Source organism: Bufo gargarizans, chromosome 6 (assembly GCF_014858855.1).
Source record: "Bufo gargarizans isolate SCDJY-AF-19 chromosome 6, ASM1485885v1, whole genome shotgun sequence".
In the NCBI taxonomy this organism is placed as follows: domain Eukaryota; kingdom Metazoa; phylum Chordata; class Amphibia; order Anura; family Bufonidae; genus Bufo; species Bufo gargarizans.
Window position 1 is genome coordinate 354,750,494 of NC_058085.1, and position 1,153,433 is coordinate 355,903,926.

General features: G+C 44.3%; 1 protein-coding gene across 2 annotated transcripts; it reads left to right on the forward strand.

The window, feature by feature from the left end:
- The first annotated feature begins 5,604 nt into the window (after positions 1 to 5,604).
- ADGRA1 (adhesion G protein-coupled receptor A1) lies at positions 5,605 to 967,153 on the forward strand. 2 transcript variants are annotated; one of them, XM_044298088.1, is made up of 19 exons: positions 5,605 to 6,060; positions 44,413 to 44,484; positions 166,160 to 166,231; positions 197,865 to 197,936; positions 204,230 to 204,301; positions 208,109 to 208,272; positions 242,300 to 242,513; positions 288,674 to 288,838; positions 340,183 to 340,381; positions 341,229 to 341,378; positions 367,967 to 368,128; positions 382,289 to 382,504; positions 721,403 to 721,610; positions 722,295 to 722,503; positions 836,663 to 836,790; positions 877,956 to 878,079; positions 907,265 to 907,410; positions 952,328 to 952,423; positions 963,734 to 967,153. In XM_044298088.1, the coding sequence occupies exons 1-19, from the start codon at positions 5,828 to 5,830 to the stop codon at positions 964,950 to 964,952; spliced, it is 3,921 nt and encodes a 1,306-aa protein (XP_044154023.1). In that variant the 5' UTR covers positions 5,605 to 5,827; the 3' UTR covers positions 964,953 to 967,153. The 2 variants fall into 2 exon arrangements, with proteins under 2 accessions (XP_044154023.1, XP_044154024.1); XM_044298089.1 differs by lacking the exons at positions 5,605 to 6,060; positions 44,413 to 44,484; positions 166,160 to 166,231; ... (1 more) ...; positions 204,230 to 204,301; positions 208,109 to 208,272 and adding an exon at positions 211,409 to 211,516.
- Positions 967,154 to 1,153,433: the final 186,280 nt, after the last annotated feature.

The following is a 1,153,433-nucleotide window of genomic DNA, read 5'->3' on the forward strand; positions in this document are numbered from 1 at the left end:
GCGACGAGAATGGAGGCCCTGTACCCTGGAGGACATCCTAAATGAACAAAGCGGCATGCCAAGCATGTACTTGGCTATCTCCGGCAGTCCCACAGAGATGAATGGAACGGTAGTGCACATGCTAAACCTGCCGCTCTGTTTGTCTTGGGGGGGCCCCCGTTCTTGCAATAGGCAGAGGTCCTAGTGGTAGAACCGCCACTGATCTAATAGTTATCCCTTTCCTGTGGGTGGGGAATAACTTTATATTACCAGAATCCTGGGTGTGAGCATGCCGCCTCCTCACCCTCTATAGAAAAGTCCTATTATGGCCTGCAAATTGGACAAGAATAGGACATATTCTATCTTTTTTTCGGTTGTGTGCATGAGCCCTTAGCCTGTATGCACTCACCGATCACAGCCCAAAGGGGCACAGCGCTTCATTTCAGCAATCAGTGGTGTTCCCAGCTCCCTGAACCCCACTGATTAAAACCTATGGCATGCCGCTATGACCTGTCAGTAGTTTTGTGCACTGATGGCTGCACTTGAAAGCATGCTTGCCAACAGGAAGGGTCTTCCATTAAATTTTTTGCCAGGCATTGATATTCTGACTTTCATAGACCGTGCCTCTTTTTAAGTAGACCATGCCCCTTTATGTGACACAGCACTACCACCCCCTAAATTTACATTTAGGTGCCCAGGTTGACGACGCATCACACACAGTAAGGGCTGCTTTCTAGGAGGTGCTGGGAGGCTTCTGGATGTCTGATAGAGTTGTCGCTTGCTTTAAAGAGGACCTATCATTAGAGTTGATTGAGCACCAAAGTGCTTGGGTGCTCGAGTAGAACACTTTGTGATGTTCGGGTGCTCGACCAAGCACCCAAGTATAATTGAAGTCAATGGGAGAATCAGAGCATTAAACCAGGCACCCCCTGCTCTGAAGAGGGGAGGGTGACTGGTTCACATGAAAAGGTCAGACATTTATGGAAACACCACTGGAATGGTTTGGGAACAGCATGGGGAGGATGTCTGGATGCATCTTGGAATCCCAGGTCGCTGCTGGGAGCGATGTTTTCCGAGTAGTATTACGCCATTTTTACAGACTGAATAATACACACAAAACCAAAGATCAAATCGATTTTAGAGGAAAAATTGTTAGGGTCCATTCACACGTCCGCAAATGGGTCCGCATCCGTTCCGCAATTTTGCGTAACGGGTGCGGACCTATTCATTTTCTACTGGGACGGAATGGATGCGGACAGCACACAGTGTGCTGTCCGCATCCGCATTTGCGGAGGGCGGCCCCAATCTTCGGGTCCGCAGCTCCACAGAAGATAGAACATGTACTATTCTAGTCCGCCAGGCGGGTGTGTTGTGGATCCGCAATTTGCGGGTCTGCTACACACCACGGACGTGTGAATGGAGCCTTAGGAAACATTCTTTCCTGTATATTTACTTGTATATAAAGTGCAAGTGCTGCCAAAAATTACAAGGAATGAGGCACTCCGATACAGCCTGAATATCACATAATGGAGGGCTTCATTCACATTGTGGTACAATTGTTCAGGTAGTGGGACTCATACACTCATAAAGCCTATGCACTAAGTGAAAGGGCTGCCAAAAATTACAAGTAACCGACACTACAATAAACCCTTTATTACACATAAAGGAGGGCATCATACACACCCTTAAAAAATTCTGATTGATGGCCTGCTGGTGACCCTCAAAAACATTAGGGGTGAGGGTCTGCTGCTGAGCTGACCATCTAAAGCATTATGGGCGAGGGCAGCATTTTCAGTTGACAGGTAGATGCGCTTATCAGTTATTATGCCTCCAGCAGCACTAAATACCCGCTCTGACAAAATGCTGGCAGCAGGGCAGGTCAGCACCTCCAAGGCGTAGAGAGTGCCAGTTCATGCCAAGTGTGGACACCCAATAGTTGTAAGGCACAGAGGGATCACTGAGGACGCTGACACGGTCTGCTACGTATTCATTTACCATCTTCCAAAACTTTTCCCTCCTTGTGACGCTAGGCTGCGCATCAGGGTGAGGGTGCTGGCGGGGTGTCATTAAACTGGCCCAGGCCTTGGGTGTTGCCCTGCCTCTGTTGGAACTGCTGTGTGTTCCCCTCGTCCCCCCTCCTCGGTTGCCCAAGGAACTACGTACTCTGCCAGCCAGCGTTGTCAGCTGGAAATTTTTGGAGCAATTTTTCCACAAGGACATTCTGGTATTGCACCATTTTGCTAGTCCTCTCCACCACAGGAATGAGAGATGAGAAGTTCTCTTTGTAGCGGGGGTCTAGAAGGGTGAACAACCAGTAATCGGTGTTAGCCAAAATGCATATAACGTGAGGGTCACTGGAAAGGGAGCATAACATAAAGTCAGCCATGTGTGACAGAGTCCCAACAGACAAGACTTCGCTGTCCTCATCAGGAGGATGACTTTTAATCTCCTCATCCTCTTCCTCCTCTTCGGCCCATCCACGCTGAACAGATGGAATAAACCTGCTGTGGGTACTATCCTCTGTAGTGGAGGCAACCATCTCCTCATCATTGTCAGTATGGGGTCTGTGTCAGGGTGGCAGATCGCTGTCTGCACATCGCAGCACCATGGGTCCCAGTACTGGCTTACCTTGTAGGAGAAGCAGGCGCCCGCCAGCATACCGCCGCATCTGTCCTCACTGTCAGGTGTCATCTGATGCGCTAGGGAAACGCGCGGGCGCACCTCTCCCTTTCTTATAGAAGTAGGCAGCTGGTTCCTGATTACCGTCCCCACTCGGAGGCGGGACTATTTGTATTTAAGGTAGCTTCACTCATCATGAAGTGCCCAAGCGACAAGCGTGGTTGTTGTACCTCTTGACTCCCGTTGAAGCGTCCCACTGTGTCTGTTTAATGGATTTCCTAGATTCTGACCTCTGCTTAGTCCCCCTAAGTAGATGGTGATAGTGGTACCCAGGTGTAGTAATGCCAGAGTGGTGTAAGGGTAGCCTATAATCTCCCTTTAGATGTGGCTGTGCACGTGTCACAGTGCGCCTAGCTGGATATCCTGGAATCCCAGGCGTGGTCGTGCGAAGCAAAGCAAACAGGGGTAGTTGATGAAGAAGACAATGAAAAGAAATGAGTCTAGACTTGTATTAAAGTTGATAACAGCTTTACTTGAATAAACTTGCTTCCGGGAACAATCTTGCAACTTTAGCTTGGTTACCAGCAGGCTTTGGCATAAATTCTAGCAGGCAAACACAGTCGGCTCTGCTACACCTCTACTATCTAGCTCTGCTGTGCTATCAGGATTAAATGGAAACTTTTTCTTTCCGCTGAACTTAGCTTTCTGTAGTCTGACTTAGTCTTTCTCTTCATCTGTATCTTTATCCAGGTAACTCTTCCTCCTGGCTTCTGAGGCTTTCAGCTTTTCTCTCTTGTTCCGGCAGAGCAGACAGGGCTCTGAAGGCTGGCACACAGCCTTCCCCTTAGATGGGATACTTCCCGCTTCTGCAGGGTTCGTCCAGTAGGGACGAGGGCCTGCTGCCTTCCCCATACAGGGGCTACTCTGAACTGACTTTCTCTAACTAAAAGTCCCCCCACTCTAGAGAGGGCTAGAATGGAAAAGAAGGATTCCACTCTGGGGAAACTAGCTCTGCTAAGCTTGCTGCCACCTGCTGGTGAACCAGGCATATTTCATTAACACACAACAGTTGCAAACATAGGAATGCAAAGCATTTGAACCTGGAATAAATACGCATGATGACATTGAATCAACCATAGAAGATAGTGGGGAGGTGTAAAAGGTGTTGATGCACCTCTGGGGCGTTACATGTCCTACATAGTCTAACATTTTCAGCATTGAGTGGGATTTGTCAGAACACCTCTATAAATTATTAATACCCAGTTGACAATGTATTCAAATATTTCTAAGAGGAATAATACAGGAACAATATAATGCTAAATTGCCCCCAACTTGCAGTTTCCTAGGGAATAGAAGTACTGTGTATACTAAAACAGATGTTTCATGAGAGGTGAAATTTATTTGAAAGCGCCATTTATTCCCTGGCACTGTACATCAAGAGATGGTTTACACATACATAATATAAAGAAATGCAAACATGATAAAGATGAAAGTATTAACAGATTGGTACAGAGGGGGAAAGGACCCTGCCCGCGAGAGCTTACAATCTACAGGGGTATGCCCTGATCATTATGAGCAAAAGAATGTGTGCCCACGTAATCATTATGGGAAACTGTCTGTGACTGATAAGAAGCTGGCCGTAAATATTACAAAAAAGAAATAATAAAATAAAAAATAAAACATTTACTATTTGACCGTAACAACTTCTCCTATAAAAAATGACAGGAATTGCATTTTATGCTTTTCATCATTTAAAAAATAATAATATAAATGAAACCCTAATTTATATGTGCTGTAAAAAATGATGCCGACCTCTTGTCGTTATGGGAACAAAAAGTACAATTTGTGGCAAAAAGAGGAAAAACGAAAAATTTCTTAATTGGCCAATTAATATACTATATATATATATATATATATATATATATATATATATATTAACGATAATAATATATAAATAATTATATATATATAAATAATTATTATTGTTGAGTGAATTTCCGAGTTTCAGGGACTATTCGATTCACCGCAAAGCCAAGTTTCCTCGTGCTTCATAGTAGTGAATCAATTTTCCCTGAAATAGTGTAAAAAAATATATATCAAAGAAAATCATACTTCGGCTCCATTCACACGTCCGTATAATGGTCCGCATCCGTTCCGCAAATTGGGATGCGGACCCATTCATTCTCTATTGGGATGGAATGGATGCGGCGAGCATACTATGTGCTCTCCGCATTGGCATTTCCGGAGCGCGCCGCCGATCTTCCGGCCCGCGGCTCCCGAAAAAAATTAGAGCATGCTCTATTCTTGTCCGCAATACACTACGGATGTGTAAATGGACCCTTAACTCATCCATTTGCTGGCGATGGGCCGGCTGCCGACATCTTGATTGAAGATCTCGCACGATGATGCCATGCGCAGTGACCTATGACGTCATCATGGGCCGCGCAAGATTTTTCGCTAGCTCTCCAATCAAGATGGCGACGGCCTGCCTGTCACCAGAAATGGATGAGGTAAGTGTGATTTCATTTATTTATTTTTTAAATTTTACACTGTGATATTACTGTCATATGCCGTGATGAACGCAGCATCTGAGGGGTACAATGACGGGGGGGACGGCACAATCGCCGCTCCATGTCATTCCACCCACTACTTACAAAGAAATGCGCTTAGTGACAGTGAAGTAATAAACATAAAACATACTATAATAAATGTATAAAACTGCACAAAAGTTCAGTAAGTCCCAAGAGTATAAATGTGCAGCTACTATAATGTCAGACAGATGGTTACTATGTCCTAGGATATACGGAGCTGTGATGGATGATGTGATACAATCCCATTGTGCTGCGGTCGGAGCCCGTGTGATAGCTGTGAATACACTGGAGGGGCCAATGATAGAGAAGTGAGTGGGCTGGACACAGGGATGGAGAGGGGGAGGAGGTGGCTGAGGGTTGGAGTGGGCTTCTGACAGCCATAGCCTATCACACTTTTTCCTTTACAACTTTCGCCCAGCACTATTGCAAGTTCTGATAAACTTTAGCTTGCAGGCGCCTTGTCTCCCTGACAGCTGATTGGAGTGACATTACTATTACATTATGTCCCTCTCATATTCACAGACAGCTCCGGGCGCTGCAGATATGACTTATGACAACTTTTTAAATGGCAGATAATAATAATAATAATAAAAAATAAAAAAAATTCTGGAAACTTTGAGCACTGAAGATGTCCTAAGATGGATTGTACGCATCTGCTTTGGGTCTGCCGCTTCCTGGTTTTAGCCGTTCCAGGCCACTTGCTTGCCAGCAGGATCTGTCCGGACCTCGTGGCTGACAGCTGCCTGTGCACCGTGGAGCGCTCCAAGGGACTGGGGCGACAGAAACTCATCCACATCAAGGTGGTGTGCAATGGAGGGGAGCTAGCGGAGACGTTACAACCTACGTTACTGCCCAACAAAACCGTGGCCCTGTGAGTACCCATAGGCTGGCGACTAAAGTGTCTGCTTTCTTGTGTTCTGCATGCGGCAATGGTGCTAATGAAATTGCTTGAAGGGCTAGAAGTGGGAGAATTCTGTTGGACAGATTCGAGATTCGCAGCAGATCATTCTGAATTCATTCGTAACTACAAGTTCCACTATGCATGAGCACTACAAGTCCCAGCAGGCATCACCACTACAAGTTATGCTGACGGCTCCAGGGGCATTGCAGGACTTTTAGTTCCACACAGTTACTGTTTGTCGTCATAAAAAAAAAAGGCTTAGATAATTTCTTAGAAGTAAATGACATTAATGCTTATGAAAATGTGTAGAAATTTGAGTCTCACTCCCCTTTTTCTAAAAATTCACATCCCCCACCATCCCTTGGTTGAACTTATAGGACTTGCCTTTTTTCAACATGTAACTTTGTAACTATGTGTCAAATCACTATAAAAAGTTATCGACACGTCTGCCATAAACTTTAAACATCACATTCTGATGCCAGAACTTGATGATTATGCAGAGATAAGCGGCGCTACATGCACTCTGCTTATCTCTTCCTGCAGGAGCAGACTGTCACAGATTGCTTTTGTGAGAAGTTTCTTCTCCTGTACCTGCCACTGACTGATTCACATTTAGGGTTCCTTCTCTAGATAAAAAAAAAGAGGTTCGTCAGCAGCTGGAGGATGTATTATACAGTCCAGTACTCCAGCTGCAGACCTTGGAAAGGATGAGGAAGTTTCATGAGTCAATCAATGGTGGAAAGGATGTTTCTCTCTATTTTTTTCTTTTAATGGAGGTTCTGCAGAGTTTGTGATGTGTATCATAAGGAATAATATCCTCCTCCCCTACTATAAATGCCGTCTGCCACCAGAAGTCCCAACATGCAGCATTTAGCGATTCCCTTCTGCGGGCTCTTCACGGTCAGATCTTTATACTGTAGAACAAACAGCTGCAAACTTATCAGATATGGATAGTATGAGTTGTAGTAATAACAAGAAAATTCATAATAATGGTAACATGTTCTCTATTAATATTATCCTATTAGAAATCATTTAAAAAAATATATTTAAATAACATAAGGGATAATGGAAAACGATTGCTTCATCAATCTAAATCCTATCCTCTTAAATAGGACATGTCACCATGAAATGCAGTGCAATCTATAGAAAACATAGAGCAGGAGAAGCTGAACAGACTGATAGCATTGACTTTATACAGAGATAGCTGTCAGTCATTGATATATGTACATCGGAGAGGTGTTATCAGTGATTGATAGCATTCTCTGTGTAAGTGTGTATATAGAGATAGCCATCAGTCACTGATAGTTGTACACAGGGGAGGTGTTATCAGTGATTGATATCATTCTCTGTGTAAGTGTGTGTACAGAGATAGCTGTCAGTCACTGATAGTTGTACACAGAGGAAGTGTTATCAGTGAGCGATAGCATTCTCTGTGTAAGTGTGTATACAGAGATAGCTGTCAGTCACTGATAGTTGTATATGAGGAGGTGTTATCAGTGATTGATTCCATTCTCTGTGTAAGTGTGTATACAGAGATAGTTGTCAGTCACTGATAGTTGTATATGAGGAGGTGTTATCAGTGATTGATAGAATTGTATGTGTAAGTGTGTATACAGAAATAGCTGTCAGTGACTGATAGCTGTACACAGGGGTGTGCTATCAGTGATTAATAGCATTCTCTGCGTAAGTGTGTATACAGATAGCTGTCAGTTATTTATAGCTTTACACAGGGGAGGTGTTATCAGTGATTGATAGCATTCTCTTTGTAAGTGTGTATACAGAGATAGCTGTCAGTCACTGATAGTTGTACATAGGGGAGGTGTTATTAGTGATTGATAGCATTCCCTGTGTAAGTGTGTACACAGAGATAGCTGCCAGTAAGTTGTACACAGGGGAGGTGTTATCAGTGATTAATACAATTTCCTGTGTAATGCCTTATTCACACGTCAGTGTTTTGGTCAGTGATTTCGATCAGTGGTTTTGAGTCAAAAACAGCTGCGCATCTAAACACAGGACAGGAGCAGATCTGTCCCTTATACCTTATATCTGTGGAGGCTCCAATCCTCGTTTTGGCTCACAATCACTGATAAAAATCACTGACCAAAACACTGATGTTTGAATGAGGAATAGCTGTATATACACAAATAGCTGTCAGTTATTGTTGTACACAGGGGAGGTTTTACCAGTTACAGTATGTATACAGAGGAATGTGTCAGTCACTGATAGCTGTACACCCTCCACCTCTGTATACAGCTATCAATGACTGACAGCTACCTCTGAATGAATATTGACACAAAGAATGCTATACATCACTGATAAAACCTCCCCCATGTGCAACTATCAGTGACTGACTGCTATCTCTGTATACACACTTACACAGGGAATGCTATCAATCACTGATAACACCTCCCCTGTGTATAACTATCAGTTACTGACAGATATCTCTGTATACAGAAACACAGGGAATGCTATCAATCACTGATAACCCCTCCCTATGTATATCTTCCAGTGACTGACAGCTATCTATGTATATACAGTTACACAGAAAATGCTATTAATCACTGATAACACCTCCTCATATACAACTATCAGTGACTGACAGCTATGTATGTATACACAATTAAACAGAGAATGCTATCAATCACGGATAACACCACCCCAATATACTGTATGTCTATCAGTGACTGACAGCTATCTCTGTATACACACACAGGGAATGCTATCAATCACTGATAACACCTCCTTATAGACAACTATCACTGACTGACAACTATCTATGTATATACAGTTACACAGAGAATGCTATTAATCACTGATAATACCTTCTCATATACAACTATCAGTGACTGACAGCTATGTATGTATACACAATTACACAGAAAATGCTATTAATCACTGATAGCCCCTCCCCTGTGTAGGGCATGTACAGTGATAGCTGTACATGGTGGAGGCATTATCAGTGATTGATAGCACTCTCTGTGTAAGTGTGTATACAGAGATAGCTGTCAGTCACTCATAGTTGTACACAGGGGAGGTGTTATCAGTGATTGATAGTATTCTCTCTGCAAGTGTGTATACATAGATAGTTGTAAGTCACTTGAGTTGTACACAGGGGAGATGATATCAGTGACTGATACCATTCTCTGTGTGTGTATACAGAGATAGCTGCCAGTCACGGATAGTTATACATGGGGGAGGTGTTATGAGTGATTGATAGCATTCTCTGTGTAAGTGTGTATACAGAGATAGCTGTCAGTCACTCATAGTTGTACACAGGGGAGGTGTTATCAGTGATTGATAGTATTCTCTCTGCAAGTGTGTATACATAGATAGTTGTAAGTCACTTGAGTTGTACACAGGGGAGATGATATCAGTGACTGATACCATTCTCTGTGTGTGTATACAGAGATAGCTGCCAGTCATGGATAGTTATACATGGGGGAGGTGTTATGAGTGATTGATAGCATTCTCTGTGTAAGTGTGTATACAGAGATAGCTGCCAGTCACTGATAGTTATACACGGGGAAGGTGTTATTAGTATTTAGCTCTAGCAGTGATAGCATTGATTTATGATCTCCTTCTCTTTTGTTTTCAAAGCTCCTATGCAGACCTACTGTATGTAACTCTGTGGTTACATAGCACAAGCAAACCCTGTGATGTCTGATCCTGTAACCATATTATCTTCTATCAGTTCTTATGAATGAACATATATTTTGTAGATTAGCATACAGTAGAGGATAGATGGAAGGAAGTACGTATGACTGCAGGATCAGGCTGCATAATCTTATAGGCTATGGACACCTTTGGGGACAAATTTTGTATTAATATTATTTTCTACGCATTTGGGATAAAAATATATTTTTTTAAGTGGTCTTTATTAAAATATTCAACATTTGTTCCTCTGTAGCTTTCACTTTCAGTGTATCTGCAGACTATTGCTTCCCCAGTTGCTCTGATGGACACAGAAATGGCATATCTATGTAAAACTCTGTGGGATTACCGGGTGTCGGACCCCCAGCAATCAGATACTGTTGACCTATCCTGAGTATGGATCAATCATATTGAACACTCAGAAAACCCCTTTCAATATAAAGGGGTTATTTCAAGGATAGGTGATAAGTGTCCGATCAGTGAGCATCCCATTGCTGTGACCCAACCGATTATGTTTGAATAGAGCAGTGGTCTAGTCGAGGGCTATAGAGATTAAATGGAATGGCAGCGCTCATACTCGACACCTACAAATGGTCAACATAGGACTCCTGGTCTTGTGATTGGTGGGGTACTGTACATATTGAATGAAATGTGAGTCATTTGTAAATTAATCTCATTAATTATTTTGTACTGATCCTGAGTTACAGTCTGCATTTTATTTCAGGCAATTCTTCAGCATTCGGAGATTAAAGGGTTTTTTAGGGATTTTGGAACTATCCTCCATCAGCCATTCTCTCAGCTCACCAAGCACAGTGCTGTCCATTGTATAGCGGCTGGTATCGCAGCTCAGCACCTTTAACTTCAATGGGCTGAGCTGCGCCTAGGCCACGTGACCAAAGAACGCAACATCACTGGCCTGGGCAAAGCTGTGAGAAGCTACTGTGAGAGCTGATCGGCAGGGGTCCCAGGTGTGGGACCTCCACCATCCTCTACCTGGAGGATAGATCATCAGTTTTAAAATCTTGGAAAACCCACCATTCACACCGGTTTAAAATCTGCACAGAACTTTAATCTGCACAGACCTGAAATCTGGCTATTTTGCAACATTTAACATGAGCGCTTAAAGTATACAGCGGACCCATAGTTATAAGCCCACTGTATTCATGAAGAGAGCACTCCCCCCATAGTTATAAGCCCACTGAAGAGAGCACTCCCCCCGCGGACCCATAGTTATAAGCCCACTGTATTCATGAAGAGAGCACTCCCCCCATAGTTATAAGCCCACTGTATTCATGAAGAGAGCACTCCCCATAGTTATAAGCCCACTGAAGAGAGCACTCCCCCCGCGGACACATAGTTATAAGCCCACTGTATCCATGAAGAGAGCACTCCCCATAGTTATAAGCCCACTGAAGAGAGCACTCCCCCCGCGGACACATAGTTATAAGCCCACTGTATTCATGAAGAGAGCACTCCCCCCATAGTTATAAGCCCACTGAAGAGAGCACTCCCCATAGTTATAAGCCCACTGAAGAGAGCACTCCCCCCGCGGACACATAGTTATAAGCCCACTGTATCCATGAAGAGAGCACTCCCCATAGTTATAAGCCCACTGAAGAGAGCACTCCCCCCGTGGACACATAGTTATAAGCCCACTGTATTCATGAAGAGAGCACTCCCCCCATAGTTATAAGCCCACTGAAGAGAGCACTCCCCCCGCCTTCCCCCGCAGACTCTTGTGTATACTTGTCAGTCACTTCAGAAAGGGGTGGGGGGCTCTGCTTTGCAAATACATTAGTCTCATTTATGGATCTACCATATTTTTCATTGCTCCTTTTGGCCAAACTTCAAATTTTTCATGCAAATTTGTTTAATAGGGGAATGCACCAAATTTAGCTGACAGGTTTAATTTATTACATCTAATGTGCCTTTTCACATTCTTGTTTGTACATTGTCTTTGCCACCCTAATAAATTGAGTCGCTCATTTATTTTACTAGCTGAAAAAATGAAAACTGATGTGCAAATCACCAAAAAGCCCCTCATACGGAGTCTTACAATACAGCTTACTGATCTGCTTCATAGAAGATGTACAGTAGTCTCACACTTGATACACTTCTGTGATGTCTATATCCCTTTTCTGGGCAAGCGTATAGGGGTCGTCTTTATGAGACCACTAATCTGTAGGAACGGCAAGGCAGGGTCATTTATTCTGAGATCTTTTATGGCTCATGAACACGAAACGACCGTATGTATTTTGCAGTGCGCAGAAAATACAGATGACGTCCTTGTGCATTCTGTTTTTTGTGAAACGGAACAGTCCCATCCTTGTCCATCATGCGGACAATAATAGGACATGTTCTATTGTTTTGTGGAACGGACATACGGAAACGGAATGCACACGGAGTAGCTTCCGTTTTTTTTTTGCTGACCCATTGAAATGAACGCAAAAAAAAAAACAGGACAGAGACAGAAAGAAAATACGTTTGTGTGCATGAGCCCTTAAGGGCATCTGTCAGCAGGTTTGTACCTAGGACACTGGCTGATCTGCTACATGTGCACTTGGCAGCTGAAGCCGTCTGTGTTGGTCACAGGTTCATATGTGTCCGCATTGCTGAGAAAAATGAAGTTTTAATATATGTAAATGAGCCTCTAGGAGCAACGAGGGTGTTGCCATTGCAGAGAGAGCTGAGCCTTCACTGCTTGTTCCTGTCAATCAAAGTGCAGAGGATGTGGCAGTTGCAGAGAGAGCAGAGCCTCTGGAAAGATGCTCCAGACTATCCGTCTGGAGCATCTTTTTTTAGAACTTTACCATTTCTCTTTTCCTCCTCCAAGAAAGTTATGAATATATTAACAGTTGGGATGCGTCCCTGCATACATACAGAGCCAGACTGTGTAGGGACATGCCTCTTTGACAAGAGGAATAGTAACACCCAGTTGTCAATGTATTCATACATTTCTAGGAGGACTAACAGAGGAAGGCAGGAGGGTGACAAGTTCTCTTTAAGTACTTTTTTTCTCTTTAACAAAGTCTGCAATAGTGATTGTATCCTTCAAGGAGTCATTATGGGCCTTGTCTAGCTGTAAGGAAAATGAAGAAGTGATCCAATCACTTGTAGTATGAAGAAATATTATGCTTCATTTCTTCTTTTAGCTCATTATAAAGAAGAAGAAAAAAAACATTCCTGCAATCAGCAAATCATCTCAGATGGGCCCCGGGGCCATTCCCTGTCTACAAGTTTGTTTAGTAAAACAATTATAGTGAGCAGTGAATGAGCATGAAACGTTGCTTGATCCCTGTTAGGCTGAAGGGGATATCATTCGATAAAGTTATAGTATTCAAATGCAAGATTTAAACTGTAGGATCTCCATAAAACCCCCGAGAGACTTAAAAAACACTTGCTGTAAATCTTAGGAGATGAAGGAAGATAATTGTATAAGATGCTGCGCTCAGTAAAGTGGTTGTAGGACTGGAATTCGAAAACCACAATTGGTTTAATGGACGTATGAAACAAATGGAAGCAAACGATGCGGGGATGAGAATGTCTCCTCAGTCAGTAGTGGTCGAAAATGTGAGCAAATTTACTAAAACAATGAATCCAGTTACAATGAAGCGCAAAGACATAAAGGGAAACAAACATACATTGACTTACTTTTCAATTAAATTAAGCATCTGGTAAAATTTAGATTTAGGGCTCATTCAGACGGCCGTCTGTTGTCCGCAAAAATGCAGATCCGTTTTTTTGCAGGACAGTTCAGCATGTCCGCAAAAAAATGGATTGCATTCAGTTTTTTTGCTGACCCACAGACTTCAATGGGGCCATGTCCTGATTTTCACTGACAAGTATAGGACATGTTTCATTTGTTTTGATGAGCTGTGCAATGGAAGAAAAGGCCCCATAGAAGTGAATGGGACACAATCTAATCCGCAAAAAAATGGATACGCATTTTTGCTGACAGCATACGGCCGTCTGAATGAGCCCTTAGAGACATAGCTTAGGGGAGAGTTAACCCTGAACCTTAACCTTTTCTTTCCACTGATTTTAGGGCAATATTCACAATTTTATGATATCTACCATATACCATATTTAATAAAAGTCGACCCCCCTAGCACATAGGGAATTTGCACTGCAATTTTACAACAAAGCTTAAAGGGCTTCCTCGGGCTTTTAATATTGATGATCTATGCTCAGGATAGGTCATCAATATCAGTTCGGCGGGGGTCTGATACCCAACACCCCCACCAATTAGCTGTATAAAGAGACGGCTAGTGCAGTGTGCACGTGCGCCTCCCTTCTCTCTTCCTGTTCACCGCTGCTGTGTATGGCAAAGCAGCAGCGAGCAGGAAGAGAAAAGGGAGATGGCATGTGCTCAGTACGCTCGTCGTCTCTTCATACAGCTGATGGGCGGGGGTGCCGGGTTTTGGACCTCCGTCGATCTGATTTTGATGACCTATCCTGAGAATAGGTTAGCAGTATTAAAGGCCCGGAGAACCCCTTTAAAAAGCAGCACTGAGCTTTTAACCAACTTTGCATTAATCAATAGTACATTGTGTGCGTGCATATGGAATAACACTATTTCTGGCCATTATATAAATTGTATCTGGCATTTTTTAGCATTTTTTCTCCTTGCTTGCTGAATATCTGGTTTGCAGTTCTCTCATACATGGTGGGTGGAGACGAGCTGCCATCCACTGTATACACAGAAAGTAGAAGACTTCTTCTTCCTAACCTTCTTCCTAACCTTCTCTTATGCACTCAGCCCCAGGATAATAGAAGTACTAACCTGTATTTTTGTGAAGCACTTGTGCTGAGCTATAACCTTCCTATGTAGCTGTGCAGTCTCTCTTTGTCTGTGCCTGTCTCCTCAGCTCCTGTTCACTCCTTCCCCCTTCCCTCTCCATAGACTTGCATTGACATGTGTAATTTGATCCTCTTGCAGAGATGGTCTATCCTGGATAGGAAAAAGGCATCCTACTCCCTCCTCCCTCTCCTTACACATGCTCACAACATTAGTAGAAGTCAATTTATGTCTAGGTGTTTCATACTTCTTCCATCAGTGGCCCACAAATGGCTTTTCCTGGGCATTCTTTTAGCCAAAGAAAGGCATTCTGATAGTAATGTTATATTTGAAAATTTATATTCATGTACTACCCTAACATATTACATATAACTGACCCAATGCAGAGTTTCACTCTCACATGTTGCACTCATTTTTTTTCCTTTTATTCCCCTGCATTCTCAAGTTTATTACCATTGGTTTCAGGTTTTCATTATAAGCTGCTTCTGCATTTATTTGCTACAAATTGCATCTGCTTAGTTAACCACAAAACATCATAAAAATATTATAGTTTATTAACTTAACTAAGCGTTATACAAAATGTATCCACCAGCAGGTGGTAAAAAAAAAACAATGCTAATTTGTAATTCAAATGTAGTTCACTCGGCCCTGGAAACGCCGTTATGAGGGCCTTTTTTCGTGGTGAGAGAACATGTCTTTGCCAGAGCCGGCTCCTAAATCTGTTCCACTCACTATTTTATTCATTTGCTGCTCGAAAAAAAAAAAAAAAAAAAAGACATGTCGCAAGAATTTCCTCTCCGACGATCGGTCTGTTTTCACTCCAGTTTATTATTCCATGGAGAAAGGAGCTTTTTACCATATGGAATATAATTGTTCAAGCATTTATAGATCAGGAAACGGTCAATGGCGAACATAAAGAGGGACATTGTTATATGGAGAGGGGAGCACTGGATACCGAGTGGTCGCAGGATTAAGCAGCAAGTTTGATTATAAAGAGTCTTTATTATACGTCTGGGGTTGACATCTGCTTTTCTTTTTTTATTGAGTATGTTACATGGCGAAGATATAGAATGGCCTATTCCTTGTGCCATGAAAAATGATGCAGATTTCCAATAGTTTTAAAGTTTTCAGTTTCACAGTCAACATTTTTTTTAAATCATTTTAACCCCTTGAGGAACGGGCTCATTTTCACCTTAAGGACCAGGCCATTTTTTGCATTTTTTGCAATGTGGTGATAACTTTAAAACGAACAGGGTAGAACAGGGTTCAGTAGGGTAGGTTACAGACTTGGTAATAGGAACAATCCTATTACACTTGCTGCACTGACTGGGAATCTAAATTGCCATTATACAGCTCTGTAATTCCAGCAAACCGTTCTTGTTATTGGGGTGCAAGTGCTGTTTGATACAGCCATTAACAGGGTTTATTAGAAGGAAATATTTCTACGTCTTATTTGCCCGTATGCGGTGCAGTTAAATGTTCTAAAGCATTTTTTGGCTAGTATTAGTGGGAAAAAATGGCTTATTAGCCATTGTGTGGTGAAGTGAGAAAATTACAGCCCTTTTTGTTGTGTATTAGTCGCAAAAGAAAAATATATTTGCCGTTCAGAGGTGCAGTTATATGTTCTAAAGCCCTTTTTGTCGTGTATTAGTGGCAAAAGTAAAATATATTTGCCATTCAGCGGTGCAGTTATAAGTTCTAAAGCCCTTTTTGGCGTGTATTAGTGCCAAAAAAATATATATATTTGCCGTTCTGCGGATATGTTAACAAGCCCTTTTTGGCATATACCGTATTAGTGGGGAAAAATAAAAAGGGCTTATAAACCATTGTGTGTTGAAGTGAGAAAATTACAGCCCTTTTTGGTGTGTATTAGTGGGAAAAAAAATTATTGCCTTTCAGCGGTGAAGTTCCATTGTACTATAGCCATTTACAGGGTGCATTAATAGGATAGATACGTAGGTCCTATTAGTCGTTCTGTGGTGAATTGTGATTGCTATATACATTTTTTTAGGGTGTATTAATAGGAAAAAGAATACCGGAAAATTTATGGGCGATTGTAGACTTTCTTCTGTATGAACCGAATTACATCAATTAGCCATTCATTGGTGAAATTTGTTTGCGATACAGCCTTTTTTGGGAAAATTGGTCCGTAGCTATAACTATGGTCAAGGACAATATGTGTCCTTTACGGTCCATTGGGTAAATGTGGTTCCTGCCCAGCCACACCAGCAATTTGGCCATGTGACGCCACTTCTGCCTCCACGTTCTCACGCCATTGGTCCTGCGACAATGTCTACCTCTACCTCCTCATCCTCCACAGTGTCCTCAACCTCCACTGCAGGGACAATTCATAGTACTTCTCCAGCATACCACATGTGCAGGGCACGGCGGTGTCACGCTGTTCTACACCTCGTTTGCCTGGGTGAACGAAGTCACACAGGGGAGGAAGTGCTCCGTGTCCTTAATCAAGAAACCAAATCCTGGATTTCTCCACGACAACTCAAAATCAGAACCATGGTGACCGAAAACGAGAAGAACATGGTGTCGGCGCTGCATCAAGGAGGGCTGAGACATGCGCCCTGCATCGCACACATGTTCAATCTGGTTGTCAAACAGTTCCTGAAGTCTCCCACCCATCTGCAAGACATCCTAAAAATGGCCAGGAAACTTTGCATGCACTTCAGCCACTCGTACACCGCAAAGCACACCCTCCTTGAGCTGCAGCGGCAGAACGGCATCCCCCAACATAGGCTGATATGCGACGTTTCCACCCGTTGGAATTCCACCCTCCATATGTTGGACCGACTATACGAACAGAGAAAGGCCATAAATGATTTCTTGATGATCCAAGCGGACAGGAGTAGTCCCCTGTGTAACTTCGATGTCAGCCAGTGGCAGCTCATGTGTGACAACTGCCGTTTGCTCAGGTCCTTTGAGGAGGCCACGTTATTTGTCAGTCGCCAGGACTACGGGATGAACAACGTCATTCTACTGTTTCATGTCCTGGAACAGATGCTGGTAAATCTGGCTGGTCAGAGGACTAGAGACGTGACGCCTAGAAAGATGACGGCAGAGTTTGATACATTTGTCTTTCAAGATCTCTGTTTACAGTCAGTGAACAAGGAACATCATCTATCGCAAGGATATGCAAACAGCTACCGATGGGGTGTTAACCCCCAGAGGTAGGTCATCGGCATGAAGGCGCAGTCATTTTCACAGCTCGAGGTATCCTCTCGGAAGCTTGACCTCTGCACGTTGACGGTCTGCATCGAGAAGCTTGTCTAAAAGAAAAATCCCGCAGTGCACCCCCTTGGAGGAAACTTTTGATCCGGCACAGTCTGCTTTGCTCCTTCAAAAACAATGGAATCTGTACAGCGTGACACCGATGTATAATTTCTCATACACCAGACTGAAAAAGTATTCCAAGCACCTGTTTGCCCACATTGCTGCCGAGAAGAAGAAGGGTCTTGCCATTGAAGTGGGCTCAGAGCTGAACCTAATAGGCAAAGTTTCCTGTTTACCTGAACTCAAAGGAAAGGACAGAGATCCACTGGCTGTGCTCATACAGATTTCATCCAAGCCTCCACTCACCAAGGCAAGCACAGAGGACCGGATTGTGTGGACAGGTTAGTTCTGCGGGACGTACACAGAGGACGATCTCGGCTATCGTAGGGATGTTATTTATGAAGATTTTCGGGTGTTGCCTGTACTGACCAGTTACTTTCCAGCTATGATTGTGTAGCCTGCACTGTAGGAATGAGCTGGTCGGCTTGTGATTTGGTAGCCAAAAGCAGGAGTGGGTACAAAACACAGAAGACATGCAAATATTCCATTCATGTGTCATCTCTGTTTTGTATGTTTTTTTGGCATTAGCAATACTTATGGATTACTGACCAAATGCTGACCGAGTGAGGGCGGATGCTCCACAGACAGGATCCTTTTTTTGTGAGTTATTGTTCTGACAGATCAGAGGAAGGGCAAAATAATCAGTGACGTCAACACAAAGTTACTGCTGACACCCTCTCCACTCTGTCGGGGGGCTCTACTTGTATAAGCGTTTAATAGAACATGTTCTGTAGAACATGTTCTGTGGAATCAGCTGACGACGGTTAAAAGGAGTGCGCTTCTTCTTGGCGCTAACATGAGTTCATACTTGAGTTATTTGGTCAGTTTTGGCCCTGTGACTGCCCAAATAAGTGAAGTGTGCAGTGATTCTAAGAGTGACGCCTGTCATCTGCATGTCATACTGACTTATTATTTCACTACCACAGCAGACTCCCTATGCATGTTACTGCAAGGCACAGTGTTCTACACCACTCTCTACAGCCAGGAAATAGCTGTTTTTTAACGCGATTTGCCGCAAAAAAAATCAGATCAAAGCTAATTTTTAACAACAAAAAAATTGCCAAACTGGCCGAATTGAATTTTTGAAAATCTCGCTCATCTCTAGTGGTCACACATGCTCAGTAGCTCGGTTCTTTCACTTGAATCCTCTTGGCAGTGATTTGTGCTACTGTGTAGACTGGTCAATAAGAATGAGTGCACCAGTAGCGCCACTAGACACACTGGGCCGGTCTTGATATTCCCCGCGCTGCTGAAGGATGTGCATAATTTATAATGAAGCTCACATCTCGACGTAAATTAAGATCATCCTTCAGTAGTCTGTACACAAGAATTAAATCTATGCCAGCTCACAGTTGATGGGGTAAGTGATGAAAAATCTGCAGAGGCAAATGGCCTTGCTCATATTGCACACTAAGCTTCCTTTTTGGAAACGGACACAAATGGTGTTTACACCAGTTTTACAGCACATGTGGGTTGATATATCTCCCCCCATTATGTGGGCATTCTGAGAAGGAATCAAAATAACACTAGGGGGTGCCATAACAAGAAACTGCAATATCAACAAATGCATGTGTTGATAAACCAGGGCCAATGAGTAGATGCTGAGGTATATACATAACAGTGAGTTCTCTTCTTCCAAGCACAATACCTCATAATCTGCACATTCTTAATCCATTGTGGTATGTCCTTCCTCTCAACTCAAAGTATTACACTCCATCTGTCACACAGGGTTGCCTACAGGTGACAGGCTGGCTGGTATTGGTCACAGGTCTGACTGTTATACAGACCTTGGCTTCTTCCAGGATGCTTGGACTGGGTGGCTTATTTATGCCCATCATCTCATGCCTCATCTCCTCTATCATGATTATCTTCTTTGTGGCCCTATCTATGCTCTGAGGTGTTGGACTATGTCTACTACAATCACCTCAAGTTGCTAGATAGCTTAACTCAGGAATATTACTGGCTTTGTTCCCACCAGCAGCAAGACAGCTCCCCCTCAGTCTTTGGCACTTTTGTGTCTACTTCTGATACTTGCTTTTGCTTTGATTTATCCTATAACAGCCATTTTGCTGTCACTACAGCTTAAGGAATAATACGACTAGCCTCTAGGTGCTGTGTACAACAAACACATTTGGAGAGTGTGCATTTATATCACAGTACGGTATATTTCTCACTGTCCCCAGTGCGACTCACAGACAATGTCTATGGCATCCTGCCATGAGTAGGTCTAACTGCTACCCCTGCATGACCTATAGCTACACCAATAGGGTTCCTGTTAGAGATTTTGCATAGGGGCCCATAAGCTTTAAATGATGAACCTGCAAATATCGACCAAAATGTAAAAGCACCATAAAAGGTTAATTCTCGTTAAAATCTAATCTAAACACTCTCAAACAAATGCATATCCTTACAAGAAGTAACTGAGATAAGAATATTTTATTGATGGTGACAGCACTGACATAAAGTTCTGTATAGCAGATTATTGAAAGTGATTTTAATTAAGTTGGTGTACAGCCAAATCAGACTGCAGAAGCGCAATTCTAATGAAGAAGGTACTTTATTTCCTTGTGATAAGAAACAAACAAATAACACTTCCATCACTATAATGGCCCTTGGCCATTACACCGCTGGCTCCATACTTGAAGCTTCAATTATTTATTAGCCTTTACATGGAGATGATTATGGATTTATTATCTATGAGGAGCCCTTGTATGTCTGGGTTATATTCAAAGGGTACCTGAGCCTTTGAAAAACAAATAAAAAAAAAGGATCAGAAGCACTGCTGTGAGAGCTCTCCTCGGTTTTCTGAGCATGGGGAGTGCTCTGTACGGAACGGTCTGTGTTTTCTATATATGGGTGATACTTGTCATTGTAATCCCACCATTGTATACCCTTAAAACAGGTTGTAATGTGCAAATCTATTTTTCAAGGGGTTAATAAATTATGAATGAAAGTGTAACTGTCAATCTTTTTTGTAATACTGACCATTTTTGTAATATATTTTAATTACTGAAATCGTACATTTCTATCAGAAAAATAGCTGTAAAGTGGCCCCTTTTGAGCCTTAGCCATGTTCCTCTGTCGTCTGTTTACATAGCAGTCAGTGTTGAGCAAGTCTCCACAGTTATGTAAACAGAAGACAGAGAAGCGTTGCTAAGGCTCAAAATAGGCCACTTTAGAGCTATTTTTCTAAAAGAAATGTGCAATTTCAGGAATTAAAGTACATTAAAAATGGTCAAAGAAAAAAGAGTCTTATCGCTAATTGTTTAGTTATTTAATCTATTCCCATGGTCTGCACTCCTTCATTTGTGACCAGTTATCTGCTTGTGTGAAGGGCCACGTACATGGCACCCAATTCAATTTATGAAGAACCACATCATTTATGGTTCTGTTGAGTTCTTCATCACTGGAGCCAATTTTTCTGCGGGGAACCCTTCCCTGTATGAGGTCTATACAGTATGCCTTAATAGGCCTCATGGTCAGGTGTCTCCTCTGGACCTGCCCTTCAACCATGGACTGGGAGCTCCAGGACCAGCCCAGCAGTAGGGGGGACCTTTTTCATTGTGAAAACACTATTGGGACAGATTTATCATTACACTTACATCTTACTCCACTTTTACATATGTCCAAAGTCACTTTTGGTGAAGTCAGATTTATTAATGGTCCTTTAATACTGTGATAAATCTGGTTTGACGGTAGCAGTTTATCCTTCAGTAAGCGGCTTTACAAAAGTCGCACGTGTTTACGAAAAAGTCGCATGTTCTATTAAAAAGTCACATAAGATAAGCATGGTCCTCACTGGAGTGAAATTGCGCAATTTTTTGCGACTTTTTAAATTGTCCCAATAGTAAAAGTCGCAAATCTTTGCGCAGTTTTAGCGATTGCGCAAAAATGTGCGACTTTTTCACTCCATTTTTTGGACTTGAGCTAATGATAAATCTGGCCCTGCGTGTTCACTTTGTGCCATCTCTCTGTCCTGAGCCATCACTGATAATTACCGCTGTTCAAGTATCATGCAATCTGTAAGTCCTCTGAATTCTCCGTCTCTTTGTCTCTTACTCGTCTGCAAATTTAAGACCCTTATGAATTTTCGTCATCTCAGCTCATTTTGTAAAGCAGAAAATCAGATTAGACAGGCTCAAGATATTTTCAATTACTTCATATGAATTATCACCTCGGCAGTAGCATTGTCAGCCTACAGTTTGTAGAAGACTTTAATCAGGATATTTTGCACTTGTATTACAATTTTCAGGCCTAAAACTTCAATTGATTAGAATGAGTTCCCCCCTCCAGTCTTTATTGGAATATTTTCTTTGCAGAATTCATCCTTCCAATCTCTCTGGACCACAAAATCCTGCTTTTCTCTAATGTGGTCTGGTCGGCTGTGCCAGGGGGATGGCGATGTATCAGACGTTGAAATCTCATAATGTTATCTCTCGCAGCTATCAGAAAATGGGAAAGCCGTTACAAAGAAAGCATTTCTAAAAGTGATGAAAGCTTTCCTAAATGAGTTTATTTGCCAAATGTTGTGTCATAGTTTTTCATGTCACTGGGTTGCCAACCAGAAGTTTTCTTTTTTTTCTGGACAACTTATCCCAAAATCATGGACAGCAAGTATTTTTATGGACAAATTAGAAAACCATAATGAAAGATAAAGATTTTTAGTAATACGGGTCTACAGCTCAATATACGGATAAGAACTCATTACCAGTATTTACTGTGAGATGTAAAATAATGATAATTACCACCAAAATAATCTAGCCAAGTACCAGCAGCCTCCAAAAAAATATCACAGATACACAAGAAAAAAGTTGCTTATTTTTAAAGACTGTCCAGAAATTTCTGGATGGATGACAATCGTGGTCACCACTAATCTGATTGTCCATCCACATGTGCAGTCTCAACTATATGATTGTACTGTGGATCCATGGGCCTAGGATTGTCTTAGGGATGTGCAATATCAGCGACTGTTCTGAAGAATTACAGTTCAAATAGCCAGAGGCTAATAAGTTCCCGTTTAAGGTCTATTTTAAAACATAACATTTACTTCTACTTCTGTTCTGAAGAAGGCACCACCACTGGCCTGGCACCACAAATATTAATGTTATCTGGGCTCCAGATATTGATGACCTATCCTCAGATTGGTGGGGTCCGGCATCCCCACAGTCAGCTGTTTCAGACTGCAGGGAGCAGAAGGCTCCGTACACTGTGCAGTTTCCAATGCTGGTATACTAGAGCTCTGCTCCGGTACCTGAGATGTACAAGTGTCACATGGTTAGCACTCCTTTTTTCAGAGATTTCTGAGTTTGGTTATCTAATCTAAGCAAACACCTTTAATTGCTTTTCAATGGCTTTTGTCTCAAGAAAATGAAATGAGTTAAGAAATTTTAGTTAACAGCGGGAGTGCTAACCATGGTATATCTGTAGTACCCCAGCACAACCACTTCGGAGCTATCTGCCCCCACCTCTGTACAATGTACAGCCTCTGGCGCCATGACTGCCCAAAACAGGTGATATTTGGGGGCACAAGGTGTCAAACTCCCACTGATCTGAGGATAGGTCATCAATATCTGCAGCCCAGAGAACCCCTTAAATAGTATAGCAGCTTTATTTAGACATTTTACTGTATACCACTCTTACTAGATTGTGTATGGCACTGTTAGTTGGTCACAGTCTTAAAGTATTGCATATTATATGACGGTATTTACTTAGGCATTGAATGGCACGACTATTTAAACAGTATACTCTTTTTGCAGCATAGTAGTCAGTACTTTATAGTATTGCTATTTAGTGAACTGTATAGCAAGTGTACAGTCAACGTATGACTCATTTATCTGAATGCTATACTGTATGGTACTTATAAACAATGCAAGATATGGATGTGGGAGGCACTCGGTATCCGGGTTAAATATGTGCAGTTTGCAGAAGTGGTGACTGTACCGTACTGATGAATTTGGGTAGGTGCACTGCCTGACGACTGTTTCGTTGTAGGGGTTGGTAGTATGATTATATTATAGGTGTGGGTTGTACTCTTTGATCACATTATACTTATTGCTATTCAAAATTAATTTATTGATATTTATAAAAACGTTGTTGATATAAGTATAAATAAATAAAGAATGAAAAAATAAAAAAATGTAAAAAAAGAAAAAAAAAACTTATACTGGACACTGTAGGGTATATTACTTGTACTCCCCGTTACAGTTTGACATATTAATATATGATAATAATAATAATTATTTATTCAGAATACCATCTATATAATACATTTTTTCTGTAAAGTTGGGTGGTCAAGAACCAGAGATCCTGGTTTTTATTTTCACTACGGAGGTGGCAATCCCTCCCAAGCAAAATTAAAAGGGTTTTCTGGTAATACTGATTTTGAGCAAGTGCCCACAACCTGCCCCCAGAAATAGAAGATACACCACTCCAGCCAATGACTGGCTTCAGCAGTGATGTGCTGCTTGTGGCCACATCATCTCTGAAGCCAGTCTTTGGCTGGAGTGGTGCACGTGACCATGTCCATGCACTGCCGGATCTAAACAGTGCGGGTACTGGAAGATGGAAATAACGGATGCAGCAAAGAGGATCGAAGAGTCTCAGAACAGGTAAGTATGAATCTTTTATTTCTGGGGGCATGCTCCCCAATATTACTGGAAAACCCCTTTAATTGTACTTGTAGTCTGTCATGGAACCATGAACCAGACGTACAACAAGAGATAAGTGGAAAATAAGAAGGCTTTATTGAAAAGCAAGCCGTAAGCAAAAGTCCAAACGGATGGCTAAACCGAAGCAGGGTCTTGCGTAGACAGAGGTCAGGAACCAGAAGGGTAGTCAGACGAAGCCTGGATCAGGAACCAGCAGGGTAGTCAGACGAAGCCAGGATCAGGAACCAACGGGGTAGTCAGACGAAGCCAGGACCAGGAACCAACGGGGTAGTCAGACGAGGCCAGGATCAGGAACCAGAAGCAGCAGCAGTCTTAGAAGCATGTGAACACAGGAGGACCAAGCAAGGAACTGAAGCCACAGACCTCCTATATATATGAGCTAGGCATCCAGCTCCTCCCAGTGGGAAGGAGAAGCCGCAGGGTGGGAGGCTACAAGAAACCCAGAAACCAAGATGGCCGCCAGCACATGTCAAACGAAGGAGAACAGTAAGAAGGTAAGACCATGACAGTACCTCCCCCTCAAGGGCCCCTCCTCCGCGGAGTAAGGAACGGTTTCTGAGGGAAGCGTGCGTGGAAGGCTCGGAGCAAAGCAGGAGCATGGACATCTGCGGAGGGAACCCAGGAACGCTCCTCTGGACCATAACCACGCCAATGGACCAAAACTGCAACCGACCGCGGACCAGGCGTGAGTCCAGGATATTGCTCACCTCATATTCCTCACGATTGCCCACTTGGACCGGACGGGGCCGAGGAACCGAGGAAGTGAAACGATTACACACCAATGGCTTCAACAGGGAGACATGAAACACGTTGGAGATCCGCATGCCAGGAGGAAGCGCAAGGGCATAGGCTACCGGGTTTACCCTGCGAAGCACTCGGAAGGGACCAACAAAGCGAGGCGCCAGCTTGGGAGTGGGCACTCGAAGGTTGAGGTTGCGGGTGGACAACCATACACGGTCTCCGACCTGGTAGGAAGGAGCGGGCGCTCGTCTGCGATCAGCCTGGAGTCTCTGGCGCTGCGCAGAGACCTCAAGGGACCTCTGGATCTGTACCCAAGAAGCACGTAGGACGGAAAGGTGATCCTCCACAGCCGGAATATCCTGGGGAGAGAATACCTCCGGTAACACGGCAGGTTGGAACCCATAATTGGCCATGAAGGGAGACGTCCCAGAGGAAGAGTTCACTGCCGTGTTCCTGGCAAACTCAGCCCAAGGCAGGAGGTCAACCCAATTGTCTTGGTGATCGGAGACATAGCAACGAAGGAATTGCTCCAAGGCCTGATTGGATCGTTCTGCGGCCCCATTGGACAGAGGGTGGTAGGCCGAGGAGAAAGAGAGATGAATCCCCAACTGGGACCAAAAGGCGCGCCAGAACCTGGACACAAACTGACTCCCCCGATCCAACACAATCTCCTTGGGCAAACCGTGCAACCGGAAGACCTCCCTGGCGAAAATCTAACTTCTTGAGAGGAACACAGTGGCACATTTTGGAAAACCGATCCACAATCATGAGAATGACCGTATGGCCTCGGGATGCAGGGAGGTCCACAATGAAATCCATCCCCAGGTGTGACCATGGGCGCTCCCCGGTGGCTATGGGTTGCAAAAGGCCCAACGGAAGGTGCCGAGGGGACTTACTCTGGGCACAAACGGAGCATGCCGCTACATATGCGGCGATGTCGGAACGTAGAGAAGGCCACCAGAACAGACGTGAAACAGCCCAGGACAGCTGATTCTTTCCAGGATGCCCCGCGGCCTTGGAGTTATGGTAGGTTCGCAACAACCGAATGCGCAACTCCTCAGGCACAAAACACCTGCCGTTGGGTCTCCCAGAGGGAGCACCAGATTGAGCCGCCAAAATCTGCTCACCCAGGGGAGAGGTCAGGCTGGTGCGAATGGCGGCCAGGATCTGATTCGGAGGTATGACCGAAGTCGGAATCGACTCCTCCCCAGACAGCTCGGAGTACTGCCGTGATAAGGCATCCGCTCTGATGTTCTTGGAACCGGGTAGGTAGGAGACCACGTAATTAAAACGTGACAAGAACAGAGCCCATCTGGCCTGACGTGGTGTCAATCTCTTGGCCTCAGAAAGGTAGGTCAGATTCTTGTGGTCCGTCAGGATGAGAACCGGAACCACCGAACCCTCGAGCAAGTGCCTCCATTCTTTAAGGGCCTGCACGATGGCCAATAACTCCCTGTCACCAATCTGATAGTTGCACTCCGCGGAAGACAGTTTCCGGGAGTAAAACCCACAAGGAAGCAGAGGACCCTCTGGTGTTCTACGCTGAGACAGGAGGGCGCCTACTCCCGTCTCAGACGCGTCCACCTCGAGGACAAAGGGCAACCCAGGGTTGGGATGCGACAGAATCGGAGCCGACACAAAGGCGGACTTTAGAGCCTCAAACGCTCGGATGGCCTCGGGCGGCCAGACCTGGAAATTACTGCCCTTCCTGGTCAGATCCGTGAGCGGCTTGGCTAGCATAGAAAAGTCCCTGATGAACTTCCGATAATAATTGGCGAAGCCCAAAAAGCGCTGCAGGGCACGGAGACCACTGGGCTGGGGCCACTGTAAGACAGCCGAAACCTTCTCAGGATCCATGGAGAACCCCTCAGCGGAAATGATGTAACCTAAGAAGGTTACCTGGGATCGGTGAAATTCGCATTTCTCAAGCTTACCGAACAGCCTGTTCTCTCGTAACCGTTGCAACACTCGTCTGACATCCATAATGTGGGCCTCCATGGATTCAGAATATACCAAGATGTCATCCAAATAGACCACCACACACTGCTGCAACAGGTCACGGAAAACATCGTTGATGAATTCCTGGAAGACTGCGGGCGCATTGCACAACCCAAAGGGCATAACCAAGGATTCATAATGACCGGTCCTGGTGTTAAACGCGGTCTTCCACTCATCGCCCGCCTTGATCCTTACCAGGTTATATGCCGCCCTCAGGTCGAGTTTGGTAAAGACCGTGGCCCCTTTGAGGCGATCGAACAGCTCGGAAATCAAGGGTATCGGGTAAGCGTTCTTGATCGTGATGCGATTGAGACCCCTGTAATCGATGCAAGGCCTCAACTCACCGCCCTTCTTTTTCACAAAGAAAAATCCAGCCCCTGCTGGGGACGAGGATTTGCGAATGTGTCCGCGTGAAAGCGCCTCCCTCACGTACTCCTCCATGGCCTCATTCTCCGCTACCGACAGTGGATAGACTTTGCCACGAGGAGGAACGGCACCAGATTGTAACTCTATGGCACAATCGTATGGGCGGTGCGGAGGTAGGGCAACCGCGCGCACCTTATCGAATACATCCCGGTACTCTTCGTATTCAGGAGGCAACAGAGAGTCCGAGGAAGTACACAGCAACTTGACAGGCCCATGGATGCAACTAGCCCCACACTGCGGTGACCACGAGAGGATCTCGGCCGATCTCCAATCGAAAGTCGGATTATGCTTCTGGAGCCAGGGGTACCCCAAGACCACCGAGTAGTGTGGAGACGAAATCACCTGGAAACAGACCGACTCTCTGTGAACGGCACCAATGGCTATCCCCACTGGAAGGGTCTCATGAGTCACGTGTGGCGGCAGAAGGGGTCTGCCGTCTATCGCCTCAAGAGCCAGTGGGGAACCTCGAGGCTGCAGAGGAATGGAATTGGCGGCAGCGAACACACTATCAATGAACAAACCACCAGCACCAGAGTCCACCAACGCCTGGGTCGTCACCGAGCCCCCGACCCAGGAGAGGACAACAGTGATCAGTGGTTTGTCAACACGGGAAACCGGGGACGAGGAGACTCCACCCAAGATCTGCCCCCGACAGGATCTCAGGTGCGAGCGTTTCCCGGACGGTTCGGACATGCCAACCGAAAATGCCCACCGAGACCACAGTACATGCATCGGCCCTCGCGTCTCCGGAGTACCCTCTCCCCCTCGGACAGGCGAGCAAACCCCAGCTGCATGGGTTCACCCCCAGACAAGTCATCCCCAGGAGGCGTGGGAGGAGAGGGAGGCATGGGTGGGACAGCAAACGTAGGCGCCAATCTGTTAGAAGACCTCCGCAGGCTCTCCTTAAAGGAAGGTCTCTCCCTGAGTCTGGTGTCAATCAAAATCAGGAAAGAAATAAGAGACTCGAGCTCCACTGGTAGGTCCTTAGCTGCAACCTCATCCTTCAAGGCATCCGAGAGACCATGAGAGAAAGCAGCGACCAGAGCCTCATTATTCCAGCCCACCTCTGCTGCCAGGGTACGAAACTCAATGGCGTATTCAGCTACGGATCGTGAACCCTGTCTGATGGACATAAGGAGCTTCGCAGCAGAGGCAGCACGAGCCGGCACATCGAATACCTTCCGAAGAGAAGCAACAAAACCGGAAAACTCGGCAACCACCGGATTGTTGTTCTCCCATAAAGGGCTGGCCCAGGCCAAGGCCTTGTCCGAGAGCAGCGAGATCAAGAAGCCCACCTTTGATCTCTCAGTAGGAAAGGCATGTGGCAGCAACTCGAAATAAATGCCCACCTGGTTAAGGAAACCTCGGCACTGAGTTGGCTCTCCCCCAAAGCGCTGTGGAAGGGGGGCAGAACCGGTCATACCCCGAGACACCGCAGGCGCAGCAACAGGTGTCGGGGTAGACTCTGGCGCAACAACCGGAGCGGCAGTAGGAACGGGCCCAGGAGCGACAACCGACCCATCGGCAACGGAAGCGAAATGAGCCGTGCGTTCAAGCAGGGTTTGCAACGCCACAGCGAACCGACCCAACAGGTGATCCTGCTGATGAAGTCTGGCAACCAGCGTAGGTAGCGAGGATGGCCCTGTACCGTCAGAATTCATGGCTTGGTCCTAATGTCATGGAACCATGAACCAGACGTACAACAAGAGATAAGTGGAAAATAAGAAGGCTTTATTGAAAAGCAAGCCGTAAGCAAAAGTCCAAACGGATGGCTAAACCGAAGCAGGGTCTTGCGTAGACAGAGGTCAGGAACCAGAAGGGTAGTCAGACGAAGCCTGGATCAGGAACCAGCAGGGTAGTCAGACGAAGCCAGGATCAGGAACCAACGGGGTAGTCAGACGAAGCCAGGATCAGGAACCAACGGGGTAGTCAGACGAGGCCAGGATCAGGAACCAGAAGCAGCAGCAGTCTTAGAAGCATGTGAACACAGGAGGACCAAGCAAGGAACTGAAGCCACAGACCTCCTATATATATGAGCTAGGCATCCAGCTCCTCCCAGTGGGAAGGAGAAGCCGCAGGGTGGGAGGCTACAAGAAACCCAGAAACCAAGATGGCCGCCAGCACATGTCAAACGAAGGAGAACAGTAAGAAGGTAAGACCATGACATAGTCTCAAAGACAGGGCACTCCAACAGATTTCTGTAACATTATTGACTGAAAGGGAATCTGTTTTGACCATGCAAAACTGCTGACAGTACTTGGTAGGGTGTGGGGAGGTTTCATTATTAGTGATGAGCGGCAGGGGAAGTATTCGAATTTGCAATATTTTGCGAATATTTGGTAGAATATTCGTCGTATATTTGCAAATTCGAGATTATTTTCTTGATCGCGAAAAATTGTCAATGTAATATTCGCGTAATGCGAGCGAAATACAGGCTTGGGTCACTATAGCTACATTTTTCAAGCTGCTAGAAGTTTCCTGAGACTGGAGAAAATGGTTGGCACGGCAGAATATTACAATAGCTTTATATGCAGATAGAGTGCTCCAATATATTCACGATTGCGAAATTGGCACTAATGATGCGAATATTTTGGCGCAATACGTGCAACTTTACATTAGTGATTGGTGCACTAAGTATTGTTGTGAACTTGTGACATCAAAGCCCTATGTCTGTAGCATGTACTGTATGGACAGCAGAACCTATCACCTACACTATATCCCTATCTAACCTACACTGACTATCTCCCACTAACTATCTGTATTATATATATATAAGCTAACTAACTAACTAACTAACTATCTCATGTAATGACACAGGAAAGCAGAGAGCACAGCAATGACACTGCTCTCTCTCAGATCTGCAAAATACTGCAGACATGGCTGCTGGGGAGGTTCTTATATAGTAAGGGGTAGGCAACTTTCCTATTGGTTGCTAGGGATGTTGCTAAGCTCAGACAAAGACATTGCAGCCTTCTCATTGGCCCATAAGCAAGAAGAGAGGTTACTGATGAAAAAGAAATCTAGAATATTCGAAATTACTAATATATATCACTATATTCTAAATATTCGCGAATTCTCGAAGTGCCGATATTCGCGATTAATAATTGCTATTCGAATATTCGCGCCCAACACTATTCATTATCAGGAATAGGCTGAATATAAATCTTTATTCTGTCAGGTTCTACTCCTGCTAGTGCCCATCAGGCAGAGGTTTGCTATGTGTACTAATCTCTACATTTAGTTGTTACACAGCCCCTCCCACCTGGTATGAGTGACAGCTGTAGCATCCAACCAGGAGACCCCCTACAGATGTCACTCAGTGCAGACAGCAGGACTGTGAAGAAATTCAATGCAGATAGCACTTCTCAGTGAAGTCCCACCAAGGGCTCTCTGCTTTCCAATCACTACTTCGTTTGTAGGTCAAGGGATATTAATGCATATCTTTCTAAAGATCGAGTGTGGTCTGTATCATTGTATTCAATGTGTCTGCAATGTCGATTCAACACCAGCCACTCTATCACCTGGACCACACTCTATCACCTGATTACCCTTCAGGAAGTGAACTTTTCCAATAGTATCTAATAGCTTACTTGGAGTCTCTCAGTAGCTGTACTATTTGCACTTTGATTCCTATCTACACTGCCCCTGTCATATAATTATGTATGCTCGGCGTCTGCAGTTCGCCGTGCTCCTATTAGGTTATTTGCCCTGCCATCATTTTTAAAAGCGTGTTAAATAATGCAGCTCCCCTGACATGTTTCACCACTATATGCGGCGTCTTCAGGGGAAAAGGAGCTACTATCAACACAAGCGTTTTCTATGGGAGGTCCTTTCTACCCTTAGGGCAGATCTCTCCTATTGATAACCTGTAACAATTCCACCTCGTGTTGATTGATATCTTTTTGGGCCAATCCTATCCATCTTTTAAGTCACAATGTCAGATTTCTAGGCAAATCGGATGGTTAGTTTCGCGCCTACGTTCGAAACTTAGATGTTTTCCTCTTAAGGAGATAGGCGCGCATGCGCTAGGACTTAGAAACAATTAGAAGAAAATCGTGCCTGCGCCGCAAGTCGAAACGCGCATGCGCTAGGACTTAGAAAAAATTGGTAGCTGTGTCCGAAAACTAAAGTGTCTTCAAAATCAGAAATTAGACATGCATGCGCTAAGACTTAGAGAAATTCCATACCTGCGTCCGGAACTTAAAGAGGACCTTTCACTTGTATAAACTATGTGAACTGAGTATGCTGCCATATAGAGCGGCGCCCGGGGATCTCACTGCACTTACTATTATCCCCGGGCGCCGCTCCGTTCTCCCGTTATGCCCTCCGGTATCTCCGCTCTGTAAGTTATAGTAGGTGGTGTCTGCCCTTGTCCTGTGGGCGTCTCCTTCTCCTAGGCTGCAGCGCTGGCCAATCGCAGCGCACAGCTCACAGCCTGGGAGTTTTTTTTCTCCCAGGCTGTGAGCTGTGTGCTGCGATTGGCCAGCGCTGCAGCCTAGGAGAAGGAGACGCCCACAGGACAAGGGAAGACCCGCCTACTATAACTTAAGGAGCAAAGGTACCGGAGCCTATAACGGGAGAACGGAGCGGCGCCCGGGGATAATAGTAAGTGCAGTGAGATCCCCGGGCGCCGCTCTATATGGCAGCATACTCAGTTCACATAGTTTGTACAAGTGAAAGGTCCTCTTTAAGTGTTTTTTTTTCCAGATTCAGTGCGCATGTGCGAAAACCTTTCACTTCTGCATCCGAAACTTGAGTGTTTTCAGCTACAATGATTAAACGCGCATACATAAATTCAACCACTTCACACTTGCTTCGTCAATTTTGGCAATTTTATGTATGGAATTTTATGCAAGTTGATAAAAATTTTATCTTGTAATTTGGTAGTAATTCACTGTTTTGGTGTTCTCCTGGTTCCCCTTGTAAGGTGGTCTGCTATATCAGATGTGGGATTGCCTTGAGTGCCCCATGGGTGGGATCATCATATAGGACAGTTGGCAAGACCTGGGGCTAGTCAGTATATAGATATCGTGCTTTGAGCCGAGTGCTAAAGGTACCTAAAATTTGTGGGTCTCATATCTTCCTTTAATTAGCCATGAATGTATAGGCTATAGAATTTCTGTTAGTTTATACATCACTTGCTCGGTAAGGAGAGTTGTAAAATGGAAGCCAAAGAAGAACAAAACTCAACCAAGAGCTTATGCCCTATGATTCTACAAATCAGTAGTGGTTTCAGCAAATGAACCACCACTGAGTAAGTTATCTGAGGTGACTTACAATCATCACAAGATTTGGGGTCCCCTCCCGGCTTCTAGAACCCCACCTTATTGTCAGTGAAGAGAGCTGCACGTCCACCTAAGCTTGCCGAATGGAAATCTGAAAACCCCTGTGCTCCCAACAGAGGACCTCCACCTATAAGATATTGCTAACATATCCTTAGCTAATAAAATAAAACTAAACGGTATGTTTAAAAGAAACATTGGAATAATGATCCGGAGCTGTGCCTTTGGGCATGTGCATTTTTTTCTGTATTGCTTTTCTTTCTTGACATATGAAAATGCGTGTCGCTAAGATGAGTGCGTTTACTTAGAATCTGGACATTTATTTGAACTGTGCTTTCACAAATAATACAGAACAGCGGCCCATAGTAAGTGGAGAAAGAACATGAACACTCATTCCTCGGCGAATTGTTCAATAAATTATCAAGAAACAAGCATAGCAAAATTCCTGCTGCATAAATCTACAATTCACAACTTGGCAATGTTTACTTTTTAGATTGACAGAGTACCGCTTCCTGACAAGACCAACAAATATTCAGTGTGATACATATGCTTATATCACTCATCTGGATGAAACCTTCAGCCTGGGAAATGGGAATTTTTTGTAGCCCTCATAGCCATAGTTCAATGTGACCAGGCTGACGCTTTTTATTTTTAACGGGGCTGTACAGATGAAATACAAAATCTATAAATTTCATGGACCCCCCACTCCGCAGCCTTACCTTTTTCTAGCCAATCGGCAGCTTGATATAAATCAAGTAGAGCAATTGGAGCAATGAATGGTGGAGATTTCTGGATCCATGTGAGGTACAGGGCTGGTTCTAGTTTTGTTAGAAAGAGATTGTCATGTACTAAATAATGATTTTAATTTTTACATTAATCATGGAATAACCCCTTTAAGGGCTAAATGTAAAATTAATGTGGTGTGATGGTTTTATTTCGTGGGAATCATTGTGGGTATAATTAGGTTCTAGTCTGCAATGAGCGCTGTCCTCACCTAGAATATGTATTTTCTCTCCATTCATTACAAAGTGTCTGCTTATAAATCATGCATACTATCTTGTAATAACCGTTCCTGTAATTTATGACGAATCATTAAATATTTTAGTCGAATTTAGAAAAATGAGAAAGCTTTGCGGATAATTGCAGCCTATTTCTGAAAGGCCTAAACGGTCTCTTATAGTTTCCAGACTTCCCCTCTAATTAAGAACAACATTTTTTATTCATTTGGAAATAATTGACCCAATTAAGTAGAAAAGGAGAAAAGAAGAAAATTCTGAGTGCATGACAAAAACAGTGCTCTTCACTCATATCTATAAGAAGACAAGAAGACCCCAGGAGATGTGACCTCGGTTGGACATTACTTCTGCTATTGAATATAAAAGTTCTAGTGCCGGAGAACAAAGAAACAAAAATAAAGAATCAATAAGAAATGAAAATAACTCTTATTCCCGGTTCCAATGTGTATTTTTGGATAGAGGATACATTAAATTAAAGAGGCATACACATTGTAGAGATGCCTTTCGTATCTGCAGGTTGTGAGCATCTCTTGGTCTCTCACCTATCAGGGGGAACTTGTAACCCCAGTCAAACTAAAGCAACTTAAAACTTCTCCAATGATATCAAGAGCTTGCTTGCTGGAGAAGCCATTTTAGGGGTCACCTATTTGTTAGCAAGAATGGTTCATTCATCTAATGGGAGTCCCAAAGGCAGACCATGCACATATTTGCGAGACAGACTAGTGTGGCTAGCACAGGCAAGGTGTGGCTAAAGGCATACAGTACTTTCCAACTCTCCCAGAATTTTGGGATGTTCCTAGAAGAAGTGGACACCTCCTGGACTCCTGAAAGAGTTGGCAAATCTCCTGGGTGCAAAGGAATTCGCCATCACCTCCCAGAACAAAGCCTTCAGTTATCTGTAGTGCTGGAGATACATCATCAGACACAGCCCCAGCACCACACATAACTGAGGGTCAGACATAAAGGGAGTGTTGCTTGTGGAAAGGGTACATTTCTAGGTCTGGAAAGTTTGCAGCAGCATGCTATGTGCACTAAACATTGTGATCTTCGAAGAGCATCAGCAATAATTGGTAAGTTTGGTTGAAGGACAGTCTAATGAACATATGACCAAAACATTCAGCCTTAGGCTTCGTTCACATCACCGTTCAGCCTTTCCGTTCTCCTGCTCCGTTTAGGAGCAGGAGAATGGAAAGGACTGAAAAGGCACATAACTGACGCCAAACTGAGTCAAACGGAGCCCTTAGGACCCCATAGACTATAATGAAGTCTGTTATGTTTCCGCTCAGAAGATGATTTTTCATCGAGACAAAAGTTGTGCATGCAGGACTTTTGTCTCCGCTTAAAAATCATCTTCTGAGCGGAAACATAATGGACCCCATTATAGTCTGTGGGGTCCTAAGGGCTCAGTTTGACTCAGTTTGGCGTCAGTTATGTGCCTTTTCCGTCCTTTCTGTTCTCCTGCTCCTAAACGGAGCAGGAGAACGGAAAGGCTGAACGGTGATGTGAATAAGTTGGATTGTCTTGAGCATCAATAAATAAAAAGTACTTTACCTGTGATTGGAGAGCGCAGAGTGATTTTTACTATTTGTGGATCTGGATTGGGAGCCTGCTTTAGCTCCTCAGACTTACTGTAGACAAGAGCTATGTTCTTCTGCCCATTGGGACTAACAAAGGACCCCAGGGTTGTCCTGTGTGATCTTTCTGGGGGATAGCTGAAAGTATGCTCTAACAGCTGCAAGTGCTTTTTTACAGCAATAACGTTTATTAAAAACATAAACATCGTTTGAATATAAGTTTACAAAACATATAAGATGGTAAAAGCCTGAAGCATGCGACCGTACCCAAATTGCGGATCTGGAAAATAGATATCGCATCCATATATCTGTTCCGTAAAAAGATAGACTATAGAAAAAGTAGATAGGCTGAGCACTCACCTGATGCAAATATGACAATTAAAATCACTAAAGCAATAATTGCTAAAATAGTAATATCTAGCAAATAAGAACAGTAGATGGTAATATGGCTAAGAACAATTCAGAATGTAAATTTGGCCAGCATCATAAATAACAAAACATGCAATGAAATTACATAAAATGAAGGGTACTGTGAGGGACTCAGGATTTGGCGTGTGGAGCCCTAGAGGATAAATCTGACCGATTTGGATTCGAATATATAAAAAATCGATATGCTGAGAAACGATAATTGTTTGTCGACAAATTGCTCAGTGATTAATCGAGAGGATGTCCGGACAAAATTCATAAAATTCCATTTGATTATTTGCACAAATTCGACATATATCCCCTATATGGCATACAGTGATTATACTTTCGATTTGCCGTCTGACTAAAGCTCACAGTGGCGTCCCACGTGGCTAATGGAGTCAGATCCGGCGGTACCTGATTGCGGAGATTCAACTGGAGTAATTCAGGCAAATAAGCAGCCCCTGATGTAGATATTCTCCCGTGATCTTCCCTTCTTTATCAGGTGTAGTAAACGTAGAGATAGAATTTATCGTTTATCGTGACCCTGTGTGATTCAGGTCAGAATGTTCGCTGTATGCCGTAAAAAATCGGGGATTCAGCAGGTTGAAGATCCAAGTCCAGAATATAGGGGTCAAGACGTGTTCATCAGCTGATGTGCGGGTCTTAGAAACCAGACGCGTTTCGGGGTCTTTTCCTAGCCTCCTTCCACTGACTCCATTAGCCACGTGGGACGCCACTGTGAGCTTTAGTCAGACGGCAAATCGAAAGTATAATCACTGTATGCCAAAAAGGGGGATATGTGTTGAATTTGTGCAAATAATCGAATGGAATTTGATGAATTTTGTCCGGACATCCTCTCGATTAATCACTGAGCAATTTGTCGACAAACACTTATAGTTTCTCAGCATATCGATTTTTTATATATTCGAATCCAAATCGATCAGATTTATCCTCTAGGGCTCCACACGCCAAATCCTGAGTCCCTCACAGTACCCTTCATTTTATGTAATTTCATTGCATGTTTTGTTATTTATGATGCTGGCCAAATTTACATTCTGAATTGTTCTTAGCCATATTACCATCTACTGTTCTTATTTGCTAGATATTACTATTTTAGCAATTATTGTTTTAGTGATTTTAATTGTCATATTTGCATCAGGTTTAATAAATATTGTCACCATCATATATTTCATTTTGTCTGTATCTCTGTATGGTCCAGGTGTGAGTGCTCAGCCTATCTACTTTTTCTATATCCTTCCCTTTTTGACTGGGTGAGTCATTTGGCTTAGTAGCACCTATCCACAACTATAAATGGAGTGAGCCACCATACCTACATTTTAAAAGATAGACTATGTCTGTAAAATGAGGACCATGTACCTATTGAAGTCAATGGGTACACAAAAAATGTGCTTTGCAGACCGCTAAATGGACACGGGCGGTCCATAAGGCCTAACTTACTAAAATACATGTCAGTAATCCTAAGGCATGGTAGACCACTGAAGCAAGCAAAGAAAAGGGTACAGAAAATATTTTAGGTTAACGGAAACAGTGGAAGGCTTATCCTCTATATTAGAAAGAAAAATAGGCCAAAATAGTAAGAAAATAGAGCAATAAAAGAGGAGGACGAATGGCAGGGAGGCTGTAGTGGACCAGAACACAAAAATACAAAAAAATAAAATTTTATAAAATAATTTGGAAAAGTAAATAAGTGTGTAAGCAGCAAATAACAGAACAGACATGATTATGTATTTGTCTTTATTATATTATAATTATATAAATATATTATTACTATATTATTACTATTATTATTATGCGTTTATTAAATAAAAGTCATTAAACAATAAAAATACATTTTAATTATATCCTAAAAGCCATTATAACCTGAATGATAAATTTAACATTTAATGTTTGGAGAATAATGGAAAACACACACACAGAAAAAAAAAATTGGAAATATAATTATTTACACATTTTTTATGTACAAAAAAATTGCACATAAAAAAATATGGTCAAAAATGGTCAAAATGAGACGCTTACATGGGGTTTCTGAAACAAGTAGGTAATGTGATATATTAATAATCTAAACTATATTCACCAGTTCAATTAAAACAGCACCAAGCTGGTGGTCACCGCAGATCCTGCAGTGATGACATCACACGCATCAATCATGTGACCACTGCAACCTCAGCGGTCATGTACTTGGCTGCAGTGATTATGTGAATGATGGACACGATGTCATCAATGCAGGATCGGAGGGGACCACTGTAGAAGCAGTGGCTGACTGGGTGAGTATTAGCTATGTTTTTCCTGTATTATTTTATGTCTACTCTTATCTATATTTTTGAAAATCCCAAGAAACCCCTTTAACTCCTGATAAACTTGAATGTTGTTGAGCTCTCCATTTAGAAAGCAGAAAACGTATTCTTTCTAAAAACCTCACATTCCCAACCTGTGAATACAAAGTTCCATTTAGAGTCCTTTTGGGTATGTTATGTAAAACAGCAAGCGCACATTCTGCAAACCTAAATGACACACGGACCGTAGCTGCATAAATAATTAATCTGGAAACGCTCGGAATGAATATTTCGCTGCATGCTTGACACAAACAGTGACTCCTGCCACCTGTGCCATGCAAGACCCCGAGATGCCTGTGACTGGCATCGCCATAGACATGGATGGTAATACAGACAACCAAATGCTTTATGGACAAGCAATGTATATCATATATAGCAGTATGTGCAGATTTCATACGTCCTGGCCATTTTCAGCTTGCGGATATCACATGCAGGCAATACAGAGGCACATGGGTCGTTTCATTATTGTGTAATTAGAAAATGCATGTTTGTGCTTGGCCAGGGAGAAGGCAACATGAGAAATTGATGATTTTACATGATTTTTTAGAAAAGAGAAAGAAACCACCCAATGTGCTTTTCTAATTAGTTTTTTTCTCTCTAAGGTTCTATATAAGACTACGTATAGTTTAAAGTATATGCAAAATTGAACACATACCATTCGTACTGTAGTACTGAATTTCTTTATTGCCAAATTCTATGGGCATAGATTAATGAATTTTAAGATTTTTTTTATTTGCTGTATTTATTTTTTTAATTTTTCCAAGCTCAGAGCTTCTGGTGTCCCTGTGTATGTTGGTGCTCAGCATGCACACAGCCACACTGGGGTATCAGAATGTCGGAGCACAGTTGTTTCAGCCTCACATGGAGGTGAGCACGCTCCAAATTTGTAGCTTTCCCGCTCCATATGCAGCAGGTGCCGGCATTGTAATACAGCAGATGTCCAGCTACAATAACGGGGAATGGCAATCAGGCTGAACCCCGTCATTTAACTCCTCAGATGCCACAATCAACACCGATCGCGGCATCTGTGAGGTTAGGCAGAGGGATGCTGCACCCTCTGCCTTCCGATTGGAGCCCTAGTGAAATCACAGGGCTCCGATCGGTTACCATGATAGTCTGGGGCCTGCTGAGACTTCCCAGGGCTGTTATAGTGATCTGTTTGCTGAGCTATGCACGTGACACAGCTCAGCAGGGAGGGTGTTAGAATCCCATTCACCCTCATAGAGCTTTATTATGGTAAATAGGATAAGATCCCATGTACTACATTAGCTCCCTAAAAAACACCAAAATATTAAAAGTTTAAATTACCCCCCTTTCCCAATTTCACATATAAATATAAACTATTAAAATATATTTTAAAAATTCATGAGCGGTGAGCGTCATAACAGAAAAAAAAAGTAAAACACTCAATTTGCCTTTTTTTTTATCACCTTGTCCCCCCCAAAAAATTGAATGACAGTGATCAAAAAGTCGTACTTATCACAAAAATGGTACCAATAAAAACTATAATATTTTCCACAAAAAACAAGCCCTCGAAATATAAAAAGGTTATAGTTGTCAGAAAACGGCAATGCAAAGAACATTTAAAAAATTTTTCCAAGGTTTTTTTTTTTTTTTTAAACAAGCAAGTTAGGTATTGCCGTAATTGAATTTAGCTGCAGAATAAGGATGCCATGTCAATTTTAGCGGAAAGGGAACGCTGTGATGTCAAAATCCCAAAAACCTGGGTTGTTTTTTTTCCCAATTTTTACCCCGCAAAGACTTTTTTTTCCAATTTTCTATTACAAAACATGGTAAATTAATTAATTAAAAATACATCTTGTGCCGCTAAAAATAAGCCATAAGCCATAATGTGAATGGAAAAATAAAAAAGTTATGGCTATTGGAACGTGAGAAGGATAAATCAAAAATGTAAAAATCATATGGGGTTCATCAAGCATTAATTCTTCCAATAAGGTGGTTCAAATGACAACTTTCACTATGAAGTCATTCCTATCCGTTTTCTTAACCATTTCACATCAGGGCCATTTCCCCTTTCCTGACAGAGTCTAATTTTGCAAATCTGACATGTGTCACGTTATGTGGTAATAACTTTGGAATGCTTTTACTTATCCAAGCCATTCTGAGATTGTTTTCTCGTGACACATTGTACTTTATGACAGTGGTAAATTTGAGTCGATGAATTTTACCTTTATTTATAAAATAATCCCAAATTTACCCAAAATGTTGAAAAATTTGCAATTTTCTAAATTTCTTTTTTTTTGCTTTTTAAACAGAAAGTGATACCTTATAAAATATTTATTACTTAACATTCCCCATATGTCTTCTTTATGTTGACATAATTTTGGAAATATTCATTTTTTTTTTTAGGACATTAGAAGGCTTAGAATTGTAGAAGCAATTCTTAAAATTTTTCAGAAATTTCCAAAACCCACTTTTTAAGGACTAGTTCAAATCACTTTGTGGGGCTTACATAGTGGAAACCCCCCATAAATGACCCCATTGTAGAAACTACACCCCTCAAGTTACTCAAAACTGATTTTACAAAAGTTTTTAACCATTTCGGTGTTCCACAAAAATTTAATGAAAATGGAGATGACATTTCTAACTTTCACTTTTTTGGCAGATTTTCAATTTGAATTCATTTTTTTCTTTAACACATTGAGGGTTAACAGCCAAACAAAACTCAATATTTATTACTCTGATTCTGTGGTTTACAGAAACACCCCACATGTGGTCATAAACTGATGTAAGGGCACAGGGCAGGGTGCAGAAGAAAAGGAGCGCAGTATGGTTTTTGGAAGGCAGATTTGCCTGAACTGGTTTTTAGATTTTTTTGATCATTCATTATTTTACTTTATGGGGCAAGGTGACCAAAAAATTGGTTGTTTTAGCAGTTTTTATTTATTTATTTTTACAGTGTTCACCTGGGGGGTTTAGATAATTTGACATTTTTATAGAGCAGATCCTTACGGATGTGGCATTACCTAATATGTATACTTTTTCTTATATATTTAAGTTTTACACAATGATAGCATTTTTGAAACCAAAAAATGATGTTTAATGTCTCCATAGTCTGAGTGCCCAAGCTTTTTAATTTTTTTACCGATTGTCTTAGTTAGGATCTCATTTTTTGCAGGATGAGGTGACGGTTTGATTGCTACTATTTTGGAGGGCATACACCTTTTTGAATTGCTTAGTGTTGCAGTTTGTGATGTTAGGTGACAAAAGATTTGTCAAAAGATTTTTTTGGCACTGTTTTTTTTTTTTATGGATGCGGAGATACCTAATATGTCAACCTTTATTTATTTATTTCACTTTAACACAATAATAGCATTTTTGAAACAAAAAAATTATGTTTTAATGTCTCCATGTTCTGAGACCTATATTTTTTTTATTTTTTTTGCGATTTTCTAATGATGGGGCTCATTTTTTGGGGGATGAGGTGACGTTTTTTTGTTACCATTTTGTGGGACATACGTCTTTTTGATCACTTGGAGTTGCACTTTTTGTGATGTAAAGTGACAAAAATGGCTTTTATTGACACAGTTTTTATTTTTTTATGGTGTTTATCGGACGGGGTGGATCATGTGATATATTTATAGAGCCGATTGTTATGGACGCGGCAATACCAAATATTTCTATTTTATTTATTTTTTCCATTTTTAACATTTTTTTTATAACTTAATTGGGGAATCATTTTTTTACATGTGAAAACTTTTTTCCTTTTTTTTAAACACTTTATTTATTTATTTATTTATTTACACTTTGCGTCCCCCATAAGGTCATACAAGACCTCTGGGGGACATTTACCTTCACTTATTTTTTCTCCACCATTGATTTCTCCTGTGACATAGTAGCCCCAGTTACAAGGAAAATACATCCCCCACAGAGGCTGTACAGCAGAATACTGCGCTGTACAGCCTCAGTGCAGCGCTGATTGAGGTCTGTTGAAGACCCGACAGCTCCTGCACTCTCCTGGCCCCGGCGGTCACATGACCACCGGGCCAGAACAGGAACTGTCCATGCCTTCTCTCTGGGGTGGCTTGCTGTCACTGACAGTGGGTCCTCGCTCAGCAGCTACAAGAATAGCGTGCAGCTGCCATATCTGAATGGACGTTCCAGAACATCCATTCAGAGATATACATCCACCCATAGGACGTTTATATCCTATGGGCGAATGTGAGTTGGTTAAAATATGTCCTTGTACAGAACCTCAAATCTCTTTCAAGATCAACTTCTTTGATCTCCACCTCACTAATTTCCCAAGATAACAAAACATTCCAATCATTCTAGTTCAACTTCCCAGGAATTTTTGCCAGACCTTCTTGACTGTACCCCCATAAAAGAATGCATTTGTTGATATGTCACCACCAATCTATCATTTCCTTCGGCCAATCACCATATTTAACCTTTGCTCATCCCAAAACACTCTAATCAGGTTAGTAAAACTGGGGTGAATTTAGCTCACATCACTGTTCCACTCATTCTAGAGGAAGAAATCACCCTCTCATTGTTAATAGTTATGTATCTAGGCGAAAAGAATCCAATCCAGAATGAGGTCTCCCTGGGATCTTTACATTAGAGTCCTTGTTGAGAAAGAATGATTGTATAGAAGAAGGCAGATAGTTCCTCTGTTTTCTATGTTATACGTACACCCCCGAAGAGTCCTTTAATGCTGTAGTATTTGCTTTGCTTACATTTGGAAGAAAGAATTCATGTATTCTCCTAAATTATCAGTCAGAGAACGTATTCCAGACACAATGGGGGAAATAGATTAAGAGGAGAATATTTTAAGTCAATTTTGGTTTACTTTGCTAAAAATTTACTAAATGCTGCATGTTATTTGATAAATATTGTTCATCTTTATATCTATGGGTCCATTCACATAGTTTTTTGGTGCTGGTTATGGTGCATTTTCCTTTTATTCTTGCTTTTTATTACACCCAAAAAAAAAAAAAAAATTCATGCCAAAACTCTGCTAAATAAATCCTTCACCTTAAAGAGCAGCTTTTAAAATCAGTGTGGATTCCAACTGATTTTAAAAGCTTGTTTTCAAAATCTGTCATGTGATAAAATCCTATCATTTTTGTCTCTAAATGCTACTCCAGTTTTTTACGCCACTTGCTGTCACGGAAGGTGAGGGAAGGGAAGCAAATCAAACACAACTAAATTAAACAAAACAGCAGACTAGGCCCCACAGCTAAGGAACAGGGAAAGGTCACCTCCTGACAATCCCCAAGCCTTTCCCTGACTGCTACCAACATGAACAAAGGTAGAAGTGATGGTAGAAGTGTTCATGCACTCGAACCTAAGCCCTGCTGCAACTGACACAAACCCTCAGCTAGGGAGCAGCCGAAAAGACAACCGGTTCCTTGCACAAGATGAAGGAACCAACGTCTACCTAAGGCCTAGCCAGTACAAACAACAGAAGGGGAGGAAGGAGGACTTAACTGAAGATGAACTGGGAGCAGGAGATCCACCAAACACCAACAGAGAACTTCAGGAGAAACTATAAACCTCAAGGGCTATAGTGAGAGGCAGGAATAAATAGCATCACTAACAAACTAATAAGCAGAACCTGTGAGGGGATGGGATCCTGCCCAAAGCCACAACAAAGCAATCTGTCAGATTCACACGCAGCAAGTCTGACAGATCTTCTCAGATCACTTACAGGGCAGGGCGTGACACCTGCCTACAGGAGTGACAATGCAACTTTTTTAGGAAAAAAGATAAATCTGGAGTGAAACTAGCTAACATAGCTAACGATGTCCACTTTACCACTCACTTTTCAAACCCCAAAATATTGCAATCTTTCACACAGCTGTGAAGCCAGAATTCTGGAAAACAATTGGTCTTGGTTTTACATAAATGCAGCTGTGCCAAACCTTATATACTGGGACATTCCTCTGTTATTACATACAGTATATATATATATATATATATATACTGTAGTACTGCTTTTCAGCTGACGCTTAATAAGCATATGACTCAACAATCTATGCAGAAAGGATAAGAAATGCATTTACTCGGCTAACCGCTTTCTTTTGTACTTTTACAGAATTCTCAGCAATAACAAGATATCGCTTGTACAGAATAGATCTTTTCTTGGATTAAACTCCCTTGAGAAATTGTGAGTACGAATTTTATTCTGAACATTTGTAAGAGTTGAAAAGTTTCTACAATTGAAGTGGGTGCTTGGGTCAGAGCTTTGGATGCATTTCACTTGTCAGTGTTTCTGACTTACAGATCAAAAAAAGCACCATGAACCAGAAAGTCCATGAAAAGAAAATACATGTCCATAAGTAAATAACGTAGAAGAAGGCAATTTTTTTTTTTTAAAGGCCGACTCCACATAGTGAAAGGAATAGAAGAATCTGACATACAATCCGTCACTGTAATTCTCTGTGGCTCTTTAATGTCCTTATCTTTTCTCAGTTTGAGCATTTATTCAGGAAGTACTTATTGGTTGAAGCAAAGCAGATAAATTGCTAGATGCACCCATGTTTTCTAAAGGAGTTTAGTTCTGTTAATGTTAAACTATCACATGTTTTTCTATTTATGGATGTCTTTACAAGCCATTGCTGATTGTCATAACCCAAATGGAATGGCAGATAAAGGCAGATAAATGAATCAAACAAGAAATCAGGTCTAAAATATTGTGCGGGATGCTGAAGAATACTTTTTGGAATAGTTGGAAGGGGATCTTTGTGTTCATATGCAGCCTAATGAGAATGATGAATAAGAAGAGGACACAGGGACAAGTGCAACCTCAGTCTTCAGGCCTGTAACTGCAAACCCTCACTTCAGCTGTCGGATAGCTACCATATGGTACAATGGTGCAGTGCTTTTCAGGACCATTTTATGCCATTGTGTCTTAAATGGGTTATCCCTCTAAAGATGATTTCACACTTGCATTGTTAATTCCGGTATTGAGATCCGGCAGAGGATCTCAATACTGGAATTAAACAGATCCGTGTTGATTTTGCACATCAGGATGCATCAGTTCCGTTAAGATGCGGTTGTGTGAAATCAAAATGGAAAAAAAACTGATCAATCCCTAAATACATTGAAAGTCAATGGATAACAGATCAGTTTTTTTTAGGCTCCTAAAAAAACGGATCTGTCACCATCGACTTACACTGTTTTCAGTGCCGGATCCGTATTTGTCTGTTTTTATGACCGGACACAAAACCGCAGCTTGCACAAAACGGAATGCTTCCGGAACGGAAGACATCCTGATGCATCCTGAACGGATCTCTTTCCATTTAGAATGCATGAGGATTAAACGGAAACTTTTTTCTTCCGGTATTGAGATCCTCTGGCGGATCTCAATAGCGGGAAAACAACAACGCAAGTGTGAAAGTAGCCTAACATCATTAAACTCCTTTCCAAAGGATAAAGGATAAGTATCTGATTGCTGGGGCTTGAACCAGTGGGACCCACATGAAAACAGTGGTTGGAATCCCCTATGAGAAGGACATGGTGGTGCACATGTGTGACCACTGCTCTGTTCACTTCTATGAGACTGCCAAGTACAGTACTCGGCACTATCTCCAGCAGTCCCACAGAAGTTCATACATGCACACCACCACTACCTTCTCATAATGGATGCCAGGACCTTTATTTTTGTGATTGCTGGGGCTCCCAGTAGTTGGACATCTAGCAATCAGTTAGAATAGCTCTTTAATAAACTGGGGTAATATCTTACAACTCTTCATCTGTAGCAAAACTGCAACTCCGATAATGCTGGACGTTGTAGTTTTGCAACAGCTGGGGAGACAAAGGCTGAAGACCAGGGCTTTAGTTTGGGCTTATTATGATCATTACACTTTTCTGATGTGCACTGAAAGCCATGACTTTGCTAGTTAATAACATGCATTGTGAGGTCCTGCAGACACATTTTCTGACCTTCGAGCAGTAGACAAGTCTAAATTACTCCTCCTCAGTCTCTGTGCAATGTGCTGTTATACTGTAACTGCTCAGTTGCTCCTTTGTTTTGTTTTTTTTCAAATATATATTTATTGAAAGATCTGTAAAGATTTTAACAATATGTTTATACATAGTTTCTGAATATTAACTTTACAAAATTAAATCCACACAGTGTACAAACAATTTGTTTCCGATTTTTCATATTAACAAACATAAATCCGTTCCTTCCCACACTATCCCAACCAAACTGAGACTGTTGATCTGATATGCCTACTTTATTCCAATTTAGAAGAACCATAGGCTCACTTCATGCTTCTTAGTTTTCTCCATATCTCCCTGATATCCTAGATTTCCAGTTTATCCAATTTCCCTCCTATTTGGGCCTCCAGATACCAGTTTGTTTGTGTGAAGGGAGACATCAGCTCCTGAATTTCTGTGTCTGTTCGTGATGTTTCAATAAACTTTCTCCATTTATTGACAAATTTGCCTATGGACTTTTCTTTGTACCTCTCCATCTCCAATCTTTCCATGAGAAGGATATGTTTCAGGATACCCAGCGCCTCCTCCCATAAGGGAGTCTCACTTTGAAGCCAATGTCTTAAAATCTCTTTCTTGACTGACATGAGTAGTGTATGAACCCCATTTACCCTCTGCTCCCGCCTGATCTACACGGATAAATTGGAAAATACATTGTTGCGGGTTGAGAGCTACATCTACCCCCCAAACTGCTTTGATGTAGTCCCTAGCTTGGGACCATAATGAGGTTAAGTTAGAGCAGTTCCACAGACCATGTAGTAGGTTGAGCATTTAGGACACTGTCTCAAATAATGGGTCAGAGCTTTCCTATAAGATAGGTCAAAAGCATTAGTAGCTTTGTGTAGTATTCTCAGTTGGGTCTCCCGCCATTGCTCATTGTATATTGCCTTTCTTATTAGTTCAAAACCATCCCTAATCTGTTTAGACAGGTTCGGGACACCTAGCTCTTTTTCCCATGCAGAGTAGGCCCTTTTAACTAGACCTATGGTTTGTGTACTATGTAGTCTGCGGTACATTTCTGACAAGGGAAGCATGGAGTCATTCTTGCCTATTAGTGCGTCAAATCAAGTCAGTCTGTCCGACTCTCCCAACTTCTCGGACTAGGCTTTACAGTAAGAACGTATCTGTTGGAACCAAAAAAAATGAGGGGTGGGTAGATTGCATTTGGCCCTGCATTCCTCCCAGATGAGCAATTTCTGGTTTGTTTTGTCTAAGATGTCTGTAATGTTGTTACGCCTTTTTGTTTCCAATCTCTATACATTTTATTTTCTCTCCCTTGGGGAAAAGCTGGTAGTGTCCATAATCAGTAGTCTGTAGATCTTACATACTGCTTTCCATGCCATGATGGTGTCCCTTAGTAGTTCTGATTGTTTGATTCGGGGTGGGATATCCTTGAGCCTTGTGTGTAGTATTGTTGATGGATCCAATGGGCTAGCCAGTTCCTGTTGTACGCCACCGGCTGTGAAATATGTGGTTCTTAGCATGTCTGATTAGGGCTGCCAAATTGTAATGTCTTACTTACATCCCTCAATAATGGGATGGTTTGTAGGGGATATCGAAGCCTGGAGAAGCTTGTCATTTTTAACGGATGCGCTCTCCCGTGCAGGGATAAAGGTAGTTCTCTCCATTTGTCTAGTTCCCCTGTGATTTTCGGGATCAGAGGTGGGTAATTTAGCGAGTAGAGGGAAGTTGGAGATTGTCCTATCTTAATTCCCAGATAGGTGATGTAATCTTGTCTTATTTCCATTCTGTGTTTCTGCTTTATTCCTGTTTTTGTATGGTGAAAGAATAAGATTTGACTTTTGGAAATATTTATTTTATATCCAGTAACCTCCATAATAAAGGAGGGAATCGAAGATATGTGTCAAGTGTTTTTCTGGGGATTGGGAAAAAATTTAAAGGTCATCTGCAAAGCAGGCAAATTTTATTTCCTGACTACCCACTTTGATCCCATCAAATAGAGTAGTTTGTAACAGAAATTGGGCCAAAGGTTCTAGGGCTATGTAAAATAAGAGAGGGGATAATGGACACCCTTGTCTTGTACCCTTCTTTAACGCTATCCTGGTTGATAGGAAGCCCGGAATATAAACCTTTGCAAAGGGATCATCATATATCGCCCTTTGTGACTGCTGAGCGGCCTTTCATAAAACCCACCTGATGATTCCCTATCAGGTCAGGCATTTTTGCAGGCAGTCTATTGGCTAGGATTTTTGACAGTATTTTTATGTCTTGGTTAATAAGCAAAATTATAAAAGATAAATCTGGACCCGGAGCTTTCCCGTCTGAGACTTTTCATGGTGGCCTTTACTTCCTTTTCTCCTATCTCCCTAGTTAGAGATTGTAACGATTCAGTTGAAAGAGATGGTAGTTTGACTTTACTCAAAAGGTCTTTAGCCCTCTCTCTGTCATAGGGATCTTGGGTATATAAGGATCTATCTATCTATCTAAAGTAATCTCCCAAAATTTCTATAATTTCCTTGGGTTGAGTGTGAAGGGTGCCCTTATCGTCTTTTAGGGGTTGAAATTGAGGTTGTTTATAGTATGGTCTGGCTAAATTTGCTAGCAGCTTGTCCGCCTTGTTACCGTGTCTAAATAAATCTGCCCTTTTGGGTTCCCCATACCACTTTGCTTTACTTTCTAGATAGTAGTCAAAATATTTTGGGATTATGGTTGTAAGATTAATTCTCGTATGCAAACTCCCACCACCACCCTCGCATTCTGTCTAGAAAATCCTCATCTTTAAGCAGATGATGTGGCATCCTCAATATGTAATCTGTTCCTTTTGGGCCCACCTCCCTCTTCTTTATTATGACCAGGGCATGGTCTGATATAACCAAATCAGATATTAGTATATTTTGGACTTTTGGTAAAAGGTCAGTGAATGCTAAGAAATAATCCAATCTCGACCACGAGGATTGGGCATGAGAGAAATGCGAGTATTCTCTCCCTGCTGGATTGTGGTGCCTCCATACGTCCGGCAGGCTTGTTGAGTTTAAGAATGGTGTGAGAGTATGGGATCCTTTTTGGGTTAAGACGTTGTTTGGGGTTTTGTTGGCGTCTGTCCTCCCTGTCGTCGTGTACCCGGTTACAATCCCCTGCCATCAGTAGAGGACTTCCCCCTTCCTGAAGTATGGTCATCTCTAGATTGCAGTAAAAGCCAAATTGAGCTGTGTTAGGCGAGTAGATGTTATAAATAGTGATGGGCCCAGACGATGTATCCAGCACTAATTTCATCAGTCTTTCCTCCTTATCTGATGTAGTGGATTTCACATCGCAATGTAAATGTTAATGTAGGAGAATAATTACCCCAGCTTTTTTCCCTTGCGAGGGAGACCCAAAGACCTGCCCACCCAAAGTTTACGGAGCCTCCAAAAATCTTGCTCTTCTGGAGGAGAGCCACATCGATTTTGTGCTTCTGTAGATGTCTGAAAATATTCAGGTGTTTATGTTGGGAACGCAAGCCCTTCACATTCCATGTAGCAATTCTCATCATGGTTTTATCATATGGCTCTCTCCAGGAGACACTCCCCAAACACTAAGGCATATCCTTTCTGAATCACTTAAACAAAGCGTCATTTCCAGATGGAATAAAGACAGCATTTTGTCCCCTCCCCCTTCCCAAATTCCCTTTAATTAAACCAAAATTCCAACATATTAAACATAACTGAAGTTTACAGTCTCTATGCTTTACTTTTTTTGCACATCGATGAGTAGAATTATCCGCACTCACCATCATACTAGCGCTCTCGAAAAAAGAACAGAAACTAAACCTTTTGCTCCGTTACCTCCTTCGCCCTATAATTATGAACAATTAATGTAGGCAAAATTTCCACATTTCAGACCCCTTCTGACTCTCTGCTCCCCTCAGTTTTTTTTTTCTTTCTTCCCCCTCCAGCTACAGTATGTTAGGTTCCCCAGCAGCCAGTATCAGAAATAGGACTTAACAAGGTTAATAGATATTTAGCCTCTAAACATCTCATGTGGACCTTCTACAGGGAGTGCAGAATTATTAGGCAAGTTGTATTTTTGAGGATTAATTTTATTATTGAACAACAACCATGTTCTCAATGAACCCAAAAAACTCATTAATATCAAAGCTGAATATTTTTGGAAGTAGTTTTTAGTTTGTTTTTAGTTTTAGCTATTTTAGGGGGATATCTGTGTGTGCAGGTGACTATTACTGTACATAATTATTAGGCAACTTAACAAAAAACAAATATATACCCATTTCAATTATTTATTTTTACCAGTGAAACCAATATAACATCTCAACATTCACAAATATACATTTCTGACATTCAAAAACAAAACTAAAACAAATCAGTGACCAATATAGCCACCTTTCTTTGCAAGGACACTCAAAAGCCTGCCATCCATGGATTCTGTCAGTGTTTTGATCTGTTCACCATCAACATTGCGTGCAGCAGCAACCACAGCCTCCCAGACACTGTTCAGAGAGGTGTACTGTTTTCCCCCCTTGTAAATCTCACATTTGATGATGGACCACAGGTTCTCAATGGGGTTCAGATCAGGTGAACAAGGAGGCCATGTCATTAGATTTTCCTTTTTTTATACCCTTTTCTGCCAGCCACGTTGTGGAGTACTTGGACGCGTGTGATGGAGCATTGTCCTGCATGAAAATCATGTTTTTCTTACCTTGCAGACTTCTTCCTGTACCACTGCTTGAAGAAGGTGTCTTCCAGAAACTGGCAGTAGGACTGGGAGTTGAGCTTGACTCCATCCTCAACCCAAAAAGGCCCCACAAGCTCATCTTTGATGATACCAGCCCAAACCAGTACTCCACCTCCACCTTGCTGGCGTCTGAGTCGGACTGGAGCTCTCTGCCCTTTACCAATCCAGCCATCTGGCCCATCAAGACTCACTCTCATTTCATCAGTCCATAAAACCTTAGAAAAATCAGTCTTGAGATATTTCTTGGCCCAGTCTTGACGTTTCAGCTTGTGTGTCTTGTTCAGTGGTGGTCGTCTTTCAGCCTTTCTTACCTTGGCCATGTCTCTGAGTATTGCACACCTTGTGCTTTTGGGCACTCCAGTGATGTTGCAGCTCTGAAATATGGCCAAACTGGTGGCAAGTGGCATCTTGGCAGCTGCACGCTTGACTTTTCTCAGTTCATGGGCAGTTATTTTGCGCCTTGGTTTTTCCACACGCTTCTTGCGACCCTGTTGACTATTTTGAATGAAACGCTTGATTGTTCGATGATCACGCTTCAGAAGCTTTGCAATTTTAAGAGTGCTGCATCCCTCTGCAAGATATCTCACTATTTTTGACTTTTCTGAGCCTGTCAAGTCCTTCTTCTGACCCATTTTGCCAAAGGAAAGGAAGTTGCCTAATAATTATGCACACCTGATATAGGGTGTGTTGATGTCATTAGACCACACCCCTTCTCATTACAGAGATGCACATCACCTAATATGCTTAATTGGTAGTAGGCTTTCGAGCCTATACAGCTTGGAGTAAGACAACATGCATAAAGAGGATGATGTGGTCAAAATACTCATTTGCCTAATAATTCTGCACGTAGTGTAGACTCGAATGTTCATTCAGTCCTACTCCGATCCGTGTTCCGAGGGTTGTGGAATCATCGCTCTGTCTAGGTTGGTGTGGGGTTTAGGAGATCCACAACTTCCCGCCGTCTTGCCACGTCTGCTTCTCCCAGAAGAGAAGTCCCTTCTTGTCGGAGAAACTTGCGAAGATCGTTGTCTAAGTCCAGTGCCTCCAATGCTTCTTTGGGGGTGAGGAAAGTCTCGAGAGACCCATCCAGATGGAAGACTTGAAGCGTGGCAGGGTATATCAGGGCAAACCATGTCTTTTTCTGAACAAGGAGTAGCAAATGGTCAAGAATGCTCTCCTACGCCGTGTGACTTCAGCTAAATAATCGCTAAATGGAAGCAGCTTTTTATTTCTCACCATCAGTGGTTGTGTATTCTTTCTGTACTTGTTCATAATAGCTTCTTTTGCTGCGTAATTCAAGTACTTCACTATGACTGATCGTGGTCTGGAGGAGCCCGTATTTTCATTCTGTTGGGCTAGCGGCCCCAGCCTGTGTGCTTTCTCAACTGTGAATTTACCTTGCAACCCTAGTGCCTGCGGTATATCTTGGGCACATAGTTGGGCCAGTTGGTTAGGCAAAATTGATTCTGGCAGGCCCACATTCTTAAATTGCTCCGTCTGAAGCGATTCTCTAGGTCGTCGACCTTATCTCTCAGAGATTGATTAGTGTGCAGTACCTCTTTAATTTGTAAGTGAGCCTTCCCCAATTCTTCCTCTACAATGTCAAGTCTCTGCTCCAGTTCAGTTATCTGTGTAGCATGCTGGTGCACTTCAGATTGGAGTTGCTGCAAAGCAGAGGAGACCGTTGCTTCCAGTGTAGCTTTTATATCCGGTGCCAGCAGCTTTGCCACCTCTGTTGCCATGTTTTTGCAGGAGATCGGTAGCATCTGGTCAGGGGACAAGAAGCCATCGTCCTCTTTCTGGTCGGCTGCATCCGACTCCGTTTGTCGCTGAGGGGGTTGTGAGGCAGACCTTGTAAGTCGTCCGGCTCTGTCAGGAGTGGTCGCCATCTTGCCTCGATGTCTCCTGTCTACTCGCTGTGAGGGCGCGGGGATCGCTGTGTTGGAGCCGCACCGCAAGAGGAACTTTTCCATGCGGAGCTCCCCAGGCAGTTGAGGTGAGTTACGGATGGGACAATTTGTCCCTAGATGTATGTGCTCCCTGTTTTGCGGGCTGTAGGTCCCGGAGCTACTCGCGCCCCTCTTTTCACATGTGCGGGCCGGAACCGGAAATTGTTGCTCCTTTGTTATCCTGTCTGACTTAGGAGCCTCTGTGCTCAGAACATATGCAATTATATATTAATGTCTTGATTGCAAATATAGGTATCAACCTAAATACTTTTCAGACAAAAAATTGTATATAATATATGCAAGTAGTACAATAAAAATGTCCTTGAATTTCCCTGTCCTATTCAGCAACTTCTTTTTTATAACTGTGTCTAGAAAAACTCCTCGACAATAAACATAGCCGCCTTTAAAGAGAGGGCCACACGATGCGGCCAACCACACGCGGCCAAGCTCTGCACACACCGGTAACCACATTGTGTAGTCTCACCCTCAAACTTTCATAGTGGTTCTCATCCATATTTTCTCAACTTTTACTTAACAAATCTGTTGATTCCTGTATCATTACAGATTATAGGAAGCCAAGGTGACAACTGACAACATGTATTTAATGGTATTGGCAACGGTACTGGTTGTTACCAAGATTTCACAAAAACTGGTGAACTTAAATTCAAAGCTTGGTAGAACTGGACAATGCCTTGATTAAAAACCACCTGCCATTGGGTGTCTACAGCTCCTATGTGCACCAATGTTTTCTCGCGGTTAGAGATGTCAACAAAACCCATAAAGTCTAATTATGCAAGTCATAAAGTGGCCTTACACAGCAGATGTATGTCAGTCACAGCCTGCTTATTTCAGCGGACCGGCCTTCCAATGTGTATGGTATCTTCCCGACTCTCCCTGGCTGATATTAAGGGAGGCAAGGTTTGAGCAAGTTGGATTTTATCTGCTTAATTATTTTGTGCTTTAGCCATTGCCAGAGGAGTCTGGCAGTGGTCCCCCTTCTTTCCAACTAGGACACAAGCTTGCTCAGGCAAGCTGAGCCAAGCAGACATGTGTATGAGGGGAAAGTGGCATTACTAGGGCTGGTGTCACCTGGTGCGGTAGAAAATGGTGTCACCCTCCCAAGCCCAACCCCAAGATCGCCAACAGGGGTGGGGGTGGGGTGCTAGCAGTCAGATCGCTTACCGGGCAGTGGCGGATCCAGAGCCTGAGAGCCTGGTCTTGGGATAGGCACTTCCGGATTATTTTATGTCCGCCGCCACAAAACAATGGTGCCTATAAAACAGACTACACAGTGTAGCGGTATACTGTATATTGTGTGGCACAGTGTAGGCTATATGTGTATAATAAACATATTTCACATGAAAACTTACAATTACTTGGCTTGGCGATCTCGGACACCACTTCCACACTTTGGCCGGGGGCTCGGTGGAGCTGATGTGTTTTATCCTAATGATAAAAATTTCATAATAAGGATTTGGAGAAGGGGCAGAGGGATAGCAGAGCAGGGAGAGGCTGGTGCTGCTACTAGGGGGTCATACCATGGGGTAGTAATAAAGCCCACCATAATGCCCCCCAGAAGTAATAATTATCCTTATAATGTGACAGTGCAAAAAATACCCCCTTGTTATGCCCCCAGTTGAGCTAATGTCCCCATAGTGCCCCCATAATGTGCCAGTATAAAATACACCTATATAGTGCCCCCATTAAATGCCCCATAGTGCTCCTCTCCACCCTTCCTCCTAGTTCCCCCATAATGTACCAGTATAAAATGCCCCATATATAGTGCTCCAGTAGATGCCCTCAGTGTCCCCCATAATTTGCAAGTATAAAATACCCCTTCTTAGTGCCCCCCATAGATGACTCCATAGTATTCCTCTTCCCCATGGTACTCACCATAATATGTCCCAGTATAAAATGCTACTGTACAGAGCCCCCCAAATAAAATACCCCTTATTTGTGGCCTCAGTAGATGCTCCTATAGTGCCCCCAAATAATGTGCCAGTAATAAGTGCCCCCAACAATGTGCCAGTAATAAGTGCCCCCATAGATGCCCCCCAATAATGTGCCAGTAAAATGTGCCCCCATAGATGCCCCCAAATCATGTGCCAGTAACAAGCACCCCCCTCATTTGCCAGTAACAAGAGCACCCCCCCATTATGTGGCAGTAATAATAGCACCCCCCCATCATGTGCCAGTAACAAGAGCCCCCCCAATCATGTGCCAGTAACAAGAGCCCCTCAAATCATCTGCCAGTAACAAGAGCCCCCCCAATCATTTGCCAGTAACAAGAGCCCCCCAAATCATCTGCCAGTAACAAAAGCCCCCCTAATCATGTGCCAGTAGCAAGAGCCCCCCCCAATCATGTGCCAGTAACAAGAGCCCCCCAAATCATGTTCCAGTAACAAGAGCCCCCCCCATCATGTGCGAGTAACAAGAGCCCCCCAATCATGTTCCAGTAAAACTTTAAAGTATTGTACATCTAAAAAAAAAAAAATTGACAGGCCTCTTCCGGCCTGTGTCCCGCGCTGTACGGCTCAGGTGGCGCGATGACGTCATCGTGCCGGCCTAGTGCCGGCAGCCTATCAGAGGAACAGGGAAGGAACACGCCTCTCCCTCCCCTGCCCCGCTGCAGCACAGCATCCTGAGGACGGCGATACAAATGACTATGGAGATGAGCGCTTCCACACATGAAGCGCTCACCTCCCCGTGCCCTGCCGCAGCCGCCATCAAAGTCACTGGTGTCACCCCATCACTGGTGTCACCCAGTGCATCCCGCACCCGCCGCACCCCCCTCGCAACGCCACTGTGGGGGATCAGGAGAGACAGCTGTCGGCCAAACACGTATTCATCGTACAGCTTTCTATGGCCAGACACACTCCGAGTCAACCGAAAGGAATATGACTGCAGGATCACACAGGTATTGTTTGTAGAGCTGGGCCATGGAGACACATGTGTTTACATGGGAGTTGTAGACACAATATACATATAATTTTTAACTCCTTAAAGGGAGTCTGTCACCACATTTGAGCATATTAGACTGATCAAATAGCGTTATATGTGCCACCGACAACTTTAAAACTGTACCTTTTTTGTATCTAATGGAGTTTTCTTTCAGCCAAAAATGAACTTTTAAGACTCTGTAAATGCGCTCTCTCAAGTGCCCAGGGCGGCGTCTCAATCGTCCGAGCCCCAGGCAGCACCTCCTCAACGGCTCATAACCCCGCCCTCCGTGTGCCTCTGCCCGCCCATTTACTCTCCTCCTCTCTCCTTTTTCACTGCGGCTGCGCAGTCAAATTCGTAGCGGACGCAGTGGAAAAGGATAGAGGAGGAGAGTAAATGGGCGGGCAGAGGCACACGGAGGGCGGGGTTATGAGCCGTTGAGGAGGTGCTGCCTGGGGCTCGGACGATTGAGACGCCGCCCTGGGCACTTGAGAGGGCGCATTTACAGAGTCTTAAAAGTTCATTTTTGGCTGAAAGAAAAATCCATTAAATACAACAAAGGTACCGTTTTTAAGTTCTCGGTGGCACATATAACGCTAATATGCTCAAATGTGGTGACAGACTCCCTTTAATTACTGCTGATAGGCCTTTTTTACAGCTGTCTTTAAAGGGGTATTCCGGTTCCCTACATTGGTTCTGCTTCTAAAGCATTATGCAGGTTTTACAAATGTCTAATATACTGTAATAAACATTGTTGCACTGTTCTGTAATAATATTTAGTTACTTCTTAGTCTCCCTCTGCCTTGCTTATACTCCTGCATCCCGTAGTTACGACCTGTATCTCTCTCTGCTGCTGGTCGAGCATGCTCAGTTTCTTGGTTCTGTAAAGTACATTCTCCGTAATAGGGTCTCAATAGGGACAAAACGTAACTGAACACAACGGAATGCTCCAAAATGCATTCCGTTCCGTTTGGTTGCGTTCTCATACATGCTGCGGGGATGCGGAACAAGACGGATCCGGCATGACCCACAATGCAAGTCAATGGGGACCGATCCGTTTTCTCTGTCACAATCTTGCCCAATAAAAAAAACTGATCTGTCCCCTATTGACTTTCAATGGTGTTCATGACGGATCCGTGTTGGCTATGTTAAAGATAATACAACCGTATCCGTTCACAATGGATGCAGACGGTTGTATTATCAGTAATGGAAGTGTTTTTGCTGAACCCTGCCGGATCCAGTAAAAGCGCTGGTGTGAAAGTCGCCTTAGGGAGCTGTGCTCCTCATCACCTGAAGCTGGCTTGCTGAATAATCCTGACATGTAGTAGTAAACTGAGGTTTTGTTGTAGCTTTAACTGTTTTGTTTTTCAGCTTGCCTGTAGATCTTGCTCAGTGCCACTTGGTCTTCCCCAAGGCTCGTCGTCTGTTACTTGCTGTTTCAAACTACTTTCTGTGTCTGTGTCTTGATGCTGGCATGTTTCTGCCTTTTACATGGCTTTCTGTCTGTATTTGTCTATTTCTGTATTAGGCCTCATGCACACGACCGTATTTTGTTTCTGTGTCCGTTCCGGGGTTTTTTGCGGATAGGATGCGGACCCATTCATTTCAATGGGTCCGCAAAAAACACGGACAGCACACTGTGTGCTGTCCGCATCAGTATGTCCGTTCCGTTGCTCCGCAAAGAAAATAGTGCATGTCCTATTTTTTTCTAGTTTGCGGACAAGGATAGGCATTATTACAATGGATCCGCAAAAAAAAGGATGCCATACGGAATGTCATCTATTTTTTTTTTGCGGATCCGCAATTTGCGGACCGCAAAACACATACGGTCGTGTGCATGTAGCCTTATTGTGTGTCTTGTTAATCTATCTGTGCCTGTTACATTGTGTCTGTATGTTTTTCACTACGTATCTCTATTTTCCCTATCTCTCTCTCTATGTATTGCTCTATCTTTCTCGCAAACATCACATGAAAGAGGATGCGCTCTCCACTGTGTGTTACAAGAGAGAGAAGCAGACCTGGAAGAAGTGGGCTGCATAGTTCAGTGTGTCCCCGTTTTTGTGCAATTATAACTTTTATAATATGCTAATTAGCCTCTAGGAGCGGTGGCTCTGTTCGCCCACCTCTTTCCACTCCCTTCTTTTCTTGATTGCCAGGGCCAGGCCAGCTTTGGTCTCCTCCTGCCGGCCCTGTCTGCCAGGGAAATCTTGCGCCTGTGCCGTCCTGTTCAGTATTTGGCGCAGGCGCAGTGAGGGAAGGATGCTTGCCAGCTGCCAGCTTCCTCACTGCGCCTGCGCCAAATACTGAACGGGACGGCGCTGGCGTGAGATTTCCCCGGCAGGCAGGGCCGGCAGGAGGAGACCAACGCTGGCCTGGCCCTGGCAATCAAGAGTAGAAGGGAATGGAAAGAGGTGGGCGAACAGAGCCTCTAGGAGCAAGTGCAATGCCCCCCCCTCCCCCTGCTCCTAGAGGCTAATTAGCATATTATAAAAGTTATAATTGCACAAAAATGAGGGGACATTGAAAAAAATGAATAGCAAAGTTAAATTGTGGTGACATTTGCACATGTATAATGTCAGCCTGTTTAATAGTGAAAAGTGTGGTGACAGAAACCCTTTAAGTGCACCACATGCACACCAACGCTACATAACCGGAATACCCATTGAAAGGGCCTTATTGTAGGATGCTGACTTTTTACAACAGCCTAGTCTGAACACTGCATGGGTTTCCCGTGTAGTAAATTGCAGAAGCTTTGTTGTCTTATGACAGCCGGGCTTCTGTTCTAATGGCCTAGATCGCCAATTCTAACCATTTAACAGCTTAGACATTTTGATGCTGTGATCACTATTGACCGTGGAATCCAAGCGGTTTCAGAATGGAGGTGACTCCCTCTGTCACCTAAATAAGATGGAGGGGTGCTGATGTCTTGATCGAGCAGCCAGGGGTCCAATGAAGGCCCCCAGGCCTACCCTCTGTATATGACTATTAGGCTGCGCCAGAGGTGCAGCCTACTAGACTGTCTGTCAGTTTCTACTGACAGCATAATACACTGTATTATATATATGTAGTACAGTGTACTATGTGAGAAATCAATGGATCACATGTCAAAGTCCACTTGTGGGACTTATAATTTTACAATCAAGAATTAAATAAAGTTCTACAGAAAAAAATAAATTTGATAGAAAAGAAATGCTTTTCAATGGAAAAAAAATAAAACCCCCTCCACATAATTGGTATTGCTGCATCTGTAATGACCTGAACTGTACAATTATCATGTAAATTATTATCAGTCCTGTAAAGATTACTTACTTATGGTGCCAGCTTAACTGCTCCTTCTCCTCCAGGCCTGCAAGGCTCCTCTGATCTCCCTTGATGTAAACATCTGGTTGGACACCACCGCAGCCAATCACTGGCTGCAGCACAGACCAGACCAGATCCCGTTGAGTCATGTGACCGCTTGTCATGACGTAAAGGGATCCGGTCACCTCCGTGGCCAGTGATTGGCTGCAGGTGTCAAGCCAGATGTTTTCAGTAAGGGAGCTGGCCTTGAGAGAAGGAGCGAGGAGACAGCGTCGGGAAGTAGGTAAGTAATCTTCTCTTTTCAGAAGGGTTGGCAAAACCTCACCCAGTCTTGCACAACCCCTTTAAGGCAATTGTGGAGCTTTTCTGAGTTTTGTAATTATTTCTGATAACCCCTTTGCATGGGGGTAACTGTGTTTAATACTCCCAGGTGTCACATAAATGTTTCATCCCCATAATACATTCACATTACATTTTCAAGATCTGTCTGAAAGTAGCTTGGCCCAAGCACAAGATATCTTTCTGTCGAGTGGAAGACCTGCAGCAGGTAATGATATAAAACCATCGTCACGCCTGCTCCTGGCCACATCCAGGGACCCTGTACCGTACATTGTGACGTGACCCTCACAACGCAGTTCACACATCTACGCAGGGAGCAGATATTTGCCGAACTATTTAAAGTCCACACAACTGTCCTTCACGTCAGTCCCGCAAAAAAACTTGGCAGTCCATTTAATGAAATGGTTTTTATTAGGCATTGTGTAATTGAAACTGTACCGTCTCTGTGTAATTGTGCTGTATAATTAGATTGTGTAATTGGAGTCACATAACGCTACGGATAATTGAAAACAGGACCCAAAAACTAACAGCTGGGGGAGAGAGAGACACCCTGCGGAACAGGAGACAAGTCCTTCTGAATGTGTGATATCGGGAGAGTTATGTTCTGGTGCGTGGTAGCTTATGGACAAGACGTGCAAAAGTGTAGCATAGCTGGGTTTGTCTTTTGGCTCAGTTCACTGTGTGTTATCTGTGGTTTTACATAGGGCGGGAGTCTCTGTACTATCATGGCCATTATAAAGTCAGATAAAAGGAGAACATGGTAGATTGTTTATTTGCCCAGGGTGAAAACCAAAGAATAACACTGACTTTGCATTACTATCAGTGTACCTACGGACATAATATGGGGGAAATACATTTGTGTGAAACTGGACTAATACGTGTGAATTTTGGTCTGTAATAGGGTGTGCAACATGGAAGATTACCAGCCCCATCTAGTATTACAGTTGAGAGTCTTAATGGCGCATGAATGTGGTCTATGGCATGTTCCACACTGCAGGGCTGTGTCCATGGAGGTTGGGTCTCCATACTACTCTACATTTGACGCTGTATCATGCTCTTTACAGCACCGTGTTGAGTACCTTTACTCCTCTATGACATCAGATAGAGCAGTAGGACCCTGTACAAGTGCATCTCAATACATTAGAATATCATCAAAATGTTAATTTATTTCAGTAACTCAATTCAAAAAGTGAAACTCATGCATGAAGTCCTGTACAATTTCCTGTTAGACGGCTGCACTAACTTTGGACTTGACATAACACAGTGGACCAACACCAGCAGATGACATGGCTCCTCAAACCATCACTGACTGGGGAAACTTCTCACTGGACCTCAAGTAACTTGGATTGTTTGCCTCTCCACTCTTCCCTCAGACTATGGGACCTTGATTTCAAAATGAAATACACTTTTTTTTTTTTATCTGAAAACAGGACTTTGAACCACCGAGCAACAGTCCTGTCCTTTTTCTCCTTACCCCAGGTAAGACCCTTCTGATGTTGTCTCTGGGTCATGAGTGGCTTGACACAGAGAATGAGACAGCTGTAGCCTATGTTTTGGATATGTCTGTGTGTGGTGGCTCTTGAAGCACTGACTCCAGCCCCAGTCCACTCCCTGTGAATCTCCCCCAAATTCTTGAATGGCCATGTCACAGTGTGGTCACTGTGACACGGGTTGCCTTGTTGCTCACGTTTGTGCTCTGGCGTAATGGCCATAGTGGATTCCGTGTATGCTGGTTGCACGGGCGACGTGTAGTAATGGCAACCTGTGTGTTTTACTGTCTTTTCCTTGCCTTCCCCTCCCTGTCTCCTGGTTCATGTGGGGTTAATGTCTTGGTCTGGGTGTGGTCACTAGGTGCTTTATATTCCTGTTTTGTGTGGGCCTAGGGGTGTTCAGTCTCTGTCTAGCTTTGCTGACTGCAGGAGCTATCCACCTGCCCTTGGGTTATTCCACCTGCCCTGTCTGTGTGACCACCTAGTAAGACATCAACCTTGTCTGGTTCCATGTCATGTCTGTGACCGCCAAGTATCATTATGCATGTGGTCCAGACATCTGCTTGTCTGGTTCCATGCCTTATCTGTAACCCCCATGTGTCGTTCCGTATGGGGTCCAGAATTCTGCCTGTCTGTCCCCTGTGTGCAGCTATGTCTGTTCGCCCATAGACAAAATTTGATGGGGAACAGGCATCTGCTTGTTTGTGTCTACACCTTCGGTGAGAGGGTTTCTGGTCTCTCTGGAGGGAGGACATCTAGTCTGTGTGCAGCTCTGCCTGTGACCACCATGTGTCATTCCGCATGGGGTCCAGACATCTGCTTGTCTGCCTGTTTGGGCAGCCCTGCCTGTGACCGCCATGCATCTGTTCTGCATGGGATCCAGGTAGCTGCTTTTGTGCTGGTTCCCGTTCGTCTTGTCTGTACTTTGTCCTGTGGGGTTATGTTCTGGTTTCAGTATGTGTGCTTGGGTTCCATTCCTTGTTTTGCGTGGACTGTTGGTGCTTGCACTGTCAGTATCTGCAGGTAAGTGGCCAAGTTCACCAAAACCATCCTGTGCGACCAGTGAGCCCACGGCTAAGTTCATCCCCACCATCAGGGGCTGTGTGAAGAATTGGGATGACTGAGTCTCTGCCCTCTGGGTTACGCCTATGTCAATCTGGTGTACTTGGTCCAGTGGTATTACCTACCACTGATCCTTTACCTGCTGATCTAGTTTTCGGCCATGTCTGTTCTCTGTAATTATTGAATTCATGTTGGTCCTTGCCCTGTCCGATTGCTTGCCTCCTGTTTGCTTGCCTCCTGTTCTAGCAGTCGGTAGAACATGACACACCTTTTCTGGACAATCCTTTCAAGGCTGCAGTTATCCCTCTTGCTTGTGCAGCTTTTTCTCCCACACTTTTTCCTTCCACTCAACTTTCCATTAATATGCATGGATACAGCACTCTGAACAGCCAGCTTCTTTAGCAATGACCTTTTGGAGGGTGTCTATGACTGTCTGCTGGACAACTATCAGGTCATTAGTCTTCCTTATGAACCAGACTGAGGGACCATTTAACGATTTAGGAAACCTTTACCGGTGTTTTGAGTTGATTAACTGATTAGAGTGTGACACCATAAGTCTACAATATTTAACTTTTTCACAATATTCAAATTTTCTGAGATCCTGACTTTTGGGTTTTCGTTAACAGTAAGCCATAGTCATCAACATTAAAAGAAATGAACACTTGAAATAGATCACCCTATGAGTTTAACTCCTTGAATCACTAAAATAAATTAACTTTTCGATATTCTAATTTATTAAGGTGCACCTGTAAACGTCTATAGGTGCTGTACGTGTTCAGCTATAGGGAGTGCAAGGTTGGGCCTCTTTCAAATGGGAATCGCGGATGTCTGCTGTCCGTAGTCTCCATAGACATCTCACGTATGCATTGACTTTAATGCCTGTATTCAAACACCTGTGGTTTTTACGCAGACCATGTGTCTGTGGTGACACCCCAGAAACATGCCTTATTTTTATCTGTGATTACTGATCCCTCAAGCACATTAGTCCATGAGTCTGTAAAAACCACAGACACAGTAGGGATGCCATCCATGTTTGGTATCTGACTTTTTGCAGACTATTGCTAGGATATGCTAACAGCCTAAGGCCTCTTTCACACGACCGTTTTTTTTTTCTGTTTTGCGGGCCGTTTTTTGCGGTCCGTATACAGAATCATTCATTTCAATGGTTCCGCAAAAAAAACGGAATGTACTCTGTGTGCATTCCGTTTCCGTATTTCCGTTTTTCCGTTCCGTTTAAAGATAGAACATGTCCTATTATTGCCCGCAAATCACGTTCCGTGGCTCTATTCAAGTCAATGGATCCGCAAAAAAACTGAACACATACGGAAATGCAGCCGTATGTCTTCCGTATCCGTTCCGTTTTTTGCAGACCCATCTATTGAAAATGTTATGCCCAGCCCAATTTTTTCTATGAAATGTATACTGTATACTGTATATGCCATACGGAAAAACGGAAACACAACGGAAACAAAAACGGAACAACGGATCTGTTTAAAACGGACCGCAAAACACTGAAAAAGCCATACGGTCGTGTGAAAGAGGCCTAACAGTGTATGTAGAATATAATAGACACAAGGAGGGCAAAAAACAGAGACATGGACCAAGAACAGATCCTTCACGGATGAACCACTGACCATCTTGTCGTGGATGCCATCATGGACGTTTAAGGGTACTTTCACACTTGCGGCAGGACGGATCCGACAGGCTGTTCACCCTGTCGGATCCGTCCTTCCGCTATTTTGCTGTGCCGCCGGACTGCCGCTCCATCCCCATTGACTAAAATGGGAACGGGGGCGGTGCTCTGGCGCAGTACAGCAGTGCACGGCGAAAGGCCGCCGGACTAAAAGTCCTGCATGTCCGACTTTTTAGTCCGGCGGCCTCTGACCGCGAACTGCCATACTGCGCCGGAGCGCCACCCCCGTCCCCATTATAGTCAATGGGGACAGAACGGCGGTCCGGCGGCACAGCGAAATAGTGGAAGGACGGATCCGACAGGGTGAACAGCCTGTCGGATCCGTCCTGCTGCAAGTGTGAAAGTACCCTAAAAGAGGCCACAACAGTTCTTCCTTGGTCCAGGTGTCTGAAGGGCCTAAACACCCCTCTACGACATAAGAAGACACCACTTTTATAAATGGCACATGGTAGGTCAGGGTTAGAGTGGCAGAATTTGCTTTGGGGCATATAGAGCTATGTTATGCCCATGTGCATGAGGCTTTACGGTATCTTCTCACATTGACTATTTCCACCTGCATTTTCATTAAGAGAACAGTCATTGGTAATTGCAGGGAATATAATTTTTCCCTAAATTTGTTTTCACCAGTTGTATGGCTGGTGATTTGTAAACACCCTTTATTATTTTTACGAGCCTCTGTGCTGCCGTTATAAAATATCTGCGTTTATGCCGCACTAAAGGTTTCTGTTTTACAGAGATCTCTCCCTTTTATTGAAGTTGTGCACAGACATTACTTTATACTGCTTGTCAAGGTGTATCCTTATAAACAATGATGGCATGGGAGATTGAAAGCAAAGGATGTTTATTCAATGTATAATGAAACCTATGTTTCCAGTATTTTGGATGTTTAAGTTCTTTGCTATTTTAAATACCTCTACTTGCTGTTGGTGAGTGGTATGATTAGGTTATATTTATACAAAGTGGTAATGGTGTAGCAAGTAACCACGGGGGACCCTTAGCAAAACTTGGATTGGGGCACCTCTTCACCATTCCCCCTAAGGCCCCTTTCACATGAGCGAGTATTCCGCGCGGGTGCGATGCGTGAGTTGAACGCATTGCACCCGCACTGAATCCTGACCCATTCATTTCTATGGGGCTGTTCACATGAGCGGTGATTTTCACACATCACTTATGCGTTGCGTGAAAATCGCAGCATGCTCCTCTTTGTGCGTTGCGGTGCGATAATCCACGCAACGCAGGCCCCATAGAAGTGAATGGGGTTGCGTGAAAATCGCAAGCAAGTGCGGATGCGGTGCGATTTTCATGCATGGGTTCTAGGTGACAGTCTATTCACTATTATTTTCCCTTATAACATGGTTATAAGGGAAAATAATAGCATTCTGACTACAGAATACATAGTATAATAGTGCTGGAAGGGTTAAAAAAATAAAAAAAGTTAACTCACCTTATCCTTTTGTTCGCGTAGTTCGTTCCCGGTCTGTTCTTTGCTAGCTGTGGGCTTGGGCTGAAGGACCTTTGATGACGTCAGATCACATGCTCCATCACCATGGTGATGGACCATGTGATTGGAGCATGTGATCTGACGTCACCACAGGTCATTCAGCCCAAGCCCACAGCTAGCAAAGAACAGACCGGGAACGAACTACGCGAACAAGAGGATAAGGTGAGTTAACTTTTTTATTTTTTTAACCCTTCCAGCCCTATTATACTATGCATTCTGTAGTCAGAATGCTATTATTTTCCCTTATAACCATGTTATAAGGGAAAATAATACAATCTTTAGAACATCAAGCCCGAACTTCTGTGAAAAAGTTCGGGTTTGGGTACCAAACATGCGCGATTTTTCTCCCGCAACGCACCCGCCTCTTATCCGGGCAAAAAACATGACGCCCGTGTGAAAGAGGCCTAAGGTCCCTTTCACACGAGCGTGATTTCCACGCGGGTGCCATGCGTGACGTGAACGCATAGCACCTGCACTGAATCCGGCACCATTCATTTCACTCTGGAGCGCCCCGGGAGCCGCACGGACGGTAAGTATGCCGCTCCCCACTACACTTTACCATGGCAAACAGGACTTTAGCGTCCTGGCAGCCATGGTAGCCATTCAGAAAAAGCTAAACGTCGGATCCGGTAATGCGCCGAAACGACGTTTAGCTTAAGGCCGGATCCGGATTAATGCCTTTCAATGGGCATTAATTTCGGATCCGGCCTTGCGGCAAGTCTTCAGGATTTTTGGCCGGAGCAAAAAGCGCAGCATGCTGCGGTATTTTCTCCGGCCAAAAAACGTTCCGGTCCTGAACTGAAGACATCCTGATGCATCCTGAACGGATTTCTCTCCATTCAGAATGCATGGGGATAATCCTGATCAAGATTCTTTAGGCATAGAGCCCCGACGACGGAACTCTATGCCGGAAAAGAACAACGCAAGTGTGAAAGAGCCCTTAATCTGGTGAGTGTCTCATTCTACTGCAGACCTTTGTGTCTTTAGGGGGTTATACTATGGAGCTCCATGTATTCTTTTATCATCTAGACATTGCATTGATAAAGCACAAAGTGAGATAACAGTTAGTGATGAGCAAATCCGAATTTACTCATGCTTTGTGGTAACAAATTAATTTTCCCTGAAATGGCGGTAAAAAAAACATACTGACCTCATCCATTTGGGCGCAAAGAGGCTGCCTCGGCCATCTTGATTAAAGATCCTGTGTGAAATCTTGTGAGCAGTAACATATGACGTCACCGCGCCGGCCAGTGTGATGATGTTATCATGCACCGCACGAGATTCCTCGTTGGATCATCGATCAAGATCACCAATTAACCCCTGAAAGCCTTAATTTACTATCTCAGATGCCGTGATCAGCAATGAATGCGGCATCTGAGGGGTTTAATGTGGGGAGGGGCGGCGCAATTGCCGTTCCCCGTCATTCTGTCTCCTACTCGCAAAGAAATGGGCTTTCTGATGACGTAATTAGTCACAAAGTGAATTTCTTTGTAAAATTCAGCACAGCAGCCGAATCAAAGTTTTCTAAACTTCACTCATTTCTAATCACAGTACAGAGATAATAAACACAGTGATGTCACAGTACAGAGATAATAAACACAGTGATGTCACAGCGCAGGGATAATAAACACAGTGATGTCACAGTACAGGGATAATAAACACAGAGATGTCACAGTACAGGGATAATAAACACAGTGATGTCACAGTACAGGGATAATAAACACAGAGATGTCACAGCGCAGGGATAATAAACACAGTGATGTCACAGTACAGGGATAATAAACACAGAGATGTCACAGTACAGGGATAATAAACACAGTGATGTCATAGTACAGGGATAATAAACACAGAGATGTCACAGTACAGGGATAATAAACACAGTGATGTCACAGTGCAGGGATAATAAACAGTGATGTCACAGTACAGGGATAATAAACACAGTGATGTCACAGCACAGGGATAATAAACACAGTGATGTCACAGTACAGGGATAATAAACACAGTGATGTCATAGTACAGGGATAATAAACACAGTGATGTCACAGTACAGGGATAATAAACACAGTGATGTCACAGCACAGGGATAATAAACACAGTGATGTCACAGTCCAGAGATATAAACACAGTGATGTCATAGTACAGGATAATAAACACAGTGTTGTCACAGCACAGAGATAATAAACACAGTGATGTCACAGTACAGAGATAATAAACACTATGATGTCACAGTACAGAGATATAAACACAGTGATGTCATAGTACAGGATAATAAACAGTGTTGTCACAGCACAGGGATAATAAACACAGTGATGTCACAGTACAGAGATAATAAACACAGTGATGTCACAGTACAGGATAATACACACAGTGATGTCACAGTACAGAGATAATAAACACAGTGATGTCACAGTACAGAGATAATAAACACAGTGATGTCACAGTACAGGATAATACACACAGTGATGTCACAGTACAGGATAATACACACAGTGATGTCACAGCACAGGGATATTAAACACAGTGATGTCACAGTACAGAGATAATACACACAGTGATGTCACACTACAGGATACAATGGGGTCACAATACATGGATAATGCAGTCATAGTGAGGTCATACTATGGGAATAATGGACACAGTGAGGGCACAGTACAGGGATAATGCTCACACTAAGGTCAAACTATGGGAAGTGCGCTTGCTTTCCATCATGGAGAAAGCAGCAACCACTGGGACCCGCACCTATCTGACATTAACGGCTTATGTCTGAGATGAAAATATCTGTTTATTTCAAGCAGATTTCCCAATGATGTTTGCTAACCTAATCACGTAGAAGTTTCTACAGAATGTTATAAAACTGTTTCTGTCAATGAACACTAAACTTCTGCAGATCACGACTGAAAATGGAAGATGACGAGGCTTAGCTGCCTTATAGATTTATAGAAAGTCACTGGAATAGAAAGTTTGACATCATTCCTGGCATTTGATGGGTTGTGAGATGAATGAGGTGCTTCTAGATCCTGCCTGGCATATACTATGTAAGGGTCTATTATAGCTACATTTGATCAGTACAATCACACCTGTTAGGAATACAATTTCTGGCACTTCTTACAAAGACATTCCTTTTTGATTGATCTTCTGCATCATACGATGAAACCAGTTTGCAAAGCAGTCTTAAGTATGAAGCCTGAAGAAGATGACATGAGTTATTTCAGAGGCTCCAGACACAGAAATTCTTATAACATCTCAGTCACTTTGTTATCCTCCCCCTCACGATCAAGAGCACAGGCTGATGTGTTTCTGAAGGATCCGGTTGTCAACATGATGCAGATGTTTCTCCAACTTTACAAGTATTTGTTCCACTAAAAAATATTCTGATAATCTCGGTATGTTTTCTTCTAGTCTACAAGATTGTGAACCTGTCAAGTAATTATTGTGCCCTGTCTGTGAGCAGGATATGATAGATGAAGGGAAGCTGAGTTCGGGGGTATATAGGTTTATAGGATTTGGAGCAGGATTTCAGAGTAAAAAGCTGACAGGACTCCTGGGAGAGACAGCAAGAGTCCTGATTACTCCGCCCACATAGGATGATTGACAGCTTTCCCCGTATCAGTGTTTGTACGCAGAAGGCTGTCAATCATCCTGTGTGATCACTGTAAACCGAAAGACTGGGAGGCGGCACCACATAGTGTAGTACTGTATACACAATCGGTAATACCTCACAAACAACCAGTGCAATTGCATCCACCTTATGAGGTTGTGAAGGACCTGAGCAGCCTGTATTGCAACAGCTGGATAATGAGATGTGCTTCCAGAAGTCCTCCCACAGTCCCTGTCTCAGTAGTCCGGTATAACAATATTGCGTAGGTATCTCTATCTATACAATGTAATCATCCTGTGTGGGAGGAGTAATCAGGACTCCCAACGGGGCATAGCTATAGGGGGTGCAGAGGTAGCAGTCGTTACCAGGCCCAGGAGCCTGAAGGGGCCCAAAGACCCTTGTGCCACATAGGAAGACACCGGTATTATAGAAAGTGCATGCTGGTCAAGTTACACCTCTGGCACGAGGGAAGGGGTTAGGGCACAAATTTGGCATGGGGAGAGGGGGCAGATTGGCCATAGACCTTACAGGGAAACTTCACGAAGGGGTCAAACCCCAGGGAGCCTTCCTCACAGCCATCCAGTGGAAGTTTTGGGGGATGTATTTTGTCCTGGAGGCAGTATTTTGTGATGGCCTGTGGTATTTGGCTCTGTTGGGGTGTTATAATGTTCCCCAATATGGTATTTTTGGCCCTGCCTTCCATAATCTGGACCCAACTACAAAAAGGGGGCACTTTAAGTTCCTAGTCCGCCCCTGGGAGTGCGTTTTAATTTTTGCAGCACGAAGTGTATGTGCTTCCCTGTCCCTGACCACAAAGCACTGAGGTAAGGGGGCCCAAGCTGAACTCTGCACCAGGGCCCATGAGCCTTTAGCTACACCCCTGATCTCTCACGTCTCACCTAGGAGTCCGGTCAGGATGTACTCTGCTTCTTTTTCAGAAATCCTTCTCCAAATCCTATAAAGCTACATATCACAGAGCCCAGCTTCTCCTCCTCTATCATATACTGCCCTCAGATAGGAGAGCAGAAATCCCCGGACAGGTTCACTTTAAATTCAATCAATCTAATCATATGAGCATGAGGTACAGTAAGAATACAACAAGCTCTCCAGTCTCTGTACCCAAAACTTAAAGGGGTTTTCTAATCAAGCCCATTAGGGCATAAAGATTTCCTAGAGTCACTTGCTCTTATCGATCCAGCCCATCAAAGCGTAGTGGTCCAGTAACTTCAATGGTCAGCATGTAATGCTGCATGTCCCCTGCGAGGTCACTGTAAGGGAGATGTATGGCCGGTCACAGCTTACCCTCCTGATCATAGCTGGATCCAAAGTCATCAGCTGACCTAGGGAACATTTCAAAGAAAAATTGTGTATTTAAGAGGTCATACACAAGTACATCAGAAGATGGAGCACATGACAACGTGACAGATGTCCTCTCTTCCAAATGTGACAACCAATCTGGCTATTTTTGAAGAGATGTCCACCAAGACTGGTTAGAAAAATAGCAATTTCTGTAAGAAAACCAAACATGATTAATACAAATGTATGCACATTTGTAATATACTTTGCGTTCCAGTGCTTCACCAGTTTCTGCTTGCTTTCAATGAACGAAATTATTCTTGTTTAGACCTAGAGTCTGAAAAGAGGTTCAATACTAGACGTAGAATTCACTAACAGCTCTAAAAGGATTTTCCGAGATCTTCTTCCTGATGACCTATCCTCTGGATAGGTCATTAATACAGTATCTGATCGGTGGGGGTCTATCACCCGGGACCACTGCTGATCAGCTGTTTGAGAAGGCACCGGCACTCATAGTAGCAGTGCAGCCTTCTTGCAGCATTCCCTAGGTCAGTGATGGTGAACCTTTTAGAGACCGAGTGCCCAAACTGCAACCCAATACCCACTTATTTATCGCGAAGTGCCGACACGGCAAATTAACCTGAATAATAATATAGTATATCTTCCATGTACTTTATCATTTAGCTATAATAGCCTACCTACATTCAATGCGCTGCCTGTGCCATTCATAGTGCGCCCGGCAGGAAAGGTCTAAGGCATATTGGTACACCATAGACTTTTTCCAGGGTGCGGGTGCCCACAGAGAGGGCTCTGAGTGCCGCCTCTGGCACCTGTGCCATAGGTTCGCCACCACTGCCCTAGGTCATGTAATGCCACGTTCATCAGTCACATGGCCATGGCGCAGTGCTTGATCAGCAGACAGAAGGCTGCGATGCCACTGCCAGCGCCGGTGCCTTCTCAAACAGCTGATTGGCTGGGGTTCCGGTTGTCGGATCCCCACCGATCAGATACTGATGACCTATCCAGAGGATAGGTCATCAGTAAAAAGGTTTAGGGAAACCCTTTTAAAATGTACCAAGAAACAGAATCCAAGCAACATTTTCCCCACTGCTTGGCTTGTAAATTTATAGTCCATTCTACATACAACATAAATACAGAAGCTTAAAGGGGTCATCCCATCTTAGACAATGGGGGCATATCGCTAGGATATGCCCCCATTGTCTCATAGGTGCGGGTCCCACCTTTGGGACCCGCACCTATAAGGAGAACGGAGCTTGGCTATTTCCGTCGGCCCCATAGAAATGAATAGGAGCAGTGGCCACGCATGCGCGGTGCACTCCCATTCACTTCAATGGGAGAGGCGGGGAGCTGCGCGTGGTGGTGGACGGACCCCGGGAAACCCGAGGTCCTCTAGCCACAACTCTTCCTGCTCCGTTCTCCTTGTAGGTGCGGGTCCCAGAGGTGGGACCTGCACCTATCAGACAATGGGGGCCTATCCTAGCGATAGGCCCCCATTGTCTAAGATAGGATAACCCCTTTAAGATCTTGTTGATCCTGATCAGAACCATTTGAGCACCCACACAGGCACCTCCAATAACACTTCAGTTCTTGAATTTTTCATACAACCATGGGGGCCCCCGAGATTTGTCTTATAAATTCCTTCCCTCCATGATACTTCGGGACCATTCACAGGTCCGTAGGTGTTTTGCGGTCCGCAAATTGCGGATCCGCAAAACACGGACACCGGCAATGTGTGTTCCGCAATTTGAGGACCGCACATCTCCGGCACTATAATAGAAAATGCCTTTTCTTGTCCGCAATTGCGGACAAGAATAGGACATGTTCTATTTTTTGGAGGAACGGAATTCCGGATCCTTAAGTTCAGAACCGGAAATGCGGATGCGGACAGCACATAGCATCCGTTCCGGCCCCATTAAAAATGAATGGGTCCGCAAAATCCGGAACAGATCCAGAAAAAAATTGCGGACGTGTGAGTAGACTCTTACATTGACCTTTCTCAGTAACTTAACTCCACAGACCTCAGCATAACCCCTGAAAACGTACTAGCCGCACTCACGCACATGAACTGGAGAGCAGACAAGAACAACATCTAGATTCGCCAGGAAGGGAATGATTATTTCTCTTACCTGTCTCTCTGCCGCAGCCCTCAGAAGACGTTTATTGCATTGCACATCTGCAATGTCATAAACTGACTTTTTAGTGTCTGTAAAATTTACGGGTGCAGAGCAATATCCTAAATACCCTTAAATGATGTGTACTGAACACTACAGCAATGCCTTATATGCTGTCTATGGCCTCTAGGGTTCACATTACACTGATACAACTGTGAAATTTGAACTTTGTAGAGCAGGGGTGAGCAACCTCTGGCATTCCAGCTGTGAAGCTACAACTCTCAGCATGCTCCATTCACTTCTATTGGAGTTCTGAGAAGAGCAGAGCAAGTAAGCATGCTAAAAGTTGTAGCTTCACAACGGCTGGAGTGCCGACCACTGTTGTTGAAGAAGCTGGTTGGCTACCAGAGATTCCCATAAGGCTGAGCAAAAATTCCCAATTAGTATTGGACTAAAAGATCCAAAGGACAATAAGACAATAGTTTACATAACAGAAAATAAGTACAAAAAATATTTCATACTCATTTAGACTTCCCTAGTTGTCTGTGGTAGTAGAAATGTCAAGGGCACTAGCCCTGATGATTTTGGCACTTGAAGGAAAATACCATTGCAGCGACCGGGCCGCAGGGGCAATATGTGAGTTACGGTGGGCCCATGGGGGTAGTAGTAGTTCTGAAGAGCTCCCTGGGACGGCGTGCAGTGAATGGAAGGACAGCACCAGTTCCTTCGGGGCACACTCTGTTGTTCACGGACTCCGGCCAGATGGTGGTAGAGGTGCCCTTGGTGGTGTGGTTTTTAAGGTGCCGTGGAGGCAGGGTCCCTGGTGTTCGTGACGTCCAGCACCGTAAAGTGCAAATAGGTGATAAGTTCGCACAATAAGGAGACAAGTTCTCTTAACAAATACCCAGTACTTTACTGAAGCTGATCCAAAAGTCATCAATGTGCGCAAAAGTAATTTACAGCAAGGCTGCTTCTACAATGGCTCAGGTTAGTTCCCAAAAGATGCATAACGGGTTGTTTTCCTCTATAACAACCAATCGCTTGTTTCTCCAGGCTTGTATCTCTGCTGTACTGTATAGTCATATATTTCTGTATCCTCTCTAGCAATACTATCTCCTGACAGGTGGCCTTTCTGTCTTTGGTTATGGTGGGCAGTCAGTTGCTTAGAATCTCTCCACCAGATACAGTGGAGACTAGAGCATGATAAACAGCAATTACCTTCCTTTGCCAATATTCTCACTCCCTATGTGGGTTGCCTGGATCTCCTGTAATCTTTTCCATCTATGGGCTGGTACATGTAACTAACTCTGGAGTTTAGCTATCTCTCCAAAATGACTGCTGAGGTGGAGTTTTTTTTAAGACATCACACTTTTCTCCTTCTTCTTCTCTTCTCTGAGCGCAGGGCAGTCAGCCCTGGGAGGTTTGTTAGAACCTGTGCAGTTGTGAATCGCTACTCTATGCCTGGCCTGTATAAGCAGATATAATCACTGCGGACAATCCTCATCAGATAGCCGAACTCATTAATACCCTGTTCATCCACAAGTTGCTTTATTCTGTACATCAGATAACAGGATACAGCAGGATTAATGGATCTCAGTATTAGGCTACATGCACACGAACATTGTTTGTTTCCGTGTCCGTTCCGTTTTTTTTGCGGAAAGGATGCGGACCCATTCATTTCAATGGGTCTGCAAAAATGCGGACAGCACACCGTGTGCTGTCCGTATCACAATGTCCGTTCCATTGCCCCGCAAAAAAAATTGTGCATGTCCTATTTTTTCTAGTTTGCGGACAAGGATAGGCATTATTACAATGGATCAGCAAAAAAAAACGGATGCCATATGGAACGTCATCAGTTTTTTTGCGGACCGCAAAACACATAATGTCGTGTGCATGTAGCCTTATGCGGTCAAAAGATGATACTTTCTTTAGCGTACCATGAAGAATACATGTGTCCCTGTTACATGTGGCCTGTTAGCTGCATCCATGACACAGGAAGTGCTGTACTGCAGAAGAAGGGTGGAGCATTGCAAAAAAGGAAATGAGTCATAGATCTCAGGGAGGGAACATGGAAAAAACAAGTGCATTACCATAGAAACATAGAAACATAGAATGTGTCGGCAGATTAGAACCATTTGGCCCATCTAGTCTGCCCAATATACTAAATACTATGAATAGCCCCTGGCCCTATCTTATATGAAGGATGGCCTTATGCCTATTCCATGCATGCTTAAACTCCTTCACTGTATTTGCAGCTACCACTTCTGCAGGAAGGCTATTCCATGCATCCACTACTCTCTCAGTATAGTAATACTTACTGATATTACTTTAAAACCTTTGCCCCTCTAATTTACAACTATGTCCTCTTGTAGCAGTTTTTCTTCCTTTAAGAATTCTCTCCTCTTTTACCTTGTTGATTCCCTTTATGTATTTAAAAGTTTCTATCATATCCCCTCTGTCTCGTCTTTCTTCCAAGCTATACATGTTAAGGTCCTTTAATCTTTCCTGGTAAGTTTTATCCTGCAATCCATGTACCAATTTAGTAGTTCTTCTCTGAACTCTCTCCAAAGTATCAATATCCTTCTGGAGATATGGTCTCCAGTACTGAGCACAATACTCCAAATGAGGTCTCACTAGTGCTCTGTAGAGCGGCATGAGCACCTCCCGCTTTCTACTTGTAATGCCTCTCCCTATACACCCAAGCATTCTGCTAGCATTTCCTTCTGCTCTATGACATTGTCTGCCTACCTTTAAGTCTTCTGAAATAATGACCCCTAAATCCCTTTCCTCAGATACTGAGGTTAGGACTGTATCACTGATTTTATATTCTGCTCTTGGGTTTTTACGCCCCAGGTGCATTATCTTGCACTTATCAACATTAAATTTTAGTTGCCAGATTTTTGACCATTTCTCTTGTTTTCCTAAATCCTTTTCTATTTGGTGTATCCCTCCAGGAACATAAACCCTGTTACAAATCTTTGTGTCATCAGCAAAAAACACCTTACCATTGAGGCCTTCTGCAATTTCGCTGATAAAGATATTAAACAATATGGGTCCCAGAACAGATCCCTGAGGTACCCCACTGGTAACAAGACCATGGTCTGAATATACTCTATTGACTACAACCCTCTGTTGTCTGTCCCTCAGCCACTGCCTAATCCATTCAACAATATGGGAGTCCACGCACAAAGACTGCAATTTATTGATAAGCCTTCTATGTGAGACAGTATCAAAAGCCTTACTAAAGTCCAGATAAGCGATGTCTACTGCACCTCCGCCATCTATTATTTTAGTCACCCAATCAAAAAAATCAATAAGATTAGTTTGACATGATGTTGTTTTGCTTTCGCTTTGACATCTCTCCTCCCTCTCCCAGCTGTCATCTATTAGCAGTGATTGCCTCCCTATATATCTCCTCCCATACTGCCTCACTTTGCAGTTTATACTACTTCCTGGATTGTGTTCTCAGCTTGGAGTTGCTACAGCTTCTTCTTCAGATAAGTCTATGTCTGTATTTGTTGTTTTCCTGTTGGCTTGATTCTAGGTGACCCTGACTCCCTCCGTATTAAGTGCAGGGAGCCGGTAGTCGTGTCCCCTCACTATTATAGGGTTTGCAGGTGTCACTCAGTCTAGGCACGTGGACATGCAACCTTCTATCACAGAGATCTTTGCATAGGCTGAGAAGACAGGGAGAGCTTCAGGGCTTGAATAGGGCTTACCCTTTTGTTCCTTAGTTTTGGATCAAGCCAGTCGGATCCTTATTTGTAACTTCTTGTTTTCTGCTACACCATCCGTGACACATGATCTCCCTGAAGTAAACCCATGCTGTTTTTCATCTTTCAATCCATGGGATTTTAGATGTTCCACAATCCTCTCCTTGGTTTCCATTAATTTCCCCACTATTGATGTCGGGCTTACTGGCCTATAGTTGCCCGATTCCTCCCTACTACCTTTCTTGTGACTGGGCATAACATTTGCTAATTTCCAATCTTCTGGGACGACTCCTGTTACCAGTTATTGGTTAAATAAATCTGTTAATGGTTTTGCTAGTTCACCGCTAAGCTCTTTTAATAGCTTTGGGTGTTCCCATCAGGCCCCTGGGACTTATTTCTATTAATTTTAGACAGCTGACTTAAAACCTCTTCCTCTGTAAAGACACATGCATCAAAATATTTATTAGTCTTCCTCCCTAACTGAGGTCCCTTTCCTTCATCTTCCCTTGAAAAACTGAACAGAAGTATGCATTGAGGCAGTCAGCTAGTTCTTTATCTTCTTCCATATACCTTCCTTCTTTTGTTTTTAATTTGGTAATTCCTTGTTTTAGTTTCCTTTTTTCATTTATGTATCTTATCACCTTTTTTCACTGACTGAGCTAATTTCTATTCTGTCTGTGCTTTAGAAGCTCTTATAACTTGCTTGGCCTCTCTCTGCCTAATCTTATAAATTTTCCTGTCATCCTCGTTTAGTTTTTTTTTATAATTTCTACATGCTATCTTTTTGTTTTTAATGATTTTGGCCACTTCTGCTGAGTACCACAGTGGTCTCTTCCTTTTTTTGCTTTTACTGACAAGCCTAATGCAATTATCTGTTGCCTTCAATAGTGCCACTTTTAAGTAGTCCCATTTCGCCTGGACTCCATTGAAACTGTTCTGATCTGATAGGGACTTGTATACCACTAATCTAATTTTCAAAAAGTCAGTTTTTCTAAAATCTAAAACTTTTGTTTTTCTGTGGTGTGACTCAGTCACTGTACTTATAGTAAACCACACTGACTGGTGATCACTAGATCCCAAGTTTTCCCCTACAGTAATATCAGATACCAAATTCCTATTTGTGATTACTAAATCGAAAATGGCCTCCTTCCAGGTTGGCTCCTCAACTACTTGCTGTAGAGATAATCCCAGTATGGAATTTAGAATATCTGTACTCCTGGCAGAACTAGCTATTTTTGTTTTCCAGTTTACATCAGGAAGATTAAAGTCTCCCATATTGATAACTAGATTTTAGCTATTTCCTCAACTAGAAGATCATCTAATTATTTGACTTGGCTAGGTGGTCTATATATCACACCTACACGAGATACCATATGATTATCAAGCTGCAATGTAACCCAAACTGACTCTAAATTGGTCTTGCTAACTTGTATTAAATTAGATTTTATGCTATCTTTCACATACAGGGCCACCCCTCATTGCAAAATTCCTAGCCTGAATTTGTTCAACAGTTAATTTACAAATCTCAGACTTCAAAAATGCAATTTCCTGCTGCATTACGGAGAGCTGTCTACAGATCAGACAGCATCCAAACCTCCGAAGAGTGGAACCTGAAATAAAAGCACAACAATTCCTGCATAGAACTAGGTCTGCCATTTTAAAGAGGGGAAAGATTTTAAACAAACAAATCTTACTTTTTTAGATTGTATCCACCTCCAGATTACCTCATGAGTATCTCAAATGCACTTAGAAATGCTGCACTTTGAGAATGATGCAAGCTATAATTAGGCAAGCTAATACTATGTTGCTATATATACACACACTCCCACAAAAGCTCCTCACCCAACAACAAAAAGGCATATAACTAACCATAGAAATAATATTAACTATGTAGGAACACCACAATCCATCGGCGCTATCTTGTTACAACTCTGTAGCAGTGCTCCAAAACAGCTCCATACCTTCGCTGTAGTTACTAAACAGGAAACAACTTCTAAATAAGTGTAGGGGCACCGCGCACCTCCACTTGACTGCTGCACACTATGATGGGAGGCCACTACTTGATGCCAGATATAAGGGAAGAATTTACCTTATTCTCTTAATAGGTCCTCCTCGCGGCTGCTAGTAAGTCCACTTGTGGAGTAGTTTCAATATTATTCTTCAGAGGGCTTCAGGGATCTCCGCCGATAGTAGGCAAAGTTCTTTTCAGAATTTTTCAAAGCTCGCCCCGGCCGGTGGCGCAGCTTCTGCTTTTGTATTTCGCTCACGCTCACAGAATGGAGCGGGTGACATCACCAGAGCTATGATTCCTCACAGATACCAAAAAGGATCAACCAACGCGTTTCTAGCACTACAGTGCTCTTTGTCAGGAATTCACTTAGGTGCTTTCTTTGTCTATGTTTTATCATAGATTTATTTCCATACTTTTGTCCTTCTGCTCCCTTTTAGTTATTATTACTCTCCCCCAATAGCTGTTGTCTTTCTATCACCCTAACTTCCCCCTTCTGCGCTACCAGTATATTTGTCTCATAACCTTTGTCTTCAAATTTATACTGTAATTTTTCAGCTTCCCTATCATATTCTATGACATCTGTACAGTTTCTCCTTAATCGCATAAACTGACTTCTGGGAATATTATCCAACCACCGGGGGAGGTGGCAGCATGTTCTTAACCATAGAAATATCCATAGGAAATGGTACAAAAGAATAAACTATATAAATTTCCATCTACATTAATATAAATATTAACTGTGTAACAGCATATTATGCTTAAAGGGACTGACCCATCTGGCACATTGATGACATATCATAAGGATATGCCTTTAATGTCACATAGCCACCACCTCTGGAACCTAGAGAACGTTCGGATCTTCCAAAATGAAGGAGAACCCCCTCTATTCATTGCTAGGGGAGTGTGCTTGGCTATATTAGGAAGTCCCATAGTGGTGAATGAAGAGTGCACCATGCAAGCACAGCCACCTCACCATCTACCTCTACAGAACTGCTGGAAATAGCCAAATGCACTCTATTTTTGGAACTCCTATAGCGATGGATGGAGAGAGGTCTCATTCACTTTGGGGGCACAGAGGTGAAACCTGTCTGACCTTGGAAATTCCATAGTAGTGAACAGATGGTCACTGCACATGCGCAGTTGCTCTCTGTTGACTTCAAAGGTCCTATCTGGAGATAGTAGTGGGTCCCAGAGGTGGGACCCACACTTATCTGACATTCATGATATATTATAGCAGTATGTCCCATATGGGAATAATCGTTTACCCAGAAAAATATTGGTCAGGGGGTCTGGAGCCACTAGAGGGGTATAGCTTGGGTGGTGGTAGGCTTATAGGTCATGTTTCACAGGTGCTGGGTGCCAAAAGAGTCATCAACAAGCCACTCTGCTTTGGATAGTGTATTTAAGTAATAGCCTAGGGAAGAAAGCTGATTTTTTTCTCTGGGTGAAAGAAAATCCCACTTTCTCACCTGGACCCCTGAGCTCAGAATATACTGTAAAACATACACATTTTTAGCAAAATGTTTTATATACCAAAATGAGTTGCTAACACACATATAAATGGTATACATATTCAGAAGTGATGTGTACTTTGGAATTCTTCTTTAGGAATGAATATGTTTGGTAAGGATCTTATAGCTGTAAGAAAATAGAGGTCCACTAGCAGGGGAGTGCACAGATCTCATAGGGTCCCAGAGCAAAACAGTATGGGTCCTCTTGCCCTTCCCAATTTCCCAGTATGGCAGCGGACAATCACTCCCAGGCAATGCAAAGCACAATTCCCCAGATTTTTGATTATACAGAAGTAATAAAAAAATTTTGCCCTTCACATTATCCAACTTCTATGTTGGAAAAACTGGAATAGGTGCTTCATAAAAATTCTGAGTACCATATTTCTTAATGTATTGTCACCAAACAACTGGCATAAATACATGGATAAAGATGCTTCCCTTCCATTATAAAGCTGGCTGCCTGCATCCACCACTAGGGGGAGCTCAGTGCATAGGAATTTATACAGTTACCATTTACTGGAATGGAAGATGAAATAATCTCTTTGCATTAAGCTCGCCCTAGTGGCGGCTGCATGAAAATGCAGTGTTTTCTTGTCAGGAGGTGTTTAGCGCTGGGCCCCCCTTCCCCCTGGGCCTCATAGCAGCCGCATGGTCTGCCTCCACTGAAGTTACGGTACGCCACTGCTCTAGTGGTATCATCCTCAGTGGGCAGGTGATCTGAAATATATGCTTGAAGGAGGTCCCTTCTTCTGCTGGACCCTATATCAGCGTGTGTACTGCCTCTGTTGTACTTTTGGTATGGCATTCCACTATTATATGTGAATGCAGAGCTCTGCATATCAAAAATGAACCATTAAATTTGACAGAACAGCTTTCAGTAAGAAGCAGAGAAATGTTTCATGTTTGGATCTGAGCAGAGGGATTGACTGCCTGTTGAACATTTTATGGTTTTGCAGGACTACACATAGCATCTAATGAAATGGTCATTGTGTTAATTTCTTCCCAAAATCCTTTTTTGAATTCTGATGATAGCAGCAGAGAGGAAAATTAGATTTTGCTGCGAATGTGTCAAAAACATTTTATGCACCTTTATCAGTATTTCACTGCAGCCAAAGCCTTAATGCCTTAGGAAACCGCTTTTTTGTAAACTTACCATCATGCGAAACCTGAACCCGTAATTCCTTAATCTACTCCTGTGTGACACTGAGCATCAGGATGCTTAAATATGGGGAGTTGTTAGGTGGGATTCTGGGGTCCTCACATTGTAGACCTGCTTTAGCTGTCTCTTTGCTTGTGACTGGGCAGATACAATGTATACGTCAAACTATTTTACATTATAGTAGAAGAAATGATATTTTTGCTTCATTAATTTGCTCGTTTTATTCCAGCTGATTTGTGATATCCTCAAATTTTGGTTTTGACTTTCGTTGTCTTATGGATAGGATTTCAAGTTACATTTCTTGGCTTCACTGACTAGGAAAAGGTCCACTTCCTCAAGGACACAACTGAAAACTTGGCTTGGTTCTACACACTACATTGGCTCTAAATCAGGTTCTAGTTGCTTCGACTTCAGTTTCCACATCCTAACTTTGTTCTCACCTACAATGGTCCTGATAATGACTCCAGCTACATACATTCCTGACTTTTCGTGGCAGCAGCCAATTCCCATCTAAAAGTCGAAATCTGACAAGAAAATGTTTTGTCTCACCAACAAGAACATTTATTTATGCATAATTTTAGAGGCCAAAAAAAAAAACCATGTTACTACTGGATACTGTTGTCTTCTGTATCTCATCTCCTTCCAGGACCTTAAAGAGATACATCTCTAGTATACCATTGTTTTCTTATCTTTTTCCTTTCTAAATTTCTGTCGATTTTCTGTGTTTGACCCAACTTTTATGGGGGACCTGTTATGGGGGACCTGTGGATGACACACCATTATAGGGGATCTGTGGATGACACACTGTTATGGGGGATCTGTAGATGAAACACCGTTATGGGGGATCTGTGGATGACACACTGTTATGGATGATCTGTGGATGACACACCGTTATGGGGGATCTGTGGATGACACACCGTTATGGGGGATCTGTGGATGACACACCGTTATGGGGGATCTGTAGATGACACACTGTTATGGATGATCTGTGGATGACACACTGTTATGGGGGATCTGTGGATGACACACCGTTATGGGGGATCTGTGGATGACACACCGTTATGGGGGATCTGTGGATGACACACCGTTATGGGGGATCTGTGGATGACACACCATAACAGTGTCATACACTGTTATGGAGGATCTGTGGATGACACACTGTTATGGAGGACCTGTGGATGACACACTGTTATGGGGGACCTGTGGATGACACACCATTATGTGAGATCTGTGGATGACACTGTTATGGGGGACCTGTGGATGACACACTGTTATGGGGGACCTGTGGATGACACACCGTTATGGGCGATCTGTGGATGACACACTGTTATAGAGGATCTGTGGATGACACACTGTTATGGAGGATCTGTAGATGACACACAGTTATGGGGGATCTGTGGATGACACACTGTTATGGAGGATCTGTGGATGACACACTGGTGTGGGGGATCTGTGGATGACACACTGTTATGGAGGATCTGTGGATGACACACTGTTATGGAGGATCTGTAGATGACACACAGTTATGGGGGATCTGTGGATGACACACTGTTATGGAGGATCTGTGGATGACACACTGTTATGGGGGACCTGTGGATGACACACCATTATGTGAGATCTGTGGATGACACTGTTATGGGGGACCTGTGGATGACACACTGTTATGGGGGACCTGTGGATGACACACCGTTATGGGCGATCTGTGGATGACACACTGTTATGGAGGATCTGTAGATGACACACAGTTATGGGGGATCTGTGGATGACACACTGTTATGGAGGATCTGTGGATGACACACTGGTGTGGGGGACCTGTGGATGACACACTGGTATGAGGGATCTGGCTGTGATACGGCCACAATGTGTGACATAGCTTTACATAGCCCCCCCCCCCCCAAGTACTGTGAAAAAAAAAAAAAAGACACTGCTAATTTGGACCTCAGATTCTTAATGTATACTCCAATGCCTCCCCCCAATTAACAATGTAGACCACCTAAACAATGCTGTCTTCAATAGTTTAGCCAGAGCCTTCTATGGCCCAGACAGCCATGCGGTAATTGAAGGCAGCACGAGCCTGTGGATGACACACTGTTATGGGGGACCTGTGTATGACACACTGTTATGGGGGACCTGTGGATGACACACTGTTATGGGGGACCTGTGGATGACACACTGTTATGGGGAACCTGTGGATGACACACTGTTATGGGGGACCTGTGGATGACACACTGTTATGGGGGACCTGTGGATGACACACTGTTATGGGGGATCTGTGGATGACACTGTTATGGAGGATCTGTAGATGACACACAGTTATGGGGGATCTGTGGATGACACACTGTTATGGAGGATCTGTGGATGACACACTGGTGTGGGGGACCTGTGGATGACACACTGGTATGGGGGATCTGTGGATGACACACTGTTATGGAGGATCTGTAGATGACACACAGTTATGGGGGATCTGTGGATGACACACTGTTATGGAGGATCTGTGGATGACACACTGGTGTGGGGGACCTGTGGATGACACACTGTTATGGAGGATCTGTAGATGACACACTGTTATGGGGGATCTGTGGATGACACACTGTTATGGAGGATCTGTGGATGACACACTGGTGTGGGGGACCTGTGGATGACACACTGGTATGAGGGATCTGGCTGTGATACGGCCACAATGTGTGACATAGCTTTACATAGCCCCCCCCCCCGAGTACTGTGAAAAAAAAAAAAAAGACACTGCTAATTTGGACCTCAGATTCTTAATGTATACTCCAATGCCTCCCCCCAATTAACAATGTAGACCACCTAAACAATGCTGTCTTCAATAGTTTAGCCAGAGCCTTCTATGGCCCAGACAGCCATGCGGTAATTGAAGGCAGCACGAGCCTGTGGATGACACACTGTTATGGGGGACCTGTGTATGACACACTGTTATGGGGGACCTGTGGATGACACACTGTTATGGGGGACCTGTGGATGACACACTGTTATGGGGGACCTGTGGATGACACACTGTTATGGGGGACCTGTGGATGACACTGTTATGGGGGACCTGTGGATGACACACTGTTATGGGGGACCTGTGGATGACACACTGTTATGGGGGGATCTGTGGATGACACACTGTTATGGAGGATCTGTGGATGACACACTGTTATGGGGGATGTTAGAGGGGAATATTAATCACCAATATTTATGCAAATATTGATAATTAATATTCATAAATAGGCGTGAGTCGTCTTATGATATCTCCGCCTATTTATGGCTTACTTAGTAACAAATCGCTACTGATTGCCCTACACTAATCACTAAACTAGCTGCACGCGCCTTACTGACTACCACTAGTAATCACACGTTACACAATAGGTATAAATGACACGGTATTTATTTATTTATTAATAATACATTAGTAATACAATGCCAACAATATACTAACTCTATTGCAGCGATACTTTACAACCATAAAGGTATTAGGTTTATAACTATATATATCTATAACAAGGGGATAGATATATATCGTTATAACCGCGCACTACAATATAAATACACACACTAATACAATATACTGACACGGTTCTAACTACACTACACAGTCCCAAATCCCACCTACAATCTAACTATCATACAGGTATAACAGCCCTCCCGCCTGGCTCTATAATATCCCTATGGGGTAATAGGGGTGAGGTATCTGGGGGGTAGGCACGACAGGGCTACCACAAAATAAGGGTTGAACACAGCAAGGGTAACAGGGCAGAGACTTACAATATAAGGGTTAGGAATCAGGGGTAACAGGGTATGGGGTCAGGGTACAGCAATATGGGGTCAGGGATAGCAGCAAAATGGGGTCAGGGATAGCAGCAGTATGGGGTCAGGGATAGCAGCAGTATGGGGTCAGGGATAGCAGCAGTATGGGGTCAGGGATAGCAGCAGTATGGGGTCAGGGATAGCAGCAGTATGGGGTCAGGGATAGCAGCAGTATGGGGTCAGGGATATCAGCAGTATGGGGTCAGGGATATCAGCAGTATGGGGTATATCAGCAGTATGGGGTCAGGGATAGCGTTGGTGGAATAGTGGTAGGGAGTATAAGGGGGAGATACTGTGTTATGCGGTGTTATGCTCGTTGTCCAGGGGGGCTCGTTGGTCTAGGGGATGCCTCTTCCGCCGGGTCACTTACCTGACTCTTGAGCGGGGCGCCGCCGGTCTATATAAACTTGGCGGCGCCCGCTCGCAGTCTTCCTATTCACGCCGTGCGCATGCGCACCGCCGGCCTCAATACGTGGGCCGGCACGGTGATATGACGTCACCGCGCCGGCCCGAGGATCTCGGAGCGCGCTTCCAGGGGGGGGGGATCCTTTGATCCTCCCGCCTGTGAAGTGGACGCTTACCTCCGGCGCTGTAATTACAGCGCCGGAGGTCAGCCACTCGCAGGGGCATGGGAACTCTTTGTTCCCATGTCTCTGTTAGGAGCATCATCTCCGGCGCGGCCGGAGATGGTGACAAAGGGCAGAGGATCTTATTGATCCTCTGTCCTTTGTAGAGGCCGACGCTGGACATGATTGTCCAACTGTCGGTCTCCTCCCCCCTCCAGCAAGCGGCATGATTCCGGCCATATATGCCTATAGATGCTTGGGGCACATCCATAGGCATATAGGAACGGACATTACATATGGGGGCATATTATATATTCAGGGGGCATTAACAAGGGGGCCCATATATATCAAGGGGCATATATATATTAAAGGGGCATAAAGGGGGCACATATCAAGGGGGCAATAACAAGGGGGCACACACATATATATATATATATTAAAGGGGCATAAAGGGGGCACATCACATATCAAGGGGGCACATATATAACTTCCATCAATACGTATACACAGAGATGCATGTCGCCAAGGGGGCCTACATAGATCTCTGTGCATATCCACAGATCCCACCTGGAGGAGCCCATATACAAGGGCTAATATATATGTATATATGTCACGGCATATATACATATATATTTAAATATGACACTTCCCTCAACAGGGGACCTGTGGATGACACACTGTTATGGGGGATCTGTGGATGACACACTGGTATGGGGGATCTGTGGATGACACACTGGTATGGGGGATCTGTGGATGACACACTGGTATGAGGGATCTGTGGATGACACACTGGTATGAGGGATCTGGCTGTGATACGGCCACAATGTGTGACATAGCTTTACAGATGCTATTATTAGCAGCCCTGGTCTCCCCCCCAAGTACTGTGAAAAAAAAAAAAGACACTGCTAATTTGGACCTCAGATTCTCAATATATACTCCAATGCCTCCCCCAAAATAATAATGTAGACCACCTAAACAATGCTGTCTTCAATAGTTTAGCTAGAGCCTTCTATGGCCCAGACAGTCATGCAGTATATGAACGCAGCACGGCCAGGTCACAAGCACGCCGTTACTAGTTCATACTGGAGTCATAGGGAGCACACACAGGGGCACAAGGAGCTCACACACAGCTCACAGAGGGGACACACACCATGAACAGATGGGACACAGGGAGCACATATGGGGGACAGAGGAGGCACAGGAAGCACACACAACTCACACAGGGAGCTCCCACTAAGAGCACATATGGGGGACACAGGGGACACAGGAGTCACAGGGAGCACACACACAGCTCACAGAGGGGACACACACCAGGAGCAGAGGGGACACACACCAGGAGCAGAGGGGACACACACCAGGAGCAGAGGGGACACACACCAGGAGCAGAGGGGACACACACCAGGAGCAGAGGGGACACAGGGAGCACATATGGGGGACACAGGAGCAGAGGGAGCACACACACAGCTCACAGAGGGGACACACACCAGGAGCAGAGGGGACACAGGGAGCACATATGGGGGACACAGGAGGCACAGGGAGCACACACAACTCACACAGGGAGCTCCCACTAGGAGCACAGGGGGCACAGGGAGTGCACACAGAGGGGCTCACAGATCAGTGACCATCAATTCTTGAGGGCAGTGCAGGGCTGCTACAATGAGGGTGACCCCAGCAGCCCTGCACCCTCCTCCACAGACACTAATTTGTAGAACCTCTTCAGATATCACCCGATTTCCAGGGCTTCTATCAGTGGGACACCCTGTGATCACCATCCCGCTTGACCCTGGGGAGCTCACAAGGGTTTCCACAAGTGTAAGATGAAAAATAGAAAAACCTACTACTTTTTATAAGCCCTTTAAGGTACGAGTGACATTTTACAACATAAATTATGTGGCAAAAAAGATGACAATTATTTCCTTTAGGGAAATGAGATGTAAGATATGACTGCGTCAGTCTGCTGAGAGGGTGATTTATAAATCAGTGACGGCCGTGACAGCAAATAGGAAGAATGTACTGAACGATGACAGACAGGAAATGTTGATGCTTGCCAGAAGACGTTCGTCTTTGAATCCGCTGCTTCTGTAGCCTCCTATTGATTCACAACAGTAATGGCCCTTATGGTAATGTACGTCTTAAATTATTTTAAAGCCTAAATATTTATCTGCAATAAAAGCCTGCCTTCTGTCACCAGTCAGCAGCGCGCCGTGTTTTCCAGTAACGTGGTTTCCTAAATCCACTAATACATCTTATGGCTGTCAGCAAGTTAAACAGTGGGGTAGCGGCGTATGTAACTGTAGGGAGATGTTACAGACATGTGGCGTTCATACATTTGTGTTCGCTCGCAAGTAAACTTTTCCTGTTGTAAAGAACCATTGTATGAAAGGCCTCCATGTGCCAAAGGAGACAATAATTAAGTCAATTAAAGATTAGTAGTGATGAGCGGCAGGGGCAATATTCGAATTTGCGATATTTCGCAAATATTTTGTAGAATATTCGTCATATATTCAAGAATTCGAGATTATTCTCTTGATTGCGAAAATAGGCAATGTAATATTCGTGTAATGTGCGCAAAATACCGGCGTGGGTCACTTATGCTACATTTTCCAAGTTGGTATAAGTTTCCCGAGACTGGAGAAACTGGTTGGCAACACGGCAGAACATTAGAATAGCTTTATATGCAGATAGAGTGCTCCAATATATTTGCGCTTGCAAATTTTTGGCAATTAATGATGCGCATATTTTTTCGCAATACGTGCAACTTGTGACATCACAGCATTATGTCTGTAGCATGTACTTTATGTATGGACAGCAGAACCTATCAGCTACACTATAGACCAATCTAACCTGCACTGACTATCTCCCCCTAACTATCTGAATGATATACACTATTAAAGGGCATCTGTCAGCAGTTTTGTGCCTATGACACTGGCTGACCTGTTACATGTGCACTTGGCAGCTGAAGGCATCTGTGTTGGTCCCATGTTCATATGTGTCTGCATTGGTGAATAAAAGGATGTTTTAATAAATGCAAATGATCCTCTAGGAGCAACGGGGGCGTTGCCATTACACCTAGAGGCTCTGCTCTCTCTGCAACCGCCGCACCCTCTCCACTTTGATTTACAGGGACATGAGCCCTTCAAATGTCACACTATGAAATGTTATATTAGGGCAGGGTTGGGACAAGCTGTCCTCCTGTGTTCATGCTTATCTCAGCTCAAATTTAGTTAAAGGGGTTGTCCAATCCTTTACTCAGTACAGGCCATCGCTATCTAAGCTGTTCTGCAGTAGCTCTGGCGCGGGAAATTAGCGATGGACATACACTGCTCAGTCCGTTATGAGGTGGACCTGGCTGGTTACTGCAGTGCTGCTTCCATTCACTTCAAGTGACCAGAGCTATGTAGTTCTGGCACCGAGTTTCAGTGGGGGTGCAGGGTGTCAGATGGTGGCCAGTCCTGAGGCCTAACCAACTTGGACGACCCCTTTAAGGACTCCAATTTCTTATTCAACAAATGATCACAACATGCTAGCAAAACCCTTGATAGGCTGCAATTCACAACACAAACTATAGGTGGCTAAATGCAGACACATATAGGATAGACATCTCATGATACAATATCACAAAATCATGTTTTTTGTGTGTTTTTCAACAAAAAGCTTGTATAGGCACCTTCAATACTGCACGGCCACTAAGAATTCAGACCGCGATATTCAGTTAAATATCAGGCAGCTGTGGCCTAATTGGCTGTGCTGTTCATGACCGCAGCTGGCCGTGACCCGAAGCTTATACGTAACATGCCCATCATACATTTGGCTATTCATGTTGATGGCCGTGTTAGATGTGTATGTTTTTTACCGCTCACATGGGTGTACCTAATACAAATCTGTTGACTGCAGTGAAGGGATGCTTGCAGGCAGTGAATACAGACTCCCACAACCCACCTGCTACTTAATTCCATTCCAGTTCCATTTAGTTGGCTTTTGACCAATTAAAAGAAAATGCCAAACAAGATGGTGGAGATTTATTGCACCTGACTGATTTGTTGAGTGTATGATCACTTTTACAACAGTTGAAGACATGACAGAGTCCTTGGAGGGACAATCATTTATGCCGACATATGGAGAGGTTTTATATTCTCCCTGCAGCCCTGTATCTTCTCTTATGCACAGAACCATTCGGTTAAACGTGTGCTGCATTACAATGTGCTGTCCCGTGGGTCTGTCAGGAGCCGAAATAAAATGTATTTATTTTTACTTTGGTGGAGTTTTCTTTTGTTTTTGTGGCTTTAAAAGAGCCTTAAAAAACTGCAGTTTATCACAAGGGCATCCATAAATTTTTCACTTTGTACTGTTAAAAAACGTCATTGAAACCACTTTTTTTTTTTTTTTTGCATAATACATTTTTTATGGCCTTTTTCAGTGGTGTTTTTGTATTAACAAATGTGTAAATAGCGTTTTTCCAGGCATCTTTCTAGTGTTCAGGGAAGAATAAAATGCGTTTTTATGCGCGTTTTTTGTAATAGTAAACGCGCGTTTGACGCGCGTTTGTGTCATTGACTGCAGTGTCCTATGGCCACAAACGCGCGTCAAAACGCCCCAAAGAAGCTCAAGTACTTGATTATGCGTCGGGCGTTTTACAGCGCGATCGTACGCGCTGTAAAACGCCCAGGTGTGAACTTAGGGTTAAAGTCCTCTTATAGAGGTCCTGTCTAATTCTCTCTATGTTGCATTGTTCCTATGTTATTCCTCCTAGAAATGTATGAATACATTAAGAACTGGATGTTACCATTCCCTGTATCAAAGAGATGTATCTCTGCACGGTCTGACTCTGTTAGCCCTGATTGTGCAATGTGAGCATTCGCTCACACACTGAGTTAGCTCCATACATGGTGGGTGCTGGCTGTGTAATACAGCAGTGCCCGGGATCCACGATGATGTCCCTCAAAAAATAAGGCCTCATATGGCTATGTAAATGAAAAATGTAAAAAGTTATAGATTTTGGAAGGTAGAAAAGAAAAAAAGATCACGGAAAAAAAGATACAAAACATTCCGCACGATATGATAGCAAATATGCGGATGTGCATGGCTACATTTATAAAGTCACAGAAAATAATGCACTAAAGCAATAGATGCGAACATAACATATGGACTAAGCCCTCACTCTCATGATAAAATCTAAGACTCTTAGCCAATATATTTTGATCAAAACACATCTGTGCCCACCTACCCGAGCCACGATGGTCTCAGTCAGGCAGGTCCTACTCTATACCTACCTATGCAGTTGCGCATCCATGTTCAGGAGAGCAGACCCTGCACATATAGTGTGCTGCTCCTACTTACCTCTGTGTGCACACACAGCTATATGTACCACCTAAGGTGGGTCTGCTCTCCTGAACATAGATGCACAACGGCAGAGGTAGGTATAGAGTAGGACCTGCCTGAACCTGAGACCACCTTAGCGCTGGTAGGTGGGCACAGATGTGTTTTGCTAAAAGTATATTAGCTAAGGCTCTTTCACACGAGAGGATGCCGTGCGTGTAATCTGCTGCGTGAAAGAAAGCCAAGCCCCGAATCCGGACAGCAGAGACACGGAGCAGTAACATGATTGATAATGCTCTGTGCCTCTCTGTGACGTTTTTAATACAAAATCACAGTGAGAGAAAATTGTCCCCGTGAATTTGTAGTAAAAAGGTCACAGAGAAGCAAAGAGCATTATCGATCACGTTAACGCTCCGTGTCTCTGCTGTCCTGAACAGGACTTGGCTCTCTTTCACACAGTGGATTCAGATTTTATCATGAGAGTGAGGGCTTGGTCCATATATTATGTTTGAAAAAAACTAAAAAACTAAAACTGGCCTGGTCCTTAAGGGGTTAATGTTCCTTTTTTGAGTATAACAAAGAAAATCAGTTCTGAAGCCGTGTTTTAGACACAGTACTTGATTTCTTGAGGGGTGGCATCCTTTCTCATGCACATGTGTCTGCAGCTTTAGTATCGCTATATTAAACCTTTTTAAGTCTTATCCAAATATTTGGCCTTGGAATTACTTTGAGCCCCAGAATGGGCGGATAATGCAAACAGATGAACTCTGGAACAGCCATGTGGATCTCAGACGTCCCAGACCAAAATAAATTATCTCCTAAGTATAAACAGATTAAGGACGCATCGGGGCTTCCAGTTTGAAGCAATTAAAATTCAGGGTTGTGGACGGCGAGTAACTCATCAGATGCGTGTCCAACGTTCAGCAGCGGATCCCTTCAATACTCAATTCATTAACCGGCAAAATGATACAACTTGTACCAGATCAATGACCTCCCAGGGTGAGCAGAATATGCTTCCTGCAGCTCTGGGGGAGAAAAGCGGCTTCCGTTAGAAATGTTTTCGCTTTGCTCTTGACCGAGGTACAGGAAATTTATTCTAACATGTTCAGGAATAAAAATAAAAAAAAAGTGACAAAATTAGAATCCAACCGAACAACTGATAATGGCAATGTCAAAAGCGTTCCGCTGGGATATACTCTAGGTAAAAAATAAAATATTATATGTAATATAATGCAAATAAGTGTTTGGTCAGTGTTTCATCAGTGATTACAGGCTATAGCTACTAGAGAGGAGTCTTCCTCTGGATCAACTTGCGGGATAACAGGCCGAACTGGATGGACAAATGTCTTTTTTCGGCCTTATGTACTATGTTACTATGTTACTATGTATTACTGTTAGGGCTCATGCACACGACCGTATGTATTTTGCGGTCTGCAAAACAAGGATCCGCAAAAAAAACGGATGACATCCGTGTGACATCTGTTTTTTTGGCGGATCCATTGTAACAATGCCTGTCCTTGTCCGCAAAACAGACAAGAATAGGACATGTTCTATTTTTTGGCGGAACGGACTTGCAGACATACGAATATGGAGTAATTTATGTTTTTTTGCAATTCCATTGAAATGAATGGTTCCGCATATGGGACGCAAAAGAAACGGATGCGGTCAAAAAGTACGTTCATGTGCATGAGCCCTTGGCAAAAACCAGGTGCATTACCTGCTCTCGTTTTTTTCATTATACCTGATCTCTGTTTAGCGTCCACTTCTTGTTTTGGCTCACAATCGCTGATGGAAATCTCTGATCAAAAACTGACCAAACACCGACTGTGTGAAAGTGACCTAAGGCCTTCTTCATAATTCCTATTTTCACTGAAATGTATTTTCTGCATTTTCCACGGACAGTGTACGTACACATTGATTTTAATGTTTCTGTTCACACATCAGTAGTTTTTCACTGATGTGGACCCAACACGCCCATTGAAGTCTATGGGTCCACGAAAAACCACTGACACAACATAGGATGCATCCGTGCTTGATCTGTTTTTCACAGACCATTTATAGTGGATGCTCTGGAAATTAATTTTCAGTTCAGCAGTGTCATGGAATATGGAAGGCATGCGGAGGGCAGAAAATGGACACATTGACCAAATATGCATCCTTCATGGACATCTTCACAAATGAAATATGGATGGATATTTCCATGGATGTAAAATGGACACGGAAATGTGAACGAGGCTTATGGCTTCATGCCCGCAGCTGTGTCCGTATGTCGGTCTGCAAACAGCTGATCCGCAAAATCTGGATCCCTTCTCCGTGCCCTCTGCATTTTTTTCACGCCCATCCATAGAAATGACTATTCTTGTTTGCGGACCAGAAAAGGACATGTTCTATAATTTCCGAAACAGCCACACTGATCTGAAAATATATGGATTCGTGAATAGTGTTGAGCGCGAATATTCGAATATCGAATTTTTTTCGCGAATATCGGCACTTCGCTAATTCGCGAATATTTTCGAATATAGTGATATAAAATTGATATTTCGAATATTCTTTTTTTTTTAATTGTTATATTTTTTTCTTTCCCACTTCCCTAAAGTTGTTCTTACCTGTCCTTTGGATTCCTGGCTTCCTGGCTGCTCCAGTCAGTGCCCGTTGCCGCTTCTGCCGACTTCCGTGCTCATGGAGCGTCCCCATCACCATGGGAACGTCTCCATATACTAGAATGTACTGTCGGATTTAAGAATTACGTTAAAATCGCAATTCGATTATTTCAAGTTATAATAATCGAATTTCGATTTTAACTTAAAGGCTACTCTCCTATTGAAATAGCAATGCGATTAATTCAAGTTATAATAATCGAATTTCGATTTTAACTTAGCACTGCTATTTTCCATATTCGTTAATTCTAGCCTAATATGGAATATAGCAGTGCTAAGTTAAAATCGAAATTCGATTATTATAACTTGAATTAATCGAATTGCGATTTCAACTTGGACCTGGTTTACTATGGTTGGCTTGGTAGAATTAGCGAATATGACGAATATATTCGTTATATTCCACAAAACGAAGATAACAAAGTATTCTGCATCTTCGTTTTAGCTACCTATTCGTCAACTTCGCTAATTCTAGCAATCATATAGGAAAGTTTACTATAGAGACAGCTAAGTTTAATTCGCTATGCGATTATATGACTGCTTTAAAAAAATAATTATAATACCTGATAATTATTATAATTATTCTATTTATATAAAAAAAGCTAAGTAATATAATCGCATAGCGAATTAAACTTAGCTGTCTCTATAGTAAACTTTCCTATATGATTGCTAGAATTAGCGAAGTTGATGAATAGGTAGCTAAAACGAAGATGCAGAATTCTTCGTTATCTTCGTTTTGTGGAATATGACGAATACATTCGTTATCTTCGTTTTGTGGAATATGACGAATACATTCGTCATATTCGCTAATTCTACCAAGCCAACCATAGTAAACCAGGTCCAAGTTGAAATCGCAATTCGATTAATTCAAGTTATAATAATCGAATTTCGATTTTAACTTAGCACTGCTATATTCCATATTAGGCTAGAATTAACGAATATGGAATATAGCAGTGCTAAGTTAAAATCGAAATTCGATTATTATAACTTGAATTAATCGCATTGCTATTTCAATAGGAGAGTAGCCTTTAAGTTAAAATCGAAATTCGATTATTATAACTTGAATTAATCGCATTGCTATTTCAATAGGAGAGTAGCCTAAGTTAAAAATCGCAATACGCGATTATTTAAATCGCATATTAATCGCAATAACAAGAATAATGACGAATATTCGATTTCGACGAATATAAAACGAATATTTTATCGAATATTCACGAATTTCGTCGAAATCGAATATGGCACCTGCCGCTCATCACTATTCGTGAATGGGTCAGTGTGCTATCTGCAAAAAAAGCAGACAAAATACAGCTGTGTGAACATGGCCTAATGCACATCATGCAAATAATAATACCATAAGCATATATGTAAAAAATTATCCATGCAGGAGATAACTCAATTGTTTCAGAGCCGAGGCAAACAAATGTGGAAAATTACCAACACAGCAACAAAGAAAGAGAACCTGTCACCATGAAAATGCAGAGCAATCTGGCAGCAGCAGGTTATAGAGCAGGAGAAGCGGAGCAGATTGATATATAGTTTTATGGAAAATGATTCAGTAAAACTTGTCTAAAATTAATCATCATCATAGACAATGGGGACATATGACTAGAATATGCTCCCATTGTCTTATAGGTGTGGGTCCCACTGCTCCCATTCACTTCTATGGCCTTGACGGAAATAGCCGAGCCAGAGCTCGGCTTTTTTTCGCCGGCCCTGTAGAAAATAAATGGAGGGAGGCTGCGCATGCGCAGTGCGCCCTACTTCACTTTCGGGGCTCCGTTGTCGATATAGGTGCGTATAAGACAATGGGGGCATATCCTAGCGATATGCCCCTATTGTCTGTCATGAGACAACCCCTTTAAATCTCTGCTTTTTCTATACTTAGGAGTCATGTGGGTGGTCCTACTTAGTGATTGACATCCTTCCCTGTATACTGAGTGATGTAGAGATAAGACCACCCACATGACTCCTAAGAATAAAAAGACAGATATTTTGATGAATTAGTTGCAAACTTTAATGAATCATTGCCCAAAAAAAGATATATCAATCAGCTCAGCTCCTCCTGCTCTATAACCTGCTGGCTGCAGAATGCACTGCATTTTCATGGTGACAGGTTCCCTTAAAAAAAAAAAAAAAGCAATGATATACCATCTAAATGCTAAATATGCAAATGATTAATCTGATATAGTTTAACCATAGTTCAATAAACACTATTTTATACCTACCTCTCACTAGAACACTGTGGGAGCCATTAGATGTTGTTCCATTGGATTTTTGCTACTTTGTCCCAAGATTGCTGGACTTTATGCGGAACAGCTGTGTGGCAAGGTTTCCCTTTAATTCCTTGTAATTAGAGATAAGTGAATCGAATCCAACGAAGTGGAATTCGATCCGAATTTCAGGATAAATTTGATTCGCTGTGAAGCCGAATTTCCTCGTGCTGCGTGGTAGCAAATTGATTTAACTGGAAATAGTGTAAAAAAATAAAAATAAATCATACTCACCTCCTCCATTTGCTTGCGACGGGCCGGCCGCTGCCATTTTGCTTGAAGATCTCGGCTGAAATCCCGTGCGTGGTGACGATGTCATCTTAGTCGGGCCAGATCTTCAAGCAAGATGGCTGCGGCCGGCCTGTCGCGAGAAAATGGAGGCAGTAAGTTTGATTTAATTTTTTTTCTGTTAATTTTACACTATATTATTACTCTCAAATGCCACGATCATGTATAAGAGTGGCATCTGAGGGGTACAATTATGGGGAGCGGCGCTATCGTAGCTCCCTGTCATTGCACCCACTACTTACAAAAAAATGTGCTTCGTGATGAAGAAATTAGTCACAAAGCTAATTTTTTTGTAAAATTCGGCGAAGCAGTGTAATTGAATTTTCAAAAACTTTGCTTATCTCTTCTTGTAATGTAGTTGGTTAGTGGTACCTGGTGCCAGGCCACGTTCCTAAGTTCTGTAGGAGGGCCTGGGGGGGTCAGAAAGATATAAAACATCTAAGCATGTAACAAAGCGCTCCAGCTCCATTGAGGACATCATGAGGGTAAGACATGTCTTGCAATTACCACCTCTCTTTGTATCATATGGGTTTAGCGGTCAGGGGAGGAAAAGACCACAGGGCAGGATTCAAATACAGTACAGCAGACAAGGAGGCTGAAGCAGATACCGGCTTTATTAAAGGGCAAAATATAACGACCGGAAAATTGGATTAAGGCTGCTTTCACACTTGTGGCAGTGTGATCCAATGACGGAACTGCCCGCCGGATCCATCGATTTGGATGTGACTGAAAGCATTTGTGAGAAGGATCTGGATGCGGATCGGACGGAAAATGGACGGATCCAGCATTCCGGTATTTTGAATGCAGATCCGGCACTAATACATTCGTATGGGGAAAAATGCTGGATCCGGCATTCAGGCAAGTCTTCAGTTTTTATGGCCGGAGATAAAACCGTAGCATGCTACGGTTTTATCTTTTGCCTAATCAGTCAAAACGACTGAACTGAAGACATCCTGATGCATACTGAACGGATTACTCTCCGTTCAGAATGCATGGGGATATGCCTGATAAGTATTTTCCGGTATAGAGCCCCTGTGACGGAACTCTATGCTGGAAAAGAAAAACGCTAGTGTGAAAGTACCCTTACAGTATTGTGCCGATGCACCAGAGGTGCAATCGACAAATGACAGAAACAGTGTAAACAGGTTTACATAAATTTACAAGAAGGATAACTGAACTTTGCATCTAAACAAAATGTGCTCTAAACAGCAAACACATAAAAAATGCGAGCTACTCTCCTCTAATATTCTCCTGTATGCCCCTGCTTACCAGGGCACGTTTCTAAAACGCACTGACTAAGTCTCCTGCTCTATGTCCTATCTCAGATTAGCACCGATGCACACTCACAGTTCTGCAGGTAGCTGCTTGTCTTAGTCTGGCACGTAAAGGCAGGTGCAGTCTGTCTCCTGATCCGGTCGCTTGCTTGTCCCAGCGCGGTCTTTTCCCCTCTCTCTCAGATTGCAGGTGCAGGTATCCACATAGTTCAGCTCTGACAGGAGTAACCCGTCCTGTCACAGATCTCTGAATTGAACACTTTGCTCCTCTGGAACACACTTTGCAGTCTCTGTTGATCTGTCCCACAGCAACCAGGAAAAATCACTTTATAGTCCCTGTAGCTCTGTCTCTCTCTGTACACCTCAGCAAGGACACAGCCTCAGCTCTCTAAGCCCGGGAACTTGAACTCCTCCTACATCCTCTGGAACAACAACTTTATTTATTTTTTTCTTAAAGACACAGTGGCCTCTTGTGGTCGGAAGAAGGCATAACAGTCCAATCACTGGAGATGCACTTGATAATTCTAGGGGCTGACCATTACAGGGGTGTCAGCCAGATGCCATGATGGGAACTGGTTAATGGGCAGATTGGTCATTTGTTCATGGCCTACTTACTCTACTCTGTATGTTTTCCTGTGTATATATCCTTTATGTTTTCAATCAGAGTTTAGTAAACTTTTATGCACTTAAGCCTTGTGAAGCCTATTTAATTCCCGGATCTCAGAAATCACAGTAAAGCATCGGCCAATAGTAGTAACCACAGTGAGAAGCCCAACTTGTTGTATATTACAATTATAAAGTAGCAGTGCGGTGTAAGAATAGCGCTGACTGGTGAGATGCAGAGCAGGAGAGCTGAATGCATCACATTACCCCAGTTCTACATACCATTAGCTAATCTGGGAATTATGTCAGACTTGGAATAAACGCATCTGGTTTTAATTTGTGGTAACAAATTGGATGTCTGCTAATAACATATGTTACAAATCTAACAATGTTCAGGGCAAAGTGGTTTTCTTATTTGCATAAATGGAAATATTTTTGTCTTGTGTTAGAATTTCTGAGACGCTGGGAAATATACTGTAAACCTATACAATTAAAGGGGAGTGGTCACATCCTTCAACATCTACAGCTGTCTGACTGCCACCTTGACAATACATGGCATAAATACTATAGTTTAATCAGGAATCATTTGCTTGCGATAGGGGGGTGGGGAGCTGGAAAAAAACTCTATAAAGAATCTTTGGAGTGGTTGCTTGCCAAAGTATATACCTTAAGTGTTGTCCCTCTATTATTCCTTCTGGAAATCTATGAATAAATTGACAACTTGTTGTTGCTATTATCTTTGTGAAAGAAAGTGTCCCCACACAGTTTCACACTCATTGACAAGGTGAATGCTAACACCCACGGATAATTTATTCATAGATTTCCTGGAGTGATACCAGAGAAGTGGCACAATGCAGTGCTCTAAGAAAATGGGCTGTAGAAATGTTACTTTATGGAGTGTTCACTGAGACAGACAGGTGAGCTACAGGTTCCCCTTTAAATAACAGATCTACAGTTCCCTTCATCTCCTTAGGAGCGTCGACGGTATCTCTAAACCGTTAGTTCTGTTACTGTTAAAGTAAGTCTGTCAGCAGTTTTGATCATGTTTAAAACTACTCACACCACTAGGTAGGTGCTGGGGAGAACAGTACTGTGGCGAAACCAACCTCGCCACGGTGTTTTGGAGAGGGCTGTTTAAAAGCCTCTTGCCTCAGGATTATGGCCCATAGTAACTTTAAAGGAGAAAACAGACCGGCCGCACAGCTTAAATCTGTCTGTAGAATTGTATTTTATGTTATTATGCGTTCGGTTAAATTGTATGTTATGTGAGGGCACCCAGATAGCTAATATTATTGTATTCGTGTGGTCTGAGTGCCAGTCACCTAATGATATGCACTCAGACTTGAGCTATCTGGGGATATGTTAAATGTCTGTGTTTGCTGTGGGAGTGTGCCATTGTGTGTTTGGGTGGTGATGCCTGTCCTGTTGTCTCCACATGTGTATTGGTGATCTCCCCTTTGTCCTGAGAGATAATTGGATTGTCTTCGGTCGTCTCCGGGACAGAGGGGAGGAAACCATGATGCATTGTGGGGATATGTTGTATCTGCAAAAAACTGTAATAAAAACCAGGCTGGGTGTGCCAGCACTTCAGATCACTGCTTGACCCTCAACACGGAGCCTTGTCTCGTTATTGGGGGATTCCCTGTATGCTGTTGGAGACTGATTGCCAGGAGTGTAAGCTGACGGATACGCTTTTCCTGTTCGTCTGACTGACAGCTACTTGCGAGGTTCCAGTTTGGAGTGCTATTTTGTATCCAGTTCGGGAGGTTGGTGTTCTGCAGTAGCTGTGCCTGTCTCTCGGAAAGGGGCATATCGCCTAAACGGATTTTAACCCCTTGTCCGCTGAAACGGTGCCGTTACATGTACAAACATACCTTTTATAGAGCTTTTATTATGATAAGTAGTGTGAATAGGAACTTTTATTCTGCCAGGTTCTGCTCCTGCAAGTGTGCAGGGTGGAGCTTCACTATGACTTGCACTGAACATCTTCATAGCCCCTTGTGAGGAATATGGATTATTATTTTATGTCAGCCATGTTCTCACACCAGCCATCACCTGTCAGATAGCAGAGGTAGTGAACTCCACAGGTGGCCCTGCTTCAAAGCCCAGCCAAATGGCAGATAACCTCTAGCAGACCACCGTTGTTTCCAATTTCTCACCTCCATTCAGCCAGCCAGAGACCCAGCTAATGGAACAGAAAATAACTCTCTGCAGGGGGTCTAGGCCATTCCCCAGTTCAATAAACATTATCAGACATCATGGGACCGGCGATTCATAAGGAATTATGAATTGCCCGTCCATTACAGACAAAAACAACATGGATATTTGTGTCCCTGTGGCCACGATGAACAGGCCCGTGGTCATAGTTTGGTGGCGTGATGCCAGGGAGGGGAGATATAAATATCTCCCCACAGAAACCAAATAACGGTACCATGCTTGGACTCTACTGGTAGCCGGAACCCAGGCGGATCCATTGGTCCCAGAACCACCTACCTGCGACATTCTGGTCTGGAGCCATGAGCCCTAATCAGTTTTGTGGCTCATGTGCTGCCAGCCCAGCAGAGGGGGAGTGGACCCCACCCAGAGGCTGGAAGGGCCAGCTACAGGCTAAAAGGCTTGTGCCAGCAGGCAGGCGTGTCTTTTCTCTGAAGGGACGTCACATCGTGCCATGTGTTTAGAGGGACCTGCAACCGGCTGACATCACTGCTTCCCATGTGACTACAGCTAAGAATTCATCACAACCCAAAGGACTCATATACCTGGTAAACTGACCTTTTTGTTCTGCTTAACCCTGTTTGTACAGAGCCATCTGTATTTGTAACCTCAGACCACTGTATATATTCTTTGTGTGTATAGTGTTAATTCTAGTGACCCCTTTAGGCGATTAAATATATAATTTAAGCTTGTGCTGTCTTGTATCTCGATCACGAATCCCGACGTCCATGTTTCGGCCTAGTAATGCGCTACCGCAGGTTGGTTTCTTACCCTATATAATCCCGTTAGCGGACCGGGCTTATATCAAACAAGAAACTGGTGGCAGTATACCCGGGCTGAGAACGCGCTGTTTCACTGGGGCAGTAAAAAGGCTCTCTCAGCTTGTTGCCTCTCTGTGCCCGTGTGGACAGGGGGAGTCTGTGAACACTATACCAAGCTGACCTTACCTGCTCCTCAGGGAAGGCGTAACATCAAGCCTTGGTAACCAGTGACCATACCGTATCTCGCTGGCTCTACGTAGTTGACGTCCGACGTCAGTCGGGATCCGGTATTCATCACACCCCTCCCCTCTGGTTTCTTGTTTGGATGCTAAAGCAGGGGGAAGGAAAATGAGGCAGCTCAATGCAGAGAGCACTTCATAGTGAAACTATACCTCCTGGGCACTTGCAGGAGCACTGCCTGGTGAAATGAATCTTCTTATTCACACTACACCTGATAATAAAAGCTTAACAAATGGTATGTTTGTCCAGCTGTCCCCATCCTCTGCCTAGTCCTTTAAAGGGTTTGCCTCACTTCAGCAAATGGCATTTATCATGTAAAGAAAATAAATACGTGACTGAAAGCACTTGTGAGAAGGATCTGGATGCGGATCCGTCTCACAAATGCATTGCAAGAACGGATCCGTCTCTCCGCTTTTCATTCGGACAGACGGATCCGTCTTGTATTTTTTTTTACATTCTTACCGGTCTGCGCATGCGCAGGACGGAAAGGACGGATCCAGCATTCCGGTATTTTGAATGCCGGATCTGGCACTATTATATTCCTTTGGGGGAAAATGCCGGATCCGACATTCAGACAAGTCTTCAGTTTTTTTCGCCGGAGATAAAACCATAGCATGCTACGGTTTTATCTTTTGCCTGATCAGTCAAAACGACTAAACTGAAGAGATACTGATGCATCCTGAACTGATTTCTCTCCATTCAGAATGCATGGGGATATGCCTGATCAGTTCTTTTCCGGTATAGAGCCCCTAGGACGGAACTCTATGCTGGAAAAGAAAAACGCTAGTGTGAAAGTACCCTATCACTGATAGATTGCAGGGTGGTCGTAGCCATGGAAACAAGCAGTGCATAATGTGAGGGAAAAATGAATCAAGCCAGCAACGGAAGCAATATGGACAATCACAGTACATTAGTAAGTGCCTATTAAAGGGGTTGTTTCACTTTAGTAAGTTGCATTTATCATGTAGAGAAAGTTAATACAAGTCACTTACTAATATATTGTTATTATCCATATTGCTTCCTTTGCTGGCTGGATTAATTTTTCTATCACATTATACACTATGTGCAGAATTATTAGGCAAATGAGTATTTTGACCACATCATCCTCTTTATGCATATTGTCTTACTCCAAGCTGTATAGGCTCGAAAGCCTACTACCAATTAAGCATATTAGGTGATGTGCATCTCTGTAATGAGAAGGGGTGTGGTCTAATGACATCAACACCCTATATCAGGTGTGCATAATTATTAGGCAACTTCCTTTCCTTTGGCAAAATGGGTCAAAAGAAGGACTTGACAGGCTCAGAAAAGTCAAAAATAGTGAGATATCTTGCAGAGGGATGCAGCACTCTTAAAATTGCAAAGCTTCTGAAGCGTGATCATCGAACAATCAAGCGTTTCATTCAAAATAGTCAACAGGGTCGCAAGAAGTGTGTGGAAAAACCAAGGCGCAAAATAACTGCCCATGAACTGAGAAAAGTCAAGCGTGCAGCTGCCAAGATGCCACTTGCCACCAGTTTGGCCATATTTCAGAGCTGCAACATCACTGGAGTGCCCAAAAGCACAAGGTGTGCAATACTCAGAGACATGGCCAAGGTAAGAAAGGCTGAAAGACGACCACCACTGAACAAGACACACAAGCTGAAACGTCAAGACTGGGCCAAGAAATATCTCAAGACTGATTTTTCTAAGGTTTTATGGACTGATGAAATGAGAGTGAGTCTTGATGGGCCAGATGGCTGGATTGGTAAAGGGCAGAGAGCTCCAGTCCGACTCAGACGCCAGCAAGGTGGAGGTGGAGTACTGGTTTGGGCTGGTATCATCAAAGATGAGCTTGTGGGGCCTTTTTGGGTTGAGGATGGAGTCAAGCTCAACTCCCAGCCCTACTGCCAGTTTCTGGAAGACACCTTCTTCAAGCAGTGGTACAGGAAGAAGTCTGCAAGGTAAGAAAAACATGATTTTCATGCAGGACAATGCTCCATCACACGCGTCCAAGTACTCCACAACGTGGCTGGCAAGAAAGGGTATAAAAGAAGAAAATCTAATGACATGGCCTCCTTGTTCACCTGATCTGAACCCCATTGAGAACCTGTGGTCCATCATCAAATGTGAGATTTACAAGGAGGGAAAACAGTACACCTCTCTGAACAGTGTCTGGGAGGCTGTGGTTGCTGCTGCACGCAATGTTGATGGTGAACAGATCAAAACACTGACAGAATCCATGGATGGCATGCTTTTGAGTGTCCTTGCAAAGAAAGGTGGCTATATTGGTCACTGATTTGTTTTTGTTTTGTTTTTGAATGTCAGAAATGTATATTTGTGAATGTTGAGATGTTATATTGGTTTCACTGGTAAAAATAAATAATTGAAATGGGTATATATTTGTTTTTTGTTAAGTTGCCTAATAATTATGTACAGTAATAGTCACCTGCACACACAGATATCCCCCTAAAATAGCTAAAACTAAAAACAAACTAAAAACTACTTCCAAAAATATTCAGCTTTGATATTAATGAGTTTTTTGGGTTCATTGAGAACATGGTTGTTGTTCAATAATAAAATTAATCCTCAAAAATACAACTTGCCTAATAATTCTGCACTCCCTGTACACTGATCGTTTCCATGGTTACAGACCACCCTGCAATCCATCAATGGTGGTCGTGTTTGCGCAATATAGGAAACAAAGGAGAAAATGCCCCAACAGCCCCTGCCCCATATTCCTGAAGATATTGAACTGGACACATATCACAGCCCCAATCCTGAACAACACCACTCTCCGACCCCGACCCACCACATCCGTTTTTGACCGACGGATCACAAACTCCACCCTGTCCGAAAACAAATTAACATTGTCCCTCAATAGCCCCCCCACCCTGCTCATCGACGGACAAACCAGTTCACCCAACCGCATTGCTCCAAAAAATGCTAAAGAGAAGGCCAAACAAAACAGCCGGACCTCCCAATCCGAACTACAAACCCCCCGCAATTGACTCCCCAATTGCAATAGTAACGCGAACGACACCGGCCTCCTACCATCCGCCCCCATCCGCATCCTCCGCCACCCTTTCAAAGCCTGAACCACCAAAAATGACTTTGTAATATCAGCCATACGCTGTAACCTAAAACCAAACGCCATCCCTGCCATAAAACCATTAATCTTACTCACCGACCAACCCTCCTCCTTATAGTGGCCCAAATACATTAACAATGAAAATTCCAATTCCTCATTCACCTCTCCTAAGCCGCCACACCAATCCTCCTAAGAACGCCACACCCTCAAATACATAGCCCACGTACCCGGCGCCAATGAAGCTTGAATGAGCCCCGTTATGGTTCCTCCAACAGGTCACACAGGCAAGCCGGACATTCCAGTACAACCCCGTCTGCCTCTAGAGCCAACCGCTGGAAACGATCCCACTATGAACGAGAAAGGGCGTCAGCAATACAATTGTCCACCCCTGGTACATGCACCGCCACAACCCAAGCATTAAGCGACAAGCACTCCAACACCAAGCACTGTAGAAGCCGCACCACTAACGGCGACGAGGCTGACAGACCATTGATTGCCTGAACCACCCCCATGTTATCACAGTGAAAACGTATCTTCCTATCCCGAAAACGATCCCCCCATAACAAAACCGCCAGCACTATGGGAAATAGCTCTAATAAAGCCAAATTCCTCACCCAGCCTTGCTCCACCCATGCAACCGGCCAGCCCCCCGCACACCATTGGCCCCCACAGAACGCCCCAAAACCCGAACCCCCTGACACGTCAGTAAACAGCTCAAAATCAAACTAATCAATAACCTCTCCCATGAATAGCGAGCGACCATTATACTGTGCCGAAAAAAGAACTCCACACCTGCAAGTTCGCTCGCAAATCCTTCCCCAACCTAATGTAATGATGCGGGGTGACCACCCCTGCGGTCGCCTGTGCCAACCGCCTGCAAAAAACCTGACCCATGGGCATAATCCAGCAAGCGAAATTGAGCTTCCCCAGCAGCGACTGAAGCTCCCGTAACTTCTTAAGGGTACTTTCACACTTGCGGCAGGACGGATCCGACAGGCTGTTCACCATGTCGGATCCGTCCTGCGGCTATTTCGCCGTGCCGCCGGACCGCCGCTCCATCCCCATTGACTATAATGGGGACGGGGGCGGAGCTCCGGCGCAGCATGGCGGTGCACGGAGAAAGGCCGCCGGACTAAAATTACTGCATGTCAGGCTTTTTAGTCCGGCGGCTTTCTCCGTGCACCGCCGTGCTGCGCCGGAGCTCCGCCCCCGTCCCCATTATAGTCAATGGGGACGGAGCGGCGGTCCGCGGGCACGGCGAAATAGCCGCAGGACGGATCCGACATGGTGAACAGCCTGTCGGATCCGTCCTGCCGCAAGTGTGAAACTAGCCTAACCCAGCGCGCCTTTGCCACCATCCCCTTCAAATCCTCCAACTTATACAACGGCAATCTACATTCCATTTTTACCAAATCAATAACAATCCCCCGGATGCTCAACTCCGTTACCGGACCCACCGTCTTCTCCTTGGCCTACAGAACGCCAAATGAATCAAAAAGCGAACTTGACGTTTCCAACAACAATGCACAAAAGTGCGTCCCCCGATACACAAAAAGTCGTCCAGATAATGAATCAGTGATTCACAACCTGACGAGTCCACGACGGCCCATTCCAAAAACGAACTGAACGACTCGAAATAGGCACACGACAGAGAACACCCCATGGGTAAACAATGATCCACAAAAAAAACACCATCCCAAAAACAACCCAACAAATATTGACACTCAGGATGCACCGGCAGCAACCTAAACGCTGCCTCGATGTCCGTTTTTGCCATCAGAGCAAAAAACCAAACACTTCAGCCAACCCACGGCCGCGTCAAATGACGTATAAACCACCGAACAAACAGCAGGGTCAATACCGTCATTGACTGAAGAGCCCTTTGGAAATGACAAATGATGGATAAGGCAAAACTTATTCGCCTCTTTTTTGGGGACGACTCCCAGCGGTGACACCCGCAAATTGGAAATAGGCGGTTCCGGAAACGGGCCTGCCATCTGCCCCAGCGACACCTCCTTGCTTAGCTTATCTCCTACCACCTCCAGATGCTCCCTAGCCGACCATAGATTCTTCCTTAGCAACACAGCTTCCCCCCTGGCACAAAAGGAATCCTAAAACCCTCCGAAAATCCTGCCCCAATCAACGCCGCTGCCTCTCTATCCGGGTACCTAGCGAGATAAGGCTGCATCCTTTCCAGCCTAACCAGCATCACCCCCTTTTCCAATAACACCCCCCCCCCTCTGCTTCCCACTTCTAAAGCATCTCGCCGCCCCGTGGTTTCCCCCACATCCTGAGCATTCGTGTTTAAATTTACATTTAACTCAAAACGACAATTTCCCTCGTTAAAGGCGAAACACAAGCCCTTAGCTGATGCAGCTGTCGTGTTGAGCACCCCCCCCCCCCCGCTGTTCCCTTCCCCCCGAAAGTACTGCCCTGATCAAACAGGCGCTGTCACTTTCAACCACAAGGCAATTTCCTTATGGTCCCACCTTATTTCCGGACTCACCGCTTTCTGCTGACGAAACTGTTCGTCATACCATAGCCAAGCAACTCCCCCGTATACCCGATAAGCCTCCCTATAGCGTCCAAATAGCAAAACAGCCCCGAACAATTCTCCGGCGCCTTCTCCCCAATAATGCTAGCCAATATCGCAAAAGCCTGCAACCAATTCGCAAACGTCCACGGAATCAACCTAAAACTGCGTTTTTCTTCCTCCTCTTTTTTACCCTCGTCCCTACGTGCTCTGTCCAAATTAAAACGCTCCAAGGGAAGCAGAGAAAATATCTCCACATACTCTCCCCTCCAGATCCAGTCCCTCACCTCAGGCTTCAGGTGAGCCTCCAACGGACCCTCGAAACAAACATAAACTTCCCCTTTCGCCTTATCATCCACCCGCACATTATCCTCCTCCACCTCGGCCCCCGCCTGCGTCTTCACTCACACCTCTACGCCTGTTAACTCCCGCCGATGTTCACGCACCGACCCAGCACCTCCCACCAGACCCTGCACACCCCATGCCTGCAAAGGTGCCCCTCTGCCCATCCCCCAACTGGCCACCAGCCCCACCAATCCTCCCAAGAGCTGCCCCAGACCCATGCCTAAATCCATATAGGGTCTACTGCCCCCCCCCCCCAGCCCCCATGCCCTGCACTACCTGCGCTAGCGGTCCCCAAGCGATCTCACCTGGCTGCCTGGGTGCTGTGTGCAGTGTCGGACTGGGGAACCTAGGGCCCACCAATAAAATTTATTTTGGGGGCCCACCATACGGATACATTCAAATATAATACATATGTTAACAAGTTTTTTATATGAACATAGGCTGGTTGAGGTGCTGTACATTGTATATATGTATGTAGTGCAGTAAGTCTACTGTTACTTATGTGCCACTTGTGCAGGGGGTGGGAGACTAGGGGCCCACCTTGCTCAGGGGCCCACCGGGGGATTCCCCTGTACCCCTGTGGGCCAGTCCGAGCCTGGCTGTGTGCCCATCAGCCGCGAATCCTGAATCCAGATGCCCTCTCCTCTGCGCCGCACTGTCAGATCCTGCGACAACGTCATCTTCCTGTTGTCCCCTGGACACGCTGGGACCAGGGACGTCGTAATCGGGTTGCTCAAGGGAAACGGAACTTCTTTCTTCACCCTGCCTCCTGGCAGAGCTGGAACCATAGCCACAGTATGTCCCCACCACCGGCACTAAATATTGGCTGCAGCTGCTTCTTTCTGCATCTTGTCCCCTGGCCCCGATCAGACCAGGGATGCTAGGGTTAACTTCAGCCTCACATGCGGCCAAGGAGGCGGAGCTTCCTTCTCTCTGATTCTGAGGCCTGCTGCCACCGGCTGCCTCACTTGCAGCAGCCCCGCGCTGCCGCAGATTCCTCCTTCGCCGAGGGGCCGCCACCCTGCCAGGAGTTAAGGAGGCGCCCGCTGCTCCTGGTCCCGCTCCCCTGACGTCTCCGCTCACAGAAGGAGGTGGCCGGGCCCGGCCACCCCTGGGGCTCCGCCTACAAGTCGGATTCCTTCCACGATGGGGCCTGGATGGAGCTGGCACTGGCAGCACCCAACGTGAAGGGTCCCGTGAGGAGCTCCATATCCGGCGCTGAGCCCGAGGGGGGGGGAAATGAAGGGGAGAAGTGCGCCGGCGGCCTAGCGCGCCGGCAGGCTAGCCCGCCGCGGCCGTATCACAGGTGGGTGAGGCAGAACAGGAGCCTCCCGCGCCCCCCTCAGCAGCAGCTGCACTTGTTTTCGGGCCCATGCCGAGCCTTTCACCTCCGCTGCCGCCCGCAAATTGCGAATCGCTGCCTCCAGCTGCTCCATTCCAGCACAGGTACTGCCAGCTTAAGTTGATACCTAAAATGGCTACCTTCTCCTTCTTCACCCCTGTACTTAAACCCCATAACTCCTCCCCCCTAACTTGAACTAGCCTATCCTAACCAACCTGCTCCCCCCTTTAACCCCCCTTTCTACCCTAATCTCCAATTCAACGACCCCCCGCGGCTCCCTAACCAAACCCCGCGTAATAGGGTCCTCCCCAAAAGGGCTTCGCCCCCCCCCCCCCCCCCCCAGTCCGGCCATTGCTTTATGCCCTGACAACTTGGCATCCACCAGTTGGAGACTAAAAATATAAAGAAACAGCAAAGGCCTGACATTTCCTATGACCTGGTACGCAGCTGACTGGTCCACCTACAAACTCGAACCCTTCCCTCCCTTTTAGAAACAATCCATCCATTTTTAACACACCCAAAACAGCAAATAGCAAACTAAATCACATTTAATGTCCTCTCTGCAAGAAACAAAGTTATTTCAATGTTAATTGTGCTTCATTTTACAGCTCACTATTGAAAAGGCTGTTTGAGTTTAATATATTGTACAAATTATTCATTTGGGCTATCTGTTTGCCAGTATGTGACTATATAATCATCCTGCATTTTGTGTTTTCAGCAATTTCTCTCCGCACAAAAAAGACCATGTTTAATTTAAAGAATGTTTTTACGCTCCTGGCATAATTACATGGTCGGCCAGTTCACAAACCAATGAAATCAGACATTGAAGGCAAACAGAGCTCAGCGCGTAACTGTATCCTGTATGAACAGTGCAATGATGGCCGCGTGGGTGAATTGGCAAAACACTGACTTTTTGCTTTTTCCCAAAAAGCTTCACGTCACTCATTGTCAGGGCTGGCAGATCTCAATAGCATTGAGATGCCACTAAGGACACAATGAAATGTGCAATCCAATCTGGATCTGTGGGTAGCTCAGAACTAGGCCCCTTACAAAACTAAGGTCCGATATCTGCTGTATAGTCAGCCTTTCTCCAGGCTAGCACCTAGAATAAACTGCAGAAGTACTGTGCGTAGTCCTCATTTATTTCCACAAATGCATTTCGGTTATTTTATTTATCATCACAAATCTTTCCAACCTACAAGACTTATTCTGTGCTGCACCAATCCTCTAGCGTGATCTTCCTCTGTTAACACTGGTCTTCTTCATCTTTAAAGAGGACCTTTCACTGCCCCTGACATGCCTGTTTTACGGTACTTTTACACTTGCGGCAGAGGATTCCGGCAATCTGGACTCTATAACGTGCCATTCCATTATTATTCCTACTAGAAGTTATGAATGACTTGCTAGTAAGGGTAAATGGCAGCACTGATTGGATAGAGTCAGTCTGTGCAGGTACACCCCCCCCCCCCCCCAACTGGTTACCGCCCCTCAGTACCCTTACTGCAGACAGCTAGCAATTCATTCATAACTTCTAGTAGAAATAATAAAGAAATGTCACAACATTCAGACATAAGAATAGATGCCCCAGAATTGTTATTACATGGGGAAAGCATGAAGCTATTAAAACAGGCAGGAGTGGTGAAAGGTCCTCTTTAAAGGGCATCTGTCAGCAGATTTGTACATATGAAACTGGCTGACCTGTTACATCTGCACTTGTAAACTGAAGGCATCTGTGTTGGTCCCATGTTTATATGTGCCTGCATTGCTGAGAGAAATAGTGCTTTAGTACAGATGTAGCAGAGTTAACAGTTACACTTGGTGAGGTGAGTTATCACATCTAGGTAACGCGTTATGACTCGGACTGTTAACTCTGCTACATCTGAATATGCAAATAAGCCTCAAGGAGTAACAGGGGCATTACTGTTACACCTAGAGGCTCTGCTCTCTCTGCAACTACTGCACCCTCTGCACTTAATTGACAGAGCCAGGTGTGATTACTTTTTCACTGCCTGGCCCTATCAACCAAAGTGCAGAAGGTGCAATAGTTGCAGAGAGTTAACTATTCCCTATCAGTATGTCTTTGGAGTAACCAGGGGAAACCCACACAAAACACCGGAAAAACATACAAACTCCATGCATATGTTCTTCTAGGTCAAATTTGAACCCAGGGCTGCAAGGGAGCAGATCAAGCTGCACCAATCCTCTAGCGTGATCTTCCTCTGTTAACACTGGTCTTCTTCATCTTTAAAAAAAGACCTTTCACTGCCCCTGACATGCCTTTTTTAGGGTACTGAATTGCTAGCAGTCGGCAGTAAGGGTAAATGGCAGCAGTGATTGGATAGAGTGAGTGTGCGCAGGGACCCCCTCCCCAACTGGTTACCGCCCCTCTGTACCCTTACTGTAGACTGCTGGAAATTCATTCATAACTTGTAGTAGAAATAATAAAGGAATGGCACAACATACAGACATATTAAATAGATTTTTGAGAATTGTTATTACACGGGGAATGCATAAAGCTATTAAAGGGATCCTGTCACCTTGTTTTCGGTTATAGAGCTGCGGACATGCACGGCTAGATCGCCGCTAGCATGTCCGCAATATACCTGTCCTATAGGGCTGTGTACTTTTATTTAGTTGAAAAAAATGATTTTAGAGATATGTAAATGACCCTGGTAAGGAGCCCAAGGGGCTGTACTAACCTTCTTGGTGCCCAGCCACGCCCCCCTGTGAAGGAGCCCAGCACCGTCTACATCCTCCGAATCGTCTCCTTTCTTCACAGTTAGATTGCCGTAATCTCGCGATGTGGTATAGTGTTCCTTCCCTGTGCTGGCATCAGCCTCAGGGAAGGAACTGCGCATGCGCAATCTCACGCATCGCGAGATTACGGCAATCTAACTGTGAAGAAAGGAGACGATTCGGAGGACCCAGACGGTGCTGGGCTCCTTCACAGGGGGGCGTGGCTGGGCACCAAGAAGGTTAGTACAGCCCCTTGGGCTCCTTACCAGGGTCATTTACATATCTCTAAAATCATTTTTTCAACTAAATAAAAGTACACAGCCCTATAGGACAGGTATATTGCGGACATGCTAGCGGCGATCTAGCCGTGTATGTCCGCATCTCTATAACCTAAAATGAGGTGACAGAATCCTTTAAAACAGGCAGGAGTAGTGAAAGGTACTCTTTAAAGGCCATCTGTCAGCAGATTTGTACATATGGCACTTTAATTGACAGAGCCAGGTGTGATGACTTTTTCAGTGCCTGGCCCTATCAACCAAAGTGCAGATAGTGGAATAGTTGCAGAGAGTTAACTATTCGCTATCAGTATGTCTTTGGAGTAACCAGGGGAAACCCACACAAAACACCGGAAAAACATACAAACTCCATGCATATGTTCTTCTAGGTCAAATTTGAACCCAGGGCTGCAAGGGAGCAGATCAAGCTGCACCAATCCTCTAGCGTGATCTTCCTCTGTTAACACTGGTCTTCTTCATCTTTAAAAAAATACCTTTCACTGCCCCTGACATGCCTCTTCTAGGTCAAATTTGAACCCAGGGCTGCAAGGGAACAGAGCTGACGCTGAGCTACCATGTTGCCTAAAGTTGGAAGCATTGGCTTAAATCAAAGTGCACCCCCTCTTACCAGAAAACACATATTATTTGCTGTAAATCTATTGCCATGGACTTCTGACCACTGCAGCTAGCTGAACTGTTGTGACTGTTGCTATACTTTTAGTGATAGTCTCAGAAATATATATATATCGACCCTGGGGGAGTCATATAATTTAGGCTGGATGTGATAGACTATGTAGGTGAACTACACTAAAAATAGTAAATGCCATGTGGATGCTCTGATATACTGTAACTATGTGCACTGTGTCATATGCTGTACTGTAAAGGTTATGCTGCCATCTATGGGCCAACTGTATTATTAATGTTGGATAATATGTGTGGGTGCACAGGACCTTTAGAACATGTGACTTAAAGTTTTTTTTTTTTTTTCTGTTTTATACTGATGACCTATTCTCACGGTTGGACATCAATATCTGTTTGGTGGATGTAAAACACCTAGGATTTTTGCCAATTGGTGAGCCCTGCAGCATCCTCACAGTTTACCAAGCACAGCACCGTACATTGTATAGCAGATCTGCATGGTATCTCAGCTCAGACCCATTCACTTGAGGCCACGTGACCGATGAATGTGACGTCACTGCCCTAGGGCTGCAAGAAGCCCACGTTGCTCACCGAAGCACTGCGGCCTCCTTTAACCGCTGGAGCACAGCACCGTACATTGTATAGCAGATCTGCATGGTATCTCAGCTCAGACCCATTCACTTGAGGCCACGTGACCGATGAATGTGACGTCACTGCCCTAGGGCTGCAAGAAGCCCACGTTGCTCACCGAAGCACTGCGGCCTCCTTTAACCGCTGATCGGTGGGGATCCCGGATGTCGGACCCCCACAAATCAGATACTTGACCTATTATGATGTAAAACTTGTTTACACTTTAGGGATAGGAAAAGCATGTGTAGGAGGATAACTTACAGTGTGGTACAGACCTCATGTTAGTAGCTGACAGGTGTGCTGGGAAGATACAGTAGATTGAAGCGTGAGGTGCTGCTAAAAAACAAAGCCAGCAATATTCATGTGTGCAGCTAGCTAGCAGTGGAGGTCATTGGTATTAGTCAGAAGGGTACAACATCTCAGGGCAGAGAGCAGCTGAACAGAATAGTTGAGGCCAGATATGAGGGGTAGAAAGAAGCAACCAAGGCATATAAAAATAGCCTGATTCCTTACACCATGGTAAAGTGGGGAGACACCAATAACAGTCAGGGCCAAAAAGATTCAACCCCCATAGAGGCTCCATAGATCCTGAGTGATGGCATATGGAATCAGTTTAGACCTGTATGCACTCTCTATGGCTCTGTATGCTATCAAGAGAGCATACAATTGTAATGAAACATGCAATGGAGTGTGCCACAATATTTCTTCCTACAGATACCTATAGAATCCATCAAAGAAAGCCTGTGTTTTTCCATGTAAAATGTGGCAAGCTGGCGGGGAAGATTGCAGCCAGCCAGAACCGCAGGGGTGGGCCGATGAGGGGCCAAATATTAACACACAGTTCATTGGTTTACTCACGATCAGCAGAAAGCCTCCCTGGGCCGGCAGCACAGTGTTGAGGAAGACAGCACGAAATCCTCCGGGGCACACTCTGTGGTAGGGAAGCATCAGCCTAGATGGGGGTCGAGGTGCCCTTGATGGCAATAGTGTTTAGGGTGCTTGTGGCGGCTGGGTCCCTTGGTGTTATTTGTCGTGATGCCAGTACCGTTAATGGTGGTACAACCAGTGGTAAGAATGAAGTAGACAGTGGTAGGATACAACTTACAACTTTTACTGATGCTGGTTCCAGTTGCGGCATATACATCCAGACAGAATACAGTCTTTTGCAATTTAGAGGAATTCTGTTGATCCACTGTTAATAGGTTTGGCTGGGTTTAGCTTAGCTTGAAGGTTCTGTATAAGTATTTCTGGTAGGTGACTTTGCTTCAGGTCCCTAGTAAACCAGAGTAATTTGGTGAGGTTGCCTGTAATGCTTATTTGGTATGCTTAGTCCTTTTGTTTCTGTAACTTCCAAGCCATTAAAACAGGTAGCTAGTCTGTATTCTTCAATTTATGGTGAGGCTGCCTGTAGCTAGATTGTCCTCCACCATGTGCAAAGGTGCCCATTAAGACTTTAGTAGTGGCTTAATCACCGATGTCTCTCTTTAGCTTGGTTATCTTCTTCCAGGGACGAAAACGCTATCCTCTGGTTATAGGATCTAGTATCTAAGAGGGTCACAGAAGGAAAACGCTCTCCTGCGCCTCATACCTTGGCTCTACCTCATTTCTGTATCTGGCTTCACCCACTATTCCGTGGTGTGTAGCCTCAGTTTTACAATTGGCTCTGCTATTCACTAACCTCCTAATGACTCTAGAACCATCCCACTAACCTGTCCCACTAGGCCTGACCTAAGTATATGCACACCTAAAGAATTATTAGGAACACCATACTAATACGGTGTTGGAACCCCTTTTGCCTTCAGATTTAATGCCTTAATTCTACGTGGCATTGATTCAACAAGGTGCTAATAGCATTCTTTAGAAATGTTGGCCCATATTGATAGGATAGCATCTTGCAGTTGATGGAGATTTGAGGGATGCACATCCAGGGCACGAAGCTCCCGTTCCACCACATCCCAAAGATGCTCTATTGGGTTGAGATCTGGTGACTGTGGGGGCCATTTTAGTACAGTGAACTCATTGTCATGTTCAAGAAACCATTTTTCCAGTCTTCACCAGTCCAATTTTGGTGAGCTCGTGCAAATTGTAGCCTCTTTTTCCTATTTGTAGTGGAGATGAGTGGTACCCGGTGGGGTCTTCTGCTGTTGTAGCCCATCCGCCTCAAGGTTGTGCGTGTTGTGGCTTCACAAATGCTTTGCTGCATACTTCGGTTGTAACGAGTGGTTATTTCAGTCAACGTTGCTCTTCTATCAGCTTGAATCAGTCGGCCCATTCTCCTCTGACCCCTAGCATCAACAAGGCATTTTCGCCCACAGGACTGCCGCATACTGGATGTTTTTCCCTTTTCACACCATTCTTTGTAAACCCTAGAAATGGTTGTGCGTGAAAATCCCAGTAACTGAGCAGATTGTGAAATACTCAGACCGGCCCGTCTGGCACCAACAACCATGCAACGCTCAAAATTGCTTAAATCACCTTTCTTTCCCATTCTGACATTCAGTTTGGAGTTCAGGAGATTGTCTTGACCAGGACCACAACCCTACATGCATTGAAGCAACTGCCATGTGATTGGTTGACTAGATAATCGCATTATTGAGAAATAGAACAGGTGTTCCTAATAATTCTTTAGGTGAGTGTATATGACCTAAGTACTATCCCCATACTATCCCCATCTAGTTGTGGGATGTATAAATTACACCAGACCAGCCTATGAACAGGGATACAACAGGTGTTGCAATACAAAATGACATGCAGTAGGATAATGCCGTTTCACAGTAATGTTGCAGTTCCCACGTGTCCTGAGTGGGACGATGCAAGATCAAACTGCAGCCTTTCAAGTTGTGCAGTCCTGTAAGTGCAAACTGTAAGCAGTTACTTTATATAGTGATGTAATATTGTATAAGGTGAGATAAGTTGAAATTAGCTTAAGTACTTAGAAAGAATTTCCGCATGATAAACCTGTTCCAGTACTTGAACGTGTGATAAAATATAATTTTCCAAGTATGAAATCTAGTACTGTATATGTGCTGAATAATACATTTAGGTGCACGCTAGGGAATAACCTACATTCTGCAATGAGCAACCTGATTGTCCTGCTCCTCTCATATGTGACACCATGATATAGCGCCTACAAGCTTTGGTATCAAATGGAGCGAGCCACTTATGGGTTCACACAAGGACAAAGTAGAGAGTAGCAGCGTCTATCCTGCACCTTCACTTTCTGCATCCTGATAGGAACATCGCTGCATATAAATTATTTCAAACTCTATTGTCCCAATATTAGACCCGTGAAACGTGCATGTCCTGTATTTTCATTTTTAGAGTGAATGAAGAATAGTGCTTAACTCTGCAGTTTTCACGCCATGATGAATAGGTGGAAATCTTTTAGGCAGAGAAGTAGGGCACCAATGTGATCTGTACTGTTCTCTACAGATAGGGTCAATATTTTCTCGTTCAGGTGGATATTAAATTTTAGTAAATAGTCAATATGTTATTTTATAATTATGGAATGTATTTATTTTTATTTTTTCCAGCGGAATTTCTGAATTAATTTTAGGTAGAAAATGCACCTTGTCTTGCTTTCTAAGCATATTGTTTTTTTTTTTCTTATTAAAGGCTTTGTTTGGTTTAACCACATTTTCAAATACCCTATTAAGAATTTTCAATTAAAGGAGTTGTATCACAAAACAAATTCTACATTTTTCAAGCCAGCACCTGGATCTAAATACTTTTGTAATTGCTAAAAAATTGGCTATTCAATAAAATGAATATGTATAGCGCCACCTGCTGTTTGTATTTTTTCTTAGTTTTCTGTCCGTCTCACTGAGCTGGTCAAGCGTGCTCAGTTTAAATCTTCATCTGTCACCAGCCATAGGTTCTCTTAGAAGCTGTGGTAGTTACATAGAGAGATTCAGGACAGGCTCCCTGAGCTGTCAGGCTGAAGATAATCTAGCAGAGCAAATGTAACAGTGAATGCGGAAACCTCTGGACTAGGGATGAGCGAACTCGAACTGTATAGTTCGGGTTCGTACCGAATTTTGGGGTGTCCGTGACACGGACCCGAACCCGGACATTTTCGTAAAAGTCCGGGTTCGGGTTCGGTGTTCGTCGCTTTCTTCGCGCTTTTGTGACGCTTTCTTGGCGCTTTTTGAAAGGCTGCAAAGCAGCCAATCAACAAGCGTCATACTACTTGCCCCAAGAGGCCATCACAGCCATGCCTACTATTGGCATGGCTGTGATTGGCCAGAGCACCATGTGACCCAGCCTCTATTTAAGCTGGAGTCACATAGCGCCGCCCGTCACTCTGCTCTGATTAGCGTAGGGAGAGGTTGCGGCTGCGACAGTAGGGCGAGATTAGGCAGATTAACTCCTCCAAAGGACTTGATTAACTGATCGATCTGCAGCTGTGGATCATTGAGCTGCTGATCCTCAATTGCTCACTGTTTTTAGGCTGCCCAGACCGTTTGTCAGTCACATTTTTCTGGGGTGATCGGCGGCCATTTTGTGTCTTGTGGTGCGCCAGCACAAGCTGCGACCAAGTGCATTTAACCCTCAATGGTGTGGTTGTTTTTTGGCTAAAGCCTACATCAGGGTGAAGCTGTCACACCAAGTGCATTTAACCAGCAATAGTCTGTTCATTTTTTGGCCATATACAAAATCAGGGGCAAGCTGCGCCTGTCACCAAGTGCATTTAACCCTCAATGGTGTGGTTGTTTTTTGGCTAAAGCCTACATCAGGGTGAAGCTGTCACACCAAGTGCATTTAACCAGCAATAGTCTGTTCATTTTTTGGCCATATACTAAATCAGGGGCAAGCTGCGCCTGTCACCAAGTGCATTTAACCCTCAATGGTGTGGTTGTTTTTTGGCTAAAGCCTACATCAGGGTGAAGCTGTCACACCAAGTGCATTTAACCAGCAATAGTCTGTTTATTTTTTGGCCATATCCCAGTCTAATTCTGTCACTAAATCCATACCGGTCACCCAGCGCCTAAATACTAGGCCTCAAATTTATATCCCGCTAAATCTGTCCTTAGTGCTGTAGCTGGGCGAGTTATTTAGTGTCCGTTCAAGCACATTTCTTGTTCTGGGTTGAAATACAATTCCCAATTTAGCAATTTCATAATTTAGTGGTTTCTGCTATATCAGAGCTATTTGAAATCTATCCCTAAAAGGGTATATAATATTCAAGGTGCACATTGGGTCATTCAGAATAACTTCACACACACCCGCTACTGTGTATTTCCAAGTCTAATTCTGGCACTAAACCCATACCTGTCACCCAGCGCCTAAATACTAGGCCTCAAATTTATATCCCGCTAAATCTGTCCTTAGTGCTGTAGCTGGGCGAGTTATTTAGTGTCCGTTCAAGCACATTTCTTGTTCTGGGTTGAAATACAATTCCCAATTTAGCAATTTCATAATTTAGTGGTTTCTGCTATATCAGAGCTATTTGAAATCTATCCCTAAAAGGGTATATAATATTCAAGGTGCACATTGGGTCATTCAGAATAACTTCACACACACCCGCTACTGTGTATTTCCAAGTCTAATTCTGGCACTAAACCCATACCTGTCACCCAGCGCCTAAATACTAGGCCTCAAATTTATATCCCGCTAAATCTGTCCTTAGTGCTGTAGCTGGGCGAGTTATTTAGTGTCCGTTCAAGCACATTTCTTGTTCTGGGTTGAAATACAATTCCCAATTTAGCAATTTCATAATTTAGTGGTTTCTGCTATATCAGAGCTATTTGAAATCTATCCCTAAAAGGGTATATAATATTCAAGGTGCACATTGGGTCATTCAGAATAACTTCACACACACCCGCTACTGTGTATTTCCAAGTCTAATTCTGGCACTAAACCCATACCTGTCACCCAGCGCCTAAATACTAGGCCTCAAATTTATATCCCGCTAAATCTGTCCTTAGTGCTGTAGCTGGGCGAGTTATTTAGTGTCCGTTCAAGCACATTTCTTGTTCTGGGTTGAAATACAATTCCCAATTTAGCAATTTCATAATTTAGTGGTTTCTGCGATATCAGAGCTATTTGAAATCTATCCCTAAAAGGGTATATAATATTCAAGGTGCACATTGGGTCATTCAGAATAACTTCACACACACCCGCTACTGTGTATTTCCAAGTCTAATTCTGGCACTAAACCCATACCTGTCACCCAGTGCCTAAATACTAGGCCTCAAATTTATATCCCGCTAAATCTGTCCTTAGTGCTGTAGCTGGGCGAGTTATTTAGTGTCCGTTCAAGCACATTTCTTGTTCTGGCTTGAAATACAATTCCCAATTTAGCAATTTCATAATTTAGTGGTTTCTGCTATATCAGAGCTATTTGAAATCTATCCCTAAAAGGGTATATAATATTCAAGGTGCACATTGGGTCATTCAGAATAACTTCACACACACCCGCTACTGTGTATTTCCAAGTCTAATTCTGGCACTAAACCCATACCTGTCACCCAGCGCCTAAATACTAGGCCTCAAATTTATATCCCGCTAAATCTGTCCTTAGTGCTGTAGCTGGGCGAGTTATTTAGTGTCCGTTCAAGCACATTTCTTGTTCTGGGTTGAAATACAATTCCCAATTTAGCAATTTCATAATTTAGTGGTTTCTGCTATATCAGAGCTATTTGAAATCTATCCCTAAAAGGGTATATAATATTCAAGGTGCACATAGGGTCATTCAGAATAACTTCACACACCCGCTACTGTGCATTTCCAAATCTAATTCTGTCACTAAACCCATACCTGTCACCCAGCGCCTAAATACTAGGCCTCAAATTTATATCCCGCTAAATCTCTCGTTACCGCTGTCCTGTTGTGGCTGGGAAAGTTATTTAGTGTCCGTCAAAGCACATTTTTTGTTCTGGGTTGAAATACAATTCCCAATTTAGCAATTTCATAATTTAGTCGTTTCTGCTATATCAGAGCTATTTGAAATCTATCCCTAAAAGGGTAGATCATATTGAAGGTGCACATAGGGTCATTCAGAATAACTTCACACACACGCTTCTGTGCATTTCCAAGTCTAATTCTGTCACTAAATCCATACCGGTCACCCAGCGCCTAAATACTAGGCCTCAAATTTATATCCCGCTGAATTTGAATACAATACATTGGGCCAAATAATATATTTGTTGTTGTGGTGAACCATAACAATGAGAAAAACATCTAGTAAGGGACGCGGACGTGGACATGGTCGTGGTGGTGTTAGTGGACCCTCTGGTGCTGGGAGAGGACGTGGCCGTTCTGCCACATCCACACGTCCTAGTGTACCAACTACCTCAGGTCCCAGTAGCCGCCAGAATTTACAGCGATATATGGTGGGGCCCAATGCCGTTCTAAGGATGGTAAGGCCTGAGCAGGTACAGGCATTAGTCAATTGGGTGGCCGACAGTGGATCCAGCACGTTCACATTATCTCCCACCCAGTCTTCTGCAGAAAGCGCACAGATGGCGCCTGAAAACCAACCCCATCAGTCTGTCACATCACCCCCATGCATACCAGGGAAACTGTCTCAGCCTCAAGTTATGCAGCAGTCTCTTATGCTGTTTGAAGACTCCGCTGGCAGGGTTTCCCAAGGGCATCCACCTAGCCCTTCCCCAGCGGTGAAAGACATAGAATGCACTGACGCACAACCACTTATGTTTCCTGATGATGAGGACATGGGAATACCACCTCAGCATGTCTCTGATGATGACGAAACACAGGTGCCAACTGCTGCGTCTTTCTGCAGTGTGCAGACTGAACAGGAGGTCAGGGATCAAGACTGGGTGGAAGACGATGCAGGGGACGATGAGGTCCTAGACCCCACATGGAATGAAGGTCGTGCCACTGACTTTCACAGTTCGGAGGAAGAGGCAGTGGTGAGACCGAGCCAACAGCGTAGCAAAAGAGGGAGCAGTGGGCAAAAGCAGAACACCCGCCGCCAAGAGACTCCGCCTGCTACTGACCGCCGCCATCTGGGACCGAGCACCCCAAAGGCAGCTTCAAGGAGTTCCCTGGCATGGCACTTCTTCAAACAATGTGCTGACGACAAGACCCGAGTGGTTTGCACGCTGTGCCATCAGAGCCTGAAGCGAGGCATTAACGTTCTGAACCTGAGCACAACCTGCATGACCAGGCACCTGCATGCAAAGCATGAACTGCAGTGGAGTAAACACCTTAAAACCAAGGAAGTCACTCAGGCTCCCCCTGCTACCTCTTCTGCTGCTGCCGCCTCGGCCTATTCTGCTGCTACCGCCTCGGCCTCTTCCTCCGCCTCTGGAGGAACGTTGGCACCTGCCGCCCAGCAAACAGGGGATGTACCACCAACACCACCACCACCACCTCCGTCACCAAGCGTCTCAACCATGTCACACGCCAGCGTTCAGCTCTCCATCTCACAAACATTTGATAGAAAGCGTAAATTCCCACCTAGCCACCCTCGATCCCTGGCCCTGAATGCCAGCATTTCTAAACTACTGGCCTATGAAATGCTGTCATTTAGGCTGGTGGACACAGACAGCTTCAAACAGCTCATGTCGCTTGCTGTCCCACAGTATGTTGTTCCCAGCCGGCACTACTTCTCCAAGAGAGCCGTGCCTTCCCTGCACAACCAAGTATCCGATAAAATCAAGTGTGCACTGCGCAACGCCATCTGTGGCAAGGTCCACCTAACCACAGATACGTGGACCAGTAAGCACGGCCAGGGACGCTATATCTCCCTAACTGCACACTGGGTAAATGTAGTGGCAGCTGGGCCCCAGGCGGAGAGCTGTTTGGCGCACGTCCTTCCGCCGCCAAGGATCGCAGGGCAACATTCTTTGCCTCCTGTTGCCACCTCCTCCTTCTCGGCTTCCTCCTCCTCTTCTTCCACCTGCTCATCCAGTCAGCCACACACCTTCACCACCAACTTCAGCACAGCCCGGGGTAAACGTCAGCAGGCCATTCTGAAACTCATATGTTTGGGGGACAGGCCCCACACCGCACAGGAGTTGTGGCGGGGTATAGAACAACAGACCGACGAGTGGTTGCTGCCGGTGAGCCTCAAGCCCGGCCTGGTGGTGTGTGATAATGGGCGAAATCTCGTTGCAGCTCTGGGACTAGCCAATTTGACGCACATCCCTTGCTTGGCGCATGTGCTGAATTTGGTGGTGCAGAAGTTCATTCACAACTACCCCGACATGTCAGAGCTGCTGCATAAAGTGCGGGCCGTCTGTTCGCGCTTCCGGCGTTCACATCCTGCTGCTGCTCGCCTGTCTGCGCTACAGCGTAACTTCGGCCTTCCCGCTCACCGCCTCATATGCGACGTGCCCACCAGGTGGAACTCCACCTTGCACATGCTGGACAGACTGTGCGAGCAGCAGCAGGCCATAGTGGAGTTTCAGCTGCAGCACGCACGGGTCAGTCGCACTACAGAACAGCACCACTTCACCACCAATGACTGGGCCTCCATGCGAGACCTGTGTGCCCTGTTGCGCTGTTTCGAGTACTCCACCAACATGGCCAGTGGCGATGACACCGTTATCAGCGTTACAATACCACTTCTATGTCTCCTTGAGAAAACACTTAGGGCGATGATGGAAGAGGAGGTGGCCCAGGAGGAGGAGGAGGAGGAGGAGGAAGAGGGGTCATTTTTAGCACTTTCAGGCCAGTCTCTTCGAAGTGACTCAGAGGGAGGTTTTTGGCAACAGCAGAGGCCAGGTACAAATGTGGCCAGCCAGGGCCCACTACTGGAGGACGAGGAGGACGAGGATGAGGAGGAGGTGGAGGAGGATGAGGATGAAGCATGGTCACAGCGGGGTGGCACCCAACGCAGCTCGGGTCCATCACTGGTGCGTGGCTGGGGGGAAAGGCAGGACGATGACGATACGCCTCCCACAGAGGACAGCTTGTCCTTACCCCTGGGCAGCCTGGCACACATGAGCGACTACATGCTGCAGTGCCTGCGCAACGACAGCAGAGTTGCCCACATTTTAACCTGTGCGGACTACTGGGTTGCCACCCTGCTGGATCCACGCTACAAAGACAATGTGCCCACCTTACTTCCTGCACTGGAGCGTGATAGGAAGATGCGCGAGTACAAGCGCACGTTGGTAGACGCGCTACTGAGAGCATTCCCAAATGTCACAGGGGAACAAGTGGAAGCCCAAGGCCAAGGCAGAGGAGGAGCAAGAGGTCGCCAAGGCAGCTGTGTCACGGCCAGCTCCTCTGAGGGCAGGGTTAGCATGGCAGAGATGTGGAAAACTTTTGTCAACACGCCACAGCTAACTGCACCACCACCTGATACGCAACGTGTTAGCAGGAGGCAACATTTCACTAACATGGTGGAACAGTACGTGTGCACACCCCTCCACGTACTGACTGATGGTTCGGCCCCATTCAACTTCTGGGTCTCTAAATTGTCCACGTGGCCAGAGCTAGCCTTTTATGCCTTGGAGGTGCTGGCCTGCCCGGCAGCCAGCGTTTTGTCTGAACGTGTATTCAGCACGGCAGGGGGCGTCATTACAGACAAACGCAGCCGCCTGTCTACAGCCAATGTGGACAAGCTGACGTTCATAAAAATGAACCAGGCATGGATCCCACAGGACCTGTCCGTCCCTTGTCCAGATTAGACATTAACTACCTCCCCATAACCATATATTATTGGACTCCAGGGCACTTCCTCATTCAATCCTATTTTTATTTTCATTTTACCATTATATTGCGAGGCTACCCAAAGTTGAATGAACCTCTCCTCTGCCTGTGTGCTAGGCCTAAATATATGCCAATGGACTGTTGCAGTGGTGGCTGACGTGAAGCCTCATTCTCTGCTATGACATGCAGACTGATTCTCTGCTGACATGAAGACAGATTCTCTGTTACGGGACCTCCCTCCTCTGCCTGGGTGCTGGGCCTAAATATATGCCAATGGACTGTTGCAGTGGTGGCTGACATGAAGCCTGATTCTCTGCTATGACATGCAGACTAATTCTCTGCTGACATGAAGCCAGATTGTCTGTTACGGGACCTCTCTCCTCTGCCTGGGTGCTGGGCCTAAATTTATGACAATGGACTGTTGCAGTGGTGGCTGACGTGAAGCCTGATTCTCTGCTATGACATGCAGACTGATTCTCTGCTGACATGAAGCCAGATTGTCTGTTACGGGACCTCTCTGCTCTGCCTGTGTGCTAGGCCTAAATATATGCCAATGGACTGTTGCAGTGGTGGCTGACGTGAAGCCTCATTCTCTGCTATGACATGCAGACTGATTCTCTGCTGACATGAAGCCAGATTGTCTATTACGGGACCTCTCTGCTCTGCCTGTGTGCTAGGCCTAAATATATGCCAATGGACTGTTGCAGTGGTGGCTGACGTGAAGCCTGATTCTCTGCTATGACATGCAGACTGATTCTCTGCTGACATGAAGCCAGATTGTCTGTTACGGGACCTCTCTGCTCTGCCTGTGTGCTAGGCCTAAATATATGCCAATGGACTGTTGCAGTGGTGGCTGACGTGAAGCCTCATTCTCTGCTATGACATGCAGACTGATTCTCTGCTGACATGAAGCCAGATTGTCTGTTACGGGACCTCTCTGCTCTGCCTGTGTGCTAGGCCTAAATATATGCCAATGGACTGTTGCAGTGGTGGCTGACGTGAAGCCTCATTCTCTGCTATGACATGCAGACTGATTCTCTGCTGACATGAAGCCAGATTGTCTGTTACGGGACCTCTCTGCTCTGCCTGTGTGCTAGGCCTAAATATATGCCAATGGACTGTTGCAGTGGTGGGTGACGTGAAGCCTCATTCTCTGCTATGACATGCAGACTGATTCTCTGCTGACATGAAGCCAGATTCTCTGTTACGGGACCTCTCTCCTCTGCCTGTGTGTGTGCTGGGCCTAAATATATGCCAATGGACTGTTGCAGTGGTGGCTGACGTGAAGCCTGATTCTCTGCTATGACATGCAGACTGATTCTCTGCTGACATGAAGCCAGATTGTCTGTTACGGGACCTCTCTCCTCTGCCTGTGTGTGTGCTGGGCCTAAATATATGCCAATGGACTGTTGCAGTGGTGGCTGACGTGAAGCCTCATTCTCTGCTATGACATGCAGACTAATTCTCTGCTGACATGAAGACAGATTCTCTGTTACGGGACCTCTCTCCTCTGCCTGGGTGCCGGGGCCTAAATATCTGAGAATGGACTGTTCCAGTGGTGGGTGACGGGAAGCCAGATTCTCTGCTATGGAACCTCTCTCCAATTGATTTTGGTTAATTTTTATTTATTTAATTTTTATTTTAATTCATTTCCCTATCCACATTTGTTTGCAGGGGATTTACCTACATGTTGCTGCCTTTTGCAGCCCTCTAGCTCTTTCCTGGGCTGTTTTACAGCCTTTGTAGTGCCGAAAAGTTCGGGTCCCCATTGACTTCAATGGGGTTCGGGTTCGGGACGAAGTTCGGATCGGGTTCGGATCCCGAACCCGAACATTTCCGGGATGTTCGGCCGAACTTCTCGAACCCGAACATCCAGGTGTTCGCTCAACTCTACTCTGGACCCATGTGAGGTACAGGACTGGTTCTAGCTTTGTTAGAAAGGTATTGTCATGTACTATATGCTGTCTGATTAAAAAAAATTGCAATCATGGCATAACCCCTTTAATTAAGGTGAGTCTTAATTCATAAGCCCCACCAATTAACCAGAATGAAGTAACAAAGACCATTCTTTTCTCTGGAGGACCCAGCATGTATCTGGGTTACATGGACAGAATAATGATTCCAAGGGCCTCCATTCAGTGCTTTGTTTAGTCTGTTGTGGCGCTGCAGGCTAATTGATTACTTGATGCCAAGTTCCTCCAAATTTTAAAGCTACACTTTTGGTGTCCCAAAAGGTGGACTTCATGTGGTCAACTTATCAAAAGGTTCTCATGCACTAGCCTTTATTGGCTGCACCTGCCATTTGTGGTGGCACTGGCCCTCAATCTAGTGTGTAAGGGGCAGTTTCCAACTCTCCCCAACATATTATGTTGAGAATAGACGGTATCGGGCATATCGAATTTCAATGCCCATTCCTCTTGTTCTCCTGGGACAGTGGTCGGCAACTCGCGGCTCGCGAGCCACATGCGGCTCTTTTGATCCTTAGATGTGGCTCTTTGGTTCGGGCTGGCGGGTGGGCGGCCTTTCTTGCAAAATGTCAAGCTTTCAAAATGTCCGTCATGTGCCTCCTGCCCCGTCTGTCTGCTCCTTTCACTTTATGAATGAAGCAGGCAGGCGGGGCAGGAGGCGCATGACGGAGGGTGAGATCTCACGCTGCGCACAGCAGCAGAAGGGCGGGCAGCGGCGGACTTTCAGCAGAACACCGGCCATGTGAGGAGTGGTGAAGAGGCCACCGCTCAGGTCCAGGAGGAGCGAAATGTCCTGCAGCAGAAAGGTAGGAGCTGCCCCCGGTGTGTGCACCGGCCCCACCGCAAGTGTCCCTGCCTCCTCCCTTCCCCCCCACTAGTACATTACTTTACTTACTGGAGGGCACTTATGGGGGAAATCTGTGGAGGGCACTTATGGGGGAAATCTGTGGAGGGCACTTATGGGGGATATCTGTGGAGGGCACTTATGGGGGATATCTGTGGAGGGCACTTATATAGCATCTTATGCTATATATGTGTCATCCACAGATATCCCCCATAGGTGCCCTCCACAGATATCCCCCATAAGTGCGTCATCCACAGATATCCCCCATAAGTGCGTCATCCACAGATATCCCCCATAAGTGCGTCATCCACAGATATCCCCCATAAGTGCGTCATCCACAGATATCCCCATAAGTGCGTCATCCACAGATATCCCCCATAAGTGCGTCATCCACAGATATCCCCCATAAGTGCGTCATCCACATTACATCCACATCTGCAGACAAGTTTAATAAAAGTAAAAAAATGATAAAGATAAAATGAAATAATAATCAAGATCCAAATAAAAGAAAGTACATATAAAAAGTATGTAAAAACACACTCTGGGCTCATGCCCACGAATGTAAGGGCGCTGTGCCCGTGCTTCGGACCGCAAATACCGGTCCGCAATGCACGGACACAGACCATGGGGCAGCTGCATGAGGATCGCGGACCCATTCACTTAAATGGGGTTCGCGATCCGCATCTGACTGCCCGCACCGCAAAAAAAGTAGCGCATGCCAGGACCCATTAACTTCAATGGGTCCAGGATCCGGGATATGAGTGCTACAGTGTGCTTCCGTGGTGCTTCTGGCTGTGCCTCCGCACCGCAAAAAAGTAGTGCATGCGCTACTTTTTTGCGGGGCGTAGGCACAGCCAGAAGCACCACGGAAGCACACTGTAGCACTCATATCCCGGATCCTGGACCCATTGAAGTGAATGGGTCCTTGATGCGGGCTGCACACGGCCAGTGCCCGTGTATTGCGGACCCGCCGTATGCGGCCTGCAATATGGCAACGGCGGGCACACGGTCGTGTGCATGAGCCCTAATAGTCCTCACTGGTACTGTTGACGCAATATTTTAGGTTTTAAAAATTTGGCTCTCTAAATAAATTTCAATCGTGGTTTTGGCGATATTTGGCTCAGTTGACAAAAAAGTTTGCCCACCACTGTCCTGGGAGATAAGCCACCTCCAGAGGTGTCTGGTAGTGGCTTTCTCCTCTCTATGTACTGAACACATGTGTATGGTGGCGCTGGGAAAGATAGCCATCAGCAAATGTTCGTTCAGCCAACAACCATTCACAGCGTATGGGTATTAGGGGGACCCTGCTACCAAATGGGATTATCCAAAGTGGACATCCCCCCTGAAACATTATCTAATAATTATGCAAATCAAATGTATCTTTGTGCTACAGACTTCTGGAGACAACTCAATAGGACTATGGCTATAAAATTGTATAATAATCTGTATTAGTCAAAATATATAATTTAAATACACTAATAAGGAGAAAGAGGTACGATGGAAAGTGATCCAGAAAAGATATACATGGGGTACACAGATCAGATACAGCACTTCTGTCACAGATGTAATAATGGGAGGCAAACTCCAAACTCTTATATCTAGCTACATAGTAAAGCTAAAAAGATACCATAGAGTCCTAATAGTTATACTCCACCAGTGGGGACAAAAAAATACACGCCCCCAAAAAAAGTTTTGTTGACCAAGCTAGATAATTCAGGCTCTCCACCAGGGCAACAACAAATAGAAGCCCAAAGTAGTAGATTAGACTAAAACTATAAGGCCCCTTGCAGACGAGAGTTTCCCCCGTCGCGAGTGCGCAACGCAGCTCTCGCCCTGACCTCCCAGCACTGACCTGGTCATATAGCATTATATTGATTTATGATGCTATGTAACCCTTAAAAGTTCTGGAATGTATTGGATAACACTGGCATAATGCTGCCATTGCTATCCAATACATTCCAGAACTATAAGGGTTACATAGCATCATAAATCAATATAATGCTATGTGAATCCCATCAGTGCTGGGAGGTCAGGCCGGGAGCTGCGCTGTGGACTCGCTACGGGAGGAACGCTCATCTGCAAGGGGCCTAAGGCTGAGTACATATCGGAACTTAATGATACCAAGGGCTAGGTGCATAGATATTGCACAAAGTAATAAATGCTCCACTTGGCTACTGCCTGAATATATAATGCTGAATACATACAAAATCCAGTTAGCCCTAAAGCTGAATACATATAAAGGCTTTATAATACCTGAAGCTGAGTACATAAATATTGCACAGAGCTGCAGATACTATACTATTCTAGACTTCTAGCTAGACATATATTTGCTGAATACATGAAAAGTACACAGGTGCTATGTTTGACTGGAGCAGTAGTACTGGTGCCTGCTGAGTACATATAAATAATGACATAGTAATCAAATCAATAGTTGCACACAGACACAGCACACATATGTACATACAAAAAAATAACAAACTACTCGGAGAACATCCCATATGGAGCTTTAGCAACCTACCCACAGACATCATGTGCAATATGCTGAAGTATCACCCCACGCACAAACACCTCGACACGTGTTTCGCCCCTCTGGCTTCATCAGGAGGTGAGTATACAATTAAAAATGGGTATATAAAGGGAAAGGAGGCGGGCACTAGATGAATAATTAGAGAAATCACCTGAACAACATCATGGTAGCGCGGCTCCGTCATGATGGATGAACATCATCTTTCAGCGCGTCCCCATTCTGCCACCGCGCATGCAATTCGTGATGAAAAAACATGTTTAGTATATGTAAAAACTCAGTAAGAGCATTTTTGCCCCATATACAAAAATAAAAAGTGACAATAAATATCATAAAAATGTATATATAATTTATATAATATGTGACGCCATGCAAAGCTAGTGCACATAAAAAAAAACGTGAACATGCGACAAGTGATAAATAAAGACTAGTTGTTAAAAAATATGTATCTATTGTATGTGCTATAAGCCTCCAAATCACGCACAGCTTGTTGTTCAATAGGGGATGGTAAGGGGAATGTCTCCAGTCCTCTATTAAAGTGTTTCTTAAAGGGCTTCTGTCACCCCCAAAACAAAAATTTTTTTTTGGGGGGGGGCTTGTTAAAATCCTTATTTAACGACTATTCCCTATATAGGGCACTTACCTTTGTCTGTGGCTTTGTTTCCTTAAAAATCGATCTTTTAAAATATGCAAATCACTTCACTACCAGCAAGTAGGGCGTCTACTTGCTGGTAGCCGCTGCAAAAACCCGCCCCCCTCCTCCTGTTGATTGACAGGGCCAGCAAACGCTCTCCTCCTCCGGCTGGCCCTGTCAGCATTTCAAATCCCGCGCCTGTCTTCATTCGGCGCAGGCGCTCTGAGAGAAGGAGGCTCGCCTCCTCAGCACTCCCTCAGTGCGCCTGCGCCGCTGACGTAGTCTCTTTCGGTGACGTCATCGGCGCAGGCGCACTGAGGGAGTGCTGAGGAGGCGAGCCTCCTTCTCTCAGAGCGCCTGCGCCGAATGAAGACAGGCGCGGGATTTGAAATGCTGACAGGGCCAGCCGGAGGAGGAGAGCGTTTGCTGGCCCTGTCAATCAACAGGAGGAGGGGGCGGTTTTTTGCAGCGGCTACCAGCAAGTAGACGCCCTACTTGCTGGTAGTGAAGTGATTTGCATATTTTAAAAGATCGATTTTTAAGGAAACAAAGCCACAGACAAAGGTAAGTGCCCTATATAGGGAATAGTCGTTAAATAAGGATTTTAACAAGCCCCCCCCCCCAAAAAAAAAAAATTGTTTTGGGGGTGACAGAAGCCCTTTAAGAAACACTTTAATAGAGGACTGGAGACATTCCCCTTACCATCCCCTATTGAACAACAAGCTGTGCGTGATTTGGAGGCTTTATTGGCTGAACAACGAGATTCTGATTGTGGTAAATATCCAGCACCTGCACCGGCGATCACAATGGTTCCCCCCTAAGTCATTATGTCCTGCAGTTGATATTTTTGTCAAGTTAGTGAAACAAGACCATAAAAAGATAGTTCCGAATAAAATAAGAGACAACTTGACTAGGTCACAGAAACAAGCTGTGACGGAATAAAAAAATCTAAAAGATGTTGTAATAAAACCTGCGGACAAGGGGGGTAACATTGTGGTCTGGCCGGTGCAGATGTACGAAAGGGAAGTCTTTAAACAGCTAAATAACACTGTTTGCTACAGAATGCTAGATAAGGACCCGACAGATTAGTTTAAATGTGAATTGGATCTGATATTACGTGAGAGATTTGATAACAATTCTATAAATCTGAAGATGATGGAGGGGCTGACTGTTGATTGTCCAGTCAGACCTACATTGTATCTTCTTCCTAAAATCCATAAAAACCCTACCAATCCTCCGGGACGTCTTATTGTCTCGGGGATTGGGGGTTTATGTACAAACATTGGGAGATTTATAGAATTTTTTTCTTCAAAGATGTGTGGAAACTCTTCCTTCATTTGTGAAAGACACAACACATATGTTATGGCGTCTGAATGATATCCATTTGGAAGAAGGATCATATTTGGTTACTTGTGATGTCGAGTCTTTATACACGTCTATAATACACGACCAGGGAGTACGGGAGTCGAGGTATTTTTTGTCAATGATGGATCTTGACAGCGAATTGATTGAGTTGATTCTAGCGTTGTTGGAGTTTATGTTAACACATAACTATTTTTTGTTTAAGGATCACTTTTTCCTTCAGCTCCAGGGAACCACAATGGGGGCATCTTGTGCGCCCTCATATGCAAATTAGTTTCTGGGGCTGTGGGAGAGAGAAATAGTCCACAATACTCCTGGATATTACTCTGTGACTCTCCTGACGATGGAGCATGAAGTATGTGGGGGTGCACTGCATCCGTCTGGTTTCTGGATGGGGGGACTCCCTCCTGCATTTTATTAATATATTGGAGTGCGTTACACCTGTCTGGTTTCCGAATGGGTAGACTTCACTCCCATATATTGTCACTTTTATAGTAGTTTTGCGTGTTTTTTTTGTTCACGATTTTTCTCACGTTTGTAGTTTCTACCATTTTTCTGTATTTATATTTTTCTTTTTTTATCCTTCCCTTTATTATGATGTCAGAGTACACATGTCACTTTATTTGTGTGTGCTCTAGATGGCAATGTGTATTGTATAGCACATACAATATATACATATTTTTGAACAACTAGTCTTTATTTATCACTAGTTACACGTTCACGTTCTTTTTATGTGCACTAGCTTTACATGGCGTCACATATTATATGAATTATATATACATTTTTATGATATTTATTGTCACTTTTTATTTTTGTATATGGGGCAAAATAGAGTTTTTACATATACTAAACATGTTTCTTCATCACGATTTGCTAAATAATGGAGTTCATATTGACTGTATTATGTTGATCGATGTCCTTTATATATACGATTATTTGGTATATCTGTATTAATTATAGGCCTTTATTTTGCATGGTGTGCCTAAGTTATATACCAGCTATTCGATTTATTCTATCTCATTTATATACAACAGTCATTTTAGATTATTGTGCATGGTGTGCCTAATTCACATTCTATCTTACTTATATATAACAGTTATTTCAGATTATTCTGGTGTGTGGGAATGCGCTCCGTTGCCGATCACATGATCCTGTGGTCACATGATCACATCAAGACGCGGCCCGATACATGCTCTGGATGACCTCATCTGGTTGCGCTCCGTCACACTCCACCATGCGCATGATGTCACAAGTTGCACGTATTGCGAAAAAATATGCATATCATTCATTGCCGAAAATTTGCAAGTGCAAATATATTGGAGCACTCGATCTGTATATAAAGCTATTCTAATGTTCTGCCGTGCCAACCATTTTCTCCAGTCTCAGGAAACTTATACCAGCTTGAAAAATGCAGCATAAGTGACCCACGCCGGTATTATGCGCGCATTACGTGAATAATACATTGCCAGTTTTCGCATTCAAGAATATAATCTTGAATTTTTGAATTCGCGAATATATAACGAATATTCTACAAAATATTTGCGAAATATCGCCCCTGCCGCTCATCACTAATCCAGACACAATACAAAACATTGACGTCTTTACACTTGATGAAAAATCAAGCCAAATGCAGTGAATACAGCGCTTATTCATTGCTGTTGTGCCTTCACGGTGTATGGATAGGGCACCGGTGTGCAGGGAACTGCACTACAGCCCCAGTCAGGTGAACTGGCTGCAGAGCTGCATCATCGGTGTACCCCTTCATTAACAGAATTTGTGGGGGTCCCAGAGGTTATAGACCCCCACCAATCCTAAAGTAATGGAATATCCTACTGGTATGCTATCACCAGGGGCATAGCTAAAGGCTCATGGGTCCTGGTGCAAGAGTTGAGCTTGGACTGACCTTCCTTTAGTGCTTTGTGGCCAGGGGCAGGCGAGCACATTGCCTTCCTGTTGCCTGAGGCAAAAATTGAAACAGCACCCCCTTACCCCCACACCATGCCAAATTCTTGACCTAACCCTTTCCCGTTAGCCAGAGGACTAACTTGAAAATTCTGGGCCCCAGTGCAAAATCTATGCCAGAGCCCTCCCAGCATGCACGTTCTAGAATACTGGTGTCTTCTTATGTGGTACGAGGGTCTTTGGGCCCCCTCATGCTCCTTGGCCCGGTAGGCACTGCTACCTCTGCACCTCCTATAGCTACACCACTGGCTATCACTGTACAAAATGGGAAGACCCCTTTAATATGTGTTCTATTTGCTGCATGACGCAAGACGAAGAGTTGGGGTTTTACAGCCTACACTACATAAACCATGATCATACACAGTAATAAACAGTCAAAAATGACAAAACCATATCACTTTATGAAAGATAAAGTTTAACGCTCCCCTTTAGGATTAAGTAGAGTTTAACATCAGTATTAGAAGCCCAACAGGGGATAGTAAAAAAATAATTAAGCACATCTAGAAGAAGTCCATTAAATTTAAGTGTGAACTAACAATACCTGCGATGTAAATAAGTCTGACAAGCAATGAGACGCAATTACAGTTCAAATGAATTAATTTTTACAAAGTGGGTTTGAGTGCCTTGTGCAGCCTTTTCCTCCCCCGCACCTTCTGCTTTATGATCATTGATTGATGCAGATATAATTTCTATGGGATAGAAAGAATATATAAAAGAAAAAGAAAAGACAATAACCCTAATAATAGTTTGATATCATGTAGACAAATATATCACGGAACATAGAAAAGTACCTTACGCTCTAGAAACCTTGACTGAATCAAACTCTCCACCTCCCACCGAGAAAACCTTTAGATGTTTTAATTTAAGAGGGAATGTTCCTACAGAGATAATTATAAGCATGAAATCTGTGCAAAAAAAGCTATGATTCGAAGGCAAGCTGATTCTGAGAATGTCTACAGAGCTACTGTATGGCAGAGGAAAATCTTTTCACTGATTATGACCCCCCCCCCCCCCCCCCCAGCTTATTTGGTTGCCGTCCTGTCCACATTGGATGTGAATAGATAAATTGTTGCAGCAGACTGGAAGAAGGCTTCAGTGGTTCAGAACAATTCACACACAACAACACTGGAGATACTGTTCTTCTGGTAAACAGAAATTATCTGCATGTAAGATTCCCATCCGTCTGTTGGGTTCAATGAACTCTAGAACTGCAGCGACCAGATTTGCTACAATGAGATTAGTGTGTGTTGACCAAGAGCCAGATATTGAAGGAGGCTGATTTTTGGGGCAGCCCTTTCCCACCATTTATCAGAGCAGGGACGGATGCAGTTGTGGATTTTCTTTTATTTCCAGAATGTTTACATTTATAATGAGTGCTGGATTAGAAGCTGCTGAGCATGTTTCATAGACCATAGGGGTGATGACGAGTTACATGGTTGCTACATTGTATCTCCACACAAGTTGTTAAAAGGGTTGTCCTGTTCCATGACATTGATGACCTATCCTCATGGCAGTTCATCAATATCAGATTGGTGGTCAAGCTCTTGGCACGCCCACTGATTAGCTATGGGCCGCAGTGCTTGTGCGATCACTGCTTCCTCTTCAGTGTCCAAAAATATACAAAATAGGCAAATTGGCTTCCTACGAAATTGACCCTAGTATGCATTGTGTGTTGGGGTCGATTGACTATATGGCAGCCACTGACTTCTCAGGGAGTCGCTCCAGCCACACAACTATCCCTTGTGAAAAAAGCAGATTACAAAAGAGTGTCATTTGTCAATGTTTACTTGCACACTGTCCACTTTTGGAAGAGGAAGCTGTAATTACACTGCACCAGAACTACAATCTAGAGGATGCAGCACTGGCACAAGGGCAAAGGCTTCTTCAGCTAATCGACGGTGGTGCCAGCAGTCAAACCCCCCACCCATCTAATATTGATTATCTATCCTGAGGATAGGTCATCAATGTTTTGAAACTGGACAATTCCTTTAAAATTGTTTTTCCACAGTCTAATTGACCTAAGAGCTTCTGAGAGCTGGGAAACAATATGGCCTCCATTAGTAAAGTCACATGGGTTGTCACCTAGGTTTTCCTAGAAACTTGCATGGTGATATCATGGTGTTTTGTAGTCACCCTTGGAGACATCCTATATTCTTAAAGGGATTGCCTCAGGATCACAACTAATCACCTATCCACAGGATGTGTAATAAGTAGGGTTAAAGTATCCAAAGTGGACTTCGATCAGAATTTCTGGGAAAATTAAATTTGCTGCAATGTCGAATTTCCTCATGTTTCGTGGAAATCAATTTTCCCTGAAATGGCGTTAAAAAAAAAAAACATACTCACCTCATTCATTTGAGTGTGAAGAGGCCGCCATGGCCATCTTGATAGAAGATCCCGCGCAAAATCTTGTGCGCAGTGATGTATGATTATCACGAACTGTGCAAGATTTCGCATGGGATCTTCAATCAAGATGGCTGCGGTGGCCTCTTCGAGCTAAAATGGATGAGGTGAGTATTTTTTTTAAAGCCCTCATTTTTAATCTCAGATGCCGCAATCAGCAATGAACGCGGCACCTGAGGGGTTCACTGAAGGGGGCAGTACAATCATCGTCCCCCGTCATTGTGCCCGCCACTTACAAATAATTTCTTTGTAAAATTCGGCAAAGCAGTCGAATTGAATTTTTGTAAACTTCGCTCAACACTGGTGATAAGTATCTAATCGTTAGGGGTCTCAGGACAGGGTCTCCCAATGATCATGAGAATGGGTTCCCCATTTTCTTTGTTTGAATGGAGCAGCAGTCAGTGCCACTCTATTCAAAGTCTAATGGCGCATTTATATATGCCGACTCAGCAGGCATTGATCGGGAAGGAACCGTTCCTTCCAGATAGTTGACTGCTCATTAGTGGAGGTAAAGAGCCACATTTACAATGACCTCCTCTATATAGGGACAAGGAATCCCTGCTGCAATCGCTCGTCCTCATACAGACTCATTGTTTCTGGGCAGCAGATTGGTGTTTACAGAAGACGACCTGCTGCCCAGAAAGAATGATTTTGATGTCCGCATAAACAATCATTTTACCCAATGAATGAGCATTTGCTCATCTGTCGGGTGATCAGAGGCACCTTTACATGGACCAATTATCAGGAAGGAGTGTGTGAACATTTGTTACTGATAATCGGCCCCATAATAGTCCCTTGTAAAGGGACCTTAAGTGAATAACAAACATAGTTGGGCGCCGTACTCTGCTATCTCCATAGCATAGAGGAATATGGGAAAAAATTCACTGGAGTATCGTGGAGAGCAGTAGGGATAATTTTGGTTGATTTATCACTGAATCATTCCTACTCTTAAAAAAAACTTTTATTCAATATACATTAAAAATATTACCCACATTCTATTCACATTGAATGTGGTTTATATTTTTAATGCATATCGAATAAAAGTTATTTTTTTAATGATTCAGTGATAAAATGGAGAATATGGGACCTACATTTCTCTTAATTTCTGGAATCCCAGTGGCGGGAAGCTCATTGATCCTGGGAAACCTATCTCAAGAATGAGGCCCTGCATTGAATTTGTGATGTCCTCCCTGCTATTGGATGTCTGAAAAAATATAAGCAAGCATTCTTAGCTATTTTTACAAGTTCAATAGTAGGGAATGAAGAGCAAACCCCACAAGCTTGATCACCTCTCCTTTCATTACTATGGAACTTTTAAAAAATAACCAGTCCAATGCTTGACTATTTACAGAAGTGCCATAGCGGTGAACAAAAGGTGGCCACGTATGTATGGCTGTTTCCCCTTCCTATAGATAGGAGAGGGTCCCAGAGGTGGCCCCTATCAGACATTTATTGCATATCTTATCGATGTTATAAAAGTCCCAGATGGGAATACCACTTTAACTTTGGTAGGACATTGTATGGACGTCTTGGCATTATACTATCATAGTTTATATATACCAAAGCACAGAGAGGTAGATGCCGAATGGAGGACCCCAGAGCAAAGATAAAAATAAGGCCCATCTCAAAGTAAGCCTGACACCACCATACTTCTAACCACTGACACTGGAGATCCTTGTGTCCCTCACCTAATTTTCATGATGCAGGCTCAGTTGCCACTTGTTGGATAAAGACCACATCCCTGTCGTCCAGGGGGTCTATAATAGCCCTGAGGGCTGCCTCTATGCTTTCCAAATCATATTAGGCAGGGTTATTACATGAACTGTAAATAGCTACTTCACATCAAGACATGTCAACAGATGCATATTGACAAAAAGGCAAATGAAATGTTAGGAAGAGGGAGAGCACAGAACAAAGCAGAAAGAATATCTTAAAGCCTCAAGAATTATACAAGGGAAAAATCTGACATTTCATCCTGACATACTGTAGATTTCCCTGAGAACCTAAATGTCACATTCCCCACATATAATTTAAGATGGACTTGTATGTTCTTTTTGCTTCCTTGTGTCTTTATGCGTTATCTAGATATTGCTGTTACTTACTTGTTCTGTTGCCGATTCCATCTTAGAACGTCCTCCCAATGTGTCCAGTATCGGTGAGAAGATGCAGAAATCACTCCATATATATGAGGATGTAGGACATGGGACCACCAGCTCTGGACACACTAAGTGGATGTTCTTAGAAGAAATCAAATTTAGAATAATCATAATAATCATTATTTATATAGCGTCAACATATTCAGCAGATCTTTACAATGAGGGGGTTTATTTACAAACAGAGTCATAAATAATATAGCAACAAACGAGTCAACAATTAAAACAAAAGGAATGAGAGCCCTGATCACAAGAGTTTACAATCTAGGAGGAAATAGGGGTAACACAGAGGGTAACTGCTTGATTTGTACGAAGGTCTAGCCGTCTTAACACAATATAGGAAATAGATATAAGGCTGCATGATCCAGTCACCAGCCAATATCTGTAATGCTTCTGAGTGAATAGAGTGTGGATATTTGACAATGGATCAGGTTCGGGTGAATAGAGAAGAGTTAGATTACGGGAGTCGCCTTAAAAAGATGAGTTTTAATGAACATCTACTGTGGATGTTATGAATTAACCTAATTACTGGTGGTAGGACATTCCAGAGAACTGGTGCAGCTCAGGAATAGTCTTGGAGGATTGAATTATAGTGAATGTTGGTTGTAAGTCATTGGCTGAATGGAGAGCACAGGTAGGGTGGTAGACAGAAATAAGGGAGGAGATCTAAAGGGGGGTGCAGCACTATGTTTGTCTCATAGGAGAATTAGATCTAGTTCCTAGGAGGAAGGCAGGAAGCAGGAACACTCCCACTCAACCCAAGAGGGGAGGAACTGTTCCTGTTAGCCCTGTTCCTTGCCAGCCACTTCCAACAATACCTTCCCTAGATTGAACAAATGTCCAGTACATGAAAATACACAACAATTTCATAACTATATGCAATTCCAGTTACTACTAGGTTTGGGGTACTGTATAGACTCCGCTTTTTCAGTGATTCGTCATCTTAGGTCCTTCAGATTCTGTGGCTGTAGGGCAGATACAATGAGTTCTTGATGTAGGCTCACATACAAAAAGTTGCAGGGTGCTAACATCTGATGATTGTGGAGACCAGCACTGACTCATTTATTCTGGTGTAGCCCATCCAATATTCCGGTAGAGTTTCATTTAAGTATCATTGAACATCCAGCTGGTCATGAGGAGGAGCACCATCTTCCTGATAGACTCCATTTGGCAGATCTTTCTATATTTGTGGCATAAGCCATTCTCTTACCATCTCCAGGTAGGAGTGCCCACTGACAGTATGCTCAGCAAAAAAGAAGGGACCATAGACTCCTGTTGACTCTAGGACTATGCACATACAAGGCTCGAACCCTGTCCACTATCTCTTCCAAAGTTGCTGGGTGGCCTGGACTTTTCCGCTGACATAAACAGCCAGTGGTATGGAATTGCACGAAACACGAAATGCAGTCTTTATGCGGAGCACATTTACCACATTTATTCAAAAACTTTTGCTGCACTGTCACAACAGACCATTTTCTTAAAAACTCTAATGAGCAAAAAGCTTTTTCTTGCTGCAATGTCGCCACCATAAACCTTTGGTGACTGTATCTAAGGGGCAGATTCATAAATACTGTTCAAAGGGAAACTGACTTTGTTGGCCATAGCAAACAATCACAGCACAGCTCTCATAGCAACCAATTACAGCACATCTTTCATAACAATTAATCACAGCACATCTTTCATAACAATTAATCACAGCACAGTTTTCATTTTTCAGCAGCTTTAACTACTGGCCTTTACTACAGGCACCATCCTTTTTGAATCACAGTGTAATATCCATCTTACCATCCTTCCTTCTAGTTTACATCCTTCTTACTAGAGATGAGGAGAAAAAAATGCGCTAGTTCGCCAAATTTTTTGGGAAAAATTTGGTTCGATCCGAATTTATTCAGGCCGAATTACGTTTAAAAAACAGCTATTTCCTGGCTGCTGAGAGCCTTTATAGTGGTGTAGAACACTGTGCCTTGCAGAAAAACGTATAGGGAGTCTGCTGTGGTAGTGAAATAATACTGTGAGTCAGTATGACATGCAGATGACAGGCGTCGCTCTTAGAATCACTGTACACTTCACTTATTTGGGCAGTCACGGGGCCAAAACTGACCAAATAACTCAAGTATGAACTCAGCCTTACAGGTCCATGTTAGCACCAAGAAGAAGCGCACTCCTTTTACACCGTCGTCAGCTGATTCCACATAGATGTCTACAGAACCTGTTCTATTAAACGCTTATACAAGTAGAGCTCCCCTGACAGAGTGGAGAGGTTGTCAGCAGTAAGTTTGTGTTGACGTCACTGATTATTTTGCCCTTCCTCTGATCCGTCAGAACAATAACCCCCAAAAAACTGATCCTGTCTGTGGAGCACCCGCCTTCACTCAGCCAGCATTTGCTCAGTAATCCATCAGTATAGCTACATTTTTCAAGCTGCTAGAAGTTTCCTGAGACTGGAGAAAATGGTTGGCACGGCAGAACATTACAATAGCTTTATATGCAGATAGAGTGCTCCAATATATTTGCGATTGCAAAATCTGCACTAATGATGCGAATATTTTGGCGCAATATGTGCAACTTCACATTTTAACAGGTCTGACTGCTTATTAGTGATTGGTGTGTATTGTTGTGAACTTGTGACATCACAGCATTATGTATGTATGTATGTATGGTGACATAGAGTGGAGGTAGGAGCAGTATCAGGAGACCACAGAGTGGCAAGGTAACATAGTGTGGAGGTGTGTGGCAATACCAGTACCCACTGAAGATGGTGGGTGAAGGAAGGAGCACTTGGCATCACATGTGTGACATCAGGTGGCAGCATCAGAATAGAAGCTGAGGCAGGTAGCCAGAAGAAATCAGTCTCTTTTGTCAAAGTGTTGGTGTGGCAGCATGGATGATCTAGTCTGATGCATCAGGAATTGGTGGGTGGAAATCCTGGCTGATCAATGCCTGATTCATCTTGACAAAGGTCAGTCTCTCCACATTTTTGGTGGACAGGCGAGTTCTTCTTCGGGTAACTATGGCCCCCACCGCACTAAACACACGCTCTGATGCCACACTACTGGCCGGACAGGGCAGCTTTTCCAGGGCAAACTTGGCCAGTTGTGGCCACAAATCCAGTTTGGCTGCCCAGTAGTCCAGCGGATCTTTAATGTCGGCTGGCAGGGTGAAGTCCAAGCATGCCACCACCTGCTGGTTCAGGTTCTGCTCTATGTGTAGCTGTTGGTGAGTAGTTTCATCACTATGCAGGTGAAGAAAGCTGCTCAGTGCTGATGTAGTGGGTACTGCTCCTGCCACCCCACCCCTCCCCATCAGCTATGGCAGTGGAATGTGCGCTCAGAGGGCCCCCCCGGTCAGACCTGAGAGAGGATGGACAATGGCGCAGATAGGCAGCGGCTAACTGACTACATAGGATGTCCCTATATTAGTTCAGTTTGTCCTCCCTCTTAGCGGGTGTAAAAAAAAGGCACCAATTTTGGACAGGTAGCGAGGGTGCAACAAGGTGGAGAGCCGGAAGTCATCCCTTTGCCGAATGGTGACAATTCAGCTGTCACTACCCAAGCAAGTAAACATGCAGCGTGTCATTTGCGCAAGTGACTCGTAGGGACTCCCTGCCTCCATCTACACTGCATACTGCCACGGTGTGTCTGGGTCTGCTGCCTCATCTTCCTCATCGCCCTGTAGCTCCTCTGGCTGCTCCTCCTCTCCTGTCAACTAAAAAATAGAAACATAGAATGTGTCGGCAGATAAGAACCATTTGGCCTATCTAGTCTGCCCAATATACTAAATACTATGCTATGGATAGCCCCTGGCCCTATCTTATATGAAGGATGGCCTTATGCCTATCCCATGCATGCTTAAACTCTTCCACTGTATTTGCAGCTACCACTTCTGCAGGAAGGCTATTCCATGCATCCATTACTCTCTCAGTAAAGTAATACTTCCTGATATTACTTTTAAACCTTTGCCCCTCTAATTTAAAACTATGTCCTCTTGTAGCAGTTTTTCTTCTTTTAAATATTCTTTCCTATTTTACCTTGTTGATTCCCTTTATGTATTTAAAAGTTTCTATCATATCCCCTCTGTCTCGTCTTTCTTCCAAGCTATACATGTTAAGGTCCTTTAATCTTTCCTGGTAAGTTTTATCCTGCAATCCATGTACCAGTTTAGTAGCTCTTCTCTGAACTCTCTCCAAAGTATCAATATCCTTCTGGAGATATGGTCTCCAGTACTGAGCACAATACTCCAAATGAGGTCTCACTAGTGCTCTGTAGAGCGGCATGAGCACCTCCCTCTTTCTACTGGTAATTCCTCTCCCTATACACCCAAGCATTCTGCTAGCATTTCCTGCTGCTCTATGACATTGTCTGCCTACCTTTAAGTCTTCTGAAATAATGACCCCTAAATCCCTTTCCTCAGATACTGAGGTTAGGACTGTATCACTGATTTTATATTCTGCTCTTCGGTTTTTACACCCCAGGTGCATTATGTTGCACTTATCAACATTAAATTTTAGTTGCCAGATTTTTGACCATTCCTCTAGTTTTCCTAAGTCCTTTTCCATTTGGTGTATCCCTCCAGGAACATCAACCCTGTTACAAATCTTTGTGTCATCAGCAAAAAGACACACCTTACCATTGAGGCCTTCTGCAATTTTGCTGATAAAGATATTAAACAATATGGGTCTCAGAACAGATCCCTGAGGTACCCCACTGGTAACAAGACCTTGGTCTGAATATACTCCATTGACTACAACCCTCTGTTGCCTGTCCCTCAGCCACTGCCTAATCCATTCAACAATATGGGAGTCCAAGCCCAAAGACGGCACTTTATTGATAAGCCTTCTATGTGGGACAGTATCAAAAGCCTTACTAAAGTCAAGATAAGCGATGTCTACTGCACCTCCTCCATCTATTATTTTAGTCACCCAATCAAAAAAATCAATAAGATTAGTTTGACATGATCTCCCTGAAGTAAACCCATGCTGTTTTTCATCTTTCTATCCATGGGATTTTAGATGTTCCACAATCCTCTCCTTAAGTATGGTTTCCATTAATTTCCCCACTATTGATGTCAGGCTTACTGGCCTATAGTTGCCCGATTCCTCCCTACTACCTTTCTTGTGAATGGGCACAACATTTGCTAATTTCTAATATTCTGGGAAGACTCCTGTTGCCAGTGATTGGTTAAATAAATCTGTTATTGGTTTTGCTAGTTCACCGCTGAGCCCTTTTAATTGCTTTGGGTGTATCCCATCAGGCCCCTGTGACTTATTTGTATTAATTTTAGACAGTTGACTTAGAACCTCTTCCTCTGTAAAGACACATGCATCAAAAGATTAATTTGTCTTCTTTCCTAACTGAGGTCCTTCTCCTTTATTTTCCTTTGTAAAAACTGAACAGAAGTATTCATTGAGGCAGTCAGCTAGTTCTTTATCTTCTTCCATATACCTTCCTTCTTTTGTTTTTAATTTGGTAATTCCTTGTTTTAGTTTCCTTTTTTAATTTATGTATCTGAAGAATGCCTTATCGCCTTTTTTCCCTGACTGAGCTAATTTCTCTTCTGTCCTTTAGAAGCTCTTATAACTTGTTTGGCCTCTCTCTGCCTAATCTTATAAATTTGCCTGTCATCCTTGTTTTGTTTTTATAATTCCTAAATGCTTTCTTTTTGTTTTTAATGATTTTGGCCACTTCTGCTAAGGACTCTTCCTTTTTTTTGCTTTTACTGACAAGCCTAATGCAATTTTCTGTTGCCTTCAATAGTGCCACTTTTAAGTAGTCCCATTTCTCTTGGACTCCAATGAAACTGTTCCAGTCTGATAGGGACTCGTATACCACTAATCTAATTTTAGAAAAGTCAGTTTTTCTAAAATCAAAAACTTTTGATTTGGTGTGGTGTGACTCAGTCACTGTATAGTAAACCACACTGACTGGTGATCACTAGATCCCAAGCTTTCCCCTACAGTAATATCATATACCAAATTCCCATTTGTGAATACTAAATCTAAAATGGCCTCCTTCCGGGTTGGCTCCTCCACTACTTGCTGTAGAGATAATCCCAGTAGGGAATTTAGAATATCTGTACTCCTGGCAGAACTAGCTATTTGTCACGGACGGTGTACAGGAAACAAGGCAAAGCAACATGCATAAATGACTCGCTGGATCCAAAAACTAAGGAACCAAGGGGAGACCCCTGCAGAAGACCTGGCACTTTCCCTGGCTGCTCAGCCTATGCAAAGATCTGAATGGTGGAAGTTTGCATATCCACGTACCTTGACTATATAACCCCTGAGCACCCTACAATAGTGAGGGGACACGACCACCGGCTCCCTACACAAGATACGGAGGGAGTCAGGGTCACCTGGGATCCAGCAAACAGAAAATAACAGATAAATGTTCAACACTTAGCTTTTGTAGCAGACAGGAGAACAAGATCAGCATGCACACACACTCCAGGAAGAAGTATAAGCCGCCCAGAAAAGCATTCTGGGGAGGAATTTAAAGGGAAGCAATTAGTCCAACACATGACAGCTGAGAGAGGCTAACGATAAGAGGAACTGAATACCACAACAAAGAAAGTCAAGGAGGAGGTTCTGAAAGGCCTCTGTCAGAGCTTCTCAGCTGTCTGGTTGTGACAGTACCCCTCCCTCTACGAGTGGACTCCGGACACTCAGAACCCACCTTCTCAGGATGGGACCTATGGAAAGCCCTGATTAGACGAGAGGCCTTAATGTCCGTCACTGGGACCCACATCCTCTCCTCAGGACCATACCCCTCCCAATGAACAAGGTACTGAAGAGAACCGCGGACAAGACGAGAATCCACAATCCTAGAGACCTGAAATTCAAGATTCCCATCAACCATAATCGGAGGAGGAGGCAAAGGCGAGGGTACAATGGGTTGAACATAAGGTTTCAATAAGGACTTATGAAAAACATTATGGATCTTCCAAGTCTGAGCAAGATCAAGACGGTAGGCAACAGGATTGATGACAGACAGGATTTTGTAAGGCCCAATAAACCTAGGACCCAACTTCCAGGAGGGAACCTTCAATTTGATATTCTTGGTAGACAACCACACCAGATCACCAACATTCAGGTCCGGACCAAGCACACGTCTCTTATCTGCCACACGCTTATATCTCTCACTCATGCTCTTTAGATTATCCTGAATCTTTTGCCAAATAGATGACAAAGACGAGGAGAATCTGTCCTCATCAGGTAAACCAGAAGACCCCTCTCCCGAGAAAGTCCCAAACTGCGGATGAAACCCATATGCACCAAAAAATGGTGACTTATCAGAGGACTCCTGACGACGGTTATTTAAAGCAAACTCAGCAAGGGACAAAAAAGAACACCAATCCTCTTGATTCTCCGCCACAAAACAGCGCAGATATGTCTCCAGATTCTGATTGACGCGCTCTGTCTGGCCATTCAACTGCGGGTGGAAAGCAGAAGAGAATGACAACCGAACCCCCAAGCAAGAACAGAAAGCCTTCCAGAATCTGGAAACAAACTGCGTGCCCCTATCAGAGACTATGTCTGAAGGAATACCGTGCAATTTGACAATGTGATCAATAAATGCCTGCGCCAGCGTCTTAGCATTGGGCAAACCAGGAAAAGGGATGAAATGCACCATTTTGCTAAAACGGTCCACCACCACCAGAATCACAGTCTTCCCCGAGGAACGAGGCAGGTCCGTTATGAAGTCCATGGACAGATGTGTCCAAGGACGGGAAGGAATGGGTAAGGGAAGGAGAGGACCTGATGGCCGTGAATGAGGGTCTTTGGCACGAGTGCAAGTCTCGCAGGCTGCCACAAAACCCTCAACCGACTTACGAAGCGCAGGCCACCAGAATCTCCGAGCGATGAGATCCAGTGTGGCTCTTACCCCCGGGTGCCCAGCAAGGACCGTATCGTGGTGTTCTTTAAAAATCTTGTGTCTTAAAGCGAGAGGCACAAACAACCTCCCAGGAGGACAAAGATCAGGAGCCTCTGACTGGGCTGCCTGCACCTCTGCCTCCAATTCAGGAAAAAGAGCCGAGACCACCACACCTTCAGCCAAAATGGGACCCGGGTCTTCAAAATTCCCGCCTCCCGGAAAACAACGTGACAGGGCATCTGCCTTCACATTCTTAACTCCAGGGCGGAACGTGACAACAAAATTAAACCTAGAAAAGAACAAAGACCATCTGGCCTGTCTCGGGTTCAGACGCTTGGCTGACTCCAAGTAGGCCAGATTTTTATGGTCAGTAAATACGGTAATAGGGTGTCTGGCTCCCTCTAGCCAATGGCGCCATTCCTCAAAAGCCAACTTGATGGCCAACAATTCCCTATCTCCCACATCGTAATTTCTCTCTGCGGAGGGGAGTTTTCTTGAGAAAAAGGCACACTGTCGCCAATTGGCAGGAGAGGAACCCTGAGAGAAGACCGCCCCCACACCCACCTCAGAAGCATCAACCTCAACTATGAAGGGTAAAGAAACATCAGGTTGCACCAAGATGGGAGCGGAAGCAAAACTCTCCTTGATATCAGAAAAAGCCTTACGCGCCTCTACTGACCAAGAAGAAAAATCTACCCCCTTTCTGGTCATATCAGTGAGTGGTTTAACAATAGAAGAATAATTCAAAATGAACTTCCTGTAATAATTGGCAAAGCCCAAAAAACGCATCAGCGCCTTCTGATTCTCAGGAAGCTCCCACTCAAGCACAGCGCGGACCTTCTCGGGGTCCATGCGAAAACCAGAAGCGGAGAGAAGAAACCCCAGAAATTGAATTTCTGGAACCGCAAACACACATTTTTCCAGTTTCGCATATCATTTATTCTCCCGCAGGATGAGCAAGACTTGACGTAAATGTTCCTTATGAGTTTTGAAATCGGGAGAAAAAATCAAAATGTCATCCAAATACACCAATACAAATTTTCCCATCAAATGATAAAAAATGCTGTTCACGAAATGCTGAAAAACGGCTGGGGCATTCATCAAACCAAAAGGCATAACCAAATTTTCAAAATGGCCCTCAGGGGTATTGAAGGCCGTCTTCCATTCGTCCCCTTCTCTGACCCTGACCAGGTTGTATGCCCCTCTTAGATCTAATTTGGAAAAGACTTTAGCCCCAACAACCTGGTTAAACAGGTCCGGGATCAGAGGAAGCGGATAAGGGTCACGAATTGTGATACTGTTCAGCTCCCTGAAATCCAGACAAGGTCTTAAAGAACCATCTTTTTTCTTAACAAAGAAAAAACCAGCGGCAACAGGTGACTTCGAGGGTCGTATGTGTCCTTTTCTCAGACTCTCAGAGATATAAGCACGCATAGCGATCCTCTCAGGTTGGGAAAGATTGTATAAACGAGATTTAGGCAGCTTGGCGTCTGGGATGAGATTAATAGGGCAATCGTACTCCCTGTGCGGGGGCAAATCCTGAACTTCACTCTCAGAGAAGACATCCGAAAATTCAGAGAGAAAAGATGGTACAGTCTTAGTGGCAACCTCAGAAACAGATGTCATGAGGCAATTCTCTCTGCAAAAGTCACTCCAACCATTTATTTGCCTTGCTTGCCAATCAATGGTGGGGTTATGCTTAGTGAGCGAGGGCAGGCCTAACACCAGAGGGGTAGGCAAACCGCTAAGGACGAAACATGACACATCCTCAACATGAGCATCACTTACAATTAAACGGATATCGTGAACTATTCCCTTTAATGATTTCTGAGAAAGTGGAGCGGAATCGATAGCAAAAACAGGAATATCCTTTCCCAAAGTGCGCACCTGGAAACCATGAGTTATCGCAAATTGATTATCAATGAGATTGACCGCTGCTCCACTATCCACAAAAATCTCACAAAAAATGTTCTTGCTCTCTAGCGCCACCCTAGCCGGCAGGACAAAACGGGAACTATAAGCAAATGGAAAACCTTCAATTTCCGCCTCAACCCTGCCAATAGTAACAGACGGAACATTTTTAAAAGATTTTTTCCTGTTTGTTTCTTTATTACTCCCAGAAAACTGCCTGAATCTTCTAGAGGGACAAATATTTGCCAAATGATTTATACCTCCACAACAAAAACAAACCCTCCCATGCGAGCTGAATCTTCTATTGTCAGAAGCAATCAACCCCAGCTGCATGGGCTCCTGCTCAGAAGGGGCTGACGGCGACGGAGATCCCTGCGCACAGAATTGGACCGCTGCACTGTCCTGGGACTGAGTATGACAGGAAGGGGACATCTCTCCTCTCTCTCTAAGATGCCTGTCAATACGAACGGCCTGAGACATAGCAGAGTCCAAAGAAATAGGCCTCTCATGAAAGGCAAATGCATCTTTCAATCCCTCTGAAAGACCATGGCAAAATTGACTTCGGAGTGCAGCATCATTCCAACCAGTATCAACTGCCCATCTCCGAAATTCTGAGCAGTATATTTCTGCGGATTGTTTACCCTGGCATAATAGACGTAGTCTAGACTCAGCCAGAGCAATACGATCCGGATCATCATATATCTGACCCAGGGCTAAAAAGAATTCATCCACTGAACGGAGGGGCCGTGCCCCCACCGGCAGCGAAAAGGCCCAGGACTGAGCGTTACCTCTGAGCAGCGATATAATGATCCCCACCCTCCGTTCCTCATCACCAGAGGAATGGGGAAGAAGGCGAAAATGGAGTTTGCAAGCCTCTCTAAAACGCACAAAATTCTCACTACCCCCGGAGAACGTATCCGGGAGCGAGATCTTAGGCTCAGAACAAACTCCATGAACGCAAGCTGAACCGGTCACTTGAAGCTGAGAAAAAGTCTTACGGAGATCAGCTACCTCCAATGAAAATCCATGCTTGAGACGGTTTTGGCGGCTTATAATGTCACGGACGGTGTACAGGAAACAAGGCAAAGCAACATGCATAAATGACTCGCTGGATCCAAAAACTAAGGAACCAAGGGGAGACCCCTGCAGAAGACCTGGCACTTTCCCTGGCTGCTCAGCCTATGCAAAGATCCGAATGGTGGAAGTTTGCATATCCACGTACCTTGACTATATAACCCCTGAGCACCCTACAATAGTGAGGGGACACGACCACCGGCTCCCTACACAATATACAGAGGGAGTCAGGGTCACCTGGGATCCAGCAAACAGAAAATAACAGATACATGTTCAACACTTAGCTTTTGTAGCAGACAGGAGAACAAGATCAGCATGCATACACACTCCAGGAAGAAGTATAAGCCGCCCAGAAAAGCATTCTGGGGAGGAATTTAAAGGGAAGCAATTAGTCCAACACATGACAGCTGAGAGAGGTTAACGAGATGAGGAACTGAATACCACAACAAAGAAAGTCAAGGAGGAGGTTCTGAAAGGCCTCTGTCAGAGCTTCTCAGCTGTCTGGTTGTGACACTATTTTGGTTTTCCAGTTTACATCTGGAAGATTGAAGTCTCCCATAATGATAACTTCCCCCTTCAATGTCATTTTAGCTATATCCTCAACTAGTAGATCATCTGTGTAAAAAAAGCACCCATTTCGCTACACATTGCTTGTTCTCAAATGTCCTCCACTTCCAGTTCATCCCCCACAGGGCTCATGTGGCATGAGATCTAGGTGCCACTTCTCCAGTCCCCTGACCATCCATATTTAGCAGCATCTGTTCCAGCACATGAAGCAGTGGAATGACATTGTTCATCCCGTAGTCCTGGCGACTGACAAATAACGTGGCCTCCTCAAAGGGCCTGAGAAAACGGCAGGTGTCATGCATGAGCTGCCACTGGCTGACATTGAAGTTATACAGGGGAGTACTCCTGTCCGCTTGGATCATCAGGGAATCGTTGATGGTCTTTCTTTGTTCGTACAGTCGGTCCAACATATGGAGGGTGGAATTCCAACTGGTGGAAACGTCGCATATCAGACTATGTTGGGGGATGCCGTTCTGCCGCTGCAGCTCAAGGAGGGTGTGCTTTGCAGTGTACGAGTGGCTGAAGTGCATGCAAAGTTTCCTGGCCATTTTTAGGATGTCTTGCGGATGGGTGGAAGACTTCAGTCCTCTTTACAACCAGATTGAACAAGTGTGCCATGCAGGGCATATGGCTCAGCCCTCCTTGATGCAGCACCAACACAATGTTCTTCCCATTGTTGGTCACCATGGTTCCGATTTTCAGTTGTCGCAGAGAAAGCCATGATTCAATTTTTTCCTGATTGACACGGAGCAGTTCCTCCCCTGTGTGACTCCCCTGTGTGGTGCAGAACAGCAGAACACCATGGTTTTCTGGAGGAGCACTGTGCATTGTCCCTGCAGTGGAGGCTGAGGACATGGTGGAAAATGAGGAGGCAGAGGAGGACATTGTCGCTGGACCAACAGCGTAGCAATGTGGAGGCGGAAGCGGCGTAACCTGGCCAAGTTGCTGGTGTGGCTGTGCAGGAACCACATTCACCCAGTGGTCCGTAAAGGACATGTATTGTCCCTGACCGTAGTTACCACTCCACATGTCGGCGCTGCCGTGTACTTTGGCAGACTCCGACAGGCTCAAGGACTGGCCAACCTTCTGTTCTAAATGTCTGTGCAGGGCTGGTACTGCCTTTTTGGCAAATAAATTATGGCTTAGGGCTTTCCACCTCGGCTCAGTACAAGCCATCAGTTCTCTGAAAGGTACAGAGTCCACCACTTGGAAAGGGATGGACTGCAGTAACAGCAACTTGGACAGGAGAACATTCAGCTTCTGCGCCGTTGGATGAGTGCACACATACTGTTGTCTCTTAGCAATCGTTTCAGTGATCCATTGCTGATGGATTGACTTAAGAGGAGTAGGAGGAGCCAGAGCATCAGGACCAGCAAATGATGGGAAGGACATACAGCTACCTTCTGCTGAGGTGGTGGAGCCTTGACTGCCAGAAACTGGGTGCGTGCCAGTGGGTGATGCAGCGGTTGCTGCGGCAGGCTGGACCACCACATCAGAGGCACGGTTCTCCCAGGCGACTTTATGGCGACGCTGCATATGTTGACGCAGGGCCGTAGTGGCAACATTGGCACCCTGGCCACGCTTTACTCTCTGCCCACAGATTCTACATATGGCCAGGTTCACCTCCTCCGGTGGCTAAAAAAAATAAATTACTACTACAACTACACAATGACTGACTGCTACCACCGCTGCCTCTTTGAGCCTTTGCACCACTACTTCCCAGGCAGGTAGGCTCCCGCGAAGTAGGTGGTCTACGCCAGGTGCATTTGCCTACCGACCTTCCACTGCTGCTACCCTGCTGACTGCTGCCTCACGGGCAAGCTGCCACCATCTTCTCCCGATGATGATGAAGCCCCTAATTCACCTGGCTCCCAAGTGTAATCAGCTACATCATCATCATCGAGTAGTCTCTGCACGTCACTGATGTCCTCCTCAACCGTCTCAGGGTCAGGACCGCTCTCTCAACACCAGCTCCCACGCCGCTCTCCTCATCACTAGTTGCTCGCCTAGGGGAGGAAGCGGCGGATGTCTCCTTCACATCTTGGCTGGTAGCTCTTCCTCGCTGAAAAGTGGAGCAGAGCCTACAGCATACACATGTAGCAGGGGTAACACTCTAAAACTTTACTCAAATATCATTATCTCATCGCGTTATCTTGAAACAAAAGCCATTGAATAGCAATTGCTTAACGCGTTAAGTTAACTTTAGTTTAGTTAACACATCTCATAAAGCATGAGTCTTAACCCTACTACATCCATATAATATTTCTCACGGTGGGGGAACAGAAAAGGACCAGGTTGAGGACAGGTGAGGGCACAGGGCCTGCTCCCGGACCATGCCAACTAAGGGTTGTGTCTGACAAACCCACTAACTCTTGGCTGGGGAGGTCTGGTGTAACTTGCGACGAAGTCGAAGATCGAGTCAACCATTCGCTGGGTTGCTGGTCACGACACGAACGCTAGCAGACTCTGGGAGCTCAGGCCTCTCAAAGTGACCCCCGCTGTCACAGCCCCTTACTCTGCTCCGACCTCTGCCTGCGCCAAAAATATTTAGGCCTTTGCCACTCCCCTGTGCAAGGCCTGGCACTTCTTTTACTGACATACTGTTAGATTAAATAACCTAACCAAATGTTAAATCAAATATTTTTGTTATTTTGCCACTAATACACGGCAAACAGGGCTTTAGAATATATCACTGCAGCGCTGAACGGCAATTAGGCCCTAATTTTTTTCTATTTTCACACAAAAGGCTTTTCAACAGATAAGTGCAACAATAAACGGCGAATATATTTGTATTTCGCCAGTAATACACGGCAAACTGGGCTGTAAAATATCTCACTGCACCGCTGAATGGCACTAATTTTTTTCTGTTTTTACACTGCACAAAATGCTTTTCAACAGATAAGTGCAACGCTGGACGGCGAATATATTTTTATTTCGCCACTAATACATGGCAAACTGGGCTTTAGGGTATAGCGCTGCACCGCACAAGGGCAATTAGACTCTAGTTTTTTACACTTTTACAGAACACAACAGGCTTTTCAACAAATATGTGCAAAGCAGGACGGCGAATATATTTTTATTTCACCAGTAATACACGGCAAACTGGGATGTAAAATACCTCACTGCACCGCTGAGCGTCAAAGATATTTTGCTTTTTTCCACTAAAACACGCAAAAAAGGGCTTTAAAACAGATAATTGCACCGCTAGGTGGCAAAGAGATTCTTCCTTTTTCCACTAATACACGCAAAAAGGGACTTTAAACCAGATAACTGCACAGCTGAGCGGCAAAGATTTTTTACGCGCAAAAAAGGGCTTTAAAAGAGATAACTGCACCGCTGAGAGGCAAATATTTTTTTTCTTTTTCCACTAATACACGGAAAAAAGGGCTTTAGAACAGATAACTGCAAAGCTGAGCGGCAAATATATTTAACTTTTGCCACTAATACATGACAAAAAGGGCTGTCATTTTTGCACTTCAACACACAACGGATAACAAGCCCTTTTCCCCCCACTATTACAAGCCAAATGCTTTACAACATATAACTGCACCACAAAGGGCAAATAAGACGTATAAATATTTCCTTGTAATAACCCCTGTTAATGCCTGTACCAAACTGCACTTGCACCCTAATAAGAACAGTTTGCTCGAATTACAGAGCTGTATAATGGCAATTTGGATCCGCGGTCAGTGCAGCAAGGTATAATAGGAATAAATAAAGTAAATGTTTTTTTTTTAGCACAATGAAGTTTTTACTAGCACTGTCCCTAGTGCCTGCAGATATATATCTCCCTGCACTAAGTACACTGGTAAATGGCAGAATCTAGGATGGCTGCACTATTTAAAGGGGTGTGACATCACAGGACTGGCTGGCTGCATGCATGCAGGGCTGGCTGGCTGCATGCATGGCATTATGGGTGATCTCGCCATCCTAGAGTTCCTTTCTCCATGTCCTCACACGTGCAGCAGCCATTTTAGGAAAAAATTTGATTAATTAGCACCAAGCGCGAGGAAATTCGCATGCAAATTGAATTTTTCCTGAAATTCAGAACGAATTCCACTTTGTCAGCTTCGATTCTCTCATCTCTACTTCTTACCACCTTTCCTTCTAGTTTACATCCTTCTTACCATCATCCTCCCTTCTAGTATACATCCTTCTAATGATGACAGCCCTTAAGAATGGCCCAATTTTCAAAACTTTCGAATACTTACCTATCAAATGCCAGAAGAGTCCAGAAGAGGCCTTATCAATCTATATTTTCTACCACACCCCAGATTTAAAAACAGGATTTGATGATGAACTGCTGGAATTGGCCACATCGGCCTTCCTAGATAGTCAGAAGAACATAATTGTGGGCGACATAAATTGCTGGGCCGATGATGTGTCCAACATCCAAGCCCAGCAATAATTAACATCCCTTGAGACCATTGGCTTCATGCAGGAGGTGACCTCCCTGACTCACAGGGGCGGCCACATCCTGGGCTGGATTCTGACATCCGGGGTGGAGATACAGGTCCAATCTATACATGAAAATATACTTTTTACTCAAACTATCCCCCCTTAAAAAAAGCTCCCCATTTTCCAGTGAGAGATAAGACTCTCACCCAACAAAGAAATTAGAAAATTCTTAATTTGAAGGGATTTGGCAATAGCTTCAAGGAGAATCTGAATATAAAGATTTATTCCACTCCATAGAATCCACGGAAGCAAAGCTAACAGCTTTTAATGATTGTATAGAGGCTACACTAAACACCTTAGCACCTATGAAACATAAACAGCAACCTCGTCCCCCTAATAAAAACCCGCCTTGGTTCACTGCTGAATTAAGAGAGGATAAAAAGACTACCAGGGCTCTTGAAAAGGCCTGGAGAAAAAATCCCATAGATCAGGTGTCAGCTATTCTGAAGCAGGCAGTGGTAACACCCCTGCCTAAGAAACTGGCGTTACCTGTGACTGAGCTGAGTAACCTTAGACCGATTTCGGGACTGCCGTTCGCTGCAAAGATAGGCGAGAGGGAGGTTGTTGCACAACTACAGGGATATCTGGAGGCCAATCACATTCTTGACGACTTCCAGTCGGGATTCTGACCTGGAAGGGGTACTGAGACCACTCTGGTCAATGTCCAGGACGATCTACTGATGGCATTAGACCAGAAGGACTCTATGGTCCTAGTCCTTCTGGACCTATCATCCGCTTTTGACACTATTGACCATCAAGTGTTACTGAACCGGCTGAAAGTGGTAGCCGGATTAGATGGAAAGACCTTGGCATGGATGGTCTCATTTCTCCAGGACAGGGTACAATGAGTGAAGCTGGGGGTATTTCACTCAGCCGATCTCCAACTGTCCTGTGGAGTACCACAAGGCTCGGCACTATCTCCAGTCTTGTTCAACATCTATCTGAGACCATTGGCTGACATCATCAGGAGCCACAATCTTCACTTTCATGTTTATGCGGATGATACACAACTGTACTTTAGGCTTGCCAAAGAAACTGTTGATCAAGTCGATCTGTCCGGATGTCTCTTGGAGATCGATCACTGGATGAGTGCCAATTATCTAAAGCTTAATGGCACCAAAACTGAATGTATTACATTCAGTGACCAGAAAATTACACCCTCAGCACCCCAATGGCCATTGTCTTTTGGACCGGTCCCTGAGACAGCCATCCAGGTCAGGGACTTGGGAGTGGTCTTGGACTCCATATTAACCCTGGCTCCTCAGATAAATCAGGTGGTTAGTACCTGCCACTACCAGCTGAAACTTCTGAGGAGGATCTTAAAAATACATCGAATCCCCTCTCAGGAAAGCCTTGGTCGGAGCAGCGATCAGCAGTCGGTTGGACAACTGTAATGCCTTGTACATGGGACTCCCTAAGAAAAACTTGCATAGACTTCAACTTGTGCAGAATTCCGCAGCAAGGCCACTAATGGGTGTTGCCCGCCGAGAGCATATCACTCCCTCTCTTAATGCCTTGCACTGGCTTCCCGTCCAACAACGGGTGATGTTCAAGATTGGATGCTTCATGCATAGGGTATTCCATGGTGTGGGGCCCTTGTACCTACGACGTAAATTCACCAGGTATGCCCCGTTGAGGACATTAAGGTCTAGTAACTCTGCGAATTTTAACATCCCACAAGTTAATAAGATCAGACGTGGAGGTAGATCCTTTTTCGGCTCAAGGGGCAAGATTTTGGAACCACCTACCTCTGGCCCTGAAAATGATTCCCAGTCTTCTCTCATTCAGACGTTCACTTAAAACCTTACTTTTCAAACAGGCGTTTGATCTTTCTATATAACACTTATTTTTGGTTCATATAATTTAGGGGGTTTTCCTAAATCTTAGTCTATAAATTCACGGTTGGTAATGTGCCTTCTATTTTAAAGATACCTTTTCCTCACGTTTACTAATTTAGTTATTTTCACATTTATTATATCTCGTCCAAACCCTTTGAACCTTGAGATTCCCCTACCTTCCCTCCCTTCCCTACCTTCCCTTTTTCTTGATTTTCCATTTGATAAGTGCTAGGATATTGGTCTTTGGAATAGGTGCCTTATTCTCTAGGCCTTTGTGGCCCATGGCAAAGTGTCATGCCTTCTTCTCAGCCAGCTAAGCGCATCGAGGCCCTAAGGGTAAGACTGCGTGTATAGATACTTCTAGTATAGATCCTTCTAATCGCCCTTCCTTATAGGGTACATCTTTCTTTCTGGTATAAATCTGTTTTACCATCCTTCCTGCTAGTATACTTTCTTCCTTCTAGTATACATCCTTAATAACTACCCTTCCCACTAGTATACATATTTCTTACCATCCTTCCTACTAGTATTCATCCTTCTTACCATCCCTCCTTCTACATCCTTCTTAACAACTTTCCTACTAGTGTACATCCTTCTTACCATTCTTTATTATAGAATACCTCCTTGCTTCTAGTGTATGCTCTTCTTACCATCCTACCTTCTAGTACATATCCTTCTTACTATCCTTCCTTCTAGTATACATCTTTCTTATCATCCTTCCTTCTAGTGTACATCCTACTTACCATCTTTACATCTAGTGTACATACTTCCTACCATCCTTCTTACCATCCTTCCTTCTAGTATACATCCTTCTTACCATCCTTCCTTCTAGTATACATCCTTCTTACCATACTTTCTTCTGGTATACATCCTTCTTACCACCTTTCCTTCTAGTGTACATCCTTCTTACCATCCTTCCTTCTAGTGTACATCCTTCTTACCATATTTCCTTCTAGCATACATCCTTTTTGGCATCCTTTCTTCTAGTATACATCCTTCTTACCATCTTTCCTTCTGGTATGCATCCTACTTGCCAATCCTTCCTTCAGCGATCAGTGATGAACGCCGCATCTGAGGGCTTCAACGAAGGGGGGTGGCACATTGTGCCCGCTACTTACAAAGAAATGCTCTTCGCAATGAAATAATAAATCGTGAAACTAATTTCTTTGTGAAATTCAGCGAAGCATCTGAATCGAATTTTTGTAAACTTCGCTCATCACTAGCTATGACCTCAGCAACTTCTTGGGTTTTTAATATTGAATATATTATGATCAGGAGCTGTTGTCAGCTTTGCCTCTATGATGTTTATGATGTTTATAAGCGTGAAACTCGTCCTTTAAATAACCAACATAGTCTCTTCCATTTGACATGATGGTCTTTGTACAGAATGTAGGTCACACAAAGGGCAGCACTAGCCTTCCCCATTCTGCCAACCTTACAGAAAACAAATTGCAACGTGTATATATAGAGACGGCTGAGCAAACATATCTACCAGCTAGAAAAAAGTCTAATAAATACTTTGCACCGATCACTTCTCTGCAAAACATCCATTTTATTTCTCTTGCACAGTGAGACAGTCCCCCGACCCTACCTGCTAATCCTCTAATGATACCTCATTGCTTTACTGCAGCAAGTACCCAAACAGATGACATTTTAGATCTCCGCTCAGAATTTTAACTAGTCCCTAAGCCACACAACCCATAGTTCAATGTTTAACAATACACTGTCTGCATCCCAAGCAAGAGAAGATTTAATGTGCATGCTCTAAATTGAGGTTTTACAATTGCCACTAAAGGTTTCTGTGCACCGAGCAGGAATTTAATAATGTGCTGTACTAATTCCAAATGGATTAGCCGACTGCAGTCTGTAATGCGCCCGTGCGTTAGATGGATGAAGTTTACTATGCAACTCTAGAAATTGATCTAGAAATAAATATATATGTCAAAAGTTATGAATACAGGATTGTATGTGTGCAGCTATGGCATCAGCACTAGAAATGAGTGAATCACTCCAAATTCATTGCAGGTTCGACTCCGTCGTATCAGTGGACTGATTCCATTTGAATAGATTTGCACATTTCTAATTAGCACCAAGCACCAGCTAAATCTGAGCAAATGCCAGTGTCCCCTGGGGCTCATGGAGATCTAGATAAACATGCAATATGCATGTCAAACAGATGTAGACAGGGGTCCAGTGTGACTCTTGTCCAAGAGACCTCATGTTAGACCCCACAAGGGTGACTCATTACTTCCACTAGGTATTCGACCAAGGGGCATTGACCTCAGGGCCGGCGTCAGCATCCGGTACACTCGGGCAAGTGTTGGGGCCCACTGCTCCTGGGGGGGCCCACTGTGCCCGATCACTCCTGCAGCTGTGTCCTAGTCTTCATTAAACTGCCTGTTCTGAATTCTGGGGCAGCTTACCCCAGCAATGCAGACAATTTTTGTTAGTGCACTGCTGGGGTGGGCAGCCCAGGACTCAGAACAGAATAGATGGAGTTTCCTACTGGGATAAATAACCTTCTTGATGTCATCCGCCCATGTGACCAGTGGGGGAGGGGCCGAAGGAGCAGAGAGATTGCAACGAGCCGGACCGCAAAGGAAACACGTGAGGCTACGGCGGGCCGATGGGTGTAGTAGTTTATTTACTCACGGTTAGCAGACCCTCCCTGGGCGCGCAGTGCAGTGGATGGGAAGACAGCACTAAATCCTCCAGGCACTCTCTATTGCAGGGAACACCAGCCAGATGGAAGTTGAGGTGCCCTTGATTGTATAGGTGCTTTGGTGGCTGGGCCCCTGTGTTCATATATTCAATATTCGAATTTGCAATATTTCGCGAATATTTTGTAGAATATTCATCATATATTCCTGAATTCACGAATTTGAGATTATATTCTTGATTGCGAATATCGTCAATGTAATAGTCGCATAATGCGAGCGAAATACCAGCGTGGGTCACTTATGCTACATTTTTCAAGCTGGTATAAGTTTCCTGAGACTGGAGAAAATGGTTGACAACACGGCAGAACATTAGAATAGCTTTATATACAGATAGAGTGCTCCAATATATTTGCGCTTGGGAATTTGTCGCAATTAATAATGCGCATATTTTTTCGCAATAAGTGCAACTTGTATATTAAGGCTAACTTTTCTATTGGTTGCTAGGGATGTTGCTAAGCTGTGACAAAGCCTTCTCATTGGCCCACAAGCTAGAAGAAGGAAGGGATGATCACCTGATGTGTACTGTGTAAAAAACAAAATAAAAAAATGAATATTCGTCATTATGAATATATATATAGCACTATATTCTAAATATTAGCAAATTCTCAAAGTGCGGATATTCGCAATAAAAATTTTATTTTAGAATATTCGCTCAACACTACGGATAAATAGGAAATACCATACATTGCAAATACAAACCGGATTCCAAAAAAGTTGGGACACTAAACAAATTGTGAATAAAAACTGAATGCAATGATGTGGAGATGGCAAATGTCAATATTTTATTTGTAATAGAACGTAGATGACAGATCAAACGTTTAATCCGAGTAAATGTATCATTTTAAAGGAAAAATACGTTGATTCAAATTTTCACGGTGTCAACAAATCCCCAAAAAGTTGGGACAAGTAGCAATAAGAGGCTGGAAAAAGTAAATTTGAGCATAACGAAGAGCTGGAAGACCAATTAACACTAATTAGGTCAATTGGCAACATGATTGGGTATAAAAAGAGCTTCTCAGAGTGGCAGTGTCTCTCAGAAGCCAAGATGGGTAGAGGATCACCAATTCCCACAATGTTGCGCAGAAAGATAGTGGAGCAATATCAGAAAGGTGTTACCCAGCGAAAAAGTGCAAAGACTTTGCATCTATCATCATCAACTGTGCATAACATCATCCGAAGATTCAGAGAATCTGGAACAATCTCTGTGCGTAAGGGTCAAGGCCGTAAAACCATACTGGATGCCCGTGATCTCTGGGCCCTTAAACGACACTGCACCACAAACAGGAATTCTACTGTAAAGGAAATCACAGAATGGGCTCAGGAATACTTCCAGAAACCATTGTCAGTGAACACAATCCACCGTGCCATCCGCCGTTGCCAGCTGAAACTCTACAGTGCAAAGAAGAAGCCATTTCTAAGCAAGATCCACAGGCTCAGGCATTTTCACTGGGCCAGGGATCATTTAAAATGGAGTGTGGCAAAATGGAAGACTGTTCTGTGGTCAGACGAGTCACGATTCGAAGTTCTTTTTGGAAATCTGGAACGCCATGTCATCTGGACCAAAGAGGACAAGGACAACCCAAGTTGTTATCAACGCTCAGTTCAGAAGCCTGCATCTCTGATGGTATGGGGTTGCATGAGTGCGTGTGGCATGGGCAGCTTGCATGTCTGGAAAGGCACCATCAATGCAGAAAAATATATTCAGGTTCTAGAACAACATATGCTCCCATCCAGACGTCATCTCTTTCAGGGAAGACCCTGCATTTTTCAACAAGATAATGCCAGACCACATTCTGCATCAATCACAACATCATGGCTGCTTAGGAGAAGGATCCGGGTACTGAAATGGCCAGTCTGCAGTCCAGATCTTTCACCTATAGAGAACATTTGGCGCATCATAAAGAGGAAGGTACAACAAAGAAGGCCCAAGACGATTGAACAGTTAAAGGCCTGTATTAGATAAGAATGGGAGAGCATTCCTATTTCTAAACTTGAGAAACTGGTCTCCTCGGTCCCCAGACGTCTGTTGAGTGTTGTAAGAAGAAGGGGAGATGCCACACAGTGGTGAAAATGGCCTTGTCCCAACTTTTTGGGGATTTGTTGACACCATGAAATTCTGATTCAAGATATTTTTCCCTTAAAATGGTACATTTTCTCAGTTTAAACTTTTGTTCCGTGATTTATGTTCTATTCTGAATAAAATATTAGAAGTTGGCACCTCCACATCATTGCATTCCGTTTTTATTCACGATTTTTATAGTGTCCCAACTTTTTTGGAATCCGGTTTGTACATTAGATAAATAGGCAGATGTTTAAAGTGTCCCTTTTACACACATATGTGGGACGCTGTAAGCTGTGTTCCTGTACAGAGAAGAGAAAGTTTGGAATGTGGTAAGGCCTAGCTGTGTGTGTCTGTCCCTGTGTGTGTGTCTAAGGCATTGCTTAGACTCCATAACACAGTCTAGCCAGTGCCTAATGGGTTACAGTTTAGACAACCTTCTGGTGCATGGTAATAATTCCTTTTTAAACCCCAGTCCATGTCCCCTCAGTACTGGGAATCAGTGGGAATCATATTGCCCTAATGCCATTTTGAAATATGCCAACTTGAATTAAATTTATGTAGAAGACCTCAAATCTGGATCCCATTGTGGTTCTTCAAAAAAATAAAAAAACAAATGCACAACCCTTTTAAATTATACCTTTATTAATCTTATTTCTAGAAAAAATGCCCTAAGCATGAGAACTTCATTATATAACACATATTTACCCAAGGGAAATGAAGCTCTGCTTATTGACCTTTCTAAAGAATATAGACAATCATCTGAGACAGTCCTCAAATGGATAAGGTGAGTATTATTTTTTTAACCGATTAAAGTGGTATTCCCATCACAGACAATGGGGGCATATCGCTAGGATATGCCCCCATTGTCCGATTGGTGTGGGTCCCTGCACCTACAATGAGAATGGAGCTGGGAAATGAACGGAGGGCGCCATGCGCATGCGCGCCCGCCCGCCATTAATTTCTATTGGGCCGAGGAAAATAGCCAAGCCCTGGCTCGGACCCAGGAAATACGGGGTCCTCCAGCCACAGCTCTCCCCGCTCCGTTCTCGTTGTAGGTGTGGGTACCAGAGGTAGGACCCACACCGATCAGACAATGGGGGCATATCCTAGCGATATGCCACCATTGTTTGTGATGGGAATATCCCTTTAACCCCTGAAAGTCCTCATTTTTCATCTCAGAAGCCACGATCAGCGATGATCATATCCTTACATTGATTGATTTGTAGTATATGCAGTTCCTTAGCACAATATATTCTTAGAAGGATTAGAAGGTATCCTGTCACTTTGGAAATGTGACGCAATTCATGGCCGACATGTTATTAGAGCAGGAGGAGCTGAGCAGATTGATATATAGTTTGATGGGAAAAAATTCAGTATAATTTGTATATTTACCAGTTAACTCTCTTTCTATGATCAGGAGTCCAGTGGGTGGTCCTACTCCATGATCGACAGCCATCTGCATCTATGTGCATACAAAAATTGATGTCAATCACTTTATAGGACCGCCCACTGGACTCAAACATAGAAGCTGAGATTTAATGGTAAAAAATTATACTGAATCTTTTCCCACGTAACTATATATCAATCTGCTCAGCTCCTCCTGCTGTATAACAAGCTGCCTGCAGCTCAGACATAATGGGCGGGGGGAGAGTAAATAACAGTTTTCTGACCCAAATAAAAATATCTACAACCTTCATGTCTGCAACTTTTTAAACACCATTGTGCCTAAATGGCATTTCTATGCTGCCCTCGCCACTTTTACAAAAAGTGGGCATGATGAAGGAAAGGCCAGTGGGCTTGGCATATCTAAACGCAAAAACATATTTATCTTCTTTTATGCTAGTTTTCTGGTGTAAAAGAAGCCTGAAATCTACGCCAGCTCTGAGCTGGTATAGATTTCACTTTAGGCACACAGACTGGCAGAGGATGCTCCTAATTTATTTAAGTCCTCTGCTTAAGAGTCCATTCACACATCCGTGTGTGTTTTGCGGATCTACGGATCCGCAAAACACAGACAGCGGACCGCACATTGCCGGCACTAAGAGAATATGCCTATTCTTGTCCGCTATTGCGGACAAGAATAGGACATGTTCTATTTTTTTTTAGGATCGGAATTGCGATAAATCAGCAATTAAATATGCAAGTGAATCGCGTCGCATAAGGGCTGTATGCTATTGGGTTTGCTTGGTCGAATAGATGAAGATAGAGAATATAGCGCTATATGCGCTATATTCGACATTCAACAATTCTACCAAGCCAACAGCTACTTACGGTTGGCTTGGTAGAATTGTCGAATATAGCGCTATATTCTCTATCTTCGTCTATTCGACCAAGCCAATCTAATAGCATACAGCCCTTATGCGACGCGATTCACTCGCATATTTAATTGCCGATTTATCGCATGACATAAACTATCTTACATGAAAAGGAAAATTATAAATCAGTAAATTTTTCTCTTCGTGAATCGCATAACATAAACTATCTTACATAAAGAGGAAAATTATAAATCAGGAACGATTCTCATTACTAGTGAGAATCGTTACTGATTTATAATTTTCCTCTTTATGTAAGATAGTTTATGTTATGCAATAAATCGGCAATTAAATATACGCGTTAATCGCGTCGCATAAGGGCTTTTAGCTACTATATGCTACTAGGTTGGCTTGATCGAATAGACTAAGATTGAGAATATAGCACTATATTCGACAATTCTACCAACCCAACCCATTAGGAATAGTAGTAATTTTTACTATCACAAAATTTGTGATAGTAAATTACTAGCACTAATTTAGTGATATTAAAGTAAATTACTAATATGACTAATGGGTTCAGATGGAAAAAAAACAAATATAAGTTATAATAACGACTTTATATTAATATATTAAAAATATTTCTCAAATTTACGAAGTTGTAATATTCGCTCATCCCTACTCTGGATCTATGTGAGGTACAGGGCCAGTTCTAGCTTTGTTAGAAAGGTACTCTATGATATCTACATTATTTTTTTTTTACCTCAATCATGGCATAACCCCTTTAAATTAGTTCCTCTGCTTGCATAGGAGATATAATAGAGCTAGGTAAAAGGCTAGTCTATGAAAAATCTCCTCTTATGCTAAACATGGGGTTCCTTTAACTGCAGATTTATGTGTGGTGGCCCCAATGCTACCCCTGGACACCGCTGAGGTGTCACCATGTGTTGTTGCTCTCCGGAAGGGATGGTGAGGAGGCATGGTGCACCCCAATGGGAATTAAGTCTAGAGAGTCAGGGTCTGCAGTAAACTAGTGTGCTTCTTTACCTGAGGAATTCAGGTGCAAAACAATACAGAGAAGGCATAGGGCTGGCTTCTACAGTCTCTTACCTGGAAGAAAAAGTTTTTGATGTTGAGGAAAGGCCAGAGCTAGCTGTTCTTCTCTATCTTAGAAGTCTAGTGCCCTGGTCAAAGGCTTGTGATCCAAGGTCTGGGGTCTTCTAAGCACTGATCCTTTTCTGCAGAACACTAAGGGCGCTGACTTTTCTCCTTATATACAGTTTCTAGCTGAACTAGAACCTTCTAGTGGGAGGGGTGGAGTGGAAAAACTCTGCACAAACAAATACAATGTTACACTTTACGTCTCTCATAGAATTGCATTGGAGCTTCAATGATACTCAATTGCAATAACACAGCAATTTTTAGAGACAAAAACAGAATTTCAGACATAATAACATAGCAGCCCCTGCCATTTAAAAGATCAATCTGTTTGGGTTTGGAACACTTTTACTTATCCAGGCCATTCTGAGATTATTTTTTTGGGTGACACATTGTACTTCACAACAGTGCTAAATTTGAGTCAATATATTTTTCCTTTATTTATAAAAAAACATCCCAAATTTATCAGAAATTTGAAAAAATTGACAATTTTCTAAATTGTAATTTCTCTACTTTTAAGACAGATAGTAATGCTTCATAAAAAAGTTATCAGTCATCATTCCCATTATGTCTGCTTTATGTGGGCATAATTTTATAAATGTCATAAAAAAATTTTAGGATGTTAGAAGGCTTAGAAGTTTAGAAGCCATTTTTCAAATTTTTAACAAGATTTCCAAAACCATTTTTTTATGCACCAATTCAGTTATAAAATAATTTTGAGGGGCTTACATAATGAAAAACACCCATAAATGACCCCAAAGTGAAAAAAGGCTGTTTTGGCGTTGTTTTAATTTTTTTTACCGTATTCACCTGAGGGGGCATATAATGTGATATTTTAATAGAACAGGTTGTTATGGATGCGTTGATACTCAATGTGTCTATTATTTTTATTTTTGTTAAGTTTTACACAGTAAATACATTTTTCAACAGAAATAAATCTTGTTTTTGTGTTGCCATTTTCTGAGAGCCATTTTTTTTTTTTTTTTTGGCTATTATCTTAGGTAGGGTCTAATTTTATGTGGGATGAGATGATGGATGGTTTCATTGGTACCATTTTGGGCTAAATATGGCTTTTTGATCGGTTGGTATTACACTCTTTGTGAGGGAAGGTGATCAAAAATAACTTTTTGGCAATGTTTTTTTTTTCTTTTTTTACTGCATTCACCTGACAGGGTGGATTATGTGATATTTTTATAGAGCCAGTTGATACGGACGCGGCAATACCTAATATGTATACTTTTATTTTTTTCCTATTTTTTATTACTTAATTATGGGAAAAGAACACTTTTTTTACTTTAAACTTTAATTTTTTTTATTATGCAAAACTTTATTTTAACTTTTTTTTATCTTTTTTTTTTTTTACAACTTTTGGGGGTCTGCTCCCCTGTACAATGCACTACAATACTTCTGTATTGTAATGCATTGGCTGTAAGTGTATTACACACTGTTATACACTTACAGCCTTCCTGCCTGAGATCCAGGGGGCTGGATCTCACAGGCTTACATGGAAGTTAGCCCTGATTCCTGTGGAAGGCATTAGGCTGCCTTCCCAGCCATCTGGTCCTTGTCACAGCAGCACGGGGACCTGATAAAGATAGGGAGCTCCCTCCACACACCCCGAACATGCCACGGTCATCGCTGACCGCAGCATAGTTAGGGTTAATGTGCTGGCATTGTTTTTTTCACAGATGCCGGTGCACACAGCAGGGGTCCAGCTAACAGGAACAGCCGGTCCCCTGTAGCTGATCGGGCAGGCGCAGCTCCTGCACCCGCCTGATCAGCGTACCGTAGTACTACGGCGCTGGTCGGGAAGTTACTTTCCGCAGCGCCGTACTAATATGGCACTGGGTGGGAAGGGTTTACTGTATGTACACCATCAGGGTCAATTTTTTTAATTATTGCATTGTACCTATTAAACTATGGAATCCTTTTTTTTTCTGTACATAGCTAAGATGCTATATCAGCAGCCTGTCGATTTTCTGTCTTTTCTGTCATCTGGGGAGCTTCTTATCTCTTCTCTCTGACATTATAAACACTCATTAAAGCTCATTTCTTATCTTACTGATAAGAATGTGGATTAAATAAGTGTTTATGACCTCTTAGTAGTTTAGAGATAAGGGTTATTAGATGACTGAAAATGAAAGTACCAGTCACACAGCTAGAATAGCTAACCCTTTGTGACAGAATGTCTCAATATATTTTTTTTATAAAGACCAATTGTAAATATGATTTTAGCCAAAAATTAGTAAAATGCAATCATAAATAAAAATTGCCTCCAAAGGTGTACATAGCCTGTAAACCTTATGGTTAAAATTACTAGCTTCTGATTATTCGCTAGAAAGTCCCAAAAGTCTCTCAGTGTTTATTAACCCTTTCCACAGTGCCGTGCAAACACAGTGCAAATTAACAGGATATATATATCACAACATACATATAAAATGCAGTTACACAGTATTAGACAATATACTGTAAGTCAGTGCAAGTTAACCCTTTAAAGTATAATAAAGTGAGGAGTTTATGACTTTTTTAATAGGGGAAACAGGGGAAATTGTTCACAAATGTCCAGACTTCAAAATACCCCCTACTTCATCGTTAAAAAACAACTTCCTTTTACCCATTAAAGTCCACCGATCCAATATTTAACACATTAGCAACTGTTCACATCTACAAAGTGGTTTTATTTGGAATGAAAACCACTGGATCTGTCATATGGTGAATACCAATAGCTGCTGATAGATCCCACTGACATGTAATGGGGTCTGTCGGGTAAGGCTACTTTCACACTTGCGTTTGCATTTTCCGGTATTAAGAAAAACTGAACAGAACGGAATGCTCCAATAAGCATTCCGTTCTGTTTGGTTGCGTTCCCATACCAGAGAGCAAACCGCAGCAAGCTGCGGTTTTCTTTCCGTCATGGTATGTGGAGCAAAATGGATCCAGCATGACCCATAATGCAAGTCAATGAGGACGGATCAGTTTTCTCAGACACAATAGAAAACAGATCCTTCCCCCATTGACTTTCAGTGGAGTTCATGACTGATCCATCTTGGCTAATACAACCATGCAGATGGTTGTATTATCAGTAACGGAAGCGTTTTTGCTGATCCATGCCGGATCAGGCAAAAACGTAAGTGTGAAAGTAGCCTAACACTGTGGTATCCGTTGTTTTGAAGCATTGCATCCTGCGCTATTCTTCCCGTCTAGTAGGACAGAATTTGAGACACAGCCTAACACAGCAATTTACATCATGCATTGCATGCTGGTTTAGAATGGCACACTGTACAGATACAATGGCTATCCCATTATATAAAGGTACAGACAACACTAGAAGTTGGAGAGGGACATTATCACAGAAGTCTTGACTCAGATTCATCATTGGTTTTATTGCTTTCATATTGAACAGTAAACTTGAAGCTAATGTGAATTGATGCCTGTCTCGTCGTCCCTTCTACAAAAGCCCACACACCGATAATTAATTGCTGTGTGTATATTCTATCTCCAGAGATCTGCGGAATAACCTGATTAGCACCATCGAGCCGGGGGCCTTTTATGGACTTTCTGAACTCAGGCGTCTGTAAGTATTAATTCTGTTTGAATTACTTTGTAAATTGTGTTCACATCGACTTTTTTTACCACAGGGAATGGCAATATGTCACCAAGCAATAACAGCAGATCAGCTCCTGGCACCGGGCACAAAGTCTTACAGTGATTTCAGGACATTTGTGGATGTACTACAAATTATTGCATCTCCATGAAAGATGTTCTGCCCTTTATGTAGATGATTACTACATCCCTAGTGGAGATTTCACTAGTCCTACAGTGTAATGCTATTGTACAAGTCATGGGAGAGACGTACAAAGAGCTTAAGGATTGCTAACCTACAGATATATAGTGAATTAGTGATGTATACTGATAATATCACTACAGCAACATTGGCACCTGGTATGATTGCTGGATAGGAAAAAACCTAGGCTTGAAGGTAGAGGGATTGTCTCATATTGACCCACATCATACTGTACATGCTACATAATGTAACTCTCATTTCAGTTTATTTTTAATATCATATAAGGACTAGGGTTGTTTTGGGTATGGAATTTTCGATACCCAATTGACACTTTGCCTGGTATCGACCTCGATACCAGGATTTGCGATTTTTCGATACTAGGCTTCGTTATTGCGCAGTCTAGTATCAGAGAACAAGGAGAGCTCCGTGTTCTCCTCAGCAGCACAGGTGAGAAGGAAGCAGTCTCTCCCTCCCCTGTGCCGCTGCTGCCACCAGTGAGGAGAGAGGGGCAGGCGCACTGTGCCACCAATGAAAGTAAATGTTTAATACAAATCCCGGAGGTGGGTGCTGGTGGGGAGCTGCGATTAGCGGCAGTTAACCCCTCAGGTGCCGCACCCGCCTCCTGTAGTAAATGCTTATTATATTATCATTGGTAGCACAAAGCGCCCTCCTCCCCAGTATTAAAATCATTGGTGGCGCAGTGCATCCCTTCCCAGTGCTTCAGATGGCAACCAAAATGGTCGCCAATGCGACTTAGAATTTACAAATCGACAAGACATTTGAGACTAGACAACGCAGCTCTACAGTTGAATACAGCGGCGGGGCACAGGAGATGATAGTTCTCTGCCCCGCCGCCGATGTTCTTCTCGACAGCGCAGTGGAGAAGGAGTCTCTCCCTTCCCCTGTGCTGCTGCCTCCGCCGCCGCCAATAAGGAGAGAGACGGGAGAAGGAGGGGAGGGGCTGTGGCCACTGTGCCACCAATGCTGATAACTGACCTGGTAATACAAATACAGGAGGCGGGTGCCGGCACCCGACCTTTATGACAGGAAGCTGCGATCCACTGCAGTTAACCCCTCAGGTGCCGCACCCAAGGGGATAACTGCAGCGGATCGCAGCTCCCTGTGATAGAGGTCGGGTGCCGGCTATTTGAATCAGGCACCCGCCTCCTGTATTTGCATTAACACATCAGCTATCTTCATTGGTGGCGCAGTGTGCCCCCCCAACACCCCAGTATAATAAACCTTGGTGGCACAGTGCGCCCCCCCAACCCCTCAGTATTAAAGTCATCAGTGGCAGTCCTGATCGGAGCCCCAGCTGTGTAATCGCGGGGCTCCGATCAGTTACCATGGCAGCCAGGACGCTCCTGAAGCCCTGGCGGCTATAGTAAGCTCCCTGATGCTGTGTGCACAAAGCCCAGGGCAGCAGGGAGTGTGAAGTCCTATTCACCCTAATAGAGATCTGTTAGGGTGAATAGGACAAGGGTTCCAGGGGTAAGTAAAAAAAAAAAAAAAACACTAAAATATTAAGTTTAAATCCCCCCTTTCCCAATTTTACATATAAAATATATAAACAATAAATAAATAAACATATTACATAGCGCTGCGTCCGAAAAGTCCAAACTATAAAATTATTAAAAAATATCTCCTATGCGGTGAATGCCGTAACAGAAATAAATAAATAAAAACCATGCTATTCGCCATTTTTTGTCACCTTGTCACCCAAAAAAATAGGATAGGACTGTTCTATTATGGGCCGAGCGTTAAAATGTGGAATGCTTGTGGCCTTTTTTGGTGTTTTTTTTTTCCGCGTGGTATTGAGTATCCCAAAACTTTTTTATGGTGTTGAAACCGAATCAAAATTTTGGTATCAAAACAATCCTACGCCGATCTGATCGGCGTAGCGTTGTCACGATACCAAAATTTTGATTCTGTTTTGATTTGGCTCCTAAATTTTTCAGTTCAGGAGCCAAAGGCTACTAGTTTTTTTTTGTTTTTTTTTGTCTGGAGCACTGCCCCCTCCCCTAGAGGTTGATCTTTACACCCAGTTTTACAAAGAAAGAGTTTATAGTGTACTTTATAAAAATGTATAACCTCCCTGCCACTACACTATATTTGAAGTCCACCAGGAAAATCGAGACAAGAGTCAACAACAGTCCTCAGATTGGCCCCATGAGATTCCATGACCTAGAACGTGAGGTTAGATCTACAATATCTACAAGTGCTATTCAAGCATCTAAAATAAGAAACAGCCCTTATCCAAACTAAAACCTTGATGGAGGGATTTTAATAGGATTTACTGAATCTTCTGGCTCCACATCTTTCATTTCATCAAGAGAGCAATCAGAGCTTTAACAAGCATGACGGTATATTTGTGAAGATTATTGTATATTTGAAGCTTACATGTGTTTGAGCTGTTTATGTGTTTTCGAGCTATTAAACAGTAGACTGAACAGTCCTTCATGTTTAATTGTTCGGAGAGCACAGTTTGTTCTTGCTTCTGAAATTCTGTAGGTGAAATTGCCGAGATCTATAGGTATTCCAGTGTGCTATACTGTAGTAAGCAGGCACGTGTGCCACTGCTACAAGTAGCAGGCAGCTGGGATGCAAATTATGCCATAATCTTGCATTCATGTTGATTTATATTTCACTAAAAAGTGGCCATTAAACCCTGGAATCCAGATTGCTGAAAATAAGGAAAGCTTAAAACACATTAAAATGTTACAACCTGCATTCGACATTGAAAACTTAAGGATATCATTAACAAAAGAAGAAGGTGCTGACACCAAAGTATTACTGTACTACCGTATAACCTTAGATGTCATGAGTCAGTGGTCAGTAGTGTTGTCAATCAAGTAGAAAAAGCTAATGGGATGGCACTACTACTTAAAACCTATTAATGTGGTTCAATCCAGGAGACTCCTTATATGCACGGGTATCTGTTGCAATAGGTGCTCTGCCCCTCATACATAGTCAGTAAACATATAAAAACAATAGATCCAGAAACAGAGGCAGCACTCACCAGCTTCTTTAGAAATTATTCTTCTCTTTAATATTATATAAGTTGATAAAATCATGTACATAAGGTTGGGGGCGGACAGATATCGAGATCATACAGGTATAAGCGGCGCCGGCCGTTTTGCGCTTCCTCAGGCCACTACGTTATCACGCAACGTGCGTCTCACTTTTTATGTTGTAATCCAGTGTCGTCATGGAAACCACCAACGCTACTGAAAACCTACTACATAAAAACAAATATACAACTCGAAGACACATCAAAATGTACTATTTCCCAGTTTCATATAAAAACACTTAGATCATTTTTATCATGTAAGCCTAACGGGCCCATTGCTCCTGAACGCATTATCCATCTGGCTTCCTTACATAGTAGGGTCCGGTGCCTATCTCTCCCCTGCGGTAAATGTGAGACAAGTTTAATTCCTGAGAAACTTAGGACATTGGGGTTACCTCCATGGGCTTCCCCAACATGTTTTATTAAATGTCGAGACACCCCTTCCCGGTGGTAATTGAATTAATGTGTTCTCTGAACCTTTCACATAAATTCCTAATTCTCTTTCCTATATAAAAACGGCCACAATGGCACATTATCAAATAAACCATGTATTTACTTTTACATGTTATAGGGGTATTAAGCCTATGGTAAAGGTCTCCAAAATGCAAATATTTCCATTGGGGATTATCTACAAAACGAACAATTGTGGCATCTCCGATTACCTATGGGCACTAAATAACTTAACCAATAACTAGGCTTCTCCTCAATGAAGCGACTTCTCGCTAGCTTGTCCCTCAAGGTATGGCTTCTTCTAAATGCTATAAGAGGCTTATCATCTGTTAGTTCATTAAGGCTACTGTCCTTCTTAAGAATATCCCAATTATTAAATATGGCTTTCCAGATCACATCTGCCATGGGGCTATACCTCAATGAAAAAGAAAATCTCATCATATCTCTTCTCGTTTTACCATCAAGTTTGTGAAGGAGATCTTCTTGGGATAGACCTGATGTTTTTTTCAAAGCCTCATCTAGAACTCTCTCTGGGTAGCCCCTCACAAGCAAATGACTCCTCATATCTAGGGCTTGAGACATATAGCCCTCCTCTGCATCATTAATTCTCCTGAGTCTTACGAATTGTCCACAAAGGATGGATTTTTGTATACTCTGTGTAAAAGCTGTTGTAATGTAGCAAAGAATTGGTCGCCGTGGGTTTTCTATATTCCCAAGTGACCAGTCTGTCGCCTTTCACCACAACAGCCACATCCAAAACTCCATGGTTAGTCCTCCATATTTACACGCAAATCTCATGTTCATGTCATTAACCTAATTAAGACAAACTCCTGACACTGGAATTCTGTACCCGACCAAACTATGAAAATGTCATTGAAGTACCTTAAAAAATTCTGGATAAATGGTAAAAAAGGATTATTGACTGAGTAAACATTCTTATCCTCAAACCTCGCTAAATAATTGTTTGCAAACTTACAAGACACAGATGTGCCCTCGGTTGTTTCATATTTCTGCCATTTATTCCTGAACCTAAACACATTATTAGATAAAATAAATTCCAAGGCTTCTCTGATGAATTCATCAAATTCCTTGCTTATATTAGTCCCCCCCCCCCCCCATCTAATATTTCCATCATTTCTCCAATCCCTGCTTTATGTGGGATCCAGGTGTACAAACTCTCTACATCCAGGGAGATCAAACTGAACAGATTTCAGCACTCGGGGGAAGTCATTTGTATCACTTAGATATGAGGGTACACTTTTCAACAATGGCCTCAGGAGTCAATGTACTCAGATAGGGGTTCTGTCCCTGAGCTGATTCTGCCACAATAGAGCGGCCTGGAGGTCGGCTCAGTGACTTGTGAACTTTAGGCAAGAAATACCAAGAAGGTTTTGAAGGAAAAAGTGGTAGCAGCTTCTAACATATTTGCGAAGCAGACTTCTCAAATGGGTTTGTTTACTCACTGGGTCTGCTAATAGGACCTCATATATAACAGGATTCTCTACTTGTCTCAAAGCCTCAGTGTCATGAGGAAGGGCTGGAATTGTCTCTGGTAGCCTGAAACGCGTAGACAAGACTGCTATTTTTGTAATTCATGGATGAGTTTTTACCGCAAGCAAAATAAATCTACATTCCTTTATTCAAGTGGAGCTGGATTTCTTTCAACCTCTTTTCACATTTGCTGCCCGTTACCTGACACGGGCCTTCCGTGCTCACAGCTGAAGGAGGGGCAGGTGAGAGCTGCTGAATTTCCTTTTTCTTCATAATAATTCTTTGTCATCAGGACCACGTTGCCCCCCTTATCCGCTGGCTTTAATACAATATCTGTATGTGACTGAAGCCATTTCAAGGCTTTATTCTCCCCTGTGCTAATGTTACTATGGGACATGGGGAACCTCAACGCTTTCACCTCTTTTAACACTTGATGGTAAAAAATATCAATACTACAGTACTCCCAGCGGGTATGGGGGGACAAAAAGTGGATCTAATGCCTCCTCTGAAATCCCCTTCCAAGAGATCATCATTCTCAACATCCACAATGTTTGTGTCAGCTAGAAACTCAAGACATGACATTTCCTTTTCATCATACTTAGTATATATACTAAAGCCTAACGGGCCTATTCGTGTAGGTATCTCCCCCTCCTTCTTTCCTTTACTGACTGGGATATATTCCTAAACAGCTTATGTAAATGGAGTCTGCGTACAGCCTTAAACAGATCAACTTCAAATGTTACTGGATTGAATTGTTCTATGGGGTTATAGCTAAGTCCTTTATCGAGGACAGAGATACAGTCCCGTGTCAATTCATAACCCGTTAAATTAATGACATTGCTGGTTACTAAAACAGGTTCATTGGATCCAGTCACTGTCTCCAAGCTATTTGTTTCCTTCTTCTTCTTATTGACTGATTTTTTTTCTCTGAACCCTTCTGGTGCAGCCAGGTGGATAATGCGTTCAGGAGCAATGGGTCCGCTTGGCCTGAATGATAAAAATCATCTGAGTGTTTTCATATGAAACTGGGAAAATCGGAATAAGACTTACCGGTAATTCGGTTTCTATGAAATCACCATGACGGCCACAATGAGATTGATCCCTGACCTCTGTAGGGGCAGGAACAGAGAAAGGTTAAACCCCCCCTCCACCGTACACCATATATACATAATTAGAAGGTATTGACTCATACCCACACACAACAAAAAATGAAAGAATAAATTTGGGAGGGAATAACAAACCGTCATGGTGATCTCATGGAAACCGAATTACCGGTAAGTCTAATTCCGATTTTCTATATCATCACCATGACGTCCACAAGGAGATATCCAAAATTATAATATCAAGGGTGGGCTACCGCCTGAAGGACTTTATGTCCAAAAGACAGATCGGCAGTATTTGAAAAATCTAAGCGGTAATGCTTTATAAAGGTAATTACACTGGACCAGGTTGCCGCCTTACAAATGTCTTCCAAGGAGGCACCTGCTCTTTCGGCCTGTGAAGAGGACATAGCCTTGTTGAATGCGCTTTTAAGTTAGCTGGACAAGAAAACCCCTAAGCGGTATAACAATGGGAAAGTGTGCACTTAATCCACCTAGCAATGGAAAATTTGGACAGCCTCTTTCCTTTGTTCTTTCCTGAGAACCGAACCAGAAGACTATCGAACTTACTGAAGTTTTTTGTGACCTCCAAGTATTTCAAACCATACATCTAATGTCTAAGGTGTGAAAGGAACTCACCCCACTATTTTTTGGATTATTAAAAAATGACGGGAGAATGATCTCTTGATCCCTGTGGAAGTCAGAAACCACTTTGGGAAGGAACCCTCGGTCTAGTCTGAGTACTATTCTATCTTCCAAAATTCTAAGATAGGGCTCCCTAATTGAGATCGCCTCTATCTCACCCAGCCTCCCTGCAGATGTGAATGCAATCAGAAATTCTGTCTTGAAGGATAGGAATTTGAGCGGACAGATTTCCAGAGGTTCAAACAGACTCATAGCTAGGCCATTTAAAACGGTATTGAGGTTCCAGGAAGAAACTAATGATTTTAATGTGGGTCTCAGTCTTGCTGCCGCTCTCATGAATCTTCTGATCCACCTATGGCTTGCTAAGTCTGCATCAAAGAAACAGCTCAGTGCCGATACTTGTACCTTAAGAGTAGATGGTCTAAGACCTAATTCTAGACCTTGTTGGAGAAAATCTCAGATTTGTTGAATATTAGGTCTAAACAGGTTAGGAGAAGATTCCCCTGACCAAGAGCACAACCTCTTCCAGATTTTTAGGTATATGGCCGATGTCACCTTTTTTCCACTGGCCCTGAGAGTAACTATTACCTTATCTAAAAGCCCTTGACGCTTCAGTATTTCGACCTCAGGATCCAGGCTGTTAGTTTTAAAAATTTTGGATGGGGATGTAGGATGGGGCCCTGATGTAGAAGATCCTTCCTGAGGTCTTTTGAGGGAGGAGAAACAACTTATCTTTGGCCAGAAGGGGGTACCAGGATGACGGTCGAATTCTCTTGAAGGATTTTCTGAATTACTCTCGGAATAATCAGAGGAAATGCATAACACGGGTTCCAATCCCATGTCATGGCAAATGCGTCTATCATCCAGGGATTGCCCCGGGATCCAGTGAACAGAATCTGTTCACTTTTTTGTTGTCTTTTGATGCAAACAATTCTATGTCTGGTGTCCCCATCTGTCTACTATCATCCTGAAGACTTCCAGATTTAGGGACCATTCGATTTGGTCCAATGCATGACAGCTGAGGTAGTCCGCTTCATGATTGAGAGTCCCTTTGAGATAAGTATCCGAGATAGACCTCAGGTTCCTATCTGCCCAGTAGAATATTTTGTTTGAAAGGCTTAGAAGCTGCTTTGATTTTGATCCTTGATGTGAGAGGTAAGCCACTGTCGTTGTATTGTCTGACAGGATCCTCAGGGGGTGATCCTGAAGAATCTCTTCCGCCATCTTTAAAGCTTCCCACACAGCATAGAGCTCCCTGAAGTTCGAGGATTGGCTGCTTACCGAGGGGCCCAGGAACCATGGTAATAGGAGTCCCCGATTTTTGCATCCCAGCCCGACTGGCTGAAGTCGGTCTTGGTCTAGACATACTGGACTTCCTCCAGACCACTGCCTGTGAAAGATTGCGGTTCACCTTACACTAGTTTAAGGAGGTCTTTACGTAGTCTGGAACTTGAACCTTGTGATCTAGCTAATTCTGCTGTTTGTCCCAGATGTCAAGAATCCAGGACTGCATGGGACGGGAATGCAGCTGACTCCACATTACTGATGGGATACAGGCTGTCAGTGTTCCCAGCAAACTCATGGCTTCTCTCACAGAGCAGATCTTCTTCCTCTGAAAGGTCTTGATTTTCTCCCTCAAAGACTGAATCTTGTCTGTGGGCAGGAAGGTAGTCTGTGACTGCGAGTCCAGGATGACTCCCAGGAACTGTACTCTGGTTGATGGTTGTAGACAGGATTTATGAGAATTGAGAATCCAGCCCAGCTTTTTTAGAGTGAATAAAAAGGTGTCTAGATCCGTTTGTAAATGGTCTACCCTATCTCCTAATATTATGAAATCGTCTAGTTAGGATCAATTTCAGCTGTTTCTGTCTCAAGAATGCAACCATCTCGACCACCAGTTTGGTGAATATTCTGGTAGCCGAGGAAATTCCAAACGGAAGAACCGTAAATTGAAAATGGCAAGTGTTACCTTGCTGGTCTTTTATGGCGAATCTTAGAAATTTTTGAGAGTTGTGGTAAATCGGGACGTGATAGTGCGCATCTTTTAAGTCCACAGTACACATGCATGCGTTCTTTTTTATTAGGGGAATTAGGGATCCCAGGGATTCCATCCTGAAATTCCTGTAGGCTATGTACTTGTTGAGGAATCTCAGATTTATAATCATACGGAATGACCCTTCCTTCTTTTTTACCAGAAAGAGACTGGAGTAACATCCCTGGCCCTGTTCTGAGACTGGGACCTGAATTACGACTCCTAGATCTATGAGGTCTTTGATACTTTTCCAAATGCTGCTCTGAGCTTTCCCTGATCCCAGATTTGATATAAAAAATCTCCTCGGGGGGACTGAAGTCAATTCTATCTTGTAGCCTGCTCTGACTACCTTCTGGGCCCAGGGATTTGATGCTATCTTTTCCCATGTACCTAGTAAATTCTTCAGTCTTCCGCCCACTCTGGCGCCATTGTTTATAGCTGGGTTTACTCTGGGGGTAACTCCAGTAGCCTGACTTAGGTTCTCTCTTGTCCCTGAAAGGAAATAAAGGGAATTTTCCTCCTATAAGGTCTATCTTCTGGAATTCTCTTCTTTTTATCTAAAGCCTTTTCCAGGATCTTGTCTAGGACAGGCCTAAAGACGTATTCACCTGAAAAAAGGATAGAACATATAGTAACCTTGTTTTCAAAGTTTTGTCCACAGACCAGGATTTTATCCAAAGGGCACGACATACTGCGTTAGAGAGAACTGCATCCTTGTGACCGTCATGGTGATGATATGGAAATAGTACATTTTGATGTGTCTTCGAGTTGTATTTTTGTTTTTATATGGTCGGTTTCCAGTAGCGTCGGTGGTTTCCATGACGACACTGGATTACGACATAAAAAGTGAGATGCAAGTTGCGCAATGACGTCAAGGCCAGAGGAGTCGCAAAAGTGTGAAATGGCCGTTGCCGCTTATACCTGTGTGATCTCGATGTCTGTCCACCCCCATCCTTCTGTACATGATTTTGTCAACGTATATAATATTAAAGAGAAGAATCATTTCTGAAGAAGCTGGTGAGTTCTGCCTCTCTTTCTGGATCTATTGTTGTCAGTGGTGTTGTGTTCATTCTAAGAGTTTCTTGAAGGCTATAGACAATAATAATTGCATTTTACTCATTTTGGGGTAAAAATTTTCAGCGTTTTATTGTAATACATGGAGTTATAAATGAGTCTATTTGCTGACTGTCCCTCCTGAGTTCTGTCAGCTGAGGCTCATTTGAAGCCTTTTCTCTGATCTCCTGACCTCATAAACACTCATTTAAGCCATATTCTTATCATTTTGATAAGAGTTTAGCTATAATGGGTATTTGTGAGGTCAGGAAATCAAAGATAAGGCTTCACATAAGCCGTCACCTGAGGGAACTAACTTTGAGTCCCATGCCCAGGTCCACCACTGCCACTGGGAGACCCACCATGTCAAAGAAACATTGCAAGAAAAAGAATGCACATTTCGTCACATTAACCAAAGCCAAAGTGCACAATATACACAGAAAGGGCAACATGGCGTTACGTACCAATGGGGCACAATATTGCATACACACCATGGAAAGTATGAGATTAGCCTATAGCATACAGTGAGGAACAGAAGTATTTAAACACCCTGCAATTTCTCCCACTTAGAAATCATGGAGGGGTCTGAAATTCACATTGTAGGTGCATTCCCACTCTGAGAGACAGAATTTAAAAACAAAATTCAGGAAATCACATTGTATGATTTTTAAAGAATTGACTTGTCTTGCACTGCTGAACATAAGTATTTGAACACCCGAGAAACAGCAAAAATTCTGGCTCTCAAAGACCTGTTACTTTGCCTTTAAAAAGTCCACCTTTACTCCACTCATTAATCTAACTTAGTAGCACCTGTCTGAGCTCTTTAAAGACCCCTGCCCACCCCACAGTCAGTCAGATGTCAACTACTACCATGGGCAAGACCAAAGAGCTGTCAAAAGACAAAATTGTGGACCTCCACAAGGCTGAAAAGGGCTACGGGGCAATAGCCAAGCAGCTTAGTGAAAATAGATCAACTGTTGGAGCAATTGTTAGAAAATGGAAGAGGCTAAAGACGACTGTCAGTCTCCCTCGGACTGGGGCTCAATGCAAGATCTCACCTCATGGGGTATCACTGATGATAAGAAAGGTGAGGAATCAGCCCAGAACTACAAGGGAGGAGCTGGTCAATGACATGAAGAGAGCTGGGGCCACAGTTTCAAAGGTCACTGTCTGTAGAACACGACACCGCCATGGTTTCAAAACATGCATTTTTCAAGTTATCACATGTCCAGGCCCGTCTGAAGTTTGCCAATGACCATCTGGATGATACAGAGGAGGCATGGGAGAAAGTCATGTGGACAGATGAGACCAAAGTAGAACTTTTTGGTCTAAACTTCACCCGTCATGTTTGGAGGAAAAAGAAGGATGAGTTGCATCACAAGAACACCATCCCTACTGAGAAGCATGGGGGTAGTAACATCATACTTTGGGGGTTCTGTGAAGGGGACAGGACGACTGCACTGTATTAAGGAGAGGATGAATGGGGCCATTTATTGTAAGATTTTGAGCAACAACCTCCTTCCCTCAGTCAGAGCATTGAAGATGGGTCGTGGCTGGGTCTTCCAACATGACAACGACCCGAAGCACACAGCCAGGATAACCAAGGAGTGGCACACAGCCAGGATAACCAAGAAGCATATCAAGGTTTTGGAGTGGCCTAGCCAGTCTCCAGACCTAAATCCAATAGAATATCTTTGGAGGGAGCTGAAACTCAGTGTTGCTCATCGACAGCCCCGAAACATGACAGATCTAGAGATCTGTGTGGAGGAATAGGCCAAAATCCATGTTGCAGAACAAAGGGTTCTGTACCAAATATTAACATTGATTTTCTCAGGTGTTCAAATACTTATGTTCAGCAGTGCAAGACAAATTCTTTAAAAATCATACAATCTGATTTCCTGAATTTTTAATTTTTTATTCTGTCTCTCAGAGTGGAAATGCACCTACAATGTTAATTTCAGACCCCTCCATGATTTCTAAGTGGGAGAACTTGCAAAATTGCAGGGTGTTCAAATTATTATGTTTCTCACTGTATGTCAGGCTGGCAGGGAAGCATGAGAGAATTTAACTTCTGCAATCTACCCTGAAATATTTCTGGATCCCTGACTTCATTAATGACAATATATTAGAATTTATATTGTGGTTTATGTTAAATGTACACAGCCCGCTATAACTAAAGTGCATATTGATTCAAATAAACAGCGAACCAATGGAGACGTTCATCATCTCTTCATCTATAAGCTTTTAAGAAGACGTTTTTATAAGACCATTAGTTTACGAGATCCGATGGAGCGTTTATTTACAGTATAGAGCAGTCAAGCCAATGCTTAATACATTATTAAAATCCAAACAGAATTCTAAGAATAAGTCTTGAATATTTTTCATTAGAGGGGTATTCCCATTATAGTTATTAGGGCTCAAGTGCTTCATGGATGATGATTCTACCTCTAGGGTGTGGCTTTAAACAGTCTTAGGCTACTTTCACAGTTGCAGCAGCAGGGTCCGGCGTGCCGGAGGTCCGGCCACAGCACGGCAAACAAGCTGAGAGATGGCCGTACAAAAACCTCAGCATGCTGCGGCCGGTTTACCCATTATAGTGAATCGGGCCGGAGCGGACTTCCGGCAGCATGGTTGGTGGGCTAGCGTTAGCACGGATCAGGCAGGCTGTTCCCCTCTGGAACAGCCTGCAGGACCCTGCTGCTGCAAGTGTGAAAGTAGCCTTACAATGGACACATCCCATTCACAAGGTGGATGGCAGCATGTAGATGTCAATTTATTCATACATTTCCAGGATGACTAGCAGAGGAACAGCACAATAAATTTCTAGGGCAATACAATAATTTACCAAGTGGCTGTTTGTCTTTAAAGGGAATGTGTCACCAGTTTTATACTTCTAGGTTCTAACAGTCCCAGCGCATGCCAATGAGTCCTCATTTTCATGAGCTCACAGCTGTCCCGCCCACCTGCCTCTGATTGACATTTTTTTTCCATATGAATCAGCAGCAGGTGGGCGGGGAAAGCCAGGAACTCATGAATATCATATGTGAGGACTTTTTCGGCATGCGCTGGTGCCGTTTAGCACAATATTTTAGCAAAATGGCTAAATGGAGTCAATGAAAATAAGTGACCCAGCATTCTGCTAAGGGGATCTGTCACTAGTTGATGTTGCTCTTAGGACACCATAAAACTGGTGACAGATTCCCATAAAGTGGTCAACTTATAATGTAATAATTGTAAATCTGCCCTCAAGTGAATGGATCTGATCGGCAATGCCACACACAGCCCATGGACAAGAGTGACACCTTTTTTAGAAGTATGTAACCTCTTTTATAATCTCATAAAACTTCTTCAAAGGGGTTTTTCCACAACTTAGATATTGATGACCTGCCCTTACGATAGGTCTTCAAATCAGATCAGTGGGGGTCCAGCACCCAGCAATCCCAGCGAGCAGCTAGCACTGGAAACTATACAGTGGATGGAACCAGAAGCAGAAGACTGCTCTCCGTGAATAGGATCTGAGCTTCAATAAATTTTCTGCTTCTGATTCTGACCACTTTTACACTGATCAAAAATATAAACGCAACACTTTTGGTTTTGCTTCCATTTTGCAGGAGCTGAACTTTTTCTTCATACACAAAAGACCCATTACTCTCAAATATTGTTCACAAATCTGTCTAAATCTGTGTTAGTGAGCACTTCTCCTTTGCCAAGATAATCCATCCCACCTCACAGGTGTGGCATATCAAGGTGCTGATTAGACAGCATGAATATTGCACAAGTGTGCCTCAGACTGCCCACAATAAAAGGCTGCTCTGAAATGTGCAGTTTATTCACACTGCACAATACCACAGATGTCGCAACATTTGAGGGAGCATGTAGTTGGCATGCTGACTGCAGGAATGTCTACCAGAGCTGTCGCCTGTGCAATGAATGTTCATTTCTCTATCATAAACCGTCTCCAAAGGCGTTTCTGAGAATTTGCCAGTACATCCAACCAGCCTCACAACTGCAGACCACATGTAACCACACCAGCCCAGGACCTCCACATCCATCATGTTCACCTCCATGATCGTCTAAGACCAGCCACCCGGACAGCTGCAGCAACAATTGGTTTGCATAACCAAAGAATTTCTGCACAAACTGTCAGAAATCGTCCCAGGGAAACTCATCTGCATGCTCGTCATCCTCATTGGGGTGTGGACCTGACTGAAGTTCGTCGCTGTAACCGACTTGAGTGGGAAAATTCTCACATTCGATGGCATCTGGCACATTGGAGAGCTGTTTTGTTCACGGGTGAGTCACGGTTTTCACTGTTCAGGGCAGATGGCAGACAGCGTGTGTGGGTGAGCGGTTTGCTGACGTCAATGTTGTGGATCGAGTGGCCCATAGTGGCGGTGGGATTATAGTATGGGCAGACATATGTTATGGACAATGAACACAGGTGCATTTTATTGATGGCATTTTGCATGCACAGAGATACCGTGACGAGATCCTGAGGCCCATTGTTGTGCCATTCATCCACAACCATCACCTCATGTTGCAGCATGATAATACACGGGACCATATTGCAAGGATCTGTACACAATTCCTGGAAGCTGAAAACATCCCAGTTCCTGCATGGCCAGGATACTCACCGGACATGTCACCCATTGAGCATGTTAGGGATACTCTGTGTTCCAGTTCCTGCCAATATTCTGCAACTTCACACAGCTATTGAAGAGGAGTGGACCAACATTCCACAGGCCACAATCAACAACATGATCAACTCCATGCAACTGAGATGTGTTGCACTGCGTGAGTCAAATAGTGGCCACACCAGATGCTGACTGGCAAAACTGTGCACATTCTAGAGTGGGCTTTTATTGTGGGGCAGTCTAAGGCACACCTGTGCAATATTCATTCTGTCTAATTAGCACCTTGATATGCCACACCTGTGAGGTGGGATGGATTATCTCGGCAAAGGAGAAGTGCTGTCACGAGGGTATCGAGAACCACGCCTGACTCCGTTATACCCGGGGTCAGGAAGTCGCAGCGGTTGGCTGCACGCTCTATTTAAGATAGGGCTGTTTTTCTTATAGTAGCTTTCTGGGTTTGCTTTGCAAACCCTTTTGGCTCACTCAGGGATCCGTAGCTCCTTCTCCTCAGCTGTTCCTTGTCCAGCACTCCCAAACCTCCTTATATTCCTCTCTCACACTTCTCTGGTTGCCAGAGATAGAGCTTCCTGCCTGGACATCTATCCTGACCCACTGGAGCTGTGTTGCTGCGTTCTCAGACTGTTGATTCAGAACGCTACCCTCCGGATCCCTGTTGGACCTTTGTGGACAGTTGTTGTCGTCCACCTGGGTGTTTGTGTTTGTCTGTGTTTGTCTGTCCTCTCCCTGGTGTTTCCCTCTTAGTGCAGTGGTGAGGACTAGCGATCCCACCGGCCCGTTCACTATCTAGGGCTCATTTCAGGGAAAGCCAGGGTTTAGGCACGTGATCGCCGCACGGGTGAGGAACCCGTCTAGGGACGTCAGGGCAGTCAGGTGCCAGCCGCAAGATGAGTTAGGGGTCACCACCTTTCCCTCTCCCTTAGGCAGGGCTTTCCCTGTTTTCCTCCCTGTGCGTGACACCGGTCATTACATTATCTCTGGCCCTTATTTTGTGTAGGTAAAAAAAAAAATATATATATATTTATATTATTTTATTTTTTTACCTACTTAGAATCCAGTATGGATCAAATTGCTGCTCTGTCCAAACAATTTCATGGCCTGTCTTTGGAGGTGGTAGGATTGAAGGCGTCGGTCCTCCAGCAACAGCAGCAATTACAACTGACCGCAAGCCCAGCGGTTGCTACTGGTAACCAGGTTGTTGCAGAACCCAAGGTCCCTCTCCCTGACAGATTTTCTGGGGGAAGGGACAAGTTTTTGGCATTCCGTGAGGCCTGTAAGTTATATTTTAAACTGTGCCCTCACTCCTCTGGTAATGAAGATCAGTGGGTGGGGGTTGTTATTTCCCTGCTGCAGGGGGACCCGCAGTCCTGGGCGTTCTCTTTACCTACTGATTCCCAGGCTCTTCGGTCAGTGGATGAGTTTTTCGGGGCCTTGGGTCTCATATATGACGACCCTGACCGAGTAGCACTGGCTGAATCAAGATTACGGAGACTCTTACAAGGAGAACGGCCGGTAGAGGAGTATTGCTCTGAATTTCGTAGGTGGGCTACGGATACCCAATGGAACGACCCGGCTCTCAGGAGTCAGTTCTGCTCTGGGTTATCCGAAAGGGTTAAGGATGCGCTTGCATTATATGAGACCCCCTTTACCCTTGATGCGGTTATGTCCCTTTCTATCCGTATAGAGAGACGCCTTAGGGACAGGTTGAAAGAACCGGAGAAATTGGTAACTCCTCTCAAGCAGCAGTTAGTCTGTACGGACTTAGACGAGCCTATGCAGCTAGGAGGAACTACTCGTCAGGTCCGTCCTCCTGAGGCTCGCCGTAGGCGTGGGGTTTGTTTTTTTTTGTGGGGAGAGGGGTCATTTCATTAATGTCTGTCCTTCTTTCCTCAGAAACAAAAGACCGTCGGAAAAACTACTAACCCCAGGCTGTGTGGAGGATGTCAGCCGGGGGGTATACGTCTCCTCCATACGTACATCGCAATTTGTGTTGCCAGCGGTTATTGTTTTTGGTGATAAGACGGAGACTATTTCTTTCTTTTTAGACAGTGGAGCAGGGGTAAATTTGATAGATGCCCATTTTGCCCGCACTTTGGGTTTGTCTCTCTGTACGTTACAGAGACCCATTCCCATATTTGCTATTGATTCTGCTCCTCTGTCTCAGAGAAACCTCACCCACATTGTTCATAATATACACCTTCGGGTAGGGGACCACCATAACGAGATGCTTTCAGGTTATGTTCTGGAGGGGCTTCCCACTCCGGTGGTGCTGGGTCTTCCCTGGTTGGTAGCGCACAATCCAGTAGTGGATTGGCAGGCCAGGGAGATATTGGAGTGGAGTGAGCAGTGCAGAGAAAATTGCTTAAATAGCAATTGCTTAGTTGCCTCCATAACTACCCTACCTACATTTATTTCGGATTTTGAGGATGTTTTTTCTGAAAAGGGTTGTCAGAAGTAACCACCTCATCGTCCTTATGATTGCCCGGTTAACCTTATTCCCGGCGCAAAATTACCCAAGACCAGGTTATATAATCTTTCGGGTCCAGAGAGACAAGCCATGAAAGATCATATCTCCGAGAGCTTGGCTAAGGGACACATCAGGCCCTCTTCTTCACCCGTGGCTGCAGGGTTTTTCTTCGTTAAAAAGAAAGATGGGGGCCTGCGTCCTTGCTTAGATTTTCGCAAATTAAATCGGATAACCATCCGAGACCCATACCCTCTTCCTCTCATTCCTGACCTGTTTAATCAGATTGCGGGTGCTAGGTGGTTCTCCAAACTTGATCTTAGGGGGGCCTACAATCTGATTCGTATTAAGGAGGGGGATGAGTGGAAGACAGCGTTTAACACCCCTGAGGGGCATTATGAAAATCTAGTTATGCCTTTCGGTCTGACCAATGCTCCTGCCGTCTTTCAACATTTCGTTAATGACATTTTTAGTCATCTAATCGGCAGGTTTGTGGTAATATACCTAGATGATATTTTAATTTATTCGTCTGATCTGAGAACACATGAGGAGCATGTCAGACAAGTACTGCAGGTCCTACGGACGAATGAATTATATGCTAAGATTGAAAAATGTGTCTTCGCCGTTCAGGAAATACAATTCCTGGGTTATTTTTTATCTGCTTCAGGTTTCCGTATGGATCCTAGGAAGGTCCAGGCAATTTTAGATTGGGATCTTCCTGAGAACCTCAAAGCACTACAACGGTTCTTGGGCTTCGCGAATTTCTATAGGAAATTCAATAAAAATTATTCACTTATTGTAAAACCGCTTACTGACATGACTAGGAAGGGGACTGATTTTTCTAAATGGTCTGACGCCGCTAAAGTTGCTTTTTCCTCTCTAAGGCTGGGTTCACACCTGAGCGTTTTACAGCGCGTTCCTACGCGCTGTAAAACGCACAACAGGCAAGAACCAATGATTCCCTATGGGAATGGTTCTCACCTGGGCGTTTTACAGCGCGTACGATCGCGCTGTAAAACGCCCGACGCTCAAACAAGTGCTTGAGCTTTTTTTTGGGCGTTTGTCGCGCGTTCCCGCACATAGAAATTCGGGAACGTGCGACAATGTGTGAACGCCAGTCTCTGTATGCGCGATTGTAAACGCCCGTACAATCGCGCATACAGAGCGCTCGTTTCAGAACGTTCAGGTCTGAACCCAGCGTAAAAGAGAGGTTTACCTCAGCACCTGTACTAGTCCAACCTGATGTCTCTCAGCCTTTTATTGTTGAAGTCGATGCATCAGAGGTGGGAGTGGGGGCGGTGCTGTCTCAGGGTCCGTCTCCTGGCAAATGGCGTCCTTGTGCTTTCTTTTCGAAAAAACTATCTGCAGCAGAAAAGAACTACGATATTGGCAATAGGGAACTATTAGCTATTAAACTTGCGTTTGAGGAGTGGCGCCACTTCTTAGAGGGGGCAGTCCACCCCGTCACTGTGATTACGGACCACAAAAATCTCCTGTACCTCGAATCAGCTAAGCGTCTCACCCCTAGACAGGCTAGGTGGTCGCTATTTTTTACCAGGTTTAACTTTGTTATTACCTATCGTCCTGGGGCAAAGAACACCAAGGCTGATGCACTATCTCGTTGTTTCCCTGGAGGGGGTAATGTGAGTGATCCGGTGCCCATTCTACAAAGAGGAGTGGTTGTCTCTGCGGTACACTCTGTTTTGGAGGGGAAGGTGTTAGAGGCCCAGGGGGACGCCCCGGTCTCTTGCCCCTCAGAGAAATTGTTTGTACCGTTGAACCTACGTTTCGAATTATTAAAGGAACATCATAATTCGGCACTTGCTGGGCACCCGGGTAGTAAAGCAACCTTGTAGCTATTGTCTCGTCGTTTTTGGTGGCCAAGGTTGCGTCAGGATGTATTGGATTTTGTGTCTTCTTGTTCTACCTGTGCGCGCGCAAAAGTTTCACATACACGTCCTGCAGGGTCTCTATTACCACTTGTCATTCCCAATAGACCGTGGACACATCTGTCAATGGATTTTATCACTGACTTACCTTTGTCTGCGGGTAAAACAGTTATTTTGGTAGTAGTGGAAAAGTTTAGCAAAATGGTACACTTCATTGCGTTACCCGCACTACCTAATGCTAAGACTCTTGCTCAGTAGAGTTGAGCGAACACCTGGATGTTCGGGTTCGAGAAGTTCGGCCGAACTTCCCGAAAATGTCCGGGTTCGGGATCCGAACCCGATCCGAACTTCGTCCCGAACCCGAACCCCATTGAAGTCAATGGGGACCCGAACTTTTCGGCACTAAAACGGCTGTAAAACAGCCCAGGAAAGGGCTAGAGGGCTGCAAAAGGCAGCAACATGTAGGTAAATCCCCTGCAAACAAATGTGGATAGGGAAATGAATTAAAATAAAAATTAAATAAATAAAAATTAACCAAAATCAATTGGAGAGAGGTCCCATAGCAGAGAATCTGGCTTCACGTCACCCACCACTGGAACAGTTCATTCTCAGATATTTAGGCCCCGGCACCCAGGCAGAGGAGAGAGGTCCCGTAACAGACAATCTGGCTTCATGTCAGCAGAGAATCAGTCTGCATGTCATAGCAGAGAATCAGGCTTCACGTCACCCACCACTGCAACAGTCCATTTTTATAAATTTAGGCCCAGCACCCAGGCAGAGGAGAGAGGTCCCATAACAGAGGATGTGGCTTCATGTCAGCAGAGAATCAGTCTTCATATCATAGCAGAGAATCAGGCTTCACATCACCCACCACTGCAACAGTCCATTTTCATAAATTTAGGCCCAGCACCCAGGCAGAGGAGAGAGGTCCCGTAACAGACAATCTGGCTTCATGTCAGCAGAGAATCAGTCTTCATGTCATGGCAGAGAATCAGGCTTCACGTCACCCACCACTGTAAGAGTCCATTTTCATAAATTTAGGCCCAGCACCCAGGCAGAGGAGAGAGGTCCCGTAACAGACAATATGGCTTCATGTCAGCAGAGAATTAGTCTGCATGTCATAGCAGAGAATCAGGCTTCACGTCAGCCACCAATGCAACAGTCCATTGTCAGATATTTAGGCCCAGCACCCAGGCAGAGGAGAGAGGTCCCGTAACAGAGGATCTGGCTTCATGTCAGCAGAGAATCAGTCTTCATATCATAGCAGAGAATCAGGCTTCACGTCACCCACCACTGCAACAGTCCATTTTCATAAATTTAGGCCCAGCACCCAGGCAGAGGAGAGAGGTCCCGTAACAGACAATCTGGCTTCATGTCAGCAGAGAATCAGTCTTCATGTCATAGCAGAGAATCAGTCTTCATGTCATAGCAGAGAATCAGGCTTCACGTCACCCACCACTGTAAGAGTCCATTTTCATAAATTTAGGCCCAGCACCCAGGCAGAGGAGAGAGGTCCAATAACAGACAATCTGGCTTCATGTCAGCAGAGAATCAGTCTTCATGTCATAGCAGAGAATCAGTCTTCATGTCATAGCAGAGAATCAGGCTTCACGTCAGCCACCAATGCAACAGTCCATTGTCAGATATTTAGGCCCAGCACCCAGGCAGAGGAGAGAGGTCCCATAACAGAGGATCTGGCTTCATGTCAGCAGAGAATCAGTCTTCATATCATAGCAGAGAATCAGGCTTCACGTCATCCACCACTGTAAGAGTCCATTTTCATAAATTTAGGCCCAGCACCCAGGCAGAGGTCCCGTAACAGACAATCTGGCTTCATGTCAGCAGAGAATCAGTCTTCATGTCATAGCAGAGAATCAGGCTTCACGTCACCCACCACTGTAAGAGTCCATTTTCATAAATTTAGGCCCAGAACCCAGGCAGAGGAGAGAGGTCCCGTAACAGACAATCTGGCTTCATGTCAGCAGAGAATCAGTCTTCATGTCATAGCAGAGAATCAGGCTTCACGTCACCCACCACTGCAACAGTCCATTGGCATATATTTAGGCCCAGCACACAGGCAGAGGAGAGAGGTCCCGTAACAGAGGATCTGGCTTCATGTCAGCAGAGAATCAGTCTGCATGTCATAGCAGAGAATCAGGCTTCACGTCAGCCACCACTGCAACAGTCCATTGTCATAAATTTAGGCCCAGCACCCAGGCAGAGGAGAGAGGTCCCGTAACAGACAATCTGGCTTCATGTCAGCAGAGAATCAGTCTTCATGTCATAGCAGAGAATCAGTCTTCATGTCATAGCAGAGAATCAGGCTTCACGTCACCCACCACTGTAAGAGTCCATTTTCATAAATTTAGGCCCAGCACCTAGGCAGAAGAGAGAGGTCCCGTAACAGACAATCTGGCTTCATGTCAGCAGAGAATCAGTCTTCATGTCATAGCAGAGAATCAGGCTTCACGTCACCCACCACTGTAAGAATCCATTTTCATAAATTTAGGCCCAGCACCCAGGCAGAGGAGAGAGGTCCCGTAACAGACAATCTGGCTTCATGTCAGCAGAGAATCAGTCTTCATGTCATAGCAGAGAATCAGGCTTCACGTCACCCACCACTGTAAGAGTCCATTTTCATAAATTTAGGCCCAGCACCCAGGCAGAGGAGAGAGGTCCCGTAACAGACAATCTGGCTTCATGTCAGCAGAGAATCAGTCTTCATGTCATAGCAGAGAATCAGGCTTCACGTCACCCACCACTGCAACAGTCCATTGGCATATATTTAGGCCCAGCACACAGGCAGAGGAGAGAGGTCCCGTAACAGAGGGTCTGGCTTCATGTCAGCAGAGAATCAGTCTGCATGTCATAGCAGAAAATCAGGCTTTACGTCAGCCACCACTGCAACAGTCCATTGTCAGATATTTAGGCCCAGCACCCAGGCAGAGGAGAGAGGTCCCGTAACAGAGAATCTGTCTTCATGTCAGCAGAGAATTAGTCTGCATGTCATAGCAGAGAATCAGGCTTCACGTCACCCAACATTGGAACAGTCCATTGGCATATATTTAGGCCCCGGCACCCAGACAGAGGAGAGGTTCATTCAACTTTGGGTAGCCTCGCAATATAATGGTAAAATGAAAATAAAAATAGGATTGAATGAGGAAGTGCCCTGGAGTCCAATAATATATGGTTAAAGGGAGGTAGGTAATGTCTAATCTGGACAAGGGACGGACAGGTCCTGTGGGATCCATGCCTGGTTCATTTTTATGAACGTCAGCTTGTCCACATTGGCTGTAGACAGGCGGCTGCGTTTGTCTGTAATGACGCCCCCTGCAGTGCTGAATACACGTTCAGACAAAACGCTGGCCGCCGGGCAGGCCAGCACCTCCAAGGCATAAAAGGCTAGCTCTGGCCACGTGGACAATTTAGAGACCCAGAAGTTGAATGGGGCCGAACCATCAGTCAGTACGTGGAGGGGTGTGCACACGTACTGTTCCACCATGTTAGTGAAATGTTGCCTCCTGCTAACACGTTGCGTATCAGGTGGTGGTGCAGTTAGCTGTGGCGTGTTGACAAAAGTTTTCCACATCTCTGCCATGCTAACCCTGCCCTCAGAGGAGCTGGCCGTGACACAGCTGCCTTGGCGACCTCTTGCTCCTCCTCTGCCTTGGCCTTGGGCTTCCACTTGTTCCCCTGTGACATTTGGGAATGCTCTCAGTAGCGCGTCTACCAACGTGCGCTTGTACTCGCGCATCTTCCTATCACGCTCCAGTGCAGGAAGTAAGGTGGGCACATTGTGTTTGTAGCGTGGATCCAGCAGAGTGGCAACCCAGTAGTCCACACAGGTTAAAATGTGGGCAACTCTGCTGTCGTTGCGCAGGCACCGCAGCATGTAGTCGCTCATGTGTGCCAGGCTGCCCAGGGGTAAGGACAAGCTGTCCTCTGTGGGAGGCGTATCGTCATTGTCCTGCCTTTCCCCCCAGCCACGCACCAGTGATGGACCCGAGCTGCGTTGGGTGCCACCCCGCTGTGACCATGCTTCATCCTCATCCTCCTCCACCTCCTCCTCATCCTCCTCGTCCTCCAGTAGTGGGCCCTGTCTGGCCACATTTGTACCTGGCCTCTGCTGTTGCCAAAAACCTCCCTCTGAGTCACTTTGAAGAGACTGGCCTGAAAGTGCTAAAAATGACCCCTCTTCCTCCTCCTCCTCCTCCTCCTCCTCCTGGGCCACCTCCTCTTCCATCATCGCCCTAAGTGTTTTCTCAAGAAAACATAGAAGTGGTATTGTAACGCTGATAACGGCGTCATCGCCACTGGCCATGTTGGTGGAGTACTCGAAACAGCGCAACAGGGCACACAGGTCTCGCATGGAGGCCCAGTCATTGGTGGTGAAGTGGTGCTGTTCTGTAGTGCGACTGACCCGTGCGTGCTGCAGCTGAAACTCCACTATGGCCTGCTGCTGCTCGCACAGTCTGTCCAGCATGTGCAAGGTGGAGTTCCACCTGGTGGGCACGTTGCATATGAGGCGGTGAGCGGGAAGGCCGAAGTTACACTGTAGCGCAGACAGGCGAGCAGCAGCAGGATGTGAACGCCGGAAGCGCGAACAGACGGCCCGCACTTTATGCAGCAGCTCTGACATGTCGGGGTAGTTGTGAATGAACTTCTGCACCACCAAATTCAGCACATGCGCCAAGCAAGGATGTGCGTCAAATTGGCTAGTCCCAGAGCTGCAACGAGATTTCGCCCATTATCACACACCACCAGGCCGGGCTTGAGGCTCACCGGCAGCAACCACTCGTCGGTCTGTTGTTCTATACCCCGCCACAACTCCTGTGCGGTGTGGGGCCTGTCCCCCAAACATATGAGTTTCAGAATGGCCTGCTGACGTTTACCCCGGGCTGTGCTGAAGTTGGTGGTGAAGGTGTGTGGCTGACTGGATGAGCAGGTGGAAGAAGAGGAGGAGGAAGCCGAGAAGGAGGAGGTGGCAACAGGAGGCAAAGAATGTTGCCCTGCGATCCTTGGCGGCGGAAGGACGTGCGCCAAACAGCTCTCCGCCTGGGGCCCAGCTGCCACTACATTTACCCAGTGTGCAGTTAGGGAGATATAGCGTCCCTGGCCGTGCTTACTGGTCCACGTATCTGTGGTTAGGTGGACCTTGCCACAGATGGCGTTGCGCAGTGCACACTTGATTTTATCGGATACTTGGTTGTGCAGGGAAGGCACGGCTCTCTTGGAGAAGTAGTGCCGGCTGGGAACAACATACTGTGGGACAGCAAGCGACATGAGCTGTTTGAAGCTGTCTGTGTCCACCAGCCTAAATGACAGCATTTCATAGGCCAGTAGTTTAGAAATGCTGGCATTCAGGGCCAGGGATCGAGGGTGGCTAGGTGGGAATTTACGCTTTCTATCAAATGTTTGTGAGATGGAGAGCTGAACGCTGGCGTGTGACATGGTTGAGACGCTTGGTGACGGAGGTGGTGGTGGTGGTGTTGGTGGTACATCCCCTGTTTGCTGGGCGGCAGGTGCCAACGTTCCTCCAGAGGCGGAGGAAGAGGCCGAGGCGGCAGCAGCAGAATAGGCCGAGGCGGCAGCAGCAGAAGAGGTAGCAGGGGGAGCCTGAGTGACTTCCTTGGTTTTAAGGTGTTTACTCCACTGCAGTTCATGCTTTGCATGCAGGTGCCTGGTCATGCAGGTTGTGCTCAGGTTCAGAACGTTAATGCCTCGCTTCAGGCTCTGATGGCACAGCGTGCAAACCACTCGGGTCTTGTCGTCAGCACATTGTTTGAAGAAGTGCCATGCCAGGGCACTCCTTGAAGCTGCCTTTGGGGTGCTCGGTCCCAGATGGCGGCGGTCAGTAGCAGGCGGAGTCTCTTGGCGGCGGGTGTTCTGCTTTTGCCCACTGCTCCCTCTTTTGCTACGCTGTTGGCTCGGTCTCACCACTGCCTCTTCCTCCGAACTGTGAAAGTCAGTGGCACGACCTTCATTCCATGTGGGGTCTAGGACCTCATCGTCCCCTGCATCGTCTTCCACCCAGTCTTGATCCCTGACCTCCTGTTCAGTCTGCACACTGCAGAAAGACGCAGCAGTTGGCACCTGTGTTTCGTCATCATCAGAGACATGCTGAGGTGGTATTCCCATGTCCTCATCATCAGGAAACATAAGTGGTTGTGCGTCAGTGCATTCTATGTCTTTCACCGCTGGGGAAGGGCTAGGTGGATGCCCTTGGGAAACCCTGCCAGCGGAGTCTTCAAACAGCATAAGAGACTGCTGCATAACTTGAGGCTGAGACAGTTTCCCTGGTATGCATGGGGGTGATGTGACAGACTGATGGGGTTGGTTTTCAGGCGCCATCTGTGCGCTTTCTGCAGAAGACTGGGAGGGAGATAATGTGAACGTGCTGGATCTACTGTCGGCCACCCAATTGACTAATGCCTGTACCTGCTCAGGCCTTACCATCCTTAGAACGGCATTGGGCCCCACCATATATCGCTGTAAATTCTGGCGGCTACTGGGACCTGAGGTAGTTGGTACACTAGGACGTGTGGATGTGGCAGAACGGCCACGTCCTCTCACAGCACCAGAGGGTCCACTAACACCACCATGACCATGTCCACGTCCGCATCCCTTACTAGATGTTTTCCTCATTGTTATGGTTCACCACAACAACAAAAATATTATTTGGCCCAATGTATTGTATTCAAATTCAGCGGGATATAAATTTGAGGCCTAGTATTTAGGCGCTGGGTGACCGGTATGGATTTAGTGACAGAATTAGACTTGGAAATGCACAGTAGCGTGTGTGTGAAGTTATTCTGAATGACCCTATGTGCACCTTGAATATTATATACCCTTTTAGGGATAGATTTCAAATAGCTCTGATATAGCAGAAACCACTAAATTATGAAATTGCTAAATTGGGAATTGTATTTCAACCCTGAACAAAAAATGTGCTTTGACGGACACTAAATAACTTGCCCATCCACAACAGGACAGCGGTAACGACAGATTTAGCGGGATATAAATTTGAGGCCTAGTATTTAGGCGCTGGGTGACCGGTATGGATTTACTGACAGAATTAGACTTGGAAATGCACAGTAGCGTGTGTTTGAAGTTATTCTGAATGACCCTATGTGCACCTTGAATATTATAGACCCTTTTAGGGATAGATTTCAAATAGCTCTGATATAGCAGAAACCACTAAATTATGAAATTGCTAAATTTGGAATTGTATTTCAACCCAGAACAAAAAATGTGCTTTGACGGACACTAAATAACTTGCCCATCCACAACAGGACAGCGGTAACGAGAGATTTAGCGGGATATAAATTTGAGGCCTAGTATTTAGGCGCTGGGTGACCGGTATGGATTTAGTGACAGAATTAGACTTGGAAATGCACAGTAGCGTGTGTGTGAAGTTATTCTGAATGACCCTATGTGCACCTTGAATATTATTTACCCTTTTAGGGATAGATTTCAAATAGCTCTGATATAGCAGAAACCACTAAATTATGAAATTGCTAAATTGGGAATTGTATTTCAACCCTGAACAAAAAATGTGCTTTAACGGACACTAAATAACTTGCCCAGCCACAACAGTACAGCGGTAACGACAGATGTAGCGGGATATAAATTTGAGGCCTAGTATTTAGGCGCTGGGTGACCGGTATGGATTTACTAACAAAATTAGACTTGGAAATGCACAGTAGCGTGTGTGTGAAGTTATTCTGAATGACCCTATGTGCACCTTGAATATTATATACCCTTTTAGGGATAGATTTCAAATAGCTCTGATATAGCAGAAACCACTAAATTATGAAATTGCTAAATTGAGAATTGTATTTCAACCCTGAACAAAAAATGTGCTTTAACGGACACTAAATAACTTGCCCAGCCACAACAGGACAGCGGTAACGACAGATGTAGCGGGATATAAATTTGAGGCCTAGTATTTAGGCGCTGGGTGACCGGTATGGATTTACTAACAGAATTAGACTTGGAAATGCACAGTAGCGTGTGTGTGAAGTTATTCTGAATGACCCAATGTGCACCTTGAATATTATATACCCTTTTAGGGATAGATTTCAAATAGCTCTGATATAGCAGAAACCACTAAATTATGAAATTGCTAAATTGGGAATTGTATTTCAACCCTGAACAAAAAATGTGCTTTAACGGACACTAAATAACTTGCCCAGCCACAACAGGACAGCGGTAACGACAGATTTAGCGGGATATAAATTTGAGGCCTAGTATTTAGGCGCTGGGTGACCGGTATGGATTTACTAACAGAATTAGACTTGGAAATGCACAGTAGCGTGTGTGTGAAGTTATTCTGAATGACCCAATGTGCACCTTGAATATTATATACCCTTTTAGGGATAGATTTCAAATAGCTCTGATATAGCAGAAATCACTAAATTATGAAATTGCTAAATTGGGAATTGTATTTCAACCCTGAACAAAAAATGTGCTTTGACGGACACTAAATAACTTGCCCAGCCACAACAGTACAGCGGTAACGACAGATTTAGCGGGATATAAATTTGAGGCCTAGTATTTAGGCGCTGGGTGACCGGTATGGATTTAGTGACAGAATTAGACTGGGATATGGCCAAAAAATAACCACACTATTGCTGGTTAAATGCACTTGGTGTGACAGCTTGACCAACCACACTACTGAGGGTTAAATGCACTTGGTGACGGGCGCAGATTGCCCCTGATGTAGTATATGGCCAAAAAATGAACAGACTATTGCTGGTTAAATGCACTTGGTGTGACAGCTTCACCCTGATGTAGGCTTTAGCCAAAAAAAAACCACACCATTGAGGGTTAAATGCACTTGGTGACAGGCGCAGCTTGCCCCTGATGTAGTATATGGCCAAAAAATGAACAGACTATTGCTGGTTAAATGCACTTGGTGTGACAGCTTGACCAACCACACTACTGAGGGTTAAATGCACTTGGTGACGGGCGCAGCTTGCCCCTGATGTAGTATATGGCCAAAAAATGAACAGACTATTGCTGGTTAAATGCACTTGGTGACGGGCGCAGCTTGCCCCTGATTTAGTATATGGCCAAAAAATTTACAGACTATTGCTGGTTAAATGCACTTGGTGTGACAGCTTCACCCTGATGTAGGCTTTAGCCAAAAAACAACCACACCATTGAGGGTTAAATGCACTTGGTGACGGGCTCAGCTTGCCCCTGATGTAGTATATGGCCAAAAAATACACAGACTATTGCTGGTTAAATGCACTTGGTGTGACAGCTTCACCCTGATGTAGGCTTTAGCCAAAAAACAACCACACCATTGAGGGTTAAATGCACTTGGTCGCAGCTTGGATGCACTTGGTTGCAGCACCGCACAAGACACAAAATGGCCGCCGATCACCCCAGAAAAAAGTGACTGACAAACGGTCTGGGCAGCCTAAAAACAGTGAGCAATTGAATTTCAGCAGCTCAATGATGCACAGCTGCAGATCGATCGATTAATCAAGTCCTTTGGAGGAGTTAATCTGCCTAATCTCGCCCTACTGTCGCAGCCGCATCCTCTCCCTACGCTAATCAGAGCAGAGTGACGGGCGGCGCTATGTTACTCCAGTTTAAATAGAGGCTGGGTCACATGGTGCTCTGGCCAATCACAGCCATGCCAATAGTAGGCATGGCTGTGACGGCCTCTTGGGGCAAGTAGTATGACGCTTGTTGATTGGCTGCTTTGCAGCCTTTCAAAAAGCGCCAAGAAAGCGTCACAAAAGCACCAAGAAAGCGACGAACACCGAACCCGGACTTTTACAAAAATGTCCGGGTTCGGGTCCGTGTCACGGACACCCCAAAATTCGGTACAAACCCGAACTATACAGTTCGAGTTCGCTCATCCCTATTGCTCAGGTATTCGTCAGTGAAATCGTGAAGCTTCACGGGGTCCCCTCCGATGTTGTTTCGGATCGGGGTACCCAGTTTATTTCTAAATTTTGGAAAGCTTTTTGTTCCCGTTTGGGGGTACACTTGTCCTTTTCCTCAGCTTTCCATCCTCAGTCGAATGGACAGACTGAGCGAACCAACCAAAACCTTGAGACATATCTAAGATGTTTTGTGTCTGAAAACCAAGAGTTGTGGTCATCATATTTACCGTTAGCTGAGTTTGCCATAAATAATCGTCGTCAGGAATCCACTGGCAAGGCACCATTTCTTGGTGCATATGGTTTTCATCCCCAATTCTGTACTTTCAAAGAGGGGGGGTCTTCTGGGGTTCCCGAAGAGGAACGTTTTTCGTCATCTCTTTCATCGGTATGGCAGAAGGTGCAAGCTAACTTGAAAAATATGGGAGGTAAATACAAATGCATGGCTGATAAGAGACGGTCGCCAGGTCCGGACCTAGGAGTGAATGACTATGTGTGGTTGTCTACTAGGAATATTAAATTGAAGGTTCCCTCTTGGAAACTGGGTCCTAGGTTTATTGGCCCTTACAAAATTGTAGCCATCATCAACCCCGTGGCTTTTCGCCTGGAGTTACCTCAGACTTTTAAAATTCATAATGTTTTTCATAAGTCGTTACTCAAAAAATATGTTCCACCTCTAGAACCATCACCGCTGCCACCCCCTCCTGTTGTCGTGGATGGTAATCTAGAATTTCAGATATCCAAAATTGTTAATTCTCGTCGGGTCCGCCGCTCTCTTCAATATCTGGTGCATTGGAGAGGTTACGGTCCCGAGGAAAGAATGTGGGTTCCTGCGTCTGAGGTAAACGCCGACAGGTTAGTTCGGGTTTTTCATGCCTCTCATCCTGAGAGACCTGGTCCTGAGTGTCCGGAGGCCCCTCGTAGAGAGGGGGGTACTGTCACGAGGGTATCGAGAACCACGCCTGACTCCGTTATACCCGGGGTCAGGAAGTCGCAGCGGTTGGCTGCACGCTCTATTTAAGATAGGGCTGTTTTCCTTATAGTAGCTTTCTGGGTTTGCTTTGCAAACCCTTTTGGCTCACTCAGGGATCCGTAGCTCCTTCTCCTCAGCTGTTCCTTGTCCAGCACTCCCAAACCTCCTTATATTCCTCTCTCACACTTCTCTGGTTGCCAGAGATAGAGCTTCCTGCCTGGACATTTATCCTGACCCACTGGAGCTGTGTTGCTGCGTTCTCTGACTGTTGATTCAGAACGCTACCCTCCGGATCCCTGTTGGACCTTTGTGGACAGTTGTTGTCGTCCACCTGGGTGTTTGTGTTTGTCTGTGTTTGTCTGTCCTCTCCCTGGTGTTTCCCTCTTAGTGCAGTGGTGAGGACTAGCGATCCCACCAGCCCGTTCACTATCTAGGGCTCATTTCAGGGAAAGCCAGGGTTTAGGCACGTGATCGCCGCACGGGTGAGGAACCCGTCTAGGGACGTCAGGGCAGTCAGGTGCCAGCCGCAAGGTGAGTTAGGGGTCACCACCTTTCCCTCTCCCTTAGGCAGGGCTTTCCCTGTTTTCCTCCCTGTGCGTGACACCGGTCATTACAAGTGCTCACCAACACAGATTTAGACAAATTTGTGAACAATATTTAAGAGTAATTGGTCTTTTGTGTATGAAGAAAATATTTCAGATCTTTAAAGGGCTTCTGTCACCCCATTAAACCGTTTTTTCTTTACTAATAATCCCTACACTGCGATCTCATCATACATAAGCTAATTAATGATTTTCGTTCAGTAGAATTTGTTAAAAATCGATTTTTGAAATATGTAAATTACCTTGCTACCAGCAAGTAGGGCGGCTACTTGCTGGTAGCAGCCGCATCCTCCGATGGTAATGACGCCCCCTCTGCTTGTTGATTGACAGGGCCAGCGGACGGGATCTTTCTCTGCTGGCCCTGCCTGTTTTGATTCAATATCTGGCGCCTGCGCCGCGGCCGTACCTCTCTTCAATCTGCGCAGGCGCACTGAGAGGCGGCCACTCGCTCGGCCGCTCGCTCCTCAATGCGCCTGCGCCGGGTGTAGATGTGACGTCATCGGCGTAGGCGCATTGAGGATGGAGCGGCCGAGCGAGTGGCCGCCTCTCACTGCGCCTGCGCAGATTGAAGAGAGGTACGGCTGCGGCACAGGCGCCAGATACTGAATCAAAACAGGCAGGGCCAGCAGAGAAAGATCCCGTCCGCTGGCCCTGTCAATCAACAAGCAGAGGGGGCGTCATTACCATCGGAGGACGCGGCTGCTACCAGCAAGTAGCCGCCCTACTTGCTGGTAGCAAGGTAATTTACATATTTCAAAAATCGATTTTTAACAAATTCTACTGAACGAAAATCATTAATTAAAGAAAAAAAACAAAAAACGGTTTAATGGGGGTGACAGAAGCCCTTTAAGTTCAGCTCATGCAAAATAGGAGCAAAACCAAAAGTGTTGCTTTCATATTTTTGGTCAGTGTAGTTTCCAGTGTTGGTTGCTGCCTGAAAAAGCCCCCACAGATCTGATTTAGAAACGCTACCTTGAGGACAGGTTCTCAATATCTTAGTCCCAGAAAACCCATTTCATGACTGGAAGCCTTTATCTACTTGATGATCTCAACACGTCAGATGATTATAGATTTATTCTAACAGCTCCTTTTCTTCCTTGCAGTGATCTGTCTAATAACCGGATTGGATGTCTGTCACCTGAAATGTTCAGTGGACTCCACAATCTCCACAAACTGTACGTGTACAATTTCCTGTAAAATTCTTCAAAATCATAATTTGTGCATCGCTAACCTTTATGATTCAAGGAGACTCTGAGATCAATTTTTACTGGAAAAGAACATTTGTCAAAAGAGGCAGCTGAAAATTTAATTTCAAAAATGTATTTTAAAGGGAACCTTTTACTTTGAACGTGTAGTCCAAACTGCAGGCAGCAGGTTATAGAGATGCAGGAGCTGAGCTGATTCACTGTGTGCCCCATGGTCGTGCTGCGGCCCGCAAAATCCAGGCCGCAATGCACAAGCACAGTCCGCGGGGCAGCGGCAGCAGATCGCGGACCCATTCACTTGAATGGGTCTGCGATCCGGCCGTTCCGCAAAAAGATAGGACATGTTCTATCTTTTTGCGGAACGGAAGTACGGGACGAAACCCCATGGAAGCACTCTGTAGTGCTTCCGTAGGGTTCCATTCCGTGCTTCCGTTCCGCACCATTCCGCATCTTCGGATTTGCGTACCCATTGAAGTGAATGGGTCCACATCCGTGATGTGGAATGCCCACGGAACGGCATCCATGGATCCGCAAATGGGGTCCACAATACGGCAACGGGGCGCACACACCCGTGTGAAAGAAGCCTAATATTGTTTTGTGGGGAAAGATTCAGTATAGTTTCTAATTTTCTTAATTTTAATTCCTGCTCATTCTAGGTTTAGGAGTCCTGTCAGCTTTTCTGTGTGTCACGAACCAGTGGTTGTGAACCTGCTGTGCCATGTGTCCTACCCCCTCTAAGGGCATTGTCTAAGTGAACCCCTCGATCTTCACAGTATCCCTGATGGTGGGGATAGCTTTCCCAAGGGGAAAAGTAGGTCGCTACTTCTTGAGGAGTATAGGCACACAAGGCAGCTGGCCCAGGCGGACCAGAAGTTACCTGAGAAAGGTACCAGAGGTACAGGCGTTGTCAGCAGGCTGAGCTGTTACCAGGGGCAACAGTGCAGGACCGAAGGATGAGGCAGAGGCGAAGTCAGACAATAGGTCAGGGCAGGCGGCACAGGTACAGGTCAGGCAATCCGGGTCAGCAACAGGAGAGTCAAGGCAAGCAGCATGGATCAAACAGGTAGAAGAGTTCAGGAACACAAGTACAAGTCAGGAACACAAGCGGATATCAGGAATCTTAGCAGAACAAAAGGACCTTGACGCTGAGGCATCTGGGAAGGGGCCTGAGCCACCCACATATGAGCAGGAGGGCTATGATTGGTTGCAGAGGTCACATGATTCAACCCATAAAACACAGGAAGTGACGCGTGACAGCCCTTAAGAAAATGCTGCAGGAACCAAGCAGCAAGCATACTGTGGCCAGGGCTGAAAGTAAACATTGGCAGCAGATCACCGCCGACCATAGCGGTACGCAGGGGAACAGCGGTGCACAGCAGCCGCTGTTACACTATGAGTCACAGCCTTTCCTGTATAAGTAAGTATACAGAGTTAGCTATCAATCACTGATAGGTCTGCCCACTGGACTCCAAAGTACAGAATGAGCAGGAATTCAAATGAAAAACTACAAGTTACATTAAATATTTTACTCAAACTATATATCATTAAGCTCAGTTCCTCCTGCTCTCCAACCTACTGCCCATTACTTGTTCATTGTGACACGTTCGCCTAACAGTGATAGCAGCTGGTTTGGTCTGGCCTTGCACAGTTATTCAATAATTGGGCATAACAGAGCTTGTGAGGCCCATCAGTAAAATATAGATTAGGCTGGGTTCACATCAGTTTTGTGTGTTTCTCAACAATTTATATGTTTTGTCTAATGGGTACTCTTTGTCATTATGTATTATGTAGAGCCTCTAGTATGCCGAGTATATGTGCGCAGTATTGTAGGCCAGGAAATGGTTTCTAGGAAGAGTATATGCAAATCACATATCTTAATTCTTCTAGCATTAGACAGAATAGCCCCTCTTTTCTTTTTTTGTCAAACAAATTTGTATACATTTGTCTTTCTGAGAAATATATTCAAATTAGCTTTTCTTCCAAAACAGAAAAGAATGCTAATCTTTTCTCATGACAGACAGATTTAGATATGTGATTTGCATATACTCTTCCTACAAACCAGTTGCCTGCCATACAATATGCATGCTTATTTTTTGGTCTCCATAATGATAAAGAGCACCCCTAAACAGTACCCCACAAAGTCAAGTCAACCAAGTAATACAAGTTTTTCTTGAGACATTCTGGTCCTCCTTCTAGAAAGAGAACTAGCTAACATGTTTCATTGAGAGGTGTAAGATGTTGTAATTCTTTTTTTCAGTTGAAGAGTACTTTGGAGGTGTCTCTTCATGTAAAGTTGATCTAAAATAGTAAAGTAAAGTTGCTGAAGGTTTGTCTGTCTTTGTTATGCTGGTGTATCCTCAGATAAATAGGAAAGAGCTGTTCCCTTGAAGTGAGGCAGCAAGAGCTATAATTACACCTACTTGCTGCTGTACAGTAAATAGGTAAACAATATGAGGTCTGTATTATTTTCACACAGTGGATTGACAGCAATGCCTTCCAAACATGCTTGTGTAGCAAAGCTAGAAAAATAGGTAAAGTAGCCTTATATCTGTAACTAGTTATTTCAGGCTAAAAGCCCTTTATCAAAGAAAAGCAGATATAAACAATTCTTCAAGTTGCAAGGCCTTAGGGGGAACCTCTGGGTGGGTACTATTTATATTATGGGGACCAGTTGATGTACGTCATGATTATTGTAAGCTAGACAACACTCCTCTGCACTCCTGTGTATAATATATATACATTTTCATGTCTAACATCTGCTGGCATTGGATAGGTTCAGGAAAGCTAATTTGTATATCTTTCTCAGAAACCCAGAGGGCCATCGCCTGGCCTACAATACTGCACACACATACTCGGCATACTAGGGGCTCTCCATAATGACAAAGAGTACCCCTTAGACAACACATATATATTTTTGAGAAACACACACTTGTGTGCTATGCGCTCTCTACAGAGGGCGCAGCCATTGCAGAGAGAGTAGAGCAGCTGTTGCACCTAGAAACTAATTTGCATATATTATAATGTAACTTTTCTCAGCAATGCGGGCACATATGAACATCGGACCAACACAGATGCCTTCAGCTAACAAGTGCACATGTAACAGTTCAGCTAGTTTCATAGATATAAGGGCTCGTTCACACAAACGTGTGCTGCCCGTTGCCGTATTGCGGACCGCATTTGCGGATTCACAATACACAGGCATAGTTCTGTGTGCATTCTGCATCAAGGATGCAGACCCATTCACTTCAATGGGTCTGCAAATCCGGAGACACGGAATGGAAGCATGGAACGGAACACTACGGAAGCACTACATAGTGCTTCCTGGGGTTCCGTTCCGTGCCTCCCCACCGCAAAAATATAAAATATGCGCTATGTTTTTGCAGAACAGAGGGATTGTAGACCCATTCAAGTGAATGGGTCCACAATCCCCATGCGGCTGCCCCACGGAGAGGGGCTCGTGCATTGCGGACCACAATTTGCGGTCCACAGCACAGGCACGGGCTTCACATATTCGTGTGAACGAGCCCTAAATCTGTTGACAGAGGCCCTTTGACCATTATGCTTGTGAGCCTCTTTGGAACAATGTGAGACAGACTCTGCCGGTCACCTGTTTATTACATCTGTCTTACCTGAACAGTAATAATAGGGGTTGTCTCATCATAGACAATGGGGGCATATCACTAGGATATACCCCCATTGTCTTATAGGTGCTGGTCCCACCGCTAGGACCCGCACCTATATTGAGAATGGAGCTCGCCATAGAAGTAAATGGGAACATACCGCGCATGCGCGACCCCCGCTCCCATTCTTTTCTATGGGGCAGCCCTCTATTTTTGCCAGCCCCATAGAAAATGAATAGAGGGCGGCTGCGCATGCGCAGTGCGCCCTCATTCACTTGCAGGGTTCTGTTCTCGATATAGGTGCGGGTCCCAGCGGAGGGATCTGCACCTATAAGACGATGGGGGCATATCCTAGCGATTTGTCCCCATTGTCCATGAAGCGACAACCCCTTTAAGGAAACAACATCCACAGTAATAGCCATGACCTGTAGAGGGCCCCCTACACACTATGTCACACTATACCAAGAAAAGGGTCTTGACACCCAGACTTTTATGGCTTCTCCAGTTGATGCCAAAAATGTCTGTCATGAGAAAATCCCTTTGACAAAATAATTTCAAGAAAGTAAAAAGGAATCATGAGAAATCTATGGGTGACCTATAGACAGAATGGAATTCTTCATCCATTAAATAGAAGATAAGCCGGCAGATCAGTTAGCTGCATTCCACAACATTCCTGGGGTAACAGAAGGAGACATTCTCCGCGCCTTACTGTTTGTTTATTCAGATTGTGGCATTTTGAGGCCAAGAAAAAGTCTGCAGTGCCATCTTTTCTGGTTAGTAACATGCACCCTCTGCGTCACTGCCCTGAAGCTTCACAATATGTCAGTGAGAATGAGAAAAAATCTCAGAAATCACAATAATTCTAATTTTACAGTTTTCTTAACGAACACTAAGATTAGTAAAGTTTGGCTCTCTGTTTTGAATTATGCGTGAGGTTGTTGTGGTATATTGAGTGACTACATTGTCTTGATTTTTAACACTAGGGGGAGACATTCACATAGGATGATTTAAAGTGAGTCTGACAGCAGTTTTGAACCCTTAAAACTGCTGACATCTCTCCACTGGAAAACTGCTGACATCTTCCACTGGTGAAGGGCAGAGCGGCATAGGCATACCCAGAGAGGGCTGGACTGACACTGAAATTCCGCCCTGGAATTTTAAATCTCACAGGCACACTTGTGTGGTCAATCTGAAATATGTTTGCGTCCCTTCCGCCGCCCCAGTACTAATGGTATATTTGGACAGGCATGACATTGTCCATTACCAAACATCCAGGCAGGGGTGCAGCTAGAACTGACTGGTCCCCACAACAAATTTTTGTACGAACCCCCTCTCAGCCACCAACACACACACTAGTTTTCAACCCCACCTTCCTGCTCAATCCCCACTCATGTGGCTATTTTTTTGCCTTTTTTTTATTTTTATGCATTAACTATAATTTGTAGCATGCATTTTGACGAGGGGCACTTGACAGCTGCAGCCAATGACTAGCTGCTGTGGTGACATGTCCCCTGTGTGGCACTTGATCCAGTGTCATACTGCATGGGTGACACATAACTGCTGCAGCCAGTCATTGGATGTGGTGGCGTAGGATGATCTGTGGTGCGGCCGGCACTAATGCCTTAATTCAGAAAGTCAAATTTTCTAAAGAGCACAAAGGGGTGGCACTGCCCAAAACTTTCTCCCAAGACATAAAAAACCTCCAATGGCGGGTTTTCCTCACTACAGATGGTGCTCTGCCTTCAAATCACAACAACTTATGTCACAAAGGAAAAAACTAATGTGAGCGGCAGTCGCCAAAAAAGTAGCTTCTTTATTCAGACATCGTTATTGCAGACATCAAACATTATTGTTGCAGACATGGGGCGGACTTGGCATAGCGCAGGCAACAAGGATTGTGGCGACGGCCGTTTCGCGCCTCATCTCATTGCATGGTAGGGTGTGGGAAGGCGGGATCCAGGGGGCCCAAGTAAATTCTTGCCCAGGGTCCTATCAATATCTTAAGATTAGTGGGGCTCTTTCCTAGCAGTCAGACCCTGACTGATAAAATACCTTTAGGGGATACATTCCTACGGTGGGACAACCCTTTACTGTACAAAAATAAATACATATTGCAATACATTATGCTACATACACTTTATAGTTTTCCCAGTAGTTGATATAAGCCTATTTATAGTTGTTTTCCCAGTAGTTGATATAAGCCTATTTATAGTGCACCCAGTAGTTAATATAGGCCCCTCTAAAATATGGGTTTAGAAGAATTAGAACTTTTTTAAAAATTCAGATTGTTTTTTTTTCTGAATTTTTAGAATTAATTCACTCATGTCTACAATTGAATGCTGTAAGGTCCCTCTCCGCTGCTTTAAATGACAGCGCAAGCGATCTTCTGCTATGTTGAGTCCCACCATTAGTCTGCCTGCAAACCAAATAGGGAAAAAGTGTCACCAAATAATATTTTGTGCCAAAAGTTGAATTGTACAAAAATATGCAATTTCTGGGACAAGTCCCAGTTAAGCAGAGTCACATTAGTGCAGGTCCGTGTGAGGTATAATTTCTCTCCAAGATGCAGTGCTCTGGAAAAGGATATGGTGCAATACATGGATCTGTGATAATTGGGTTGATGAGTTCTTCTCTTTATTTTAGAAATCTATCTGGAAATATTTTCTCTGTCCTTGAGTCTAATCTATTCAAAGAGGTCTCATCACTAAAGGTCATGTAAGTATATGGTTTATGTCTCTACTCAATCCACCATATTTTAAATGTTGTGTTTTTTTAAGTAAGGTTAAAAAAAATATTTATACAAGGGAATCACCAACAAGCTGCTGTTCACAGATCTGGTGACAAATTCTTATTAAGAATCTCGATTTAGTGTAGTCAGTATAATAAGGAATAAGCTGTGGGTCTGATTGTCCTGATTTGGTCTGATTGTCCATAAACATCTCCATTGCTGGAGGTAAGGATGAGATGCACGAGGAGGATATATTTGGCATGCACTACATTAATTCTTTTAAAGGGGTTATCACATGACTAATGTAAAAAATGAAACTCAGACATCATACAGTACATGACAACCTCTTTCTAACAAAGCTAGAACCAGCCCTGTACCTCACATGGATCCAGAGATCTCCACCATTCACTGCTCTGCTAGATTTATATAAAGCTGACAGCTCAAGGGGAGTGTCTATTCTGCTGCAGCTCAGGGGGCGTGTCCATTTTCTTCCTATCACAGCCCAGGAGGCCATTGAAGGATGAAACTGAGCATGTGCGTCCTTGTCAGTGAGCAGGACAAAGAAATAAGAACATAAAAAATAAACCGCTGGTGGCGCTAAACAGATACATTTTATTAAATAACTCTGTGGCTATGCTAATTTTTTAATTAGAAAAGTATTCAGAACCAGGTGCTGGTTTTAAAACTGTAGAATATTTTTTGTGGGACAACCCCTTTAAATCTATATGGGATATAGTGTATAAGGTATGAGATATGTTATGTGAGCGATGTGTGCTGTGTATGAGCTGTGATGTGTGTTATGTATGCTGTGTTATGTGTGTTGTGTATGAGAGGTGATCATACCCCCCAACTTTGTAAACGAACAAAGAGGGACACATTGTGCGCAGCAAATTTTTTCCGCACTTGCCCACGCCTCTAACTCTGCCAAAAACATAACTATGCACCTAATTCCAACCAGTCCTCTTAATGCCCCCACATAGTAATTATTCCCCTTCATGCCACCACTCAGTATTTATTCCCATATTGTACCCCCTCACAGAATTATGCCCAGCTGTGCCCCCCAGTAATATGCCTAATTATGTGCCCCCAGTAATATGCCCAGTTATATGCCCCCTCACGGAATTATTCCCAGCTGTGCCGCCCAGTAATATGCCCAGTTATGTGCCCCCCAGTAATATCCCAGCTGTGCCCCCCAGTAATATGCCCAGTTATATGCCCCCTCACGGAATTATTCCCAGCTGTGCCGCCCAGTAATATGCCCAGTTATATGCCCCCAGTAATATGCCCAGTTATGTGCCCCCCAGTAATATGCTGTGAGGCAGTGACAGGCCTCATGTATGAAGGACGGTATGTATCTCAGAGAATCGTTCAAGAAACCTATTAAGGAGATGCTGCAGTGCACCTGAGACATGCCACCAAGGCACCTGGCCTTGGTGGAGTAGAAGCCGTTAGCTTGTGAGTCCTCTAGAATAGATAGTGGACACTTTTGTTAACTAGCATAGCTGGTTTCAGCTAATCCATGCCTGGCTTTTACTGGGAGTAAGGAAAGAGCTGGGTGGGTGCTTACTTCCTACGATCCACTCCAGGGTTTATAAGTGGCCCATGTCCACGATTGTGTTTAAAATTCAGCAGCATGAGGCAGGGTGTGTCTGTTGTGTGAGAAGCTGCAGATCACACCCTGCAAGGCGCGTGTGAAGCAAACACTGGCCTGTGGACGCTTCTAAAGGAGCCCCGAGCCTGCCTGACTCTATTGTGGATGACATGAACTGATTACTTGTCCCGGCTGCCATCCGGCTGAACTGAACTGTAAGTTAGCTGGAACAAGCAATAAACTGTATTGAAGTGACTTTGTTGTGTCCCTGCCTGTCTTTAAAACTGGTCATAGGAGCCCACGGCATTACAATGCCCACATTGTGCCCCCAGTAATATGCCTACATTGTGACCCCCAGTAATATGCCCACTTTATGCCCTCCAGTAATATACCCATGTTGTGCCCCCATTAATGTCCACATTGTGCCCCTCAGTAATATGTCCACATTGTGCCCCCCAGTAATATGCCCATATTGTGCCCCCAGTAATATGCCCACATTGCACCCCCTAGTAATATGCCCACATTGCACCCCCTAGTAATATGCCCATATTGTGCCCCCAGTAATATGCTGACATTAAACCCCCCAGTAATATGCCAACATTTTGCCCCCAGTAATATGCCCACATTGTGCCCCCAGTAATATGCCCACATTGTGCCCCTTACAGAACGTAAAAAAAATAAACACCACATACTCACCTTGTTCCTAGCAGCAGCAGCAGCAGCAGGACATCGGCTGCTCTAGTCTGTAAAGAAGGCGGAGCCAAGGCTGACTGCCGGCTAACCCCACCATCTGCACAGACCAGAGGTGTGGAGAGCCGGCAGGAAAGATGAAGCAGGGAGCCAATGCCGGTGATGGCTCTCTGCTTCATTATGGCAACTGTCTCTGCTTCCTATGGACGCAGGGACAGCTGCCAGAAAGTGGGACATACCTCCCCCGTACCGGGACAGCCACTGAAAACGGATCTGGGACGGTTGGGTGGTATGGGTGATGTGTTGTGTATGAGATGTGTTGTGTATGAGATGTGTTGTGTATGAGATGTGTTGTGTATGAGATGTGTTGTGTATGAGATGTGTTGTGTATGAGATGTGATGTGTGATGTGCATGAGATGTGATGTGTATGAGATGTGATGTGTATGAGATGTGTTGTGTATGAGATGTGATGTGTATGAGATGTGTTGTGTATGAGATGTGTTGTGTATGAGATGTGTTGTGTATGAGATGTGTTGTGTATGAGATGTGTTGTGTATGAGATGTGTTGTGTATGAGATGTGTTGTGTGATGTGCATGAGATGTGATGTGTATGAGATGTGATGTGTATGAGATGTGTTGTGTATGAGATGTGTTGTGTATGAGATGTGTTGTGTATGAGATGTGTTGTGTATGAGATGTGTTGTGTATGAGATGTGTTGTGTATGAGATGTGTATGTGTATGAGATGTGATGTGTATGATGATGTGTATGATGTGTTGTGTATGAGATGTGTTGTGTATGAGATGTGTTGTGTATGAGATGTGATGTGTATGAGATGTGTTGTGTATGAGATGTGATGTGTATGAGATGTGATGTGTATGAGATGTGATGTGTATGAGATGTGATGTGTATGTGATGTGTGATGTGTATGAGATGTGATGTGTGATGTGTATGAGATGTGATGTGTATGAGATGTGATGTGTGATGTGTATGAGATGTGATGTGTATGAGATGTGATGTGTATGAGATGTGATGTGTATGAGATGTGTTGTGTATGAGATGTGATGTGTATGAGATGTGATGTGTATGAGATGTGTTGTGTGATGTGCATGAGATGTGATGTGTATGAGATGTGTTGTGTATGAGATGTGTTGTGTATGAGATGTGTTGTGTATGAGATGTGTTGTGTATGAGATGTGTTGTGTATGAGATGTGTTGTGTATGAGATGTGTTGTGTATGAGATGTGATGTGTATGAGATGTGATGTGTGTGAGATGTGATGTGTTTATTTTGATGTTTATTGCACCGTTCATGAAAGCAATACAGTGTCATCTGAACCAGTTATATCACAACTTGTGTAAAGTAGAACTGGCTTATTTGCCCCTAGCAACCAATCAGATTCCAAAGGAGCTCTGAAAAAAGAAAGGTAGAATCTGATTGGTTGTTAGGAGCAACTAAGCCAGTTCTACTTTACACAAGTTTTGACAAATCTCCCTCTATGTGTTTTGTGCAGATCTTTTAACACAGAATCGCTCGTCTGTGATTGCAACATGAAATGGATTTTAACATGGGCAGAAGACTCTGCTGTTCGTATCAGTGAAGACACAGTCTGCAAGCATTCGCGTCATGTCCAAGGCCGAGCATTTAATTCCATTGAAAAGACCCAGCTGACCTGTGGTGAGTGAACCCCCGGAGCCTGAATGTGCAGCACATTGTATCTGAATGCAGCAGGCACTATTTCTGTAGTCTTAGGCCCCTTGCTCACATCACAGTGTAGAGAAATGATCCTATTGTTTGGGTGCGCCAATAAGTGTCATTCTTTCCACACAAGTTATCGGCTCCTGCTGGTTCAGATTCTTTTCAGAGTGTATTTACACGATTTTAATACTGGGAATAGAAGCTTTTTGTACATTTGTACATTCAGTAAAGTGACGTAGATAAAAACAAACCTAAATCTCATGTATTTGAAAGAAAGCCGAGGCCTGGGCCCACAGGTACAGCGGGGACACAATGCCACGCAGATGCAGAAAATGGTTCTTTCCCAACAGTTCAGTTTACTGAACAATGTAGTGAACAAGAAGCTGAGAATATATAAAACAGATTGGTACATAGAAAATAAACCAACAGTAAATTTAACACTGTCTAACAATAAACCAGTAAAAGTGATGTTTTCCCCAAAGTCCATTAAGCAGCCTAGCTGCACTTGTATGTTCCTGGACAAGTTTCTCGTTGGGGTGCACCGTAAATATTGCACAATACTATTTGTAATCCAAAGGGAAATGTCTGTCTCTTGTAACTTTAATCCTTACTCCAGCTCCCAGGATATAACACCCTATGAGCAGCCAGTGAGATAGGAAGGTGTCAGCGAATGAGTCCCTGAGTGCTATGCATTTGCTTGTAGCCTGTGCACCGCAATGTAAGATGCACTTACAGTTCCTTGGGCAGGTTCTTGGTTCTTTATCTTATTTCCTGGTCCACTCCAGAACTGGATCCTACAGACACGACACTCCTGGGGTCATCGCTGCAAACCTCCCCTTCGTGCTGTCGCCAGTCTCCAACGTGAGCCGGTCCATTCCCTTCCAGATTCTGCAGAGAAGATCTCTTCTGGTTTCCAGCAGCACCAAGCACAGCCTCCTTCTGCTCACTTCCTGCTTCCACAGGCACCTCCCCCCCTTACACAGGGAGAGTGTGATGCAATAAGTCATTTGCTAAGTGCAGTGTCAAAACTGCATATTCAGTTTGCTATCACACTTGTAAAAGTCCAAAACAGCCCATAAATTAGCTATTTTCCAACTTTACAAACTAAATAGATTATAGTATTCCTCTGATAGGCAGCTGCAATGTAGACTTTTATCATCTTGTCCTTTTCTGCCATCTACTGACCAAAGTGAGACTTTGCAGTAATTATACAATTCACAACATAGCAGAGTAATACATCCTTACATATTTCCTGAAGCAAACTAGGCTGAGATGTTAGTGGTGTCCTTTGATGTACTATTGGCTGGTTTCAGTATCACCTGTCAGAATTATGAATGTAGCTCTGGGAAATGATACATTTAGTAGAAAACAAGAAAACTACTCCCAGCGTTCTTCTATGTAATATCTGGACTTTTTTTTTTTTTTTTTTGCGGCTCGCATACGGAACCATTCATTTAAATGGAGCTGCAAAGGAAAAAAAAAATTACTCAGTGGGCATTCCGTATCCGTTTGTCCACAAGTCCATCCCGCAAAAAAGTCTATTTTTGCTAATCCTTGTTTTGCGGACCACAAAATACATACGGTCATGTGCATGAGCCCTTTCTCTGCCCATGGGAGGTCCTGGCCGCGCCTATCATCTACTGTATGGAGCTCCCAGTGCATCGGTTCGGCCGTGGATAATTGGACATTCCTGAGGCCTGCACAGTCATTATGAGAACGCTCCGGCTTGTAAAGGGATCAGTTCCAATAATAACATTACAGTTGGGAATTGCCAATAACAGTGTTTCCTAATACATTTAAAGGAGAAGCCAACAATTTGCTGTAATACAACAATCAAGGGTTTCTTATATTTTTCATTTGTTTATGCTCTTGCAACACAATATTACACCAACCACGACTGGATTATATATATATATAATTAGGATACGTAGTAATTTCCTGTTATACAGTTATTATTAAAGTTATATCTTCTGCTGTCTTCAGATAATTACTAAAGTGGGCTTCATATTCTCTGTTCTTGTCCAGCGGATCCATAATAAACACTATATTAGTAATTTACGATTCATTTGATTTTCTAATTAAGGCTACTATCTGCATTTTCCTCTTCGGTATTGAGATCCATCATAGGATCTCAAAACTGGAGGAAAACGCTTCAGTTTTGTCCCTATTCATTGTCAATGGGGACAAAACTGAGCAGAACCGAGTGCACCAGAATGCAGATCCATTTTTTTCAGACACGAAAAAACGGATTCAGCGCCCATTGACTTACAGTGGATTTAGTGCCGGATCCATCTTGTTCATTTGGGAGATAATATAACCGGATCCATTCTGAATGGATGCAGACGGTTCTATTATATACCAGATGCGTTTTTGCTGATTTCCTGATGGATCCAGCAAAAAAGCAGATGTGAAAGTGACTTTATTCTTCGCATGCTGCTGCCGTTCTGCCATTGGGACGCCTCTGCCTTGCTGATTAGTGATGAGCGGCAGGTGCCATATTCGATTTTGACGAAATTCGCAAATATTCGATAGAAAATTTGTTTATATTCGTCGAAATCGAATATTCGTCATTATTCTTGTTTTCGCGATTAATATGCGATTTAAATAATCGAATTTCGATTTTAACTTAAAGGGGTATTCCCATCTTCATGATCAGGTTTCAAATGTTTACACTGATCCCATACTTCATTTTTCTAAATTGCTTCTATTATTTATAATGCACCCATTTAGCTAAATTGCCTTCCCACCGATCCATTGTTTACACTTGGCAACCCATAGATACGGCCACCGCTCCAGGGCCGCATCTATGTGCCGCGCTTGCGCAGACCGCACTTACTTTTCACCCAGGCAGCCGATCATTCCCACGAGAGCGCGCACGTCTGCTACAGAGCCACGCATGCGCTCCCCATCTTTCTTCAGGGCAGAGAATTGAGGAAAATTAGCGGAGGAGCAGGGGCTTTGTGATCTATTGGCAGCTCCCAGCGCAGCCCTGATGTCCTCTGTGAGTGGTGAAGAGATCGGGGGTGCGCTCCTGTTTATAACTATGAACTTTGTATCGGGTGAGGGCAGCTGGCAGCTGAGCCGGAGAGGCGGGGGAGGGTAGTGCAGAGAGGAGATCCCGGGGAGAGAATCGTGCTGCTGCCGCTGCTGCCTCAGTCCAGGATTTTGACCCTGAAACACAGGTGTCACTGGCAAACAATCATGATAATGGGCAGGAGAGGCTGTGAGTAATGGACTGTTTATATTTATAAGACCTCCGTACAGATAGCGAACTCAGTCAATGCAGCAAGAACCCCCCCCCCATAAGGATTATAAAAGTGCAGTTTAACCCCTTAAAGGGTTTCTACCACCTCATTTGGACCTGCTAGTGTCTGCTCTACCTAACCATGCTATTCTAAGACCTCTGTATTGCGCCCCGCTCGTCCGTCAAGCCCGCCCATCTCCTTTAGATTGCCAGCCTCCATCTCATTCATTCGCCGAATTCTTGCGCCTGCGTCTGTATTCAGCTCAGGCGCAGTGACTGTCTGAACGCTCCCTGCGCCGACATCTCCACTGCGCCGATTACGTCCGAGTGCTCCGAGGAACAGACGGCGCAGACGCAGTGGAGATGCCGGCGCAGGGAGCATTCAGACAGTCACTGCGCCTGCACTGAATACAGACGCACACGGCGCAGGCGCGAGAATTTGGCGAATGAATGAGATGGAGGCTGGCAATCTAAAGGAGATGGGCAGGCTTGACGGACGAGCGGGGCAGAATACAGGGTGAGTAGACGGAGCCTCTAGGTGCTGAAAAGACACCCCCATAGCACCCAGAGGCTCAATTGCATAGCAATAAAAATAGTTTTTTTTGTGTAACGGCTGCACACAAAGGTCTTAGAATAGCATGGTTAGGTAGAGCAGACATAGGTCCAAATGAGGTGGTAGAAACCCTTTAACCGCCGACACGCCAGGGAAGACTAGAACCAGTAATAATTAATCGGGCCAAACAGTGCGGCTATAGGCTGAACACTGTGTATAGGGGAGGCCGCAGGATCCTCGCCGTGGGATCCAACTACAGATTAGGGGATTGCATTCTTGGCAGAGCAGTCCTGCCGGCCATTTACAGAATACAGGCTGCCCTAAACAGCACTCGCTAGACAGTGAAGGGCGCAATGATGCCACCCGGTTCTGTGCTGGTATTATTCCTGCGTGTAAAGGGGCCACTCTGATAGTAATGTTCTATGAGGCAACTACTCAGAAACAGGTTTTTTAAATTTTTTATTTGGGTTGGGGGGGGAGGCATTTTTATAACTTTTGGTGCGTTTTTTTGAGTCCATGCCATTTTTTTCAAGCCTTTTCCCATAAACTTTCCTACTGGAATAAAATGACTAAAATAAAAGTATAAAAAAAAATGTGAACAAAAACTGCGGCAACAATAAGCGGCTGTTCAGCCACAGTACTAATGGTAAAGGAAATAGAGCTTGGACATAATATCGCTATCATAACTACTGCTCTGCACGCAGCCAAATCGGCAGAGTGAGACAAAAATTTGCATAGAAAGATAGCCTAATCCCTAATTAAATAAATAAAAATACATACAGTACAAATATATATTACGCATATGGTGTTACTTTACTTTATGAATAAAAATGAATAATTTATATACATGTATATGTGCGTGTATATAAATATATATTATAATTATTATTATTTATATATAATATAACTTGTAATATATTTTTATATTTGTAAAAAATGCATTGCTAGTTATCAATAATATCAGTATTTACATTTCTATGCAGTCATGCATTGCGATTGGTAGTGGAACTATGTATATACACAATATACTGCTGCACTGGATATAAATATACCATAAAAAACTTCTGGGGACTTAAGCTTATATTAGCAAATGTATATCAAATGAACTTTACTGAGGCTCTGAATAAGGTTGCACCCCATCCCCCCTCCCCCTACAGGCTGTCTGTGAATTAGATCGCACGCTATCTCTCTACACACTGATGCCCTGCCCTCCCATTCACTGAAAGCAGGTAGACAAAAGGGACTCCCTGTTTGGGGGAAGGGGGGTATTGTCTGCAGGCTGAAAGTGCAGGTTATTTTCTGGCTGGAGACCCTTTCACTGCGCTTCTGGTGGAGTACGTGTTTATTAACTAAAATCAGGACAATAGCTAAAATAATGACCAGCAATAAAAAATAGCAATACATATAAATAAGTGATAGATCCAGGAGCATACACAAACAAATAAATTAATATCCTATAAATACTGTAGGTCCTTCACTAACTGCCTGCTGTCTCTGTTATATGGCAAATTCCATTAAAAGATCGAAGCGCTGACATTGATAGTTACTTACCAACTACTGACACCTTGTCTATACTGCAACAAATTGCTGTGAACTTTGATACATATATATAGAGTTGAGCGAACACCTGGATGTTCGGGTTCGAGAAGTTCGGCCGAACATCCCGGAAATGTTCGGGTTCGGGATCCGAACCCGATCCGAACTTCGTCCCGAACCCGAACCCCATTGAAGTCAATGGGGACCCGAACTTTTCGGCACTAAAAAGGCTGTAAAACAGCCCAGGAAAGAGCTAGAGGGCTGCAAAAGGCAGCAACATGTAGGTAAATCCCCTGCAAACAAATGTGGATAGGGAAATGAATTAAAATAAAAATTAAATAAATAAAAATTAACCAAAATCAATTGGAGAGAGGTTCCATAGCAGAGAATCTGGCTTCCCGTCACCCACCACTGGAACAGTCCATTCTCAGATATTTAGGCCCCGGCACCCAGGCAGAGGAGAGAGGTCCCGTAACAGAGAATCTGTCTTCATGTCAGCAGAGAATTAGTCTGCATGTCATAGCAGAGAATGAGGCTTCACGTCAGCCACCACTGCAACAGTCCATTGGCATATATTTAGGCCCAGCACACACACAGGCAGAGGAGAGAGGTCCCGTAACAGAGAATCTGGCTTCATGTCAGCAGAGAATCAGTCTGCATGTCATAGCAGAGAATCAGGCTTCACGTCAGCCACCACTGCAACAGTCCATTGTCATAAATTTAGGCCCAGCACCCAGGCAGAGGAGAGAGGTCCCGTAACAGAGAATCTGGCTTCATGTCAGCAGAGAATCAGTCTTCATATCATAGCAGAGAATCAGGCTTCACGTCACCCACCACTGTAAGAGTCAATTTTCATAAATTTAGGCCCAGAACCCAGGTAGAGGAGAAAGGTCCCGTAACAGACAATCTGGCTTCATGACAGCAGAGAATCAGTCTGCATGTCATAGCAGAGAATCAGGCTTCACGTCAGCCACCACTGCAACAGTCCATTGTCATAAATTTAGGCCCAGCACCCAGGCAGAGGAGAGAGGTCCCGTAAAAGAGGATCTGGCTTCATGTCAGCAGAGAATCAGTCTGCATGTCATAGCAGAGAATCAGGCTTCACGTCAGCCACCACTGCAACAGTCCATTGTCATAAATTTAGGCCCAGCACCCAGGCAGAGGAGAGAGGTCCCGTAAAAGAGGATCTGGCTTCATGTCAGCAGAGAATCAGTCTGCATGTCATAGCAGAGAATCAGGCTTCACGTCAGCCACCACTGCAACAGTCCATTGTCATAAATTTAGGCCCAGCACCCAGGCAGAGGAGAGAGGTCCCGTAACAGAGGATCTGGCTTCATGTCAGCAGAGAATCAGTCTGCATGTCATAGCAGAGAATCAGGCTTCACGTCAGCCACCACTGCAACAGTCCATTGTCATAAATTTAGGCCCAGCACCCAGGCAGAGGAGAGAGGTCCCGTAACAGACAATCTGGCTTCATGTCAGCAGAGAATTAGTCTGCATGTCATAGCAGAGAATCAGGCTTCATGTCAGCCACCACTGCAACAGTCCATTGGCATATATTTAGGCCTAGCACACAGGCAGAGGAGAGGTTCATTCAACTTTGGGTAGCATCGCAATATAATGGTAAAATGAAAATAAAAATAGGATTGAATGAGGAAGTGCCCTGGAGTCCAATAATATATGGTTATGGGGAGGTAGTTAATGTCTAATCTGGACAAGGGACGGACAGGTCCTGTGGGATCCATGCCTGGTTCATTTTTATGAACGTCAGCTTGTCCACATTGGCTGTAGACAGGCGGCTGCGTTTGTCTGTAATGACGCCCCCTGCCGTGCTGAATACACGTTCAGACAAAACGCTGGCTGCCGGGCAGGCCAGCACCTCCAAGGCATAAAAGGCTAGCTCTGGCCACGTGGACAATTTAGAGACCCAGAAGTTGAATGGGGCCGAACCATCAGTCAGTACGTGGAGGGGTGTGCACACGTACTGTTCCACCATGTTAGTGAAATGTTGCCTCCTGCTAACACGTTGCGTATCAGGTGGTGGTGCAGTTAGCTGTGGCGTGTTGACAAAAGTTTTCCACATCTCTGCCATGCTAACCCTGCCCTCAGAGGAGCTGGCCGTGACACAGCTGCCTTGGCGACCTCTTGCTCCTCCTCTGCCTTGGCCTTGGGCTTCCACTTGTTCCCCTGTGACATTTGGGAATGCTCTCAGTAGCGCGTCTACCAACGTGCGCTTGTACTCGCGCATCTTCCTATCACGCTCCAGTGCAGGAAGTAAGGTGGGCACATTGTCTTTGTAGCGTGGATCCAGCAGGGTGGCAACCCAGTAGTCCGCACAGGTTAAAATGTGGGCAACTCTGCTGTCGTTGCGCAGGCACTGCAGCATGTAGTCGCTCATGTGTGCCAGGCTGCCCAGGGGTAAGGACAAGCTGTCCTCTGTGGGAGGCGTATCGTCATCGTCCTGCCTTTCCCCCCAGCCACGCACCAGTGATGGACCCGAGCTGCGTTGGGTGCCACCCCGCTGTGACCATGCTTCATCCTCATCCTCCTCCACCTCCTCCTCATCCTCGTCCTCCTCGTCCTCCAGTAGTGGGCCCTGGCTGGCCACATTTGTACCTGGCCTCTGCTGTTGCAAAAAACCTCCCTCTGAGTCACTTCGAAGAGACTGGCCTGAAAGTGCTAAAAATGACCCCTCTTCCTCATCCTCCTCCTCCTCCTCCTGGGCCACCTCCTGTTCCATCATCGCCCTAAGTGTTTTCTCAAGGAGACATAGAAGTGGTATTGTAACGCTGATAACTGTGTCATCGCCACTGGCCATGTTGGTGGAGTACTCGAAACAGCGCAACAGGGCACACAGGTCTCGCATGGAGGCCCAGTCATTGGTGGTGAAGTGGTGCTGTTCTGTAGTGCGACTGACCCGTGCGTGCTGCAGCTGAAACTCCACTATGGCCTGCTGCTGCTCGCACAGTCTGTCCAGCATGTGCAAGGTGGAGTTCCACCTGGTGGGCACGTCGCATATGAGGCGGTGAGCGGGAAGGCCGAAGTTACGCTGTAGCGCAGACAGGCGAGCAGCGGCAGGATGTGAACGCCGGAAGCGCGAACAGACGGCCCGCACTTTATGCAGCAGCTCTGACATGTCGGGGTAGTTGTGAATGAACTTCTGCACCACCAAATTCAGCACATGCGCCAAGCAAGGGATGTGCGTCAAATTGGCTAGTCCCAGAGCTGCAACGAGATTTCGCCCATTATCACACACCACCAGGCCGGGCTTGAGGCTCACCGGCAGCAACCACTCGTCGGTCTGTTGTTCAATACCCCGCCACAACTCCTGTGCGGTGTGGGGCCTGTCCCCCAAACATATGAGTTTCAGAATGGCCTGCTGACGTTTACCCCGGGCTGTGCTGAAGTTGGTGGTGAAGGTGTGTGGCTGACTGGATGAGCAGGTGGAAGAAGAGGAGGAGGAAGCCGAGAAGGAGGAGGTGGCAACAGGAGGCAAAGAATGTTGCCCTGCGATCCTTGGCGGCGGCAGGACGTGCGCCAAACAGCTCTCCGCCTGGGGCCCAGCTGCCACTACATTTACCCAGTGTGCAGTTAGGGAGATATAGCGTCCCTGGCCGTGCTTACTGGTCCACGTATCTGTGGTTAGGTGGACCTTGCTACAGATGGCGTTGCGCAGTGCACACTTGATTTTATCGGATACTTGGTTGTGCAGGGAAGGCACGGCTCTCTTGGAGAAGTAGTGCCGGCTGGGAACAACATACTGTGGGACAGCAAGCGACATGAGCTGTTTGAAGCTGTCTGTGTCCACCAGCCTAAATGACAGCATTTCATAGGCCAGTAGTTTAGAAATGCTGGCATTCAGGGCCAGGGATCGAGGGTGGCTAGGTGGGAATTTACGCTTTCTATCAAATGTTTGTGAGATGGAGAGCTGAACGCTGGCGTGTGACATGGTTGAGACGCTTGGTGACGGAGGTGGTGGTGGTGGTGTTGGTGGTACATCCCCTGTTTGCTGGGCGGCAGGTGCCAACGTTCCTCCAGAGGCGGAGGAAGAGGCCGAGGCGGCAGCAGCAGAATAGGCCGAGGCGGCAGCAGCAGAAGAGGTAGCAGGGGGAGCCTGAGTGACTTCCTTGGTTTTAAGGTGTTTACTCCACTGCAGTTCATGCTTTGCATGCAGGTGCCTGGTCATGCAGGTTGTGCTCAGGTTCAGAACGTTAATGCCTCGCTTCAGGCTCTGATGGCACAGCGTGCAAACCACTCGGGTCTTGTCGTCAGCACATTGTTTGAAGAAGTGCCATGCCAGGGAACTCCTTGAAGCTGCCTTTGGGGTGCTCGGTCCCAGATGGCGGCGGTCAGTAGCAGGCGGAGTCTCTTGGCGGCGGGTGTTCTGCTTTTGCCCACTGCTCCCTCTTTTGCTACGCTGTTGGCTCGGTCTCACCACTGCCTCTTCCTCCGAACTGTGAAAGTCAGTGGCACGACCTTCATTCCATGTGGGGTCTAGGACCTCATCGTCCCCTGCATCGTCTTCCACCCAGTCTTGATCCCTGACCTCCTGTTCAGTCTGCACACTGCAGAAAGACGCAGCAGTTGGCACCTGTGTTTCGTCATCATCAGAGACATACTGAGGTGGTATTCCCATGTCCTCATCATCAGGAAACATAAGTGGTTGTGCGTCAGTGCATTCTATGTCTTTCACCGCTGGGGAAGGGCTAGGTGGATGCCCTTGGGAAACCCTGCCAGCGGAGTCTTCAAACAGCATAAGAGACTGCTGCATAACTTGAGGCTGAGACAGTTTCCCTGGTATGCATGGGGGTGATGTGACAGACTGATGGGGTTGGTTTTCAGGCGCCATCTGTGCGCTTTCTGCAGAAGACTGGGTGGGAGATAATGTGAACGTGCTGGATCCACTGTCGGCCACCCAATTGACTAATGCCTGTACCTGCTCAGGCCTTACCATCCTTAGAACGGCATTGGGCCCCACCATATATCGCTGTAAATTCTGGCGGCTACTGGGACCTGAGGTAGTTGGTACACTAGGACGTGTGGATGTGGCAGAACGGCCACGTCCTCTCCCAGCACCAGAGGGTCCACTAACACCACCACGACCATGTCCACGTCCGCGTCCCTTACTAGATGTTTTTCTCATTGTTATGGTTCACCACAACAACAAATATATTATTTGGCCCAATGTATTGTATTCAAATTCAGCGGGATATAAATTTGAGGCCTAGTATTTAGGCGCTGGGTGACCGGTATGGATTTAGTGACAGAATTAGACTTGGAAATGCACAGAAGCGTGTGTGTGAAGTTATTCTGAATGACCCAATGTGCACCTTGAATATTATATACCCTTTTTGGGATAGATTTCAAATAGCTCTGATATAGCAGGAACCACTAAATTATGAAATTGCTAAATTGGGAATTGTACTTCAACCCAGAACAAAAAATGTGCTTTGACGGACACTAAATATCTTGCCCAGCAACAACAGTACAGCGGTGGGTAACGAGAGATTTAGAGGGATTTAAATTTGAGGCCTAGTATTTAGGCGCTGGGTCACCGGTATGGATTTAGTGACAGAATTAGACTTGGAAATGCACAGAAGCGTGTGTGTGAAGTTATTCTGAATGACCCTATGTGCACCTTCAATATTATATACCCTTTTAGGGATAGATTTCAAATAGCTCTGATATAGCAGAAACCACTAAATTATGAAATTGCTAAATTGGGAATTGTACTTCAACCCAGAACAAAAAATGTGCTTTGACGGACACTAAATATCTTGCCCAGCAACAACAGTACAGCGGTGGGTAACGAGAGATTTAGAGGGATTTAAATTTGAGGCCTAGTATTTAGGCGCTGGGTCACCGGTATGGATTTAGTGACAGAATTAGACTTGGAAATGCACAGAAGCGTGTGTGTGAAGTTATTCTGAATGACCCTATGTGCACCTTCAATATTATATACCCTTTTAGGGATAGATTTCAAATAGCTCTGATATAGCAGAAACCACTAAATTATGAAATTGCTAAATTGGGAATTGTACTTCAACCCAGAACAAAAAATGTGCTTTGACGGACACTAAATATCTTGCCCAGCAACAACAGTACAGCGGTGGGTAACGAGAGATTTAGAGGGATTTAAATTTGAGGCCTAGTATTTAGGCGCTGGGTCACCGGTATGGATTTAGTGACAGAATTAGACTTGGAAATGCACAGAAGCGTGTGTGTGAAGTTATTCTGAATGACCCAATGTGCACCTTCAATATTATATACCCTTTTAGGGATAGATTTCAAATAGCTCTGATATAGCAGAAACCACTAAATTATGAAATTGCTAAATTGGGAATTGTACTTCAACCCAGAACAAAAAATGTGCTTTGACGGACACTAAATATCTTGCCCAGCAACAACAGTACAGCGGTAACGAGAGATTTAGCGGGATATAAATTTGAGGCCTAGTATTTAGGCGCTGGGTCACCGGTATGGATTTAGTGACAGAATTAGACTTGGAAATGCACAGAAGCGTGTGTGTGAAGTTATTCTGAATGACCCTATGTGCACCTTCAATATTATATACCCTTTTAGGGATAGATTTCAAATAGCTCTGATATAGCAGAAACCACTAAATTATGAAATTGCTAAATTGGGAATTGTACTTCAACCCAGAACAAAAAATGTGCTTTGACGGACACTAAATATCTTGCCCAGCAACAACAGTACAGCGGTGGGTAACGAGAGATTTAGAGGGATTTAAATTTGAGGCCTAGTATTTAGGCGCTGGGTCACCGGTATGGATTTAGTGACAGAATTAGACTTGGAAATGCACAGAAGCGTGTGTGTGAAGTTATTCTGAATGACCCTATGTGCACCTTCAATATTATATACCCTTTTAGGGATAGATTTCAAATAGCTCTGATATAGCAGAAACCACTAAATTATGAAATTGCTAAATTGGGAATTGTACTTCAACCCAGAACAAAAAATGTGCTTTGACGGACACTAAATATCTTGCCCAGCAACAACAGTACAGCGGTGGGTAACGAGAGATTTAGAGGGATTTAAATTTGAGGCCTAGTATTTAGGCGCTGGGTCACCGGTATGGATTTAGTGACAGAATTAGACTTGGAAATGCACAGAAGCGTGTGTGTGAAGTTATTCTGAATGACCCTATGTGCACCTTCAATATTATATACCCTTTTAGGGATAGATTTCAAATAGCTCTGATATAGCAGAAACCACTAAATTATGAAATTGCTAAATTGGGAATTGTACTTCAACCCAGAACAAAAAATGTGCTTTGACGGACACTAAATATCTTGCCCAGCAACAACAGTACAGCGGTGGGTAACGAGAGATTTAGAGGGATTTAAATTTGAGGCCTAGTATTTAGGCGCTGGGTCACCGGTATGGATTTAGTGACAGAATTAGACTTGGAAATGCACAGAAGCGTGTGTGTGAAGTTATTCTGAATGACCCTATGTGCACCTTCAATATTATATACCCTTTTAGGGATAGATTTCAAATAGCTCTGATATAGCAGAAACCACTAAATTATGAAATTGCTAAATTGGGAATTGTACTTCAACCCAGAACAAAAAATGTGCTTTGACGGACACTAAATATCTTGCCCAGCAACAACAGTACAGCGGTGGGTAACGAGAGATTTAGAGGGATTTAAATTTGAGGCCTAGTATTTAGGCGCTGGGTCACCGGTATGGATTTAGTGACAGAATTAGACTTGGAAATGCACAGAAGCGTGTGTGTGAAGTTATTCTGAATGACCCTATGTGCACCTTCAATATTATATACCCTTTTAGGGATAGATTTCAAATAGCTCTGATATAGCAGAAACCACTAAATTATGAAATTGCTAAATTGGGAATTGTACTTCAACCCAGAACAAAAAATGTGCTTTGACGGACACTAAATATCTTGCCCAGCAACAACAGTACAGCGGTGGGTAACGAGAGATTTAGAGGGATTTAAATTTGAGGCCTAGTATTTAGGCGCTGGGTCACCGGTATGGATTTCGTGACAGAATTAGACTTGGAAATGCACAGAAGCGTGTGTGTGAAGTTATTCTGAATGACCCTATGTGCACCTTCAATATTATATACCCTTTTAGGGATAGATTTCAAATAGCTCTGATATAGCAGAAACCACTAAATTATGAAATTGCTAAATTGGGAATTGTACTTCAACCCAGAACAAAAAATGTGCTTTGACGGACACTAAATATCTTGCCCAGCAACAACAGTACAGCGGTAACGAGAGATTTAGAGGGATTTAAATTTGAGGCCTAGTATTTAGGCGCTGGGTGACAGGTATGGGTTTAGTGACAGAATTAGACTTGGAAATACACAGTAGCGGGTGTGTGTGAAGTTATTCTGAATGACCCTATGTGCACCTTCAATATTATATACCCTTTTAGGGATAGATTTCAAATAGCTCTGATATAGCAGAAACCACTAAATTATGAAATTGCTAAATTGGGAATTGTACTTCAACCCAGAACAAAAAATGTGCTTTGACGGACACTAAATATCTTGCCCAGCAACAACAGTACAGCGGTGGGTAACGAGAGATTTAGAGGGATTTAAATTTGAGGCCTAGTATTTAGGCGCTGGGTCACCGGTATGGATTTAGTGACAGAATTAGACTTGGAAATGCACAGAAGCGTGTGTGTGAAGTTATTCTGAATGACCCAATGTGTACCTTCAATATTATATACCCTTTTAGGGATAGATTTCAAATAGCTCTGATATAGCAGAAACCACTAAATTATGAAATTGCTAAATTGGGAATTGTACTTCAACCCAGAACAAAAAATGTGCTTTGACGGACACTAAATATCTTGCCCAGCAACAACAGTACAGCGGTAACGAGAGATTTAGAGGGATTTAAATTTGAGGCCTAGTATTTAGGCGCTGGGTGACAGGTATGGGTTTAGTGACAGAATTAGACTTGGAAATACACAGTAGCGGGTGTGTGTGAAGTTATTCTGAATGACCCAATGTGCACCTTCAATATTATATACCCTTTTTGGGATAGATTTCAAATAGCTCTGATATAGCAGGAACCACTAAATTATGAAATTGCTAAATTGGGAATTGTATTTCAACCCAGAACAAGAAATGTGCTTGAACGGACACTAAATAACTCGCCCAGCTACAGCACTAGGGACAGATTTAGCTGGATATAAATTTGAGGCCTAGTATTTAGGCGCTGGGTGACCGGTATGGATTTAGTGACAGAATTAGACTGGGATATGGCCAAAAAATAAACAGACTATTGCTGGTTAAATGCACTTGGTGTGACAGCTTCACCCTGATGTAGGCTTTAGCCAAAAAACAACCACACCATTGAGGGTTAAATGCACTTGGTGACAGGCGCAGCTTGCCCCTGATTTTGTATATGGCCAAAAAATGAACAGACTATTGCTGGTTAAATGCACTTGGTGTGACAGCTTCACCCTGATGTAGGCTTTAGCCAAAAAACAACCACACCATTGAGGGTTAAATGCACTTGGTGACAGGCGCAGCTTGCCCCTGATTTTGTATATGGCCAAAAAATGAACAGACTATTGCTGGTTAAATGCACTTGGTGTCACAGCTTCACCCTGATGTAGGCTTTAGCCAAAAAACAACCACACCATTGAGGGTTAAATGCACTTGGTGACAGGCGCAGCTTGCCCCTGATTTTGTATATGGCCAAAAAATGAACAGACTATTGCTGGTTAAATGCACTTGGTGTGACAGCTTCACCCTGATGTAGGCTTTAGCCAAAAAACAACCACACCATTGAGGGTTAAATGCACTTGGTCGCAGCTTGTGCTGGCGCACCACAAGACACAAAATGGCCGCCGATCACCCCAGAAAAATGAGACTGACAAACGGTCTGTGCAGCCTAAAAACAGTGAGCAATTGAGGATCAGCAGCTCAATGATCCACAGCTGCAGATCGATCAGTTAATCAAGTCCTTTGGAGGAGTTAATCTGCCTAATCTCGCCCTACTGTCGCAGCCGCAACCTCTCCCTACGCTAATCAGAGCAGAGTGACGGGCGGCGCTATGTGACTCCAGCTTAAATAGAGGCTGGGTCACATGGTGCTCTGGCCAATCACAGCCATGCCAATAGTAGGCATGGCTGTGATGGCCTCTTGGGGCAAGTAGTATGACGCTTGTTGATTGGCTGCTTTGCAGCCTTTCAAAAAGCGCCAAGAAAGCGTCACAAAAGCGCCAAGAAAGCGACGAACACCGAACCCGAACCCGGACTTTTACGAAAATGTCCGGGTTCGGGTCCGTGTCACGGACACCCCAAAATTCGGTACGAACCCGAACTATACAGTTCGAGTTCGCTCATCCCTACATATATACATATATATATATTCTCTATTCTCCTATTCTATGCTGCTACAATTATATTAGAATATGGAAGTGTCTTATTCCCCTCTGTGAATTGGAACACTATCTAACTCTGCTACATAAACTATGATATTTATGGGATATTAATTTATTTGTTTGTGTATGCTCCTGGATCTATCACTATTTTAAATGTATTGCTATTTTTTATTCATTGCTATGTTTTATTGCTGGTCATTATTTTAGCTGCTATATTGATTTATTATATGTAAATATATTTTATATATTTATATTATATATACATTTACATATAGTATAATTAGTGTAATATTGTATAATTATTTTTTTAATACAGAGGTTATCTATATATGTCCATTATACTGTACAATACATTATATCTAAATCACCATACCTCATATGGATCATGGAATAAATAATTATACAATATTACACTAATTATACTATATGTAAATTTATATATAATATAAATACTGTATTAACATTCAGCCACTATAGGAACATAGTTAATAAATACACTGTATCCACTACTTCAGAGAAAAACAAATAAATAAAAATAAATATGGAAAACTCCATCAAGATACAAAACAATATACACTTAAAGGATAAAAAAAACAGATGAATGCAATAATATAGATTGTGTATCTGACATACTTGAAGCAAACTATCTCATTACTTGAAATTGTGACATTCTCTAATAACTTTCCTACCCCCACTCTCAGTATGGCTACAATAGGATCTAAGGCCCCTTTCACACGGGCGAGGAGGGGCTGGATGGGTTAAAAATTAATAAAAAATAATTTAACTCACCTTAATCCACTTGTTCGCGCAGCCCGTCTTCTCTTCTGTCTTCTTTCTTCAGGACCTGGGTAAAAGACCTGTGGTGACGTCACTGCGCTTATCACCATGGTGATGGATCATGTGACGGACCATGTGATGAGCGTAGTGATGTCACCACTGGTCTTTTACCCAGCTCCTCAAGAAAGAAGACAGAAGAGAAGACGGGCTGCGCGAACAAGTGGATTAAGGTGAGTTAAATTATTTTTTATTAATTTTTAACCCATCCAGCCCCTCCTCGCCCGTGTGAAAGGGGCCTTAGATCCTATTGTAGCCATACTGAGAGTGGGGGTAGGAAACAGATGAATACAATAATATTGATTGTATATCGGACATACTTGAGTATTATACCCCTTATTAACCCCTCCAGCCCTATTTTTAACCCTCCAGCCCTATTTTTAATAGATAGTAAGATAATAAGATAGTTTGCTTCAAGTATGTCAGATGCACAATCAATATTATTATCAGGCCTTTCACCCAGGTCCTGAAGACAGAAGAGAAGACGGGCTGCGCGAACAAGTGGATTAAGGTGAGTTAAATTATTTTTTTTAATTAATTTTTAACCCCTCCATCCCCTCCTCCCCCGTGTGAAAGGGGCTTTAGATTCTATTGTAGCCATACTGAGAGTGGGGGGGGGGGGGGGAGGAAACAGATGAATACAATAATATTGATTGTGTATCAGACATACTTGAGTATTATACCCCTTATTAACCCCTCCAGCCCCTTCTCACCCATGTGAAAGGGGCCTTAGATCCTATTGTAGCCATACTGAGAGGGGGGGGGGGGGGGGTAGGAAACAGATGAATGCAATAATATTTATTGTGTATCTGACATACTTGAGTATTATACCCCTTATTAACCTCTCCAGCCCTATTTTTAATTCCTCCAGCCCTATTTTTAACCCCTCCAGCCCCTGCTCACCCATGTGAAAGGGGCCTTAGATCCTATTGTAGCCATACTGAGAGTGGGGGGTAGGAAAGTTATTAGAGAATGTCCCAATTTCAAGTAATGAGATAGTTTGCTTCAAGTATGTCAGATACACAATCAATATTATTGCAATCATCTGTTTTTTTATCCTTTAAGTGATTATTGGTTTGTATCTTGATGGAGTTTTCCATATTTATTTTTATTTATTTGTTTTTCTCTGAAGTAGTGGATACAGAGTGTATTTATTAGCTATGTTCCTATAGTGGCTGAATGTTAATACAGTATTTATATTATATATAAATTTACATATAGTATAATATGAGGTATGGTGATTTAGATATAGTGTATTGTACAGTATAATGGACATATAAAGATATAGATAGATAGTAAGATAGATAACCTCTGTATTAAAAAATAATTATACAATATTACACTAATTATACTATATGTAAATTTATATATAATATAAATATATAAAATATATTTATATATAATAAATCAATATAGCAGCAACGCTGTATATATTGGTCTATTTTTGCCTGTAAACTTTTGGTGTATTTTAAAACTTACCCAGCGCTGGAGCTGTATTAATTAATTTATTTTTGTTTTTCATGTAACAATATTATTTGTTTTAATGGTGTCAGTGTTAACATCATAATTCATATTAGGTTTCCATTGCGCAATTGTGGAGAAAGAGATCCAACATTAAGAATAGCAAGAATAGGTGTGGGAATTGTCCTGGCAGAAGGGGGGGGGGGGGGCTGCCGTCAAGGAGGAAATGTTCAAAAGGCTTTGCTAAATACAAATGTATCCATACTGTACATGTTGTTTTTCGATACTGTAATAACATTCAGCCACTATAGGAACATAGCTAATAAATACACTCTGTATCCACTACATCATATATCTGTATACTGTTCACTGCTCCATTACATATCTGTATACAACACTTCGTTATATATCTGTACACACCGCTCTATTATATATCTGTATGCAGTAGACCGCACAAAATCCGGTACAATGTATCACCAGGTGTTATCCAAATCTAATCCACTTGTATCACAGATCTAAAGACATAATGGAGCGGTGTATACAGATATATTATAGAGCTGCATATGCAAATATATAGTCTAATATTCTAGATGTACTGAATTATAATTGTGATTCAGTACATAAATATATGAATGTATAGTTAGTCCATTGTACAGTAGTTTATTATTTTTTATTTATTCTTAACCCCATGAGCCCTATTTTTAACCCTTCCAGCCCCTCCTCGCCCGTGTGAAAGGGGCCTTAGATCCTATTGTAGCCATACTGAGAGTGGGGGTAGGAAAGTTATTAGAGAATGTCACAATTTCAAGTAATAAGATAGTTTGCTTCCAGTCAGGCGCAGGCAGTGTAGTCAGCGATACTGAGGTATAATACTGCAATGTACACCATTAGTCGATCCTTTTGTATGTACTTGCAACCTTAATGAAGGGCGGCATTAGCATATGAATCGCGATTTGCATGTAAATACCTTCAGTATTTAGGGGATAAGAAAGTTATTGGAGAATGTCCCAATTTCAAGTAATAAGATAGTTTGCTTCAAGTATGTCAGATACACAATCAATATTATTGCATTCATCAGTTTTTTTTTTATCCTTCAAGTGTATATTGTTTTGTATCTTGATGGAGTTTTCCATATTTATTTTTATTTATTTGTTTTTCTCTGAAGTAGTGGATACAGTGTATTTATTAGCTATGTTCCTATAGTGGCTGAATGTTAATACAGTATTTATATTATATGTAAATTTACATATAGTATAATTAGTGTAATATTGTATAATAATTTATTCCATGATCCATATGAGGTATGGTGATTTAGATATAATGTATTGTACAGTATAATGGACATATATAGATAACCTCTGTATTAAAAAAATAATTATACAATATTACACTAATTATACTATATGTAAATGTATATATAATATAAATATATAAAATATATTTACATATAATAAATCAATATAGCAGCTAAAATAATGACCAGAAATAAAATATAGCAATGAATAAAAAATAGCAATAAATTTAAAATAGTGATAGATCCAGGAGCATACACAAACAAATAAATTAATATCCCATAAATATCATAGTTTATGTAGCAGAGTTAGATAGTGTTCCAATTCACAGAGGGGAATAAGACACTTCCATATTCTAATATAATTGTAGCAGCATAGAATAGGAGAATAGAGAATATATATATATGTATCAAAGTTCACAGCAATTTGTTGCAGTATAGACAAGGTGTCAGTAGTTGGTAAGTAACTATCAATGTCAGCGCTTCAACCTTTTAATGGAATTTGCCATATAACAGAGACAGCAGGCAGTTAGTGAAGGACCTACAGTATTTATGGGATATTAATTTATTTGTTTGTGTATGCTCCTGGATCTATCACTTATTTATATGTATTGCTATTTTTTTATTGCTGGTCATTATTTTAGCTATTGTCCTGATTTTAGTTAATAAACACGTACTCCACCAGAAGCGCAGTGAAAGGGTCTCCAGCCAGAAAATAACCTGCACTTTCAGCCTGCAGACAATACCCCCCTTCCCCCAAACAGGGAGTTCCTTTTGTCTACCGGCTTTCAGTGAATGGGAGGGCAGGGCATCAGCAGTGGCGTACACACAATCCATGGGGCCCCGGTGCGAAACTGATGTATGGGGCCCCCTCCCCGTTGCCCTCCAACCTGCTTCCAAGCCCCCCCCCCCACTACCTCCCCTACTAGTGTTGTAACTATAGTGTAATGGGCCACAGTGCAAACAGTTTTACAAAGTTTTACAAAGAACCGGTAGATTTTCTTACTAAGGGCTCTTTCCGTGCGGGTAATCGAGTGCCAAGCCCCATTCTGGACAGCAGAGACACGGAGCAGTGACATGATTGACTGTGATCTTTTTACTACAAAATCACGGTGACAACTTTATGTCTCTGTGATTTTGTAGTAAAGAGATCACAGAGAGGCACGGAGCGTTATCAGTCATGTTAATGCTCTGTGTCTCTGCTGTCCGGAACGGGGCTTGGCTCTCATTTATGCAGCGGATTCCTCGCACGGGATCCGCTTGTGTTAAAGAGCCCTAAGCCCAATGCATGGCTACACTCACCCAGTCCTAATAAAATCTGGTCCTACCTCATCCAGGGCGTCGCTGGCGTCGGCGTGATGTCCGCTGGATCCAGAACAAGGTCCCTGTGGTGAGAAAAAAAGAATAATCACATAAGGAAGGGATGGTGACTGCCCCTGTGAAATCACCAGCAGGGGGCGCTGTGCTGGCCTGTAAGACTGAGCCATGCCAATGTGTAGCAGGGTAATCTAGGACATTTCCCCTAAGTGCAACCACACGGTACTAATGCCCACCTTGTGGCCCCTCACAGTAGTTATGCCCACCTTTGTTCCCGTCACAGTAATTATGCCCAGATATGTGCCCCCTCATAGTAGTTATGCCAAATATGTGCCCCCTCACAGTATTAATGCCAGACTATGTGCCCCTCACCTAGTAACGCCAGATTATATGCCCCTTACAGTAGTAATGCCAGATTATGTGCCCCTCACAGTATTTATGCCCAGTTATGTGCCCCCTCAAAGTAAATATGCCCACATATGTGCCCCCTCAGAGTGGTTATGCCAGATTACGTGTCCTCTCACAGTAATAATGCCAGATTATGTGCCCCTTCACAGTATTTATGCCCGGTTATGTGCCCCCTCAAAGTAAATTTGCCCAGATATGTGTCCCCTCAGAGTGGTTATGCCAGATTATGTGCCCCTCACATTAGATATGCTCACATATGTGCCCCTCACATTGGTTATGCCAGATTAGGCTCCTTTCACACTAGCGTTCGTCGGTCCGCTCGTGAGCTCAGTTTGAAGGAGCTCACGAGCGGACCCGAACGCCTCCGTCCAGCCCTGATGCAGTCTGAATGGAGCGGATCCGCTCAGACTGCATCAGTCTGGCGGCGTTCAGCCTCCGCTCCGCTCGCCTCCGCACGGACAGGCGGACAGCTGAACCCCCCTGCCCCCTGCCCCTCTGCCCCTCTGCCTCTCTGCCCCCCTGCCCCCAGTCTGCAGCATTAGAAAAAAAAAATCTTACATACTTACCTTCTTCCCTGAGGAGAGTAGGCAGCTTGCCGGGTTTTTAGGTCTCCTCCCACAGGCAGCAGCGCGATCTGGGGCCAGCAGGGGGAGCTCCTGAGCTCTGAAGATCAGTGAAGCAGGGAGCAGAGAGGTTTCCCTGCTTCACTATAGAAACGGAACTGCCGTGTGTGTGTGTGTGAGTGCGTGCCCCCCCACCCCCCATATTATACATGTAATGGTGGCATGGAGCGCTCTGATGGGGCCCGAAATTGCCACTGTACTTCATGCCGGGCCCCACCAGAGCGCTCCATTACATCTGAGTACAGCGGGAGCCCTGCCAGCGGCCTGGGGGGGTCCACAGGCGGCCGGGCCCCCTGGAGTGCCGGGCCCGGTCGCAACTGCGACCCCTGCGACCCTGGTATGTACGCCACTGGGCATCAGTGTGTAGAGAGATAGCGTGCGATCTCATTCACAGACTGCCTGTAGGGGGAGGGGGGATGGGGTGCAACCTTATTCAGAGCCTCAGTAAAGTTCATTTGATATACATTTGCTAATATAAGCTTAAGTCCCCAGAAGTTTTTTATGTTATATTTATATCCAGTGCAGCAGTATATTGTGTATATACATAGTTCCACTACCAATCGCAATGCATGACTGCATAGAAATGTAAATACTGATATTATTGATAACTAGCAATGCATTTTTTACAAATATAAAAATATATTACAAGTTATATTATAATATAAATAATAATAATTATAATATATATTTATATACACGCACATATACATGTATATAAATTATTCATTTTTATTCATAAAGTAAAGTAACACCATATGCAGTAATATATATTTGTACTGTATGTATTTTTATTTATTTAATTAGGGATTAGGCTATCTTTCTATGCAAATTTTTGTCTCACTCTGCCGATTTGGCTGTGTGCAGAGCAGTAGTTATGATAGCGATATTATGTCCAAGCTCTCCCCCCCCCCCCCTCCACCCTGGTGTAACAATCTGAATATACAACTGGGACATAATATGCAATCATAACTACTGCTCTGCACACAACCGAATCGGCAGAGTGAGACGTGAAGCCGCTGCAGTATGTGCCGGTAGTATATAAGTCTTTGCTGTGGATAGTAGGGTTAGGAGGGGGAGGTGACTTGGATTGACAGCCTGGGGAAGCAGCCCTATGCTGGATGAAGGAGTGTGAGAGCGGAGGAATGTAATTACCTAGTTGAAATCGCCATGCGATTACTTCGAGTTATATTAATCGCATGGCGATTTCAACTTGGTCCTGGTTTACTATGGTTGGCTTCAATGGCTTGGTAGAATTAGCGAATATGACGAATATATTCGTTATATTCCACAAAACGAAGATAACGAATGTATTCGTCATATTCCACAAAACGAAGATAACGAAGTATTCGCATCTTCGTTTTAGCTACCTATTCATCAACTTCGCTAATTCTAGCAATGATATAGGAAAGTTTACTATAGAGACAGCTAAGTTTAATTCGCTATGCGATTATATTACTTTGCTTTTTTTTTATAAATAGAATAATTATAATATTTATCAGGTATTATAATTATTCCATTTGTTTTTTTTTTAAAAAGCAGTCATATAATCGCATAGCGAATTAAACTTAGCTGTCTCTATAGTAAACTTTCCTATATGATTGCTAGAATTAGCGAAGTTGATGAATAGGTAGCTAAAACGAAGATGGAGAATATTTCGTTATCTTCGTTTTGTGGAATATAACGAATACATTCGCCATATTCGCTTTGTGGAATATAACGAATATATTCGTCATATTCGCTAATTCTACCAAGCCAACCATAGTAAACCAGGTCCAAGTTGAAATCGCAATTCGATTAATTCAAGTTATAATAATCGAATTTCGATTTTAACTTAGCACTGCTATATTCCATATTAGGCTAGAATTAACGAATATGGAATATAGCAGTGCCAAGTTAAAATCGAAATTAGATTATTATAACTTGAAATAATCGCATTGCTATTTCAATAGGAGAGTAGCCTTTAAGTTAAAATCGAAATTCGATTATTATAACTTGAAATAATCGAATTGCGATTTCAACGTAATTCTCAAATCCGACAGTACATTCTAGTATATGGAGATGTTCCCATGGTGATGGGGACGCTCCATGAGCACGCAAGTCGGCAGAAGCGGCAACGGGCACTGACTGGAGCAGCCAGGAAGCCAGGAATCCAAAGGACAGGTAAGAACAACTTTAGGGAAGTGGGAAAGAAAAAAATATAAAAAAAAAAAAAAAAAAGAAAAAAAAAAATATTTGAAATATCGAATTTATATCACTATATTCGAAATATTCGCGAATTAGCGAAGTGCCGATATTCGCGAAAAAAATTCGATATTCGAATATTCGCGCTCAACACTATTGCTGATGAGTACCACACTGCCGTAAAAGCCACGGCAGAATAATATTAGAGGGGAAAAATATTCTACAGTTTTCAAACCAGCACCTGAATCTGAATACTTTTGCAATAGCATGTAATTAAAAATGTAATAAAATGTCTCTGTATAGCGCCACCTGCTGTTTTTTTTTCTTATTTCTTTGTTCTGCACATTGAGATGGCCGCACATGCTCAGTTTCATCTTTCCAACTGCTTTTTGAGCTGTGATAGGGAGGGCATGGACACGCCCCCTGAGCTACAGCAGAAAAGACACTCCCCTTGAGCTATCAGTCTAATATAAATCTAGCAATGAAAGGTGAGATCTCTGAACCCATGTGAGGTACAGGTCTGGTTCTAGCTTTCTCAGATAGAGATTGTCATGTACTATATGATGTCTGATTTTCATTTCTTACATTAATCGTGGGATAACCCCTTTAACTAATTAGAATCAAAGGGGTACATTTATTAGGTTAGGCATTTTCTATCGCTGGCGGTGGATTCGCCGAAGTTATGATAGGGCGCAGGCCTCTCCATAACTTTGGCGCATCCAGCTCCACTTCTAAATGTAAGACAGCTTCCTAGATGGTTTACATTTAGACCTTTTTTCTATGTCTAAAACAGGCGTAGAAAATGGTAAATGAGATGGGCCTGCCGGCCCTTCCCCGCTCACGCCACACCCACAATTTTAGACCTGGCGGAAGCGAGGAAAAGTCACAGATAGCGGTACAACTAACCGTTGAGCCATCATCTGCTCCTGAAATACTCCTAAATTAGACTACATAAAAAATGTTGTTCTGATTACACTGAACAAAAATATAAACGCAACACTTTCGGTTTTGCTCCCATTTTGCATGAGCTGAACTCAAAGATCTGAAACATTTTCTACATACACAAAAGACCCATTACTCTCAAATATTGTTCACAAATCTGTCTAAATCTGAGAAGTGAGCACTTCTCCTTTGCTGGGATAATCCATCCCACCTCACAGGTGTGGCATATCAAGGTGCTGATTAGACAGCATGAATATTGCACAGGTGTGCCTTAGACTGCCCACAATAAAAGACCACTTTGAAATGTGCAGTTTGATCACACAGCACAATGCCACAGATGTCGCAATGTTTGAGGGAGCGTGCAATTGGCATGCTGACTGCAGGAATGTCTACCAGAGCTCTTGCCCATGCAATGAATGTTCATTTCTCTACCATAAGCCTTCTCCAAAGGCGTTTCAGAGAATTTGGCAGTACATCCAACCGGCCTCACAACCGCAGACCAGGTGTAACCACACCAGCCCTGGACCTCCACATCCAGCATGTTCACCTCCATGATCGTCTGAGACCAGCCACCTGGACAGCTGCAGCAACAATCGGTTTGCACAACCAAAGAATTTCTGCACAAACTGTCAGAAACCGTTTCAGGGAAGCTCATCTGCATGCTCGTCGTCCTCATCGGGGTCTGGACCTGACTGCAGTTCGTAGTCGTAACCGACTTGAGTGGGCAAATGCTCACATTCAATGGCTTCTGGCATGTTGGAGAGGCATTCTGTTCAGGGATGAGTCCTGGTTTACACTGTTCAGGGCAGATGGCAGATAGCGTGTGTGGCGTTGTGTGGGTGAGCAGTTTGCTGACGTCAACGTTGTGGATCGAGTGGCCCATGGTGGTGGTGGAGTTATGGTATGGGCAGGCGTATGTTATGGACAACGAACACAGGTGCATTTTATTGATGGAATTTTGAATGCACAAAGATACCATGACAAGATCCTGAGGCCCATTGTTGTGCCATTTATCCACAACCATCACCTCATGTTGCAGCATGATAATGCATGGCCCCATATTGCAAGGATCTAGACACAATTCCTGGGAGCTGAAAACATCCCAGTTCTTGCATGGCCAACATACTCACCGGACACGTCACCCATTGAGCATGTTTGGGATGCTCTGGATCGGCGTATATGACAACATGTTCCAGTTCCTGCCAATATTCTGCAACTTCACACAGCTATTGAAGAGGAGTGGACCAACATTCCACAGGCCACAATCAACAACCTGATCAACTCTATGCGACGGAGATGTGCTGCACTGCGTGAGGCAAATAGTGGTCACACCAGATACTGACTGGTTTTATGACCCCCCCCCCCAGTAAGGCAAATCTGCACATTTCAGAGTGGCATTTTATTGTGGACAGTCTAAGGCACACTTGTGCAATATTCATGCTGTTTAATCAGCACCTTGATATGCCAGACCTGTGAGGTGGGATGGATTATCTCGGCAAAGGAGAAGTGCTCACTAACACAGATTTAGACAGATTTGTGAACAATATTTGAGAGTAATGGGTCTTTTGTGTATGTAGAAAATGTTTCAGATCTTTGAGTTCAGCTCATGCAAAATGGGAGCAAAACCAAAAGTGTTGCGTTTATATTTTTGTTCAGTGTAGCTAATAGGTATGAACCTGCTGTGGCTTGTAAGGCTGCATGGTACTCACTAGCAAGGTGGATGCATCCCAGGTGCAGCAACATGTGGCTGGACCATAAGGCTAGGGCTACACAGCAACACCTCTCGCGGCTAGGACCGCTGAGTAGCGGTGATCGCACAGAAATCAATGGAATCGCCTTAGCAGTCACAAAAAATCTAACACGGCTTGATTTCTTGTGACTGCTCAGCGATCCTGGCCGTGACAGGTGTCGCGCGACCAATGTCGCCGTGTAGCCCTAGCCTAAAGGTTGGAGCTTCTTTTTAATGATTTGTTCACACCTGTTGGTATTGGCTATGGTAAAGCTAACTCGAATTTAACCTAATATCTTTCTCTGTTTCCCTTGCTTTAAAAGATGCGAGTAATAACTTTGTATATTGAAAAGATCATTTTTCTGGGGAACATTTCTGTTACGTGCTCATATCGACTGCAGCGGCCACTATATGCGAAATGTAGTATTGCATCTAACCACTGAAATAATACATGGGTGGAAGGAGGACACACACCACTCATTAGCAGCTTTGTATTCTAACTGTGATGTCTGTATACCCTAATAGACCAAGTAGACCTAATAAGGCACATGAAAAGGGGAGATTGAAAGAGAGACCCTTTTATATATATTTAAAAAAAAACTAAACAAAGAAAAACAAATGCTTTCTTCATTAACAGTGAACTCAAGAAAAGTTGTATTGATAGCTGTTGTTTGTAACCGGTTGGAGACGGTAGTGATGATATGGAACACAAGATGCAATAAGTAAAGAAATGATTTGTAAAGCAGCGTGCTTTACTTTAATGTTACCACATAGTGTGTATACCGCCTAATAATTATGACAATAATGCGCCAGAAGGGAAACCTGGCATGAAGTTATAGGTTATAATTGTCACTAATGGCTTCCTGTATTTTTAAGAAGAATTATTTTATGCTTGAAATGTAACCTGAATAGGAGCCGCTGCTTCCTGTGCAATGAATCTTGCCTCGCTAAGTTATTACTAGATGTTCCCTCTGCAGAGGGATGCACGACACTGTCCAATTCTACCAGTGATGTAAGTCCTATTGACTAGTCCATGATGCTGGTATTGGTAATTGTTCGTGAAAAAAACCCTGCTTATTTCAACCCTCTACCCACTAAATAAGATATAGATTCAAGGTTGGATTTAAATCGGCCAGAGCAGCCATTTTATTAGCAAAAATACATGCATAGATACATACTAAACCCAACCAAAACAATTTCCTAAAATGAGAGTAAAAACAGGAGGGGAGGGTCCTCGAAGCCCTAAAGCTCTGGTCAACACCATTTTGAGAACACCATCTTACCTCCAGCCGATAAGCGCCATCTTGGAGATACCATTAAAGAATACTTTATTTTGTGCTCAACTTATGGTCTGCTATCCCAACCAAATGGGCTCAAGCCCATTTGAAGATCCACCAAGCCCGATACCAGGCCCAATCAATCCACCAACACGGAACCCAATCCCAACTAAAGGGCCCTCCCACCAACCGTGATCTGTAAGCCCACCAATTTCGAGGTCCCCCCACTGTCATGATGACCACTCACCAAGACACTGTGACCGATCCAACCAACACAAACTAAACCCAAAAAATGATGGACAGTAGACAGGAGATTTTGTTTGCTTCACATAAAAATGGCACCTGATCCTCCTCCACTGCCCCTCTTAATCGCAACACCCTGCCCCCTGCCACAGCCCAAACATATCCCATAGCACTTAAACCCACAATCTTTACACCCCTTTTACTCCCCAAACCAAACCCCTCTCATGCCAGTCTCCCCTTATGGCTTAATATCCCAGTGTTACGTCACTTATGTGTATGGCCCTATAGAGCTGAGCTACACACCCAAAAAAATATATCTGATTTATTTTTCCAATTTATCTGACTATTCTGACCAGAGTCACCTGTTGCAAGCATTCTTTATAATGACAGACACTTGGAGACTATATTTGACTATGCTGAACGTAGGTGTAATGGTCACTGGATGATAAGGCACCTTGTATCTAGACCTCACAATGCATAGTTATTGGGCCAGGGATGTGATATACAAGAGTCATTAGCATTCAGCCAAGGAACAAATGGTAAAATCTCTCACATATAACTATGCTGGTATTATTAATAATAAATACATTAATTTTAGAAATAAAGTTAGTTTAGCACCTTGAAGTCATTAAAAACAGAATTTTTTTCAAACTTGCCCCTTTGCATTTGCAGTACCCCAGAGCAGGAGGTATCTGCAAATGGTTTGTTATATAATGTTGTGTAATGTTATTTAATGCTTTGTAATATATGCCCATCAGAGCAAGGTATGGATGGCACGGCCAGGGTTAACCATCCTGGTTCAGACCTTGTAAGGGGGATATGTGCAGCTGGCTACACCTCTAGCTTGAAAGAGTGTAAACTGGAGTTGTTGGAGGAAGGAAGAAGAGACCTGTGTTCCTTCTTTGGCCTCAAACTACTCCTCTATCTCTGGAAAATCAACAGAAAGAGAGAGAAAGAGGAGAATTTAGAATCTTCATGGCCAATCATAGGAGTCAGCAAGGTAACCTGCTACTTCAGCTATACAGACTTTGCTGCAGTGAGGGACACGGACACCCTTCACATTTGGACATGTCTTGTCCAGATGTGCCTTCAAAACCTTGTCAAAGCCATTTAAAGACATTATTTGCAAGATACTGTTACCAGCCACAGATTCTACTGAGTGAGACTTTAGCAAGATAGTTTACAAAAGGTACCATAACTCCCAGCTTTGCCAGCCTCCATAAGCTATCTGGGGAAAGGATTTCCACTGTGTACAGACGGAATTGTGCTTCATTGTTGTTGGATGTACTACAACTCCCATTTTGTAATTAATTAAAAGAGACTACATCTGGCCTGGTTTTCTGACTCCTACACCATACACTAGCCATTGCATTCTACATGCCCTGCCGTGCACCCATACAAGCACCTAACATCATGGGCATCCCAGCTACCATCAGATGGGAGCCTCAGAATCAGGGTGTTCCCTGAAGGAAGAAAGGGTGCCCCCTCCTTTCACTGCAGAGCTCTAGGGAGTAATGGTGTGAGGAAAGCCATTGTGATTGACTGTAACAGCCAGAGCCACTACAACTCCCATCCCCTACTCCGGCTCTTCCTGGGCTGCTGCACATTCACTATTTTTGACGCCAATATGGCTATGTAAGGTCATTATTTTTTGTGGGACAAGCTTAAAGGGGTTGTTCAGGATTTTAATATTAATGGCCTATCCTCAGGACAGCCTACCAGTATCAGATCAGTGGGCACCCCCCATGATCAACTGTTTCAAGGTCAATCCAATGTTGCACTGGAACTTCACAGCCCCATCCATTGTGCAGTGTATGGAGCTACTAACTGGAGATCTTCTCCCATGGAAGAGAATGGGAGGAGTGCTGCAGTTATGAGTTCTATAACTTTACAATGGATGGAGTTGTGTAGTTCTGATGCTGACTTGTAGAGACGGAGGCACAACTAAACTGGTGCAGGGTGATGGACCCCCGTCAATCTGATAATGTTGGTCTATCCTGGGGATAGATCATCGAAAACAAAATCCTGGAAACCCCTTTGAAGTTCATTTATTTTTTTTTATATGTAAAGAAAATTGAGAACTATGCTCTTTATTTTGAGTGCACAAATCAATATGGCAGGTTCCTTAGCCTGTGCATGCAACAAATACACAAGTGGCTGTTAAGCTACATGTTTAGCTTTGCTGAGCATGCATATATTCTAAATGGGGAGAGGAGAGCAATCCACAAGGATCGGACATGTTGAAATTCAGAGAGAGTCAGGACATTACCATATATATTTGATGGTCAACCAGTCCTGCCAAAAATGGTGGGTTCTGCTGCCATTCATCTAGTCTGAGACAATGGGGAAAATAAAATTACAGAAGTTCATCTCATGGTTGTCTGCTGTGTGTAGTGAAAAAAAAAAATTAGTCTCTCACTGAAATTCTTTGTACGGAGAAGATAAATATGATTCAGCTTTCTATACATAATGCAAAAGAAGGAAAAAGAAAGGAAAGGCAACAAACACATGAAGAACTAGAATAAAGACTGGAAGAGTGTAACAATGGAGGGCCACAGGTAGTCCCAAAGGGCCACTTCAAACATCACTGTGTATTATGGAGTTTAATTTATACATTTAAAGTCTGTTGTTTATAATGTATTACGGTATATGCTCTAAGCCTTAGCAAAATGACATTGTATCAGTAAATCCAGTAAATAATGGATTTATACTGAACAATAAAATATTAGGAACTCCTTTGTCTTCATGAAAAGTTCTACCTTCTATTTTCGGCTCTGAGCAGCATAGGGAGATTATCACGAGAAGATAGTTTTGGATTAATGTCACAATTCACAGAATTAAAACCAGATGTTTCAGAAAGTTCCCTGTACACTTACTCATAATCTATTCATGACATCATCCTTGAGGGATTTAATGGCCTCCTCTGTAAACTTGTTTCTTTAAAATGTATGTAAGTCAAATACCAAAATGGAGCATCTTCATAAAGTTCACACGGTGAACCTATATGTGAGGAGTAATATTTCTTTCCCACAGTATAAAATATCAGTTATACTTTTTTTTATATTAAAGAAAAAATCTACAAACCGGATTCCAAAAAAGTTTGGACACTAAACAAATTGTGAATAAAAACTGAATGCAATGATGTGGAGATGGCAAATGTCAATATTTTATTTGTAATAGAACGTAGATGACAGATCAAACGTTTAATTCGAGTAAATGTATTATTTTAAAGGAAAAATACGTTGATAAATAAATTTTCACGGTGTCAACAAATCCCAAAAAAGTTGGGACAAGTAGCAATAAGAGGCTGGAAAAAGTAAATTTGAGCATAACGAAGAGCTGGAAGACCAATTAACACTAATTAGGTCAATTGGCAACATGATTGGGTATAAAAAGAGCTTCTCAGAGTGGCAGTGTCTCTCAGAAGCCAAGATGGGTAGAGGATCACCAATTCCCACAATGTTGCACAGAAAGATAGTGGAGCAATATCAGAAAGGTGTTACCCAGCGAAAAATTGCAAAGACTTTGCATCTATCATCATCAACTGTGCATAACATCATCCGAAGATTCAGAGAATCTGGAACAATCTCTGTGCGTAAGGGTCAAGGCCATAAAACCATACTGGATGCCCGTGATCTCCGGGCCCTTAAACGACACTGCACCACAAACAGGAATGCTACTGTAAAGGAAATCACAGAATGGGCTCAGGAATACTTCCAGAAACCATTGTCAGTGAACACAATCCACCGTGCCATCCGCCGTTGCCAGCTGAAATTCTACAGTGCAAAGAAGAAGCCATTTCTAAGCAAGATCCACAAGCTCAGGCATTTTCACTGGGCCAGGAATCATTTAAAATGGAGTGTGGCAAAATGGAAGACTGTTCTGTGGTCAGACAAGTCACGATTCGAAGTTCTTTTTGGAAATGTCATCTGGACCAAAGAGGACAAGGACAACCCAAGTTGTTATCAACGCTCAGTTCAGAAGCCTGCATCTCTGATGGTATGGGGTTGCATGAGTGCGTGTGGCATGGGCAGCTTGCATGTCTGGAAAGGCACCATCAATGCAGAAAAATATATTCAGGTTCTAGAACAACATATGCTCCCATCCAGACGTCATCTCTTTCAGGGAAGACCCTGCATTTTTCAACAAGATAATGCCAGACCACATTCTGCATCAATCACAACATCATGGCTGCGTAGGAGAAGGTTTCGGGTACTGAAATGGCCAGTCTGCAGTCCAGATCTTTCACCTATAGAGAACATTTGGCGCATCATAAAGAGGAAGGTGCAACAAAGAAGGCCCAAGACGATTGAACAGTTAGAGGCCTGTATTAGACAAGAATGGGAGAGCATTCCTATTTCTAAACTTGAGAAACTGGTCTCATCGGTCCCCAGACGTCTGTTGAGTGTTGTAAGAAGAAGGGGAGATGCCACACAGTGGTGAAAATGGCCTTGTCCCAACTTTTTGGGGATTTGTTGACACCATGAAATTCTGATTCAACATATTTTTCCCTTAAAATGGTACATTTTCTCAGTTTAAACTTTTGTTCCGTGATTTATGTTCTATTCTGAATAAAATATTAGAAGTTGGCACCTCCACATCATTGCATTTAGTATTTATTCACGATTTGTACAGTGTCCCAACTTTTTTAGAATCCGGTTTGTACAAAGTGCAAAAAGGTGTATATATGCAGCGAGCCAAGGAGAGGAGAGCAGAGGGGAGAATAGGAGTGATGGTAGCAAGAATTGTGGTTGTAGTTGCTATTAGTTCTGATGCTCCCCTGGGCCATGCAGTGATGCGAAGGGCATGCCTTTATTCCTTCGGGCTCACCCTGCTCCTGGGGTTGTCCTGTCTAATGGCAGTTGGGGGTGCCCATGAAGGTGATGAATTGTGAGTTGCAAGGCAGGGTACCATGCAGCAGTGGAGACAATGATGAAGCAATTTTGCAGTAGAACAGTTTCTTAAAGCACATCAGTGAACGTTCTCAGCAGACATGGACTGGCAGTTCTTACACAAGTGCAACTTCCATGGTTCTTACAAGTTACACAGCCGCAGTAATAGTTAATAGGCCGAGCAAATTTCCTCACATTGCACGTTTCTAGTTGACTTTTGCACAAGCATCAAGAAAACTATGCTCTGCACCTTTTGTACAGGTTACCATACTCCCAGTTAAAGTTACTACAGGTTTTCTCATGTAGATTGGTTGGCATATCTGGATTGTACCTTGTTTAAGCCTGTCCAGGGCTGGAAGCCTTTCACTTTCACAACAATGTTGCTGTGGAGTCTATAAAGTCCTTTTTAAGACAGCTTATCTCCACAGGGCTTCTACTCGCACCTCCTAGACACTGATGGCTTTTTGGGGCTTTCTTCAGTCTTCATTGCCTCTGGTTGGTATCTATTCCAGGGCTGTCTTTACTCTCAGCTCTGACGCTTAGCATCTGCTCTATCCTCTATCTAGACTCCTACAAATTCTGAACAGTTCAGACTAACTCCTCCTGCCAATGGGGAGAGGAAACTACCCCGGCTAGTGGTAGGTTAATGCAGCCTATTAACTCCTAACTGCTTGGTGCACAGAAAATGCATAGTGACATCACAAATAACATTTGTGACCATTTTGCAGCCTACATATAGAAAAATGCACATAAAAACTTTTTGTAAGGGGCCACTGCAAAAAGCTCTCTTACAATTCTAAAAAAGTCACTAGTTTACTGTCAGGTTATATACCAGTGCCACCTAGTGGTCATTTTATCATGAATAATTATAGAAAATATGCACGGCACATTAAGTTGCATTATAAACAGTTGGATACGTAGAATAATCATGCAGCCATGAATTTTGCAGGCAATGCATCTTCAATACATGTTCTAGTCATTGTGTGTATCATGTATGTGTTCAGATCTGGTGTAAGCAGCAGTACAACTCTATAAGTATTGATTACGATTACGAATATTGTTTTTTTCCACAAAATACAGATCAACCTCAGGAATTGCCAATGTTTCAAATAATCCCATCACAGAAGCAGATCGTTTTTCATGGAGATCGCCTGCCGTTTCATTGTACCGCCACCTATATGCGAGGCACCAGCGATGTTTACTGGCTTCATGATGGGCGGCGGGTGGAAAGTAATGAGGAGCATGGGATCTTTGTGGAAGAAAGAGTAATACACGACTGCTGTTTAATCACACGGTAATAAGGATTTTCTTCTATCCACATATGGGCTCTGTGATGTATAAGATGGTTACAGATATTATATGGTGGAAATGATAATTCTTTGTTTCTTGTGTTTCTTTCAAAATTTGTCAAGCTTCAGTATTTAAAGAGCGTCTGTCAGCAGATCTGTACCTATGAAACTGGCTGACCAGTTACATCTGCGCTTGGCAGCTGAAGGCATCTGTGTTGGCCCCATGTTCATATGTGTCTGCATTGGCGATTATGCTTTAATGTATGCAAATGGACCTCTAGGAGCAACGGGGGCGTTGCTGTTACACCTAGAGGCTCTGCTCTCTCTGCAACTGTCTGCACTTTAATTGACAGGGCCAGGCAGTGTCAATATCATCACGCCTGGGCCTGTCAATGTGTTGATCCTAGAGGCTCAGCAATGCGGACACATATGAACAAGGCCCAACACAGATGCCTTCAGCCGCCAAAAGCACATGTAACAGGTCTGCCAGTTTCATATGTATAAATCTTCAGACAGATTCCCTTTAAAACACATCAATGAGTGTATTTTTTCTGGCAAGCTGGTTATAAGCAGTAGAGAACATGGGAAAGGGGTGCGAGGGCATAACAGAGTTAAAAATGGGCCTCCATTATAGTGCTGAGTTTTACCACCGTGGACAGAAGGCGAGGTGTATCCCCATCCACTCCCTTTATAGGAGGTTAATTCCTCACCCCTTACTTGCTCAGATCCCAGTACCTTCAGGGAGAAGTCTTTTGCATAGGTTTTTTGCCCCGAGTAGAAGAGGTATAGGAACAACGAGAGCTGGGTCGCCTCTAAGGACCCCATAGCAGTCGCATGGTTTGCCTCCATGGTAGATACCCCCTTGCTTATGAAAAATATCACATGCGCCATCCAGTTTATTTACTGTATATTCCCAATGAAATTATGATTCTGGAGATTTTTTTGTTAAGAATGCATTTGTGCTCTTTTTGTGCTATTCCTTCTAGAAATGTATAAATAAGTTGACAACTAGGAGTTACTACTTCCAGCGTTGGTCTAAAGTTCCTTGGACCAGAGTAAATCATTCTGAGGGCCCACTCTCAGGACTTATCAGCTATAAGGGTTAATAGGATATGTAGTGGTTATTAATTCCAAGATCAATTCCAAATTATCTTCTGCTAGACTTTAGGGGCCCTGTAATATAAGGGGCCCATGATTGTGTCAAAACTTAGGCCCATCACAGGATACTCTGGTAGGCCAGTCCAACCCTGACTACTTCCCTTGTGAAAGGGCTGTAAACCTACACAGTCTGACACTGGAAGGACTGATTGGGCAGTCATTGTATATAGTGATACCCCTCCCCAACTGGTAACATCCTCTTGTCAATCTATTCATAAACTTCTCAAAGAAATAACAGAGGAGCTGGACTCTGCACAATTCTAAGAATACAATGCCCCAGAATTAATATGTTATGGAGAATACACGAAAACAGATGTACAGCCCTTTTTGCTTGTGCGCAGAACCAATGTAAGGATTATGATGGACTGGACTCGCTTGTTAACTTACATAACATGAATGGTTTTATTTTTAGACAAATATTTGTTTATTGGAATAAAAGTGTTAACATATACAAGGAAATTAACACATTCAAGTCAGAAGAACTAGTCAGTTTGTTTCCATGTAAATAAAGAAAGCTCTCAGGTAGACAGTGGCCTGGTACATATGTTCTAATATGCAGTGCAGATAGTACATATAATGATAGACTGATCCCAGGAGCGCAATAGCTGCAGAAGCTAGTGTTAAAGGTCGTACTGGCAAATCGTCCCTATCAAAAGGAGATGGATGCCTCATGATATCTCTAACTTGGCGAGAAGAGAATCTCACTGTTTAATGCATGGCGGAGTCACCTTAAGGGATCTTTCAAAACACAGCCAAGGAAGCCACAAATGCTCAAAGCGGTCATGGGTGCCTTCGATCCATGCGGTGAGCTCCTCCAGCCGGAATATCTCATCTACTTTATCAACCCATTATGAATGGTTTTATTTAAAAAAACAAACAAAAAAAAACCAAATAAAATAAAATAGAAGCCTTATCTCTATATAAATTAAAAGTTCTGCAATTTATTAATATACTTTTTGGCGGAGATTTATCAATGACCACATCACACCACACCACAGCATCACTTGCAACAATATTTCTCGCAAGTGGCATTTTAAAAAGTCTAAAACATGTTTTTTGAAACTTTTCACGCCAAAAAGGTGGTGCAGAGAGATAATTCTCCCCATATGTTTTACTTCCTGACCATTTTTACTAGATTAGACTCTTATCTACATTCATAGGTGATGAAGCATGTAGTTCTGCTCTCCGCTGACAACTAGGGGGGTAATTTACTAATCTGTAATATGCTTAAATTAGGTGTATTTCAGGTGCATATTGCTGCACAACAGCTAGTTGTTCCACTATCTGCGACTTTTCCCCGCTCATGCCAAGTCTAAAATTGTAGGCGTGACGTGGGGAAGGGGACGGGTCGGCAGGCCAGTCTCATTCATCATTTTCTACACCTGTTTTAGGCCTCTTGCACACGACCGTATACATTTTGCGATCTGCAAAAAAAACGGATCCGCAAAAAATAAGGATGACATCCTTGAACGGAACAGCTGGCCCTTCATAGAACAGTACTATCCTTGTCCATAATGCGGACAAGAATAGGACAAGATTAATCATTTAGCGGAACAGATATACGGAAATACGGAAACGGAATGCACACAGAGTACCTTCAGTTTTTTTGCTGACCCATTGAAATGAATGGTTCTGCATATGGTCCGCCCAAAAATGGAACGGAAACAGAATGAAAATACGTTTGTGTGCAAGAGGCCTCAGGTTTAGAAAATGGTCTAAATGTTAAACAGCAAGCAATCGGTCTTACATTTAGAAGTGGTGCTGGATGCACCTCTTCATAACTTCGGCCGATCCTCTACTAGCTATGTGCCTTTACTAAGACCGGCGTCTAAAACGTTGGTCTTAATAAATGTGCCCCTTGATACAACAGTATCCAGTCTAGAAAATGTTCTGTTAGGCTTTATTCACATCTGCTCCCACAGGATACTGGAATGACTACAAGATTGATGGGGTTCCTACCACTCGGACCTCCACCGATCACGAGAATGGGGGCCCCCAAAATGAACGAAACGGCAAGTCAAGCATGCACTCTGCCACCCTATTGATGGGATGTTCCAGACATAGCCAAGCCATTTCCAGCAGTCTCATAGAGATGAATGGAGCGGCAGTGGGCATGCTCAACCTGCCACTCTGTATATTTTGGGGGCTCTTATGGGTACAGGGCTCCCGTTCTTGTGATCAGTGGGGGTCCCAGCAGTAGGAGTGCCACCAATCTCATAATCATTCCAGTAGCCTGTGGGAGCAGATCTACTAGTTATCCCATATCCCAGGGGTAGGGGATAAATTAAAATGAACAGAATACCCCTTGAACTTTAGCATATAAAACAAATCAGTCTTAGTTAATATGGGCCATAGTAGCGTTGGGGCATGAAGATGATAACCCACTGCAGCCAGAAATGTTTTATAACCCATCCCTGCCAGAGAACCACCTAAACCAGAACAGTTCTAAGCACATTGGACCAGCTTAATGACCACTATTGGTCCACCAAGGCCCGTTGAACAATGTCAACAATGGCAGCCATGATAATATTAATCGTATTAGATTTTTTTTTTGTAACAGTGTGTGCCAAAAAAAGTGAGGTAAAACTATGCAGGCGTAAAATAGACTTTTCCCAAAATGTTCAAGAATGTGTTTGTGAAGTTGACAAATTGACTTCCTTTCTTTCCGTATTTTTTTACCCCATTGTTTCCAGTCTTATGTAGCAGAACAATGAAGATAAAGTTTTTGTGAAGTCACATAAATCCTGTCTGCAGTTTCTGGAAAGATTTAGTTATTTCAGGTTTTGTTTCTTTTCCTGCGAGCGAGATGGTGTTATTAAAACATTTTACTCTCTCCGGCCCATCCTCAGAAACACAATGGGGATAAACTGTGCTTTATATCAAATGACTAAAAGTGGATGTTCACCTTTATATCGCCTTTACATATGTGGATACAATCTACATACAAAATTAAACAGGTCATCCGGCCATATATACTTATGACCTATCGTCAGGATAGGTCATCAATATCTGATCGGCGGGGGTTCCGATAGCCGGCACTCCTACCAAGCAGCTGTTTGAAGAGAAGGTGGCTCTCCATGTGAGCTTCGGTTCCTTGTCATTACACTATGTGGTGTCTCCCCTGTAGCGGTGGCGTAGTGTAATTATAAGTGAACGGAGCGAGTAATTCTCATTACACTGTACTCCTGGGACGACGTACAGCATAATGAACAGAAAGCAGCGCTCACATAGAGCTCCAGCTCCTCATCGAACAGCTGTTCAGCGGGTGTCGGGTGTCGGGCCCCCCAACCCCCCCTCCCCGATCAGATATTGATGACCCATCGTGACGATAGGTCATTAATATACGTGGCCGGACAACCCCTTTAAGTATCTTTGAGGTGAGGGCCCCACATAGAAATGATTAAAGTAAGGCCCCCTTCTAGTGCTGATTTACATGACTCTACTAAGGACCCGAGGACTTGGCGCATGTCTGCACTCACCTCCTTTCATCACCCCTGGGTCAAATGGGTTATCTCATGATTAATGATCCAGATCCAGAGATCTCCCCACTCATTGCTCTAATTGCTCTGCTAGATTTATTTCAAGCTGGCAGCTGAATGATATGTCCTTTCTGCTGTAGCTCTTTTCCTATCACAGCTTAATGGGTTTGTCCTTGCTGTTGCCTGTCTCCCCATCACAGGTCAGTGGCAATATGTGGCAGGGATCAATATCTCTTCTGCTTCTGATCATATGCCTGGAGAATATGGCAGGTATCTATCTTCTGCACTGTCTATCTTATGCTTGGTATGGGCCTGACTAGCTGAGGAGGAATTTGGCTTCTCCTGAACTCTGGATATGTACTCACAGCTTGACTCACAGGGAATGGTTTTCCTGGAGGACTGGAGGTGGCTGCCTGCTTGTCAACCAGCTGAGGCTGATGGCTCAGGCTGGGAAAGTTCTCTGGTCTCAACCAAGACAGGGTCCTGATTTGGGATCCCTATTTTCTGGGAGCTCCTACTAACACAGCCTTTCCCCTTGCAGGGAGAGCTGGAACACACTCACTAAACTTCCTCTCCTCCTCATGAGACAGGACATGGGAACATCCCACTTTTGCTCACATAGGGGAGGCTAGACTGGGATGGACTATTCCAGGCTAGGTATACTAAACTGGCTATGGACTGCTAAACATATTGCTGACGGACAGGGAAATTACAGCAAATACATAATACAGGCCTGGAAAATACATATAATGATGAGAATGCACAGTTAAATTACACAAGATGACAATACATTTACACCTGACATGTTGTAGCAGCGAGACAAAGTTTAGTGACATACTCTGGGATGTTATACATGTTCTTTCTGCTGTAGCCTCTCCCTATCACAACCTAGAAGGTGTGTACTTTCTCTTGCAGCTCTCCGTATCACAGGTAATGTGGCATGTCCTTTGTGTTACAGCTCTCTGCCTATCACAGCTCAGGGAGCATGTTGTTTTTGCTGCAGCTCTCTCTCTCTCTGTCACGGCTGAGGATGGGGAAAACCCTCAGCCGTGCGATGCCCGATGATGTAGGCTGCTCGGCCATGAAAACAGGATTAGGGAGCAGGTCACCTCCTAACGCGTCCCTAACCTGACCCTAACTCCTAGCTGCATGGGCCGACCTTTAAGGTAGGAGGACCCATGCTCAGGAACCTCGGATCCCTAACTCACCCTCTGTCCGGTCCCTGGGCTAGGAGTCAGGGTAAGACGACCTACTCCTCCTAGGCACGGAGGAGCAGGAGTCTCAATGGCCAAGCTGCTGGGAAAAGGGGAACACAAACAGCTTTACGGGTATGGCAGGCAAACTAGTAGTTCCACCAACCTGCCACAGCCTTGCTGACTGGATCCCTGTGCAAACAGGAACCCAGAACCGTAAGCTGCACAAAATCACAAGGAAGGTCCCAACAGAACATCACATACAACATCACACACAAGAAGACATAAACATAATGACAATATCTTTATGACCACAGGGGTGGCTCTCACTGGCAAGGAAGATGGAGGTCACAGGAGGCTGCTCCAGCAAGCATGGCTGAAGCAACCCACTGAGCCATGCTAACAGTGAGGCTTTATAGGCCAAGAAGCCACACCCCACAGTCGGACACACCCAGTGACACACACACACACACTGGGAAGGGAGTTAACCCTTCCAGCACCAGGGAAGGGAAAACACAACTTAAAGGGGAAGTGTCCAATCAACAAACACACTGTGGCTGTTGCCGCTGGCAACGACATGGGTGGCAACCATGTCCTGGGAGTCAGCCTGAAGGCCGGGACATTGCCACCACATGTATACATCGAACCAAACGTTGCCACGGGCATCCACAGTGAAAGGAAGATGTCCGTGCGCACCAAACATAAAACACAGTGCACACCAGACATACAAAAGTGCATACACACACAACTCCAAGGGAACCGCACACATCACTGTTGTCCGCGGCAACTGCACTTGAGGCAAACAACATCATGCCTCAAGCTGCGGTTGAAACAACAACCCAAACCGCGGGCAACTGTATGCGGTTCCCAAGGAGTCACGGCCATAACCATGGCCGTGACACTCTCTGTCACTGTGAAAGCTTCTAAAAGAAGATCGGACTGGTGGCAGTTGAAGTATGGAACTGAGCATGTGTGACCACCTAAGTGAGGTAGACAGAGAAATAGGGTGTCACGGTGGGGAGTGGGGGAACCCCCCACCATACAATGTGGAGCAGGCAGGGTAGCAACTAGGCCTGGGAGCTGAGATAAGCGAGCAGGGCACCTCCTACAGTTTCCCTAATCCTTGCCCTGACTCCTAACCGTATGAGCACACCTGGAAGGTAGGACGACTCATACCTAGGAACCTGGGGCCCTGAGTCGCCCTGATAATCCCTCAATGGAGAAAGGGCAGAAACAACCTGTTCATCCCAGACACGGATGAACAGGAGTCCTACCGGCCAAGCTGCAAGGAAAGGGACAGGCAGACCCTTCCTGAGGCGACAAAAGATAGACAGGGGGATGTCTAGCAAACATGCTGGACAACAAACACCACCAGACATGTAACAACAACTAGACATCAAACACCAACCCAAACAAACAACACTACACATAGAGACATAATAGGAAGGGAAGGTGATACGGGAAAACATCTGGAAAACATTGATGTCCCACTAGGTGGTCCTCACACTGGAAGATGGCAAATCCAGACCAGAAGCATAACTCCAGCACACATCAAGGCTGGAGTACAACTGACTCCTGGCCTCCAGTCACAGGTATAAGAAGCACCTAGTGACTACACCCAGAAAGGTGGCTAACCCCTCACGCACCAGCCATTAGATATTGCAAATCTAGATCTGCAATATGAACACGGAGGCTTTAGGGTTGTGTGAATTTTCCCTAACCCTCTAGGATAAAAACTCCTGAAAAATGTTAATAAAGGCCAACTGAAAATATAATTTTTAGCCTGTTATGAGCAAAATGCATGCGTAACAAAAATTGCTCCTGAAGGTTTACAGCCTTTAAAGGCTATGTACGCCTTTGGGGGCAATTTGTTTTTATTATTGCATTGTACTAATTTTGAGCTAAAAATATTTATTGAAAATAGGGCATCTTTTTTTGTGTACAGAGCTGAGGTGCTCTAGTAGCAGCCTTTGGATTTTCTGTCTTTTCCGTCAGAATACATGATGATGGACTCCTTATTTCTGCTCTCTGACTAAAAACACTCCTTATAGCTCAGTTCTTATTTTACTGATAAGAATGTGGCTTAAATAAGTGTTTATGACCTCTCAATAGTTTAGACATAAGGATTATTTGACCGGCACAAAGTGAATGTAAAAGTGCCATTCACACAGCTAGAAAAACAGTTAACCCTTTGTGACAGAACAGCTCAATATTTTTAATGAAGGTCAATTGAAAAAAAGATTTTTAGCCAAAAATGAGTAGCATGCAATCATATAGAAAACTTCCCTCTGAAGGTGTACATAGCCTTTAACTCCCATTCCGGTGTCTTGGATGTAAAGGCCTCTCTGCCTCGTCCTGAGTGCGGGGCACGCTCCATTTTCTATATCCTATAAGCCTTTGCTGTCATTATTGCCCTGTGCCTCCGATGTGCAGACATGCCATGTCACTTTGGATTTCAGTGAACATTTGACATTATTCTAATCCTTACAAAACTCATTCAAGTCAATTAGCGTTTTACATGCTTGCATAGCTGACAGGAAAGAAATCTTAATGGCCGGGCTAAGTGCAGGCTTTGCAATATCCAGCATTGTGGGCTTACAAGGACAATCCAGGGGGCTACACAACTCAGGTAGGGATGGAACGACACAGGAGCACATTGGTAAAATATGTAGTTTTCCACTCTGTTTTGTGCTTTTGGGTCATATTTACAGAAATTTTGCATGGTCCTAACATGGCCCTAAATCTACAATGCATATTGGAGTACACCCATTCATTGGCCTAGGTAGGACATAGAACGGTGCAATAAAACACGGCAGTAACCAAAAACATACAGCAAGGGTGAAAATGCGAGGCGACTGTGCCTAGTACTGCAGCGTGTCCTATACTAGCTGTTGTACCAGGCACAGCCAGCCATATGGATGAGCAGCCGCGCCTATGTATGCAGTCATGGACCTTTGATTATCATTAATGGCAGGGGTCCAGGAGGTTAGACCCCTATCGATCAAACCTTGATGACCTCTCCTAGTTAGACAATAGTCCAAGGACTTTGCTATTTTAGAGATAGTCACTTACAGCTGTTCTCTAAGGCAAGGTTCAGACATGGCAGATTTGTTGCAGATTACCAGATTTCAAAACAGACTGCAGAATAATGCTTGAGAATAGAGTTTTATAAAACCACATGCTGCACAAAGAAATCTTCACAAATGGTAGGGCATGCAGCAGATTTGCAAATTCTCAGCATGCCTTCACTATATATCACCGGTTTGTACTGCATATTTCATTCTTTCATAGGGAGTGTAACATCTTGTAGCCATCGTGAACCTTAATATTTATTTGACAGCAGTATTATTGAGACATTGTATAGCAATAATATGAATTGTTATGAAATCAATTGCTTGTTGTATAGAGCTGTTATATGGTCACTGTATGTTAGTATTAATACAGCATTATATGGTGGTATTGACATTGTATGGCAATGCTACTTAAAAAGGAACCTGTCAACTATTTTGGGGCTGCTTAACCACCAGCATGCCTTTTATGCAGATCCCAAACCTGTCCATACCAAGACTGTCCATCTGTAAATGAACTTAGGCTTCTTTCACACTGCCGGCAGGAGTTCCATCAGGCTGTTCTGGCAGAGAACAACCTGCCGGAGCTCTCTGGATCCAGGATTGCCAGAAGGTACCAGAATGCCCACCAGCCCCATTGACTATGGGTTTTGCTGGGGCAGTATTTTGTGCTGCACTATGATATTGCTGTCCCTGCCTACTTGTGTTGCCTTCTGTCAATTTGGACTCCCCTACAACACCTAAATTTTTTTTTCCCGTTTCCAGTCCGCCCCTGTTTATTACACTTCACTTTAAAACGTTTGTCTTTTTGTGATACATTTTTGGTTTTCCTCAGTCTTTTCCTTTTTTTTTACAATCATGGATCTCCCTGGTGTCTTTTAATATCCCTATAATTCATATTGATATGATATCTTAAGCATAATTATTTAGCAGAAACTTATACGTGGACTTTGTAATTTATTTCTGTCATCTTTGCTTTAAGGAAGATTTAAGTTCTATTCTTTAAAAATATAGTTGAAGTGCTCTATGTAAATATCTTCTGTTTTAAAAAGGTCTTGCTGTGCCTTTCCTTCCTAAAATGTTAACTGCCTGTATTATGGTAAAATATGCTTTTCATGGCAGAAGAAATATTGTTTAATGCTGTACAAACACATTTTTCTGCTAATGAAATCTTCTTTTCTTACACCTTACTTGGTTCCCTTACATTAGCTTTGGCAGGGGCTGAAGTATGGATACTTAGAGGCTGTTTCAGGTTACATTAAACATTTAACATTACTACTAAATGCCAACAATAACCATATTCCATACATTTGGTATTAGTTATGGAGGGCTTGTCTTCTGGCAGTGAAAACCTAAATGCTATGATAATGATCTTTACCAGTATTTCTGTAGTGTGTATAGGTAAACAATGCATTCGGAAAGTGTTTAGACTCTTTCACTTTTTTTCACATTTTGTTATGTTGCGGCCTTGTGCTAAATAGAAAAGTAAATAAATAAAAAAGAGAAAAAGAAAACGAGATTTGTTTCATTAATCCACAGCGCAGACACTCCCAGCAGATTTGTGCTATTTTCTAACACGGCGTTAGAAACAGAATGAAGCTTTTCTCATTTTATTTTTGATTAACAGGAAATTGCTTCTCAGAAAAACAGAGATTGATAATATATCCCGTCAAATTCATGTTGGGAAACTAATGATGCATTGTTGATTTTCCTCCACGAGTAGGTGATGTAATGATCAGTAATCCGTACACAGATAGCTCAAACGGGAGTGCACATTATATAATATGCATGTCCTGAAAATGCTGATGTGCAGAATATTTTTATGAAATGAATGAGCAAGAAATGTGCCAGACAGCTGTCACGGCCACGGTTATGGCCGTGACTCCTTGGGAGCCGCATACAGTTGCCCGCGGTTTGGGTAGTTGTTTCAACCGCAGCTTGAGGCTTGATGTGGTTTGCCTCAAGTGCGGTTGCCGCGGACAACAGCTATGTGTGCGGTTCCCTCGGAGTTGTGTGCGTGTGGGGATGCACGTTTGTATGTCTGGTGTGCACTTTGTATTCTGGTGTGCACTTTGACATCTTCCTTTCACTGTGGCTGCCCGTGGCAACGTTTGGTATGTTGTACATGTGGTGGCAGTGTCCTGGCCTGTGGGCTGTCTCCCAGGACGGCTGCCACCCATGTCGTTGCCTGCGGCAACAGCCACAGTGTGATCTTAGTTTGTGTGCACTTCCCCTTTAAGTGGTATTTTCCCTTCTGTGGTGCTGGAAGGGTTAACTCCCTTCCCAGCGTGTGTGTTGTGTCACTGGGTGTGTCTGACTGTGGGGTGTGGCTTCTTGGCCTATAAAGCCTCACTGTTAGCATGGCTCAGTGGGTTGCTTCAGCCATGCTTGCTGGAGCAGCCTCCTGTGACCTCCATCTTCCTTGCCAGTGAGAGCCACCCCTGTGGTCATAAAGTATTGTTGCTATGTTTATGTCTTGCTGTGTTTGATTTTGTATGTGAGGTCTAGGATATGTTCTGTTGGGACCTTCCTATGTGTTTTGGTGCAGCATACGGTTCTGGATTCCTGTTTGCTTAGGGATCCAGTCAGCAAGGCTGTGGCAGGTTGGTGGAACTTCTCGTTCGCTTGCCATTCCCGTATAGCTGTTTGTGTTCCCCTTTTCCCAACAGCTTGGCCATTGAGACTCCTGCTCCTCCGTGCCAAGGATGAGTAGGTCGTCTTACCCAGCTCCTAGCTCAGGGATCTGCGGAGGGTAAGACAGGGCTCCGAGGTTCCTGCGCATGGGTCCTCCTACCTTAAAGGTCGGCCCATGCAGGTTAGGAGTTAGGGTCAGGGTAGGGATGCTGTAGGAGGTGACCTGCTCCCTATCCTGTTCTCATGGCCGAGTAGTCACAACATCACCTGGCATCACACGGCTGAGGGTTTCCCCCATCCTCAGCTGTGACAACAGCACTTCCAGGACAAAACAGACAAAGCTGCCATTTGGGGCAGGGTGGGAAATTGGCTAAGCTTTAGAATTAAAGGGGTTCTCCGGGAATTAAGAAAATGAAAATACTTCAATATTACTTTACTATAAATATATTCTCAAATACCTTTCATTATTTATAATGGCTCATTTTTTCTGGGGAGCAATCATCAGGGGAAACAAAATGGTCGCTGTCCCATTAGTTCACACAAAACCTGTCCTGATCACACCTAAGGACAAGTTACTTTACAACACTGAGGTAAAGAGCTGCCTCATCCTCCTCTCTGCTCTACTTGTCAGTGATTATGATCCTGAATGCAGATGATAAGAACTTTAGCTGAATCTCTGGGGAATTTAGTTGATGAGGAGACATGAAGTACAGAGAGGACGGACAGGACAGACTGTGGTAATGTGGGGCTGTGGCAATGGAGACTACATACAAGTGCTGCTGCTCATTAGCCTCACCTAACCCTCCTCTCATGTCTCCTCATCTTCTCCATTCCCACAGAGATTCACCTGTATTCAGTACCATGATTCCTTACAAGCAGAGCAGAGAGGGGGATGAGACAGCACTATGGCTCATTGCGGTGAAGTATCTTGTCCTGCTGTGTGATTAGGACAGGTTTAGTGTGCACTTATAAGACGGCGGCCATTTTCTTTCTCCGAATGATTGCTCCAAAGACAAAACAAGCCATTCTAAGTAATGAAAGGTATTTGAGACTATATTTATTATAAAATAATATTTAAGTGTTTTTTTAATTCCTGGAGAACCCCTTTAAAGAGACCAATATATGGATAACCTATCCAGTGATGGTACAGTCTAGAATTCCGTTATAGTCTGTGGTAACGGAATCCATAACAGAATTGTCACATAACTCGGATTCCGAACCCGAACTTGCAAACTGCAAGTTCGCTCATCCCTAGTCACAAATCGTGGATCTGCAAAATACAGATGTAGTCGCGAGCATATTGCAATAATGCCGCAAAACAGACAAGAATAGGACATGTTCTATATATTACGGCATGGCTACACATTCATAGAAATTAATGGGCTTCACAGAAATGAATGGGTCCGTGTGCAACCAGCAAAAAATGTGGTTTGGACATTGATTAAATATACAGTTATGTGAATGTAGCATTAGATAGTGGCAACAAGTAACTATACAAATTCCCATTTAGAGGCAACAGCTTACTCTCTCCTTTGGCTGTGTTGAACCTAACTCCTGTCGATGTGCATGGCATATTAAGCCTTAGCTATCTGGTTTTGGTCACAGGTATGTGATATGCAAGCCAGAATGCTGTTAGCAGGTGAAGGCTAGGTAGCTTCTTCTCACACCTATGATCCATCCTCTACTTCTTTGCAGTTTTAAGCTTCATCACAGACCTATCTAGGTCCTGAGGTGAGGCACCTTCATGACTAATGCCACTTACTTCCACAGCTAGGTAGCTACAGTGCCTTGCAAAAGTATTCACCTCCCTTGACTTTTTTTCGTATTTTGTTACATTACAGCCTTAAGTTCAATGTTTTGTTAATCAGAATTTTATGTGATGGATCAGAACACAATAGTCTAAGTTGGTGAAGTGAAATGAGAAAAATATATACATAAAACTATTGTTTAGAAATAGAAAACAGAAAATTGGAATGTGCGTATGTATTCATCCCCTTTGTTAGGAAGCCCATAAAAAGCTCTGGGGCAACCAATTACCTTCAGAAGTCACATAATTAGTGAAATGATGTCCACCTGTATGCAATCTTAGTGTCACATGAGCTGTCATTACATATACACACCTTTTTGAAAGGTCCCAGAGGCTGGAACACCTAAGCAAGAGGCATCACTAACCAAACACTGCCATCAAGACCAAGGAAATCTCCAAACAAGTAAGGGACAATGTTGTTGAGAAGTACAAGTCAGGGTTGGGTTACAAAAAAATATCCAAATCTTTGATGATCCCCAGGAGCACCATCAAATCTATCATAACCAAATGGAAAGAACACGGCACAACAGCAAACCTGCCAAGAGACAGCCACCCACCAAAACTCACAGAGACCTAAGGTAACCCTGGAGGAGCTGCAAAGTTCCACAGCAGAGACTGGAGTATTTGTACATAGGACAACAATAAGCCGTACGCTCCATAGAGTTGGACTTTATGGCAGTGTGGCCAGAAGAAAGCCATTACTTTCAGCTAAAAACAAAAAGGCACGTTGTGAGTTTGCGAAAAGGTATGTGGGAGACTCCCAAAATGTATGGAGGAAGGTGCTCTGGTCTGATGAGACTAAAATTTAACTTTTCGGCCATCAAAAAAACGCTATGTCTGGCACAAACCAAACACATCACAAAACCCAAAGAACACCATCCCCACAGTGAAACATGGTGGTGGCAGCATCATGCTGTGGGGATATTTTTCATCAGCCCGGACTGGGAAACTGGTCAGAGTTGAGGGAAAGATGGATGGTGCTAAATTCAGGGATATTCTTGAGCGAAACCTGTACCACTCTGTGCGTGATTTGAGACTAGGAACGAGGTTCACCTTCCAGCAGGACAATGACCCCAAACACACTGCTAAAGCAACACTTGGGGAAACACGTAAATGTGTTGGAATGGCCTAGTCTAAGCCCAGATCTAAATCGAATAGAAAATCTGTGGTCAGACTTAAAGATTGCTGTTCACAAGCACAAACCATCCAACTCGAAGGAGCTGGAGCAGTTTTGCAAAGAGGAATGGGCAAAAATCCCAGCGATAAGATGTGGCAAGTGCATAGAGATTTATCCAAAGCGACTTAGAGCTGTGATTGCCGCAACAGGTGGCTCTACAAAGTATTGACTTCAGGGGGTGAATAGTTATGCACATTGACTTTTTCTGTTATTTTGTCCTACAGTATTTGTTGTTTGCTTCACAATAAATAAATAAAAAAATCTTCAAAGTTGTGGGCATGTTCTGTAAATTAAATGATGCAAATTCTCAAACAATCCATGTTAATTCCAGGTTGTAAGGCACCGAAATACGAAAAAAGTCAAGGGGGGTGGATACTTTTGCAAGGCACTGTATATGCAGGAATCTTTAGGATTTCCCAACTCACTCTCTGTCACGGATGCGGTGTGGGTGGGAAACTCCACACTGAGCACAGGAGGAAAGGGGCCAGGAACTCGGCCTGGAAACTAGGGTAGAGGAGAAGGTCACCTCCTAGAACAACCCTAATCCAAGTCCTGACTAACTATCAGTATGAACTGACTTCAATGGTAGGAAAGTTCATACACAGAAACCTAGAGCCCTAACACACCCTTCAGCACCCTGGTATAGTGACAGGACTTGAGACAACCCATTCCTCCACCAGAAGGATGAACAGGAGTCTCCCTCAGGCTTAGATCCAAAAGACAGGGAAATACAACAAACAAAATATAAATAAGGAAGACAACACTTAACTTCACATGGAGCAAAGGCAACGCCAGGAGCTCAACCAAGATCCAACAACCAGCTAGCCCAGAGTCCAGAAACTGAAGCTATAAACTGCACCCCAAGAGGGGTAAGCAGTAATAAATAGGGGAAGTTAAATGACCAAACCAACAACACCTGCAAGAGGTGTGGTCATTACCAAAACCACACATACACAAATGATCCACAAGGAACCAGTCAGATTAACCCAAGTGTTGCCAGTCTCTCTGATCTCCTTGCACCTGTTACGGGAGTGTCCGTGACACTCTCTTAGTGCTGTATCTCTGTCTCTCAGGATTATCACCACAAGGTCTACCTGAACTTATATATATTCTCTTTGAGGTATATGTCTCTGAAGGTTCTCATTTATCCAAGTCATGGTATATCTGTAAAGAATAAATCAAGGCAACTGGACTTACTGTGGATTTCTTGAAAACTTTTCACTCGTTCTTCCAACGAGCTTTCTCAATTCTGAGTGACTGTACAAGAATTCTCTGGGAATAAATATGTAACTGAATCAACATCTGGTAATTATACCCAGCATGGGGTCAGAGGTCATTATACCCAGCATGGGGTCAAAGGTGTTAATTCCATTATCCTAATTGGAGTCAGTAGGTGATAATGACCTCCCAGAAAAAGGTGTCAAGACAGCATTGTATGTGGCAGACAATAGATGTCTAACCCCCCCTCCTCTATTCAAGCTTGGCTTCTCCATTTTTACGTAGATGGCCTCCTTCACACCTCGTTTGTACCAATCGGCCTCCTTATCCAAAACACGTATTATTTCAGCCACTGAAGCCTCAATCCACAGCAACAAAGTACCACACAGTGAGGCTGAACAACTTCGCTTAAAGTGTCTGCAGCTCTGGCCAGTGCCAAACCACCTCCTTCAAACTTGACTAGAGAAAAAAGGAAGGCGGTTACATCCCTGAAGAAAGACACAAACATCACAATCCTGCCTGTGGATAAAGGAAGATGCACGGTTGTACTAAATACATCTGACTACGATGCCAAGGTGACCACACTCCTGGATGACAACAACACATATGAGGCCCTAAGACGAGACCCAACCAGTGGCTACAAGAAGAAGGTTATAGAACTACTACAACAACTAGAAAAGGACAAAATCATTGATTGGGCCATGTATCATCGCCTCTACCCTGGGGAAGCCCCTCCATGTATTTATGGACTTCCTAAGATACATAAGGATGGGACCCCTCTCGGGCCAATTGTCAGCAGCATCAACTCTGTGACCTACAATGTGGCAAAATACTTAGCCAGAATCCTAGCGCCCTTGGTTGGAAACACACATCATATATAGAACTCTCAGGATTTCACCACCAAAATCCAGAACTTGGTATTGGGCACAGAAGAAACAATGGTCTCCTATGATGTAACATCCCTCTTCATCTGCATACACACTACAGAGGCAATTGAAATGGTCAGGAAACAGTTGCTACTAGACAACACCTTAGGCTGCAGAACAGAACTTAGCCCAGACCAAGTGTGTGCCTTACTGGACCGTTGTCTGTGTACCACCTACTTCAAGTATAAGGACAAGTTCTACAAGCAAAAACATGGCTGTGCTATGGGATCACCAGTCTCACCTATTGTAGCGAACCTGTAAATGGAGGAAGTAGAAAGGAAAGCCCTGACCACTTTCATGGGAATTACACCGAGTCATTGGTTCAGATATGTGGATGACACTTGGGTTAAAATTCATAAACAAGAGTTACAGGCTTTCACCGACCACATCAACTCAGTGGATCATAACATCAATTTCACGTGGGAAGATATGCAGAACAACAATCTGGCATTTCTGGACTGTCTTATAAGAGTGGAAGAGGAAAGGAAGCTGGGAATAGAGGTCTATCGAAAACATACACACACAGACCAGTACCTGGTATTTGATTCCCACCATCCTCTAGACCACAAACTGGGAGTCATCCAGACTCTACACCACCGGGCAGAGAAAATCCCCACCAGCACAGAGGCCAAGGCAAAGGAATTCAAACACCTCAGAGTGGCACTTAAAACTTGTGGGTATCCAGATTGGGCCTTTGTCAAAACAGAAGGAAGGAGAAGAAAAAGCACCAAGACTACCAGTGAGGGCGAGAAGCATGTTAATAAACATCACATCCCTGTCTGCTTTAAACCCAGCAACACACTGAGGCAACAACTGGCTCACCCAAAAGACCCAACGCCTAAACACAAGATGGACAACATTGTGTACGCAGTCCAGTGCAATGAGGAATGCTCAGAACTGTATATTGGCGAAACAAAACAACAACTACATCAGCGTATGGCTCAGCATAGAAGAGCCAAAACCTCTGGCCAAGATTCAGCCGTGTACTTACATCTAAAAGGAACAGGTCACACCTTTGAAGACAGTCAAGTACCTGTTTTGGATAAGGAGGTCGATTTGTACAAACGAGGTGTGAAGGAGGCCATCTATGTAAAAATGGAGAAACCAAGTTTGAAGGAGGTGGTTTGGCACTGGCCAGAGCTGCAGACACTTTAAGCGAAGTTGTTCAGCCTCACCGTGTGGTACTTTGTTGCTGTGGATTGAGGCTTCAGTGGCTGAAATAATACGTGTTTTGGATAAGGAGTCCGATTGGTACAAACGAGGTGTGAAGGAGGCCATCTACGTAAAAATGGAGAAGCCAAGCTTGAATAGAGGAGGGGGGGTTAGACATCTATTGTCTGCCACATACAATGCTGTCTTGACACCTTTTTCTGGGAGGTCATTATCCCCTACTGACTCCAATTAGAATACTGGAATCAACACCTTTGACCCCATGTTGGTTATAATTACCTCTGACCCCATGCTGGGTATAATTACCAGATGTTTATTCAGTTACATATTTATTCCCAGAGAATTCTTGTACAGTCACTCAGAATTGAGAAAGCTCGTTGGAAGAACGAGTGAAACGTTTTCAAGAAATCTACAGTAAGTCCAGTTGCCTTGATTTATTCTTTACAGATATACTTTGAGGTATATGATAGTTAGGACACCCGCGATGTGAAGTCATCCCTCAGCTTAGCTTTTTGGCACGTTCAAAGCAGTTAAAACTTTTCACTACCACCAATATTCCATCCATATACAGTGTATAACACAGGCCAAACTAAGTGGTTCACCAAAAAAGTGCTTTTCAATTACAATGCCCATCAGCATCCTGCCCAGGAGTAGATAGCGATCTCAAAGTGTCCTTGGGGTCAAAAACATAGAAGTGACTCAATGTTGTAGGTGGAGAAAAACTGAAAGAAGATGACCAAGCCAAGTATGCAGCTGAAGGCATCTGTGTTGGTTCCATTATTATAGGTGCCTGCCTTGCTGAGAAAAATAAAGTTTTTATATATGCAAATGAGCCTCTTGGGTCAACAAGGGTGTTGCTGCTACACCTAGAGGCTCTTCTTTCTCTGCAACTGCCATGCTGTCTCCACTTTAATTGAAAGGGCCAGGTATGATGATGTTTTTACTGCCTGATTGTCACGGATGAGGTATAGGAGGAAACGCCAAACTGGCAACCAGGAGGGAAAGGGAAAGCCACTAGGCCTCAATGCTAGGGAAAGGAAAATGTCACCTCTGCCAGTCTGTCTCCACTTTGATTGAAAGGGCCAGGTATGATGTTTTTACTGCCTGATTGTCACGGATGAAGTATAGGAGGAAACACCAAACTGGCAACCAGGAGGGAAAGGGAAAGCCACTAGGCCTCAATGCTAGGGAAAGGAAAATGTCACCTCCTATTAACCCTACTCCTGGCCCTGACTCCTAACTGTATGGGCATCCCTTGAAGGTAGAAATGCCAATACCCTGTAACCTGGGACCCTGGAGACCCTAGAGATCCCTAAGAATATTGTCAGAGCTGAGGCAACCCATTCCTTCCCCGATGAAGGAACAGGCGTCTCCCTGAGGCCTAGTAACAACAAGCATGAAGGAAAAGCAAAACACAAACAAACTCGATACTTAACTTCTGTAGTGATGGACGAGCAGGTATACCAGAGACGACATCACACCAGCTCTGCCAAACTCAAATGAAGCTATCTACCGCACAGTCAGAAGGGTGGGGCAACACTAAATAGGGTAGAGTAAAGAGTACTAAGCTACACCTGAAACAGGGGATGAGGTCACAAACACTGAATAAAGAGTAATCAAAGAGGCTGTTTGATTCCTCCGCCAGTCTCCTTGATCTCCTGACCTCTGTCCTTGAAGGGACCGTGACAGCACTACGGGTGACCACCGGGCATCCAGGACTGACCTTATCAGGATGAGCTCTGTGAAAGACCCTCACAAAACGATTAGCATTAACATTGGCCGCTGGAACTCACATCCCCTCTGTACCCTTTCCAGTGGACTAGATACTGGAGGGATCTACAGAGAACCACAGTCCACGGAGTCCACAATCCTGTTGATCTGAAATTCTAAATTACCATCCACCATGACAAGGAGCGGGAGGCAAGGAGGATGGCTCAACAAGTTCTCCAAATTTTTTCAACAATGACTTATGAAATACGTTATGAATTTTCAAAGCCTGAGGAAGTTGAAGACGAAAGGCTACAGGGTTAACAATGGCAATGATCTTATATGGACCAATAAATCTTGTGCCCAACTTCCAAGAAGGTACCTTAATCTTAATGTTTCTTGTGGACAGCCACACAGAATCACCCACTCTCAGGTCTGGACCATTCATATGTCTCCTGTCAGCCACACGCTTATACTTGTTGCCCATATTTTTCAGGTTATTTAGAATTTTCCTCCAAATAGAAGACAAAGAGGAAAGTCTTTCCTCCTCAGGAATACCGGAAGTTTGGGAACCAGAAAATGTGCCAAACTGCGGGTGGAACCCATATGCCCCAAAAAATGTCAACTTATCAGTGGACTCCTGTGTACAGTTATTAATGGCGAACTCAGCTAACGACAAGAATGAAGACCACTCCTCCTGATTCTCCGAAACAAAACATCTCAAGTAAGTCTCCAGATTCTGATTAGTGCGCTCAGTCTGTCCTGACAGACTGAGGATGAAAAGATGAAGAAAAGGACAATTGTACCCCCGGTCGAGTACAGAACGGCTTCCAGAATTTGGACACAAATTGAGTCCCCCGATTAGACACCACATCAGGGGGAATGCCATGTGGTTTCACAATGTTATCAATGAACACCTGTGCAAGAGTTTTGGCTTTAGGTAGAGCAGATAATGCTATAAAATGTGGCATCTTACTAAAACTATCAACTACCACCAAAATCATGTTTTTTCCCCGCAGAATTCTGTAAATCTGTGATAAATCCATGGACAAATGAGTTCAAGGTTTGGACGCAATGGGTAATGGAATAAGGGATCCGTAAGGCCGAGTATGTGTCACCTTAGCATGAGCACAGATACAACAGGCTTACACATAGTCATTAACACACTTATGCTGTCCTAGGCACCAAAATCTGCGAGAGATGAGATCAACAGTGGAACAATTTCCCCGGAGGACAAGAGTCCGGTGCATCCTCCTGGGCCTCTAACACCTTTGCTTCAAGATCAGGATATAGGTCAAAATAGGACTATGATCTTTAGAATATCCCCTTCCCCCCCAGGAAAGCTGTGTGACACAGCATCCGCCTTGATGTTCTTAACCCCAGGGCGGTAAGTGACAATAAATTTAAATTTGGTGAAAAACAACAACCATCTGGCCTGCCTTGAGTTCAGTCGGTTAGCTGCCTTTAGTTAAGCCAGATCCTTATGATCAGTAATCACTGTAATAGGATGAATTGCCCCTTCTAATTAATGACGCCATTCCTCAAAAACCAACTTAATGGCTAGCAATTCTCTATTACCCACATCATAATTTATTTTAGCAGTCGAGAGTTTTTTGGAGAAAAAAACACATGGGCGCCATTTACTAGGTGAAGGACCCTGCAACAAAACTGCTTCCACCCCTACCTCGGATGCGCCAACCTCTACAATGAATGGCTGTGACACGTCCGGTTGCACCAGAATAGGGGCTGAAGCAAAACATTCCTTCATTGCAGAAAAGGCTTGTAATGCCGCATCAGACCAAACAGCGACATCGGCACCTTTCCTAGTCATGTCTGTTAAAGGTTTCACCACAGTCGAATATTTCAAGATGAATTTACGGTAGTAGTTGGCGAACCCTAAAAACTGCATAAGCGCTTTCAGATTTTCGGGTCGATCCCAGTCCAATACGGCACAGACTTTCTCGGGATCCATACGAAAACCTGAGGATGAAAACAGGTAACCCAGGAATTGCACTTCTTGAACTGCGAATACACACTTTTTCATCTTAGCGTACAACTTATTCTCCCTTAGGATCTGTAACTCCTGTCTCATATGATTCTGATGAGTCTCCATGTCTGGAGAATAAATTAGTAGTGTTGAACGAGCACCATAGTGCTCGGGGGCCCGGGCCGAACACATCGGGATGCTCAATGGAGCACAATGTAAGTTAATGGGAGAACCCGAGCATTAAACCAGGCACCTCCTGCTCTGAAGAGGGGAGGGTGCTTGGTTAATAGGAGAAGGTCAGAAACTGATGGAAACACCCCCGAAATGGTTCGGGAACAGCATGGGGAGGATGTCTGGATGCATCTTGGACTCCCAGGTCGCTGCTGGGAACGATGTTGTCCGAGTAGTTCGCCATTTTTACAGACTGACAATAATACGCACAAATATCTTCCGGCCCGGACACGGAAAGGATTGACAGATTGATAGCTCTTTCTCGATTCTTTGGGTGGTGGTGCATGGACATTCTTAGTTGGTGGAGCGATTTGTCTGTTTAATTTCGATAACGGACGAGACTCCTCAGTGATAACTTGTTATGCGACCCCCGGTGGTGAGGATTGTGTTGAACAGACTCTTGGATCGTGAGACTGGACTTGTAGGTGAGGGCCTGCTGGAGAGCTGACCCTCTAAGAAATTATATGCTAAGGCCTGCAAATGAGCTGACCCTGTAAAAAATTATATGCGAGGGCCTGCTTGTGAGCTAACACTGTAAAACATTATATGCGAGGGCCTGCTGGTGAGCAGACCCTGTAAAAAATGATATGCGATGGCCTGCTTGTGAGCTGACCCTGTAAAACATTATATGCGTGGGCCTGCAGGTGAGCTGACCCTGTAAAACATTGTAGGTGAAGGCTTGCTGGTGAGCTGACTCTCTAAAAAATTATATGCGAATGCCTGCAGCTGAGCTGCCCCTGTAAAACATTGTAGGTAAGGACCTGCTGGTGAGCTGACCCTCTAAAAAATTATATGCGAGGGCCTGCTGGTGAGCTGACGCTCTAAAAAATAATATGTGAGGGCCTTCTTGGGAGCTGACCCTGTAAAACATTGTAGGTGAGGGCCTGCTGGTGAGCTGCCACTCTAAAAAATTATTTGCGAGGGCCTGCAGCTGAGCTGACCCTGTAAAATATTGTAGGTGAGGGCCTGCTGGTGAGCTGACCGTCTAAAAAATTAAATGCGAGGGTCTGCTGGTGAGCTGACCCTCTAAAAAATATGTGAGGGCCTGCTTGTGAGCTGACGCTGTAAAACATTATATGCCAGGGCCTGCTGGTGAGCTGAGCCTGTAAAACATTGTAGGTGAGGGCCTGCTGGTGAGCTGACCCTCTAAAAAATTATATGTGAGGGCCTGCAGCTGAGATGACCCTGTAAAACAATATATGCGAAGGGCACATATGCAAAGGCGTTATATGCGACGAATAAGCATGTTGATATCATGGAAGAGGAGGAGGAGGAAGGGGTGCATGGGAATACAGTGTATTCAGTACATTATAAACAACACATTTAAAGTGAAAATGTCAGCCTTTTCAGTTGACAGGCAGATACACTTATCTGTTATAATGCCACCAGCAGCACTAAATACCCGCTCAGACAAAACGCTAGCGGCAGGGCAGGCCATCTACTCCAAGGCGTAGAGCGCCAGTTCGTGCCACGTGTCCAGCTTGGACACCCAGTAGTTGTAAGGCACTGAGGGATCATTAAGGACACTGACACTGTCTGCTATGTATTCCTTCACCATCTTCCAAAATGTTTCCCTCCTTGTGACAATAGGCTGCGCATCAGGGTCAGGGTGCTGGGGGGATGTCATGATACTGTCCCAGGCTTTGGAGAGTGTTGCCCTGCCTCTGTTGGAATTGCAGTGTGTTCCCCTTGTCTCCCCTCCTCGGTAGGCCAAAGAACTACAGACTCTGCAGCAAGCGTTGTCAGCTGGAAATTTTTAGAGCAATTTTTCAACAAGGACCTTCTGGTATTGCACTGGTTTGCTCGTCCTCTCCACCAGAGGAATGAGAGATGAGAAGTTCTATTTGTAGCGTGGGTCGAGAAGGGTGAACAACCAGTAATCTGTGTTGTCTAAAATGCGTATAACTCACTGGAAAGGCAGCCTAACATGAAGTCAGCCATGTGTGGAAGAGTACCAACAGGCAAGACTTCTCTGTTGTCATCAGGAGATTACCTCAATCTCCTCATCCTCTTTCTCCTCTTCTGCCCACCCACGCTGAATAGATGGAATAAACCTGCTATGGGTACTACCCTCTGTAGTGGAGGCAACCGTCTCCTGCTCCTCCTCTTCAGCGCCCTATTCGCGAGAAGACGAACTGAGGGTGGTCTGGCTATTACCCTGTGTAATGTCTTCCCCCATTTCCACCTCTTCCACATGCAAAGCGTCGTCCTTAATTGTGAGCAGCGAGCGTTTGAGTAGACACAGAAGTGGGATGGTGACGCTGATAATAGCGTTATTGCCGCTCATCATCTGTGTTTATTCCCCAAAGTTTCATAAAACCTCACAGAGGTCAGACATCCATGCTCACTTCTCGCTTCTGATTAGAGGAAGCTGACTGGAAAGGCGACGACCATGTTGCAGCTGGTATTCCACTACTGCCCTCTGCTGCTCTCAAAGCCTGGCCAACATGTGGAACGTAGAGTTCCAGCGTGTGCTCAGGTTGCACAACAGCCAGTGAGCTGGCAATTTCAAGCGCTGCTGCAGCATTCACAGACCGGCTGAAGCTGTTGATGACTTGCGGAAATGTGCACACACGCGGCACACCTTCACCAGTAGCTCAAGCAAATTGGGGTAGGTTTTGAGAAACTGCTGAACCACTAAGTTTAAGACATGGGCTAGGCATGGGATGTGTGTGAGCTTGCCAAGCTCCAAAGCCGCCACCAAGTTACAGCCATTATCAGACACAACCATGCCTGGTTCTAGGTTGAGTGGCGAGAGCCACAGCTCAGTCTGGTCTCTTATCCCCTGCCACAGCTCTGCGGTGGTGTGCAGTTTGTCCCCTAAGCATTTTAGCTTCAGCACGGCCTGTTGCGCTTCCCCACTGCAGTGCTACACTGCTTCCAGCTACCGACTGATGACTGACTGGTGCTGAACGCGGATACTTCGGAGGTGAAAGTGGAGGAGGAAGCGGAGGAGGAAGCGGAGGAGAAGAAGTAAGAAGTGGGGGTTGGAGCCACTAACGTAGGTGCTGGCGTAAACCCTGATCGATGTAGGGCCCGCAATCCTTGGCGTCAGTAGCACCTGTGCTATCCCAGGGTACGACTCGCTCCCGGCCTCCACAACATTCACCCAGTGTGCTGTCAGGAAAATGTAGTGTTCCTGGCCGAATGCACTTGTCCATGTGTCCGTGGTTAAGTGGACCTTCCCAGTAACTGCGTTCGTCAGGGCACGTGTGATGTAACAGGACACATGTTGGTGTAAGGCGGGCACGGCACACCTTGAAAAATAGTGTCGACTGGGGACTGCGTAACGCGGAAGGCCTCAGTGTCTGCTAGCCTAAATGGCAACATTTCCAGGGCCAGTAATTTGGAAAGCTGCGCATTTAGTGCTATGGCCTGTGGGTGGGTGGCTGGGTTTTTGCGCTGGGACACAGAAGTGTATGTGGTCGCTGATGGTGATTGTGAAGGTCCGGGTGCAGAGCGGGAGGCATCCGAGCCTGCGTCTTCGACAGGGGATTGGCCAGCAAGTAACACAGGGGAAGAGGATGCAGTGGTGTGACCTGCAGACATAGATTGTGGACCCAGGCGTTCGGCCCACCTATTATGGTGCTTTGATGCCATGTGGCGGATCATGCTGGTGGTGGTGAGGTTGCTAGTGTTCACGCCCCTGCTAATTTTTGTATGTCACAGGTTGCAAATTACAATTCTTTTGTCGTCCGCACTTTCCTCAAAAAAGCGCCAGACTGCGAAACACCTACCCCTTCGCAAGGGAGATTTCTGCAAGGGGGTCCTCCGTGGACAGTTGCGGGCCTGTTTGGTGTGGCCCGCCTTCTCCCTTTTGCAATCACACTGCCTGTTCCAGCCTGTTGCGGTGCAGCAGATCCCTCCCCCTCTGTAATGCTGTCGTCGCTCAGCTTTCCACCTTCCCAGGTTAGGTCAGTGACTTCATCGTCCACCACCACCTCTTCCACTTCCTCACTCTGATCATCCTTCTGACTTGTTGACCTAACCACTACCTCAGACAACTTTGTCTCTTCCTCAATCTCTTGAGACAGTAATTGCTGTTGAGTTATTGGAAACTGTGTCTCATCATCATCTACCTCATTAAACAGTAATTTCCGTTCCCCACAGTCATCTTCTTGTGATTGTGGAGGCTCAAGAGTTTGGGAATCAGGGCATAAGATCTGTCCCTCTTCAAACGTGCTTGGCGAAAGGGTCAAATCAAGGAATGGCGCTGAAAAGAGCTCCTCGGAATATCTGAGTGTGGGATCACTTGTTTACCCAGACTCTCCATGGTGAAAGGAAGGAGGATCAGGGTGAGCATTGGGTTGGGCAGACTCTTGGCTACTGAGACTGGACTTGGTGGAACAAAGGGTGGTGCTTAACCGCCTGAAAGCATTATCTGCTGCAATACAACCGACCACCTGGTCGCACTGGTTTGACTTAAAGAGTGGTGTCCTGTGCTGCCTTGCAAACAGGGGTATGAAGCTAGGTATTATGGATGATTGTTTTTTTTGTGCTCTGGCAGCAGGCACAGTTTCACCGCACCCAGGGCCACGGCCTCTGCCTGCACCATAAGCATCACGGCCACTGCCCCATCCCTTACTGCTCGCCTTCTTCATATAAAATGCTATATATGATTGAAAGTCTGTCACACGTACCGACGCGGAGATAACTGGTTACCATTCTCAGAAAATACATCAGAAAATTCAGAAATAAATGTGGGTACAGTTTTAGTGGTAAGCACAGAGAACGATGTATTAAACCAATCGCACAAAAAATAAAAAAAATATGGCTCAGAATATGGAGACACTAAAACATCATTTTTTTTTGTTGAAAAAATGCTGGTATTGTGTAAAACTCAAGTAAATAAAAAGTATACATATTAGGTATCGCCACGTCCATAAGAACCTGCTCTATAAAAATATCACATGACCTAACCCCTCAGATGAATACCGTAAAAAAATGAAAACGATGTAAAAAAAGCAATTTTTTGTCACCTTACATCACAAAAAGTGTAATAGCAAGCGATCAAAAAGTCATATGCACTCCAAAATAGTGGCAATCAAACAGTCATCTCATCCCGAAAAAAATTAGCCCCTAAACAAGACAGTCGCCAAAAAAATAAATAAAACTATGGCTTTCAGAATGTGGAGACACTAAAGAATCTATTTTTTTTAATGCTTTGTTATGTAAAACGGAAACAAATTTACATAATACGCGACAATATTTGGTATTGTCGCGTCCGTGACAACCTGCTCTATAAAAATACCACATGATCTAACCTGTCAGATGAATGTTGTAAATAACAAAAAATAAAAAGGTTACCAAAACAGCTATTTCTTGTTACCTTGCCTCACAAAAAGTGTAATATAGAGCAACCAAAAATCATATGTACCCTAAAATAGTACCAACAAAACTGCCACCCTATCCCATAGTTTCCAAAATGGGGTCACTTTTTTGGATTGGAGTTTCTACTCTAGGGGTGCTTCAAATGGGACATGGTGTCAAAAAACCAGTCCAGCAAAATCTGCCTTCCAAAAACCGTATGGCATTCCTTTCCTTATGCGCTCTGCCATGTGCCCGTACAGCAGTTTACGACCACATATGGGGCGTTTCTGTAAACTACAGAATCAGGGCCATAAATATTGAGTTTTCTTTGGCTATTAACCCTTGCTTTGTAACTGGAAAAAATGGATTCAAATGGAAAATCTGCCCAAAAAGTGAAATTTTGAAATTTAATCTCTATTTTCCATTAATTCTTGTGGAACACCTAAAGGCTTAACAAAGTTTGTAAAATCTGTTTTGAATACCTTGAGGGGTGTAGCTTGTAAAATGGGGTCATTTTTGGGTGGTTTCTATTATGTAAGCCTCACAAAGTGACTTCAGACCTGATCTGGTCCTTAAAAAGTGGGTTTTAGAAATTTTCTGAAAAATTTCAAGATTTGCTTCTAAACTTCTAAGCCTTGTAACGTCCCCAAAAAATAAAATGGCATTCCCAAAATGATCCAAACATGAAGTAGACATATGGGGAATGTAAAACAATAACTATTTTTGGAGTTATTACTATCTATTAAGCAGAGAAATGTAAATTTGTAAATTTGCTAATTTTTCCAAATTTTTTGTAAATTAGTTTTTTTTATAAATAAAAAAATAATAATTTTACTCCATTTTACCAGTGTCATGAAGTACAATATGTGACGAAAAAACAATATCAGAATGGCCTTGATAAGTAAAAGCGTTTTAAAGTTATTCACACATAAAGTGACACTGGTCAGATTTGCAAAAAATGGCCTGATCCTTAAGGTGAAATATGCCTGTGTCCTTAAGGGGTTAATATTTTATATTTTTTAAAACTTTTTTCAACTTTTTTTTTTTAACTTTTCCCCAAGTGAACCCCTACATCCAATCATTTGATTTCCTTTTGTTTAAAGTAATGGAATTTTATCCATTACAGAATGCAAAGATCAGGCCTATTACTGGTATATTCCAATGAAGGCCTGCCGGTGGCAGCACTGGATTGGATTATACCAGTAATAGGCCTAGAAGCCTTGTACAGGCTCTGACTTATTACGTCTATGGAAAGCCTTCCCTGATCTTAGGCAGCGGAAGGCGTTACTCTCCGGGAAGCGTGAGTTATGGGTTCTTTGCCTTTCAGATGCCGTGGTCACATTTGACCAACGGCATCTAATGGGGTTAAATTCTTTGCAGAGATTAGCCTCAGGTGTCTGTATGCACCATTTTTAAAGAGCTTACATCTGCCGTGCTTTTACAATGGATGTTGGGATGTTGGGAAGGAGTTAAAGTGAAGGTGTACCAAATTATCCTGCTGCCTATTGCCCTCATCAAGACACTGTAGATAAATGTATTGCCTATCATTGATGATATCCTTGTTACCATACTTGAGACAAATAAAAGGGACTGTGATTTATAACTGTGTCCTCCTAATCCCTTCTACCATCCTAGAGTGGGTATCCATGCATACTACTTAGGGCCAAACACATCCTTCACTTTTCTATGAGGAGATCTGGCTATGACGAACCCCTTACACATTTGCTTGCCATATTAGCAGCAACTGCAAGTTAATTTCTTTATAGATTGGGACAGCACATGATTTGAAACACAAGATCAACATCACTTCTATTGGACAGTTGGAATTAACTTTATGCAAAAATGCAAGGGTTATGCATAGTCTATGAATAGCCTTGAACTAGATGGGAACACAATGAAACCGAATGTGTATTTCTATATATAGTCAACCACTGTTCCGTAGAGATAGGGCTGATATCCTGCTCCTATTTCCCCATAAGGGTTTGTTTTAATAATAATTTCTAAATAACAGAAATCGCTTCCTTCCTTTTATTTTTCGATGTCAAAAATTCATATAACTATAAATTCCTTTGATTTAAATAGTAAAATCTGCAATCAGAGGAAAAGTGCAAAAAATTTTAATTTATGTATCTCTTACATCATAACTCCAAACTCTCTTTGTAAAATTAGAAATTATACAAGTTCTCGATTTATAAAAAAGAATGGCCATGTTCTCAGTACCAGTGGTCACCATCTTACCAAACGTGTGCACATGACTGTTATTCCAAGGTGGGGCATTCTCAGGTGTCCCGTCATCTGCATCATATACTGAGTGCCATAAACTATATTGTAGCCTGAGAACAACTAAAAGGTAGAGGTCTTCTTCTGAAATGCTGAACAAACCTATTCTCTGTTCCATATCAGATGTTCATTATGGTTTTAAAGTTTTAAATATTTTCAATGTAAACTACCATGTAAAATTTGGAGGAGGATTACAATCATCACCAGTGCTATTTTATATAGGCCTACATAGAGGAAACTCATCCTATGTTTTCACTTTAAACCTGATGGAAGACAGCAGTGTGATCACTTTAAACATACATAGGTCTATATAGTCCAAGATCTCCTTGGAAGCTGCCACCCCCAGATATGTTAAGTCATGTATAACCAATCATATAGATGATCTTTTTAGATTTAATTAGTAATTTGGATTCATTGTAATAGTAAAATGCTGGATTTAAGTTCAACCCTGATGATTTACTAAAGCCTCATACAAGAGGATGCCATGGTCCACAAAGGACAAGTCTAGGGATAATCTGCCCCCCCCCTTGACAAACCTGAGACTCTTTACGTCAGGATCCTCTTTTTTTTTAGGAGTTCATGCCGTCGCATCACTATGCAGGGCTGTGCTGGCCACGCTTACCAGCAAAGTCTCAGCTTCGGGACCTGTCAGTATGGCTGGAAACCAAGCCAATCAGGTGTCCAAACCCAGAGCTAGATGGGGAATTTAAGACTGCTGATTTCTATCAACCTTGACTATGATTGCGTTTGTTTTGTTTTTTTGTATTTACCCTGTGGGTGCAGTTCCTGCTTATATCAACTCTCCCGGTCCCAACCTTGGCTTCTCGTTGGATTATAAAAGTGAAAATATCAAGGAAGGGAGCTCACTAGAATATAACTCGGCCTACTATACCACCTAGATAAACAAAAATGACCCAGGATATCCCCAGGGTAGGTAAGGAACAATGCCCACCCTTGGTAGCCACAGGGGATATACCTAAAGTGTAACTCGGTAAAAGCTCCCGAGTGAAACAGCAGAAACAAATGAAAAGAGAGCTCATATTACCAAAAAATATATAAATTTTATTATCATATGTTTAAAATAACAAAAAGAGATAAATAAATGCATGGGATGCCGTGAAGGTGATGAGGGCGGAGAAAAAGCAGAGCGCCACCCTGGGAAGAAAGGTACACACGGAATAAACATAAAAAGATCAAAGTAGAATCATGTCTAACATGGGAAAGAAGAATCCTGGGTACAGTGCCCAACCCATGGAAAGAATATGTGAATAGTAAAATACAATATTAGGTAGAGCAAGGTCAGCTCCTGCATCCCCACTGGATAAAGTTGCAGAAGTAAGTAGCATGAGGGACAAAGTGTGAGTAGACACAAATGACCACAAGACCAGCGGGGGGCAGGGTGAACCAGAGCTCACCTGAGAAGACCGTGTGCAAGAAGACCCAGGGTGGCGCTACCCCAACGCGCGTTTCGGCGTACCTTCGTCAGGGGGTAGCGCCATCACTGTGAACCGGATTTAAATAGGCACTCCTAGCCAATGAAACTGAGTACTTACCCGTCCCCCAGGTGTCCATGTAATAGAGGCGCGCAGTAATCCTGGTGTTCCGCATCCGGCCGCCCCACAGCCGGCGTCCCGCCGGCACGCCCACGCCATGTGACAAAGTCACATGATCGGGCGGCTGTGACGTAAGGACGCACGGGTGAGAGGCGCCGGAGGCAGTACCCAGGATGACGCGCGCACACATAACAGAGGGGGGAGGAGCATGGAAGAACCAGCGAAATAACATAGAAAAAACCCTTTAATTTTTAAGATCCGTAACCAGGCCATAGCGATAGATGCTATTCTAAGTATGCCGCAACAGAGCATCAGTGCGGCATATATACCTCATGACAGTATATATATACATATACAGAAATTGATAATGAAGTACAGACATAAATATGATACAAATATAATGCAATACATGATTGAAATTATATATCTATTGTATACATATAAGTTAAATGGTAGCAAAATTAATAACATCAATACCGAATACATATGGCAACATGATTATGGGTACCAAACATGATTGCAAACAAATGTGAATGAAACGTGTAGCTTATTATCTACATCAAAAGATAATAAATGTATAGATAAATAATTAATTAATTAATTAAATTAATGTGTGTGTTGGTGCGAGTAGAGAACTGAGAAAGTTCATATAATTCATGAAAACCATGAAGGAGGTGTATAAGATGTGTGATCAATAGTGATCATAACCTAGAGTGGTAAAAAAGAGAAGAAAAATGTGAAAGAGGAAGAGAGAATGTGATCCTCTTATTAAGTATTATCATGTCAATACCAATGTAATAAACGACACTGGTGTCCACACAAAACTAGATATCTATGGCTGAGGCCAGAGATTGTGAAGTACAGAAAAATGCTGAGTGTATCAAAGAAGATGAATAGAGAGTGGGAACATGGGTAGGGGAAGGACTAGCCAATACAAATAGTGGCTATGTCACTAGATCAGTCCCACAAACATAACACACAGAAGAAGAAGAGCACTAATAGCATCATGTTGGAAATAGTCCGTTCTTGAGGGAATGAAATGAACATAAAGGCGCTGGGTATCCGTCAATTAAGCGGCTAAAAGGAGAGAAGAGAAAAATAATAATAATGAATAATAAAATATGAGAATATGGAAGACTCATAAAATATGAATCAATCTGATTATATATAGACCACAGTTAAAAGAAACAAAAATCCACAGTGGTGGGCCCAGCGGTTAAAGAAAAGAAGAAAAGCCCAGATTCTCATTAAGGCCCCTAGGGCGCAATGTCCCAAGGGTCCATATCCAGCGGCTCTCTTTTTGAGCAAGCCGCTTGGATGTGTTGCCTGCACGTAGATCTACCTGGATGGAGTCTATGCCTCTGATTCTGAGGCATCTTGGATTACATGAATGGAACTCCTTGAAATGCCTAGGGATAGGTTTTAGGGTCTCAAACTCCTTCACCTCCTGTGCATTAATAATGCCTCTCACGTGCTCCCTCACCCGGACCCTCAACTCGCGGGTCGTCAAACCAACGTATATCTTGGGACATGGGCACACCGCGTAGTAGACGATCCGTGTGCTGGAGCACGTGAGAGACTGACGAATCTTGAAGGATCTCGCTCCAGATGAATCCACAAAATCAGAGGCACGCTCCATATTCGGGCATGCGGCACATCTGCCGCATGGTCTAAAGCCAACCTTGGGGCCACCTTGACCAAAACAAAGTTGGGATGGGACGAAAAAAAAACAACAAAAGGAAAATGGAGCAGGGCGGTGGACCGGGACGGAAGAAACAACCGGAACCAATCATCACCACAAAACCTCTGGATAGGGAACCTAAGGTAATTAATCTATCTGATTATACCCTCTCTGGCACAGATATTTCTCTGCTGGAGAAGGGACTATCCTATGTACCTAGCTGTAGGTTCGATTGTTTCACTGCCACTAAGGACTTGCACCTTTTTGGTCGCACTCTAATGATGAAGAGATGGCACTGTAGGAGTGATTCCACTGGCTCCCTGAGTTCTGAGGAGGAGCAGCGAGCCCTCCACATCTTGGAGGACCTCCTCCTGGAACAGGAGAGACCCTCTGTCAGCATTGTTAATGAGATACCATCAGCTATTAAAAAGAGATCTAAAAAATTCCCCCCCTTGTCACTATGTCCGGCAATTGACCTCTTTGTCAAGACGGTCAGCAAGGACTTTGAACGGATTTCTACATCAGTTCCACATGATAATTTAAATAGGGACCAACGACAGAGCCTTGACAAACTTAAAAATCTTCCGGACGTTATTTATAAACCAGCTGACAAGGGGGGGAATTTGGTGATGTGGCCCCGTGGTATGTATCTGGCGGAAGCCTACCGACAGCTAAGGGACCCCATCTGCTATCGAAAATTAACCTACAACCCCACTATTTCTTTCAGAGGTGAACTTCTGAAAATTTTGGATGCTGGACTGGAGGAAAATATTATATCGAGACAGATGTATGAATCTCTTATTATCCAGGAACCATCGATCCCTACATTATATTTATTGCCAAAAGTCCACAAGAATTCGTCTGTCCCCCCAGGTAGGCCCATTATATCGGGATGCAACAGCATGGTGGAGAATGTTTGTAAGCTTCTAGATTTTCATCTCAAACCCATCGTGGAGACTCTACCATCACATGTTAGAGATACATCTGATTTCCTGCAAAGGATACAGGGTATTACCCTTGAGGAGGATAATATTCTGGTAACATGTGATGTGGAGTCTCTCTATACGAGCATCCAACATGCAGATGGTCTACGGGCAGTGGAGTTCTTTCTTTCGGTTGGCAATTTACCCAGGGGGTTCTCCCTCTTCCTGCTGCAACTTCTTGAGTTTGTGTTGACGAAGAATTTCTTTTCGTTCAACGGGTCCTTTTTCCTGCAGCTCCAGGGGACAGCCATGGGCGCGGCATGTGCGCCGGCTTACGCCAATCTGTTCCTGGGGCTGTGGGAAAGGGACCTTTTCCTGTCGGACAGACACGTCATCATGGACCGCGCCATTCTTTGGGCGCGGTACATAGATGACGTCTTTCTGATCTGGCAGGGAAATGAGGAAGAACTTCACACTTTCTTTGAATTATTGAATACTAACTCTAGGAACATCAAATTGACTTATACTTGCAGCAGGGAGAGGGTAGACTTCTTGGATGTCTCGGTATTCAGGGATGTTGGTGGCCTTCTCAGGACGGATGTATTCCGTAAAGAGACGGCCGTTAACGCTTATCTACATGCTACATCGTTGCATCCGAGTAGTACTATTTCTGCCATTCCCGTGGGCCAGTTCTTACGCATCCGTCGAATTTGTTCGGATGATGCTACCTTTGAAAGACAAGCCAGTGAACTGAAGGATCGTTTTCTAGCAAGGGGCTACAGCCATCGGGCAATTAAAAAAGCCTATTGGCGAGCTAAAACTCAGGACCAAACTTCTTTGCTGCAAACTAAAGGAGATAGGATACCGGATAATAAAATAAGATTCGTAAGTACATATCACTCCCAGTGGACAAAAATGAGGGAGATCTTGGCCTCACATTGGTCCATTTTATTGACGGATCCTATCCTAGAAAAACTTCTATCTACACGACCTCTGGTTACAGCACGTAGGGCTAACACCCTACGGGATAGTTTGGTTCGAGGCTACCTTCAACCGACACCATCCCAACTTTGTGTTGGTCAAGGTGGCCCCAAGGTTGGCTTTAGACCATGCGGCAGATGTGCCGCATGCCCGAATATGGAGCGTGCCTCTGATTTTGTGGATTCATCTGGAGCGAGATCCTTCAAGATTCGTCAGTCTCTCACGTGCTCCAGCACACGGATCGTCTACTACGCGGTGTGCCCATGTCCCAAGATATACGTTGGTTTGACGACCCGCGAGTTGAGGGTCCGGGTGAGGGAGCACGTGAGAGGCATTATTAATGCACAGGAGGTGAAGGAGTTTGAGACCCTAAAACCTATCCCTAGGCATTTCAAGGAGTTCCATTCATGTAATCCAAGATGCCTCAGAATCAGAGGCATAGACTCCATCCAGGTAGATCTACGTGCAGGCAACACATCCAAGCGGCTTGCTCAAAAAGAGAGCCGCTGGATATGGACCCTTGGGACATTGCGCCCTAGGGGCCTTAATGAGAATCTGGGCTTTTCTTCTTTTCTTTAACCGCTGGGCCCACCACTGTGGATTTTTGTTTCTTTTAACTGTGGTCTATATATAATCAGATTGATTCATATTTTATGAGTCTTCCATATTCTCATATTTTATTATTCATTATTATTATTTTTCTCTTCTCTCCTTTTAGCCGCTTAATTGACGGATACCCAGCGCCTTTATGTTCATTTCATTCCCTCAAGAACGGACTATTTCCAACATGATGCTATTAGTGCTCTTCTTCTTCTGTGTGTTATGTTTGTGGGACTGATCTAGTGACATAGCCACTATTTGTATTGGCTAGTCCTTCCCCTACCCATGTTCCCACTCTCTATTCATCTTCTTTGATACACTCAGCATTTTTCTGTACTTCACAATCTCTGGCCTCAGCCATAGATATCTAGTTTTGTGTGGACACCAGTGTCGTTTATTACATTGGTATTGACATGATAATACTTAATAAGAGGATCACATTCTCTCTTCCTCTTTCACATTTTTCTTCTCTTTTTTACCACTCTAGGTTATGATCACTATTGATCACACATCTTATACACCTCCTTCATGGTTTTCATGAATTATATGAACTTTCTCAGTTCTCTACTCGCACCAACACACACATTAATTTAATTAATTAATTAATTATTTATCTATACATTTATTATCTTTTGATGTAGATAATAAGCTACACGTTTCATTCACATTTGTTTGCAATCATGTTTGGTACCCATAATCATGTTGCCATATGTATTCGGTATTGATGTTATTAATTTTGCTACCATTTAACTTATATGTATACAATAGATATATAATTTCAATCATGTATTGCATTATATTTGTATCATATTTATGTCTGTACTTCATTATCAATTTCTGTATATGTATATATATACTGTCATGAGGTATATATGCCGCACTGATGCTCTGTTGCGGCATACTTAGAATAGCATCTATCGCTATGGCCTGGTTACGGATCTTAAAAATTAAAGGGTTTTTTCTATGTTATTTCGCTGGTTCTTCCATGCTCCTCCCCCCTCTGTTATGTGTGCGCGCGTCATCCTGGGTACTGCCTCCGGCGCCTCTCACCCGTGCGTCCTTACGTCACAGCCGCCCGATCATGTGACTTTGTCACATGGCGTGGGCGTGCCGGCGGGACGCCGGCTGTGGGGCGGCCGGATGCGGAACACCAGGATTACTGCGCGCCTCTATTACATGGACACCTGGGGGACGGGTAAGTACTCAGTTTCATTGGCTAGGAGTGCCTATTTAAATCCGGTTCACAGTGATGGCGCTACCCCCTGACGAAGGTACGCCGAAACGCGCGTTGGGGTAGCGCCACCCTGGGTCTTCTTGCACACGGTCTTCTCAGGTGAGCTCTGGTTCACCCTGCCCCCCGCTGGTCTTGTGGTCATTTGTGTCTACTCACACTTTGTCCCTCATGCTACTTACTTCTGCAACTTTATCCAGTGGGGATGCAGGAGCTGACCTTGCTCTACCTAATATTGTATTTTACTATTCACATATTCTTTCCATGGGTTGGGCACTGTACCCAGGATTCTTCTTTCCCATGTTAGACATGATTATACTTTGATCTTTTTATGTTTATTCCGTGTGTACCTTTCTTCCCAGGGTGGCGCTCTGCTTTTTCTCCGCCCTCATCACCTTGTTTCACGGCATCCCATGCATTTATTTATCTCTTTTTGTTATTTTAAACATATGATAATAAAATTTATATATTTTTTGGTAATATGAGCTCTCTTTTCATTTGTTTCTACTATACCACCTAGTTGCTCAGTAAAATTGATAATAAAAGGACGGTTTTGTTACAATAATATATCCACATTTATTATTGCCTAATAAAATACATATAAAATATCATGTTCTATATATAAACACAATAACCAATAAAAATAAGCAAAAAATAATGTCCAGTCACGTTCCCTCTATAAACATATAGTGCGGAACTCTCGCACTATTTAAAAATCAGTACGTTCCACAGCAGTATAGAGGTTAGTGCAGTGTCCTATTGATACATGCTTTCTTGTAATGTTCTTAATTAGTTTAAAGTTGCCACTCTTTGAAATCGTACCAAGCATAATGTGCAGCGCTGATCAGGTGGTTATATCGTCACTGTTTAAATTAACGGCACTGTTATTATGCACAATAGTTAAGCAGTATATGGTGTTGGATGCTTACTGCTTCTTATAAGGCGCGCAATGATTGTCAGGTGGTTTCTTCGTTGCCACCCGACACATTCAGGAAATAGTGCAGTCATTATGCGAGATGTTCAAGCAGATTATGTTGCTAGCTGCTTACCGGACCTGTCGCTGTATTTAATAAAAGTTGGTACGTACAAGGCTGTATTCTGATTTTAGTTCTCTTGTAGAGCGCTTGTTACCCTTCTTGCATATGCGCTAGTGCCAGCACTGTTTTCTTGCGCATGCGAGTTGATCACTTTGTAACACTGGCTTTGGTCTTTGATTGCGAAGTTTCGATGTAAAGATTCGCACTCCTTATATGCGGCTGTGCTTTCAATTACCAAACGCATTTCAAAACCGCACAGGTTCCTTCTTCAGTGGTTAAAAATATAATGAGAATGAGGGACACAAAAATCGTTACCTATATAGGAATCATGTGACTTATAAACTCTGGGCCGGACTGTGACATATAAGTACTACTAGTCAAGACCTGGACTGGACTGGACTTTGTCTTTATTCTTGTGTTCAGTTCAGACATTGCGATTATGTGATCACACTATTTTAGATGTTATTACTTTTACTTGGAATCTCCATTATCGATCTATATTGTTTACTTTGCATATCATATACTGTATAGTGTTTTTAAAACTTATGAACTACAAAGTATATGTCTGGGTACCTCTCATATAATATACTTTTATATTGCTTAGATCGTATATGTAGAGCTTATTCAGACTCTGCGGTTTGTATTTTATTTTTACTACCATATTGTATATAATTCATACCTCGAAAAATATATAAGAAATAAAATGAAAATAACAATGACAACTAGAAAAGCTACAATTTCTGGGGAAATTGTATGAAGTGTTCTTGCCTCCACCAGTAGTCTACAACTGGAGTGGGCAGAGTAACTGGGTAGAGTGGCTTAAGTAACTGTTGTGTGGTTGGAGTGGCTGGAGTAACTGTGGAAAGGTTGGAGTGTGCAGAGTAACTTTATGGAGTGGGCAGAGTAACTGTGTGGAGTGTTTGGAGTGAGTGAAGATAGTAAACATTACACTAACCAATTGATTGATCAAATTTAAAAAGTGCACATGACAAGCTTGATAGAGTGAGAAATGCTTTTCAACTTTTATTTATTTATATAGCGGATTTAATTGCAATGTTGTTGCCCAAAGTGCTTCACAGTTACATTAAAACATACATTTATAAAAACATTAGCAGCATTATCAAGCCTCGCAGATGAAGGTATGACCACATGCATTTGGGGGGTCTCAGCATCTTGAAGTAGAATGGAGGTGAAGGTGTGTGATATGTTTGATGATAATGAGTGTTCACAACCACTGTTTCCTGGCAACGCTCATGCCCCGTTTATGGCTCTAAGCGTGTGACACCACATCACTATGTACCTCCTGGGCACATTCACTGTCACAAACCTCCATATGCACTATGCTGCTGTGGGGCTCCAGATCCTGAATGTCACAAACCTCCATTTGCACTATGCTGCTGTGGGGCTCCGGATCCTGAATGTCACAAACCTCCATTTGCACTATGCTGCTGTGGGGCTCCGGATCCTGAATGTCACAAACCTCCATTTGCACTATGCTGCTGTGGGGCTCCGGATCCTGAATGTCGCAAACCTCCATTTGCACTATGCTGCTGTGGGGCTCCGGATCCCAAAAGCGTGGGTATGAAAGGTCCAGTTTAGTCCAGCGTGTCTTTGCAGCTTTAGATCTCTTTCCTTTAGATGGCATGATGATATTCACATAGCTGTAATTTATTTTCATAAATGTAGCTAGTTAAAACACCTCAAATACTCTCTACTGTATAAAACTTATTTCCAAACTTTTAAAGGAGTTGGCCACCCTAAGTATCAAAAATCCAAAGTGCCCCCGACAATAGCCCAAACTATGAAGTATTTAGATCATGCTAAATGTGCTGACTATATGTAATTTTCTAATCTGCTCACCATGACATGTTCCCCTGAGGAGCTTCCTCAGACAGGCTGTGTGGGCGGAGCAGCTGTAAAGTGAAAGTAAATATCCCAGCATGCATTGCAGCAAGCATCTTCAGAGGAGTAGTCACATGATGTCCCCGTCCACCTCTGTTCCTATAGAGACAAGAGCCCCTCAGACACACTGTAAAGCACACCCCAGTCCCAGCAGTAAAGAGATGGCACTTCACTGGCGGTTGCCATCTTCAAACGGTTGTAGTTGAAAAATTATAAATCCTACAATGAAGAGTTTATATTGTGAGAATCACAAGACCCAGACCTACATTTTGATGCATAGTTTGTCTCTGAAATATTCAAAATTAAGGCACAGTCGCAGTTTAGAAATTGCCCTTCAAATTTGAGGTGGCTAGAGTGGCGTTTCAATGAATGTCAATGGGTGGCGTGAATTGCAAACAAATGGTCATATTGTGAAAACTATCAGGACTATGGCCTAGCCGTGGACATTTTTTAGTGGCAGCAGGGATAGCTGAACGTTTTGATATAAGATTTGTGTAGGTGTGTTTGAAAATGAGGGAGTGGTGGCAGTTTAGAAATCATGTCCTGATTTTTCAGCTAACACTCTAGCTTTTGTCAGCTCCCACTAGTTTTGAACATTCCGCCATTCATTCCTATGGGACCAATTTCGTCACAAAAACGCTGATATTTCGTGAACCATTCTGCAAAACGTTCCACAAAGTAATAGCACACCAATCGGGAACAATCCGCACGTTTTGGTATATTACTGTGGGAGGAGTTAGGGTGGTAAATTTGGACATAATAAGAATATATACAGTATGTGAGATAACAGTAAGTGGTCTGTCGGGACGGTTCACGAACGTGATCGCGTGCACACGATCAAATGTTCGCGAACCGCAAGTTCACGGAGAGTCCCATTCATTTTAATGGCAGGCGAGCCTGAAAAACCTTCAGCTCATATTTGCAGCCAAGAAATAATTACTAGAAGGGCACAAATAGTCCCACAACATGGACAGTGACATACCAGATGTATTATTCGAATTTGCAATCTCGATTTATTTTTTTCAATGCGAAATATCGGCAATATAATTTTCGCGTACTCGCATGCGCAAATGCACTATACAGTACCCAAATGCACTATAAAGAAAGTGTATTGGTATATAACACCCCACTTCAATCAGTTGTTTTGGGGGGACTGGTATATCAAACTAGTAGAAATTATTTGTTTCAATAACGCTTGTCCCTCTATATACCTGCAGTATCGCAGCAGAACCGCACACAACTGCCGCACAATACAAATGCACTATAATATACTTTCTAACATAGAAAGTATTTTATAACATTGTACAAGGAAGGCAATCCATTAGAATATAAATAAAGAGAAAACGCAATCTTTAATAATGTTACTATGAGGCTCCATTCACACGTCTGTGTTTTGCGGATCCGCAAAACACGGACATTGGCACTGTGCATTCCGCAATTTGCGGACCGCACATCGCCGGCACTATAATAGAAATTGCCTAATCTTGTCTGCAATTGTTCTATTTTTTTTGCGGAAACGGAAGCACGAATGCGGAAGTGCGAATCCGCAAATACGGATGTGGATCCACAAATGCGGATGCGGACTGCACATTCCGGCCCCATTGAAAATGAATGGGTCTGCACCTGTTCCGCAAAATTGCGGAACGGATGCTGACCAATTATGCGGACATGTGAATGGAAAAGATATCCGTCAAAATGAAAATAAATTAAATTATTAAAGCAAAAAGCATAGATGTAGCAGGCAATAACAAGTGCTTGGCGGCACTAAATCAGGTGCTCGGCAGAACCAAATCAGAAACCATGTGGCCTACCACAATCTGGGGGGTTCCAGTGCACATCCATGAATCCCAGAGGGAAAGCAAAAAACATCTATCCCTGGGCTAGATGATGATGTGGTATTGAAGGACAGAGTGGGCAAAGAACTGTCCCTGATATTGCCCTACAGGGGGGTGCTATTCTGGCCCTGATAGCCTAACCACAGACCAACCGCCCTGATAAGAGCGAACCCGCCCGGAACCTTACCCTATATAAAAATGGCCCTAGTAAGGCCCTAGCCCCTAAGCCCCTGACTTCCAGGTGATCACTATATAGATCTATGTGTTTTTGACTCATTATAAAACTATATTATAAGTATATCGCACCCCTTTGTGTATCACACATATCTATAGCACACCTATACCAGTCCTTAAAAATACTTTTAGGGCCCTATTAGCTAGCGTTTGGTGTTCATAACAGCCTGTCCCTGCTCCATACAGCAACCTCTCCCTACACTGGCAAAACACTGAATGTAAAATGGCGGCCAGATCAGGTTTATTTATAAGGTAGGGTGTATGTCCATGTGTTCTGGAACATCTCAATTGGCTGTCCTGTACTACCTGATGGATGTGTCATGGGTCAAAGTTCTTCACAATGGGGCGGGCGCGAATATCTCCATATGTTCGCATGTTCGGCGAATCGCGAACACGCAAAGTTCGCTTCGAAACGACCGCCGGGCGAACCGCAAGGCCACCTCTATTAATCATATCTCTGTCTCCTGGTTTTGACCCTGCTTGCTGACTATTCTTTGCATTCCTTCTATTCTGGTAGGTCTCCTTCTAGAGAGTTTGCATCAGTATCCGCTACCTTACTTTGCAGGCATAACCTGGGTCCATAGCAGCCAAGTCTATCCTGCCTTGCAGTGGGCTCTGATAAACACCTAGAGGTAGCCTTAGTTTCCTACCAACCAGATTGGTTAAAGGATAACTGTCATAATTTTTATTTATTTGCTAGTTTGTTAGAGCGAGGCATGTATACCTGAGTTAGTCTGTCAATGATTGTCAAATGATCTGTAATTACCTTATAATAACAGCTTTAATTAATGTCCCCGTCCCTTTCCACTGGTCTCTTAAGATACTGTTGCTATGGTTCATCTGTCTCCGGCTAGGAAGACAGAGGGGCGGTCCTTCACACTGCATTAGGCTTCAGAGGGAGGAGGAGTGTCTCTCAGTAATCCAATCCGATTGGCTGGCAGGAAGCTGCTGGCTACAGCAAGTTTGTATGTGAAACTGAGGGAATGCAGTTTTGGCCTCATAGAACTGGCAGAGGAGCCATCTTGAGCAGATCCTCATAATGTAGGATTCAAAACAGCCGTAACTAAGGGGAAAACTCAAGGAAAACAGTGGCAAGTGCAGAAACTAAAGATTGCTTTATGCATAATGCTGCTGCAGCAGTAACATATGACCAAATAATTTTTTTGGGGGATGAAAATATGACAGTTATCCTTTAAGGAAGACTGGTGGCAATTTATGAGTTCTCTGGCTGTGGTTGCGGCGGGTGACCATAGTGTATCATTCACTCTCTAAGCCTTTTGCTAAGGGTTCATATACAATGGTCAATACAAGATATGGCATGCTTGCCTAGAACCTTGCCATTATTAATATGAGTGAGGATTTTCATCATCCCACCTATTAAACCCAGGAATGTTTAATTAGCAGAAGATTGTATGAGGGTTAATACCTACTTGGTCTCTACTTGAGGTCAGTCTGTTGTCTGAGAGGTGATCTGCCCACAGTTGTTGCATGGTGGCTGCTGTTGCTGTAGTGCTGTGCCTGTGGGTTGGGGTGGCCCAGTGCCGATTTTCAACAGATATATTTTTCTGTATACAAAATCCTAATTTGTATTATCTGTATAAAGTCAGTTGCCTTTGTTGTAGTTAAAGTTGCATCGTACTAATGCTCTACTGCCCCATGAGAGTCAGAAATTGAATGTAAAATGCTGTGTAACTGTGTACATTTTTTGTGTCACTCACAGTGGTTCATCCTCTAGGGGGAGCTGTTTATGAAGACTAGAACATTCAAATTAATCATACAAAGCTCTCAGCTTTAATGCATTGACTTCTGCTAGAGAAAAATCCATTGACATATTAACATTGTGGAGTGGAGCTGGCCATGCTTGACTGAACCGAGGCTGAACAGAATGGCATTAAAAAGCAGAAAACTCTTTCAGCTGGTGCATTGACACAATTATTTCTCCCTCTTATATCTGACGTCTTACAATTGTTTTCCTGATGTTCATCTATTTTCTGCTTGACAGGATTACACAATGGGCCCCTATATTTAAGGTTTGTCCGCCTGCCATTTTTAGAAAAACAAATTGAAGTTCAAATTATCTGGAAGTTCTCTCCTTTGTTAGCGGAATCGGTAGTTGTAGTCCTCACTGATGTGTAACATGCTTAAGAGTTACTATTCTGAGCATGCCTATGTATTGGATTTCTGGTTTCTAATCAATGGGAACGGTCTATGTACTACATGGGCTGTTATGACTGCTGTGCAAAAGCTAACAAATGCAGGGATGTTACACCAAACAGTGGGCACTAATTATTATTCCATTTTACTGCTATCTCTACTTTATACATTTTAGGTACATAGCATGCATTCTGATTAAATAGTGTGAACCCACCTGCCACAACAAAACAGCCTTTACAACAACAAGGTCTACTAATGAACTTCAGGATGGATAGGAACATGTTTTGTTCTATACTAAATAGAAATTGACTTGTGCATTTGGGTGGGGGAGGTGAAATGGAGGTGAATGAGAAGTAGTAATGGTCCCTTTCAATCTATCAAGACAGAAAATTTTGGATTTGGATGGGGAATACAAACAGCTTTATAAGTGGAGAAAGAGGCATTTGTCTATGATAAGATATAGTACAAAGTTTCTTATATTCCCATGGACTATTGTTGCAATGAAATGCTACATGATTGCAGACAGGTACTACAGTCATATGGTAAGAGTTCACTGGGACACAATACTGCTGTATCTGTCTAAAGCCCCAGAGGAGTGGAGCAGTGGATGGGAATGGTAGTGGCTCTGGCTGTAATAATTATTCACAGTGGCAATACTCACACTGATGCCCCCTAGGGCAGGCCCAGTGATAGGAGGGCGCACCCTTTCATCCCTCAGGGCATACTCTGATGTTGGGCATCCTGCCTGATGGTAGTTAGGGCTTGGTGCAGGTGCAAGGCAGGAGATGTAGGTACAGTGGCGGTGAATGGTGTTGGAGTCAGTAACCAGACCAGTTGTAGAAAGTAAATGTCTCTCTTTACTAAAGTGCATAATAGGAGTTGTAGTACATCTAACGGTATCAAAACACAGTTCTAAACAATTGACTGTATGGATATAAGCCATGGTTGCCATTGTAGTACTCCTTCCTTCTACCTCTCCAAAGTCTCTTTTTGCAGAATCTAAGGCTGGCAATATTATTCTTGAAATGGTGACTGTAATTCCCAGCTGAGGGTTACAGGATAAGAATACGCTGGGCCAGACCGTGCCCAATTGTGAAGGGTGTTTTAGCAATGTCCCTCTCACTTCAGTAAAGTCTCTGTCAGCCTTAAGCAACAAATACCTTACTGACTGAGTCCAATGCTCGGCATGCAGATTCTGGACTTTATTGGTTAGTTCTTTTTCTTTTCCCGTAGAACTGTGAAGTAGAAATGGTTTTCTTTTAGTATATTTCTAGAAATGTAAATTTTAAATATTTCTCATAGTGGTTCTCTGGAATTCAGGCCTCGTTCTGTGAGGAGTGAACACATGTAGCTCCCTCTCACTTCTTCCACTAGCACACTACTGAGCTTGGGGTGGATTTAAATCCAACACCTAACTTCCTACAGAGTCAGGGTCATTAAAATATACTGATCCATACAGAAAAATGCTGGCACATTACAAGGCATTAACATGTAATAACATTAAATGACATTACATAACAGGAACAGTTTGCAAGTACCCTATTTTGGGGTACTGCAAAACAGACAAGGACAGGCACCTTTTCACTCTAAGTGTGGTCACACAGACATTGACATTTTGACTTAAATATTGACAAAAACTTTCTAAACACTCATAGCATTGACCACTATATGGGGCCACTGCCACTCTTCCCCAACTCTGGCTCCAAACTCTCCCTTATAACGCTGGCCATACAGCAGTGAATTAAACTCTTATTTGGCCAACAGCTATCACTCTCAGTCCCCCCATAAGTATGCATGCTTTGCTAGGTAGTGGCTATTTTCCTGAGAACAAAAAGTTGAAATCCAATGTGCCAATGCCAGATACTTTTGTCCCCTGACGTTAGTGGTCTTGAAGAGATGGGAGGCCCCATGCACATAGGGCTACTTTCACACTGGCGTTTTGGTTTCCATTTGTGAGATCCGTTTCAGGGCTCTCACAAGCGGTCCAAAACTGATCAGTTTGCCCTAATGCATTCTAAATGGATAAGGATCTATTCAGAATACATTAGTTTGCCTCCATTCCGCTCTGGAGGTGGACACCAAAACGCTGCTTGTCCGTCTGATGATACGGAGGAAAAACGGATCCTGACACACAATGTAAGTCAATAGGGACGGATCAGTTTTCACTGACACAATATGGCACAATAGAAAACAGATCCATCCCCCATTGACTTTCAAAGGTGTTCAAGACGGATCCGTTTTGGCTATGTTACAGATAATACGAACGAATCCGCTCTGAACGGATGCATGCGGTTGTATTATCTGAATGGAAGTGTTTGTGCAGATCCATGACAGATCCGCACCAAACGTGAGTGTGAAAGTAGCCTAAAATGATCAGTCAAACATGCTGGAATCGTCGGTTTCAGACAATATAGAACTACTGAGCATGGCCAGCTTCCGACCTTCCCTGCCCCCTCCTACCATCATGCACACATCATTGAATGCCAAAACAATTGCCAGCACATCAGTGTGAGACTCTGTGTTGACCCATGCTATACACAGGTGCCCAATGAAACTGGTAGAGACTGGTTATGCTGCAACCACTTAAACAGGTAATGTGAAATTACTTGTCAGGAAAAAAATACTTTTTATAAATGTTTGCCAAAATACCTGGGATAAAGATCTGATTGGCATTATTGATGTTTTGCAGTGATCTCCTCCTGTCCAGCGTCGGGTTGGAGTCTACAGGTATTTGGGAATGTCAAGTGAACTCATCTTATGGAATCGCATCTAAACAAGTTGAGATTATTGTCCTGGAAACTGGAGCACCTTATTGTCCTATGGAAAGGATAATCAACAACAAAGGAGAATACAGGTAGGTCCATGCTGGCTCCACCTCAGTCAGTGGTGGTTCCACTGCAATGTCTCAAGCTCACAATGAACTTCCGCATGATCTTCAGGAGCCTCCAAGGAAGCTATAAGCAGATATATGTATATGTTTATCTGTATGAATGTTTTTATGTGCTAAAGACTCCATCATACTGTACATTATATTTTTTTAGTAGTCAGTAGATTTATGAATTCTTTAATCCAGCTTCAAATTAATGCCAAAGGCAAAATTTGTCATTGGGTGTACATAAAAAAAAAAAAAATGCTCTCAAGCTTATAGATCGACTTCCAGAAAAGTTGAAGAAAGTGTATTTTGAAGTACAGTTAAAACCAGAAGTTTACATGCACTATATTAAAAGACACATATCCATGTTTTACTCAATATCTGACATGAAATCAGAATAAACCTTTCCTGTTTTTGATCAATTAGGATTACCATAATTATTATTATTTGCCAAATGCCAGAATAATGAGAGAGAGAATGTTTTAAGGCATTTTTATTACTTTCTGCAAAGTCAAAAGTTTAAACTGTATGACTTGGGTCAAATGTTTTGGATATCCTTCCACAAGCTTCTTACAATAGTTGGTTGGAATTTGGGCCCAAACAAGTGTTCATAGTAACGCTTTACCAATAGGGATGAGCGAACTCGAACTGTATAGTTCGGGTTCGTACCGAATTTTGGGGTGTCCGTGACACGGACCCGAACCCGGACATTTTCGTAAAAGTCCGGGTTCGGGTTCGGTGTTCGTCGCTTTCTTGGCGCTTTTGTGACGCTTTCTTGGCGCTTTTTGAAAGGCTACAAAGCAGCCAATCAACAAGCGTCATACTACTTGCCCCAAGAGGCCGTCACAGCCATGCCTACTATTGGCATGGCTGTGATTGGCCAGAGCACCATGTGACCCAGCCTCTATTTAAGCTGGAGTCACATAGCGCCGCCCGTCACTCTGCTCTGATTAGCGTAGGGAGAGGTTGCGGATGCGACAGTAGGGCGAGATTAGGCAGATTAACTCCTCCAAAGGACTTCACTTGATTAATCGATCGATCTGCAGCTGTGCATCATTGAGCTGCTGAAATTCAAATGCTCACTCACTGTTTTTAGGCTGCCCAGACCGTTTGTCAGTCACTTTTTTCTGGGGTGATCGGCGGCCATTTTGTGTCTTGTGCGGTGCTGCGACCAAGTGCATCCAAGCTGCGACCAAGTGCATTTAACCCTCAATGGTGTGGTTGTTTTTTGGCTAAAGCCTACATCAGGGTGAAGCTGTCACACCAAGTGCATTTAACCAGCAATAGTCTGTTCATTTTTTGGCCATATACTAAATCAGGGGCAAGCTGCGCCTGTCACCAAGTGCATTTAACCCTCAATGGTGTGGTTGTTTTTTGGCTAAAGCCTACATAAGGGTGAAGCTGTCACACCAAGTGCATTTAACCAGCAATAGTCTGTTTATTTTTTGGCCATATACTACATCAGGGGCAAGCTGCGCCCGTCACCAAGTGCATTTAACCCTCAGTAGTGTGGTTGGTCAAGCTGTGACACCAAGTGCATTTAACCAGCAATAGTCTGTTCATTTTTTGGCCATATACTACATCAGGGGCAAGATGCGCCCGTCACCAAGTGCATTTAACCCTCAGTAGTGTGGTTGGTCAAGCTATCACACCAAGTGCATTTAACCAGCAATAGTCTGTTCATTTTTTGGCCATATACTAAATCAGGGGCAAGCTGCGCCCGTCACCAAGTGCATTTAACCAGCAATAGTCTGTTCATTTTTTGGCCATATACTACATCAGGGGCAAGCTGCGCCCGTCACCAAGTGCATTTAACCCTCAGTAGTGTGGTTGGTCAAGCTATCACACCAAGTGCATTTAACCAGCAATAGTCTGTTCATTTTTTGGCCATATACTAAATCAGGGGCAAGCTGCGCCCGTCACCAAGTGCATTTAACCAGCAATAGTCTGTTCATTTTTTGGCCATATACTACATCAGGGGCAAGATGCGCCCGTCACCAAGTGCATTTAACCCTCAGTAGTGTGGTTGGTCAAGCTATCACACCAAGTGCATTTAACCAGCAATAGTCTGTTCATTTTTTGGCCATATACTAAATCAGGGGCAAGCTGCGCCCGTCACCAAGTGCATTTAACCAGCAATAGTCTGTTCATTTTTTGGCCATATACTACATCAGGGGCAAGCTGCGCCCGTCACCAAGTGCATTTAACCCTCAGTAGTGTGGTTGGTCAAGCTATCACACCAAGTGCATTTAACCAGCAATAGTCTGTTCATTTTTTGGCCATATACTAAATCAGGGGCAAGCTGCGCCCGTCACCAAGTGCATTTAACCAGCAATAGTCTGTTCATTTTTTGGCCATATACTACATCAGGGGCAAGCTGCGCCCGTCACCAAGTGCATTTAACCCTCAGTAGTGTGGTTGGTCAAGCTATCACACCAAGTGCATTTAACCAGCAATAGTCTGTTCATTTTTTGGCCATATACTACATCAGGGGCAAGCTGCGCCCGTCACCAAGTGCATTTAACCCTCAGTAGTGTGGTTGGTCAAGCTATCACACCAAGTGCATTTAACCAGCAATAGTCTGTTCATTTTTTGGCCATATACTAAATCAGGGGCAAGCTGCGCCCGTCACCAAGTGCATTTAACCAGCAATAGTCTGTTCATTTTTTGGCCATATACTACATCAGGGGCAAGATGCGCCCGTCACCAAGTGCATTTAACCCTCAGTAGTGTGGTTGGTCAAGCTATCACACCAAGTGCATTTAACCAGCAATAGTCTGTTCATTTTTTGGCCATATACTAAATCAGGGGCAAGCTGCGCCCGTCACCAAGTGCATTTAACCAGCAATAGTCTGTTCATTTTTTGGCCATATACTACATCAGGGGCAAGCTGCGCCCGTCACCAAGTGCATTTAACCCTCAGTAGTGTGGTTGGTCAAGCTATCACACCAAGTGCATTTAACCAGCAATAGTCTGTTCATTTTTTGGCCATATACTAAATCAGGGGCAAGCTGCGCCCGTCACCAAGTGCATTTAACCAGCAATAGTCTGTTCATTTTTTGGCCATATACTACATCAGGGGCAAGATGCGCCCGTCACCAAGTGCATTTAACCCTCAGTAGTGTGGTTGGTCAAGCTATCACACCAAGTGCATTTAACCAGCAATAGTCTGTTCATTTTTTGGCCATATACTACATCAGGGGCAAGCTGCGCCCGTCACCAAGTGCATTTAACCCTCAGTAGTGTGGTTGGTCAAGCTATCACACCAAGTGCATTTAACCAGCAATAGTCTGTTCATTTTTTGGCCATATACTAAATCAGGGGCAAGCTGCGCCCGTCACCAAGTGCATTTAACCAGCAATAGTCTGTTCATTTTTTGGCCATATACTACATCAGGGGCAAGATGCGCCCGTCACCAAGTGCATTTAACCCTCAGTAGTGTGGTTGGTCAAGCTATCACACCAAGTACATTTAACCAGCAATAGTCTGTTCATTTTTTGGCCATATACTAAATCAGGGGCAAGCTGCGCCCGTCACCAAGGGCATTTAACCAGCAATAGTCTGTTCATTTTTTGGCCATATACTACATCAGGGGCAAGATGCGCCCGTCACCAAGTGCATTTAACCCTCAGTAGTGTGGTTGGTCAAGCTATCACACCAAGTGCATTTAACCAGCAATAGTCTGTTCATTTTTTGGCCATATACTAAATCAGGGGCAAGCTGCGCCCGTCACCAAGTGCATTTAACCAGCAATAGTCTGTTCATTTTTTGGCCATATACTACATCAGGGGCAAGCTGCGCCCGTCACCAAGTGCATTTAACCCTCAGTAGTGTGGTTCGTCAAGCTGTGACACCAAGTGCATTTAACCAGCAATAGTCTGTTCATTTTTTGGCCATATACTACATCAGGGGCAAGCTGCGCCCGTCACCAAGTGCATTTAACCAGCAATAGTGTGGTTATTTTTTGGCCATATCCCAGTCTAATTCCGTCACTAAATCCATACCGGTCACCCAGCGCCTAAATACTAGGCCTCAAATTTATATCCCGCTAAATCTCTCGTTATCGCTGTCCTGTTGTGGCTGGGAAAGTTATTTAGTGTCCGTCAAAGCACATTTTTTGTTCTGGGTTGAAGTACAATTCCCAATTTAGCAATTTCATAATTTAGTGGTTCCTGCTATATCAGAGCTATTTGAAATCTATCCCTAAAAGGGTATATAATATTCAAGGTGGACATAGGGTCATTCAGAATAACTTCACACACACGCTACTGTGCATTTCCAAGTCTAATTCTGTCGCTAAATCCATACCGGTCACCCAGCGCCTAAATACTAGGCCTCAAATTTATATCCCGCTAAATCTCTCGTTACCGCTGTCCTGTTGTGGCTGGGAAAGTTATTTAGTGTCCGTCAAAGCACATTTTTTGTTCTGGGTTGAAGTACAATTCCCAATTTAGCAATTTCATAATTTAGTGGTTCCTGCTATATCAGAGCTATTTGAAATCTATCCCTAAAAGGGTATATAATATTCAAGGTGCACATAGGGTCATTCAGAATAACTTCACACACACGCTACTGTGCATTTCCAAGTCTAATTCTGTCGCTAAATCCATACCGGTCACCCAGCGCCTAAATACTAGGCCTCAAATTTATATCCCGCTAAATCTCTCGTTACCGCTGTCCTGTTGTGGCTGGGAAAGTTATTTAGTGTCCGTCAAAGCACATTTTTTGTTCTGGGTTGAAGTACAATTCCCAATTTAGCAATTTCATAATTTAGTGGTTCCTGCTATATCAGAGCTATTTGAAATCTATCCCTAAAAGGGTATATAATATTCAAGGTGGACATAGGGTCATTCAGAATAACTTCACACACACGCTACTGTGCATTTCCAAGTCTAATTCTGTCGCTAAATCCATACCGGTCACCCAGCGCCTAAATACTAGGCCTCAAATTTATATCCCGCTAAATCTCTCGTTACCGCTGTCCTGTTGTGGCTGGGAAAGTTATTTAGTGTCCGTCAAAGCACATTTTTTGTTCTGGGTTGAAGTACAATTCCCAATTTAGCAATTTCATAATTTAGTGGTTCCTGCTATATCAGAGCTATTTGAAATCTATCCCTAAAAGGGTATATAATATTCAAGGTGCACATAGGGTCATTCAGAATAACTTCACACACACGCTACTGTGCATTTCCAAGTCTAATTCTGTCGCTAAATCCATACCGGTCACCCAGCGCCTAAATACTAGGCCTCAAATTTATATCCCGCTAAATCTCTCGTTACCGCTGTCCTGTTGTGGCTGGGAAAGTTATTTAGTGTCCGTCAAAGCACATTTTTTGTTCTGGGTTGAAGTACAATTCCCAATTTAGCAATTTCATAATTTAGTGGTTCCTGCTATATCAGAGCTATTTGAAATCTATCCCTAAAAGGGTATATAATATTCAAGGTGGACATAGGGTCATTCAGAATAACTTCACACACACGCTACTGTGCATTTCCAAGTCTAATTCTGTCGCTAAATCCATACCGGTCACCCAGCGCCTAAATACTAGGCCTCAAATTTATATCCCGCTAAATCTCTCGTTACCGCTGTCCTGTTGTGGCTGGGAAAGTTATTTAGTGTCCGTCAAAGCACATTTTTTGTTCTGGGTTGAAGTACAATTCCCAATTTAGCAATTTCATAATTTAGTGGTTCCTGCTATATCAGAGCTATTTGAAATCTATCCCTAAAAGGGTATATAATATTCAAGGTGCACATAGGGTCATTCAGAATAACTTCACACACACGCTACTGTGCATTTCCAAGTCTAATTCTGTCGCTAAATCCATACCGGTCACCCAGCGCCTAAATACTAGGCCTCAAATTTATATCCCGCTAAATCTCTCGTTACCGCTGTCCTGTTGTGGCTGGGAAAGTTATTTAGTGTCCGTCAAAGCACATTTTTTGTTCTGGGTTGAAGTACAATTCCCAATTTAGCAATTCCATAATTTAGTGGTTCCTGCTATATCAGAGCTATTTGAAATCTATCCCTAAAAGGGTATATAATATTCAAGGTGCACATAGGGTCATTCAGAATAACTTCACACACACGCTACTGTGCATTTCCAAGTCTAATTCTGTCGCTAAATTCATACCGGTCACCCAGCGCCTAAATACTAGGCCTCAAATTTATATCCCGCTAAATCTCTCGTTACCGCTGTCCTGTTGTGGCTGGGAAAGTTATTTAGTGTCCGTCAAAGCACATTTTTTGTTCTGGGTTGAAATACAATTCCCAATTTAGCAATTTCATAATTTAGTGGTTCCTGCTATATCAGAGCTATTTGAAATCTATCCCTAAAAGGGTATATAATATTCAAGGTGCACATAGGGTCATTCAGAATAACTTCACACACACACGCTACTGTGCATATCCCAGTCTAATTCTGTCACTAAATCCATACCTGTCACCCAGCGCCTAAATACTAGGCCTCAAATTTATATCCCGCTAAATCTCTCGTTACCGCTGTACTGTTGTTGCTGGGCAAGTTATTTAGTGTCCGTCAAAGCACATTTTTTGTTCTGGGTTGAAATACAATTCCCAATTTAGCAATTAAAAAATTTAGTGGTTTCTCCTATATCAGAGCTATTTGAAATCTATCCCAAAAAGGGTATATAATATTCAAGGTGCACATAGGGTCATTCAGAATAACTTCACACACACGCTACTGTGCATATCCCAGTCTAATTCTGTCACTAAATCCATACCGGTCACCCAGCGCCTAAATACTAGGCCTCAAATTTATATCCCGCTAAATCTCTCGTTACCGCTGTACTGTTGTTGCTGGGCAAGTTATTTAGTGTCCGTCAAAGCACATTTTTTGTTCTGGGTTGAAATACAATTCCCAATTTAGCAATTTCATAATTTAGTGGTTTCTGCTATATCAGAGCTATTTGAAATCTATCCCTAAAAGGGTATATAATATTCAAGGTGCACATAGGCTCATTCAGAATAACTTCACACACACCCGCTACTGTGCATTTCCAAGTCTAATTCTGTCACTAAACCCATACCTGTCACCCAGCGCCTAAATACTAGGCCTCAAATTTATATCCCGCTAAATCTCTCGTTACCGCTGTCCTGTTGTGGCTGGGAAAGTTATTTAGTGTCCGTCAAAGCACATTTTTTGTTCTGGGTTGAAATACAATTCCCAATTTAGCAATTTCATAATTTAGTGGTTTCTGCTATATCAGAGCTATTTGAAATCTATCCCTAAAAGGGTATATAATATTCAAGGTGCACATAGGGTCATTCAGAATAACTTCACACACACCCGCTACTGTGCATTTCCAAGTCTAATTCTGTCACTAAACCCATACCTGTCACCCAGCGCCTAAATACTAGGCCTCAAATTTATATCCCGCTAAATCTCTCGTTACCGCTGTCCTGTTGTGGCTGGGAAAGTTATTTAGTGTCCGTCAAAGCACATTTTTTGTTCTGGGTTGAAATACAATTCCCAATCTAGCAATTTAAAAATTTAGTGGTTTCTGCTGTATCAGAGCTATTTGAAATCTAGCCCTAAAGGGGTAGATCATATTGAAGGTGCACATGGGGTCATTCAGAATAACTTCACACACCCGCTACTGTGCATTTCCAAGTCTAATTCTGTCACTAAACCCATACCTGTCACCCAGCGCCTAAATACTAGGCCTCAAATTTATATCCAGCTGAATTTGAATACAATACATTGGGCCAAATAATATTTTTGTTGTTGTGGTGAACGATAACAATGAGGAAAACATCTAGTAAGGGACGCGGACATGGTCGTGGTGGTGTTAGTGGATCCTCTGGTGCTGGGAGAGGACGTGGCCGTTCTGCCACATCCACACGTCCTAGTGTACCAACTACCTCAGGTCCCAGTAGCCGCCAGAATTTACAGCGATATATGGTGGGGCCCAATGCCGTTCTAAGGATGGTAAGGCCTGAGCAGGTACAGGCATTAGTCAATTGGGTGGCCGACAGTGGATCCAGCACGTTCACATTATCTCCCACCCAGTCTTCTGCAGAAAGCGCACAGATGGCGCCTGAAAACCAACCCCATCAGTCTGTCACATCACCCCCATGCATACCAGGGAAACTGTCTCAGCCTCAAGTTATGCAGCAGTCTCTTATGCTGTTTGAAGACTCCGCTGGCAGGGTTTCCCAAGGGCATCCACCTAGCCCTTCCCCAGCGGTGAAAGATATAGAATGCACTGACGCACAACCACTTATGTTTCCTGATGATGAGGACATGGGAATACCACCTCAGCATGTCTCTGATGATGACGAAACACAGGTGCCAACTGCTGCGTCTTTCTGCAGTGTGCAGACTGAACAGGAGGTCAGGGATCAAGACTGGGTGGAAGACGATGCAGGGGATGATGAGGTCCTAGACCCCACATGGAATGAAGGTCGTGCCACTGACTTTCACAGTTCGGAGGAAGAGGCAGTGGTGAGACCGAGCCAACAGCGTAGCAAAAGAGGGAGCAGTGGGCAAAAGCAGAACACCCGCCGCCAAGAGACTCCGCCTGCTACTGCCCGCCGCCATCTGGGACCGAGCACCCCAAAGGCAGCTTCAAGGAGTTCCCTGGCATGGCACTTCTTCAAACAATGTGCTGACGACAAGACCCGAGTGGTTTGCACGCTGTGCCATCAGAGCCTTAAGCGAGGCATTAACGTTCTGAACCTGAGCACAACCTGCATGACCAGGCACCTGCATGCAAAGCATGAACTGCAGTGGAGTAAACACCTTAAAACCAAGGAAGTCACTCAGGCTCCCCCTGCTACCTCTTCTGCTGCTGCCGCCTCGGCCTCTTCTGCTGCTGCCGCCTCGGCCTCTTCCTCCGCCTCTGGAGGAACGTTGGCACCTGCCGCCCAGCAAACAGGGGATGTACCACCAACACCACCACCACCACCTCCGTCACCAAGCGTCTCAACCATGTCACACGGCAGCGTTCAGCTCTCCATCTCACAAACATTTGAGAGAAAGCGTAAATTCCCACCTAGCCACCCTCGATCCCTGGCCCTGAATGCCAGCATTTCTAAACTACTGGCCTATGAAATGCTGTCATTTAGGCTGGTGGACACAGACAGCTTCAAACAGCTCATGTCGCTTGCTGTCCCACAGTATGTTGTTCCCAGCCGCCACTACTTCTCCAAGAGAGCCGTGCCTTCCCTGCACAACCAAGTATCCGATAAAATCAAGTGTGCACTGCGCAACGCCATCTGTGGCAAGGTCCACCTAACCACAGATACGTGGACCAGTAAGCACGGCCAGGGACGCTATATCTCCCTAACTGCACACTGGGTAAATGTAGTGGCAGCTGGGCCCCAGGCGGAGAGCTGTTTGGCGCACGTCCTTCCGCCGCCAAGGATCGCAGGGCAACATTCTTTGCCTCCTGTTGCCACCTCCTCCTTCTCGGCTTCCTCCTCCTCTTCTTCCACCTGCTCATCCAGTCAGCCACACACCTTCACCACCAACTTCAGCACAGCCCGGGGTAAACGTCAGCAGGCCATTCTGAAACTCATATGTTTGGGGGACAGGCCCCACACCGCACAGGAGTTGTGGCGGGGTATAGAACAACAGACCGACGAGTGGTTGCTGCCGGTGAGCCTCAAGCCCGGCCTGGTGGTGTGTGATAATGGGCGAAATCTCGTTGCAGCTCTGGGACTAGCCAATTTGACGCACATCCCTTGCTTGGCGCATGTGCTGAATTTGGTGGTGCAGAAGTTCATTCACAACTACCCCGACATGTCAGAGCTGCTGCATAAAGTGCGGGCCGTCTGTTCGCGCTTCCGGCGTTCACATCCTGCTGCTGCTCGCCTGTCTGCGCTACAGCGTAACTTCGGCCTTCCCGCTCACCGCCTCATATGCGACGTGCCCACCAGGTGGAACTCCACCTTGCACATGCTGGACAGACTGTGCGAGCAGCAGCAGGCCATAGTGGAGTTTCAGCTGCAGCACGCACGGGTCAGTCGCACTACAGAACAGCACCACTTCACCACCAATGACTGGGCCTCCATGCGAGACCTGTGTGCCCTGTTGCGCTGTTTCGAGTACTCCACAAACATGGCCAGTGGCGATGACGCCGTTATCAGCGTTACAATACCACTTCTATGTCTACTTGAGAAAACACTTAGGGCGATGATGCAAGAGGAGGTGGCCCAGGAGGAGGAGGAGGAGGAAGAGGGGTCATTTTTAGCACTTTCAGGCCAGTCTCTTCGAAGTGACTCAGAGGGAGGTTTTTGGCAACAGCAGAGGCCAGGTACAAATGTGGCCAGACAGGGCCCACTACTGGAGGACGAGGAGGACGAGGATGAGGAGGAGGTGGAGGAGGATGAGGATGAAGCATGGTCACAGCGGGGTGGCACCCAACGCAGCTCGGGTCCATCACTGGTGCGTGGCTGGGGGGAAAGGCAGGACGATGACGATACGCCTCCCACAGAGGACAGCTTGTCCTTACCCCTGGGCAGCCTGGCACACATGAGCGACTACATGCTGCAGTGCCTGCGCAATGACAGCAGAGTTGCCCACATTTTAACCTGTGCGGACTACTGGGTTGCCACCCTGCTGGATCCACGCTACAAAGACAATGTGCCCACCTTACTTCCTGCACTGGAGCGTGATAGGAAGATGCGCGAGTACAAGCGCACGTTGGTAGACGCGCTACTGAGAGCATTCCCAAATGTCACAGGGGAACAAGTGGAAGCCCAAGGCCAAGGCAGAGGAGGAGCAAGAGGTCGCCAAGGCAGCTGTGTCAATGCCAGCTCCTTTGAGGGCAGGGTTAGCATGGCAGAGATGTGGAAAACTTTTGTCAACACGCCACAGCTAACTGCACCACCACCTGATACGCAACGTGTTAGCAGGAGGCAACATTTCACTAACATGGTGGAACAGTACGTGTGCACACCCCTCCACGTACTGACTGATGGTTCGGCCCCAGTCAACTTCTGGGTCTCTAAATTGTCCACGTGGCCAGAGCTAGCCTTTTATGCCTTGGAGGTGCTGGCCTGCCGGGCGGCCAGCGTTTTGTCTGAACGTGTATTCAGCACGGCAGGGGGCGTCATTACAGACAAACGCAACCGCCTGTCTACAGCCAATGTGGACAAGCTGACGTTCATAAAAATGAACCAGGCATGGATCCCACAGGATCTGTCCGTCCCTTGTCCAGATTAGACATTAACTACCTCCCCTTAACCATATATTATTGGACTCCAGGGCACTTCCTAATTCAATCCTATTTTTATTTTCATTTTACCATTATATTGCGAGGCTACCCAAAGTTGAATGAACCTCTCCTGTGTCTGGGTGCCGGGGCCTAAATATATGCCAATGGACTGTTCCAATGTTGGGTGACGTGAAGCCTGATTCTCTGCTATGACATGCAGAATGATTCTCTGCTGACATGAAGCCAGATTCTCTGTTACGGGACCTCTCTCCTCTGCCTGTGTGCTGGGCCTAAATATATGCCAATGGACTGTTGCAGTGGTGGCTGACGTGAAGCCTCATTCTCTGCTATGACATGCAGACTGATTCTCTGCTGACATAAAGACAGATTCTCTGTTACGGGACCTCCCTCCTCTGCCTGGGTGCTGGGCCTAAATATATGCCAATGGACTGTTGCAATGGTGGCTGACGTGAAGCCTCATTCTCTGCTATGACATGCAGACTAATTCTCTGCTGACATGAAGACAGATTCTCTGTTACGGGACCTCTCTCCTCTGCCTGTGTGTGTGCTGGGCCTAAATATATGCCAATGGACTGTTGCAGTGGTGGCTGACGTGAAGCCTCATTCTCTGCTATGACATGCAGACTGATTCTCTGCTGACATGAAGACAGATTCTCTGTTACGGGACCTCCCTCCTCTGCCTGGGTGCTGGGCCTAAATATATGCCAATGGACTGTTGCAGTGGTGGCTGACGTGAAGCCTCATTCTCTGCTATGACATGCAGACTGATTCTCTGCTGACATGAAGCCAGATTCTCTGTTACGGGACCTCTCTCCTCTGCCTGTGTGTGTGCTGGGCCTAAATATATGCCAATGGACTGTTGCAGTGGTGGCTGACGTGAAGCCTCATTCTCTGCTATGACATGCAGACTAATTCTCTGCTGACATGAAGACAGATTCTCTGTTACGGGACCTCTCTCCTCTGCCTGTGTGTGTGCTGGGCCTAAATATATGCCAATGGACTGTTGCAGTGGTGGCTGACGTGAAGCCTCATTCTCTGCTATGACATGCAGACTGATTCTCTGCTGACATGAAGCCAGATTCTCTGTTACGAGACCTCCCTCCTCTGCCTGGGTGCTGGGCCTAAATATATGCCAATGGACTGTTGCAGTGGTGGCTGACGTGAAGCCTCATTCTCTGCTATGACATGCAGACTGATTCTCTGCTGACATGAAGACAGATTCTCTGTTACGGGACCTCTCTCCTCTGCCTGTGTGTGTGCTGGGCCTAAATATATGCCAATGGACTGTTGCAGTGGTGGCTGACGTGAAGCCTCATTCTCTGCTATGACATGCAGACTGATTCTCTGCTGACATGAAGACAGATTCTCTGTTACGGGACCTCCCTCCTCTGCCTGGGTGCTGGGCCTAAATATATGCCAATGGACTGTTGCAGTGGTGGCTGACGTGAAGCCTCATTCTCTGCTATGACATGCAGACTAATTCTCTGCTGACATGAAGACAGATTCTCTATTACGGGACCTCTCTCCTCTGCCTGTGTGTGTGCTGGGCCTAAATATATGCCAATGGACTGTTGCAGTGGTGGCTGACGTGAAGCCTCATTCTCTGCTATGACATGCAGACTGATTCTCTGCTGACATGAAGACAGATTCTCTGTTACGGGACCTCCCTCCTCTGCCTGGGTGCTGGGCCTAAATATATGCCAATGGACTGTTGCAGTGGTGGCTGACGTGAAGCCTCATTCTCTGCTATGACATGCAGACTGATTCTCTGCTGACATGAAGACAGATTCTCTGTTACGGGACCTCCCTCCTCTGCCTGGGTGCTGGGCCTAAATATATGCCAATGGACTGTTGCAGTGGTGGCTGACGTGAAGCCTCATTCTCTGCTATGACATGCAGACTGATTCTCTGCTGACATGAAGCCAGATTCTCTGTTACGGGACCTCTCTCCTCTGCCTGTGTGTGTGCTGGGCCTAAATATATGCCAATGGACTGTTGCAGTGGTGGCTGACGTGAAGCCTCATTCTCTGCTATGACATGCAGACTAATTCTCTGCTGACATGAAGACAGATTCTCTGTTACGGGACCTCCCTCCTCTGCCTGGGTGCTGGGCCTAAATATATGCCAATGGACTGTTGCAGTGGTGGCTGACGTGAAGCCTCATTCTCTGCTATGACATGCAGACTAATTCTCTGCTGACATGAAGACAGATTCTCTGTTACGGGACCTCTCTCCTCTGCCTGTGTGTGTGCTGGGCCTAAATATATGCCAATGGACTGTTGCAGTGGTGGCTGACGTGAAGCCTCATTCTCTGCTATGACATGCAGACTGATTCTCTGCTGACATGAAGACAGAGTCTCTGTTACGGGACCTCCCTCCTCTGCCTGGGTGCTGGGCCTAAATATATGCCAATGGACTGTTGCAGTGGTGGCTGACGTGAAGCCTCATTCTCTGCTATGACATGCAGACTGATTCTCTGCTGACATGAAGACAGATTCTCTGTTACGGGACCTCTCTCCTCTGCCTGTGTGTGTGCTGGGCCTAAATATATGCCAATGGACTGTTGCAGTGGTGGCTGACGTGAAGCCTCATTCTCTGCTATGACATGCAGACTGATTCTCTGCTGACATGAAGACAGATTCTCTGTTACGGGACCTCCCTCCTCTGCCTGGGTGCTGGGCCTAAATATATGCCAATGGACTGTTGCAGTGGTGGCTGACGTGAAGCCTCATTCTCTGCTATGACATGCAGACTAATTCTCTGCTGACATGAAGACAGATTCTCTGTTACGGGACCTCTCTCCTCTGCCTGTGTGTGTGCTGGGCCTAAATATATGCCAATGGACTGTTGCAGTGGTGGCTGACGTGAAGCCTCATTCTCTGCTATGACATGCAGACTGATTCTCTGCTGACATGAAGCCAGATTCTCTGTTACGGGACCTCCCTCCTCTGCCTGGGTGCTGGGCCTAAATATATGCCAATGGACTGTTGCAGTGGTGGCTGACGTGAAGCCTCATTCTCTGCTATGACATGCAGACTAATTCTCTGCTGACATGAAGCCAGATTCTCTGTTACGGGACCTCTCTCCTCTGCCTGGGTGCTGGGCCTAAATTTATGAAAATGGACTCTTACAGTGGTGGGTGACGTGAAGCCAGATTCTCTGCTATGGGACCTCTCTCCAATTCATTTTGGTTAATTTTTATTTATTTAATTTTTATTTTAATTCATTTCCCTATCCACATTTGTTTGCAGGGGATTTACCTACATGTTGCTGCCTTTTGCAGCCCTCTAGCTCTTTCCTGGGCTGTTTTACAGCCTTTTTAGTGCCGAAAAGTTCGGGTCCCCATTGACTTCAATGGGGTTCGGGTTCGGGACGAAGTTCGGATCGGGTTCGGATCCCGAACCCGAACATTTCCGGGATGTTCGGCCGAACTTCTCGAACCCGAACATCCAGGTGTTCGCTCAACTCTATTTACCAATGATCCCGGGCGGTGTAAATGTACAGATGATTACCTGATCAACAAGCAAAACACTTGTTCATCGGGTAATCGATTGTTTGTGCGCACGTAAAAATTAATCGTTTATTGGCCGCATATCGTGCCACGTATACACGATCTCCTGCAGGCAAACGGGTCAGTATGAGGAAGAGCTATGGCATTAGCGATCGCTCCCCCCCATACTCTGGAGGAGATCGCTGCATGTAAATGCCGCGGTTTCCTCCACCAGCAATCAGCAGATTGTCGGGAAGGAAATCTTCCTTCCCGATTATCTGCTGTAATATCGTCCCGTGTACTTACCAACCGAATCAAAGAGCAGCTGCAAAGAATATTTGCTTCACTGAACGACCTGACTCTTCCAAGCATTACAAAGACACACCATTAATTTGAATTGGTACTATTAATTTAAATGGGCTTCCTTTGTCCTGCGGTGGTACTACAGGGAAAATGTACACTTGTTGCCAGGTTCTAATTACTCTAATTACTGAGGGACCCAGTACTGGGACACACTGGGATGAGATTATCACCATGGGATTGTACTAATAAAAAGGTAGTGTCCAGAGTGGATAACCTGTTTAAGAGGTTTCCAGTCCTCAGGATAGGTCATTAATATCAGATTGGTGGGGAGCCAACGACACAACTAATCAGCGGTTTGGCAGCCACTGGCACTGGAAACGGAAGTTGTGGATGGAGCCAGTAGCCAACGGCTGCATCAACTAGGTAGTTGCTGTGCCAGTGTGCTGCAGCACAGCTCAGTGGATGGAGAGTTGTGCTTCCTGCTCCATCTAAAGTGTAGTTCTAGTACCAGCAGCTGCTGTTAGGCGGAAGTGCCTGGTATTGGACCTGATCTGCTATTGATGACCTATCCCGAGGATAGCTCATCAATATCTAAGTGCTGGAATACCCCATTTAATGTACTTTATTGCAGTTTTATAATGTCCAGGCAATGGCATTTTGTGGTCTTTCTTGAAGCACCTATGACAGGAATAAAGTGATAATATTTATTTTATAGTAGACATATTTGTCTTAAAAAAATATAATTATGCCCAGAAGAGATGAAGGGAGATGAGAAAGCCTTAAGATGTTTTCACATGAATCATGGATGTATCACTGAGAAGCAAGGCCCAAATAGAAGACAGGACTGAAATTAAAGGAAAAAATGATTTGCAGGGTCACTGTAAAGAAAGTTTAATATTTTGGACATGTGGAGGTGATTATGTAAATTCTGCACATTATGCATGCTCAGTACCCCAGAGCAAGGGCACATCTGCAAATTGTTAATTTCTTTATGTTATGTCGTGTAATACTATGTCATTCTATGTACTGCACCCAGTATAATCCTGTATGGATGATACATTCGGGGTTGAAAATCCTAGGAGGTTTTGGTGTGGTGACCTGTAGGAGATTAAGTGTGAATTGGCTTCACCCCTAGCTTTAGTCATTGGTAGGAATAGTTTATAAGGGAGAGAAGCAGTGACTTGTGCCCCCTCTTCTTAGGCCTAAAAACCTACAGAGACTCACCGATCTCCGCATGAGCACTGGAGTCAGTAAGGAAACCTGCTACCAAAAGCTGTTAAGACTTTACTGTAGTGAGGAACACTGTTAATACACCCTTCACACCTGGACACAACCCGTGTTGTATCTCTGTATCCCTCAGTGGACATTACAGTAATCATTGCAATGATTGCACACCATAGATTCTGGAGGCAGAAACTTGAGAAGGATAGAGAGGGAAGAGGACCATAACTCCCATCATTGCCTAAATCCTTACATTGTTATTTGGGAAGAATTTCACTGTGTACATCTGGAACTGCATTTTGCTATCGTTGGATGTTCCACCTTAGCATTCCCTAAATCAAAATCACTTTCTGAAACCTCAGCTGGTAACACAGGATGAAGTTGAGAATAGTGCACAAATCCCCTGCCCAAATAAAATGGGCAGCCATATGATAAGTCTGTCAGATAAGGAGCAACTGTTCCTTAGGTGTGGTTAATAGAGTAACAGAGGGGGTCCCGATTGGTGCTCCCTCTATGTCCTAATTGCCTTCATCTTTTAGTTATTCTAATACTGTCACTGGTCGAAGATCAAATGCAAAACTATGATATAAACTGAGATTTCCTGCAAACTGTGACATTCTCTTGGGTTATATCTAGTGTTGATCGAGCACCAAAGTGATTGGGTGCTCAAGTAGAACACCTCTAAATGCATGGGTGCTCTACCGAGCACCTGAGCACAATGGAAGTCAATTGGAGAACCCGAGCATTAAACCGGGCTCCCCCTGCTCTGAAGAGGGGAGGGTGTCTGGTCCACAGGAAAAGGTCAGAAATTAATGGAAACATCACTAAAATGGTTCAGGAACAGCATGGGGAGGATGTCTGGATGCATCTTGGACCCTCAGATCGCTGCCGGGAACAAAGTTGTCCGAGTAGTACGCCAATTTTACAGACTGACAATAATACGAACAAAACCGAAGATAAAATCGATTTTAGAGGAAAAATTGTTAGGAAACATTCCTTCCTGTATATTTACTTGTATAGTCCTGCCAAAAAGTGCAAGTGCTGCCAAAAAGGAAGAGGCACTGCGATACAACCTATATATCACATAAAGGAGAGTTATTCACATTGTGGTACAATTGTTCAGGTAGTGGGACTCCTACACTCATAAAGCCTATGCACTAAGTGAAAGGGCTGCCAAAAGTGACAAGGAATCGGCACTTTAATACACCCTTTGTTACACATAAAGGAGGGCATCATACACACCCTTGAAAAATTATGATTGCTGGCCTGCTGGTGACCCTCAAAAACATTAGGAGCAAGGGTCTGCTGGTGACCCTCTAAAATATTAGGGGCGAGGGCCTGCTGCTGATCTGACCATCTAAAACATTAGGGGTGAGGGCCTGCTGCTGAGCTGACCATTGAAAAAATTATGGTTTAGGGCCTGCTACTGAGCTGACCATTGAAAAAATTATGGTTGAGGGTCTACTGCTGAGTTGACTCTATAAAAGATTAGCGGGGAGTGTCTGCTGCTGATCTGACCATTGAAAAAATTATGCTTGAGGGTCTGCTGCTGAGCTGACCATCGTAAAAATGATGGTTCAGGGTCTACTGGTGAGCTGACTCTCTAAAACATTAGGGGCGAGTGCCTGCTGCTGATCATGGAAAAAATGATGGTTGAGGGCCTGCTGCTGAGCTGACCATTGAAAAAATGATGGTTGAGTGCTTGCTGCTGAGCTGACCCTCTAAAATATTAGGAGCGAGGGCAGCCTAATAAGCATGTTGATATGATGGAAGAGGAGGACGAAAAAAGAAAGATTGAACCATATACCCTTTTTTGTGGTGGAAGGGGTGCATGGGAATACAGTGTATTTAATACACCATAAAAGCCACATTTAAAGTGCCTTTATGTTCAGCCACACTCCTCTGGTGGAATAGAGAAGTCAGGGGCAATCCAGGCCTTGTTCATTTTGATAAGAGTCAACCTGTCAGCATTTTCAGTTGACAGTCGGATGCGCTTATCAGTTATTATGCCCCCAGCAGCACTAAATACCCTCTCTGACAAAATGCTGGCAGCAGGGCAGGAATAAACCTGCTGTTGGTACTAACCTCTGTAGCGGAGGCAACCGACTTCTGCTCCTCCTCCTCATTATCCAATTCGCGCTGAGAAGACGAATGGAGGATGGTCTGACATCACCCTGTGTACTGTCTTCCCCCATTCCCACCTCTTCCACAGACAAAGCATCCTCCTTCATTGTGAGCAGCGAGCATTTCAGTAGACACAAAAGTGGGATGGTTACGCTAATAATAGCGGCATTGCCACTCACTATCTGTCTTGATTCCTCAAAGTTCCGTTAAACCTCACAGAGGTCAAACATCCATGCCCACTCCTCGCTTGTGAAGAGCGGAAGCTGACTAGAAAGGCGATGACCATGTTGCAGCTGGTATTCCACTACTGCCCTCTGCGGCTCACAAAGCCTGGCCAACATGTGGAACGTGGAGTTCCAGCGTGTACTCATGTCGCACAACAGTCGCACTAATATAGTTGGTGGCAAAAATACTGATGGAAGTAGGGCCCACAGTCCTTGGCGTCGGTAGCACCTGTGCCATCCCAGGGTACGACTCGCTCCCGACCTCCACAACGTTCACCCAGTGTGCCGTCAGGAAAACGTAGCATCCCTGGCCACAAGCACTTGTCCATGTGTCAGTCATTAAGTGGACCTTCTCAATAACTGCGTTGGTCAGGGCACGGATGATGTTACGGGACACATGCTGGTGTAAGGTGGGGATGGCACACTGGGCAAAATAGTGGCAGCTGGGGACTGAGTAACAAGGGACTGCTGCCGCCATCAGCCTGCAGAAAGCCTCAGTGTCCACAAATGGCAACATTTTCAGGGCCAGCAATTTGGAAAAGTGTGGATTTAGTGCTATGGCCTGTGGGTGAGTGGCTTAGTATTTGTGCTTTCATTTTAAGGCCTGGGGTATGGACATCTGTACTCTGCGCTGGGACACAGAAGTGTATGTACTAGCTGATGGTGCTTGCGAAGCTCCAGGTGCAGGGCGGGAGGCATCAGTGCCTGCGTCTTGGACAGGGGATTGGCCAGCATGTAACACAGGGGAAGAAGAGGCAGTGGTGTGACCCGCAGACACTGATTGTGGACCCAGACGTTTGGCCCACCTATTAGGGTGCTTTGATGCCATGTGGAGGATCATGCTGGTGGTGGTGAGGTTGCTAGTGTTCACGCCCCTGCTCATTTTAGTATGGCACAGGTTGCAGATTTTTTTATCGGCCGCACTTTACTCAAAACAGCATCACACTGCGGAACACCTACCCCTTAGCAAGGGAGATTGCCTCAAGGGGGTGCTCCGGGGAACAGTTGCAGATCTGTTTGGTGTGGCCCACCTTCTCCCTTTTGCCACCCCACTGCCTCTACCAGCCTGTTGCGGTGCTGTGGATCCCTCCTCCTCTATACTGCTGTCCTAGCTCGGCTTGCCACCTTCCCAGGTTGGGTCAGTGATTTCATCGTCCACCACTTCCTCTTCTACTTCCTCACTCTGCTCATCCTCCTGACTTGTTCACCTAACAACAAACTCACTTATTGACAACTGTATCTCATCCTCATCATCAACCTTTTGAGACACTAATTGGCGTTGACTTATTGGCAACTGTGTCTCATCATCATCATCCACCTCGTGAAACACTAATTGCCGTTCCCCACCGTCATCTTCTTGTGACTGTGGATGCTCAAGAGTTTGGGCATCGGTGCACACGATCTCCTTATGTCCCTCTTCAAGAGAGGCCTAAATCAAGGAATGGCGATGAAAAGAGTTCCTCGGAATATCCAAGTGTGGGATAACTTGTTTGGTAAGACTCTTACTGCTCGCCTTCTGCATATTAAATGGTATATATGCTTGCAAGTATGTCACACATACACTAGCATAGGTTTTGTAAGTGTATGCGCAAATAAATTAAACTGAATGTCACTGATATTTAGGATGTGCAATCGTTATACAGTAGATGTAGCGCAGATAATGTCGCTGCCTCTAGCAGCGAAAAAATTAGAATGAATATCTCTGATATTTAGGATGCGCAAACGTTATGCAGGGGATGTAGCGCAGGTAATGTCGTTGTGACCAGTGGCTAATAAAAAATTACAGGGAATGTCACAGCTATTTGGGATGTGCAAACGTTATACAGGATATGTAGCGCATTTAATGTCGCTGTCACCAGCGGCTTAATAAAAATTATAGGGAATGTCACAGCTATTTGGGATGTGCAAACGTTATACAGGAGATGTAGCGCAGGTAATGTCGCTGCCACCAGCAGCGAAAAAATTAGACTGAATATCACTGATATTTAGGATGCGCAAACGTTATACAGGAAATGTAGCACAGATAATGTCGCTGCTGTCACCAGCAGCTAATAAAAAATTACAGGAAATGTCACAGATATTTAGGATACTCAAACATTATACAGGAGATGTAGCGCAGGTAATGTCGCTGTCACCAGCCGCGAAAAAATAAAAAACTGAATGTCACTGATATCTATGATGCACAAATGTTATACAGGAGATGTAATGCAGGTAATGTCGCTGTTACCAGCGTCAATTTTTTTTTTACTGAATGTCACTGATATTTATGATGCGCAAACGTTATACAGGAAATGTAGCGCAGGTAATGTCGCTGCTGTCACCAGTGGCTAATAAAAAATTACAAGGAACGTCACAGCTATTTGGGATGCTCAAATGTTATACAGGAGATGTAGCGCAGGTAATGTCGCTGTGACCAGCGGCGAAATAACAAAACTAATTGTCACTGATATTTATGATGCGCAAATGTTATACAGGAGATGTAGCGCAGGTAATATTGCTGCTGTCACCAACGGCTAATAAAAAATTACAGGGAATGTTACTGATATTTATGATGAGCAAACGTTATACAGGAGATGTAGCGCAGGTAATGTCGCTGCTGTCACCAGCGGCTAATAAAAATTTACAGGGAATGTCACAAGTATTTGGGATGCGCAAACGTTATACAGGAGATGTAGCGCAGGTAATGTAACTGTCCGCAGCAGACACCGTCTACGGAAAAAGTACACTGGATGTCACAGATATTTTTGGTATGCGCACACATTAAACAGGAGATGTAGCACAGATAATGTCGCTGACCGCAGCGTCTACGGAAAAAGTAAACTGGATGTCACAGATATTTTTAGGATGAGCACACGTTAAACAGGAGATGTAGCACAGATAATGTCGCTGTCCGCAGCGTCTACGGAAAAAGTACACTGGATGTCACAGATATTTTTGGTATGCGCACACATTAAACAGGAGATGTAGCACAGATAATGTCGCTGTCCGCAGCGTCTACGGAAAAAGTAAACTGGATGTCACAGATATTTTTAGGATGAGCACACGTTAAACAGGAGATGTAGCACAGATAATGTCGCTGTCCGCAGCATCTACGGAAAAAGTACACTGGATGTCACAGATATTTTTAGTATGCGCACAAGTTATACAGTTGATGTAGTGCAAAACAATTGCAAACTATTTAGCGCAGGTTGTGCTAAAAATAGATATTGCTGCCAGACACAACACTAGTCATTAAAAGGACTTTTGGGTCTCTAACACCAACCCTATCTAACAAAAAAATCTAATTCAATTCCCTACACTATCTATCTGTCCCTTCTACAGCACAGCTCTCCCTGACTAAGATTGGCCGAACCACATGTCCTCGGGTTCTTTACAGCACCCGATGACGCGTTCCGGCCAGCCAATCACTGTAATGCCAGTAACCAGCATGGCTACGGCATTACAGTGAGTGGCAGCACTTAACTGCACGTTTATTGGCTGCATAGCAGCAAACAAATGTGCGGGGAGGAGACTCGAGCATCGCGCTCGAGCACACGTGGTATTCGGCCGAACACCGCGATGTGCTGAGCATCGCGATGCTCGAGCCAAACTGGTGTTTGGCCGAGCATGCTCGATCAACACTAGTTATATCTATTACTCTTCTCCAAATATTTCTTTTTTTTTCCCAGAAATTCTGGGAATAATTTCTGCAATCCATCATCTGCACATATCAGTGCTTGAAATATTTGATCTTTTGTCATCATTGCCAAGCAATTTATTATGTAGTCTAAGCAGGAAAAAGACAGTTTGCAGTCTATCTGGCATTAGTGCTAAAGGTTATTCTGACAAACAAATTTAATTTTGTGCACAGTTTAGGACATAGGGTACTTCATTGAATATAAAAATGTTTATTTTGCTAGATTGATTGCAACAGATTATAATTATTTTTGGTTATCTTCCTCCCTGCCAACTACAGATCATCACGTTGAAAGGCGACCAAAGAATTCAACTTTTTAGAATTTACTTACTCATAAGCACATTAATCTATTGCGACAGTACAAATGCAGTAAAATGAGTATTGGCACAAGAAGTGTAGTTCTTGCAGAATGGCAGGGGGCATGGCCCACTTAAGAGGGGAGCCAAACAAGGGCAAAGAGGTCCCTAGAGCCTCCAAACCCCCTGACAGGCAGGTCACACAGCGCCACAGCTTTCCTAAGGACTTGGATGCAGATGTGCAATAGTGATTTACTATATCCAGCGGCAATCCCTATAACCATCAGGGCCGCACTGGTGCCAGCTGCACATAACATCACAACATGATGGATAGACGTTGTGCATTGTGCAGTCTGCAGACACCTGAGTGAGAGGGAAGGCAGGATCAGAGAGCGGGAGATAACTGCAGCAGTATATCTCTGGCTCTGCCCTTCTAAGTGTGGTCCACAGACTGTTATGTAGTCTACACAGGTACACTAGTCTGCCCCCAATAATAAGAACCCAAAGAGTATGGAACCTCAGCCTCAGAGAATTACCACTGTGTCACTGCGATATTTGTCATGTTGTTTCATGAACAAAGTGCAGATAATGGAGTATCATCTACCTGCAGTCCTATGCAATAGTGATGAGCGGCAGAAGCTATATTCGAATTTGCGATATTCCACGAATATTTTGTAGAATCTTCGTCATATATTCGTGAATTCGAGATTATTTTATTGAAAGCAAAAAATCGGCAATGTAAAAATCTCGTAATGCGAATTCGTAACGCGAAATACAGGCATGGGTCACTTTGGCTACATTTTTTCAAGCTGCTAGAAGTATCATGAGTTTCTCATGAGACTGGAGAAAATGGTTAGAACGGCAGAACATTACAATAGCTTTATATGCAGATAGAGTCCAATATATTCGCAATTGCGCTAATCGGCAGTGATTAGAATATTTTTTCGCACTATGTGCAATTTCACATTTTAGCAGGTCTGACTACAGATTACTGATTGGTGCACTAAGTATTGTTGTGAACTTGACATTGCTTACTTCTCATTGGCTAACAAGCAAGAAGCAGAGAGGAATCGTTAATTTCTAACGATAATTTGTTTTCCCTTAGTCCTAACAGCAGCACAACTGGGGTATTACTGCCCCTGTGGACAATCGGGACAAGTGTAACTTTTATTAAATCAAAATAAAGTGATTATTAACCAATTAGGCCCCCATAAAGACCTCCCCAAACACACACACCGTGCAAAATGTTAAGCAATAAACCCACAAAGAATTAGAGGGGGGATATACGTGTGCTGCTGTTAGGACTACGGGAAAACAAATTATCATTAGAAATTAATGATTCCCTTACGTCCCAACAGCAGCACAACTCGGGAATAGCAAAAAGAGAACCTATGAGGGAGGGTCTTCCAGCTGAACTGAATTCAAGACAGACCTGCCAAAGGTGGTGTGTTCTGTACTCCTTAAGTCAAGCCTATAATAGCTTACAAATGTAGAGTGGGAACTCCATGAGGCAGCAGCACAAATGTGCTCCAAAGGTACTAGGCTCCTCTCAGCCGTAGATGCAATTACCGCTCGGGTAGAATAAGCGTGGATAAAAGCAGGGGGCTCCAATCCCTGAGTGAGAAAAGCTTCTCTAATGGCTTCTTTGATCCAACAGCTTAATGTCAGTTTAGAAGTTTTAAGACCTTTGTTCCTTCCGGCAAAAAGAATGAAAAAATTATCGGATCTTCGAAAGTCTTTAGTTCTTTCTAGGTATATTCTCATACTTCTGGCAACATCTAGGGTTTTTAAGACCTGCTTCTTCTTACAACACTGGAGACGGATAAAAAACAGGTAAAGAAATGACCTGGCTTAAATTGCGGAAAGAAGGTACCTTAGAAACAAAGGTAGGGAGAAACCGGACTCTATCTGTTAAAAATAGAGTATATGGCTCCACAGCAGCCAAGGCTTGCAATTCTCCGATTCTCTTTGCTGAAGTAATGGCAAGCAAAAAAACAACTTTTCCAAGATAAGAATTTTAAATCCATGCTCTGAAGAGGCTCAAAGGGGGAAGAGCATAACCCCCTGAGCACGACTGACAGATCCCACTGAGGTATAGGGCGCAGGATCCTAGGTTGTAGTCTTTTGGCTCCTTTAAGGAACCTTTTGATTAGAGGGTCCTGAGAAAAGGGCTTGCCCAAAACTGCAGACAAAGCTGAGGTATGTACCCTTAAGGTTGAAGGTTTGAGACCTTTGTCTAACCCATCCTGTAGGAACTGAAGAACAGAAGAAAGAGGGGGGTCCAATGAGGATACCTCATTTAGGGCATACCACTGCATCAAAATCCTTCTGATTCTGGAATAGGCTTTGTTGGTAGCTACCCATCTGTAATGAGATAAAGTCCTCAGGACCCTCGCAGAAAACCCCCTAGACTCTAGAAGAGGGTGATCAACCTCCAGACTGTCAGGTTGAGACTCTTCAAGTCTGCCAGATGTACTAGGTCCTGCCTAGTACATCTGCAGACTTCGTGGCTTAGGGATCACTTGCCACGACCACATTGAGAGTTCCTCTGATATGAACTGCGGCTAGGTGGGTAAGGTTCTTCTCTGCCCAAGAAAGGATCAATCCCACTTCCTGGAGGAGAGGTTGAGATCTCGTTCCTCCCTGTCTGTTTATGTGGGATACTGTCATCATATTGTCCGAGCAAACTCTGACTGCCTTGCAATGTGCAGCGTCCCACTAGTGAACGTGGGAACTGCCAAGTTGTATTGTATACTGCATATATTTGCTTCTTAATCTCTGTTAACCACCACTAGATGGGGATAGCACAAGGATATACAGGTCCTTCTAAAAAAATTAGCATATTGTGATAAAGTTCATTATTTTCTGTAATGTACTGATAAACATTAGACTTTCATATATTTTAGATTCATTACACATCAACTGAAGTAGTTCAAGCCTTTTATTGTTTTAATATTGATGATTTTGGCATACAGCTCATGAAAACCCAAAATTCCTATCTAAAAAAATTAGCATATCATGAAAAGGTTCTCTAAACGAGCTATTAACCTAATCATCTGAATCAACTAATTAACTCTAAACAACTGCAAAAGATTCCTGAGGCTTTTAAAAACTCCCAGCCTGGTTCATTACTCAAAACCGCAATAATGGGTAAGACTGCCGACCTGACTGCTGTCCAGAAGGCCATCATTGACACCCTCAAGCAAGAGGGTAAGACACAGAAAGAAATTTCTGAACGAATAGGCTGTTCCCAGAGTGCTGTATCAAGGCACCTCAGTGGGAAGTCTGTGGGAAGGAAAAAGTGTGGCAGAAAACGCTGCACAACGAGAAGAGGTGACCGGACCCTGAGGAAGATTGTGGAGAAGGACCGATTGCAGGCCTTGGGGGACCTGCGGAAGCAGTGGACTGAGTCTGGAGTAGAAACATCCAGAGCCGGCGTGTACAGGCGTGTGCAGGAAATGGGCTACAGGTGCCGCATTCCCCAGGTCAAGCTACTTTTGAACCAGAAACAGCAGCAGAAGCGCCTGACCTGGGCTACAGAGAAGCAGCACTGGACTGTAGCATGTCATTCAGAAATCAAGGTGCCAGAGTCTGGAGGAAGACTGGGGAGAGGGAAATGCCAAAATGCCTGAAGTCCAGTGTCAAGTACCCACAGTCAGTGATGGTCTGGGGTGCCATGTCAGCTGCTGGTGTTGGTCCACTGTGTTTTATCAAGGGCAGGGTCAATGCAGCTAGCTATCAGGAGATTTTGGAGCACTTCATGCTTCCATCTGCTGAAAAGCTTTATGGAGATGAAGATTTCATTTTTCAGCACGACCTGGCACCTGCTCACAGTGCCAAAACCACTGGTAAATGGTTTACTGACCATGGTATTACTGTGCTCAATTGGCCTGCCAACTCTCCTGACCTGAACCCCATAGAGAATCTGTAGGATATTGGGAAGAGAAAGTTGAGAGACGCAAGACCCAACACTCTGGATGAGCTTAAGGCCGCTATCGAAGCATCCTGGGCCTCCATAACACATCAGCAGTGCCACAGGCTGATTGCCTCCATGCCCGCCGCATTGAAGCAGTCATTTCTGCAAAAGGATTCCCGACCAAGTATTGAGTGCATAACTGAACATAATTATTTGAAGGTTGACTTTTTTGTATTAAAAACACTTTTCTTTTATTGGTCGGATGAAATATGCAAATTTTTTGAGATAGGAAATTTGGGTTTTCATGAGCTGTATGCCAAAATCATCAATATTAAAACAATAAAAGGCTTGAACTACTTCAGTTGGTGTGTAATGAATCTAAAATATATGAAAGTCTAATGTTTATCAGTACATTACAGAAAATAATGAACTTTATCACAATATGCTAATTTTTTGAGAAGGACCTGTATATACCTCAACTCAGGCCTAGTTAGTCAGTTGAGAGGAGAAATAGGAGTTGAAGGAGTGAGAGTGCAGCTGCTTGCTGTGCTTAGCGGAAGTCAGTTCAAGTAAGAAAGAGTGAATAAAGACACAAAGGGCAACAACCATTTTGCCAGGCTTTGAGGACCTTTGTGACCAGGTTTCATTAGCATCTGGCAACCTCACCAATTTCTACTGGAAGGAAAGGAACGGGACCACCTACCAGTAAGGACATTTTCAGAACTTTTCAGAATCCATTACATCCATATCCACAAGAAGCCTGTTACCTTAGATTACACTTTATTACCTCTGCATACAAGAGAGAGACTGTGTTATCTGTGAATGTTATTGCTACTGAGAACCAGCAAAACATTAAAAGTTGTGAGTTGGATTCAACTGCTGTCTTACTCCTTAATTCAACTATTACTCTCACCATTGTTGTACCACAACGGTACTGGCGTCACGACTAAAGGGACCTAGCCATAAGCACATAAAGCCAAGTTACCACCAAGGGCACCTCAGCCACCATCTGGCCTGTGTCCCTCATATCAGAGTGTGCCCCGGAGAATTCCTGTGCTGTTCTCGCCTTCACTGTACTGCTGGCCAAGGGAGGCACCTGCTTACCGTGAGTACCCGATGAACTGTTGTACCCTTTCGGCCCACCGTGAACCTCACGTGTTCTCCCCTGCGCACCAGCACATTGCACCTGTACTTGAGGCACGAAGTGTAGGAGCGCCAACCGGACCGTTCTTAATTCTCTCAAGTTTGATGACATTTGGCTCTCTTGGGGAGTCCAAGTACCCTGTACTGGAACTTCTTCCAGATGGGTTCCCGAACCTAGAAGGGATGCATCTGTGATCAACATGATCCACTCGGGTGGAATCAAGGACCTCCCATCTTTCAGCTGCTTCCACCACCTGAGGGAGCAGCATACCCGAAGAGACAGGGAGCATTTGTTGGCTAACCCAGTAGGGTTGCGTTTCCACAGGCCCAACACTTCTGACTGAAGAGGGCGGAAGTGTGCAAGGGCCCAAGGGACTGCATCTGCAGTTGCTGACATGTGGCCCAACATCTTCATCAAGGTTCTGATGGAGACCACACAGGGGACCATCAGAAACACTGTGGCTCTGATTACTTTCTGGCGTATCTCCGGAGTGAAGGAGAGAGTCATCTGAGAGGAGTCTGTTATGAACCCCAAGAATCTTCTTGATGTTGCTGGTACGATCTCAGATTTCTTCCAATATATTATCCAGCCTAAATGCTGGAGAAAAGTAAGAGCCCGATGAAGATAGTTCTGCAACATATCTAGAGACGCGGTTTTTAGTAGCCAGTCGTCTAGATAAGGAATAATTTCTAAACCCCCTAGCCTCAAGGCTGCCACTATAGCGACCACAACCTTTGTGAAGGTGTGGGGGGCAGAAGAGATTCCAAAGGGCAGGACTGCAAACTGAAAATGTCTGACAGTGCCCCTGAGAGAGACAGCAATCTGTAGGTATCTTCTGTGATCCGGATGAACGGGTACATGAAGATATGCATCCTTGTGATCTATGGTGATCATCAGATTCCCTGGTTGCAGAACTTGTATGACCGAGAAAATGGTCTCCATTCTGAACTGCTTTTGGGTAGAGTTGAGCGAACACCTGGATGTTCGGGTTCGAGAAGTTCGGCCGAACATCCCGGAAATGTTCGGGTTCGGGATCCGAACCCGATCCGAACTTCGTCCCGAACCCGAACCCCATTGAAGTCAATGGGGACCCGAACTTTTCGGCACTAAAAAGGCTGTAAAACAGCCCAGGAAAGAGCTAGAGGGCTGCAAAAGGCAGCAACATGTAGGTAAATCCCCTGCAAACAAATGTGGATAGGGAAATGAATTAAATTAAAAATTAAATAAATAAAAATTAACCAAAATCAATTGGAGAGAGGTTCCATAGCAGAGAATCTGGCTTCCCGTCACCCACCACTGGAACAGTCCATTCTCAGATATTTAGGCCCCGGCACCCAGGCAGAGGAGAGAGGTCCCGTAACAGAGAATCTGTCTTCATGTCAGCAGAGAATTAGTCTGCATGTCATAGCAGAGAATGAGGCTTCACGTCAGCCACCACTGCAACAGTCCATTGGCATATATTTAGGCCCAGCACCCAGGCAGAGGAGGGAGGTCCCGTAACAGAGAATCTGTCTTCATGTCAGCAGAGAATTAGTCTGCATGTCATAGCAGAGAATGAGGCTTCACGTCAGCCACCACTGCAACAGTCCATTGGCATATATTTAGGCCCAGCACACACACAGGCAGAGGAGAGAGGTCCCGTAACAGAGAATCTGGCTTCATGTCAGCAGAGAATCAGTCTGCATGTCATAGCAGAGAATGAGGCTTCACGTCAGCCACCACTGCAACAGTCCATTGGCATATATTTAGGCCCAGCACACACACAGGCAGAGGAGAGAGGTCCCGTAACAGAGGATCTGGCTTCATGTCAGCAGAGAATCAGTCTGCATGTCATAGCAGAGAATCAGGCTTCACGTCAGCCACCACTGCAACAGTCCATTGTCATAAATTTAGGCCCAGCACCCAGGCAGAGGAGAGAGGTCCCGTAACAGACAATCTGGCTTCATGTCAGCAGAGAATTAGTCTGCATGTCATAGCAGAGAATGAGGCTTCACGTCAGCCACCACTGCAACAGTCCATTGGCATATATTTAGGCCTAGCACACAGGCAGAGGAGAGAGGTCCCGTAACAGACAATCTGGCTTCATGTCAGCAGAGAATCAGTCTGCATGTCATAGCAGAGAATGAGGCTTCACGTCACCCACAACTGCAACAGTCCATTGGCATATATTTAGGCCTAGCACACAGGCAGAGCAGAGAGGTCCCGTAACAGACAATCTGGCTTCATGACAGCAGAGAATCAGTCTGCATGTCATAGCAGAGAATGAGGCTTCACGTCACCCACCACTGCAACAGTCCATTGGCATATATTTAGGCCTAGCACACAGGCAGAGCAGAGAGGTCCCGTAACAGACAATCTGGCTTCATGACAGCAGAGAATCAGTCTGCATGTCATAGCAGAGAATGAGGCTTCACGTCACCCACCACTGCAACAGTCCATTGGCATATATTTAGGCCTAGCACACAGGCAGAGCAGAGAGGTCCCGTAACAGACGATCTGGCTTCATGTCAGCAGAGAATCAGTCTGCATGTCATAGCAGAGAATGAGGCTTCACGTCAGCCACCACTGCAACAGTCCATTGGCATATATTTAGGCCCAGCACCCAGGCAGAGGAGGGAGGTCCCGTAACAGAGAATCTGTCTTCATGTCAGCAGAGAATTAGTCTGCATGTCATAGCAGAGAATGAGGCTTCACGTCAGCCACCACTGCAACAGTCCATTGGCATATATTTAGGCCCAGCACACACACAGGCAGAGGAGAGAGGTCCCGTAACAGAGAATCTGTCTTCATGTCAGCAGAGAATTAGTCTGCATGTCATAGCAGAGAATCAGGCTTCACGTCACCCACCACTGCAACAGTCCATTGGCATATATTTAGGCCCAGCACCCAGGCAGAGGAGGGAGGTCCCGTAACAGAGAATCTGTCTTCATGTCAGCAGAGAATTAGTCTGCATGTCATAGCAGAGAATGAGGCTTCACGTCAGCCACCACTGCAACAGTCCATTGGCATATATTTAGGCCCAGCACACACACAGGCAGAGGAGAGAGGTCCCGTAACAGAGAATCTGTCTTCATGTCAGCAGAGAATTAGTCTGCATGTCATAGCAGAGAATGAGGCTTCACGTCAGCCACCACTGCAACAGTCCATTGGCATATATTTAGGCCCAGCACACACACAGGCAGAGGAGAGAGGTCCCGTAACAGACAATCTGGCTTCATGTCAGCAGAGAATTAGTCTGCATGTCATAGCAGAGAATGAGGCTTCACGTCACCCACCACTGCAACAGTCCATTGGCATATATTTAGGCCCAGCACCCAGGCAGAGGAGGGAGGTCCCGTAACAGAGAATCTGTCTTCATGTCAGCAGAGAATTAGTCTGCATGTCATAGCAGAGAATGAGGCTTCACGTCACCCACCACTGCAACAGTCCATTGGCATATATTTAGGCCTAGCACACAGGCAGAGCAGAGAGGTCCCGTAACAGACAATCTGGCTTCATGTCAGCAGAGAATCAGTCTGCATGTCATAGCAGAGAATGAGGCTTCACGTCACCCACCACTGCAACAGTCCATTGGCATATATTTAGGCCTAGCACACAGGCAGAGCAGAGAGGTCCCGTAACAGACAATCTGGCTTCATGTCAGCAGAGAATCAGTCTGCATGTCATAGCAGAGAATGAGGCTTCACGTCAGCCACCACTGCAACAGTCCATTGGCATATATTTAGGCCTAGCACACAGGCAGAGCAGAGAGGTCCCGTAACAGACAATCTGGCTTCATGACAGCAGAGAATCAGTCTGCATGTCATAGCAGAGAATGAGGCTTCACGTCACCCACCACTGCAACAGTCCATTGGCATATATTTAGGCCTAGCACACAGGCAGAGCAGAGAGGTCCCGTAACAGACAATCTGGCTTCATGTCAGCAGAGAATCAGTCTGCATGTCATAGCAGAGAATGAGGCTTCACGTCAGCCACCACTGCAACAGTCCATTGGCATATATTTAGGCCCAGCACACACACAGGCAGAGGAGAGAGGTCCCGTAACAGAGAATCTGTCTTCATGTCAGCAGAGAATTAGTCTGCATGTCATAGCAGAGAATGAGGCTTCACGTCAGCCACCACTGCAACAGTCCATTGGCATATATTTAGGCCCAGCACCCAGGCAGAGGAGGGAGGTCCCGTAACAGAGAATCTGTCTTCATGTCAGCAGAGAATTAGTCTGCATGTCATAGCAGAGAATGAGGCTTCACGTCAGCCACCACTGCAACAGTCCATTGGCATATATTTAGGCCCAGCACCCAGGCAGAGGAGGGAGGTCCCGTAACAGAGAATCTGTCTTCATGTCAGCAGAGAATTAGTCTGCATGTCATAGCAGAGAATGAGGCTTCACGTCAGCCACCACTGCAACAGTCCATTGGCATATATTTAGGCCCAGCACACACACAGGCAGAGGAGAGAGGTCCCGTAACAGAGAATCTGGCTTCATGTCAGCAGAGAATCAGTCTGCATGTCATAGCAGAGAATGAGGCTTCACGTCAGCCACCACTGCAACAGTCCATTGGCATATATTTAGGCCCAGCACACACACAGGCAGAGGAGAGAGGTCCCGTAACAGAGGATCTGGCTTCATGTCAGCAGAGAATCAGTCTGCATGTCATAGCAGAGAATCAGGCTTCACGTCAGCCACCACTGCAACAGTCCATTGTCATAAATTTAGGCCCAGCACCCAGGCAGAGGAGAGAGGTCCCGTAACAGAGGATCTGGCTTCATGTCAGCAGAGAATCAGTCTGCATGTCATAGCAGAGAATGAGGCTTCACGTCACCCACCACTGCAACAGTCCATTGGCATATATTTAGGCCTAGCACACAGGCAGAGCAGAGAGGTCCCGTAACAGACGATCTGGCTTCATGTCAGCAGAGAATCAGTCTGCATGTCATAGCAGAGAATGAGGCTTCACGTCACCCACCACTGCAACAGTCCATTGGCATATATTTAGGCCTAGCACACAAGCAGAGCAGAGAGGTCCCGTAACAGACAATCTGGCTTCATGTCAGCAGAGAATCAGTCTGCATGTCATAGCAGAGAATCAGGCTTCACGTCAGCCACCACTGCAACAGTCCATTGTCATAAATTTAGGCCCAGCACCCAGGCAGAGGAGAGAGGTCCCGTAACAGACAATCTGGCTTCATGTCAGCAGAGAATTAGTCTGCATGTCATAGCAGAGAATCAGGCTTCATGTCAGCCACCACTGCAACAGTCCATTGGCATATATTTAGGCCTAGCACACAGGCAGAGGAGAGGTTCATTCAACTTTGGGTAGCCTCGCAATATAATGGTAAAATGAAAATAAAAATAGGATTGAATGAGGAAGTGCCCTGGAGTCCAATAATATATGGTTATGGGGAGGTAGTTAATGTCTAATCTGGACAAGGGACGGACAGGTCCTGTGGGATCCATGCCTGGTTCATTTTTATGAACGTCAGCTTGTCCACATTGGCTGTAGACAGGCGGCTGCGTTTGTCTGTAATGACGCCCCCTGCCGTGCTGAATACACGTTCAGACAAAACGCTGGCTGCCGGGCAGGCCAGCACCTCCAAGGCATAAAAGGCTAGCTCTGGCCACGTGGACAATTTAGAGACCCAGAAGTTGAATGGGGCCGAACCATCAGTCAGTACGTGGAGGGGTGTGCACACGTACTGTTCCACCATGTTAGTGAAATGTTGCCTCCTGCTAACACGTTGCGTATCAGGTGGTGGTGCAGTTAGCTGTGGCGTGTTGACAAAAGTTTTCCACATCTCTGCCATGCTAACCCTGCCCTCAGAGGAGCTGGCCGTGACACAGCTGCCTTGGCGACCTCTTGCTCCTCCTCTGCCTTGGCCTTGGGCTTCCACTTGTTCCCCTGTGACATTTGGGAATGCTCTCAGTAGCGCGTCTACCAACGTGCGCTTGTACTCGCGCATCTTCCTATCACGCTCCAGTGCAGGAAGTAAGGTGGGCACATTGTCTTTGTAGCGTGGATCCAGCAGGGTGGCAACCCAGTAGTCCGCACAGGTTAAAATGTGGGCAACTCTGCTGTCGTTGCGCAGGCACTGCAGCATGTAGTCGCTCATGTGTGCCAGGCTGCCCAGGGATAAGGACAAGCTGTCCTCTGTGGGAGGCGTATCGTCATCGTCCTGCCTTTCCCCCCAGCCACGCACCAGTGATGGACCCGAGCTGCGTTGGGTGCCACCCCGCTGTGACCATGCTTCATCCTCATCCTCCTCCACCTCCTCCTCATCCTCGTCCTCCTCGTCCTCCAGTAGTGGGCCCTGGCTGGCCACATTTGTACCTGGCCTCTGCTGTTGCCAAAAACCTCCCTCTGAGTCACTTCGAAGAGACTGGCCTGAAAGTGCTAAAAATGACCCCTCTTCCTCCTCCTCCTCCTCCTCCTCCTGGGCCACCTCCTCTTCCATCATCGCCCTAAGTGTTTTCTCAAGGAGACATAGAAGTGGTATTGTAACGCTGACCAGTGGCGACTCTAGGAACAATATATAGGGGGGGCACAAAGATACCACAGTCAAAAATGGGGGGGCACAAACAAAATAAGTATATATCAATAAGATTACAAAATACGAGAGAATTGCGATATGCAGGGATACAGTTATAATAAAGCAATTTACTTACAAAAGAAGCTATTCAGTCGTCTGCAGTGCCGTCCTCTGCTTGCTTCCACGGATTCTTTCCCCTTCTTTCTGTCTCTCGTCAGTGCACAGGCGCACTGTTATGGTGGATCTGTGGAAGACACACTGTTATGGGGGCATCTGTGGATGACACATTATGCCTCTCATTAGCCCTCATTATGCCTCTCATATCAGCCCCCATATCAGCCCTTATGCCTCATTAGCCCCCATATCAGCCCTTATGTCTCATTAGCCCCCATATCAGCCCTTATGCCTCATTAGCCCCCATATCAGCCCTTATGCCTCATTAGCCCCCATTATGCCTCTTATTAGCCCCATTATGCCTCTTATTAGCCCCATATGCCTCCTATTAGCCCCCATATGCCTCCTATTAGCCCCCATATGCCTCCAATTAGCCCCCATATGCCTCCAATTAGCCCCCATATGCCTCCAATTAGCCCCCATATGCCTCCATTTAGCCCCCATATGCCTCCAATTAGCCCCCATATGCCTCCTATTAGCCCCATATGCCTCCTATTAGCCCCATATGCCTCCAATTAGACCCCATATGCCTCCAATTAGCCCCCATATGCCTCCTATTAGCCCCCATATGCCTCCTATTAGCCCCATATGCCTCCTATTAGCCCCATATGCCTCCTATTAGCCCCCATATGCCTCCTATTAGCCCCCATATACCTCCTATTAGCCCCATATGCCTCCTATTAGCCCCATATGCCTCCTATTAGCCCCATATGCCTCCTATTAGCCCCCATATGCCTCCAATTAGCCCCATATGCCTCCAATTAACCCCCATATGCCTCCTATTAGCCCCCATATGCCTCCAATTAGCCCCCATATGCCTCCAATTAGCCCCCATATGCCTCCTATTAGCCCCCATATGCCTCCTATTAGCCCCCATATGCCTCCTATTAGCCCCTATATGCCTCCTATTAGCCCCCATATGCCTCCTATTAGCCCCCATATGCCTCCTATTAGCCCCCATATGCCTCCTATTAGCCCCATATGCCTCCTATTAGCCCCATATGCCTCCTATTAGCCCCATATGCCTCCAATTAGCCCCATATGCCTCCAATTAGCCCCCATATGCCTCCAATTAGCCCCCATATGCCTCCTATTAGCCCCCATATGCCTCCTATTAGCCCCCATATGCCTCCAATTAGCCCCATATGCCTCCAATTAGCCCCATATGCCTCCAATTAGCCCCCATATGCCTCCTATTAGCCCCCATATGCCTCCTATTAGCCCCATTATGCCTCATATTAGCCCCCATATGCCTCCTATTAGCCCCATATGCCTCCTATTAGCCCCATATGCCTCCTATTAGCCCCAAATATGCCTCCAATTATCCCCCAAATATGCCACCAATTATCCCCCAAATATGCCACCAATTAGCCCCCATATGCCTCCAAATGCCCCCATATGCCTCCAATTAGCCCCCAAATATGCCTCCAATTAGCCCCCATATGCCTCCAAATGCCCCATATGCCTCCAATTAGCCCCCATAATGCCCCCAGCAGCCACATTTTCTATAAAATAAAAAATAAAAACACTTACCTCTCCTGCTCCTGGACGGACGCCGCCTGCCATTTTCTCCTCAGTCGACTGTGCTCTAAACTGGCGCGCACAGCGTGAGGTCACAGAGCGACCTTACGCTGTGCGCAGCCCTGCACAGCCGACAGCCGAGGACCAGGAAGTGGTGAGTACAGAGCGTTCACCACTTCCTGGTCCTTCGGTACTAATGAGCGCTTCCATAATGGAAGCGCTCATTAGTATTCACTCTGGGGAATCAGCGGGGGGGCACCCGGGGGGGCAAGGGACAACATAGGGGGGGCAATTGCCCCCCCTCGCCCCCCTCTAGCGACGCCACTACTGATAACGGTGTCATCGCCACTGGCCATGTTGGTGGAGTACTCGAAACAGCGCAACAGGGCACACAGGTCTCGCATGGAGGCCCAGTCATTGGTGGTGAAGTGGTGCTGTTCTGTAGTGCGACTGACCCGTGCGTGCTGCAGCTGAAACTCCACTATGGCCTGCTGCTGCTCGCACAGTCTGTCCAGCATGTGCAAGGTGGAGTTCCACCTGGTGGGCACGTCGCATATGAGGCGGTGAGCGGGAAGGCCGAAGTTACGCTGTAGCGCAGACAGGCGAGCAGCAGCAGGATGTGAACGCCGGAAGCGCGAACAGACGGCCCGCACTTTATGCAGCAGCTCTGACATGTCGGGGTAGTTGTGAATGAACTTCTGCACCACCAAATTCAGCACATGCGCCAAGCAAGGGATGTGCGTCAAATTGGCTAGTCCCAGAGCTGCAACGAGATTTCGCCCATTATCACACACCACCAGGCCGGGCTTGAGGCTCACCGGCAGCAACCACTCGTCGGTCTGTTGTTCTATACCCCGCCACAACTCCTGTGCGGTGTGGGGCCTGTCCCCCAAACATATGAGTTTCAGAATGGCCTGCTGACGTTTACCCCGGGCTGTGCTGAAGTTGGTGGTGAAGGTGTGTGGCTGACTGGATGAGCAGGTGGAAGAAGAGGAGGAGGAAGCCGAGAAGGAGGAGGTGGCAACAGGAGGCAAAGAATGTTGCCCTGCGATCCTTGGCGGCGGAAGGACGTGCGCCAAACAGCTCTCCGCCTGGGGCCCAGCTGCCACTACATTTACCCAGTGTGCAGTTAGGGAGATATAGCGTCCCTGGCCGTGCTTACTGGTCCACGTATCTGTGGTTAGGTGGACCTTGCCACAGATGGCGTTGCGCAGTGCACACTTGATTTTATCGGATACTTGGTTGTGCAGGGAAGGCACGGCTCTCTTGGAGAAGTAGTGCCGGCTGGGAACAACATACTGTGGGACAGCAAGCGACATGAGCTGTTTGAAGCTGTCTGTGTCCACCAGCCTAAATGACAGCATTTCATAGGCCAGTAGTTTAGAAATGCTGGCATTCAGGGCCAGGGATCGAGGGTGGCTAGGTGGGAATTTACGCTTTCTATCAAATGTTTGTGAGATGGAGAGCTGAACGCTGGCGTGTGACATGGTTGAGACGCTTGGTGACGGAGGTGGTGGTGGTGGTGTTGGTGGTACATCCCCTGTTTGCTGGGCGGCAGGTGCCAACGTTCCTCCAGAGGCGGAGGAAGAGGCCGAGGCGGCAGCAGCAGAATAGGCCGAGGCGGCAGCAGCAGAAGAGGTAGCAGGGGGAGCCTGAGTGACTTCCTTGGTTTTAAGGTGTTTACTCCACTGCAGTTCATGCTTTGCATGCAGGTGCCTGGTCATGCAGGTTGTGCTCAGGTTCAGAACGTTAATGCCTCGCTTCAGGCTCTGATGGCACAGCGTGCAAACCACTCGGGTCTTGTCGTCAGCACATTGTTTGAAGAAGTGCCATGCCAGGGAACTCCTTGAAGCTGCCTTTGGGGTGCTCGGTCCCAGATGGCGGCGGTCAGTAGCAGGCGGAGTCTCTTGGCGGCGGGTGTTCTGCTTTTGCCCACTGCTCCCTCTTTTGCTACGCTGTTGGCTCGGTCTCACCACTGCCTCTTCCTCCGAACTGTGAAAGTCAGTGGCACGACCTTCATTCCATGTGGGGTCTAGGACCTCATCGTCCCCTGCATCGTCTTCCACCCAGTCTTGATCCCTGACCTCCTGTTCAGTCTGCACACTGCAGAAAGACGCAGCAGTTGGCACCTGTGTTTCGTCATCATCAGAGACATGCTGAGGTGGTATTCCCATGTCCTCATCATCAGGAAACATAAGTGGTTGTGCGTCAGTGCATTCTATGTCTTTCACCGCTGGGGAAGGGCTAGGTGGATGCCCTTGGGAAACCCTGCCAGCGGAGTCTTCAAACAGCATAAGAGACTGCTGCATAACTTGAGGCTGAGACAGTTTCCCTGGTATGCATGGGGGTGATGTGACAGACTGATGGGGTTGGTTTTCAGGCGCCATCTGTGCGCTTTCTGCAGAAGACTGGGTGGGAGATAATGTGAACGTGCTGGATCCACTGTCGGCCACCCAATTGACTAATGCCTGTACCTGCTCAGGCCTTACCATCCTTAGAACGGCATTGGGCCCCACCATATATCGCTGTAAATTCTGGCGGCTACTGGGACCTGAGGTAGTTGGTACACTAGGACGTGTGGATGTGGCAGAACGGCCACGTCCTCTCCCAGCACCAGAGGGTCCACTAACACCACCACGACCATGTCCACGTCCGCGTCCCTTACTAGATGTTTTTCTCATTGTTATGGTTCACCACAACAACAAATATATTATTTGGCCCAATGTATTGTATTCAAATTCAGCGGGATATAAATTTGAGGCCTAGTATTTAGGCGCTGGGTGACCGGTATGGATTTAGTGACAGAATTAGACTTGGAAATGCACAGAAGCGTGTGTGTGAAGTTATTCTGAATGACCCTATGTGCACCTTCAATATGATCTACCCTTTTAGGGATAGATTTCAAATAGCTCTGATATAGCAGAAACCACTAAATTATGAAATTGCTAAATTGGGAATTGTATTTCAACCCAGAACAAGAAATGTGCTTGAACGGACACTAAATAACTCGCCCAGCTACAGCACTAAGGACAGATTTAGCGGGATATAAATTTGAGGCCTAGTATTTAGGCGCTGGGTGACAGGTATGGGTTTAGTGCCAGAATTAGACTTGGAAATACACAGTAGCGGGTGTGTGTGAAGTTATTCTGAATGACCCAATGTGCACCTTGAATATTATATACCCTTTTAGGGATAGATTTCAAATAGCTCTGATATAGCAGAAACCACTAAATTATGAAATTGCTAAATTGGGAATTGTATTTCAACCCAGAACAAGAAATGTGCTTGAACGGACACTAAATAACTCGCCCAGCTACAGCACTAAGGACAGATTTAGCGGGATATAAATTTGAGGCCTAGTATTTAGGCGCTGGGTGACAGGTATGGGTTTAGTGCCAGAATTAGACTTGGAAATACACAGTAGCGGGTGTGTGTGAAGTTATTCTGAATGACCCAATGTGCACCTTGAATATTATATACCCTTTTAGGGATAGATTTCAAATAGCTCTGATATAGCAGAAACCACTAAATTATGAAATTGCTAAATTGGGAATTGTATTTCAACCCAGAACAAGAAATGTGCTTGAACGGACACTAAATAACTCGCCCAGCTACAGCACTAAGGACAGATTTAGCGGGATATAAATTTGAGGCCTAGTATTTAGGCGCTGGGTGACAGGTATGGGTTTAGTGCCAGAATTAGACTTGGAAATACACAGTAGCGGGTGTGTGTGAAGTTATTCTGAATGACCCAATGTGCACCTTGAATATTATATACCCTTTTAGGGATAGATTTCAAATAGCTCTGATATAGCAGAAACCACTAAATTATGAAATTGCTAAATTGGGAATTGTATTTCAACCCAGAACAAGAAATGTGCTTGAACGGACACTAAATAACTCGCCCAGCTACAGCACTAAGGACAGATTTAGCGGGATATAAATTTGAGGCCTAGTATTTAGGCGCTGGGTGACAGGTATGGGTTTAGTGCCAGAATTAGACTTGGAAATACACAGTAGCGGGTGTGTGTGAAGTTATTCTGAATGACCCAATGTGCACCTTGAATATTATATACCCTTTTAGGGATAGATTTCAAATAGCTCTGATATAGCAGAAACCACTAAATTATGAAATTGCTAAATTGGGAATTGTATTTCAACCCAGAACAAGAAATGTGCTTGAACGGACACTAAATAACTCGCCCAGCTACAGCACTAAGGACAGATTTAGCGGGATATAAATTTGAGGCCTAGTATTTAGGCGCTGGGTGACAGGTATGGGTTTAGTGCCAGAATTAGACTTGGAAATACACAGTAGCGGGTGTGTGTGAAGTTATTCTGAATGACCCAATGTGCACCTTGAATATTATATACCCTTTTAGGGATAGATTTCAAATAGCTCTGATATAGCAGAAACCACTAAATTATGAAATTGCTAAATTGGGAATTGTATTTCAACCCAGAACAAGAAATGTGCTTGAACGGACACTAAATAACTCGCCCAGCTACAGCACTAAGGACAGATTTAGCGGGATATAAATTTGAGGCCTAGTATTTAGGCGCTGGGTGACAGGTATGGGTTTAGTGCCAGAATTAGACTTGGAAATACACAGTAGCGGGTGTGTGTGAAGTTATTCTGAATGACCCAATGTGCACCTTGAATATTATATACCCTTTTAGGGATAGATTTCAAATAGCTCTGATATAGCAGAAACCACTAAATTATGAAATTGCTAAATTGGGAATTGTATTTCAACCCAGAACAAGAAATGTGCTTGAACGGACACTAAATAACTCGCCCAGCTACAGCACTAAGGACAGATTTAGCGGGATATAAATTTGAGGCCTAGTATTTAGGCGCTGGGTGACAGGTATGGGTTTAGTGCCAGAATTAGACTTGGAAATACACAGTAGCGGGTGTGTGTGAAGTTATTCTGAATGACCCAATGTGCACCTTGAATATTATATACCCTTTTAGGGATAGATTTCAAATAGCTCTGATATAGCAGAAACCACTAAATTATGAAATTGCTAAATTGGGAATTGTATTTCAACCCAGAACAAGAAATGTGCTTGAACGGACACTAAATAACTCGCCCAGCTACAGCACTAAGGACAGATTTAGCGGGATATAAATTTGAGGCCTAGTATTTAGGCGCTGGGTGACAGGTATGGGTTTAGTGCCAGAATTAGACTTGGAAATACACAGTAGCGGGTGTGTGTGAAGTTATTCTGAATGACCCAATGTGCACCTTGAATATTATATACCCTTTTAGGGATAGATTTCAAATAGCTCTGATATAGCAGAAACCACTAAATTATGAAATTGCTAAATTGGGAATTGTATTTCAACCCAGAACAAGAAATGTGCTTGAACGGACACTAAATAACTCGCCCAGCTACAGCACTAGGGACAGATTTAGCTGGATATAAATTTGAGGCCTAGTATTTAGGCGCTGCGTGACAGGTATGGGTTTAGTGACAGAATTAGACTTGGAAATACACAGTAGCGGGTGTGTGTGAAGTTATTCTGAATGACCCAATGTGCACCTTGAATATTATATACCCTTTTAGGGATAGATTTCAAATAGCTCTGATATAGCAGAAACCACTAAATTATGAAATTGCTAAATTGGGAATTGTATTTCAACCCAGAACAAGAAATGTGCTTGAACGGACACTAAATAACTCGCCCAGCTACAGCACTAGGGACAGATTTAGCTGGATATAAATTTGAGGCCTAGTATTTAGGCGCTGGGTGACCGGTATGGATTTAGTGACAGAATTAGACTGGGATATGGCCAAAAAATAAACAGACTATTGCTGGTTAAATGCACTTGGTGTGACAGCTTCACCCTGATGTAGGCTTTAGCCAAAAAACAACCACACCATTGAGGGTTAAATGCACTTGGTGACAGGCGCAGCTTGCCCCTGATTTAGTATATGGCCAAAAAATGAACAGACTATTGCTGGTTAAATGCACTTGGTGTGACAGCTTCACCCTGATGTAGGCTTTAGCCAAAAAACAACCACACCATTGAGGGTTAAATGCACTTGGTGACAGGCGCAGCTTGCCCCTGATTTTGTATATGGCCAAAAAATGAACAGACTATTGCTGGTTAAATGCACTTGGTGTGACAGCTTCACCCTGATGTAGGCTTTAGCCAAAAAACAACCACACCATTGAGGGTTAAATGCACTTGGTCGCAGCTTGTGCTGGCGCACCACAAGACACAAAATGGCCGCCGATCACCCCAGAAAAATGTGACTGACAAACGGTCTGTGCAGCCTAAAAACAGTGAGCAATTGAGGATCAGCAGCTCAATGATCCACAGCTGCAGATCGATCAGTTAATCAAGTCCTTTGGAGGAGTTAATCTGCCTAATCTCGCCCCAATTGTCGCAGCCGCAACCTCTCCCTACGCTAATCAGAGCAGAGTGACGGGCGGCGCTATGTGACTCCAGCTTAAATAGAGGCTGGGTCACATGGTGCTCTGGCCAATCACAGCCATGCCAATAGTAGGCATGGCTGTGATGGCCTCTTGGGGCAAGTAGTATGACGCTTGTTGATTGGCTGCTTTGCAGCCTTTCAAAAAGCGCCAAGAAAGCGTCACAAAAGCGCGAAGAAAGCGACGAACACCGAACCCGAACCCGGACTTTTACGAAAATGTCCGGGTTCGGGTCCGTGTCACGGACACCCCAAAGTTCGCTCATCCCTACTTTTGGGATATAAAACGGTTCAGGTAACAGAGATCTATTATCATTCGCCAGCTCCCGTCCGGATTGGGTACAAGAAACACAGGGGAATAAACTCTGGATCCTTTTTCTGCAGATTACACTTCCTCTAGCGCTTCCTTTTGTAGGTAAAGAAGGATGGATTGTTCTAAGCACGCCTGTTTTACAGGAGAGAGGAGTGAGGTCCTCACGAACCTTGAAGGAGGAGGAGCTAAAAAGCTTATTCTGTACCCCTCTCTTATTACTTGAAGGACCCACTGTTCCGAAATACTGTGTTCGCAATTTTTTAAGAAATGGCGGAGACATTCGCCTACAGGAGTGAGCAAGCCGGGGGGAATAAGAAGGTCTACAATAAGACCTGCCAGGGGAGTAGAGATGGCGTCAAAGGCTCGACTTCTTCTTTCTAGGGTCCTGGATGCAAGAATTTCCTCTGCTGCGAGAGCCTTGTCCTCTGTGGGATCTATGGTAGGATTGGGATCTGGATCCCCTAAATTGCCTACCTCTCCCCCTGGAGGATTGCTGAGGGAGACACATTTCTTTTTTATTAGAGAGTCCCTCCATAATCCTATCTAGCTCAGACCGAAAAAGTCTCCCTGGTTCATAAGGGAGACCACAGAGATTGTACTTAGAGGCATTGTCTGCCTTCCAGGGTCTGAGCCAAAGGGGCCTCCTACTGGCCACAGAAAGAGCCATCAACTTTGAAGCCAACTTAAGCTGTTGAGATGCTGCCTCACTCAAGAAATCCGCTCCCAAAAGAGCAGACCTGAACTGAGAGCTGATATTAGTTCTAGCCACGCCAGAGTCTACATCTGTTTGAATTTCCAGGAGCTTCTTCCTGAGAAAAATGGCAACCTCTGAGGACGCAACTGCAACTGAAGCGGAGGTGGATGCGGCAGAATAGCTTCTTCTTAAAGTGCATTCAACTCTTTGATCCAGTGGATCCTGGAGATTAGAACCATCCTCAGAGGGAACCACAGTGCGTCTTGACAGCTTGGATATGGCTAAATCCACCTTGGGAGGAAGACCCCATTGGTCCAGTTGACTTTGGACTAGGGGATATAATGTTTTAAACCTTTTAGATATTACCGGTCCCTTTTCTGGATGCTTCCATTCAGTTGTCATCAAACTTCTGAGCGACTCTTCCACTTTGAAGGCGCTAGGTCCCTTAGAGGTGGCTGTAGAAGCTTCCCCTTGATCAACATCCTGGTCCCTTGACCTGATGGATCTCAATAGTCGCTGAACTTTTTTCACCGGGAATATCTGGGTGGTAGTGTCCTCATCTTCCTCACTATCTGAAGCTGAGGAGTGGGCTTCATCAACAATCATCAGGTCTTCTCCAAAAAATGAAGATCTCCCAGGAGAACTATGTCTAGGCCTTTTCTGGGCTAATGCATCAGTTATGGACTTGCCCACAAACTTCTTTATCCAGGTTATCATGTCCAAAGAATGGGGCTCAGGATCTGGAGGGGGGCAACAACTCTGACATTTGCTATAAATATAATCGTCAGGCAACAAAGCGCTACAGCCCCAACAAGTCAGGTGCCTGCGTTTGGAAGAGGACTTCCGTCCCGAAGAGGGCACATCCCTTGAGCCCAGAGAAGACATTTGAAAACAATAAAAATAAATAAATATATATATATAGAAGAAAATAGCGGATAGCAGCAGCAGCCGAGGCGGTTGGAGAATTAGCAGGTAGCGTCAGCTAGGAGTGTTTCTCAGACGCGTCAGCACAGTAGTGTGCATGAGCACAACTGTGTTGGCACTATGACATCAGCAACTCTCAGAACAAGGAGTGAATGGAGAGACAGCTGAAGAAGAATGAGCTTCTTAAATAGCAGAGGTGGGAGGAGAATCTTCCGCCTCACTCTGACCCTTAGAGAGCCTTACTCCATGGAGAAAAAAGGAGAAAAGAAAAAACTCTCCAGGGGAAGCTTAAGGTAAAAGCACAGAAAACCACCAATTTTATGTCGGGGAAGTAAAATAGTGATTACTACTTTAAGTTTAAACCAGTATTTCTGGTCCGGCTCTGAACCAGAAGTTCGGCATCTCCCTAATCCCCCTGCCAACCAGAGAAAGGCAGAGACGCCAGGACCAAAATGGCAACGTGGAGCATGGTAGGTTTAGAAAAACGCAACCTAAACTGCTCTACACAAGGTAAACATAAGACCCAGTCTGCGTCAGGAACGGACAGCTTAAGGTACAAGATTGTTGCCCAGTGGAAACCGCACACCGGTCCCCATGGCTGAAACTGTAAGAACAGAAATTGAAATTAGAATACATATAGAACAAATTGGTCTCCAAGAGACCACCACCTGTCCCTTCTGTCCGCAGGACAGGAAAAATATTGCACGGTGTGTGTTTGGAGAGGTCTTTATGGGGGCCTAATTGGTTAATTATCACTTTATTTTGATTTAATAAAAGTTCCACCTGTCCTGATTGTCCACAAGGGCAGTAATACCCCAGTTGTGCTGCTGTTGGGACGTAAGGGAATCGTGTTCAGATAAAAAAAAAAAAAAAGGCTGAATATTCGATATAATGAATACATAGCACTATATTCGAAATATTAGCAAATTCTCGAAGTGGCGATATTCGCGATAAAAATTTGTTTTTTCGAATATTCGCGCTCGACACTACTATGCAACACCACAGAAAATACAGTGATCATTCTCTGTACATATAATGTAGTAGATTTTACCTGTAGCCCTGTGTAACACCTCAAATAACACAGTGATAACTCTCTCAGTGCAGATAACCTGCAGTCCTATGTAACATGACAGATAGCACAGTGATAACCTTCTGGTACTGAATACAGATAATGTAGTAGATGCAACTTTCAGTCCTGTGTAACACCACAAATAACACAGTGATAATTCTCTGAGTGCAGATAATGTAGCAGAAGTCACCTGCAGTCCTATGTATCACTATAAGACATTAATAGCTTTCTGAGTGCAGACAATACAGCAGAAATCACTTGCAGTCCTATGTAACACCACAGCTAAGACATTACTAGTTCTCTGAGTGCAGATAATGTAGAAGAAGTCACCTGCAGTCCTATGTAACACCACAGCTAAGACATAAATAGTTTTCTGAGTTCAGGTAGGAGATGTCACCTGTAGTCCTATGTAATACCACAGATAATACAGTGATCAGTCATAAAATTGCCTCTGATACCCAGCACCCCCTGGAACACCAGATATCTGCACAGTGGACAGATATGTAAGCAGATGGCTATGTATACCGTGTAGCTGATTACTGCAGCTCAGCTCCAGTTCAACAGAATGGGAGCTGAGCTGCAATAGTGCAACATGACCACTACACAGTGTATGGAGCCGTATGTTTCTGGCTCCGTCCACTATGCAGATATGGTTAGGCTGATGTTTTTATGTTTTTTTTCTTCAAAGATAATTACAAAACTTTTAGACAGAGTTGGAAAAAGAAACAAAAAACGTACAAACATATAAAAAGAATATTAATATAATTCTTACATCGTCACAAACAATAGCATTAAATCCAGCTCTGTAGACTCTAGACTAATACATTTGATCCCACCTAAGCCCCTCCTTTCCCCCCCACCTCCCCCCCCAAAGCTCAAACCACCACCACCCCCTTCCCCCCTTGGCTGCCGTCGCTGATAACCCGAACCACCCCCCCCCAACCAGTCCACAAACTCCTCCCATCAAACCGGAATAGTCAGTCCACCCCGCTTCTACGGGACAAAGGCATATGTTTTTCAAACCAAAACCAGGAGCTCACTGAATAAAAGAGTAGTTGCACCAGTCCTACTGTACAGTATGTACAGTACTTTCTCGCTTGGCTTTAAATAACATCAACAAAAAACCTGAACAAAACCTGAGTATAGAATTCCAGCCTTAGGATGCATCTCTGCAGATTAAAGCATGCATTGGGTGGCCCCAGGGGTGCACCTAGTCTTTCTGCTGCCTGAGGTGAAAACAAAGGGCGCCCCCCCATGCCAATTTCTTAATCTAACCCCTTTCCTCCAGCCCTACTGTTAAAGACCTACTTGGAATACATTACAATAAGAGCTACAAAACGTACAGGGTTATACAGCACCACATCTCTTACATCCAGTGAGGTCTCCTCTGATGCAGACGTTCTCTTTCTTTATCTTTTCCGTTCAGCCCAGACCACCATGATTATTTCTTTACAATTCTCTTGTCTCTGCAGAGTTTGACAACTACTTTTCCATCCTCCTCCCAACCTTCTGAACACCACATCCTGCCACCTCTAATACTGTTCTCTCAAACACTATACTGCAATAACAGATAATCTCCCTGAAAATACTATTACCACACAGATAGTTCCCCTTCAATAACTGTTGGCACACAGTGCCCTAAAAAATAACAGTTCCCAGCAAATAGTGTCCCTGAAACTTATAGTGCCGTAAACATAGTGTCCTCCAGAAATAATTGTGCTAAGCTGATACTGTGCCAGGGTACCTCCTAATGTAACAGTCCTCCCAAAAGTCCCACCAGTAGTAATAATTCTCTGCCAGAGTGCACTATGTGGTAAAGGTGCACCAAACACAGCTCTCTAGATGGCGACCAAAACTGTCGCCAATGCGCCTTCAAATTTGCAGATGACAACAAGACTTTTTTTGTCTTGTTGCCATTTGCGAGTGGACCGCAGCGCTGCAGCTGAAGATATACTTTTAGACCCAGATCTATACACCGGGTCTTACTATTTAACGTTACTAGGCTGTGCTGCTGTGCAGCCTAGTATCTGTTTGAGAACATGGCAAGCGCAGTTCTCAGCTCGTGCCATGTTCTCCTCAGCAGCACAGGGGAGAAGAAAGCAGTCCCTCCCCCTGTGGCGCTGCTGCCGCTGCCACCAATGGTCTGATAGCAGGGAGGAGGAGGGGAGGGCCTGTGGCCACTGCGCCACCAATGACTATAATTAACACATTAATTTAAGTGTAGGCAGCGGGCGCCGGCAGCGGTATCACATACCCGGCACCCGCCCTCTATGACATGGCGCTGCGATTCCCGGCAATTAACTCCTCAGGTGCCCCCAACCGCCCCAGTATTATAACTATTATAATCATTGGTGGCACAGTGCCCCCTCCCCCCACACCCCATTATTATATTCATTGAAGGCAGTGGCCACAGGGTCCCCTCCCCTCCTCCTCATTGGTGGTGCAGTGGTAGCTTCTGATCGGAGCCCCAGCAGTGCAATCCAATCAGTTTCCATGGCAGCCAGGACGTTACTGAAGCCCTGGCTTCCATGGTAAGCTCCCTGCTGCTGTGTGCACAAAGAGTGTGAAGTCTTATTCACTCCAATAGAGCTCTATTAGGGTGAATAGGACAAGGGATTAAAAGATCCCAGGAAGCAGATTGTGAGGGGTGGTGCACAGAGAGCGGTCTGTGTAGAGGGAGATGTATGGAGAGCAGTCTGTGTAGGGGGGGATGTATGGAGAGCGGTCTGTGTAGAGAGGGGGATGCACAGAGAGCGGTCTGTGTAGAGGGGGATGCACAGAGAGCGCTCTGTGTAGAGGGGGATGTATGGAGAGCGGTCTGTGTAGAGGGGGATGCACGGAGAGCGCTCTGTGTAGAGGGGGATGTATGGAGAGCGGTCTGTGTAGAGGGGGGATGTATGGAGAGCGGTCTGTGTAGAGGGGGATGTATGGAGAGCACTGATGCCTGCTGATATGGTCACTGGTTGCAGTGGTGCCTTTCTTAAGTGATTGGCCTTTTAAGGAGTGCAGTGGGGATATGTGTCACATATAGAAGAATATCGGTTTGAAACTCCCTTAAAAAAATTAGTCTGGAGCACTGAAATAGTAATAATATCCCTCATTTTGCGCCCATAAATAATAATATCCTCAGTAGTAATAATTCCCCCTATAATGTGTGCCATTACAAAAAAAATTATCATTAATATCAATATATTTATTAATGATCTTGTAGAAGGCTTGCACAGTAAAGTATCAATTTTCGCAGATGACACTAAACTGTGTAAAGTAATTTACACTGATGAGGACAGTATACTGCTACAGAGGGATCTGGATAGACTGAAGCTTGGGCAGATAAGTGGCAGATGGGGTTTAACACTGATAAATGTAAAGTTATGCACATGGGAAGGAAAAATGCAAGTCAACCGTACATACTAAATGGTAAAACACTCGGTAACACTGACATGGAAAAGGATCTAGGAATTTTAATAAACAGCAAACTAAGCTGCAAAAACCAGTGTCAGGCAGCTGCTGCCAAGGCCAACAAGATAATGGGTTGCATCAGAAGGGGCATAGATTCCCGTGATAAGAACATAGTCCTACCACTTTACAAATCACTAGTCAGACCACACATGGAGTACTGTGTACAGTTCTGGGCTCCTGTAAACAAGGCAGACATAGCAGAGCTGGAGAAGGTCCAGAGGAGGGCATCTAAAGTAATAACTGGAATGGGGCAACTACAGTACCCTGAAAGATTATCAAAATTAGGGTTATTCACTTTAGAAAAAAGACGACTGAGGGGAGATCTAATTAATATGTATAAATATATCAGGGGTCAGTACAGAGATCTATCCCATCAGCTATTTATCCCCAGGACTGTGACTGTGACGAGGGGACATCCTCTGCGTCTGGAGGAAAGAAGGTTTGTACACAAACATAGAAAAGGATTCTTTACGGTAAGAGCAGTGAGACTATGGAACTCTCTGCCTGAGGAGGTGGTGATGGTGAGTACAATAAAGGAATTCAAGAGGGGCCTGGATGTATTTCTGGAGTGTAATAATATTATAATATGTGGCAATACAAAAATACCCTCTTATGTGTGCCAATACAAACAATGCTCCCTTATGACGTGTGTCAGTACAAAAAACTACCCCTTTTTAGTGTCCCCAGTACAACTAATGTCCCCATAGTGGCCCCTTATGATGTGTGCCAGTACAAAAATGCTCCCTTTTACAGCTGCAATGTCCCAATAGTACTTTCTCCAATTACAAAATAATGACCCCCACCCCATTGTGGCCGAACACCATGCTGCCAAATAAAAATAGGCTACAGGAACTTGGACTAAAGCCTATTAGAGGAAACGGTGGGCCAGAGAGACATTGGTCCCATGCGCCATTGCAGCATTCAACTGTATTTCTGTCCTGAGTACAGCGATGCAGTTGAATATGTAGAGAGCGTTTCCACAATGAAAGCGCTCATTGCCCATGGCCCTTCTGTTGCCCCCCTCTTGCCCCTACCTGGTGCTGCCAGAGGTGATTGCCTAACCTGGCCTCATTGGTGGTGCACCCCTGGGTGGCCCACTGGGCCCCCCTGTGCTGAATCCCTAGCCACGCCTCTGGTTGGCACCAAATTGTAAAATTCAGTAATTCAACCAAAACTTTTATTATTTTTTTTATTCTGATTTAAAGTAACTATAACCTGTATTAATGCAGTATTACAGGTTACAGTTACAAGAACTCAAAGAAGGGTCATTGATCCAGGGAGTTATTCTGATTGCCAAATTGGAGTCTAGAAGGATTTTAACCCCTAAAATAGGGAAATTGGCTTCTACCTCATGAAAGCTTTATTTTTTGCCTTCCTCTGGATCAACTTTGCAGGAGAATAGGCTGATCTGGATGGATGGATGTCTTTTTTTAGCCTTACAAACTATGTTACTATCATTTGGGAGAATCAAGGGGAGAGAGTGGGAGGAAGGTAAAAGCAGAGAGAGAGAGAGAAACTTTCTAGGCAATCAGAGCAGTTTCAGTTTGGGCAGAATTTTTTTTTCAAACCTGAAACGCTGACGTTCTTTATCTCTAGCACTTATTTGACCACATCAAATCTTGAAAGAAATTATCTCTCCTTGTCCTTAACGTTCTTGAAACATTTATCATTTTATACTGCCATTTACCAGGTAACAGTAATAGATTCTCAAGGAAACTACCAGGACCTCTATAAACCATCTGGATGTGTCTATTCCAAATAGAAAATCGCAGACCACAAATGAAAAAAGCCAACACTTTAGATGTGCACTTGTTGTGTGGGTAGGAAATGTCAAACTGAGTGTGTAACAAAGGTGTCCCTACGATGAACACATATCAAAGGTGCTTTCATACCTTCAATAGCTGTTGGCCTAACACTGTTGGTAATTACCTCCTGTGAAAACAAAGGATTGGGCATGTTGATGGGATGGAGGTGAGATCACAGTAACATAATTAACCCTTACAGTGGTCCTCTCGGGCACCGCAGTTCAATCTTTCCTTTTACTAACATCATCTGTTGGGGAAAGAGATCGCACACCCTCTTACACATACGATTGTCAAATGAAACCACCAAAATTGTTGGGTTTGCCTAACTTTGCTCTTATACAGTATATATGGGCAACTTAATTTCAACCATGATGATAAAGAAACCATTGTAGATAATTGGTACAATAATATTGGCACATCCTAAAGAATGTACTGTACATACCATAGAGGCAGATGATGCAACTGCTATGGGGCCCTTGGAGAGAGGGTGGCATCCCTAGTTGGTCCTATCCTATTTACTACTGAGTGGTGAGAACTTGTAAAAAGACTCCTTGCTTCAGAGGAACTGCATTGTTACCAGCCATGGGAAAGAGGAAGGGGCCCAAGAAAGATGGAAAACGCATGGAGAGTAGAATGAACACCAGACCTTTCTATTTTTGAGCTTTGGTATGGAGTCCTCCTACTCTACCACAGTGCAGGGCCTGCCTCTAGGCTATTAGTAAATTAGGTTGTTAGTTTTTTCTATATTGCAAACATTTTTGTGATTGTATTCTGTTGATTTTTTGTCCTTCATAGATGGCCTAGAACAATAGCTGGAATGACTGCATTTCATCCCTGCAGACAGTTACCTCTCGGTTCATTGCCATATCCTGATGCAGTAGGAGAGCCAAAAGCCTGGCGTAAGTGTGGCAGAACTGGACTCTGGACAGAAGAAGACTATACGGCCTGTCCCTTTTCACATGAAGTGACAAGATATCTTCATGCCTTTAGTATGGTAAATAGTCCATTCTAATTGTGGAGCATCTGACAATAATTATCTCCCTAATGAATGCTTTATGACGAGTTATTATTATTACTACAGATTAGATTTGTAGATTATACGTTATTTAGACTAGTGTTCTTCAACAATAGCCCACAGGGCCGACCCGTGGGTAATGATTTGAAAATATCCCACAGAATTAATACCTGTGGTACGTCCTGATGCATTGACCCTAATTATATCACCTGCTCAATACTAAAGAAATCCTGAAAACATGACCATCAGGTGGGCCCTGAGGATTGGAGTGGAGGAACACTGAAACTATTCACATGCACAGTACCGCTTTGAAACCATCCCAAAAAATCTATGGCCAACAGAATGCCAGAAAGATACCAGCTTGTATTTGAGCATTGAATATGTCACTTTATACATCGGGAGATTTGATTTTATGCTACTCTGTAGTCAATACACCTAAAAGAACTCAGCACTTGTGGAGCTTGGCAAAAAATCTGTCTAAAACACAAGGGACATTTTACATAAAACTGCACCAAGATTTCAAAGATCGAGGAGCAGAGTCAATGGTTAATCTGGCCCATAGAATTGCAGGTTCCCCTTTGGTTTGTTTAGCGCTAACCTACCAATGTTATTGCTCTGTTCCCTAGAGCCCCCTGATACTATTGCTGTATGTGCGGTTTCATTATGAAAATCTTTAAATGATTAGATAGTACAACGCCTTATAGAATACTTATGTTGTGCAGACTATATTTCTTCTTAAGGTCAAACAGTTTGTGCTTGGAAGCAGATTTTATAGATTTCCTTTACTGAAACATTAATGCCATACTTTGTAATTATCTGCTTCTAGGTGCCAGTAAATGACACCAACGTCCTTGAATATGCTCAACAACTAATGACCTACACCAAGGGAGCCTCAGACTTCAATGATAAGATGGATGTGTTGCTTGTGGCTAACATGATGGAAAAGATGATAACTTTCGTGGGACAGATCAAACATGTAGGTTTAAAACCTTTGCAAAAAGCCTTTAAATCTAGAGAGCAAAATAAAACTTAAAAGAGTAACTGTTGTTTCATAAATGAGTAGTACAAGTGCTTATAAGAAATTTTGGAATATATCTCATCAGAGAAGGATGCTTTCTTCTACTCTTATTATGCTCCTCTCCTGCTCCCCACTCCTCTTCACTAACTCTCAATTCATAGTTCAGATCTGTCTTTACTTAAGATTGGCTGCCTGCTCAATAAAGGATCAGATTACATAGAAGTCTATAGAGAGAGGAGGGGAGAAGGAGAAGGAAGGGACTTCTGCAGACAGGCAGAAACTGAGAGACTGACAGAGAAACTGCTGTTGATTTGTAAGTGATTTACTGTCTTAATTAACTGCTCAGTAATACTATACTGTAAGTTGTTGTTATCCCTATGAAGGAAGAATAAAGAGAAACTATTTCGTTACTTCGGTGATTGCCGCACGTCATTTTATTATCTTCTCTACATTGTTGCATTTGAATCAGCTCCTCCTCTAAGTGCTGAGCCCCACACACGAAGTTCTGATTACCGCAGTGTTGGCGCATGGCCAAAAGTAGTGGCTGGATCGCAGTTTGAATTGTAGTAGTGCCGTCGTATTCTGTTCTTCTCTAATATTGGCAGAGCACGCTGAAAACTCCCAGGCTTCAGCCCCCACAGCCACACCAGAAGCCACTTGTGGTCTAATACAGGGACGAGAAGGAGCGGACACCTTCTTTGCAGTATGTGATGAAGGGGACTATATACATGCTATAAGTACCAAAGCCCTGGAGTCTAAAATCTTCCAGTTGGCAGATAAAGAAGTGAGACTATTTTGGACTATCAAATCTCTAAAGTCTTACAAAGAGTGCGGACGAGTCCCGAGGGGCCTGCAACTGTTTAAATAAATAATGCAATATGATGATGATCCCACGTTCGTCGGAGCGTGGAAAGCTGCCTACCAACAATTTTCTATGCAAATTATGGAACTTGTATTGGCTCGAGATGTAAAGGAATATGCAGCTGTAACAGATAAATTAAAAGTAAAGCACGAGAGGAGCTGCAAAAAAGACTGTTGGAGTCTCGACTCACTAATTTTGAGAAGAGATTAAACAAAAAGCTTCTATCCACGCAAATGGAGATCAAAGAAAGAAAAAGAGATAAATTTATAATGGACAAGAACGACTATGAACTTGATCGCGTGTTTGATTGGGGCAAAAGAAGGATGCGCCCAAAGCGAATTCCGCGTCGAGGACGTCATGGCTTCTGGGCAACTGACTCGGATTCGAGTTTGTCAGAGGGAAATGGAGTTAATCCACCCAACGATTCCACCGCTTTTGAAAAAGAACGAGAAGGGGGCGTGGCAGACGCTCAAGAAAAATCAAAAGAGATCCGCAAATCGACGAGACGGAGATGTCAGGTCTCCTGGCGACAATAGAAAAAGAAGATCCAGCCCCGAACACTCATGTTATGGACATAGTGGTGAACCTCACGGGTTTAGAACTGCCCCCGGGCTGCATCCCACTCCTCAACCGAGGGCTGGGATTCACCTTAGCTGAGCAGTTCAGCCCAGTAGATTTTGAAATCGACCTATCTCTCTCAGTTCGCAAATTATACTTGAAGAAATTGTTCGCTGAATCCCCTCATCCCCAGCGACAATTACAGAAACTGATTTCCACTTGAAAGGTCGCTTTAATGAGGAGGAAATAGAATGTATACAGTTTCTAGCCAGTATGGAGGCAGAGGAGGCAGGCAGTAACAGCAGCCAGGTGGATAAATATGTAGGTGGCGTCAGGTCCACCTTCCTTCCTCCCATGCCGGCCGGCTCAGCGATAGACCTGTTCCACAAGCAGGTATTGAGGGAGATACGTGCGCTGATTTACCCAGCAGCACCCCCTAATATTACTGGGGAGGAGTATCAGGCCCTCCTGTGGTTTAAACAACAGGAAAATATCATCATTAAGCCGGCCGACAAGGGAGGGAATGTGGTCCTGATGACCAGGGAATATTATATAGAGGAGGTAGGTAGACAATTGGAAGATGGCACAGTGTACCACAAGTTAAAAGGGGACCCGGTTCCGGGGATCGCCTCAAAACTTTGCGGATTAATAGAGAAGTATATAGCAGCCGGTTTTTTACCCAGAGGCATGACCAATAGGCTCATCCCTACTCACCCTAAAATTCCCGTATGGTACTTTGTCCCGAAAATCCACAAATCACTGACCCGACCCCCAGGTCTCCCCATTGTCGTCGGGATCGGGTCAGTGACTGAACCACTTTCTGGCTACGTGGATTGGCTCCTCAGACCACTTCTCGCAGGTACCCCAACGTATCTCAAGGAAACGGGGGACTTCCTCTGGGCACTCAAGTTTTTTGAGTGGCGGAGGGAGTTCAGCCTGGTGTCCTTGGACGTCGAGAGTTTGTACATTAGGATTTCACATGATCTAGGACTCCGGACCATTAACCTTGTCCTCAGTAGGAGCAACAAGGGAACAATGTTTAACAATTTCATTCTTGAGGCACTTGATCTAGTCTTCACCAGCAATGTATTCCAAGTCGATGGTCAATGGTACCGCCAGGTACTAGGTACCGCAATGGGCATGCCGGTGTTGTGCACATTTGCAAACCTGTACCTGGCGGTATTCGAAGAGACCTATGTATTCTCGGTGGGTAACCCCTCTCTGCGGTTTATACATTTATTTTTACGCTATGTCGATGACATTTTTCTGGTCTGGTCGGGCAGCGAGCAGTCATGTCACGACTTTGTGGATTATCTCAATACGCGCAACCAGATGAACATGCGATTCACCTTCAACTTTGGGGGTGAGTCGCTTGATTTTTTTGGACGTACGTGTCACAGTGAAGGATGGTGCATTATACACCACGGGCTTTCGTAAGCCCACCGCGACTAACTCGCTGCTCCACCAGACCAGCTATCATCCGCCGTCGGTGAAAGGGGCCGTCCCATACGGACAATTCCTCCGTCTGCGGAGGATCAACAACACCGATGTCGGATTCTACAGACGCAAGAGAACTCAGTGACCGGCTTCTTGATCAGGGTTATCCACCGAGGATGGTCTCAGCCGCCCGACCACGACTCTTTGCTGGTGGAATGGGATAGAACGAAGGAATTACCTCGCTTCGCCTTCGCATTTAAATACAGTCCCGCGGCAGATGTAATTAAGCGAGTCATCAATGAGAACTGGGACCTTCTAAAAGGGGATCCCTCGTTGGGCAATTTCTCCATTCAGCGACATTTAGTCACATTCAGAAAGTGCCCAACCCTCAAAGATAAGTTAGTCAATAGTGTACTCTGCAGACCCCAGGCAGAGACCTGGCCCACGAGTAAAAAACCAAGAGGAAATCATAAGTTTGGGCATGGTTCTTTTTGTGCACTAAATGCATGTAGCAAATGGCTACATATAGGAGAAGTTAAACATATAGTGCGTGATTTTATCACATGCCGCACACCCTATGTCGTTTATGTTGTTTTTTGCCCTTGTAAGAGATTTTATGTTGGAAAAACTATTCGCCCACTTTTTGAGCGTATACGTGAGCATGTCAACTCTGTCCGTTCAGGGAGAGAATGCCCCCGCCTTGTTGAGCACATTAGAGCTGCCCATGGCGGCCGTCCGCGTTGTCTTTCCTTTGCAGGAGTGGAACAGGTCCGGGCCATCCCTAGGGGAGGGGACCAGCACCATCTGCTCCTGCAGAGGAAAGCAAGGTGGATCCTACTTACCGGAGCCTTAGGAGCAGCGGGGCTGAATGACAGAAATGACATGTCGGTTTTCCTTTAAGAATTGACATAGGATATTGAGATATCCACTTGTGCCTTGTTGAGATAGCTTATGACCCTCTGATCCTGAAGAGAGCCAGATCCCTTGCTCCTCAGTAATTGCTTACATGTGTCAGACGATAGAGTAATGTCACTGCACAGTAAAATGCATCAAAAGGGTGAAATCTGTATTCATTATTGGTACTGGTTTAGCATGTAGTCGTCCTCCTTTATATGTTTATGGTTTTAATGTCACTAATCTGCGGCGCACAGCTGCTGCCGATGGCTCCGGCTGCAGAGCGCCACCACTATAAAGTGCAACAAGGCGTGATGACGTTTACAGCGGCCAGAAGAAGCGCGACAGCACGCGCGAAACGGCCGTAGCCGCTACCATCTGCAGTAGAGTGTCCGCCCCAGCATCCCGCATTTTGTTATCCCTATGAAGGAAGAATAAAGAGAAACTATTTTGTTACTTTGGTGAGTGCCGCACGTCATTTTATTATCTTCTCTATATTGTTGCACTATACTGTAAGTAACTTGAATGTCCCCCATTACTGTTACTGCTGTTGCTTCTGATGGTGTGCCGTGTGCTGTCCACATCCGTACGTCCGTTCCGTGGCCCAGAAAAAAAGATAGAGCGTGTCTTATTCTTGTCCACATTTGCAAACAGGAATAGGCATTTCTATAATGCAGAAGGATGCTCCATTCTGCAAAATGCGGAAGGCACACGGCCGGTATGTGTGTTTTGCGGATCTAAATTTAGCGGTCCGCAAAAATGTATACAATCCTGTGAATGAGCCCTTACAGACAGATTGCAGAAGGAAAAACTGGCAGATACAAGTCATTAAATAGCCAAAGGTACTGTCCACCGACATGACAGCGTGCTCTGAAAAATTACCTGAAATGGCAGCTACACTTTAACAACTAATGTAACTATTTCATGGCTTTCTCCGAACTGAAGATATTTGATAATGTGTAAAGGTTTCTCTGATTACTTTTCTTTTACTTTTCTCATATTGGAAGATATCTGTGCTGTAGATTTTGCCTCCTTGTAGTTTGTCAGAGAGAATGTTGAGTTTGGCACTCCATTCTAAGTAAAAAAAATAAACTATACAGGATGCAGCTTACGCTGTGCTGGCTCCCTAAGGGTATTTGCCATTCAATGCCAAAAACACAGTAAGTGGTTCAAATAATGTAGTATGAACACCATTTTCTCTGCAGTCATCGTATCCTTGGGATGGGGTGAGTGCTACAAAATATGACTAGCAATATTTTTACTAGATAATGTGCTCTAACAGTCAGGGCCGGTGCAAGGATTTTTGCCAACACAAGCGAAGCTACATTTTGGTGCCCCCCCCCCCCTCGCAGCTCACCTGGCCCTGGTCCCGTCTGCAGCAGCTAGCTTCTCCTCTGTGTGGTCCTGGTATCTTCTCTCTGCTTCAGACAATCGCTGGTTTGAGGACCGTATTTTCGCCCTCTAAGACACACCTAGGTTTTAGAGGAGGATAATAAGAATTTTTTTTTTTTTCCATTACACCTCAGGTCAGACCTGGAATCAGACCCCCAATGTTAATCAGACCTCAATTCACAGCCCCAATCAGACCCCCAATGTTAATGAGACCTCAGATCAGACCCCCATGTCAGCCATCAGCCCCTATCCATCATGCCCCCATGTCAGCCATCTGTCCCCCATTTCACATTTCTCCCCCTCCATGTCAAATCACCCCCCTATGTCACATCAGCCCTCCATGTCACATTTCTCCCCCTCCATGTCACATTTTTCCGCCCTCCCCCAGGGAGCGCCCTAAGGCAGCTGCTTGGTCTGCCTTATGGTAGCACCGGCCTTGCTAACAGTCTAACACATGGCAGTGAGAGGATGAAGTGATTCAATTTAAAATTAATTGTAAATTTAAATGGGTTTTTCCAAGATTCTGATATTGATGACCTATCCTATGTATTTAGTATGGAGCGCCTTGAGCATGTGAATGATTTGCGTGATGTCACTGGCCTAGGAGGCGGCCAGGTCACTTGCAGCCGCCGCTTCAAACAGCTTATCAGATGTTGATGGGCTATCCTGAAGATCATACATCAATATCTAGCTCGTACAACTCGTTTTGACTCCATGGCTTATTTCTACATGGGGTCCATTGACAATTGGTTTTAAGAATGATGGTTCCTCAGAAGAAATGTTATTGCACTATTACATAAATATATAGGAATTGACACAGGATCACTGTTTAAGGTTAAAGAAAGAGCAACTTCGTCATGTAATTCAAAAGCATTACTAAACTATCCGAACCATAAACCTATGGAATATGATCCCATATTGAAAGTATGGATAGCTTAAAGAAGAGCTTAGATATCTAATATCTTATATATACTAACACACACATTAAAAATGTGTGTGAGCCGAAAACCAGGATAAAAACACTGGTGGGTGAGCCTGAGGGTACAAAAGTTCCATTACTACAGTAAATGACCAATCTCAGCCCGATATTTGAAATACAATAAAATTATAAGATACACATATCAATACCACAACTAATGTGCGTTTTGCAAACAGCTTTGCTTGCAGTGGCTTCATCAGCATCCCCAGATGAAACTGTTGGAGAAATGTTATTCATGTTTTTTTATTTTTTATTATTTAATCATCGTAATGAAATGGTTAAATATTGGTTAGAAGTATGATATCTTCCTTATTAGTTGGATTTGCCTTGCCTCATGGAGCCTTTTGCTATTCATATATTAGACATTGTTAAGCTGGCAATGCGCATATGATACAGTAGTTGTCAGCCAAACGCTCATTTGGCCTCCTCTTACCTCTCTCGATCCTCCCATACATATGTACCCGGAGCTACGCTAAGCATGCACATGTAGTGAATGAGGACAAAAGAGAAGCCATTGCCAACTACAGTTGGAAATTGGTTGGTTTGGCCAATAGACATCAAATGTGTATGCCCAGCTCAGTATGTTTGATGTTTGTAGAAACTTTTTAAAGGGCATGTTGCGCAGATTTGCTTGCTAGTTAAAAAGCCAGTCCTACCATGGAGGGGGGTGAATAACCTTGCAGGGAGAGGGGAATAGTGTTAGGGAGGAGAGGGGAGGAGCTATGTACTCTTGGGCACATGCAGGGTGGAGAATGCCCCCCAGGTACTTGGGGTCTAATTTGCATATCAAATAAAGATTATTTTTTGCTGCAAAAAACTGACATAAAACCTAATAAAGGTATGCTTAGAAAGCTGATTTGGAGTACAGCAGGACACTGCCAGAAGCTTAAAGGGATTCTGTCACCTCCCCTAAGGCAAAAAACGATTTAAAAGCAGCCATGCAGCACAGCTTACCTGGATTAGGCTGTGCTGTTCTATCTTGAAATCCGTCCAGCAGTTACTTCAAAAAACGAGTTTGATCAATAAGGAAATGCGTCCTGAAGGTGCCCAGAGGGGCGTTTTTTTCTTCTGAGAGAGCCCAGTCCCGCCCCTTTTTCAGTGCCCAGCCCGCCTTCCTTTTACTTCCTAACCGCCGCCCCCAGCCTGCCACAGCCTCCCCTTCCTCTCCTCCCCCTCCCTCTTGCCGAACGAAGTCTCGCACAGGCGCAGTACCCACTGAGGGCTGCGCCTGTGCGATCATCAGGAGACTGAGGGCGGCAGCTTCATCTTCGTCACTGGGCATGCGCCGAGCCCAGTGACGTCCGATATTAGCTCTTTCCCTCAGTCAGTCTTGTAGGAAGCGCAGAGGATTGCCGATCGGCTGCTGCACCCTGCGCTTTCTCCAGTCTGCCTGCCACAGTGAAGACGGCCAGCGATTTCTTTCCCCACCCTCCCTTCAGGAAAGAAATAAGTATTTGTTGGGGCGAATTAGGTATTATTATATTAAGTAAAGGCAGGCAGACTGGAGAAAGCGCAGGGTGCAGCAGCCGATCGGCAATCCTCTGCGCTTCCTACCAGGCTGACTGAGGGAAAGAGCTAACATCGGACGTCACTGGGCTCGGCGCATGCCCAGTGACGAAGATGAAGCTGCCGCCCTCAGTCTCCTGATGATCGCACAGGCGCAGCCCTCAGTGGTTACTGCGCCTGTGCGAGACTTCGTTCGGCGTGAGGGAGGGGGAGGAGAGGGAGGAGAGGCTGTGGCAGGCTGGGGGCGGCGGTTAGAAAGTACTAGGAAGGCGGGCTGGGCACTGAAAGAGGGGCGGTACTGGGCTCTCTCAGAAGAAAAAAACGCCCCTCTGGGCACCTTCAGGACGCATTTCCTTATTGATCAAACTCGTTTTTTTAAGTAACTGCTGGACGGATTTCAAGATAGAACAGCACAGCCTAATCCAGGTAAGCTGTGCTGCATGGCTGCTTTTAAATCGTTTTTTGCCTTAGGGGAGGTGACAGAATCCCTTTAATAAGTGAAAATGAGGTGACAGACTCCCTTTAATATCTTAGGAGTAAAACATAGGCACATCAATAATACAATATTGATCTTTTAAGAGAGCCGCCTGCTGCTCCAAATCACATTTTATTGTAAATACAAATTAAATCAAAGAGTGCGGTGCATGCATGTGAGCGGCAGAACAGCAGGCAAAACTGTCTGTATATTGGCTTATAACAAGCGGAGGCAGTGCATGCTGGGAGTTTTTGTTTATTAGCAGCTGGAGTGCCCCAGGTTTCTGAGCCTGGATTATATTGTTTTCAGAAAAATATACAGATATAGTCGTAGCGTCCTTTAACTTGGTCCAAATAGGTTCCTAATTCATTCTTAACGTTTTCCAGCTTTTCACTTATTCAGTTGCCTTTTAAGTTAGATAAACCCAGAGTGAAATCATATTTTATAACAAAGGGTTCCCTATATCTAAAGGGGGTCAGTTATTATCCTAAAATACGCCTACGAATGCGACTTTTCCCCACTCACGCCAGGTCTGAAAAAAGTGGGTGTGGCGTCGCCGGGGAAGGGGAGGGGCTGGCAGGCCCATCTCATTCTTTATTTTCTATGGCTGTTTTAGGTGTAGAAAATGGTCTAAATATTAGACAGCAAGGAAGCTGTCTGACATTTAGACTGGTGCTGGATGCGCTAAACTTATGTACAGGCCGGCAGCTTTTCATAACTTCAGCGGATCCACCGCCACATATAAGGGTTATTGAGACCAGTGTCTAAAACTCTGGTCTTAATAAATGACCCCCAATGTCTTTAAAGAGGTTGTCCGAGTGTATAATACTCATGATCTATCCTCAGGATAGGTGATCAGTATTTGATCCGTGGGGTCCGACTCCCACCACCCCAGCCGATCAGCTGTTTGAAGAGACTGCTATGCTTCGGCACGTGCCTCAACCTTGTCCTAGGCCAGTGACATCACATCCTTTGGTCATGTGACTTAGACACAGCTCAATCCTATTCAAGTGAATGCTGCTGAGCTGCAATACCAAGCACAGCCACTATATAATGCATGGTGCTGTGCTTGGTAAGCTGCAAAAAGACTGTGACACTCCCCAGAGCGTCACAGCTTCTTCAAACAGCTGATCGGTGGTGTTCCCTGGAGCCGGATTCCCACAAATCACTTGGTGATGACCTATCCTGAGGATAGGTTATCAGTATTAAATACTTGGATATCCCCTTTTAGTTTGACAAAAAAGTGCAAAAAAGTTGACCACTTTCCTGGTGAGATTTCTAATAATCCATAAACAGGTTTGTACTGGCATAAAATAAATCTACATTTCTTCATTCCTTACTGAAGAACTTCAGTTCAAGACCCAATGCTTTCCATGTATACATCGTGAAGACACTGAATGGTGGTGACCACTGCATCCATAGCAGTGTTGTACTGGGATGCTTATGGCCCACCAGTAAAAGCCATTCTGGGGGCCCACTGCACTGCATGTAAATATTACCTGCTCACACATTGGCAGACAGCAGCAAAACACTACAAAATGATTGATTATGGGGGTCCATTCATGAAGCATCTATACCTAGAAGTTACCTGATGCATCTATAATAATAAACTGGCTGCTTTGTAAAATAATATACCCAGTTTGTTATATGAACATAGGTTGGTTGAGATGCTGTACGCTGCCTGTATGTACTGCAGTTACTCTACTGTGCCATGTGCCACTGCGGGGACAATTGGCGCCCACTGAGGGATTCACCTGTACCCCTGTGGGCCAGTCCGAGCCTAATCCATAGTAGAGATGAGTGACTAGATTCTATAAGGTTGAAATTCGACCCAAATTTAAAAAACAAAACAAATTCTGATTAGTTAAAATCTTGGGGTTTTTCTTGAGATTCGATTTTGGAGAATTTTGAGAGAGAGAGAGACTTCCTGGCATTTAAAGTACTTTCGATTTGGGTAGATTTGACCAAAACAAATTTTAGGAAATTCTCTCTCTAATCCATAGCAACTTGATCACTTTCCTGGTTGCATCTTCTTCTGCACAGGCACAAAAGGGATTCAGCACATTCACATGTACAGGACATTCTGCTGCCTGCATATGTGCATGAACTGAATTCTATCCCTCCCTACACAGAAGGGTAACTCACATGTGAACATTATTTTCATGAGCTTTATGGTCAGTGACTTTATATGCCAGTACACACCAGTTTATAGCATTTTACAAATTACATCAGTAAGTGTCCAACGACTTTAATCAAAATAGCACCAGATTTCCTATAGAGGTCAGAGTTCAATATCCCCTGATTGCCCTTACACAACCATCAAGATGAGTGCTAAAATTCTGTCTGTCCACATCTACCACTAGAGGGAGCTCACTGCATAGGGTTTTGAACTGAATGCCGTTATACCCTCTATGAACAACAGAATGAATCTTTTTGATTTAAATTAAAGAAGTTATCTCATAAATATAACAAAAATATGGACTAATAAACACCATTTTGAACCAAATAAGTGGGAAAAAAAATGCAGCCCCCAGTTTAATTTTTACCCTGTTCAGCATTTGTACTCACTTCTCTGCAGCTCTGGGCTCTTCAGTTTCTGTTGGTGGACAGCAGCTCATCACCTATGACCATAAAACACCTGCATCTCCCAGGAATGTCTTGCAATCAGCTCTTGTTAACCCCCTTCTCTGGTCCTTTTCTGCTGCATAGAAAATAATCCCTCATACACAGCATTAGAGATTCCACTAATATTTAGCACTATGGTATATAATGCCCCCGCAATTTATTTCTCTGCTGTCTCTACAGAGATATAGCTATATTTATATGAATTTAGAAGTTAGAGATGAATGAATGAAAGGTGTCTGGACTACTTCACCTGATCCCTACACTGGCACTGAGGAAAGGGGAGCAGGGAAGCTACTCAGCATGTTGGTCCATCTATGAATGCAAGAGAAGGAGGACCAGAAAGATAAGCAGCAGGGGGCCGTTACCAGAGAGGAAAATGTAATATACATAACGAATAACATGCAATAATACTTTGAAATGCACTATTCATTGCATAGTAAATCTTCTCGGGGGATAACCCCCTTTAATGCTTTCTCCTGAACCGATTTCAAGATACTATGACACCTACTCTGAATTTTGCCCATAAAGTAATTAAACATATTGGGGGTCATTTATCAAAGAACAGTGTTTTATGCCCTGCACTGCTTGAGGATGCCCCTAATATATGACGAGGTGCAGGCCTCTGGCAGTCTACACTTCTAGATTAAAGTCTACTCTAGAGCAATTCTTGTGCACCTAAATTTAGGCACAAGGGCATTTACAACATTGCAAAACTGCGTTTTGACACTTTTTTATGTCAAAAACTGGCATAAGGGGTCTTGATAAATGATCTACATTATATTTGCTTCCACTTGCCCACAGTAGTTATTTAGAATTTCATTTAGCAAACACATTGGCAATTTTGGGGAAAAAAACAAGCAAATAAAAAAACAGTTCTGTGTTAAATGTGCATAGTGATAAATTGGAGTCATTAAGGAAATTTGCAGAACCTTAAGGGTGGACACAACTGTAGTTATTCCTGCTGCTCATCATAAACTGTTTTATCTTCAGACTGACATGGCAGCTTTCTGAAAAGAGTTGGTAAAAAGACAGAATGGGAGAAAGAGAGAGAAAATAACAGATAGCACACGAAGAACATATAAGAGAATGTGAACTAGATGAGAGAACTAGGATATACAGACGTGGACAAAATTGTTGGTACCCTTTGGTCAATGAAAGAAAAAGTCACAATGGTCACAGAAATAACTTTAATCTGACAAAAGTAATAATAAATTAAAATTCTATAAATGTTAACCAATGAAAGTCAGACATTGTTTTTCAACCATGCTTCAACAGAATTATGTAAAAAAATAAACTCATGAAACAGGCATGGACAAAAATGATGGTACCCCTAGAAAACACAGAACATAATGTGACCAAAGGGACATGTTAATTCAAGGTGTGTCCACTAATTAGCATCACAGGTGTCTACAACCTTGTAATCAGCCATTGGGCCTATATATATGGCTCCAGGTAATCACTGTGTTGTTTGGTGATATGGTGTGTACCACACTCGACATGGACCAGAGGAAGCAAAGGAAAGAGCTGTCTCAAGAGATCAGAAAGAAAATTATAGACAAGCATGTTAAAGGTAAAGGCTATAAGACCATCTCCAAGCAACTAGATGTTCCTGTGAGTACAGTTGCACATATTATTCATAAGTTTAAGATCCATGGGACTGTAGCCAACCTCCCTGGACGTGGCCGCAGGAGGAAAATTGATGACAAATCTAAGAGACGGATAATCCGAATGGTAACAAAAGAGCCTAGAAAGACTTCTAAAGAGATTCAAGGTGAACTTCATGCTCAAGGAACATCAGTGTCAGATCGCACCATCCGTCGTTGTTTGAGCCAAAGTGGACTACATGGGAGACGACCAAGGAGGACACCATTGTTGAAAACGAATCATAAAAAAGCAAGACTGGAATATGCCAAACTACATGTTGACAAGCCACAAAGCTTCTGGGAGAATGTCCTGTGGACAGATGAGACAAAAATCGAAGTTTTTGCCAAGGCACATCAGCTGTATGTTCACAGACGAAAAAATGAAGCATATCAAGAAAAGAACACTGTCCCTACTGTGAAACATGGAGGAGGCTCTGTTATGTTCTGGGGCTGCTTTGCTGCGTCTGGCACAGGGTGTCTTGAATCTGTGCAGGGTACAATGAAATCTCAAGACTATCAAGGAATTCTAGAGAGAAATGTACTAGCCAGTGTCAGAAAGCTTGGTCTCAGTCGCAGGTCATGGGTCTTGCAACAGGACAATGACCCAAAACACACCGCTAAAAACACCCAAGAATGGCTAAGAGGAAAAAATTGGACTATTCTAAAGTGGCCTTCTATGAGCCCTGACCTCAATCCTATTGAGCATCTTTGGAAGGAGCTGAAACATGCAGTCTGGAAAAGGCACCCTTCAAACCGGACACAACTGGAGCAGTTTGCTCATGAGGAGTGGGCCAAAATACCTGCTGAGAGGTGCAGATGTCTCATTGACAGTTACAGGAAGCGTTTGATTGCAGTGATTGCCTCAAAAGGTTGCGCAACAAAATATTAAGTTAGGGGTACCATCATTTTTGTCCATGCCTGTTTCATGAGTTTATTTTTTTACATAATTCTGTTGAAGCATGGTTGAAAAACAATGTCTGACTTTCATTGGTTAACATTTATAGAATTTTAATTTATTATTACTTTTGTCAGATTAAAGTTATTTCTGTGACCATTGTGACTTTTTCTTTCATTGACCAAAGGGTACCAACAATTTTGTCCACGTCTGTAAGTGCAAAGTACCAGCCATGAAAACAACAGTGCAAGATGTAAAGATACAGCAACACTGACAAATCACACTGGCCTGCCATAACTGTACTTCTAAATGTTAAGGTGGACATTAGTGGGTACCAGCCCAGGTCAGAAATCATCACTTTTCAGATTAATGTGCTAGGTCCAAGTAAAGTTGAAGGCTATGTACACCTTTTGGGGGCAATTTTTTTTAAATTAGAGCATTGTTCTCATTATGAGCTAAAAATCAATCATTTTTGATTAGTCTCTATGGAGTCAATTTCTCTGTACAGAGCTGAGATACTCTACTAGCAGAATCAAAAAAAATGTCTCTGCCCTGTCAGGCAGGGAGCTGACAGAATCATTTTCTCTTCTCTCTGACCTTATAAACACTCATCAAAGCTCAATCCTTATCTTACTGATAATAATGTGGCTTAAATAAGTGTTTAAGACCTTTTAGTAATTTACAGATAAGGGTTATTAGATAACCATCACAAAGTGAAAGTACCATTTACACAGCTAGTAAAACAGTTAACCCTTTTTGAGAGAATGGCTCAATATTTTTTTTTATAAAGACCAATTGAAAAAATTATTTTTAGCCCAAATTAGTAAAATGCAATCATAAAAAAATACCCCCCAAAGGTGTACATAGCCTGTAACTATTGAAAGAAAGCTGCATACAGCATCAAAGAAAAAAGTGTCCATAAGTGTATTGAAATGTCATCCTAAGGCATCATGCACACGAACCCTGGATGTTTTGAGGTCCGTAAAACCGGCCGTGTGCATTATGCATTTTGTGGAACAGAATGTCCGGGCCATAATAGAACTTTCTAATCCTTGTCTGTAATGCGGACAATAATAGGACATGTTTTTGTGGATTAGGAGTGTTTATTGGTGGGTTGGCTAAAGATTTACCCAGTAGATGGATGGATCAAGGAGGTGAAAAATTAGGTCGCCAATAGATATTATGAAGGGATAGACTGCTAATGGGATAGACCACACAGATAGAAATCAGTGTGTAAAGCAAGTGCAGTAAAAAGGAATGCTTGTGTCAAATGGGTTTGAGAGTGGACCCAAAGGGCAAAGCCGTTTTTTGGCTCCCAAATAAAAATGCCAAGTCCCTAAGGTGGAAAAAAAGCAGTGTGTCAGTGCCCCTCTAGAAAGGGTAGAATATTGGAAAATAGGCCCTAGCTGTAGACCAGGGTTGGTGATCCCCTCTTTTTGTGTATAGTGAAGTATACAATAGGCCACAGTAGGGATAAGAAAGAGCCGAGTATTTAGGTAAAGGGATACTGGAACTGTTGCCAGTCATTAGATAAATAAAATAAACATTGTAAAAGTGAGCTTTACTCACTTTACAGGGGGTAGTTTCCTGGATAAGCTAAAGACACCAGGTAACCCCACAACCTAAGGGGGTTGTCTGGATCGCTCGTAGATTGGTAGAAATTGAAGGCAGACACGTCCTTGTTTATATAAAGGGTTATGGTCAAAAAGCCCAGGCAGGCTTTTTGACCATAAATCTTTATATAAACAAGGTATGTGCATTTTATCTTCATGTATGATGCTCCGGATAAAGGGGTCTGTATGTTTACACCCCGAAACGCGTTAAGCCGGAATTACCAATAAAGAATTTGATCAGAATCCCCTGTGGACGTGGCTGGCTTCAATTTCTACCAATCTAAAAGCAGTCCAGGCAAGTCTTTTTTTTAGGTTTCCTGGTGTCTTGAGCTTATCCAGGAAACTATCCCACTGTGAAGCGAGTAAAGCTCATATTTTTACAATGTTTAATTTATTTATCTGATGCTTGGCAATAGAGATGGCCTAGCGGTTCGTCCGGCGGTCGTTTCGAGGTGAACTTTGCTCGTTCGCGATTCGCCGAACATGCAAACATATGGTTATGTTCGCATGCGCCATATTCTTCTGCATTGCGCCGAACTGTGACCCATGACACATACATCAGGTGGGACAGGACAGCCAATTGAGACGTTTCAGCACATGGACACACCCTAATCGTATAACAGAACCCAATCTGGCAGCCATTTTACATTCTGTGTTTTGCCAGTGTAGGGAGAGGTTGCTTTGTGGAGCAGGGACAGAATGTTAGGGACACCAAACACTATTTAATAGGGCCACAAAAGTCCTTTTAAGGACTGATATAGGTGTGCTATCAATAGGTGTGATATATTGAGGGGTGTGATATACTTATAATATACTTTCTAGCAGCAGTTGTGTGCTGTTCTGCTGCGATACCACAGCTATATAGAGGGACAAACGCTATTGGAATAACTAATTGGAACTGTGTGATATACCTGTTCCCCCCCCAAAAAAAATGATTTAGGGGTATGATATACCTATAATATACTTACTAACATAGAAAGTATATTATAGTGCATTTGTATTGTGCAGCAGTTTTATGCAGTTCTGATGCGATACCACAGTTATATAGAGAGACAAGTGTTATTGGAACTATTTGCAACGGGTGTAATATACCTGTTGCCCCCCCAAAATTTTTTAAATTAGGGGTGCAATATAACTGCTTTCACAAAATACTGATTGAGGGGTTCTTAATACCTGTTTCCACAAAATACTGATTGAGGGGTGCAATATACCTGCTTCCACCAAATATTGATTGAGGCCTGCGATACACCAGCTTCCACTTAATACTGAATACCTGCTTCCACCAAATATTGATTCCGGGGTTCTATATACCTGTTTGCACAAAATAATGATTGAGGGGTGCGATATACCTGCTTCTACAAAATACTGATTAAGGGGTTCTATATACCTCCTTCCACAAATTACTGATTGAGGGGTGCGATATACCTGCTTCCACAAAATACTGATTAAGGGGTTTGATATGCCTGCTTCCACAAAATACAGATTAAGGGGTGCGGAATAACTGATACCACCAAATATTGATTGAGGCCTGCGATACACCAGCTTCCACAAAATACTGAATACCTGCTTCCACCAAATATTGATTCAGGTGTTCTATATACCTGTTTCCACAAAACACTGATTGAGGGGTGTAATATACCTGCTACTACAAAATACTGATTAAGGGGTTCTATATACCTGCTTCCACAAAATACTGATTGAAGGGTGCAATATACCTGCTTCCACAAAATACTGATTGAGTGGTGTGATATACCTGCTTCCACCAAATATTGATCCAGGGGTTCTATATACCTGTCTGCACAAAATAATGATTGAGGGGTGCAATATACCTGCTTCTACAAAATACTGTTTAAGGGGTTCTATATACCTGATTCCAAAAATTACTGATTGAGGGGTGCGATATACCTGCTTCCACAAAATACTGATTAAGGGGCTTGATATACCTGCTTCCACAAAATACTGATTGAGGGGTGCGATATCCCTGCTTCTACAAAATACTGATTAAGGGGTTCTATATACTTGTATCCACAAAATAGTGATTGAGGAGGGCAATATACCTGCTTCCACAAAATACTGATTGAGGGGTGCGATATACCTGCTTACACAAAATACTGATTAAGGGGTTTGATATCCCAGCTTCCACAAAATACAGATTGAGGGGTGCGATGTTCTTGCTTCCACAAAATACTGATTAAGGGGTTTGATATACCTGCTTCCACAAAATACTGATTGAGGTGTGCGATATTCCTGCTTCCACAAAATATTGATTCAGGTGTTCTATATACCTGTTTCCACAAAATACTGATTGAGGGGTGGAATATACCTGCTTCCACCAAATATTGATTGAGGCCTGCAATTCAGCATCTTCCACAAAATACTGATTGAGGGGTGCGATATACCTGCTTCTACAAAATACTGATTAAGAGGTTCTATATACCTGCTTCCACAAAATAATGATTGAGGGGTGCGATATACCTGCTTCCATAAAATACTGATTAAGGGGTTTGATATACCTGCTTCCACAAAATACTAATTGAGAGGTTCTTAATACCTGTTTCCACAAAATACTGATTGAGGGGTGTGATATACCTGCTTCCACCAAATAATGATTGAGGCCTGCGATACACCAGCTTCCACAAAATACTGATTCAAAAGTGCAAAATACCTGCTTCCACCAAATATTGATTCCGGGGTTCTATATACCTGTTTGCATAAATAATGATTGAGGGGTGCGATATACCTGCTTCTACAAAATACTGATTAAGGGGCTCTATATACCTCCTTCCACAAATTACCGATTGAGGGGTGCGATATACCTGCTTCCACAAAATACAGATTAAGGGGTGTGATATACCTGCTTCCACCAAATATTGATTGAGGCCTGTGATACACCGGCTTCCAGAAAATACTGATTGACGGTAGCGATATACCTGCTTCCACAAAATATGAATTGAGGGGTGGGATATACCTGCCTCTACAAAGTACTGATTTATGCGTTCTATATACCTGCTTCCACAAAATACTGATTAAGGGGTTCTATATACCTGCTTCCACAAAATACTGATTGAGGGATGCGATACACCTGCTTCCACCAAATACTGATTGAGGCTTGCGATATACCTGCTTCCACAAATACTGCTCTTTTCTAGGGACTTTGGCACAGGGTTATTTTGAAAATGACAGGCAGAGGAAGAGGCAGGCCATTCCGCAGGAGTGTTAGGGGTCGGGCAGGTGCACCAGGCCAGAGCCTAAGTAGGAAGTTGGAAAAGGTGCGTGCGATTACGTCAAAGGACGCACCAGAGTTGGTTGAGTGGCTCACTCAGCCTTCCGCTTCAGCACCCTCCTCATCCTCTGTATCTGCACCCTCCTCACTCTCTGCTGTGTGCACCCCCAAAGAGACCACCGCCACCATAGCCCCTCCACTCGAGTCAGAGGAATTATTTCCCCATCCATTCCCAGACCTTACCGATGCACAGTCATTCTTGGCATCGGATGAGGTAGAGTAACAGCCGCCACCCAGCGGTCTGACAGCAGTACCCAGATCAGTCTAAGGAGGATGGTCCCCACTGTTGCTGCCTACTCCGAGATCTCTAATGTCAGTGGTGGTGAAGGTGAGGATGATGACTTGTCGATGGACGTCACGTGGGTGCCCACAAGAGAGAAAGAGGAGGGGAGTTCAGAGAGAGAGATGGAGCCACAGATAGGCAGGAGAAGGAGGCAGAACTCGCAGTGCACAGGAGGCAAAAAGCAGACTGCAAATGTATCTGGAGCGAGCCATCCACTATGCACGGTCACATCTTGCGCTCCTGGACGCTGGCACATGGCTCTGCAGTGTGGGCCTTTTTTAACGTGTCAGCTGCTGCCGATAGTGTTGCCATCTGCAGCCTGTGCTGTCAACGTATAAGTAGCGGTAAGCCCAACACTCACCTAGGGACGACTGCCTTAAGAAGGCACCTGGCCTCCCATCACCGAGCCCAGTGGGAGCAACACCGTCAGAACCCACAAAGCCACACTCCTGGCACTCCACATCCTGGCTTTTCTCCTCTCTCCTCCCATTTGTCCTCCACTCCACCTTCCACCTTGCCATGGTCTTGTTCATCTGGCAGAAGGCAGGCTTCCATGTCCCAAATGTTTGAGCGTAAAAAGTTGATGATGCCTGATAACCCTCTTGCTCAACGGCTGACTGCTGGCTTGTCGGAACTGCTAGCCTGCCAACTATTGCATATAAACTGGTGAACTTGGAGCCCTTTAGAAAATTTGTTGCCATTGGCACACAGCAATGGAAGGTCCCCGGATGGAAATATTTCTCCAATAAGGGCATCCCAGAGCTATTTGGCCACGTTCAAAGGGCATCCCAGAGCTATATGGCCACGTTCAGCGGCAATTGAATATGTCTCTGGCACACAATGTCAGTGCCAAGATACATCTGACCACAGACATGTGGTCTAGCAAACACGGGCAGGGAAGGTATATAACTTTTACTACCTTCTGATGGCCATCAAGAATGTAACCCTCGGCACCCGTGTGGATTTGGTGTTACCACCACGGATTGCATGCAGGCCTGCCTCTTCTTCTCCTACTCCATCCTCCGTCTCCTCCTCGGCTGACTCCTCCTTTTTCACTGCTACCACATCCTGCATGCACCCCCAAGCTCCCCAGAACCTATTCGACGTGCCAGGTGAGACGTTGCCTTGCTGTGCTGCGGCTGTTGTGCCTGGAAGCCAAGAGCCACACCGGTCATACACTGCTTTCAGCTCTGCGGTCACAGGCCGATCAGTGGCTAACCCTGCTCAATTTGACAGTTAGTAAAGTGGTGTGCGACAACTGTGCCAATCTGCTGAGTAAACTAAAACAGGGCAAAATGACACACGTGCTGTGCATGGCACACATCCTGAACTTAGTCATGCAGCGAAAATTCCCTGGGGTCCAGGATGTCTTGCGGCAGGCCAGGAAAATCTCATTTTAGAAGATCGTACATGGCCATGGCTCGCCTTGCTGACGTATATGCTTGATAGGCTGCTCCAGCAGCGTGCTGTTAACAACTACCTGTATGAACTCTGCAGCAGGACAGGTTCTGGGGAGCTTGCTTTCTTTTCACCGTGCCAGTGGCTGCTTATGCGCGACGCATGCAGACTTCTGCGGCCATTTGATGAGCTGGTCAGTCGCAAACTGGTCAGTCGCAGTCAGGGCACCATCAGTGACATCGTACCTTACGCCTTCTTTCTGGAGCGTGCATTGCGTCGTGTCATTGATCAAGCCATCGAGTAGCAGGAGCTGGAAGATGAGGAAGTCGCAATGCTGAATGAATTCCTGGGGGGGCTACTCTATCTGAGACAAGTCAGCAGGAGTCTGAAGAGGAGTCAGAGGAGGATGGTGGCTGGGTGTAGGAGGAGGAGGAGGAGCAAGAAGATCAGGCTTTGAGGGGGACTTTAAACTTTTCGGGTATCCCTGGTGTTGTCCGTAGCTGGGGGGAGGAGACCGAGGACGACATTCTCCTGGGCGATGAGCAGGAGCCAGGGCGCTCCACCTCTTCCAATTTAGTACAAATGGGGGACTTCATGCTCCAGTGTTTGAGGAGGGACCCCCATATAAAAACCATAAAGGGCAAGGATCAGTACTGGGTGGCAACGTACTTAGACCCCCGGTACAAACACAAAATGGCGGACATGTTACCAGCACCACAGAGGGCTGTCAGAATGAAGCATTTCCAGGCCTTGCTGCGAGAGATTCTGCTATTTGCGGGCGCTGGCAGATGAATTTCCACACACAGCAACACACACAACGAAACAGGTGCGGATACCAATCCTACCACGCCTGCAAGAATAGGGCGGTTTTAAGATGTGTTGGTCACTTCAGATATGAGATCATTCTTGCAGCTGACCCATCGAGAGCCGCCCTCCGGATCCAGCCTCAGGGAACACCTAGACCAACAGGTGTCCGACTACATCGGGTTAACGGCCTATGTGGACGCCCTGAGAAGCAAGGAACTACTGGATGTGCAGTCTTGACCTGTGCCCAGAGCTGGCACAATTTGCCATGGAACTCTTGGCTTGCTCCTCGTCCAGTGTCCTGTTCGAAAGGACATTCAGCGCAGCAGGGTGGATCGTGACCGATAAGTGCACTCGCTTAGCTCACGACAGTGTGGACTACCTCACATCTCTAAAAAGGAATGAGGTATGGATCTCTGAGGAATTCAACACCTGTGACGACCACGTGTAATTGAATTTCCTCATGCCAGCCCACACATATCCGCCACCACACAGAACAAAGAATGATTCTTGTCTTATGTATATACAGCGGCATAAAAGGCCTTTTCTGTCAGATAAATCCCTAATTTTTGGGGCCTCTATTCCAGTGGCCTACAGTAAAATTTTTATCCAGTGACCACCTAATGTACAACCAGACACATAATCACTAGTTCTCTTCTGTCAAGTGAATGCCTAATTTTGGGGCCTGTACTGGCGTACAGTAACATTTTTAGCCCGTGACCGCCTATTGTGCCTCCAGCCACATCACCACAAGTTGTTTTCTGTCAGGTGAATGCCTAATTTTTGGGGCCTGTACTGGCCTACAGTAAAATTGTTATCCACTGACCGTCTAATATACCTCCAGCCCCATAATCACTTGTTCTTTTCTGTCAGGTGAATGCCTAATTTTTGGGGCTTGTACTCCACTGGCCTACAGTAAAATTGTAATTCAGTGACCTTCTAATGTACCTCCAGCCACATAATCACTTGTTCTTTTCTGTCTGGTGAATGCCTAATTTTTGGGGCCTGTACTCCACTGACCTACAGTAAAATTGTTATGCACTGACCGTCTATTATACCTACAGCCACCTAATCACTGGTCCTTTTCTGTAAGGTGAATGCCTAATTTTTGGGGTCTGTACTCCACTGGCCTGAAATTAAATTTTTCTAGGCTCCAGCAGGGCACATTTTTGAGAGTTTCCCTTTAAGGGTACTTTCACACTAGCGTTATTCTTTTCCGGTGTTGAGTTCCGTCCTAGGGGCTCAATACCGGAAAAAAACTGATCAGTTTAATCCTAACGCATTCTGAAAGGAGAGCATTCCGTTCAGTATGCATAAGGATGCATCAGTTCAGTCCCTCTTACGGTATTTGGCCCTAAAAAATACCGCAGCATGCTACAGTATTTTCTCTGTCCAAAATTCCGGAACACTTGCCTGAATGCCGGATCTGGCATGAATTTCCATTGAAATGTATTAGTGGTATCAAGTGTTCCGGTAAAACGGATCTGGTTTCCAGGTTTGAGCATGCGCAGACCTTTAAAAATGTGAAAAATAATAAATACCGGATACGTTTTTCCGGATGACACCGAAAAACGGATCCAGTATTGCAATGCATTTGTCAGACTGATCAGGATCCTGATCAGACTGCAAATGACATGCGTTTGCATATAGTTTTCCTGATCAGGCAGGCAGTTCAGGCAACTGAACTGCCTGCCAGTATCAAACAATGCAAGTGTGAAAGTACCCTAAGACGCATAAAAATGGCCCCTGATTAAAATACATATTTTTTGTGGGAATTTTTGCTTTTGATCCCCCTCTAGTATGTCTCTGTCCATGTTGTAGGACTATTTGTGCACTTCTAGTAAGTATTTTGTGGCTGCAAATATGACCTGAACGTTTTTCAGGTTCATCTGCCATTAAAGTGAATGGGGCCCACCGCAAACGTGCGGATCGCGAAAAGTCTTGTACGATGTTCGTCCATCACTACTTGGCAACAGCTCCAGTATCCCTTTGCCTAATGTAAGGGATCGTCTTTTTATTCGGGGGTCATTCTCACAGACTTCTTCCAGACAAAGGCTTTAGTGTCCAAACAGTGCATTTATTTGGCAGTCTTCATGCACAAACAGCAACCAAAACATAAATCAAAACAAATCTTAAGCCATCTGGCCACTAACTAAATAGTATAGTCCCTCTCTAGAAGGATCCGGGTCTACCACCCAGCTCCCCAAAACACCGCAGTGCTTACCCAACACAGGGGCAGAGGGTCACAGCTCCCACAGGCTTTAGCACAGCCTGCTCCTTCCTCAGACTGAGAGCCCCACACAAGTCCAGCAACAGGATTAAATAGCATCCCTGCACATGGGCACATTCTTAAATCCTGGAGTGGAGCATGGGGAACAGGCACCTACCCAACACAGTAAAAGCCCGCCCTGGACTAGCTGGAGCCAGCTAAGGCTACTTTCACACTTGCGTTCGCGGCTCCGCTTGTGAGTTCCATTTAAAGGCTCTCACAAGCAGCCCTGAACGCATCCGCTCAGAATGCATCAGTCTGGCAGCGTTTGTCCTCCGCTCCGCTCAGCAGGCGGACACCTGAACGCTGCTTGCAGTGTTCGGGTGTCCGCCTGGTCGTGCGGAGGCAAACGGATCCGTCCAGACTTACAATGTAAGTCAATGAGGACGGATCCGTTTGAAGGTGACACTATATGGCTCAATTTTCAAACGGATCCGTCCCCCATTGACTTTCAATGTAAAGTCTGGACGGATCCGTCTGAAGCTACTTTCACACTTACAATTTTTTCAACAATATAATGCAGACGGATACATTTTGAACGGATCCCATCGTTTGCATTATATGAGCGGATCCGTCTGAAGTGTGAAAGTAGCCTTAGCTAAGTAGCTTGGTGTTCACCAACTAGCTTAGTGGCCACCTATGTCTAGGGCCTTTACTCCACCAAGGCCGGGCCCCTTGGTGACACACTCCTGGTGCAAACAACACCCCCTTTCCATGCTTTGCCGGGACTTTTCTGTTCTCACCCAGGCTCCTCTGGGTGAGATACACCCTTTCAATGGCTATCATGTGGCCCTCTGGCAGCTCCACTGCCACACTAAATACTGGGGTATTTTTTTATCCCTACTGTGGCCTATTGTATACTTCACTATACACAAAAAGAGGGGATCACCAACCCTGGTGTACAGCTAGGGCCTATTTTCCAATATTCTACCGTTTTTAGAGGGGCGCTGACACACTGCTTTTTTCCACCTTAGGGACATGGCGCTTTTATTTGGGAGAAAAAAAACGGCTTTGCCCTTTGGGTCCACTCTCAAACCCATTTGACACAAGCATTCCTTTTTACTGCACGTTTCCAATGATGCATTTTATTAGAACAATATATCTTCTTACATTTTCTCTGTTAATCAAGTTCCTTTTGAAATCTTTGTTCTACATTGTAGTGAGACATTGCAAGAGGTTCCCTTGTGCCCTTATGGAGCTTGAGGCCAGCCAGTGCTCATAAATGTCTGATAGATGCAGTTCCCACAGTGGTACATTTTCTAATAAGGCTACTTTCACATTAGCGGTAGCAGGGTCCAGCAGGCTGTCCCGGCAGGGGAACAACCTGCTGGATACATACTAATACTAACCCATGTGTGCCACCAGAAGTCCGCTCTGGCCCCTTTAACTATCAGCATGCTGGAGTTTTTGTCTGGCAGCATCTCAGCATGTTTTCCGAGCTGGGGCCAGACCTCCGGCCCGTCCTCATTATAGTGAATAGCGCCGGAGCGGACTTCTGGCGGCACACATGGGCTAGCATTATTACGGATTCGGCAGGCTGTTCCCATGCCAGAACAGCCTGCCAGACCCTGCTAATGCTAAGTGAAAGTAACATTACACCCACTTCTATGGGACTTACAGTGCACAGTGTGTTGGTAGTGTCCATAAACCCAGCCACCTCTCGCAGCCCGGATGGGGAAAGGTGGGATGGGGTCCTGTGGATATACCATAAATGTCTGAGATGAGAATCCTCCTTTAAAGGGAATCTGTCACCAGTTTTATGCTATTCTATTTCTAACCAAGGGCAGTATGACCCTGGTGTTGCAATATTGTATTTCATTGGTTTTATGAGAAATTGTAGTCCAACCAACTCGATTTGAGCTAAGGTAAGAGTGGACACATTTGTATGAGCCAAATGGTTATCTATTAAGATGGCAAGCATAGTAGGCAATAGGTAACTGACCATGGTTGCTATTACTAAGAGTAACTGAAAAAACTATTTGTAGTGGCATCCATTCCCCAGCCCTTAGTCGATCACCTAACACAGGCTCCTCATAAATGAGATCCTATTTGGAAAAAGTTTGGCCACTGCTGCATTTAACAGATGTCTTTGCAAACCTATGACATTGAATGGATATACTGGGAGTAACACAGCACACATTATACCTCTTCCTTGCACTGGTTTTATTAGATGTGGGAATTTAATTAATGCGGCAGCATTATTCCAACTTTGCTCACAGCTAGAATTTTTTTTCTTATCAGTTGACGATTCTCACTATTTCTCTTAAAATATTCCCTTTCATATCAAATACACGTCTAGAGATGACATCTCCTTTTCAAATACAATTCCCACTATTTTATTAGGCATGCATAAAAGCTTCATGCATTTATTAAAATGTCTGTATATCTAAAATAATGATGCTTTCTGACTGCAAATTCTAATGGAAATGCATTGCAGAATTGCTGGGGGCTAGTGCTCCGAAAATAGTACGCACCATTCAGGAGAAAAAAAAAATTGAAAACAACACATTCCATTTGGAGTAAGTAATCAGGGCACTTCATGCAGAACATTAGTGAGGTTGGTACAGAAAAGCTGCCTCAGAAACACAGCGATTTCCGTAGAAGGGTTGAGATAGAAGAATCTATCAGAAGTTAGATGCTTCAGTTAACTTGCTTTTTTTTAGCAGTCGATGTTGTACAAGGATCCAACAAAATTAATGGACACCTTGAAAATAAACTTTTTTACTGTACGGTTTCCTCCTAAATGCAAAATTAGGCAATTTACTAAATGATCTTTAAAAAAATTCTACCATTTTGCTGCTGTAGAACCTGTTCAACTCCTTCACATCGCTAGTAACACAGCTACTTGTGACATGGATCCAACAGCACAATGTCCTGGCTGGAAGGCTCTCTATGTCCTGTTTCCCCTGTATTAGTAAAAGCAATGGGGATGGAAGGAGTTTTACATCAGATCAGACTGTGAAAAAGGATGTAAAAAAACACAAAAAACTGTCTTCAGGCATGGCAGATTACACTCCCTTTTCCATTAGAGTGTAGGGAGCCTAGGAAGAGTGTTGAATCTCCTTAAAGCAGGTATGTCCAAACTGCGGCCCTCCAGCTGTTGCAAAACTATAACTCCCAGCATGCCCTAATAGCTGTAAGCTATCCAGGCATGCTGGGAGTTGTAGTTTTGCAACAGCTGGAGGGCCGCAGTTTGGACATGCCTGCCTTAAAGAGACCACTCCTGTATGGAGACTTATTGGCAATGCTACATAGGAGATTAATATGCAAAGAGGTATCTGAAGGAGAAAAAACATCTCGCTAGTTCTTCCTCTTGAAAGTAGCTCCTTATGGGTCAAAATAAGACTTTCTATCAAGCCTTGGGATTTTTAAGGAGATTCACATTCTGTTTATCAGTGTTGAGAGAGAGGATCTATTTTGGTGACCTGAATGTTATTGAAAGAAATAAAACATGATGCTCCATAGATGTCTATAATGTATGTTCTTCGACTGCACATTAGGTTATAGCGATCATATAATGATCCTATGAATTACTATATCTCAATAAGCACTTTCTATGTAGGCCACTAGTCATTTAATAGACTTCAGGCACTGATTGTATTACTCTAATTGAATCTTTTTCTCTAACAGCTTGGGGATATAATTATAGAAATCGCAAGTAACATAATGTCAGTGAAAGACCACATTTTGTGGATGGCGCAGAACGAAGCCAAAGCCTGCACCAGAATAGTGCACTGTCTGGAGCAGATATCCGGGCTGTCTTTGAGCGGTAAAACACAAGTCTTGTCAAAGGTGAGCATCTTGCTGAGATCTCTCAAAGAAGTGAATTTGCTATTAGAATTGTATCGTATTATTGTAGTAAGACCAATCATAAAATCTCTCATTTAGCACTATTTATGCATCATTTTGGGAATTAAAGTTGTCATGTTTATTACCCATTATTTTCAATGCATAGTTATGCCAGCAAACATGGAGTAAACTACCATTACCATGAAGTAGAAATGTATTGTAGTAATGTGTTCATAGACAACACGAGCTCACAGAACGAGATCACTAAGCACTGCAGTGAAGAGTATGCAAGAATCACCTGTCCTTGGAGGTAACACTCACTACTCAGTCTAGAAGCAGCATCAGCACAACTGCTCATCACAAGCTTCATGGACTGGTTTTCTTCGAGCAGCCGATCAATAGAAACCCATTGTCTGAATTGATGAATCGCCATCTGAAGACGGCATAATTGTAAAGTTTGATGGAAGAAAATGGCTTTTAATGATTTGGGAGGGGGATTGAGTCTAATAAATGGGTTGTTCATGATTAGAAAAATGCGCCTGATTTGGTTCCAGATCAGATTCAGTACCATAACTGTTCAGGGCCTGTTTCTGGTATTCAGTTTGGACGCGTTCACTTGAACGGAGATGAGCTGCAATGCCTGACACAGTAGATGGATGAGAGTAGCACTGTTCTTTTTTTGTCTAATCCTAGACAACATCTTTAAAGAAAAATTCCTGCAATTTTGTCCCATACATTTTGAAATCTTTCATAAAGGATACCTGCTCATGTGTTTTCCAGACACCCACTCCAGTATATACTTTCTTGTGTGGAAAGTAGATCAGTCTCTCCTGTGCGGATGACTACCTGTGAACTACAAGATTACATTACCACCTGTCAAATCCCACCTGGAATATTTCGGACCCCGGCCCACCCAGTTCTACCCTCCTTGTTCCACTTTATGTCCCTCCATGTATGTACTGCTGAAGATATAATTTCTGCCGTATCTGAGAGACCAGCAGTGCAGTGAGTCCCTATAATGATTACCAGCAGTTATAAAACTCCCCCGGCTCACCCTTTTTATATTATCCATCAGTGTAGGCTCTCCAGTGTATTCCTATGTAACATAGCTTCACATTGCTCTCCCTTGCCCAATGTTTATAAATGCTGACAGAGAGAAGTCTATCACCAGCAGGAGGCAGGGAAGACAGGCTGACTCTGTATCGCACAGGAATACACTAAGACTGTGCAATATGTCTGTGAAGGTTCTCGTTTATCCAGGTCATGGTATATCTGTAAAGAATAAATCAAGGCAACTGGACGTACTGTAGATTTCTTGAAAACGTTTCACTCGTTCTTCCAACGAGCTTTCTCAATTCTGAGTGACTGTACAACAATTCTGGAATTTCCCTGAATTTTTGTACAGTCACTCAGAATTGAGAAAGCTCGTTGGAAGAACGAGTGAAACGTTTTCAAGAAATCTACAGTACGTCCAGTTGCCTTGATTTATTCTTTACAGCTAAGACTGTGCAGTGTAAGTTAGGAGACAACAGTTTTCCTTTTGCCACTTTAAGTATAAATTTTCCATACAGTGACCTTTTAGATCAATGTGGCCAACTGTGTAGTAACAATTTAGAGAAATTCCTTTCTTGATTCAACATGACAGTACATAATAAAATGTTTTGCGAAGTTTGATATGTAAGTATTTGACAGCCCTAGCCTCAGCCCATCCAACATCTTAAGGAAGACAACCACAAGTCAGGTCTTACAAATCTTCAGTGCCCAACCTCATTAATAATTTTGTGTTTCAATAGACAAGATGGCATTAAAATCTAGGTGAAAGTCTTCCAAAAAGAATGGAGGTGGTAGTAGTAGCAAATAAGGATCCAGTACCATATTAATGCTCTAGTTTTTTTTTTATTTGGAACCCAAGAACTTTAAAGTGGTTGTCTCACTTCAGGAAATGGCATTTATCATGTTAATTGGCAAAGTTAACATGTTAAGTGACAAAGGTAATACAAGGCACTTACTAAAGTATTGTGATTGTCCATATTGCCTCATTTGCTGGCGTGATTCATTTTTTCATCCCACATGCTTATTTCCAGGGGTTATGACCACCTTGCAATTCAGCAGTGGTGGCCATGCTTGCACTCTATAGAAAAAAGTAGCAGCCTCTCTGGTGGCTGGGACCTTTGGAGAGCACACAGGCAAGCATGCACAGTGGTACTTGTCCTGGCCACCTCATATCTGCGATGAAGCAGTGGCTGTAACCCTTGAAAATGAGAAGTGTATAATGCGATGGAAAAATGAATCAAGCCAGCAAAAGACGCAATATGGACAATCACAATACATTAGGAAGGGCCTTGTATTCTTTGTCTAAATTATTAATGCCATTTTCTGAAGTAAGACAACTCATTTAATTTATTGTAGGCCTCTGAAATAAGAAATTCAACAAATACATGTGGATATGATGTCGAAATGGTCCTGGATACCATAGATTATTATTTTTTGTCTACCTAGACAAAGAAAGCTGAATATCATTTTGTATATTCTTTCTACACACCATACAATAGATGTTTTCCTGCTTTAACAATAACTTGGCTGACCTCAACTTCCAGCAAAGTCGTTGATGCTTGCTATCAATTAACCTGGTAATTGGGCTATAATATGTATGTAACTTGCCTCTAAAGTGTTTTCACATCATAATACTACAGAGAGCCATTTGCGTGTATGGTTTTGATTATGATAAAAGAGGGCAGAGGTAGCCGAGCAGAGGATATGCTTAGCAGTATTTTCAGCTCCATCTCTCAATGATAAAATGAAAAGCCTGGAATTGTGAGCGGCTGGCATTGATTAGTCCCTTGGAAAGCCGCAGCATCCAAAGCAAGTGTTGACTTCTTATTCTTGGCCATTGGAGACTCCTTAACCTTCTGGTTTGCATTAACCTTTTGTCTGTTACACACGCCCAGTGATTCATTTTTTAAATATCTACATTATATTTCGCACTGTACATAGGAAAAATATTCCCTTTCAGGTTCTTAAAAGGATAAATCACCTAAATTCAGATAGAACACATTGAGATGAACTTGGATTTAAGAATGTGTTTACCTATAATAGGCAGGAGATGGGATGGGTTTAAAATAGGAATAGTAAAGTAGTTGTGTCTGACATTATTTGCAATAACATTATTTTCTTATTGAAGTCATGAATATTTCTATATGGCGCATTGATTAGAAGTAAAAGTCGGGTACTACACAACCAAGTTGTATTGTGGTAAACACATGCATAAAATTATTAACTAAGAAGATGATGTAAAGGTTTGCCTCTATCACAGTCTGAAAGCACTTAACTATATAGGGGATAGAGCTCCAAAATAATAAAACGAAAAACAAAAAACTTTATTGGAATCACTCATTAAAATGTCAGTTTGAAATAGCTGATTGAACTTCCAATTGTATGGTGAATATACTGTGGCTCTGAAATGTCTTTTATGGGGACATTATAAAAATACAAGACTAGGCAATTCCCCGCAATCATAATGATGACAGTAGGTCGCATATTGTCACAGATGGTGTTGCAGAAAGCTGGAACTTATAAATAAACTTGATCCCAAACTAAGGAGCATATGGGTGAGCCCTATAAAACCCCTAGAGCTCTCCCTGACTGCTATGCCCATGCAAAGGTCTTTATGGTAGACGATTGCATGTCCACGTACCTCATACTTTGTGACACCTGAAAACCCTATAATAGTCAGGGGACACGATCACCGGCTCCCTGCACTTAATACGGACGGAGTCACCTAGAATCAAACCAGCAAGGAAACACAAATAAAGGAAACAGACTTATCTGAGGAATCAGCAGAAGCAGCATCCAGCAGTGAACACAATCCAAGAAGAAGTATAAACCGCAAAGTGAGGCAGTATGGGAGGGAATATAAAGGGAGACAATTAGTGTAAATAGGTGACAGCTGGGAGAAGGAAAGGAGATGACAAAGTGAAACCAAAACAAAGAACTTCATGCAGGTAGAGAAGAACATCTAACAGACCTTCTCACAGAAGTGGCGGTGACACATATACAGTGAGAAAGACAAACTGCACAAACAGAACTCATTAGTGTCTCTCTCAAATAATGAAACAACACACAAAGTGTATAAGATATAATGAGAAGTGGAAGTTCAAACTTGATTCTCTGGTACTTTGCGCTGGCCAAGGCAGCAGAAGGAGGAGTACTTATTTAAACCTCCTGGTCTAGTTGGACTGACTGCTGCGACACTCCTCCCAGGGGAGTGGCTGCTGACTTTTTAAGGAGCGCACTTTGGCGGCCACTAGGGATGAGCGAACTCGAACTGTATAGTTCGGGTTCGTACCGAATTTTGGGGTGTCCGTGACACGGACCCGAACCCGGACATTTTCGTAAAAGTCCGGGTTCGGGTTCGGTGTTTGTCGCTTTCTTGGCGCTTTTGTGACGCTTTCTTGGCGCTTTTTGAAAGGCTGCAAAGCAGCCAATCAACAAGCGTCATACTACTTGCCCCAAGAGGCCATCACAGCCATGCCTACTATTGGCATGGCTGTGATTGGCCAGAGCACCATGTGACCCAGCCTCTATTTAAGCTGGAGTCACATAGCGCCGCCCGTCACTCTGCTCTGATTAGCGTAGGGAGAGGTTGAGGCTGCGAAAGTAGGGCGAGATTAGGCAGATTAACTCCTCCAAAGGACTTGATTATTGATCGATCTGCAGCTGTGGGTCATTGAGCTGCTGATACTCAATTGCTCACTGTTTTTAGGCTGCCCAGACCGTTTGTCAGTCACATTTTTCTGGGGTGATCGGCGGCCATTTTGTGTCTTGTGGTGCGCCAGCACAAGCTGCGACCAAGTGCATTTAACCCTCAATGGTGTGGTTGTTTTTTGGCTAAAGCCTACATCAGGGTGAAGCTGTCACACCAAGTGCATTTAACCAGCAATAGTCTGTTTATTTTTTGGCCATATACTACATCAGGGGCAAGCTGCGCCTGTCACCAAGTGCATTTAACCCTCAATGGTGTGGTTGTTTTTTGGCTAAAGCCTACATCAGGGTGAAGCTGTCACACCAAGCGCATTTAACCAGCAATAGTCTGTTTATTTTTTGGCCATATACTACATCAGGGGCAAGCTGCGCCCGTCACCAAGTGCATTTAACCCTCAGTAGTGTGGTTGGTCAAGCTATCACACCAAGTGCATTTAACAGCAATAGTCTGTTCATTTTTTGGCCATATACTAAATCAGGGGCAAGCTGCGCCCGTCACCAAGTGCATTTAACCAGCAATAGTCTGTTCATTTTTTGGCCATATACTACATCAGGGGCAAGCTGCGCCCGTCACCAAGTGCATTTAACCCTCAGTAGTGTGGTTGGTCAAGCTGTCACACCAAGTGCATTTAACCAGCAATAGTCTGTTCATTTTTTGGCCATATACTACATCAGGGGCAAGCTGCGCCCGTCACCAAGTGCATTTAACCAGCAATAGTGTGGTTATTTTTTGGCCATATCCCAGTCTAATTCTGTCACTAAATCCATACCGGTCACCCAGCGCCTAAATACTAGGCCTCAAATTTATATCCCGCTAAATCTGTCGTTACCGCTGTACTGTTCTGGCTGGGCAAGTTATTTAGTGTCCTTCAAAGCACATTTTTTGTTCAGGGTTGAAATACAATTCCCAATTTAGCAATTTCATAATTTAGTGGTTTCTGCTATATCAGAGCTATTTGAAATCTATCCCTAAAAGGGTATATAATATTCAAGGTGCACATAGGGTCATTCAGAATAACTTCACACACACGCTACTGTGCATTTCCAAGTCTAATTCTGTCACTAAATCCATACCGGTCACCCAGCGCCTAAATACTAGGCCTCAAATTTATATCCCGCTGAATTTGAATACAATACATTGGGCCAAATAATATTTTTGTTGTTGTGGTGAACCATAACAATGAGGAAAACATCTAGTAAGGGACGCGGACGTGGACATGGTCGTGGTGGTGTTAGTGGACCCTCTGGTGCTGGGAGAGGACGTGGCCGTTCTGCCACATCCACACGTCCTAGTGTACCAACTACCTCAGGTCCCAGTAGCCGCCAGAATTTACAGCGATATATGGTGGGGCCCAATGCCGTTCTAAGGATGGTAAGGCCTGAGCAGGTACAGGCATTAGTCAATTGGGAGGCCGACAGTGGATCCAGCACGTTCACATTATCTCCCACCCAGTCTTCTGCAGAAAGCGCACAGATGGCGCCTGAAAACCAACCCCATCAGTCTGTCACATCACCCCCATGCATACCAGGGAAACTGTCTCAGCCTCAAGTTATGCAGCAGTCTCTTATGCTGTTTGAAGACTCCGCTGGCAGGGTTTCCCAAGGGCATCCACCTAGCCCTTCCTCAGCGGTGGAAGACATAGACTGCACTGACGCACAACCACTTATGTTTCCTGATGATGAGGACATGGGAATACCACCTCAGCATGTCTCTGATGATGACGAAACACAGGTGCCAACTGCTGCGTCTTTCTGCAGTGTGCAGACTGAACAGGAGGTCAGGGATCAAGACTGGGTGGAAGACGATGCAGGGGACGATGAGGTCCTAGACCCCACATGGAATGAAGGTCGTGCCACTGACTTTCACAGTTCGGAGGAAGAGGCAGTGGTGAGACCGAGCCAACAGCGTAGCAAAAGAGGGAGCAGTGGGCAAAAGCAGAACACCCGCCGCCAAAAGACTCCGCCTGCTACTGACCGCCGCCATCTGGGACCGAGCACCCCAAAGGCAGCTTCAAGGAGTTCCCTGGCATGGCACTTCTTCAAACAATGTGCTGACGACAAGACCCGAGTGGTTTGCACGCTGTGCCATTAGAGCCTGAAGCGAGGCATTAACGTTCTGAACCTGAGCACAACCTGCATGACCAGGCACCTGCATGCAAAGCTGCAGTGAACTAAACACCTTAAAACCAAGGAAGTCACTCAGGCTCCCCCTGCTACCTCTTCTGCTGCTGCCGCCTCGGCCTCCTCCTCTGCCTCTGGAGGAACGTTGGCACCTGCCGCCCAGCAAACAGGGGATGTACCACCAACACCACCACCACCTCCGTCACCAAGCGTCTCAACCATGTCACACGGCAGCGTTCAGCTCTCCATCTCACAAACATTTGAGAGAAAGCGTAAATTCCCACCTAGCCACCCTCGATCCCTGGCCCTGAATGCCAGCATTTCTAAACCTCTGGCCTATGAAATGCTGTCATTTAGGCTGGTGGACACAGACAGCTTCAAACAGCTCATGTCGCTTGCTGTCCCACAGTATGTTGTTCCCAGCCGCCACTACTTCTCCAAGAGAGCCGTGCCTTCCCTGCACAACCAAGTATCCGATAAAATCAAGTGTGCACTGCGCAACGCCATCTGTAGCAAGGTCCACCTAACCACAGATACGTGGACCAGTAAGCACGGCCAGGGACGCTATATCTCCCTAACTGCACACTGGGTAAATGTAGTGGCAGCTGGGCCCCAGGCGGAGAGCTGTTTAGCGCACGTCCTTCCGCCGCCAAGGATCGCAGGGCAACATTCTTTGCCTTCTGTTGCCACCTCCACCTTCTCGGCTTCCTCCTCCTCTTCTTCCACCTGCTCATCCAGTCAGCCACACACCTTCACCACCAACTTCAGCACAGCCCGGGGTAAACGTCAGCAGGCCATTCTGAAACTCATATGTTTGGGGGACAGGCCCCACACCGCACAGGAGTTGTGGCGGGGTATAGAACAACAGACCGACGAGTGGTTGCTGCCGGTGAGCCTCAAGCCCGGCCTGGTGGTGTGTGATAATGGGCGAAATCTCATTGCAGCTCTGGGACTAGCCAATTTGACGCACATCCCTTGCTTGGCGCATGTGCTGAATTTGGTGGTGCAGAAGTTCATTCACAACTACCCCGACATGTCAGAGCTGCTGCATAAAGTGCGGGCCGTCTGTTCGCGCTTCCGGCGTTCACATCCTACTGCTGCTCGCCTGTCTGCGCTACAGCGTAACTTCGGCCTTCCCGCTCACCGCCTCATATGCGACGTGCCCACCAGGTGGAACTCCACCTTGCACATGCTGGACAGACTGTGCGAGCAGCAGCAGGCCATAGTGGAGTTTCAGCTGCAGCACGCACGGGTCAGTCGCACTACGGAACAGCACCACTTCACCACCAATAACTGGGCCTCCATGCGAGACCTGTGTGCCCTGTTGCGCTGTTTCGAGTACTCCACCAACATGGCCAGTGGCGATGACGCCGTTATCAGCGTTACAATACCACTTCTATGTCTCCTTGAGAAAACACTTAGGGCGATGATGGAAGAGGAGGTGGCCCAGGAGGAGGAGGAGGAGGAAGAGGGGTCATTTTTAGCACTTTCAGGCCAGTCTCTTCGAAGTGACTCAGAGGGAGGTTTTTTGCAACAGCAGAGGCCAGGTACAAATGTGGCCAGCCAGGGCCCACTACTGGAGGACGAGGAGGACGAGGATGAGGAGGAGGTGGAGGAGGATGAGGATGAAGCATGGTCACAGCGGGGTGGCACCCAACGCAGCTCGGGTCCATCACTGGTGCGTGGCTGGGGGGAAAGGCAGGACAATGACGATACGCCTCCCACAGAGGACAGCTTGTCCTTACCCCTGGTCAGCCTGGCACACATGAGCGACTACATGCTGCAGTGCCTGCGCAACGACAGCAGAGTTGCCCACATTTTAACCTGTGCGGACTACTGGGTTGCCACCCTGCTGGATCCACGCTACAAAGACAATGTGCCCACCTTACTTCCTGCACTGGAGCGTGATAGGAAGATGCGCGAGTACAAGCGCACGTTGGTAGACGCGCTACTGAGAGCATTCCCAAATGTCACAGGGGAACAAGTGGAAGCCCAAGGCCAAGGCAGAGGAGGAGCAAGAGGTCGCCAAGGCAGCTGTGTCACGGCCAGCTCCTCTGAGGGCAGGGTTAGCATGGCAGAGATGTTAAAAACTTTTGTCAACACGCCACAGCTAACTGCACCACCACCTGATACGCAACGTGTTAGCAGGAGGCAACATTTCACTAACATGGTGGAACAGTACGTGTGCACACCCCTCCACGTACTGACTGATGGTTCGGCCCCATTCAACTTCTGGGTCTCTAAATTGTCCACGTGGCCAGAGCTAGCCTTTTATGCCTTGGAGGTGCTGGCCTGCCCGGCGGCCAGCGTTTTGTCTGAACGTGTATTCAGCACGGCAGGGGGCGTCATTACAGACAAACGCAGCCGCCTGTCTACAGCCAATGTGGACAAGCTGACGTTCATAAAAATGAACCAGGCATGGATCCCACAGGACCTGTCCGTCCCTTGTCCAGATTAGAAATTAACTACCTCCCCTTAACCATATATTATTGGACTCCAGGGCACTTCCTCATTCAATCCTATTTTTATTTTCATTTTACCATTATATTGCGAGGCTACCCAAAGTTGAATGAACATCTCCTCTGTCTGGGTGCCGGAGCCTAAATATATGCCAATGGACTGTTCCAATGTTGGGTGACGTGAAGCCTGATTCTCTGCTATGACATGCAGACTAATTCTCTGCTGACATGAAGCCAGATTGTCTGTTACGGGACCTCTCTCCTCTGCCTGGGTGCTGGGCCTAACTATATGCCAATAGACTGTTGCATTGGTGACTGACGTGAAGCCTGATTCTCTGCTATGATATGAAGACTGATTCTCTGCTGACATGAAGCCAGATCCTCTGTTACGGGACCTCTCTCCTCTGCCTGGGTGCTGGGCCTAAATATCTGACAATGGACTGTTGCAGTGGTGGCTGACGTGAAGCCTCATTCTCTGCTATGACATGCAGACTAATTCTCTGCTGACATGAAGCCAGATTGTCTGTTACGGGACCTCTCTCCTCTGCCTGGGTGCTGGGCCTAAATATATGCCAATGGACTGTTGCAGTGGTGGGTGACGTGATGCCTCATACTCTGCTATGACATGCAGACTAATTCTCTGCTGACATGAAGCCAGATCCTCTGTTACGGGACCTCTCTCCTCTGCCTGTGTGCTGGGCCTAAATATATGCCAATGGACTGTTGCAGTGGTGGCTGACGTGAAGCCTGATTCTCTGCTATGACATGCAGACTAATTCTCTGCTGACATGAAGCCAGATTGTCTGTTACGGGACCTCTCTCCTCTGCCTGGGTGCTGGGCCTAAATATATGCCAATGGACTGTTGCAGTGGTGGCTGACGTGAAGCCTCATTCTCTGCTATGACATGCAGACTAATTCTCTGCTGACATGAAGCCAGATTGTCTGTTACGGGACCTCTCTCCTCTGCCTGGGTGCTGGGCCTAAATATATGCCAATGGACTGTTGCAGTGGTGGCTGACGTGAAGCCTTATTCTCTGCTATGACATGCAGACTAATTCTCTGCTGACATGAAGCCAGATTGTCTGTTACGGGACCTCTCTCCTCTGCCTGGGTGCTGGGCCTAAATATATGCCAATAGACTGTTGCATTGGTGACTGACGTGAAGCCTGATTCTCTGCTATGATATGAAGACTGATTCTCTGCTGACATGAAGCCAGATCCTCTGTTACGGGACCTCTCTCCTCTGCCTGTGTGCTGGGCCTAAATATATGCCAATGGACTGTTGCACTGGTGGCTGACGTGAAGCCTGATTCTCTGCTATGATATGAAGACTGATTCTCTGCTGACATGAAGCCAGATTCTCTGTTACGGGACCTCTCTCCTCTGCCTGGGTGCCGGGGCCTAAATATCTGAGAATGGACTGTTCCAGTGGTGGGTGACGGGAAGCCAGATTCTCTGCTATGGGACCTCTCTCCAATTGATTTTGGTTAATTTTTATTTATTAAATTTTTATTTTTATTAATTTCCCTATCCACATTTGTTTGCAGGGGATTTACCTACATGTTGCTGCCTTTTGCAGCCCTCTAGCCCTTTCCTGGGCTGTTTTACAGCCGTTTTAGTGCCGAAAAGTTCGGGTCCCCATTGACTTCAATGGGGTTCGGGTTCGGGACGAAGTTCGGATCGGGTTCGGATCCCGAACCCGAACATTTCCGGGAAGTTCGGCCGAACTTCTCGAACCCGAACATCCAGGTGTTCGCTCAACTTTAGCGGCCACGCTACGGTCGTCATATTGCCGGGGCTACGTTTAGCTGCCGCTCGTTATCAGAAGCGTGAAGCAGTGATCTGAGTTGATCATTTTGTTATTTTGTTTCAATCTAGGCACACCAACTCCTGATGAATGGCTGGCGGTGTCCAGCTAGAAAACGCGTCGAGTGGGAAGCGGTTTAGAAACAAATCACATCTGTAGCCTGTTTGCAGTGAGGGCCATATGAATAGGCAGCTAAATGTAGGGCACACACTAACTTTAAAGCCTCCTTAGCTGCCATTTGATTCAAGTGAGCATTAAGTAAGCTCCGGTGATCTGCAGTGGGTTAGCATGTGTATGGCTATAAAAAGGTGAACGTGTGCTGTATACATCTGTACCCTCACTTTAGTGGGAACCATATAAACTTTAAACCACCAACCTACACCCAAAACAAATAAGGGGGGTTAAAGGGCTTGGTTATTGTGTGGCTCCCTAAGTGTTCGGTAGGAAAGAGGCAGATAGTCATTCCAAACTGACATTTTAATCAGTGATTTCAATAAAGTTATTTTGTTTTTCATTTTATTCTTTTAGTGCTCTATCCTCTATATAGTTAAGCGTAAACAGATGCATGATACTGATTCACACTATAATCAAAGTATCTTCAGAGGCTGAAGCTCCATAGCAAAATCCAAATGATTACCATTAACCCTCCATGTGGGTTCACTAATACCACCTCAACTGGAAAGGTTGGGTACCAGTGTTGATCCATCTCTCCGACAGCATCAATGCTGTAATGAACACCATTTGTTGTCATCTTTATGGTTCCTCTATCAATACCATGGTGTTCCTCTATGACAGTTATTCATACAGTAGCTACCTGCTAGACATATCAATTCTAGTCCAATAAAGAACAACTATCCAATTCCATCATTGACGTGGCAAACCCACTTGAAAAGAGGTCAAATTGAAATGGCTCGTAATGGCTTTTTTAACCTTTTCAAGCTTTTCAGAAGTGATCCTTTGGACAAAGTCAAAATAATAAGTGAAGTTAAGGCATTCAAAGTAAAGTGCCCTAAGATACAGTACAAGAAGGCATTTCTTCCTGAGAGAGAAAAAAAGGTTCAGTCTCTAGACACATTGAGGTTTCTTTAATGTACCTAAGAAGAGTAATAATGCGGAATAGTCATCTCAGGAACTTTTTTTTGTGGAAACCATTGATGGATTCCAGAGGCCTTGGTGATTTCTTAAAATAATACCATTACATATGGAATCCCAGGCCATTATGAATGTTAATTAAGTCCAATCACCACATTGGGTGAAGTAGGATTTTTTTTTAACCTTTAAAGGCTATGTACAGCTGTGTGCATCCTACTTTCACTTTGTGCCAGTCATCTAATAACCCTTATCTCTAATTTAATAAGAGGTCATAAACCTATTTAAGCCACATTCTTATCAGTAAGATAAGGATTGAGCTTTTGTAATGGTGCAGAACCCCAAACACCCAAACAGAGTTTAAACAATGGTGGATTTATTAAATGATGGCAGTAAAGTCCAGACCAGAAATCATATGCAGGGAATCAATCCAAATAATAACTTGTGCAGGAAAACTCACAAGGGACATACAGACCAGGCAAAAGTTCATATGCACAGAAATAGGGACGAGACATTTCCAGGGTCTGATCCGAGGTCCAACACGAGACAAACTGTTCCGCATAGAACTTTCCCACAGGCAGTCTCTAGAAATGGATTGAGGAAGTCAGAGGTCATGCACAGGTAGTCTGAAAGAATGTGAACAGCAACATACACCCGGGTTGTCAAAAACCACAGTGGGCACTGACCAGCCAGGGAGATCACCTCTTAAACACCTGCTAGCCAATCACAAAGTGCCATGTGTCTATTCCTCATAGGCCATATGATTATCCTAATCCCTGACACTTGTGCGGCCTTGGCTGGTTATTGATCACTTAACCCATACCTGCCCTCTAATCTACTAGAGTTTATGTACAGGTATATTCCCCGTCAGCGGCTGACATAGAGAATAAGATGCGCGTATGTTCGGCTGCGTAACTCTTTGCAAATCTCCTCTCAAGCGTGCACACAGACGCTCAAGTGGCCCAGCATGGATACTCGATCGTGTCAGCATGTACACCGGAAACGCGTCTGCACGCAAAGGAGTCGGAAACGAAGATTCCGCAGGCACATGCATGACCTGTCCCGCTACTCCAATGGAGTCCCCCCGCAGGCCGAGCCCCGTGAGAATTCCTGGGGGCCCCAGTGGACCGCAAAACAGGAGAGTGTCTTACAACTTTGCTGAGTGTTTATATTGTAAGAGTGCAGCGATAAGGAGCCCGTCGGCTAGATGTCTGATGGAGCAGAGAGAAAATTCAGATTCTGCTAGTAGAGCATCTTAGCTCTGTATAGTGAAAAGGACTCCACATTTCTAATAAAAACCAATCCAATTAAAAAATAATTTTAGATTAGATTTAGATTAGATTTTGATTGCCCCCAAAGATGTACATAGCCTTAAAGGTCAAATTGGCTCATGCCTTATGAGGTGTTTTGCCAAATAAGCTCAAAAAGTTTATGAAAATGTAGCTTCTGCTATAAATGAATAACCAGTTGACCATGTCTTATGTCAACCAGAGAGCCTGATAAGGTGGTTCATAACAAAACCCTCCCACGAGATGGTCTGCACACCCTGAAGTTCTAAAATGTGCACCCCTTTCCCTCATCTATGTCTAATGGTTGAATTTTATGGACTTGTCTTTTTTTTTTTACTCACAGTAGACAAAACATGATTAAATAGCAAAAAAATGCCTTTTGCACATTAGAACTGTCATCTGGCAATGGCTGGCTTAATAGATACAGCTTTCATATTTGGAATGATACTTCTACAGAATATTGTGCGCCTTATTAATTTGGAGCAAAGGTAATTAGTCAGGTAAAGAATTTGTTTGGCCGCTCTAAAACAGGTTGTGTGGTACCAGATGTCTGTGTTGCTTCCCTAAATAAGGTAATTTTTGTGTGTTGATTTCTTAAATACATTGGCAGTTGACCATCTCAATGTGTTTTGACAGGTTTCCCTTAATATCGCACTGGAGGCTATCCTAATCAAACCAGCAAGCTTTATTGGCATGACTTGCGTTGCCTACCAGAGAACATCTGTACATCCGGAGAGATCATTGATCCATGGTAATGAGGATGTAGATTCAGAGAATATTGAGAACCACAATTTAATTTTGAAATGCACTTCTGGCAGTCTGAACAGCTCGCTGGTAAATTTCTCAGCAAAAGTAAGTGTGGATTAAATGCAAATTATATTAAATCATGTTGATGTATAACCGGTAATAGTGATGAGAATGGCAGCAAGTCCCTGAACTTGAAGTTGCAATTAGTGCGAGAGAAAAAATATCAATAACAGAGATAAAACCTCATTTTATCAGTGTAGATATACCATTGAGCAGAGATGAGCGATTTGATCCAAAACAAATCAGATACGACCAAAATTTTGTAGAAATTCGAGTTGCATCTGAATCTGAATTTTGGATGTTTTTTTTTTAGCCAATTTTTTGGGAGAGGTGGAGAGAGAAAAATAAAATAAATTTGAGAGACCAGTTTAAAAAAAAAAAGAAAGAAAAAATATCAATAACAGAGATAAAACCTCATTTTATCAGTGTAGATATACCACTGAGCAGAGATGAGCGATTTGATCAAAACAAATCAGATACAACCCAAATTTTGCAGAAATTCGAGTTGCATCTGAATCTGAATTTTGGATGTTTTTTTTTAGCCAATTTTTTGGGAGAAGTGGAGGTGGAGAGAGAAAAATAAAATAAATTTGAGAGACCAGTTTAAAAAAAAAAAGTGAGTCCTTGGAGACCTCAGATTATCATACATACATTTTCTGGACAAATCAGATGCCCTATATGGCCAAATCGAACCTGAATTGAATTTTGAGAGATTTGCTCATCTCTACCTCTGAGATTCATTCATGATGACTCAGATTGCCCCACTATAAATGTCCATCAACAACAACCCTTTTCTTTAACTTAATCATATTCAGTGGTCCATCTCATATCTTTATGATTATGATCAGTAGGACAATCTTTAAAATTGGAGGTTAATAGCTGGATGCCCATTCTTTAGTAAGGTTTCTAATAAGTGCACTAAATAACTGTTGGTAGTCAAATCCAACTACTTCTCATCTAGAAGCTTAGGGTTTTTGTTACAACTGGACAATTAACATGCAAGATGTATTTTAAATGCTTTATTCTAAAATTAGTTTCATACTAGTCCATTAGATTGTCTTCTCCTGATTAAAAATTATAAAAATGTTGCCTATGACACTGGAAAACAGGAAAACCATACAGATACTTTCAGGGCATTTGGGGAACAAGCAAGTCTGCTAGTACGAGAGTAATGCCTCAAAAACATTGGACCAAGCATGGGCGTAGCTATAGGGGGTGCGGAGGTAGCAGTTGCTACCGGGCCCAGGAGCCTAAGGGGGCCCAAACACCCTTGTGCCGCATAAGAAGACACGGGTATTAAAGAAAGTGCATGCTGGTGCCATTTCTATTTTTGTCTCAGGCAGCACGAAGGCTATGTACTTCTCTGCCCCTGGCCACAAAGCACTGAGGGCACGAGGGCTCATGAGGCCTTAGCTACGTTCCTGAGACCAAGTTAATGTTTGCTGGCATTTAACCATAAAGTTGCGCTATATCTGTCTTTATTAAACCTTTTTTACTGTGAAATGATGAGTTCTGACTGATGGACTGCCAACTCTGTTGTTTTCTAACAAGGAGGTCTTCACCGAGAGAGAAAATTCTTTTACGCAAACTTAGCTTCAGTAACAGAATTATGGAGATGCTCTTTAGGCATTGATTGAACAATGATCACTTGGTTTCATAAATTCATATTTTTTTTTTACCAATTCACCAATGATTCAAGTGTTTTCTAACTGGTCACTTATTCCCTGTATTCATTCTCCCCAACAATCCTATCCTTCACCATATAAATAGTCATGACCACACCATTCCTTATTTTAACATGCTGCTAGAATAGAGAGTTTATCAAGAACCTTGACGACAGATTGAGACTAATCATCAAAGATTTTTTAAAAGATTTCAATGTGCATGAAGTACTGTGAATCATGCACATGGTAAATTAGGTTCTTTTTTTATTATTGTGAATGCTGAACTTCAGATTTACAGCTCACATGGCAAAATAACTGCCCATGACTAAACCATCGATTTAGTTCTCAGTACACGATTTCATATGAGAGATTAGTAGGGACAAACTGGTAACTTAAAGTGGCCCTAGAAAAATAAAAACAATACAAATAAATGAGGCCAACAGAAGTAGGAGGAGGTTATTGCACAAAATATAGTTCCAGCAGAACCAAGTACTACAGAAGAGCACAACATACTGCCCCACTAGAACCAAATACCACAATGCAGCATTCTGTCCTCCTCCTGTCTCTAAATAAGATATAGAGCAGGGGGCATGGGGGATGAGATGTGGGCCACAGCACCAAACCAGCTCTATCTTCACCATGCTGAATGGTCTTTCAACACTATTGAACTTCCAGGAGAATAAAGCACTGCATATCTATTACATATTTTCTCTCTTGTAGACACTCTTCCCTTATCTTGTCCATTCAAACCAGACCACCATGATTACTTCTTTACAGTGCTTTACAGACATTAGCATCCACTGTCCCCAGTGGGGCTCACAATCTAAGTTCCCTATCAATATGTCTTTGGAGTGTGGGTGGAACCCAGAGTACCCATAGAAAATACCCGCAAACACGGGGAGAACATACAAACTCCATGCAGATGTTGTCCTTGGTCAGATTCGAACCTAGGACCCCAGCGCTGCAAGGCACCAGTGCTAACCACTGAGCTACCATGCTAGCTTCTTTGAGCCATGACACAGACAGCTTGAATTCCTGAATTTCCCATCATCCTCTCCACCATCCGCTCAATACAAACTTACTATCCTGGTGTCACAACAGTGCCATCCTGCTGCCATAGCCAATACTGTGCCCACATTGCTACTCAATGCCTCCAAATACTATAGTGTAGGAAAAACCTTTTGCCTGTGCATTGGCCGCAATAGTAACAGTGTCTCCAATAGTAATAAAGCTCTCTATAGTGACCCTCACTAATAACAATGCCCTAATAATGCCCCCAGTAATAATAATGCCCCCTATAGTGCCTCCCTTATTGTGGCCCTGGTAATAATGCTCCCAAAATTCCTCCTATAGTGCCCCTTCTAAAACCTTCATAGTGCCCTCAGTAGTATCTGCCTCAAGAGATATATCCGATGCAGACACAGGTATCTTCCAGTCTGGGCCTGAGACGCTTACATCCCTGTGCCAGTTGTCCATTGCTTCACATAGTGGCCTGTGGCCCAGGAGGGCGAATGGAGTAACAAGGAGCCATGGCCTCCTATACTCTACCACTGTATTCAGCTGTATGACTGTCCTGAGAACGGCGATACAGTTGAATTCAGGAGGAAGACCTGCAGCCCCCAGCCAGATATGTGAGTACCTGAAGCTCCCAGTGTTAATCAATGCTGAGAGCATCAGATTGTTATGTACCTGGCCAGCTGTCATAAGGAGGGCTGGGGTGGCCCCCTGGACATTGGCCACCAAGATATTTCACTGTAGGGTCTATGGCCTGTCTTTCCTTGGAGATCAGGAAGGCCTTAGATGCTGAAAACCATTCCCATAATAAGGCTTTACTATTATCAGATAGGATCTAATCCTGCCTTGGTGCTACACGGTGTATACTGGCTGTCCAAACAGCGCTAATACTGCCATACGCAGGAGCAAATAACTTGTACTGTGGATTCGGATGTCAACATGTCTTGTCAAAGTTCAGAAAATGTTGCGATTTGAACTCGCACAAGCCCGCTTGTAGCAAATACAGATTTTTTACTTCCAATCCCCCAGTTTCCTATGGTGCTTAGCTGCTTCTAAGCAAATGTCTTACGTTGTCTCACTCTTCTGTGTTAGGCCCCTGGTTAGAATTTCATTCCGACCATGGCTGTTCAGTGTCTGCAACTTGTGTCCTCATTTATAGTAAAACTAGAGCAGAGAAGACAACACTTAATAGAGACATTTTTACTATTCTTTGTGGTAATCCAGATTTGTCTCTAGATAAATGTAGTACTTTGTAACTCTATAAATAAATATATAGAAAATACTGTCCAGTCATGCAATGAGTACTCTACTATTATGCAGAGCTGTGATCAGTATTCATTTTCCCTGCTAGCTCTCAGGACTAGTAGACATTTCTCTGTAGGTTTATGCTGGAATAATTTCTGTATAGATCATAGCTGCCAAACATTCCTCAGAAATACCCAGAGAGCTTTATAGTATAGTGTAATACATTGTCTGCCCTTGCCCCAATCACTCTTGCTGAATAATACAAAATATTACATAGTGTATATGCTGCCCTATTATTTCCTGTAGAACAACTCATGCTTATTCTTTTATTTTCTTCATGATCTTGAAGGCCAAGCAATACTTCACTCAGCAATAGCAATATTGGGACCACCAGTATTTCCACTCTTTTTATCCAAGAACCTATAATGAAAAGGGGTTGAGACAACCAGCCACACTGACCACTGAGCCTCACAATAGACAGACACTTCCTGGCTTCAAAAGTCATCTCATTAACATCTCAGGCAGGATTACAATGTATGGTAGCACCCATATGTAGATAAAACAGGATCATACTATTCACAGTAGTTGATTGTAACATCTTACCTCCTCCCCCTCCCTGTACAATGACCTCCGCACAGATAGCATAGCATGCCTACAACACTCTCTCCTGAGTGCAGGTTCCTATGGTCCTACACAGATGCTATAAAACATATATTTGAATGCTGTTAACAATAGTTCATGAATGATGAATGAACAGAAAACAGATAAAGTAATTTGCAGAAAACAAAAACAGTTAAAAAAAAATAAGTGTCGCTAACTGGTCTTTCGTTTAAAATTTTTTGGATGATACATTCCCTTTAATGATGGGATCCTGGAATTGAGTTCGACCAGGGACAACATATGAGTTTGTCTTTATGTGGGTTTCATTCAGGTTCATTGCTGTCCATATGCCAAATGTCATGTAGATAGGTTTGTTCTTTTGAAATTTACTATGTGTCTGTGATAAGGAATTTACATTTTGGTCACAATAGGGACTGGGACTGATGGGAGTGTTGACATTTTTGTACAGTGCTGTATAGAGGCGTGCTGCCCAGGGATATACCTTTAGGTCTATTACTTCAAATACTGTAATACATGTGATTTCAGAACTTGACTAGAGTAAAATGAGTCCAAAGTTCTACCTACACCTCTGACCCTAATCACTGCATTATTTTACATTAGTTTCTTAATTTTGTATTATTTATTACTTTTATTACCTGTAGGTGGTACTGCTTTTCACTAAAGAGACTCAGCTTTTGTATGGAGACTTACAGGCAATGCTCCATGGGAAAAAAAATATGCATACGAGCTTTCCTCCAGCAGGTAGAAAACTACTTCATACCACCCAGACCAGAGACCCTTCCAAAATGAAGACACCCATCTGTAGACAACTGTTTCGGGGTTCTTCGTCAGTAAAGTGCAGGAGCAATGCCTGTAAGTTTCACTACACCAACTGGGTCTCTTAAAGGGGTTGGCCCATCTGGGACATTGATGGCATATCTATAGGATAAGCCATCAGTCCATCAATGTCAGATAGGCGTAGAGGTTCACCTTTGGGACCTGCTCCTATCTCCAATACAGGGCCCCTGAAGTGAAGGAAAGAACATTGAGAATACACTGCATGCTCTCCATTCACTGCTATGGGAGTATTAAAAGAGTTTTTGAAGGTCCCAAAGCAGTGAATGGAGACAGAGTTGCATAAGCCACACTTGGCTATTTTCTGATCTCCCATAGCAGTAACTATAGGGTGGCCGCACATGGGCGACTGCTCTCCATTAATTTTGGAGTCCCTGTTCTGGAGATAGGTGCGAGTCTTACCTCTTAGACCCACTCTTATCTGACATTGATGGCATATCCTAGCAACATTCCATCAATGTCCCAGGGTGGCCAAACCCTTTACGTGAGAACCAGTGCCACCTCCAGAGCATCATGAAAGGTGTCTCATCCCACCCACCAGCACCCTGCTCTCGACTGGCAAGGGACAAGAAACAGCTGGCTACAGATTGGTGTCTGTTCCTTTTCGAGGAGTTTCTGGCTGTTATGAGAAATGTTCCTCCTTCTATATGAAGCTATTTTTTTCTGTTTTCCATTCTCAACTGTTCCAGTTTTAGCATGCACAGGCTATAATTAGGATGAGTCAGTAGCTAATGAAGTCTAGCATCATTTCTAACGAACCTGACAAATGTTCCACTCCACTTATACAATGCCAAACCAGTTAGCTCGATGCAGATTTTGATGGTATTTGTGCCAATAAACAAATGCAAATTAACAAGTCATAGTAGTAAAAACAAACATGTAAACATCTGCAGGGGGCAATGGGTCCTTTAGTGCACCACGACAAAAATGAGAATTGATATTCATGGAGCAAAGCCGGGTTCATTAGATCTTTGCTCCCTTTTGCATTGTTTGTTATCTTCACTTTGTGCTGAAAATTGAAGTAAAGAGTGTACTTTGCACCAAGCCGTATGCATGAGCTGTCCAGGCCGTTTCATCACCCTACTGTACGTCAGCGGGACCTCTTGTATTGTATCTGACCTTATCAATAATATGTCTAGGCAATCTATTGTGATGCCGCAGCATTGATTGGAGTGTAATAAGGCGAGAGCAGGGGAAATGTAATAGTAAAGCCAATCGCCACCTGTTATAAAACATTTATGGACAGGAGCTGTATTCTCTCATACAAACTGTTCATTCTGGTGTCAGTTCAAATAGAAAGTACTGTAGTTTTAGGAGTTTATGATGAACCGAGCCCTGCGAATATCTTACCGGTCAGTGATTTCTCAAGACTTTCTTATACCTTATTCTTTGGAGAATATAATAGAAGCTTCACATTTCTCTTCATAGCGCTAGAAATTGGATTAGATTTCCAGGAACTATATTGATCAGAACAAATCTGATTATGGTATTTAAATTGTTTTATGCATTTACTTATTATTCAACATTTTTTGTGTGTGGCTTTTTTATTTAATATAATAACAGGGGTTTACAGTATAAGAAAAATATAGTGGGGGAGATGTAGCAGCACTGCCATGTCAGTCTTGATCCCCTGTGTGCTGGAGCGAGATGCATCTAATTTATTAGGAGACACATCTCTTAGTAAATTAAGCATATCTTTGGCTCACCAGCTAGGAGATGGCATAGACTTGAACTATAGTTTCCAACAGATTCTGGTGTACAATACACCATAGTAAATTTGCTGTAAGGCCCTTTCCCTCTTGTTAAGCCCTACTCCCTTTTATCACCATTTTTCTAAATGAAAATATAGCAAATTATGGTGCACAGCCTTTTTGACTTTTTGCATGCCACAAAAGTGGTAGAGATGAATTTATAACTGTGCCCCAGTGACTACCTTCCAAAAAACACCACTATCTACAGGTTGTTGTTGGCATTACTATTGATTTTAAATAGAACACAATACGACAATATGATAAGAAAAAAGGGCAAATAAATTAAAAATAAAATTCAGATTGCTTGCAATCAACACTAGGGGGAGCTCATGAAAATACTGATTTATAATGCTCCTAATGAGCTGTATTACATATTCCATATAAATCTAGTAGTGAGCTCCCTTCTAATGTTGGCTGCAAACAAACTGAATTTTTTTCAGTGTACAGTGGTGCAATTTTACTTACTTACATACCAGTCAGCCTAAAGATATTCTAAATTTATCACTGTGCCTTGTGTATCTTGTTAGACACGGCAGACTATTCTGGCTCACTGTATATCACCTATTGGTTGGCTTACTTTGGAACAAAACTTTTGCCGGAATTTGGGTACACTTTGCCTTATTTAAAATATCTTAACATTACACTATTACCTTTTTCTTTAAAGGGGTATTCCCATCTCACACACTGATGATATATTCCCAGGATGTCAGATAGGTGCGGTTCCCACATCTGGGGAACATCTCCAGAACAGGACCCCCAAAGTGAAGGAGAGTGCAGCCACACTCCATTTACTGCTATGGGAGTTGCAAAAAATGCTGACCACTGGCTCTACTATTTCTGCCAGTCCTATAACGATGAATGGAGAGGTGGCCATACATGTGCAGTGCACTCTCCATTTAGCGCTATGGGATTTCCGAAAATAGCCAAGCGCACCCTCTATAGCTTCTATAGCAGTGAACAGGAGATGTGGAGAAACATTGGTTGCCCACGCCTGGTGCAAGCCAAGTATTGCACCCCCTAACCTGTGGACACTCCCGTTTTTGTAGGGCTGATAAGGGCCTACTAAAGCTAGAAGCTGCTCTGCCCCAGAGACTCCCAGTGATCACATGATTGCAGCAGCTTTAGTTGCATGTCATACATGTATGGCGCTCTGAATTACGGCCCAGCACTAAAGCCTGATCCCTACCCCAACTCCACTCACAAAAATTCCCCAAAAACAAAACAAACAAAAAAAATAATATCTTACTGCAGAGCCACAAGCAATGCTCCAAGTCTTTGGACTGGACCATCGCACAGCCTACAAGAGAGCCAGGAGCACGTGCTCTGATGACGCATCCCGGAATCACCATTCAGCGATTCATTCATTGAATCGAGATAGCGAGATGTGCTCAGTGCACTGCCTGTGACACAGTCAGGGCCGGAAAAGGATTGTGACCACGACATCTGAGAGGCTTTTTCCCAGGAGAGCTGCACACAGCGATAAGGGGAGCCACACATTACTTATAGTAGCCTCAAGGCTTAGGGAGGCTCGAGGCTAACACAGCAATACATTGCAGGCAGGGCTCCATAGAAATGTACTGAATCTCCCACGAGCTGCAATAGTAATTCATTAGAATTTATGGGAGAAGTAATCTTTTAAGTCTCCCAGTTCAAAAGAAAAATAATGAAATTTGAAATATTAAAATTAACCCCTTTTCCCATGTTAAAAATAAACAATAAAAAATAAAAATCATTGAAATCCTGAATTTAAAAACAATACATTTTTTAAAGTATTAAAACACATTCAAAATCAGGGGTGTACTGGTCATAGACCCTACAGGGAAATTTCCCAGTGGGCTGATGCCTGGATGGTCATCTGAGTCCTCTTCATAATCGCCATCCAGGTAGAGTACTGCCTACTGCTAGCAGGGACAGACGACGTATCCTTAATATTTTTAGGCAAGCAAGGCAGGAAAGGGAGGTGGATGTTATTGTCCATCTTGGGATAAATGATCTGGCTTGCAATGAGGTTTTAAAGGTGAAGGAAGCTTTTCACACACTTGGAAATGATATACGGGAGGTTGCATTGCCTGTTTCATTCTCTGCAGTTTTGCCTGTGCATAACCTTCAGCATGACAGGAAGATGCGCATTAAGGAATTCAATGTATGGCTTGGTGAATGGTGTCTGAACCAAGGGTTTGGCTTTGTGTCTCATGTTAGCTCTCATTGGAATGGAAAAGAACTGTACAAGATAGATGGTTTGCATCTTTCTCTCAAGGGAACAAATGTCCTCAGTGAACAGTGCAAAGTATTTGCTAAGGAGAATTTAAACTAGGAAAGGGGGGCAAAAGACTACTTAAAAGTGTCACTATTTAAGGCAACGGATAATTGCATTAGGCTAGTCAGTAAAAGCAAAAAAAGAAAGAGACCACTGTGGTACTCAGTAGAAGGGGCCCAAATCATTAAAAACAAAAAGATAGCATTTAGTCATTATAAAAAAAAGAGGCTGACAGGGAAATTTATAAGATTAGGCAATGAGAGGCCAAGCAAGTTATAGGAGCTTCTAAAGCACAGGCAGAAGATAAATGAGCTCAGTCAGTGAAAAAAGGCGATAAGACATTCTTCAGATACATAAATGAAAAAAGGAAACTAAAACAGGGAATTACCAAATTAAAAACAAAAGAAGGAAGGTATATGGAAGAAGATAAAGAACTAGCTGACTGCCTCAATAAATACTTCCGTTCAGTTTTTACAAAGGAAAATGAAGGAAAAGGACCTCAGTTAGGAAAGAAGACTAATGAATCTTTTGATGCATGTGTCTTTACAGACGAAGAGGTTCTAGTCAGCTGTCTAAAATTAATACAAATAAGTCACAGGGGCCTGATGGGATACACCCAAAGCTATTAAAAGAGCTTAGCGGTGAACTGGCAAAACCATTAACAGATTTATTTAACCAATCACTGGTAACAGAAGTCGTCCCAAAAGATTGGAAACTAGCAAATGTTGTACCCATTCACAAGAAAGGTAGTAGGGAGGAATCGGGCAACTATAGGCCAGTAAGCCTCACATCAATAGTGGGGAAATAAATGGAAACCATACTTAAAAAGAGGATTGTGGAACATCTAAAATCGCATGGGTTTACTTCAGAGAGATCATGTCAAACTAATCTTATAGATTTTTTTGATTGGGTGACTAAAATAATAGATGGCGGAGGTGCAGTAGACATCGCTTATCTAGACTTTAGTAAGGCTTTTGTTTGATACTGTCCCACAAATAAGGCGTATCAATAAATTGCAGTCGTTGAGCTTGGACTCCGATATTGTTGAATGGATTAGGCAGTGGCTGAGGGACAGACAACAGAGGGTTGTAGTCAATGGAGTATATTCAGACCATGGTCTTGCTACCAGTGGGGTACCTCAGGGATCTGTTCTGGGACCCATATTGTTTAATATCTTTATCAATGAAATTGCAGAAGGCCTCGATGGTAAGGTGTGTCTTTTTGCTGATGACACAAAGATTTGTAACAGGGTTGATGTTCCTGGAGGGATACACCAAATGGAAAAGGATTTAGGAAAACTAGAGGAATGGTCAAAAATCTGGCAACTAAAATTTAATGTTGATAAGTGCAACATACTGCACCTGGGGCATAAAAACCCAAGAGCAGAATATAAAAACAGTGATACAGTCCTAACCTCAGTATCTGAGGAAAGGAATTTAGGGGCCATTATTTCAGAAGACTTAAGGGTAGGCAGACTGTCACCGCCAGTTCTGTGAGAAGATCTGGCAGACGTTTGTCTCTACCTCTTGTATGATGTTCAATGTTTTAGTTTCACTTTCTCACCTCCTTTCCTTCTACCAGGTGTCACTTATTTCGACTAATCGTCTTCCTTTATAATCCCTCCCATACTGCCTCACTTTGCGGTTTATACTACTTCCTGGATGAGGTGTTCACTGCTGGAGGCTGCTTCTGCTGTTTGTACAGATAAGTCTTTTACTTTATTGTGTTTCCTTGCTGACTTGATTCTAGGTGACCCTGACTCCGTCCGTATTAAGTGCATGGAGTCGGTGGTTGTGTCCCCTCACTATTTTAGGGTTTTCAGGTGTCACACAGTAGTAGGTACGCGGGCATGCAATCGTCTACCATACAAACCCCTTGCATGTGCATAGCAGTCAGGGAGAGCTCTTAGGGTTTTATAGGGCTCACCTATAAGCTCCTTAGTTTGGAATCAATCCAGTGGCTAGTTTATTTATATGTTCCAGCTATCTGCTACTTTCATCCGTGACACAGACAATGTCATAGAGCAGCAGGAAATTCTAGCAGAATGCTTGGGTGTATAGAGAGAGGCATTAACAGTAGAAAGAGGGAGGTGCTCATGCCGCTCTACAGAGCACTAGTGAGACCTCATTTGGAGTATTGTGAGCAGTACTGGAGACCATATCTCCAGATGGATATTGATACTTTGGAGAGTGTTCAGGGAAGAGCTACTAAACTAGTACATGGATTGCAGGATAAAACTTACCAGGAACGATTAAAGGACCTTAACATGTATAGCTTGGAAAAAAGACGAGACAGAGGGGATATGATAGAAACTGCTAAATACATAAAGGGAATCAACACAGTAAAAGAGGAGAGAATATTTAAAAGAAGAAAAACTGCTACAAGAGGACATCGTTTTAAATTAGAGGGGCAAAGGTTTAAAAGTAATATCAGGAAGTATTACTTTACTGAGAGAGTAGTGGATGCATGGAATAGCCTTCCTGCAGAAGTGGTAGCTGCACATACAGTGAAGGAGTTTAAGCATGCTTGGGATAGGCATAAGGCCATCCTTCATATAAGATAGGGCCAGGGGCTATTCATAGTATTCAGTATATTGGGCAGACTAAATGGGCCAAAGGGTTCTTATCTGCCGACACATTCTATGTATCTATGTTTCTAAGTACAAAATGATCTGATGGTCTCAGCATCAATTAATGCTAGGAGCATTAGGTACTGGGAGGCAGCCACAGGTTTCCTCCTCAACTCAGCTGTATCGCTGTCCTAGGGAGACAGTTGACTACTGTGGCGGGAGTTGCAGTATTTTGTGCTGCACCATGGTATTTGGTTCTGCTGGGGCAATATTTTTCTCAGTGCTGTTGTATTTGGTTCTTCTTCTGCGGCAGTATTTTTCACTGTCCTGTGGTATTTGGTTCTGCTTGGGCAGTATTTTGTGCTGTACTGTGGTATTTGGTTCAGCTAGGTAGATATTTTGTGTTACACTATGGCATTGTTGGTCCCTCCTTCTTCTGTTGTCCCAGCCTGCTTGTGATGGTGCAGTGGCCAGATTTGAGGTGGCCCCAACATTACGCTGGGTCCCCTGGAAACCGTCTAGATGTCACCACGTGTTGCTGCTCTCTGGAAGAGATGGTAAGGTGTGGTGCATCCTAATGGCAAATAAGTCCAGAGAGTTAAGGTCTGCAGTAAACCAGTATTCTTCTCTACTGGAGGAATTCAGGTGCAAAACAATACAGGCGAGGCATAGGGCTGCCTTCTCCTGTCTCTTGTCTTACAGAAGAAAGGTTTGATGCTGAGTTAGCTGTGCCCCACCTCTCTCTCTCTCTCTCTATTAGAAGGCTGCTACCCTGGCCAAAGGCTGGAGGCCCAGGGTCTGTGGCAAAGTATCCCCATCTCAGCATTTTCTTCCAGTCACTCAATAGTCTGGCAGAGTCTCCTCTTCTAAGCACTGTTCCCTAACTGTAGAACACTAGGGAATCTTACTGGTCTCCTTTATACAGTTTCTAGCTGAACTAGAACCTTATAATGGGAGGAGTGGAATGGAGATACTCAGCAAAAACAAATACAAAGTTACACTTTCCATCTCTGATACTTGCATTAGAGCTTCAATGATACTCAATGGCAATGACACTGCAGTTTCTCCAGACAAAAACAGGTTTTCAGACATAACATAGCAGCACATGGTCAATCAGTCTGTCTGGTTTTGGTGGTAAACAAGTGTGGCTTTTTTCCTCCAAACCATTCTCTTCTTCAACTCTTATGGTAACTGTGGAAAATTACTAGTTTATCCTTATTAGCTAGAAAGTCCCAAAAGTCTCTCAGTGTTCATTATTAACCATTTCCACAGTGCTGTACAAATACAGTGCAAATGAGCAGGAAATATATGACAACATACATACTTTATATATAGGTGAAAAGGAAATCACTGCAGCTCTCACCTGCCACCTCCCAGTGGAGCACGGAATATCAGACCCGGACTGAGTCAGGTGCAAAATATGGAAAAAACAATGGATTCCAGCTCTTCTTAATAAAAATGCTTTATTCGACTTCCATAAAATCCGACATCAAATAGGACACTTTGCTGTGACGCGTTTTGGGCTATAACATCTTAGCCCTTCATCAAGTATTGATGAAGGGCTAAGATGTTATAGCCAGAAACGCGTCACAGCAAAGTGTCCTATTTGATGTTGGATTTTATGGAAGTCGAATAAAGCACTTTTATTAACAAGTGCTGGAATCCATTGTTTTTTCCATATACTGTATATATAGAATGCAGTTACACAGTATTAAACGTTATGTCAATGCAAGTTAACCCTTTAAAGTGAAATAAAGTAAGGAGTTGATGACTATGCATAGGGGAAACAGAAAAAGGTCCACAAAGGTTCAGACTAGTGCCCCTGCTCGATGGCACTACACAGGCCCTGCCTACTTGTGTTTCCCTGCCTTCTGTCAATTTGGCAAATATGTGGCCACAGGATGAGAAAGGCGCTCATAGGATAAATAGGTAAAGATGAAACAGCGTTCTTCAATTTAAGATGAGTATGTGCTGCTCACCTGTTTAGGTTGCACCTATTGGGTGCAATCGTGATGAAGGTTCGCTGGATTAGCTAGGTATCAGGTTGGAGCTGCCGCGTCCAAAGGAACCAAGGGGCGAGGGCCAAGTCGCCACTTCGTTAATTACTAGAAATACTGACAGTGCCCGTCACGACCTTTGTGGTCTGGCGAGCTGGTGGACATGAGGCGCAAATCACAACCGGTTTTGACAAGTACGGGTTTATTGAGAGACAACGCGTTTCGGGGTGCGCATGACCCCTTTATCAAGTCTGGTGTGTGCAGCTGGATGTTTGATGTTCGTTTAATGCTCCCCGGTCACTTTTACTGACAATGTAGTACAATGCTTTGCCAGAGATGAATTAGATGTGGCTGAAGCGCTGTGGCTTTGCTATTATACTTGGGTAGGCAATGCTGTTGCGGTGGTGAGGCTGATGTAGCTGGGGTATTCTGATCCGGCTACTGCACGTGGTGCGTGCTGTAAGGACACAGGTAGCAGTCAATTTGGACCTGCCTACAACATTGGGCTACTTTTTTTTTTTTTTTTGTATTGCATAGAGAATGTCTTTAAAATAAAAATAAAAATGGCAAAATTGTGTGTTTTTTGCCCAATTCCACCCTATTTGGATTTTTTCCAGCTTCCCACTACGTCATATGCAATATTAAATTGTGCCATTAGAAAGTACAACTTGTACCGTAATAAAAGCGAGCCCTCATACATCTATGTGAATGGAAAAATTAAAAAGTCATGGCTTCCAAAAAATGGAAAATCGCAAGGTCCTGAAGAGGTTAAACGCCTGGCCATATCACATGATCACATTGTTAAAAAGTTCATCATAAGCCTGGCTGTGGAAAGAAATAAGATTGTAGCTGTATCTCCTCCTGTCCAGTACATTAAGGACAAACAGACTGGGAAGCAGCTGTTTCTACAGCTTGGCTGTCAAAACAGATACTAGTAGGGCAAAGTCGTCCGTGTCTAGCCTTTGAGTGCATTCCACAAGATTTTCACTGACCCTCCCCACCACTCATGTTTCATGATCTAGAGAATACGAGCTAGAAGAGTCAGACTAACATGGTAAACAAGGTTTTTCTTCTATGACAATAAAACCTACAAAATTAAAGGACCCTTTAAGGTGATGATCAGGATAATTATCCCAATAACTGACACGTGCAAAGGGGCTACTAATCCTTTTATGAATGAGCAAATGTTCGTTCATCAGGTGAAATCATCATTTCTGGCTAGCAGGTTGTCCTGTGTAAACTGAGTTCTTCTGCCCAGAAACAATGAATCGGTTGGGGAAAAGCAATCACAGTGGTGATCACTTTTCCCCAAACAGTGGAGGTTCTTTGCACATGTAAAGCCTTATTCACACATCAGTATTTGGTCAGTGATTGTGAGCCAAAACCAGGATTGGAGGCTACACAGAGATAAGCTATAAGGATACCACCTGCATCTGTTCTTTGTTTTGAGCCACTCCTGGTTTTACCGCAGCTTAAAATCACTGATGGAAATCACTAACCGAACTCTACGACTGTGTGCATAAGGCATAAATGCAGCTCTCAGTTCTGCTCATGATCAGGCAATTATAGGGAATGAATGGTTCCTCATAGTCGGCCCATCTAAAAGGGTCTTAAAATGCTCCTCACGCATGAAGAATTCATATCACCTATCTCGAAAAGAAACCATCTGAAATCCATGACTTCGTTATTTATGCATATGATTCCATGCATAACATCATATTATATTTCTCTTAGCGTACATTGTACTTCTGTTTATTTGCATACCTGGGAGTCAGGGATGACTGTGGTTTCAGTGAGAACCACTCTGAATTCACTTCTGAAATGTCTAAAGAAAACACCATCTAATGTTACAGTTGCAGAGAACCCGAGGAGGTCTTTTCAGAATCATACATATTTGCAGAATGGAAGAACAGTAGTTATTGTGAGCCTGAGTCCACAATGTGTCTCACATATGGTTGATGTTAGCACATTCCCAGAGATTGCCATCTGGTTCTATTTATCGTGATATCACAATCAGTGGTTTTACTTATAAAACTGCAGGTAAACCTAATGAATTACGAGGTGCGCAAAGGATACTGTTCAAAGTTTGCTGTACGTACATCTGTATATAGACTTTAACATTTTCTTTTGCAATCGTATTAACTACGAACATGTGGACTGCCAGACAACTTAAATGTTCCGTGGGTCAGCATGTAACTCTGCAAGGACGCTCCTGGTCATACTTGCAAAGTCTGCAACTCCACAGAGATTGTGCAGCAGCAGGAGCAGAGAGCTGGTTGTCAGAAACGTTGTCTCTTAGGGTACAGCCACAGGTGTCCTGGTGCCGTTTTGGAAGCCAAAATCAGGAGTGGATCATAAAAGGAGAGAAAGTATAAAAAAAAGATACAACATCTAGTTTTTTTTTTTTAACAAACTCCTGGTTTAGATTTAAAAAAAATATAACAGGAAATCTGGCTGTGAGGCCATACCTTAACCCCTTAAGGACCGAGGACGTACCGGTACGCCCTATTTCCCGAGTCCTTAAGGACCGAGGACGTACCGGTACGTCCTGACTTAAAATCTGAATTCCAGCGCCGCGGGGGTTAATCGGAACGGGATTTCGGCTGAAATCATTCAGCCGGCATCCCGTAACAACGCAGGGGGGGTCATTTGACCCCCCCCGTGTCGGCGATCGCAGCAAACCGCAGGTCAATTCAGACCTGCGGTTTGCTGCGCTTTTTGCAGTTTCTGATCCCCGACTTCAGAGTGCCTAAAATCAAGATTTCACCTTCCCCCTGCACCCCTGCATGATTTGATGGCGGCGGGTGGTGCAGGGGGGGGTGTCGCAGGCGGTGGGGGCGTTGCGGGAGGCGGGCGGTGCGGCAGGCGGGATCGCGATCCCCCGCCCGCCTCCCATTGCATAATCGTTGGTTTCTAGTGGGTATACCAGGGTGCCAGCACATTGCTGGCACCCTGGTATAAACGGCTGACATCGTTGATGCGATGTCAGCCGTTTAACCCTTTCCATACAGCGGTCCGTACGGACCGCTGTATGGAAAAGGTTAACAGTGCAGGGAGCTCCCTCCCTCTCCGATCGGGGGGCTGCTGTGCCTTTGCAGCCCCCCCCCCCCCGATAGAGAGAGAGAGCCCCCAGGCAGCCCCCCGAGAGCCCCGTCCTTACCCTTCCCCGTCTGCGAAGTTGTGGCAGACGGGGAAGGTTCCCATGGCAACAGGACGCCTGCTCAGGCGTCCTGCTGTCCATGGTGCTGAACAGATCTTTGCTGAAAGCATAGATCTGTTCAGTGTAAGTAAAATACAGTGCAGAACCCTATATAGGTTCTGTACTGTATTATACAGATATCAGACCCACTGGATCTTCAAGAACCAAGTGGGTCTGGGTCAAAAAAATAAAAAAAAAAGTGAAAAAAGTTAAGATAAAAAAAAAAAACATTTATCACTGAATAAAAATTAAAAAAATAAAATACACTACACATATTAGGTATCGCCGCGTCCGTAACGACCTGATCTATAAAACGGTCATGTTACTTTCCCCGCACGGTGAACGCCATAAAAATAAAAAAATAAAAACTATGAGAAAATTGAAATTTTGCCCACCTTACTTCCAAAAAAAGGTAATAAAAGTGATCAAAAAAGTCGCATGTACGCCAAAATAGTACCAATCAAACCGTCATCTCATCCCGCAAAAAATGAGACCCTACTCAAGATAATCGCCCAAAAACTGAAAAAACTATGGCTCTTAGACTATGGAAACACTAAAACATGATTTTTTTTTGTTTCAAAAATAAAATCATTGTGTAAAACTTACATAAATAAAAATAAAGTATACATATTAGGTATCGCCACGTCCGTATCGGCCGGCTCTATAAAAATATCACATGACCTAACCCCTCAGGTGACCACCGTAAAAAAAAAAAAAAAAAAAACGGTGTAAAAAAAGCTATTTTTTGCCATCTTACGTCACAAAAAGTGTAATAGCAAGCGATCAAAAAGTCATATGCACCCCAAAATAGTGGCAATCAAACCGTCATCTCATCCCGCAAAAAATTAGACCCTACTCAAGATAATCGCCCACAAACTGAAAAAACTATGGCTCTTAGACTATGGAGACACTAAACAATTTTTTGGTTTTAAAAGTGAAGTTATTGTATAAAACTTATATAAATAAAAAAAATTGTATACATATTAGGTATCGCCGCGTCCGTGACAACCTGCTCTATAAAATTACCACATGATCTAACCTGTCAGATGAATGTTGTAAATAACAAAAAAAAAGTGCCAAAAAAGCTATTTCTTGTTACCTTGCCACACAAAAAGTGTAATATAGAGCAATAAAAAATCATATGTACCCTAAACTAGTACCAACAATACTGCCACCCTATTCCATACTTTCTAAAATGGGGTCACTTTTTTGGAGTTTCTACTCTAGGGGTGCATCAGGGGGGCTTCAAATGGGACATGGTGTCAAAAAAACAGTCCAGCAAAATCTGCCTTCCAAAAACCGTATGCATTCCATTCCTTCTGCGCCCTGCCGTGTGCCCGTACAGCGGTTTACGACCACATATGGGGTGTTTCTGTAAACTACAGAATCAGGGCCATAAATAATGAGTTTTGTTTGGCTGTTAACCCTTGCTTTGTAACTGGAAAAAAAATATTAAAATGGAAAATCTGCCAAAAAAGTGAAATTTTGAAATTGTATCTCTATTTTCCATTAAATCTTGTGCAACACCTAAAGGGTTAACGAAGTTTGTAAAATCAGTTTTGAATACCTTGATGGGTGTAGTTTCTTAGATGGAGTCACTTTTATGGAGTTTCTACTCTAGGGGTGCATCAGGGGGCTTCAAATGGGACATAGAGTCAAAAAAACTGTCCAGTAAAATCTGGCTTCCAAAAACCATACGGCGCACCTTTCCCTCTACGCCCCGCTGTGTGGCCGTACATGAGTTTACGGCCACATATGGGGTGTTTCTGTAAACGGCAGAGTCAGGGCAATAAAGATACAGTCTTGTTTGGCTGTTAACCCTTGCTTTGTTAGTGGAAAAAATGGGTTAAAATGGAAAATTAGGCAAAAAAATGAAATTCTCAAATTTCATTCCCATCTGCCAATAACTCTTGTGCAACACCTAAAGGGTTAACGAAGTTTGTAAAATCAGTTTTGAATACCTTGAGGGGTGTAGTTTCTTAGATGGGGTCACTTTTATGGAGTTTCTACTCTAGGGGTGCATCAGGGGGCTTCAAATGGGACGTGGTGTCAAAAAAACTGTCCAGCAAAATCTGGCTTCCAAAAACCATACGGCGCACCTTTCACTCTACGCCCCGCTGTGTGGCCGTACAGCAGTTTACGGACACATATTGGGTGTTTCTGTAAACAGCAGAGTCAGGGCAATAAAGATACAGTCTTGTTTGGCTGTTAACCCTTGCTTTGTTAGTGGACAAAATGGGTTAAAATGGAAAATTAGGCAATAAAATGAAATTCTCAAATTTCATCCCCATTTGCCAATAACTCTTGTGCAACACCTAAAGGGTTAACGGAGTTTGTAAAATCAGTTTTGAATACCTTGAGGGGTGTAGTTTATAGAATGGGGTCATTTTTGGGCGGTTTCTATTATGTAAGCCTTGCAAAGTGACTTCAGAGCTGTAGTGGTCCCTAAAAATTGGGTTTTTGTAAATTTCTGAAAAATTTCAAGATTTGCTTCTAAACTTCTAAGCCTTGTAACATCCCCAAAAAATAAAATATCATTCCCAAAATAATTCAAACATGAAGTAGACATATGGGGAATGTAAAGTCATCACAATGTTTGGGGGTATTGCTATGTATTACAGAAGTAGAGAAACTGAAACTTTGAAATTTGCTAATTTTTCCAAATTTTTGGTAAATTAGGTATTTTATTATGAAAAAAAATAAAAAATTTTGACTTTATTTTACCAGTGTCATGAAGTACAATATGTGACGAAAAAACAATCTCAGAATGGCCTGGATAAGTCAAAGTGTTTTAAAGTTATCAGCACTTAAAGTGACACTGGTCAGATTTGCAAAAAATGGCCTGGTCCTTAAGGTGAAAATGAGCCTGGTCCTTAAGGGGTTAAAGCCTGTATTACTGATTTTTGGCAGATGATCGCTAATGAGCATTTGCATAAATGCTCATTAGCGATCATCCTGCGTTTAATACTGTTGCTGATTGCCCGATGAACAGTATAGGAATATCCAGGTATATTATTTTCAATTGCTTTAAATCATTTTCAAGGTAGTTAATCTCCATACAATGTAATCATATCCAGAATAAGTTAAGTTATATAAGCCACATAATGTTCCCCAGACTTTTCGGTCTATGTAAAGACCTTTTTCAGCAGAATCTTATTGGTGGCAAGAGAGGGCATCTGGTCCAAGAGCATAGGGAGGCTGCACGGACAGTGCAAGAACTGTAATCTGAAGGTATGCATAAGAGACAGAGCAGTTTGCATCAATCCCTGTGTATAGCACAGAGCTATCTAATTGAACGGTGTCCTCTATGTTTAATACATATGCAATTCTATTATGCCTTGATTCTCAAATTGGGGTGAATAAGCTTTCTAATTTTACTGTTATTGGGGTGTCCACCTTGTTTAATAGATAAACAATTCAGTTACTGTAGGCCTTGGTTCTCAAATTGGAGTGAATAAGCGGTCTAGTTCTACTGTTATTGGGGTGTCTATCATGTTGAATAGATAAGCAATTCTATTCGACCTTGATTCTCAAACTGGGTTGAAAAAGCTGTCTAGTTCTACTGATGTTAGGTTGTCGACATTGTTTAATAGATAAGCAATTCTATTTCACCTTAATTCTCAAATTAGGGTGAATAACATGTCTTGTTCTACTGTTATTGGGGTGTCTACTTTGGTTATTACATAAGCAATTCTATTAGGCCTTGATTCGGAAATTGGGGTGAATAAGCTGTGTAATTCTACTGTTATTGGGGTGTCAACTGAGATACACTCTCCCTGCAGGCCAGCTTATAGCTGATTTTTGATGAGGTAATTCGGAACGAAGTGAATTTCTTGAAAAAAAATTGGCAAAGTGTCCGAATCTTTGAAAACTTTGCCCATCTGTAGCCAAAATGTTAGACAACACATTTCCAACCCATCCAAATGTTTCTGAAAATGGTTATTTATAAAGGACTATAACAGCCATATATTTACAATATAATCAGGAAACTCAGCCACTTCTCTGGTCTCAAGCTCCGGGATATGACATAGGTAAAAATTATGGGGGTCATTTATTAAACAGAAATACGCCTATACTAGGTGTATTTCTTGAGAAGATTCTGCAACTTCTCCCCGCTCACGCCAGGTCAAAAAAACGGGCGAGGAAGGGGACAGGCCGGCAGGCCAGTCTCATTTGCCATTTTCTACGCCTGTTTTAGGCATAGAAAATGGAAGGAAGCTGTCTTACATTTAGAAGCAGCTGTGGATCCGCTGAGATTATGTAGAGGCCGGCACCTCTACATAACTTCGGCAATTCACCGCCAGCCCCTATATTTTAGACCGGTGTCTAAAATAGGGTCTTAATAAATTACCCCTATGTCTTGCAACTGAGTTTTATTGCATATAATTAGCTATCCTTCTCTCACATGACCAGATAGGAGGGTAAAGGGGGTCTAGCCGAGATTGTTTAAAAATGTATCAATATCCAGATGTGGTCAGACTCAGGAGATTCAAAATTCCAAATCTGTCCAAAATTCTGTTTGATCTCTTACCAATCTAATTAGTAAGAGGACAATTATTATTTTATGATATCTCTTTTTTATTTTTAGAACTCTTTTACTTATGTGTATGTGTATTTCATTGTTATTTGAACTGATGCTAAGCTGTGCTAACCCTTTGACACAGAAAGTAAATTCCACTGCGTTTCTGTGTGTGTACTTATGCGTTCCTGTGTGTGTATCTTGTCATCCACGATGGTGGTGGCGGCAACATCTTGTATGGATGTATGGAGTAGTATAAGGGTGCTTGTAACTTGTTTTAGCTTTATGCTACAGGTGTATGTGAATAGTGAATCTGGAAAGCTGATTAACTTAAAGGGAACCTGTTACCAGTTTTATGGTGTCCTAACTAAGGGCAATATAAATAGGTGACTGATTCTCTTAGCAAAATGCTGGGTCACTTTCTTTAATTGACCCAGTCAATCTGCCAACATCTTGTATTGAAAAGCTCCAGCTGATAATGATGAGTCATGAATATTCATGAGCTCCTGACTCTCCCCACCTACCTGCTGCTGATTGACAGTTTTTTCCATATGAATCAGCAGCAGATGGGCAGGGGAGTGGCTATAGCTGTTAATTAAATAAACGCTGGACTCAATGACGTCACGCTGGACTCCAACTAACTCATTAGCATGCAGCATGTGGCAAGTTTGTATATATATTATGAAGTAACCATCTGTCAAACCAATAAGTCAATACATCTAAAGTACTTTTTAGTAGTTAATGATTGTATATAATTAGTTAGATAATAATCAAATATCCACATGACAGGTTCCCTTTAAGTCATATGTGCAGTGAGCAGTGTATGTGACAGATAGGTAAAAGTAACATGTTGTAGAACATATGTGCTGCATTTCCAAAGTTGATTTCAGGGCTGTTGAATTGTATACTATTAGCATTCTGGCCAGCTGAGACTGTCACAGCTTACCAGCCCTCACACCATATAATTGACCAGATTTACTAAGCCAAGAAAGCAGCATTTTTGTCCTGCTGCCATCCGCATCAGAAGCCCCACACGGGCAAAGCTGAAAATCCCACTAATTCCAAGGGATAAAAGATTTAGAGTTAAGCAAACATAAATGATTGCCTTGTGGTCAGTTTTACAGTATATGAAAAATTTTAACTCAAACCATGCATTTACCCAACATATTAAGACGTCTTCACTTTCTATTAAATGTGAATACATTCTATGTTTTTAAGAGTTTCTTCTGCTTTTCATTGATGCCTGACATATTAAGCCATAGCCCACTCCTGAAACTTATCTCATGGCTACACATGGTTTGTTTGGCCTCGAAGAGCAATAGGCCATGTTGACATAAAGGCGATGGCTATTTCATTTTCATCTGTTGTATAGGCTTCTGTTTAAAATAATGCCTGCCAAGTTTATGAATTCAGCATAAAGCTTCTCGTGATGTCCTGTGGTCATACTTCCGTAGATCAATATCAAGGGATTGAATTTACAGAGTTGTACATTTGCTAAGATTAAAGGGGTTATCTGCTTTTGACATTTCCTTTGTTCGAAGCATCTCATGGCAATAAGTTTATCATTGATTGTCCACTGCTGAGATCCCAAGTGATCAGCTGTAATCTGCTGGCAACAACTGTTCAGTTTTCCTGCAGCACCTCCACAGGACAAATGAGGTATTACACAGGTCCCACGAAAATCAATGGATTGTCCGTGCCAATGTACTTTTAACATATTCAGTGATGAACACGTTATTGGGACAGATCAATTGATCAGACTCATTTATTTCTATAGAAATCCATATGATTCCATCAATTCCAAATTCAGATGTGTCTCTTCTGTCCACAGACTATAGCTTACTACATTGCATACATAGTGCGGACTGCAAGAAATTATATTATATGAAGCTATATTATTTGTATTGTTCCTTCAGTTATTTACAGCTTTCTGACCAAAGGATGGCGCTTGGTGTTGGGCTGTAATCGGGAACGCTGTACAAGTACGGTGCAAGATTAATGCTCCTGCTTCTGCAGTCTAGCAGGAGGAGGTCATATTACTACCTGTCTTCCTTTTCTTTTGCCAGGTGCATAGCGCTCAATGAGCATTGTGCAGTGAATCGAAGAAGCTGCCATGCCACTTCATCTATTGGATCCGGCGATCAAATTATCTTGGGCAGAGCAGAGCTGCTGGTTCTTAGCAGACCCTGATTAGCTCTGCCTGTGTACAATGTCACCACAGTGGGCTGTCATTCTCTCTAATGCCTTATTCACATGTCAGTGTTTTCCATCAGTTATTGCAGCCTGCACAGACATAAGGTATAAGGGAAAGATGTGCACCTGTTTTGTGTTTAAAGCTGCACCTAGTTTTGGTTAAAAACACTGATGGAAATCACTGACCGAACAATGACTGTGTGAATGAGGCATAACTAAGGCTCCTTTGGATGCCCCAGTCACAGTGGAAAAACTGCAAAATACCAAAAAATTACCAGTGTGCTTTATTATTTATTTATTTTTTTAATTTTCAATTCTTTATTGAGGAAAATTGTGACATTACAGAAAAGACTGTTAAGAGGCAATAACATAGAATGAGAAAGTTACTTTCTTCTCAGGTACAATACAAAAATGGCATTACAATTATGAATTAGGGACAATCACGCAAGGACAATCCTGCTAAGACCAAGGTGAAAGAACAAGTGATTCAATTCAGAAACAGACTACATTCACCAGAGCGTGCAACATAATTATTATATTGTTAGTAATTCCTGAAAGAAGTCCAGGGTTGCCAACATTTCTTAAATAAGATGTTTCTATTGTTTTCCCACGATGCTAGTTCTTCAAACCTATAGAGTTGATCTATTTTAGCTATCCACTGGGGTATGGGTGGGGTGTCTTCAGATAACCAGTATCTGGGGATCAAAAGGCGTGCTGCGTCCAAAAGGTGGTTAAATAATGGAGGAACAGGCTCCAGGGAGCTGGAGGTATGCACACCTAAAAGAGCTAATTGTGGTGTTATAGGGATATTTGAGTGGCATATCTTGTTACTTTCTTCAAATATTTCTGACCACCATGTTTTAATTAAGGGGCAAGTCCACCAAATGTGAAAGTATGAGCCCATATCTTTACAGCATCTCCAGCAAACATCACTGTTTTTAGGATCTTATAGGCATTTTCCTGTATACGTATGCATCTTGATGCTTTATGGGGTCCCAAAAGCATTCTGGAAGTTATTCAAAGAACCCTTTGTTATGTTTTTGGATATAAAGGACCGTAGAAAGGAAGTTAATGGGGGTGAGAATTTACAGTCTTGAAAGAGCTGAGATATAAGATTCGGTTCTAGTAAGATCCCGCTATCATCAAATAGGGATACTACTTGACAAGTTAAGTTCCTTATTAACGTAGGAAGTGCTAAAACGTCTCTAGTTTGGAGCAATGGGGATGGCAATGGTAAAGCATGTTTAGTAGATTGAAACCATTCCCAGGTTCTCAATGTAGATTTGATTATTGGGTTAAGGGTTTTGGCAGTATATCTGGAGGTATCAGTTCCCACCAATAGTCCTCTAAAAGGGAGTTCAAACTGCGATTGCTCTAGGTCAACCCATGGCTCGTCTATTGTTCCTTTAATCCATCCTACCAATCTAGCCAGTAGGACAGCATTATTGTATAATACCGGATTAGGCATCCCTATCCCACCATAGGCTTTAGGTTTGTTAAGAGTATGTAATGCTAACCGTGCTCTTTTTCCGGCCCAAATAAATGATCTAATCACTTGGTTCACTGTTTTGTAAAATGACTTCGGCACTGGAATTGGTAAGACCTGTTGCAGATATGTCAATCTGGGAATTATAAGGGAGGTTACAATATATTTCCTTCCGAACCAGGATAGCATATGTTTATCAAGAGAGGTACTGTAAGTTGCTCTTTTATTGAGTTTAGAAGTGGGATATAGTTTAGACTGAATAATGATCTTGGATCAGAACCTATTTTGACACCCAAGTATGTAATATGTGGGGTATCCCAGTTAAAGGGAGATTTAAGTCTGAGTTCCTGAATAATTAAAGTGGGGAAACCTACATTTAGTATATGGGACTTATTCATGTTGATTTTAAAATGTGAAAATAGGCCAAATTGTTCTATTATATAATAGATATGGGGGAGAGCTACAGTAGGATTTGTGACCATAATGAGTAGGTCATCAGCGAAGGCTGCTACCTTATGTTCAAATCCACCCACTCGTACACCTTGGATCCCTCTCTCTCTCATAATAGTCTGCAAGAGAGTTTCCATAACTAAAACGAATAGTAGGGGAGAGAGGGGGCATCCCTGTCTCGTCCCATTGTGAATAGCAAGGGGAGGGGAAAGAGAGTTGTTAACGATAACAGAGGCCGATGCATTGGAGTATAGGGAAAATACCGCATTGATGAATTGGTCCGGAATTCCAAAAGTGTGTAACACCTTATTCATGTAATCCCAGTTAACTCTGTCAAAAGCCTTCTCAGCATCAGTGCTGAGAAGGATCATCGGCCGGTTGTATCTTTTTGCGTGATATATGCAATTAAGGACTTTAGATGTATTCTCCTTACCCTCCCTGCCCTTCACAAAGCCCACTTGATCTTTTTGGACCAGTGTGGGAAGTAAAACTGAGAGGCGCGTCGCTAGCATCTTTGCAAGAATCTTTAGATCTAAATTTAGCAAGGAAATCGGATGATAGTTCGCGCAGTTGGAACTATCTTTCCCCTCAAAAAACTATGAGCTCTAGTCATATCTACTGACATTGGGGTACCCAACAGAGAGCTGTTACAAACACTAAGTAAGTGAGGCCCTAAAATATTTGAAAGTGACCGATAGTATGAGGCTGGGAGGCCATAAGGGCCTGGGCATTTCCCTCTAGGGAGTTGTTTAATAGTGGCTTCTAGTTCCTTCAACGTAAAGGGTGTTTGTAATGATAGAGCCTGTTGTTCGGTAAGGGCAGGAAGGGACAGTGAATTCAAGAATGTAGTCATGTGTTCAAGTGGGGTGGACTCATTTTGAACATTTGATTCAGATTCCTTTAGATTATATAGAGAGTGGTAAAATTCTCTAAATTTGGCAGCTATGGTTGAGGTAGTAAAGGCAATTTCACCATCTGCAGATTTAATTCTGTGTGTGTAGTTAAGGGCCTTCCTCTGTTTGTTGCGTTGCATCATAAATTGAGATGTTCTATCCCCATGGGCATAATATTTAAATTTTGCTTTTAGATAGTATTTGGCTGAGGCAGTGTTTAATATCTTTTTTAGGGCTTCGCGCAAATCAGTTAGATCTTTGTAGTGAGATTCTAACAGGGATTGTTTGTGTAGGGATTCAAGATGTTGAATTTTGGCTAACAGAGTATCAATCTGAAGTCTTCTAGCTTTTTTGACCTTAGCTCCCATGGATATAAAGTGGCCTCTCATATGTTTTATGAGCATCCCATAGCACTTGATGAGAGGTTACTGAGTTACAATTCAGAGAGAAAAATTCCTCTAATACCTTTTGTGTTTGTGTCAGGGGATCCCCAGGGGAAATTAACTGCTTGTTTAATCGCCACCTAAAGGGGTGAAAATTTAGAGTGGGCGTATCTAGTGTAAAAAACACAGGGGAATGATCTGATAGGTACATCAATCCAATACTGGCCAGGCTACAGAACTGGAGATGTTCCTTTGATATGAATAGGTAGTCAATTCTATGGTAGGACCCGTGAACTGGCGAGAAGGAGTAATCCCGAGCTCTCGGGTTGAAAAGTCTCCAGACATCACTATGAAGGTATCTCTAGAGACGTCTGAGAGCCTTGGTAGATATAGCTGATTTTTTAGAAGTTGAATCAAATTCTGGTTCAAGTGGTTCAAGTGCAACATTAAAATCTCTGCCCAGAATTACTATACCCTCTTTATGCGATTCTAGCATCGACAGAACTTCTGTTATCCAAGTAACCTGGCCAGTATTGGGAGCATAGGCCTTAGGGCTCTATGTGCCCTTTCAATGGTGACTTCATGAGCAGTATCTGGGCCCAGGAGATGTAAGCAAATCTGCATCACCGTCTCTGGAATGTCGCTAGGAGCAATAGATTCGGGGATTCCTCTGAAACGGAGATTGTTTCTTTGTCCCCTATTCTCTTGGTCTTCTACGGCCATGTGCAACATGTTAATATGTGCTTGATAATCTGCCATATTCAGTAGCCGGAGGATTTCGGTGTTCCGGGCGCCATTTTAGTTTCTTTTGCCACGCATGCAGCGGCTGCCTTTTTGATGAATTTATCCATTTTACCCGAATGTATCATCGATTTGGCAGGTCCGGAGGATTCAGTGGGTTTTTGTCCACCTATTTTGACCATTTTTGGATCTGGGAAGCTGTTAATAATAAGCTAAGAGGGATAATCTGGTCACAGAGCAGCGCTTCACACAGCCATCCACTCTCAGCGCAGGCTCCGCCCCCAATTACCAGTGTGCTTTAATAATCTCTTGGGAAACATATTATGTGTGAAAAAGTAAAAAGTTAATTAAAATTAAAAAAAAAATACAAATAAAAACGACCAGGCTAACTGAAACAATCACCATTATCGCACCGATCTTGTGAAACTATACATATTATACAGTATTTCAACACTAAATAGTAAACTAATTGTAATATTGTATTTGTCAGTTTGCATATTTAAAGCATATGTAGCTAAAGTAAAGAAAAAAAGACTCTTTTTTTTGCAGTTTTCCCCAAATAAAACTGAGAAAGACTGAAAAAAATCTCTATAAACTAAGTGGCACATTTATTAAGACTGGCATCTAAAATAAACCCCTAAGCTGGTGGTGGATCCGCCGAAGTTATGAAGAGTCGCCGGCCTCTTCATAACATCGGCAGATCCTCCACAGGTTCTACATGTAAGACAGTTTCCTTGCTGTCTTACGTTTAGACCTTTTTCTAGGCCTGAAACAGGTGTAGAAAATGGTAAGTAAGATGGGCCTGCCGACCCGTCCCCTTCCACCCCCACTTTTTTAGACCTGGCGTGACAGGGGAGCAGTCGCAGATTGTGGCTCATCTAACCGGAAGTTAGGTGTATTTAGGAATGATAACTGACCCCCTAAGAGTGTTGCATGGAGACCAAATCAGTCCATAGGCTCTGTTAGATCATATGGACACCATGGAGGAGGGTCCCCAAATGTGTTCCCTCTTTTTTGAGCCAGAATGGAGAGCTACTCTGGAAGAGTATCTCCTGTTCTGGTAGACTCGAGCTCCCATTCTTAATGGCTACCACCGAATACTATATATGATCTTTTCGCCAAGGACTAGACCTGTGGCAATGAGTTGATCACTACCGCAGATGCAAACTGAAAGAAATTGTATGTAATAAGACAACACTTTTATTGTACTGTTAACCACTTCTAGACCGGGCCATTTACCCCCTTCCTGAACAGGCCTAATTTTGCAAATCTGACATGTGTCACTTTATGTGGTAATAACTTTGGAACGCTTTTACAGCCGGTTCACACCTGAGCGTACCGATGGAGCGCTCTGTATGCGCGATTCTAGGGGCATCTCACATACGTGGCTCCTGTGCAAGCGAACGCCTATTGTCGCGCGTTCCCGGTAGTCTATGTATGGGAACGCGCGACACTACGCCCCAAAGAAGCTCCTGTACTTCTTGGGGCGTAGGGCGTTTTACAGCGCGTTCGTACGCGCTGTGAAACGCTCAGGTGAGAACCATTCCCATAGGGAAGCATTGGTTCTTGCCTGTTGAGCGTTTTACAGCGCGTAGGAACGCGCTGTAAAACGCTCAGGTGTGAACCCAGCCTAACTTAACCAAGTCATTCAGAGATTGTTTTCTCGTGACACATTGTACTTCGTGTTAATGGTAAATTTGAGTCAATACTTTTACCTTTCTTTATAAAAAAATCCAACAGTTAACGAAATTTTTATTTTATTTTTAAAAATTCACTGTTTTCTAAATTTGAATCTCTCTGCTTTTAAGACAGATAGTCATGCCTCATAAAATATTCATTAATTAACATTCACCATATGTCTACTTTATGTTTGCATCATTTTATTAATGTAATTTTGATTGTTTTTTCTCGAGAGATCAGACAATCTGTCAGTGAGAAATTTCCCGACCTGGGCAAACTGGATGCCCTGGAAGGAGTTTAGTTTGTATTTGTCTCTGACCTCCTGACAGGGGCGTAGCTAAATGGTCATGGGCCCTGGTACAAGAGTTCAGCTATTAGTGTTGGACGCGAAAAGTTCAAATATTTGAATTCGAGAATTTGCGAATATTTAGAATATATTGATATCGTATTTTCGAATATTCTAGAATTTTTTTCCATCTGAACCCATGATCCCTCCCTGCTTCCTGCTTGTGGGCCAGTGAGAAGGCTGCAATGTCTTTATATGAGCTTAGCAACATCCCTAGCAACCAATGGGAAAGTTGTCTACCTCTTACTATATAAGAACCTCCCCAGCAGCCATTTTCTACAGTTTTTTTTTAAGTTCTGAGAGAGAGAGCAGTGTCATTGCTGTGCTCTGTGCTTTCCACACTACATTAGATAGATAGTTAGTTAGGTTATATATATAATACAGATAGTTAGTGGGAGATAGTCAGTGTAGGTTATATCCTGATATAGAGTAGCTGTTGCAGTGCAGTGTGTTAGGTAGTGTGATAGGTTCTGCTGTTCATACATACATGAAACAGACATAGTGCTGTGATGTCACAAGTTCACAACAATACTTAGTGCACCAATCAATAATATGTAGTCAGGCCTACTAAAATGTGAAGTTTCCCGTATTGCGCCAAAATATTTGCATCATTAGTGCCGATTAGCACAATCGCGAATATATTGAAGCACTCTATCTGCATAAAAAAGCAATTTTTAATGTTCTGCTGTGCCAACCATTTTCTCCAGTCTCAGGAAACTTCTAGCAGCTTGGAAAATGTAGCAAAAGTGACCCACGCCTGTATTGCGCGTATTATGCTAATATTACATTGTCGATTTTTGAAATCAAGAAAATATTCTCGAATTTGCAAATATATGACGAATATTCTACAAAATATCGCAAATTTGAATATTGCCCCTGAAGCTCATCACTATCAGCTTTGAAGAGAGGGCAGCGATCATATGAGAGCTGCTTTCTCTGTTCTGTTCCCCTGCTCGTAGTAGCATTTGCCGTGATGAGCAGGTAAAGAGAGCAGAGAAGGCAGCGCTCATATAAAAAAAAAAGTGGACAACCCCTTTAAAGACATACTTGGAAAACATTACATACAGCGCTACAGAACATACAGGGTACTACAGCACCACATATGTACCTCTTACATCCAGTGACTTCTCTTCTCTGATGTAGATATTCTCTTTCATCCTCTTCTCCTGTCAGACCAGACCGCCATGGTGACTTCTTTCAGCTGCGCCTCATCTCTGCAGTTTAGCAAACAGACATCTTACTTTCCTACTTTTCCATCCTCCTCCTCACCTTCTCAACACCCCATCCTGCCACCCCCAATACTGTGTCCACTGTGCTCCCCAATACTTTCCTGCAGAAACAGTCCCCCTGAAAATACTGGTACCACACAGATAGTGCGTCAGTACAAAAACAACCCTTTATATTGTGCGCTAGTACAAAAAAATCCCCCCTTCCTTTCAGATCAGACCCCATATAAAACCCTAAATGAGATCCCCCCATCTCACACCAAACCCCCTTTAGACCTCTATGTCAGACGCCATATAAGAACCCAGTTTTAGACCTCAGATCAGACCCCATCAGACCTCCATGTAAGACCCCGACCCAATATCAGACCTCAGATAAGACCCCCATCAGACCTCTAGACCCTCATATAAGACCCCCATTAGACCTCCAGACCCCCATATCTGTCACGGTCCCTCAGGTGACTGATGTCATGAAATCAAGGAGATTGGCTGAGTGTGGAGAAATCTAACAGCCTCCTTGATTTCTCTTGATTCAGTGTTGATAGGGTTAATGACCTCTTCCCTTTTCTCAGCTGTTGCTCAGTTGTCATCACTTCTACCCTTTATAGTCTCACCCCACCCTTCTGAATATGCAGTTGATAGCTTCATTTGGGTTTGGCTGAGCTGGTCTGAGATCCTCTCTGTTGTTCCTGTTCTTCCATCTCTACAGAAGTTAAGTGTCGCGTTTGTTTGTATTTGTTATATTCCCTTTTGTTGTATCTGGGCCTGAGACAGAGACTTCCATTCATCCATCTGGGGAGGAATGGGTTGTCTATGGTCCTATACTTATTCCAGGGCCCAATAGGGAAATCAGGGCCTAGGTATCCTGCTTATGAATATTCCTACCTTCAAGGTGCATTCATATTGATAGGTAGTCAGGGCCCGAATTAGTCTTGTCAAATAGGTGACCTGTTTCTTCCCTAGTTTCCAGGCCCAGTTACTGTTCCCCTTCTCTCATGTGTTCAGTGTGGAGTTTCCCCCCACACTGATTGTGACAATATCAGACCTCCAGACCACCATATCAGACCCCCATTAGAACTCCAGACCCTCAATCAGACCTCCAGACCCTCAATCAGACCCCCATTAGACCTCTAGACCCCCAATCAGATGTTCATTAGACCTGCAGACCCCCAATCAGACCCCGAGTCAGACCTCTCCAGACCCCCAGTCAGACCTCTCCAGACCCCCCAGTCATACCTCTCCAGACCCCCCAGTCATACCTCTCCAGACCCCCCAGTCAGACCTCCAGACTTCCCTGTCAGGCCTCCAGACCTCCCCTGTCAGGCCTCCAGACCTCCCCATTAAACCACTTCAGACCCCCAGTCAGATCTCCAGACCCCCAGTCAGATCTCCAGACCCCCCAGTCAGACCTCCAGATCCCCCCAGTCAGACCTCCAGACCCCCTTTAGACCTCTCCAGACCCCCAGTGAGACCTCTCCAGACCCCCCATTAGACCTCCATATCAGACCTCAGATCAGACTGTAAAATAATAAAGTAACTTACCTCTCCTGCCGCCACTCTGCTTGTCCTGGCTGTATTCTCTTCTCAGGGCTCACGCTTCAGTCACCTGACCTCCTGCAACATCAGGTCAAAGTGCGCTCTGTTTGTCCTGACGCTGCAGGCAGCCAGGACACAGCAGAGCGGGCCCTGAGAAGAGCGAGCAGGAGGAGGGGTAAGTACTGGACAGCGCTCACAGCGCTTCTCTCCCCCTCCTCCTACAGACTAGTGAGGGCTTCCATTATGGAAGCGTTCGCTAGCATTCCCTTTATGAGATGCACTGCATCTTATAAATGGAAAAGTACAGTACCACTGGCAAGGGGGGCCCTGTCGCAACCGCAATCACTGCGACCCCTATAGTTACGCCAGTGCCTCCTGATATGTCAACCACCTATGCTCTAAATCCTGCATCATATGTTGGGAGTAATGTAATTGCATTTTTTTTAGAACGTTAGAAGGTTTAGAATTTTAGAAGCTATTTTTGCAATTTATACGAAAATTTCCAAAGTCAACTTTTTTAAGGACCAGTTTAATTGTGAAGTCACTTTGTTTGGCTTACATAATAGAACCATCCCATAAATGACCCCATTTTAGAAACAACACCCCTCAAGCTATTCAAAACTGACTTTAGAAATGTTGTTAACCCTTTAGGTATTCCACAGGAATTAAAGCAAAATAGAGGTGAATTTTCTAAATTTTACATTTTTGCAGATTTTCCATTTTAATCAATTTTTTCATGGAAAACTTCAAGTGTTAACAACAAGAAAAACCTCTATATTTATTACTTTGATTCTGCAGTTTTCAGAAACACCCCATATGTGGTTATATACCGCTGTTTGGGCACATAAAAGGGCACAGAAGGCAAGGAGCGCCATATGTTTTATGGAGGGCAGATTTTGCTGGAATGGTCTTTGGGCACCATGTTACATTTGAAGAGACCCTGAGGTATCCCCACAGTGAAAACCCCCAAAAAGTGACCACATTTTGTAAACTACACCACCCAAGGAATTTTTAAGGGCTGTAGCTCGACAGGTGTTTCAAAGAATTTTTAATACTTGGGTGTGAAAATGATAAATTACATTAGTTTTTTTACAAGAAAATGATGCTTTAGGCCCAAGCTTTTTTTTTCACAAAAGATAACAGGAGAACATCCCCCTACAATTTGCTATGCACTTTCTCCTGAATACAGTAACATCCCAGTTGTGGTCGTAAACTGTTATTTGGGAATACGCCATGGCTCAGAAGGGAAGGAGCAGCATCTGGATTTTCAAATATGGCATTTTCTGTCATGGTTTTCAATAGCGATAACTTTTTTATTTTTTGTTGAAGGAGCTGCGTGAGGGCTTATTTTCTGAGAGACAAGCTGTAGTTTTTATTTGCAACCTTTTGGGGTACAGTTTTCTTTCTGGTTGCTCATTATCTTATTTTTTGGGAGGTAAAGTCACAAAAAAAGATGTTTGGTGTCATTTTTCAATTTTTTTTTTCTTATACGGTTTACTTGATGGGGTAGATTATGTGATATTTTTATTGATACGGTTATTACGGATGCAACAATACCAAATATGTCTAGTTTTTATTTATATTTTTACGTTTTACACAATAAAAAAACATTTTTAGAAACAAAATCATGTTTTTGTGTTTTCTTAGAGCCATATTTTTTTTTCAGTTTTCTGGCTATAGTCTTGTGTGAGGGCTTGGTTTTTGCGGGACAAGGTGACGTTTTTATTGATACCATTTTTGGGTACATACAACATTTTGACTGATTAACATTATGTTTTTTGAGAGATAAGCTAACTACAAAAAATTTGACGCAATGCTTATTTTTTTATTATTTTTTACGGTGTTCATCTGGATGGGGTAGATCATATGATATTATTTTAGAGCTGGTAGTTGCGGATGCGGTGATACCAAATATGTCTATTTTATTTTTTTACTTCTATTTTTTACATTTTTTAAATAACGCATTTGGGGGAATTTTAATTTAAATTTTTTGTGATTTTTTGGGGGGTTTAAACCCCTTTTTTTTATTCTTTATTTTACACTTTGTGCCCCCCATTATGTCATACAAGACCTCTGGAGTACATTAAACTTTTTTTTTTTTACTATTGATTTCTCCTGTAACTGGGCAGACAAAGTAGCCCCAGTTACAGGGGAAATATACCCCCTAGAGAGGCTGTACAGCACTATACTGTGCTGTACAGCCTCAGTGCAGGGCTGATCATGGTCTATGGATAACCCGATAGCTGCTGCACTCCTCCGACCCCGGCGGTCACATGATCACCGGGCCGAGACAGGAAGTGGCATAGCGCTTTCTGATCTGTAAACACAGCGCTCGTTAACAATGTACACAATGTGTATACAGCGATCTAGAAGGTAGGGACACCTAGGAACGGTCCCTGCCTTCTCTCTAGGGTGTCCGGCAGTCACTGACAGCGGGCCCCCCACTCAGCAGCTGCTTGATTAGCGTGCAGCTGCCATCTCTGAAAGGAAGTTCCAGAACGTCAATTCAGAGATAAACCCGACCGCCCAGGACGTTTATAGTCAATGGGCGGTCGGGAAGTGGTTAAACTATATGTTTAACAGTACAATAAAATAAAATTGTTATGAATCATTTTATATGAATCATTATAATTTTTTTTTTATGTCCTCCGATATCTAGTACCAGAGATCTTATTATACTTTATACTTGTAGGAATCTAAATGCCATCACCTAATCCAAGTGGGTATATTTTCATTGAGAGATGTATTGTACTGACTGGGTTAAGATAAGCAGCTATCACACTAAGGGTCCATTCACACGTCCGTTGTTTCTTTCCGGATCTGTTTAGTTTTTTGCGGAACAGATCTGGACCAGTTGCGTACCCATTCATTTTCAATGGGTCCTGAAAAAAATCGGACAGCACAATGTGTGCTGTCCGTTTCCGTTGTTCCGTTCCGCATGTCCGAAAAAATATAAAACTTGTCCTATTATTATCCGCAAAATCGGATCCTGGTACAATACAAAGTCAATGGATCCGCAAAAAACGGATGACATACGGAAACATTTTCAGGAACAACGGATCCGCAAAAAAAGGACTGAAATTCGGGATATAGAAAAATACTGACGTGTGAATGTAGCCTAAAAGTGACCATACACATTAGATAGAAGTTGGTTGATGGTTGAACATTGGTTGATGGTTGATAAATTTCCCAGACATGGTCATACCCATTTTAGTCCGTATTGGCAGATGTTCAGACTGGGCAGGCATGTTCAATGAAACCAGACGATGGAGGAAAAATCTTCTCACAAACATTCTTTCTTTGATCGAAGGATCTTTGATCTGACTACCGGACAAAAATATTGAACATGGCCAACTTCTTATTAGACTATAGTGGTCTGTCATTGATTAACTAAAATGATCATTCATTTTTAAACACTTGGTGACTAGCTTGTTTTGTGCTTTAGTGACCAAGCATTTTTTTTGTTTGTTTTTTTAATGTTGAATTCCATGAGCTATAACTTTTTTATTTTATGTCTATGTAGCCATGTGAGGACTTATTTTTTTTATGTGGTGTACATTTTTTGGCATAAATAACATGATAACTTTGCTCTCTGGGTCAGAATGATTGGTAATACCATACCAGTACATATTGTTTTTTTTTTGTTTGTTTGTTTGTTTTTCACTTTTTATTAATTTTGCACAATAAAACCGCTTTTAAAAATGTTTTTGCGTTTCTGCATCCCGAGACCCAGAATTTGTTTATTTTCCTTTCTATGGAACTGTTGGAGGGCTTGATTTTCGCAGGACGACTTGTAATTTTTATTGGTATCATGTTGGTGTACATAAACTTTTTGATCGCTTTCTATTATTTTATTTTTTTGATGATAAGCAAAAACAACAATTCTGTCATTTTTGTCTTTTTTTTTGCGGCAATCACTGCATAAATTACATGTGCATTTAAAAAAAACTTGCTTTAAACTTTTTTTAACCATTTACTAGTCCCATAAGGGGACTCTAACAGGTGATCTTTTGATTGCTTGAATAAAACATTGTACTGCTTATGCAGTACCATGTATTATACTTTCAGAGCTATACTGTCTGTCACTAGCAGGTTGCGTATCTCTGCCCCATCCTGCTAGTCATACACTGCAGCAATGTTTTTACTCTCCTAAACGAACATTCTCCATTTTAAGACATACTGTATAGACTTCTATGGTCAGCATGTAATTTGGTCCTTCAATGAATTAATACCTTTCTCTCAAGACTGACTTAGCAAAGAATTTTACTTTAGGAGGGGGAGGGAGGAGAAAGAGGCATTTTTTCGCATCACATGTACCATTGATATATGCAACATTTTTGAAAGGTTAGTGATCATTGAAGTGTCCCTAAAAAAAAATTAAATTGTTGTCAGCTATGTTGAACAACAGATTTTATCTTTGCAGAAACATTTATGTTGGTGAACACAATATTCTCCACGTAAGATCATGATGCAGGAGTTATTTTTGCTGGCCATAATGCGTTACCATTCATGCAGATGTTTAACCTTAAAAACTTCCATAGGTTACTTGGTTTGAAGCTGATATCATGATGCTGATGTCTGTACATTCCTAAATCCAGAAGATTTGAAGTATACGTAGGTCCTTTTCCAACATAACTCACTGCTGAATATTAGGATAAGAACATTTCCCTCAAAAAGTCTGGAAACAAGACTTCCTGTACTGCCCTCTACTGTCGCATTGCTTAAAATTCTGTTGTTTCTTGGAAAATTGACTAATATTTGATGTGGCCACCCTTTAGGGTTGGGGCGAGAGGCAGAGGCATAATAGGCAGCTGTCTAAGTTTCCATGTGGGGTGACATTTATGGATTAAAAGCCAATACAACATTCTGCCTTTACATTTCTTTTTATAGCCAATGGTACAGTGTCTGAGTGTCTGAGAATGCTATTAGACATAACCATTTACCATACATATATGAACATTAGACACACTGATATGGCCATGCATGTTCAGCAGAAACAAATGTGCATGTTTGGCTTTGCTCTCAATTAGGTTTTCACCAGTTCAGTTACCTTTTGGTATTTTTCATGGTAAAAACTGCAAACTTGATTTCTGCAAAACTTTTGTCATGAAAAAATATCAGAACTCCAAGTATAGTGTAATTTTGAATAAAATTGATTATTGGACGGCTCAATCTGATGCTACAGTGGTTGGAGGTGCACTGCTATGACTCACCCAGTCAGTAAAGTGTTAGGAAATAAATGTAGATTAGCAGGCACACTCTATAATTGGAGTGGTATAGAATATTTAATAAGTATTCAGAATAATGGATATATCATTATTAAAATTAATAAAATAACAGAATAAAATTGATAATGATAAAAGTATACAATATAGTATTAAAAACTAGTTGGAGATAATCTGCAATCTATATAGAGGAATAAAGGATGGCTTAAGTGTCCAGTAGTTTTACAGAGAATCCAAAATAGTAAATCAATTTAGCACATATAGTCCTTTCATAGAGAATATTGAAAAAACTTGATTGACATTAATTCGCTGTAAATTTTCGGATGGTAGCAGATTTTCGGGTTGTAACTGATCCAAATTAATAGTTCCATACACAATAACTTAGTAAATACTAGTAAAAGTATAAATGTTCGGTAAAAAAGGAACAGAAAACCCTCCTATAGATAAATAGCATGTCAGAGGGAATCTGTCATAGAACTCACGTGCAGGGCGAAATTCTCAGGTAACGTATGCCTCAGCGCGGCGTCCCGCGACTTCTGTAATTTTGTTGCCTCTGTCATTGATACCAATAGACTTGGAAAACCTGTTTACAAACTCCTGCATTTCATCTGAATGGGTTAATATTAGAGATGATATTTGTTTGGTGGTAAAAGGTGAATTGCGTCATGGATTCCGTTTACCACGGACTATAATGCAATTCTATGATGGAATGCATAACGGATTGCCTTTAGAGGCCTTCCGTTATTCATTCCATCATAATAGAAGTCTATGGGCTGCAAAACTGATCCGTCCCATTTCCGTTATATAGGATAGGACTCCCCTACATAACGGAAATGGGACGGAATGGTCCGTGGTAACAGAATCCATAACGCAATTCACCTTTTACCACCAAAAGAAGTGTGAACGAATTTCAAAATATGAAATGTAATAAAAGAACAGCGGCTACACCCATCTATCGGCTGTAGATATGAGGTGCTCACCTCTATTGGCCTCACCCTAAGGCCTAAGTAGCAAGATATGAAAAAAGAATTGAAAGGGGCACTCTCTACATAAGGGAACACATATGGAAATATCGATTCACCCAGATAAATGATACTATGGTTTTAATATATTGACATAATATACGTGCTAATACTCAATGAACCTAAAATACACTTATCATTAGAATATGTTCACTAAGGCCTCATGCACACGACCGTTGTGTGCATCCGTGGCCGTTGTTCCGTTTTCCGTTTTTTTTTCGCGGACCCATTGACTTTCAATGGGTCCGTGGAAAATTCGGAAAATGCACCGTTTGGCTTCCGCGTCCGTGATCCGTTTTTCCAGTCCGTGAAAAAAATATGACCTGTCCTATTTTTTTCACTGACAACGGTTCACAGACCCATTCAAGTCAATGGGTCCGTGAAAAATAACGGATGCATACAAGATAGTCATCCGCGTCCGTGATCTGTGTCCGTGATCCGTGTCCGTTTTTCCTATCATTTTCAATGTCGTGTGCATGAGGCCTAAAAGAAATAAAATAAAATAAAACCCCTAACAGTCCTTTAAAGAATTGTCCAATTAGCCTGTCCGCTCCTATAGAGCATACATTTGAAAACATGAAATCACTAGTTAATATCAAAGATCTCTAATAATCAAAGGTTTTTAATTTTAAAGTGTAATTGTTGTTTTTTTTATTTTGTAGTGTATAGGGGCAGTGATGCTGACCATTTTTGTAATATACTTTAATTACTGAAATTTCTATTAGAAAAAATAGTTCTAAAGTGGCCCATTTTGAGCTTTAGCAACGCTTCTCTGTCTTCTGTTTACATAACTGTGGAGACTTGCTCAACACTGACTGTGTTATGTACAAAAGACAGAGGAGTGTTCTTAAGGCTCAAAATTGGACACTTTAGAGCTATTTTCTAATAGGAATGTATGTTAATGTTATTAAAGTATATTACAAATATGGTTAGTACCACTGCCCCTATATGTTACAAAAATAAATAAATGATGACAGTTACTAGTGTTGGGCAAGGATGCTCTGCCGAACACTATTTCTACTCGAGCATCGTGATATCCTCCCTATGCAGCCAATAAACATGTGCAGAGGTACTGGCACTCACTGTAATGCTGTAGCCATGTTGGCTACTGGCATTACAGTGATTGGCTGGCCAGAACGCGTCATAGGGTGCTATATAGCACCCGATGACACGTGTTCGGCTCAGTCTTAGTCAGGGAGAGCTGTGCTGAAGAAGGGACAGATAGTGTAGGGAGTAAAATAGTAATATTTTAGTGAAAAAACTTGTTAGAGACCCAAAAGTCCTTTTAAGGAATATTGTTGTATCTGGCAGCAATATAATTGTTAGAGCAACCTGCGCTAAATTGCGTGGAATTGTTAGAGAAACCCAAAAGTCCTTTTAAGGACTATATTTGTATCTGGCTGCAATATATATTATTAGCACAACCCGCGCTAAATTGCGTGCAATTGTTAGTGCTGCGTCAGACAGTGACACAACCTCTGCTACATCTTTTATATTACATTTGTGCAGCTTAAATATCTGTGACATTCAGCGCAATTGTTTGGCTGCCGGTGACAGCAGCGACATTACCAGCGCTACATCAACTGTATAACGTTTGCGCATCCTAAATATCAGTGACATTATTTCAGTGTCATTTTTAATTAGCCGCTGGTGACAACGACATTACTTGCGCTATACCTCCTGTATAACGTTTGAGCATCCTAACATTATCTGTGACATTCAGTGTACTTTTTTCATAGACGCTGCAGACAGCGACATTATCTGTGCTACATCTCCTGTTTAACGTGTGCACATCCTAAAAATATCTGTGACATTCAGGGTACTTTATTTGCGCATACACTTGCAAAACCTGTGCTACTGTACATGTGACATACTTGCAAGCATATATACCATTTAATATGCGCAAGGCGAGCAGTAAGGGACGGGAAATTGTCTGTGCTGCTGATTGTGCACGCAAAGGCCGTGGCCCTGGGCGTGGTGAAATTGTGCCTGTGCCAGAGCACAAAAAACCCACTCATCCACGATACCTAGCTTCATGTCCCAGTTTGCAGGGTGGTGCAGAACTCCACTCTCGAAGTCAGACTAGTCCCCTGTCCAAGATGTAGGCCCGGATGCCTCCCGCCATGCACCTGGACCTTCACAAGCACCATCAGCTAGCACATCCACTTCTGTGTCCCAGCACAGCGTACAGATGTTTATACCCCAGGCCTTTGAACGAAAGCACAAATATCCAGCCACCCACAGGCCATAACACTAAATGTGCACCTTTCCAAATTGCTGGCCCTGGAAATGTTGCCATTTAGGCTTGTGGACTCTGAGGCTTTCTGCAGCCTGATGGCGGTGGCCGTCTCGCGTTACTCTGTCCGCAGCCAATTTTTTTCATGGTGTGCAGTCCCAGCCTTACACCAGCATGTATCCCGTAACCTCACCCGTACCCTGACCAACGCAGTTATTGGGAAGGTCCACTTAACGACTGACACATGGACAAATGCTTTTGGCCAGGGACGCTACACTGGGTGAACATTGTGGAGGCCGAGAGCAAGTCGTACCCTGGGATAGCACAGGTGCTACAGACGCCAAGGATTCAGGGCCCAACTTCCATCAGGGTTTCCGCCACCACCTACGTTATTGGCTGCAACCCCCCCTTCTCCTCCTCCACTTCCAACTCTGAATTATCATCTTGCAGCACTAGTCAGACATCAGTCAGCCGCTGGAAGCAGTGTAGCACTGCAGTGGGGAAGCACACTTTGAGTGGGTGGCACACTACCAGTGCCACCTCTCGTTATTATCTTGGCAAAGAGTGGCAGCACAATCTAATGACCTGACAGTGGGACTGGCATTTGGTTATCTTCAGTTCATGAACATTGCATGAGAGCGGCAGCACTGTTCATTCTGAAGAGTGCACCATCCAAGCAGTGCCACACATTTCTCCAGAGGGGTCTGTCTCATAAGGTGGGTTACAGTTCCCCTACCTTACAAGTCTGCCAGTTCAGAAGTGGGAGAAAGGAGGGTGACAGATGCAAGAAAAAACTGATTTATGGGGTAAATGCTTTTTAAGCATGAAGCATATTTACATAAATTGTCAAATGCAAATAATTTATCAGGTGCAGTGTCCAGCTGGCTGTATATAAAGGATTTCAATCTCTTTCCTCCTACACATCTTCATAAATAGCTCCATTGTCCACAGCCTGTTAATTATTGCACTTCGTTTTATTTTCCATATTGAGAGAATCACAGATGTGTGAAAACAGCGAGGCACGTGGAGTCCCTGCAGTAGTGTATTCTCCCAGAACCCATTTATATGCCAAAGTGGATCTACAGCAGACCTTCCCCGTATGGAGGGAATAAACACTTATGTTTCCATATGCATTTTTAAAGGGCATCTGTCAGCAGATTTGTATATATGACACTGGCTGACCTGTTACTTGTGCACTTGGCAGCTGAAGGCATTTGTGTTGGTCTCATGTTCATGTGTGCTCATATTGCTGAGAAAAAAGATGTTAATATATGCAAATGAGCCTCTACGAACAGCGGGGGCGTTGTCATTGCACCTATTGGCTCAGCTGTCATGCCCTGCTCGGGCTACGTGCGGAGGTCTGCCAGATTAGCAGCACGTGTCTAGTCTTTTGTTTTGTTTTTGAGTCGAGCTAGATCCGCCTCCCTTCAGGTGCACTGGGTGTGGTTGTTGGTTTAAATTACACCCACTCCCAGTGTTCCGTGCGGGTTATAGCTTCTGTCTCGCTCTGGGGAAGGAAGGATTGGCTTTTCCTGCTCAAAAAAGATAAGTTGGTTATTGTTTTCTTGTTGTTTGCTGTCTAGGCTGTTAGAGAGACGTCTATCCCCTCCAGGTTCTGAGGGAGCAGGCTGGCTCTATTCCCCTTCACCATCTTAGGGATTTTAGGGTATTTGCAGCCCAGGCACGAGGACTCATTATTCCCACCTTAAGGGTCTGAATGTGGGCATAGCAGTATAGGGAGAGCTGGTAGGGAAGTGTCAGGAGGTGACCCTGATTCCCAGCTTCTTGCCTAGATAGTTGTTTGTTTATTTTTCTGTGAATCTGATGTCCTGTCAGCCGTGACATCAGCTCTCTCTACAACTTCTGTGCCTTCTCCACTTTTATTGACAGGGCCAGGCAGTGTAAATGTCATCACACCTGGCCCTGGCAATCACAGTGCAGAGGACGCTGCAGTTGCAGAGAAAGCAGAGCCTCTAGGTGTAATGGCAACTAACCCGTTGCTCTTACAGGCTTGCATATATTAAAAATGCATTTTTTTCTCAGCAATGTGGGCACATATAACCATAGGACCAACACAGATGCCTTCAGCTGCCAAGCACACATGTAACATGTCAGCCAGTTTCTTTGGTACAAATCTGCTGACAGGTGCCCTTTAAAAATTTATCAGGAAGAAATGTCAGAAAATGTCAGAAAACAGGTCCTTTATAAATATGAACACTATATTTCTCAATGTAGCAGACAAGTCGCATAAATACACTGATAACCCCCCCTTCTATGCAGCACATACTATAAACTGGCTCCTTGCAGCCACCACTAGGGGGAGCTCAGTGTGTAATATTTTCTACAGTCACCCTTGAACTCAATAATGCTGGAAAAAAAATGTTGGCACTGAACTCCTTCTAGTGGCGACTCCTGGAAAATGGTGTTGTTTTATGTTGGAAAGTTGAAGTTGGAGTTCAGCTTCAGCCTTTCCCCCTCACCATGGGCCACATAGCAGTGACATGGTCTGCCTCCACGGCAGTATTTAACTCCTGGAAAACCCTTTTAGTTCTGTTCTGTATTTACTTACACCTGACACCAAGTCTAAAAAGTGAGATGAAGCCTAATAATACGGTAGATTACAGATTGTAGAGGGGGGAAAAATTGTAAGTCAAATATTAAAGGGAACCCGTCACCAGGATTTTGTGTATAGAGCTGAGGACATGGGTTGCTAGATGGCCGCTAGCACATCTGCAATACCCAGTCCCCATAGCTCTGTGTGCTTTTATTGTGTAAATAAACCGATTTGATACATATGCAAATTAACCTGACATGAGTCCTGTATGTGAGATGAGTCAGGGACAGGACTCATCTCGGGTTAATTTGCATATGTATCAAATCGGTTTATTTACACAATAAAAGCACACAGAGCTATGGGGACTGGATATTGCAGATGTGCTAGCGGCGATCTAGCAGCCCATGTCCTCAGCTCTTTGCACAAAATCCCGGTGACAGGTTCCCTTTAAGCAAAGAAACCTTAAGTAATTATCTGTGGTGCGTCTTCGAGGCAGGAAAGTCAACGCTGCAAGTTGGTAACAATGCGCTCCGTTGTTATTATAAATGCTAATTACAGACCAAGAATTTCTCAGCGTCAGTTCTGTCTTTTGGTAAACTTTGAGAATATTCTATTTTGCAAGTCTCCAGTTGACCTTATCAAATACTTAGATAGTAATTACAGCCTTGGAGTGCAAAAATATTTCCTTTCTCATCACAGAAATGATATTAAATGCATTAAGTAATTAAATGTTTCAGCCTCGTCCCTGAGACGCGTGCCACTTTTCACAGTAGGTATAAATCAAAATAAAGAAGATTTAGAGCCAAAAGAAAGGGATTCTGTTTCCTAATGGAAAATATCTAATTATTGCCAATGGCTCCTGCCTCCTATGCTATGTACATGTAAAGTTGTGGTATGAGCACTTGCTCATTTGGAGGCTATGACTGACCATTTGAGTTACATAGTCAATTTGGTTGAAAAAAGTCCATCAAGTTCAACCGAGGGATAGGTGGGGACGTGTATTCAATTTAAAAGTCTAGTCTGGTTTGGAAAACCCATTTGGAAATTACATTTTTAGGGTACTTTGAATTGAAAGTCAATATGTTTTACTTCCTTTGGCTATTACATGACCAGGAGCATGGCTAGTTGCATAGAAAATGGGGCCTTGGGTAGGAAACAAAGTAGGACCCAGGCTTACTTTTCTCATGGTCTATATACTAATGGACAAAATAAGTCCTCAAATACTATTACATTCTACATAATACCACCATATGACCACCGTATGTTCTTCTGCCCCATTCCAGGTTGCTCCTGGTGGTTCTGCAATTTCCCAGTTGGCACCTAAACAAAAAACCTGCCCATGATTACACTGTGATTTAGTGGGGTTATTGAGGAGGAGCTAGGGTGAATTATCCACCAATTCATAGAGGATTAATAGCAAAATTGCTGAAATGTATGGAACTTTGACACATTAATGAAGAGGCAAGATGTGCTTCAGATACTATTCAAGTATTGACTATGTTTTACTACTATATTTTACTACTGTGTTACTATGTATTGGTTCAATTACAAAATAAGGTTGTCTGTGTAGACTGTGGAATAATTCATGTCTGGTAATGGACTAGTAATTTGACATACCTCAGAGGAGGTGTCTCTGTTTCTTGCTCATCTGCTGGTTAAGTACTCTGACTTGCTAGGTGTCTAATTACTATGATAAGCACTCACTAAGGGTTAGATACCCATGTTGTCTACATACATGGTGACCATTGTGATTATTTTTAACACAATTCTCTAATAGATATTGGATTAAAGGGATTAACCCATCTCAGACATTGATGGCATACTGCTAGGACATTCCAGCAATGTCACATAGGTGCAAGTCCCACCTATTGGACCTGGCGTTATCTCCAAAACGAGGCTCCTGAAGTAAATGGAGAGCAGCCGCGTTTGCACAGCTACCCTCCATTCACGGCTATCAGAGTTCAGAAAATAGCCAAACGCTGGCTTGGCTACTTCTGTTAGTTGCATAGTGATGAATGGAGAGGTAGCTGTGCTTGCAGGTGCCCTCTCCATTTACCGCTATGGGACTTCCAAAAACAGTTGAGCGCTCTACTTCATTTCGGAAGTTTCGGTTTGGAGATTGAAGCAGGGACCCGCACCTATCTGAAACTTGTAGCATATTTTATTGATATATTCCTTTAATGTCTGAGATGGGCCAACCTCATTAAAGTTTGAAAGCTGGTGCTGGAATCCCTTATATTTATCTTTATTCTATGTACTACGGAACCGGCCTGTAGATTGTCTTTGTATGTAAGAACTTAGAATTCCCTGGGATTCTCTCCATCCACAATTACTATTGTGGTTACTAGAGATGAGCGAAGTTTTGGAAAATTCGATTCTGCTTCGATTTAGCAAAAAAGTTTGCTTTGTGACGAATTACTTCATCACGAAGCGCATTTTTTTTACAGTAGTGGGTGCAATGACAGGGAGCTGCGATAGCGCCGCTCCCCATAATTTTACCCCTCAAAAGCCATGTTCATAGATGATCGCGGCATCTGAGAATAATAAGAGTGTAAAATAAACCGATTTTTTTTTTATCATACTTAATGCCTCCATTTGCTCACAACGAGCCGGCCGCCGCCATCTTGATTGAATATCTGCCACAAAATATCATGCGGCCCAAGATGACATTGTCACTCCGGCCAGCGTTACAGTGTTCATTTTAGGACATGATCAGATATCATTGTCAAGTATCAGAATAATGCCAGTGTGACACCTGACCCTGACGTTGATATTTGACTCTGACATCTGAGTTTGACTTATTGTCTTTATAAGTCAAGGTTAAAGTGAGAATGAGTTACAGATATACTGTGTATTTGTATGCTAAATCACACAACTAAAGAAAGTCTACAGCTGAGCTTATAGCTTTGTGTCTGAACTATTATAAGCTGACACATTATATGTCGCTATAGCTCAGTGGTTTAGCTGCTTGACTCACGTGCAGTGTTCTTGGGTTCAAAACCCTTATCAGTCTGACAAAAAAAAAGACATTTTATTGAGCCCTAGAAAAGAGACTTTTAGGTTTACTGTGTATTTGTCTTTTGAATCATATAGCTACAGAAAATCACTACCTAACAATTGGTAGACCTTTAGCTTACTGGTGGGTTGTCTGACTGTCGAGAAAAAAAAAAGAGCTTGGATTATTTTTTTTCCATAAAACATATGATGAAGCTAAAAGTCATTACGATGCTGATTAGCGAGAATTAAAAAGTCAGACATCAGGGTCACACTTTACTTGAATTTGTCTCTTTTCTAGGGCTCAATGAAATGTATTTTTTTTAAGACTGATAGGGTTTTGAACCCAAGAACACTGCATGTGAGGCAAGTGTCTAAACCACTGAGCTATAGCTTTGGTTGTGTGATTTAGCATACAAATACATAGTATATCTGCAACTCATTCTCACTTTGAACCTGACCTATGAAGACAATAAGTCAAACTCAGATGTTAGAATCAAATAAAAGTCAGGGTCAGGTGTCAGGGTCAGTTGTCAGATTCAGGTCAGGTGTCAGGGTCAGGTGTCACAATGACATTATTCTGATACTTGACAGTGATAACTGACCATGTCCTAAAATGAACACTGCACAGAGTGGTGATGTCATATGTCACCACACACAGGATTTTGGCAGAAATCTTCAACCAAGATGGCAGCGGCCAGGCCGTTGCAAGCCAATGGAGGAGGTAAGTTTGATTTTTGTGTTTTGTTTTTTACACTATTTCAGGTTAAATCAATTCGCTACCACGAAGCAGGAGGAAATTTGGCTTTGCGGCTAATTTAATTTATCCTGCAATTCGGATTGAATTTCACTTTGTTGGATTGGATTTGCTCATCTCTAGTGGTTGCTATTCACTTTTTGTTCTGTTTCTAAAGGTCCCTTTAGACGGGATGATACAGCAGGTGATTGTTGGGAAGGAATCGTTTCTTCCTGGAAATCGCCTGCTCATCAGTGGAAGAGACCGGCTAATAACATAGTTCCTCCCCATACAGACTCGTTGTTTACACAGCATGATCTTCTGCTGGCAAACTACGATTTTTGTGTCTGCACAAACAATCTATTACCCGATGAATGAGCGTTTCACTCATTCGGTAATCGGCAGCACTTTTACACCCTCAGATAATCTGGCAGATTCTCGTCCCGTGTAAAGAGCCCTTTATTTAGGTAAGCATCTCTTTGAACCACACCATTGACAAAACCAAGGGTTCCAAATACAGGTAAGCTTTCTCCATCAGGTGAATGAGAGTGCTGATAACAGCTGAATGATAGCACTCCATTACTCCCCCTCACAGTGAATTGGATTATTGGAAAACGGCACATAGGTGCTCTGCTCGTCCCGCTCTATAGCCAAGAGTTGGAGTTTCTATACTTTCATTCTCAGGAATGGTGGGAGCCACAAAGGTTGGGGAACCACACCTAACTTTCTTTAATGACCTGTCTGATTGACGATGGACAAGTTTGATAAAGGACATTGCTATTCAATGACATTACTATTGTAACTTTTATGTAGTAACCCCCTTAAATAATTTAGTCTGCTCTGGGGATAAATTGCATAAATAGAAAGTATAGGAGGCCAGATTAGATGGGTTATTTTGTAATTATCTCCTGTCAAAATTCTGTGTTTACTGCCTTCCTAATCTTTTCTAGTAATTATGCTAATTGCATCATTTGTGGTGACAGATGTAAAATGTAACTAATTGTCACATAGCTGTAAAGTTCACTATAAACACAATGATATAATTGCCCCAATGAACACCGGGGGTTTCTCACTACAAGATAAGATAAGATAAGAGTACAGTTTTTTTTTTTTTTTGACCAGGCTGTGATGTTTTTAGGTAATTATGGTATTCTTGGGGGAGGGTATAATTTTCCTATTATTTTGTGTATTGGGGTCAAAATTTTCTGTATGATGGGAAAATCTGTGGAAACTGAAAATTTTCCTCAAGGCTTAAAAAAGGGGTTACCCCACAAATTGAGAGAACTAAAAATATCTGGAATAACACACTCTATTATTTTAACCATTTAAATGCAAAAAAACACTGCTTCTTAGTGTCATTTTGACCTTTTTTGCCTCTTTACTCACCTCTCTGCAGCTCTGGTTTCTTCATTTTCTGTGTCGTTATGATCAGTCGTATGGCCTGTTTGCAGCTCAGTCCCATCCAACTGAATGGGCCTGGGCTGCAATACCAAGCTGCAATACCAAGCTATACAATGTATGGCGCTGTGCTTACAATGCTGTGATGAGGCCATAGTGTTCATCTGATTGGCGGGGGGGGGGGGCTGAGTTTGACCCCAACCAATCAGATATTGATGACCTGTCCTGATGTAGGCTGGATGTACATCCTCATTGAAACACAGTTAATATGGTTCAGTCTGTAACTTTTACTTTAATATTGTAGTACAACTGTCACGGCTGTGTCATGGTCTGGTGGTAGTGGACCATGACACTTGTGCCGTGCATGCTTGTTTCAGCATGTTTGGTCACTTTTAGTTTGGTGTTCCTTCCCATTTTGGTGTGTATGGGGTTAAGGTGTGCAAGGTGGAGCTGGTTGTGACCTCATGGCTCTTCTTATTTTGGAGTTGTGAGCTTGAGGTCACTTGTTTGTCTGCCTTTGTAGGAGAAGGAGCTTTGCTTCTCTCTGGATGTGTTACCTGTCCATGAGGGCCTCCTTGTGGAGAATTATTGAAGAGAATAGGGCAAAACACTGACCCCTGAGGTACTCCACTAGTGACAGTGACCCAATCTGAATGTGTACCATTAATAACCACCCTCTGTTTTCTATTACTGAGCCAGTTACTGTCACGGAATGTGTACAGGAAACGAGACAACACAAAATTAATATATGACTCACTGGATCCAAAACTAAGGAACAAAAGGGGAGACCCCTGCATAAGACCTGGCTCTCTCCCTTACTGCTCAGCCTATGCGAAAATCCCAATGGTAGATGATCGCATATCCTCGTACCTCGACTGTATAACACCTGAACACCCTATAATAGTGAGGGGACACGACCACCGGCTCCCTACACTAGATACGGAGGGAGTCAGGGTCACCTGGGATCCAGCAAACAGAAAAATGAATGCACAACACTTATCTTGTAGAAGACTGGGAAGTAGGATCAGCATGCACACACACTCCAGGAAGTAATATAAACCGCACACTGATGCACTATGGGGAGGAATTTAAAGGGATGCAATCGGTACAACTACATGACAGCTGAGAGAGGCTAATGAGATGAGGAACTGAAAGCAAAACAAAGGAAGCTCAAGGAGGAGGTTCTGAAAGGCATCTGTCAGAGCTTCTCAGATGTCTGGTAGTGACAGTTACTTACCCACATACATACATTTTCTCCCAGTCCAAGCATTCTCATTATATATACTAACCTTTCATGCGGTACAGTGTCAAATGCTTTGGAGAAGTCCAGATATACGACATCCATTGATTCGCGTGCTGTCAAGTGTAGAACTTACCTCCTCATAGAAACTGATAAAATTAGTTTGACATGACCGATCCCTCATGAAGCCATGCTGATATGGTGTTATTTTCTTATTTTCATTTAGGTACTCCAAGATAGCATCTCTTAGAAAACTTTTAAACAGTTTAAACTTACCGGCCTATAGTTTCGGGGTATTGGAACCACATTTTCTAAGCGCCAATCCTGTGGAACACTCCCTGTCAGTATAGAGTCCTTAAATATCAGAAATAAGGGTCTGGCTATGACATTACTTAATTCTCTTAGGATACAGGGGTGTAAGCCATCTGGTTCTGGCGATTTGTCCATTTCTTTTTAAAACGCCATTGTACTTCTTCCTGGGTCAGACAGGGCACTTTTAATGGGGAATTTACGTTTTAAATTCTGCATATCATCTGACAGTTTATTTTCCTCAGTGAATACAGTGGAGAAAAAAATATTTAATAGCTTTACTTTCTCCTCGTCGCTCTCTGCAACTCCCCCCTTATTACTCTGTATAAGGCCGACACCTTCAGATTTATACTTTTTGCCATTTATATAATTGAAGAACATTTTAGGGTTAGTTTTGCTCTCTTTGGAAATTAATCTCTCGGTCTCTAGTTTGGCTGCTTTTATTTATTTTTTACATATTCTATTTTTTTCCTTATAGTTTTTCAGTGCTTCCTCGCTACCCTCCTGTTTTAGTGATTTAAATGCTTTCTTTTTGTCATGTATTGCTTTCTTTACATTTCTATTTATCCACATAGTTTTTTTTCTTGTTCTTTAACCTACTAATAGTAGTAGTGTTTGTTGCGGCAGATGCTTTCTGTTAATGGTGATGGCAGTAGGGGATTAACAGCAAGGAACAGCAGCAGCTAAAGCAGCGGCAGCCATATGTTACATGTTGGCAGAAAGGCAGCAGCATGATGGAGGCAGCAGTGGCATGATAACAGTGATGGCATGATGGAGGCGGCTGCAGCAGCAGCAGCTGTACAGAACTGGATGCTCCACCAGCACGGCAACGTGTATTCATTGAAGTAAGCCTGAAATGTGAGAAAATATCAGTATTGATGCATTAATCACATACATATGCTGCTTAAAGAAATTTAACCCCCACCAAACAAAATGTCAAATTTCAACCGTGTGGAAACTGAAGACACATAAACCTATGATTGAGAGGCATTAGTAGCATGATGCAGGCTGTATAGAATGTGATGGTAGGCAGGTCGCAGCATTGGCATGATGCAGGTGGCAGCAGCTGCTGTACAGAACGTGATGGTAGGCAGACAGACAGCAACAGTGGCAAAATGGGGCACCGCCAGCAAGGTGAGGTCTATTAATCAGAATCAGCTGCAGGAGTGTGAAAAACCTCCTGAATCCAGGCTTGTTTCATTTTGACAAAAGTGATGTTTTGGCTCAGGACATCTTGGTCCGTTTGGGTGTCACCAAAACCCCCCAAGGTGCTGGAAATCCTTTCCGAAATGACACTGGAGGCAAGGCAGGAAAGAAGAAAGAGCATGCTGTGCCATTTAGGGCCAATGTTCCAGTTTGCCTGCCCAGAAATGCATGGGGTCAGGGAACAGGGTACTGTATGTGACAGAAACTGGTCATAGTTGAGGTAGGCCTGAACCTAGGCGTTGAGGCGAGAGCTGTCGGTTTGCTTACTGGCCTCAGCCTGGTGCGGTACATTGAAAAAAAAAATGCTCCATCATGTTAAGGAGACTGAAACAGCAGCTGCTGCGGCTTCTGCTGTTCATGGCGGCAGGGTGAGGGTGACTCTGCAGGGAGCAGAGAGGGGCCTCCCTTTCAGACACAGTGGCAGCAGGCATCTGCTTGCTGTAAGCTGCACACACGGAGTACACCGTGTTTCCTGGTAGTAATGTAATTTTTCCTCCCTTTCTGCCAGAGGAAAACATTTCCCCATTTTGCTTTGGAAGCAAGGATCTAAAAGCATGGCTATACAGTAATCATCAGACTGCTTAACGTCAATGATATGCCTATCACTGTGTAAGAAAGCGAGCATATAGGTGGCCATTCTGGCCAGCGTGCCAGAGGAGCCACTTCTTTCCGGCTCTGCCCCCCACCCACTGAGATGATTGGGTGTGTTGGCCGGTGCCATTCTCATCATTGTCCTCTTGCTCCTCCACTTTGAATTCCTCCTCTTGCAGTGGCAGCTCCTCATCTTCCTCGTCTTCATGATCCTCCTCCTCCATGGCAGATTCCCTTTGAGTGTCCCCAACAGCTATAGGGCGGACATCAAGATGCTGCTCTTCTTTCACCTTGGTTCTCCTGCTGTATAAGCGTCAGTGTCTGTTTTAAGATAAATATGAGTGGGATGACGTTGTTCATGTCACAGTTGTCCCTGCTGACAAACTTTGCGGCGTCTTCGAATGGCTTCAACACCCGGCAGGTGTCTCAGATGAGCTGCCACTGTCTGACCTCAAAGCAACACATGCTCCCTGCTGCTGAGGCTGTCAGGTGCATGACAAAATTGTTCATGGCTTTCTGCTGCTCATACAGATGCTCAAGCATGTGCAATGTCGAATACCATCAAGCAAATTGTGAATTTAGTGGAGTAGTATCAGGCATTTAGTCTCTGTAGGTCCGTGAAACGTTCCTCGCCACATAAGAGTGGTTCAAGTGCTTGGACAGTCTCCTGGACTTTGCCAGCACCTTGCACAAGCCAGTGTACTTATTTAGAAAGCACTGCACCACTAGTTTAATGATGTGTGCCATACAGGGAGCATGTGTTATTTCCCCCAGGTTTAAGGCAGCCAGAGTGCTGCGTTCATTATCTCTGACCACGTTGCCCAGTTTGACTCAGCATGACAGCCAGCGGGATGTTTGTTGCTTGATGTTTTTGTTGCCGGGGTGCTGCCTCACCACTGCCAGAAAAAAACATTGAACTAGTGGGCTGTGAAAGACATGTCCTGTCCCTGCCTATAAGAGCTGCTCCAGGTGTCCACCATAGGGTAAATCTTGCCGCACAATGAGAATTGCAGGGATCGGCCCACGTTGTCCGCCATGTGAGAGTACAAGGCAAGGATGGGTTTTTGGGAAAATCTTCCAGCAAGGCTGAGCGCACGCCATTAGCTCCCTAAAGGCAGCAGACTCAACTTAATGGTATGGCAGCAACTGTACCATAAATAACTTGGCCAAGTGGGAATTAAGCTTGTGCACAATCGGATTGCTGGGTGCTTAGAGTTGTTTCCTGGCCATGGGTTCCATTATCAATGAGTCTGAGCGGTAGAAGCGGAAAGGCATGATGATGACGGTGTGAAAGACACTGTATTGTTCGTGAATGCAGCCTGGCTGGCGCAAGGGGGATCTGGAGAAGGAGGGAACTCCTGCTGCGTTAGCTGGATGCCACCTCTGTTTGCCCATGGGATGGGGTGATGCTGCTTCATGTGGTTTAATAGACTTGACACCTAAATTTGTGTTTGCCTACCCAGGTCTAATTTTGCTCTTGAACAGCTTGCACAAAGCAATGCTTTTGTCTTCTAGCAGCGTGGAGCAAAAAAGGCTAGAGGGGAGATACTGACACAGCAGAGGTAGAGTCAGCTGAGCTGGGTTTAGCTCTGACAGGTTTTGGGCCTAACCCACCCACAGCATGAGCGGCATCGCCAGATTCCCAAGCAGATGTGACCTTGGCTGTTCTTTGGGAGGTACGTGGCCTCTGCTATTTATTGCTGCCACCATCTTCCTCCTCCGCTGATGTTGCCTCCTCCTCCTCAGCACCCGATCCGAGTCCCAGGTCCTGTCCAGCACACAGTCGTCATCGGAGTCCTCACCCTCCGTTTTGCTTTTATCAGACTGTGGGATATTATGGTGGGTACTTTGGCCGCCCCTGCTCTTCCCCGACCGCCATAATAGCGCAGCTACAAGGGCCACTACTATAACAACAAACACAGCTATGCCTGGAGTTTGCAGCCTCCACCTCCTCCTTAGGGCTGTTGTTAGCCCAGCGGTCCGTGCCGGCCCTGCCTCACCTACCCACGGGCACGGACGCCGGGCTCCCTCTTTCCTTCCTGCTGCCATGTGCTGTGCTGACAAGTGCAGGCAGCAGGTAACTTAACTGTTGAATCTGTGCTCCATGCCAAAGCTTACTTCCTGCTTGAGTTCTGTACTGTTTGTTAGGGCTTGCATGGGTGTGTCTCTCCTCCCTTGTGAGGAAGCACGTACACGCCTTCTATCTCCCCAGCCTATGGCTGGATTGCATGAAGTATTTAAAGTATGCCACCTGCCTCTGACCTTGGACTTTGTTTCCAGACTTTGCTTGATCGCTGCCTGCCCTGACTTTCTGACCACGTACTTCCCCTCGGGGCTTGCACCGGTATCTCTGACCACCTGGTCAGCTGCCACTGACTCGGGGACTACTCTGGAGTGGCACCTAGCAACTACCCTAACGGCCCAAGCCTTTCCTCACCATCTGAGGCTCTAGTGAAGACCAGGTAGTTGCTTAGTCACGCTCCTCCAGAGTATAACCAGTCGGTGGCGCAGTGGGTCCACACCAGTTTGCATAACAGCTATACAAATGCTAATGTCTCTCACACAAGTCCTCAACAAGGAGACTCTCTTGACTATCTGCCATAAGGCAAGGAGGGAATTTCTTGACACTTCTTAGGAAAAAGGAAGGCGCCCCTCTAGGAAGTGGCAGTGAAGACTGGGAGGACTTCACTGAAAGCTTTTTGGGGGGCTGCAAGGAGGAGGAGGATGAACAGTGTGATCCCTGGCTCAATGGCACGGTGTCTGACTCTGAAGTCACCTCCACGTCATTCTGCTGCGACTGAGAGGAGAGAAGGAGGGAGCCATCCAATCCACACTCTCATCCTCTTTCTCCTCTACTATAATGTTGTGCCTTTCCGAAGCCAGCAGAGACAACTGCGGCCTATTACTACTATTACTACTACTTACTACTACTTCTGGATGGATAGTTGGTGCTGCTACTACTTACATTCTGGCTCTGGGTCTTTTGTTTGGAACAATTCTGTCGCCCGGACATTTTTGGGTCTCTCAGATAATGTTGCGCAGTGAAATGTATACTAGTATAGTAATCACGTTTAAATACTGCTAGTTTGAATATAATTAATGAAACTCCCCCCAAAAAAATTCCTTATCACTTCCAGATACTTTTCTGTTTTACCCTGTTTATTGGTGTAGTAATTATATATATATATATATATATATATATATATACATACTAGTTTGAATATTATGAGTCCCCCCCAATTTTTTTTTATTGAAACTGATTTATCCCTCACAGATACTGTTTTGTGCTGGCTTGTGTATTGGTGTTGATCACCTATATGCTGGTTTAATTAAATGTAACAATCCCCCAAAACATTGAAATTACAACAGTGTGGAAATGGAATTCACAGAAACGGGTGATTGAGGCTTGATGCTCAATTCCTCGTTATTACTTAGAGGTAGATGGCTGCCCTACCTTCTGTCTTGTAGTAATCACATATAGCATATATGCTGGTTTAATTAAATGTAACAATCCACCTCCAATTTTTTATTTATTTCAACCGTGTGGAAATGGAATTCACAGAGACGATGCTCAATTTCACCTTAATACACACAGGTAGATTGCTGCCACACTAATTACTAATGAATATTGCTACAGTAATGGATTTATGCAGCCTAGTTAAATTGAAACCCCCCCACAAAAATTATAAATTGCAACCATATGGAAACGGAATTTAAGTAAATGGATGATTGAGGCTTGCTGCTCAATTTCACCTTAATGCACACTGGTAGATTGCTGCCATACCTTGGGTATTGCTGCTGTAATCTTATATATATATATGCAGCTTAATTGAATTGAACCCCAACCCCAAAAAAATAAAATAAAATTTTATTGCAACTAGAGATGAATGAATTTCCGGTTATGGAAATCGTCTACGATTCGTTTACTGGTAAAACGTGAATTACATTATGGATTCTGTTACCACGGACCATAACGAAATTCTATGACGGAATGCATAACAAAATGCATTTAGAGGCATTCCGTTATTCATTCCGTCATAATAGAAGTCTATGGGCTGCAAAACGGATCAGTCCTGTTTCCGTTATGCAGGGGAGTCCTCTCCTGCATAACGGAAACGGTACAGATCCGTTTTGCAGCCCATAGACTTCTATTCTGACGGAATGAATAATGGAATGCCTCTAAATGCATTCCGTTATGCATACCGTCATAGACTTGCGTTATGGTCTGTGGTAGGCTCGATGCTCAATTTCATGTTAATACACACAGGTAGATTGCTGCCACACCTTGGGTATTGCTGCAGTAAAAACGTATATATGCAACTGAATTAAATTGAACCCACATTTTTTTTTTATTGTAGCTGTGTGGAAACTGAATATACATAAATGGACGATTGAGGCTTGACGCTCAATTTCACCTTAATACACACAGGTAGATTGTTGCCACACCTTGGGTATGCAGCTTAATTAAATTGAACTTTACAAAAAAAGGATTTCTGTGAAAATGGGGGGCGGGATGAAAATATTTGATTGCAGGTAGCTGCTTTTGAGGTCTGCTGCACTGCAGGATCTGCACTTCTGATAGCAGGCACAGTTAACGACATCTCCTGTCTTCTCTCTCCCTGGCTACCCTGCTTGTCCATATTCTACGCAACACACACAATTCTTCTTTGGCCTTTCCCTTCACTCTACCTGGCAATAAGCTTGATTTATTTCTCACTGCCCCTGATTGATTTCTGACTCTCCCTGAGAGAATTTTTTTCCTGGCAGACACTGTAACACCCAACCACCCTCATTCACAGCCCAGCACAGAATGGCATTCTGCTTGCTCTACCTTCCTGCCTGCTGCAGCACTGATTGTCTCATCCAGGCTGTCATCCTGGGAACCAATCAGTGCAACCCACCCTTCCTCTCAGGGTCATGTGGGTACCCTTCTTTTTCCTCTCCAGTGCTTTTTTCCCACCAACATGTACACTAAAATTGCGCTATGTGCTGTTTTAGTGTATACTTCCTAAACTAACCTGAAAATATTCGGTTCATCTGCAGTCCAAAAAATAGCAAAGTTTATACTGAACCCTGTTTGGTCCGAACTGGTTCGCTCAGCCTTAGCTACATTATGTTATTTAAAATTGTGATTTAGATATCAATCAGATTAAATTTTGTTAGTAATCCATGCAGAAATCCAGGTTATTCCAAAGGGTTTGCTTACTTTTTCTTGCAACTGTGGATTGAGTGATGGATCTGATGCTACTTGTAGTACATGTATGTAGTTATTGCAGTTGAGTTACACTTTAAATCTACAGTAGATTCTTCCCTTATGACTTTTCATTAACACTTACTTATCCTTCGTACAGAATTGGATGCAAACATGATACATCTATTTTAGAACATTTCATATTACTGAGAAATATTATTCCCCCTTTACCACCACCTACATTCCTGTCACCTCGTCTACAAGACAATGCCTTAGTTTGTATTCATTTGTCTCTTATTTTTGGATCTTCCTGCTGCAAAGTAAAAATGCTGTAGGAGAGGAACTTGCATTTGACATATTTACTTTCATTGAAATGTGCTGGAAAATATTTTCCGGCATCTCCTCAGGTGCCATCATGGGGAGAATGGAGCTTAGAATAAATAGTGCAAAAATGATTCCTGTTTCATGTCACAGAAAAAAAAAATATCACTTTTCATTAGTGTTTTTAAAAAGCTGTTGTTATTAGCAAACATACTAAGAAATCACAGCTAAAGCTTACATAACACAAGGGTACCGTCACATCCACGTTATGGTCTATAAGTCACAATTGTGTAGAACAACAGTGACATCATGTGGTCTCTGAAGCATTTCCAGTCACTACAGCTTTATGGTCATCATACATCATATTTGTCATTAATGGAATTCACCATTTTTTTTTTACTCGCAACAATATAAGTGAAATCATACCTATACCCATTTGTCTGAAGACTAGAGATGAGTGAATCAATTCTAAAATTCTAAAATTCAACCAAAATTTTTCAAAAAGTTTTGATTGTAAGGAGACAAAATTATGATAAGATGGTGCAGAAAAAGAGACAGAAAGAGACTTTTCAAGGCAGTTGTAGCACTTTCGATTCGGGTCAAATTTATTAGGGCTTGAATTGAATTTGACTGCTGATTCAGTCAAATTGGGCCCCAATCAAATTTTATGAAATTCATTTATCTCTAATAAGGACTTCTTCAATGCATAGCAAATGTAATTCCATTATTCAGGTATACTGTCATGAGTTTACCCAGCCAAAGTTCTGTGCCGACCAGTAATGCTCAGGCTGGTTGACCTATCATTGAGGCTAGAGCCAGGAACCTGATTGGCTCGGCATCTAATCTCATTGCTAGTCATGCTATTTAGGTCTGCTTCCTAGTCATGGCACCTGCGGGTGATTACATACAGTCAGGTCCATAAATATTGGGACATCAACACAATTCTAACTTTTTTGGCTCTATACACTAGCAATGGATTTGAAATAAAACAAACAAGATGTGCTTTAACTGCAGACTGTCAGCTTTAATTTGAGGGTACTTACATCCAAATCAGGTGAACGGTGTAGGAATTACAACAGTTTGCATATGTGCCTCCCACTTGTTAAGGGACCAAAAGTAATAGGACAGAATAATCATCATAAATCAAACTTTTACTTTTTAATACTTGGTTGCAAATCCTTTGCAGTCAATTACATCCTGAAGTCTGGAATACATAGACCTCACCAGACGCTGGGTTTCTTCCCTGGTGATGCTCTGCCAGGCCTCTACTGCAACTGTCTTCAGTTCCTGCTTGTTCTTGAGGCATTTTCCCTTCAGTTTTGTCTTCAGCAAGTGAAATGCATGCTCAATCGGACTCAAGTCAGGTGATTGACTCGGCCATTGCCTAACATTCCACTTCTTTCCCTTAAAAAACTCTTTGGTTGCTTTTGCAGTATGCCTGATTTGGATGTAAATACCCTCAAATTAAAGCTGACACTCTGCAGTTAAAGCACATCTTGTTCGTTTCATTTCAAATCCATTGTGGTGGTGTATAGAGCCAAAAATTTTTTAGAATTGTGTTGATGTTCTTAGGTCAATTTGCACCTCTGTGCTTTGTAACTTAGCTCTAGACATGCTCCTTTACAACCTGTGTACTGACTGAAACTAGTTTCTGCATTAAGTTCTCGTCTGAACCAGAATGGTTTTATTCCAAATAAGGGTACCCATTATAATCTCCATCGGTTGTTCATGAATATTCAGTCTTCAGGGGGATCCTTCGCTCCATCCTGACTTTAGATGCCTCTAAGGCCTTTGACAGGGTGGAGTGGAGATTCCTCTGGAAGGTTTTGGGTAGGATAGGTTTTGGAGATATATTTATTGGTAGGATTAAATTATTATATAGATATCCTTCAGCGAGGCTGATTGTTAATAGGATCTTGACATCTAGCTTCGATTTGAATAGGGACACTCATCAACTATCCCACTATCTCCATTGCTATTTGATATTTATATTGAGCCTTTGGCTCTGGCCGTTAGGATGTTAAAATTAAAGGGTTTTGAACTTTAGGGATGGAAGATCGTATCTCCTTATATGCGGATGATGTCTAATTTTTAATAGATCATACAGATATAACTCTTCCAAGATTTATCCAAATGGTTAATTCCTTCGGCGGGTTTCAGGCTTAGATATAAAATGGTCAAAAAGTACTCTTATGCCTCTGGACTTTGTACCCTCTAATGAGGGTTTTTTGACTAAGTTGAATGTTGCTGATTCTTTTCATTATTTGGGTTTGACTATATCCCCTAAGATTAAGGATTTCTTACAGCTTAAGGCTCCATTCACACATCCACAACGTTTTTTTAATGTTCTATTTTTTGGGGGAACAGAATTGTGGACCCGGAAGTGCGAATCCGCAATTCCATGTCCGGGCAGCACATAGTGCTGCCCCATAGAAATGAATGGGTCCGCAATTCCGTTCTGCAAAATGCAGAACAAAATTGCGAACGTGTAAATGGACCCTAACTTAATTTCATTGGTATCAAAATTGAGGTAAAAAATTGGAATATGGTTTTGACTTCCTTTTTTTTAGAGCTGATAGTGTCCCTGGTCAAGATGGTGATTCTACACCAACTCCTTTATATTCTTAGGAATTCACCCATATGGATAGAGGACAAGTTTTTTAAACTCATGGAGAGAATTATTAATGATTTGTTGTGGGGAAGAAAGCGAGTAAGGTTTAAATTGGAATATTTGTATAAACCATTGGAGCAGGGGGGATTGAATCTCTCCTACTTCAAGGGATATTTTATTGTTGGCCAGCTATGGTGGTATCGTGAATGGCAGAAAAGTCTATTTTCTATGACTTTGGTGAGGAGATCCTCGTATAACAATATATTTACTCTACTAGAATCTGGCCAATTGAATAATCGGGAATAGGATTAAAGAGAGGTCACAAAGTTACTATCCAAGCCTTGGGGCACTATTAGATCATGGTTGGGTGTAAAAGTATCCCTTCAATGCACTCCTCTTTGGTATAATTCTTATTTGCATGCATTAGATGAAATAGCTGGAGATCAGTTCTGGCAAAAGAATGGTGTTTTATATGTTACACAGGTGGTGAAGAATACAGAGATATTGTCGTTTTTGGATCTAGAACAAAGGGTGGATAATTTGTCGTGGTTTAGATATCTTCAGCTGCGATCGGCACTTTCTAGTTTAAAGGACGAATCACTGTTAAAGATAAATACCTCTACTCTTTAAAATGAGTTAATAGGGAATTTAGAGCAGAGATTAAAGATTGCACATTGTTAAGGGGGGAATTTTAATTACCAATATTTATGTCAATACCAATAATTTATATTCCTTAAATAGGCGTGAGTCATCTACTGTGACCCCGCCCATTTATTCCCTTAATATAATATAACATATGCACCCTCGCCTTGCCTGCACGCTGCGCTGAAAGCCAACTGCCTGAGCCTTACTGTACTATAATAATGGACCAGACACTGTGCTCTTAAATAATATAATATTTATTAGACAATAGTCTACTAATACGCTATATCTATATATATCTATAAATCAATGGTTATAGATATATATATACATATAGACGCACACATCACAGTACAGTAAGATTATTACAATAAACACCTACAAAACAGATAATACTACAATTCCCAATTCCCCCCCACACACTTTCTATACAATACACTTACATACATTCATTAGCAGCAACCCACCCGTCTGGCTGCTCACTGTCCCTACGGGGTATGTAGCCATGATTGGGGCTACTGCAGGGGACCAGTATAAGGATATGGGCAGAGGCAGACAGGGCTGAGGTTAATGCTGCAGGAGGTCAGCAGCAGGGGTAAATACTGACTGCAGGAGTTCAGCAGCCAGGGTTAGGGGATGGTTGGTGGAAATCAGGGCAGGGGTATTAGGGGTCTGGAGGGAAAGGGTTACTCAGCCATCTCCAGGGGCATGTGGCGCTTTGTCTCTCTTCCTTCAGGGAGCTGTTCCCATGTGTCTCTGTTTGTAGTCCAGTTCCAAGAGACCTCGTGTTCCTGGCTTGGGGCTCATATATCAGCCTCAGAAACAGCTCACCTCCCCCCTCCTCAGGGATGTGACATCATAGTGTGACTGTGATGTATGCCTGCACTCAGGACAGCCAGTTGGCCCCCTGAGGCTAGCAGCACCACACGCCCAGCCATGTCACAAACACAAGGTGGGGGAGAGCATAGTAACTAGGCTGATAAGCTGGGGAAACTCAACAAAAGGCCTCAGATCTATTGATCCCTTAGCCTTTGAAGTCACCAGCCACTTGGAGACATATCCACCCCTGCAAAAACTGGCATGCGGGGGGTGGATGGTTAGGAAAATTGGCCGCATTTAAGTATATATATGTGTGAAGGGGTCACAGTCTGGGGCCCCCAAGATGAAACCTATGATACTCCAATTGGATACACCTGTGACTACATTGAATAAGCTATAGTGAGTGATATAACATGCAGTTTGTGTGACTGGCCACTAGAGGCCTTTAGTCGGACAGCCCCCTTAGAAATAATAGGAGCGAGATGTTGACAATTAATATATAAAAATAAAAGTAATCTTATAGCTGCACCTGATTGACTTTCTTATTGAAATAGACTGTAAAAAATAGCTTCTTATTTATTTTGTGCATTTTGTTATTTTGTTGCCGTGTCCTAACTTCCTGGGAAAAGCTACAGGGGCTGGAGAAAGGAAGTGGCAGGAGGATAGAGAGTCGGCAGTTGGAGAGCAACGGATTCAGACGTGTCTGCTAAATTGTTTACCTGAGGTGTCCTGTCATCAGCCAGATATTGAAGGCTTTATTCCACAGCAAGCAAAGGACGATTGGTGAATATCTGCTGCCTGCTAAAGAGGATCTGTGGCGAATATCTGCTGCCTGTTAGTGATGAGCGGCAGGGTTCATATTCAAATTCGCAATATTTCGCGAATATTTTTTAGAATATTCGTCCAATATTCGAAAATTCGCGATTTTTATTTTTTACTTGAAAAATCGGCAAGGTAATGATTGTGTAATATGCGAATCTGGCTTCACGTCACCCACCACTGTAAGAGTCCATTTTCATAAATTTAGGCCCAGCACCAAGGCAGAGGAGAGAGGTCCCGTAACAGAGAATCTGTCTTCATGTCAGCAGAGAATTAGTCTGCATGTCATAGCAGAGAATGAGGCTTCACGTCAGCCACCACTGCAACAGTCCATTGGCATATATTTAGGCCCAGCACCCAGGCAGAGGAGGGAGGTCCCGTAACAGAGAATCTGTCTTCATGTCAGCAGAGAATCAGTCTGCATGTCATAGCAGAGAATGAGGCTTCACGTCAGCCACCACTGCAACAGTCCATTGGCATATATTTAGGCCCAGCACCCAGGCAGAGGAGGGAGGTCCCGTAACAGAGAATCTGTCTTCATGTCAGCAGAGAATCAGTCTGCATGTCATAGCAGAGAATGAGGCTTCACGTCAGCCACCACTGCAACAGTCCATTGGCATATATTTAGGCCCAGCACACACACAGGCAGAGGAGAGAGGTCCCGTAACAGAGAATCTGTCTTCATGTCAGCAGAGAATCAGTCTGCATGTCATAGCAGAGAATGAGGCTTCACGTCAGCCACCACTGCAACAGTCCATTGGCATATATTTAGGCCCAGCACCCAGGCAGAGGAGGGAGGTCCCGTAACAGAGAATCTGGCTTCATGTCAGCAGAGAATCAGTCTGCATGTCATAGCAGAGAATGAGGCTTCACGTCAGCCACCACTGCAACAGTCCATTGGCATATATTTAGGCCCAGCACCCAGGCAGAGGAGGGAGGTCCCGTAACAGAGAATCTGTCTTCATGTCAGCAGAGAATCAGTCTGCATGTCATAGCAGAGAATGAGGCTTCACGTCAGCCACCACTGCAACAGTCCATTGGCATATATTTAGGCCCAGCACACAGGCAGAGGAGAGAGGTCCCGTAACAGAGAATCTGTCTTCATGTCAGCAGAGAATTAGTCTGCATGTCATAGCAGAGAATGAGGCTTCACGTCAGCCACCACTGCAACAGTCCATTGGCATATATTTAGGCCCAGCACACACACAGGCAGAGGAGAGAGGTCCCGTAACAGAGAATCTGTCTTCATGTCAGCAGAGAATTAGTCTGCATGTCATAGCAGAGAATGAGGCTTCACGTCAGCCACCACTGCAACAGTCCATTGGCATATATTTAGGCCCAGCACACACACAGGCAGAGGAGAGAGGTCCCGTAACAGAGAATCTGTCTTCATGTCAGCAGAGAATTAGTCTGCATGTCATAGCAGAGAATGAGGCTTCACGTCAGCCACCACTGCAACAGTCCATTGGCATATATTTAGGCCCAGCACACACACAGGCAGAGGAGAGAGGTCCCGTAACAGAGAATCTGGCTTCATGTCAGCAGAGAATCAGTCTGCATGTCATAGCAGAGAATGAGGCTTCACGTCAGCCACCACTGCAACAGTCCATTGGCATATATTTAGGCCCAGCACACACACAGGCAGAGGAGAGAGGTCCCGTAACAGAGAATCTGTCTTCATGTCAGCAGAGAATTAGTCTGCATGTCATAGCAGAGAATGAGGCTTCACGTCAGCCACCACTGCAACAGTCCATTGGCATATATTTAGGCCCAGCACACACACAGGCAGAGGAGAGAGGTCCCGTAACAGACAATCTGGCTTCATGTCAGCAGAGAATCAGTCTGCATGTCATAGCAGAGAATGAGGCTTCACGTCAGCCACCACTGCAACAGTCCATTGGCATATATTTAGGCCCAGCACCCAGGCAGAGGAGGGAGGTCCCGTAACAGAGAATCTGTCTTCATGTCAGCAGAGAATCAGTCTGCATGTCATAGCAGAGAATGAGGCTTCACGTCAGCCACCACTGCAACAGTCCATTGTCATATATTTAGGCCCAGCACACACACAGGCAGAGGAGAGAGGTCCCGTAACAGAGGATCTGGCTTCATGTCAGCAGAGAATCAGTCTGCATGTCATAGCAGAGAATGAGGCTTCACGTCAGCCACCACTGCAACAGTCCATTGGCATATATTTAGGCCCAGCACACACACAGGCAGAGGAGAGAGGTCCCGTAATAGAGAATCTGTCTTCATGTCAGCAGAGAATCAGTCTGCATGTCATAGCAGAGAATGAGGCTTCACGTCAGCCACCACTGCAACAGTCCATTGGCATATATTTAGGCCCAGCACCCAGGCAGAGGAGGGAGGTCTCGTAACAGAGAATCTGGCTTCATGTCAGCAGAGAATCAGTCTGCATGTCATAGCAGAGAATCAGGCTTCACGTCAGCCACCACTGCAACAGTCCATTGGCATATATTTAGGCCCAGCACACACACAGGCAGAGGAGAGAGGTCCCGTAACAGAGAATCTGTCTTCATGTCAGCAGAGAATTAGTCTGCATGTCATAGCAGAGAATCAGGCTACACGTCACCCAACATTGGAACAGTCCATTGGCATATATTTAGGCCCAGCACACAGGCAGAGGAGAGAGGTCCCGTAACAGACAATCTGGCTTCATGTCAGCGGAGAATCATTCTGCATGTCATAGCAGAGAATCAGGCTTCACGTCACCCAACATTGGAACAGTCCATTGGCATATATTTAGGCCCCGGCACCCAGACACAGGAGAGGTTCATTCAACTTTGGGTAGCCTCGCAATATAATGGTAAAATGAAAATAAAAATAGGATTGAATGAGGAAGTGCCCTGGAGTCCAATAATATATGGTTAAGGGGAGGTAGTTAATGTCTAATCTGGACAAGGGACGGACAGATCCTGTGGGATCCATGCCTGGTTCATTTTTATGAACGTCAGCTTGTCCACATTGGCTGTAGACAGGCGGCTGCGTTTGTCTGTAATGACGCCCCCTGCCGTGCTGAATACACGTTCAGACAAAACGCTGGCCGCCGGGCAGGCCAGCACCTCCAAGGCATAAAAGGCTAGCTCTGGCCACGTGGACAATTTAGAGACCCAGAAGTTGAATGGGGCCGAACCATCAGTCAGTACGTGGAGGGGTGTGCACACGTACTGTTCCACCATGTTAGTGAAATGTTGCCTCCTGCTAACACGTTGCGTATCAGGTGGTGGTTCAGTTAGCTGTGGCGTGTTGACAAAAGTTTTCCACATCTCTGCCATGCTAACCCTGCCCTCAAAGGAGCTGGCATTGACACAGCTGCCTTGGCGACCTCTTGCTCCTCCTCTGCCTTGGCCTTGGGCTTCCACTTGTTCCCCTGTGACATTTGGGAATGCTCTCAGTAGCGCGTCTACCAACGTGCGCTTGTACTCGCGCATCTTCCTATCACGCTCCAGTGCAGGAAGTAAGGTGGGCACATTGTCTTTGTAGCGTGGATCCAGCAGGGTGGCAACCCAGTAGTCCGCACAGGTTAAAATGTGGGCAACTCTGCTGTCGTTGCGCAGGCACTGCAGCATGTAGTCGCTCATGTGTGCCAGGCTGCCCAGGGGTAAGGACAACCTGTCCTCTGTGGGAGGCGTATCGTCATCGTCCTGCCTTTCCCCCCAGCCACGCACCAGTGATGGACCCGAGCTGCGTTGGGTGCCACCCCGCTGTGACCATGCTTCATCCTCATCCTCCTCCACCTCCTCCTCATCCTCGTCCTCCTCGTCCTCCAGTAGTGGGCCCTGTCTGGCCACATTTGTACCTGGCCTCTGCTGTTGCCAAAAACCTCCCTCTGAGTCACTTCGAAGAGACTGGCCTGAAAGTGCTAAAAATGACCCCTCTTCCTCCTCCTCCTCCTCCTCCTGGGCCACCTCCTCTTGCATCATCGCCCTAAGTGTTTTCTCAAGGAGACATAGAAGTGGTATTGTAACGCTGATAACGGCGTCATCGCCACTGGCCATGTTGGTGGAGTACTCGAAACAGCGCAACAGGGCACACAGGTCTCGCATGGAGGCCCAGTCATTGGTGGTGAAGTGGTGCTGTTCTGTAGTGCGACTGACCCGTGCGTGCTGCAGCTGAAACTCCACTATGGCCTGCTGCTGCTCGCACAGTCTGTCCAGCATGTGCAAGGTGGAGTTCCACCTGGTGGGCACGTCGCATATGAGGCGGTGAGCGGGAAGGCCGAAGTTACGCTGTAGCGCAGACAGGCGAGCAGCAGCAGGATGTGAACGCTGGAAGCGCGAACAGACGGCCCGCACTTTATGCAGCAGCTCTGACATGTCGGGGTAGTTGTGAATGAACTTCTGCACCACCAAATTCAGCACATGCGCCAAGCAAGGGATGTGCGTCAAATTGGCTAGTCCCAGAGCTGCAACGAGATTTCGCCCATTATCGCACACCACCAGGCCGGGCTTGAGGCTCACCGGCAGCAACCACTCGTCGGTCTGTTGTTCTATACCCCGCCACAACTCCTGTGCGGTGTGGGGCCTGTCCCCCAAACATATGAGTTTCAGAATGGCCTGCTGACGTTTACCCCGGGCTGTGCTGAAGTTGGTGGTGAAGGTGTGTGGCTGACTGGATGAGCAGGTGGAAGAAGAGGAGGAGGAAGCCGAGAAGGAGGAGGTGGCAACAGGAGGCAAAGAATGTTGCCCTGCGATCCTTGGCGGCGGAAGGACGTGCGCCAAACAGCTCTCCGCCTGGGGCCCAGCTGCCACTACATTTACCCAGTGTGCAGTTAGGGAGATATAGCGTCCCTGGCCGTGCTTACTGGTCCACGTATCTGTGGTTAGGTGGACCTTGCCACAGATGGCGTTGCGCAGTGCACACTTGATTTTATCGGATACTTGGTTGTGCAGGGAAGGCACGGCTCTCTTGGAGAAGTAGTGGCGGCTGGGAACAACATACTGTGGGACAGCAAGCGACATGAGCTGTTTGAAGCTGTCTGTGTCCACCAGCCTAAATGACAGCATTTCATAGGCCAGTAGTTTAGAAATGCTGGCATTCAGGGCCAGGGATCGAGGGTGGCTAGGTGGGAATTTACGCTTTCTCTCAAATGTTTGTGAGATGGAGAGCTGAACGCTGCCGTGTGACATGGTTGAGACGCTTGGTGACGGAGGTGGTGGTGGTGGTGTTGGTGGTACATCCCCTGTTTGCTGGGCGGCAGGTGCCAACGTTCCTCCAGAGGCAGAGGAAGAGGCCGAGGCGGCAGCAGCAGAAGAGGCCGAGGCGGCAGCAGCAGAAGAGGTAGCAGGGGGAGCCTGAGTGACTTCCTTGGTTTTAAGGTGTTTACTCCACTGCAGTTCATGCTTTGCATGCAGGTGCCTGGTCATGCAGGTTGTGCTCAGGTTCAGAACGTTAATGCCTCGCTTAAGGCTCTGATGGCACAGCGTGCAAACCACTCGGGTCTTGTCGTCAGCACATTGTTTGAAGAAGTGCCATGCCAGGGAACTCCTTGAAGCTGCCTTTGGGGTGCTCGGTCCCAGATGGCGGCGGGCAGTAGCAGGCGGAGTCTCTTGGCGGCGGGTGTTCTGCTTTTGCCCACTGCTCCCTCTTTTGCTACGCTGTTGGCTCGGTCTCACCACTGCCTCTTCCTCCGAACTGTGAAAGTCAGTGGCACGACCTTCATTCCATGTGGGGTCTAGGACCTCATCATCCCCTGCATCGTCTTCCACCCAGTCTTGATCCCTGACCTCCTGTTCAGTCTGCACACTGCAGAAAGACGCAGCAGTTGGCACCTGTGTTTCGTCATCATCAGAGACATGCTGAGGTGGTATTCCCATGTCCTCATCATCAGGAAACATAAGTGGTTGTGCGTCAGTGCATTCTATATCTTTCACCGCTGGGGAAGGGCTAGGTGGATGCCCTTGGGAAACCCTGCCAGCGGAGTCTTCAAACAGCATAAGAGACTGCTGCATAACTTGAGGCTGAGACAGTTTCCCTGGTATGCATGGGGGTGATGTGACAGACTGATGGGGTTGGTTTTCAGGCGCCATCTGTGCGCTTTCTGCAGAAGACTGGGTGGGAGATAATGTGAACGTGCTGGATCCACTGTCGGCCACCCAATTGACTAATGCCTGTACCTGCTCAGGCCTTACCATCCTTAGAACGGCATTGGGCCCCACCATATATCGCTGTAAATTCTGGCGGCTACTGGGACCTGAGGTAGTTGGTACACTAGGACGTGTGGATGTGGCAGAACGGCCACGTCCTCTCCCAGCACCAGAGGGTCCACTAACACCACCACGACCATGTCCACGTCCGCGTCCCTTACTAGATGTTTTTCTCATTGTTATGGTTCACCACAACAACAAAAATATTATTTGGCCCAATGTATTGTATTCAAATTCAGCGGGATATAAATTTGAGGCCTAGTATTTAGGCGCTGGGTGACCGGTATGGATTTACTAACAGAATTAGACTTGGAGATGCACAGTAGCGTGTGTGTGAAGTTATTCTGAATGACCCTATGTGCACCTTGAATATTATATACCCTTTTAGGGATAGATTTCAAATAGCTCTGATACAGCAGAAACCACTAAATTTTTAAATTGCTAAATTGGGAATTGTATTTCAACCCAGAACAAAAAATGTGCTTTGACGGACACTAAATAACTTTCCCAGCCACAACAGGACAGCGGTAACGAGAGATTTAGCGGGATATAAATTTGAGGCCTAGTATTTAGGCGCTGGGTGACAGGTATGGGTTTAGTGACAGAATTAGACTTGGAAATGCACAGTAGCGGGTGTGTGTGAAGTTATTCTGAATGACCCTATGTGCACCTTCAATATGATCTACCCTTTTAGGGATAGATTTCAAATAGCTCTGATATAGCAGAAACCACTAAATTATGAAATTGCTAAATTGGGAATTGTATTTCAACCCAGAACAAAAAATGTGCTTTGACGGACACTAAATAACTTTCCCAGCCACAACAGGACAGCGGTAACGAGAGATTTAGCAGGATATCAATTTGAGGCCTAGTATTTAGGCGCTGGGTGACAGGTATGGGTTTAGTGACAGAATTAGACTTGGAAATACACAGTAGCGGGTGTGTGTGAAGTTATTCTGAATGACCCAATGTGCACCTTGAATATTATATACCCTTTTAGGGATAGATTTCAAATAGCTCTGATATAGCATGAACCACTAAATTATGAAATTGCTAAATTGGGAATTGTATTTCAACCCAGAACAAAAAATGTGCTTTGACGGACACTAAATAACTTGCCCAGCAACAACAGTACAGCGGTAACGAGAGATATAGCGGGATATAAATTTGAGGCCTAGTATTTAGGCGCTGGGTGACAGGTATGGATTTAGTGACAGAATTAGACTTGGAAATGCACAGTAGCGTGTGTGTGTGAAGTTATTCTGAATGACCCTATGTGCACCTTGAATATTATATACCCTTTTAGGGATAGATTTCAAATAGCTCTGATATAGCAGAAACCACTAAATTATGAAATTTGCTAAATTGGGAATTGTATTTCAACCCAGAACAAAAAATGTGCTTTGACGGACACTAAATAACTTTCCCAGCCACAACAGGACAGCGGTAACGAGAGATTTAGCAGGATATAAATTTGAGGCCTAGTATTTAGGCGCTGGGTGACAGGTATGGGTTTAGTGACAGAATTAGACTTGGAAATGCACAGTAGCGGGTGTGTGTGAAGTTATTCTAAATGACCCTATGTGCACCTTGAATATTATATACCCTTTTAGGGATAGATTTCAAATAGCTCTGATATAGCAGAAACCACTAAATTATGAAATTGCTAAATTGGGAATTGTATTTCAACCCAGAACAAAAAATGTGCTTTGACGGACACTAAATAACTTTCCCAGCCACAACAGGACAGCGGTAACGAGAGATTTAGCAGGATATAAATTTGAGGCCTAGTATTTAGGCGCTGGGTGACAGGTATGGGTTTAGTGACAGAATTAGACTTGGAAATACACAGTAGCGGGTGTGTGTGAAGTTATTCTGAATGACCCAATGTGCACCTTGAATATTATATACCCTTTTAGGGATAGATTTCAAATAGCTCTGATATAGCAGAAACCACTAAATTATGAAATTGCTAAATTGGGAATTGTATTTTAACCCAGAACAAAAAATGTGCTTTGACGGACACTAAATAACTTTCCCAGCCACAACAGGACAGCGGTAACGAGAGATTTAGCGGGATATAAATTTGAGGCCTAGTATTTAGGCGCTGGGTGACAGGTATGAGTTTAGTGACAGAATTAGACTTGGAAATGCACAGTAGCGGGTGTGTGTGAAGTTATTCTGAATGACCCTATGTGCACCTTGAATATTATATACCCTTTTAGGGATAGATTTCAAATAGCTCTGATATAGCAGGAACCACTAAATTATGAAATTGCTAAATTGGGAATTGTATTTCAACCCAGAACAAAAAATGTGCTTTGACGGACACTAAATAACTTTCCCAGCCACAACAGGACAGCGGTAACGAGAGATTTAGCGGGATATAAATTTGAGGCCTAGTATTTAGGCGCTGGGTGACCGGTATGGATTTAGTGACAGAATTAGACTGGGATATGGCCAAAAAATAACCACACTATTGCTGGTTAAATGCACTTGGTGACGGGCGCAGCTTGCCCCTGATGTAGTATATGGCCAAAAAATAAACAGACTATTGCTGGTTAAATGCACTTGGTGTGACAGCTTCACCCTGATGTAGGCTTTAGCCAAAAAACAACCACACCATTGAGGGTTAAATGCACTTGGTGACAGGCGCAGCTTGCCCCTGATTTAGTATATGGCCAAAAAATGAACAGACTATTGCTGGTTAAATGCACTTGGTGTGACAGCTTCACCCTGATGTAGGCTTTAGCCAAAAAACAACCACACCATTGAGGGTTAAATGCACTTGGTCGCAGCTTGGATGCACTTGGTCGCAGCACCGCACAAGACACAAAATGGCCGCCGATCACCCCAGAAAAAAGTGACTGACAAACGGTCTGGGCAGCCTAAAAACAGTGAGTGAGCATTTGAGTATCAGCAGCTCAATGATGCACAGCTGCAGATCGATCGATTAATCAAGTGAAGTCCTTTGGAGGAGTTAATCTGCCTAATCTCGCCCTACTGTCGCATCCGCAACCTCTCCCTACGCTAATCAGAGCAGAGTGACGGGCGGCGCTATGTGACTCCAGCTTAAATAGAGGCTGGGTCACATGGTGCTCTGGCCAATCACAGCCATGCCAATAGTAGGCATGGCTGTGACGGCCTCTTGGGGCAAGTAGTATGACGCTTGTTGATTGGCTGCTTTGCAGCCTTTCAAAAAGCGCCAAGAAAGCGTCACAAAAGCGCCAAGAAAGCGACGAACACCGAACCCGAACCCGGACTTTTACGAAAATGTCCGGGTTCGGGTCCGTGTCACGGTAACCCCAAAATTCGGTACGAACCCGAACTATACAGTTCGAGTTCGCTCATCCCTACTGGAGATCTCAGCCTGAAGCATTTTACACTCGGTTAGTTCACACTTTTAATGGGACTTAAATCCGGAGCTCAGGTCCCTCCCTGCAATCAGGGTGAGGACAAGTTTTGGTACCGCTGCAGCAAGTAAAGCTTCATTGTGACACCAAGTGGATCCATATCCCGGTTCTGGAGTTACAATTAGCCACGTGGAAGTTCAAGGGAGTCTAGCTGAGGTGGGGGAGTGGGCATTATAGGCATTTGGGGAAGGGATAGTGTGGGATTTTTCTTTATTTGGCCTCTGTGAGCCACAGTGTCCCTCAGCTGAGATCCGAGGCACACACACCCCAAATTTAGTGTTGATTCCTAGTGGCTTCAGTTTGCTGTGTTTGGTTAGGAGATCCTGACATATTTAGTGGCATTTAGGCAAAGTATGAATTTTTAAAGGTACAGTACCTAAATCAGGGAATTCCCGGCTGGGGTCCCACTGTGGACAATCTTGGGTTGCTAATAACCCAGAGAGTTTGTATCACCACTTCAGTACACCAGAACATACCTCACTTCGTGTGGTCCGGCTGGATCACGGTGTACATTATATTGTATATAGTTTTCTCTACTAAAGTCAGTAAAATTATTTTGGTTCACACAGCTCACTGTCCGTGCATTCATTCTTGTGTGGTTCACTGTATCCTATCGGACTCCCTCGGGTCCACCTCTTACATATATATATATATAGATACTTGGGGCGCATCTATATACACATATATACTCATTATAAACCTGGGTCATACATGGGCAGTTATAGGCCCATATATATACATACACACACACATATATACTGTACATATACATATATATATATATATATATATATATATATGTACCTGGAGGAGAGCCATGGCAGATACACATATACAGATGTAAGCACTGCATACACACATCTCCATATATACATCTACATAAGAGGGAATATATACACGGCCATACAGGGAATATATATCCCTATTGGCCATATAAGGGGGCCCATATACATACATACATAAACATATCAATGAAGGGGCAGATACATCTATATATCCATATACATACGCCCACCTGACTTTCCTCTACACACAGATTTATAAATAGTTTCTTAAGGCACAATTTACTAAAATACAATCACCAGGACATAGGGCCTTGGGGGGTTGATTGTCCAAGTATTCAACTAGAGGGATGGGGAAATATATTTTTGAATTTAAGTTCATTATCTCATAATTTTAATCACATTTTGGTACAATTTAATATTTTTCATAGATTATGTGTCACACTCCTATTGGCTAAGTAAATGTGGCTTAAGAGATAGTTCTAGGGGCCCTTGGTGTGATCTACAGATTTTTTTAAGGTAGAATGTTTTATACTGAGTGATCTATCTAAGCTAAGTAGTCATAAATATAAAAAGATTTTTCTAGGTAGAATATTATTTTTGGCCAAACTCTTGGTTACTCAGGTCTGGTTTTCAATATATACTCCAGATGTGAATACATTTAAAAATTTGGTTAACAAGGTTAAAAACTATGTGAGAATATTCTATATAAGCAAAGAAATGCTCAAGAGAAGTGGACCAAGATATGGGAGGTTTGGATGTTTTAAACCTTGATGGTATATCTGGCTTACTTGCTTTAGTTATATCTTACTTTTTTTATTTTAGTTTTTTTTCCTCTCTCCTCTCTTCTGAGCAATAGTGAGATTTGAGACGCATCTCAAGGGTGGGGGGTGGGAATGAAAGAAAAGTATAATAATATTGAATTCTGATTTTGTACAAAAAATGTAACTGTATTTGTCTTATTCTAATAAAGATATTAAATTTGAAAAAAGTTCTCGTCTGCTGAATTGACTTCTTCTGATACTACTGGTATTCTGACCATGGCTAGTTTCTATATTCACACTTTATCTGCTGTTTGAGCTCTGTCTGTCTCTTCTGGTTCTGACCCTGTTTATCTACAACTCTTTGTGCCCTGGTTATTCATGTAGGTCTGTTTCTAGTGAGCTTGCCCCAGTTTTCTGCTATCTCACGCTGCAGAAATAAACTGGATTCCTAGTAGTCATGTCCATCTAGCTTTGAGACAGGCTCTGGTGAGTTAGCTTATTGCATTGTACTCATTTTGAGCTAAAAATATATTTTTTTAATTGGTCGTTATTAAGGCTCTAGAAGAAGAGAATTTTCTGTTTTTCCGTCAGACCAGGAGCAGATGGACTCCTTATCTCTGCTCTCTGACCTTATAGCAATAAGATGGTCACAAGAGGAGAGAAGGTGCTCAAAGATGAAGGTAAACAAAATGTTGCCCCTTACCCCTAACCAGGATGAGTGAAATTACTCACCTGGTCTGGTTGCACTGTGGTGGAGGGGGGTTCGAAGAATGGAGGTTGTTTGGGTTGGTGCTGCCGGATGGTGTCTGAAACGACCACGGGCGGGGGCCAAGCCGCCACTTTGGTAGGTATTGAAAAATACGATGAGGATCTCGTCTGCACTGGGTTCGTGCGGCGAGCCGACGAACACAAGTCGCAAAACACAACCCGAGCTAGGATACAAGGTTTTTTATTGGAAAGACAACGTGTTTAGGGGGACTCAAGACCCCTTTATCAAGTCTGAAAAACATAGTTGCTACAATGGTATGAGCGATATAAATGGTAAAAAGGTTCAAAATAGTTGGAGGGGAATAGCTAAAACAATGTATATATAAATAGTATATATATTTTAATTCATAGATTAATAAATGAATACATAAATAGATCCATAAATAAATAAATAATTGATTAAATGATTGAATAAAGGATAAAGACAAAAAATAATGAAGATAAGAGCCCTATCGGTTTCGTACAAATATAAATGTACATTAAAACAAATAAAAATACATGGTTTAAAATGCAATAAAGGGAGTCCCTGCAGAGGGGTGGACAATGCTTCTGCCGATCAATGTAAATATTATGACTAGATGAATCAGAAGATAAGAAAATAAATACATGCAAAGTTATAGAAATTTCAGCCTGAATTGGGTGCTATCACCTGGGTTGGAAGGCTAAACCCTTGATGCCTTATTTACAAATGTAAGTGTACCATATAAAGATTTTGTTATAGGAGGGTAAAATAATGGTACCTGTATCCTTGTCACCGCAGGCTCGCTGGTGGACTCTCCAGTAGAGTCCTTTTTAAAAGGGATAATGATCGGCGCTGCTGTGGTAAATTCATGGGGTAATGGGAAGAATAAAGTTTGTAAGGTTTGATTCGTATCTAGTTACAAATACCCATTTTGTCATGTGTTTGTTGTATTAGTTTATATATATAGTCTGACATGTGTGAATAAAATTCACTTTTTTACTTAACCACTTCAGCCCCGCTAGGTGAAACCCCCTTCATGACCAGGCCACTTTTTACACTTCGGCACTACACTACTTTCACCGTTTATCGCTCGGTCATGCAACTTACCACCCAAATGAATTTTACCTCCTTTTCTTCTCACTAATGGAGCTTTCATTTGGTGGTATTTTATTGCTGCTGACATTTTTACTTTTTTTGTTATTAATCAAAATGTAACGATTTTTTTGCAAAAAAATGACATTTTTCACTTTCAGCTGTGAAATTTTGCAAAAAAAACGACATCCATATATAAATTTTTCACAAAATTTATAGTTCTACATGTCTTTGATAAAAAAAAAATGTTTGGGCAAAAAAAAAATGGTTTGGGTAAAAGTTATAGCATTTACAAACTATGGTACAAAAATGTGAATTTCCGCTTTTTGAAACGGCTCTGATTTTCTGAGCACATGTCATGTTTCCTGAGGTTCTACAATGCCCAAACAGTAGAAAAACCCCACAAATGACCCCATTTCGGAAAGTAGACACCCTAAGGTATTCGCTGAGGGGCATAGTGAGTTCATAGAACTTTTTATTTTTTGTCACAAGTTAGCGGAAAATGATGATGATTTTTTTATTTTTATTTTTTTCTTACAAAGTCTCATATTCCACTAACTTGCGACAAAAAATAAAAAATTCTAGGAACTCACCATGCCCCTCACAGAATACCTTGGGGTGTCTTCTTTCCAAAATGGGGTCACTTGTGGGGTAGTTATACTGCCCTGGCAATTTAGGGGCCCAAATGTGTGAGAAGAACTTTGCATTCAAAATGTGTAAGAAATGACCGGTGAAATCCGAAAGGTGCACTTTGGAATATGTGCCCCTTTGCCCACCTTGGCAGCAAAAAAGTGTCACACATCTGGTATCGCCGTACTCAGGAGAAGTTGGGGAATGTGTTTTGGGCTGTCATTTTACATATACCCATGCTGGGTGAGAGAAATATCTTGGCAAAAGACAACTTTTCCCATTTTTTTATACAAAGTTGGCATTTGACCAAGATATTTTTCTCACCCAGCATGGGTATATGTAAAATGACACCCCAAAACACATTCCCCAACTTCTCCTGAGTACGGCGATACCAGATGTGTCACACTTTTTTGCTGCCAAGGTGGGCAAAGGGGCACATATTCCAAAGTGCACCTTTCGGATTTTGCAGGGCATTTTTTACACATTTTGATTGCAAAGTTCTTCTCACACATTTGGGCCCCTAAATTGCCAGGGCAGTATAACTACGCCACAAGTGACCCCATTTTGGAAAGAAGACACCCCAAGGTATTCCGTGAGGGGCACGGCGAGTTCCTAGAATTTTTTATTTTTTGTCACAAGTTAGCGGAAAATGATGATTTTTCTTTTTTTTCTCTTTTTTCCTTACAAAGTCTCATATTCCACTAACTTGCGACAAAAAATAAAAAATTCTAGGAACTCGCCATGCCCCTCACGGAATACCTTGGGGTGTCTTCTTTCCAAAATGGGGTCACTTGTGGTGTAGTTATACTGCCCTGGCAATTTAGGGGCCCAAATGTGTGAGAAGAACTTTGCAATCAAAATGTGTAAAAAATGCCCTGCAAAATCCGAAAGGTGCACTTTGGAATATGTGCCCCTTTGCCCACCTTGGCAGCAAAAAAGTGTGACACATCTGGTATCGCCGTACTCAGGAGAAGTTGGGGAATGTGTTTTGGGGTGTCATTTTACATATACCCATGCTGGGTGAGAAAAATATCTTGGTCAAATGCCAACTTTGTATAAAAAAATGGGAAAAGTTGTCTTTTGCCAAGATATTTCTCTCACCCAGCATGGGTATATGTAAAATGACAGCCCAAAACACATTCCCCAACTTCTCCTGAGTACGGCGATACCAGATGTGTGACACTTTTTTGCTGCCAAGGTGGGCAAAGGGGCACATATTCCAAAGTGCACCTTTCGGGTTTCACCGGTCATTTCTTACACATTTTGATTGCAAAGTTCTTCTCACACATTTGGGCCCCTAAATTGCCAGGGCAGTATAACTACGCCACAAGTGACCCCATTTTGGAAAGAAGACACCCCAAGGTATTCCGTGAGGGGCACGGCGAGTTCCTAGAATTTTTTATTTTTTGTCACAAGTTAGCGGAAAATGATGATTTTTCTTTTTTTTCTCTTTTTTCCTTACAAAGTCTCATATTCCACTAACTTGCGACAAAAAATAAAAAATTCTAGGAACTCGCCATGCCCCTCACGGAATACCTTGGGGTGTCTTCTTTCCAAAATGGGGTCACTTGTGGCGTAGTTATACTGCCCTGGCAATTTAGGGGCCCAAATGTGTGAGAAGAACTTTGCAATCAAAATGTGTAAAAAATGCCCTGCAAAATCCGAAAGGTGCACTTTGGAATATGTGCCCCTTTGCCCACCTTGGCAGCAAAAAAGTGTCACACATCTGGTATCGCCGTACTCAGGAGAAGTTGGGGAATGTGTTTTGGGGTGTCATTTTACATATACCCATGCTGGGTGAGAAAAATATCTTGGTCAAATGCCAACTTTGTATAAAAAAATGGGAAAAGTTGTCTTTTGCCAAGATATTTCTCTCACCCAGCATGGGTATATGTAAAATGACAGCCCAAAACACATTCCCCAACTTCTCCTGAGTACGGCGATACCAGATGTGTCACACTTTTTTGCAGCCTAGATGCGCAAAGGGGCCCAAATTCCTTTTAGGAGGGCATTTTTAGACATTTGGATCCCAGACTTCTTCTCACCCTTTCGGGCCCCTAAAAAGCCAGGGCAGTATAAATACCCCACATGTGACCCCACTTTGGAAAGAAGACACCCCAAGGTATTCAATGAGGGGCCTGGCGAGTTCATAGAAATTTTTTTTTTTTTGCATAAGTTAGCGGATATTGATTTTTTTTGTTTTTTTTCTCACAAAGTCTCACTTTCCGCTAACTTAGGACAAAAATTTCAATCTTTCATGGACTCAATATGCCCCTCAGCGAATACCTTGGGGTGTCTTCTTTCCGAAATGGGGTCACATGTGGGGTATTTATACTGCCCTGGCTTTTTAGGGGCCCTAAACCGTGAGAAGTCTGGAATATAAATGTCTAAAAATGTTTACGCATTTGGATTCCGTGAGGGGTATGGTGAGTTCATGTGAGATTTTATTTTTTGACACAAGTTAGTGGAATATGAGACTTTGTAAGAAAAAACAAAAACAAACAAAAAATGTCCGCTAACTTGTGCCAAAAAAAATGGCTGAATGGAGCCTTACCAGGGGGGGAGTGATCAATGACAGGGGGGTGATCAATGACAGGGGGGTGATCACCCATATAGACTCCCTGATCACCCCCTGTCATTGATCACCCCCCCTGTCATTGATCACCCCCTGTCATTGATCACCCCCCCTGTCATTGATCACCCCCCTGTAAGGCTCCATTCACACATCCGCATGATTTTTTACGGATCCATGGATACATGGATCGGATCCACAAAACGCATGCGGACGTCTGAATGGAGCCTTACAGGGGGGTTATCAATGACAGGGGGTGATCAGGGTAATCAGGGTGATCACCCCCCTGTCACTGATCACCCTCCCTGTAAGGCTCCATTCAGACATCCGCATGATTTTTTACGGATCCATGGATAAATGGATCGGATCCACAGAACGCATGCGGACGTCTGAATGGAGCCTTACAGGGGGGTTATCAATGACAGGGGGTGATCAGGGTAATCAGGGTGATCACCCCCCTGTCACTGATCACCCCCCCTGTAAGGCTCCATTCAGACATCCGCATGATTTTTTACGGATCCATGGATACATGGATCGGATCCACAGAACGCATGCGGACGTCTGAATGGAGCCTTACAGGGGGGTTATCAATGACAGGGGGTGATCAGGGTAATCAGGGTGATCACCCCCCTGTCACTGATCACCCTCCCTGTAAGGCTCCATTCAGACATCCGCATGATTTTTTACGGATCCATGGATAAATGGATCGGATCCACAGAACGCATGCGGACGTCTGAATGGAGCCTTACAGGGGGGTTATCAATGACAGGGGGTGATCAGGGTAATCAGGGTGATCACCCCCCTGTCACTGATCACCCCCCCTGTAAGGCTCCATTCAGACATCCGCATGATTTTTTATGGATCCATGGATACATGGATCGGATCCACAGAACGCATGCGGACGTCTGAATGGAGCCTTACAGGGGGGTTATCAATGACAGGGGGTGATCAGGGTAATCAGGGTGATCACCCCCCTGTCACTGATCACCCTCCCTGTAAGGCTCCATTCAGACATCCGCATGATTTTTTACGGATCCATGGATACATGGATCGGATCCACAGAACGCATGCGGACGTCTGAATGGAGCCTTACAGGGGGGTTATCAATGACAGGGGTGATCAGGGTAATCAGGGTGATCACCCCCCTGTCACTGATCACCCCCCCTGTAAGGCTCCATTCAGACATCCGCATGATTTTTTACGGATCCATGGATAAATGGATCGGATCCACAGAACGCATGCGGACGTCTGAATGGAGCCTTACAGGGGGGTTATCAATGACAGGGGGTGATCAGGGTAATCAGGGTGATCACCCCCCTGTCACTGATCACCCCCCCTGTAAGGCTCCATTCAGACAACCGCATGATTTTTTACGGATACATGGATCGGATCCACAGAACGCATGCGGACGTCTGAATGGAGCCTTACAGGGGGGTTATCAATGACAGAGGGTGATCAGGGTGATCACCCCCCTGTCACTGATCACCCCCCCTGTAAGGCTCCATTCAGACGTCCGCATGATTTTTACGGATACATGGATACATGGATCGGATCCGTAAAAATCATGCGGACGTCTGAATGGAGCCTGACAGGGGGGTGATCAATGACAGGGGGTGATCAGGGAGTGTATATGGGTGATCACCCGCCTGTCATTGATCACCCCCCTGTAAGGCTCCATTCAGACGTCCGCATGATTTTTACGGATCCATGGATACATGGATCGGATCCGTAAAAATCATGCGGACGTCTGAATGGAGCCTGACAGGGCGGTGATCAATGACAGGGGGTGATCAGGGAGTGTATATGGGTGATCACCCGCCTGTCATTGATCACCCCCCTGTAAGGCTCCATTCAGACGTCCGCATGATTTTTACGGATCCATGGATACATGGATCGGATCCGTAAAAATCATGCGGACGTCTGAATGGAGCCTGACAGGGCGGTGATCAATGACAGGGCGGTGATCAATGACAGGGGGGTGATCAGGGAGTTTATATGGGGTGATCAGGGGTTTATAAGGGGTTAATAAGTGACGGGGGGGGGTGTAGTGTAGTGTAGTGTTTGGTGGGACTGTACTGAGCTACCTGAGTCCTCTGGTGGTCGATCCTAACAAAAGGGACCACCAGAGGATCAGGTAGGAGGTATATTAGACGCTGTTATGAAAACAGCGTCTAATATACCTGTTAGGGGTTAAAAAATTCGGATCTCCAGCCTGCCAGCGAACGATCGCCGCTGGCAGGCTGGAGATCCACTCGCTTACCTTCCGTTCCTGTGAGCGCGCGCGCCTGTGTGCGCGCGTTCACAGGAAATCTCGCGTCTCGCGAGATGACGCGTATATGCGTGACTGTGCGCCAGCCTGCCACCTCCGGAACGCACATGTGCGTTAGGCGGTCCGGAGGTGGTTAAAGGAGTGCTGCGGACTTTCCTTCTCTACTGAATTTGTCCCATATCGAGGGACCACCGCGGGCACCTGCATTATTTTTGCACTAAAGGGAGTGCTGCCTGAATCTTTTTATGGATATATATATATATATATATATATATATTAGCCGGTGTGTTTGTAGGTATATGTCTCTTACTGTGGGTAATATAGTTAACAATGATGTTGAAAATATGATAATTTAAGTGTGTTGAGGTGAAGTGATTGCGTGATTGTTGGCCTGTGGCCAAGTATTGTTATATATTAGCTGTGGTGTTTGTAAATGTATGTTTCAGAATGTGGGTAGTACAATTGGCAATAGTATTGAATTATAATGATACCAGTGTGCTGGAACATATGGGCGTTATTCTTGGTGTTATTCTTGGCCATGTGTCAATATGATTACTGGCATAACAGAAGAGAAATGTGGCTACCTGGAAAGTGTGGCCGAGGAGTGTCCTGCTGTAGCGGCGCTTCTATGCTCACTGCACGTGTGGCCTTATAAACACTCTGACCTTATAAACGCTCATTATAGCTCAGTTGTTATGTTACTGATAAGAATGTGGCTTAAATGAGTGTTTGACCTCTCAGTAATTTACAGATAAGGTTTATTAAATGACCGCCAGAAAGCAAAAGTACCAGTCACCAAGGGGCAGACTGGGAACTTATAGTGGCCCTGGAAAAAATACTAAAAGTGGCCCCTTTGAGTAGTCGGGTCCAAATTGATAGAAGGCAGGGCCAACACAAGTAGACGAGGTCAGCAATACCATATTGTGGCACATTTTACCACTCCAACAGAGCCAAATACCACAGTCCATCACAAAATACTGCCCCCATCAGCACAAAATACATCCCCAAAAACGTCAAGTGGCTTAGGTGGCATCCCCTGTAAGTTCTATGGCCAATCCACCCCTGCCAGTCACACAGCTAGAAAAACAGTTAACCCTTTGTGACAGAAAAGCTCAATATTTTTAATAAAGGCCAAATTAAAAAATGATTTTTAGCAAAAAATTTGTAACATGAAATCATTAAAAAAATTCCCTCTGAAGGTGTACATAGCCTTAAAGGAAAACTGACAGCAGTCTTTGAATTTGTTGGTTGCTGATCTGGGAGGTAATCATGGCATTTCCTTACACATATTTTTAGGGTGTTTTCAGTGTGATTCAAAAAGAATTTTCAATGTACAAATAAATGTGTATTTAATGTTGCAAATTAGGCCCCTTTTAGTAGCTTCTTGACACTATTACACGTCTAACCGCATATTAGAGCAAGACCTGTTGCCCTCATTTCATTTTCATGACTAGCGATCCCTAAACTAGTTCTCACCACCCATTAAAATGGGAACAAGACCAACATGGAATGGCCTCCATCTCCCCAGGGCCCAGATACACTATTGTGGTTTTGGCTGGTGTTGGCTTTGGGTTTGATGCGTAATAACTAAGTCTGTGCTTTTATTTGCTTCATCAATAAATAACTTACATGGTGATAAAACCGCTTTATGAGATCAATCCTTTGGCTGTGGCTTTCATCTGTGGTCGGCTCGACCCATGGGCTTGTTTGTATAGATAGAAACATGCAAGACAGAAAGCATTTAAACTAAAAAAGATGCATTTACATTATAAATAAAATATGTTCATACAGTGAAAATGAAATATTTATTTGCAGGGTAACTAAATAATTTATGTATGCAGGAGGTTAAGTATCTTGCTTCTGAAGTAGGTAAAATTCAGGTACAAACAGATTGAACGGTTACCGTTGGTAGTACATATGCACTGTATACATTAGCATCTTATATATGCATTATTTTATAACATGGGTACTATGGGGTTTTATTGGATCAAATCTACTGCTGTGAATAAGAAGGAAACCGAGGTCCACAAAACATATATGATCACAAACCCTAGCACCTTCATGTTGTTTCATTGCGTTTATTGGCTTATATGTTCATCTTCTTACAGGGTCCAAGAAGTAGTTAAAGTGACCGTCCAGTCCTAAACTACAATTTTACTATACACTGGAAATGTATCTCTGTTACTAGTGTGAGCGAAGTGGACTTTGATCTGAATTTCCTCGTGCTTCGTGGTAGTGACACGAAATAGTGTAAAAAACAAAAAACTCATACGTACTTTCCTGATCCATTTGCTCGCGACAGGTTGGCCGCCACCATCTTGCTTGTAGATCTCAGCTGAAATCCCTTGCACAGTGACGTATGACTGGCGTCATGACGTCCTCTCGGGCTGTTTGATATTTCGCCCGAGACCTTCAAGAAAGATTGCGGCGGCTGGCCCGTAGCAATCAAATGGATCAGTTACGTTTTTTTATTTATTTTGTTTTTAATTTTACACTCTGTTATTAATATCAGATGCCACGATCATGTATGAATGCGACATCTGAGGGGTACAATTGTGATTGCGGCATTCCCTGTCTTTGCACCTACAACTTACAAAGAAAATGCAGTTCGTGACAAAGTAATTCATCACAAAGCAGATTTTTTTTTTGTGAAATTCGGCAAAGATTTTTAAATACTTCGCTCATCACTGACTGATTGAATAATAATGCCTCCATCCCCAAGATTAGGTTCCCCGACCAACATCCTAAATGGCTCCTGGAGCCTTAGACTTGCTGGGGGAGCTGCTCTCAGCAAGTGTAAGAAACGAGGGGAAGGAGGATTCACATCACCATTTCACTTTCTGTTTTAGCAACCCGTTCAAATGAGAATAAAATAGTAGATAACGGAATTGCTAAAATGGAAAGCAAAACAGAACACTTTAAAGGCATTCTTTTTGATCCGTCCTCGTAGAGTTGAATAGAAAAAAAAGAGCGGAAAGCAGCATTCTGTCAGGTTTCCATTATTTTGGATATATATTTTTATGTCGACAGAGATGTGCGAGGACTAATTTTTTTGCAAGACCATCTGTAGTATTTGCTTATACCATTTTAGGGTGTATATTACTTTTTAATCACTTTTTTTATTTTTTTTGGGGAAGTAAAATGATGAAAAAAGCGGTGAATTGACCATTTTAATTTTTTTCACATTATACCATTTACTGTATGGGATAAGTTTTTTATATTTTAATAGTATGTTTTTGCAAGCGGCGATGCCAATGATATAACTTTTTTAAAATTGTTCATTTATTTTATTTTGGGGAAAGGGGGGTGCTTTGAATTTTAATATTTTTTTATATTAAAAAATATATATATTTTTTAGGTCCTTAAGTGGACCACAACTTGCAATCATCAGATTGCAACTTGTATAGAACAATGGAATTTGTTCCATTATTGTTCCGGAGCGCATGCCATCTTTAAAGACCCGACATCCGCCGTACATGCACAGCGGATGTTGGGAGGAGATCAAAGGGATTCTGTCACCAGATTTAACCCTATTAAGCTAGCTAACATTAGCAATTAGAATTTTTTTTTTTATGTCAGCTAAACCTAACCAGCCTATTCCTACTTTTATCTATGCCCCCGTTACACCAGAAATCTAACCTTTATAATATGCTAATTAGCCTCTAGGTGCGGGGGGGGGGGGGCGTTGTTCCTGCTCCTAGAGGCTCTGTTCTCCCACCTTTGTCGCCTCCCTCCAAGTCCTGATTGACAGGGCCAGGCAGCGCTCAAATCTGTCTGCCAGCCCGGTGCTCTGGTGAAATCTCACGCCATTCAGCATTCGGCGCAGGCGTGGTGAGGGAAAGATGCTCGCAGGCTGCCAGCTTCCTCAACAACGCCCCCCCCCCGATCCTAGAGGCTAATTAGCATATTATAAAAGTTAAGTTTCTGGCGTAACGGGGGCATAGATAAAAGTAGGAATAGGCTAGTTAGGTTTAGCTGACATTAGCACATCGCTAATGTCAGCTAGTTTTGTAGGGTTAAATCTGGTGACAGAAACCCTTTATTGGCTTTGATGAGCAAATACCTTGCTGACTGACTCCAATGCTCAGCCATGCAGATTGTGGACCTTCTTTGTTCTATTCTTTGTCTCTCTCTCTTTCTGGAGTACTGTAGGAATATTAAGGTCTGTCACTTAGCAGATAATCCGTAAAGAAAGTGTTTCTCTGGCAGACCCACAATGGTAATGATACTCACTTGTTCCCGGATTCGGTCTGTATGGCTCCCAGGCCAACACTTCCGCTCCCGTCTGCGCCAATATCAACATCCGTGGACGGTGAGGCATGTGACTGCTGCAGGCAATCACAGGCCTCAGTGGTAACCTGGTGAGTATCATGACCACTGCTGGTCTACCACGTTGTCTTGAGGTCTGATTTTGTCTAGGATAACCCCTTTAAGTAACAATAAATAACATTGCAGAACAAAACTATTTGCAATCACCCAGTTGTGGGTTACTGTAGATTTGAGTAGACATTTATTTTATCCCTGCTGCCATCCCTGTTTATAGAGATTTTTTCTTGCAATCATGAAATAGCTCATTGCATATCAGTTGTCTCATATATCCATAGAAGCACACATTATATTTTCCTTTGGGACTGGATGGTTAATAAGTGTATTATTCTAAAGGTTAAAGTACAGCCGAATCATCTCATGATGAATGTTATATCATGGATAAAAAGATGCTCTGATTAATTCCCTGACATTTCGCTAGTATACATGTAGTTATGCACCTACCAGCATGCATCACGTTCCCGGCATCGTTGAACCTACAGCGGAATGAGTTGTCTAATCTGTGCCTCTATATAGACAGGGATGGCACATCTTCTCCTGTGCCAGGCTCACAGTTATCATTTCGGTTCCAAAATCTATTCTCTGCCAGGCTCACAAAGGATAAAATCTGATGAGCAGAAGTTTCATCTCATTCTGTGGCAGGTAATAACATGTTGTGTTCCCAATACGAGCAGCTCCTGCCCATTAGCAGCCATTGTTACTATGTCTGCGCTGCTGGTGTTACTTGGGGGGTAGACTTGGCAGATGTTCAGGGTTATGTCAGAAGTGACTGTCATATTAAATATACAGGGACCTTGCCTCTATCGAGGTGAATAATTCTATACATTGAAAGCAGTGTAAATACTAGGTTGTGTTTTCCGCTGTAGTGCCTGCATTATGAAAGACTTCATACAGTAATGGTAAGAAGCCTGGCAGAGATGTAACTAGCAGCCTATGGGGTCCCAATGCAAAATTTGATAAAATCTGTAACAGATCTGTCCACCTATCATGTGGGGTACAGCAGAGGGGCCTTTGGTCCTTTCTCTTCTGTAAGGAGACTCTATTCCTGCACCTTCTCTTGGTCTGGTTCTCCTCCACCGGTGTTCCTAAGTTGTGCTGGGGAGAGCAGCTGTTGACAGAGCCCTAAGCTGCCTCTGCTGCCCCAGTGACAACATATGTTGGCAACCATCCCACATTTGCTGGGGTTGTCATAATTAGTTTAGTTAGAGCCCTCTGTGACTTTTGCACAGTGCTTGACCGCAGACCGCATGGCAGTGTCACAACTGCAACTCAACCACAGCGTGTGGTCAAACCCTTAGACTGACTTTCCACAAGGAGGCTGCAACCCCAATTACCTTTGGTGACCAGTAGTGATGTGCGAATTTATAAAATATTTGATTCGGCACAAAGAAATTTACTTCATCACAAAGTGCATTTCTTTGTAAGTAGCTGGTGCAATAGCAGGGAACGGTGATTGCGTTGACCCCCCTTCCATCATTGAACCTCTTAGATGAAGCGTTTATTGCTGATCACAGCATCTGAGATGAACAATGAGGGCTTTCAGGGGTGAATCCAGTGGTTTGGGGAGGTACTCACCTAATCCTTTTGAACGGATAGAGGCCGACAGCGAAAATCTCTCTGGTCAAACATTTGATTTTCTGGTGCACACAAACTGTCCACTGTTCCTGCTGTGACCACGTCCTGAGGAAGTCTATTCCACAGATTCACCGTTCTTACAGTAAAAAGCATTGACGCTTCTGGAGACTGCACTTTTTCTTCTTCAGTCGGAGGCAGTGCCCCCTTGTCATTTGAGGGCATTTGACATGGAACAGTTTTTCTCCGTATTTTTTGTATGGCCCATTTATATATTTGTATAGGTTAATCATGTCCCCCCCTTAGACGTCTCTTCCCAAGACTAAATACATTTTCATCTTTCTTCATAACTAAGACCCTCTATGCCCCTTATCAGTTTAGTCGCTCTCCTCTGCCCCCTCGAGTCCATGCCTCGTTTAATGCATGACAATATCCTGGTGGCCTTAGAAGCAGCTGATTGACATTGTATACTTCTCTATAAGTGACTCCCCCAGTGTTACATCCCCTAGAACATATGAAGCACAGAGATTATTACTAAAAAAGAGGCATAACTTTACATTTGTCCACAATGAACCTCATTTGCCAAGTTGATGCCCAATCACTCAGAGTGTTCAAGTCAGCTTGTAGTTTATGGACATCTTCCATAGACTGTACAGTTCTACAAAGCTTAGTGTCATCTGCAAAAATAGAAATGGTGCTATTAATCCCGTCTTCGATATCATTAATAAATAGATTAAATAATAGAGGACCCAGCACTGAACCTTGGGGTACACCACTTATAACCTGGGACCATTCTGAATAGGAATAATTGACCACAACTCTCTGAACACGGTCCTTCAGCCAGTTTTCAATCCAATTACAAACTATACTTTCCAAGACCTATAGACCTTATTTTACCTATTAAACATCTATGAAATATAGTATCTAAAGCCTTTGCAAAATCCAGAAACACTACATCCACAGCAGCCCCTCTGTCCAGGCTTCTACTCACCTCCTCATAAAAACAAATCAGGTTAGTCTGACAACCTCTCTCCTTGGTAAACCCATGCTGGTTGTCACTTATAATATTATTTACAGTCACATCTGGTGGCATTAAAGGTGGAGCTGGTTAAGAGCTCATTTGCATCCCTTTCTTCCCAGAATTCCAGAGGAGCATGAATGGCCTATAAGTCTCCTAGCGCCGATCAAGGCGCTCTCTCCCTAAGGAGAGATAGTACCCCCCAAAACCATAAAAAATGCCATGCCATCAGATTGGGGGAAAGAGACCTCCGTTCTAGGAATGAATTGGAGTCCCAGTGGTCGGAACAGTTAGTTATCCCCTTTAACACAGTGAGCTCAGCTGTCACAGCCTGTATGGGACCTGCAAAGGTGGGGTCTGCCATTCTCAGACATTTATGGCATAGTGAGAGTATCCCTTTAATGATGCAGCTAATTCAGAATAACTGAATACTGTTGTGGGTAGACCATCTCAGGGCACAGAGGAGCCTCTATTATAGATATGCTCATGGTTCATAGTAAGAGCAATTACATCGAGAAGTAAATAATGCAGTTTGACAAGCAAATTAGAAACACTTTCCAGGAACAGAACATTTGTCCCAGGAGAGACAAGCTCGGTCAGGAGCAGGGTCTACTTAAAGGGTGTAATTCATTGCCTATTCACTTTATTGCATTTTGTTCAAGCACTTATTTAAAAAAAAAAAAAAAAGCCCAGCTACTGTAAATGTACAAAACACCCCAGAGTAAACTCGAAAATCAATTACAATCATTTACATTTGTTATGGAGTGTAAGCTATAAGCTATCACTCATTTGATGTGCCATGCTAATTATCACTCGTTTTGCCTGCAATAAAGCAACACAGTTTCTGTTGGGTCTAATAATTATTTTTACTTTTTAATTTTATGCAGCATAATCAGTTTTTTTTTAAATTAACATTCCTTATTTTTATTATTTTTGATGCAAAACTGCCTTGGATTACCAGAAGAAAAAGCTCATACATGAACATAAAATTTCTGTAGTTGGAAAAGTCACAGCGCGTAAGTGAACCGGTTTGCCCTTTCAGTCTTTCACCCAATTTCCTGATTTGCAGATTTGCCAGTCTACAGACACAATGGAGGAATTGATTTGCCTCTTCTTTTCTTGAATGGCTTGTCTCTGCCTTTTCTTTTTTAGAAGCACCCCTCCAAAAATTAGATGATTACAGTTTGGCTGCTAGAATCCACAGTGATTAACTGCAATCTGTTGTCATGTACCCTGCAGCGCCACCACAGGAAGAATGAAGAATTACACCGTTTTCATTGAAATCAATTGGGTATACATGTCATTTTACTGATATTTTCCTCGAATGAAGGAGTCAAACTTTGTAGCTGGATTCTCCTCTAGTTAACAGACGAGGGCCGAGAATGGGAAAACACCTCTCATAATAGGGCTATCCCACGATTAACTTAAAAAATGACTATCATATACTACATGACAATCTCTAACAGTACAAGATCATACCTCACATGGATCCAGGGCTCCCCCCACTCAGCCCTCCAATTGCTCTGCTAGATTTTCTTCTGCCTAGCTGTTCAGGCAGTTCCTCCTGCAGCTCTCTCCCTATCACAGCTCATGGGTACATTTCTTCTCAAGGATGTGTCACAGCTCAGGGGTATGTCCTTTTTTGCTGTAGCTCTGTCCCTGTCACAGCTCAGAGGTCTGTCCTTTCTTCTGTAGCTCTGTCCCTGTCACATCTCAGGGGTATGTCCTTTCTGCTGTAGCTCTGTCCCTGTCACATCTCAGGGGTATGTCCTTTCTGCTGTAGCTCTGTCCCTGTCACAGCTCAGAGGTATGTCCTTTCTTCTGTAGCTCTGTCCCTGTCACATCTCAGGGGTATGTCCTTTCTGCTGTAGCTCTGTCCCTGTCACATCTCAGGGGTATGTCCTTTCTTCTGTAGCTCTGTCCCTGTCACAGCTCAGAGGTATGTCCATTCTTCTGTAGCTCTGTCCCTGTCACAGCTCAGAGGTCTGTCCTTTTTTGCTGTAGCTCTGTCCCTGTCACAGCTCAGAGGTCTGTCCTTTTTTGCTGTAGCTCTGTCCCAGCTCAGAGGTATGTCCATTCTTCTGTAGCTCTGTCCCTGTCACATCTCAGGGGTATGTATTTTCTGCTGCAGCTCTCTCCCTAATACAGCTCAGGGGTATGTCCTTTCTGCTGTAGCTCTGTCACTGTCACAGCTCAGAGGTATGTCCTTTCTTCTGTAGCTCTGTCCCTGTCACATCTCAGGGGTATGTCCTTTCTGCTGTAGCTCTGTCCCTGTCACAGCTCAGAGGTATGTCCTTTCTTCTGTAGCTCTGTCCCTGTCACATCTCAGGGGTATGTCCTTTCTGCTGTAGCTCTGTCCCTGTCACAGCTCAGAGGTATGTCCTTTCTTCTGTAGCTCTGTCCCTGTCACATCTCAGGGGTATGTCCTTTCTGCTGTAGCTCTGTCCCTGTTACAGCTCAGAGGTATGTCCTTTCTTCTGTAGCTCTGTCCCTGTCACATCTCAGGAGTATGTCCTTTCTGCTGCAGCTCACTCCCTGTCACAGCTCAGGAGTATGTCCTTTCTGATGCAGCTCTCTCCCTATCACAGTTTAGAGTGTATCTCTTCTCAGGGGTGTGCCCTTTCTCTCCCAATCACAGTTCAGGGGTGTGTACTTACTTCTCCCTGTTACTGTCACAACTTTGCAGAGGCAGGTCCTTCTATATAAATGCCTCCTTCTTGGAGAAGCTACACAAATGCTCTACATAGCCCGTCTAGGAAACCCAACATATATGTAGGGCATGTGGACACCACACCAAAAAGTATTAAAAGTGGCTGTCCCATCTGGGAAATTGATGGCAAATCACTAGGATATGCCATCAATGTCAGATAGGTGCAAGTCCAACTTCTGGGACCTGCTCCTATCTCCAGAACTGGGCCCTCAAAGTGAATGCAGAACAGCAGGGCATGTGCGGCTACCCTCTATTCGCCACAATGGGAGTAGGCGAGCGCTGGTTAGATTATTCCCGGCAGTCCCATAGCGGTGAATGAAGAGGCGACCGTGCTTGCGTGGTAGGTCCTCCATTTACAGCAATGGGACTTCCTAAAACAGTAGAGAGCTCTCACCTAGCTAATTTTAGAACCCCCATACTGATGAATGGAACGCTCACCACTCCACCCCATATGTCACCAAACATTTAGAGACAACTGTATTAAAAACTCTGGCTTAAGTGTTTTCCTGCTATTTTGTATTTTGCCTTCGGATTGACCCTGCTTATTTCACTACTGCTCTGCCTTAGAAAGGATATAGGTGAACTTGTGCCATCTGTTTGCTTGTTTCCCTGGGTATTGCAGGAATCAGAACATTACGTTGAGGCTCGCCTTGTCTTGTAGACACACACGCATTTCAGCAGTTATTACTAGGTAGCATCCTACAATGTTTATATTAAAAACCTCAATGTTGGGATTGTATACGCGCTAGATCATTCTTGGTATTTCTCCACCATTCTGAATTTGCCTCAGCATTTCTATCCTCCGCGTGCACCGTGGTCTCACCCATCCATCTGGTGATCTGCAGAGACAGTTCTTGGCATTTCAAATTGAAATGCATCTTCTTTATGAGAAATTATGGAAGTGCGGCTATAATTTACATTAGTCAATGCCATTCTGCATGATGTGCTTATCTTTCTGCTGGGTTGTGAGATCATCTGAATGTCTCTGAGGGGACTTGTAAGCCGCTTTCAGTCTGTCAGTTGGGGGTGGGGAGGCGGTAATAAGACTTCTACCTTTTTATATACAGTTTCTTATTCCATCAAGAAACTGTTTCAGACCGTTCCACATGATAGAAATTAAGTAACTGTGTTAAGCCATACCAAGGTCCATGTGCGCATAGCATGAAATTCTCATTATTCTGATAGTCCGGCAATTGTTTCCAGCACAGGATTACAAGACAATCTAAAATATCATATCCCAGAAGGAGAAAACAGTGAAACGACTCTCAAGTATAGACAGTGGGGATGTCATATCGTTGAAGAGCAACTGCTGTTTCATTGTTTCCTAAATATATAATACAGGTGATTATAAGAAACTTTGTAATACATCAGAGATCTATTCTTGTTTAATCAGACTTATTTTCTGCTCCCCCACTATTTTGCTAATTCTCAATTCACTGCTGAAATTCATCTCACCAAAGGTGAGCTGCAGCTCACTGAAGGATCGGGTTGCATAGAAATCTTTGAAGAGGGGAGGAGAAGGAGGAAACAGGCAGAGGCAGAGAGACTGACACAGACTTGCTTTTTTTTCTTTTTTCTTACTTCAGTACTGGACTTGCATCTAAACTGCTCAGCTCTGCTATGCTTATAAAATATAGGGACAAATTAATTAAGACTGGCGTGCAGTATATATGCCAGCCTTAATCAGATGGTGTACTCATGTAAGATGTGGCAAAAATATATGGTGTGACAAACCGCACCTTGCAGAGTTAACAGATAATGTGAGAGTCAGTTACCGAATAGATGTATGATGCTGTAGTCACATGGGAGGCAATTATGTCAGCAGGGTTTCCAGGTCTCTCTAAACACAATACTTGGCATGGCCTCTAGTGTTGGGCGAGCATGTTTAACATGTAGCTGTATAGGTTAACATGTAGCTGCAGCTGTATAGCGTAGTGGTTAAGGTTCTTGGCTCTAATGTAGAAGGTTGTGAGTTCAAATCTCGGCAGAAACTTTTCAGAAATAGAGGCTAAATTTAATTTAAACATATACACTGCCTGTCCCCAAAAAAAGTCGCCACCCCAAAAAAAAGGTCACACACTCTAATATTTTGTTGGACCGCCTTGAGCTTTGATTATGGCACAGATTCGCTGTGGAATTGTTTCGATAAGCTTCTGCAATGTCACAGGTTTTATTTCCATCCAGTGTTGCATAAATTTTTCACCAAGATCTTGCATTGATGATGGTAGAGTCTGTATGATGCGCAAAGACTTCTCCAGCACATCCTAAAGATTCTCAATGGGGTTAAGGTCTGGACTCTGTGCTGGCCAATCCATGTGTGAAAATGATGTCTCATGCTCCCTGAACCACTCTTTCACAATTTGAGCCTGATTAATCCTGGCATTGTCATCTTGGAATATGCCCGTGCCATCAGGGAAGAAAAAATCCATTGATGGAATAACCTGGTCATTCAGTATGTTCAGGTAGTCAGCTGACCTCATTCTTGGAGCACATACTGTTGCTGAACCTAGACCTGACCAACTGCAGCAACCCCAGATCATAGCACTGCCCCCACAGGCTTGTACAGTAGGCACTAGGCATGGTGGGGTTAAGGTCTGGACTCTGTGCTGGCCAATCCATGTGTGAAAATGATGTCTCATGCTCCCTGAACCACTCTTTCACAATTTGAGCCTGATTAATCCTGGCATTGTCATCTTAGAATATGCCCGTGCCATCAGGGAAGAAAAAATCCATTGATGGAATAACCTGGTCATTCAGTATGTTCAGGTAGTCAGCTGACCTCATTCTTGGAACACATACTGTTGCTGAACCTAGACCTGACCAACTGCAGCAACCCCAGATCATAGCACTGCCCCCACAGGCTTGTACAGTAGGCACTAGGCATGGTGGGTGCATCACTTCATCTGCCTCTCTTCTTACCCTGATGCGCCCATCACTCTGGAACAGGGTAAATCTGGACTCATCAGACCACATGACGTTCTTCCATTGCTCCAGAGTCCAATCTTTATGCTCCCTAGCAAAGTGAAGGCTTTTTTTTTCTGGTTAGCCTCACTGATTAGTGGTTTTCTTACGGCTACTGTAAGAAGGCAGAGGGGTCCGTCATTGACAGAAGGTACGTGTCACCGAGGTTCCTGGCCTCTGTGAGATAGGAACCAGTTGCTAGGCTGGCTGACACTGTGTTTTTAGTGTGGCTGTAAAGCCGATCCAGGCCGGTTCTTATTGGGAGCAGCCAAAGAGCAGGGTGGGTGGCTGTTCCCCATGTTCCAGGCCAGGTTTTGGGCTGGGAATAAAAACCCAGCCAGCAGTCACAGCTGGGTGTAGATTACCCTGCATTTTCATAGTGGAGCTGTGAAGCACTGTGGTCTTGGGTTCCAACCAGTTGGTAGCATGCTGGAGAGCCGCACACTGAAAATCAGGCGCCCTAAAGCCTGCTGTGGACGGCTGTAGATTGTCATGGACAAAACAGTCCGCCAGGTGACACGTTTGTGCTGTGGACTTTATGTGGTGTGAATTACTCCAGGACTCTGCACAGTGTTGTTTTTGCTTTATTGCTTTTTTGTGTGAATAAACACTAAACTTTTGCTTAACTACCGTGTTCTTGCCTCTGTACTGTGTCCGCTTACCCTGCCTACCAGAGCAAATCCCTACAATTGGTGGCTTGGAGCGGGCAAGCGCAGTGAGGCTGGCGTGAACGCCAAAATATTTTTGGTTTGCATTTTTGGGTACGGTTGCATGTCAGTTATCAAACCAGCTAAATTCAAACCTGTGTCACACGACAAAATGGAGGCTGTTGTGAAGGCCCTTATGGAGGCAAATTTTCAGCAGCGAAAGACCAACCTGTACCAGCGAGAGGCTAACAAGCAGCGGCAAGAGACCAACCAGTTGCTGCTACAACACGTGATGGCTTTGCAGACAGCAGGAGCAACCCCAAGCGTCCACGATGCCCGGAAAGCAGTCCGTGCAGTGATCCCTAAGATGACACCCACAGATGACATCGAAACCTATCTGGCGATGTATGAGAAAGTGGCCAACAGGGTCGTCGCTCCTTTCCTGGCATCAGAATCTCAGCGGGTGTATTTTGACTTGCCGGACGATCAAGCCGCCGACTACCCAAAGGTAAAGGGTGAGATTTTGGCAAGACTGGAGGTAATTGTGCTGGTTCGGGCCCAGCGGGTGCATCAGTGAGGGTTCAATCGGGTTGAGCCCGTGAGACCCCAGTATTATAACTTGCTCAGCCTTTTGCAAAAGTGGCTACAACCTGACGTGCTGAGCCCCACTGCTATGCTGGACCGGTTGTTAACAGATATATTCTGGAGGGTTCTGCCACCCCCTCTCCAGCGATGGAATGGCCAGGTCTCTCCAGGTAATGCGCTTGAGATGGTCAACTTGGTGGAGCACTATGAGGCGAACTTGCAGGGGGGTTCTTTTGGGAGGGGGCAGTCAAATCCCGTAACTCTCCACCCCGGACCCGGCGACTGGTGCCCACCAAACCAGCCCGGGAGGTAACCCCTGTGGACCCCGCTCCAATAATCTGCTGGCGGTGTTCGAGCTGACTGTCCACATTAGGGGGAACCCATGGACACGAACTATGGCTTCCGTCAATCATTGTATGTCAGGAAACTGTGTGCAGTGGGTGCTACGGAGTCTCTGAACCACCTGTGCCAGGTGGAGGTGGGAGACACTCCAGTGGAGGCCCTGTTGGACTCAGGGAGTCTGGTGACCCTGGTAAAGGCTTCCCTGGCACTCTCCGCTGAGTACACCGGAGTCATGTGTATACATGGGGACTTAAAAGACTACCCTACTGCTATGGTGTCTCTGTCCACGGTTTCCAGCAGGTGGACACACGAAGTGGCTGTTGCAACCAACCTACACTATGAACTTATAATAGGGAGAGACTTCCCGGGCTTCCCGGCACTGTGGCCAGTTACGAGAGTGACTGATACCCATGAGACAGGGGTAACCCTAGCAGAGTGGCCCAGCTCAGGGGGGAGACCAGAACCCTGGGAACCTGAGTCCGACGGACCAGCGATAGGGATGACCGCCGCTTTGGTGGAAGAGGGGGAAACAACCCCGCTAAGTTTAATGTGGGCGACATGGAGGACTTGCCGCCGGGGCCTAAGCTGGCAGACCTCAATGTCTCCGGGGATAATTTTGGTACTGCACAACACCGGGATCCAATCTTATCCCGAGCCTGGGGAAATGTACTAATAATAGATGGTGAACCACAACAACCAGGGGCAGAATCGGTGTTCCCCTGTTTTGTGGTTCATTAGGAAATGTTGTATCGGGTAAATCAGCTTCAAGGTGATCCATTGAACAGTTTGTGGTGCCCCAGGCTTATCGCAAACTCGTGTTAGAGTTAGCCCACCAGCATGTTCTCGGGGGTCATCTGGGAATGCAGAAAACACAGGACCGGATACTACAACGGTTTTACTGGCCCAGTGTGTTTAAAGAGAGAGTTCTGTAAGTCTTTCCCGACCTGCCAGGCAACTAGCCCCCAGCACCTTTTTCGCAGTCCCTAGGTACCTCTCCCGATCATCGAGGTACCGTTTGAGCGAACAGCTATGGACCTAGTAGGCTAAGTACCGAAGTCCGCTAAGGGGACACCAACACATCTTGGTTGTCCTTGATTGCGCAACTCGGTACCCGGGGGCAGTGCCACTGCGACATACATTTGCAAAACTTATAGCTAAGGAGCTAATGCAAATTTTCTCCCAAGTGGGGCTTCCAAAATAGGTTCTGACTGACCAGGGGACCCCATTTATGTCCAAGGTCTTGAAGGAACTCTGTAAGTTGCTGCATATTAAACAGTTACGGACGTCCATGTACCATCCACAAACGGACAGTCTGGTGGAAAGGTTTAATGAAACTCTAAAAAACATGTTCAAAAGGGTGGTGTCCAAAGATGGGAAGGATTGGGACCTTCTTCTGCCCTATCTCATGTTCGCAGTGCGAGAGGTGCCCCAGGCCTTTTCTGTGTTCTCGCCCTTCAAATTGCTATATGGCAGACATCCTCGTGGCTTGTTGGACGTAGCCAAAGAGGCGTGGGAACAACAACCCACTCCGCATAAAAGCGTCCTTGAATATGTTACCAAGATGCAACAGCGGATAGAGACTGTTTTGCCTCTTGTCAGGGAGCATATGGAGGCCGCTCAGCGAGCCCAGAGTCAGATCTATAATCGACAGGCTCGGGTCCGGATCTTTAACCCGGGTGACCTGGTTTTGGTTCTGGTGCCGACCGTGGACAGTAAGTTCTTAGCCAGGTGGCAGGGGCCTCAGGCAAAAGTCCAGTTAAAGCCATACTGGGTACCTGAGGCTCGGCGAAAAGCCAGCTCGGAGGAAGTGCAGCTCATGCTGCGGCTAGACGTCATTGAGAAATCTAAAAGTGAGTGGGCCAGTCCTATAGTTTTAATTCCTAAGCCAGATAGGACATTACGATTTTGTAACGATTTTAGGAAGTTGAACAAAATATCTATGCATATACCATGCCTCGGGTAGATGAACTAATTGAGAAGTTAGGCCAAGCCTGGTATTTTTCAGTTTTGGACCTCACCAAAGGGTACTGGCAGGTACCCTTGACAGAGGCTGCCAAAGAGAAAACTGCCTTCATCACACTAGAGGAGCTGTACCAATATAAGGTGTTACCCTTTGGCCTACATGGCGCCCCCCGCCACTTTTCAATGTCTAATGGATATTGTACTTCGTCCACATCGGTGGTACGCCTCGGCTTACCTGGACGATGATATCATTCACAGTACCAACTGGGAAAATCACTTGCCCAAAGTACAGGCCATAGAGGACTCCCTTCAAAAGGTGGGACTAACAGCTAACCCAAAGAAATGTGCAATAGGGTTAGAGGAGACTAAATACCTTGGGTATGTCATTGGATGTGCAGTCATCAAACCCCAAGTAAACAAAATAGAGGCGATACCTCTAGACAAGTAAAGTCGTTCCTGGGAATGGTGGGTAGAGATGTTGCGAACATAAAATTTTCCGTTCGCGAACGTCAAACGCGAATTTCCGCAAATGTTCGCGAACTGGGCGAACCGCAATAGACTTCAATAGGAAGGCGAATTTGAAAACCCACAGGGACTCTTTGTGGCCACAATAGTGATAGAAAAGTTGTTTAAAGGGGACTAACACCTGGACTGTGGCATGCCGGAAGGGGATTCATGGCAAAACTCCCATGGAAAATTACGTAGTTGACGCAGAGTGTGGTAAGTTAAAATCGCAATGCGATTTATAGAACTTGAATTAATCGCATTGCGATTTCAACTTTCTCAAATCCGACAGTACTTTCTAGCATGGAGTCGTTCCCATGGTGATGGGGATGCTCCATGAGCACGGAAGTCGGCAGAAGTTCTAAGTTGAAATTGCAATGCGATTTATAGAACTTGAATTAATCGCATTGCGAATTCAACTTAGAGCTGCTGGATTCCTAATGGTTGTATTTCTAGAATATAACGAAGATTGAGAATATAGTGCTATGTTCGTTATATATTCGTCAATTCTAGCAAAACAACCATTAGGAACTTAGCTCTAAGTTGAACTCGTAATGCGATTAATATAACCTGCATTATTCGCATTGCGATTACAACTTAGATCTGAGTTCCTAATGGTTGTATTGCTAGAATTGACAACGAATATAGCACTATATTCTCAATCTTCGTTATATTCTATCAATATAACCATTAGTAACCCAGCTCTAAGTTGTGATCGCAATGCGATTAATATAACCTGTATTAATCGCATTGCGATTACAACTTTGTGACACTGCAGCTTCAGAATTAATCTAAGATGGATGCTGTCCTTGCTTTTTGGTAGGCGGTGGGAGGGTCTGGGAGGGAAGGTATGCTGCTGATTGGCTGGAATGTGTCTGCTGACTGTGAGGTACAGGGTCAAAGTTTGCTCAATGATGACGTATAGGAGGCGGACCGAACATCGTATATGTTCGCCCGCCGCGGCGAACGCGAACATGCAATATTCGCCGGGAACTGTTCGCCGGCGAATAGTTCGGAACATCTCTAATGGTGGGCTATTATATGAGGTTTGTCCTCCATTTTGCCACTTTATCGGCTCCATTGACAGGGCTCTTAAAGGGACGGGATAGTCCACTAGAATAACCAGGCGGAAGAGGCTTTCTCCGCTTTGAAGTCGGCCCTGTGTGGGTCCCCGGTTTTGGTGACGCCAAAGAGGGAATTTGTGGTACAGACCAATGCCTCCGAAGTAGGCCTCGGTGCGGTGCTGTCTCAGGAAGTCAACGGGGAGGAGCATCCCATTGTCTTCCTCAGCCGTAAGCTCACTAAAGCGGAGACCCGGTACAGTATAGTAGAGAGAGAGTGCCTGGCCATCAAGTGGGCACTCGAGTCTCTCCGCTATTATCTGTTAGGGAGAAAGTTTTGTCTGGTGACCGACCACTCCCCTCTCAAGTGTATGAGCCAGGCCAAAGAGAGGAATGCTCGGGTCACCAGGAGGTTCTTGTCTCTACAAAACTTTAAGTTTACAGTAGAACACAGGGCAGGCCAGTTACAGGGAAACGCAGATGCCTTGTCCCGAGTACACTGTCTGGCTTGTGTTCACCCCCTCAGGGTTGAACAAAGGGGGGAGGTATGTAGGAAGGCGCAGGGGTCCGTCATTGACGGAAGGTACGTGTCACCGGAGTTCCTGGCCTCAGTGAGATAGGAACTGGTAGTTTAGTGTGTCAGCAGCAGCTAGGCTGGCTGACACAGTGTTTTTAGTGTGGCTGTAAAGCCGATCCAGGCCGGTTCTTATTGGGAGCAGCCAAAGAGCAGGTTGGGTGGCTCTTCCCCACGTTCCAGGCAAGGTTTTGGGCTGGGAATAAAAACCCAGCCAGCAGTCACAGCTGGGTGTGGATTACCCTGCATTTTCATAGTGGAGCTGTTAAGCACTGTGGTCTTGGAATCCAACCAATTGGTAGTGTGCTGGAGAGCCGTACGCTAAAAATCACACACCCTAAAGCCTGCTATGGATTGCCATGGACAAAACAGTCCGCCAGGTGACACGTTTGTGCTGTGGACTTTATGTGGTGTGAATTTACATCAGGATTCTGCACAGTGTTGTTTTTGCTTTATTGCTTTTTTGTGTGAATAAACACTGAACTTTTGCTTTACTGCCGTGTTCTTGCCTCTGTACTGCGTCCGCTTTCCCTGCCTACCAGAGCAAATCCCTACACTACACAGCTGCTCAGTCCCAATCCCTTGAGTTCCCTTCGCATTGTGCGTGTGGAAATGCTCTTACTTTCACTATTAAACATAGCCCTGAGTTCTACTGTTGTTTTTCTTCGATTTGATTTCACCAAACGTTTAAGTGATCACCAATCACGATCATTCAGGATTTTTTCCCCGCCACATTTCTTTCTCGAATACGATGGGTCCCCACTATACTTCCAGTTTTTAATAATGCATTGGACAGTTCTTAACCCAATTTTAGTAATTTCTGCAATCTCCTTAGATGTTTTCTCTGCTTGATGCATGCCAATGATTTGACCCTTCTCAAACAGACTAATATCTTTCCATGAGATGTGTCTTTCGACATGGTTGTTTAAGAAATGAGAAGCAACTCATTGCACCAGTTGAGGTTAAATAATTTATTGCCAGCTGAAAGATAATCGCCCATGCAGTAATTATCCAATAGGAGGCTCATAACTATTTGCTTAGTTAAATCCAGGTGGTGACTTTTTTTTGGGACAGGCAGTGTATATATAAGTTTTTAGCCATAATATATTTACATATATTATTATATATTTAGAGAGGTAGGCATAAGCACCGAAATATATACGTATATATATTTTTTCCACCGGGTACGGTTGTATGTCTTGCATTAAAACCGCTAAATTTCAACCAGTGAACCCTTGACAAAATGGAGGCTGTAATGAAGGCCCTCATGGAGGCTAACAAACAGCAGCATGAAACAAATCTGCAGCAGCAGGAGGCTAACAGGCAGCAGCAAGAAACAAACCAGCTGCTGCTACAACATGTGATGGCTTTGCAGATGGCAGGAGCAACCCCGAGCGTCCACGATGCCCAGAAAGCGGTCAGTGCGGCGATCCCCAAGATGACACCCGCAGATGACGTCAAAACCTACCTGGCGATGTATGAGAAGGTGGCCACAAAGGAGAAGCTACCCTGAGACCAGTGGGCTGAGGTCGTCGCTCCGTTCCTTGCATCCGATTCCCAGTGGGTCTATTTCGACTCGCCGGACGATCAAGCGGCCAACTACCAGGAAGTCATGGGTGAGATTCTGGCAATACTGGGGGTGAATGTGTTGTTCCGAGCCCAGCGGGTGCGTCAGTGAGGGTTCAACCTGGCTGAGCCTGCAAGATCCCAGTATTAAAACTTACTTCACCTTTTGCAAAAATGGCTACAGCCTAAAATGCTGAGTTCCACTGTTATGCTGGATCGTCTGTTAGCAGATATGTTCTGGAGGGCTTTTCCATACCCTCTCCAGAACTGGATCGGTCAGGTGTCTCCTGGCAATGCCCTTGAGATGGTGGACCTAGTGGAATGCTATGAAGCTACCAGGAATCTAAAGAAGGGTTCTGTCGGGAGGGGGGGGGGGGTCGGCAAACCATCAGTTGATATAAGCCAGGAGGCTGTGTGCAACAGGTACCCCAGAGTCTCTACATTACTTGTGCCAGGTGGAAGTGGGAGACACTCTGGCGGAGGCTCTGCTGGACTCAGCGAGACTCATGACCCTAGTAAGGGCTACCCTGGTGCAGTCCACTGAGTATACTGGCGGGAAAGTCGGGGTGATGTGCATCCACGGAGACTTAAAAGACTACCCCACTACGCTGGTGTCTCTAACCACGGTGGCAGGTAGATGGACCCACGAGGTGGCTGTCACCACAAAGCTACATTATGAGCTGATAATAGGGAGAGACTTCCCAGGCTTCCCGGCACTGTGGCCTGCTACGAGAATTACTGATACCCATGAGACAGGGGTAACCCCAACAGAGTGGCCTTGCTCAGGGGGGAGACCACAACACTGGGAACCCGAGGCTGAATGACCAGCAGTAGGGGTGACCACCACTTTGGTGGAAGAGGGGAAAAAAAACCCGCTGAGTGTGATGGTAGGAGACGTGGAGGACTTGCCGCCGGGTCCTGAATTGGCAGACCTCATTGTCTCCGGGGATATTTTTGGTACCGCACAACACCAGGACCCAACCCTATCCCAAGCCTGGGAGAATGTGGTGAACCACAATAACCTGGGTCCGAGTCGGTGTTTCCCCATTTTCATCAGGGTATGCTGTATCGGACAAACCAACTACAGGGTGAGCATATTGAACAGTTGGTGGTCCCCAAGGCTTATCGCAAACTCGTCTTCGATCTAGCCCACCAGCACGTTCTCGGGGGTCACCTGGGTCTGCAGAAAACTCAGGATTGTATTCTACAGTGGTTTTACTGGCCCAGCATATTCAGAGAGGTGGAAGAGTTTTGTAAATCTTGCCCGACCTGCCAGATAACTAGCCCCCAGCCACATTTCCGCAGTCCCCTAGTTCCTCTCCCGATTATCGAGGTATAGTTTGACAGAATAGCTATGGATCTCATAGGCCCAGTACCGAAGTCCACCAAAGGGCATCAACACATCTTAGTCATCCTAGACTACGCCACTCAGTACCCGGAGGCAGTGCCACTGCGACATACATCGGCCAAACTCATAGCTAAGTAGTTAATGGAGATGTTTTCCCGAATAGGACTACCTAAAAGAGGTTTTGACCGATCAGGGGACCTCTTTTATGTCCAAGGTGATGAGGGAACTCTGTAAGTTGCTGCACATAAAACAGCTACAGATGTCCGTTTACCATCCGCAAACATACGGTCTGGTAGAAAGGTTTAGCCAAACATAAAAAAATATGTTGAAAAGAGTCATGGCTAAAGATGGCAAGGACTGGGAACTTCTTCTGCCCTATCTCATGTTTGCAGTGTGAGAGGTACCCCAGGCCTCTACTGGGTTCTCGCCTTTCGAACTGCTATGTTCGCGGTCTCTTGGATGTAGCTAAAGAGGCATGGGAACAACAATCCACTCCATATAAAAGTGTTATTGAGTACGTTACCCAGATGCAAGAACGGATAGAGACAGTGTTGCATCTTGTTAGGGAGCATACGGAGGCAACTCAGCAAGCCCAGAGTCGGATCTATAATCGGCAGGCTCGGGTCCGGATCTTTAACCCGGGTGATCGGGTTTTGGTTCTGATACCGACCGTGGACAGTAAGTTCCTGGGTAGGTGGCAGGGGCACTACGAGGTACTCGAGAAAGTTGGAGATGTGAGCTACAAGGTACACCAGCCAGGGCGGCAGAAGGCAGAACAGATCTACCACGTTAATTTTCTTAAGCCGTGGAAGGATAGGGAGACCTCTACGAAAGACAGCCCGCATATGGGTTTTCTAGGAATAGAGGTTCCGGCCCCTTTGTTTGATGCAAGGGAAGCGGTTGCCGCCGTAAAAGTTGCTGACAGCCTCTCCTCTAAACAGGCTCAGGAGGCCAGGGAGTTCGTTAGTCGGAACACGGATGTGTTCTCTGACCTCCCCAGACGCACTTCCACAATCCAGCATGACATTGTCACGGAACCTCAGGCCAAAGTCCGGTTAAAACCATACCAGGTACCCGAGGCTATGCGACAAGCCATCTCAGAGGAAGTGCAGTTAATGCTGCAACTAGATGTCCTTGAGGAGTCTAAAAGTGAGTGGGTCAGTCGTATAGTCTTAATACCCAAGCCAGACGGGACGTTACGGTGCTGTAACGATTTTCGTAAACTAAACGAGATTTCCAAATTTGATACATATCCCATACCCCGGGTGAATGAGCTTATCAAGAGGTTACGACAAGCCCGGTATTTTTCTGTTTTGGACCTCACGAAAGGGTACTGGCAGGTGCCCTTAACGGAGGCTGCCAAAGAGAAAACTGCCTTCATCACACCTGAGGGGCTGTACCAGTATAAGGTGTTACCCTTTGGTCTGCATGGCGCCCCGCCACATTTCAGCGACTAATGGACATTGTGCTTCGTCCACATCGTCGGTACGCTTCGGCTTACCTGAACGATATTGTCATCCACAGTACCGACTGGGAAAGTCACCTGCCCAAAATGCAGGCTGTAGTAGACTCCCTTTCAAAAAGCTGGAATAACCGCTAACCCAAAAAAATGCGCAATAGGGTTAGAGTAGACAAAATACCTGGGGTAAGTCATTGGGCGCAGAGTGATTAAACCCCAAGTAAACAAAATAGAGGCGATAAGAAATTGGCCCCGACCTGTCACCACTAAACAGGTAAAGTCATTCCTGGGAATGGTGGGCTATTACATACCGTTTTTGGTGACACCCAACTTCAAAAGGGAGTTTATAGGACAGACCGATGCCTCCGAAGTAAGCCTTGGTGCTGTACTGTCTCAGGGAGTCAACGGGGAGGAGCATCAGCCGAGACCCAGTACAGTATAGTGGAGAGAGAGTGCCTGACTATCAAGTGGGCACTCGAGTCTCTTCGCTATTATTTATTGGGGAGAAAATTCCGCCTGGTGACTGACCTCTCCCCTCTCAAGTAGATAAGCCAGGCCAAGGACAGAAATGCCCGGGTCACCTGATGGTTTCTCTCCAAACAAAACTTTAAGTTTTCGGTGGAACACAGGGCAGGCCAGTTACAGAGAAGCGCAGATACCCTGTCCCGGGTACATTGTCTGGCGTGTGTTCACCCCCTTAGGGTTGAACAAAGGGGGGGGGGGGTTATGTTACACCGTGAGAGGTTTGGTCTGGGAAATCAGGTATTTTCCTCCCAGCATGTGCTGCTGGGCTGATTTACAGCCAGGTGAGTTCAAATACCGGACCAGATTTTAAGTGCCGGTCCGGTTTTTGGCAGCACCTGGTTGTCCTTAAATAGGCATCTGGGCTCAGAAGCCATGTCTGTGTGCTGGGATCTGAGGCCTGTGCCGGGCTGGAGAGCTGAGACCGTGTGTCAGGGGAACAGGCCTAAAGCCTGTATTTGAACTTTCTGAGCCAGAACTGCCACCAAGGTGACTTTTTGTTATATTAACTTGCCATTGGGTGTGAAGTAACACCAACATCGCAAAAGTGGAATTTTGTTTTTGGCACCATGTGTGAATAGACACTGAAGTTTGAATTACGAACTTGTATTTTGCCTCTGTACTGCGCCCGCTTATTCTAACTATTAAATCGAATCCCCACACTATATATATATATATATATACAGTTGCAAGAAAAAGTATGTGAACCCTTTGGAATTATATGGATTTCTGCACAAATTGGTCATAAAATGTGATCTGATCTTCATAAGGCTACTTTCACACTTGCGTTCAGAGCGGATCCGTCTGAGACGGATCCGCTCATATAATGCAGACGGTGGATCCGTTCAGAACGGATCCGTCTGCATTATATTGTAAAAAAAATTCTAAGTGTCAAAGTAGCCTCAGACGGATCCGTCCAGACTTTACATTGAAAGTCAATGGGGGACGGATCCGTTAGAAAATTGAGCCATAGTGTGTCATATTCAAACGGATCCGTCCCCATTGACTTACATTGTAAGTCTAGACGGATCCGTTTGCCTCCGCACGGCCAGGCGGACACCCTGCCAGACTGATGCATTCTGAGCGGATCCGCATCCACTCAGAATGCATTAGGGCAGTACGGATGCGTTCAGGGCCGCTTGTGAGCCCCTTCAAACGGAGCTCACAAGCGGAGCCCCGAACGCTAGTGTGAAAGTAGCCTAAGTCACAACAATAGACAATCACAGTCTGCTTAAATTAATAACACACAAAGAATTACATTTTACCATGTTTTTTTTAACACACCATGTAAACATTCACAGTGCAGGTGGAAAAAGTATGTGAACCCTTGGATTTAATAACTGGTTGAACCTCCTTTGGCAGCAATAACTTCAACCAAACATTTCCTGTAGTTGCAGATCAGACGTGCACAACGGTCAGGAGTAATTCTTGACCATTCCTCTTTACAGAACTGTTTCAGTTCATCAATATTCTTGGGATGTCTGGTGTGAATCACTTTCTTGAGGTCATCCCACAGCATCTCAATCTGACTAGGCCACTCCAGAAGGCGTATTTTCTCCTGTTTAAGCCATTCTGTTGTTGATTTACTTCTATGCTTTGGGTCGTTGTCCTGTTGCAACACCCATCTTCTGTTGAGCTTCAGCTGGTGGACAGATGGCCTTAAGTTCTCCTGCAAAATGTCTTGATAAACTTGGGAATTCATTTTTCCTTCGATGATAGCAATCTGTCCAGGCCCTGACGCAGCAAAGCAGCCCCAAACCATGATGCCCCCACCACCATACTTCACAGTTGGGAAGAGGTTTTGATGTTGGTGTGCTGTGCCTCTTTTTCTCCACACAAAGTGTTGTGTGTTTCTTCCAAACAACTCAACTTTGGTTTCATCTGTCCACAGAATATTTTGCCAGTACTGCTGTGGAACATTCAGGTGCTCTTGTGCAAACTGTAAATGTGCAGCAATGTTTTTTTTGGACAGCAGTGGCTTCCTCTGTGGTATCCTCCCATGAAATGCATTCTTATTTAGTGTTTTACGTATCATAGATTTGCTAACAGGGATGTTAGCATATGCCAGAGAATTTTGTAAGTCTTTAGATACACTCTAGGATTCTTCTTCACCTCATTCAGCAGTCTGCGCTGTGCTCTTGCAGTCATCTTTACAGGACGGCCACTCCTAGGGAGAGTAGCAGCAGTGCTGAACTTTCTCCATTTATAGACAATTTGTCTTACCGTGGACTGATGAACAGCAAGGCTTTTGGAGATACTTTTATAATTCTTTCCAGCTTTATGCAAGTAAACTTTTCTTAATCGTAGGTCTTCTGAGAGCTCTTTTGTGCGAGGCATCATTCACATCAGGCAAAGCAAACCCAGAACTGGTGTGTGTTTTTTATAGGGCAGGGCAGCTGTAACCAACACCTTCAATTTCATCTCATTGATTGGACTCCAGTTGGCTGACACCTCACTCCAATTAGCTCTTGGAGCCATTATTCTAGGGGTTCACATACTTTTTCCACCTGCACTGTGAATGTTTACATAGGGTGTTCAATAAAAACATGGTAACATTTAATTCTTTGTGTGTTATTAGTTTAAGCAGACTGTGATTGTCTATTGTTGTGACTTAGATAAAGATCAGATCACATTTTATGACCAATTTGTGCAGAAATCCATATCATTCCAATGGGTTCACATACTTTTTCTTGCAACTGTATGTGTATATATATATATATATATATATATATATTTAGTAATTACACATTTATTTTGTGCCATACATTTTTTACAATTACAAAAAAAAAATATATTTATATAAATTTAATTTAGCCTCTATTTCTGAAACGTTTCTGCCAGGATTTGAACTCGCAACCTTTTACATTAGAGCCAAGAACCTTAACCACTACGCTATGCAGCTACATGTTATCCTGCAGTGAAATATGAAATTATACTTCTGCTGAATAGGAATACTTACTACATGACAAACTACTATGAGGTTTTTATTTATACAGTAGCTGAGTGGTTAGGGTCCTTACCTCTAATGTAGAAGGTTGTGAGTTCAAATCCTGGCAGAAACGTTTAAGAAATAGAGGCTCGCCCAACACTAATCAGTACCCATTCAGTAGTAGTGATGAGCGGCATAGGCATCACTATGTCTGGAGCATGTATGTATGGACAGCAGAGAAACAGTAATTCCTATCACACTACCTAACACCCTGCACTGGAACCTATCAGCTACAATATATCACTATCTAACCTACACTGACTTTCTCCCACTAACTATCTGTATTATATATATGAGCTAACTAACTAACTAACTAACTAACTATCTAATGTAATTGAATAATGATCCAGATGACTCAGCAAAGCACAGAGCACAGCAATGACACTGCTCTCTCTCTCTCTCTCTCTCAGAATTAAAAAAAACTGCTGAAAATGGCTGCTTGGGAGTTTCTTATATAGTAAGGGGTAGGCAACTTTCCTATTGGTTGCTAGGGATGTTGCTACGCTCTGAAAAAGATATTGCAGCCTTCTCATTGGCCCACAAGCAAGAAGCAGTAGTACTGATGAAAAAAAAAAAACTAGAATATTCACGATTACAAATATATAGCACTATATTCTAGATTTTCTCGAGTTCTCGAAGTGCCAATATTCGCGATAAAAATTTGCGATCAACACTAATTCAGTAGTACTAGTCATAGAAGTCCCCATACATATGTGCAAGCCGTACATAAGTGTCAACGCTCTTTTATCAGTCCTTTTACTGCTAATAAAAATTGCTTGGTATAGAAGAGAGCACTCTATGATCATAACTGCAGAAGAACAAGAACCAGTTCTCTAGCACATGCTGTATTCTGCACCGGGTAAAATGTGCCAAAGGCTTCGGCAGCTTGTGCTGTCATTTTACATTCTTCGAAGTTTAGATACAATTGTATCTGCTATATAAAATAGGCTAAATCACTATTTTCTGTTCTATAAAATATGCCAAAATATTGAAGAATTAAGATAAGCACAGTGTCGGGCTGGGGCTCTTTGGGCCCATTAGAAGAAATTATTCTTGGAGTCCAACCTCCATGAAAGTCTTATAGGTTATGATTAAAAGAAACAAACTCTAGTGGCAAGTAATTGACCCCAAAGGCAGCTCCAAATGCTGTTTGGACTTCGGGGCCTAAAATGGTATAAGAGCTTATGCCCATCAGAGGATCCTCCGGTACTCTGCTGGGCAAGTCAGAAAAAGCAGATACTCAGGGAGCTTTAAGGGCTCATGCACACAGCAGTTGTTCAGCTGTCCCCATATTGTGGTCCGCAAATCACAGATGTGGACCCATTCACTTGAATCCGAAAGATCGATGCGGAACGGAGGCACCCATTCACTTGTCCGTGCCTCCGCACCGCAAAAAAATAGAACATGTTCTTTTATTTTTTTTTGCAGTGCAGACGGATCACGGACCCATTCCAGTTGAATGGGTCTGGATCCGTAGCGGCAGCAGCACAGATGGTGCCCATGCATCGGGGACTGCAAATTGCTGTCCCCAATGCATGGAACGGCCGAACAACGGCAGTGTGAATGAGCCCTAACTCTGTAACTGACAAGCTTCTAGCAGAAGATACGGCTGTTGGCAGCTAGAGGATGGAACCGAGCACGTGTGACCACAGTAGTAATGTTACTGAGGTGGACAGAGATGTAAGGAAAAGAACAAACAGAAGGTGGAGCTATACTATTAGATTTTATTAAATAACTCAGTGGCTGTGCTAAATTTGTAATTGGATGCAATTACAAATGTATTCATATCCAGGTGCTGCTTTAAATAATGTTAAATATTTTATTTGTGGGACAACCCCTTGAACGTATTATGCAGATCACAATGATCTTACATGTCCTACATATTTATTGTACATTTTTTCTTGCTTTGGGTCCTCTCTGTTCATGGTCATTGCCCAGAAGCCTGAATGGTCAGTCCTTTTTGATACTTGTAATACATATCACGTTGGGCAAGATGAAATAAAAAATAAAAAAACTCGGATAACCCCTTTAATCTTCATATGAGAGTTTTCAATCCATGTGAGAGCATTCGAATATGAAATGTCTTCATCTTGCAATCATGAATTCAAATAAATGCATGACAAACTAATAAAAATGCATAGATACAGATGTTATTACTGGTGAATATATCAGACTGTCAATTCTCATAGTGTTTCTTTTATTGGAGACAGAGAATTGCAGACGATGTGCATGTATTGAACCTTTACTCACCCCCTGACATTATTGTACATCAAGGTCCCGAGGTCCTGCCCTGATAATGATCTTTACTGAATATCCCCCATGCAGAGGGTCTATTGACTAGACACCTATGTACTAGTATAGACTGAGAATCTTGGTGGGTTCAGAAGACCACATCTCCTGAAAGTTAGTCTGCAAAGGAGTTTGTATTGCTGCTAGGACATATTTATTGTCTCCATACTGTATATCAAGTAGAACTTGCTCCGCAAAAAAAAAAATATATACGGGTACATTCACACAACCGTGGTGCCGCCACTAGGGATGAGCGAACTCGAACTGTATAGTTCGGGTTCGTACCGAATTTTGGGGTGTCCGTGACACGGACCCGAACCCGGACATTTTCGTAAAAGTCCGGGTTCGGGTTCGGTGTTCGTCGCTTTCTTCGCGCTTTTGTGACGCTTTCTTGGCGCTTTTTGAAAGGCTGCAAAGCAGCCAATCAACAAGCGTCATACTACTTGCCCCAAGAGGCCATCACAGCCATGCCTACTATTGGCATGGCTGTGATTGGCCAGAGCACCATGTGACCCAGCCTCTATTTAAGCTGGAGTCACATAGCGCCGCCCGTCACTCTGCTCTGATTAGCGTAGGGAGAGGTTGCGGCTGCGACAGTAGGGCGAGATTAGGCAGATTAACTCCTCCAAAGGACTTGATTAACTGATCGATCTGCAGCTGTGGATCATTGAGCTGCTGATCCTCAATTGCTCACTGTTTTTAGGCTGCACAGACCGTTTGTCAGTCTCATTTTTCTGGGGTGATCGGCGGCCATTTTGTGTCTTGTGGTGCGCCAGCACAAGCTGCGACCAAGTGCATTTAACCCTCAATGGTGTGGTTGTTTTTTGGCTAAAGCCTACATCAGGGTGAAGCTGTCACACCAAGTGCATTTAACCAGCAATAGTCTGTTTATTTTTTGGCCATATCCCAGTCTAATTCTGTCACTAAATCCATACCGGTCACCCAGCGCCTAAATACTAGGCCTCAAATTTATATCCAGCTAAATCTGTCCCTAGTGCTGTAGCTGGGCGAGTTATTTAGTGTCCGTTCAAGCACATTTCTTGTTCTGGGTTGAAATACAATTCCCAATTTAGCAATTTCATAATTTAGTGGTTCCTGCTATATCAGAGCTATTTGAAATCTATCCCAAAAAGGGTATATAATATTGAAGGTGCACATTGGGTCATTCAGAATAACTTCACACACACCCGCTACTGTGTATTTCCAAGTCTAATTCTGTCACTAAACCCATACCTGTCACCCAGCGCCTAAATACTAGGCCTCAAATTTAAATCCCTCTAAATCTCTCGTTACCCACCGCTGTACTGTTGTTGCTGGGCAAGATATTTAGTGTCCGTCAAAGCACATTTTTTGTTCTGGGTTGAAGTACAATTCCCAATTTAGCAATTTCATAATTTAGTGGTTTCTGCTATATCAGAGCTATTTGAAATCTATCCCTAAAAGGGTATATAATATTGAAGGTGCACATAGGGTCATTCAGAATAACTTTACACACACGCTTCTGTGCATTTCCAAGTCTAATTCTGTCACTAAATCCATACCGGTGACCCAGCGCCTAAATACTAGGCCTCAAATTTAAATCCCTCTAAATCTCTCGTTACCCACCGCTGTACTGTTGTTGCTGGGCAAGATATTTAGTGTCCGTCAAAGCACATTTTTTGTTCTGGGTTGAAGTACAATTCCCAATTTAGCAATTTCATAATTTAGTGGTTTCTGCTATATCAGAGCTATTTGAAATCTATCCCTAAAAGGGTATATAATATTGAAGGTGCACATAGGGTCATTCAGAATAACTTCACACACACCCGCTACTGTGTATTTCCAAGTCTAATTCTGTCACTAAATCCATACCGGTGACCCAGCGCCTAAATACTAGGCCTCAAATTTAATTCCCTCTAAATCTCTCGTTACCCACCGCTGTACTGTTGTTGCTGGGCAAGATATTTAGTGTCCGTCAAAGCACATTTTTTGTTCTGGGTTGAAGTACAATTCCCAATTTAGCAATTTCATAATTTAGTGGTTTCTGCTATATCAGAGCTATTTGAAATCTATCCCTAAAAGGGTATATAATATTGAAGGTGCACATAGGGTCATTCAGAATAACTTCACACACACGCTTCTGTGCATTTCCAAGTCTAATTCTGTCACTAAATCCATACCGGTGACCCAGCGCCTAAATACTAGGCCTCAAATTTAAATCCCTCTAAATCTCTCGTTACCCACCGCTGTACTGTTGTTGCTGGGCAAGATATTTAGTGTCCGTCAAAGCACATTTTTTGTTCTGGGTTGAAGTACAATTCCCAATTTAGCAATTTCATAATTTAGTGGTTTCTGCTATATCAGAGCTATTTGAAATCTATCCCTAAAAGGGTATATAATATTGAAGGTGCACATAGGGTCATTCAGAATAACTTCACACACACCCGCTACTGTGTATTTCCAAGTCTAATTCTGTCACTAAATCCATACCGGTGACCCAGCGCCTAAATACTAGGCCTCAAATTTAATTCCCTCTAAATCTCTCGTTACCCACCGCTGTACTGTTGTTGCTGGGCAAGATATTTAGTGTCCGTCAAAGCACATTTTTTGTTCTGGGTTGAAGTACAATTCCCAATTTAGCAATTTCATAATTTAGTGGTTTCTGCTATATCAGAGCTATTTGAAATCTATCCCTAAAAGGGTATATAATATTGAAGGTGCACATAGGGTCATTCAGAATAACTTCACACACACGCTTCTGTGCATTTCCAAGTCTAATTCTGTCACTAAATCCATACCGGTGACCCAGCGCCTAAATACTAGGCCTCAAATTTAAATCCCTCTAAATCTCTCGTTACCCACCGCTGTACTGTTGTTGCTGGGCAAGATATTTAGTGTCCGTCAAAGCACATTTTTTGTTCTGGGTTGAAGTACAATTCCCAATTTAGCAATTTCATAATTTAGTGGTTTCTGCTATATCAGAGCTATTTGAAATCTATCCCTAAAAGGGTATATAATATTGAAGGTGCACATAGGGTCATTCAGAATAACTTCACACACACCCGCTACTGTGTATTTCCAAGTCTAATTCTGTCACTAAACCCATACCTGTCACCCAGCGCCTAAATACTAGGCCTCAAATTTAAATCCCTCTAAATCTCTCGTTACCGTTGTCCTGTTGTAGCTGGGAAAGTTATTTAGTGCCCGTCAAAGCACATTTTTTGTTCTGGGTTGAAGTACAATTCCCAATTTAGCAATTTCATAATTTAGTGGTTCCTGCTATATCAGAGCTATTTGAAATCTATCCCAAAAAGGGTATATAATATTCAAGGTGCACATTGGGTCATTCAGAATAACTTCACACACACGCTTCTGTGCATTTCCAAGTCTAATTCTGTCACTAAATCCATACCGGTCACCCAGCGCCTAAATACTAGGCCTCAAATTTATATCCCGCTGAATTTGAATACAATACATTGGGCCAAATAATATATTTGTTGTTGTGGTGAACCATAACAATGAGAAAAACATCTAGTAAGGGACGCGGACGTGGACATGGTCGTGGTGGTGTTAGTGGACCCTCTGGTGCTGGGAGAGGACGTGGCCGTTCTGCCACATCCACACGTCCTAGTGTACCAACTACCTCAGGTCCCAGTAGCCGCCAGAATTTACAGCGATATATGGTGGGGCCCAATGCCGTTCTAAGGATGGTAAGGCCTGAGCAGGTACAGGCATTAGTCAATTGGGTGGCCGACAGTGGATCCAGCACGTTCACATTATCTCCCACCCAGTCTTCTGCAGAAAGCGCACAGATGGCGCCTGAAAACCAACCCCATCAGTCTGTCACATCACCCCCATGCATACCAGGGAAACTGTCTCAGCCTCAAGTTATGCAGCAGTCTCTTATGCTGTTTGAAGACTCCGCTGGCAGGGTTTCCCAAGGGCATCCACCTAGCCCTTCCCCAGCGGTGAAAGACATAGAATGCACTGACGCACAACCACTTATGTTTCCTGATGATGAGGACATGGGAATACCACCTCAGCATGTCTCTGATGATGACGAAACACAGGTGCCAACTGCTGCGTCTTTCTGCAGTGTGCAGACTGAACAGGAGGTCAGGGATCAAGACTGGGTGGAAGACGATGCAGGGGACGATGAGGTCCTAGACCCCACATGGAATGAAGGTCGTGCCACTGACTTTCACAGTTCGGAGGAAGAGGCAGTGGTGAGACCGAGCCAACAGCGTAGCAAAAGAGGGAGCAGTGGGCAAAAGCAGAACACCCGCCGCCAAGAGACTCCGCCTGCTACTGACCGCCGCCATCTGGGACCGAGCACCCCAAAGGCAGCTTCAAGGAGTTCCCTGGCATGGCACTTCTTCAAACAATGTGCTGACGACAAGACCCGAGTGGTTTGCACGCTGTGCCATCAGAGCCTGAAGCGAGGCATTAACGTTCTGAACCTGAGCACAACCTGCATGACCAGGCACCTGCATGCAAAGCATGAACTGCAGTGGAGTAAACACCTTAAAACCAAGGAAGTCACTCAGGCTCCCCCTGCTACCTCTTCTGCTGCTGCCGCCTCGGCCTATTCTGCTGCTGCCGCCTCGGCCTCTTCCTCCGCCTCTGGAGGAACGTTGGCACCTGCCGCCCAGCAAACAGGGGATGTACCACCAACACCACCACCACCACCTCCGTCACCAAGCGTCTCAACCATGTCACACGCCAGCGTTCAGCTCTCCATCTCACAAACATTTGATAGAAAGCGTAAATTCCCACCTAGCCACCCTCGATCCCTGGCCCTGAATGCCAGCATTTCTAAACTACTGGCCTATGAAATGCTGTCATTTAGGCTGGTGGACACAGACAGCTTCAAACAGCTCATGTCGCTTGCTGTCCCACAGTATGTTGTTCCCAGCCGGCACTACTTCTCCAAGAGAGCCGTGCCTTCCCTGCACAACCAAGTATCCGATAAAATCAAGTGTGCACTGCGCAACGCCATCTGTAGCAAGGTCCACCTAACCACAGATACGTGGACCAGTAAGCACGGCCAGGGACGCTATATCTCCCTAACTGCACACTGGGTAAATGTAGTGGCAGCTGGGCCCCAGGCGGAGAGCTGTTTGGCGCACGTCCTGCCGCCGCCAAGGATCGCAGGGCAACATTCTTTGCCTCCTGTTGCCACCTCCTCCTTCTCGGCTTCCTCCTCCTCTTCTTCCACCTGCTCATCCAGTCAGCCACACACCTTCACCACCAACTTCAGCACAGCCCGGGGTAAACGTCAGCAGGCCATTCTGAAACTCATATGTTTGGGGGACAGGCCCCACACCGCACAGGAGTTGTGGCGGGGTATTGAACAACAGACCGACGAGTGGTTGCTGCCGGTGAGCCTCAAGCCCGGCCTGGTGGTGTGTGATAATGGGCGAAATCTCGTTGCAGCTCTGGGACTAGCCAAGTTGACGCACATCCCTTGCTTGGCGCATGTGCTGAATTTGGTGGTGCAGAAGTTCATTCACAACTACCCCGACATGTCAGAGCTGCTGCATAAAGTGCGGGCCGTCTGTTCGCGCTTCCGGCGTTCACATCCTGCCGCTGCTCGCCTGTCTGCGCTACAGCGTAACTTCGGCCTTCCCGCTCACCGCCTCATATGCGACGTGCCCACCAGGTGGAACTCCACCTTGCACATGCTGGACAGACTGTGCGAGCAGCAGCAGGCCATAGTGGAGTTTCAGCTGCAGCACGCACGGGTCAGTCGCACTACAGAACAGCACCACTTCACCACCAATGACTGGGCCTCCATGCGAGACCTGTGTGCCCTGTTGCGCTGTTTCGAGTACTCCACCAACATGGCCAGTGGCGATGACACCGTTATCAGCGTTACAATACCACTTCTATGTCTCCTTGAGAAAACACTTAGGGCGATGATGGAACAGGAGGTGGCCCAGGAGGAGGAGGAGGAGGATGAGGAAGAGGGGTCATTTTTAGCACTTTCAGGCCAGTCTCTTCGAAGTGACTCAGAGGGAGGTTTTTTGCAACAGCAGAGGCCAGGTACAAATGTGGCCAGCCAGGGCCCACTACTGGAGGACGAGGAGGACGAGGATGAGGAGGAGGTGGAGGAGGATGAGGATGAAGCATGGTCACAGCGGGGTGGCACCCAACGCAGCTCGGGTCCATCACTGGTGCGTGGCTGGGGGGAAAGGCAGGACGATGACGATACGCCTCCCACAGAGGACAGCTTGTCCTTACCCCTGGGCAGCCTGGCACACATGAGCGACTACATGCTGCAGTGCCTGCGCAACGACAGCAGAGTTGCCCACATTTTAACCTGTGCGGACTACTGGGTTGCCACCCTGCTGGATCCACGCTACAAAGACAATGTGCCCACCTTACTTCCTGCACTGGAGCGTGATAGGAAGATGCGCGAGTACAAGCGCACGTTGGTAGACGCGCTACTGAGAGCATTCCCAAATGTCACAGGGGAACAAGTGGAAGCCCAAGGCCAAGGCAGAGGAGGAGCAAGAGGTCGCCAAGGCAGCTGTGTCACGGCCAGCTCCTCTGAGGGCAGGGTTAGCATGGCAGAGATGTGGAAAACTTTTGTCAACACGCCACAGCTAACTGCACCACCACCTGATACGCAACGTGTTAGCAGGAGGCAACATTTCACTAACATGGTGGAACAGTACGTGTGCACACCCCTCCACGTACTGACTGATGGTTCGGCCCCATTCAACTTCTGGGTCTCTAAATTGTCCACGTGGCCAGAGCTAGCCTTTTATGCCTTGGAGGTGCTGGCCTGCCCGGCAGCCAGCGTTTTGTCTGAACGTGTATTCAGCACGGCAGGGGGCGTCATTACAGACAAACGCAGCCGCCTGTCTACAGCCAATGTGGACAAGCTGACGTTCATAAAAATGAACCAGGCATGGATCCCACAGGACCTGTCCGTCCCTTGTCCAGATTAGACATTAACTACCTCCCCATAACCATATATTATTGGACTCCAGGGCACTTCCTCATTCAATCCTATTTTTATTTTCATTTTACCATTATATTGCGATGCTACCCAAAGTTGAATGAACCTCTCCTCTGCCTGTGTGCTAGGCCTAAATATATGCCAATGGACTGTTGCAGTGGTGGCTGACATGAAGCCTGATTCTCTGCTATGACATGCAGACTAATTCTCTGCTGACATGAAGCCAGATTGTCTGTTACGGGACCTCTCTCCTCTGCCTGGGTGCTGGGCCTAAATTTATGACAATGGACTGTTGCAGTGGTGGCTGACGTGAAGCCTGATTCTCTGCTATGACATGCAGACTGATTCTCTGCTGACATGAAGCCAGATCCTCTGTTACGGGACCTCTCTCCTCTGCCTGGGTGCTGGGCCTAAATTTATGACAATGGACTGTTGCAGTGGTGGCTGACGTGAAGCCTGATTCTCTGCTATGACATGCAGACTGATTCTCTGCTGTCATGAAGCCAGATTGTCTGTTACGGGACCTCTCTGCTCTGCCTGTGTGCTAGGCCTAAATATATGCCAATGGACTGTTGCAGTGGTGGGTGACGTGAAGCCTGATTCTCTGCTATGATATGAAGACTGATTCTCTGCTGACATGAAGCCAGATTGTCTGTTACGGGACCTTTCTCCTCTGCCTGGGTTCTGGGCCTAAATTTATGAAAATTGACTCTTACAGTGGTGGGTGACGTGAAGCCTGATTCTCTGCTATGATATGAAGACTGATTCTCTGCTGACATGAAGCCAGATTGTCTGTTACGGGACCTTTCTCCTCTGCCTGGGTTCTGGGCCTAAATTTATGAAAATTGACTCTTACAGTGGTGGGTGACGTGAAGCCTGATTCTCTGCTATGATATGAAGACTGATTCTCTGCTGACATGAAGCCAGATTGTCTGTTACGGGACCTTTCTCCTCTGCCTGGGTTCTGGGCCTAAATTTATGAAAATTGACTCTTACAGTGGTGGGTGACGTGAAGCCTGATTCTCTGCTATGATATGAAGACTGATTCTCTGCTGACATGAAGCCAGATTGTCTGTTACGGGACCTTTCTCCTCTGCCTGGGTTCTGGGCCTAAATTTATGAAAATTGACTCTTACAGTGGTGGGTGACGTGAAGCCTGATTCTCTGCTATGATATGAAGACTGATTCTCTGCTGACATGAAGCCAGATTGTCTGTTACGGGACCTTTCTCCTCTGCCTGGGTTCTGGGCCTAAATTTATGAAAATTGACTCTTACAGTGGTGGGTGACGTGAAGCCTGATTCTCTGCTATGATATGAAGACTGATTCTCTGCTGACATGAAGCCAGATTGTCTGTTACGGGACCTATCTCCTCTGCCTGGGTTCTGGGCCTAAATTTATGAAAATTGACTCTTACAGTGGTGGGTGACGTGAAGCCTGATTCTCTGCTATGATATGAAGACTGATTCTCTGCTGACATGAAGCCAGATTGTCTGTTACGGGACCTCTCTCCTCTGCCTGGGTGCTGGGCCTAAATTTATGACAATGGACTGTTACAGTGGTGGGTGACGTGAAGCCTGATTCTCTGCTATGATATGAAGACTGATTCTCTGCTGACATGAAGCCAGATTCTCTGTTACGGGACCTCTCTCCTCTGCCTGGGTGCTGGGCCTAAATATATGCCAATGGACTGTTGCAGTGGTGGCTGACGTGAAGCCTCATTCTCTGCTATGACATGCAGACTAATTCTCTGCTGACATGAAGCCAGATTGTCTGTTACGGGACCTCCCTCCTCTGCCTGGGTGCTGGGCCTAAATATATGCCAATGGACTGTTGCAGTGGTGGCTGACGTGAAGCCTCATTCTCTGCTATGACATGCAGACTGATTCTCTGCTGACATGAAGCCAGATTCTCTGTTACGGGACCTCTCTCCTCTGCCTGTGTGTGCTGGGCCTAAATATATGCCAATGGACTGTTGCAGTGGTGGCTGACGTGAAGCCTCATTCTCTGCTATGACATGCAGACTGATTCTCTGCTGTCATGAAGCCAGATTGTCTGTTACGGGACCTCTCTGCTCTGCCTGTGTGCTAGGCCTAAATATATGCCAATGGACTGTTGCAGTGGTGGCTGACGTGAAGCCTCATTCTCTGCTATGACATGCAGACTGATTCTCTGCTGACATGAAGCCAGATTGTCTGTTACGGGACCTCTCTCCTCTGCCTGTGTGCTAGGCCTAAATATATGCCAATGGACTGTTGCAGTGGTGGCTGACGTGAAGCCTCATTCTCTGCTATGACATGCAGACTAATTCTCTGCTGACATGAAGCCAGATTGTCTGTTACGGGACCTCTCTCCTCTGCCTGGGTGCTGGGCCTAAATTTATGACAATGGACTGTTGCAGTGGTGGCTGACGTGAAGCCTGATTCTCTGCTATGACATGCAGACTGATTCTCTGCTGACATGAAGCCAGATCCTCTGTTACGGGACCTCTCTCCTCTGCCTGTGTGTGTGCTGGGCCTAAATATATGCCAATGGACTGTTGCAGTGGTGGCTGACGTGAAGCCTCATTCTCTGCTATGACATGCAGACTGATTCTCTGCTGACATGAAGCCAGATTCTCTGTTACGGGACCTCTCTCCTCTGCCTGTGTGTGTGCTGGGCCTAAATATATGCCAATGGACTGTTGCAGTGGTGGCTGACGTGAAGCCTCATTCTCTGCTATGACATGCAGACTAATTCTCTGCTGACATGAAGACAGATTCTCTGTTACGGGACCTCCCTCCTCTGCCTGGGTGCTGGGCCTAAATATATGCCAATGGACTGTTGCAGTGGTGGGTGACGTGAAGCCTCATTCTCTGCTATGACATGCAGACTAATTCTCTGCTGACATGAAGCCAGATCCTCTGTTACGGGACCTCTCTCCTCTGCCTGTGTGCTGGGCCTAAATTTATGAAAATGGACTCTTACAGTGGTGGGTGACGTGAAGCCTGATTCTCTGCTATGATATGAAGACTGATTCTCTGCTGACATGAAGCCAGATTGTCTGTTACGGGACCTCTCTCCTCTGCCTGGGTGCTGGGCCTAAATATATGCCAATGGACTGTTGCAGTGGTGGCTGACGTGAAGCCTCATTCTCTGCTATGACATGCAGACTGATTCTCTGCTGACATGAAGCCAGATTGTCTGTTACGGGACCTCTCTCCTCTGCCTGGGTGCTGGGTAGTGTTGAGCGCGAATATTCGAAAAGCAAATTTTTTTCGCGAATATCGCAACTTCGCGATTTCGCGAATATTTCGAATATAGTGCTATATATTCGTAAAAACGAATATTCGTTTTTTGTTTCCCCCCCCCCCCCCACAAAATTACAGTACACATATAATTGATTGTTTCCCAAAGGTCCAACAGCTCAGATCTTACTCACATTGCCTAGAAAGTGATTGAGGCGCGAATCTTCGTAAGGCGATTTTATTAGCGCACATGCGAATATCGGCACGTCCCAGAACAGAGGCAAAGGGCTTTGCATTCATACATTAGTGAATTGAGTTGCGAATCTTCGTAAGGCGATTTTATTAGCGCACATGCGAATATCTACACTTGTCCCAGAACAGAGGCAAAGGGCTTTGCATTTATACATTAGTGATTGAATTGAGCTGCGAATCTTCGTAAGGCGATTTTATTAACGCAAATGCAAATATCTACACTTGTCCCCAGAACAGAGAGGCAAAGGCCTGTGCATTCATATAGTATAGCACCATATTCGCGAATACGTAGAACTTCGTAAAATTCGATTTACGAATATTCGTATTTTTTATTTTACTTTCCACCTTACAGATTACATTGATCTGTACTCTGTCAACTACTGTCATCACCCCCCACTGTATCTCGATTGATTCCCAAAAGTCTCACATTCCCTAGAAAGTGATTGAGGTGCGAATCTTCGTAAGGCGATTTTATTAGCGCACATGCGAATATCTACAGAGGCAAAGGGCATTGCATTCATACATTAGTGATTGAATTGAGTTGCGAATCTTCGTAAGGCGATTTCATTAGCGCACATGTGAATTTTGCATAGCATATGTATTATGCGATGCGAAAATTCGAATTATCGCATATGCGAAATAATAACGAATTTGAATAATCGCGAATATTTTACGAATATTCTTTCGAATATTCACAAAATTTCGCGAATTCGAATATGGGACATGCCGCTCAACACTAGTGCTGGGCCTAAATTTATGACAATGGACTGTTGCAGTGGTGGGTGACGTGAAGCCTGATTCTCTGCTATGACATGCAGACTGATTCTCTGCTGACATGAAGCCAGATTGTCTGTTACGGGACCTCTCTCCTCTGCCTGGGTGCTGGGCCTAAATATATGCCAATGGACTGTTGCAGTGGTGGCTGACGTGAAGCCTCATTCTCTGCTATGACATGCAGACTAATTCTCTGCTGACATGAAGCCAGATTCTCTGTTACGGGACCTCTCTCCTCTGCCTGGGTTCCGGGGCCTAAATATCTGAGAATGGACTGTTCCAGTGGTGGGTGACGGGAAGCCAGATTCTCTGCTATGGAACCTCTCTCCAATTGATTTTGGTTAATTTTTATTTATTTAATTTTTATTTTAATTCATTTCCCTATCCACATTTGTTTGCAGGGGATTTACCTACATGTTGCTGCCTTTTGCAGCCCTCTAGCTCTTTCCTGGGCTGTTTTACAGCCTTTTTAGTGCCGAAAAGTTCGGGTCCCCATTGACTTCAATGGGGTTCGGGTTCGGGACGAAGTTCGGATCGGGTTCGGATCCCGAACCCGAACATTTCCGGGATGTTCGGCCGAACTTCTCGAACCCGAACATCCAGGTGTTCGCTCAACTCTAGCCGCCACCCCCCTGTGGCAAACTGCAGCCATCGGCCATTTGAACTCCACATCATGGTGAGGACCCACTGACTTCAATGGGTCCAAGATCCACAAGATGCAGCGAAAGATATGACATGTCCTATTTTTTGCAGCACGGAGTTACAGACCTAGAACCACATGGAAACACCCAGAAGCCCCTCAATAGGCTTCCGGGTCCAAGCACTGCAAAAGATAGGACATAGGTCCTATTGCAAATCGTGGACCCATGGAAGTCACTGGGTCCGCACCATGATGTGGATTTCACACGGCCGCTGCCCGTGTTTTGCAGACCCGCGCTTTGTGGTCACGGCTAGGGATGAGCGAACTCGAACTGTATAGTTCGGGTTCGTACCGAATTTTGGGGTGTCCGTGACACGGACCCGAACCCGGACATTTTCGTAAAAGTCCGGGTTCGGGTTCGGTGTTCGTCGCTTTCTTCGCGCTTTTGTGACGCTTTCTTGGCGCTTTTTGAAAGGCTGCAAAGCAGCCAATCAACAAGCGTCATACTACTTGCCCCAAGAGGCCATCACAGCCATGCCTACTATTGGCATGGCTGTGATTGGCCAGAGCACCATGTGACCCAGCCTCTATTTAAGCTGGAGTCACATAGCGCCGCCCGTCACTCTGCTCTGATTAGCGTAGGGAGAGGTTGCGGCTGCGACAGTAGGGCGAGATTAGGCAGATTAACTCCTCCAAAGGACTTGATTAACTGATCGATCTGCAGCTGTGGATCATTGAGCTGCTGATCCTCAATTGCTCACTGTTTTTAGGCTGCCCAGACCGTTTGTCAGTCACATTTTTCTGGGGTGATCGGCGGCCATTTTGTGTCTTGTGGTGCGCCAGCACAAGCTGCGACCAAGTGCATTTAACCCTCAATGGTGTGGTTGTTTTTTGGCTAAAGCCTACATCAGGGTGAAGCTGTCACACCAAGTGCATTTAACCAGCAATAGTCTGTTCATTTTTTGGCCATATACAAAATCAGGGGCAAGCTGCGCCTGTCACCAAGTGCATTTAACCCTCAATGGTGTGGTTGTTTTTTGGCTAAAGCCTACATCAGGGTGAAGCTGTCACACCAAGTGCATTTAACCAGCAATAGTCTGTTCATTTTTTGGCCATATACTAAATCAGGGGCAAGCTGCGCCTGTCACCAAGTGCATTTAACCCTCAATGGTGTGGTTGTTTTTTGGCTAAAGCCTACATCAGGGTGAAGCTGTCACACCAAGTGCATTTAACCAGCAATAGTCTGTTTATTTTTTGGCCATATCCCAGTCTAATTCTGTCACTAAATCCATACCGGTCACCCAGCGCCTAAATACTAGGCCTCAAATTTATATCCCGCTAAATCTGTCCTTAGTGCTGTAGCTGGGCGAGTTATTTAGTGTCCGTTCAAGCACATTTCTTGTTCTGGGTTGAAATACAATTCCCAATTTAGCAATTTCATAATTTAGTGGTTTCTGCTATATCAGAGCTATTTGAAATCTATCCCTAAAAGGGTATATAATATTCAAGGTGCACATTGGGTCATTCAGAATAACTTCACACACACCCGCTACTGTGTATTTCCAAGTCTAATTCTGGCACTAAACCCATACCTGTCACCCAGCGCCTAAATACTAGGCCTCAAATTTATATCCAGCTAAATCTGTCCCTAGTGCTGTAGCTGGGCGAGTTATTTAGTGTCCGTTCAAGCACATTTCTTGTTCTGGGTTGAAATACAATTCCCAATTTAGCAATTTCATAATTTAGTGGTTTCTGCTATATCAGAGCTATTTGAAATCTATCCCTAAAAGGGTATATAATATTCAAGGTGCACATTGGGTCATTCAGAATAACTTCACACACACCCGCTACTGTGTATTTCCAAGTCTAATTCTGGCACTAAACCCATACCTGTCACCCAGCGCCTAAATACTAGGCCTCAAATTTATATCCCGCTAAATCTGTCCCTAGTGCTGTAGCTGGGCGAGTTATTTAGTGTCCGTTCAAGCACATTTCTTGTTCTGGGTTGAAATACAATTCCCAATTTAGCAATTTCATAATTTAGTGGTTTCTGCTATATCAGAGCTATTTGAAATCTATCCCTAAAAGGGTATATAATATTCAAGGTGCACATTGGGTCATTCAGAATAACTTCACACACACCCGCTACTGTGTATTTCCAAGTCTAATTCTGGCACTAAACCCATACCTGTCACCCAGCGCCTAAATACTAGGCCTCAAATTTATATCCAGCTAAATCTGTCCTTAGTGCTGTAGCTGGGCGAGTTATTTAGTGTCCGTTCAAGCACATTTCTTGTTCTGGGTTGAAATACAATTCCCAATTTAGCAATTTCATAATTTAGTGGTTTCTGCTATATCAGAGCTATTTGAAATCTATCCCTAAAAGGGTATATAATATTCAAGGTGCACATTGGGTCATTCAGAATAACTTCACACACACCCGCTACTGTGTATTTCCAAGTCTAATTCTGGCACTAAACCCATACCTGTCACCCAGCGCCTAAATACTAGGCCTCAAATTTATATCCCGCTAAATCTGTCCCTAGTGCTGTAGCTGGGCGAGTTATTTAGTGTCCGTTCAAGCACATTTCTTGTTCTGGGTTGAAATACAATTCCCAATTTAGCAATTTCATAATTTAGTGGTTTCTGCTATATCAGAGCTATTTGAAATCTATCCCTAAAAGGGTATATAATATTCAAGGTGCACATTGGGTCATTCAGAATAACTTCACACACACCCGCTACTGTGTATTTCCAAGTCTAATTCTGTCACTAAACCCATACCTGTCACCCAGCGCCTAAATACTAGGCCTCAAATTTATATCCTGCTAAATCTCTCGTTAACGCTGTCCTGTTGTGGCTGGGAAAGTTATTTAGTGTCCGTCAAAGCACATTTTTTGTTCTGGGTTGAAATACAATTCCCAATTTAGCAATTTAAAAATTTAGTGGTTTCTGCTATATCAGAGCTATTTGAAATCTATCCCTAAAAGGGTATATAATATTCAAGGTGCACATAGGGTCATTCAGAATAACTTCACACACCCGCTACTGTGCATTTCCAAGTCTAATTCTGTCACTAAACCCATACCTGTCACCCAGCGCCTAAATACTAGGCCTCAAATTCATATCCAGCTAAATCTGTCGTTAGTGCTGTAGCTGGGCGAGTTATTTAGTGTCCGTTCAAGCACATTTCTTGTTCTGGGTTGAAATACAATTCCCAATTTAGCAATTTCATAATTTAGTGGTTTCTGCTATATCAGAGCTATTTGAAATCTATCCCTAAAAGGGTATATAATATTCAAGGTGCACATAGGGTCATTCAGAATAACTTCACACACACGCTACTGTGCATTTCCAAGTCTAATTCTGTCACTAAATCCATACCGGTCACCCAGCGCCTAAATACTAGGCCTCAAACGCAGCCGCCTGTCTACAGCCAATGTGGACAAGCTGACGTTCATAAAAATGAACCAGGCATGGATCCCACAGGATCTGTCCGTCCCTTGTCCAGATTAGACATTAACTACCTCCCCTTAACCATATATTATTGGACTCCAGGGCACTTCCTCATTCAATCCTATTTTTATTTTCATTTTACCATTATATTGCGAGGCTACCCAAAGTTGAATGAACCTCTCCTCTGTCTGGGTGCCGGGGCCTAAATATATGCCAATGGACTGTTCCAATGTTGGGTGACGTGAAGCCTGATTCTCTGCTATGACATGCAGACTGATTCTCTGCTGACATGAAGCCAGATCCTCTGTTACGGGACCTCTCTCCTCTGCCTGTGTGCTGGGCCTAAATTTATGAAAATGGACTCTTACAGTGGTGGGTGACGTGAAGCCTGATTCTCTGCTATGATATGAAGACTGATTCTCTGCTGACATGAAGCCAGATTGTCTGTTACGGGACCTCTCTCCTCTGCCTGGGTGCTGGGCCTAAATATATGCCAATGGACTGTTGCAGTGGTGGCTGACGTGAAGCCTCATTCTCTGCTATGACATGCAGACTGATTCTCTGCTGACATGAAGCCAGATTGTCTGTTACGGGACCTCTCTCCTCTGCCTGGGTGCTGGGTAGTGTTGAGCGCGAATATTCGAAAAGCAAATTTTTTCGCGAATATCGCAACTTCGCGATTTCGCGAATATTTCGAATATAGTGCTATATATTCGTAAAAACGAATATTCGTTTTTTGTTTTTTCCCCCCCCCCACAAAATTACAGTACACATATAATTGATTGTTTCCCAAAGGTCCAACAGCTCAGATCTTACTCACATTGCCTAGAAAGTGATTGAGGCGCGAATCTTCGTAAGGCGATGTTATTAGCGCACATGCGAATATCGGCACGTCCCAGAACAGAGGCAAAGGGCTTTGCATTCATACATTAGTGAATTGAGTTGCGAATCTTCGTAAGGCGATTTTATTAGCGCACATGCGAATATCGGCACGTCCCAGAACAGAGGCAAAGGGCTTTGCATTCATACATTAGTGAATTGAGTTGCGAATCTTCGTAAGGCGATTTTATTAGCGCACATGCGAATATCTACACTTGTCCCAGAACAGAGGCAAAGGGCTTTGCATTCATACATTAGTGATTGAATTGAGCTGCGAATCTTCGTAAGGCGATTTTATTAACGCAAATGCAAATATCTACACTTGTCCCCAGAACAGAGAGGCAAAGGCCTGTGCATTCATATAGTATAGCACCATATTCGCGAATACGTAGAACTTCGTAAAATTCGATTTACGAATATTCGTATTTTTTATTTTACTTTCCACCTTACAGATTACATTGATCTGTACTCTGTCAACTACTGTCATCACCCCCCACTGTATCTCGATTGATTCCCAAAAGTCTCACATTCCCTAGAAAGTGATTGAGGTGCGAATCTTCGTAAGGCGATTTTATTAGCGCACATGCGAATATCTACACTTGTCCCAGAACAGAGGCAAAGGGCATTGCATTCATACATTAGTGATTGAATTGAGTTGCGAATCTTCGTAAGGCGATTTCATTAGCGCACATGTGAATTTTGCATAGCATATGTATTATGCGATAATTCGAATTATCGCATATGCGAAATAATAACGAATTTGAATAATCGCGAATATTTTACGAATATTCTTTCGAATATTCACAAAATTTCGCGAATTCGAATATGGGACATGCCGCTCAACACTAGTGCTGGGCCTAAATTTATGACAATGGACTGTTGCAGTGGTGGCTGACGTGAAGCCTCATTCTCTGCTATGACATGCAGACTGATTCTCTGCTGACATGAAGCCAGATTCTCTGTTACGGGACCTCTCTCCTCTGCCTGTGTGTGTGCTGGGCCTAAATATATGCCAATGGACTGTTGCAGTGGTGGCTGACGTGAAGCCTCATTCTCTGCTATGACATGCAGACTGATTCTCTGCTGACATGAAGCCAGATTCTCTGTTACGGGACCTCTCTCCTCTGCCTGTGTGTGTGCTGGGCCTAAATATATGCCAATGGACTGTTGCAGTGGTGGCTGACGTGAAGCCTCATTCTCTGCTATGACATGCAGACTAATTCTCTGCTGACATGAAGCCAGATTCTCTGTTACGGGACCTCTCTCCTCTGCCTGGGTTCCGGGGCCTAAATATCTGAGAATGGACTGTTCCAGTGGTGGGTGACGGGAAGCCAGATTCTCTGCTATGGAACCTCTCTCCAATTGATTTTGGTTAATTTTTATTTATTTAATTTTTATTTTAATTCATTTCCCTATCCACATTTGTTTGCAGGGGATTTACCTACATGTTGCTGCCTTTTGCAGCCCTCTAGCTCTTTCCTGGGCTGTTTTACAGCCTTTTTAGTGCCGAAAAGTTCGGGTCCCCATTGACTTCAATGGGGTTCGGGTTCGGGACGAAGTTCGGATCGGGTTCGGATCCCGAACCCGAACATTTCCGGGATGTTCGGCCGAACTTCTCGAACCCGAACATCCAGGTGTTCGCTCAACTCTAGTCACGGCGGCACCACGGTCATGTGAATGCGGCCTATTTCTGCCTTCAAGGCCATAAATGACTTCCTTTAAGAGCTCAACCTATGACAGTGTCAGTCAGTGCTACTATCTCTTGTGTGCGCTAATATGTATGAACAAACATTGGACAAGACATCTAGTTATGTCATTGACCTCTAATGGGAACAGATATGGTGTCAGACATCCCCGATACAGATGTAGCAAACAGTCAATTGATATTTAATGTGTATTGAATGGTAAGTAATGTGTTAAATGGTAATTTACCAGTTGCTACATCTGGGCACAGGGGAATTGCTTAGAGACCTCCACTATTTAGGCGCCTCTACCAAACAGTTCCCTTTCCAAACACTCTCAGCAGCAAAGCACAGGACCTGCGTACTGCTAGCTGGAAGAAATCCAGTAGTTATTACCAGTTATCTCTAGGATGAGACACGCTAAGCTATAAAATGCTCCACCATTGTTTTACCCAATATGAGGCATTGCCGGTCAGTTGGGTTGCTCCTATACATGGAGACTGTCAGCGGTGGAAATTGTTTAATGTGTATTGAATACTTACTAATAAGCTATAATAGATATTTTCAGTCCTAACGAGTGATGAGCAGCATAGGCAATATTCATGTTCAAATTTTGCTAATTTTTGCCCTAATATTCGCAATAAAATTGCAAATTCTAGAATTCGTGATCTCCAGTCATTATTTTCTTGATTGCGAAAATTTGCTATGTAATATGCGCGTATTGCGCGCGCAATACAGACATAGTTCACTTTTGCTACATTTTTCAAGTTGCTAGAAGTTTCCTGAGACTGAAGAAAATGCACAGTACAGTAATCCCTATCACACTACCTAACACCCTGCACTGGAACCTATCAGCGCCACTACATCACTATCTAACCTACACTGACTATCTCCCACTAACTATCTGTATTATATATATGAGCTAACTAACTAACTATCTCATGTAATGACACAGGAAAGCGGAGAGCACAGCAATAACAAAAAAAAATCTAGAATATTCGCGATTACGAAGATATAGCACTATATTCTACATCTTCGCGAATTCTTGAAGTGCCGATGTTCGCGATACAAATTCGCAATAAGAATATTTGCGATCAACACTAGTCCTAACTACTCTACCTGAGAATGCCTGAAAACCACCTTACACAATAAATTATAGGGAAACGGTCACCATGAATTTACTGTTACAGGGATTCTCTTAGCTACAGATAGTTATAACCAGAGATGAGCAAAGTTATGAAAAATTCTATTCAGCTGCTTCGCCAAGTTTCACAAAGAAAGTTGATTTGTGATGAATCACTTTGTCACGAACCGCATTCCTTGATATGTAGCGGGTGCAATGATGGTGAACGGCGATCGCGCCACCACCTGTCAGAAATTCAGATCGAAGTCAATTCGTTTGGCTTCGATCCGCTCAACACTAGTTATAACCTTTCCTCTGGATAAGTCATCATTATCAGATGGGTCTGATACCCAGCACCTCCGTCAATTAGCTGTTTCGGGCTGTCGAAACTAACTGTGTACAATGGGAAGATGAAGGCTCTGTAAACTGTGTCATTTCTTGCCCCAGTCTACTAAAGCTCAACTTCTATTCATTTAATGGCCCTCCAGCTGGTGCAAAACTACTCCCAGAATGCCCTGATAGCTGTAGGCTATGCAGGCATGATGTTAGTTGTAGTTTTGCAACAGCTGGAAGGCCACAAGTTTGACATCCCTGCTCTACAGTATGCCTGGTTTAGGCTAGCCTACCAGCAGAATGTCGGGAATCAGCCGGACACAAACTCTCTCCTGAACCCCATTATAGTTAATGGCAGGATCCGGCAGTGATGGATCCAGCAAGCTGTTCCAGACTCCCTTTAAGTAAGTGAAATGCGCACAGTAACCCAATAGGAAGCTTTGTCTGCTGAATAGAAGATTTGGAAAATATCTTTTACTAAACGAAGATAAAATGTCATCTCAAAGCAGCTCCTGAAAGGCACCAACTGCTGCAGAAATGCAAAAGTCACATTCTAATTTAAAGTCTAGTATAATTATAAATCTGAAGATAACTGGAGAATTAATTTGGTATTTACAAGCCAGAGGCTTAACTAATGAGATAGTTGGGGATTTGGAAATGTCTGCCTAGTGTGGTGTTATGGATGGGGTGCTCGCACTTGACATTAGAATCTCTTATACAGAGTTGTTAAACATTTAATTTATATCAAACTCCAGCGTGCAAGGAAAAGCGAGGCTGACTCATTAAAATGCCCCTTAGTACTGAAGTAACAGGGTCTGCCATGGAAGGGGCACGACGCCCTAATTTCACATTCCTGTAGTTGGTCGGAAATACTATACTTTATAGATGTAGATATATCATTACAGGGGTCCTATGAAGTTAGAAAAAGGGTCTTTAAGAAAAAAAAAATAGCACTACTCTTGTGAAGGTTGGTCTTAAAGGCTATGTACACCTTCGGAGGCAATTTTTTTTATGATTGCATTTTACTCATTTTTGGCTAAAAATATATTTTTTTTTATTGGCCTGTATTAAAAATATTGAGCTGTCCTATCACAAAAGGTTAACTGTTTTTCTAGCTGTTTGACTGGTGCTTTCACATTCACTTTGTGCCAGTCATCAAACAAACCTGATGTCTAAATTATTGAGAGGTCATAAACACTTATTTAAGCCACATTCTTATCAGTAAGATAAGATCTGAGCTATAATTAGTGTTTATAAGGTCAGAGATTAGAGATAAGGAGTCTGTCTGCTCCTGGTCTGACGGAAAAGAAGGGTGCTTTTAGAGCATCTCAGCTCTGTACACAAAAAAGGAAGCCATATTTTTAATAAAGACCAATTCAAAAAATTATTTTTAGCTCAAAATGAGTAAAATGCAATAATAAAAAAATTTCCTCCAAAGATTCAGCTACCCCGGCTGAAGGGGGCACCACAAATGGCCTATGACTCAAGGCTTGGGACTAGCATGAATTTTCATCTTACTATATATATCAATTTTATATGGACATGGTATGGAGCTGTTGTTTGCCCACTGTATGATGATATTATATGATAAGGAAATAGTACTGAATGGAATTATAAATGATCAGCTTATATAGAAAAAGTTGAATTTATTTGAAATCACCAATATTACAAATAACAATATACAGAAATGTAATGTGTGGATGCCTAGTTGGAGACCCTAGCAGACATCCACCGCATACATTTAGGACATCATCAGAAATGCATGGTTAGATAAAATATGCATAAACCCCAATTTCTATAGTTGATCATAAAAATTAATTGCAAAAATGAAAATAAAAAATAAAAATAAAAATGCAGTTAAAAATACAATGTAGCTCAGTTGCAGTGTCCCAATTATTCAATGCAGTATTCCAATTTATATTAGGCCTGGTGGCAGCGTTTATTTAGAGCTCCAAACAATGTTATTATTGTATTGGTCTATATTGATATTACGCTGAGTTTCCTAGATGCTGGTGACCATTTATAGTTGTATTCAAAAGGCACCAGTATCGTTTTGGATGGTAAAGAGTGGTTAGAGATCCTCTTTTTTATATATCGCAATGGCTAATTATTCATAAATCAATATACCGCAGTAATAAGTGATCTCAGTGGCCACTGAAGAAGGAGCATGTAGCTCCGAAAAGCGTTTGGTAAATGTGCTATAAGCAGTGAAATAGTAGTAATCATAACAGACTACAACCTCCAATCTTGGCAAGACGGACTGCTCCCTCTTTAACCATCCGGATGTATTGGAAGCGATCAACATCTCAAGATCCATTACTTGCAAACTATCCTCCTGTGTTTGAATAGCGCCACAACTCCCGACCACGTGGGACACCATGTGGTAAGCCGGTGAACAGAGCAGCAAGCGCACAGTGAGCGTAGCAACATAGTTGCTGATTGGAGATACAAGCTATCATACACGGGACTGTAAAGCCATAATTTGTAAGAGATCACTTATTACTGCGGTATATTGATTTTTGAATAATTAGCCATTGCGATATATAAAAAGAGGATCTCTAACCACTCTTTACCATCCAAAACGATACTGGTGCCTTTTGAATTAGTGTTGGGCTCGAATATTTGAATTGCGAATATTAATTGCAAATATTGGCACTTTGAAAATTTGCGAATATTTAGAATATAGTGATATATATTCGTAATTTCGAATATTCTAGATTTTTTTTTCAACAGTAACCTCCCCAGCAGCCATTTTCTACAGTTTTTTTTTAAGTTCTGAGAGAGAGAGAGAGAGCAGTGTCATTGCTGTGCTCTGTGCTTTCCACACTACATTAGATAGATAGTTAGTTAGTTAGGTTATATATATATAATACAGATAGTTAGTGGAAGATAGTCAGTGTAGGTTATATCCTGATATAGTGTAGCGGTTGCAGCGCAGAGTGTTAGGCAGTGTGATAGGTTTTGCTGTGATGTCACAAGTTCACAACAATACTTAGTGCACCAATCAGTAATATTTAGTCAGACCTGCTAAAATGTGAAGTTTCAGGTATTGCACCAAAATATTTGCATCATTAGTGCCGATTAGCGCAATCGCAAATATATTGGAGCACTCTATCTGCATATAAAGCCATTTTTTATGTTCTGCCTTGTCAACCATTTTCTCCAGTCTCAGGAAACTTCTATCAGCTTGGAAAATGTAGCAAAAGTGACCCACGCCTGTGAATATATTACGAATATTCGTCAAAATATTAGTGAAATTTTGCAAATTTGAATATAGCCCCTGCCGCTCATCACTATTCTGAATACAACTATAAATGGTCACCAGCATCTAGGCAACTCAGCGTAATATCAATATAGACCAATACAATAATAACATTGTTTGGCGCTCTAAATAGACGCTGCATTTGCCATCTATATATTCCGATCCTATATGCCAGCAGGCCTAATATACATTGGAATACTGCATTGAATAATTGGGATAATGCAACTGAGCTACATTGTATTTTTAACTGCATTTTTATTTTTGCTATTTATTTTTACGTTGATCAACTATAGAAATTGGGGTTTATGTATATTTTATCTAACCATGAATTTCTGATGATGTCTAGTGATGAGCGGGAGGTGCCATATTCGATCTTGCGATATTGAATATTCGTGTTATATTCGTCGAAATCGAATATTCGTAATTATTCCAATTATCGCGAATAATATGCAATTTAATTAATCGCGTATTGCGATTTTTTCTTTTGATAGTATAAGGCAACGTTCCTATGCTAATTGACTATGGCTAGGCTAATATGTGTATTTTACGAATATTCTTAATATTGCTCTAACTTCGTCTTTTAGAATATTCGTAATATTCTAAAAGACGAAGTTAGAGCAATATTACGAATTTTCGTAAAATACACATATAGACTGTAATTTAGCTAATATAGTGCTATAATCCTTTTTTTCTCAATTTTTTTTTGCCTCTTCTGAACTTAAGTTTTGTAAAATATGTACACTATTAAAAAAATTACTATAGCACTATATTAGCTAAATTACAATCTATATGTGTATTTTACGAATATTCTTAATATTGCTCTAACTTCGTCTTTTAGAATATTCGTTATATTGCTCTAACTTCGCCTTTTAGAATATTACGAATATTCTAAAAGACGAAGTTAGAGCAATATTAAGAATATATGTAAAAAGTTGAAATCGCTATTCGATTATTATAACTTGAATTCATTGAATTGCGATTTCAACGTAATTCTCAAATCCGACAGTACATTCTAGTATATGGAGACGTTCCCATGGTGATGAGCACGGAAGTCGGCAGAAGCGGCAACGGGCACTGACTGGAGCAGCCAGGAATCCAAAGGACAGGTAAGAACAACTTTAGGGAAGTGGGAAAGAAAAAAATATAACAATAAAAAAAAAAAGTTGATTTCGCGAATATATAGAACTATATTCTAAATATTCGCGAAATCTCGAAGTTACGATATTCATAATTCGAATATTCGCGCTCAACACTAATGATGTCCTAAATGTATGCGATGGATGTCTGCTAGGGTCTCCAACTAGGCATCCACACATTACATTTCTTTGTAATATTTGAGTGCTTTCGAATAAATTCTATTTTTTTTAATATAAGCTGATCATTTATAATTCCATACAGCACTGGATAGTTGAGTGCGCCCCAACTATTTCCTTTAGTTTGTTCCTCATCGACAGTGGGTGTGTTGTGGGTAGTGCACCGAACCATTATTTCTCAGGTTGGTTGAGCCACTGCCTTTCTTATTCCTCTGTCCAGCTGGTCGCACATGCTCAGTTTTATCCTCCAATTGCCACCAGCCGTATCTACTGTTAGAAGCTGTGACAATTACAGGGAAAGAGCTGCACCAGAAAGGACAAACCCTCTGAGCTGTGATAGGGAGAGAGCTCCAGGAGAAAGGACACACCCCCTGAGTTGTGATAGGGACAGAGCTGCAGCAGAAACAACATGCCCTTAGAGAAAGGACACACCCCTGAGCTGGTAGCTTGAAATAAATCTAGAAGAGCAATTGGAGCAATAAATGGGAAGATCTCTGGATCCATGTGAGGTACAGGGCTGGTTCTAGCTTTGTTAGAAAGAGGTTGTCACATAATCTATGATGTCTGATTTCATTTATTTAACACTAATTAAAGGATAACCCCTTTAAGGCTACTTTCACATATGCTATTTCCTTTCCAGTTTTGAGATCCCACAGAGTATCTCAAGAGTGGAGGAAAACTTTTCAGTTTGATTTAATACAGCCGGCTGCATCCGTTCCATTCAGATGCGGATGTATTAAATCGAAAGTGAACAAACCGGCACTAACACTATTGTAAGTCAATGGGCGCCTGATCCGTTTTTTTCCTGTCTCAAGAAAAATGGATCCGGCTCTATTGACTTGCGTTGTTTTTAGTGCCGTATCCATCTTGTTCACTTTTGTAAACCGGACACAAAACCGCAGTTTGCAGCAGTTTTTTGTCTGGTCACAGAACGAAACAAACCCCAGCGGAATGCGTTCTGATGCACTCTGTTCCGGTTGGTTTCGTTTTGGACAAAACTGAAGCGTTTTTCTCCGGTTTTGAGATCCTGTGCCAGATCTCAGAACCGTAAAGGAAAACACAGATGTGAACGTAGCCTAATACATCCCAGAGACATCCAATACTGGGTGGCGGAGGCCTCTCGGTGGTTGAGACCCCTGCACAAGAAATATCAATGTTCCGTTTCTGCAATATTCAGTGTATCTAATTGCCATTACCCAATCTTTCCATCTTTTATTATGTTTACTTTCAATTTTTTTGAGATACAGTTACACTTTTAAAGCATAGAAATACTGTATCTTACAAACTTACATTCCCTGCTAAGAAAATAGATTTCAGTGGGCAATCATTGCATGATGCATCCATAGTCCCAAAGCATATTGCTCTTTGAAAGGTGAAATTAATAATGTATTGTGTTCTTTCCCTTGTGTTCCAACCACATTGTATCCAAATAAATGCCTCCATAGGAGTGTATTAACAGTGTTCACAGAAGAATTTTGGAAAGGGATACAAATTACTTTTTTTATAGTATAATATATAATATGTTAAATGGGTTGACTGCTGCTGTAGAAGATACATTTTACAATAATGCATTAAGAAATTAATGTGTCATCTGAAAATTACCTATTGTTTAAATCACTTTTTTATGTACGTGGTTATTTTAAATTTTCTATGTGAATATCTATATTTAAACAAAAACCATACATTTCTGCAGTTTTCGCACTGGCCGCTAAAGCCTAATAGTTGATGCCACTTCTTTGTCTGTACAGATCACTTCACTGCAGTTATCTGCTTATCTATACACAGAGGTGATTACAGGCCGGATTAGAATGGCAGATAAGACAGGATTCACTATTCATAGTAGGTGATTGTCAGAGCTGATCTATTCTTTCCTTGTACAATGACCTCTGCACAGGTCACAGAGCATGGCCAGAAAACTCTCCCATAGAAGTCAATGAGGTCCATTCCTGACCATTGTGTCTATGGCTCATGGGACTGCTGTAAAGAAATTTTCTTAATGCTTTGTAACAGCTGCTAAGAACAGCTCAGGTAAGATGGCTGCCCCCATAATTATGTTCAGGAAATAGAATTAAAAAAAATCAGAATCAGAAAATAAAAGGAGATTAGAAAAAAGGAAACGTGTTACTATCTGGCAGGTATCATTTTTGGTGACACATTTCCTTTAATAGAGGGGGATCGCCCTATCAGCCAGAGAGTGGTTCAAAAGTATCTCAGTCTCTGGAGGACCCATTACATCCATGCATTACACAGATAGAAATGAATAGGATGTCAGATATAATGGGTCCTCCACCTTCTACGGTGGTGCTGCAGGGGGATGAAACACTTACTACGGTGTTCTCCTCTGATTACAGGTGATCACTGGGAGTCTCAGCAGCAGAATACCCAGGAATCTGCTCATTTTCACAGAGTCCTTTAAACGAAAGGCATTGCCTGAACCTGGCATCCTATAAGGGGGTCAGGACTTACAGGCAGAATAGAACTTTTTGACTCTAAGTAGTATGCATGACTCCCCACTCTAGGATGTTGGAAAAAAGTTAAGCAAGGTGCTTTTACTATATTAACGTGGGGCAAAAAGCTTACTGTTTACAAGTAGGGTTTCATCCGAATATCAGGAAAAATTAGATTTGCCGCAAATCCTAATTTCCTCACGCTTTGTGGTAGCAAATCAATTTCCCCTGAAATGGTGGTCAAAACTAAAAAATCATACTCATCTCCTCAATTTGCACACAAAGAGGATGGCGGCCATCTTGATTGAAGATAGCATGTCACAGTCACACAGTTGTTCAAATTAGGTGGATCAACTACCGCAAGGGGGTCAAACAATAACTCATAGCAGCAAGTTAACAGTAAAAGATAAAATAAATGATTTATTGTAAGAGGGCTTCCAGCTCTCTTACATATCCCTTTAAAGAAGACAAGCATGGAGAGGATTCATATTAATTCATGGGTCCATCAACCATGGATGAGCCTTCTAGTGCATAGTGCATCCATCTAAGTGCATTGTGCATCCATTTACCCTACTGGTTCATCCATTTACCTTACTGGTGCATAGTGCATCCATTTACCTTACTGGTTCATCCATTTACCTTACTGGTGCATAGTGCATCCATTTACCTTACTGGTGCATAGTGCATCCATTTACCTTACTGGTGCATCCATTTACCTTACTGGTACATCCATTTACCCTACTAGTGCATAGTGCATCCATTTACCTTACTGGTGCATCCATGTACCTTACTGGTACATCCATTTACCTTACTGGTGCATCTATTTACCTTACTGGTGCATCCATTTAACCTACTAGTGCATAGTGCATCTATTTACCCTACTGGTGCATGGTTCATCCATTTACCCTACTAGTGCATAGTGCATCCATATACCCTACTGGTGCATCCATTTACTTTACTGGTGCATAGTTTATCTATTTACCCTACTGGTGCATAGTGCATCGATTTACCCTACTAGTGCATAGTGCATCCATTAAACTACTGGTGCATCCATTTACCCTACTGGTGCATAGTGCATCAATTTACCCTACTAGTGCATAGTGCATCCATTTACCCTACTAGTGCATAGTGCATCCATTTTCCTTACTGGTGCATCCATTTACTTTACTGGTGCATCCATTTACCTTACTGGTGCATCCATTTACCCTACTAGTGCATAGTGCATCTATTTACCCTACTAGTGCATAGTGCATCTTTTTACTCTACTAGTCCATAGGAGTTGCCTTCATGGGTCCAACCCTTTAATATTAAACTACATGACATAGATAATATTGCCATATTCATAAGTGACAGGAGGCTTTGCAGACGCCCGCTCTTACTTTGGCTGCCAGGGATGACTAATGATCGCCCTGTATTAATAGAGGGTAAATGACAACTTCTTATAATATTAATGTTCTGGTAATAGGCAGGTCCGGTGCTGTGAGACACACGGGCACATTCTTCTACGTGAACTCCTATGCACATGGTACTTGGTCACTAAAATCTATCATTCTAAATGAAACCCTGTCTGCAATTTACTGGCAGAACATTAGCATATAAATTCCAATGAAATCGGAAGAATAGCTCTGGAAATTAAAAGTCCTTGAACAGAGAGAGAGAGAGGGAGGGATCGGGAGCTGGAGGATGAATGGTTTGATCTTTGTTTTATGAGAATCACATACAGTAGGTCATAAAATGAAAGGGAAGTGATATTTTACTACTTGACAGTGTTTTCTCTAAATGAAAGTTACTGTTAGGCTCCTTACAATAAAGCGGTGACAACCCCGGATTAATTGATCATCATTGTGGCTATGTATTGCAGGTTTGATTCTATATAATCCTTCATTTGCATATTGCATCCTAAGAGCATGGCCATTGTATGGCTCAGTTTTGTGTAGAGTTGCAATAATGCTTCCATAGAGGTACCTGGGTCCTCCACTTTACCGACACATGCCGCCGGTTTTACGCAGAGGAATATGGCAGCGTCCTGCATTGGACTCTATATGTATGGCGGTATGGAGCAATGACTCTAGGAGACCATATCTGTACACAACGGAGCTTGTACACCAGTGCAAGGCAACCATATGGCTATGTCATAGAGGCCATGTGCATGAGCCTTTAGGATAGGCCAGTAATGTATGATCAATGGCAGTCACCATCTAATATCAGAAACCCCACATGCTGTATGTGTCACGGAAGATGGTATACTGTAGGAAGCTAGTGAGTTTTTAGAGCGAGAGGAAATTATAATACGTAGAAGAAATTCATAATGCCTCTGGGTAAAAATGATAGAACTCCATGCAGATATTGTGCCGTTATCAACTTTTAACCCACTGCTATACTGTCATCTTGGCCTCCAAACAGCACCTGAGATACCATCATGCAACTCTCAATAAGTAATATATTGTATATTATTATATTATTGTATAATATATATATATATATATATATATATATATATTATCCATCATATTACCATGGACTATGAGATTCTAAATCTTTTAAATATCATTTTTTTTTTTTTTTGCAGAAACAGATCCTCTTTCTGCAAAAATATGTTTTTTTCCCTAATGTTATGCAACCTGCTTGTATAGCACCACCCTACGGGCATATAGTTCACTAGAAGCAACGCCAAAAGAGCATTACCTGTTTTTTAGGCAGAATTCAACATTAGGAGGAACAGTAGGGACCCATATGCTTTCATGGGTCTACCCTATACTTCTTTGGGAAGGCTCATTCATACGACCGTTTGTGTTGCAGAGACCACTGGAGCCACCACCAACCACAGGAATGGGGACCTGTGTTCCTTTATTTGAATGTGTGCTGTGGCTTCATTCAGCTCTATGGGACTGAGATAGCTGAGCTCCTGTACTTGGCTATATCTGGCAGTCCCATGGAGCTGGATGAAATGACAGCAGCATTGCTGGAATCAGTGGCAGGCGATTCGACAGGTAAGGCTGAGTTCACACTTCAGTTTTTTGGCCATTTATTTCCATCAGTTATTGAGAGCTAAAACCAGTAGTGAAGCCTACACAGAGATCAGGTATAATGGAAAGATCTGCACCTGTTCTTTGATTTTGATCTGAAACTCATTTTGGCTCACAATAACTGATGGAAATAACTGACCAAATAACTGAAGTGTAAACTTGGCCTAAATAATGCTTATTATGTTATTATACGCCATCCCCTGCCTGAGCCTCAATTTCTACTAACTTTGGTCAATCCTATTACTAGACATCCCCCATTTTTTAAGCATTTTGCCATCTGTTATACAGCACTGGGTTTTAGATGTGACGATACAGTCTCCAACATTTCCTGTTCCACTTTTACCCTTTCCTAGGGAGGAAGCCGGCTTATAAACAGAACCTAGGACCATTGACTCCTTCTGCAGCTAGATCCACATATTTACATTGGCTAGATGCGTTACAGCCGTGCAAACAGAAAGGAGGTCGATCGAAAATAGCAATCTCACAAAACTCAAATCATTATCTTAGGATCCCAGCCAGAATTTAATGCCGTCTTTCAGTTTTCCAAAGAACTCCTCTAGAACCTAAAACAGAAACGCTCAAGGAAAACAATGAGTTTAATTTATCTTCGCTTGTGGGAAACAAAAGCAAAAACAACAATCTCGTGGTCCAAAAACATAGGGCGTCCCGCCATGGAGATGCAGGCGATTGCTGGGTCTTTATGTGATGGGTTTGGCATTGATCATACCCTTTCCTCCTAGGCGGGCACTAATCATCATTGCATACAGATGAGAAGCCCTCAAGAGTCATGTATTGACAGCTGCCGGCTGCAAAATAACACCGCCATCGGTTGAGAATTGAGACGTATTATTACAAAAGGAAACTGACAGAGTTAACTGCACCACACTAAGCCCTATTAGACATTTCATTTGGATCTCACAAACCTAATTAGATGAAGTCACAGTTACATCACCTCCACTGGTGGGTGTAATTGATGTGAGTTCAAGTGATGCTAATGGGTTTTTGTGTCACCATCAATGAAATAGTTCCGACACAGTCAGGAAGGATACATGGAGGTTGATGCTGGATCTGATTGATTTCTTCTATGAACTTGTATTCAATTTTGGTCAATGATTACACTCTATCCACTCACTAAGGCGATTGATTCTGGCCACACTGTTGCACAGCGTAAAATCTCCCCTGCAGATATTTGGCGTTTGGTGCCCCCAGAACACTCTTTATAGAGTTCATGCACATAGCCATGCACCCCTTGCACATGGCTGTATAGGCTCCTTCATGGGCAATATAGAAGAAGATGTTCTATCCTACAGAGAACGCCTCTGTACATAAGGCATTCAGTGGCGCATGCCATATTTTTGTCAGATTTGTACAGATAGATTCAAATGCCTCTCTAGGAAACTGAATATCTATGGCGAAGGAGTACGGAGTAGGGATAAGTGAATTTTATGTTATGAAATTTGTTTACGCTTCGTTTGGTGGTAAAAGCAAAATTGCGCCATGGATTCCGTTAACCACGGACCATTATGCAATTCTATGACGGAATACATAAGGGAATGCCTTTAGAGACATTCCGTTATTCATTCCGTCATAATAGAAGTCTATGGCCTGCATAACGGATCCCTCCCGTTTCCGTTATGCAGTACAGGACTCCCCTGCATAACGGACACGGGACGAATCCGTTATGCAGCCCATAGGCTTCTATTATGACGGAATGAATAATGGAATGCCTCTAAAGGTATTCCCTTATGTATTCCGTCATAAAATTGCATGATGGTCTGTGGTAACGGAATCCATAACGCAATTCTGCTTTAACCACCAAACGAAGTGTGAACAAATTTTAAAATATGAAATTCGGTCATCTCTAATTATTACTATTGGGGGCACTGTAGGGTCACAGTTACTACTAAGGGCACTCTGGTAGAGAATTATTACTATTGGTTGGACTTTTGGGAGCATTATGACTGTGGGGGGCACTCTGGTACAAAATCCGCTTAGCACAATTATTTTTGGGGGACACTATGTTTATGGCCCTATTTGCTGGGCACAATTATTGTTATTTATGTTGTTGTGTGGCAATTATTTAAGAAGGCACTTTTTTGTGTGGTACTAGTATATTTCAGGTGGACTCTTTCTGCAGTATAGAGTTGGGGAGCACAGCAAACACAGTAATGGGGGTGGAAGGATAGGTTGTTCAGAAGGTGGGGAGGATGATTGAATTATGGAGAACATAAGATGTCTATTTGGCAAATGCTGCAGAAATGAGATATGGCTGAAAGAAATCATCATGGCGGTCTGGTCCAAAAGGAGGAGATGAGGAAAGAGTTATTCTAAATCAAAGGTGGCGTTATTCGATGTAATAAGTATGTAGTGCTGTGTTCTCCTCTAAGTTTGGTAGTGCACAATGTCATTTAAAAAGTGACAGTCATCCGTCATGGGCCCTAATGTGGTGTCTGTCATTTTGATAGGAAGGTTGCATGCTGAATTATTTTTTCTTTCAAATCGGAAGGAACTGCTGACAGAGTCTTGGAGCAGAGCATCACCACGGCATGAGAATAGCTTTATTAGGTTAACGTTTATCACTGTTCGCTTCCCTGAGGGTACTCAGTTTGAACTCCTTGTCACTATGGGGTACTTGGCATAATAACGGTGGGAACTATTATCCTCAATGACAGACATGACTTAGTCTACCAGTATTAAGGCCAGTTCACACTGAGTTTTTTGGTGCTGATTTTGGAGTGTTTCTGCCCCCAAATCAGCTCCAAAAAAACATCAAAACAGCCCCCCATTCATTTCAATGGGTAGCAGCACTGCCTTACATCTGGTGGCATTAGAGGCAAAGCTTGTTAGGAGCTCATTTGCATCCCTTACCTCTTCGAAAAAAGAAGCAGCATGCTCTATCTTGGGGCAGAATCAGCGCAGAATTTCCCATTGAGATGAATAGGAAGCTGCAAAAAACTGCTCCAAATAAGTCCATGCATATTTTGTGCATTTTCCGCAAATTTTTTGGTGCAGATCTGCTTTAAAAACCTCAGCAGAAAATTCAGTTTTGTAATGAAGTGAACACCGATGGTTAAAAAATAGACGCATAAAAACAAAACGCATCAAAAACCTCACAAAAAACAGCATTTTTTTTGTGCGGAAAAAAAAAAGTGCGTGTTCTCTGCAGATTTTTTTAAGCAGGTTTTTTATCAGTCGTGTGAACTGGCCCTTAAACTGTAGAAATGTTTCCATCTCTAACTTGGTTTATAAATACGTTTGTTTTTATTTTGTATGTCGTTACTTTCCGTACTTTCTGTGCATATAGGACCTACTGTAAGTGTATGGTAATTGATTTGCCCACCAATTTGGTTACTACAAGCATTCAGTGGTGTGCAGCTAGTACTTCTGCTTGCACAATATATGCTATAATTACTGTAAGATCACATAGGTTGTGTGAAAGCAGTATTTTATGGAGGAAGACATATACTGCTGTATGTCCACAGTAAAGCTATGAAGTTTCAGTCAATCCACTTTTGAAGTGCTGATGATTCTTCTATAAAGGTTTCTTAAAGCGTTCTTAAAGGGGTTGTCTCACTTCAGCAAATGGCATTCATCATGTAGACAAAGTTAATACAAGGCACTTACTAATGTATTGTGATTGTCCATATTGCCTCGTTTGCTGGCTGGATTCATTTTTCCATCACATTATATACTGCTTGTTTACATGGTTATGACCGCCCTGCAATTCAGCAGCAGTGGTCGTGCTTGTACATTATAGAAAAAAAGTGCTGGACTATGTGCACTCCCAGGGTCCCGACCACAAGAGAGGCTGGGCCTTTTTCCTACAGTGTGTAAGCATGACCACCACTGCTGAATTGCAGGGTGGTCGTAGCCATTGAAAAGAGCAGTGTATAATCCGATGGAAAGATTTATCTAGCCAGCAAAGGAGGCAATATGGAGAATCACAATACATTAGTAAGAGCCTTGTGTAACTTTCTCTACGTGATAAATGCCATTTGGTGAAGTGAGACAAGTGAGACAACCCCTTTAAGCTGCCATGCACCCATTAAGGATGAGTCTGGCATGATGAGCTGACAATTCTTGTGTTCCAGTAATTTTTCTTGGTTTTGCATTGCTAAATCTATTGATCTTTTTGTTGCCATTAGGAGTTACTGCAAATTGACTTCATTGACAGCTGTGTGAATCCCTATGCTGCGAGCTCCCTCTAGTGGCAGCTGCAGGTGCTCAGAAAAAGATTCCAGAAAAAACTTTTTTAGTCCAGCTCCAATGTTCAAGGTTTAAATCTTTATTCAAGCGGTTTTAAAATATTCCAAAATACAGGTACACTTGTGTTATGCGTTTCAGACCATAATCAATAAAGGTCCTTCCTCATGACATCATTAAAAAGATTGTCCCATTTCAAACATTTATTCCCTATCCACTGGATAAGAAATAAGTCTCTGATTGGCAGGAGTCCAACCACAGGGGCCCCCGTCAATGACGAGAACTGGTGGCCGATGTTCCCCTATTTGAATGAAGCGGTGCTCACACATGCACATATGACTAATAGGTCATCCTTTTCAGCCCAAGACCTCCTCTATTAACCCCTTCAGCATCCTAAACCATAAAATAAAACGCTGTATGATTATATTTTTATATAATATCAAGTGTTAACCGCTAAACCACCCTAGACCTCCTGGCATATTAACCACCTCAGCCCCCCTAGCTTAAACACCCTTAATGACCAGACCACTTTTTACAATTCTGCACTACACTGCTTTCACCATTTATTGCTCGGTCATGCAACTTACTACACAAATGAATTTTACCTCCTTTTCTTCTCACTAATAGAGCTTTCATTTGGTGGTATTTCATTGCTGCTGACATTTTTACTTTTTTTGTTATTAATCGAAATTTAATGAAATGTTTGACAAAAAAATGAAATTTTTCACTTTCAGTTGTAACATTTTTTTTAAAAAAATGACATCTATATATAAATTTTTCGCTAAATTTATTGTTCTACATGTCTTTGATAAAAAAAAAATGGTTTGGGTAAAAGTTATAGCGTTTACAAACTATGGTACAAAAATGTGAATTTCCGCTTTTTGAAGCAGCTCTGACTTTCTGAGCACCTGTCATGTTTCCTGAGGTTCTACAATGCCCAGACAGTAGAAAAAACCCACAAATAACCCCATTTCGGAAAGTAGACACCCTAAGGTATTCGCTGATGGGCATAGTGAGTTCATAGAACTTTTTATTTTTTGTCACAAGTTAGCGGAAAATGCTGATTTTTTTTATTTATTTTTTTTCCTTACAAAGTCTCATATTCCACTAACTTGTGACAAAAAATTAAAACTTCCATGAACTCACTATGCCCATCACGAAATACCTTGGGGTGTCTTCTTTCCAAAATGGGGTCACTTGTGGGGTAGTTATACTGCCCTGGCATTTTAGGGGCCCTAATGTATGAGAAGTAGTTTGAAATCACAATGTGTAAAAAATGCCCTGTGAAATCTAAAGGTGCTCTTTGGAATGTGGGCCCCTTTTCCCACCTAGGCTGCAAAAAAGTGTCACACATGTGGTATCGCCGTACTCAGGAGAAGTTGGGAAATGTGTTTTAGGGTGTCATTTTACATATACCCATGCTGGGTGAGAGAAATATCTCGGCAAAAGACAACTTTTCCCATTTGTTTATACAAAGTTGGCATTTTACCAAGATATTTCTCTCACCCAGCATGGGTATATGTAAAAAGACACCCCAAAACACATTGCCCAACTTCTCCTGAGTACGGCGATACCACATGTGTGACACTTTTTTGCAGCCTACATGCGCAAAGGGGCCCAAATTTCTTTTAGGAGGGCATTTTTAGACATTTAGATTCCAGACTTCTTCTCACGCTTTAGGGCCCCTAAAATGCCAGGGCAGTATAAATACCCCACATGTGACCCCATTTTGGAAAGAAGACACCCCAAGGTATTCAATGAGGGGCATGGCGAGTTCATAGAAGATTTATTTTTTTGGGAACAAGTTAGCGGAAATTGATTTTTTTTTGTTTTTTTCTCACAAAGTCTCTCTTTCCTCCAACTTGGGACAAAAAGTTAAATCTTTCATGGACTTAATATGCCCCTCAGCGAATACCTTGGGGTGTCTTCTTTCTGAAATGGGGTCACATGTGGGGTATTTATACTGCCCTGGCATTTTAGGGGCCCTAAAGCGTGAGAAGAAGTCTGGAATCTAAATGTCTAAAAAAATTTACGCATTTGAATTCCGTGAGGGGTATGGTGAGTTCATGTGAGATTTTATTTTTTGACACAAGTTAGTGGAATATGAGACTTTGTAAGAAAAAAAAATATATATATAAATTTCCGCTAACTTGTGCCAAAAAAATGTCTAAATGGAGCCTTACAGGGGGGTGATCAATGACAGGGGGGTGATCAGGGAGTCTATATGGGGTGATCACCACCCTGTCATTGACCCCCCCTGTAAGGCTCCATTCAGACGTCCATATGTGTTCTGTGGATCCGCGATGTCCGTGTTTTGCGGATCCGCGGTGTCCGTGTTTTGCGGATCCACGGATCCGCAAAACACATACGGACGTCTAAATGGAGCCTTAAAGGGGGGTGATCAATGACAGGGGGGTGATCAGGGAGTCTATATGGGGTGATCACCCCTCTGTCATTGATCACCCCCCTGTAAGGCTCCATTCAGACGTCCGTATGTGTTTTAGGGATCCGATCCGTGGATCCGCAAAAACACATACGGACGTCTGAATGGAGCCTTACAGGGGGGTGATCAGGGAGTCTATAAGGGGTAATCAGGGGTTAATAAGGGGTTAATAAGTGACAGGGGGGGGTGTAGTGTAGTGTGGTGCTTGCTGCTACTTTACAGAGGTCCCTGTGTCCTCTGGTGGTCGATCCAAGCAAAAGGGACCACCAGAGGACCAGGTAGCAGGTATATTAGACGCTGTTATCAAAACAGCGTCTAATATACCTGTTAGGGGTTAAAAAAATCGCATCTACAGCCTGCCAGCGAACGATCGCCGCTGGCAGGCTGTAGATCCACTCGCTTACCTTCCGATCCTGTGAACGCGCACGCCTGTGTGCGCGCGTTCACAGGAAGTCTTGCATCTCGCGAGATGACGTGCCGATGCGTGACTCTGCCTGGGACAGCCGTCTCCGGACCGCGATCCTGCGTTAGGCGGTCCGGAGGCGGTTTATTATCAACCCATGTCCATCCTAGGCCAAAATAGAGAATGGATATCAATATAATATATACCTCTTTATCACCCCAGACCACTAGGGATACTGTACTGCAGGATTAGCAAAACATGGTTGCTTTCTCAAAAAAAAAATCCAAAAAGCAACCAACGCAGTTCAAAACCGCTATAAAAATCAGGCTGCTTTTTGCTACTTCTTATTTCAAGATGGAAAAACACTCTTAACATCCAAAGTGCACGCAAGCTGTGATGTTATATTTAGTGGTATTTTTCTTATTCTATAATAGCTTGATGGTTGTCATGGAGCTCAGGGGCGAGGAAAGAGCTTTAAATTAGTTATTTAATACAAGCTTTATGGGTTTATGGATTGTTTGTCACTATAGTGATAATATCTATTAGGACAATCACTGCCCCCACGAAGGGTTCAGGTCAGGGGCATTGCTAGGTTAAAACATTCGGGGGCCTAGGCCCCTGATGTTTTGTCCCAGGCCCTGAATGTCCTGCCTGCCAGATAAATCCAACTGTATTGCCATTCTCAGGACGGCAATACAGTTCAATCTAATGCCTTGCAAGAGCTGAAGGACCTGTGATGACATCACAGTCCATGTGATCAGTTCTAAATGCAGTAGCTGAAAAGGACCTGCGATGATGTCACCATCATGTGACCAGTGCAGGAAAGAATGGCTCAGCAGTGAAGAGAAGTCCTGGGAAGAAGCTGTGGTGAGGTCTGCTACATGAGGAGAGGTAAGTGAAAGGGTAGATTACTCAGTGTGAGAGGCAGAGCAATGTTGGGAGTTGTAGTTATTTAACTGGGACTGTATGTTAGGGCTGAAGTTATTTATGTGGGACAGTGGGGTGGAGTGATGTTATTTACATGGGACTGAATATTGAGGGGTAATGTTATTTAAACGGGACTGCATGTTGAAGGTGGCTGGGGAGGGGGTGATGTTATTTACGTGGGACCGTATTTTGGAGGTGGCTGTAGATAGAGAGGGATGTTATTTACATGGGACTGTATATTGGAGGGGGCTGGAGAGATGTGTGATGGTATTTACATGGGACTCTACGGCGGAGAAGGGAAATAATGTTATTTACAAGGGACTGTATGCTGGAGGGGCTGAGGAATTATAATTTCTGAGGACACTAAACGGAGGAATATAACTACAGGGGGCAATGCAGGGGGCATTATAAATACTGGGGCACTTCAGGGTGAGCATTATAACAGTAGGGGGTATTATAAATACTGGAGGCACTGTGGGGACATTTTAAATCCAGGGGACATCAAGCGTTCTTATTACTACTGGGGGCTCTATAGGAGGGACTTATAGATCCACATTTTTTCTATTAAGAGCATTATGGGGGGCCTTATTACTACTGAAGGGTCTGTAGAGAGGCACTCTTCTACTAATGGAGGCACTCTTGGGGAGCACTATCACTGTTGGGGGCACTGTAGGGGGCAGTATTACTAATGAGGGCATTCTAGAAGGGAACTACTATTTGGAAGCGAAGATGTCTGGGTTTCACACTCTGCAGAGATAAGGCGTGGCTGAAAGAAGAGTCCTGACCAAATGGAGAAGATGATAACAGAGAAGATCTACATCAGAGGAGACGTCACCTGGGAGGCCCTGGATGTGAAAGGTACGTGCTGCTGTATAGCTGTATAGCAAGTACAGTAAAATGTCTTCAGTTCTAGTGTTTGCAGGGCGAGGGGGGCGATTTGTTGACTTAGAGAATTGGGCAATATTCATTGGGGCTTGGGCCCCAGATCTTTTGAGACCCTAGCAACGCCCCTGGCTCAGGTAACCTGAAGCTGTGTGTACAATACACACCAAAAACGGAAAGTTTCTAAACAAATGGTTTTCATAGAAACTGCATAGAATTAATTGCATTTTATAATTAAAAAAATCCCATCCATGAGGACAGTGTCAGGCTGAAGTTACTTGGGCTCACCAGAGGAAATGATTCTGAGGATCCCCCCTGCGTGCCAGGGGAGAATTGGGAACTTAAAGTGGCCCTGGAAAAAAAACTAAAAGTGGCCTCATGTTGTAGGATCAGATTGACAGAAGACGTAGCATCTCACGTAAGCAGGGACAACAGAAGTAGGCAGGGCCAGCAATACCACAGTGCAGCACAAAATGCCGCCCTAGAAGAACCAAATACTACAGTGCAGCACAAAATGCCACCCTATCAGAACCAAATACCACAGTGCAACACAAAATGCCGCCCTAGAAGAACCAAATACTACAGTGCAGCACAAAATACTGCCCTAGCAGAACCAAATATCACAGTGCAACACAAAATACCACCCTAGCAGAACCAAATACCACAATGCAACGCAAAGTACCACCCTAGCAGAACCAAATACCACAGTGCAACACAAAATACTGCCCTAGCAGAACCAAATACCACAGTGCAACACAAAATACTGCACTAGCAGAATCAAATACCACAGTGCAACACAAAATACCACCCTAGCAGAACCAAATACCACAATGCAACGCAAAGTACCACCCTAGCAGAACCAAATACCACAGTGCAACACAAAATACTGCCCTAAAAGAACCAAATACCGCCCTAGCAGAACCAAATACCACAGTGCAGCACAAAATACTGCCCTAGCAGAACCAAATACCACAGTGCAACACAAAATACTGCCTTAGAAGAACCAAATACTACAGTGCAGCACAAAATACTGCCGTAGCAGAACCAAATACCACAATGCAACGCAAAGTACCACCCTAGCAGAACCAAATACCACAGTGCAGCACAAAATACCGCCCTAGCAGAACCAAATACCACAGTGCAGCACAAAATACCGCCCTAGCAGAACCAAATACCACAGTGCAACACAAAATACTGCCCTAGCAGAACCAAATGTCACAGTGCAACACAAAATACCACCCTAGCAGAACCAAATACCACAATGCAACGCAAAGTACCACCCTAGCAGAACCAAATACCACAGTGCAGCACAAAATACCGCCCTAGCAGAACCAAATACCACAGTGCAGCACAAAATACCGCCCTAGCAGAACCAAATACCACAGTGCAGCAAAAAATATCGCCCTGTCAGAATCAAATACCACAGTGCAGCACAAAATACCACCCTAGCAGAACCAAATACCACAGTGCAACACAAAATACCACCCTAGCAGAACCAAATACCACAGTGCAACACAAAATACCACCCTAGCAGAACCAAATACCACAGTGCAGCACAAAATACCACCTTGGAAGAACCAAATACCACAGTGCAACACAAAATACTGCCCTAGAAGAACCAAATACCACAGTGCAGCACAAAATACTGCCCTAGCAGAATCAAATACCACAGTGCAGCACAAAATACCACCCTAGCAGAACCAAATACCACAGTGCAACACAAAATACCACCGTAGCAGAACCAAATACCACAGTGCAGCACAAAATACTGCCCTAGCAAAACCAAATACCACAGTGCAGCACAAAATACTGCCCTAGCAGAACAAAATACTACAGTGCAGCACAAAATACTGCCACCCCGCCACAGTATTTAACTGTATCACTGTCCTGAGGACGAAACTACAGTTTAATTCAGGAGAGCACCTGGGGCCACCAGAAAAGTGCTTAAGTACCTGGGCATCAGCCTACTGGGAAATATCCCTGTATGGTCTATGGCCAATCCGCCCCTGCTCTGTGTATACCTGACATCTGCACTTTTTATAGAGAATTCATGACCTATATATTTTTTTCTGTCCATTAAAACCAGATAGTGACATGTATCCATTTTTCAGATGTGTCTAATCTATTTCTTAAACATGACTATGTGGGTGGCCGTCTTATCTGAGCTATTCTTAACCACTAGACGCACAGGTTATGCCGAAAAGCGTCCGGGCGGCGGCAGTCTCAGGCGCGCATCTTGGCTGCACAAAAGTTTCACACATGTGGTATCGCTGTACTCATGAGAAGTAGGGCATTGTGTTTTGGGGTGTATTTTTACATATACCCATGCTGGGTGAGAGAAATATCTCTGTAAATTGACAACTTTGTATAAAAAAATGGAAAAAGTTGTAATTTACAGAGATATTTCTCACACACAGGATGGGAATGTGTGAAAAGACACCCAAAAACACATTGCCCTACTTCTCCTGAGTATGGCGATACCACATGAGTGACACTTTTATGCAGCCTAGGTGCGCAAAGGGGCCCAAAATCCAATGAGTAACTTTTAGAAGGGCATTTTTAGACATTTGGATTCCAGACTTCTTCTCACGCTTTAGGGCCCCTAAAATGCCAGGGCAGTATAAATACCCCACAAGTGACCTCATTTTGGAAAGAAGACACCCCAAGGTATTCCGTGAGGGGCATGGCGAGGGTCATGTAAAATTTTCTTTTTTTGTCACAAGTTAGTGGAATATGAGACTTTGTAAGTAAAAAAATATATAAAAATCATTTTCCGCTAACTTGTGCCAAAAAAAAAAAAACTTCTATGAACTCGCCATGCCCCTCACTGAATACCTTGGGGTGTCTTCTTTCCAAAATGGGGTCACTTGTGGGGTATTTATACTGCCCTGGCATTTTAGGGGCCCTAAAGCGTGAGAAGTAGTTTGGAATCCAAATGCGTAAAAAATGCCCTGTGAAATCCTAAAAGGTACTCATTGGAATTTGGGCCCTTTTGCGCACCTAGGCTGCAAAAAAGTGTCACACATGTGGTATCGCCGTACTCAGAAGAAGTAGGGCAATGTGTTTTGGGGTGTATTTTTACATATACCCATGCTGGGTGAGAGAAATATCTCTGTAAATTGACAACTTTGTATAAAAAAATGGAAAAAGTTGTAATTTACAGAGATATTTCTCACACACAGGATGGGAATGTGTGAAAAGACACCCAAAAACACATTGCCCTACTTCTCCTGAGTATGGCGATACCACATGAGTGACACTTTTTTGCAGCCTAGGTGCGCAAAGGGGCCCAAATTCCAATGAGTAACTTTTAGAAGGGCATTTTTAGACATTTGGTTTCCAGACTTCTTCTCACACTTTAGGGCCCCTAAAATGCCAGGGCAGTATAAATACCCCACAAGTGACCCCATTTTGGAAAGAAGACACCCCAAGGTATTCCGTGAGGGGCATGGCGAGGGTCATGTAAAATTTTATTTTTTTGTCACAAGTTAGTGGAATATGAGACTTTGCAAGAAAAAAATATATATAAAAATAATTTTTCGCTAACTTGTGCCAAAAAAAAAAAACTTCTATGAACTCGCCATGCCCCTCACTGAATACCTTGGGGTGTCTTCTTTCCAAAATGGGGTCACTTGTGGGGTATTTATACTGCCCTGGCATTTTAGGGGCCCTAAAGCGTGAGAAGTAGTTTGGAATCCAAATGCGTAAAAAATGCCCTGTGAAATCCTAAAAGGTACTCATTGGAATTTGGGCCCCTTTGCGCACCTAGGCTGCAAAAAAGTGTCACACATGTGGTATTGCCGTACTCAGAAGAAGTGGGGCAATGTGTTTTGGGGTGTATTTTTACATATACCCATACTGTGTGTGAGAAATATCTCTGTAAATGACAACTTTTTTATTTTTTTATACAAAGTTGTCAATTTACTGAGATATTTCTCTCACCCAGCATGGGTATATGTAAAAATGCACCCCAAAACACATTGCCCTAATTCTCCTGAGTACGGCGATACCACATGTGTGACACTTTTTTGCAGCCTAGGTGCGTAAAGGGGCCGAAAGTCCAACGAGTACCTTTAGGCTTTACAGGCTAACAATTTAGCCCCGCCCAAAATGCCAGAACAGTAATCACACCCCACAAATGACCCCATTTTGGAAAGTAGACACCCCAAGCTATTCACTGAGGGGCATAGTGAGTCCATGGGAGATTTTTTTTTTTTTGCCAGAAGTTAGCAGAAATGGAAACTTTTTTTTTCTCAGAAAGTGCCATTTTCCGCTAACTTGTGAAAAATTATTAAATCATACATGAACTCACCATGTCCCTCCACGAATACTTTGTCTTCTTTCTAAAATGGGGTCATTTGGGGGGTATTTATACTATCCTGGCACCTCAAGAAACATGACAGGTGCTCAGAAAGTCAGAGCTGCTTCAAAATGCGGAAATTCACATTTTTGTACCATAGTTTGTCCACGCTATAACTTTTGAGCAAACCAATAAATATGCACTTATTGGATTTTTTTATCAAAGACATGTAGCACAATAAATTCTGACACAAACTCGTATAGAAATGTAATTATATTTGAACAATTTAACCAGAGAAAGTTAAAAATACACTTTTTTTGCGGCCTATTTTGATTAATATCGGAAAAACGAAAAATCTCAGCAGCAATCAAATACCACCAAAAGAAAGCTGTATTTGTGAGAAGAAAAGAAGGTAAAATTAATTTGGGTGCCAAGTTGCATGACCGAGCAATAAACCGTTAAAGTTGTGAAGTGCCGATTTGTAAAAAAGGGCCTGGTCACTAGGGAGGTATAAACCTGTGGTCCTTAAAGAGGACCTTTTTACCAGAATAAAACTTCTAAACTAATTATACAGGTATGTAGAGCGGCGCCCAGGGACCCCCCTGCACTTACTGTTATACCTGGGCGCCGCTCCGTTCTCCCGTTATTGCCTCAGGTATCTTCATAGTTAGGCTGCACCCAGGGGAACCTGCCGGCGCCTCCTTCTCCCATGCTGTAGCGCTGGCCAATCGCAGCGCTCAGCTCATAGCCTGAGATAGAAAGAAGCCTCTCAGGCTATGAGCTGAGCGCTGTGATTGGCCAGCGATGCAGCATGGGAGAAGGAGGCGCCGGCAGGTTCCCCTGGGTGGAGCCTAACTATGAAGATACCTGAGGCAATAACGGGAGAACGGAGCGGCGCCCAGGTATAAAAGTAAGTGCAGGGGGGTCCCTGGGCGCCGCTCTACATACCTGTATAGTTAGTTTAGAAGTTTTATTCTGGTGAAAGGTCCTCTTTAAGTGGTTAAAGGGGTTTTCTCAGATTTTGATACTGATGACCTATTCTCAGGATAGGTCCTCAGTATCTGATCATTGGATGTCCGACACCCAGGACCCGCACTGATCAGCTGTTTGAGAAGGCACCTGCGCTCCCGTGAGTGTGGCGGACTTCTCGAGCTTACATTGTGTAGCGGTTGTGCTTGGTATTGCGCTCAGCCCTATTCACTTCAAAGGGACACCGCTGGGACCCTCACCGATCAGATACTGATGACTTATCCATTGTCTGTTTTCACAAACTGACAGTTCCCATACAATTCAAGGTTGCTGTTTTTCAGAAACACATCAGAGAAAAAAAAAAATATGTCATCAATGTTCCCTAATGATGACTACTCCTTTGCTCTCATATATAGGTGATATCTGCAGTTCTGAAGTATGTGAACCCATAGTGTTGCACTGAATTGATGATTTACACCAATCTGTGATTTCCAATGAAATAGGAGCAGAATGTATCTAAAGGCCTTGACTGTTGCTTTGTTGCTGTCTGGATTTATTATGCGGTATACTTAACAAATAAAAATATTTCTCTCCTCTGCCTTTCTCTGCTGCAAGCCTTCAAACTTTCATATATCCTCAGGTTTGTGCAGCAGATGACAGATCCACGGATCTCAGAGGCTTTAAATGTTAGTGTTGTAGAGTTCATCTGTCTGATTCGATTACTGTGAGGTAGACTGCATACGAGCACACATGCCTCGCTGAAGAGCTCTGCACCTCACCAAAAACATTTAGACAAAACAGATCCACGAGGACACAGCGAACGTAATGTACGGATAGGTCTCATTTATAGCATCCTGACCATAGGGGCGCATCCACACGTGACAGATCGCTTGTCGTAAAATAGAGGCTGCAGGTTTTACAGTATAAGGGCCCATGCACACAAACGTATTTTCTTTCCGTGTCCGTTCCGTTTTTTTTTTTTTGCAGACCGTTTGCCGAACCATTCATTTCAATGGGTCCGCAAAAAAAAAAACCGGGAGTTACTCCGTGTGCATTCTGTTTCCGTACTTCCGTTCCGCAAAAAAATAGAACATGCCCTATTATTGTCCACATTACGGACAAGGATAGAACTGTTCTATTAGGGGCCAGATGTTCCATTCCGCAAAATACGGAATGCGCACGGATGTCATTCATATTTGTTGTGGATGAGTTTTTTGTGGACTGCAAAATACATACGGTCGTGTGCATGAGCCCTAAGTGAATAAAGGGTTGTCCCAGAAAAAATATTCAACATTTTTCAGACTGGCCCCTGGATCTGATTACTTTTGTAATTGCTTGTAATAAAAAATTTAATATAGCCATTGAGTTATTCAATAAAATCAATCTGTTTAGCGCCACCTGCTGTTTGTTCTTTTCCTTATTTCTCTGTCCTCCACGCTAGGGGTGGTCGCACAAGCTCACTTCCATCCTTCATCTTCTACCAGATATATCTACTGTTAGAAGCCATACCCATTAGAGGAAAAGCCACTGAATTATTCAATAAAATCTATCTGTTTAGCACCATTTGCTGTTTGTTCTTTTCCTTATTTCTCTGTCCATCATGCTGGGGGTGGTCACACATGCTCAGTTCCATCCTTCGTCTTCTACCAGATATATCAACTGTTAGAAGCCATAACCGTAATGGTTAGAGGGATAGAACTGCACCAGAAAGGACATGTTCTGTGAGCTGTGATAGTAAAAGAGATGCACCAGAAAGCACCCACCCCCTGAAAGTAGGGAGCAAATAGAACACTCTTCCTCCCAAGGCTGTCCCAATGTGTACATGTAAGGCCTCTTTCACACTTGCGTTGTCCGGATCCGGCGTGTACTCCACTTGCCGGAATTACACGCCGGATCCGGAAAAACGCAAGTTCACTGAAAGCATTTGAAGACGGATCCGTCTTCAAAATGCGTTCAGTGTTACTATGGCAGCCAGGGCGCTATTAAAGTCCTGGTTGCCATAGTAGGAGCGGGGAGCGGAGAGCAGTATACTTACAGTCCGTGCGGCACCCGGGGCGCTCCAGAATGACGTCAGAGCGCCCCATGCGCATGAATGACGTGCCATGCGATTACGTCATCCATGCGCGTGGGGCACCCTGACGTCACTCTGGAGCGCCCTGGGAGCCGCACGGACGGTGAGTATACTGCTCCCCCGCTCCCCACTACACTTTACCATGGCTGCCAGGACTTTAGCGTCCCGGCAGCCATGGTAACCCTTCAGAAAAAGCTAAACGTCGTATCCGGCAATGCGCCGACACGACGTTTAGCTTAAGGCCGGATCCGGATCAATGCCTTTCAATGGGCATTAATTCCGGATCCGGCCTTGCGGCAAGTGTTCAGGATTTTTGGCCGGAGCAAAAAGCGCAGCATGCTGCGGTATTTTCTCCGGCCAAAAAACGTTCCGTTCCGGAACTGAAGACATCCTGATGCATCCTGAACGGATTTCTCTCCATTCAGAATGCATTAGGATAAAACTGATCAGGATTCTTCCGGCATAGAGCCCCGACGACGGAACTCTATGCCGGAAGAAAAGAACGCAGGTGTGAAAGAGCCCTTACTCATATGGATTCTGTTACAAATTTGACAAAATCATGTGACTAACATGGGACCAACACAAATTACTTCAGCTGCCAAGCGCACATGTAATAGGTCAGCCAGTGTCATAGGTACAAATCTGATGACAGAGGCCCTTCAAGTGTATCTTAAATTATTCTGTTGTCATAAAGCTCTTACCATTGAGATCTTTATGACAACAGAATAATTGGGCCCATTATTGTGTCAGAACCTTAAAACCACTAGAGGGTAATCAGGTGGGCTAATCCAGATCTGCTACGGTTCTGTTAAAGACCAACACCGTTTTGGTACTGGTTTATGAACATCCTGCGGACTGTTCTCACCTTGGACATCTATGGCATACCTTTCTTGGACCAATAAGTATGGGCTCTGGACAGGCCCTCAGAATCACTTCCTCTGTTGGGCCCAAGACATGGTGCTCCATACTTGCTTCACAGTACAGAAGCAGATGTGATGGCATCTGAGAATATAGATGTTGTGGCTGTTACTGAGACGTGGTTCAAGGGGAGTAATGACTGGGATACATCAATACCAGGGTTCTCTCTATACAGGAAAGACAGAGTAGGCAAGAAGGGGGGAGGGGTGGCCCTGTATGTGAAAGATAGCATAAAATCTAATTTGATACAAGTTAGCGAGAACAATTTGGAGTCAGTTTGGGTTACCTTGCAGCTTGATAATCATAAGGTAACTCGTGTAGGTGTGATATATAGACCACCTAGCCAAGTCAAAGAATTAGATGATCTACTAGTTGAGGAAATAGCTAAAATGACATTGAAGGGGGAAGTTATCATTATGGGAGACTTTAATCTTCCAGATGTAAACTGGAAAACCAAAATAGCTAGTTCTGCCAGGAGTACAGATATTCTAAATTCCCTACTGGGATTATCTCTACAGCAAGTAGTGGAGGAGCCAACCCGGAAGGAGGCCATTTTAGATTTAGTATTCACAAATGGGAATTTGATATCTGATATTACTGTAGGGGAAAGCTTGGGATCTAGTGATCACCAGTCAGTGTGGTTTACTATAAGTACAGTGACTGAGTCACACCACACAAAAACAAAAGTTTTAGATTTTAGAAAAACTGACTTTTCTAAAATTAGATTAGTGGTACACGAGTCCCTATCAGACTGGAACAGTTTCATTGGAGTCCAGGAGAAATGGGACTACTTAAAAGTGGCACTATTGAAGGCAACAGAAAATTGCATTAGGCTTGTCAGTAAAAGCAAAAAAAGGAAGAGACCACTGTGGTACTCAGCAGAAGTGGCCAAAATCATTAAAAACAAAAAGATAGCATTTAGGAATTATAAAAAACAAAACAAAATGAGGATGACAGACAAATTTATAAGATTAGGCAGAGAGAGGCCAAACAAGTTATAAGAGCTTCTAAAGCACAGGCAGAAGAGAAATTAGCTCAGTCAGGGGAAAAAGGCGATAAGGCATTCTTCAGATACATAAATGAAAAAAGGAAACTAAAACAAGGAATTACCAAATTAAAAACTAAAGAAGGAAGGTATATGGAAGAAGATAAAGAACTAGCTGACAGCCTCAATAAATACTTCTGTTCAGTTTTTACAAAGGAAAATGAAGGAGAAGGACCTCAGTTAGGAAAGAAGACTAATGAATCTTTTGACGCATGTGTCTTTACAGAGGAAGAGGTTCTAAGTCAACTGTCTAAAATTAATACAAATAAGTCACAGGGGCCTGATGGGATACACCCAAAGCTATTAAAAGAGCTCAGCGGTGAACTAGCAAAACCATTAACAGATTTATTTAACCAATCACTGGCAACAGGAGTCGTCCCAGAAGATTGGAAATGAGCAAATGTTGTGCCCATTCACAAGAAAGGTAGTAAGGAGGAATCGGGCAACTATAGGCCAGTAAGCCTGACATCAATAGTGGGGAAATTAATGGAAACCATACTTAAGGAGAGGATTGTGGACCATCTAAAATCCCATGGATTGAAAGATGAAAAACAGCATGGGTTTACTTCAGGGAGATCATGTCAAACTAATCTTATTGATTTTTTTGATTGGGTGACTAAAATAATAGATGGAGGAGGTGCAGTAGACATCGCTTATCTAGACTTTAGTAAGGCTTTTGATACTGTCCCACATAGAAGGCTTATCAATAAAGTGCAGTCATTGGGCTTGGACTCCCATATTGTTGAATGGATTAGGCAGTGGCTGAGGGACAGACAACAGAGGGTTGTAGTCAATGGAGTATATTCAGACCAAGGTCTTGTTACCAGTGGGGTACCTCAGGGATCTGTTCTGGGACCCATATTGGTTAATATCTTTATCAGCTAAATTGCAGAAGGCCTCAATGGTAAGGTGTGTCTTTTTGCTGATGATACAAAGATTTGTAACAGGGTTGATGTTCCTGGAGGAATACACCAAATGGAAAAGGACTTAGGAAAACTAGAGGAATGGTCAAAAATCTGGCAACTAAAATTTAATGTTGATAAGTGCAAGATAATGCACCTGGGACGTAAAAACCCAAGAGCAGAATATAAAATCAGTGATACAGTCCTAACCTCAGTATCTGAAGAAAGGGATTTAGGGATCATTATTTCAGAAGACTTAAAGGTAGGCAGACAATGTCACAGAGCAGCAGGAAATGCTAGCAGAATGCTTGGGTGTATAGCAAGAGGAATTACCAGTAGAAAGAGGGAGGTGCTCAATCCGCTCTACAGAGCACTAGTGAGACCTCATTTGGAGTATTGTGCTCAGTACTGGAGACCATATCTCCAGAAGGATATTGATACTTTGGAGAGAGTTCAGAGAAGAGCTACTAAACTAGTACATGGATTGCAGGTCAAAACTTACCAGTAAAGATTAAAGGACCTTAACATGTATAGCTTGGAAGAAAGACGAGACAGAGGGGATATGATAGAAACTTTTAAATACATAAAGGGAATCAACAAGGTAAAAGAGGAAAGAATATTTAAAAGAAGAAAAACTGCTACAAGAGGACATAGTTTTAAATTAGAGGGGCAAAGGTTTAAAAGTAATATCAGGAAGTATTACTTTACTGAGAGAGTAGTGGATGCATGGAATAGCCTTCCTGCAGAAGTGGTAGCTGCAAATACAGTGGAGGAGTTTAAGCATGCATGGGATAGGCATAAGGCCATCCTTCATATAAGATAGGGCCAGGGGCTATCCATAGTATTTAGTATATTGGGCAGACTAGATGGGCCAAATGGTCCTTATCTGCCGATACATTCTATGTTTCTATGTTTCTATGGTGCAACAATCTTCTCAATAAGTGTAACTCTGGAAACAGGGAGACAGGTTTACTATGGGAATTGGGCATTTATGCTGCCGATGTCCTACCAGGAACCATTGAAAATGGAGCAATCCCATGACCCAACTGTAAAGCCTCCAGGCCATAGCCCTAATGTATTAGTGAGGGAACCCTTTTACACCACCTCCTATAACATACATACAATCCGGCTCTGTCTCATAATTCAGCTTTTTCAGACATGATGTTGTCAGGGGTAGGTGTGTCCCACGGATTACAATGTGCGCTTATATATCAGTGCTGTGCACACAGCAATTATTACAAGTGGACCGGATACAACTCTGGGTCTGGACGCGTTCACGTGAATCATTTCCATACAGTCAGATGACTTTGCACTGGTTCACTGTCCTCAGCGCTGTCTTAAGTCAAGCGTAATGGATATGTCCGTAAATTGCTAGTGAAGTTACAAAAGCCGAAATGCTTCTTATGTAAGTTAAGGCAGAGAGGTTACATGGCACCGAATCACCCTGGTATAAATAGATATATTCATAAATTCATTTATTTCCATGTCCTTTGCCTGACATTCGCCCTTACCATTCTCTCCGCACAGTAATCTCTTTATGCAATAATATTGTTTAAGCCAACAGAGGCAAAGACAAAAGCTTCAGACAAAGGCAAATAGTAAAACCCACGTTTTTTTCCTCCAAGGTCGGACAATCCGCAAGTTTTCTTTTTTCTAGCTTTCTTCGTTAACCACCCCTGTCCTCATGCCCCACCAGGTCAGCAAACCAAGAGCATGCCCTACCAGTAAGCATCGGCTCTCCATCTGACGGACCCATTCCATCAATGTATTACGTGGAAAGCCATTTAATTGAATGGCTGGGATGTATTCCTGCATTTACCTTGCAGTGAGCCACAGCTTTCTCTAGCTAAATCAGCTTTTTGCTGAGGTTTCTAATTTAAAATTTAAGCGCTACTGCGACAGCTGCGCAAGGCAGCGGCAGCCCAATGGTCCCAACTGCCTTCGCGCTCAGCTGCAGGGGCTGCTGGTAGAGACGGAGGCTGAAAGCAGTCCACTGCAGCAAGAGTGGTGCCAGCCACAGCGCTCATGGCCGCCGGTGCGCCTTAGAGTCCGGTGCCGGGTACGGGGCCCCACCAGGGACCCTCCACAACGGGAGGCTGAGCAGCAGCCTTCTGCTCGGCGGTCCCGCCATGGGAGGAATCCACATGTACCGCGAGACTCGGACAAGCAGCGCGAGGCAAACAGCACTCCCCCTGCTGGTGAGCCCATGGCAACAGGCCCAGCTTTGACGGATACCCGGAAGGTCCCAGGGTAGGCTGCCCGGCTTGGGATGAGTGAGGAGGATCGTAACTGTCTCCCCCTGCAGCAGGGGCTAAGCAGGCTTAGACCATTGAGCGGGCAGTAGGTAGCAGGCCCACCCATCTTCACAAGTGCCATCGCCAGTAGGAGAGTAGCAGGGGATAACAGGCAGCAGGACGCTGGCCCCTCCTCTTCAGTGCTCAGCACAAGTACCTCTGCTTCAGATCCCATGGGGGCTTCACCATCCGCTTGCAGCAGAATGTCACATCAGGAGTCCAGATCGATGGATGGAAGTGTGCTAGGAGTGTCGTCAGGACTGGAGTCAGGACTGGTGGCTGCTGGGAGCACAGCGCCCAGGCAGCCTGGTGAGTTTCCTTTGGGATCTTTCCTATCTACTATCAGTGCTCTTGGGGGAGGAGGGGGTGAGGGATCTTCAGGGGAGTTAGGACGGGGGTTTGTTAACGTATTGGGGGGTTTGCCGTCATTAGCAGCTGGATGGGGTCCCGGTGGGGGGTTGCCAATCCTGGCATGGGGTTTACCGTGGTCCAGTTGTAACCCGTTCAATAGTGTGGATACGAGGACAGCCCAGTCACAGTTTGGGGGGGTCACGGGGGGAGCGCCGGGCTATCGGGAGCGAGTTCTGTATCAGTGCAGACGCAGGCAGGGGGGTTAGGTTAAGGAAGAGTCTGTGAGGATGGATGACGCTTGAAAAGGGGAGGTTTACGTGTGCTTTGAGTGCCCTTTAGGAGCACTTTTGAAGCAAGAAGTGAGGAACTGGATTGGAAAACGGGAGTATGTTAATATTTTTCGCTTCTCCCACTCGAACGTTTTAATTTAGATAGGGCCAGAAAGGACGATGGTAAAAAAAATAGGAAGAAGAAAAGCACCGGTATCGTTTAATCCAGCGCACTTTTGTTAATTGGCTGCAAGCGTTTACTACTTTAGCCAGTGTCATAGGTGAGAAGGCTCCCGAATGTTGTTCGGTGCTTTTTTTCTACCTTGACACGATTAATGAGGCGTATCGGGTTTATGGCAGGCAAGCGTGGCTCCACTATGATGAACAAATTCGCCAGCGGAAGGCTGTACGTCCCACCATTCCTTGGGACCAGAAGGACATTGCTTTGAGGCAAAAAGTTACGGCGCCGGTTAGAATGGTTCAGTCCTTTTGGGGGGAGGCAAGGGGATCTGGCCAGGCCTCGTTTACCGCAGCATCAGCCAGGGAACTATGTTTTTGTTCAACAAAGGAGGGTGTAAGTTCGGGGCAAAGTGCAAGTTTAAGCACAAATGCACTTTCTGTGGGGGAGGACATGGAGCAAATAGATGTTTTAAAGGGAATAGGCAAAAAAGGGGGGGGGGAAACTTCAAAAGGGGGTGACGCCGGTGCGGCTGGAAGAGATGGCACTTTTTCTAAGTAGGTACCCGGATGGGGAAGCAATGCGGTTGTTATGGGAAGGGTTTAGTTTCGGTTTTCGCATCCCATTTTTTCCTGGGGGAAGCGTTTTTGTTAAAAAAGAATTTGGGTTCGGCCTATGAACACAAGGAGGTAGTAACAGAGAAGCTGGATAAGGAGGTGAGGCTGGGTAGCATGGCGGGACCGGTCGTGGAACCTCCAGTGGGGGATTTGTGCTTGTCACCTTTGGGAGTTGTTCCTAAGAAGAAGCCAAATAAATTTATCATCACCTGTCATATCCAAAAGCTTCGTCGGTCAATGATTGGATAAATCTCGAACTATGTTCAGTCGTGTATACATTATTTAACGCTGCAGTTTGCTGGAGGTGTACACCCGGACAGTTTACACTTATTGGGATGTTACTGGGAAGGGAATTTTTTCGTGGACTGGTGCCTCCTGATGAGGTGCTCGTTGTCCTGTGTGGCAGGCGCAGCACTATGAAGTGCCTTTTGCGCTGTGGCATTAGAAGAATTTTGATATCTCTGACTTTTTAATCTAACCAGACTGTCTATTACTCTGTGATTCCTCTAGTGCCGTTCTATTGAAGCAGTAGGTTTAATGAGCACACCGAATGCTTGAAATAACTTCTTTATTAACTTCAACTTTTCTTCATATATAACACTGCCGCCTCCGCAGCAGATAGTCTATGTACATAACACATGTTGAATAAAGATTCATAAAATGGTGGTATGCATAAGATGGTGGTTCAACTGTTCAATATTGTCATTCAACATAAAATGGTGGATATATTTCTCTCTTGACTATTTGTTCTCTCACTTTAAGTTTAATTTAAGCACTTTATGATCTCTCTGAGAGGTATATCTGAGGTCTAACTAATAGTTCTACAATTTAGTCGCAATTTGCAGTATGCAGTTAGCAGTAACTATTTGCAGATTGGTTGAGTATGATCTGGTATAGTTGTATGCAATTTGGATTGCAATATGGAATTTTAATTTAGATTGTGAAATTTGTAGTTTGCAATTGTATGGTATTTGCAATTGGTGGAACTGTAAGTAAACACACATATAACCAGTTCAGTATACAGTTCTAATCACTATATTAACAGTAGGAACATTATATAACTGTTTTAAATACCTATTTTGGCCTCTTGCTCCATAAAATATAGCTCTTACTGGAGTGTGTGTCTGTTCAGCTCCTCTCTTTGGTGAATAATGATTCCAGCAGCACCTGCTAGGGGAATTTCCCACACAAGCTGTGTGTGAGGCTGGCTGTGATTGGTCAAAACTCCTGCCCAGCAACAACAGTTTAACTCTATGCTGTTGTTTCTGCTGTGTCATTGAGCTTACCTCACATTCATATAATGAATCCTAAAGAATATATATAACAATAATATGACATCCAAAACATGAAGTCACTGAAAATAACTCTACTTTTGTCTTTACCACACAAACATAGGAACTGTATTACGGTTATTGGCAGGTCTAGCTGTATAAACACACAAGGTATATTAGCAACCTAGGACAGCTCTTAGCTAGCCAGCTACATCCTGTGCTTATTTTGAGACTTTCAGTTCTTTTTTGGAATGAGCAGTGGTGGACGCAGCAGGCTGGACTTCTATCGTCCACTATTTGGATGATTTTCTTTGCATAGGTCCTCCAGGTTTGACGGTTTGTTCATTATTGTTACATACACTAGAAACGTCATTTAGGCGGTTTCGAGTTACGCTGGCACCTGAGAAGACGGTAGGCCCTGGGACGGAACTTAGTTTTTTGGGTATTGTTATTGATACCAAAAGGATGGAATGTCGGCTGCCGTCTGAGAAGCTAGACAACTTAAAACATACGGTGCAGCAGGTATGGCAGTTGAATAAAATTCAATTATGCGACTTGCAGTCGCCTATGGGTAAATTAAACTTTGTGTGCCGAATAATACCGATGGGCAGAGTTTTTTTTAAGGTGTTTATCAATGGCAACTTCCAAGGCGTCGGCGCCTCATCATTATATACGATTGGAAAGGGAACTGCACGATGACCTAAGAGTCTGGGGTTCCTTTTTGGAATCCTTTAATGGGTGCTCTTTTTTTTTGAGCGAAGCAGTGAATTTGAATTATTCTCAGATGCGGCAGGAGGAATGGAGTTTGGGGTTTATTGTGGTGGGCAATGGAGCGCAAAAAAATGACCAGATGACTGGTTTTCACAGGAATGGGTGTGTAATTTAGCGCTACTAGAATTTTTTCCGATCTTGGTGGCGGTTTTCCTTTGGGGCGAGATTTTTCGTAACCGTAAAGTGCGTTTCCATTGCGATAATCTGGGAGTGTTCAAGCGATCGATTCATTGTCGGCATCATCGCCCCAGGTGGTACAGTTATTGCAGCATTTGGTCCTGGAGTATCTGGCGTTGAATTCTTGGGTGGTTGTAGCTCATGTTCCAGGGGCAAAAAATTGTATAGCTGATGCGCTTTCTTGTTTCTAGTGGGAGTGATTTTGGATGCTGGCGGAGGAGGTCACACTCTCCTGCCCAACTTTTCTGTGGGATCTGCTGGAAAGGTAGCGAGGTTGATACGGTCTTCGTTGGCCCCGAATACGTGGTATGCATATTGGAGGGTTTGTGGTCGTTGGATAAAATGGTGTAACACGTTGGGGGTTGATGAGGACAGTGCGGCTAGTGATTTAGAGGCCCCCATGTTACTGTTTTTAGGGCACGGCAAGGACAAAAGTTGGTTAGTAGCAAAAGAGAACAGGGTGGTCGCAGGCTTAGCTTTCAGTTTTCGAGGTTTGCCAGATATCACTAAATTCTTTTTAGTGGCTCAGGCATTAAAGGGCTGGAGACGACAAAGGCAACATGAGGATGATAGGCGCCCGGTTTCATTCACCTTGTTGGTGGACTTTGGCATACAGGTGGAGAAAGTGTGCAGGTCTGCCTTTGAGTTTGTGTTGTTTAAGTTTGTGTTTTCGTTGGCCTTCTTTGGGGCTTTGCGTTTAGGGGAATTAGTTAGTGGGAGTGTCCGGAGACCAGGGGTTTGCTACAGAAAGATGTTGACCTTTATCAAGACAGGGTGGAGTTTCGGATCAGACGTTCAAAGACAGACATGAGTGGGAAGGGGTATAGGGTGGTCCTATATGCAGTCCCGGGTTGCGCGATGTGCCTTGTGCAATGTTTGGGGGATTACCGGGCAGTTATGAATGGGTCGCTGGGGCCAGTTTTGATTCAAAAAGACGGATGCTTTTTGTCCCGTTTTCAGTTTCTTGCGGTTTTCCATCAGTGTTTAAAGCATCTGGGTTTAGGGGAGGCGGGTTATACGGGTCATTCTTTTCGCATTGGGACGGCTACTGAGGCTGCAAGAGTAGGGGCAGGTGATGAGGTGGTAAAGCGTATCGGTCGGTGGGAATCTCGTCGTTTTCAGTCATATATTCGCCTGGCTTGCCTTTAAGGTTTAAGGAAGGGGGGGGGAGTTTGGGGGCGTTTTGTTGTTGAAAAATGGTAGTTGTGTTCAGAATCGAGTGTATAGTTTAGCGGTGCTCTATTTTTCTTTTCCTCTCTTACAGGACGGCAACCGCCTTTAGTGTGGATCCTAGGCCACTTGTTTGTTTTTTGGGGAGCCTTGAGAGCAGCAGTACGACAGGACGGGGGACAGGTTTTGCAAGGGATTCTGCAGTGATCCCTGGCTGGGAAGGAGAGGTATGGTTTGGGGGAGTGTTTTGCCGGAGATACACAGACTGGTGCGTCTGGACAGACCGCCTGATGTGTTAGTATTACATTTAGGTGGTAATGACCTAGGGGCAAGACCTTTCAGGGAAATGATTAGGGACTTCAAGTTTGACGTTTTACAAATTTGGTCATTATTCCCAGGAACAGTAACCGTTTGGTCAGATGTGGTCTACAGACATGTGTGGCAATGGGGCTAGGTCAGCAGATTGCTTGAACAAGGCTCAGATAAAGGTGAATTGGGTGGTGGGGAGATTTATATTGAAGAATGGTTCCGTAGCTGTGAGGCATGCTGAATTGGAGCAAGGCTCCGGGGGCGTTTTGGCGGAGTGATGGGGTGTATCTCAATGCGATTGGTATGGATTTGTGGAGTCTGGGATTGCAAGAGGGCATTCAGACTGCATTAGGACAGACACACATGCTTAAGGGATAAAGTACATGCGTTCTTGGCGGTGGGAGCTCCTCGGAGTTGGTGGAATAACAGGTTTTGGAGGATGGGAGGCCTCCATGGTTGGGGCTGGACTCCCATGGTTGGTATGTCGGGGCAGTGGTTTAGGTCCATCAGTGGTGCCTCCGAGCTGGTGCTCATCAGCTGGAGGCAAAAAGATGAAGTATTCTGTGGAGTAGGGGTTTAAGAATAATTCATTTGGGACTTCCAGGACCTCCCTTTTTGTTAATATGTGTTCATATATGTTATACATATGTTGGGGGGTGTTGTCATATGCTGTTGCATATGGGTTGGTATTATATTTTTTTATGGAAAGTTAAAATATGTATTAATAAACGGCTGCTGTGGCCAATTCAATCCAACCTTGTGTATGTGTCGTTATTCTGGGGAATAATGGAAGTGGGAGGGGAGGTTCTGAAGTGAGCGGGATAGCCCATACCTGCGTCATGTAAATTCATACATTCCCTGTGATATAAAATACTGAACATCTTTTCTTTGTATCCTGCCATTCCTTTGTTTTTCCTTCTAGAAATGTATGAATAAATTGACAGCTGGGTTCTACGATTTGGGGGGTGTGCAAGAGAAGGATTTTGTTTTTTAGCTCCTTGCTGCCTGCAATTAGTTTTTATTTGGCAGGATAACCCCTTCAAGCTGACTGCACATGAGGAGCAGGAGCAGAAGATGGGAGTGGTAGTGGCCCTGATAAAGTGTCATGGTGTACTTTCTCAAGCTGTCTCTCCATGAGGATCGGTGCGGTGGAAATGTAGTTTTGAAAAATGAGGCCAGAAGTAAACATAAAACAGTCTTTTTACTAAGCGCAAAGTGTAACTTCAGGTACCTTCATTAGCAGAAATTTCCAAGTGCAATTCTCTGGCACTAGTAAGGATTATGGAGGCACGATATATGGTGGCAACAGTAGTGTAGTACTAGCCTAGTAGTATTCTGGGTGATTTTTTTTTTGGGATCCATTGAAATGAATAGTTCCTTATATGGTCTGTATACGGAACGCAAAAAACTGAACGCAAACGAGAAAAAAGAAGGCAAGATGCCTTAGCCATAGTCCCTTAACTCTCAGCAGTGTCTTTAATGCTGGCTGCAGCTATTCACACTGCCGTCTGACTTCTCAGAGATTCAGTTGAGGCACAATCAAGTTGATCTCTCTGGAGAACCTCTAACTGGGGCAGGAGCTCTGAGGTGTGCTTCCTCTCCTCTCTGTCTCTGAACAGGAACTCCCCCTCCTGGCAGGAAGCAGGACCAACCTACTTCAACCAAGAGCGTAGGAACAGGGTGGTTAGCCCTGTTCCTTGCTAACCATTGTCAACCATTACCTTACTGGTCGTAACAGCCAAATAGCATAAAATAATGCATAACAACTATGTACAATAAAACATGTAGATGTCCCCAGGTCTGAGGCACTACACATGACTGATCAAATATCAGGTGTCCAGATGTCACAGACCGCTGGGGACCCTGGAGAGAGGACAGAAAACATCTTCACTATTTCTGCCTTCTCTCATTCGATATGCTGTGCAGCCCCAATTATAACTAACTGTGGTGTATCAAAAAGTATACCATAAAGTTTGACTATAGTTGTTTTTCACCCTTTAGCTAACAGAATATACAAATACAAAAAAAAATGTAAAAAAACATACATATAGTAAAAACCTCCAAAACAACTGCACCTTCAATCATTGCTGTAGCTCATCTCAACTCAAAACTAATTATCTATTTATCTATCTATCTATCTCTCTATCTATCTCTCTGTTTCTGTGTCTGTCTGTATATCTCCCTGTATGTCTTTCTATGATTTTTAACCCCTTTCTATATCGGTCTATTTTTATTTCGTCCTCTTCCTCTCTGAATGCCTCTGAACTATCAGCTTCTCTAATGCCAAGGCCCGGAATCTGCTGTATGAAGTACAATTTGATAACCTCCGTTATCCGAGCCTGACTCTAGGCGTAACCTTTAATTTGTGAACTCCCGGAATTGTTGTGACAAGGAGCTCCCTGCAGCGCGCACTGAGAAGACTTCCTTCCCGCCGGTGTATCTGTTGGGTCTCAGTGTTGTCACAAACACTAATAATACACTTTTCAGGCCTCCTGGTTCAAATGTTAACATCTGGAGCACAAGCAATGTTTTCCTATGTGGCAGAACTAGGGCACATCTAATCCATTCCGGTTTTGTTGATAATTATGGATTCGAAGGCGATGCCAACTAAAGTCAGCCTTCCTATTACTGACCTTAAATTGCCCCTGAATGGCATAAAGATACTAAACAGTCTGTATCCTGCTATATAGGGGATGCAGCTGGGTCACACCTGGGACCTGCTGCCACTTCTATATTAGGATATTAGAGTTTTATGTATATATTGAATTGCTTGGAATGGGACATGACAACTAGTAGTATATACTGTATACTAGTCACTGTAAGTGACCGTATGGCTCTGGGATAATGTCCAGTGCTCTGTTTTCTAGCAGTGTATGCGTTCTAAGCTGAACACTCCCTTTAACAGCAAAGGAGCTCTACCTACAAACCACATAGTGCATTACACTGTGATATATGGGCAGCTTGCTGGACCACAGGAAAGGCATGGCTGCTGGCTGTGTTGCAGACGATGGGCGTGGTGGCAATGAGGGTTGTTGTAGTCCTCATGGTGGCTATTCCCTTTCCCTATGTCAGTCCCTGGGATGGGCAGTGATGAGAGCGTGCACCTTTTCTTCCCTCGGGGCACACCCTGGGCTTATGGGGGGTCCTGAATGGTGGTAGCTGTGGTGCCTTTAATGGTGGATTGGTAATACAATAACTGTGTATAGGCAGCAGCAATGATGGTAGTAATCCTCCCTAAGTATCTATCCAGATGCACCATGCAGTCTCTCAAAACAACCACTGGCGTGCCCAGTCTGCAGGGTGCAGATTGGATGGCCAGTCCATCTCCAAAGTGTGGTGGGCTCCTGAAGCAATTAACCTTTTCCAAATGCAGTAAAGTCTGTTGCCATAAATGAGTGCTTACCTTACTGTTTGACCAACTTGGCCTTTTAAGTGGTCCTCAATTATCTATGGATATCTATTCTCTTTCTCGGAGGAGTAGTCTCTCAATTAAGTGGCTTTTCTGGCAGCTTTCATTCTCAAGAATGAAGATTACCTGGAGTAGTCCTAGTTATTAGGAGCTTACACATATGAATCCTTCCTCCAGGCCTGCACAGCAAAAAAAAAAAAGTCTAACCAGAGTGGGGGGGGGAGGGGGCATGCCCATCACCTTGGCATCTGCACTGAAGAGCTGCTAGTTAATTACTTACTGCCGATACACAACCATTTGGGATCCTCAGTAGACATTAGCAGAGTACATTAACCATTTAAGTAACTCACAATATTAACTCGTTAGCAGTAATCCACTGGGTAACTGCACATGCAATGATAAGTCTATACTGAAAATTCATGTAAACAGTGTCTAAGTAAATACAGTAATTTTTGTGAACTAGAAGAAGCATGCATTATATCAGTTTTTATGAACTATATATTTAAACAGTGAAAACAGTCTCCGAAGCTGCCATTTATGGTGGTAATTTCACCTGTCTGTAATAAGTAAAGATGAGCAAATCGAAGTGGACTTCGATCTGAATTTCAGGAAAAATTCGATTTGCACCGAATCCGAATTACCTCACGCTTCGTGGTAATGAATCACATTTTTTCCTAAAATGGCTGCTGCACATGTTAGGACATGGTGCAAAGAACTCTTGGAAAGAGGGATCACCCACAATGCCATTCATACAGCCAGTCAGGAGCCAGCCAGCCCAGTGATGTCACAGCCCTATAAATAGCCTCAGCCATTTTGTATTCTGCCATGTTCCAGTGTCCTTAGTGCAGGGAGAGACATCAGCAGGCGCTAGGGACAGTGCTAGAAAAGACTTTATTGTGCTGAAAAAACGATTTAGAAGTTCAGGGAAAGATTATTCAAGGTGGAGGGAAAGGATAGGAAGGAATCATCTACACTGTAAATTACTACAGAAAAACTACCAGTGCCAGAGAGACAACGGGAGCTTAGGGAGTTAAATAAGTGGCTCAGAAGCTGGTGCAGGAAGGAAGGGTTTGGGTTCATGGTGAACTGGGCCGACTTCTCGGTCGGTTACAGGCTCTACAGTAAGGACGCGCTGCACCTTAAAAGGAAATATACATATGTCCCATTAGCCGTTCTGCGGTGAACTGTGATTGTTATATTTCTTTTTTTGGTATGTAGAAATAGGAAAAAGAATACGTCTTAATTGCCATTCTGCAGTGAATAGTGATTACAATTTTTTGGGGGGGAGATTCATTAATCATGAAAAAAATATATATGTCTTAATTGCCATTCAGCGGTGAAGTAACATTGTACTACAGCCATTTACGCGGTGTATAAAAAGGAAATATTACGTATGTCCTATTAGCCGTTCTGCAGTGAATTGTGATTGTTATATTTCTTTTTGGAGTGTAGTTATAGGAAAAAGAATACCTCTTAATTGACCTTTTGCGGTAAATTGCGATTGTTTTTTATTTTTTTTGGGGGGGGGGGTTCATTAATCAGAAACAAAAAATATATGTTTTAATTGCTATTCAGCGGTGAAGTTACATTGTACTACAGCCATTTACATGGTGTATAAAATGGAACTATATGTACATCCCATTAGCGGTTCTGCAGTGAATTGTGATTGTTTTATTTTTATTTTTTTTGGGGGGGGGGTAGTTAAAGGAAAAAGAATACGTCTTAATTGACCTTCTGCGGTGAATTGTGATTGTTATTTTTTTGGGGGGGGAGAGTTTATTAATCAGAAAAAAATATATATGTCTTTATTGCCATTCATCGGTGAAGTAACACTGTACTACAGCCTATTTTGGGGGGTATTAGCTTAATTTTAATTTAATTATTTTATTATACAGTATGTCAGACAGACAGGTAACAGGCCCTTCAAAGGGAATGGGCAGTGGCCAAAATGTTTGTCGCAGGCAGCAGAAGAATGGGGGGTGGCAGCAGGAGTCGCAGCGAGAGGCCTGAGCTTCCGTGCCATCTAGCAGTCGTGTATTGACCAGTAACCCAGCAGTGCTTGAATCGTTGACTCAATCTTCCACTTCATCGCAAGTGACATCAGACACCCCCAGCCAAGAGTCGGTGGATTCCTCTGACACAATGCTTAGTTGGCATGGCCCGGGTGCCCCCACCTGTCCTGAACCTTCCTCTGTCATTTTTAGTTCCCTCAGTGTGAGAAGTATTATATGCCGTAGGCTCGGCTCCACTTTTCAGCGAGGATGAGCTACTAGAAGACAGTCAGCAGCTACTGCCCAGCCAAGATCTGGAGGAGACATTCGCCGCTTCCTCCGGTAGGCGGGCAAGTAGTGATGATGAGAGTCGCGTGGGAGCAGGTGTTGCGAGCAGTCAGGCCCCTTGCCTTGAGACCGTTGAGGGGGACATCAGTGACGTGCAGACAGTAGCAGATGATGATGTAGACGATCGCACTTGGGAGCCGGGTGAAGAAGGGGCTTTATCATCATCAGGAGAAGAGGGTGGCAGCTTGCGCATGAGGCAACAGAGTGGCAGCAGTGGGAGGTCGGCAGCCAAACGTGCCCTGGGTAGACCACCCGCTTCGCAAGAGCCTACCGGCCTAAAAATGATTGGTGCAACGAGTGTTGGGGGGAAAATTCCATACTCAGCGATGTGGAAATTTTTTGTTAGGCCATTTCTAGAATTTGTGGGCAGAAGGTGAAGCGTGGCCAAGGTGCCAATGTTGGTACCACGGCCCTGCGTTAACACATGCAGCGTCACCATAGAGTAGTCTGGGAGAACAGTGACTCTGATGTGGTGTCCACCCTGCCGCAGCAACCGCTACATCACCCAGTGGCACGCACACAATTTCATGCAGTCAAGGCTCCATCACCTCAGCTGAAGGGAGCTGTCTGTCCTTCCCATCATCTACTGGTCCTGATGCTCCTGCTCCTCCTACTCCTCATCAGTCATTTCGTCAGCAATCGATCACCGAAGCAATTGCCAAGAGACAACAGTATGCATACACTCATCCAACAGCGCAAAAGCTGAACATGCTCCTGGCCAAGTTGCTGGTGCTGCAGTCTTTCCCTTTCCAAGTGGTGGACTCGGCACCTTTCAGAGAACTGATGGCTTGTGCCACGCTGAGGTGGAGAGTCCCAAGCCGTCATTTCTTTGCCAAAAAGGCAGTACCACCCTTATGTACAAATAAAGAACAGAAGGTGGGCCAGTCCTTGAGCCTGTCAGTGTCTGCCAAAGTGCACGGCAGCACCCGCATGTGGAGCTGTAACTACGGTCAAGGACAATATATGTCCTTTTCGTCCCACTGGGTAAATGTGGTTCCTGCCCAGCCACACCAGCAATTTGGCCAGGTGACGCCGCTTCTGCCTCCACGTTCTCACGCCGTTGGTCCTGCAACAATGTCCGCCTCTGCCTCCTCATCCTCCACTGTGACCTCAGCCTCCACTGCAGGGACAATTCAAGGTGCTCCACCAGCATACCACATGTGCAGGGCATGGCGGTGTCACGCTGTTCTGCACCTAGTTTGCCTGGGAGAACAGTGTCACACAGGGGAGGAACTTCTCCATGCCCTTTAAATCGAATCCTGGCTTTCTTTTTGAGAACTCAAAATTGGAACCATGGTGACCGACAACGGGAAGAACATGGTGTCGGCGCTGCATCAAGGAGGGCTGAGCAATGTGCCCTGCATTGCGCATGTGTTCAATCTGGTGGTAAAGTGGTTCCTAAAGTCTTTACCCATCTGCAAGACATCCTGAAAATAGTCAGGAAACTTTGCATGCACTTCAGCCACTCATACACCGCAAATTACACCCTCCTTGAGCTGCAGCAGCAGAGCGGCGTCACCCAACATAGGTTGCTATGTAACGTTTCTACTCATTGGAATTCCATGCCAGAGAAAGGGCATAAACGGTTTCTTGATGATACAGGAGGTACTCCCCTGTGTAACTTCAATGTTAGCCAGTGGCAGCTCATGCGTGACACCTGCCGTTTGCTCGGGCCCTTTGAGGAGGCCACTTTATTTGTCAGTTGCCAGGACTACAGGATCAACAACGTCATTCCACTGATTCATGTCTTAGAGCAGATGCTGCTAAATCTGGCTGGCCAGGGAACGGGAGACATGGCGCCTACGTCTAATGGCCACATGAGCCCTGTGGGGGCTGAACTACAGGAAGAGGACATTCGAGCACAAGCAATGGGTAGATGGGTGTTTTTTTTACACAGGGGACAGGAGAGGGGGAGCAGGAGCAGCCAGAGGAGCTACAGGGCGATGAGGAAGACGAGGCAAAGGACCCAGACACACCATGGCAGTATACAGTTGAGATGGTGCAAGGAGTTCCTCCGAGTCACTTGTGCAAATGGCCCGATGCATGCTCACTTGCTTGAGTAGTGACAGACGTATTTTTGCCATTCGGCAGATCAATGACTACTGGCTCTCCACCATGTTAGACCCTTGCTACTGGTCCAAATTGTTTTTTTTTTTTACACCCGCTGAGAGGGAGGACAAACTGAACTACTATCGAGACATCCTATGTAGTCAGTTGGCCGCTGCCTTTGTGCGCTATCGCCCATCCTCACGCAGCTGCGCCCATGTTTCACTGCCATGGCTGCATGAAGGGGGCGGGGGCAGGAGCAGTACCAGCTCCATCAGCAGCAACTTAAGTCTAGAGTCGCTGATGAGCCGTTTTCTTCACCCTCCTACTAAAGAAACTACTCGCCAGCAGCAGCAGGTACACATAGAGCATAACCTGAAACAGCAGGTTTTGGCATACTTGGAGTGCACCCTGCCACCCCACATCGAAGATCCCCTGGACTACTGGGCAGCCAAACTTGATTTGTGGCTGCAAATGGCCGAGTTTGTCCTGTACAAGCTTTCCTGCCCAACCAGCAGTGTGACATTAGAGTGAGTGTTTAGTGCGGCAGGGGCCAAAGTTACCACAAGGAGAACTCGCCTGTCCACCCAAAATGTGGAGAAACTAACCGTTTTGAAGATTAGCCAGGTGTGGATCAGCCAGGATTTTCAAACACCAGTACCTGATGCATCAGACTAGATCATCCATGGTGCCTCAACTACACTTTGACAAAAGAGACCTGTTTCTTCTGATGTCACTGGGTCACTCTGTGGTCTCGTCATGCTGCTGCCACCTCACCAATATGTCATTGAGCCACTCTGTGGTCTCCTCATGCTGCTGCCACATCACCACTTTGTGGTCTCCTCATGCTGCTTCTACCTCAACACTATGTCACTGGGCCACTCTTTGGTCTCCTCATGCTGCTGCCACATCACCACTCTGTGCTCTCTTCATGCTGCTGCCAGCTCACCACTATGTCATTGGGCCACTCTGTGGTCCCCTCATACTGCTGCCACCTCACCACTATGTCACTGGCCACTCTGTGGTCTCCTTATGCTGCTGCCACTTTACCACTCTGTGGTCTCCTCATGCTGCTGCCACCCTACCACTATGTCACTGGGCCACTCTGTGGTCTCCTCATGCTGTTGCTGCTACCTCAACACTATGTCACTGGGCCACCCTGTGGTCTCCTCATGCTGCTGCCACATCACCACTATGTGGTCTCCTTATGCTGCTGAAAGCTCACCACTACGTCACTGGGCCACTCTGTGGTCTCCTCATGCTGCTGCCACCTCAACACTCTGTCATCTCAACACTCTGTCATTAGGCCACTCTATGGACTTCTCATGCTGTTCTCACCTTACCCACTCCATGACTGGGCCACTATTTTGCCTTTTTGGCCTGGTTGACTTCATCATTTATTTGACCCTTCTTCTGATCTGTCAGAAGGAAGGAAAAATGAGACGCACAACGGAACCTGTCTATGTAGCAGCTGTAAGCCCTGTATGACATGGTCCCTATTTTGAATCAGAATTTGTTTATGATTTGGTAGCCAAAAGCAGGAGTGGGTAAAAATCACAGAAGACATGCAAATATTCCATTCACGTGTCATCTCTGTTTTGAGTCCACTTCTGGTTTTTTTGGGCATTAGCAATACTGATGGATTACTGACCAAATGCTGACCGAGTGAAGGCGGATGCTTAACAGACAGGATCAGTTTTTTGGGGGTTATTGTTCTGACGGATCAGAGGAAGGGCAAAATAATCAGTGACGTCAACACAAATTTACTGCTGACACCCTCTCCACTCTGTTGGGGGCTCTACTTGTATAAGCGTTTAATAGAACAGGTTCTGTAGACATCTATGTGGAATCAGCTGACGACCGTGTAAAATAAGTGCGCTTCTTCTTGGCGCTAACATCGACCTGTAAGGCAGAGTTCACACTTGAGTTATTTGGTCAGTTTTGGCCCCGTGACTGCCCAACTAATTGAAGTTTGCAGTGATTCTAAGAGCGACGTCTGCCATCTGCATGTCATACTGACTCACAGTATTGTTTCACTACTCCCTATGCGCTTTACTGCAAGGCACAGTGTTCTACACCACTATAAAGGCTTTTTGCAGCCAGGAAATAGCTGTTTTTTTAACGTGTTTCGCCAAAAATAAATTCAAATCCAATCAAATCTTTTTCGGAAAGTTCAGCCAACCGACCGAATTGAATTTTTCAGAAATTCGCTAATTTCTAGTAATAGGGTCCACAGGAGAATTATTAATTTGTGAGGCCCTGGTCCTTATTATTATTAAGGCTAAAAAGATACCTACAAATGTAGCAATCCTCATCTTGATTCTTGACGGGGTGATTAAACAATTGTAAGGGTCCATTCACACGTCCGTTTTTTCTTTCCTGATCTGTTCAGTTTTTTGCGGAACAGATCTGGACCAGTTCTGTACCCATTCATTTTCAATGGGTCCTGTGCTGTCCGTTTCCGTTGTTCCGTTCCGCATGTCCGGAAAAATATAAAACTTGTCCTATTCTTTTCCGCAAAAATCGGATCCTGGTACAATACAAAGTCAATGGATCCGCAAAAAATGGAAGACATTCGTATGTCATTACGTATGTCATCCGTTTTATGCGGATTCCGTTCCTGGAAATTAAATCCTGAGGTAACACATACACATGACTAGACTTTTATTGACTTTGTTTTTAAAAAAAAAATTCTAAGAAATCCAAACAACTTTATTTGCTTATTGAAATTCATACATGTTTCCGTTTTTTGCGGATCCGCAAAAAACGGATGACATACGGAAACATTTTCAGGAACAACGGATCCGCAAAAAACGGACCGAAATTCGGGATATAGAAAAATACTGACATGTGAATGTAGCCTAAGGAGATTTTAGTTGACTTTTTCAATGGCTTTTGTGAAGTTTACAACTGCTACATCTTTATGTTCAACCAAGCGATGGGAAGAGATGTGGATGAAGAAAAGGAAAGGGGGATTCACCGATTCTACATATTTTCATATTCTGTTCTAACAAACCATCTAAGCCTTTTCTGAAGCCGTCCTTACACGCCTTCTGTAGAGTCATATTTCCTGAGGGTGATCTGCCCATGCATGCTTCCTTAAGCTTGACCTTTCTTAATATTTACACACTTAACTCAAAGCAAAAAATAAGTTTAACTTAAAGGGGTTGTGTCACTTCAGCAAATGGCATTTATTTTGTAGAGAAAGTTAGTACAAGGCACTTAGTAATGTATTATGATTGTCCATACTGCCTCCGCTCCTGGCTGGATTCATTTGTCCATCACATTATACACTGCTCACATGACCACCCCGCAATCCAGCAGCTGTGGACGTGATTGCACACACAAAAAACACTGGACTATGTGCACTCCCCCGGTCTCGGCCACCAGAGAGGCCTCCATTAGTCATGGCCGTTGTACAGCTCAGACCCATTCAAGTGAATGGGATCAAGCTGCAATACCAAGTACAGGTACTATACAATGTACAGCGCTCTTTATACAATGAAGAGACAACAGCGCTAGTCGAAACGCCTTCAAAGAACTGATTTGCAAGGATCAGATACTAATGACCTGTTCTGAAGATAAAAAGCCTTTAAATTGCTGCGGTCTTCTACACTGATGAGCAGAAAGAACGCTTCCTTCTCGACAGTCAGGACATATTAAAAGGTCCTTAGTCATCAATGTTTAATTCCCAGGAAAACCCCTTTTAGGCTGATGTCATAAAAGTAAAGTTGAGATGATCCACCCAGGAAAACACTTGATGTGTTGGTGGTGGTAGTGTCAATACATTGATATGTCTGAAGGGGTGGGAAGCAGATACTTCTTTTCTAGTTCTGGACATCCCCTTTAATAGCAGCAGCAGCAGATCCTTGTAGCTCAAATATCAGAGACTTGATCAAAACTAGACATAAGCAACTTCACCTCCTGCAAATATATTTTTCCCTTCCTAATAAACAGTATGTCCTCCATTACCACCAAGCTGCCCGCAGGGCTGAGGACAGCATCACTGTACCATGGCCGGCAGTGCAAGATCCATGCAACCAGCCGGGAACTCAGTCCTCGTTCTGCACTAATATTTATTTTACTAAATTTCCAGATAATATGTTTCCTTAACGCTTGATACGTACAATTTGTGTACCCGCTTTTGTTCATTCGCTATGGCAGATTGTCGGTACCTGAGGACAATGTGATTTTGTGACATTATCCGAGAGAGCCAAGCAAGTTATTATTTTGTCCTCAGTATTTTGTTGCCGCTCATCCTTTTTTTTTTTATTTGCTAGAGGATAATGAAAAAATACAAGCATTGTGTCTATGAAATGAATCGTACAAGAGCCGCTGTATTAAACCTAAATATGTCCCTAAGAGGGGAATATTACATAATAGAAAGCTTGTCTGTTTCTACCCAGACAAAAGCCATAATGAATAGTGCAGCGTGTCTGAGAGGTATTCAGCAATTATTGTTTAGTAGCAGTCAGATCCAATTAACTTTCATAACTCACAGGCCATCCAAAGTGAACCAAAGTTTTCCAAAAACAAAGCCGACAGGGCTCAGAAATAAAATATTCTTAATAATTAAGGATAAATGGCTTCTTTGCTGGTGCAGGTTTCTATAAACCGTATTATAACGCAAGATTGATAATTACCGTGTCGATGTCTAAACAATCATGAGAAGGTCAATGGAAAATGGATGATATCATGGCCTGGTGCTTCAATAGGAATGCTACACGTAGCTGCAGGTCAGCACAGGAGCAAGGAACAGGTGGTGGCACTGGATACAGATTTATAAGGTTTTTGATGCCTAATTTTGTTATACAGATAAGGAGTTTTCCTGCATAAATCTACCAGACCTTGGAAAACCCCACTTAAAGGGGTTGTCCGGGTTCAGAGCTGAACACTGACATACCCCTTATTTTCACCCCGACAGCCCCCTTGACATGAGCATTGGAGCAGTTCATGCTCCGATGCTCTTCTTTTCTCTGTGCTAAATCGCGCAGGGCAAAGGCATTTTTGGAGATCCGGTGACGTACCGGGGATCTCCATGGGGCTGCCAGTGATGGGCGGGATTTAGCGCTGTGATGGGCGGGATTTAGCGCTGCCCTAGCCAGTAAAACGGCTAGGGCAGCGCTAAAGCCCGCCCTTCAGAGCCGGTGACGTCACCAAACACATTGCCGGGCAGAAGTTTCCGCCCGGCCGCGTGTTATTGAAAACAAAAGAGCCTGTGCCCTGCGTGATTTAGCGCAGGGCAAGGGAGCGCATAGGAGCATGAGATGCTCCGATGCTAGCCTCAGGGGGGCTGCCTGGGTGAAAATAAGGGTATGTCCGGGTTCAGCTCTGAACCCAGACAACCCTTACAAAGTGAAACTATTACCATGCAAAAACCACCATGAAAAAAACCTAAACTACAGGTAATGGTTGGATAGCTCAAAAGACACATTGAGAATATGTAATTTTTATCTTTCTACTAACTTTCATTGTGTCATGGCAAAATGTAAAGGACCTGTGTGCTGTATGCCAATGAAATACCGAGGACACCTAAGTTCTGGAGAGGAATCTTAAACGGGTCGCCCCATGAAAAATATTCTACAGTTATCAAACTAGTACTTGGATCTGAATATTTTTGTAATTGTATGTAATCGAAAATTTTGCATAGCCACTGAGTTATTCAATAAAATGTATAGCGCCACCTGCAGGTTTTTTTCTTTCTTATTTCTTTGTCCGGCTCACAGAGAAGGCCGCACATGCTCAGTTTTATCCTTCACCTGCTTCCTGAGTTGTGATAGGGAGAGCATGGACACGCTCCCTGAGCTGTGATAGGGAGAACTGAGACACTCTCCCATGCGTTTTCAGCTTGATATAAATCTAGCAGAGCAATAGGGAGATCTCTGGATCCATGTGAGGTACAGGGCTTGTTCTAGCTTTGTTAGAAAGAGGTTGTCATTAGAGATGGCCTTGCGGTTCGCCCGGCGGTTGTTTTGCGCATAACTTTGCTCGTTTGCGATTCGCCGAACATGCGAACATATGGGGATGTCCGCTGGCTGCCATATTCTTTTGCATTGCGGCGAACTTTGACCCATGACACATGCATCAGGTGGGACAGGACAGCTAATTCAGACGTTTCAGCACATGGACATACCCCCTACCCTTTATATAAACCCGATCTGGCCGCCATTTTACATTCAGTCTTTTGCCAGTGTAGGGAGAGGTTGCTGTGTGGAGCAGGGACAGACTGTTAGGGACACCAAACACTAGCTAATAGGGCCACAAAAGTCCTTTTAAGGACTGGTATAGGTGTGCTATCGATAGATGTGACATACTGAGGGGCGTGATATACTTACAATATGCGGTTTTGCTTTGATACTGCAGCTATACAGAGGGACAACCACTATTGGAATAACTAATTGAAACTGGTGTGAAATACCAGTTGCCACCAATTTTTTTTTATTGAGGCAGGGGTGTAATATACCCATAATATCCTTTCACTACAGTGCATTTGTATTGTACAGTAGTTGTGTGCAGTTCTACTGAGATACCGCAGCTTTACAGAGGGACAAACGCTATTGGAACAACTAATTGCAACTGGTGTAATATACCTGTTGCCCCACAAAAAACTGATTAAGGGGTTTGATATACCTGCTTCCAACAAATAATCATTAGGGGTTCGATATACCTGCTTCCACAAATACTGCTCTTCTATAGGGACTTTGTCACCGGGTCATTTTGAAAATGATAGGCAGAGGAAGAGGCAGGCCATTCCACAGGCATGGTAGGGGTCGGGCAGGTGCACCAGGCCGGAGCGTAAGTGGGAAGTTGGAGAAGGTGCGTGCGATTACGTCAAAGGACGCACCAGAGTTGGTTGAGTGGCTCACTCAGCCTTCCGCTTCTGCACCCTCCTCATCCTCTGTATCACTCTCTGCTGTGTGCACCCCCAAAGACACCACCACCATAGCCCCTCCACTCGAGTCAGATTAATTATTTTCCCATCCATTCCCAGACCTTACCGATGTGCAGCCATTTTTGGCATCGGATGAGGAAGAGGAGGTAGCAACCAGCGGTCTGACGACAGAACCCAGATCAGCCCAAGGAGGGTGGTCCCCGTTGTTGCTGCCTACTCCGAGATCTCTAATGTCAGTGGTGGTGAAGGTGACAATGATGACGTGTCGATGGACATCACGTGGGTGCCCACAAGAGAGGCAGAGGAGGGGAGTTCAGAGGGAGAGACGGAGCAACAGATAGGGAGGAGAAGGAGGAGAAGCAGGCAGAACTCGCAGTGCACAGGAGGCAAATAGCAGACTGCAAATGTATCTGGAGCGAGCCATCCACCATGCACTGTCACATCTGGCACTCTCAGGACGTCGACACATGGCTCCGCAGTGTGAGCTTTTTTTTTAAAGTGTCAGCTGCTGACAATAGTGTTGCCATCTGCAGCCTGTGCTGTCAACGCGTAAGTTGCGGTAAGCCCAACACTCACCTAGGGACGACCGCCTTAAGAAGGCACCTGGCCTCCCATTACCGAGCCCAGTAGGAGCAACACCGTCAGAACCCAGAAAGCCACACTCCCGGAGCTCCACGTCCTGCCTCTTCTCCTTCTCCTCTCTCCTCCCATTTGTCCTCCACTCCACCTTCCACTGTGCCATCGTCGCAGTCATCTGGCAAAAGGCAGGCTTCCGTGGCCCAAATGTTTGAATGGCCATGTTCAGCGGCAAGTAAATGTATCTCTGTCACAGTGTCGGTGCCAAAATACATCTCACCACAGACACATGGTCTAGCAAACATCGGCAGGGAAGGTACATAACTTTTACTGCCCACTGGGTGAACCTTCTGATGGCTGCCACGGATTCCATGCAGGCCTGCCTCTTCTTCTCCTCCTCCTACTCCATCCTCCGTCTCCTCCTCAGCTGACTCCTCCTTTTCCACTGCTACCGCCTCTTCCACTGCACCCCCCCCAGCCCCCCAAAACCTATTCGACATGCCAGGTGAAACTTTGCCATGCTGTGCTGCAGCTGTTGTGCCTGGAAACCAAGAGCCACACTGGTCCTGCACTCCATTCAGCTCTGCAGTCACAGGCCGATTAGTGGCTATCCCCCTCAATATGACAGTTGGTAAAGTGGTATGTGACATTGGTGCCAATCTGCTGAGCGCGCTGAAACAGGGCAAAATGACACACGTCCTGAACTTAGTCATGCAGCGATTCGTTGCCAGATACCCCGGGGTCCAGAACGTCTTGCGGTAGGCCAGGAAAATCTCTGGCCATTTTAGAAGATCTTACACGGCCATGGCTCGCCTTGCTGACGTTCAGCGGCAACACCACTTGCCCGTCAGACGTCTGATTTGTGACTGCCCGACGCGCTGGAACTCCACCTTGTATATGCTTGATAGGCTGCTCCAGCAGAAACATGCCGTTAACGACTACCTGTACGAACTCTGCGGCAGGACAGGTTCTGGGGAGCTTTTTTTTTTTTCCACCGTGCCAGTGGCTGCTCATGCGCGACGAATACAGACTTCTGCAGCCATTTGATGAGATCACCAAACTGGTCAGTCGCAGCCAGGGCGCCATCAGTGACATCGTACATTACGCCTTCTTTCTGGAGCATACATTGTTTCGTGTCATTGATCAAGCCGTCGAGGAGCAGGAGCAGGAAGATGAGGAAGTTGCAATGCTGAATGAATTCCCAGGGGGGTTACTGAGTCAGCAGGAGTCTAAAGAGGAGTCAGAGGAGGATGGTGGCTGGTGGGAGGAGTAGGAGGAGGAATAAGATGAGCAGGGTTTAAATTTGTCCGTGGATGGGGGGAGGAGACCGAGGACGACATTTTCCTGGGTAATGAGCAGGAGCCAGGTCGATCCACCGCTTCCAATTTAGTGCAAATGGGGGCCTTCATGCTCCAGTGTTTAAAGAGGGACCCCCGTATAAAAAGCATTAAGGGCAAGGACCAGTACTGGGAGGGAACGTACTTAGACCCCCGGTACAAACACAAAATGGCGGACATGTTACCAGCATCACAGAGGACTGTCAGAATGCAGCATTTCCAGGCCTTGCTTCGAGAGATGCTGCATTCTGCTGTTGCGGGTGCTGGCAGAGAAATTTCCACCCACAGAAAAACAGTTGCAGGTACCAATCCTACAGCACATGCAAGAAGAGGGCGGTTTGAAGATGTGTTGGTCACTTCGGATATGAGATCATTCTTGCAGTCAAACCATCGACAGCCGCCCTCCGGATCCAGCCTCAGAGAACGTCTAGACCGACAGGTGTCCGACAACATTGGGTTAATGGCCGATGTTGACGCTCTATGAAGTAAGGAACCCCTTGACTACTGGGTGTGCAGGCTTGACCTGTGGCCAGACCTGGCACAATTTGCCATGGAATTCTTGGCTTGCCCCTCATCCAGTGTCCTGTCCGAAAGGACATTCAGCGCAGCAGAGGGGATCGTGACTGATAAGCTCACCCGCCTAGCTCACAACAGTGTGGACTACCTCACCTTTCTAAAAATCAATGAGGCATGGATCTCGGAGGAACACCTGTGACAACCATACTTAATTGAATTTCACCTATTACCATTGTTTTTTTTTAAGAGGGGGGATTTCGTTAGCCATGCCATATGTTCTTTTAAACATATGTATTTGACATGTATTTGTACTGGCCTGCAGTAAAATTGTTATCTGCTGACCGTCTAATATACCTCCAGCCACATAATCACTTAATATTTTCTGCCCGGTGAATGCCTAATGTTTGGGGCCTGTACTCCCGTGGCCTAAAATAAAAATGTTCTAGGCTCCAGCATGGCACATTTGTGAGAGTTTCCATTTAAGATGCATAAAAATAGCCTCTGATTAAAATACATATTTTTTGTGATAATTTTTGCCATTGATCCCCCTCCAGTATGTCACTGTCCATGTTGTGGGACTATTTGTGCACTTCTAGTAAGTTTTTGGTGGCTGCAAATATGACCTGAATGTTTTTCAGGTTTGCCTGCCATTAAAGTGAATGGGGCCCGCTGCAAACTTGCGTTCGCGAACATTTGATCACGTTCGCGCATCTTCCCGGCCGATGTGCGTCCATCACTAGTTGTCATGTACTATATGATGTCTGATTTTCTTTTTTTTTTTTCTTTTTACTTTTGTCATGGGATAACCCTTTTAAGTGCATAAGTTCACAGAACCTTTGCAGATTTAGTGATTTGACAACTAACAGTATATTTGCTAATCTGTAAGAAAATATACCCTACTAGAACTATATAAGAAGTGACCTTCTGGAAGTTTCTCCCATATGCACACAGGATCTTTGGAGCTCAGCCAGAGTGACCATTGGGTTCTTGGTGACATCTCTTACTAATGCCCTTTTCCTCTAATTACTTGGTTTTGAGGGGTGGTCTGCTCTAGGAAGAGTCCCAGTTGTTTCCAAGTTTCTTTCAGTTAAGAATTATGGAGGTCACTGCACTCTTGACAGCTTTCAGTGTAGCAGAAATTATTTTGTACCACTCTCCATATACAGTATGTGCCCCTACACAGTCCTGTCTCTGAACTCTACAATAGAAGATCAAACAATGGACTACTTGAGTCCCACTTTTGGATGATTATAGAAGAGGACAGTTGGTCAAACTTTTATTGGTGATTATCACATGGATAATACATTTAAGGGTACTGAGAACCCCTTTATCAAGTCTGAGGAATGAGGTTCTGGTTGTGGAAAGATCACCACTCAGGACCACAGCATACCAGCCAATGGCAGCACCTAACGGGAAGCTAAACAGTAGTGTCCCCTGTGTGACCTTGGAGGGGATCGGTTCTGTCCATTTCAGCACTAACCATCTCCATCGGAGACCACTTGCAACCCCCTCCCTGGCTTTTACAATGAGGGAGTTTCTATTGGCCAGTCAGCATTGACGGGCCAATCAAAGCAATGGGGGCTACGGGGGGGTACAACCTCCTTCTGCTCTCTCTGCATGAATGCTATGTATAATAAAGGTCCTCAAGGGGTCCATGAAATTAATAATACCATACCTAACTGGTTTCAGTTCCAGCTCTAATGCTTCCCTGGGCCCTCTGCCCGTCTCTGTTATTCCTGCTCTAGTGATGACATTTGGACATGGACATTTGAATTCTACAGCCAATCGCTGGCTTCATTGAGTTTGGAAAAGGACATGTGACTTCTACAGCCAATCACCGGCTTCATTGAGTTTAGACAAGGACATGTGACTTCTACAGCCAATCATTGGCTTAATTGAGTTTGGACAAGGATATGTGACTTCTACAGTCAATCACTGGCTTTAATGACCTCAGTAGTGTTAATATATTACTATTACAGTCAGTGATTGGCTGCAGCAGTCAAGTCCACGTTGACACGTGAACTGAAAGCCAGAGTTGGGTGGAGGACTTGGGATGAAGCAGAGGGGATCAGTTGTGTGTGAGGTCATACGCATTGAGACCGGGGACCCCGTAGCAGGTGCTATGGTAGGTTACAACATTAGTTATGCCACTGTAAGTATGTTTAACGTGGGCCACACTAGGTACCAAAAAAAAGTTGAATGTTAGATAAAATTTCATGCAAGTGTTTGAAAGCAAGACAACGATTCTCATCTGGCTCTGTTGCTTCCCAAAGTATGACTGTGGTGCAGAAATTAAAATGTCAGAGGACAGCAGCTTTATTATACATCGTCTTTTATTATTCAAGATGTTCCTGTGGGCTTAAAAACTTAACATGCCTCCCTTTAGCCTACCTACATTATAAAGAATACTAAGCAGCTTATATTCGCATTACTGGAGAAACTGCCCTTTTACCATTTGGATATTGTTTTAGTAGATTAATAATACATTAAGTTCACTCCTGGGCCTCCATTTTATTGTGTTATGAATGTTTCATCATCAGTTATTGCACGCAGCTATCAATGGAATATTCTCCTTCTAGAGGAACGGTGTATGCGCTGATAATTTGTGTTATTTATGTACATCTGCTGGATTGTGAGGGTGAATGTTATAGATATTTATGGGGTACGTCAAAGCTATTTTATATATCCAATTACTTTAATTGATTTCAATCAAGTTCAGAACATTATGGAGGATATAAAGTTTCCATCAACAGATTAAAAAAAAAAAGTTCTCAAGTTACAAGAAACAGTAGGAATCAAAGCAGTTTCCTGATTGTAATAAATGCTTTGAATGATAAATTTCCTTTCCATACATTGTTAATATTTAATTTATATAAAATTGTTTTTATAGTGCAGGCTGCGGGCGTGCCAGCTGTTGACAGTAATGTCTCTGAACCCCCTGGTTCGGGAAGTATCATATGACAACTGTAAATGGTCAGGTTGTCTACTGTCTGAAGAGCGAGTGAAGCTACTTGTACACTTTAACACATATAGGGGGAGATTTATTAAACGAGGCACAGGACTTGTCATAAATTAGACACACCTGTGACCCTAACCAGAAATCTACGACAGCTCAGAGCCGCCATAGAAAACTGGTGTAACTGAAGATAAACTTGTCTCCAGTCAACATAGCTTGCGACTTTTTAAAGCCATTTTCTGTCGCAGGGGGAGATGTCAAATCTCTCCCAAAAAGAGTTCATTTAAAAGTATTGTACCACCCTGGCTAGGACTGGCCCACAGGGGAATCCCCCGGTGGGCCCCTGAGAAAGGTAAGCCCCCAGTCCACCAGCACAGCATCTCAAATAACCTATATCAATATAAAAAAAACTGGGCAGACTATCCAGTTTATTATTATCCAGTTAAATTGGCCTCTAGGATTAGAGTCAGGCCAACGAGTATCCTCTCTTCCCTGGGACCCACTTTTTGAAGTTGTTGCTGAGACCCCCATAATCAATAATCTTGTAGTGTCTGCCTCTGTGTAAGCAGGTAATATTTGCATGTCACTGTACAGTGGGCTCCCAGAATTAATTTTACTGGTGGGCCTTAGGCATTCCAGTCTGACACTGGTATGACCTATATTTTTTTTTTTACTAATTGAAAAATGATTTTCCAATTTGTTTTTATTTTCTGTTTTTTTAGGTTTTTTTTCTGTACATGATTATATAGTTAAATAGATGAAAAAAGACATAAGTCCATCACATTCAACCATTTACAGATCAATGATATGACATTTGAAAAGTACAGTTTTTTTAAATTTTTGATATGTCATAGGTAGAGTTGAGCGAACACCTGGATGTTCGGGTTCGAGAAGTTCGGCCGAACATCCCGGAAATGTTCGGGTTCGGGATCCGAACCCGATCCGAACTTCGTCCCAAACCCGAACCCCATTGAAGTCAATGGGGACCCGAACTTTTCGGCACTAAAAAGGCTGTAAAACAGCCCAGGAAAGAGCTAGAGGGCTGCAAAAGGCAGCAACATGTAGGTAAATCCCCTGCAAACAAATGTGGATAGGGAAATGAATTAAAATAAAAATTAAATAAATAAAAATTAACCAAAATCAATTGGAGAGAGGTTCCATAGCAGAGAATCTGGCTTCCCGTCACCCACCACTGGAACAGTCCATTCTCAGATATTTAGGCCCCGGCACCCAGGCAGAGGAGAGAGGTCCCGTAACAGAGAATCTGTCTTCATGTCAGCAGAGAATTAGTCTGCATGTCATAGCAGAGAATGAGGCTTCACGTCAGCCACCACTGCAACAGTCCATTGGCATATATTTAGGCCCAGCACACAGGCAGAGGAGGGAGGTCCCGTAACAGAGAATCTGTCTTCATGTCAGCAGAGAATTAGTCTGCATGTCATAGCAGAGAATGAGGCTTCACGTCAGCCACCACTGCAACAGTCCATTGGCATATATTTAGGCCCAGCACACACACAGGCAGAGGAGAGAGGTCCCGTAACAGAGAATCTGGCTTCATGTCAGCAGAGAATCAGTCTGCATGTCATAGCAGAGAATGAGGCTTCACGTCAGCCACCACTGCAACAGTCCATTGGCATATATTTAGGCCCAGCACACACACAGGCAGAGGAGAGAGGTCCCGTAACAGAGAATCTGGCTTCATGTCAGCAGAGAATCAGTCTGCATGTCATAGCAGAGAATCAGGCTTCACGTCACCCACCACTGCAACAGTCCATTGTCATAAATTTAGGCCCAGCACTAGTGTTGAGCGGCATGTCCCATATTCGAATTCGCGAAATTTTGTGAATATTCGAAAGAATATTCGTAAAATATTCGCGATTATTCAAATTCGTTATTATTTCGCATATGCGATAATTCGAATTTTCGCATCGCATAATACATATGCTATGCAAAATTCACATGTGCGCTAATGAAATCGCCTTACGAAGATTCGCAACTCAATTCAATCACTAATGTATGAATGCAATGCCCTTTGCCTCTGTTCTGGGACAAGTGTAGATATTCGCATGTGCGCTAATAAAATCGCCTTACGAAGATTCGCACCTCAATCACTTTCTAGGGAATGTGAGACTTTTGGGAATCAATCGAGATACAGTGGGGGGTGATGACAGTAGTTGACAGAGTACAGATCAATGTAATCTGTAAGGTGGAAAGTAAAATAAAAAATACGAATATTCGTAAATCGAATTTTACGAAGTTCTACGTATTCGCGAATATGGTGCTATACTATATGAATGCACAGGCCTTTGCCTCTCTGTTCTGGGGACAAGTGTAGATATTTGCATTTGCGTTAATAAAATCGCCTTACGAAGATTCGCAGCTCAATTCAATCACTAATGTATGAATGCAAAGCCCTTTGCCTCTGTTCTGGGACAAGTGTAGATATTCGCATGTGCGCTAATAAAATCGCCTTACGAAGATTCGCAACTCAATTCACTAATGTATGAATGCAAAGCCCTTTGCCTCTGTTCTGGGACGTGCCGATATTCGCATGTGCGCTAATAAAATTGCCTTACGAAGATTCGCGCCTCAATCACTTTCTAGGCAATGTGAGTAAGATCTGAGCTGTTGGACCTTTGGGAAACAATCAATTATATGTGTACTGTAATTTTGTGGGGGGGGGGAAAAAACAAAAAACGAATATTCGTTTTTACGAATATATAGCACTATATTCGAAATATTCGCGAAATCGCGAAGTTGCGATATTCGCGAAAAAAATTTGCTTTTCGAATATTCGCGCTCAACACTACCCAGCACCCAGGCAGAGGAGAGAGGTCCCGTAACAGACAATCTGGCTTCATGTCAGCAGAGAATCAGTCTGCATGTCATAGCAGAGAATGAGGCTTCACGTCAGCCACCACTGCAACAGTCCATTGGCATATATTTAGGCCCAGCACCCAGGCAGAGGAGAGAGGTCCCGTAACAGACAATCTGGCTTCATGTCAGCAGAGAATCAGTCTTCATATCATAGCAGAGAATCAGGCTTCACGTCACCCACCACTGTAAGAGTCCATTTTCATAAATTTAGGCCCAGCACACAGGCAGAGGAGAGAGGTCCCGTAACAGAGGATCTGGCTTCATGTCAGCAGAGAATCAGTCTGCATGTCATAGCAGAGAATCAGGCTTCACGTCACCCAACATTGGAACAGTCCATTGGCATATATTTAGGCCCCGGCACCCAGACAGAGGAGAGGTTCATTCAACTTTGGGTAGCCTCGCAATATAATGGTAAAATGAAAATAAAAATAGGATTGAATGAGGAAGTGCCCTGGAGTCCAATAATATATGGTTAAGGGGAGGTAGTTAATGTCTAATCTGGACAAGGGACGGACAGATCCTGTGGGATCCATGCCTGGTTCATTTTTATGAACGTCAGCTTGTCCACATTGGCTGTAGACAGGCGGCTGCGTTTGTCTGTAATGACGCCCCCTGCCGTGCTGAATACACGTTCAGACAAAACGCTGGCCGCCGGGCAGGCCAGCACCTCCAAGGCATAAAAGGCTAGCTCTGGCCACGTGGACAATTTAGAGACCCAGAAGTTGAATGGGGCCGAACCATCAGTCAGTACGTGGAGGGGTGTGCACATGTACTGTTCCACCATGTTAGTGAAATGTTGCCTCCTGCTAACACGTTGCGTATCAGGTGGTGGTGCAGTTAGCTGTGGCGTGTTGACAAAAGTTTTCCACATCTCTGCCATGCTAACCCTGCCCTCAGAGGAGCTGGCCGTGACACAGCTGCCTTGGCGACCTCTTGCTCCTCCTCTGCCTTGGCCTTGGGCTTCCACTTGTTCCCCTGTGACATTTGGGAATGCTCTCAGTAGCGCGTCTACCAACGTGCGCTTGTACTCGCGCATCTTCCTATCACGCTCCAGTGCAGGAAGTAAGGTGGGCACATTGTCTTTGTAGCGTGGATCCAGCAGGGTGGCAACCCAGTAGTCCGCACAGGTTAAAATGTGGGCAACTCTGCTGTCGTTGCGCAGGCACTGCAGCATGTAGTCGCTCATGTGTGCCAGGCTGCCCAGGGGTAAGGACAAGCTGTCCTCTGTGGGAGGCGTATCGTCATCGTCCTGCCTTTCCCCCCAGCCACGCACCAGTGATGGACCCGAGCTGCGTTGGGTGCCACCCCGCTGTGACCATGCTTCATCCTCATCCTCCTCCACCTCCTCCTCATCCTCGTCCTCCTCGTCCTCCAGTAGTGGGCCCTGGCTGGCCACATTTGTACCTGGCCTCTGCTGTTGCCAAAAACCTCCCTCTGAGTCACTTCGAAGAGACTGGCCTGAAAGTGCTAAAAATGACCCCTCTTCCTCCTCCTCCTCCTCCTCCTCCTGGGCCACCTCCTCTTCCATCATCGCCCTAAGTGTTTTCTCAAGGAGACATAGAAGTGGTATTGTAACGCTGATAACGGTGTCATCGCCACTGGCCATGTTGGTGGAGTACTCGAAACAGCGCAACAGGGCACACAGGTCTCGCATGGAGGCCCAGTCATTGGTGGTGAAGTGGTGCTGTTCTGTAGTGCGACTGACCCGTGCGTGCTGCAGCTGAAACTCCACTATGGCCTGCTGCTGCTCGCACAGTCTGTCCAGCATGTGCAAGGTGGAGTTCCACCTGGTGGGCACGTCGCATATGAGGCGGTGAGCGGGAAGGCCGAAGTTACGCTGTAGCGCAGACAGGCGAGCAGCAGCAGGATGTGAACGCCGGAAGCGCGAACAGACGGCCCGCACTTTATGCAGCAGCTCTGACATGTCGGGGTAGTTGTGAATGAACTTCTGCACCACCAAATTCAGCACATGCGCCAAGCAAGGGATGTGCGTCAAATTGGCTAGTCCCAGAGCTGCAACGAGATTTCGCCCATTATCACACACCACCAGGCCGGGCTTGAGGCTCACCGGCAGCAACCACTCGTCGGTCTGTTGTTCTATACCCCGCCACAACTCCTGTGCGGTGTGGGGCCTGTCCCCCAAACATATGAGTTTCAGAATGGCCTGCTGACGTTTACCCCGGGCTGTGCTGAAGTTGGTGGTGAAGGTGTGTGGCTGACTGGATGAGCAGGTGGAAGAAGAGGAGGAGGAAGCCGAGAAGGAGGAGGTGGCAACAGGAGGCAAAGAATGTTGCCCTGCGATCCTTGGCGGCGGAAGGACGTGCGCCAAACAGCTCTCCGCCTGGGGCCCAGCTGCCACTACATTTACCCAGTGTGCAGTTAGGGAGATATAGCGTCCCTGGCCGTGCTTACTGGTCCACGTATCTGTGGTTAGGTGGACCTTGCTACAGATGGCGTTGCGCAGTGCACACTTGATTTTATCGGATACTTGGTTGTGCAGGGAAGGCACGGCTCTCTTGGAGAAGTAGTGCCGGCTGGGAACAACATACTGTGGGACAGCAAGCGACATGAGCTGTTTGAAGCTGTCTGTGTCCACCAGCCTAAATGACAGCATTTCATAGGCCAGTAGTTTAGAAATGCTGGCATTCAGGGCCAGGGATCGAGGGTGGCTAGGTGGGAATTTACGCTTTCTATCAAATGTTTGTGAGATGGAGAGCTGAACGCTGGCGTGTGACATGGTTGAGACGCTTGGTGACGGAGGTGGTGGTGGTGGTGTTGGTGGTACATCCCCTGTTTGCTGGGCGGCAGGTGCCAACGTTCCTCCAGAGGCGGAGGAAGAGGCCGAGGCGGCAGCAGCAGAATAGGCCGAGGCGGCAGCAGCAGAAGAGGTAGCAGGGGGAGCCTGAGTGACTTCCTTGGTTTTAAGGTGTTTACTCCACTGCAGTTCATGCTTTGCATGCAGGTGCCTGGTCATGCAGGTTGTGCTCAGGTTCAGAACGTTAATGCCTCGCTTCAGGCTCTGATGGCACAGCGTGCAAACCACTCGGGTCTTGTCGTCAGCACATTGTTTGAAGAAGTGCCATGCCAGGGAACTCCTTGAAGCTGCCTTTGGGGTGCTCGGTCCCAGATGGCGGCGGTCAGTAGCAGGCGGAGTCTCTTGGCGGCGGGTGTTCTGCTTTTGCCCACTGCTCCCTCTTTTGCTACGCTGTTGGCTCGGTCTCACCACTGCCTCTTCCTCCGAACTGTGAAAGTCAGTGGCACGACCTTCATTCCATGTGGGGTCTAGGACCTCATCGTCCCCTGCATCGTCTTCCACCCAGTCTTGATCCCTGACCTCCTGTTCAGTCTGCACACTGCAGAAAGACGCAGCAGTTGGCACCTGTGTTTCGTCATCATCAGAGACATGCTGAGGTGGTATTCCCATGTCCTCATCATCAGGAAACATAAGTGGTTGTGCGTCAGTGCATTCTATGTCTTTCACCGCTGGGGAAGGGCTAGGTGGATGCCCTTGGGAAACCCTGCCAGCGGAGTCTTCAAACAGCATAAGAGACTGCTGCATAACTTGAGGCTGAGACAGTTTCCCTGGTATGCATGGGGGTGATGTGACAGACTGATGGGGTTGGTTTTCAGGCGCCATCTGTGCGCTTTCTGCAGAAGACTGGGTGGGAGATAATGTGAACGTGCTGGATCCACTGTCGGCCACCCAATTGACTAATGCCTGTACCTGCTCAGGCCTTACCATCCTTAGAACGGCATTGGGCCCCACCATATATCGCTGTAAATTCTGGCGGCTACTGGGACCTGAGGTAGTTGGTACACTAGGACGTGTGGATGTGGCAGAACGGCCACGTCCTCTCCCAGCACCAGAGGGTCCACTAACACCACCACGACCATGTCCACGTCCGCGTCCCTTACTAGATGTTTTTCTCATTGTTATGGTTCACCACAACAACAAATATATTATTTGGCACAATGTATTGTATTCAAATTCAGCGGGATATAAATTTGAGGCCTAGTATTTAGGCGCTGGGTGACCGGTATGGATTTAGTGACAGAATTAGACTTGGAAATGCACAGAAGCGTGTGTGTGTGAAGTTATTCTGAATGACCCTATGTGCACCTTGAATATTATATACCCTTTTAGGGATAGATTTCAAATAGCTCTGATATAGCAGAAACCACTAAATTATGAAATTGCTAAATTGGGAATTGTATTTCAACCCAGAACAAAAAATGTGCTTTGACGGACACTAAATAACTTTCCCAGCCACAACAGGACAGCGTTAACGAGAGATTTAGCAGGATATAAATTTGAGGCCTAGTATTTAGGCGCTGGGTGACAGGTATGGGTTTAGTGACAGAATTAGACTTAGAAATACACAGTAGCGGGTGTGTGTGAAGTTATTCTGAATGACCCAATGTGCACCTTGAATATTATATACCCTTTTAGGGATAGATTTCAAATAGCTCTGATATAGCAGAAACCACTAAATTATGAAATTGCTAAATTGGGAATTGTATTTCAACCCAGAACAAAAAATGTGCTTTGACGGACACTAAATAACTTTCCCAGCCACAACAGGACAGCGTTAACGAGAGATTTAGCAGGATATAAATTTGAGGCCTAGTATTTAGGCGCTGGGTGACAGGTATGGGTTTAGTGACAGAATTAGACTTAGAAATACACAGTAGCGGGTGTGTGTGAAGTTATTCTGAATGACCCAATGTGCACCTTGAATATTATATACCCTTTTAGGGATAGATTTCAAATAGCTCTGATATAGCAGAAACCACTAAATTATGAAATTGCTAAATTGGGAATTGTATTTCAACCCAGAACAAGAAATGTGCTTGAACGGACACTAAATAACTCGCCCAGCTACAGCACTAAGGACAGATTTAGCTGGATATAAATTTGAGGCCTAGTATTTAGGCGCTGGGTGACAGGTATGGGTTTAGTGACAGAATTAGACTTGGAAATGCACAGTAGCGGGTGTGTGAAGTTATTCTGAATGTCCCTATGTGCACCTTCAATATGATCTACCCTTTTAGGGATAGATTTCAAATAGCTCTGATATAGCAGAAACCACTAAATTATGAAATTGCTAAATTGGGAATTGTATTTCAACCCAGAACAAGAAATGTGCTTGAACGGACACTAAATAACTCGCCCAGCTACAGCACTAAGGACAGATTTAGCTGGATATAAATTTGAGGCCTAGTATTTAGGCGCTGGGTGACAGGTATGGGTTTAGTGACAGAATTAGACTTGGAAATGCACAGTAGCGGGTGTGTGAAGTTATTCTGAATGTCCCTATGTGCACCTTCAATATGATCTACCCTTTTAGGGATAGATTTCAAATAGCTCTGATATAGCAGAAACCACTAAATTATGAAATTGCTAAATTGGGAATTGTATTTCAACCCAGAACAAGAAATGTGCTTGAACGGACACTAAATAACTCGCCCAGCTACAGCACTAAGGACAGATTTAGCTGGATATAAATTTGAGGCCTAGTATTTAGGCGCTGGGTGACAGGTATGGGTTTAGTGACAGAATTAGACTTGGAAATGCACAGTAGCGGGTGTGTGAAGTTATTCTGAATGTCCCTATGTGCACCTTCAATATGATCTACCCTTTTAGGGATAGATTTCAAATAGCTCTGATATAGCAGAAACCACTAAATTATGAAATTGCTAAATTGGGAATTGTATTTCAACCCAGAACAAGAAATGTGCTTGAACGGACACTAAATAACTCGCCCAGCTACAGCACTAAGGACAGATTTAGCTGGATATAAATTTGAGGCCTAGTATTTAGGCGCTGGGTGACAGGTATGGGTTTAGTGACAGAATTAGACTTGGAAATGCACAGTAGCGGGTGTGTGAAGTTATTCTGAATGTCCCTATGTGCACCTTCAATATGATCTACCCTTTTAGGGATAGATTTCAAATAGCTCTGATATAGCAGAAACCACTAAATTATGAAATTAGCTAAATTGGGAATTGTATTTCAACCCAGAACAAGAAATGTGCTTGAACGGACACTAAAACACTCGCCCAGCTACAGCACTAAGGACAGATTTAGCTGGATATAAATTTGAGGCCTAGTATTTAGGCGCTGGGTGACAGGTATGGGTTTAGTGACAGAATTAGACTTGGAAATACACAGTAGCGGGTGTGTGTGAAGTTATTCTGAATGACCCAATGTGCACCTTGAATATTATATACCCTTTTAGGGATAGATTTCAAATAGCTCTGATATAGCAGAAACCACTAAATTATGAAATTGCTAAATTGGGAATTGTATTTCAACCCAGAACAAGAAATGTGCTTGAACGGACACTAAATAACTCGCCCAGCTACAGCACTAAGGACAGATTTAGCTGGATATAAATTTGAGGCCTAGTATTTAGGCGCTGGGTGACAGGTATGGGTTTAGTGACAGAATTAGACTTGGAAATGCACAGTAGCGGGTGTGTGAAGTTATTCTGAATGTCCCTATGTGCACCTTCAATATGATCTACCCTTTTAGGGATAGATTTCAAATAGCTCTGATATAGCAGAAACCACTAAATTATGAAATTGCTAAATTGGGAATTGTATTTCAACCCAGAACAAGAAATGTGCTTGAACGGACACTAAATAACTCGCCCAGCTACAGCACTAAGGACAGATTTAGCTGGATATAAATTTGAGGCCTAGTATTTAGGCGCTGGGTGACAGGTATGGGTTTAGTGACAGAATTAGACTTGGAAATGCACAGTAGCGGGTGTGTGAAGTTATTCTGAATGTCCCTATGTGCACCTTCAATATGATCTACCCTTTTAGGGATAGATTTCAAATAGCTCTGATATAGCAGAAACCACTAAATTATGAAATTGCTAAATTGGGAATTGTATTTCAACCCAGAACAAGAAATGTGCTTGAACGGACACTAAATAACTCGCCCAGCTACAGCACTAAGGACAGATTTAGCTGGATATAAATTTGAGGCCTAGTATTTAGGCGCTGGGTGACCGGTATGGATTTAGTGACAGAATTAGACTTGGAAATGCACAGAAGCGTGTGTGTGAAGTTATTCTGAATGACCCTATGTGCACCTTGAATATTATATACCCTTTTAGGGATAGATTTCAAATAGCTCTGATATAGCAGAAACCACTAAATTATGAAATTGCTAAATTGGGAATTGTATTTCAACCCAGAACAAGAAATGTGCTTGAACGGACACTAAATAACTCGCCCAGCTACAGCACTAAGGACAGATTTAGCTGGATATAAATTTGAGGCCTAGTATTTAGGCGCTGGGTGACAGGTATGGGTTTAGTGACAGAATTAGACTTGGAAATGCACAGTAGCGGGTGTGTGAAGTTATTCTGAATGTCCCTATGTGCACCTTCAATATGATCTACCCTTTTAGGGATAGATTTCAAATAGCTCTGATATAGCAGAAACCACTAAATTATGAAATTGCTAAATTGGGAATTGTATTTCAACCCAGAACAAGAAATGTGCTTGAACGGACACTAAATAACTCGCCCAGCTACAGCACTAAGGACAGATTTAGCTGGATATAAATTTGAGGCCTAGTATTTAGGCGCTGGGTGACAGGTATGGGTTTAGTGACAGAATTAGACTTGGAAATACACAGAAGCGTGTGTGTGAAGTTATTCTGAATGACCCTATGTGCACCTTGAATATTATATACCCTTTTAGGGATAGATTTCAAATAGCTCTGATATAGCAGAAACCACTAAATTATGAAATTGCTAAATTGGGAATTGTATTTCAACCCAGAACAAGAAATGTGCTTGAACGGACACTAAATAACTCGCCCAGCTACAGCACTAACGACAGATTTAGCTGGATATGAATTTGAGGCCTAGTATTTAGGCGCTGGGTGACAGGTATGGGTTTAGTGACAGAATTAGACTTGGAAATGCACAGTAGCGGGTGTGTGAAGTTATTCTGAATGACCCTATGTGCACCTTGAATATTATATACCCTTTTAGGGATAGATTTCAAATAGCTCTGATACAGCAGAAACCACTAAATTTTTAAATTGCTAAATTGGGAATTGTATTTCAACCCAGAACAAAAAATGTGCTTTGACGGACACTAAATAACTTTCCCAGCCACAACAGGACAGCGGTAACGAGAGATTTAGCGGGATATAAATTTGAGGCCTAGTATTTAGGCGCTGGGTGACCGGTATGGATTTAGTGACAGAATTAGACTGGGATATGGCCAAAAAATAACCACACTATTGCTGGTTAAATGCACTTGGTGATGGGCGCAGCTTGCCCCTGATGTAGTATATGGCCAAAAAATGAACAGACTATTGCTGGTTAAATGCACTTGGTGTCACAGCTTGACCAACCACACTACTGAGGGTTAAATGCACTTGGTGACGGGCGCAGCTTGCCCCTGATGTAGTATATGGCCAAAAAATGAACAGACTATTGCTGGTTAAATGCACTTGGTGACGGGCGCAGCTTGCCCCTGATTTAGTATATGGCCAAAAAATGAACAGACTATTGCTGGTTAAATGCACTTGGTGTGATAGCTTGACCAACCACACTACTGAGGGTTAAATGCACTTGGTGACGGGCGCAGCTTGCCCCTGATGTAGTATATGGCCAAAAAATAAACAGACTATTGCTGGTTAAATGCACTTGGTGTGACAGCTTCACCCTGATGTAGGCTTTAGCCAAAAAACAAACGCACCATTGAGGGTTAAATGCACTTGGTGACAGGCGCAGCTTGCCCCTGATGTAGTATATGGCCAAAAAATAAACAGACTATTGCTGGTTAAATGCACTTGGTGTGACAGCTTCACCCTGATGTAGGCTTTAGCCAAAAAACAACCACACCATTGAGGGTTAAATGCACTTGGTCGCAGCTTGTGCTGGCGCACCACAAGACACAAAATGGCCGCCGATCACCCTAGAAAAATGTGACTGACAAACGGTCTGGGCAGCCTAAAAACAGTGAGCAATTGAGGATCAGCAGCTCAATGATCCACAGCTGCAGATCGATCAGTTAATCAAGTCCTTTGGAGGAGTTAATCTGCCTAATCTCGCCCTACTGTCGCAGCCGCAACCTCTCCCTACGCTAATCAGAGCAGAGTGACGGGCGGCGCTATGTGACTCCAGCTTAAATAGAGGCTGGGTCACATGGTGCTCTGGCCAATCACAGCCATGCCAATAGTAGGCATGGCTGTGATGGCCTCTTGGGGCAAGTAGTATGACGCTTGTTGATTGGCTGCTTTGCAGCCTTTCAAAAAGCGCCAAGAAAGCGTCACAAAAGCGCGAAGAAAGCGACGAACACCGAACCCGAACCCGGACTTTTACGAAAATGTCCGGGTTCGGGTCCGTGTCACGGACACCCCAAAATTCGGGTTCGAGTTCGCTCATCCCTAGTCATAGGGATATATCAAAAGTAATAATTGGCGGAGGTCCCAGCTCTGAGAGGGGTCAGAAGGGCTTAGCCGAGTGCAGCTTCTCCTCGCTGCTGAGCGCAAGACTGTAGACAAACTCAGAGACTTTCTATTTAAACTGTCTACAGTCTCAGCAGCGAAGGAGAAGCAGCACTCGGCTGAGCCTTTCTGACCCCTCGTTCTAGCGATCGGTAGGGGTCTCAGAGCTGGGTCCCCCGGCAATCAACACTTTGGATATGTTCCAATGACATATCAAAAATGGAAAGAAAACTGTAGTTACTCTTTAATAATTAGATTAGTTACAACTGTCAATACCTATTTTCTGTTAGATACGCTTCTAGTCCTTTTTTAAATGCTAACATAGTATCTGCCATTACTACTTCTTGGGGTAGGGCATTCCACTGTTTGACTGCTCTTACTGTAAATAATCTTTTCCTGTATAGATGTGTAAATAGCGTTTTCTCCACATGTAAAGATCATCCCCTGGTCCTTTATAAGTTCTTTGTACTGACCGCAATTTGTACTGCCAGTACTTTGTATTGACCGCACATACAGTATATTTATACAGGTAAATTATATCACCTCTATCTTTTTCAAGCTGAAAATTTTTCAAGGCTCTCATTATGAGATACCTTCCATCCTATGTAAAAATCTGGTCTCCCGCCACTGAACCCTTCCAACTTCTCCTCTATCCTGTTAGAATGGGTAGCCCAAAATAAATCTCATATTTAGAGATGTGGCCTTACAGGGGTCAACCAATATTAACCGGACAGAATAAATATCGAATAAATCGAAAAAACAGACCCCAAGGAGTCATAATAATCACCAAAAAATGAAACTGACTTTCGTATATATGAAAATCCAAAAGACTTTATTATAAATATATATGAACAATACATACATGCATGATAAAAGAAGGCAGCACAAGGCAGGACACACAGATGAGGAGCAGGACCCAAGGAGAGGCCGGGAGATCAGTGCACGAAAATAATAACAGGGAAAAAAGAATGCTAGCTAAAAAAGCATACCTCAAAACCTCATGATAGCAACGCCCCAAATAAAGTGCAAAGGAGGCAATTGTAAAGATTGAGGTTAAAGTACAAGGACAACATTAATCATACCCTGAGTGGTGCAAAGATCTCTCGGCTGACTCCTGACCCAACGCCGTTTCGCCAGTAAACCTGGCTTCTTACGGGGATGATGCCAACAGAGTCTAAGAAGATGAGATGTAAAGTGAGGCTGGACTAGGACGAAGTTAAGGGGGAGGCCGTCATTATAGGTTTTGGGTAGGAAGGGCCGGGTTGGAAGGAGTTAGTGGCAGGCAGGTGGGGAAGGATTATAGAAAAGGGGTGGTTTAGGGTTAATAAGCTAAGGGTCGGCGTAGGAGCGGGCGGCATTTTGCTGGTGAAGAAGGAACTGTGCACTCACCAGTGATGTCCAGCTCCGTGGAAGACATGCTGCAGCAGTTGCGGGCGGCAGCGGAGGCCAGGGGCCTGGTCTGGCTGCAAGATCAGGTGGCATGTTGCAGGTATGGCCGCCGGCGCTCCTGAGCCAGGAGGACACCCCCAGGGTCCAGCGAGTTAGGAGCCCCCCAGGGGATCCTCCGCACCGGGAGTCCAATGCTGCTGCTCCTTCCAGGTCATCCCGCCAAGGGAGGAATCCGGTATGTCGGCGGGATCCAGTGCAGGGCGGGGGGACCAGTACCCCGTCCTCGGCAGCAGGCGGCACGGTGGCAGGAACTGGTACTGCAGGCTTCCTCCTCTCAGTTGGGGGGAGAGGCCTGCTCAGTGCGGGAGAGGCAGCAGAAGAGGGAGACACGAGGCTGTGCACAGAGAGGAGAGGGTAATGCACAGGCCTAATCAGCTTGACGGACAGCCCCAGACTGGTCCAGCCCACAGAGAAGAGAAGGAAGAATTTGGTTTGGTGCAGAGCGTGTCCAGCGCGGAAGAGGCTGGGATGCGGCATGCAAATGTGTCGTTGGCGCCTGGTGACATCTGGTGTGGAGCGTCAGGATTACGGAGTGTCAGCTGCGGGGTTCACAGCACCCCGGCAGCCAGGTGACGCAGCATTGGGAGCGTCCCTTGCGTTTGCACAGGGTGCGGGGCTTGTTGGCTTTGGCGCGGGTCAGAATGAGGTGCTTCTGGGGTTGGGAAGGTTATTTTGTGGTTTAGCCGGAGTGAGGTCTGAGGGAGGGGTGTCTGGGACAGCGACCTTGCAGGCCTGGGGGGTGGTGCCTGGGGTGAGTGGGGAGAGTGGGGGTTTTGGTGTCCGGATTGGGGGTTCAGTGTCAGTTTAAACGCAGGCTGGGGGTGAGGACGATAGGCCCAGGGTGGAGAATGCGGCGAGAGGGGAGGTGTATGTCTACTTTGAGGGCGCACTTGAAGCAAGAGGTGAGGGATAGGATATGGCAAGGGGAGTACATTGAAATTTTTTCACTTCTCCCCTTGGAGCGTTTTAATCTGGATTTAGGGAAGAGGGATGGGGTTCAGGAAGAAGAGGAGGAGAAGCGCCGGTATCGGCTGATACCTCGCACTTTTGCAAATTGGCTTCAGGCGTTCGCCATACTAGCAAGCGTGATAGGGGTGAGAGCGCCGGACAGTTGTTCTGCACTTTTTTGTTATTTGGATACGATTGGGGAGGCTTATAGAGTTTATGGGGGTTCTGGGTGGCTTAGGTATAACAAACAATTTTGTCAGAGAAAGGCGGTCCGCCCTAGCATGCAGTGGGACCATAAGGACATAGGGTTATGAATGAGGGTGATGGCGCCAGTGAGGTCGGGGCAGCCCTTTTGGGGGGAGCAAGATGGGTCAGGCCAATCCAGGTTTACAGCAGTGGCAGCTAAGGGATTATGCTTTCTGTTTAACAAAGGGAGTTGTAAATTCGGGCCGAAATGTAAATTCAAACATGAATGTTCTTCCTGCGGGGGGGGGGGGGGGAGGGTTACGGGGCTAGCCGTTGCTTCCGGACAGAGAGGTCGGACGCCGGTGTGGGTGGCCGGGATGGCACGGTATCTAGATAGATACCCGGACCGGGGTGCGGCAAAATTTTTAAGGAAAGGTTTTACGCAGGGTTTTAGTATTCCGTCTCGCCCGGGGGAATTGGGTATTGTGGAGGGGCGTTGACTGCTTGAGGTATTACTAATTTGCTGGTTTGTTTTGTGTTGCAGGTGCTGAGGTTTTGGTGTAGATTCTCGGGCACTCCTTTGTTTTTTGGGGGGCACTGCATGCGGACGTGGGACGGAATGGGCGGCAATTAGATTTTAGTAGGGACGTCGCGGTAGTACGATGGCTTGGGTGCAGAGGTATGTTGTGGGGTAGTGTGTTGAGGGAAGTGCACCGTTTTGCACGCCTGGATCGTCCTCCAGACATCTTGGTGTTGCATGTTGGGGGTAATGACTTGGGGGTTAAGTTTTGCAGGGATTTGATTAAAGAAATAAAATTTGATTTGTTGCGTCTGTGATCCCTGTTTCCGGGTTTGATAACGGTATGGTCCGATATAGTGCCTTGGAAAACTTGGTGGGAGGCACATTCGGTGGCGTGCCTTAATAAGGCGCGGATTAAGGTAAACAGGGCGACTGGGAAATTTGTGACTCGGAATGGGGCAGTGACGGTCAGGCATACTGATTTGGAGGTTTTTGGAGGGCAGATGGTGTCCACTTGAATACAGTAGGCATTGATTTGTGGTCCTTGGATTTGCAAGAAGGTATTGAAAGGGCATTACGGTTGTGGAGGAACATGCAGACTTGAGGGCCTCAATGGTGGGGCTGGACTCTCATAGTTGAGACACTTAGTAGGTTCGGAGAGGCGTCTATCAGTTGGTGTCTCCGAGCTGGTATTTTACGGCTGGAGGCAAGATGGAAGTGCCATGTTGGGTTTTTATGAATGGTAAATTTTGGGGCTTCTACGATCTCCCTCGTCAGGGTTAATGTTATTTTATTTATGTTATGTATTTATTTTATTAATAAAACGGCTGCTGTGGCCGATTTAATCCGAACAGTGGCTGTGTGTGTTTATTTGGAAGGATGGGGTTGGAGGAAAATCTGGAGTGTTAAAGTTAAGGCCCTGAGTAAATGACCCAATAACCTAATCATGTTCTATCAATTTCAAAACTCAGTCCCCTAAATTGTCTTAAATGTTTGATTTTTGTGGTTCCTTTTATAGGGGGTAGCCATCTTCCCTGAACTGCTATTAGCAGCAATCAGAGATTTGCTTTACAGCAACCACACTGACTTTAGGCACCAGAAAAAGGAGCTATTCATTGACTTCTATGAGTGTTGTGGGCTTGCACTGTGACCTGTGCAGAGGTCGTTGAGCAGGAAGGGGTAGTAGATAAGCTGTGGCCATGACCTATTGTGAATATAGAATTCAGAGTTTTCTGTTATGTGTCATTTTAATTTTGCTTGTGATGATAATAAGGTGACTTCTGAAAAGGGATCTCTATTGAACATAAAGTGTTAGCCTTTTATGAGGCTCAGTTGTCAGTGTGTAAGGAGCGACAGGATTTTAGTTTTTTTTTCTTTAAGCATAGCATCACCAAAAAGTTTTACTAATTATGTTTAAAAAAAAATAAAAAATTATTGGAACAATTAGTAATTAACTGATGACACAGGATTGGAAAAACGTGTCCATTTTCTACAGAACAGTATTGCAGATCAGCTCTATTCACTTCAGTGCAATTCAATTAAATCTTCTTTAGAGGTTCTCTTTTCTGAGAGCCTCATATGTCAAATTTGCCCAGGCAGTAATTTTAGAGCATGCAGCTGCACAAATATAACATTTCAGACTCTAATTTCAGCCCAAACAATATTATTATACGAGCAACAGCAAAATTATATTTTATATAGGCAGATTTTCTTGTGGTAATATGCTCCGATTCACAATATAGCAAACTGATCTGCACTCATTTAGCATCATTTACAGGAAGCAATCATCGGCACTGTATGTGATTAAATGACCTTTAATGCAATCACTTGTTCTCTTAGTTTCATCATCGTCAGCACTATAGCTGGTGATTGGAGGACATATTTTCTAAAGGCAATGATAGGAAATGATCGGAAAGTCAAAAGGGCAATGGTTTGCCTGATCTTTAGTTCATGTAAATAGGTCTGTGTGACCCACATCACCAGATAGTGCTCAAAAGATATGCATCATCTTAATAATACTCCCTTAAAGGGGTTCTCCAGGAATTAAAAAAATAAAAATACTTAAATATTATTTTATAATAAATATATTCACAAATACCTTTCATTACTTAGAATGACTTGTTTTGTCTAGGGAGCAATCATTAGGAGAAATAAAATGGCTGCCGTCCTATCAGGACACACAAAACCTGTCCTAATCACACAGGAGGACAAGTTACTTCACCACAATGAGCCATAGTGCTGCCTTATCCTCCTCTCTGCTCTGCTTGTCAGGAATCATGATCCTGAAAACAGGTGAATCTCTGTAGGAATGGAGATGATGAGACATGAGAGGAGGGTGAGGCAGTGGCTTGCCTAGGGTGTTTGGTACCCGGGGCGGGTCCTTTCTTTGGCACCCCCCCCCCCCTTCCCCAATACTTGACCACATACCTCTTACATCCAGGGACATCTCCTGTCATGTAGACCTTCTCTTTCCTCTTCTCCTCCGTTAGACCGCCATGAAAAATTCTTTCAGCCGCATCTTGTCTCTACAGAGTTGGTAATACAGACACGTTACATTTCTCATTTTTTCCATCAACCTCCCCATCCTCGTGTGTCCCCACAGTGTCATCCTGCTGCCACCCCCAACACTGTGCCCGTTGTGCTCCCCAATGTCCCAGGTACTATACTGCTGAAAAAATAGTCACCTCAGTAGACATAATTGGGGTCATTTATCATACTGGTGTAAAGTAGAACTGGATTTCCAAAAGAACTGTCAAATATGAATGGTGGAATCTGATTGGCTGATATGGGCAACTAAGCCAGTTCTATTTTACACCAGTTTGAGAAATTACCGCAAATGTCCTTATAGTGTCCACGGCAGTTATAATGTCTCCTACAGTGCCCCCACTAATAATAACAACACCCTATATTGTGCTCCAGGTAATAATCCCTGTGTCCCCATAAATAATAGAATTTCCCCTATAGTGCCTCCCCAATAGCAATGCCCCATATAGTAATTTCCCCACACTATCCCCCCATAGTAATCCCCCCATAGTAATTTCCCCCCACATAGTAATATCCCCCATACTGCCCCCCACAGTAATTTCCCCAACTCTGCCCCCACGCAGTTATTTCCCCCACATATCCCCATACAGTAATTTCCCCCACACTGCCCCCATAGTAATTTGCCCGCACACAATAATTTCCCCCACACTGCCCCACACAGTAATTTCTCCCACACAGTAGTTTCCCCCACACTGCCCTATACAGTAATTTCCCCCATACAGTATTGTCACCCACACTTCCCTCATACAGTAGTTTCCACCACACTGCCCCCACACAGTAATTTTCCCCACACTGCCCGAACACAGTAGTTTCCCCCACACAGTAATTTCCCCCACACTGCCCCCACACAGTAATTACCCCCACACTGCCCCCCATACAATATTTTCTCCCATACTGCCCACACACAGTAGTTTCCCTCACACTGACCCCCACAGTAATTTCCCCCACACTGTCCCCCACACAGTAATTTCCCCCACACTCCCCCCACACATTAGTTTCCCCCACACTGCCCCCCACACAGCCCCCACAGTAATATTCCACACTGCCCTCACATAGTAATTCCCCCCACAATGCCCCATATAGTAATTTGTCCCACACAGTAGTTTCCCCCACATTTCCCCATATAGTAATTTGTCTCCCACATAGTAATCCCTCCCATAATAATTTGCCCCCACATAGTAATCCCTCCCATAATAATTTCCCCCACATAGTAATCCCTCCCATAATAATTTGCCCCCATACAGTATCCCACCATGATATTTTTCCCCCACATTCCCTCCTGTGTGTCCCCCCCATGTCCCCCAAAGTTGGCACACAAAAATAAATAAAATCGAAATACTCACCTGCACTTGCGCGCACACTTCAATGTGCTGCTGCGTCCCAGCACAGGCTCACGCGATGACATCATCACGAACGCCTGTGTCGGGATTTCACTACCGCATAGGCCTCAGGCCTACTAGGCCTGAAGCCTATGGCGTTGATCAGCGGCAGGGCAGGGAACTATGCGCTCCCATGCCCCGCTGCTGTATGTGGGTGCGTCAGCCCTCCAGCAATGAGTGCTTCGATCTGTATTAATGGAAGCGCTCATTGCACCCTCCTGAGAGCTGTCACCCGCGGCGGACCCCCCCCCCCCGCCCCCCCAAGCACGCCACTGGGGTGACGTGTGGCTAATGAGCACATTACCACAGCCCCACATTACCACAGTCTGTCCTATATGTACTTCATGTCTCCTCATGAACTAAATTCCCTAGAGATTCAGCTAAAGTTCTTATCATCTGTATTCCGGATCATAATCACTGACAAGTAGAGCAGAGAGGAGGATGAGGCAGCTCTTTACCTCAGTGTTGTAAAGTAACTTGTCCTCATGTGTGATCAGGACAGGTTTTGTGTGAACTAATGGGACAGCGACCATTTTGTTTCCCCTGATGAAAGGTATTTGAGAATATATTTATAATAAAGTAATATTTAAGTATTTTCATTTTCTCAATTCCCGGAGAACCCCTTTAAAGACTCCACATAGGTCTGCAACTTACCATAAGTAAGTAATAATAATAACATGTCTCTAAATAATACTGGGTGTAAACAAAGTAGGTGTGGATTCAATGTGCCACTAAACAAATTTGACTTGGAGCTACCCCCCTCCCCCCCCCCACACTAGTTCTTACCCTTTAACCTCTATACAGAGATCTAGTCTCTACTATAAGGGGAGGTCATGGTGGGCAGCCCAGGGTCAATACAAGGCAGATGCCCGATCAGGCATCACAGGGTCAAATCCAGTAATTAGGCAGAGGCAAGGCATGGGAGATCCGAACGTAGTAAAGCACACCTTTGCATGGAACTAGCAATTATGAAACACTATTGCTCAGGAACCCTCTCCTAGGGAAAGATGTGCGGCTCCAGCAGCCGAACCCGAGGACTTCAAGATGTCAGCCATACCCACCGGGAGGAGTGAGGAGGCAGGCACTGGATGCTGTTATAACAAACTGATATTGGCCAGTTGCCCAGATTATCATCTACTAAAACCAGCCCTTTAATCATTTAACCTGAAAATGTGTGTGAACTAGAGATGAGTGAATGTTCTAAAATTTTGTTTTGGTCTGATTTGCCTGAATCAGCCAATAAATTCATTTTGGGAACAAGTCCATTCAACCTAAATCAACAATTGTATAAATCCCTTTAAAATCTCTCTCTCTCTCTCCTGATCAAAAAATTCTACCCAAAGGAATCTGAAAAAATTCTACGAAACACAATTTCTTTTTCAAAAATTTGTTGCGAATTTTGATTCTAACGAATCGATTTACTCCTCTCTAGTGGCCCTAATTGTCAGGACTCGGATATAACCACACATCTGATATGTCCAACCCTTTACAGAAAGTGAGTTTATGTATAAAGGAGACTAAACAGCAGAACAAAATGCTTTGGTAGCGATATACTGCTGTGATATGGGCTGTTCTGCATTTCTTGTATGTTCTTTGATGTAGAAAAGCTGCACAGATAAGAAGGAAGTGAGCCGTATCATGAGAACAGTCTACAGATGTAAGGGAAGGCTTTATTTCTTGTTTGGAAGAACATGTAGCAATGTCACATTTACATCCATCCCAAGCTCACAATTGCTTTCTATATGATTTCCTTCCAACCACACCTTACAGTATAGAATAACGTGCAGTCTGGCAATGACCTGCATAGCGCTTTCACGGCAATCTAATTAGACTATTTCAAAAGAAATCATTTCAAACACGGAATTTTCAAAGAATCATTTGTAATTGAATGATAATGAAATACCTTACTTGGCTGAACCATCTAAAAGGAACTTTAAGCAACTGTAGATAAATGCAGAACGTCTGTACACCGGGGCTTATTTATACATCGGGCATAACGCGCTTTTGTCTCTTCGATCGCAGAGAAGGAAAATCTTTACAAATGAACTTTAGTTAAATGATCATTTGAATTGGTAAAGATCACAATGCTCAGCCAAGCAAACATGTCATTAAGTGGGTTTTGTAGACGATGATTTGATAACTCAATTTTTCAATTGAGCGCTGACATGAATTGTTCAGCGATGGAGGGTTTATATTCGGTGTTGTTTCCCTATCACGCCGTTATTTCCGCTGAAGTTATGCTATCTAATTATCACAGCCGGCAGAACTTCATTTGCACCAACTCAACCACTTCAGAATGTACCTTAATGTACTTATATGTGTCAAGTCAATCCAGAACAGAATCTATAGGCAGCTGGATCAAGATTTTTACTATCTGTTTACTGTCTGTTCACTTTGGCATATGCGCCGTGAAAGTTCCCAGTGCATACACGGAGCCTACCCATATCGTTCCATTGAGTATACTTCTGGCCAATGCCGGGATAGTATGAATCAGTATACTTTTTTCACAGTTTGGCTAAGAATATGCACAATACAGTACAGTATACTGCTTGTTAAATATATGCTATATATATATACTGTATATTGTATTTATTTATTGTATAAACTTATATAGCGCTACTATATTCCGCAGCGCTTTACAGACATTAGCATCAAGCTGTCCCCAATGGGGTTCACAATCTAAGTTCCCTATCAGTATGTCTTTGGAGTGTGGGGGGAAACCGGAGAACCAGGAGTGTGGGAGGAAACCGGAGAACCCGGAGTGTGGGAGGAAACCCACACAAACACGGGGAGAACATACAAATTCCATGCAGATATTGCCCTTGGTTAGATTGGAACCCAGGACCCCAGCGCAGAAAGACACCAGTGCTAACCACTGACCCTTTGGGTCACATATGCCCCTGTAACTCTGTACAGCATTCATTGAAGGTATATGTTGTGAAAAATACTATTGTACATGTAAACCTCTGAGAGGAGGCTCTAATGTGGACAGTGCCTAAGGCTTCGTGCACACATCCATATGAATTTTGTGGTCTGCAAACCACATATCTGCAAAATGCATACGGACATGTGCATGCCTAATTTTTTGCAGTCCCAATAGTATAAATGCCTATTCTTGTCCGTAAAAACTGTTAAAATAAAGGTAAATATCAGAGGTAAATAAAAAATATTTGCACAATATCCATGACAAAAAAGACAAGAAGATGCTTTTTTGTTTCGACAAAAGTTATGCTTTAAGGGATTTTTTTTCCTTTTAATGACAGCCCCTCATGGTGTCCTATAAAATCGGAGGTAGTTAATACAAATGTAACATCTAAACATCTACTTTCCAATTCCAGGGCCAAAATAAATGAGCCTCAACACTGAACCAAAACCATGATACTTCTTGACACATTTTACTGCAGTGTTCATTTTTTTTAAATCCACTCTTTGTCTTCTTCATCCTTTTTGTAAGGAGTCAAGGAAAGGTTCCCCTGGATGAAACCTTGGATGGACCATAAGTGGGGACAATTGTGCCCTCTTGTCCATTGTTTATAGGACATTGCAAAGGTAACCTAATCTACCGGGACTTTGCTGTGGCTGCAGTTTTTGTCAGAATCTATTTGCACAAGACGACAATCTACTGTAACTGTAAATGAGATAATGTAGCACGTCAATCGGTGCTTGTTTACTGCATTTCAATGGAGCAATCATACTGTTAGGGGACGGATGATCATTAGATATTAAGAGCTGATTACTGGACATTTTTACATGGGGTAGTGATAGGAAACAAGCATTCATAGGATCATCAGCCAATGTAAAAGTTCCTTTAAACAAATGATGTAAGGCTACTTTCACAATTGCGTTTTTGCCTGATCTGGCAGGGATTAGCAAAAACGCTTCCATTTTGATAATACAGCCGCCTGCACCCATTATAAACGGATCTGGTTGTATTATTTTAAAAATATCCATGAGGGATCTGTTCTTTATTGTGACTGAGAAAACAGATCCGGCTCCATTGACTTACATTGTGCGTCATGCCGGATCCATTTTGCTCTGCACCCCATGCCGGACATAAAACTGCTGGAACGCAACCAAACGGAACGCAATGCCTTCTGGTGCACTACGTTCTGCTCAGTTCAGTTTTGTCCCCATTGACAATGAATGGGGACAAAACAGAAGCGTTTTTCCCCGGTATTGAAAACCTATGACGTATCTCAATAGCAGTTGTGAAAGTAGCCTTATACATATAGATTGACCTAATTTGGGAAGTAATTGGACAAAGTCTATGGGTACTTCCAAATGGTCAGGAATGGATAAGTATAACAGTCAATTACAACTTTTTCACCTTTTTTAATTCAATCCTGATTTGGGCTTCCAAAACTGCAGTATGTGGCCGTAGCCTGAAGTTCCTACAGGTTTTGGTAGGCCAACCAAGATGCCTGGAGAAGTAGGGCTTGACATGTTAGATTTGAAAATGGCCGATCATTTGATCTCCCAGGAGGTACGCTCTGCCAGAGAAGTCTCACAATAGTTTGTCTCCCTTTCATGCACAAATCAAGAGAGATATATTTTTATAAAAAAAAGGTTTGAGCCAACAACCATTGAATGTGTACATCTGGCCTAAAAAATTGTTAGAAAGAGTGTAACAGAATTTTATGAAATGTTTCGCTGTGCGTGAAGGCTTAGTTACAAAATAAGATATTTTGGCATCCAGTTGTTTTCTATAAAGTGGAAATGTGGGTCATAACGCCACGAGGATAGAGGAATTAAAAGAACACCCTAGAGATCACCCCTCGGGCCCTACACTAAGCATAATACAGTATCTGGGCTTGGCCCGGAGAACTCCTCCGGTTAGGTTTAAAAATGTGATAATTGACTGAGATCTTGAACACTTGGACTGTATGAAAAGCATGCGTTTTCACATGTTCTTACACATCCATGAAGGCTGAGCTTGGCTCTGTGTGCATCATGTTTAGCGGCCAAGTCTGAAGGATGTATATTCAAATGTATCTTGTGATATTACTATAGGTTTTATGAGTCAATTGTATGCCTTTAAAGTTTGGACATCTAAATTATACAGATATTTTCCCTCTTTCCAACAAGTGGATTGGACATAGACCATACAGGGAAATTTCCGGGTGGGTCGGTGCCCAGGGGGCCGCCTGAGCCCTCTTTATGGTCAGCCAATGGATGTTTTTGGTGATGTACTTTGTGCTGTAGTAAGCAGTATTTTGTGATTGACTGTGGTATTTGGCTCTGTTGGGGTGGTATAATGTGCCACAATATGGTATTGCTGGCCCTGTCTACTTGTGTTGGCCCCGCCTTCTATCAATTTGGACCCGACGACAAAACAGGGCCACTTTTTGTATTCTTTCCAGGGCCACTTTAAGTTCCCAGTCTGCCCCTGGTATCTGTCAAGTGGAGTGCTATAGATTCTTTTGATGCATGTCAAACGTGTATTCGTGTATTCGCCAAACGTACAGTACTCAACACAAACTAGATGTGAACAGAGCCTTATCCTGTTTCTCATCTTGTTGCCATGGATTTCTGATTTCATATGGATCCTGTTTTTTGAGTGGACAAAAAACATGGCAAGCAGGATAGGCACATCATGTACAGCCCTGTGGCTTCGGAGTCCAATTAATATTTACTCCTATAGAATTGTGCACATGTACTCCTCTATATTTTTTGCCATGTTTTATACTAACTCTACAGGACATGGATTTTCTTGCTGTGAATAAATTCGTTATACTGTAGCTAGTCACTTTCCAGACATGTTTGATCTTGTTGTATGCAAATGAGAAGGACATTGAAATGTACCATTGTCTGCCAAAATATTCATTCTTTTTCTCAAATTTTACCTTTTTCTATTTTCACATTGAGACATGCTGAAAAATAATTTCTAAACTAACTTATTAAAAAATGTAATCTTTAAAATGCCCTGGTATTAAAGGGGAAGGTTTCTTTCTTATTTCTAATACAGGTAGATAATAAAAAAAAAAAATCTGATAATGATGATGGATGAGTCTGCTTTTTGCTTTGTAATGCAAGAGGGTTCTAGCTGTGGGACCTCTTTAGTGCTGGTTGTATTCTTCCAAATCAGACAATCCAACACGGAGGCGCTATAAAAGCTGTGTCCTGATTGGCTGAATCTCTGCATCCATTCAGTGCGTAAAACGCTCAAGACATGAAATCCAATGCTTCCCTATGGGAATGGTTCACACCTGGGCGTTTTACAGCGCGTACGAACGCGCTGTAAAACGCCCGACGCTCAAACAAGTACTTGAGCTTCTTTGGGGCGTTTTGACGCGCGTTTGTGGCCATAGGACACTGCAGTCAATGACACAAACGCGCGTCAAACGCGCGTTTACTATTACAAAAAACGCGCATAAGAACGCGCGACAAAAACGCGCGTAAAACACGCGTTTGCGCAACGCTCAGGTGTGAACCCAGGGTAATAGCTACGGGTGCATACTGAGCTCTTTAAAATATGGATACCTCTATTCACATTAGGCACTACAGAATAATTGCTATAAATGCAGTTGCAAACGTGAAGCTAACAACACCGATCAAAATAGCACCCCGCTGCCAGGTTTTAGAAAATAGTAACATCTTTATTAGGACAATATTACTGGTAATTAAAATACCTATAATGAGTAGGACACACAATCCACAAAGCGGATGCCATATCAGGTAAGAGTCATTTAATGAGGGAATTTCTCAAAAATTAGATTTGGCCAGTTCGCCAAAATTTTCTAAAAAAATCGGTTTGATCCGAATTTATTTGTGGCGAATTGCGTAAAAAAATGGCTACTTCCTGGCTGCAGACAGCATTTATAGTGGTGTAGAACACTGTGCCTTGCAGTAACACGCATAGGGAGTCTGCTGTGGTAGCGAAACAATAATGTGAGTCAGTATGACATGCAGATGACAGGACCTGCTCTTAGAATCACTGCACACTTCACTTATTTCAGCAGTTACAGGGCCAAAACTGACCAAATAAGTCACATATGAACTCAGCCTTACAGGTCAATGTTAGCGTCAAGAAGAAGCGCACTCCTTTTACACTGTCAGCAGCTGATTCATTTGGACAGTAATCCATCAATATTTGCATGTCTTCTGTGTTTTGTACCCACTCCTGCTTTTGTCTACCAAATCATAAGCCAATTCTGATGCAAAATAGGGACCATGTCATACAGGCCTTATAGCTAGAGTTGAGCGAACACCTGGATGTTCGGGTTCGAGAAGTTCGGCCGAACATCCCGGAAATGTTCGGGTTCGGGATCCGAACCCGATCCGAACTTCGTCCCGAACCCGAACCCCATTGAAGTCAATGGGGACCCGAACTTTTCGGCACTAAAAAGGCTGTAAAACAGCCCAGGAAAGAGCTAGAGGGCTGCAAAAGGCAGCAACATGTAGGTAAATCCCCTGCAAACAAATGTGGATAGGGAAATGAATTAAAATAAAAATTAAATAAATAAAAATTAACCAAAATCAATTGGAGAGAGGTTCCATAGCAGAGAATCTGGCTTCCCGTCACCCACCACTGGAACAGTCCATTCTCAGATATTTAGGCCCCGGCACCCAGGCAGAGGAGAGAGGTCCCGTAACAGAGAATCTGTCTTCATGTCAGCAGAGAATTAGTCTGCATGTCATAGCAGAGAATGAGGCTTCACGTCAGCCACCACTGCAACAGTCCATTGGCATATATTTAGGCCCAGCACACACACAGGCAGAGGAGAGAGGTCCCGTAACAGAGAATCTGGCTTCATGTCAGCAGAGAATCAGTCTGCATGTCATAGCAGAGAATCAGGCTTCACGTCAGCCACCACTGCAACAGTCCATTGTCATAAATTTAGGCCCAGCACCCAGGCAGAGGAGAGAGGTCCCGTAACAGAGAATCTGGCTTCATGTCAGCAGAGAATCAGTCTTCATATCATAGCAGAGAATCAGGCTTCACGTCACCCACCACTGTAAGAGTCAATTTTCATAAATTTAGGCCCAGAACCCAGGCAGAGGAGAAAGGTCCCGTAACAGACAATCTGGCTTCATGTCAGCAGAGAATCAGTCTTCATATCATAGCAGAGAATCAGGCTTCACGTCACCCACCACTGTAAGAGTCAATTTTCATAAATTTAGGCCCAGAACCCAGGCAGAGGAGAAAGGTCCCGTAACAGACAATCTGGCTTCATGTCAGCAGAGAATCAGTCTTCATATCATAGCAGAGAATCAGGCTTCACGTCACCCACCACTGTAAGAGTCAATTTTCATAAATTTAGGCCCAGAACCCAGGCAGAGGAGAAAGGTCCCGTAACAGACAATCTGGCTTCATGTCAGCAGAGAATCAGTCTTCATATCATAGCAGAGAATCAGGCTTCACGTCACCCACCACTGTAAGAGTCAATTTTCATAAATTTAGGCCCAGAACCCAGGCAGAGGAGAAAGGTCCCGTAACAGACAATCTGGCTTCATGTCAGCAGAGAATCAGTCTTCATATCATAGCAGAGAATCAGGCTTCACGTCACCCACCACTGTAAGAGTCAATTTTCATAAATTTAGGCCCAGAACCCAGGCAGAGGAGAAAGGTCCCGTAACAGACAATCTGGCTTCATGTCAGCAGAGAATCAGTCTTCATATCATAGCAGAGAATCAGGCTTCACGTCACCCACCACTGTAAGAGTCAATTTTCATAAATTTAGGCCCAGAACCCAGGCAGAGGAGAAAGGTCCCGTAACAGACAATCTGGCTTCATGTCAGCAGAGAATCAGTCTTCATATCATAGCAGAGAATCAGGCTTCACGTCACCCACCACTGTAAGAGTCAATTTTCATAAATTTAGGCCCAGAACCCAGGTAGAGGAGAAAGGTCCCGTAACAGACAATCTGGCTTCATGACAGCAGAGAATCAGTCTGCATGTCATAGCAGAGAATCAGGCTTCACGTCAGCCACCACTGCAACAGTCCATTGTCATAAATTTAGGCCCAGCACCCAGGCAGAGGAGAGAGGTCCCGTAAAAGAGGATCTGGCTTCATGTCAGCAGAGAATCAGTCTGCATGTCATAGCAGAGAATCAGGCTTCACGTCAGCCACCACTGCAACAGTCCATTGTCATAAATTTAGGCCCAGCACCCAGGCAGAGGAGAGAGGTCCCGTAACAGAGGATCTGGCTTCATGTCAGCAGAGAATCAGTCTGCATGTCATAGCAGAGAATCAGGCTTCACGTCAGCCACCACTGCAACAGTCCATTGTCATAAATTTAGGCCCAGCACCCAGGCAGAGGAGAGAGGTCCCGTAACAGACAATCTGGCTTCATGTCAGCAGAGAATTAGTCTGCATGTCATAGCAGAGAATCAGGCTTCATGTCAGCCACCACTGCAACAGTCCATTGGCATATATTTAGGCCTAGCACACAGGCAGAGGAGAGGTTCATTCAACTTTGGGTAGCATCGCAATATAATGGTAAAATGAAAATAAAAATAGGATTGAATGAGGAAGTGCCCTGGAGTCCAATAATATATGGTTATGGGGAGGTAGTTAATGTCTAATCTGGACAAGGGACGGACAGGTCCTGTGGGATCCATGCCTGGTTCATTTTTATGAACGTCAGCTTGTCCACATTGGCTGTAGACAGGCGGCTGCGTTTGTCTGTAATGACGCCCCCTGCCGTGCTGAATACACGTTCAGACAAAACGCTGGCTGCCGGGCAGGCCAGCACCTCCAAGGCATAAAAGGCTAGCTCTGGCCACGTGGACAATTTAGAGACCCAGAAGTTGAATGGGGCCGAACCATCAGTCAGTACGTGGAGGGGTGTGCACACGTACTGTTCCACCATGTTAGTGAAATGTTGCCTCCTGCTAACACGTTGCGTATCAGGTGGTGGTGCAGTTAGCTGTGGCGTGTTGACAAAAGTTTTCCACATCTCTGCCATGCTAACCCTGCCCTCAGAGGAGCTGGCCGTGACACAGCTGCCTTGGCGACCTCTTGCTCCTCCTCTGCCTTGGCCTTGGGCTTCCACTTGTTCCCCTGTGACATTTGGGAATGCTCTCAGTAGCGCGTCTACCAACGTGCGCTTGTACTCGCGCATCTTCCTATCACGCTCCAGTGCAGGAAGTAAGGTGGGCACATTGTCTTTGTAGCGTGGATCCAGCAGGGTGGCAACCCAGTAGTCCGCACAGGTTAAAATGTGGGCAACTCTGCTGTCGTTGCGCAGGCACTGCAGCATGTAGTCGCTCATGTGTGCCAGGCTGCCCAGGGGTAAGGACAAGCTGTCCTCTGTGGGAGGCGTATCGTCATCGTCCTGCCTTTCCCCCCAGCCACGCACCAGTGATGGACCCGAGCTGCGTTGGGTGCCACCCCGCTGTGACCATGCTTCATCCTCATCCTCCTCCACCTCCTCCTCATCCTCGTCCTCCTCGTCCTCCAGTAGTGGGCCCTGGCTGGCCACATTTGTACCTGGCCTCTGCTGTTGCAAAAAACCTCCCTCTGAGTCACTTCGAAGAGACTGGCCTGAAAGTGCTAAAAATGACCCCTCTTCCTCATCCTCCTCCTCCTCCTCCTGGGCCACCTCCTGTTCCATCATCGCCCTAAGTGTTTTCTCAAGGAGACATAGAAGTGGTATTGTAACGCTGATAACGGTGTCATCGCCACTGGCCATGTTGGTGGAGTACTCGAAACAGCGCAACAGGGCACACAGGTCTCGCATGGAGGCCCAGTCATTGGTGGTGAAGTGGTGCTGTTCTGTAGTGCGACTGACCCGTGCGTGCTGCAGCTGAAACTCCACTATGGCCTGCTGCTGCTCGCACAGTCTGTCCAGCATGTGCAAGGTGGAGTTCCACCTGGTGGGCACGTCGCATATGAGGCGGTGAGCGGGAAGGCCGAAGTTACGCTGTAGCGCAGACAGGCGAGCAGCGGCAGGATGTGAACGCCGGAAGCGCGAACAGACGGCCCGCACTTTATGCAGCAGCTCTGACATGTCGGGGTAGTTGTGAATGAACTTCTGCACCACCAAATTCAGCACATGCGCCAAGCAAGGGATGTGCGTCAAATTGGCTAGTCCCAGAGCTGCAACGAGATTTCGCCCATTATCACACACCACCAGGCCGGGCTTGAGGCTCACCGGCAGCAACCACTCGTCGGTCTGTTGTTCAATACCCCGCCACAACTCCTGTGCGGTGTGGGGCCTGTCCCCCAAACATATGAGTTTCAGAATGGCCTGCTGACGTTTACCCCGGGCTGTGCTGAAGTTGGTGGTGAAGGTGTGTGGCTGACTGGATGAGCAGGTGGAAGAAGAGGAGGAGGAAGCCGAGAAGGAGGAGGTGGCAACAGGAGGCAAAGAATGTTGCCCTGCGATCCTTGGCGGCGGCAGGACGTGCGCCAAACAGCTCTCCGCCTGGGGCCCAGCTGCCACTACATTTACCCAGTGTGCAGTTAGGGAGATATAGCGTCCCTGGCCGTGCTTACTGGTCCACGTATCTGTGGTTAGGTGGACCTTGCTACAGATGGCGTTGCGCAGTGCACACTTGATTTTATCGGATACTTGGTTGTGCAGGGAAGGCACGGCTCTCTTGGAGAAGTAGTGCCGGCTGGGAACAACATACTGTGGGACAGCAAGCGACATGAGCTGTTTGAAGCTGTCTGTGTCCACCAGCCTAAATGACAGCATTTCATAGGCCAGTAGTTTAGAAATGCTGGCATTCAGGGCCAGGGATCGAGGGTGGCTAGGTGGGAATTTACGCTTTCTATCAAATGTTTGTGAGATGGAGAGCTGAACGCTGGCGTGTGACATGGTTGAGACGCTTGGTGACGGAGGTGGTGGTGGTGGTGTTGGTGGTACATCCCCTGTTTGCTGGGCGGCAGGTGCCAACGTTCCTCCAGAGGCGGAGGAAGAGGCCGAGGCGGCAGCAGCAGAATAGGCCGAGGCGGCAGCAGCAGAAGAGGTAGCAGGGGGAGCCTGAGTGACTTCCTTGGTTTTAAGGTGTTTACTCCACTGCAGTTCATGCTTTGCATGCAGGTGCCTGGTCATGCAGGTTGTGCTCAGGTTCAGAACGTTAATGCCTCGCTTCAGGCTCTGATGGCACAGCGTGCAAACCACTCGGGTCTTGTCGTCAGCACATTGTTTGAAGAAGTGCCATGCCAGGGAACTCCTTGAAGCTGCCTTTGGGGTGCTCGGTCCCAGATGGCGGCGGTCAGTAGCAGGCGGAGTCTCTTGGCGGCGGGTGTTCTGCTTTTGCCCACTGCTCCCTCTTTTGCTACGCTGTTGGCTCGGTCTCACCACTGCCTCTTCCTCCGAACTGTGAAAGTCAGTGGCACGACCTTCATTCCATGTGGGGTCTAGGACCTCATCGTCCCCTGCATCGTCTTCCACCCAGTCTTGATCCCTGACCTCCTGTTCAGTCTGCACACTGCAGAAAGACGCAGCAGTTGGCACCTGTGTTTCGTCATCATCAGAGACATGCTGAGGTGGTATTCCCATGTCCTCATCATCAGGAAACATAAGTGGTTGTGCGTCAGTGCATTCTATGTCTTTCACCGCTGGGGAAGGGCTAGGTGGATGCCCTTGGGAAACCCTGCCAGCGGAGTCTTCAAACAGCATAAGAGACTGCTGCATAACTTGAGGCTGAGACAGTTTCCCTGGTATGCATGGGGGTGATGTGACAGACTGATGGGGTTGGTTTTCAGGCGCCATCTGTGCGCTTTCTGCAGAAGACTGGGTGGGAGATAATGTGAACGTGCTGGATCCACTGTCGGCCACCCAATTGACTAATGCCTGTACCTGCTCAGGCCTTACCATCCTTAGAACGGCATTGGGCCCCACCATATATCGCTGTAAATTCTGGCGGCTACTGGGACCTGAGGTAGTTGGTACACTAGGACGTGTGGATGTGGCAGAACGGCCACGTCCTCTCCCAGCACCAGAGGGTCCACTAACACCACCACGACCATGTCCACGTCCGCGTCCCTTACTAGATGTTTTTCTCATTGTTATGGTTCACCACAACAACAAATATATTATTTGGCCCAATGTATTGTATTCAAATTCAGCGGGATATAAATTTGAGGCCTAGTATTTAGGCGCTGGGTGACCGGTATGGATTTAGTGACAGAATTAGACTTGGAAATGCACAGAAGCGTGTGTGTGAAGTTATTCTGAATGACCCAATGTGCACCTTGAATATTATATACCCTTTTTGGGATAGATTTCAAATAGCTCTGATATAGCAGGAACCACTAAATTATGAAATTGCTAAATTGGGAATTGTACTTCAACCCAGAACAAAAAATGTGCTTTGACGGGCACTAAATAACTTTCCCAGCTACAACAGGACAGCGGTAACGAGAGATTTAGAGGGATTTAAATTTGAGGCCTAGTATTTAGGCGCTGGGTGACAGGTATGGGTTTAGTGACAGAATTAGACTTGGAAATACACAGTAGCGGGTGTGTGTGAAGTTATTCTGAATGACCCAATGTGCACCTTCAATATTATATACCCTTTTTGGGATAGATTTCAAATAGCTCTGATATAGCAGGAACCACTAAATTATGAAATTGCTAAATTGGGAATTGTACTTCAACCCAGAACAAAAAATGTGCTTTGACGGACACTAAATATCTTGCCCAGCAACAACAGTACAGCGGTAACGAGAGATTTAGCGGGATATAAATTTGAGGCCTAGTATTTAGGCGCTGGGTCACCGGTATGGATTTAGTGACAGAATTAGACTTGGAAATGCACAGAAGCGTGTGTGTGAAGTTATTCTGAATGACCCTATGTGCACCTTCAATATTATATACCCTTTTAGGGATAGATTTCAAATAGCTCTGATATAGCAGAAACCACTAAATTATGAAATTGCTAAATTGGGAATTGTACTTCAACCCAGAACAAAAAATGTGCTTTGACGGACACTAAATATCTTGCCCAGCAACAACAGTACAGCGGTGGGTAACGAGAGATTTAGAGGGATTTAAATTTGAGGCCTAGTATTTAGGCGCTGGGTCACCGGTATGGATTTAGTGACAGAATTAGACTTGGAAATGCACAGAAGCGTGTGTGTGAAGTTATTCTGAATGACCCTATGTGCACCTTCAATATTATATACCCTTTTAGGGATAGATTTCAAATAGCTCTGATATAGCAGAAACCACTAAATTATGAAATTGCTAAATTGGGAATTGTACTTCAACCCAGAACAAAAAATGTGCTTTGACGGACACTAAATATCTTGCCCAGCAACAACAGTACAGCGGTGGGTAACGAGAGATTTAGAGGGATTTAAATTTGAGGCCTAGTATTTAGGCGCTGGGTCACCGGTATGGATTTAGTGACAGAATTAGACTTGGAAATGCACAGAAGCGTGTGTGTGAAGTTATTCTGAATGACCCTATGTGCACCTTCAATATTATATACCCTTTTAGGGATAGATTTCAAATAGCTCTGATATAGCAGAAACCACTAAATTATGAAATTGCTAAATTGGGAATTGTACTTCAACCCAGAACAAAAAATGTGCTTTGACGGACACTAAATATCTTGCCCAGCAACAACAGTACAGCGGTGGGTAACGAGAGATTTAGAGGGATTTAAATTTGAGGCCTAGTATTTAGGCGCTGGGTCACCGGTATGGATTTAGTGACAGAATTAGACTTGGAAATGCACAGAAGCGTGTGTGTGAAGTTATTCTGAATGACCCTATGTGCACCTTCAATATTATATACCCTTTTAGGGATAGATTTCAAATAGCTCTGATATAGCAGAAACCACTAAATTATGAAATTGCTAAATTGGGAATTGTACTTCAACCCAGAACAAAAAATGTGCTTTGACGGACACTAAATATCTTGCCCAGCAACAACAGTACAGCGGTGGGTAACGAGAGATTTAGAGGGATTTAAATTTGAGGCCTAGTATTTAGGCGCTGGGTCACCGGTATGGATTTAGTGACAGAATTAGACTTGGAAATGCACAGAAGCGTGTGTGTGAAGTTATTCTGAATGACCCTATGTGCACCTTCAATATTATATACCCTTTTAGGGATAGATTTCAAATAGCTCTGATATAGCAGAAACCACTAAATTATGAAATTGCTAAATTGGGAATTGTACTTCAACCCAGAACAAAAAATGTGCTTTGACGGACACTAAATATCTTGCCCAGCAACAACAGTACAGCGGTGGGTAACGAGAGATTTAGAGGGATTTAAATTTGAGGCCTAGTATTTAGGCGCTGGGTCACCGGTATGGATTTAGTGACAGAATTAGACTTGGAAATGCACAGAAGCGTGTGTGTGAAGTTATTCTGAATGACCCTATGTGCACCTTCAATATTATATACCCTTTTAGGGATAGATTTCAAATAGCTCTGATATAGCAGAAACCACTAAATTATGAAATTGCTAAATTGGGAATTGTACTTCAACCCAGAACAAAAAATGTGCTTTGACGGACACTAAATATCTTGCCCAGCAACAACAGTACAGCGGTGGGTAACGAGAGATTTAGAGGGATTTAAATTTGAGGCCTAGTATTTAGGCGCTGGGTCACCGGTATGGATTTAGTGACAGAATTAGACTTGGAAATGCACAGAAGCGTGTGTGTGAAGTTATTCTGAATGACCCTATGTGCACCTTCAATATTATATACCCTTTTAGGGATAGATTTCAAATAGCTCTGATATAGCAGAAACCACTAAATTATGAAATTGCTAAATTGGGAATTGTACTTCAACCCAGAACAAAAAATGTGCTTTGACGGACACTAAATATCTTGCCCAGCAACAACAGTACAGCGGTGGGTAACGAGAGATTTAGAGGGATTTAAATTTGAGGCCTAGTATTTAGGCGCTGGGTCACCGGTATGGATTTAGTGACAGAATTAGACTTGGAAATGCACAGAAGCGTGTGTGTGAAGTTATTCTGAATGACCCTATGTGCACCTTCAATATTATATACCCTTTTAGGGATAGATTTCAAATAGCTCTGATATAGCAGAAACCACTAAATTATGAAATTGCTAAATTGGGAATTGTACTTCAACCCAGAACAAAAAATGTGCTTTGACGGACACTAAATATCTTGCCCAGCAACAACAGTACAGCGGTAACGAGAGATTTAGAGGGATTTAAATTTGAGGCCTAGTATTTAGGCGCTGGGTGACAGGTATGGGTTTAGTGACAGAATTAGACTTGGAAATACACAGTAGCGGGTGTGTGTGAAGTTATTCTGAATGACCCAATGTGCACCTTCAATATTATATACCCTTTTAGGGATAGATTCCAAATAGCTCTGATATAGCAGGAACCACTAAATTATGAAATTGCTAAATTGGGAATTGTACTTCAACCCAGAACAAAAAATGTGCTTTGACGGACACTAAATATCTTGCCCAGCAACAACAGTACAGCGGTAACGAGAGATTTAGAGGGATTTAAATTTGAGGCCTAGTATTTAGGCGCTGGGTGACAGGTATGGGTTTAGTGACAGAATTAGACTTGGAAATACACAGTAGCGGGTGTGTGTGAAGTTATTCTGAATGACCCAATGTGCACCTTCAATATTATATACCCTTTTTGGGATAGATTTCAAATAGCTCTGATATAGCAGGAACCACTAAATTATGAAATTGCTAAATTGGGAATTGTATTTCAACCCAGAACAAGAAATGTGCTTGAACGGACACTAAATAACTCGCCCAGCTACAGCACTAGGGACAGATTTAGCTGGATATAAATTTGAGGCCTAGTATTTAGGCGCTGGGTGACCGGTATGGATTTAGTGACAGAATTAGACTGGGATATGGCCAAAAAATAAACAGACTATTGCTGGTTAAATGCACTTGGTGTGACAGCTTCATCCTGATGTAGGCTTTAGCCAAAAAACAACCACACCATTGAGGGTTAAATGCACTTGGTGACAGGCGCAGCTTGCCCCTGATTTTGTATATGGCCAAAAAATGAACAGACTATTGCTGGTTAAATGCACTTGGTGTGACAGCTTCACCCTGATGTAGGCTTTAGCCAAAAAACAACCACACCATTGAGGGTTAAATGCACTTGGTGACAGGCGCAGCTTGCCCCTGATTTTGTATATGGCCAAAAAATGAACAGACTATTGCTGGTTAAATGCACTTGGTGTCACAGCTTCACCCTGATGTAGGCTTTAGCCAAAAAACAACCACACCATTGAGGGTTAAATGCACTTGGTGACAGGCGCAGCTTGCCCCTGATTTTGTATATGGCCAAAAAATGAACAGACTATTGCTGGTTAAATGCACTTGGTGTGACAGCTTCACCCTGATGTAGGCTTTAGCCAAAAAACAACCACACCATTGAGGGTTAAATGCACTTGGTCGCAGCTTGTGCTGGCGCACCACAAGACACAAAATGGCCGCCGATCACCCCAGAAAAATGAGACTGACAAACGGTCTGTGCAGCCTAAAAACAGTGAGCAATTGAGGATCAGCAGCTCAATGATCCACAGCTGCAGATCGATCAGTTAATCAAGTCCTTTGGAGGAGTTAATCTGCCTAATCTCGCCCTACTGTCGCAGCCGCAACCTCTCCCTACGCTAATCAGAGCAGAGTGACGGGCGGCGCTATGTGACTCCAGCTTAAATAGAGGCTGGGTCACATGGTGCTCTGGCCAATCACAGCCATGCCAATAGTAGGCATGGCTGTGATGGCCTCTTGGGGCAAGTAGTATGACGCTTGTTGATTGGCTGCTTTGCAGCCTTTCAAAAAGCGCCAAGAAAGCGTCACAAAAGCGCCAAGAAAGCGACGAACACCGAACCCGAACCCGGACTTTTACGAAAATGTCCGGGTTCGGGTCCGTGTCACGGACACCCCAAAATTCGGTACGAACCCGAACTATACAGTTCGAGTTCGCTCATCCCTACTTATAGCTTTTTCCTTCCTTCTGACAGATCAGAAGAAGGGTCAAATAAATCATGTGGTCAGCCAGGCCGAAAGACAAAATAGTGACCCAGTCATGTGGGGAGGGTGGAAACAGCATGAGAAGTCCACAGAGTGGCCCTATGACATAGTGGTAAGGTGAAAGCAGCATGAGGAGAACACAAAGTGGCCCAATGACAGAGTTTGGAGGTAGCAACAGCATCAGGAGGAGGCCGCAATGTGGCACAATGACAGATTGGAGGTGGCGGCAGCATAAGGGCGAGGTCACAGAGTGGCACAATGACAGAATGTGGAGGTGGTGGCAGCATCAGGAGGCCACAGAGTGGCACAATGACAGAGTGTGGAGGGTCCAACAGCATCAAGAGGAGGCCACAGAGTGTCACAATGACAGTGTAGAAGTGGCAGCAGCAGCATCAGGAGGCCACAGATTTGCAAGGTGACATAGTATTGAGGTAGCAGCAGCATCAGGAGACCACAGAGTGGCAAGATGACATAGTGTCACGGCTGAGGATGGGGAAAATCCTCAGCCGTGCGATGCCAGCTGATGTCCGGTCGCTGCTTGGCCATGGCAACAGAATTAGGGAGCAGGTCACCTCCTATTGCGTCCCTAACACCGACCCTGGTGGTAGGAGGGCTCATACGCTGGAACCTAATTGTCCCTGCAAGCCCTCAGAATGGCCCTGAACTAAGGAGCAGTGTAAGACAACCCACTCCTCCTAGGCACGGAGGAGCAGGAGTCTCACTAGCCAAGCAGCATGAAGATGGGGAACATAAGCAGATCTATGGACATGACAGGTGAACCCAACAGTTCCACACTAACCTGCCACAGCCTTGCTGACTGGAACCCGTGCTCAGAAAACGCTGTCCACAGAAACATAAAACAAACAGCACACACATAAGAACACTCAAGAACCAGGACATCCATAGCTGCACTAAAAACCAAAAACATAGGACATCAACAAAACATCAAGGTAAAGGATTTATGACCGGAAGGGTGGCCCTTACAAGAAGGACGGTTACAGGGTAACAGGAGGACGACTCCAGCAACATGCCTGGAGTACCCCACCAGAGAACTGATCTGGACTGAGACTTTATAGCCCATGTAACCACACCCCACAGTCAGACACACCCAGTGACTCACACACACACTGGGAAGAGAGTTAACCCTTCCAGTACCAGGGAAGGGAAACACCAACTTAAAGGGAAAGTGACCAACACTAGAACACACTGTGGCTGTTGCCGCTGGAAACGACATGGGTGGCAACCGTGTCCTGGGAGTCAGCCCGAAGGCCGGGACACTGCCACCACATGTACACACAACCAAACGTTGCCACGGGCAACCACAGTGCAGGAAAGGTGTCAGTGCACACCACACAAAACACAGAGTGCACACAGACAAACAACAGTGCATACAAACACGCACACAACTCCACGGGAACCGCACACATAGCTGTTGTCCGCAGCAACCGCACTTGAGGCCAACCACATTATGCCTCCAGCTACGGTTGACACAACAACCCAAAACTGCGGGCAACTGTATGCGGCTCCCAAGGAGTCACGGCCATAACATGGTCATGACACATAGTCTGGAGGTGGCAGCAGCATCAGCAGACCACAGAGTGGCAAGGTGACATAGTGTGGAGGTGGCAGCAGCATCAGGAGACCACAGAGTGGCAAGGTAACATAGTCTGGAGGTGGCAGCAGCATCAGCAGACCACAGAGTGGCAAGGTGACATAGTCTGGAGGTGGCAGCAGCATCAGGAGACCACAGAGTGGCAAGGTGACATAGTGTGGAGGTGGCAGCAGCATCAGGAGACCACAGAGTGGGGAGGTGGCTGGCAATACAAATACCAGCTGAAGATGGTGGGTGAAAGAAGGAGCACTTGGCATCCGATGTGTGGTATCAGGTGGGTAGCAGCATCAGAATAGTAGCTGAGGCATGTAGCCAGAAGAAACCGGTTTCTTTTGTCAAAGTGTTGGTGTGGCACCATGGACGTTCTAGTCTGATGCATCAGCCATTGGTGGGTGGAAATCCTGGCTGATCCACACTTGATTCATCTTGACAAAGGTCAGCCTCTCCACATTTTGGGTGGACAGGCGAGTTCTTCTTGGGGTAACTATGGCCCCTGCTGCACAAAACACCAGCTCTGATGCCACACTACTGACCGGGCAGGACAGCTTTTCCAGGGCAAACTCTGCCAGTTGTGGCCACAAATCCATTTTGGCTGCCCAGTAGTCCAGCAAATCTTCAATATGGGGTGGCAGGGTGCTGTCAAAGTATGCCACCATCTGCTGGTTCAGGTCCTGCTCCAGGTATAGCTGCTGCTGCTGGTGAGTGGTTTCTTCACTGGGTAGGTGAATAAAGCTGCTCATCAGTGAATTTAGACTCAGGTTGCTGCTGATGGAGCTGGGACTGCTCCTACCCCCCACCATGCCACAGCAGCCTTGGCAGAGGAACGTGAGCGCAGAGGGCCCCCCCCAGTGAGACCTGAGAGATGATGGACGATGGCACAGATAGGCAGCGGCCAACTGACTACATAGGATGTCTCTATAGTAGTTCATTTTGTCCTCCCTCTCAGCGGGTGTAAGAAAAGGCCCCCGTTTTGGACCGGTAGCGAGGGTCCAACAAGGTGGAGAGCCAAAAGTCATCTCTCTGCCGAATGGTGACAATTCAGCTGTCACTATGCAAGCAAGTGAGCATGTATCGGGCCATTTGTGCATGTGACTCAGAGAGACTCCCTGCCTCCTTCTCCACTGCATACTGCCACAGTGTGTCTGGATCCTCTGCCTTGTCTTCCTATTCACCCTGTAGCTCCTCTGGCTGCTCATACTGCTCCTTTCCTGTGACCTGTGTGTACATATAGTAACATAGTACATAAGGCCGATAAAAGACATTTGTCCATCCAGTTCAGCCTGTCATCCTGCAAGTTGATCCAGGGGAAGGCAAAAAAAAACTGTGAGGTAGAAGCCAATTTTCCTCACTTTAGGGGAATAAAAAAATCCCTTCACGACTCCAATCAGGCAATCAGAATAACTCCCTGGATCAACGACCCCTCTCTAGTAGCTATAGCCTGTAATATTATTACACTCCAGAAATACATCCAGGCCCCTCTTGAATTCCTTTATTGTACTCACCATCACCACCTCCTCAGGCAGAGAGTTCCATAGTCTCACTGCTCTTACCGTAAAGAATCCTCTTCTATGTTTGTGTACAAACCTTTTTTCCTCTAGACGCAGAGGATGTCCCCTCGTCACAGTCACAGTCCTGGGGATAAACAGATGATGGGATAGATCTCTGTACTGACCCCTGATATATTTATACATAGTAATTAGATCTCCCCTCAGTCGTCTTTTTTCTAAAGTGAATAACCCTAATTTTGATAATCTTTCAGGGTACTGTAGTTGCCCCATTCCAGTTATTACTTTAGTTGCCCTCCTCTGGACCCTCTCCAGCTCTGCCTTGTTCACAGGAGCCCAGAACTGTACACAGTCCTCCATGTGTGGTCTGACTAATGATTTGTAAAGTGGTAGGACTATGTTCTCATCACATGCCCCTTTTGATGCAACCCATTATCTTATTGGCCTTGGCAGCAGCTGCCTGACACTGGTTTTTGCAGCTTAGTTTGCTGTTTATTAAACTTCCTAGATCCTTTTCCATGTCAGTGTTACGAGTGTTTTACCATTTAGTATGTACGGGTGACTTGCATTATTCCTTCCCATGTGCATAACTTTACATTTGTCAGTGTTAAACCTCATCTGCCACTTCTCTGCCCAAGCCTGCACTCTATCCAGATCCCTCTGTAGTAGTATACTGTCCTCTTCAGTGTTAATTACTTTACACAGTTTAGTGTCATCTGCGAAAATTGATATTTTACTATGCAAACCTTCTACAAGATCATTAATAAATATATTGAAGAGAATAGGGCCCAATACTGACCCCTGAGGTACCCCACTAGTAACAGTGACCCAATCTAAGTATGTACCGTTAATAACCACCCTCTGTTTTCTATCATTGAGCCAGTTACTTACCCACTTACAGACGTTTTCCCCCAGTCCGAGCATTCTCATTTTATATACTAACCTTTTATGTGGTACAGTGTCAAATGCTTTGGAGAAGTCCAGATACACGACATCCATTGATTCGCCGCTGTCAAGTCTAGAACTTACCTCCTCATAGAAACTGATTAAATTAGTTTGGCATGACCGATCCCTCACGAAGCCATGCTGATATGGCGTTATTTGCTTATTTCCGTTAAGATGCTCTAACATAGCATCTCTCAGAAAACCTTCAAACAGTTTACCCACAACAGATGTTAAACTTACCGGCCTAAAGTTTCCAGGCTCTGTTTTTGGACCCTTTTTGAATATTGGCACCACATTTGCCATGCGCCAATCCTGTGGGACTTTCCCTGTCAGTATAGAATCTGCAAATATCAGAAATAAGGGTCTGGCTATGACATTACTTAATTCCCTTAGGATACGGGGGTGTATGCCATCCGGTCCTGGCGATTTGTCTATTTTAATCTTTTTGAGTCGCTGATGTACAGTACTTCTTCCTGGGTCAGACGACACTTTTAATGGGGAATTTATTTCAACATTCAGCATTTCATCTGACAGTTTATTTTCCTCAGTGAATACATTGGAGAAAAAAATATTTAACAGCTTTGCTTTGTCCTCGTCGCTCTCTGCGACTCCCCCCTCATTACTCTTTAAAGGGCCGACACCTTCAGATTTATACTTTTTAACATTTATATAATTGAAGAACATTTTAGGGTTAGTTTTACTCTCTTTGGCAATTAATCTGTCGGTCTCTAGTTTGGCCGCTTTTATTTGTTTTTTACATGTTCTATTTTTTTCCTTATAGTTTTTCAGTGCTTCCGTGTCACCCTCCTGTTTCAGTGTTTTATATGCTTTCTTTTTGTCATTTATTGCTTTCTTTACAGTACTGTTTATCCACATTGGTTTCTTTTTGTTCCTTAACCTTTTATTCCCATACAGTATGTACCTCTCACAATGAGATTTTAGGATGCTTTTAAAGATATCCCATTTTGTGGCTGTATTTTTATTTGTGAGGACTTTATCCCATTTAGTTAGGCCTATGGCCTCTCTTAGTTGGCTAAATTTAGCTCTTTTGAAGTTTGGTATTTTTGTTCCTCCCTGTAGAAACGCTCTTTTGAATGATACTTGGAAGGTTATTACTTTATGGTCACTATTTCCAAGGTGTCCCCCAACCTGCACTTCTGTTGTTCTGTCAGGCCTATTGGTTAATACTAAGTCCAGTATGGCCGTCCCTCTAGTCAGGTCCTGAACCAGTTGGGAAAGGTAATTGTCTTTGGTTATTGCCAAGAACCTGTTTCCTTTATGAGATATACAAGTTTCAGTTTCCCAGTCTATATCTGGGTAGTTGAAGTCCCCCATAATAACCACCTCATTGTGATTTGCCGCCTCTTCTATCTCGTTTAGTAGTAGATTTTCTGTGGACTCTGGTATATTAGGTGGTTTATAGTAAACTCCTATTAGTAATTTATTATTGTTTTTAGCTCCATGTATTTCTACCCACATTGTCTCCACATGTTCATGTCCCTCACTTATATCTTCACGGAGTGTGGGCTTTAGACAGGACTTTACATAAAGGCAGACCCCTCCCCTCTGCGGTTTTGACGATCCTTTCTAAACAGACTGTAACCCTGTACATTAACTGCCCAGTCATAGCTATCATCCAGCCATGTCTCAGTTATTCCCACTATGTCATAGTCCTCCTCACACATCACTAATTCCAGTACACCAGTTTTATTAGTCAGGCTTCAGGCATTAGTATACATACATTTGAGAGGTGTAAAAACCACCAATTTCGCTACACATTGCTTGTGCTCAAATGTCCTCCTCCAGTTCAACCCCCACATGGCTCCTGTGGCCATGAGATCTAGCCGCCACATCTCCAGTCCCCTGACCAGCCAGATTTACCAGCATCTGTTCCAGTACATAAAGCAGTGGAATGATGTAATTCATCCCATAGTCATGGTGACTGACAAATAATCTGGCCTCCTCAAAGGGCCTGAGCAAACGGCAGGTGTCACACATATGCTGCCACTGGCTGACATCGAAGTTACACAGGGGAGTACTCCTGTTCGCTAGGATCATCATGAAATAGTTTATGGCCTTTCTCTGTTCGTACAGTCGGTCCAACAAATGGAGGGTGGAATTCCAACGGGTGGAAACGTTGCATATCAGCCTATGTTGGGGGATGCCGTTCTGCCACTTCAGCTCAAGGAGGGTGTGCTTTGCGGTGTACGAGTGGCTGAAGTGCATGCAAAGTTCCCTGGCCATTTTAAGTATGTCTTGCAGATGGGTGGAAGACTTCAGGAACCGCTTGACAACCAGATTGAACACGTGTGCCATGCAGGGCGCATGGCTCAGCCCACCATGACTCAGCGCCAACAACATGTTCTTCCGGTTGTCGGTCACCATGGTTCTGATTTTGAGTTGTTGCAGAGAAAGTCAGGATTCGATTTCTTGATGAAGGACACAGATCAGTTCCTCCCCTGTGTGACTCCATTCGCACAGGCAAACCAGGTGCAGAACAGCGTGACACAGCCGTGCCCTGCACATGTAGAACACATAGTGCAACAGCACTCTACAAACCAAATAAAGAGGCGATCTCTATAAGACGGGTCCTAACACTAAACCTCACCTGTTGGGTGCCATAACAGCGACCATAAAATTCAGGAAGTGTAGGTCCCACATGCATGCTGGGCCCCTTTTGGTTTATATCTCTATGGTGCCAAAATGGCCTCCAATGAATCCAGAGACTACAAATACCAGCATGCATGCTGAGCAAACTATGTACTCATGCTAATTAAAATCAGCCAATGACGCAAAACAGGCCACAGGAGTGCACGACCAAATAGGAGCCAGCCACAACTCCCATACAAACTACAAAACAAGAAAGGGGGGGGGGGGGGGCAGCACATCCCAATGCGCAGGTGTACATTGCTAGGGCTGAAAATACATATAGAACACATAGTGCAACAGCACTCTACAAACCAAATAAAGTACAAAGGTATATTGTATTGCAGATGCTATGCTAATAATTTAGCCGTGCCCTGCACATGTGGTATGCTGGAGGGGCACTGTGAATTGTCCCTGCAGTGGAGGCTGAGGAAATGGTGGAGAGTGAGGAGGCAGAGGCGGACATTGTCGCAGGACCAATGGCGCGAGAACGTGGAGGCCGAAGCGGCGTCACCTGGCAAAGTTGCTGGTGTGGCTGTACAGGAACCACATTCACCCAGTGGGCCATAAAGGACATGTATTGTCCCTGACCGTAGTTACAGTTCCACACGTCGGCACTGCTATGCACTTTGGCAGACACTGACAGGCTCAAGGACTGGCCCACCTTCTGTTCTACATGTGTGTGCAGGGCTGGTACTGTCTTTTTGGCAAAGAAATGACGGCTTGGGACTCTCCACCTCAGCTTGGCACAAGCCATCATTTCTCTGAAAGGTGCAGAGTCCACCACTTAGAAAGGGAGGGAATGCAGCCCCAGCAACTTGGCTAGGAGCACATTCAGCTTCTGCGCTGTTGGATGAGTGCACGCATACTGTTGTCTCTTGGCAATCGCTTCAGTGATCGATTGCTGACGGAATGACTGACGAGGAGTAAGAGGAGGAGCAGGAGCATCAGGACCAGGAGATGATAGGAAGGACAGACAGCTCCCTTGGTCTGAAGTGGTGGAGCCGTGACTGCCCAAAATGCGTGCATGCCACTGGGTAATACAGCGGTTGGTGCGGCAGGCTGGACCACCACATTGAAGCCATAGTTCTCCCAGGCCACTTTATGGTGACGCTGCATATGTTGATGCAGGGCCGTGGTGCCAACATTGGTACCCTGGCCACACTTCACCTTCTGCCCACAGATTCTACAAATGACTATGTTCATCTCATCCGGCGGCTTAACAAAAAACTGCCACACCGCCGAGTAAGTGATTTTACCCCCAACACTCCGCACTGACTGACTGCTACCGCCGCTGCTTCCGTGAGCCCCTGCGCCACTACTTTTCAGGCAGGTAGGCTCCTGCTAAGTGGGTGGTCTACCCCAGGCACGTTTGGCTCCAGACCTCCTACTGCTGACTCCCAGCCATGCTAGCGAATTTCTGGCTCTGCCGCTGCCTCACAGGCAAGCTGCCATCCGCTTCTCCCGATGATGATGAAGCCCCTAATTCACTCGGCTCCCAAGTGCGATCAGCTACATCTTCATAATCTCCTCCACATCTTGGCTGACCAGTAGCTGCTGACTGTCCTCTAGTAGCTCGTCCTTGCTGTATAGTGGAACTGAGCCCACAGCATATACTACTTCTCTGGCTGATGGAACAGAAAAGGACAAAGGCAGGTTGAGGACAGGTGAGGGCACAGGGCTTGCTCCCGGGCTATGCCAACTAAGGGTTGTGGCTGAAGAACCCACTGACTTGGCTGGGGGTGTCTGATGTCACTTGGGATGAAGTGAATGAGTGAGTCAACTATTCAAAAACCGATTGGTTGCTGGTCAGGACATGACCGCTAGATGACACCGGGAGCTCAGGCCTCTCGCTGCGACTCCTGCTGCCACGCCCTCTTACTCTGCTGCGACCTCTGTCTGCGCTAGAAACATTTAGGCCTCTGCCACTCCCCTGTGCAGGGCCTGGCATTTCTCTGTCTGACATACTGTTAGATCAAATAAATAAATAAAAATGAAAGTAAAACACCCTAAAAAAGTCTGTAAGTTTCTCACTTCACCACACAATGGCTAATAAGACCTTTTTGTTTCCACTAATACATGCCACAAAAGGCTTTAGAACATATAACTACACTGCTGAACGGCAAATAATATATATTTTTTTGCCACTAACACACGTCAAAAAGGGTTTTAGAACCAGGGCCGGCTCGAGGCTCATGTGGGCCCTTGGGCGATAAATCTCAGTGGGCCCCCTTGTGGCATTTGTCAAATGTCACTACGGCATCTGAGAGTGTTAAAAACGGAAGCGCTGAACGGCAAATAGGCCCTTACTTTTTCCACTTATACAAGCCACAAAAGGCTTTAGAACATATAACTGCCTGGCTGAACGGCAAATGATATATATTTTTTTGCAACTAATGTACACCAAAAAGGACTTTACAACATATAACTGCACCGCTGAACGGCAAATATATATTTTTTTGCCATTAATACACTCCAAAAAGGGCTGTAATTTTCTCACTTCACCGCACAACGGCAAATACTTTTTTTTGTGCCACTAATGCACAACAAAAAGGTCTTTAGAGCATATAACTGCACTGCTGAAAGCCAAATAATATATATATATTTTTTGCCACTAATACATGCCAAAAAGGGCTTTAGAACATATAACTGCACCGCTGAACGGCAAATAGGCCCTTCGTTTTTTTAACCTATACACTCCACGAAAGGCTTTAGAACATATAACTGCACCACTGAACAGCAAATAATATATATATATATTTTTATTTATTTTTTGCCACTAATACACACCAAAAAGGGCTTTAGAACATATAACTGCACCGCTGAACAGCAAATAATATATATTTTTTTGCCACTAATACACACCAAAATGGGCTTTAGAACATATAACTGCACCACTGAACTGCAAATAGGCCCTTATTTGTTTCCACTAATACACGCCACAACAGGTTTTAGAACATATAACTACACCGCTGAATGGGAAATAATTTGCTTTTTAAGATGCACCTGATGATAAGACACACCTAGGTTTTTGAGGAGGAAAATAAGAAAAAAATTATTTTGAACCAAAAGGTGTCCTTTTGGTGGGTTTTGAACTAATGGTGGTCTGTGGATGACACTATTATTTAGGATCTGTGGATGACACTGTTATGGAGGGAATCTGTGGATAATGCACTGTTATGGGGGATCTGTGGATGACGCAGTGTTATGGGGGATCTGTGGATGACGCAGTGTTATGGGGGATCTGTGGATGATGCACTGTTATGGGGGATCTGTGGATAACGCACTGTTATGAAGGGGATCTGTGGATGACACTGTTATGGAAGGGAGCTGTGGATGACACTGTTATGGAAGGGATCTGTGGATGACACTGTTATGGAAGGGATCTGTGGATGACACTGTTATGAAGGGGATCTGTGGATGACACTGTTATGGAGGAATCTGTGGATGACACTGTTATGGGGATCTGTAGATGACACACTGTTATGGGGGGATCTGTAAATGATACTGTTATGGAGGATCTGTGGATGATACACACTTATTATGAGATTATAGCCCCCATCATCCTAAAGAATTGGTGTATTCTTAAGGATGAGAGAAGTTATAGTCACATTAAATATAACCATTGTCCAGGTACTGTTCAGTAATTGGCATGTAATAAGACTATAACCCTGCTCATCCATATAGTCATATTTAATATAAACACATGCCAATTACAGAACAGTCCCTGGACAGTGTTTATATTAAATATGACTATAACCCCCCTCATCCATAGGAATCCACCAATTCTCTGCAGTACATGGATGGATTCCTATGGATGAGGGGAGTTATAGTCCTATTTGACACACATTTCATTTTAACCATATATTGCCCCTGAGCTACACTCACCCAGGGAATTTAGCTCACAGACAACACAGGACCACAAAACCGCTGCACACAGCATGAGCAGAGCTGGTACGGCGGGCGGAGCAGGAGCAGTTCCTGCCGCACTCACCACAAATCAGGGTACAGCGCAGAGGAGAAGGTGATTCTTTCCTCTATCCTCACATGTCATCTGTCAGCCTACCCCATGTAACATGGCGCTCACCCGCGGCCGGTCCTTGGTGACGGGGTAAAACCTCCTGTTGAATCTGTCAGCGATGAACACAGCCTGGAGCGGGGGCAGCTTATCGTCTCCCCCTGCACTGTGTTTCCCCCTACGCGCGAAGCTCCTGAGCTCCTTCAATAGTGCCGGGCATGAAAAGGAGGTGCGGGCTGGCGGCTTCACTAAATGCTAACTGCTGCCACCAGCCCAACTCTTTAATCGCAGAACTCCTTCAATAGTGTGCGGGATGGCGGCAGAAGTTAGCCTTCACTGAAGCTGCCAGCCCGCCCACCAGTTTAATCGCAGGCTCAGGAACTGTTAGTGAGAGCTCCTGAGCTACTTCAATAATAAAGGCCATCCTGCTTTGCGTCACCTTCGCTTTATAAGATGAACTGACTTTTTCCCCTCACTTAGGAAGGGAAAAAGTTGCGTCTTATAAAGCGTTATATGTTTTTGCCACTAATACACGCCAAAAATCAAGATATCAATCACTCCTGAGTCAGAAGGGGCGGTACTATCTATTTGGCGCCAAAACTCTTCTATTTAAACTCTGCATTAATACATAGAGGTTGCGTATCATCAGCCACTATCATCGCCAGTATATAGCCACCATCCTTCGGCTATGGGAATATAACCAACAAAGTCCCCTGAGGAACCAAGGATTTTTTACTTGGGGAAACGCGTCGGGACAACAAAATTTACACCATCCAGGACTGATATCTTTGTCCTTCAAAACAGAGGGAGAACCAATGAGCCCACCGTGAGGTAACACCTTAGGGTCACGTGAGGGTGAGGAAAGGGTTTAGCCACCGAGAGGTGGGGTCGCCCCTTTCGGGGCGGGTGCTCTGCCTGTAGGCAGGGGTAGACACCTAAGGGCATCATTAGGGATAATAATTCCTCCTGACCTCACCAGATCTGATCCAGCTATATATGAATCATCCAACTGTAAGTGCTATATCTCTTACCTTCAATATTTAATGACCTACTGCCTTGATGTCCACGGTGGGTCTTGTTTCTACCTTCAGTCTGGCATTTGATAAAAAATCATGAAATATTTGGAAATTAATACTTCTCTTAATTATTATCTAGTAAAAGTTAAATTTTAATAGTATTGTTTTCCAGAATAAATTTTTACCAGTTTGTTACATTGATGAAATCCTTTTGTATCTGGCATTTCAAAATGACTTTTCTATATTCGGTGAAAACAATAGCAATTAATGTCACCGGACAGTTGATGTTTTGTAAATACAATTTCATTTTTCGCAGTGACACGATTCCTTTAGCAAGTAAACGGGACATTATGTGCCGGCTGGCAGAATTGTAGACTCTCTAAAACATTGCAATGAGATGGAGATTTAATTACAAGACAATGCGGAACTTGTTGAGTAGTCCTAAAAAAAAAAGCAATTTTGTGTTAAGATTTTGTTCTGGGACAATCTGGCCGTATTGATCTTGTAATATCCCTGGAGACCAGGCAATGATTTACGACTCTGCAATTAACATGATTGCAACTATAGCATATTAAACAATGTACAGCAAACCTTGAGACTCATAAATCATTGGAACATAAAGACACTTGCATATCACAGGCTGGGAAGCAAGGGGCAGCTTCATACAATGCAAGGAAAGGCACCCACATTAATATATGTAAATACAATTAATACACAGAAAACGATTATTTTCCTTAATGAGGGTTATTCCACGAAAAATATTCTACAGTTTACAAACCAGCACCTGGATCTGAATACTTTTATAATTGCATGTCATTAAAAAATGAATATAGCTACTGAGTTATTCAATGGAATCTCTCTGTATAGCGCCACATGCTGTTTTCTCTTTTTCTAATGTCTCTGTCCTGCCCACTGAGATGGAAGCACAAGCTCACTTCCATCCTTCAACTACCTGTCACCGCCAGACATCTGAGAAGCTCTGACAGACGTTCTTCAGAACCTCCTGCTTGAGGTTCTTTTGTTTTTCTTTCGTTTTCTCATCTCGTTAGCCTCTCTCAGCTGTCATCTAGTTGCACTGATTGCATCCCTTTAAATCCCCTCCCATACTGCATCACTTTGCGGTTTATACAACTTCTTGGAGTGTGTACATGCTGGAATGATACAACTGATGCTTCTACAGATAAGTGTTCATTTATTTGTGTTTTCCTGTTTGCTTGATCCTAGGAGACCCTGACTCCCTCCGTATTAAGTGTAGGGAGCCGGTGGTCGGGTCCCCTCACTATTATAGGGTGTTCAGGTGTCATACAGTCGAGGCACGAGGGCATGCAATTTTCTATCATAGAGATCTTTGCATGGGCTGAGAAGACAGGGAGAGTTTCATGGCTTAAATAGGGGTCACCCTTTTGTTCCTTAGTTTCGGATCAAGCCAGTCGGATCCTTAGGCTACTTTCACACTTGCGTTCGGAGCGGATCCGTCTGGTGTCTGCACAGACGGATCCGCACCTATAATGCAAACGCTTAGATCCGTTCAGAACGGATCCGTTTGCATACCATGAACAAAAAAAAATTTTTATATTTTTTTTATTTTTATGTTCATGATAGTGCAAACGGATCCGTTTTGACTTTACATTGAAATTCAATGGGGGACGGATCCGTTTGAAAATTGAGCCATACTGTGTAATTGAGCCATACAATGTAAGTCTGGACGGATCAGTTTGCCTCCGCACGGCCAGGCGGACACCCGAACGCTGCAAGCAGCGTTCAGGTGTCCGCCTGCTGAGCGGAGCGGAGCCCAAACGCTGCCAGACTGATGCATTCTGAGCGGATCCGCATCCACTCAGAATGCATTAGGGCTGGACGGATCCGTTCGGGGCCGCTTGTGAGAGCCTTCAAACGGAACTCACAAGCGGAGCCCCGAACGCAAGTGTGAAAGTAGCCTTATTTGTAACTTCTTGTTTTCTGTTGCACCATCCGTGACACTACCACCAACTGCAGCAGAAAGGACACGCCCTCTGGGAAAGCTGGGAAAGAACATGCCCCCTAAGCTGCCAGCTTGGAATAAATCTAGAAGAACAATTAGAGCAATGGATGGGGATATTTCTGAATCCATGAGAGATACAGGGCTGGTTCTAGATTTGTAAGAAAGAGGTTGCCATGTACTATATAATGTCTGGTGTTTCTTTTTTTACATTATTCATGGGATAACCCCTTTAAATAAATCTAGAGAATAAAGTATGTAGAGTTTATTTGGCTTTAACTACTAGGCTATAGTAACAAATAGAGCATGAGGATACATATTCAAGCATGCTCTTGAACTTTAGAGCTGCAGTTTGTGCTTCAGAGCTGATATTCTTACTGCAAGTATGATAAAGTAGATATAAAGAGAACCATAGTCAGCCATGTTAGATTCATAGGACCATCACAAACCAAACAGAGAATTGTTATTACTTGCCTATCACCCCACTGACTGCCACTGTCTCACTCTCATCATCCTTCTTGCTCGGATTACATAGTAAATAACAGGTTATACTGTAGAATATAGTAGGATTTAAAAAAGCCACCGTGGCAGCCAAAAACGACCTTGGCGATAACTCACTACTCATTGCATTACTATAGCATATGACATTGGAAATTCAGATTTACGAAAACCAGCCACAATTACTGAAGAGGTCCAATATTCTTCTTTCCAAGATTCTCATTATGTTCATGCTACAACCTATAGTAGAGCTTCCATTATTTTTGGGAGACCTTTTGTCTGCTTTTATATTTTTTTGATTCTCCTTAAAATTCAAGATGTTCAAACTAGTTCGGTCCAAGGGAGAGAGGCGAGGGAGAGAGACAAGAGAGAGAATACACAAATGTGTGTTTCCAAACAACATACATACGTTGTCTAAGCGATACTCTTTCTCATTATGGAGAACCCATGGTACACCACATACTTAATATTGTAGGCCAGACGATGCTCCTACTATGCCAAGTATATATGCCCAGTATTGTAGGCCAAGCAATGCGCTTTGTACGCTGAGTATGTGTGCGCAGCATTGTAGCACAGGCGATGCCCCTCTGTTTCTGGGAAAGATTTTAAAATTAGCTTTCCTAAACCTATCTGTTAGACATGATAATTTGCATATATTTTATCCAGAAATCAAGAGGAGCATTGTTTAGCCTACAATAGTCATCATGTATATCTACTGGTCTCCATAATAGAAATAGTACCCACCCAGAGGTTTGCCCTAAGGTTGTGCAACTAGAAATGTTTGCTCTCGTCTGCTTTTCTCTGATTAAGGGCTTTTGGGGGCTTGATTTAACATATCTTTTTAGCCTGGGTTTTCACATTTAAGTTTATGTATACAATTTTTTAGGCCAAATCCAGGACTGGATTTAAATCTTTCCATTATATGTGGTCCTCCTTTTATGATCCATAGATGGTGATGTGTTCCTCCAGGTCTTGCCTGATTTGAAAAAAACATTAGATATCACATAATGTTACACTGATGACACATGTAGGGTGTCAACTATCTCTAACCATGATAAACTTGCTGCAGATTCAACCTAACCTGAAGTGTATAGATATAAAATAACCTAAGAACAATTGAAAATGTGCGAAGAATAAAACATCCAACCAGAATGTGGAAACTGTATTGATACAGCAAAAAGTGTTTAACGGTTCTACTTCTTGTACTGAAGTCAATAAGGCCACATTCACATCTGGATTGGAGGGTCTGTTAGGGACCTCTGCCGCAGACTCCATAAAAAGTATGGGACAATAAGTGCAGCAGGTTACGTTTGTGTCCATCATGTGACAGAACCAGCGCCAGGTTGCATGGGGCAATTTAGCACTTACAGTAGGTTGTATTGGCCAAGTAATGTTCCTGGGGATGAGTGTTCTAGCTGCAATTCCTCACCTTTTTGTGTGGCTGGTTGTAGCAGTTCACTTTGCTGTCTAGCACCTCAAGACTTTACTTGAGGGTAATGTTTGGTTGTTCTCTATTGAGAATCCTCTTTTGGAGCAGGAGCTCAGGCTTGTGCTTCCTCTCCTTTACCTGTCTCTGCAGTAACTCCAGCCTACTCCAACCAAGATAGAAGTAACAGGGTGGTCAGCCTTCCTCCCTGTCAACCCTTGCCATCCATATCCTTAAATGGCAAATATTGCCAAATACATACAATTAAATACATAAAATTATAATATTATTTTTACAACTGTTGCACCCCCAGGTCTGAGGTACTACACTAGTACCAAATTTAACATTACTGTGTACAATTTTCATAAAATTGCCACAGGTGTGTATAGCAACTCCAACCTGAAAACTAACCTCAATATACTTATAGAATGATAAATCCCCCCTTAGTACCTTAGAATAGAACATATATTTATATGAACACACTTTCTAAACATTTTAAATTCCTATAAAACTAAATATGCAACAATCTATGCATCAAATAACTAAATTTGGCAATATAACTGGCATTTAAAATATGTATTTTGAAGCCAGAGTTGCAATCAATACATTTGTACCTACTCCAACTCCACTCACAACAGACTGCAACTCCATGACTTAGTTAGTAGAAACCCGATAAAGTTGCTTAATCAAGTTTAGCTTTTGTAGATTTTTTTTTATGTAGACATAAAATGAGACTTCATAAACTAAACTGCAACTTTTAGATTTCTGCATTCCTAATGATCATAGAATGAAGTCCTTGAAGTTCTTTATAACCTTTGTACTCCTCATTTGCTGCAAGGACAGAACCTTGCTGTATAAGATGATAAACTTAAAAAAAATTCAAATAAAGGAGACTGCTGTGACTATAATTAAGTAGGTACATTAAGAAAAAGAGGAATTAAAGATTACATTTTTTAATACAAGCTGCATAGATGTTAACATCATGGCCGTCTGGGGAATTTATTGATTGAGCCATTTGTTAAGAAAATGAGCTTATAATTGGTTTTGAGAGGGTTAGTATGACACGCTATTTTCATTAAGAGTTTCTAATAATGTCCAAACGTAACAATAAAATAAAATAAGAGTCTTTATCAGTTAATGCAAACCATATATAGTGGAGAAGGTTCATAAGATGTCTACTAAGGTGTCCTCACAAGACCTCATCTACATGAAAGTCGTAGATGATTTCAGCTTTGTTGCCCAACATGAGGACATGTACAGTATCTACTTTTTGGTAAAGAAAAATTTTGGGGAATAATTTTTTTCCAAATATTTCTAGTTATTTTACTTTCTTAGGTTCTTGGCTAAATGCTTATCAGTTGGTAGTCCTGGTTTATGGTGTGTTCTTCAGTTCTGAATTGATGTTAACATTGATGTTATATTGCAAGTTATAGGCCATCAATGTCTGAGATGAGACAACCACTTTAAGGTGCTTATACACCTTTAATAGGCGTTTGCTTGTCCAGCTGACAGCTATGTCTCCTGACACATTCATACATATGGGGCTGAGTGAGTGTGAAATTTAGGATGCCTATTCCTTCTTGTTGGGAGCTCCTCACACATCACATTACATTGTTAGCCCATCTCACCAAAAATAATGGGTGCCTCCTTTTGCACCTTGTAAGTGACTGCAAAAATCATCTTGATCACTCTCTGGAGGACCCAGCACACCCATGCATTATACAATAATTAGACCACTGATGTAAATAGGCACCATGAAAACCTCAATTTCTGTTCCGCACTTGCACATTTTCAAAGACATGCATTCATTGTAAAGTATTCAGACCCTTTCACCTTCTTCATACTTTATGTTAAGGCATTGTGCTAAAATTTAAAAACAAAAATATTTTTTTTTACCATCAGTCTTCATTCACTGCCCCATAATGAGAAAGTGGAAAATGGAGTTTTACCAATTTTTGCAAGTGCATTAAAAAGCAAAAACTAAACATTGCATGGATATAAGTATTTAGACCCTTTGCTATGACACTTGAAATTTTGCTCTGGGGCTTCCCATTTCCCTTGATCATATTTGAGATGTTTCCACACCTTGATTGGATGCCACCTATGTTAAATTCAGTTGATTGGACATGATTTGGAAAGATACAGCCCTGTCTTTATAAGGTCTCACAGTATGTATGCATATCAGAGCAAAAACCAAGCCATGAAGAGGAATGTAGAACTCAAAGACAGGATTATGTGGAAGCACAGATCTGGAGAAGGGTGCAGCAAACATCTGTTGCACTGAAAGTTTCCAAGAGCACAGTTTGGAACAACAACTTCTCAACTACCGAACTAAGTAATTGGGGGAGAAGGGCCATGGTAAGAGAGGTGACCAAGAACCTGGTCACTCTGGCTGAGGTCCAAAGATCCTGAGTACAGATGGGAGAAACTTCCAGATGGTCGACCATCACTGCAGCACTCCACGAATCTAGGCTTTATGGCAGAGTGGCCAAAAAGAAGCCTCTCCACAGTAAAAGACACATGAATGTTTGCAAAAAAGCAACCTTCCAATAAGACAATAACCCTAAGACCATTGCTAAGCCAACACAGGCTTAGGGACAGCTTTAAAAATTTCCTTGAGTGGCCCAGTCAAAGCCCTGACTTGAATCCAATTGAACATCTCTGGAGAGACCTGAAAATGGCTGTCCACCGACAGTTCCCACCTAACCTGACAGAGCTTGAGAGGATCTGCAGAGAAGAATAGCAGAAAATCCCCAAATCCTGATGTACAAACCTTGTGGCATCATACCCAAGAAGACTAGAGGCTGCAATCACTGCCAAAGGGGCTTCAACTAAGTACTTGGTCTGAATACTTATGCCAATGCAAGACTTTAGTTTTTACTTTTCAATAAATTAGCTAAGATTTCTAACATTCTGTTTTCACTTTCTCATTATTGGGTATTGAGTGCAGAATGATGGGGAAAAAATTCTCTGTTATTTTAGCACAAGACCACAACCTAACACAATGTGAAAAAAAGTGAAAGAGTCTGAAGACTTTCTGAATGCAGTGTACTGTAGCTCTAGGAGTTGCAGGGGAAACAGTCGCATCAAGCTCCTTGTATCTGAGGGAGTCCAAAAGCCCCTCTGCAAAATAAGAAAACATCAGGATTCAGGGGTGGACTGGGATCTTAAAGTGGCCCTGGAAAAAAAAAAGTGGCCCCAGATACCACGATGCAGCACAAAATACTGCCTAAATAAATTAATGCTGAGAGCATCAGATCTTTGTGTACCTGGCTTTTGGCCAAGAGGAGGGTTTAGGTGGCCCTCTGAGCATTGACACTCCGGGAAATCTCCCTGTAGGGTCTGGTGGACACCTGACCATATTGGGAGGGTGTACAGGGACTGGGGGTCCCCCTCCCCCCTTTTCCTAGGTTCCCTATCCTTGTTCTAGGGCCCCACTCGTTTTGGGTCAGGGTTTGGTGCAGTGGGGGTTAATGGTATCATCCTGCCGTGCAGGAAGGGGCGTGCTGCATGATGCCCCTTTATATGGCTCTGCGTCCCCTCCCTCTTCCTCTTTGCAGAAGCGCTGTGTCCCTCCCTCCCTATTGTTGGGGTACGAGGGTTATTTTGGTGTGGGTTTTGGTCCTGGAGGTCTTGTGAAGTCTGGACCGATGGTTCATGTTAATTGGGGCATCCTACTAAGTCACAGCTGGCGGCTGGTAAAGAGAAGTTGGATACTGAGCAGGTGAACTGGCGTAGTCCGCCCGCTGGGAGTTCAGCGGCTGGCGGATCGCACGGGCTCAGCTATGGTTATGCCGTTAAAAGAATTAGCTGTGGCCGACTACCACCCAACAAAATCGTTAAATAAAAGTTGTAAACTTGACAAGGTTGTCTGTGTCATTTGTGGTGCGTTGGCATGTCGGGGCCAGGGGTTAGATGGTTCCCCTCCCCCCTTCTCCTTTCCTGAGAGTGACTACCAACAGTCTATGGCCAGTCCGCCCCTTCCAGGATTATAATTGGCATATGGTACAGATTGCTATGACACATTTGACACGGAGCTTCAAGTTACACATCTGTCCCCAACAGGGTGGCAGTGCTTCAGATCTCATGTAATGGTATAAGATGAACCAAATCTCTTGGTCTCATAGGTAGGAGTGTTTTTATAAAAAAAAATATCTTGACAGTGGGAAAACCTGATTGAATAGGAGTTCTCCGCTAATTTTAATAGTTGTAACCTTGTAGTTACTATTACTACTGATTCTAGTTACAAGGACATTGGAAGTCATCCTGCAATACTGCAATCATTTTCCTTCACTGTTAGAATTTTACAGCTGAGAGGGACATTTTGGGTGCGATCTTTATGCTTCTTCTGGTTTTATAACTTTAGGTGAAATCTACTACAAGATGGATTTGATTTCACTAAATGTTTCAGCTGGCATTACCTGTCTGTCACCGATAACGAATGCTTCCACGGGGGCTCTTTGATTATCCAAGTCTTCTATTTGATTCTCTTTACAGCATCATACTTCACAATAATTTCTGTTTGTTTTTTATGTTTTACCCTCTGGCAAGTGTTTCATATAATTAAAAAGACTTTGGAACAGTGAGGCTGAATGTAACAATACAAATGGTCAGGTTCTACTATTAGTATTGATTGGATTTTGTGCTGGGAGCAAACTGCAATTTGTGTTTACCAAAAATGTTGTGAAGTTTGAGTTCTTAAAACTGGATAATGACCTCATTATGTGAGTGTATCTTGGAGGCCTCCTGCACAAGACTTCACACAGCATTAGAATTGTATGTGGTGGTAATACAGCACCCATAGACTTCTTTGGAGCCCTACTAGACTACCATATGCATGGAGACATATGGAGAGTTTATCTTCAATGTGAATCTATTGTATAATTTATTAGAGATTCATTCTGCCCTATAAAGCATTGCTTTATGTTAAAAGGGTTGTCCAAGTTAAAGAAGGACCCGTCACCTCTCCAGACATGTCTGTTTTGGTAACTACTTGCACTCCACTTGCAATAACAATCCTGGACCATCTCTAGGTTGTACCATTCCTTTATTATTCCTGTTAGAAGTTATGAATGTATTACTAGAAGCAGGGGCGTTGCTAGGTTAAAACATTTGGGGCCTGGGCCCCTGATGTTTTGTCCCAGGCCGCGAATATACTGCCTGCCAGACAGATCCAACTGTATTGCCATCCTCAGTATGGCAATACAATTGAATCTAATGCTCTGCAAGATCTGAAGGACCTGTGATGACATCACAGTCCATGTGATCAGTTCTGAAAGCATTATAACAGTAGGGGGTGATATAAATACTGGGGCACCTCAGGACTCTGTGTACTAAATTCCCTAGAGATTCAGCTAAAGTTCTTATCCGCTGTATTCAGGATCATAATCCCTAACAAGCAGAGCAAAGAGGAGGATGAGGCAACTCTTTACCTCAGTGTTGTGAAGTAACTTGCCCTGCTGTGTGATTAGGACAGGTTTTGTGTGTACTAATAGGATGGCCATTTGGTTTCCCCTGATGATTGCTCCCTAGACAAAATTAGCCATTATAAATAAGGCTACTTTCACACTAGCGTTCGATCGAATCCGTTCTGAACGGATCCGCTCATATTAATGCAGACGGTGGCTCCATTCAGAACGGATCCGTTTGCATTACCATGAAAAAAAAAAAAAAAAAAGCCATACTGTGTCAACTTCAAACGGATCCGTCCCCATTGACTTACATTGTAGGTCTGGACGGATCCGTTTGCCTCCGCACGGCCAGGCGGACACCCGAACACTGCAAGCAGCGTTCAGGTGTCCGCCTGCTGAGCGGAGCGGAGGACAGACAGAGCCATACTGATGCATTCTGAGCGGATCCGTATCCACTCAGAATGCATTAGGGCTGGACGGATCAGTTCGGGGCCGCTTGTGAGAGCCTTCAAACGGAACTCACAAGCAGAGCCCCGAACGCAAGTGTGAAAGTAGCCTAATGAAGGGTAAGCATTATAACAGTAGGGGGAATTATAAATACTGGGGGCACTGTGGGGGCATTTTAAATCCAGGGGACATTAGGCGTTCTTATTATTCCTGGGGGCTCTATAGGAGGGACTTATAGATCTGCATTAGTTATACTAAGAGCACTATGGGGGGCCTTATTACTACTGAAGGGTCTGTAAAGAGCTTTATTACCACTGGGGGAACAATAGAGGGTCTTATTTCTACTGGGGGCTCTGTAAGGGCATTATTAATACTAAAGGGCTCTTCTACTAATAGGGGCACTCTTGGGGAGCATTATCACTGTTGGGGCACTGTAGGGGGCAGTATTACTAATGAGGGCATTTTAGAAGGGAATTACTATTGGTGGGACTATCAGGAGTACTGTTACTATGGGGGGCCCTCATTTTTCTTCAGCATAGTATTTGGGGGTACAGAAAAGTGAGGAAGCCAAGATGTCTGTGTGTCACACTCTGCAGAGACGAGGCGCGGCTGAGAGAAGTTATCCGGACCGAATGGAGAAGATGATGACAGAGAAGATCTACAGGGTGGGCCATTTATATGGATACACCTTAATAAAATGGGAATGGTTGGTGATATTAACTTCCTGTTTGTGGCACATTAGTATATGTGAGGGGGGAAACTTTTCAAGATGGGTGGTGACCATGGCGGCTATTTTGAAGTCGGCCATTTTGAATCCAACTTTTGTTTTTTCAATAGGAAGAGGGTCATGTGACACATCAAACTTATTGGGAATTTCACAAGAAAAACAATGGTGTTGTCACGAGGGTGTCAGGAGCCACGCCTGACTCCGTTGTACCCGGGGTCAGGAGGTCGCAGCGGTTGGCTGCACGCTCTATGTAAGATAGGGATGTTTCCTTATTGTAGCTTTCTGGGTTTGCTTTGCAAACCCTTTTGGCTCACTCAGGGATCCGTAGCTCCTTCTCTCAGCTGTTCCTTGTCCAGCACTCCCAATCCTCCTTATATTCCCCTTTCACACTTCTCTGGTTGCCAGATATAGAGCTTCCTGCCTGGACATCTATTCTGACCCACTGGAGCTGTGTTGCTGCGTTCTCTGATTGTTGCTTTAAAATGCTACCCTCCGGATCCCTGTTGGACCTTTGTGGACAGTTGTTGTCGTCCACCTGGGTGTTTGTGTTTGTCTGTGTTTGTCTGTCCTCTCCCTGGTGTTTCCCTCTTAGTGCAGTGGTGAGGACTAGCGATCCCACCGGCCCGTTCATTATCTAGGGTTCATTTCAGGGAAAGCCAGGGTTTAGGCACGTGATCGCCGCACGGGTGAGGAACCCGTCTAGGGACGTCAGGGCAGTCAGGTGCCAGCCGCAAGGAGAGTTAGGGGTCACCACCTTTCCCTCTCCCTTGGGCAGGACTTTCCCTTTTTCCTCCCTGTGCGTGTTGCCGGTCATTACATTATATCTGGCCCTTATTTTTGTGTAGGTAAAAAAAAAATTTTTTTTTTACCTACTTAGAATCCAGTATGGATCCAATTGCTGCTCTGTCCAAACAATTTCATGGCCTGTCTTTGGAGGTGGCAGGATTGAAGGCGTCGGTCCTCCAGCAACAGCAGCAATTACAACAGACCGCAAGCCCAGCGGTTGCTACTGGTAACCAGGTTGTTGCGGAACCCAAGGTCCCTCTCCCTGACAGATTTTCTGGGGGAAGGGACAAGTTTTTGACTTTCCGTGAGTCCTGTAAATTATACTTTAAACTGCGTCCTTACTCCTCTGGTAATGAAGAACAGCGGGTGGGTGTTGTTATTTCCCTGCTGCAGGGGGACCCGCAGTCCTGGGCGTTCTCTTTATCTACTGATTCTCAGGCGCTTCGGTCAGTGGATGAGTTTTTCGGGGCCTTGGGTCTCATATATGACGACCCTGACCGAGTCGCACTGGCTGAATCAAAATTACGGAGACTCCTACAAGGAGAGCGGCCGGTAGAGGAGTATTGCTCTGACTTCCGTAGGTGGGCTACGGATACCCAATGGAACGACCCGGCTCTCAGGAGTCAGTTCTGCTCTGGGTTATCCGAAAGGGTTAAGGATGCGCTTGCATTGTATGAGACCCCCTTTTCCCTTGATGCAGTTATGTCCCTTTCTATCTGTATAGATAGACGCCTTAGGGACAGGTTGAAAAAACCGGAGCCATTGGTAACCCCTCCCAAGCAGCAGTTAGTCTGTACGGACTTAGACGAGCCTATGCAGCTAGGAGGAACTACTCGTCAGGTCCGTCCTCCTGAGGTTCGCCGTAGGCGTGGGGTTTGTTTTTTTTGTGGGGAGAGGGGTAATTTCATTAATGTCTGTCCTTCTTTCCTCAGAAACAAAAAAACGTCGGAAAACTACTAACCCCAGGCTGTGTGGAGGATGTCAGCCGGGGGGTATACGTTTCCTCCATACGTACATCGCAATTTGTGTTGCCAGCGGTTATTGTTTTTGGTGATAAGACAGAGACTATTTCTTTCTTTCTAGACAGTGGAGCAGGGGTAAATTTGATAGATGCTCATTTTGCCCGCACTATGGGTTTGTCTCTCTGTACACTACAGAAACCTATTCCCATATTTGCTATTGATTCTGCTCCTCTGTCTCAGAGAAATCTCACCCACATTGTTCATAATTTACACCTTCAGGTAGGGGATCACCATAACGAGATGCTCTCATGTTTTGTTCTGGAGGGGCTTCCCGCTCCGGTAGTGCTGGGTCTTCCCTGGTTGGTAGCGCACAATCCAGTGGTGGATTGGCAGGCCAGGGAGATATTGGAGTGGAGTGAGCCGTGCAGAGAAAATTGCTTAAATAGCAATTGCTTAGTCGCCTCCATAGCTACCCTACCTACATTTGTTTCAGACTTTGAGGACGTTTTTTCTGAAAAGGGTTGTCAGAAGTTACCACCTCATCGTCCTTATGATTGCCCGGTTAACCTTATTCCCGGCGCAAAATTACCCAAGACCAGGTTATATAATCTTTCAGGTCCAGAGAGACAAGCCATGAAGGATTATATCTCCGAGAGTTTGGCTAAGGGACACATCGGACCCTCTTCTTCACCCGTGGCTGCAGGGTTTTTCTTCGTTAAAAAGAAAGATGGGGGCCTGCGTCCTTGCCTAGATTTTCGTGAATTAAATCGGATAACCATCCGAGACCCATACCCTCTTCCTCTCATTCCTGACCTGTTTAACCAGATTGCGGGTGCTAGGTGGTTCTCCAAACTCGATCTTAGGGGGGCCTACAATCTGATTCGTATTAAAGAGGGGGATGAGTGGAAAACAGCTTTTAACACCCCTGAGGGGCATTATGAAAATCTAGTTATGCCTTTCGGCCTGACCAATGCTCCTGCCGTCTTTCAACATTTCGTTAATGACATTTTTAGTCATCTAATCGGCAGGTTTGTGGTAATATACCTAGATGATATCCTAATTTATTCATCTGATCTGAGAACACATGAGGAGCATGTCAGACAAGTACTACAGGTCCTACGGACGAATAAATTATATGCTAAAATTGAAAAATGTGTTTTTGCCGTTCAGGAGATACAATTCCTAGGTTATTATTTATCTGCGTCAGGTTTCCGTATGGATCCTAGGAAGGTCCAGGCAATTTTGGATTGGGATCTTCCTGAGAACCTCAAAGCACTACAACGGTTCTTGGGCTTCGCGAATTTCTATAGGAAATTCATTAAAAATTATTCGGTGATCGTAAAACCCCTTACTGACATGACTAGGAAGGGGACTGATTTTTCTAAATGGTCTGACGCCGCTAAAGTTGCTTTTTCCTCTCTAAAAGAGAGGTTTACCTCAGCACCTGTACTAGTCCAACCTGATGTCTCTCAGCCTTTTATTGTTGAAGTCGATGCATCAGAGGTGGGAGTGGGGGCTGTACTGTCTCAGGGTCCGTCTCCTAGCAAATGGCGTCCTTGTGCTTTCTTTTCTAAAAAACTATCTGCAGCAGAACAGAACTACGATATTGGCAATAGGGAACTGTTTATTCCCTAAAAGTGGCGTCACTTTTTAGAGGGGGCAGTCCACCCCGTCACTGTGTTTACGGACCACAAAAATCTGCTGTACCTCGAATCAGCTAAGCGTCTCACCCCTAGACAGGCTAGGTGGTCGCTATTTTTTACCAGGTTTAACTTTGTGATTACCTATCGTCCTGGGGTAAAGAATACCAAGGCTGATGCACTATCTCGTTGTTTCCCTGGAGGGGGTAATGTGAGTGATCTGGTACCCATTCTACAAAGAGGAGTGGTTGTCTCTGCGGTACACTCTGCTTTGGAGGGGAAGGTGTTAGAGGCCCAGGGGGACGCCCCGGTCTCTTGCCCCTCAGAGAAATTGTTTGTACCGTTGAACCTACGTCTCGAATTATTAAAGGAACATCATAATTCGGCACTTGCTGGGCATCCGGGTAGTAAAGCAACCTTAGAGCTATTGTCTCGTCGTTTTTGGTGGCCAAGGTTGCGTCAGGATGTATTGGATTTTGTGTCTTCTTGTTCTACCTGTGCGTGCGCAAAAGTTTCACATACACGTCCTGCAGGGTCTCTATTACCACTCGTCATTCCCAATAGACCATGGACACATCTGTCTATGGATTTTATCACTGACTTACCTTTGTCTGCAGGTAAAACAGTTATTTTGGTAGTAGTGGACAGGTTTAGCAAAATGGCACACTTCATTGCGTTGCCCGCACTACCTAATGCTAAAACTCTTGCTCAGGTATTCGTCAGTGAGATTGTGAAGCTTCACGGGGTCCCCTCCGATGTTGTTTCGGATCTGGGAACCCAGTTTATTTCTAAATTTTGGAAAGCTTTTTGTTCCCGTTTGGGGGTTCACTTGTCCTTTTCCTCAGCTTTCCAACCTCAGTCGAATGGACAGACTGAGCGTACCAACCAAAACCTGGAGACATATCTAAGATGTTTTGTGTCTGAAAACCAAGAGTTGTGGTCGTCATATTTACCGTTAGCTGAGTTTGCCATAAATAATCGCCGTCAGGAATCCACTGGCAAGTCACCATTTCTTGGTGCATATGGTTTTCATCCCTAATTCTGTACTTTCAAAGAGGGGGGGTCTTCTGGGGTTCCCGAAGAGGAACGGTTTTCGTCATCTCTTTCATCGGTATGGCAGAAGGTGCAAGCTAACTTGAAAAATATGGGAGGTAAATACAAATGCATGGCTGATAAGAGACGGTCGCCAGGTCCGGACCTAGGAGTGAATGACTATGTGTGGTTATCTACTAGGAATATCAAATTGAAGGTTCCCTCTTGGAAACTGGGTCCTAGGTTTATTGGTCCTTACAAGATTCTAGCCATCATCAACCCCGTGGCTTTTCGCCTGGAGTAACCTCAGACTTTTAAAATCCATATCGTCTTTCATAAGTCGTTGCTCAAAAAATATGTTCCACCTCTAGAACCGTCACCGCTGCCACCCCCTCCTGTTGTCGTGGATGGTAATTTAGAATTTCAGATATCCAAAATTATTAATTCTCATCGGGTCCACCGCTCTCTCCAATATCTGGTGCACTGGAGAGGTTACGGTCCCGAGGAAAGAATGTGGGTTCCTGCGTCTGAGGTAAACGCCGACAGGATAGTTCGGATTTTTCATGCCTCTCATCCTGAGAGACCTGGTCCTGAGTGTCCGGAGGCCCCTCGTAGAGAGGGGGGTACTGTCACGAGGATGTCAAGAGCCACGCCTGACTCCGTTGTACCCGGGGTCAGGAGGTCGCAGCGGTTGGCTGCACGCTCTATGTAAGATAGGGATGTTTCCTTATTGTAGCTTTCTGGGTTTGCTTTGCAAACCCTTTTGGCTCACTCAGGGATTCGTAGCTCCTTCTCTCAGCTGTTCCTTGTCCAGCACTCCCAATCCTCCTTATATTCCCCTCTCACACTTCTCTGGTTGCTAGATATAGAGCTTCCTGCCTGGACATCTATTCTGACCCACTGGAGCTGTGTTGCTGCGTTCTCTGATTGTTGCTTTAGAACGCTACCCTCCGGATCCCTGTTGGACCTTTGTGGACAGTTGTTGTCGTCCACCTGGGTGTTTGTGTTTGTCTGTCCTCTCCCTGGTGTTTCCCTCTTAGTGCAGTGGTGAGGACTAGCGATCCCACCGGCCCGTTCATTATCTAGGGTTCATTTCAGGGAAAGCCAGGGTTTAGGCACGTGATCGCCGCACGGGTGAGGAACCCGTCTAGGGACGTCAGGGCAGTCAGGTGCCAGCCACAAGGAGAGTTAGGGGTCACCACCTTTCCCTCTCCCTTGGGCAGGACTTTCCCTTTTTCCTCCCTGTGCGTGTTGCCGGTCATTACAGGTGTGCTTGGTTTTAACGTAACTTTATTCTTTCATGAGTTATTTACAAGTTTCTGACCACTTATAAAATGTGTTCAATGTGCTGCCCATTGTGTTGGATTGTCAATGCAACCCTCTTCTCCCACTCTTCACACACTGATAGCAACACCGCAGGAGAAATGCTAGCACAGGCTTCCAGTATCCGTAGTTTCAGGTGCTGCACATCTCGTATCTTCACAGCATAAGTTTGATGTGTCACATTACCCTCTTCCTATTGAAAAAACAAAAGTTGGATTCAAAATGGCCGCCATGGTCACCACCCATCTTGAAAAGTTTCCCCCCTCACATATACTAATGTGCCACAAGCAGGAAGTTAATATCACCAACCATTCCCATTTTATTAAGGTGTATCCATATAAATGGCCCACCCTGTATATCAGAGGAGACGTCACCTGGAGGCCCTGGATGTGACATATGTGCTGTTGCATAGCTGTATAGAAAATACAGTAAAATGTCTTCAGTGCTAGTGTTTGGGGCGGTCGGTCAACTTAGAGAATTGGGCCATATGCATTGGGGCTTGGGCCTCAGATCTTTTAAGACTCTAGCATAGCCCCTGACTAGCAGTCTGCAGTAACGGTCCTGATGGGTGTTACCAGTTGGGGATGTGTCCATGCACACTCTGACTGTCTAGCAGTCTGAAGATTATCCAATCAGTGATGCTAGTGTCAGACTGTGCAGAAACGTACTCCCAAATGATAACACCCACCTGCACCTTTTTTGTAAACCACTGACATTTCACTCATACCTCATAGCAGGAATAATAAAGGAATGACACATCACAAAGTCATTAGAAAAGATGCTCCAAAATTATTATAAGGGGGATGCCAGTACTAAAACAAACATGTCTGGAGACGTTGTAAGTCGTCTCTCAATAAAACTTTCCCATAGCAACAGTAATGTGCTAAAATAACAAAAGAAGTCACGGACACCCCTTTTCTCTGCTGCCGATCCAGCATCATACTGTGGTCCTTTAGTGCAAATGTCATCTTCCTGACTGTAGTGGTAACATCTTGAATACACCAGCAGCTAACCGTGCAGTCAATCGCTTGCCTTGTAGAATGCAGCACGTGACTGTTGAGGTCACTGATTGGCTGCAGCAGTGATGTAGTGTGCACAGGATGTTGCTGATGCACCTATAAAAACAAATATGGGTGGGGATGACTGGAGTGGGGTGCAGGAGGCGGCAGGGTTGGGGAAGTTGTGGCGAAACCAACCTCGCCACGGTGTTTTGGAGGGGGCTGTTTGCCAGCCTCTTGCCTCAGGATTATGGCCCATACTAACGTTAAAGGAGAAGACAGACCGGCCGCACAGCTTAAATCTGTCTTTGAAATTGTATTTTATGTTATTATGCGTTCGGTTAAATTGTATGTTATGTGAGGGTACCCAGATAGCTAATAGTATTGTATTCGTGTATTCTGAGTGCCATTCACCTAATGATATGCACTCAGACTTGAGCTATCTGGGGATATGTTAAATGTCTGTGTTTGCTGTGGGGGTGTGACATTGTGTGTTTGGGTGGTGATTCCTGTCCTGTTGTCTCCACATGTGTATTGGCGATTTCCCTTTGTCCTGAGACATAATTGGATTGCTCCTCGGGTGTCGCCAGGGCAGAGAGGAGGAAACCATGATGCATTGTGGGGATGTGTTGTGTCTGTGTATCCTGAATTGCTGCATATCTGTCCTGTGTCACAGTCTCCCTTCTGGTCCCCTAAGGGCGTGGCCACCAGATGGGGACCTGCATAAATACGGGCGAGTAGCCCTCAATAAAGGGTTCCTGTTTTATCCTTCATCATGTTGAGACTGGTGTTTGGATAACTGATCAAAACTGGGGGATTGCTATACGCTGAAGATTTGCTATACTCCCCTGGCATAACTACTAGCTCTTGTAAGAGCTGTTCCTGCTCTCTGGTTTTAGGAGAGGTTCACCCACTGGAGCCTGGAGCCTTGTCGTAGGTCCAGGGTGGGTAGGAGACGGTGAGACCCCAACCAAGCTTCGGCGGTTCGTGGGATCTGCAGTGCGTACGGTGTCAAGTGGAGTGCTTGGAGTCCTCGGAAAGCACTAGGAGCATCTATCGACGGAGGTACCCGGTCGGGGTGCTAGGAGATCCGTTACATTGGTGGCAAGCAGCGGGATTTCAACTACCCAGCAAAGCAACATTCGGCAGAATTCTAGCGAATAGAAGAAAGGAAGCAGCAATTCGTGAGTTTACTCATTCGGTTGAAAACATAACCCGGGAACACGTGGAAACTCACGAGCGGCCGGTGAATGGGCACGAACTATGTACTTTTGAAACAAAGTACTTTGAAAGAGTTACATTGGTGGCAAGCAGTGGGATGGCGTCCTAGTGTTAGGAGAAGCAGCTCGGAGACAACGTTCGTGGAGTATATTGAGGGCAACGCTAGTATCCGTACAGCGCCCCTGGCTACTGCAGGATGGAATCGGCTAGTCTTCGAACAGCGTTCCACTACGAGGAGGATGATGACCCGGACTGGAGGGATGCAGTCCGGAAAGGCGTCTAGCACGAGGCCCTGGAAGATGTACAGCGTCGGCGGGGCGAGTGTCTCCCCAGTGAGGAGCAGCAGTTGCGGATGCGAGTGGCCCTGCGAATGCCCCTTCTGGGAGAGAAGCCCCTGAATGAATGGGTGACAGAACTGGAGAGCCCGGTATGGAAGGAGCTTTGGCTAGATGACGCCTACCAGGCACTCTGGTGGCATGTGATTCGGCACTCCTCCGGGATGGCTGAGCACGACAGACCCGAGGGTGAGGATTATGATGGCCCTGGACTGTTGTTTGAGGCCTTCGCAGAACCGGAGTTCGGAGATGCTGGAGGGTCCCGGTTCTGGGATATCTATGACCACAGAGAGGCTATGCATGATTGGGCTACAGCGAGAGAGGTGAGACAAGACCTGGCATCTCTAGTGACAAAGGAGTGGGAGCTGGAGCAGGACTACCAATACTTCTTCAGCTCAATTCGGTCCCAATATACACTGCCAGAGAGCTTGGTGGCAGTCCCAGACCTACAACCCTACAGCTAGGAAGACCCGACTGAAGTATCCCCTGCTTCAGTACCAGCTACAGAGGTAGGGGTCCTCATATACTGGTCCTGTGAGGAACCACAACAGGCAGGTGGAGACGGGACCGAGGGCTCTCCACCGGGATGCTGGGCAGCTGGCCCAGACCCTCAGCAGCAGCCGGAGTTGCCAGGTGTGGACGCAGGTGGTCCTTACTCGCAAATGTTGAGGGACCTCACAGACTGGTCCTGGGAGGACCCACAGATGGCAGGTGGAGATGGGACCGAGGTCTCTCTACCGGCCCTACAACGATGCTTGGCCGCCTGCCCAGATCTCCAGCAGCAGTGCATATCACAGGGAGATGAGACAACCGGTCTCTCTCCCCTGCGGCAACCTGAGTTCCAGGGGGAGGAGATGCGGGGTCCCTCTGCCCTACAGCAACCAGAGTCCTGGGGAGGAGAGGCAACCGGCCTCACCTTCCACCAGCAGCCAGAGATACCGGGAAAAGGGAAACACAAGCCCCTCTGCATGGGCGCAGATGAGACCGCGGGCTTGGTGCCAGTCCCACAGGGATGCTGGACAGTCGGTCCAGATCCCCATCCATCTCCGCAGGGATACCAGGAGGAGGAAGTAAGCGAGCCCTCCCCTTCCCAGCTACTTCCCAACAGAGTTCTGGGGGCAGGGATGAGCCTGCGCTACCCACTGATCCCTTCCCAGCGGAAGAGCTGGCATCAGGGCAGAGAGCCGCTAGCCTCTGCTCCACCGACCCCCTTGTTACAGGACTGGCTTGTACCCACCTCACCCCAGCAGAAGAGCTGGCATCAGGGCAGAGCACAGTCGGCCTCTGCCTCCTCTATCCTCTTCTCCAGAGGCTGACTTTCCACAGGCTACCCCAGCGGAAGTGCTGGCATCTGGGCAGAGCGCAGTCGGCCTCTGCCCTCCCCTATCCTCTTCTCCAGAGCCGGACTTCCCACAGGCTACCCCAGCGGAAGAGCTGGCATCAGGGCAGAAAGCAGTCGGGCCTCTGCCCACCAAGTACCTACAGCTCCAAGCTAGAGAGCAACAAGGAAGCAAGGAGTCGCAGATGCCCACTCAACAGCTGGGGACATACAGAACAGAGCCAGGCCCCAAGATTCAACAGGTCCAGTATTGGGTTGTGGTTGGACTGCCAGACTAACTCTGGTTAGTCTTCCCTGGGAGGGGGAGATGTGTGGCGAAACCAACCTCGCCACGGTGTTTTGGAGGGGGGTGTTTTCCAGCCTCTTACCTCAGGATTATGGCCCATACTAACGTTAAAGGAGAAGACAGACCGGCCGCACAGCTTAAATCTGTCTTTGAAATTGTATTTTATGTTATTATGCATTCGGTTAAATTGTATGTTATGTGAGGGTACCCAGATAGCTAATAGTATTGTATTCGTGTATTCTGAGTGCCATTCACCTAATGATATGCACTCAGACTTGAGCTATCTGGGGATATGTTAAATGTCTGTGTTTGCTGTGGGGGTGTGACATTGTGTGTTTGGGTGGTGATTCCTGTCCTGTTGTCTCCACATGTATATTGGCGATTTCCCTTTGTCCTGAGACATAATTGGATTGCTCCTCGGGTGTCGCCAGGGCAGAGAGGAGGAAACCATGATGCATTGTGGGGATGTGTTGTGTCTGTGTATCCTGAATTGCTGCATATCTGTCCTGTGTCACAGTCTCCCTTCTGGTCCCCTAAGGGCGTGGCCACCAGATGGGGACCTGCATAAATATGGGCGAGTAGCCCTCAATAAAGGGTTCCTGTTTTATCCTTCATCATGTTGAGACTGGTGTTTGGATAACTGATCAAAACTGGGGGATTGCTATACGCTGAAGATTTGCTATACTCCCCTGGCATAACTACTAGCTCTTGTAAGAGCTGTTCCTGCTCTCTGGTTTTAGGAGAGGTTCACCCACTGGAGCCTGGAGCCTTGTCGTAGGTCCAGGGTGGGTAGGAGACGGTGAGACCCCAACCAAGCTTCGGCGGTTCGTGGGGTCTTCAGTGCGTACGGTGTCAAGTGGAGTGCTTGGAGTCCTCGGAGCATCTATCGACGGAGGTACCCGGTCGGGGTGCTAGGAGATCCGTTACAGAAGTGGTATCATTTTATTACATTTACTTTGTTGTTGGGGTGTTTTTTTTTATTTAACTTGGACAACCCTTTGAAGATGTTGTAATGTTAGAAGGTACGGTGTAATATACATAAAGTTGCCATAAAGCTATTATGAGAATTAAAGGGGTTGTGCAGTCAGTTAAAAAAATAGAGCATTGTTAGGGTATGTTCACATGCTGGAAAATACACATGTAGTGATTCCTATCTTGACTCTGATCATGTTAGAGGGGTTCTCCGGGAATTAAGAAAATAAGAATATTTGAATATTACTTTATGATTAATATATTCCAAAATACCTTGCATTAGTTATAATAGCTCGTTTTGTCTGGGGAGAAATCATTAGGAGAAATAAAATGGCAACTGTCCATTTAGTTCACAAAACCTTGTCCTCCACACAAGAGGATAAGTTACTTCACAACACTGAGCTAAACATCTGCCTCAACCTCCTCTCTGCTCTACTTGTCAGGTATTATGATCCTTAATACAGGTGAATCTCTGGGAGAATGGAGATAATGAGGATACATGAGGGGAGGGTGAGGTGTGGCTAATGAGCAGCAGCACTAGTATGCAGTCTCCTTTACCACAGCCACAGTCTGTCCTGTCCATCCTCTGTGTACTAAATTCTCTAGACATTCGGCTAAAGTTCTCATCCGCTGTATTCAGGATCATAATCCCTGACAAGCAGAGCAAAGAGGAGGATGAGGCAGCTCTTTAGCTCAGTGTTGTGAAGTAACTTGTCCTGCTGTGTGATTAGGACAGGTTTTGTGTGTACTAATAGGATGGTGGCCATTTTGTTTCCCCTGATGATTGCTCCCTAGACAAAACGAGCCATTATAAATAATGAAAGGTATTTGGGAATATATTTATCATAAATTAATATTTAAGTATTTTCATTTTCTTCCGGAGAACCCCCTTTAAGTAGAGATGAGTGAAGTATTGAAAAAATTAGATTCAGTTGCTTTGCCAAAATTTACCAAAAAATCTGCTTTGTGATGAATTACTGTGCCACCCCCCTTTCATTGTACCCTACAGATGCCGCGTTCACAGCTGATCGCAGCATCAGACTGTAATAATATAGAAAACAAATTGAAAACATGTAATAATATAGAGTAAAAAATAAAAATAAATAAAAAAAAGCATACTTACCTCCTATATTTGATTGCAAAGAGCCGGCCACTGCCCTCTAGATTGAAGATCTAGCGTGAAATCTTGGGCGGCCTGTGATGACGTCATGCGTTACCGTGCAGGGGATTTCGTGCAAGATCTTCAATCAAGATGGCGGTGGCAGGCTCTTTGCGCTCAAACGGAAGAGGTAAGCATGATTTCTTTTATTTTTTACTGCCATTCAGGGAAAATCGATTTGCTGCCACGAAGCACTAGGAAAATCGGCTTCATGGTGAACCAAGTTTTCCCTTAAATTTAGACTTTTTCAATGGCTTTTGTGCCGTGATATCATGGTGAGACGTGATATCGGACTCGAGACTAGATGTGCTACATCTGTACACGTCGGATTTGCTGTCGCATGGATTTGTTATTTGAAGCCACAGATCTCACCATGAATTATCCCCATGGGGAAATTTCAGCAGCCGTAGGAAGAACAATGAGAGGTGAAATGCATGGAAAATCCGCTGTGTGAACATTTAGTAACCTCATAATACAAGTAACTTACATATTACACTCAGACGTCAATATGGGCTGCAACTTCTCATTCTACTCTGTGGTCATATCACTGGAAGATTGTGGTGTTCAAAGTCAGATCATAATGTCCCCTCTGCCTATCATATGATGTATCCCCTGCCCCCCCATTTGCACCACATTTGCCCTGTCCCCTTAGACAGAGTAGGCACTGAGGCGTACAGTACACCTGCGTTACAGAAAATTGGCAATTTTAACAACTGACTCATGCCTTCCACATAAGGAGGGAGAGGAGACTACATAATCCGCAGATGGAATAGCTTACTAAGGGCTCATGCACACGACCGTTTGCATTTAGCGGTTTGCAAAAAACGGATCCGCAAAGAATATGGATGACGTCCGTGTGCATTCCGTATTTTGTGGAACAGAACAGGTGGCCCGTAATAGAACAGTCCTTTCCTTGTCCATAATGCGGACAATAATAGGACATGTTCTATTTTTTTGCGGAATGGAAATATGGATATACGGAAACAGAATGCACACGGAGTAACTTGAAATTAATAGTTCCGTACAAGGTCCGCAAAAAAACTGAATGGACACGGAAAGAATATATACGTTTGTGTGCATTAGCCCTAACACAGTAAAAGCCAGAATTTGTTCCTAATTGTAAACAATAAAAATCGGTAGTACATGGCAATAACTTTCTAACAAAGCTAGAACCAGCCCTGTACCTCACATGGATCCAGAGATCTCCCCAGTCATTGCTTTTATAGCTCTGCTACATTTATTTTTGTTCTGGTAGTTCAGGGGACGTGTCCTTTCTGAAGGGGCATATCCTTTCTGTTCCCTGTAACTGTCACATCTTTTAAAAGTAGATAGAGCTGATGGCAGCTGAAGGATAAAACTGAGCATGTGCGACCACCTAAGGCTACTTTCACACTTGCGTTTTTCTTTTCCGGCATAGAGTTCCGTCACAGGGTCTCTATACCGGAAAAGAACTGATCAGTTTTATCCCCATGCATTCTGAATGGAGAGTAATCTGTTCAGTTTGCATCAGGATGTCTTCAGTTCAGTCGTTTTGACTGATCAGGCAAAAGAGAAAACCGCAGCATGTTACGGTTTTCTCTCTGGCGAAAAAAACTGAAGACTTGCCTGAACGCCGGATCCGGCATTTTTTCCCATAGGAATGTATTAGCGCCGGATCCGGCATTCAGAATACCGGAATGCCGAATCCATTATTCGGGCATGCGCATGCGCAGATCGTTAAAAATGTGAACAAATGTACTAGACGGATCCGTCGGTCCGCATGACAAGCGGAGAGACGGATGCGTCCTTGCAATGCATTTGTGAGACGGATCCGCATCCGGATCCGTCTCACAAATGCTTTCAGTCAGCGGCAGATCGGCGGATCCGGCGGGCAGTTCCGACGACGGAACTGCCCGCCGGATCACACTGCCGCAAGTGTGAAAGTAGCCTAAGCCAAGGGGACAGAGAAATAAGGAAAAGACCAAACAGCAGGTGGCACTATACAGATTTTATTGAATAAGTCGATGACTATACAAAATTTTTATTTGCATCCAATTAGAAAAGTAATCAGATTCAGATGCTGTTTTGATGTAATGTAACAATATGTATGAATATGCAAATGAGGTACATTATCTGTGACCATAAAATATAGTAAAGAGGTTGCCTAGTTTCAAATGCCCCAGTAGGGAGTTGTAAGCTAATACAGGGATATCCCCCAGTCAGGGATAAAAAGAGCGCCTATAAAGAGTGTCTCTCGCTCTGGAGGACCCCGCATAAAGACATCTAATTGATGCCTGTTTAATGCCTTGTTTGCCCTGTGGAGGAGCTGCAGGGGTAATGAACACCTACTGCAGGGTTACACCACAAACGGACGCTAATCTCTGGGACACTTTGCCAAAAGCTTAAAGGGAACCTGTCACCTGGATTTTGAGTATAGAGCTGAGGACATGGGTTGCTAGATGGCCGCTAACACATCCGCAAAATACCCAGTCCCCATAGCTCTGTGTGCTTTTATTGTGTAAAAAAAACCTATTTGATACATTTGCAAATTAACCTGAGATGAGTCCTGTCCCTGACTCATCTCATGTACAGGACTCATCTCAGGTTCATTTGCATATGTTTAAAATCATTTTATTTTACACAATAAAAGCACACAGAGCTATGGGGACTGGGTATTGGGGATGTGCTAGCAGCCATCTAGCAATCCATGTCCTCAGCTCTATACACAAAATCCCGGTGACAGGTTCCCTTTAACAAACATGGACCCTTCTGACATAAGGGACGGTCCAAAAGTTATAACTACTGGACGTGCTCCTTTACCGCGCCAATGTCACTTTCACGCATTCTGTTTCTTTAAAGCTCTGAAGCAGGTTAGTGCACACAAAGTGTGGATATCCTCAAGCTGCATATCAGAAAGTGTCCTCAATCAATTCAGCTCAATGCGTGATGACATTTTATACCTACAAATGAGACGTGCCTGGAATTTAAGTCATTACTTAAAGATTTTCCAGGAACACGCAGAGAAGTTGAAACATGCCTTCCACTCTTCTAATGAATATTCTCCCGGATCTGTTATTTTCTTATCGTTATCTGCAATTTACAGACAAGACAAGTGACAAGACACCGTAACAAGTGACCATTTTTTTTTATTTATTTTACAAATAGGACACTTAAAGGGTATCTTTCACCGCAATCTCGGACCGTTAATTGCAGTAAAAGACGAGAAGTCCTGCAGATAAGGAGTCCATCATCATTTTTTATTTCCTTACTGCCCACTGTTCCCTCGCTGTCAACGCTCAGAGAAATACACATTCAGGACTGCTGTGCTTACACAATGGAGAGGACTCCTGCGTGCGTGCGCAGCAGTCCTGACAATTCTCAGCAGTCCTGACAATTAGAGATGAGCAAAGTATTGGAAAAAAATCAATTCAGCTGCTTCGCTCAATTTTACAAATAAATTCACTTTGTGACCAATTACTTCATCACAAAAAGCATTTCTTTGTAAGTAAGTGGGTGCAATGACGGGGGGACCGCGCGATTGCTGTTCCCTGTCATTGTACCCCTCAGATGCTGCATTCATAGCTGATCGCGCCATCTGATAGCAAGTGTAAAATTTTAGAACAGGAAAAAGCAGCTCTTACCTGTTCCACCTGTTGTGAGCTCGGATTACAGCCTGGACACGGAACTGAAGAAATAGGTGCGAAATCCAGCTCTTAACAAACAAGGGGTTCTATATTTGCGGTGCGGTAAATACTTCCAACAGACAAACGCAAAAGTACGTCTACGCGTTTCGGACCCTTGTATTCCGGTCCTTAGTCATGAATAAGGACTGGAATACAAGGGTCCGAAACGCGTAGACGTACTTTTGCGTTTGTCTGTTGGAAGTTTTTACCTCACCGCAAATAAAGAACCACTTGTTTGTCAAGAGCTGGATTTCGTACCTATTTCTTAAAATTTTAAAACAATTAATAAAATCGTACTAACCTCATCCATTTGATCGCGAAGAGACGGCTGCCGACATCTTGATTGAAGATCTCCTGTGAAATATTGTGCGGCCCATGATGACGTCGACATGGGATTTCTTGCGAGATCTTCAATCAAGCCGGCTCTTTGCGCTCAAATGGATGAGGTAAGTATGATTATTTTTATTTTTTACCGCCATTCAGGGAAAATTGATTCGCTACCACTAAGCACAAGGAAATTCAGCTTCGTGGTGAATCGAATTTTCCCTGAAATTTGGATGGAATTTCCCTTCATGGAGTTCGATTCGCTCAACACTACTGACAATGAATTTTGGCGCAACTTTTAACGCTGACAGCTGGCAAGAGGGGCAGTAGGAAAATAAAAAAAATTGTGATCTGGACTCCTTATTTGTAATACCGCTCATGTATTACTCCCCAAGATCGTGGTGACAGATTCTCTTTAAAGAAGAATTGACCCTAAATTAGATAATATGTTAGATTGAAGACATTAACCCCCCGATTTTAACATTAAAGGGGTTTTCTGGGCTACACATATAGATGACCTATCCTCAGTTTGGTGGGGGTCTAACACCCGACACCTTCACTGATCAGCTGTTTCATGCAGCGACAACACCAGACACTATACAGCAAGAATCAGCAACCTTCGGCACTCCAGCTGCTGTGAAACTATAACTCCCAGCATGTAAACTGCTCTCCTGTTCTTCTAACTCCCATACAATTGAATGAAGCATCCTGGGAGTTGTAGTTTCAGAACAGCAGGAGTGTTGGAGGTTTGCTTGATCCCCGCTATACAGTGTACATAGCTGGAGGCTATGCTTGGGTACACCAAAGAGAAGTGGGCACTAATTAAATTTAGCAACGGACACCATCTAAAGTATGCCCACGTCTGACCTTCTCCACATGGGCATTATCTGGGCTGTGTTTATCAGAAAAGAGTAAACCTGTCATTGAATTGCTACTAGATGTGATTGTATATCACCATACGTGTATATATTGTATTTCTGAAAAAAAATGGCATCAGAGTCATTCTGTCAGAACAAGGGCGTGTAACGCTCTTTCAATTAGTGGCAGGGGCAATATTTGAATTTGCGGTATTTCGAGAATTCGCCATTGTAACAGATCTCCTAGCACCCCGACCGGGTACCTCCGTTGATAGATGCTCCTAGCGCTTCCCAAGGACTCCAAGCACTCCACTTGATACCGTAAGCACTGCAGACCCCACGAACCGCCAAAGCTTGGTTGAGGTCTCGCCGTCTCCTACCCACCCTGGACCTCCGACAAGGCTCCAGGCTCCAGTGGGTGAACCTCTCCTAAAACCAGAGAGCAGCAACAGCTCTTACAAGAGCTAGTAGTTATGCCAGGGGAGTATAGGAAATATTCAGCGTATAGCCATCCCCCAGTGTCGATCAGTTACCCAAACACCAGCCTCAACATAGTAAAGGGTAAAAACAGGAACTCCTTATTTGAACACACAAGCATTGATTTATACACATCTTCCAACAAGGTTACCACCCACAGGGTTTTGTAAAAACAGCCAATAACCACGTACAATACACTCAGACACTCCCACACAAAATCCTCCCCTCTGCCTGTGATACAATTACCTCACACTGGGTTGATGTAATCATCACAGGCAGGAGAATACACAATGGGCCAGATTTATCATTAGCTCAGGTCAGAATAATGGAGTGAAAAAGTCTCAAAAAAGTCCCAAAGGCTAAAACTGCGCACAAATTTGCGACTTTTTTCTGCTCTGCACTATGCTCGCCAGTTTTCTGAAAGTGGGCGTGTTTTCTTATGTAAATGAATCTCTAGACAGATTTACTATTGGGACTTTTTTTAAAAGTCGCAAAAAAGTCGCAAAAAAGTCGCAATTTCACTCCAGTGAGGACCATGCTTATCTTATGAGACTTTTTAATAGAACATGCGACTTTTTCATAAAACGTGCGACTTTTCCATAAAGATGTGCGACTTTTGTAAAGCTGCTTACTGACGGATAAACTGCTACCGTCAAACCACATTTATTACAGTCTTAAAAGGCCAATCATAAATCTGACTTGGCTAAAACTGACTTTAGCCATATGTGAAAGTGGAGTGAGCTGTCAGAGTCATGATAAATCTGGCCCAATGTGTTCTGTCCTGGAGACAACCGAGACGTAATTCAATTATCTCTCAGGACAAAGGGACATCACCAATACACACAGAGAGACAATTTAACAATGTCCCACCCTTTACAATACACATAGACATTTAACATCGCAAAATGGCACGAATTAGACCAGGGGTTCAAGTTAGTACAAGTCCTTTGTGAACAAAGGGGGCCTGGCTGATGAGAGGGCCCATAATCCTGGGGCAAGAGGCTGGTAGCCAGGCCCCTCCAAAACCCAGTGGAGAGGTTGGTTTCGCCACAGCCGTTATTTTCTTGATTGCGAAAATTGGCAATGCAATATGCGCGTAATGCGCGCTAAATACAGGCATGGGTCGATTTTGCTACATTTTTCGCAATGCGCGCAACTTCACATTTTAGCAGGTCTGACTACATATTACTGATTGGTGCAGTAAGTATTGTTGTGAACTTGTGACATCACAGCACTATGTCTGTAGCATGTATGTATGGACAGCAGAACCTATCACACTACCTAACACCCTGCACTGGAACCTATCAGCTACAATATATCACTATCTAACCTACACTGACTATCTCCACTAACTATCTGTATTATATATATAAGCTAACTAACTAACTATCTAATATAATGACACAGCAATGCACAGAGCACAGCAATAACACTGCTCTTCCTCAGAACTCCATAAAACTGTAGAAAATGGCTGCTGGGGAGGTTCTTATATAGTAAGCGGTAGGCAACTTTCCTATTGGTTGCTAGGGATGTTGCTAAGCTCAGACAAAGACATTGCTGCCTTCTCATTGGCCCACAAGCAAGAAGCAGGGAGGGATCATGGATTCAGATTTAAAAAAAAAAGTCTACAATATTTGCGAATACGAATATATAGCACTATATTCTAAATCTTCGCGAATTCTAGAAGTGGCGATATTTGCAATTAAAATTCGCAATTCGAATATTTGCGCCTAACACTACTTTCGATGAGTTTGAATTGCTTTCCTTAAAGGGGTTGGCCCCTTTCTGGTCACTGTTGATCAATGTGTTTGTGAGATGACTATATGTCACTTGAAATTCTGCTCCATTTTCTATATTTCATAAGGTATGGCCCCTTGTCTGCCAAGTATTTTGCTTGGTCCACACAGAAGTCCTGTCCATAAGATGGCCGCTGATGGAGGGCCATGTGAACAGGTAAATCTCAACCATGTGATGTCTCCTCCATTCAAACACACTGCACCTGCAATAAACTCCCAAGAGAACAAGTACAGATGGCAGGTATGGTGTATTTAAAGTGAGGAGACATCACATGGAGGTGATTTGCTTGGTCACATGACCCTCCATCAGTGGCCATTTTATGGACAAGACTAGTTTTGAGCGAATCGAAGTGCACAAATTTCGATTCGCCACAAAGCAGGATTTCCTTGTGCTTTGTGGTAGCAAATCGATTTAATCTGAAATAGTGTAAAAAACAAAAAAAAAGCTGATACTTACCTGATCCATTTGCTCGCGTCGGGACGGCTGCCACCATCTTGCTTGACGATGCCTGCCAAAATCCTGTGCGCTGTGATGCATGATGTCACCACGCCAGCCGGTGTGATGACGTCATCATAGGCCGCACAACATTTTGCCCCAGATCTTCAAACAAGATGGAGGTAGCTGGCCCGTCGCGAGAAAATGGATCAGATAAGTATGATTTATTTATATTTTTTTCATTTGACGTTCTCTTACTTATATCAGATGTCACGGCATATGAGAGGTAGATTGACTAGGGGCGGCGCAATCGCCGCTCACTGTCCTTGCACCCACTACTTAAAAAGAAATGCACTTCGTGGCGAAGTAATTTATCATAAAGCAAATTTTTTTTATAAAATTCATCGAACCAGCCAAATCGAACTTTTTAATAAATCGCTCATTCTCTAGACAAGACCTCTGTGTGGACGGCACAAAAAACTTGGCAAAACAAGGAGACATATCTTATGAAATATAGAAAATGGAGCAGAATTTTAACCAAGGTTATATCAGTAAGTGCCATACAATCATCTCACAAACAGTAACCAGAAAGTGGACAACCCCTTTAAATATTTCTGTAATAGTAGTTGCTGTAAAAAAACAAAAAAAATAACTCTGCTTTCACCTGGGGCTAAAAATGAATTTGATGGCCTAAATCTTTGTTAGAAATGGTCTGCACAAATTCATACTGATGCTGTATGGGTAGACATCTGGTTGTCATGGAAACTGTAGTGCGGTTTTTAATTCCACTTGGTGAGTAATGTTAACACAACAATGACGCTGCATTCCTGCAAGTATCTTTCATTACATGTCACATTGCAGCAACTAAATGTACAACACGGGCGTCCCAACCTGTCACTCCGATTCACTACCGAGTATTAGCGGGACTGTCAAAGGAAGCCACATTTACATTCATTTATTTCAATGCTGTATCTCATTCTTGCAATCTTAAATTTGTTACATGCAGAGAAATTACTGGATTAGGATCTGTGTACATTTTTTTTTGTCCGCTTTTCTTTTCCATTAGAGGAGCAGAAACATAGAAAAATGGAGACCCAGGTATGGCAATGGTGTCCAAAGGTCCCATCTGAAATACAATGGTGCCCATTTTTGGGTCTGACATTTTGACGGGAACAGTATTGCTGCATGCCGTCCCATTCTTCCCATCGAATCTGACTTAAATCCCTGATTTAACATACGCCTCAAAACTGAAGCTACAACTCTGCAACAGGTCCACCGGTCCCCATCGATGTATTATGGGGGTTCATCAAAGTGCCATCATGATTTACATTATTATGTTGGCAAGAATAATGCTGCATGACTACTGGCATTGCCCTCTACAGCAGTGTGAACATAACCTTTGGTGAGCTGCTCACAAGTAGGCCTAGTCTAGGGAACTTTCATCACTGAGACCAAAATCTGCCAGAAAAGCAACTGAACTGAGAGAATACCACTGAGAGAAGGAGAACAGACATTTATAGATAGCTTTATAGACATTTATGGCAACAGACTTAACTGCATGGGGAAAGGGCTAATCTCCTTCGGCACCCGCCACATTTTTGAGACGGACTGGCCATCCGGATCTAAGTTCTGCACCCTGCAGACTGGGCATTGCAGAAAGTATTAATGAGAGCAGAATTGAACGCTTGTGGTTATTTGGTAAGGCTGTGAAGTGACTTGGAAGGATTACTAACCAACCTTACTAAGATCGTTGCCACCTCCTATATACATTTGGGAGAGTCTTGCCCTTTTATATACCTCAGAACTGTGCCTATTAATTGCACTTGTACTACAAACCTCCATCATCCAGAGAGACTTTTTTTATTTTAACCAAAAGGGCCTTATCATTGACTCCACCATCCATGTGCTGGCCCCTACGTCTGCCCTTCTGCCTTGCACCCATCCACCTAACATCAAGGGCACCCAAACCACCACCAGGCAGGACCCCCCAGAAGCCCGGGTGGATCCCCAAGGGAAAAAAAGATGCACCCTCTTATCACTGCATGCCCAAGGGAATGCCAAGGTGAAGACTGCTACCATGAGAGCTACCTTCCCCATCACTATCAGTACCATAACCACCCTTCTCCTCTTGCTCTCCCCTCCTGGGCTTGCTGCATTATCAGCACATTATATCGGACATGGTATTTAAAAGGGTTGTCCAGGATCTGAAAAAAACATGGCTGCTTTCACCATACCTGTCAAGCTCCATTTAAGTGAATAGGGCTGAGTTGCAATGCCACCACGGTTGCCAACCAGATTATTTCTTTTTTCTGGACAACTTTTCTCAAAATCACGGGCAGACAATATTTTTTACGGACAAATTGGAAAACCATAATGAATAATAAAGATTATAAGTAATACATTTCTATAGCTCAATATACTGATAAACCTCATTACCAGCATTTACTATGAACTTTAACATGATAATAATTACCACCAAAATTATCTAGTCAAGTACCGCCAGCCTAAGAAGAAAAACAAATCTATTATTTTTTATGGACACAATAAAAAAATCGCAAATTTTTACGGACTGTCCAGAAATTTCTGGACGGTTGGCAACCCTGAATAGCACACACAATCTGTGAATAGGTGTGGCGCTATTTTTGGAAGAACAAAACTGGAGATGAGAAAAGTATCGAAAAATTTGATTCGCCTGCTTTGCTGTATTTTTAAAAACAATTCACTTCATGACGAATTACTTTGTCACGAAGTGCATTTCTTTGTAAGTAGTGGGTGCAATGACAGGGAGCGGCGATTGCGCCACCCCTTCCCCCTCCTTTTACCCCTCAGATGCCACGTTCAGCACTGATCGCAGTATCTGACAGCAATAATACAGTGTAAATTATTTTTAAAAATGTATAAAATCATACTTACCTGATCCATTTGATCGCTAAGAGCCATCTTGATTGAAGAACTAGTGCGAAATCTTGCTCTGCCCGTGATGACATTATACGTCACAGCACACAAGATTTCATGCGAGATCTTCAATCAGGATAGCGAAGGCCGTCTCTTCTCACTCAAACCGATGAGATAAGTATGATTTATTTTATTTTTTACTGCCATTCAGGGAATTTTCCGTAAACTTCGATTCACTAAACACTAAACGCAACCATATTTTTATAATCCTGGACAATCCCTTTAAAGAGGTAGTCACTCTAACATCACATTGTCTAAGGGAGAATATGTCATTTATATGGCACTATACAGCAGCGCCATATGGTGGTACAAGGCCTAACTATGGCTCCTTGGTGCCAAGCCACAGGGACTTTATATAACATCATATAGGCTCTGTGCATATGGGTCTGTCTTGGGCAAGGGGCATTCCTATGTAAAGCGTAGTATAAAGGTATATAATAGTAATAGTCATAGAGTATACATGGACTTTCGTACAAGTCAGGACCAAAGTAAGGAAAACCCTCCTGTTAATACGGAAGCATCCAGTTAAAACATAACTAAACGTACTGGCTGCGTTAATCCTTCACATATGACATTTCCAATAAATGATGTAGTTCTCTGACAATGCGTTCCCCAGGGACGTGACCCTGTGTACAGGATGACATTTGACTAACGGCGCCTTTCTCTCTGGAGTCAGCGGCAAATTCATATCTGCTCATTTGTAGTGAGTGCTGCTTTATCCTTGCTTTCCCCAATGGCCATGCACTAAAGATTGTGAAACAACAGTTCATTTTATTAACTTTAGCCTTGTAGTATGTGGTTAATGTTATGGAAGAAATAGATATAGAGTGTGTTACAGTCAGAAATAAGAAGAGTCAAAGCTTCAGCATTTCCTAGTCAACTAGTAATAATGTAATAGACCACTATATAAAGTGAGCTGAAAACCTCAGGTAGTATCCTCCCCTGGCTGCATGGGGCGCTATTCAAGCAGATAATATATACAGTCTATCCCTGGATTTGCTGATTTTTAAATAGAATGTATCATCGGGGGCAGACATACCATATGTGCAACCTGTAAATATGGTTAAACTTTCGGTGAATCCACATTTTAGAACATCCCAATTACACATTATGTAGCATGCAAAAAAAATAAAAAATCAATGCAAATTCCGATATAAAATAAAAATCCTATGTTAACAGATTGGCTATTCCAAAGTTATATTGTCATGTTAGAATATGAAATGGCAGAAAATGGATAAGCACTGAGACCCCAAGTATAATAGAATGAACCTCACTAAATTTTGCAGTCTGAAAAATGGTCCTACAAGAATAGAAGTGTTGTACGTAAACATCTTAGGTCTCTAGGGTGTACCGTTCTTGAGATAGTCCCAAAAAATATATTAGCCAATAGAAGCTTGTAGGTCCTTCACTAATATCCTAAAGCCCCAAGCACATGACCGTATGGCCGCTGTGCCCATGTGAACCCTGCATCGTGGTACAGACCGATTGATTTGAATGGATCTGCGATCCGCGACAAACGGCAAAAGACAGGATATGTCCTATCTTTTGCTGAGCGGAGGCATGGACCCGGAAACACACGGATGCCCTTCAGTGGGATTCCATGCCTGTGCCTCTGCACCGCAAAAAGATAGGACATGTCCTATATTTTGCCATATGTTGCAGATCGCGGACCCATTCAAGTCGATGCGGAATTCACATGGCCATCGCCGCGTTTCGCGAACCCACTGTTTGCTTTCCGCAACATGGACACAGCAGCCATATAATCCATGTGAATGCGGCAAAAACTGACATACACACAGTCACATGACCCTTATTTGCCAACAGAAGTGCACGGTCCTTGAGTCTTCACAATTTTACACCAGATTTCTATAACAACAAAGCCATTTTTCCTCACTGTTATAGGTCATTGTTAAGGGGCTGTGGTGATGTGGAGATAAGTTAAGGAGTTGTGGTACTATGAAGGTCACTGAATAGGGGGGTTAGTGCTGTGAAGGTCATTATTAAGGGGCTGTGGTGCTGTGGAGATAACAGTTAAGGAGTTGTGGTACTATGGAGGTCATTGTCAATAGCTTGTGGTGCTGTGGAGGTCACTTAAAGAGGACCTTTCACTTGTATAAACTATGTGAACTGAGTATGCTGCCATATAGAGCGGCGCCCGGGGATCTCACTGCACTTACTATTATCCCCGGGCGCCGCTCCGTTCTCCCGTTATAGGCTCCAGTACCTTTGCTCCTTAAGTTATAGTAGGCGGGTCTTCCCTTGTCCTGTGGGCGTCTCCTTCTCCTAGGCTGCAGCGCTGGCCAATCGCAGCGCAGAGCTCACAGCCTGGGAGAAAAAAAACTCCCAGGCTGTGAGCTGTGCGCTGCGATTGGCCAGCGCTGCAGCCTAGGAGAAGGAGACGCCCACAGGACAAGGGCAGACACCGCCTACTATAACTTACAGAGCGGAGATACCGGAGGGCATAACGGGAGAACGGAGCGGCGCCCGGGGATAATAGTAAGTGCAGTGAGATCCCCGGGCGCCGCTCTATATGGCAGCATACTCAGTTCACATAGTTTATACAAGTGAAAGGTCCTCTTTAAGCGGCTAAGGTGCTGTGGAGGTCATTATTAAGGGGGTGTGGTGCTGTGGAAGTCACTGTTAAGAGGGCAGGGTGCTCCTGGAGGACACAGTTAAAGGTGCGGGGTGCTGTGGAGGTCAATGTTATGAGGGACAGTTAAAAAAAATAAACAGTGTGTATTTGCCGGGGTATATAGGGCTACAAAAGAAATGTGGGCATGGATTGGCCTCCTGGGCACCTTACATAGTTACATAGTTAATACGGTTGAAAAAAGACAAACGTCCATCAAGTTCAACCAAGTGATAGGTGGGGAAGCGAATCCCAAAAGGAATTGAGACTCAGATTTCTACACGTTTTCATAAGCATTTATGTTTTTTAATTTTAAGAATTAGTGTAAACCCTTTTTGAAGCTGTTCACTGTTCATGCTGTGACCAGATTTTGAATAAAAATGTTTGTTATAAATAATATGTTGGCATTTTTTGATAATATCCTTTTGAATTTGGTAATATGGACAAACACTTGCTTGTCTCCACGGTACAGCAAGTTTCCTTTACTTTGCTCCAACTAAAATGACCGTGTGGGGGATTTAAAGGATATATTACTGTGAATTCTGAGATTGGGGAATAAATAGGCTTAACATGACTTAGGTGCAAAAAAATTCACTAAACTATGATGATAATAATAAAAGCTATACATGTATACAAAAGATAACATACATACAGAGTAAAGTAAGTAACAGTCACCAAAGCCATGATGGACCATTTCCCAACATGGCACCTGGCCGACACCCATATGAGACAAAGAGAGGTGGTGGTAATAAGACACAACTTACGCTGATGATGTCCTAAATGGAACTGAACTAGATGTTTTCTAGCCTCCTGGTCTCTCCTAAAGGTCTTCAGCGTACAGTTCGCATGTACGCTTACTTCAGACCTCAGGAACGCGGCCAGGTACCAGGTTCCACTAACCAACTACTTTAAAAGGAATTAAAGGGGGAAAAAATCTATAAATACCCTGCTGCACAAAGGAATAAAAATGCTTGGCCATGGAGTTTCCAACTCCATTAGATTTTTTACATGACAATGGTATAAAATATCAAAAGGAGTAACACTGTAGCTATCCCCTGCTGCCCCATGCTGGTCCCTCCCTTGTCTCCGTCCATGGTGTATCAACACATAACCTCTACAGCCAACCATTAGCTGTAGCGGTGATGTGTCCACACCACTAAGGTATAAACTAAGTGTAGTAATTGACTGCAAAAATCACGTGACACGACTGGAACAGGTTGCTCAGAGACCAGGAAGAAACCAGGGAGGCTTTAGCAGGGAACTGGTAACATGAATGTTACTCCTTTTGCTAAATTACCATATATCACTAGTTTGGAAAACTCCTTTAAAGTCTTTTCTGCTGCGATTGAGGTGCTTAGGATGTTCATCAAGGACAATACTGGAGACCATATCTTGGATGTCCTATCTTTTCAGTTTCAGTTCTCTATTTAATAGCTCTGTGCAATTTTTCACTTGAATAATGTTGTAGTAAGAACCCATAGAAGTGTAATGAGACTTACCATACAATACATCTGCCTCCAATTTTTTACAGAGGCATACGGAATTTTTGTACCAGACTCCACCTGCTCTTTTGGAGATATTGCCCTCTAGGTGGAACGCTCTGTTTTAATATGGAGTCCATAGGGACTCAATGTGCATGCTCCATGTACACGTCTCCTCCACTTAGCAAGTGGCAGTATAATTGCTTGTGCATTGCCTTCACTGCCCGCAGCCACATTTGCAAAAATCAAAGCTTAGTGTCTTGCCGATTAAAATCATTACCAGCAAAAGCAGCGTCACGTATCCCACGCCGCCGACCTCCAGTCACGCATGTTTGGCTGAGAAATCACCTTACTGCTTGACTTTCTTTTTGAACCCCCTTATTTAATTTACCCATAAAAGACTTTCCGTTTCTCTCCTTCCTTCGACTCCAGTGACTCCCTCCACGGCTATTCTCATGGAAAAATGAAACAATTACAGGAGGTGCCGTTTAATTTGCTCGCTGACCTACTGCGTTGTGTGTACATGCTGCCCTTGGAGAGAGAAATTCTTGGCCATGAAGGGAGCAGGAGTCAACAGTTAATAACTTAATGGTCCAATTAAATTTGTGTTGGATACTTAATTAAACCATCAAGTGTGGTTTGTTGATGGGAAATTATCGTGTTGCAGGGTTCTCTGGACACAGAGAATGCAAAAGCAGTTTTTTTGTGACTCCTTTTTTATCGTTCTGTAAAGAAGAGTTATCATGAAGCCTTTGATAAGACATGCCATGAAGAATATGAAACAAATATTATGTTAAATATAGTATTTTTTAACTTAAGTGACAAGAAAATGTTGAATCTCAATTATACATTCACCATTATTAGGGTGCACATAACTAGTGTATAACTTTTACAGTTAATTTGTGGCATGTATTTTCTGGTTTCATATGGGCATCTTCTACGAAAGAAGGTTTTACACCATCAAAGAAGAGGATTACTTTAAGAGCACAAAGACTATGGAGCTGTCTGCTGGAAAAGTTTTTGGGTGCTCCAAGGGGGTACCACCTTTGCCTAGAGGAAAAAGACGTCTACATCATTTACTGTAAAAACAGGAAGACTATGACATTTTTTGCTAGGGGAAGTTTCTTGGGTGTTCCATGGGGACATTACCTACATCTAGAGGAAAGAAGGTGTGTACAACATCAAAGAGGATTCTTTACTGTAAGAGCAGCAAGACTATGGAACAGTCTGCTTTGGAAGTTTCTTGGTGTTCCATGGGTAGATCACCTACCTCTAGAGGAAAGAAGGTTTGTACAACATCAAAGACGTTTCTTTACTGTAAGAGCAGTGAGATTATGCAACTGTCTGCTAGGGGAAGTTTCTTGGCATTCCAAAGTGGAATTGCCTATGTCTAAAGGAAAGAAGGTTTCTACATCATCAAAAAGGATTCTTTACTGTAAGAACAGTGAGACTATGGTACTGTCTGCTAAAGGAAGTTTCTTGGTGAATTCACTACAATAGTTTAGAAGGGGCCTAGATACCTTTCTCATGTGTAATAAAAAGTTTTTCACTTAAGATGGTGAAAATTGTCTCTCTTCCCCAACTGATGGAAGAGAGAGAAAATTAAGATCCCTCTATTAGAGCATATCAGCTATGTACAGAAAAAAAAGGACTTAATATTTTCAATAAAGACCAATTGAAAAAAATATTTTTACCTCATAATTAGAGTTGAGGGAAGCGAGCTTCGGATGCTTAATCCGAAGTCGCTTCATTCAAAACTTCAGAATAATACTGTGCGAAGATTTGTGTCCATACAGTATAAGAATGTATGGGCTCCGATGAGCTGAAGTAAGTTATTCATGACGTCGCGCGTGACTTAGGCTACTTTCACACTAGCGTTTTGGCTTTCCGTTTGTGAGATCCGTTCAGGGCTCTCAAAAGCGGTCCAAAACGGATCAATTTTGCCCTAATGCATTCTGAATGGATCAGTTTGCCTCCATTCAGTCACCATTCAGCTCTGGAGGCCGACACCAAAACGCTGCCTGCAGTGTTTTGCTGTCCGCCTAATGAAGCGAAGCCAAACAGATCCGTCCTGGGCTGGCACACAATGTAAGTCAATAGGGACGGATCCGTTTTCTATGACACAATATGGCACAGTAGAAAACGGATCCGTCCCCCATTGACTTTCAATAGTGTTCAAGACGGATCCGTCATGGCTATAGAAAACATAATACAACCGGATCTGTTCATGAGGGATGCATGCGGTTGTATTATTGTAATGGAAGCGTTTTTGCAGATCTATGACGGATCAGCAAAAAACGCTAGTGTGAAAGTACGCTTAGTTGAATAACTGCGGTAGTTTGATTTTTTCGGTGGAAAGCCACTTTAAAACCAAACTCTGCTTTGGTTCCAACTAGTACCTCGTAACCCAAGCTGAGTTCCTTTTCAAGTTTTAGAGTGTTTTTTCCACTTAAAAAAATACCTACCGAAGTTATTCAACAAAGTCACGCACGACTTCATGAATAACTTACTTCAGCTCATCGGAGCCCATACATTCTTATACTGTACGGAGACGAATCTTCTTACAGTATTATTCTGAAGTCTTGAACAAAGCGACTTCAGATTAAGCACCCGAAGCTCGCTTCGCTCAACTCTATTCATAATGAGTACATTGCAATTAGAGATGAGCGAATCGAAGCTCACAAAGTGGAATTCGATCCGAATTTTAGGAAAAATTTGATTTGCACCGAAGCCGAATTTCCTTGCGCTTCGTGGTAACTAAAATGGCTGCTGCATGTGTGAGGACATGGAGTAAGGAACTCTGGGAAGGCAGGATCACCCATAATGCCATGCATACAGCCAATCAGCAGCCAGCCCTGTGATGTCACAGCCCTATAACTAGTGGCAGCCATCTTAGATTCTGCCATTTACCAGTGTACTTAGGGCAGGGAGAGACGTCAGCAGGCGCTAGTGACAGTGATAGGAAAGACTTGATTGTGGTAAAAAAAACTATTTATAAGAGCAGGGAAAGGATAGGGAGGAATCATTCCACAGCCTTTATGTAGAACAGGGTTCAGTAGGGGAGGTTACAGACTGGGTATTAGGAACAATACTATTACACTTTGCTGCACTGACTGGGGATCCAAATTGCCATTATACAGCTCTGTAATTCCAGCAAACCGTTCTTGTTATTGGGGTGCAAGTGCTGTTTGATACAGGCATTAACAGGGTTTATTACAAGGAAATATTTCTACAGTACGTCTTATTTGCCCTAATGTGGTGCAGTTATATGTTGTGAAGCCCTTTTTGCCGTGTATTAGTGGCAAAAGAAAAATATATTTGCCCTTGTGCGGTGCAGTGATATAATCTAAAGCCCTGTTTGCCTTGTATTAGTGGCGAAATTAAAATATATTTGCTGTTTTGCATTGCACTGATTTGTTGAAAAGCCTTTTGTGTTGTGTAAAAGTAGAAAAAAATTGGGCCTAATTGCCCTTGTGTGGTGCAGTGATATATTCTAAAGCCCAGTTTGCCGTGTATTTGTGGCAAAATAAAAATATATTTGCCGTTCAGCGTTGCACTTATCTGTTGAAAAGCCTTTTGTGTAGTGTAAAAGTAGAAAAAAATGAGGGTCTAATTGCTGTTCAGCTGTGCAGTGATATATTCTCCAGCCCGTATTAGTGGCAAAATAAAAATTTATTAGCCCTTATACACTGCCAGTCCCAAAAAAAAGTCGCCACCAAAATAAAAATTAATATTCTCAATGGGGTTAAGGTCTGGACTCTGTGGTGGCCAATCCATTTGTGAAAATGATGTCTCATGCTCTCTGAACTACTCTTTCACAATTTGAGCCTGATGAATCCTGCCATTGTCATCTTGGAATATGCCCGTGCCATCAGGGAAAAACAAATCCATTGATTGAATAACCTGGTCATTCAGTATGTTCAGGTAGTCCGCTGACCTCATTCTTGGAGCACATACTGTTGCTGAACCTAGACCTGACCAATTGCAGCAACCCCAGATCATAGCACTGCCCCCACAGGCTTGTACAGTAGGCACGAGGCATGATGGGTGCATCACTTCATCTGCCTCTCTTCTTACCCTGATGCGCCCATCACTCTGGAACAGGGTAAATCTGGACTCATCAGACCACATGACCTTCTTCCATTGCTCCAGAGTCCAATCTTTATGCTCCCTAGCAAATTGAAGCCTTTTTTTCTGGTTTGCCGCACTGATTAGTGGTTTTCTTATGGCTACATAGCTGTTCAGTCCCAATACCTTGAGTTCCCTTTACATGTTCTTACTTTCACTATTAAACATAGCCCTGAGTTCTACTGTTGTTTTTCTTCGATTTGATTTCACTAAGCGTTTAAGTGATCGCCAATCATGATCATTCAGGATTTTTTTCCTGACACATTTCTTCCACAAATACGATGGGTCCCCACTATCCTTCCAGTTTTTAATAATGCGTTGGACAGTTCCTACCTCTCAAACAGACTAACATCTTTTCCACGACCACGAGATGTGTCTTTCGACATGGTTGTTTAAGAAATGAGAAGCAACTCATTGCACCAGTTGGGGTTAAATAACTTATTGCCAACTGAAAGATAATCGCCCATGCAGTAATTATCCAATAGGAGGCTCAGAACTATTTCCTTAGTTAAATCCAGGTGGTGACTTTTTTTGGGACAGGCAGTGTATGTTGAAAAGGCTTGTGTAGTGTAAAAGTGGAAAAAAAAATAAGGGCCTATTTGCTGTTCAGTGGTGCCGTTACATGTGGTGAAGCCTTTTTTGTGGTATGGACAAAATTACGTAGTGGTGACTTTTTTTATGTTAAACAGGCCTTTGTTGGGAAAATTGATGGCTGATTGTAGACTTTGTTCTGTATGAACAGAATTCTATTATCCTTTCATTGGTGACATGTTTTATTTCAAACATGTTTTTTTCGGGAAAATTGATGGGTGATTGTAGACCTCCTTTTGCTGTATGGACCGAATTACTTCGTCATGGGTCCTGCAGTAAACATAATGAAGACACTGATGACAACACACCGGCAGACTTTGACTTTACCATCTATTCACAATTAAATCAAGCAGCTTCAGTAAGTTGAAAACATTCATGTGTTTTTATCTGCTCCATCTGTATTCGATCTCCACAGCACACAAGACATGACAGGAGAGCCTCTGCTTTAGAGTCCAGTTTCTTAAGATCAGGAGTTCCATTAGAATTGTGCGCAACATTCATGCTCCTTTTGCAAAGCCATAACAAAAGGACTCCATAGTAGGGATGAGCGAACTCGAACTGTATAGTTCGGGTTCGTACCGAATTTTGGGGTGTCCGTGACACGGACCCGAACCCGGACATTTTCGTAAAAGTCCGGGTTCGGGTTCGGTGTTCGTCGCTTTCTTCGCGCTTTTGTGACGCTTTCTTGGCGCTTTTTGAAAGGCTGCAAAGCAGCCAATCAACAAGCGTCATACTACTTGCCCCAAGAGGCCATCACAGCCATGCCTACTATTGGCATGGCTGTGATTGGCCAGAGCACCATGTGACCCAGCCTCTATTTAAGCTGGAGTCACATAGCGCCGCCCGTCACTCTGCTCTGATTAGCGTAGGGAGAGGTTGCGGCTGCGACAGTAGGGCGAGATTAGGCAGATTAACTCCTCCAAAGGACTTGATTAACTGATCGATCTGCAGCTGTGGATCATTGAGCTGCTGATCCTCAATTGCTAACTGTTTTTAGGCTGCCCAGACCGTTTGTCAGTCACATTTTTCTGGGGTGATCGGCGGCCATTTTGTGTCTTGTGGTGCGCCAGCACAAGCTGCGACCAAGTGCATTTAACCCTCAATGGTGTGGTTGTTTTTTGGCTAAAGCCTACATCAGGGTGAAGCTGTCACACCAAGTGCATTTAACCAGCAATAGTCTGTTTATTTTTTGGCCATATACTACATCAGGGGCAAGCTGCGCCCGTCACCAAGTGCATTTAACCCTCAGTAGTGTGGTTGGTCAAGCTATCACACCAAGTGCATTTAACCAGCAATAGTCTGTTCATTTTTTGGCCATATACTAAATCAGGGGCAAGCTGCGCCCGTCACCAAGTGCATTTAACCAGCAATTGTCTGTTCATTTTTTGGCCATATACTACATCAGGGGCAAGCTGCGCCCGTCACCAAGTGCATTTAACCCTCAGTAGTGTGGTTGGTCAAGCTGTGACACCAAGTGCATTTAACCAGCAATAGTCTGTTCATTTTTTGGCCATATACTACATCAGGGGCAAGCTGCGCCCATCACCAAGTGCATTTAACCAGCAATAGTGTGGTTATTTTTTGGCCATATCCCAGTCTAATTCTGTCACTAAATCCATACCGGTCACCCAGCGCCTAAATACTAGGCCTCAAATTTATATCCCGCTAAATCTCTCGTTACCGCTGTCCTGTTGTGGCTGGGAAAGTTATTTAGTGTCCGTCAAAGCACATTTTTTGTTCTGGGTTGAAATACAATTCCCAATTTAGCAATTTAAAAATTTAGTGGTTTCTGCTGTATCAGAGCTATTTGAAATCTATCCCTAAAAGGGTATATAATATTCAAGGTGCACATAGGGTCATTCAGAATAACTTCACACACCCGCTACTGTGCATTTCCAAGTCTAATTCTGTCACTAAACCCATACCTGTCACCCAGCGCCTAAATACTAGGCCTCAAATTCATATCCAGCTAAATCTGTCGTTAGTGCTGTAGCTGGGCGAGTTATTTAGTGTCCGTTCAAGCACATTTCTTGTTCTGGGTTGAAATACAATTCCCAATTTAGCAATTTCATAATTTAGTGGTTTCTGCTATATCAGAGCTATTTGAAATCTATCCCTAAAAGGGTAGATCATATTGAAGGTGCACATAGGGACATTCAGAATAACTTCACACACCCGCTACTGTGCATTTCCAAGTCTAATTCTGTCACTAAACCCATACCTGTCACCCAGCGCCTAAATACTAGGCCTCAAATTTATATCCAGCTAAATCTGTCCTTAGTGCTGTAGCTGGGCGAGTTATTTAGTGTCCGTTCAAGCACATTTCTTGTTCTGGGTTGAAATACAATTCCCAATTTAGCAATTTCATAATTTAGTGGTTTCTGCTATATCAGAGCTATTTGAAATCTATCCCTAAAAGGGTATATAATATTCAAGGTGCACATTGGGTCATTCAGAATAACTTCACACACACCCGCTACTGTGCATTTCCAAGTCTAATTCTGTCACTAAACCCATACCTGTCACCCAGCGCCTAAATACTAGGCCTCAAATTTATATCCTGCTAAATCTCTCGTTAACGCTGTCCTGTTGTGGCTGGGAAAGTTATTTAGTGTCCGTCAAAGCACATTTTTTGTTCTGGGTTGAAATACAATTCCCAATTTAGCAATTTCATAATTTAGTGGTTTCTGCTGTATCAGAGCTATTTGAAATCTATCCCTAAAAGGGTATATAATATTCAAGGTGCACATTGGGTCATTCAGAATAACTTCACACACCCGCTACTGTGCATTTCCAAGTCTAATTCTGTCACTAAACCCATACCTGTCACCCAGCGCCTAAATACTAGGCCTCAAATTTATATCCTGCTAAATCTCTCGTTAACGCTGTCCTGTTGTGGCTGGAAAAGTTATTTAGTGTCCGTCAAAGCACATTTTTTGTTCTGGGTTGAAATACAATTCCCAATTTAGCAATTTCATAATTTAGTGGTTTCTGCTATATCAGAGCTATTTGAAATCTATCCCTAAAAGGGTATATAATATTCAAGGTGCACATTGGGTCATTCAGAATAACTTCACACACACCCGCTACTGTGTATTTCTAAGTCTAATTCTGTCACTAAACCCATACCTGTCACCCAGCGCCTAAATACTAGGCCTCAAATTTATATCCTGCTAAATCTCTCGTTAACGCTGTCCTGTTGTGGCTGGGAAAGTTATTTAGTGTCCGTCAAAGCACATTTTTTGTTCTGGGTTGAAATACAATTCCCAATTTAGCAATTTCATAATTTAGTGGTTTCTGCTATATCAGAGCTATTTGAAATCTATCCCTAAAAGGGTATATAATATTCATGGTGCACATTGTGTCATTCAGAATAACTTCACACACACCCGCTACTGTGTATTTCCAAGTCTAATTCTGTCACTAAACCCATACCTGTCACCCAGCGCCTAAATACTAGGCCTCAAATTTATATCCTGCTAAATCTCTCGTTAACGCTGTCCTGTTGTGGCTGGGAAAGTTATTTAGTGTCCGTCAAAGCACATTTTTTGTTCTGGGTTGAAATACAATTCCCAATTTAGCAATTTCATAATTTAGTGGTTTCTGCTATATCAGAGCTATTTGAAATCTATCCCTAAAAGGGTATATAATATTCAAGGTGCACATTGTGTCATTCAGAATAACTTCACACACACCCGCTACTGTGTATTTCCAAGTCTAATTCTGTCACTAAACCCATACCTGTCACCCAGCGCCTAAATACTAGGCCTCAAATTTATATCCTGCTAAATCTCTCGTTAACGCTGTCCTGTTGTGGCTGGGAAAGTTATTTAGTGTCCGTCAAAGCACATTTTTTGTTCTGGGTTGAAATACAATTCCCAATTTAGCAATTTCATAATTTAGTGGTTTCTGCTATATCAGAGCTATTTGAAATCTATCCCTAAAAGGGTATATAATATTCAAGGTGCACATTGGGTCATTCAGAATAACTTCACACACACCCGCTACTGTGTATTTCCAAGTCTAATTCTGTCACTAAACCCATACCTGTCACCCAGCGCCTAAATACTAGGCCTCAAATTTATATCCTGCTAAATCTCTCGTTAACGCTGTCCTGTTGTGGCTGGGAAAGTTATTTAGTGTCCGTCAAAGCACATTTTTTGTTCTGGGTTGAAATACAATTCCCAATTTAGCAATTTCATAATTTAGTGGTTTCTGCTGTATCAGAGCTATTTGAAATCTATCCCTAAAAGGGTATATAATATTCAAGGTGCACATTGGGTCATTCAGAATAACTTCACACACCCGCTACTGTGCATTTCCAAGTCTAATTCTGTCACTAAACCCATACCTGTCACCCAGCGCCTAAATACTAGGCCTCAAATTTATATCCTGCTAAATCTCTCGTTAACGCTGTCCTGTTGTGGCTGGGAAAGTTATTTAGTGTCCGTCAAAGCACATTTTTTGTTCTGGGTTGAAATACAATTCCCAATTTAGCAATTTCATAATTTAGTGGTTTCTGCTATATCAAAGCTATTTGAAATCTATCCCTAAAAGGGTATATAATATTCAAGGTTCACATTGGGTCATTCAGAATAACTTCACACACACACGCTTCTGTGCATTTCCAAGTCTAATTCTGTCACTAAATCCATACCGGTCACCCAGCGCCTAAATACTAGGCCTCAAATTTATATCCCGATGAATTTGAATACAATACATTGTGCCAAATAATATATTTGTTGTTGTGGTGAACCATAACAATGAGAAAAACATCTAGTAAGGGACGCGGACGTGGACATGGTCGTGGTGGTGTTAGTGGACCCTCTGGTGCTGGGAGAGGACGTGGCCGTTCTGCCACATCCACACGTCCTAGTGTACCAACTACCTCAGGTCCCAGTAGCCGCCAGAATTTACAGCGATATATGGTGGGGCCCAATGCCGTTCTAAGGATGGTAAGGCCTGAGCAGGTACAGGCATTAGTCAATTGGGTGGCCGACAGTGGATCCAGCACGTTCACATTATCTCCCACCCAGTCTTCTGCAGAAAGCGCACAGATGGCGCCTGAAAACCAACCCCATCAGTCTGTCACATCACCCCCATGCATACCAGGGAAACTGTCTCAGCCTCAAGTTATGCAGCAGTCTCTTATGCTGTTTGAAGACTCCGCTGGCAGGGTTTCCCAAGGGCATCCACCTAGCCCTTCCCCAGCGGTGAAAGACATAGAATGCACTGACGCACAACCACTTATGTTTCCTGATGATGAGGACATGGGAATACCACCTCAGCATGTCTCTGATGATGACGAAACACAGGTGCCAACTGCCGCGTCTTTCTGCAGTGTGCAGACTGAACAGGAGGTCAGGGATCAAGACTGGGTGGAAGACGATGCAGGGGACGATGAGGTCCTAGACCCCACATGGAATGAAGGTCATGCCACTGACTTTCACAGTTCGGAGGAAGAGGCAGTGGTGAGACCGAGCCAACAGCGTAGCAAAAGAGGGAGCAGTGGGCAAAAGCAGAACACCCGCCGCCAAGAGACTCCGCCTGCTACTGACCGCCGCCATCTGGGACCGAGCACCCCAAAGGCAGCTTCAAGGAGTTCCCTGGCATGGCACTTCTTCAAACAATGTGCTGACGACAAGACCCGAGTGGTTTGCACGCTGTGCCATCAGAGCCTGAAGCGAGGCATTAACGTTCTGAACCTGAGCACAACCTGCATGACCAGGCACCTGCATGCAAAGCATGAACTGCAGTGGAGTAAACACCTTAAAACCAAGGAAGTCACTCAGGCTCCCCCTGCTACCTCTTCTGCTGCTGCCGCCTCGGCCTATTCTGCTGCTGCCGCCTCGGCCTCTTCCTCCGCCTCTGGAGGAACGTTGGCACCTGCCGCCCAGCAAACAGGGGATGTACCACCAACACCACCACCACCACCTCCGTCACCAAGCGTCTCAACCATGTCACACGCCAGCGTTCAGCTCTCCATCTCACAAACATTTGATAGAAAGCGTAAATTCCCACCTAGCCACCCTCGATCCCTGGCCCTGAATGCCAGCATTTCTAAACTACTGGCCTATGAAATGCTGTCATTTAGGCTGGTGGACACAGACAGCTTCAAACAGCTCATGTCGCTTGCTGTCCCACAGTATGTTGTTCCCAGCCGGCACTACTTCTCCAAGAGAGCCGTGCCTTCCCTGCACAACCAAGTATCCGATAAAATCAAGTGTGCACTGCGCAACGCCATCTGTAGCAAGGTCCACCTAACCACAGATACGTGGACCAGTAAGCACGGCCAGGGACGCTATATCTCCCTAACTGCACACTGGGTAAATGTAGTGGCAGCTGGGCCCCAGGCGGAGAGCTGTTTGGCGCACGTCCTTCCGCCGCCAAGGATCGCAGGGCAACATTCTTTGCCTCCTGTTGCCACCTCCTCCTTCTCGGCTTCCTCCTCCTCTTCTTCCACCTGCTCATCCAGTCAGCCACACACCTTCACCACCAACTTCAGCACAGCCCGGGGTAAACGTCAGCAGGCCATTCTGAAACTCATATGTTTGGGGGACAGGCCCCACACCGCACAGGAGTTGTGGCGGGGTATTGAACAACAGACCGACGAGTGGTTGCTGCCGGTGAGCCTCAAGCCCGGCCTGGTGGTGTGTGATAATGGGCGAAATCTCGTTGCAGCTCTGGGACTAGCCAATTTGACGCACATCCCTTGCTTGGCGCATGTGCTGAATTTGGTGGTGCAGAAGTTCATTCACAACTACCCCGACATGTCAGAGCTGCTGCATAAAGTGCGGGCCGTCTGTTCGCGCTTCCGGCGTTCACATCCTGCTGCTGCTCGCCTGTCTGCGCTACAGCGTAACTTCGGCCTTCCCGCTCACCGCCTCATATGCGACGTGCCCACCAGGTGGAACTCCACCTTGCACATGCTGGACAGACTGTGCGAGCAGCAGCAGGCCATAGTGGAGTTTCAGCTGCAGCACGCACGGGTCAGTCGCACTACAGAACAGCACCACTTCACCACCAATGACTGGGCCTCCATGCGAGACCTGTGTGCCCTGTTGCGCTGTTTCGAGTACTCCACCAACATGGCCAGTGGCGATGACACCGTTATCAGCGTTACAATACCACTTCTATGTCTCCTTGAGAAAACACTTAGGGCGATGATGGAAGAGGAGGTGGCCCAGGAGGAGGAGGAGGAGGAAGAGGGGTCATTTTTAGCACTTTCAGGCCAGTCTCTTCGAAGTGACTCAGAGGGAGGTTTTTGGCAACAGCAGAGGCCAGGTACAAATGTGGCCAGCCAGGGCCCACTACTGGAGGACGAGGAGGACGAGGATGAGGAGGAGGTGGAGGAGGATGAGGATGAAGCATGGTCACAGCGGGGTGGCACCCAACGCAGCTCGGGTCCATCACTGGTGCGTGGCTGGGGGGAAAGGCAGGACGATGACGATACGCCTCCCACAGAGGACAGCTTGTCCTTATCCCTGGGCAGCCTGGCACACATGAGCGACTACATGCTGCAGTGCCTGCGCAACGACAGCAGAGTTGCCCACATTTTAACCTGTGCGGACTACTGGGTTGCCACCCTGCTGGATCCACGCTACAAAGACAATGTGCCCACCTTACTTCCTGCACTGGAGCGTGATAGGAAGATGCGCGAGTACAAGCGCACGTTGGTAGACGCGCTACTGAGAGCATTCCCAAATGTCACAGGGGAACAAGTGGAAGCCCAAGGCCAAGGCAGAGGAGGAGCAAGAGGTCGCCAAGGCAGCTGTGTCACGGCCAGCTCCTCTGAGGGCAGGGTTAGCATGGCAGAGATGTGGAAAACTTTTGTCAACACGCCACAGCTAACTGCACCACCACCTGATACGCAACGTGTTAGCAGGAGGCAACATTTCACTAACATGGTGGAACAGTACGTGTGCACACCCCTCCACGTACTGACTGATGGTTCGGCCCCATTCAACTTCTGGGTCTCTAAATTGTCCACGTGGCCAGAGCTAGCCTTTTATGCCTTGGAGGTGCTGGCCTGCCCGGCAGCCAGCGTTTTGTCTGAACGTGTATTCAGCACGGCAGGGGGCGTCATTACAGACAAACGCAGCCGCCTGTCTACAGCCAATGTGGACAAGCTGACGTTCATAAAAATGAACCAGGCATGGATCCCACAGGACCTGTCCGTCCCTTGTCCAGATTAGACATTAACTACCTCCCCATAACCATATATTATTGGACTCCAGGGCACTTCCTCATTCAATCCTATTTTTATTTTCATTTTACCATTATATTGCGAGGCTACCCAAAGTTGAATGAACCTCTCCTCTGCCTGTGTGCTAGGCCTAAATATATGCCAATGGACTGTTGCAGTGGTGGCTGACATGAAGCCTGATTCTCTGCTATGACATGCAGACTAATTCTCTGCTGACATGAAGCCAGATTGTCTGTTACGGGACCTCTCTCCTCTGCCTGGGTGCTGGGCCTAAATTTATGACAATGGACTGTTGCAGTGGTGGCTGACGTGAAGCCTGATTCTCTGCTATGACATGCAGACTGATTCTCTGCTGACATGAAGCCAGATCGTCTGTTACGGGACCTCTCTGCTCTGCCTGTGTGCTAGGCCTAAATATATGCCAATGGACTGTTGCAGTGGTGGGTGACGTGAAGCCTCATTCTCTGCTATGACATGCAGACTGATTCTCTGCTGACATGAAGCCAGATTGTCTGTTACGGGACCTCTCTCCTCTGCCTGTGTGCTAGGCCTAAATATATGCCAATGGACTGTTGCAGTGGTGGCTGACGTGAAGCCTCATTCTCTGCTATGACATGCAGACTGATTCTCTGCTGACATGAAGCCAGATTGTCTGTTACGGGACCTCTCTCCTCTGCCTGGGTGCTGGGCCTAAATTTATGACAATGGACTGTTGCAGTGGTGGCTGACGTGAAGCCTGATTCTCTGCTATGACATGCAGACTGATTCTCTGCTGACATGAAGCCAGATCCTCTGTTACGGGACCTCTCTCCTCTGCCTGTGTGTGTGCTGGGCCTAAATATATGCCAATGGACTGTTGCAGTGGTGGCTGACGTGAAGCCTCATTCTCTGCTATGACATGCAGACTGATTCTCTGCTGACATGAAGCCAGATTCTCTGTTACGGGACCTCTCTCCTCTGCCTGTGTGTGTGCTGGGCCTAAATATATGCCAATAGACTGTTGCAGTGGTGGCTGACGTGAAGCCTCATTCTCTGCTATGACATGCAGACTGATTCTCTGCTGACATGAAGCCAGATTCTCTGTTACGGGACCTCTCTCCTCTGCCTGTGTGTGTGCTGGGCCTAAATATATGCCAATGGACTGTTGCAGTGGTGGCTGACGTGAAGCCTCATTCTCTGCTATGACATGCAGACTAATTCTCTGCTGACATGAAGACAGATTCTCTGTTACGGGACCTCCCTCCTCTGCCTGGGTGCTGGGCCTAAATATATGCCAATGGACTGTTGCAGTGGTGGCTGACGTGAAGCCTCATTCTCTGCTATGACATGCAGACTTATTCTCTGCTGACATGAAGACAGATTCTCTGTTACGGGACCTCTCTCCTCTGCCTGGGTGCCGGGGCCTAAATATCTGAGAATGGACTGTTCCAGTGGTGGGTGACGGGAAGCCAGATTCTCTGCTATGGAACCTCTCTCCAATTGATTTTGGTTAATTTTTATTTATTTAATTTTTATTTTTATTCATTTCCCTATCCACATTTGTTTGCAGGGGATTTACCTACATGTTGCTGCCTTTTGCAGCCCTCTAGCTCTTTCCTGGGCTGTTTTACAGCCTTTTTAGTGCCGAAAAGTTCGGGTCCCCATTGACTTCAATGGGGTTCGGGTTCGGGACGAAGTTCGGATCGGGTTCGGATCCCGAACCCGAACATTTCCGGGATGTTCGGCCGAACTTCTCGAACCCGAACATCCAGGTGTTCGCTCAACTCTACTCCATAGGCAAAAGAAAAATATATTGTTCGTTCAGCATTGCACTTATATGTAGAAAAGCCTTGGGTAGTGTAAAAGTTGAAAAAATTAAGGACCTACTTGCCGTTCAGCGGTGCAGTTATATGTGGTAAAGCCTTTTTTGCGGTGAAATTTTTTATGTGACACTGGCTTTTTTTCAGAAAATGTATGGGTGATTGTACACTTCCTTTTGCGGTATGGACCGACTTACTTAGTGGTGAAATTCTTTATGTGACACTGGCTTTTTTTCGGAAAATGTATGGGTAAATGTACACCTCCTTTTGAGGTATGGGCTGAATTACGTAGTGGTGAAATTTGTTATATAAAACTGGATTTTTGGGGAAAATTTATGGGTGACTACACATCCTTTTGCTGTATGGGCCGAATTACGCAGTGGTGAAATTTTTAATTTCAAAACAAACTCCGCTGCTCTGTATCTCTTGTGAAGTCAATGTCTCCAACTATGCCCCTGGTGCAATTTACACCAAATACATTATTTTCATGTAGAGATCCAAGAATTATGTTGGAGGCATGTAGTGTATGCAAGCCATGTGCGACCCCTTTCATAACTCTCACGCTGTTCTGCACCTGGTTTGCCTGGGCGAACGGTGTCACACAGGGGAGGAACTGCTCCGTGTCCTTCATAAAGAAATCGAATCCTGGCTTTCTCAGCGACAACTCAAAATCAGAACCATGGTGACCGACAATGGGAAGAACATGGTGTCGGCGCTGCATCAAGGAGGGCTGAGCCATGCGCCCTGCATGGCACACATGTTCCTTCTGGTTGTCAAGTGGTTCCTGAAGTCTTCCACCCATCTGCAAGACATCCTAAAAATGGCCAGGAAACTTTGCATACACTTCAGCCACTCGTATTCCGCAAAGCACACCCTCCTTGAGCAAATATTCTGTTCTGTTTTGGATCCACTCCTTTTTATTTGGCATTAGCAATACTGATGGATTACTGAGTGAAGGCGGATGCTCCACAGACAGGATCCGTTTTTTGTGGGTTATTATTCTGACGAAACAGAGGAAGGGCAAAATAATCAGTGATGTCAACACAAACATACTGCTGACTCCTCTCCACTCTGTCGGGGGGTTCTTCTTGTATAGGCATTTAATAGAACAGGTTCTGTAGACATCTATGTGGAATCAGCTGGCGACGGTGTAAAAGGAGTGCGCTTCTTCTTGGCGCTAACATCGACCTGTAAGGCTGTGTTCATACTTGAGTTATTTGGTCAGTTTTGGCCCCGTGACTGCCCAAATAAGTGAAGTGTGCAGTGATTCCAAGAGCGACGCCTGTCATCTGTATGTCATATGGACTCACAGTATTATTTCACTACCAAAGCAGACTTACTGCAAGGCACAGTGTTCTACACCACTATAAAGGCTCTCTGAAGCCAGGAAATAGACTTTTTTTAACGTAATTCACAGCAAATATATTCGGATCGAACTGAATTTTTCCCAAAAAATTCGGCAAACCGGCGAATCTAATTTTTAAAAAAATTTGCTCATCTCTAATTGCAATAATTTTTTAAAAAAATGCCTCCAAAGGTGTACCAGGTCTTTAAAGGGGTTTTTCATAATCGTACCTAATCAGTTATTGACAGGTTAGGTGATTAATGTCTGATCAGAGGGGTCCAACAGCTTGGGCCCCCATTAATCAGTGTAATGATACTACTCCATTCACTGTCTATGGGACTAATGGAGAACGACAAGCACTGTACTATCTTTTTCAGTCCTAGAGTAAAAAGAATGGTGGTCACCCATGCAGACTAAAACTCTATTCATATCGGGGTCTCAGCAATCTCTGTTGTTGTGATTGGTGTGAGCCCCGACACTTATCACCTAACCTGTGCATAGTTCATACATTTTGCTTAAGAGAAAACCCCTTTAACAAATTAGAGACAGAGGTAAAAAATAAACATATCTCAATATCAACTGTTGCGTGAATCAAGCCTCTATGATTGGGCCAAGGGACACAGACAGTGGGCACCCGACCTGTGGAAATCTGTTCTTTGATTTGATGAGTACAAATGTGATTTTTTTTTTGTTCTAACCATCGTGTCTTAGTTTGGCCTCATGCACACGACCGTTGCCGTTTTCCGTTTTTTTTCGAGGACCCATTGAATTTTAATGGGTCCGTGGAAAAATCGGAAAATGCACCGTTTTGCAGCCGCATCCGTGATCCGTGTTTCCTGGCCGTCAAAAAAATATGACTTGTCTTATTTTTTTGACGGACAACGGTTCACGGACCCATTCAAGTCAATGGGTCCGTGAAAAAACACGGATGCACACAAGATTGGCATCCGCGTCCGTGGCCGTAGGCTACTTTTACACAGACGGATCCGCAGATCCGTCTGCATAAAAGCTTTTTCAGAGCTGAGTTTTCACTGGCCACCAAAGAGCTTTTTCAGAGCTGAGTTTTCACTGGCCACCAATGAGTTAAATACAGGGGAGGGAGGGGGGGCCGGCCGCACTGGCCACCAATGAGTTAACTACAGGGGAGGGCCGACCGCACTGGCCACCAATGAGTTAACTACAGGGGAGGGCCGACTGCACTGGCCACCAATGAGATAACTACAGGGAAGGGAGGGGGGGCCGGCCGCACTGGCCACCAATGAGTTAACTACAGGGGAGGGAGGGGGGGGGCGGCTGCACTGGCCACCAATGAGTTAACTACAGGGGAGGGAGGGGGCCGGCCGCACTGGCCACCAATTAGTTAACTACAGGGGAGGGAGGGGGGGCCGGCCGAGCTGGCCACCAATGAGTTAACTACAGGGGAGAGAGGGGGGCTGGCCGCACTGGCCACAAATGAGTTAACTACAGGGGAGGGAGGGGGGGGCCGGCCGCACTGGCCACCAATGAGTTAACTACAGGGGAGGGAGGGGGGGCCGGCCGCACTGGCCACCAATGAGTTAACTACAGGGGAGGGAGAAGGGGGCCGGCTGCACTGGCCACCAATGAGTAAACTACAGGGGAGGGAGGGGGGGCCGGCCGCACTGGCCACCAATGAGTTAACTACAGGAGAGGGAGGGGGGGCCGTCCGCACTGGCCACCAATGTGTTAAATACAGGGGGGGAGGGGGTTCTGCCCCCTGCTGCCTGGCAGCACCTGCCAGGCAGCAGGGGGCAGTCATGTACACAGTTCTGGGGTTAACTCATTGGCCGCCCCCCCCTCCCTCCCCTGTAGTACTGTAGATTCATTGGTGGCCAGTGGGCCCCCCCTCCCTCCCCCTCCTAATTAAACTGGCCACCAATGAATCTACAGTACTACAGGGGAGGGAGGGGGGCCCGGCCGCACTGGCCACAATGAGTTAACTACAGGGGAGGGAGGGGGGGCCGGCCGCACTGGCCACCAATGAGTTAACTACAGGGGAGGGGGGCCGGCCGCACTGGCCACCAATGTGTTAACTACAGAGGGGAGAGGGGGGTCTGCCCCCTGCTGCCTGGCAGCACCTGCCAGGCAGCAGTGGGCAGTCATGTACACAGTTCTTAGTATATTCTAACTTGAAGCGTCCCCATCACCATGGGAAAGCCTCTGTGTTAGAAAATACTGTCGGATCTGAGTTTCACGATCTAACTCATATCCGACAGTATATTCTAACATAGAGGCGTTCCCATGGTGATGGGGACACTTTAAGTTAAAATATAGAAACAATAAACAGATTTTCAGACTCCAGCACTCACTTTTTTTTGAAGTTTCAAGTTCTCCGGCTTTATTTGTCAAAAGTGCACAGATAATACAAGGTTCAATTCTCATAGGTGTAGGCCACCTATGAGAATTGAACCTTGTATTATCTGTGCACTTTTGACAAATAAAGCCGGAGAACTTGAAACTTCAAAAAAAAGTGAGTGCTGGAGTCTGAAAATCTGTTTATTGTTTCTGTATACCTGCAAAGGAGTTTTTGGAAAAAACTAAGACACCGGGCACGCGGATATAAATACCATTTAAAGAAAAAAAAAAGTGAGCCGGTATCTCTACTTACATGTTTAACCCCTAAAAGTTAAAATATACCATCGGATTGGAGAAAACTCCGATCCGATGGTATAAAAGGGACTCCTGACTTTACGTTAAAAGTCAATGGGGGACGGATCCGTTTGCAATTGCACCATATTGTGTCAACGTCAAACGGTTCCATCCCCATTGACTTGCATTGTAATTCAGGATGGATCCGTTTGGCTCCGCACGGCCAGGCGGACACCAAAACGACAGTTTTTTCATGTCTATGGATCCTCCAAAAATCAAGGAAGACCCACGGACGAAAAAACGGTCACGGATCAGGGACTTACGGACCCCATTTTTGCGGACCTTAAAAAAAAAACGTGTGCATGAGGCCTTAGAGGTATAGAAGATCAACAGATGATGTCTGGATGTGTAGTTCCCACCATGAGCATAGGGGAGGGTTAGTGATGATGTGGGATTGCTTTGATGGTGACACTGTTGGCAATTTATACAGAACTATAGGTGCATTTAACCAGCATGACTATGCTTAGAAGGATCATACTTTGTTTTTCAAGGACAATGACCAAAGACATACAGTACAGACCAAAAGTTTGGACACACCTCATTCTCATTCAAAGAGTTTTCTTTATTTTCATGACTCTGAAAATTGTAGATTCACACTGAAGGCATCAAAACTATGAATTAACACATGTGGAATTATATACATAACAAAAAAGTGTGAACTTCAAGAGGTAGTCACCTGAAATGGTCTTCCAACAGTCTTGAAGGAGTTCCCAGAGATGCTTAGCACTTGTTGGCCCTTTTGCCTTCACTCTGCGGTCCAGCTCACCCCAAACCATCTCGATTGGGTTCAGGTCCGGTGACTGTGGAGGCCAGGTCATCTGGCGCAGCACCCCATCACTCTCCTTCACTATCAAATAGCCCTTACACAGCCTGGAGGTGTGTTTGGGGTCATTGTCCTGTTGAAAAATAAATGATGGTCCAACTAAACGCAAACCGAATGGAATAGCATGCCGCTGCAAGATGCTGTGGTAGCCATGCTGGTTCAGTATGCCTTCAATTTTGAATAAATCCCCAACAGTGTCACCAGCAAAGCACCTCCACACCATCACACCTCCTCCTCCATGCTTCACGGTGGGAACCAGGCATGTAGAGTCCATCCGTTCACCTTTTCTGCGTCGCACAAAGACACGGTGGTTGGAATCAAAGATCTCAAATTTGGACTCATCAGACCAAAGCACAGATTTCCACTGGTCTAATGTCCATTCCTTGTGTTCTTTAGACCAAACAAGTCTCTTCTGCTTGTTGCCTGTCCTTAGCAGTGGTTTCCTAGCAGATATTCTAACATGAAGGCTTGATTCACACAGTCTCCTCTTAACAGTTGTTCTAGAGATGTGTCTGCTGCTAGAACTCTGTGTGGCATTGACCTGGTCTCTAATCTGAGCTGCTGTTAACTTGTGATTTCTGAGGCTGGTGACTCAGATGAACGTATCCGCCGCAGCAGAGGTGACTCTTGGTCTTCCTTTCCTGGGGCGGTCCGCATGTGAGCCAGTTTCTTTGTAGCGCTTGATGGTTTTTGTGACTGCACTTGGGGACACTTTCAAAGTTTTCCGAATTTTTCGGACTGACTGACCTTCATTTCTTAAAGTAATGATGGCCACTCGTTTTTCTTTACTTAGCTGCTTTTTTCTTGCCATAATACAAATTCTAACAGTCTATTTAGTAGGACTATCAGCTGTGTATCCACCTGACTTCTCCGCAACGCAACTGATGGTCCCAACCCCATTTATAAGGCAAGAAATCCCTCTTATTAAAACTGACAGGGCAAACCTGTGAAGTGAAAACCATTTCAGGTGACTACCTCTTGAAGCTCATCAAGAGAATGCCAAGAGTCTGCAAAGCAGTAATCAAAGCAAAAGGTGGCTACTTTGAAGAACTTAGAATATGACATATTTTAAGTTATTTCACACTTTTTTGTTATGTATATAATTCCACATGTGTTAATTCATAGTTTTGATGCCTTCAGTGTGAATCTACAATTTTCATAGTCATGAAAATAAAGAAAACTCTTTGAATGAGAAGGTGTGTCCAAACTTTTGGTCTGTACTGTACCTCTGGACTGTGTAGGAGCTCCTTTAGAGAAATAGAGATTGATATAGTGTTGTGTGAGATGACTTTTACGGTCTCCTGACCAAAGCATTCTACACATGAAAAGTCCTTCAATACTGCTGTAAAATCCTCCCTGGTGGCTACCTCATAAACTTGGTAAGAGAATGCCAAGTGTTTGCCAAGCTGTTACCAAGTCAAAGGATGGCTACTTCAGAATCAGAAATATGAGATTGTCTCATCTTCTTTTGGTCAGGATTGTATAGTTCTATTCAAATTATTTCTCAATTCCGAATTGCAAATCATGTGGAAAAAAAAGAAAATCACTTCTATGAGTCGGTGTGTCTAAACTGTTGACTGGTTCTGTAGAGGCATGAACACCTTTGAAAGTCTCCTGTGATATCAAGACATTAGCAGCAGATCCCTTACGTCCTGTTAGTTGTAAAGTGTGGCCTCCATGGATCAGACTTGTTTTTCAAGCACAAACCACAGATGATCCGTCAACCTGAGATCTGGGGAATTTAGACACTAAGTCAATACCTTGAACTATTTGTAATGTTACACAAATTATTCCTGAGCAATTTGTTTGCAATGTGGCAATGTAATTATACTCAGGTCTTAGCATACATGTGAATACTACTTTGAGACACACCCCAGAAATAAACATTGTGCAGACCAAGTATATCCGATGTATGGCAACAGTTTTCCCTAATGGAAGGATAATTGTTTTGCAGTATAATCACATTATCCTGCCATTAGGGAATACCCTTGCCATACATCGGATATACTTGGTCTGCACATTGTTTAGTTCTGTGGGGCTTCTCAAAGTAGTATTCACATGAATGCTAAGACCTAAGGCTTCCCAGCAGAGCATGTCTTCTTCCCATAGTTCATCCTGGTTGCATTTGTACAGAAAACCGCAGCACTCTCCAGCCTTGAATTTCCAAAGGTTTATTCACCATCACCAGCAAAAGTGCGACATTTCGACCTGTGTGGTCTTTTTCAAGCAACTAACAATGTGAACAAAGTCAAGTACATATACCTTCCTAGATAGGTCACATGATTCAATTAAGTATGGTAATCCACAATTACATATTCAAAAGGTGTGTACCACACCCCTCTGTGCCATCCAACCATCCGGATTTATAAAACTCCTTTTTCCAAATGTGATTTATGATACAGAAAACATAAACAATTAGTTACTGCGGTGTTCGATGGGAACCTGGGGTACATTTCGCTGAGTAGACCGTCCATTTAGCATAAGTCTGGCGGTCAATTATATACTCCGCTCTGCGTTCCTCTATGTCCAATGCGCATGCGCGCTACCATCTACGGGATATGGTGTTTACTTGCGCCTGCGGTGAGCACACTCTGCACACTCTGCGGGAACCATGAAGACCGGACGCTCTCGTGATGCGGGGTTCTTTGGCGTCCGGTCTCCATGGTTCCCGTAGACTGTTCTCCACGCAGGCGCAAGTAAACACTGTATCCCTAGATGGTAGCGCGCATGCGCATTGGACATAGAGGAATGCCGAGCAGAGTATATGATTTGTTATATGGTAGCACTTCCATGGGATTGGGCCAGATGGGCTGGCCTTCGTTCTTTGTGCAAATCTACAAGTATAAACCTTCAGTGCCTATGACCCTGTTACTAATTCACCTACCTTCTCTTTCCTTGGACCACGTGAGGTACTTTAGGTATTGCCCATGGCATGAGCTTCTCTAACACAGTTGGCTAGCCTGCACAATTTGCCCCTTATCAAAGTCACTCACTTCCTTACGCATTCTCATTTTTCCTGCTTCCAGCTCATCAAGTTCAAGAACTGACTGCTCACTTGGTGTCTAATATATCCCACCACTTGACAGGTGCCATTTTCCCAGGATAACCAATGTAATTTTCCACACCTGTCGGTGGTTTTACTATTTTGTCTCTAGAGCTCCTAGGCAATCCAAACCAATGTATTGTCGTTGTAACAGACTACAAACCATATTTCGTCAGATCATGCAGCGTACTACTTAATAATCTACCAGTCATACATCATGAAGAAAAAGAGGACAGAAGCAACAGAATATAAAAGCAAGATCAGGCTATGCAAGGTTTGTCACAGAATAGTTTGAATTCAGAGCTTTTACATAAAAAAAGGCAATCAGACGGCAGCTTTCATCTTCCAAATCGCCTCTCCTCTGATCAATCTCTACCACTTTCTTGAAATAATTTTTTTGCGTTTCAGGGGCATTTGGTAAAATCTGTACATATTTGATTTTCACATTATTTGGACTGGATTTACCTCAGAGTTGTATTTCTCAATCACTGAAGTAATTTAGGTCTGTCATAGCCAAGTAATTGGATGTTTGTAGAAATATAGCTGCTTTGTGTGCCATTATTTATGTACGTGATTTGCTTGTTTTCTCCATTTGGAGTGGTTTGGAGTTGGTTGTGTAAATCAAAATAATTAATCCCTGCTCAGACAGGTTGAGGCTTCAAGTGGTTTAGATATGCAATTTCAAGATTTCAGATAAAAATGGAAAATAATTTTGTTTACGAGGCAGAGAGTGCACCGTGCTAAAAGAACAGTATGGATACTGAGGATCATTTACATTTGGCCACTGCCTTTTAAGGAGGCGACGTACATATCTGCTATGTGTTCACTTTCCTTGGCAGCTGGCTCTTTTCTTAAAAACTCCTTAAAAGGAATGTGACAATATAGACACAGGATAGGTCATCAATATCAGATTGGTGGGAGGAGGGGCACACCCAGCACTCCCACAATCAGCTGTTTGAAGAGAAGGCAGCGCTTGTACGAGCTCATGCCTTTCCGCTATGTTTACCAGCGTGCAGTGTAATTACAAGTATGGCGTCCCCATTCAATCCTATAGGATGGATCCATCAGTTCAAGTGAATACAACAGAGCCATCCAATAGAAGTGAATGGGGACACCATACTTGTAATCAGTGGCGTGCCTAGGGGGGGTCCACCCCGGGTGTCAGGCTGTCAGCTATATAGGGGGGTGCTGCCTGAGCTGTGATTCTCTTAGGAGAAAGGACTTTTGATGACATCCTGAACATGTGACCAGTAACATATTGATATTACTGGTCACATGGTTATGAGGTAATCAAAGGTCCTTTCTCTCTACCGGGAGTGTTGCTGCAGGAGAAGATTGCCATAATTGTGGATCTTCTTTGTGAAGATTACATCAGGAAAAGGTGACAGGGGTTATTATGCTAATATACTGTAAGCTACTGTATAGTGTGGGGTGCTCTATACTGTCAGGTGCTATACTGCTCTACTGTATACAGGGAGTGCAGAATTATTAGGCAAATGAGTATTTTGACCACATCATCCTCTTTATGCATGTTGTCTTACTCCAAGCTGTATAGGCTCGAAAGCCTACTACCAATTAAGCATATTAGGTGATGTGCATCTCTGTAATGAGAAGGGGTGTGGTCTAATGACATCAACACCCTATATCAGGTGTGCATAATTATTAGGCAACTTCCTTTCCTTTGGCAAAATGGGTCAAAAGAAGGACTTGACAGGCTCAGAAAAGGCAAAAATAGTGAGATATCTTGCAGAGGGATGCAGCACTCTTAAAATTGCAAAGCTTCTGAAGCGTGATCATCGAACAATCAAGCGTTTCATTCAAAATAGTCAACAGGGTCGCAAGAAGCGTGTGGAAAAACCAAGGCGCAAAATAACTGCCCATTAACTGAGAAAAGTCAGCATCACTGGAGTGCCCAAAAGCATAAGGGGTGCAATACTCAGAGACATGGCCAAGGTAAGAAAGGCTGAAAGACGACCACCACTGAACAAGACACACAAGCTGAAACGTCACGACTGGGCCAAGAAATATCTCAAGGTTTTATGGACTGATGAAATGAGAGTGAGTCTTGATGGGCCAGATGGATGGGCCCGTGGCTGGATTGGTAAAGGGCAGAGAGCTCCAGTCCGACTCAGACGCCAGCAAGGTGGAGGTGGAGTACTGGTTTGGGCTGGTATCATCAAAGATGAGCTTGTGGGGCCTTTTCGGGTTGAGGATGGAGTCAAGCTCAACAACCAGTCCTACTGCCAGTTTCTGGAAGACACCTTCTTCAAGCAGTGGTACAGGAAGAAGTCTGCATCCTTCAAGAAAAACATGATTTTCATGCAGCACAATGCTCCATCACACGCGTTCAAGTACACCACAGCGTGGCTGGCAAGAAAGGGTATAAAAGAAGAAAAACTAATGACATGGCCTCCTTGTTCACCTGATCTGAACCCCATTGAGAACCTGTGGTCCATCATCAAATGTAAGATTTACAAGGAGGGAAAACAGTACACCTCTCTGAACAGTGTCTGGGAGGCTCTGGTTGCTGCTGCACGCAATGTTGATGGTGAACAGATCAAAACACTGACAGAATCCATGGATGGCAGGCTTTTGAGTGTCCTTGCAAAGAAAGGTGGCTATATTGGTCACTGATTTGTTTTTGTTTTGTTTTTGAATGTCAGAAATGTATATTTGTGAATGTTGAGATGTTATATTGGTTTCACTGGTAAAAATAAATAATTGAAATGGGTATATATTAGTTTTTTGTTAAGTTGCCTAATAATTATGCACAGTAATAGTCACCTGCACACACAGATATCCCCCTAAAATAGCTAAAACTAAAAACAAACTAAAAACTACTTCCAAAAATATTCAGCTTTGATATTAATGAGTTTTTTGGGTTCATTGAGAACATGGTTGAACATGGTTGTTGTTCAATAATAAAATTAATCCTCAAAAATACAACTTGCCTAATAATTCTGCACTCCCTGTAGTGTGGGGTGCTGTATAGTGTGGGGTGCTGTACTTCTCTACTGTATACTGTGGGGTGCTATACTGCTCTACTGTATACTGTGGGGTGCTATACTGCTCTACTGTATGCTGTAGGGTGCTGTATACTGTATACTGTGGGGTGATGTATACTGTCCGGTGCTATACTGCTCTACTGTTTAGGGTCGTTGTCTTGTTGAAAGATCCAGCCCCGGCGCAGCTTCAGCTTTGTCACTGATTCCTGGACATTGGTCTCCAGAATCTGCTGATACTGAGTGGAATCCACCTCAAGCGGCACTGTTTGTGCTGTGGACGGAGAAAAGGCTTCCTCTGCATCACTCTCGCTTACAGCATCTCCTTGTGTAAAGTGCACCGAATGGTTGAACGATGCACAGTGACTCCATCTGCAGCAGTCGCTTCTGTATATCTGAGATTTTTCTTGGTCTGCCACTTCGAGCCTTAACTTGAACTGAGTCTGTGGTCTTCCATTTCCTCAATATGTTCCTAACTGTGGAAACAGACAGCTGAAATCTCTGAGGCAGCTTTCTGTATCCTTCCCCTAAACCATGATGGTGGACAATCTTTGTCTTCAGGTCATTTGAGAGTTGTTTTGAGACCCCCATGTTGCTACTCCAGAGAAAATTAAAAGAGGAGGGAAACTTACAATTGACCCCCTTAAATACTCTTTCTCATAATTGGGTTCACCTGTGTATGTAGGTCAGGGGTCACTGAGCTTACAAAGCCAATTTGAGTTCCAATAATTAGTTCTAAAGGTTTTGGAATCAATAAAATGACAACAGTGCCCAAATTTATGCACCTGCCTAATTTTGTTTAAACATTTATAGCACACTTTCTGTAAATCCAATAAACTTCATTTCACTTCTCAAATATCACTGTGTGTGTCTCCTATATGATATATTTAGCTGACATTTTTTATCAAAACAACCAACGATTTATACAGGAAAATCATGACGATTAACAAGGTTGCCCAAACTTTCGCATCCCACTGTATCACATACATAATTTTTTTTTATTTCTTTATGGTAGATGTGTTGCGGCCAAAAATGGTTATTAAATAATGATCTCACATAAGGGCAGTAAAGTCCATGATATGGTTCAGAAGACAGAGTCCATACCTAAAATGGGGTATAAAACATGTATAAAACTTTTTTTTTAACTGCAAAATTTTTGTTGTAAAAAGGATAAGCACAGAAAAGTATTTCTGGGTAGTATGCTTTAAACGTTGCATTAACATTGATAACCTGGAAATGGGGTAAAAAGGGGTTAAACAGGATAAAACACACAAGTGAAGTGCAAAACTTTCTGGATTCAGGTGGAGTCCTGGATGGAGTCCTTGCAAATAGAACACAGAGAGGGGCTCAAAGCAAAAACAATAAGAGAAGTCCTCTCAAACAATGGCAGCTCCTGCTCCATGCAAGTGATTGTTAAAGTGGAGTGAGCTGTCAGAGTCGTGATAAATCTGGCCCAATGGATGTTTATGTTGCATGTGTCTCCCGTTCTCTTAGTAATGCTGATAATTAGGTCCGTTGTTTAAGCCGCCTGTCTGACCTGCCCTTGCCTTCTACTGTTTTTAGTTCGGTTGTCTAGAAATTCTCATGACTGAGCAAATGACGGAAGGTTCCGGCATTAGATAATGACCTGTTCTATGGCATGTAGGGAAGACACTATGTTAATGGAAGGCCAGATCAGCAGAGCAGGTTGAGGAAAAGTCTAAAATTACACACTTATTATAATAATTGGTTTGGTTACAGTATGTCGCCCTCAGGCTTGCACTTTTTCTTCTCCTCTTCCAGACCTGGCATGCTTATATAAGTGGCTGAAATAACTTTCATACCCCTTGAACTTTTCCAAATTTTTTCACATTTCACTTACAAATTTTAATGTATTTTATGTGATAGACCAACACAAGGTAGCAAGTATGTGTGAAGGGAAAGTAAATTTATACATGGTTTTTAAAAAAAATTATGAAAAGTGTGGCGTACATTTGTATTCAGCCCCCTTTACTCCAATACCTCTAAATAAAATACAGTGTGAACAATTGCTTTCTGTATTACCAATTGCTTTCTGAAGCCACCTAATTATTAAATAGAGTCCACCAGTGTGTAATTTATTCTCAGTATAACTACAGCTGTACTATGGAGGCCCCAGAGGTTTGTTAGAAAATATTAGTGAATGAACAGCATCATGAAAACTAAGGAACACATCAGACAGGTCAGGGATAAAGTTGTGGAGAGATCAAAGCAGGGTTAGGTTCTAAAAAATATCCCAAGTTGTGAACATCACACGGAGGACTGTTCAGTCCATCATCCAAAAATAGGAGTATGGCACAACAGCAAACCTACCAAGACATAGCCGCCCACCTAAACTGAGAGCCCAGACAAGGAAAGTACTAATTAGAGAAGCAGCGAAGAGGCGCATGGTCACTCTGGAGAAGCTGCAGAAATCCACAGCTCAGGTGGGAGAATCTGTCCACATGACAACTATTAGTTGTGTACTCCACAAATCTGGCCTTTATGGAGGAGTGGCAAGAAGAAAGACATTTTTGAAAGCAAGCCATAATAATTCCTGTTTGCAGTTTGCCACAAGTCATATAAGGGAAACAGCAAACACGTGGAAGAAGGGGCTCTGGTCAGATGAGACCAAAGTTAAACTTTTTGGCCTAAATGCAAAATGCTATGTGCGGCAGAAAATTAACACTGTACATCACCCTGAACACAGCATTTCTACTGTGAAACATGGTGGTGACAGCATCATGCTGTGGGGATGCTTTTCTTCAACAGGGACAGGGAAGCTGGTCGGAGTTGACGGGAAAATGAAGCTAAATATAGGACAATCCTGAAGGAACCTGGGAGAGGCTGCAAAAGACTTGAGACTGGGGAGGAGGTTCACCTTCCAGCAGGACAATGACCCTAAATATCCAGCCAGTGCTACAATGAAATGGTTTAGGTCAAGAATAGCCCGGTCAGAGTGCAGACCTAAATCCCATTGGGAATATGTAGAAAAACTTGAAAATTGCTGTTCACAGATGCTCTCTATCCAGTCTGACTGAGCTTGAGCCATTGTGCAAAGAAGAATTGGCAAAACTTTCAGCCTCTAGATGTGCAAAGCTGGTAGCGACATACCCCAAAAGACTTGCAGCTGTAATTGTAGTAAAAGGTGGTACTACAAAGTATTAACTCAGGGGGGCTTAAAATAAGTGGGAAAAGTTCAAGGGGTATGAATATTTTTTCAAGGCAGTGTGATTAAAATCCGATATTATCACGCGTGTAGAGATATAGCTGAGCCAAATACATATATCCCCATGGTAAGTAAGGAGTTTAAAGCAAATGTTAATATCTCCTGCTGTGCAAACAATCTCTTTGCCTTTATCCCTATGACAATACTTCTGACTCTATGCTTTATTAAAAAGGACACTAGGGAAATGTTGTCCACTAGGGATGAGCGAACTCGAACTGTATAGTTCGGGTTCGTACCGAATTTTGGGGTGTCCGTGACACGGACCCGAACCCGGACATTTTCGTAAAAGTCCGGGTTCGGGTTCGGTGTTCGTCGCTTTCTTGGCGCTTTTGTGACGCTTTCTTGGCGCTTTTTGAAAGGCTGCAAAGCAGCCAATCAACAAGCGTCATACTACTTGCCCCAAGAGGCCATCACAGCCATGCCTACTATTGGCATGGCTGTGATTGGCCAGAGCACCATGTGACCCAGCCTCTATTTAAGCTGGAGTCACATAGCGCCGCCCGTCACTCTGCTCTGATTAGCGTAGGGAGAGGTTGCGGCTGCGACAGTAGGGCGAGATTAGGCAGATTAACTCCTCCAAAGGACTTGATTAACTGATCGATCTGCAGCTGTGGATCATTGAGCTGCTGATCCTCAATTGCTCACTGTTTTTAGGCTGCCCAGACCGTTTGTCAGTCACATTTTTCTGGGGTGATCGGCGGCCATTTTGTGTCTTGTGGTGCGCCAGCACAAGCTGCGACCAAGTGCATTTAACCCTCAATGGTGTGGTTGTTTTTTGGCTAAAGCCTACATCAGGGTGAAGCTGTCACACCAAGTGCATTTAACCAGCAATAGTCTGTTTATTTTTTGGCCATATACTACATCAGGGGCAAGCTGCGCCTGTCACCAAGTGCATTTAACCCTCAATGGTGCGTTTGTTTTTTGGCTAAAGCCTACATCAGGGTGAAGCTGTCACACCAAGTGCATTTAACCAGCAATAGTCTGTTTATTTTTTGGCCATATACTACATCAGGGGCAAGCTGCGCCCGTCACCAAGTGCATTTAACCCTCAGTAGTGTGGTTGGTCAAGCTATCACACCAAGTGCATTTAACCAGCAATAGTCTGTTCATTTTTTGGCCATATACTAAATCAGGGGCAAGCTGCGCCCGTCACCAAGTGCATTTAACCAGCAATAGTCTGTTCATTTTTTGGCCATATACTACATCAGGGGCAAGCTGCGCCCGTCACCAAGTGCATTTAACCCTCAGTAGTGTGGTTGGTCAAGCTGTGACACCAAGTGCATTTAACCAGCAATAGTCTGTTCATTTTTTGGCCATATACTACATCAGGGGCAAGCTGCGCCCATCACCAAGTGCATTTAACCAGCAATAGTGTGGTTATTTTTTGGCCATATCCCAGTCTAATTCTGTCACTAAATCCATACCGGTCACCCAGCGCCTAAATACTAGGCCTCAAATTTATATCCCGCTAAATCTCTCGTTACCGCTGTCCTGTTGTGGCTGGGAAAGTTATTTAGTGTCCGCCAAAGCACATTTTTTGTTCTGGGTTGAAATACAATTCCCAATTTAGCAATTTAAAAATTTAGTGGTTTCTGCTGTATCAGAGCTATTTGAAATCTATCCCTAAAAGGGTATATAATATTCAAGGTGCACATAGGGTCATTCAGAATAACTTCACACACCCGCTACTGTGCATTTCCAAGTCTAATTCTGTCACTAAACCCATACCTGTCACCCAGCGCCTAAATACTAGGCCTCAAATTCATATCCAGCTAAATCTGTCGTTAGTGCTGTAGCTGGGCGAGTTATTTAGTGTCCGTTCAAGCACATTTCTTGTTCTGGGTTGAAATACAATTCCCAATTTAGCAATTTCATAATTTAGTGGTTTCTGCTATATCAGAGCTATTTGAAATCTATCCCTAAAAGGGTAGATCATATTGAAGGTGCACATAGGGACATTCAGAATAACTTCACACACCCGCTACTGTGCATTTCCAAGTCTAATTCTGTCACTAAACCCATACCTGTCACCCAGCGCCTAAATACTAGGCCTCAAATTTATATCCAGCTAAATCTGTCCTTAGTGCTGTAGCTGGGCGAGTTATTTAGTGTCCGTTCAAGCACATTTCTTGTTCTGGGTTGAAATACAATTCCCAATTTAGCAATTTCATAATTTAGTGGTTTCTGCTATATCAGAGCTATTTGAAATCTATCCCTAAAAGGGTAGATCATATTGAAGGTGCACATAGGGACATTCAGAATAACTTCACACACCCGCTACTGTGCATTTCCAAGTCTAATTCTGTCACTAAACCCATACCTGTCACCCAGCGCCTAAATACTAGGCCTCAAATTTATATCCAGCTAAATCTGTCCTTAGTGCTGTAGCTGGGCGAGTTATTTAGTGTCCGTTCAAGCACATTTCTTGTTCTGGGTTGAAATACAATTCCCAATTTAGCAATTTCATAATTTAGTGGTTTCTGCTATATCAGAGCTATTTGAAATCTATCCCTAAAAGGGTAGATCATATTGAAGGTGCACATAGGGACATTCAGAATAACTTCACACACCCGCTACTGTGCATTTCCAAGTCTAATTCTGTCACTAAACCCATACCTGTCACCCAGCGCCTAAATACTAGGCCTCAAATTTATATCCAGCTAAATCTGTCCTTAGTGCTGTAGCTGGGCGAGTTATTTAGTGTCCGTTCAAGCACATTTCTTGTTCTGGGTTGAAATACAATTCCCAATTTAGCAATTTCATAATTTAGTGGTTTCTGCTATATCAGAGCTATTTGAAATCTATCCCTAAAAGGGTAGATCATATTGAAGGTGCACATTGGGTCATTCAGAATAACTTCACACACACCCGCTACTGTGCATTTCCAAGTCTAATTCTGTCACTAAACCCATACCTGTCACCCAGCGCCTAAATACTAGGCCTCAAATTCATATCCAGCTAAATCTGTCGTTAGTGCTGTAGCTGGGCGAGTTATTTAGTGTCCGTTCAAGCACATTTCTTGTTCTGGGTTGAAATACAATTCCCAATTTAACAATTTCATAATTTAGTGGTTTCTGCTATATCAGAGCTATTTGAAATCTATCCCTAAAAGGGTATATAATATTCAAGGTGCACATTGGGTCATTCAGAATAACTTCACACACACCCGCTACTGTGTATTTCCAAGTCTAATTCTGTCACTAAACCCATACCTGTCACCCAGCGCCTAAATACTAGGCCTCAAATTTATATCCTGCTAAATCTCTCGTTAACGCTGTCCTGTTGTGGCTGGGAAAGTTATTTAGTGTCCGTCAAAGCACATTTTTTGTTCTGGGTTGAAATACAATTCCCAATTTAGCAATTTCATAATTTAGTGGTTTCTGCTATATCAGAGCTATTTGAAATCTATCCCTAAAAGGGTATATAATATTCAAGGTGCACATTGGGTCATTCAGAATAACTTCACACACACCCGCTACTGTGTATTTCTAAGTCTAATTCTGTCACTAAACCCATACCTGTCACCCAGCGCCTAAATACTAGGCCTCAAATTTATATCCTGCTAAATCTCTCGTTAACGCTGTCCTGTTGTGGCTGGGAAAGTTATTTAGTGTCCGTCAAAGCACATTTTTTGTTCTGGGTTGAAATACAATTCCCAATTTAGCAATTTCATAATTTAGTGGTTTCTGCTATATCAGAGCTATTTGAAATCTATCCCTAAAAGGGTATATAATATTCAAGGTGCACATTGGGTCATTCAGAATAACTTCACACACACACGCTTCTGTGCATTTCCAAGTCTAATTCTGTCACTAAATCCATACCGGTCACCCAGCGCCTAAATACTAGGCCTCAAATTTATATCCCGCTGAATTTGAATACAATACATTGTGCCAAATAATATATTTGTTGTTGTGGTGAACCATAACAATGAGAAAAACATCTAGTAAGGGACGCGGACGTGGACATGGTCGTGGTGGTGTTAGTGGACCCTCTGGTGCTGGGAGAGGACGTGGCCGTTCTGCCACATCCACACGTCCTAGTGTACCAACTACCTCAGGTCCCAGTAGCCGCCAGAATTTACAGCGATATATGGTGGGGCCCAATGCCGTTTTAAGGATGGTAAGGCCTGAGCAGGTACAGGCATTAGTCAATTGGGTGGCCGACAGTGGATCCAGCACGTTCACATTATCTCCCACCCAGTCTTCTGCAGAAAGCGCACAGATGGCGCCTGAAAACCAACCCCATCAGTCTGTCACATCACCCCCATGCATACCAGGGAAACTGTCTCAGCCTCAAGTTATGCAGCAGTCTCTTATGCTGTTTGAAGACTCCGCTGGCAGGGTTTCCCAAGGGCATCCACCTAGCCCTTCCCCAGCGGTGAAAGACATAGAATGCACTGACGCACAACCACTTATGTTTCCTGATGATGAGGACATGGGAATACCACCTCAGCATGTCTCTGATGATGACGAAACACAGGTGCCAACTGCTGCGTCTTTCTGCAGTGTGCAGACTGAACAGGAGGTCAGGGATCAAGACTGGGTGGAAGACGATGCAGGGGACGATGAGGTCCTAGACCCCACATGGAATGAAGGTCGTGCCACTGACTTTCACAGTTCGGAGGACGAGGCAGTGGTGAGACCGAGCCAACAGCGTAGCAAAAGAGGGAGCAGTGGGCAAAAGCAGAACACCCGCCGCCAAGAGACTCCGCCTGCTACTGACCGCCGCCATCTGGGACCGAGCACCCCAAAGGCAGCTTCAAGGAGTTCCCTGGCATGGCACTTCTTCAAACAATGTGCTGACGACAAGACCCGAGTGGTTTGCACGCTGTGCCATCAGAGCCTGAAGCGAGGCATTAACGTTCTGAACCTGAGCACAACCTGCATGACCAGGCACCTGCATGCAAAGCATGAACTGCAGTGGAGTAAACACCTTAAAACCAAGGAAGTCACTCAGGCTCCCCCTGCTACCTCTTCTGCTGCTGCCGCCTCGGCCTCTTCCTCCGCCTCTGGAGGAACGTTGGCACCTGCCGCCCAGCAAACAGGGGATGTACCACCAACACCACCACCACCACCTCCGTCACCAAGCGTCTCAACCATGTCACACGCCAGCGTTCAGCTCTCCATCTCACAAACACTTGATAGAAAGCGTAAATTCCCACCTAGCCACCCTCGATCCCTGGCCCTGAATGCCAGCATTTCTAAACTACTGGCCTATGAAATGCTGTCATTTAGGCTGGTGGACACAGACAGCTTCAAACAGCTCATGTCGCTTGCTGTCCCACAGTATGTTGTTCCCAGCCGGCACTACTTCTCCAAGAGAGCCGTGCCTTCCCTGCACAACCAAGTATCCGATAAAATCAAGTGTGCACTGCGCAACGCCATCTGTAGCAAGGTCCACCTAACCACAGATACGTGGACCAGTAAGCACGGCCAGGGACGCTATATCTCCCTAACTGCACACTGGGTAAATGTAGTGGCAGCTGGGCCCCAGGCGGAGAGCTGTTTGGCGCACGTCCTTCCGCCGCCAAGGATCGCAGGGCAACATTCTTTGCCTCCTGTTGCCACCTCCTCCTTCTCGGCTTCCTCCTCCTCTTCTTCCACCTGCTCATCCAGTCAGCCACACACCTTCACCACCAACTTCAGCACAGCCCGGGGTAAACGTCAGCAGGCCATTCTGAAACTCATATGTTTGGGGGACAGGCCCCACACCGCACAGGAGTTGTGGCGGGGTATTGAACAACAGACCGACGAGTGGTTGCTGCCGGTGAGCCTCAAGCCCGGCCTGGTGGTGTGTGATAATGGGCGAAATCTCGTTGCAGCTCTGGGACTAGCCAATTTGACGCACATCCCTTGCTTGGCGCATGTGCTGAATTTGGTGGTGCAGAAGTTCATTCACAACTACCCCGACATGTCAGAGCTGCTGCATAAAGTGCGGGCCGTCTGTTCGCGCTTCCGGCGTTCACATCCTGCTGCTGCTCGCCTGTCTGCGCTACAGCGTAACTTCGGCCTTCCCGCTCACCGCCTCATATGCGACGTGCCCACCAGGTGGAACTCCACCTTGCACATGCTGGACAGACTGTGCGAGCAGCAGCAGGCCATAGTGGAGTTTCAGCTGCAGCACGCACGGGTCAGTCGCACTACAGAACAGCACCACTTCACCACCAATGACTGGGCCTCCATGCGAGACCTGTGTGCCCTGTTGCGCTGTTTCGAGTACTCCACCAACATGGCCAGTGGCGATGACACCGTTATCAGCGTTACAATACCACTTCTATGTCTCCTTGAGAAAACACTTAGGGCGATGATGGAAGAGGAGGTGGCCCAGGAGGAGGAGGAGGAGGAGGAGGAAGAGGGGTCATTTTTAGCACTTTCAGGCCAGTCTCTTCGAAGTGACTCAGAGGGAGGTTTTTGGCAACAGCAGAGGCCAGGTACAAATGTGGCCAGCCAGGGCCCACTACTGGAGGACGAGGAGGACGAGGATGAGGAGGAGGTGGAGGAGGATGAGGATGAAGCATGGTCACAGCGGGGTGGCACCCAACGCAGCTCGGGTCCATCACTGGTGCGTGGCTGGGGGGAAAGGCAGGACGATGACGATACGCCTCCCACAGAGGACAGCTTGTCCTTACCCCTGGGCAGCCTGGCACACATGAGCGACTACATGCTGCAGTGCCTGCGCAACGACAGCAGAGTTGCCCACATTTTAACCTGTGCGGACTACTGGGTTGCCACCCTGCTGGATCCACGCTACAAAGACAATGTGCCCACCTTACTTCCTGCACTGGAGCGTGATAGGAAGATGCGCGAGTACAAGCGCACGTTGGTAGACGCGCTACTGAGAGCATTCCCAAATGTCACAGGGGAACAAGTGGAAGCCCAAGGCCAAGGCAGAGGAGGAGCAAGAGGTCGCCAAGGCAGCTGTGTCACGGCCAGCTCCTCTGAGGGCAGGGTTAGCATGGCAGAGATGTGGAAAACTTTTGTCAACACGCCACAGCTAACTGCACCACCACCTGATACGCAACGTGTTAGCAGGAGGCAACATTTCACTAACATGGTGGAACAGTACGTGTGCACACCCCTCCACGTACTGACTGATGGTTCGGCCCCATTCAACTTCTGGGTCTCTAAATTGTCCACGTGGCCAGAGCTAGCCTTTTATGCCTTGGAGGTGCTGGCCTGCCCGGCAGCCAGCGTTTTGTCTGAACGTGTATTCAGCACGGCAGGGGGCGTCATTACAGACAAACGCAGCCGCCTGTCTACAGCCAATGTGGACAAGCTGACGTTCATAAAAATGAACCAGGCATGGATCCCACAGGACCTGTCCGTCCCTTGTCCAGATTAGACATTAACTACCTCCCCATAACCATATATTATTGGACTCCAGGGCACTTCCTCATTCAATCCTATTTTTATTTTCATTTTACCATTATATTGCGAGGCTACCCAAAGTTGAATGAACCTCTCCTCTGCCTGTGTGCTAGGCCTAAATATATGCCAATGGACTGTTGCAGTGGTGGCTGACATGAAGCCTCATTCTCTGCTATGACATGCAGACTAATTCTCTGCTGACATGAAGCCAGATTGTCTGTTACGGGACCTCTCTCCTCTGCCTGGGTGCTGGGCCTAAATTTATGACAATGGACTGTTGCAGTGGTGGCTGACGTGAAGCCTGATTCTCTGCTATGACATGCAGACTGATTCTCTGCTGACATGAAGCCAGATTGTCTGTTACGGGACCTCTCTGCTCTGCCTGTGTGCTAGGCCTAAATATATGCCAATGGACTGTTGCAGTGGTGGGTGACGTGAAGCCTCATTCTCTGCTATTACATGCAGACTGATTCTCTGCTGACATGAAGCCAGATCGTCTGTTACGGGACCTCTCTGCTCTGCCTGTGTGCTAGGCCTAAATATATGCCAATGGACTGTTGCAGTGGTGGGTGACGTGAAGCCTCATTCTCTGCTATGACATGCAGACTGATTCTCTGCTGACATGAAGCCAGATTGTCTGTTACGGGACCTCTCTGCTCTGCCTGTGTGCTAGGCCTAAATATATGCCAATGGACTGTTGCAGTGGTGGGTGACGTGAAGCCTCATTCTCTGCTATGACATGCAGACTGATTCTCTGCTGTCATGAAGCCAGATTGTCTGTTACGGGACCTCTCTGCTCTGCCTGTGTGCTAGGCCTAAATATATGCCAATGGACTGTTGCAGTGGTGGGTGACGTGAAGCCTCATTCTCTGCTATGACATGCAGACTGATTCTCTGCTGACATGAAGCCAGATTGTCTGTTACGGGACCTCTCTGCTCTGCCTGTGTGCTAGGCCTAAATATATGCCAATGGACTGTTGCAGTGGTGGGTGACGTGAAGCCTCATTCTCTGCTATGACATGCAGACTGATTCTCTGCTGTCATGAAGCCAGATTGTCTGTTACGGGACCTCTCTGCTCTGCCTGTGTGCTAGGCCTAAATATATGCCAATGGACTGTTGCAGTGGTGGGTGACGTGAAGCCTCATTCTCTGCTATGACATGCAGACTGATTCTCTGCTGACATGAAGCCAGATTGTCTGTTACGGGACCTCTCTGCTCTGCCTGTGTGCTAGGCCTAAATATATGCCAATGGACTGTTGCAGTGGTGGGTGACGTGAAGCCTCATTCTCTGCTATGACATGCAGACTGATTCTCTGCTGTCATGAAGCCAGATTGTCTGTTACGGGACCTCTCTGCTCTGCCTGTGTGCTAGGCCTAAATATATGCCAATGGACTGTTGCAGTGGTGGGTGACGTGAAGCCTCATTCTCTGCTATGACATGCAGACTGATTCTCTGCTGACATGAAGCCAGATCGTCTGTTACGGGACCTCTCTGCTCTGCCTGTGTGCTAGGCCTAAATATATGCCAATGGACTGTTGCAGTGGTGGGTGACGTGAAGCCTCATTCTCTGCTATGACATGCAGACTGATTCTCTGCTGACATGAAGCCAGATTGTCTGTTACGGGACCTCTCTCCTCTGCCTGTGTGCTAGGCCTAAATATATGCCAATGGACTGTTGCAGTGGTGGCTGACGTGAAGCCTGATTCTCTGCTATGACATGCAGACTGATTCTCTGCTGACATGAAGCCAGATCCTCTGTTACGGGACCTCTCTCCTCTGCCTGTGTGTGTGCTGGGCCTAAATATATGCCAATGGACTGTTGCAGTGGTGGCTGACGTGAAGCCTCATTCTCTGCTATGACATGCAGACTGATTCTCTGCTGACATGAAGCCAGATTCTCTGTTACGGGACCTCTCTCCTCTGCCTGTGTGTGTGCTGGGCCTAAATATATGCCAATGGACTGTTGCAGTGGTGGCTGACGTGAAGCCTCATTCTCTGCTATGACATGCAGACTAATTCTCTGCTGACATGAAGACAGATTCTCTGTTACGGGACCTCTCTCCTCTGCCTGTGTGTGTGCTGGGCCTAAATATATGCCAATGGACTGTTGCAGTGGTGGCTGACGTGAAGCCTCATTCTCTGCTATGACATGTAGACTAATTCTCTGCTGACATGAAGACAGATTCTCTGTTACGGGACCTCTCTCCTCTGCCTGTGTGTGTGCTGGGCCTAAATATATGCCAATGGACTGTTGCAGTGGTGGCTGACGTGAAGCCTCATTCTCTGCTATGACATGCAGACTGATTCTCTGCTGACATAAAGCCAGATTCTCTGTTACGGGACCTCTCTCCTCTGCCTGTGTGTGTGCTGGCCCTAAATATATGCCAATGGACTGTTGCAGTGGTGGCTGACGTGACGCCTCATTCTCTGCTATGACATGCAGACTAATTCTCTGCTGACATGAAGACAGATTCTCTGTTACGGGACCTCTCTCCTCTGCCTGTGTGTGTGCTGGGCCTAAATATATGCCAATGGACTGTTGCAGTGGTGGCTGACGTGAAGCCTCATTCTCTGCTATGACATGCAGACTGATTCTCTGCTGACATGAAGCCAGATTCTCTGTTACGGGACCTCTCTCCTCTGCCTGTGTGTGTGCTGGGCCTAAATATATGCCAATGGACTGTTGCAGTGGTGGCTGACGTGAAGCCTCATTCTCTGCTATGACATGCAGACTGATTCTCTGCTGACATGAAGCCAGATTCTCTGTTACGGGACCTCTCTCCTCTGCCTGTGTGTGTGCTGGGCCTAAATATATGCCAATGGACTGTTGCAGTGGTGGCTGACGTGAAGCCTCATTCTCTGCTATGACATGCAGACTAATTCTCTGCTGACATGAAGACAGATTCTCTGTTACGGGACCTCCCTCCTCTGCCTGGGTGCTGGGCCTAAATATATGCCAATGGACTGTTGCAGTGGTGGCTGACGTGAAGCCTCATTCTCTGCTATGACATGCAGACTAATTCTCTGCTGACATGAAGACAGATTCTCTGTTACGGGACCTCTCTCCTCTGCCTGGGTGCCGGGGCCTAAATATCTGAGAATGGACTGTTCCAGTGGTGGGTGACGGGAAGCCAGATTCTCTGCTATGGAACCTCTCTCCAATTGATTTTGGTTAATTTTTATTTATTTAATTTTTATTTTAATTCATTTCCCTATCCACATTTGTTTGCAGGGGATTTACCTACATGTTGCTGCCTTTTGCAGCCCTCTAGCTCTTTCCTGGGCTGTTTTACAGCCTTTTTAGTGCCGAAAAGTTCGGGTCCCCATTGACTTCAATGGGGTTCGGGTTCGGGACGAAGTTCGGATCGGGTTCGGATCCCGAACCCGAACATTTCCGGGATGTTCGGCCGAACTTCTCGAACCCGAACATCCAGGTGTTCGCTCAACTCTATTGTCCACCTCTGTTTTAGCATGTACTGTGCATGTTAACTGCACTGTACGTAGGGTTCTCATGTGTGTTCCCTCCAGCTCTTAAAGGGCCTGGGCTTTCGCACCTTATCCTTCTCTGTCTCATGGCAAGCTACCCTGGTGTACTTGAGGCACCTTTCCCTATGTGATTGCTGGGGGTCTGACTGCTGGGATAGGTGAAAAATGCTGTGGATAAGTAATACATACTTTTTATGGAATTACCCCTTTCAAAGGGTGGTCCAGAATTTCAAAAATTAACCGAAGTGCAGAAAAGTGCCGTAGCTCTGATGACCCCCGTCAGTCTTTGGGTACTTCCTTGCAGTGATGATATGCTGTATATGCACATAGGGGCACAATTATTAAGACCGTCGTTTTAGATGCCGGTCTTAATAAACCCCTAAGCTGGTGGTGGTTCCACCAACGTTATGAAGAGGCGCCGGCCTTTTCATAACTTCGGGGTATCCAGCGCCAGTTCTAAATGTAAGACAGCTTCCTAACTGCCTTACATTTAGACCATTTTTTACGCCTTAAACAGGCACAGAAAATGGTAAATAAGACGGGACTGCCAGCCTGTCCCCTGTCTCCCTGACCTGGCGTGAGTGGGGAAAAGTCGCAGGTGGCCACCGGCGACTTAAATACGCCTAATATGGGTGTCCTTTTGGGACAGGGGTTCTCTATTGATTTCAATAAGGAGAACCAAAACACGGAAACCCAAGCCATGTACTAGAGCTGCTGATTTAGAAGCATGTATGAATGGGGCCGAGCAGTATTTCTTCATGTAACATGCCATTGTGGACATTTATTATGAGAGTGTTTAGGTTACTTTGAAATATAAGGATCCGCTCTCACGTTGGTAGAAAGTTACAATCTCATTATGTATTCATTTCCAAATGAAATTGAGCAAGCTTAATATTCTTATCTTGGGATTACTCAAATTGGAACAAACTCCTTTACGGCATGAGAAAGGTCAATTACTTTGTCACAACAGCTCGGCTCCTGATGTCTGGGTCGGGAAACACAAGTGCGTAGTTATTTTACATTGTGCTCATGAAATAGTAATAGTACTAAGCTGGCATTGTATTACAGAATAAACTGGATGCGGATTGTTCTGGAGTGTCTCATAAGGATAATTAAGGTGCGCCTTGGAGGGAAAATAATGGCATTTTGAATGTCAATGGTTCTGTTTTAACACTGATTTATCTTTCATCTCCATTTCTTCCATATGCCTTTGATGACTGTAAAATCACTTGGAAACACATCCATCTAAACAGCTGAAGAGCTTAATAACAAAGGCTTATTTCCTATAAATTGTGGCATTAGTTGAACGATAATGGAAGTCAAGTTTTCTGCGTGTGCGGTTATATTCTGGAATGATTTCATTATTAACTATAACTTATAAATATACATTATACTGAATGTATAAAAATTATCTATCTATCTATCTATCTGCAGTGGCTGGGTTTAAGGTGGACCCAAGCTATGCTGAGTCCCCTGGACGCTGTCGAGGTGTCACCACATGTTGCTGCCTGCAGCGTCTTACTGTCCTCTTGACGAAACTGAGCCAAACGGATCCGTCCCCATTGACTTACATTGTGTGCCAGGACAGATTCGTTTGGCTCAGTTTCGTCAAGCGGACAGCAGAACTCTTTCTCTGGCACAATCTGGCACAATAAAAAACTGATCCGTCTCTCGTTGACTTTCAATGGAGTTCATGACGGATCCGTCTTGGCTATGTAACAGATAATGCAAACGGATCCGTTCATGACGGATGCATGCGGTTGTATTATTGTAACGGATCAGTTTTTACAGATCCATGACGGATCCGCCCAAAACACGAGTGTGAAAGTAGCCGCTGGCTCCTTGCTCATAGGGAACTATACTATCTATATATATATATATATATATATATCTATTTGTCTATCCATCTGTCTATCTCTTATATCCATAAATAGTGTTTTATCTATCTATTATCCAAGTCATGTCTCAAGGCAATCCACCATCTTTGTATGTACCCCTGACAAAAAAATATAATAGTTAATCCGTCTGTTAGTTTGGTGGGTGACATATACCAATTTTTTGTGTTAGGTACGCCTGCACTGCATCCGTGACAGGGAAATTAATATAGTTAATCCGTCTGTTAGTTCGGTGGGTGACCTCAAAGAATGAGGAGAGCATCAAATAAGGGACGTGGCCCTGGTTGTGGTGCTGCTGGTGTTGGTGGAGCTCCTGTTGCAGGGAGAGGACGTGGTTTCATCAGCTACACGCACAAATGAAACACATTCCTCGTTCAGCGTTATTTTGTATGCCCCGAATACCGGTGTACGAAGTAGAGGCGGTAGGAGATTGGGTGGCTGACAGTGCCTCCAGTTTCTTCACATTGTCTCCCACCTGGTCCCCTGCTGAAAGTGCAGAGTTGGCACCTGCAGCCCATGGGCATCTGTCTTTCACCTCACCCCCTTGCAAATCAGCCAAGCAGTCTGAGCCCCAAGTCACGCAGCAGTCTCTTATGCTTTTTAAAGACTCTGCTGGGAAAGTTTTCATGGGCCACCCACCTAGCCCTACCCCAGAAGTGGAAGAGATTGAGTGCACTGATGCCCAACCACTTATGTTTCAGGATGTGGACATGGGAGGACCACAGCAGCATGTCTGTGGTGATGACGAAACACAGGTGCCAACTGCTGCGGCTTTCTGCAGTGTGCAGACCGGCAATGAGGGCAGGGGTAAAGTATGGGTGGAAGATGATGTGTAAGATGATGAGGTCCTAGACCCCACATGGAATCAAGGTCATGTGAGTGATGTGTGCAGTTCGGTGGAAGAGGTGGTGGTCACACAGCGCCAGCTGCACAGCAATAGAGGGAGCAGGGTGCAAAAGCAGAGTGGCCGTCCCCTAGCCAGTACGTCTGCTACTGCCCACTGCACCCAGGGACTGAGCACACCAAAGCCAGCTCCAAGGAGTTCCCTGGCGTGGCAATTCTTCAGACAATGTGCAGACGATAAGATGCAAGTGGTTTGCAAGCTGTGCAATCGGAGTCAACTTCTAAACCTGCATGACCAGGCATCTAAATGTAAAGCACGAGCCGCAGTGGAGTAGACACCTCAAAAACCACAAAAAATCTCAAGCTCCTCCTGCTCCCTCTTCTGCTGCAGTCTCTGCCTCTTCCTCCTTCTCTGCAGTGACAGTGGTCCCTGCCACCCCGCAAACAGAGGATCTGCCAGCAAAACCACCACCTCCGTCACCGTCACCAAGCATCTCCACACTGTCCCATGAAAGAGTTCAGCTGTCTATCCCCAAAACACTGGAGAGAAAGAGGACGTACCCCCCTACCCACCAGCGATCTCTGGCCCTGAATGCCAGCATTTCAAAATTCCTGGCCTTTGAAATGCTGTCATTCCGTCTGGTGGAGATGGAGACTTTTAAAAATCTTATGGTGGTGACTGTCCCACAGTACGTGGTTTCCAGCCGCCACTACTTTTCCAGGTGAGCCATCCCTGCATAACCAAGTGGTGGACAAAATCAGGTGTGCACTGCGCAACGCCATCTGTGGCAAGGTCCACATAACCACCAATACGTGAACCAGTAAGCACAGGCAGGTGGGCCTGAGGAGGATAGCAGTTTGTCGCATGCCCTTCCGCCACCGAGGATTTCAGGACATTTCTCATTGCCTCCTGTTGCCTCCTACTCCGCTTTCTCCTCTACCACCTCCTCATCCGGTCAGCATAACACCTGCACCAACACAGCCAGGGGGAAACGACAGCAGGCTGTTTTGATACTCCTCTGTTTGCAGGAAAAAACCCATACCGCGCAGGAGCTGTGGACAGGCATGGAACAACAGACCAATGAGTGGTTGGTGCCACTGAGCTTCAAGCCCGGCCTGGTGGTGTGCGATAACGGGTGAAATCTCGTAGCAGCTCTGGGTCTAGCCGGTTTGATGCACATCCCTTGCCTGGCGAATGTGCTGAATTTGGTGGTGCAGAGGTTCCTGAAAAATTACCCCGATATGTCAGAGCTGCTGCAGAAAGTGCGGGCCGTCTTTGCACGCTTTCGGCGTTCTCACCCTGCTGCTCGCCTGTCTGCACTGCAGCGTAACTTCGGCCTTCCAGCTCACCGCCTTATATGCGACGTACCTACAAGGTGGAACTCCACCATGCACATGCTGGAGAGACTGTGCGAGCAGCAGGCTATTTGCAGCTGCAGCATGCACGGGTGAGTCGCTCTGCAGAACAGCACCACTTCACCACCAACGAGTGGGTCTCCATGCGGGACGGGTGTGCCGTGTTGCGAGTACTCCACCAACATGGCCAGAGCCATCCTCAGCGTTACTATCACACTTCTATGTCTCCTTGAAAAAACGCTTCGGGTGATGATAGAAGAGGATGTGGCACAGGAGGAAGAGAGATCATTTCCACGGTTATCAGGCCAGTCATTCACAAGTGGCTCGGAGGGTGGGTTCCTGCACCAACAGAGGCCAGGTACACAACTGTCCAGCCAGGGAATAGTTCTGGAGGAGGAAGAGGAACCGTGTTCACAGCAGGGTGGCACCCAAAGCAGCTCATGGGCATCACTGGAGTGTGGCTGGGGGGATACAGACTATACACCTCCCACAGAGGGCAGCTTGTCGTTGCCTCTGGGCAGCCTGGCACACATGAGCGACTACATGCTGCAGTGCCTGCGCAACGACTGCCGAGTTGCCCACATTCTAACCAGTGCTGATTACCGGGTGGCCACCCTGCTGGATCCCCGCTACAAGGACAATGTGCTATCCTTAATTCCGTCACTGGAGCGTGATCGGAAGATGCGCGAGTACAAGCGCACACTGGTAGACACGCTGCTGATGGAATTCCCACCTGACAGTGGGGTCTAAGTGGAAGCACAAGGCGAAGGCAGTGGAGGAGGAAGAAGTCACCAATGCAGCTGGGGCACTGCCAGACACTCAGAAGGTAGGGTTAGCATGGATGAAATGTGGAAAAGCTTTGTCAGCACGCCACAGCAACCAGCACCACCAGTTGATACAGAACGTCTTAACAGGAGGCAGCATTTCAGCAACATGGTGGAACAGTACATGTGCACACGCCTACACGTACTGACGGATGGGTCTGCCCCCTTCAACTTCTGGGTCTCCAAATTGGGCACATGGCCTGAGCTTGCCCATTACGCCTTGGAGGTGCTGGCCTGCCCTGTGGCCAGTGTATTATCTGAATGTGTGTTTAGCATGGCAGGGGGGGGGTTATCACAGACAAGCGCAGCCGCCTGTTTACAGCAAACGTGGACAAGCTCACATTAATTGAAATGAACCAGGATCGGATCCCACAGGACTTGTCCGTACCTTGTGCTGAATAGACAAGTATAACGGCCGCACACAGCCATTATTATACTCCAGCACACTTTCTCTTTGTGTTCTCTGTTCCATTTCCCAATGTTTTGGGCCTTCCCAAATTTGTGTTAAAAAAACCCCCACAGTCTTGGCTATCTCCTCCTCCTCCACCGCCGCTTCCACCTACACCGCCACGTCTACCGCCTCCTCAACCTCCTACTCCACTTTGACCTCGTCCTCCTAGTTCAAGATTATTATTTTTATTAATTTTGTTCTATTCTATGTTATTTTAAGTCATTTCCCTATTCACATATGTTTGCAGAGCAATTGTCCTGCTCTTATCCCCATTTTGCTTTCTTTTGCAGCGCTCTAGCCCTTATTATGACTATTTTACAGCCATTTTAATGCACTAAAGTTCGGGTTCACATTGACTTCAATGGAGTTTGGGTTCGAGTTTGGGTCCCAAACCAGAACTTTGACCCGAAGTTCGGCCGAACCCTGAGAACCCGAACATCCATGGATCCGCTCATCCCTATGTGTGGGTGGACTGAAAATATTTATGTATAAAGAAAGAGTAAAATGTCTTAGCCGAATAATTTTCAGATTGTTCGGTGACATTCGCGTCTCTTGTTCACATACACTGAGGCTAGATTTACCTAGCTTTTGCTGGAAGAGTATTTCTTTTCTAATATTGACAGCTCGATATGATTGACTCTTGATTTGTTAGTGCTCATTGCTTGCTGCCAGGCGAATCCCTTTATACAAAGCATCTTTCAGGTGGAGGATCTGCCCGGCCACCTTCTCCCTGCTAGTTCTGCCTTTTCTTCGATGAATCCTGTGGTACAGGGATTGGGCACCTATACGTCACATTGTCTTTACCATATGAATTGATAGATTTATGACCGATAATAATGTTTTTGGACTTTAGAAAACATGGATAAGTAGACTGTGGACTAGTGCCGTGCACAGACTGCTGTCCATGGTCCTGATCCTGAACCAGGGGCAGGGAATATGTTTAAAGCAGGAGTAACTTAGCAAATTTATATCCAGATTTGTGGGAAAGATTTAGTTTAGGGGCTCATTCACATGACCATATATTTGTGTCTGCATCCTTTCCGCACTTTTGCTGAACAGATGCGGACCCATTTATTTCAATGGGGCTGCAAAAGATCCGGATAGAACACCATGTACTGTCCGCATCCGGACTTACGTTCCTATTCTTGTCCCTAATTGCCTACAGGAATATACATTTCTATCATAGGACTGGCCATTTGTGGTCCACAAAAAGCGGAACGCACACGGGCTGGTATCCATGTTTTGCGGATCCGCAATTTGCATACCGCAAAACACATGGGCGTCTGAATAAGCCCTAACTTGTATTTTATTTATTTAAACCCAAGGTGTTTCTAGGCTTAGGAGTCCTATGGGCGGTCCTACTCAGTGATTGACAGTTGCCAGTCTATGGACCCTCATATAGGGAAGGCTGTCAATCACTGATAAGACCGCCCACTGGACTCATGAGCATACAAAGAGAAGGGATTTAAATACAAGTTATAGTAAATCTTTCCCACAGAGCTACATACATGTTACTTTGCTCCGCATCTCCCGCTTTATACTGTGTTCAATGTGACAATAACTTTTTTTTCCTCTGTTACTTAAATCATTTTTGCATAATTTTTTGGTATTGTTTTTTAACGCCATGTCTAAGTTTGTTTTTTATACTCGGGCAAATGTAAAAACAGGAAAAAAAAGTATTACATTTTTTTTTCTTTTAAATAACACAAAGTATAACTAAATTACCAGATACTTTATTTAACCCTTTTGTGACAACCTAACTTTATTTTGTCATTTGCGTTTTTCCTTTCCTGCCTTCCAAGAGCCATATTTTTTCATTTTCTGTTCACATAGCTGTGTAAGGGCTTGTTTTTTGTGGGACAAGTTGTATTTTTTAATAGCATTGTTTATTTTACTATAGCTTGCATTGGAAAACATGAAAAAAATCTTTGTGTGGCGAAACTGAAAGTAAAAAGGCAATTTTGTCAAGGTTTTTTGGGGGTTTTGCTAAAAAAAAATTACATAATGACCTTATTTTGTGGGTCAGTAAGATTGCGGAAATGCTAAATTTATATAGTTTTTTTTATTATATTTCACTACCTAACAAAAAACAAAAAAACTTTGAAAGAAACTTTTTTCTTTGCATCACCACATTCTGACAGCCGTAACTTTTTTATATTTCTGTCTACAGAGCTGTATGAGAGCTTGTTTTTTGCAGGACAAACTGTAGTTTTTAAGAGTACCACTTTGAGGTACATGCAAATTTTTTATCAATTATTACATTTTTTAGGGGGACTAGATGACCAGAAAATGGTGTGAATATTTTATGGCACACAAAATATTTTTATATTTGAATAGTTCAGACGTATGTATGCATCGTTACCTGTTATGCATAATTTTTTTGGGTTTATTTTTATATGTAATATTGAAAAAGAGAGGCGATTTGAATTTTTTTATACTTTTTTCGCTTTAATTTTTAGTCCGCTTAGGCAACTTGAACATGCGATTGCTATTCTCATAGACTGCATTTGAATATTATTGTGGTTTATGACATTATGACACTCTGCCTAAGAAGTTATGCTTTCTTGCATGGCTTTTCAGGCAGTTAGCCATGACAGGCCTGGGAACCTTCCCAAGGCCCCAGGCTGTCACAGCAACAGATTGAAGTCCCACAATTTTGCCACGGGGCCCCAATTGGAAAGCCTCCTTCCTCTGCCTAACCTCGCACATCCCCTGATTACTATTGATTGTGGCATCTAAGGAGTTAAATGACTACATAGACGATTCCTGTTATAGCGGTAAGTAGTGATGAGCAGCAGGGGCAATATTCGAATTCGCGATATTTTGCGAATATTTGGGCAAATATTCGCCATATATTCGCGAATTCATGATCTCCAGGTTTATTATTTTCTTGAATGCGAAAATTCGCATAAAAATTCGCATGAACTGGTATTTAAAAAAAATAATTGAATATTTGCGATTATAAATATATTTTGTGATATTCTAAATATTCGTGAATTCTCGAAGTGCCGATATTTGCGATTAAAATTCGCAATTCGAATATTCGTGATCAACACTAGCGGTAGGGTGCCTTCTATATTACTAGCACCCACCGCTTATATACCGGGCTCAGTGTATGAGCCTGAGCCATACTCTTTCACAGCACCTTGACATAACTGTCATCATAGTGCATGTAAGGGTTAAATTGTGCCCCCACCTATAACTGTTGTTTTATATGGGGCTAGAAGCTGCACTGTGTGTGTATGGTGTGTTTTATTTATTTTGTTTTAGTTAACATTTATATATTTTTTTTTTGTTCTTATTTTTATATTTTACACAATGTATCCCCGCATGAGGTCGGACAAGAGCTTTGGGAGACATTTTAACATTACATTATTTTTATTACTGACTACCCCTGTAATTGGGGCTGATATATTAGCCCCTGATACAGGCTGATTACAGCCTCGGAGGCCTCACTGCAGAGCTGATCTGGGAAGGCAGAGGCATTGTCGTTGACTTTTCGATGAGTAGTTTAGCAGTCATTAATAACCGGCGCCTCACTATTGCAGCTGCATCTCCATCCTTGCACAGTCATAGGCTGACCCATGGATGCTTTAAGTTAAAGAAATGGGTGGTTAGTTTTCAGGATATTATTTTTTTCCCCATGAACAGTTTCTGGTCCAGTGACTTTAAAGGAGACCTGTCACCAAAAAAATGCAATGGAATCTGACAGCACCCTGTATAGAGCAGGAGGAGCTGAGCAGATATATATATATATATATATACACATTGTGAGGTTTCGCTCTGGTAGAAAGGATTAGAGGACACAGTATAGAGGCAACAACAAGTTCTTTGGATCAAACAGTTCAGTGTTTTATTCACACTTTAGGCAAGTGACAAAACAAGCAGTCATATCCAAACAAAGTCACCTTGCGGTGTTGGTGGTAATTCACACCATGCGGCAATTCTGCCTTAAAGAGTCCTTGACCATAGCAGCACCAACCTGTTTTCATGCCAAGCAGGTAGCAAGCCTTCATCCAGACACAAGGCTCCCAGATCCAAACACAGAAACCTGGCTTCTGAGCCCAGCTGCCTATTTAAGGACAGCCAGGTGCTGCCAAAACCCGGACCGGCGCTTGAAATCCGGTCTGGTATTTGACCTCATCTGGCTGTAAATCAGCCCAGCAGCACATGCTGGGAGAAAAATACCTGTTTTCCCAGACAAAACCTCTCACTGTTTCACAATATGTATATACAGCATATATGTATATAAAGAAGAACATATATATGTGTGTGTATGTTTGTTCCGCGATCACTCAAAAACTCAACCATCGATTTCAACTAAACTTGTTATACACATCTCTTGCTACCTGGAAAGAAATGTGGGGGTCTCAGCTCTCTAGGACGTACCATTCCTGAGATATTCCCAAAAAATGACCTGCATTAGCCAATACAAGCTTTCTCTTCATATCCCAACTGTTATACACAAGGTCACATATCCCTTATTAGCCAATAGAAGCTCGCAGGCCCTTAGTCTCCACATACACACAGTTTTACTCCAGGTTTCCATAACAGCCCAGCCATATTTCTTCACTGCTGTAGGTCAGCTTTAAGCTAGGGCTACACGATGACATGTTGCGCGCGACAATGAGTCGCATGACACATAGGGCACAACTACACTGCTACATGTGTCGCGCGACATTGATGTCGCACAAATGTGGCGGGACAATTTTTATAATGATAGTTTATGGTGTTGCACTGCGATATGTGACATTCTGCGACTGCGACACGACAGTCGCAGAAAAGTCCATCTTTGATGGATTTTTTGCAACTGTCATGTTGCAGTCGCAGCATGTCACATGTCGCAGTGCGACACCATAGACTATCATTATAAAAACTGTTGAGACAAATCTTGCGCGACACATGTCATCGTGTAGCCCTACCATTAAAGGGTCAGGACGCTGTGGAGGTCACTGTTAAAAGAGCGGGCATTGAGGAGGTCACTGTTAAAGAGGGGTTCACTGTGGATGTTACTGTTAAGGGGGCAGGCCGCTGTGGAGGTCACTGTTAAAGGGGCGGGCACTGTGGAGTTCATTGTTAAGGGGGCAGGGGCTACTATTAAAGGGTTAACTGCTGTGGAAGTCACTGTTAAGGCAGCATGTTACTGTGAGGTCACTGTTAAGGGGGCGGGCCCCTGAGGAGGTCACTGTCAAGGGAGTGGGGTGCTGTAAAAACTCACTGTTAAAGGGGCGGGCTGCTGTGAAGGTCAAAGTTAAGGGAATAGGCTGCAGTGAAGGTCCAATTTTAAAGTGGCGGGGCACTGTGGGGGGTCATTGTTAAGGGGTGGGGGACTGTGGAGTTCACTGTTAAAGGGGCGGGGTGCTATAGAGGTCACTGTTATGAAGGATACTGTTAATATCCGTAAACGACACACACAAACATTAAATGAAATAGATGAAATATACCCATGCGAAGCCCAGTCCTTCTGCTAATATATATATATATATATATATATATATATATAGAGAGAGAGAAAGAAAAAGTCCAGTGGGAGCACCAGCCAGAGTGTGAGTGCATGGTCCAACGTAGGGTAGCGGCCATCCCCAATAGTATAGGAAAAGAAGAAGTAGGACTGCACTCCGGAATAGTGATAAAAAGCAAACTGAAGTTTATTCACCCATATTATGGCAAGTCTTGCGACGTTTCGGCTTACAAGAGCCTTCCTCAAGGCTTGAGAAAGGCTCTTGTAAGCCGAAACGTCGCAAGACTTGCCATAATATGGGTGAATAAACTTCAGTTTGCTTTTTATCACTATTCCGGAGTGCAGTCCTACCTCTTCTTTTCCTATATATATATATATATATAATATATATCAATAAATGGGAAAAGATTCAGTAAAACCATAATTTATACATTTCTATCTTAGATTTTTTCACTTTATGTAAAACCTCTCAGTACAGGGAGGAGAGGTTATCAGTGACGGACAGTATTGTGTGCATAGGTGTGCATACAGAGATAACCGTAAGTCACTGAAAACTCCTCTTCCTGTACCGATAGGTTTTACAGGAAGTGCAAAAAGCAAAGATATAAATGTATAAATTGAATATTTTACTGAATCTTTTCCAGCAAAGCTCTATATTAATCTGCTCAGCTCTTCATGCTCTGTAACATGCTGCTGTCAGATTCCATTGCATTTTTTTGTGACAGGTCCTCATTAACCTACTCTCTGTAAGCATTTTTAGATTTCTCACTCTGTAGGTGGCTAGTAGAGATAAGCAAATTTTTCAAAAATTCCATTTGCCTGTTTGCCGAATTTATTTGGAAAAATTAATTTTGATCCAAATAAATTCACTATTTCCTGGCTGCAGAGAGCCTTTATAGTGGTGTAGAACACTGTGCCTTGCAGTAACACGCAAGGGAGTCTGCTTTGGTAGTGAAATAATACAGTGATAATACATACAGTGAGCAGATGACAGGCATTGCTCTTAGAATCACTGCACACTTCACTTATTTGGGCAGTCACGGAGCCAAAACTGACCAAATCACTAACGTTTGAACTCAGCCTTACAGGTCGATGTTAGCGCCAAGAAGAATCTCACTCCTTTTACACCGTCGGCAGCTTATTCCACATAGATGTCTATAGAACCTGTTCTATTAAACGCTTATACAAGTAGAGCCCCCGACAGAGTGGAGAGGGTGTCAGCAGTAAGTTTGTGTTGACGTCACTGATTATTTAGCCCTTCCTCTGATTCATCGGAACTCCCATCTTGGGAACAATGGCTCCTCAGGATTGACCAGATCTATAGATTTGAGGAGATATCCTCCTGGGAAGAGAGTTCTCACCATAACTTTGAAAAAGTGTGGAGGGACTGGAAATCTTTCAGGGGTTATAACCCCTGAGGCTTTTATGGTTTTTTCCCCCTTCCATGTACCCAGAGGAATTTCTGATATGTAGCTGCTGGAAAAGCCTGCTTAACCCGCCTCAGATCAGGTTCCTAGCCTCATCACCCTAGATGCTAACTTTATTGATTCAGATTGAATAGTATATGTGTTTCTGCCTCATATAGCTATTACCATGAGACCAGTTGTTTCCCCCCCCACCTCCCCCCTTTATTGATGTAATGCTCACTGATGATAATATTGTATTATGCCTGACAGATCTATTATGATGGCGAATTGTTGCCGTCTATATTTACACGATGCTAAATATCTGTACCTACAATATTACTCAATAAAAGAGTTAAAAGTTAAAAAAAAAAAAAAAAAAAAGAAGAACAGAGATGACATGTGAATGGAATAGTTGAATGTCTTCTGTGTTTTGTACCCACTCCTGCTTTTGGCTACCAAATCCCAAGACAATTTTTGTATTATAATTTTTTTGAACGGGAGAGAAAAAAAAACTTTATTTAACAAACAGGATATTAACAGACATAAAATACAACACAGAGGAGGCAAAACCATAAGATTTAAAAGACAAACTGAAAAAACAAAGTGCAGTGCTTCATCAACAAGAATGGATTAATGACCAGTGTCGGAGTGATCACGATGGTAATGCATATGGATCTAGAAATGTATGGGGTTATGGCTGATAACTGGAGGGCAGTCCAGCAAACAAGCCGACTCCATCTCATTCCGTGATGAGCTGGGTTGCTTATAAGTGGATTCTAAAGTGTCTGAAGAAATGCGAGTAAAGACATTGGAATAAATTACTTGTATAAATGAATAAAAATGCAGCTCACCAGTTCAGTCGTGCAACAGAAAAGCCAGGTCAGCTCAGCGTAAACTTCATTCAGATAAACAGAATTCCAGCACGAAGGAGATAAAATCTTGCATGTTCTTTATTGGATATTCAAAACGTTCACACGGTACAGTGAAAGAGGTCCCTCCGTGTCCCTGGTCAGACCGACATGTTTCGAGCCAGCCGGCTCTTAGTCATCATGATCATTGGATTGGAATAAATTGTCCACTTCCTCCAACGTGACCTCGCCCATTGATTTATGAATATCATTCCATAAAGTGTTGAAGTCCTCTGCGTGGATGGCATAAGAAATGTCCATGCAAGGTTCAACTGGCACAGAGAAAACAAGCTCTGTGGCCGACACTTATCCAGACACGTCATACCCAGTCCACATCACTGCTAGCCACATAAGGTCCTGAGAACTGATAATCAGCTTATCCAAACAGTCAAAGTTTCTTTGTAACCATGTCCCTACGATAGCCGTGAGTGCGACAAAGCCGTTATAAATGAAGAGTGGGAGGCAAGTAGATGTCTTTGGTAACACCTCCAATAGATCATCCTCTGTGTACGTCCCGCAGAACCAACTTGTCCACACAATCCGATCCTCTGTGCTTGCCTTGGTGATGGCGGCTGTAATTAAATCTGTATGAGCACAGCCAGTGGATCTCTGTCCTTTCCTTTGAGTCCAGGTCAACGGGAAAATTTGGCTTTCAGGTTCAGCTCTGAGCCCACTTCAATGGCAAGACCCTTCTTCTTCTAGGCAGCTATGTGGGCAAACAGGTGCTTGGAATACTCTTTCAGTCTGGTGTATGAGAAATTATACATCGGTGTCACACTGTACAGAGTCCATTGTTTTTGAAGGAGCAAAGCAGCCTGTGCCAGATCAAGAGTTTCCTCCAAGAGGGTGCACTGTGGGATTTTTCTTTTAGACAAGCTTTGCAATGCAGACCGTCAACGTGCAGAGGTCAAGCTTTCAGGGGGATACCTCGAGCTGTGAAAATTACTGCTTCTTCATGCTGATGACTTATTTCTAGGGGTTAACACCCCATTGGTTGGTGTTTGCAAATATTCTTGCGATAAATGATGTTCCCGTTCACTGACTGTAAACAGAGAAATTGACAGACAAACGTATGAAACTCTGCCGCCATGTTTCCAGGCGCCAGGTATCCAGTCCCCTGACCATTAAGATTTACCAGCATCTGTTCCAGGACATGAAGCAGTGGAATGATATCGTTCATCCTGTAGTCCTAGCGACTGACAAATAACGTGGCCTTCTTAAAGGGCCTTCTCAAACGGCAGGTGTCACAAATGAGTTGCCACTGGCTGACATCGAAGTTGCACAGGGGACTACTCCCCTGAACATCAAGAAATCATTGATGGCCTTTCTCTGCTTGTACAGTCTGTCCAACACATGGAGGGTGGAATTCCAATGGCTGGAAACTTTGCATATCAGCCTATGTTGGGGGATGCCGTTCTGCCGCTGCAGCTCAAGGAGGGTGTGCTTTGCGGTGTACGAGTGGCTAAAGTGCATGCAGGGTTTCCTGGCCATTTATAGGATGTCTTGCAGATGGGTGGAAGACTTCAGGAACCGCTTGACAACAAGATTGAACACGTGTGCCATGCAGGGCGCATGGCTCAGCCCTCCTTGACACAGCGCCGACACCATGTTCTTCCCATTGTCGGTCACAATGGTTCCAATTTTGAGTTGATGCTGAGAAAGCCAGGATTCGATTTCTTGATGAAGTACACAGAGCAGTTCCTCCCCTCTGTGACTCCGTTCGCCCAGGCAAACCAGGTGCAGAACAGCATGGGAATAATGAGAGGGGTCGCACATGGCTTGCATACACTACATGCTTCCAACATAATTCTTGGATCTCTACGTGAAAATAATGAACATTTGGTGTAAATCGTGAGAGGGGCATATTTGGAGACATTGACTTCACAAGAAATACAGAGCAGCGGAGTTTGCTTTGAAATTTAAAATGTCAACACTGCGTTATTCAGCCCATACCGCAAAAGGAGGTGTACAGTCACCCATACATTTTCAAAATAAAACCTGTGTCACATAAAGAATTTCACCACTAAGTAAGTTGTTCCGTACTGCAAAAGAAGGTGTAGATTCACCCATACATTTTCCCCAAATAAGGCAGTGTCACATAAAGAATGTCACCACTAAGTCGGTCCATACCGCAAAGGGAGGTGTACAATCACCCATACATTTTCCCAAAAAAAGGCTGTCTCACATAAAAAATGTCACTGCAAAAAGGGCTTTACCACTTATAACTGAACTGCTGAATGGCAGGTAGGCCCTTAATTGAGAGGGATCGCACATGGCTTGCATACACTACATGCCTCCAACATAATTCTTCGATCTCTACAGGAAAATAATGTATTTGCTGTAAATCGCGAGAGGGGCATAGCTGGAGACATTGGGCCAGATTTATCATTAGCTCAGGTCAGAATAATGGAGTGAAAAAGTCCCCAAAAAAGTCCCAAACGCTAAAACTGCGCACAAATTTGCGACTTTTTTCTGCTCTGCACTACGCTCGCCAGTTTTCTGAAAGTGGGCGTGTTTTCTTATGTAAATTAATCTCTAGACAGATTTACTATTGGGACTTTTTAAAAAGTCGCAAAAAAGTCGCAAAAAAAGTCGCAATTTCACTCCAGTGAGGACCATGCTTATCTTATGAGACTTTTTAATAGAACATGCGACTTTTTCATAAAAATATGCGACTTTTTCGTAAAGATGTGCGACTTTTGTAAAGCTGCTTACTGACGGATAAACTGCTACCGTCAAACCACATTTATTACAGTCTTAAAGGGCCGATCATAAATCTGACTTGGCTAAAACTGACTTTAGCCATATGTTAAAGTGGAAAGAGGTGTCAGAGTCATGATAAATCTGGCCCATTGACTTCACAAAAGATACAGAGCAGTGGAGTTCAGCCACCTCTATTTGCTTCCCGCTGTTTACTGCTCCTGAATTAAAATTGGGGCAAGCAGCTTCAGCTTCCTCTGATGTATATGTATTCGGAGTCCTTTTGTTATGGCTTTGCACAGGGAGCTAGATTGTTACGCACAATTCTTAATAAACTGGACTTGGACTCTAAAGCAGAGGCTCTCCTGTCATGTCTTGTGTGCTGTGGAGATCGAATGCAGATGGAGCAGATAAAAACATATGAATATTTTCAACTTAGTGAAGTTGCTTGATTTAATTGTGAATAGATGGCAAAGACAAAGTCTGCTGGTGTGTTGTCATCAGCATCTTTATTATGCTTACTGCAGGACCCCCAACGAAGTAATTTGGTCTATACAGCAAAAAGAGGGCTACAATCGCCCATCAATTTTACAATCAAAGAAAACATGGTTAAAATAAAAAATTTCACCAGTGAAAGGATAATGGAATTGGGTTCATACAGAAGAAAGTCTACAATCACCCATCAATTTTCCCCAAAAAAAGCCTGTTTCACATAAAAAATTCACTACTACGTAATTCGGTCCATACCGCTAAAGAAGGGCTACAATCACCCATCAATTTTCCTGAAGAAAACATGGTTGAAATAAAACATTTCACCAATAAAAGGATAATGGAATTCGGTTCATACAGAAGAAAGTCTACAATCACCTATCAATATTCCCCCCAAATACCTGTTTCACATAAAAAATTTCACCACTACAGCGAAAAAAGGGCTTCACCACATATTGCTGCACCGCTGAACGGCAATTAGGCCCTAATTTTTTTCTACTTCTACACAACACAACAGGCTTTTCAACAGATAAGTGCAATGCTGAACGGCGAATATATTTTATTTCGCCAGTAATACACGGCAAACTGGGCTTTAGAATATTTCACTGCACCGCAGAACGGCAATTAGGCCCTAATTGTTTTTCTACTTTTACACAAAAGACTTTTCAACAGATAAGTGCAATGCTGAACGGCGAATATATTTTATTTCGCCAGTAATACATGGCAAACTGGGCTTTAGAGTATATCACTGCACAGCTGAGCGGCAAATATATTTTTCCTTTTCCACTAATACACGCCAAAAATTTCTTTAAAACAGATAACTGCCCCGCTGAGCGGCAAATATATTTTTCCTTTTTCCACTAATACACGCAAAAAAGGGCTTTAGAACAGATAACTGCAGCACAGAGCGGTAAATATATTTTACTTTAGCCACTAATACACGACAGAAAGGGCTGTAATTTTCACCCTTAACCACACAACGGCTAATAAGCCCTTTTTTCCCACTAATACAAGCCAAAAAATGCTTTAGAACATATGACTACACCGCACTAGGGCAAATAAAACATAGAAATATTTCCTTGTAATAACACCTGTTAATGCCTGTACCAAACAGCACTTGCACCCTAATAAGAACGCTTTGCTGGAATTACAGAGCTGTATAATGGCAATTTAGATCCCCAGTCAGTGCAGCAAGGTGTAATAGGATTGTTCCTATTACCCAGGCTGTAACCTCCCTTACTGAACCCTGTTCAACAGAAATGCTGTGCAATGATTCCTCCCTATCCTTTCCCTACAACTTGAATAATCTTTCCCTGCACTTGTAAATAGTTTTTTGTAGCACAATGATGTTTTTTCTATCACTGTCCCTAGCGCCTGCCCTAAGTACACTGAAAAATGGCAGAATCTAAGGTGGCCGCCGCTATTTATAGGGGTGTGACATCATAGATCTGGCTGCTGATTGGCTGCATGCATGGCATTATGGGTGATCCCGCCTTCCCAGAGTTCCTTTCTCCATGTCCTCACATGTGCAACAGCCATTTTAGGAAAAAATGTGATTCGTTACCACGAAGGGCAAGGAAATTTGCATTCGGTGCGAATCAAATTTTTCTGGAAATTCAGAACTAATTCCACTTCGTCAGCTTCAATTTGCTTATCTCTAGTGGCTAGCTTTCCAACATTTCGGAGGACCACACTGCCCACTGCTCTTAATGCTGAGTACCCCACTGCAAAGCACAGGCACAGGGAGAGATGCAATGTGCTTAGTAGATCTCACCATTCCAGCTATAGTCCCCAGCTAATTCAACTGCCTGTAATTCATTTCCCTCTACACTGCTAATCAATCCTGCCACCTGAGCCATGAGAAGGCAATAGGATTCAGTGACCACCAGTGTCTTGCTGTCCTCATCGACTCCTCCTGGGCTCTCTACTCTCTGTGGTTGTCATGACCTTGCGCTGAGCTTGATGTGAACCGGCTGCATTCAGTGTACCCAGCACCATACCTTGGTGCCAGACTTGCCATAGATCTATTTGACACAAAGCTCTGCTCTCCTCCCTCACCCCAGCATTGACCGCCTAACCTCAACATAATGCATGTTTTTGTTTTTGTTTTTTTTGCAGTGATTGCCGTTAAATTATGGCAAAATGTCACAATTTTGTGAACTAGTTTTTTTCTTGGCTCTTGTGAAATCTCTCTCTGCTCTGGCTGGTAGACAAGCTTATGATATCTGATGGTGTTGCTGGTTTGGTTCCTGCAGATGCTCAAAGGACCAGAGAGAAATCCCTGCAATTAATATCTGCACAAAATCCATGTGCTATGCCAGCAGGGGTTGGCAATCTCTGGCACTTCAGCAATTTCAAAACTACAACTCCCAGCATGCTCCATTTACCTGTATGGGAGGTCAAGGAACGGCCAAGCAAGTGACCATACTGGGAGTTGTAGTTTAACAACAGCGGAAGTATCACTCCCTAATGACTTCACTATGCTTGGATCCTACATCTTGTCAACTACTATGGACTCTGTGACAAGGCCTCCGACGCAGATGTAAGTTAAGCCTAAGATGATGGTTGTACAAGATTGTGCCACTGGAGCTGCTGGAGAAGTCACAGAACTTATTCCAAGCCATCGCACCATTCTCCAGCACCCTTCTTCCTAACTAGTAAGGCTTAACAAGCTTCTACCTCTCACTAATCACTGTTGCACATGGGCCTCCATAGTCTCTATGCAGCCAGCGCCCTGGGACTTGGGGCCACATCATTCCTCTTTTTCCTCTAGATGGAAGAGAGCGTGTTGTGTGTTTGAATGGCAAGGGCGAATTGGCCATAGACCTTACAGGGAAATTTCCCGGTGGGCCGATGCCCAAGGGCCACCTGAGCCCTCCTCTTAGCTGGCCAGTGGAAGTTTTTGGGGATGTATTTTATGCTGTTGGCAGCAGGATTTTGTGATGAACTGTGGTATTTGGCTTTGTTGGGGGTGGTATAATGTGCCGCAATATGGTATTGCTAGCCCCTACTTGTGTTTGCCCTGCCTTCCATCAATTTGAACCCGACTAAAAAACGGGGCGACTTTTAAAATTTTTCCAGGGCCACTCTAAGTTCCAAGTCCAGCCCTGGTGAATGGTGTCTGTTCCTAGCTTAACAGTTTGCTTTGTATTTGCTCTGACGTTGACTTATTGCACCCTATGTTGTATTACTCTCCAGCCACCTGCCCCTTCTGCTGTCTTTAGGTGTCTGTATTGTTATAAGGGTGGTCCTCAGTGGTGTAGCGTGACACAGACGAGGATGCAGGAGAAGAATGGCACTGATGCCATCTCTACCCTTAAAAAGAACTTTACTATAAATGAAGCAATAATACACAACCTCACAGCTTAGTTACAGCAATCTTCTCCAATGAGAGGCACGGTCTATTAAATGTTGTATTAGCTATGATATCATTTACTGGTGGCAATAAGAGCACTCATCAATATAAAATACATACAGTTGCAAGAAAAAGTATGTGAACCCTTTGGAATGATATGGATTTCTGCACAAATTGGTCATAAAATGTGATCTGATCTTCATCTAAGTCACAACAATAGACAATCACAGTCTGCTTAAACTAATAACACACAAATAACTAAATGTTACCATGTTTTTATTGAACACACCATGTAAACATTCACAGTGCAGGCGGAAAAAGTATGTGAACCCTTGGATTTAATAACTGGTTGAAAATAACTTCAACCAAACGTTTCCTGTAGTTGCAGATCAGACGTGCACAACGGTCAGGAGTAATTCTTGACCATTCCTCTTTACAGAACTGTTTCAGTTCAGCAATATTCTTGGGATGTCTGGTGTGAATCGCTTTCTTGAGGTCATGCCACAGCATCTCAATCGGGTTAAGGTCAGGACTCTGACTGGGCCACTCCAGAAGGCGTATTTTCTTCTGTTTAAGCCATTCTGTTGTTGATTTACTTTTATGCTTTTGATCGTTGTCCTGTTGCAACACCCATCTTCTGTTGAGCTTCAGCTGGTGGACAGATGGCCTTAAGTTCTCCTGCAAAATGTCTTGATAAACTTGGGAATTCATTTTTCCTTCGATGATAGCAATCCGTCCAGGCCCTGACGCAGCAAAGCAGCCCCAAACCATGATGCCCCCACCACCATACTTCACAGTTGGGATGAGGTTTTGATGTTGGTGTGCTGTGCCTCTTTTTCTCCACACATAGTGTTGTGTGTTTCTTCCAAACAACTCAACTTTGGTTTCCTCTGTCCACAGAATATTTTGCCAGTACTGCTGTGGAACATCCAGGTGCTCGTGTGAAAACTGTAAATGTGCAGCAATGTTTTTTTTGGACAGCAGTGGCTTCCTCTGTGGTATCCTCCCATGAAATCCATTCTTGTTTAGTGTTTTACGTATCGTAGATTTACTAACAGGGATGTTAGCATATGCCAGAGACTTTTGTGAGTCTTTAGCTGACACTCTAAGATTCTTCTTCACCTCATTGAGCAGTCTGCGCTGTGCTCTTGCAGTCATCTTTACAGGACGGCCATTCCTAGGGAGAGTAGCAGCAGTGCTGAACTTTCTCCATTTATAGACAATTTGTCTTACCTTGGACTGATGAACAGCAAGGCTTTTGGAGATACTTTTATAACCCTTTCCCGCTTTATGCAAGTCAACAATTCTTAATCGTAGGTCTTCTGAGAGCTCTTTTGTGCGAGGCATCATTCACATCAGGCAATGCTTCTTGTGAAAAGCAAACCCAGAACTGTTGTGTGTGTTTTTATAGGGCAGGGCAGCTGTAACCAACACCTCCAATCTCAACTCATTGATTGGACTCCAGTTGGCTGACACCTCACTCCAATTAGCTCTTGGAGATGTCATTAGTCTAGGGGTTCACATACTTTTTCCACCTGCACTGTGAATGTTTACATGGTGTGTTCAATAAAAACATGGTAACATTTAATTCTTTGTGTGTTATTAGTTTAATCAGACTGTGATTGTCTATTGTTGTGACTTAGATAAAGATCAGATCACGTTTTATGACCAATTTGTGCAGAAATACATATTATTCCAAAGGGATCACATACTTTTTCTTGCAACTGTATATATGTATTCTAGAAACTTATACAGTGAAAGATGATAGAACGGGACCCACACCTATAAGACAATGGGGGCATATCCTAGCGATATGCCCCCATTGTCTATGATGAGACAACCTCTTTAAGTAAACAATGGCAAGAAAATGTTAATTGACTTTTTCAATGGATTTTAATGTCACAAGATAACACTCTGATGGTCATTAGAGTCAATTTTAACTTGGCTACATCTGTAGGAAATAGATGTCCTCCACCACCATATCAGCTGCTCTATGTAGGTGATAGTCCAACACTGAACAGCATTTTTCACCTTAACATGTTAAACATTCTGAGAACATTTCTGACTATATCTTTTTCATGGTCTGAGCTTTGTTTTTCTGATGCAGAATTCCCATGGACATAGATCTAAAAGACAACTTTCTGTCTTAAGGGGCGCTAAAGAGCTTACTGCATTGAGCTCAATAATAATGTGCAGTAATCTCCCTTGCTTCCTCTAGAGGGCACTGCAGGCAGCCAGCGTGTTACATGGATTTTATACAGCAATGTCTGGTCTGTGCAGAGGGTTTGGAGCTCTGTATCAATTTGTGACTGTAATAAGGGTGTATTCACACGTGGCAGGTCTGTTGCAAATGTGGCTGCTGTTATACGCCTTTCAGGGTTTCTAACAAACAGAATGCCCTATCTTTGAGTACTGTAATGGATTCATTAGTGGATGTTGGGAGGGAAGGGTTGCAAATGAGCTCTTAACAAGCTCTGCCTCTGATGCCACCAGATGTAAGGCAGCGATCCTATAAGTCAATGTTCAGCTCTTTTAGTGGATGTTGAATTGGACAAAGATACAGTACTAGCGAAAGCTCATTAATGGTGCTATTTCTGGAAAGAAGCTAACCCTTTACATGCTTGTTTTCGTTAATGGGGTTATATAAGGACGTGATGGAGCACATCCTGTTGGGGTTGTATATGAACGTGATAGAGGAGGTCCTGCCAGAGTTGTATATGGACACAATAGAGCAGATCCCATCGGGGTTGTATATGGACGTGATAGAGCAGATTCTATCAGGATTGTATATGGAGTTGTGATAGAGCAGTTCCTGTCGGAGTTGTACATGGAATCATGATAGAGCAGGTCCTGTAAGGATTGTATATGGAGTCATAAAAGAGCAAGTCCTGTTGTGGTTGTATATGGACGTGATAGAGCAGGTCCTGTCTGGGTTGTTTATGGAGTCATGATAGAGCAGGTCCTGTCTGGGTTGTTTATGGAGTCATGATAGAGCAGGTCCTGACGGGATTGTATATGAGTCATAATAGAGCAAGTCCTGTCGGAGTTGTATATGGAGTGGTGACAGAGCAGGTTCAGTCGGGATTGTATATGGAGTCGTGATAGAGAATGCCCTGTCGGGGTTGTATATGGAGTCATGATACAGCAGGTCCTGTTGGGGTTGTATATGTACTGTATGTGATAGAGCAATTCCTGTCGGGGTTGTATATGGAATCATGATAGACAGGTCCTGTTGGGGTTGTATATGGACATGATAGAGCAGGTCCTGTCGGGACTGTATATGGAGTCATAACAGAGCAGGTCCTGTCGGGGTTGTATATGGATGTGATAGAGCATGTCCTGTCTGAATTGTATATGGAGTCGTGACAAAGCAGGTCCAGTCGAGGTTGTATATGGAGTTGTGATACAGAGGATCCTGTTGGAGTTGTATATGGATGTGATAGAGCAAGTCCTGTTGGAGTTGCATATGAATGTGATAGAGCAGTTCCTGTCAGGGTAGTTTATGGACATTATAGAGCAGGTCTTGTGCTAAGGTTCCACCAACATGAGCCATTCAGCGGACGTATTCTTTCCATGTATTACACGTGTGACCATTCATCTTAATGGCCCACCATGTTCAACTATATCTCCCCGGCATTGACACACCTGGCTAAGCCTTTCCCAACAATATCAGCTGTATGCTTGGGGTATCAGAAGCCAGAAATGTGGCAGTCAGCTTATCACTGCTGTGGCTCTCAGAGTGAATGGGTTGTCGGTGATGAAACACCCTATTAACAGGCTGCATGTCTCCATAGACATTAATGTTTTGATTAAAGGGGTAGTCCATTCTTGTAATCCTTACAATAAAGGGGCTTTTAACTTGAATGGGTGCATTCTTGGTCACCTGGATATGTGGGGAATTGTCTCCATTCAATTGAATGCAGGTGGCCGGAAGACTTTAGAGGGGCTGCAGTGCACCCATATGAATGTGGGACCAACACACATGCCATCAGCTGAACATGCAACAGGTCAGTCAGTTTCATAGGTACAAATCTTCTGATAGAAGCCCTTTAATGAGGTAGAAATGCCACATTCATCAAAATTAGCAGCATAATTTGGCAAAAGTATCATGTACCGTATATGTCATTTAAACAGGATTGTATAATTTTTCTACCAGTGTGGTATTAAAAAGGACTCATCACCATGAAAATGCAATGCAGTCTGCAGGCAGCATGTTATACAGCAGGAGGAGCTGAGCCGACTGAAATATTGCTTTAGGAAAAGACTCAATAAAAGATTAAGGGGGACATTTATAAAGACTGATGTTTTCCACGCCGGTCTTAAGACTCTGCACTGCTGGAGTAAGGGCCAAAGTTATGTAGAGGTGCAGGCCTCTACATACTGTATTTTTCACTTTATAAGATGCCCTGGACTATAAGACGCACCCCAGGTTTAGACAATAGAAAATTAATAAAAATATTTTCTAGGTCCTCTTTGAAGAGGGAATGTAGTTTACTGAGGTGGACGGATCAAGGTCTGTAACTTTAGGTTGTAGTGTGTGTAAATTACACATTTTACTGACTCTTTTCCCATCAATTATATATAAATCTGCTCATCTCCTCCTGCTCTACAACCTGCTGCTTGCAGTTTGCCAAGTATTTTCATGGTGTGACTTTAAAGGGGTTCTCCAGGTATTTTATCTAATTAGCGCAGGGTACTAACCTACGGAGGGAAGATGTTTTACATGGTACCTCCCCTCTCTGGCTCCCCCGATGCCACACTCTATGCTGAACTTGCGTGCTCTGATCCTCTTCCGCCCAGGTTCCAATCGGATGTGGCCACTTCTTTTCCTGTTCAGCTGCATTGATTATTAGGGTGCCTTCACACGTTATGGAAAGTTCGGCCACAAAATCTGCAGGATTGTTCTGTATGGTGCAGATTTTGGTGCAGATTTCCTATATGGGAATCTGTGCAGATTTTTGTGTCGGATCTTTCCACAGCTTTTTCCACTGTAGAATCAGTTTGCCAGTGGTGTAACTAGAAATGACCGAGCCCCACTACAAATTTTTGAACAGGCCCCCCTCCCCTAGTAACTTCTTTGCAACTCCTGACTCCTGTGCAACCCTCACTGCTGAGGCTAGTCAAGATCGCTCTCTCAGACGAGGCCCAACAACCACTCCATCTGTTTCCTATAGTGTCTCTGTATATAATGTCCTTGTATAATATTGTTGAGGGGGCCCTGACACAGTGGCATGCCTAAGGTGTTTGGCACCCGGGGCGGGTCCTTTCTTTGGTACCCCCCCCCAATACCTGTGCCACAAAATTGTGCAATCTTACAGTAGCATTGCCCTCGTTGTACAACCTTCACAGTAGTTATGTCTAAATATGTGCCCCCTAATAATATCCACATTGTGCCCCCTCACATTAGTAATGCCCATTTTGTGCCCCCTCCCAGTAGGTATGTCTACACTGGGGCCCTCACAGTATTTATGTCCTCATTGTACAAACTTCACAGTAGTTGGGTTTCCCACATTGTGCCCCCCTTAAAATACTTATCCCTTCATTGTTCCCCCTTCACAGTAGTTATGCCCTTTCTGTGCTCATTTCACAGCAGTAATTCCTTATCTGTGCCTCCTTCACTGTGGCAATGCCCTCTTAGTGCTCAATCACAGTAGTTATGCCTTCTCTGTGCCCTTTTCACAGTAATAATGCACTCTGTTCCCCCTTCACAATAGTAATGTCCATTGTGCTCACTTCATAGTAGTGATGTCCACTGTGCCCCCTTCACAGCAATAATGCCCTCTTTATGCCCTCTTTACAGTAGTAATGCCCATTGGGCCCCCTTTACAGTAGTAATGCCCTCTGTGTCCCCTATATAATAGTAAAGCTATCTGTGCCCCCTTTATAGTAGTAATGCCCTCTGTGCCCCCTTTATGGTAGTAAAGCCTACTCTGCCCCCTTCATAGTAGTAATGCCCTCTGTGACCCATTTATAGTAGTAACGCCCTCTTTGTCCTCTTTATAGTAGTAACACCCTCTGTGTGCCCTTTATAGTAGTAATGCCCCCTGTGCCCCCTTTATAGTAGTAATGCTCTGTGTGCCCCCTTTATAGTAGTTGTGCCCCCTCTGTGTTAATAAAACAAAAAACACAGTAACTGCTCACCTTGTCCTGTTCCTGAAGCTCAGATCCAGCTCTCCCCTGCAGGCACAGATCGCTCTGCAGAACTGTGTGGGAGGAGCACAGACAAATGCCCGGGCTGCAGGCTCCTCCCACACAGGCCAGCTGGGCGATCTGTTCCTGCAGGCTCAAAAGTTGGTGGAGCAGGAAGTAGAAGGAGAAGGCTTCCTGCTCCTCCTTTCAGTGCACCGGCCTGAAGGAGAGAAGGAACGTGGGGAGCTGAGCAGTCAGTGAGTGACGGGACCGCAGCTCCCCGGCGCTACAGCAATTAACACTTCCATTGATGTATTGATGGAAGCGCTCATTGCTTCTGTCACCCTCCCGACAGTGGGCACCCTGAAAATAGAATCTTTTAGTCCTCCTCCTAGCTGGGCCCCTTCTGAGTTCAGGCCCCCAAAGTAGCTACTTCCCCTGCTTCTTCTATAGTTACACCCCTGCAGTTTGTCATATGATAAGACGGTGGAAGTCTTGATGTTTTTCTGGCAGAATTTTCTGCAACCTGTGAAGGCACCCCAATGGAGGTGAACAGGAGAATAAGTGGCCACTTCTGGTCAACTTTTGGGTGGAAGAGCCTTAGAGGCTTCAGCGGAGACAGCGGCCTCTGGGGAACAAGGAAGGATAAGCACTATGTAAAACATCTTCCCTCCACAGGTTAGTACCCTGTGCTAATTAGACAAAATGCCTGGAAAACCCTCTTTAAAATGTGCTCAAAGTAACAGGTGTAAAAATAAATAAAAAAATTCAGTTGCCAAATGGCTAAAAGCTGAATACAGCACTGTATCAGACGCTGTAACAGACGCCGGCACTTTGACGATCTCCATTTCCCCATAACTATAACAAGTAGCTGATATTGTTTAGCGGAAACACAAAGCTGACTGTACACACAATAAGAAAATGCAGAAAGATGTAAAAAACAAAACAAGAAAAAAAAACCACTAATATAATCATGTATGCATGTAAATGTCTACCCTGGCACCTAAGGGAAATCTCCTTGAAATGGAATCTGTAAACTTGGTAATTATACATAATAGCAGAACACAGCGGATCATAAAAATGAGTGGAGTGCTCGGAACGGGGAGCTCCTAACAGGTTTCTCCCTATGTTTTTTTAGTTTTTTCCCCCCCACTAATTCCCTTATTCATGAGCGTCTTTGTCATTCTGGGCTTGGAGTTGTTTTTAAAGGTCTACCTCTGGTGACGTTCTTTTCCTCTACGGTTTATACGAGGGAAATAACAAGGGATTTAACTCCTTAGCACCCAGAAAGTCCCTGGAAGCTTTTCCCTTCCAGCTAAATCCAGCAAAGGCAAAAAAAAAAAAAAGTATCCAAGGATCAAGCTGTGTCTAAGTGTTTCTTGCTTTCAGCCACTTGCACTCTGTCTCTGTCTCGGGGGCAAGATCTGGTTATTAAATCATTCCCTCTCGAAGACTGTAATGCATGAACGTGCTATTTCATGAGGAGCAATGTTGCATATCATGAGTCTCGTCTTCGCACTGCATCCCTCCTGCTTCCAGAATGATTCCTCCATCCCTTTAAAGCTTCGCCGGGTAGCAGGGCTTTAATAGAACTTGTCTGATTGTGTATTAAGTGAAGGAGAAAACCTGGTAGAGGTTGTCTCTTTAAATCAGATCTGCAGTGTTGATGGACCCTCTAGCAGGCATGGTAGGAACCATTCTCACCTCTGCAGCAGGGAGCTTGACCATACAGACTTACACATGCGATGGAAATGCTTTCCCTGTTAATATGCACTCTACCCGTCTTATTTCCATGGTTACAGCTCCCGCTTGTATGGTTGCTTCCATTCTGCAGGGAAAAAAAAAATAGGAAGCGATCGCATATTCTTAGTGCTGTAGTTTAAAATCTAATGAAAGCAGCCCTGTTGTGACTTGCATTTTCAATTTTTTTCCTTTTTTTTTTCTCCCCTCCTGCTCCCTCTCTCTCTCCCTCTGATGTACAGAACGCTGTAGCCATCGCTTCCATTCATTTGCCACAGTCTGCCTTTGCACAGTCTCCTTCGTTGCAATCTGTTGATAACTCCAGTTGCAAGCTACAGCTCATCGTCTTTCGGAATGGAAAACTCTTTCCGATCACTGGGAACACGTCCTACCTTGCAGATCAGGGGAAACGTCGGGCGGTCGCTACACCAGCTGTGCTTTCTAAAATAGGTAAGTTGCTCATTTTTTTCCCCCCTTTTCCTGTGTCTGATGTGAGAATTTGCAGATGGGAGAAGAGGAGGAGGGTGGGGGTGGGGGGGGGGAAGGGGTGAGATAGACTGTGTAGACGAGTCGTTCCTACAAGTGCACCGACGTCTATTTGCACAATCTGGGCAAGCGGAGGGATTAGGAAATGACTAGGACTTGCCTGGAGGACGGTGGACAGGCGGCTCAGGAGCCGAATGTCAGGAGGATGCTGCATTAAGGAGGAAAGTTATCGCAGTACTGTAAATATGAATGGTAGTACCCTGCATCTTGCATATTAATGCCCATTCATGCAGTTCGACCAGGTGTACGAGAAGAGCCGTCCTCAGCTGCTGCAGACAGAGCAACGGCTTCTGCTAAACCTCCATGCTTTCCGTTTTAAGGGACTATGATAGGACTCCGGATGGTTACATAAGACGTAGAGTTCGTTTGTAAAAACCGGAGGTGAGCTCGAGGCTGACGGCATGACAATTAAAAGTGTCATTAATTAACATAAAACTTTTCGGACTGGAAGCCAAGCCTTGTAGAGCCTGTAGCCACCTCCAGCCTATGGTCCTTAGGGCAATAGACAGGGTGTAAAATGTTGAGATTAGCCCATCAACCCTAAAACCCATATTATTTGCTCTTCTTTTTTTTTTTTTTTTTTTGCAGATGGGTACAATTTGGGAAATCTCAGTCGTCCATTGACCATAGCCCTGAGACACTTTACAAGTGGTATAAACCCTATCGCTGCCTTTTGGGATTTTGACCTTCTTGATGGACATGGGGGCTGGTGCGGAGAAGGTTGCCACATAATTACCTCGACTGCTAACATCACCACCATTCAGTGCACTCACTTCGGTAACTTTGCCGTGCTAATGGTGAGTACTCAAACGGCGACGGGCGGAAAGAAATTTCCAATAATTGTTCAGTGGACTGTGAGGTGATGGCAAGGGAACACTCTCTTTCATTTTGCATTTGATTCCCTGCATTAAAAAAAAGTGTTGATAGGTGTTGAATGAGTGAAGCTTGCTCGACTGGGTGACTTTCACTCTTTTAACCCCTGCTGGACTGGACGGTCTAGACGGGAATGACTTTGCATGGCTTTTGTTATCTGTGAATGGCCTCGGCACAGGAGCTGAGGCTTGATTGATTAACATCAGGCAGTTCCACATTGCAGGACTGCACCCGAGATGGTTGTCTGCTTTGTTCCTGTCTTGCACTGTGTTGATCATACTAATTAGTTGCAGGGATACCGCAATGTTGAATCATTTAATAAATGGTGGAAGGAGAGAATTTAGGTCCACTTTCAAGAGGACATGCCCTTGCCCGATGGATGTGCCTAGAGCTGCATTAAGTGCCTTGGTGGCGGATGGAAAAAAAAGCCCACATTTATCTTTTCTAATGGAAGCTGGCTGCGTGGATGGGGTTCACTGCAGTCTTTTACTATCTCTCCATAGAAAGTTATCCCACCGGGGCGCAGGAAGAGAACATTTAAGTTAATAATAAGCCCAGACGATTCCCTTATTATTTTAGTGTTGTGTTTATGGGGCCGTCAGGGATTTTTAGAAGAGCCCTTATGGGGAAGGGGGGGTGTTTTTTTTTTTTTTTTCCTTCCGGTATTGTCATTTTCAAGAATGCATAATGCGATGCAGTGGGTTAAGAGGCTCGTTGGGCATCGGCAGGTTCTAATAAGTTAAAGGTCGCCTTTTTATGCTTTTGGAAAAGGACAGGCTCAGACAACGGTGAGATGGTGAAGACGTGTGCAGAGAATTCCAAGCTGCTGCAGTCACATAGAGCACAGACGTCAGCCAATCATCACAGGGGGCTGGCACCAAAGCCGAGGACTATATCCATGTGATTATTGCTGTCTACTTTAGGGGAAACCAAATTGATTCTGAGCTTACGGGATGGTTATCCATAGCAAAAAAATATAAAAAAAATACAGGATGCACAATGGACATGCGCAAATCTTAGTACATCCCATCTTTACATTAAAATGGACCAAGTCAACCCGTAGCTCACCAGCTGCTGTGGAACGACAAGGCTCAGTATGATAGTCCTTGTTGTTCATGGCAATGTGCCAGCCCCCCCCCCCCCCACTTGCTGCAAGTAAATTTTCCTTTAAGATGCAGCTAGAATACTTATCGGTTGACATTGGCGTTTATTTCAATTTACGTTGATTGGGGTCTGTAAGGTTTCCCACTGTGTTCCGGATTTTAAGGTGTCCAGTTGCGTTGCACACATGGCTAATTTACATAGTTTTCATCTGGCTCAGTGGAGCCTGTCTGGTTGTGAACACGATGACATAGTGCGAGTGCTAAGCAGGATATTGGTGAAGCAGAATTTATTACAGCATTTGGCGTTCATTATATTACGCGTATTGTAATCGAATTATCAGATTGTGCAAACTGAAATGTTAAATGTATTGTATCGTATATAGGGTTTATGTGCATTATCTCTATTGCTGACTCTAAGCATCCGTTTCCAAGCCGAAATCCTCATCAGATCTGCTAACATTCCGCATCCGATGCAAATGAATGGGGAATTTTATCCCCCATTCACAGGGTGTGGAAAAAAATTCAGCGTGGATTTTTGTCCAAGTGGCGGAAAAAAATAATCGCATGCATAGAAAAGCCGAAGCTTGGCCCCATTGAATGGAGCTAAATTTAGCTTGGATCCACTGCTGTAGCTGAGGCTCATCTGCTGGAGAAAGCCGAGTGTCAGACGAGTTTCTGTACCGGATCCTCTTGTAAAATACTCGTCGGATCACATTATTGAAAAACTGAGGTGGTTGTCAGGAACCAAAATGTTGAAAATCTAACAGAAATAAAGGTCAAAGTACTTGAAAAAGAGAAAGGAATTGGTCTGTACAGCTATCCATACAGGTTACCTACGATGCTTGCTAAGTACTGACGAGCAAATTTCTTGAAATTCAATCCGAATTCGATTCAGCCCAGTTGGTTGTGTATGACACTCTGGGGTCTCCTAGGGTGGTATGCAACTCTAGTCACGATCTTTAATGCCAAGCCACCATTATTATGGCTAGAGATGGGCGAAGTTTTGGCAAATTTAATTCAGAATTTTACAAAAAAATTAGCTTTGTGGCAAATTACTTCATTATGTTTTTTGTAAGTAGCGGGTGCAATGACAGGGAACGGCGATTGCGCCACCCCCGTCTTTGTACAACTCAGATGCCCCGTTCATACATTATCACGGCATCTGATAGTAAAAACACAGTGTTAGGCCTCATGCACACTACTGTGCCATTTTTTGCGGTCCGCAAACCCGCAATAAACGGAAGGCACCCGTGTTGCCTTCCGCAATATGCGGAACGGAACGGGCGCCGGCAATATAAATGCCTATTCTTGTCCGCAAATCGCGGACAAGAATAGGACATGTTATATTTTTTTTGCGGGGCCGCAGAACGGAGCCACGGATGCGGACAGCACACTGCATCTTTTGCAGCTCCATTGAAATGAATGGAGACGCCAAAACGACAGCTCGGATGCGGACCCAAACAACGGCCGTGTGCATGAGGCCTAAAATGAACAGAACAATAAATTAATGCATACTTACGGTACCTCCTCCATTTGCTCGCGATGGGCCAGTCGCCTCCATCTTGATTGAAGATCTTGTGCGAAATGTCGCACGTCCTGAGATGACGTCATCACACCGGCCGGCATGGTGACGTCATAGGTCACTGCGCACCAGAATTTCGTTCAAGATCCTCAGTCAAGATGGCGGTGGCCAGCACGTTGCAAGCAAATGGAACAGGTAGGATTTTTATTTTTTTTGCATTATTTCAGGTAAAATTGATTCGTTACCACGAAACATGAGGAAATTCGGCTTTGCAGAAAATTTAATTTATCCTAAAATTCGGATCAAATTCCACTTAGTTGGGTTTGATTCGCTCAACACTCATTATGGCTATGGCTATGGGTAAACTCAAACTTTTGGGTAAACTTTTTTTTTTTTTAATCGTCCGAAAAGTTTTTGTTTTTTAGCGGGAACTGTCTACCATGATTGAATGGCGAATAAATCATCAACAATTTGAATTTGTATTTGACTCTAAATTTTTTGAAATTCGGATCAAATTAATTTACAATCAATTTTCTTATCTCTATTGCTAAATAAAAAAACAAAGCAGAGAATCATTTAAAGGGCAAGTCATATGTTCTCCTATGAGAGCCATATTACCGTTTATGTATAGAATGTATAAAACACTGAGTTACTTTATATATATGTTGCAGTAATTATCTTGTACTGATCCTGAGATGCAGAATATGTTATACTCCAGAGCTGCATTCATGATTTTGCTGGTTGATATTGGCAAAAAGCAACACGTGTCAGCAGACACACCCCAGCTTCTATAATATATTGTGGGACACTGGGGTCTCATACACAAGGCAGAGCCTGTCTGGTAGATTGTTTGTAGGTAACATAGTCCTGAAAGGAGGCATCTCGTGGAGGTACTCAGCATAGCACCGTATGGTGCCGTTCTACATGATAGCAATGATAGAATATTGTGCCTCATTTTAGATGCATGTGCCTCATTCTTGAAGAATTCCAGTCTAGCCTTACGCCTTAGGCTACTTTCACACTTGCGGCAGAGTGCTCCGGCAAGGATCCTGATCAGTCTTAAAAATGCCGTCTTTCTGGTGTCATCCAGCAAAACGGATCTGGCATTTATTTTTTTCACCTTTTTTCAGTCTGCGCATGTGCAGACCGGAAGGACGGATCTGGCATTCAGGTATAATACATTCCTATGTTAAAAAAATGCTGGATCCGGCATTCAGGAAAGTCTTTAGTTTTTTTGGCTGGAGATAAAACCGTAGCATGCTGCGGTTTTATCTTTTGCCTGCTCAGTCACAAAGACTGAACTGAAGACATCCTGATGCATCCTGAACGGATTACTCTCCATTCAGAATGCATGGGGATATGCCTGATCAGTTCTTTTCCGGCATTGAGCCCTTTTGCCGGAACTCAGTGTCGGAAAAGAAAAACGCTAGCGTGAAAGTACCCTTTGGCTATTTCACACCTGCGTTCGGTGCAGATCCATCTTGTATCTGCACAGGCGGATCCGCACTGATAATGCAAACGCTTGTATCCGTTCAGAACGGATCCGTCCTGACTTACATTGAAAGTCAATGGGGGATGGATCCGTTTTCAATTGCACCATATTGTGTCAGTGAAAACGGATCCGTCCCCATTGACTTACTTTCTAGGTCAGGATGGATCCGTTTGGCTCCGCACTGATCCGTTTTGGGCCGCTTCTGAGAGATCTCACAAGCGGATCCAGAAACGCCAGTGTGAAAGTAGCCTTAGCTATTCCTTCCAACCTTACCATACGCATGCACACTCAACTTCGCCAAGCATGTATGTGTCTGCAATAGGGGAGAGGAGTCGCTGTCAGACACTTCTGGCGGCAACTTTTCCCCCTCGGGAACAAATGGATTGAAATTTAACGTGCCCGGCCCTTTTTTTCCCAACGTTCCCCATTGGGGGAGAGGCGTGATGCTCCTATACACATTAGATAGTTGGTCAAAATCAGCAATTTGACTAACTTTCGTCTAATGTGCATGGCCACCTCTAGGATCAATGAGTCAATGTATATAAGCTACTAATTATTTTATTTAGATTATTTTACACTATGATTTCTAACAGATATGCTCATGTAGTTGCTTTCCTCATGTACATCTTCCCCATGATTTATAATTTTTTTTTTTTTATTTGACATTTCCTGGGGCATTTCCAGCATACAAACCAATCCCTCTGGTTGGTTTCCATCCTGTATGTAGCACTTCTTGTTTCCAACCAAACTCATGATGTACTTCTCCTTTCTCTATCCAGCTCCAACACCGCCGCTAACAACACTCAGATAACGTATAGCTCCTCCCACCCAGTTACTTACAGACACTCCCCTTTCACTGCCCCGCCTATGCACATAACATCACAGGAAATAAAGAGGTGCATTGACATAGTCTTGGACCATGGCCCAGAATGGGAAATAGTAGCAATAAAGATAATAGAAATGCATTATAAAATTACTGCTACTTTCATAAATGATTGTTTTAAACATTCTTGATGCAAACCCGGAAAACCCCTTTAAGGACATGGTGTCCCTCCCTTCCCATAACCTATAAATGAGCCAGCAGACACTGTGTATGTGTCAGACAACCTCTATTATTCTTTAAGGGAGGTACAGATATGTGAGCATAGACAGATGTGAGCAAGTCAAGCATCTATCCTATGGCTCTGTGATGTCTTCAGATCACAACAAAAACCTAGGATATGTTGAGATTTTTGCTGGTTGATGAGCCTAAAGCCTCAACTAATGAGCAGGGGTGCCTTGTGCAATGTTCGGTGATACATTAGACATGAGATACGTAATATTTAAGTGGCCAATATAAAATGCAGAACAAGTATGTATATGAGGAGCCAGAACTAATTTGGAGAAAATATATCTACCGCCAAGTCTCATCTAAAGAAAATCATATTTTGTGTCAAGTCTAATAATAATGGTGATATCTTCTCTACCAAGTTTTATCTTGCACCAAGTGTAATACGCTTTTCCATTTTTAATGCCAAGTCTAATATTGATAGCCATACGGTATGTCATGCTGTACCAAATCTAATATGTCCTTTTATATTCAGTGACAAATTTAATTTACAAAACCATGCTTAGTAAAGTAACATCTCTAAGCACAGTAATGAATCAAGCAATGCCTAAGATATGTCTAATGGATGCCATCTCACACAATCAAAGCTAAAAGTTGTCTATTAGTATTATAAGCAGTAGGTGTGGACACACTGTACCAACTAACCAGTTTGGCTTTGGGCTAACCCAAAGGGCATTATCCTGGCAGTGCCCCGGTTTTCACCCATTAACCCCTATACAGGGATCTGGACTTGCTGTGTGGAAGCTACCAGGTCCTTACCTTGTAAGATAATCCCACTGGGGTCAGAGACACAGGTGCAAAGCACCAAGGATTTGGGCAATATGCTTATTCTGGAGTCAGGGCAGGCAGCTTACAAGTGTATCCGCGAGACAAGTATGAGGTCAGGGCAAGTGGCAGTGGGGAAATCCGAAAAGCAGGCTAAGGTTAGCGGCTAGAAGTCAGAGTTGATTGTCAGGCACTATTTCAGTACTTGGTAGTCAGACAGAATATAAAACCTTTGCTGGAATACTAGACACTAGAAACCTCAAGCTCAGGCACCTTTCCACTATGGAGAGTGTGTTAAGTACCCAGGGATGACCAGCCATTGGCTAGGGAAGAATTCAGATGTACACACTCTGGCCCAAGAGGTAACCTGTGTGCACCCTATAGCACAAGACAAGGGCTGTACTGAGAGCATACAGGTTATGGCCTGCAGCGAGCACCAGCATCCAGGACCAACTCGGCTGGGACGAGAGCAGGACAGAGCAAGTAAGCAGTGTCAGTGTACCTTAGATCCTCCAATCTATGAATCAACTTTTGATTAACATCCTAAATAAATTTGTGAATAGGCTCCAAATCCTCTTAAAATAGCATTGGCTTCTGGTTGACATTTGGCGTTTATTGTGAGAACCACAGCCCTCTAGAGGATCCTGTTTTACACTGATGGGCCAGTCTTAGCCCAGTTTTAAGGGAAAGCTTTATGCATAATGTGAATTCATTTCTCCAATAAAAGCTTTCTGGTTTCATAGCTGAATAGTGAGTTGGATATGTCAGCTGCCAACAACTGTAAGCTCTTCTGGTGTTCTGAGCCTAATTTACCACATTATAGTTTGACCGCTTACCAAAACAGAGATGATAGGATTTATTCACCAGTATCAAGGTTCACGGTGAACCATAGAGACTTGCATTATGGAGATGGAATGGAGAATGGGATCTTTAAATGGACACTTTCATGAGAAAAAGGGGTACTTTATTTTTTAACAATATTCATATAAAACTTTTTTGACTGTTCTTTTTCATTTCAGCAGTATTATACCATTGAAAATAAAATACATAACATTGTCCTTCTGTAGCAGTCAACACAAATATTTTAAGACCTCATATAGAGATGGGTAATGTATTTTTGGTGAGGGGAACATTTTAACTACAATGTAATCTTTACTATTATAGTAGGTGTTATATTATGAACATGTTCCTTAGAGGGAATGTTTGATAGACATTTAGACATAACCCTCATACGGTAGGTTGTGTCAATAAAATAGCTCAATATCTTGTCAATAAAGTTCCACTAACAATTGAAACCTATGAACAGTGGGTTGTCAAACAACGTATAATGATTTGCACTTTAATCTCACCTTTTACAACTGTACAGTGTTTATGGTGCTACATCCATATCTATAACCATTCTACCTAGTAGAGTAGGCATTAAAGAGCTATTGTAACAGCCTCGGTAATATTTTATACTATTACATACTCTAAATGGTCTTGCTTTTGGCCACTGGTGCTTTGTTGGTCCAGGAACATTCATTCAAGGTGGTTGTCACGGCTGTGTCATGGTCTGGTGGTAGTGGACCGTGACACTTTTGCCGTGCATGCTTGTTGCTGGTGGCAATGTGTAGTTTGTAGCATGTTTGGACACTTTCCCTTTAACTCTGGTTCTCTTTCCATTTCTGGTGTGTATGGGGTAAAGGTGTGTGCAAGGTGGAGCTGGGTGTGGCCTCTTGGCTCTTATAGTACTGGTGTTTGGAGCCTGAGGTCAGAGTTGACTTCATCTTCTGGTGGGACTGGAGTTATGCTGCCATCAGTCCATCAGTCCAGCTTTAGGGCCACCTTGTTGAACATAGTTTGTCTTCCCTTTCTATCCTTCTTTCCCCTACCTTACCTGTGTAGTTTTTTGTGTGAGTTTATGTTCGGGGTGTGTTGTCTCATCTTGTCGTTGTTACATGTCTGGTCAGTTGGTGCTTTATGTCTGGCATGTATGCAAGGCGTTACCCTGGGTGTTGTTCCTCCGTTGAGGGGGCTTCTGTGTTCCTCAGAGGGGGAACAGCGTTGACCACCAGCCTGTGGAAGTGGGCACCATAGTTTCCCGGAGGGGTGAACCACAAGTCTAGGCAGTGAGCATCTTTCTTCCCGTTGCTGCGGCCGGTAAATGCTATGTGTCCCAGAGCTTGTTATCCAGTTGGGATTCCTGTCTCTGGGTTCTTACCTGCCAACCCTCTTGGTTTCTCGCTGTCTTTTCTGTTTATGTGTTTTTATGGGGATTCCTATAGTTGTGGTGATGTTCCAGGGGTCAGCTGGACCCGCTCTAGAACATGATTGTAGTGTTGTTGTTTTCACTGTTGCTACTGGTTGCTAGGCTTGTGGGAGACTCTGGTTCATCTGCATCTCCTAGCCCTCACATTACTTCCAGGGATCTCCAGGGTTAGTAGGGCCCGAGGTTCCGGAGTATGAGCCCCCCTACCATCGAGGCCGGCTCATACAGTTAGGAGGTCAGGGATAGGATGAGGGTGGAGTTAGGAGGTGTCCTGCTCCCCTTATCCTGGTAACCAGGCCTAGTGGCATATCCCATCATTCATCATTATATGGTGAGGGGTTTCCCCCACTCTCCATCGTGACACTTGCTTGTCCTCCGGAGGGAGGGTGAAAGGTGAGTGACTGGTAATGGCACAGTACTTGGTAACAGGTTGTTGCCATGGTTGTGTACCATTGCTTGTGTTGGTGTGTCCCCTCGTCCTTTCTAAGTGTGCTGGCGGCAGTTTTGAGGGACGTGCTGACACTGATTCTGTACTTTTTTTTTCTCCCCTTTATGTTGGGTCCTCCACTTTTCCCAGTTATGTTTTAGGGGGTAGATTTGAGGGGAGGGAGTGTCAGGGGAGGTGTCCTGCTCCTCTTATCCTGGTATCCAGGCCTAGTGGCATATCCCACCATTCATCATTGTATGGTGTGGGGTTTCCCCCACTCCCCATCGTGACCAGTATAGAGTAAGTTGTGGTATACAATCACATAGAGTTATATGCCATGAAAATTCAGTAATTTAAGATTGAGAAATTCTTCTTTTTATTTCTGTGCAAATAACGTTTTCGATGAACCATGGGAAGGGCCGCTCTGTTTAGTGCATCTGGCTTCCCCTGTATTATCTCTAGAAGTTCTGAAATCCAAGGGACTGTCAATCTAACAAGAAGGGGAGGCAGAGCCACGGTGCACCAAACTGAGCAGCCCCATCCATGGTGCACTAAAAACTTGCATAAAAATAAAAATAATAATTTTTCAGTAGTAGAGGAAAGATAATGTTGCAAGAAAGGTAATGTTATTGGTGCACCTACTCCAGGTGAAGGTATTCGTGCTTTGAAAACCATTCTGGATGTGAAAGACTCCTTCTAAAGCTACATTCATGATACTGGCTGCGTGCATCCCTCATTTTCTCTGGCCCCTTTGTCAAAATGCCTATTTTTGTTTACAAAACGGACAAGAACAGGACGCGTTCTATAATTTGCATCATGGATGCACTTGGATGCAGACAGCTCATGGATGACATCCATGTGCTGGCCTGGCTGCGTTTTTTTTTGCGGCCCCAAAGAGATGAATGGGTCCATGTGCAATCAACAACAAAAATACGGACTAGATAAAATTCCTCAAAATTTGTTGTGGCAGTATACACTAAATAAATTTTGTTATACAAAAGTTAGATATGATGGGGCTTGAGCAATGGGTTGATCAGTCAGATAGTGTTGTTTGAACCTTGAATTTTGCAACTAATCTCCACCAAACTTCCAGTCCCCAGCAAATCACTGTGGCCGGTGGCAAGTTAACAAAGCTTGATAGGGTGGACCAGACCAGCAGCGTAAGCAGTTACTGCCTTTGGGAAGCCTTTTGAATAACTCTAACAAACCCTTTAAAGGGGTTGTCCCACAAAAAAAATTCTACAGTTTTGAAACCGGCTCCTGGATCCGAATACTTTAGCCACTGAATTATTCAATGAAATCTATCTGTATAGATCCACCTATTTCTTCTTTTTCTAATTTCTCTGTCTACCTCACTGAAGTGGACGGACATACTCAGTTCCATCCTTCAACTGCTACCAGCTGCAGCAGAAACAACACTCTACCTGAGAAAGGACACACCACCTCAGCCGCCAGCTTGAAATAAATCTAGCAGAACATTTGGAGCAATAATTGGGGAAATCTCGAGACCCATGTAAAGTACAAGGCTGGTTCTAAGTTTGTTAGAAAGAGGTTGTTGTTTACTATATGATTTTAATGTTTTACATTAATCATGGGATAACCCCTTTAATGTAGGCATTAGAGAAATACCGGTGAGAAGAGAAGAATATCTGAGGAAGCCTATTAGTGTACCATGATGGGTTCTCCAAAAAGGTCATTGTAACTCCATTAATGATACAAATAAACATGAAAGCAACTACATTTTGTATAGGTTAAGTTGGCCCTAATAATTGCTTCTACAGTATGATAGGTTTCGAGAACGCTCTAGTCCAATCCTGATAGAGAACTTCAATATTCTCACATAGCTAGTCCATAAGTTCATAGAAGTCCTATAAAAAATCTTGTTTTAGTCTTTTTTGTAGCTAATACAATTGTACATCTAAAGTTCAAGGAATGGCCGTTTCTGTGTCAAAAAGGATTTGTCCTCTCGAATAGGCCTTGATAAGGTCTCCTTTACCAGTCTGAACCCTGGAACGTTCTCATGACTCCATTAAAATGATGCAGATCTGCAACGTTCGCTAATGATTCGGAAACCGCTCCGATCAATTGTTCTGGCTTATTGACTTGTATTTGTCATGTCACTCTTAGACTTGCACTATAATTGGATGCCCCTGGGAGTTTTCAGCCTTGTGACTCCTTCTTTTCCAAGAGATACTTCATGTAAATTGGATTAGCAGCCGGTAACATTTTAGTCATAATTTCAACACCGAGCTTTATTTATGTCCACCTTAGTTATGGGTTATTCGGTCTTGTTTAGCAAGCGAGCTGATCTTTATCAGGTAATTAGGCACGTAGCGATCGGACAGGTTTTTTTTAAAAATCATAAATGTGAACTCTCTGTCAGCAAATTCGCACTCGACTATTGATTTCTGTTAATGACCAATTCGAGTTCACCTACACTACTGTTTATTTTATTGGAATGAATAATATTTTTTCCTATGTGTTTTAATCAAGCGCTGAAATTACAATTTAGCTCCTTGCTATTAGCTCGACAATTAATGGTCCCATTACAGTTGCCCTCGACTTGAATATACACAGAATCAAAGAAAAGATTTTTTTCATAATTACAGTAGTAATTATCCCAAGTGTAAATTTCATCTCTTTTCCTCGCCTGTGAATGATAAATAGTGTTTATGGCTACACTGGAGAATTATAGTTTGTATATGCTAAGAGTAAACGCGGAGGTTCTGTATCACAATTACACTCAAGATGCCAGCATGACGTAAAATGCTGTGTATCAATCTGACGATAGTGCGGAGCTATGTATCATGCAATAACTACGGCAAGCAGGAACGAGAAAAAACACACCAGGTATTCAGTTTTTATGTGTAATGAGCTATTATAAAAGAGTCACTGGAGACATTGAGGGCACATCCATAGGATACATTATCATTATTAGTAGTAGTCTGATCATCGGGACCTCCAGTCCGAAGAAAAATTAAGGATGGCAAGTTCTAGTCAATATGTCTATGATATGAATACCTCATGAGACCATAATACAGCTCTATGTGCAGCTGAAAATGTTCATGGTGTATCTATAGCAGTGGTGGCGAACCTATGGCACGGGCAGGCTCGGACTGGCCTACAGTGGTACTGGTGAATCCCCCGGTGGGCCCCTGAGCAAGGTGGTCCCCTAGTCTCCCACCCCCTGCACAAGTGGCACATAACACAGTAGATTTACTGCACTACATACATATATTCAATGTACAGCCCCTCAACCAGCCTATGTTCGTTCATATAAAAAACATGATAGATTATTTCAGAAACTCCCCAGTTTATTCTAGACATGATCAAAGCTGAGATGATTTCTTGGTACAGAGGAGAGGTAGTCAGTGTCCTCTTCTCCACAGGACCTACCTTCTCAAAGTTGCTGCAGGGACCCCCACATTCAATCATCTGGTAGCATCTTGCTGCTGTGTGAGTAGTTAATAGTTGAATGTATCCGTACGGTGGGCCCCCAAAATAAATTTTACTGGTGGGCTCTAGGCACCACAGTCCGACACTGGGCACGGGTGCCAGAGGTGACACTCAGAACCCTCTCTGTGGGCACCTGCACCCTGGAAATAGTCTATGGTGTACCAATATACCTTAGACTTTTCCTGCCATTCACCAGCGCAGGGCGCACTATGAACGGCACAGCCACAGCATTGAATGTTAGCAGGATATTATAGCTAAATTATAAAGTACATGGAAGATATACTATATTGGTATTCAGGTTAAGTTGCTGTCAGGGGCCTTGCTAGGTTAAAACATTCTGCGTCCTGGACCTCTGATGTTTTGTCCCAGGCCCTGAAAATCCTGCCTGCTAGATACAACTGTATTGCCCTCTTCAGGAAGGCAATACAATAAAATCTAATGCACTGGAAGAGCTGAAGGACCTGTGGTGACATCACAGGTCATGTGACCAGTAAAACAGGCAGTGGTTGAGAAGGACCTGCAATGATGTCACCATCATGTGACCAGTGCAAGAGATGACAGCAGTGAAGAGGAGAAGTCCTGGGGGAGGAAGCTGTGGTGATGTCTGTACATGAGGAGAGGTAAGTGAAGGAAGAGGCAGAGCAATGCTGGGAGTTGTGGTTATTTAACTGGAACTGTATGTTAGGGCTTAAGGGAGGGATATTATTTACACGGAACTGTGTGTGTTGGGGGTGGCACATGGGACTGTATGTTGATGGCGGCTGTAGGAGAGAGTTTTGTTATTTACATGGGACTGAATATTGAGGGAGCAATGTTATTTACATTGGACTGTATGTTAAAGGTGGATGGTGGGAGGAATGATGTTATTAAGGCTACTTTCACACTCGTGTTTGGTGCGGATCCGTCATGGATCTGCACAAACGCTTCCGTTCAGATAATACAACCGCATGCATCCGTTCAGAATGGATCCGTTTGTATTATCTGTAACAAAATGGATCCGTCTTGAACACTATTGAAAGTCAATGGGGAACGGATCCCTCTTTCTATTGTGCCATATTGTGTCAGTGACTTACATTGTGTGTCAGGACAGATCCGTTTGCCTCCGCATCGTCAGGCGGACACCAAAGGGCTGAAAGCAGTGTTTTGGTGTCGGCTTCCAGAGCGGAATGGAGGCAGAACAGAGCCAAACTGATGCATTCTGAGCGGATCCTTTTCCATTCAGAATGCATTAGGGCAAAACTGATCCATTTTGGATCCACTTGTGAGATCCCCGAAACAGATCTTACAAACGAAAACCTAAAATTTTGAGTGGGTGATGTTTACTTGGGATTGCATGTTGGAGGCGGCTGGGGAGGGGGTGATGTTATTTATATGGGACTGTATTTTGGAGGGGGCTGTATGGTGGAGTGAGGAATATAACTACAGGGGGGCACTGCAAATCCAGGGGACATTATAGGTGATCTTATTACTACTAGGGGCTCTATAGGAGGGACTTATAGACCTGCCTTATTTCTACTAAGAGCACTATGGGGGCCTTATTACTACTGAGGGGTCTGTAAATAGCTTTACTACCACTGGGGGAACAATAGGGGGCCTTATTTCTACTGGGGGCTCTGTGAGGGTATTATTAATACTGGAGGGATCTTCTACTAATGGGGGCACTCTTGGGGAACATTATCACTGTTGGGAGCACTGTAGGGGCAGTATTACTAATGGGGGCACTCTTGGGGAGCATTATCACTGTTGGGGGCATTGTAGGGGCAGTATTACTAATGAGGGCATTCTAGAAGGGAATTACTATTGGTGGGACTATAAGGAGCACTATTACTATAGGGGGCAGTAATGTTTCTTCAGGATAGTCTTTGGGGGTATTAGGGAGCACAGTGAGCAGCAGGATAACAGTGTGGGGACTCCAGGTTGGGGGATGATGATAGAAATATGAGGAAGCTAAGATGTCTGTGTATCGCACTCTGCAGAGACGAGGCGGCTGAGAGAAGTTTTACTGACCGAAGGGCGAAGATGATGACAGAGAAGATCTACATCGGATGAGGCGTCACCTGGAGGCCCTGGATGTGACAGGTATGTGCTGCTGTATAGCAAGTACAGCAAAATAAGGTGTGCAGGGGGAGGAGGGGGCCACTTAGAGAACTGGGCCATATTCATTAGGGCTTGGGCCCTAGATCTTTTGAGACCCTAGCAACTAGGGTGGCCTGAAGTTTGGTTTTAGGCCGAACAGTTCGGTTTTCTGGCTGCCTGTCCTCTGTCCGGCGCAGGGCCTGGACGGACACAGGGATGTCCACCATTGCAGTAGCTCACGCTTAGACAGTAACACTGCGCTGTCTGGTCGTGAGCTGCAGCAACTGACTGAGGCTTCTCCCACCCCCAGTCAGTCACTAGAGCCGCAGACATGGCTCCCTGTGGCTGACTGAAATGTCTAATCAGTATTAATCACTGGGCCCCAAAACCTGAGAGAGAGAAAGGACCACGTCATTGGGTTTTAACAGACACTGTGCTGATTCCAACCAAGTACTGGGCGGAATTCAAGTGATTGATGGGAGTTTGCGGCAATTCCTACGCAACATTGGAGAAGAAATTGTGCAGATTTGGAGAATATGGAGACATTAGGCTTTAGCCAGAGCCGTCCCTTTGTTCTAGGAAGGTGAAAAGTGGCCTAGTCCTTATGGCTACAGACACCTATAGACTTATTGTTTTTATTGATTTAGGTGTATTTTGGGCTAAAATATTTTTGTATTAAGTCTTTATTAAAATGTTGCTTTGTTTGGCGTCTGCAGTCCATGTTTCACAGTGCAAAGCAGCTGCAGAATGCTGTTCACAGTGAAATAGTCAGACTGGCTGAGTCTCTAGTCTCTCTTTCTCCTGTACTGAATTATCAGTCACCTAAGGGCTCTTTCACACTTGCGTTGTCCGGATCCGGCGAGTACTCCACTTGCCGGAATTACACGCCGGATCCGGAAAAACGCAAGTGAACTGAAAGCATTTGAAGACGGATCCGTCTTCAAAATGCGTTCAGTGTTACTATGGCAGCCAGGACGCTATTAAAGTCCTGGTTGCCATAGTAGTAGCGGGGAGCGGGGGAGCGGTATACTTACAGTCCGCACGGCTCCCGGGGCGCTCCAGAATGACGTCAGAGCGCCCCATGCGCATGGATGACGTGCCATGCGATCACGTCATCCATGCGCGTGGGGCGCCCTGACATCACTCTGAAGCGCCCCAGGAGCCGCACGGACGGTAAGTATACTGCTCCCCCGCTCCCCACTACACTTTACCATGGCAAACAGGACTTTAGCGTCCCGGCAGCCATGGTAACCATTCAGAAAAAGCTAAACGTCGGATCCGGCAATGCGCCGAAACGACGTTTAGCTTAAGGCCGGATCCGGATCAATGCCTTTCAATGGGCATTAATTCCGGATCCGGCCTTGCGGCAAGTCTTCAGGATTTTTGGCCGGAGCAAAAAGCGCAGCATGCTGCGGTATTTTCTCCGGCCAAAAAACGTTCCGGTCCTGAACTGAAGACATCCTGATGCATCCTGAACGGATTTCACTCCATTCAGAATGCATTAGGATAAAACTGATCAGGATTCTTCCGGCATAGAGCCCCGACGACGGAACTCTATGCCGGAAGAAAAGAACGCAGGTGTGAAAGAGCCTCTAAGCTGATTTATAACATCAAAGTTCAACTTTTCTTTGTAAAAATGTTGTACCTTAAACATTCCGCAGTTTTCAAATCAGCACCTGGATCTGAATACTATTTTATTGGCATGCAAATAAAAACTTTGCATAGCCACTGAGATATTCAATAAAATGTATCTGTATAGCGCCACCTGCTGTTTGTTCTTTTTCTTATTTCTCTGCCCATCTCACTGAGCTGGAAACATATGTTCAGTTCCATCCTTTAGCTGCCTCCTAAGCTGTGACAGGGAGAGAGCGGTAGCAAAAAAAACACATGCCCTCTGAGCTGCAGCAGAAAGGTCACACCATTTGGGCCGCCAGCTTGAAATCTAGCAGAGCAATTGGATGTATGGAAAGATCTCTGGACCCTCAGATCCATGTGAGGTACAGGGCTGGTTCTAGCTTTATTAAAAAAAGATTGTCATGTACAATATGATGTCTATATGGGACAAGCCCTTTAACCTTATTGAACAGATCATCATCACCATGTATCATTACTATGTGAATTATCTCTGTGCTGTTACATAGTTACATAGTTAATACGGTTGAAAAGAGACAAACCTCCATCAAGTTCAACCAAGGGATAGGTGGGGAAACAAATCCCAGAAAGAAGTGAGACTCAGATTTCTACACGTTTTCATAAGCATTTATGTTTTTTACTTTTAAGAATTCGTCTAAACCCTTTTTGAAGCTGTCCACTGTTCCTGCTGTGACCACGTCCTGAGGAAGTCTATTCCACAGCTTCACAGTTCTTACAGTAAAGAAGCTTTGACGCTTCTGGAGACTGAACTTTTTCTTCTTCAGTCGGAGGTAATGCCCCCTTGTCTTTTGAGGGCATTTTACATGGAACAGTTTTTCGACGTATTTTTTGTATGGCCCATTTATATACTGTGACATCATTATATTTTTATCCCAATAATATGACATTAGTTTGCACTTTACCCTGCTTTGTGACATCACTGTGTTTAATATCCTTGTTCTGTGACATCACTATACACATTATTCCTGTACTGTGACATCACTGTGTTTATTATCTCTGTACTGTGACATCACTGTGTTTATTATCTCTGTACTATGACATCACTGCGTTTATTATCCCTGTACTGTGACATCACTGTGTTTATTATCCCTGTACTGTGACATCACTGTGTTTATTATCCCTGTACTGTGACATCACTGTGTTTATTATCCCTGTACTGTGACATCACTGTGTTTATTATCCCTGTACTGTGACATCACTGTTTATTATCCCTGTACTGTGACATCACTGTGTGTATTATCCCTGTACTGTGACATCACTGTGTTTATTATCCCTGTACTGTGACATCACTGTGTTTATTATCCCTGTTCTGTTTATTATCCCTGTACTGTGACATCACTGTGTTTATTATCCCTGTTCTGTGACATCACTGTGTTTATTATCCCTGTACTGTGACATCACTGTGTGTATTATTCCTGTACTGTGACATCACTGTGTTTATTATCCTGTACTGTGACATCACTGTGTTTATTATCCCTGTACTGTGACATCGCTGTTTTTATTATCCCTGTACTGTGACATCACTGTGTTTATTATCCCTGTTCTGTGACATCACTGTGTTTATTATCCCTGTACTGTGACATCACTGTGTTTTTTATCCCTGTACTGTGACATCACTGTGTTTATTATCCCAATACTGTGACATCACTGTGTTTATTATCCCTGTACTGTGACATCACTGTGTTTATTATCCCTGTACTGTGACATCACTGTGTTTATTATCCCAATACTGTGACATCACTGTGTTTATTATCTCTGTACTGTGACATCACTGTGTTTATTATCCCTGTACTGTGACATCACTGTGTTTATTATCTCTGTACTGTGATATCACTGTGTTTATTATCCCTGTATTGTGACATCACTGTGTTTATCATCCCTGTACTGTGACATCACTGTGTTTATTATCTCTGTACTGTGACATCACTGTGTTTATTATCCCTGTACTGTGACATCACTGTGTTTATTATCTCTGTACTGTAATATCACTGTGTTTATTATCCCTGTACTGTGACATCACTGTGTTTATTATCCCAATACTGTGACATCACTGTGTTTATTATCTCTGTACTGTGACATCACTGTGTTTATCATCCCTGTATTGTGACATCACTGTGTTTATCATCCCTGTACTGTGACATCACTGTGTTTATCATCCCTGTATTGTGACATCACTGTGTTTATCATCCCTGTACTGTGACATCACTGTGTTTATTATCCCTGTAGTGTGACATCACTGTGTTTATTATCCCTGTAGTGTGACATCACTGTGTTTATTATCCTGTACTATGACATCACTGTGTTTATCATCTCTGTATTGTGACATCACTGTGTTTATCATCTCTGTACTGTGACATCACTGTGTTTATCATCCCTGTATTGTGACATCACTGTGTTTATTATCTCTGTACTGTGACATCACTGTGTTTATTATCCCTGTAGTGTGACATCACTGTGTTTATTATCCTGTACTGTGACATCACTGTGTTTATCATCCCTGTATTGTGACATCACTGTGTTTATCATCCCTGTACTGTGACATCACTGTGTTTATTATCCCTGTACTGTGACATCACTGTGTTTATTATCCCTGTACTGTGACATCACTGTGTTTATCATCCCTGTATTGTAACATCACTGTGTTTATCATCCCTGTATTGTGACATCACTGTGTTTAGGGCCATTTCACATCTGCGTTCTTTTCTTCCGGCATAGAGTTCAGTCATCGGGGCTCTATGCCGGAAGCATACTGATCAGGATTATCCTAATGCATTCTGAATGGACAGTCCGTCCTTCAGGATGCATCAGGATGTCTTCCGTTCCGGAACGGAACGTTTTTTGGCCGCAGCAAATAGCGCAGCATGCTGCGCTTTTTGCTCCGGCCAAAAATCCAGAACACTTGCCGCAAGGCCGGATCCGGATTGAATGCCCATTGAAAGGCATTGATCCGGATCCGGCCTTAAGCTAAACGTCGTTTCGGCGCATTGCCGGATGCGACGTTTAGCTTTTTCTGAATGGTTACCATGGCTGCCGGGACGCTAAAGTCCTGGCAGCCATGGTAAAGTGTAGTGGGGAGCGGGGAGCAGCATACTTACCATCCGTGCGGCTCCCGGGGCGCTCCAGAGTGACGTCAGGGCGCCCCAGGCGCATGGATCACGTGATCGCATGGATCACATGATCCATGCGCATGGGGCGCTTTGACGTCACTCTGGAGCGCCCCGGGAGCCACACGGACTGTAAGTATACTGCTCGCCCGCTCCCCACTACTACTATGGCAACCAGGACTTTAATAGCGTCCTGGGTGCCATAGTAACACTGAAAGCATTTTGAAGACGGATCCGTCTTCAAATGCTTTCAGTACACTTGCGTTTTTCCGGATCCGGCGTGTAATTCCGGCAAGTGGAGTACACGCCGGATCCGGACAACGCAAGTGTGAAAGAGGCCTAATTATCCCTGTACTGTGACATCACTGTGTTTATTATCTCTGTACTGTGACATCACTGTGTTTATTATCCCTGTACTGTGACATCATTGTCTTTATTATCCACTTGCAGAAGGACCCGGCTTCGCTCGGGTATATTTAATCTATTTTATTTAATGTTTGTGTGTGTCGTTAAAAGATATCAACACTATCCACTATAACAGTGACATCTACAGCACCCCGCGCCCAAAACAGTGACCTCCACAGCCCCCACCCCTTAACACTGACCCCCCTACAGTGCCCCGTCCCTTAAAATTGGACCTCCACAGCAGCCCACCCCCTTAACTTTGACCTTTACAGCAGCCTTCCCCTTTAAGAGTGACTTTCACAGCATGCCACCCCCTTGACAGTGACCTCCACAGGGGCCCGCCCCCTTAACAGGGGCCTTTACTGGATCGGGGGGGTGTCCTTTTGAACAGCTCACTATAAGACAGCAGCACTGTACTGTCTGAGTGTAAGCTGCAGGGAGAAAGTCACCCTCCCTCCCACCCCTGCAGCTGACAGAAGTAGATTTTTACCTTCATTTTTTCAATCCTCGTCGGCTCAGGAGTGGGAGGGGGCGTGGCATATGCAGATCAGGGGCGTGGCTTAGCAGGACTAGGGACAGAGTTTTAAGTATTTTGAGGGTGGACACATTGTGGCAGGGGGCGTGTCTGGGCTCCTTCCTGAAAGAGTGACGCCCCTCTGGGCACCTTACTGGCTCATTTGCATACCAAATAAACTGGATTTTCAGAGGATAAAAACATCTATTGCTGGAACAAAGGCACATCTTGAAATAAGGTACTAAGTGCTAATAGGCTAAAGCTTTACTTCAATAGCAATTATCCTGGTGACAGATTTCCTTTAAAGCTCTCCTACAGCAGTGAAGAAAAATGGCTGGGCTGTTATGGAAACCTGGAGTAAAAGTGTGTATGTGGAGGCTAACGGCCTGCTAGCTTCTATGATAAGGGTCATGTGACCAAGCTTCTATTGGCTAATGCATTTTTTTAGAGAGCTGAGACCTGGTCTAAAGCCTTCCCGGACACCTGATGTACCTGTGTACCAAATTTCGGGAATGTAAATGCGACGGTGCAGATTCCTTTAGCGGACATACTGTACATACACACTCAGCTTTATACAGTATATTAGATATACAAGACATCACTGATTCCTGTACTGTGACATTATTAATTTATTATCTGCATTTTTCCTGTACTATGCACTCTCTGTACTGTAACATCACTTTGCACATTATCCTTGTATTGTGATATCACTTTTAACATACATCCATGTGTATTATGGAAAGATGCATGAAAAACAGTATTCAGACTAAAATAATCTAGAGCTTTTAAGATCTGAAGCTTTCTACTGAAGGTGGACACGGCGAAATGGAGACCTGTTCAAGTTTTTCTATGGGACCTAATGACTTTTAAGTCTCTGTTTCGGTTCCTTTAAAGAAGTTTTCCAGATGTTAAATCTTGGTGACCGATCCTAAGGAAAGAGCATTAATATCTGATCACCAATGAACTTTTTATGGACGAAGCAGCGTTTAGACAAATGCAGTAACCTCTTCATAGTAGACCAAGCACAGCACCTACATTGTAGAGCGTCTGTGCTTGGTACTATTCCTTATTCCTAGTCACTTGACATTTTCATTAAATTGGGAATAAATATTAAAAAGAGAGCATTTACTTTGTCCCTCTATGGGACCCCTTCCTGATTTCCCTACAAAAGAAGTCAAAACCACCACACAACACATTGCACGAGCTCCATCTTAGTCCCGTAAGAATAAACTAGCAGCAACAAATCCTCGTTTTCCATCAGACACGGTTAAATGCAAACAAATGGCGATGCCATACTAATGTGGTTTTAATAGAGACTTTGGCCAGATTAAGGGAATGGAATTACAAACAAGGCGGATTAATGAGACCGATGAGAATGAGTCTAATAGGAGGCTGAGGGTGAATGTTGTCCTGCTCAGCAAAGCATTGTGGGTATTAAAGGAAAGATTGCCTTATGATAATCACAGACAAACGCATAGAATGGAGGAAATATTGTCTATGCTTCTGTATGGCTACGACATTTTCTCTATTCAAACAATGAGTTCATTTATTGCCAAAAAAATAGGGGTTAATTTACAAAAAAGTGGCATATCTTTGGTGCAGATTTTGTCGCAAGGGTGATTTGCGGAACAATATGTGACTTCTTCCCCTTCCACGCCACGTCCGCCAGTTAAAAAAGGGGACGGGTTATGGGCTGGTTATGCAGCGCAGAGCGTCACAGCCAGGGAGAAAAAACCTCCCTGGCTGTGATGCTCTGCATTGCGATTGGACAGCGCTACAGGGGAGAAGGAGATGCCCACGGAGAAAGACTCAGTCTCCTCCTCATTGTTCTGATGCGCAGTATTGGCATACTGAGCGGGAGAAATCCGGCGGGGCATAGGAGGCATATTTTGAAAAATCAAGCAGGGTGGCAGCATCAGCGGGGGGCACCCCGCAAGTACAGGATTATATCTCCCTTAATAACATCGTATGAAAGGTCCTCTTTAAAGGGGTTTTCTCCAAAAAATATTCAACAGTTTTCAAACCAGCACCTGGATCTTAATACTTTTTTAATTGCATGTAATTAAACATTTAGTATAGCCACTGAGTTATTCAATAAACTGTATCTGTATAGCGCCACCTGCTGTTTGTTCCTTTCTTATTTCTTTGTCCATCTTACTGGGAAGGCTGCACATGCTCAGTGTCATCCTTCAGCCTCCTGAGCTCCTCTGAGCTGTGATAGGGAGAGAGCTACGCATGAAAGATTTGTCTCCTGAGCAAGGACGCTCCCCTTGAGCTGCCAGCTTGATATAAATCTAGCAGAGCAATGAATGGAGAGATCTCTGGATTCATGTGAGGTACAGGGCTGGTTCTAGTCATGTACTATATGATGTCTGATTTTCATTTTTTTTTATTAATCATGGGACTTAACCCCTTTAATGTAGGCATTCGAGAAATATCGGTGAGAAGAGAAGAATTTCTGAGGATGCATATTAGTGTACCATGAGAGGGTTGTCCAAAAAGGTTGTTGTCCCATCAAAACAGTATATGGATGTCATAGAGCAGGGATGCTCAACCTGCGGCCCTCCAGCTGTTGTAAAACTGCAACTCCCACGATGCCCTTCTGTAGAATTATAGTTGTAGGCTGTCAGGGAATGATGGGAGTTGTAGTTTTGCAATAGCTGGAGGGCCGCAGGTTGAGCATGCCTGTCATAGAGTGATCCTTCATTCAGACTCCTCTCTTGGTGCCAAAGGCTCCTAGCTTTTCTAACAAGCAGTAGCAATACACATACATTAAAAGTTGGCCAATCAAGTCAATTCAAGTTGGATAGGTTAATTATCCTCTGGAAGCCCCATGATAGCAGATATTGTGGGGGAAGGCGGGGGGGGGGGGGGGTAAAGGGTTATACCCATCTCAGATCTTCATGGCATATCACTAGGGACACCTCTGGGATATGCTCCTATCTACAGAACAGGACCCCCAAAGTGAAGGAGAGCACACTGTGTATGTGTGGCGTGCTCTTCTTTCACTGCTTTGGGAGTTTTGAAAATAGTCGAGCAAGCACACGTGCCTATTTTTGGAAGTTCCTTAGTGGTGAATGGAGGGTGGCCACGCTTGCACTGTGTGCTCTCTGTCACTGTTCTGGAGATAGCAGCATAAAAAATTCGGCATATTGAAATCCAACTTGCTAAAATCGGTAACCCATCTCAGACATTGGTGGAACTTCACTAGGATATGCCACCAATGTCAGATAGGTCTGGGTCCCACACCTAGACCTATCTGACATTGGTGGCATATCCTAGTGATGTTCTACCAATGTCTGAGATGGGTTACCCATTTTAGCAAGTTGGATTTCAATATGCCGGATATTTTTGTTGACACTGGAGATAAGTGGCCACCACAGGAGTCTGGCAGTGGCTTAATCCCCTCTCCCCATTTAAATAAATCTGCACATTTGATGAAGCCAAGTGTAGATCTTTAAGGTGGAGCCTAATAATGAAACATTTGGCCAAGAGCAATCCAATCTCGCTTTAGTCATAAAACATATTCTCTCAATTTTGGACTGAAAAATTAGCGACACATTACTTAGGAATGCCGTTTAGGTATTTGGCAGGTGTAGCAGTGCTGAATTTCTCATGAAACTGTTCCTTTTTGTGTACCATCATGCCAATGTCTCCACCCCTCCCCCTCCCCCGCAGTGTAGCACAAGCCTAAATACAATGCCAGGTCAGACCTGGCGTTACTTTCTGCCATTTTTCTAACTAGTGGTTGGGAGACGGATACATGAAAAGATATAATCTAAAACAAGGCTACAACGTGTAAATGGTTGGGAATTCATCATTTTGTATAAGAGAGCAGCTTGAGGATTTAGCAGTTGTCAGAAAGCATAAAAACTAGTATATTGCTTAATTAAATCTAAAATTGTATTTGCATTTGATTACTGCAATATGTAATTACTGATAATCGTGTTGTGCTGGTAGGCAAAGCTTTGATCGTCAGTTTTTATCTCAAACTTGCTTTTTCTATAGAGAAACAATAATCTCACAATTCTTAAAACTTGGTTTTAAAATTGGGAAGTTCGCTTGAATTTACTCTTTGCTTTTAAAGACGTTTTACACCATCAGAAAAACATAGCTACTTTCTTCGAAAAACGGGGTCATTCTTGTTCATAGGTTGCGCCTGTTAGCGTAGCTTAAAGGGGTTTTCCGGTTTCAGGGGTGATCTTGGGTATATGCTGCTCTTTATTTCTAGCCTACATATGAGTGGGGCATAGAAGCATTTCCTTGCTCCGATGCTCCCCCTTGCAAAGTAGCATAGAACCCACCTCCAAAACAGCCCCCCCCCCCTGCAGTGCTAGAGACCACCCATCTGTGCCGGTGACGGAAGCCTCTGCTTACCATAGTGATGAGAAGCCCGGTACGTCACCGGCACAATGAAAACAGATCCTTGCGCTGCGCGATTGCAGCGTGACAAAGGGGAGCATCGGAGCAAGGAAATGCTCGAATGATCCACTCATACATAGGCTAGAAATAAAGAGCAGCATATACCCAAGATCTGCCCTGAGCCAGGGAAAAAACAATAAAGAGGTATTCCCATTTCATGAGGATATGTCAGAATTAGTAATGAAGAATTTCATGAAATTTTATTCAGATTCAGCAATTCGATTCAGGTCTGAATAAATTTGACCCAAATCAAAAGTGCACCAATTGCCCTGAAAAGTTGGGGATGACATTTTGGGGCCTCCTAAGAGTGTAAGCAACTCATTTCAAGCTATTTAACCAAGAGATAAGACCGTCACTCACTGAATAGCAATTATTCTTCTTCATTAGTCACATAGAGTACAATTGTGACGCGTTTCGGCTCTAATGATGAGCATTTCTCAAACTGAGGTCAGTTTGAGAAAGGCTCATCAGAGCCGAAACGCGTCACAATTGTACTCTATGTGACTAATGAAGAAGAATAATTGCTATTCAGTGAGTGACGGTCTTATCTCTTAGTATGGGTATGGGAAGTCGACCCCTGACACGTGCACCATGCCACTGAGTGCCGTCTGTGTTTGCTTTGCTCAAGCTCTTTAAGGTAATCAGTATTACTAATCTTAAAGTAACAGTGACATATATATAGCTATGGGTAAACACCCTGTGGTAACAGCCTGTTGAAAAAACTCACTGTAGAATAATTTTTTTTTAAATGGCCCAAAATGTTTTCTCTTTTTGCCCGTTCACTTTTTGGCAGTAAATACCTGTTGGTGTATATACACAGACACTGTCTGGGGTAATGTGATCCTCCTTCTTCATCTTTCCTATCTTCTGATCTAAAAAATGGATGATGCCATTTTAAGAAATTCTCCCAAATCAAACCAATTCAATGGATTTGACTGGAATTTTTGGACAATTCAGGTCAAATTCAATGAGTTTAGAATCGATTTGCTCGTCTTTAGCCATAACTTTATAATCATTGGGGGTCTGACCTCTAGGACCCCCACCGATCCCAGCAATGAAGGTTTCAGGAGTTCACTTTGCATCACTAGGCACAGCTATACTGAGAGGGTTGCCATGATGACCAGGCAAGCCGCAGCCGCCGGACCTGTCAGTGTGACTGGAAACTAAGCCAAGCAGGTTTCTGTCTCTTTGTCTAATCCTAGAGCTAGGCGAGAGATTTAAGTCAGCTGTTTCCTATCGTTATTGCCTGTGATTGAGTTTGTCTTCTCTAGACTCTGCACTGTGTGAGTTACTCCGACGTCTATGGTTTTTACTTCTGGCTTGTTTGTTGGATTATCCGTGTGGCTGCTGATTCTGCTTACATCTACTCTCCTGGTAATTAACTCTGGTTAGTCTCTGGATTTAACCTCTCCTGTAGTGCATTCTTCATGTTTATCTCTACTGGTTTTTTGACCCTGATTGCTGACTTCGCTTCTGCCTCTCTGGTCATTCTAAAAGGTCTGCTACTAGTTTGGCCATAGCAGTATTTTGTTATCAGCTCTGTAGACCTGTCCTATGGGTCCCTACCAGCCAAAGTCCATCCAGCCTTAGTTTCACACTACTCGGAGAGGTTTTAGAAGGCTGGTGGCAGTTCACTGGCGGTGTTCTGGATGGTGACTGAGGGGTCCACAGTAGAGATGAGCGAATTTAAGGTTCTGAAATTAGTTCACACTTCGTTTACTGGTAAAAGGTGAATTTTGTTATGGATTCCGTTACCACGGACCATAATGCAATTCTATGATGGCATGGTATAATGGAAGGCCTTTAGAGGCATTCCGTCATAATTAAAGTCTAAGGGCTGCAAAACGGATCCGTCCCGTTTCCGTTATGTAGGAGAGGACTCCCCTGAAGTGAAGGCTTAGTCTATTGGGCAAGCACATATACAGTGCAAAAACTACTATACAGATACATTTGCAAAACTGCAGCACCAAACAATAGTGGGCCAATGCCAGGGCCCATCGGGCTGGGGTGTACATGACAATCTGAGTAGACCTGCTTTATGCTTGACAAGCCAAGTGTTGGGTAGTCAGGAGGTGCACTCTGTCATCCAAAGGGCCCTGCATATATATATATATAAAGACAGCCCGGCACATAGAAGGACAATGGTACCTGAAGTTCACACTAATTCCCTCCTACCCATAGAAGGGGAAATAGCATTTGGATTTATCCTAAGTTCAAGTAGCCTTGTTTGGAGCGGACGCCCTAGATGCCCACTCTATACTTTACATACAAGTTTGCAGACTCCTGATTTCACATTTCATGGTACAATGTGTGCAGTTCAATCAGTGATGGTGTTGCCTCCAGCAGTCCACCCTGAACCGTGTCAGACGTTCCTTGTTTGCTCTGGAATTCAATCACAGATGCTTTCCCCCTACAGGCGTGTATTCAGACACAGTTTTATACAGCGCTTGGTTAAAATAGTTATAAGGCAAAAGAGAGGATGTCATATTTATAAAAAGCCATCTCCAACCATAAAATATACCGTTAAGGCTAAATGGGTTATCCGAGTTAATAAAAACAGCCTTAGGGTCCATTCACACGTCCGTTGTTTCTTTCCTGATCTGTTCCGTTTTTTGCGGAACAGATCTGGACCAGATCTGTACCCATTCATTTTCAATGGGTCCTGAAATAAAATCGGACATTGTGCGGTCCGATTTTTTTAGGACCCATTGAAAATGAATGGGTACAGATCTGGTCCAGATCTGTTCCGCCAAAAACGGAACAGATCAGGAAAGAAATAACGGACGTGTGAATAGACCCTTAATGCCACTAAATATCATAAAATATATGATAAGTTTCTACTCTCCTGTTATGCCTCGTACACACGAGCGTATCTGTTTTGCGGTCCGCAGACTGTGGATCCGCACATTATAGATACCGCCCGTGTGCGTCCCACACATCCCGCCCTATTGACAAAATGCCATCTTTTGTCTGTAAAAAGGACAAGAATAGGATATTATTTTTTTTATTCTTTTGCAAACCAGACATACGGTTGCACGGATGCGGACAGCACCCAGATGACATTCGTGTGCTGTCCGCATTTTTTGCAGCCCATAGAAATGCAAGGTCCATATGCAATCCACACAAAAGTGGAAATATGGTCGTGTGCATGAGGACTTACTCCACTACCGTTCCTGTGCTCCTCCTCTGATGCGTGTACAAGGCTGCAGCAGTGACATAGAGGAATATGACACGTGACCGCTGCAGGTGACGATTGACCTCAGTGGTATACAGCTCACTCTGTTTCACTCCATTTTTTGTTACAGTATGAGCCATTTTTTTTACTTATTGATTTATGTATTTTGGGTTCTCCAGTCCGTCTCTGACTTCTCCTGAATGAACACTTAAGCTGATTCATGCCCAAATTCATAGTAGTTTTACAGGATTAGAAGAGCGGCAGCAGCACCCCACCTGTCCATTGGTTGTGTCGGGAATTGCAGCTTCACTCCCCTGACGGAATTGGAGCTGAGCTGCAATACCAAACACAACCTGTGGACCAGTTTGGCGCTGATGTGACCGCTGAGGCCTGTCATTGGCCACCAAGCCGCTCCCTGGTCCCGCAAGGACAGGTGAGTGTTTTTTTTATTTTTTATGTAATGTAATGTTAACGGGAACAGGTTAGGACCCCAGGGATTGTCGGATGGACAACCCCTTTAGCTTATGAATACAGTTGACCTCAGTATCCCACTGGTCAAATGCTAATGATGGTCTAAGAAGCTGAGATATGAGGTGTTTTTTACAGGTAGTCAAGGAATACTAAATATATGTAATGCCCCAAGACACTCCTCCCCTCTGCCCTATCCTGTGTCTGCCCCGTAGTCACCTGCCAACTGAAAATGGAAGGAATTAGGAGGACACGGTCCCCTGTTCTCTGCAGGATTTCTACAAATTTGCTTCTGGAACATGTAGAAAATCCTACAGACCAACAAATAATGGGGGCAAGGTTATCTCCTGTATCATTCAATTCTAGGTTTTGCTTCCTTTAAAGGGAATCTGTCACCTATAATTATTTCGGCTAATTAAATAGAGATAGAGACATGACTATGGGGACAACCATCTTGCCTGAGATGTTTTTAACAGCATTTAGAGATACAGTATACTTTACAGTGCCATGGACATGACGGTCTGGAGAGGACCTCATTGACTTCTATGGGAGAGCTTTCTAGGCATTCTTTGTGTGATCTGTGCAGAGGTCAGGAGGGAGTAGATAAGCTGTGATATGACCTATTGTGAATGGTGTATCCTGCGTTATCTATGTGATAGGTGATTTCTGTCAGTCTAATCCTGTCTGTGATGATAATGAGATGACTGCGTGTCATTGTGTCTTGTGTCATTTATTTTGTTGTCTTCTTAAGGGTGGGTTTACATCTGCGTTCTTGATTCCGATATGGATTTCCGTTCTAACATTGTTATAACAGAAAATAACGGAATCCATAAGATGGAAGGACGGATACGTTATGCTGCCAATAGATTTGTATTATGACGGAATGCAAAATGGAAGCCTTTAAAAGTAATTCCGTCTTCTTAGAAGTCTATGGGAATCATAACGGAACCGTCCCGTTTCCGTTATGCAGAACAGAGAAAAAAGTCCTGTTGACAGGAACTAGACGGTTCCGTTATGATTCCCATAGACTTCTAAGAAGACGGAATTACTTTTAAAGGCTTCCATTTTGCATTCCGTCATAATACAAATCTATTGGCATGATTATGTTATGATTCCCATAGACTTCTATTAAGACAGATCAAAACGGAATACCTCTTAAAATCTTCCATTTTGACTTCCATCTTATGGATTCCGTTATTTTCTGTTATAACCATTTTATAACGAAAAGCCATAACGGAATCCAGAACACAGATGTGAACCTAAGTGGCATAGGGTCTCCACCCTGACCACAATCTATCCTCGCCGTATACTGCTTGTGTCTGATGTATATTTGATTTTCAGATAAGGTAACCCCACTGACTGGATTATTGACCGTTATATCGAAAATGTAAATGTTTTACTTAAGGCTGTGGGATATTTTTTTAACCTGGGACAGTATTATCCACAATAAGGAGCCTAATCCACAGCTACCAACATTTTATCCATCTGCAAAGTATACTATGATTGATCGAATCCAGGGATGGCCAACCTGTGGCTCTCCAGCTGTTGCAAAACTACAACTCCCGGCATGCCCACACTGCCTACAGCTATCAGCCTACAGCACGGCATGGTGGGGGTTGTACTTTTACAACAGCTGGAGAGCTGCAGGTTGGCCATCCCTGATCTAATCCAAATGTTTTAGAATCGTGAGGCCTTCTCAGCATTATTGTATTCATTCATAGCAGTGTCTCATGCGGCCAGTGTCCAGTTTTTTTTAAAGTTCAGATGAGTATCAATCTTCTCCTACCTGAAGTTGGTCCTAATATTCTCTAGACTATGCTAGAAAAGGGTGTTCCGTTTCTTGAACATGGATGTCTTATCCTAGGTAAGGCCACCAATATTAGATCAGTAGAGTTCCAGTGTGCATTGTGGCACCTTCAAACATCTGATTGGCTGAGGAGCCAAGAGTTGGACTCCCACTGATCCAATATTGATAACCTATCCTAAGGCTAATCTATCAGTTTTCTAACACTGTGAAACCCCTTTAATAAAGTATCATCTAAACTATGCTAAAATCATATAGGTAGAAGTAGTGCTCTCCCGACACCACAACAAGGGCAGTCCAACCATAGGAGAGTGAAAATGTGTGAAGTGTAATACTTCTTTGGTGCTGTTCATATGATGGAGAGTAATAGTTAACTAAGGTGATATAGTCATTTTCCAAAAATGGGTGAACACTGATGAATAACGCATTTCACAGCCACACCAGCTTCTTCATCAGGTATAGCACAACACTGGATCAACAGATAAAAGCTGAGCTACATTATTTAGCAGTATAGTGAGCCGAATCTACTGCTATACGAATGACGCCGTGCCACAAGCCAGCAGTCCCCAGAGCACTGATTCGGAGCAAGAGGGCAGCATTATCCGGAAGTGCACATTACATGGCTGGCCGGCGTGGTGTAATACTAGCCAGTTGGCCTAGCTTTCTAAACTGATTAATTAGGTTTTTTTCACAATCTGAGCAATAAATTCCCAAGGGTGATTAGGGATTGATGCATGCTTTGAGGCTGTGCATAACAAAGGCTAGTCAGACATTACAGAGCGGGACATTGGCCTAATCCCTAAATGTCTGGATAGCAGTCCAATCTGGTTTATCCTTAGCACTCAGAAACCTGCAGCTGCTACTTTGTCTTAACTAAGCATTATAGATACAGTAAAGAAACCACAAAGAAATTTCACTGCATCGCCCCTTGCTTTATATGTGCTATATATATTTTTCACACATGCCACCCAGTCCAAATATTACTCAAAATCGTGTATGTCTGGACATAAGCTGACATTCCGAGGGAGCCCTAAGAAATTCCCTATGCAAACTTGGCGGTCTCCACAAGAAGAACCTTTTTTTTTCATCTGACCCATATCAAAGTCTCTTTAGACCACCAAATCAGTCCCCTGCTCTGCACTGACGAGGGTCAAAAACCTCGAAACAACTGTCTGCAGATGGGTCTCTATTTCTTATGGAAAATATTTTTTATTTTTTTTGCAGGCATCCCGGGTCATGTTCTAAGGCCTGAATGGACATTGACACAGGGTAGCTATTCAATACAAGGCACTAATGATAGAATGGGGAGGCCGTCAGATTCAATGCGGTCCAAATAAATGTGAGCCAAATCAAAGTGCCTCAATTGTTCCGAAAAGTAGTATATGACACTCTAGGGCAGGGGTCAGCAACCTCCGGCACTCCAGCTGTGGCAAAACTACAATTCCCAGCATGCTCCATTCATTTCTGTGAGAGTTTTGAGAAGAGTAGAGGAAGTATGCATGCTGGGAGTTGTAGTTTTACAACATCTGGAGTGCCGGAGGTTGCCTACCCCTGCTCTAGGGTCTCCTAGGACAGTATCCGACACAGTAGAGATAAGCAAAAAAAAATTTTTAATTACTTTCAGGTCATATTCACATAATTGAATCGTTTGTCAGATTCTATGCAGGACCAAATAAATTTGACCCTTAATTGAGAGTATCCTAATTTCCCTAAAAAGTCATGTGTGACGCTCTCGGGTCTCCTTGGACTTTATCCAACCACTTTAAAGCAACACAGTCTGGTTAATAACACACTTTTTTTATGCATTTTAAAATAAAAAAATGTGACAAAAATGATTCCTTTTTGGTGGCAGATGCCTTTTTCTCTGCATTATGAACTGTTAGGCCCCTTTCACATGGGCGAGATTTCCACGTGGGTGCAATGCGTGAGTTGAAAGCATTGCACTCGCACTGAATCCGGACCCATTCATTTCTATGGGGCTGTGCACACGAGCAGTGATTTTCACGCATCACTTGCGTTGCGTGAAAATCGCAGAATGCTCCTCTTTGTGCGTTTTTCACGTAACGCAGGCCCCATAGAAATGAATGGGGTTGCGTGAAAATCGCAAGCATCCGCAAGCAAGTGCGGATGCAGTGCGATTTTCACGCACGGTTGCTAGGAGACGATCGGGATGGAGACCCGGTCATTATTATTTTCCCTTATATCATGGTTATAAGGGAAAATAATAGCATTCTGAATACAAAATGCATAGAACAATAGGGCTGGAGGGGTTAAAAAAAAATAAAAAAATAATTGAACTCACCCTAATCCACTTGCTCGCGCAGCCCGGCATCTCTTCGGCGGGGGTCCGACACGGATAGCTTAAAGGGGTTCTGCAGTTATTTTAAACTGAGGATCCATCCTCTGGATAGATCATCAGCATCTGATCGGCGGGGGTCCGACACACGGGACCCCCGCCGATCAGCTGTTTGAGAAGGCAGCGGCGCTCCAGGAGCGCTGCAGCCTTCTCACTGTTTACCGCTGGCCCAGTGACGTAGTATCAATGGCCTGGGTGCGGCTAAGCTCTGTTCACATGAATGGAACTTAGCCGCGCCCAGGCCATTGATACTAGTCGTGACGTCACAGGGCCAGCGGTAAACAGCGAGAAGGCCGCATCGCTCCTGGAGCGACGCTGCCTTCTCAAACAGCTGATCGGCGGGGGTCCTGGGTGTCGGACCCCCGCCGATCAGATGCTGATGATCTATCCAGAGGATGGATCCTCAGTTTAAAATAACTGCAGAACCCCTTTAAGCTATCCATGTTGCCAATATGAGGTTCTCTTTTTAAGTATACTGTTGTAGTCACTTAACGTTTTGTGCCTGACTGGAGATTGTTTTTGAATTATTACTTTATATGGCTTGACATTTTGTTTATATCATCAGTAAAATAGAGAATGCAGTTCTCCGGTTTACTATGTGATACAGTCTATTAAAATTTAAACACATCAGAAGCAAATTGTAACATAATAAATATTATTACAGATTATTTTGTCAAAAGTAAGAAGGAGAGAAGGAGAAGGAGGAGAATTACTGTAGGCAGAAATGTGTAAAGAAAAGATGTCAAAGATGCTCCCGCCCTATGCAGACAGTATATTCTATGTAGAAATAAGAGGGCCAGATTTTTCGATGTTCTTTCCCACTTCAGCATCTATATGACAGCTGAATCCATTTTGGGAGGGGGGGAAGGTGTACCTTATCCTTCCGGAGCCTTTCACTGGATTTCTAAATTTACAACAAATGTGGTCCTCACCCCAAACCTAATCTTTACAAGAGCTGTCAGTGCCTATCCACACTGTTGAGCACAACAGATGAATGATACAAGACGGACTGGTTACAGGGGCATGGAGACACTGCCTGACAACCATAGTCTTTTATATAGGGTTGTCAGACCCTTGGTCAACTGATCTGATCATCCCAAACCCTGCCCTACGACTGAGCCACAGACCCTTGGGGACCAGCCATTAGGCCAACGTATCAACCTTGAAAGCTAGCTCAGGCCTTTCCTCAGCAAGGAACCTTCTTCTGCCAGGATGGAGACTGAAGAAGCCAGCCCTATGCCTTGCCTGTATTGTTTTGCACTTGAGTTCCTCCAGTAAAGATACACACTGGTTTACTGCAGACCCTGACTCTCTGGACACAACACGTGGTGACACAACAGTGTGAGGGGGAACTCAGTATAGTGTTGGGACCACCTCAAACCCGTTCAGTGCAAATCCACTATTGACTTTGGCTTCATAAGCTGATAAAAAAAACAACTGAATGTGTAAACTCAGCCTTAAAGCTTGGCAAATATAAATGTAGTTTTTTTTTTTTTATGGGGAAGGGATGACTGGAATTTCCACATCATTTCCATAAATTCCAGCAGAGCAATGCCATTCCCACATCAATTCAAGCTGCTATTGAAATCAATGACCTCCATCGTATAACTGAACATTACTCTTGTAGGATGCGGTGACGATATTGTATTATACGAATCATTCACAGTAACGCAGTATCGTGGATCAATTAATTTCATATACGGAGGTTATTTCTGCTGAGACAGTTAGTGTCTGGTTAAGGATCTCGCCAATTAAGTAACTAGAATGATCAATCTAAATACTAATTACAGAAGCAGAAGAGCCGGTTTGGTCATTGGACCTAACTCATGGTCCTATCACTAGGTCTCTGTTTTTACAAAGGACTGCCAGTATGCCAAGTACTTTATCAAACAATCATGATGAAGTTCCAAAGAACAGAATGACAGTCACCTCTGCTACATCTGTATATAATATATTATAACCGTTATTGTGAAACTACAACTTCCAGCATGCCCATACAGCTGCAGACTGGGAGTCGTAGTTTCACAATAATGGAAGCGGCACAGGGCATTTTAACGATGACTAGTTTGCTATCCAGACAGCAAAAGATTTGCAGACAGAGACCCCAGAGCAAAATATCTGATGATGATGATGATGATGATGATGATGATGATGATGATGATGATGACAAGCGCCTAACACAGGCCAGTACTGCAGGGTGTGACCATCCGTAGCTACATGAGAGCAAAGTCCCTGAGTGTCTGCAAGTAGGATTTGAAGTTAACATGACTTGACAAACAAAGTCACCCACAGAACAGGGGAAGAAGATAGTAGATTAAAATGTGAATATATTCCAGCCAGCAATAACAGGGGCCATCAGCATCACTGGATGGAGATACTCGTTGCTGCAATCCACAAACAATAGATGAAAATTACCAGAGGGCGGCTATCGATCCAACACATTTAGAAGACACATGGTGATCGGCTTCTCCTTTATCTTCTTTCTTTTGTAAATTCAGCAGCATTTTCAAAGCTTATTATGAAGCCCATATCATCATTGTAACATGGAAAATAACAATTATAATTTTATTTGTCCCCTGCTCTCTAGGTGGGGTCTTATTCTATAGATGCCTGTCACATTTTCCTACATTAAAGGGGTTCTGCACTTTCATTTAACTGATGATCTATCCTCTGGATAGATCATCAGCTTCTGATCGTCGGGGGTCCGACACCCGGGAGGGACCCCTGCCGATCAGCTGTTTGAGAAGGCAGCGGCACTCCAGCAGCTCTAGCAGCGCCGCGGCCTTTTCACTGTTTACCGCCGGGCCATTCAAGTGAACAGAGCTTAGCCGCACCAATGCTAGTTGATACTAGTCGTGACGTCAGTGGGCGGGTGGCCCGGCGGCAAACAGTGAGAAGGCCGCGGCGCTGCTGTCTTCTCAAACAGCTGATCAGCGGGGATCCCGGGTGTCGGACCCCCGCCGATCAGAAGCTGATGATCTATCCAGAGGACTATTCTGTGGGACATACGTCTATTTGATTGCTTGGTGTTGCACTTTTAGTGATGTAAGGTGACAAAAAAATGCAAGATGCTGACAGTAATGTAAATGTAAGATGCTGACAGTTGCCTAGGAGACCCAGCCCTCAGGCTGTATCTCCTAGGCTTCTGTACCTGGCAGTCTCTGATGCCTGTGGAAGGCATCGGGGCTGCCATGGCAATCATCGGCCACCTGTCAGCGCAGCGAGGGGGGCCGATGGAGTCATAGGGAGCCCCCTCCCTCTGTAAACCCCGGAAGTGCCACGGTCAGTGCTGACCGCGGCATGTAAAAAGGGTTAATCCGCCAGCATCGCCGCATACAGTGATGCCGGTGGATGCAGCAGGGGCCGGGCTATCAATAACAGCTTGGTCCGTGCTGCATCCGCCCGATCACATCACGTACATGTACGTGGGAATGCGGTAAGGCACCACATTCCCACATGTACGTTCTAATGCAAGAAGGGGTTAAAGTGTAACTGTCAATCTTTTTTTAATTTTTGTAATGTGCAGGGGCAGTGATACTGACCATTTTTGTAATATACTGTAATTACTGAAATTGCACATTTCTATTAGAACAATAGCTCTAAAGTGGCCCATTTTGAGCCTTAGCAACGCTCCTCTGTTTTCTTTTTACATAACAGTCAATGTTTAGCAAGTCTCCACAGTTATTTAAACAGAAGACAGAGGAGCGCTGCTAAGGCTCAAAATAGGCCACTTTAGAACTATTTATCTAATAGAAAAGTACGATTTCAGTAATTAAAGTATATTACAAAAATGGTCAGTATCACTGCCCCTACAAATTACAAAAATAAAAAGAAGAATGACATACACTGGATCACAAACATATCGTTTGGTCCTTTGCTCATTTTCTTATGGCCAGAAAAACGTCTTTTGAGCCATATCCGATTCCCAATTTGTTGACAAGAGCCCAAGGCATGGTTCCCATTGCTAACGGTGCCCAGGCACTCCCATTTACATTGAGCGGTGCTCCTCCCTTCTGTCTCTTCTTTCCACCTTGTTCAGCTTTCCACGTCAACATGCTGCACTCATCTTGCTCTGCAAAATGTATACCCCTCTGTGGGCAGCGGCATCTTTGACTTCACTGCTTGCATAGTGCACGGTACTGACTGTGCAGGTGGAGGATGAGTTCAGCAGTGCTCCTGCTCGTGACATCATCCACGTGATGTAGAGAGCTGAAGGAGGTGGAGAGAAGACCCCAAGGAAATGAGCAGGGCTCGATATATATGCATTGACAGAAATATAACGTCCCAAGAAGAGGTTGGAATAAACTGAATTTTGTGAATGTGTGAATGTAATGATGATATAAGTAAGCGATTAGGAGCAAAAAGATTAGTGTATAGGCAAAAACTGTCCAATTGAAAAGAGGTTCTATGACCCTGTTGGACCACCTCTAGCCTGGGTACAAGACGAGACACAGTTAGGAGGAGGCTTCTGTATGGTATGTTAATACACACTTGTCAATAGATATTACAGCTGGGCCTGTAGATCCTGCACACTCGTAGGTTGCTGAAACTGCCATCTCAGCTGGTCCAATAAATGCCCAATTGGCGATAAATCTAGTGATCAGGCAAATCAAGAAGTGGTGCAATCTTACCAAGACATTCCTGGTAAACCCTTGCCGTGTGTGAGCGAGCATTATCCTGCTGAAAAATGCCAGTTGGAAGCCCTGCCATGAGAGGAACACATCCGGTGGCAGGATGTCCTGCACGTATCACTGAGCAGTTAGTGCCCCTCATATCACTACTAGGGGTGACCGACTGTCATATGCAATGGCTTCCAAGATCGTCATACCAGCAGTTGTGTCGCTCCACAGCAGGATTGAATTGCTCATCATGAGGCCTCCATGCTCAAAATTGACAATTTTAGGATCCGATACAGATTTGTTGCTAAAGATGATACAGTTCCAGTCCGTAGCAGTCCATGCTTGATGACACCACTACAAACGCAGGAGATGGATACATCATGGCCTCCGTGACACCAAATTTCCTGCTGGGCAGAGACAAGGGTGTAAAATGAAGTTGCCACATGTGCCTGGATGGTGGACAACAAAACTGTGGGAGCTGCTTGTGCTTGTTGGCGGATCAAACGATCCTCTCTACTGGTAGTCTGTCTGCACTGTCCACAGCCTGTTCACCATGTGTATTAGTGTTGGCCGTGAATATTCGAATCGCAAATATCGCCACTTCAAGAATTTCCGAATATTTAGAATATAGTGCTATATATTAGTATTCTCGAATATTCTAGATTTATTTTTCATCATTCACCTGCCTTTTTGCTTGTGGGCCAATGAGAAGGCTGCAATGTCTTTGTCTGAGCTTAGCAACATCCCTAGCAACCAATAGGAAAGTAGCCTACCCCTTACTATATAAGAACCTCCCCAGCAGCCATTTTCTGCAGTTTTATGGAGTTCTGAGAGAGAGAGCAGTGTTATTGCTGTGCTCTGTGCTTTGCAGTGTCATTACATTAGATAGTTAGTTAGGCTCCATTCACACGTCCGCAATTCCGTTCCGCATTTTGCGGAACGGAATTGCGGACCCATTCATTTCTATGGGGCCCCATGATGTGCTGCCCGGATCTGGAATTGCGGATCCGGAATTTCGTTCCCGAAAAAAATAGAACATTTCCTATTCTTGTCTGCAATTGCGGACAAGAATAGGCATTTTCTATTAAGTGCCGGCGATGTGCGGTCCGCAAAATGCGGAACGCACATTGCCGGTGTCCGTGTTTTGCGCAAAACACTTACGGACGTGTGAATTGACCCTTAGTTATCTCATATATATAAAACAGATAGTAGTGGGAGATAGTTTAGGTTAGATAGTGATATAGTGTAGGTTCTGCTGTCCATACATACATGCTACAGACATAGTGCTGTGATGTCACAAGTTCACAACAATACTTAGTGCACCAATCAGTAATATGTAGTCAGACCTGCTAAAATGTGAAGTTCTACATATTGCGCAAAAATATGCACTTCATTAATTGCCAATTTGCGCAATCGCGAATATATTGGAGCACTCTATCTGCATATAAAGCTATTGTAATGTTCTGACGGACAACCATTTTATTCAGTCTCAGTAAACTTCTAGCAGCTTGAAAAATCTAGCAAAAGTGACCCACGTCTGTATTGAGCCCTCAATACGTGCTTATTACATTGCCGATTTTCACAATCAATAAAAAAAAATGCGAATTCTCGAATTCACGAATTTATTACGAATATTTGCCCAAATATTCACGAAATATTGCAAATTCGAATATTGCCCCTGCCGTTGATCACTAGTAGCTGTTGTTTCCAACACCTTGTAACAGCTAGGTCAGAACAGCCTAGATGGTGGGCACTTAGTCGAAAGGACCATCCTATTTCTCTCAGTCCAATAATGTGCCCCCCTCAAAGTCTCTCATCTGGGCAAAATGTCAAGTGCTTTGTAATGGCATGTCTAGCAGTCAGCGATCTCTCACTAAGAAGTACACTACCCAAAAGTAGACTCTGAGAGAGGCCCTTTTTTTAATAGAACAATATGACAAAGCATTTTTACGTGAAAAGACCCAATGTCTAATCAGACCACTGTAATCATTTCTATATCTGTCTGAGACATGCCAAATTTAGCAGCAATCTGACATTTCGTTATTTCTTTTGTCAATAAGTGTCGATGAGGTGCCTGGTCACCAATGGCCCTGGGGACTGCCCCTTGGACTCTTTTCAACTAATTTGCATATGTCTCAAATAACTATTTCTGGGGGTATGAAAATAAACAATTGGACCAAAGGGTGTGTGATACTGTGTAAATCGTATACAAGAGCTGTTAGATGCGTGAGAATCTGGGAAAGAGGCACAGCACTCAGTTATGCACATTTAGAAATTGGTGGGGTTCTCAGCACCTGCACCCCTACCGTTATGACGTCAATAAAAAAAAAATATATAATAGGTATACTTTGATGTTCAATCAACCTCCTGCGCTACAATCCTCAGCCGCTTTATATGTTTTTTGTTACTTTTTTGTTGTTCTCATAGCTGCAGGTCGTAAACTTTAAACAATCCAAAAAGAGGGGCAATTATAGTAAGTTAAAACTTAACTTTTATTAAATAGTATCTAAAAAGTAGACAAAAGTGTAACTAACACAGGTACAAAAACTAGAACTGTCTTACCGGTATACTGATGGATTGGTTGTAACCTGGATACCCGACCGGCTGGGCTGACGGGGTAAGCGATGAGAGGGGGGGTTAAGGTGATACAGTGCGGACGGGGCCGCTCTTGTCTTTGCGATGACTCCGTATTAGGTTCTTATGGCGAAATAGACCTGACAGGGCGAGGTAGTGACAGGATACGCGCATTGTATCACCTTAATCCTTCCCTCTCATCACTTCCTCCGTCAGCGGCATCAGCCCAGCCGGTCCGGTATCCAGGTTACAACCAATCCATCAGTATACCGGTAAGACAGTTCTAGTTTTTGTACCTGTGTTAGTTACACTTTCGTCTACTTTTTAGATACTATTTAATAAAAGTTAATTTTTAACTTACTATAATTGCCCCTCCTTTTGGATTGTTTAAGGTAGATTTGTAAGGGAGCAAAGTAGGAGTATGCCATTTTATACTCGTAGAGTATCACACGCCTTGAGATTACTTTAGGTCGTAAACTTACCCTGATTGACACAGCGATGCACGCTCACTTAGTGACTTTCCTTCTCATCAGTTTTTACTGTCTCTGGATGTTGCACCCTGGAGATCGACCAGTTACAAGTGAATGAATCTTTGCTTCTTTAATCTCCACACATGTTGGAGTAGGAGTGACCCAGCTGGTGCCCTGTGTGAAACTTGATATAGAAATAAAGTTCGGATGACGTTAGGGCTTTTGCTAAATACGTAAGTTTTGGGCAAATAGTCAGATTCCGTTGTCACTTTGAAACAAGGTCTCTTTGGATGAACTACAAAAACCATTTTATAGATTTAATAGGGTTGAAATAGAAAAAAGGATCTGCTTTTTCCCCCCAGCAATAGCACCACCCTCGTCTATGGGCTGTGACTGGTATTGCAGCTTAGCACCATTCATTTGAATGGGTCTGACTGAACTATGAAACAGACTATATTAAGAAATCAGAGCAAGTATTTAGTTGTATTTAAACCTTATTAATATGAAATAATGTAATCACTGTAAATGACTGAAATTATAACATCTAAATCAGGTTTCTATTTTAGAATATATTGGTTTAGGTTGTAGGTGTTAAAATATTCCAACTTTTCAATTGGTCACTAGAGCAGTCACAGTAAGGGCTCATTCAGACGACCATATGTTTGTGTCCACATCCTTTCCGCAACTCACTTCAATGAGGCCGCCAAAGATGCGGACAAAATACCGTGTACTGTCTGCATCCGTAGTTCCATTCCGTGGCCCCACAAAGAGGATAAAGCATTTCCTATTCTTGTCCACAATTACGGACAAGAATAGATGTTTCTATCATAGGGCTGTTTGCAGGGGCGGACTGGGAACTCAAAGTGGCCCTGGAAAAAATGCTAAAAGTGGCCCCGTTTTGTAGTCGGATCCAAATCGATGGAAGGCAGGGCCAACAATACCATAGTCCATCACAATATACTGAGCCAAATACCACAGTCCATCACAATATACTGCCGCCAGCACAAAATACATTCCCAAAAACTTCCACTGGCTGGCCTTGAGGAGGGCCCAGGCGGCCCCCTGGGCATCGGCCCACCGGAAAATTTCCCTGGAAGGTTTATGGCCAATCAGCCCCTGGTTGGCCGTGTGCATGCCTCAAAATATGGAGCACACACGGATGATATTCGTGTTTTGCGGATCCGCAATTTGCAGACCACAAAGCACATGCATGTCGTCTGAATGGGCTCTAAGCTGATTTTTTTTCTGTAGCTCACTTGTCAACTTTGCTGTGTAGACTGGGACAGAGTAAGCAGAGGGAGGAAGCTTTACTGAAAGTTTGAATCAATGTGGGGGGCCTAGGTAAAGCGGTTTTCTGGGAGTACAATATTGACCCATCCTTAGGATACTGTAGGTCATCAATATCAGATCGTTGGGCTTCCGAATCAGTAGTTTTAAGAACCTGAAGTGCTCCAGTGACCGCAGCGAACGCCAGTGACGTCACGTTCATTGGTCACATGGCCTATGTGTATTTCATTCCCATTTGAGTGAATGAGCCTGGGCTGCGATACTAAACACAGCCACTATGCAATGTGCGGCGCTGTGCTTGATATGTTGTGAGGAAGTCACAGAGCTCATCCGATGGTTGTGACTGCAGTGGACTCTCCCTAGGCCAGTGACGTCACCATCATTGATCACATGGCCTATGTGCAGCTCTTTGAGTAAATGAGCCTGGGCTGCAATACCAAGCACAGCCACTATGGAATGTGTGGCGCGTTGCTTAATATACTTTGAGGAGGCCGCAGCACTTATCTGAGCGCTGTTTCTCTTTCAAAGAGCTGATCAGTGGTGGGGGTTCTGGGAGCATAGGTCATCAAATTTGTACTCCCGGAAAACCTATTTAAAGCAGGACCATAAAACCATAGGCTACACATTGAGATTAGCTCTGTATGCAGCTCTTTTATCACTCCTTGGCTTCTGCGTAGGGATATGAATGGACCCAGAAGGATCTGACAAAGACATCCATGGCTTGCAGATGGAAGTGTCTTCAAGGTGTCGGGGGTAAAATCTGATCCTACTTAAATATAATCCAGTCGACAGTGGGAAGATCTTAATTTTTTCATAGTGGTGAGCCTCCTTGCCTATAGAGTCCCTGTGCATCCGCATAGGCTGCACATATGTCATGCTCATCCTTGATTTCTTATAATTAATTAGTGTTGAGCGAAACCATGGACTTCAAGCCGAATTTCAGGGAAAATTAAATTCGCCGCAAATTCAAATTTCCTCGTGTTTCGTGGTAGCGACTCGATGTTCCCCGAATGATGGTAAAAAATGGAGAAAAATCTAACTTACTTCATCCACTTCATCGTGACAACCAGCCGCCGCCATCTTGATTGAAGATCTTGAACCAAATCCTGTGTGCGGTGACGTATGACGTCACCACTCCGACCAACGTGGTGACGTCATCAGAGGCAGCGTGAGATTTCGGACAAGATCTTCAAGCAAGATGAGCAAATGGAGGCAGTAAGAATGATTTTATTTTTTTTAATGTCAATTTTACACTGTGTTATGACTCTCAGATGCCGCAATCATGTATGAACGTGGCATCTGAGAGGTAGAATGACGGGGGGGGGGGGCGCAATCGCCGCTCCCCGTCATTGCACCCACTGCTTACAAAGAAATGTGCTTTGTGACGAATAGGGTTGAGCGAACCCAAAATCTAGGATTTTTTTACCCCGGACCCGAACCCGAACATTTCAGTAAAATTTCGGGTTTGAGTTCAGTGTTCGGCGCTTTTTAAAAGGCAATCAACAAGTGTTTAACTTGTGTGCCCTTAGAAGCCATCACAGCCATGCCTACTAATGGCATGGCTGTGATTGGCCAGTGCAGCATGTGACCCAGCCTCTATATAAGCTCGAGTCACGTAGCGCTGCACGTCACTCATCTCATACTAGTGTAGGGATAGGATGCTGCTGCTGTGAGGGAGAGAATAGGAAAGAGTCTTGTTAACTCTGCGATCTACAGCGATTTTTTTTTTTTTTTTGTGGGTGCAATGCAACATTTTTGTACCCTGCCCTGAGTCCAGTGACCACAGAAAAATAAGTTTTATCCGTCTGTTAGTTAGGTGGGCGTCGGTGGCCACTTTGTGCTGTTCTTTTAGTTTAGTGGGTAACATATACCCATTTTTTAAGTGCACCTGCACTGCATATGTGCCAGGGGAAGGGAAAATAATATAGGTAATCTGTCTGTGAGTTCAGGGACCCAGGGGGTGACATAGTTAAAAAAAGAAATTGTAAAGTACCCCTGCGCTGCATATGTGAGTGTAATCAATTCAGTAAATCCAACTGTTAGATTCTGGGGGGACAAATTATAATTTTTTTTGCTAAAAAGTACATTTGCGCCCTGCACTGCATTTGTGATAGTGAAAGAAAATCTGTAAATCCATCTGTTTCACTGTGGGTGAAAAAATTGTCTTTTTTCCCCATAAAGTACCTTTGCGGCCTGCACTGCAAATCTGATAGTGAAATATAATCAGTGAATACAACTGGGACATTATGGGTCAAAAAACAACATTTTTTTGGGCCATAAAGTAGCTTTGTGACCTGCGCTGCATTTCTGACAGTCTAATAAAACCGTTTAATACTGCTGTTACATTGTTGGTAGAAAAAAACTGACTTTTTGTGCTAGATAGTACATTTGCGGCCGGCGCTGAATTTCTGACAGTCCAATAAAACCGTTAAATACTGCTGTTACATTGTTGGTAGAAAAAAGCTAACTTTTTGTGAAATAAAATCAGTAAATCCATTTGTTTCACTGTGGGTGAAAAAATCACCTTTTTTCCCCCCATAAAGTACCTTTGCGGCCTGCACTGCATTTCTGACAGTCTACTAAAACTGTTAAATACTGCAGTTACATTGTCGTTTGAAAAAAAACACTCACTTTTTGTGCTAGATAGTACATTTGCGGCCTGCACTGCATTTCTGACAGTCCAATAAAACCGTTAAATACTGCTGTTACATTGTTGTTTGAAAAAAACTAAATATTTGGCCATAAAGTACATTTGCGTCCTGCACTGCAAATCTGATATCGAAATAAAATCCGTAAATCCATTTGTTTTGCTGTGGGTGAAAAAAATCACCTTCTTTTTCCTATAGAAAGTACATTTGCGGCCTGCACTGCAAACCTGATAGTGAAATATAATCAGTGAATACAACTTGGACATTATGGGTGAAAAAAAAAACGGCCAGCACTGCATATCTGACAGCCAGGCAAATAAATACAGTAAATCCATCTGTAGCATTGTGGGGTGACATTTCCACGGTTAGCAGGCCAGTCATTCACAAGTGGCTCGGAGGGTGGGTGCCTGCACCAACATAGGCCAGGTACACAATTGTCCAGCCAGGGCACATGTGCAATACATAATTTTTACACCCCGGACACAAAAAGATAATTTATCTGTCTGTTCATTTTGTGTCTGACCTTCCTACAGCAATTTTTTGGTGGGCGCAATCAACATCTAAAATAAATATTAATAATTTAATACTCAATCCGTCTGTTAGTTAGGTGGACGACAAACCAATTTTTGTGGGACGTACACCTGCACCTGCATATGTGCCAGGGACAATAATATAGTTTATCCGTGTGTGAGTTCAAGGGTTGACATATTTGCATTGTTGACTGTTTTGTACCCCTGCTCTACATAGCAGACAGGGAAATAATAATAAAAAATTCATCTGTTACATTGTTGGGAGACATTATCCCATTTTTGCCATTTAAAAACCCCTGCTCTGCATAGGTTACAGGGACTTAAATTTCTAAAATTCATCTGTTCCATTAGTGGAGGACATTGACCCATTTGTGCAGTTGAAAAACCCCTGCATAGGTGACAGGGAACTAAATTTAGTAAAAACGTCTGTTACTTCGGTGGGTGACCGCAAAAAATGATGAGAGCGTCAAATAAGGGACATGGCCCTGGTCGTAGTGCTGCTGGTGTTGGTGGAGCTCCTGTTGCAGGGAGAGGACGTGGTCAATCTGTGCCAGTTACACGCCCAAATGAAACACCTTCCTCTGCACGTAGGCGACAGAGCCTTCAGCATTATTTAGTAGGCCCGAATGCCGCTCTACGAATGGTGAGGCCTGAACAAGTAGAGGCGCTAGTAGATTGGGTGGCTGACAGTGCCTCCAGTTCCTTCACATTGTCTCCCACCCAGTCCCCTGCTAAAAGATCAGAGTTGCCATCTGCATTTCACCTCAACCCCTTACAAATCAGCCAAGCAGTCTGAGCCCCAAGTCATGCAGCAGTCTCTTCTGCTTTTTGATGACTCTGCTAGCAGGGTTTCCCAGGGAAATCCACCTATCCCTGCCCCAGAAGTGGAAGAGATTGAGTGCACCGATGGCCAACCACTTATGTTTCAGGATGAGTACATTGGAGGACCACCGCAGCACGTCTCGAATGATGACAAAACACAGGTGCCAACTGCTGTGGCTTTCTGCAGTGTGCAGACCGACAAGGAGGGCAAGGGTGAAGACTGGGTGGAAGATGATGTGGAGGACAATGAGGTCCTCGACCCCACATCGAATCAAGATCATGCGAGTGACCTGTGTAGCTCGGAGGAAGAGGCGGTGGTCACACAGAGCCATCAGCACAGCAGAAGAGGAAGCAGGGTGAAAAAGCGGAGCGGCCATCCCCTAGACCAGGGATCAGCAACCTCCGGCACTCCAGCTGTTGTGAAACTACAACTCCCAGCATGCTCCACTCACTTCTATGGGAGTTCTGAGAACAGCCAAGCAAGTGTGCATGCTGGGAGTTGCAGTTTCACCACATCTGGAGTGCCGGAGGTCGCTGACCTCTTCCCTAGACAGTACGCCTGTTACTGCCCACCGCACCAAGGGACTGAGCACACCAAAGCCAGCTCCAAGGAGTTCCCTGTCGTGGCAGTTCTTCAGACAATGCGCTGACGACAAGACATGAGTGGTTTGCACACTGTGCAATCAGAGCCTGAAGCGAGGCATTAACGTTCTAAACCTGAGCACAACCTGCATGACCAGGCATCTAAGTGCAAAGCACAAGCTGCAGTGGACTATGTCACGAATGTACCTGTACGCAGACGGATACCGCGCACAGGGCCGTCTTTAACAATGGGCAAAAGGGGCAGCTGCCCCGGGCCCAGTTGCTCCTGGGGGGCCCGAGGCAGCTGCCTCTTGAGCCCTGCTGGCCACTGCCCCGGGTGTCAGGCTGTCAGCTACACAGGGGATTGCTGCCATGCCATGCCATGCCTGCCGGTGTTCTCCCAAATCTCTATACCTTGCGGAAAGTCTATACCAGAAGTGACGCGGCTGCACAGGAATCAGCTGGAGGAGGGTGTGCGCGGCGCTGCACAAGCGCACATCCACCGGCTTAGCAAATAATTATTGCTGCGCCACGATAGAAGTACTTTGTACACCGCGCGTGTGCACTTAGGGGTATAGAGATTTTGCAGCGCAAAATGTTTTATCAGATCTCTCTACCCCTGAGTGCGCACGCGCCCACAAATCATTAGTTGCAGTTCAGCTCTACTATGTGGTGAGCTCGGTATCCAGCAATCATCTCTGCGGTAAGGATGGACTGAAACTGATGAACTGCGCACTCAGGGGTAGGGAGATCTGATGAAACATTTTGCGCTGCAAAATCTCTATACCCCTAAGTGCGCACACGCGGTGTATGAAGTACTTCTATCGCGGCGCTGCCAGTGGATGTGCGCTTGCGCAGTGCTGCGCCCGCCCCCCTCCAGCTGATTCCTGTGCGGCCGCGTCACTTCCGGTATAGACTTTTTGCAAGGTATAGAGATTTGGCAGAACACCGGCACTCCAGGCAGTGAACTGTGAGAGCTGTGATTCTCTTAAGGAGAGAATATTACTGGTCACATGGCTATGAGGTCATAAAAGGTCCTGTCTACTAGGAGTGTTGCTGTAGTAGAAGTTTGCCAGACTTGTGGAGCTTCTTTTGTGAAGATTACATCAGTAAAAGGTGACAGCTATACTGTAAGCTGCTGTATACTGTGGGGTACTGTATACTGTGGGGTGCTATACTGCTCTACTGTATACTATGGGGTGCTGTATACTGGCTGGTATACTGCTCTACTGTATACTATGGGGTGCTGTATACTGTGGGGGCTGTATACTGTGGTGTGCTATACTGCTCTACTATATACTATGGGGTGTTGTATACTCTGGGGTGCTATACTGTATACTATAGGGTGCTGTATACTGTGGGGTGCTATACTGTTCTACTGTATACTGTGGGGTGCAGTATACTGTGGGGTCCTATACTGCACTACTGTATACTATGGGGTGTTGTATACTGTGGGGTGATATACTGCTCTACTGTATACTATGGGGAGCTGTATACTGTGGGGTGCTATACTGCTCTACTGTATACTATGGGGTGCTGTATACTGTGGGGTGCTATAGTGCTCTACTGTATACTGTGGGGTGCTGTATACTGTGGGGTGTTATATTGCTCTACTGTATACCTGGGGTGCTGTATACTGTGAGGTGCTGTATTCTGTATAGTTTGGAGTGCTGTATACTGTATACCGTGAGGTGCTGTATACTGTGGGGAGCTGTATACTGGGGGGTGCTATACTGCTTTACTGTATACTGTGGGGAGCTGTATATATATTGGGGTGCTGTATACTGTGGGCTGCTATACTGCTCTGCTGTATACCTGGGGTGCTGTATACTGTGAGGTGCTGTATTCTGTATAGTTTGGGGTGCTGTATACTGTATACCGTGAGGTGCTGTATACTGTGGGGAGCTGTATACTGGGGGGTGCTATACTGCTTTACTGTATACTGTGGGGAGCTGTATATTGTGGAGTGCTATACTGCTCTACTGTATACTGTGGGGTGCTGTATACTATAGGGTGCTATACTGCATACTGTGGGGTGCTGTATATTATAGGGTGCTATACTGCATACTGTGGGGTGCTGTATACTATAGGGTGCTATACTGCATACTATAGGGTGCTATACTGCATACTATGGGGTGCTGTATACTATAGGGTGCTATACTGCATACTGTGGGGTGCTGTATACTATAGGGTGCTATACTGCATACTGTGGGGTGCTATATACTTTAGGGTGCTATACTGCATATCGTGGGCTGCTGGGGTGCACTGTAACACTAGGGTGAGCCGAGCCCCGGTCTCCTTTCTGCAGAGCAGTGCCCACTTCCAGCCTGAGCCCAGCTGCCCAGAGCACTGATCTTGAGCCGCTGGAGTCGTCAGAGTTGGAAGTATTTACAGTCATTCACTGTACTCTACCAGGTGTATGGATTTTTTTTGTGTGTGTTGTGGTGGAGGGCGTAATTGCATGCTAGGGTGTGGGAAGGCAGGATCCAGGGGGCCCAAGTAAATTTTTGTGCACATGACAAGGGGTGGTTAACTTCTGGTTATCCCTTTATAGATATTATTCGGTATACGTGTTTTAACGGCACACAAACCGACAACCGGTCACTCACCCTCACGCAAAGCAGGGAATGAACCAGCTGCAGCTTGCTGAACAATCGCAATCGTTCAACCAAGCAACAACAGAAAATGGTAACGTTACTCTCTTCAGAAATAGGATTCATTAATTCCTTTGCTTAGAACACGGAAGACTTAGCAAATAAGATTTTTCAATCTTTTAATAAAAGGTGAAAGGAAAAACAGTGCATATACACTCACCTAAAGAATTATTAGGAACACCTGTTCTAGTTCTCATTAATGCGATTATCTAGTCAAACAATCACATGGCAGTTGCTTCAATGCATGTAGGGTTGTGGTCCTGGTCAAGACAATCTCCTGAACTCCAAACTCAATGTCGGAATGGGAAAGAAAGGTGATTTAAGCATTTTTGAGCGTGGCATGGTTGTTGGTGCCAGACGGGCCGGTCTGAGTATTTCACAATCTGCTCAGTTACTGGGATTTTCACGCACAACCCTTTCTAGGGTTTACAAAGAATGGTGTGAAAAGGGAAAAACATCCAGTATGCTGCAGTCCTGTGGGCGAAAATGCCTTGTTGATGCTAGAGGTCAGAGGAGAATGGGCCGACTGATTCAAGCTGAAAGAAGAGCAACGTTGACTGAAATAACCACTCGTTACAACCGAGGTATGCAGCAAAGCATTTGTGAAGCCACAACATGCACAACCTTGAGGCGGATGGGCTACAACAGCAGAAGACCCCATCGGGTACCACTCATCTCCACTACAAATAGGAAAAAGAGGCTACAATTTGCACGAGCTCACCAAAATTGGACTGTTGAAGACTGGAAAAATGGTTTCTTGAACATGACAATGAGTTCACTGTACTAAAATGGCCCCCACAGTCACCAGATCTCAACCCAATAGAGCATCTTTGGGATGTGGTGGAACAGGAGCTTCGTGCCCGGGATGTGCATCCCTCAAATCTCCATCAACTGCAAGATGCTATCCTATCAATATGGGCCAACATTTCTAAAGAATGCTATTAGCACCTTGTTGACTCAATGCCACGTAAAATTAAGGCAGTTCTGAAGGCAAAAGGGGGTCCAACACCGTATTAGTATGGTGTTCCTAATAATTCTTTAGGTAAGTTTATACATTTACAGAAAAATTACTAGTCTTGATAATAATAATTCAATTTAATAGTAGTTCACGACATTTAAAATAAAAGGGATAATGGATGAAAAGTATACTTAGGTTCCTCTGTTTCAGTCCTTGAAGCCATTGTGCAATCCGATTGGTATAATATCAGTGGACCCTGAGCACTGACATTCAGAATGCAATACAAATCCAGGTGTTAAGGCAAGGCAGGGTTGCCATAGAATGCCCTGACAGCATCTTAGAACAGTTCTAAAACAGGAGGTGCCAGCAGTTCTGCCCACCAATGGTACGAATGTGTGGGCAGGGTCGAGGAGGTGTCAGCAAGTTTCATGACCCAGCTAAGGTCAGCCCAGAATGTCCTTATTCTGGCTGAGCCCACAGTTCTGTGGAACTACTAAATACAGCTATGACATTCATGTATTAATGACCCTTATGGTCTAACAAGACCATACTTGACTCTGCTGGGGCTTGCTTAAAGCTGGCTTTTCAGCCTTCCAAGGGCACAAGAACATACTGTTTAATATCTCCGTGATCACACTGGTCCACAGAGGTTGAATCCAGCCTTAGCCAGTGCAGAATATGCCTACGACCAGAGATATGAAAAATGACTATGTTTAACCCCTTAAGGACACAGCCTTTTTACACCTTAGGACCAGGCCATTTTTTGCAAATCTGACCAGTGTCACTTTAAGTGCTGATAACTTTAAAACGCTTTGACTTATCCAGGCCGTTCTGAGATTGTTTTTTCGTCACATATTGTACTTCATGACACTGGTGAAATGAAGTCAAAAAAATATTTTTTTTTGCACCAAAAAATACCAAATTTAACAAATTTTTGGAAAAATTAGCAAATTTCAAAGTTTCAGTTTCTCTACTTCTGTAATACATAGTAATACCCCCAAAAATTGTGATGACTTTACATTCCCCATATGTCTACTTTATGTTTGAATTGTTTTGGGAATGATATTTTATTTTTTGGGGATGTTATAAGGCTTAGAAGTTTAGAAGCAAATCTTGAAATTTTTCAGCAATTTACAAAAACTACATTTTTAGGGACCAGTTCAGGTCTGAAGTCACTTTGCGAGGCTTACATAATAGAAACCACCCAAAAATGACCCCATCTAAGAAACTACACCCCTCAAGGTATTCAAAACTGATTTTACATACGTTGTTAACCCTTTAGGTGTTGCACAAGAGTTATTGGCAAATGGGGATGAAATTTGAGAATTTCTTTTTTTTGTCAAATTTTTTATTTTAACCCATTTTTTCCACTAACAAAGCAAGGGTTAACAGCCAAACAAGACTGTATCTTTATTACCCTGACTCTGCCGTTTACAGAAACACCCAATATGTGGCCGTAAACTACTGTACGGCCACACAGCGGGGCATAGAGTGAAAGGTGCGCCGTTTGGTTTTTGGAGGGCTGATTTTTATGGACTGGTTTATTTACACCATGTCCCATTTGAAGACCCCTGATGCACCCCTAGAGTAGAAACTCCCTAAAAGTGACCCCATCTAAGAAACTACACCCCTCAAGGTATTCAAAACTGATTTTACATACGTCGTTAACCCTTTAGGTGTTGCACAAGAGTTATTGGCAAATGGGGATGAAATTAGCAAATTTCATTTTTTTGTCTAATTTTCCATTTTAACACATTTTTTCCACTAACAAATCAAGGGTTAAAAGCCAAACAAGACTGTATCTTTATTACCCTGACTCTGCCGTTTACAGAAATACCCAATATGTGGCCGTACACTACTGTACGGCCACACAGCGGGGCATAGAGTGAAAGGTGCGCCGTTTGGTTTTTGGAGGGCTGATTTTTATGGACCGGTTTATTTACACCGTGTCCTGTTTCAACCCCCCTGATGCACCCCTGGAGTCGAAACTCCCTAAAAGTGACCCCATCTAAGAAACTACACCCCTCAAGGTATTCAAAACTGATTTTACATACGTCGTTAACCCTTTAGGTGTTGCACAAGTTATTGGCAAATGGGGATGAAATTGGAAAATTTCATTTTTTTGCCTTATTTTCCATTTTAACCCATGTTTTCTACTAACAAAGCAAGGGTTAACAGCCAAACAAGACTGTATCTTTATTACCCTGACTCTGCCGTTTACAGAAACACCCAATATGTGGCCGTACACTACTGTACGGCCACACAGCGGGGCGTAGAGTGAAAGGTGCGCCGTTTGGTTTTTGGAGGGCTGATTTTTATGGATCGGTTTATTTACACCGTGTCCTGTTTCAACCCCCCTGATGCACCCCTGGAGTCGAAACTCCCTAAAAGTGACCCCATCTAAGAAACTACACCCCTCAAGGTATTCAAAACTGATTTTACATACGTCGTTAACCCTTTAGGTGTTGCACAAGAGTTATTGGCAAATGGGGATGAAATTGGAAAATTTCATTTTTTTGCCTTATTTTCCATTTTAACCCATGTTTTCTACTAACAAAGCAAGGGTTAACAGCCAAACAAAACTGTATCTTTATTACCCTGACTCTGCCGTTTACAGAAACACCCAATATGTGGCCGTACACTACTGTACGGCCACACAGCGGGGCGTAGATTGAAAGGTGCGCCGTTTGGTTTTTGGAGGGCTGATTTTTATGGACCGGTTTATTTACACCGTGTCCTGTTTCAACCCCCCTGATGCACCCCTGGAGTCGAAACTCCCTAAAAGTGACCCCATTTTGGAAACTACGGGATAAGGTGGCATTTTTTGGGGGAGTATTTTTAGGGTAAATATAATTTTTGGTTGCTCTATATTACATTTTTGTGAGGCAAGGTTACCAAAAATTGAAATTCTGATATTTCATCTCCATTTGCCATTAACTGTTGAGGAACACCTAAAGGGTTAATAAAGTTTGTATAATCATTTTTGAATACCTTGAGGGGTGTAGTTTCTTAGATGGGGTCAATTTTAGGGAGTTTTTACTCTAGGGGGGCATCAGGGGGGCTTCAAAAGGGATATGGTGTCAATAAAAAAGGCCATCAAAATCGGCCTTCCAGAAACCATGTCGGTCCTTTCCTTTTGCAGCCTCCCTTTTACGGATACAGCAGTTTACGACCACAAATGTGGCGTTTCTGTAAACTGCAGTATCAGGGTAATAAATTTTAACTTTTGTTTGGTTGTTAACCCTTGTTTTGTTACCGGAAAAAACGGACTGAAATGGAAAAGTGCCAAAAATAGCGGTTTTGGCACAGTTTTTTTTTTTTTTTTTTTAACCGTGTTAATCTGGGTAGTTAGGTCATGGGATATTGTTATAGAGGAGATTCTTACGGACGCGGCAATATCTAATAAGTCTACTTTTCTTTTACAATTATTTAGGTTTTTGACTATATTATCTTTTTTGATACAACATTTTTTTTTTGGGTATCTCTAAAGTCTAAGTGTCATTTTTTTTATTTTCTTTTAGCCAATTATCTTATGTGGGGGCTCATTTTTTGCGGGATGAGCAGACGGTTTTATTGGCACTATTTTGGGGGCTATATGACTTTTTGATCGCTTGCTATTAAACTTTTTGTTATGTAAGGTGACAAAAAAAATATTTTTTTGCACCTATTTTTTTTTTTTTTTTTACTGTGTTAACCTGGGGGGTTGGGTCATGGGGTATTTTTTTAGAGGAGATTCTTACGGACGTGGCGATACCTAATAAGTTAACTTTTTTTTTACAATTATTTAGGTTTTAGACTATATTATCCTTTTTGATACCCTAAAAAAATTTTTGTATCTCTAAAGTCTAAGAGTCATTTTCAATTTTTTTTTTTATCTGATTATCTTATGTGGGGGCTCATTTTTTGCGGGATGAGATGACGGTTTTATTGGCACTAATTTGGGGGCTATATGACTTTTTGATCGCTTGCTATTAAACTTTTTATTATGTAAGGTGACAAAAAAAAACTTTTTTTGCACCTTTTTTTTTTTTTCTGGACCGTGTTAATTTGGGGGGTTAGGTCATGGGGCATTTTTATAGAGGAGATTATTACCGATGCGGCAATACCTATGTCTACTTTTAATAAATTATTTTAGTTTTTTTGGGTGTCTCAAGTCTGAGAACCATTTTTTTTTATCCGATGTCAGTGCTAAATTGGGATATAAATTTAGTACTCCATGGAAGTGTGATACTCCCTGAAGCAACTGTCAATGCAGAGGCCCGGATGATCGGGGCATGTGTCGCACTGAGTAGTCGTGTCCTTCCGTATCCCCCTCCTGCGACACACTCTGCACTTTTTTTGGGTTCGTCCCTTCTTTCCAGTATGGGGGACCACACCTGGAAAGTGTTGGCCAGGGACGATCCGGGCGCCTACAGTTCCCGAGGTACTCCGGCCTGCTCTTTCCCGGTCCGAAAAGATCAGGGGCTTGAGGACTGCCTCATAGAACTGGAGGAATGTCCCTTTGCTGCCAGCGCTTCGGGATAGTACAAAAGAGTTGTACATGGCAACCTGTACCAAGTAGACCGCAACTTTTTTGTACCATGCCCGGGTTTTGCGCATGGCGTTATATGGCTTGAGGACTTGATCCGAGAGATCAACTCCTCCCATATACCGATTGTAGGCGACGATACAATCGGGCTTGAGGACCGTTGCCGCGGTACCTCGCACAGGGACAGGGGTGATGCCGTTACCATGAATTGTGGACAGCATAAGAACATCCCTCTTGTCCTTATACCTGACCAGCAACAGGTTTCCAGTTGTAAGGGCACGGGTCTCACCCCTGGGGATAGGTACCTGGAGGGGGTGGGCAGGGAGGCCGCATTGATTTTTCCGCACGGTCCCACAAGCGGACGTGGATCTGGCGGCAAGGGACTGGAACAAGGGGATACTGGTATAAAAGTTATCCACGTACAAGTGGTAACCCTTATCCAGCAGTGGGTGCATAAGGTCCCACACAAGTTTCCCGGTAACACCCAGAGTGGGGGGACATTCTGGGGGTTGAATCCGGGAATCTCGCCCCTCGTATACACGAAATTTGTAAGTGTACCCTGAGGTACTCTCACAAATTTTGTATAGCTTCACGCCATACCTCGCCCGCTTGGAAGGCACATACTGGCGGAAAATGAGTCTCCCCTTGAACGCAATGAGAGACTCATCAACCACGACCTCCCTTCCAGGTACATAGGCCTCCATGAATTTGGCCCCAAAGTGATCGATGACCGGCCGTATCTTGTACAGACGGTCATGGGCAGGATCACCTCGGGGTGGACATGCTGCATTATCGGAATAATGCAGACATTTCCGGATGGCCTCAAACCGGGAGCGTGTCATAACCGTACTGTAAAGTGGGGTCTGATATAGGACGTCCCCACTCCAGTACAGCCTGGCACTGGGTTTCTTGACCAGGCCCATATGCAGCACGAGGCCCCAAAATGTCCTCATTTCGGCTGCACTGACCGGGGTCCAGCCACCGGGCCTGGCCAAAAAGGAGCCCGGGTGTTGAGCGACGAACTGTTGGGCGTACAGATTCGTCTGCTCCACCATCAGATTTACCAGTGGGTCACTGAAAAAATGACAAAAAAAGTCATATTCAGTGTAGCCCACTGTGAAAATCTGGATTCCTGACTGGCCTACGAAATCAGGAATCACGGGCTCGTATCGCTCTGGGCTACACCAGACAAGTTCACTGGCAGGGTGCTCCGGTGGATTTAACTGGTGGGCCGGGAAACCAGTACGAGCCCCAGAGCTGCTCGTACTAGTGTGGGCCACAGGGTCCCTAACATGGCGGTCCCCTTGCTCCGCCTGGCGGCGTCTCCGCCGCCTTGGGGGCTCATCATCATCGCTAGATGATGAGGAGGATGCGGATGACAACAGGAATGTGGGGTCATCCTCATCCTCACTGGGACTCTCGGACTCGGAGGCAAGCTCGGCGTATGCCTCCTCTGCCGAGAACGTCCGGCGGGCCATAGGGGAGTGTGTGTCTGCGTGTATATGTGCGTGTGTGTAACTCTTTATTTGGTGTGCGTGTGTGAGGGGGCACGGGTGTTCACGAACTCACCCTAAAACTAACAGAAAAAATAAATAAACTAACTTAGGCCCCATGCACACGGCCGTTGTTCACGGCCGTGTGCGGGCCGTGGAACCGCGGCCTGGATCCCTTCCTGTGAGCTGGAGCGCACGGCGTCACTGGTTGCTATGACGCCGTGCGCCCCCTGCTGCCGGCACAGTACAGTAATACACTGGTATAGATCATACCAGTGTAGTACTGTATTGCGGCGGCAGCAGGGAGCGCACGGCGTCATAGCAACCAGTGACGCCGTGCGCTCCAGCTCACAGGAAGGGATCCAGGCCGCGGTTCCACGGCCCGCACACGGCCGTGAACAACGGCCGTGTGCATGGGCCTTAAAAAAGGGCAAAAAAGTGAGGAAAAAAAATTCAAAACTGCTGATCAACCGTCCGAAGTTGATCAGCGGTGGGGTGTGCGATGCGCTAACAGTGGCCGGACGCTAAGTGCCGGTCACAGTCAGCGAACTCAAAAAAAAAAAAAAAAAAAAAGCACCCCAAAAAAGGTGGGGGGGGGGGGGGCAAGTGGCAGGGGGAGGGGGGCAAGTGGCAGCACCCCTGGGGGGTCTAGGGTCACACAGCTGTGCTGTGGACCCCAGACACCCTAACTGGGGTGATGCAATAAAAGTTCAAAAAAACTACCTTTCCCTTTTTTTTCCCTGCCTATCCCAAACTTTCCCTAGCTGTCCCTATGTACCTGATGGGGTGCTGGGGGCAGAGATCGGGTCCTGGGGGGCACCGATCGGGGTGCAGGCAGCGGTGGCAGACACGTGCAGGCAGCTCCTCTCTCCTCCGGCGCCGGAACACAAAAGGAGGAGGAGAGGGGCGCCTGCCTCTTTTGAATCTGCCGCCGGACCGCCCACAGACCAATCAGAAAGCGATCTTGAGTGGTGATGTCACCATCACCACTCAGGATCGCTGGATGGTGATTGGTGGAGTGAAATCACACCACCATCACCATCCTGTTCCGGGTTATCGGGTCTTCAGAGACCCGAATAACCCGGAAACGCAGAAAACCGCAGGTCTGAATTGACCTGCGGTTTTCTGCGATCGCATACATGGGGGGGTCACCGGACCCCCCGACGCATTTGCCCCAAGTGCCTGCTCAATGATTTGAGCAGGCACAGGGTTCCGATCGCCGCCGGCCGCGCGGCGGTGATTGAAAATGCACAGGGCGTACATGTACGCCCTGTGTCCTTAAGTACCAGGGCACAAGGGCGTACCTGTACGCCCTGTGTCCTTAAGGGGTTAAAGGTTCAATAGGTCGCTTTCCCATCCATCTCTGGTCGCCTGCTGGGACTGTAGTCAGAATGTCTGGCTAATGTTATCCCAGGATCCAGTATTTTACGCGGAGCCTCGGCAGGGGAGCTTTTGAAGCTCCCATCCTTTTTATTTTTATGTATTTTATGTTATTTTAAGTCATTTCCCTATCCACCTTTGTTTGCCATGCTCTTAACCACATTTTGCTGCCATTTGCAGCCCTCTAGCCCTTTCCATGACTTTTTTAGAGGCATTTTAGTGCTCCAAAGTTCGGGTCCCCATTGATTTCAATGGGGTTCGGGGTCAAGTTCGGGTCCCGAACATCCAGGTGTTCGCTCAACTCTAGTGACGAAGTAATTAGAATCACATTTTTGAGTACTTCTCTCATCTGTACTTCTAATGCATGCGGTAAAATGGAATCTATCTAATGTAGTTACTTTACCGCGCCGATCTTGTGAAATAAAGTGTTAGTAGCAGAATTGAGATTTACCAAGAAGCGACCAGCTCAAGACTTAGGGCTCATGCACAAGAACATATTTTTTTCATTGTCCGTTCCATTTTTTTTTGCGGACTGTATGTGAAACCATTCATTTCAATGGTTCTGTAAAAAAAGCTGAAGTTTCTCCGCGTGCATTCCGTTTCCTTGTGTCTGTATTTCTGTTCCGCCAAAAAATCGAACATGTCCTATTATTGTCCGCATTATGGACAAGGATAGGACTGTTCTATTAGGGGCCACCAGCTGTTCCGTTTCGCAAAATGCGGAATGCACACGGACCTCATCCGTATTTTTTTGCAGATCCGTTTTTTGCAGGCTGCAAAATATATACGGTCGTTTGCATGAGCGCTTTAAGCTGATAAAGCATCTGCATAGGAAGGTGTTCCAATTGATTTTTGGGAAAGAGATGTAATTTGGCTGGCGAGTGCGTCTGCCTTTATGAGACGTATGATGAATGGTGAAGTACGGCATAAACTAGCGTAATCACACATATAAATGGTTATAAAAGCGGCATGGCTCTGTATTGGAGTCCGGCTCGCCGGGAGATCGCTTACAATCCGCAGTTATGTTGATGATCATTTTAGAAAACTATGACACTGAGAGATTACAGCATTGAGTCCATCAATGAAAATGAGTCACCTGCGTCGTGGGTGGGAGAGCGGGGTGGTCTGTGTGTGGAGAGGCAGAAGCAGTCACGACATTGTGTCACAAATCCTGCTGTCAGAAAGCAGCCGCTGCTGCCTGCCATTATTCCGAGCTCAAGGCCAGAACATGCAGCACATAGAAGACCTCTCCAATGTCCACGTCTCCTGCGTCGCTGGGGAGATTATATTCTGCTCAGTCTGACATTATCAAGCTTGTAAAGATAAGTCCTCTTTCCCACGGGCATGTGCGCCCTGTTGCTGTATTGCAGACCGCATTTGCGGATCCGCAATACACGGGTGACATTCCGTGGGCATTCCGCATCACGGATGCGGACCCATTCACTTCAATGGGTCCTCAAATCCGGAGATGCAGAATGGTGCGGAACGGAACCACGGAACGGAACCCTACGGAAGCACTACAGAGTGCTTCCGTCGGGTTTCGTCCCGTACTTCCGTTCTGCAAAAAGATAGAACATGTCCTATCTTTTTGCGGAACGGCTGGATCGCGGACCTATTCAAGTGAATGGGCCCGCGATCCGCTACAGCTGCCCCACGGACTGTGTTCGTGCTGCGGCCCGCATTTTGCGGGACGCAGCACGACCATGGGGCGCACACGCCCGTGGGAAAGATGCCCAAGTAGAAGCTTTGATAAAAGTAAGTAGGAAGGTTTAAAGGCGTTCTCCACTTAGAAGGGTCCCTTTGACAACAAACTAATCATAAAGTATCCCTCTGCTGGGACCTCGGCGATCATCTGGAATATGAGGGGAGACCAGGCTGTAAGGAAGAGTTCAGTTTTCCTGCAGCGCCACCACAGGGGAAAACAAGCATTACACAGTCATCATTCAAATGTATAGGTTGTTTGTGTAATGCAGAATAAGACAGGTCCTATTATCTATCTATCTATCTATCTATTATCTATTTGTCTGTCTATTATGTGTCTTTCTCTCATATCAATCTATTATCTATATAATCTATCATTTATCTCATATCTATTAGCTGTCTATTATCTATTATACTTCTATGTATTATCTATCTATCTATCTATCTATCTATCCATCTTTCTAGCCTTTGATTTCACATGTCACTTCCCTTGTCACCTTTGAGCCATTTGGTGAATTCTTCAACAGTGATGGCCAGTTCGCAGTGTTCGCCCGCGAACACATGCGGGCTGCCATCTTTTTTCACAAGTCCGGCGAGGCACAGGTAAGCCCTTACCTGTGCCTGTGCGCAAGCCGATCTGAAACCCAGTGCGGTCACCAGAAGCAGGCAGTTCGGAGAACAGCCACCGGGGGCCTTCATTAGGCTGTTCTCGGTACTGCCTGCTCCCAGTGACCGCATTTGTTTTCAGACCGGCTCACGGCACAGGTAAGGGCTTACCTGTGCCTCGCTGGACTTGTGAAAAAAGATGGCAGCCCGCATATGTTCGCGGCCGAACAATGCGAACTGGCCATCACTGTTCCTCAATAGGGTGGGTATATTCTAGCTATCTAGGTATGCAAACTTACAGAAGAGAGACAGTTAGTTACTGCGTAGTACCACTTACTGAACCTAAACTGATTAAAGATTTAATTTAATAAATTCAGAATAATATTAAATATGTTCTAAAAAAAATATACTAAATATCAATGAATCCCTTTTTTCCCCTAAATGACAACGGTATCCTTTTTTTTTTTTTTTATTCTTACGGTGATCACTAAGGGGCCTTAGGCGCCGCCTTTTTTTGTTTGCCTACTTAAAGTGCGGGGGCTCAAATATCACATGAAAGCCAGACACCTGTTTTAATAGCCTGGACCAGCATAAGCACCAATCCGGGCTGCTTAACCCCTTAAATGCCGTGGCCAATAATGACCGAGACATCAAAGTGGCTTAGAGGGAGGGAGATCCCTCTGCTCTGTTTCCCATTGGCACCCCACATAGGGGTCTAATGGAGGTTCTAGGCATGGCTGCAGTGTATTCCTAGCAGGCTTTACTTCTCTGGCAGAGCCTGACAGGATAATCCATTGTACTGCATAAAACAATGCAATGTCTTTTAGAAGTGATTAAAAGATTGCCTTTTAAGGCCCTCTTATGGGACTAATAAAAAAAAGGTTAAAAAAGTTTTATTTAATAAAAAAAATCTCCAAGTTACATTGGAAAAAATAAGTTTTTCAATGGAAAAAATTGCTAAATAAAATATCACTCCACAATCTCCACACATGTGGTGTAGCCGTGTCCCTGTCGACCTACACTACACAATTATCATGTCATTTATCCCATACAGTGTTTTTTTTTTGTTTATTTTCCACCCAAAAAAAAGTCATCAAAAGTGTAATGTAGACCAAAATAATACATTTGAAAGTGCAAGTTGTCCAGCGAAAATCAAGTCCTCATTCAGCTCCGTAACAAGAAAAAAAAATATTATAACGTAAAAACTTAGTGGCAGCACTGCTTCTTTCCATCCCCCTATAAAGAGTTAATAAAAGTTAAAGGGTTGTCTCATCTTGAACACTGGGACCCGCACCTATCCTTAGAATGGAGCCTGCAAAGTGCCCTGCAATGCCCTCCATTCATTTCTATGGGACTGCCGAAAATAGCCAAGTGGTGCTATTTTCGGCGCTCCGATAGAAATTTACGGAGGGGGGGCCACACATGCGCGGTGCGCCCTCCTGCACTTTGCGTGCTCCGTTCAAAGTATAGGTGCGGGTACCAGAGGTGGGACTGGCACCTATCAGACATTGGGGGCATATCCTAGTGATATGCTTCCTATGTCCAAGATGGAACAATCCCTTTAATCAGTAAACTATGTGTACCCCAAAATGGTGCCATCTCATAAGCTTTCCTATGGCTACCAAAACGTCAAAATCAAAAAGTTATAGTTAAGAAAGTAATGTGGTCACTAAGGGGTTAAGTCCGTTGGGTAGTACCACCCTTAAAGGGAACCTGTCATGTGGATATTTGATTGTAATCTAACTAATTATATACAATCATTAACTACTAAAAAGTGCCTTAGATGTATTCACTTACTGGTGTGACAGATGGTTACCTCATAATATACACACAAAGATGCCGCATGCTAATGAGCTGATTGGAGTCCAGCATTTTTTTTAATTAACAGCTATAGCCACTCCCCTGCCCACCTGCTGCTGATTCATTTGGAAAATAACTGTCATTCAGCAGCAGGTGGGCGGGTAGAGTCCGGAGCTCATGAATATTCAGGACTCATCAGCTGGAGCTTTTCAATACAAGATGTTGGCAGATTGACTGGGTCAATGAAAGAAAGTGACCCAGCATTTTGCTAAGAGAATCAGTCACTTATTTATGTTGCCCTTAGTTAGGACACCATAAAACTGGTGACAGGTTCCCTTTAAAGAAACACTCCCGAAAACCACTACTCTGCATCATACAGTACATGACGTGGTGCGGAACTTGACTGGACAGTGCACGACCTCTATATGTGCCGGCCTATGAATCCATCCTGTGTGTCACGCTCCGACCCTGTACATAACACAGTACGGGACCTGGAGTACTCTTTAATTTTTTAATTTTTACTTTCCAGTTAGCGTTTTACTTAATATTTGGAGAAGCAGACGACAGGTGAAGCAGACTTTACAATCAGGGAACTATTGTAGACAGTGGAAAATATCCGGAATGTTCTCCTGTGAACATCTCTGACTTCCAGAACCTATGAACCACCAACATCTGAAAACACTGAAGGATTTAATAGGTTGTAAAAAGGCAGCATCAACAAAAAAAAAGAAAAAGGATGCTTTTAAATTTCACAAGATTTGTCGTTAATTATTAACTTAAAGCTCCTTGGAGAAAAAGAGTCAAGTTTGCAAGATGAAGGCGATGTAACGAGACACCCTCAGAATTAGGCCACATTACTAATAGTAGACGGAAAGTTTATTTCATGTTGATCTCTCCCCATGCTGAGCTGCCGGGGCCTATAGCAATGAATGCATTCGTAGCGCCACATTAAAGTTAAAGACGGATTTTAAATTTTTTTTTTATTTTTTTTATATTTGATGGCTGACTGTAATGAAATACACTAAACAGAATTTATAAGGATAACGTAGGTGGAATGCCATTACATTTACTGACTCAGATATGAGGAATGATGCCACCGGACACCTCTGTTATTTTAACGAATATTCTCCAGCTATAAATATAAAGGTTAGCATTATTTTTAATGCTCATTATCCCAACAGCCGGAATGTAAAAGATAACAATCTGGAAATGGCAGCTCTAAGATATGAGATCCCATATCTGTGAAGTAAGTAACATGGACGGGAGATTCCAGGGTAGATGAATGTGCGGCATTGCAGTTGGGGCTCATTCACACCACAGTCGGAGCCATTCATTTTAATGGGGTCCCAAAAGATGCTCCGTTCCGTGGCCCCACAAAAAATATAGAGCATGTCCTTTTCTTGTCCGCAAGAATGTTCAATTCTGCAAATGGAGGCATCCGTGTTTTGCGGATCCACAATTTGCGGACCGCAAAACGCGGCACAGTTGTGTGATTGAGCCCTTAGAATTTATGCAACAGGAAAACTATTGCAACAGTCTAAATCTTAGTACATCTGCTTCAGTGTTCGAATAGACATGATTTTATATCGAGACTATTATTACTGTCTTAAAAGCTATGGATAACTTTGAGGACAATTTTGTTATCATTACATTCTTCTCATTTTGGACTAAAAAAAAAAATATATTTTTTTTTTTAGTTGTTCTTCAACACAAATTTTCAAACAATTTCCTTCTACAGCTTTCACTTTCATAGCATTTGCAGACTGGCAGGCGTTCTGCTTCACACTGAATCCATCATCTGTAGCCTCTGAACTCCTGACAGCTCATAATCACTCGCTTAAAGAGCATCTGTCAGCAGATTTGTACCCATGACACTGGCTGACCTGTTACATGTGCACTTGGCAGCTGAAGGCATCTGTGTTGATCCCATGTTCATATGTGCCCGCATTGCTGAGAAGAATGAACTTTTAATATAGGCAAATGATCCTCTAAGAGCAACGGGGGTGTTGCCGTTACACCTAGAGACTCAGCTCTTTCTGCAACTGTCGCACCCTGTGCACTTTAATTGACAGGACCAGACTGCCCGGTCGTGTTAAAATGGAGAGGGTGCAGCAGTTATTGGGACAGCCATGCAAACTAATGATAAATCGGCCCATTCCATACAGACGTACAGGGAGAACAATATGGATTCACTGCCTTTAGGGTCCATTCACACGTCCGTGAATGTGTCCGCACCCGTTCCGCAAATTGTGAATTGCGGAACGGGTGCGGACCCATTCATTCTCTATGGGGCAGGAATGGATGCAGACAGCACACAGTGTGCTGTCCGCATCCACATTTCTGAAGCGTGGCCCCGAACTTCCGGTCCGCGGCTCTGTAAAAAAATAGAACATGTTCTATTCTTGTCCACAATTGCGCACAAGAATCGGCAGTTCTATGAGGGTGCCAGCTGGGTGTATTGTGGATTCGCAATTTGCGGATCCACAATACACTACGGACGTGTGACTGGACCCTTATCGATAGTGTGTTGTATGGCTGCGTTATCTGATCAGAAGGGAAGTCCATGGACATCACAGAGAAGGATCTTCTGCGTACGATGCGCTTATTCATGTGTCCTGTGTCTTCAATTAGCAGCTCTATGATATACACTTTGCGTATAAACACTGGGGGTCATTTATTGTTTTTACATATTTAAATCTGTGACTTCTTTCCGCTCACGCCACTTTTCTGAGATGGTAAAAAAAAGGGGGTATGACATGGGCAGGGAAGAGGGCTGGCTGGCCAGTTTATGGCGTGGAAAATGGTCTTAAACTACTCCAGCAAGGAAGCTGGCTTAGTTTAAACCATGTGGCACGACCAGCAGCACCAAGCGCCAAAGTTATGTAGAGGCCTGTGCCTGACCCCCATAATTTTTGTAGGCCAGTTTCACACACAGCCTCTATTCATGTACCGGTCTTGTTGTTTTTTTTCCCATATTTCTTTTTACAAAATCCTGTGCCCAGATGTTACTTTAAAGAGGACCTGTCACCCCTCCTTTTAACAAAGCTATAACTAACCCTGTACCTCACATGGATCCAGAGATATCCCCATTCATTGCTCCAGTTGCTCTGCTAAATTATCTTCAGCCTGGCAGCTCAGGGGGTGTGTCCTTTGTGCTGCAGCTCTCTCCATATGCAGTGACCAGGAACGGGTACGCTGAGGCCACTTTAATGCAGTGGCCGGGTCAGGTGATAAATAGTCTGTATTTGTTCGTGACGCCAATTGTAGCATGCGCAAGGTACTATCCCAGGGCCCTTCCAAGGTGTTATAATGCACGTCACAGACTAGGAATGCCAGAGTGGTGTAATGGCCTATAATGTCTCTATAGGGAGGTGATAATTGTGTCAACAGTGTCTCCTACCTGGGTACGGCTGGACTCCTGACTCCTGGCTCACTTGCAATAAATTTGAGTGTAGTTATAGTTGGGGTAATAGAAGAATTTTGCAGAAGAAATGATGTCCAGACCTTTAGATGAAGTTCCAACTTTGCTTTACTTGAAATAACTTGCATCCAAGCAGTATACAGCTTTGGCCTCTTGGTCCCAGCAGGTTTTAGCAATGATTGGCAGGAATGAATACTTCTGCTTTAAATGTAACTTCTGCTGTGTAGAGACTAGCTGAGGAGGAATGGCTTCTCCTAGGCACTGGACTTATCTCTCAGATGGATTCTCAGGGGATGCTTTCTGCCTGAAACTCTGGCATTTGTCTGTAGTTTTCTGCCCTTCCTCATCCAGTAGAGCTGAAGGTGCTCAGACTGGGTATATGGCCAAGTCTCAGCCGAGACTAGGTCCTTGCTGTCTTCCCTATGCAGGGGAACTCCTCACACACACCCTACCCCTAGCAGGGGGGTGGGCTACACACTGACTTTAACTTCCTTCTCCACCCATGCTGCAGGATGTGGGAACTTCCCACTTCGCTCACAGAGGGGGAGCTAAGCTGGAATAAACCATTCCAGCTCAGATATACTAAACTGTCTCTGCCAGTGTGTTGCTGCCACATACTGGTAACCAGGCAAATTACAGGAACAATTGCTTTTAACATGGTTTATATGCAAATTTGTGGAGGACATGAGAAAAATCATATCTGATGACAGTATAAAGGCTCTTAGGAGATAGTAGCGGGGTAGAGGCGTGTAGTAACACAACTCTGGGGTGTTACACATGTAACTGCCACAGCTTCTAACAGAAGATATGGCTTGGGGCAGTTCAACATTTAAACTGAGCACGCTTGACCAGCTCAGTGATACGGACAAAAAAATAAGGAAAAATACAAACAGCAGGTGGCGCTATACAGATACATTTTGTTGAATAACTCAGTGGCTATACTAAATGTTTAATTACATGCAATTACAAAATTATTCAGATAAAAAAATGTAGAATATGCTTTGTGACACAACCCCTTTCAAGCAGGTCTTAGGATCTATTTACAGTTTAACAGTCGTTTACCGGTAACTACCACTTATGCCCTATTGATATTGTTTTGGGGGGGAGTTGACTTTTTGAGTTCCCACAGAAGCCTACAAAGAAGTGACTGCGGCCAAGAAGGTGTTGTCTGTAGTAAAGGGTCATACACACAAATCTATATTTTTTCCGTGTCCATTTTTTTGCGGAACCATTCGCTTCAATGAGGCCGCAAAAAAACGGAAATTAATCCGTGTGCGTTCCGTGTCAGCATGGCCGTTCCACAAAAAAAAAATAGTACTTGTTCTATTATTGTCCGCATTATGGACAAGGGTAGGGCTGTTCTACTAGGGGCCAGCTGTTCTGTTGCGCAAAATGCGGAATGCACACGGCCGGTATATGTGTTTTGCAGATCCGCAATTTTCAAACTGCAAAACATCCAACGGTCGTGTGCATGAGCCCTAACACAGGCCCATTCCAATAGAAGAGACAGTCTTATGTCTCCTTCATAGCGTCAGGTCAGGAGGTATTGCTCCTGAGCTGTACCAGGACAGCCATGCGGTCAGACATCCTCATCATGCACTGACGGCGTGTCCTATAGAGACACTCACATAGCTCCGTATTTAAACCATCACTTCAGTCGGTGATAGATAGACATTTTTGACTGACAACCATCAACTCCCTGCTAATGACTCCTTCAGTGCTATTGGTGTAATAATGAAAATCCCGCTCTGATAAACTTGTTGTATTTGATTGGAGAAATCCTCTAACATGGCATGTTTACCTCCGAAATGACAGAGAGCGATTATACAGAGGTGCACAAATCAACCGGCTGCGGCATGTTGGCTTTCACATTTGTAGTCAATTCCTTTAGCTCAATCTGGCATTGTTAATAATAAATGATATTCCAAGTGAAGACAAAAACACCCACAATGTTTATTTCTGCCGTCATCGGAGTCTCAGAACTTTAAAGAAGACCTGTCATGTCTGTTTTTAGCAAATACTTATATTTCCCAGGAAATAACAAATCTGGAACATCATTTTTTTACAATTCTGAGACCTGATGCTCCTCTGTTATTCCTCCTGGAAAGTATGAATAACTTGACTAATGGGTGATACGATTTCCTTTTTCAAAGGGGTGCGTCCCATACTGGCAGCACTGATTGTGCAGGGACACAGCCCCAAATTGTCACACAGTCGTCAGTTTATTCAGTCATACATGTGTATAGTAAAGGAAGTTCTGTCGGCACTCGGAGGTTAGCGGTGCACATGGAGGGTGGGTCCCGATATATTGTAAAATACAAGAAGTCCCGGTACTCGCTTTCTTCAATTAAGGCTACTTTCACACTGGCGTTTCTGGGTCCGCTTGTGAGATCAGTGTCAGGGCTCTGACAAGCGGCCCAAAACGAATCAGTTCAGCCCCAATGCATTCTAAATGGATAAGGATCCATTCAGAATGCATCAATTTGGCTGTGTTTGGTCTCCGTTAAGTTTTTTAGACGGTCACTAAAACGCAGCTTGCAACATTTTGGTGTCCGTCTGACCAAACGGATCCGTCCTGACTTACAATGTGAGTCAATAGGGACGGATCTGTTTTTCACTGACACAATATGGTGCAATTGAAAATGGATCCATCCCCTATTAACTTTCAATGTAAGTCATTTTTTTAAATGAATAATGCAAACGGATCCGCACCAAACGCGAGTGTGAAAGTAGCCTAAGTCATATCTTTTAGTCAAGCATCATGTTACAATATGGACGCGTTTCAGCCCGTAATGAGCCTTTGTCAACCGTGACTGCACTATCAATGTCCGGAATCCAAGTAGCATGCCCGATTGCTCCTCCCTATACTACTGTATGTAGTAACCACAGGTATATGTACACAGGACATTTTCCACATAAGCCAATCAGACACCTACCAGGATCGGTGACACCGGGGAGTAAAAAGAAGTCCTATGTATGCGGCATCCTATTGTAGAGGCAAAAATCCACGGCACTGGCGATGCCAGTTACAGTTCTGGATAATGCTTTAAGTGTGCCCATTAATTCTGGAGATGCCTATATAATTAGGAGAAGAACAAGGGTCTTTATCCATGAGGAAGGAAAACATGACCATTTTCTGAAACGCGTCGGTTTAAGTTTGATCCTTTGGAGATTCTGCAGCTCACGTAACATCACTGTGCGTTAGCTTTGAGGAGGAGAAACCCGCTTCTGGCCGGGGTACGCTTAAAGCATTATCCAGAATCGCAACTGACATCGCCAGTACCGTTGATTTTTGCCTATACAATAGGACGCCGCATACATAGGACTTCTTCTTCCTCTCCGGTGCCACGGATCCTGGTAGGTGTCTGATTGGTTTATGTGGGAAATATCCTGTGCAGCAGTTATTGGGACAGCCATGCAAACTAATGATAAATCGGCCCATTCCATACAGACGTACAGGGAGAACAATATGGATTCACTGCCTTTAGGGTCCATTCACACGTCCGTGAATGTGTCCGCACCCGTTCCGCAAATTGCGTAACGGGTGCGGATCCATTCATTCTTTATGGGGCAGGAATGGATGCGGATAGCACACAGTGTGCTGTCCGCATCCGCATTTCTGGAGCGTGGCCCCGATCTTCCGGTCTGCGGCTCTGGAAAAAAATAGAACATGTTCTATTCTTGTCCGCAATTGCGCACAAGAATCGGCAGTTCTATGGGGATGCCGGCCGGGTGTATTGTGGATTCGCAATTTGCGGATCCGCAATACACTACAGACGTGTGAATGGACCCTTATCGACAGTATATTGTATGGCTGCGTTATCTGATCAGAAGGGAAGTCCATGGACATCACAGAGAAGGATCTTCTGCGTACATATACTTGTGGTTACTACTAGTGTTGACATGGACAATGATCCGAATTTCAGGATAAATTTGACTCGCCGCAAAGCCGAAATTCCACATGCTTTGTGGTATTTGCTCGCGACGGGCCGGCCGCCGCCATCTTTCTTGAAGATCGGGTAACGGCGCCAGGAAGACAGGGGCAGTCCTTATGGGGGGATTCAGGGGGATCAGGTCAGGCTAGTTTCGCAGTGGTGTCCGCAAAAAGGTTGTGCTTCCTTTTTAATGAAGGAAGCTGCAAGTTTGGGGCAAAGTGCAAATTCAAGCACGAATGCTCATATTGCGGGGGGAATCATGGAGCGAATCAAAGTTTTAAAGGCAATAGGCAAAGGGGGGCTGACGCCAGTGCGGGTGGAAAAGATGGAGCAGTATCTAAATAGATACCCTAATAGGGAAGCGGCGGTGTTACAAAAAAGGGGTTTCTCGTGGGGTTTTAGTATACCGTCGAATCCCGCGCAGGCGGTTGGCATGCGAAAAAATTTGTGTTCGACTTTGGATCATGCAGGGGTAGTGTCTGAAAAATTAGCAAAGGAGGTTTTGTTGGGTAGAATGGATTGTCCATTTGCGGAGCCACTGTTGGTTAATTTGAGGGTTCCGCCTTTGGGCTTAGTGCCCAAGAAGGAGCAGAACAAGTTTCGGCTGATTCACCATTTATCCTTTCCAAAAGGGGCGTCGGTCAATAATGGTTTGGACCCTGAACTTTGTTCGGTGGCTTATACGTCATTTGATGCGGCTGTGGCATGGGTGCATAAGCTGGGCCCAGGTATTTTGTTGGCCAAGGCGACATTGAAGCGGCCTCTCGTCTCCTTCCGGTTAACCCTGATAGTTTACATTTGCTTGGTTGTTTTTGGGAGGGGGATTATTTTGTTGACAGGTGTTTGCCAGTGGGTTGCTCTGTGTCATGCACTTATTTGAAGTATTTGAAGTAGTTCGTTCTTGGAATGTGTAGTGGCGGATGTGGCGGGTTGTTCATCCATCATTCATTATTTGGATGATTTCCTTAGCTTAGGTCTGGCGGATTTGCGAGTTTGTTCGTTGTTGTTAAGCATGTTGCGATCTATTTTAGTTTTTTTTGGGGTGCCGCTGGCGGAAGAGAAGACAGTAGGTCCCTCGACAGAATTGAGTTTTTTAGGGATTGTTATTAATGCGGAAAAAATGGAGTGTCATCTCCCAGATGAAAAAGTGGTTGATTTGCAGAGGGAAGTTGAAAAGGCAATGAGGTAGCCCAAAATTCACTTGCAAGAGCTTCAGTCTTTATTAGGTAAGTTGAATTTCACGTGCCGTATTATGCCAATGGGGCAGATATTGGTGGCGGCTACGGCGAGGGTTTTGGCTCCCCATTATTTTAATAGGCTGGGTCGGAGATCTGAGAGTTTGGATGGGGTTCCTAGATAATTTTTATGGCAGAGCATTGGTTATGGGGGAGGTGGTATACAGTTTTGATTTCAATTTATTTTCAGATGCAGCTGGGGGGTGGGGTTTGGGGTCTATTGTCATTGATAATGGTGTGGAAGGCCGTATTCGTGGTGTTTATAGGGTTGGGTGTGGAATTTGGCTCTCCTGGAACAGTTTCTGATAGTTCTTGCGGTGGTTTTAAAGGGCAAAAAATTTAGGAACAGGAAGATCCGTTTTCACTGTGATAATCTGGGGGTGGTGCATGCGATCAATGGTTTGAACGCTTCGTCACCTCCAGTGGTTTGTTTGTTGCAGATTCTGGTATTGCTTTGTTTATCGCTTAATGCGTGGGTGCTGGCAAGGAAGCGGAATCCGAAGGGTTGGAGTGTCCGGAGTCCTTATGGGAGCTCTTGGAGGTACAGTAGAGGGTCTTCTGCAGGCATCATTGAGTGCAGGTGCATGGGCGGCTTCTGAAAAAGCCTGGAGTCTTTAGGAGCGTTAGTGTGAGAATATTGGAGTGAGTGTGGGCGAAGGAGAAGTTCCGTTGTTTTTTCTGGGTCACATTAGAGAAGAAGGTTGGTCAGTGGCGCAGTTGAATAGTTGTGTTGCAGGTTTGGCCTTCAGGTTCAAGATGTCACAAAGGATTTCTGAGTGAAACAGGTTTTGAAAGGTTGGAGACAGAGTAGGCGGACAGATGGAGGCCGGTGTCGTTTACTTTATGGTTGAAAATTGGGGGGCAGCCAAAATTAGTGTGTAGTTCACTAGGTGAGGTCTGCTTATTTAACTTGGCTTTTTCATTGGCATTTTTTGGGGCTTTCCATTTGGGGGAATTGGTATGCAAAAGTGTGAGGTGTGTGGGGGCTTTATGCGGAAGATGTAGATCTGTATCAGGACAGGGTCGTAATTAGGATTTGGAGGTCTAAAACAGATAGGGAGGAGAGAGGGCGCAGGGTTGTTTTGTTTACGGTTCCAGGGTGTTTTTTGTGCCCGGTGAAGTGTTTGCAGGATTACAGCGTGGGGACTAGTCTCAGTACCGGACCTCTTCTCAGGCATGAAGATGGGTCCTTTTTGTTGCATTTTCAGTTTTTGGGGTTTTTTAAGAAGTGCTTAATAGGCTTGGGGGTTGATACAGCAGATTTTACTGGCCATTCATTTAGGATCGGGGCTGCGATAGAGGCAGCAAGTCTGGGGATAAGCGAAGATGTTATAAAAAGGATAGGCAGATGGGAGTCTATCAGGTTCAGATTCTATGTGCAGTTAAATAGTATAAAGGTTGATTAGTGTGGATTCTTGGGCACTCATTCATTTTTTGGGGGTGTGCTTCGGGCAGATGTACTGCCAAATGGGCGCCAACTAGGTTTTGAGAGGGAGGTCGCGGTTGTGTGGTGGCTGGGGTCTCAAAGTATGCTGTAGGGAAGTGTTTTACAAGAAGTACATTGTTTTAGTCGTTTAGATAGGGCCCCGGACATTTTAGTTTTGCATGTCGGGGGGAATGATTTGGGGATCAATTCAGTCAGAGTACTAATTAGGGACATAAAGTTTGACCTGCTGAGACTGTGGTCGTTGTTCCCAACTTTAATAACGGTATGGTCTGCCATTGTTCCCCGTCTTAAGTGGCGAGAGGCGAGGTCAGTGGAGCGTGTCAATAAGGCCCACATCAAGGTTAACAGGGTGGTAGGAAAGTTTGTGGCTAGGAATGGAGAAGTGGTGGTCAGGCATCTGGAATTGGAGTTGGGTGTTGGTGAATTTTGGAGGTCGGACGGGGTTCACCTTAATGCGGTAGGTCTAGGTCTACAAAGCGGGATTGAGCGGGCGCTAGGTTTGTGGAGGAACGCGCAAGCTTGAGGGTGTTGAGGCCAAGTTGTGCGTTGTTGGCGGTGGGAGGTCCTCAAAGCTGGTGGTATTGGTTGGTATTGGAGAATGGGAGGTCCTCAATGATGGGGCTGGACTCCCATGGTTGGGCACTTGGTAGGCTCGGAGAGGCGTCCATCTGTTGGTGTCTCCGAACTGGTGTTCTACGGCTGGAAGCAAGATGGATTTTCCAGGTTGCTTGGGGGCCAATAATAATATTTGGGGCTTCTAGGACCTCCCTCGTCTCTGTTAATTTATTGTTGATGTATTATTATTTATGTTATGTATTTAAATAAAATGGCTGCTGTCCAAAAAGGGGAAAAGATGAAAAAAAAAAAGATTGGGTCAAGAGGACCAGGAGAAGTAACCAATAATTTAATCATGTGAATTTCTACAAAAGGTATGTTTGTCCTGCTAGAGCTGTCAGCAGTTTACCATGGTCAAAACTTCTGACAGACTCTTATTAAGGACGCGTCAAAAAAAGGGATTCTCCAGAAATGATTTAAAATTAACACAAGCAACCTGTTCTAAAATGTGGACTGGTTGCGACCAATTACATTACGGTCTGACACCTGAATATACTACACATAGGTGAGTGTTCCTGTCAGGCTGCTTAGTCATGAAGGAATAATGTAGGCAGGATTACATCATTACCATCTATTGTAGAGTAGTGTAGTGTGTAGTGAGGTCTCACCCTCTAGGCCGCACTGCAAGTTGGTGGCAAACAGTCCTGCTCACATTCTAGGACAGGTTGTTTGCAACCATTTTGAATCATTTCCGGGGAAACCCCTTTAATATTTTCTTGCGGTAACCAATGTCATCAAAAGTGTGCTTTGGCCAATTGGTAACCAGATGGCAAACAATATGCTCCATGTTTGGCTGATCAGGCTGTCTGTCAGTCTTGGAGCTAATTGGACCAAGCCCTCCCCCTCATTTCCTCCCAGTGTCAGTGTCCTTCAACTTCTTCCTCCTTCCTGTTTACCCCAACAATTCTCACAGTAAATTGGCCCTGGGTGCCATCTTTGCACCATGCGTCCGAAACAAATCTCGAAAAATTAGAATTCATAAATTTTTGTGAAGTTCATAACAATATCTGATTTGTATAGAATTGATTCGCTCATCTCTAATATGAACATCTTTGCACACTTTTTATTTTTTTAATGCAGTTGCAGGTATTTTAGAAAATCAAAGAGATTTGCCTTTGGGAATTGATTTATGCAGTGTAAGCGTAGTCAGACGAGACGTAACCAGGAGCAAAGGTGCAGGACCAAAGGATAAGACAGAGACGTGGTCAAACAGGTAATAAGTCAGGGCAGGCGGCACAGGTACAGGTCAGGCGATCTGGATTGGCAACAGGAGAGTCAAAGCAAACAGGCAGGGATCAGATGATAAGCCAGTCCAGGAACGAAGTACAAGTCAGCAACACTTTATCAAGTCAGCAACTCTTTATCAAAAGACAAGGACCTTGACACTGAGGCATCTGTGAAGAGAGCTGAGCCACTTAAATACCTGCAGGAGGTCAGCGAGGTCACCTAACCTAACCCAGCCAGCCCAGGGAGTGATGCGTGCCGCCCCTAGAGCAGGGTAACATAAAACCAGGAAGCAGTGTAGCAGAACCCTCAGAAGCACAGCACACACCCCGACAGATCCCAGGACTGCAGCGGTAAGCACAGGAACAGCGGCGCCCCGCAGCCCCTGTTACAAGGAGAGCTTCGAGAGAGGCCGCAGACAGAACCATCTTGTGGACTGAGCACACAATGAGCTCAGGCAGCCTGCATTGTAGTATAATACATGCAAGCTGCAAAAAACTAAATGAGGACAATGTTTAAAAAAACATTTGCAAGTTTTTTTTTTATTGTCAAGTATGTAATGTGATAAAAAAAAGTGTTAAAACATTTCTTTAGCATTAAAATCAGTACACAAGATATATTGAAAATTATGGACAACTCCAAAAATGACCATGGAAAAGTCTAAATCCATTTTCTTAGAGGCGATTCAATACAAGGTCAGTGGTAAAGTACTTCATACGTTATGTGAAGAGGTTCTAGATAAGACACTTGTTTAAAGAGAATCCAGGTGGATTTAGCTTCTGGGTTTCCATAATCTCTAGGTTTTAAATGTGTGATTTCAAGAGTTGCTTTTTTTCTTGTAATAATGTGGTTACTTTTACTTCCAATCCATGTAGTAGAATTGCTTTATATGATAAAGCTAGAGAGAGGGCAGCATTGCCCATGGACACCTACAACCTTGCAATAGTCTAGATACTGAAAAAAAAAAACTTGATCGACAGGACTAGGTTCCTGCATTGTCATCTCTCCTGGTCCTGTCAATCAAAAAGGAAAAGGGAAGGGCTCACAGACAAAGCACAGAAAAGGGTGCACAGAATATCTTGGCCCCACCCTTGGTGCTCTTAACCAGGCACATTAACTCATTTATATATGGATTAAAAGTACTTTTTCTCCAGAATGAACCAAGAGGTTGCTGAAAGGTATCATTACATTTGGCTGATCTAGTCTTACAAAGCATTGTGCCTGGTAGGCAATGGACACTTTTGGGCAATTTTTTTATGATTGCATTTTTTTAATAATTTTATGATGCTGAATCTTTATTAAAAATGTTCAGCCTTTTTTGAGAGACAAAGCTGAAAAAAATCAGTCTGCTTGTAGAGTATCACTTCTCAATCCTGTCAGCTGGCAGCTCATGTGAAACCTGACCTCACAAATACTTATTTAAGCCATATTCTTATCAGTTTGATTATCAGTTTTATCAGGTCAGGAGGTCGGAGAAAAGGATGACAGCTCGGTGAAACCTGATCTCCTGACCTTATAAACACTTATTTAAGCCATATTTCTATCAGAGATAAGGCTTCCCATGAGCCATCAGTCGATGGAACTCAGGAATGACAGTCTGCAAATAGACTGATTTTTTTAACTCTTGTATCTCAAAAACTACTTAACATTTTTAATAAAGACCAATTGAAAAAAATCTAAGGTATCCATAGCCTTTAACAATTACCATATTTATCACCTATATGACACAATTTTCCCCCCAAAAGTGTGTCTTATGGGGTGAATACTAATGGGATCTTCCATTATGGAAGTGCTAATTATAACAGGAGGACCAGGGGGGCGGTGAATGCAGTGCTCTCCAGGATCTGTACTCACCGATCACCAAGTCTTCTGTCGGTTTTGCTCTGTGCTGTGACTTGTGCACAGCATCAGGACGTCGGTGTGCTGTGACCTCACGCTGTGCAGCAGGAAGAGCCAGAAGAGTGCTGGATCCCTGGAGCGGCATCTGGAGCAGGAGAGGTAAGTACATTTATTATATTTGTCTGATCTGAGGTCTGAATGGGGGTCTTAACACTGAGGGTAGTGATGAGTGAAGTTTACAAAAATTCAATTCGGTTTCTTTGCCAAATTTCACAAATAAATTACTTTGTCACTAATCAAATTTCTTTGTGAGTAGCGTGCACAATGACGGGGAATGGCGATTTCTATGCCCCCGTCAGGTATCCCTCAGATGCCATGTTTATCACTGGTCGCGGCTCTTCGCGCTCAAATGGAGGTGAGTATGATTTTTTTAACCCCCTTTGAGGGAACATTATTTCATTACCATGAAGCACAAGGAAATTTGGCTTTACAGCGAATCAAATTTTCCCTGAAATTAGGATCAAGTCCACTTCAGATACTTCGATTCAATGAATAATTGGGGGTCTAATCTGAGTGTCTGAATGGAGTCTTATTAACATGCTGGTCTGAACTGAGGTCTGAATGGGGGTCTTAACATTGGAGGTCTGATCTAGTGTTTGAAAAGGGGTCCTAATAACATGCCGGTCTGATATGAGGTCTCAATCAGAGTCTTAACATTGGGAGTCCAATCTGAGGTCTAATTGGGGGGTCTTATTAACATGGGGGTCTCATCTTAGGTCTGATTAACATCGGGGGTCTGATTGGGGCTCTGAGCTGAGGTCTGACGAAAGATTTTTTTTTTCTTATTTTCCTCGTCTAAAACCTAGGTGCGTCTTATGAGCAGGTGCACCTTAGGCTACTTTCACACTTGCGCTTGATCGGATCCGTTCAGACTTTCAATGTAAAGTCAATGGGGGACGGATCTGCTTGAAGATTGAGCCATATGGTGTCATCTTCAAGCGGATCCGTTCCCATTGACTTACATTGTAAGTCTGGACGGATCCGCACGGCCAGGCGGACACCCGAACGCTGCAAGCAGCGTTCAGCTGTCCGCCTGGCCGTGCGGAGGCGAGCGGAGCGGAGGCTGAACGCCGCCAGACTGATGCAGTCTGAGCGGATCCGCATCCATTCAGACTGCATCAGGGCTGGACGGAGGCGTTCTGCTCCGCTCGTGAGCCCCTTCAAACGGAGCTCACGAGCGGACAGCAGAACGCTAGTGTGAAAGTAGCCTTATAGGGTGAAAAATATGGTAATTTACTTGTGACAGACTCCCTTTATTGGAATATATACTGTTTTCGCAACAATACTATACATACTTGGTCATACATTATGTCCCTCGGGAGTTACAGCAGATCATCCTAGGGGGAGGGGTGCACTGAAAAAAAGGAAGAAATATAATGAGACTCATCAGAGCAGAGAAAGGAAAGGTTCAATTTAATCAGTATATATTCTCATGCATGTAATAGCGAACAAAAGGGAACATTTCCAATCTCAACACAGCAAAACCTGCAAATGTCATGATTTAAGTAGTGGCATCCTAACATTTACAAGAAACCCTGAAAAGCAGGAGGAAAAAATGACTGATTGTAACGATGGAGCGTATGACATTACAAATCCGAAAATATCAACCAATAAGGCAGACAAACTATTTGTTTTTTTTCTATTTCCTGAACATGATTATGGGGGCAGCCGTCTTGCCCGAGCTGTTTTTAACAGCATTTACAAAGCATACAAAAAAATTGCTTTACGGCAGCCTCATGGCCATAGACACAATAGTCAGGAGGGGACCTCATTGACTTCTATGGGAGTGTTTTCTAGGCATGCTCTGTGACCTGTGCAATGGTCATTGTACAGGGAAAGAATAGATAAGCTGTTACAATCACCTATTGTGAATGGTGGATCCTGTCTTATCTGTACACAGAGGTGGAATCATTACAGGCAGGATTGGAATGACAGATAAGCAGATAACTGCATTAAAGTGAACTGTACAGACAAAGATGTGGCACCTATTATTATACATAGTGGCCAGTACAAAAACTGGAGGATTTTTGGTTTTAGTTTAAAGGGAACCTGTCATATTAAAGGGAACCTGTCATGTGGATATTTGATTATAATCGAATTAATTATATACAATCATTAACTACAAAAAAATACTTTAGATGTATTCACTTACTGGTGTGACAGATGGTTACCTCATAATATACACACAAAGATGTCACATGCAGCATGCTAATGAGCTGATTTGAGTCCAGCGTGATGTCATTGAGTCCAGCGTTTTTTTAAATTCAGAGCTATAGTCACTCCCCTGCCCACCTGCTGCTGATTCATATGGAAAATAGCAAATTAGAAATTGGTGGTGGCTGCTCTCCTATATAGTCTATGGTATGGTGCTTACAAGTCCAAGGAGAGGACACCCTACCTCTCAAGTAGGAAAATATTTTGATCAAAGGTGTAAGGACGAGCACTCTACCATTTGGTACACATTTATTTGAATTAATAAAAATGTATATAATAGCATATAAAACTTCTTAAAACAACAACTTTATAAAATGACACTAAAATAAATATAACCACAATGGGGTAATGATTTTCTTAGTTGGAGATGATCGGTTTCTCAAGAGTCCTGAAACTGCGTTGTATGAGGTCCTCTGATTATGTTTAAGAGTCCATGGAGATGGTATTACTATGACCTAACAGGCTCCAGCACTGTTTCGTTGGTCAGATCATAGTCCCAAAATATGCAATGAGGCAAAGATAAGGTAAGGATGAAATGACCGGCTTAATAGCCGCTTACCTCTCATTCATATGTGTCTTCAGTCCTGCATTCTGGTCGGACTTTTCAGGATATTCTACCGCAGTGCAGCCGAGGTGCGTGGAACACCTTGAATGGTATCGGAGGCCGGCGTCTCACGTGGTTCCACTCGGTGTCCGCGCTGGATGCTTAGCGAAACAGCACCTACGTCACTTCCTGTGTGATCAGGTAGTGACGTCTACCTTGTGTTTCGGCGGTGATTTCAAACTGCGGTTTCCTGATGTTTTAATCTTGCAGGTATCGGAATATTGTCTGCATGGCCATGCAATTTAGGAAAGTGTAGACAGGTATATGGCGTAAACCCAGACGCGTTTCGGGAGTTGTCACTCTCCCTTCCTCAGTGGTAGAGTGACAACTCCCGAAACGCGTCTGGGTTTACGCCATATACCTGTCTACACTTTCCTAAATTGCATGGCCATGCAGACAATATTCCGATACCTGCAAGATTAAAACATCAGGAAACCGCAGTTTGAAATCACCGCCGAAACACAAGGTAGACGTCACTACCTGATCACACAGGAAGTGACGTAGGTGCTGTTTCGCTAAGCATCCAGCGCGGACACCGAGTGGAACCACGTGAGACGCCGGCCTCCGATACCATTCAAGGTGTTCCACGCACCTCGGCTGCACTGCGGTAGAATATCCTGAAAAGTCCGACCAGAATGCAGGACTGAAGACACATATGAATGAGAGGTAAGCGGCTATTAAGCCGGTCATTTCATCCTTACCTTATCTTTGCCTCATTGCATATTTTGGGACTATGATCTGACCAACGAAACAGTGCTGGAGCCTGTTAGGTCATAGTAATACCATCTCCATGGACTCTTAAACATAATCAGAGGACCTCATACAACGCAGTTTCAGGACTCTTGAGAAACCGATCATCTCCAACTAAGAAAATCATTACCCCATTGTGGTTATATTTATTTTAGTGTCATTTTATAAAGTTGTTGTTTTAAGAAGTTTTATATGCTATTATATACATTTTTATTAATTCAAATAAATGTGTACCAAATGGTAGAGTGCTCGTCCTTACACCTTTGATCATATGGAAAATAACTGCCAATCAGCAGCAGGTAGGCGGGAAGAGCCAGGAGCTCATGAATATTCAGGACTCATCATTATGAGCTGGAGCTTTTCAATACAAGATGTTGGCAGATTGACTGGGTCAATTAAAGAAAGTGACCCAGCATTTTGCTAAGAGAACCATAAAACTGGTGAAAGGTTCCCTTTAAATCCTAGTATTCTGTTCAGGCGCTGAACGGCAAAGGGATGCATCCAGCGCATGTGCAGAAGCAGACGGCAGAATCCCCTGTATCTGCGCATGCGCTGTATGTGTCCATTTGCCATTCAGTGCCTGCGCAAGAAAAAAACGAATAAATCAAAAATACTTTACAAAAAGTGTATACTGCATTTCAAAACTCCTATAGACTTTCAACCAACATTGTGGGGTGGCACACAAACAAGAAGAATGCTGCAAAAAAAAAAAACTTTGGTACAAATGCTAAAAAAAGACATATATGAGACCAGCTTTAGAATACATACTGTATATCACGTGACAGATATTCCTCCCCAGAATTAGGGCCTCCAGTTCCAAATGGAAACTGGCAAGTATGAGTGTGCCTGTCGGTTGTTGTTTTTTTACCCACAACATGGATATCCAGACACGAAAATTCTGTATGAACTACAGCACTAATTCCAAGTGAAATGAATGGACAGTTATGTTTAGTCGTTTTTTTGTGGGCCTTGAAACACATGCTGAAATTAGCAGCAAAAATACTATGTGAACATTGCCTGATAATGTCATAAAACAGTCATTGATTTATCACTAAAAGTCACAGATAGGCCCTTCTTCACCCAGCAAAAAGACTCAGTTGGCTGCCCTATACCTGTGTCTAACTAACCTGACCAGTGCAGAGCAGACTGCTCCCCCAATGAATGGGGCACATTGCCTCACCAGCTCCCCTAGCTTCAGCCCTGGTCACACTCACACAAACGTACAATGAGTGTTTCTGCACTGTCAAAAATAAAGTACATTTCAGACTCAGGGCCAATAATGGGAATAAGGACTTATATTACTAAATTCTCAGTGCATGATAAATTGGTATTAAACATATTTCAGGAAATAAAATCAGAAACATGCATAATATCCTGGGTCAGACTGACCCGTCAGAGTACAAAAGGATCCTTTGGTGGGGCAAGTCTCTGAAGCCATAGTCAGGGCCGATGCAAGGATTTTTGCCGCCTTAGGCAAGATGAAAATTGCCGCCCCCCCCATTATCAGATGATCTTCCCATATCATGACATCACATATGTTCCACCCCTTTCTCAGCATTTAAATTAAAAGAACTGCTATGTTTCCCTTAGGGTTAATCAAGCTTCTTGTAGCTGTCTCCCTGACAGCCGCTAGAGGTGCTTCCGCGATTTTTACTGTGAAAATTACAGTGGGAAGACGCGGAACATAGTTTTGAATGCGTGCGCAGCTGAGAGGAGGATTGGGGAGAAGATCCTCCTCCTAACAACAATATAGTGCTAGGAAAATGAGTTTGTTTTCCTGGCACTATAGTGCTCCTTTACCACCAGTTCTGCACAGTGTCTGTTCTCTGCAGGAACAGGCTATAGACACCAGTACCACTACATTAAACTGTACTGGTTCTGGGACTATAGTGTCCTTTTAGGCTCCATTTACACATCCGCAATTCCATTCCGCATTTTGCGGAACGGAATTGCAGATCCATCCATTTCTATGGGGCCGCAATAGCGGACAAGAATAGGCATATTCTCTTAGTGCCGGCAATGTGCGGTCCGCAAAATGCGAACCGCACATTGCTGCTGTCCGTGTTTTGCAGATCCGTGGATCCGCAAAACACACAAGGATGTGTGAATGGACCCTTAATGTGAGGTAAACTAGTTTCCAATGTAGTATTAATGACTAAACAATTAAATAATAAACATATTGCATTGTCTACTTACCACAAGGACAATAAGATGATCTGGTCTCTGGCTGCAGTCTGGCTCTTGGTCTGTCTCTGGGGACTCCCTTGTCACTCTCTTCTCCCCCCTCCCTCCCTTGTCACTCTCTTCTCCCCCCCTTGTCACTATCTTCTTCCCCCCTCCCTTGTCACTCTCTTCTTCCCCCTCCTCCCTTGTCACTCTCTTCTCCCTCCTCCCTTGTCACTCTCTTCTCCCCCCTCCCTTGTCACTATCTTCTCCCCCCTCCCCTGTCACTCTCTTCTCCCTCCTCCCTTGTCACTCTCTTCTCCCCCCTCCCTTGTCACTCTCTTCTCCCCCCTCCCTTGTCACTATCTTCTCCCTCCCTCCCCTGTCACTCTCTTCTCCCCCCTCCCTCCCCTGTCACTCTCTTCTCCCCCCCTCCCTCCCCTGTCACTCTCTTCTCCCCCCCTCCCTCCCCTGTCACTCTCTTCTCCCCCCTCCCTCCCCTGTCACTCTCTTCTCCCCCCTCCCTTGTCACTCTCTTCTCCCCCCCTTGTCACTCTCTTCTTCCCCCCTCCCTTGTCACTCTCTTCTCCCCCCTCTTCCCTTGTCACTCTCTTCTTCCCCCTCCTCCCTTGTCACTCTCTTCTCCCCCTCCCCTGTCACTCTCTTTTCCCCCCTCCCTTGTCACTCTCTTCTTCCCCCCTCCCTCGTCCCTCTCTTCTCCCCCCTCCTCGTCCCTCTCTTCTCCCCCCTCCTCGTCACTCTCTTCTCCCCCTCCCTTGTCACTCTCTTCCCCCCCTCCCTTGTCACTCTCTTCCCCCCCTCCCTTGTCACTCTCTTCTCCCCCTCCCTTGTCACTCTCTTCTCCCCCCCTCCCTTTCTTGTCACTCTCTTCTCCCCCCCTTGTCACTCTCTTCTCCCCTTTTCCCTTGTCACTCTTCCCCCCTCCCTCCCTTGTCACTCTCTTCTCCCCCCTCCCTTTCTTGTCACTCTCTTCTCCCCCCTCCCTTGTCACTCTTCTCCCCCTCCCTTGTCACTCTCTTCCCCCCTCCCTCCCTTGTCACTCTCATTCCCCCCTCCTTTGTCACTCTCATTCCCCCCCTTGTCACTCTCATCCCCCCCCCCCACCTCTAGTGTAGCGTGGCCGAGCTCTGTTCGGTCCGCGGTACAGGAGCATTTGTTTTCTGTACCCGGCTGGACTGAAAGGAAGTGCACACTAAGTGAGCACTTCCTGTCAGTCCGGCCGGGTACAGGAAACAAAAGCTCCTGTACCGCGGACCGAACAGAGCTCGGCCACGCTACACTAGAAGCGCTTCCCTCCTGTCAGTCCCTCTCTTCAGGCTGCGCCCGGTGCGGGGGAGGGCCCGCCGCCGTACTTTAAAAAAAAACTTGCGGCAGGACCGGCCCGGTCGCCACTTAACCAATGCTTTTTTTTTTTAACGGCACGGGACCAGCCCTGGCCATAGTGGACCCCAAAGGTCCAGGAGAGCAGAAAAACATTTGGCACCAATCACTTGCCACTAGAGCCTGTTTCTCTGATTCAAAGCCTATTAGACTTTATTGATGATTTAGGGCTTGGGCCCCGAGACAAATTTCCTCTGACGGGCCCAAGGAAACCCAATCAAAGGGCGCAGATGACCATGCCGCGTTTTGTGTTCCACAAATTACGGGCTGCCCATTATAGAAATGCCTATTCTGGTTCGGACAAGAATAGGACATGTACTATATATTTTGCAGGGTCGCAGAATGGAACAACTGCATCTTTTGCCGCCTCATTAAAATGAATAGGTCCGCACCCTTTCCGCAAAAATGCCGAATGGATGCGGACTCATTCATACAGTCGTCTGAATGAGCCCTAATACTAATACCAGCAGATAAACAGGTTGAAGGCTGGAATATCTCTTCACAATCCCTCTTACATGGAACGGCCTATATAAAGATGACAGGACAAAAACGTCCTCATATAAAAGCTAAGCTCCGAGATCTTAACCATTTACTTAGTCTTATTATTGTCAGAATTTGCCAGCAAAGTGGCTCCGGGAAGAGGTGACATTTGATCTCTCAGCGGCATCCAAGTGTGACAATCTTCATGGACTCCTGCTTTTCCCGTGTTACACTTGATTAAAGACGGTCTCCCGCTATTAGAATATATACATTTTACCAGATGTTCCTGCGGACTGAATTCAGATTTATTCCATCTTTTTCTTCTATTTGCTCAAAGGATTATCTGCAATGTCACCAGAACTGAACATCCTTATTTGATTAAGTGTTTATTGAATCTCTATTATCCAACCTCCTGTATTCTATGCTAAGATGTAACGCCTTATACCTCGGCAAATGTTGACTTTTATACTGCCTAATATTATGCGTAAAATTGGGACGTTTTCATTTTCTTCTCTCCATTGCCTACATCCAATTTAAATACTGTAGCCTTTTAGATGACATTGGTACATGAATCATATCCAATAAGGAATAACTATTTTATGCTGCATTTTATAATATTTCACTCTATGCTGCATATGATGATATTAGCTTATGTATGCACAAGGGTTCAACAAGTAACCATTGGGCGCCATAGCAAACTTTGTTTTGGGGCCGCTGTGCACTTTAATCACTTTCATTCGCAAACTGACAACATGAAAAGCTTATGGATAGTTTGGTTTTCCTAATGCACAGGAATAATGTACACAGTGAGTTCTCAGTATAGAAATAATACACACAGTGATGTCACAGTACAGGAATAATATACAAAGTGATGTCACAGTACAAGACTAATAGACATAGTGATGTCACAGTACAGGGATAATAAACACAGTGATGTCACAGTACAGGATAATAAACACAGTGATGTCACAGTACAGAGATAATACACACAGTGATGTCATAGTACAGGGATAATAAACACAGTGATGTCACAGTACAGAGATAATAAACACAGTGATGTCACAGTACAGAGATAATAAACACAGTGATGTCACAGTACAGGGATAATAAACACAGTGATGTCACAGTACAGGGATAATAAACAAAGTGATGTCACAGTACAGAGATAATAAACACAGTGATGTCACAGTACAGGGATAATAAACACAGTGATGTCACAGTACAGAGACAATAAACACAGTGATGTCACAGTACTGGGATAATAAACACAGTGATGTCACAGTACAGGATAATACACACAGTGATGTCACAGTACAGGGATAATAAACACAGTGATGTCACAGTACAGGATAATAAACACAGTGATGTCACAGTACACAGATAATAAACACAGTGATGTCACATTACAGTGATAATGCACACAGTGATGTCACACTACAGGACTAATAAACACAGTGATGTCACAGTACAGGGATAATAAACACAGTGATGTCACAGTACAGGATAATACACACAGTGATGTCACAGTACAGGATAGTAAACACAGTGATGTCACAGTACACTGATAATATACACAGCGATGTCACAGTGCAGGGATGATAAACACAGTGATGTCACAGTACAGGGATAATAAACAGTGATGTCACAGTACAGGGATAATACACACAGAGATGTCATAGTACAGGGATAATAAACACAGTGATGTCACAGTACAGGGATAATAAACACAGTGATGTCACAGTACAGAGATAATAAACACAGTGATGTCACAGTACAGGGATAATAAACACAGTGATGTCACAGTACAGGATAATACACACAGTGATGTCACAGTACAGGGATAATAAACACAGTGATGTCACAGTACAGGATAATAAACACAGTGATGTCACAGTACACAGATAATAAACACAGTGATGTCACATTACAGTGATAATGCACACAGTGATGTCACACTACAGGACTAATAAACACAGTGATGTCACAGTACAGGGATAATAAACACAGTGATGTCACAGTACAGGATAATACACACAGTGATGTCACAGTACAGGGATAATAAACACAGCGATGTCACAGTGCAGGGATGATAAACACAGTGATGTCACAGTACAGTGATAATGCATACCGTGATGTCACATTACAGGAATAATAAACACAGTGATGTCACAGTGCAGGGATAATAAACACAGTGATGTCACAGTACAGGGATAATACACACAGTGATGTCACAGTACAGGGATAATAAACACAGTAATGTCACAGTATAGGGATGATAAACACAGTGATGTCACAGTACAGGGATAATAAACACAGTGATGTCACAGTACAGGGATAATACACACAGTGATGTCACAGTACAGGGATGATAAGCACAGTGATGTCACAGTACAGGAATAATAAACACAGTGATGTCACAGTACAGTTATAATACACACAGTGATGTCACAGTACACAGATAATAAACACAGTGATGTCACAGTACAGGGATGATAAACACAGGGATGTCACAGTACAGGGTAACAAACACAATAAACAGTGATGCCACTTGAAGGGTTAAACAGAATTAGCTTTGTGATCTGTATGAAGGACAAGAGGTTGGGTGACATCATATTGAAGGGTGACTATGTATACATTTACCTTCGTCAGCATTTATTATAATGAGAGATGCCTTTCTCTCTCTATAAGGAACTGCTATTATTGTAATAAGAGCTCAGCTATTCTTGTATGTATGTTTGAAAGTATATAAGGCCCTGTACGACAACAATAAATAGAACTGTTTCTGATATCATTCTGCATCTGTCATTGACACGTTCTCCAGACGTCTGTCTTCGGGGACACAGAAAGGAATCACGGTGCATAGAGAGAAGGATAATATTCTTTCACCACTGTGCAGGGATAATAAAGACAGTGATGTCACAGTACAGAGAAAAACACAGTGACATCACAATACAGGGTTAATACACACAATGATGTCACAGTACAGTCATTACAAACAGTGATGTCACAGACTCACAGTACAGAGATAATAAACACAGTGATGTCACAGTACAGTAATAATATACACAGTGATGTCACAGTACAGTAATAATATACACAGTGATGTCATAGTACAGGGAAAAGTTTCTTTTTTGCGCTCCTCTGGCACTCAGCCCCTGTGACAGATGGCCTGGTTGAGCGATCCTTTCTATGACACTGGGGACAGCAGAGAGGACTGTCAGAAGAGCAGTGCTCTGATTAATTTATGTGACATTCAGCAGCACTACCAGCTAGGTGAAGGACTTTCACAAGTTGGTAGGAAATTTTTAATGACTATTTATTATAGTAAGCTGCTTAATTTTGTAAAGACTATTTAGTAAGATGGAATTTTTCATTTACAAAGTAAATGTTCATAAAATCAATGTAAATAAGTCCATACTGACTATAATAGTATATTTGACTTAATCTTTTAAGCAGAACTGCTGTGATGTTAAAATGGTTGTTTAGTATATATAACCTATTTACAAAAATCCTCTCTTAATAGAACTCAGTCAGAGCCCTCATCTATTGTCCAGAGTAGAAAGGGTATTTCCAGAACTTGGATATTGATGACCTATAATGTTTTGGGAAACTCTACGGGGGACAGAAGGTTCCATCCACTGTGTAGTTTCCAGCGTCGGCATACAGCAGCTCAGCTCCCATTCATTTGAACGGCCACTATACCGTGGACAGACCTTCTGCTACCAGCTTCGTCAATAGTATCGTTTTTGGCTCTGGAAACTGCGAAAAACAGCTGATTGGTGGGATGCATGGTGTTGGACCCCCACAAATCTGATTTTGATGACCTATCCAGAAGATAGGACATTAATAAATAAGTACCGGAAAACCCCTTTTAAAAAACATTGATTAAAATAATTATGTCTACAGCTCCACTGCAGATCTATCCTTCTCCATGGTTACAGACGTCAAACAAATCCATTGTGTTGTCTGATCTTGAAGTCATAAATCTCTGTCGACTCCCCTACTGTTTGTAGGTTAGCAGAAGAGGGGGCAGAGGTTGTGGTTTAGCACTTGATTGCGGGATCAAACTTCAGGGGGTTGTTTATAATCTGACCATGGAGATACAAAGGTCTGCATAGATGCTGAAAACACAAAATTATACAATACTAAACTATTGGCAAAGTTGCATTATTATTTTTTCAATTTTAGATGCCTTGAATCTATAAAAATATATGTGCAAAAGTACATACCATTTAAATTAAATAAACTTTCTGTATTCCAATAAATTGTTAACAGTTTTAATAAGCTCCAAATTGCATAACTTCCCAACAACACTAAAACATTCACATTTTCCATGTGATTATGCCATGTTGAAATATTGACTTTCAGAGCTAAGTGCTCAGTTGGCAACTTTGCAAAAACAAAATGTGGTTTAATCACTGGAGCTGTTGGCCCTCCACACTCTTGCCTAGTCAAAGCAATGGGTCCAATACAGCAGCAAAGTGTATGTCCTAGAGGGCCCTGACATAAAGATTTAACCTTGCCACCATTGAGGCGGCAACCCACTGGTTCACTGCTAAAGGGTTAATGGTATGGTTCACTTTAAAAGGTAATCTAATGGTTCACTGTTAATGTCAGGATGTTTAGTGAAATGTTTACTATACACCATCTGTGATGCAAGTGGTTACTTTGCTATGCACTTTGTATTCCAAAAGGCTGAATATGGGAAGGAAATAATTAACTGCCAGTTCTTATTAATAGTTGCTTGGTAGTGTGCCAATCCCTTTACCTAGGTTAGTGAGTCTGCTAGTAAGCAAGCCAGATTGAAGACTTGTTTTTGTGTGTGCTGCCAAGAAATGAGTTCTTTACTCCAAAACGGGTTGTCAAGATTTTATAACTAATGACCTATGGATAGGTCATCAGTATCTGATTGGTAAGCCATTAAAGGATTCTTCTCCAGGAATCCACCATTCCTAGGAGTGACGGTTGACCAGAAATGCAACTACTGGGAAGTAACCTCTGAGTAATGAAGCATTGGATTATTGCAGAAGGTGAAGGACCATTTGCTGCCTGTGGTTTGGGTTATATTGCTTGTGATGCCCGCCACACTACTGAGATGGACTCGCCATCTGATCCAGGACTGCACACAGTAGTTGAGGAATTGCACACCTTTGGTCAATAGGGAAGATTGCTAGTGTCTATGGAGAGAGAGGCTCACAGAGGACCACCATTATAATACACAGCCTTTGGGAAAAGCCTACTCTGAAGTACTTCAAAACTGTGTCTGCTGTTTGGGTCTGTACTCTAACATAGTACATAAGGCCGAAAAAAGACATTTGTACATCCAGTTCGGCCTGTCATCCTGCAAGTTGATCCAGAGGAAGGCAAAAAAAACCTTGTGAGGTAGAAGCCAATTTTCCCCACTTTAGGGGAATAAAAAATTCCTTCCCGACTCCAATCAGGCAATCAATACAATACTGTAACCCCCATCATTCAGTCAGTAAGTCCTATTTCACACTACCGTATGGCTATTTCAGTGTTTTGCGGTCCGTTTTTCACGGATCCGTTGTTCTGTTTTTTGTTTCCGTTGTTTCCATTTCGGTTCCGTTTTTCTGTTTGTCATATACAGTATACAGTAATTACATAGAACAAATTGGGCTGGGCATAACATTTTCAATAGATGGTTCCGCAAAAAACGGAACGGATACGGAAGACATACGGATACATTTTTTTGCGGACCCATTGACTTTAATGGAGCCAAGGAACGTGATTTGCAGCCAAATGTTGGACATGTTCTATCTTTGCACGGAACAGAGATACGGAAACACGGAAACGGAATGCATACGGAGTACATTCCGTTTTTTTTTGCGGACCTATTGAAATTAATGGTTCCGTATACGGAACGCAAAAAACGGGCCGCAAAACAGAAGAAAAAAAAATGTAGTGTGAAAGAGGCATAAAGGAGAGACTTTATTTATAATCAAGACGGCCTGGTCATTGTTCTCCCTACCTGATCCTGGTTGTTTTCATCTGTTCTCCTGCCTTGAACCCCACTGCTCACCTAACTTTAAAGGCATCCGAGCCATCACCAGGTAGGAAACCCCATAAATCCAGGGTGTTTCCCAAAGGGAAGAAGGAATGTGGCCCTCCACTTCATCACACACATAGCCTGGGAGAGCAGGACTACAAGCACCCTTATTGTCTTGACCACAACTCCTATCTCCTTTTCCAACCACCACCACTCCTCCCCTGTGGTTTGGTGTGCTGTATGATTACAGTGCAGTTACATCTGCTTCTCAAATAATGACTACAGCATCTAGAGTGTTTGACAGAAGGAGGGGGTTTTCACACCACATTGTGCTCTTTGCATGGACTTGATCTTTATGTTACTTGGGTCATAGGTCCTGATATGGGCCTCACATTAGTTTTTGGACACCCCTACACATCATGACCACTCTACAGTAGTCTCTTCCATGTAGAAATTTGATTTTTGAAAGCACTGTTACCCTTACAGCCGAATGTCTACATTTTTCTCCACAGTTTCCCTTCCATGACTATATACCGACCTACTGGTTTGTGAGTACAGACACAACTGTGACTGCTACAAACCCTATAGGTGATGATAGATGATTCTACATGCTAAAGTAATTCCACGCAAAACATTTTACAATGCAAGCTATGGACAGGACAAATGTTATTCTGGATTCTGTGAACCTTAGATTCCTAATTAAGTTGACCGCTACATTGCACACATAGGTCATATCGCCAAGAAGGCCTATAAGCTTATTCGTAAAAAAAACTCTATCCTTGGGACAGTCTGTGTTGCACCATATGGGTATAAATATATATGATTAGTTAGGCAGCGATCCACTAAGGGAGAAACGGAGCACTAAGAGATTAGGAGCAGGTCCAAAGCTCCTGTTCACACTGTGTAAAAAAAATCTAAAGTATCTCTTGCTCTAAATGTCTCTTCCAATAGTAACACAGAGGTCTCGGGGACTCACCACCACCTCAGAAGAGTTCGAGGGTAAGAAGGCCTTCTATTCAGTCCTGTATCTTCTTCCACCAACTCCACATACATGCTCGGGACAGATGTCTTGCAATCACTGCTTGCCATACTAGCAGTAGAAAGTTACTCCCAGCTGAGCTCAGAATAGATGTTCAGTTGCTCATAGGTATTCAGACCATGCCCCAGAAGAAGCTGATAGTGGGCAAAACTCATGTTTGTTACATGCTTTTGTATTTTGGACTTTTGTGAGTATGAATAAAACCTATGAAGTCCTTTTGACTGTGCATGTCAGTCTGCATCTCTTTGGTTATTTGGCCAGGTGACTCTCTGCTGGGTAAGATCTAACACCGGATGGTGTGAACACCTATGAGCAAGTGAACATCTATTCTGAGCTCAGCTGGGAGTAACTTCCTACCGCTAATGTGGCAAGCAGTGATTGTGAGACATCTGTGCCAAGCGTGTATGTGGAGTTGGTGGAAGGAGATACAGGACTGAGTAGTAAGCCTTCTTAGCCCTTCTGAGGTGGTGGTGAGTCCCCAAGACCTCTGTGTTACTATTGGAAGAGATGTTTAGAACCAGAGATACTTTAGATTTTTTTTTACCATATGGGTATAGTTGGGGCCATGGGAAGGTGGTCAGTCCACCCTTGTTCTCTGCACTGTATAGTCAGTCTTCATTGTTAATAGTCACGCAGTATTGAAGTTGCCACGCGGCTATTAACAATGAAGGCCAACTATACAGTGCGGTCTTCATCAGTTAAGTGAAAGGCAGCTGTGGGCTAATTGGCCGTGCAGTTCTTGACCATAGCGAATCCACAATCCAACCATATCACGGCCGCTCTACATGACCGTACCCTCAGAGGAACTTCGATAGATAGATAGATTTATAGATAGATAGATGGATATGTTTTACAGTAACCGCATGGACCATAGGAACCTGCAGACGGCAATGACTTGTTTACTTGTAGGGGAAAGTGTTGTGGACATGCTCTGTGCCCTGTGCAGAGGTCACTTTGCAGGGAGGGAATGAGCTGAAATCATCATTTATTGTCATTTTGTCATTACTGGATCTGTTATGATAATAAAAGGATGCTTGGAAGCAGTGGCGTACATAGTGAAGTAAGGGCCCCATAGCCAGGATCAAACCAGGCCCCCCACACAGGACAGAAGGGTTTCTGCCTAAACCCTTTTCAATGACCCTTGGGATATTTCTTCACTGCTTCATTTGCTAAAATTTGTTCATTTAGAGGGTGGAGTCCTGACCAAGTTTTCACCTCCAGTAGATAATCCCAACTAAGACTGGTTCCCCTCTTGCCCTAGGTTCCATGGCAATCGCATGCTCTGCCACTATGGTAGTTACGCCCCTGCTTGGAAGATAATCTCTACAGAACAGCAAGCGTCAGCCTATTATTAGTCTTAGTGGTCACTGTAAAAACTGTAAGAGTTCAGGATTGTTTTTAAATATACATAGTGACATAACATTTTTTTAAGAACAATTGTTATGAGCAATGTGTATGGAACCACTGCATCAACCAACCAGTTTGACTTTGGGCTAATCCTAAGGCATTATCCTGGCAGTCCCCTGGTATTCACCCTTTAACCACCATACAGGGATCTGGACTGTGCTGCAGGGCAAACAACAAGAGCTCTGCCTCCTGGAGTAGTCCCAGTGTGGTTGACACCTGACCCACAGAGGTCAGAGGCAATGCTATTAGGCACCAAGGGATCAGGGTAAAGTTATAGTCAGTAACAGACTGAAGTCAGGGCAGTTAGAGTCTGTGTAAATCCTTCAAACAGGGAAAAGGTCAGAGCAGGCAGCACAGTATCATTATGGTGATCAGGCATGGTTCAGGTCATGCAGCAGAAAGTCAGAATCTGGCAGAAATCAGTACACAGATAGATACATAGATTATAATACCTTTTTAGGATCTAGCAAGCTAGTATACCTATTGCTCAGACAGAAAATAAGATAAACATCAGGTATATATAGCAGAATCTGGTTAACACATTCGAAACAGCTAGCAGCTGCACAAAGAGCCAAAGGAGGGTTTACCTCTGGCAGCACTGAAGAATAAAGTGAAGTTCAATGTAGAATATCTCTAAGAGACATACAGAAAACTGGTACCTGGGTCCACTGCAACAAAAACAGGGTGAGTGGAGCAGCGTCGATGACTGCCTGAAGTAGCGGGGCAGCGGCAGGCATGGGTCACCCATGTAACATTCATCAAATAACCTTAAAAAACTCAACATTTTGACTAGCAGCTAAAACTTCAATAAAATGTACGAGGCACTTTTATAAGTTTCAAAGATGTCTGTGTAGCATGTCCTTGTAGAAAAGATGGGAAAAGACGCATCACCCTGTCACTGGCATTATTATCCATTACAAGAAGATGTTCTGTAACCTCTTTACGAAAACACAAAGAAGAGACGGTGCTTAATACAATATAGCGACAATAATTTAAACATTAACACAAAAGCAGTCAAGAAGTGTTCACCCCGTGGAGTCTCTCATTTGCCACTCTTCAGTAGAGGCGCAGACAATAAAAGATGTGTGGCTTTACCTTCTGGTAAGCCATTTCCAGTAACTATAGAAAATCATTGCTGGAGCCTATTACTGTTTAGGATGAGCTAGTCACAATATGAAGCATTAGAAGTGAATCATCCAGCCAAAGCTGATAAAAGAGGAAAAACTAGATATAAAAAAAAAATGCTGAAAATCGGCTATTTGTAATGCTTGGAAAAAGTTTATCGCTCTAAAGCGCATCTATCACTGAACCCAATAGACGGGGAGTGAAAAGTTCTCTTTGTGTTAGACCACGGACATCAGAAATAATACCTCAGTGGGATTCAGAACAGCAGTCAATAGATCACTGCAGGGGGGAGAAGCATTCAACAACTGCACAATAAACCATATAGAGGCTCAGAGCTCAGCCTACCATTTCTCATCAGCGATGTCATTCGGGGGCACAGTATAAATAAATATTATGACATCATTTCATCAAGATGGTGCCTGTGATGCACACACTGTGACCACATCATATTTCATTTTGCCCGATCACATACCAACATTAATATGTTTTCCCAACAGAACACATACAGATATTTCTATAGGAACGAGGGTCTGCTTTTTGGCCTCTCTTATCAGGGCTTGGACTTCCAGAAGGTTAGTTTTGAAGAACATAAGATATACCTTTGGAGGGACATAACAGAATATTTACATCTCATTGCCCTCAAGCTTTCAGCTGATAGCAAACTCAAGGTAGAGGCCAACTTAAGTAAAGCTGCTTCCTGCCGTGGGAGACCAATACCATTGCTGCAAACAATATGGCAGGTGACTGGTGCACCTCAGTATTGAAATTGACAGGTTAATACATAGAAGAGAAGGTGACCCATAGTAGAGATGGAAATTAGTCCACTTATGGGTGCTGGGATCTGCCTGGTTTTATTCTGTTTCTGATTTGAATCTAAAAGGGTCAGTTTTTGGACATTTTTCCGTCCACCCCACTGAGGTGGTCACACACGCTCAGTTTAAATCTTCAACTGCAGTCAGCCATATCTTCTCTTAGAAGCTTTGAAAGTTACAGAGAGAAGAGCAGCAAGAAAATCTGTATAATTATAAAACCTCACATACAATGTTAAGTATTCCTAAATATTTCATATGAACAAATGATTTAATACTAGAGAAATGTCTGTATTTATATAAATGACAACAACTGCAGATTAAACAGCGTAGTGAAAAACATGACATCATCATTGGTGATAAATGGATTTTATAGATGTCTCTACATGAAAACTGGTGTTATAGGGGTTTTCCGAGACTTTTTTTTTACTGATGACCTTTCCTCTGGATAGGTCATCAGTATCTGATCGGTGGGGGTCCGACACCTGAGACCCCGCTAATCAGCTTTTTGGGAAGGCACCAACGCTCACAGTAGCTGTGCAGCCTTCTCGCAGCTTACCAAGCACGGTGCCGTATATTGTACAGCTGCTGTGCTAGGTATTGCAACTCAGCCCCCTTCACTTGAATAAAGTTGAGCTGCACCTAGGCCATGTGACTGACAAAAGTGATGTCACATGACCTATGGAAATCTACGAGAAGTCCATGGGGCTCACAGCAGCGCCAGTGTCTTCTAAAACATCTGATCAGTAGGGGTCCCAGGTGTCAGACCTCCACCGATCAGATACTGATGAACTATCCTGAGCACATCAGTTAAAAAGTCTCAGAAAACCCCTTTTAAAGGATAAAAAAAAAAAATGGTTGAAAATAAAATGTAATTATTACTCACCTCACCGATCCCCGGCTGCTACCATTCTGGTTGCTCTCTCTCCCCTTCAAGGTCCCAACTCAACACACAGGAAATTGCCTGAAATGTAGGCTCAACCAGTTACTGACCAGGCATTCCATGCCATTTCCTGTGCCTAGCCGGGACCAGGAAGTGGAGAGGAGCAAGAACTGGAGCAGCATCAGAACTGCAACAGAGTAATGTTTTATTTTTTTATTTTTAACGCTTTATGAACTTTTTTAAAATACATAATAATAAAAATGAACTCTCTGGAATTCTCTTTCAAATTCCTAAAGTCTAGTTAAGGACACTGAAGATCAAAAATGGTGTCAAGTATAATACACAATGAATGTACAAAAATATCTGGCAGTACTGATGGTTGATATCAGTTTTTTGGCCTAGCAGAGTTATTTTAATTAAGCTTTTTCTAACTGCTCTGTCTAGCTTTGTGTCACTGCAGGAGCTCTTAATATTGATCTAGCATACTCTAACTTTTTTTTTGCTACTTGTATCTGATAAACTAGATTGCTGTACTTGACGGTTTGTGATAAACTGAATAGCCTGCCAGTAGTTCACTGTATCTGTGTGATAGATGGGTGTAAGGTCTACAAGGAATATTACTTGAATGTACTTTTGTCAAAGGCCTTATCACTGCTATTGTGCAGTCTGGCATTGAGGTTTCAAAGTGTCCATCTACTGAAAGTAGATCTGTCATTACTGAATAAATCCATGTTGGTCTCTACTAGATATGTTTTAACTATAGAAAAGAACATAAGGAGTAAAGTTTTTATCAATCTCCTCGGAGCAGGAGAAGAGTCAACCACTTAGTCTCTTTAAATTTCAAGTTGATCATCCTATCTTACAAGTTCTTCAAGTTTCTTAGCATGACAAACATCATCAGGAAAATGTTTTGGTTAAATACATTGTATGTGTTACTAAACTTCTATAGGATGCAGCCTAGTTTGGGCCTTAAAGTGGATAGATGTGGTCCCACCTCTGTTAATAGAAAAGAACCCATAATTGTAACATAGTTTTATGGGTTTCATTTTAACATCATTCATCATTCAATCTAAAAAATATCTAAAATTGTTTTTGGGTTGAATAAATACCTAATTCCATCAAGTTTAACCCAAGCTGATTCAGAGTAAGACAAAAACCAGTCCTAATAGAAGAGATCCAATTGGCCATAAAGTGGAAAAAATTAGTTCTCAGTCCTTGATGGTGATCAGATAGAACCTTGGATCAGCATTCTATATTAATGCTAGTAAGGCCTCATGCACACGACCGTAGTGTGTGTCCGTTGTTTAGTTTTCTGTGATTTTCTGAGGACCCATTGACTTTCAATAGGTCCGTTATGCACAGTTTGTCATCCGCGTCCGTGATCAGTGTTTCCTGTCCGTCCCAAAAATAGGACCTGTCCTATTTTTTTGATGGACAACGGTTCGCGGACCCATTTAAGTCAATGGGTCCGTGAAAAAACACGAAGTCACACAAGATTCTCATCCGTGTCCGTGATCCGTGTCCGTAGGCTACTTTCGCACAGACGGATCCGCAGATCCGTCTGCAACAGCTTTTCAGATCTGAGTTTTCCCATCGTGAAAACTCAGATCCGACAGTATATTCTAACACAGAGGTGTTCCCATGGTGATGGGGACGCTTCAAGTTAGAATATACTAAGAACTGTGGACATAACTGCCCCCTGCTGCCTGGCAGCACCCGATCTCTTACAGGGGGCTGTGATCCGCACAATTGCCGCACCTGAGGGGTTAATTGTGCATATCATAGCCCCCTGTAAGAGATCGGGTGCTGCCAGGCACCAGGGGGCAGAACCCCCTCACTCCCCAGTTTTAAATTCATTGGTGGCCAGTGCGGCCCCCCCTCCCTCCCTCCCCTGTATAAAATTCATTGGTGGCCAGTGCGGCCCCCCTAATTAAAATCACCCCCCCATCATTGGTGGCAGCGGAGAGTTCCGATCGGAGTCCCAGTCTAATCGCTGGGGCTCCGATCGGTTACCATGGCAACAAGGACGCTACTGCAGTCCTGGCTGCCATGGTTACTTAGCAATTTTAGAATCATTATACTTACCTGCACTGTCTGTGACCGGCCGGGCGCTCCTCCTACTGGTAAGTGACAGGTCTGTGCTATAAGCAATGCGCCGCACAGATCTTTCACTTGCCAGTAGGAGGAGCGCCCGGCCAGTCACAGACAGCGCAGGTAAGTATAATGCTTCGAAAATTGCAACTGCAGTAACGTCCTGGTTGCCATGGTAACTGATCGGCGCCCCAGCGATTAAACTGGGACTCCGATCGGAACTCTCCGCTGCCACCAATGATGGGGGGTGATTTTAATTAGGGGGGGAGAGGGGAGGCCGCACTGGCCACCAATGAATTTAATACAGGGAAGGTGGGCCGCACTGGCCACCAATGAATTTAATACAGGGGAGGGAGGAAGGGAGGGGGGGCCCGCACTGGCCACCAATGAATTTAAAACTGGGGAGGGAGGGGGATCTGCCCCCTGCTGCCTGGCAGCACCTGATCTCTTACAGGGGGCTATGATACGCACAATTAACCCCTCAAGTTCGGCACCTGAGGGGTTAATTGTGCGGATCACAGCCCCCTGTAAGAGATCGGGTGCCGCCAGGCAGTAGGGGTCAGTCATGTACACAGTTCTTAGTATATTCTAATTTGAAGCGTCCCCATCACTATGGGAACGCCTCTGTGTTAGAATATACTGTCGGATCTGAGTTTTCACAATATAACTCAAATCCGATGGTATATTCTAACATAGAGGCGTTCCCATGGTGATGGGGACGCTTCAAGTTAAAATATACCATCGGACTGGAGAAAACTCCGATAGGGACTCCTGACTTTACATTGAAAGTCAATGGGGGACGGATCCGTTTGCAATTGCACCATATTGCACGTCAAACGGATCCGTCCCTATTGACTTGCATTGTAAGTCAGGACGGATCCGTTTGGCTCTGCACGGTCAGGCGGACACCAAAACGACTTTTTTTTTACTTTCCTTCATGTCTGGTGATCCTCCAAAAATCAAGAAAGACACGGAAGAAAAAACGGACATGGATCACGGAACCCCGTTTTGCGGACCAGGAAAAAATACTGTTGTGTGCATGAGGCCTAACCCTGTATATTGTATTTTATGAGGAAGATATCTAACCTCTAGTCAAAGCTGTCTATAACGTAATAGTTCAGACAGCAATGCCTTCGAACTTTTTGATAAAAGCGCCCTTCCTTCAACCATAAAAAATTACGACATCTTCTCTATTGGATCCAAAAAAATTAATTATTGCAAATGTTATCCCTCCCAAGACTTCTATTTTCTAGGGTAAATATTTTTGCGTAAGATAACCTGATTGTGTCACGGCTGTGTCACAGTCTCGTTGTTTGCCGTGACACGTCTGTCGTGCATGTAGTTGCCTGGGGCAACGTGTTGTTTCTGCATGTGCGTGCACTGCTCCTTTTTCCTGCCCTCTCCCTAGTCTGGTGGTTATGGGGTTAAGGTGTGGATCTGGGTGTGGTTTCTTGGCTCTACTTATCCTGTTGATGTGAGATGGAGGTCAGTTGTATTCAACCCTTGGTTGGTATTTGAGCCTTGCTCCTTCCTGGATATTACATCTCTCCAGTGTGAGGGCCACCTAGTTTGACATACTGTCACGGTGGGGAGTGGAAGAAAACTCCACACCGAACACTGTAATAAAATGGGGATTGAAACTAGGCCAGGACAGGGAGCAGGGAACCTCCTAATGCATCCCTAAACCTCGTCCTGACTCCTAACCGTATGAGTGGACCCAGATGGCAGGAGGGCTCATACACAGGAACCTCAGGCCCTACTACCCATAAAGATCCATGGAATAGAGTCAGGACCAGAGACTACCAGTTCCTTAAAAACACGGATGAACCAGAATTCTCCCACTGGCCTGCAAGGAAAGGGGAAGACAGTGAAAAGCAACTAGTTTGGCAGATAAGAACCCAGTACAACAAGCTCGTACCTGCGGCAGCAACACACCAGAAACTGCCTGGACCCCTATGCGAACCAGATACATGATGGAACCAGGCAGAGCTGCTCACTGACTTGTAGTTCCCCCTCTGGGGAACCCAGGAGCCCTCACACCGAAGGCACAGACAGGGAAATGTCTGGCATCCATGCAGGACAATACACACAATGACAGTCCAGACATGGAACAAACAACTAGACATACAACAGACCCAGAACATAACCCACACCAAACATATAATAAGGAAAGTAGGGTAAAATATATAGAAACATAGGGATGGCATTGATGTCAAACTAGGTGGCCCTCACACTGGACAGATGGAATATCCAGAAAGGAGCAAGGCTCCAGCACCAACCAAGGCTGGAATACAACTGACCTCAATCTCACAGCAACAGGATAAGTAGAGCCATGAGACAACACCTGGATCCACACCTTAAAAGCTATAGCTCTCAGAACATGGAGACACTAAAACATCATTTTTTTGGTTTCAAAAATGCGATTATTGTGTTAAAGTAAAAAAAAAGTATACATATTAGGTATCGCCACGTCCGTAACAACCAGCTCTATAAAAATATCCCATGATCTCACCCCTCGGGTGAACAACGTAAAAAAAAAAAAAAAAGAGTGTAAAAAAAAATGAGACATTTTTGTCACCTTACATCACAAAAAGTGCAACACCAAGTGATCAAAAAGGCATATGTCCCACAAAATGGTACCAATAAAACAGTCACCTTATCCCGCAAAAAATTTGCATTGAAACATAATTTTTGGGTTTCAAAAATGCTATTGTGTTAAACTTAAATAAATAAGAAAAAGTATACATATTAGGTATCGCCACGTCCGTAACGATCTGCTCTATAATAATGTCACTTGACCGAACCCCTCAGGTGAACGCTGTAAAAATAAATAAATAAATAAATAAATAAAAACTGTGCTAAAACAACCAATTTTTTTGTCACCTTGCCCCATAAAGTGTTATAATGAATGATCAAAAAATCATATGTACCCAAAAATAGTACCAATAAAACTGGCACCTTATTCCCTAGTTTCCAAAATGGGGTCACTTCTTGGGAGTTTCTACTGTAAGGGTGCATCAGGGGGGCTTCAAATGGGGCATGACATCTAAAAACATGTGGTGCTCCTTTCCTTCTGTGCCCTGCCTTGTGCCCATACAGCAGTTTATGACAACATGTTGGGGGGGTTTGTGTAAACCGCAGAATCTGGGTAATAAATATTGAGTTTTGTTTGGCTTTTAACCATCGATGTGTTAAAGAAAAAATTGGATCAAAATGGAAACTCTGCCAAAAAAGTGAAATTAAAAAATGTGATCTCCATTTTCCTTTAATTCTTGTGGAACGCCTAAAGGGTTAACTAAGTTTGTAAAATCGGTTTTAAGTAACTTAAGGGGTTTAGTTTCTACAATAGGGTCATTTATGGGGGTATCCACTATGTAGGCCCCACAAAGTGACTTCAGACCTGAACTGGTCCTTAAAACGTGGGTTTTGGCAATTTTCTTAAAAATTTTAAGAATTGCTTCTAAACGTATAAGCCTTCTAAAGTCCCCAAAAAATAAAATGACATTTCCAAAATGATGCAAACATAAAGTAGACATATGAGGAATGTTAAGTAATAAATATTTTATGAGGCATCACTTTCTGTTTTAAAAACAGAGAAATAGAAATTTAGAAAATTGCTAATTTTTCAAAATTTTTGGTAAATTTGGGATTTTTCCATAAATAAAGGTGAAATATATTGACTCAAATTTATGACTAGCATGATGTACAATGTGTCATGAAAAAACACTCTTTGAATGACTTGGATAAGTAAAAGCGTTCCAAAGTTATTACCACATAAGGTGAGATATTTCAGATTTGCAAAATGAGGCCTAGTCAGGAAGGGGGCAAATGGCCCAGATGTGAAGTGATTAAAATACATTGAATTATAGGAATAGTGCAGTATCCTGTAAAAGCGATCAAAAAATTTTAGTCCCTTTGTCAGACTACGAAATTGTTAAAAAAAGTTTAAAAAAATCCAAATTAAGAAAAAAAGATTTTTCCAATGGAAAAAAATTGCAAAAACAAAATCTCCACATATTTGCTATTACCACGTCTGTAACGCCCTGCACTATGCACTTGTCATGTATATGGTGAACGCCGTAAAATAAGAAACAAAAATACAGGTATGCCAAAATTGCTTCTTTTTGCACATTTACCACCAAAAAAGGCAAATAAAAAGGGATCAAAAAGTGTTATACGCCCCAAATTGATACCAATGAAGACTACAAGTTGCCCCACAAAAATCAAGCCCTTACACAGCTTCATAGAAAGAAAAAGCAAAAGTTATGGGTATTGAAATGCAGTGATGCAAAAAACTATTATTTTTTTAAGGGGTTTTTATTGTGCAAAAGTAGTAAAACTTAAAAAAAAAATGTATTTGGTATAACTGTAATTGTTCTAACTTAGAGAGTAAAGTTATCTTGTTATTTGCGCTGAAAAATGAATGTTGCAAAATTTATATTGTAAAATAAAAAAGTGGCAATATTTCTCAGTATTTCTTCTATTTTTCCCATCTCCCTCCCAGAAAGAGTTAATAAACGATAACCAATAAGTCATGTGTATCCCTAAATGGCAGCATTAAAAACTACAGATCGTACTGCTACATAGACGAAAAAAAAAAAATATATAGATTTTGGAAGGCGATAAAAAATCTATAAAATAAAATTGCTTGGTCATTAAAGGCCCAGAACAGACTGGTCACTAATAGGTTAAGGTACAGAACGGTGATGACAGCACATATATGCTTCACGTGTTTAGCACAAATTACACAAAAAGAAACATGTTGCTGAAGGGTTGCTATGGTTTTAACGCAGACTTGCAAATGATGAATGAAAATACACTGTAAATGCACATTCCCTTAGGCTTTTGCAGCTAATTATGTGATACAAAGAGAATAAAATCTGTGAAAAAAAATATAAAAAATAAATAAACTGAACAAAAATATAAACGCAACACTTTTGGTTTTGCTCCCATTTTGCAAAAGCTGAAATCAAAGAACTGAAACATTTTCTACATACACAAAAGACCCATTACTCTCAAATATTGTTCACAAATCTGTCTAAATCTGTGTTAGTGAGCACTGCTCCTTTGCAAGATAATCCATCACACCTCACAGGTGTGGCATATCAAGGTGCTGATTAGACAGCATGAATATTGCACAGGTGTGCCTTAGACTGCCCACAAAAAAAAGTCACTCTGAAATGTGCAGTTTGATCACACAGCACAATGCCACAGATGTTGCAACGTTTGAGGGAGCATGCAGTTGGCATGCTGACTGCAAGAAATGTCTACCCGAGTTTTTGCCCGTGCAATATATGTGTCACGGCTGAGGACGGGGAAAATCCTCAGCCGTGCGATGCCAGATGATGTTAACCCCTGCTCGGCCAGGACGACAGAATTAGGGAGCAGGTCACCTCCTAATCGCATCCCTAATCTGACCCTAACTCCTAGCTGCATGGGCCGACCTTTAAGGTAGGAGGACCCATGCTCAGGAACCTCGGATCCCTAACTCACCCTCCGACCGGTCTGGACACGGAGGAACAGGGGTCTCACTGGCCAAGCTGCAGGGAAAAGGGGAAACACAAACAGATCTATGGATATGGCAGGTGAACTAAACCAGTTCCACCTACCTGCCACAGCCTTGCTGACTGGATCCCTGTGCTGGCAAGCTGAAGATCACAACACATCCACACACAGAGACCCAGATCCATAGCTGCACAGAAAAACAAGGAAAACATCAAATAGACATCACACATAAACTTGACATAAACTTAATGTGACATAAATCTTATGACCACAAGGGTGGCCCCCACTGGCAGGTTGAAAACACAGGAGGCTGCTCCAGCTAAGCATGGCTGAAGCAACCCTCAGACATGTACTAAAGACTGAGGCTTTATAGGGCAAGAAGCCACACCCAACAGTCAGACACACCCAGTGACTCACACACACACTGGGAAGGGAGTTAACCCTTCCAGCACCAGGGAAGGGAAACCCAAACTTAAAGGGAAAGTGTCCAACCCAAGAACACACTGTGGATGTTGCCGCAGGCAACAACATGGGTGACAACCATGTCCTGGGAGTCAGCCCGAAGGCCGGGACACTGCCACCACATGTACACAATACAACCAAACGTGCTACGGGCAACCACAGTGAAGGGAAGATGTCAGTGCACACCAAACATAAAACAGAGTGCACACGAGACATACAATTGCATACATACACGCACACAACTCCAAGGCAACCGCACACATACCTGTTGTCCGCGGCAACCGCACCTGAGACAAACAACAAAATGCCTCCAGCTGCGGTTGACACAACAACCCAAACCGCGGGCAACTGTATGCAGCTCCCAAGGAGTCACGGCCATAAACATGGTCGTGACAATATGTTCATTTCTCTACCATAAGCCTTCTCCAAAGGCGTTTCAGAGAATTTGGCAGTACATCCAAACGGCCTCACAATTGCAGACCACGTGTAACTACACCAGCCTAGGACCTACCTCCACATCCAGCATGTTCACCACCATGATCGTCTGAGACCAGCCACCCGGACAGCTGCAGCAACAATCAGTTTTCATAACCAAAGAATTTCTGCACAAACTGTCATAAACCGTCTCAGGGAAGCTCATCTGCATGCTCGTCGTACTCATCGGGGTCTGGACCTGACTGCAGTTCGCCGTCGTAACCGACTTGAGTGGGAGAATACATTCGATGGCGTCTGGCACATTGGAGAGGCGTTCTGTTCACGGATGAGTCCCGGTTTTCACTCTTCAGGGCAGATGGCAGACAGCGTGTTTGGCGTTGTGTGGGTGAGCGGTTTGCTGACATCAACGTTGTGGATCGAATGGCCCATGGTTGCGGTGGGGTTATGGTATGGGCAGGCGTCTGTTATGGACAACGAACACAGACAGGTGCATTTTATTGATGGCATTTTGAATGCACAGAGATACAGTGACGAGATCCTGAGGCCCATTGTTGTCCCATTCATCCACGACCATCATCTCATGTTGCAGCATGATAATGCTTGGCCCCATAGTGCAAGGATCTGTACACAATTCCTGGAAGCTGAAAACATCCGATTTGTGAACAATATTTGAGAGTAAAGGGTCTTTTGTGTATGTATAAAATGTTTCAGTTCTTTGAGTTCAGCTCATGCAAAATGGGAGCAAAACCAAAAGTGTTGCGTTTATATTTTTGTTCAGTGTATATATATATACAGTACAGACCAAAAGTCTGGACACACCTTCTCATTCAAAGAGTTTTGTTTATTTTCATGACTATGAAAATTGTAGATTCACACTGAAGGCATCAAAACTATGAATTAACACATGTGGAATTATATACATAACAAAAAAGTGTGAAACAACTGAAAATATGTCATATTCTAGGTTATTCAAAGTAGCCACCTTTTGCTTTGATTACTGCTTTGCACACTCTTGGCATTCTCTAGAGGTAGTCACCTGAAATGGTTTTCACTTCACAGGTCATGAAAATAAAGAAAACTCTTTGAATGAGAAGGTGTGTCCAAACTTTTGGTCTGTACTGTAAATACTAGCTGAAGGACCCGGGTATATTTAATCTATTTAATTTAATGTTTATGTGTGTCATTAAAATATATCAACACTATCTACTATAACAGTGACCTCCACAGCCCCCCACCCCTTAACACTGACTCCCCCACAGTGCCCCGTCCCTTAAAATTGGACCTCCACAGCAGCCTTCCCCTTTAATAGTGAGTTTTGCAGCACACCAGCCCCTTTGGCAGTGACCCCCACAGGAGCCCGCCCCCTTAACAGTGGCCTTTACAGCAATCTGCCCCTTAACACTGACCTCCATAGCGGACCATCCCCTTAACTGTGACCTCCACAGCAGCCTGCCCCTAGGGTGGCGAGAGTTCCAGTTTTAGGCCAGACAGTCTGGCTTTCAGACTCCCTGTCCTCCATCTGGCGCAGGGCCTGGACAGACACAAGGATGTCCTTTTGAACAGCTCACTCTCAGACAGCAGCACTGCGGTGTCTGAGTGTGAGCTGCAGGAAGAAAGTCACCCGCCCTCCCACCCCTGCAGCTGACAGAAGTTGATTTTTAACTTCATTTTTTCAATCCCTGTCAGCTGAGGAGTGGGAGGGGGTGTGGCCTAGGCAGATCTGGGCATGGCTTAGCGGGGCCTAGAAGTAGATTTTTAACTTTATTTTTTCAATCACTGATGAGTGTGAGGGGGCGTGTCCTAATGAGATAGGGGGCGTGTCCTTTTGAACAGCTCACTATAAGACAGCAGCACTCTTGGCCCCTCCGGGCATCTTACTGGCTCATTTGCATACCAAATAAACTGGATTTTCAGAGGATAAAAACATCTATTGCTGGAACAAAGGCACATCTTGAAATAAGGCACTAAGTGCTAATAGGCTAAGGCTTTACTTCAATAGCGATTATCCTGGTGACAGATTTCCTTTAAAGCTCTACTACAGCAGTGAAGAAAAATGGCTGGGTTGTTATGGAAACCTGGAGTAAAACTGTGTATGTGGAGGCTAACGGCCTGCGAACTTCTATTGGCTGATAAGGGTCATGTGACCAAGCTTCTATTGGCTAATGCATTTTTGGGGGTAATATCTCAGGAACGGTACCTACTAGAGAGCTGAGACCTGGTCTAAAACCTTCCCAGACACCTGATGTACCTGTGTGCCAAATTTTGTGACTGTAAATGTGACGGTGCGGATTCCTTTAGCGGACATACACACACACATACACTCAGCTTTATATATTAGATATATACATACAATCATTGATTTACAGTATGTGAACAAAAAGCTATAACAGATTCATTTTTGAATAATTCATTAAACAAAAAATTCCCAGATGCGCCAAATGCGTGACCTATCTTAAGGATAGGCCATCCATATACGATTGGTGGGGGTTTGATTTCAGGGACCTCCGCCGATCATCTATTTGAAGAGGCTGTGATGCTCCATGAGCACTGCAGCCTTTCCCTAGGCCATGTGACGTCATGTTCATCGGTCCCATGGCCCAGGCAACTGAATGGGGCTGAGTTGCAATACTAAGCACAGCCACTATACAACGGATGGTGCTGTGCTTGGCAAGCTGCAAAGAGGCTGCGGGCTCTTCAAAAAACTGATCAACACAGGTGCCTGAGCATAGGCCATCTACATTAAACCCCCACTCAACCCCTTTCATCATTTTTTAATCAACAGCTTCTTAATTCTTGCACTAAACGTAACATTCACCTCGTTAGACATGACAATAATGTATTCATAATTTCCCCCTTTTATTATTAACATAAGTCATGTTTTACATTTTCATGGGCTTTTTTTTATCTTTCGGAAGAATTTTATGAATTTCTGTGACTCAACAAGCCGGTTTGCATATAAATATGCACATTATCAACATTTTCACATTAATGATTCATTTTGTATCGACAGCTCAGGCTCATTTTAATACTTGCTGATTAGTCACTGACTTTATTAAGTATATATAGCTTTGGAAAGTAAAGTGAACTATAGAAAAAAAAAAGTCATAGTATTCTGATTTATATAAGAAAAATTGTCATTCAGTGATATAGGGTAATACTGTAAAATGCTTTTTATTCAGTTAGGGGGGCGTGATAGGTGTAAGGTTATCAGCTATATTGGATTATTGGTTAGTCTTAGCAAACTACAGTATTTTTCACCCTATAAGACGCACCCGGCCCATAAGGTTTTAGAGGACAATAAGAAAAAAATATAAGTTTCTTTAGATCTCAGATCAGACCAGCAATCAGACCCCCAATGTTAATATGTAACGGCTGAGGATGGGGAAAACCCTCAGCCGTGCGATGGCGGAAGATGGTCGCTGCTCGACCAGGACGACAGAATTAGGGAGCAGGTCACCTCCTAATCGCATCCCTAATCTGACCCTGACTCCTAGCTGTATGAGCCGACCCTTAAGGTAGGAGGGCTCATACTCCGGAACCTTGGAGTCCCTGCTAGCCCTCAGGGTGGCCCTAAACTAGGAGCAGGGTAAGACAACCTGTTCCTTCTGGATACGGAGGAACAGGAGTCTCACTGGCCAAGCTGCAAGGAAGGGAGAACAAATACAACTTATGGCAATGGCAGGTACTTGCCACAAACATAACACTCACCTGCCACAGAAACAAAGCCTGGAACCCATGTGAAAGTACTGCTATCCACAAACAAAAGGACACAGCACACAACACACATCACACAGGAACCCAGGACCATAAGGTGCAATAAAGAAGCATAAAGACAAACACATCTTCTAAACACCAAACAACATTATTTTATGACCAGAAGGGTGGCCCCCACTGGCAGTTGGTCAATAACCAGGAGGATGTCTCCAGCAAGCATGGCTGAAGCACCCTCTCTGACTACTACCTTCAACTGAGGCTTTATAGGGCCAAGAAGCCACACCCAACAGTCAGACACACCCATTGTCTCACACACAAAGAAAGGGAGTTAACCCTTCCAATACTAGAGAAGGGAAAACACCACTTAAAGGGGAAGTGTCCAACCCAAGAATACACTGTGGCTGTTGCCGCAGGCAACGACATGGGTGGCAACCATGTCCTGGGAGTCAGCCCGAAGGCCGGGACACTGCCACCACATGTACACATCCAACCAAACGTTGCCACGGGCAACCACAGTGAAGGGAAGATGTCAGTGCACACCAAACATAAAACAGAGTGCACACCAGACATACAAAAGTGCATACATACACGCACACAACTCCAAGGCAACCGCACACATACCTGTTGTCCGCGGCAACCGCACCTGAGGCAAACAGCAAAATGCCTCCAGCTGCGGTTGACACAACAACCCAAACTGCGGTCAACTGCATGCGGCTCCCAAGGAGTCACGGCCATAAACATGGTCGTGACATAATAAGACCCTCAATCACACCTCAGATCAGACCCCCAATGTTAATAAGACCCCAATAAGACCTCCGATCAGACCTACAATCAGACCTCAGCTCAGACCCCAATGTGAATTATTCCCATTCAGACCTCAGGTGAGACCCCCATACCTCATATCAGCTCCCCATAACTCATATCAGCCTCCCATGCCTCATATCAGCCCCCAGCCTCATATCAGCCCCTAGCCATAAATCAATAAGCCCCCAGCCTCATTGCAGCAGCCCCCAGCCTCAGATCACAAAATAAAACATCTACTTACCTCTCCTGCTCCAGACCCGCTGCTTCTCATCTCCAACGCTCTTCTTCTTCCTGCTGTCGGCTCTGCTGTAACGAGACACGCACAACGTGAGGTCACAGAGTGCCCTCACCATGTGCGCAGCCAACAGCAGAGGACCAAGAAACAGTGAGTACAGAGCCCGGGGAGCGCATCAAACACCGCTTCCAGTCATGTTTCCACTGTCATGTTTTAATTTAAAAAAATCTATTTTAGCATATGTTACTGCTGCTGCAGCATTATGCACAAAGCAGTCTTTAGTTTCTTCACTTACCACTGTTTTCCTTGAGTGTTTCTTTTAGTTACGGCTATTTTGAACCCTACAATATGAGGATCTTTTCAAGATGGCTCTTCTCCATAAATGGCTGCATTCTTGTTATACTTTGATTTTCTTATATGGGGCCTCAAATCCTCTGCTTAGTATCCACATCTCCTGGTGCCACTACACTAGAATGTCTAATCTCCCTTTTAGTAAACGCTTAAGTGAGTTGTCATCTTTTTCTTTTTTACACAGACACTCAAATGATAACTGTTGCTGGACCCCTTAGGAATCACTTGTAATCTGTAGGTAGAAAGGGTTCAATTCCCTGCAGTCCCCCTAAAGGAGAAATTAAGCATTACACATTGGCGATTCTTGTAAGGCATGCATGTGCTGAGCCCTTCCTGATTCCTAAGGGTATATTCCCATCTGGCAGATACTCTGGATTTTCCTCTGTATGCATTGGCACATTGGCATGTACTGCATGCAGAAAATCTGCAGTGTATTATTGTACCGGCAACATGGATGAGATTTTAGCAAATCTCATCTGAGATTCTCAAGCCAAAATTAACTTGGTCTGGATATGAAATCTGCAGCATGTCAATTTCTGTCAATTTTTTACATTGCAGATATTATCCTTTGCAATGCATGGTATTCTGTGCCAATGTACATGAGATAAGTCTCTGATGAAGTGTCAGTGGCAATCTCTTGTACAAGCAATGGAAGATATTGAACTTGCTATAATCATTGCCGTTATGTTATTGTATGTAGAATTCCAGTGAGGAGATACAGTGGATATGCCTTTAGATATTTTAATAAATATACCTTGAAAAATTGTGAAAGAATTTAAAGGAAAATGCTCTCTCCAGCTCTGTTATGCATGTGTGACAAACGGGAAAAAGCTCAAGGACACAGGATACAAGTTCAAGGAGGAGGAGGAGTTACAAGATGAATGACATGGTGAATTACAACCATAGATAACTTCATAAACCAAATATAACAATGGTCACTAGATGGCAGCAAAGCACACTAAATATAGTGGATAATAAATATAACAAAATACAATAATGTACAGGTCCTTCTAAAAAAATTAGCATATTGTGATAAAGTTCATTATTTTCTGTAATGTACTGATAAACATTAGACTTTCATATATTTTAGATTTATTACACACCAACTGAAGTAGTTCAAGCCTTTTATTGGTTTATTATTGATGATTTTGGCATACAGCTCAGAAAACCCAAAATTCCTATCTAAAAAAATTAGCATATCATGAAAAGGTTCTCTAAACGAGCTATTAACCTAATCATCTGATTCAACTAATTAACTCTAAACACCTGCAAAAGATTCCTGAGGCTTTTAAAAACTCCCAGCCTGGTTCATTACTCAAAACCGCAATCATGGGTAAAACTGCCGACCTGACTGCTGTCCAGAAGACCATCATTGACACCCTCAAGCAAGAGGGTAAGACACAGAATGAAATTTCTGAACGAATAGGTTGTTCCCAGAGTGCTGTATCAAGGCACCTCAGTGGGAAGTCTGTGGGAAGGAAAAAGTGTGGCAGAAAACGCTGCACAACGAGAAGAGGTGACCGGACCCTAAGGAAGATTGTGGAGAAGGACCGATTCCAGACCTTGGGGGACCTGCGGAAGCAGTGGGCTGAGTCTGGAGTAGAAACATCCAGAGCCACCGTGTACAGGCGTGTGCAGGAAATGGGCTACAGGTGCCGCATTCCCCAGGTCAAGCCACTTTTGAACCAGAAACAGCGGCAGAAGCGCCTGACCTGGGCTACAGAGAAGCAGCACTGGACTGTTGCTCAGTGGTCCAAAGTACTTTTTTCGGATGAAAGCAAATTTTGCATGTCATTCGGAAATCAAGGTGCCAGAGTCTGGAGGAAGACTGGGGAGAGGGAAATGCCAAAATGCCTGAAGTCCAGTGTCAAGTTCCCACAGTCAGTGATGGTCTGGGGTGCCATGTCAGCTGCTGGTATTGGTCCACTGTGTTTTATCAAGGGCAGGGTCAATGCAGCTAGCTATCAGGAGATTTTGGAGCACTTCATGCTTCCATCTGCTGAAAAGCTTTATGGAGATGAAGATTTCATTTTTCAGCACGACCTGGCACCTGCTCACAGTGCCAAAACCACTGGTAAATGGTTTACTGACCATGGTATTACTGTGCTCAATTGGCCTGCCAACTCTCCTGACCTGAACCCCATAGAGAATCTGTGGGATATTGGGAAGAGAAAGTTGAGAGACGCAAGACCCAACACTCTGGATGAGCTTAAGGCCACTATCGAAGCATCCTGGGCCTCCATAACACCTCAGCAGTGCCACAGGCTGATTGCCTCCATGCCACGCCGCATTGAAGCAGTAATTTCTGCAAAAGGATTCCGGACCAAGTATTGAGTGCATAACTGAACATAATTATTTGAAAGTTGACTTTTTTTGTACTAAAAACACTTTTCTTTTATTGGTCGGATGAAATATGCTAATTTTTTTAGATAGGAAATTTGGGTTTTCATGAGCTGTATGCCAAAATCATCAATATTAAAACAATAAAAGGCTTGAACTACTTCAGTTGGTGTGTAATGAATCTAAAATATATGAAAGTCTAATGTTTATCAGTACATTACAGAAAATAATGAACTTTATCACAATATGCTAATTTTTTTAGACGGACCTGTATTGTAGTTAAAAGCCATAGCTGGGACAGCACACTCCCCATCTGAAATCCTTGGATCTCACTATATGAACTGATTTTAAAGAGTAATGTGTACCTGATATTCAACTGTTCTTGGTATATTCAAACGGATAACATCCTTATATGGAGAAGTCGCACTAGTATAGTTGTAATCCATTTCTTAAAATTCGGAGTAGGGGGGTACATAGACAAGGAATCAACACCTAAGTTGACCAAAAGTTCCTTGAAGGTTCCTTCTGACTGGACAGATATAGGCCTGATGAAAGATTTGGAGTCACCAATGGTAACTCCTACTTTACAAACTTTGCCACATTTGCTAGGAAATATCTCTCAGATAAGTCCCATGGGCTATGCCTTTCTTTCCACTTTCTGTTCCTTCATGAGAATGAGATCTCATACACATAACTTGAATTCCATGACAAAACCAGAACTAACACAAGCCAAATTTGCTGTAGATGTAGAAAGTATGCTGCAGAAAATCCTTCCTGTGTGGCCCATACCCTATAACGCAGCTGGCAAAGTGGGGTATGATACTTTGTCTATGGGAAACACGTTGAAAAAAATTTCCTTGTCCAATCAATCAATGTGGAATTTTTTAAATGAAAACTATATATGACAAACCCAGACGCCTTCTGACTGTATATCACCTATCTATCAGAACGGTGACTGTACAGTGATTGTAAAGGTTTTTGTCTCCATAACAATACAAGCTGCATGTATTATCTGTCCGAGGACTATTTCATAAAGCTATCATCGGTAATTAGTTTTAGTGCCGCGGTTTTCATTACACCAATATTCACTTATTAATTTGTAAATAACACAAGGGTTTCCCTAGCAATGAATCCACTGGCTGGTCTCTCCTGTGGATACCATCCTATTTATTAACGTTGGCACAGCATTAGACTAAGTGGGTAAATTTGCAAACAAATTTTTATTACCACTATTATGATGCACTTCAATGAACTTCATACAGACATGGACAATTAACATCCTCATTCAATTAGAGAGTAGACTGGCGTAAACATAAAGTACAAAGAGCCAGCATGCTGGAAGCTAGAAATCATGAAGAACACTAACCTGAATTAGTGGTTCAATAGCTTGCAGAAGGTTTAACTAAATACTTGCCATGTACTACTCGCTGCAGCCTGATGCACAGTATCCACATTGATATGGCAAAAGTCACAGTGCGCTTGGTGACTTTTTGGCAGGATCATTTGAAACTTCTTCAGGAGATCTATGACTTGGGTTTTTAGCCAAGCAGCACAAACCTGAAATCACCATTCTCAATGTCAGGGTTGTGAGTGGTCTGGCAGATGTATTCATTTATTTTTTACTACTTTATATGACTTGCAAGCATATTCCACCGCACTGTACCCAGACTGTCCCATTGGGATAAACAATCAGTTTGTTTTTGGTACGGGGGAGGAAACTCGAGAACCTCGGAGAAACCCACATAAGCACAGAGAGAACATTCAAACTCCATGCAGATGTTGTTTTTTGTGAAATTTGAACCCAAAATCCAGCACTGCAAGACTGCAGTGCTGATCACGGAGCCACCATGCAGGAAGCTTCATGATTGCATAATGTATTTTACCTGCAACGTTTGTGGGAGGATGAACAGGGTTTCGGGGCAGGTTTCATCTGGCCAGTTGTTTCAGATAACATTGTGGAAAATAGGTTTTGGAATGTTCAACAACTATAAATGGATGTGAGGTTCAGGTGTCCACATAAATTTGACATATAAATGCTCAATTCGACAGCAGGCAATGTATTCTATAACTATATTTTTATAGGGTGAAACTTTTGTTAAAGAAAGGGCCAGAAAATGTTAAAAATAGCAAAGAAGGATTGTTCACCACCGCTGCAGCTCCGACTCTGCTCTGGTCCCCATGCTGCTTCATGTCCTCGATCAACATACAAGTATTTACAAGAAAGGCCTGCTCAGTCAATCACTGATACAAAGGCTAGTGATTTGATGAATGTGCCTTTCTTAGCGTTTTTCAGCCAGGACATGAAGTGGAGAGCAGTGTGGACCATAGCAGCGAAGGGTGTCAGGGTTGTATTTAGCGTTTATGCTGCCCTAGACACGATTATTAGCGTACGCCCCCTATTAGTTTGGCTGTACAGTAGCTGTCTATTGACTTGAGTGTATCCAGTAGCTACATGAAATAATTTTAATCTTGTGGTAAAAAAACACCGTTGAAATCACTCTTGGTTTTACTGCGCTTGCTGTGGTTTTGTGGTGTGGAAACACATTTTTGTTACATTTTTAACTTGGAAAAACGTATGGCAAGTAACCACTTTACAAAACAGCAGCAAAGTCCGTAAAACTGAGTGCGGTTTTAAGCGCTTTTTTAAATACAAAATTATCTCACCTAAATCTACCCTTATGCAGCTGACAGTAAAATATAAACCTAACACACATGTTCAAAGGCATCTCCACCAATGAATGGTGCATGCTATGATTGGAAAAAACATAGCATGAACCATCTAGCTATAATTTTGCATCAAGGTTAATTGACTCACGTGACTGGGTCTGCAAGAGCTTAACTATTTTCATGTCAATGTGTGGATTCTAGAATGGTCTGAATTGTGACAGCAAGAGAAATCCTCTCTGCTAGTTGCCAGTGTGCATATGGGTCATATACTGGCTTCACCTTTCTCCTCATCTGACTGCTCTGATGTCTCCTTATCACTTATTTTTGTTTATTGTAGCTACAAGTTAGGGGATTTAACCCGTACATTGCCTTCCTGAAGATATTACTGATACATTATCTGTAGGCTCTAGGCACGTGTCCTCATGTGCCTTTTTATAAGTACGGGTCCTGACAGGAGTGCTGTGGAGGGAATAATCATTCTTTGGTATTTTCAACTTCGCCCGGCCCATTGGTTGATAAAAGGTTCATCCGGGAAAACTCCTTCAAGACAGTGCTAATCTTAAGCTGAGGTTTGGTAAATGCTTTGACGAATCCTCTGACAATACCTTTGATCAGGCTTTCTTGCCTCAGCATGGTTCTAAAGCAAACAAGGATCCTTCAAAACTTTAGCTATGTTACACTGCTTGGACTGCAGATCGTCCCTGTAAATATGAGGTCATGAAGAGTAATGGTCTCAAATAAAGTTGCTTCAGTGAGTTAGGAGCCTGCATAGGGTTTCTCCTCTGCCAACATCATGTCATGACTTTTGTTTACACAAAAGAGATCTGTACGTATAGGCTTCTAAAATGAGGTTTCTAAGATGTAAATCAAGTACTGCCTACATCAGGAGTCAGCAGCCTCCGGCACTCCAGCTGTTGTGAAACTACAACTTCCAGTATGTTCCATTTACTTAGGGTACTTTCACACTTGCGTTAAAGTTTTCCGGTATTGAGTTCCGTCCTAGGGGCTCAATACCGGAAAAGAACTGATCAGTGTTATCCTAATGCATTCTGAATGGGGAGCAATCCGTCCAGGATGCATCAGGATGTCTTCAGTTCAGTCACTCTCACTCTATTTGGCCGGAGAAAATTCTGCAGCATGCTGCGGTATTTTCTCTGTCCAAAATTCTGGAACACTTGCGGCATTATTTTCCATTAAAATGCATTAATGCCGGATCCGGAACCAAATGTTCCGGCAAAACGGATCTGGTTTTCCAGTCTGCCCATGTGCAGACCTTTAAAAATGCAAAAATAAATAAATACCAGATCCGTTTTTCCAGATGACACCGGAGAGACGGATCCGGTGTTTCAATGCATCCGGATCCGTCTACCGGAAAAACGGATCCAGCGATCTTCACAACACATGTGTGAAAGTAACCTTATATGGGAGTTCTGAAAACAGCCAAGCAAATGTGCTCTCTGGGCGTTGTAGTTTCACAACAGCGGGAGAGCTGGGGGTTGATGCCTCCTATACATGGTAAATTCACTACCCAAGAGTCCAAGTAGGTAACATTTGTCTTATGTTTAGGGATGAGCGAACTTGGGTTTTCAAGTTCGGCGTACAAGGTTCGGGTTATCTAAGAATTCTGTTATGGATTCCACTACCATGGATGATAACTTATGGTTCGTGGTAGCGGAATCCATAACAAAATTCTTAGATAACCCGAACCTTGTACGCCGAACTTGAAAACGCAAGTTTGCTCATCTCTACTTATGTTCTATACATGCTGTTGCATTTGCCATCTTCTGCAGTGACAGATGCACAGTTCTAAGATGTATTGCACTTCTATGTATATAACCTATTTTTACTTTTACTATTTCTTGTATGTAAATGTATAAAACATGCAGACTTGCCGATTATGTACCATTTTCTTCTACGTTGAGGGTCCTATGTAGATTTGTACTAAAACATATGCGTGTAATAGTGAGTTGTTCTATATAAAGCATTATATTTGAGAATCTGGGCAGAAGCTTTAAAAGTGTGACCTGTGTAGATGAGGCTGGGATATAATGTTGTTTGCTTTTCTTGTTAGGATTTGAAGACCGTGCTGTCTCTCCCTCAGTACCCAGGGGAGTTCCTGCACCCTGTGGTTTATGCATGCACCGCTGTTATGTTGTTGTGCCTGTTCGCATCTATCATAACCTACATTGTGCATCACAGGTAGGACGCCTCTTTTTATACATTACTTTCACATGTGTAATCATGCTATTATCCTGAATTGCCTGTTGAATTGCAGAATTTAAATGTGCCGGGATAGCATTCAATGTCTGCGCTGTGAAGAGAGGATGCTGCACAGGAAAGCCACCCTTGGGGTTTTGTATGATGGCTGCTGACAATTTAAAAGCATCCTAAATATTTTAACAGTAAACAGTATTGTGCCCTATTCCCGCAGTTGTTCTGTGCCAAATAATAGTGGAGGAGGATAGAAATAATTATCTCGAAAAATAAAACCCTCCACAGAACTCAGATCTGAATGCCGTCAAATTATTTTACAGCAGCAACATACGTTATATTATGTACTAGGGTTCAGGGGTGTACAAAAAACTATCAGGCTTTAGCAGCAGGTTCAGAATATGAAAAACTTTAATTATTTGGTCTCTATAACACACAAAGATAATGCCCATTGTGGTGTCATAGTACAAAGGATAACAAACACTGTGATTTAATCATGCAGAGAATACACAGTGATGTCACAGTACAGGATAATACACACAGTGATGTCACAGTACAGGGATAATAAACACAGTGATGTCACAGCACAGGGATAATACACACAGTGATGTCACAGTACAGGGATAATAAACACAGTGATGTCACAGTACAGGGATAATAAACACAGTGATGTCACAGTACAGGGATAATAAGCACAGTGATGTCACAGTACAGGGATAATAAACACAGTGATGTCACAGAACAGGGATAATACACACAGTGATGTCACAGTACAGGATAATAAACACAGTGATGTCACAGTACAGGGATAATAAAAGAAAAGGGGAGCACTACCTAGTGTGATATCCCAGGGGATCACAAGATGAATCACAGGTAAGTATACAGAATGGTGTTGTGCGACCAGGCACAACACTAGTGAGAAGCAGAAGGCTATTGTGCTCGCTTGCCTGACACATCCTAATGGACGCAGGAGAAAACACATGGAAGAGACACTTCGAGAAGAGCAGGAAAAACAGCACACTGCACCGGAAACTTCAATTAAAATATTTAAAAATAATAATAAAAAATCCATCATCGGCTATGCGTTTCAGTCTGCCGCCTTCATCAGGCTGAGGGACTGACATGCAAAAAGATGAATAATTACAGTGGATATCACCAGAAATGAATAAAACAATCAAGAGCACACACAGTAATAGATACAATGTAGAATATTCCATTGGATGGATATGACAGTTTAAATACATGGAAATTACCGAGACCTACATAAAAAAATAAAAAATGAACTAGATAGTGTGCCTGGATATTATGGGCACAAGAACAAAGGAAGTGATGTAATACGGTCGCTAAGAAACCAGCAAACAACCAATTGATGTGGTGCTGTAACCTAGAAACCAAAACGTCAAAAAGCTAGGTGACCAAGGATAGCAGAGTAACCAATAGATGAAAGAGAATGAGAATGAAAGGAACAAGACGTTTTATTAATGGAAGTGAATATCCAAATCACCCCACTGAAGTAGCATGAAGTGAAGCTGTGATCCAGTGGATATGAGAATTATTTATTTCCAGTAAAATACACTGTATTTATAGAACTGTTTGCATGTTAGCAAAGTGAGGAAGTTAATGGGCCACCACCGAAACGCATAGGTGATGCTGAATTAATAATTAAAGGGGTTGTCCGGGTTCAGAGCTGAACCCGGATATACCCTTATTTTCACCCCGGCAGCCCTCCTGAGCCTGGCATCAGAGCATCTCATGCTCCGATGCGCTTCCGTGCCCTGCGCTAGATCGCGCAGGGCACGGGCTCTTGTGTTTTCAATAACACACTGCCGGGCGGTAACTTCCGCCCAGCAGTGTGTTCGGTGACGTCACCGGCTCTGAGGGGCGGGCTTTAGCTCTGCCCTAGCCGTTTTACTGGCTAGGGCAGAGCCAAATCCCGCCCATCAGTGGCGGTGACGTCACCGGGCTGCCTGTCAGCCCCATAGAGAGCCCGGTATGTCACCGGAACTCAGAAAAATGCCTTTGCCCTGCGCGATTTAGCGCAGGGCAAAGGAGAGCATCGGAGCATGAACTGCTCCGATGCTCATGTCAGGGGGGCTGCCGGGGTGAAAATGGAGGGATGTCCAGGTTCAGCTCTGAACCTGGACAACACCTTTAATTGGAGTTTCGATGCAAGGCGCTTTTTTTTCCCTGCTGTTCTCAGGCTGTCTCTTCCACAAGTACATGGATAATAAACAGCGAGGTCACAGTACAGAGATAATACACACAGTGATGTCACAGTACAGGGATAATAAACAGCGATGTCACAGTACAGGGATAATACACACAGTGATGTCACAGTACAGAGATAATACACACAGTGATGTCACAGTACAGGGATAATACACACAGTGATGTCACAGTACAGAGATAATACACACAGTGATGTCACAGTACAGAGATAATACACACAGTGATGTCACAGTACAGGGATAATAAACACAGTGATGTCACAGTACAGGGATAATACACACAGTGATGTCACAGTACAGGGATAATAAACACAGTGATGTCACAGTACAGGAATAGTAAACACAGTGATGTCACAGTACAGAGATAATAAACACAGTGATGTCACAATACAGGGGTAATAAACACAGTGATGTCACAGTACACAGATAATAAACAGTGATGTCACAGTACAGAGATAATAAACACAGTGATGTCACAGTACAGAGATAATAAACAGTGATGTCACAGTACAGAGATAATAAACAATGATGTCATAGTACAGGATAATAAACACAGTGATGTCACAATACAGGGGTAATGAACACAGTGCTGTCACAATACAGGGGTAATAAACACAGTGATGTCATAGTACATGGATAATAAACAGTGATGTCACAGCACAGGGATAATAAACACAGCGATGTCACAGCACAAGGATAATAAACAGTGATGTCACAGTACAGGGCTAATAAACACAGTGATGTTATAGTACATAAATAATAAACAGTGATATCACAGTACAGAGATAATAAACAATGATGTCATAGTAAAGGATAATAAACACAGTGATGTCACAGTACAGGGATAATAAACACAGTGATGTCACAGCACAGGGATAATAAACACAGCGATGTTACAGTACAAAGATAATAAACTCAGTGATGTCACAGTAGAGAGATAACAGTGATGTCATAGTACAGGATAATAAACGCAGTGATGTCATAGTACAGGGATAATAAACACAGTGATGTCACAGTACAGGGATAATAAACACAGTGATGTCCCAGTACAGGATAATAAACACAGTGATGTCACAGTACAGGGATAATAAACACAGTGATGTCACAGTACAGGGATAATAAACACAGTGATGTCACAGTACAGGGATAATAAACACAGTGATGTCATAGAACAGAGATAATAAACACAGCGATGTCACAGTACAGAGATAATAAACAATGATGTCATAGTACAGGATAATAAACACAGTGATGTCACAGTACAGAAATAATAAACACAGAGATGTCACAGTACAGAATAATAAACAGTAATGTCACAGTACATGGATAATAAACACAGTGATGTCACAATACAGGGGTAATAAACACAGTGATGTCACAATGCAGGGGTAATAAACACAGTGATGTCACAGTACAGAGATAATAAACAATGATGTCATAGTACAGGATAATAAACACAGTGATGTCACAGTACAGGAATAATAAACACAGAGATGTCACAGTACAGAATAATAAACAGTAATGTCACAGTACATGGATAATAAACACAGTGATGTCACAATACAGGGGTAATAAACACAGTGATGTCATAGTACATGGATAATAAACAGTGATGTCACAGCACAGGGATAATAAACACAGCGATGTCACAGCACAAGGATAATAAACAGGGATGTCACAGTACAGGGCTAATAAACACAGTGATGTTATAGTACATAAATAATAAACAGTGATATCACAGTACAGAGATAATAAACAATGATGTCATAGTAAAGGATAATAAACACAGTGATGTCACAGTACAGTGATAATAAACACAGTGATGTCACAGTACAGGGATAATAAACACAGTGATGTCACAGCACAGGGATAATAAACACAGTGATGTTACAATACAGGGATAATAAACACTGTGATGTCACAGTACAGGGATAATAAACACAGTGATGTCACAGTACAGGGATAATAAACACAGCGATGTTACAGTACAAAGATAATAAACTCAGTGATGTCACAGTAGAGAGATAATAACAGTGATGTCATAGTACAGGATAATAAACGCAGTGATGTCATAGTACAGGGATAATAAACACAGTGATGTCACAGTACAGGGATAATAAACACAGTGATGTCATAGAACAGAGATAATAAACACAGCGATGTCACAGTACAGAGATAATAAACAATGATGTCATAGTACAGGATAATAAACACAGTGATGTCACAGTACAGGAATAATAAACACAGAGATGTCACAGTACAGAATAATAAACAGTAATGTCACAGTACATGGATAATAAACACAGCGATGTCACAATACAGGGGTAATAAACACAGTGATGTCACAATACAGGGGTAATAAACACAGTGATGTCATAGTACAAGGATAATAAACAGTGATGTCACAGCACAGGGATAATAAACAAAGCGATGTCACAGTACAAGGATAATAAACACTGTGATGTCACAGTACAGGGATAATAAACACAGTGATGTCATAGTACAGAGATAATAAACCCAGCGATGTCACAGTACAGAGATAATAAACTCAGTGATGTCACAGTAGAGAGATAATAACAGTGATGTCACAGTACAGGATAATAAACGCAGTAATGTCATAGTACAGGGATAATAAACACAGTGATGTCACAGCACAGGGATAATAAACACAGTGATGTCACAGTACAGGGATAATAAACACAGTGATGTCACAGTACAGGGATAATAAACACAGTGATGTCACAGTACAGAGATAATAAACACAGTGATGTCACAGTACAGGGATAATAAACACAGTGATGTCACAGAACAGGGATAATACACACAGTGATGTCACAGAACAGGGATAATACACACAGTGGTGTCTCAGTACAGGATAATAAACACAGTGATGTCACAGTACAGGATAATAAACACAGTGATGTCACAGTACAGGGATAATAAACACAGTGGTGTCTCAGTACAGGATAATAAACACAGTGATGTCACAGTACAGGATAATAAACACAGTGATGTCACAGTACAGGGATAATAAACACTGTGATGTCACAGTACAGGGATAATAAACACAGTGATGTCACAGCACAGGGATAATAAACACAGTGATGTCACAATACAGGGATAATAAACACTGTGATGTCAGAGTACAGAGATAATAAACACAGTGATGTCACAGTACAGGGATAATAAACACAGTGATGTCACAGTACAGGGATAATAAACACAGTGATGTCACAGTACAGGGATAATAAACACAGTGATGTCACAGTACAGGGATAATAAACACAGTGATGTCATAGAACAGAGATAATAAACACAGCGATGTCACAGTACAGAGATAATAAACGCAGTGATGTCACAGTACAGAGATAATAAACTCAGTGATGTCACAGTAGAGAGATAATAACAGTGATGTCATAGTACAGGTTAATAAACACAGTGATGTCACAGTACAGGCATAATAAACACAGTGATGTCACAGTACAGGGATAATAAACACAGCGATATCACAGTACAGAGATAATAAACGCAGTGATGTCACAGTAGAGAGATAATAACAGTGATGTCATAGTACAGGTTAATAAACACAGTGATGTCATAGTACAGGGATAATAAACACAGTGATGTCACAGTACAGGGATAATAAACACAGTGATGTCACAGTACAGAGATAATACATGCAGTGATGTCATAGCACAGGGATAATAAACACAGTGATGTCACAGTACAGGGATAATAAACACAGTGATGTCACAGTACAGGGATAATACACACAGTGATGTCACAGTACAGGAATAATAAACACAGTGATGTCACAGTACAGGGATAATAAACACAGTGATGTCATAGTACAGGGATAATAAACACAGTGATGTCACAGTGCAGAGATAATAAACGCAGTGATGTCATGTACAGGGATAATACACACAGTGATGTCACAGTACAGGGATAATAAACACAGTGATGTCACAGTACAGGGATAATAAACACAGTGATGTCATAGTACAGGGATAATAAACACAGTGATGTCACAGTGCAGAGATAATAAACGCAGTGATGTCATGTACAGGGATAATAAACACAGTGATGTCACAGTACAGAGATAATAAACACAGTGATGTCACAGTACAGGGATAATAAACACAGTGATGTCACAGTACAGGGATAATAAACACAGTGATGTCATAGTACAGGGATAATAAACACAGTGATGTCACAGTACAGGGATAATAAACACAGTGATGTCACAGTACAGGGATAATAAACACAGTGATGTCACAGTATTGGGATAATAAACACAGTGATGTCACAGTACAGGGATAATAAACACAGTGATGTCACAGTACAGGGATAATAAACACAGTGATGTCACAGTACAGAGATAATAAACACATTGATGTCACAGTACAGAGATAATAAAGGCAGTGATGTCATAGTACAGGGATAATAGACACAGTGATGTCACAGTACAGAGATAATGAACACATCACAGTACATAATAAACACACCTACATGTGTGTGTGCTCCTGTCAAGTAGGCCCATAGAAAAGCCTCACCTAGGAAACACCTTTACTGACAATAAAAAGCTGCCTGAGAACAATGTAACTACTGTAAAGGAATATCCCTGAGGGTAAGAGAACGGTGATTCATAGAAGGTGTAGAACCATCAAAACCATGCAGAATTCCGACAGTAAGGCACCACACATGAATGGCAATAAAACTTTACTTCTATGTAAAGGATATATTGGTTTGACACCCACCACACTTTGAGATGAACTGGCCATCTGGATCTGAGATCTGCACCTGCCACAAGCTCATGAGGAGCTGGGTGGAGGATGGAAGTGTTTGTGGCTCTGGCTGTAACAGTCAATTACAATGGCAACCCTCATAATGATGCTTTTTGTACGGCCAGGACAGTGAAAGTGGGCCGCACCGTTTCTTCCCTTGGGGCACACCCTAATGTATGGGCTCCTGCCTGATGGTAGTTGGGGAGCCCTTGATGTTACAGGTTTGGTGCGGGCGCAAGGCAGGAGGTGTAGGGTACAATGGCATATGGTGCCGGAGAGGAGCTGTATGTAGTACCCCTAATAGTATCAAAACACAGTTCTAAATAATTCACAGTGCAACTCTCCCAAATAGCAATGTATGGATTTGAGTAAGGAAGGGAATTATAGTACTCCTTCCTCTCTAGCTTCTTAGAGTCTCTCTCTCTAGAGAATATATGGATGGCAATATTACTCTTGAAAGGCTGGCTGGAATTTCCAATGGAGGGGTATAGGTTTAAGATACGACCGACCAGGTCACGTCCCAGTGTGAGGGATGTCTCAACAATGTCCTTCTCACAGCAGTACGGTCTATCAGCCTTGATCAGCAAATACCTTACCGTCTGACTCCCATGCTCGCCCATGCAGACTCTAGAACTTCTTGGCTCTTCACTTTATTACTGTTATGTATTGACAGGAGACATAGGGGGCAGTGTATCAAACCCTTCGATGTGAAGCCGCAGAGAGATGCAGGAGATCACTGCTCACTCTCCTACATCTCCTCGCAGAACGCTGGGATACAGAGTGAACATACACTGTCAGCGCGAGTGTATAGATGACAGTGTATAGATGTCAGCCAGACAGGGCGGAATATATTTATAGTCCGTATAGCAGTTTTAGAGTCCGTATAGCAGTTTTAGAGATATATAAGAGAGAGGCAGTGAGTGCAGACGTGAGCTGGACTGTGCTGTGCTGACAGTACTGATGGGTTTTCCATAGCAACTTCAGGGGCAGTTTTGAGATAATTAAAAAAAAATACAAAATCAAAAAATAAAGTATATTAGAAAAATAACCAGAATCACTTGCCCTACACATTAAAAAGAAACATTAAATGACAGTTACAGTTTAAAATACATAAAGTGGAAGTACTGAAGAGAATCCTTATGTTTTACGGTTAATACGCTAATTAAACGGCAGCAAAAATGTTCTGTTAGTAAACGGAAGACTATAATGAACTTCTGTTCAGCTGCTCCTATCAAGAAAAAATATCAGCTCATATCCAAGTAAGGTTTTCCTTGGATATTAATGAAGTTAATTAATTCCAGTCACAGCGCAGAGATAAAGCAGCCTCAAAAAGCAAATACGCTGAGTATAAAGTGCATGAGGCACAGAATCCACAGATCCACTGGGTTGTCAAATTGTAAAAAAAATTGATAAAATTTTTTATTAATTATATCTGTTTTTGGGAAATCATCATGATTTTGTACACAGTTTTTCTTGGCAGTATTTATGCAGTGATACATGCCCTGCTCCTGTATGGCTACACCTGCGCATTAGGGTGAGAATATGTAAACATATGCATTCCCTCCCCAACCCCCAGATGTGGTAGGTAGGCTGTCCACCTACATCAAATGCGTTCGCAGCCATGCAACTGTATCAGCCCTAACCCAAGGCACCCAACCCTTGCTTCTCTAATTTTGTGACTCCAGCGAGGCTACTATGGAAGTGAGAAAATAGGAATGGTAGTGCAGATGGGAGTTGTAGTAGTCATGGTGGTTGTCCTCCCTAGCGTTTCCTGAGACCATGCAGTAAAAATGATAGAGTGAACTGTAGCGTAATGTGGTACAGTGACGAGACCAATTCTCCTTTTGGCTACAGAGATAGCTGTAGCCAAACAATCACCATAAGACCTGCTTGTAGGCCAGGCTCACACAGCTATCTCCTCACCCTGCCTCAGTCAATGTGCGGCTGGTGTTGCCACAGGGACTACTGTGGTATCCAGCCAGACAGACCGCGCCTGTAGCACCTGCTGTCGGCATTCTCACGTGTACTCCGAGGCTCATCACATGGGCACAGTAAGGACAACACTTTTTGTAATTTAGCCCCATCACTACATTCCAGTGCAGAGCTCCACCTGGTGGTGGCTGCAGGCAGACAGTCTTCTAAAGTAATGAAGTCTTGTGACATAAACACATTGAGAAAAATTGTGTTCAGAATGAGCATGATATTTATGAAGCATGTGGGTGAGATGATGATATTTAAAAAAAAATCCAGAGTACTGAAAATAGCCGAGCTGTGTGCTCAGTTCTATTCGTCAGTCCCACTGAAATGAATGGGAAGTGCCCCATGCACAAGCATGGCCACCGCTCCGCTCACTTCTATGGGGCTGATGGAAATAGCCGAGGTAGCGCTCTTATAGGAATGAGTGGGGGACAGCCGCTCATGCGCAGTGCGTCCTCCGGGACTTTGCGGGCTCTGGTCTAAGTATAGGTGTGGGTCCCAGAGGTGTGGCCAACACCTGTCTGACATTGGGAGCATATCCTAGCGATATGCCCCAAAAACCTAAAGGGGGACAACCCTTGAATTAATAAATTAATCAGACATCTAACCTGGGGGGGGGGGGGGCTCTTACTGGGGCCCTATGGTATCTGTGTACGCCCTGCCTTAGGCCTCATGCACACGACAGTTTTTTTTCACGGCCCGCAAAAACTGGGTCCGTGGGTCCGTGATCCGTGACCGTTTTTTCGTCCGTGGGTCTTCCTTGATTTTTGGAGGATCCACGGACATGAAAAAAAAGGCCGTGGTCGTGCGGAGCCAAACGGATCCGTCCTGAATTACAATGCAAGTCAATAGGGACGGATCCGTTTGAAGTTGACACAATATGGTGCCATTTCAAACGGATCCGTCCCCATTGACTTTCAATGTAAAGTCTGGAGTTCTTTTATACCATCGGATTGGAGTTTTCTCCAATCCGATGGTATATTTTAACTTGAAGCGTCCCCATCACCATGGGAACGCCTCTATGTTAGAATATACTGTCGGATATGAGCTACATCGTGAAAATCAGATCCGACAGTATATTCTAACACAGAGGCGTTCCCATGGTGATGGGGACGCTTCAGGTTAGAATATACTGAAAAACTGTGTACATGACTGCCCCCTGCTGCCTGGCAGGTGCTGCCAGGCAGCAGGGGGCAGACCCCCCCCCCCCTGTTTTTAACTCATTGGTGGCCAGTGCGGCCGCCCCCCCCCCCCTCCCTCCCCTGTGCGGCCGCCCCCCCCCTCCCTCCCCTGTAGTAAACTCGTTGGTGGCCAGTGGGCCCTCTCCCCTCCCTCCCCCTCCTAATTAAAATCGCCCCCCCTATCATTGGTGGCAGTGGTGAGTACCGATCGGAGTCCCAGTGTAATCGCTGGGGCTCCGATCGGTAACCATGGCAACCGGGACGCTACTGCAGTCCCGGTTGCCATGGTAGCTTAGCAATTTGTAGAAGCTTCATACTTACCTGAAGAGCTGCGATGTCTGTGACCGGCCGGGAGCTCCTCCTACTGGTAAGTGAAAGGTCTGTGCGGCGCATTGCTTATAGCACAGACCTGTCACTTACCAGTAGGAGGAGCTCCCGGCCGGTCACAGACATCGCTGCTCTTCAGGTAAGTATAAAGCTTCTACAAATTGCTAAGCTACCATGGCAACCGGGACTGCAGTAGCGTCCAGGTTGCCATGGTTACCGATCGGAGCCCCAGCGATTACACTGGGACTCCGATCGGTACTCACCACTGCCACCAATGATAGGGGGGCGATTTTAATTAGGAGGGGGTGGGAGGGGAGAGGGCCCACTGGCCACCAATGAGTTATCTATAGCGGACGGAGGGGGGGCCCACTGGACACCAATGAGTTATCTATAGCGGACGGAGGGGGGGCCCACTGCACACCAATGAGTTATCTATAGCGGACGGAGGGGGGGCCCACTGGACACCAATTAGTTAACTACAGGGGAGGGAGGGGGGGCTGGCTACCAAGAAGTTAACTACAGGGGAGGGAGGGGGGGGCGGCCGCACTGGCCACAAATGAGTTAAAAACAGGGGGGGGGGTCTGGGGGCGATTTTAATTAGGAGGGGGAGGGAGGGGAGAGGGCCCACTGGCCACCAACGAGTTTACTACAGGGGAGGGAGGGGGGGGCGGCCGCACAGGGGAGGGAGGGGGGGGGGGCGGCCGCACTGGCCACCAATGAGTTAACTACAGGGGAGGGAGGGGGGGCGGCCGCACTGGCCACCAATGAGTTAAAAACAGGGGGGGGGGGGTCTGCCCCCTGCTGCCTGGCAGCACCTGCCAGGCAGCAGGGGGCAGTCATGTACACAGTTTTTCAGTATATTCTAACCTGAAGCGTCCCCATCACCATGGGAACGCCTCTGTGTTAGAATATACTGTCGGATCTGAGTTTTCGCGAAGTGAAAACTCACCTCTGAAAAAGCTTTTATGCAGACGGATCTTCGGATCCGTCTGTATGAAAGCAACCTACGGCCACGGATCACGGACACGGATGCCAATCTTGTGTGCATCCGTGTTCTTTCACGGACCCATTGACTTGAATGGGTCCGTGAACCGTTGTCCGTCAAAAAAATAGGACAGGTCATATTTTTTTGACGGACAGGATACACGGATCACGGCCTCGGCTGCAAAACGGTGCATTTTCCGATTTTTCCACGGACCCATTGAAAGTCAATGGGTCCGCGAAAAAAAACGGAAAACGGCACAACGGCCACGGATGCACACAACGGTCGTGTGCATGAGGCCTTATACAGTGATTGTTCCAGTATATAGCGGACGGCTTGGTATAGAAATGATGTGATTTTTATCATGAGATTCATTGTTGCTTAGCAACCTCGGGGGTTTTAATGCCACAGCCTCAATATCTGTAGCTGCTGATCATTCACTCGTCATTATTTTTCAGCCACTCTTAATTTTTCCTTGAAGTCATTTATAGCTGCTGATTAAATGAGTAGATAAGTATGTGAACCCTAATCCAGCATCAGAGCCTACTTCTGTATGCCACTCATGTCCCCAGCAGTACAAAGCCTTTTCTCTGGTGCACGGAGATACTCGATGTAGAGGCAAAGCAGATGTATGATGCAAAGAACAGGCGGCTCCTGCATGTAATATGTCCATGGGTCCTGGTCCCAAGCATTCAAGACTTCAAGAGAGAGGGTTAACAAGTGCAGCGATCATTTATGGGTGTGCCCTCTGCACTTTGATTGACAGGGCCAGATGTGATGACGTTTTCACTGTCTGGTCCTGTCAACCAAAGTGGAGAGGGCGTGGCAGCTGCAGAGAGGGAAGAGCCCCCTAGGAGTAATGGCAACGCCTCCATTGCTCCCAGAGGCTCATTTGCATATATTAAAACATAATTTTTCTCAGCAATGCAGACACATATGAACATGGGACCAACACAGATACCTTCAGCTGCCAAGCGCACATGTAACGGGTCAGCCAGTGTCACAGGTACAAATCTGCTGACAGATGCCCTTTAATACATCATGCATCTATTGTGCCCAATCATTTTTTTATGATTTCTTTTTGTACACAATATTTGATAATTTTTCTGTTAAATGGAAAATATGGCATTCTCCGACATATTTTTTCAGAATATATTGATATAAGTCATTATCTCAGTTGCATTAACTCACCACATATCTACATAATGCTGAATGTGATCATAAAAGTATGTAAGACTCCGCGATATTACAGGACACTCCTGCCACATAAACGACATGATACTACGACACCACCCTGCAGTAAAATACTGCTGTAATAGCACCTGATAATTAGTCCGGTTTTAGGATTTTTGTTTGCACTACATCGTTGCCTACTATTTAGCATAGAGAGAAAAGGCGATCTCCTAGACTCAATTCATTCTGGACTCTCAGTTACATACCATATATAACAGATAGGCCTATTCATTAAAAAAATGTCCATGAATAGCTTCAGTTACCTTCCATGCACTTTTTCAAAGCAGAGAATGTTGGAGGTTTAGGGTACTTTCACACTTGCGTTATTCTTTTCCGGCGCTGAGTTCCGTCCTAGGGGCTCAATACCGGAAAAGAACTGATCAGTTTTATCCTAATGCATTCTGAATAGAGAGCAATCCGTTCAGGATGCATCAGGATGTCTTCAGTTCAGTCTTTTGGACTTTTCAGGACGGAGATAATACGGCAGCATGCTGCGCTTTTATATCCGTCCAAAATTCCAGAACACTTGACGGAATGCAGGATCCGGCATTTTTTCCCATTGAAATGCATTAATGCCGAGTGTTCCAGCAAAACGGATCCGGCATTGCAGTCTGCGCATGCTCAGACCGCAAAAAATGTGAAAAAAATAAATGCCGGATCTGTTTTTACAGATGACACCGGAGAGACAGATTCGGCATTTCAATGCATTTGTCATACAGATCAGGATCCTGATCCGTCTGACAAATGCTATCAGTTTGCATGCGTTTTGACGGATCTGGCAGGTAGTTCCAGAGACGGAACTGCCTGCCGGAATCCTCTGCCGCAAATGTGAAAGTACCCTTAGGCATCTTTCACACATCAGTGAACCATGGACGTGTGGTTTCCATCTTCTCCATAGACAGCACACATACCCATCTATGTTAATTCACACATCAGTGATTTTTCACTGACTGAGCACTACTTTGGTCCGTGATGTGGGCCAAATGCACCCATTGAAGTCTATTAGTCCGTGAAAACCGCTGACACAACACAGATGGAATCCGTGTTCTTTCAGTGATTTTCATGGACTATTCGTAGGAGATGCTCTGAAAACTAATATTTAGCCTAGAAGTGTATGTGAAATATGGATGCCACATGGAGGGCAAAAATGGCCACATGGACCAAATACAGATCCCTCAATGAACCATTTTGTCCAAAATATCATCACAGACACAGATGTGTGAAAGAGGCCTTGGTAGGGTTGAGTCAGAAGTTGCTTTTAGCAGACATCTCAAGTCAGGAGGACTGCAGATGTCCATGGAAACATTGACTATCCATTGACTGGGTCTCATTCAGGGCCACCATCAGGATGCTATAGGTGATACTGCTGCCAGGGGCTCAGTCCAAAAAGAAGTCCATCCTTACCTGTCTTGCACTTACCTGCTGCCCCATAGTCATTCCAAGGGTATGGCACTATTTCCTTTATATCAAAGAGACCATGGGACCAATTGATTTCATGCCACTAAGACTATACAAACCCCAATCAGTCTTCTGTTCCCTTATCTCTCAAAGATCTTGGATGCTCATGTAAAATCTGAAATAGGGCTCCTACCCACCATGTGCCATTTAAAATAATGTTGCCATCTTATGTGACAGAAGGGCTGTAGATCCCGTTCAGACATCAGAGCCTGAATGTGACTGCGACCTGTGCCCACCTTACTTCAAAAATAACACATGAAATATGTGGTTTGGGCACCAATGATGACAAGATCCATGGGCCGTTATGTGTAGTAAGGAGAACAGTCAACATAGTACAAGACTACATGGCGGTATCCACGATGGAGATTGGGATTATGTAGGAGGGAGCCCATTGGGCACTAACCACTTGGCCGTAGTGGGATCAGACTTTTAGCAGAGGTTTAGCAGAGGACCTGGTCTATAGGGAAAATGAGCATTTACATTGCAGTTACCCCAATATTATAAAGATATAATAGAGATGGTCAACTTTCCTGTTAGGTTCCCTAATTTAAAATAAGGATTGAAAACTCCAGTAGGAATTGATTTACTCACCAAGTGGAACATTTCTATATAAGGCTACTTTCACACTAGGGTTTTTTGCGGATCCGTCATGGATCAGCAAAAAACGCTTTGGTTACAATAATACAACCGCATGCATCCGTCATGAACGGATCCAGTTGTATTATGTGTTCTATAGCCAAGACGGATCCGTCATGATCACTACTAAAAGTCAATAGGGGACGGATCCGTTTTCTATTGTGTCAGAAAAAACTGATCCACCACCATTGACTTACATTGTGTGTCAGGACGGACCACATCGCGGACAGAAAAACACTGCTTGCAGCGTTATTCTGTCCGCAATGGGGACGCAGCCAAACGGAGCGGAATGCATTCTGGTGCACTCCGTTCCGTTCAGTCCAGTTTTGTCCCCATTGACAATGAATGGGGACAAAACTGAAGCGTCTTCTTCCGCTATCAGATCTGCAATCAGACAATAATAACAGATTAGAAAAAACAAAGATCTGTCGCTATCTGGTTTTAACCGCAGATAAAATTACAAGATACATTTTTCGTGATACTTTTCCTTTAAAAGGATCGTTCCAGTGTGATGAAGTTAGTCTTGAAATTCGAGTCATGTACCGTGTAAATGTACATACGGTGTGAATGCTCTTTGCTATCATGACCATATTACTGAGTGAATTATGGAGTCTCTAATAGTTTAGTACTAACTATCTAAAAGCCGAGTCATATCTCCACCATCATGTGCAAAAAAAATAAAAATAAAAAATAAATAAATCACTAAACCGCCAAATTATGGTTTGGGCTGAATGCAAATTGCAAGAACGAAATTAAAACTCTAAACATGATGATGAACACAATCTGCCCCGAAAAGCAAGTCTTTAAAGTAGCTACATCGTCCATTAAAGTGTGATTTGCAGTTTGATTAGTGGCTTTTTTTTTTTTTGCGCTGACTTTAAATCAGAGAACCTGACTTCTAACATTTGACTACATTAGAATATGCATGTCACTTGATTGCCCCTTCAAACTAAATTATCTTGAATATTTATTTATTTTTTCACGGCATTAGTCCATTATATACAGCACAGTAGTATGTTTCATTTACGTTTAGTATCATTTTACAGTGTGATGTAATGTGCCGTCACATAGTGCACCATCAGCGTAGATATATTTGTCAGGGATGCAGGGGCATTGAAGCGTAGCTTATTGCTTAGGGTAGCAGTCTACGGTCACATTAAAGGGTGCACACAGATATGATTGGGCGCCACAGCAAAACTCAGAATGGGGCCCACTTTCCACTGCACTGACAGGTAGTATTGAAATCAGAGGTAATTGTACATGCATTGAGCTCCATCTAGTGGTGACTGGAGGTGGCAACTGTGGCAGTGGTCTGAGTTTTAGCAGTTCAGTGTTGGGCCCTCTTCCTGTAGCAGTTGGCTGCCTCTAATTTATGTATATTTAACTTGCACATAAAAATAGCTATATATATATATATATACATGAAGAAAATCTGGCAGCACTCCCTTTTAAAAGTGGCCCAGGGTGCCCGCGGTGGTCCCTCGATTCAGGACGGAAGACAATGAAGAAAATCCGCAGCACTCCTTGAAGAATAAATTAAATATTTGATTATATCTTTTCATGGGACAACACTGAACATCTCACATTTTGATACAATGTACAGTAGTCAGTGTGCAGCTTGTATAACAGTGTAAATTTGCTGTGCCCTCAAAATAACTCAACACAGCCATTCATGTCTAAACCACTGGCAACAAAAGTGAGTACACCCCGAAGTGAAAATGGCCAAATTGTGCCCAGTTAGCCATTTTCCCTTCTTGGTGTCATGTGACTCGTTAGTGTTACAAGGTCTCAGGAGTGAATGGGGAGCATCACTGCATCACATTAGTCTGCATGGCTGTCGTCCCAGAAGGAAAGATGATGCACAAGAAAGCCCACAAACAGTTTGCTGAAGACAAGCAGACTAAGGACATGGATTACTGGACCCATGTCCTGTGGTTTGATGAAACCAAGATAATCCTATTTGGTTCAGATGGTGTCAAGCGTGTGTGGCGGCAACCAGGTGAGGAGCACAAAAACAAATGTGTCCTGCCTACAGCCAAGCATGGTGGTGGGAGTGTCATGGTTTGGGGTTGCATGAATGCTGCCGATTGTGGGGAGCTATAGTTCATTGAGGGAACCATGAATGCCAAAATGTATTTTGACGTATTGAAGCAGAGCATGATCCCCTCCCTTTGGAAACTGGGCCGCAGGGCAGTATTCCAACATGATAACGACCCCAAACGCACCTCCAAGGCAACCACTGCCTTGCTAAAGTAACTGCGGGTAAAGGTGCTGGACTGGCCAAGCAGGTCTCCAGACCTAAACCCTATTGAGCATCTGTGGGGCCTCCTCAAACGGAAGGTGGAGAAGCACAAGGTCTCTAACATCAACCATCTCCGTGATGTCGTCATGAAGCAGTGGAAGAGGATTCCAGTGGTGACTTGTGAATCTCTCGTGAACTCCATGTCCAAAAGAGTTAAGGCAATGCTGGAAACTAATGGTGGCCACACAATATATTGACACTTTGGGCACAATTTGGCGATTTTCACTTAGGGGTGTACTCGCTTTTGTTGCCAGCGGTTTAGACATTAATGGCTGTGTGTTGAGTTATTTTGAGTGCCAACCAAATTTACACTGTTATACAAGCTGTACACTGACTACTTTACATTGTATCAAAGTGTCAGATCTTTAGTGTTGTCCCATGAAAATAAATAATAAAATATTTGAAAAAATTTAAAGGGTGTACTCACTTTTGTGAGATACTTGTATTTCACTCCTAGATGGATGGATGGATAGAGAGATGGATAGATAGATTTGAGATAGCTAGATGAATGGATAGATAGATAATTGTAATGTCTAGAAGACTGGGTCAAAGCATCTTCCAACCAGCAGGTCTTATGGGGTGTTCCCAGTATAGTTAAAAGTTAGTGGAGATGCTATAATAGTCAATACATCACAGTTGGCTGTGTTTGGAGGCTGCACAGCTGCAGACCAGAGTGATTATGCTGGCCCCTGTTCCCACCCAAAAGCATGTACAATGGACATGCGAGTATCAGAACTGGACTATGGAGCAATAAAACAAGGTTGCCTGGTCTGATGAATAAGGTTTTTTTCTACATTATGTATTTGGATGGCTGGATGCGCATGGATCATTTACTTAAAGAAAAATGTCAATTGTTCAAAAATGCTCTGTGGGAAGAAGACGAGCCGGTGGAGACAATTTGGTGGGTAATGTTCTTCTGGGAAATCATGGTGCAGCATACGGGTAGGCTACCCGACACTGCTAGATTGAAATGTGTATTTCCCTTTAAGCCAGTCAGGCCGGTTACCGGCAATTCTTGTCACAGCCAGCAGAGGGAGCCCCCAGTTCAGTATAAATAGGCTAGGGCCTAGCTCAGGAAGGCAGAAGTTTCTAGACTCAGTGCTGAGAGGATAGAGAAAGCCCTGTAACCGGATTCCAGTTCTGAGGAGAAGGTTCCCCTCCTGAGTCCGTATTCATAGAAGCAAGAAGGGCATAGTTAAACAGCCTGAAGACACAGAATACAACCGAGGCCAATCTGATAAAGCAAGAGGTACTCAAGATAACAGAGGAGGTACTAGATAAAGACAGCTTCAAGGATACGCCAGCTATAGGGCATTAGACCTTGGAGAATAAGTCACATTTTTCAGGACCAGTCAGGAATAGTGTGCAAGCCGCCTGTACTGCATCTCCTGTAATTAACACTCTGTAAAGAACATTGCTATAACCGGCCAGTCTGTATTTCTAAGAACCACCTGTATTCAAATAGAAACCAACTGTCTTCCAAGGGACGGCGCTTCCAACTGCGTCCATGTATGATTATCACTGATATTCAGTAAAGTTCCAGTTTTTGGTTGGCTATCCTGTGGTTGCTTCATTCTTCTACAATACCATACACGGCGTGTCACCGTTTAATTGACACTGGCGTCACGAACTTTTAATCACCTGCCTGTTCCAGTATCTGCCCCATTGAAGACGATAGTGAATCCCAGGTTAGTGGGTTAATCTGCACTACAAAGCCCAGCATACACTACTGACCCCCCTGGGACACTGCAATGGCTTTTGGTATTCATGTGGATATTACTTTGCATGGACCACCTTCATGACCGCTGTATTCCCTAATGGCAGTGGCCTCTTTCAGTTGGATTGTACACCCTGCCACCCTGCAAAACATATTCAGGAATGGTTTGAGTGACATGGCAAAGAGGTCAAGGCGTTGACTTGGCCTCCATATTCCCCAGATCTCAATCTGATCATGTATCTGTACGATCTGCTGCAAAAACAAGTCTGCTCCATGGAAACACCACCTCAAAACCTACAGGATTTAAAGGATCTGTCGATAGTGTCTTGGTGCCAGACACCACAATACACCTTCAGAGATCTTGTGGGGTTCATGCCTCAATGTTATACAGCTGATTCGGCAGTACAAGCAGAACCTACACAATATACGGCTGGTGGTTTTTAATGTTATGGATGATCAATGTAAATAGTACTATATAGAGGACTGCAGATATTGTGTACAGTGTTGTATCTTCTTCTAGGGCTTTATGTTATATTGGTTGCATCGCATTAGTTCTGTTCCCTTCATTCCTAACTCTTGCCACAGAATTTTTATGCAGACTTTAGCAGAAAAGTGTCGACCTCTGGAGGAACCGTTCAAAAATCTCATTACAATATGTATATTGCTCACAATGGTGCTACATAAATCCCCCAATTTAAAATCTTTAAATCACTAGCTAAAGTACATACGATGAGAACTGGAGAGAAGTGCTTCAGCCGGGAGAAATGGAAAATAATAATAATAATCAGCCGCCTATTCTGCACATCAGTAAAATGTTGAAATTAAATGAAAAATCGAAAAACTGAGAGCCTCGGATAGGATGTGATTTGGCCTTTATAGGTTACAGAAATTAAAGTTGACTGGAATATTCATCCTGGTGTCAAGCTGTTTGCCAGACATCATCTGCTCCACATCGGGCATCATCAGGTCCAAATGTTATTATCTAAACTACAGAAAGATCAGAATTTAATACTGCCCTTTAACACGGCATAAAACCCATCAAACGTACAGTATGTGCGCTGTAATACAACACATAGACAGGGGGACAATGGCATAGAGTGAACCCTGGAGCATGTAAAGGTGTCGCCCATGTTCTGGGACCTAAGGGGAGTCAAAAGGTCCCTTTACCCGGATTGCAAAGACCACTTCTATAAATGACACCTGATGGTTGGGGATTCCTTTGATATTCCAGAAAATCCATTATGTATGCAGTATTATTTAACACATAGACAATGGCTAAACTATAAAGGGTGTAGAGGTAGCAGTCACACTCAGGTCCTAGAGCTTGAGGAAGCCCAAAGGTCCTTCTGCCAATATGAGAAGACCAGTACCTCACAAAAGCCGGCATCAGGAACACAGTAAACAAGAGACAAGAGGAATACGTCAGTGAATGGAGGAAGGAGGTGAGAGCATCCCAGAAGCGGATGGTGTACCAGAACCTGCAGAGAGACTACAAACTGGCCCCATACCTGAAAAAAACTAGGGAACCCCAGAGACCGGAAAATCCTGAGCCGCTACAGACTGAGCGCCCACAGCCTGGCCATAGAATCCGAACGGCATTGACAGAGCTACATGCCTAGAGAAAGCAGACTGTGCCAGCAGTGCCACCTGGAGGCGGTGGAGGATGAGGCTCACTTCCTGATATACTGTCCCAAATACTCAGCAGTGAGGGACATCCACTTTAGGAGACTGTCTGATCTCTGCCCAGACTTCAGCTCCATGGAGGCGGAAGAGAAGCTGCCCATCCTGCTGGGAGAGGAGGAGATCACTGTGGACATAGCAGCACAATATATCAGTGCCTGCCACAGACTGAGAGGAGCCTGATATGCCATGGACTCCGATACCCTGACCCGGGGTGTGTGTGTCCCCCCCCCCGTCATGATACGCCACAGACTCCTATACACCAACCCCGGGTGTGTCCCCATTTCTCAACCCCCTATTTCCCACATGCTTTGGCAATACTAATGTATAATTTTAGACCTGCCAATAAAGCTTTTTTGATTTGATTTGATATATGGATAGATAGATAGATAGATAAATAATAGATAGATATGGTATTAGATAAAAGACCGATAGATTGCTAAATAGGTAGATGGATAGATAGATAGATAGATAGATAGATAGATATGAGATATAGATAGATAGATAGCTGTGAGATAGATAGATAGATAGATATGAGATAGATCGATATGAGATAGATAGATAGATAGATAGATAGATAGATAGAGCAAAAAAATGGCAGCACAAGACAATAAAATATCAAGTGGTGCAAGCCCAAAGGGACAAGACAATCGCCCAGAAATATAAAAAAAAAAATAGCAAAACAGGCAGCACTCTCAAAGTGAAATGCAGGACGCGACTGAAGCCTTTCTCAAGCAACTAGTGACAGTGACCATGAAATATATAAATATAAAGTGCAGGTGCATATCATAATTCATCAATCAACAAAAATATTCATACAAATATGACATAGTGCAAGAATACATCAGTGAACCATGATTGTACAAGGCAATAATATACATAATCGTGCAAAAATATAACTCATTCCAAAAAGGTACGTAGCTATTGCGCATGCGCACTTGACCTGTTTCACATGCCCATTTTACATATGGTTTTGTAGTAACCTTTGTGCATTGTGCGCATGTTGCGCATGACCGGTAGCTACCTTTTCGCTTCCTCTCGGCAACTTGGGACTGGCGCAGATAGATAGATAGTTACCGTATATGCCCCTTAGGAAGTTAAAATGTCTCCTAGATACAAAATGTCTTCTGCTAATAGCAGGTTCTTTCATTTAGCTTCCCTGTATAGACTTAACAATAGAACGGAGTGGATTTTCAGTGAATGAGTCAGACGAAGAACCAGCAATTTGGTTTTGCTCTGCGAGCACATAAAATAGTGTAATATAAATGTGGAAGTGTATTAGGTTTAGGTAATGCCATTCAAGGAACGTTTACAATTTCACACGTACCGGTAGTTTGCTGACGGCATGAAAAAAACTTGGCTTATTGTTAACGTTTTAATACAGATGATCTCTTGTGCTGCAGCGGAGGCATTAACAATATTCTTTACTCAAGGACAGATTTGCATTTCCCACATATTTACACTGAAAACCTTTTTTATCTGCAAATTTTGCTGAAACAGTTTTTTCCAGGAAGTGAATGCCAGTCTACATACAGATTACCTGGCCTAGATCACGTATTATCTCTATCCTACCATAGAAAACCTGCGATATGCATTTGCACCCTAGATCACTGTGAATGTTGATTACAAAGGGAACCTGTCAAAAGACCGTGCTCCCCCACTGAGCAGCTGCAGACCAGCCATGGAATGCAGGACTCCCCTCGATCTGTAGCCCTTGTCTCTTAAAAGGGTTGTCCGGTAGAGATGTCGCGAACATAAAATTTTCAGTTCGCGAACGGCGAACCGGGCAAACCGCCATAGACTTCAGTAGGCAGGCTAATTTTAAAACCCACAGGGACTCTTTCTAGCCACAGTAGTGATGGAAAAGTTGTTTCAAGGGGACTAACACCTGGACTGTGGCATGCCGGAGGGGGATCCATGGCAAAACTCCCATGGAAAATTACATAGTTGACGCAGAGTTGGGTTTTAATCCATAAAGGGCATAAATCACCTAACAATCCTACATTTTTTTGAACAACGTGGTTTAAAACATCCAGTGTGTGTATACGATCAGGTATGATGTTGTATCGATCAGGTAGTGTAAGGGTTACGCCCGCTTCACAGACATTGACAGACCAAACTCCCCTTTTAATGCACCGCAAACAGTCCATTGCCCAACAGCAAACTTCCCATTTGCACAAGGTTGGATACCAAGCTAGCCATGTCCCGTTGATGTCATTGAAGGTTTCTTCCTCCACCCAGCCACGTACAACACCAAGGGTCCCCGAAAGGTGAATTGAATTGATTTTTTGAACGGGGAGATGTTTAAAAAAACGCTGGCTCCTTCCCCTTTGTTTGAATCCACGGTCACTGCGTCTGTGCCGTGCAATTTACTCTCACACCCGAAATAAGTGTTATTTTCTGTAGTTCTCTTCTCATCAGTTTAATCCCTGTTACGTCCCCAATCTGGGGTCTATTCATTGAATTGATTTTTCGAACGGGGAGATGGTTAAAAAAACGCTGGCTCCCTCCCCTTTGTTTGAATCCACTGACACTGTGTCTGTGCCGTGCAATTTACTGTCACACCCGATATGAGTGGTATTTTCTGTAGTACTATTCTCATCAGTTTAATCCCTGTTACGTCCCAAAACTGGGGTCCATTTATTGAATAGATTTTTTCGAATGGGGAGATGGTTAAAAAAACGCTGGCTCCCTCCCCTTTGTTTGAATCCACGGTCACTGCGTCTGCGCCGTGCAATTTACTCTCACACCCGATATGAGTGGTATTTTCTGTAGTTCTCTTCTCATCAGTTTATTCCCTGTTACGTCCCATAACAGGGATTGCCTTTTGTGAAAAAAAATTTAGGCCGGGTACCTTCGACTGCCTTCACAGTGACAGACCAAACTCTGATACACCAAACTGAATTTATTTTAGGAACCGGGAGATGGAAAAGCAGCTTGGTCGGTCCTCTTACTCCCAAGTTGGGGCACTGCGCGTCCACGGAGCAATGTGTTGTGACACCCTATATGAGTGGTGTCTTAACTAGTCCTATTCCTATCAGTTTAATCCCTGTTACGTTCCCTATCCGGAGATAATTTTCTTTTTTTTTAAAGTTATATGGGTTTTTAATTCATAAAATAAAAAAATCATAATAAAGTCTCCTAATAGTTTATTAGAAATAATGCAGACAATTAAAAAAATCCACATCAATTCCAATACAAACCAATGTCGAATTAACGAACCATTATGACATCTTGAAATAATTTTGTTCTGAGCTCTGTACTTGCTTTGTATTGGAATTGATGGGGATTTTTAAAATTGTCTGCATTATTTCTAATAAACTATTAAGAGACTTTATTATGATTTTTTTATTTTATGAATTAAAAACCCATAAAAAACCCAACTTTAAAAAAAAAAAATCATGTTTTATCTATGAAAAATTATCCAGCCGATCGCTTTTGGTCTGATCATAATGAAGCAACGGCCTTATCATCTGGGGTGTGGCAACATTGCCAACACACTCATATAGGTGATGATCGCTTCATTGTGATACGCAAGCCCCTTCACCACAACAAGGAAACGATCACGAAAGGGGAATTGACACTTGTATGTGCCTTTTTTTTTTTTTTTTGCAGCCACAGTGCAGCACCAGAGGCCAGAAAAATAGGCATGTACACATGCCTGAAAAACAATGGTATTGTTGCAGCCGCTGTTGTAGAAGCGGCCGGAAAAATTGTTTTTTTTCCAGGCAGAAAGGTGACTAAAACATTGCGGCTTGAACCCTAGTTTTTGGCGGAGAATTCACGAAAGTCATCCGGTATGCAGACATTAAATACAGCAGCGTGGGGACCATTTTGAGGCCAAGGCATGTCATCAGGCCTTTTGTTAGTCAAACGTATCCCCCACTGTCAGTACCTTCGGGATCCATGCCTCATTCATCTTAATGAAGGTGAGGTAATCAATACTTTTTTGACCGAGACGACTTCTCTTGTCAGTGACAATGCCTCCTGCTGCACTGAAGGTCCTTTCTGACAGGACACTTGAAGCGGGGCAGGCCAGAAGTTCTATCGCAAACTGGGATAGCTCAGGCCACAGGTCAAGCCTGCACACACAGTAGTCAAGGGGTTCATCGCTCCTTAGAGTGTCGATATCTGCAGTTAAGGCGAGGTAGTCTGCTACCTGTCGGTCAAGTCGATCTCTAAGGCTGGATCCCGAAGGGCTGTGGCGATGTGTAGGACTGAAAAAGCTCTGCATGTCCTCCATCAACAACACATCTGTAAAGCATCCTGTCCTTGCCGCCGTGGTCGTGGTAGGAGGAGTATTACTTTCACCTCTTCCCCAGTTAGATTCCTGTTGTGCTGTGACATCCCCCTTATAAGCTGTGTAAAACATTTTTTTGTTTGGTTTTGAACTGCTGCATCCTTTCCGACTTTCGGTAATTTGGTAACATTTCTGCAACTTTCTGTTTATACCAGGGGTTTAGTAGCGTGGCCACCCAGTACAGGTCGTTCTCCTTCATCCTATTTATACAAGGGTCCCTCAACAGACATGACAGCATGAAAGACCCCATTTGCACAAGGTTGGATGCTGAGCTACTCATTTCCCGTTCCTCGTCCTCACTGATGTCATTGACGGTCTGTTCTTCCCCCCAGCCACGTACAACACCACGGGTCCCAGATAGGTGACAACAACGAGCAACCTGGGATGCCTGCTGTAGTTGGTCTTCCTCCTCCTCAAAGCCACATTCCTCCTCTGACTCCTCTTCCTCATACTCCTCTTCCAGCGTTGCCGCAGGTCCGGCAAGCGATGATGACAAGGCTGTTTCTGGTGGTGATGGTGACCACAACTCTTCCTCTTCACGCTCATCTACAGCCTGATCCAGCACTCTTCGCAGGGCACGCTCCAGGAAGAAAACAAATGGGATGAGGTCGCTGATGGTGCCTTTGGTGCGACTGACTAGGTTTGTCACCTCCTCAAAAGGACGCATGAGCCTATAGGCATTGCGCATGAGCGTCTAGTAACGTGGCAAAAAAATTCCCAGCTCCCCAGAGGCTGTCCTAGCACCCCGGTCATACAAATACTCGTTGATGGCTTTTTCTTGTTGGAGAAGGCGGTCGAACATTAGGAGTGTTGAATTCCTACGTGTCGGGCTGTCGCAAATCAAGCGCCTCACTGGCATGTTGTTTCGCCGCTGAATATCGGAAAAGCGTGCCATGGCCGTGTAGGAACGCCTTAAATGGCCACACACCTTTCTGGCCTGCTTGAGGACGACCTGTAAGCCTGGGTACTTAGACACAAATCGTTGTACGATGAGATTCAACACATGTGCCATGCACGGCACATGTGACAACTTGCCCAAATTTAATGCCGCCAACAAATTGCTTCCGTTGTCACACACCACTTTGCCGATCTCCAGTTGGTGTGGGGTCAGCCACTGATCCACCTGTGCGTTCAGGGCGGACAGGAGTGCTGTTCCGGTGTGGCTCTCTGCTTTCAGGCAAGTCAACCCCAAGACAGCGTGACACTGTCGTATCTGGGATGTGGAATAGCCCCTGGGGAGCTGGGGGGATTCAGTTGATGTGCAGCCAGATGCCGCAGCAGAAGAGGACTCAGCCGAGGAAGTTATGGAAGAGGATGGAGTAGGAGGAGTAGATGAGGTGGCAGTAGGCCTGCCTGCAAGTCGTGGCGGTGTCACCAACTCCGCTGCAGAGCCACGCATTCCATGCTTGTCAGCCGTCAGCAGGTTGACCCAATGCGCAGTGTACGTGATATAACTGCCCTGACCGTGCTTTGCAGACCAGGTATCAGTGGTCAGATGGACCCTTGCCCCAACACTGTATGCCAGAGATGCCATGACTTCCTTTTCAATAACAGAGTAGAGGTTTGGGATTGCCTTTTTGGAAAAAAAAATTCGTCCGGGTACCTTCCACTGTGGTGTCCCAATAGCGAATTTTTTTTTGAAGGCCTCAGACTCCACCAGCTGGTATGGTAAAAGCTGGCGGGCTAAGAGTTCTGTCAAGCCAGCTGTCAGACGCCGGGCAAGGGTGTTACTCTGTGACATTGGCTTCTTACGCTCAAACATTTCCTTGACAGACACCTGACTGTGGGCAGATGAGATGGAACTGCTGAAGGTGAGAGGCGGAGTGGCGGGTGGTTGAGAGGGGGCAAGGAGGACAGCAGTGGTTGACGTGGCTGAAGATGCTGGACCAGGAGAAGGATGGTTGCTTTGAGTTTGTGTGCTGCTTGTACTCATGTGTTTATCTCATTGGCAAAGCAGTTGTACCGAGGTGGGTGTTGGACTTACCACGACTCAGTTTCTTTTGGCACAGGTTGCAAATGGCATTGCTGTTATCAGAGGCAGACACACAAAAAAAATGCCACACTGCTGAGGTTTGCAATGACGGCATTCTGGTGGTGGCAACAGCATGCGTTGATTGGCGTGCTGTCTGGCTGACCCCAGGTGCCGATACATGCTGTCTGACTGTGCCACTAGCTCCTTGCGATGACCTCCCCCTGCTTACAACTCGTCTCCTCCTTCTCTCTGTCTCCCCTTCTGAACTTTCCCCCTCTTCTTCTTCTCTTCGAGCAGGCACCCACGTGGCATCCGCGGACACATCGTCATCATCAACCACTTCACTTGTATCTGACACCTCAGCAAAGGAAGCAGCAGCGGGTACAACATCATCATCATCATCATCACACTGTACGTCCATGTGTATAATCCTGCCTGACTGAGACATATCCCTGTTATCTACATCACCTGGCAATAATGGTTGCGCATCACTAATTTCATCCAACTGATGTGTAAATAACTCCTCTGACGGATCAAGTGAAGCGGCTGTGGTGGCTATGGTGGAAGTGGTGGTGGTGGCGGCGGACGGGAGAGTGGTAACTTGAGAGCAGGTGACCAAAGCTGAGATGGAGGAGGATGGTGCGTCAACGTTCTTAGCGGAAGCTGTTGAAGATTGGGTGTCCTGTGTAAGCCAGTCAACTATGTCCTCAGAATTTTTTGGGTTCAGGGTACGCGGCCTCTGAACACTGGCCATTATTCCAGGGCCAGTGGAAATCACAGCACCACGACCACGACGGCCCCTGCGGGGTGGCCTGCCTCTGCCTGTCATTTGATTTTAGATAAGTGGTACTATGCGTGCAAGGTACTGTGCCACCCTATATAGGTGGTGGGCAGTGGGCACAGTACAGTCTGTGTGGGCCTAACACACACTGGCTTACAACTGCGATTATATTTATTACAGAGAAATAATAAATTGACTTTAGTTTTATCTGCAAGGTATTGTGACACCCTGTAATGGTATGAGTGGTGGCCTGGCCAGTGGCCACAGTACAGTCTGTGGGCCAGACACTCACTGGCTTGCAACTGCAATTATATTTATTACAGAGAAAAAATAAATTGACTTTAGTTTTATCTGCAAGGTATTGTGACACCCTGTATAAATGGTGTGTGCACAGTACAGTCTATGAGCCTGCAGCCTCTCACTGTCTGGCAACTGCGATTATATCACAGAGAAAAAATAAATTGACCTTTTTTTATCTGCAAGGTATTGTGACACCCTGTAACGGTATGAGTGGTGGCCTGGCCAATGGCCACAGTAAAGTCTATGAGCCTGCAGCGTCTCACTGTCTGGCAACTGCGATTATATCACAGAGAAAAAATAAATTGACTTTATTTTATCTGCAAGGTATTGTGACACCCTGTAATGGTATGAGTGGTGGCCTGGCCAGTGGCCACAGTACAGTCTATGAGCCTGCAGCGTCTCACTGTCTGGCAACTGCGATTATATCACAGAGAAAAAATAAATTTACTTTTTTTTATCTGCAAGGTATTGTGACACCCTGTAACGGTATGAGTGGTGGCCTGGCCAGTGGCCACAGTACAGTCTATGAGCCTGCAGCGTCTCACTGTCTGGCAACTGCGATTATATCACAGAGAAAAAATAAATTGACTTTTTTTTATCTGCAAGGTATTGTGACACCCTGTAACGGTATGAGTGGTGGCCTGGCCAGTGGCCACAGTACAGTCTGTTGGCCAGACACTCACTGGCTTGCAACTGCGATTATATCACAGAGAAAAAATAAATTGACTTTTTTTTTATCTGCAAGGTATTGTGTCACCCTGTATGAAAGGTGTGCACACAGTACAGTCTGTGAGCCTGCAGCCTCTCACTGTCTGGCAACTGTGATTATATATAAAAAAAAAAAATATTGACTTTTTTTTATCTGCAAGGTACTGTGACACCCTATATGAGTGGTGTGCACACAGTACAGTCTGTGGGCCTGCAGCCTCTCACACACGGGCAGGCAGCTGCAATATATATATATATATATATATAAAAAATAAAAATAAAAAAAAGTCCAATGGGAGCACCAACCTGAGAGTGGGTGCAAAGTCCAAGAAGGGGTGACGGCAATCCCCAATGATATAAAAAAGAAAAAAGAGGACTGCACTCCAAATTGTGATGAAAATCCAAGCTGTTTTATTCACCCATAGTATGGCAAATCTTGCGACGTTTCAGCTCATACGAGCCTTTCTCAAGCTTGAGAAAGGCTTGTATGAGCTGAAACGTCGCAAGATTTGCCATACTATGGGTGAATAAAACAGCTTGGATTTTCATCACAATTTGGAGTGCAGTCCTCTTTTTTCTTTTTTATATATATATATCCATAAGAAAACTGTGGCAGCACTCCCTTGAGAACTGTGTAGAATATAGGGTGCCCGCATTTTAAGGTTCTGTGAGAGAACCGAAACGTTGTCACTTGATATGTGTGAATAAAAGAGCACATTTTATATTTCAAGGAGTGCTGCGAACCTTTTTTTGCTATATATATATATATATATATATATATATATATATATACATATAAAAAAAAAAAAAGCAGACTGATGTACCAGCTCTAAAAAGGGCTTTACAGCAGATGAGTCTGTGGACACAGAACACTGCCCTAGCTATCGATTTCCCTATTAAATCAGCAGCAGCTACACTCTCCCTCCTCTCTCTGAGAATGCAGCTTCCGAATTAATCTAAAATGGATGCTGTCCAGGAGGTGGGAGTTTCTGGGAGGGAGGGTCTGCTGCTGATTGGCTGGAATGTGTCTGCTAACTGTGAGGTACAGGGTCAAAGTTTTCTCAATAATGATGTATAGGGGCGGACCGAACATCACATATGTTCGCCCGCCGCAGCGAACGCGAAGAAGCCATGTTCGCCGTGAACTGTTCGCTGGCGAATAGTTCGGGACATCACTATTGTCCGGGTTCAGAGCTGAACCCCGACATAACCTCATCGATACTCATTTAGGCCTCATGCACACGACAGTGTTTTTTCACTGTCAGTGATTTGGCTTCAGTGGTCCGTGTCCGATTTTGCTTCAGTTGTGTTTCCTTGTGTCTTCCTTTTTTTTATTGCACCAATGTCTTGTAGAAAAAACGGACACGGACGAGGACACGGATGACATACCAGTTGTGCATCCTTTTTTTTGACGGACCCATTGACTTGAATGGGTCCGTCCTCCGTTTTCCACTGACAAGAATAGGACAGGTTATATTTTTTTGATGGACTGGAATCACGGATGCGGAGAAAAAACGGAGGACTATGAGTTTTTTTTTCACAGCTCCATAGAAATGAATGGGACCTCCGCTAAACTGGGAAAAATGACGGAACGGACGCGGATGCACACAACGGTCGTGTGCATGTGGCCTTAGCATGTATGAGCATTGCACAGGGCAAGGGCCTTTTCTTTACTTTAGAAGAGTATGGTAGGCAGAGACTTCTGCCTAGCAGTGATCCCGGTGATGTCACCGGCACTCATACATTCTAAATGAAGATGACGTTATGTCCGATGTAAGAAGGTACAAGGAATCATTGTGGATGATAGGTACGTGTCACCGAGGTTCCTGGCCTCGGTGGACTAAGAGCCGTTTTTTATGTGTCAGCAGCAGTTGCTGTTTGACACTTTGATACTTAGTATGGCTGTAATAGCTGATCCAGGATGACTCTTACTGGGAGTAGTCAAAGTGCTGGGTGGGTGACTACTCTTCATGTTCCAGACCGGGTTTTGCCAGGCATAAAAACCAGCCAGCACTGCCAGGTGAGGGGGATTACCTCAGTCTGACAGTGGAGCTCAGGGTGTGTGTGTGCTGTGATCTGAGGGCTGTGTTGGGATACGCGGCTTGAGCCAGGCTGGAGGGCTCAGGCCCCTGTGAGGGCGAACAGGCCACCTAACGCCTGCCTGTGGACCTGACAAGGCAGAACTTCCAACAGGGTGTGAAGTAACACACATATGAACTTTTTATGTATGTGAACGATTACTTGCGGTTTTGTTTTGTTGTCACGTGTGAATAAACACTGATGTTTTAAACCAAGAACTTGTACTTTGCCTCTGTGCTGCACCCGCTAATCCTAACTACCAAAGCGAATCCCCACACCGGGTTCAGCTGAATGAGTGTTTATGAGCTGTTAGAAAAGTCCAGATAAGGGCTTTTTTTTTTTTTACACTTTTTATTAGTTTTACAAAGGATATATATAGTAAACAATTTTGAATAACGTTTCAAAGTGTGACCTGTACATAGTTCCTTATACAATACCCTTAGCCTTCAACACCCTTCCCCTCCCCCCCACTCCCTTCCATTCTCAGCATGTCAGATAGCATAATTTCATGTTAGTCAGGTCACTTGGATTTTTGTATACGTGTGTTGATTTTATACTTAATATTGTAAAGTTTATTTTTGTTATGGTTTGTATTGTGATTTTGTATATTTTATACATTACATCTTGTCTTATATTGGTCTTGTCTCTTAGTCTTCGTTCACATCACCGTTCAGCCTTTCTATTCTTCTGCTCCGTTTAGGAGCAGGAAAACAGAAAGGACAGATTCGGCACATAACTGAGCCGAATGGAATCTGAGGACCCCATAGACTATAATGGGGTCTGTTAGGTTTCCGCTCAGAAGAAGATTTTGTAGCGTAGAGAAAAGTAGTGCAGGCAGGACCTTTGTCTCTGCTTCAAAAATATTCTTCTGAGCGGAAACCTAACAGACCCCATTATAGTCTATGGGGTCCTCAGATTCCATTCGGCTCAGTTATGTGCCGAATCTGTCCTTTCCGTTTTCCTGCTCCGTTTAGGAAGGCTGACTTGACTACTTCAATCATTGTTGGACATTTTGGGTTTAGTCAATTCGCCAGAAAACATCTCTTGGCTGCTAATAATTAATAAGTGAAGTACCTTTGACAGTGGTTGACACCCAGGCACAGTTTAAAACACCACCAAGTGTAGGTCATTCGCTACCGTAATATTAAAGTTATGCTTTATATGTTGCCTCATGTTTACCCAAAATAGTTGGGATTTCGGACATGTCCATAGGCCATGATATAAGTTTGTATTTTCCATTTTCCATTTAGGACAGGAAGTTATTTTATCAGACTGACCTTGTCTTGTAAAGAAACCATATATTGTTCTGTGCATTATGTGATGTTGTGTATCTCTACATACCTCATATACAGTGCACCTGCGCACCAACTCCCAGCCTTTTAGTATATCTACTGGTGTATCTATCTCTGGGAGGTCCTTCTTCCACTGTTTAAAGATGTTACACACTTGTGTTTTAGATATATAGTGGCTTATATCTTTATAAATAGTGGATAGCGTTATATTTTCCTCTGGTTGTCCTTTTAATGAGTCACAGTTATTCTGTTGCGATTCAGGTGTGTAGTCTCTTAGTTTTTCTCTTAATATTCCCACTATCCTATAATAGAGTAGGAAAGAAGACTTGTCAATCCCCGTCCTACTTCCTAATGTCACCATCAAACCATTTTTCTTCACTAGGCCACTAGAAATGTCGCCATCAAACCATTGTACTTAGCTAAGCCTTCAGGAATGTCACCATCAAACCATTTTCTTCCCTTAGGCCACCAGGGATGTATCTCTTAAACTGGACTGTTACTAATAACAACTAACATTAAGGCCTCATGCACACGACCATTGTTCTGGTCCGCATCCGAGCCGCCGTTTTGGAGGCTCGGATGTGGACCCATTCACTTCAATGGGGCCGCAAAAGATTCGGACAGCACTCCGTGTGCTGTCCACATCCGATGGTCCGTTCCGTGTCCCCGCTAAAAAAATATAACATGTCCTATTCTTGTCCGCGCTTTGCGGACAAGAATAGGCATTTATATTAAAGGCTGTCTGTGCTGTTCCACAAATTGCGGAACGTGCACGGACGCCATCCGTGTTTTGCGGACCACAAAACACACCACTGTGGTGTGCATGAGGCCTTATGACTGTGTTACTATCTTTGGGTTTTATAACTCCACAAATACAATGTCCTCACCATATGGACATGGTACACTTTTTTCTCTATTATCTATTCAGAAAAGGCTTCTTAAAGGAATAATTCAGTAGAACTGAAAAGAAAATAGAAAGTATTGCAATCATCATAATGTAACATTAATTAGAAATGAGCAAATAATTGAAAATTCATGTGCATGTCCACCAATCAGTCAGCTGAATTTTGATGTCTGATCCGTTTCAGAGTCAGACTGGCCCACCAGAGTACCAAAGGATTCTCTGGTGGGCCCAAGCCCTAATACCATAATGGGCTCCAAAAGTCCAGAAGAAACAAACTAATTTGAATCCTCCTTTGGGGCTAATCACTTGGCGCTAGGGTCTCTTTCATTGAATCAAAACCTATTAGAATTTATTGATACCATGGAGGTTGGGCCCCCAAAAATTTCCTTTGGTGGGTCCACACTGCAGACAGACATCCTACTGATCCTGACTTACAGGCTGTTTTTAAGTCCCTGTGCCAGGACATGAAATTCTGCATAAGAAGTGTTAGAAACCTGGCTGTCCTGGTGTAGTACAATGTTTTTAGGGGATGACCAAAAAATAGCCAACACACATGAGCAATAACCTGATGGAGTTTAGCTATGACATAGGCAAAACTGTATTGAAGGATTGATACAGTATATGGTGTAAGAAGGTACAAGGAATCATCATGGATGATAGGTACGTGTCACTGAGGTTCCTGGCCTCGGTGGAGTAAGAGTCGGTTTTTATGTGTCAGCAGTAGTTGCTGTTTGACACCTTAATACTTAGTGTGGCTGTAATAGCTGGGAGTAGTCAAAGTGCTGGGTGGGTGACTACTCCCCATGTTCCAGACCGGGTTTTGCCAGGCCTAAAAAACAGCCAGTACTGCCAGGTGAGGAGGATTACCTCAGTCTGACAGTGGAGCTCAGGGTGTGTGTGTGCTGGGATCTGAGGCTTGTGCCATGCTGGAGGGCTGAGACCCGTCTGTAAGGGAAACGGGCCCCCTAAAAGCCTGCTATAGACTGCTGGAGGCAGAACTGCCAACAAGGTGATTTTTGCTATGTGGACTTTCCATTGTGTGTGAACTAACACCAAGACTGCAAAGTGATGTTTTGTTTTTGCTTTATGTGTGAATAAACACGGAAGTTCGATTTAAGAACTGATAATTTGCCTCTGTACTGCGTCCGCACACCCTGTCTAGCAGACCGAATCCCCACAATGGATATCACCATAGAGGATACGTGGTTTCTCCACTTGGATTTCTTGTGTTTGTACCCTTGTTCTAAAGGGAGATGGGATGTAACACACAAACAGCGATGGAGTGGATCCGGTGAATTGGGAGCTGACATGGTAGTTGGTCCTCACTTTCTAGATCAGGGATCAGCAATCTTCGACACTCCAGCTGCTGTGAAACTACAACTCCCAGCATGCAAGCACACTCAGCTGTTCTTCCAATTCCCACAGAAGTGAATAAAGCATTCTGGGAGTTGTAGTTTCTGAACAGCTGGAGTGCCAGAGGTTGCCGATTCCTGTTCTAGATCAACACCCAGATGGGCTGTCTTACCAATGATTTTTATTATTACATGTATATAATGGCAGCAACTTATCTTGACATCACAGAAGAAGAAACTAGAACAGGTCGAAAAATGTTGCTGTCATTATATACAGTAAAGACCAAAAGTTTGGACACACCTTCTCATTCAAAGAGTTTTCTTTATTTTTATGACTATGAAAATTGTAGATTCACACTGAAGGCATCAAAACTATGAATAACCACATGTGGAATTATATACATAACAAAAAAGTGTGAAACAACTGAAAATATGTCATATTCTAATTTCTTTAAAGTAGCCACCTCTTGCTTTGATTACTGCTTTGCACACTCTTGGCATTCTCTTGATGAGCTTCAAGAGGTAGTCACCTGAAATGGTTTTCACTTCACAGGTGTGCCCTGTCAGGTTTAATAAGTGGGATTTCTTGCCTTATAAATGGGGTTGGGACCATCAGTTGGGTTGTGTAGAAGTCAGGTGGATACACAGCTGATAGTCCTACTGAATTGACTATTAGAATTTGTATTATGGCAAGAAAAAAGCAGCTAATTAAAGAAAAATGAGTGGCCATCATTACTTTAAGAAATTAAGGTCAGTCAGTCCGAAAAATTGGGAAAACTTTGAAAGTGTACTCAAGTGCAGTCACAAAAACCATCAAGCGCTACAAAGAAACTGGCTCACATGCGGACCGCCCCAGGAAAGGAAGACCAAGAGTCACCTCTGCTGCGGAGGATAAGTTCATCCGAGTCACCAGCCTCAGAAATCGCAGGTTAACAGCAGCTTAGATTAGAGACCAGGTCAATGCCACACAGAGTTCTAGCAGCAGACACATCTCTAGAACAACTGTTAACAGGAGACTGTGTGAATCAGGCCTTCATGGTAGAATATCTGCTAGGAAACCACTGCTAAGGACAGGCAACAAGCAGAAGAGACTTGTTTGGGCTAAAGAACACAAGGAATGGACATTAGACCAGTGGAAATCTGTGCTTTGGTCTGATGAGTCCAAATTTGAGATCTTTTGTTCCAACCACCGTGTCTTTGTGTAGTGTACGGGAGAGTAATACCCCGTCACTACTGAAGGGTCACTTGGGTACTGTCGTTCCCCCTGTATTTAAGGGGAGGTTGGTATAGAACATCTTGTCAATGTACTGTTATGTATTTTCCTGTTACTGTGAAACGTGCATGTGCAGGCCGGCTAGGGTGTTATTCTAGCTCTGAGTCACTAGAGGGAGCTAGGGAGCCCTAGTTTATATAAGGCCCAGTCAGGAAGTAGTAAGCAGTCAGACAGTGGGAAGAGGAGTCAGAGATGATCCTGTGTCTGAGTAAAGTCAAGGCTATGGGCCTGTGAGAGGAGCGCAGGCCTGAAGCCTGCCGACTAGGAGAGGGTAGTAAGCCCTGTAACCGGGTTCCGGATTCAAGGAAAAGGTTCCCCTCCTGAGTCGTCATCCATTGTAGCAGAAACATCATAAGCACCAGCCAGGACACAGAATACCACAGAGGCCGATCAGATAAAGCAAGAGGTACTCAAGATAACAGAGGAGGTACTATATAAAGACAGCTTCAAGGGTACGCCAGCTATAGGGCATTAGACCTTGGAGAATAAGTCACATGTTTCAGGACCAGTCAGGAATAGTGTGCAAGCCGCCTGTACTGCATCTCCTGTAATCAACACTCTGTAAAAAAACATTGCTAAGACCGGCCATTCTGTACTTCTAAGAACCACCTGTATTCAAATAGCAACCAACTGTCTTCTAAGGAACGACGCTCCCAACTGCGTCCATGTGTGATTATAACTGATATTCAGTAAAGTTCCAGTTTTTGTTGGCTATCCTGTGCTTGCTTCATTCTTCTACAATACCATACACGGCGTGTCACCGTTTAATTGACACTGGCGTCACGAACTTTTAATCACCTGCCTGTTCCAGTATTTGCCCCGATTTGAAGACGACAGTGGATCCCAGGTTAGTGGGTAATCTGCACTACAAAGCCCAGCATACACTACTGACCCCCTGGGACACTGCATCGCTCTTTTTGGCGTCACGAACAGGATCCGCATGCTTCTGAAGTGCAGAGAAGTGTGAACTGTGTGCTTTAACTATTCCACCACCGTATTGCAAAGACTGTAACCTTTATTGCTAAAATCTGTGGATTAAAATTGTGCCTGGGAGGAATCAGAGGCGCTGTACTGTGTTGCGCTACCCCCAGAGGGAAAATCGTATTTATGGACTGTGATTCATTGGACTTTTCATCAACCTGCTTGCTGTCATTGAATTGTAGCATCAGGACACCCAAAATGGCCGCTGACGCCATGAGGCTTTTTACTGCGCCATCAAGATGTACAGAGGCGCGAATATTTGGCGCCAGGACCCTCCAAGAAGGAGGAGGAGATTGTCCTGGAGCGCCACCCACCTTGAGAAGTGACGATGCGGCTGACTTCCCTGAAGAGTTACGCCTGGGAGGCGGGCCTCAGATGGAGGTAGACCGGCCCAGTGTGTGGGAGGAGCCAGTGTCGTCCTTGCGCCCAGAGAAAGAAGAAATAGACCCGAGTGAGACAGAAGAGGCGAGGACTGGGCCGGCCCGAACCACTCACCGGCACAGTCAGATATATCTAAGCAGCACTGTCTTTTGGGAGCCTATCATCTTGCAGGGGCCAGAGGAACCATACCCCCCTCCCGATGCGGTGAGGCGAGAAGAGGAGAGAGAGCGGCTAGATAGCTGCCAGCGGGCAGAAGAATGTGCTGAGGCCCGACGTCTAGCAGCGGCTGCCACCGGTACCCCAGAGACCACTGTCACCGGACCTCCGGTAGCCCCGATGACCTGCACCAAGGCTGACATAGAGGCTCTACGCAAAAGAGTCTACTGGGTAGAGGACCTCGGGTATGCAGGATGCGTGCAATGTATCCCGTTTCCCAGGACGGATGCCGAGATGGAGGCAATGAAGGACAAGCCTCCCCCTTTAAAGATCGTCAGAGGGGATGGTTTCCAGATATGGCCGGCTAGGCCAGAACAGTTGCTACAAGTGCCGTTCATCGACTCGTCATCAGAGGAAGAATATGACACTCGCCTGTGAGTAGGTTTTTCATGTCTGTCTCCCTAATGGCCGTTTTGTCCCTCTGGTTGGCAAAGCTGGTGTAGCTCGCTGCCAGTTATACACGGCCGGTGGCATTATGACTAAGTGGAATAGCCACTGTGAACCACAGCTCCCAGCCTGCCCATGTTGTTTGTGAGACATCCGGCCTGCTGCTAAAATCCCGGTTGTGCCTTTAGTTTGCACCATTTTACCCCTTTTTACCCCCATTTCAGGTTGAAAAGACATTTTTATGTCAGCACTATTTTAAAGGGTAAACAGGACTTGCCAGGATAACATGGCCCTGGTATTGTCAGAGTCCTGTATTGTCATTTTATATGTGTGCTGCTGACTGTATTTAATAACCGGTTTTTATTCACGTCTATGTGCCCAGAGATGGACTTCCCATGTGCAAGCCTCTGAGAGGTTGATTTTATTATGGACTTATTTATTGTCATGGACTATCCTGGTTCTTTAAACATCCGCTGTGCCAGGTCAGCGCCCCCGTTCCACTCACTATCCTGAGAAGAAGAGAACGACGCCCCTTGTCACCGCACTTCACCTTTGCCAATTGGGTCTGATAAGAGTATAAATGGCATATATGTATGCATGCATGTGTCTTTCTCTATTTCAGGTCATGATTCCAGTTGGGCGGGCCCTGATGGAGTACGAGGTCGTACTCAGCTTAAAGCAGCGGGGTATGTAGTGTACGGGAGAGTAATACCCCGTCACTACTGAAGGGTCACTTGGGTACTGTCGTTCCCCCTGTATTTAAGGGGAGGTTGGTATAGAACATCTTGTCAATGTACTGTTATGTATTTTCCTGTTACTGTGAAACGTGCATGTGCAGGCCGGCTAGGGTGTTATTCCAGCTCTGAGTCACTAGAGGGAGCTAGGGAGCCCTAGTTTATATAAGGCCCAGTCAGGAAGTAGTAAGCTGTCAGACAGTGGGAAGAGGAGTCAGAGATGATCCTGTGTCTGAGTAAAGTCAAGGCTATGGGCCTGTGAGAGGAGCGCAGGCCTGAAGCCTGCCGACTAGGAGAGGGTAGTAAGCCCTGTAACCGGGTTCCGGATCCAAGGAAAAGGTTCCCCTCCTGAGTCGTCATCCATTGTAGCAGAAACATCATAAGCACCAGCCAGGACACAGAATACCACAGAGGCCGATCAGATAAAGCAAGAGGTACTCAAGATAACAGAGGAGGTACTATATAAAGACAGCTTCAAGGGTACGCCAGCTATAGGGCATTAGACCTTGGAGAATAAGTCACATGTTTCAGGACCAGTCAGGAATAGTGTGCAAGCCGCCTGTACTGCATCTCCTGTAATCAACACTCTGTAAAAAAACATTGCTAAGACCGGCCATTCTGTACTTCTAAGAACCACCTGTATTCAAATAGCAACCAACTGTCTTCTAAGGAACGACGCTCCCAACTGCGTCCATGTGTGATTATAACTGATATTCAGTAAAGTTCCAGTTTTTGTTGGCTATCCTGTGCTTGCTTCATTCTTCTACAATACCATACACGGCGTGTCACCGTTTAATTGACACTGGCGTCACGAACTTTTAATCACCTGCCTGTTCCAGTATTTGCCCCGATTTGAAGACGACAGTGGATCCCAGGTTAGTGGGTAATCTGCACTACAAAGCCCAGCATACACTACTGACCCCCTGGGACACTGCATTTGTGCGACGCAGAGAAGGTGAACGGATGGACTCTACATGCCTGGTTCCCACCATGAAGCACGAAGAAGGAGGTGTGATGGTGTGGGGGTGCTTTGCTGGTGACACTGTTGGGGATTTATTCAAAATTGAAGGCATTCTGAACCAGCATGGCTACCACAGCATCTTGCAGCGGCATGCTATTCCATCCGGTTTGCGTTTAGTTGGACCATCATTTATTTTTCAACAGGACAATGACCCCAAACACACCTCCAGGCTGTGTAAGGGCTATTTGACCATGAAGGAGAGTGATGGGGTGGTGCGCAAGATGACCTGGCCTCCACAGTCACCGGACCTGAACCCAATCGTGATGGTTTGGGGTGAGCTGGACCGCAGAGTGAAGGCAAAAGGGCCAACAAGTGCTAAGCATCTCTGGGAACTCCTTCAAGACTGTTGGAAGACCATTTCAGGTGACTACCTCTTGAAGCTCATCAAGAGAATGCCAAGAGTGTGCAAAGCAGTAATCAAAGCAAAAGGTGGCCACTTTGAAGAACCTAGAATATGAGATATTTTCAGTTGTTTCACACTTTTTTGTTATGTATATAATTCCACATGTGTTAATTCATAGTTTTGATGCCTTCAGTGGGAATCTACAATTTTCATAGTCATGAAAATAAAGAAAACTCTTTGAATGAGAACGTGTGTCCAAACTTTTGGTCTGTACTGTACGTGCAATAATAGATATTCTTGGTATTATGACAACTCCTGGCGTTGATCTAGAATGTGAGGACTGTCAGCGCTTAGCTCACTGGATCCACTCTGTTACTGGTTGCATTCTATGTGGATTGTTAATAGCCTCTTTGTGCTAGTACATTGGTGCTCAATGTGGATTGTTAATAACCTTAGTGTGTCAGAACATGGATGTGCCAAGTAGATTGGTAATAACCTCACTGTCAGTACATGGGATGCTCTACATGTGCAGTTCTCCTCAGTACAGGAGTTATCTGCAAATGTTATTTAATGTTATGTACTGTAATGTAAGTTATTGTTATTCTATGCAATGTAGTGCATACTCAGTATATCTATGCATGGTGTAGGCATGGCCAGGGTTAATAATCCTGGCCCAGCCCTTGCAGGAGCTTAGGGTGTGGGTGGGCTCCATCCCTAGCTCTAGGCAGTTGAAGGGAGAGCTTGAAGAGAGTAGGGAACAAATAATGTGTGCTCTTCTCCTCAGGCTTTCAGCTTAAAGAATCTGTGGGGGCCTCTGCTTCTGCTACAGCAAGAGAGAAAGAAAGACGAGATTGTAGAATGGGCTCGGCCGGGCAAGGAGTCAGTTAGCAAGGTCATCTGCATAAAGCTTTCCAGACCCTGCTGCTGTGGAGGGGTAACAAATTAAGACACCCTACACACCTCAGCAATTATTTGACCAGTTATATCATTGAACCTTCACGCCACTGTGCGAATTGCAGGCATTATTAATAGAATGCAATCGCCAGCCAGAGATTCGAGAAACAGAGAAAGACTTATATTTAACATCAAGGGCACCCCCAAATAACTATCTGGCAGGAGCCTTAACTACAGGGAGGGTCTCGAAGGAAGAAAGGGTGCACCTTCCTCTCACTACACCAGCCCTAGGGAGCAATGGCCTGAGGCAGACCACTGTGACATATACTATAGTCAGAGCCACTCCCTTCTTCTGCTCCGGCTCCTCAAGGGCTTGCTGCATCTGTATGTGGATTGTTAATAGCCTCATTCTCCTAGTTCATGGGATGCTCTACATGTATGTATGTTAATAGCCTCACTGTGCCAGTTAACTGTTTGTTCACCTTTAAAAACTAGGACCATGAAAAAAGTAAAAAAAAAACTCCTGCATTTTTTGCCTAGGTTTGTATGTCATGCTTAAATATGAGCTTTGTAAAGGGAGCAACTGGTTAAATCTCTCATTGCTTCTTGAATTATGATCACAGCTTGTCATCTCTCTATATCCAAACAAAGCATAAACTATTTTTATAATTAAGTCTGCTTTTATATTACATGCCCACACTTAATCTGTCTTTGTTTTCATCTGCAGCACTATCCGAATCAGCAGAAAAGGATGGCATATGTTGCTTAATTTCTGTTTCCACACTGCGCTCACTTTTGCTGTGTTTGCTGGAGGAATCAATCGAACAGGCTATCCCATCATATGCCAGTCTGTAAGTAATGCTCGCAGCTTTGTCTATTAGAATTGTTGAGATGCAGACTAAATGATCTCAGTAGACACTCAGCTGCCGCCATGTAATATACATCACTGATTCTGGAAATACTGTGTCTGCAAACAGGATTGGATTTATAGGAATATATTGGCACGCCACAGATGGTACCATAAAGTGAATGCTCATCTGTGAACACCATTTTATTTACCAAAGTCCAAAATTCTGTACTGATAAATTTCATAATATTTATTTAAAGGGGCTGTCTGTTTTTTTTTTTTTATTCCGATCTCTAAATCTCCTATACATACTGTGTATAGATATACATGATAACATTTTGCCTTCCTAAGGCCACCACTAGAGGGAGTCTACGGTATACTTCACCTAAAGCAGCTGAGTCTTAAAGAGGACCTTTCACCAGAATAAAACTTCTAAACTAACTATACAGGCATGTAGAGCGGCGCCCAGGGACCCCCCTGCACTTACTGTTATACCTGGGCGCCGCTCCGTTCTCCCGTTATTGCCTCCGGTATCTTCATAGTTAGGCTCCACCCAGGGGAACCTGCCGTCGGCTCATTCTCCAATGCTGTAGCGCTGGCCAATCGCAGCGCTCAGCTCATAGCCTGAGAGAGAAAAAAGCCTCTCCGGCTATGAGCTGAGCGCTGTGATTGGCCAGCGCTGCAGCATGGGAGAAGGAGGCGCCGGCAGGTTCCCCTGGGTGGAGCCTAACTGTAAAGATACCGGAGGCAATTACCGGAGAACGGAGCGGCGCCCAGGTATAACAGTAAGTGCAGGGGGGTCCCTGGGCGCCGCTCTACATGCCTGTATAGTTACTTTAGAAGTTTTATTCTGGTGAAAGGTCCTCTTTAAGTCAAGTCAACCTTTAAAGAGGTTTCCAAACACAAAAAAATAAACTCCAGTGAAGGGAGGACAAAAAAAAATCCCTGCTATTCCCCCACTGCTGGTGCTGTGGTCTAGTCATGTCCTAAGCACAACGAAGCAGCAAATCAGTAGAAGATGCATTATCAATGCCAGGCCACCATAGTGACCCGTGATGACTGGGCAGTAGACCATGGCACTGGTGATATGAAAACTCACAGCTATATTAGACTCAATTCTCACTACCACTGTAGCTTCTGTTTATAACAGACCTCATTGACTGTAATAGGGTCTGTAACGTAACATGAATTCAAAAGATTTGAGAATGAATAAGCTTACGCAGCTAAGTGAATGAATATATTTACTAAGTGATTAAATATACAATCCTCTGCCAAAGCAATACTAGCCTAAATGTGGAGTAGGGATCCGGTCAGCCATTCTATAACCCATGACTGTCTTCCACATTATAACACATGACCAACACCATAGGGTATACAAAAGAGAGGGCAAATCAATACTTACATCCTACCTAGGATGAAGTGCCTAGTTGAATACCAATTAATTCTTAGTGAAGACCACACTTATTTAAGGGAAAGCTTGAAGATGGTAGGGAACAGATAAGGTGTGCTTCTCTCCTCAGGCTTTCAGCTTCAAGAATCTGTGGGGACCTCTGCTTCTGCTACAGCAAGAGAGAAAGAAAGATGAGATTGGACAATGTGCTTGGCCAGGCAAGGAGTCAGTTAGCAAAGTCACCTGCATAAAGCTTTCCAGACCCTGCTGCTGTGGAGGGGTAACAAATTAAGATACCCTACACACCTCAGCAATGATTTGACCAGTTATATCATTGAACCTTCACGCCACCGTGCAAATTGCAGGCATTTTTAATAGAATACAGTTGCCAGCCAGAGATTCTAGAGAGAGAGATACTTTAGAAAGACAACATACCAGAGGGACATTGCTTCCAATATTACCTAACTTGTGCACAGACATCTGGGGAGAATTTTCACTGTGTACAGACTGCTGTTGGATGTACTATAATTCCTTTTTTGCATTCAAGTAAAGAAGGACATTTGTTGTGTTAAAGATGGCCTGGTTTACTGACTACTACATCATCATAGATTGGGAATTGCGCTATTTCTCGCTCTGCCTTGCATCCACACAAATATTTAATTCTTAGTACAGACCACACTTATTCCCATCAGCCCCTCCTCCAGTGTGCCTCACGCATGTCTCGGAGATCACTCAGGAATGTGTTCTTATCAGCACAACGGGGGATGGGTACTATCTCTAACCCATTTCATTACAAGAAAAAAACTTTTACACAGAGTATTAAACAGAATTAAAGGGGACAGAACCAATCGGTACTTAAAGGGGTTTTCCGAGTCTATGAAAATAAAATAAAAAACACTGTAGTTGCTTATTATATGATAGACTAAAGCTATATGACCACCTTGATGCATGTTTTGATACAGCTGAGCTCTCCACATTTCTCCCATGCTGCCACCTCTTCCTGCTTCTGTACTTCCTGGTTGTGGGAGTGTCAACAGTGATGAGGTTGCTCTTCTTTGTATCATCCCACTGCCGTACTTCTCCACGCCCCCTACTGCTATACTTCTCATACTTCCCCGCCCACACCCATCACATCAACCCATTACAGCCCAGTACTCCTCAGAGCATGCTCACTCCCTTTCTCATGGTGTAGCATGGAGCCTTCTGTGTATCTCACCTTCCCATTAGCCTCCTAGATTATATCCCAGTGAATCACAGGAACAATCACACACCATAGTAATAAAGACTGTGCCAGCCATCTGACTATTCATATACTTCTCAAGACCCTGCATGTGAGCTGACTGCATATTCCTCATTAGTATTGTGGTACTCAGTCAGGCTGTGCACTGCTGCTCTCTGTTATCAGCCACTATATATATATATATATATATATGTATATTGTAGGAAAGCGCAAGGGGCTGTCATTGACGGAAGATATGTGTCACCAAGGTTCCTGGCCTCAGTGAGGTAAGAGCCGGTAATTTTAAGTGTCAACGGCAGCTAGTGCTGACTGACACTATTGGTTATTTCGTGTGGCTGTAAAGCCGATCCGGGTCGGCTCTTACTGGGAGCAGCCAAAGTGCAGAGTGGGTGGCTGTTCCCCACGTTCCAGGCCGGGTTTTGGCAAGGGATATAAAACCCAGCCAGCAGTCTCAGCTGGGTGTGGATTATTCTCCATTTCACAGTAAATATCTGTGGAGTCTCTGTGGTTTGAGATCTGCATATCGTGTGCCGTACTAAAGGGCTGAGAGCCGCATTGCTGGGAAGCCTGTTGGGGACTGCTACTGCCAAAACCGCTGACAAGGTAAATGCTTTTTTGTTCTGTGGACTTGCCATAGTCTGAATGAACACCAAGATGGCTAACTGTCATTTTTGTTTATGTGTGAATAAACAATGCACTGTTTAAGTCAAAGACTTTGGGCCAGATTTATCATTAGCTCAGGTCAGAATAATGGAGTGAAAAAGTCCCCAAAAAGTCTCAAACGCTAAAACTGCGCACAAATTTGCGACTTTTTTCTGCTCTGCACTATGCTTGCCAGTTTTCTGAAAGTGGGCGTGTTTTCTTATGTAAATGAATCTCTAGACAGATTTACTATTGGGACTATTTAAAAAGTCGCAAAAAAGTCGCAATTTCACTCCAGTGAGGACCATGCTTATCTTATGAGACTTTTTAATAGAACATACGACTTTTTCATAAACACGTGCGACTTTTGTAAAGCTGCTTACTGACGGATAAACTGCTACCGTCAAACCACATTTATTACAGTCTTAAAGGGCCGATCATAAATCTGACTTGGCTAAAACTGACTTTAGCCATATGTGAAAGTGGAGTGAGCTGTCAGAGTCATGATAAATCTGGCCCTTTTTTTTTGCCTCTGTACTGTGCCCACTAATCTGCCTACCAGAGCGAATCCCCACATTTGGTGTCGGATGCGGGCAAATGCAGTGAGGCAGGTCTGAAGGTCGAAAAGTTTTAGTTTTCCCGGGCACAAGTGCATTTTTGATATTAAGCCGGCAAGGTTGCGAGCCGAGGCCCCTGACAAAATGGAGGCGGTTGTGAAAGCCCTCGTGGAGGCTAACTTGCAGCAGCGGGAGGCTAACAAGCAGCAACAAGAAACTAACCAGCTGCTATTACAACATGTAATAGCATTGCAAGCGGCAGGAGCGTCGCAGAATGTCCACGATGCCCGGAAAGCTGTCCACGAGGCAATTCCTAAGATGACCCCCTCGGATGACGTCGAGACCTATCTGGCGGTCTTTGAAAAGGTGGCCATGAGGGAAAAGTTACCCTGAGACCAGTGGGCTGAGGTCGTCGCACTGTTCTTGGCGTCTGGTCCCCAGCAAGTATTTTTTGATCTCCCCAATGATCAAGCGGCCGATTACCCAACAGTAAAAGGTGAGATCCTGGCAAGACTTGGGGTGAATGTATTGGTCCAGGCCCAGCGGGGGCATCAGTGGGAATTTAACCCGGCTGAACCCACCAGACAACAATATTATGATCTGCTGCACCGATTGCAAAAATGTCTGCAGCCTGACATTTTGACTCCCACTGCTTTGTTGGATCGGCTGTTGACGGATGTGTTTTGGAGGGCTTTGCCGTACCCTCTCCAGCACTGGATCGGCCAGGTGTCTCTGGATAATGCCTTGGAGATGGTCGACCTGGTGGAGCGCTACGAGGCCACCAGAAATCTGCAGGGGGGTTCTTTTGAGTGGGGGCCAGTCAAACCCCGTAAATCTCCACTCCAAACCCGGCGGCTGATGCCAGCCAAACCCGTCTGGGACATACCCCCTGCAGACCTAGCACCGGTGGTCTGCTGGCGGTGTCACTAGCCTAGACACATAAGAGCCGACTGTGGGGTGAACCCATGGATACCATTTATGGCTACCGCCACTCAATGTATGCCAGGAAGCTGTGCGCCAAAGGTACCTTCGAGACTGTAGACAATAGTCACCTGTGCTAGGTGGAAGTGGGGGGACACTCTGGCGGTGGCACTGCTGGATTCAGGGAGTCTGGTGTCCCTGGTAAGAGCTGCCCTGGTGCGGCCCGCCGAGTATACTGGCCGAAAAGTCGGCGTTGTCTGCATTCATGGGGACTTAAAGGACTATCCCATCGCCCTGGTCTCTCTGTCAACGTGGTCGGCAGGTGGACAAATTAGGTGGCTGTCGCCACAAAGTTACCGTATCAGTAAATAATTGGGAGAGACTTCCCCGATTTCCCGGCACTATGGCCAGATACAAAAGTTACCGATACCCGGGAGACAGATGTAACCCTAGCAGAGGGGCTCGGCTCAGGGGGGGGGAGACCAGAACCCTGGGAACCTGAGTCACAAGGGCCAGCGGTAGGGGTGACCACCACCCACTACGGGGTGAACATATTTAACAGCTGGTGGTGCCCAAGGCGTATCGCAAGCTCGTGTTGGAGTTAGCCCACCAACATGTTCTTGGGGAACACCTGGGCCAGCAGAAAACGCAGGACCGGATTCTACAGGGTTTCTACTGGCCCAGTGTGTTCAGAGAGGTGGAAGAGTATTGCAAGTTTTGCCCAACCTGCCAGATAACCAGCCCCCAGCCACATTTCCAGAGTCCCCTGCTCCCTCTCCCGATTATTGAGGTTCCATTTGAGTGGATCGCTATGGATCTCATAGGCCCAGTACCGAAGTCCGCTAGAGGGCACCAACACATCTTGGTTATCCTTGACTACGCCCTCAGTACCCGGAGGCAGTGCCACTGCGTCGTACATCAGCCAAAGAGTTAATAGAGATGTTTTCTCGAGTGGGTCTGCCTAAAGAGGTTCTGACTGACCAAGGGACCCCTTTTATGTCCAAGGTCATGAAAGAACTCTGTAAGTTGCTCCACATAAAACAGTCGCTGACGTCCGTCTATCACCCGCAAACTGACGGCCTGGTAGAAAGGTTTAATCAAACATTAAAAAATATGTTAAAAAGAGTGGTGTCTAAGGATGGGAGGGACTGGGACCTATCTGCCCTAGCTAATGTTCGCAGTGCGAGAGGTACCCCAGGCCTTTACTGGGTTCTCGCCCTTTGAACTGCTGTACGGCAGATACCCTCGCGGTCTGTTGCACGTGGCTAAAGAGGGGTGGGAACAGCAACCCACACCGCACAAAAGTGTTGTTGAGTATGTCACCCAGATGCAAGGACGGATGAAAACAGTGTTACTTTTGGTTAGGGAACATATGGAGGCAGCGCAGAGAGCCCAGAGTAGGGTCTATAGTCGGCAGGCTCGGGTCCGGAACTTTAACCCATGTGATGGAGTATTGGTGCTGGTACCAACCATAGACAGTAAGTTCCTAGCTAGGTGGCAGGGGCCCTACAAGGTACTTGAAAAAATTGGAGAGGTAGATTACAAGGTACATCAGCCGGGGAGGCGAAAGCCGGAGCAGGTGTATCATGTAAATCTGCTCAAATCCTGGAAAGATAGGGAAGCCTACGGAAGACAACCCACGTCCAGGGTTTCTAGGGAAAGCGGATTTGGTCCCTCTGTCTGAAGCAAGGGAAGCGGCTGCCACAGTGAAAATTGCTGACAACCTCTCCTCTAAACAGGCTCAGGAAGCCAGGGAGTTTGTTAGTCTGAACACAGATGTGTTCTCGGACCTTTCTGGACGCACTTGCATAATCCGACATGACATTATCACTTTGCCTCAGGCAAAAGTCCGGTTAAAACCATACCAGGTACCTGAGGCTCGGCAACAAGCGCAGGAAGTGCAGCTAATGCTACAGCTAGGTGTCATCAAGGAGTCAAAAAGTGAATGGGCCAGTCCGATAGTCCTAATACCTAAGCCGGATGGGACATTGCGCTTCTGTAACGACTTCCGAAAACTGAATGAGGTGTCCAAGTTTGACGCATAAACCATGCCCCGAGTAGATGAGCTTATTGAGAAGTTAGGCCAAGCCCTGTATTTTTCTGTGTTGGATCTCACCAAAGGGTACTGGCAGGTACCCTTGACGGAGACTGCCAAGGAAAAAATAGCTTTTATCACGCAGTTCATCCTTACCGTAGAGCTGAGTGCAGAATATCGAGGTCACCACATAGCAGATATTGGGGGACACCGGAGAGCTGAGTGCTGGATATTGGGGTAATATCCCGCACTCAGCTCTGCTTTGTGGTGACCTTGATATTCTGCACTCAGCTCTGCTGTAAGGATGAACTGCTCCTTATGATTTGTGCGCGCGTGCGATCTGATGGAACATTTTGTACTGGAAAATCTACCTACCCGTAAGTACAGTTTCGCGCATGCGCATGAAGTCCTTCTCCTGCGGCGCTGCAATGATTTTTTGCTAATCCAGTGGATGTGCACTTGCAAAGCGCCGCACACACCCTCCTCAAGCTGATTACTGTGTGCCTGCGTCACTTCCGGTGCGGTGTGCGTCACTTCCGGTATAGCGTTCTGGCAAGTTATAGAAATCTGGAAGAACATCGGCTGGAGAAGGAGGACAGGCAGGAGGAGAGCAATGAACGTGTCTCAGGGATGCCGTGGGATGGAACAAGACAGTCAGGATCACATGCACAATGAATGGCACGTGATCCTGAAGCAAGGAGGAAGCAGGGGAGTGTACCACGACTGGGATCCAGATCGCTGGCCCAGTAGGAAATTTTTAATTACTGTCTATTAGAAAATTAACATACACACCAGTGGGGCAAAATTAGAATAAAAAATTGAAATCTCGGAATAACCCTTTAAAAATACCTGTCTCGGCCTGTTGTATTTGCCGTGACACGGTTGTGGTGCTTGCTGTTGCGGCAACTTGTAGTTGTGACAGCATGTAGGTGGCTCCTTCTTTCCCATGGGTCCTTCCCTGTCTGGTGCCAGAGGGGTTAATTATCTGGCTGGTGTGGGTTTAGGTGTGTCTTGGGTGTGGCCTCTTGGCTCTTTATATGTTGTGTTGTGAGCCTGAGGTCAGTTGCACTCCAGCTTTTGTGTCCTGCATGTACCATCTTTCCAGTGGGAGGGTCTCCTAGCTAGACATCAATGTTACCTTTATGTTTCCCTATGTTCCCTATGTCTTTACCTTTCCTTGTATCTATGTTTGGTGTGGGTTATGTGCGGGATCAGTTATATGTCTAGTTGTCATTACATGTCTGGCATGTGGTGTCTTTCTTCCAGCTTGTTTGCTAGGCATTTTCCCCTGTGAGTTGCGTAACCTCCAGAAGGGGGTGTCAGGGTTCCCCGGAGGGGGAATCACAAGTCAGTGAGCATCTCTACCTGGGGCCGCCATGCTTTCGGTCTACATGGGGTTCCGGTTGTCTTCGTGGCCACGGCGGGTAAGTGTGTGTTGTTTCTGGGCTCTTACCTGCCGTTTCAGTGGCTGTTCACTGGATGTCCTTTTCCTTGCAGCTAGGCCAGTGGAGACTCCTGTTCACCCGTGTCTGGGATGAACAGGTCGTCTCCTGCTCCTAACCTTATTTCAGGGATCCTCAGGGCTATTCCGGGTCCAAGCTTACTGTGTATGAGCCCACCTACCATCTGGCTCTGCTCATACAGTTAGGAGTCAATGCCAGGATTAGGGCGGATCTAGGAGGTGACCTGCTCCCTTTTCCTGCTTCCCCATTTTACTTAATTATACGATGGGGAGTTCCCCCACAATGACAATACCCTTACAATACAGGGTCCATCAGATTTTTTTGTGGTTTCTATAATTTTGCAGCTCTATTCTGTCCATCAAATTTGTTAAGACAGCCAACGGAGGCTCTATGGCAGTGTGAACTGAGACTCACAGCTTGTTCCTTTTACACAGTGGGAGCCAATTGGTGAATTTATGAGGGACTTGATAACCCGTTGCCAGAAATGTGGTTCACCCATATCTTTTTGATATTTCATTTACAATACTTATGAATAAAATCATATTTTTCTGTAATACTCCAGAAGCCCGGCATTCATTATATAAACCAGTCGTTTTATGGACACGTTCTCTTATAGTAGAATTATATTACTGTATTAACTTAAAATATTGTTGAAATTGTAAACCTTTGCAGAAAAGACTCCTACCAGTCCAGATGCCACTGCCTGCATCACTTGGATAAACTATGGGGCTGATATATATTTTGTTTTTGATTGTAATTTACAGGCGATTATGTTTTTATGGTGAGAATGCATTCATGAGTATCCAGAAATATATTCGAAAATAAATTTCCTTTCAGACCAGCGAGCGCTCAGAGCTCTTGTTATTCGCTGCGTACATTACTATTTTGGTTTGTGAGCTCTCCAGTCCTGGAGATGTCTTCAACGCTAATAGAAAAAAATGTGTTTGAAGTTTTAATATTTGCTAAATTAGGAAGAACAGGATCTGCTTGGTAGAGTGTAGGCAGCATGTCTCATCGTCAAGAGAAGCTCCATCAATGGTAGATGTGGTAGATTTACCATTTAAAGAATTTCTACGTTCTTGGTGTGGATTACCATTGTAATCGTATTGTGTCGTATTGTTACTCCTGTAACTTCTGCATAGCTTGCAGAAAAAACTTGGGGGGTCATTTATTATCAGATATACGCCAGTGTTTGGCATATATCTGGCGCAGATTGCGGCGCAAAGGTTATTTGGGCCACAATCTGCGATTTATTTTATTTTTTTCCCCGTTCGTGGCAGGTCTAAAAAAGGGAGCGTGGTGTGGGCGGTTTAGACCCGTCTCATTTATCATTTTCTACGCCGGTTTTCCTTTCTGGTGTACATTTAGACAGGCGGCGGATACACTGAAGTTATGTAGAAGCCAGCGCCTATACATAACTTAAGAGCAGCCAGTGCAAAGGGGTATTAAGACCCCCTTGGTGCTTATACGAGGAGATAAACAAACAGATAGATATATAGATAGATAGTCTAAGCAGTGGGACACCCTGTAATTAGCTTATATGAAGGGGATGCCTCCTACAAGAAGAATTGTCCAAGGCAGACATCCCCTTTAAGGTATAAATGCCATTCTGACATAATCTAGTAAAGCAGAAGCCGATAAAACAGAAGATATCATCAAGATCTAAATGACTTGTTGATGCAGCTCAAGTGCAGAACAGACATTATAGCCTCAAGATATATGTGGAAAAAGGTGATTTCATTAAAAGCATTAACTGAAATAAAATTAAAACTAAGGACTTTGAAACCAGTCAGCAGAGACCCTTTTCATCTCAATAGATCAATTCTAAGGAGAAGCTGAATGGACGTTTGGCTTAAATAAAGACCCGTCTAGGAAGGGCATAATCGTCATCATTACTCTTCCTGTCCCCTCTCCTGACATGTCTCTTTTAGTAACTACTTGTATTCCCCATGTAATAACAATTCTGGTACATATATTCTTATGCTGTGCCATTCCTCTACTATTCCTCCTAGAAGTTTGAGTGCATTGCCAGCAGTCTGCAATAATGGTCCAACTGGGTGTTACCAGTTAGAGGAGTGTCCCTGCTGCACAGTCTGACACTATCCAACCAGTGCTGCCAGTGTCAGACTATGCAGGGGCACACCCAGTTGGACCTTTATTGCACGCTGTTGGCTATGCGTTCATAAAATTCAAACAGGAATAATAGAGGAATGGCACAACACAGGGTCATAAGAATGAATTCTCCAGAACTGTTATTACATGGGGAATGCAGATACTTACCAAAAATGACATGTCCAGAGAGGTGACAGGTCCTACATACATTTTTATTTTAGGCATTACTAAAGCACAGGGGCATAAAGATTAGTTCCTTATGACCCATATGAGTACACCAGTACTAAAAATGACATTTCATTGTTAGGGCCCTATTAGAGATTTTTGCATTGGAGCCCAGGAGTCTTAATCCCTTAGTGTTCACCGATATGTGTTTTTACGGCGGTCACTATGGGGCCTTAGGCTGGGCCACTGATTTTTTACGTCGGCCCAGTCTAAGCGCTGCACGGCCCTGCTCTAACAGCCCAGACCGGCAGGAGTGCTGATCCGGGCTGTTTAACACTTTACATGCGATTGCGGGGTGCCAATGTGTGTGAAGGCTGCTTGGGGTATGATGTAGGCCCCAGACCAGCCTTCAGTAATTTCCAGCAGGCTGCGCCTCTTTGGCGCAGCCTGCTGGTCAATGTTAGAATAGCATTGCCATTAAATTGCAATGCACTATAGGGATAGTGCACTGCATTTTAAAAGCAATCAAAAAGCTGTCTGTTATAGTCCCCTTTTGTTAAAAAAAAAAAGGTTTATTGCAAAAAAGTAGTAAAAAAAAAAAAAAACTATATGTATTTGGTATCACTGTAATCGTACTGACCCAGAGAAAAAAGATATGTTAGTTATACCAAAAAATTAACGCCGTAAAATTTATAACGTAAAAAGGCAGTGGCAGTATTGCTGTTTTTTCCCCATCTCCCTCCCAGAAAGAGTTAATAAAAGTTAGGCCTCTTTCACACTACCGTATGGCTATTTCAGTGTTTTGCTGTCCGTTTTTCACAGATCCGTTGTTCCGTTTTTTGTTTCCGTTGTGTTTCCGTTTCGGTTCTGTTTTTCCGTATGGCATATACAGTAATTACATAGAACAAATTGGGCTGGGCATAAAATTTTGAATAGATGGTTCCACAAAAAACGGAACGGATACGGAAGACATGCGGATGCATTTCCGTATGCATTCCGTTTTTTTTGTGGACCCATTGACTTTAATGGAGCCACGGAACGTGATTTGTGGCCAAATATAGGACATGTTCTATCTTTGCACGGAACGGAGATACGGAAACGGAATGCATACGGAGTACATTCCGTTTATTTTGTTTTTTTTTGCGGACCCTTTGAAATGAATGGTTCCGAATACGGACCGTATACGGAACGCAAAAAAGGCCCGCAAAATGAAAAAAAAAATACGGTAGTGTGAAAGAGGCCTTAATCAGAAAGTTATGTGTAACCCAAAATGGCGCCAATAAAAACTACAACTTGTCCCGCAAAAAAACAAGCCCTCATAAAGCTATATAGACGGAAAAATAAAAAAGTTAAAGCTCTTGGAACGCGACGATGAAAAAAGGAAGAAAAACGCTTGGTCAGTAAGGCCCAAAACAGGCTGGTCACTAAGGGGTTAAAGGGGTTTTCCGGGAGTTTGATATTGATGACCTATCCTTATCGATATCTGATCAGTGGGGGTCCAACTCCCAGCATCCTCATGGATCAGCTGTTTGAAGAGGCTGCAGCTCTCACGTTCGTCGGTCACGTGGCTTAGGCGCAGCTCAGTCCCATTCAAGTGCAGGGGCCTGGGCTGTAATACCAAGCACGGCCACTATCCAATGGACGGTGCTGTGCTTGATAAGCTGCAAAGAGGCTGCAGAGCTACAATGAGCGCTACCGCCTGCTTCAAACAGCTGGTCATTGAGGGGGTACCTGGAGTCGGACCCCCGCCAATCTGATATTGCTGACCTTTCCTGAGGATAGGTCATCAATACTGAACTCCCAGGAAAACCCCTTTAAATCGCTCCTCTTCTAAACCATCTAGAGGCCGGCATAATACTGACCAAACACTTGAATCACCTACAACATATTCTGGCAAAACGAAAGCAATCGCTGCAATTCTTATTTCTATTGCCTTTTCTGTTATTCCAGATTTTCGCACACAAAACAGTTTTCTATATTTGTTGCTTTAAGTTTTCTTCTCCTTCAAGCAATTACCGCGTTACGAAATGAACATTATCTCAATGTGGGAACAATTTTGTTATCCGAGAAGAGAATTATTTAGAGAAAAAAAAAAAAACACTTAGAAGCGCGAATAGTACGACTGATGTTCCATTCTGCATTACGGCGGTGGTTGCTATGGATATTCTGCTTCTTAGTAACAATGGCTCATTTCTTTTATGGAGGAGGTTACTTATTGAAAAGGTTTCATGCCAAGTATTCACACAGGCTGTTATTGAGAGGATGAAATAGCGATACCTAGGAGTCCACACGGGATGTCATTTGTGGCGGAAAAATTCATGATAAGGCCTTATGCACACGACAGTTGTTTCATTCCGTGTCCGTTGTTCCGTTTTTCGTGTTTTTTGCGGACCCATTGACTTTCAATGGGTCCATTGAAAACTAATGCACCGTTTGTTATCCACGTCCGTGATCCGTGGTTCCAGTCCGTCCAAAAAATATAACCTGTTCTATTTTTTTTTCACGGAAAACAGTTTGCGGACCCATTTAAGTCAATGGGACAGTGAAAAACGCGGAGGCACACAAGATTGTCATCTGTGTCCGTTTTTTTTCCTATCATTTGCATGGCAAACTTGACTTAGGCCTCTTTCACACTACCGTTTTTTTTTTCCGTTTTGCGGTCCGTTTTTTGCGTTCCGTATACGGTCCGTATACGGAACCATTCATTTCAATGGGTCCGCAAAAAAACTGAATGTGTTCCGTATGCATTCCGTTTCCGTATTTCCGTTTTTCCGTTCCGTTGAAAAGATAGAACATGTCCTATATTTGGCCGCAAATCACGGTCCGTGGCTCCATTCAAGTCAATGGGTCCGCAAAAAAAACGGAACACATACGGAAATGCATCCGTATGTCTTCCGTTTTTTGCGGAACCATCTATTGAAAATGTTATTCCCAGCCCAATTTTTTCTATGTAATTACTGTATACTGTATATGCCATACGGAAAAACGGAACGGAACAACGGAACGGAAACGGAACCACAACGGAAGCAAAAAACGGAACAACGGATCCGTGAAAAACGGAACGCAAAACACTGAATTCAACATACTGTAGTGTGAAAGAGGCCTTAGACTTTTTTTTTTACTTTGCTTCATGTCTGGTGATCCTCCAAAAATAAAGGAAGACACACGGAAACAAAAAAGGAAACGGATCACAGAACAACGGAACCCCATTTTGCGGAACGGAAGGACAACAACGGTCGTGTGCATGAAGCCTAAATCTGTGGCAAAATCATGTTTCCATGCCGATTTTGTTACGGCTAGGGTTGAGCAAATTGAAGTATCCAAAGTGAACTTTGATCCGAATTTCAGGGAAAATTCGATTTGCCTCAAAGTCAAATTTCCTTGTTCTTCATGATAATTAATACATTTTCTCTGAAATAGTCTTTTAAAAAAAAAAAAAATTAATCATACTCACCTCATTCGTTTGCCTCTTGATTGAAGATCCCGCGCAAAATCTCGTGCGCGGTTATGTATGACGACGTCATCATGCTCCATGCGGGCTCTTCAATCAAGATGGTCGCGGTGGCCAATTTGCACTCAAAAGGATAAGGTGAGTATTAGGCCCCTTTCAAATGGGCCAGTATTCTGCACGGATGCGATGCGTGAGTTGAACGCATTGCACCCACACTGAATCCTGACCCATTCATTTCTGTAGGGCTGTGCACACGAGCAGTGATTTTCACGCATCACTTATGCGTTGCGTGAAAATCGCAGCATGCTCCTCTTTGTGCGTTTTTCACGTAACGCAGGCCCTATAGAAATGAATGGGGTTGCGTGAAAATCGCAAGCATCCGCAAGCAAGTGCGGATGCGGTGCGATTTTCACACACGGTTGCTAGGTGACGATCGGGATGGGGACCTGATCATTATTATTTTCCCTTATAACATGGTTATAAGCGAAAATAATAGCATTCTGAAAACAGAATGCATAGTACAATAGCGCTGGAGGGGTTAAAAAATTAATAAAAAATAATTAAACTCACCTTAATCCACTTGATCGCGCAGCCCGGCATCTGTCTTCTTTTTTGCTGTGTGCAGGAAAAGGACCTGTGGTGACGTCACTCCGGTCATCACATGGTCCGTCACATGATCTTTTACCATGGTGATGGATCATGTGATGGATTAAGGTGAGTTTCATTATTTTTTATTTATTTTTTAACCCCTCCAGCGCTATTTTACTATGCATTCTGTAGTCAGAATGCTATTATTTTTCTTTATAACCATGTTAAAAGGGAAAATAATACAATCTACAGAACACCGATCCCAAGCCCGAACTTCTGCAAAATGCATTACATTGTTTTGCACTCGCGCGGAAAAATGGCGCATGTTCCCACAACACACCCGCACCTTTTCCCACAACGCCTGTGTGAAAGAGGCCTTAGTATTATTTTTAAACGATTAACCCCTGAAAGCCCTCATTTTTAATCTCAGATGCTGCGATCAGCAATGAACGCGGCATCTGAGGGGTTTAATGACGGGAGGCGGTGCAATTACCATTCCCGATCATTGACCCCGCTACTTACAAACAAATGCGCTTTGTGATGAAGTAATTCGTCACCAAGCGAATTACTTAGTAAAATTCGGCGAAGCAGCCAAATTGAATTTTTGTAAACTTTGCTCATCACTAGTTACAGCTTTTTCTGCAGATTTTAATCTGTGCATTGCAAAGGGTGAAATCCACCGTGGAAATAGCGCAAATGGGGATTTGAAGTCAATGGACGCTATGAATATATTTTTTTTTGCACCATGTGGATGTAATTTCCTAAAATATCCACCTTGCTGGTACTGTAAGACGGAGCGAACACGTGACGCCATTCTGCAGTATTTCAGTCCCCTGTGGATGGAAGCTTATTAAAATATACAGACACACTTTAAAAACTCTTCCTTGCACACAAAAGCTTTTGTTTTCCATTTACTTTCCATTTTTCGCGTTCCGTATACGGACCATATACGGAACCATTCATTTCAATGGATCTGCAAAAAATACGGAAGGTCCTCCATATGACTTCTATTATTGTCCGCATAACAGACAAGGATAAAACTGTTCTATTAGGGGCCAGCTGTTCCGTTCTGCAAAAAACTGAATGCACAGGAACGTCATCCGTATTTTTTGCGGATCCGTTTTCTCTTCGAGAACAGTTTCAGTTTTGATCTTGAGAACAAGGACATTTTTTCACCCCTTTGCATTCCGACGTTCATAACTTTTTATTTTTTGTTCAGCGTTGCTGTATGAGGCTTCGATTTTTGTGTGATGAGCAGAACTTTATGTAAGTGCCATGTTTTTTGTACATACACATTAGCGCTTAATTTATATCAGTTTTTATGTTGGCAAGAGTACAGAAAAAAGCAATTCCGCTGCAGCTTTTACTATTTAAAAATAATAATTATGGTGTAAACAGATCATTATAAATGATGCTATAAATTTGTTACAACAATGTAAAGTCTACATTATTCAATGTCTTGGGATTTACATTTAAGAAAGTTAATATTGTATTATAAGAAATGTGGATTTTTAATGATTTTTTTAACATTACTTTTTAAATTAATTTCATTATTTTTTTCAATCCTATGGGGGATTATATAATATCATAATTTTTATATATCTATATGAAAGTATATTTTTCTTTGTGCTGATAACAGATAAAATAATAATAGCAACATTAAAATATATATATATGGACGTATACATATGTGTTTATGTTCCGCAATCAATTCAAAAACGCAACCAGAGATTTCAACGAAACTTGGCATACACATCCCTTGCTACCTGGAAAGAAATCTTGTTCAGCTCTCTAGGACGTACCATTCCTGAGATTCCCCAAAAATGACCTGCATTAGCCAATACAAGCCTGCAAGTCTTTCTCTTCATATCCCAACTGCCATACACACGGTCACATGACACTTATCAGCCAATAGAAGCTCGCAGGCCCTTAGTCTCCACATACACACAGTTTTACTCCAGGTTTCCATAACAACCCAGACATTTTTCTTCACTGCTGTAGGGCAGCTTTAGGCTAGGGCTACACGACGACACGTGTCGCGTGAAAATAAGTCACACGACATATAGGGCACAACTACACTGCGTTGCACATGTGACAAGCTGTGACTGCGATGTGACAGTCGCAGAAAACTCCATCTAGCCTATCATTATAAAAATTGTTGAGACTAAATGTCATGCGACATATGTCGTCATGTAGCCCTAGCATTAAAGGGGCAGGGCGCTGTGGGGGTCACTGTTAAAGGGGCATTCACTGTGGATGTTACCGTTAAGAGGGACCTGTCACCATGTTTTTACATATTAAACTAAAGGTACCTTAAATCTTGTCTACCATGGGAGTTTCCAGCGATCCACCCATAACCTTCTCTGGACCGCCATATCCTAGTATATCGCCCCCTAAAGCTTTCCCGCCGTTAGGCTCATTAGCATAATTTTTTTTCCCCCTCACAGCATCAGCGCCCATTTCCCTCCCCCTAGACTTTGATTGTCAGCCAATATTTTGCATCTTTGCTCGAAATTGCGTCTGAAATCGCGCGCATGTGCAATTGCCCTTTATTTCTTGGACCAATCAGATAGCTCAGTGTATGTCCCCTCCCCCTCACGCCACAACGTGCTGTAATGTTCCCAACTATCCGTTCCCCCAGCGATAGTAGATAGCGGCGCGTTATTTCCTGCTTCACAGCGACGCAACCTCGTTTTCAATGATAAGAATAATGCGCATGCGCGAGATTACATCGATATGAGACGGAGCTGAGGAGCTTGACTCCGGGAAGATATGACTCTTCGCGGCTGAGAGACGTAAGATAAGACTCTTTTATGCACATTTGCATAGATGGCGGGAAGTAAAGAAAAGATTGTTAGTTAAATCGGCAGCAGATTTAATTCTAATTGATTTATATGACCGGGGAAACGCAATAAAGATTTAGAAAGGATGAGTTTAATAGCTAAATTGAAGATGACAGGTTCCCATTTATTTCAATGGTTCCGCCAAAAAAAACAGAATTTACTCCGTATGCATTCCGTTTTCTGTATTTCCGTTTTTCTGTTCCGTTCAAAGATAGAACATGTCCTATTATTGCCCGCAAATCAGGTTCCGCGGCTCAATTCAAGTCAATGGGTCCGCAAAAAACACATAAGGAATGTATCCGTTCCATTTTTGCTGAACCATCTATTGAAAATGTTATGCCCAATTCTTTCTATGTAATTACTGTATACTGTATATGCCATACGGAAAAACGTAGATGGGTGTTACCAGTTTAGGGTATGTCCCTGCACAGTATGACATTATCCAATCCGTGCTGCCAGTGTCGGGCTGTGCAGGGACACCTCTTCCAACTGGTAACCCCCAGCTGGACCTTTATTGCGGACTGCTAGTAATACATCCTTACGGTAACTTCTTGCGGGAATAATAGAGGAATGGCACAACATAGAGTCATATTATATTAGTTATATAGGGAATGCTAGTAATTACTAAAACAGACATGTCAGGGGAGGTGACGGCTCCTCTTTCAAGAGTCACGGTTTCCTTTTCAGAAACTCTAAAGGAAGTCATTTCTTTAGCAGAGGGGCCTAAGCCATCATAAGGAGCTCATCTGTGCAGATGTTACAACATGCTTGACTACTGAACTAAGATTTACACTTCCTGAATGTGACAAGTCCTCATTATTATCCTCATTATATTTTCACACATGACCCTTATTATAGGATCAGTACCTGACAGTGAATAGGATGATGATACATAGCTCTGCTGTGCATAAGGAACTGAAAACTCCTACAATCTTAGGCCTCTTGCACACGAACGTGTGCGCCCCGTGGCTGTGCTGCGGCCCGCAGCCACAATGCATGAACACCCACCGTGGGGCAGCCGCAGCAGTTCGCGGACCCATTCGGCCATATTGCAAAAAGATAGGACATGTTCTATCTTTTTGCGGAACAGAAGTCTGGGACGAAACCCCATAGAAGCACTCTGTAGTGCTTCCGTAGGGTTCCGTTCTTCCGTTGATGCGGAATGCACACGGAACGGTGCCCGTGTATTGCGGAACCGCAAATGCGGTCCGCAATACGGCCACGGAGCGCACACGTTTATGTGCAATAAGACTTATATATTTTTTTTACAAATGTGTATGCATTTAGTAGGACCAACTTCTTGCATTCGGTCATACAATGACGGCCAAATATTACATAGTGTCCTGTAGGAAATAAGAAAAGGCCCTTCAAACACTGCACTTTTTAGTGCCCGTTGCAGACAGTTTCTTAGCCTTTTTTTTCTTTTGGCCAAAAATGTCTAGAAAAAAATGTGAGTAAAGCCTCATGCACACGACCGTTGTGTGCATTTCTCGGCCGTTGCTCCGTTTTCCGTTTTTTTTCCGCGGACCCATTGACTTTCAATGGGTCCGTGGAAAAATCGGAAAATGCACCATTTGGCATCCGCGTCCGTGATCCGTGTTTCCAGTCCGTGAAAAAAATATGACCTGTCCTATTTTTTTCACGGCCAACGGTTCACGGACCCATTCAAGTCAATGGGTCCGTGAAAAATCACGGATGCACACAAGATTGTCATCGGCGTCCGTGATCCGTGTCCGTTTTTTCCTATCATTTCAAAGGCAAACTTGACTTAGATTTTTTTTATTTTTCATGTCCGTGGATCCTCCAAAAATTAAGGAAGACCCACGGAAGAAAAAACGGACACGGATCACGGAACAACGGAAACCGTTTTTGCGGACCGCAAAATAAAACATCCGTGTGCATGTGGCCTAAAACATTGTAGCTACATAACAACCCCACCCTCACCTCCACCCAAAAAATAAATAAAAAATTGTAGAAAATGCTTGAATAAAATACGTTTTTTATTTGCTCGCTAATTTGATCTTACAAGCAATGTATCACCCTGTTCTGGATGGTAGAAAAAACGTAAAAATTTTTTAAATCTTTTTAAATTAAATTATGTCAAAGCATGTTACATAATATATTCCATATTTTATACATGTAATACCATGGAGAAAAAGCAGCGCCGAGCACAGTGCCGTTATTTGTAGATCTTAGGGCCGTTGGTGTCCTGTTTCCGTATTGCGGACCGTATTTGCGGGCACCGTTCCGTTGTCATTTTAATGGGTCTGCAAATCCGGAGATGCGGAACAGAAGCACGGAACGGAACACTACTGAAGCACTACAGAGTGCTTTCTGGGGTTCCATTCCGTGCCTCCGCAACGCAAAAAGGTAGAACATGCTCTATCTTTTTGCGGAACGGAGGGATCACGGACCCATTCAAGTGAATGGGTCTGCAATCCTCATGCGCCTGCCCCACCGAAGGTGCCCATGCATTGCGGACCGCAATTTGCGGTTCACAGCACGGGCACAGGACACCAACGGTCGTGTGAATGGCCCCTTAGACTTTTAATGTCACTTAAGAGGTGTAGTAGTCAAAGCTTCAGTTTTTTAAAAAAAGCATCCCATTGCATCTGTAAACAATTGTTCGCCCTCTTAAAATCCCGCGGTCTGCCTTCCCCCGTGATGTTCTGGGTATGTTCTGCCACTTAGAAAGCTGAAAGAAACTCTCTGCACTGGTCACGGTTAATTTAACACATTTGACAATCTATTGTTTTTTGCTTTGAATCCTTTTCACAGCTAAAAAAAATGTAGGACAAAAATAAGTTGACGCGATGCTTTTCATTTGACTCGTCGTGCTGTAGGTATAACGCGGTTTCAAGTTGTCATTTTATCATCGTTCACATCATCAAACTCACTAAAAAGACACAATCACTTCTTATCCATGATCTTTTCAGATGGTGGAAAGAATCTTTCTTGAAAGGAATTGTTAGAAAATTGCTTTACAAAAATAAATTTTTCTAAAAAATGTAACACAATATTATTTACCTGCCAAAGAGATACATTGTATGTATGGTAAATATCTCTGCTATCTTCATAAGGCACAATTCTACTTGTGCACGACGCGTGGCACATAAGGGAATACATGTTATCTATACCATCACCAGGTCTGTAATGCAGTACTTGTCCCCAGTGACAGCCATGAAAATAGGAAATCCAGTGGCTCCTCTGGTAGATATTTCCCATCAGTTTTGCTTGGCCTAAAACCTGCGGTTTGCGGCTTTTACCTGTGGTTGCGGCAGCTGGCAGTGGGGCCATTGGGTGGGACCCGATGTCATGGAAGGCAACTCACTGTATTACTCATATAGCCAATGCATTCCAATACAGAAGTATTGGAATGCATTGTAAAGGATTAGACTCCCAAAAGATGAATTCCCAAAGTGGGACAAAAAATAAAGTGAAAAAAAAGTTGAAAAAGTTTTTCCCCCAAAAAATTAAAAGTTAAAATAAACAAAAATTACATTTTCCCCAAATAAAGTTTAAAAAAATTGGTAAAAATTAGGACAAAATAAAAAAGTATACATATTGGGTATCGCCGTGTCCGTATCAACCGGCTCTATAAACATATCATATGAACTAACCCCTCAGATGAACACCGTAAAAAATAAAAACTGTGCTAAATAAAATATTTTTTGTCACCTTACATCACAAAAAGTACAACAGCAAGCGATAAAAAAGGTGTTTGCCAACCACAATAGTACCAATCTAACCGTCACCTCATCCCGCAAAAAATTAGCCCCTACCCGAGACAATCGCCCAAAAAATAAAAAAAAACTATAGCTCAGAATATGGAGACACTAAAAAATAATTTTGTTTTAAAAAAGCTGTTATTGTGTAAAACTTACATAAATAAAAAAAAGTAAACATATTAGGTATCGCCACGTCCGTATCGACTGGCTCTATAAAAATATCACATGAACTAACCCCTAAAAAGCAATTTTTTGTTACCTCACATCACAAAAAGTGTAATAGCAAGCGATCAAAAAGTCACACGCACCCCAACATAGTGCCAATCAAACCGTCATTTCATCCCGCAAAAATCATACCCTACCCAAGGTAATCGCCCCAAAAACTGAAAAAATTATTGCTCTCAGACTATGGAAACACTAAAACATAACTATTTTTGCTTAAAAAAAAAAATAATTGTGTTAAACTTACATGAATAAAAAAAAGTATACATATTAGGATTCGTCGCGTCCGTGACACCCTGGTCTATAAAAATACCACGTGATCTAACCTGTCAGATAAATGTTGTAAATAACAAAAAATAAAAACGGTGCTAAAACAGCTATTTCTTGTTACCTTGCCTCACAAAAAGTGTAATATAGAGCAACCAAAAATCATATGTACCCTAAACTAGTACCAACAAAACTGCCGCTCTATCCTGTAGTTTCTAAAATGGGGTCACTTTTTGGGAGTTTGTACTCTAGTGGTGCATCAGGGGTCTTCAAATGGGACATGGTGTCAAAAAAAACAGTCCAGCAAAATCTGCCTTCCAAAAAACGTATGGCATTCCTTTCCTTCTGCGCCCTGCCGTGTGCCCGTACAGCAGTTTAGGAACACTACAGAATCAGGGCCATAAATATAAAATTTTGTTTGGCTGTTAACCCTTGCTTTGTAACTGGAAAAAAAGTATTAAAATCTGCCAAAAAAGTTAAATTTTGAAATTGTATCTCTATTTTCCACGACGTTTGTAAAAATCTGTTTTGAATACCTTGAGGGGTGTCGTTTCTAGAATGGGGTCATTTTTGGGTGGTTTCTATTATGTAAGCCTCGCAAAGTGATTTCAGACCTGAACTGGTCCCTAAAAATTGTGTTTTTGAAAATTTCTGAGAAATTTCAAGATTTGCTTCTAAACTTCTAAGCCTTGTAACATCCCCCAAAAATAAAATATCATTCCCAAAATGATCCAAACATGAAGTAGACATATGGTAAAGTAATAACTATTTTTGGAGGTATTACTATGTATTATAGAAGTAGAGAAATTGAAACTTTTAAAAAATTTTGGTAAATTTGGTAAATTTTACATTTTTTTACTTCATTTTACCAGTGTCATGAAGTACAATATGTGACAAATTAACAATCTCAGAATAGCCTGGATAAGTCAAAGTGTTTTAAAGTTGTCACCACTTAAAGTGACATTGGTCAGATTTGCAAAAAATGGCCTGGTCCTAAGGTGAAAAGGCTGTTGAATTTTTTTATTTTAGGCCACGGGAGTACAGGCCCTAAAAATTAGGCATTCACTTGACAGAAAAGAACTTGTGATGATGTGGCTGGAGGTACATTAGGCGGTCACCGGCTAAAAATTTTACTGTAGGCCAGTACAGGCCCCCATAATTAGGCATTCACCTGACAGAAAAGAACTAGTGATGATGTGTCTGGAGGTACATTTGGCGGTCAATGGATAAAAATTTTACTGTAGGCCACCGGAGTAGAGGCCCCATGAGGAAATTCAATTACATGTGGTCGTCACAGGTGTTGAATTCCTCCCAGATTCATGCCTCATTCATTTTTAGAAATGTGAGTTAGTCCACACTGTCGTGAGCTAGGCGAATGTCCTTTCGGGTTAGACACTGGACGAGTTCCATGGCAAATTGTGCCAGCTCTGGCCACAGGTCAAGCCAGCACACCCATTAGTCCAGGGGTTCCTCGCTTCTCAGAGCATCCACATCTGCCGTTAACCCGATTTAGTCAAACACCTGTCGGTCTAGGCGTTCCCTGAGGCTTGATCCAGAGGGCGGCTGTCGATGGGTTGGCTGCAAGAATGATCTCATATCTAAAGTGACCAACACATCTTCAAACCGCCCTCTTTTTGCAGGCGCGGTAGGATTGGTACCCGCACCTGTTTTGCTGTGGGTGGAAATTCCTCTGCCAGTGCCCGCAACAGCAGAATGCAGCCTCTCTCGCAGCAAGGCCTGGAAATGCTGCATTCTGCCAGCCCTCTATGATGCTGGTAACATGTCCGCCATTTTGTGTTTGTGGAAGCAGGTTATCGCAGTACGTTGCCACCCAGTATTGGTCCTTGCCCTTTATGCTTATTATATTCTTCTCCCTATGAGCTGCTCTATCTCTCCCTCTGAACTCCCCTCCTCTTCCTCTCTTGTGGGCACCCACGTGACATCCTTCGACACGTCATCATCGTTTGGGGGTGCACATAGCAGAGAGTGAGGAGGGTGCAGATAGAGAGAATAAGAAGGGTGCAGAAGCGGAACGCTGAGTGACCCACTCAACCAACTCTGGTGCGTCCTTTGACGTAATTGCACACACCTTCTCCAACTTCCCACTTAGGCTCCGGCCTGGTGCACCTGCCCGACCCCTGCTGAACGGCCTGCCTCTTCCTCTAACTGTCATTTTCAAAATGACCCTGTGCCAAAGTCCCTAGAGAAGAGCAGTATTTGTGGCAGGCCTCAATCAGTATTTGGTGGAAGCTGGTATATTAAACCCCTTAATCAGTATTTTGTGGAAGCAGGTGTATCGCAGGCCTCAATCAATATTTGGTGGAAGCAGGTATATCAATCCCCTTAATCAATATTTGGTGGAAGCAGGTATATCAATCCCCTTAATCAGTATTTTGTGGAAGCAGGTATATTGCACCCCTCAATCAGTATTTTGTGAAAGCAGGTGTATCGCAGGCCTTAATCAATTTTTTGTGAAAGCAGGAATATGACACCCCTCAATCAGTATTTTGTGGAACCAGGTTTATAGAACCCCTTAATCTACAAGGATTAAGGATTTTGGATTCCAAAAAAGTTGGGACACTAAACAAATTGTGAATAAAAACTGAATGCAATGATGTGGAGATGGCAAATGTCAATATTTTATTTGTAATAGAACGTAGATGACAGATCAAACGTTTAATCCGAGTAAATGTATCATTTAAAAAAAAAAATGTGTTGATTCAAATTTTCACGGTGTCAACAAATCCCTAAAAAGTTGGGACAAGTAGCAATAAGAGGCTGGAAAAAGTAAATTTGAGCATAACGAAGAGCTGAAAGACCAATTAACACTGATTAGGTCAATTGGCAACATGATTGGGTATAAAAAGAGCTTCTCAGAGTGGCAGTGTCTCTCAGAAGCCAAGATGGGTAGAGGATCACCAATTCCCACAATGTTGCGCAGAAAGATAGTGGAGCAATATCAGAAAGGTGTTACCCAGCAAAAAATTGCAAAGACTTTGCATCTATGATCATCAACTGTGCATAACATCATCCGAAGATTCAGAGAATCTGGAACAATCTCTGTGCGTAAGGGTCAAGGCCGTAAAACCATACTGGATGCCCGTGATCTCCGGGCCCTTAAACGACACTGCACCACAAACAGGAATGCTACTGTAAAGGAAATCACAGAATTGTCAGTGAACACAATCCACCGTGCCATCCGCTGTTGCCAGCTGAAACTCTACAGTGCAAAGAAGAAGCCATTTCTAAGCAAGATCCACAAGCTCAGGCGTTTTCACTGGGCCAGGGATCATTTAAAATGGAGTGTGGCAAAATGGAAGACTGTTCTGTGGTCAGACGAGTCACGATTCAAAGTTCTTTTTGGAAATCTGGGACGCCATGTCATCCGGACCAAAGAGGACAAGGACAACCCAAGTTGTTATCAACGCTCAGTTCAGAAGCCTGCATCTCTGATGGTATGGGGTTACATGAGTGGCATGGGCAGCTTGCATGTCTGGAAAGGCACCATCAATGCAGAAAAATATATTCAAGTTCTAGAACAACATATGCCCCCATCCAGACGTCATCTCTTTCAGGGAAGACCCTGCATTTTTCAACAAGATAATGCCAGACCACATTTTGCATCAATCTCAACATCATGGCTGCGTAGGAGAAGGATCCGGGTACTGAAATGGCCAGTCTGCAGTCCAGATCTTTCACCTATAGAGAACATTTGGCGCATCATAAAGAGGAAGGTGCAACAAAGAAGGCCCAAGACGATTGAACAGTTAGAGGCCTGTATTAGACAAGAATGGGAGAGCATTCCTATTTCTAAACTTGAGAAACTGGTCTCCTCGGTCCCCAGACGTCTGTTGAGTGTTGTAAGAAGAAGGGGAGATGCCATGCAGTGGTGAAAATGGCCTTGTTCCAACTTTTTGGGGATTTGTTGACACCATGAAATTCTGATTCAACATATTTTTCCTTTAAATAGGTACATTTTCTCAGTTGAAACTTTTGTTCCGTGATTTATGTTCTATTCTGAATAAAATATTAGAAGTTGGCACCTCCACATCATTGCATTCAGTTTTTATTCTCGATTTGTATAATGTCCCAACTTTTTTAGAACCCGGTTTGTATATTTGGTGGAAGCAGGTATATCGCAGGCCTCAATCAGTATTTAGTGGAATTGGGCATATCAATTCCCTTAATCAGTATTTTTTGGAAACAGGTATAACCCACCCCTCAATCAGTATTTTGTGGAAGCAGGTATATTGCACCCCTCAATCAGTATTTTGTGGAAACAAGTATATAGAACCCCTAATCAATATTTGGTGGTAGCAGGTATTTTAATCCCCTTAATCAGTATTTTGTGGAAGCGGGTGTATTGCAGGCCTCAATCAATATTTGGTGGAAGCAGGTATATCAATCCCCTTAATCAGTATTTTGTGGAAGCTGGTATATAGAAACCCTTAATCAATTTTTTATAGAAGCATGTATATTGCAACCCTCAATCAGTATTTTGTGGAAGCAGGTATATCAAACCCATTAATCAGTATTTTGTGGAAGCATGTGTATAGCAGGCCTGAATTAGTATTTGGTGGAAGCAGGTATATTGCAAACCTCATTCAGGATTTTGTGGAAGCGGGTATATCAAACCTCTTAATCAGTATTTTGTGGAAGCAGGTGTATCGCAGGCCTCAATCAATATTTTGTGGAAGCAGCTATATCGCACTCCTTAATCAGTATTTTGTGAAAGCAGGTATTTCGCACCCCTCAATCAGTATTTTGTGGAAGCTGGCATATAGAACCCCTTAGTCAATATTTTGTTGAAGCAGGTATATCGCAACCTTCAGTCTGTATTTTGTGGAAGCAGGTATATCAATCCCCTTATTCAGTATTTTGTGGAAGCAGGTATAATGCATCCCTCAATCAGTATTTTGTGGAAGCAGGTCTATCAAACCCCTTAATCAGTATTTTGTGGAAGAAGGTATATTGCACCCCTCAATCAATATTTGGGGGAAGCAAGTATATCGCACCCTTCAATCAGAATTTTGTGGAAGCATGTATATTGCAACCCTCAATCAGTATTTTGTGGAAGCAGGAATATCAAACCCCTTAATCAGTATTTTGTGGAAACAGGTGTATCACAGTCCTCAATCAGTATTTGATGGAAGCAGGTATATCAAACCCCTTAATGAGTATTTTGTGGAAGCAGGTATATCGCACCCCTCAATTAGTATTTTGTGGATCAGGTATATAGAACCCTTTAATCAATATTTGGTGGAAGCAGGTATATCGCACCCCTCAATTTGAATTTTGTGGAAGCAGGTATATCAAACCCCTTAATGAGTATTTTGTGGAAGCAGGTATATCGCACCCCTCAATCAGTATTTTGTGGCTCAGGTATATAGAACCCCTTATTCAATATTTTGTGGAAGCAGGTATATTGCACCCCTCAATCTGTATTTTGTGGAAGCAGGTATATCAATCCCCTTAATCAGTATTTTGTGGAAGCAGGTATATCGCACCCCTCAATCAGTATTTTGTGGAAGCAGGTTAATAGAACCCATTAATCAGTATTTGGTGGAAGCAGGTATATTGCACCCCTGAATCAGTATTTTGTGGAAGCAGGTATATCAAACCCCTTAATCAGTATTTTGTGGAAGAAGCTATATTGCAGCCCTCATTCAGTTTTTTGGGGGGCAACAGGTATATCATACTCGTTTCAAATAGTTGTTCCAATAGCGCTTGTCCCTCTATATACCTGCGGTATCGCAGCAGAACCACACACAGCTGCTGCAAAATACAAATGCACTATATACATTCTATGTTAGAAAGTATATTATAGGTATATCACACCTCTCAATCAGTTTTTGGGGGGCAACAGGTATATCACACCAGTTGCAATTAGTTATTCAAATACCATTTGTATATAGCTGCGGTATTGCAGCAGAATCTCACACAACTGCTGTTCAATACAAATGCACTATAATATACTTTCTATGTTAGAAAGTATTTTATAAGTTTATTACACCCCTCAGTATATCACACCTATCGATAGCACACCTATACCAGTCCATAAAAGGACTTTTGTGGCCTTATTAGATAGCATTTGGTGTCCCTAACAATCTGTCCCTGCTCCACAAAGCAACTTCTCCCTACAATGGCAAAACACAGAATGTAAAATGGCTGCCAGATCGGGTTCTTTTATAGGGTGGGGGTGTGTCCATGTGCTGAAACATCTCAATTGGCTGTCCTGTTCCACCTGATGGATGTGTCATGGGTCAAAGTTTGCTGCAATGCAAAAGAATATGGTGCATGAGAACATCGCCATATATTCGCATGTTTGGTAAATCGCAAACGCATAAAGATCGCCGCGAAACGACCTATGGGCAAACCACAAGGCCATCTCTATTGATTGTTTAAAGGTATTCAATCTGGTTATTTATGTGGAGAAAGTCAACTGTAAGCCTGACTCATTCATGAGCTGGAGACCTTCCACCACCCATCAGCCTTCTTTATATTCAATATGGTACAGAAAGGACAGTCAGTCACTAGTGGTAGAATAAAGGTCTTTGGTTTATGACTGCACCAGGCTCAGTCTGCCTGCCCGTAGTCCCCAGGAATCTTTCATCAAGAAATTATTTTAGACCAGGCACAATGTCTTGTAGGGCTAGCTCCGCTGAATGCAATGATACCTTTCACTTGGACCCAAGCCACTGTGTGCACCTTTACTTTTCCACCTTTGTCTGCAGCCCCCTCTCTCCTATTTGATTGACAAGGCCAGTTGAAATCACTATGCAGAAACCTGATCCTATCAAAGAAAGAAAGTGGAGAACATAGGAGGAGGAGCAAGGGTGCACAGAGTTGCTCGGGCGCACCCTCAGTGCACTTAACTGCTCAATTATATATGGATTAAAAGTAGTTTTTTTCTCCAGAATAAAGCAATGGATCACTAAGTGAAAGGTATCATTTCATTCAGCTGTGCTAGCCCTGCAAGGAATCGTGCCTAGTTTAACAGTGACTTTCCTGGTGACTCCCTTTAAGGCCTTATTCAAATGTTGCCGAGCTTGGTAAGCTGAGAGAAGGCCGAGGAGCTACTGTGAGCGCCAGTGTCTTCTCAAACAGCTGATCGGCGGAGGTCCCGGGTGTCTGACCCCTTCTTATCTGATTTAAGGATAGGTCATCAGTAAAAAACTCTGAAAAACCTCTTTAACTTAAATAAGATAGCCAATTACATGGCTTGACGTAGAGGTCAAATGAAGTGTGCATGTATGACTGCCACTCCGTTCAACTCCTTCTTGCCAGACTTGTGACTGGTGAAAATGTGATACGTGGGACCCCTGTTATGACAATTGGTGAAGATCCCATTGGTTGGACCCCTACAAATCTAGCAGTTATCCCCTATCAAGTGGACAGGAGAAAACTTGTATTTCCATAATACCCATTTAATTGTTGGCTAACTAAGTGAAAAACAGTCTGCAGAGCATTAACTCTATTGACATGCCATCACATGCTTATTATGTATGGAGGGAGGTTTTGCAAAAGAGCAATCATGTAACTGTTTCCTTTTCCTAACTTTCCAGGTCGGCATTGTCTTGCATTACTCTAGCCTGTGCACAGTCTTGTGGATTGGTGTGACTGCAAGGAACATTTACAAGCAAGTTACAAGAAAACCTTCTCAAAACCAGAATAGTGACCAGCCTCAATTCCCAAAGCAACCTATGCTCAGGTAGGAAGATTTTGTCTTGTTTATGACTTAATTGATTCACCTAAAGGAATAACAAAATCATGTTCTCCAATCACAAAACCTCGAAACCACAAAAAAAAACACTAGGACCATTCTAATAGCACTCATATACTATCATTCAATCCCCTAGTTAAAGTACACATCCTCCAAACTTAGCCTAGGGCCTCCTGGTTTCATAGAGGGAGACTTCCTGTTTTCTTCTCCTCATGGGTGGAGTCTACCTACCCTGTTCTCCTCATGGGTGGTGTTTACATATCTTGTTTTCTCCCAGGCACCTATTTGTATTATTGTATGTGACCATAACAGTCATGTCTGTTAGAAGGCAGGATTCTGTTCTCACTTGGACATGGAGTGTAGACATGAGAATATGGTTTGAAGCAGAATGGGGCATCACACATGATAATTACTGAAATCATGTTTTAAAGAGGTTGTCTGAACCCGGACATACCCATAATTTCACCCAGGCAGAGCCCCTATGTTAGCATCGGAGCATGAAGTGGATTGCGCAGGGCAAGGGCTCTTTTGTTTCCAATAACACACTGCCAGGCTAAATGCCGCCCATCAGTGCTGCTGACATCATCGGGCTCACTGCTGGGCGGAAGCCTCCTCCTGGCAGCCCTAAGGAGAGCCGGTTACGTCACCGGAACTCTATAAAATGCCTTTGCTCTGCTCGATTCAGCTCAGGGCAAAGGAGAGCTTCGGAGCATAAATTGCTTAGATGCTCAAGTCAGGGGGGCTGCCTGGGTGAAAATGGGGATATGTCCGGGTTCAGCTCTGAACCCAGACAACCCCTTTAATAGAATTTTTACTACCCATATGGGATACTATTTAAATGATTTGTTTGATAATAAGACATAAACCTTTACAATATCATGGAATTGAGCCAACATTGCTGGAGTCTGGCTGTCATATAACCTCTTTAGGCTCTTCCTCACGCAGGCATCATGGCTTCCATACATACAGTAAGGGAGCCATGACAGTTAAGATGGCTCTGTCAGGTTTTCATTAGGCTTCTTTTTTACAGCAAGCGTAGCATACTTTTGCTTGCCATAAAAATGCCTGAAATTCTTATGTGAGCAAGAAACACTAATGTGAACAGAGTAGAGCTGAGCGAATCAATTCTAACATTCGGGAATTTAACATGACATTTCAAAAAAAGTTATAGTTCGACAGAATTCAATTTTTTGGGGTCACTGAAAGGAAGAGGAGAGAGAGAGTTTCCTAGGCAAATAGGGTACTTGCAATTCGATTCAAATTTATTCAGAACTAAATCGAATCTGACAACTGATTTGAACTTAAATAAAATTTTAAGAAATTCTCTCCTCTGTAGAACAGCTCCTTAGTATAATGTGAATTTAAAGTACAAGACAATATATTATTATTGTTTAGAGCAGTGATCTATGCTATAACAATTACACTGTTGAGTAAACTACAACTTTCAGGAATAAAAAAAAAAAAGGGAATGGTAGGTTAATTTACAACCTACAGTAAGTGTAGGGCCGCAAGGAGCCGCACTAATGTGGATACGAAGCTGCCAAAAACCATGGTGGCATGCGGCCGGTGAATTTTTTTAATTCATGGATAAATAGCCACATAATTTTACTGTGAAACTGCTGTTTCACCCGCAAATTCATGCAGGCCATGGAGCCCTACACTGGGCGTCACGCATAAAGTGACATCATAATATTAAAAGCGATGATGTCACTGGTCCCAGTCTGCTTCCACAAGGCAGTGTCAGGCCACACTTACGTTGGTGCTACTATTGTTTGAAGTAATGAAAAGTAAAAGACTAAAACAGCCTAAGGCTAAAAATATGCACACATCATCTTACGAGAGCTACGCGGTGGAAACATGAATTCACGTAATTAACTTCAAATTGGTAATGACCATGATGTGGAAAATCTCAGCTATATTGTGTCTGTTAAGATGATTATACATAACCTATATAGTAACCCAGCGAAGCCACACAGAATTGCATAATACCTACATAGATATTATAGTGTATAGCCAAATCATAAATTACAGACAACCATCTTATTGGTCAAAAGATCTCTTGATTAAATGCAGATATATAACAGACATGTAAAAAACATATCCACAGGAGTCCCCACCATTTCAGTGGGACTAAAAAAGTGTAAGAGGGACAACTGGAATGAGACTATATGTATAAAGTGTATAAGGTGAGCACAAGAAAGATGTCCTCCGGCTGATGACACATACATTACCTAATAAAGTGATTAAGAGAGGAGAGACACAGGTAATTGGATCTATACTACAGGTTGCACATGTATAAATATGAAGGTGCATCAATCATTGTGAAGTCACACACGGGTATAATATAATGTTGAACCTGTGGCAGTAAAATCAGGAGGCGACCATATAGGGGAGAACCAAAAAACCTAAAACAGGCTTATCAATATATACACAGAGTGTAATCACGTCTCTCATATGAGTAATAAAGTACTTAAAGAGGACCTTTCACTAATATACAAACTAAAAACTAACTATATCAGTGGGCAGAGCGGCGCCCAGGGGTCCCCCTGCACTTACTAGTATGCCTGGGCGCCGCTCCGTTCGCCCGGTATAGGCTCCGGTGTCTCAGCTCCGTCTGTTGTACTGGACTGATTTTTTTGTAGGAGGCGTGTCCCCTGCTGCAGCACTGGCCAATCACAGCGCACAGCTCGATTGCCATAAGCATTTGGTGGGGCCCTTCCTTATTTGATAGTAGTTTGCACAATAAATGGGTTATCCCATGACTAATGTAAAAATGAATATCAGACATCATATAGTACATGACAATCTCTTTCTAACAAAGCTGGAACCAGCCCTGTACCTCACATGGATCCAGAGATCTCCCCAGTCATTGCTCTGCTAGATTTATATCAAGCTGACCGCTCATCAGGAGTGTCTTCTCTGCTGCAGCTCAGGGGGCGTGTCCATGCTCTTCCTATCATAGCTCAGAGGGCGTGTCCATGCTCTCCCTATCATAGCTCAGGGGGCGTGTCCATGCTCTCCCTTTTTACAGCCCAGGAGGCAGTTGAAGGATAAAACTGAGCATGTGCGGTCATCTCAGTGAGCAGGTCAAAGAATGAAGAAAAAAAAACAGCAGGTGGCGCTATACAGAGACATTTTATTGAATAACTGGCTATGCAAAAATTTTTATTATTTACAATTACAAAAGAATTCAGGTCCAGGTGCTGGTTTGAAAACTGCGGGGTGACCCCTTTAATATTGGCCTAGTAAATGTACAATAGAAGTATGAGACTGTACTGTGTATGGCATTTTATCTTTACTGTATGTAGCAGGAAAAATAAAACTCTATGCAGGATCAACCGAGCATAATATTTTCCTATATTTGTAACCGTATTCCTTCACTAAAAATAAGAAGTAATGAATGAGTTAGCCTTTGTGACATTAATTGCTCTTCTCCGGCTGTGGGTTTTGGTCCCCACTTATCAGATTGCCATATGCCTTATAGTTCTGCTGTGTGCTAACTGTACCGCATTGAACCTGATAGAGCGTCATAGTCTAAGCTGCATACACATGATTGAATGTGACTGCCCAGCGACTGAGTGGGCTTAAGAAGTCAATGTGCCGTATAGCATGGGCTGAGCTTTGTTTTATGTGTCTATGTGTAGTACATTTCAATACCTGTGCCCCCAGTATTATGATAAATCGTTTTACAAAAGTTTTCACACCCCAGTCAATTGTAATTTTTTAGGGTATAAAAACAATGAACCACAATGGGTTAAATTAGTCCCTTTAAAAGGGTTTTACAACTATATATATATATATATATATATATATATATATAAACAGGTGAAACTCGAAAAATTTGAATATTGTGCAAAAGTTCATTTATTTCAGTAATGCAACTTAAAATTTGAATATTAAACCTTTTCACAATATTCTCGGCTCAAAGTGTCACACGCTAGTCAGCTAATTAATCCATACCCCTTGAGCAAAGGGGACCTGATATTGTGACTTTGGGGTTTCATAAGCTGTAAGCCATAATCATCCAAATTATAACAAATAAAGGCTTGAAATATCTCGCTTTGCATGTAATGAGTCTCATATGTTAGTTTCACCTTTTATGTTGCATTACTGAAATAAATGAACTTTGCACGATATTAAAAATTTTTGAGTTTCACCTGTAGGTGGCATATCGCTAGGATATGACATAAATGGCTAATTAGCGGAAGACTGACCAATGCAAAACAGAAATGGTACACTTTGTCTTACCAACTTTTATTGGTCATGCTTGGCTTCATTCAGGAGATGGCTAATTATAGAACATTCAATGGACAGGCTATGTGTCTGTCTGTTACAATGGCAGCCTGTTTTCCTCACCTCTCTTCTTGACGTATCCTGTCATCCCGGCAGGCCTGTGCTGCATTATAAAGGACTGGAGGCTTGTCTTTAGGGTGCGTATGTGTTCCCCAGCTCTTAAAGGGCCAGTGCGCGCACACTAGTTGCTTCCGGCCAATGGCTGTTCACTTGTGTCTATTTAAGATACAGTACCCTTCTCAAGTGTAAGATGTCTGAGTTGTCCTAGTGTGATAGTATTTCAGTGAAGGTGCCCTGACTTTTTTTGCCTGTGTACCATACCGCTGCCTGTTTATCGACTCTGATGCTACCTGTCCTGAACTCGGACCAGCTTCACGGATATGCAAAAACTATGCCTGCCCCAACCTTGGCCTGCTTCTGACTGTGAATATTGCCTGATCCCTCAGTGCTTTGTGCTGGTGTCCCTGTGGTTCGGCCACCAACTACACCTGGATTCAAGAGGTAGTGGTCTGATGGCTCCACTAAAGGGTAAAAACCAGGGGACCACCGGGATAATGTCCATAGAGATAGCTGAAAACCAAACTAGTTAGTTGGTACAGTGGTTCCAAACCCACTCTCCATTACAGCCTCATAGCAGGGGCATATCTATCTCTCTCTTTATCTATCTATCTATCTATCTGTCTATCTAATAGAAATACGCTGTATTGGCAGGACTAAATACATATTATCAATTTATCATTGCCAAAACAAGAAGAAAATAATTGGGTTGGGATGGGGAATGGGAATAAGGACACATCCAAGTTGGGGGTATAGGAGTCTAGCATGACAAAGGCCTCATTGTGCTGGGCTGAAAGGTTGCTGGGGAATAAACCGGGTCCAACATCCTGTTCACTGCAATTTCGAAGTGCTGCCTCATTTTTATCTATTTGGATTTCATAGTGAACCTTCTGCCTAGGGTTCCAGAGGGATTTCACCCTACATCTTTGTGACTGTGCTGCTGCTATTTCTCATTTACTATCTATCTATCTATCTCGCTACAAACTTCCTAGCAGTATCTCCTTTTTTCCTTTGCTTGTCCTACCCATCAAATTGTAGCTCACTATATTGGCAGTGCACATAAAAGGGTAAGTAGCTTGGCAGTACAGAAGCCATGTCCTTCAGTAGCTCAGCCGGCCACTTTATGTTACATTTTTAGAACAAAAAGTTCCACTGGAAACGTCTATAAGCTACATAAAAGGAATTGACTGTAAGATTTCTACAGTGCTGCCCATAATTATTCATACCCCTGGCAAAATTTGACTTAAAGTTACTTTTATTCAACCAGCAAGTAATTTTTTGACCTTTGCAAAAGCTCATCTGTACAGAGAAGACAAAGAAGAAGACTTCTGGTCTTCTGTGTTATGGTCAGATGAAGCAAAAATGTAATTGTTTGGTCACAATGATGTTTCCTTCATTTGGCGTAAAAAAGGAGAAGCCTTCAACCCAAAGAACACCATCCCCACTGTCAAAAATGGTGGTGGGAACCTAATGCTTTGGGAGTGTTTTTCAGCCAATTGACCAGGGAACCTAATCACAGTAAACGGCACCATGAAAAAAGAGCAACACATGAGGATTCTCAACGACAACATCAGGCAGTCTGCAGAGAAATCTGGCCTTGGGCACCAGTGGACATTTCAGCATGACAATGACCCAAAACACACAGCAAAAGTGGTGAAGAAATGGTTAGCAGACAACAACATTAACGTTTTGGAGAGGCCCAGCCAGAGTCCAGACTTGAATCCAATTGAGAATCTGTGGAGGGAGCTAAAGATCAGGGTGATGCAAGAAGACCCTCCAACCTGAAAGATTTGGAGCTCATTGCTAAAGATGAATGGGCAAAAATACCTGTGGAGACATGCAAAAAGCTGGTCTGCAATTATAGGAAGCGTTTGATTGCTGTAATAGCCAATATTGAGATTATTGAGAAGGGTGTGAATAATTTTGGACTGGACACTTTTTGCTCAAATGGAAATAAAAGCTGAGAAATGTTTTTTTTTTCCACAATAATGCCTCTTGTACATCGTCTTATCTTTTGGGAGACACTTATGTCATTTCCGGTCAAAAAATTACTTGCTGGTTGAATAAAAGTAACTTTAAGTCAAAATTTGCCAGGGGTATGAATAATTATGACTTGAGCAGCACTGTATATGTAGAAGCAGCATAACCTCATAAAGCATGTCAGACATTTCCCATTACCATCTACTCAGCCCTGCACGGTATTTACTCTATTACTCTAGTGTGCCCAATTTGTAAGGTGGATTATGTTTTTTATGTAGCGCCGGGTCTGTGAATAAACACAAAATCCCATAGGTATTGCTAAGAGAAATTAGTATTTGCTGTTTATTATTATGCATCAGGAAATTATCTCCACTGCTCCAATACCATGCAACAAATGAATTCTACGCACAACATGCCCTGACATGGGAGACGGGTGTTCAGCAGATTTTATTCAAAAGGAAACATGAATTTTCACTGAAACACACAATGCATACTTATTATTACTGGCTATTCACAACTTTTTTGGGGAAGGGGGTTGAAGTTAAAATTAGCATGAGAAGATTGGAGAAAGAAATCTTGGATTTTGCCATCTTAAAGGAACACTTAAAGGGACAGTGACAGGGCCAATAAGCATATTGAGGTATATATATGGCAGTACAGGTCTTATAATGGGTATTACAATCATCTAAGTATCCCCCCTGTCCACATTATACATACAGTAAACTTAAGTTTTATAACCTGCTCCAACGGCGTTTCACCTCTCTTGCGCCCAGCCAGCCTCCCCCAACTGCCGCTTTGAAGCGCCGCCCAGCTCATCAATATTCAGTTTGCTGGGCGGCTTCTGCGGTCCCCGCTCTGAAGCGCTGCGCTTAACAGTGCCCGGCACATGCGCCGGATCTTGTGAAGTCCGGTACAGTAAGCGCCGCCCAGCTCATCAATATTCACTTCGCTGGGCGGCGCTTACTGTCCCTGACTTTACAAGATCCGGTGCATGCGCAGGGCACTGTTCAGCGCAGCGCTCCAGAGCGGGGACCGCAGAAGCCGCCCAGCAAACTGAATATTCATGAGCTGGGCGGCGCTTCAAAGCGGCAGTTGGGGGAGGCTGGCTGGGCGCAAGAGAGGTGAAACGCCGCCCCTTGGGCAGATTGAAGACCGTTGGAGCAGGTTATAAAACTTAAGTTTACTGTATGTATAATGTGGACAGGGGGGATACTTATATGATTGTAATACCCATTATAAGACCTGTACTGCCATATATATACCTCAATATGCTTATTGGCCCTGTCAGTGTCCCTTTAAAGCTGTGATGGCTGAACTCCAGCACTCCAGCTGTGGTAAAACTACAACTCCCAAGATGCATGCTTGCTTGGCTGTTCTCAGAACTCCATAGAAATGAATGGAGCATGCTGGGAGTTGTATTGTTACCACAGCTGGAGTGCTGGAGGATAGCCCTCACTGACCTAAAGCAAAACTGATACTCTGTACTCCACCAATGGGACCTTCATCTGTCTCAAGAACCAGGATCCTAGATCTCTGTATCTTAGCCAGTGTAAGGCTACATGCACACAACCGATCCGCAAACACGGATGGCGTCCGTGCGCGTTCTGCAATTTGAGGAACTGCACGGACAGTCTTTAATGTAGCTGCCTATTCTTGTCCGCAAAGCGCAGACAAGAATTGGACATGTTATATCTTTTTTGCGGGGCCACGGAACGGAGCAACGGTTGCGGACAGCACACGGAGTGCTGTCCGCATCTTTTGCGGCCCCATTGAAGTGAATAGGTCCGCATCCGAGTTGCCAAAACTGCGGCCCAGATGCGGACCAAAACAACGGCCGTGTGCACGAGGCCTTACTATGAGAGCATACTTGTTTGGCTATTTTCAGAACTTAGAAGGAAATGGAGAGAGCTGTGCATGCTCGGCCACCGCTCCGTTCAGAACAGTGCAAGATGGGGTTGTGGAGGACCACCATTCTCATTTTATGATGTATATGCACCACCTTTAGAGTGGTTAGCACCACGGGTTGGAGAAATGTTTTTTTGGATGGGGCTTCATTTTAATTGATCGTTGCAAATTTTGACCAAAAAGTCACAACTCACCCTAAAAAGTCACAAGAATGCACTAGTCATAGATATGAGGTTAGACTGGAAAATTCATAAATATTCCATACTACAAATGTAACGAATTTTGTTGAAAAAAAGTAAATGCTGGATTGATAAGTCAGGCTCACCGGTAGACTGTCTGGTTAAAGTTCGTGCCACCTATTGGATGACTATGCACAAAAATTCTGGCACTATTTTGCTGTAGTATCAGATCTCAAGTCACACTGCTATTCTGTTAAACCATACCCCCTTGTCAGATGCCCCCAAAAAATATCTAAACCCCTTAACAACTGTGGTGTAGGTACATCTGCCACAATGTTGGGACAGGCCATCAACAAGTGATCTGAGTCCTTCACTGGCTGACCCGAGACCTTGAACTGAGCTGCAGAACGAGGGACAGCCATATGGACAAAAGCAGTGCTCTGCCATGTTCCAATAAAGATTCACTTTTCTTTATTAATTTAATGTTAAAGTTAACAAAGATTTAAGAAGGCACTTTTGTGTATATGTTTATTTTATTCTGATACATGCATCATCAATTATATTTGAAATGTAGATTATGTGTTCTCACCTCATGTGATATGAAGTAATATTACCTGTGAAACATTCAATTTTCTGTATGTTATATTGAAATTTCTTTGAAAATTCTAATAAAAATTATTTTGTTCTAATGTAAAGTGGAGAACTGCGGCCATTTTTCTGCTTATTACGGGAACTATTTTACCTTACTGATGATACATTGATGGCTTATCGTATGGATAGGCCATCATATTATTTTTGGGAGAATCCATACAACAGACCTTGCAAGGTCCGATATATCAGTAAAGGTTTGTTTTAGGGCTCATGCACACAAACGTATTTTCTTTCTGTGTCCGTTCCATTTTTTTGCGGATTGTATACGGAACCATTCATTTCAATGGGTCCGCAAAAAAAAAATGGAAGGTACTCCATGTGCATTCCGTTTCCGTATGTCCGTATTTACGTTCTGCAAAAAAATAGAACATGTCCTATTGCTGTCCGCATTACGGACAAGGGTAGGACTGTTCTATTAGGGGCCAGCTGTTCCGCAAAATACAGAATGCACACGGACGTCATCCGTATTTTTTTCGGATCTGTTTTTTGCGGACCGCAAAATACATACGGTCATGTGCATGAAGCCTTACTGTGAATTCTGAGATCCAGGAATAAGATAAGTTTCACACAGTCTAAGTGAATAAAAGTTTACTAACAATAATAAAGAAAGGCACTTGATCTATCATCAAATACTATCCACCGCACTCCATACTCTTAAAGGGGTTGTGCGGGTTTTTACTCTTGATGACCAATCCTCAGAATTGACGGGGGAACCGACATCAGGCACCCCTGCCGATCAGCTGTATGAGGAGACGGCATGCGCTGTGCACACATGCTATCTCCCTTCTCTCATCCTGTTCACCACTGCTATCTATGGCAAAGCCAAAACAACAAGCATGCTCCCGTCGGCCATGCTACCAACATGGTACATGACAGACGCCTGAGGTGAAACAAGACGTCTAGTAACAGACATTTTTCTTCACATGATGTCGCTTGGAGCTCTTTTTTAAATGCTAAAAATGTATCCCTCCTGGCCCCCCAAGATGCCTCTGTGACGAAACCAACCTCGCCACGGTGTTTTGGAGGGGGCTGGTTGCCAGCCTCCTGCCTCAGGATTATGGCCCATACTAACTTTAAAGAAGACAGGCCGGCCGCACAGCTTAAATCTGTCTTTGGAATTGTATGTTGTTATGTGAGGGCACCCAGATGGCTAGTTTAATTGTATTCGTGTGGTCTGAGTGTCATTCACCTAATGATATGCACTCAGACTTGAGCAATCTGGGAATATGTTAAATGTCTGTGTTTGCTGTGGGGGTGTGACATTGTGTGTTTAAATGGTGATTTCTGTCCTGTTGTCCCCACATGTGTATTGGCGATTTCCCTGTGTCCTGAGAGATAATTGGATTATTCCTCGGTTGTCTCTGGGGCAGAGAGGAGGAAGCCATGATGCATTGTGGGGATGTGTTGTATCTGTTCGGTGTGTCGCAGTCTCCATTCTGGTCCCCTGGGGGCGTGTCCACCAGATGGGGACCTGCATAAATACGGGCGGGTAGCCCTCAATAAAGTGTTCCTGTTTTATCCTTCATCATGTTGAGACTGGTGTTTGGATAACTGATCAAAACTGGGGGATTGCTATACGCTGAAGATTTGCTATACTCCCCTGGCATAACTACTAGCTCTTGTAAGAGCTGTTCCTGCTCTCTGGCTGTAGGAGAGGTTCACCCACTGGAGCCTGGAGCCTTGTCGTAGGTCCAGCGTGGGTGGAGGACGGTGAGACCCCAACCAAGCTGCGGCGGTTCGTGGGGTCTGCAGTGCGTACGGTGTCAAGTGGAGTGCTTGGAGTCCTCGGAAAGCACTAGGAGCATCTAGCAATGGAGGTACCCGGTCGGGGTGCCAGGCGATCCGTTACAGCCTCCCAGTGTGCAGTATGCATGTCCTGTGAGTTAGGGTCCATTCACACGTCCGCAAATGGGTCCGCATTCCATTCCCCACTCATTCTCTATGGGGACAGAAAAGATGCGAACAGCACAGTGTGCTGTCCGCATTTCTGGACCACGGCCCCGAACTTACGGGCCGTGGCTCCGCAAAAAATAGAACATGTCCTATTCTTGTCCGCAATTGCGGACAAGAATAGGCAGTTCTATGGGGGGTGGTGGCCGGGTGTATTGCGGATCCGCAATACACTTTGGACGTGTAAATGGACCCTTAATCACTCTGAAATGTGGTCTAGTGGTCAAGTGACCATGAATAATGGCTTTGTATATGTTAACTATTTCTAACTCACTATATTACAAGGAATAGTATTACAAAAAAAGGTAAAATGATAATTAAAGAAAAAGTACCAAAAACTACAAAAAACATTCTAACACAATATTAAACACATTTACAAGCATATGTTTGTGGAAACTGATTGGCTCATCATTGCAGAGAAAAAGGACATTCATCCATTGATTATGCAAATGAGCAGGCAAGTGCCCCAAGGGTGGCAAGGGCAAGTGCATCAACTTTCTTGAGTAAACCTCACACAATGCTTTGGCCTTGATTGATCGCTAAACCGTTTTGCCATGTCATGTGTTGGCCACTGGAGTCTCTTGGCGCATGCACAGTACATGAACAAGGCCGTTACCCAAAGCAGGGAGAGTACTGTGCATGTGCTGCATTTTGCTCTGCACATGCATGAGATTGCACTGACATCGCAGAATGGTGGAGCTGTCAATCAAGGCCAAGGGGGCTGCATCGAGAGGGTATTTACTCAGTAGAGTCAAAGCTCTAAGGCGTGGGACTTCCCTCAAGGCACTTGCCAGCTCATTTGCATAATCAGTCACAGTTCTATTTTCTTTCTAATATGGAATCAATCAGTGGCCGGTGGACTCACACTCAGGTGCTCAGGGGGTTAATCCAGGGTTAAAACAAAAATTATGCTCGCCTCATTCACTCCCATCTTGCGGCCAGTGTGATCATGTGGTGGCGTCTTCACGCTCACAGCAGGTCCTTTGGCGGGTTTTCTTCAATCAAGACGGAGCAGACCACCGCTCCAGGAGCAATTGAATGAGGTGAGTATAATTTTTTATTTTTTTTCAGCCACCATTTTAGGAAAAATGTATTCGTTACCACAAAGCGCAAGGAAATTCGGCTTCACGGTGCATCAGGTTTTTCCTAAACTTCAGATCGATTTCCACTTCATACCTTCGATACACTCCACACTAATTATCAGTTTAGGAGCCATAAAATAAAGAGTGAAGTTTATCACACTTGTGATAATGAGGCCTTGTAAAGTCATTGCGGGGTATCTTTGTGTGCACTCTTTTTATTCTGTATGTAATAATCTGTGTATATAATACTTTTTTTTCCCCTGCTCTGGCTGGTACATGCCCTCTTATCATGTAGCACATCCAAAACGTTGATGGCTTCTAAAACGCATGTGTCTTCCAAGATTTGCATCAAGGGTCTCTTTATTCTCACGTTGGGTATAATGTCAGACGGAGGACTTTATTGTTTTAGAGCGAAACAAAGTTTTGCAGTCGTGTAACAATTGACCTCTGGTGAATTGTTCATGACTTTTATTCACTCTGTCGCTCATTGTTTATCCAGAATCAGTCAAGTGAGTAAAGAGTCTTGGCAATGGCGGGGAGCGCTGCAGAGCGTTGTTCCTGCTCAGATCAAACATGCTTATTTTGAGAAACATTTTATTTTTTTACATTGGAGAAAACATTTACAAAAAGAGTGAAAAAAGGTTAGAAATGAACTTAGTATATCGTATACAATATAGAGTATTGTATAGGAGGTCAAACAGTGTACTTTGGTGCACCAGAGATAAAGCTATAGGGGGTCCAGAGGTAGCAATTGCACTTGGACCCTGGTGTCTGAGGACACCCTGTGGTCCCTCTGCTATGTAATGCTACATAGTAGGTAGGGGCCCTTTTAGAAATTTTGCACTGGGGCCCAAGCTTCAAAATAAAATTATTTACATTATATTGGAAGCCCCACCAAATGCCATAATGATGACCCTATAGTTGCTTCTGTCAGTGCCATAGACTTTCAATAGAGTGACAGAGAGCATGCTTATCTGTTCCTCCATTCAAACTTCTCCCAGCTACGGTCAAACTGTGATCAAGTCCCCCCACTAATCTATCACGCATCCAATGATAAATGTTTTTTACTGGAATACCCTTTAAAGAGACCCTCTATTCTCATAGCATCCGGAGTGGATTAGCTATAGACCCCACAGGTAAATTTCCCAGTGGGCCGATGCCCAGGGGCCTGTCCAAGCCTCCATCTCTTCCGCTGGGTACATAAAAAGCTATCAGTGGTAAATAATGCTGTAAGAATTAGGTACTCGTGTACCCGGCCAGAGACCGCAGGGGCATAGGGGAAGCAGAGGAAGTGGCTGCTTTGGGGCCCAGACCCCTCAGGAGGAGGAGTAAAAGATTTTATTGTCGGGGCCCCCTCAACAGTATTATACAATGATATTATATAGAGTGACACTGTAGTAAATGGACAGAGCGGCGGGTCCCTACAAATTTGGAACTGTCAGCAATTATACAGTCGGGTTCTTGACGTGGGACCCTATGTGTTGCTTCTTTAGGGGTGTACTGTCTTCATACACGTTCATACAGTGTGCAGTCTGACATTCAGCATAAACCATTCCTGTCTTCCAAATAAGAGGACTGTTTTTTGTAGTCTAACTTGTTTATTGGTAAAACAGGATTGTTTGTTAAAACGACAAGAATACAAATAACATGTATAAGTATTAAGCATGGATACCATGTACTATAACATTTGCATTGACAGTGAAAGCACATGGTAAAATGGCTGCCTATACATAGGATTACATGTCTAACATCTAACAGTTATAACTCCCTAAATAACAATTACAACTGACTGAAACAAAGGTAGATCTCTCACCAGATATGCTTTTACAAGGATGGTGGAGTTTGAGAAGGAGATATGCAAAGGACAGCTCTGCTGATGTGTCCTGGAGACTTCTCTTTCCCAGGATTCTTTGCACTCCCACAATGCAGTGCACCACCCACAATGCAGTAGTAATCTAACAGAAAAACAAAGTGGAATACAACTTAACACCGCTAGACCACTTGAGAAATACCAAGATTCTGGCAGAATGAACTACACTCAGTTTCTAACCCAGATGGGCAGAACAAGGGGACTGACATTCATTAAACTTTTCTGTTACCCTGCAGAATTATCTTGCTGCCTTTACCACGTTCCAAAAATAACAGGGAATAAATTGAATGGCCGTTATCATCCTTCCAGATAAGATTGAATATGAATCCTTTATATTCCTCCGGATTCTTCAGACATAGTCTTACGGCTTAGCTCATGTGGGCAAAGTCAAGGAGAAGGCATTTTATATTTGCAGAAATAAGGACATCCAGCCAAATCCGTATGACACAAAAGCCTCCTTTGAATGAGAATGAATGTTTTATACAATGGCTCCACGCTTGCTGTTAATGTTCCCACTGAAGATCTTGCAGTGGAGTAATTCCTTCAGAACATGGCATGTCACACACAGGCCTGTCAAGATGAAAAGAGTCAGTGTGGTTCTATCACATTCTGATAGCGCTTCACGCTGTGCAGGGCCAATGCTATGTGCTGCTTTATAGCGACGATCTGTGTGGGGAGCCTAATGTACCATGGCCCCTCCAGCAGAGTAAATATGCCTAATAAGTATTGCATGAGTGCCATGCACAAGTTCCCTTCAACTCCCACGCCACAAGATGTTTCTCCGTTCCCTCATCCAAAGGAAACGATCGCAGGTGTGTGATTATTATTACGTTACAAATCAACCTTGATAACAAAATTGCGCTGTTATGTTGCAGATGCAACCTGTTTAAACTGGAAGCAACGAATTAACTATTAGCTAGGCAAACGCATTTCATTCCTCCGGAGAAGAAAATATAGGGGGTGTTTCTCAAAGCCCATCTTTAGGAACACCAAAAAATCCTTAAAATAGTCCTTCAGCTTTGTAAAAAAAATTGGCAACCTATCCTTAAATTAAGTCATCAATATAGATTGTGAGGGCCTGACTCTAGCATCCTACAGCTGATGGCATAATCTAATATTGATGGCCCACAATAAGGATAGGACATCAGTTTTGCAAAGCGGGATACCAATGTTACTTCTAGGTCTAGCATTCTTTGCTGATTTATGTCATAATTACAAGTGAGCGAAGTTTAAACGATTTGGCAACTTCGCGAAGTTAGCCAAAAATTAAATTTGTCACAAAGCACTATTAATCAGGTATACCCAGGTCACTCTGACTTAGGGTGCGGGCAGGTTGAGGCCATGCTGCAATGAAGAATCGCGTGGCCAATTAGCGCGCAGCTGCCTTTCATTTACTAATGAAGACCGCACTGTAGAGTCCTTCTGCATTGTTAATGGCCACGCGGCACCTTTAAACAGGAGCTGTTGCTGGTATGGGTTTTGGCTGGTTAGGTGGGGGCACAATATATTATTGCTGTTCTGGCCTGCAATCTTCTGCAGGTTATTTGACAGTAAACACAGAAAATAATCAGCTCTGGCATACCCACTTCTCCACCCCCCGCGCTTTCCTGCCCTACAGGTGGGAGCCCTTCTTCTGCCATCTGCTTTACCTCCTTTTCCACATCATCAAATATCGATGAGAATATGTCACCAGGAACATTCAGCTCCTCCTCTCTCTACATCTTGCTGACTTTTCGAGGACATGGAGACTTTGAAGGCTGATTTGGAAGAAGTAAAGCCATAAAGCCAGCAAAAGATGAGGATGGACATCATTAAGTTGCGCCATCAGTTGGACGAACTCTTTAAATTTGCAGATCAACACTAAAATAAACCACAACCTACATTTACAGTGGAACGTGTATAAAGCTCAGGATCACTCGCCAAACATGTATGGCCCGTGATTCTAAATGTTCATGCACAGTTTTTTCTTTGCTAAAAAAAATTGAAGTGGACTGCGCTTCAAAATTCTGTTTTTGGGACGTCAGTTTGATGAATCCACACCTAGAATGAACAGTGTAAACTCAACCTAATTCTTGGTTTACACATTTAGTTTTTTTGATGCAGGAGTGATTTCAAAAAGAGAAGTCTTTCCTTTATATCTGTCCTCCGTTTATGATCTGTTCCTGGCCTTGGCTTCAAAATCTGCATAGAAAAATCTGAACATTGAAATTTCTGCCTAACGACTCATGCACATGACAATAGCGCTACAAAAGATGGGGACAGCACACTCTGTATGTCCATTTTGTAGCCCCACAAAAAAAATAGAACATGTCCAATTTTTGTCCGTTTTGATAGTTCTACAGAGGTAGGACATACCATTATCCGGTATCCATGTTTTGCAGATCCGTAACAGGCTGACCTCAAAAATGGCAACAGTCGTATGCATGAGCCCTAATTAGCAGTGACAATGGGCAAGTGTAAAGATCTTAGTGACATCGATAAGGGCCACATTTAGCAAAGGATCTGCTGTATTACCCCTACAACCTAATTGGCTGCCATGGGGAATGAAACATAGATTTGACAGGAAGCTTTTCCTGGCTATGTCAGCTTTCTCTACTCTCCCCTTCCCTTCTCTCAGTGTTAGGCCTCATGCACACGACCGTTGTGTGCATCCGTGGCCGTTGTGCCGTTTTCCGTTTTTTTTCACGGACCCATTGACTTTCAATAGGTCCGTGGAAAAATCTAAAAATGCACCGTTTGGCAGCCGCATCCGTGATCCGTGTTTCCTGGCCGTGAAAAAAATAGGACCTGTCCTATTTTTTTCACGGCCAACGGTTCACGGACCCATTCAAGTCAATGGGTCCGTGAAAAATCATGGATGCACACAAGATTGTCATCCGTGTCCGTGATCCGTGTCCGTGATCCGTGTCCGTTTTTTCCTATCATTTCAATGGCAAACTTGACTTAGATTTTTCTTTCATTTTTCATGTCCGTGGATCCTCCAAAAAACAAGGAAGACACACGGACGAAAAAACGGTTACGGATCACGGACCTACGGACCCAGTTTTTGCGGACCTTAAAAAAGAACGGTCGTGTGCATGAGGCCTTAGACATAGCAGCAGGGAGAGGGAGGAGGTTGTATTTGGCAGATCAGAGCGTGGAGAGAGGGGAAGCAAACAGATTTATTTCACACTTAAAATGAACATTCATAGGATAACATTTCTTTAGGAGTAACACATCAATTTGTATGAAATTTAAAGAGGATTAGATTTTCCTCCATAATCAATGTACAAGAAGAATCAGACTTGTCCGCACAGTTTCTGTGCCTTTCGTCCTCCCGCCATGACTAGGACAAGCCATACTGAATTTGTCACAGATCATGTTTGTCTCTCCGGCCTCAACTTGTTAAGATTGATGCAAAAAGATATATGTTAAAATGTAAACTCATGGAAGAACACATTTCTTATTGCCATTGTTCGTGTAATTTTGTAACACAATAAACCCCACAAAGAGAAGTTATATATAAGACAAAATCTTTTCTATTGCCTATTTTAGCCTAGTAAACAATGGAAACAGAAAACAGATCCAGCAATGTACTGAAGAGCTCAACAAGAGAGTCATTTTGGCTAGAAATTATGTAACAGAGTACTTGTAATTCACTAATCTCAATCCCTAAGGAAAGAAAATGTGGCTGGCTTCACATTTAGCTTGCTATTTGACTGACAGGTTTCTCAGTGAAACTGATTGGATATGTCTGCCAAAAAAAAATATTTTTTATTGTTTTATGCCTGATACAAGGATTTATTCTGTATGTCAACCCAAATTCTCTTATCTTAAATTGATTACAAAATATTCAACATTTTTCTTGCAATTACAACATATCTTTGCTGTAGTATTTATTTTTGTTTGTTTATTTTACGCATTCACTGACATATTCGTCAGCGCTTTGCAGACAGTAGCATCAAGCGGTCCCCAATGGGGCTCACAATCTAAGTTCCCTATCGGTATGTCTTTGGAGTATTATAGAGCTATTGTCTCCTAGAAGCCTCAAGGGAGCTATTATGGTGGCGGGCTGTGCCTACTGCTGCTCCTCTCCTGCTGGTGGGCATGGCTTCTGTATTGCTTATCTGTTGCATAGCTCCAGGACTCTGGTGGTCCAGTCCTGCCGGCGTACCTTTCTGGCAATCATGACTTCCGGAGTAACACTGTCCTCCTATGCAGACTGAGGCCTGCTTCTTGGTGGTAATGCCTCTCATTTGTTCAAAAAATAAATAGTTATGTGGTGGCTCACCTGTCGCGATTTATGGAATAAGGTGCTCTGTTAAAAAAGGTTTACCTTGTAAAACCTCGCAAAAGGACGTACAGTATATATCATTAATTAAAATAACATGCACTTTATCATCCAGGACTATATTAAGAACCTACGTTTTAATTAAATATGAAAAGAACTAATACATATAATAATTTATCAATCTTAATACATCAATACTTAACACATAAAAACTTGATAAAAAAACATATAATAGCATATATAAAGGAAGATATAAAAAATATTTTTTTTTAAATCGTCCAAAGGAATCAATTTAATGTCCTTGTTTACTGTAATTTTTTCCTAAATTGATATTCTCATGATTAATGCAAGAGATACATTTTATCCATGATTGATCAAAGGGATATATTCTTCATTCCAGTGATTATGAAAAACTTTATAAAAAAATATAATGTGAATATAGTGATTTGTGATGTAAAATTGTTAGTTGGTATTCAATTGAAGATATATCATAGAATTTCAATAAATGTCCTTTACTTTGCCTAGTGTAAAATAATAAATAGAATAGAATGAGTGATAGTGTCTCTTTAATTGTTCATTTTCTTTAGCCTATATCCCTTTGTTAATTTCTAGGTCACTTCTTTGTTCACTTATAATAAAATGTTCATACTGAGCTTGGTATCCATATATACAGATATATATATTTTCAAACTGTTATCGCTGCTGTGCAGCTTTATTACCGCCTCAATGTTTTCACCGGGAGAAGCTTTGGTGTTCTCACCGGCAATAGCTTCCCATGTACTGAGCGGTGTAGCTGCGGCGGTGTCTCTCCCCTGGTTGGTGTCTACACGTGGCGTCCCACCTGTTGGTAAACTTGCCTTTGCTCCAAATGCAAAAATATATACGTTAAAAAAAAATTACAATTTTACACCCGCTACAGACTCCACATCTAAAGAAACCTTCTGTAGCGGGTGTAAGATTTCCAAATTCCTAAACAAAACTATCAATATACAGTCCACAAAGAATTCTTTTAATCTAGAAATAAGAGAGCTTAACATGTAACTCAACCGACGTAATTTACATTATACAGTGTCCATGTGACATAGAATATATTGAAAGAACGAAGAATTCTAAAAAAAGAGAATAGCTGAACACATTAACAATATAAGGCTACTTTCACACTAGCGTTCGTCGGTCCGCTCGTGAGCTCCGTTTGAAGGGGCTCACGAGCGGACCCGAACGCTTCCGTCCAGCCCTGATGCAGTCTGAATGGATGCGGATCCGCTCAGACTGCATCAGTCTGGCGGCGTTCAGCCTCCGCTCCGCTCGCCTCCGCACAGACAGGCGGACAGCTGAACGCTGCTTGCAGCGTTCGGGTGTCCGCCTGGCCGTGCGGAGGCGTGCGGATCCGTCCAGACTTACAATGTAAGTCAATGGGGACGGATCCGTTTGAAGATGCCACAATATGGCTCAATCTTCAAGCGGATCCGTCCCCCATTGACTTTACATTGAAAGTCTGGACGGATCCGTCCGAGGCTATTTTCACACTTAGCTTTTAAATGCCAAAATAATGCCGACGGATCCGTTCTGAACGGAGCCTCCGTCTGCATTATTATGATCGGATCCGTTCAGAACGGATCCGATCGAACGCTAGTGTGAAAGTAGCCTAAGAAAGGGCTTTGAACAACATTCCTTATCAAAGCATTTCAAAGATTGTCACAATAAAGATTCATCAATACTTACGTTTGCAGCTTTAGAAAAAGTCACGAGACAATGGAGGAGTGTAAATTACATTGCACAGATGTCAAGAATAGAATCGAGGAGAATTTTTGAATTTGAGACATTATTACCAAATGGACTTAATGCAGAAATAGAACTCTTTGGCTTCTTGTAGACTTGGGGCGGGTGCCCTTCATGGACGAGACATCGAGGTCAGGCTGTTTTTGTCAAAATAAAAAAATATATATATAACACATTGCAAATAAGAAAAATAAGTGGCGGAGGACAGATGTAAGAGCAGATTTTAAGAGATTGAAAAGAGACACATTATATGCAGCTAAGATGTATGATATATTATGTTTATTGAACATCATGTAATATATATGTTGCCATTTTTATTAGTTGTTTTCACCAACTATTCCAGTTTGTGATATGTGGAATGGATACCTTATATGTGGAGAGTGAGGACTGTGGATTAAGGCTACTTTCACACTTGCGGCAGAGGATTCCGGCAGGCAGTTCCGGCACCGGAACTGCCTGCCGGATCCGGCAATCCGGACACAAACGGATGCATTTGTCAGACGGATCCACATTTCATTGCATTGCAATACCGGATCCGTCTTTCCAGTTGTCATCTGTAAAAACGGATCTGGTATTTATCTTTTTCTCATTTTTAAAGGTCTGCGCATGCGCAGACTGCAAAACCGGATCCGTTTTTCCAGAACACTTGGGGCCAGATCTGGCATTAATGCATTTTAATGGAAAATAATGCCGGATCCGGCATTCCGGCAAGTGTTCAGGGTTTTTGGCTGGAGAGAAAACTGCAGCATGCTGCAGTATTTTCTCTGGCCAAAAAACGTAAGAGGGACTGAACTGATGCATCCTGATGCATACTGAACGGAATGCTCTCCATTCAGAATGCATTAGGATAAAACTCCGTTTTTTTCCAGTATTGAGCCCTGTTGACGGAACTCAATACCGGAAAATAAAAACGCTGGTGTGAAAGTACCCAAACGCGGAGGTGCTGATCCATTTGGGATCATTCAAATGACATCCTCAAATGATCCCTGCCCGATGTAGCTATAAAAGTACTCTCTGTAGATTGCATTTATTTACCACTGAGGAAGGAGCGTGTAAGCCACGAAACGCGTCTGGTGATTCAACAAATGCAATCTAAGAAGAAGTTGTCTTGAGGGATATATGCCGAAATTGATAACTACAAATATGACATATTGAAAAAAAAGAGCATTAATATCCATGGAGGGTATCATAGCGGATATTCAGCTGGGGTGAGATTCCAACAACCCCAAATCCAGCGTTCACCCAACAACCCGGAGCAAAGGCAAGTTTACTAACAGGTGGGACACCACGTGTAGACGCCAAGCTCGGGAGAGACACCGCTGCAGCTACACTGCTCAGTACATGGGAAGCTATTGCCGGTGAGAACACCAAAGCTTCTCCCGGTGAAAACATCGAGGTGGTAATAAAGCTGCACAGCAGCGATAACAATTTGAAAATATATATCTGTATATATGGATACCAAGCTCAGTATGAACATTTTATTATAAGTGAATAAAGAGGTGACCTAGAAATTAACAAAGGGATATAGACTAAAGAAAATTAACAATCAAAGAGACACTATCACTCATTCTATTCTATTTATTATTTTACACTAGGCAAAGTAAAGGACATTTAATGAAATTCTATGATATATCTTCAATTGAATACCAACTAACAATTTTACTTTACAAATCACTATATTCTCATTAACTATATTTTTTAATAATTTTTCTTATATTTTTTTCCGTTTTTTTCACAACGTTTTTTATAATCACTGGAATGAAGAATATATCCCTTTGATCAATCATGAAGAAAATGTATCTCTTGCATTAATCATGAGAATATCGATTTAGGCAAAAATTACAGTAAACAAGGACATTAAATTGATTTCTTTGGACTATTTGGTATATTTTTTTATATATTTCTTTATATATGCTATTATATGTTTTTTTATCATGTTTTAATGTATTAAATATTGATATGTTAGGATTGATGAAATATTATATGAATTGTACTTAATTAGCTCTTTTTATATTTATTAAAACGTAGGTTCTCAATACAGTCCTGGATGATAAATCCAAAAAGTTCAAGGGTCCAGCTCCACTTCAGTAAAGGAATTCATTTATTTTTGCTTGTGGTAAAAACACATCCAATTTTACAAAAAGGTCTTGTCTAGGCGTTTCGGGCTACCAAAGACAATTTAAACCCTTACTCATGACATCGTAAGACATTAAAATGGCGAGTCCTGGATGATAGAGTGCATGTTAATTTAATTAATTATACAATGGCTCTCATTGCCTGTACAGAAGGTGTGATAAGTGCCCTAGGGTGGCCAGCCATGGTCGGGGAAGATTATAATACTTGTGCTGGCCCTTTAAGAGCCAGAGAGAGCGCGTGGTAATCCTAGTCTTCCTCGGGCAATGACCAGCTATCCTGGGAAACTTAAAGCACCTTACCCTATAGGGAGGTGCCTAAGGGTACTTTCACACTAGTGGCAGGGGACTCCGGCAGGTTGTTCCGGCGGGTAAACAGCCTGTCGCCTCCGTCCTGCTGCTAGTTCACGTGTGCCCCCGGACTGCCGCTCCGTCCCCATTGACTATAATGGGGGCGGGGTGGAGTTCCGACGGCAGCGCACGCCAAGAGGCAGCCGGACTAAAAGTACACCCGCCGGAACAGCCTGCCGGAGTCCCATGCCGCTAGTGTGAAACTAGCCTAAGCAATACGTTCAATATGCCTGTGTTCTGGTTTTGGACTTCGCTGCCTGAATTGACATCTGCCTGATCTCTGTTGAAAACATCGCCCCCACCCTTGGACTGTTTATTGGATTGCACACACTCTTCCTGCCCTGACTTCAGCCTTTCCCTGACCATGGTTTTGCCTGTTCCCTCAGTGCTCTGTTCCGGTGTCTCTTGACCCCTGTGGGTCAGCCATCACTTGAACAGAGACTAATCCAAATTGTAGCAGCCTGATGATACTCCTGCATCAAAGTCCTGATCCCTGTACATTGGTTAAAGGGTGAAGACCAGGGGGACACTTAGACAACACCCTTAGATGTACAGTAGCTCCAAAGTCACATCTGTTCAAGTGACATAGTAGATCCACATCCGTTCCATTATAAGGGTATTATATGGCAGCATGCATACTGCCTACCAGTCCATAATACAAACCCATAAAGGTAGAGACTCAACTGAGTCCCTTTCCCCATTTTGGCTCAAAATCTAATTTGATCAGTATGTTTTTGGAGTGCGAGGGGAAACTGGAGAACCTAGAGGAAACCGACGGAAACACAGATTTGTGTGATATGCATCTCAAAATATGGCACTATTGGCCCAAATACTATATCTCCATGTACCTAAGGGATCATGTACATGACATGAGCCGAGTCTTTACATCAGTGTCTCTTTAGTATAGAGCCACACAAGCACCTGCTGCTGCCATTCATGGTCTGATGGGTCCTGTATCTTAGAAGCAGAGGCTTAGTTAAAGGGGTTGTCTGAGTTATGAAAAAAATAATATAGCACAGAAAATCTGATATATAACTGGGCTAACCAAGTTTTATGCAAAAATATATTTATATTTCCTCATTTCCCTGGTTCTTTTCTGGCCCTTTGTTTACATGCAATAAAAACAATCTCTGCCCCTCCCCCTGCTCTGCTAAGGGAGTGGATACAAGAGCTGCCCTGAGTGACAGGTCTGCCTGCTGGGAGACTCTGCAGCATGTTGTATGTGTAGGACTACAAGTCCCAGCTGTATAATGACACTGCTAAGGGAGTGGATACAAGAGCTGCCCTGAGTGCTGGGAGACTCAGCAGCATGTTGCATGTGTAGAACTATGTGTCCTACCTGTATAATCAGGTGGTCTCTAGGACCATAGCGTGTTATTGCAGCCTCCCGGCAGTGGTTAAAACTAATCTTTATTGTTTTTCAACTAAAAACACATGTAAGTCTCGGGATCAAACAATTAAAACTATCAGGAATGGGTCATACACGGGATGACAATCTATATTGTTAAACTGTGATTCACTTCTGAACAATTGTGACCCTGAAGGGTTGAAGCCGCACACTCAGTGCCCACATGCATCAATTCAAAATCACTGTGTGACCTTCCTGCCTAAAAACTGAAAGCCTGCTTCCCTACATGTTTCGCCGAGCGATTCGGCGTCTTCAGGGGAAACTCGCAGGTTTCCTGCGAGTTTCCCCTGCGAGTTTCCCCTGCGAGTTTCCCCTGCGAGTTTCCCCTGCGAGTTTCCCCTGAAGACGCCGAATCGCTCGGCGAAACATGTAGGGAAGCAGGCTTTCAGTTTTTAGGCAGGAAGGTCACACAGTGATTTTGAATTGATGCATGTGGGCACTGAGTGTGCGGCTTCAACCCTTCAGGGTCACAATTGTTCAGAAGTGAATCACAGTTTAACAATATAGATTGTCATCCCGTGTATGACCCATTCCTGATAGTTTTAATTGTTTGATCCCGAGACTTACATGTGTTTTTAGTTGAAAAACAATAAAGATTAGTTTTAACCACTGCCGGGAGGCTGCAATAACACGCTATGGTCCTAGAGACCACCTGATTTTTCTTTTCTTGCCCGATTTATTAGCGTGGCAACCTCCTGTGGGATCCATTTGTTTGTTAATAAAGCTACCTGTATAATGACACTGCTAATAAACACAGGATCTTCCCCCTACCTTCTTGTGCAATGCTCTCTCTAGTATATCAGCTCCAGTGCCCAGCATTGTCTCCTCACTGCCTGCAGAGCTACCCAGTGTGTGCAGCTGAAGGGGTTAAGAATCCTAGCAGAGAGTAGACGGCAGTTAAAGGCGGGGGCGTGGCCAGCACAGTGACGTCTCGTTTAGAGGCTCTTAAACGACCTTTATCAGAGCAGGGAGAGAAGCTGACATCACAGGTCATGTGACCCTCAGTGAGATCTGAGAAACCAGCCACTGGAGATAAAGTGAGTTAATTGGAAAGCTGCTACATTTGCTTAGTTAGGAACATAGAAAGAACAAAAACATAACTCGGACAACCCCTTTAAGGGTTCAGCACAGAGGATGGTATACAACCATGGCCTGAGTGAGACTCCAACTCAGGCATATGGGGCTGGGATTTAATTCCAGAACCATACACCACAATGGACACCAGTGTTCCTATCTGAGATATTATTTACATGGCACTACCCCATGCAATTGTATTATCATCATCAAAATGATCTTCAGGGGTCAAATATGGGGGCACCCTCGACATTACATCACCTTGAAGGTCCAATGCTATAATTCTGCCTCTCTCATGCACAGTCAATGGTCGCAGTCTAAAACAACACAAAGATAACATACCATCCTTGTCCAGCCGAGTAATGGTGATGGGTGGTCGCAGCACAATTGGGAGCTAATTTGTAACTCTACTGTGTACCAGACTCAGAGCAAGAGGAGCAGCAGTCACATACACCCTTATCAAATGAGTCCATATCCTCGATCCTTCAGCACCTGAGCCGCCTGACACTCGGTTATATTACACATACCGCTGGGGAAGAGCAGGGATCGGGTGAATAAAATCTCCACCCTCTTAAACACTTGCCCCCTTTCTTGGAGCTCCTTCCTCTTGTACTGGCTGCCTCCATGGCCTCTTTTGCTCTGAACATGTGAGTTTTAGTGCATCGACCCTTCATATAATGGGCCCAGGGTTATCGCCCTTTCTGCCCCCACCAGTTTTGCACCTGCTTAGAAGCAATGCTTTTAGGGAATCATACAACACCCAATAGAACATGATTACTTTTTCTTAAAACCCTCTATGTGCCTCCCCATAAAACTGGAGTCATATGGTTGTACAGTAGAGGGCCTATGGATCTGAATGTCAGCCTTATTACAGAACTGATATATTTGTGGTATGTTCCATTGCGTGCCATATTACCCAGGTGTCCTCCTCTAGAAGCAGGAATTATACAGGTCTGTCATACAGACTCATAGGTTTTCATGTGGCATCACATAGGTCCTCCCGCATGGTATTGCCATGTGCGTGAGCCCTTAACTATAGTACAATGGAAAATCGCACATTTGTTGTGATATAATGTTGAGTGGTCCTTAAAGCGGTTGTCCGCCCAGTCAATTAAAAAGTAATATGTCAAAAATCCCAACTCACTTCCATTCCGATAATTTTTTTGGTCCCTCACAGTCATGTGATGCTGCAGCCAGTACCTGACCCCATAGTAGGTCACTGTTGTGGTCAGTAACTAGGTAAGGCTGGGCTGATGTCACGTTTTTCCCATCTGCTTAACGTATACAAAAACGTATATGTTAAATGGATGCCTCAGACTGATGCCATACAGTGGCATCCGTTCATTATTGAGTTCCATTGTTAAAAAAAAAGTATATTATTTTTTTTACCGGGATACAAGAACGTGGTGTGCTGCGTTTTTGTATCCCTTTTTTCTATATACGTCAAACAGAGGCGTAAAACGTGATGTGAAGTCACCCTAAGCAGTCATATTTCCATGTCAAGAAGAGAGTAGAGACCGGTAGGAGATCAGGAGCAACGGGGGATAAAAAACCCCAATGTTTACAGCATGTAGAGCCGTTTTTTTAATAAAAATACGCCTGGTTGGAAAACCCCTTTAATGAACAACTCACCCCTGCTACATGCGCTCAATGTAAACAGCATGACAGACACTTTGCGCTGCTATATCAATTTATGTGAGAAGATTCCATTTTCCGCCCTGCCTCAGACGGCAGAGTGACACGACGGAAAATAATACCGTGCGATACTTGTAATCATTTCTTTTTCCACGGCTCACAGGTCCTGCAAGTGCAGCGCCGACTCCCTTCTAATTGTGCTGCATAGTGAGGGGTGGCAAAATGTCCAGGTTCCATTAAAGCTCCCATGAAAGCAGCTACACAAGCCGCATCTCGCGGGAAGGGCCCCCGGTGCATGTCATTTCAGTATTTATGACATCTTGATAAATGACCCCTACTGCTTGTCTGAGATTCCGCTTCTCCTTGATCAAAAAGAGGCCTCCTGTCACACGATGAGACTCGAGAAAAAGCCAAGATAAACATCCCCAGCCCTTCATCACTGCAATGCCTGACGCATGTTCTGGGAATGGAAGTGTGCAGGTGTAGAATAATGTGGAGGGAGACTGGCAATTCACTAAATGAGATGCCGTAGACATAAAATATACTGCAGCCCTCAGGAAATAAAATAAAAGATCCTTCATATTCATATATAAAAGTGAACATTATTTTCTCGGTTACGTGATGCATACATGTTAAAGAGCCAATTAAACCATTTAGTCATTTATTGCTATTACATAGGGAGGAAAATCACAATTTTTTATTCTGTTTATTGCTTTAGGGACTTATTCCAACGCCTGGGTGACATACGGATCGCAATGTACTGCAAGCGTGACATATTATGTCTACTACTTGTATACACATAGAAGGCTATCGGTGCTAGGGAAGGTGATTAGAAAGAGAAATTTCCCTTTTTTACTAGTATCGAGCCTCATGGGAGAGGCTGCAGCCTCCTAAATGCACATTCTATTACATATATTCCAAAAATGTTCCAGCCAGGGCTTACAAAAGCGAACCGACGGGTGACAGTCAGGGTGACTAGCAGAGCTGGCTTTTGAGGTGCACTGAGCTCAGCTCCCCGACCTGCCGGTGGGCACAGTGTGACGCTGATTGTGGTATGGTTATTTTGACACTGTAAGATAGTACAACATCTACAAAAGGAAGGAGGCTTTTCACTTCGACTGGATTGCCGTTTAGCACTATTGAACGGAGCAAAACTGTGATCGCACATCCGCCGCAATTTCCAGTGGAGTCCATCCAGACACAGTACCAAGAAGGACATGTCCTTTCTTGGCCCGGTGACAATCCTAAATTGTTGGCTGTGCGAATGGCAGCCCTGCATCCTATGGGAGGCTGACACAATGCTGCTGCCTCCAAAATGTTGGCACGAAATTCCATCTGTAAAATCCGCCATCTGAATATACCCTTAGACCGGTCAGGCATCAGGGTACCGGAAGATTTTCTTTGAGCCCAGGCTCTGACACAAAATGAGCCCCAAATTTCCAGCAGAAAACAACCCTTATAGAGCTTTGGAGCCAGTCACTCACTACTAGGGTCTATTTATTTATTTTTTGGAATTAACTTAATTGAACTTATTGATGAGCTTTCCAAATTCTTGCAGATATCTGCCATTATTGCCATTGAGTAGGTCATTACTTGGTCCAATGCCTAGGGCGGCATGGTGGGAGTGCTTGGACAGTCCCATCTTATTATAAGAATTTCCCAATGACAAGCTGATCTCTGGGTGCATCACCAATGAGGATAGGTGAGGCGATTGCCTCAGGCAGCACCAGGTAGGGGCAAGAGGGGGGCAGTGCAAGGGGATTATTTGTTTCTGCAGTATAGTCTTGGGAAGCACAGTGGGCACAGTATGTGGTGCTGTATTACCCTGTAATGTTTTCCAAGTATGTCTTTAACAGTAGGGCTGGAGAGGAGGGGTTAGGTTAAGAAATTGGCATTGGGGGGATCTGGTGCCGTTTTAGTTTTTTCCTCAGGCAGCAGAAAGGCTAGGTGCACCCCTACCACTGGAGTGTTATCTGGGGAGGATTTTGACAGGGAACGTAAACTCTCTTGCAGCGCCATCAAAAGGCAAACACAGTATTACACAGTGCCCGATGAAATCAGTGGCGTGTCTGAATGTTTGGGGTTTACTAGAGTAAGAGATGCTCTCTGCCGTGGCTAGTAGATGAGGGTCATTAGGTTCTCCTCTATAAACTCGGAATTCTCTAATATGATATATAAAATTGGGTTTTCTAAATCAGACAAACCCTTTAATATAAATAATTAAAGTTGACCAGAAATAGCATTTTACACACAATACGTCCCAGTTATTGACCCTGTAACCTGCGCAGAGCTTCCTCACTTAACCTCCCTACCTCACCCAACCTGGCACTTAATAATAAAATAGTTATCTAAGTACGTGCCACCTTCAATAACACACACCTCGGTGAAGACACGGACGCCTTCATGTATGCTGGAAATCTACTGGAAGAATTTTCTTCCATCCCTGATAAAGAGTAATTGGGTGATGAAATGTGACATCCAGGCTGTGACCGCGGAGCAGATGTGCGTCGCTGCTAGAATAATGAAGGACTGGCAGCATTCAAAGGGTCACTAAACAGCTGGCACATTTCAGAGCCACCCCAGCCGACAGTAGAGAAGTGCATGCAGTCCTGCGAGCAGTACAGGCTCTCGAATAGATTTCCTCACACAAATCACCAATTTCTGTAGAAATTTAGGCGATAATAGCACTGAGTGTAAAGGATGAAAATACACAGTAAATGCATTAGGAAGCGTGAAGGATCCATTATAATTGGGGACCAAAATGGCAAAAAAGATGGCCCTGGATAGGAAAGTATGCTACTGATCGTGCCATCATGATGATGACGTTTTACTATCATGACCTCCAATTATTTAAAGGGGGGGGGGGGGGGGCAAGCTTTACAACTTATTACGGAACTTTGCACTGTTCATGAAGTGGACCTCGATCCGAATTTCCGAAAATTCGATTTGCCGTGAATCTGAATTTCCTAGTACTTGGTAACAAATCAATTTTCCGGTAATTTTTTTTATAAATCATACTCACCTCATCCATTTTTTATGCGAAGAGTCTGCTGCGCCATCTTGATTGAAGATTCCGCACGGCGTGGGCAACCTGTTGGTACAATTTATTGGGGGAGCTTTGCACTGTTTATTAGTTATTGAGTAAAAGTTCATGAAGTAGACTTTGATCCGAATTTCAGGGAAAATTCGATTTGCCACGAAGCTGAATTTCCTTATGCTTCGTGGTAAGAAATCAATTTTCTCTAAAACGGAGGTTAAAAAAAAAAATCATACCTCATCCATTTTCATGCGAAGAGTCCGCTGCACCGAGCGAGATTTTGCACTGGATCTTCAATCAAGATGGCCGCTGCCTACTCTTCACGATCAAATGGATAAGGTGAGTATTTTTTATTTCATTTTTTTACAGATTAACGCCTGGCAGCCTTCAATGGTCATCTCAGATGCCGCGATCAGCGATGAACGCAGCATCTGAGGGGTACAATGATGGGGGGCGGCACCATCGCCATTCCCCTTCATTGTACCCGCTACTCTCAAAGAAATGTGCTTTGTGATGAAGTAATTATTTTTGAAATTCGACGAAGTAGCCGAATCGAATTTGTGAGAACTTTTCTCATCACTACTGTTTATGATGGTGCTGATAAAGCTGACACATTGGCTTTGATTATGGAGACGGAATTCATTTCTATATGTTGCAAATCGTATAACATTGTAGTTTGACCCCACTCTTCTAACTCCTCTATGCTACTATGTCAGGCAAAGTGGTGCAATTTGGGGCTCCTGGACCCCAAAGCAAATCTGTAACAAGGCCGCCCAGTTACCCAGTGTCATTTATAACACAGATTTCTTTCTATGTGGTAGTATTGGTACCATATGCGACTGCTCCTTTGCACCCCTGATTAGACATATGTCTAATACGTTGTCGTAGATTTAGAGATTACTTTTTATGGGTCTTTAAATCTTCTGTTCCCTGTAAGTAGCCATTCCGGACTAAGTAGCCATTCTATAGTTTTCTCTTCAGGGATTACTGATATAACCTCTAGACAAAATGTTTGCCCCCATGATCACTATTTTATAGGAGATATCTTCAGATCGGAGAACCTCCAGAAACATTAATATACTTGTGAATAATTTTAGCAGCTTTTTTCATCCTTTCAAATGGGTTGACAAATTAGGACCGCCCTTATCTATATGACCTACCAAAATATATGGAGCAGTGAGTTCTCTGGGATCTTTATTACGGATGAGCGAAGTTTTGTACAAAATTTCGCTTCGCCGAATTGTACAAAATTTCGCTTCATGACGAATTACTTCGTCACCAGGTGCATTTTTTGGTCAGTAGCAGGTGCTGCTCCCCGTCATTGTACCCCTCAGATGCCGCACTCATAGCTGATCGCAGCATCTGAGAGTAATATTACAGTGTACAGTCCAGCCGCTGCCATTTTGCTTGAAGATCTTGCGCAAAATGTTGCGTGGCTGGCGTGGTGAAGTCATACGTTACCATGCAGGGATTTCAGACAAGATCTTCAATCAAGATGACGGCGCCCGGCTGGCCCGTCTAGAGCAAATGGAAGTATGATTTTAATTTTTTTATTTATCCTGAAATTTGGATTGAATTCCACTTTGTTGGATTCAATTCGCTCATCTCTAATCTTTATCTATTAGGCCTTATGGACACGACTGTATGCATTTTGCGGTCAGCAAACCGTGGATCTGTAAAATACGAATACTGTCCGGGTGCATCCCGCATTTTCCATGGGCCACATTGTCAAAATGCCTCATCTTGTCCACAAAATGGAAAAGAATAAGGCATGTTCTTTTTGCAGAAAGGATGTACGGATGCAGACAGCACACAGATAACATCTGCATCCTATACGCTTTTTTGCGGCCCTATAGAAATGAATGGGTCTGTGTGCAATCCGCAAACAATGTGGATCGAACACAGACTGAAAATATGTTCATGTGAATGAGGCCTTAGCCAGAGCACTAGAGCTGAGTCACCATCATGATGTAATACCACACTTCTCCTGCAGTGGCCGCTGCAGGAGTAATGTACAAACCCCCACAGCCGCCCCCTACTCACAGCTTAAATGTATTTGCCCACAGCTAGGTAGATTTGGCATTCAGGAGTCTGGGAAGACTACAACCATATCAGCCCTAAAGGGGTTATATGCCCCCCATATGCCGGGCCCCTCAAATGGAATATACTTACCCTGCTCCCTGGTCCCCGCACCGCCGCTTCTCCCCTTGCGCCGATGAAAACATCCATTGTCAAGGGTGACGCTAGGGAGGCTCGTCCCCGTCCCTGCCTGCCATTGCCTGCTCCCCCCCGACACTGGATGTTTTAATCGGCGCACGGGGAGAATCAGCAGCAGTGCAGGGAGCAGGGTAAGTACACTCACCTAAAGAATTATTAGGAACACCTGTTCTATTTCTCATTAATGCGATTATCTAGTCAACCAATCACATGGCAGTTGCTTCAATGCATGTAGGGTTGTGGTCCTGGTCAAGACAATCTCCTGAACTCCAAACTGAATGTCAGAATGGGAAAGAAAGGTGATTTAAGCATTTTTGAGCGTAGCATGGTTGTTGGTGCCAGACGGGCCGGTCTGAGTATTTCACAATCTGCTCAGTTACTGGGATTTTCACGCACAACCATTTCTAGGGTTTACAAAGAATGGTGTGAAAAGGGAAGAACATCCAGTATGCGGCAGTCCTGTGGGCGAAAATGCCTTGTTGATGCTAGAGGTCAGAGGAGAATGGGCCGACTGATTCAAGCTGATAGAAGAGCAACGTTGACTGAAATAACCTTAGTGCCAATTGGCCATCGTTTAATTGCCACGGGCTACCTGGGCATTGTTTCTGACCATGTCCATCCCTTCATGACCACCATGTACCCATCCTCTGATGGCTACTTCCAGCAGGATAATGCACCATGTCACAAAGCTCAAATCATTTCAAATTGGTTTCTTGAACATGACAATGAGTTCACTGTACTAAAATGGCCGCACAGTCACCAGATCTCAACCCAATAGAGCATCTTTGGGATGTGGAGGAACTGGAGCTTCGTGCCCTGGATGTGCATCCCTCAAATCTCCATCAACTGCAAGATGCTATCCTATCAATATGGGACAACATTTCTAAAGAATGCTATCAGCACCTTGTTGAATCAATGCCACGTAGAATTAAGGCAGTTCTGAAGGCAAAAGGGGGTTCAACACCGTATTAGTATGGTGTTCCTAATAATTCTTTAGGTTAGTGTGTATTCCATGTGAGGGGCCCGGCACATGGGGGGAAGCTAGTTTTTTTTTATTTTCGGATAACCCCTTTAACCCCATTTTCAGGAACAGCTATGACTGTGAAATGTCTGGAGGAGTTAATTTGGAGATCCCCCTTTACATTTACTAGAACCATATTCCAATAATCCAATAATTTAATTCAAGGACAGTCCAGCTCTTCAGATAAATCCGACGTTCACAATTCTGGTTCCTGCTCATTTATTTAATAGGGAAAGGGTGTATTGATTCTGTGCGTGTAAGAATGCGCTATACCTTTAATGAAATTGGAGTAGATAATACATTCAGTAATGAATTCCTGTAAATTCGGTGACGCTCTGTTCTGTAAATCCTATGATCCATCGTCCAAATTGAGTGCCCTCGAGATTTTAAGAGCACGTACAGCAAATTAATACTGGTACTATCATTATGAAATAATTATTAAGAACATAGAGGCTATGGCTAATGATAAATCTGAAAAAACATTAGAGAACAAGAAATAAAATAAGAGAAAAATAAAGAAATAGACCACTTGATCTTATTACATTGTTTAATATATTTGCTGTTTTTTACTTTTTTTATGCATTCTTTTTCTATATATATATATATTTCTGAAAATGTAAGAAAAATATCGCTTGCCTCTTGCTCCCCTCCCAGCCATAGGAGATAAACATGCTGTCAGAAAATTGAATTCCAATGGTTGCCATGTCAACATTATCCTCTGACATTATAAGTTATATGTTCATTCTATGGAATGCCGAAACATTACAGCTTGCCATCGTAGCGTACAGAAGGAGTAAAATATGTGTGCAAATTATCATTTTTTTTCACGGGAATGTGAATAGAATGCAAGTAAAAAAAAACATTTCAATGCTGATGGCCACGAAGCGGCTCATGGGGATATTTCAAGGGCTCCTGACTTTCAAAAAAAGATAGCGAACAAGCATCTAGAATTCAATGAGACAAGGGGTAATGCCATGACTGATGCAAAAAAAAATATAATCAGACATAATATAGTACATTTGAATCTCTTTCTAACAAAGCTAGAACCAGCCCTGTACCTCACATGGATCCAGAGATCTCCCCATTCACTGATCCAATTGTTCTGCAAGATTTTTTTCAGACTGAAAGCTTATGTGGGATGTGCTTTCTCAGAGGGTGTGTCCTTTCTGCTGTAGCACTTTCCCTGTAACTGCCAGAGCTCCTAACAGTGCCGATTTAAACTGAGCATGTTCGACCACATCGTTGAGGCGGACAAGAAATAAGGAAAAGGACAAACAGCAGGTGGCGCTATACAGATGCATTTTACTGAATAGCTCACCGGCTATACAACATTTTTAATTACATGCAATTACAAAAGTATTCAGATCCAAGGTGCTGGTTTGAAAAATGTAGAATACTTTTTGTGGCACAACGCCTTTAAGTCATGGATTCGGGTGTTTGTCCTGGAATCTCCTACATCTGCCCAGATAAAAGACACCGGACTGTGCTTCTCCTGTCTCTGGCCATACAGATTGGCACAGGAAGTTAAAGCCGCGTTCCAGATGTTGCATATTGGCTGCTCAAATTGTAAGTTCTTCTTAGTTGAGTAAGGACGGGTTCGCATTGGCATTAGGGAATTCCGTTATAGGTTCGACAGGACTATTTTTTTCTTTGCGTATAACGGAACTGTTCCCCATAGACATGTATTAGGACGGAGCAAAATGGGATGCTTCTTAAAGGCTTCTGTTTTACATTCCATCCTAAAATTTCGGAACCTATAACGGAATTCCTTAACACCAATGTGAACCCGCCCTAAGACAACCGAGGAGATAAATGTGCTGTATTATAGGAACACAGTGTCTGGTGCATTTGTTTGGTCATTACTTTAGCAGCAACTACCCTGTTGGCACTTTTATGTGATTATTTTATGAACACTCTTATGCAGAGGCACAGTTTTATGTATCTTTTTTGTGCTGATATTATCACGCTGGCACTACTGTATTGCAAAGTGGAATATATGGGCGATGGCAGCACTATATAGGTAGTATATATATATATATATATATATATATCTGTTAGCACTACAATTGGAATAATTCAGAGCATCTCTACATCAGGGTGCATCTAGAGGACACCATATTGTTTTTACAGTCAGGTTTGGTTTTGGAGGGGGAGTTGTTGGGTCTCAAAAATTTGCTTTGATACATTAGCAACCCCACCCTTTAAAGAGCATCCGTCAGCAGGATCTTTTTTTGTGAAGGCAGCCCCCACACAAGACTACCTCTCCAAGCATTTTTTGGTGGTGGCCTTATAGAGAACCCACCAACATGATCAACCATATTGGCTGGTAGCGTTGAGCCTGCTAATTAAAATGATATATGTCTTGTGAAAATCTGTTGGGGTGTTTCCTAGAAAAAAGATGTTTAGTCCTCATGCAAATTAGGGCTTCGGTGCATCGGGGGCAGGACTAGCCTCGTGGTGCACTGAAGCCTTCATTTGTATCAAGAACAAAAGTATTTTTTTCATAGAAATGCTGCTAACTATTTTAACAAGACAGGTATCCTTTTAATCAGCAGAATCCACCCTACCTGCCAGTATGGTTAGTGTAATGAGATTGATCATGTTAATGAGTGCATTTTTTTTAACCAGCACATCTGATCTGAATACTTTTGTAATTGCATGTGATTAACAGATTAGTATAGCCACTGAGCTATTCAATGAAATCTATCTGTACAGCGCCACCTGCTGTTTGTTCTTTTTCTAATATCTCTGTCCTACTCCCTGAGATGGACGCACATGCTCAGTTTCATCCTTCGAATGCCACCAGCTGCAGTAAAAAAAAAATGACACGTCCCCTGAGAAAGGACACACCCCCTAAGCTGCCAGCTTGAAATCATTCTAGCAGAACAATTGGAGCAATGAATGGGGAGATCTCTGGATCCATGTGAGGTACAGGGCTGGTTGTGAGTTTGTTAGAAAGAGACTGCCATGTACTATGGGATATCATATTTTCATTAATTAACATTAACCATGGGATAACCCCTTTCAGAACACCATCCAAAATTGCTTTGAGAAGTAGTCTGGGGGATGGGGGATAGTTTTCATAAAAAAAGAAGACCACTATCCATCATATATGGTGAAACTGAAAGTATGTCAGGAAATCTCGAGGAGGTGGTCTTTTGGGGTGGTTTCACTGTATATTGTCGGGATCTCTACATGCGGCTGGCAATCGTCTGGCTCAGTGCAAGACTTCAGCATATAACACCTGCAGTAAAACAGGGGGAAAAAAAACTGCCCGTCTGGACTGTAACTAAACATAAGCAGGTTTCCTCAGCTTTACCTACAGTAAATGCTATAAGACTCAGCGTCGGACAGCATGGCCACACTTTCTAGCTATTCTATGAGTTATTACCAGATTCTGCACAACTCCCTCCCCCCAATACATTGTCCTACATGTAAACCCCTGGTTCTTACTGCAGAACCTGTATTTATCTCACCAGACAAGGATACGGCGGCCGGTGGTACTAGATCATTCTGTGACCTTATCTCCTTAATACAGTAGCTATAAGTACGTTTCGCCTTTGCTCACCAGATATTTACAATCTATTTTCTTGCTTTCTAACAAGCAGCTAAATCTTCAGCGATCTCTTTATGTCATGTCTGCACACAGGCCCAGACGTCAGTGGAAAGCAGCCTCAGAACAAGATGAGCTCCAATGTAAAGCACAATCGCCCATGGCTTTCCATAGTATCAAAGTCCTCCGTCCATCGAGTTCAGCTTCTTATCCTGAAAAGTGGGTCCTGAAGAAGGAAAAAAACCCTCATGCAGTAGAGGCCAAAATTACTCATATTAGGGAAAACTTTCTTCCCGGCTCCAATCAGACATCAGAATAACTCCCTGGATCCACGACCCCTCTCTAGTAGCTATATCCTGTAATATTATTACACTCCAGAAATACATCCAGGCCCCTCTTGAATTCCTTTATTGTACTCACCATCACCACCTCCTCCTCAGGCAGAGAGTTCCATAGTCTCACTGCTCTTACCGTAAAGAATCCTCTTCTATCTTGGTTCTTTCCTTTTGCAAGTGGCTTGGAGCAGTCTGTCCCAGAATGTTTTCCGCAATGGCGGTTGAGTGCAAATTAGGGTGGCCACTGGCTTCACCCAAGAGAGCCGGACCTCACTGGCCACGCCTCCAAACGGCACCTCCATGAAGCCATGCCCTCCGCCTCAGTGAAGCCACGCCCGCATCGGGGGGACGAGAGGGAAGAAAGTTCTGAGGGGAAGGTGAGCTGGGGGCAGCCGGGGCGCTTCTCTCCCCCTTGGGCAGCCACAGGGAGCCATGTCTGCGGCTCTAGTGACTGACTGGGGGCGGGAGAAGCCTCAGTCAGTTGCTGCAGGTCACGCTCAGACAGCGCAGTGCGGCTGTCTGAGCGTGAGCTACTGCAAAGAGTGGACATCCCTGTGTCCGTCCAGGCCCTGCACCGGACGGAGGACAGGGAGCCAGAAAACTGGACTGTCTGGCCTAAAATCGGACGTCTGGCCGCCCAAGTGCAAATCCATTGGCTACTGCTATGTCTTGTCAAAAATTGTGAACATCGTTGAGAAGATCTGTGTCTGTGCTGACAGATTTCGTAACAGTATTTTGAGCTGTCACCAAGATTTATAGACATGTCTATGGAATAACATACATGCCCTATATTTTAGAGAAAATGACGTGCAGGCCACTCAGATGCTTCTCTGCAAATAACTTACATCATTAGCACCTTTATGGGTTCCCTTGAATTCATCTTTTAAATATCATTATTTAATTTGTGCCCCTATATTCAGAATATCGCCTCCCACACTCCAGGTGACCACCATGCATACACAAATTTGGGGAGATTTATCAAAACTGGTGTATTGGAAAACTGGCTTAGTTGTCCTTAGCAACCATCCAGATCTTGTCCTTGGTCGGATTCGAATCCAGGACCCCAGTGCTAACCCCTGCACCTCCGTGCTGCCAACTGTTCCAAATTTTTTCAGAGACAGTCCCGGCAAGTTTGCGCTGTCCTGGGCCAAAAATGGGCATGACTAATGCAGACCCCGGGTGTTTTCCCAGGGCATGGCTTATATGCCCGGATTTTACCAACTCACATATTGGTAAGTGTGCACGTGGAGTGACCCATGTGGTCCTCCGTTTCTTACTGTAAGAGGCCTGTATTCTGCCAAGTACAGGATATATTTTTCTGCTGTTGGTATGAATGTTAAAAATGTTCAATGATCTGGAAAATCCACTAATTTAGCCTCACTATCTGAAGATAGTGTCCTAGTCCTAGTCATTCCTATCCAATGGCGGATTATAATAGGGTCGTTTAGGTTGACAGCCCCAGGCCCAAAAGTCAGTAAGGGGCCCATAACCTCCCCAAACGCCCAGACGTCATTACTTACTGATATTTACATGTCATTGAGCGAAGCACTAACAACAGCGGGCCGGAATGAGCGAGGGAGAGGAGAGTGAGGAGGGACTCGAGTAACTTCTATACTTCTTCCCAGGGCTGCTGTAACCATAGGGCGAACCCTGTAAAATAAACCGGAGCTCTTTTATTCCTGTCTGTTTCAGAAAGGAATAGAAGAGCAGGCCTGACATTAGAGACCATTAACCTAGCTGCTCCTAAATTAAGCAGCGCTCCTCAGAGGCTCAGCTTCCCTTGTGTGTCCCCCGGCTGGCGTCGGGTCTAGGCTCCCCTTCCCCTGCTTCCAGTTACCCCATACCCGGCCTGGACTGGTCATATGGAGTCTGCTATCCATAGAGCACTGGTTCCACCCCCTGTCTTCACCTGCCAGCAGAAATCCTTGTGATCTGTCTCCTGCCGAAGCCTGACGCCCGGCGGCTACCTCTCACAGTGAACTGATGAGTGTGCCATCCAGACACTGAGGATTACTCACTAGATTTACACTAGGTCGGCACCAGCAAGCCTGTATAATACCCAGGCTGCAGAGAACACTATACCTAGGGATGAGCGAATCAACTTCAGATGAAACATCCAAAGTCGATTCGCATAAAACTTCGTTCCAATACTGCACGGAGCAGGAGCTCTGTACAGTATTAGAATGTATTGGCTCAGATGAGCCGAAGTTATTGCTATGTAAAGTCTCGCAAGACTTCGGGTAATAACTTCATAAATTAATTTGTACTGTAAAAAAACATTTCCCGAACTCTGATTTGGTTCCAAGTGGTACCTCGTTCCGGTGACACCTTCCTCTGGGGACTTGCGTGTCCTTTTTGGCTTATATCTGTTCCCATTTTTGCATTGTAGCATCCATTACTTTGTTACTTTACACTCCCATTACTGGGATTCAGCCATTTTGTAATGTTGACTTATATACTCATATTCCATGCGACACGTTGTTGTTGTTGACGTTCCCATCCATCAGTCTTGATCCCTCTGCATCGGAGTCAGATGCGCCTAATTTATTGAAAGGCAAATGCCTCTTAATAAATTCGTCACATCCCCTCCCTTCCATGCTCAAGAAACTCAAATCTATGGCAGCTATGGCCTGGCATAGATTTCAGCTATGACTTATGCCAGTTTTGGCATAAGTTATAGCAAAAAAAAAATACGGAGGGCCGGGCAAAGCACTGCCCTATCCCAAGTCCTGTCCCGAAAAGTGAGGAGATCAAAAAGTTGCAAATTATGACACAAATATGGCAAGCACCATAATTTACGACTTTATTTTACACCACAATAGTGGGGTAAAAACTTTAGTAAATGCCCCTCATTGTGTTTAGGCCTCTTTCACATCTGTGTTAAGATCTCTGGCAGGCTGTCGCAATATCCTGATCTTAACGCAGATGCGAAATAGACCTTATTATCCCAATGCTTCGACATCCCTGTGCCTATTATCACTGCGCTGTGACATCACTATGTGTATTGTTACTACGCTGTGACATCACTGTGTGCATTGCTACTATGCTGTGACATCACTGTGTGCATTGTTACTATGCTGTGACATTACTGTGCTTATTATCACTGCGCTGTGACATCACTGTGTGCATTGTTACTATGCTGTGACATCACTGTGTGCATTGTTAGGCTACTTTCACACTGGCGTTTCTTTGTCCTCTTCTGAGATCCGTTTCAGAGCTCTCACAAGCGGCCCAAAACGGATCAGTTCAGCCCCAATGCATTCTGAATGGATAAGGATCCTTTCAGAATGCATCAGTTTGGTCTCTGTTCCGCTTTTGAGGCGGACACTAAAACGCTGCTTGCGATGCGGAGCCAAACGGATCCGTCCTGATTTACAATGCAAGTCAATGGGGACGGATACGTTTTCACTGACACAATATGGTGCAATTGAAAACGGATCCGTCCCCCATTGACTTTCAATGGAAGTCAAGACGGATCCATTTTGACTTAGACTTTTTTTTAATGAATAATGCAAACTGATCCGTTCTGAACGGATACAAGCGTTTGCATTATCGGTGCGGATCCGTCTGTGCAGATAGAAGACGGATCCGCACCAAACGTAGGTGTGAAAGTAGCCTTACTATGCTACAGTATGATATCACTGTGTGCATTATTCTTTTATGTCATAGGCCTACCCTATGACATCACTGTGTGCATACTGGTGGGTGATCATACAACATACGTTCCACATACAGATAGGAGTGGTGTTAGTAGACCCGGTAGTTGTTCTAACCTTAGACAAACAGATCTTACATGACTAATGCAGCATTTCTCATGGTTGTCATAAGACGAGGAACATAATGTAAAGACAAATTACATTTCATACACATTTAGAGCTGCAGTTGGAATTAATGACGATTAAGCAAGAAGGATAAGGCAAAGGCTAAAAAGGCAATTAGCATTTAGATAGATGAATCCCCAATTCCAGAGATCAAAGTAAGATTATCTCAGGTAGTGCAGCTGCAGTCACATTCCTTTATACAGCAGATTGAGAGAGATCATAATTAATGAATTATGTTAGAAATGAATAAAAAATTGTAAGATTGTCTGTATTCTATCTCATCTCTTTTCATGACTGAGGAGTGTCAGGTGCGTCATAAGATGTGTCCTAAGATGTAAGCCTACGAGTAGAACAGCGAGGAGGAGGTGGCAGGGCCTAGGAAGAAATGAACTCTCCAAGCTAAGCATCTTCAGCAGCGCCCTCTGGTGGTGAGGAGGTTTGGCTCCACCTTCATGTACCATTCATGCCACATGGGGCAGAACCAGGGTTGCCAAACAGAATTTTTCCGGACAAATTATCCGAAAATCATGGACAGCCAACATTTAGTGAGCTGTAAACTGAGGATAATCACCACCAAAATAATCTAGTCATGTGCCACCGGCCTCAAAAAAAAAAATCACAAACACGGGGGAAAAGTCACCTATTTTTACGGACTGTCCAGAAATTTCTGCACGGTTGGCAACCCTAGGCGGAACAATGAGTGAGGCATCATTAAGGAGAGGGTGCAGTGTTTATACATGAGAAAAACAATAAGATCAGAGTGCCCTTTCTGAGGCCGTGCCATGGGCATAAACCAAGCTTGCCACTTTAGTATTATCAATAGCAGATATGAAAAAATGTTATAGGATTTTCTAAATAGATAGACAGACTGAGAGGGGTGTGATATGCCATGGACTTCTATACCCCACCCCTGGATGTGCTCCTATCTCCATTCCACATCCCTTCCCAATTATGTTCTACTTGCTTTGGCAATGATAATATGTATTTAGTTCTGCCAACACAGTGTATTTCAATAAGATAGATAGATAGATAGATAGATAGATAGATAGATAGATAGATATTAGGTAGATGTAACTCCATGTTTCTTCTTAGAAATAAAGCTTTGTAGTCCTGACCTAGAGAAGTCACTGTGTGATATAAAGCAGATTTCTGTAGATTCCATTGTCTTCCAGTTCTCTGAGTGAATCCGGTGCTATATACAATGGATGCCTGGATCTGCTTGTCAGGGTCAGGTCTTCACTCATCAGAAAACGTGTAATGCAGTATATATTGGTATTATCATGTGGCTGTGTATATGGCACTACAGTATGAAGAGACTGCACACACGTCGTCCACCAGTTCATACGGTTTATTAATAGTTTGGCGGTTTGTAGTTAGTTTTGCGGCGAGCTGACAGGTCTTGAAAAGTACTGTATTTTTCACTTTATAAGACACACTTTTTTCCCACCCAAAATGGTGGGGGAGTCAGTGCGTCTTATAAAGCGAATGTGCCTCAAATCAAGATGGCCAGCCCTATTGCAGGATAGCAGGAGCTGTTGCTAAGCCTGCTCCTCAGCGTGCTTATTAAGTGTCATCCACAGATCCCCATAACAGTGTCATCTACAGGTCCCCCATAACAATGTGTCATCCACAGATCCCCCATAACAGTGTCATCCACAGATCCCCCATAACAGTGTGTCATTCACAGATCCCCCATAACAGTGTCATCTACAGGTCCCCCATAACAATGTGTCATCCACAGATCCCCCATAACAGTGTGTCATCCACAGATCCCCCATAACAGTGTGTCATCCACAGATCCCCCCATAACAGTGTGTCATCCACAGATCCCCCATAACAGTGTGTCATTCACAGATCCCCCATAACAGTGTGTCATCCACAGATCCCCATAACAGTGTGTCATCCACAGATCCCCCCATAACAGTGTGTCATCCACAGATCCCCCATAACAGTGTGTCATCCACAGATCCCCCCATAACAGTGTGTCATCCACAGATCCCCCCATAACAATGTGTCATCCACAGATCCCCCATAACAGTGTGTCATCCACAGATCCCCCATAACAGTGTGTCATCCACAGATCCCCCCATAACAGTGTGTCATCCACAGATCCCCCCATAACAGTGTGTCATCCACAGATCCCCCATAACAGTGTGTCCTCCACAGATCCCCCAAAACAGTGTGTCATCCACAGATCCCCCAAAACAGTGTGTCATCCACAGATCCCCATTAGTTCAAAACCCACCAAAAGCACACCATTTGGTTCAAACTATTTTTTTTCTGATCTTCCTCCTCAGAAACCTAGTTGCGTCTTATCATCAGGTGCGTCTAATAAAGCAAAAAAATACAGTAAATTAGCAGCACAATGCCGGAGAACAACAAAGAATCTCTTTCAAAGATGTTTCATTCTGGAGAGCTGCTTATTCCATCGCTTTCTGTTATTCTTAAGCCGCGGGCGGCAGTGTTTAATTAGCTGCATGAAGGTTACAGTAATATTAAGAAAAAAGTTAAGTTCATTGATGGCTGATTGGATTGATATAATGGGTAATTCTGCCAGCAAGAAGCTTACCTATCAGACTTATTATACAGTGCAAGGCTGCGTTCACTTCCGCAGATTTTTTTTCTATTTTAGATTTCATTCTATCAACAGAAAAACATTAAAAGAAAAAAGGGCACGTGCACGGCGTGTTCTCCACTTACTGCTATGGGGCTTATGAAGATAGCCAAGCAAGTGCGCGCCGCTATTGTTGGAAGTCCCATAGGGGTCAGTGGAGGGCGACTGCGTATGAGTGGTTGCTTTCCCATTAATTTGGGAGTCTCGTTCTGGCGATAGGAGCGGGTCTCAAAGTTGGGACCCACAGAAGGAGTATTCCCGTCTCAGACAATGGGGGCATATCGCCAGGATATGCTCCAATTGTCTGATAGGAGCGGGTAAGGTGGTGGCCAGAGGACCCTCGGTTTCCCAAGCGCTCTCCTAATTGAAGTGAATGGAAGTGTACCACGATTGCCCGGCCACCGGCTATTTTTGGCGGCCCCATAGAAATGAATGGAGGGTGGCTGCGCATGCGCAGTGCACCCTCCACCACTTTCAGGGCTCCCTTCTCGATGTAGGTGCAGGTCCCAGTGCACCTATCCTAGCGATATGCCATCAATGTCCCAAATGAGAATGCCCCTTAATGACATACTGTATAGCTCTGAGGAATCCGACTGTTAGGACCAGCCCGATTAAGGGCCAATTCGCATGGCTGTAGAGCCGATGTGCCTGTGTTACGGACTGCAAACAGCGGGTCTAAAAAACATGGGCACCGGCCATGTGAACTCCACATCATGATGCAGACCAATTGACTTCAAAGGGTCCACGATCCACAAGATACAGCAAAAAATAGGACATGTCCTATCTTTTACGGAGTGGAGACCCTTCCGTGGGCATCCAGGTCTGTGTCTACGCTCCACCAAAGATAGAACATGTCTTATCTTTTACGGAGTGGAGACCCTTCTGTGGGCATCCAGGTCTGTGTCTACGCTCCACCAAAGATAGAACATGTCTTATCTTTTACGGAGTGGAGACCCTTCCGTGGGCATCCAGGTCTGTGTCTACGCTCCACCAAAGATAGAACATGTCTTATCTTTTACGGAGTGGAGACCCTTCTGTGGGCATCCAGGTCTGTGTCTACGCTCCACCAAAGATAGAACATGTCTTATCTTTTACAGAATGGAGACCCTTCTGTGGGCATCCAGGTCTGTGTCTACGCTCCACCAAAGATAGAACATGTCTTATCTTTTACGGAGTGGAGACCCTTCCGTGGGCATCCAGGTCTGTGTCTACGCTCCACCAAAGATAGAACATGTCTTATCTTTTACGGAGTGGAGACCCTTCTGTGGGCATCCAGGTCTGTGTCTACGCTCCACCAAAGATAGAACATGTCTTATCTTTTACGGAGTGGAGACCCTTCTGTGGGCATCCAGGTCTGTGTCTACAATTCACCAAAGATAGCACATGTCTTATCTTTTGCCGTATCTTGTGGATCACAGACCTATTGAAGTCAATGGGTCCTCATCGTGATGCAGAGTTCACCCCGCCAGTGCCCGTGCCTTGCGTACCTCTGAAGGGCTCGGCAGTGTGAAGGGCCTCTTTGTTATTTTAACCTCATAGATGATCCCAGCCATCAGATCCTCAAATCACACATACTGTCAATCAGTCGTAAAGTCCTAAAAGCCATTGAATTTAATAGGAAGGGTGGGGGAGGTCTCTGATTCTCTGTGTAAGTGTCTTATGGTACACCGTACTGTCTTCTCTCTCTACAGGTTCTATCTTATAAGTGGCGGTGTCCCCTTTATTATTTGTGGAGTTACAGCTGCGACCAACCTGAAAAATTATGGAAATGAAGACAATGCACCTTAGTAAGTAATGTCTTATGAGGAAATATCCGAAACCAAATGTGTTCTGTGTCCCCTCATTAACCCCTACAGATTCAGCATTCCGATTATTGTAGAGTCCAGGAATTAACAGGATAAGGAACGACACCATGGACTCACTACAGCCATTGTTATAGCTATACTGTACATTGTTACAACCATACTGTACACTGCCACACCAATACTATTCATTGTTACAACCATACTGTACACTGCCACAACCATACTGTACACTGCCACACCAATACTATTCATTGTTACAACCATACTGTACATTGTTACAACCTTACTGTACACTGCCACAACCATACTGTACACTGCCACAACCATACTGTACACTGCCACAACCATACTGTACATTGTTACAACCATACTGTACACTGCCACAACCATACTGTACATTGTTACATCCATACTGTACACTGCCACAACCATACTGTACATTGTTACAACCATACTGTACACTGCCACAACCATACTGTGTATTACTACAACCATAATGCACATTGTCACTAGGGATCAGCGAATCGACTTCAGATGAAACATCTGAAGTCGATTCACATAAAACTTAATTCTAATACTGTACGGAGCAGGAGCTCCGTACAGTATTAGAATGTATTGACTCCGATGAGCCGAAGTATTGGCAAAGTCGCGCGAGACTTCGCCCAATGACTTCATAAATAAATTTTTACTGTAAAAAAACATTTCCCGAAAATGGGTTCGGTTACAAGGTACCACTTGGAACCGAACCCGAGTTCGGGAAATGTTTTTTTACAGTAAAAATGAATTTATGAAGTTTTTGTGCAAAGTCTCGTGAGACTTCGCGAAGCAACAACTTCGGCTCATCAGAGCCAATATTAGAACTAAGTTTTATGCTAATCGACTTTGGATGTTTTAATCGGAAGTCGATTCGCTCATCTCTAATTGTCACAACCATATTGTCCACTGTTACAACTATACTATGCATTGTCACAACTATACTGTACACTGCCACAACCATATTATCCATTGTTACAACAACCATTTTCAGAACCATACTGTGTATTACTACAACCATACTGTACACTGCTACAACTGTACTGTACATTGTTACAACTATACTGTATATTTCTACTACTGTACTAGAGAAGATGGTAGGATTGTGTATCCTGTAGGTGAGACATTTGTCTGTCTATGATCATCCATGACAGGATATTTTAACCCTCTAAGTGCTGGGATATTCTCAGGGAACTTAAGTGAAAACGTGAAGAGGCGGGTACATAAACTACAGCTCTCTCATATAGCCGTTATCTATAGACACCAGATCAGGAAATTGTTGATTAGGGGAAAAAAAGTTATTTTTCTGGTCTTTACCTACAAGTGAAGAATTCTTGGATTAATACGTGAAGAGACAGCTTTACTACAATAAGTTAGACAAGTCCACATGGCCACCTATATGTACTATGGCAACTAGCTATGTGCTACAAAAATGCATGTATATTGAATATTTTATACCTGTTGAAATTAAAGGGTTTCTGTCACCAGATTTAACCCTATTAAGCTAGCTGACATTAGCAATGTGCTAATGTCAGCTAAACCTAACTAGCCTATTCCTATTTTTATCTATGCCCCCGTTACCCGGTGAGAGAAAGACGCTCCCAGGCTGCCAGCTTCCTCTCCGCGCCTGCGAGATTTCACCAGAGCACAGACAGATGCGAGCGCTGCCTGGCCCTGTCAATAAGGACTTGGAGGGAGGTGATAAATGTGGGAGAACGGAGCCTCTAGGAGCAGGAACAACGCCCCCCCCCCCCCCCCCCCCCGTAGAGGCTAATTAGCATATTATAAAAGTTAGATTTCTGGCGTAACGGGGGCATAGATAAAAGTAGGATTAGGCTAGTTAGGTTTAGCTGACATTAGCACATCGCTAATGTCAGCTAGCTTAATAGGGTTAAATCTGGTGACAGAAACCCTTTAATGGAAACCTACAGGTACGGCCAAGCAGTAGGGTTTCTTGATGCAATTTTGGGAGCTAAAATTAAGGAATGGATTAGAAAAGGAGAGAAAGCATTAATGAGTTATCCCCTTTCCACCAATGGCGAGAATGGGGGCCCTGTAGAGTGGCTCGTCACACATGCGCACGGCCGACCCATTCATTCCTATGGGAGTTCAGCTATCTCCGGAACTCCCATAGAAATGAATAGAGCAACCGCACGTTTGTGCGACCGGCTGCTCCATTCATTTCAGAGTTGCTGCAGGGGGTACAGGGCCCCCATTCTTGTGATCGGTGAGGGTCCCCACCGATCTGATAGTTATCCCCTACCCTGTGGATAGAGGATAACTTCGAACAACCATAATACCCCTTCAAGAACAGACTGACGTATTGACGGGCTGAGGAAAGAAAAAGATTTGTCTGATCTCATGCACTTTGCTGGTACTGTATTAAGCTACGTTTTTTCCGCAAAAGAATCAACATGAAAAAGCATTGTGTAATCCGCGGGTCGCCTTAGGGTAATTGCACACATTCCGGATTACATGCGGTTCTTCTGTATGGATTTTCATGCAGCAAATCCGCAACATAATTCAGCACCAGCAAAGTGAATGAGATTTGCCAAATCTCACGTACACAGCGCATATTTTCTATACATTGAAACTGAACTGTGGTTTGGCCGTAGACACCATTGGGGTTGTTAACCACTTGCCTACCGCCGCATGACTTTCTACGTCACTGCGGTAGGTTCTTATCTGTAACCCGACGTATAAAAGCCGTGCCGCCGCAGATCTCTGTGCCCGCGCTGTCATTAGACAGCTGCAGTCACAGGGAGGTGTGCCGTGGCCAGCTGGAGCGGTCAGGCAGTAATACACACTTGTAGCCATCTGAAATGTCAGCCTGCAGGCAGAAAGGGGTTAATATACTTTTTTTTTTAAGTTAATAAATAATAAATAAATATAAATAAATAAATAAAAAATTTAATAAAAAATAAATTAAAATGGCCAAGTTTCCCCAAGATTAATAACATAAAAAAAGTCACTTTGAAGGGGCTTGTAGCGTTTTTGTCGCTGTACAAGATTTTTCGGACAGTACGGTGCAATAGAACAATAGGCCGCCAAAATCCAAAATGCTCTCCAGTCTTTTGAAGTCTTGCGGTGTGGGCCCAGCCAGTAGATACATGACATAAATAGCATCAATTTTCAGGGTACAAGCATACGGGAATGGTTTTAGAAATGGTTAGTCTTGAAACCTTTTGTAATAGTTAGAAAAAAAATTGCTAAGAAAGTAAAAACAATTTTTTTTTTTAATTTTTAGTTTTTACTTAAATATATATATATATTTTTAAATATTATATCCATCATCTAATGGCACAAAAGAAAGGTTTAAGGTGTCCCGAGAAAAATAATATCAAATACATGTAGGCTGGCTCAGAAATTAATCTGTTATTTGCAGTTAGATAGACGCAGTGCTACCACAAAAAAACTAGCCTGGTAAGGAAGGGGGATAAACACTCCGGTAATGAAGTGGTTACAATACACAGAAAATCCGCCCCAAAAACCACACAAAGTCCACCATAAATAGTGCACATTTAAGAGCAGTTTTTGGGCTGTTTTGATGCAGATTTTCTGCATACAAATCCATACTGTGTACCAGTGTCCTTAGGTTTCCATTCATTTCAACAGGTAATACTAAATAGACATGCGAGTTTGTGTAAGAATTCCTTCCATTTGGTACATTTTGCTTTATTTGTCTGATTTTTCTTGCTTTCACATGGAGCTTCTACATCCCTTTAATGTTGCTCTGGAAGAAAAAAAAAAAAGAGAGAAAAATGATTATAAATTACAAAAAGCAGAGTCAAACATTTCTTTCTTCAGATCTTTACATTTCATCAACTCCTACTGAAATCTTCTGAGTTTCAAATCTAAGAAACGTTTATCAAGAAAAGTCATGTAGATGGTAACAAAGGACCTGGCGGTGGGCAGAGAAGGAAATGCAGCCATCATGGTCCTAAGGCCTCTTTCACACGGGCGTCATGTTTTTGGCCCGCATAAGATGCGAGTGCGTTGCAGGAAAATGCGCGATTTTTCCGCGCAAGTGCAAAACATTGTAATATGTTTTGCACGCGCGTGAGAATCGGCAAACACAGAAGTTCGGGTTTGGGTTAGGTGTTCTGTAGATTGTATTATTTTCCCTTATAACATGGTTAAAAGGGAAAATAATAGCATTCTTAATACAGAATGCATAGTACAATAGCGCTGGAGGGGTTAAAAAACATAAAAAATAATTTAACTCACCTAAATCCACTTGATCGCGCAGCTGGCATCTCTTATGTCTTCTTCTTTGAGGAATAGGACCTTTGATGACGTCACTGCGCTCATCACATGGTCCATCACATGATTTTTTACCATGGTGATGGATCATGTGACGGACCATGTGATAAGTGCAGCAACGTCATCACAGGTCCTTTTCCTGTGCACAGCAAAGATGAAGACAGAAGAGAAGCCGGGCTGCGCGAACAAGTGGATTAAGGTGAGTTAAATTTTTTTTTATTTTTTTTAACCCCTCCAGCCCTATTGTACTATGCATTCTGTATTCAGAATGCTATTATTTTCCCTTATAACCATGTTATAAGGGAAAATAACAATGATTGGGTCTCCATCCCGATCGTCTCCTAGCAACCGTGTGTGAAAATCGCACCGCATCCGCACTTGTTTGCGGATGCTTGCGATTGTCACGCAGCCCCATTCTCTTCTATGGGGCCTGCGTTGCGTGGAAAACGCACAAAATAGAGTTTGCTGCGATTTTCACGCAACGCACAAGTGATGCATGAAAATCACCGCTCATGTGCACAGCCCCATAGAAATGAATGGATCCGGATTCAGTGCGGGTGCAATGCGTTCACTTCACGCATTGCACCCGCGCTGAAAACACGCCCGTGTGAAAGGGACCTAAGTGTAAAATTACTGCTGGTAGACACACAATTAATAAGCCTCTAACCAAACAAGTGTCAGGCTCCAAATCATTTTATAGTCATTATAATGATGCCCGCATTAGTCCCATGGAAGACACTCAGCATTACTGTACGATCAAACAAACAACCTCTAGTTATTCAGTATGTTAACGACGCGCTATAGCAGGGATTATTGTTGTTGGCTACTTTTTAACTTTAATTTGCAAGCCAGACGGCACAGAGCATTTTTTTTTTAAATGTTTTCTGTAGAATTATTTACATAATAGTCATTTTACCGGAGGTTGTTTTCATTTTTGCATTTTCTTTATTTTTTTTTTGCGTACCTTCCTTGAGCCATAACTTTTTTATTTTTCCATTCACATACCTGTATAAGGGCTTATTTTTTGTGAGACTTTCTAATGTTACCATTTAACCACTTCACATCCGGTAAACGTAAAAGGAAAACCGTGGCACTCCAAGGTCTTCAAAAAAATCGGGCAGGCGACGTTTCGACCCAAAGAGTCTTTCTCAAGCTCAATGTGACATACAAACTGCAACATATATATACCCTAAACAAACATCTAATTGGTTACAAAAAAGTGCATAGGGGCGGTTAGAAGTCCCTAAATGGGCTACAGGGGGGGTTGGTATTTGATCAAACCCAGGCTTTGGATACAAGTATTAAATGTCGTCCATCACCTGCACTGTTGACAGGGTGTTGACACAAAAGGGTGTGGCTGAGATCTATGGTTCCATTAGTATGTTTACCTGTCTAGAGTTTGAGAGGGGATTTTGGGGAACCCTGTTGCATGCGACTCCCCTACAGATGGGGTTGAGTATGTCGAGGGGACCCCTTACCTAAGAAAGCGGCACACAGAATTTTGTTTCTCACGGATTCTGTACAAATCTGCTACAAAGAGGATGTGACATGCTCCATCACATGCTCAGCAGAACATGAAGAGCCTAGGAGTTCTCTTTGCCTTGTGCATGAGGCCCATGTGCCAAATAACAAGACATCATTATTATCAATGGCTAATGGTAGGTAGGCATCACTTTTATCAAGTTTTTGCACTGGGGCCATGTCTGTTCATAGCAGCATTCAATGTTTAGTGTTCTGTGTTTAGTGATCTGTGAATATTACATAGAATATGAACTCTATTGTCATTATATTATCAGATTAGTATAGTATTATATTAGTATACTATAGATTTATGTTGTACAGGTGGTGGAATATCAATTTCTGGTGTCGCTGTAAGTTATCGTTTACAATAAAAAAAAACTGTGTAACCATCAAGGAAGATGTAAGGTACAATTGTGCTACAATTAAAGTAATATATTTCACTGTATCCAAATCCTATACTCGCCAATTGGGAAACATATAAAACAGCAGCAGGTAACCTGACATGCTGAAATATGGCATCCTTCAAGTTACGTCAATCCCTCGTTCATTTCATGGGAAGTCTGAGGAAGAAGATTAGATCCATGATAGAATTACAATCTCTAGAAAAATTTGTGTGTCCAGAGCCTTGGAATTTAGAATGAGGAACTATCAAAAATCGACAGGACAATTTCTGTACCATAAAACGTCTTCTCAGGTCATTCGAAATGACAAGAAGAAAAGGAATTACAAACTACTTCAAACTTGCTGCACATAGATGTCTACAGTCCCAATAAAGAGGACCTGTCACCTCTCCTTAAAGGGGTTGTCCGAGTTATGGAAAAAAAAGATATAGCACCTACATACCACAAGACGCGCAATTATATTGCGGGTGTTTATTTCTACACGCTTACATATTGCGGTATACGCCAATTAACTACGGTCATTATACCTTACCTTGCCTCGTAGCTTGGGGCTAGTCCCTGGTCTACCCTCCGTTAGGGTTACATAGGGACTCCTTAGCAGGGCAAGGTTCCGGACGGGGCCACCCCTTGCGGGGCACAGACCCCGTGTTAGGTCACCAGGGCCAATTAGGTCAAGCAGGGCGGTACTAGGGTAAGTTTCTTCCTTGAGGCTACTCTAGTACTTGGTCTGACCTGAATCTTGGATATCCGTTCACCTACGGGACGTCTGATGAATGACCAGCCTGCTGCACGTGACCACCTCCTGTATTAACCCACTTTACGTGGCTAACAAGTGAGGCCTCTCTCAGAACTGGTAAGACCATTCCATTTCTCTCCCTTAGTCCGGTTGCCCTCATTTGGGATCAGGACGTAGGGATTTTTACGGTTTGTCCCCCGTGAGCCTTTGCGACAAGTCTCACCGGCCTAGGGAGGACGACACCTGATTTGGTGTGCAGATAACTATTGCGTAACACCAACCCAGGATCAAAGTCTGTCTTTTTGTGTTTTCATGTTTGTAAGGGGTCTCTTATTCCCTGTCTAGGGAAAATGGATATATTAAAAGTTAAGTTTTATTTGTTACTGCTCCCCTTCTCTATTTGTGCTGCCCTGAGTGACCTGTCTGCCTGCTGGGAGACTCAGCAGCATGTTGTATGTGTAGAACTACAAGTCCTAACTGTACAATGACACAGCTAATACACACAGGATCTTCCCCCTACCTGCAATGCTTTGCAGAACTTCTCTTTCAGCTCCTGTGCCCAGCATTTGTTTCCTCACTGCCTGCAGCTACACAGTAAACACTTCAGCCCTGAGTCTGTGCAGCTGAAGGGGTTAAGAATCCTGGGAGAGAGCAATAAGCAGCAGCCAGCAGTGCAGGGGGGCGTGGCTAGCACAGTGACATCTGGTGTACAGATCTCTCAGGCTTTGTGCAGGAACATTATCAGAGCAGGGAGAGAAGCTGACATCACAGGTCATGTGACCTCAGTGAAATATGAGAAACCAGCCACTGGAGATAAAGTGAGTTAATTGGAAAGCTGTTACATTTGCCTAGTTAGAAACATAGAAAGAATAAAAAAATAACTCTGACAACACCTTTAAGCAGCAACTGGGAGGAGAGGTGAGGAGGAGAGGAATGGTAGTAGCTTAGATAGTGACAGTTCACCCTGGCACTCCCTAAGATGGTGCAGTGACTCAAGGGCACACCGTTTCCGCCCTCGGGTTCGGCTACTGCCTGGTGGTAGTGTGTTTTGCCCTTGATGATGATCAGTTTGGTTGGGTGCAAGGCAGTAGTGCAGAGGACGACGGATAAATGGTGCAGTCAATAACAAGGCCCGTTGGTTGCAATCAATAAACTCTTTCTTTACTGGATTGATGATAGGAGTAGTAGAACATATAGCAGCAAAAGGCGCAGCTCCATTCTCACAGAGTTAGTTTTCCCAATAGCTGTGTATAGGGCTAAAACGATTCATCAATTTAATCGATGTAATCGAGGCAAAAAAATCCTCAATGCAGTTTTTCTGCATCGAAGATTCATTTAAATCACATGGCGTGAGTGAAATGAAGCTTCTCACTCACCACTCCGTGGCCTCCCGTCAGCACCGCGCTTCAGGACCTTGCGTTCACACATTGTCAGCACACTGGCTGACGCTGTGTGTGACGTCAGGTCCCCAGTGCATGCTGGGATGAAGACGCGTCTCCTGCGGACTCCATGTGTCGGCACACTGTGCACTGAAAGGTAAGTATAAAGTTAGCAGAGGCAGCAGCGGCAGGGGGGGGGGGGTAATGGTGGCACCTGTGATTTGGCATGGGGAAATAGGGGCACCTGTGATTTGGCATGTATAACGGGATTGGCAGGGGGGTTAATGGGGGCACCTGTGATTAGGGACATGGAGGGGCTGATCTGGAGGAGTGGAGGACATGGTGGCACTGGGGAAGGGGGATGTCATGGCAATCTGGATGGAGGGGCTGATTGCAGTGCCATCATGGAGGCACTGGGGGACATGGCATGGAGGGGCTGCTGCTGATCTGATGGCACTGGGGGGACATGGTGGATGGCATAAGAGGCAAAGGGTGAGGGGGACATCATGGCAATCTGGATGGCATGGAGGGGCTGATGGCAGTGCCATCATGGGGACACTGGGGGATATGGCATGAAGGGGCAGCTGATCTGATGACACTGGGGGAGTGGGGGACATGGAAGCACTGGAGAAGGGGGACATCATGGCAATCTGGATGGAGGGGCTGATGGCAGTGCCATTATGGGGGCACTGGGAACATGGCAAGGAGGGGCTGCTGATCTGATGGCACTGGGGGAGTGGGGGACATGGTGGATGGCATAGGAGGCACTGGGGAAGGGGGACATTATGGCAATCTGAATGGAGGGGCTGATGGTAGTGACATCATGGGGGCACTGGGGGACATGGCATGGAGGGGCTGCTGATCTGATGGCACTGGGGGAGTGGAGGACATGGTGGATGACATAGGAGGCACTGGGAAAGGGGGACATTTTTATAAAGCAATATGTTATTTTAAGAAGGTTTTTCTTATTAGATTACTCTAGTAATCGTAAAAAAATAATTGATAGAATACTCTATTACTTAAATAATCGTTTACTGCAGTCCTAGCTGTCTATAGGCAGCAACAATGATGGAAGAAGTAGTGCTGAGTCTCTCTTAAAGGACCCTGAAAAACTCACAATTATATAAATGTGGTGGGCACCGAGGCACCAAGTATCCTCTCCACAATAAGCAAAGTCCATAGCCATAAACAAGCATTACCTTTGTTAACACACAGTCTGTGGATATCTTTCCTGCTTTCTCTCAGGATTACCCCTCTCAGGAGATTGGCACTTGTCCTCAGCATAGAGGGATGAAGAGTCATTTGGAGCAAGCCTCACAATGCACAGGCAGGGGTCAACTCAACTGACGCTTGGACTGCTAAGGCCACTCACTGGCTGATGCAATCACACCACTCTAGCTCCTCTCTCAGTAGAGGTAGGGCCGGCCAGCCTTCCTCTGAGTAGGGGAAAATAACTAAGCTTTGCCACCTACAGACAGCTCTTGGGTTCACATACATAAGGCATAAATTGGCTCTTAGCAGTAATCCACTGGGACACTGTACTTTTTGTGGCATATTTTACAAGCCAAAAACACCCTGCAAAAAAACATTGTGTTGAACACCCTTAGAGAGGTTTTATTATTAGGACAACTTTTGTCTATATGCCTTATTAGGCCCTCGCTCAGGACCCCTGCTATTAGCTAGAGCAGAGCGCCACTGTAAAGAATGGGCTCCATGTAATATCACATGTCTCCTGTTCCTATGATGACTGGGGAGTTTAGTTTGGCATGTGACTATGGGTAATAGCACTGTCTCCATCCCTTTTCGTTTCTGTTCCTGATCTTTTGCCACCGGGTCGGCTGGAATGAGTGAAGATGGAACAATTCCTTTAACCCCTCAAGAAGGACTGCCATACATGTCCGGTGGAAGTCTGGTTTTAGACATGGTGCCTGCTGAGAAGCTGGCCATTGGGTTTCTGCTATTTTGAACAACAAATACCTGGAGGCAATGTCCGTGATCAGCAGTATCATTGATCATGGACATTTAACCCCTCAGATGCCATGGTCAATTGTGACCACGGCATCTGAGAAGTGAAACCCCGGGAAGGCTGTGCTCACGGGACCCTAACGACTGCCTTGCACTGAGATTGAGGGATCCGTTCGGTTGCTATGGCAGCCTCGGCCCTCTAAAAGATCTGAGGCCTGCCACAGCCATGTTCATATGGAGTCCTGCCATAGGAACATAGTTACTGTAATCTCCATCCATTGAGTCTATGGGAGAAGCAATCATTCTGGAGCAGGGTTGCCAAACAGTTTCGGAACAGTTCGTAAAAGTAGGTGACTTTTTTCCTGTAGCTGTGAAAAAAAATAGACGTGTCAGATTTTTTTGGAGGCTTGTTTGTATTTGACTAGATCTTTTTGGTGGTAACTATCATCATTTTACAGCTCAAAGTAAATGCTGGTAATAAGGTTTATCAGTATATTGAGCTGTAGAAATGTATTTCTAAATGTATTACTATTCATTATGGTTTTACAATTTGTCCCTAAAAAATGTTGGTTGTCCATGATTTTGGGATAAGTTGTCCTGAAAAATTCTGGTTGGCAATCCTGTTCTGAAGGACTATTCTGAAGTGGTAGAACAAAGTCTTTAAAAGTATATAAAAATTCTAATCACTCCCCATCGCCGCTTCCCAAAATTCCCAAAGTATTAAAATATAAACATCTTTATCCCATAAGGTGGACACCATAAGGGAAAAAAATGGCCAATTCACAGTTTTTTTTTTTCATCTCTTAAGCTCCCAAAAAAATGAATAAAAAGTGATCAATAAGTCATACATACTCCAAAATGGTATCAATAAAAACGACTGTAATTGGAGGGTAAACAGTTTTCTCACCATGACTAGTGTATCTGCGTCACACTTCTGTACCTTTGTGTCTTCTTCCGTAGTACTAACGTCTGCATTTTTCCTCTCTGTTCACAGCTGCTGGATGGCATGGGAGCCAAGTCTTGGTGCATTCTACGGCCCCGTCGCATTCATCGTTCTAGTCACCTGCATTTATTTCCTCTGTACCTACATCCAGCTAAAGCGTCATCCCGAACGCAAGTATGAATTAAAGGAAAGGACGGAAGAGCAGCAGAGGTTGGCAGGTGGAGAAGTGGGTCACAGTCATATAACTGAAGCTGGTCCAGTTGCTCAGGCAACTTGCTCCATGATTTCATCTTCCCTGCTGGAAAATGAGCATTCATTCAAGGCCCAGCTACGAGCCGCCGCATTCACTCTCTTTCTATTTACAGCAACCTGGACCTTTGGGGCTCTTGCTGTATCTCAAGGGCATTTCTTGGATATGATCTTTAGCTGCCTGTATGGAGCTTTTTGCGTAACTTTAGGCCTCTTCACTTTAATACATCACTGTGCAAAGCGAGACGACGTTTGGCATTGTTGGTGGTCCTGTTGCCCGTCGAAAAGAAATGCATATGCCGTGCCAGCGAACGCCCGCCAGAAAGTGAACGTAAATGGAGATGCCCAGGGTCATGCCACCTGCATTCAGGATTCGCCATGCACCAATAAGTCTCCCATGTACAACCACCCATCGGTGGGTCATTGCAAACTTACTAATTTACAAGCTGTGCAGAACCATGTAAACTGCCTATCACCGGTCACACCTTGCTGTGCGAAGATTCACTGTGAACAACTTATGGAAGACGAAGCTCATATCCATGTGCACAATGAAGGTGCTTTTAGACCCAACATGCACGTTCACAGGTGTCTAAAAAGCAGAACTAAGCCGCGCTACTTCAGTCGACATAGGTCAGCCGCCGAGAGAGAATACGCTTACCATATACCTTCTAGCATTGATGGGAGTATCCATAGCTCGCACACAGACAGTCCACACAGTACACATGAGGGCCATACAGGCCACAGGCGGGGCTGTTGTGCAGCAAGCGACCCCTACCCTACCATCAACCAGCCTGAGAGCAGCGATGCAAGTACTGCAATATTTAGTTGTGGCAAAATGCCTGATTCTGACACTGTGCACCATACTCACTTTGAGATGCAACCAAGGAGACAATCATATCCATTTAACACAACAAATCCTAATGGGTTACTCAAGGGTAGCATGCATGAAGCCATGATCTATAGTTCCGATAATGCAGGAAACGTGAAAACTGGGCCATGGAGGAATGAAACTACTGTGTAGTTCTGGGCCTAGCTCTTTGCGTCTTTCCTGCACTGGTACAAATGTACGCCATGTTTTTCAGTTCACTTGTTACGTGTCTGTACAGCACACCAGTACATGTACAATGCTTGGTTCTGTTTTCTTATACAAAGAAACCGATAATAATGTGGCAATTGTGAAAATAACATGTAAAAGAGGAATAACAATAAGTGTACTGCAAAGAACCATGAACACCAAGGTGCAAAGTAGATCGAAGAGGCAATATCCTTTTTTTTTCCACGTTAACTCATGGCACACTTCTCCGTGTTACACTTGTTAATGTTACCATGACAATAAATTATTCCAATAATTTTTCTATTATGTTCTACACATTGTACTGTATCTCATGTCGGATAGGTATCACTTGTTTCCATGTTATAGCTAGAGTTGTCTTCAGAACGCGGCCATAAACCCTTAGCTATTTGTCCACATGCAGATGAGAAAGAAGGAACCTCATTAGGTGCCACCAACATAACTGTACCTATCAGCAATGGAAATAACCTATTCACCAAACTAAGGGGAACATTTATTAAGACTGGCGTTTTACACGCCGGTCTTAGTAAAGCACTATACCTGGCGGTGGATCCGCCAAAATTATGAAGAGGTGCAGGCCTCTCCATAACTTTGGTGTATCCAGTGCCAGTTCTAAATGTAAACCAGGCTTAGAAAATGGTAAGGGAGACGGGCCTGCCATTTTGCCAGGTGTTGGACCTCTACTGATCCGATATTAATGACCTGTCCTGAGTATAGCTCACTAATATCATTAACCTGGAAAACTCTTCCTATTCTGAGGATAGGTAATCAAAGTCATTAACTCGGAAAACCTGTTGAGCACCTCTGATATACAGAACCTATGTTCTCATGATTTTTAATTTTACAACATTATCAGTTAATTTTTGTAGATGCAGCCTAAATTGAAACTGCCATCATGCAACCCATTGCAAAAGTGTTACATTATCACCTGACATGGAGCAACAGCTAATTAGGTCAAATAATATGTCACTTAATTATTTTAGGGATACCTGTCTCAAATGATATAGTTTGGGAAAGGCAGAACATGAATTGGAAAAGGGCACCTACTAAATCTGTATTGCAGTAGCAGAGCGGTTTGCCTTTATGCTCCGTAATATTCAATAAACATAGGGTGGTGGACACATCTAGGATGGAAAGCAATTGGTGACCCTTGATTTGAAACCTTCTCATTTTCATATTTTTTCCATTAAACTTATATTCTTCTATTCCACCATATCAAGTGTTCTGTAAAGTGTCCAACATAAAGAAATAACATTTAGGACTCATTCACATGGCCAAGTTACACCTCCACTTTGGACTGATTAATAAAAGAGCACCAACAGAGTTACAAGGGGCCTCTACCGCATGTCCATATGACTATAGTTTTATAAACCATGGCATGCCCAGTTGAATGTCATACGTACACAGCTCTTTTCTCCTAGAAGCATTGAACCTGATGGAGCATTGTACGTATGGCACCAAGGCCAACATTTTTCAATGAGCTTTACTGCCAAGTGCACAGCTCTCCCTTCACTTGGCAACAACAATGCTCCTCTTGAGGCCAGGAGGAATCTTGGATCATTCTGAGACAAATGTCCATCATATCTCCCCCACCACCTCTACTCCTGGTCTTTGTATGTGGTCCTTTACACATATTTGGTTAGCCATTTGTGTCTTTAAAGGGTAATAAACCTTATGCACCTAACACTGGATGGACCTAAAAAAAATGGTGGCTTGCGGAAATATAAATGACATTGGCACTGGTGATACCATTCTGACAGAGATATTTGCATATATGACCTAAACTACAGTACAATATGTAGTGTGATGATATTGCCTCGGACTGTCTGCCATTAGCACCCTAGAATCACATAATGTCCACTCAGTGTTAGCTTCTCTCCATGTTGGAGGGAAGAGATGGCTAATATGACTCCTTTTCCATCTGCAGTGTTGTATTGGTTGTTATTTGCATGACGCAGGTCAGAATATACCATTTGTTGTTTTTCAATGTTACATGTTTAAAATGCAGTATTGTTAAAAGACTGTGAAAACTCATGTTGGTATTACTCTAGAGCATTATGAATCTACCAGAACTCACCTCTGCACTAGTGTAAAGTGGCACAATCCTTCGTATGAGGTATTATGATAAACTTTAATTAAAACTCACTCAGATGTCTTTGCAAAGCATGCAGTAACCATTGTATGTGATACGGTACATTGCGCTAATGTCTGAACAGGCCATCCACTACATGGGGGAAAAACAAACAAAAACAACTCACAAAAAAGTTGAAATTGAGGTTGGAGAAGGTAAGATGGTTCCTAGTAACTCTTGGAAGTATGGTAGCCAAATGAGAAACCCAAGATGTCAACACAAGATTTTTCTCAAATTATGGAAGCACGTGGCATTGACAACTCAACAGTCAACCATGTCAATCATCCATTTGTATTTATTAATTTAATTCCCCCCGCCCTCCCTCAGCCATTGTAAAGAAAATATTAGGACATTTCAGTTCCATAATTTAAAGGCTATGGAGACCTCCGAACATGTTTTTTAGTGTTACAATATTCTTACCTTTGGCTAAAAACATTTTCCAGTCATTCTTTATGAAAAAAATTCAACCATTTGCAGCCTTCACCTTATTACGGTGAAATAAGTCACAGGAGCTGATCTGTAGCCCTTATTACTCTATTCCAGACAGCTCATAAAGACTCATTTAAGCTGAATTCTTATCAAATTGATAAGAATTCAGCTTTAAAGAGGGTTTATGAGCTCTCAGGAGAACAGAGACAAAGGTTACAGATCAAGCTGTCTGACAGTACATATGACAGATTTCAATGTGAAGGGAAAGGAACCGCCTGGAATATATGTGAAAAGGTGAAGGCTGCAAATGGAAAAAAGTATTTTAGCCCAATATAGGTATAATGCAATAATAATTTTTTTTTATTCAAAGGTGATCATATCCTTTAATTATACTCACTATATCACACTGAATATTGTCCTGCTGGGCTAGGTGAGATTACTCACAGTTACCTTCAGTTGCCATAAACAGCATCATACAACAGTGCCCTGATGAGTCTGTAGAATATATGTGGCTTTTGTTAAATTACATGCAGCTACTTATGTAACTTTTGGCATACTTGTACCTCAGGTTCATTCGTGTTACAGACCTGTGTTGTATGGATCCATAATAGAAGCACTTACAAAGGTCCATGGGCACACAATATACCTCTGGATCCCTCAAATTTCATATGGAGTCCTACAGTCTTTGAAACAAAAAGTGTATGGTATATAATAATAACAATATAAAACACTAATTGTCTTTTGTTAATTGCAGTTAAAGCAGCACTCCAACAGACTGTTATTAATGAATATTGTAGAGGCTCTTTTGTATGCCTTGTATATGCCTGTTATAGTTGATGGTACAGACACAATTCTCTTGCAGCAAACAGTTAACTTTACTGGAAGGACTGGCAGTGTAACAGGGTAGCCAAACCAGTCCAATCATATATACATGTGAGTACAGTTATTCTCAGACTGAGAGAAGCACAGTCTTATAAAACCTTACCAGCAGTCAACGTGGGGAACAGCAGTATCAGCGGGATATAGCAACAGGTTTATTTTCCCTGTTACAGGGGTACTCCATAAACTTGTCATACTGTTGAGATCCATCTAGGCAGCTTCACTTTGCTTGTGGCTAGAGACACAATGCCTATAGCTCTGGTCCCAGTCCAATAGATCACTGATAGCTATTTGGCCTATTCCCAATTCATTGTTTTGCAGGAAGAGCAGACATGTTTATGAACTCTTGGCACAAATTGGGACCACTCCTTCATACTGCCATATTAAAAAGGTCATGACTGATTATTAGACACCCAAGAACCACTGTACCTTTACGATGAGAGGAGCATTTACAGTACCAATAGGACACAAGCCAGAAATTGAAGTTTTCAGCTTGAGAACCTGTATAGCTAGAATTTGTGAACAATAGGTCTTGTGCACATGCAATGCACTCAGAAAGTCCTCAGACCCTTTCACTTATTTCACATTTTGTTATTTTGGGCCAAAATTCTGCACTCAGTACCCAATAATGACAAAGTGAACACAGAATGTTAAAAATCTTAGCTAATTTATTGAAAAGTAAAAACTAACATCTTGCATTCACATAAGTACTCAGACCCTTTACTCAGTACTTTGTTTAGACACCTTTGGCAGCGATTACAGCCTCCAGTCTTTTTGGGTATGATGCCACAAGATTTACACACCTGGATTGGGTGATTTTCTGCCATTCTTCTCTGCAGATCCTCTCAAGGTCTGTCAGGTTGAATGGGGTCTCCAGAGATGTTCAGTTGGGTTAGGCTGTCTGGTTTCCTAAAAACATGATGCTTAGAATTGAGGCTGAAAAGTTCAACCTTGGTTTCATCAGACCATAGAATCTTGTTTCTCACAGTCCTTTAGGTGTTCATTTTGCAAACTCCAGGCGGGCTTTCGTGTTTGTTTTACTAGGAGAGACTTCTTTCTGGCCACTCTGCCATAAAGCCCAGATTGGCACTACAGTGATGGTTGACCTTATGAAATTTTCCCCCGTTTCAATTTTTGGAGCTCAGCCAGAGCAACCAATGGGTTCTTTGTCACCTGTTTTTACCAAGGCCCTCTCTCCTGATTACTTACTGTAGTTTGTAGCTCTAGAAAGAGTCCTCGTTCCAAACTTCTTCCATTTACGAATTATGGGGGACACTGTGCTCTTGGGAACTTTCAGTGGAACAGACTTTTTTTATATTCTTCTCCAGATCTATTCCTCTACACAATCCTGTTTTTGTGCTCTAAACACAGTTCTTTTCTCCTCATGGCTTGGTTGTTGCTCTGATGCATTGTCAGCTATGAGACCTTTCTAGAGACAGGGATGTGTCTTTCCAAATCATGTCCAATCAACTGAAGTTTCCACAGGTGGACTCCAATCAAGGTGTACAAACATCTCAAGGATCAATAGAAATGGGAGGCCCCTATAGCTAAATTTCAAGTGTCATAGCAAAGGGTCTGAATAGTTTTGTCCATGCAAAAGTTTAGTTTTTCCTTTTTAATAAATTTGCAAACATTTCTAAAATGTTGTTTTCTCTTTCTCATTATGGAGTATTTAGTGCAGAATGATGGGGGGAAACTTGATGTGAAAAAAATTTAAGGGTTTGAAGTCTTTCCGAGTGGATTGTATATTCCCCTATACGAGTCCTGAAAATGGGGATGGAGAGTCTTCCACACTGGTGTGATCACATGCCATTTGACACTATGGAAGATACAAAAACTCAATTAAAGTTAATTTGTCCATTGAGTTACAAATGTTGGTGCCCCCATTCCTCATTGGATCAATAAATTAGAAAGTAAACAAATGTTAAATTGGTAAAGTGGTGCAAAATTTTTTAAAAATGCTAAAGCTCAGCTCAATTTACCTGAATATGGCAGAGCTGTTATAATAGTGCCTTGATTTGAATAGCTTCCAAAATTTTCACAACTGGAAATTCACCCCCAATGCATTTAAGAAAAATGTCAGCCTGCAAATGTTCTGCAAACATCATAGAACCCTACAAAGACTGTCACAGAGCAGCCAACAAGGGAGCAGTGGCTCTCAAGGTAAGTTAACAATTGTGGAGCTTTTCAAGTTTAGGCCTCAGGTTTTGTGCTGGTCAATTTGTTAATATACCTTCATAATGTCAGAGCTCTGATACAGTCCTCCAAATCTCCTGCATTGATTTAGTAACATAGCAGCTGAAGGTTTAGGCTGTATGCGGTAAAATAGAAATCAAGGGTAGACATTTACTTTAAAGGCTATATACACCTTCAAGGGCAATTTTTTTTTATGATTGCATTTTACTTGTTTTGGGTTAAAAAAAACTTTTTTTCAATTGGTCTTTATTAAAAAATATTGAGCTGTTCTGTCACACAACTGTTTATCTAGCTGTGTGAATGGTACTTTCACTTAGCGCCAGTCATCTAATAACCCTTATCTGTAAATTATTAAGAGGTCATATTTAAGCCAAATTCTTATCAGTAAGATAAGAACTGAGCTATAATGGGTGTTTATAAGGTCAGAGATCAGAGAAAAGGAGCCCATCCTCCTGCCTGATGGATCAGAGAAAAAAAATTGAGAACCAGCTACTAAATAAACTCTAAGCTGTGCAAGGAAAACGACTTTAATAAAGACCAATTGAAAAAAAGATTTTAGCTCAAAATGAGTACAATGCACTAATTTTTAAAAATGCCACCGAAGGTATATATAGCATTTAAGATTACAATATTGTACATAGCTACCTTACCCGTATGTTCCAAAGATCCCTGCTGCTGGGACTCTACTTGTGAACGAACCACACTATAGAAAAAGTGCCATCAGGATTGTAAAATTGTGGCTTTATTCAAACATTAAAGGGGTTCTGCAGTTTTTTTAAACTGTATATCTATCCTCTGGATAGATCATCAGCATCTGATCGGCAGGGGCCCGACAACCGGGACCCCTGCCAATCAGTTGTTTGAAAAGGCAGCAGCGCTGGCAGTAGTGCCGCGGCCTTCTCGCTGTTTACCGCAGGCCCAGTGGGGTCACGACTAGTATCAATGGCGTGGGTGGGGCTAAGCTCTGTTCACTTGAATGGAGCTTAGCCCCTCCCAGGCCATTGATACTAGTCGTGACGTCACTGGGCCTGCGGTAAACAGCGAGAAGGACGTGGTACTACTGCCAGTGCCGCTACCTTCTCAAACAGCTGATCGGCGAGAGTCCCAGGTGTCAGACCCACGCCGATCAGATGCTGATGATCTATCCAGAGGATAGATTATCAGTTTAAAAAAACTGCAGAACCCCTTTAATCCAAAACCGAACAAGTAGATAAAGACAGTCCAAACAATTCTTACGCATTTCGGACACACACCAAGTTCTTATTCATAGCTGTTACTGTTATGGATTTATGTCTGAATAAAGCCAAATTTTTAGGATCCTGCAGACACTGGACATTTCTTTTTGTATAGTTTGGACAGATTTACTAAGCCTGTAGATGGTGTAAAACAGCCTGTCTAGACCTGCACCAGATTTATCACAGGCTGGATGATAAAATAGGTGCAAGTGTGAAACAAGCTATTTATGTTAAATTGGAGAAACCAAGCTAGAACAGGTGAGGGGGTACAACATTGCCACTTACAAGGCTGTTCTAAAGTGACTACATTAGCGTGTTGTTGGCTGAACCTGCCAAGCGACGTGTTCGAGCAACCGTCTGATGTATGTGGGAAGCTCCTGACTCTTCCCTAACAGATTATGTTGGGGGAGAGAAGGATCGTGCAAAGTGAATATTTTCACACAATCCTTTTCTTCTCCCAGGAGAAAAGCTCCCTCTAGAGATTTCTGGCTCGGGTTTCTCCACTATCCCTAGTAAATACATATGTATGTGTCTGAGAAAGTTGTGACTGAGTTGGCAGAGATAGCTGTCCAGTGATCATTCGTCCGACAGCTATTGAATGCATATGGCCACCTTAACACCCAAGGCAGGTTAATCACACTTAGCATCAGTCATGCAAATTGCAATAAAAATGTTGCCTCCATGAGGTCCTCGTGCTGATTATGATAAACAGATGCTGACTGAAGCATGAGTCACCAGTACTTAATACTGATGATTCCTTGAGCAAGTCATTCTAACTGAGAAAGCCAGTCGGATGACTAGCAAAACATTTTCAACAGAAAATGCAAGTCCAGTTACTCTGACTTATTAGTACTGACATTGGTGCAGGTCTAGATACTTTTATCTAAGTTAATAACAACCTTCAGTTGTCTTAGTTTGGGACATAATTTTATGCCAAAATTGTGGCATAATTTTGGTGCTAAATGTTGCATATTAGGACATAGTTCTTATGGGGCTTGGTGCAGATAATTTCTCCTAGATGTGCCAGTTTGTGCCACATTTACATGCACTACCATTAGTAAATGAGGGCCATTGTGTAAAGTACTCTATTAATACAATACAGTGCAATACAATATATTCAATACAATTTGTAATTTCCCAGTGAACATGTCAATATTTATTGTAATTAATAGTTAATTAGCCTTTCACAGAGAATATTGTATTTTAGATTCATGATCCTTTAACCTGTGCAATCAATTTCCTGCCTGACCTGGATTATCACGCGAGACGTTTATTTCAAGGAAGTCACATGTTTGTGTTGTTGAGATCCAAATTCAGTGTATTGTTCCACGTATCCATTCAATTTCACATATAATTTTATTAGTTTTAGTTTCCTGTCCTCTATCCCTGAAGCACCGACTCTCAACCCTTGATATATGCATCCACAGGCCACTGACATAGATGTGGAAATATATTGTTATCAAGTAACACTATACCAGGACCAAATATTATCTCTATACAGTATTGAATATTTCTTCCATACAGTGATTAAACATTATCTCCATATAATGGCTAAATATTACCTCCATACAGCATTAAATACAACCTCCATATAATGATTAAATATTACTTCCATATAGTATTAAAGGATAACTGTCATATTTTTTATTTTATTTGCTAGTTTATTAGAGCTAGGCATGTATACCGGAGTTAGTCTGTCAATGATTGTCAAAAGATCTGTAATTACCTTATAATAACAGCTTTCATTAATGTTCTCTGTCCCTTTCCACTGGTCCCTTAAAAGACCGTTTGCTATGGCTCATCTGTCTCTGTGTAGGAAGACAGAGGGGCGGTCCTTCACACTGCATGCCTGCATTAGGCTTCAGAGTGAGGAGGCGTGTCTCTCAGTAATCCAATCTGATTGGCTGGCAGGAAGCTGCTGGCTACAGCAAGTTTGTATGTGACCTGAGAGAATGCAGTTTTGGCCTCAGAGAACTGGCAGAGGAGCCATCTTGAGAAGATCCTCATAATGTAGGATTCAAAACAGCCGTAACTAAGGGGAAAACTCAAGGAAAACAGTGACAAGTGTAGAAACTAAAGATTGCTTTATGCATAATGCTGCTGCAGCAGTAACATATGACAAAGTTGATTTTTTTAAAATGAAAATATGACAGTTATCCTTTAAATAACCACTGGATTTCTGCTGTTTTTAAAAGGCAGAGACCTGGGGTTAAATTCTGTGACTGATGGTAATGCCAATCGCAGACATTTAGCCACTGAGATGCCGTGGTCAAATTTGACCATGGCATCTAAGAGAGCCAAAACTGGATGCCGAGCACTTGATGTTATTGATTGTTAAATGGGTTAGCCAATCCCTATAATGACGCCAAGAATGCCTGGGCCCCTCATCTAGAGCATACTTACCTGCTCCCTGGCACCCGCAACCCTCTGGATCTCTGCACGGCCGCTACTGCATCTCGCTGTCACACAGATCAAAACATCTGGTGACTGGGGGTGCAGCCAATAGCTGCTAGGGAGGCTCGTTCCCATCGCTGCCTGCTATTGGATGCCTCCCCCCATTGCCGGATGTTTTGATCCACGTGATAGGGAGATGCAGTGGTGGCATTGCAGGGATCCAGAGGGATACGGGTATTGTCCCCCAGACATTAGTCGAAATGAAAGGGGTTGTCCAAGTTGTTTAAAAAAATATATATAAAGACAGGCGCTTTTAGAATAATAAGAAAAAATTATATCTACCCTCCCAAACCCCCTCTGTTCCAGTGCCGACCCTCCTATGCTCCCAACCAATGCAGCCACAAAGTAATGTTTTGATGTCCCTGTATACCATATATGACCACTGGCCTCAGCTGTATACATTACAAGATCCTTGAGGTGAGTGATTGACTGCAGTGACCATGAGTGGCATACTGGGACATCACAGCTACAGTCAGGACAACAAGGCTTGTCAGGCAAGACGCAGCGGCGGTGCTGGAGTGGAAGGGGCTGTGCAGGGTGAGTATCATTTTTTTAAATTATTCAAAGTGTCCCAGTCATTAAATAAAATAACTCAGACAACCCCTTTAAACACGATTGAGTAGGGAGATTCTAACATTTACCATTAAACTACATCACAATAAAACATGACATCATTCTATTGAAATGATTGCTAGATGTTAAATTTAATAATACAGTGAGATATTAAAAGGATCAGCACCACAGTCACCTGCATGTCCTTATTCTTTCAGATATAGCTAGGTTTATATTGTGTGGAATCTCTTAATAACGAGTCAGCATATAGTGCATACTATTTACACATCACACAGTTAATTTACATACCACATACATGTACCGTATGAACATATGTATCACACAGGTTTCCTATTTACCCCATTTCACCCCTTGTGCTGTAGCGTGATGGAGAAGTATCAGGATTATAAGTGACTGTGTTCAAAACTACAGTAAACCCACAAGCCCCCGGGGTATTTACTAAGAGACTCGGCAGAGGTTACTGGGACATGCTGACTGTTTATTAGATATGAAAGTGAATAAGGACATGCAGATCACTGTGACGCTGATTCTTTTCATATCTCACTGGATTATTATAAAGCACATTCAGCAATAATTTGAATGTAAAATAATAAAGGTTATGTTTTATTAAGATTCAGTCTAGTAGAAAGTTTAAATATGTGCCAGATATTAGTTGTGCCATAGATGGTAACAGCTAAAGATGAGCCAACCTTTTGACAATTCGATTCAGCAACTTCGCCGAAGTTAGCCAAGAAATTTGATTTGCCACAAATCAATTCATCAGAAATCACTATAAATCAGGTATATCCGTATGCCACTGTGGCTGAAGGAATGTATGGAGAGGACTGCTGCAGTGAGCCCGCTACCTACACAGCAGGTGTCAGCTGTATCATACAGCAGACACCCGGACACAATGACGGGGAACGACGATCCCGCCGAACCCCGTCATTTAACCTTTCAGATGCAGCAATCAACACCGATCAAGGCATCTATGAGGTAAGGCAGAGGGATGTGGCTCCTTCTGCCTTCCAATCGGAGCCGCCGCAGTGAAACCGCGGGGCTCAGATTGGCTACCATGGACGCTTCTAAAGCTTTCCAGGCAGCTTTAAGCTCCATGGTGCGATCGTCTACATCTACATCTGTTTGGTCATCACTTGTGTCACCTTCACCTGTCTCTTGTGCACGTCCCTGACCTTTCGCAACATGTACTTTCACCCGACTGTCATCATCATTAGTTGAACACCTAAAGAGTCCACAGTGGACCTCCCCTTCAAGTCTGGGCGGGCTGGCCTGTAACTGCTAACTGTCCTCACAAAGCTCATTGTCACTGAAAATGTGGAGCAGAACCAGCGGATATCATTACTTGGCTAGCAGAAGGAGCAGCAAAAGCAAGAGGCAGGTTCAGGACAGGTGAGGGCATAGAGACAGTTCCCGGGCCATGCCAACTATGCATGGTGTCAGAAGAACCCGCCGATTCCTGGCTATGTGTATCTGTTGCCACTTGAAATTATGTTGAAGAGTGAGTCCAGTACAGCTGGATTGTTGGTCAAAACACGACCGCTGGATGACAGTGGTAGCTGTGGCCTGTTGCTGCAGCTGCTACCACCCCCCTTCTTCTGTTGCTACTTGTGCCGGCTACAGCAACTTTTTTGCCACTGTCCGTTCCTTTGGAGGGCGCAGGCAACTGTAACTGTATCACTTAAATAATGGATTAAATTAACTCTGAATGTCAGTGCACGAGATCATGATGCACATGGCGATATACCCTCCCTGCAGACTCCTCACACTCTCCCTGCACTCTCCCTCTCCAATAGTCTTCTATTAATCGTTTTCAGCAACATTGTCCCTAGCGCCTGAGCTCTTGCCATGTCTCTCCCTTTGTTCAGCTGAAGAGACAATGGCGGCGACCGCATGGGGTCAGGGTTTTATAGGGCGGTGATTTACTGCCTGAAAAGGAAAATGCTAAAAACTCTTTTAATAATATTATCATAAAAAAGTGGCTAACCGCCAAATTATTCAAAACAGGCTAGGGTGCAAGAGAGCAGGTATGTCTTTTTACAAATATTGCATAACCATCCCTCCTGTCACACAAAGGAAATCTGATATCCTCATTGCAGATACATAGTAACAATGCTGTGTTGTATTATTGAATATTCTGAATGGGCACACAGAGTATCTCCCTCCAAATAGAGGAAAACTGTGGGAGGCGTTATAAAGTGCTCCTAAGGTGAGTGCTATTATTTTTGCTTCCAATAGGCTACAGCACACTGTACCTTAGACCCCAATAGCCCCCAACCACAGGTATGATTGCTACACTCATCTAAAACAAACCCTTGTGCGTCTGCTCAACGCGTTTCTGTGCCGCACATACTTATGTTGGCATGTCCTCAGGAGGAGATAAGAAAGTAGACAAGGTATGGTGAGCGCCACACGCCTTTAGGCTGAGTTCACACCTGAGCGTATTTGATAAGCGCTGTTTACAGGCGTTTTTATAGGGCGTTTTTGAGGCGTATTTTAGGGCGTTTTTGTATTTTGGAATCGCGCGTCGTACGCGCGTTCTTGCTATTGACCACAGAGGTGTGAAATGAAAAACAGAGGTGTTACGCGCGACAATACGCCCCAAAGAAGCTCCTGTACTTCTTGGGGCGTAGGGTGTTTTACAGTGCGTTCGTACGCGCTGTAAAACACTCAGATGAGAACCATGCCCATAGGGAAACATTGGTTTTTGCCTGTTGAGCGTTTTACAGCACGTAGGAACGCGCTGTTAAACGCTCAAGTGTGAACCCAGCCTTATAACTAGCGTGCAGCTATAGTGTACAGATGTGAAGATACTGCACGCCTCTGATGTCAGGCGTTCAGTCACAAAGATGTGTAGCCTCCGGCGCTGTATTGGCCGTGGCACGGCTGCAAGGAGCCGCTACTTACATAGGAAGAGCCCAGAGGGCAGGGAACGAATGATTAAAGAGGGGTGGTGAGCCTTCTCTCCCCTGTCAACTGTATATGGCGACGCGCTCCAGCAGGCAATAGATATCATACATGGCATTCCGTATGTTGTAAGTCTGGGACCAAAACCCTAGATGGCTCACAAAACCAGCTAAAGTGTTCATGTGTGCCGCAGCAGTCGTGTACCGAACGATCTATAAGGGGACAAATATCGATCATGCTAATAAGTAACATAATAGAATGACCTATACTGGTTTTTGGTCATACCCATTTGAAGCATATTGGCCTCTTGAACATATAGGATTAGTCAGGCGCTACCTGTAACCGGACCTGGTTAAGTCACAGCCAGCCATAATACGAGAATTGGTGAAAAGTAATATTGGTGTGTCCTCACCTTGGTATCAGTAATATTAAATAAGATACGTCAGAGTAGGGAATTTAAAGCATAATGTGAAGCAATTCAAGGATTAGTGGGCATATAACATCAGTGTGTCCTCGCCTTGAAATCAATGATATTGGATAGAATACATACCAGTAGGACAATAGTAGCATGATCAGAACCCAAAAATCATGTACCCTCTGACTCATAGTGTGGGATATGTGTATACTAAGACCCCACTAAATAAAACACATACAGTACATGATATAAAATCCTTGAGTCCAAACATCCACTGCGCTTCTTTGGGCAGCAGTAAATTATCAATGTCCCCCCCCCTTCTCTTGGTGAACCTCTAACATGTTCCATTCCTTTGAAGCTGATGCAGTCAGCATTCTAGAACATGTAGCACGATGGGGGTATCCTCTTGTTTGCTGATGTTCAGTGTATGTTCTCCTAAATTCTCTTTTTGTCTTCCCTACATATTGCTTTTGACAAATGCATGTAGCCACATACACCACTCCTGTCATCTTGCAGTTTATAAATGACTTGATGTTGTAGCTTCTACCTCTGGTTGTGCTCGTAACTAAGTTGCCTTTCTTAATTGCCTTACAAGCAACCCAATTGCCAAATTTAAAGGTACCTGGTGGTTTAATAACCAGGTTGATTTGATAGGAGAGCTGTACACACTGTGTACCAGTCTGTCCCTTAAGTTACTTCCCCTTCTATAAGTTATGAGGGGGTAGTCCCCTACTAGATGTCCGACCACGGGATCCGATTTGAGGATTCCCCTAGTGATCCTTCAGTATGTCCCGCACCTCCCTGTGCGTCAGGTCATATGTACCTATGATCCAAGTATTTGTGTTTGCAGTGTCCTATTTTTTAGGGTGTAGGAGTTCCTCCCTGTTACTTATAGCGGCATGCTGGTATGCTTTTCTAAGGCAGGATTCCGGAAACCCCCTCTGAACAAATCTCTCTAGGTCATTAGCTGCCCGTTTAAAGTCCACCCATTCCAAGCAGATGCATTGGGCCCTTAGGTACTGCGCATTCTCCCATCTAGGCAAGGTGTTTGTCGCTGTGGGTTTCTGAAACATCTTTGTTGTTATTTTCCTGGATCCATCAATGCTGATGGAAAGGTCCAGAAATGTCAAATGGGCTGAATTAATTTCGCTAGTAAAGAAGAGCCCAAGTTCATTTTTATTGGGTTGTGAGCCAAATTCCTTGAATGCAATGCTCGTCCCGTTCCATAGAATGAAGACATCTGACATGTTCTAGCAAGGGTCCAAATGACTCCTAGAACATCTCACCACAGAGAAATAACAGTGAGTTGGAAACTGGATGAGCAGGTAAGGAACCAGTGGCAAGAGTTACCACTGGACCAAGTGCACTGGTTTTATTTGGGGCCAAACACAGAGAGCATGAATCTAGTGAGCCCTGTTCTTCACAGAGCACCAGATGGTAGGAATGAATTTATCCGAAGCTCACTGGTTGCACCTCCAGGATGGTCCTGGTGCACTTGGCCACTTAACTGCAGAGACTGCTGGAAAAGTCACCAGCAGTCCACACAAACAACAACAGAAACCCAGTCACCCGTACTGGAACCTGAACACCGCATAGGACTCAGCACACACACTGTACACCAGCACACCAAAAGACCTTGATGTTTTACAAGGTGGCCACACAGACTGGGTAGAAGGAAACCCAGGTAAGGTGCAAAGCTCCAGAACCCAACAAGGGCTGGAGAACAACTAACACCCTGGCTTACAGCAACAGGATTAAATAGCACCTAGAGACCAGACCCAGGCCAAGATCTTAACCCCACAAGTACCAGACAGGGAAGGAGCAACCATTCAAGTAACAGTGCACACACAGGCAATCAAAACGACACGTCTCCCCTGGCAACCAGCACACACATTAACCGCAGCCAGTACGTCAGAGCACAACAGTGAGCAACATGGAACCCGTGTAACAGTGAACCACACAGAGACCGTGACAACATCGTCAATAAACCTAAGACATAGGATAACGATGTCCACTGTTCCATCCCCTAAACACAATCTCTTTTTCCCACCAGCCCAGGTAGAGGTTGGCAAACGTTGGGGCACATGGGTACCCCATTGTCACTGCCCTGAGCTGGTGGTATGTCTTGCGATTGAAAGTAAAGACGTTGTGATCCCCTTTCTGGTAAGAATGCTTTAAGTGCCTCACATCCCTTGCTATGTGGTATTGAGCTATAAAGCGCCTCTACATCTAGGTCAGTATCACAGTAGATGCCATTAAGACGTCTCAGGACATCCATTGAGTCCCTGACGTATGATGGAAGACTAGTGACAAATGGCCTCAGTATTTCATCCACAAATGGATTTTCTCTGTGAGACTCCCACCCCTGATACTATAGGTCTACCCTTGAGCGGTGATATCTCCTTATGGATTTTTGGTAAGCTGTAGAAGGCAACAGGAAGGCGAGCTCCGCTTTTTCTATGAGATGTCGTTGTATTGCTCCTTGTAAAATATTAGTGAGCTTGCATTTAAACCTCTCCATCGGATTATGGTCCAGTCTTTAATAACTCAGTTTGTCCCTATACCATCATCTTTCTGACAGACTGCTTCCATGCCCCCTCTTTACAACGGCTGCTCATACCTCTACTTCACAGACTGCTCCTTACACCCCACTTTCTGTGACTACTATTTCTATTCCACACAGACTGCTTTTTATGCCTCTTCTCAAGGACTGCACCCTACTCTGAACAGACTGCTCCCCTCCCTCAGAGACTCCTTCTCATGGTTCCCTCTCCACACAGGTTGCTCCCTATGTCCCCTCTGTCATCCTACCTTTCAATGACTTATTCCTTCACTCTCTACAGCTGTAAGCTGAAGACTGATTGTTCAGGTCCCTTTGTCCTCCCAGAACTGATCATAGATACGAGTGCAAGGAGAGAACTGTGCATCTATAAATGTACGACTGGACAGTTCTCTCTATGAATGGGAGCGTGCTTCATTAGTACTATACGTGATCATTAAGCAGAGAGATTAGGGAGTTGGCTTCTATGCAAACTGATGTGTCTAATCCATTACAGACTACAACCAATCCCTGGCTAATCTGATCCCACAGTCATGATTTTCCCTCCATCTGCCCAATTTTCCAGATAGTTGTCTGATCAAAGTGCAATCACTAGTGCAGGAAGAACAGAGACTGATGTCTATAGCCCAACATTATCCTATGTAATATACTATAGTTCATCAGAAAACTTCAAAATAATAGCAGTGTGTTTAAAAGTGAATAAAGTTAAAATTCCTTCTAATGGCTTTTATTTCCATACACACAAATGCATTGGGAACACTACACATTCTATTCCAAATCAAAACATGAAGAAAAATATATCAAATTAGTGTTGTTCCTCTAAAAAAATTGAAGAAAAGTGAATATTAGGCCTCATGCACACGACCATGGTGTGTTTTGCGGTCTGCAAATCGCAGATCCGCAAAACACGGATGGCATCCGTGTGGGTTACGCAATTTGCGGAACGGCACGGACAGCCTTTAATATAAATGCCTATTCTTGTCTGCAAAGCACGGACAAGAATAGGACATGTTATATTTTTTAAGCGGGGTAACGGAACAGAGCAACGGATGCGGACAGCACACGGAGTGCTGTCTGCATCTTTTGCAGACCCATTAAAGTGAATGGGTCCGCATCCGAGCCACCAAAACGGCGGCTCGGCTGCGGACCAAAACAACGGCCGTGTGCATGAGGCCTTAGACTGTTCAAAAAAATAGCAGTGTTTGTATTCTTCTTTACAAACTCAATCACTATACAGGGAGTGCAGAATTATTAGGCAAGTTGTATTTTTGAGGATTAATTTTATTATTGAACAACAACCATGTTCTCAATGAACCCAAAAAACTCATTAATATCAAAGCTGAATATTTTTGGAAGTAGTTTTTAGTTTGTTTTTAGTTTTAGCTATTTTAGGGGGATATCTGTGTGTGCAGGTGACTATTACTGTGCATAATTATTAGGCAACTTAACAAAAAACAAATATATACCCATTTCAATTATTTATTTTTACCAGTGAAACCAATATAACATCTCAACATTTACAAATATACATTTCTGACATTCAAAAACAAAACAAAAACAAATCAGTGACCAATATAGCCACCTTTCTTTGCAAGGACACTCAAAAGCCTGCCATCCATGGATTCTGTCAGTGTTTTGATCTGTTCACCATCAACATTGCGTGCAGCAGCAACCACAGCCTCCCAGACACTGTTCAGAGAGGTGTACTGTTTTCCCTCCTTGTAAATCTCACATTTGATGATGGACCACAGGTTCTCAATGGGGTTCAGATCAGGTGAACAAGGAGGCCATGTCATTAGATTTTCTTCTTTTATACCCTTTCTTGCCAGCCACGCTGTGGAGTACTTGGACGCGTGTGATGGAGCATTGTCCTGCATGAAAATCATGTTTTTCTTGAAGGATGCAGACTTCTTCCTGTACCACTGCTTGAAGAAGGTGTCTTCCAGAAACTGGCAGTAGGACTGGGAGTTGAGCTTGACTCCATCCTCAACCCGAAAAGGCCCCACAAGCTCATCTTTGATGATACCAGCCCAAACCAGTACTCCACCTCCACCTTGCTGGCGTCTGAGTCGGACTGGAGCTCTCTGCCCTTTACCAATCCAGCCACGGGCCCATCCATCTGGCTCATCAAGACTCACTCTCATTTCATCAGTCCATAAAACCTTAGAAAAATCAGTCTTGAGATATTTCTTGGCCCAGTCTTGACGTTTCAGCTTGTGTGTCTTGTTCAGTGGTGGTCGTCTTTCAGCCTTTCTTACCTTGGCCATGTCTCTGAGTATTGCACACCTTGTGCTTTTGGGCACTCCAGTGATGTTGCAGCTCTGAAATATGGCCAAACTGGTGGCAAGTGGCATCTTGGCAGCTGCACGCTTGACTTTTCTCAGTTCATGGGCAGTTATTTTGCGCCTTGGTTTTTCCACACGCTTCTTGCGACCCTGTTGACTATTTTGAATGAAACGCTTGATTGTTCGATGATCACGCTTCAGAAGCTTTGCAATTTTAAGAGTGCTGCATCCCTCTGCAAGATATCTCACTATTTTTGACTTTTCTGAGCCTGTCAAGTCCTTCTTTTGACCCATTTTGCCAAAGGAAAGGAAGTTGCCTAATAATTATGCACACCTGATATAGGGTGTTGATGTCATTAGACCACACCCCTTCTCATTACAGAGATGCACATCACCTAATATGCTTAATTGGTAGTAGGCTTTCGAGCCTATACAGCTTGGAGTAAGACAACATGCATAAAGAGGATGATGTGGTCAAAATACTCATTTGCCTAATAATTCTGCACTCCCTGTATAAACAGAATTTTATTTGAAGATTTTGCTTTCCTTTGAACCACTTAACTAATATTTAGTTTTATAAACACTGTTTCTGAGAACTCCTGTACATCTGTGTTGCATGGAGTCAACCAACTTGTGGCCCCTGTGAACAGGTATTACAGCCCAGGATGATTGGACTACATTCCACAGTTCTTCTCTATTTTTTGTTTTTGCCTCAGAAACTGCATTTTTTATGTCACCCCACAAGTTTTCTATTGGATTAAGATCCGGGAATTGGGCTGGCCACTTCATAACGTCAATCTTGTTGGTCTGGAACCCAGATGTTGCATGTTTACTGGTGTGTTTGGGGTCGTTGTCTTGTTGGAACACCCATCTCAAGGGCATTTCCTCTTCAGCATAAGGCAGCATGACCTCTTCAAGTATTCTGATGTATTCAAACTGATCCATGATCCCTGGTCTGCGATAAATAGGCCCAACACCGTAGTATGAGAAACATCCACATATCATGATGCTTGGCCACCATGCTTCACTGTCTTCACAGTGTACTGTGGTTTGAATTCAGTGTTTGCGGGTCGTCTGACAAACTGTCTCCGGCCACTAGACCCGAAAAGAACAATCTTACTTTCATCAGTCTACAAAACGTCTCTTTAGGTCAGTCATTACCGCATCTACACAGAGTGACAAACGACATTGGAACTAATAATTTCTATTGGTGTGATTTACCAGTTGCCCCCCAAAAAAACTGATTGAAGCAGGGGTGTTATATACTAATAATATACTTTCTTTATAGTGCATTTGGGTAGTGCAGCATTTGTTTGCGGTTTTGCTGTGTTACCTCACGTCACAGAGTGACAAATGACATTGGAACAAATAATTTCTACTGGTGTAAAATACCAGTTGCCCCCTCAAAAAAAAGTGAAAAAAAAAAGTGGCTACAGTAAAATTGTTATTCAGTGACTGCATAATGTACCTCGGGCCACATAATCACAATGTATTTTTATGCCAGGTGAATGCCTAATTTTTAAGGCCTGTACTCCTGTGGCCTAAAAGAAAAACGTTCTAGGCTCCAATAGGACACATTTCAGAGAATTTCCCTTTAAGACGCATTAAAATGTCCTCTGATTAAGACACATATTTTTTGTTGGGATTTTTGCCATTGATCCCCTTTTGGTATGTCACTGTCCATGTTGTGGGACTATTTGTGCACTTCTACTAAGTATTTGGTGGCTGCAAATATGAGCTGAAGGTTTTTCAGGTTCTCCTGCCATTAAAGTGAATGGGGCCCGCCGCGAACTTGTCGTTCGCAAACATTTGATCGCGTTCGCTAACCGTCCCGGACAATCTTCGTCCATTACTACTAGAGATCACTAATTCTAGAATTTGCTAATTTATGGCGAATATTAGGCCAAAAATTCACAAAATGTTGCGAAAACGAATATTGCCTATGCTGCTCATCACTAGAGATTTTACATCAAAGCAAAGCTTCCTCCTCAATTTGGAGACATGATTATACATGTATAATCACACACTGCATGTTTCTAATCTTCTCCAAGTTCTGATTACATTTAAGAATTAATGAAAAGAGCAAGTAATATTCCTTGCTGATCCGTAACAGATGCTTCACTTATACATTTCCTTTTCCAACAATGATAGAAAGTGCTCCAAGAACATGTAGGGCTACTTTCACACAGGCGTTATGGCTTTCCGTTCAGGGCTCTCACAAAACGGATCAGTTTTGCCCTAATGCTTTCTGAATAAAAAAGGATCCGCTCAGAATGCATTAGTTTGCCTCCGTTCCGCCTCCGTTCTGCTCTGGAGGCTGCCTGGTGTCCGTCTGACGAAACTGAGCCAAACGGGTGCGTTCTGACACACAATGTAAGTCAATGGGGACGGATCCGTTTTCTATGACACAATCTGGCACAATAGAAAACGGATCCGTCCTCCATTGACTTTCAATGGTGTTCAAGACGGATCAGTCTTGGCTACAGAAGACCTAATACAACCGGATCCGCACCGAACGCGAGTGTGAAAGTAGACTAACATCTGGCTGTTCCCGAACAAGTCAATGGGCCAGATTTATCATGACTCTGACAGCTCACTCCACTTTCACATATGGCTAAAGTCAGTTTTAGCCAAGTCAGATTTATGATCGGCCCTTTAAGACTGTAATAAATGTGGTTTGACGGTAGCAGTTTATCCGTCAGTAAGCAGCTTTACAAAAGTTGCACGTTTTTATGAAAAAGTCGCACGTTTTTTTGAAAAAGTCGCATGTTCTATTAAAAAGTCTCATAAGATAAGCATGGTCCTCACTGGAGTGAAATTGCAACTTTTTGCGACTTTTTAACTAGTCCCAATAGTAAATCTGTCTAGAGATTCATTTACATAAGAAAACACGCCCAGTTTCAGAAAACTGGCGAGCATAGTGCAGAGCAAAATTGCACTTTCTTGTCTTAAATGCTCTGAATCATGAACATGTGATATTGTTATATTAGGGATAGAGTGGAAGATTTCCTCTGCTGATTGTACACATATGATGAAATGATGCGAGCTCCATTCCAGTTGTCCCTTCTTCATGTACTGTGCGGATTCTAAATGTTTTTAGATTTTCAATTTGATGTTAATAAAGATGTATTTTTAACCATATGATCGTTTGGATTACTGAATGATCTGGGCATGCACATTTTTCTTGATCGGTGATCTAGTGGTTTCTTTGTGACCCTTATAGGTCGTTTATAGTTTTTTTTTTTGTTTTTAGCAGTATAAACTGCCCAACCCCTTTAATAATATTCTTGCCATCAAGGGGTATGCTTGGTCTGCTCAAACTTTAGGTAGGTGGTACATATGTCCAAGTGAAGCCAGGACCTAAGGTTTCATAGCAGCACTTGCCCAGAGGATCTCTCTACCGCTGATGGCTTGCCTTAGTGCATCCTGCTGCCATCCCTGCTCCAGGTAAGTGATGCACATACACCTGGCTGTCAACCTGATGTTTATAAAAAGGTCATTCATCAGATCAGGCTGCCTCCTTCCATTGCTCCAGGTGCAGTTCTGACACATGGCCATCAAAGCTGCTTTCGGCAGTGAACAGAGGTCATCATGGGCACTTTGACCAAGGCCACTGTGATCTCCTTTGTGTCCTGGCACTTTTCTATCATAGCCAGCACTAAGTTTTGCAGCAATTTGTGCAGCAGTCTGTGGGAACAGACCAGCCTTCGTTCCCCTCACACATCAATTGGGTACCCGTGACCCTATTGCTGGAACACTGGTTGTCTATTTTGGTATGAACTAACCACTACATACATGGAGCACCCCACAAGACCCTTCATTTTAAAGATTCTCTGCCCTAGTCATCTAATCCTCACAATTTGTTTTGTGACAAAATTGCTCTGATTCCCATTTTCCCAATTTCCGACACATGAACTTCAAGAACTTTCAAAAATAAATGTTACTCACTTCACCTTTAATATTATGGCTGATCATTGTATATATTCAATATATAACTATGCATGAATCTGCTCCTGCAGATCAGTCAGATTGCTCAATATGACGAGTTCATTTATATGTTGCATTTTTGCAATCTGTTTTTCTAAGGCAGAATCCTTATGAAATATATAATCCCTTATAGCAGCAACCCCCGATGACCTGTGTACATAGAACTATCCGGAAGATTACAAATCCAGCAGGCTGAGATTCTCACCCTGCTTTTGTGGGAGGGGCGTAGGGCTCTTTAAAACCCCCAGCATACCTGCACCGCTCACGTGCGCTTCCGGTGCCATCCACAGTGAAGCAGCACGTCACACGCCTGGCCTCCTATCCTTAGGTAAGTGGTCCCACGCAGCACAGCGGTCCGCACGCAGGACACTCTCGCCGGCCAGATTGGTAAGTCACCTCCGCCCACCTTTCTTTCAGGTTTCCCCATGCCGACTCCTGCGTCCTCTGCTCCGCTCCCCACGTGGGACGCCGCTTCCGATCCTGCCATCTACTACCTCGCACAACGCTCCCTTACCACCGCCTTCTCATCTGTTCATTATCACAGTCCTCCCTGTCAGCGTGTCATGTCTTGACCCTCATCAGGCAAAAAAATAAAATTAAAATAAATAACAATCCTGGCAGGGGATAAAAAACAAACAAAAAAATAAACATATACAGTGTCGGACTGGGGTACCTAGGGCCCACCAGTAAAATGTATTTTGGGGGTCCACCGTACGGATACATTTGAATATAATAAATAATTTAACATATATTTTTTTTATATGAACATAGGCTGGTTGAGGTCCTGTACATCGAATCTATGCATGTAGTGCAGTAAGTCTACTGTGTTATGTGCCACTTGTGCAGGGGGTGGGGGACTCCCCTGTACCCCTGTGGGCCAGTCCAAGCCTGAACATATAAACCTTCCTTTTTTTTTTTTTCAGCGGACACTACAATGATTCCATCCATGCGGATGCATGCTCCCCTACAGCATGCGCCTGTCTGTGCACATTGCACAGCGTGTCTCGGTGCGGTCAGGCCCAGCCTCCAGCAGAGCCATCCCCAGTGCTGTTTCTACTGGCCTGTACACCAGACTAGGCGTCAAGCAAGGCTCACAAGTGTAGCAGCCCGTGGCCAGCCACGCTGCTCCAAGGGGCCAGTACCTACAATATAGGACCCCTTCACTTCTCAGGGAGACTGGTACTCAGATCCAGGCCAGGAGCACTCAGCTAGGCAGCCGCATGGTCAGGGTTGCTCCTGCTGATAAACGTCATTCAGTTCATTCCCGCATCCTTTCCACTGTGCTTCCCGGGTTTCCGTCTGTGTTTCGGTCGGTGATGTGGTTCTCCCATAGGGCCGTCCTCTCCGCTGCCCCGGATCCCACTCACTGGCCACCAAAAAAAACAGGGCATCCTGCCATCAACGACTTCCAGTCCATAGCAAGTCATTTATACCATGTTCCACTTCATACACTCACTTTTGTTCCAATGTTCCAGGTTTGCAAATAGGTCTCCTTTCACCTATCATCCGTTGCGTCAGCCTCTCCGTGTCGATTCATCTTTCAGGTTTAAGGTATGGGTCTTAAAAATAAATAAAAATTTGACGTTAGAAACCAATACCTGCCAATCAGGTCACGTTTTGTTATTTTTTCACCTGTCTAAGGTCGCGTAGGGAGCATCTCAGGGTCACCTGCCACGTCGGCCAGGTTCCGTTTGTAAAATTTTTCACCTGTCTCACTCAGGTCACGTAGCGAGCCTCTCAGGGTCACCTACCACGTTTGGTCAGGTTACGTTTGTAAAATATTTCACCTGTCTCAGGTCACGTAGCGAGCCTCTCAGGGTCACCTGCCACCTTCGGTCAGGTTACGTTGTTAAAATATTTCACCTGTCTCAGGTCACGTCGACAGCCTCAGGGTCATCTGCCATGTCGGTCAGGTCACGTTTTTTGTCAGTTTCATCTCCGGTCCGCTCGGTTTAAGTAAGGTCACACCAAGGCCACCTACCACGTCGGTAGCCTACGTCCTCCTCAACGTCAATATTTATGTATAGCTTATTCTGATACAGTATAATGTTTTATTTCCTTCCATTTATTCAGGTCGAAACCTTCTGGTCCAGGTAACAAGGGCTTCTTAATCTAATTTCCGGCCTTCTATCGTTCACGTCTCTTCCTCCCTTTTTCACTCACCACCGTTTCTTTCTTTTCTTCGACCACCCGCTCCGCATCCTCGCTCTTCATCGGGTCACCAGCTACTCACTTCTCGCTCACCCACGGGGGAGGGAGCCCCCACCCAGGTCCTTTAAGTGATTCTTGTTTTGCCTCGCAGCTGCAGACATGTCACAAGTGTCGGACCTAGAAGATGCGCTGTCGGTCCCGGAAACCCAGATGTCAGAGCGAGCCAGCAATGTCTCGCTAAGAAACTGGACGATTCCCAAACTGATTGCGGAATTGAATCGTCGGGGGATTCGTCACCCCACCTCCGCCCGAAAGACTGAATTATACAGACTGCTTTTCACCTCCACGGTGTCAGATATGCAGTCTAGGCTGCTCGCGGTGGAAGCTCGCCTGTCCGCTACCAGCCAACCGAGCCCACAGGCATCAAACCCCTCCACTTCTCGTTGTCCTTCACCAGGTAGGGCTACGTGTATACCCCACATTGCGCCTTCTCAGTTTGTCCCTGATAACATCAAGAAGGACATCTTGGCTGGGAGGGACGTCAGCCTAGCCTCCATCCTCATTGCCACCCACGATTCACTTAAAAATAAGACAATCACCTGCGGCGTAGTTTCCATCATCCTCAAATCCAAAGATGCCTGACTCAATAAGAAATGATCTATTACTGAATTTGTTCTTCAGCCTTTTCAGGGACATTATATGTTCTGCCCAACCAGGGAGACGTGAAGAGCTAGACACATATCTCTACAGGGTCACCGACCTGGGGCATAAATACGGTGGTTTTGCATTCTACCATTACCATTGTTCCTTTTCAGCGAAAGCAGCCACAGCCCTGGCTCAGTTCCTGTACATGACCAACTGGGCTGCGCTGGACATGGAGCTTTTCTGTCGTCACTTTGCAGGGCTTAAGGCCCCAACCTTAGATCACACCTCTGAATAGTGCCCCAACCCAACTCCCACTCCCCACGACAAGTATCTTCCTGGCCCATCTGGCATCCAAAAACAGTTGCCATCTGTAGACAAACTAGGTAAGCCCATAGTTCTCTTGGGCAGGAGCCAGGTTTGTAATAACCATAGCCGTATGCAACTAAAACAAGTGTAGAGCCCTCCACTCTGCACGTTATGTTTTCGAGCTCACCCTCAGTCAGCCAAACACCCAAAGGTCAGCCAAACACTCCTGACTAGGCGGGGTCAACATTGATTTACTGGCCACCCTCCTCCAGGGTCATCCCCAACGTCAGTTTGTTCAGTTTCTGGTCTCTGGGTTCACAAAGGGTTTCCACACAGGTCTAGTTGCCCTGCCTCAATCCACCTGGGAGGGCGATAACCTTCAGTCAGCCATCAGGGATCCTGTTTCGTTCGATTCACTAATCTCGTCCGAGTGTCTCAAGGGTTTCTTAATTGGGCCTGTCTCCACAGTGCCCTTCGATTTCTGGCGTGTAAGCCCCATTGGGGTTGTGTCAAAAAAAATCTCCAATAAAAAATGTCTCATCTACGATTTGTCAGCATCTCATGGTTCCTGCATTCCTAGCTTAAACTCCTTAATTCCCTCTGAGGAGTTTTCTATGCACTACTCTTCGGTAGGTGAAGCTATTCAGCTCATCCTTTAGGCAGGCACAGGGGCATGGTTGGCCAAAGCCAACATTGCAGATGCCTTTAAGCTCTTGCCGGTCCAGGCACAGTTGTGGAAATTCTACAGGATCAAATGGAGGGACCTGTATTATTTCGCTAACAGTCTAACCTTTGGCTCTAAAAGCAGTCCCTGGCTGTTCGGTCAATTCGCCCAAGCACTACACTGGATTTTGGTCAACCATTGTGGCTGTCAGATGGTCGTTCATTACCTGGATGACATCCTCCTGGTATAAGAACCAGGCTGTAAACCGAGAAACCTTGCAACTCTCCTGGCAACGTTTGCTGCGCTCAATGTCCCTGTCGCATTTGCAAAAACGGAAGGGCCTTCAACCACGGTCACCTTTTTGGGCATAGTCCTGGATTCTGTCAACATGGAAGCCAGACTTCCAGAAGAAAAATTGTCAAAAATCAAGGAAACCATCTCCAAAGCAGTGTCCTACAACACTATCACCAAGGCAGAGCTCCAGTCCCTACTAGGCATGCTTAATTTTGCCATGAGGGTCATGCCTCAGGCCCGGGCCTTCATTTCCAGACTGCTCCAGCTACTTCCCGCGGCTCCCGACCAGGATTCTCCCATCCACTTGGATTCCCAGGCCATGGCCGACCTCGCAATGTGGAAAATGTTTCTGTCTGAGTGGAACAGCGTTTCCATGTTCATTCCTCGTTGGAGCCCTGCATCACCCATGGTTTTTTCCGACGTAGCCGCCTCAGGAGGGTTTGTGGCGATTTGCGGCAAACAGTGGTTTGCGAGTTCATGGCCTACAGAAATTTCTTTGTCCAAAGAAACTCTGAGATCTTCTCCCCTGTTGGAGATCCTGCCAATAGTAGCAGCCACCCAAGTCTGGGGCAGGCACTGGGCTAACTCCCCGGTGGCCTTCATCACCGACAACCAGTCAGTAGTCGAGATACTGGAGAAAGGCAGATCCAAATCCCCACAAATCATGTCTCTCCTTCGCAAGTTGGTTTGGCTCTCCATGCAGTTCAATTTTCATTTTCTCTGCAACGACATTCAGAGCTCTAAAAACCTTGCAGCTGATGCCCTGTTTTGCTTTACAGTACAGGATTGACCCCGCCTGCCTTTCACTCCCTGCTCATGGATTAAACCCGTACATTGCCAAATCCCTCATTCATAAGTCCTTGTCCACAAACAATGCCAGAAACCACAAAACCGGCTGGAGCGCTTTCAATAAATTCACGCACTTGCATCCCAGAGATGACACCGACGAAACAACATACTGTACATGACGGCTTTCCTAGTTTACTGCAAGGGCATTCAAAAGAGTGGCCAAGAGTCTACCCCGACCAGACAGCCGGTTTCAGGAGACCTGTTTAGAAAGCTATCCAGCTCTTTAGATGGGAATCCTAATAGGCCCTATATTAGCATCACCATTAGAGTTGAGCGGACACCTGGATGTTCGGGTTCGAGAAGTTCGGCCGAACTTCCCGAAAATGTTTGGGTTCGGGATCCGAACCCGATCCGAACTTCGTCCCGAACCCCATTGAAGTCAATGGGGACCCGAACTTTTCGGCACTAAAAAGGCTGTAAAACAGCCCAGGAAAGGGCTAAAGGGCTGCAAAAGGCAGCAACATGTAGGTAAATCCCCTGCAAACAAATGTGGATAGGGAAATTAATTAAAATAAAAATTAAATAAATAAAAATTAACCAAAATCAATTGGAGAGAGGTCCCATAACAGAGAATCTGGCTTCACGTCACCCACCACTGGAACAGTCCATTCTCAGATATTTAGGCCCCGGCACCCAGCCAGAGGAGAGAGGTCCCGTAACAGACAATCTGGCTTCATGTCAGCAGAGAATCAGTCTTCATGTCATAGCAGAGAATCAGGCTTCACGTCAGCCACCAATGCAACAGTCCATTGTCAGATATTTAGGCCCAGCACCCAGGCAGAGGAGAGAGGTCCCGTAACAGACAATCTGGCTTCATGTCAGCAGAGAATCAGTCTTCATGTCATAGCAGAGAATCAGGCTTCACGTCACCCACCACTGCAACAGTCCATTTTCATAAATTTAGGCCCAGCACCCAGGCAGAGGAGAGAGGTCCCGTAACAGACAATCTGGCTTCATGTCAGCAGAGAATCAGTCTTCATATCATAGCAGAGAATCAGGCTTCACGTCAGCCACCAATGCAACAGTCCATTGTCAGATATTTAGGCCCAGCACCCAGGCAGAGGAGAGAGGTCCCGTAACAGACAATCTGGCTTCATGTCAGCAGAGAATCAGTCTTCATGTCATAGCAGAGAATCAGGCTTCACGTCACCCACCACTGTAACAGTCCATTTTCATAAATTTAGGCCCAGCACCCAGGCAGAGGAGAGAGGTCCCGTAACAGACAATCTGGCTTCATGTCAGCAGAGAATCAGTCTTTATGTCATAGCAGAGAATCAGGCTTCACGTCACCCACCACTGTAACAGTCCATTTTCAGAAAATTTAGGCCCAGCACCCAGGCAGAGGAGAGAGGTCCCGTAACAGACAATCTGGCTTCATGTCAGCAGAGAATCAGTCTTCATATCATAGCAGAGAATCAGGCTTCACGTCACCCACCACTGCAACAGTCCATTTTCATAAATTTAGGCCCAGCACCCAGGCAGGGGAGAGAGGTCCCGTAACAGACAATCTGGCTTCATGTCAGCAGAGAATCAGTCTTCATATCATAGCAGAGAATCAGGCTTCACGTCACCCACCACTGCAACAGTCCATTTTCATAAATTTAGGCCCAGCACCCAGGCAGGGGAGAGAGGTCCCGTAACAGACAATCTGGCTTCATGTCAGCAGAGAATCAGTCTTCATATCATAGCAGAGAATCAGGCTTCACGTCACCCACCACTGCAACAGTCCATTTTCATAAATTTAGGCCCAGCACCCAGGCAGGGGAGAGAGGTCCCGTAACAGACAATCTGGCTTCATGTCAGCAGAGAATCAGTCTTCATATCATAGCAGAGAATCAGGCTTCACGTCAGCCACCAATGCAACAGTCCATTGTCAGATATTTAGGCCCAGCACCCAGGCAGAGGAGAGAGGTCCCATAACAGACAATCTGGCTTCATGTCAGCAGAGAATCAGTCTTCATATCATAGCAGAGAATCAGGCTTCACGTCAGCCACCAATGCAACAGTCCATTTTCATAAATTTAGGCCCAGCACCCAGGCAGAGGAGAGAGGTCCCGTAACAGACAATCTGGCTTCATGTCAGCAGAGAATCAGTCTTCATATCATAGCAGAGAATCAGGCTTCACGTCAGCCACCAATGCAACAGTCCATTGTCAGATATTTAGGCCCAGCACCCAGGCAGAGGAGAGAGGTCCCGTAACAGACAATCTGGCTTCATGTCAGCAGAGAATCAGTCTTCATGTCATAGCAGAGAATCAGGCTTCACGTCACCCACCACTGTAACAGTCCATTTTCATAAATTTAGGCCCAGCACCCAGGCAGAGGAGAGAGGTCCCGTAACAGACAATCTGGCTTCATGTCAGCAGAGAATCAGTCTTTATGTCATAGCAGAGAATCAGGCTTCACGTCACCCACCACTGTAACAGTCCATTTTCATAAATTTAGGCCCAGCACCCAGGCAGAGGAGAGAGGTCCCGTAACAGACAATCTGGCTTCATGTCAGCAGAGAATCAGTCTTCATATCATAGCAGAGAATCAGGCTTCACGTCACCCACCACTGCAACAGTCCATTTTCATAAATTTAGGCCCAGCACCCAGGCATGGGAGAGAGGTCCCGTAACAGACAATCTGGCTTCATTTCAGCAGAGAATCAGTCTTCATATCATAGCAGAGAATCAGGCTTCACGTCACCCACCACTGCAACAGTCCATTTTCATAAATTTAGGCCCAGCACCCAGGCAGGGGAGAGAGGTCCCGTAACAGACAATCTGGCTTCATGTCAGCAGAGAATCAGTCTTCCTATCATAGCAGAGAATCAGGCTTCACGTCAGCCACCAATGCAACAGTCCATTGTCAGATATTTAGGCCCAGCACCCAGGCAGAGGAGAGAGGTCCCATAACAGACAATCTGGCTTCATGTCAGCAGAGAATCAGTCTTTATATCATAGCAGAGAATCAGGCTTCACGTCAGCCACCAATGCAACAGTCCATTGTCAGATATTTAGGCCCAGCACCCAGGCAGAGGAGAGAGGTCCCGTAACAGACAATCTGGCTTCATGTCAGCAGAGAATCAGTCTTCATATAATAGCAGAGAATCAGGCTTCACGTCACCCACCACTGCAACAGTCCATTTTCATAAATTTAGGCCCAGCACCCAGGCAGGGGAGAGAGGTCCCGTAACAGACAATCTGGCTTCATGTCAGCAGAGAATCAGTCTTCATATCATAGCAGAGAATTAGGCTTCACGTCAGCCACCAATGCAACAGTCCATTGTCAGATATTTAGGCCCAGCACCCAGGCAGAGGAGAGAGGTCCCGTAACAGACAATCTGGCTTCATGTCAGCAGAGAATCAGTCTTCATATCATAGCAGAGAATCAGGCTTCACGTCAGCCACCAATGCAACAGTCCATTGTCAGATATTTAGGCCCAGCACCCAGGCAGAGGAGAGAGGTCCCGTAACAGACAATCTGGCTTCATGTCAGCAGAGAATCAGTCTTCATATCATAGCAGAGAATCAGGCTTCACGTCAGCCACCACTGCAACAGTCCATTTTCATAAATTTAGGCCCAGCACCCAGGCAGAGGAGAGAGGTCCCGTAACAGAGGATCTGGCTTCATGTCAGCAGAGAATTAGTCTGCATGTCATAGCAGAGAATCAGGCTTCACGTCACCCAACATTGGAACAGTCCATTGGCATATATTTAGGCCCCGGCACCCAGACAGAGGAGAGGTTCATTCAACTTTGGGTAGCCTCGCAATATAATGGTAAAATGAAAATAAAAATAGGATTGAATGAGGAAGTGCCCTGGAGTACAATAATATATGGTTAAGGGGAGGTAGTTAATGTCTAATCTGGACAAGGGACGGACAGGTCCTGTGGGATCCATGCCTGGTTCATTTTTATGAACGTCAGCTTGTCCACATTGGCTGTAGACAGGCGGCTGCGTTTGTCTGTAATGACGCCCCCTGCCGTGCTGAATACACGTTCAGACAAAACGCTGGCCGCCGGGCAGGCCAGCACCTCCAAGGCATAAAAGGCTAGCTCTGGCCACGTGGACAATTTAGAGACTCAGAAGTTGAATGGGGCCGAACCATCAGTCAGTACGTGGAGGGGTGTGCACACGTACTGTTCCACCATGTTAGTGAAATGTTGCCTCCTGCTAACACGTTGCGTATCAGGTGGTGGTGCAGTTAGCTGTGGCGTGTTGACAAAACTTTTCCACATCTCTGCCATGCTAACCCTGCCCTCAGAGGAGCTGGCCGTGACACAGCTGCCTTGGCGACCTCTTGCTCCTCCTCTGCCTTGGCCTTGGGCTTCCACTTGTTCCCCTGTGACATTTGGGAATGCTCTAAGTAGCGCGTCTACCAACGTGCGCTTGTACTCGCGCATCTTCCTATCACGCTCCAGTGCAGGAAGTAAGGTGGGCACATTGTCTTTGTAGCGTGGATCCAGCAGGGTGGCAACCCAGTAGTCCGCACACGTTAAAATGTGGTCAACTCTGCTGTCGTTGCGCAGGCACTGCAGCATGTAGTCGCTCATGTGTGCCAGGCTGCCCAGGGGTAAGGACAAGCTGTCCTCTGTGGGTGGTCACACAGGTCTCGCATGGAGGCCCAGTCATTGGTGGTGAAGTGGTGCTGTTCCGTAGTGCGACTGACCCGTGCGTGCTGCAGCTGAAACTTTACTATGGCCTGCTGCTGCTCGCACAGTCTGTCCAGCATGTGAAAGGTGGAGTTCCACCTGGTGGGCACGTCGCATATGAGGCGGTGAGCGGGAAGGCCGAAGTTACGCTGTAGCGCAGACAGGCGAGCAGCGGCAGGATGTGAACGCCCGAAGCGCGAACAGACGGCCCGCACTTTATGCAGCAGCTCTGACATGTCGAGGTAGTTGTGAATGAACTTCTGCACCACCAAATTCAGCACATGCGCCAAGCAAGGGATGTGTGTCAAACCGGCTAGTCCCAGAGCTGCAACGAGATTTCGCCCATTATCACACACCACCAGGCCGGGCTTGAGGCTCACCGGCAGCAACCACTCGTCGGTCTGTTGTTCTATACCCCGCCACAACTCCTGTGCGGTGTGGGGCCTGTCCCCCAAACATATGAGTTTCAGAATGGCCTGCTGACGTTTACTCCGGGCTGTGCTGAAGTTGGTGGTGAAGGTGTGTGGCTGACTGGATGAGCAGGTGGAAGAAGAGGAGGAGGAAGCCGAGAAGGAGGAGGTGGCAATAGGAGGCAAAGAATGTTGCCCTGCGATCCTTGGCGGCGGAAGGACGTGCGCCAAACAGCTCTCCGCCTGGGGCCCAGCTGCCACTACATTTACCCAGTGTGCAGTTAGGGAGATATAGCGTCCCTGGCCGTGCTTACTGGTCCACGTATCTGTGGTTAGGTGGACCTTGCCACAGATGGCGTTGCGCAGTGCACACTTGATTTTATCGGATACTTGGTTGTGCAGGGAAGGCACGGCTCTCTTGGAGAAGTAGTGCCGGCTAGGAACAACATACTGTGGGACAGCAAGCGACATGAGCTGTTTGAAGCTGTCTGTGTCCACCAGCCTAAATGACAGCATTTCATAGGCCAGTAGTTTAGAAATGCTGGCATTCAGGGCCAGGGATCGAGGGTGGCTAGGTGGGAATTTACGCTTTCTCTCAAATGTTTGTGAGATGGAGAGCTGAACGCTGCCGTGTGACATGGTTGAGATGCTTGGTGACGGAGGTGGTGGTGGTGTTGGTGGTACATCCCCTGTTCGCTGGGCGGCAGGTGCCAACGTTCCTCCAGAGGCGGAGGAAGAGGCCGAGGCGGCATCAGCAGAAGAGGTAGCAGGGGGAGCTTCCTTGTTTTTAAGGTGTTTACTCCACTGCAGTTCATGCTTTGCATGCAGGTGCCTGGTCATGCAGGTTGTGCTAAGGTTCAGAACGTTAATGCCTCGCTTCAGGCTCTGATGGCACAGCGTGCAAACCACTCGGGTCTTGTCGTCAGCACATTGTTTGAAGAAGTGCCATGCCAGGGAACTCCTTGAAGCTGCCTTTGGGGTGCTCGGTCCAAGATGGCGGCGGTCAGTAGCAGGCGGAGTCTCTTGGCGGCGGGTGTTCTGCTTTTGCCCACTGCTCCCTCTTTTGCTACGCTGTTGGCTCGGTCTCACCACTGCCTCTTCCTCTGAACTGTGAAAGTCAGTGGCACGACCTTCATTCCATGTGGGGTCTAGGACCTCATCGTCCCCTGCATCGTCTTCCACCCAGTCTTGATCCCTGACCTCCTGTTCAGTCTGCACACTGCAGAAAGACGCAGCAGTTGGCACCTGTGTTTCGTCATCATCAGAGACATGCTGAGGTGGTATTCCCATGTCCTCATCATCAGGAAACAAAAGTGGTTGGTCGTCAGTGCATTCTATGTCTTTCACCGCTGGGGAAGGGCTAGGTGGATGCCCTTGGGAAACCCTGCCAGCGGAGTCTTCAAACAGCATAAGAGACTGCTGCATAACTTGAGGCTGAGACAGTTTCCCTGGTATGCATGGGGGTGATGTGACAGACTGATGGGGTTGGTTTTCAGGCGCCATCTGTGCGCTTTCTGCAGAAGACTGGGTGGGAGATAATGTGAACGTGCTGGATCCACTGTCGGCCACCCAATTGACTAATGCCTGTACCTGCTCAGGCCTTACCATCCTTAGAACGGCATTGGGCCCCACCATATATCGCTGTAAATTCTGGCGGCTACTGGGACCTGAGGTAGTTGGTACACTAGGACGTGTGGGTGTGGCAGAACGGCCACGTCCTCTCCCAGCACCAGAGGGTCCACTAACACCACCACGACCATGTCCACGTCCGCGTCCCTTACTAGATGTTTTCCTCATTGTTATCGTTCACCACAACAAAAATATTATTTGGCCCAATGTATTGTATTCAAATTCAGCTGAATATAAATTTGAGGCCTAGTATTTAGGCGCTGGGTGACAGGTATGGGTTTACTGACAGAATTAGACTTGGAAATGCACAGTAGCGTGTGTGTGAAGTTATTCTGAATGACCCTATGTGCACCTTGAATATTATATACCCTTTTAGGGATAGATTTCAAATAGCTCTGATACAGCAGAAACCACTAAATTAGGAAATTGCTAAATTGTGAATTGTATTTCAACCCAGAACAAAAAATGTGCTTTGACGGACACTAAATAACTTGCCCAGCCAGAACAGTACAGCAGTAAGGACAGATTTAGCGGGATATAAATTTGAGGCCTAGCATTTAGGCGCTGGGTGACAGGTATAGATTTACTGACAGAATTAGACTGGGATATGGCCAAAAAATAACCACACTATTGCTGGTTAAATGCACTTGGTGTGACAGCTTGACCAACCACACTACTGAGGGTTAAATGCACTTGGTGACAGGCGCAGCTTGCCCCTGATGTAGTATATGGCCAAAAAATGAACAGACTATTGCTGGTTAAATGCACTTGGTGTGACAGCTTGACCAACCACACTACTGAGGGTTAAATGCACTTGGTGACGGGCACAGCTTGCCCCTGATGTAGTATATGGCCAAAAAATAAACAGACTATTGCTGGTTAAATGCACTTAGTGTGACAGCTTCACCCTGATGTAGGCTTTAGCCAAAAAACAACCACACCATTGAGGGTTAAATGCACTTGGTGACAGGCGCAGCTTGCCCCTGATGTAGTATATGGCCAAAAAATAAACAGACTATTGCTGGTTAAATGCACTTGGTGTGACAGCTTCACCCTGATGTAGGCTTTAGCCAAAAAACAACCACACCATTGAGGGTTAAATGCACTTGGTGACGGGCGCAGCTTGCCCCTGATGAAGTATATGGCCAAAAAATAAACAGACTATTGCTGGTTAAATGCACTTGGTGTGACAGCTTCACCCTGATGTAGGCTTTAGCCAAAAAACAACCACACCATTGAGGGTTAAATGCACTTGGTTGCAGCTTGTGCTGGCGCACCACAAGACACAAAATGGCCGCCGATCACCCCAGAAAAAAGTGACTGACAAACGGTCTGGGCAGCCTAAAAACAGTGAGCAATTGAGTATCAGCAGCTCAATTACCCACAGCTGCAGATCGATCAATAATCAAGTCCTTTGGAGGAGTTAATCTGCCTAATCTCGCCCTACTGTCGCAGCCGCAACCTCTCCCTACGCTAATCAGAGCAGAGTGACGGGCGGCGCTATGTGACTCCAGCTTAAATAGAGGCTGGGTCACATGGTGCTCTGGCCAATCACAGCCATGCCAATAGTAGGCATGGCTGTGATGGCCTCTTGGGGCAAGTAGTATGACGCTTGTTGATTGGCTGCTTTCAAAAAGCGCCAAGAAAGCTTCACAAAAGCGCCAAGAAAGCGACGAACACCGAACCCAAACCCGGACTTTTACGAAAATGTCCGGGTTCGGGTCCGTGTCACGGACACCCCAAAATTCGGTACGAACCCGAACTATACAGTTCGAGTTCGCTCATCCCTAATCACCATCAAAGCTGCCATGTTCCTGAGTTTCTACGGTTTTCTCAGGCCTGGAGAGTTCACCAGTTCCTCTCACAAGAACATAGGCTTAACCAAAGGCCAGCTAGCATGGCACGAGGGGCACTTCGCCCTATCACTGCTGTCCACCAAAACCTCCCAAACCGGTCCTCCGGTAGTGATCAGATGCTACCGGACTTTCAATGCCCGGTGCTCGGTTCAGGTTTTAAACCAGCTTTTGTCAATACTGGGTGATGCTCCTTCAGATAGTCCTTTGCTACCCTTCAACAACCATTGTCTCACCTCGTCCCAATTCATCTCACACATCCGCACTTTAACTTCCGGCCTAGGTTTTGACCCAAGTCTTATTTCAGGGCATTCCTTTCGCATTGGAGCCGCTTCCTCAGCTTCCCGTCACAGAGTACCCGGGCATATCATCAAGAAGATGGGTAGGTGGCGTTCCTCTTGCTTTGTGCATTACATTCCCAATCCTCACGCAGAGATCTCCAATGCCTTCCGCCATCTAGCTTTTTCAACCGTGTCAGAAAACTAATTCTCATTAAAATCATCATTTACAAACCTCCTATGCTTGCTTTTTTGCCCCCTTATAGGCCTACCCACGCTCATGGCTATAGGCACACTGCTAGCCATCTTTAGTTAGTTTGTGACTTTTCAGGTAAACTGTTTCACCCTTTAGGTCGGGTCATTATCTCCGCAGCCATGACCACAAATGTTATATATTAGTCCGAAACAGACCAGATTGATAACACAATGATGCTCTTCTTCTAATAGGTAGATCAGACGTTTCTAACAATCTGGGAACAACCTAAAGTACAATAAACTGAAAATTGTCCTACATTAACCTTAATCGAAGAGGAGAAAATATCAGTTTGAAAGCGAATACTGCATATGTTAAATATGTGAGGAGGGAAAAAGTACAGAAATTAAACTGTATCTGGATCATTTATTTCCTATTATGATAATTACAGCCTTCATTTACATTAGCGCTACCAGTAAGGATACAGCTGGGTACATTATATTCTGCTCTTTGGTTAAGAAATTGTCTTTATAATTCATCTCAGGGGGTAACATTGTTTTTGTCCTCACCATATTTTAGGTCGCACTGACTGATGCCAAAAGTTCACAAGTTTTTAAAATTTTCTACTGCATTTATTTAAATATCAGACATATCTGACATCCATATCACCCATATGGAAAAGCAACTGACTTAAAGGTACCCGCACAGAGGTGCATATTTCCAAACAGTAATTCCGCACAGATTTCTGTGCAAATTTCTCTGCGTTTTCGCACTAAATTCACAACAAAAATTGCATGTGTAACTTGCATGTTTTGTTGTATTTCATTGCATTACAAAAAGTAAAGAGAACATGCATAGGAAGTGCACATAGGATTTATCTAACCTCATTTACTCTATTACCCTGCAGTTTTTCCACCCGAAAATCCACGTGGAAAAACGTGCATAATCCGTGCTCTAAAGAGCCTCAATAAGAGCTTATCTTTACATGTCACATATGTCTACAGTCTCTTGTGAATGCATTGGTGACAACACAAAATCAAGGTTTAATTGCCAACATTGCATTTGGAGTTAACACAAAAAGCAAAACTCCAGATTACAAGTGTCCATTTCCCCAAATCTTGCAACATGGAACAAGGAGGAGCTGGTACTCCCACAGAGGAGACTTTGCTGACAACTAATATGAGATAGTAGAGCCGTAATCTCGAATACAGATACTCCTTATCAAAGGGGACCCTTTACCTGGAGGATCACTGTAAAGAGGTTGCGTAAGAATAGCGGGAGGGGGGGCGGGGTGGTATGGGTTGGTTGAACCTGTAAAGGTAAGCTTACTTCTATGATTCCCACTCCTTCTCCTCGAGGTTTGCAATGCTCATCTGGGCTCCATCGCTGTAAATCAATGGTCGCGGCAGTGACTGACTGGATCCCCATGTTTCATGTGACCATTTGTCATGATGTAAGGGGATCCAGTCAACGCTGCGGCCAGTGATTGGCTGTAGGCTATGTCAAACCGGATGTTTTCAGCAAGGGAGCCCAGAGGAGCATTGCAAGCCTGGAGGAGAAGGAATGAGGAGTCAGCGCCTGGAAGCAAGTAAGTAAGCTTCCTTTTACAGGTCTGGCCAAGTGTGTGTGTGTGTTGGGGGGGTTGCCATAATTCCCCCCCCCCCCCCCCCCACACATACAATTTTTGCACAACTCCTTTAGCCCCATAAGGACACAGCCTTATTTCACCTTAGACCATTTTTTGCAAATCTGACCAGTGTCACTTTAAGTGGTGATAACTTTAAAACGCTTTGACTTATCCAGGCCATTCTGAGATTGTTTTTTCGTCACATATTGTACTTCATGACACTGGTAAAATGAAGTAAAATTTTTAATTTTTTTTGCATAAAAAAATACCTAATTTACCAAAAATTGGGAAAAATTTGCAAATTTCTAAGTTTCAGTTTCTCTACTTCTGTAATACATAGTAATACCCCTAAAAATTGTGATGACTTTACATTCCCCACATGTTTGAATTATTTTGGGAATGATATTTTATTTTTTGGGGATGTTACAAGGCTTAGAAGTTTAGAAGCAAATCTTGAAATTTTTCAGAAATTTACAAAAACCCAATTTTTAGGGACCACTACAGCTCTGAAGTCACTTTGCGAGGCTTACATAATAGAAACCACCCAAAAATCACCCCATTCTATAAACTACACCCCTCAAGGTATTCAAAACTGATTTTACAAACTTCGTTAACCCTTTAGGTGTTGCACAAGAGTTATTGGCAAATGGGGATGAAATTTGAGAATTTCATTTTTTTGCCTAATTTTCCATTTTAACCCATTTTTTCCAGTAACAAAGCAAGGGTTAACAGCCAAACAAGACTGTATCTTTATTGCCCTGACTCTGCCGTTTACAGACACACCCCATATGTGGCCGTAAACTACTGTACGGCCACACAGCGGGGCATAGAGTGAAAGGTGCGCCGTTTGGTTTTTGGAAGGCAGGTTTTGCTGGACTGTTTTTTTGACACCATGTCCCATTTGAAGCCCCCCTGATGCAACCCTAGAGTAGAAACTCCATAAAAGTGACCCCATCTAAGAAACTACACCCCTCAAGGTATTCAAAACTGATTTTACAAACTTTGTTGACCCTTTAGGTGTTGCACAAGATTTAATGGAAAATAGAGATACAATTTAAAAATTTCACTTTTTTGGCAGATTTTCCATTTTAATATTTTTTTTCCAGTTACAAAGCAAGGGTTAACAGCCAAACAAAACTCATTATTTATGGCTCTGATTCTGTAGTTTACAGAAACACCCCATATGTGGTCGTAAACTGCTGTACGGGGGCACACGGCAGGGCGCACAAGGAAAGGAATGCCATACGGTTTTTGGAAGGCAGATTTTGCTGGACAGTTTTTTTTGACACCATGTCCCATTTGAAGCCCCCCTGATGCACCCCTAGAGTAGAAACTCCATAAAAGTGACCCCATCTAAGAAACTACACCCCTCAAGGTATTCAAAACTGATTTTACAAACTTTGTTAACCCTTTAGGTGTTGCACAAGATTTAATGGAAAATAGAGATACAATTTCAAAATTTCACTTTTTTGGCAGATTTTCCATTTTAATGTTTTTTTTCCAGTTACAAAGCAAGGGTTAACAGCCAAACAAAACTCATTATTTATGGCCCTGATTCTGTAGTTTACAGAAACACCCCATATGTGGTCGTAAACTGCTGTACGGGCACACGGCAGGGCGCAGAAGGAAAGGAATGACATACGGTTTTTGGAAGGCAGATTTTGCTGGACTGGTTTTTTTACACCATGTCCCATTTGAAGCCCCCTGATGCACCCCTAGAGTAGAAACTCCAAAAAAGTGACCCCATTTTAGAAACTACGTGATAGGGTGGCAGTTTTGTTGGTACTAGTTTAGGGTACATAGGATTTTTTGTTGATCTATATTACACTTTTTGTGCGGCAAGGTAACAAGAAATAGCTTTTTTGGCACCGTTTTTTTATTTTATTTACAACATTCATCTGACAGGTTAGATCATGTGGTAATTTTATAGAGCAGGTTGTCACGGACACGGCGATACCTAATTTGTATACAATTTTTTTTATTTATGTAAGTTTTACACAATGATTTCATTTTTAAAACAAAAAAAATGTTTTAGTGTCTCCATAGTCTAAGAGCCATAGTTTTTTCAGTTTTTGGGCGATTATCTTAAGTAGGGTCTCATTTTTTGCGGGATGAGATGATGGTTTGATTGGCACTATTTTGGGGTGCATATGACTTTTTGATTGCTTTCTATTACACTTTTTGTGACGTAAGATGACAAAAAATGGCTTATTTTACACCGTTTTTATTTTTATTTTTTTACGGTGGTCATCTGAGGGGTTAGGCCATGTGATATTTTTATAGAGCCGGTCAATACGGACGCGGCGATACCTAATATGTATACTTTTTTTTATTTATGTAAGTTTTACACAATGATTTCATTTTTGAAACAAAAAAAATCATGTTTTAGTGTTTCCATAGTCTAAGAGCCATAGTTTTTTCAGTTTTTGGGCGATTATCTTGGGTAGGGTATGATTTTTGCGGGATGAGATGACGGTTTGATTGTTACAATTTTGGCGTACATGCGACTTTTTTGATCACTTTTATTACCTTTTTTGGGAAGTAAGGTGGGCAAAATTTAAATTTTCTCATAGTTTTTATTTTTTTATTTTTATAGCCTTCACCGTGCGGGGAAAGTAACATGACCGTTTTATAGATCAGGTCGTTACGGACGCGGCGATACCTAATATGTGTAGTGTATTTTTTATTTATTTTCACTTTTCCCAGACCCACTTGGTTCTTGAAGATCCAGTGGGTCTGATGTCTGTATAATACAGTACAGTACACCATATAGGGTACTGCCACTGTATTTTACTTACATTTTGTCTGAACAGATCTAGGCCTTTAGCATAGATCTGTTCAGCACCATGGACAGCAGGACGCCTGAGAAGGCGTCCTGTTGCCATGGAAACCTTCCCCGTCTGCTCAGTAGTGGTCAGAACTGCGCAGACGGGGAATGGTAAAGACGGGGCTTCCGGGGGCTGTCTGGGGGCTCTCTCCCTCTCCCATCGGGCGGCTGCAAAGGCACAGCAGCCCCCTGATGGGAGAGGGAGGGAGCTCCCTGAGCTGTTAACCTTTTCCATACAGCGGTCCGTACAGACCGCTGTATGGAAAGGGTTAAACGGCTGACATCGCATCACCGATGTCAGCCGTTTATACCAGAGTGCCAGCAATGTGCTGGCACCCTGGTATACCCACTAGACGCCAACGATTATTAAATGGGAGGCGGGCGGGGGATCGCGATCCCGCCTGCCGCACAGAAATCGCAGCAAACCGCAGGTCTGAATTGATCTGCGGTTTGCCGCGATCGCCGACATGGGGTGGTCACGGGACCCCCCCCGCGCATTTAGCCTAGGTGCCTGCTCAATGATTTGAGCAGGCACCGGGTTCCGATCACTGCCAGCCGCAGTGTACATGTACGCCCTGTGTCCTTAAGTACCAGGGCACAAGGGCGTACCTGTACGCTCTGTGTCCTTAAGGGGTTAAGATTGTTTTGTTCTCCACTCTTCCCTCCATGTCTTTTCCTTCTTATCTTGATTACCAGTGTTGTGGAAATGTTATTATGTGGACATTTTACTTTAGGATGTGTGTGTGTTTTTATAGATTGTCATCTGTCTCCCTGTGTCGGATTTAGCCAGAGAGCACTCTAGCAGAGGGTACTTTGGCTGAATCGGGACCAGTGGTGAAACCGTCAGTATGAGAACCAGTAGACTTTATTAGATACTGATCACTTTGGAGATGTATTGAATGAGGTCCATGATGGGGGGTGGGCGGCCACCTGGCTGGTCGGGTAATGGGCATGACTCTTCCTTCCTTATACAGGGATGGGGTGTGTGCATTGTCTGCCCAGCCACATTGATTGCCCCTCCCTGTCCTTTGATATGTCATCACTTCCTGTATCCTTGTCTTGGGCCAGCCCCTTTTGCACCTTTTGTTAGTAAATAAAGGACGCAGACTGAGCAAGGCTGGGGGAGTTGCTCAGAATTCAATCAAGATGGTAGCACCTGGGTCTGTCTCTTACTGCGGCTGATGGAAAGGGGATTTACCTTTTTCCTTACACAAACTTTGATGCGAGCTGATTACAACTATAAATTTTTCTACAACACCAGTAATCCGCAAATTACAAATTCCATTTCTTCTTCTACCCTTTCCTTCTCAGACTTCACCACCCTGCTGGCTACAAGTGGTTGGCTGAAAAAACGAAAAAGGGGATACATCTGGCCAGCCGTTTCAGCAGTACAGTGGCCCAGATGGAGAAGGGGGTCTCTCCCATCTGTAGAGCAGAAGTTTTCAGGCTGCAGTGCTAAGCTGAAGATGAGACTTGGGCAGATGGGATGGACGGGAAGGAAATTGGCTGTGCGACGGGGCCCTAAAAAAGTTAAATTTGGTTGTGGCTACAGTGGTAATTTGCCCGTGTAGTTATACCCTGATGGTGCTTGAATTACTATACAAATATGTTTTAGGAGGCAATACTCCTTCATAATAAACCAATTATGTGCCAGGTCTTAAAAAATAGGTCTACTAAATTATGGGAGAGATTAGGAATGAGCTGACCCGTGGATGTTTGGGTTCGCCGGGTTTGGCCAAACTTCGGGTTCGGGACCCGAACTCGAACCCCATTGAAGTCAATGGGGACCTGAACTTTGGTGCACTAAAATGGCTGTAAAATAGTCATAGTAAGGGCTAGGGGGCTGCAAAAGGAAGCAAAATGGGGATAAGAGCAGGGCAGTTGCCCTGCAAACAAATGTGGATAGGGAAATAAACTAAAAAAAAAAAATAATAATAATAATCTTGAACTAGGAGGCGGAGGTCAAAGTGCAGTAGGAGGTTGAGGAGGCGGTGGACATGGTGGTGTAGGTAGAAGCGGTGGTGGAGGAGGAGAAGGAGGTAGCAAACACTGTTTTTGTTGTTTTTTAGGTTTTTTTACTTTATTTTTTATTTTATTTCGGAAGACCCCAAAACATTGGGAAATAGAAAAGAGAATGCAAAGAGAAAGTGCGCTGGAGTATACCAATGGTTAGGTGTGGCCGGTATACTTGTCTACTCAGCACAAGTCCTGTGGGTTCCATCCCCTGGTTCATTTTAATGAACGTGAGCTTGTCCATGTTGGCTGTGGACAGGCGGCTGTGCTTGTCTGTGATCAACCCCCCTGCTGTGCTAAGCACAAGTTCGGACAATACACTGACCACAGCGCAGGCCAGCACCTCCAAGACATAAAGAGCTAGCTCAGGCCATGTGCCCAATTTGGAGACCCAGAAGTTGAATGGGGTACACCCATCAGTCAGTACGTGTAGGCATGTGCACACGTACTGTTCCACCATGTTGCTGAAATGCTGCCTCCTGCTATGACGTTCCATATCAGCTGGTTGTTGTGGCGTGCTGACAAAGCTTTTCCACATTTCGGCCATGCTAACCCTCCCTTCTGAAGTGCTGGCGGTGCCCCAGCTGCATTGGCGAATTCTTCCTCCTCTGCCTTCGCCTTGTGCTTCCACTGAGCCCCCGCTGTCAGGTGTGAATGCCATCAGCAGCACGTCTACCCGCGTGCGCTTGTACTCGCGCATCTTCCAATCACGCTCCAGTGACGGAATTAAGGACAGCACGTTGTACTTGTAGCGGGGATCCAGCAGGGTGGCCACCCAGTAATCAGTACTGATTAGACTGTGGGCAACTCAGCGGTCGTTGCGCAGGCACTGCAGAATGTAGTTGCTCATGTGTGCCAGGCTGCCCAGAGGCAACGACAAGCTGTCCTCTGTGGGAGGTGTATCATCAGTGTTCTCTGTATCCCCCCCAGCCAAGCTCCATTGATGCCCATAAGCTGCTTTGGGTGCCACCCTGCTGTGAACACGGTTGCTCCTCCTCATCATCCTCCTCATCCTGCAGAACTATTCCCTGGCTGGACAGTTATGCACCTGACCTCTGTTGGAGCAGGAACCCACCCTCCGAGCCACTTGCGAATGACTGGCCTTATAACCGTGGAAATAATCCCTCTTCCTCCTCCTCCTGTGCCACATCCTCTTCCATCATCGCCCGAAGTGTTTTTTCAAGGAGACATAGAAGTGGGAAAGTAACGCTGAGAACGGTGTGATTGGCACTGGCCATTTTGGTGAAGTACTTGAAACAGTGCAACACGGCACAAACGGCCCGCATGAAGGCCCACTCGTTGGTGGTGAAGTGGTGCTGTTCCGCAGTGCGACTCACCTGTGCGTGCTGCAGCTGAAACTCCACTATGGCCTGCTGCTGCTCGCACAGTCTGTCCTGCATGTGCAAGGTGGGTACGTCGCATATGAGGTGGTGAGTTGGAAGGCCGAAGTTAAGCTGCAGCGCAGACAGGCGAGCAGCAGCAGAGTGAGAACGCTGAAACCGTGAACAGACGGCCTGCATTTTCTGCAGCAGCTCTGACATATTGGGGGAATTTTTCAGTAACCTCTGCACCACCAAATTCATCACATGTGCCAGGCAAAGGGATGTGCGTCAAACCGGCTAGCCCCAGAGCTGCTATGAGATTTCGCTGTTATCACACACCACCAGGCCGGGCTTGAGGCTCATCAGCACCAACCACTCATTGGTCTGTTGTTCCATGCCCGTCCACAGCTCCTGTGTGGTGTTGGGTTTTTCCTCCAAACAGATGAGTTTCAAAACAGCCTGCTGTCGTTTCCCCCTGGCTGTGCTGAAGTTGGTGGTAAAGGTGTTACGCTGGATCGGATGAGATGGTAGAGGAGGAGGCAACAGGAGGCAAAGAAAAATATCCTGCAATCCTCTGTGGCGGTAGAACATGTGCCAAACTGCTATCTGCCTCTTGCCCAGCCGCCACTGCATTTACCTAGTGTGCAGTTAGGGAGATATAGCGTCCCTGACCGTGCTTACTAGTCCATGTATCAGTAGTTATGTGGACCTTGCCACAGATGGAGTTGCGCAGTGCACACCTGATTTTGTCCGCTACTTGGTTGTGCAGGGCAGGGATGGCTCGCAGGAAAAGTAGTGGCGGCTAGGAACCATATACTGTGGGACAGCCAACGCCATAAGGTTTTTAAAAGTCTCTGTCTCAAATCAAAAATGGGTATATGTCACCCACCGAACTAACAGACGGATTAACTATACAGGTCCTTCTCAAAAAATTAGCATATTGTGATAAAGTTCATTATTTTCTGTAATGTACTGATAAACATTAGACTTTCATATATTTTAGATTCATTACACACCAACTGAAGTAGTTCAAGCCTTTTATTGTTTTAATATTGATGATTTTGGCATACAGCTCTAATCTAAAAAAATTAGCATATTTCATCCGACCAATAAAAGAAGTGTTTTTAATACAAAAAAAGTCAACCTTCAAATAATTATGTTCAGTTATGCACTCAATACTTGGTCGGGAATCCTTTTGCAGAAATGACTGCTTCAATGCGGCGTGGCATGGAGGCAATCAGCCTGTGGCACTGCTGAGGTGTTATGGAGGCCCAGGATGCTTCGATAGCGGCCTTAAGCTCATCCAGAGTGTTGGGTCTTGCGTCTCTCAACTTTCTCTTCCCAATATCGCACAGATTCTCTATGGGGTTCAGGTCAGGAGAGTTGGGAGGCCAATTGAGCACAGTAATACCATGGTCAGTAAACCATTTACCAGTGGTTTTGGCACTGTGAGCAGGTGCCAGGTCGTGCTGAAAAATGAAATCTTCATCTCCATAAAGCTTTTCAGCAGATGGAGGCATGAAGTGCTCCAAAATCTCCTGATAGCTAGCTGCATTGACCCTGCCCTTGATAAAACACAGTGGACCAACACCAGCAGCTGACATGGCACCCCAGACCATCACTGACTGTGGGTACTTGACACTGGACTTCAGGCATTTTGGCATTTCCCTCTCCCCAGTCTTCCTCCAGACTCTGGCACCTTGATTTCCGAATGACATGCAACAGTCCAGTGCTGCTTCTCTGTAGCCCAGGTCAGGCGCTTCTGCCGCTGTTTCTGGTTCAAAAGTGGCTTGACCTGGGGAATGCGGCACCTGTAGCCCATTTCCTGCACACGCCTGTACACGGGGGCTCTGGATGTTTCTACTCCAGACTCAGTCCACTGCTTCCGCAGGTCCCCCAAGGTCTGGAATCGGTCCTTCTCCACAATCTTCCTCAGGGTCCGGTCACCTCTTCTCGTTGTGCAGCGTTTTCTGCCACACTTTTTCCTTCCCACAGACTTCCCACTGAGGTGCCTTGATACAGCACTCTGGGAACAGCCTATTCGTTCAGAAATTTCTTTCTGTGTCTTACCCTCTTGCTTGAGGGTGTCAATGATGGCCTTCTGGACAGCAGTCAGGTCGGCAGTCTTACCCATGATTGCGGTTTTGAGTAATGAACCAGGCTGGGAGTTTTTAAAAGCCTCAGGAATCTTTTGCAGGTGTTTAGAGTTAATTAGTTGATTCAGATGATTAGGTTAATAGCTTGTTTAGAGAACCTTTTCATGATATGCTAATTTTTTGAGATAGGAATTTTGGGTTTTCATGAGCTGTATGCCAAAATCATCAATATTAAAACAATAAAAGGCTTGAACTACTTAAGTTGGTGTGTAGTGAATCTAAAATATATGAAAGTCTAATGTTTATCAGTACATTACAGAAAATAATGAACTTTAAACCAATATGCTAATTTTTTTAGAAGGACCTGTATTAATTTCCCTGTCACGTATGCAGTGCAGGTGTACAGTACCTCACACCAAAAATGGGAATATGTCACCAGCCAAACTAACAGTCAGATTAACTATATTAATTTCCCTGTCACATATAAAGTGCACGTGTATCTCACACCAAAAATGGGTATATGTCACCCATCGAACTAACTGACGGATTAACTATTATATTTTTGTGTCTGGGGTACAAAAATCATGCATTGCACCCACAAAAAATCACTATGGGTCACCCACAGAATTAACAGCCAGATTTATTATTATATTTCTGTGTCAGGGGTGCAAAGCTGGTGTATTGTATCCACAAAAAATCATTATAGGTCATCCACAAAACAAATAGACAGATTCCTAACACTCTTCCTCGCTTCAGCTGCCTGCTTCCTGTCCCTGCACTACTCATAGCTGATGAGCGGTGCTACACGTGATCCAGCTTTTATAGAGGCTGGGTCACATGATGCACCGGCCAATCACAGCCATGCCATTACTAGGCATGGCTGTGATGGCTTTTAAGTGCCCACAGCTTAAAAGCTTGTTGATTGGATGCCCTGTAGCCTTTCAAAAGCTTTATTAAGTGCCCGAACACCTAACCAGAACTTTTACGGCAAAGTTCGGGTTTGGATCCAGGTACCTGAACTTGCAAAGTTCGGTACGGACCCGAACTTTACAGTTCGGGTTCGCTCAACATAGTAACATAGTAACATAGTTTATAAGGCTGAAAAAATACATCTTTCCATCCAGTTGAGCCTGTTATCCTGCAAGTTGATCCAGAGGAAGGCAAAAAAATCCCTGTGAGGTAGAAGCCAATTTTACCCACTTAAGGAGAAAAAAATTCCTTCCTGACTCCAATCAGGCAATCAGATTAACTCCCTGGATCAACGACCCCTCTCTAGTAGCTATAGCCTGTAATATTATTACGCTCCAGAAATACATCCAGGCCCCTCTTGAATTTCTTTATTGTACTCACCATCACCACCTCCTCAGGCAGAGAGTTCCATAGTCTCACTGCTCTTACCGTAAAGAATCCTCTTCTATGTTTGTGTACAAACCTTCTTTCCTCCAGACGCAGAGGATGTCCCCTCGTCACAGTCACAGTCCTGGGGATAAATAGATGATGGGAGAGATCTCTGTACTGACCTCTGATATATTTATACATAGTAATTAGATCTCCCCTCAGTCGTCTTTTTTCTAAAGTGAATAACCCCAATTTTGATAATCTTTCAGGGTACTGTAGTCCATCCATTCCAGGTTTTACTTTAGTTGCCCTCCTCTGGACCTTCTCCAGCTCTGCTATGTCTGGCATGTTCACAGGAGCCCAGAACTGTACACAGTACTCCATGTGTGGTCTGACTAGCGATTTGTAGAGTGGTAGCACTATGTTCTCATCGCGGGCATCTATGCCCCTTTTGATGCAACCCATTACCTTATTGGCCTTGGCAGCAGCTGCCTGACACTGGTTTTTACTGCTTAGTTTGCTGTTCACCAAAATTCCTAGGTCCTTTTCCATGTCAGTGTTACCCAGTGTTTTACCATTTAGTATGTACCAGTGACTTGCTTTATTCCTTCCCATGTGCATAACCTTACATTTGTCAGTGTTAAACCTCATCTGCCACTTCTCTGCCCAAGCGTCCAATCTATCCAGATCCCTCTGTAGTAGTATACTGTCCTCTTCAGTGTTAATTACTTTACACGGTTTAGTGTCATCTGCAAAAACTGATATTTTACTGTGCAAGCCTTCTACAAGATCATTAATAAATATATTGAAGAGAATAGGGCCAAACAATAGGAGAGATCATTTTATCAGTGGAAATCTAGGTTTTTAATACCCAAATGGTACATAATACATGAAGCTATAAATCCAGCTCTACCGAACACTCATGGCTGTAGAAATCAGTACTTAGAATTGTGCTCTGAGGTTTGCATATCAAGTAGGAGGATTTTTGTATCCACAGGTCTGCACTATGCAGAGCCACGCTGAGAATTTCAGCAATCTAAAACTGTTACATGGAAACCCTACCAAGCTGATCAAATGTTGCTGGGATTATACTCATATTTTTGTGCTCTAGCAGCTAAAATGTTTGGATACTTTTACTGATAACAGAAATACAACATGAAAGCAAAATCTGTTCTCTACACGCGCAAGTTATCACTATAGGGACACTGAGAGCCTTAGGGTTCTCCCATAGTTCACCATTGTTTAAGCGTACCTATACTTTCAAATAACTTTCATAAGTTGCCATGAGTAAATATGAGTGATAAGTTATTTACTCATGGCAACTTATTATGAAAGTTATTTGAAAGTATAGGTACGCTTAAACAATGGTGAACTATGGGAGAACCCTAAGGCTCTCAGTGTCCCTATAGTGATAACTTGCGCGTGTAGAGAACAGATTTTGCTTTCATGTTGTATTTCTGTTATCAGTAAAAGTATCCAAACATTTTAGCTGCTAGAGCACAAAAATATGAGTATAATCCCAGCAACATTTGATCAGCTCGGTAGGGTTTCCATGTAACAGTTTTAGATTATTCTCAGCGTGGCTCTGCATAGTGCAGACCTGTGGATACAAAAATCCTCCTACTTGATATGCAAACCCCAGAGCACAATTCTAAGTACTGATTTCTACAGCCATGAGTGTTCGGTAGAGCTGGATTTATAACTTCATGCAGGGCTCGAGTCCTGCGGGAACGTGTGGGAACGGCGTTCCTGCACTTTTTTCATAGCAGGAACGCCAGTCCCTTTCAGGGCCGCCAGTCTTTAACGCGGGGCAAAAGGACCAGGAAGCGGTGAAGGCTTTGTACTCACCGCTTCCTGGTCCTCGGCTGTCCGCTGTGCAGGGCTGCACGCAGGCATGAGGGATGAGGTGCTCTGTGATGTCACAGCCCTCACAGCACAGCCGACAGCAGGATCATCGCGTAGGAGGACAAGGGGCAGAGGCGTCCAGGAGCAGGAGAGGGTGTTTATTTTATTTTATGAGGCTGATGGAGAGGCACTGACTGGGGGGGCTGATGGAGAGGCACTGACTGGGGGGCATGGGGGCTGATGGAGAGGCACTGACTGGGGGGCTGATAGAGAGGCACTGGGGGCTGGTGAGAGGTACTGGGGGCTGGTGAGAGGCAAAGTAAAGTTCGGGTCCGTTCTGAACTTTATCGGAAAAGTTCAGGTTCGAGTTCGGTGTTCTGGCATTTAATAAAGCTTGTTGAAATGCTGCAGGGCATCAATCAACAAGCTTTTAAGCTGTGGGCACTTAAAAGCCATCACAGCCATGCCTAGTAATGGCATGGCTGTGATTGGCCGGTGCATCATGTGACTCAGCCTCTATAAAAGCTGGATCACGTGTAGCACTGCCTATTAGCTTGGAGTAGTGCAGGGACAGGAAGCAGGCAGCTGAAGTGAGGGACAGTGTTAGGAATCTCATCTGGCTAATTGTTCTGTTGGTGACCTATAGGGAATTTTTTGTGGGTGCTATACACCAGCTTTGCACCATTGACAAAGAAATATAATAATTAATCTGGCTGTTAATTCTGTGGGTGACCTATAGCGATCTTTTGTTAGTGCAATGCACCATCTTTGCACCCCTGAGACAGAAATATAATAATTAATCTGGCTGGTAATTCTGTGGGTGATCTATAGCGATTTTTTTGTGTGTGCAATCCATCATCTTTGTACCCCTGACACAAAAATATAATAGTTAATCTGTCTGTTAGTTTAGTGGGTGACATATTCCCTTTTTTTGTGTGAGGTACACCTGTACTGCATCCGTGACAGGGAAATTAGTATACCGTAGTTAATCCGTCTGTTAGTTCGGTGGATGACATATACCCATTTTTGGTGTCAGGTACACCTGCACTGCATATGTGACCGGGAAATTAATATAGTTAATCCGTCTGTTAGTTCATGGGTGACCTCAAAGAATGAGGAGAGCATCAAATAAGGAACGTAGCTCTGGTCATGGTGCTGCTGGTGTTGGTGGAGCTCCTGTTGCAGGGAGAGGATGTGGTCAATCTGTACCAGCTACACGCCGAAATGAAACACCTTCCTCAGGTCCATGAAAGCGACAGAACTTTCTGCGTTATTTTGAAGGTCCTGAATACCGGTGTACGAATGGTGAGGCCAGAACAAGTAGAGGCGGTAGTAGATTGGTTGGCTGACAGTGCCTCCAGTTCCTTCACATTGTCTCCCACCCGGTTCCCTGCTGAAAGCGCAGAGTTGGCACCTGCAGCCCATCTCTCTTTTACCTCACCCCCTTGCAAATCAGCCAAGCAGTCTGAGCCCCAAGTCATGCAGCAGTCTCTTATGGTTTTTGATGACTCTGCTAGCAGGGTTTCCCAGGGCCATCCACCTAGCCCTGCCCCAGAAGTGGAAGATATTGAGTGCACCGATGCTCAACCACTTATGTTTCAGGATGTGGACATGGGAGGACCACCGCAGCACATCTCTGATGAGGATGAAACACAGGTGCCAATTGCTACGGCTTTCTGCCATGTGCAGACCGGCGAAAAAGGGCAGGGGTGAAGAGTGGGTGGAAGATGATGTGGAGGTTGATGAGGTCCTAGACCCCACATGGAATCAAGGTCATGTGAGTGATGTGTGCAGTTCGGAGGAAGAGGTGGTGGTCACACAGCGCCAGCCGCACAGCACAAGAGGGAGCAGGGTGCAAAAGCAGAGTGGCCGTCCCCTAGCCAGTACGCCTGCTACTGCCCACTGCACCCAGGGACTGAGCACACCAAAGCCAGCTCCAAGGAGTTCCCTGGCGTGGCAATTCTTCAGACAATGTGCTGATGACAAGACGCAAGTGGTTTGCAAGCTGTGCAATCAGAGCCTGAAGCGAGGCATAAATGTAGAGCACGAGCTGCAATGGAATAAACACCTCAAAAACCACAAACGAACTCAGGCTCCTCCTGCTCCCACTTCTGCTGCAGTCTCGGCCTCTTCCTCCCCCTCTGGAGTGACAGTGGCACCTGCCACCCCGCAAACAGAGGATGTGGCAGCAAAGCCACCACCTCCGTCACCATCACCAAGCATCTCCACACTGTCCCATGGAAGCATTCAACTGTCCATCTCCCAAACAATGGAGAGAAAGAGGAAGTACCCCTCTACCCACCAGCGATCTCTGGCCCTGAATGCCAGCATTTAAAAATTCCTGGCCTTTAAAATGCTGTAATTCCGTCTGGTGGAGACAGAGACTTTTAAAACCTTATGGCGGTGGCTGTCCCACAGTATGTAGTTCCCAGCCGCCACTACTTTTCCAGGCGAGCCATCCCTGCCCTGCACAACCAAGTGGCGGACAAAATTAGGTGTGCACTGCACAACTTCATCTGTGGCAAGGTCCACATAACCACCAATACGTGGACCAGTAAGCACGGGCAGGGACATTATATCTCCCTAAATGCACACTGTGTAAATGCAGTGGCGGCTGGGCCTGAGGCGGATAGCAGTTTGGCGCATGTCCTTCCGCTACCGAGGATTGCAGGATGTTTCTCTTTGCCACCTGTTGCCTCCTCCTCCTACTCTGCTTCCTCCTCTATGACCTCCTCATATGGTCAGCGTAACACTATCACCACCAATTTCAGCACAGCCAGGGGTAAATGACAGCAGGCTGTTTTGAAACTCCTCTATTTGGGAAATAAACCCCACACCGCACAGGAGCTGTGGACGGCCATGTGTAACACCCCAGAGTTGTGTTACTACACGCCTCTACCCCGCTACTATCTTCTAGAAGCCTTTATACTGTCATCAGATATGATTTTGCTCATGTCTTCCACAAATGTGCATATAAATCTATGCTAAAGGGGTTATCCCATCTTACACAATGGGGGCATATCGCTAGGATATGCCCCCATTGTCTGATAGGTGCAGGCCCCACCTTTGGGACCTGCACCTACAAGGAGAACAGAATCGGGAAGAGTTATGGCTGGAGGAGGTTTCCTGGGGTCCGTCCACCACCAGGCGCAGCTCCCCACCTCTCCCATTGAAGTGAATGGGAGTGCAACGCTCATGCGCGGCCACTGTTCCCATTCATTTCTATGTTCCCATTCATTTCTATTTTTGGCGGCTCCATAGAAATGAATCGAGGGCGGCTGCGCATGCGCGGTGCGCCCTCCTCAAGTTTCTCTGCTCCATTCTCCTTGTAGGTGCAGGTCCCAGGTGGGACCTGCACCTATCAGACAATGGGGGCATATCCTAGCGATATGCCCCTATTGTCTAAGATGGGATAACCCCTTTAAATGCAATTGTTCACATAATTAGCCTGGTTACCAGCAGGTGGCAGCAACTCATTGGCAGGTACAAGTTACAGTTTAGTGTATCTGAGCTAAAATGGTTTATTCCAGCTTAGCTCTCCCTCTGTGGAGAGGTGGGCTGGACCCACATCCTGCAGTATGGATGGAGAAGGAAGTTAGTGTGAGTGTTCCAGCCACCCCTGCTAGGGGAAGGCTGTGTGATATTGTTCAGGAGAACCCCTTCTTAGGGAGGACAACAAGGGCATATATATATCCCAGCTAGAGCACCTTCAGCTCTGCTGGATGAAGAAGCAGAAACTATAGTCAAACTCCAGAGTTCCAGGAAGAAAGCATCCCCTGAGAATCCATCTGTGAGATAAGTCCAGAGTCCTAGGAGAAGCCATTCCTCCTCAGCTAGTCTGTCCCCACAAAGCAGAATTTACAGATAAGTGCAGAAGCTAATCCTGCCAACGTTACAAAGCTACCAAGCAGACGTTTATCCTGCAAGCTCCACATTTGAAGCAGATGTACTCATTCCTTCCAATCATTGCCAGAACCTGCTGGGACCAAGAGACCAAAGCTGTATTCTGTTTGGATGAAAGTTAATTCAAGTAAAGCAACGTTAGAACTTCATCTAAAGGTCTGGACATTATTTATTCTGCAAAGTTCCTCTATTACTCCTGCTATCACTACACTCAAATTTATTGCGAGTGAGCCAGAAGTCCAGCTGTACCCAGGTAGGAGACACTGTGACACAACTACCACAAAACTATAGAGACATTATAGGCCATTACACCACTCTGGCATTCCTAATCTGGGACGTGAGTTATAACACCTTGGAAGGGCCCTGGGATAGTACCCTGCGCACACTGCAATTGGCGTCATAACAAATACAGAATATTATCCCCCCATACCTGGCCACTGCACATGGAACAACAGACCGATGAGTGGTTGGTGCCACTGAGCCTCAAGCCCGCTCTAGTGGTGTGCTATAATGGGCAAAATCTCGTAGCAACTCTGGGCCTAGCCAATTTGACGCACATCTCTTGCCTGGTGCACGTGCTGAATTTGGTAGTGCAGAGGTTCATAAAAAATTTGCCCGATATGTCAGAGCTGCTGCAGAAAGTACGGGCCATCTGTGCGCGCTTTCGGCGTTCTCACCCTGCTGCTGCTCGCCTGTCAGCGCTGCAGCGTAACTTCAGCCGTCCCGCTCACCACTTCATATGCGACGTGCCTACAAGGTGGAACTCCACCTTGCACATGCTGGACAGACTGTGCGAGCAGCAGCAGGCCATAGTGGAGTTTCAGCTGCAGCACGCACGTGTGAGTCGCTCTGCGGAACAGCACCACTTTACCACCAACCAGTGGGCTTCCTTGTGGGATGTGTTGCGCTGTTTCGCATACTCCACCAACATGGTCAGTGCCGATGACGCTGTCCTCAGCATTACTTTCCCACTTCTGTGTCTCCTTGAAAAAACACTTCAGGCGATGATAGAAGAGGATGTGGCACAGGAGGAAGAGAGATCATTTCCACGGTATCAGGCCAGTCATTCACAAGTGGCTTAGAGGGTGGGTTCCTGCACCAACAGAGGCCAGGTACACAGCTGTTCAGCCAGGGCACAGTTCTGGAGGATGATGAGGAGGAGGAAACATGTTCACAGCAGGGTGGCACCCAAAGCAGCTCATGGGCATCACTGGAGCTTGTCTGGGGGATACAGAGGACACAGACGATACACCTCCCAAAGAGGACAGCTTGTCGTTGCCTCTGGGAAGCCTGGCACACATGAGCAACTACATGCTGCAGTGCCTGCGCAACAACCACCGAGTTGCCCACATTCTAACCAGTGCTGATTACTGGCCACCCTGCTGGATCCTCGCTACAAGGACAACGTGCTGCCCTTAATTCCGTCACTGGAGCGCGATCGGAAGATGCGCGAGTACAAGCGCACGCTGGTAGACAGTCTGTTGATGGCATTCACACCTGACAGCGGGGGCTCAGTGGAAGCATAAGGCGAAGGCAGAGGAGGAGGAAGAAGTCACCAATGCAGCTGGGGCACCGCCAGCACCTCAGAAGGGAGGGTTAGCATGGCCGAAATGTGGAAAAGCTTTGTCAGCACGCCACAACAACCAGCACCACCAGTTGATACGGAACATCTTAGCAGGATGCAGCATTTCAGCAACATGGTGGAACAGTATGTGTGCACACACCTACACGTATTGACTGATGGGTCTGCCCCATTCAACTTCTGGGACTCCAAATTGGGCACATGGCCTGAGCTTGCCCTTTACGTCTTGGAGGTGCTGGACTGCCCTGCAGTCAATGTATTCTCTGAACGTGTGTTTAGCACGGCAGGGGGGGTGATCACAGACAAGCGCAGCTGCCTGTCCACAGCCAATGTGGACAAGCTCAAGTTAATTAAAATGAACCAGGCATTGATCCCACAGGACTTGTTCGTACCTTGTGCTGAATAGACAAGTATACTGGCCGCACCCAGCCATTGTTATACTCCAGCGCACTTTCTCTTTGCATTCTCTTTTCTATTTCCCAATGTTTTGGGGTCTTCCCAAATTTATAAAAAAAAAAAAAAGATTAAATAAAAATACAACAAAAACAGTCTTGGCTACCTCCTCCACCACAGCTTCTACCTACACAGCCACGTCCACCGCCTCCTCAACCTCACTTTGACCTCCGCCTCCTAGTTCAAGATTATTATTGCAGCCCTCTATAAGAATATAACAAAATAGCAAAGACAGGTGCACACTGCGGTCTTACTAAACCCTCAAGCTGATTTTAAAATTGAGAGATTAGTCAACATGTCCTATGGTGTAGGACATGTCTAAGCCCGGGCACCACGCCAAGGTTTCTCAAGTAGCCCGGGACTTAACACTCTCCTACCTGAGCCGTATGGGCAAATACCAGGAGCCAGTGGGCAAATTACAGGAGCATAAGGCCGACTCACAAACAACTAACCATGCTTGCAATGGGAGGAGGGAGGAGTCTGCGAGTCCCACTCAAGACTGGCTGATATGGCCCAGGCCTCACAGGTGCACCTAAATGTGGCCTGTAGATGGAAAACAGGCACATTTAGGATGTCTATTGTGGTACTTGTGGTTTGCTGCGGGCATCCTCCACGTATGCATTTTTGCTGGGGATCGCCATTAGCGACGGGCCACAAGTGCAGGATTTTCTCCCCTATATATATATGCACGACTGCATGTGGGTTTGAGCATCTCCTGGTAATACCACACCATTCTTTTCAGTTTGTATATATAGAGATTCCTGGAGGTATATAAACTCCAATTTAAATGTGCCTGTTTTCCATCTACAGGCCACATTTAGGTGCACCTGTGAAGCCTGGGCCATACCAGCCAGTCTAGAGTGGGACTCGCAGACTCCTCCCTCCTCCCATTGCAAGCATGGTTACATGCTGGAGGTAACTGGTGAGTTGTTTGTGAGTCGGCCTTATGCTCCTGTAATTTGCCCACTGGCTCCTGGTATTTGACCATACGGCTCAGGTAGGAGAGTGTTAGGTCCTGGGCTACTTGAGAAACCTTGGCGTGGTGCCCGGGCTTAGACATGTCCTACACCATAGGACATGTTGACTAATCTCTCAATTTTAAAATCAGTTTGAGGGTTTAGTAAGACCGCAGTGTGCACCTGTCTTTGCTATTTTGTTATATTGTTATATTGATTATCACATCCACATAATTGCTACCTTGTGTAGGATGTCTATTGTGGTACTTGTGGTTCGCTGCAGGCATCCTCCACGTATGCATTTTTGCTGGGGATCGCCATTAGCAACGGGCCATAAGTGCAGGATTTGCTCCCCTATATATATATGCACGACTGCATGTGGGTTTGAGCACCTCCTGGTAATACCACGCCATTCTTTTCAGTTTGTATATTGCAGCCCTCTAGCCTTTACTATGACTATTTTAAAGGCATTTTAGTGCCCCAAAGTTCGGGTCCCCATTGACTTCCCGGTGTTCGCTCATCCCTAGTGATAACACTATATCTGACATTATATGACTTGTATCTGCCATTTGTAGCAGTTTTCTCCTTTGAATATACATCTGTAATTGTCTCTGAGATGATGAGTGGAGACTAGTTGCTATGGTATCTCCCCATAGACTACACATGGAGACAGGAGATTCAACTCCCATTTACTCAGAATCACACAGAAGCACCATATATGAAATAATAGAGAAGTACAGAGCAGTGTAATTGTAAATATAAAGCATTTGGACAGAGATAAATACTTACTATGAGGTACTTGATGTGTTGAATCTTGACTTTGCTGTCTGGTCTCTGTACACTTCCTGCTTTCTCCTTTTCCCCTCTCCATACACTTCAATTGGATGATGTAATGTCATGCTTCAATAAACAGGCAACCCATCTTTGTCTAACAAGACAGATTTCTCATATATTTCAGAGAAAAAGTTAGTTTAGGAAAGGGGGGACAGCTGATATCCCTAGCACAAGAAGTTACCTCTGATGAGATATATTACAAAGTTTTTATTTTCACCTGTACTATTGTTTTATGCAAAACTTAATGATACTACAGTTGCCATTGAAGTGTGCGCCTGCAATACTGGTTGCAGCTTGTGCTGTTAAAGGGGGGTGTCCACTTCAAACAAACCCTTTTGGGCAGAATACTAATAGTTGATCATAAGGCATCTCACTGATCAGTGATCATCTGTAATATGTGGTGGAACATGGCAGCAAGAGCTCAATTTCCCAGCAGTGCCACCACAGGAGTAATGGTGCATTACATAACAATGAGTTGTCCATATAAAGAACAGATGTGCTGGGTCCTCCAGAGTGAGAGATTCTGATTTTAGGGCACCCTTAGGACATCAAACTGATGTGCCAATTCAAAGAAGTTTTTCATAGCATCCAGTTGTCTTTAAAAGGTAAAGAAAACCGTACAAACCATCTACACAAACCAGATTTTGTAAGTTACTAAATCTAATAACAAACAAGAGCCTGGTCTTCCAGCAGGCAGCTAATTAACATGACCATGCTGCTACTTCCGCTGCTCGTTTTGCATTAATATTGAGCATTACGGCACAGAATTTGCAATTCATTTACTGAATAAAATGAAACTAAAATATTTATTTTGGACAGATACCAATTCTATTCATTATTAGGTATTTTGTAAAATAGGTTTCGGCATCTTGTTGTATAAACCAAGAATAATTTATAATCCTTCTGCAGAGAGTATTTTACAATTAAAATGAGGAGCAGCGATTCTTCATTATCACCAGACTCCACATACAAGGATTTATATGCAATAAAACAAAGTGGGGGTTGTGACAAACCACCCGCCAATCCCTTCCTACTATGCCACAGTTGCCATACAGGTCTCGTCCACTAGAGACTTCTAGAGGCGAATCCACGGTGCGCACAGTAGACGTTTAAGATTGGTTGGTGTGCCCATACATGATACAATCAGAAAAATAAAATTATCGATTCCACGCTGGAAATCAGAATAATTTGCTGCCACCACTCTTCGTATTGAATCGGGGAGAAGAGACCACGGCTAGCTAATCCTAAAGGGAAGAAACGGTAATTTGCAACCTAGCTAACCAATTAACAATTTATAAAAATTAGACAATGCGGTTGTATGTCTCCTCTGAGGACAGAGTTCTTAGCATAAACCAGATAATCAAGGAACAAGGGCAAAACTGGAACGATGCAATCGTTAGTTTTATTCTAAAAACTATACACAAAAAATATATACATTAAAACTGACAGATAAATATACCTGCCAGTCGAACAGATTGGTTGGATAGAAATAGGTAAGAGGTGGAAGGGAATAGAATATCTGTAAGTTCAGAATTACCGTGGTAGTGTCCAGCAAAAGGCAAAGTCTTTGTAAAGAAATAATCCAAGATGGCGGGGTGCCCATGTCCAGCGGGCGGTCGTGATGTTAGTCGACATCAGATGGTAGATGAAGGACCCAGGACCTGAGTGTGTCACTGTTTTTACCCACTCTGAAGCGGGGATTGGTTATGACACGTACAGGTCCAGCCTTGTGTAATTGGAACAGGGGCAGTGCTTTGCCACATAGGGAGAAAATCTGGCAGAATCTTTGCTTAGTACGACGGGATTGGCGGGTGGTTTGTCACAGGGGTCATTTACTAAAGCCTGATGTTTCACACTCGCTAGAGGAAGATCCAATACATACCTCTTAATAAATTTGTCTGTCTGTGTGCCAGAATTGAAATCTACTCTACTCTAGCCAGGAACTGGAGTAGATTACTGGTTTAATGTGTGCCAGCTTTTTGGTGCACCTTTAACCACTTCAGCCCCGCTAGGTGAAACCCCCTTCATGACCAGAGCACTTTTTACACTTCGGCACTACACTACTTTCACCGTTTATCGCTCGGTCATGCAACTTACCATACAAATGAATTTTACCTCCTTTTCTTCTCACTAATAGAGCTTTCATTTGGTGGTATTTCATTGTTGCTGGCATTTTTACTTTTTTTGTTATTAATCAAAATGTAACGATTTTTTTGCAAAAAAATGACATTTTTCACTTTCAGCTGTAAAATTTTGCAAAAAAAACGACATCCATATATAAATTTTTCTACATGTTCTACATGTCTTTGATAAAAAAAAAATGTTTGGGCAAAAAAATAATGGTTTGGGTAAAAGTTATAGCATTTACAAACTATGGTACAAAAATGTGAATTTCCGCTTTTTGAAGCAGCTCTGACTTTCTGAGCACCTGTCATGATTCCTGAGGTTCTACAATGCTCAAACAGTAGAAAACCCCCACAAATGACCCCATTTCGGAAAGTAGACACCCTAAGGTATTCGCTGATGGGCATAGTGAGTTCATAGAACTTTTTATTTTTTGTCACAAGTTAGCGGAAAATGATGATGATTTTATTTTTTTTATTTTTTCTTACAAAGTCTCATATTCCACTAACTTGCGACAAAAAATAAAAAATTCTAGGAACTCACCATGCCCCTCACAGAATACCTTGGGGTGTCTTCTTTCCAAAATGGGGTCACTTGTGGGGTAGTTATACTGCCCTGGCAATTTAGGGGCCCAAATGTGTGAGAAGTACTTTGCAATCAAAATGTGTAAAAAATGACCGGTGAAATCCAAAAGGTGCACTTTGGAATATGTGCCCCTTTGCCCACCTTGGCAGCAAAAAAGTGTGACACATCTGGTATCGCCGTACTCAGGAGAAGTTGGGGAATGTGTTTTGGGGTGTCATTTTACATATACCCATGCTGGGTGAGAAAAATATCTTGGTCAAATCCCAACTTTGTATAAAAAAATGGGAAAAGTTGTCTTTTGCCAAGATATTTCTCTCATCCAGCATGGGTATATGTAAAATGACACCCCAAAACACATTCCCCAACTTCTCCTGAGTACGGCGATACCAGATGTGTGACACTTTTTTGCTGCCAAGGTGGGCAAAGGGGCACATATTCCAAAGTGCACCTTTCAGATTTTGCAGGCCATTTTTTACACATTTTGATTGCAAGGTACTTCTCACACATTAGGGCCCCTAAATTGCCAGGGCAGTATAACTACGCCACAAGTGACCCCATTTTGGAAAGAAGACACCCCAAGGTATTCCGTGAGGGGCATGGCGAGTTCCTAGAATTTTTTATTTTTTGTCACAAGTTAGCGGAAAATGATGATTTTTTTTTTTTTTCTCTTTTTTCCTTACAAAGTCTCATATTCCACTAACTTGCGACAAAAAATAAAAAATTCTAGGAACTCGCCATGCCCCTCACGGAATACCTTGGGGTGTCTTCTTTCCAAAATGGGGTCACTTGTGGCGTAGTTATACTGCCCTGGCAATTTAGGGGCCCATATGTGTGAGAAGAACTTTGCAATCAAAATCTGTAAAAAATGACCGGTGAAGTCCGAAAGGTGCACTTTGGAATATGTGCCCCTTTGCCCACCTTGGCATCAAAAAAGTGTTACACATCTGGTATCGCCGTACTCAGGAGAAGTTGGGGAATGTGTTTTGGGGTGTCATTTTACATATACCCATGCTGGGTGAGAGAAATATCTTGGCAAAAGACAACTTTTCCCATTTTTTTATACAAAGTTGGCATTTGACCAAGATATTTTTCTCACCCAGCATGGGTATATGTAAAATGACACCCCAAAACACATTGCCCAACTTCTCCTGAGTACGGCGATACCAGATGTGTCACACTTTTTTGCTGCCAAGGTGGGCAAAGGGGCACATATTCCAAAGTGCACCTTTCGGATTTTGCAGGGCATTTTTTTACACATTTTGATTGCAAAGTTCTTCTCACACATTTGGGCCCCTAAATTGCCAGGGCAGTATAACTACGCCACAAGTGACCCCATTTTGGAAAGAAGACACCCCAAGGTATTCCGTGAGGGGCATGGCGAGTTCCTAGAATTTTTTATTTTTTGTCGCAAGTTAGTGGAATATGAGACTTTGTAAGGAAAAAAGAAAAAAAAAAGAAAAATCATCATTTTCCGCTAACTTGTGACAAAAAATAAAAAATTCTAGGAACTCGCCGTGCCCCTCACGGAATACCTTGGGGTGTCTTCTTTCCAAAATGGGGTCACTTGTGGCGTAGTTATACTGCCCTGGCAATTTAGGGGCCCAAATGTGTAAGAAGTACCTTGCAATCAAAATGTGTAAAAAATGGCCTGTGAAATCCGAAAGGTGCACTTTGGAATATGTGCCCCTTTGCCCACCTTGGCTGCAAAAAAGTGTCACACATGTGGTATCGCCGTACTCAGGAGAAGTTGGGCAATGTGTTTTGGGGGGTCATTTTACATATACCTATGCTGGGTGAGAGAAATATCTTGGCAAAAGACAACTTTTCCCATTTTTTTATACAAAGTTGGCATTTGACCAAGATATTTTTCTCACCCAGCATGGGTATATGTAAAATGACACCCCAAAACACATTCCCCAACTTCTCCTGAGTACGGCGATACCACATGTGTGACACTTTTTTGCAGCCTAGATGCGCAAAGGGGCCCAAATTCCTTTTAGGAGGGCATTTTTAGACATTTGGATCCCAGACTTCTTCTCACACTTTCGGGCCCCTAAAAAGCCAGGGCAGTATAAATACCCCACATGTGACCCCACTTTGGAAAGACGACACCCCAAGGTATTCAATGAGGGGCATGGCGAGTTCCTAGAATTTTTTTTTTTTTGCATAAGTTAGCGGATATTGATTTTATTTTGTTTTTTTTCTCACAAAGTCTCACTTTCCGCTAACTTAGGACAAAAATTTCAATCTTTCATGGACTCAATATGCCCCTCACGGAATACCTTGGGGTGTCTTCTTTCCGAAATGGGGTCACATGTGGGGTATTTATACTGCCCTGGCTTTTTAGGGGCCCTAAAGCGTGAGAAGAAGTCTGGAATATAAATGTCTAAAAATGTTTACGCATTTGGATTCCGTGAGGGGTATGGTGCGTCCATGTGAGATTTAATTTTTTGACACAAGTTAGTAGAATATGAGACTTTGTAAGAAAAAACAAAAACAAACAAAAAATTTCCGCTAACTTGTGCCAAAAAAAATGTCTGAATGGAGCCTTACCAGGGGGGGTGATCAATGACAGGGGGGTGATCAATGACAGGGGGGTGATCACCCATATAGACTCCCTGATCACCCCCCTGTCATTGATCACCCCCCTGTAAGGCTCTATTCAGACGTCCGTATAATTTTTACGGATCCATGGATCAGATCCACAAAACACATGCGGACGTCTGAATGGAGCCTTACAGGGGGGTTATCAATGACAGGGGGTGATCAGGGTGATCACCCCCCTGTCACTGATCACCCCCCCCTGTAAGGCTCCATTCAGACATCCGCATGATTTTTTACGGATCCATGGATACATGGATCGGATCCACAAAACACATGCGGACGTCTGAATGGAGCCTTACAGGGGGGTTATCAATGACAGGGGGTGATCAGGGTGATCACCCCCCTGTCACTGATCACCCCCCCTGTAAGGCTCCATTCAGACATCCGCATGATTTTTACGGATCCATGGATAGGATCCACAAAACACATGCGGACGTCTGAATGGAGCCTTACAGGGGGGTGATCAATGACAGGGGGGTGATCAGGGAGTGTATATGGAGGGCATTTGTGTGTTTTGCGGATCCGATCCATGTATCCATGGATCCGTAAAAATCATGCGGACGTCTGAATGGAGCCTTACAGGGGGGTGATCAATGACAGGGGGGTGATCAATGACAGGGGGTGATCAGGGAGTGTATATGGGTGATCACCCGCCTGTCATTGATCACCCCCCTGTAAGGCTCCATTCAGACGTCCGCATGATTTTTACGGATCCATGGATACATGGATCGGATCCACAAAACACATGCGGACGTCTGAATGGAGCCTTACAGGGGGGTTATCAATGACAGGGGGGTGATCAGGGAGTGTATATGGGTGATCACCCGCCTGTCATTGATCACCCCCTGTAAGGCTCCATTCAGACGTCCGCATGTGTTTTGCGGATCCGATCCATGTATCCATAGATCCGTAAAAATCATGCGGACGTCTGAATGGAGCCTTACAGGGGGGTGATCAGTGACAGGGCGGTTTTCAATGACAGGGGGTGATCAGGGAGTGTATATGGGTGACACTTTTTTGCAGCCTAGATGCGCAAAGGGGCCCAAATTCCTTTTAGGAGGGCATTTTTAGATATTTGGATCCCAGACTTCTTCTCACACTTTCGGGCCCCTAAAAAGCCAGGGCAGTATAAATACCCCACATGTGACCCCACTTTGGAAAGACGACACCCCAAGGTATTCAATGAGGGGCATGGCGAGTTCCTAGAATTTTTTTTTTTTTGCATAAGTTAGCGGATATTGATTTTTTTTTGTTTTTTTTCTCACAAAGTCTCACTTTCCGCTAACTTAGGACAAAAATTTCAATCTTTCATGGACTCAATATGCCCCTCACGGAATACCTTGGGGTGTCTTCTTTCCGAAATGGGGTCACATGTGGGGTATTTATACTGCCCTGGCTTTTTAGGGGCCCTAAAGCGTGAGAAGAAGTCTGGAATATAAATGTCTAAAAATGTTTACGCATTTGGATTCCGTGAGGGGTATGGTGCGTCCATGTGAGATTTAATTTTTTGACACAAGTTAGTAGAATATGAGACTTTGTAAGAAAAAACAAAAACAAACAAAAAATTTCCGCTAACTTGTGCCAAAAAAAATGTCTGAATGGAGCCTTACCAGGGGGGGTGATCAATGACAGGGGGGTGATCAATGACAGGGGGGTGATCACCCATATAGACTCCCTGATCACCCCCCTGTCATTGATCACCCCCCTGTAAGGCTCCATTCAGACGTCCGTATAATTTTTACGGATACATGGATCAGATCCACAAAACACATGCGGACGTCTGAATGGAGCCTTACAGGGGGGTTATCAATGACAGGGGGTGATCAGGGTGATCACCCCCCTGTCACTGATCACCCCCCCCCTGTAAGGCTCCATTCAGACATCCGCATGATTTTTTACGGATCCATGGATACATGGATCGGATCCACAAAACACATGCGGACGTCTGAATGGAGCCTTACAGGGGGGTTATCAATGACAGGGGGTGATCAGGGTGATCACCCCCCTGTCACTGATCACCCCCCCTGTAAGGCTCCATTCAGACATCCGCATGATTTTTACGGATCCATGGATAGGATCCACAAAACACATGCGGACGTCTGAATGGAGCCTTACAGGGGGGTGATCAATGACAGGGGGGTGATCAGGGAGTGTATATGGAGGGCATTTGTGTGTTTTGCGGATCCGATCCATGTATCCATGGATCCGTAAAAATCATGCGGACGTCTGAATGGAGCCTTACAGGGGGGTGATCAATGACAGGGGGGTGATCAATGACAGGGGGTGATCAGGGAGTGTATATGGGTGATCACCCGCCTGTCATTGATCACCCCCCTGTAAGGCTCCATTCAGACGTCCGCATGATTTTTACGGATCCATGGATACATGGATCGGATCCACAAAACACATGCGGACGTCTGAATGGAGCCTTACAGGGGGGTTATCAATGACAGGGGGGTGATCAGGGAGTGTATATGGGTGATCACCCGCCTGTCATTGATCACCCCCTGTAAGGCTCCATTCAGACGTCCGCATGTGTTTTGCGGATCCGATCCATGTATCCATAGATCCGTAAAAATCATGCGGACGTCTGAATGGAGCCTTACAGGGGGGTGATCAGTGACAGGGCGGTTTTCAATGACAGGGGGTGATCAGGGAGTGTATATGGGTGACACTTTTTTGCAGCCTAGATGCGCAAAGGGGCCCAAATTCCTTTTAGGAGGGCATTTTTAGATATTTGGATCCCAGACTTCTTCTCACACTTTCGGGCCCCTAAAAAGCCAGGGCAGTATAAATACCCCACATGTGACCCCACTTTGGAAAGACGACACCCCAAGGTATTCAATGAGGGGCATGGCGAGTTCCTAGAATTTTTTTTTTTTTGCATAAGTTAGCGGATATTGATTTTTTTTTGTTTTTTTTCTCACAAAGTCTCACTTTCCGCTAACTTAGGACAAAAATTTCAATCTTTCATGGACTCAATATGCCCCTCACGGAATACCTTGGGGTGTCTTCTTTCCGAAATGGGGTCACATGTGGGGTATTTATACTGCCCTGGCTTTTTAGGGGCCCTAAAGCGTGAGAAGAAGTCTGGAATATAAATGTCTAAAAATGTTTACGCATTTGGATTCCGTGAGGGGTATGGTGCGTCCATGTGAGATTTAATTTTTTGACACAAGTTAGTAGAATATGAGACTTTGTAAGAAAAAACAAAAACAAACAAAAAATTTCCGCTAACTTGTGCCAAAAAAAATGTCTGAATGGAGCCTTACCAGGGGGGGTGATCAATGACAGGGGGGTGATCAATGACAGGGGGGTGATCACCCATATAGACTCCCTGATCACCCCCCTGTCATTGATCACCCCCCTGTAAGGCTCCATTCAGACGTCCGTATAATATTTACGGATACATGGATCAGATCCACAAAACACATGCGGACGTCTGAATGGAGCCTTACAGGGGGGTTATCAATGACAGGGGGGTGATCAGGGTGATCACCCCCCTGTCACTGATCACCCCCCCCCTGTAAGGCTCCATTCAGACATCCGCATGATTTTTTACGGATCCATGGATACATGGATCGGATCCACAAAACACATGCGGACGTCTGAATGGAGCCTTACAGGGGGGTTATCAATGACAGGGGGTGATCAGGGTGATCACCCCCCTGTCACTGATCACCCCCCCTGTAAGGCTCCATTCAGACATCCGCATGATTTTTACGGATCCATGGATAGGATCCACAAAACACATGCGGACGTCTGAATGGAGCCTTACAGGGGGGTGATCAATGACAGGGGGGTGATCAGGGAGTGTATATGGAGGGCATTTGTGTGTTTTGCGGATCCGATCCATGTATCCATGGATCCGTAAAAATCATGCGGACGTCTGAATGGAGCCTTACAGGGGGGTGATCAATGACAGGGGGGTGATCAATGACAGGGGGTGATCAGGGAGTGTATATGGGTGATCACCCGCCTGTCATTGATCACCCCCCTGTAAGGCTCCATTCAGACGTCCGCATGATTTTTACGGATCCATGGATACATGGATCGGATCCACAAAACACATGCGGACGTCTGAATGGAGCCTTACAGGGGGGTTATCAATGACAGGGGGGTGATCAGGGAGTGTATATGGGTGATCACCCGCCTGTCATTGATCACCCCCTGTAAGGCTCCATTCAGACGTCCGCATGTGTTTTGCGGATCCGATCCATGTATCCATAGATCCGTAAAAATCATGCGGACGTCTGAATGGAGCCTTACAGGGGGGGTGATCAGTGACAGGGCGGTTTTCAATGACAGGGGGTGATCAGGGAGTGTATATGGGTGATCACCCGCCTGTCATTGATCACCCCCCTGTAAGGCTCCATTCAGACGTCCGTATGCTTTTTGCGGATCCGATCCATGTATCCGTGGATCCGTAAAAATCATACGGACGTCTGAACGGAGCCTGACAGGGGGGTGATCAATGACAGGGCGGTGATCAATGACAGGGGGGTGATCAGGGAGTTTATATGGGGTGATCATGGGTGATCAGGGGTTTATAAGGGGTTAATAAGTGACGGGGGGGGTGTAGTGTAGTGTGGTGTTTGGTGCGACTGTACTGACCTACCTGAGTCCTCTGGTGGTCGATCCTAACAAAAGGGACCACCAGAGGACCAGGTAGGAGGTATATTAGACGCTGTTATGAAAACAGCGTCTAATATACCTGTTAGGGGTTAAAAAATTCGGATCTTCAGCCTGCCAGCGAGCGATCGCCGCTGGCAGGCTGGAGATCCACTCGCTTACCTTCCGTTCCTGTGAGCGCGCGCGCCTGTGTGCGCGCGTTCACAGGAAATCTCGCGTCTCGCGAGATGACGCGTATATGCGTCCAGGAGGAGTAAAGCAACCACCTCCCGGACGCATATCTGCGTACAGCTGTCGGGAGGTGGTTAAAATGATTCAGGCAGTGGAGGTCTATAGCCTCATCCTACCCACTTTTTCTCGGTTTTTGAGAAAGATATTAAAATTAGCTTTCCTAAATCTATCTGATGCCAGATGTTAGACATGACGATTTGCATATATTTTCCTCAGAAGTTAAGAGGAGTGTTAGCCTACAATAGTCATCACATACATCAACTAGTCTCCATAATAGAAATAATACTCACCCAGTGGTTCCCCCTAATGCTTTGCAACTAGAGAAGCAATTCTCATCCGCTTTCCTCTGGTAAAAGAATTTATTGTCCTGAAAGAACTAGCAGCTGATGTGAGGCTGGCATAACTGTATTGCTACATAAGCAATTTTTTTTTCTTTTTTTAACTCGTTTTATTAAAGGGAAATGAGACAAGTATGGCACACAGAATATCACAGTGACCCTCGCAGGGGTCATTCAGAAATGCAGATACAATGCTTATTAGAGGCTGAGGTAACATAGATACGATATACGTAATAGTTGTACAGACGATGCAGTTATAAAACATAACTTTACAGGTACATGACATATTCAAATGAACATTAAAGTGTAAGTAGTTCATACAGGACTACCCACCAAACCCAACCTCATGTGTCAAAAGGGCTACTAAGGGTCGCTGGCCGCCGAGTGCAGGCGCAATTCATGCATGGTAAGTGGAGATGAACACCAGTCACCCCAGACCCTGTCAAATTTTTGCGGGCATCCTCTATGTTTGTAGACTATATTCTCCATGGAGGCCGCACTATTCACTAAAGAGAGCCATTGTCCCTTTGTGGGGGGAGTATCTCCCATCCAACGCAGGGCGAACGCCTTTCTGGCCATAAACAGTGTTCTTTCTAAGAAAATTCTGTGATAATATGACCAAGACTCTTCATCCACTATGCCTAGGATGCACATCTTGGGGCACAGTTGCAATGTCGGAGGCACCAGGGCCTTGAGAATCTCCAGTACCGATACCCAATACTGATGAATAGTTGGGCAATCCCATATCATATGCCAAAAGTCGGCGCCCTCTGCACTACATCTGTGACACCTGGAGTGATCCATCCTGCCCATCTTGTGGAGTCTAGTGGGAGTTAAATAGCTGTAGTTTAGAATAGAGAGCTGAATCATTCTGTTGTTAATAGAAGGGGACACTCTAGTTGGAGCTATCAGAGCCTCCTCCCACTCCTCAGAGGTCAAGGAGGGTATGAGCATTTTCCACCTACCCTTGGCAGCCAGCGGGGTTACCAGCATACGACAATCGAGCAAATGAGTGTAAAGAACTGATACTATTCCTCTAGGGCCTTGAGATCTCAGAATCCCAATGATAGGGTACTTAGATATGCATCTATTTCCACCCCTAAATTGGGCTTGAAGTGCATGTCGCAGCTGAAGGTACCTGTAAAAAAGGGTACTCGGGACTAAAAATTTGTCTTGGATTTGAGAGAATGTGAGCAGCTGATCGCCCTCATATATATCCCCAGTGCTTGAATCCCAAATCTCCTCCACTCCAATACCCCTTCCAAACTTGATAAATGGGGGAACATGCAGTTATCCCAAATGGGGAGGTCACTAGGTAGATCTTTATACATACTCAACTTGGAGGCCTGCCATATCTGGTGGGCTAATTTATGAATTGGAAGAGTGCTCTTTTGTAAGCGTCCCAAACCTTCTAGTACGGGCCATAATGTGGTAACCTGCAGATACTCATGCAAATAATATTCCGCATTGGACCTAGGAGCCTCAGTAACCCAACTTTTCAAAAACCTCAACTGGCTAGCAATAAAGTATAGAAAAAAGTCAGGAAGGGCGGCACCCCCTTGCAGCTTTGACCTTTGAAGAACCGGGAGCGAGAGCTTCCTTCTAGCCTTACCCCAGACAAAGGCGGTGATCAAGGCGTGAATGCATTTAAAGAATCCTTGGGGAATCGGGGTGCAGGCGTGAGACAACAGATATAAACCTTCGGGTAACAGAACCATTTTTACCAGATTTAGTCTGCCCATAGCTGACAATGGAAGGGACTCCCACGTTTTCATTTTATCTTGAAACAATGTTTCTAGGGGCTCAATATTCAAGGTATAGGAGAGCTGCGGTACCCTAGTGATCACCACCCCAAGATATTTAAACCTATCAACTACAAGTAGATTGTGATGGCGTTCTGGCCAGTCGTGTTCCCATAGAGGCATGATGGCAGACTTTCCCCAATTTATGTGTAGTCCCGAGTATCGCCCGAATGATGCAATGATCTCGATCGCTCTTGGAAGGGACACTTCCGGGTTAGACATAAACAGTATCAGGTCATCCGCATACAGTCCTATTCTATCCTCTCTGCCTCCCATTGACACCCCTGTGTATACCGGATCCTGTCTAATTCTTATTGCCAGGTGCTCTATCGCTATTGCGAACAAAAGAGGTGAGAGCGGGCATCCCTGCCTAGTTCCCCTATGTAGAGAGATCTTTTCCGAGTGTGAGCCATTGGGCTGAATACTTGCAGAAGGATTATTATAGAGTATACTAATCCATCTAATAAAATTGGGACCGAAGCCAAAGTTCCTCAGCACAGCTATTAAGAAGGGCCATTCTAGGGAATCAAAAGCTTTAGCCGTGTCTAAAGAGGCTAAAGCCCACCTTTCTTTTCCTGCAACGCCCACCTGCGCAATCACTTGCGTTCTCCTGATGTTATCCGAGGTGGATCTCCCTGGCATAAAACCCGATTGGTCAGAGTGAATCACGGATGTTATCACCTTATTCAGTCTGTTAGCTAGGATCCTAGTCAGGATTTTATAATCCAAGTTCAGAAGCGAGATTGGACGATAAGATCCACAGTCCAACGGGTCCTTGCCAGGTTTTAATATCACAACAATGGAGGCATCATACATCGATTCTGGCATTGATCCGCCGGAGTGCACAGCCCCATACAGCCTCAGTAACTGCGGAGCCAGACCATCCTTAGACCTAGAGTACACCTCCACCGGGATGCCATCTGGTCCAGGGGCCTTTCCTGAGGGCAGATCCATAATAGCTCTTTCCACTTCCTCCAGTGTAATATCCTCTTCCATGATACCCTTATCCAAATCATTTAGTCTAGGATAGGAAACCTCACCAAGGTATGTTGCCAGATCCTGCTCAGTGTAGTTAGCCGCCGACCTATAAAGGTCCGTATAGAAAGCATGGAGGCATTTTAATATATCTTGGATCGTTTCCACTATGCGTCCATCAGTCTCTCTTAGGCGAAGTACTGGTGGAGCCATAGTATTAGCACGCGCTATATGAGCCAGTAATTTCCCTGCCTGGTTGCCTGTCTCAAACGCCTGTTGCTTGAGGAAGAAAAGTTTTCTTTTGCTCTTTACGTCTAAGTGCAGCGTATATTGTCTACCCTTAGTCATCCACTCAACTCTATGCTCCTCAGCTGATCAGGGACTCTGTCTGTTGGGCCAAATAGAGTGAGCCAAAAAGGGTTGATACGCATTTTACTTCCTAGTCCAGGAGAATTAGAGGATTCCAGCTCAGCTAGCACCGGGGCATGATCAGAGGGACCCTGCGGACCATGATGTATGTCTACCAGGTCTGTGTACACTATGGAGTTGCCAAACAGGTAGTCTATTCTAGATAGAGCGCCTCTAGAGGGTGTGAAACAAGAATATTCTCTGGTATGTGGATTCCTGGCCCTCCACATGTCTATCCATCCCATTTCCTGAGAGATCCTAGCAAGGGATGTAGTTTCACCACTCATCCCCAATCTATCCAAGTCCTCGCTCATAACCCGGTTAAAGTCACCCATACACAAGAAGCGAGCAGCGGGGTAATGAGTCATGAAGCCCACAACTGACTGTAGCAGGGAGAGAGATGCAGGGGGTGAATTATACAAATTTACAATTACATAGGGGACACAGTCGATATGAGCAAATATGAAAATGTATTGACCTCCTGGGTCAACCATAGAGTGATGAATCTCACATCTCAGACTTCTATGAAACAGGAGTGCTACTCCTCTAGAGTGTGCACTGCCGCAGGTGCTAAATAGATGTTGGGCCCAGGGTTTTTTAAGCCTATTTCCCGTTTCCGGGGTGAGGTCGGTTTCTTGAAGTCCCAGAATGTGAGGATTAAAAGACCGAATCTGAGAGAATACTGCAATCCTCTTTTTTGGGTCTCCCAAGCCTCTGACATTCCATGACATAACTCTCAAGGGGGCCATAATGATGCAATTGCTGAATCAAGGACATATAACCCCTTATACAATTTGTGCGTCATCAGTATATATATCTGGACTCTCCAATACAGCAATCTTCCTGCAAATGAGTTGAGGAAGTTTGGCCATACTTGATACGAGTTTACATGAGCGTGCATTAACATAACATAGAACAATAACATGAAAGACCTGAGTATGTCAGGTACCGGACCAGCTAACTGAGTGGTCCTAAACTCGGGGACCTGTATGGCGTAGATGGTTGTTGATATCACACAGGTAATGCCCCTTCCCTCATTACATCTTTATCATGAAAACTGCCACCATTTACTTAATAGAATGGAACATGTTGCTATAGTGTCCCCGGAGCTGGGTAGGCCATGGAGTACTGTAAGTTTAGTTCCCGGAGACGTCGCTTGACTGCTACAAACGTGGCCCTTCTCTTCTGGAGATCAGCCGAGAAATCCAGAAAGAGGGAGATCCTCGCGTTATCGTGCCTTATATCTTGCTTGTGCCTGGCTTGACTAAGAAGAAGATCGCGATCCCTCGCGATCGCGATCCCGATCCCTCCAGTTCAAAAGACGCGCCAGAAGTGGTCTTGGGGGAGCTCCTGGTGGTGGTTGTCTGGCAGGAACACGATGAGCTCTCTCCAATGCATAGGCAGGAGTAAACGGTGCCTCAGGGAACTGCTCCTTGAACCAGACCTCCAGAAACGCCGCCAGATCTCTGCCCCCAGCTTTCTCAGGTAGGCCCAGGATCCTCACGTTATTGCGACGCAATCTATTCTCCAAATCGTCACATTTCTGTTGCCACTGACCCACCGATCTCTCCAGGTCTTGCACTCTCCCTTCAAACGGTCTGGTCAGATCCTCCAGGGCCGATACTCGGTCCTCGTGGTCTTAACTCGATCCCGCAACTGTTGCATATCATGGCGGAGCAGGCTGACATCAACTCTCACCTCCTCCAACTTCCCGGTCAGCGAGGACTGGCATGATGAAATCGCCACCAGCAGCTGGTCATATGCAGCCTTAAGAGTGAATTCAGGCTCGGTGGGTTCGTCAGTCTCTGCATGCTGAGCGGCCTGTCCCCGGGTGACCGCCGCGCGCGATGGTGATGCGGTCGCGGCGCCATTCTGGGCCTCAGACCTGGCAAATTATTTTAGCCTCTCCGCTGCAGTCTGTGCTTTGCTAGGCCCCATCGCCGGTGTGCGGGGTCTTCTCCTGCGCTTGCACACCGTCCACTCTGTGCCTGGTCGGCAGTTTGTCAGGATGGAGCAGGATTATAGAGGGTAAGCGGAGCTGCTTTCAAACTACTCTTCTGCTTTGCCCCTACCTACCGAACTGCTACCACCGTTGCCATCCGGATTGTCTGACCACGCTTACTGCCGCCTGCCCTGACCCACCGCCTGCCTACCGACTACTCTTCTGCTTTGTCCCTACCTACTGAACTGCTACCACCGTTGCCATCCGGATTGTCTGACCACGCTTACTGCCGCCTGCCCTGACCCACTGCCTGCCTACCGACTACGCCTCTGCCAGACTTCCTGCACCTACTACCTGCCTGCGGTCCTTCCCACTGGGCTCCACTCCTACCTCCAGCCAGCTGTCCTCTGACTCAGGTGAGCCTGTAGGACTGTTACAGCATGTTTAGAGGGCATGTTTGCCAGTTCCCTGTGTGAAAAGGTTACAGTGCTCCTATTGCTATCTCTTTAACACTTACCTACTTGCTGTGCAGCAGCATATATATAATTATAGCTTGACTGGCCCTTGGGGTGCTCTTTAATATTAGTGAAGAACAGCATAGGCCATATTAGTTTTTGCAATATTTTCCAAATTTTTGGTCTAAAATTTGCCATAAATTCGCAAATTCTAGAATTTGTGATCTCCAGTCATTTTCTTGATTGCGAAAATAGGCAATGTAATATGAGCATATTGTGTGTGCAATACAGGCGTGGCTCACTTTTGCTATATTTTTCAAGCTGCTAGAAGTTTCCTGAGACTGGAGGAATCTAATCCCTATCACAGCACAGTAATTACTATCACACTACCTAACACTCTGCACTGGAACCAGCTACACTATATCACTATATCTAACCTACACTGATATGATTATATATATGAGCTAACTAACCTACACTTATATGATTATATATATGAGCTAACTAACTATCTAAAGTATCTATCCCTATTGAATAGGGATCCAGATGACTCAGCAAAGCTCAGAGCACAGCAATGATACTGCTCTCTCTATCAGAACTGTAAAAAAAATGCTGAAAATGGCTGCTGGGAAGTTTCCTAAATATTAAGGGGTAGGCAACTTTCCTATTGGTTGCTAGGGATGTTGCTAAGCTCAGACAAAGATATTGCAGCCTTCTCATTGGCCCACAAGCAAGAAGCATGAGGGTAATGATGAAAAAAACTAGAATATTAGCAATTATGAAAATATACCACTATATTCTAGATCTTCGCAAATTCTCGATAAAAAATCAAAATTAGAATATTCAGACATATTAGATGCCAGGTGATACTACACTTGGTATCTAGGAAGTGTATGTGCATATCTTAATTTGTCTGGCATAAGAAAATATTAGCATGCAATACTCATGCAAATTTTCTGGTCTCCCTAATGATTAAGAGTAACAAACCCCCCCCCCCCCCCCCTCCACAAGGCAAGTCAGGTTTCACTTGACACACTCTTTTTCTTCTAGAAAGAGAACTAGCTTGTATATTTCATTGGAAGGGGTGTAAGTTTTGTGAGATGTTGTAACTCTCTTGTCTTACTTTCAGTTAAGTGTTTCTTTGGAGGTCTCTCTGGTTTATATGAAGTTCATAAAAAAAATGCTGAAGTAAAATTGCTAAGGATGTTTTTACTATACTGATGATATATCCTTAGTTGAATAGGAAAGCGCTATCCCATTGAAGTGTGACAGCAGGAGCTACAGTTATCCCTAATTGCTGCTGCACAGCAAGTAAGTAAATAGTAAGGATAATACATCAGCAACATCAGTTCAGCATTATTTTCACACAGTGGATTGGCAGAGTTGCCCTTCTAACATATATGCAGCAAATAAAAAATTGTTAAGCCAGCCTCACATCTGCAACTAGTTCTTTCAGGACAATAAAGCCTTTTATCAGAAAAAAAAAAAAAAAAAAAGCATGGAGAACTCCATGCTTTTTTTTTTTGGGGGGGCCTCTGGGTGGATACTATTTCTATTATGGAGACCAGGTTAGGCTAGACAATGCTACTCTTGAAAATATATGCAAATTCGATAGGTTTAAGAATTTAATTTGATTATCTTTCCCAGAAAAACCCAAAGGGTTACAATACTACGCGCATATACATAACCACATATTTGTATATATATATATATATATATATATATATATAGCTATATACACTGAACAAAAATATAAAGGCAACTCCTTTGTTGAGATAATACATCCCACCCCACAGGTGTTGCATATCAAATTGCTGATTAGACAGCATGAATATAAGGTGTACCTTATACTTCCCACAATAAAAAGCCACTCTGAACTGTGCAGTTTGATCACACAGCACAATGCCACAGATGTCGCAATGATTGAGGGAGCGTGCAATTGGCATGCTGACTGCAGGATTGTCTACCAGAGCTGTTGCCCATGCAATGAATGTTCATTTCTCTACCATAAGCTGTCTCCAAAGGTGTTTCAGAGTATTTGGCAGTACATTCAACCGGCCTCACAACCGCAGACCACTTGTAACCACACCAGCCCAGGACCTCCACATCCAGCATGTTCACCTCCATGATCATCTGAGACCAGCCACCTGGACAGCTGCAGCAACAATCGGTTTGCATAACCAAATCTTTTTTGCACAAACTGTCAGAAATCATCTCAGGGAAGCTCATCTGCATGCTCGTCGTCCTCATCGGGGTCTGGACCTGACTTGAGTGGGAAAATGCTCACATTCGATGGCGTCTGGCACGTTGGAGAGGCGTTCTGTTCACAGATGAGTCCTGGTTTTCACTGTTCAGGGAAGATGGCAGACAGCGTGTGTGGCGTCGTGTGGGTGAGCGGTTTGCTGATGTCAACATTGTGGATCGAGTAGCCCATGGTGGTGGTGGGGTTATCGGATGGGCAGGCATATGTTATGGGCAACGAACACAGGTGCATTTTATTGATGGCATTTTGAATGCACAGAGATACCGTAACGAGATCCTGAGGCCCATTGTTGTCCCATTCATCCATGACCATCACCTCATGTTGCAGCATGATAATGCACGGCCCCATATTGAAAGGTTCTGTACACAATTCCTGGAAGCTGAAAACATTGCAGTTCTTGCATGGCCAGCATACTCACCGGACATGTCACCCATTGAGCATGTTTGGGATGCTCTGGATCGGCGTATACGACAACGTGATCCAGTTCCTGCCAATATTCTGCAACTTCGCAAAGCTATTGAAGAGAAGTGGACCAACATTCCACAGGCCACAATCAACAACCTGATCAACTCTATGCGACGGAGATGTGGTGGCCACACCAGATACTGACTGGTTTTCTGGCTCCCCCACCCCAGTAAGGCAAAACTGTGCACATTTCAGAGTGGACTTGTATTGTGGGAAGTCTAAGGCACACCTGTGCAATATTCATGCTGTCTAATGAGCACCTTAATATGCCACACTTGTGAGGTGGGATGGATTATCTTGGCAAAGGAGATGTGCTCAATAACACAGATTTGTGAACAATATTTGAGAGTCTTTTGTGTATGTAGAAAATGTTTCAGATCTTTGAGTTCAGCTCATGCAAAATGGGAGCAAAACCAAAACTGCTGCATTTATATTTTTGTTCAGTGTATATAGCTATATATATATTGTGGGGTTTCGCTCTGGTAGATAGGGTAAGCGGGCGCAATACAGAGGCAAAATACAAGTTCTTAACTCAAAACATCAGTGTTTATTCACACTTGAGGCAATTGCACAAAACAGCACGTAACTTTGCAGTCTTGGTGTTAATTCACACACAATGGAAAGCTCATATAACACAAGTCACCTTGCTGGCAGTTCTGTCTCCAGTAGTCCACAGCAGGCTTTAGGGGGCCTGTTTCCCCAGCATGCGGCTCTTAGCCCTCCAGCACAGCACAAAGCCTCAGATACCAAAAACAGAGACATCTGCCTATTTAAGGACAGCCAGGTGCTGCACTTAAACTCCGGCCCAGTATTTGACCTCACCTGGCTGGAAACCAGCCCAGCCGCACATGCTGGGAGGAAAATATCTGCCTTGCCAGACACAACCCCTCACTGTGTCACAGTATACTAATGCCAGAAGCCTGACTAATAAAACTGGTGAACTGGAATTAGTGATGTGTGAGGACTATGACATAGTGGAAATAAGTGAGACATGGCTGGATGATAGCTATGACTGGGCAGTTAACATACAGGGTTACAGTCTGTTTAGAAAGGATCGCCAAAACCGGAGAGGGGTATGCCTTTATGTAAAGTCCTGTCCAAAGCCCACACTCTGAGAGGATATAAGTAAGGAACATGAACATGTGGAGTCACTGTGGGTAGAAATACATGAAGGCAAAAACAATAATAAAATACTAATAGGAGTTTATTATAAACCACCTAATATAAGAGAGTCCATAGAAAATCTACTAATAAACGAGAAAGACGAGGCGGCAAATCATAATGAGGTCGTTATTATGGGGGACTTCAACTACCCAGATATAGACTGGGAAAATAAAACCTGTATATCTCATAAAGGAGACAACTACCTCTCCCAACTGGTTCAGGACCCAACTAGAGGGACGGCCATACTGGACTTAGTATTAACCAATAGACCTGACAGAACAACAGATGTGCAGGTCGGGGGACACCTGGGAAATAGTGACCATAAAGTACCTTCCAGTTGTCATTCAAAAGAGTGTTTCTTCAGGGAGGAACAAAAATACCAAACTTCAAAAAAGCTAAATTTAGCCAACTAAGAGAGGCCATAGGCCTAACTAACTGGGACAAAGTCCTCAAAAATAAACATACGGCCACAAAATGGGATATTTTTAAAAGCATCCTAAAATCGAATTGTTAGAGGTACATACCTTATGGGAATAAAAGGTTAAGGAACAAGAAAAAAAACAATGTGGATAAATATAACTGTAAAGAAAGCAATAAATGACAAAAAGAAAGACTTTAAATCACTAAAACAGGAAGGTACCGAGGGAATACTGAAAAACTACAAGGAAGAAAAAAAAAAAACTAAATTGTTCTTCAATTATATAAATGGTTAAAAGTATAAATCTGAAGGTATCGGCCCTTTACAGAGTAATTAGGGGGGAGTTACAGAGAGCGATGAGGAAAAAGCAAAGCTATTAAATATTTTTTTCTCCCCTGTATTCACTAAGGAAAATAAACAAACAGTCAGATGAAATACATAATGTAAAAGTAAATTCCCCTCTAAAAGTGCCCTGTCTGACCGAGAAAGAAGTAAAGCGGCGTCTTAAAAAGTTTAAAATAGACAAATCACCAGGACTGGATGGCATACACCCCTGTATCCTAAGAGAATTAAGTAATGTCATAGCCAGACCCTTATTTCTGATATTTAGTGATTCTACACTGACAGGGAGTGTTCCACAGGATTGGCGCATAGCAAATGTGGTGCCAATATTCAAAAATGGTACAAAAACAGAGCCCTGAAACTATAGGCCAGTAAGTTTAACATCTGTCGTGGGTAAACTGTTTGAAGGTTTTCTAAGAGATGCTATCTTGGAGTACCTCAATAAAAATAAGCAAATAACGCTGTATCAGCATGGCTTCATGAGGGAGCGTTAGTATATAAACTGAGAATGCTTGGACTGGGAGAAAATGTCTGTATGTGGGTAAGTAACTGGCTCAGTGATAGAAAACAGAGGGTGGTTATTAACGATACACACTCAGATTGGGTCACTGTCACTAGTGGAGTACCTCAGGGGTCAGTATTGGGCCCTATTCTCTTCAATATATTTATTAATGATCTTGTAGAAGGCTTGCACAGTAAAATATCAATTTTTGCAGATTACACTAAACTGTGTACAGTAATTGACACGGAAGAGGACAGTATACTGCTACAGATCGATCTGGATAGATTAAAGTCTTGGGCAGAGAAGTGGAAGATGAGGTTTAACACTGACAAACTTAAGGTTATGCACATGGGAAGGAATAATGCAAGTCACTAGTACATACTAAATGGTAAAACACTGGGTAACACTGACATGGAAAAGGACCTAGGAATGTTGCTGAACAGCAAACTAAGCTGTAGAAACCAGTGTCAGACAGCTGCTGCCAAGGCCAATAAGGTAATGGGTTGTATCAAAAGGGGCATAGATGCCCGTGATGAGAACATAGTCCTACCACTCTACAAATCATTAGTCAGACCACACATGGAGTATTGTGTATAGTTCTTGGCTCCTGTGAACAAGGCAGACATAGCAGAGCTGGAGAGAGTTCAGAGGAGGGCAACTAAAGTAATAACTGGAATGGATGGAGTACAGTACCCTGAAAGATTATCAACATTAGGGGAGATCTAATTACTATGTATATATACAGTACAGACCAAAAGTTTGGACACACCTTCTCATTCTAAGAGTTTTCTTTATTTTTATGACTATGAAAATTGTAGCTTCACACGGAAGGCATCAAAACTATGAATTAACACATGTGGAATTATATACATAACAAAAAAGTGTGAAACAACTGAAAATATGTAATATTCTAGGTTCTTCAAAGTACCCACCTTTTGCTTTGATTACTGCTTTGCACACTCTTGGCATTCTCTTGATGAGCTTCAAGAGGTAGTCATCTGAAATGGTCTTCCAACAGTCTTGAAGGAGTTTCCAGAGATGCTTAGCACTTGTTGGCCCTTTTGCCTTCACTCTGCGGTCCAGCTCACCCTAAACCATCTCGATTGGGTTCAGGTCCGGTGACTGTGGAGGCCAGGTCATCTGGCGCAGCACCCCGTCACTCTCCTTCATGGTCAAATAGCCCTTACACAGCCTGGAGGTGTGTTTGGGCTCATTGTCCTGTTGAAAAATAAATGATGGTCCAACTAAACGCAAACCGGATGGAATAGCATGCCGCTGCAAGATGCTGTAGTAGCCATGCTGGTTCAGTATGCCTTCAATTTTGAATAAATCCCCAACAGTGTCACCAGCAAAGCACCCCCACACCATCACACCTCCTCCTCCATGCTTCATGGAGCAAAGACACGGTGGTTGGAACCAAAGATCTCAAATTTGGACTCATCAGACCAAAGCACAGATTTCCACTGGTCTAATGTCCATTTCTTGTGTTCTTTAGCCCAAACAAGTCTCTTCTGCTTGTTGCCTGTCCTTAGCAGTGGTTTCCTAGCAGATATTCTACCATGAAGGCCTGATTCACACAGTTTCCTCTTAACAGTTGTTCTAGAGATGTGTCTGCTGCTAGAACTCTGTGTGGCATTGACCTGGTCTCTAATCTGAGCTGCTGTTAACCTACGATTTCTGAGGCTGGTGACTCGGATGAAATTATCCTCCGCAGCATAGGTGACTCTTGGTCTTCCTTTCCTGGGGCCGTCCGCATGTGAGCCAGTTTCTTTGTAGCGCTTGATGGTTTTTGTGACATGCAGCATATCCTCCGCAGCATAGGTGACTCTTGGTCTTCCTTTCCTGGGGCCGTCCGCATGTGAGCCAGTTTCTTTGTAGCGCTTGATGGTTTTTGTGACTGCACTTGGGGACACTTTCAAAGTTTTCCCAATTTTTCGGACTGACTGACCTTTATTTCTTAAAGTAATGATGGCCACTCGTTTTTCTTCACTTAGCTGCTTTTTCTTGCCATAATACAAATTCTAACAGTCTATTCAGTAGGACTATCAGCTGTGTATCCACCTGACTTCTCCAACAGGCAACTGATGGTCCCAACCCCATTTATAAGGCAAGAAATCCCACTTATTAAACCTGACAGGGCACACCTGTGAAGTGAAAACCATTTCAGGTGACTACCTCTTGAAGCTCATCAAGAGAATGCCAAGCGTGTTCAAAGCAGTAATCAAAGCAAAAGGTGGCTACTTTGAAGAACCTAGAATACGACATATTTTCAGTTGTTTCACACTTTTTTGTTATGTATATAATTCCACATGTGTTAATTCATAGTTTTGATGCCTTCAGTGTGAATCTACAATTTTCATAGTCATGAAAATAAAGAAAACTCTTTGAATGAGAAGGTGTGTCCAAACTTTTGGTCTGTACTGTATTTTAGGGGTCAGTACAGAGATCTCTCACATCATCTATTTATCCCCAGGACTGTGACTGTGACGAGGGGACATCCTCTGCATCTGGAGGAAAGAAGGTTTGTACACAAACATAGAATAGGATTCTTTACGGTAAGAGCAGTGAGACTGGATAAACTTGCAGGATAACAGGCTGAACTGGATGGACAGATGTCTTTTTTCACCCTTATAAACTATGTTACTATGTATGTTACCTGTGGAAATAATTGACTCTTGAATTGAGTTACTGTTGGGGCAAAGACCCCAATGCCAGATGAGCAGTAGATTCCCAATTAGAAAAATGTGTGTGCACTCACAGAGAATAACTTATACACACGCGCAATGCTATGTACCAATGATACACGCGCGCAATGCTATGTGCCCGGAGCGTCTCCCTAATCCTAAGTGTGGGTGTTAATCACGTACCAGTCTTTCTAGCAATTATAGCAATTCCTTACCAGACCAGGTGCTGGAGGTTAGGAGAGACCTTGAGGTTATAGTCACCTTAGCAAAGAAGTTCATAGTTTATAACATAAAATGGCAGTAGTAAAGCACAAGATGGAATCTTAAGGCACAACATGGAGTCTCAACCCTCACAGTTACCCATCCAAAATCGCCGCTGATCCCTCAATTTACAAAAATAAAACCTATGCCAGTGGTACCTGAGGAAATCCATGAAAATGGTAATACGGTGACTACTGACACTTGTAATGTAGTATTTTACATTCTATTCACATTGACGGTTTAAAAGATCCTGTCATCTGCGGAAAAGAGCAGAAGGGAACATTATGGATTCTGCCTGCTAAGGCACGAGTAACCTTCTAAGTCATCAGCGCAAGACACAAGAAGCAATAAAAGGTGAATTTACGACTCATAAAACAAGCCCAGATTTTAGCTTTTATAGCCGTTCCTTGAGAATAGGTTATCTCTATCATAACCTGCTGATTTCAAACCATAAGTCAGAGAGCGTTTTGATAGGATAGAGATTTCTAATTTTACTAAGAAAATACATCTTATTTCTGAAGTCCATCGTTTTCCATTAAACTACTGTTTCTGATTTCTCGGTGGAGAATTTAAATCAGTCTTCTTTCCCTTCTGCCATAAACCTAACCAGTTCTGATTTTATAGCTTTGAGATATAAGTAAGTTCAGAATTAAGTCCCCCGATATGTTTTAGCGACATTACTTACATTTTTGTAAGAAGGAGCCTAGTCTTCGGTCTTGATGGCGAGGTATAAAGTACCTATTCACCTTTAGACACCGTGTTACAGAAATAATAATCTACATAAAAGTTGAGTACTTAAAATAGGCAATCCAGCACTCCAAGTAGATAAAACTTCACCTTTATTTCAGCACATTAAAAACAGCAGTTGGAATATCCAAAGTACGGGAGGAGTTGTCATGGATTCTGAGCACCATCGGGGGGGCAGCTGATCAACTTTTGTTTTTCGATAAAATCCATTTGTATATACATTTCCTTATTAATCCTGTAAGTACTAGTTCTTCTAAAATTCTTCTTGTTGCTATTGGAAACAGTCAACCAGCCTGTTGTCAGACACACCTTAAGAGCTTAGCTTCTCTAATGTAGTGGAGCAGTTATTCCTACATGCTTCTTTTGGGTCAGTAATGCCCATACACTTTTGGTAGCTGTTAGCTGAACACTTATTTGGCAAACTGCTGTCTTTCCTGATCCCCCTCATACACATGCATACCCAGTTCAGTCAACCATGTATGTGTTTTTAATAGAAAAAAAGGATAAAGCCACTGTCAGAACTTCCTAGGGTAACATCTCCTGGGAGAACAAAGAAATAGGGCAAAAAAATAAATGAGCTTGACCTTTCTCTCCCACGGCATCATCCGTATGTCAAGCTCCCAATTCTCGACAAAAATACACTAATGTGTATGGGGACCTCAAGAATTACAAAAATAGAAAGTGATACAGCACATAATTCCATAATATTCTGACATGTTTCGACCACCTCGGGTCTAAGGGTAATTTCACACTTGCGGCAGAGGATTCCGGCAGGCAGTTTCGTCACTGGAACTGCCTGCCGGATACGGAAATCCGGATGCAAATTGATGGCATTTGTCAGACGGATCCGCTCCCGGATCCGTCGGACAAATGCATTGAAATACCGGATCCGTCTCTCCGATGTCATCCGGAAAAACGGATCCGGTATTTATTTTTTTCATGTCAATGCGACAATTTTAATGGCACTAATACATTTCAATGTAAATTAATGCCGGCATTCCGGCAAGTGTTCAGGATTTTTGGCCGGAGAGAAAAATACAGCATGCTGCGGTATTTTCTCAGGCCAAAAAGCGTAAAAGCAACTGAAGACATCCTGATGCATACTGAACGGAATGTTCTCTATTCAGAATGCATTAGGATAAAACCGATCAGATTTTTTCCAGTATTGAGCCCTTGTGACGGAACTCAATACCGGAAAACAAAAACACTAGTGTAAAGTACCCTTAGTCATAGAAGGATTGGATATGATTCTATGACTAAAACCTGAAGTGGTATGAAAGATTGTGGGATTACGTGCTATATTCCCTTTTTAAAGTGAAGAAATAAAGCAAAATTGGATCATGCTAATGTCACGGACGGTGTACAGGAAACAAGACAATGCAACATGCATATATGACTCACTGGATCCAAAGCTAAGGAACCAAAAGGGAGACCCCTGCACAAAACCTGGCACTTTCCCTGGCTGCTCAGCCTATGCAAAAATCCCAAAGGTGGATGGTTGCATATCCACGTACCTCGACTATCTAACACCTGAACACCCTACAATAGTGAGGGGACACGACCACCAGCTCCCTACACCAGACACGGAGGGAGTCAGGGTCACCTGGGATCCAGCAAACAGAAAATAACAGATAAATGTACAGCACTTAGCTTAGTAGCAGACTGGGAAATAGGATCAGTATGCACACACACTCCAGGAAGAAATATAAGCCGCCTAGTAATGCATTATGGGGAGGAATTTAAAGGGAAGCAATCAGTCCAACTACATGACAGCTGAGAGAGGCTAACGAGATGAGGAACTGAGCATCACAACAAAGAAAAGGAGGAGGTTCTGAAAGGCTTCTGTCAGAGCTTCTCAGCTGTCTGGTTGTGACAGCTAATGGATCATGTGACGGACCATGTGATGAGCACAGTGATATCACCACAGGTCCTTTTTCTGTGCACAGCAAAGATGAAGACAGAAGAGAAGCCGAACAAGTGGATTAAGGTGAGTTAAATTATTTTTTATTTTTTTTTAACCCTTCCAGCCCTATTGTACTATGCATTCTGTATTAAGAATGCTATTATTTTCCCTTATAACCATGTTATAAGGGAAAATAAAAAAGATCGGGTCCCCATCCCGATCGTCTCCTAGCAACCATGCGTGAAAATCGCACCGCATCTGCACTTGCTTGCGGATGCTTGCGATTTTCACGCTGCCCTATTCACTTCTATGGGGCACAAAATAGAGCATGCTGCAATTTTCACGCAACGCGCAAGTGATGCATGAAAATCACCGCTCATGTGCACAGTCCCATAGAAATGAATTGGTCCGGATTCAGTGCGGGTGCAATGCGTTCACCTCACGCATCGCACCCGCGTGGAAATCTCGCCCGTGTGAACGGGGCCAAAGGGCTGTAATACTAGTATATTTTTATTTAAATCGTGGAGACTGATGTGGTGATGTTAATAGCTCAATAAGTGAAATCCAGGTGACAGTGTCCCTTTAAGAAATACGCCTACACATTCCTGTCATCCATGTCATCACTACCCCAATATATCATCAATATATGCCAATTTTATGGCGTGAAAAATTAGCAAACTGCGTGTTTGCAACTTTTTCAACACCACTTACCCAAAAAAAATTCTAAAGTGGTGTCTTTCCATCGCTTTTGCCTCTTCCCCAAAGGAGGGGCATGGCGATGGATTGGCATAAGCTGTTCTATAATAACCAGTCTCTATGCCAGAGGCTGCACCTAATTTATGCGTACGATGCATCATTAATTAGGTGTGGCATCCTGCAGTCCGTGCATCTATACCGAAATTTATGCCAGCCCCTTTAGTGTTTTTTACACAAGAAAACTGGTTTAAAAGATGAATGTGCCAGGGCCTCCTGCTTGATGGTAATTGGGGTGCCCTTGGTGCTATGAGTTTGGAGCGGGTGCAAGGCAGGTGTAGGTGCTGTGTCCAGTGAATGGTGCTGGAGTCAATAACCAGGCTAGTTGTAGAAAATAGACAAGTCTCTCTTTACTAGAGTGCACAATCGGCATTGCAGTACATCCAACAGTACCAAAACAGATTCAAACAATTCCACAGTTCCAAATAATATATGAATATATGCAAAGATGAGGGTTGTAGTACTCCTCTCTATCTTTCTAAAGTATCTCTCTGCAGAGTCTAAGGCCTCTTTCACACTTGCGTTGTCCGGATCCGGCGTGTACTCCACTTGCCGGAATTACAAGCCGGATCCGGAAAAACGCAAGTGTACTGAAAGCATTTGAAGACGGATCCGTCTTCAAAATGCTTTCAGTGTTACCATGGCAGCCAGGACGCTATTAAAGTCCTGGTTGCCAAAGCGGGGGAGCGGTATACTTACAGTCCGCGCGGCTCCCGGGGCGCTCCAAAATGACGTTAGAGCGCCCCATGCGCATGGATGACGTGCCATGCGATCACGTGATCCATGCGCTTGGGGCGTCCTGACGTCACTCTGGAGCGCCCCGGGAGCCGCACGGATGGTAAGTATGCTGCTCCCCCGCTCCCCACTACACTTTACCATGGCTGCCAGGACTTAGGCAGCCATGGTAACCATTGAGAAAAAGCTAAACGTCGGATCCAGCAATGCGCCGAAACGACGTTTAGCTTAAGGCCGGATCCGGATCAATGCCTTTCAATGGGCATTCATTCCGGATCCGGCCTTGCGGCAAGTCTTCAGGATTTTTGGCCGGAGCAAAAAGCGCAGCATGCTGCGGTATTTTCTCCGGCCAAAAAACGTTCCATTCCGGAACTGAAGACATCCTGATGCATCCTGAACGGATTTCACTCCATTCAGAATGCATTAGGATAAAACTGATCAGGATTCTTCCGGCATAGAGCCCCGATGACGGAACTCTATGCCGGAAGAAAAGAATGCAAGTGTGAAAGAGCCCTAAGGGTAGCAATAAGGTTCTGCAAAACTTGACTGTAATTTCCAGCTAAACTGTACAGGATTAAGATACAGCTGGCCAGGACCAAGTCAAGTGTGGAAAGGTGTATTAGCAATGTTCCTTTCACTGCAGTAAAGTTTTATTAGCCTTAAATAGCAGATGCCATAATGACTGGATCCAGGGCTCGGCCATGCAGATGCTGGACCTTCTAGTTCTTTCTCTCTCTGAAATAACGCATATATCCCAATAGTGATTCTCTGTGACTAAGGCCTAGTTTCTCCAAGGGGTGAGCACATTTAGCTTCTCTTTCTTCCCCAGGTAACACTAGACTCCAGACTAAACAAGGGGTGGGATTGTTAACCCTGACTTATCCATACAAAACTATACTAGTACAATATAATACATCAATATTACATAGAAACAGATAACATTAATGACCCTGGGGTACTGCAAACATTATTCTGGGGTACTGCAAACATTATCACCTGTCTATATAATAGGTGATAACTGTCTGATTGTTGGGAGCCTCAGCGGATCCTCATTTGATTGGAGCAGCAGTTGAACATGTACACTACCGCTCCATTCAAGCTCTATAGGACTATCAGACACAGCCAACCGCTTTACTTTCAATCATCGCCAGTCTCAGACACTTTGAATGAAACAGCAGTGCATTCCAAAAGAGGACCCCTGTTCTTTTGGCTGGTGGGTGTCCAACGGTCGGACCTCCCCTGATTAGACACATCACCAGTCACCACCCATCATCTTTAGCGTAGAGCTGGTTTGTACTATGTCTTCACTCCTGCCAACATGTAACCAGCTTCACGCATCATCACGTACATAGGAATTTCAACCATAGTAGATAAGACACACTAAAGCTGCCCATACACCTTAGATAGCTGACAGACCAACATTCGCTCAGCTGGCAGCCATCCCTTCTCAACTTCTTAATGCTTGACAGAGTACAAGGGGTTCAAGGGAATAAGTCGTTACTAGACATATCCTTCATTCCCAGTCTTTCTCTCCCAAACATCAGCTTCAGTCAACATTTACTAGGGTTATCCCATGACAAATGTAAAAAAAAGTAAAATCAGACATCATATAGTGCATGACAATCTCTTTCTAACAAAGCTCGAACCAGACCTGTACCTCACATGGGTCCAGAGATCTCCCCAGTCATTGCTCTGCTAGATTTATATCAAGCTGAAAGCCCAAGGGGAGTGTCTTTTCTACTGCAGCTAAGGGGGCGTGTCCATGCTCTCCCTATCACAGCTCAGGAGGCGTGTCCATGCTCTCCCTATCACAGCTTAGGAGGTGTGTCCATGCTCTCCCTATCACAGCTCAGGTGGCCGTTGAAGGATGAAACTGAGCATGTGCGGCCTTCTCAGGGAACAGCAGGTGGCGCTATACAGAGACATTTTATTGAATAACTCAGTGGCTATGCTAAATGTTTAATTACATGCAATTACAAAATTATTCAGATCCTGGTGCTGGTTTGAAAACTGTTCTATATTTTTCATCGGACAACCCCTTAAATCTGTAATGGAAAATTATTGAATTTAAGAAATCTTCCTGTCCCATAAAAAAATAAAATAACGTGAATATGAGTTATAATAGCCAAAAATGTACCTGGTCCTCATTTTTTGTACCTGGTCCTCACTAGTTTTTGTTTAAAGGCAATGATTCATGAACAACAGCTGCTCATGGGTATCTCAATCATTCCAACAGGCAGTAGAGTGCAGTAGACTACTCCTTCATTCAAACTGTGGGCTTGGGACCCTGTTCTTGTGATCAATGGGCTCCAAGTGGTCACATGCCCAGCGATTATAAATTTACCACCCATCCCGTGGACAGGTGATAAATGTTGATTATGGCCTTACCCTCTATAGATGCCATATTACCTTAACATGTGACGACTGCAACTAATCTCTGACCACAGCGGTGACATCAGTAAACGTGACTGGCTACAGTGGTCACATATTGGGTCATCAGCAGTATTGAAAGACTGGTGGGAAACCCAGGAATCCATTATTTATTTTAGCTCATAATCAATTTATGGGGCAGGAAAACCCATTTATAGAGAAAAAATCAAAGATCAAAAAATGTAATATCAACAGCTCTGTGCTACTAGAAATTCACATTTGCATTGCAATGTACAGTCACAACCTGTCTCTTCCTTAGGCCTCATGCACACGGCCGTTGCCCGGCCGTATTGCGCCCTGCAAACAGCGGGTCCGCAATATACGGACACCAGCCATGAGTGAATGGCTCTCGATCTGTCCCGGCCGCTGCATGGACGTTGCCCTTGCATTGGGGATCACAAATTGCGGTCCCCAATACACGGAAGGGCCGTGTGCAAGAGGCCTTATCTAGTAAGAAAAAATGCCACAGTTACAAATACATGAGATAGAAAATACTCCTACAACCCGGCTAAACACAGCCCTCTAGTATCCAGGGAGTCTAGATAGCGTCTATCTGTCACATGGAATATAAATGGTGGAGGTTGCACAGCAAGAGCAAGCTGAAGGATGACCGCCTGCTAGCAGGAAAAGGGAGGACATACACATAAATTATTTTTATGGAGTTAAAAGACAGAGGAATAATAAGCTGGTGAAATAAGCATGGATCATGTACTGAATATCTTATCTTCTATTGCCGCCTTAAATTATAAATGAAAGGACGAGTTGACTGCATTGGGAGACTGACGGCTATAAAATGCAAAACATACAGAATTCTTCATATAGGTTACAATAGGACATTAAATAATGATACACAAAGCGGATTAACACTTCATTAGTAGAGACTTTACCCGCTTTAGCAAGAAGTAGACAAAATCTTCGAGGTTTAGTGAATTAAAAAGAGATCTTTTGCTGACCATGCACCTTTCTTTAGAGAAATAAAAACCACATAGAAGAACTAAGTGCTGTACCCCGGAGCAGGGAGTATCTGAAAATGGTTTGTTCATTAATGTTATGTAATGTAATGTTAATGTATTGCTATGTTATGGACTATATACCCAGAACTATGGAGACCCCCTCAGACCTTTTGGGGTTACAAGAAACTATCAACCCTGATTTATGTGTGGAGTTTATATGCCACATATTTCCAATTGCCCACTAAAGGTGCAGGGTATGAATTCAGCAACACAAAAAGGATTAACTCTGCACTGAGACTCCCACTGATTGTGTTAGTGATGGGATTAAGATAGCTGACTATAGGAGTAGCCGACTCCGGTGTAGATGAGTAGATCACCCTGTGATACACTCAGGAGATAATCCCATAACATGTGTCCCCTCTCTCCCTATTAATTCATTAGGGAGTGGGAAAAGATGTCTGCATGTTGATCATGGTTGATTGATTTATGTTGTTAGACTTCTTGAACTGTATATATACTGAGTTGGTCTTCAATAACATCAGTGCCTGTTTTACCCTCAACATAGAGTCTTATCTCATGTGCGGGGGGAACAGCTATATTTACTCTGGGGATTACTATCAGTATTATACTTCCCTGGGATTACAACACAGTTCTACCCACTGGAAGCTGGATCCTTGTCATTGGCCCAGGTTGAGTGTAAGATGGCGAGATCCCAACCAAGCTATGGCGGTTCGTGGGGTCAGCAGTGTACTGCTTACGGTGTCAAGTGGAGTACTTGGAGTCATTGGGAAGCACTAGGAGCATCCAACAACGGAGGTACCCATTCAGGGTGCCAGGAGATCTGTTACATTGGTGGCAAGCAGTGGAATGGCGTCCACTACGAGGAGGAGGATGACCCGGACTGGAGGGATGCTGTCCGGAAAGGCGTTTGGCACGAGGCCCTGAAGGACGTACAGCGTCAGCGGGACGAGAGTCTCCCCAGTGAGGAGCAGCGGTTGCGGATGCAAGTGGCCCTGTGAATGCCCCTCCTGGGAGAGCAGCCCCTGGATGAGTGGGTGACAGAACTCGAGAGCCTGGTATGGAAGGAGCTTTGGCTAGATGACACCTACCAGGCACTCTGGTGGTACTTGATTCGGCACTCCCCCTAGATGACTGAGCATGACAGAACCAAGGGTGAGGATTACGATGGCCCTGGCCTGTTGTTTAAGGCCTTCGCAGAACCATAGTTTGGAGATGCTAGAGAGTCCCGCTTCTGGGATATCTATGACTACAGGGAGGGTATGCATGATTGGGCTACAACGAGAGAGGTGAGACAAGACCTGGCATATCTAGTGACAATAGAGTGGGAGCTGGAGCAGGATTACTAATACTTCCTCAGCTCAATTCAGCCCTAATATACACTGCCGGAGAGCTGGGTGGCAGTCCCAGACCTACAACCCTACAGCTGGGAAGACACGACAGAAGTATCCGCTGCTTCAGTACCAGCTGCGGAGGTAGGGGACCTCATAGACTGGTCCTGGGGGGAACCCCATATGGCAGGTGGAGATGGGACCGAGGTCTCTCCACCGGCCCTACAGGGATGCTGGGCAGCTGTCCCAAATCCACAACTACAGCCAGAGATCCCGAGAGTAGGGACAGTCTGTCCTACTCCCCAGCAGCCAAGTGTGTTATTGGGAGAGCAGACAACCAGTGTCTCTCCAGTTGCAGTCAGCATCACAGGGAGAGGCAATTGTAGTTCCCTCTTCCCAGCAGAAACAAGCATTACTGAGAGTGGATACGGTTGGTTCCACTACCCAGCACCAGGCAGCATTTCCGGGAGTCGAGACAGTCGGTCTGACTCCCCAGCAGCAGCTTACCCTACAGGGAGAGGAGACAACCGGTCTCTTTCCCCAGCTAGAGAGCAAACAATGCAGCAAGGAGCAACAGACACCCACTCAACAGATGGGGACATACAGAACAGAGCCATGCCCCAGAGTTCAACAGGACCAGTGTTTGTTTATGGGTGGGCTAATCGACTAACTCAGGCACCGACTGACAGGAGGTCAGATACCTGGTTAGTCTACTGTTGGGAGGGGAAAAATGTGACGGACTGAACGGTCACTGGTTGAGAAAGATTCTGCATGACCTCTCCTTCAGGTTGAGAAAGATTGTAAAGCCGAGACTTTGGCAACTTAGCCCCTGGGATGAGATTAACTGGACAATCATAGTCACAATGAGGGGGCAATTCCTGAGCCCCACCCTCCGAAAAGACATCCGCAAAATCTGAGAGATACTGAGGTAAAGCCGTAGTAGACACACCAGAGTTAGATGTGCCAAGACAAAAATCACTCCAACCAATGATCTGTCTTGCTTGCCAATCTATAATTGGGTTATGTTTTTTCAACCACGGTAACCCTAAGACTATAGGAGCGGGCAAGTCCTTCATGACAAAACAAGACATGATCTCAACATGTGAATCACCCACCCTTAACAGAATACCATGAACAATATGAGTGAGACTCCTTTGAGAAAGAGGGGAAGAATCAATTGCGAAAACCGGGATCTCTCTTTCTAAAGTGCAAGTACTTAGACCCAGATTTTGAAGAAAAAGAAAATCAATAAGGTTTACCCCAGCACCACAGTCAATGAATACTTCAACAAAAAAAATTCTTGAGTCTAGTGCCACCATAGCTGGAAGGAGAAAACGAGTATTACAGGAAGCTTGCATACCTGCTTGCTCTACCACCCCATTCTGACTACCAAGAGTCAGGGATGTTTCTTTTTTCTCTTTAAGTAAACCTCTTTGTGATTCTTTCTCATCAACATGCGGTTTAACAAAAGGACAATCAAAAATAAAATGACCACTTTTTCCACAGTAAAAACATAGTTTATGCAACCTCCTAAAGTTCCTACTACCAGAACGGATAGATACCTGACCCAACTGCATGGGTTCCTCCCCGACCCCAGAGTTACATGTCATATCACCCTGGGGAGCAGGTGAGACGAAACCACTCACAGAAGGGATCCCTTGCGCGGAGGGAACCTTACACCTCTCTCTAATACGTCTATCTAACCGTATTGCCAAAGACATAGCATTCTCCAATGTATCCGGGTACTCATGAAAAGCTAGGGCATCTTTCAATCTCTCAGATAACACCTGACAAAAGTGACTACGTAACGCGGGGTCATTCCACTTTGACTCGGTAGCCCATCTCCTAATCCTAAACTCAATGCAGTAAGCCTCTGCAGTATGTTCACCTTGCAATAAATTACGCAATTTAGATTCCGCCATCGAGACCCGATCTGGATCATCATAAATGAATCCCAAGGCTTTAAAAAATTCTTCCACTGACCGGAGGGCCAGAGAACCGGATGGCAGAGAAAAGGCCCAGGATTGCACGTCTCCTTTAAGCAGGGAAATGATTATCCCTACCTTCTGACTCTCGTCACCAGACGAAGATGGACGCAGCCGAAAATACAACTTGCATGACTCTTTAAAGTGGATAAAGTCATCCACACCCCCTGCAAATCTATCAGGGAGAGCGACTTTAGGCTCCCTATAAATTTGACTTCCTCCTATTGCACCTGATGCCAGAGCATTCTGACACCGTGTGACCGAATTACGCAGATCCGCAACCTCTAGGAATAATCCCTGCATGCGATCAACTAGCGCATCAATTGACTCCATCTCAAAACAGCTGAGAAATGGCAGTCAAAGTATTGGCGGGTTATAATGTCACGGCAGACAGGATACAAGATACACAGGATATTAACAAAAAAGTGTCTAGGCAAGAAGCTGGGGATAGAGGTCACCTCCTGACAAATCCCTACCAGCTCTCCCTAGACTTCTATGCCCACGTTCAGACCCTGAAGGTGGGAATAACGTGTCCTCGTGCCTGGGCTGAAGATTCCCTAGAATACCTAAGATGGTGAAAGGGGGAAAGAGGCAGCCTACTCCCTCAGGACCTGGAGGGGGCAGGCTTCTCTCTAACAGCCTAGACAGACAACCACAAGAAAACAAAACCAACTTATCTTTTACTGAGCAGGAACAGCAAATCCTTCCTTCCTTCCTCTGAGCCAGACAGAAGCTATAACCCGCACAGGACATTGTGAGTGGGCGTAATTTAAACTCAAACCAACGACCCCACTCAGTGCACCTGAAGGGAGGCGGATATAGCTCAATTCCAAAACAAAAAGGCTACACACGCTCTGCTAACTTGGCAGACCTCCGCACATAGCCTGAGCAGGGCATGACATACACCTTGGGAAAACCCTGAGCAGTAGGGAAAAGGGAAGAGGCGACCTGATTCTTCAAACAGGAGGAAGCAAGCGTCTCCCTAGAGGCCTAGATAAAAGACACCAAGGGAAGAAACAGAGAGCTGGAGCAGACGATCCACAACACATCCAAAGGCCACAGGAATGAACTATAACCCACACAGGCCACTGGGAGAAGGAGGAATAAATAGCCTTGCTAACAATCAACACAGTACACCTGAGGGAAGGTGGATCCAGCTCAACTCAAACCAAAGCAAAGAGAGGAGTCAGACATGTGCAGCCAGTCTGACAGATCTCCGCACATTCAGAGGGCAAGGCCTGGCACTACCATCCATGCCTATACACTGCTCATTGTGTACTGTTGGAATTATGACTGTTATAGTTTAATGTACTACAACTTCTGTTTTGTACTACAGTAAAGAGAGACATTTACTATTCTACCACTGGCTTGGTTTTCGGACTCCTACACCATACGCTCGCTATTTTTTTCTACACGCCCTGCCTTGCACCCATCCAAATACCTAACATCAAGGGCACCCTAACTACCATCAGGCAGGAGCCTCAGAATTAGATTGTGTCCTGAGGGTAGAAAGGGTGCCCCCTCGCTTAACTGAATGGTCCTAAGGAGTGACGGGGTGAGGGCGGCCACTGTGATTGATCGGGACAGCCAGAGCCACTACCACTCCCATCCTTCACTCCGGCACCTCATGGGCTCACTGCATAAACAGCTCAATAAACAGGGGCAGTAGATACAGAGGTAGCAGTCCCGCCAGGCTGTGAGGGGGCTTAAAGGTCCCTCTGTCAAATAAGAAGAAACCAGTATTACATATGGCACATGGTAGATGAGAGGCAGATTTGCAATCAGATATGTTCTGGCAATGTATGATCACATTCTGAGAACAATGGAGAACAGAATGGTTTTAGGCACATCCATCTTCACAGGAAGAACAGGGCACGGTCATGATGTGTAAACAAAAATTGATTGGGCTCATATTTCGACAACATCCCAGGTTAATATATCTAATATATGCTGTAGATTGTATTTGATAGGCAATCGGTCTTCAGGACTCTTTAGTCATCGTTAATACCCACTGATTTAGGGCAATAGTAAGAGGCCCTAATATAATAAATCTGGTACACTAGTGATAAATATTTTTCAGTCAGAAGGGCAAAGAGGATGAAACATCAAAGGAGTTTTCAGATAGTTTTATACAGGTGGCTTATCCTCAGCACAGGACTTCAATATGTGATCATCAGGGGTCCGACTCCCGACACCCCTGACTATCAGCTGTTCCGTAGTGGACAGAGCTGGTAATGGCAGTAGTCACTTCAGTGGGAGCAACACTTCAGTAACCAGTCCACCACACATTGGATGGAGCTGTGTGGTTCCAGTGCCAGCACTAGAGCAGTAAAGCCGACCGGCAGTGGTGCGAAGTGTTGTAGCCCTGCCGTTCAGATATTGATGCCCTATCAGAAATGTACTGCAAAACCCCATTAACCTTTTCCCACTACACTGACTAGTTATAATTTGTGCCCTTTGGTATTACTTCCCAGCCAAGAGGAATCACTAAGGACTACATATGATACTACATAGTATTTTTTTTAAAACATGACCCTGGACCATCATAATGGAGGGTTTATGATACGACATGACCTTCATTAATTCTAATACATGGTCTATGGTACACCATCCTATTAGTCCATTAATCTCCATGACTTATCTTACTACAATGTTCATGATCTTGATTTATGTTATTATAGGATTTATGACCATGCATAACCATTACTCAATATACTAAATCATGGGTCACAATATGACGTGGTTCTTAAAATTACATGACCTTGATTGAGGAGATTGCATGACCTTAGTTCATGATGGTACATTGGTTCTTGATACTACAGGGTTCACCATACCATAAATCTGGATAATACAGGGTCCAAAATACAGGCTACTACAGTGTCCAAGATACTCCATAACCTTGGCCCACAATGCTACATAATAACCATGCCATACAGTATTTCTATTTGATATAAATCTCAATGATCTTGAGTATGGGATTAATGTCCGCAGTGTATGTGGATGGGGGTTACAGTATGATCCGACCCTGGTTTACAAACGTCCGCAGTAGCGAAGGATGCGCGGTGCCTGTCAACAGAAAAATAATGATGTATGAACGGAGCATGCAATCCCTGGCGTGCTCTTTCCAACATGCGCACAGAGTGACCTCTAAAATAGCAAATGCTTAGTGAAATGTAGCCTTGAAAATTGGTAAATGCATTGCATCACCTCCCAGAGTGATTGTTTTGCCATTGTACAAACCAATGTGGATTTCTATTACATGGTAGTCGAGCAGAAAATGGCAGCATTCATTTCATTAATAACTAAAAGGACATCGGTTTTCAGGCCATTTATCTCCAAAGAACGTGAAACATTCTCAACATAATTATACTACATCTGGCAGATTCGGCTAGAGAGGCTAATTTTGGAGTACAACTCCCAATATGTCTCATTGTACGTCTTTTATTGTATAAGAAAAACATGGCTATTTTCTTGCAAAACCAGTGGCGTACCTCTCTACTGGTTATGTGTTGTCCAGCAGAAGGATTTATCCGGATCGATGATAAGACTCTGATCGGTGGTGGTCCATGCCAAGAACAGGCTCCTTGACTCCCCAGAGTGAAAGATGCAACAGTCAGGCAGTGCCACTCCGCTCATCTCTAAGGGACTGTCGGAAATAGCCGAGTGCTGGAGACCTGAATAGAATGACAGCGTGCACGTAGGACTACTGCTCCATTTACTCTGGTTCTTATGATCAGTGGGGGTCCCAGGAGTTAAGATCCACAATAATCAAATTAAGTATAAAAAAATATATACAAGTGATTTTTTATTTATTTTTCATTTTACAAAGAAACACATTTCATTATGGGAGGAAAAAACTATAGTATATAACATTTGTATAACCGAGATCTGAACAACCCATCATGGGTTTTATAGCGAACACTAAAAAAATAAATAAATGTACGTACCCAGAAAAATGACACCAATGAAAAGTACAGGTCATGCAGCAAAAGAAAGCCCTCATACAGCTACATGGATGGAAAAGTAAAAGTATTATGGGACTTGGAATGGGGCAACAGAAAAACAGTTGTTTTTTATTTATTTAAAGAAAATATTCTTTTATTGTATTTATAGCAACGCATTAAAAAAAAATCACATAAATTTGTTATCGCCATAATTGTTCTAACCCACAGAATGAAGTTAACATGTCATTTTCACGTCAGGCAGCAGAAAGGCTAGGTGCACCCCTGCCCCCTGCTGTTTGTCGTTCTGGTCTATTCAGTGGTGGACTAACATACTCTCTGGTGTCATGCCTACCCTCAGTGCCAGCATAGTGGTCTCATAGTGTAGCCGGTGAAGTAGTCCAGACACCTTTCATTCATTTATCTCTAACTTCCAAATTCTCAGAAGCATATAGTTATATCTCTCTCTAGACAGTGGAGGTCAGGGCCGGACTGGCCTGCCGGGATACCGGGAAATTTCCCGTTAGGCCGGCAGGCCTGAGTGCCGCAAGGCCGGGGCCCTGGTGACAAGTGGGGGCGGCCGGCGGCAGGGCACAGCAGGAGATGAGCGCTTCCACCTCTGCATCTAATAAATAGAACTGGCCAATAGAACCGGCGCGGCAGTGTGGGATCTGTCAGGTAAGTACTTACTTGTTCTTTATTTCAGGCAGATCCAAAGGGTTGTCTGATTTTTTTTCCTAAAACTGGACAGACCCTTTGTACACTCCTGGGGTTCCAGGTGTGTGATGAGCTGCTGCCCACCCACAGAAAAGGAAAAGGAAAGTAAGTAAGGCTAGTTTCACACTACAGTCTGCCGGGTCTGCGGGGATTTTTGTCTGGCCAATTCATGGCAGGCTATGCTGGAGCAGCCTGTCGGAAGGCTATGCTGCTAATGTGAAGCTAATTTTTTTTTTTAATGCTGAAAATTACACTGGAGAGCAGGGTTTCTTGCACTGATATAGATAATGAAGGTGCGCATTACTCCAGATATTTTTTTTTTATTCATGGGACCCTTTAAATTAGAAATAAGGCCTGTCCTCTAGTGATTATTTTATTGGAAATAAGGCTATGCATATATTGAGGCAATATGCCAAATGGCGATGCCACAGTCTGACTGATGGGCAAAGGATCAAACTCCTGCCTGTCGCAACTCATGTGTTCATCTTTTTTGAAACTTCAGGCTTTTGATACCAGATTAACTCTGATTCAAGGCCGTAATGTATTTAAATTGTTTCTACGTCTGCAGCATCATCCAGGGAAATGATGACATATGCATGAGACACCTTCATCTGGGGACCGCCATGAGTCACTAGTATACGACTTATGTTTTCACAACTCAATTGCTTCCAGTAACTTGGGTAACAGAGGAGCCGAGGCTGCTGAATAACTTCTGTTAGAAGATCCTGGTGGTTAATTTCTTCAATGAAGCCAAGGCGCTTGTGCCGTCTCGTAATGTTTCAGATAAACAAATCTGATTGGAAATGTTTCAATCATAATCTCATCACACAGACACAGGTACCAGCTGTCGGGTTGCGTTGACCCAGATTGCTATGGCAACAACATACGCTGCGAATAGCGATGAATCAAAACGCGTTAGCAATCCAGTCATTATGGGAACAGCGGGGTGATTGGCATTCTAAACAGACGATGAATGGTGACATCCGTGGCATTTTGCATTTTGCGATGTATAATAATGATGACGTGATCGATAGCAATTCTAATAGTGAAGGCTTAAACTGACGATGGAGGACTTCCCTCAGTGCACCTTAAAAAGGGACGGGATGAGGGTAAACAGATAGGGGTTATGCTTGCAAAAATGACATTGTACGAATGAGAACTTCAAGAGCAATGCCCCCGGGGTCACAAGATAAACTAGTCAGCCGTAGACTCACATTTATTACCTTGACAGCTTGTCCGCATAATATCAACTTACACGTACAAAGTATGCCTCATCCTGAGGAACCTGTGCCTCGTTTGAAGATATGTTGGAATAAGTAAAAGACATGAGATGGATGAGTTCAAGGGGGACTGTGCAAACGATAATACCTCTGCTTGCAGCCTACAACGTTACTCTGCGATCACTCAGGGCTTAACTAATTATGACAGAGCCTACAGGTATACAAATGGTGGCGCCATAGATCAGTAGTCTTGATTAAAGGGTTATTCCCACCTCAGACTAGGATATGCCCCCAATGTCTGATAGGTGTGGGTCCCACATCTGGGACGTGCACTTATACTTAGAACGGAGCCCGCAAAATCCCGAAGGGTGCACCGCGCACTTGTGGCCACCCCCCATTCATTCCTATGGGAGCACCGGAAATTTTCCGAAGTCCCATTGGAATGCTTGGGAGGTGCACTCCGCAAGTGAGGCCACCGCTCCATTCACTTATATGGGGCTGAAGGAAATAGCCCAGCGCTTAGCTATTTTCGGAGCTCTCACAGAAAATAATGGAGGGCAGCCACTCATGCACAATGCATCAGACTTTGCGGGCTCCATTCTAAGTATACTGTAGATACGGGTCCGAGAGGTGGGACATTGGGGGCATATCCTAGCATCAAATTTGGGAAAACCCTTTAAAAAATGTCAATTTATTATTGAAGATTTAGAATTTATGTGACATAACTAATTTTAGCCTTAAAGGGGCTATGCACTTTATGAGTGGATTGTCATCCCACCTCCCCCCCTGGGCAGACCTGCGAAGTGAAGCTACTTATCTGCTTCCAGGTGCTGGTTGCCCATTCCTTCTTTCCCTGCCTTAAATGCTCCGCTATGCTACAAGGATATCAACTTCCGTTTTGACACTGCTGCCATTTGCTGGCCACGGCGGGGAGCTACTCCCCTTGTTTCATATCAAATGGTCACATCACAAAAGCAGAGCAGATTCACAACCCCTTTAAGGACCAGTAAAATGTTTCGGTCATAACTTAGTAGCACTCCGTATGTTTTACTCTTAAGATTGTGTATGGACAGGAGGACAGCTTTACATGGAAAAGTTTACTGATGTGTGTGTGGGGAGGGGGGGGGGGTAAAAATGTTTAGTGAGGCTTATTCGACAGTGTGATTCGGGTGCTGGTAAACATCCAGGCCATGGCGTAATTTAACAGCCTAATTAGCAAAAATAGGGGATTCGATTTGACAATCAGAGAACAAGTTTGATCTCTGATTGATGGATAAAAGCGGGATTGATAACATGCACAGAAGTCCATGTTAACCTTCCTGTGGGACCATGTACAGTTACACAGAGAGAGAGCAAGCTGTGTATCTCTGCTCTGTCCAGCCTCTCAGCATATCCCCCACTGGCTCCCTTTCTCCTCCTCCAGGCTGGCTGAGATAACAGCGGCTGAAGTGGGGAGGGCGCACGAGGAGCGGTATCCTATCCAGAAAGATATATTTTCTAAGTACCTCAAATTCATTTTATATAGTGAATATAACATTAGTAAATATATTTCATGTTTGTAGAGTGCTATTGCATTGTGTTTGTTTTTGTATTTTCAGCCATTTACAGGATGTGCTGACTTAAGTTTGTCTTTTGTTTTTGCAATAAGCTTTCAAACAAGACCAAGACCGCAGAGCGAGGTGAGCTAAATGGATAGATACAGCCTTTAGAAATCAGGTCAGGATTGAGTGCTGCAGATACAGTATATGCAGCTCCTACTGGGACACATTTCTAAGGGCTGTAACTTGCTATGTATCTTGGCTGGTGCCACAATCACAGCCTATAAAAATAGTACTGAGAAACGGCCTCCCTTCTGCATCCACAAAACTCTGAACGGTGTATTGCCCTCTCATGTCTGAAAGAACACCATTTGGGATAATCAGTGGGAGGGTTAAAGGAATTCCAGGATTAAAGGGAACCTGTCACCGGGATTTTGGGTATAGAGCTGAGGACATGGGTTGCTAGATGGCCGCTAGCACATCCGCAATACCCAGTCCCCATAGCTCTGTGTGCTTTTATTGGGTAAAAAAAACGATTTGATACATATGCAAATTAACCTGACATGAGTCCTGTCCCTGACTCATCTCACATACAGGACTCATCTCAGGTTAATTTGCATATGTATCAAATCGGTTTTTATACACAATAAAAGCACACAGAGCTATGGGGACTGGGTATTGCGGCTGTGCTAGCGGCCATCTAGCAACCCATGTCCTCAGCTCTGTACACAAAATCCCAGTGACAGGTTCCCTTTAAGATACTTATGGCATATCCTCGGGATAGGTAAGCAGTATCTGATTGGTGAAAGTCAGATTCCCAGAATCCCGCCGATCAGCTGTTTGAAGAGGCAGTGAGCGCTGCAGCCTCTTCCTAGGCCAGGGCCGTCATATTCATCAGTCACATGGCCTATGTGCATGTCAGTGACATGAAAGTGAATGGGTCTGGGACCAAGTCCAGCAATTCATATAACCCATTAATAGTAATATACTTTAATTTAAATCCTTAAAATAATTGGAGACATGGACAATAAAGACAAGGGTCCACTCAGATATATTGCCACAATACGCACTTCAATTCATACCAGGGGATAGGGGAAAGCTGTCCCTTTTATCTCTCCCTGGTCTGAACCTCAGCCAAGGGACGACCCCTGAAGGTGGGGGCTCCCTGTCCTCGAACCGGGGCTACTCTGGACCTCACACAGCCCTAACACGGTGGTCCACCAATGTTAGTCTCTCATTGATCCCAAGGGGGGACTGGGACCGGAAACGATGTATCCATTCACATTCTTTCTGGAGGATCTTCCTATCCCAGTCACCCCCCCCCCCGGGGAGAAAGTGGTACAAATTCGAGAAATGATAATATGCACTGTGTACCTGGCTGGCTTTGATTAGCAGTACTAGGGTTGTATACACAGTTCACCAATAGGCCCTAAACCATTAGGGTAGTTTTATGTGTTTTTTGTTTTTTCTATCTTTCCACCTTTAGCACCATTTAATTCACCTTCCCACCCTTTAGGACCACCGTGTTAGGGCTGTGTGAGGTCCAGAGTAGCCTAGGTTCGAGGACAGGGAGCCCCCACCTTTAGGGGTCGTCCCTGGGCAGAGGTTCAGACCAGGGAGAGATAATAGGGACAGCTTTCCCCTATCCCCTGGTATGAATTGAGGTGTGTATTGTGGCAATATATCTGAGTGGACCCTCAGTTATTTTCGTCTTTATTGTCCATGTCTCCAATTATTTTAAGGATTTAAATTAAAGTATATTACTATTAATGGGTTATATGAATTGCTGGACTTGGTTTTGTACTTGCTAACCCTCTAATAACTTTGTATACCTAACTGCTGGCCTTGAATGGGTCTGGGCTGCAATACCAAGCACATGCACTAGAAAACGAATGTCGCTGTGCCTGGTATGTTGCGAGGAGGCAGCAGCTCTCACTGGAGGTCCATAGCCCCTTCGTACAGATGAACATTGGCCGTGCCAGGAGTTAGACCTCCACTGATCAGATACTGATGAGCTTTCCTGAGGATTGGTCATCAAGATCTTACCCCTGGAAATTGCTTTGGAAAAATCTCCCTCTTTATGTCAACCTAAATTGAAGGCTGGAAGCAGATGGAGTGGAGTAATGCTTTTCATACACTTTAGATAGCTGTCAGCTATCAAACCCTTCTGACCCCTTCATACATATGCATACTCAGTAGAAGAGGTGCCTGGCAGCGGCATATGTTCCATTAGAATAAAAGGATTGGGCATGTTCAAATCTAACAAGATAAATTAGGGGGAACCCCCATGCAGGACACATCTATTACTAATCTAATGCATAGGGCCAGCATAATCGGCCCTTCCCAGGTATTCATGGAGTTTAAGACGATCATGAGGCTTCTATTTCTTAGGTCCAGAGCTTTCTTGTATGTAGCTCAGATGCTCCATGCGCCTGTAAGTGTTAAAATTGAGAAACAGTGGGTCTGCCATCATCGAAATTAGATTTTTGCCTGTTAAAGGGGTTATCTGGGTTCAGAGCTGAACCTGGACATATCCCCTTCTTCCCCCACTCAGACCCTCTGACATGAGCAGCGGAGCATTTCATGCGCAGGGCAAGGGCTTTTTTGTTTACATTTTTACACTGCTAGGCGGAGGCTTCTGCCGAGCAGTGTTCCTGGTGGCATCACCGTTTTACAGGCTAGTACAGTGCTAAAGCCCGACCATTAGTACTAGAGATAAGCAAATTTTTCAAAAATGTGATTCGGCCGGTTCGCCAAATTTTTGGAAAATATATTCACGGCGAATTTCGTAACAAAACGGCTATTTCATGGCTGCAGAGAGCCTTTATAAGGGTGTAGAACACTTTGCAGTAACAAGCATAGGGAGTCTGCTTTGGTAGTGAAATAATACTGTGAGTCAGTATGACATTCAGATGACAGGTGTCGCTCTTAGAATCACTGCACACTTCACTTATTTGGGCAGTCACGGGGCCAAAACTGACCAAATAACTCAAGTATGAACTCAGCCTTACAGGTCCATGTTAGCGCCAAGAAGAAGCGCACTCCTTTTACACCGTCGTCAGCTGATTCCACATAGATGTCTACAAAACCTGTTCTATTAAACCCTTCTACAAGTAGAGCCCCCGACAGAGTGGAGAGGGTGTCAGCAGTAAGTTTGTGTTGACGTCACTGATTATTTTGCCCTTCCTCTGATCCGACAGAACAATAACCCCCAAAAAACGGATCCTGTCTGTGGATCATCCGCCTTAACTCGGTTAGCATTTGGTCAGTAATCATCAGTATTGCTTATGCCAAAAAAAAACATGAGTGGATCCAAAACAGAGATGAACGAGTCAACCATTCAAGAACCTCTAGGTTGCTGGTCAAGACACGACCACTAGATGACACTGGGAGCTCAGGCATTTCGCTGCGACTCCTGCTGCCACACCCCCTTACTCTGCTGCGACCTGTGCCTGCGCCAGAAACTTTTAGGCCTCTGCCACTCCCCTGTGCAGGGCCTGACACTTCTCTGTCTGACATACTGTTAGATCAGATAAATAAATAAAAAGGAAATTAAAACACCCCAAAAAAGTCAGTAATTTTCTCACTTCACCACACAACGGCTAATAGGCTATTTTTCCCCATTAATACACACAAAAAAAGGGCTTTAGAACATAACTGCACCGCTGAACAACAAATATATTTTACTTTTGCCACTAATACACAACAAAATGGGCTGTGATTTTCGCACTTCACCACACAACGGCTAATAAGCCCTTTTTCCCACTAATACTAGCCAAAAAATGCTTTAGATCATATAACTGCACCGCACAAGGGCAAATAAGACGTAGAAATATTTCCTTGTAATAAACCCTGTTAATGCCTGTATCAAACAGCACTTGCACCCCAATAATAAGAACGGTTCCCCAGCCAGTGCAGCAAGGTGTAATAGGATTGTTCCTATTACCCAGGCTGTAACCTCCTTTATATTTTATTAGCACAATGAAGTCTTTCCTATCACTGTCCCTAGCTTCTGCTGACGTCTCTACTTGCACTAAGGACACTGGAAAATAGCAGAATCTAAGATGGCTGAGGCTATTTATAGGGTTGCGACATCACAGGGCTGGCTGGCTGCTGATTGGATGCAAGCATGGCATTGTGGGTGATCCCTCGTTCCCCGAGTTTCTTGCTCCATGTCCTAACATGTGCAGCAGCCATTTTAGGAAAAAATGCTATTCGTTACTACGAATCGTGAGGAAATTCGGCTTCGGTGCAAATCAAATTTTTCCTGAAATTCTGATCGAATTCCACTTTGTCAACTTCGATTCACTCATCTCTAATTAGTGCCTGTGACGTCACCAGAGCCTCCTCCTAGCTTACCTATGGAAAGCCCAGTATGTCACCAGATCTCCAGAAAATGCTCTTGCCCTGTGCGATTCAGCGCAGGGCAAGTGAGAGCATCGGAGCATGAAATGCTCTGATGCTCATGTCAGAGAGGCAGCCTGGGTGAAGAAGGGGAACCCGGACAACCCCTTTAACATCAGTGATATCTGCCAGCAATTTTCTAATGTCTACATCCTGTATACGATATCCATATATCTACAGGATATTTCCACCAAGAAGGAAACCCATTCATTTATTTTTTTTGCCCAGGGCCCTCGTCAGCCTTGATCCAGTCCTGAACACATGACTGCTGGATCAGGGTTTGTTTGTAGTCTGTAATCAGAGGTCTGCGTAGGAGCTGTAGACACAAAACGATAGATGATTCTTAATTAAGAATCCATGATACTGTAGTGATTATGTCAAGTGTATGCCTCGTTATAGAGCCCCCTCTCTCTAGCTGTATAGATGTATATAATCGCCAATAGACTGACCTCGAAGAATTCTCCTCTCACGCACCCGATTCTCCAAAAATCCATTCCCCTTTTCCTATTTAGATGACATTCACCTTGACTTGTTTTTTTTTTTGTGCTGTTGAGTCGAATATAGATGGTTTTCTGTTGCCTCCTTCATGTTCCATTCTTCACCACCAGAGACAATTATTACTTCACACCTTGTAAGACACTCAGAATTGACACCTACCTTTCCATTTCTTTCCAGGTGTGGAAGCATTTAACACTACACACGCCTCAATGGTAACCCTATGTTCTCAGAACCTGTCACCACCTATAAAGATAGTGTTCAATTCTGAAAAAATACAGAATAGCATTGAAAGGTATTAATATTTTAGGATGACATGCTGAGCCAAAATGATAGAAACAAGTGCTGCAGTGCTGCTTGGTGAAAAGACTTCCAATGGAGAAAGGTCCTCATTCAGCCAAGAATTGAAGCCCCATCTTCAGGCCTTACAAAATAAGGCCTCTTTCACACTACAGTATGTTGAATTCAGTGTTTTGCGTTCCGTTTTTCACGGATCCGTTGTTCCGTTTTTTGCTTCCGTTGTGGTTCCGTTTCCGTTCCGTTGTTCCGTTCCGTTTTTCCGTATGGCATATACAGTATACAGTAATTACATACAAAAAATTGGGCTGGGCATAACATTTTCAATAGATGGTTCCGCAAAAAACGGAACGGATACGGAAGACATACGGATGCATTTCCGTATGTGTTCCGTTTTTTTTGCGGACCCATTGACTTGAATGGAGCCACGGACCGTGATTTGCGGCCAAATATAGGACATGTTCTATCTTTTCAACGGAACGGAAAAACGGAAATACGGAAACGGAATGCATACGGAACACATTCCGTTTTTTTGCGGAACCATTGAAATGAATGGTTCCGTATACGGACCGTATACGGAACGCAAAAAACGGACCGCAAAACAGAAAAAAAAAACGGTAGTGTGAAAGAGGCCTAACAAACATGGTTGGGGCGTGTTCCACTGGCCCAGTAGTGTACCAAAAGATCCTCCAGGGGTCCCAAATTCTAACACAATAATAGGTTCTTAAAGGTCCAGCAGTAGAAAAACCCTTTTGAGGATGCTTTTGGAAACAATCACTTTATAGTCACTAGGGTCTACTTCTTATGGGATGATTGACACATACCCTACATCTCATTGATGATAAAGGAAACTTCCAACCAGCTCTAGCTCTTGTCTTTAGGATTGACGGAAATGTTAGGGCAACAAGCAGGCAAAAAATTGAAAAATGTAGATACAATCCAAAGGAGATGTTTACTTAAACCAGAAATTGCAGGACAACCACACCACTGACGCACTTCAGATCTACAAACATCTCTTGGCAGGTGTAAGTTTCACTGTTTCTAGATCCAGAATGCATAGACGTCGCGGACCTGTGTGAAGTTGGCACCCCATGTTCTTAAATTTCAAAAATAAATACACCATTCGTTTGTGCTGCGTTTGTGCTGGTTTGTGCCGCAAAAATGAACGTTTGTGCCGGTTCGGTTCCTGAGATATTGCGCGTTGGATTTTTATGAAGCCCCGCCCATTTTCCACCCCCATGTTCTTAAATTTCAAAAAGAAATACACCATTCGTTTGTGCTGCGTTTGTGCTGGTTTGTGCTGCAAAAATGAACGTTTGCGCCGCTTTGGTTTCCGAGATATTGCGCACTTGATTTGCTGAAACCCCGCCCATTTTCCACCCCATGTTTTTAAATTTCAAAAAGAAATACACCAATCGTTTGTGCTGCGTTTGTGCTGGTTTGTGCCGCAAAAATGAACGTTTGTGCCGGTTCGGTTCCTGAGATATTGCGTGTTAGATTTTTATGAAGCCCCGCCCATTTTCCACCCCATGTTCTTAAATTTCAAAAAGAAATACACCATTCGTTTGTGCTGCGTTTGTGCCGCAAAAATGAACGTTTTCGCCGCTTTGGTTTCCGAGATATTGTGCGCTTGATTTGCTGAAACCCCGCCCACTTTCCACCCCATGTTTTTAAATTTCAAAAAGAAATACACCATTCGTTTGTGCTGTGTTTGTGCTGGTTTGTGCTGCAAAAATGAACGTTTGCGCCGCTTTGGTTTCCGAGATATTGGGTGCTTGATTTGATGAAACCCCTCCCACTTTCCACCCCATGTTTTTAACCCTGACTCTAGACCCCCCAGGTGTGCTGCAGCTTGCCCCCCTCCCGCACAAGCATATCATTTTTTTTTTTTCTGTGTACGCTGACTGTGGCCGGGACTCTTAGCGGCCGGCCACTGTTAGCGCATCGCACACCCCACCGCTGATCAACTTCGGACGGTTGATCAGCGAGTTTGAATAAAAAAAAAAAAATCACTTTTTTGGGCCTTTTTTTATTTTTTTGTCTGTTAGGTTTAGGGTAAGTTCCCGAACACCCGTCCCCCCACACACACGCACACCAAATAAAGTTTCCTTTTGTCATCCGCGTCCTCCTCATCATCTAGCGATGATGATGAGACCCCAAGGTGGTAAGCCTTATCTAGCAGTGGGTGCATAAGGTCCCACACAAGTTTCCCGCTAACACCCAAAGTGGGGGAACATTCTGGGGGTTGAATACGGGAATCTCGCCCCTCGTACACACGAAACTTGTAAGTGCACCCTGAGGTACTCTCACAAAGTTTGTACAGCTTCACGCCATACCTCCCCCGCTTAGAGGGAACATACTGGCGGATAATGAGTCTCCCCTTGAAAGCAATGAGAGACTCATCAACCGCGACTTCCCTTCCAGGTACATAAACCTGCACAAATTTGGCCCCAAAGTGATCGATGACCGGCCTGATTTTGTACAGGCGGTCATAGGCAGGATCACCTTGGGGGGGACATGCTGCATTATCTGCATAAATGTAAAGTGGGGTCTGGTAGAGGACGTCCCCACTCCAGTAATGCCTGACACTAGGTTTCTTGACTAGGCCCATATGCAGCACGAGGCCCCAAAACGTCCTCATCTTGGCTGCACAGACCGGAGTCCAGCCACTGGGCCTAGCTAAAAAGGAGCCCGGATGTTGAGCAATGAACTGTGGGGCGTACAGGTTCGTCTGCTCCAACATCAGATTCACAAAGGGGTCACTGAAAAAAAGACTAAAGTAGTCGCATTCAGTGAAGGCCACTGTGGAAATCTGGATTCCTGGTTGGCCTACAAAATCAGGAATCACGGGCTCAAAACGCTCTGGGGTATACCAGACAAGTTCACCGGTAGGGGGCTCCGGTGGACTTAACTGGTGGGCCGGAAAACTAGTACGAGCCCCAGAGCTTCTCGTACTAGTGTGGGCCACAGGGTCCCTAGCATGGCGGTCTCCTTGCTCCACCTGGCGGCGTCTCCGCCGCCTTGGGGTCTCATCATCATCGCTAGATGATGAGGAGGACGCGGATGACAAAAGGAAAGTGGGGTCATCCTCGTCCTCACTGGGGCTCTTGGACTCGGAGGCAAGCTGGGCGTATGCCTCCTAGAACATCCGGCGGGCCATAGGGGAGTGTGTGTGTGTGATAAACTATATTTGGTGTGCGTGTGTGTGGGGGGACGGGTTTTTCTAAACCTAACAGAAAAAAAAAAAGGCCCAAAAATTTGATTTTTTTTTTATTCAAACTCGCTGATCAACCGTCCGAAGTTGATCAGCGATGGGGTGTGCGATGCGCTAACAGTGGCCGGACGCTAAGAGTCCCGGCCACAGTCAGCGTACGCAGAAAAAAAAAATATAATATGCTTGTGCCCCAAAAAAAGTTGTGGGGGGGGCGGGAGGGGGGCAAGCTGCAGCACACCTGGGGGGTCTAGAGTCAGGGTTAAAAACATGGGGTGGAAAGTGGGAGGGGTTTCATCAAATCAAGAACGCAATATCTCGGAAACCAAAGCGGCGCAAACGTTCATTTTCGCAGCACAAACCAGCACAAACGCAGCACAAACGAATGGTGTATTTCTTTTTGAAATTTAAAAACATGGGGTGGAAAATGGGCGGGGTTTCAGAAAATCAAGCGCGCAATATCTCAGGAACCGAACCGGCACAAACGTTCATTTTTGCGGCACAAACCAGCACAAACGCAGCACAAACGAATGGTGTATTTATTTTTGAAATTTAAGAACATGGGGTGCCAACTTCACACAGGTACGGCGCGGTTGTCCTGAAATTTCTGAATTTAAGGATGTTTAAGAAAAGATCTGCTTTGGATCTACTGCGATGATGGATTCTTTTTTCTAGTTTATCCAAAAACAAAGATTACAATGCAATTAAAAGCGAATGCGCATGGGATCTTTATAGATGGAGGACAATCAGAATCATTTCCTCCAGGAAGCTTCAGTGCTACCCAGAGAAACAAAGTCTTAATATAGTCAAGAAAAGCTTGGAAAATAGAATTCATTGCATAAAAGTAACAGATAACCTATAATTTAATTCCATCAAAAGTATTAGTAAAAGATCATTAGTAAAATGAATATCAAAATACACATTTTTTACATAAAGGGGTTGTGTTGCAATGGTTGTTCACTTGTTGCCACTGATCCGTGTACACTGGCACCGGTTTCTTGTGGGTTTACCATAAATTTGGACCATTGTGTAACTATGGTGGTTCATTGTTGCCACTGTTCTATGCATACTTGCCCCGGCTTCTTGAGGGTGTGAATTAGGTCCATTGGGACTTGTACCTCTCCTCAGTTCAGTACCACTAGGGCAGGCATGCCCAACCTGAGGCCCCCCATCTGTTTCAAAACTACAACCTACAGCTATTAGGGCATGCTGGGAGTTTGCCACAGCTGTGCATCCCTGGCTCTGTGTTTGCACCTGTTTGGCTAATGAGTTTGTTAATCCTGCTAGATATTAGGTGTTGTGAGTCCCGCCCCTGCCTGTGCAACTGATTCTGTTTGGGTCTGTTCATGTTCTGTCTTCTTAATTTGTAAAGGAGCTTCTGATCCATATACCTGTCTGTCTGCCTGGCCTGTTGTCCTGATATGTTTGCTTGCCTGTGTTCCTTCTTCTTCCTGTTTCTCTTCCATGTTTTCGCATGCACCTTTCCCGTCTCAGCCTGATTCTGTCCATGTTTTACCTTGGATCTGCCTGTATTCTGCCAGATTGACTCTGCCTGGTTCTGTCTGAATGTCAGCTGCTAACTACACCGGGATTATTCCAGGAGGTAATGGCCTGGTGGCTCCCCTGCAGCAAAGACCAGATTCCTGTATAGGGGTTAAAGGGTGAAGACCAGGGTACTGCCAGGACAATGCAGTCAGGACTAGCACAAGGTCAAACTGGTTAGCTGGCACAGTAGTTCCACCATTGTCCGTAACAGGTTGTATGCCTTGAACAATCATTTTTTTTAGGATCATCCTCTGAATAGACCTCCAACTAGGGTTGCTCCGATCGGTTACCATGGCAGCCAGGACGCTACTGAAGCCACAGGGCAGCAGGGAGAGTATGAAGTCCTATTGACCCTGATAGAGCTCTATCAGGGTGAATAGGACAAGGGATGAAAAAAATCCCAGGTTCAAGCCCCTAAAGGGGGAAATAGTTATTAAATAAAAAGTGTAAAAAAAAAAGTAAAAAAAAAACCCCACCAAAATATTAAGTATAAATCACCCTCTTTCCCAATTTCACATATAAAATGTATAAACAATAAATAAACATATCACATATCGCTACGTCAGAAAAGTCCAAACTATTAAAATATTTTAAAAATCTATGCGGTGAACGCCCAAAAAATGCGTGATTCGCCATTTTTTTAAATGCGGAATGCACGTGGCTTTTTTGGTTTATTTTTTTGCGTGGTATCGAATGGTATTGAGTATCGCAATACTTTTTTATGGCATCGAAACCGAATCAAAAATTTGGTATCGGAACAACTCTACCTCCAACAATACCAACTGAATTTATGTCAAGGAACCATGAACCAGACGTACAACAAGAGGTAAGTGGAAATAAGAAGGCTTTATTGAAAATAAAGCTGTAAGGCAAAAGTCCAAACGGATGGCTAAACCGAAGCAGGGTCTTGCGAAGCCAGAGGTCAGGAACCGGAAGGGTAGTCAGACGAAGCCTGGATCAGGAACCAGCAGGGTAGTCAGACGAGGCCAGGATCAGGAACCAGAAGCAGCAGCAGTCTTAGAAGCATGTGAACACAGGAGGACCAAGCAAGGAACTGAAGCCACAGACCTCCTATATATATGAGCTAGGCATCCAGCTCCTCCCAGTGGGAAGGAGAAGCCGCAGGGTGGGAGGCTACAAGAAACCCAGAAACCAAGATGGCCGCCAGCACATGTCAAACGAAGGAGAACAGCAAGAAGGTAAGACCATGACAGTACCTCCCCCTCAAGGGCCCCTCCTCCGCGGAGTAAAGAACGGTTTCTGAGGGAAGCGTGCGTGGAAGGCTCGGAGCAAGGCAGGAGCATGGACATCTGCGGAGGGAACCCAGGAACGCTCCTCTGGACCATAACCACGCCAATGGACCAAAAACTGCACCCGACCGCGAACCAGGCGTGAGTCCAGGATATTGCTTACCTCATACTCCTCACGATTGCCCACTTGGACCGGACGAGGCCGAGGAACCAAGGAAGTGAAACGATTACACACCAGTGGCTTCAACAGGGAGACATGAAACACGTTGGAGATCCGCATGCCAGGAGGAAGCGCAAGGGCATAGGCTACCGGGTTTACCCTGCGAAGCACTCGGAAAGGACCAACAAAGCGAGGCGCCAGCTTGGGAGTGGGCACTCGAAGGTTGAGGTTGCGGGTGGACAACCATACGCGGTCTCCGACCTGGTAGGAAGGAGCGGGCGCTCGTCTGCGATCAGCCTGGAGTCTCTGGCGCTGCGCAGAGACCTCGAGGGACCTCTGGATCTGTACCCAAGAAGCACGTAGGACGGAAAGGTGATCCTCCACAGCCGGAATATCCTGGGGAGAGAATACCTCCGGTAACACGGCAGGTTGGAACCCATAATTGGCCATGAAGGGAGACATCCCAGAGGAAGAGTTCACCGCCGTGTTCCTGGCAAACTCAGCCCAAGGCAGGAGGTCAACCCAATTGTCTTGGTGATCGGAGACATAGAAACGAAGGAATTGCTCCAAGGCCTGATTGGATCGTTCTGCGGCCCCATTGGACTGAGGGTGGTAGGCCGAGGAGAAAGAGAGATGAATCCCCAACTGGGAGCAAAAGGAGCGCCAGAACCTGGACACAAACTGACTCCCCCGATCCGACACAATCTCCTTGGGCAAACCGTGCAACCGGAAGACCTCCCTGGCAAAAATCGTGGCCAACTCTTGTGCAGAGGGTAACTTCTTGAGAGGAACACAGTGGCACATTTTGGAAAACCGATCCACAATCATGAGAATGACCGTATGGCCTCGGGATGCAGGGAGGTCCACAATGAAATCCATCCCCAGGTGTGACCATGGACGCTCCCCGGTGGCTATGGGTTACAAAAGGCCCAACGGACGGTGCCGAGGGGACTTACTCTGGGCACAAACGGAGCATGCCGCTACATATGCGGCGATGTCGGAACGTAGAGAAGGCCACCAGAACAGACGTGAAACAGCCCAGGACAGCTGATTCTTTCCAGGATGCCCCGCGGCCTTGGAGTTATGGTAGGTTCGCAACAACCGAGTGCGCAACTCCTCAGGCACAAAACATCTGCCGTTGGGTCTCCCAGAGGGAGCACCAGATTGAGCCGCCAAAATCTGCTCACCCAGGGGAGAGGTCAGGCTGGTGCGAATAGCGGCCAGGATCTGATTCGGAGGTATGACCGAAGTCGGAATCGACTCCTCCCCGGACAGCTCGGAGTACTGCCGTGATAAGGCATCCGCTCTGATGTTCTTGGAACCGGGTAGGTAGGAGACCACGTAATTAAAACGTGACAAGAACAGAGCCCATCTGGCCTGACGTGGTGTCAATCTCTTGGCCTCAGAGAGGTAGGTCAGATTCTTGTGGTCCGTCAGGATGAGAACCGGAACCACCGAGCCTTCGAGGAAGTGCCTCCATTCTTTAAGGGCCTGCACGATGGCCAATAACTCCCTGTCACCAATCTGATAGTTGCACTCCGCGGAAGACAGTTTCCGGGAGTAAAACCCACAAGGAAGCAGAGGACCCTCTGGTGTTCTACGCTGAGACAGAAGGGCGCCTACTCCCGTCTCAGACGCGTCCACCTCGAGGACAAAAGGCAACCCAGGGTTGGGATGCGACAGAATCGGAGCCGACACAAAGGCGGACTTTAGAGCCTCAAAAGCTCGGATGGCCTCGAGCGGCCAGACCTGGGGATTACTGCCCTTCCTGGTCAGCTCCGTGAGAGGCTTGGCTAGCATAGAAAAGTCCCTGATGAACTTCCGATAATAATTGGCGAAGCCCAAAAAGCGCTGCAGGGCACGAAGACCACTGGGCTGGGGCCACTGTAAGACAGCCGAAACCTTCTCAGGATCCATGGAGAACCCCTCAGCGGAAATGATGTAACCTAAGAAGGTTACCTGGGATCGGTGAAATTCGCATTTCTCAAGCTTACCGAACAGCTTGTTCTCTCGTAACCGTTGCAACACTCGTCTGACATCCAGAATGTGGGCCTCCATGGATTCAGAATATACCAAGATGTCATCCAAATAGACCACCACACACTTCTGTAACAGGTCACGGAAAACATTGTTGATGAATTCCTGGAAGACTGCGGGCGCATTGCACAACCCAAAGGGCATAACCAAGGATTCATAACGACCGGTCCTGGTGTTAAACGCGGTCTTCCACTCATCGCCCGCCTTGATCCTTACCAGGTTATATGCCGCCCTCAGGTCGAGTTTGGTAAAGACCGTGGCCCCTTTGAGGCGATCGAACAGCTCGGAAATCAAGGGTATCGGGTAAGCGTTCTTGATCGTGATGCGATTGAGACCCCTGTAATCGATGCAAGGCCTCAACTCACCGCCCTTCTTTTTCACAAAGAAAAATCCAGCCCCTGCCGGGGACGAGGATTTGCGAATGTGTCCGCGTGAAAGCGCCTCCCTCACGTACTCCTCCATGGCCTCATTCTCCGCTACCGACAGTGGATAGACTTTGCCACGAGGAGGAACGGCACCAGATTGTAACTCTATGGCACAATCGTATGGGCGGTGCGGAGGTAGGGCAACCGCACGCACCTTATCGAATACATCCCGGTACTCCTCGTATTCAGGAGGCAACAGAGAGTCCGAGGAAGTACACAGCAACTTGACAGACCCATGGATGCAACTAGCCCCACACTGCGGTGACCACGAGAGGATCTCGGCCGATCTCCAATCGAAAGTCGGATTATGCTTCTGGAGCCAGGGGTACCCCAAGACCACCGAGTAGTGTGGAGACGAAATAACCTGGAAACAGACCGACTCTCTGTGAACGGCACCAATGGCCATCCCCACTGGAAGGGTCTCATGAGTCACGTGTGGCGGCAGAAGGGGTCTGCCGTCTATCGCCTCAAGAGCCAGTGGGGAACCTCGATGCTGCAGAGGAATGGAATTGGCGGCAGCGAACACACTATCAATGAACAAACCACCAGCACCAGAGTCCACCAACGCCTGGGTCATCACCGAGCCCCCGACTAAGGAGAGGACAACAGTAATCAGTGGTTTGTCAACACGGGAAACCGGGGACGAGGAGACTCCACCCAAGATCTGCCCCCGACAGGATCTCAGGTGCGAGCGTTTCCCGGACGGTTCGGGCATGCCAACCGAAAATGCCCACCGAGACCACAGTACATGCATCGGCCCTCGCGTCTCCGGAGTGTCCTCTCCCCCTCGGACAGGCGAGCAAACCCCAGCTGCATGGGTTCACCCCCAGACAAGTCATCCCCAGGAGGCGTGGGAGGAGAGGGAGGCACGGGTGGGACAGCAAACGTAGGCGCCAATCTGTTAGAAGACCTCCGCAGGCTCTCCTTAAAGGAAGGTCTCTCCCTGAGTCTGGTGTCAATCAAAATCAGGAAAGAAATAAGAGACTCGAGCTCCACTGGTAGGTCCTTAGCTGCAACCTCATCCTTCAAGGCATCCGAGAGACCATGAGAGAAAGCAGCGACCAGAGCCTCATTATTCCAGCCCACCTCTGCTGCCAGGGTACGAAACTCAATGGCGTATTCAGCTACGGATCGTGAACCCTGTCTGATGGACATAAGGAGCTTCGCAGCAGAGGCAGCACGAGCCGGCACATCGAATACCTTCCGAAGAGAAGCAACAAAACCGGAAAACTCGGCAACCACCGGATTGTTGTTCTCCCATAAAGGGCTGGCCCAGGCCAAGGCCTTGTCCGAGAGCAGCGAGATCAAGAAGCCCACCTTTGATCTCTCAGTAGGAAAGGCATGTGGCAGCAACTCTAAATAAATGCCCACCTGGTTAAGGAAACCTCGGCACTGAGTTGGCTCTCCCCCAAAGCGCTGTGGAAGGGGGGCAGAACCGGTCATACCCCGAAACACCACAGGCGCAGCAACAGGTGTCGGGGTAGACTCTGGCGCAACAACCGGAGCGGCAGTAGGAGCGGGCCCAGGAGCGACAACCGACCCATCGGCAACGGAAGCTAAATGAGCCGTGCGTTCAAGCAGGGTTTGCAACGCCACAGCGAACCGACCCAACAGGTGATCCTGCTGATCAAGTCTGGCAACCAGCGTAGGTAGCGAGGATGGCCCTGTACCGTCAGAATTCATGGCTTGGTCCTAATGTCAAGGAACCATGAACCAGACGTACAACAAGAGGTAAGTGGAAATAAGAAGGCTTTATTGAAAATAAAGCTGTAAGGCAAAAGTCCAAACGGATGGCTAAACCGAAGCAGGGTCTTGCGAAGCCAGAGGTCAGGAACCGGAAGGGTAGTCAGACAAAGCCTGGATCAGGAACCAGCAGGGTAGTCAGACGAGGCCAGGATCAGGAACCAGAAGCAGCAGCAGTCTTAGAAGCATGTGAACACAGGAGGACCAAGCAAGGAACTGAAGCCACAGACCTCCTATATATATGAGCTAGGCATCCAGCTCCTCCCAGTGGGAAGGAGAAGCCGCAGGGTGGGAGGCTACAAGAAACCCAGAAACCAAGATGGCCGCCAGCACATGTCAAACGAAGGAGAACAGCAAGAAGGTAAGACCATGACAATTTATTGGGCTGTCCATGTAAGGTTAGGTTCACATCTGTAGAAGAGGTTCTGGCAGGAGCCTCAGTTGCAGATGCTGGCAGAAAAAGGACAAAATACTGTTCAGCACAGTGGTATTTTGCTTGCCAGAATGCCGGCATCCATGCCAGAAACCCAACGAACCCCATTATAGTCAATAAGATTGCACTTGTGCTCCTACCTATGCTGGATCAGCGATTCCAGGTTCCTGTTTCTATGTTTGAACAGAAAACTGGAATTTCGCTGCAGGTGTGAACCTAACCTAAACAGGAGGCTGTTTGTACCTCCAGAGTGGGACACCTACTTTGTGACCACTCTTCACATTAGGTATTACTAGGTTATTATAACTATCAGAATGTATAAGTTTTCAATTAAAAACTCTTGCTGTGACCTCATTGTCTACATCCACCACTAAAACAATGGTAAAATATCAACTGGCTATTCAGTAGAGCCCGATGATAGCAGCGGTGTGCTCACCATGCAGGCTGATCATGCCACTGCCATGGGGCCCATGGTGAAAGAGGGACTTGCAGTGATCATCTTCTTCTGCTTCCTGGCATGAAATCACAGCATTTTCCTGCTGCCACCACTAGAGGGAGACCATTACAACATTTACTGAGTTCAGTGGTAACTGTACAAATTCCTATGCACTGAGCTCCCCCTATTGGTGGCTGTAGGCGGACAGTTTTGAAATATATTGCATGAGGAGAAGCAGGATATTTAGAAAAGTATGGGGGAGTTTTATCAATGCATTTATGCCAGTTGTGTGACGTAACTACATAATAAATATGGAGTTCAGAACAAGTGTCATGTTTATAAAACCCCTCTCCCATTTTTTCCAACCCAGAAATCGGAAAGTCGACTGTGACTTTTTTTATTACAAAATGTATCTTTAAGGGATGAAAGGCATTAAAATGCTTTGCTATAGGACCCTACAATATCTGTGAATGCCCCTGGCTGGTTGCCCAATTCTTCCAAGGTTGCTTGCCCTTTAAAGCCACCCCATATCCTGAGATCCTAAAGCCTTTCCCATTATCTATGATATGCCCTATGTATACTAAGTGATTCATTGAATAGCCCCTTTAAGTAATATAATAGATCAGCGTTGTCAGCTTTCAAGCAGGTCCGGAAAATATAGGTGATGTCATCGGGAGTGGCAGATCCTCCTGATATATGGAACATTTTAATCAAGTCTAAACAGTCGGCCATTTATCCAGGATATGTGTTCATCTGTATATTGACATTCTATAACAATCCTTCTACAATCCATCTTCAGCATCAATGACATTTATCTTTTCTTTACAATTCAATACCTCACTACCGACTCTTTCTTTTTCTATGAGAAGCCTACCTGTTGTGACTATGACAGACTATTACAATATTTTTGGAATATAGGTTGAATATCTGGGGATATAAAATCTCTGATAGAATGAAAAATATTGAATTAAATGTTGCAAGCAAATTTCTCCTGGGAGGTAGAAACATCTGCAGCTATCAATGCTAGTCAGCCGGTAACAAAAAATGGTAAGATATTCACAATTTCAGTAGGCAGAGGATCCACAATATCAAATAAACCCCAAATACAGTATAGAGCAAGACAAGGGAACGGCAAAAGCTTTGATTCCAAATTCAAGCTTCTACTGCCATCTGCCTGCCGTCGGATATAATGCCGCTATATCAATGGATTATATGATTATATCTATCACATTATTACATATTTTATCATCATTCAAGTAGAGTTTTGCTCAGAATTCCCTATAAATCTTAAACAGTGATTCTCCCATAAAAGAATGCTTGAAAATGGACACCTATGAAATGTAAATTATCAGTGTTGAAACTAGAGATGAGCGAATTTTTCAAAAATTTGATTTGCTGGTTCGCTTAATTTTTGGGGAAAAATATGGTTCAATCCGAATAAATTTGCGGCGAATTACATAAACAAAAAGGCTATTTCCTGGCTGCAGAGCCTTTATAGTGGTGTAGAACACTGTGCCTTGCAGTAACACACATAGGGAGTCTGCTTTGGTAGTAAAATAATAATGCGAGTCCTTATGACATACAGATGACAGGAGTTGCATTTAGAATCACTGCACACTTCACTTATTAGGGCAGTTACGGGGCAAAAACTGACCAAATAACTCAAGTATGAACTCAGCCTTACAGGTCGATGTTAGCTTCAAGAAGAATCAGAACAACGGAGCGGGGCGCAGACGTAGCGCAGTGAGAACTGACTGAGGGGGAAAGTGGAAGACCAGTATAGGGTTAATCTAGTGGGTGGGTGGAGTGTTGCAGGGGACGTGCAGGGGAGGCGGGGCTGCAGTTTCGCGGGCAGTTTATATGCAAGGATGTTCTGGTGAAGTTGGCGGTTGCGGGCGCAGGCGAAGTTTAGGAGCATGGCGGCGCTTGAGGAGTTACTGGCAGCGGTGCATGCAGCGGCAGAGCAGCATGGCTCCGACTGGCTAGTGAGTAGTTTGCGGGCGGCGGTAGGGGCTCCTGCTGTTCCTTCGGTGGCGGTGGCAGGGAGAGTGAGGGCTAGGAGATCTGTCCCTCCGGAGCGCTTGAGTCCGGAGGTGACACCCCGGTTAAGGCGCCGGCTTAGGAGTCCCTCTGTTAACCCTCCTCTTGCTCCGGCTGGAGTGGCGAGTGTACCTGCCTGCCGGCGCAGCGGGAGGAGTTCGGCGCAGCGTCGCGCATGTGCGTCTGAGGTTCGGAGGGGCCAGGGTCAGGATACATTCAGGTTGGCTAGGAGTGCGCGGCGCGGTGAGGTTGATCGGTGTGAGGCGCGTGCAGGCGGACGGGGTCTCAGGTCTCGAGCGGCTGGCGGTGATGGTGGCCTAGGTGATGCGGTCTCACTTACCCCAGGTGAGGATCGGGCGGCGGCGGCCGAGCGCGGGAGGAGTCAGGAGGCATCGCGGAGTCCGGAGCTGGAGGCGGCTCGTTCAGCTGGCGTGGGTGCTGCGGCGGGGGATTCGTCTGGAAGTCGGAGGGCGGCCCCGCAGTCCCTGTCTACTGGCCGGCGGCGGGGGTCTGGTGCGCGGCGGAGCAGTGGATCCAGGATGTCGCCACCTGCCGGTGCCTCTGTGGTGCCTGGGCAGTGCTGTTCAGAGGAGCGCGCTGGCTGGGGGAATGGGTTTGGCTCCGCCCCCAGTGCAGCCGGCGGACTGTAGGACGGTGGGGAGGTCGGATGCGGCTCACAGTGGGACTTCTGTGGGGCTGGTTTTCGGTGGGAATGAAGTGGATGATGGCGCTGGTCTGCGGCCGCCGGGAGGTGGGTCTGCCAACAGAGACGATATTCCGGTGCAACCACGCCAATGGAGTGTTGGTGGGGGTTTCGTTGAGGATCAAGCGCTTGAAGATGGTGAAATCAGCCAGGAGGCTTGGGAGATCGGGGACCGGAGGGACGCTGCTGCCGGCGCGGGTCCTGCTACGTCCAGGTCGGCGATGGAGTCTTCGCTGAGAGGTGCATCGGTGCGGTCGGCGGCTGCTGGGAGGACGCCCCAGGGACAGCCAGGTGAGAGGACGTCGGGTCCGGACCCTGTTGGGGGGCTGGGTGGGGGCAGTCGGGGGGTGACAGATTGGCACGGGATTTGTTGGCGGGTATGTGGAATTTGTTGTCTCAATGGAAGTCTGGGGCCGCAGTATGGGCTGCTGCGCCTGCGGTTGGTGACGCGGAGCGGGGTTGTGCGGTTGGTGTCGGGGGCTCTCCCGCAGGTCGGAGTGGGTGCGGCGGCGGTTGCAGTCGCTGGAAGTAGTGGTAGTCAGGGTGTTGGGGATGAGATCAGGTTGGCGGATGCGGCTAAGGGTGAGGTCTACGTGTGCTTTGAGGGGCCGTTGGGGGCTCATTTGAAGGTGGAGGTCAGGGAGAAAATTTGAAAAGATGAGTATGTGGAGATATTCTCGCTGCTTCCTTTGGATAAGTTTCAATTGGACAGGGTGAAGCCGGACGAGAGTAAGAAGGAGGAGGAGGAGAAGCGGAGGTACAGGTTGATCCCGCGTACTTTTCTAAATTGGCTGCAGGCGTTTGCTATTCTGGCTAGTGTGGTGGGCGAAAAGGCGCCGGAACACTGTTCGGCTCTGTTTTGCTACATGGATGCCATTGGGGAAGCGTACCGGACGTATGGGGGGGTGGCGTGGCTCAGGTATGATGAGCAGTTTCGCCAGAGGAAAGCGGTCAGGCCTAGTATTCGTTGGGATCATAAGGATATAGGTCTGTGGATGCGTTTGATGACGGCCCCAAAGGGTGGGAGCCAGCCCTTTCGTGGGGCGGCCGGGGGATCCTCGGCGTCTGAGTCAGCTGGGGGGGTCAGAAAAGGTTGTTGTTGGCAGTTCAATGAGGGTCATTGTAAATACCTATCCGATTGTCGCTTCAAGCATGAGTGCTCAGGCTGTGGTGGTGCCCATAGCTTTGCGCGGTGTTTCAAGCGGGGAAGGGGATTTGAGGTTGCGCAGAAGAGGGGTGACCCCGGTGAGGGTGGACGTGATGGAGCCGTTTCTAGAGAGGTATCCAAATAAGGAAGCGGCGGCTTTATTGTTGGCTGGGTTTAGGGATGGTTTTAGGATTCCGTGTTCGGCGGTGGGATCGGGGATAGCGGGGCGTAATTTGTCATCGGCATTTATGCGGCCGGAGGTGGTTTCGGAAAAAATTGCGAAGGAGGTGTCAGCTGGGAGGGTGGTTGGCCCTTTTCGCGAGTGTCCGTTGGCGGATTTGTTGGTTTCACCTTTGGGGTTGGTCCCGAAGAAGGAGCCTAACAAATTTCGGCTAATTCATAATTTGTCCTACCCGGCGGGGTGTTCTGTGAATGACGGCATTGACAATGAGTTATGCTCGGTTTCTTATACGTCATTTGACGAGGCGGTGAAGTGGGTCCGTCGTTTTGGGCAGGGTGCATTGCTGGCTAAGATGGATATAGAGGCTGCTTTTCGCTTGTTGCCGATTCATCCGGATAGTTTTCATTTGCTGGGATTTAAATGGGAGGGGCAGTTTTTTGTGGATTGTTGTTTGCCTATGGGATGTGCTATCTCATGTTCACTGTTTGAAACGTTTAGTTCTTTTCTGGAATGGGTTGTGCGCCAGGAGGCGGGATGGAGTTCTGTTTTGCATTACCTGGACGATTTTTTGTTTTTAGGGCCGGCCGGGTCGAGTGTGTGTTCAGTTTTGTTGCACACCATGGAGCGGGTGTCTGCTAGTTTTGGTGTGCCTTTGGCGCGGGAGAAAACAGAAGGCCCGTCTACAACAATGACGTTTTTGGGGATCGAGATTGATAGTGTAGCCATGGAGTGTCGGTTGCCTTTGGATAAGGTGGCGGATTTGCGGTGTGAAGTGGGCTTGTTGCGGAAAGCGAAGAAGGCGCAGCTCAGACGGGTACAGTCCGTTTTGGGGAAGTTAAATTTTGCCTGTAGGATATTGCCTATGGGTAGGGTTTTTTGTAGACGTTTGGCTATGGCCACGGCGGGAGTGCAGGCCCCGTTTCATTTTGTGCGGTTGTCTGCTGAGGTGCGGGCGGACTTGGAGGTGTGGGAGCGTTTTTTGAGGGACTATAACGGTCGGTCGGTGTGGATGGAGGCCCTTGTATGTAATGTGGATTTGGAGTTGTTTACGGATGCGTCAGGTTTATGTGGTTACGGGGCCTTTTGTCAGGGTCAATGGAGTGCTGAGGCTTGGCCGGAGGAGTGGAGAGTGGCTGGTTTGTTGGGGAATTTGGCTTTATTGGAGTTGTTCCCTATTGTTTTGGCTACCGAGTTGTGGGGGGATTTGTTGAGAAATAAGAGGGTGCATTTTTGTTGTGACAATTTGGGGGTGGTGCAGGCGGTGAACAGTCAGTCAGCAAATTCGCCCCCGGTGGTGCGGTTGCTTCGTCGTTTGGTTTTGAACGGGTTGAAGTTGAATGCGTGTTTTGTGGCGGTTCATTTACCTGGGGTTGATAATTCCATTGCTGACGCTCTTTCTCGTTTCCAGTGGGATCGTTTTCGCAGTTTGGTGCCGGGAGCGGAGGTGTCGGGTCTGCTGTGTCCTCAGTGGCTCTGGAGCGTGGCCTTGGGGTCTCATTAGATCTGGTTCGTCGGTCCGTGAGTAGCGGTACGTGGTCGGCTTATTCTTCTGTGTGGTCGCACTGGGAGCGTTTGATTGAGCAGGTGGGGGGCTGCACGGGGGTTGGGGATTTTCACTCGTTGCTGGTTTATTTCGTGGGTCGGTCGTTTAGCGATGGTCTGTCTTTTTCTGTTGCTAGTAAAAGGGTGGCAGCGGTGGCTTTTTGGTTGCGGATGCGGGGTTTGGCAGATGTGTCTCGGAGTTTTTTGGTGAGGCAGGCCTTGAAAGGGTATCTTCGCAGTGTGGTGAGGAAGGATTCACGGCGTCCGGTGTCTTTTCAGGTGCTGCAGTTGTTATGGGATCGGGTGGGGAGTGTGTGTGAGTCGGGGTATGAGGTGTGTTTGTTTCGAGCAGCTTTTGCCTTGGCTTTCTTTGGGGCATTCCGGGTGTCGGAGCTGGTGGCGGTCAGTTGGGTGCGGGGAGGAGGTTTATTACGTGAGGATGTGAGTTTTGGTGAGGAGGGTTTACGGTGTGTGTTACGCAGGTCTAAGACGGATCAGGTAGGAAATGGGGTGTGCATTTTGTTGCGACCTTTGCCGGGGTCGGTGGTGTGCCCGGTTCGTTGTTTGGAGGAGTATGTGGCCCTTCGACCGCTGGGAGGTGCGGGATTGCTGGTACATCGGGATGGCTCTGCCTTGTCCCGTTATCAGTTTGTGGCGGTTTTTCGTAAGTGTTTGACAGCGGCGGGTTTTGTGGCGAGTGAGTTTGGGTCTCATTCTTTTCGCATTGGTGTGGCGACGGAGGCTGCGAGATGGGGTTTGGGCGAGGATGCTATTATGCGGATTGGTCGGTGGGAGTCTGCGTGTTTTCGTTCCTATATTCGTCCTCACTTGTTGTGAGGTTGATGGAGGGAGCGAGCTGGGTTGTGCTGTATGTTACTTGCATTTGGGGTAACTGTTTTCCTTTCGTTTTTTACAGGTTCACATTCTTGTTTGGTGTGGATTTTTGGCCATTCTTATGTTTACTGGGGAGCGTTGCGAGCGGATGTGAGGAGAAGTGGTCGGCAGTTGGGTTTCCAGTCGGATGAGTTGCAGGTCCGGTGGATTGGTGTGCGGGGTATGTTGTGGGGCCGCGTGTTGCCTGAATTTCATGCTTTTGTCTCATTGGATAGGTGCCCGGATATTGTGGTTTTTCACGTAGGCGGGAATGACTTGGGCGTTCGCCGCTCGAGGGATGTTATCAGGGACATCAAGCTGGATTTGTTACGCCTGATGGAGGAGTTCCCAGATTTGTTGGTAGTGTGGTCGGAGGTGGTAGCTAGGAGTTCGTGGCGTTTTGCGAGGTCAGTGGACCGGATCAACAAGGCTAGGGCGAAGTTGAATAAGGAGGTGGGGCGTTTTGTGCGGCGGCAGGGTGGTTTTGTGGTTCGACATAGGGAGTTGGAGGTGGCGTCGCCTCAATTCCTTAGGTCGGACGGGGTGCATTTGACTGAGATCGGTATTGATTTGTGGGCGCTGGGGCTGCAGGATGGTTTGGAGACCGCGTTCAGGGTGTGGCGGGACGCCCATAGGTGAGGTGTCTCCTATGTGCGTCTGTGGCTGGTTAACGGGGGGGTCCTGGAAGGCAATACTATGTTTAGTAGGTGCATGACACGTTGGAACGTGCATCTATGTGGTTCGGTAAGCTGAAAGCTGGGGGCTCCTGTTGGGCTGGAAGGCCTACAGGGGTAGAGGAATATATGGTTTTGGAGGATTGGGTGCCCTTGGGTCGGCGAGTGCGGCCGAGGGTAAGGATGGAGATGTGTGGAGTGAAGATCGCAGCTTGCTAGGGTTGCCTTCTAGGATCCTTCCAATAAGTAAATGTTATTATTACATTGTATTTATATGTTTGTATTTATTGGTTGATATTTATTATTGTATATTTAAAATGATGGTGGAGTATTTTGGCTGTTTAATAAATGGCTGCTATTGCCTTTACACCAACAATTTACGGTCTACGTGTGTTTATGGGGTTGGTTGGTGGTGGGTGGTGTGAAGGGTCTGGAAAAGGTCTTACCTCCCTAAGTCATCAGAACAACGGAGCGGGGGCGCAGACGTAGCGCAGTGAGAACTGACTGAGGGGGAAAGTGGAAGACCAGTATAGGGTTAATCTAGTGGGTGGGTGGAGTGTTGCAGGGGACGTGCAGGGGAGGCGGGGCTGCAGTTTCGCGGGCAGTTTATATGCAAGGATGTGGTGAGGGCGGCACCAGAGGCCATTATTGTTCCGGTGAAGTTGCCCACCCTCCCGCCCTTTATTTGTAGTTTTGTTCTATTCTGTCATAGCAGGGGGCTGGTTAACGGGGGGGTCCTGGAAGGCAATACTATGTTTAGTAGGTGCATGACACGTCGGAACGTGCATCTATGTGGTTCGGTAAGTTGAAAGCTGGGGGCTCCTGTTGGGCTGGAAGGCCTACAGGGGTAGAGGAATATATGGTTTTGGAGGATTGGGTGCCCTTGGGTCGGCGAGTGCGGCCGAGGGTAAGGATGGAGATGTGTGGAGTGAAGATCGCAGCTTGCTAGGGTTGCCTTCTAGGATCCTTCCAATAAGTGAATGTTATTATTACATTGTATTTATATGTTTGTATTTATTGGTTGATATTTATTATTGTATATTTAAAATGATGGTGGAGTATTTTGGCTGTTTAATAAATGGCTGCTATGGCCTTTACACCAACAATTTACGGTCTACGTGTGTTTATGGGGTTGGTTGGTGGTGGGTGGTGTGAAGGGTCTGGAAAAGGTCTTACCTCCCTAAGTCAGTGCACTCCATTTACACTGTCGTCAGCTGATTCCACATAGATGTCTACAGAATCTGTTCTATTAAACGCTTATACAAGTAGAGCCCCCCGACAGAGTGGAGAGGGTGTCAGCAGTAAGTTTGTGTTGACGTCACTGATTATTTTGCCATTCCTCTGATCCGTCAGAACAATAACCCACAAAAAAATGATCCTGTCTGTTCAGCATCCGTCTTCACTCTGTCAGCATTTGGTCAGTAATCCTTCAGTATTGCTAATGCCAAAAAAACAGGAGTGGATCCAAAATAGAAATGACGCATGAATGTAATATTTGCAAGTCTTCTGTGTTTTATACCCACTCCTGCTTTTGGCTACCAAATCACAAGCCAATTCTGATGGGACCATGCATGCCTTACAGCTGCTACACAGACAGGATCCGTTGTGTGTCTCATTTTAACTTCCTTCTGACAGATCAGAGGAAGGGTCCAATAAATGATCATGTCAGCCAAGCCAAAAAGGTTAAATAGTGGCCCAGCAATGAAGTAGGGAGGGTGGGAACAGCATGAGAAGTCCACAGAGTGGCTCTATGACATTGTGGTGAGGAGAAAGTAGCATGAGGAGACCACAGAGTGGCCCAATGACAGAGTCTGTAGGTGGCGGCAGCATCAGGAGACCACAGAGTTGCAAGGTGACACAGTGTGGAGGTGGCAGCAGCATGAGGACACCACAAAGTGACCAAATGACAGAGTCTGGAGGTGGCGGCAGCATGAGAAGACCACAAAGTGGCAAGAAGACATAGTGCTGAGGTGAAAGCAGCATGAAGAGACCACAGAGTGGCCGAATTACAAAGTCTGTAGGTGGCGGCGGCATCAGGAGGCCACAGAGTGGCATAATGACAGAGTGTGGAGGTGGCGGCAGCATCAGGAGGCCACAATGTGGCACAATGACAGTGGTGGAGGTGGCAACAGCATCAGGAGGCCACAGAGTGGCACAATGACAGTGTGTGTAGGTGGCGGCAGCATCAGGAGGTCACAGAGTGGCAAGGTGACAGAGTGGAGGTAGGTGCAGCATCTGGAGACCACAGAGTGGCAAGGTACCCGCTGAAGATGGTGGGTGAAAGAAGGAGCACTTGGCATCAGATGTGTGGCATCAGACGGGTGGCAGCATCAGAATAGTAGCTAAGGCAGGTAGCCAGAAGAAACCAGTCTCTTTTGTCAAAGTGTTGGTGTGGCACCATGGATGATCTAGTCTGATGCATCAGGAATTAGTGGGTGGAAATCCTGGCTGATCCACGCCTGATTCATCTTGACAAAGGCAGTCTTTACACATTTGTGGTGGACAGGCGAGTTCTTCGGGTAACTTTGGCCCCCACCGCACTAAACACCTGCTCTGATGCCACACTACTGGCCAGGCAGGACAGCTTTTCCAGGGCAAACTCTGCCAGTTGTGGCCACAAATCCAGTTTGGCTTCCCAGTAGTCCAGCGTTGCATGAAAATTGCAGCATACTCTATTTTGTGCGTTTTTCACGCAACACAGGCCCCATAGAAGTGAATGGGGCTGCGTGAAAATCGCAAGCATCCACAAGCAAGTGCAGATTCGGTGCGATTTTCACGCATGGCTGCTAGGTGATGATCGGGATGGGGACCCGATCTTTATTATTTTCCCTTATAATATGGTTATAAGGGAAAATAATAGCATTCCGAATACAGAATGCTAAGTAAAATGTGGATTGAGGGATTAAAAATAAAAATAAAATGAACTCACCTTCTCCTCTTGATCGCGAAGTTGCCGATCTCTTCTTACTTCTTTAATCATGAGCTCCCGGCTAAAGGACCTGTGGTGACGTCACATCACATGGTCCATCACCGTGGTGATGGACCATGTGATGAGCTCATGTTATAAGGGAAAATAAATTGTGTGCCCGCATCCTATCCGGCCCGAATCCGTAATGCCCGTGTGAAAGAGGCTTTACTGTAAGAACTGTGAATCTGTGGAATAGACTTCCTCAGGACGTGGTCACAGCAGGAACAGTGGACAGTTTTAAAAAGGGTTTAGATGAATTCTTAAAAGTAACGTTAAAGTCCCAGGCTATGAGCTGTGCGCTACAATTGGCCAGCCCTGCAGCAAGGGACAACCCTAATACAAAAACTCCGCCCAGTACAACAGAGGGAGCTGCAGACACCGGAGCCTATACTGGGCGAACGGAGCGGCACCCAGACATACTAGTAAGTGCAGGGGGACCCCTGGGCGCCGCTCTGCCCACTGATATAGTTCGTTTTTAAACTAGTGAAAGGTCCTCTTTAATAAATTTGTTGCACCCTCTGCTGTCCATGCAGAACATTACACTCTGCTGGTGTAATGTGCACTAGTTTTCTGATGTACAGTACAGACCAAAAGTTTGGACACACCATCTCATTTAAAGAGTTTTCTTTATTTTCATGACTATGAAAATTGTAGATTCACACTGAAGGCATCAAAACTATGAATTAACACATGTGGAATTATATACATAACAAAAAAGTGTGAAACAACTGAAAATATGTCATATTCTAGGTTCTTCAAAGTAGACACCTTTTGCTTTGATTACTGCTTTGCACACTCTTGGCATTCTTTTAATGAGCTTCAAGAGGTAATCACCTGAAATGGTCTTCCAACAGTCTTGAAGGAGTTCCCAGAGATGCTTAGCACTTGTTGGCCCTTTTGCCTTCACTCTGCAGTCCAGCTCACCCCAAACCATCTCGATTGGGTTCAGGTCCGGTGACTGTGGAGGCCAGGTCATCTGGCGCAGCACCCCATCACTCTCCTTCATGGTCAAATAGCCCTTACACAGCCTGGAGGTGTGTTTGGGGTCATTGTCCTGTTGAAAAATAAATGATGGTCCAACTAAACTCAAACCGGATGGAATAGCATGCCGCTGCAAGATGCTGTGGTAGCCATGCTGGTTCAGTATGCCTTAAATTTTGAATAAATCCCCAACAGTGTCACCAGCAAAGCACCCCCACACCATCACACCTCCTCCTCCATGCTTCACGGTGGGAACCAGGCATGTAGAGTCCATCCGTTCACCTTTTCTGCGTCGCACAAAGACACGGTGGTTGGAACCAAAGATCTCAAATTTGGACTCATCAGACAAAAGCACAGATTTCCACTGGTCTAATGTCCATTCCTTGTGTTCTTTAGCCCAAACAAGTCTCTTCTGCTTGTTGCCTGTCCTTAGCAGTGGTTTCCTAGCAGATATTCTACCATGAAGGCCTGATTCACACAGTCTCCTCTTAACAGTTGTTCTAGAGATGTGTCTGCTGCTAGAACTCTGTGTGGCATTGACCTGGTCTCTAATCTGAGCTGCTGTTACCTGCGATTTCTGAGGCTGGTGACTCGGATGAACTTATCCTCTGCAGCAGAGGTGACTCTTGGTCTTCCTTTCCTGGGGCGGTCCGCATGTGAGCCAGTTTCTTTGTAGCGCTTGATGGTTTTTGTGACTGCACTTGGGGACACTTTCAAAGTTTTCCCAATTTTTCGGACTGACTGACCTTCATTTCTTAAAGTAATGATGGCCACTCGTTTTTCTTTACTTAGATGCTTTTTTCTTGCCATAATACAAATTCTAACAGTCTATTCAGTAGGACTATCAGCTGTGTATCCACCTGACTTCTCCACAACGCAACTGATGGTCCCAACCCCATTTATAAGGCAAGAAATCCCACTTATTAAACCTGACAGGGCACACCTGTGAAGTAAAAACCATTTCAGGTGACTACCTCTTGAAGCTCATCAAGAGAATGCCAAGAGTGTGCAAAGCAGTAATCAAAGCAAAAGGTGGCTACCTTGAAGAACCTAGAATATGACATATTTTCAGTTGTTTCACACTTTTTTGTTATGTATATAATTCCACATGTGTTAATTCATAGTTTTGATGCCTTCAGTGTGAATCTACAATTTTCATAGTCATGAAAATAAAGAAAACTCTTTGAATGAGAAGGTGTGTCCAAACTTTTGGTCTGTACTGTACATGTTGGTAAATGAGTCAGGCACAGAGCTCCTGGCCATGGACCGCCTCCTCCTGCCTACTTTTTGCAATAGAGGCGAGTTTCAGAAATCGGTAAAAAGTCGAAAATTTTGCTGTAAAATAGCTCTTTTGACAAAATGTCTGACTTTTTTTTTACATAAAAAAAGAAAGTTAGTGCGTGACCCCCAATATCTCTGTTGAGTCTCATGTTTTTCTATGAGATGTATATTTCTGCCAAGCATGTTCATGGGTAAAAAGGCTGGATCCCAATCTTAATACCCTTCTCCCCACACTGGGGTGGATTAAAGATGCAGAAGATAAAAATGATTTTAACAAGATGTTACTCACCTGTCATCCTGCCAGTGCTGTGCGCTGCTCCTCTCTGGAAGGTTCTCTTCCTTCTCCTGTGCAACTGGGTGTGCAGTGATGATGTCATCCTGCTGGGATATTTGAGCCTGGCTCAGGCAGCAACATGTACAACTCTGCTATATCTCCTCAACCCCTACAACTCTGTTACTCCACTGCACCAACTCTGCTACTATTCCACTCTTCTGCATCAGCTCTGCCATTCAACTCTGCTACACCAACTCCTCAGCTATACTGGTCTCCAATCCACTGCTACAACACTACTACGTCCATGGCTTCCCTATTCTTCAGCCAACATTGCTACATCTGTTCTGCTATTCCGATTCTCCATTCAACTATTACATCAGTTCTACAGGTCCTTTTCCTTGGCTCTCTTGCTCTGTGACATCTGTCTCTCTGCTCTGTTGCACCAGCATGCCTATCCATGAAGCATTAGATCTGCTCTTTTAAGCAAGTGGTTTAAAGGACCCATCTCAGCAGGTTTCAAAGCTTTGCATCGCAATCTTCGCCAGAAGTACAACTAATATAGTATTTTTGGTTAGTAAATGACCCCCTAAGTGTGAAACAGTGGGGCTCCCTGCTGGCATTAGTCTATGTCATCAGACTCTACTATACTAAGTCCTCTTTCAGACGGGCGTCATGGATTTGGGGCGGATAAGATGCGGGTGCATCGCGGAAAAATGCACGATTTTTCCGCGCGAGTGCAAAACATTTTAATGCGTGTGCCTGACTCACACGCGTGAGAAAAATCGGCATGTTTGGTACCCGAACACGAACTTCTTCACAGAAGTTCGGGTTTGGGTTAGGTGTTGTGTAGATTGCTATTATTTTCCCTTATAACCATGTTATAAGGAAAAATAATACATTATTAATACAGAATGCTTAGTAAAATAGGGCTGGAGGGGTTAAAAAAAATAATTATAATTTAACTCACCTTAATCCACTTGTTCACGCAGCCGGCATCTCTTCTTTCTTCAGGACCTGGGTAAAGGACCTTTGATGACATCACTGCGCTCATCACATGGCCCATCACATGATCCATCTTCATGGTGATGGATCATGTGACGGACCATGTGATGAGCGCAGTGGCATCACCATGGGTCCTTTTCCTCCTGCACAGCAAAGATGAAGACAGAAGAGAAGCCGGGCTGCGCGAACAAGTGGATTAAGGTGAGTTAAATTATTTTTCATATTTTTTTAACCCCTCCAGCCCTATTTTACTAAGCATTCTGTATTAAGAATGCTATTATTTTCCCTTATAACATGTTATAATGGGAAATAATAATGATCGGGTCCCCATCTCCTAGCAACCATGCGTGAAAATCGCACTGAATCTGCACTTGCTTGTGGATGCTTGCGATTTTCACGCAGCCCCATTCACTTCTATGGGGCCTGCGTTGCGTGAAAAACGCACAAAATACAGCATGCTGCAATTTTCACGCAATGTACAAGTGATGAGTGAAAATCACCGCTCATGTGCACAGCCCCATAGAAATGAATGGGTCTGGATTCAGTGCGGGTGCAATGCGTTCACCTCACGCATTGCACCCACGTGGAAATCTCGCCCGTGTGAAAGAGGCCTAAAGGCTCCCATACACATATGCAAAAATCGAATGAGAAAAATCTAAAACCAGGCTGCAAAAATTGTCGTCTCCGTAAACTGCGGTGCGGCCCTGCATTGAAAACAGTGGGAGAAATTTTCAGCTCAGATTTGGCCCTTTTTTCAGCACCGAATCCAGACTGAAACCCGTACCCAAAAGAGCTGTCTGAACATACACTTACCCCTCTGTCCCAGGTGAAAACACATGCATGCTCGGACAACACGAGTGTGCATACATGTGGAGAAGCAGGTCAATCAAGGAAGAGTGGACGTGACTACAGCCCATATGGCTATTGGAGAGCGGCGAGCAGCAGTTTTATAACTTCATTTTCTCCTTTCTAGAAAACGGAGAGATTTCCACAGGGTCACGTTTGGATAGGTTTTCACAAGCACGGTAACATCATGACAGCAGTTCCATTAAAGACGTCTGGTGACAGGTTCCCTTTAAGGGCATTCATTTCTGAAGAATGGAACAAGTTTCTGTTTGCTTGCTAACACGGATTGTACAATAAAAGCGACTTGCGGGAGTCTGTTGTCAAAATTAAATGAAAGCAATTTTCTACCAGTGTATTTTCCATGTAAACGTCTCAGATTACAGGTCCCAGTTTGATGTGAGTGGAGATGGCATGGTGCTTCGGGAAGTAGATTAGACAATGAAGGCAAATGGTCTGGAAGTTACTTGCAGCAATAAAAGAAAATAGCCCGATGATGTTTAAAGGAAGGTAAAATCATGGCTGTACGTTAAAGGGGAACCTGTCACCTTCCAAAGACAGAGGCGAACGTCCAATACTATATATTCAATCGTCCGCCTGCCTTTGGTTGGAAATATTGCACATGGCTGACAATAGTATTAAAGTGGACTGCACTGCTAGGAGTCCGCATCCTAACCACAAAAAAAACGGACCGGACACTGAAACAAACAACGTTCGTGTGCATGCGGTCTAATACTGTTTAAAGGGGTATTCCCATCACAATGATCACTGTTAAATCTCCTAATGATTTGACAGTGATCATTTTTCTAAATACATTTAATTACCCAATTCCCACCCTTTTTGAGAAAATAAGTCCCCTCTTACCCGATTGTTGTCTTTCGTCTCCCCTGGTTACGGCGACCTCTCCTGTCGAACCCCGCCGGGCCACGCTTGCGCAGAAGACTGAAGATTCTCTCCCGGCCGGGCTGCGCAATGTCCTGAACACGCACGCCGCCGCGCATGTGCCATGATGACTTCTTCCTGGCCAGTATGGTATATACAGGCCAGGAATAAGTCACCATGGCGCATGCGCAGCGGCGTGCACGTTCAGGACATTGCGCAGCCCAGCCAGGAGAAAAACTTCAGTCTTCTGCAGAAGCACGGCATGGCCGGGAGAAGACGTCAATCAAGCACCGCCGAATCCAGGAAGTGAATGTCGCGCTGGACGAAGGTAAGTATGAAAACTGAAGATGGGAATACCCCTTTAAGGGGTCCTGACAATAACTTTTTTTAGTCCTCCTAACGGATCGGCCCCTTCTGTGTTCAGGTCCTGTACAACCGCTTCCCCTGCTGACACTATAGCTATGCCCCTGTAAGTAGTTTTTTTATTTAATTAACAGGTGGCACTACTAAAAGGGGGGCACAATGTGGACATAACTACTGAAAGGAGGGTACAATGTGGACTTAATTACTGCATAACTACTGTGTGGGGGCACAAGGTGGGCATACCTACTGTAAGGGGGCCCTAAGGGGACTAGGTGGGATTGGGTGTGTATAGATATGCATTGGGTAAAGTTAAAGGCGTTGCTTAGCAGTGATGGCCAGTTCGCATTGTTCGCCCGCGAACATATGCGGGCTGCCATCTTTTTTCACAAGTCCGGCGATGCACAGGTAAGCCCTTACCTGTGCTTGTGCGTGAGCCGGTCTGAAACAAACGTGGTCAGCTGGAGCAGGCAGTTCCGAGAACAGCCACCAGGAGCCTTCATCGGGCTGTTCTCGGAACTGCCTGCTCCCGGTTACCGCATTTGTTTTCAGACCGGCTCGTGGCACAGGCACAGGTAAGGGCTTACCTGTGCATCGCCGGACTTGTGAAAAAAGATGGCAGCCCGCATATGTTTGCGGGCGAACAATGCGAACTGGCCATCACTGTTGCTTAGTACTATAAAATTTGCTGCTGCTATTGTCCCTCCTTGTCATTTTCAATCTCCTCCCTCGCTCACTTTGACCCTCTGGCCTGCTCTCTCTGATTGGCTCTAATGCAGGTGGGAGACTCCTTCACCCGCCATTGCTCACACGGTGGCAATACTTTCGGTCTGATTTGCTTGAGGGTCCATAGTGCAGAACCAAGCAGTGGGATGCAGGCACCATTCGCTACCACACCACTGTCTCCAGCACACATGTAGGAGGGAGTGTTCCCCCGCAGCTCCAGCCCTCAATGCCACCAGCACAGCGCCCCCCAAGGTTCAGGGCAGGATAAGGTCACATCTATATTTACAGGAGGGGAGCTAACTCTCCAGGGAACTGATACAAATATAACTTACAGACATGTGAATGGAAAAATCCAGTAGAAATAATTATTATTATAATTAGTGTTGAGCAAATCGAAGTATCCAAAGTGGACATCAATCCGAATTTCAGGAAAAATTAGATTCGCCACAAAGCTGAATTTCCTCGTGCTTCATGGTAACAAATAATTTTTTCCTAACATGGTCGCTGATGACATCATCGTGCGTGACCAGCGTGATCACGTGGTAACATTATGACGCTCGCCACAGGTCCTTTTGCAGGTTTTCTTCAATCGAGCAGACGGCCACTTCGCGATCTAGTGGATGAGGTGAGTATAATTTTTGAAAAGCTGAATGTGAATCACAGATGCCACAATCATTGTTGAACGCAGCATCTGATGGGTTAAATGATGGGGGCAGCGCAATCTCTGTCCCCTGTCATTGCGCCCGCTCCATACAATAAATGGCGATTCGTGACACGAGATAATTCGTAACAAATTGAATTTCTTGTCAAAATTTACAAAAATCAAATTTTTCGAAACTTGACTCATCTCCAATTATAGTACAAAATAATGTACCTGATTTAGTAAAAATATTTTAAAAAAATGTTATCCAACTGCTTGAAGGAATCACATTGACAGGACTTTATGGGGAAACGTCTCATTTGGTCAATGTATCCCGACTGTAAAGTTGTGATATGCTCTCACTCCCCCTGTAAAAGGCCCTGCATGCTATGGGGCCTCCAGTCTCGTCCTCTACCCTTCTGTTCCCTATGAGGGCTTGTTCACACGACCGTGCCGTGTTTTGCGATCCGCAAATTGCGGATCCGCAAAACACGGATGCCCCCGTGTGCCTTCCGCAGTTTGCGGAATTGAACGGACGGCCCTTTATAGAAATGCCTATTCTTGACCGCAAAACGGACAAGAATACGACATGACATAATTTTTGCGGGACCACGGAACGGAGCAACGGATGCGGACAGCACGCGGAGTGCTATCCGCATCTTTTGCAGCCCCGTTGAAGTGAATGGGTCTGCACCCGAGCCACAAAAAATGCGGATCGGATGTGGAACCAAACTACGGTCGTGTGAATGAGCCCTGAAACTGGCAGTGAGAATAAGTCATGGCGACCACTTTGATTTTCCTTATAGCGAGGAGTGAATTCTCTTATGGACAGTTTCATTCCTGAGCCTGGAGCGCCCTCTTCTGCTATCACAGCAACGAGTCCCCGGCATGTTATACAGCACAACGCTATGCAAGGGAAGCGTTTAGCTGGGATCTAAGCATTACGTGTTGTAGAGCGATGTTTAGCAGGTGTATAATAGAGTGTTTTCTCAGAAATGGACCTATTTTAATTTGGAGCAATTCCCTCTTAAAGGGGTTGTTCCATGGCAATCATTGCTTATTTACTATTAGGCCTCCTGCACACGACCGGTTTTTTTTTCGTTTACGGGCCGTTTTTTGCGTTCCATATACGGTCCGTATACAGAAGTATTCATTTCAAGGGTTCCGCAAAAAAAAACCTGAATGTACTCCGTATGCATTCCGTTTCCGTATTTCCGTTCAAATATAGAACATGTCCTATTATTGCCCGCAAATCACGTTCCGTGGCTCTATTCAAGTCAATGGGTCCGCAAAAAAAATACAGAACACATACTCCGTATGTCTTCCGTATCCGTTCCGTTTTTGCGGAACCATCTATTGAAATTTTTTTTGCCCAGCCCAATTTTTTTCTATGTAATTACTGTATATGCCATACGGAAAAACGGAACGGAAAAACGGAAGAGAAACAGAAACACAACAGAAACAAAAAACAAAACAACGGATCCGTAAAAAATGGACCGCAAAACACTGAAAAAGCTATACGGTCATGTGCAGGAGGCTTTAGAGTACTTTCACATTACCGTTAAAGGTTTCCGGTATTGAGTTTCGTCATAGGGGCTCAATACCGAAAAAAAAAACGCTTCAGTTTTGTCCCCATTCATTGTCAATGGGGACAAAACTGAACTGAACGGAGCGCTCCAAAATGCATTCCGTTCCATTTTGATTCGTTCCCAGACCGGAGAGCAAATCGCAACATGTTGTAGTTTGTTTTCCATCGGTATCACTGAATTCTTTTCCTACTTTAAAACTTAACTTTTATCAAATAATATATGTAAAATATATGTCCCACAGTAATAGTAATGATGACTGCATGGAGAAGAAAAACATACATAACTTTGCTCAGACATAGATTCCTAGGTACTGCGTATATGCATGCAACACATTGGTTTGTGCATGCACACACGTAGTCCCATCGCATAAATTTAATACAATGGTTTGACCACTTATTGTGATCCCCACTCACGGTTTGTTGATTGTGCCAGATATGATCAGGATATTCCGGCCACTTGAGTGATCAGGGGGGTCTGTGGTGGTTACCGTTGTCTGCTGAAACAAATTGGTTCCAGGAAAGGTTCAGTTGCTGAGTCGCTTGAGTCAGTGGGTCAGGCAGGTAGGAGGATGTCCCTAATAAGCTATTATTCTCCTGCCTGAAAGCGGAGAGGTCTCCCGCCTAAATGCGGGAGAATCACCCCCTGCGGGGCGACCCCACTTCTCGGTGGCTGTCCCTGCTGTTCTGGCCCTATTGCTGTCTCCTAGAGCTGGCCTGTTAGGATGTTTCTTCCAAAAGTTTTTTCCTTCTTTCAAAGGTGTTTCCCGACGCGTTTCCTCTGCCAGATGATGCTAGCAGATTCATCAGGGGTATAATGGATAATAGATGGTATAATAACCGTCAGCTCGATCGCTAATTTGGTGGTGTCCCAGCTAGATTGCAGTCCAGAATGAGGTCTGTGACTGCCCCCTTATATATACCATTATATCAGGTCTAATTAATGTGTTTAATTACTCACGTACCCTTTCTTGTTATCCTCATTTCCCTTTTTGTTTCCGGCGTGCGTTCCATTTGGGTTAGAGGCGGATACGGAAATACGTCACTGTACGCATGCGCATTGTGCATTGTTTTACCTGGCCCCGTGGAACGCACCACGTGCACGTCGCGTATCACGTGCACGTCGCGCGTCAGGTCAGCTGATACTTATGTTTATGCTTATGACGCCACGCGTTTGGTGTGAGGCGCATCAGCGTCGCTGGATAATGATCCATGTTACTATGGAACGCATTGACGTCATATTAAATCATCAAGGTGATTGAAGAGGAGAGATGTATTTCTTACTCCTTCTATCAAGTATGCCTGGTATTGAACAAAGCATATTGTTTATATCGGTGTATATGTGCAGTATTAGAGAAAGTCCGGATATAGATGATATGGTCTGTCATATTGGTTCCATATCAAAACAGTTTTTCTACATCCCGGTCCAATTCTCTTTCTTCTTGTTGTCTATTTTTACATATACTTCTGTATACACACATACATTCATCCATATATATACGTATATCCGTGTACTTGCATGTACTCACACATACACACAGCAACATATAACAACAAATACACACAAGGCCTCAGGTATATCTATATTGAGGGGTATACTGGTGCAAAAATGGGGGACTTTTATGAGGGTGGGAGGGAGATCGGTCCTGGAATTTAAGACATTATAAACATAATTCATGATATGTCCTGGGCCTTTATTGATTCCCAACCCTCCTGCTTCTTGATAGTTGTGACTATTACCTATCTCGGTAGATATAGTATGGTTCCTATTCCGTATATTTATTATTATTATCTGTACACTTGTCAAGTGGATTTGAGTATTCTGGACGCGCCGGGCCTAAATAAAACATCCGAAGGACAAAATCTCATTTAGGCCGAGCGGACTAACTGTCTTTAACCTGTAAGTCCACTCAGTCTCTTTCTGTAATATTTTTCTGTTGAGGTCGCCACCTCTAGGAGATGGACGAATCACCTCTATGACACAAAATCTTAATACCCTGGAGTCTCCATCATGACAGATCTGAATATGTCTAGCAATTGGGGTATCCCGTTGGTGTCTGATATCTCCCAGATGATCTCCAATCCTCCTTCTGAGTTCTCTTTTGGTCTTGCCTACGTACTGAAGATTACAAGTACATGTGCATAAGTATACCACCCCCGTGGTTTTGCAGTTTGCAAAATCCCTGATGGTGTATGTTTTATTAGTGACACTACTGGTGAAGGTTTTTGTTTTCATAATATGTGGACAGGCTATGCAGGTCCCACATTTATACATGCCTAGGGGTTTCCTATCTAACCAAGTTCCAGATTTTTTAATCGGTGAATAGTGGCTATGTACAAATCTGTCCCCTAATGATCTTCCTCTACGGTATGTGATTGCCGGATAAGGGGGAATGGTATCCTCAATATCAGGGTCAGTGAGTAGCAGATCCCAATATTTTTGAAGGATATCCCTGACTTGTCTGTTGTAGTTATCGTAAGTACCTATGATACGGAATTTGTGATCTACTATGGATTTTTGTTTGGGAGACAATAATTCCGTTCTTTCTGCATTTAATGCCGTTTTAAAGGCTCTTTGTAATGGTTGAGACGGATATCCTCTTTGGCTAAATCTGATTCTCAGGTCATTTGCTTGATTGTGAAAATCTGCCTTCCGGGTACAGTTTCTTCGGATCCGAAGATATTGACCCTTGGGTATACCGCATTTGAGACTGGTGGGGTGATGACTCTCCCATCTTAATAAATTGTTTGTAGCTGTGGGTTCCCTGTATGTTTTAGTGGAAATCATTCCGTGATTTAGGGAGATGTGTAAATCCAGGAAAGCCAAACTGTGCTCATTGGCCTCTGAGGTAAAGTGCATACCTATTTTGTTCTTATTAAGGTAAGCTACAAATTCCGAGAACTGTCCTCTGGAGCCGCTCCAGAATATCAGAATGTCATCGATATAGCGGCCCCAGAAGACAATCCTCGACGTCCAAATGCTATCCTCCGTGAATACCAAGGTATCCTCCCACCAGCCCAGGAACAAGTTGGCATAAGTAGGGGCACAGGGGCTCCCCATTGCCGTGCCCCTGAGCTGGTGGAAGAACCTGGAGTTAAAGAGAAAAAAATTGTGTTTTAAAACAAACTCGGTCAGCTTGTAAGTGAACTCATTATGGGCTATAAATTGAGTACCCCTTGTTTTTAAAAAATATTCGACTGCATGTAATCCCAGATCATGGGGGATATTACTATAGAGCGCCTCAACGTCTATTGAGGCTAGTAGTATCCCATCCTCTAGCTGTAGCCCATCAATTTTGGTTAATAAATCCGGGGTGTCCCTAATATAGGATGGGAGTGCTGTTACAAAGGACCTTAATATTTTGTCAACGTATACACTGATGTTTTGAGTAATCGAGTTTATCCCTGATACTATAGGGCGTCCCTTAAGTGGTATGAGTCCTTTGTGAATTTTGGGGATTGTGTAAAAAGTAGCAGTCTGAGGATAGGGGATAAACATGAATTTGAGTTCATCAATTGATATTAGTTTGTTATCAAGCGCTTGTATAAGTAAAGACTCCAGGTCAGTATTGAATTCCATAGTGGGGTCCCTTTCAAGGATGTTGTAACAGTTTTTGTCATTTAGAATCGAGTTACACATCTGTTGATATATGACATGATCCATGACCACTAAATTCCCCCCTTTGTCTGAGGGTTTTAGTATTATATCATGGTCTTCCTGTATTTTGATCATGGCCTCGGTTTCAAGTTTATTTAGATTCATTTTGCTCTGAATTGTTTTTTGGTCCAATTTTTCCAGTTCTTTCGTTACTATGTGCTGGAAAAGGTCAATCGTATTTGATTCGATTGGGGGTGGAAATTTTGTACTTTTGGGTTTCAGGTTAGTGAAAGGGCCCTCCCCAATATTTTTATTTCCTTCTCCAAGGAGTTCGGCCATAGTTCTGGCCAGTGGAAGGTCATCGAGAGGAATACCTAGTTTAGCACTTTCCTCTAGGTCATTGTGTCTATAAAACTTATGCCATTTAAGCTTACGACAAAATAAATGAAGATCTTTGATCCAGAGGAAAGAGCTAAATCTGGTTGTAGGTATAAAGGATATACCTCTAGTGAGTATTTGCATTTCTGCCTCGGAGAAGGTTTTTTTTGTTAAATTAATTATCTGTCCTTCCTGTATGGAGTCTATTTTTCTTGTCTGGGACGGTCCCTGAAGTGATAGGGGGCTCCCCCCTGCTCTAAAAAATTGGAAGATGAAGTAGAGGGTCCAGAGGGCGAGGGTCCTTCTGGTTGATTGTTCCTCGACTGGTTTCCCCATTTTTGATTTCTGGTTCTGGGGCCTCTTTGTCTCCCGTTCCCTCTGTATCTCGGTTTCCCACGATACGAGTGATCAGTCGACCTTTCTGTATCTGAGGACTCAATTTCAGATGACGAGATTTCTTTTAAGGGTAAGTGTGTTTGGGCGTTTAAATGTAGATAAGCTCGTTTTTCTTTGAATTCAAGGAGGTCTTTTTTATACTGATTATGCTTTCTCTCTTTAATTGAAATATGGTATTTCTCCACAGAGGATTGTAGATTATTTTCCTTTTTGGAGAACTCCGGATCGTCCTTATATTTTAGGGTCTGTTCAATTAGTGTTTTAAGTCTAATGGATGTTTTTTCTAGAGTGGTGCGTTCTTCAGAGAGCAAAAGTCTCATAAGATTAAGCGAACTTTCTGTTAGTGTTTTTTCCCACTTGGTCAGTAGGTCAGGTGACTGTGATCTAGGTGCTGGAGTAATGGGAATACGCAGCCCTTTGGGAACAATCTCAGCCTTTAAATAATTTTCCAGAGACTGAGTCTCCCACCATGATTTGATGTTATCTCTATAACATATATATAGTTCTTTGAATAATGATTTTAGATTGCCCGGTGCGTCCTTTGTCTCTATATTTTTATCTGAGAATACCTGTAAGGCCTCAGCTAACCACTGATCAGTGTTGATAGGACCGGATAGGAAACTTGCCATTATCAAAACACGATTCACAGTAATGGTTATAGATAAATATGTTGTAGGAACAATTAAACTGTATCACTGAATTCTTTTCCTACTTTAAAACTTAACTTTTATCAAATAATATATGTAAAATATATGTCCCACAGTAATAGTAATGATGACTGCATGGAGAAGAAAAACATACATAACTTTGCTCAGACATAGATTCCTAGGTACTGCGTATATGCATGCAACACATTGGTTTGTGCATGCACACACGTAGTCCCATCGCATAAATTTAATACAATGGTTTGACCACTTATTGTGATCCCCACTCACGGTTTGTTGATTGTGCCAGATATGATCAGGATATTCCGGCCACTTGAGTGATCAGGGGGGTCTGTGGTGGTTACCGTTGTCTGCTGAAACAAATTGGTTCCAGGAAAGGTTCAGTTGCTGAGTCGCTTGAGTCAGTGGGTCAGGCAGGTAGGAGGATGTCCCTAATAAGCTATTATTCTCCTGCCTGAAAGCGGAGAGGTCTCCCGCCTAAATGCGGGAGAATCACCCCCTGCGGGGCGACCCCACTTCTCGGTGGCTGTCCCTGCTGTTCTGGCCCTATTGCTGTCTCCTAGAGCTGGCCTGTTAGGATGTTTCTTCCAAAAGTTTTTTCCTTCTTTCAAAGGTGTTTCCCGACGCGTTTCCTCTGCCAGATGATGCTAGCAGATTCATCAGGGGTATAATGGATGATAGATGGTATAATAACCGTCAGCTCGATCGCTAATTTGGTGGTGTCCCAGCTAGATTGCAGTCCAGAATGAGGTCTGTGACTGCCCACTTATATATACCATTATATCAGGTCTACTTAATGTGTTTAATTACTCACGTACCCTTTCTTGTTATCCTCATTTCCCTTTTTGTTTCCGGCGTGCGTTCCATTTGGGTTAGAGGCGGATACGGAAATACGTCACTGTACGCATGCGCATTGTGCATTGTTTTACCTGGCCTCGTGGAACGCACCACGTGCACGTCGCGTATCACGTGCACGTCGCGCGTCAGGTCAGCTGATACTTATGTTTATGCTTATGACGCCACGCGTTTGGTGTGAGGCGCATCAGCGTCGCTGGACGCTGAATTATTGTCTCCCAAACAAAAATCCATAGTAGATCACAAATTCCGTATCATAGGTACTTACGATAACTACAACAGACAAGTCAGGGATATCCTTCAAAAATATTGGGATCTGCTACTCACTGACCCTGATATTGAGGATACCATTCCCCCTTATCCGGCAATCACATACCGTAGAGGAAGATCATTAGGGGACAGATTTGTACATAGCCACTATTCACCGATTAAAAAATCTGGAACTTGGTTAGATAGGAAACCCCTAGGCATGTATAAATGTGGGACCTGCATAGCCTGTCCACATATTATGAAAACAAAAACCTTCACCAGTAGTGTCACTAATAAAACATACACCATCAGGGATTTTGCAAACTGCAAAACCACGGGGGTGGTATACTTATGCACATGTACTTGTAATCTTCAGTACGTAGGCAAGACCAAAAGAGAACTCAGAAGGAGGATTGGAGATCATCTGGGAGATATCAGACACCAACGGGATACCCCAATTGCTAGACATATTCAGATCTGTCATGATGGAGACTCCAGGGTATTAAGATTTTGTGTCATAGAGGTGATTCGTCCATCTCCTAGAGGTGGCGACCTCAACAGAAAAATATTACAGAAAGAGACTGAGTGGACTTACAGGTTAAAGACAGTTAGTCCGCTCGGCCTAAATGAGATTTTGTCCTTCGGATGTTTTATTTAGGCCCGGCGCGTCCAGAATACTCAAATCCACTTGACAAGTGTACAGATAATAATAATAAATATACGGAATAGGAACCATACTATATCTACCGAGATAGGTAATAGTCACAACTAGGGATGAGCGAACTCGAACTGTATAGTTCGGGTTCGTACCGAATTTTGGGGTGTCCGTGACACGGACCCGAACCCGGACATTTTCGTAAAAGTCCGGGTTCGGGTTCGGTGTTCGTCGCTTTCTTGGCGCTTTTGTGACGCTTTCTTGGCGCTTTTTGAAAGGCTGCAAAGCAGCCAATCAACAAGCGTCATACTACTTGCCCCAAGAGGCCATCACAGCCATGCCTACTATTGGCATGGCTGTGATTGGCCAGAGCACCATGTGACCCAGCCTCTATTTAAGCTGGAGTCACATAGCGCCGCCCGTCACTCTGCTCTGATTAGCGTAGGGAGAGGTTGCGGCTGCGACAGTAGGGCGAGATTAGGCAGATTAACTCCTCCAAAGGACTTGATTAACTGATCGATCTGCAGCTGTGGATCATTGAGCTGCTGATCCTCAATTGCTCACTGTTTTTAGGCTGCACAGACCGTTTGTCAGTCTCATTTTTCTGGGGTGATCGGCGGCCATTTTGTGTCTTGTGGTGCGCCAGCACAAGCTGCGACCAAGTGCATTTAACCCTCAATGGTGTGGTTGTTTTTTGGCTAAAGCCTACATCAGGGTGAAGCTGTCACACCAAGTGCATTTATCCAGCAATAGTCTGTTCATTTTTTGGCCATATACAAAATCAGGGGCAAGCTGCGCCTGTCACCAAGTGCATTTAACCCTCAATGGTGTGGTTGTTTTTTGGCTAAAGCCTACATCAGGGTGAAGCTGTGACACCAAGTGCATTTAACCAGCAATAGTCTGTTCATTTTTTGGCCATATACAAAATCAGGGGCAAGCTGCGCCTGTCACCAAGTGCATTTAACCCTCAATGGTGTGGTTGTTTTTTGGCTAAAGCCTACATCAGGGTGAAGCTGTCACACCAAGTGCATTTAACCAGCAATAGTCTGTTCATTTTTTGGCCATATACAAAATCAGGGGCAAGCTGCGCCTGTCACCAAGTGCATTTAACCCTCAATGGTGTGGTTGTTTTTTGGCTAAAGCCTACATCAGGGTGAAGCTGTCACACCAAGTGCATTTAACCAGCAATAGTCTGTTTATTTTTTGGCCATATCCCAGTCTAATTCTGTCACTAAATCCATACCGGTCACCCAGCGCCTAAATACTAGGCCTCAAATTTATATCCAGCTAAATCTGTCCCTAGTGCTGTAGCTGGGCGAGTTATTTAGTGTCCGTTCAAGCACATTTCTTGTTCTGGGTTGAAATACAATTCCCAATTTAGCAATTTCATAATTTAGTGGTTCCTGCTATATCAGAGCTATTTGAAATCTATCCCAAAAAGGGTATATAATATTGAAGGTGCACATTGGGTCATTCAGAATAACTTCACACACACCCGCTACTGTGTATTTCCAAGTCTAATTCTGTCACTAAACCCATACCTGTCACCCAGCGCCTAAATACTAGGCCTCAAATTTAAATCCCTCTAAATCTCTCGTTACCCACCGCTGTACTGTTGTTGCTGGGCAAGATATTTAGTGTCCGTCAAAGCACATTTTTTGTTCTGGGTTGAAGTACAATTCCCAATTTAGCAATTTCATAATTTAGTGGTTTCTGCTATATCAGAGCTATTTGAAATCTATCCCTAAAAGGGTATATAATATTGAAGGTGCACATAGGGTCATTCAGAATAACTTCACACACACGCTTCTGTGCATTTCCAAGTCTAATTCTGTCACTAAATCCATACCGGTGACCCAGCGCCTAAATACTAGGCCTCAAATTTAAATCCCTCTAAATCTCTCGTTACCCACCGCTGTACTGTTGTTGCTGGGCAAGATATTTAGTGTCCGTCAAAGCACATTTTTTGTTCTGGGTTGAAGTACAATTCCCAATTTAGCAATTTCATAATTTAGTGGTTTCTGCTATATCAGAGCTATTTGAAATCTATCCCTAAAAGGGTATATAATATTGAAGGTGCACATAGGGTCATTCAGAATAACTTCACACACACGCTTCTGTGCATTTCCAAGTCTAATTCTGTCACTAAATCCATACCGGTGACCCAGCGCCTAAATACTAGGCCTCAAATTTAAATCCCTCTAAATCTCTCGTTACCCACCGCTGTACTGTTGTTGCTGGGCAAGATATTTAGTGTCCGTCAAAGCACATTTTTTGTTCTGGGTTGAAGTACAATTCCCAATTTAGCAATTTCATAATTTAGTGGTTTCTGCTATATCAGAGCTATTTGAAATCTATCCCTAAAAGGGTATATAATATTGAAGGTGCACATAGGGTCATTCAGAATAACTTCACACACACGCTTCTGTGCATTTCCAAGTCTAATTCTGTCACTAAATCCATACCGGTGACCCAGCGCCTAAATACTAGGCCTCAAATTTAAATCCCTCTAAATCTCTCGTTACCCACCGCTGTACTGTTGTTGCTGGGCAAGATATTTAGTGTCCGTCAAAGCACATTTTTTGTTCTGGGTTGAAGTACAATTCCCAATTTAGCAATTTCATAATTTAGTGGTTTCTGCTATATCAGAGCTATTTGAAATCTATCCCTAAAAGGGTATATAATATTGAAGGTGCACATAGGGTCATTCAGAATAACTTCACACACACGCTTCTGTGCATTTCCAAGTCTAATTCTGTCACTAAATCCATACCGGTGACCCAGCGCCTAAATACTAGGCCTCAAATTTAAATCCCTCTAAATCTCTCGTTACCCACCGCTGTACTGTTGTTGCTGGGCAAGATATTTAGTGTCCGTCAAAGCACATTTTTTGTTCTGGGTTGAAGTACAATTCCCAATTTAGCAATTTCATAATTTAGTGGTTTCTGCTATATCAGAGCTATTTGAAATCTATCCCTAAAAGGGTATATAATATTGAAGGTGCACATAGGGTCATTCAGAATAACTTCACACACACGCTTCTGTGCATTTCCAAGTCTAATTCTGTCACTAAATCCATACCGGTGACCCAGCGCCTAAATACTAGGCCTCAAATTTAAATCCCTCTAAATCTCTCGTTACCCACCGCTGTACTGTTGTTGCTGGGCAAGATATTTAGTGTCCGTCAAAGCACATTTTTTGTTCTGGGTTGAAGTACAATTCCCAATTTAGCAATTTCATAATTTAGTGGTTTCTGCTATATCAGAGCTATTTGAAATCTATCCCTAAAAGGGTATATAATATTGAAGGTGCACATAGGGTCATTCAGAATAACTTCACACACACGCTTCTGTGCATTTCCAAGTCTAATTCTGTCACTAAATCCATACCGGTGACCCAGCGCCTAAATACTAGGCCTCAAATTTAAATCCCTCTAAATCTCTCGTTACCCACCGCTGTACTGTTGTTGCTGGGCAAGATATTTAGTGTCCGTCAAAGCACATTTTTTGTTCTGGGTTGAAGTACAATTCCCAATTTAGCAATTTCATAATTTAGTGGTTTCTGCTATATCAGAGCTATTTGAAATCTATCCCTAAAAGGGTATATAATATTGAAGGTGCACATAGGGTCATTCAGAATAACTTCACACACACGCTTCTGTGCATTTCCAAGTCTAATTCTGTCACTAAACCCATACCTGTCACCCAGCGCCTAAATACTAGGCCTCAAATTTAAATCCCTCTAAATCTCTCGTTACCGCTGTCCTGTTGTAGCTGGGAAAGTTATTTAGTGTCCGTCAAAGCACATTTTTTGTTCTGGGTTGAAGTACAATTCCCAATTTAGCAATTTCATAATTTAGTGGTTCCTGCTATATCAGAGCTATTTGAAATCTATCCCAAAAAGGGTATATAATATTGAAGGTGCACATTGGGTCATTCAGAATAACTTCACACACACCCGCTACTGTGTATTTCCAAGTCTAATTCTGTCACTAAACCCATACCTGTCACCCAGCGCCTAAATACTAGGCCTCAAATTTAAATCCCTCTAAATCTCTCGTTACCGCTGTCCTGTTGTAGCTGGGAAAGTTATTTAGTGCCCGTCAAAGCACATTTTTTGTTCTGGGTTGAAGTACAATTCCCAATTTAGCAATTTCATAATTTAGTGGTTCCTGCTATATCAGAGCTATTTGAAATCTATCCCAAAAAGGGTATATAATATTCAAGGTGCACATTGGGTCATTCAGAATAACTTCACACACACGCTTCTGTGCATTTCCAAGTCTAATTCTGTCACTAAATCCATACCGGTCACCCAGCGCCTAAATACTAGGCCTCAAATTTATATCCCGCTGAATTTGAATACAATACATTGGGCCAAATAATATATTTGTTGTTGTGGTGAACCATAACAATGAGAAAAACATCTAGTAAGGGACGCGGACGTGGACATGGTCGTGGTGGTGTTAGTGGACCCTCTGGTGCTGGGAGAGGACGTGGCCGTTCTGCCACATCCACACGTCCTAGTGTACCAACTACCTCAGGTCCCAGTAGCCGCCAGAATTTACAGCGATATATGGTGGGGCCCAATGCCGTTCTAAGGATGGTAAGGCCTGAGCAGGTACAGGCATTAGTCAATTGGGTGGCCGACAGTGGATCCAGCACGTTCACATTATCTCCCACCCAGTCTTCTGCAGAAAGCGCACAGATGGCGCCTGAAAACCAACCCCATCAGTCTGTCACATCACCCCCATGCATACCAGGGAAACTGTCTCAGCCTCAAGTTATGCAGCAGTCTCTTATGCTGTTTGAAGACTCCGCTGGCAGGGTTTCCCAAGGGCATCCACCTAGCCCTTCCCCAGCGGTGAAAGACATAGAATGCACTGACGCACAACCACTTATGTTTCCTGATGATGAGGACATGGGAATACCACCTCAGCATGTCTCTGATGATGACGAAACACAGGTGCCAACTGCTGCGTCTTTCTGCAGTGTGCAGACTGAACAGGAGGTCAGGGATCAAGACTGGGTGGAAGACGATGCAGGGGACGATGAGGTCCTAGACCCCACATGGAATGAAGGTCGTGCCACTGACTTTCACAGTTCGGAGGAAGAGGCAGTGGTGAGACCGAGCCAACAGCGTAGCAAAAGAGGGAGCAGTGGGCAAAAGCAGAACACCCGCCGCCAAGAGACTCCGCCTGCTACTGACCGCCGCCATCTGGGACCGAGCACCCCAAAGGCAGCTTCAAGGAGTTCCCTGGCATGGCACTTCTTCAAACAATGTGCTGACGACAAGACCCGAGTGGTTTGCACGCTGTGCCATCAGAGCCTGAAGCGAGGCATTAACGTTCTGAACCTGAGCACAACCTGCATGACCAGGCACCTGCATGCAAAGCATGAACTGCAGTGGAGTAAACACCTTAAAACCAAGGAAGTCACTCAGGCTCCCCCTGCTACCTCTTCTGCTGCTGCCGCCTCGGCCTATTCTGCTGCTGCCGCCTCGGCCTCTTCCTCCGCCTCTGGAGGAACGTTGGCACCTGCCGCCCAGCAAACAGGGGATGTACCACCAACACCACCACCACCACCTCCGTCACCAAGCGTCTCAACCATGTCACACGCCAGCGTTCAGCTCTCCATCTCACAAACATTTGATAGAAAGCGTAAATTCCCACCTAGCCACCCTCGATCCCTGGCCCTGAATGCCAGCATTTCTAAACTACTGGCCTATGAAATGCTGTCATTTAGGCTGGTGGACACAGACAGCTTCAAACAGCTCATGTCGCTTGCTGTCCCACAGTATGTTGTTCCCAGCCGGCACTACTTCTCCAAGAGAGCCGTGCCTTCCCTGCACAACCAAGTATCCCATAAAATCAAGTGTGCACTGCGCAACGCCATCTGTGGCAAGGTCCACCTAACCACAGATACGTGGACCAGTAAGCACGGCCAGGGACGCTATATCTCCCTAACTGCACACTGGGTAAATGTAGTGGCAGCTGGGCCCCAGGCGGAGAGCTGTTTGGCGCACGTCCTGCCGCCGCCAAGGATCGCAGGGCAACATTCTTTGCCTCCTGTTGCCACCTCCTCCTTCTCGGCTTCCTCCTCCTCTTCTTCCACCTGCTCATCCAGTCAGCCACACACCTTCACCACCAACTTCAGCACAGCCCGGGGTAAACGTCAGCAGGCCATTCTGAAACTCATATGTTTGGGGGACAGGCCCCACACCGCACAGGAGTTGTGGCGGGGTATTGAACAACAGACCGACGAGTGGTTGCTGCCGGTGAGCCTCAAGCCCGGCCTGGTGGTGTGTGATAATGGGCGAAATCTCGTTGCAGCTCTGGGACTAGCCAATTTGACGCACATCCCTTGCTTGGCGCATGTGCTGAATTTGGTGGTGCAGAAGTTCATTCACAACTACCCCGACATGTCAGAGCTGCTGCATAAAGTGCGGGCCGTCTGTTCGCGCTTCCGGCGTTCACATCCTGCCGCTGCTCGCCTGTCTGCGCTACAGCGTAACTTCGGCCTTCCCGCTCACCGCCTCATATGCGACGTGCCCACCAGGTGGAACTCCACCTTGCACATGCTGGACAGACTGTGCGAGCAGCAGCAGGCCATAGTGGAGTTTCAGCTGCAGCACGCACGGGTCAGTCGCACTACAGAACAGCACCACTTCACCACCAATGACTGGGCCTCCATGCGAGACCTGTGTGCCCTGTTGCGCTGTTTCGAGTACTCCACCAACATGGCCAGTGGCGATGACACCGTTATCAGCGTTACAATACCACTTCTATGTCTCCTTGAGAAAACACTTAGGGCGATGATGGAACAGGAGGTGGCCCAGGAGGAGGAGGAGGAGGATGAGGAAGAGGGGTCATTTTTAGCACTTTCAGGCCAGTCTCTTCGAAGTGACTCAGAGGGAGGTTTTTTGCAACAGCAGAGGCCAGGTACAAATGTGGCCAGCCAGGGCCCACTACTGGAGGACGAGGAGGACGAGGATGAGGAGGAGGTGGAGGAGGATGAGGATGAAGCATGGTCACAGCGGGGTGGCACCCAACGCAGCTCGGGTCCATCACTGGTGCGTGGCTGGGGGGAAAGGCAGGACGATGACGATACGCCTCCCACAGAGGACAGCTTGTCCTTACCCCTGGGCAGCCTGGCACACATGAGCGACTACATGCTGCAGTGCCTGCGCAACGACAGCAGAGTTGCCCACATTTTAACCTGTGCGGACTACTGGGTTGCCACCCTGCTGGATCCACGCTACAAAGACAATGTGCCCACCTTACTTCCTGCACTGGAGCGTGATAGGAAGATGCGCGAGTACAAGCGCACGTTGGTAGACGCGCTACTGAGAGCATTCCCAAATGTCACAGGGGAACAAGTGGAAGCCCAAGGCCAAGGCAGAGGAGGAGCAAGAGGTCGCCAAGGCAGCTGTGTCACGGCCAGCTCCTCTGAGGGCAGGGTTAGCATGGCAGAGATGTGGAAAACTTTTGTCAACACGCCACAGCTAACTGCACCACCACCTGATACGCAACGTGTTAGCAGGAGGCAACATTTCACTAACATGGTGGAACAGTACGTGTGCACACCCCTCCACGTACTGACTGATGGTTCGGCCCCATTCAACTTCTGGGTCTCTAAATTGTCCACGTGGCCAGAGCTAGCCTTTTATGCCTTGGAGGTGCTGGCCTGCCCGGCAGCCAGCGTTTTGTCTGAACGTGTATTCAGCACGGCAGGGGGCGTCATTACAGACAAACGCAGCCGCCTGTCTACAGCCAATGTGGACAAGCTGACGTTCATAAAAATGAACCAGGCATGGATCCCACAGGACCTGTCCGTCCCTTGTCCAGATTAGACATTAACTACCTCCCCATAACCATATATTATTGGACTCCAGGGCACTTCCTCATTCAATCCTATTTTTATTTTCATTTTACCATTATATTGCGATGCTACCCAAAGTTGAATGAACCTCTCCTCTGCCTGTGTGCTAGGCCTAAATATATGCCAATGGACTGTTGCAGTGGTGGCTGACATGAAGCCTGATTCTCTGCTATGACATGCAGACTAATTCTCTGCTGACATGAAGCCAGATTGTCTGTTACGGGACCTCTCTCCTCTGCCTGGGTGCTGGGCCTAAATTTATGACAATGGACTGTTGCAGTGGTGGCTGACGTGAAGCCTGATTCTCTGCTATGACATGCAGACTGATTCTCTGCTGACATGAAGCCAGATCCTCTGTTACGGGACCTCTCTCCTCTGCCTGGGTGCTGGGCCTAAATTTATGACAATGGACTGTTGCAGTGGTGGCTGACGTGAAGCCTGATTCTCTGCTATGACATGCAGACTGATTCTCTGCTGACATGAAGCCAGATCCTCTGTTACGGGACCTCTCTCCTCTGCCTGGGTGCTGGGCCTGAATATATGCCAATGGACTGTTGCAGTGGTGGGTGACGTGAAGCCTCATTCTCTGCTATGACATGCAGACTAATTCTCTGCTGACATGAAGCCAGATTGTCTGTTACGGGACCTCTCTCCTCTGCCTGTGTGTGTGCTGGGCCTAAATATATGCCAATGGACTGTTGCAGTGGTGGCTGACGTGAAGCCTCATTCTCTGCTATGACATGCAGACTGATTCTCTGCTGACATGAAGCCAGATCCTCTGTTACGGGACCTCTCTCCTCTGCCTGGGTGCTGGGCCTAAATTTATGACAATGGACTGTTGCAGTGGTGGCTGACGTGAAGCCTGATTCTCTGCTATGACATGCAGACTGATTCTCTGCTGTCATGAAGCCAGATTGTCTGTTACGGGACCTTTCTCCTCTACCTGGGTTCTGGGCCTAAATTTATGAAAATTGACTCTTACAGTGGTGGGTGACGTGAAGCCTGATTCTCTGCTATGATATGAAGACTGATTCTCTGCTGACATGAAGCCAGATTGTCTGTTACGGGACCTTTCTCCTCTGCCTGGGTTCTGGGCCTAAATTTATGAAAATTGACTCTTACAGTGGTGGGTGACGTGAAGCCTGATTCTCTGCTATGATATGAAGACTGATTCTCTGCTGACATGAAGCCAGATTGTCTGTTACGGGACCTTTCTCCTCTGCCTGGGTTCTGGGCCTAAATTTATGAAAATTGACTCTTACAGTGGTGGGTGACGTGAAGCCTGATTCTCTGCTATGATATGAAGACTGATTCTCTGCTGACATGAAGCCAGATTGTCTGTTACGGGACCTTTCTCCTCTGCCTGGGTTCTGGGCCTAAATTTATGAAAATTGACTCTTACAGTGGTGGGTGACGTGAAGCCTGATTCTCTGCTATGATATGAAGACTGATTCTCTGCTGACATGAAGCCAGATTGTCTGTTACGGGACCTTTCTCCTCTGCCTGGGTTCTGGGCCTAAATTTATGAAAATTGACTCTTACAGTGGTGGGTGACGTGAAGCCTGATTCTCTGCTATGATATGAAGACTGATTCTCTGCTGACATGAAGCCAGATTCTCTGTTACGGGACCTCTCTCCTCTGCCTGGGTGCTGGGCCTAAATTTATGACAATGGACTGTTGCAGTGGTGGCTGACGTGAAGCCTGATTCTCTGCTATGACATGCAGACTGATTCTCTGCTGACATGAAGCCAGATTCTCTGTTACGGGACCTCTCTCCTCTGCCTGTGTGTGTGCTGGGCCTAAATATATGCCAATGGACTGTTGCAGTGGTGGCTGACGTGAAGCCTCATTCTCTGCTATGACATGCAGACTAATTCTCTGCTGACATGAAGACAGATTCTCTGTTACGGGACCTCTCTCCTCTGCCTGGGTGCCGGGGCCTAAATATCTGAGAATGGACTGTTCCAGTGGTGGGTGACGGGAAGCCAGATTCTCTGCTATGGAACCTCTCTCCAATTGATTTTGGTTAATTTTTATTTATTTAATTTTTATTTTAATTCATTTCCCTATCCACATTTGTTTGCAGGGGATTTACCTACATGTTGCTGCCTTTTGCAGCCCTCTAGCTCTTTCCTGGGCTGTTTTACAGCCTTTTTAGTGCCGAAAAGTTCGGGTCCCCATTGACTTCAATGGGGTTCGGGTTCGGGACGAAGTTCGGATCGGGTTCGGATCCCGAACCCGAACATTTCCGGGATGTTCGGCCGAACTTCTCGAACCCGAACATCCAGGTGTTCGCTCAACTCTAGTCACAACTATCAAGAAGCAGGAGGGTTGGGAATCAATAAAGGCCCAGGACATATCATGAATTATGTTTATAATGTCTTAAATTCCAGGACCGATCTCCCTCCCACCCTCATAAAAGTCCCCCATTTTTGCACCAGTATACCCCTCAATATAGATATACCTGAGGCCTTGTGTGTATTTGTTGTTATATGTTGCTGTGTGTATGTGTGAGTACATGCAAGTACACGGATATACGTATATATATGGATGAATGTATGTGTGTATACCGAAGTATATGTAAAAATAGACAACAAGAAGAAAGAGAATTGGACCGGGATGTAGAAAAACTGTTTTGATATGGAACCAATATGACAGACCATATCATCTATATCCGGACTTTCTCTAATACTGCACATATACACCGATATAAACAATATGCTTTGTTCAATACCAGGCATACTTGATAGAAGGAGTAAGAAATACATCTCTCCTCTTCAATCACCTTGATGATTTAATATGACGTCAATGCGTTCCATAGTAACATGGATCATTATCCAGCGACGCTGATGCGCCTCACACCAAACGCGTGGCGTCATAAGCATAAACATAAGTATCAGCTGACCTGACGCGCGACGTGCACGTGATACGCGACGTGCACGTGGTGCGTTCCACGGGGCCAGGTAAAACAATGCACAATGCGCATGCGTACAGTGACGTATTTCCGTATCCGCCTCTAACCCAAATGGAACGCACGCCGGAAACAAAAAGGGAAATGAGGATAACAAGAAAGGGTACGTGAGTAATTAAACACATTAAGTAGACCTGATATAATGGTATATATAAGGGGGCAGTCACAGACCTCATTCTGGACTGCAATCTAGCTGGGACACCACCAAATTAGCGATCGAGCTGACGGTTATTATACCATCTATCATCCATTATACCCCTGATGAATCTGCTAGCATCATCTGGCAGAGGAAACGCGTCGGGAAACACCTTTGAAAGAAGGAAAAAACTTTTGGAAGAAACATCCTAACAGGCCAGCTCTAGGAGACAGCAATAGGGCCAGAACAGCAGGGACAGCCACCGAGAAGTGGGGTCGCCCCGCAGGGGGTGATTCTCCCGCATTTAGGCGGGAGACCTCTCCGCTTTCAGGCAGGAGAATAATAGCTTATTAGGGACATCCTCCTACCTGCCTGACCCACTGACTCAAGCGACTCAGCAACTGAACCTTTCCTGGAACCAATTTGTTTCAGCAGACAACGGTAACCACCACAGACCCCCCTGATCACTCAAGTGGCCGGAATATCCTGATCATATCTGGCACAATCAACAAACCGTGAGTGGGGATCACAATAAGTGGTCAAACCATTGTATTAAATTTATGCGATGGGACTACGTGTGTGCATGCACAAACCAATGTGTTGCATGCATATACGCAGTACCTAGGAATCTATGTCTGAGCAAAGTTATGTATGTTTTTCTTCTCCATGCAGTCATCATTACTATTACTGTGGGACATATATTTTACATATATTATTTGATAAAAGTTAAGTTTTAAAGTAGGAAAAGAATTCAGTGATACAGTTTAATTGTTCCTACAACATATTTATCTATAACCATTACTGTGAATCGTGTTTTGTTTTCCATCCTGGGAAAAAACTGAAAAAATTGCATGACCCACAATGCAAGTCAATGAGGACGGATCCGTTTTCTCTGCCACAATAGAAAACAGATCCGTTCTACGGTGACTTTCAATGGAGTTCAAACGGATCTGTTTTGGCAATGTTAAAGATAATACATCGGATCCGTTCATAGCAAATGCAGGCAGTTGTATTATCAGTAACGGAAGCGTTTTTGCTGGACCCTGCTAGATCCAGCAAAACCGCTAGTGTGAAAGTCGCCTTTGAACCACAAGTGTAAGCGTAACCGTAAGGACTTTGGGGGTTGTGTCACTTCAGCAAGTGGCATTCATCATGTAGAGAAAGTTAATACATAGCCCTTACTAATGTATTGTTATTGTCCATATTGCTTCCTTTGCTGGCCTGAATAATTTTTTCATCACATTATACACTGCTCGTTTCCATAGTTACGACCACTCTGCAATCCATCAGTGGTGGTCGTGCTTGCACACTATAGGGAAAAGCACCAGCCTATGTGAGCTCCCATGGTCCCGGCCACCAGAGAGGCTGATGCTTTTTCCTATAGTGTGCAAGCACGACCACCACTGATGGATTGCAGGGTGGTCATAACTATGGAAACGAGCAGTGTATAATGTGATGGAAAAATGATTCAAGCTAGCAAAGGAGGCAATATGGATAATAACAATACATTAGTAAGTGCCTTGTGTTAACTTTCTCTACACAATAAATGCAACTTTAACTACAGTGTTTGCTGCGCTGTTTATACTTTGTATCAGACCAGTTCCTGAGTTTTCACACACAGCACAAGTACAATGTATCAGTCTGCTACTCGCTCTGATTGCTTTTAACTGTTTGTTAGCTAGAACTCTAGCCATTCATTTCTATGAGGCTGTGCACATGAGCGGTGATTTTCACGCATCACTTGTGCGTTGCGTGAAAATCGCAGCATGCTCCTCTTTGTGCGTTTTTCACGTAACGCAGGCTTATAGAATTGAATGGGGTTGCGTGAAAATCGCAAGCATCCGCAAACAAGTGCGGATGCGGTGCAATTTTCACGCACGGTTGCTAGGTGATGATCGGGATGGGGACCCAATCATTATTATTTTCCCTACATGGTTATAAGGGAAAATAATAGCATTCTGAATACAGAATGCATAGTAAAATATGGTTGGAGGGGTTAAAAAAAAAATTAATAATAATTTAACTCACCTTAATCCACTTGTTCGCGCAGCCGGCATCTCTTCTGTCTTGTTCTTTGAGGAATAGGACCTTTGATGACGTCACTACGTTCATCACATGGTCCGTCACATGATCCATTACCATGGTGATGGATCATGTGACTGACCATGTGATGAGTGTAGTGACGTCATCAAAGGTCCTTTTCCTCACAAATGAAGACAGAAGAGATGCCGGCTGCGCGAACAAGTGGATTAAGGTGAGTTAAATATATATTTTTTTTAACCCCTCCAGCCCTATTTTACTAAGCATTCTGTATTAAGAATGCTATTATTTCCCCTTATAACCATGTTATAAGGGAAATTAATACAATCTACACAACCATGAACCCAAACCTGAGCTTCTGTGAAGAAGTTCGGGTCTGGGTACCACAGTCAGTTTTTTATCACGCGCGTGCAAAACACATTGCACACGCGCGATAAAAACTGAACAACGGAACGCAATCGCAGTCAAAACTGACTGCAATTGGGTACCTACTCGCGCGGCTTTGCCGCAATGCACCGGGACGCATCCGGACCTAATCTGGACACGCTCGTCTGCAAGGGGCCTAAGCCCTCTTTCACACAACCGTATGGCTATTTCAGTGTTTTGCGGGCCGTTTTTCACGGATCCGTTGTTCCGTTTTTTTGTTTCCATTGTGTTTCCATTCTGTTTTTCCGTATGGCATATACAGTATACAGTAATTACATAGAAAAAATTGGGCTGGGCATAACATTTTCAATAGATGGTTCCGCAAAAAACAGAACGGATACGGAAGACATACGGATGCATTTCCGTATGTGTTCCGTTTTTTTGCGGACCCATTGACTTGAATGGAGCCACAGAATGTGATTTGTGGGCAATAATAGGATGTGTTCTATCTTTCAACGGAACGGAAAAACGGAAATGGAATGCATACGGAGTACATTCAGTTTTTTTTGCGGAACCATTGAAATTAATGGTTCTGTATACGGACCGTATACGGAATGCAAAAAACAGCCAACAAAACGGAAAAAAATTACGGTCGTGTAAAAGAAGCCTAAGATGAATGGAGTCACAGTGCAGGTCAGAGGCTTGGAGGGACTGTGACCCTAGTACCGGAAAAAATACAGCGCTGCTGGATTTTTAGCAATTCTGGGGTTACTGTCACGGCAAACATGTGAGTTGTGCTGCGACCCCATTACTTTCTATGCTAGCACCGCTACACTGCGATCCCACTGCTCTTTGGGGGCAACCAAGATCGCCATGTAGCCGAACCTTTAAAGGGAATCTGTCACCAGGTTTTAGCATATTCATTTGTCACCATTGCCATGTACAATAAACTACCTTCTTTCCTGCTGTGGTCTACTTTTACCGTTTCATGGTGTCATTTTAATAAAAAAAGCGCTTTTTATGATATGCAAATGAACCTCCAAGGTGCCCAGAGGGGCATTATTCTTCTTGTCTTTAACGCCCCCCTGCAGTGCCCAGCCCGCCTTAATTTTCAGCCCAAGCACGCCTCCTCATCAAGAAATATCCTCCGAGAGCCGAGGTGAACGGCGCCACCCCCTCCGCTACGTCCCCAAATCACCCCCTCCGCTACGCCCCTGGATTCTTCCTTTCGGTCGCCGGAAATCTCACGCAGGCGCAGTACCGCCGACTGCCTGCGCCTGTGCGATCATAAAGCTTCTGAGGGCAACAGCCTCAAAAGTGTCACTGGGCATGCGCCGAGGCTCAGCTCATACCCAGTGACACTTTTGAGGCTGTTGCCCTTTTGAGGCTGTTGGAGGTTCATTTGCATATCAATGACACCAAGAAACAATAGGGCCCCTTTCACACGGGCGAGTATTCCGCGCGGATGCGATGCGTGAGTTGAACGCATTGCACCCACATTGAATCCCGACCCATTCATTGCTATGGGGCTGTTCACATGAGCGGTGATTTTCACGCATCACTTGTGCGTTCAGTTGAAATCGCAGCATGCTCCTCTTTGTGCGTTTTTCACGTAATGCAGGCCCCATAGAAATAAATGGGGTTTGCGTGAAAATCGCAAGCATCCGCAAGCAGGTGCGGATTCGGTGCGATTTTCACGCACGGTTGCTAGGAGACGATCGGGATGGAGACCCGATCATTATTATTTTCCCTTATAACATGGTTATAAGGGAAAATAATAGCATTCTGAATATAAAATGCATAGTAAAAAAGCGCTGGAGGGGTTAAAAAAAAAAATCTAAATAATTTAACTCACCTTAGTTCAGTTAATCGTGCAGCCTGGCTTCTCGTCTGTCTCCTTTGCTGAACAGGACCTGTGGTGACGTCACTCCGGTCATCACATGATCCATCACATGATCTTTTACCATGGTGATGGATCATGTGATGACCGGAGTGACGTCACCACAGGTCCTGTTCCTGCAATGAATGCTCACCACAGGTCCTGTTTAGCAAAGGAGACAGACGAGATGCCGGGCTACGCGATCAAGTGGACTAAGGTGAGTTAAATTATTTTTTTATTTTTTTTAACCCCTCCAGCGCTATTTTACTATGCATTCTGTATTCAGAATGCTATTATTTTCCCTTATAACCATGTTATAAGGGAAAATAATACAATCTACAGAATACCGATCCCAAGCCCGAACCTCTGTGAAGAAGTTCGGGTTTGGGTACCAAACACGCGCGATTTTTTTCACGCGAGTGCAAAACGCACATTTTCCCGCAACGCCCGTCTGAAAGAGGCCTAAAAGTAGACCACATCAGGAAAGAAGTTAGTTTATTGTACATAGCAATGGTGACAGCTGAATATGCTAAAACCTGGTGACAGATTCCCTTAGGTTTGCGATCCTTTTTGTCCCAGTTAGGAATCTGTAGCTTTTCCTTTCAGCTGTTCTCTGTCAGCCACTCCCAGCTACTATATATTCTCCCTTTTCTGCTTCCCTTGTTATAGATATAGACCTTCCTTCCAGATCTTCTAGTCTGACCTCTGGTGGAGTTTGGAGTTGCTGTGGAGCCGTTGGAACTGGTGCTGTTGGATCTCCGATTCACTCCTGTCATTGTTATCTCCCTTTGGGGATTGTTTGTGTTGTTTGTCCTTTCCCTGTTGCTACCCTAGGTGTCAGTGGTTTGTTTAGTTTTGCTGCGCACGATGGACCGGGTGGCGGCCGGGTTTGGCGTGCCGTTGGCGTTAGAGAAAATGGAGGGACCGGCAACGTCTGTCAAGTTTTTGGGTATAGTAATTGATAGCGTGGCAATGGAATGCAGGTTGCCAGATGATAAGGTGATAGATTTGCGCGGTGAGGTCACTTTTCTGCGGAGGACGAAGAAAGTGCAATTACGTTGAGTGCAGTCGGTTTTGGGTAAATAGAATTTTGCCCATGGGTCGGGTGTTCTGTCGGTGCTTGGCTATGGCTACAGCTGGTGTTAGGGTGCCTTTTACATTTTTTGCGGAGGTGCGGGCGGATGTAGAAGTTGGTGGATTTTAGCGGTTGTTCAATGTGGATGGAGGCGCCTGTTGCTAGTGCTGATCTGGAATTGTTTACGGATGCGGCGGGTTCTTGCGGGTATGGCGCTTTGTCAAGGGCAATGGTGTGAGGGTCCTTGGCCTAAGGAGTAGAAGGGGGCCAGCTTGCTGGGTAATCTAGCATTGTTGAAATTGTTCCCCATTGTTTTGGCAACTGAATTGTGGGGGGACCTGTTACGGAACAAGCGGGTGCGCTTCTGTTGTGATAATTTGGGTGTGGTGCAAGCTGTCAACAGTCAGTCGGCTAATTCACCTCCTGTGGTGCGTCTGCTTTGGCATCTGGTTCTCAGAGGGTGAAGATTGAATGCTTGTTTTGTGGCAGTGCATGTTCCCGGTGTTGATAATTCCATTGGTGATTCTTTCTCGTTTCCAGTGGGACCGTTTTTGCAGTTTGGTGCCGGGCGCGGACGCGAAGGGTCTGCCCTGTTCTCAGTGGCTCTGGAGCATGGCCTTGGGGTCTCATCAGATCTGATTAGGCGGTCCGTGAGTAGGAGTACGTGGTCAGCTTATTCTTCTGTGTGGTCTCATTGGGAACGGTTGGTGGATCAGGTGGAGGGTTGTGAGGTTGCGGAGGATTGTCATGTGTTTTATTTTGTGGGGCTATCTTATAGTTCAGGATTGTCTTTCTCGGTAGCTTCTAAAAGGGTAGAGGGGTTTGCATTTTGTTGCGCCCATTGGTGGGGTGCGTGCTGTGCCCCGTTCGGTGTGTGGAAGAATTTTTGACGTTACAGCTGGGTGTAGCGGGTTCCTTTTTGGTGCACCAGAATGGTGCAGCATTGTCCCGTTTTCAGTTTGTGGCGATCTTTAGGCGGTGTCTGGTGGCCGCTGGTTATCCGGCCATGGAGTTTGCGTCTCATTCCTTCAGGATAGGGGCGGCGACTGAGGTGGCTAGATGTGCGCTAAGTGATGTGGTTATTAAGCGGATCGGTCGGTGGGAATCTGATTGCTTTTGGGGATATATTCGCCCTCATATGTTGTAGTGGTGTTTTTTGTTGTCATGTTTTGATCAAGTCTCATTGTGTTTGTTTTTTTAGGGTCATCTTCGTGTTTGGCGTGGATTCTGGGTCATTCGAACGTTCACTGGGGAGCGCTGAGAGCTGACGTGCGGAGGAATGGAAGGTAATTGGGTTTTCGGATGGAGAAGTTGCAAGTGCGGTGGATAGTTGTGAGGGGGCTTCTGTGATGTCGAGTGTTGCCGAAATTTCATGTTTTTGCGTTGTTGGATAGGCCTCCCGACATTTTAGTTTTGCATGTTGGGGGGGAACGATTTAAAGGGAACCTGTCACCCAAAAATCGCCTATTAAGCTGTTTACAGTACCTTATAGTGCTGTATACTCGTTTCTTGATGCACTTTTTGTTCGTTTTCCCGCATGTCTGCTCATTCAGAAATCGATGTTATATTCAGCTGCTGCCCCGTGCTTCAAGTCAGGCTTGAAGTCACGGGGGCAGCGGCCTCGGCGTCTTACATGGCCCTCTCCCCGCCCCCTGCCTCTGTTACTGACAGCCGAACTCCGAATCCGGGACCGCGCTCAACGGCCGCATGCGCAGTAAAGGGCGGCAGGAGCGCGGTCCCGGCTGCCGCGCGTACTACGCGCCGTCTTACTTTCGCCGCACTGCGCATGCGCCCGACATCCTGTATCAAACGCGCCCGCGCCCAGATGCCGGGCGCGGGCGCGTTTGATACAGGATGTCGGGCGCATGCGCAGTGCGGCGAAAGTAAGACGGCGCGTAGTACGCGCGGCAGCCGGGACCGCGCTCCTGCCGCCCTTTACTGCGCATGCGGCCGTTGAGCGCGGTTCCGGATTCGGAGTTCGGCTGTCAGTAACAGAGGCAGGGGGCGGGGAGAGGGCCATGTAAGACGCCGAGGCCGCTGCCCCCGTGACTTCAAGCCTGACTTGAAGCACAGGGCAGCAGCTGAATATAACATCGTTTTCTGAATGAGCAGACATGCGGGAAAACGAACAAAAAGTGCATCAAGAAACGAGTATACAGCACTATAAGGTACTGTAAACAGCTTAATAGGCGATTTTTGGGTGACAGGTTCCCTTTAAGTGTTCGTCGCTCAAGGGATGTGATACGCGACATCAAACTGGATCTGTTGCGGTTGTTGGGAGAGTTTCCTGATTTGTTGGTCGTTTGGTCTGAAGTGGTTGCTAGAAGGTCGTGGCGGTTTGCGAGGTCAGTGGAGCGGAATAATAAGGCGCAGCCGAAACTCAATAAGGAGGTGGGTCGTTTTGTCCGGCGTCAGGGCGGATTTGTGGTGTGCCTTAGGGAATTGGAGGCTACTTCGGCTCAATTCCTGAAGGCCGCTGATGTGCATCTCAATGATGTGGGTATGGATTTGTGGGCCTCTGGGTTACAGGATTGTCTCGAGACAGCTTTGAGAGTGTGGCGGGACGTCCACAGGTGAGGTGTCTCCTGTTTTTGTCTGTGGCCGGTTAATGGGGGGTCCTGGAAGGCAATACAATGTTTAAGAAGTAAATTACACGTTGGAGCGTGCATTTCATGAGGTTCGGTAAGCTGATGGCTGGGGCTCCTGTTTGGGCTAAAATGCCTACAGGGGTGGATGGAGATATAATTTGGAGGATTTGGTGCCTTTGGGTCGGTGACTGCGGCCAAGGGTAAGGTGGAAAATCAAGTGGAGATGAGGAGTAAAGAACGCAGCTTGCTTGGGTTGCCTTCTAGGATCCTTTCTCAATGTGTTGGAATTTATTGCACTTTATTTATGTGTTTATGATTGTGATCATTAAAAGAAAGTTGATGAAGAATGTATTTGTTTGTTTAATAAACAGGCTGCTACGGCCATTTATACCAAGAAGTTGGCTTCAGAGTGTTTTTTGGGAAGCGAGGGTATTTTGGGTGAAGTGATCTTCCATCCTATTAAGTCATACTTATCCATCATGTAATAGCATCAGGAAGACATCTGCTAGGCTTCAGATTTATTCTGCAGCAGGACAACAACCTCAAACATACAGGCAATGTCACTGAGAACTATCTTCAGCGTAAAGAAGACGGAGTCCAGGAAGCGATGATATGGCCTCCATGGAGCCCTGATAACAACATTAAGTGCACGCCACATATACACAAAACACATGCCACTCACAACAGCGTTGTGCCAAGTTCCTAAGTGTACAGCACACAAGATATCTTGCATTAATCATTAGCTAGGTGTAAAGAAATGGCAATTCTCTGTTGGTCTCATCTCTGTTTACAAGGCAGTTGATTCCTTTTCTTGTCCATTCTCCCCAGACTGCAATGACAATTTCTCCTGCAGATTGCCTAGTTTGCTGCAGAAACATCTTTGGTCAGGGGCATAGCTATAAGGGGTTAAGAGGCAGAAGTTGCACCTGGGCCTGGAGCCTAAGGGGGCCCAATGACCCCTTTGTCACAGAAGTAGAAACACGGTAGCTGGGGCTTATTTAAAGATAATGCATCAGCTGCTGCAAAACCTCATACCAGACACCACAGCTGCGTCAGAATATATATACATACTATACACCTCATCAGCTGAAGAACATGATAACACAGGATAATGCACAGGTCTGATCCCACAGAACACATAAGGCTTTGATCACATCAGTGTAAGAGGCTCTGTCGCAGATCAGGTAAAAAATGGCGAGCACAATAGCACAGCATGCTGCACTGGTCTGGCCGCTGAAATGCCAGGCTCCCTGATGGAAACCCGTCAGATCTCATTATAGTCTATTGGGTCAGTCGGGCACTGTGCCGTCATGTGCAAGATCTGGCACCGCCGTGATTTTTGTTGTTCTGTTCCTAATACACACTTCAGCTGCTGCAGAACATCATAATAGTGATGAGGGGATAATACTTAATTCTCATCTGTATAAAACCCTTGGTGAGGGACCTTCATCACAAATTTCGTCAAAAATACAGGACAAAATAGCGCAGCAGGCAGGAGAATGTTATGTAGTACAGTACTATAAACCCTAAAGGGAACTTGTCACATCCCGTTATAGTCAATGTGTCTGTCCAGTGCCGGTAGCGTCTGCTATGTGCCAAAACGGGTACTTCTTTTCATTTCATTGTTTGCCTCCTTTCTATAATGGAACAGAACAACAGAAACAACAAAGCGGATGTGAACCCAGCTTTAGAGAATAGTATAAGAGAAGAGAACTACAAGTGCCAGCATGTCCAGGATGTTATTATAGGATATCAGAGGACTGTGTAGATCCAGAGGAAGGCAAAATATTCTCAATTTAAAGGGGAAAAATTCCTTCCTGACCCAAATATGGTGATCAGAATAAATCCCAGGATTGAAACCAATATATCTCATTGCTATATATATGGGTCTATACCCATCATGTAGTGCGAGTGCCTATACCTGCCATGCAGTGTGCACTTACATATCACGTAATGTGGGTGCCTATACCTGCCATGCAGTGTGCACTTACATATCACGTAATGTGGGTGCCTATACCTATCATGTATGGCGGGTGCCTATACCTGCCATGCAGTGTGCACTTACATATCACGTAATGTGGGTGCCTATACCTGCCATGCAGTGTGCACTTACATATCACGTAATGTGGGTGCCTATACCTGCCATGCAGTGTGCACTTACATATCACGTAATGTGGGTGCCTATACCTATCATGTATGGCGGGTGCCTATACCTGCCATGCAGTGTGCACTTACATATCACGTAATGTGGGTGCCTATACCTATCATGTATGGCGGGTGCCTATACCTGCCATGCAGTGTGCACTTACATATGACGTAATGTGGGTGCCTATACCTATCATGTATGGTGGGTGCCTTTCAGGGGCGGACACAGACAGCAGATGCCCCCCACCCGCCCTTCCTCCACAAACCACACATACAGACATAAACATATACAATGCGTGCATAATCCTGGAAGACCAGGGCGCATATAAGGCCGCACGGTGCTTTTGGCCAACAATGTGTCCCGCAGCCAAGGATCACAGCAGCACAACGCTGCAATGCATTGAGTTAAAATGAGCGGGGTCGCATTGTGACCTTCAAGTTTCTTACAATGACAATCAGAAAGTCGCAGGAAATTCAGCAGGTTGGACTTTTTGTGACTGTCGGGTCACGGCCCCATTTACTTTACTAGTTGCGGTGTAGCGTAGTGTTGCTCCAGGCGTTGGCTGCACCATGTGTTTTGCAGCCACAGCCACAGCCACCTTGTGGTGCTAGCCTAAGGGGACAGTTAGACGGCCATATGTGTTTTGCAGTTCGCAAATTGCAGATCTGCAAAACACAGAGACTGCCCGCGTGCGCCCTATGATAGAAAATGCAGATTTGTGCCCGCAATTGCGGACAAGAATAGGACATGTTCTATCTTTTTTGCAGGGCCGAGGGACAGAAGTACGGATACGGACAACACGCAGTGTGCTGTCTGCATCATTTGTAGCCCCATTGAAATGAATGGGTCTATTTCACACATCCTCACAGGCACTCTCACATACACAGACTGTCATACATGCAGGCACTCTCACATACACAGACTGTCATACATGCAGGCACTCTCACGTACACAGACTGTCATACATGCAGGCACTCTCACGTACACAGACTGTCATACATGCAGGCACTCTCACGTACACACACTGTCATACATGCAGGCACTCTCACATACACAGACTGTCATACATGCAGGCACTCTCACATACACAGACTGTCATACATGCAGGCACTCTCACATACACAGACTGTCATACATGCAGGCACTCTCACATACACACACTGTCATACATGCAGGCACTCTCACATACACAGACTGTCATACATGCAGGCACTCTCACATACACAGACTGTCATACATGCAGGCACTCTCACATACACAGACTGTCATACATGCAGGCACTCTCACATACACACACTGTCATACATGCAGGCACTCTCACGTACACAGACTGTCATACATGCAGGCACTCTCACGTACACAGACTGTCATACATGCAGGCACTCTCACGTACACAGACTGTCATACATGCAGGCACTCTCACGTACACAGACTGTCATACATGCAGGCACTCTCACGTACACAGACTGTCATACATGCAGGCACTCTCACGTACACACACTGTCATACATGCAGGCACTCTCACATACACAGACTGTCATACATGCAGGCACTCTCACATACACAGACTGTCATACATGCAGGCACTCTCACATACACAGACTGTCATACATGCAGGCACTCTCACATACACAGACTGTCATACATGCAGGCACTCTCACATACACAGACTGTCATACATGCAGGCACTCTCACATACACAGACTGTCATACATGCAGGCACTCTCACATACACACACTGTCATACATGCAGGCACTCTCACATACACACACTGTCATACATGCAGGCACTCTCACATACACACACTGTCATACATGCAGGCACTCTCACATACACAGACTGTCATACATGCAGGCACTCTCACATACACACACTGTCATACATGCAGGCACTCTCACATACACACACTGTCATACATGCAGGCACTCTCACATACACAGACTGTCATACATGCAGGCACTCTCACATACACACACTGTCATACATGCAGGCACTCTCACATACACACACTGTCATACATGCAGGCACTCTCACATACACACACTGTCATACGTGCAGGCACTCTCACATACACAGACTGTCATACATGCAGGCACTCTCACATACACAGACTGTCATACATGCAGGCACTCTCACATACACACACTGTCATACGTGCAGGCACTCTCACATACACACACTGTCATACATGCAGGCACTGTCACATACACACTGTCATACATGCAGGGCAGGCACTCTTTTACACTACATTACATATAGATCCCTTCCTCACCTCCCAGCTCTGTATTGTTGGTTCTTGTGTCCTCAGCTAGGCTCCTCCTCCTCCCAGCAGCAGACTCAGGCTCCTCCCCCTCTCAGTAGCAGGGCTCGGTCTCCAAACAGCATCAGCCCTTCCTTCCTTCTAGCAGAGCTAGCTCATTGGAGGAGAGGCTGTCAGTGCTTTTGAGTGACAGTTTGTAGCCCAATCAGCTCTGCAGCCAGCTACTTTTCCTACTGTGTGCAATAGCACAGTGGGAGGAGCTTACCGGCAACTCAGAAAGCTCATTTGTTAGTCACTATCTCCCCAGTGGGCCAGTCCAGGCTGGGCCCCCTCACACTCTGGGCCCCTGTGCAGCTGCACAGGCGGTATGTCCGCCCCTGGTGCCTATACCTATCATGTAATGTAAGTGCCTATACTTACCATGTAGTGTGCCTATTAATGTTGAGCGAGCATGCTCAGCCGAACACCAGTTGCGATGCTCGCCGCATGTTTGTTGGCTGTTACGCAGGCAATAAACGTGCAGGTAAGTACTGCCACTCACTGTAATGCCGTAGCCATGTTGGTTGCTGACATTACAGTGATTGGCTGGCCGGAACACGTCATCGGGTGCTATATATCCAGTCAGGGAGAGCTGTGCTGTAGAATGGACAAATAGTGTAGGGAATTGAATTTAGTTTTTTTGTTAGGCAGGGTTGGTGTTAGAGACCCAAAAGTCCTTTTAAGGACTATTGTGTCTGGTAGCAATATATATTTTTAGTGCAATCTGCGCTAAATAGCTTGCAATTGTTTGGCCACTGCAGACAGTGACATTATCTGCGCTACATCTCCTGCCTAGCGTGTGCGCAGCCTAAAAATATCTGTGACATCCAGTGTACTTTTTCCATAGACGCTCTGGACAGCGACATAATATGTGCTACATCTCCTGTTTAACATGTGCGCATACTAAAAATATGTGACATCCAATGTACTTTTTCTATAGACGGTGTCCGCTGCGGACAGTGACATCACCTGCGCTACATCTCCTGTATAACGTTTCCGCATCCCAAATATCTGTGACATTGACTGTAATTTTTTTCGTAGCCACTGTTGACAGCAGCTCCATTACCTGTGGTACCTCTCCTGTGTAACGTTTCTGCATCCCAAATATCGATGACATTGACTGTAATTTTTTTGCGCATACACTTAAAAAACTGCGCTACTGTACGTATGACATACTTTCAAGAATATATACCATTTAATATGATGAAGGCAAGCAGTAAGGGACGGAGAAGTTGCCATGCTGATCATGGAGCTTGCAGAGACCCTGGCCCTGGATGCGGTCAAACTGTGCCTGCTGGCAAAGCACAAGAAACATACTCATCCACGATACCTAGCTTCATGTCCCAGTTTGCAGGGCGGCGCAGGACACCACTCTCAAAGTCAGACCAATCAATGATGCCCTCCTTTATGTGTAATAAAGGGTTTATTGTAGTGTCGGTTTTGTGCGTATTATCGTCAGTCTGTAAAAGTGGCGTACTACTCAGACAACATCATTCCCAGCAGCGAACTGGGAGTCCAAGATGCCTCCAGACATCCTCCCCATGCTGTTCCCGAACCATTTCAGTGGTGTTTCCATCAATTTCTGACCTTTTTAGGTGAACCAGACACCCTCCCTTCTTCAGAGCAGGGGGTGCCTGGTTTAATGCTCGGGTTCTCCCATTGACTTCCATTGTGCTTGGGTGCTCGGTAGAGCACCCTGAGGTGTTCTACTCGAGCACCCGAGCACTTTGGTGCTCGATCAATACTAGTGCCTATACCTATCATGTAATGTGAGTGCCTTTGCCTATTAGCATACTTCCCAACCATCCTGGATCCGGCGGGACAGTCACGGATTTCAGTGGCTGTCCAGCGGTCCCAATACTGGGGAGGTATGTCCCACTCTCAGGCAGCTCTCCCTGATTCAGCATAAACAGTTGCCTGTAATGATGAAGCAGAGAGCAGTCGGCTGCTAGTCTCGGCAGGGGGTGGGGCCGGCCGGCAGTCAGCCTCTGCTCCTCCTACACAGACCAGAGCAGCCGATGTGTATCCTGCTGCTGGAGAACGAGGTGAGTATATAATGTATTTTTATTAATTTTTTTAACTTTCTATGCAGGGAGCACAATCCTGGCCATATTGCTGCAAGGGAGCACAATCCTGGGCATATTACTGTGAGGGGCCACAATCCTGGGCATATTACTGTAAGGGGCACAATCCTGGCCATATTACTGTGAGAGGGTACATTCCTGGGCATATTACTGTGAGGGGGCACGATCCTGGGCATATTACTGTGAGGCGCACAATCCTGGCATTGCTACTGTGAGGGGGCACATATCTGGGCATCGCTACTGTGAGGGGGCACATATCTGGGCATTGCTACTGTGAGGGGGGACATATCTGGGCAAACACTACTGTGAGGGGGCACATATGAACAAAAATATCATATCATCAAACAAAAACCAATGAGAGTATACAGTCCTGATCAAATGTTTAAAGGGTTTCTACCACTTGAATATCACATATTTGGTGTTCAGACACTAGCGATTCGCTAGTGTCTGTTCTTGCCTACAAGCTAATTATCACATTAATCCGGGCTGCCGATACCTCAAAAAAAGCACTTATATCTTTATGCAAATGAGCCTCTAGGTGCTATGCAGGCGTTTTTCTAAGCACCTAGAGGCTCCGTCTACCTTGCATTTTGCCGCCCTGCGCCTCGCTCCAGCACGCCCATCTCTCACTGTAATCGATCCTCCCCCTGCTTCAGCCTTCCGAAATCCCGCGCCTGCGCCGTCCGTCGCGGCATTCGGAGGCATTCGGCGCAGGCGCAGTCAATGTCTGACCGCTCCCTGCTCAGACATTTCAACTGCGCCTGCGCCGATGACGTCACAGAGCTCCGTGGGACAGACGAAGCCCAGCAGCAAGCGGTCAGACATTGACTGCGCCTGCGCCGAATGCCTCCGAATGCCGCGACGGACGGCGCAGGCGCGGGATTTCGGAAGGCTGAAGCAGGGGGAGGATCGATTACAGTGAGAGATGGGCGTGCTGGAGCGAGGCGCAGGGCGGCAAAATGCAAGGTAGACGGAGCCTCTAGGTGCTTAGAAAAACGCCTGCATAGCACCTAGAGGCTCATTTGCATAAAGATATAAGTGCTTTTTTTGAGGTATCGGCAGCCCGGATTAATGTGATAATTAGCTTGTAGGCAAGAACAGACACTAGCGAATCGCTAGTGTCTGAACACCAAATATGTGATATTCAAGTGGTAGAAACCCTTTAAGACCACTTGAAAAATGGCAAAGAATCATATTTTTCATGGCTGGATCTTAACAAGGTTCCAAGTAGAGCTTCAACATGCAACAAGAAGAAATGGGAGTGAGACAAAACATGTTTTGAGCATTCAATTTAATGAAAACAACGAATAAACTGAAACAGGCTGTTTTTCAGCTGAACAAAAGTTTAGGACCACGCCTCAAAAAAAAAAACTAAACCCCCCCAAAACAGAAATCCAACTTCCAAACATGAACTTAGTAATGAGTAGCTCCGCCGTTATTGTTTATCACTTCCAAAATTGGTGATCAATTGTATAGGGACAAAACAATAGTTCCTTATGGATTGCCAATTTTTTATATTTTTTATATTTTATCACAGATGGCTTGCAATGGAGTATGGTGAGAGGAAGTTCGAGGAGACATTTGAATGGCGTGCGGTCAAGAACCACATTATGCAGAGGATGTCGGTGCTTGTCTTTGTTTTTATTATTTATTTTTAATATGCATTCTTTGTCATTTTTGTATATGGCCACAGTCTATTGCCCACATGAGGGGCGGTATTGAGGAGATCCCTCTTAAATGGTGGTGATGTGTGGGTTTTGACCAGGGGCACAGAGCGACCCTGCATTAACATGTAGTTGCGCTACTGACCGCGGGTCACGGATGGAGACTGCACCTATGTTTGGTAGGAATAGTCTTCATGCGATCCCGCACTGCCATCCGTGGTATGCCGACACGAGTAGGTGCTGGCACCGCCCTGCACTTGTGCGCAACAGAGTGTATTTGACGTCCGTTGTTGATGTCTGGTTCCCTCACTAAATATGGTGGACGCAGTGTCGGAATTACAATGCGCAGCCGCGCAATGATCTATGCGGCTATGAGCGGAAGTGATTCAGGGAAGTCATCCTGACATGCACAGAGACGCTCCAGACACGCCGAGCAACATGCGGTATCTGGGATGGCAGCCATTCACCCTCCTACTCCTCTTCCATCCTCCGCCTGCAAAGCCTCTTAGTAAGCGCCTGACACCTATTAATTGTTATTTTCACATGAAATTGATTGCGATTTTATTGTAATTAATATTGTATGGCAGTTTTTCTTTTATTATATGTGTTTATGAGCACACTATTAGTAAAATACAGGTCCTTCTCCAAAAATTAGCATATTGTGATAAAGTTCATTATTTTCTGTAATGTACTGATAAACATTAGACTTTCATATATTTTAGATTTATTACACACAACTGAAGTAGTTCAAGCCTTTTATTGTTTTAATATTGATGATTTTGGCATACAGCTCATTAAAACCCAAATTTCCTATCTAAAAAAATTAGCATATTTCATCCGACCAATAAAAGAAAAGTGTTTTTAATACAAAAAAAGTCAACCTTCAAATAATTATGTTCAGTTCTGCACTCAATACTTGGTCGGGAATCCTTTTGCAGAAATGACTGCTTCAATGCGGCGTGGCATGGAGGCAATCAGCCTGTGGCACTGCTGAGGTGTTATGGAGGCCCAGGATGCTTTGATAGCGGCCTTAAGCTCATCCAGAGTGTTGGGTCTTGCGTCTTTCAACTTTCTCTTCCCAATATCCCACAGATTCTCTATGGGGTTCAGGTCAGGAGAGTTGGCAGGCCAATTGAGCACAGTAATACCATGGTCAGTAAACCATTTGCCAGTGGTTTTGGCACTGTGAGCAGGTGCCAGGTCGTGCTGAAAAATGAAATCTTCATCTCCATAAAGCTTTTCAGCAGAGGGAAGCATGAAGTGCTCCAAAATCTCCTGATAGCTAGCTGCATTGACCCTGCCCTTGATAAAACACAGTGGACCAACACCAGCAGCTGACATGGCACCCCAGACCATCACTGACTGTGGGTACTTGACACTGGACTTCAGGCATTTTGGCATTTCCCTCTCCCCAGTCTTCCTCCAGACTCTGGCACCTTGATTTCCGAATGACATGCAACAGTCCAGTGCTGCTTCTCTGTAGCCCAGGTCAGGCGCTTCTGCCGCTGTTTCTGGTTCAAAAGTGGCTTGACCTGGGGAATGCGGCACCTGTAGCCCATTTCCTGCACACGCCTGTACACGGTGGCTCTGGATGTTTCTACTCCAGACTCAGTCCACTGCTTCCGCAGGTCCCCCAAGGTCTGGAATCGGTCCTTCTCCACAATCTTCCTCAGGGTCCGGTCACCTCTTCTCGTTGTGCAGCGTTTTCTGCCACACTTTTTCCTTCCCACAGACTTCCCACTGAGGTGCCTTGATACAGCACTCTGGGAACAGCCTATTCGTTCAGAAATGTCTTTCTGTGTCTTACCCTCTTGCTTGAGGGTGTCAATGATGGCCTTCTGGACAGCAGTCAGGTCGGCAGTCTTGCCCATGATTGCGGTTTTGAGTAATGAACCAGGCTGGGAGTTTTTAAAAGCCTCAGGAATCTTTTGCAGGTGTTTAGAGTTAATTAGTTGATTCAGATGTTTAGGTTAATAGCTCGTTTAGAGAACCTTTTCATGATATGCTAATTTTTTGAGATAGGAATTTTGGGTTTTCATGAGCTGTATGCCAAAATCATCAATATTAAAACAATAAAAGGCTTGAACTACTTCAGTTGTGTGTAATGAATCTAAAATATATGAAAGTCTAATGTTTATCAGTACATTACAGAAAATAATGAACTTTATCACAATATGCAATTTTTTTTAAAAGGACCTGTATATACAATATGGGTTATATTTAATATTAATTACATTGCCACTTGTTTATATTCTGTATTTTGTGATAGTTATTATATATCATTATGAATTAATTGCACGTGTTTGGCCAATTTTAATGAATGAGTACGTTGCTATATATTCTTGGCATTTTGTCTCTGTACACTGCTTGAGGAGGGCTCCTGTCTAGAGCCGAAACGTTGCATGTCCCACTGGGGTAAATAAAGATTTTTTGTATTTTTTACCATTTGGAGTGCTGCCCATCCTTTCTACTATATATATATATATATATATATATATATATATATTATTGTACAAGTTCATAAGAGGCAGTTAATAATACAGACCAAAAGTACACAATCTCGCACCAAATCAGACCGGAACCATGACTCGACGTGCGTTTCGCAGTCAGCTTTCTCAATGTGGACATAAATACTGTGTGGTGGAGTAAAGGGGTAATAATTACTATGTGGGGGCATTCAGGGGACTAGGTGGGATTAGGTGTTTAGTTATGTTTTGGGTGGAGTTAGAGGCATGGCCTAGTGCAGAAAAAATTTGTTGTGGCACGCTTCGCGCACCGCACATAGTGTCCCTCTTTTTTTTTTTTTTCAAAAGTTGGAAGTATGTATTAGGTAGTGTGGATTCCTGTACATATCATGTCGTGAGGGTGCCTATACTTATCATGTAGTGTGGGTGCCTATACCTATCATACGGCCGTTCCCACGACAGGTGGCAGGAGATCTGTGAGATCTATAATTAATTTTGCGAATTACATTTTTCATCACCTGGTGGGGAGGTTTGTTGTCGTGAATTTGGATAACATACTGGAGACTCATCAGGATCACGTTAGACAGGTGTTACAGATCCTAAGAGATAATAAATTGTATGCAAAATTTTAGAGAAGTGTGTTTTTGCTGCACATGAGGTGCAATTCTTGGGCTACTTGCTGTCATCTTCAGGTTTTCGAATCGATCCAGAGAAAGTCCGTGCTGTATTGGACTGGGATCGACCCGAAAATCTGAAGGCTCTTATGCGGTTTTTGGGGTTCACCAACAATTCGGCATTGCAAGCCTATTCTGCTGTTAAGGAGTGCTTCGCTTCTGCCCCTATATTGGTGCAGCCGGATATATCACAACCTTTCATTGTGGAAGTTGAGGTGGGGGTAGGAGCAGTTTTATCGCAGGGCCTGTTACCTGGTAAATGGCGCCCATGTGCATTTTTCTCTAAAAAACTCTCTGCCGCAGAGAGAAATTACGATCTGGGTAACAGAGAGTTGCTGAACATTAAGTTTGCTTTTGAGGAATGGTGTCATTGGTTGGAAGGGGCGAATCATCCGATCACGGTATTCACAGATCACAAAAATCTGGCTTACCTGGAGTTGGCTAAACGACTGAACCCGAGGCAGGCCAGATGGTCTTTGTTTTTCACCAGATTCAATTTAATTGTCACTTATCGTCCTGGGGTTAAGAACGTTAAGGCAGATGCCTTGTCACGTAGCTTTCCTGGAGGTGGTGATTTTGAAAATCCGAGTCTGATACTGTCGGAAGGGGTGGTGATATCCGCTCTATATCCTGACCTAGAGGGTAAGGTGTTAGAGGCTCAGGGAGATGCAGATAACTTTTGCCCCTCTGGGAAATTGTTTGTTCCATCAGAATAAGGTGTTTGAGGGGAATTGAGGAACATCACTGTACGGTTCTTAAGGGACACCCTGGGAGTAGATCCACTGCCGACCTCATCTCTTGTAGATTCTGGTGGCTGGGGTTGCATAAGTGTGTTGAGAACTATGTGTCGGCCTGCAGTATCTGTGCACGCGCTTCTGGATCTCTACCTCCGTTGCCCATCCCCTCCAGACCATGGACTCACTTGTCTATGGATTTTATTACTGATCTGCCTAATTCGTCTGGAAAGACAGTTATTCTGGTGGTAGTTGATCGTTTTAGTAAAATGGTGCACTTTATAGCATTGCCGGGCCTACCTAATGCTAAAACACTTGAGCAAGTGTTTGTGGACAACATTGTGAAACTTCATGGCATTCCCTCTGACGTAGTCTCGGATCGTAGGACTCAGTTATTGTCCAGATTCTGGAAGGCGTTCTTTACTTGGCTGGGGGAACAACTGTCTTTTTCTTCTGCTTTTCATCCTCAGATGAATGGACAGAAGGAGTGCATTAATCAGAGTCTGGAGACTTACTTAAGATGTTTTGTCTTTGAGAACCAGGAGGAGTGGTCTTGGTTTTTGTCTTTGGCAGAGTTTGCCATAAACATTCGTAGTCAGGAGTCCATTGGTAAGTCACAGTTTTTTGGGGCATATGGGTTTCACCCGCAATTTGGCACATTCTCTGGTTCGGATACTTCCGTATCCCTGAGGAGAAACGTTTTTTTGTCATCATTGTCTTCTATATGGCGGAAAATTGAAAATAACTTGATGAATATGGGCAACAAGTATAAACGTGTGGCTGACAGGAAACGTCTGAATGGTCCGGGCCTAAGCATGGGTGATTTTGTGTGGCTGTCCACAAGAAATATAAAGTTGAAGGTTCCTTCTTGGAAGTTGGGTCCAAGGTTTATTGGTCCATGTAAGATCACTGCCATAATTAATCCTGTAGCTTTTCGTCTTAAACTTCCTCACGCTTTGAAAATTCATATTGTGTTTTACAAATCTTTGTTGAAGAGATATGTTGAACCTTTAGAGTCATCCCCCTTGCAACCCGCTCCTGTCATGATGGACGGCAGTTTGGAATTCCAGATTGCCAAGATTATTGACTCTTGAGTTCTCTGTAGATCTCTTCAGTATCTTGTTCACTGGAAGGGTTATGTTATGGACCAGAGAAGAGGATGTGGGTACCAGCTGATGTGAATGACAGTCGTTTGGTGAAAGCCTTTTACAGGTCTCATCCGGATAAGGTTGGTCCTGGGTGTCCGGAGGTCACTCGTAGAAGGGGGGTACTGTCATGGACGTACCGAGACATACGGCCGTTCTCTCGACAGGTGGCAGGAGATCTGTGAGACTAGCAACACGTAGTTTGCTCTGACATGTTTTCCTTTTGGATCAAATTACGTCTGTGTTGTTTCTAGTGATTGCCACACCTTTTTTCCCAAGGTGTCTGAGCGTGACAGGGTGCCTATGTAACACCCTAGAGTTGTGTTAATAAAACTCTTTTACCACACTACAACCTGTTAGGGCATTAACATTGTCATCTTGTGTAATTTCATGTAATTTCCACACAAATATGCATTCTAATCCTTGTTACATATATATTGCTGTAATTTCCATGTTCACCAGCAGGTGGCAGCAATGTGTTCAGCAAGGACTTAGCCAGTTTACTGTTACTGAACTGGAATAGTTCATTCCAGTTCAACTCCCCCTCTATGAGCATAAGTGGGCTGGCCCATGTCCTGCCTCATGGGGAGGGAAGGAAGTTCAGTTAGTGTGCCAGCCACCCCGGCTAGGGGTAGGCTGTGCCAGTAGCAGCTCCCCGTTATAGGGATCCAAAGCCAGGGTCTTGTCTCGGCTTAGACAACTGATCATCATCCCCAGCCTGAGCCTTGCAGCCTCAGCTGGAAGAAAGCAAGCAGCCACCTCCAGTTACAGGAAGAAGCGTACCCTGAGACAATAACTGTGAGTACCGTCCAGAAACCCAGGAGAAGCCAAATTCCTCTTCAGCTAGTCAGTCCCCAAGACAGCTGAAGATAGTCAGTGCAGAAGCCAAATTCCTGCCACATTACAGAGCTACTAAGCAGACGTCCTTTTCCTGCAAGAGCTCCAGGCACATAATAGAGCAGAAGATATATTCCTGACACACATTGCCAATACCTGCTAGGATATCTGCTGTATCTCACTACTGAACAGACATTCAGTTACCTTTCCTAGCCCTGTTTCTTAATACTCTGACAAGGAGTTACCAAGAATTACACCCCTCACCTTGCACACTTGGACATGTCCACAGCCCTCTCTTAACTGTGCCCCTGACATTAGTTTTTATTTTCCACCCCCTTTGTTCCCCATTTTCTCACCTTACGTTGTTGATGTTCAGGTAGGCACACAAATTAATCAAATCTTCTAGGCCGCCACTGGACAGATACTCCGTGCTAAAATGCTCCTAAAACAGATGTGCAGCGTAGAGGTAGCATAGGAACGGGCAGGCTCTAGCAGCCAGAAGTATCTGCCCCTCTAATGATTACGTCTGCATTGTCCCATTTTTTAAAATCATCTTGATGATCGTGTAGATGTTTCGGCCAGAGACAGATGCCAGGGCCAAACTAATGGATAGTGATTTTGTTCCCAACATAAAATGGCTGATAACAGAATGCAATAGATGGAGGTCATGCTGTCCTCTTCCTCTTCCCAGCTCTCCTGTTCTTCTCGCTCTCTTCTATGGGTCCAATAGACTTCATTTTCACAGAGAATCTTCCTTTTTATAGACTCCATCTGCTTATCTCCATTGACAGTTGAAAGTGAACAGCATTTGGTCATGTGCAGAGGTCCTCTGGTGGCACCATGGACTATGGACCTGCTCTGCCATGTATATAGTGAGGTGGACATCATGAGTGACAGTCTACTGTCCAGAGAACTAAGAAGGCACTTCATGGCGGCTTCTTTTAGTGCTGTATTAATAGTAGAAGGGGGCAGGTGATGTAACTGGTGGGGCCATAATTCATCTCACACAGTACTGGCATGTTATAATAAATGTAGTTGTGTGAAAATGTTAATGAGTGGGGGAGGGGGGAAACCATTGATTGTACCCTCTGCTAATGAACAGATAATGCAGACGTGAGCTGCAGGTTTATATTTTATTCGCTAATATACTGCAGACTGTCAGCTTTAATTTGAGGGGATTTACATCCAAATCAGGTGAACGGTGTAGGAATTACAACAGTTTGCATATGTGCCTCCCACTTGTTAAGGGACCAAAAGTAATGGGACAGAATAATAATCAAATCAAACTTTTACTTTTTAATACTTGGTTGCAAATCCTTTGCAGTCAATTACAGCCTGAAGTCTGGAACGCATAGACCTCACCAGATGCTGGGTTTCATCCCTGGTGATGCTCTGCCAGGCCTCTACTGCAACTATCTTCAGTTCCTGTTTGTTCTTGGGGCATTTTCCCTTCAGTTTTGTCTTCAGCAAGTGAAATGCATACTCAATCCGATTCAGGTCAGGTGATTGACTTGGCCATTGCACAGGGGCGTAACTAGAGTTCTGAGGGCCCCAGGGCAAACTTTAAATTGGGGGCCCCCTCACGAGCCTCTGCTTTTGTCAGCAGTCACATCAATAAATACAAGAGAACCAGTTCTATTGGCAGCCATACATGTCCATGCCATGACACTACCACCACCATGCTTCACTGATGATGTAGTATGCTTAGGATCATAAGCAGTTCCTTTCCTTCTCCATACTCTTCTCTTACCATCACTCTGGTACAAGTTGATCTTGGTCTCATCTGTCCATAGGATGTTGTTCCAGAACTGTGAAGGCTTTTTTAGATGTCGTTTGGCAAACTCTAATCTGGCCTTCCTGTTTTTGAAGCTCACCAATGGTTTACATCTTGTGGTGAACCCTCTGTATTCACCCTGGTGAAGTCTTCTCTTGATTGTTGACTCTGACACACATACACCTACCTCCTGGAGAGTGTTCTTGATCTGGCCAACTGTTGTGAGGGGTGTTTTCTTCACCAGGGAAATAATTCTTTGGTCATCCACCACAGTTGTTTTCCGTGGACTTCTGGGTCTTTTGGCGTTGCTGAGCTCACCGATGCGTTCCTTCTTTTTAAGGATGTTCCAACAGTTGTTTTGGCCGCGCCTAATGTTTTTGCTATCTCTCTGATGGGTTTGTTTTGTTTTTTCAGCCTAATGATGGCTTGCTTCACTGATAGTGACAGCTCTTTGGATCTCATCTTGAGAGTTGACAGCTTTCAAATGCAAATAGCACACTTGAAATAAACTCTGGACCTTTTATCTGCTCATTGTAATTGGGATAATGAGGGAATAACACACACCTGGCCATGGAACAGCTGAGAAGCCAATTGTCCCATTACTGTTGGTTCCTTAACAAGTGGGAGGCACATATGCAAACTGTTGTAATTCCTACACCGTTCACCTGATTTGGATGTAAATACCCTCAAATTAACCTCTTCAGGACACAGGGCCTACCGGTACGTCCTGAGAATTTCCGATCACTGCAGCGCCGCCTGCGGTGATCGGAACCAAATGCCTGCCAAAATCATTTGGCAGGCACTCTGTACCAATGCCCAGGGGGGTCTTGTGACCTCCCTGATGTTGGCGATCGCAGAAAACCGCAGGTCAATTCAGACCTGCGGTTTTCTGCGTTTCCGGGTTATTCGGGTCTTTGATGACCCGATAACCCAGTAAGGACGGTGATCGGTGGTGTGATTATACACCACCAATCACCGTCCTGCGATCCTGTGAGGTGGCGACCACACCACCTCTCAGGATCGCCTGCGATTGGTCCCCATGCGACATGTGGGCGGAGCGCGGTAAGTTTGAATCTCCGCCGCTGCTCTTCTCGCTCATTCCGGTCCGTAGAGCGGGGAGAGCAGCAGGAGATTGCGCTGCCCACCGACTTGTGAGGTTTTGGTGCCATCAAGCACCTTAGGAGGCAGGGACAGGCAGGGGCAGTGTAATGACCGGCGTCACGCAAAGGGAGGGAAAAGGGAAGGCCCTGCCCAAGGGAAAGGGAAAGGTGGTGACCCCTGACTCACATTGCGGCTGGCACCTGACTGCCCTGACGTCCCTAGACAGGTTCCTCACCCGTACGCCGATCACGTGCCTAAACCCTGGCTTTCCCTACGATGAGCCCTAGGTAGTGAACGGGGCGGTGGGATCACTAGTCCGTACCACTGACACTAAAAGGAAAACACCAAGGAGAGGACAGACAATACAGACAAACATATAATCCCAAGTGGGCGACAACAGCAGACCACAAAGGCCCAACAGGGATCCAGAGGGTAACGTTCTGGAACAACAACCAGGGAACGCAGCAACACAGCTCCAGTGGGTCAGTATAGAAGTCCAGGCAGGAAGCTCTATATCTCGCAACCAGAGAAGTGGGAGAGGGGAATATAAGGAGGTTGGGAGTGCTGGACAAGGAACAGCTGAGGAGAAAGAGCTACGGATCCCTGAGTGAGCCAAAAAGGGTTGCAAAGCAAACCCAGAAAGCTACCATAAAGAAACAGCCCTATCTTTCTACATAGAGCGTGCAGCCAACCGCTGCGATTTCCTGACCCCGGGTATAACGGAGTCAGGTGTGGTTCTTGACACCCTCGTGACAGGCAGGCAGGTAGTGGGAGGTGTAGGCAGGGATAGTTAGGGCAAGTTTAGGGTTAGAATAGGTAAAAAAGAAAATAGCTTTTTTGGTCTGTGAGCCCCCTGATCGGGTGTCTGGGGTCCACAGCAGTTAGCTGTGTGACCCTAGACCCCCCCCCCAGGGGTGCTGCAGCTTCCCCCCCCCCCCCCCACACACTTTTTGGGGGTGCAAGTTTTTATTTTATTTTTCCTTTGCAAGCGCTATCTGTGGCCGGCACTCTTTGAGTCCGGCCACTGTTAGCGCATCCTTTGTCACCTTACATAACAAAGAGTGTAAGAATTCCCCATGACCCAACCCCCCCAGATTAACACGGTCAAAAAAAAACGGTGCAAAAAAAAAAGTGTAATAGCAAGCGATCAAAAAGTCATATAGCCCCCAAAATAGTGCCAATAAAACCATCCCCTCATCCAGCAAAAAATGAGCCCCTACCTAATAGAATCGGCTAAAAAAAAATCAAAAAAATGACTCTAGAGATACAAAAAATAGATTTTTTTTGTATCCAAAAAGATAATTTAGTCTAAAACCTAAATAATTATAAAAAATTTGACTTATTAGGTATCGCCGCGTCCGTAATAATCTTCTCAAAAAAAATACCCCATGACCCCCCCCAGATTAACACGGGCTATTTTTGGCACTTTTCCATTTCAATCCATCATTTCCGGTAAAAACCAAGGGTTAACAGCCAAACAAAACTTTATATTTATTAAATATATCTAGAAAACGCACACTCAAGTCATAGGGAGTTGCATCTAAAAAGTTTATATAAACATATCACCATAACATTAAAATCAGCATTTAAAACATAACATTTAAAAACAAATTCTATAATTTTCGAATATAAATCGATGTTGTAATCGACTCTTGAGACTAGTAGTAGAACAATATCAATTGAGATGCTCAAGAAAATCGATTATTGAAAGCATCGACTATTTGAAGAAAACCACAGGGAATGAAAGGGAAAAAAATGAAAAATTATAAAAAAAAGTCTTCCAGATGTTGTTCCCAATGTTAGCATATAAAACCTCTTACATTTTCTTTGTTAAGATGTATAACCACCACTAGCTAGGTATTAGCAAGTGAACGAACATATGGACAGAAATAAGCAGTCTCTTTACCGTGTCTTCACCACTTCCTAGTATTCAGCAAGATAGACCGCAAGCTTAATCAGCGATCGTTTCTTTTTCCACTAGTTCGATATAGATGTAGGCTTCAGTAGTGTGTTAAGATTCAAACAGAACTTTCGAGTAGTGATCCCGTATTTTCGGATGGTGATCACGTACCTGGTGGCGTCTCACGTGGTTTCTATACGTCACCTCTTTACGGATTACAGCGCGCTGTTTCTTTCAGATTATCATCCTTAGTTACTGTAATTGAATTGCCAACTTCTAAGCCTTGTAACGTCCCCAAAAAATAAAATAGCATTCCCCAAATGATCCAAACATGAAGTAGACATATGGGGAATGTAAATTAAATAACTTTTTTGGGAGGTATTACTATGTATTATAGAAGTAGAGAAATTGAAAGTTCGAAATTTGCTAATTTTTCAAAAATTTTGGTAAATTTGATATTTTTTTTATAAATAAAAAAGATTTTTTTTTTACTCCATTTTACCAGTGTCATGAAGTACAATATGTGATGAAAAAACATTCTCAGAATGGCTTGGATAAGTAAAAGCATTTTAAAGTTATCACCACATAAAATGACACTGGTCAGATTTGCAAAAAATGGCCTGGTCCTTAAGGTGAAATAAGGCTGTGTCCTGAAGGGGTTAAAGCTAACAGTCTGCAGTTAAAGCACATCTTGTTTGTTTCATTTCAAATCCATTGTGGTGGTGTATAGAGCCAAAAATGTTAGAATCGTGTCGATGTCCCAATATTTATGGACCTGGCTGTATTAAAGTCCGCCTTGCATATTATTTCCTAATTTGATGTAATTTTTATTTTAAAATCTTTATATTCAGATAATTTTTGCGCTACTGTGTAAAAAAAGCTATTGAAGTATATAAAAATGCAGGAAAAGTGGACCTTTCACATAATGAACCGTAAGTGTCCCTCTTTGACAGTCCAAAAAGTTGGGAGGTATGCAGTCAACACTTGTAGGCAGGGTCAGCAAAACGGCAGCCATAGTCAAATTGGTGGTGGTGAGGGCCAATTCAAAAATACAATGGTAGGCGGAGCCTCTACAGTAGGTGGGACTAGTGGACAAGTAAAAGAGGGGTCACTACTCCCGCTGCTGCTCCTGGTTACTTTCAGAGCAGTCGCCATAGTGCCGTGCTGGGCGACAGGAGCTTGCCCACTGTTGGATGTGGTACAGGCCTTACCCTCTAACTGGCAATCATTGATTTCCCCCCAACACTGAGGTATGTGGCATCTCTGCTGCAGCCTCCTGCCATCATGCCTCGCTCCTCCCCCATCACACAGAATGGTGGAGAACATCCAGATATGGACCTGACTAATCTGGGTCAGTACGGTCACTCTTGGTGATTAAGGCCCCTTGCAGACGAGCGTTTGTCATGCTGCGAGTCCGCAGCGCAGCTCCCGGCCTGACCTCCCAGCACTGACTGGGTCACATAGCATTATATTGATTTATGATGCTATGTAACCCTTACAGTTCTGAAATGTATTGGATAACACGGCAGTGCTGGGAGGTCAGGCCGGGAGCTGTGCTGCAAACACTCGTCTGCAAGGGGCCTCATTGCGAGGCTTTAGGTTGCATTCAGTCTCTTTTGTTTGCCACATGTGTATTTTTCTAGCGAAACATAGCTGAACAGCACTTTATTATCGGTGTGTCAGTACATACTGCTATAACATTGTATTCATTGTGGTCATATTCTGTATATGTTGCAATTAAATAATGGATAGTGAAATATACATTTTACAATTATAACCTTTGTAAAATAGATGGTTCCTCCTCCTTTTTATGATTATAAAGTGTCTTTGTGATTTATGTATTATTGTATATTTTATGTTTCTGCGAAAATTATTAATAACTGAATTTCTGTTATCATTTAATTGTGTTTTGAGTCTTTTCTAGGAGGTTTCTAGGTAGTTGCTCTTAGTGAAAACTCTCGGAAATCGTGTACACGTTTGTTAGGGCTCATGCACACATATTGCGCCCCGCAAATATATGGCACTGGTCGTTTGCGCACTGCATCATGGAGGCGGACCAAGAACGGAGGCACGGACCGGGAACCCACACAAGCAGTACGCAGTGCTTCCGTGGGTTTTCTGTCCATGCCTCCGCATCGCAAAAAAGTAGTATATACAGACCGTCAGATGCAGATCGTGGACCATATTCAAGTGAATGGGTGCTGCATCTGCATACGGCGGCCCTATGGTCGGTGCCCGTACATTGCGGACCTCAATTTGCTTTCCGCAGCATGGGCACGGCCGGCACATGTTCATGAGCCCTTACCAGTGGGGGTCCTTCTTATGCAGGTACAAGTGATCCCTCAAGTTACAATATTAATTGGTACCAGGACGACCATTGTATGTTGAAACCATTGTAACTTGAGTAATCAGTTCCAAAGACCCAAAATGTCATCCAAGATAAGAAAAAAATCATGATTTAAGATAAGCAGATAACTAAGACAGATAAAACAAGTCCTTACATATAACAGTCAGGAATAGCTGCTGCTAGCAATGAATCCAGCTATTTTACCAGAGAAGTGGCCTTGATCGGTTGGATCTGAGGCTGAGACGTTGTACGTTGAGTCTGGTTTCAACTTACGATGAAAAGACCATTGTATGGTGAAAGTATTGTATCCTGAGGCCGTGGTATCCAGAGGAGGCCCTGTATAATTATACCTCATGCAACAATGGACAAGCTCTGAAGGGGATGGCCGAGTATTTAATGCTGATGACCTATCCTCAGGTCATTATTATCTGGCCGTGGGGGTCCGACTCCCAACACCCCAGCTGATTAGCTGCAGTTCATCGGTCACATGGCCTAAGCACAACTCGGTTCCATTTAGAGGTTACCCCATGATAAATGTAAAAAAGGAAAATCAGACATCATATAGGACATGACAATCTCTTTCTAACAAAGCCAGAACCAGCCCTGTACCTCACAAGGATCCAGAGATCTCCTCATCCATTGCTGCAACTGCTAGATTCTCTCCAAACTGGCAGCTCAGGGGGCGGTCCTTTCTCAGGTGGCATGTCTTTTACGCTCTGACAATAAGGGTCCATTCACACGTCCGCAAAACGGGTCTGCATCCGTTCCGCAATTTTGCAGAACAGGTGCGGACCCATTAATTTTCAATAGGGCCGGAATGTGCTGTCCACACTTCCGTTCTGCCAAAAAATAGAACATGTCCTATTCTTGTCCGCGGACAAGAAAGGGCATTTACTATGAGAGTGCTGGCGATGTGCGGTCCGCAAAATGTGAAACGCACATTGCCGGTGTCTGTGTTTTGCGGATCCGCAATTTGCAAAACACATACGGACGTGTAAATGGACCCTAAAGCCACAAAACACACACCTTCCAACCATCCCGAATCCCGTGGGACAGTCCTGGATTCGGCCGCTGTCCTTCGGTCCCAGGGCTGTAGCATGTCCCGATTTCAACTGTATCTGCAGATTGAATTATGAAATCTGCCATACGTTGAGGCTAGGGATGCACGGCGACATGTGTTGAGCGACAATAAGTTGCACGACACATAGCGCACAACTACACTGCAACATATGTCGTATAACATTGATGTCGCACCAATGTCGAGCGACAATTTTTATAATGATAGTCTATGGTGTCGCACTGCGACTGCCACACGACAGTCGCAGAAAAATCCATCTTTGATGGATTTTTTGCGACTGTCGTGTGGCAGTCTCAGTATGTCGCATGTCGCAGTCCGACACCATAGACTATCATTAAAAAAATTGTCACGCAACTTTTGAGCGACAAGAAGTTGTCGCCGTGTAGCCCTAGCCCAATTGTTTGTGCGTGTTTTCATTGCAGATTTCAACTTTTCCAATGCAAAGGGTGAGAACTGGGACAAATCCGCATCAAAATCAGCAAGCGGCATAAGCGGATTTAGCAAAAACAGCACAAAAATCCTGAAAAAAATCCATGAAAAAGCTACATATACGACACTGCCGAGTGCATATACCTTTAGGCCTCCTGCACACGAACGCATTTTGCAGGCCGTAATGCACGAACACCGTCCGTGGGGCAGCCGCAGCGGATTACAGTGAATGGGTCCGCAATCCGGCCGTTCCGCAAAAAGATAGGACATGTTCTATCTTTTTGCGGAACGGAAGTACAGGACAAAACCCCACGGAAGCACTCCGTAGTTCTCCCGTAGGGTTCCGTTCCGTGCTTCCGTTCCGCACCATTCCGCATCTCCGGATTTGCGGACCCATTCAAGTCAATGGGCCCACATCCGTGATGCAGAATGCACACGGAACGGTGCCCGTGTATTGCGGAAACCAGCAAATGCGGTCAGCAATACGGCAACGGGAAGCACGCGTTCGTGTGCAGGAGGCCTTATAGTAAGTACTCAGGAGGGCTGGCTCCACTGGTAGAGGTATGCATTTATCTCCCATAGGAATCAAGCCCAGAGTTATGGATCCGGGAAGGCAGGAATTAGAAAAAAACAAAACGCAAAAACGGAAATTTCTCTGGGGCTGAAAGGGTTAAAAGGAACTAGTTATAGGGAACAGAAAATGACCAAATGTTTTAATCAAGGTTTTATGTTAAACGTATTGTGAAAGAATTTTTGGTGATGTTATATTTTATTTTCCATGTCACCATAGTTACAGAAATCCTAAAATCCTGCAGTTTGTGCACTGGCCACTAGGCCTAATAATAGGCACCACTTCTTGGTCTGTACAGATCTCTTTACTGCAGTTATCTGCTCATCATTACATACATGATTACAATGACAGATTTCAGCTCTGTATAGATAACACGGGATCCACCACTCACAATATCTACTCCCTCCGGGCATCTGCTCAGGTCACAGAGCACGCCTAGTAAACTCTTCCATAGAAGTCAATGAGGTTCCCTCCAGATCATTGTGTCTATGGCCCATGGGGCTGCCGTAAAGCAGATCTCTAAATGCTGTTAACAGGATGGGCGCCCCTTATAATTGTACTTAGGAAGGAGAATACAAAAATATTTCTATCAGAGATAAAACAAATTAGAAAAAAGGATATGTGTCGCTATCTGGTTTTAACTGGAAGAACAAAATTACAGGTGACACATTCCCTTTAACCCATTCAGGACTTTGCAATTTTCAGTTTTTGTATCTTCGTTTTTTGCTCTCAGCCTCCCCAAAGTCATATCTTTTTTGTTTTTCCGCTCACATAGCTGTATGAGGGCTTGTTTTATGTGGGACAAGTTGCACTTTCTAATGTTAATTTAATATGTAATTTAATATTGCATATGACGTAGTGGTGCAAGAAGCCCAGAAGGAGTGGAGGATAGGAGTGGCAGTGGCTCAGGCTGCAATCATTATTCACGGTGGCCATCCTCACACGAATGCTCCCTAAGGCCAGGGCAGTGATAGGAGGGAGCACCCTTTCATCCCTCGGGACACACTCTGGTTTTGGGGCTCCTGACTGATGGTGGTTGGGGTGCCCTTGGTGACATGAGTGCTGTGCGGATGCAAGGCAGGAGGAGTAGGTGCAGTGGCCGGTAAATGGTGCTGGAGTCAGTGACCAGACCAGATGTAGGAAATAAACTTCTCTCTCAACTAAACTGTAAAATGGGAGTTGTAGTACATCCAATGATATGAAAACACAGTTGTAAACAATTGACAGTGCAAAATTTAATATGGCTATAGGCCATGAAGGGGTTGTAGTACTTCTTCCCTCTATCTCACCAAAGTCTCTCTCAGCAGAATCTGAGGCTGGTAATACGGTTCTTGCTCCACCAATGAGGCTAGGTAAGGCGATTGCCTCAGGCAGCACCAGGTAGGGGCAAGAGGGGGGTAGCAGAAGGGTCATGGGCATTGAGTGCTTCCATTGTGGATACGTTCATCTCTACATATTCATCTGCATCGCAGTACTCAGGACAGCAATAGTTGAATTCCGTGATGGGGCATGGGAGCGATGTCTTCCTCTAATAGGCTTTAGTCCTAGTTCCTGTAGCCTATCAGAAGCCAGAGTCGTCATTATCCCGCTGCCTGGACGCTGCATAAAGCTCAGGGCGCAGACTAGAAGAGGTCCGTGTCTTGCACTGCATCGCTGACAGCAGAATGGAGGTAAGTATTTGAGTTTATTATTTTTATTTGGCAGCATGGTGTTCGGCCACAATGGGGTGGGGGTCATTCATTTGTAATTGGACAAAGCACTATGGGGACATTGCGGTTGTAAAAAGGAGCATTTTTGTACTGGCACACATTACAAGAAGGCCACTATGGGACATTCGTTGCACTGGGGACACTAAAAGGGGGTAATTTTTTGTACTTAGCGCACATTCTAAGGTGGCCGCTATGGGGCCATTTCTTCTACTTCTTCTACTAAAAGTTTTTTTTTTTTTTGGACTGGCACATGACTTAAGGGAGCATTTTTGAACTGGCACACATCAGAGGGTATTTTTGTACTGCCACATATTATAAGGGAGCATTTTTGTATTGTACACATTGCAAGGGGGAATTATTTTACTGGCAAACATTATAATGGGGAATTATTATTACTGGGGCACTATGAGGGCATTATTACTTCTGGGCCAAAATGAGGGACATTATTACTATTGGGTGCACTGTTACCACATAGGGCACTCTGGCTGAGAATTATTACTATTGGTGGGGCTTTTGGGAGGACTGTTACTGTGCCAGGGTACCTTCCCAATGTATCAGCTTAGCACAATTATTTTTGGAGGACACGGCACTATAAATTTCAGGGACACTATTTGATGGGGACCAGGGCCGTCTTTAATATTGATTGGACCCTGGGCAAAAATTTACTTGGGCCCCCTGGATCCCGCCTTCCCACACCTTAGCATGCAATCACGCCCTCCACCACAACACACACACAAAAAATCCACACCCCTGGTAGAATACAGTGAATGACTGTAAATACTTCCAGTTCTGAAGACTCCAGCGGCTCAGGATCAGTGCTCTGGGCAGCTGGGCTCAGGCTGTAAGTGGGCACCGCTCTGCAGGAAGGAGACCAGGGCTCGGCTCACCCTAGTGTTACAGTGCACCCCAGCACCCCACAGTATGCAGTATAGCACCCTATAGTATACAGCAGTGTTTCCCAACCAGTGTGCCTCCAGGTGTTGCAAAACTACAACTCCCAGCATGCCTGCACAGCCAAAGGCTGTCCGGGCATGCTGGGAGTTGTAGTTTTGCAACAGCTGGAGGCACGCTGGTTGGGAAACACTGGTATACAGCACCACACAGTATGCAGTATAGCACCCCACACTATACAGTACCTCACAGTATGCAGTATAGCATCCCACACTATACAGTATACAGCACCCCACAGTATATAGTTGAGCAGTATAGCAGCCCACAGTATACAGCACCCCACAGTATCCAACACCTCACAGTATACAGTAGAGCAGTATAGCACCTCACCGTATACAGCACCCCAAACTATACACGATACAGCCCCCCACACTACACAGTACAGCAGTATAGCATTACACAATATACAGCACCCACAGTATACAGCCCCCCCACAGTATTCAGTACCCCACAGTATACAGCCCCTCACAGTATACAGGCCCCCACAGTATACAGGCCCCCACAGTATACAGCACCCCACTATACAATAGTTTACAGTATATTAGCATAACAGCCCCTGTCACCTTTTTCTGATGTAATCTTCACACAAAAAGCTACACAGTTAAGGGTTCTTTCACACTTGCGTTCTTTAGAGTTCCCCGACGACGGAACTCTATGCCGGAAGAATCCTGATCAGTTTTATCCTAATGCATTCTGAATGGAGAGAAATCCGTTCAGGATGCATCAGGATGTCTTCAGTTCCGGACCGGAACGTTTTTTGGCTGGAGAAAATACCGCAGCATGCTGCGCTTTTTGCTCCGGCCAAAAATCCTGAAGACTTGCCGCAAGGCCGGATCCGGAATTAATGCCCATTGAAAGACATTAATCCGGATCCGGCCTTAAGCTAAACGTCGTTTCGGCGCATTGCCGGATCCGACGTTTAGCTTTTTCTGAATGGTTACCATGGCTGCCGGGACGCTAAAGTCCTGGCAGCCATGGTAAAGTGTAGTGGGCAGCGGGGGAGCAGCATACTTACCGTCCGTGCGGCTCCCGGGGCGCTCCAGAGTGACGTCAGGGCGCCCCACGCGCATGGATGACGTGATCGCATGGCACGTTATCCATGCGCATAGGGCGCTCTGACGTCATTCTGGAGCCCCACGGGAGCCGCACGGACTGTAAGTATACCGCTCCCCCGCTCCCCGCTCCTACTATGGCAACCAGGACTTTAATAGCGTCCTGGCTGCCATAGTAACACTGAAAGCATTTTGAAGACGGATCCGTCTTCAAATGCTTTCAGTACACTTGTGTTTTTCCGGATCCGGCGTGTAATTCCGGCAAGTGGAGTACACGCCGGATCCGGACAACGCAAGTGTGAAAGAGGCCTAAGGCAAACTTCTCCTACAGCAACACTCCTGGTAGAAAGGACCTTGATGACCTCATAGCCATGTGACCAGTAATATTGCTAGGTTACTGGTCACATTGGTGATGATGTCATCTAAGGTCCTAGAGCAGGGGTGTCAAACTCAAATTCATCGGGGGCCGCATCAGCAGTTTGGTCACCCTCAAAGGGCCGGTTGTATCTGTAGGACTATGTGTCCACTCTTTATTATCATAAATTATTGTCACTGCATTCAATTATTACTGTTTTTTGTAATAATGTAAGTAATAACTAGCTCTGAAAGCTTGACCTGCAAGCGCTGACTGGGGTCACATAGCATTATACTGATTTATGATGCTATTTAACCCTTACAGTTCTGGAATGTGTTGGATAACACTGACATAATGCTGTCAGTGTTATCCAACACATTCCAGCACTGTAAGGGTTACCGTATTTTTCGCCCTATAAGACGCACCGGCCCATAAGACGCACCTAGGTTTTTGAGGAGGAAAATAAGAAAAAAAATATTTTGAACCAAAAGGTGTGCTTTTGGTGGGTTTTGAACTAATTGTGGTCTTTGGGTGACGCACTGTTATGGGGGATCTGTGGGTGACGCACTGTTATGGGGGATCTGTGGGTGACGCACTGTTATGGGGGATCTGTGGGTGACGCACTGTTATGGGGGATCTGTGGGTGACGCACTGTTATGGGGGATCTGTGGGTGACGCACTGTTATGGGGGATCTGTGGGTGACGCACTGTTATGGGGGATCTGTGGGTGACGCACTGTTATGGGGGATCTGTGGGTGACGCACTGTTATGGGGGATCTGTGGGTGACGCACTGTTATGGGGGATCTGTGGGTGACACTCATGGGGGATCTGTGGGTGACACTCATGGGGGATCTGTGGGTGACACTCATGGGGGATCTGTGGGTGACACTCATGGGGGATCTGTGGGTGACACTCATGGGGGATCTGTGGGTGACACTCATGGGGGATCTGTGGGTGACACGCATGGGGGATCTGTGGGTGACACGCATGGGGGATCTGTGGGTGACACGCATGGGGGATCT

Bases quoted from the DNA above. Each gene is read 5' to 3' on its own strand.
- ADGRA1 (XM_044298088.1), top strand. From the start codon at position 5,828: ATGGATTGTACGCATCTGCTTTGGGTCTGCCGCTTCCTGGTTTTAGCC. The intron at 340,382-341,228 runs GTAAATAGTCCA...ATCTGCTTCTAG, and splicing joins ATCTTCATGCCTTTAGTATG to GTGCCAGTAAATGACACCAA. The intron at 952,424-963,733 runs GTAAGTAATGTC...CTCTGTTCACAG, and splicing joins AATGAAGACAATGCACCTTA to CTGCTGGATGGCATGGGAGC.